General features: G+C 39.3%; 3 protein-coding genes and 2 non-coding genes across 5 annotated transcripts; 4 read left to right on the forward strand and 1 right to left on the reverse strand.

The window, feature by feature from the left end:
* Window positions 1–26,938: 26,938 nt before the first annotated feature.
* Window positions 26,939–746,524, forward strand: CFAP299 (cilia and flagella associated protein 299). The gene is made up of 6 exons (XM_070372982.1): window positions 26,939–27,069; window positions 43,498–43,628; window positions 318,150–318,240; window positions 630,539–630,681; window positions 717,568–717,697; window positions 746,299–746,524. Exons 1-6 carry the CDS (start codon window positions 26,959–26,961, stop codon window positions 746,392–746,394), a joined length of 702 nt encoding a protein of 233 aa, XP_070229083.1. The 5' UTR covers window positions 26,939–26,958; the 3' UTR covers window positions 746,395–746,524.
* On the forward strand, window positions 155,741–155,813 carry TRNAG-CCC (transfer RNA glycine (anticodon CCC)). Its single transcript has one exon. It is a non-coding gene; the product is annotated as a tRNA-Gly (tRNA).
* Window positions 746,525–757,176: 10,652 nt separating the features above from the next.
* TRNAF-GAA (transfer RNA phenylalanine (anticodon GAA)) lies at window positions 757,177–757,248 on the forward strand. Its single transcript has one exon. It is a non-coding gene; the product is annotated as a tRNA-Phe (tRNA).
* Window positions 757,249–829,910: 72,662 nt separating this feature from the next.
* On the forward strand, window positions 829,911–861,355 carry BMP3 (bone morphogenetic protein 3). The gene is made up of 3 exons (XM_070372573.1): window positions 829,911–830,364; window positions 848,213–849,126; window positions 857,178–861,355. The coding sequence occupies exons 1-3, from the start codon at window positions 830,043–830,045 to the stop codon at window positions 857,367–857,369; spliced, it is 1,428 nt and encodes a 475-aa protein (XP_070228674.1). The 5' UTR covers window positions 829,911–830,042; the 3' UTR covers window positions 857,370–861,355.
* Window positions 861,356–893,905: 32,550 nt separating this feature from the next.
* PRKG2 (protein kinase cGMP-dependent 2) lies at window positions 893,906–1,021,693 on the reverse strand. Its single transcript, XM_070372983.1, has 19 exons — window positions 1,021,393–1,021,693; window positions 1,010,013–1,010,486; window positions 982,574–982,740; window positions 976,853–976,966; window positions 975,324–975,429; window positions 971,681–971,744; window positions 963,267–963,344; window positions 960,798–960,892; window positions 957,773–957,841; window positions 953,494–953,592; window positions 951,859–952,012; window positions 949,832–949,968; window positions 946,804–946,893; window positions 944,164–944,305; window positions 916,857–917,020; window positions 911,550–911,672; window positions 909,747–909,809; window positions 899,078–899,144; window positions 893,906–896,897 (listed from the first exon to the last, which is right to left on the reverse strand). Exons 2-19 carry the CDS (start codon window positions 1,010,471–1,010,473, stop codon window positions 896,802–896,804), a joined length of 2,289 nt encoding a protein of 762 aa, XP_070229084.1. The 5' UTR covers window positions 1,010,474–1,010,486; window positions 1,021,393–1,021,693; the 3' UTR covers window positions 893,906–896,801.
* Between the last annotated feature and the right edge of the window lie 126,995 nt (window positions 1,021,694–1,148,688).

Genomic DNA, 1,148,688 nt, shown 5'->3' on the forward strand with positions numbered 1-1,148,688 from the left:
TCAAAAAAACTTTCTGGCCAGCCCAATATATATCTGAATCACTTTGCTGTACAGCAGAAGTTAACATAACATTGTAAATCAACCAGTCCTGGGTGTTCATTGGAAGGACTGATGCTGAAGCTGAAACTCCAGTACTTTGGCCACCTCCTGTGAAGAGCTGACTCATTGGAAAAGACACTGATGCTGGGAGGGATTGGGGGCAGGAGGAGAAGGGGAGGACAGAGGATTAGATGGCTGGATGGCATCAGCAACTCAATGGACATGAGTTTGAGTGAACTCCGGGAGTTGGTGATGGAGAGGGAGGCCTGGCGTGCTGGGATTCATGGGGTCGCACAGAGTCGGACACGACTGAGTGACTGAACTGAACTGAACTGAACTGAATACTTTAATTAAAAAAAAAAAAAAAAGGATCCCTCTTCCACGCCTCCAGAAAGGGTCCACTAGCCTATTCTGTGAGCACCCCACAATAGGGCACACACATAGATTGCTTGAAACAGATGACTTCTGTTTTTGTTCTATACATTGCTACTTCCTGTCCCCCTCCCTCTACAAATAATCTCCCCAAGTTCCCAGCTATCCTGTTTTTTCATTAGGTGTTTCTCTTGGGGGAGACCTCACTAGACCTGTTAAAATGCCTTTTTTCTTCTTCTGAAATACCAGCAGTTAAATATTTATTTCTTTAGATTAATGATTTTCAAACGTTTGCATAAGAATTACCTGGAGCACTTGCTAAAACACAGATTGCCATCTTGTGAATTAAATATACTTTGTATATTTACAAATATACAAATATACAAAGTATAATACTTTGGCTCCTAGTAGACACTCAATAAATGTTATTTCCTTTTTTAGTCTACATTTTAAATTATCCTCACATCTTCCCAATGTGAGGTTTACCCTGATGTTCCCCAGTCTTTGAATATCAATTTCCTATTAACAAACAACAGGTTTCTTTTATTAATGCATTTAGAAAAAAGAGAATAAAGGGTATTTCTACCCATTTATTTGTACTGCAAAAAGAAGCAAAATATACCTGGCATCAAGAGACAGTGTGGTGTAACTACAGCTGCGCTGCCTTTATGGAAAAAGGTCATGTCTTTAGAAGGTTACTCTGTTCAAAGTCATTCAAACTTTGTTTTGAGGGAAAGAGGGCTGCTCTTTAAGAACTGAAAGTAAATGGCAGAGTCTAGCTGATGAAATGTGCCAGAACCTCTCTAAAGCTATGGAGAGGGAAGCACATTTGATAGAATTTAGGTACTGATCAGAAGGGGCATTGGCAGTTAGTTGTCAAAGAAACTTGCCTTCCATGGGGAAGATCAGTAAGGAAGAAGGAAACTGGTGAGCTTTATCAACTGCTCAGAGTAGTAGTAGTTTTTTTTTTTTTTTTTCTTTTAAAACTTAATTTCACTTGTTGTTTGTTATTTATTTATTTATATATTGTTGGTTGTTCTGGGTCTTCGTTGCTGCGCAGGCAGGCTTTTCTCTAGTTGAGATGAGGCAGGGGGCTACTCTTCATTGCGGTGTGTGGGCTTCTCACTGAGATGACTTGTTTTGTTGCTAAGCACAGGCTCTAGGAGCATGGGTTTCAATAGCTGTGGAGTACAGGCTTAGTTGTTCCGAGGCATGTGGGATTTTCCCAGACCAGGGATGAAACCTGTGTCCCCTATATTAGCAGGCAAATTCCCATCCACTGTACCACCAGGGAAGGCCCTAGAGTAGTAATTCTTTCAGTGTGTCCCCTAGACCAGCAGCAATAGCATCTCCTGTGAAATACGAATTCTCTAGTTTCATCCCAGACCTAACTGAAGTAGAACCCTGGGCAAGGGCCCAGATCTGTGTTTTAGCAAGTCCTTCAGGGGATCCTGCTGAACAGGAACATTTAAGAACAGTCTTAGGGCAATTTTCCTAAAGAAAGACACAAAAGTGTAGATAGTACACTGACCTAAGATATGAGCTGTGACTCTGGTGTGTTACCTCCAGTGGAGTCTTTCATAATGACACTTTAAAAGTAGAGCAGGAGAAAGTTCCAGGTGATTCTCAACCCTGGCTGCACATTTGAGTCACTTGGGTCCCTTTGAGAAATACCACCAACCATTTTGGGCTATATCCTAACAATTTCATTTTCCTTGAGGGGGGCTCTAGGCTTTCATATTTTTAAGGCTTGCTCAGATGCCTGTAATGTGGTGGCCTGGGTTAAGAATATCTGTTGTAGAGGCTTGAAGTTTGGAACTTGGGATACCATTAGAAAAAGTTACTGATATTACTTTAAAGCATAACTTAAGTACTGCATGATAACAGCTACCAGTTAGCTGAGTTATCAGAACTCCTGTCACAGTTAGGAGATGGTCTAGGAGTGGGAAATGGTAACCCATTCCAGCATTCTCACCTGGAAAATTTCATGGACAGGGGAGCCCGGCAGGCTATAGTCCATAGGCTTGCAAAGAGTTGGACACGACTGAAGCACGTGAGTATACACACGTGCTAGAGTGCAAGGCCATTGCCACTGTTCCTAGTTAGCAGCCTTTGCAGACTGCTGGGCACATGCACAAGTAGAGTTGTGTGCCTTGAATCGAGCCCACTGCCCTTTTTACAACTATCCCCTAAGTGAAGGGAAAGTAATAAGACTCATGGAAAAAGCTTGGTCTCAGAGAAGGAAAATCTGCCCAGGAGTGCCAGCTTCACCACTAGCAAGACCTACAATGAGATCATATATAACTTGAGTGCTCTGCAGCTGTGTCCTTGTCTGTACTACTCAGTAGGCTTCCTCCAGCTCTAAAATAAAATCTTTACTCATACCATGGCTTCCCTGATGGCTCAGTGGGTGAAGAATCTGCCCGCAATGCAGGAGACATAAGAGACACTAGTTTGATCCCTGGGTTGGGAAGATCCCCTGGAGAAAAAAATGGCAACCCACTCCAGTATTCTTGCCTGGGAAATCCCATGGACAGAGGAGCCTGGCAGGCTACAGTCCAGAGTCATAAAGAGTCAGACACAACTGAGAACTAAGCACACACACACACAGAGCTTCTTTAGTTTCATGCAAACTGGACAATTGCACATTTGTCTGTTAAGAGCCAACATGGTCTGAGGCATCACAGATCTCTAACCTTGAGTCTTACTCCTTTGACTTTTTATTAAAGCAAAACTTTCCCCTTTGGATAAATAAGATGGATGCATGCATGCATGCTAAGTTGCTTTAGTCATGTCCGATTCTTTGTGACCCCACAGACTGCAGCCCGCCAGGCTTCTTTGTCCATGGGATTTTTCAGGTATGAAGAACCCACTAGAGTGGGTTGCCATGCCCTCCTCTAGGGGATCTTCCTGTCCCAGGGACTGAACCCGAGTCTCTTATACATCTCTTGCATTGTAGGCAGGTTCTTTACCACTAGTGCCATCTGGGAAGCCCATTAAGATGGATGCTCTAAGGGAAACACAGAAACTGCTGAAATTAAGTTCACACTATGAACTGAGAGTGTTCATTTTACCTCCTTCAACTGTAAAATCAGTTGAAAGCAATCCATTCAGGTACCTGTACTATCATGTTTTTGTAAAAAGAATGGAATTGATTCTAGAAAGTACGAAGCTTCTCTGGCTGCCTTTTAAAAAAAAAAAAAACTACTATTAGATGTGCTTAAATTTCATTTCATGATACTTTTTGTTTATGAAGCCAACTTATAAGCTGAGAAAGGCTTGGACATTCCTGTCCTCTCATAAATGATGCTCCAGATATTATACTATTCTGAGAGGTACCATATGAAGCGTATCATATAATTATCATGGTCCATTCATTATGCTTGGTTTCAACCGATGTATTTGGAAACCATACAAGGATCAGATTCTAAATGGAGTACTTAGGCAGGAGATAGACATGACCTCTATCTTTATTGCTCACATACTCTATCCTTCTTACATGGTAATATTGTAAATCTAACTTCTTCTGTAGCAGAAAATAATTCTTTTCCTATCTCTCACTAGCTCTCTCACCCTCCCCTCCCCTTTTCATTCTAATTTAACATATCTCCAAGTATTATTAACTCTGAAAAATTCACTTAAGATGTTCGTGTAAACATTTATTTATTTGGCTGCAATGGGTCTTAGTTTCAGCATGTGGGATCTTCAGTCTTTGTTGCGGCTTGCATGGTCTTTAGTTGCAGCATGCAGAGACTCTAGTTGTAGCACATGGGATCTAATTCCCTGACCAGGGATGGAATCTGGGCCGTCAGCATTGGCCATCTGCACTGAGTGCAGAGTCTTAGCCACCATACCACCAGGAAAATCCCAAAGTTCATGTAACCTTTAATTTTTTCCAAGTCATAGGTCAATTGATAAATGCCAATTTTCATTCATGTGCTTTTGACAAGCTTCAAAATACATATGTCGGTATGGATATATATATGTGTATGCACACGTGTGTGCGCACACACACACACACACACAAGCACATTTGCAGCCTTATTAGCAAAACCATTCCCTTCTCTTTAACCAAACCACGGTCTTGAAGGCAAGCACATGCGCCAAGCCAAAAGGCTGAACAAGGAAGTATGAACTGGAGGAAATGAGACCTCTCCTAGTTTAAGATGCACAGTACTTTCTAACTAGCATGAAAGACTGTTATCACAGAAGATAGAGATGTATGTAATAGCTATCAACAAAACTCTTTTACCTAACTGGCAGATGAGATTGAAAAAAGCTACTGTGATTCAATAAGCAGTGCCTAGTTGCACCTCTTCCATATGGGTCTAGGAAGCTTACGAAGAATATTTTTTAGTTACAACAGCTATTTAAGATCATGTATTGAAACATGATGACTCTGGACACATAGCTTTGAATTGCTATACCACAAAAGGTTAGAAACATTATAAGACACTCAATCACTTTGCTTTCAATTAAAATATATTACAGAAAAATTATGTACTATTTGTCAATAACCAAAATTGTTTAAAATGTTATGAATTACATTAAAAATTTTTTGTCCATACTCTAGCCATGTGAGACCTTAGTTTCCCAAGGGATTGAACCCATGGCCCTGCATCAGAAGGTAGGGTCTTAACCACTGAACCACCGGGGAAATCCCGTGAATTACATTTTTATCTCATCCTTTTAAATTTCATATATATTTATAACACATACATTATATATAATATGTATGACATATTCATCTTTCATGTTTATAAAGGAAGGTCAGCTATATAGGGGACAACCTATAATAGAAAATTAGTAGCAAAAAGGACTGTAGGCGAATGAATTAGAGTATTGAGTTCATCCACAAAGGCAACTATAGTTTTTTAAATATAAAAACCGATTTAAAAAATAATAATCCAAAACCTCCACACATCTTATTGAAATGTTTCTGATACATATTAAGAGTTTGACAAGTAGAGTTACTTTGATGGCATAATTTGCATAGTACCCATGAGAATTGGGGAATTAGATGCTAAGAGAATTTCCACAATCCATTTTATAACCACTGATGATCAATCATACCTCCTGTTTTCTCTTCCATCATATCTGGATGTAAACAAAATTTCAGGTGAGAGAAATTTCAAGCTGAAAAACAAAAGGGTGGGCCAATAGGTAGATTGATGTACAGGTAGATGAGTTGAATCATTCCAGCCCCACCCGTTGCCTTACATTTTAAAATCAACTCCATTAATAAAAGAGTATTTGAACCCAACCCCCAAATTTTATATCTTTATAAATTACATAAAGTACTGTTGTACCAATATATTATTATCAATAATATGTATCAAAACAGAGTAAATATTTTTATATTGGCTTATAGCATATCTAAGGGGACTATTTTTTTGTATTACTGAGTTTTTTAATCTACCTTATCATCTCCCCCTATCTTTCACCATGTATGAGATGTAGTTTTTGTTCAGTGAACACTTTTTTGAACTCCTACTATTTCCATATACAATACTAAGATCTCTAGGTGATAAATATTTGAAATAGGCTTGTCATATCTATCTATTGTGTGCCCAGTATCTCTGAAAAAGATGCATCCTGGACATAATAGAATAGCCCCTGTTGAATAAATGTAGTCATATGGTTCAGTGCAGGCTGTGGTTTGTTATTTGCCAGTCCTCTATCTAGGGAATACTGTCTTCCTGGAAGTAAGGGAGATAATAAAGTGAATGCTAAGGTAGAAAAGTTAGAAAATTATGTATAAAAGTGTTAGTCATTCAGTTGTGTCCGACTCTTTGTGACCTGGACTGGACTATAGCCCACCAGGCTCCTCTGTCCATGGAATTCTCCAGGCAAGAATACTGGAGTGGGTTGCCATTCCCTTCTCCAGGGGATCTTCCCAACCCAGGGATTGAAATTGAGGCTCCCACATTGCAGGCAGATGCTTTATCATCTGAGTCACCAGGGAAGCCCATGTATATACATCATATATAGCATATATGTACTTTATATGTAAATATATATGCTTTTATACAGTGTATGTGGAGAAGGCAATGGCACCCCACTCCAGTACTCTTGCCTGGAAAATCCCATGGGTGGAGGAGCCTGGTAGGCTGCAGTCCATGGGGTCGCTAACAGTCAGACACGACTGAGCGACTTCACTTTCACTTTTCACTTTCATGCATTGGAGAAGGAAATGGCAACCCACTCCGGTGTTCTTGCCTGGAGAATCCCGGGGATGGGGGAGCCTGGTGGGCTGCCGTCTACGGGGTCACAAAGAGTCGGACATGACTGAAGTGACTTAGCATACAGCATATGTAGTATATATATATGTTATTTATCTTGTAAATTTAAAATGTTTCAGGAATATTAATAGTAGACAGTATCAATGTATATAAGAGGAAATTATAGGATATTCCTGTTAGCTTTCAATGCTCATTAAAATAAATGTGAGTATAAGACAAATTATTAGCTAAGATTTTCAGATAAGTACATTAAGAAAGAAACAATTCAAAGTCTATTTGAGAACTTACCATGTGCCAAGCATTGTGCTAATTTTTTCGATGTGCATTTTCTCATTTCATCTTTTATGATAATTCATAAGCTAAGTAGTTCTATTACTTTCAGTTTACAAAGAAGAGATTTTGTGATTTACCCAATATGACAGCCATGAAAAGGTAGATCTGAGATTAAAATTCAGATTATCCTGGTAAATAGCTAAGGCTCTGGAGCCAATGCTAGACTGATTTTCCTACCTCTTTACTAACAGGGATGCTCCAGTGTTTTCACTGAGATTAAAATCCACAGTATTTAAATACAGTTTATGGGGGCATGTTCGGATAAGTTACTTGTAAGTAAGCATTCTTGCGGTTTGTTTTGTTATGAATTAATGATAACTTAGGCTGTCAACTCTGCCAAACTTTAATATATGTTTAATATATGTTTGATAACTGTTTTTATAATTGTTAAAGCTTGGTCTTAAAAAAATGTCTGAGTGGTAATGGTCAAAAACATGAAATACAACCAGCCAGACTAGAAGACTAATTACTTAAACCGTCCCTGTGATTATATATATTTCCTTTATAGACACACATAATATGAAAACATCTCAGAACAGGGGTGAAGTTCTATCATAGATTAGTCTGTTTCCTTCTGATGAGGAATTTCAAGCAAATCCTAAATGCAGGATCTTTCTCTGTGTGTGACTGCCTAACTTCCAGATAAAACTCCTTAAGAGAGATTTTCTCAGAGCAACATCATGGCCATATTCCTTATAATATGCCTTGGTTGCGGGGTAACCCCACCTCCTGGGAGCAGGAAGTTGCCCCTAAACTCAATATCCTCCTTGGTAACATACTAACCCCTCAGCTGAGCTCCTTAATGAGTGCCTCAGAAACATAATTCTGTGAAGACAGCCATATGGGGATGATAGATGCATTTTGGACAGAGACAGAGAGACATGTTGAAAGCCTCACAGTGTTCCCAGAATCAGTTATATAATTCTTGACTAATTTTTATTGCTTTGCTATCAGTCTTGTGCCAAATTCTGGTAGTATTTTTTGTTTGTTTGTTTTTTAATTCAATGTGTTACAAAGTGATTGAAGGAGAGGTTTTCTAGGTAGAGGAAAAATTAGCCATAAGTGACAGGTATGTGTGGTGGGGGGCATGTACATTAAAACTTTAATTGGCCTTTTGTGGACTGATGTTCTAGTCTCTCATTTATATTACTACAAACTTACTGCCATAGTGATGGGACATTGCTTTTCTGTCCTTTTTTTTTTTTTTAGAAAAAGAGATTAGTATTTATTTATTTATATGTTTTTGACTGGGTTGGGTTTTCATTGCTGGACCATTCAAGGGCTCCTCATCGCCCTGGCTTTTCTTGTTGCAGAGCACGGGCTCTGGGGCACGCGGGCTTCAGTAGCTGTTCCATGTGGACCCAGTAGTTGTGGCTCCTGGGCTTTAGAGCACAGGCTCACTAGTTGTCGTGCATTGGCTTAGTTGCTCCGGGGCATGTGGGATCTTCCCAGATCAGGGAAGTCACCGAGGTCTCCTGAATTGGTAGGCAGATTCTTTACCACTGAGCCACCAGGGAAGCCCTGCTCTTCTGTACTTCTGATTGCTGTGTAAACCCTATTCTAAAGAAATTTGTCTTATTTTACTGAATCACATACTCCTGGCCTTGGGATTGGTTAGGTAGCCTAATCCTTTTGGCATAAATGGTAATAACATTTTAATTTTTTTGCAGAAAGGTGACAGTTTTATTGTGGGAAGTAAAGCAGTCAAAGGAAACAATTGTCCAAGCATAATTAAAGAACAGAGAACAAAAAGAGAAGAAATATTTTATCAGAGAGTCACATATTAGTGAAGAGTGCATGCGGGCATGCTCAGTCCCTCAGTCCTGTCTAACTCTTTGCAACCCTGTGGACTGTAGCCAGCCAGATTCCTCTGTCCCTGGGATTCCCCAGGCAAGAATACTGGACTTGGTTGCCATTTCCTACTGCTGGGGATCTTCTAGACCAGGGATTGAACCCACGTCTCCTGCATTGACAGGCAGAGTGTTTACCGCTCTGCCACCTGGGAAGCCCATTAATGAAAATAGATTTGATAAAATGGAAAAATTCATGTATAAATTCTTACATCTGGACTTACTACATTCAGTGATTTCATTTAAGGTCAAATGTAGTAAAGGATTCTTTTAAAAGCATTACTAAGAAGTAAAACTTTCAGTATTTGAGATAATATGTATTGTATATAGAAAATACTAAGGAATCAACTAAAACTTCCATTAGAAGCAATGGACAAAATCAGCTGGGTTGTGGCATATAAGATAAACATATAAAAATCTATATATTGTATGTACATATAAGAGTATATATTCTAGACTCTTGAAATGAACAATCCAAAAACAGAATCTAAAACGCTTTGATTATAAATAACATCAAAAGAATACAATGTGGGCTACAGTCCATAGGGTTGCAAAGAGTCAGACATGACTGAGTGACTAACACTATCTTCATTTTATTGATAAGATGGCAATATTTCCCATACTGATCTATAGATTCGACAGTCCCTAGCAGATTCCCAGTTGGCTTCTTTGTAGAAATTGACATGCTGATCCTAAAATGAATATAGAAATTTAAAGTACTCCAAATCATCCAAACAATTTTGAAAAAGAAAAATTGGAGAATTACACCTAATTTCAAAGCTTACTACTACAAAGCAGCAGTTACTAAGACAGCATAGTATTGGCATAGGATAGACATATAGATTCTATAGAAAAAGACCCAATATATCTATGGTCAAAAATGATTTCAATAAAGATGCCAAGACCATTTAATGAGGAAAGAAGTGTCTTTTCGACAAATGTCAGTGGGACAACTGAATATCCATCCACCTTGAAAAGAAACGTTGGACTACTACTGAATACTCCATGTGAATATTAACTGGAAATGTGTTTAGTAGAAAATATAAAACTATACAATTCTTAAAAAAATAGGGGTCAGCCTTCATGACCTGGACTTAGCAATGATTTCTTAGTTGTTGTTGTTGGATGGGGATGTAAAATGGTGCAGCCACTTTGGAATCTTTGGAAAGTGTGGCAGTTTCTCAAAAAGTTAAGCATGGAGTTACTATATGACCCGAGAATTCTAATTCTAGGTATATATTAAAAGGAAATGAAAACACATTCATACAAAGACAGATGCATTCATCTTCACAGCAGTATTATTCACAATAGCCAAAGCATAGAAACAACCCAAATGTCCATCAGCTAATGAATGGATAAACAAAATGTGATATATTCATAAAACGGAATGTTATTCTCAAAAATAAGTATGAAGTATAGATACACGCTATAACATAGATGAACTAGATGCTAAGAGAAGGAAGTCAATCACAAAAAAGCATGTATTTTGAGATTCCATGTACATAAATTGTTCAGAATAGGCAAATGTATAGAGACAGAAAATAAATCATTGGTTGCCTAGAACGGGGTAGGAATCTGACTGGCTGGAGATGATAACTAAAGGGTACAGGGTATCTTTGGGGAGTGATAAAATGTTGTAAAACGAATTGTGTTAATTGGTGGCACAACTCTTTGAATATACTAGAAACCATTGAGTCATATATACTAAATTTGTGAATTGTATGGTATGTGAATTATATCTCAACAAAGCTGTGACCAAAACAGCATTATTTCTGAGGCAGCAGTCACACACTTTTAATGTAAGTATCCAGCCCCTTCAACATGGGTTTTCCAGTTACACCTGTGCAAAATAAGGAAACATTTTTTAAGAGAACTTTGGTTTGGATGGAAAAACATCCAATGTACTTCAAAAATATGGATTCATTTAAACTTTGGTATGTCACGAGCTTATTAGCATTGTGAAGTTAATGGTTGTAAAGGTCAAGGGATGTGAAATAGGAGAACAAATTCTTTAGACTTTTTTTTGTTTTTTAACAGGTGCACCGTATCCAGAGAAACAGTTGGTGTAACCCTTACATCCATCTTTTTTGTTGATATCTCAGCAGAAAATACTATTTTCAGAAAGTATTGTCTTGCCAATGAGTTATACATTTACAATCTATCATTCTTGCCCAGCTATGAAAATAATCCTAGGGCACTACACCAGAATCCTGAAGAGCTGGTGCAAGAGCCAATTCTGTTTGCTTCTTGCCTTTCTTTTGCCTCTGAGCCTTTTTACTTAATAAATCTGAAAAATGTATTAGTCACAGTGGTTTTGACTCTAAGCTAAAGCTCTAAGTGAGCTGTTGCACTTCTGAACTAAAATTTCCCCGCTCTTTGCCATCTCTCACCCTGTGCTTTTCCAGACCTAAAATGTCAAAGTATCAGGCAGATGGAATTACATTTGGAACGTTGGTTTGGTAGGGAATAACTCCATGCTTTTAGCAGATCTGTAATCGTAGTATTTTTAAAAACAGTAGACTGCTAATAAAGGACTCATTGAAACCAGTTCTCTGTCTCAAGTAACTATTGTGTTTAGATAAAATATTCAGTACTATGAAACAAAATCAGTACTGGCCATTTTCTAAGGTGTCTAGGAAGTTATTGTAGGCCAGATTTTTGTCTAGCAAACCTTTAGAAGAAAGGGTTTTAGGTAGATGGAAATACTTCACTTTTTTGGGGGGTGCATCTTGGCTAAAGAAACTAAAACACTTCTAACCTTATTTCAGCAGAACATTAGAGTAGCTTCCTTTCTGTCAGGGCCTTGTGCCCATGAAGCATCTGGCAAAGACATTCTGTTATACCTTTGAAATGACTGGCATTATGTTTCCTTTACCTATTGAGCTTAGTCGCTCAGTCTTGGCCAACTCTTTGTGACCCGATGGATTGTAGCCTGCCAGGCTCCTCTGTCCATGGGATTTTCCAGGCAAGAATACTGGAGTGGGTAGCTTATCCCCTCTCCAGGGGATCTTCCCAACTCAGGAATCCAACCAGGGTCTCCCGAGTTGCAGACAGATTCTTTACCAGCTGAGCTTTTTACAAAATTGCATTTCTGTGATTGGGAGTGCATTTTTTTTTTTCTTGTTGAATTTTGGACCTCCGTGACTACAATTATGTCTCATTGCATTGCTGACTCTGGCTGGGGAAAATGTGAGGACGAAACAGAGCCAAAACAACTGACCAGGAAGTAGGAGTCCTTCTGGCTTCTAACACCGGCTTCTCTGTCACTATCTCTGCCTTTGGGTGATATTTCCATCATCCAACAAATATTTATAAGCACATACTGTGAATGTACAAAGTATCATCTAGATGTCTAAACTCATAAGATTTCAGTTTCTTCCGCTGTAAAATGAAACATGATTTTTAAGCTGTAAAGCTGATTATTCTCTTATGATCCAGAGAGCAGAGGTTAACACACTTGACCTCAGTTCTAGGGAACTCAGAAATTTTACCCATATTTGTACACTTAGTACAATACTTTCTCATTCATAGAGAAGTTCTCTGTTTTTAAGTGGTGTTTTGTACATGCCTTAAATTCAGTTTTGAAAGTCACTTTAAATGAAAATTGTGTGTGCGTGCTCAGCCCCACAATAAAGTCAGCAATGGAAACATGACACTGGACAACTTATGGTGTGGTGTCACAATTTTAAATGGCTGGAAATTCCCTCTACTTTGAATAGGGAGAAATGACAAGATATTTTGTTAGTCTTGAAAAACTGCTGGATTCTAGCCCATCTGCTTTTTTATTCTTCTTCGCTTTTTCAAGAAAAAAAAAAAAAAAAAAGACCAAATGCAGTGAGGACCAGTGTGGCAGTGGCCCAGTCGTGACTGGCAAGTGTTCTCAGTTGCAGTCACAGTACGTGTTAAGGGCCACTTTATAGACTGCCCTTTGCGGCTTTAGCTCTGCTCACCATCAGTTGACTTCCTTGTGGTGGGAAGTCGGAAGGAGAAAACTGAAGCCTGGGCCCTGTATTTTTCAGTGGAGCCTACTTTTCTGCCCCCGCTCTTCCCCAGACTTAAGTGGCCAACAGAACACATTCACCCAGGTGTGAGTCCTTTCCTCCTGGACTGGGCTTTGGATACTGGGATTCCAGAATTCTCCGTTAACTGAGCCTCCACACTGCAGGTGTGCGGACTTTGCCTGAAGGGTGGTCATGTCAGCTGTGGACCCTGATTAAACCTCTACGTGTGCATTAGGGATGAGAGGAGAGGGGAGAACTGGGCTCCAAGCCATGGAAACAGTGGGGCTGGGCCTGAAAGTAGATATTCACCACTCTTCAGAAGACATTCTCCTATGAGTATGTTTCCATGGTTACACCCTCTCTTCTACAAGGAGCACACATTTTCAGAACAATTTAACTCTAAACCCTGGGCAAAATGGTAAACTTGGTTAAGACCTCCCTTTGGGGGATGGGAATCATTGGTGCAAAAACAAGAACTGTAACATTTTAGTAGTGGGGAGAGGAAATATCAAGTAGAAGGAGAAAAAGGATTTGGGAGGATACTGGAAATATTTCTTGTCCTGGGGGGAAATAATATGGGTATTCACTTTGATATGAATCATTCTGGGTATTTTTCTTTAGGTGTGCTACAATTTTCAATAAAAGCATTTTTTACATTTTTAAAAAGCTTTTTAGAAAAAGATTCTTTGGTTCTTTTTTCTAAAAAGAATCTTTTTAGAAAAGATTCTCTGTGCTGCATTTATGTATATCTCTCAGTCACGCTGGTTATTTCTTCTCAACACCCCATCACACTGTATTCCCATATGTTTATCACTATATGCTCAGATGCTCAGTTGTGCCCAACTCTTTGCAACCCCATAGACTGTAGCCCACCAGGCTCCTCTGTCCAACGGCTTCTCCAGGCAAGAATACTAGACTGGGTTGCTATTTCCTTCTCCAGGGGATCTTCCCTATTCAGGGATCAAACCTGGGTCTCCTGCATTGCAAGTGGATTCTTTGCCAACTGAGCCACTAGGGAATCCCTGTTTATCACTGACTTCCCAAGTGGCACTCGTTGTAAAGAAACCACCTGCCAATGCAGGAGATGCTGGCTGCTCTTAATTGCCTACCAAAGAGGCTACCTCTCCTGGACCAAGCTCACTCCTTCCATTCCTCATCCTTTCCTACCCTTGGTCAATGTAACTAGGTCTTCATTTGTTCCAGGAAGTGCTGTGCTGCTCTTGGTAGCTTAATCAATGAATTAAATGTATCTTTAATGATCCATTTACTAATTAATGTGTTCTTTGTTCCAGGCAACAAAAAGATTCATAATGTTGAAATTTACTTCTGCTCAGAAGGCATTATAAGGAAAATAACCTCCACAGGGCTTCCCTTGTGGCTCAGCTGGTAAAGAATCCGCCTGCAATGCAGGAGACCTGGGTTGGGAAGATCCCCTAGAGAAGGGAAAGGCTACCCACTTCAGTATTCTGGCTTGGAGAATTCCAAGGACTATATAGTCCATGGGGTCACAAAGAGTCGGACATGACCGAGTGACTTTCGCTTCACTTCACTTGAAAGGAAAACTCAGAACTTCCTGAGTTTTAGGAAGTAGAATCCTCTGGGGAGGAATGTTCCCTCAGGGTCCCTGCTTGCTTGGATTTTTCTCAACCTGTTACAGTTTCTATCACTTTGTTACAGTCACCTGTAGGCCTCTCTCCCCCTGTGTGCATACAATTTCTTGTCTGTAGGCAAACTTATTTTTAACACCTTTTTCCCCCCATTCTAAATACTAAAGTAGTACTTAGTATTTAGTAGAAAGAATGAAAGGATTACAAAAAAACATAAAAATCTTGCTTACCAAGCGCCATCTGTTCTGCTATAACACAACTGCTGAAATTTACGAAATCTTGAGTTCTCAATAATCATGTAGGGAAATGATTATTCCAATAGGAAAAGGTAGGAGTGGGGGCAAGAAGAATTGAGTCAAAACAACAAAGTTATTTTAAGGAGCAACACTAATGATCCTTGGCTGGAATTTCAGGTAGGCTGCCAGGGGAGGTTTTGGCTGGCAGGCCTGATGCCCTTCAAACCACACGATATTACAGCTTTCACCTGTGGGTGAAGCTGTTTCTGCAGGGCACCATTGGCAGACGTAGAAGTAACCCTTAGATGTTGCTTTCCGGTTGGGGAGCCTCAGGCAGGAGCGCCACCCACAGGAAGCTGGAATAAATGCATTACTCGCGGAAAGATGAAACAACAAAGAGGAAACATCCATCTCCAGACCAGAAGCAATGCCCAGGGTCGTAACTGGGAAAATAGGGTAACGTGTGGTGAAAAGACAAAGTTAGATTGTAAATGGAGGAATAAAAAAATTCAGGAATAGAAAGGTCAGAAACTGGGTGGAACACAGCGTATGGTGCATGCTAAGTCGCTTCAGTTGTGTCGGACTCTTCGTGACCCCGTGGACTATTGCCCTCCAGGCTCCTCTGCCCATGGGATTTTCCAGGCAAGAATAGTGGAGTGGACTGCCATGCCCTCCTCCAGGGGATCTTTCCGACCCAGGGACTGAACGGGCATCTCTTACCCCTCCTGCATTGGCAGGCGAGTTCTTTACCACTAGTGCCACCTGGAAGGCCAGAGCACAGTGTATAGATTAGGGCAATTGGTTCTGCACCAAGACCCTTGAGTAGTGATTACAAACCAGCTTCAGGACTTCTTCGGTTGCCCAGTGGCTAGGACTTTGTGCTCCCAGGGCCTGGGGCCCAGGATCAATCCCTGGTCAGAGAACCAGATCCCACATGCTGCAATTAAGACCTGGCACACTGAAGTAAGTAAATAAATGAAGAAGCCAGCTATCATGTGATGTCTTGGGTGCAGAGCTTATGGACTGAAGAGCTCTTGACTTAAAAAATAAAGAAAGAGGGACTTCCCTGGTGGTCCCATGGCTAAGACTCCGAGCTCCCAATACAGGGGACTGGGGTTCAATCCCTGGTCAGGGAACTGGATCCCACGTGCTGCAACTAAGACCTGGCACAGTCAAATAAATAAAATTTTTTTTAAAGGAGGAAAACATGGTCTCTGTTTTATGTAGCTCATTTCTATTAATTAACTTCATTGTTTAACTATGACTTGATAATTTATTATCAGTGTCTCTCAATAAAGTAAGATAGAAAGGAGTTATAGGATTTGACTATGGTTCCCAACTAAATAAAAATAATTGAGGCTTGACTTTTTTAGAACCTAAACAAACACTTTCTCTCTTAAATGTTGGATTCGCAGGAAAATGGCCTTATTTTTTTCTTGACCCAACAACAGGTTTGACAAGTGAAAGCTGCTCAGTCATGTCTGACGAATTCTCCAGGTCAGAAGATTGTGGGGTAGCCTTTCCCTTCTCCAGAGGATCTTCCCAACCCAGGGATCAAGCCCAGGTCTCCTGCATTGCAGGCAAATTCCTTACCAGCTGAGCCACAAGGGAAGCCCAAGAATACTGGAATGGGGAGCCTATCCCTTCTCCAGGGGATCTTCCTGATCCAGGAATCGAACTGGGGTCTCCTTCATTGCAGGTGGGTTCTTTACCAACAACACGTTTAATTACTTTTTTTCTCTTAGTATCCAAAACCTATTAATTAGGGTTTATTAGCATGTGGAGCGGAGAAGGCAATGGCACCCCACTCCAGTACTCTTGCCTGGAAAATCCATGGACGAAGGAGCCTGGTTGGCTGCAGTCCATGGGGTTGCTAAGAGTCGGGAACGACTGAGTGACTTCACTTTTACTTTTCACTTTCATGCATTGGAGAAGGGAATGGCAACCCACTCCAGTGTTCTTGCCTGGAGAATCCCAGGGATGGGGAAGCCTGGTGGGCTGCCGTCTCTGGGGTCGCAAAGAGTCGGACACGACTGAAGCGACTTAGCAGCAGCAGCAGCAGGATGTGGAGAAACAAATCAGTTACATAATCATATATATTATAATGATCAATAAATTATATAAACCTATAATAGAAAATGTGCCAGTATTTCATAAAAATAATATAATTCTTCACTCTTGAGTAATTATGCAGGCCAAACTTCTAGAAATCAGTAGAAGTTTTAATTTCAAAATTACTTAGCCTATTTTTAGTTCATTTTAAATTAACAATTAGATTTCCTCCTGCATATTAATAATTATTTGGAAATGTTGAGTGATTTAGGGCAGTCAGAATGTTTGCCAACAGTCACATGTTCTTGGTAGCTGCTATTGTAGTCATACTTTGAGGCAAATATTAGATTTTTTAAATTAAAGTAAGAGACAATATTCTTAAACAACATTTTAAAAAAGTTCAGGAATCTACACGTACACTCTTTCTGGAATATGTAATCTACTGGGAAACATTATGAAAGAACATAACATAAAAAAAAACTCTTTTGCTCTCCAGAGTGGTTATCATGAAAGGCTCTCAGAGTACTTTGCCATCAATTTTTATGATCAGCCCTTTACAAAAACCCTCAAAATCCAGTAATTGACTCATAAACTAAATAGTAAGTGGAAAGGGGAAAAATTAGGAAGCACAGTGCATTACACATGGTATCATAAACAGAAGCCTAAGTTACCATTATTAATGCATTTGGTTATTGATAAGCATGCATACAGAGCCACATTTTTTGTGATAAAACTTTATCACAGATGCACAGTCATTTCAGGTCTGTTGCTGCCATCATCTCCTCAGTCTCGATGTTCTAGAATGCAAATCAGAGACATTAACACTGAGGTATGCTGGGAGGAAACGGTTTTTAAAGAAATTTGAAATTTTGAGACTAGCAAAAATTTTGAAAAAGAAAATATGAGCCAGTAATTGCATATGTCTGTAGATATTCTGAATGGACATGGAAAAGGGGTAGTTTTAGAAGAAAGGTAAAAAGAATCTGAGAAATAAAAAGGTTTACGGGTCCAGACAGAAAAGGCAGCAGCTGGAGATCCATTAACGTGGTTGTACAAGAACACGTTTGTGTCATATTCATTAAAATAACTTTACATTTAATGTGCATACTACTGAAACACTATAGTTGCTAGAAATATTCTCTCTTGCTTATTGACATTAATATTTTTGTGTGCCTTTGGCTAAAGTTGACCACATCATTTTGACCAATGGTTGACAGCATCTATTTATATAAGCTTTTCGTTTTTCTTCATAAGTACGTGCTATGGTATTAATATGTTTAGTGTTCATATTATTTGGCAAGGGTTAGCTTTATCTGTCTGAATTATCCTAAAAATAATATTCATCTAATTTGTTTTTGTATTTAAAAATTAAAGTAATTATTGGGTGGATGTATTGGGTGGGTAGTGGTGGTAGAGGCAGGTGGAAAAAGGAGAAGAAAAGAGATAATTATGAATAAAAGAAAAGATGGGAAATACACATTTTTTGACACTGACAAAAAATCTTGCCAAGCATACTGAGATTTACGGTTATAAAATAACTTAGTACAATATGTGTTTTCTTATTGCATGGGGGAGCAATTCTACTCTTTCCCCTTCTTCTCAGAGACTTTCTTTAGGTTAAATCCAAACACTTAATAAACACATATGTTATGTTATATCACACAATTTTCCATCTAGATGTGATCTTACAGACCATCCAGTTCTTTTAGAGAAGACAAAATTATTTTCTGATTTCTTAAAACAAATTCCTGCATTCTTTCTATTAAGCCTGTCGTTCACACACAGGACCAGTTTTTTTCACCTGTATCCCACTCTGTATACTGTAAATATTTTTTATCACTTAGCTCCTATAAAATTGAATTGTCCTCATTTATTTAAAGATGTATTTCCCAAATCTGCTTAATTTATCTCCTTCTTTCCCTCCCCTCAACCACTTACCAGTTCAGGACCTCTATCCCCCTTGCCTAAATTGTGATATCCTTGAAGATGTGAAGGACCAGGTTTTATTTTTTGTGGCACTTTCAGAGCCTTTTGAGCTTCCCAAGTGACCCTAGAGGTAAAAAAAAAAAATCCACCTGCCAATGCGGGAGACGTGGATTCAATCCCTGACTTGGGAAGATCCCTGGACAAGGAAATGGCAACTCACTCCAGTTTTCTTGCCTGGAAAATCCCATAGACAGAAGAGCCTGCAGGGTTACAGTCCATAGGGTCACAAAGAGTTGGGCCCAAGTGAGTGACTGAGCATGTACGCACACACTGTGCCTGATCCAGTTATGTTAAATTATTGCTGAGTGATTAACTTTATTGCTTTGATGAGTGTCAGTGGCAAAGATGGACCCAAACATCTCTTTTTGTAATTCTTGTGATAAGTTTATCCATACTCAGAGAATGTTGGATATCCTGGAGAATTAGAGCCAAGCTCAATGAGTGAATTAGCTCTTAATGGAGTTGGCGTCCCTTCCTTAAATGCTTCTTCTAGAGTGTTTAATGAAGACTAATGAAGGTTAGGTCCTCTTTTTGTGTTGGCTTAGTTGTGAGTGGGGTTGTATTATTACCATGGCTGCAAAAACACTTTGCTACCTGATGAGCTCTGACATTGTATTCAGAGGCTAGAAAGAAGATGCTGATTTAAAATAGATCAGGTTTCTCCTCTGAGGAATTCTATAGAGGTCAGTGAGTATTTTAGAGGTGCTAAATATACTCCTCAGAAAAGCAGCTTGTTTCCACCTTGTCTCTAGAGTTTTAAAGATGTCACTTCTTATTTTCTCCAGAAATTTCATCTGAAATTTTTTTTACCTTCAAATCAGTACCTAATTATTAGAGTTTATTAAATACTTGCAAGCTTTCATTAAAAACCAACCACATCACTGTATTTCTTATTTTGATCTAAAATGAAAATCTTTTGACTCTTATTTGAGGATAAAAAGTGCTCAGTTGCGCCTCTATACACTTTATCCCAGTAGTTTCTGGAATCTGTCTCTTCTACACGTAATGTGTGAGACAGTGAAAATGTCAGATGAAGGAATATGGAGGGCCTTGTTAGCCATGTTTTAAAAAAAAAAAAAAAAAGAAAAGAAAGAAATTTTAATTCAAAGGCAGTGGAAAGCCAATGGAGGTTTTCAGAGAAGTGTGATGAAATCAGATCACTGTTTTTAAGTAAACCCTCTAACTCAGTTGTGAAGAGTGGAATGGAGAGGGTGCCCAAGGGGTCTAAGGAAACCAGAAAAGAGGCTATCTTTGGAGTCTAGATGTCAGTTTCTGGCTTAGACAAGAATGCAAAAGCAATGAGGTTGGAAAGAAATCAAAGCCTTTAAGTGATATATTTGGGAGAATGAAATAATACAGGTCATGTATTTCAGGGGTAAAGGAGAGTCAAGGTCACAACTGTCTTCCAGGTTTCTTCCATGAACCATGGAGAGAAGAGAGAAAGATGTATTCTGAAGGAGGGAACACATGTGGAGCAGCAAGTTTAGGAAGCATGGGAGAGAAAAATTCAATTGTATACTCATTTTCATCTGGTGATGTCTTGTAGGCAGTTGGACTTGTGGGCTGGAGCTCAGGAGAGTGATCTGGCTAGTTATATAAACCTGAGAATCATATGCATGTAGGATATAAGTTATGGATATAGATATATAGTAAGTCCCCTACATACGAACCTTCAAGTTGCGAACTTTCAAAGATGTGAATGTATGTTCCATCACCGTCAGGCATGAGTAAAATTGCAGCTTGTCCTCTGTCTCCTATTGCTGACAATCCTTCAGCTCTACCATCTCCCACCTCCTCTCCCTCCTCCATCAGTAACTCTTGTTGCCTGTCACTTGATGCCAGCCACCTGTATGCCAGCTGTTGTACTATGCTACTGTACTTTTCAAGGTACTGTACTGTAAGATTAAAAATGTTTCATTTCTGTTTGTTTTTTATGTATTATTTGTGTGACAAGTATTATAAACCCATTACAGTACAGTACCACGTAGCCAACTGTGTTAGTTGGGCACCTAGGCTAACTTTGTTGGACTTATGAACAAATTGGACTTATGATTGTATTCTCAGAGTGGAACTTGTTTGTACATAGGGGACTGACTATAGTCTCAGAACATATAGAGGCAAGAAAAGGCCCAGAAGAGAACTCCAAGACCATTGAACTTTTAAAAGCCAGTTAAGGGGAAGAGGAGCCTGCAAAGAACACAGCAAAGACAGCTAATAGAAAATCAGCCATCTAGTTGACCAACCAAACAACTGGTCAGAAATGATGTGATGGCAACTGAAGGAGAGTTTTGAAGAGACGAGAGTGGTCACAGACTCATATGCCCCTGAGAGTGACGTAGTATGAGAATAGAAAAAATTGCCTAGGAGGCCTTCCCTGGAGGTTCAGTGGTTAATACTTTGAGCTCCCGATGCATGGGGCATGGGTTTGATCCCTGGTTGGGGAACTAAGATCCTGCATGCCACTCAGCCAAAAAAAAAAAAAAAAGCCTAGGATATCATCATTGCCTGTGATAAAGATAGTTTCAGTGGACCAGTGCATAACACTAGACTGGGAAGGGCTGAGCAGAAACTGTATGGTTAGAACATGGGAATAGGGGCGGTTGCTAACTCTTTCAAGAAGCTTTGCTGTGAGAGATGAGAGAGCTTGTAGCTGAAGTGGACTGTGGAGTGGAAGGCTTGTTTTAGGGTTCATTTGCTTGTTCTAAAAATGGGGAAAGAAGTGGGGGAGAGAGAAAAGGAAAGAGAGAGGAAGAGAGATAATGATACAGGAGTGAGAAGGGATAGTCAAAATAAGAAATCCTGAGAAGGCAGGAGAGAGCCAGGGTAGAATGAAGGTCTAAGAGGAGGTGAATCTCTTCTTTTGAAACCAAAGGGAAGAAATTGAAGAATTGATATGTGAGTAATCTCGTAGGATATCTAATCTGATGCCTTTTACTTCCATTGTGAAGTAGGAGTTAAGATGATCTGCTTTGAGACAGGAGGATATAGGGTTAAAGAGAGAAGACAAAGGAGGAAAAGTCACTGCAGAAAATGAGTGATTTGAAGGGAAAAACACATAGTAAGATCGGGGGTGGTGCCGAGCAACCATCTGAAACTGGCAGCTCTGCACTGGTCGCGGTGGCCATCTGTTCACCTGCGATGCCTTCTGAGAGCGTTTGGCCCCTCAGCGGGAGTGGTGCATTAGGGGAGAGCCTGATATCCATGTAGGCAAAGAGGTTGAAGGAATTTTCAGTGGAATTGCTAGGAAAACCTTAGAGAGTCGCTGAGAGCCCAGTTCTGAGAAGATTGTTGCAGCTACCGTATCCACCATTTATTCCAGAAAAGAGATGGTGAAGACTTAAGTCTATGGGGTCACAAAGAATCGGACATCACTTAGCAGCTGAACAGCAACAACAACAAAAATCCCATAGCACAGTAACTTCCAAACTTTTATTAGCTTCTGTCACCTGTCAGCCCCATTCCTGGTAGCAGTTACCTCTGGTCTTTCTTCTGGATCCTTCCCTTTACATTGTCAGAGGCCAGGAGAAAACTGGAATTATGACACATGGACATATCACGTCTGCATGAGCTAGAAGCTGTGGAACCAGAACTCCAGCACTTTAGAATAACAGACGATGTGGAAGTCCAGTGATCTCATCACAAGAAATAAATTCAGTGTTGTTTTTATTACAAAGTGCAAAAGAGCTCTCCTTGACTGATGATTAAGCACTAGTCCTCATCTGCAACCCACAGGAACTTCATGAGCAATAGGGCAACGTCAGACACAAGTCTCTTATCCTTTTAGAGTGAGCATTATGTTTCTCTTTCTTACAATATGGTAATGTATTAAGTGCAGTTTAATAGAACCTCAAGTTCTTACTCAGAGTGTTTAGCATCTTATTAGCATAATAAACAAGGCATTTCGTTTCTATCATGTCAACTTACCTAAAGTATGTTTTCTAGTCACTTTCCCAGATACCATGGTATATTGCTGGATATTTGGAAATAGAAAAGCAAAAAGCTTAATTGGAAATTTTTTCATACACTTCCACTTATACTTTGGTAAGTATAATACCAAAGCCTTTTTATTTCAAAGAGATAATGATGCTTAGATTTTTGCCTACATTCCCATGACTTTTATTTTTACATTGTGTCATTTTTTAAACTCAGTAAACTGAGCTAAGGGCTTCCCTGGTAGCTCAGTGGTAAAGAACTCATTTGCCAATGCAGGAGACATGAGTTCGATTCCTGGTCGAGGAAATGGCAACCCACTCCAGTATTCATTCATGTCCTGGGAAATCCCATGGACAGAGGAGCCTGGAGGGCTACAGTCCATGTGGTTGTAAAAGAGATAGACATGACTTAGAGACTAACAGCAATAAAACTAAGCTAAATATGGTATATATTTTGTTATTCTTACATAGCACATGTTTCTTTCATCTTTTGGAGTATTGTTGTGAATATAGATATTCCTTGCTGGTCCTCTTGCAAAGAATGAAATATCCAGGATTGGGTGCTAAATTCAGGTTTCCATCTTTAAAAATCCTGGACTACAAGTAGGAATGCATGTTACCCAAAATAACTGATCATAACAAAGACTTTAAAATAGGAAATAGAGATCTGCCAAAGCTCATTAATTTCTCAGGCACAGGTCTGAAAGTGCTTTTAAACTTAAATTGAAGGTCAAGAAAAATACAATTGACTTAGGCCTACCATCATTCAAGCTTTTCTTGAGAAGTAAGGCTGAATTGATATTTTTTTCTTCCACTATGTATAACTTTGGCCACCTCATGCGAAGAGTTGACTCATTGGAAAAGACTCTGATGCTGGGAGGGATTGGGGGCAGGGGGAGAAGGGGATGACAGAGGATGAGATGGCTGGATGGCATCACCAACTTGATGGATGTGAGTTTGAGTGAACTCCGGGAGTTGGTAATGGACAGGGAGGCCTGGCGTGCTGCGATTCAGGGGGTCGCAAAGAGTCGGACAAGACTGAGCGACTGAACTGAACTGATGTATAAAGAAACTAATTTGTTGAAAATCATCCTCAGTGTTCTCCGTTGGAACACATTGCTAGATTCATTGACTTGAAGCATTTTCATGATTTTTTAAATTTAGATGTTTTAGGGATTCCTTCATCAAAGAGCTGATGGCCAAATGGTAACGTTTAATGAGGTTTCCACCAAAAATACATAGTCACAGTGGATCCTAATAGAAGAATATACAGGCAAACAGTAATCTCAGATTTTACTAACATATAGGTCCTTGTAATCAAATTGCTATGGTTGAATAAACCCAAAGATTCCACCTGCAATGCAGGAGACACAAGAGATGTGGGTTTGATTCTCTGGGTTGGGAAGATGCCCTTTAGGAGGAAATGGCAACCCTCTCCAGTATTCTTGCCTAAAAAATCCCATGGACAGAGGAGCCTGGTGGGCTACAGTCTATGGGGTCGCAAAGAGTTGGACACTACTGAGCAACTGAGGATGCCCACGCGTGCCCGTGCACACACATACACACAGACAGACAGACACACAGTTTCCCCAGATTCTTTATGGTTTCTCAGAATGCATGAGATCATGAAGGAGGAGGACTTCAAAGCTGATATGATAATATAAGCACTCTGGAGGCTTCAACAGTGACATGTTTTGTTTGTACGTGATCATCAGTCGTTTTCTTCGTACCCTGTCTTACTCTAAGATTATTACCTCTGCAAACTCTTCATTCAAGCATTCAAAGCCTTCCTACCAATTTGTCTCCTTAGTCAGATTCCTTCCTTCTGTGCTCCTTCCCGGGTTTCTTTTTCCTACACAGGACCCAATCTTTCTTTGCCTCCACATCTTGGAATACACCACCCCTTTTGCTTCTTTATTTGTGCTGATCCACGTTCCCTTTCACAATTTGACATATATATGTATTTCTAATAAATACAAAACCCCAACTTTGATAGTTAATTCCATGTGGCCCTTCAAACCTCGATTCACCTTTCTCTTTCTGGGAAAGCACGAGTAGTGAGTTGTTTTGCTATTTTTATCTCTAAGACTTTGGCCAATCCACTTAGATTCATTCTGTTTCCATATTACGAATAACGCTAGTGCTACTTTCCTGGTGGATCTGTAGTCATGATTAAACAAGATAATGCATATAAAGCATGCATTTAGAACAGGGCTGGAACATGATAAAATTTTAATAAATATTATCATACTAAATTAAATATATATTTTCTAAGCCTTTCCTTGTGCTCAGTTCACTCAGAATAATGAGGAGACATTAGATAATAGAGAATACTGAGACCTAGATAATCCAGACAGAGAAGGCAATGGCACCCCACTCCAGTACTTTTGCCTAGAAAATCCCATGGACTAAGGAGCCTGGTGGGCTGCAGTCCATGGGGTCGCTAAGAGTCGGACACGACTGAGCGACTTCACTTTCACTTTTCACTTTCATGCATTGGAGAAGGAAAAGGCAACCCATTCCTCTTCTTGCCTGGAGAATCCCAGGGACGGGGGAGCCTGATGGGCTGCCGTCTATGGGGTCGCACAGAGTCGGACATGACTGAAGCGACTTAGCAGCAGCAGCAGCAGCAGATAATCCAGAATCCTGAGACCTCTGTCTCTTATCAGGTAGAATGCCTTAAGCCACACGGATTTTTCCCTCAGTCTTGAGCTATTTGAATTTTCATGTCTTTTTAGGCATTAGATGATGTCAAAGTGTTGGTGGTTGTTAATTTTAGCACAGATACTAGCTAAAGATGTAATCCATTGTTGGTACTTAGGACAGTGCCTAGCATGCAGGGTGCACTCGATAACTGGTATTATTATTATTAATGTCATTGTTGTATTATGAGTGTCCAGGGTTTTTTTCTCCTTTCTGTTCTCCTAAATCAAGACTACATTGTATTTAAAAATAATGTCCAAAGTGCCACTTAAAATGTAATTAATTAAAAGACAAGTTACTGATATCCTAGAGATTATTGTTTCCAGCACTTAAAATCAGAACATTCATGACATTCTAATTTTGAGAGGGCCTTTTTAAAGTAAGAAAGCTAACTCAAGGTGAAGTATCTTAACAGATGTTTTCATTAAAAATTTTTTTGCACTTCTGTGGAAAGCTTCAAAATTAACTCGGTAAGTACTTAGAGAGCAACTACCACAGACTCAAGTGTTGCACTATGTGTTAATTCCCAAGGATGATTTGTAGAACATTAAAATCCAAAAATGGATTCTGAAAAATTTTGCCAGCTGCCAGGGTGGATTACTTTAAATCCATGTTTTCAAAATGTAAAACTCTGTTCTAAAGGAAAAGTCTTTAGTAAAAACCTTTGCTTTCTAATTTTCCACAGATATTTTACCCTTTAAAAGAAGGCAGCTTCCACAGGCCAAGATCTTTGTGTGTTTACTGAAACTTAAAGGTTAAAAAAAAAAAGTTAAAACAAGCGCCTGGGGCCAAAAGAAGTCTTCAAAGATATTTTCGTTCAGTTAGTTTCCTTTGGGAAATTCATAAATTCTTTCTCATGTCCAAAAATTAGCAATAACTTAAAAATAGGTGGCCCAGTGGTAAAGAATCCTCCTGCCAATACAGGAGATGTAAGAGACGTGGGTTCGATCCCTGGGTCGGGAAGATCCCCTAGGGAAGGGAATGACACCCCATTCCAGTATTCTTGCCCCGGAAATCCCATGGACAGAGGAGCCTGACAAAGCTACAGTCCATGGGGTCTTGGAAAAGAGTCGGGACTGACTTAGCAACTAAACAACAACAACAACAACAATTTGAAAATGTTATTAATCTTTCTTTTGTTAATGGATTTATTCACAAGTCCATTTCTAGAAATTTCTGTTTTGAGACACTCTGCAAAAATGGACCTTCAGTTACCAGAGAACTAACTTTGGTAATCTGGTCCTTCACAGCATTGATTTAGAATGAGACTAGAAGCTCTGATCTGTAGTATTTTGTCTACATATCCTGGCAGGAGTTTCACCTTTTCAAATTTTGGATTGCAGTTGCCTCTCTTCCAAGACTACTCATTTTTATCGAAGTGCGCGTCTACTGAAGTCGTCAGACCTGAACTTGGGGAGGGTAATTTGAGACAGCTTTCCTAGGAGTGAGGCGGGAACCTGAAACCGTAACCAGACACGGGGGTGGGATTAACGCCCCAAACTCCGCACCGGTTTCTAACTGATTGGAAGGGACGAAGTGGGTGGAATCTTCTGACCCTGCCCCCGGGCCTCCGTAGCTAGGGACGCTTCGGCCACGGCAACAGCGATGGATCAGGACGAAGCGTTGACCACCGTGGACAATATAGTCACGCAGTTCAACACCTACGAAGATTTCCTGGACTCGCAGATCACGACCCTGGACTTGTACTACCTGGAGGTAAGGTCAGCCGCCCAGTAGGGTGGCCACCGCCTTTGCGTTCCCTGGGTCCGCGCAAGATCCTGAGCTCCCGGGTCGTGGGGTGTTCGCCCCCTGGCGGTGAATCTTGGGGACTGCAGGCGCGGCAGTTTCCTGACCGCGGCTCCAAAGCCACCGCGGTGGAATGTGCCGCCGTGTCCGTGTCCCTACCCGCCCCCCGCCCCCTCCACTACCTGGGTCTGAGCGGTATTCCGGCCCCTTTGTCCGTGGCGCCGCGCAGACCCGTGCCCGTGCGCACGCGCACACACGCGCCGCGGAACTTCGGTTGTCTGCCCAGCGCCGCCCTCGCCGTCTCCTGGCCGCCCCGCTTCCAAAATCCTCCCTCTCCGAGCTGAGGGGCTGGATTCGGAGACCCGCGGAGACCCTTCCGGGGGCTGCAGTTCAGGTCTGACACCCTGTTTCTTTTTGCCAGTTTGTACCAAAGAACAGAAGGCAGTATCCTTCCAGGTGTATCTCGTGTTCTACTGGGCATTTGGTTCCCTGAACTGTCACCCCCAGCTAGTTGGTTCAGAAAGCGCTTTGATTACAGGTACAGTTACAGCTCCCTGTAACTGCAGGCATAAGCTGACTCCTGTTTACCGAGTTGATGGAGCACAACTGTTGTTGACAGTTAAAAAAAAAAAAAAAAAAAGCCTGCAACACAGCAAAATCGAATGTAATTGGGATTGGCTACAGTCCTTCTCTGGCTTCTTAAAGGTGTTGGGGATGGGTGGGGAGCAAGTGGGGGGCTGGGAGGAGGGCAGAATGATAAAGTGCTTGGCCTCCTGGAGGAGAATCAGAATGGGGGGGGGGTGGATAATGGGCTGCGGGTCCTGAGAAGCAGGATATGGACCGAACGTCCCTGTAGCCCTGATATAGTCCCCAGACCAGGCCGACTAAACGGACACTGACTTGGAAATTCTGCTGTTTTGGAGCCAAACCCCGGACCCCCAAGTTGCCCCATATTTAGGCCAGAGAGAGCAAGTACTGCTATGTGGGTCCACTCCACATGTGAGTCTGAGAAGGATCTGTATCCTGCAGTGAACTCCACAAATACTTATTCACCACAACAGTCATTCTGTCTTTTAGTGGATTGAAATTTTTGGATTTGGAGTCCAAAATGATTGTATTAAAACTTAGATTTTACTTCAGTGGGGATTCCAAGGTCTGAAAAGTGCTTCTTCAAAACACATTTATGTGCTACATAGGAACATAATTTTTTAATACAATATATTTGACATGTTCACAATGCTTTCATTTATTTGTATATCCTTAGCTGCACTGGGTCTTTGTTGCTGCACTATAGCTTTCTCTAGTTGTGGTTCTTGGGCTTCTCATTGCTGTTCCTGGGCTGCTTCTTGCCATGGCTTTTCTTGCTGTGGGAGCACAGGCTCTAGGCGTGAGGGCTTCAGTGGCTGCTGCACAGGCGCTCCGTAGTTGGGGCTTGCTGTCCCTGGAGCTTCAGTTCAGTTCAGTCGCTCGGTCATGTCCGACTCTTTGCAACCCCATGGACTGCAGCACGCCAGGCTTCCCTGTTTATCACCAACTCCTGGAGCTTGCTCAAACTCATGTCCAGGGAGTCGGTGATGCCATCCAACCATTTCATCCTCTGTCATCCCCTTCTCCTCCTGCCTTCAATCTTTCTCAGCATCAGGGTCTTTTCCAATGAGGTAGTTCTTCGCATGAGGTAGCCAAAGTATTGAAGCTTCAGCTTCAGCATCAGCCCTTCCAATGAATATTCAGGACTGATTTCCTTTATAATTGACTGGCTTTATTTCCTTGCAGTCCAAGGGACTCTCAAGAGTCTTCTCCAACACCACAGTTCAAAAGCATCAATTCTTCGGTGCTCAGCTTTCTTCATAGTCCAACTGTCACATCCATACATGACCACAGGAAAAACCATAGCCTTGACTAGACGGACCTTTATTGGCAAAGTAATGTCTCTGCTTTTTAATATGCTGTCTAGGTTGGTCATAGCTTTTCTTCCAAGGAGCAAATGTCTTTTAATTTCATGGCTGCAGTCACCATCTGCAGTGATTTTGGAGCCCCCCAAAATAAAGTCTCTCACTGTTTCCCCATGTATTTGCCATGAAGTGATGGGACTAGATGCCATGATCTTAGTTTTTTGAATGTTGAGTTGTAAGCCAACTTTTTCACTCTCCTGTTTCAGTTTCATCAAGAGGCTCTTTAGTTCTTCACTTTCTGCCATAAGGGTGGTGTCATCTTCATATCTGAGGTTATTGATATTTTTCCTGGCAGTCTTGATTCCAGCTTGTGCTTCATCCAGCCCAGCATTTTGCATGATGTACTCTGCATATAAGTTAAATATAAAGACAATATACAGCCTTGCATACTCCTTTCCCAGTTTGGAGCCAGTCCATTGTTCAAACTACTGCACAGTTGCTCTCATCTCACATGCTAGCAAAGTAATGCTCAAAATTCTCCAAGCCAGGCTTCAATAGTATGTGAATTGTGAACTTCCAGATGTTCAAGATGGTTTTAGGAAAGACAGAGGAACCAGAGATCAAATTGCCAACATCTGTTGGATCATCGAAAAAGCAAGAGAATTCCAGAAAAACATCTACTTCTTCTTTATTGACTATGCCAAAGCCTTTGACTGTGTGGATCACAACAAACTGTGGAAAATTCTTAGGGAGATGGGAATACCTGACCACCTGACCTGCCTCCCTAGAGCTTCAGGCTTCAATAGTTGTGGCACATGGGCTCAGTGGTTTCAGCTGGAGGGCTCTAGAGCATGGGCTTAGTAGTTGTGGCTCATGGGGTTAGTTGCTCTGAGGCATGTGGAATCTTCCCAGCCAGGGATTGAACCTGTGCCCCCCTGCGTTGGTAGGTGGATTCTTACCCACTGTGCCACCAGGGAAGTCCAGGAACATAATTTTAAGGAAGTAGAAACATTTCACTTTAGTCCTATCTTTTCCATGAGCAAATTGTGTGACCTTGGGCAGAAAATTTGATCTTTCTGGAATTATGTGTTAAAAAAAAGCTGGGTGGTATTTCCAACATATTTTCTGACTTCAAAATCAAGCTTTTAATATTTTATACAGATAATATAAAGTTAAAATCATGAAGGTTCAGTTTTATGCCTTGCAATGGAAGTCACTGAAATAAATGAGGGGCAAAAAGTAGTGGTGCCAAACAGTGTTTGAATGTAAATTTTTGAATATCTAATAAATAATAATGAAATATAGACAATAAATACCCCAGTAGGATATAATTATCTTTGTAGCACATGTGCACAATTGCCAAGCTTCAGCTTAATATTGTTAAGAAAGGTTTCAATTTTTTTTAAGGCAGAGTTTTTCATGTGAGTTAGCAATGAAACTTATTGACATTGATTAGGAGTGAGAAATGAAAACTTTGTGTTATATTAATCATAATTTCAAAGGTCTCCAAAATGGAAAATGATGACTATGTTTGGGGGAAAGGTAAAGAAATTTGCTTTTACATTTGATGTTAGTTAAGCCATTTGCTGTCAGCCAACTTCTTTCACTGGCCACTTTAGTGCTGGCATGATGGGCACATGGAGGAAGACGGAGGCTACACATGGGCCCAGTGGCATGGGTGCCCTCTTGCAAAGGCTGGTGTTGCTGAATATCCGACTCAAATGACAGGCGTTTGACTGTCAGCAACCAAGTTGAATACCTGCAATATCGCACCATTTCTCAAGGGAACCAACCAACCACTTGGTGGCAAATTGACCACATTGGGCCCCTTCAACTTTGGAAAGGTCAACAGTTCAATCTGATAGGAACAGATACATTTGGTAGTAATGGGTTTGCCTCTTCTGGCTGTAGTCATAAGTCTGCTCCACTATCTAATGGCCTATGGAGTATTTTTTTCTCTTGGAAAAAAGCTTTTAAATATCATGAAACTATATCAAATGTTTTTCCCTTTCATGATGGAGGTAGTCAGGGGTAACTAACCTGCTACCAAGTGATTGGCTAATCCCTAAGACTTGGGCTTTTCATTTTCTTTTCCCATAGCGTTCAACACACTTAGAAGCAACCAATGCCATTATCTTTCTTATTGCCACTAAGTTATACTCTGGCAAAAAACACTTGGTTACCCAAAGCCCTGACTTCATTGCAGGTCTGTAAAGTTGATAAATTAAAACTTGGCCTCTGCACTTCACTGACTACAGCATAATCTTTTCTACTGTAAAGAGGGCTTGTAATACCTTTAATAAGGTCAGAGAACCAATTTTAGGTAACCTAGAACCATTCAGTTCAGTTCAGTTGCTCAGTCGCATCCGACTCTTTGTGACCCCATGAATCGCAGCACGCCAGGCCTCCCTGTCCTTCACCAACTCCCGGAGTTCACTCAGATTCATGTCCATCGAGTCAGTGATGCCATCCAGCCATCTCATCCTCTGTCGTCCCCTTCTCCTCCTGCCCCCAATCCCTCCCAGCATCAGAGTCTTTTCCAATGAGTCAACTGTTCGCATGAGGTGGCCAAAGTACTGGAGTTTCAGCTTTGGCATCATTCCTTCCAAAGAAATCCCAGGGCTGATCTCAGAATGGACTGGTTGGATCTCCTTGCAGTCCAAGGGACTCTCAAGAGTCTTCTCCAACACCACAGTTCAAAAGCATCAATTCTTCGGTGCTCAGCTTTCTTCACAGTCCACCTCTCACATCCATACATGACCACTGGAAAAACCATAGCCTTGACTAGATGGACCTTTGTTGCAAAGAAATATTTGCAAAGAAATAGAGGAAAACAACAGAATGGGAAAGACTAGAGATCTCTTCAAGAAAATTAGAGATACCAAGGGTACATTTCATGCAAAGATGAGCTCAATAAAGGACAGAAATGGTGTGGACCTAACAGAAGCAGAAGATATTAAGAAGAGGTGGCAAGAATACACAGAAGAGCTGTACAAAAAAGATCTTCACGACCCAGATAATCACGATGGTGTGATCACTCACCTAGAGCCAGACATCCTGGAATGTGAAGTCAAGTGGGCCTTAGAAAGCATCACTACGAACAAAGCTAGTGGAGGTGATGGCATTCCAGTGGAGCTATTTCAAATCCTGAAAGATGATGCTGTGAAAGTGCTGCACTCAATATGCCAGCAAATTTGAAAACTCAGCAGTGGCCACAGGACTGGAAAAGATCAGTTTTCATTCCAGTCCCAAAGAAAGGCCAAAGAATGCTCAAACTACTGCAGAATTGCACTCATCTCACACGCTAGTAAAGTAACGCTCAAAATTCTCCAAGCCAGGCTTCAACAATACGTGAACTGTGAACTTCCAGTTGTTCAAGCTGGTTTTAGAAAAGGCAGAGGAACCAGAGACCGAATTGCCAACATCTGCTGGATCATGGAAAAAGCAAGAGAGTTCCAGAAAAATATCTATTTCTGCTTTATTGACTATGCCAAAGCCTTTGACTGTGTGGATCACAATAAACTGTGGAAAATTCTGAAAGAGATGGGAATACCAGACCACCTGACCTGCCTCTTGATAAATCTGTATGCAGGTCAGGAAGCAACAGTTAGAACTGGACATGGAACAACAGACTGGTTCCAAATAGGGAAAGGAGTACGTCAAGGCTGTATATTGTCACCCTGCTTATTTAACATATGCAGAGTACATCATAAGAAATGCTGGGCTGGAAGAAGCACAAGCTGGAATCAAGATTTCCGGGAGAAATATCAATAACCTCAGATATGCAGATGACACCACCCTTATGGCAGAAAGTGAACAGGAACTCAAAAGCCTCTTGATGAAGGTGAAAGAGGAGAGTGAAAAAGTTGGCTTAAAACTCAACATTCAGAAAACGAATATCATGGCATCTGGTCCCATCACTTCATGGGAAATAGATGGGGAAACAGTGGAAACAGTGTCAGACTTTTTCTTTTGGGTTCCAAAATCACTGCAGATGGTGACTGCAGCCATGAAATTAAAAGACGCTTACTCCTTGGAAGGAAAGTTATGACCAACCTAGATAGCATATTGAAAAGCAGAACCATTCAATCTGTCCTTTAAATTTCCATTCCTCTGGAATCATTGCCAATAGCCAACTGTGACTCATTCAGGGTTCACTAAGAGAAGCAGAACATGCACACACACACACACACACACACACGTAGATGCAAATATGTGTGTGTCATGTATATTTACCTTTTTATAGAGATTTTCCCCTGCACCATTATGAAAACTGTTTAAATGGTTGAAGACGGGCTGTTTCTTTAGTGTCTGGAAACTGAGGTCATTAGGACAGACAGCCAGGAAGTAAAGTTACCTGAGAAGTGGGGGAAACGAGGGGAAATGGACCTATAAAAGTGCACTAGAATTCATAAGGACAAACTGGAACTTGGATCAGGCTGTCACCTTTTCTACACTTCCAACTTTGATGGTAGGAGGAGATCTGCAGAAGAAACTAATATCTTTAGTCACGGAGATAAACATACTCATACACCTGACCCAGGAGTTGGAGGAGGTAAAGGAGAAGATCCTGTAAGAGCTAGAACAATATGGTTGCTCTTCTTCTATCATCCAAATCTATTGCAAATGTCTCTTGGGGTCCAACCTAACTGTAACTAACTAAGGAAGGAAAGTTATGGAAACAAAGCTCTAACTTAGCTAAGTTGACAGAATACAGCATTCACTGCATCTACCACATTTTACTTTTCACAAGGAGACTGAATTAAAGTATAACTTATATAATTAAAAATTAATAAAAAGAAAAGCATGTAATTTTCTTGAATCATTTATAGGATTTGTATAGCCCTGACATCAATCCATAAAATGATAGCACAAAATGGAAAGCTAAAGACTAATTTTACTTACTGAGTGAGAAATGAATCTAGGAATATAATAAGAAACAATAGATCAGAGACTGCTAAATACTACTCTTAAGTAGTATGGTTTATCATAGGAATGCAAAGATGGACTCAAACAGGAAAGATAGCACTTCTCATCAGAAGTAATACAAGCCATGGTATAATGGGATAACATTCTCTAAAGTGCTGAAAGGTTAAAAAGTCAACCTGTAACACTAATCCAGCAAAAATGTCTTTCAAATATTAAGTGAAATAACTGAAGAAATCAAAGAGAAAACAACAAGTTCCTGAAAAAGATAAAAGAGAAGACCAACAATCCAAAATCTAGGGGATGAAAGCAAAAGCAGTTCTAATAGGGAAGTGTATAATGAAAGAAGCTTTTTAGGAAACAAGAAAAATCCCAAATAAGCAACCTAAACTTGCACTTAAAGGAACTAGAAAAAGACAAACAAAACCTGAACTGAGTAGAAACAAAGAAATTAAGATCAGAGAAAAAAATAAGTGAATAGAGACTAGAAAAACAATAGAAGAGATCAATGAACTTAAGTTATTTCTTTGAAAGATAAATAAAATTGATAAACTTTTACCCAGTCTTATCAAGTAAAAAAGAGAGAAGGCCCAAACAAAATCAAAAATAAAAAAGGAAATGTTATAATTGATACTACAGAAATACAAAGAATTGTTTAAGAGACTACTTGATGCTTTTGAACTGTGATGTTGGAGAAGACTCTTGAGAGTCCCTTGGACTGCAAGGAGATCCAACCAGTCCATTCTGAAGGAGATCAGCCCTGGGATTTCTTTGGAAGGAATGATGCTAAAGCTGAAACTCCAGTACTTTGGCCACCTCATGCGAACAGTTGACTCATTGGAAAAGACTCTGATGCTGGGAGGGATTGGGGGCAAGAGGAGAAGGGGATGACAGAGGATGAGATGGCTGGATGGCATCACTGACTCGATGGACGTGAGTCTGAGTGAACTCCGGGAGTTGGTGAAGGACAGGGAGGCCTGGCGTGCTGCGATTCATGGGGTCACAAAGAGTCGGACACGACTGAGCGACTGAACTGAACTGAACTGATGAACAACTGTATGACAATAAAACGGAAAACCGTGTAGAAATGGACAGATTCCTAGAAATGTACACACTCTCAAGTCTGAACCAGGAAGAAATAGAAAATATGAACCGACCAATTACCAGTAATGAAATTGAATCAGTAATAAACTAACTCTCAGCAAACAAAGTCCAGGAGCAGATAGCTTCTCAGGTGAATTCTACCAAGCATTTGGGGAAGAGTTATCTCCTGTCCCTTTCAACACTTCAAAAAATTAAAGCAGAAGTAATGCTTCCAAACTCATTCTACAAAGCCAACATCATCCAGATACCAAAACTGGACAAAGATATCACACACAGAAAAGAAAATTATAGATCAATATCCTCAAAAATCCTCAACAAAATGTTAGCAAACTGAATTCAATAATACATTAAAAGGATCATACGCCATGGTCAAATGGGATTTATTCTAGAGATACAAGGATGGAGCAATACTCACTAATCAATCAAAGTGGATTAATATTCACTAATCAAATTTCATTCAACAATTTATTAATATGACGTTATTAACAAATTGCTGAATGAAAATGATATGATCATTTCAATAGATGTAGTAAAAAGCTTTTAACAGTATTCAGTATCCATTTCTGATAAAGACTCTCAACAAAGTGGGTATAAAGGAAACATACATCAAAAAAATAAAGGCTGTATATGACAAACCCACAGCTGTCATCATACTTAACAGTAGAAAGTTGAAAGCATTTTATCTAAGGTCAAGAATAAGAGAAGGATGCCCACACTTGCCACTTTTGTTCAACAAAATATTGTAAATCCTAGTCATAGCGATTAGAGAAGAAAAAGAAAGAAAAAGAATACAAATTGGAGAGGAAGAAGTAAAACCACCACTCTTTCCAGGTGATATGATACTATACATAATAAATCCTCAGTCATGTCCAACTCTTTGAGACCCCATGGACTGTAGCTTTCCAGGCTTCTCTGTGCATGGAATTCTCTAGGCAAGAAAACTGGAGTGGGTTGCCATTTCCTTCTCCAGGGGATCTTCCCAACCCAGGGATCGAACCTAGGTCTTCTGCATTGCAGGCAGATTCTTTACTGTTTGAGCCACCAAAGAAGCACTACAGGTGGATTCTTTATCATCTGAGCTACCAGGAAAGCCCCAATAAATTCTCATACACCATCAAAAAATTACAAGAACTCATCATAAGATTAAGTAAAGTTGCAGTATACAAAATTAATATGCAGAAACCTGTTGCTTTTCCATATGCTAACAGTGAACTATCTGAAAGGGAAACTGAAAAAACAATCCTGTTTGTAACTGCATCAAACAGGACAGAATACTTAAGAATGAATTTAACTAAGGAGATAGATTACCTGTACTTGGAAAACCATAAGACACTGATGAAACCAAAGACAACACAAACAGATGGAAAGATATACAGTGCTCATTGGTTGGAGGAATTAGTATCGTTAAAATGACTCTACTACCCAAGACAATCTACAGATTCAGTGCAATCCCTATTAAAATACCAGTGGGATTTTTCATAGAACTAGCACAAATTCTAAAATTTTATGGAAACACAGGAGATGTCAAATATCTAAAGCAACCTTAATATAGAAAGAACTGGATTTAAAATTATACTGCAAGGCTCTGGTAATCAAAATAATATAGTATTGGCACAAAAGCAGACACAGATCAATAGAACAGAAGAGTGAGACCAGAAATGAACCCAGACTTTAGTGGGCAATAATCTATGACAAAGAAGACAAGAATATACAATGGGAAAAGACAGCCTCTTCAATAAATGCTTTTGGGAAAACTGGACAGCTGTGTGCAAAAAGGTCAAACTGGAGTACTTTCTTATACTGTGTACAAAAATAAATTCAAAATGGATTAAAGACTTAAATGCAAGACTTGAAACTATGAAACTTCTAGAAGAAAGCATAGCCTGTACATTCTTTTACACTGGTGTGGGAAATACATTTCTGGATATATCTGCCCAGGCAAGGAAAACAAAATCAAAAATAGACAAATGGTACTACATCACATTAAAAGGCTTTTGCATAGAAAAAGAAACTATCAACAAAACAAAAGGCCGCTTAGTAAATGGGAGAAGATATTTGCAGATGATACATTTGAGAAGGGGTTAATACCCAAAATATACAAAGAACTCATACAGTTCTACATCAGAAAAACCCAAACAAGATGATCAAAGAAATGAGAGGTAATCAGAATAGACATTTTTCCACAGAAGATACACAAATGGCCACCAGATGTATGAAAAGTTGCTCAGTGTCACTAGTCATCAGTTCAGTTCAGTTCAGTTCAGTTGCTCAGTTGTGTCCAACTCTTTGCGACCCCATGAACCGCAGCACGCCAAGCCTCCCTGTCTATCACCAACTCCAGGAGTTTACCTGAACTCACGTCCATTGAATCTGTGATGCCATCCAACCATCTCAACCTCTGTCATCCCATTCTCCTCCTGCCCTCAATCTTTCCCAGCATCAGGGTCTTTTCAAATGAGTCAGCTCTTCACATCAGGTGGCCAAAGTATTGGAATTTCAGCTTCAGGATCATTCCTTCCAATGAATATTCAGGACTGATCTCCTTTAGGATGGACTGGTTAGATCTCCTTGCAGTCCAAGAGATTCTCAAGAGTCTTCTCCAACACCACACCTCAAAAGCATCAATTCTTAGGAGCTCAGCTTTCTTTATAGTCCAGCTCTCACATTCATACATGACTACCGGAAAAACCATAGCCTTGACTAGACGGACCTTTGTTGGCAAAGTAATGTCTCTGCTTTTTAATATGCCGTCTAGGTTGGTCATAACTTTCTTTCCAAGGAGTAAGCATCTTTTAGTTTCATGGCTGCAGTCACCATCTGCAGTGATTTTGGAGCCCCCCAAAATAAAGTCAGCCACTGTTTCCACATCTATTTGCCATGAAGTGATGGAACGGATGCCATCATCTTAGTTTTCTGAATGTTGAGCTTTAAGCCAACTTTTTCACTCTCCACTTTCACTTTCATCAAGAAGCTCTTTAGTTCTTCTTCACTTTATGCTATAAGGGTAGTGTCAACTGCATATCTGAGGTTATTGATGTTTCTCCCGGCAATCTTGATTCCAGTTTGTGCTTCATCCAGCTCAGCATTTCTCACGATGTACTCTGCATATAAGTTAAATAAGCAGGGTGACAATATACAGCCTTGATGTATTCCTTTTCCTATTTGGAACCAGTCTGTTGTTCCATGTCCAGTTCTAACTGTTGCTTCCTGACCTGCATACAGGTTTCTCAAGAGGCAGATCAGGTGGTCTGGTATTCCCATCTCTTTCAGAATTTTCCACAGTTTATTGTGATCCACGCAGTTGAAAGCTTTGGCATAGTCAGTAAAGCAGAAATAGATGTTTTTCTGGAACTCTCTTGCTTTTTTCATGATCCAGCGTATGTTGGCAATTTGATCTCTGGTTCCTCTGCCTTTTCTAAAACCAGCTTGAACATCTGGAAGTTCATGTATTGCTGAAGCCTGGCTAGTCATCAGGGAAATGCAAATCAAAACCACAAGGTAACACCTCACAAATTTCAGAATGGCTGTTATCAAAGACAACAAATAACAAATATTGATGAGGATGTTGAGAAAAGGGAAACTTCATGCACTGTTGAAGAGCATGTAAATTGCTACAGTCCTCGAGAATTTAAAACTGGAGCTACCATATGATCCAGCAGTTCTACTCCAAAGAAAATGAAAATGTTAATTCAAAAAGACATAGGCACCCCTATGTTCATTGCACTATTATTTGTATTAGCCAAGATATGGAAACACCTAAGTGCCATCAACAGATGAATGTGGTTACAATAGAATATTACTTAGCCATAGAAAAGAATGAAATCTTGCCATTTCTGCCAACGTGGATGGACCTAGAGGGCATTATGCTAAATGAAATAAATCAGACAGACAAAGACAAATACTCCTTGATCTCACTTATATGTAGAATCTAGAAAATCAAAACAAATGAACAGCTATATTTAACAAAACATAAGTAGAGTCATAGATACAGAGAAGAAACAGGTGATTGCCAAACGGGAATGAATTAGAGGGAGGAGAGAAATAGATGAGGGATATTAAGAGATAAAGACTTCCAGGTGCACAGAATTGTGTGAGTCGTGGGTATGAAATGTACAGTGTGGGGAAAAGAGTCAATAACTATGTAATATCTTTGTATGGTGAGATATTTGTTAATTAGATATCATGGTTATTGTTTGATAGGAGTATGAAATCTCCTTGCTGTGTAACTGGAACTAACAGTGTTGTAGTTTGTTCAATGTACTTTAAAACGAACAAACAAACACACTTTTAGAAAAACAGAGATCGAGGAGGGTGGAGGGAGGGGGAATTCAATGAAGGCCAGTGCAAAGGTACAGACTTGCAATTACAAGATGAATAAGTACTAGGGATATAATGTACAATATGACAAATACAATTAATGCTGCTTTATATCATTTTTGAAATGTGTTGAGAGTAAATCCAAGAGATCTCATCCCAAGGGGGAAAAATATATATTTTTCTATTTCTTTAATTTGGTATCTGTATGAGATAGATGTGAACTAAACTTACTACAGTAATCATTTCATGATGTATATAAATCAAATCATTATACTGTACACCTTGAACTTATATAGTGCTGTATGTCAATTATATCTCAGTAAAACTTGAAGAAAAAATTAAGGTGAAATAAATATTTCTTTAGTTAAAAAAGCCAAGATAACTTGTTGTTAGCAGGCCTGTTAAAAAAATATTTATTTTATTTATTTGGCTGTGCCAGGTCTTAACTGCGACACAAGGACGTGTGAACTCAGCAAGTTGTGGCATGTGATCACCTAAGTTGCAGGATGTGGGGTCTCGTTCCCTGACCAGGAATCGAACCTGGGCTCCCTGCAGTGGGAACATGGCGTCTCAGCCACTGGGCCACCAGGGAAATCCCTTAGCAGACCTTTCCTACAAGAATTGTTGAAGTTTTAGAGGTAGAAGGAAAATCGTGTATCTGTAAGAAAGTTGGATCTACACAAAATAATGAAAATCACGAGAAATGCAAATGAATGAATGAATATGTGAATGAATAAAACTATTTTATTTCTGTTTCTTTAAAGATAAGTTATTTAAAGATGATTAACCATTAGAGAGATGACTTGTGACTCCACCAGTTAGAACATGGTAATGGTTAAGTGGGGAAACAACTTCAACTTTCTGCTTGATCTTGTCATTTGTTAAATACAAAGAAGGCTGAGCACCAAAGAATTGATGCCTTTGAACTGTGGTGCTGGAGAAGACTCTTGAGAGTCCCTTGGACTCTCAAGGAGAGAGATCGAACCAGTAAATCCTAAAGGAAATCAACACTGAATATTCATCGGAAGGACTGATGCTGAAGCTGAAGCTCCAGTACTCTGGCCACCTGATGTGAAGAGCTGGCTCATTGGAAAAGACCCTGATGCTGGGTAAGATTTAACGTAGAAGGAGAAGGAGATGACCGAGGAGATGGTTGGATGGCATCACCGACTCAATGGACATGAGTTTGAGTAAGCTCCAGGAGATAGTGAAGGACAGAGAAGCCTGGCATGCTCCAGTCCGTGGGGTCATAAAGAGTCAGACATGATTTAGTGACTGAACAACAACATATTTGTGTCAATGAGCACAGAACTATCCAAATAATTCAGTGTGGCTCTGGTAGCGTACACAACAATAATTCACTCCATATGCAAAGTTAATAGTGCAGTTGGGTTGGGTTTAATTCAATCACTGATGAATTATATGTGATGAACCATGGTTCCTTATACCTGGCTGGTTAGTTCCATAGCACACTGTGGTATAGAGCAGAAAGAGGTATAAGAAAAAGAAGAACTAGTCAATACAGCAACTTTTTAATGGTCTTTATTATATAAAATGCTTTGTTGACCACAGGCAACTTATGTTTTGCTGCTAGAAGAACCCCACAGTCTCACAGAGCTCAGCTATAAATTCTTCCTCTGAGCTCACTTTTAGTAATGTATTTAAGAAAATTTATACTCAAGTCATCTCATTTTTTTCTAAATCAAACTCAAAATCTGCATCCCTTTTCTATTAAATGTTGACTCCACTAGGTGGAGGCATTTACTCAGTTTTGTGGTTCAGAGGAAAGTAGCCTGGGATAGAGAGTAAAGTGAGCAGGGGAACAAGTCAAGAAAGAGCCCTGGCAAGCCCTGCTGCTTTGCATTGTCTTCACTTGGCAAATGTACCCATATTGCTACACAGGTTTCAGTATTTGCTTTTAGTGTTTAGCAAAGCAAAGTAGTCAGGTTTTCCACGTTGATAGTATCTGAATTTTTTATTTTGTTTGAGTAGTTTGAACTTTAAAATAGCCACTGTGGGTTGAATAGATTATTAACCATGAATTAAGTTTTCTCATTTTAATTCTGCTAGACAGAAAGTGAAGAAGAACTAAAGAGCCTCTTTTTTTTTATTTAATTAATTTTATTTTTAAACTACATAATTGTATTAGTTTTGCCAATATCAAAATGAATCCACCACAGGTATACATGTGTTTCATCAAGAGCCTCTTGATGAAAGTGAAAGAGGAGAGTGAAAAAGCTGGCTTAAAGCTCAACATTCAGAAAACTAAGACCATGGCACCTGGTCCCATCACTTCATGGCAAATAGATGGGGAAACAGTGGAAACAGTGGCTGACTTTATTTTTTTGGGCTCCAAAATCACTGCAGATGGTGACTGCAGCCATGAGATTAAAAGATGCTTACTCCTTGGAAGGAAAGTTATGACCAAACTAGACAGCATATTCAAAAGCAGAGACATTACTTTGCCAACAAAGGTCCGTCTAGTTAAGCCTATGGTTTTTCCAGTGGTCATGTATGGATGTGAGAGTTGGACTATAAAGAAAGCTGAGCTCCTAAGAATTGATGCTTTTGAGCTGTGGTGTTGGAGAAGACCCTTGAGAGTCCCTTGGACTGCAAGGAGATCCAACCAGTCCATCCTAAAGGAGATCAGTCCTGGGTGTTCATTGGTAGGACTGATGCTAAAGCCGAAACTCTAATACTTTGGCCACCTGATGGGAAGAGCTGACTCATTTGAAAAGACCCTGATGCTGGGAAAGATTGAGGGCAGGAGGAGAATGGGATGACAGAGGTTGAGATGGTTGGATGGCATCACCAACTCAATGGACATGGGTTTGGGTGGACTCTGGGAGTTGGTGATAGACAGGGAGGCCTGGCGTGCTGCAGTTTATGGGGTCGCAAAGAGTTGGATATGACTGAGCAACTGAACTGAACTGAACTGAACTGAGACAGTTCTTGCATTCAGCAGTGATGTATTAAGTGAGGGTCTGTAACAATAAAATAAATGCTATTTTCACGATATTACAGACATTTTCTGTTTAATTAAGATGGTAATATAAGGGATAATATAAAATGTTAATATACATGTTGTTATATAATACTTAGGGGTTTCCTAGGTGGCACTAGTGGTAAAGAGCCCACCTGTTACTACAGGAGATGTAAGAGACATGGGTTTGGTCCCTGGCTCCAGAAGATCCCCTAGAGGAGGGCATGACTACCCACTCCAGTATTCTTGCTGGGAAAATTCCATGGACAGAGGAGCCTGGTGGGCTAGTGTCAATAAGGTCACACAGATTCAGACACAACTGAAGCGACTTAGCATGCATGCACAGACAAGTAATACTTAAGCCTTTATATCAGTAACTTCTGGTAAAATATCACCTCTTCAATGGGGAGATGCTTGTCTCTTTTGAATATGCTATGCAAGTAACAGAAATGTGTGTGACAATTTTTAAAATAACTGAAATATAAAAGGTCCAGAGAATTGTAGGGAATATATATATATATATATATATATATTTTTTTTTTTTTTTTTTCTTTTCAGTTTGAAGCTTTTTGTGGTCATCTTGGGTTTCTACTTCTCTGTTTTTATTGGTACCGACATTATATGGAAACAATATCCTTCTACTCAAATAGGAAATTCATCTGCTCTGTGCTTTGTATTTGAAGTTATAATGCCCCATGTCATCAGTTAATTGACTTCAAGGAAGTAGCTCTCTGAAGTATTGAACTTTCTGAAAGCAATCCAGTTTTCTTTTTTGTGCAGTTGCTTTTTATAAAGTCTTTTTTGTGTAAATACTATTGTCTTGTATAAATACTATTGTCTCTAAGTTTTATTGTTTTAAGGATACTTTATTAATTATCTACAGCTCTTCTCATAAATTGATTAAAAACATAACAGACTTTTGTCTTTCAGTCCCTTAGAGAAAATTTAGTGCATGATGTTATTATCATTTTTTTGTCCCATCTTACATCTCTGGGAAATGGATGACAAATCAGATGTTTATAAAATTACTATTGGAAAGAATTCCAACTTTTCATGTCTAACATATCTTGTCTCATTTAAATAACACATTTGCTTTTTCATTTGAAACAGTTATTCCGTATACATTGATAAAACATCTCATTCATCCACAAACCTAACAATCAATCTTCTTTTCAGGATGAAGGTCTGGCCCGCCAGTTGGTGGAGCTAGGCTACCGAGGTACTGGAGAGGTGGTGAAAAGAGAAGATTTTGAAGCAAGGAAGGCAGCTATAGAGATTGCAAGGTTGGCTGAAAGAACTCAGAAAAAGTAAGTGTCCATGTTCCAAACTGATTTTATATTACATCGTAGAGTCTGTGAAAAAAATCCAGTTTTGTTGGCATTGTGGTAATTTAGAAGCACTGGTTGGAACCGGTAGAATTTGGAATATTCTAAGCATGTGTTGTGCAGATCAGGGATTGGAGGAACTGTGGTATGGTTGCAAGAAAGCCACAGGCAACTGTGAGCTACTAATTTAAAAAATATCGATACTGAAATATGGTCATCATACCAATAAAGTCCTATTAAAACACAATTCTATATAATTGGCTTTACACAAAAACTACGAGTGATTTTTGCCTTTGTACTTTTGAGGCCTGTTAATCTTTGGCTTTATTTACATTCTCACGTTTTTGTAAATACTAATTCACTGGATTCTATTAGCAATCACTGGCTTTTGTTAATGTGACTCATACCTGGTTATATGAAATGTGAATTTAATAAAATACATTAAATGTATTAGGAAAGAGAGGTACATCTAAAGTGAATAAACAAGTAAGACAATTTGAAAAAGACTTGATAAGTAATTACCTATTTTCTTTTTAAAAGTTAATGCTTAAGTTGTAAATGCTGGAGAAGATAATTACTTCGAAATTGGTATATTATTCTTGCTGTTGTTTAGTCATTAAGTCATGCCTGACTCTTTCTGACCCTATAGACGTAACCTGCCAGGCTCCCCTGTCCATGGGATTTCCCTAACTATGGTTGATTCTTGTTGATGTTTGACAGAAAACAACAAAATTCTGTAAAGCAATTATCCTTAAAAAACAAATAACTTAAAAAAAAAGAATACTGTATCTTCCCGACCCAGGCATTGAACCCACATCTCTTGCATTGGCAGGCGAAGTTTTACCACTGAGCCACCAGGGAAGCCCACATTATTCTTAGGTAACATTTAAAAAAATACCCAGTAATTACGAGTAGAAATCTCCCATGGATTTGCTATCAAAGTAACATTTGGTAGTGGACTGTGAATCCGTTCTGGAAATGTGCAGTTTTAATGGATCTTTCCATTGAAGTAGTGGTTCTTGTACTTCAGAACCATAGAATATTGGAATTTAATATGCTGACATTCAGTAATATATTAGTCTTCTATTGCTGTCATAACACACTGCCACAAACTGAGTGGCTGAACACTACACTAATGTATTTCTTCATCGTCCTATAGGTCAGAAATCAGAGTACAGTGGCTTGGATGGATTCTCTGCACTCTGTATCACAAAGTTGAAATCGTGGTGTTGGCTAGACTGAGTTCTTTTCTGGAGACTCTGAGAATGAATCTGCTTCCACACTCATTTGGGGCTTCTGTGATAGCTCAGTTGGTAAAGAATCCGCCTGCAGTGCAGGAGACCCCTGTTCGATTCCTGGGTCAGGAAGATCTGCTGGAGAAGGCTACCCACTCCAGTACTCTTGGGCTTCCCTTGTGGCTTAGCTGGTAAAGAATCCGCCTGCAATGTGGGAGACCTGGGTTCGATCCCTGGGTTGGGAAGACGCCTTGGAGAAGGGAAAGGCCATCCACATACGGGATGGGCCCCACATGTTTCCTCTTGCCCCATGTGGGAGTTCCTTTGTTCCCTTCTCTGCCCAGGTCCATTGTCGTGTTATTGGCAGCAGCGCCAGCAGAGTCTGGACACCAAACATGTCCTGTACCTATTATGCTGAGGATCACTTTGAAAATATGTGTGAACATCTGCCTGCCTGCCAACTGGTACCGACTTGAAAACACATGATTCTACGATGAGATTATCTTAGTTAGCTTCTCTAATGTGTGGGCAAGAAGCCCCATGCAGATCACAACCCTATTCTCCAGCAATCATAGAGCACTCATCAGCAGCAAGAGTATGTCACTTTCTTAGAATAGTTTCATGGATAAAAGTGGCCGGTTAAAGATATTGGGAGAGAGTATTTTGCTGGAAGAAAGCACAAGGTTGAAACAAATTCCTTAGTTGTTCGCTTCACAAATACTCATAGACAACTGTGCTGCCCTAGGTGTTATGCTAGGTACGGGGGCTGTTATAGAAGAGTTATTAGTCCCTGCCCTCCAGAAAACTGAGGGCTGGATAAAGAAAAGACAGTGATGTTGCTGGTGGGAGTATACATTGGGAAATAGTTTGGTGGTTCTTCAAATAGTTACCATATGACCCAGTAATCCCACTCCTAAGTGTATATCCAAGGGAATTGAACACTTCAGTTCAGTTCAGTTGCTCAGTTGTGTCCGACTCTTTGCGACCCCATGAATTGCAGCACGCCAGGCCTCCCTGTCCATTACCAACTCCCGGAGTTCACTCAAACTCATGTCCATCGAGTCAGTGATGCCATCCAGCCATCTCATCCTCTGTCGTCCCCTTCTCCTCCTGCCCCCAATCCCTCCCAGCATCAGAGTCTTTTCCAGTGAGTCAACTCTTCGCATGAGGTGGCCAAAGTACTGGAGTTTCAGCTTTGGCATCATTCCTTCCAAAGAAATCCCAGGGCTGATCTCCTTCAGAATGGACTGGTTTGATCTCCTTGCAGTCCAAGGGACTCACAAGAGTCCTTTCCAACACCACAGCTCAAAAGCATCAATTGAACACTTAGGTCCACTCAAAAACTTATACACCAATGTTCATAGCAGGATTATTCATAGCAGCCAGAAAAGGGCAGAAACTCCGGGACTTTCCTGGTGGTTTAGTGGTTAAAACTCTGAGCTTTCAGTGAAGGGGGTATGGGTTCAATCCCTGGTCAGGGAACTAAGATCTCACATGCTGCATGGCATGGACAAAAGAGGGAAAAAAGGAAAAAAAAAGGGGAAGCAATCCAAATGTCCATCAACAGATGAATGGATAAAAAAATGTAATATACATAGATAACAATGGAATATTATTCAGTCTTAAAAAGGAGTGAAATATTCTTCTCTGCTATGACATGAATAAACTTTGAAAATATTAGATTTAGCAAAGGAGGCAGGTAAAAAAGTTTATAAATTATATAGTCCCATTTATGTAAAGTGTCCACAATTGGTAGATCCATAAGGACAAAAGTAGATTTGTGGTTGTCTTTGTCAAGGTCTGGAAGGAAGAGTGAAAGAAGAATGATTGCCAGTGGGTATGGGGTGTTTTTCTGGGGTGATAGAATGTTCTGGAATTAGATATTGGTGATGGCTGTACAGCTTTGTAACTGTATTAAGAACCATTGAATTGTGGACCTTGGAAGTTTGAATATTGTGGTTTGTGAATTATATCTCAACTTAGGAAGGCAGTTACAACAGAAGGTAACATATGCTATCATAGGTCTCACAGCAACACCCTGAAGTAGTACTAAGTCAAGATTTGAATGTGAACAGGGAAGGCTCTTCTTAAGGCATGTCAGCTGAATTTACTTTTAAAGGGCAAGTAGGAGTCAATGAGGAAGACAAGGGTATGAAGATGGACACACATTCAGTTTGCCTCAATTCATGATAAACTTGCCTTCTTCACAAATCATCCTCTCTACCTCTTTGTCTTAATCTGTGCCTAGTCCCTTGCTAAGATGTCCCACCACGTCCAACCCAAGTTGTACCAACTAGAGGTCACTCATTTCCACATTAACTGGGTTGGTGGCAGTGGTGGTCGTGGGTGGGCTCTGCATTCTCCTAGCTCCCTCAGCCTTTGCTTCAAAGCCCTCTGTGCTTCATTATAACATAAACATCATCTCTCATCCCCCATCCACTGAGATTCATGCCAGCTGGGTAGCTGCAAGGCAGAGACTTTTTGTAAAGGTTGGAAAGAAAGGATGGGATTAGTTTAGCTGGTGTTTACTGAGGTAGCTCCCCTCATAAGTCCTGGAGAATCTCTATTTGTAGTGAGAAGTTCAGTTGATTTCCATGGGTGATAGAGAAAAAGATGTTGACTGTACACAGGTTGAATATTGGATTATTGGGGTCTAGTTAGTAGTTAATATCTGAGTAGTTATATCTCAGCCTGAACACTCTTCTGGATGACCTTGTAAGATTGTCAGTCTCTTAGCTTTGGGCTAGTTTATGTTTTTAGGAGATGAATTAGCTTTTCTTTAAACTGCTTCTGAGATAATGACCTTATTTTTACTGAAATGCAGAATCTGAAACACAGAGGGCATAAATAGTAGCCCTGGAGGAACTGAGAATTGTACTGCTTGGCTGTTGCCATCTTCTTGAGAGACTTTGTGATGCGCCTTTGGGAATTCCTGTAAAGGGAGCTTGACAGGCATCTCAGATGCCGAATATATATGGATCCCTGTGATCTTTCTTGCTGAAATAGAGAGGATATCTGTGGTGATTTGGGCTTCCCAGGTGGCTCAGTGGTGAAGAATTCACCTTTCAATGCAGAAGATGCAGGAGACCTGGGTTCGATCCCTGGGTTGGGAAGATCCCTGGAGGAGGAAATGGCAACCCACTCCAGTATTCTTGCCTGGGAAATCCCATGGGTAGAGGATCCTGGTGGGCTACAGTCCATGGGGTTGCAAAGAGTCGGGCATGACTGAGCACACATGTATGCATAGTGATTTTGGAGAAGGCCCTATATTCTTTTATCCTCAAGTACATCGGGGACTAAATTTAAAAAGTTGGACAAGTCCCCAACCTTTCTTATTCCAACCAATTGTCAGCTTATCATCTGTCCACTATTTCTAAGTGGAGTATGCTTCCTCAATTTATTTTTAAAAATAGGAGTTGGATGTATCTATTAATTGATAGCATACTTTTCCTGAAGATGTTAGATACAAGGTCAAAATTTGTTTTATGATTCACTTTATGATCAAAAGGGAATACCACATGCTAGTGAATTAAATGAATTTCTGTAAGTTTAATGTTTTCTGCTAGTTAACATCTGATTTCTATAAAATGTTTCACCTTTTCACTTTGTTTCAAGTAGTTTATGCTTTTAAAGTCATTCTTGTGCATTTAATAGCGCTCAAGCAAGAAATCTAGTGTTGTGGCTTGTCTGAGATTAGCCTCTCCAGGAAGCAGACAGTGGGGGTCAGAAGAGAGAAGGTTTGCTGGGGAAGGTAACACCTGTGAAAGGGAAAGTGGGAAAGCAGGACTAAGCAGGGTCAGAATCTTCTTCTTTTTTTTTTTAATGTTTATGTATTTATTTGGCTGTGCTGGGTCTTCATCGCTACATGTGGGATCTTCAGTCCTGGTTGCGGCACTCAGGATGTTTTTAGTTGTACCATACAAACTAGTGGTAACATGTGGGACTGAGTTCCTCGACCAGGCATCAAACCAGGGCCTCCGGCGCTGTGAGCGCAGAGTCCTAGCCACTGGACCACCCAGGAAGACCCAGGGTCAGACTCTTTTTTTTTGGCCAGTAAACAACTTAGTCTTTTATTTGCCCAAGGCCAGCTGTTGCAGGCATTGAGGCCCCAAGACTTCCAGAAGGGATGGGGGAGGGGGTGAGCCATCCTGTCTCCCAGGTGCTGCCTGCCCCACCCTGCTTCCTGCAGGAGATGGGAGAGTAGATAGAGGGGATCCTTGCACCATCAAGTATATCCTCAATTTTGTGTGTGTCAGTCGCTCAGTCGTGTCTGTCTCCATGACGTCATGGACTGTAGCCCACCAGGTTCCTCTGTCTAAGGGATTCTCCAGGCAAGAGTACTGGAGGGCCAGACTTCTTGATACCAAAGTTACAAAGACTCTCCCAGCACCTCAGAAAGCTCCAGAGTAAAGGCTGTTTGTTAAAGTTTGGGTGAAGCGTTCAGGCCCTTAGTACCACTTTTGTATTTAGTCATTGCCTGAGGGTTGCCCTCCAAGTGTGATCTCAGCTTGAAACTGAGGCAGATCCTGGAAGGGTTAACAGCTGGAGGCTGTCATTTCAGCATCTTCCCGCAGTCAGGCAGCGAGGCCTTTTTCCAAGGGGTATCTGAGTGCCATGTCCCCATGCCTGCTACGGATCACCCCATGTGACGTATGGATCCATTTTATACTTGCAGGGAGCAGCTCTTCCACAGCACCAAGGGCCTTTCTCCCAGAGAGGTCATTCACAAGAGGAGAGTTAGTGGGATGAGCTACAGTCCCCATCACTGGTGTTGGTTTGGGGGCCAGAGGTGGTTCTCATCATCTCATTCTTCTACTGTTCATCCTGTATCCTCTGTCTTAAGCTGTCACCTCTGTTAGTCTCAACCATAAGATGATGCAGGCCATGGTAATCCTACTGTGCTCATGTTGAAGTTGCTGAATTTCTCATCCTCATTTAAAATTCTGTTAGGAAGTACCAAGAGGTACTTGGGTGGGCCACTCAAGTTTGTCGCTTGTTACTCTTTACCCCCATTCTGTAACAGCAGTGCCATCTCTCTTGCCGATCAGCGAGAGTAACTCTTCACAAGACAATGTCTCTCCATCTTGTTTGCTGGGACGTGGGCACAAGAAACTTAAGAGTGCTCACATGGAAGTCAGAGTTTGTAGTTCAGTGACACACTTGCTGTTTTTCCTGGTGAGAGTATTCTCAAAGACAGTGCCCTATCCTAGAACAATATTGCTTCTGAGCTGGAGATTCAGCTGTGCGTCCTGTGGACTATTCCAAACAGTTTTAGGCTGACGACTTCTGATGGGGCACTAAGTGATTTGGCCAGAGGATCCCATGATTATGAGCTCTCTCCCACACCTTTTTTTTGGTTGTACAGTGGGTTTCCTGGTTGGGGTGCTGTGTTGTATTGGATTTCATGCCTGTGGATTAGGCATTTTGTAGGCACCCAGATAGTGGTGCCAGCTAAGGTCAGGTAGGCAGCAAAAAGCACATTCGTATCAGGAATAGGTAGGTGTTCCCATGGAAATAAATTTTTGTCCTTTCAGGGGACAACAACTGTCAACAAGAGTTCATTGTTCTCCTCGAGGACTAATGCCCTCCCAGAGACTCAACATTGGTCTCTTTTGCTGGAAAATTGGACCTGGAGAAGTAGAGTAGCTAGATCCGCCATAGTGAGTGGGAGTCTGCTGTTGGGTCCTTGATCTGTTGTACTTTGTTGATGTGTCTATCATGCTGATGTTGAGAAGACTGCTGACAAGGCTGAGTGACATCAACTGGCTGAGCCCTTTTGTCTGTTTGGTTGTTTAGTGCATCATTTTTGACGGGTGTTATAAGAATCTTCACACTTGTACTCATTACCCTATATCCATCCATGTGACACCACCTCAGATATTCTTAGTTTCCACCTTTTTTCTTCCCAGTTTCCTGCCCAGCCACTTAGCCCATTCACCATTGCCTATGAGTCTTTGTTTCTCTTTATCCTTATGCCTATTTGTTTTTCCTTATCGTTCTACACAGAGATGTATAGGGATGATCAGGGACTTCTCTGGCAGCCCTGTGGTTGAGACTCTATGCTTCCACTGCAAGGGGTGTGGGTTTGATCCCTGCTTAAGGAACTAGGATCCCACATGCTGGGCAATCAAAAAACAAATAAACGACAAAAACAAAGTAGATGATCAGATGTGTCACTGAAAATTCTGCCTATTGGGAAAACTTTTCTTTCTCACTGTAATTTACAGACATTCCTAGATTTTATGGCTTGAACTGGATTCTCCAGCAAAGGTTTGTTTAAATCCTGATCCCCAGTATCACCAATACCACAGCATGTGACCTTATTTGGGAATAAGATCATTGCAGATATGACCAGTTGTTGTTGTTCAGTCACTCTTGTGTCTGGCTGTTTGTGACCCCATAGACTGCAGCATGCCAGGCCCCTCTGTCCTTCATTATCTCCCAGAGTTTGCTCAGATTCATGTACACTGAGTTGGTGATGCTATCTAACCATTTTATCCTCTGCCACCCCCTTCTCTTGCCTTCAATCTTTCCCAGCATTTGGGTCTTTTCCAATGAGTTGGCTCTTCACATCAGGTGGCCAAAGTATTGGAATTTCAGTTTCAGTGTTAGTCCTTCTGATGAAAATTCAGGGTTGATTTCCTTTAGGATTGACTGGTTTGACCTCTTTGCTGTCCAAATGACTCTCAAGTCTTCTCCAGCACCACAATTCAAAAGCATTAATTCTTCAGCATTCAGCCTTCTTGATGGTCCAACTGTCACATCAGTGTGTTACTACTGGAAAAATTAAAGCTTTGACTCTATGGGCTTCCCTGATAGCTCAGTTGGTAAAGAATCTGTCTGCAATGGGGGAGAGCCTGGTTGATTCCTGGATTGGGAAGATCCGCTGGAGATGGGATAGGCTACCTGCTCTAGTATTCTTGGACTTCCCTTGTGACTCAGCTGGTAAAGAATCTGCCTGCGATATGGGAGACCTGTGTTCGATCCCTGGGTTGAGAAGGTCCCCTGGAGAAGGGAAAGGTTACCCACTCCAGTATTCTGGCCTGGAGAATTCCATGGATTGTATTGTCCATGGGGTCACAAAGAGTTGGACACGACAGTGACTTTCACTTTCACTTTGAATATATGGACCTTTGTAGGCAAACTGATGTCTCTACTTTTTTATACACTGTCTAGGTTTGTCATAGTTTTCCTTCCAAGGAGGAAGCATCTTTTAATTTCATGGCTGGAGTCACTGTCCTCAGTGATTTTGGAGCCTAAGAAAATAAAATTATAATCAGTTAACTTAAGATAAGTTTGTATTGAAATTGGGTGGGCCCCTAATCTAGTATGACTGGTGTCCTTATAAGAAGATGGCCATGTGAAGAATCTGCATGCAATGCAGGAGACCCCAGTTTGATTCCTGGGTTGGGAAGATTAGCTGGAGAATGGATAGGCTACCCACTCCAGTATTCTTGGGCTTCCTTCGTGGCTCAGCTGGTAAAGAATCTGCCTGCAGTGTGGGAGACCTGGGTTTGATGTCTGGGTTGAGAAGATCCCCTATAGAAGGGAAAAGCTACCCACTCCAGTATTCTGGCCTGGAGAGTTCTATGGAGTGTATAGTCCATGGGGTCAGAAAGAGTCAGACATGACTGAAAGATTTTCACTTCACTTTCATGTGAAGACAGATACCTAGGGAAAATGCCATGTGACAATTAAGGATTCAAGTGATTACAGATGAAGGAATGGCAAAGATTTCCAGCAAGCCACCAAAAGCTATGAAAAGCAAGAAAAGATTCCCTTAAAGTTTCCAGAGTAAGTATGACCCTGCTGATACATCTTGATGTTTGGATTTTAGCTTCTGAGCCTATAAAGGTGATCAATTTCTGTTGTTTTAAGCCACCCAATTTGCAATGCTTTGTTGTAGTAGCCCTAGGACGCTACTACACTGAGGAAGTCTTTATCTTGAAAAGCTTTGAAGTGGCAGATACCCACAGTTTTTAGGGTTTACTCTGTCTTTCGGAGTGCGTGTGTCTTATAAAAGGTATGTGATGGCCGCCTCTTGTTCATTCTTTCAATCAGTGTGGTGTCACTGGTGGAATTAATCAATGTTATGTTCTGTGGAATGTCCAGTTGGCCCAGATTCCATTGTGAAAGGGGATAGTTACTGTAGCCCCGAGGCAAAACTGTGAATGAGTATTGTTGTTGTTTATTGTGAATTCATTGATTTTGACCCCATTTCCCAATTGGCAGAGAAAAGGACTCACTCACCAAATCAATAGCTATATGCCATGTATCTGAAGTCATAATTTGTTCTAGCAACTCGCACAACAAATGCAATCAATACTATGACTTGAATGAGCTTGTGGTAGTCTACAGTCATTTTCCAGGATCCAGTGTGGGGATTGTGCCAGTTGCTAAGTGTGGCAATCTGAATTAGATGTTTGGATCAATGATCCCTGGGTAGATCAGTAAGCACAGTGGACCTGTTGTAAACTGACCCTTTCGTCAAATGGCCAGGACTCCATCTGTTATCTCCTCCCCACGTGCCTTCACTCTAATAGTGGGACCATGAAGATGCTTTGGATCTCCAGATACCAATCTCAGCTGTGACCCTGCACCCAGTAGTCTATCAGCTGTCTGGGTATTCTCCTTTCTTTAGTGTCTGTTAATCTAAGTAAATGGTTGAAGATCCCTTTGGCAAAGAACAGAGGGACTCATTGCAACAGATACTTGATATTGGGTTACAGGTCCATTCCTCTAGGACAGGGTAACTTCTTCAGTCAGCAGGTTCCTAGTCCAATACTGGATCAGGTATGGATATTGGGCAAGACGTCCTAACTTCCTACTGTGATGGCTTCCTTCAACCTCAAATAATCAGCTTTGATTTCTTATTGTGATACACATTGAGTAGTACCTTTGTTGACGGAGCATCTGTTTCGCCCCAAGGGATGACATGTTCAACACACCAATTGCATGATTTTCTCCATGTGAGGGTCCTAAGCGGCCACTCTGAGCTTGTTGATCAAGTCCCTGGATTAAGCTCTTTATCTGAGTCTGCAAATTATGATATTGATAAATGCTCAGTATTAACTAGCTTTATATTATAACATCACTGAGATTACATTCTCAATTTTTCCTCCTTTCCTCTTTCCTTCTCTCTGCCTCTCTTTCACTTTTTTTCCTTCCACCAGTCTTTCCCTCCCTCCCTTTCTCTCCAACAAGCAAGTGATTATAGAGGGTGCTGATCTTTTTAGGAATGTCATGTCTATCTATACCTGTCAGCCTATCAGCAAATGTATCCATATTATTATACTTTCAGTTCAGTTCAGTTCGGTCACTCAGTCATGTCTGGCTCTTTGTGACCCCATGAACTGCAGCACACCAGGCCTCCCTGTCCACTGCCAACTCCCGGAGTTTACTCAAACTCATGTCCATCAAGTTGGTGATGCCATCCAACCATCTCATCTTTTGTCAGCCCCTTCTCCTCCTGCCTTCAATCTTTCCCAGCATCAGGGTCTTTTCAAATGAGTCAGTTCTTCTCATCAGGTGGCCAAAGTATTGGAGTTTCAGATTCAGCATCAGTCCTTCCAATGAACACTCAGGACTGATCTCCTTTAAGATGGACTGGTTGGATCTCCTTGCAATAGTCCCTTTATAGGCAAATTCAAGGATGTCTTCTCAGATTCACCTTACTTGCTTGACTTCTTCTGATGCCTTTAATAGCAATTTGGAATTATCCATTTCTTCAAATATTTCCTACCTTTGACTTTTATTACCTTTAACCTTCCGTTTTCTTCTGTGTTTGCTATTGTCTACTAGCTTTGCTGTATCTTCTCCTTTCTCACTAACTTGGATCTCTCCCAAAGGACAGTTCTTCTTTTTTTTTTTTTCACTCTTTATATTCCACTGTTTTCATATCTCAAATACTTAACGTTTCCAGTTTCCTAAACCAGATCTCCAGTCCTGACATCTTTCCTGGGCTTTTAGTTCCATGTTTGTTTTTTAAATAACTGTGTTGTTAAACCAATACCAAAATACCAAAAAGTCTTACTGTTGTTCCTTTATAGAGATCCACTCCCCATACAAAGATTCCTTTTTAAGTGCTGGTAATACCATTTTAGAAAACTATAAGCATTATATTTTACAATATCTTCAAAAGACTATTTGTGAGCAATTCTAAAAGACAATTGACACTGGATTTCTGTTGAGTCCTTTGTTCAGATTTGTTCCTACCTTCATATATTTTTCACTCTTATTACATCTTGCTAATCCAATTTTTCTTCAGATTGACTTAGTTTATTACAATATCACATGATTGCTCAATCTCAACTTTATCATCTAATACTATGCTGCCCAATCATATGTCTGTGGAACAGCCTTCAAAACATTTTCTTTCCTCCCATCCCTTCCTCTTTCCATTCTTTCTTCTTTCTAGCTTGTGCTCATGCTCAGTCGCTCAGTCATGTCTGACTTTTGTGAGCCTATGGACTGTAGCTCTCCAGGCTTCTCTGTCATGGGATTTCCCAGGCAAGAATACAGAATGGGTTGCCATTTCCTCCAACATGGGAATCTTCCTGACCCAGGGATCAAACCCACAGCTCCTGCATCTCTGCATTGGAGGTGAGTTCTTTATCACTGAGCCACCTTGGAAGCCCCCTCTTTCTATCTTCAACATTTGAATTTTCATCCCTACAAAAGGATATTAGGTGGCTTGCAAGAGAAATAGGAATATCTCATAGCAACAAGACTTTGAAAGATAGAAGATAAAGTAAAGGTGGAAGAAATGCAATGAAGCTGAGGTTATATGCCAAATTTGGGAAGGTAATTCAAAGAGGAAAATATTTACATTACATAATTCATATGTCCACTTGGAACAACAAAACTATTGATAAGAAGTGTAGATATTCCTGGTTCTAAGAGCTATAGGGGGAGAAAAATTTTCCTCGACCATCTTAGAGTCCCTGAATGGGTTTGAAAATTAAACTGGCAAGCACATTAACAGGAGAAAAGGATACAAGTGTATTTAATATAAGGAGCCTTCAAGAGGAAATAAAAACCTAAAGAAACAGACCTAAGTAGTTTGTACTAGGTTTGATGAAGAGTGGACAGTTGTCAAAGAATATGATCGGTTAAGGAGCATGAGATAATTACAGTAAACTGGAGAAACTTCGCAAGGCTTGTTTGTTAGGATTCTTTTTGGCACTTCTTTGTCCTCAGAGATGCAGGGATTTTTCAGTACCCACAAATCAATCAGTATGATATACCACATTAACAAATTAAAGAGCAGAAACCACATGATCATCTCAGTAGATACAGAAAAAACTTTTGACAAAATTCAACATCCATTATGGTAAACTCTCCAGAAACAACACTGTAAGTTAAGTATATTTCAGTAAAACTTAAAAAAACTACCAAGGTATTTGTTTCAGAAAGCAAAACTATGTCATGCCTAAGTCTCTTTCATTTAAGGATGTCAGGAACACAGTTTAGTTGATTTTGCTCTTCTTTCCATTCCATGCTGTTTCCTAGGGTAGGTATATAAGGAGAAAGAGGAATGTGATTGGAAATGAAGGATAAAGTAGGAAAACATTAAATTTTTTTCCATTAGAGAGGAGCCTAGCAAGGACTCATGGAAAATAAGTAAACAAAGCAATAGATATTTTCCACAGTGCTATATACATTGCTCTCGTCTTTCAGCATATTTGATTAACTAGTTTGCTTAGCTGACAAATTATTTTTCTTATTGGTTTTAATTTTTATTTGATGGGAAAATTCCTTTTAACCATCAAAGAGAAGGATGGTTTGATCTAGGAGAAGGATGGCAGAACCCCATTACAAGGGTCCTTTGATCTACTTAGAGATGTTCATTTCTAGTAATCAGTGCATAATAAGGAGGGGTGTTAGAAGAGGGATAAACAGGGTTTTTCCAGTTTGTTATGGAGTCAGTTCATTACATCATAAACACCCCTGTTTGCCTCAAACACATTTTCAAGGGTAATTGTAAACATCCATTGAGAAAATAAAATATGTTTATATATATATATACAAATATATACATAAACATTTCATGCCTAATATTCAGATAATTTAAAAATTTTATACTGTGAATTTTATTAGCAACAGTATTCATTTTATAGATGAGTAATAAGCATTAAGTTCTTTCAAGTGCATAGAATCTTGCTAGTAGAATTATTCTAATCAAGATGATTAAAAGTGATCTTTTAAAATTCAAATGTTGAAACAATTTCCAGATGTGAACTGATTTCTTGACTTGACACAACTTATACATTCTAAAAAAAGACAAATTTTCTTTTCAACCAGAGGGGTTTTTGTCTGTTTTTGCCATAACATTAAATGATTATATGTCACATCCTTGAAACAAATTATTGTAAAACTACTAGATTTTAACACTAAAATTTAATTTCTGTAACTGTTAGGTTAATATTATGACTTTAAAATTTTGTACTTGATTTAGTTTATATATTCTCTTTTTATTTACATCTATATGTGATTGCAGCCATGAAATTAAAAGCTTACTCCTTGGAAGGAAAGTTATGACCAACCTAGATAGCATATTCAAAAGCAGGGCATTACTTTGCCAACAAAGGTTTGTCTAGTCAAGGCTATGGTTTTTCCAGTAGTCATGTATGGATGTGAGAGTTGGACTGTGAAAAAAGCTGAGCACCAATGAATTGATGCTTTTGAACTGTGGTGTTGGAGAAGACTCTTGAGAGTCCCTTGGACTGCAAGGAGATCCAACCAGTCCATTCTAAAGGAGATCAGTCCTGGGTGTTCTTTGGAAGGAATGATGCTAAAGCTGAAACTCTAGTACTTTGGCCACCTCATGCGAAGAGTTGACTCATTGGAAAAGACTCTGATGCTGGGAGGGATTGGGGTCAGGAGGAGAAGGGGACGACAGAGGATGAGATGGCTGGATGGCATCACTGACTCGATGGACATGAGTTTGAGTGAACTCCAGGAGTTGGTGATGGACAGGGAGGCCTGGCGTGCTGGAGTTCATGGGGTCGCAAAGAGTGGGACACGATTGAGAAACTGAACTGAACTGAACTGTAGATGTATCCGTATATCATAGATCAATGATGTATACATATATGGGCTTCCCAATTGGCACTAGTGGTAACCCACCTGTCAGTGCAGGAGACATAAGAGACATAGGTTTGATCCCTGGCAGGGGAAAATCCCATGGAGGAGGGCATGGCAACCCATTCCAGTATTTTTCCCATGGACAGAGGAGCCTGGCAGGCTGCAGTCTGTAGGGCTGCACAGAATTGGACACAACTGAGGTGAGTTAGCACGTGTGCACACACGCATGTGCACATGCACGTGTGCCCCCCCACACACATATGTATTTAGAAACAAACTTTCATGGCAGTGAATCGTTTGCCAGTACAGTGATCTGTGTATATTTTGTGTATAACACAATAATTAGTCGTATTTTAAGTATCATTTGCTAATATCTGCCAAGCACTGTAGAGCATTTTATGTGTTTTAACTTAGTTAATGTTCACAACTGTTTTCGTGGATATAAGTATAATTACCTCCATTTTACAGTGGAAAAACTCAGTACCTAGAGTTTACAAACAAGTTTAAACAGCCCTTAAGAGGCAGATGTGGGGGAAAGCTCAAGCAGCCTGGTGTTGGAACCTGGATTCTTACACTCTGGATTCTACACTCTCTTACCTCATATAATGAAATGTGTCATTAAATGCCATATCCTCAGAACAGAGTGCCTTCCTCATACGTTGTTCTCTGTATTCTCAATCTGTATGTGTTATGACTGAGGTAATATTAGAGTGAAATCATAAGCACCAGTACTACTTGATAATATTGAATTGGGAAAGGAAGTCACGAAATGCAGGTTTATCTTTATCAGAATCCAAGTAACTTGTCTCATTCACTTTAAGTAACACATTGGGCAATAGAGCTTTTTGATGACTAAACCTTCATGTCCTTAATATGTTTACTTTAACACAATATTAAGTCAGTTCTGAAAAGGTGCAGGTGTGTTTGGGTAGCTTTTCTCTCTAAGTAGTGAATTTGTAACATTAGCAATAATGTTTTTGCACCTGGATTTGGACGGCGATAACAGACTTTCTCAGCCTAAGAATAAATTTGGACTCCTTTAAAATTTTTTTCCTCCTCTGATTTAAAAATATTCTAAACCTAAATAATTTTGGAAAACCCCACAGCAATAAATAAAATTTGTTTACTTAGGTGCAACAAAATATTTCCTTGTAACAGGGATTGTTTCTACTTGTAATAAGTTTATAATCTTTAAGCAAAAGGGGCTAGATTCAAGGCCGTCATTTGTTTGTGGAGTCCGAGGCTGTTATGCACAGGCTTAAAATGATTCTGCTCTTGTGAATCCTTTTCCTCTTTTACTTCAATATTAACTGGTAGTTCTGATTTGTTTCTTTTGTGAACATGAAGCTTGTTCCTTATGTAGAGTCTGCACTGGCCTTCTTTTTGTTTGGAAAACTCTTCTGCCTAATTGATCATTATGTTGTTGGTTTCCTTTTGTCATTCAGATCACAGTCCCTATCTCCATATCTCCATAGAGGCACCCCAGACTTTAGCCATGCAGTCGCTCACTTCAGCACTGCTGTTTTATTCTTCTCTGAGGTCAGAAACTTCATAGGTTTTGTTTGTGTTGATTGATAAAATGCAGTTTTTCTTTCTTTTTTTTTTGCATTTCTTTTTCTTGGGGATGGTCTTGATCACTGCCTCCTGTACAATGTCATGAACCTCCATCCATAGTTCATCAGGCACTCTATCTATCAGATCTAGGCCCTTAAATATATTTCTCACTTCCCCTGTATAATCATAAGGGATTTGATTTAGGTCATACCTGAATGGTCTAGTGGTTTTCCCCACTCTCTTCAATTTAAGTCTGAATTTTGCAATAAGGAGCTCATGATCTGAGCCACAGTCAGCTCCCGGTTTTGTTTTTGCTGACTGTATAGAGCTTCTCCATCTTTGGCTGCAAAGAATATAATCTGTTTATAATAGCCAGGACATGGAAGCAACCTAGATGTCCATGAGCAGATGAATGGATAAGAAAGCTGTGGTACATATACACAATGGAGTATTACTCAGCCTTTAAAAAGAATATATTTGAATCAGTTCTAATGTGGTGGATGAAAATGGAGCCGATTATACAGAATGAAGTAAGTCAGAAAGAAAAACACCAATACAGTATACTAATGCATATATATGGAATTTAGACAGATGGTAATGATGACCCTATATGTGAGACAGCAAAGGAGACACAGATGTAAAGAACAGAGTTTTGGACTCTGTGGAGGGGGGTGATTTGGGAGAATGGCAGTGAAACATGTATAATATCATATGGGAAATGAATCGCCAGTCCAGGTTCAATGCAGGATACAGGATGCTTGGGGCTGGTGCGCTGGGATGACCCAGAGGGATGATATGGGGAGGGAGGTGGGAGGGGGGTTCAGGAGTGGGAACACGTGTATACCTGTGGTGGATTCATGTTGATGTATGGCAAAACCAATACAATATTGTAAAGTAATTAGCCTCCAATTAAAATAAAATAAAAAAAAACGAATATAATCAGTCTGATTTTGGTGTTGGCCATCTGGTATGTCCATGTGTAGAGTCTTCTCTTGTGTTGTTGAAAGAGGGTGTTTGCTATGACCAGTGTGTTCTCTTGGCAAAACTCTATTAGCCTTTGCCCTGCTTCATTCTGATTCGAACTCCAAGGCCAAATTTGCCTGTTACTCTAGGTGTTTCTTGACTTCCTACTTTTGCATTCCGTATAATGAAAAGGATATCTTTTTTGGATGTTAGTTCAAAAAGGTCTTGTAGGTCTTCAAAAACTGTTCAAGTTCAGCTTCTTCAGCATTACTGGTCGGGGCATAGACTTGGACTACCGTGATATTGAATGGTTTGCCTTGGAAATCAACAGAAATCATTCTGTTGTTTTTGAGATTGCATCCTAGTACTGCGTTTTGGACTCTTGTTGACCATGATGGCTACTCATTTCTTCCAAGGGATTCCTGCCTACAGTAGTAGATACAATGGTCATCTGAGTTAAATTCACCCATTCCAGTCTATCTTAGTTTGCTGATTCCTAGAATGTCAAAGTTCACGCTTTGATCACTTCCAATTTGCTTTGATTCATGGACCTAACATTCCAGGTTCCTATGCAGTATTGCTCTTTATAGCACCAGACCTTGCTTCTATCACCAGTCCCATCCACAACTGGGTGTTGTTTTTGCTTTGGCTCCATCCCTTCATTCTTTCTGGAGTTATTTTTCCACTGATCTCCAGTAGCATATTGGGCACCTACTGACCTGGGGAGTTTCTCTTTCAGTATCCCATCATTTTGCCTTTTCATACTGTTCATGGGGTTCTCAAGGCAAGAATACTGAAGTGGTTTGCCATTCCCTTCTCCAGTGGACCACATTATCTCAGACCTCTACACCATGACCCCTCCATTTTCCGTCCCCCCATATGGCATGGCCTAGTTTCATTGAATTAGACAAGGCTGTGGTCCCTGTGATCAGATTGGGTAGTTGTCTGTGATTGTGATTTCAGTGTGTCTGCCCTCTGATGCCCTCTCTCAGTGCCTACTGCCTTACTTGGGTGTCTCTTACCTTGGACGTGGGGTACCTCTTCATGGTTGCTCCAGCAAAGCGCAGCTGGGGCTCCTGACCTTGGACATGGGGTAGCTGCTCCCCGCCCCTGCGCCGCCCAGCCGCTGCCCCTCCACTGCCCAGCTGCCGTCCCTGCACCGCTGGATGCAAAAAATGCAAAAAAGCAAAATGGCTGTCTGGGGAGGCCTTACAAATAGCTGTGAAAAGAAGAGAAGTGAAAAGCAAAGGAGAAAAGGAAAGATATACGCATTTGAATGCAGAATTCCAAAGAATAGCAAGGAGAGATAAGAAAGCCTTCCTCAGCGATCAATGCAAAGAAATAGAGGAAAACAATAGAATGGGAAAGACTAGACATCTCTTCAAGAAAATTAGAGACACCAAGGAACATTTCATGCAAAGATGGGCTCAATAAAGGACAGAAATGGTATGGACATAACAGAAGCAGAAGATATTAAGAAGAGGTGGCAAGAATACACAGAGCTGTACAAAAAAGATCTTCATGACCCAGATAATCATGATGGTGTGATCACTCACCTAGAGCCAGACATCCTGGAATGTGAAGTCAAGTGGGCCTTAGGAAGCATCACTACAAACAAAGCTAGTGGAGGTGATGGAATTCCAGTTGAGCTATTTCAAATCCTAAAAGATGATGCTGTGAAAGTGTTGCACTCAATGTGTCAGCAAATTTGGAAAACTCAGCAGTGGCCACAGGACTGGAAAAAATCAGTTTTCATTCCAATCCCAAAGAAAGGCAATGCCAAAGAATGCTCAAACTACCACACAATTGCACTCATCTCACACCCTAGTAATGTAATGCTCAAAATTCTCCAAGCCAGGCTTTAGCAATACGTGAACTGTGAACTTCCTGATGTTCAAGCTGGTTTTAGAAAAGGCAGAGGAACCAGAGATCAAATTGCCAACATCCACTGGATCATGGAAAAACAAGAGAGTTCCAGAAAAACATCTATTTCTGCATTATTGACTATGCCAAAGCCTTTGTCTATGTGGATCACTACAAACTGGAAAATTCTTCAGCAGATGGGAGTACCAAACCACTTGATATGTCTCTTGAGAAACTTGTATGCAGGCCAGGAAGCAACAGTTAGAACTGGACATGGAACAACAGACTGGTTCCAGATAGGAAAAGGAGTATGTTAAGGATGTATGAAAGTGAACGGTGAAAGTGAAGTCGCTCAGTTGGGTCCAACTCTTCACGACCCCATGGACTGCAGCCTATCTGGCTCCTCTGTCCATGGGATTTTCCAGGCAAGAGTACTGGAGTGGGGTGCCATTGCCTTCTCCAGTGTTCTTGCCTGGAGAATCCCAGGGACGGGGGAGCCTAGTGGGCTGCCGTCTATGGGGTTGCACAGAGTCGGACACGACTGAAGTGACTTAGCAGCAGCAGCAGCAGCAGCAGCAAGGATGTATATTGTCCCCCTGCTTATTTAACTTATATGCCAAGTACATCATGAGAAATGCTGGGCTGGAATCAAGATTGCCAGGAGAAATATCAATAACCTCAGATATTCAGATGACACCACACTTATGGCAGAAAGAAAGGAAGAACTAAGAGCCTCTTGATGAAAGTGAAAGAGGAGAGTGAAAAAGTTGGCTTAAAGCTCAACATTCAGAAAACGAAGATCATGGCATCTGGTCCCATCACTTCATGGGAAATAGATGGAGAAACAGTGGAAACAGTGGCTGACTTTATTTTTTGGGACTCCAAAATCATTGCAGATGGTGATTGCAGCAATGAAATTAAAAGATGCTTACTCCTTGGAAGGAAAGTCATGACCAACCTAGACAGCATATTAAAAAGCAGAGACATTGCTTGCCAACAAAGGTCCGTCTAGTCAAGGCTATGGTTTTTCCACTGGTCATGTATGTATGTGAGAGTTGGACTATAAAGAAAGCTGAGCTCTGAAGAATTGATGCTTTTGAACTGTGGTGTTGGAGAAGACTCTTGAGAGTCCCTTGGACAGCAAGGAGATCCAACCAGTCCATCCTAAAGGAGATCAGTCCTGGGTGTTCATTGGTAGGACTGATGTGAAGCTGAAACTGCAATACTTTGGCCACCTGATGTGAAGAGCTGACTCATTTGAAAAGACCCTGATGAGGGGAAAGATTGAGGGCAGGAGGAGAATGGGATGACAGAGGTTGAGATGGTTGGATGGCATCACCGATTCAGTGGACATGAGTTTGGGTAAACTCCTGGAATTGGTGATAGACAGGGAGGCCTGGCATGCTGCGGTTCATGGGGTTACAAAGAGTTGGATACGACTGAGCGACTGAACTGAACTGAACTGATATGCAGTATTTTTTCCTCAGCCACATGTAAGCTCTGTATGAGCAAGTGTCTTTCTTTTGCTCACTACTGTCTCACCAAAGTCAACTATAGTCCTGATGAAGAGCAGATTCTCAGCTACTAGTTGAATTACATGACTTTGTGATTCAGGAGTTGAGAGCGCCCGGTGCTGGATGTGTTTTGGATAAGGTAACAGTAAAATGGGCTTCGCAGGTGGTTCAGTGGTCAAGAACCCACGTGCAGTGCAGGAGACATGGATTCAATCCCTGGGTCAGGAAGATCTCCTGGAGAAGGAAACAGCAATCCCCTCCAGTATTCTTACCTGGAAAATCCCATGGACAGAGGAGTCTGGTGGGCTACAGTCCATGGGGTCGCAAAAGAGTCAGACGTGATTCAGAGACTAAACAATAGTAAAATGGCTTGTCATCCAATCTGTAACACTAATGTTTGTCTAGTATGGACAGTCAAGTCCTAGATATGACACCCAGAGCTTTGCAACATAGTTCAGCAACTTAACCCATGTACTTGAACCCACATTGTTAAAAAAAATTCCCATCACAAAACCTATACCTACATACATCTTTTAAAACTTTACTTCTCTGTGAAACTATGTACTTAGGCAAATTGCTTCTAAGTTAGATTGCAAGTCAGTGACAATAAATAACAAGTCAATTGTCAAGTAGCAACTATATATATATAACATATATAGTATATAAATATACATAATATAAAATTTATATCTGTTGTATAAATACACATTACATAAAATTTTCCATCTTAACCATTTTAAAGTGTACGGTTCAGTAAAGTATATTCACATTATTGTACAACCAATCTTCAGAACTTTTTGGTCTTGCAGAACTGCAGCTATATACTTGTCAAACAAAATTCACTCTTTCTCCCCCTCCCCCAGTCTTGGCAACCACCATTTTACTTTCTGTCCCTGTGAATTTGACTACTCTAAGATATCTTATATAAATGGAATCATACAATATTGTCTATTTTATGACGTCTTGTTTCATTTAACATAATGTCCTCCAGGGTTCATTCACATTGTAGCATGTCTCAGAATTTCCTTTGTGACCTCCTGAAGAGTATATTATCATTATTTTTTAAGTACTTTTCCAACTCTTGAAAAAGTATTAATTATATCCTGGATATAGTTATTTAGCCTTGACAGTAATTATTAATATCAACTCATATGCTTTTTTAATTAGTTGATCAAAAACTACAGAATTATGAGTGATATTTTTATTGTACCTACCCATCAGGATATGCCGTGTCCTTTTTTTTTTAATAGGTAAGAAGTGGATTTATTTAGAGAAACATACTCCACAGACAGAGTGTGGGCCATCTCAGAAGGTGAGAGTGGTGCAGAAATATGGCACAGTTAGTTTTTTATGGACTAATTTCGTAGGCTAATAAATGGGAGGATTATGCCAACTGTTGTGTGGGAGGGGCAGAGATTTCCATGGATTGGGTCCCTGCCCACTTTTTGGTCTTTGATGGTCAGCCTCAGAACTGTCATGGCACCTTTGAGTGTGTCGTTTAGTTTGCTGATGTGTTGTTCTTGTTCAATCATTAAGTCCCGTCTGACTGCAGCACTCCAAGCTTCTCTGACCTTCACTGTCTGCTGGAGTTTGCTTAAACTCATGTCCATTGAGTCAGTGATGCCACCAACCATCTCGTTCTTTGTTGCCCCTTTCTCCTTTGCCTTCAGTCTTTCCCATTATTGGGGTCTTTTCCAATGAGTTGGTTCTTTGCATCATGTGGCCAAAGTGTTGGAACTGCAGCTTCAGCATCAGTCCTTCTAGTGAATAATCAGTATTTATTTCCTTTAGGATTGACTGGTTTGATCTTCTCGCTGTCCAAGGGCCTCTCAAGAGTCTATTCCAGCAACACAGTTCGAAAGCATCGATTGTTTTGTGCTCTGCTTTCTTTATGGTCCAACTCTCATATTCATACATGACTATTGAAAAAACCATAGCTTTGACTATATGCACCTTTGTTGGCAAAGTGATGTCTCTGCTTTTTAATATGCTGTCTAGTTTTGTCATAGCTTTTCTTCTAAGGAGCAAGTGTCTTTTAATTTCATGGCTTCAGTCACCATCTGTAGTGATTTTTGAAAATAAAATCTGTCACTGTTTCTATTGTTTCCCCATCTATTTGCCATGAAGTGATGGGACCAGATGCCATGATCTTAGTTTTTTGAATGTTGAGTTTTAAGCCAGCTTTTTCACTCTTCTCTTTCACCTTCATCAAGAGGCTCTTCAGTTCCTCTTAGATTTCTGCCATTAGAGTGGTATTATCTGCATATCTGAGCTTGCTGATATTCTCCTGGAAATTTCTCCAGCTTGTGATTCATCCAGCCCAATGTTGCACATGATGTACTCTGCATATAAGTTAAATAAGCAGGGTGACAGTATAAAGCCTTAACATACTGCTTTCTCAGTTTTGAACCAGGCCATTGTTCCACATCCAGTTCTAACTATTGCTTCTTGGCCTGTATACAGGTTTATCAGGAGGCAGGTAATGTGGCCTGGTATTCCCATCTCTAAGAATTTTCCACAGTTTGTTGTGATCTACACAACAAACTGATGTGTTGTGATGAGTGTATACTGAAATTCAAGGTCGAGTGGAAGTCAGCTCATCTGACATCTTGGACCCATTTGGTTCCAATCAGTTTATGTTATGTTCCCGCCCTATGTCATTCTTTCAAAGGCTGTGCCCTGTCCCCTTCCCTTTTCATTCCTCCCTCAGAGATTTCACTTCCATATTCTTATGGGAACCAGAGAGAGAATACATCGTGTTTTAACTGAAAAGTAAAAATGGTTAAATCACACCCAGGACCCAAGAGGAATAATTTTAGAGAGATGCAGGGATGTCAGTATATTCAGCAGTCAGCTTATTTAGTGGATCTTGTACCTTTGATCCCAAAATGTCAGAAGCATGGGTCCTGGGTGCATTCTTCTGGCTGAGGCAGGGATCTAATGGAGAGAGACAGGCAGGCTTGGAACCAGCAGACTATCATTTCTGTACTATCCTATTCACTAAAATGAGTCACGAGGTCATTCCGGATTCAAGAGATGGAGAAAAAGACTCTGCCTCTTATTGGAAGAAGGTGTGAAATTATATTGCAAAGGGCATAAATGTAGGGAGAGGCATGAAGTATTGAGCCCATTTTTGTAATAATTGGAGCCATTTTTATATTCACAACTTAGCCTACACCCTGAGTTCTTCATTCACTATGCTCTTGCTCTCCTTTTAATATAGTTTTATATGTGTGTTGCTAAAAAGTAGAGTTTTCATTTTAATTGTTTTGACTTTATAAAAGATGCTATTGCTAAATGTTTGCTTTGGGGATTTACTTTTTCACATAGTATCTTATTACTAAGAATAATTCATATTGTTGTGTGTTGCTATATTTTGTTTCTTTTTTCTCTTCTGTATAACATTCTATTGATGGTATCAGCACTGAGTCTTAAACATCCTTGTTGATAGGGGTTTGGGTTACTTATGGGTCTTGCTATTGTGAACAGAGCTGCTATGAAAGTGTCTCCTAATGGATCTTTCTCCTGAGCAATATGCCATTTACTGGAATGTATCTGTTATAGAGTATGTGAATGTTTAATTTTATTTCCAAGGTGGTTGAACCAATTTGCCTGCTGCCACCAATTAATAGTGTATCTTTTGGCTCTCCATCCCATCCAATCCCATCCTTGTATGGTCAGAATTTATTTTTGTCATTCGAATATTTTAAAAATGACTTCTCATTGTAGTTTTGATTTGTGCTCCCTAATCACTAAAGAAATTGAATCAAAAGTGCCTTTGTATGTTTATTGGCCATATAGGTTTCTCTTCTGTGCTTTTCTTATTTTCTTGTAGGAATATTTTATTTGTACCTGCTTCAGCTTTATATAATTCCAGTAGCTTCTTCTAGTTTGCAGTTTGTCTTCTTTAGTTTAAGGTGTCTTTTGATAGAATCTGAAATTAACTTTGATGTGAGGTTATGAAGGGTCATAGGGTGGGTCATACATTTGCATTGTTATACATAGAACAGAGATGCATATTGTCCTCTCTTCCATACATTCCTTAGATTGTGTTCTGCTATTTGAGGGAATGGTTAAGAATGACAAATACCCATAAGAGGCTCTGAAATTATGGGACTAATTGGGAAGAAAATTCCCTATTAAAAAAAATAATTTTTAAAATGAAAGCATAGTCTTTCTTCTACTTTTTTCTTCAAATCATTGTAACATTTTTCTTTTCACATCTTTCAGTTTTCGCATTCCTAAGCAATAAAATGGACTTTCCTGGTGGCTCAGATGGTAAAGAATCCACTTGCAATTCAGGAGACCTGGGTTCAATCCCTGGGTTGGGAAGATCCCCTGGAGAAGGGAATGGCTACCCGCTCCAATATTTTTGCCTTGAGTGGACAGAGGAGCCTGGTGGGCTATAGTCCATTTGGTTGCTGAGTCAGATACAACTGAGTGACTAACCACACATATAAGCAATGATGTGATCAAGTGATGGTTTAAAACATAAACAACTGATAAATATATGTGTTATGGAACTATTCTAGCTTAACATGTTTGTGATGGGAGAATTTGTACATAGTTTGGTATCTTCATGATGGTAAATAGAAAAAGAAAAAAATTATGAGAAATTTAACTGGTTTTAAACATATTAATTTATAATAGTTCAAAAATAGTTATTGCCAATTCTAATACCCTTAGAAACATATCCCTTGGTACATGCATTCAAACATTTAAAGCAATACAGGGGTCAGAAAATGTTTAACGTGTATTATTAAGAAGTAGAGTCTAGATTAAAATTGTGAAATTCGAATTAGATTTAAAATGTGTGTTGAGTCACCATTTTCACAAATTCATTGACAAATTCATCTGTAACTTTTAACTTTTCAATTATTACATGTTTACAAGTTACTCCTATAAAATCTGTCAGGTTATATCATCTTAAATTAGAAGAAAATGGATTTCTATGTACATGTGAAGAAAACAGATTTCTTAAATGTCATCAAGAGGTAAACATTGACGGTTATTTCATGGATTGTATGAATTTTGATTTTGTTTTCACAGCTTTTCTATTTTAGCTTTTATAGAAGGTAGAAAAATGTTCTGAAGCTGTGTGCTTCTAAATTTGGTCCTTACTGACAGGGAGGAATTATTTGAAGCACCTGAAATCTGATCTGAGCCTTGGAGAAAGGTACCACAAGATGATAGCATACATGGTTACAAAGCAAGGAGGATTAGCAAGAGCAATATATTTTTGGAAAAAAGGGCAAGCACACCACTTGGAATGTTTTATCAAGAGAGGGATACAGAAGTGAAAAGTAATCCTTCTGCTTTATTTGGCATTATTGCTGTGTTCGATTTTGGTCTTTGCATTTGGCAAAGTATATGGAGACTCTGGAGAAGGTCCAGCGAAGATCAGCAAAAGTGATGTAAGGAATGGGGACCAGCTCCTATGAGAGGGCTCAGTGGGATCAGGACTGTTTAACTTGGAGAAGGGAAGACTAAGGGGTGATTTAACTGTCTTCAAGTATTTGAAAGGTTATTATATAGAAGATGCAGAACAGATGTTCTTTACTTCCACAGGAGAGCAAATAAAAGGAAATAGTTTTAAATTGTAGCAAGAGAAAAAGTTCAGTTGGTCATAAAGATGGACATAACTATGAAGAAGGGATTAAACACTGAAACAGGTAACCAAGGAATACAGGGAAATTCAATCCTTAGAGATCTTTAAAACTAGGGATGGATAGCCATCTGCCTAGGAAGCTTTAAGTATCTTTCACCTCAGTGCAGTGAGTTACACTGTTTCTCGTTTTGAAACTCTTCCAACTTGGAGATTCTATGCTCGTTGTTTCTACTCTTGGAGTTACCTGAAAGACAGTCAGTTAGGAATAACTATCTATCCAAGGACAGAGGCTAAATCTCAGAAAAGGCAGAGATCAAAGGGCTACCTGGTGTTCCCCTGAGTGTCTCTGATCTCTTCCTAACCCCACAGGTATTAGTGAGTGGATGAGAGAGGAGAAGCCTGTTTCTCACCTGTTCATTTGTAGAACTATGTGTAGAAAGAACTATATATGTTCTTTCTTCCTAGAACTTTCTCAGTATGCAGTGATTATTTAGGAAATTATGCTAGCTACTGTGATACGGAAGGTCAGGCATTGTACTAAGTTATCTCAGTCGTAGGGAGGTGGCATGTTTCTTCTTTCATAGATAAGGAAACTGAGACTTCAAAGAATTAGCTTAAGGTCCTTCAACAAGTTAGCAAGAAAAGTATTAATAGGACTCCTTTTAGGACTTCTTGTTTGTCTCATTGTTCTAAGGAGAGGTTATACTCATGTAGAAGTATTTTCCAAGTTATATTAATTTTGTTATATATTATATTTATATATATACTTTACATATTAATTTTGTTAATATTTCCAATATTAACAAAAGTTGATAATGGCAACTTTTGTTAATATTAAGAATAGAATATGGGTACAAAAGTAATAACCTTCATTAGGAGAATATAAGGAAATATGTGTTCAATAAATAATGACCAAGACTTTGATTTGAAGTTGAATTTGGTGATGTGTTGTGATATGTGTCATAATTAAGGTGCTCCCCTTCACTAAAGCAGCAGCACTGTATGTAACCAAAGATGATTATTTCCTTTGGCCTTTGGATCCACAATTAGGACAACTGAATAGTGGGCCCATGAATCACAAATTTACAATTTGTGATTTACAATTTAAGTAAACTTTGAAGTTTGAGCATCTACATTTCCTAAAGACATGAGAGACATGGAATATTGCAAACTTCCATAATTAAGTTAAACACAAAATGATAATATAACTATTTTAGAGTAAATTTAAATGAATAAAATAGTATGTGTTTGATGTTTGATTCACTGATTCTTCACGGTCCTCCATCAGTGCTTCATTTAAATTTATCACAGCCTAAAGTTTGTATAGAGTTAATCTGATTTTTGTATTTCTAGTAAAAAAATACTTCTGGGAACATCCAACCAGATGTAAAAAATCAATTTTCTAAACTAAAAATTAGCAGTGAACATACTACAGCATTTATCTTGTTTTTTAGAAAAATAATACCTTTCCCATTAATTTATTCAATTAAAAACTTTAAAGGCACTACAGCTAGGTGTTGGGAGCTCTTAATTTGTTAGGGCAGTAGGAGTATGAATTCTTCTACCCTGTTTTGTTGCTGTTTTCATTTCTATGATTCTTGGGAAGCTTATCAGCCAAATAATGTTAAGAGCACTTGAATGTTATTTTCTGGAATAAAATTTCTCTTTGCCTAATGTCTCTTTTATATTCTGTAATTTAGACTTCTTTTACTTCATGGTAAAGAGAAAGAAACAGGTAACATTTATTGACCACTCAGGGTTTCCCAGGTAGCTCAGTGGTAAAGAGTCTGCCCGCTAATGTAGGAGACGTGGGTTCTGTCCCTTTGTCAGGTAAGATCCCCTGGAGAAGGAAAGGGCAACTCACTCCAGTATTCTTGCCTGGAGAATTCCATGGACAGAGGAGCCTGGCGGGCTGCAGTCTGTGGGGTAGTAAAAGAGTCGATCGTGACTTAGCGACTAAACAAGAAAAATTCAGCTTTCATCGTCAGTGCCACTGAAGGCATCATCTATGGTGTTGTCAACGCAGTGGTCTCTTTCAGGTGTTCCTGTAAATGCTCTGCCAGTACTGTCAAATCCTTATACTCATCCTACTGAGTGGGGCTTTGATTAGGCTCCTTTTATGGAATGAGAAACTGAGTGTGTACTGTGTAGACCACAGTCACAGAGAGGTTAACTAATGCCCCTTGTCACTCAGCAAGAAAATGGAGAAGTAAGGATTCATGCTCAGGCAATCACATGACCATGCTTTGGACTTCATACTATGTTGCCTGCTCTTTTGGAGACTGTTTGCTTCTGTAAAATCTTATCATTGTCATTTCAGATGTCCCAAGTTTTCTGCACTTTATTTCTAATTAATAGCCTGAATCAGTTTAGAGTTCTTATTTTTTTTTGCTTATTAAACACTAATCATAAAACCTTTACAATTCAAATAAATATTTGTTTATTCTAAGCTGTGATTTAAAGGGACGTATTTTGTATGACACATTTTAGGGTAAAAGTTAAACATGAAAAAACTCCTTTTGTTTCGTTAAGGAACTTACAGTTCAGAGAGATTAACACGTAAATTCAGCTAGATATATTTCTTGAAGCAGAATGTGCTAACTGGTATAAGAGAAGTATAAACAACATATTCCAGAAGCACAGAGGAGGGAGAGTTTCATTCTCATGAAGGAAGTGTAGAGCCATGGAGCTTGCCATAGGGTGAGAGAGCTAAAGGATCTGTATTAAATAGGGTAACAACAAGACATGTGGGCACAGACAATGTGCAGGACAGGGAGGAGGGACATTCTTTCCAGTGGCTTATGCCCACTGAGGATATGGGGGGATGCGGCACCATGTAGATTATCTCTCTCTTATTCGCTGGATTATAAACATCAGGAAACTGTACCTTGACACCCACACACACACACCCACCCACCCACCAATCTGGCTACTCACTTTTTAAAATCAAATCTCTGGTTAAAGTAGTCTCAGTTAATTGGGATGGTGATTGTTTTCCTTAATAGGTATGCATTTTTAAACCTCAAGAAGATTTAAAACAGAGTGTAAAAGCGTTTAAGACTCAAAATTTTAGAGCACTGATATCTGTGTGTTAAGGAAGAGTCTTCATAATTAGTATTGTATTTGCTTAAAATGAGCAGATCTTGGGCTTTTAAGATGATATCCTAGTAGCTTCAAGTTAAAATGTGTAATTGAGTAAGTTGTTTCAGCTTGTTGTTTTTTGTATAAAAGTTTCTAAATTTATATGTTGTATTTGGACATTTAAGGCCTTCTCTGATAGCTCAGTTGGTACAGAATCCACCTGCAATGCAGGAGATCCCCCGTTTGATTCCTGGGTCAGGAAGATCCTCTGGAGAAGGGATAGGCTACCCACTCCAGTATTCTTGGGCTTTCCTTTGTGGCTCAGATGGTAAAGAATCCACCTGCAATATGGGAGACCTGGGTTCGATCCCTGGGTTGGGAAGATCCTCTGGAGAAGGGAAAGGTTACTCACTCCAGTATTCTGGCCTGGACAATTCCATGGACTATGTATGTCCATGGGGTTACAGTCAGACACGACCAAGCCACTTTCACTTTCAGGATATTTAAGAAAGCTTAAGATTTCCCTTTTTATGTGTTTAATTTACTAAATATATAAAAAATACTTAAGCATTTTAGAAAGTTTTTTCTTAGTAAGACAAAGTGTTTAAAAAGGAAATTGAATATATTGAGTTTATGATGTACTTTAGTATGTGTGAAGGTATTTAGTTTTATAAATAGATCCAAATGTCAATCAAAAGATACTTAAATAGACCCTTAGAAGTTTCTCAGCTTATCACTAAGATTTATTAGCAGAGTTTAAAAGGCTAAAAGATGGTTGTTTGTATCCCAAAGCTGCCTGTGTGATGACATCAATAATAGTGGAATAAGTCTGATTGGAATGGGTTTAAGAGAGAATGGGAGGAGTGGAATTAGAGAGCAAGATCCGGATATTGGTGTCATTACTTAGGTACTGACTGTGGTGCTGGCTGCAGCTTTGAGGTCTCACCCTTAGATGACTGTGCACGCAGCAGACTTCCTGAGAAGAGACCAGGGGTGGGGGAAGATAACAAGGCTGTGTATGAGTGAATTCACCTGTGATGCCTCCCAGGATGGGATTCAGGAGCTGGAGATACAGCTATACCGGCAGGTGCTCACACCTACAGAGGTAGCTTATTTCCTTTCAGTTCAGTTCAGTCACTCAGTTGTGTCCGACTGTTTGTGACCCCATGAATCACAGCATACCAGGCCTGCCTGTCCATCACCAACTCCTGGAGTCCACCCAAACTCATGTCCATCGAGTCGGTGATGCCATCCAGCCATCTCATTTTCTGTCATCCCCTTCTCCTTCTGCTCCTAATCCCTCCCAGCATCAGGGTCTCTTCCAATGAGTCAACTCTTCGCATGAGGTGCGAAGTTTCAGCTTCAACATCAGTCCTTCCAATAAACACCCAGGACTGATCTCCTTTAGGATGGACTGGTTGTATCTTCTTGCAGTCCAAGGGACTCTCAGGAGTCTTCTGCAACACCACAGTTCAAAAGCATCAATTCTTTGGTGCTCAGCTTTCTTCACAGTCCAATTCTCACATCCATACATGACCATTGGAAAAACCACAGCCTTGACTAGACGGACCTTTGTTGGCAAAGTAATGTCTCTGCTTTTGAATATGCTATCTAGGTTGGTCATAACTTTTCTTCCAAGGAGTAAGCGTCTTTTAATTTCATGGCTGCAATCACCATCTGCAGTGATTTTGGAGCCCCCCCGCCAAATAAAGTCTGACACTGTTTCCACTGTTTCCCCATCTATTTCCCATGAAGTGATGGGACCAGATGCCATGATCTTCGTTTTCTGAATATTGAGCTTTAAGCCAACTTTTTCACTCTCCTCTTTCACTTTCATCAAGAGGCTTTTTAGTTCCTCTTCACTTTCTGCCATAAGGGTAGTGTCATCTGCATATCTGAGGTTATTGATATTTCTCCTGGCAATCTTGATTCCAGCTTGTTCTTCATCCAGCCCAGCATTTCTCATGATGTACTCTGCATGTAAGTTAAATTATTTCCTTTATCAAAACCCTATTTGTAACATGCAGATTTCTGAGGCTGAAACTCACTCTACAAGAGTGAAAGAAAAGCAAGAAGAGTCTGGAAGGGGCCAAGAAATTGGAGGAATGGTGAGGAATAGGTGCCTTAGAATTCTGTATGAAAAGGATGCAGATTTCTGCATTTATAACATGAAGATTTCTGAGGCTGAAACTCACTCTACAAGAGTGAAAGAAAAGCAAGAAGAGTCTGGAAGGGGTCAAGAGTCTGGAAGGGGCCCCAAAATTGGAGGAACCATGGAGAGTAGATGCCTTAGAATTCTGTATGAAAAGGACAGAAGCCTGTTTGGTGGCTCAGTCTCAGAAGGCCAGAGCCCAGGAATTGCGAAGTCAGGAATGAAGCTTACTTTTTCTGTCTCTCCAGTGTCTCATAGTTCCTCACTTCTGCTTTTGTGTGCCTGTCTGTGTCATTATTTTCAATCTTTAGCTACAAACCTGCTCCACTATTACTCTGGGTTTATGCCTTAAAGTGACAGATGCAGCCTTAAATGTCTCTCCATTCAAGCCATCAGAAACTCATAAAAGTCGTGAGTCACAATGGCAATAATTGTGACGGACCTGGATCCAGTTACTTCTGGCTGAGAGAGCAAAGTCTAGGGTCCATTGCCCTCTTAAGAAGCATGAGAATCTTTGAAAAGGAGACTCAGTTGTTGTCTTGGAGTGTGATGCGCCTGCAGGAAATGGGTGGGCAGTTGTGGTGCAGTGGGATATGGCTGGGAAGTGCAGCTAGAGAAGAATATTATTCCAAATCTAATTTTTAGATAGAAACCAGTTCAAAACTTTATCCTTAATAATCAAAGGATTTTTACATAGTTCTGAAGTAGTTTTTCATTAAGTTTAAGGAAGAAAATGAAGCACAGTAATTAGGTTGGTGGTTTTCAAAGGTTTTTGCTTTTCCTTCAGCAGAAACTTTTTGCCACTGAAATCTCATGTGTAGCACCAAAAGACAGAACAGATGTGGGTGGAGTGCTATTGCAGAAGTATTTTCAAGGGGCATGGAACCCTCCCTGCCCCATTCTTTGAAATATATATGTTATATCCTAATAGGTTCCATCTTCTATTTCTAGTCCCCTTTCTACCCATAACATCCACGTGAAACTATCCTTGGGGTACCTTAGAGGAATTGCATCTTTCTTGGCATGTTTATTTTGATTATACATATTCTTCATTTGGGGTGAGGTATCTGTTAAGGTCTTAGGTCCATTTTAAAAATCAGGTTGTTTGTTTAGTTTTAAGAGTTCTCTGTATATTTTGGAAAACTGTCCTTTATCAGATGTGTCTTTTGGAAATACTGAAAGTCATGACTTGCCTTCTCATTTCTCTCTCTGTTGGCTTTTTGAAAAATATTCTTTTCTTGAAAAACTGCTGAAAGCATGCAAAATTATCATTCGTATAAATTCTGGAAAGGCAGTTGATACCCATATTGCCAGGGTTACTAAAAAGTTATGTCCAGTCAAGTTGAGTCGCTCAGTTGTGTCCAGCTCTTTGAGACCCTGTGGACTGCAGCATGCCAGACTTCCCTGTCCATCACTAACTCCTGGAGCTTACTCAAACTCATGTCCATCGAGTCAGTGATGCCATCCAACCATCTCATCCTCTGTCGTCCCCTTTTCCTCCCACCTTCAATCTTTTCCAGCATCAAGATATTTTCTAATGAATCAGTTCTTTGCTTCAGATGGCCAAAGTATTGGAGTTTCAGCTTCAGCATCAGTCCTTCCAATGAACATTCAGGACTGATTTCCTTTAGGATGGACTGGTTGGATCTCCTTGCAGTCTAAGGGACTCTCAAGAGTCTTCTCCAACATCACAGTTCAAAAGCATCGATTCCTCCATGCTCAGCTTTCTTTATAGTCCAACTATCACATCCATACATGACTACTGTTAAAACCATAGCTTTGACTGGATGGACCTTTGTCAGTAAACTAATGTCTCTGCTTTTCAATATACTGTCTAGGTTGGTCACAGCTTTTCTTTCGAGGAGCAAGCATCTTCTAATTTCATGGCTGCAGTCACCATCTACAGTGATTTCACAAATATCTTAATTATGTGATGTGTTTTTGATGGTCTCTTTGATTTTGCCATCAAAATTATGGTTTTGTTACAGGACGAAATTGTCAATACTATGTTCTAATTATTATTTACCTCATACATATTTTATTATTTTAATTTCTATATTGTTTTATTTTTGTTAGCTTTTGACAAAAGACCTACTATCCTGCTTTTGAACATTTATAATTTAAGATATTTGTCTGAAATGTGTTAAAAGCAGATATATTCTGTATCTCAGCATATTTGGTATAAATAGCTGGACTACTTATCTGTCTGAAATTGTAAATTCACACATTTCTGTGCATCAGAAAGAAAAGAAATATGGCAAGATTTTCTGTGGCATTTACATAAACTTCGTCTCACCTCTCACTACTTTGAGTAAAATGAGCACAATTCTTATAAAATTCTATTTTAATGAGAAAATTAGATAATTGTTGTTGTTTGGTTCCTCCAGTGAGAGTCAGGCTTCCCTGTCTTTCACTGTCTCCTGGAGTTAGCTCAAACTCATGTCCACTGGGGCTTCCCTGGTGGCTCAGATGGTAAAGAGTCGGCCCATAAAGCGGGAGACCCAGGTTCTATCCCTGGGTCAGGAAGCTCCCCTGGAGAAGGAAATGGTAACCCACTCTAGTATTCTTGCCTGGAGAATCCCATGGACAGAGGAGCCTGGCAGACTGCAGTCCATGGGATTGCAAAGAGTCGGACACAATTGAGTGACTTCACTTACATGTCCATTGAGTCCGTGATGCCTTTCAACCATCTCATCCTCTGTCGCCCCCTTCTCCTCCTGCCCTCAATCTTTCCCAGTATCAGGGTCTTTTCCAATGAATTGGCTCTTTGTATCAGGTGGCCAAAATATTGGAGCTTCAGTTTCAGCATCAGTCATTCCAATGATTATCCAAGGTTGATTTCCTTTAGGATTGACCGGTTTGATCTCCTTGCAGTCCAAGGGACTCTCAATCATCTTCTCCAGCACCACAGTTCAAAAGCATCAGTTCTTCAGTGCTCAGCTTTCTTTATCCAAATCTCATATCCATACATGATGTGATAATACATGGAGTTATTTTATAAATATAAAATACTGGAAAAGACCTTGATGCTGGGAAAGATTGAAGGCAGGAGGAGAAGGGGATGACAGAGGATGAGATGTTTGGATGGCATCACTGACTCTATGGACATGAGTTTCAGCAGACTCCAGGAGTTGGTGATGGACAGGGGAGCCTGGTGTGCTGCAGTCCATGGGGTCACAAAGAGTGGGACACGACAGAGTGACTGAACTGAATAAGTGATTTTATAAATTACATCATCGTATTATAATTACTGACTTAAAATGAGTTTAAATGATCTCCTGTGTATAGACGCTGAAGCTTGGCGGTTTGGTAAAGGCCCATAACACTGACACTCAGAAAAGAAAGGCACTGACAGGAGTGCTATCCCAGCAGCTCATCAGCAGTAGAATAGCCCCGTCCTGGATGTGAGGTCAGATGCAAATGCTCTGATGTTGTGCTGCTGGCTCTTTCCTTGAGGTGGTACTCAGCATGTTTTGTTTCTGTTTTGGCAATATTAGGTCATTTTTTCCTATTATAGAAGGCTTAGTTTCACAATTGGGTGGCAATTCGAAATCCAATTATCTTTCTGTTTCATTACATTAAAGAGTGTTTCCAGAGCTTTGCGCCCAAGATGCTGGGTGATGCCTTGCCATGTATTAGGGAGGTTTTGACAAGAGGGTGGTTATGACATGTCTCATGATTCTATGCCTCCCAGCCACCCTCTCTGCCCTTAGATCTTATGTTCTGCTCTGTTCCCATTAAAACGCAGCTCTGGTTTGCTTCTCCCTAGCTTATAAAGCCTCTGACAGCTTTCCCTCACTTATTGTTCTAACATACTTTTCTATCTGATTCCTCACAACTCATCTTAATGTTTTTGTTGTTCAGTTGCTCAGTTGTGTCTCTTTGCGACCTCATGGACCACAGCATGCCAGGCTTCCTATCCTTTACCATCTCCCAGAGTTTGCTCAAACTCATGTACACTGAGTTGGTAATGCCATCCAACCACCTCATCCTCTTTCATCCCTTTCTCCTGTCTTCAATCTTTCCCAGCATCAGGGTCTTTTCCAATGAGTTGACTCTTCACATCAGGTGGCCAAAGTATTGGAGTTTCAGCTTTAGCATCCGTTCTTCCAATGAATATTCAGGGTTGACTTCCTTTAGGATTGACTGGTTTATCTCCTTGTTGTCCAAGGAACTCTCAAGAGTCTTTTCCAACACCGAAGTTTGAAAGCATCAATTCTTCAGTGCTCAGCCTTTCTTATGGTCCAACTCTCACATCCGTACATGACTGCTGGGAAAATCACAGCCTTGACTATATGGAGCTTTGTTGGCAAAATAATGTTTTTGCTTCTTAATACGCTTTCTAGGTTTGTCATAGCTTTTCTTCCAAGGAGCAAGCGTCTTTTAATTTCACGGCCTTAGTCACCATCCTCAGTGATTTTGGAAACCATGGAAATAAAGTCTGTCACGGTTTCCATTGTTTCCCCATCTATTTGCCATGAAGTGTTGGGAACAGATGCCATGATCTTCATTTTTTGAATGTTGAGTTTTAAGCCAAGTTTTTCACTCTCTTCTTTCACCTTCATCAAGAGGCTCTTTAGTTCCTCTTTGCTTTCTGCCGTAAGTGTGGTGTCATCTGCATATCTGAGTTTATTGATACTTCTCCTGGCAATCTTGATTCCAGCTTGTGCTTCATCCAACCCAGCATTTCACGTGATTTACTCTGCATAGAAGTTAAATAAGCAGGGTGACAGTATACAACCTTGATGTAGTCCTTTCCCAAATTGGAACCAGTCTGTTGTTCCATGTCCAGTTCTGAGTGTTGCTTCTTGACCTGGATACAGGTTTCTCAAGAAGCAGGAAATGTGGTCTAGTATTTCCATCTCTTTAAGAATTTTCCACAGTTTGTTGTAATCTACATGGTCACGGGTTTTGGTGTAGTCAATGAAACAGAAGCAGATGTTTTTCATGAATTCTCTTGCTTTTTTTTAATGATCCAACAGATGTTGGCAATTTGATATTTCATATTTATAAGTATTATTCATATTTATTTCATACTTACTTTCACTAAAATAAGCTGCTCTTTGTGGCTCACATCGGGTTTTCACTGATTGCTTCTTTGCCTTTTCCCAGCCCGTTGTTTGTTCATTTGTTGAAAAACTATATATTGGGGCTGCTTCCTGCCAGGCACTTGTTCTTCTAAGAAGACCTCTTTCTTAATTTCCTCATATACTGTACAGTCCCTATTATTCAAAACCCAGCTGAAACACTTCATGAAGCCTTTTAAGATACACCTTGATAGCCCAATTCTCCTTTTTTTCTGGGAACTCATTACCTATTGTCATATTATCTGTATTTTTCTCATGTCACATTTTCTCTAGTCACATTCAAGTTTATGATCATGACTTATGAAGGCTTTTAGTACTTCTGTTTGATTATAATCTCCTTGAGGACATAGACTGTGTTTCAGTCCTTCTGCTTCCCTCATAATCCCTTGCACAGTACTTTGTAGATCATCACAGGCATTTGTGGGATAAATAACCAAAATTATATTTTAAACTAGTTTTAATTCAAATTGATTTCCATCTTGAGAAATTAGGAGGCCAGTATATCTACTTTATGACATTTTGTGGTCTTGGTACAGCAGCTTTCTAAATCATTAGCAATTACTGATTACTTACATTCCCATGAATTTTTATTTCCCTCTGTCTTGTGATTCTCTTACTTAAAATGTTTAGATAAGAAAGGTAAGTAGGGGAAATAATTTAAGACCAAATCAAGTTTTAAACCTCAGTTCCCCAAATTCATTGAAGAGGGGACTCCACGAAAGAACTTTACGTATTTTTGACTTAATTTGTGTATGTATGTATTTATTTTTTTTATGAATGGACTTTCAAGGGCCTGGGAACTCCATGATATTCTGTGCAGATCTTGCAGTGGGTGAGTCAGTGGTTTTTATCCAATGCTCAAAGGTGCCTTTTACACAAAAATAAAGCAAAACAACAGTAACAAAAACCCTACTATTCTCATTGGTCTTCTTTATCCTCTTACTTTATCCTGGCGTTTCAAAGAGTGTCACTGTATGTGAAAGGCTTTTGAGGAATTAAATCCTATATATGAATTAATTTTAGAGATTATTGTTGTCAGCAAGAGTCCATACCACAAAAATAGTCACTTGATATAATTCTATAAGATCATTCATCACTAAGACTTAGAGAAGTGAATGTCAAAGTTGTTTTTTTCCCCCATCTTAATGAGATAAATACAGTGATATGAATTTAACGGTCCCAAAGGCTGGTGCACAATGTTCAAAGAACAGGTGATTTGTTCCCTATATAGTAAAAGAGTGAAAGAATGATTCCTTGCTTGAAGCTGGCCAAGGCTTAAGGAAACAGAGAATGCGGTGATTCTGGGATGTCACTCTCAGTCCACTAAATTTGGACTCGTAACTATCCAGCATAATTCAGTGCCCTATAAAGTTGTTGGTATTTCAGACCTGATGGAAAACAGTCCTCTGTAGCTGAGGAAATAGTTTTCCCCCTTACTAATCTGAAAGCATTGCTTTTTCCAGTGCTACCCAAATTAAGAAGAGAATCTTCAGCTTAGCCCTCCACTTCATGGTAATGAACTTCGTTTCTAACTGCATCTCCTGGGACTTTCTTATGCGGAATCCAGGTTTCTTACAAATGAGGTTACTTGCAGGGCCTTGCACTTTCTTAGCTTTTTACTTTTCCTCATCTCGTTTTTTGTTTGTTGGTTTTTTCTTAAATGGAATTAACTAACTCAATTATTTATTTAACCATTTTTTATTGAGTAAGTACCCTCTACCAGGACTGAGCACCAGGGATTCAATGATAAGATATAGTCTTCAGGCAGTCAACACCCTGCCCTGGCCATGTAAGTAATTAAATAAGACAAAGTATTACTAGGTAGTCTGGGAAGATCCCCTGGAGAAGGAAATGGCAACCCACTCCAGTATTCTTTCTGAGAGAACCCCATGGACAGAGGAGCCCGGCAGGCTACAGTCCATGGGGTCACAAAGAGTCGGACATGACTTAGTGACTGAGCAACAACAACAATCAGTAGATGATCAGTATAAATTTTATATATGTGAAGATGTATATAAAATCAGCCTTACAGTTATTTATACATTTTCTTGTAGAGAACCTATTTTCTTCTGCTTGGATACTTTTACTGTGTATGTGTATATATACACACACACACATACACATATATATATACACCAGACAAACATTTGGACCATCTATTAATACATTTTTACCTATGTGCCCTTCTTGAAAATGTTATTTTAATAAGTATTCTTTCTAGTCAGCTAATTTTTTACAAGGGAACTGAGAATACTCAATGGAGAAGACAGTCTCTTCAATAAATGGTGTTGGGAAAATTGTAAATTCACATGTAGAAGAATGAAACTAGACTCCTATATCATACCATCACAAAAATAAAATGAAATGTATTAAAGACTTTAATATAAGACCTGGAATCATAAAACTCCTAGATGAAAATGTAGGAAAAAGTCTTCCTAAATCTTTGCAATGATTTTTTTTTAATATGTAATCTAAAGTACAATAAAGTAAAAACTAAACAAGAAAAATCTAGGAAAAGAAAATGGCAACCCACTCTAGTATTCTTGCCTGAGAAATCCCATGGACAGAGGGGCCTGGTGGGCTTTAGTCCATGGGGTCACAAAAGAAGCAGACATGACTTAGCAACTAAACAACAACACATCAAACTAAAAACTTCCATATAGCAAAAGAAACAACAACAAAATAAAAAGATAGCCTACAGAATGGGAAAAAATATTTGCAAATATATTTGCAAATTATAAATTTGATATCCAAACTATATAAAAAACTCATACACCTCAATAGCAAAAAAAGAAAAAATCAATAAAAAAATGGGCAAAAGACCTAAATAGACATTTTCCAAGGAAGCTTTATGAATGGTCAACAGATAAATGAAAAGGTCAGCTCAGTATCACTATTAGGGAAATGCAAATAAACACCACAATAAGATGTCAACTCTTGCCAATTAGAATGGCTGTCATCAAAAACATAAGAGATAACAAGAGTTTATGAGAAGATGAAGAAAAGGAGAACCTCTATGAACTGTTGGTGAGATTGTAAACTGGTACAGCCCCTTTGGAAAACAGTATGGAGGATTCCTCAAAAGAATTAAAAATAGACCTATTATGATCCAGTAATTCCATATATTCCATATATCTGGGACTATATCCACAGGAAATGATAACATTGTGTTGAAGACCTACCCGTTGCTGTCCATAGCAGCATTATTTATAATACTCAAGACATGGAAACAACTTAAGTGTCCATCAACATATAAATGGATAAAGGAAAGTGGTGTATATTGGTAAAATGAAGTTGGTTTAGCCATTAAGAAGGCGAGCCTGCCTTTTGTGATGACATGGGTGTACCTAGAAGACATTATGTTAAAGTGAAATAAAGTCAAACAGAAAGGCAAATACTGTATAGTTTCATTTATATCTCAAATCTAAAAGAAGAAAAATAAATCTGAGCTTGCTGTATAAGAGATTAGATTTGGAGTTACCAGAGTTGGGTGGAAGTGGGAGGGGTAATTGGAGGAAAGTGGTCAAAAGGTACAAAGTTCCAGTTCTAAATAAGTATTGGTGATGTAATAGACACATGATGACTAACACATGATAGCTAAATTTGGTGACCTGGGGTCCTTTCCTCAATGTTTGGGGTCCTCCTCTGGTTCCTGGGATCTGCTAAGATGGGTGGTGGGTTCTGGAGCAGCCCCTGGCAAGTTCTGGACAGTGTGAGCTGCAGTCCCTGTGTCTTCCACTAGGGGGGTTCTCCAACTCTCTTCCTTGAGGATGGAAGCCAATTAGATGTCCTGAGAGCTCTGGGACTTGAGTTTTCGGGTCATTTCAGTCCATCTCGGTTGGGCTAGAGTTCCAGGAGGGGCAGTCTGCTGGGCAGACCCCTCTTCTGACTGGTGTAGCATTTCTTTCTCTGACTGGGCAGCACTGAGTGAAAAGAATGGTGCTGACATACTGATTATTGGTAACTCACTCACGCATGTCAATGAACGAATGCAGGATTCTGGGAGACTGAAAGAGTCTTGTGCTGGAACCACTTGGGTATAGGTATTGTCATTGTGTTCCAAATGTGGTGCTGCCTTGAGGTTATGCATCCTGCTCTCAGGAGCACCCCTGCCCCTCACCTCTGCTGGCATCCCCGAAGGCCACCCACCTCTCTGCAGGTGGTCCTCCTAAGTGGCCAAGTTCCTGCCCTCTGAGAACTTCAGAAATCATTGCTCTCAACAGCAGTGGGCCCTCTTGATTGATATCCTATTTTGTCTCGGATCTATGTAGATGCACGTTCTCCTAGTCAATCTTCAGCCATGCTGGAAGGGAAGGACATTCCTTGCTCCAGTGGGACTCTTCTCACACCGAACATGGTTCTTCTTCTAACCAGTGCTCTATTGTCAGTATGTGGGAGGTGGGGTTACAGTTTCAAAAGAGTTCACATTCGATGAATTCAGTAATTATATCCAGAAGACATCAAGAAGAGACACTATTGGAAGATGTTTGCTCTGTATTATAAAGCTCTGAAGATAAATTTATCATGACCAGAAAAAGGATTATTATTCACACTTTCCTGCATGCTCTGGGTAAGACTTGCTTGTGTAAAGCAAGTGTCATCTTTTGAATGTCACTGAATGCCAGCATTCATGAGTGGCACCAGGGATGAAGCAACTTCCTTAGGAATGATTCAATTAGCGTGAAAGAACTGGTACTGGAAAAGTAGAGAGGCAAATATTGTTTCAATGTAAACAAGTTCCAGTCATGGTGATATGAGTAATAATAGCGTTTTTACCTTTTTCTTGCCAAAGGAGATAGGAAATTAATCAAGAACATGAAGAGAGAGTTCCAGGACCTGTTCAAGAAGAGATGGTACCTAAACATGAAGAGGAATTGTCACATGTATTATTGGAGTGAACTTGAGTTCACTTGCCAACCGCACAGCAAAGCCAGTCTACTGACACTATTGAGTGGTAGTAAAGGAAAGTACAGCATTTATTGCAGACAGCAAGCATGAATGGGTAGCTTGGGCTCAAAAGGCCTGAACTCCCCGATGGCTGTCAGGGAAGGGTATTTAAAGGCAACATTTGGGGTGAGAGTCTGTTTTTTGGAACTCAAGGAAGGCCGAGGAGACTAAAGCTTTTTTTCCACCACGGAAACCCTTTTTTCTCCCAGGGAAGCCCTACAAATGGCGGAGGACAAAGAGAGGCTTTTGTACTCAGGAAGGCCCCACAGGGTCCCACTTGGTTTCCGTCTCCCTCTTTCTTTGATATTTCTCAATCCTAAGAGGAACAGAGGGCAGGACAAGAAAAAGACTAAAGTTTTGGATAGAGAAGTTAATTGTAAACCCAGTTTTTGGGACACCCAGATTCACATGCACTCATTGGACCCTAAAAAAAAAAAAATTAAGTGCTTGTTTTCTACCCATTTTCCTCAATTGTCATCAATCACTAGACATTGTATAGACTCATGAATTTTTGAAGTAAATTATTTAACCAACTGGGTTATATAGATAGGGACCTGATACATTCTAGGGGCAGACCAGCCAAGAGTCAGCATTTGTCCACGAATTATTGGAAGATATGGTATCATCTGTTCTTGGAGACTGTTCTGTTTATTACTATTAGTCATTTTTACTCTCAGGGCCTCTTAAGAGTTTTTAGGCCTCTCTCAAGGCCTAACCCATAATTTCTCACATGATTTTTTTTCACATTGTACACTGAGGATGTATGATAGGCTATCAGTAAATAGTTGTTGAGTGAATAGTAGTTGCTTAATACATGCCTGTTGCATTGAAAAGGATAACTGTATAACAAATGGCACAGAGAAAATTAGCTCTTACTCGTGGTAACTATTTTGCCTTTGGAGAATGATAAAAAGTATTTTACAATTATAATCTAGCACATTAACTGCTGCTGGTGCTGTTAAGTTGCTTCAGTCATGTCCAACTCTGTGCGACCCCATACACGGCAGCCCACCAGGCTCCCCCGTCCCTGGGATTCTCCAGGCAAGAACACTGGAGTGGGTTGCCATTTCCTTCTCCCAATGCATGAAAGTTAAAAGTGAAAGTGAAGTCGCTCAGTCCTGTCCGACTCTTAGCGACCCCATGGACTGTAGCCTACCAGGCTCCTCCGTCCATGGGATTTTCCAGGCAAGAGTACTGGAGTGGGGTGTCATTGCTTTCTTCGAACACATTAACTACTACACTTAAATTTCTGAGAATACACTTACATAGTTCTGGAAAAACCTTTGCTAGATCAAGGATTATTCTCACCCCTTCTTTTCCTTGGGGAGAACTGATTCAGGCTTGTGTGAAGAAAGTGTTTAGTGTTGTTTTCTTGGTTCTGTTATCTGTTTCTTGGTCTTTTCACTTAGAATCTTTATAAAACAGGTGTATAAATAGAATTGTTTTCAATGAAAGGGAACCTTGCCCTTCGCAAGCCTCTGAACAGTTGTTTTCTGCACCTGCAGCAATAAAATTCGAGAGAGATAATGTATTGAATTTTAATCACATGCTGCCTTGTTACATATTCACTGTTTAAAAACATTCCGTTTATCTTGGAGTTGTTAGTAAAAGGGCGGTGTTGCCATTAAGCCACTGAATGGCCTGGGGAGTGATTTTACACTGGGGAATGATTATAGTCTTATGTAAAAATAGCAAACTCTTAGGTTAAAGTGAAAAAGACTGGTAAAATGCTTGATAAAAGCCATGCTCACTAGAAATGCTTCAATTGAGTGTGTGTGTGTGTGTTTAAAATTATAGATGAAGTTGGATTTTTATCTCAATACGCAGAAAGGGATCATTAAGTCTACAACTATGAGTATTAAAATTTTGATAACATTATATATTTAGTAAAACTGGTCTCTGAAGCGAAGGGGAACATGTTTTGCCACCCTGAAATATGCCTCTTTTTGGCATAAGGATCCTCTTTGCCTGGTCTTTTTTAAGAAGCAGCAGATACAGAGAAGTTTCAAAAACTAAATAGAAGTAGGAAACATGTGGGCTTTCAAGGTGGTGCTGGTCACATGGACCACAGCCTGGTCTAACTCAGTGAAACTAAGCCATGTTGTGTGGGGCCACCCAACATGGACAGGTCATGGTGGAGAGTTCTGACAGAATGTGGTCCACTGGAGAAGGGAATGGCAAACCACTTCAGTATTCTTGCCTTGAGAACCCCATGAACAGCATGAAAAGGCAAAAAGATAGGACAGTGAAAGATGAACTCCCCAGATCAGTAGGTGCCCAATATGCTGCTGGAGATCAGTGGAGAAATAATTCCAGAAAGAATGAAGAGACAGAGCCAAAGCAAAAACAATGCCCAGTTGTTGATGTGACTGGTGATGGAAGTAAAGTCTGATGCTATAAAGAGCAATATTGCATAGGAACCTGGAATGTTCGGTCCATGAATCAAGGCAAATTAGAAGTGGTCAAACAGGAGATGGCAAGAGTGAACATTGACATATTAGGAATCAGAGAACTAAAATGGACTGGAATGGGTGAATTTAACTCAGATGACCATTATATCTACTACTGTGGGCAAGAATCCCCTAGAAGAAATGGAGTAGCCATCATAGTCAACAAAGGAGTCCAAAATGCAGTACTTGGATGCAATCTCAAAAACGATAGAATGATCTCTGTTCATTTCCAAGGCAAGCCATTCAATATAACAGTAATCCAAAGCTATGCCCCAACCAGTAATGCTGAAAAAGCTGAAGCTGAACGGTTTTTGAAGACCTACAAGACCTTCTAGAACTAACACCCAAAAAAGATGTCCTTTTCTTTATAGGGGACTGGAAAGCAAAAGTAGAAGTCAAGAGATACCTGGAGTAATAGGCAAATTTGGCCTTTGAATACAAAACGAAGTAGGGCAAAGGCTAACAGAGTTTTGCCAAGAGAACGCACTGGTCATAGCAAACACCCTCTTCCAACAACACAAGAGAAGACTCTACACATGGACATCACCAGATGGTCAGTACCAAAATCAGATTGATTGTATTCTTTGCAGCCAAAGATGGAGAAGTTCTATACAGTCAGCAAAAACAAGACCAGTAGCTGCCTGTGGCTCAGATCATGAACCCTTTATTGCCAAATTCAGACTTAAATTCAAGAAAGTAGGGAAGACCACTAGACCATTCAGGTATGAACTAAATCAAATCCCTTACAATGAAACTGTGGAGGTGACAAGTAGATTCAAGGGTTTAAATCTGATAGAGTGCCTGAAGAACTTTGGATGGAGGTTGTGATATTGTACAAGAGGCAGTGATCAAGAAAAAGAAATGCAAAAAGGCAAAATGGCTGTCTGTGGAGGCCTTGCAAATAGCAGAGAAAAGAAAAGAAGCGAAAGGCAAAGGAGAAAGGAAAGATATATCCATTTGAATGAGGAATTCCAAAGATAACAAAGAGAGATAAGAAAGCCTTCCTCAGTGATCAATGCAAAAAAATAGAGGGAAACAACAGAATGGGAAAGACTAGACATCTCTTCAAGAAAATTAGAGATCCCAAGGGAACATTTCATGCAAAGATAGGCACAATAAAGGACGGAAATGGTATGGACCTAACAGAAGCAAAAGATATTAAGAAGAGGTGGCAAGAATACACAGAAGAACTGTACAAAAAAGATCTTCAATCTTCATAACCTAGAAAACCACAATGGTGTGATCACTCCCTTAGAGCCAGACATCCTGGAATGCAAAGTCAAGTGGACCTTAGGAAGCATTAGTACGAACAAAGCTAGTGGAGGTAATGGAATTCCAGTTATTTCAAATTCTAAAAGATGATTTTGTGAAAATGCTGCACTCAATATGCTAGCAAATTTGGAAAATTCAGCAGTAGCCACAGACTGATAAAGGTCAGTTTCCATTCCAATCCTAAAGAAGAGCAATGCCAAAGAATGTTCAAACTACTGCACAGTTGCACTCATCTCACATGCTAGCAAAGTAATGCTTAAAATTCTCCAAGCCAAGCTTCACCAGTACATGAACCATGAACTTCGAGATGTTCAAGCTGGATTTAGAAAAGGCAGAACCAGAGATCAAAATGCCAATATCTCTTGGATCATCGAAAAAGCAAGAGAGTTCCAGAGAAACATCTCAGTTCACTTCAGCTCAGTTGCTCAGTCATGTACAACTCTTTGCAACCCCATGAACCACAACATGCCAGGCCTCCCTGTCCATCACGAACTCCCAGAGCCTACCCAAACCCATGTCTATTGAGTTGGTGATGCCATCCAACCGTCTCATCCTCTGTCGTCCCCTTCTCCTCCTGTCCTTAATCTTTTGAGCATCAGGGTCTTTTCAAATGAGTCAGCTCTTTGCATCAGGTGACGAAAGTATTGGAGTTTCAGCTTCAACATCAGTCCTTCCAATGAACACCCAGGACTGATCTCCTTTAGGATGGACTGGTTGTATCCCCTTGCTCTCCAAGGGACTCCAAAGAGTCTTCTCCAACACCACAGTTCAAAAGCATTAATTCTTTGGTGCTCAGCTTTCTTTATAGGCCAACTCTTACATCCATACATGACTACTGGAAAAACCATAGCCTTGACTAGATGGACCTTTGTTGACAAAGTAATGTCTCTGCTTTTTAATATGCTAGCTAGGTTAGTCATAAATTTCCTTCCTAGGGGTAAGCATCTTTTAATTTCATGGCTTCAATCACCATCTGCAGTGATTTTGGAGCCCAGAAAAATAAAGTCAGTGACTGTTTCCACTGTTTCCCCATCTATTTGCCATGAAGTGATGGGACTGGATGCCATGATCTTAGTTTTCTGAATGTTGAGCTTTAAGCCAACTTTTTCAGTCTCCTCTTTCTCTTTCATCAAGAGGCTCTTTAGTTCCTCTTCACTTTCTGCCATAAGGGTGGTGTCATCTGCATATCTGAGGTTATTGATATTTCTCCCAGCAATCTTGATTCCAGCCGAGCGTTTCTCATGATGTACTCTGCATAGAAGTTAAATAAGCAGGGTGACAATACACAGCCTTGATGTACTCCTTTTCCTATTTGGAACCAGTCTGTTGTTCCATGTCCAGTTCTAACTGTTGCTTCCTAACCTGCATACAGGTTTCTCAAGAGGCTGATCAGGTGGTCTGGTATTCACATCTTTTAAAGAATTTTCCACAGTTTATTGTGATCCACAGTCAAAGGCCTTGGCATAGTCAATAAAGCAGAAGTAATATTTTTCTGGAACTCTCTTGCTTTTTCGATGATCCAGTGGATGTTGGCAATTTGATCTCTGGTTCCTCTGTCTTTTCTGAATCCAGCTTGAACACCTGGAAGTTCTGCTTTATTGACTACGCCAAAGCTTTTGACTGTATGGATCACAATAAACTCTGGAAAATTCTTCCAAAGATGGGAATATCAGACCACCTGACCTGCCTCCTGAGAAATCTGTATGCAGGTCAAGAAGCAACAGTTAAAACTGGACGTGAAACAACGGACTGGTTCCAAATAGGAAAAGAATTACGTCAAGGCTATATATTGTCACCCTGCTTATTTAACTTATATGCAGAGTACATCATGCAAAATGCCAGGCTGGATGAAGCACGAGCTGGAATCAAAATTGCTGGGAGAAATATCAATAATCTCAGATATGCAGAAGACAGTACCATTATGGCAGAAAGCAAAGAAGAACCAATGAGCATCTTGATGAAAGTCAAAGAGGAGAGTGAAAAAGTTGGCTTAAAACACAACATTCAGAAAACTAAGATCATGGCATGCAGTCCTATTACTTCGTGGCAAATAGGTGGAGAAATGATGGAAACAGTGAGGGACTTTATTTTTCTGGGCTCCAAAATCACTGCAGATGGTGACCACAGCCATGAAATTAAAAGACACTTGCTCTTTGGGAAAAAAGTTATGACCAACTTAGACAGCATATTAAGAAGCACAGACATTACTTTGCCAACAAAGGTCCATCTAGTCAAAGCTATGGTTTTTCCAGTGGTCATGTATGAACGTGAGAGTTGGACCATAAAGACAGTTGAGCACTGAAGAATTGATGCTTTTGAACTATTGTGTTGGAGAAGATTCTTGAGAGTCCCTTGGACTGCAGGGAGATCCAACCAGTCCATCGTAATGGAAATCAGTCCTGAATGTTCACTGGAAGGACTGATGCTGAAGCTGAAACTCCAATACTTTGGCCACCTGAACTGGCTCACTGGAAAAGACCCTGATGCTGGGAAAGATTGAAAGCGGGAGGAGAAGGGGACGACAGAGGATGAGATGGTTGGATGGTATCACCTACTCAATGGACATGAGTTTGAGTAAGCTCCAGGAATTGGTAATGGACAGGGAAGCCTGGTGTGCTGCAATCCATGGGGTTGCAACGAGTTGGACATGACTGAGTGACTGAACTGAGTGGAAAAGAATCTGCCTTCCAGTGCTGGTGACATGAGAGATGTGAGTTAGATCCCTAGGTCAGGAAGATGCCCTGGAGAAGGGAATGGCAGCCCTGTCCAGTATTCTTGCCTGGGAAATCCCATAGGCAGTGGAGCCTGGTGGGCTACAGTACATGGGTTTGCAAAGAGTGAGACACAACTGAGTGACTAAACGGCAGCAGCAAGAAACGTTTGCATTCATAAGGGAGATCTCCATTTTTAAGGATGTTTCCCAGCTCTAATGGGAAGAGGATATCCAAATCTCTAGAAACTCTTTATCAGTGGAGAAGGCTGTAACTTAAATCTGCATAACAACCATGGTGGTGGTTTAGTTGCTAAGTTGTGTCCGACTTTTGTGACCCCATAAACTGTAGCCTTCCAGGCTCCTCTATCCATGGGATTTCCCAAGCAAGAATACTGGAGTGTGTTGCCATTTCCTTCTCCAGGGGATCTTCCTGACCCAGGGGTTGAACCCACATCTCCTGCATCAGAGGTGGATTCTTTACCCACCTAGCCACCAAGGAGGCCCTGCATAACAACCTTAACCTTGCTTATTGTGCTTTGCCTGATAATCTCCCATGACTGGCTCCCTATCTCCCATCTGTTTAGCTGGAGATGATGCTGTTTAGCTTAAGATGATGCTTGGGCCATTTCCTGGGTACTCAGTTTTCTTGGACATCTCCCATATTTGTAAGAAGTGTGTATAGTATTAAGCTTCTGTTTGTTTTCTCCTGTTAATCTGCCTTTTATTATAGGTGTTCTCACCTGAGAACCTAGACGGGTGGAGGGAAAATGATAATTTGTCCCCTGAACAACCAAAGACAGTTTCACAGTATTCCTATGGCTGTTAGTTTTAATTTTGTTGCTGGACTTTTTAAAAAAACATTAGACTGAAGTTTATCATATCGACTATTTCCACACTCTTTAACCTGAACAGATTCAATGTTTATTTAATGGAGATTATTTCAGTTATTTTTAAAGAGATTAGGAGAGGAAAAAAGTTGTTTTTATTAGCCTTTATTTTTTCACTCTATATTTTAATATGATCAGTACATCATGTTTTGCTGTTTTCTGGAAGGCTCTGGATATTTTCTTTGGGATGTGGAGTTCTCTAATATGGAGTACATCTTGAAAGGTGGGGAATACATGGAGATGGAAAACTGTTTTTTTTTAATCCCCAAATTAAAATAGTACTTAAAAAATTAAAATGTAGGAATTTCTGTGAACATATACTAGAAATTAGGTTACACATATGTTAGAATTTAGGTTATGTGTACGTTAGAATTTTCATTGATTAGGCATAACATAGGGTGGGATTTCCCAAACTTAACTTGTTCATAAGAATCTTGTTGGTGTATTATCCGAAAACTGGGTTCACCTCTTGGTGGGTGTCAAGGCAAAAGGCACAACCAAGCCAAAGATCTAGAGAAAGTGAAAGTGAAAGTGTTAGTTGCTCAGTCGTGGCTGGCTCTTTGCGACCCTATGGACTGTAGCTCACCAGGCTCCTCTGTCCAAGGGTTTCTCCATGCAAGAATAATGGAGTGGATTGCTTCTCCGGGGGGGGGGGTCTTCCTGCCCCAGAGATCGAACCGAGTCTCCTGCATTGTAGGCAGACTCTTCACTGTCTGAACCACTTGGGAATCCCAAATGTCCATTACTTGAAATAGTATGGAAATTTTCAAAAGTAATGTGTCCTTGAACAGCAAAATTAGGGAAGTTTTAAGCTGAAGGTCATGCATATTCATGAAGAGGCTTGAGCATAGGAGAATTCAGTATAGAAGTGGGGCAAAGGTTGACAGAGTCCTGTTCAGTTCAGTCTCTCAGTCATGTCTGACTCTTTGCGACCCCATGGACTTCAGCATACCAGGCTTCCCTGTCCATCACCAACTCTCGGAGCTTGCTCAGACTTATGCCAGTTGAGTCAGTGATGCCATCCAACCATCTCATCCTCTGTCATCCCCTTCTCCTCCGGCCTTCAATCTTTCCCAGCATCAGGATCTTTTCCAGTGAGTCCATTCTTTGCATCAGGTGGCCAAAGTATTGGAGTTTCAGCTTCAGCATCAATTCTTCCAATGAATATTCAGCACTGATTTCCTTTAGGATGGACTGGTTGGATCTCCTTGCAGTCCAAGGGACTCTCAAGAGTCTTCTCCAACACCACAGTTCAAAAGCATCAATTCTTTAGCATTCAACTTTTTTATAGTCCAACTCTCACATCCACACATGACTACTGGAAAAGCCATAGCTTTGACTAAGCAGGCCTTTGTTGGTAAAGTTAATTAAAGTTAAGAAAGGTAAATATCATCATCCATTCTCCTACTTGGCTGAGGGCCTTTAGTTCCTACAGAATTCAAAGGTATGTATCGGGTTATTATGTGTATTCCTTGAGGAGGAACTCAGAATCTGTTTCATTGAACAATGGTTTTTCCAGTAGTAGTCATGTGTGAATGCGAGAGTTGAACCATAAAGAAGGCTGTGCACTGAAGAATTGATGGTTTTGAACTGTGGTGCTCTCGAGAGTCCCTTGGACTGCAAGGAGATCAAACCAGTCAATCCTAAAGGAAGTCAACCTTGAAGATTCATTGGAAGGACTGATGCTGAAACTGAAGCTCTAATACTTTGGCCACCTGATACGAGGAGCCAACTCATTGGAAAAGACCCTAATGCTGGGAAAGATTGAGGGAAGAAGGAGAAGGAAATGACAAAGGATGAGATGGTTGGATGGTATTACTGACTCAGTGGACATGAGTTTGAGCCAGTGCTGGGAGATAGTGAAGGACAGGGAAGCTGGGTGTGCTACAGTCCACGGGGTTGCAGAGCCAGAAACAACTTAGAGACTGAACAAGAACAACAACAATTGTTTATTTTTTAAATTTAAATTTATTTACTTTTTAATTGAAGGATACTTGCATTACAGAATTTTGTTGGTTTCTTACAAACATCAACTTGAATCATGAATCAGCCATAGGTATACATATGTCCGCTCCCTCTTGAAACTCCCTCCCCATCCTACCCCTAACAGTTGTTTGTTGACTGCTTTTCCTTTGTCCCTGCTTTCCCTCCCTTCCCTAAAGATCCTTAATTACTGAGCTCTGTTTAAGGACAGGCACTTTTGCCAGGCTTAGATCACAAAAGGGTTTAAACCCAAAATAGCTTCTCTTAAGTCAAGAAAGCCATGCCTGGTTCTCTTTTTCCAGGGATCTCCCTACCCTATCTGCTTATAAGAGGACTTATTGCTTATGTAGATTCTTGGGTCCCTTAGGCCTACAGAATCAGAATCTCCATGGGGAGGGCCTAGAGTGCTTGTTTACGATAGAAACGTTGGGTAATGGCTAAGAACAGATGTTAGAGACTAGAGTATCTGAGTTAGAACCTTGAGTTCACTGCTTTTCCACCTGGGCTTCCCAGGTGGTGCAGTGGCAGAGAATCTGCCTGCCAATGCAGGTGACGTGGGTTTGAGTCCTGGACAGGGAAGATCCCCTGGAGAAGAGTGTGACAACCCACTCCAGTATTCTTGCCTGGAAAGTTCCATGGACAGTGGAGCCTGGTGGGCTACAGTCCATGAGGTTGAAAAGAGTTGGGCACAACTACTTGAGCAAAGCTGATCCATGGAGGAAGTATTATTGAAAAAAGCTCTACACCTCAGTTTTCGTATATATAAAATAGGGGCAATGGTAATACCTACTAAAAGCGTTGATCTATAGATAGAAAGAGATGTAAATTGTATCCTGTATTTAGCACAATGCCTGGCACTAGTTAAACATTCAGTAAATATTAGCTGACTGTGGCTCAGATCATGAACTCCTTATTGCCAAATTCAGACTTAAATTGAGGAAAGTGGGGAAAACCATTAGACCATTCAGGTATGATCTAAATCAAATCCCTTATGATTATACAGTGGAAGTGAGAAATAGATTTAAGGGACTAGATCTGATAGAGTACCTGATGAACTGTGGACGGAGGTTCATGACATTGTACAGGAGATAGGAAGCAAGACCATCCTCAAGAAAAAGAAATGCAAAAAACCAAAATGGCTGCCTGAGGAGGCCTTGCAAATCGCTGAGAAAAGAAGAGAAGAAAAAAGCAAAGGAGAAAAGGAAAGATATACCCATTTGAATGCAGAATTCCGAAGAATAGCAAGGAGAGATAAGAAAACCTTCCTCAGTGATCAGTGCAAAGAAATAGAGGGAAACAATAGAATAGGAAAGACTAGAGATCTCTTCGAGAAAATTAGAGAAAGCAAGGGAACATTTCTTGCAAAGATAGGCTCAATAAAGGACAGAAATGGTATGTACCTAACAGAAGCAGAAGATATTAAGAAGATGTGGCAAGAATACACAGAAGAACTGTACAAAAAAGATCTTCACGGCAGATAATCACGATGGTGTGATCACTTACCTAGAGCCAGACATCCTGGAATGTAAAGTCAAGTGGGCCTTAGGAAGCATCACTACAAACAAAGCTAGTGGAGGCGATAGAATTCCAGTTGAGGTATTTCAAATCTTAAAAGATGATGCTGACAATATGTCAGCAAATCTGGAAAACTCAGCAGTGGCCACAGGACTGGATAAGGTCAGTTTTCGTTCCAGTTCCAAAGAAAGGAAATGCCAAAGAATGCTCAAACTAATGCACAATTGCACTCATCTCACATGCTAGCAAAGTAATGCTCAAAATTCTCCAAGCCAGGCTTCAACAGTACGTGAAGCCTGAACTTCCAGATGTTCAGGCTGGTTTTAGAAAAGGCAGAAGAACCAGAGATCAAATTGTCAATATTTGCTGGATCATTGAAAAAGCAAGAGAGTTCCAGAAAAACATCTATTTCTGCTTTATAGACTACGCCAAAACCTTTGACTGTGTGGATCACAATAAACTGTGGAAAATTCTGAAAGAAATGGGAATACCAGACCACCTTGACCTGCCTCTTTCTGTATGCAGGTCAGGAAGCAACAACAACAGACTGTTTCCAAATAGGAAAAGCAGTACATCAAGCCTGTATGTTGTCACCCTGCTTATTTAACTTCTATGCAGAGTACATCATGAGAAACTCTGGGCTGGAAGAAGCACAAGCTGGAATCAAGATTGCCAGAAGATATATCAATAACCTCAGATATGCAAATGACACCACCCTAATGGCAGAAAATGAAGAAGAACTAAAGAGCCTCTTGATGAAAGTGAAAGAGGAGAGTGAAAAATTTGTCTTAAAGCTCAACTTTCAGAAAACTAAGATCATGGCATCCATTCCCATCACTTCATGGCAAATAGATGGGGAAACAATGGAAACAGTAGCTAACTTTATTTTTTTGGTCTCCAAAATCACTGCAGATGGTGACTGCAGCCATGAAATTAAAAGACGCTTGCTCCTTGGAAGGAAAGTTATGACCAACCTAGGCAGCATATTAAAAAGCAGAGACATTACTTTGTCAACAAAGGTCCTTCTAGTCAAGGCTATGGTTTTTCCAGTAGTCATGTATGGGTGTGAGACTTGGCCTATAAAGAAAGCTGACCACCAAAGTATGGATGTTTTTGAACTGTGGTATTGGAGAAGACTCTTGAGAGTCCCTTGGACTGCAAGGAGATCCAACCAGTCCATCCTAAAGGAGATCAGTCCTGGGTGTTCATTGGAAGGACTGATGTTGAAGCTGAAACTAATATTTTGGCCACCTGATGTACAGAGCTGACTCTTTTGAAAAGACGCTGATATTGGGAAAGATTGAGGGCAGGAGGAGAAGGGGACATCAGAGGTTGAGATGGCTGGATGGCATCACTGATTCAATGGACATGAGTTTGGGTAAACTCTGGGAGTTGGTGATGGACAGGGAGGCCTGGCGTGCTGTGGTTCATGGGGTCGCAGAGTCGGACATGACTGAGCTACTGAACTGAACTGAATTGAAATATTAGCTATTACCATTTATAGTATAATACTTAATACATTTTCAAATACATTTTCTCAAAAAATTAAAAAAAATCCACTAGATAGTTAAGTAGGTTGAATATTATTTAATGTGAGAATCAAATGAACCAAAATGCTGTTTCCACTCTTTGAGGCTAGTTCAGTCTTTCCAGCTTTTCCTTAAAAGAAAAGGAACTTGGAGAAGGAAATGGCAACCCACTCCAGTGTTCGTGCCTGGAGAATCCCAGGGACAGAGGAGCCTGGTGGCTTGCCGTCTATGGGGTCGCACAGAGTCGGACACGACTGAAGTGACTTAGCAGCAGCAGCATGCACATATATTCTGCACGTTTATTCACATATGGCATTTAAATAAGCATATTTAAATGCTATATTTAAAAAATATATATCATTTTCCTGAAGTAAAATACAGCAACAGATCTTAAAGGCAGTTTTTGTTATATTGTCTATAAGTTACTTTTAAAAACATATGAATAGCAAGTGTGATATATATGTGTAACTTATTTTTTTTTTCTAATTTTATTTTATTTTTAAACTTTACATAATTGTATTAGTTTTTTTGAAATATCAAAATGAATCCGCCACAGGTATACATGTGTTCCCCATCCCGAACCCTCCTCCCTCCTCCCTCCCCATACCATCCCTCTGGGCCATCCAGTGCACCAGCCCCAAGCATCCAGCATCGTGCATCGAACCTGGACTGGCAACTCGTTTCCTACATGATATTTTACATGTTTCAATGCCATTCTCCCAAATCTTCCCACCCTCTCCCTCTCCCACAGAGTCCATAAGACTGTTCTATACATCAGTGTCTCTTTTGCTGTCTCGTATACAGAGTTATTGTTACCATCTTTCTAAATTCCATATATATGCGTTAGTATACTGTATTTATGTTTTTCCTTCTGGCTTACTTCACTCTATATAATAGGCTCCAGTTTCATCCACCTCATTAGAACTGATTCAAATGTATTCTTTTTAATGGCTGAGTAATACTCCATTGTGTATATGTACCACAGCTTTCTTATCCATTCATCTGCTGATGGACATCTAGGTTGCTTCCATGTCCTGGCTATTATAAACAGTGCTGCGATGAACATTGGGGTACATGTGTCTCTTTCCCTTCTGGTTTCCTCAGTGTGTATGCCTAGCAGTGGGATTGCTGGATCATAAGGCAGTTCTATTTCCAGTTTTTTAAGGAATCTCCACACTGTTCTCCATAGTGGCTGTACTAGGTTGCATTCCCACCAACAGTGTAAGAGGGTTCCCTTTTCTCCACACCCTCTCCAGCATTTATTATTTGTAGACTTTTGGATGGCAGCCATTCTGACTGGTGTGAAATGGTACCTCATAGTGGTTTTGATTTGCATTTCTCTGATAATGAGTGATGTTGAGCATCTTTTCATGTGTTTGTTAGCCATCTGTATGTCTTCTTTGGAGAAATGTCTATTTAGTTCTTTGGCCCATTTTTTGATTGGGTCGTTTATTTTTCTGGAGTTGAGCTGTAGGAGTTGCTTGTATATTTTTGAGATTAGTTGTTTGTCGGTTGCTTCATTTGCTATTATTTTCTCCCATTCTGAAGGCTGTCTTTTCACCTTGCTAATAGTTTCCTTTGATGTGCAGAAGCTTTTAAGGTTAATTAGGTCCCATTTGTTTATTTTGCTTTTATTTCCAATATTCTGGGAGGTGGGTCATAGAGGATCCTGCTGTGATGTATGTCGGAGAGTGTTTTGCCTATGTTCTCCTCTAGGAGTTTTATAGTTTCTGGTCTTACGTTTAGATCTTTAATCCATTTTGAGTTTATTTTTGTGTATGGTGTTAGAAAGTGGTCCAGTTTCATTCTTTTACAAGTGGTTGACCAGATTTCCCAGCACCACTTGTTAAAGAGATTGTCTTTAATCCATTGTATATTCTTGCCTCCTTTGTCAAAGATAAGGTGTCCATATGTGCGTGGATTTATCTCTGGGCTTTCTATTTTGTTCCATTGATCAATATTTCTGTCTTTGTGCCAGTACCATACTGTCTTGATAACTGTGGCTTTGTAGTAGAGCCTGAAGTCAGGTAGGTTGATTCCTCCAGTTCCATTCTTCTTTCTCAAGATCGCTTTGGCTATTCGAGGTTTTTGTATTTCCATACAAATTGTGAAATTATTTGTTCTAGCTCTGTGAAGAATACTGTTGGTAGCTTGATAGGGATTGCATTGAATCTATAAATTGCTTTGGGTAGTATACTCATTTTCACTATATTGATTCTTCCAATCCATGAACATGGTATATTTCTCCATCTATTAGTGTCCTCTTTGATTTCTTTCACCAGTGTTTTATAGTTTTCTATATATAGGTCTTTAGTTTCTTTAGGTAGATATATTCCTAAGTATTTTTTATTCTTTCCGTTGCAAAGGTGAATGGAATTGTTTCCTTAATTTCTCTTTCTGTTTTCTCATTATTAGTGTATAGGAATGCAAGGGATTTCTGTGTGTTGATTTTATATCCTGCAACTTTACTATAGTCATTGATTATTTCTAGTAATTTTCTGGTGGAATCTTTAGGGTTTTCTATGTAGAGGATCATGTCATCTGCAAATAGTGAGAGTTTTACTTCTTCTTTTCCAATTTTGATTCCTTTTATTTCTTTTTCTGCTCTGATTGCTGTGGCCAAAACTTCCAAAACTATGTTGAATAGTAATGGTGAAAGTGGGCACCCTTGTCTTGTTCCTGACTTTAGAGGAAATGCTTTCAATTTTTCACCATTGAGGATAATGTTTGCTGTGGGTTTGTCATATATAGCTTTTATTATGTTGAGGTATGTTCCTTCTGTTCCTGCTTTCTGGAGAGTTTTTATCATAAATGGATGTTGAATTTTGTCAAAGGCTTTCTCTGCATCTATTGAGATAATCATATGGTTTTTGTTTTTCAATTTGTTAATGTGGTGTATTACATTGATTGATTTATGGATATTGAAGAATCCTTGCATCCCTGGGATAAAGCCCACTTGATCATGGTGTATGATCTTTTAATGTGTTGCTGGATTCTGATTGCTAGAATTTTGTTAAGGATTTTTGCATCTATGTTCATCAGTGATTTTGGCCTGTAGTTTTCTTTTTTTGTGGCATCTTTGTCAGGTTTTGGTATTAGGGTGATGGTGGCCTCATAGAATGAGTTTGGAAGTTTACCTTCCTCTGCAATTTTCTGGAAGAGTTTGAGCAGGATAGGTGTGAGCTCTTCTCTAAATTTTTGGTAGAATTCAGCTGTGAAGCCGTCTGGACCTGGGCTTTTGTTTGCTGGAAGATTTTTGATTACAGTTTCAATTTCCATGCTTGTGATGGGTCTGTTAAGATTTTCTATTTCTTCCTGGTCCAGTTTTGGAAAGTTGTACTTTTCTAAGAATTTGTCCATTTCTTCCACGTTGTCCATTTTATTGGCATATAATGTTGATAGTAGTCTCTTATGATCCTTTGTATTTCTGTGTTGTCTGTTGTGATCTCTCCATTTTCGTTTCTAATTTTGTTGATTTGATTTTTCTCCCTTTGTTTCTTGATGAGTCTGGCTAATGGTTTGTCAATTTTATTTATCCTTTCAAAGAACCAGCTTTTGGTTTTGTTGATTTTTGCTATGGTCTCTTTTGTTTCTTTTGCATTTATTTCTGCTCTAATTTTTAAGATTTCTTTCCTTCTACTAACCCTGGGGTTCTTCATTTCTTCCTTTTCTAGTTGCTTTAGGTGTAGAGTTAGGTTATTTATTTGACTTTTTTCTTGTTTCTTGAGGTGTGCCTGTATTGCTATGAACTTTCCCCTTAGGACTGCTTTTACCGTGTCCCACAGGTTTTGGGTTGTTGTGTTTTCATTTTCATTCGTTTCTATGCAAATTTTGATTTCTTTTTGATTTCTTCTGTGATTTGTTGGTTATTCAGCAGTGTGTTGTTCAGCCTCCATATGTTGGAATTTTTAATAGTTTTTCTCCTGTAATTGAGATCTAATCTTACTGCATTGTGGTCAGAAAAAATGCTTGGAATGATTTCTATTTTTTTGAATTTACCAAGGCTAGCTTTATGGCCCAGGATGTGATCTATCCTGGAGAAGGTTCCATGTGCGCTTGAGAAAAAGGTGAAATTCATTGTTTTGGGATGAAATGTCCTATAGATATCAATTAGGTCTAACTGGTCTATTGTATCATTTAAAGTTTGTGTTTCCTTGTTAATTTTCTGTTTAGTTGATCTATCCATAGGTGTAAGTGGGGTATTAAAGTCTCCCACTATTATTGTGTTATTATTAATTTCTCCTTTCATACTTGTTAGCATTTGTCTTACGTACTGTGGTGCTCCTGTGTTGGGTGCATATATATTTATAATTGTTATATCTTCTTCATGGATTGATCCTTTGATCATTATGTAGTGACCTTCTTTGTCTCTTTTCACAGCCTTTGTTTTAAAGTCTATTTTATCTGATATAAGTATTGCTACTCCTGCTTTCTTTTGGTCCCTATTTGCATGGAAAATCTTTTTCCAGCCCTTCACTTTCAGTCTGTATGTGTCCCCTGTTTTGAGGTGGGCCTCTTGTAGACAACATATGTAGGGGTCTTGTTTTTGTATCCATTCAGCCAGTCTTTGTCTTTTGGTTGGGGCATTCAACCCATTTACGTTTAAGGTAATTACTGATAAGTATGATCCGTTGCCATTTACTTTATTGTTTTGGGTTCGAGTTTATACACGTTTTTGTGTTTCCTGTCTAGAGAATATCCTTTAGTATTTGTTGAGAGCTGGTTTGGTGGTGCAGAATTCTCTCAGCTTTTGCTTGTCTGAAAAGCTTTTGATTTCTCCTTCATACTTGAATGAGATCCTTGCTGGGTACAATAATCTGGGCTGTAGGTTATTTTCTTTCATCATTTTAAGTATGTCTTGCCATTCCCTCCTGGCTTGAAGAGTTTCTATTGAAAGATCAGCTGCTATCCTTATGGGAATTCCCTTGTGTGTTATTTGTTGTTTTTCCCTTGCTGCTTTTAATATTTGTTCTTTGTGTTTGATCTTTGTTAATTTGATTAATATGTGTCTTGGGGTGTTTCTCCTTGGGTTTATCCTGTTTGGGACTCTCTGGGTTTCTTGTACTTGGGTGATTATTTCCTTCCCATTTTAGGAAGTTTTCCACTATTATCTCCTCAAGTATTTTCTCATGGTCTTTCTTTTTGTCTTCTTCTTCTGGAACCCTATGATTGAATGTTGTAGCGTTTAATATTGTCCTGGAGGTCTCTGAGATTGTCCTCATTTCTTTTAATTCGTTTTTCTTTTATCCTCTCTGATTCATTTATTTCTACCATTCTATCTTCTAATTCACTAATCCTGTCTTCTGCCTCTGTTATTCTACTATTTGTTGCCTCCAGAGTGTTTTTAATTTCACTTATTGCATTATTCATTATATATTGACTCTTTTTATTTCTTCTAGGTCCTTGTTAAACCTTTCTTGCATCTTCTCAATCCTTGTCTCCAGGCTATTTATCTGTGATTCCATTTTAGTTTCAAGATTTTGGATCAATTTCACTATCATTATTTGGAATTCTTTATCAGGTAGATTCCCTATCTCTTCCTCTTTTGTTTGGTTTGGTGGGCATTTATCCTGTTCCTTTATCTGCTGAGTATTCCTCTGTCTCTTCATCTTGTTTAAATTGCTGAGTTTGGGGTGTCCTTTCTGTATTCTGGCAGTTTGTGGAGTTCTCTTTATTGTGGCGTTTCCTCACTGTGTGTGGGTTTGTACAGGTGGCTTGTCAAGGTTTCCTGGTTAGGGAAGCTTGTGTCGGTGTTCTGGTGGGTGGAGCTGTTTTCTTCTCTCTGGATGTAACTTATTTTTAAACCACATCTGTTAACATTTGAAATGACCTAATCAGGAATCCACAGACTGAGAAGTTAGCATTTCAAACAGAGAATTATCTAAATCTGCAAGAGATTCTATTAACTACCATAAATGATTTTAGACAAACATTTTCATTGATTAAATGTGAATTTTTAATATATGTGAATTAAGCATCACCACTTTTGCATGGCTGTGGTAGAAGAACTAGGAGCGTCCCTCAGTTTAATCCGTTGGGATTGGTACAGACTTTCCTTCAGTCTCGTATCCCAAGACTTAAAGGATGGGCCATTGTGTGATTCAGCCAGACACTTAGATCAGCTCATCCTGCTTGCAGAAAGCTGTGTTTGTCTCTGAATCTTTCATATGAGGCTCTTGTTGGAGCCTAGTGGCCCGTGAGGACTTCATCTTGCTTACAGACCTGGGTTTGTGTCCCTTTGCCATAAATGCTTATACCCGTGGCAGAATTCATTGTGAAGCTAACTTTGTTTTCCACATATTCTAGTGGTGAGTTGTAGAAAAGGACACTTTCAGCCCTCACTTGCCTTTGATCATTAGAGCCTACTAAGCAAGAGATATTCAGGGGGAAAAATGTGACCAATTTTGAGTGACCACTGTTAAAAGATAAATGAGGCATAGTAAAATTTTTAAAAAGTTTATTTGAACAAAAATTGATTTGAACTGGGCTGTGCCAAACCAGAAGTCATTAGGAGTACTCCTTGGACAGGAGCCAGGGTAAAGCCTTACCTAGAGAGGATGCAGAAGCAAAGAAAGGAAATTGCTGATTGGCTATAGCTTAAAGATTGAAGGCAAAAGGAGAAGGGGGCGGCAGAGGATGAGATGGTTAGATATCATCACTGGCTTAAAGGACATGAATTTGAGCAAACTCCGGGGAAACAGTGAAGGACAGAGGAGCCTAGCGTGCTGCAGTCCATGGGGTCGCAGAGTCGGACACAACTTAGCGACAGAGTAACAACAACAAATAACGTAAAGCCCTGTTGGCTGTTTGTGATTGGTTGTCCTTAGCATTTTTTAAATAGAAATTTATTTATATTAATTGGAGGCTAATTACTTTACAACATTGTATCGGTTTTGCCATACATCAACATGAATCCACCACGGGTGTACACTTTTGATTTCATAACCTTGAGGCATTTACAGGCTGAGATTTTGTTTTGCTTGCATAGGCCACCCAGGCATTAGCACCACTTCAATCTGATGGCTTGTTTCATTAATTTAACATCACATAAGTTTATTTCAGTTCACACATATCTCCTAGTTCCATTGCAGTTTTTAAAGTTGAAGGTCAAAATCTTAGGCATTTTAGTATTTGTTTTTCAACCCTTGGTATCATAGTCTTACTCAAAAGAGGCCATTTTCCATCTCTCTTCCAGTTCATTAGTAGTTTGAAATAGAACATGGCAGGAATGTTTGCGTGCATGGGTGCTAAGTTGCTTCAGTCAGGTAGGACTCTTTGTGACCCTATGGACTGTAGCCTGCCTGGCTCCTCTGTCCATGGGATTCTCCAGGCAAGATACTGGAGTGGATTGCCATGCCCTCCTCCTGGGTATCTTCCTGAGCCAGGGATCAAACCCGTGTCTCTTTTGTCTCCTGCATTGGCAGATGTGTTCTTTCCACTGGTGCCATCTGGGAAGCTGTAGGGATGTTTATGAGTTGTCAAGCTTTAGAAATTCCCTCACCATCCACACCGAGAGCTGTTTACTAAACATGTAGCTGGCCTTTCATGGAATGGTGTTCATTCTGATAGGTCTGTATTTGTGATTCACTGGCTTTAAAAAAAGATTCATACTAGTACCCCTGCAGTAGAAGAACATGGAAACAGCGACAGATTTTCTTTTCTTGGACTCCAAAATCATTGTGGATGGTAACTGCAGCCGTGAAATAAAAAAATGCTTTCTCCTCAGAAGAAAAGCTGTGACAAACCTAGACAGAGTATTATAAAGCAGAGACATCACTTTACCAAAAAAGGTCCAAAAAGGACTGTATGGTCAAATCTATGGTTTTTCTAGTGGTCATGTATGGATGTGAGAGTTGGACAATAAAGAAGGCTGAGTGCTGAAGAATTGAGGCTTTTGAACTGTGGTGTTGGAGAAGACTCTTGAGAGTTGGACAGCAAGGAGATCAAACCAGTCAATCCTAAAGGAAATCAACTGTATATATTCATTGGAAAGACTAATGCTGAAGCTGAAGCTCTAATACTTTGGCTACCTGATGCGAAGAGCCAACTCACTGGAAAAGATCTTGATGCTGGCAGAGATTGAGGGCAGGAACAGAAGAGGGCAACAGAGCATGAGATGTTTGGATGATATTTCCAGGGGCTTCCCTGGTGACTTAGATGGTAAAGAATCCATCTGCAATGTGAGAGGCCTGGATTCCATCTCTGGGTGAGGAAGATCCGCTGGAAAAGGAAATGGCAACCTACTCTAGTATTGTTGCCTGGAGAATCCAATGGAGAGAGGAACCTGGAGGGCAGTTGGACACGACTGAGCAACTAACATTTTCACTTTCACTTTTAACTGACTCAACGGACATGAATTTGAGCAAACTCCTAGAGATAGTGAAGGACCAGGAAGCCTGATATGTGGCAGTCCATGGTGTCACAAAGACTCGCACAGGACTGAGTGACTGAACAACAAGTAGAAGAAAAAGGTCAGCAAATACATAATAAACTCATAAATTTCTGGCTTTTTTTCTGGGCCACCATAGCATTGTTGGAAGAAGACATGGAATACAGTCAGCTAGAAGCACAGAATTGGTGGGGGCCTTTGGCAGAAGAGGTTGGTTGAGAAAGTATTCAGAGATATAACCCAGATAAAACCAAGACAGGTAATGGAGCTGAACAAAAACAATCTAAGGTTCATGTATTAAAATTTCCACAATCATCTCTTAATTTTCTGTTGATAATAAATACTGGTAGCACATCTCTTAATCTTTATGTAAATGTTTTTGAATATAAAATTTTAGTTTGAGCTATTTGTAGATTTAGTTGTAGTTGTAAGAAATAATAGAGATCCCATGTATCCTTTAGCCATTACCCCCTCAATGGTAACATTCTACAGAACTATAACACACTGTGGCCTTGATATTGACATTGATGCGGTCAAGATAGACAACATTTTCCTCACGACAAGGATCTCTTCTGGTGTATGCCCTTATGTAGCCATAGTCACTCTCACCATCACTCCTTCCTTACCTTTGACAACTGCAAATGTGTTCTTCATTTCTATAATTTTATCATTTCAGGACTGTTACATTAAATGGAGTGGTACAATATGTAACCTGGGTTGGCTTTTTTTTTTTTTTTTTTAACTCAGCATAATTTTCTGGAGCTTCACTGAGGTCATTGTGTGTATCAAAAGTTCATTCCTTTTTATTGATTGGTAGTTATTCATCATATGGATTGTACCACAGTTTGTTTAATCATTCACCCATTGAAAGATACCTGAGTTGTTTTGGCTGTTATGAATAAGGTTGCTATAGACATAGGTGTACAGGTTTTTTTTTGTGAATGTGATTTTTTTATTTCTCTGGGATATATGCCCAGAAGTGCAATTGCTGGGTTATATGATAATCACATTTCAGCTTTTTAGGAATATGCTCAACTTTTTAGAGTGTCTGTATCAACAGCAAAGTTTGAGTGATCCAGAGTCTCTGCATCCTTGCCAGCTTGTGTGGTTGCTACTGGTTTTTGTCTTAGCATTCTCGCAACTGTAGAGTGGTATCTCCTTGTGGTTTTAAGGCATTCCTACTGGCTACTGATGCTGGCCATCTTTTCCTGTACTTACTTGCCACCTGTGCATCTTCTTTGTTGACATGTCTCTTCATGTCTTTCGCCCATGTTCTAGTTGCACTTTTTTTTTTTTTAACTGTTCTTTATGTATTTTAGAGACTAGTCCTTTGTGTGGTTTGTAAGTATTTTCTTATGGACTACGACTTGTCTTTTCACATTTATTACATGATCTTTTATAGAACAAAGGTTTTTAATTTTGACAAATTCCAATTTATCATTTTTTTCCTTTTGGTGTTGTCTAAGAACATTCTGAGAGTCCCTTGGACTGCAAGGAGATCCAACTAATCCATTCTATTTTTTTATTTTTTAAATTTTATTTTATTTTTTAACTTTACAATATTGTATTGGTTTTGCCATATATCTAAATGACTCTGCCCCAGGTATACATGTGTTCCCCATCCTGAACCCTCCTCCCTCCTCCCTCCCCATACCATCCCTCTGGGTCGTCCCAGTGCACCAGCCCCGAGCATCTAGTATCATGCATCGAACCTGGACTGGCGACTCGTTTCCTATATGATATTATACATATTTCAATGCCATTCTCCCAAATCATCCCACCCTCTCCCTCTCCCACAGAGTCCAAAAGACTGTTCTATATATCAGTGTCTCTTTTGCTGTCTCATATACAGGGTTATTGTTATCATCTTTCTAAATTCCATATATATGCATTAGTATACTGTATTGGTGTTTTTCTTTCTGGCTTACTTCACTCTGTATAATAGGCTCCAATCCATTCTAAAGGAGATCAGTCCTGGGTGTTCATTGGAAGGACTGATGCTAAAGCTGAAACTCCAATACTTTGGCCACCTCATGTGAAGAGTTGACTCATTGGAAAAGACTCTGATGCTGGGAGGGATTGGGGGAAGGAGGAGAAGGGGACGACAGAGGGTGAGATGGTTGGATGGCATCACTGACTCAATGGACATAAGTTTGAGTGAACTCCGGGAGTTGGTGATGGACAGGGAGGCCTGGTATGCTGAGATTCATGGGGTCGCAAAGAGTTGGACATGACTGAGTGACCAAACTAAACTGAACTGCAGAACATTCAGCCTAAACCTTGATTTTCAAGATTTTCTTTTTTTTTTCCTTCTAAAAGTTTTGTAATTTTGTGTTTTATATTTTCATCTGTGGTCCATTTTGAGCTGATTTTTGTATAAAGAGTGAGACTTAGTTTGAGTTTCATTTTCTGGCTTATGAATGTTTAATCGTCCAGCATTGTTTATTTAAGAGGTGATTTTTTTTTTTTTTTTTACATTGAATTGCTTTTTCACCTCTGACAGATATCACATCAGTCAGATCAGTCGCTCAGTCATGTCCGACTCTTTGCAGCCCCATGAATCGCAGCACACCAGGCCTCCCTGTCCATCACCAACTCCCGGAGTTCACTCAGATTCACGTCCATCGAGTCAGTGATGCCATCCAGCCATCTCATCCTCTGTCGCCCCTTTCTCCTCTTGCCCCCAATCCCTCCCAGCATCAGAGTCTTTTCCAATGAGTCAACTCTTTGCATGAGGTGGCCAAAGTACTGGAGTTTCAGCTTTAGCATCATTCCTTCCAAAGAAATCCCAGGGCTGATCTCCTTCAGAATGGACTGGTTGGATCTCCTTGCAGTCCAAGGGACTCTCAAGAGTCTTCTCCAACACCACAGTTCAAAAGCATCAATTCTTCCACGCTCAGCCTTCTTCACAGTCAGTTGGGTATTATTTGTGTGGGGCAATTTTGGCTTCTCTCTGCTGTTCCAATTTCATTAGTTTCTTCTCCTTACTTTTTTTCATCCTTTTGCTTGCTCAGGGTTTATTTTGCTCTTCTTTATCGAGGTTCTTGAAGTGGGAGCTTAAATTATTGATTTGAGAATTTCCCCCTTTTCTACTGCATTAAGTTCATGCTGTAAATTTTTTTGTCTCAGCACTCTTAGCAGTCTCCCATAGATTGATGCATTTTTGTTCTGTTCAATGTATCTTTAAATTTTTCTTGAACTTTTCTTTTTCTTCTATTTATTATTTGAAAGCAAAAGTGTTAGTCACTCAGTTGTGACCCCATGGACTGCATGGACTGTAGCCTGTCAGGCTCCTCTGTCCATGGAATTCTCCAGGCAAGAATACTGGAGTGGGTTGCTATTTCCTTCTCCAGGGGATCTTCCTGACCCAGGCATCGATCCTGGGTCTCCTGCGTTGTAAGCAGATTCTTTACTTTTGAAGTGTATTATTTAGTTCCTAAGTGTTTGTAGATTTTCCTGTTATCTTTCTTGTTCATTTCTAGTTATTTTCCTTTTGGAGAACCCACTGAATGTGATTTGAATTATTTTAAATTTTGAGACTTGTTTTATGTCCCATAATATAGTCTATCATGATGTATATTTCTCATGCATTTGAAAAAAATGTGTATTATGCTGTTGTTGGGTTAATTGTTCTATAAATGTTGTGATTCTTTTGGTTGATGATGTTGTCAAGTTCTTCTGTATTCTTGCTGGTTTTCTGTCTGATTGTTTTATCAATTGTTGAGAGAGAAGTGTTGAAGGCTCCAAGCCTTCAAGATCCAGGGGATCTTCCTGAACCAAGGATCAAACGTGGGTCTCCTGTATTTTAGTTCTACCACAGCCATCATTAGTAATTTCCAGCAACAGGTAACAAGTGTTTTGAGGAAAATTGGACTTCATGGTTAAAAAAAAATGGTACATAACCTGTCCCACTTTTGTGTATTGATATGGTAGCAACTCTCAAAAGTTGTGTAGTGAACAAATTCCTGCTTAAAGTTGTCTAATCTAGCATTTAATTATATAATTCTACATGTTAATAATTGTTGTTTAATTGCTCAGTCATGTCTGGCTCTTTTGCAACCCCATGGACTGTAGTCTGCCAGGTTCCTCTGTTCATGGGATTCTCCAGGCATGAATATTGGAGTGGGTTGCCATTTCCTTCTCCAGGGGATTTCCTGACCAGGGACTGAACCTGCATCTCCTGCATTGGCAGGTGGATTCTTTACCACTGAGCCACCAGGGAAGCTCTACATAATTAAACAATCCAGATTTATTTAACTACATAATTTCTCTCCAACATATTTCATTTTGTTTTACTTTGCTATGCTAAGTCACTTCAGTCATGTCCAACTCTGCAACCCCATAGACGGCAGCCCACCAGGCTCCCCCGTCCCTGGGATTCTCCAGGCAAGAACACTGGAGTGGGCTGTTATTTCCTTCTCCAGTGCATGAGAGTGACTTTACCTATCACCAATTAACAAAATTTAGTCTATTAATACCTATTAAAACTAATTTTAGCTTGGGGAATATAAATTCAAAGTAGTTTGTTTCCTGTAATATGTGGGATGTTATATGATGCACTGATATAATTAATCTTTCTTGGCTTTTTAAAGAGGTAATAACAAATCTGTAGCTTTATTGTCATCTCCTCTTTAGGATGTTTTCTTAATCTGGATCTTATGGGCCTTTTCAGGTTTCAGTGAATGGCATGAAGAGTCCCCAAATTGAGTATGGTATTTTGTATAAGATGTGCACATTTCTGTAGAAAGGGCTTGTTGTTTTAATATTCAGTCCTCAGAGAGTCATGTGACCCTTGTAAGATTAAGATCTAATGTTCTATAGGACGTAGTTGTCCATTAGTGAGTGTAGTTTTTTATTTCTCAAATCAAGGTACTTAATTAAACAGCAATTTATGTATCTAAACAAGAAATAAAGGTACATTGCAATATATTGGTGAAGGCATTTAGGACATTTTGTTTTTATTACAACTACCTATAATGCTTAGAACTTGTATAAAAGGGCAGAGGAAGTCATACTGTTTATGTTTTTATATTTAATAGCAGATGCAAATTTTATTTTTCATTGTGGTTTATTTTCCTGATGTGTTTTTCTTTGTCCATTTATATTAATTGACAAATGGCTATTTAATGTCTACTGTCTGCCACATATTAAATATCTTATTATATATCATGAAATAAGAAGAATCATCAGGTGATTTTACAGAATAGCTCTTCATTTGAGCTTTACATTTCTCGGAAGATAATTAGTAAGGTTAATATGCTACACATTGCTAGACATTGAAGAAACTGTATTCCTCTCCCCCATGAAAAATCAAGAGAAATTTAGGGCTGCAATTTTGCAGTTTGTTGAGCAGCCTAATCTGCTCCTGTTTGTTACTTTAGACACCCGTTTTGATGCCGTTCCTTGGCTCTGTATTACAACTGTTGTTGTTTAGTCCCTAAGTTGTGTCCAACTCTCTGCGACCCCATGGACTGTCGGATTCTTTTCCACTGAGCCACCAGGGAAGCCCCTGTATTACAGCACTTCCCATTAATGACTGTCCTTTTATTTCTAGTTTGATTCTTGATTTTCCAAAGTTTCTGTTTTCATTCTTCCACTATTTGTATCCATCTAATATCTTGTTATTAAAAGTATATTTTATATTGAAAACAGGGAGGGACAATTTTTTATCTGTATTCTATAAAGTGATGTGGGCAGAATTTAGGTCACAGGGTATAATTTTAATAATTTAAGAATTCCTCATGGGAATGAGGAATGGCTGGGGGTGCAAAATCAGAAACCCTGACTTCAATAACATCATATTTTAAAAAGCTGAATTAATTACTCTAAAAAAAAAATAATGTACAAGTGTAGTAACATGTGAAGAAAATGTTTCCTTGGGAGAAAAATGAACTAATTATGGTAAAAATATTTCAGCAGAAACAACACTGCATTCTTTTAAAGTGAAATCATAAATAGAGGTAAACTAATATTTCCGGAATTATTGACACTCTATACACAATGTGTGTATTTTTCTTGGCCTTCAACATTTTTTTCCACTAAATCAGATTCATTGCATTTGGCAAGATTTTTCAAAAAGAGCATGAGGTTATTTGTGGGATGTGTATTTGACATGTTCACACAATGTACAGTTCATAGTTCAAAGTTGAAATCACAGCACTGTTTTTCTTGACAAGAATTCTCTCTGGCAAATTGCCTAGGAAAATTCTAGTAGATTTGTTTGCATCCCACCCAATATTCAACTAATATTATAAAATCAGTCATCAGCTGGGACTAACTAATTAATTGCTCTAGAGTTATTTACTGAATAAGACGACTCTCCATTAGACTTGCTGAAACAATTGTTGTTTAGTCACTAAGTCTTTTCATACTATTCATGGAGTTCTTGAAGCAAGAATACTGAAGTGGTTTGCCATTCCTTTCTCCATGCAGGAGGAGAAGGGGACAACAGAGAATGAGATGGTTGGATGGCATCACCAATGAGATGAACATGTTTCTGATTTTGAGTAGGCTCTTGGAGTTGATGATGGACAGGGAAGCCTGGTGTGCTTCCCTGTGTGTCCATGGAGTCACAAAGAGTCGGACACGACTGAGCGACTGAACTGACTGAATCACTAAGTCAAATCCAAATTTGTGACGCTATGGACTGTAGCATGCCAGGCTCCTCTATCCATGGGATTTCCCAGGCAAGAATACTGGAGTGGGTTTCCATTTCCTCATCCAGGGGATCTTCCCACCCAGGGATTGAACCCGCATCTCCTGCATTGGCAGGAAGGTTCTTTACAGTCGAGCCATCTGGGAAGCCCCTGTTGAAACAATAGGATACGTTTAATTGAAAGACTTAAGTACTCTTTTACCTAAAAATTGATTGGAAAAATATATGTTGAATTTGTATCTTTGATAATATGACAGTTATATTATTGGTAACTTGGGAAGATCCCCTGGAGGAGGGCATGGCAGCCCACTCTAGTATTCTTGGCCTGGAGAATACCATGTATGGAGGAACCTGGTGGGCAGTCCATGGGGTCGCAGAGTCAGACACGACTGAAGCTACTGAGCATGAGCATGCATATTATTGGTAACTCACACAACATACAGATATCTAGTCCTGTATATCTCAGGATAAAATCTAGGTAGGAACTCGGTAGAAATGTTCTACTCTAACTTCACTTAATGACATGTTACTGTTGCACTCTGCCTATGCCATCAACATTCTTCACTTGTTAATTTATTTCGGTGGCTATAGTGCTGAAATTTTATGTCATTTTGAACTATAAACTCTGCCTCATAGAAAGTATTGTGCCACATTCAGAGAGTTTAGACTCTGATTGGCAGTGGTAGCACGAGTCTAAAATTTGATTTTAAGAGTGTGAGCATGTTGCTAAATCCAAGTTTGTGCGCCCGACACACAGTGAGGCCAAACAGACTGAAATGTCGGAATTTGGAACTGAGAACAGTTTAATATGAGGGCAAAGCAAAGTGAACAGGCAACTGATGCTAAAAGACCGCCACACTCCCTGACAGTTTTCAGAAAAGAGGTTTAATTTTAAAGGCAGGATTTGGGGTAAAAACTGCAGGGTACATGACTTTCTTCTGATTGGTTGGTGGTAAGGTAACAGGGCAGTGCTCCAGAGATCTTGTGCTCAGCCTGAAGTTACCATCCTCCACCTGGGTGGGGTCCTTACTTCCTGCAGGAGAACTCAGATAGTTAGGTATATCTCTTGAGAAGGAGCTAAGATTTTATCACTGCATTATAGTTTGACTTCCCTGGTGGCTGGGATTCAATCCCCGGGTTGGGAAGATCCCCTGGAGAAGGGAATGGCTACCCACTCCAGTCAGTATTCTTGCCTGGGAAATCCCATGGACAGAGGAGCTTGGCAGGCTACAGTCCAAGGGGTCGCAAGGGTCAAATATGACTTAGTGACTAAACCATCACATTGTTTGACAGCTTTTCCTTTGTCTCTGCATTCCTTTACTTTCCTGATTAGTAATGATTTGCACCTGATCTTTGAAACTCAGGGAAGTAAGTTTAGGTGGCTGATGCCTTTCCCCTACAAACGAAAGTGGGGACACAAAAAGGCCTTTTTTTCTTTTAAACTTGGGATGGCCCCACAGGTCCTGCTTAGTTTCAAGCAGGCTGTAAAACGTTATATAACTAATGTGATTCTAGTGGAGTTCTTCAGCATCTGTCAATTAAGGTTGTAGTTTGTAATGTAATGTGTCATTGCAAAACATTATATAAAATGGCAGTGTTTGTAAATGTGCAAGGTTTAGGTAAAATAAGTAATCTGGATACTAAAGCAGAATCAGGGATGCAAATTGTTGTTTTATTTCCAAGTTTTCCTTTTCTAGATACTGTTACCCCTCTAAATTTTGTGAAGTAGTGTCATCTAGAACCTGAAATTTTACAGCAAAGTCCTACTTTTTTCTAACAATGTTTATGAACAATTTACCATCATAAACCATTTAAAATTTTATTTTGCATTGCTCTATTTATATTCATAACAAAGATCTATTTGCTTATTAATATGCATTTATTTAACATGAATTATGTACCAGACAGTCACTCAGAATTTACTGTTGTCATTTTAGTTGCTAAGATGTGTCTGGCTCTTTGTGACCCCATGAACCATAGTCTGTGAGGCCCCTATGTCCATGGGATTTTTTCCAGGCAACAATTTTGGAATGGGCTGTCATTTATTCTCCAGGGGATCTTCCTGACCCAGGGACTGAACCCACATCTCCTTCATTTGCAGGAGGATTCTTGTCTGCTGAGCCACTAGGGAAGCCCTAAGAATTTACTAATGACTAAGAAAAGACTTCCTGCAATAATGATGTTTACATCACCGCAGGAGAGAAGACAAACAAGACCAAGAAATCCATTGGCCAATTCTCAGTTCTCATCTTGCTTGACTTACAGCAGCATCAACACAAAGGATCTTTTTCTCTATTTTGCAATACTTTCTTCACTTAGCTTTGGGATTTCCCCAGGTTTTCTTCTCTGGCTGTTTATTCTCTATTTCCTTTGCTCATTTCTCCTTATTTTCTTGATTTCTTAATGTTGAAGTGCTCCAGGATTGTCCTTGAACTTCTTCTTGTTTTTTTCCATCCTTGATGGTTGTATTTATTAGCATGGCTTTAAATACACTGTCTTCTCTGACAACTGCCTACTCATTAATCTCCAACTTGGACTTCTCCCCTGATCTCCAGATTCACCGTGGATTTGTTTATTCTGTATGTCTTCCATATAATCTGATACCCACAAAGTCCTGATTGTCTCTTCCAGATCAGCTTGTCCTGCAGGCTTTTCCATTTTAGTAAATGGTAACTCTAGCCAAAAATCTAAGTTACCATTCACTTCTCTTTCTCTATTAACACATCTCCAATTCACTGTCTTTTTGATTTCATTACTCCTCATTTTCCCAAGTCCAGCCATTCTAGCCTCCTTGCTATTGCTCCAGTACATCATATATGGTTCAGCCTTAGGGCCTTGTGCTTGATTTCTCATCTCCCAGATAAACTCACTTGTGAGACTTTCCCTGACCAATCTTTTTTTAAAATTGTATAACCCTTCCCCCCATAACTGTTCTCTCTTACATTAAAAAAAAATGTTTTTGTTTATTTATGTTTCTTATTTTTCTTCATTACATCTATCCCTGTCTGATATACTATATATTTTACTTCTCCTGTACTTTTTCCTAGCTTCTCCCTTTTCTAGAACATGAGCTCCATGGCCAGGAAATTTCATGTTTTGTTCTGTACCAAGAGTGGGATCTGGCCTGCAGTAAGTCCTCAGTGGAATGAGTGGCTCCAGTGCAGAGGAGCCACGTCTCTGCAGGGTTCCCCCCGTCCTTCTTCCCTCATCATATCTAGTTCTTCAGGCACCCTACTATCCACCCTACTTCCTTCCATCCATCCCTGTCTTCCTTTTTCCTAGTCCCCCGCATCCCTCCACCTCCTCCTTCATTGTTCTTAATAAACTTGGAGAAGCCACTGAGTTAAGGCTAGTTTTCTATTCCTGGCTCTCTGGATTGGCAGTCATTTGGTCATGTGGTAAATCTGTGTCTCGTTTGTCTGAGGTATAAGCTACCTGTATATCATAGAGATGCTTCTTTATCTTCAGGGTCCCTGCCTGCTAACCATTCAATTTGAATTCTGCTGCTGATGGCTCAGCAGTCATTGAATGCCACTGATACGTGGCTGCGGAAGTTCTGTTTGGGAAGTGGCTGGTTCCTGTATGAGTGTCCCAGCTGCTGCCCGCATCACAGCTCTGGATTACCCTCCTCAGTACCTGAGGTGATACTGTGCTGTATTCATAGACTCATTTATGTTCTTCATGGCAGTAAGTTGTAAGCTCTATGAGGATAGGAACATATTCTGAATATCAAGGCCAAGGATGGTGCCTCATTCATGAAAACAAATATTTATTGAATAAGGACCAAATATCTAAATTTCACTTATAGAAAGAAAAATCTAAAAACAAATAAAGATGGAAGCTAGTTTATAATGGTAAAATATTGGTAATAAGCACATCACTTTTTCTTTCATTTGTCTTATCTATGCTCTTTCTGGAGCTTCCCAGGTGGTGCTAGTGGTAAGTAACCTGCCTGCCAATGTAGGAGACATAAAAAGACATGGGTTTGATCCCTGAGTCAGGAAGATTCCCTGGAAGAAGGCATGGCAACCCACTCTAGTATTCTTGCCTGGAAAATTCTGTAGACAGAGGGGCCTGGTGGGCTATAGTCCTTAAGGGTCACAAAGAGTGAGACATGACTCAAGCAACTTAGCATGCACACATTCTCTTCCTAAGAGAAAGTCTTTGTAGTTTTTGGAACAAGGTTTACAGTTCTTATATAGCATGCATCCTACTTTTTTGTATACTTTTGTTCATATTAATGGGAATAAGGCATTGTAGAGAGGGGAATAAATTGGCCTAGATTGCCATCTTTTCCAGAATATTTTCACTAGTGTTTGCTTTTTAATGACAAATATTTCTCAGATTTCACCCACCTTCTATGCCTGATAGAGCACTAACTAACTGTCCATTATCACAGAACAAAAATTTACTCTTATCAGGAGACTTAAAAAATATGTTCTTGGTGTTTTAGGGCAGGTATTGAGCAGTTGTTTTCCTGTGCTTAATTGTCCTTAATTTTTTTCTCGTCATCTTTTCATTCCCAAGTATGTAAACTGTGGAGTAAAAATAAAGAGTTATAAAAGGCTAAACATGTATGATTTCTGTTAAGACATTATCTTGTGGAAGAAACAATCTGGATGTGTCATGCATTTTATATGTGTATGTGAATAAGTCATTTCCCTTAACGTGTAGACAGCTTTCTAAATACTATATCTGTGATATAGTATGCTGTGATCTATAGCAATGCATTCCTAAAAATGATGTGTGGTGATAGCTAAATGCTACAGGGTTTTGGATCTGGTAGACAGAGTGCCTGAGGAACTATGGATGGAGGTTCACAACATTGTATAGGAGGTGGTGACCAAAACCATCCCTAAGAAAAAGAAATGCAAGAAGGCAAAGTGCTTGTCTGAGGAGGCCTTACAGATAGTTGAGAAAAGAAGAGAAGACAAAGGCAAAGGAGAAAGGGAAAGATATACCCATTTGAAAGAAGAGTTCCAAAGAATAGCAAGGAGAGATAAAAAAGCCTTCATAAGTGAACAATGAAAAGAAATAGAGAAAAACAATAGAATGAGAAAGACTAGAAATCTCTTCAAGAAAATTGAAGGTACCAAGGGAACATTTCATAAAAAGATGGGCATGATAAAGGACAGAAATGACAAGGACCTGACGAAAGCAGAAGAGGTTAAGGGGCAAGAATATACAGAAGAACTGTACAAAAAAAGATCTTCATGGCCCAGATAACCATGATGGTGTGGTTATTCACCTAGAGCCAGACATCCTGGAGTGTGAAGTCAAGTGGGACTTAGGGAATATTGCTATGAACAAGGCTGGTGGAGGTGATGCAATTCCAGCTGAGCTATTTTAGGTCCTAAAAGATGGTACTGTGAAAGTGCTGCACTCAGTACGCCAGCAAATCTGGAAAACTCAGCAGTGGCCATAGGACTGGAAAAGGTCAGTTTTCATTCCAATCCCAAAGAAGGGCAATGCTAAAGAATGTTCTAACTATGGTACGATTACACTCATTTCACATACTAGCAAGGTAATGCACAAAATCCTTCAATCTAGACTTCAGCAGTACATGAACTGAGAAATTCCAAATGTACAAGCTGCATTTAGAAAAAGGCAGAATAACCAGAGATCAAATTGCCAACATTCCTTGGATCATAGAAAAAGCGAAGGAATTCCAGAAAAACATCTGCTTCATTGACTACACTAATGCCCTTGACTGTGTGGATCTATAGTAAACTGTGGAAAATTCTTAAAGAGATTGGAGTACCCAATCACCTTACCTGTCTCCTGAGAGACTTGTATGCAGGTAAAGAAGCAACAATTAGAACCAGACATGGAACAACAGATTGGTTTTTAACTGGGAAAGGAGTATGTCAAGAAGGACATGTATATTATCACCCTGCTTATTTAACTTCAATGCAGAACACATCACGCAAAATGCCAGCCTGGATGAATCACCAGCTAGCATCAAGATTACTGGGAGAAATAACAACAGCCTCAGATATGCAGATGATACCATCCTAATGGCAGAAAGCAAAGAGAAACTATTAAGCCTCTTGATGGGGGTAAAAGAGGAGAGTGAAAAAACCGGCTTAAAACTCAACATTCAAAAAACGAAGATCATGGCATCTGGTCCCGTTACTTCATGGAAGGTATAAAGGGAAAAATTGGAAACAGTGACAGATTTTCTTGGGCTCCAAAATCACTGCTGACGGTGACTGCAGCCATGAAATTAAAAGACATTTGCTCCTTGGAAGGAAAGCTATGACAAACCCAGACAGTGTATAAAAGGAGGAGACATCATTTCGCTGACAAAGGTCCCTATAGTCAAAGGTATGGTTTTTCTAGTTGTCATGTATGGTTGTAAGAGTTGGACCATAAAGAGGACTGAGCACCGAAGAATTTTCTTTTGAATTGTGGTGTTGGTGAAGACTCTTGAGAATCCCCTGGACTTCAGGGAGATAAAACCAGTCAATCCTAAAGAAAATCAAACCTGAATATTCATTGGAGGGACTGATGCTGAAGCTGAAGCTCCAATGCTTTGGCCACCTGATGAGAAGAGCTGACTCATTGGAAAAGACCCTGATGATGGGAAATTTGAGTGTAGGAAGAGAAGGGAGCAACAAAGCATGATGTGTTTGTATGGCATCACTGACTCAATGGACATGAGTTTGAACTAACTCCGGGAGACAGTGAAGGACAGGGTAGCCTGGCATGCTGCACTCCATGGGGTTGCCAAGAGTCAGACTCAACTTAGCAACTGAACAACAGCAAGAAGGATTGGAAGAATAGAAAAGAGAAACATCTGTGGAAAAGTGAGAAGCATACTTTAATGAAAGTATTGCTTCAAGTTCTGCTTTTCTCAGTTTCTCAAAACTACAGATGAATTAGTTTATTCTTTATATAAAAGCACACATAGCTTTGATGTTTATGAAGAAATAGTTCCCTTATTTGTTATTGATTTTAATTTACTTGAAAACCATTCCAATTTTAAGCAAATAATTACATGTCAGAATCTCATGCTAAATGTGCAGTTTTGTGTGTGTGTGTGTGTGTGTTACTTGCTCAGTCGTGTCTGACTCTTTGCAACCCCATGAACTGTTGTAGCCCACCAGGCTCTTCTGTCCATGCAATTGTCCAGACATAAATATTAGAGTGGGCAGCCTTTCCCTTCTCTAGGGGATCTTCCTGATCCAGGAATGGAACCTGGGTCTCCTTGATTGTAGGCAGATTCTGTACTATCTGAGCCATTTTTTTTTTCTTTACTAAAATCTAAGTATAAGATTTGGTATAATATGAATATACCAGTTTGGTGTAATATAAAATTTATGTGAATAAATACCAATTATTCATTTGCTCTTAGCATAACCTTCTCAGCATAAATTAAAAAGAGGTATTTTATTTGAAATTTTTAATTTAAGAAAAAAATTAATTTGGGAAAGTTTTATTTTCTGTACAATTATTGGGAATAGTGTTGAAAATTTCTTTCTTATATTATTTGTATATTATTAATGTTTTATATCTATATTAGATGGGTATAGTGCTTCATGTTGCCAGTATTATCAAGTAAGATGCTGCCAATCTCTTTCACATGTCATACATTTAAAAATATGTCTTGGGTGTCCAACACAGTTATGGTCCCATAGCAAGGACTCAAAAAATATTTGTTAACTGGTCACTTCATTCATTCTTTCCATGCTGCAATTATTTATCAAATGTTGATTATGTATAGTTAGAAACAGCAAGAGAATTCCAGAAAAACATCTACTTCTGCTTCATTGACTATGCTACAGCTTTTGTGTGGATCACAACAAACTGTGGATTCTTAAAGTGATGGGAAAACCAGACCATCTTGGGAAACCTGTATGCAGGTCAAGAAGCAGCAGTTAAAATCGTACAAGGAACAATGGACTGGTTCCAAATAGGAAAAGGAGTACATCAAGGCTGTATACTGTCACCCTACTTATTTAACTTACATGCTGAGTCCATCATGCAAAATGCCAGACTGGATGAAGCACAAGCTGGAATCAAGATTGCCGGGAAAAATATCAATAACCTTAGATATGCATATGACACCACCCTTCTGGCAGAAAGTGAAGAGGAAATAAAGAGCCTCTTGATGAAGGTAAAAGAGGAGAGTGAAAAAGCTGACTTAAAACTCAACATTCAAAAAAAAAAAAAAAAAAATCATGACATCTGCTCCTATCCCTTCATGGTAAATGGATGAGGGAAAAATGAAAACAGTGACAGACTTTATTTTCTTGGTCTCCAAAATTACTGAGGATGTTGATTGCAGCCATGAAATTTAAAAGATGTTTGGTGTTTGGAAGAAAAACAATGACAAACCTAGACAGTGTATTAAAAAGCAAATTTGCCAACAAAGGTCCATATAGTGAAAGCTATGGTTTTTCCAGTAGTCATATATGGATGTGAGAGTTGGAATATGAAGGATGAATGCTGAAGAGTTGATGCTTTTGAGCTGTGGTGCTGGAGAAGACTCTTGAGAATCCCTTGGACTGAAAGGAGTTCCAACCAGTCCATTCTAAAGAAGATCAGTCCTGAGTGTTCATTGGAAGGACAGATGCTGAAGCTGAAACTCTAATACTTTGGCCACCTGATGTGAAGAGGCAACTCATTAGAAAAGTCCCTGATGCTGGGAAAGATTGATGGCAGGAGGAGAAGGGATGACAGAGGATAAGACAGTTGGATGGCATCACTGACTCAATGGACATGAGTTTGAGCAAGCTCTGGGCGATGGTGAAAGACAGGCCTGGCATGCTGCAGTCCATGGTGTCACAAAGAGTCGGACATAACTGAGTGCTGAACAACAACAAAAATTTAATGCAAAATATGAGCTGTAAATTTACATTTATTTATGCCACAATTTATATTTGGATGTTGTACCTTATAAAATATTCTATAAATATCAGTTCTTAAAATAATGTTCTAGTCAACTTAGTTCTTTTTTTTTAATAGGATATGGTTGGATTTGTGTTTTTATTTTTTTAATTAAAAAAGATTTTAAAAAATTTATTTGGCTGTGGATTCTTAACCAGTGGATCACCAGGGTAGTCCCCTTAGTTCTTATTGTTTTAATTCTGTTTCATAATACACTAACACGTTAGATCCAAATAATGTCACTTGTTTTAAGGTTGTCACTAAGACTGTTTTTTGCTTCCTGATATCCATGATCCTATTTTCTATAATGAAAGGACTCTTGTTTTGTAGCAGGGCGTGTGCCTACAGAGTAAGGATGACATTTGCTAAGCTCCTTTTGATGTGTGCAACCTTCAGACTTGCCTTGAAGGGAGGAAGAGTTGTCCCTTGGCTAACTTTTCCCTATCATGCTGCTTTGAGAAGTGTTTGTGGTGATGGGTTATCTTGTATCATGTGGATAAGAGCAGTATCTTAGAGATGACAGAGCTACATGATAGAAAGAGCCTGTGTGCTGTCTAATGCTCAATTGTGTATGACTGTTTGTGACTCCCTGGACTGTAGCCTGCCAGGCTCCTCTGTCCATGGAATTCTCCAGGGCAGAATATGAGAGTGGGTAGCTGCTCCCTTCTCCATGGGATTTTCCCAACCCAGAGATCAAACCCGGGTCTCCCATATTGCAGGCAGAGTCTTTATCATCTGAGCCACCAGTTCAGTTCAGTTCAGTTGCTCAGTCATGTCCGACTCTTTGCGACCCCATGAATCGCAACACACCAGGCCTCCCTGTCCATCACCAACTCCTGGAGTTCACTCAAACTTATGTCCATTAAGTCGGTGATGCCATCCAGCCATCTTATCCTCTGTCATCCCCTTTTCCTCCTGCCCACAATCCCTCCCAGCATCAGAGTCTTTTCCAATGAGTCAACTCTTCACATGAGGTGGCCAAAGTACTGGAGTTTCAGCTTTAGCATCATTCCTTCCAAAGAACACCCAGGGCTGATCTTCTTTAGAATGGACTGGTTGGATCTCCTTGCAGTCCAAGGGACTCTCAAGAGTCTTCTCCAACACCACAGTTCAAAAGCATCAATTCTTCAGTGCTCAGCTTTCTTCACAGTCCAACTCTCACATCCATGCATGACCACTGGAAAAACCATAGCCTTGACTAGACGGACCTTTGTTGGCAAAGTAATGTCTCTGCTTTTGAATATGCTATCTAGGTTGGTCACAACTTTCCTTCCAAGGAGTAAGCATCTTTTAATTTCATGGCTGCAATCACCATCTGCAGTGATTTTGGAGCCCGAAAAAATAAAGTCTGACACTGTTTCTACTGTTTCCCCATCTATTTGCCATGAAGTGATGGGACCAGATGCCATGATCTTAGTTTTCTGAATGTTGAGCTTTAAGCCAACCTTTTCACTCTCCACTTTCACCTTCATCAAGAGGCTTTTTAGTTCCTCTTCACTTTCTCCCATAAGGGTGGTATCATCTGTATATCTGAGGTTATTGATATTTCTCCTGACAATCTGGATTCCAGCTTGTGCTTCTTCCAGTCCAGCGTTTCTCATGATATACTCTGCATATAAGTTAAATAAACAGAGTGACAGTATACAGCCTTGACGTACTCCTTTTCCTATTTGGAACCAGTCTGTTGTTCCATGTCCAGTTCTAACTGTTGCTTCCTGACCTGCATACAGATTTCTCAAGAGGCAGGTCAGGTGGTCTGGTATTCCCATCTCTTTCAGAATTTGCCCTGAAAGAGCCTGGATCCCCCATAAAATCTACCATTTCTAGACTGTAGTGTGAAAGGAGTAAACCTCTATTTTCTTTCTGTATTTGAATCTCAGCCATGCATTTCAAACTTACATCCTAACTAAGAAAGAATTTGGTATTACCAGACAGGGGTGTTTAAAAGTGGCATAACCTAGCTCTGTGTTAATATGTTTAACGTTTGGGAAGCAGAACCACAGATATTGGAGATTGAAATGCTGGTTGATCATTGATAAGCTTTGATATAGTTGTTGCTTTCAGTATTTTAGAAGGCACGTGAAATGTTGACAGAGGCCATACATAACATTTGGGGAAATCATTGCAAAGCTGCAGAGTTTTCATGTGTGTTGGCAGCTGCTTGCTCCTCCAGCAAATTTCTATGACAGAGATGAACTCAAGCTAGAGTTAACCAGTCTGTGATCAGAGGTGGAAAGGAATACAGTTCTCTTAAGAAAAGCTCTTTGTGCCAGGTTAGCAAAATAATTTCACTGAGAGTCCTATAATTTGAGGCCTTTGAGGGTTGAAAAAGTCAACTTCTGTATTCCAAACCCAAGCAATCATAACTGGTAGCTTCAAAGCCACTGCCTTAGTAGGAGATAAGCTCAATGCCCTGCCAGATTTGGGAGCCAGACCAGAGGCACAATCAAATTAAAAAAGTATTGCTTTTCCACCCTTACAAAATGGTTTAGATAGCCTGGATATAGCTTCCATCCAGAGAAGGGGTAAGGAAAATACAAGCATCTTCAGGCTTAAAGACTACGCTCAGATTAAATCTTTGGCTATAGTTACTTACATATGGAACTAATCCAAAACAAATTGCCTGGAAGCTTGCTATGGTTTTGAGGGAATTGTATGGCTACAGAACAACAACATAGACTGCAAAAGCCTGTAACTGTTCAGCCCTTTAGGAAATTCCTCAGCCACCAAATCTGGACCAGCCAGGAGCAGGCTACAAAAACACTTCAGTCTTCAAGGAGAGCAATCTTGTAAGGCCTACTGGATTCATAGCAAGGGAGGACAAAAGATAAGAAAGCTCCTTCTTGGGGATAGAATGATAGGCTATGGAAGAAAATGCACATTTCTTCCAGGAAAGCAGAATCAGGGCCTTCCAGTTGAGACTAGTCTATTGTTGGCTCATGGAATATTTGTAACTCCTACCTAGTAGGATTTGATCATTGCCATGGCCCAGTGGCTGCTGTAAGTTTACCAATCCCTCTTTGCTCAGTGGGGGCAGCTTAGTTTGCATTATGCATTTTCTTTATAAGCTTTGAGCATTGTGTGTATGGGCACAGATAAACTTGTTGTAGTTTGTAGGCTGCCAAACCATGAGGCTCCACCTCCATGGTTAGTTAGGGAAAGCATTATGTCATCCAGAGAGGAGAGACTTTTAGTTGGGTGCAGTAACCAGTGGGTAGTAATGGGCTTCCCAACTGGCTCAGTGGTAAAAGAATCTGCCTGCCAATGCAGGAGATGCAGGATTGATCCCTGGGTGGGGAAGATCCCTTGGAGGAGGAAATGGCAACCCCCTCCAGGGGATGCAAAGAGTTGGATACTACTGAGCATGCACATAATTACATTAGTATTCCTTTTAGCAACAAGTATAGAAATGAGAGATCCATGGAGAATTGGCTCCCAACTGCTTTTGCCCAAGTCATTTGTGACTTTCTAAGTTTTGTTCTAATGTGCACTTTTCCTACTTACCTAACTTGAGCTTTTACAGCTTACAGCTCTACTGTCATTTTACCCATCCTGACTTAATTATACCATTTTCTCTAGAGTTTCTTCTTATTCCTTTGACTTAAAAAATTTATTTTATTTTTAGATGCATTGGGTCTTTGTTGCTGCATGTGGTCTTTCTCTAGTTGTGAGTGGGGGCTACTCTCGAGTTATGGTGCACAGGCTTTTCATTGTGGTGGCTTCCCTTGCTACAGAATATGGCTTCTAGGGCACTCGAGCTCAGTACTTGTGCTTGTGGGCCCAGCAGCTGCAGCTCACAGGCTTAGTTGCCCCATAGCATGTGGCATCTTCCCAGACCAGGGATTGAACCTGTGACCCCTGAATTGACAGGTGGATTCTTAACCACCAGGCAAATCACCCCTTCACTTCTTTATTCATTCTTTCCTCCATTTATCAAATATGTTTTCAGTACTTCATATACTCCAAGCAGTCCTGTAGGCACCGAGAAGTGGACAATACAGAAAAAGCACCTTTATTTTCTTAAAGCTAGCAGGGGAAGCTTAAGGTGAAGTCAGGTAATAAATGAGATAAATGATGTGTAATGTTTTAGATGGGGCAAGTACTAAATGGGAAAATAATGCAAGGTAAAGGAATAGGGAAATAGGAAGATTAGGGTAGGTTACAGTTTGAGAACAAAGGTTTTACTGAGTAAAAAGCATTTGAATAACCATCTGAAATAAGTGAGCAAACCTTGAGGTTATTTGGGCCCTATTTGAGGGTTGATGGAAAAGGCCTGGGCTTCCTAGGTGGTGCTAGTGATAAAGAACCCACCTGCTAATGGAGGAGACTAAAGGGATGCAGGTTTGATCCCTGGGCTGGGAAGATCCCCTGGAGGAGGGCATAGCAGTCCTCTCCAGTTTTCTTGCCTGGAGAATTCCGTGGACAGAGGAGTCTGGCAGGTACCAGTCCATGGGGTTGCAAAGCATGACTGAAGCAACTTGGCAGGTATGCATGGAAAAGGTCTAGGAAAAGCCAAGAGGAAATGCAAGACCTTGAGCCCATGGTGGGCCTCCTGTGTCTGAGGAATAGCAAGAAAAAGCCCTGTTACTTATTCCTTTATTGTCTATCTTCCAAAGTTCATCCTAACTCTTGACAATATAAAATTGATTTTACTTTTTTCTTCTACAAATTTATGGTTTTGTGTGTGTGTATTTGTGAGACATGCTTCATCCATTTGTAATAGTTGAGGTAGAGAGTTCTCCAAAAGGTATATAGTTTTTCTAAGATAATTTATTCACTAATCTTTTACTTTCTCCATTGATTTTTAATGTTGCCTTTGTCATTTAAGAATTAAAATAAATTCTTATATGAATAGGCTTTTTTTTTTTACTTCTGTTCCATTCCTGTTTGTTGATTTTTAAAATTCATTAAGAAGCTATTTTAATTATATGACTTTTTTTTTTTAGAAATTTCTAGACTGTCCTCCTTATTTTTCCAATTGAAATGTATAATTCTTATGTCCAATTTCAACATCTTCTAGATATTTTAATTTATGTTGTGCTTAATAGATGATAGATAGATAAGTGAACATGGCAACTGTATTATGTTGTCATCCCACACAAGATTGTGATTTATTAACTTATTGAAATATTCTTTTATACTCCTCAGTACTTAAACTACAGTAACATGTCTTTTTGGTTATTGGGTTTATAGTTGTGGGCTGTGCTGTGCTAAGCCAGAATACTGGAGTGGGTAGCTGTTCCCTTCTCCAAGGGATCTTCCCAACCCATGGATCTTCCCAACCCAAGGTCTCCTGCATTAAAGATAGATTCTTTACCAGCTGAACTACCAGGGAAGCCCTGGGTCTATTGTTATGCCTTTTTTTTTGGTTCAGTTGTGTTTAAGTGTTAGTAACATTGAACATAATAGAGAAATACATATCTCTGGACTCAATTTTACCATTTAACGTGCTTTATTGTTAGTCTCAAGTAATTCTTAAAATTCAAGTTGAAATTATTTTATTATTCTAATGAAATTATGCCGTATCCCACATAGAAAGTTGTCAAACTTTCTAAATGTCAATATTTCTAAATAAGAGTTTTGGTGTTCTGGGCTTTGCATACAAAACAGTGATGAGAGGGTTACTGATCCTGAGACATGAACATAGCCTAAGTGATATAATCTAATCTTCTGTCTCCCCCTGGATAGAACTCAGTGAAACCCATCAAGCAAGACAGCTTAATATACTTTTTGGAGATTTAAGTCAGACAAGAAGATTCACATATTCCGCTGGTACAGTCCACAAATTATAAAGTTGTTTTGCAGGTGGTCATATATCCCGATGGGGTAAAATATTCGGGTTTGTTTTGATTTTTTAGTCAAAGTTTGCATGATGGCATGGAGACTCTCCCATTCACTTTTCTACCATAATCTGATTGTTATGTAAGCCCTGATGTTTATCAATAAAGTTCTTACTTTGTAGGTATGAGTCAAATATTCATTTTTTCTTAAGATTTAGTTTGCTCTGAATTTTCACAATGAACTCGTTTCATGCTTAATTTTATTTTTATCACTCACCTATTATTAGTATTCACAAATAAAGCAGAATTACTTTGTTAGTTGCCGACATTCTTGTTTTCCTTATTTTCTGTTGATATTAAAAATTTGTTATAATAACAATTTGATTATATTGTTTCAGTGATTTGTTGATATTAACACTTTGCCAAGGCTAATTCTTGATGGAATTTCATAATTAAAAAAAATCAACTTCTGATCCATTTTTAAGTATATAGTTCAGTTTTTTTTAAAATTATTTTTTCATTTGACTGCACTGGGTCTTAGTTGTGGCATGAGGGACCTTTAGTTATGGCCTGCGGGATCTAGTTCCCTGACCAGCGATGCAACCTGGGCCCCCTGCGCTGGGAGCTCTGAGTCTTAGCCCTTGGTCACCAGGAAAGTCCCCGTAATTTTTTTCATGTAGGTGTATAAAATATTTACTTTTAAAAGCAGATAACTGAAAACAATTTAATAAAGTTATCAAAGACGATTGTGTATCTTATTGGATTTAAAAATGTATTTTTAAAAAACATTTACAGTGATTATTTTAATTGATATTATGATTATATTTTTGAATTTTCCATGATTACAATGAAACGGAATAATATTTTTATTTGGAGGATAATTGCTTTGCAATATTATGTTAGTTTCTGCCATAATCAACGTGAATCAGCCATAGGTTGACATATGTCCCTCCCTCTGGAACCTTGCTCCCACCTCCCACCCCATTTCACCTCTCTAGGTTGTCACAGAGCATTGGGTTTGAGAAACTGGATAATTCATCAATATTTTCTGCTTTGCTAACCACATTTTTCATGATCACATTCTCAATCCATTCTGTTTTGTGTAATTTCTAAGAATGCCAACATCTAAAAAACACTGACAAATTTATTTTCTGAAGTTAGAGAGTCCCACAGTCTCCTTCAGTACTTTATTTTTAATTGGATTCACTATTTATGGATATTAATTTTTCACCAAAAGGTTAACTTCTTTCTCAAAGCTAGAAAGTTACTTATTCATGAGGTAGACTATCTTGTCATTAATTCAGATAGGCTTTTTGTCCCCTAATAATTTCTGCCTTCCTCTGCCTAAATGTCTTACTTGCCTGGAAGAGATATGCAGTTGAGCAGTGGAGCAAAGTACAATATATTAGCACAAAATTAAAAAATGAAACCATTATTTTTAGACTGCTTATAACAGTGTCAAATCAAAGCCCAAGAAACTGGTTTTAGAGTTAATTCCTGACACCAGAAAAAAAGATATCTCACATCACTGCAAACCTTTAATTTTACCAACCTGTATAAAAACTTACCCATACTGTATTTGATACCAAAAAGGGAAAGAGAATAAAAAAGTTGCCTCTTCAAATAATGTGTTACTACATACGTTGACATTTCATATCAAATATGAGAAAGACAATATGAATCCAGAAGATTGGTACATCAAAAAATTTTCATTACACATGGATGATTTCACAAAAGTAGTATACTTACCGATATATTACTGCTTGGAATTCTTGAAGACAAAGGCTTGGAAGAATATTATTTATTCCAATGAAGCTCTGTATCAAACATCTGAGAATAAAGTGGTAAAGGAATACTTGAAACCAATAATATACTGAAGAAGCACTCCCCAAAATATCTGGGTGACGAAAGTTATATGAGGTTACAGGAAAGCATCTTGAGATTTACATCAAAAGTTCTCTTTATACCCTAGAATTCAGAAATACATTATTTAATTAACATTAGAAATATTCACATATGTCAATGTTTGTCCATAGATCTATAATCTGTATTAAAAGATGTTACAAAGATTGTGATGAGTACTAAAAATGAGGATAATTATATACATAAAGTGATAATTAAATCCAAGCTGATAAAATACCATTTTCATCTTCATTCAAAGAATGTTCAGAACATAATTTCATACTGAAGTACATTGGTGACCCAAGGAGAGTTAGGCAAGAATTTATACAATTATTGATAAATTGTGTGTGTGTGAGAGAAGGAAGGATGGAGAGAGAGAGAGAGAGGACGGGATATGAAAGAATGTAAGGAAGTGGAGGGGCTGGTTTCTTTGCCTATTTTTTAGAGGCGTTGTTGTTGGCTTTCAAAACAGTGCACTTCACTGATATTTTTTCAGCTTCCAAGGAGCTTAATTAAAGTATTTTAGCAGGTACTAATAGAGTTAATAGAGAAATTTGTATCTTGAAACTTTAAGATGAGCAGAGCAACATCTGTGTAGGCTTGAGGAAAATCTTTAATATTTTTAAATACTTGAAATTTTAAAATCAGCATTACTACAAGACTACTCACTGTTAAATTTGTCACACACAAAAAAGAAGGAAGCTAAAACTGTTTTAAAGGACTGATTGCTCCTGTGACATATAATTTAAACAGAATTATCTGAATTCTGGTAATTTTACAAGAAAGCAATGGAAATACAAGCAACATATATTCATTTGATACTGCCTACTTTGTGTGAACAAAATGTGTTATTAATATCACTATGAAAAATTTAAGGAGATCATCCTTAAACAGTTTTGACAAGGATTTGTGTATAGCCATTTTGAACATAAAACCATATACTAAAGCATTATGCCCACAGAAGAAATGTCACATTTCTTATTAAAAGTAAAAAAATATTTTTTTGGAAAGTGCATTTATAGTCAATATTTTAAATCTTCCCTAATATTTTGTATTTTATAATCACAAAATGCAAAGAAAATGTAATACTTTCTTCTCTAAGTCTCATAGTTGCTCCCAGAGTCAATTTTGTAAAATTTATTTTAATGTGTGTCATTAGAAAAAGGCTGTTAGTCACTTCTTTATAATTCAGCAGAGGAGAATAGTGAGTCAGTAACTGGTGAAATTATAAGGGCTGAAAAAGCAGCTTTGGAGATGGCAGTGGTTTAAAAGATTGTGCTAAATGAGTTGGATAATTTTCATCAGACTAAAAGCACATGAGGTAAATCTAAAGTAGCTTAGGGAAGACAATTGTTCTTGGGAAGCTGAAAAAGCTATGTTGATTTTTAATAGCTTTTCTCTTCTCTGTCTCTCTTTAAAGTAATTATCTTCTCAGTCACATAAAGCATTTCTGTAATGCCCTGAGCAGCTTAAAATGGGAACAGTCACCCAGGCTGTACCCAACCCAGCAGCTAGCGCCGTCTAATTCCACCATCTTTCTCAGATAGTATCTGGTGCATGCATGCGAGCTAAGTCACTTCAGTCATAACTGACTCTTTGTGATCCTGTGAACTATAGCCTGCCAGGCTCCTCTGTCCATGGGATTCTCCAGGCAGGAAATACTGGAGTGGGTTGCCATGCCCTCCTCCAGGGATCTTCCCCACCAGGGATCAAATTTGTGTCTTTTATGTCTCTTGCATTGGCAGGCAGGTTCTGTACCACTAGTGCCACCTGGGAAGCCCGGTATCTGTGAGTGAGAGGGTACTGTATTAGTTTGCTCAGGCTGCCATTACAGAGTACCACAGACCGGATGGCTGGCTCGAACAATAGAAATTAATTTTCTCCTGGTTCTAGAGGATGGAAGTCCAAGATCAGAATGTTGGCAGGGTTGGTTTCTTCTGAAACTTCTGTCCTTGGCTTATGGGTGGCTGCTTTCTTGCAGTGTGCAAGCATCCTTGGTATTTCTTTCTGTGTCTAAATTTCCTTTGGTTATAAGAGTACCAGTCAGACAGGAATAGGGTCTACCTGTACAATGGGAAAGGAGTACGTCAAGGCTGTATGTTGTCACCTTGCTTATTTAACTTATATGCAGAGTACATCATGAGAAATGTTGGACTGGAGGAAGCACAAGCTGGAATCAAGATTGCTGAGAGAAATATCAGTAACCTCAGATATGCAGATAACACCACCCTTATGGCAGAAAGTGAAGATGAACTAAAGAGCCTCTTGATGAAAGTGAAAGAGGATAGTGAAAAAGTTGGCTTAAAACTCAACATTCAGAAAACGAAGATCGTGGCATCTGGTCTCATCACTTCATGGCAAATAGATGGGGAAACAATGGAAACAGTGTCAGACTTTATTTTTTGGGGCTCCAAAATCACTGCAAATGGTTACTGCATACATGAAATTAAAAGACACTTGCTCCTTGGAAGAAAAGTTATGACCAACCTAGACCGCATATTGAAAAGCAGAGACATTACTTTGCCAACAAAGGTCCATCTACTCAAAGCTATGGTTTTTCCAGTAGTCATGTATGAATGTGAGAGTTGGAGTATAAAGCTGAGCACTGAAGAATTGATGCTTTTGAACTGTGGTGTTGGAGAAGACTCTTGAGAGTCCCTTGGATAGTGAGGGAGATACAACCAGTTTCCATCTTAAAGAAAATCAGTCCTGAATATTCATGGAAGGACTGATGTTGAAGCTGAAACTCCGATAACTTTGGCCACCTGATGCAAAGAACTGACTCACTGGAAAAGACTCTGATGCTGGGAAAGATTGAAGGCAGGAGAAGGGGACATCAGCGGATGAGATGGTTGGATGGCATCACTGACTCAATGGACATGAGTTTGAGTAAGCTCTGGGAGTTGGTGATGGACAGGGAAGCCCTGTATGCTGCATCCATGGAATTGCAAAGAGTCAGACAGCACTGACTGACTGAACTGAACTGTACAACGTATTTGACTTTAATTATCTTTAAAGGCCCTATCTCCAAATGTAGTCACTCTCTGGGTTACTGCGGCTTGGGACTTTTGCTTATGAATTTTAGGGGGATACAATTCATCCCATAATAGGGATCCAGCAGTGCAGTTGGGACATTGTAAGGGCTTATTTTTTAAAAACTTAAGTTAATATTTTTCAGTGTAGGAATGATTTTCATGTTATTCTGTAATGATAAAGGAAACATAGTCCTGTCTGGCATATAATTAATATAGTTAGTTATCTATAGATAAACTGCTTCCATTTAAGCCTTTTTAAAATGCTTGATTTAGTGTTTGCTTTAAATCTTTTGACAATATAATCCATTTATTTCCTTTCCTCTTTGACAGTAGTTATAAAGCATTATACTGTTAAAGGATGGAAACTTCCAGTGGTTGATCTTTAGATTAATTGAGTCTCCTCCTCACTTTCACCCATTACTCTAACAAACTATGCTGTAGAGAAGATGGAGCCTCATTTAAGACTGACTATTTTGATTTGGTAATTACTAGTGAAAGACTAGATCCCATCATATCTAAAGCCTGATCCTGTTACCTGGAAAATTGTTCCTAGGAAACTGATGGCACACCAGTAAACACTCAGGTCCTGCAGTCAACACTCAAAAGAGCGCTAGGGATGTTACCATTGATTTGTGCCTCCTGGGCACAAGCCTGGTTGCTGAGGGTAGAAATATAAACCCATTGGAAGAAATATAAAGGAAACTTCTAGAAGGTCATAGGGACTTCCCTGGTGGATCAGCAGTAAAGAATCTACTTGCCAATGGAGGAAATGCAAGAGATATGTGTTCTATCCCTGGGTAGGGAAGATCCCCTGGAGAAGGAAATGGCAACCCACTCTAGTATTCTTGCTTAGGAAATCCCTTGGAGAGAGGAGCCTGGCAGGCTCCTACAGTCCATGGGGTTGCAAAAGAGTCACACATGACTTAGTGAATAAGCAACAGCAAAGAAGGCCATAGGAGATCTTCACTCTAAACAGATAGGACCCCAGGCTTTCCTGGTGGCTCAGTGGTAAAGAATCCTCCCGTCAGTGCAGGAAACACGGGCTCGATCCCTGATCTGGGAAGATCTCACATGCCCAGGAGCATCTACGCCTATGTGCCACAATTATTGAGCCTGTGCTCTGGAGCCCAGGAACTGCTACTACTGAGCTCACAGCTGCAACTACTGAAGCCCTAAAGCTTGTGCTCTGCAACAAGACAAGACATCACAACGAGAACCCCCCTCTTGCCTCAACAAGAGGAAAGCCTGCACAGCAACAAGACCTAGTACAGCCATAAATAAATAAACTTATTAAAAAAGAGAGAGAGAGAGAGAGAGAGAGATGACCCTGATAATAGATGTTTGGTGGGGATTTGAGGCAGAGAAGTCTGCCCCCTGGCTGGGAGCATCACACGTCATCACTGGTGCGTGTAGTAAGCTGTATGTTGTGAATGGAGTCCTTTCCTTCTTTAAAGGAGTGATGTAGTCTTAGCATGCCTGGCTCTTTGAGTATCTTTTAGTCAGTTATCCTGTTGGGGAAAACAGGCCCTCAACTATTTATTTCATTTCCCACTTCTTTCCCTTGATACAGAGGAACACCCAACAGAATAAATTACAGGACATGTAAATCCAAATTAGTTTTTTCTGGCTACTGTCATTTCTGGGAAAGGGAAGTGGATAAAATTACTTTTAGAGTTTCTTCTGAGAATTGTTGGTCTCTCAGTTTGTGAAGGCTCTGGGTATCCTGTATGGAACTAGCTGAGTTTTTGTTTAACATGCTGCTGTTTGGGTAAAGACTATTGTAAAATACATCTGATGGTTTATTTTAGATGGCGGAAATTTAATGCCTTTTGGAGCTAAAGTTATTATTGTTAATATTGTGAACATTAAAAGGGCCATCAAACCAAGCTGAATGAGAACAATGTGGTACAACAATAAGTTTGAAAAATAAGATAATTAAATTACTGTATTTTACTTGATTACTTGTTAAGCAGTAGGAGTTTTGGGGGTAGATTATGGGATTTGTTTGAAGGGATATAACACATTTCCCCAAATGAAAACATCTGTCTACATTGATGTTTTCCATTAGTCATCTTCAGAGACATTAATTTAACTTAAAACAAATCACACGACTCTGTTGATGATTAATTTGGAAATGATGTTTGCATTATTAGTTGAAGTCAGAGACACCATGAGAAATGGTAGTAAAAACAGATGGCCACGATGATGCCTTAGAATGTTTACATTAAAGTGGCCCCTGGTGTTTGCATAGGGATTGAGAGCAGAGGAGAAACTAAAATTGGCACAAGTTATTAAAATGCCTGACTCAAAGAGTCAACATAATCCCTGCATAGAGTCTCATAGAAACTGCAGTCTTATCGAGTTTCATGTGATTGACAGTAGCTTGCACTTACCCATTATTCTACAGGACTAGAGTAAGCAGGGAGAACTCAATCCCTTTTATTTATTTATATTTAAGAAAAGGTTTTAAAATCATAAAAGCTATTAGAAGAGATCATGCTTTTATCTAATGAATCTTGCGTATCACAAACATTCCAGTTTTTAATACACAGTAGAGTTTTCTGTGAGCATTCAGGCAGAGGTATTTAAACTCCTTCAAGAGTACTCTCATACTAAGAGTGTATTGTCATATATCATCCTTTTAAATCATTTGTTCCCAGATTTTAATGTGTATGTATCCTGTCCTATATATCTTAATTAGTAAGGATTTTAGCTGAATAAGGGTAAAGAATCCACCTGCAATGCAGGAGACCCCGGTTCAACTCCTAGGTCAGGAGGATCCGCTGGAGAAGGGATAGGCTACCCACTCCAGCATCATTAGGCTTCCCTTGTGTGGTTCAGCCAGTGAAGAATCTGCCTGCAATGCGAGAGACATGGGTTCAATCCCTAGGTTGGGAAGATGCCCTGGAGAAGAGAAAGGCTACCCACTCCAGTATTCTGGCCTGGAGAATTCCATGGACTGTATAGTCCATGGGATCGCAAAGAGTCGGACACTACTGAGCGGCTTTCACTTCACTTCACTTTTGCCGAGTAAAGATGCAAAGAGCCAACTCATTGGAAAAGACCCTGATGCTGGGAAAATTGAGGGCAAAAGGAGAAGGAGGTTACAAAGGATAAGATGGTTAGATAGTATCACCGACTCAATGGACATGAGTTTGAGCAAGTTCCGGAAGATAGTGAAGGAGAGGGAAGCCTGGTGTGCTGCAGTCCATGGAGTTGCAAAGAGTCAGACACAACTGAGCAAGTGAACAACAAGCTTTATTATCTAAATTTTCAGCAAGCTTTAGAAGTGCCTTTCTAAAGAATAATTTTTAAAAATTCACATATACCTATTCCTTAAATTATTTCTTAAAAATAATCTCCCACAAGCCTGATGTTCTTTTTTTCTTAAACCAATCTAGCTGTTTCCCTAGCATTTAGCTTTGTTGTTACTGTTGAGTATAGCTTAAGTGTAGCTTTAAATAAGAGAAGATATTTGGTTTGGGGAAGATATTTGGTTCACAGTGACACACTAATCACATGATACTGTGTCCTTTATCATTTCAGACACTCCAAAGGGATTAAATGTATAAACACATCACAATGAAGGTAATAGGTGACCATCAGTAGCTGACAATTTTCAATGATTTTCTGTTAGACAGAAAGCAATTTGGGGAGAGCAATTTGAGAGGATAGAAGGATCTGGGACCTGAGAAGGAGTAGATTTTTATTTTACTGAATCCTGGAGATCCTCAAGATTCTAGAATGCCAGTTCTGATGAAGAACAGAAGTGAAGAGTGAGTTGAAAAACAAGACCATTTATATCTATACATGGAAAGGCTTCCTTGGTGTCTCAGACACAGTAAAGAATCTGCCTGCAATTCAGGAGACCTGGGTTTGATCCCTGGATTGGGAAGATCCCCTGGAGGAGGGCAAGGCAACCGACCAGTATTCTTGCCTGGAGAATTCATGGACAGAGGAGCCTGGCAGGCTACAGTCCATGGGGTTGCAAAGAGTCAGATACGACTGAGCAACTAACATTTTCACTTTAACTTCTTGGATGGTCACGATAATGTTATACTTTACAGAGTCGACAAAATACCCAACAATGAGCATCAACCCACTTAGGCAAAAATCAGAGGGTTCTTCCTTTTACAAATAAGTGACTGTCTGAATTGCATGCAGACAGTTGGTGTGGGAGTTCGTGCCCAGATCGAAGACCTTAGCATTCTGGGAGGTAGGAGTTCTCCAGCGTGAGGACCACCTCCCCACTGAAACGTTCCACCAGCACCCGTGTGCACATTTCCACACGTTTAGGTTTTTATCGGCTCATTCCTAAATGTGAAGAGATAACTAGGGTCAACAGATATTTGAGGAAAACTTGAAACATAAGAAAGAAAAATTAAGGTAAACATATTAAAAAAAATGCCCATAGATGGACACATGATCACAAATGAAACAGATACTTATTCAAATTATTTGGGGATTTTAGTGAATCCTCCCACCACATACTCATACACACTTTCACTATTAATACTCTATGCATTATTCTTTAAAATAAGGATACAGTGCTATCCGAAAGCAACATGGTGAACAAGAAAGATTTTTAAAAGTATAAGCAAAATAAAAGATTTAAAGCATAGGACCAGTAAAGTTGAAGAAAATTCCTAGAAAGCAGGAAAAAATATATACTGACTGGCCTATTTCATTTTCTATTATATTTGTTGTTGTTCAGTCGCTAAATCGTGTCTCTTTGGTGACACTATGGGCTGTAGCCCTCCAGCCTCCTCTCTCCATGGGATTTCCCAGGCAAGACTATTGGAGTAGGTTGCCATTTCCTTCTCCATAGGATCTTCCTTGATGCAGTGTGTCCTGCATTGGCAGGCATATTCTTTACCACTGAGCCACCATGGAAGCCCTTTTCTCACACAGAACCCAAGAAAATAAAAGTACCTCCTTGAAATGTCTTTAAATTTCTTATGTTACTGTTTTCAGATACAAAATCTGACAGTCACCAGTGTACAGTATGCAGTGATTCACATATCAATGAATTATCCTTTATTCTTTCATTATCTGGTATTGATTGAGCATCTACTATTGATCTATCATTACTCTAAGCACCAAGTAGTGATCAGTACAGTGATCAAGGGAATTCCCTGGTGGTCCAGTGGTTAAGATTCCATGCTTTCACTGCTGAGAGCATGGGTTCAATCCTTGGTCAGGGAACCAAGGTCTCCACAAGTCACAGAGTGCAGGCAAAAAAAAAAAAATCAGTGACCAAAACATACAAAAATTTCTGTATTCACAGAGCTTATGTTTTCATTGGGAAAGATAGGCAATAAACAGAAACCAAAAAAATAAATAGTATGATAGATGGTCATAAGTACTTTGAAAAATAAAGCAGATCAAGGAGATAGGAAGGTGCTGCTTGGTATGGGGTTTGGAAGAGGACTTTTAAAAAAATACTTATTTATTAATTATCATTTTTAAAATTTGGCTATGCCAGTTCTTCATTGTGGCATGTTGAATCTAGTGCCCTGACCCAGGCCCCCAGCATTGGGAGCGTGGAGTCTTGGTCCCTGGACCACCAGGAAAGTCCTGGGAGGAGGATTTTTGGAGGGTTAGAATCCATAGAGTTTGTGTTTCAGGCATATCAAATTAGAGACGCCATGTAGAAGTCCAAGTGGAGATGGTAAGGGCGGTTGGGCAAACATTTTGGAGTTCATTGGAGGGGTCTGGGCTGGAGATACTGATTTGTGAACTGTTCAAGTATAGTAATATTTAAAGTCACTTGAATGGATAAGATAAGAGTTACAGGGAATGAGCCATGTAATACTCTTAACATGTAGAAGTTCACACCATGAGGAAGAACTTACTAACAGAGACTGAGAAGGGTTAGCCAGGAAGAGACCAAAGGGAATATGGTGTTCTGGATACCAAGATTGGAAGGTATTTTGGGAAGGAGGCAGTAATCAATCATTCCAAATGATTTTATAAAAATGTTTTCATCTGCAAATGGGTAGTGGCAGTGCTCTTCTTATTTTATGAGGCTAAGAGCTGAAACTCTAATACTTTGGCCACCTCATGTGAAGAGTTGACTCATTGGAAAAGACTCTGATGCTGGGAGGGATTGGGGGCAGGAGGAGAAGGGGACGACAGAGGATGAGATGGCTGGATGGCATCACCGACTCGATGGACATGAGTTTGGGTGAACTCCGGGAGTTGGTGATGGACAGGAGGCCCGGTGTGCTGCAATTCATGGGGTCGCAAAGAGTCGGATATGACTGAGCGACTGAACTGAACTGAACTGAGAGTAAGTAAAAATGGAAGCGTTACATTGCGTAAGTAGTTTGCACTACACCAAAATGTAGCCACTTCAAATACAACTTTGAAGTAAGCAGAGTAGAAACAAATTATTCAGTCAACCACTCAATTGAGAGGCAAGGGTCACACCATTTGATGATCCAGAGCCAGGATTTCCTACCGCGCCCCCTGCCCACCCCACCCACCAATAAATCATGTGGGAAATTGAGTAACTGTCTTTGTTATTTGTGTATGTCCGGACAGAGGAGCCTGGTGGGCTGCCGGCTATGGGGTTGCACAGAGTCGGACACGACTGAAGTGACTTAGCAGCAGCAGCAGCAGCAAGAGCATCTCTGAAACCTGGAATCATTATTGGGGCATGTTGGAAAGTTGTTTTTGGTAATTTCCCTAGTTTGAAGATGAGGCTACCCAGTTTGTGGTATTTGAAAACATACTTTTTTGAGTTTTCACACTTTTGCAAAATTAAATGGAGTCATAGATGTTTATCCACTGAAATCCCTTTGGGTTGGATGGATTGGCAGAATAGCAGAAAATATGCTTGCTTTTATTTATCTATTTATTTTAAAAATATAAATTTATTTATTTTAATTGGAAGCTAATTACTTTACAATATTGTATTGGTATATCCTTTGGGTGCCTAGTGTACTGTTAAGACTCCATTTATTATAAATGCAGCAATATATATTAATTGTTGAGATACTATTTTTTTGGTCCTTTGCATTTTCTCCCCTCATTTATTTTCTTAGAGATTCTGCTTAGTGTTCTGAATGGTAGAGAGAACCCAATCTTTGAAGGTAAGGAGAGGAACAGAACAGCTTTTCTTCCTGATTCAGCAGGATAGAGGTTGTCAGGTCTTCTGAGTAGGAAGGAATCCATTCCCACCTTAGAGCAGTACCTTGCACTATGGGCCCAGGAAGCCCGGTCCCTAAGAATGGAGAGTCCCAGCCACACCAGGTGTGACACAGGGACAGCCTTCAGCTTCCAGGGCCAGTGTGGCTAGAGGCAACAAATGCCGTTCTTCTCTCACCTCCAGGAGGCACTGGAACAAATTTATGTGTAAGAATTTCATATAGCAGCAGTCTCCTACCTTTTTGACACTAGGGACTGGTTTCATGGAAGGCAGTTTTTCCATGGACAGGGTTGGGGAATGGTTTCAGGTTGATTCTCAGAAGGATTACAGAGTCTAGATCCCTTACACGTAAAATTTCCAGTAGGGTTCGCCGCCCTGTGAGAATCTGATGCCGCTGCTGATCTGACGGGAGGCTGAGCTCAGGTGGTAATGTGAGTGATGGAAAGTGGCTGTAAATACAGATGAAGCTTCATTTGTACACCCGGGGCTCACCTCCTGCTGTGTGGCCTGGTTCCTAACAGACCTCTGCTATAAAGTACCCTAATGCTTACTTTTGCCCTTGAGTTCTTAGGCAAAGAACTCAAATTCAAGATTTTTTAGTCATAGCTTTTCTTCTGAGCCAATCCTCTTTTGCTGGTTCTTCCCTGCCCCATAGATCATTTTCAGATGCCTTTCTGATTTCTTTAACTATATCTACTGTAACACTCATTTTTCATAGTATGCTTCATACAACACCTTTGCCCTAACTGAAGCTAGCCCCCCCTGCTGAGGAGATGATTTTTCTGGCAACTATCTGCCGTAGAGATCGTTTATACACTGCATGTTTAACTGGGCTTGTCATTCCCTATTGGTTTTCTAGACCATTTCCTGCATCTTCCAATAAAAATCTTCCTTCTGCTTTGAAACTTATTCCTGACATCCATCTCCATCCTTCTGTGACATGTTTATCTGTGACATCTCTTGTGTTTGTCAAGTATTTTGGCAACTAGGTCAAAATTTTATTTGTCATTCCAAGTGCTTTCATTTTTTATTGTTACTTCCTGTGGTTCACGCAACTCTTGAAAGTTCACAGTTCTTATGATAGCTTGACAAGTGGCTACATTCTGGAACCTCTCATTCTCTGTCTTTGGACTCCAAAATTCTACTATCTTTAGTTCTAGTCACAGTCTCTGCTATTTCTAGCTTTCTGTCTCTTACTCAGAAATCCTAATCTCCAGTTCCTTAACTGCTTCATCTCTCCTTCCCCTTCTAGTAAAACTTCATTTTTAAAAAATTACTACTTACATCTTCCTTTGCTTGACTACTCAACCTCTTAGTCTGTCTCTGTCTTTCCCTCTTTCCTTCCCCTTCTCTTCCTTCCTCCCTCCCTTCCTTTGTTCCTGCCTTCATCTTTAGTTTTTTCTTTGTATTTCTTTTTATCTAATCTATCTATCTATGTATCCATCCATCCTAACTTATTGAAACTTATACCCTGTGTCAGAAACTTGGTTAAGTTCTTAATCTAAAACCTGTCTTTCTCTCTTTCTAGCACTCAGGCCTCCTGTTAGGTTTTGGCGTATGTCTGAGGTCTAACCAACAGGCCGTGAATAGAAATGATGTGTGCGCCACTTTTGTATGAACCTCTGGCATGACCCTTCTCCTTTCTCCCAGTCCCATCTGCTGGTTGGATGACAACACTCGAGGTGTTCTTGGAAGCTGCATGTTAAAGACAGATGGGCCTTGCTATCTTGACTTCCTAAAGACTTCCTGACTAAATCCCTACTTCTATTCCAGATAATTTTAAATGAATGAGAAATAAGCTTCTTTTGTGTTAAATTATTGACATTTCTAAAAATTAATCTGTTACAGCAGTTCATGTTATCATAACCTAAGATAGATCCAGACCTCTCCTTTTTTTTTTTTTTTCTTCCCCATGTTTGATCTGCCACTGAGTGGTACTGGAGAAATTCATACCACTGTGTGGATTAGTACCAAAATCTACCACCTTCAACTTTGGCTGGATTGTCAGTTTTGCTCAGTGATCACTCTGGGTGTCATATTACTTCTTTTCCTCATTTCCCCCAATAACTATTTTTTTTTTTAATTTTATGAACATGCTCAGTTGGGTATATGATTTGTATTTTATGTTATAGAAATATGAAAGACCTTGATAAATTGGAATTCTTCAAGCTTCTATTCAACTCGTATTCCCCCTTCCCTTCATCTACAAGCTTGCCTGCCTTCATCATGTCCACTTTACCCTCATTCAATGAAACAATTGATTCTCTTTCTTTTTGAGGTTAATAATTCCACTTGTACATCCATCTCATTTATCTTCTTAGAGCCTTTGGTCCACCTGGGATTCTTAACAGGGCATTCTTAACAGGCTAATTTAACCCAGCCTTGTATTTCCATCATGAAACATAGTACATGACACATAGTGGGTGTTCAAAACAAGTTTCTTCAGTGAGAAAATAAATTGTATTTTCTTTATTGTATTTTCAACATCATCCTTTCTACTGATATTTTTCCTCTTCAATATAGAGTCAATCCTGTTCCTATGAAATACAAATGGAAGTAAATAAAATCTTCTCAACCTTTAAACTCCTTGAATTCCTACTCTATTTCTTTTCTATGAGCAACCTTTCTGGGAATTATCTATATGCACTCTCCTACTCAACCCACTATGGCTAGACTTCTGTCTCCCTTGCTTCACTAAGATGTTTTTCACTAAGGTCAGCAGGACTTTGTAGTTCTTGAAATAAAAGAACAGCCACACTCTATGTTAGTTTCCTTGACTTCTCTGCTGAATTTCACACTGTTGTTACTCCCCTACCCCCACCATAACATGTTCCCTTGTTGCATAGTTTTGCTTTTCTTTTTATCTCTCTGCTCTTGCCCTCCCACCATCAGTTTATCTGTTCATGCTGGTGGTACTGATTTGCTTTCTTCTCCGTTTATAGACTCTAAGTGATCTCTTCCCACCAATGCTTTCCCAATTTACAACAGCTCAAGCCTCTTCCCAGTTTCAGATCTGTTTATTGAACTGTTCACTGGATGACCCAAATGTCCTAAAGTCCTCTCATCAGCCTATTACCCGGAGAAGCTTCTCCCTCTCCCTAATATTCCTTTTAATGAATATTGAAGTCATAATAACAGCCTGTATTGGAAATGTTAGTTTTTTTTTTTTTTTCTTTATCATACCACTTTAGTCTAGACTATTAGAGACTGAGGTAGTGATAGCAGAAGAAGATGATCCCTTAGGACAACAGAATAGGACCAAGTGAATATCTGAGCAAAACCATACGTGGAAGAGGAATTTTTGCCCACCAGATTGTTTCAAAGTTGTGGATCTGAGAGAAGAAAGACTGCCTGCTCCCCCCAAATAGTGAATAGGAGAGGAAAAAAATCTTCAAAATTTATCTTCTGGTAATGGCAAGTCAGAATAAAATGATTAAATATTAAAACTTTTTTAACACAAGGCTTATCAAAACTTTTACATAATAGAGGAAAAGAAACATGAGACTAAACGTTCAGAAGAAAAGTAAAACTCCTGAAAATCCTGTGTAGCAAGTGGGTACTTTAGAAACATGATCATGGGAATGAATGCTATAAAACTACATGATGAGAGAACATGAGGTATGATCAAGAAACTGTTATGAAGAATTTAATGAACAAAAGGAAATGACCTTAAAGAGATAAAGACATAAATATGACACCATCCAACCATTTCATCTTCTATTACCCTCTTTTCATTTTCTTCTAATCTTTCCCAGCATCAGGGTCTTTTCCAATGAGCCAGTTCTTCACATCAGATGGCCAAAATATCAGAGCTTCAGTTTAATCATCAGTCCTTCCAATGAATATTCAGGGTTGATTTCCTTTAGGATCGACTGGTTTGATCTCCTTGCAGTCCAAGGGACTCTCAAGAGTCTTCTCCAGCACTACAGTTCAAAAGCATCAATTCTTCGGTGCCATGCTTTCTTTATAGTCCAACTCTCACATCCATACATGACTACTGGAAAAACCAGAGCTCTGACTAGATGGACCTTTGTTGGCAAAGTAATGTCTCTGCTTTTTAATATGCTATCTAGGTTGGTCATAACTTTTCTTCCAAGGAGCAAGTGTCTTTTAATTTAATGGCTGCAGTCACCCTCTGCAGTGATTTTGGAGCCCCCAAAAATAAAGGTCACCAAAGTGCCACACAGATGGACAGGTCATGGTGGAGCTTTCTGACAAAACGTGGTCCACTGGAGAAGGGAATGGAAAACCATGTCAGTATTCTTGCCTTGACAACCCCGTGAACAATATGAAAAGGCAAAAAGATAGGACACTGAAAGATGAACTCTCCAGGTTGGTAGGTGCCCAATATGCTACTGAAGATTAGTGGAGCAGTTACTCTAGAAAGAATGAAGAGACGGAGCCAAAGCAAAAACAATGCCCTGTTATGGATGTCACTGGTGATGGAAGTAAAGATGCTGTAAAGAGTAATATTGCATAGGAGTCTGGAATGTTAGGTCCATGAATCAAGGCAAACTGGAAGTGGTCAAACAAGAAATGGCAAGAGTGAACATCAACATATTAGAAATCAGGGAACTAAAATGGACTGGAATGGGTGAATTTTACTCAGATGACCATTATATCTACTACTGTGAATCCCCTAGAAGAAATGAAGTAGCCATCATAGTAAACAAAAGAGTCTGAAATGCAGTACTTGGATGCAATCTCAAAAACGATAGAATGATCTCTGTTCATTTCCAAGGCAAACCATTCAATATCACAGTAATCCAAGGCTATGCCCCAACCAGTAATGCTGAAGAAGCTGAAGTTGAATGGTTCTATGAAGACCTACAAGACGTTCTAGAACTGACACCCAAAAAAGATGTCCTTTTCTTTATAGGGGACTGGAATGCAAAAGTAGGAAGTCAAGAGATACCTGGAGTAACAGGCAAATTTGGCCTTGGAATGCAAAATGAAGTAGGTCAAAGGCTAACAGAGTTTTGTGAACAGAATGCTCTGGTCATAGGCTCACATGAACAAATATTAAAGCTCTGCCAGTCAGACCTCTTCTCCATTATCCACAAATGTCTGCAACATTTCATTTTTAAAGTTAAGACTGATTTAAAATTAGAGATGCACAAAAGTATCAAGACCATACCCAAGAAAAAGAAATGCAGAAAGGCAAAATGGTTGTCTGAGGAGGCTTTACAAACAACTGAGAAAAAAGAAGTGAAAGGCAAAGGAGAAAAGGAAAGATATAGGCATCTGAATGAAGAGTTCCAAAGAAGAGCAGAGAGATAAGAAAGCCTTCCTCAGTGATCAACGCAAAGAAATAGAGGAAAACAATAGAATGGGAAAGACTAGAGATGTCTTCAAGAAAATTCGAGATACTAAGGGAACATTTCGTGCAAAGATGAGCTCAACAAAGGATCGAAATGGTATCAACCTCACAGAAGCAGAAGATATTAAGAAGAGGTGGCAAGAATACACAGAACAACTATACAAAAAAGATCTTCATGACCCAGATAACCACGATAGTGTGATCACTCACCTAGAGCCAGACATCCTAGAATGCGAAGTTAAGTGGTCCTTAGGAAGCATCACTATGAATAAAGCTAGTGGAGGTGATGGAATTCTAGTTGAGCTATTTCAAATCCTGAAAGATGATGCTGTGAAAGTGCTGCACTCAATATGCCAGCAAATATGGAAAACTCAGCAGTGGCCACAAGACTGGAAAAAGTCAGTTTTCATTCCAATTCCAAAAAATGGCAATGCCAAAGAATGCTCAAACTACCACACAATTGCACTCATCTCACATGCTAGCAAAGTAATGCTCAAAATTCTCCAAGCCAGGCTTCAACAGTATGTGAACCTTGAACTTCCAGGTATTCAAGCTGGATTTAGAAAAGGCAGAGGAACCAGAGATCAAATTGCCAATATCTGTTGTATAGTTAAAAAAAGTAAGAGAGTTCCAGAAAAACACCTACTTTTGCTTTATTGATTACGCCAAAGCCTTTGACTGTGTGGATCATAACAAAATGGAAAATTCTGAAAGAGATGGGAAAACGAGAACGACTTACCTACCTCCTGAGAAATCTGTATGCAGGTTAAGAAGCAACAGTTAAACCCTGACATGGAAGAATAGACTGGTTCCAAATTGGGAAAGGAGTATGTCGAGGCTGTATATTGTCACCCTGCTTATTTAACTTATATGTAGAGTACATCATGAGAAATGCTGGGCTAGATAAAGCACAAGCTGGAATCAAGATAGTCAGGAGAAATATCAATAACCTCAGATACACAGATGACACCACCCTTATGGCAGAAAGTGAAGAGGAACTAAAGAGCTTCTTGATGAAAGTGAAAGAGGAGAGTTAAAAAGCTAGTTTAAAACTCAACATTCAGAAAACTAAGATCATGGCATCCGATCCCATCACTTCATGGCAAATAGATAGGGAAACAATGGAAACAGTGAGAGACTTTATTTTTTCGGTCTCCAAAATCACTGCAGATGGTGACTGCAGCCACAAAATTAAAAGGCACTTGCTCCTTGGAAGAAATGCTATGACCAACCCAGACAGCATATTAAAAAGCAGAGATATTACTTTGCTGACAAAGGTCTATCTAGTCAAAACTATGGTTTTTGCAGTAGTCATGTATACATGTGAGAGTTGGACTCTAAAGAAAGTTGAGAGCTGAAGAATTTATGCTTTTAAACTGTGGTGTTGGAGAAGACGCTTGTGAGTCCCTTGGATTGTGGGGAGATCCAACCAGTCCACCCTAAAGGAAATCAGTCCTGAATATTCATTGGAAGGACTGATGCTGAAGCTGAAACTCCAATACTTTGGCCACCTGATGTGAAGAAGTGACTCATTGGAAAAGCCCCTGATTCTGGGAAAGATTGAGGGCAAGTGGAGAAGGGGACAACAAAGGATGAGATGGTTGGATGGTATCACCGACTCGATGGACAAGCGATGGAGCATGTTCCGGGATTTGGTAATGGACAGGGAAGCCTGGTGTGCTGTAGTCCATGGGGTTGCAAGGAGTCGGACACAACTGAGCGACTGAACTGAACTGAAAAGTATCTAAATTCTAGCCAAGATCATGTTATTTTTGGCCACCTTTAGCTAAATAACAAGCAAACTAATTTTGACTCTATTTTGTAAAGTCAAAGGAAAAATATTGCACATTCTAGTAAAGAACTTCTATGCCAAGTTTAAGCCTGGATCCAATGTTAAAACTAACTTATAACTCCCCAAAATGTAGAAGTTTGCTAGAACCTTAACATTACTGTGCTGCCAATTGCTTACTGTTTCATTTACTTACATTACTGGTACTTAAGCTAAAGGAAACTGAATGTGGCTGTTTAAGACATAAGAAACTACGTACTGTATTTTCTATGTAGTTTACTCTTTTGAGAAAGTGATGATTTTTACCTAAGAAATGAAGAAGGTGACCTTCATGGCCACTCAAAATGTTGCGGTGCTAAATAGTACACCCAATAGTGTGTGATGCAGAACTTTAAAAACAATGAGTGTTTTTCAGTATTTAAAACTTTGCTCTGAACATGTCAGAGCTTTACAGATGAGATATATCGTCCAGGATCCCAAACTTCAAAGGCCTAAAAAAATGAATTGCAAACTAGCAAACTTTTGGTTTTTGTTTTACTTCCATTATTTTTGTAACCTTTCCTTTTAAGCACACTTTTTGCTTTTTCCATTTGCAGATAAAGTTAGTAGTACTGAAATAATTCATTTTAAAATAAATTTGAAATGGGTTGAGCTTTCTGTGAGTTGTACCAAATGACATAAAACTGTGAGTTTCAGAGATTTTATATTTTCTCCTACCTTGTCATAATATTTTGACATCTTCTAGTGAGCTTCAAGTTTAAAAATGTACCTGGACTATTATTGATTAATAGAAAAATAATGATCCTGTAAACTGCAGGGAATACTTCTGTCTTTTACTTTTTCAGTCATTTAATTTTCTACTCAAAGATAAATCTGACTAGCATCTTTTTCTCTTCTATGATGAGCCTAATCTTTTTTTTTAAAGTTTGAGAGTGGTAGTCACGCAGTTGTGCTGGATACTCTGTGACCCCCTAGACTGTAGCCTGTCAGGCTCCTCTGTCCATGGGATCTCCCAGGCAAGAATTTTCACTCCAATTTCACTGGAGTGAATTGCCATTTCCTTCTCCAGGAGATCTTCCCAACCCAAGAATTTAACCCTGATCTCCTGAATTGCAGGCAGATCCTTTATTGCCTGAGCCACCAGGGAAGCCGATCTTTTTATTAAGAATGGTATTAAAATGATAAATTATGTCAATGATTCCTTTGAAAATTATTTTACCATGATGAAGTTGTTTTCAGGTATTGATCAAATTTTATTTGCAATTGGTAGTGCAATAAAAATGACAGTTCTTGGGTGTGTGTGTGACTTAAATGATCTGGGTTATTTTATTAAATACCATGCATTGTATGTTGTTTAGTTGCTAAGTCATGTCTGATTCTTTGCAGCCCCATGGACTGTAGCCCTCCAGGTTCCTCTGTCTTCCACTACTTCCCGGAGTTTGTTCAAACTCATGTCCATTGAGTTGATGATACTACCCAACCATCTCATCATCTGTCGCCCCCTTCTCCTGCCCTCAATCTTTCCCAGTATCAGGGTTTTTCCCATTGGATGTACTGGACCTTATTTTCTAGCAGGCAGAAGTCAAGAATAGATAAAGATAGAATTTGACATTTCTGTTTTATAGAATACTCTAATTTAGGTAACAAAAATGTGAGAGGTACTGACTAAGCTGACAGGAGGAGAGTGGTAACATTGCTGCTGCTGCTGCGTCACTTCAGTCGTGTCCGACTGTGCAACCCCATAGACGGCAGCCCACCAAGCTCCCCCGTCCCTGGGATTCTCCAGGCAAGAACACTGGAGTGGGTTGCCATTTCCTTCTCCAATGCGTGAAAGTGAAAAGTGAAAGTGAAGTCGCTCAGACGTGCCCGACTCCTAGCGACCCCATAGACTGCAGCCCACCAGGCCCCTCCGTCCATGGGATTTTCCAGGCAAGAGTACTGGAGTGGGGTGCCATTGCCTTCTCCGAGTGGTGACGTTAGGAGGTCATCAGTTCAGTTCAGTTCAGTCGCTCAGTCATGTCCGACTCTTTGCGACCACATGAATCGCAGCACACCAGGCCTCCCTGTCCATCCCCAACTCCCAGAGTTCACTCAGACTCACATCCATCGAGTCAGTGATGCCATGCATCCTCTGTTATCCCCTTCTCCTCCTGCCCCCAATCCCTCCCAGCATCAGAGTCTTTTCCAGTGAGTCAACTCTTCACATGAGGTGGCCAAAGTACTGGAGTTTCAGCTTTAGCATCATTCCTTCCAAAGAAATCCCAGGGCTGATCTCCTTCAGAATGGACTGGTTGGATCTCCTTGCAGTCCAAGGGAGTCTCAAGAGTCTTCTCCACCACCACAGTTCAAAAGCATCAATTCTTCTGTGCTCAGCCTTCTTCACAGTCCAACTCTCACATCCATACATGACCACAGGAAAAACCATAGCCTTGACTAGACAGACCTTTGTTGGCATAATAATGTTTCTGCTTTTGAATATGCTAAGTTGGACATAACTTTCCTTCCAAGGAGTAAGCGTCTTTTAATTTCATGGCTGCAGTCACCATCTGCAGTGATTTTGGAGCCCCCCAAAATAAAGTCTGACACTTTCCACCGTTTCCCTATCTATTTCCCATGAAGTGATCCCTGTAAAAGGAGAAACAGGGAGGGATGAAGATTCCTGTGTTAGGAACAAAGTGATAGAGAGTCTCAGAGGCAAAGATCCCTTTTGGGGATTTTTTGGATTTGCCCCACAGATCCTGAGAGCAACTTGAGATCATTCTTCAGGACTGGAGCCTGGGAACCAAATGCTTCAATTTTCTATATATATAAATCACCACCCTTCCATCTCTTCCACATTCTAAAAACTGTTGTTATATTATGAGGAAATTAAAAAAGATCCCTCTCCCTCCCTTGGGAGAGTGAAAGAGAAGGAAACCAAGGGAAGCAATGGAGTGACACAGAAAGAAAAAACAAACCAAACCAAGGCACAAACTAACAAATTGCAGCCTTCCGATACATTTTGGAGTTTTTCCTTCATGTGTTAACCCTCTGTAGACTGTTCTTTTCTTGGACCTACTTGAGCAAGGCTTCTGAGACATGCAGTCCCAAAGAAAACAAAAAAGGAGTGCCTAATGAATAAACACTTTGATTGATTAACATTCACAGCCCTGAGGATTGCAGCCCAGGAACTCAAGCTGTATTTCACATGCAGACGAATGTAAACTTCTCTTTCATTCAGTAGCCGTAATTTCTGGGAAAACACAGATCCTCTCATAGGTTGAGAGAAGCACAGAATCTACAGGTTTTGAGGGCCCCAGCTGCAGTTTTTAAATTTCAATGAAGATACCTGAAAATAATTCAGGGTACCTTAAAAAACTCAAATAATTTCCTAATAGGTTAACTATGTTGTTGTTCAGTCACTCAGTCGTGTTTGATTCTGACAGCCCCATGGACTGCTGCACACCAGGCTTCTCTGTCCTTCACTGTCTCCCAGAGTTTGCTCGAACTCATGTCCATTGAGTCAATAATGCCATCCAACCATCTCATCCTCTGTTGCCTTCTTCTCCCCCTGCCCTCAATCTTTCCCAGCATCAAGGTCTTTTCCAATGAGTTGGCTCTTTACATCAGGTGGATAAAGTGTTGAAGCTTCAGCTTCAGCATCAGTCCTTCCAATGGATCCTCAGGGTTAATTTCCTTTAGGATTGACTGGTTTGATCTCCTTGCTGCCCAAGGGACTCTCAAGAGGCTTCTCCAGCACCACAGTTTGAGCAATTCTTTGGTGCTCAGCTTTCTTTATGGTCCAACTCTCACATCCATAAATGACTACTGAAAAAACTATAGCTTTGCATATATGGACCTTTGTCGACAAAGTGATGTCTCTGCTTTTTAATATGCTGTCTAGGTTTGTCACAGCTTTTCTTCCAAAGAGCAAGCGTCTTTTAATTTCAGGACTGCAGTCACAATTTTCAGTGATTTTGGAACCCAAGAAAATAAAGCTTGTCACTGTTTCCATTTTTTCCCCATCTATTTTCCATGAAGTGGTGAGACTGGATGATGATCTAACTATGAGCTAATAATCAAAGGAAAAAAATCTGTTTTTTTGTGACATCATGAATATTCATTAGAAGGACTGATGCTGAAGCTGAAGCGCCAACACTTTGGCCACCTGATGCGAAGAGCCAACTCATCAGAAAAGACCCTGATGCTGGGAAAGATTGAAGGTAGGAGGAGAAGGAGGCGACAGAAGACGAGATGGTTGGATGGCATCACTAGCTCAATGGACATGCGTTTGAGTGAACTCTGGGAGATGGTAAAGGACAGGGAAGCCTGGCACACTGCGGTCTCAGATCAGATCAGATCAGATCAGTCACTCAGTCATGTCCGACTCTTTGTGACCCCATGAATCGCAGCACGCCAGGCCTCCCTGTCCATCACCAACTCCCGGAGTTCACTGAGACCCACGTCCATTGAGTCAGTGATGCCATGCAGCCATCTCATCCTCTGTCGTCCCCTTCTCCTCTTGCCCCCAATCCCTCCCAGCATCAGAGTCTTTTCCAATGAGTCAACTCTTCGCATGAGGTGGCCAAAGTACTGGAGTTTCAGCTTTAGCATCATTCCTTCCAAAGAACACCCAGGACTGATCTCCTTCAGAATGGACTGGTTGGATCTCCTTGCAGTCTAGGGGGTTGCAAAGAGTCAGACACTACTGAGTGACTGAATGACAACAACAAAAATTGCAGACCCAAATGTCATCGACTTAAATATTTTAAAAGATGGCACAAAGTATAAATTAGTGCCCTTTTGAGCCAATATCTTTCTAGACTCTTTCTGCAAAAAGGATAACAAGTGTAAGTCGTGGAATACCACCAAGATATTCATTGTTCTGTTCTTTCTTTCTTTTTTTCTAATTTTATTTTATTTTTAAACTTAACATAATTGTATTAGTTTTGCCAAATATCAAAATGAATCCACCACAGGTATACATGTGTTCCCCATCCTGAACCCTCCTCCCTCCTCCCTCCCCATACCATCCCTCTGGGTCGTCCCAGTGCACTAGCCCCAAGCATCCAGTATCGTGCATCGAACCTGGACTGGCAACTCGTTTCTTACATGATATTTTACATGTTTCAATGCCATTCTCCCAAATCTTCCCACCCTCTCCCTCTCCCACAGAGTCCATAAGACTGTTCTATACATCAGTGTCTCTTTTGCTGTCTCATACACCGGGTTATTATTTACCATCTTTCTAAATTCCATATATATGCATTAGTATACTGTATTTATGTTTTTCCTTCTGGCTTACTTCACTCTGTATAATAGGCTCCAGTTTCATCCACCTCATTAGAACTGATTCAAATGTATTCTTTTTAATGGCTGAGTAATACTCCATTGTGTATATGTACCACAGCTTTCTTATCCATTCATCTGCTGATGGACATCTAGGTTGCTTCCATGTCCTGGCTATTATAAACAGTGCTGCGATGAACATTGGGGTACATGTGTCTCTTTCCCTTCTGGTTTCCTCAGTGTGTGTGCCCAGCAGTGGGATTGCTGGATCATAAGGCAGTTCTATTTCCAGTTTTTTAAGGAATCTCCACACTGTTCTCCATGGTGGCTGTACTAGTTTGCCTTCCCACCAACAGTGTAAGAGGGTTCCCTTTTCTCCACACCCTCTCCAGCATTTATTATTTGTAGACTTTTGGATGGCAGCCATTCTGACTGGTGTGAAATGGTACCTCATAGTGGTTTTGATTTGCATTTCTCTGATTTGGAGTGATGTTGAGCATCTTTTCATGTGTTTGTTAGCCATCTGTATGTCTTCTTTGGAGAAATGTCTATTTAGTTCTTTGGCCCATTTTTTGATTGGGTCGTTTATTTTTCTGGAGTTGAGCTGTAGGAGTTGCTTGTATATTTTTGAGATTAGTTGTTTGTCGGTTGTTTCATTTGCTATTATTTTCTCCCATTCTGAAGGCTGTCTTTTCACCTTGCTAATAGTTTCCTTTGATGTGCAGAAGCTTTTAAGGTTAATTAGGTCCCATTTGTTTATTTTTGCTTTTATTTCCAATATTCTGGGAGGTGGGTCATAGAGGATCCTGCTGTGATGTATGTCGGAGAGTGTTTTGCCTATGTTCTCCTCTAGGAGAACACATTAAAAAGATCATACACCATGACCAAGTGGGCTTTATCCCAGGGATGCAAGGATTCTTCAATATCCACAAATCAATCAATGTAATACACCACATTAACAAATTGAAAAATAAAAACCGTATGATTATCTCAATAGATGCAGAGAAAGCCTTTGACAAAATTCAACATCCATTTATGATAAAAACTCTCCAGAAAGCAGGAATAGAAGGAACATACCTCAACATAATAAAAGCTATATATGACAAACCCACAGCAAACATTATCCTCAATGGTGAAAAATTGGAAGCATTTCCTCTAAAGTCAGGAACAAGACAAGGGTGCCCACTTTCACCATTACTCTTCAACATAGTTTTGGAAGTTTTGGCCACAGCAATCAGAACAGAAAAAGAAATAAAAGGAATCCAAATAGGAAAAGAAGAAGTAAAACTCTCACTATTTGCAGATGACATGATCCTCTACATAGAAAACCCTAAAGATTCCACCAGAAAATTACTAGAAATAATCAATGACTATAGTAAAGTTGCAGGATATAAAATCAACACACAGAAATCCCTTGCATTCCTATACACTAATAATGAGAAAACAGAAAGAGAAATTAAGGAAACAATTCCATTCACCATTGTTCTGTTCTCTCAAACAAAAGGAACCAAGTAATTGCAGGTTTTAAAAATTGTGAATTGCTTATCAATGTCTGAAGCAAGGAAACATGCAACAATTCCTTTTGAGTATTTTTAAAATAAATATGTATAAAAATAAAAAATAGGTACAAAATATTTAGAGCTATACTTCAAAATATTTAACCTGAAGGTTCAGTTTGGAGGTTTGGTCCTGCTTATGAAGTGTTGACCAGCACTGGAACTCTGGTAAGTGGTTATGGGGGCCGCCTTCTTTTTTTAAATTTATTTTTATTTTTGACTGTGTCAGGTCTTTGTGGTGAGTGAGCTTCTCTCTAGTTGAGGTGTGCAGGCTCAGTAGTTGAGGAGGCATAGGCTTAGTTGCCCCACGGCATGTGGGATCTTAGTTCCTTGACCAGGGATTGAACCTTTGTAAGGTTCAATTGTAAGGTGGATTCTTATCTGGGAAGTCCCCTCATGGAGGCCTTCTGCTCCTGGGCAATTGTTTTCCTTCTCGTGCCCTTGAGGCTAACTGTGGTAGAGAGGCTTATCCCCCTCACCAGCCCACTCCAAATCACAGAGTCAGCTAAAGACAATATTTCTCATCCCTCAGCCTTGAATTCTGTTTTCACCCCTGAAGCTGACTGCAGGTCATTATTACTACCCCATCAAATGCTCTCTCACCCCAGGCTGCTGCAGTCTTGCATTACCTCAGACCTGTGCACTGCAGGATATCTGTACAATGAGAGCAGCTAGATACATGTATCAGCACAAAAGGAGGAAATATCTGCATGCTAAGGTTTTGTTTAGAAGCTTGAAGGAAGGCAATCCCATGCCTGTCCCTCAGTTACAGAGAAGAGATGGTTCTCCATCTTTTACAAGGAAGATTTTGGGGTCAAAATTCTAGCAGAGGGCTGCGGATAAGCCTGTAGAGCTGTTGTCCCGAAGCTGTATTTGAATAGCAGGTCCACTGATTTTCTCTTAGGTTGTGTTTTCATGTGTGGATTTGAGACACGGATGTGTTGGAGCTAGCTTTCACGAACTAGCAAGACCCCTGGGCACTTCCCTTCCCAGATAGGCCATCAGTTGGTAGCCCGAAATTGGCCAAGGTGGTTGTATTTATGCCTTTATACCATGGATGCTGGCAGATGCTATCAGTCAGGGCCCCTGTCTCTCCTCTAGCCAACCCCAGCCGGATTTGGGGATATTGATGGTTGATTGGAGCAGAGCTGCTAAAGCCATTCTAGGTCGATGCCTTGGTGGCACATATGTCTTAAGCACTTCCTAAAATGTAGACCTTGTTCCTTTCATTTTTCTCCTTTGTTCTGATCTTCATTTTGCTTTTGGTTTCCTCTCCAGACTAATCCGCCTCTCGCTCTCCAGCTTTCACTATTCTGCTTTTCTCATAAAGTCGGCTGCCTCCTGAATCTCTTCCCAGAAAATTCCCCAGTTTTTTGCCTTGTCTCAGTTTGGCAGGCGTCTAAACCTGCACCTTTACACCTACATCCCTCTTGTTAAATGTGGGAGAATATTTTCCTTTCATGTGCTCTCCAACACAGGAACATGTAGTAGAGACTAAATAATGTAGATTTTAATGCCAAGTGCGATGATGCAAGTGGGGATGAGAGTCAACTTACAGGAAGAAGAAGTTGGTACCACATAGGTGTGGTGTTACATGTGCTTTGTTTGTTTGTTTTTTGTCCTTATATGTAATCCAAATTTTTCACTATGAAATGAGATTGACCAAAAGAAATGTGACCACTGTAGATACCTTAAATAAAAGAAGATAGTGAGAACCAAAGTGAACATTGGTTTGTTAGCTTTAGAAAACTCATTGGCAAATGTGGTTTAGAAAAGGATGTTAATTACAGTAGAATAATATCCAGCCTTTACAAGGAATGAAGTTCTCATACATATTATTAATACAATATGGATGAATCTTAGAGCAAGCCAGGCACAAAAGGATAATATTATAGGAAATATATAAAGAGAGATAGTAGATTAATTTTCATCAGGAGCTGGAGAGAGGGGTAATGGAAAGTTATTGTTTGATGGGTACAGAGTTTCTGTTTGGGATAATGGAAAGTTTTAGAAATAGTGATAATGGTACAGAAAATTGTGAATAATTAATGCCACTAAATTGTGTTCTTAAATATTGTTAAAATAGCATATTTGTGTTATATTTATTTTACCACAATAGAAAAATAACTTAATTGGAAAAAAAAAAAAGAAAGTGGTGTTATTTCCAGATACCACCTGGGTCCTCTTTCATTATTCTTTATCTCAGTGACTGGACCTACATTGCCAAATAAATTTGGATGACTAATAAAAAGCATTCAGCAAAATACCCTATTAAGTGTGATATATATTTGGAAGCTTTCAAAATTACAGGCCAGTAGTTCTCAATCTGTAGTCTCTGACCAGCAACATCAGCATCATGTGGAAATTTGTTAGAAATGTAAATTCTCTGTCTGCATCTCAGGTCTACTAAATCATGATCTCTGATGGAGCTCGGGCCCTGTGATTTGTGTTTTTCACAAGCCCTCCAGGTGATGGATGCTTGCTGGCTTTGAGAACTAGGTTTTCAGGCTGTGACCACAGAACTGACTGCCAATGAGGTGGTGTCTTTTTGTCTGAGGTAGAACATGGGATTTGGAGTAACAAGATGTGCAGAAGTCTTGATGATAAAATGCATGAGAATTTACTATTTATGTGACCTCGGGCAAGCTACTAAGTTTTCTCATTTATACAGATGTTTTCTCATCCATTAAGTGGGGATAATATCAGTACTTAATTCAAAAGGTATTTATATGAAAACATAAAATTATGCATTATTATTCATTTAATATTAATAATAACAGTATTAACAATAGCAAAACATAGGAGGATGTTGGGTTAGGCTGTTAGGAAAGGACATTATTTAATATATTATCTGTGGGTCTCCAGTTGAAGAAAGGAAGAGAGAAGTTTCTTTTAAATTTTAACGACAGAGAGACTTCCCTGGTGGTCCAGTGGGTAAGACTCCGCATTCCCAATGCCGGTGGCCCAGGTTCAATCCCTGGTCAGGGAGCTAGATCCCACATACCACAACTAAGAGTTTGCATACTGCAGCTAAAGATTGAAGACGCAGCATGTCACAACAAAGACTGAAGATCCTGTGGGCGAAAACTAAGACCCATTGCAGCCAAATAAATAAATAAAAATAAATAAAAAAATAACTATTTAAAATGTTTAATGACTGGAAAAATGACTGATTTATCTGCAAGAAATAAGTGCCCCTGTTTGTTTCTGCTAATGAGAATTATATAATTTTTCATGTGTTCATTTTTAGTTTGGTTGATAGGATACTCAGGGCCAAATTTGATACTCAGTCCCATCAATTACTTAAGACTTTTTGTGTGATATGTACTTCTTTTCATTTTTATATGTGGTTCTATTTTTAAAATTCATCCAATTTTATTTGTTGCTAAGTCATTTCTGACTCTTTGTGACCCCATGAACTGCAGCATGCCAGGCTTCCCTGTCCTTCACTATCTCCCAGAGTTTGTTCAAATGCCCATTGAGTCATTGATGCTATCTAACTATCTTATCCTCTGTTGTCCCCTTCTCCTCCTGCCCTCAATCATTCTCAGCATCTGGATCTTTTCCAGTGAGTCAGTTCTTTGCATCAGGTGGCCAAATTACTGAAGCTCCAGCTTCAGCATCAGTCCTTCCAATGAATATTCAGGGTTGATTTCCCTTAGGATCGACTGGTTTAATCTCCATCCAGTCCAAGGGACTCTCAAGATATGTCCCCAATTATAACTTCCTTTACACTTACTTTTTCTTTTGCCTTAGTAAAAAATGGAAGATAGAAAGAAGGAAAATACCTAGGTATATCACTTGATTTAGTAAAATTACTTAAGAATGCTAGGAATACCAGGAAAGTCTCCATATTGAAAGAATTCTTCTGTGTTCTTTCTGTGGTCATAAGATTTCTCAGGCTTAGCCTCTCCTCTGCATAATGAATAATGATTTTCCAATACCATGTAGTGAAAAGAGCCCTAGCCAGTATTTAGGAAAACCAACCATATGCCTCTGTCACATTGGACATGCTATATGTTCACTTCCCTCATCTCTTGAATAGATTATGAAGATCAAATAAGAAAATCTATGTAAAAATGCTTGGTAAATAACAAAACTATGCACAAGTTGAAGCTGATGTATATAAAATTTTTATCACATAGATACCATTTGTTAAATAAGTGAGTAAACAATGAACGAATGGATTCTTCATCTGCCTTTTTCTCCTTCTCTCTCTTTCATTTGTCATGCCCAAATGTATTGGCTTCTAGACCATAGTTTAGGACAATGTTTTAATAAATGAAATTCATTTTGTCATTAAGAACATTGTGTTCATTTCATGTAGATATCACCTCAAATGGAAATTGATATTTTTAAGTACCTAAGACAAATGTAATTGTTGTTATACATATTATTACTGAGTCACTTGATGTCATTTAATGGCTCATACTTGTTTTTATTTTCTTCATATTCAATTGCAGATATGGCAGTCTTCTCAATTTCATGAGAATATTTTGTTGACCTTAACATTTATCGGTTTTGTGAATTAGGAATGATAGCATGACATATTATTAATGAAATCTTGGGATGCATTTCAACAGTCTAGCAAAATGTCATCTTTCACCCAGCAGAAGACTGACTCAAGAGAAATGCTCAAAATTGACAAAAGAAGGTAGGGGAGAGAGAATATATTTTAGCAGAGAAGTTAGTTACAAATTTATTTATTTGTATTTATAGTCAGTCACTTCATATAGTCAAACAATTTGAAAACAATATGAAATTGAGTTAAAGTTACTTCTATATGAAGTAAGTAGACATTATTAAATAGTGATACTAATGACATTAATAGCTATTTGACATTATTAAGAGGCACTGTATAATGCAGAAAATTACCCTCTGCTGGGAGATATCACAATTAGTCCAGTTTGCAAAGGAAGCCCTGAGACTTGAGAATTTACATAATCTGCTCAAGCCTCACAGTAGTGGGTTGTTCAGCTAAAATATGAACTGAGACTGTCTGCCTTTAAATCCTATATTTATTACCATTTGCTACCCTATGGGTTATTGTACACTATTTTAGCACTATTTTTGATAACAACAGATGGATATATGGGAAAACTAAACCAACCCCCCAAAAAAAGACTCCAAAATAAAGCCAAAAACAAATTAAAAAAAGCAGAACCCCAAAAAATAAAAAATCCCCACAAACCCAAACCTATTAACAAATGTTATTGATACATTTATTAGTCTTCTATGCCATAGTCCTAATATATTTTTGTAAAGCACTGCCATGCCATTTAACAGACATTGGCAGGAAAAGTCCTCTTGTGGCATTAATTCCATGCAACCATAAAAAGAATCCTTGCTAAATGCCAGCAAATGAGGTGGTAATAACTTCAAACTTCTTTACTCAGCAGGGAGATGCTCAGCAGGGGTAAAAAAAAGATCTGCTTTCCATCTCAAATTTTTCAGTGTAAAACAATGATATGAGGTTCAAGTGTTCTTCATGACCCCTTTAAGTTGAGGATGTATTAACATGCGAGTTAAGATGTAGCAGTTTCACAAAAATGATCTATTTTCAAAGTTTAGCATTCAGACTCCACAGCGTGACTGCCAGTGTTTCTTTAGCTGCTCGATGGGAGAGACCTTGCGCTCCTTCCCACACACCTGTGTTTACATTGAGGCCTTGGCAGCACATGACCCCTCAGCCATCCCTCACAGCACTCGGTTTGCCTTCAGCCATGGCAAGCCGCACTGTCCCTGCACTCTCACTGGCTAGCACTGTTAGAATGTTGACTTAGGAGTCCTAAGCTTGGAATTTAATATAAATCAGTTTGTTGAATTTCACTCATTTTAGAATGTTACACAGATATTTTCTTAAATCCTAAACTGGAATTGATTATGTCGTGTAAATACTGTGGAACTTTAAAAAGGGAATGGGGGCGTTGTTTTCATGTAACTTTTTTGCTTTATATGGACTTAAGATATTTCTCCCCATTTGCATCTCTTGGAAAATAGGGATCATGGGCTTAAAATGAGTTGGTTATTTAGCAAAATATATAGCAAGAGAGGAGGGGGATAATATTTCTTTGAGGCTTCTTAGGTTTCAGGTACAAGATATTAAGGCAAAATAAATCTAAAACAATACAACTTTGAAGTGATGGTTTAAGTTTTTAGATGCTGCTTTTCATGAAAAAATTGATGCATAATTAATCTTTTCATCAAAGTATATGACATTGCTTTTAGAGCCTAATGAATGAATAGTACGTAGAATGCATTGACCTCTAGATTTCTCAGGAAATAGCAGGTACTGTGGCTATATTCAACTACATGAGAGTGACTGATGTGATTAATTGATTCTTGAAAACTATGCTTTCCTAAAGTTCATTCCTGAAGAAGATAATCAGTTCCTGCCCACAAGGAACTTAACATTGTTTAGGGGTTAGAGATAAGCAAATAGATGGTTACAAAAAGAATAAATAAGAGAATTGCAGAATCCACAGGAAGCTCCTCTAATCAAAATGCTGTGAGGTCAGGGAAGCCTGAGCAAAGAGGGAGATACAGTCAAGTTCAGACCTGACAGCTGAGTAGGGGCTAGCCAGGTAAGGCTCTGGGTAAAGAATATTCTAGGCAGAAGGTAGAGATGTGTGAATTCCCAAAACCAAAAATAGATTTCTACAAAACAAATTCCATAAAATGGGTCTAAGGCCAGTATCATTAATCCTTTGGAAAGGGATATAAGGTTTAACTTATTTATAATTTCTGATAGGTTTAAATCATCCCATCTTTAAAAAAGAATCTAAGGTGCTATTTCTTTAGGGAGGTGAACTGTTTCTCATGGAATATCTCTTTTATTTATATATTTTCTGCCCTTTTGGAGTAAAATGGAAAGGTCCCCGCTTGTTCAAAAAAATTAGAAATTTTGTTTCAGTCAGTGAACTACTAAAAAGAGGTTGGTTATAAGCTATGTTAGAACCAAAAAATTTTTTGCTATTAAAATTTTTCTAGTATTAAAAGATTTTATTATAAATCATTCTTTTACTACTTAAAATATATTTTGACCATTTAAAGTTATGATTTTAAAATGGAAGTTTAATTAAATGAATAAATTTAAAATATAAATTTAATTAAATTAATGAATATTTTGAAATCAAAGTTGAAATTTAATGAACAAGTTCTGGGGATCTCAGGTACAGTATAGTGATTACATTTTGTGATACTGTATTGCATACTAGCAAGTTGCTGTGAGAGTAGATCTTAAATGTTCTCACTATAATATAGTGGAAATATGTGATATAGTGCAGGTGTTAGCTAACACTGTAGTGGTAATCATTTTGCAATATCAAGTATATTAAATCAACGTGTTATATACCTTAAACTTACACAATGTTAGTATTCAGTTATATCTCAATATAGCTGGAAAAACATTTAACTTTTCACCACGTTGTGGCTGTCTCAAGTTTCTCCAATTTTATATTATCACTATTTTCATTAAGCAAAGGAACATGCTGAGTACTGAGAGTAGGAAAAATGTGTTTATTTGAACAATAATGTTTGAGTACCTAATTTATCTGATAAATATTATTTTATTATATATACATTTAACTTACTGAATTATAAATCTTTTCCAAAAGCTGAGAAGTGAGGTTACTGACTTAATAAATAATACTCCTTATTTTAAAAATGGAAATAAGAAAGTGATTGTAATTAGAAAAATGTTTTCTATCTAGAAATTTCCTGCTGCTGCTGCTGCTAAGTCGCTTCAGTCGTGTCGGACTCTGTGCGACCCCATAGATGGCAACCTACCAGGCTCCCCTCTCCCTGTGATTCTCCAGGCATGAACACTGGAGTTGGTTGCCATTTCCTTCTCCAATGCATGAAAGTGAAAAGTGAAAGTGAAGTTGCTCAGTCATGTCCGACTCTTAGCGACCCCATGGACTGCAGCTTACCAGGCTCCTCTGTCCATGGGACTCTCCAGGCAAGAGTACTGGAGTGGGGTGCCATTGCCTTCTCCAATAAATTTCCTAGATGGGGCAATAAATTTAAAGTCAGTTTCTGAATACTTAAGGTTAATAAGGTATTAAATAATTCCCTTTTCATCTATAAAAAACAAACAATCTGAGACAAATTCACATTTCTTCTTTGACATGGTAGGGTGGGATGAAGAATATATGTATTCAAATTGAATTTAAAACCATTTTCTGATGGCCAGTTCAAGATGGCAGTTTAGGAAAATCCTGAAGACTTATCCCCTCCCGCAGACATACTAAATCTACATCTATGTTTTGAACAATTCCGTCTAAAAAAGACCTTAAAACTAGCTTAATGGTCCTCTCCAACAAAGGTTAAAAGGGTTACATCAAGGCAGTAGGAGAAGCAGAGATATCTCACAAGAATTCCACCCTTCCACAATCAGGAGGAAGTCTTACAAACACAGAGTTTCTTTCTGAAGAGCCAGGTGTTCATGCTCAATATCAAGCACCCCAACCCTTGGAACCTGCACCATAGGAGGAGCCCCCAAAAGGTATGGCTTTGAAAACAAACAGGACATATTAAAGAGGCCCACTGGGGTATAGGGTACAGATATTTCACCCCTAAAGGACTCACACATAGAGTCACTCACCCTGGGACCCAGCATAAAAACAGCAATTGGAAAAGCACATAGACCATATGTGAAGGAGATTCATTTGCTAATCTTAAAACATCTGTTGGAGGGGCAGGTGCCTATTGGCACCCTCTCTGGGAACAGAAGTGGCAGTGGGTGCCATTTCTGTGTTCTTCGTCTATCCTTCTAGCAACAGTGGGTGTGACCTGGTCCCAGACTCTCCTGCAGTCCCACAAAAGCTGGTGGGTGTGCCCCAGCTTCATGCTTAATCACGGACCTGCTAAAGTCAGCAGGAGCACACTCGCCCCACTCTCCTCTTGTTCAGTTAAAGTATGTGGGGTACACAATTCACACAGAGAAGTCTTGTTGAGCACCTGGCTCTGGTGGCATCAGGTTGTACACTTTTGTTCCCTGCAGAACTGAAAACAATCAGAGAGACAGTTCTTGTCAGGCTTTGCACAGACAGTAGACTTAAACACGTCCCCAGTCATCCTGTGAAAAAGGCCTACCAGAGCTTCAGCCAGAGCAATAGGCTTCAGGTTTTCCACATATCTAAAGGCTACTGACACCACCCTTGGCAGAAAGTGAAGAGGAACTAAAAATCCTCTTGATGAAAGTGAAAGTGGAGAGTGAAAAAGTTGACTTAAAGCTCAACATTCAGAAAACGAGGATCATGGCATCCGGTCCCATCACTTCATGGGAAATAGATGGGGAAACAGTGGAAACAGTGTCAGACTTTTTCTGGGCTCCAAAATCACTGCAGATGGTGATTGCAGCCATGAAATTAAAAGACGCTTACTCCTTGGAAGGAAAGTTATGACCAACCTAGATAGCATATTCAAAAGCAGAGACATTACTTTGCCCACAAAGGTTCATCTAGTCAAGGCTATGGTTTTTCCTGTGGTCATGTATGGATGTGAGAGTTGGATTGTGAAGAAGGCTGAGCACTGAAGAATTGATGCTTTTGAACTGTGGTGTTGCAGAAGACTCTTGAGAGTCCCTTGGACTGCAAGGAGATCCAACCAGTCCACTCTGAAGGAGATCAGCCCTGGGATTTCTGTGGAAGGAATGATACTAAAGCTGAAACTCCAATACTTTGGCCACCTCATGCGAAGAGTTGACTCATTGGAAAAGACTCTGATGCTGGGAGGGATTGTGGGCAAGAGGAGAAGGGGACGACAGAGGATGAGATGGCTGGATGGCATCACTGACTCGCTGGACGTGAGTCTGAGTGAACTCCGGGAGTTGGTGATGGACAGGGAGGCCTGGCATGCTGCGATTCATGGGGTCACAAAGAGTCGGACATGACTGAGCGACTGATCTGATCTGATCTACTGAGTTGCTCTGAGGTTATGTGGGCTGGAGGAACCATCTTTCCACTCTCCTATGGCCTTGCTGGAGAAGGAAATGGCAAGCCATTCCAGTATTCTTGCCTGGAGAATTCCATGGAGAGAGGAGCCTGGTGGGCTACAGTCCATGGGGTCACAAAGAGTCGGAGACGACTGAGTGACTAACACTTTGGCCTTGCTACAGCTTGCCAGTACTCCCAGAAAGGAGTTGATACACTTGCCTGGACCCCTGATTTTTGTACCTTTCTTCAACAAGACACATCCAGATCACATGCTCAGGAGGCCAGCAGGGTTTATCTTTGAGGTTCCACAAGACAGCATGTGTGTATCTGCTTTAAAAGCTGCTGCCTGAGGGTCTGGCTTATCAGCCTGAAAAGAGGTTCTAACTGAGATCTCTCTGTCTGGAATGCTAACAAGTCTTGGCACACCCTCAATAACTAGGACCTATCAAGAATAAATCAGGCTGCTTAAACAATCACAAAGGTTCAAGAGACAACTAAGAACTAGGGCAAGGTTGAATGATAAGGTTCATTTCTTACACAAGGCCACTTCTTCAAATAGGAGGGAAGGAGTCCTCCCCACCACCCCCAAGTATATAGAAGCAAACATGGAGAGTCAAACAAATGAGGAAACAGAGGAATATGTTCCAAATGAAACAATAAGATAAAATCCCAGGAAAAAAAAACCCCTTAAATTAAATGCAGATAAATAATTTAGCTTATCCCTGGGATTTCTTTGGAAGAAATGATGCTAAAGCTGAAACTCCAGTACTTTGGCCACCTCATGTAAAGAGTTGACTCATTGGAAAAGACCCTGATGCTGGGAGGGATTGGGGGCAGGAGGAGAAGGGGACTACAGAGGGTGAGATGGCTGGATGGCATCACTGACTCGCTGGACGTGAGTCTGAGTGAACTCCGGGAGTTGGTGATGGACAGGGAGGCCTGGCATGCTGCGATTCATGGGGTCGCAAAGAGTTGGACACAACTGAGCGACTGAACTGAACTGAAAGAGTTCAAAGTAATGGTCATAAAGATGAGACCTTCAACAAAGAGAAAATATAAGAAAGTAACAAATGGAAGTTGAAGTTGAATTACAGAATATAATAACTGTGCTGAAAAATATGCTAGAGGCGTTCATCAGAAGACCAGATGAACTAGCAGAAAGGATCAGGGACCTGGAAGGCTGGCCAGTGGAACTCATCCAAACAGAATAGCAAAAAAATTGTTTAAAAGTGAAGGTATCTTAAGAGACCTATGAGACAACATGAAGCAGAACAACATTTACATTATAGGAATTCCAGAAGAAAGAGAGAAAGGGGGTAGAAAACTTATTTGAAGAAAATAATGGCTGAAAATTTCCCTAACATGGGAAGGAAATACAATCCAGATCCAGAAAGCCCAGAGAGTTCCAAGTAAGAGGAACCCAGAAAGATTTACACCAAGATGCATTATGATTAAAATGTCAGAGTTCAAGAGTGAATCTTAAAAGAGTAAGGAAAAAAAAAAAAAAAAACACACACACTTGTTATATACAAAAGAATCTCCCAATGACTCTTAGATTTTCAGCAGAAACTTTGTAAGCCAGAAAGGAGTGATGTGACATATTCAATGAGCTGAAACGAAAAAATTTCAAAGAAGAATAATCTGCCTTGTCAGATTATCATTCAGAATTGAAGGGAGATATTTTCCAGACAAGCAAAAAGTAAAGGTATTCATTACCACTAAACTGGCCTTGCAAGAAATGTTAAGGGGACTTCCTTAGGGTAAAAAATAAGGACACTGATTAGTATCAAGAAAACATATGTTTATGAATATCTCGCTGGTAAAGGTAACTATGTAGTAAAGGTAGGGGATTGATTACTTGTAGAGCTAGTACAAAGGGTAAAAGGCAAAAGTAATAAAAATAGCTGCAACTATAATAATGTTATATAGAATAAAAAGCTGTAATATGTGATATCAAAAACATAAAATGTGGGAGAAGAGTAAAAATATACAATTTTAGAATGTGTTCAAACTTAAATTGCCAAGAACTTAAAATAGAATGGTACTCACACACTCATACACACACACAAACATACACATACATGTATATGCATACATACATACATAGGCTATTAAGTATGAACCTCTTGGTAAATACAAATGAAAAATGGACAGTACATACCAAGAAATAATGAGAATGAGTTCTAAGCATAACACTAAAGAAGATCATCAAACTGTAAGGGAGGAGAACAAGAGAAGAATAAACAGAGAGGAACTACAAAACAGCCAGAAAACAATTAAGAGAAATGTAAATGGGCTTAATTCTCCAATCAAAGTAAGTGACCAAATGGATAAAAAATAAGACCCTGTATTTGCTCCCTGTAAGACACTCACTTCAGATGTAAGCACACACACAGACTGAAAGTAAAATGATGGAAAAAAGATGTTTCATATAGGTAGAGAGCAAAGAAGGCTGAGGTAGCTAAATTTACATCAGGCAAAATAGGCTTTAAAACAAAGTGAGAGTGAAGTCACTCAGTCGTGTCCGACTCTTTGTGACCCCATGGACTGTAGCCTGCCAAACTCCTCCACCCATGGGATTTTCCAGGCAAGAATACTGGAGTGGGTCGCCATTTAAAACAAAGACAGTAATAAAAGATAAAGATGATCATTACATAATGATTAAGGGGTCAATCCAACAAGAAGATATAACATTTGGAAATATTTATTCACCCAACATAATCTGAGCCACAGTCAGCTCCAAGTTTTGTTTTTGCTGACTATATAGACCTTCCCCATCTTTGGCCACAAAGAATATAATCAATCTGATTTCGATATTGACCATCTGGTGATGTCCATGTGTAGAGTCATATTTTGTGTTGTTGGAAGAGGGTGTTTGCTATGACCAGTGCGTTCTTTTGGCACAACTCTATTAGCCTTTGCCCTGCTTCATTCTGTACTCCTAGGCCAAATTTGCCTGTTACTCCAGATATCTCTTGACTTCCTACTTTAGCATGCTAGTCCCCTCTGATGAAAAGGACATCTTTTTTGGGTGTTAGTTCTAGAAGGTCTTGTAGGTCTTCATAGAATCATTCAACTTCAGCTTTTTTAGCATTACTGGTTGAGGCATAGACTTGGATTACTGTGATATTGAATGGTTTCCCTTGGAAATTGAGAAAGTAGGGAAAACCACTAGACCATTCAGGTATGAGCTAAATCAAATCCCTTATGATTATATAGTGGAAGTGACAAATAGATTCAAGGGTTTAGATCTCATAGACAGAGTCCCTGAAGAACTATGGATGGAGGTTCATGACATTATACAGGAGGCAGTGATCAAGACCATCCCCAAGAAAAGAAATACAAAAAGGCAAAATGATTGTCTGAGGAGGCCTTACAAATAGCTGAGAAAAGAAGAGGAGCTAAAGGCAGAGGAGAAAAGGACAGATATACCTATCTGAATGCAGAGTTCCAAAAAATAGCAAGGAAAGATAAGAAAGCCTTCCTCAGTGATCAATGCAAAGAAATAGAAGAAAACAATGGAATGGGAAAGACTAGAGATGTCTTCAAGAAAATTAGAGATACCAAGGGAACATTTCATGCAAAGATGGGCACAATAAAGGACAGAAATGGTATGGAACTAACAGAAGCAGAAGATATTAAGAAGAGGTGGCAAGAATACACAGATCAACTATACAAAAAAGATCTTCATGACCCAGATAACCACGATGGTACGTTCACTCACTTAGAGCCAGACATCCTGGAATGTGAAGTCAAGTAGTCCTTGGAAGCATCACTATGAATAAAGCTAGTGGAGATGATGGAATTCCAGATGAGCTATTTCAAATCCCCAAAGATGATGCTGTGAAAGTGCTTCACTCAGTATGCCAGCAAATTTTGAAAACTCAAGAGTGGCTACAGGACTGGAAAAGGTCAGTTTTCATTCCAATTCCAAAGATAGGCAATGCCAAAGAATGCTCAAACTACCACACAATTGCACTTATCTCACATGCTAGCAAAGTAATGCTCAAGATTCTCCAAGCCAAGCATCAGTAGTATGTGAACCATGAACTTCCAGATTTTCAAGCTTGATTTAGAAAAGGCAGAGGAACCAGGGATCAGATTGCCAACATCTGTTGGATCACTGAAAAAGCAAGAGACTTCCAAAAAACATCTACTTTGCTTTATTGACTACGCCAAAGCCTTTGACTGTGTGGATGACAAGAAACTGTGGAAAATTCTTCAAGAGATGGGAGTACCAGATCACCTTACCTGCCTCCTGAGAAATCTGTATGCAGGTCAAGAAGCAACAATTAGAACTGGATATGAAACAACAGACTGGTTCCAAATTGGGAAAGGAGTATGTTAAGGCTATATATTGTCACTCTGCTTATTTAACTTATATGCAGAGCACATCATGCAAAATGCCGAGCTGGGTGAAGCACAAGGTGGAATCAATATGCAGATGATACCACCCTTATGGCAGAAAGTGAAGAAGAACTAAAGAGCCTCTTAAAAGAAGAGGTTGAAAAAGTTGGCCTAAAACTCAACGTTCAGAAAACTAAGATCATGGCATCTGGTCCCTTCACTTCATGGCAAATAGATGGGGAAACAGGGGAAACAGTGAGAGACTTAATTTCTTTGGTCTACTAAATCACTGCAGATGGAGACTGCAGCCACAAAATTAAGACGCTTGGTCCTTGGAAGAAAAGCTATGACCAACCTAGACAGCATATTAAAACACAGAGACATTACTTTGCTGACAAAGGTCTGTCTAGTTAAATGTATGCTTTTTGCAGTAGTCATGTATAGATGTGAGAGTTGGGCTATAAGGAAAGCTGAGCGTCAAAGAATTGATGCTTTTGAACTGTGGTGTTGGAGAAGACTCTTGAGAGTCCCTTTGACTGCAAGGAAATCCAACAGTCCATCCTAAAGGAAATCAGTCCTGAATATTCATTGGAAAGACTGATCCTGAAGTTGAAACTCCAATACTTTGACCACCTGATGTGAAGAACTGACTCATTGGAAAAGACCCTGATGCTGGGAAAGATTGAAGGCAAGAGGAGAACGGGACGACAGAGGATGAGATCATTGGATCACATCACCAATTCAATGGATATGAATTTGAACAGGCCTTGGGAGTTGGTAATGGGAGGGAAGCCTGATGTGCTACAGTCCAGAGTCACAAAGAATTAGACACAACTGAGCAACTTAACTGAACTGATTCACTCAACATAGGAGCAGCTAAATATATCAAGCAAGTATTAGTAGACCTAAAGGGAGAAACTGACAGCAATATAGTAATAGAGAACTTTAGCACCCTAGTTATGTTAATGGATATATCATCCAAACAGGAAGTTAATAAGGCATTGTCAATGTCACATTGGACAAGATAAATTTAATAGACACATAAAGAATATTCCATCCCCCAAAAGGAGAATACAGTTTTCTCAAAGGTACGCAGAACATTCTCTAGGAAGGCTCATATGTTAAGCTCCACAAGTCTCAATCAATTTAAGAAGATTTAAATCATTTCAAGCATCTTTTCCAACCATCTGGAAATGATTCCAAGCATCATTTCCCACCAATGTGTGCAAAAGATACAAAGTATTATAATAGACTACAATGAATAATTATACACTAACCAATTGGACAAGTAGAAGAAATGGATAAATTCCTAGGAACATACAATCTTCCAAGACTTAATCATGAAGAAACAAAGTCTAAATAGACTAATTATTAGTAGAGTGATTGAAACAGTGATCAAAAATCTACCCCGAAATGAAAGTGCAGGACCAGGTTGCTTCACTGTTGAATTCTACCAAACTTTCAAAGACTTCCGAGATTCTCAAACTCTTCTAAAAAAATGAAGAGGAGAGAATGCTTCCAAATTCACTTTAGAAGGCCAACAAAGCACACAAAAACAAAATTATAGGCCAGTCCATGAACATGGTATATTTCTCCATCTATTAGTGTCCTCTTTGATTTCTTTCACCAGTGTTTTATAGTTTTCTATATATAGGTCTTTAGTTTCTTTAGGTAGATATATTCCTAAATATTTTATTCTTTTCGTTGCAATGGTGAATGGAATTGTTTCCTTAATTTCTCTTTCTGTTTCTCATTATTAGTGTATAGGAATGCAAAGGGATTTCTGTGTGTTGATTTTATATCCTGCAACTTTACTATAATCATTGATTAGTTCTAGTAATTTTCTGGTGGAGTCTTTAGGGTTTTCTATGTAGAGGATCATGTCATCTGCAAATAGTGAGAGTTTTACTTCTTCTTTTCCAATTTGGATTCCTTTTATTTCTTTTTCTGCTCTGATTGCTGTGGCCAAAACTTCCAAAACTATGTTGAAGAGTAATGAATCAATGAATATAGTAAAGTTGCAGGATATAAAATCAACACACAGAAATCCCTTGCATTCCTATACACTAATGATGAGAAAATAGAGAAATTAAGGAAACAATTCCATTCACAATTGCAACGGAAAGAATAAAATACTTAGGAATATATCTACCTAAAAGAAACTAAAGACCTATATATAGAAAACTATAAAACACTGGTGAAAGAAATCAAAGAGGACACTAATAGATGGAGAAATATACCATGTTCATGGATTGGAAGAATCAATATAGTGAAAATGAGTATACTACCCAAAGCAATTTATACATTCAATGCAATCCCTATCAAGCTACCAACAGTATTCTTCACAGAGCTAGAACAAATAATTTCACAATTTGTATGGAAATACAAAAAATCTCGAATAGCCAAAGTGATCTTGAGAAAGAAAAATGGAACTGGAGGAATCAACCTACCTGACTTCAGGCTCTACTACAAAGCCACAGTTATCAAGACAGTATGGTACTGGCACAAAGACAGAAATATAGATCAATGGAACAAAATAGAAAGCCCAGAGATAAATCCACCACATATGGACACCTTATCTTTGACAAAGGAGGCAAGAATATACAGTGGATTAAAGACAATCTCTTTAACAAGTGGTGCTGGGAAATCTGGTCAACCACTTGTAAAAAGAATGAAACTAGAACACTTTCTAACACCATATACAAAAATAAACTCAAAATGGATTAAAGATCTCAACATAAGACCAGAAACTATAAAACTCCTAGAGGAGAACATAGGCAAAACACTCTCTGACATACATCACAGCAGGATCCTCTATGACCCACCTCCCAGAATATTGGAAATAAAAGCAAAAATAAACAAATGGGACCTAATTAAACTTAAAAGCTTCTGCACATCAAAGGAAACTATTAGCAAGGTGAAAAGACAGCCTTCAGAATGGGAGAAAATAATAGCAAATGAAGCAACCGACAAACAACTAATCTCAAAAATATACAAGCAACTCCTACAGCTCAACTCCAGAAAAATAGATGACCCAATCAAAAAATGGGCCAAAGATCTAAATAGACATTTCTCCAAAGAAGACATACAGATGGCTAACAAACACTTGAAAAGATGCTCAACATCACTCTTTATCAGAGAAATGCAAATCAAAACCACTATGAGGTACCATTTCACACCAGTCAGAATGGCTGCGATCCAAAAGTCTACAAATAATAAATGCTGGAGAGGTGTGGAGAAAAGGGAACCCTCTTACACTGTTGGTGGGAATGCAAACTAGTACAGCCACTATGGAGAACAGTGTGGAGATTCCTTAAAAAACTGGAACTAGAACTGCCTTATGATCCAGCAATCCCACTGCTGGGCATACACACTGAGGAAACCAGAAGGAAAAAGAGACACATGTACCCCAATGTTCATTGCAGCACTGTTTATAATAGCCAGGACATGGAAGCAACCTAGATGTCCATCAGCAGATGAATGGATAAGAAAGCTGTGGTACATATACACAATGGAGTATTACTCAGCCATTAAAAAGAATACATTTGAATCAGTTCTAATGAGGTGGATGAAATTGGAGCCTATTATACAGAGTGAAGTAAGCCAGAAGGAAAAACATAAATACAGTATACTAACGCATATATATGGAATTTAGAAAGATGGTAGCGATAACCCTGTATACGAGACAGCAAAAAGAGACACTGATGTATAGAACAGTAAAAAAAAAAAAAAATTATAGGCCAGTATCTCTCACCAAAATGTTAATAAACCAAATTTAATGATGTATTAAAAGGATCATATGCCATGATCAAGTGAGATTTGTTTCAGGGATGCAAGGATTGTTTAACATCTGCAGATAAATTACTGTGATATGTCATGTTAATAAAATGAAGGATAAAAATCATATGATAATACCAATTGATGCAGGAGAAACTTTTGAGAAAATCCAGCATCCAGTTATAATAATAAAAAGCCTTCAACAATGTGAGTACAGAGGGAATATACCTCAACATAATAAAGGCAATATATGACAAACCCACAGTTATCATCAAACTCATGGTGAAAGTTGAAAACTTTTTTCTACGATGAGGTATAAAATAGGGATGCCCGCTCTCACTACTTCTCTTAAACATAGTATTGAAAATCCTAGCCATAAAAGTTAGGCAAGAGGGGAGGAGCTAAGATGGTGGAGGAATAGGACGGGGAGAACACTTTCTCCCCGACAAATTCATCAAAAGAACATTTAAACGCCGAGTAAATTCCACAAAACAACTTCTGAATGCCAGCAGAGGACATCAGGCACCCAGAAAAGCAACCCATTTTCTTCGAAAGGAGGTAGGAAAAAATATAAAAGACAAAAAAAGAGACAAAAGAGGGAGGGACGGAGTTCCGTCCTGGGAAGGGAGTCTTAAAGAGAGGTTTCCAAACACCAGGAAACATTCTCACTGCTGAGTCTGTGCTGAGCTTTGGAAGCACAGAGGGCAACATAACAGGGAGGAAAAATACATAAACAATTAAAACCCACAGATTATGAGCCCTACGGTAACTCCCCCAGCAGAGAAGCAGCGCAGACACCTGCACCCACCACTAGCAAGCGGGGGCTGGGCAGGGAGGCACAGTGTGGGCTGAATCACTTAGAGTAAGGATCTGGCCTGAATACCCCGAGCGCTACCTGAGTGAAATAATTTGGGCTGGCAAACCAGACTGTGGGATATCTACCATGCGAAAAGCCAGCCCTAACCTAAGACACCGCCAGGCCCGTGCACGGAACAAAGGACTGTACAGAGATAGCTGGCTGCAGAACGTACCCCTCCAGTGACAGGCAGCCAGAGCCGGAAGGGGGCAATTGCAGCCCCAAAGAGACATTATCTACAAAACTGTAAGCAGGCTTCTTTGCTAACTAAAACTTCTTGGGGTTCTGGACAGTCAACATCTGCCTGAGAAGGTGCACCAGTTGTACATCCAGATAACCGAGTGGCGGGGAGGTGATAAGTCGCAGCAACCGCGCTCGCCATCATTGAAAGACAAGTATATGACTTGTCTTTCTTGTCTGAGCTGCTCGGACCTGGGAAGGGCACAAAACGCAGGCCCAACCAAGGCTGTGCCTCTGAGGACTACCCGAGTGCCTGAACCTGAGCGGCTTAGACCTGGGAGGCGCAAGCAGCCCAGGGCCAGCCGCGGATGGTTCCCGGAGGAGCAACCTAGAGCCTGAGCAGTGGGGGCAGGGAGGCTACACGCGCCATGAGCAGGGGCAGGCCCAGTGTGGCTGAGGCACTGCGAGCACACACCAGTCTTATTTATTTGCAGCGTCCCTCCCTCCCCACAGCACGATTGAACAAGTGAGTCTTAAAAAAAAAAAAAAAAAAAAGGTGTCCACCACTGCCCCCTTTGTATCAGGGCAGAAATCAGACACTGAAGAGACCAGCAAACAGAAGAAGCTATAACAGAGGGAACCGCCTTGGAAGTGACAGGCAATAGATTAAAACCCCGTGGTTAGTACTGACATAGGAAGGGGCCTATAGATCTTGAGAAATATAAGCCGAACCAAGGAACTAGCCGAAAATGAACTGAACCCACAATACCCACAACAACATCAGAGAAAGTCCTATATATTTTTTACTATTTTTACAATCATTGTTTCTTTCTTTTTTTTAATTAAAATTTTTTTTTAAGTCCTCTATTACTCCTTTAATTTTCACTTTTATAACCTACTATTACTTTGCAAAAGAAAAAAGACCCTTTTTAAAAAAAAAAAAAGCAAACTTCATATGTATAATTTTTATAACTTCTGTGACCTTGTTTTTTTTCTTTTTCTTTTCTTCTTTTCTTTAACATTGTATTTTTGAAATTCCAAACTCTGCTCTAGATTTTTAATTTTAGCTTTTTGGTATTTGTTATTAATTTTGTACCTATATATTTTTTTATAACTTTTGTGACTTTTTTTTTTTTCTCTCTTTCTTTCTCTTCATCTTTTCTTTAACATTGTATTCCTGAAATTCCAAACTCTACTCTAGATTTTTAATTTATGCTTTTTGGTATTTGTTATCAATTTTGTACCTATATCTTCTTTATAATTTTTGTGACTTTGTTTGTTTTTATTTTTTTCTCTTTCTTTTTCTTCTTCTTTTCCTTAAAATTGTATTTTTGAAATTCCAAATTCTAGATTTTTAAACTTTTGCTTTTTGGTATTTGTTATCAATTTTGTACCTATATTTTCTTTATAATTTTTGTGACTTTTTTTTTCTTTTTCTCTGTTTCTTTTCCTTCTTCTTTTCTTTAACATTGTATTTTTTGAAATTCTAAACTCTACTCTAGATTTTTAATTTTTGCTTTTAGGAATTTGTTACCAATTTTGTACCTTTAAGAACCCAATCTTCAGTACCCATTTTTTACTAGGGAGCGAGATTACTGGCTTGACTGCTCTCTCCCCCTTCAGACTCTCCTTTTTTTCCACCAGGTCGCCTGTGTCTCCTCCCTAACCCTTCTCTACTCTACCCAACTCTGTGAATTTCTGTGTGTTCCAGATGGTGGAGAACACTTAGGGAACTGATTACTGGCTGGATCTGTCTTTCTCCTTTTCATTCCCTCCTTTTATCCTCCTGGCCACCTCTGTCTCCTTCCTCCCTCTTCTCTTCTCTGTATAACTCCGTGAACATCTCTGAGCGGTCCAGTTGTGTAGTGCACATAAGGAAGTGATTACTGGTTAGCCCGCTTTCTCCTCTATTGATTCCACCTCATCTCATTTGGGTCACCTCTAACTCCCTCCTCCCTCTTCTCTTCTCCATGTAACACTGTGAACCTCTCTGGGTGACCCTCATGGTGGAGAAACTTTTCATCTTTAACCTAGATGTTTTATCAATGGTGCTGAATAGAAGGAGAAGTTTTGAGACTACAGTAAAAATAAGACTGATAACTGGAAGCAGGAGGCTTAAGTACAAACCCTGATTCCAGGGAACATTAATTGACAGGAGCTCATCAAATGCCTCCATACCTACACTGAAACCAAGCACCACACAAGGGCCAACAAGTTCCAGGGCAAGACATACCAAGCAAATTCTCCACCAACACAGGAACACAGCCCTGAGCTCCAATATACAGGCTGCCCAAAGTCACCCCAAAACCATAGACATCTCATAACTCATTACTGGACACTTCATTGCACTCCAGAGAGAAGAAATCCAGCTCCACCCACCAGAACACCGACACAAGCTTCCCTAACCAGGAAACCTTGACAAGCCACCTGTACAAACCCACACACAGTGAGGAAACACCACAATAAACAGAACTCCACAAACTGCCAGAATACAGAAAGGACACCCTAAACTCAGCAATTTAAATAAGATGAAGAGACAGAGGAAAACCCAGCAGGTAAAGGAACAGGATAAATGCCCACCAAACCAAACAAAAGAGGAAGAGATAAGGAATCTACCTGATAAAGAATTCTGAATAATGATAGTGAAATTGATCCAAAATCTTGAAATCAAAATGGAATCACAGATAAATAGCCTGGAGACAAGGATTGAGAAGATGCAAGAAAGGTTTAACAAGGACCTAGAAGAAATAAAAGAGAGTCAATATATAATGAATAATGCAATAAATGAGATCAAAAATACTCTGGAGGCAACAAATAGTAGAATAACAGAGGCAGAAGATAGGATTAGTGAGTTAGAAGATAGAATGGTAGAAATAAATGAATCAGAGAGGAAAAAAGAAAAACAAAAGAAATGAGTACAATCTCAGAGACCTCCAGGACAATATTAAATGCTACAACATTCGAATCATAGGGGTCCCAGAAGAAGAAGACAAAAAGAAAGACCATGAGAAAATACTTGAGGAGATAATAGTTGAAAACTTCCCTAAAATGGGGAAGGAAATAATCACTCAAGTCCAAGAAACCCAGAGAGTCCCAAACAGGATAAACCCAAGGCGAAACACCCCAAGACACATATTAATCAAATTAACAAAGATCAAACACAGAGAACAAATATTAAAAGCAGCAAGGGAAAAACAACAAATAACACACAAGGGAATTCCCATAAGGATAACAGCTGATCTTTCAATAGAAACTCTCCAAGCCAGGAGGGAATGGCAAGACATACTTAAAGTGATGAAAGAAAATAACCTACAGCCCAGATTATTGTACCCAGCAAGGATCTCATTCAAATATGAAGGAGAAATCAAAAGCTTCACAGACAAGCAAAAGCTGAGAGAATTCAGCACCATCAAACCAGCTCTCCAAAAAATACTAAAGGATATTCTCTAGACAGGAAACACAAAAAGGGTGTATAAATTTGAACCCAAAACAATAAAGTAAATGGCAATGGGATCATGCTGCTGCTGAGTTACTTCAGTCGTGTCTGACTCTGTGCGACCCCATAGACGGCAGCCCACCAGGCTCCCCCATCCCTGGGATTCTCCAGCCAAGAACACTGGAGTGGGTTGCCATTTCCTTCTCCAGTGCATGAAAGTGAAAAGTGAAAGTGAAGTTGCTTAGTCGTGTCCGACTCAGTGACCCCATGGACTGCAGCCTACCAGGCTCCTCCATCCATGGGATTTTCCAGGCAGGAGTACTGGAGTGGGTGGCCCTATCAATAATTACCTTAAACGTAAATGGGTTGAATGCCCCAACCAAAAGACAAAGACTGAATGGATACAAAAACAAGACCCCTATATGTGTTGTCTACAAGAGACCCACCTCAAAACAGGGGACACATACAGACTGAAAGTGAAGGGCTGGAAAAAGATTTTCCACGCAAATAGGGACCAAAAGAAAGCAGGAATAGCAATACTCATATCAAATAAAATAGACTTTAAAACAAAGCCTGTGAAAAGAGACAAGGTCACTACATAATCAAAGGATCAATCCAAGAAGAAGATATAACAATTATAAATATATATGCACCCAACATAGGAGCACCGCAATATGTAAGACAAATACTAACAAGTATGAAAGGAGAAATTAACAATAACACAATAATAGTGGGAGACTTTAATACCCCACTCACACCTATGGATAGATCAACTAAACAGAAAATTAACAAGGAAACACAAACTTTAAATGATACAATAGACCAGTTAGACCTAATTGATATCTATAGGACATTTCATCCCAAAACAATGAATTTCACCTTTTTCTCAAGCGCACATGGAACCTTCTCCAGGATAGATCACATCCTGGGCCATAAAGCTAGCCTTGGTAAATTCAGAAAAATTTAAATAATTCCAAGCATTTTTTCTGACCACAATACAGTAAGATTAGATCTCAATTACAGGAGAAAAACTATTAAAAATTCCAACATATGGAGGCTGAACAACACGCTGCTGAATAACCAACAAATCACAGAAGAAATCAAAAAAGAAATCAAAATTTGCATAGAAATGAATGAAAATGAAAACACAACAACCCAAAACCTGTGGGACACTGTAAAAGCAGTCCTAAGGGGAAAGTTCATAGCAATACAAGCATACCTCAAGAAACAAGAAAAAAGTCAAATAAATAATCTAACTCTACACCTAAAGCAACTAGAAAAGGAAGAAATGAAGAACCCCAGGGTTAGTAGAAGGAAAGAAATCTTAAAAATTAGGGCAGAAATAAATGCTAAAGAAACAAAAGAGACCATAGCAAAAATCAACAAAGCCAAAAGCTGGTTCTTTGAAAGGATAAATAAAATTGACAAACCATTAGCCAGACTCATCAAGAAACAAAGGGAGAAAAATCAAATCAATAAAATTAGAAATGAAAATGGAGAGATCACAACAGACAACACAGAAATACAAAGGATCATAAGAGATTACTATCAACAATTATATGCCAATAAAATGGACAACGTGGAAGAAATGGACAAATTCTTAGAAAAGTACAACTTTCCAAAACTGGACCAGGAAGAAATAGAAAATCTTAACAGACTCATCACAAGCACGGAAATTGAAACTGTAATCAGAAATCTTCCAGCAAACAAAAGCCCAGGTCCAGACGGCTTCACAGCTGAATTCTACCAAAAATTTAGAGAAGAGCTAACACCTATCCTACTTAAACTCTTCCAGAAAATTGCAGACGAAGGTAAACTTCCAAACTCATTCTATGAGGCCACCATCACCCTGATACCAAAACCTGACAAAGATGCCACAAAAAAAAACAAAACAAAACAAAACAAAAAAAAACTACAGGCCAATATCACTGATGAACATAGATGCAAAAATCCTTAACAAAATTCTAGCAATCAGAATCCAAAAACACATTAAAAAGATCATACACCATGACAAGTGGGCTTTATCCCAGGGATGCAAGGATTCTTCAATATCCACAAATCAATCAATGTAATACACCACATTAACAAATTGAAAAACAAAAACCATATGATTATCTCAATAGATGCACAGAAAGCCTTTGACAAAATTCAACATCCATTTATGATAAGAACTCTCCAGAAAGCAGGAATAGAAGGAACATACCTCAACATAATAAAAGCTATATATGACAAACCCACAGCAAACATTATCCTCAATGGTGAAAAATTGAAAGCATTTCCTCTAAAGTCAGGAACAAGACAAGGGTGCCCACTTTCACCATTACTCTTCAACATAGTTTTGGAAGTTTTGGCCACAGCAATCAGAGCAGAAAAAGAAATAAAAGGAATCCAAATTGGAAAAGAAGAAGTAAAACTCTCACTGTTTGCAGATGACATGATCCTCTACATAGAAAACCCTAAAGACTCCACCAGAAAATTACTGGAACTAATCAATGAATATAGTAAAGTTGCAGGATATAAAATCAACACACAGAAATCCCTTGCATTCCTATACACTAATGATGAGAAAATAGAGAAATTAAGGAAACAATTCCATTCACAATTGCAACGGAAAGAATAAAATACTTAGGAATATATCTACCTAAAGAAACTAAAGATCTATATATAGAAAACTATAAAACACTGGTGAAAGAAATCAAAGAGGACACTAATAGAAGGAGAAATATACCGTGTTCATGGATTGGAAGAATCAATATAGTGAAAATGAGTATACTACCCAAAGCAATTTATAGATTCAATGCAATCCCTATCAAGTTACCAACAGTATTCTTCACAGAGCTAGAACAAATAATTTCACAATTTGTATGGAAATACAAAAAACCTCAAATAGCCAAAGCAATCTTGAGAAAGAAGAATGGAACTGGAGGAATCAACCTGCCTGACTTCAGGCTGTACTACAAAGCCACAGTCATCAAGACAGTATGGTACTGGCACAAAGACAGAAATATAGATCAATGGAACAAAATAGAAAGCCCAGAGATAAATCCACGCACATATGGACACCTTATCTTTGACAAAGGAGGCAAGAATATACAATGGATTAAAGACAATCTCTTTAACAAGTGGTGCTGGGAAAACTGGTCAACGACTTGTAAAAGAATGAAACTAGAGCACTTTCTAACACCATACACAAAAATAAACTCAAAATGGATTAAAGATCTAAATGTAAGACCAGAAACTATAAAACTCCTAGAGGAGAACATAGGCAAAACACTGTCCAACATACATCACAGCAGGATCCTCTATGACCCACCTCCCAGAATATTGGAAATAAAAGCAAAAATAAACAAATGGGACCTAATTAAACTTAAAAGCTTCTGCACAACGAAGGAAACTATAAGCAAGGTGAAAAGACAGCCTTCAGAATGGGAGAAAATAATAGCAAATGAAGCAACAGACAAACAACTAATCTCAAAAATATACAAGCAACTCCTGCAGCTCAATTCCAGAAAAATAAACGACCCAATCAAAAAATGGGCCAAAGAACTAAATAGACATTTCTCCAAAGAAGACATACAGATGGCTAACAAACACATGAAAAGATGCTCAACATCACTCATTATCAGAGAAATGCAAATCAAAACCACTATGAGGTACCATTTCACACCAGTCAGAATGGCTGTGATCCAAAAGTCTACAAGCAATAAATGCAGGAGAGGGTGTGGAGAAAAGGGAACCCTCTTACACTCTTGGTGGGAATGCAAACTAGTACAGCCACTATGGAGAACAGTGTGGAGATTCCTTAAAAAACTGGAAATAGAATTGCCTTATGATCCAGCAATCCCACTGCTGGGCATACACACTGAGGAAACCAGAATAGAAAGAGACACATGTACCCCAATGTTCATCGCAGCACTGTTTATAATAGCCAGGACATGGAAGCAACCTAGATGTCTATCAGCAGATGAATGGATAAGAAAGCTGTGATACATATACACAATGGAGTATTACTCAGCCATTAAAATGAATACATTTGAATCAGTTCTAATGAGATGGATGAAACTGGAGCCTATTATACAGAGTGAAGTAAGCCAGAAAGAAAAACACCAATACAGTATACTAATGCATATCTATGGAATTTAGAAAGATGGTAACGATAACCCTGTATACGAGACAGCAAAAGAGACACTGATGTATAGAACAGTCTTTTGGACTCTGTGGGAGAGGGCGAGGGTGTGGTGATTTGGGAGAATGGCATTGAAATATGTATAATATCATATATGAAACGAGTCACCAGTCCAGGTTCGATGCATGATATTGGATGCTTGGGGCTGGTGCACTGGGACGACTGAGAGGGATGGTGTGGGGAGGGAGGAAGGAGGAGGGTTCAGGATGGGGAACACATGTATACCTGTGGCAGATTCATTTTGATATATGGCAAAACGAATACAATATTTTAAAATTAAATAAAATAATAAAAGAAGTTAGGCAAGAAAAATAAAAAAGGGTATTTTAATTGGAAAGTACCTCCACTAGTTTGTCAGGAGAAATAACAATAACCTCAGATATGCAGATGATACCACCCTTATGGCAGAAAGTGAAGATGAACTAAAGAGCCTCTTAAAAGAAGAGATTGAAAAAGTTGACTTAAAACTCAACATTCAGAAAACTAAGATCATGGCATCTGGTCCCATCACTTCATGGCAAATAGATGGGGAAACAGTGGAAACAGTGTCAGACTTTATATTTTTGGGCTCCAAAATCACTGCAGATGGTGATTGCAGCCATGAAATTAAAAGACGCTTACTCCTTGGAAGGAAAGTTATGACCAAGAAGTGACTTAGCAGCAGCAGCAGCAGATAGCATATTCAAAAGCAGAGACATTACTTTGCCAACAAAGGTCCATCTAGTCAAGGCTATGATTTTTCCAATAATCATGTATGGATGTGAGATTTGGACTGTGAAGAAAGCTGAGCGCTGAAGAATTGATGCTTTTGAACTGTGGTATTGGAGAAGACTCTTGAGAGTCCCTTCGACTGCAAGGAGATCCAACCAGTCTATTCTAAAGGAGATCAGTCCTGGGTGTTCTTTGGAAGGATTGATGCTAAACCTGAAACTCCAGTACTTTGGCCACCTCATGCGAAGAGTTGACTCATTGGAAAAGACTCTGATGCTGGGAGGGGTTGGGGGCAGGAGGAGAATGGGATGACAGAGGATGAGATGGCTGGATGGCATCACTGACTCAAAGGATGTGAGTTTGAGTGAACTCCAGGAGTTGGTGATGGACAGAGAGGCCTGGCGTACTGCAATTCATGGAGTCTCAAAGATTTGGACACGACCCAGCGACTGAACTGAACTGAACTGAACTGAGCTGAACAAGTCCATCAAAATGTAGTTAGAATTATTGAAAAAATTCAGTAAAGTTTAGGCACAAAATCAATTTACAAGTTCAATTTATAAATGTCTCTTGTGTTTTTATACACTAACTTTGAACTATCAGAAAGAGAAATTAAGAGAGAAATGCCATTTACTACTGCAGCAAGAGAATAAAATATCTAGGGATAAAGTTCACCAAGAAGGTTAAACACCTGTATGCCGAAAAATTTAATACTTTGATGAAAGTAATTGAGGAAGATGGCAAATAAATAGAAGTTCTGTGCTCATAAATTGGAAGAATGACTCTTCACACTGACTGTTGTGTAAAGACCAGAGTATAGGGGAAAACAGAAGTAGGCATGAGCCAGTTAACAGGTACTGCAGTAGCACATGCAAGAAAAGATCAACGCTTGTTCTGGGGAGATGGTGGAGCAGGACCCAGTTAGGAATCCTTTTGTTTTTTTCAATTAGAGGGTCAGGATATACTGATAGATTTGATATGCAGAGTAAAAGAGAAGAATCAACTTGGATGTCTAAGTTATTGTTTTTTGTTTTAATTTTTTAATTCGAGGATAATTGCTTTTCAATGTTGTGTTAGTTTCTGCTCTACAACAACTCGAATCAGTCATAACTCTATAGATATATCATACCTCCTCCCTCTTGATTCTCCCTCCCATCCCCATTCCCCCACATCCCACCCTTCTAGGTCGTCACAGAGCACCAGGCTGGGCTCTGTGTGCTATACAACAGCTTTCCACTACCTAGCTATTTTACATATGGTAGTGTGTATATTGGAGAAGGCAATGGCACCCCACTCCAGTACTCTTGCCTGGAAAATCCCATGGACGGAGGAGCCTGGTGGGCTGCAGTCCATGGGGTCGCTAAGAGTCGGACATGACTGAAGTGACTTAGCAGCAGCAGCAGTATATATATGTCGATGCTACTTTCCCAATTCGTCCTACCCTCTCCTTCCCCTGCTGTTTCCATAAGTCCACTCTCTACATCTGTGTCTCCATTTCTTTCTTGCATCTAGGCTCATCAGTATCATCTTTCTAGATTCCGTGCATGTGTGCTTAGTCGTGGCTGACTCTTTGTGAATAGATATACACATTAATGTATGATATTTGTTTTTCTTTCTGACTTACTTGACTCTGTATGACGGGCTCTAGACACATCTGCCTTACTGTAGCTGACTCAAATTTGTCCCTTTTTATGGCTGAGTAAATGTTATTTTTGGCCTGAGAAACTAGGTAAATTTTGGTGTCATTTACTGAGATGAGGAAACGTGTGAAAGCAGAGGGTTGTTCTGGGGACATGAAGGGAATATCAGTAGTTTTTGGACACATCAAAGTTGAGATAGCTTCTGTCATCTGTGTGAACCTCTTAGGTCATCTCTTGATATGTGAATTTTGATCTCAAGCCAAAGTCAGGCTACGAGCTGTACATTAAAAAAAAAAAAAAAGAATCATCAAGGAATATTTGATGTTTAAAGCTAATTTAGTGGGTCTAATTGCGACTCTCCAGGGAGAGTGATGGAGTAAAAATGACCAAGGACAAAGTCCTAGGCAATTTTTGTCTCCTCCAGTCTCCCAGCTTCGGAAATCACATCTTCAGACGATACAGTCTACCGCTCCTGCTTCTTGGTGTTCTCTACAGACTTGAGTTTAAGCTCCTGGATTTGTCTGTCTTTTCAAATTATTAAAAGATAAACTGAAGTGTGTGAAGAATTTCAAGAGTTCATTTTTTGAGCAAAAAGTGGTTTTAATCATGCAGAACCAAACTGGAAGTGGTTAGGAGAGCTCTGTCAACAGGAGTTCAGAGAGGAACTTTATAGAGAAAAGGCAGAAGCAAAGCAAGGAAATTATTGGTTGATGACATCTTACGGCCTCCCTGACTGTTTCTGATTGGTTGTCTTTAGGTTTTGATTTTGTAACCATGAGAAATTTATGGCTTAGATTTTTATTTATTTACTTATGTAGGCTTCCAAGACATTAGAGTCACCTCAGTCAGATGATCTATTGTTTAAATAATTCAATAATCCTTATGCCCATCATACTCTCAGAGGTTCAGTGAGCATGGAGATAAACCTTCCAGTCTGGCCACTCAGATCCTGGCTCTCTTCTCCTCCAATGAGTTTCTCTGACAACAACCTTATGCATCTCATCCCACCATCAAACTCTAGATCTTGCATTACTAATATCTGCAATCCATCCACGATCACAATGTCAAGGTGATGAGATCACAATGTCTCAGCACTACCACTGAACTTTCCACAGTTTTCGCTCTAGTTCTCTAGATTTATTCTCTGACTCTCATGAGCTCTATAGCTCATTGTTCCTACACCTTTTAAAAGTATCCCTAAAGTCTCTATTCTCCCATTTCCCTCCCAACTTAGTTTTGATTCCATGGTCCATCATTATAATCACTCCCTTGCAGACACTGTCAACTCACTTGCGTCTATTTTCTGCTTTATTATTGTTGCCTGGCAAGACTCCAATGCTGGTTAAATCCAACTTTCCTCTTTCTCCACACCTGCACTTGCAGACCTGAATATAGCTGGAGAAAATCCTGCAAAAGTGACTAGTGTCATTAAAAAAAAAAAATTGTATTGGCAGATAGCTGCTCTACAGTGTTGTATTAGTTTCTGCTGTACAGTGAAGTAAATCAGCTATATGTATCATATGTCCCCTCTTTTTTGGATTTCCTTCCCATTTAGGTCACCACGGAGCACTGAGTAGAGTTCTCTGTGTTATGTAGTAGGTTCTCATTAGTTATCTCTTTTGTACCTAGTATTGTATATATGTCAGTCCCAGTCTCCCAGTTCATCCCACCCCTCCTTTTTTTGAATTCATGAGAACTAACCTGCATGAATCCCCTTACTGCTCCAGCAATCCTTCTACGTTGTTCCCTAGGGCATTTGTTTACTCTCCCTCTTTCCTAAATCAGTGGTCTTCAAACATATTGCTCATTTAGTCCTAAGAATTTTGAAATACATTCCTCATGTATTTTTCAAGTTTATATCTAATAATTTCACCACAATTTGAATTGTTCTAAAGGATGTCACACCTGGTATATTGGATGCCACTTTTTAAAATGTATCCAGTGGTAACTAAATGCCAAAGCAGATATGTCCACTCTTTCCCATTTAAAAGGTCAAACAAGCTATTCCATAACAGTTCAAAATGTTTATCACTAATGTTTCTTCCTGACTTTGATTCCATTCTACTTACCCCACAGGATTTTATTTTGTGTTAATGACGTTTCCTTTGTGTTTGCTAGCCTTTCATTTATTACCTTATCATACTTATCTGGAATAGCAATGTGTATAAATAAAATTTTAGAATTCTTTTTATTCTATGAGCATAATCCTCTAATTGTTAAAGTAGTTAATGGATTATTATCAGTACAAATATTTTTAGTAAGCAGCTGACCAAATAAAAAATCTTTTATGCATTTTGAAAAATAAGAAGTTTAAAAACATTGCTGGAAATTCAGTGTCAAAAGAGACTGACAATTTTTAAGCACCAATAAATATGTCCACCTAATGAAACCATTTTGTTTCTGAATGCAATAGTTGGATATAAATTGATTCTATTTCCTTGCATGTTCCTTAGATGGAAGGAACTTTCACTCCCTGTCTTCATGTATTTATGATTTAATTGATTATCTTTTTATCTTTGAAATTAAAGTCCTTGGTTATAAAGACATGGCTGTAGTGGAGAGCCCTGACAAAAGAGGTATACGTTGGAGGGTAGGAGTGGGAGAAGAGGGTGCTGATACATTGATTTCACACAAAATTTTCAAAGAAGCCCACTTTAAAAAAGGAATGTCCAGCAGTAATACCAGACAGGCCTCGATGATGTTCAGAGTGGTTCCTGATTCCCGGAGTATGCCACATTCACTAGACTGATATGCCTAGTGTCAATTACCGCAATTCAAAATGATTGTAGATACTTTTGAAAAGTATGGTTCCAGAAGAATGATCACATGAGTATAAACTGTGATATATAAGGGAAAAAATAGTAGGATTTTGGTCAATTTAGTCTACCAAAGTGAAAAGTAAGGGGTGATACAACAATTTTACAATAGCAAGCATACTATCTTGGTGAATATTTACTGCATTGAGTTGGATTATGTAAAAGTGGAAGTTAAGGTTGCCAGTTTATTAGTAGCCTCTATTTAAAAAAAAAAAAAGAATGAGATGTAGGGGCTCTAGGTGAAAAAATATAGATTTGAAAAATGTGAAAAATTATTTAAGAATTAGACATGAAGTATCCAAAGAAAACTTGGAGGTATCTTTTCTGTCCCTAGCCTTTTAAAGTACTCTCTGCATGAGGTTACTATTTTTATGAGATATAATAATTTCATAGTCAAGTAAATTTGAGAAGTGCTTAGTTAGAAAAAAATCATACCAATGTTTTAAAATTAGACTTTAAATAAATGCTTCTAACATTCATTGTTTTTTACAACTGTTAGGTAAGACTAGAACACATCTTTGGTCAAAAGTACAAATGTTTACCACCAACTGATAAAGTAATGAATTATTTATTATAAAAACTGGTCTATTTGGAAAAGTAGCATTGTAAACAAATTGATTAAATAAAAAAGTAAAACTAGTTATTTTAATGTTAAGTGGTCATGTGAAATTACTGAAACATTACTACAGAGCTGCATTACTTTTGTCCAATAAACTTGTTTAGTTCAGTACATTTAGACTACATCTTGAAAAATCTTTATTGTATTGGTATTAACTAAATTAAGTGGACACTTGGAACATTTACACATTTTGGGAGGCCTTAAGAGAACCAAGTGACAAAAAGCTCACAGCCTATTGCCGTAAAGCTGAAACACGTGTTCTGACTTATGCCGGCCAAGTATCTGCTGATAGTCATATCCAGATTTTTAAAAAATGGTTATACCCAGCTGTAACAATGTAATGTGAACCTGGGCAATACTTAGTTGATGTATTCTTTTCTTCATGTACTACAGCATTTTTCTTAAAAACAAATTAATACAAAATTTTAAATTGTGTGTTCTTTGTCCGGTATTATTCGCATGCTTCTTTATTGATTGTATAGTACTCCAAGACTGAAAGTGTCTAAGTTGATATTGTAAAGAAGCTGCTAGTTGCTTATTGGGTGGATTGTTTCAGATAATTGCATTTTTAAGATATTATATTCCAACCAAAATAAAATTCCAGTTACACTATAAGTAGAAAAACCTCTGAACTTCTGGTATTGAATTTGATCATATTATTCATAGCTCAATTCAATTTATAAAGAGTGCAATATAATATGCATTTGTCCATGAAGTCTTTTTTAAAAAAATCATTCCAAATTAAAAATTTAGCTCATAAATTTATCTAAAAAAGTAAGTGTTACTGTTAAAGATCAATCAATGGCCAGAAAGTTAATCATTATCTCTGGAAAAATGTCAGAATGCCCCAAAGACATATGTTTAGACTATTGGTCTCTTTAAGCCATGAAAGCAGAAATGTCATGTTCAAAGACTGACTTCATTATGTGTGGCAGATGGAAAAGCATAGTCATAGATACTTCCAAGAAGAGGCAGCACTTTGCTGAAAAAGCTTAATGTCAGTAGGGGCAGCCAACAGATATTTTGAGGACTTTAGGTCTGACTTCTAAAGACATAATCTAGACAAGGATGCCAGTACTTCACTGAAATGAAGATGCTCTTGTCAAGTTCATACCTTGTTGTTTCAGAAAAAGTCTCCATATGCCACAGAACAAAGTAATGTGCTAAACTAATTAATTACTACCATTTAAGTCCCTCGAAACTCATAGCAAATAACATGTTTTAAGACCTATATGTGGGTTTCCCTGGTAGTCCAACGGTTAAGAGTCTGCCTTGCAGCACGGGGGACACTGCTTTGATCCCTGGGTGCCTGCGTGCCACAGCTACTGAGTCCACATGCCACAGTACTGAAGCTGCACACCCTAGAGCTCATGCCTGACAACTGAGGAAGCCATTGCAGCCATGCAGCGAGAAATCTGGGCATCAGAACTGAATGGTAGCCCCTGCTTGCTGCAACTAGAGAAAGCCTGTGCACAGGCAAAATTAAGTAAAATTGTTTTAAAAAGATCTGTAAGTATTGGTGAAGTATTGATTTTTTTAAAAAATTGACAAAATTGAAGCTCACTTCAGAGCCTGCACTCAGCTTAGGGCATTTAAAAAGACTCTGTTGAAGGCATAAATTCATCTATTTTACTGGCTTTGCAAAGTACATATGAAATAATTTTGTTAATATGAATTGTATTTTCTTTAGAGAATTTCGATTACTGACCATAGCAACTCAATATGGATAAAATTTTAAAACTAGAAGGAAACTTGGAGACCTAGTCTTTATTTACTTATTTAACAGAATGAGGACACCATGCCTGACTCTGAGGGCTTAAAAATGAGTTGTTTAAAAATTTCATGCTAATTAGTGTCAGAACTGGGACTTAATGTTCCTACTTCTAAGCTGAAAATAGAAAATATAATTGAACAAGTATGTAGTTACTGTTATCAGTTAACATATGATGATAGCAATGCTACCATGTATCCCCCGTCCTCCCATTTATTCTGTCCATCTAAAAATTTTCCAGTATGTCTGGTTTGTTTTGGACCTGTTGTTGCTGATGTTTAGTCACTAAGTCATGTTCAACTCTTGTGCAACCCCATGGACTGTAGCCCACCAAGGCTCTATGGGATTTTCTAGGTGGGAACATGGAGTGGATTGCCATTTCCTTCTCCAGAGGACCTTCCCCACCAAGGGACCAAACCCACATCTCTTACTTGGCAGGTGGATTCTTTACTGCTGAGTCACCAGGGAGGCCTGTTTAAGACCTAGTATCTGGCGAATGCCAGTATCACACATTTAATTTAGAAATCCTATTTCAAGAAGCGAAAAGACAGAATCTTTTGTGTTCTGGTATATGTGACATTATTTGAAAATATGGGAACACACATGTTTTGAGTGATTATATGAGAAAGGATTACTGTCTAAAACTGGATTGTAATAAAAGAAGTAGAAGAGTCAGACAATCTTGTATAATGGCCCTGTAACCTCACAGGTGGCAACTCTATCTGGGAATATAGAATTCAAGCAAAGAGTTTATGATGCTTGAAATTCTTTTACCAGAAATGTGTACTATATCAATAAGAAAGTACATACTACTCCTTGCAGTAACATCAGTACCGGCTCTAACTGCCTCTTCTCTTTTCTCTGACCTTAAAGAGATATTTATTAGAGGATGAGAAGAAATTCAGAGTGAAGTCTCATGGACTGTCACTTTTGTCTAAATGACATTTCTATCATTGGTTTCATAATAATATTACTCCAAAGTATTCCTTTTGGGTAGATCAAAATACCATTCAAGATTATAATACTCCTAAGAAATCTCTTATTAAGTAATCCAAGAAATGAGAAAGTTTTAGCACATAAACTTAATAAAATGTCTTGGCATGCAGGCCCAGAGTAACATATGCATTTGAGGAATTATTTTTTTCCATTTTATGTATTTAATTAATTTATTTTTCACTGCACTGGGTCTTCATTGCTGTGTGTGGGCTACTCTGTAGTTGCGGTGTGCAGGCTTCTCACTGTGGTGGCTTCTCTTGTTGCAGAGCATGGGCTTTTGAACATGGGCTCAGTAGTTGTGGCCCACGGGCTTAATGGCCCTGAAGCATGTGGGATCTAACCAAACCTGGTGTTGAACCATTGTCCCCTGCACTGGCAGGCAGATGCTTAAACACTGGACCATCAGGGTGGTCCAGCAATTGTTGAAGTTAGTGAAACAATAAGGAACAAAGCAGTAGAGAATAAATTAAAGTGTGAAAGTGTAGTTGCTCAGTCGTGTCCAATTCTTTGCGACCCCACAGACTGTAGCCTACCAGGCTCCTCTGTCCATGGGATTTTCCAGGCAACAGTACTGGAATCGATTGCCATTTCCTTCTCCAAAATTAAAGAAAACCAGATCCAATTTTAGCATTCTCTTTCTTTTTACTTATGTTTTAGATGCATTACATTGATGATTTCTTTTTTCTATGGATAAAAGTATTTTAAAAAATGTTTGCATCATTCTCAATTTTGTCTTCATTATATATTGCATTTCTCTGTAGTCTTTTGAAATCTGTGTATAAACAATATTAAAGTGTACTTATAACTAGATGAAGTATGGGGTCAGTTTTTAAAATCCTGAATGAAAATATAAAAAGGTCCTTAGGAGTTTTCTGTCAGTTCCAAACTGTCTACATCAAATGTTAAAACTATTTTAAAAGTTGTATTCTTAAAACTTGCCTTCCTCACTCTGTATAACAGTTCCTAGGTCCATCCACATCTCTGTAAATGACTCAATTTTGTTTCTTTTTATGGCTGAGTAATATTCCATTGTCTATATGTACTACATCTTTATCCATTCATCCGTCGATGGGCATTTAGGTTGCTTCCATGACCTGGCTGTCGTAAATAGTACTTCAGTGAACATTGGGGTGCATGTGTTTTTTTTTTTTTTTAATTTTGTTTTTTTCAGGGTGTTTGTCCAGTAGTGGGATTACTCCGTCATATGATAATTCTGTTTTTAGCGTTCAAAGGAACCTCCCTAAATCCAAAAAGAAAAAAACAAATATCCTATATTAACACATATGTGTGGAATTGATAAAAATGCTATAGATGAAGCTGTTTTCAAGGCAGATATAGAGACACATACGTAGAGGGGGAAGGAAGGTGGGCTAAATTGGGAGATTGGGACTGATGTGTAGACACTGATATGTATAAAATAGGTAACTAATAAGAACCTGGTGTATAGCACAGGGAACTCTACCTAATGCTCTGTGGTGACCTAAATGGGAGTGAAGTCCAAAACAGGGGAGATATATATATATACACACACACATATGGGCTTTCCTGGTGGCTCAATGGTAAAGTGAAAGAAAGTTAAGTCGCTCGCTCAGTCGTGTCCGACTCTTTGCGACCCCATGGACTGTAGCCCACCAGGCTCCTCTGTCCATGGGATTCTCCAGGCAAGAATACTGGAATGGGTTGCCATTTTCTTCTCCAGGGAATCTTCCTGACCCAGGGATTGAACCCAGGTCTCCCGCATTGCAGGCAGACGCTTTAACCTCTGAACCACCAGGGAAGCCCAATGGTAAAGAATCCACCTACAATGCAGGTGATGCAGGAGACGGAGGTTTGATCCCTGGGTTGAGAAGATCCCCTGGAGGAGGGAATGGCGACCCACTCCAGTATTCTTGCCAGGAAAATTCCATGGACAGAGGAGCCTTGTGGGCTATGGTTGCAAAGGGTTGGACGACTGAAGTGACTGAGCAAAAAAAAAAAAGTATGCATATAGCTGATTCACTTTGCTGTACAGTAGAAACTAATACAACAGTAAAGCAACTATACCCCAATAAAAAAACAAAACAGAACTTTCCTCTTTTTTTCTTTCTTTTGTCCCAACCACATACCTTTGTGAATCAGAGACCTGGATTCTTGCTTTTGTTGTTAATTATTTAAATCAACTTTTAATCTTTAGTTAGGACACTTGAATGTTCAAATTACTGTATTACTTTTGTGTAAAAAGTTTTTTTGAGTTTATACAATTTTATTCTGTCTTGGATTTATATATATATATATGTGTGTGTATGTATATATATATATATATATATATATATATAGGAGAAGGAAATGGCAATGTATAATCATATGCAGAAAGACACCACACCCAAATTTAAGGTATCCTAGAGTACTGAGAACTATACCTTACTGTTAGTGGTTGATTGTCTGTTGTTCTTTCTTTACTTAAAAAAAAAAAAAATCTTTCTGTTTTATATGGTAGTATTGCCAATGAACAATGTTGTGATAGTTTCGGGTGCATAGCAGAGTGACTCAACCATCATATACATGTACCCATTCTCTCCCAAACTCCTCTCCAGGCTGCCGCATAACACTGAGCAGAGTTACCTCTGCTATGCAGTAGGTCCTTATTGGTTATCCATTTTAAATACAGCAGTGTATAGATGTCCATCCCAAAGTCCCTGTCTATTCCCCCGACCTTTCCCCTCTGTGTAAAAAGTTTGAAGCAAGTTCCTTTGATCACTCTACTATAGCATTGAAAGTTGGCAAACTGCTTGGCAAATATATCCTGGAGTTATGATCTATCAGGCTGCTAATTATAACTTTATTTTTTATTGACCATTAAGACTATTCAGCTCTCTGCTCTTGTTGGCCTCTGTGGCCATTGAAGGCACCTTCTGATTTTAAATTTGCTCTCTTTGTAGAATTTTCTGTTCTGGGGAAACAAGGAAATAACTTGCAAACTTACTAGTTAAAATTCTCAGTGCAAATTAGCTGTCTGGTTTTACATCAATTTCTCAGAGATTTGGTTAGCAGGAATCAGTATCCCCTTAGCCTAATTACCTGGACAACCAGCTGGTGTGACCTGCCAACTGCTTCAGGCATTTTTAGTCCTATTTGCAACTTGACCTTATATTTTCTAGACCCATACTATCTCCTATAGACTATATCATTCTACTAAGCAGAACTTTCTTCTTGAATGTCAAGTCCCAAGTATATTTGGGCACTTTATATAGCTTGGCCTCTTTTCTCTCCATTTCTAGGTGCTGCTCTATGTGTAACATTCTTTCAATTATGTCAAATTCTTTGGAAAGATGTATAGAACTTCTATCACCAAAGGCATACAAAATAATCAATTTAGTAATTTTAGTAATTATTATTTTAGCAATAAAGGTACATTTAATTTAAAAATTACTTTATCAACAATGATCTTTGTCAACTATGATGATTTTGTTCATTTAAAAAAGTAACGTGCATTCTATTGTTTCCTGACATTTTGATTTCACAAGTCACCATCTACTTTTGTTCTATTTTATCAGTGTCCATCCTATAGAGTATAAGATCTGTGGGTGCAGAAACCTCTTCTGTTCTGTATTTACTCTCCCTTTGTGAAACAGTAAAGTCAGGGGTTTCTGGACTTAGCTGTAAGGGTCTCTTCTTACGTGGCAAATGTATTGATATCTTTCTGCCTTAGGTGTAGCCCCTCAAGGCTCTCTGAATCCTTACCTTTGCCTCCTGATTCTGTCTCTTCTACACTGAGCTGCTTTGGCACTCGGTGTCTCTGTGTTTCAGCCTGCCTATACTGTCTCTTTTACAGAGCTTCCTGACTTTGATTTCACAAGTCACCATCTACTTTCTTTCTGCTTTACCAGTGTCCATCCTATAGAGTATAAGATCTGTGGGTGCAGAAACCTCTTCTGTGTCGTTCACTAGTACTATCTCTGGATAAAACAGAGGTTAGATATTATATAAATACTGAACTGAGTGGCTCCTTATCCTAATTTTCTTCTTCTAGAAATGATATAATTTATATATTCTGAGAATTCCCAATTTACGTTCTTCCCAGTTACCAAAACTTTTCTGGAGTTTTGTTGTTGTTGTTTAAACCAGTGCTTAAGAAAAATAAAACACATTTGTTCTGTGATCTCATAGTTTGAAATTCAGTGCATTAAATAGTCATTATGTATAAGATTTAAACCATAATAGCTATGCAATAATTCAGTAAAATGTTCTACAGAAGGGATTACTGCCTTTTCAAAGGCAATTTAACCCATAAATATTTACTATATAAATATCATTTTCTCTAGTATTTCTATAAAGAGAATGTTTTTCTTGGTTAATTAATCTTGTTTGTTTCTCCATTTTACGAAAGGCAAATTTTTCATTTTAACAGTGCCTGAGTAGCTTGTCATTCTCCTAGCAAAAAGTTCAATTTAGCACTTAACAATATTTGGCAAGAGTAAAAATATTCTGACATGAAATACTTTGTTTAATATATTTAATTTTGTCTAATATGAATATCATTAAGTTACAGATAAAAATTATTTAACTGTAATGAAAATAATTGTAAAATGCTTTTCAGGAAAGACCACATGTTTTATGTAATGATTGTCTTAATGAGCAAGATCTTAAAAAAAATTCTAAGGATAATTTCATAGTTTAAAAATAGAATTAATATAGGCTGGACACCAGATTTTCTGAAAGTTTAACATGTTCATAAAAATAGAGGTATAGCAAATTAAACTTAGAATTCTGAATTCCATTTGATAAAAGCACTTAAACAAAAATGAGTTTTGCTCAGGCTTTAAAAAAGAACTCATCTGGAAAATATGTTATAAAGGACAACACATGTAATACACATACAAATACCATAGTTAACATTCGTAAACAGGACATAAGAGTAATATAGCCATTTTTTTCTCTATTTAAGGAAATGTTTTATTGTAGTTAGGTCGATGCAATAGTGGGGCTTCCCTGGTGGCTCAGATGGTAAAGAATCTGCCTGCAACGCAGAAGACCTGGGTTCAATCCCTGGGTCAGGGAATATCCCCTGGAGGCGGGCATGGTAACCCACTCCCATATTTTTGTCTGGAGAATTCCATGGACAGAGGAGACTGGTAGGCTACAGTCCATGGGGTCACAAAGAGTCGGATATAACTGAGCATCTAATATGGACACAATATCACACAGCCCATATTTATATATAATAACTCTGAAAAACGACTTTTCTTTCATTATCACCAGATTTCATAGGTTGATATTTTTGACAATCCAGTGGCAAGAAGAATTAACAACAGAGATGTTTGTAAAATAAGCATAAAGTGGCTCATGGTAAACTAGTTCTTTAGCGGGGGCGGGGAAAGCAATTGTGACCAATAGAAGGTCAAAGGCAGAGAACTCTTGTGTAGGATAAAGTGAAGGGACTTGGAAGTATGTGTAAAGGAGTTAGGAAGAAATATAGTTTGGTATAACATAATGCTAGTTGCTAATTTAAATAGTTTCAACCAGCTCTGAAATATATATAAGGCTGTCTCTCTAGTTGTACGGTACTTGGGTACACGTGTAAGGCCTTATCCTTCTGGTCTGGGCCCAAATGGCAGTTATGTTGAGCAGTCTTCCTTGATCCCTTGAGTTAATGAAGCCATCCTCTGCTATTTAACTCTATGTCAGTTTTGTTTATTTCTTTCACAGCATTTTTTAAAACTTGCAATTTATAATTATCTTGAGTTTTTCAGGCATTTGGTATTGTCTTTTCCTCCACTGAGCTGAAACCCTCGACTGCTGAGACCTAGCCTGGCTTTCTCTCCCTCTTTCCCATTGCTGTAAACCACCTCTGTGTTTTAGTGACTAGATATGATACACATAGTCAATATTGGTGCAATAAATGAATATGTTAAAATATGTCATTGTGTGTTCTCAGTCGCTCAGTGTCGTTTGACTCTTTGTGACCTCATGGACTGTAGCCTACAGGCTCCTCTGTCCATGGGACTTCCCAGGCAAGAATACTGGAGTGGGTTGCCATTTTCTTCTCCAGGGGATCTTCCTAACCCAGGGATTGAACCTGCGTCTCCTGCTTGGCAGGCTGATTCTTTACCACTGAGCCACCAGGAAAGCCAATTATATGTGGTAGACTCAGAAAAATAAAAAAGATCATCTGCGATAGTTAAGAACCTTAATTCCAGTATATCTGACTCTAAGTCCATCACTTTCTCAATTATAATCTAAAGATAGATGTGTATCTCTTTTACCTTATGTTTTAAAAGAAAACCATCACAATTTAAATGCTAAATTTTATTTTGTTTTGTTAATGCATATAAAGCTAGGCTAGATTTTATGGATTTGGTGTTCATCTGCAGAGTGGAAATTCAGTAATAGCTATGTTTTACAATGAAAGTAGCAAGGGGAAGGAGAAGGAAAAGCTATTTAATTTGGCTGAAACTCTGATTTCCTTCTTGAAATATATCCTTATACAGCTTACTTTCCTTGCAAAAAAGGATCTGCAGCAAGAACAAATTTTACCTATTATATTTAAAATAACATTTTAGGAAATCATATAAACATCACAGACACATTGAGCTGCCAATTCTTGGTCATTGTGAGATTTTTAGGATGGGTAAAAAAAAAATTGTAGTTGGTTTCACTTTATTTGGAAGAATATTTTCTTTAATTTCTACCAAAGTAATTATATGATCTGTGTCAAATTTTTGGTTTAAATTTTCTTAAAGCCGTAATGCAATATTTGTAATTTACAAGTGACTTTCGCCATTTCTTTCTTTCTTTTTTTTTTTTACTTTTTATTTTATTATTTTTTTTTTGAAACTGTATTTTTTTTTAATGACTTGGCATAAAAAAATCACACAGCATCACTTCTGCAGTCAAGACCCACCCAGATTCAAAATGAAGCTACATAGATCGCACCTTTTGATGTAAGGAATTGATGGCCACATCTTGCTCCAAAGAATGTTATTTGAGGCACTGATATGAGTTCTTTTCTGTCCTGACTCTAGACAGTCTCCTGAGATGAACATCTCTGTTATATTCTGGGGGCTTTGATGACTAACTACATGGCTATGTTTTCAAGACTTATATGCAGCCCAGCCTATCTCTTGATTCATAGAATGGTTCCTAACTGGACATTCCTCCTCCCATTTGTTGTTTCAGTTCAGTTGAGTCACTCAGTCAAGTCCAACTCTTTACAATCCCATGGACCACAGCACACCAGGCTTCCCTATCCATCACCAACTCCCAGAGCTTACTCAAACTTGGGTTCATCGAGTCGGTGATGCCACACAATCATCTCATCATCTGTCATCACCTTCTCCATCAGCCTTCAATCTTTCCCAGCATCAGGGTCTTTTCTAAGGAGTCAGTTCTTCACATCAGGTGGCCAAAGTATTGGTGTTTCAGCTTCAGCATCAGTCCTTCCAATGAATATTCAGGACTGATTTCCTTTAGGATGGACTCATTGGATCTCCTCACTGTCCAAGGGACTCTCAAGAATCTTCTCCAGCACCACAGTTCAAAAGCATCAATTCTTCTGCGCTCAGCTTTCTTTCTTTCTTTTTTTTTAAAAAAAAAAAAAAACTAAAAAAATACCATCCCTCTGGGTCGTCCCAGTGCACCAGCCCCAAGCATCCAGCATCGTGCATTGAACCTGGACTGGCATCTCGTTTCATACATGACATTTCACATGTTTCAATGCCATTCTCCCAAATCTTCCCACCCTCTCCCTCTCCCACAGAGTCCATAAGACTGTTCTATACATCAGTGTCTCTTTTGCTGTCTCGTATACAGGGTTATCGTTACCATCTTTCTAAATTCCATATATATGCCTTAGTATACTGTATTGGTGTTTTTCCTTCTGGCTTACTTCACTCTGTATAATAGGCTCCAGTTTCATCCACTTCATTAGAACTGATTCAAATGTATTCTTTTTAATGGCTGAGTAATACTCCATTATGTATATGTACCACAGCTTTCTTATCCATTCATCTGCTGATGGACATCTAGGTTGCTTCCATGTCCTGGCTATTATAAACAGTGCTGCAATGAATATTGGGGTACATGTGTCTCTTTCCCTTCTGGTTTCCTCAGTGTGTATGCCCAGCAGTGGGATTGCTGGATCATAAGGCAGTTCTATTTCCAGTTTTTTAAGGAATCTCCACACTGTTCTCCATAGTGGCTGTACTAGTTTGCATTCCCACCAACAGTGTAAGAGGGTTCCCTTTTCTCCACACCCTCTCCAGCATTTATTATTTGTAGACTTTTGGATGGCAGCCATTCTGACTGGTGTGAAATGGTACCTCATAGTGGTTTTGATTTGCATTTCTCTGATTTTGAGTGATGTTGAGCATCTTTTCATGTGTTTGTTAGCCATCTGTATGTCTTCTTTGGAGAAATGTCTATTTAGATCTTTGGCCCATTTTTTGATTGGGTCGTTTATTTTTCTGGAGTTGAGCTGTAGGAGTTGCTTGTATATTTTTGAGATTAGTTGTTTGTCGGTTGCTTCATTTGCTATTATTTTCTCCCATTCTGAAGGCTGTCTTTTCACCTTGCTAATAGTTTCCTTTGATGTGCAGAAGCTTTTAAGTTTAATTAGGTCCCATTTGTTTATTTTTGCTTTTATTTCCAATATTCTGGGAGGTGGGTCATAGAGGATCCTGCTGTGATGTATGTCGGAGAGTGTTTTGCCTATGTTCTCCTCTAGGAGTTTTATAGTTTCTGGTCTTACGTTTAGATCTTTAATCCATTTTGAGTTTATTTTTGTATATGGTGTTAGAAAGTGTTCTAGTTTCATTCTTTTACAAGTGGTTGACCAGTTTTCCCAGCACCACTTGTTAAAGAGATTGTCTTTAATCCATTGTATATTCTTGCCTCCTTTGTCAAAGATAAGGTGTCCATATGTGCGTGGATTTATCTCTGGGCTTTCTATTTTGTTCCATTGATCTATATTTCTGTCTTTGTGTCAGTACCATACTGTCTTGATAACTGTGGCTTTTGTAGTAGAGCCTGAAGTCAGGTAGGTTGATTCCTCCAGTTCCATTTTTCTTTTTCAAGATCGCTTTGGCTATTCGAGAGGTTTTTTGTATTTCCATACAAATTGTGAAATTATTTGTTCTAGCTCTGTGAAGAATACTGTTGGTAACTTGATAGGGATTGCATTGAATCTATAAATTGCTTTGGGTAGTATACTCATTTTCACTATATTGATTCTTCCAATCCATGAACATGGTATATTTCTCCATCTATTAGTGTCCTCTTTGATTTCTTTCACCAGTGTTTTATAGTTTTCTATATATAGGTCTTTAGTTTCTTTAGGTAGATATATTCCTAAGTATTTTATTCTTTTTCGTTGCAATGGTGAATGGAATTGTTTCCTTAATTTCTCTTTCTGTTTTCTCATTATTAGTGTATAGGAATGCAAGGGATTTCTGTGTGTTGATTTTATATCCTGCAACTTTACTATAATCATTGATTAGTTCCAGTAATTTTCTGGTGGAGTCTTTAGGGTTTTCTATGTAGAGGATCATGTCATCTGCAAATAGTGAGAGTTTTACTTCTTCTTTTCCAATTTGGATTCCTTTTATTTCTTTTTCTGCTCTGATTGCTGTGGCCAAAACTTCCAAAACTATGTTGAAGAGTAATGGTGAAAGTGGGCACCCTTGTCTTGTTCCTGACTTTAGAGGAAATGCTTTCAATTTTTCACCATTGAGGATAATGTTTGCTGTGGGTTTGTCATATATAGCTTTTATTATGTTGAGGTATGTTCCTTCTATTCCTGCTTTCTGGAGAGTTCTTATCATAAATGGATGTTGAATTTTGTCAAAGGCTTTCTCTGCATCTATTGAGATAATCATATGGTTTTTGTTTTTCAATTTGTTAATGTGGTGTATTACATTGATTGATTTGTGGATATTGAAGAATCCTTGCATCCCTGGGATAAAGCCCACTTGGTCATGGTGTATGATCTTTTTAATGTGTTGTTGGAATCTGATTGCTAGAATTTTGTTTAGGATTTTTGCATCTATGTTCATCAGTGATATTGGCCTGTAGTTTTCTTTTTTTGTGGGATCTTTGTCAGGTTTTGGTATTAGGGTGATGGTGGCCTCATAGAATGAGTTTGGAAGTTTACCTTCCTCTGCAATTTTCTGGAAGAGTTTGAGCAGGATAGGTGTTAGCTCTTCTCTAAATTTTTGGTAGAATTCAGCTGTGAAGCCGTCTGGACCTGGGCTTTTGTTTGCTGGAAGATTTTTGATTACAGTTTCAATTTCCGTGCTTGTGATGGGTCTGTTAAGGTTTTATATTTCTTCCTGGTCCAGTTTTGGAAAGTTGTACTTTTCTAAGAATTTGTCCATTTCTTCCTCGTTGTCCATTTTACTGGCATATAATTGTTGATAATAGTCTCTTATGATCCTTTGTATTTATTTCTGTGTTGTCTGTTGTGATCTCTCCATTTTCGTTTCTAATTTTATTGATTTGATTTTTCTCCCTTTGTTTCTTGATGAGTCTGGCTAATGGTTTGTCAATTTTATTTATCCTTTCAAAGAACCAGCTTTTGGCTTTGTTGATTTTTGCTATGGTCTCTTTTGTTTCTTTTGCATTTATTTCTGCTCTAATTTTTAAGATTTCTTTCCTTCTACTATCCCTGGGGTTCTTCATTTCTTCCTTTTCTAGTTGCTTTAGGTGTAGAGTTAGGTTATTCATTTGACTTTTTTCTTGTTTCTTGAGGTGTGCCTGTATTGCTATGAACTTTCCCCTTAGGACTGCTTTTACTGTGTCCCACAGGTTTTGGGTTGTTGTGTTTTCATTTTCATTCATTTCTATGCAAATTTTGATTTCTTTTTGATTTCTTCTGTGATTTGTTGGTTATTCAGCAGCGTGTTGTTCAGCCTCCATATGTTGGAATTTTTAATAGTTTTTCTCCTGTAATTGAGATCTAATCTTACTGCATTGTGGTCAGAAAAGATGCTTGGAATGATTTCTATTTTTTTGAATTTACCAAGGCTAGCTTTATGGCCCAGGATGTGACCTATCCTGGAGAAGGTTCCGTGTGCGCTTGAGAAAAAGGTGTAATTCATTGTTTTGGGATGAAATGTCCTATAGATATCAATTAGGTCTAACTGGTCTATTGTATCATTTAAAGTTTGTGTTTCCTTGTTAATTTTCTGTTTAGTTGATCTATCCATAGGTGTGAGTGGGGTATTAAAGTCTCCCACTATTATTGTGTTATTGTTAATTTCTCCTTTCATACTTGTTAGCATTTGTCTTACATACTGCGGTGCTCCCGTGTTGGGTGCATATATATTTATAATTGTTATATCTTCTTCTTGGATTGATCCTTTGATCATTATGTAGTGACCTTCTTTGTCTCTTTTCACAGCCTTTGTTTTAAAGTCTATTTTATCTGATATGAGTATTGCTACTCCTGCTTTCTTTTGGTCCCTATTTGCATGGAAAATCTTTTTCCAGCCCTTCACTTTCAGTCTGTATGTGTCCCCTGTTTTGAGGTGGGTCTCCTGTAGACAACATATGTAGGGTCTTGTTTTTGTATCCATTCAGCCAGTCTTTGTCTTTTTGGTTGGGGCATTCAACCCATTTACGTTTAAGGTAATTACTGATAAGTATGATCCCGTTGCCATTTACTTTATTGTTTGGGGTTGAATTTATACACCATTTTTGTGTTTCCTGTCTAGAGAATATCCTTTAGTATTTGTTGAGAGCTGGTTTGGTGGTGCAGAATTCTCTCAGCTTTTGCTTGTCTGAGAAGCTTTTGATTTCTCCTTCATACTTGAATGAAATCCTTGCTGGGTACCATAATCTGGGCTGTAGGTTATTTTCTTTCATCATTTTAAGTATGTCTTGCCATTCCCTCCTGGCTTGAAGAGTTTCTATTGAAAGATCAGCTGTTATCCGTATGGGAATTCCTTGTGTGTTATTTGTTGTTTTTCCTTGCTGCTTTTAATATTTGTTCCTTGTGTTTGATCTTTGTTAATTTGATTAATATGTGTCTTGGGGTGTTTTCGCCTTGGGTTTATCTTTGTTTGGGATTCTCTGGGTTTCTTGGACTTGGTGATTATTTCCTCCCCAGTTTGGGAAGTTTTCAACTATTATCTCCTCAAGTAGCATTTTCTCATGGTCTTTCTTTTTGTCTTCTTCTTCTGGGACCCTATGATTCAATGTTGTAGCGTTTAATATTGTCCTGGAGGTCTCTGAGATTGTCCTCATTTCTTTTAATTCGTTTTTCTTTTATCCTCTCTGATTCATTTATTTCTACCATTCTATCTTCTAATTCACTAATCCTATCTTCTGCCTCTGTTATTCTACTATTTGTTGCCTCCAGAGTGTTTTTAATTTCATTTATTGCATTATTCATTATATATTGACTCTTTTTTATTTCTTCTAGGTCCTTGTTAAACCTTGCTTGCATCTTCTCAATCCTTGTCTCCAAGCTATTTATCTGTGATTCCATTTTAATTTCAAGATTTTGGATCAATTTCACTATCATTATTCGGAATTCTTTATCAGGTAGATTCCCTATCTCTTCCTCTTTTGTTTGGTTTGGTGGGCATTTATCCTGTTCCTTTATCTGCTGGCTATTCCTCTGTCTCTTCATCTTGTTTAAATTGCTGAGTTTGGGGTGTCCTTTCTGTATTCTGGCAGTTTGTGGAGGTCTCTTTATTGTGGCTTTTCCTTGCTGTGTGTGGGTATGTACAGGTGGCTTGTCAAGGTTTCCTGGTTAGGGAAGCTTGTGTCGGTGTTCTGATGGGTGGAGTTGTATTTCTTCTCTTTGTTCAGTCGCGCTGTGGGGAGGGAGGGAGGGATGCTGCAAACAAATAACACTGGCGTGCGCTCGCAGTGCCTCAGCCACACTGGGTCTGCCCCCGCTCACGGCGCGTGTAGCCTCCCTGCCCACACTGCTCGGGCTCTAGGTTGTTCCGCCGGGAACAATCCGAGGCTGGCCCTGGGTTGCATGTACCTCCCAGGTCCAAGCCGCTCAGGTTCAGGCACTCGGGTAGTCCTCAGAGGCGCAGACTCAGTTGGGCCTGAGTTTTGTGCTCTTCCCAGGTCCGAGCAGCTCAAGTGATGAGGTGTTTGGCGAGCGCCAATGCTGCGACTTATCGCCTCCCCGCCACTCGGTTATCTGGGTGTAAAACCGGCGCACCTTCTCAGGCAGATGTTAACCGTCCAGACCCCCAAGAAGTTTTAGTTAGCAAAGAAGCCTGCTTACAGTTTTATAGATAATGTCTCTCTGGGGCTGCGATTGCCCCCTTCCGGCTCTGGCTGCCTGTCACCGGAGGGGGAAGGTCTGCAGCCGGCTATCTCTGTTCAATTCTTTGTTCCGTGCGCGGGCCTGGCGGTGTCTTAGGTTGGGGCTGGCTTTTCGCGTGGTAGATATCCCACAGTCTGGTTTGCTAGCCCAAATTATTTCGCTCAGATAGTGCTCAGGGTATTCAGGCCAGATTCTTACTCTAAGCCATGCAGCCCGCGCTGCGCCTCCCTGCCCAGCCCCCGCTTGCTAATGGCGCGTGCAGGCGTCTGCGCTGCTTCTCCGCTGGGGGAGTTACGGTAGGAATCGCAATCTTTGAGTTTTAATTGTTTATTTATTTTTACTTCCTGTTATGTTGCCCTCTGTGCTTCCAAAGCTCGGCACAGATTCGGCAGTGAGAAGGTTTCCTGGTGTTTGGAAACTTCTCTCTTTTTAAGACTCCCTTCCCAGGACGGAACTCTGTCCCTCCCTCTTTTGTCTCTTTTTTTGTCTTTTATATTTTTTCCTACCTCCTTTCGAAGAGTTGGATTGCTTTTCTGGGTGCCTGATGTCCTCTGCCGGCATTCAGAAGTTGTTTTGTGGAATTTACTCGACGTTTAAATGCTCTTTTGATGAATTTGTGGGGGAGAAAGTGTTCTCCCCGTCCTACTCCTCCGCCATCTTGGCTCCTCCCTTTTTTTTTTTTTACTTTTTAAAACATTTTATTTTTATAAAATTTTAGAGGTTACTTTCCATTTATAGTTATTACCAAAAATGGGCTACATTTTTTGTGTATATAATATATCCCTGAGCTTATCTTACACCCTAGTATTTGCACCTCTCACTTCCCCTTTTCCATACTCGCCCTCCCCCTCCTTTCCACTGGTAACCAGTAGCTTGTTGTCATTTTTTTTGGGGGGGGGGGGATGGAGATTTCCTTAAGTGGTTTTGATAAATGAGACTCTTAAACAGAAATGTGTTAGTTTAAAAGGTAAAGAATAGAGAACTAAATACGATAAAGTCCATGTTTGTTATTCTAAAAGTAAATTTCTATAAAGATGATACATATTCAGTATAGAAAATTTCAAAAAATAAGCAAAAAGTGATAAAAAATTGCCTGTAATTCTGTCAACTGGCTTTGGTATATTGATATATATGGTGGGCTCTGTATGGTGTTCAGTCACTAAGTCATCCCCGCTCTTGTGATCCCAGGCTATAGTCCATGGGATTCTCCAGAAAAGAATACTGGAGGGTTGCCATTTCCTTCTCCAGGGGATCTTCCTGATCCAGGAATTGAACCCAGGTCTCCTGCATTGTAGGCACATTCTTTACTGACTGAGCTATGAGGGAAGGCCATCTATCTCTATAGATATATGTGAATCTATATTTTATATACTATTTAAAATTTGGATCATGCTATACATTCCATTTTGAAACTTAATTTTTAACCTAAGAGTATATTATGGGCAATATCCAAAGTCATTGGATTTTTCTTGGGTAACTTATTTATTTATTCATGAGTATATTTTTAATAAAAATTTTACATATTTAAGGCATACAACATGAAGATTCAGTATACATACGAATTCCCACAATTAGCACATCTATCACCTCACATATTTACCTTTTTAATTTATTTATTTGTTTTGGTGAGAACACGTTAAGTACTACTCTCAGCAAATTTTAATTATGCAATATAATATTATCAACTGTCATCACCCTGTTATATATTTATCTTATAATTGAAGGTTTTTACCCTTTAACCAGCTTCTATTTCTTCCTGCACCAAGCTCCTGGCAACCACTGTTTCCACTCTGTTTCTATGAGTTCTACTTTTTTTTTTTTTTTAAAGATCGTGCATATAAGTGAGACCATGCAGTAGTAGTCTGCCCTCCCAATCCATCGGTTTTGCATCTATGAATTCAGCCAGCCACAGATAGCAAGTATTTGAAAAAAGAAAATTCTAGTAAGCTCCAAAAAGCAGAACTTGAATTTGCCTTACACTAATGCAGATGACACCACCCTTATGGCAGAAAGTGAAGAGGAACTCAAAAGCCTCTTGATGAAAGTGAAAGAGGAGAGTGAAAATGTTGGCTTAAAGCTCAACATTCAGAAAACTAGATCATGGCATCTGGTCCCATCACTTCATGGGAAATAGATGGGGAAACAGTGGAAACAGTGTCAGACTTTATTTTTTGGGCTCCAAAATCACTGCAGATGGTAACTGCAGCCATGAAATTAAAAGACGCTTACTCCTTGGAAGGAAAGTTGTGACCAACCTAGATAGCATATTGAAAAGCAAAGATATTACTTTGCCAACAAAGGTCCATCTAGTCAAGGCTATGGTTTTTCCAGTGGTCATGTATGGATGTGAGAGTTGGACTGTGAAGAAGGCTGAACACTGAAGAATTGATGCATTTGAAGTGTGGTGTTGGAGAAGACTCTTGAGAGTCCCTTGGACTGCAAGGAGATCCAACCAGTCCATCCTAAAGGAGATCAGTCCTGGGTGTTCATTGGAAGGACTGATGCTGAAGCTGAAACTCCAATACTTTGGCCACCTCATGCGAAGAGTTGACTCATTAGAAAAGACTCTGATGCTGGGAGGGATTGGGGGCAGGAAGAGAAGGGGACGATAGAGGATGAGATGGCTGGATGGCATCACCGACTCGATGGACATGAGTTTGAGTGAAATCTGGGAGTTGGTGAAGGACAGGGAGGCCTGGCGTGCTGCAATTCATGGGGTTGCAAAGAGTTGGACACGACTGAGTGACTGAACTGAACTGAACAACTACTTACATAGCATTTGTTTAATTTACAATTATTTACATAGTATTTACATTGTATTAGGCATCCTCAAGAAGACTCATAATATATGAGAAGATGTGCATAAGCTATGCACATACAACATATGCAAATACAACATATGCAAATACAACACTTTTATGGAAGACATCCGTGAATTTTGTGTGTCTGTGGGGGGTTTTGGAACCAATATCTCATGGGTACTGGGGACAACTGCATTTGTCTTCCTTTGTCTGGGTTATTTCACTTAGCATCATTCCTTCCAGGTTGAGACATGTTTTTACAATTGCCAGGATTTTTCTTTAAAGACTATAATGTTCCATTGTATGTGTAAACCACACTTTCTTTATTCATTCATTTGTTGAAGGATGCTTAGGTTGTTTTTATACCTTGGATGAGGTGAATAATGCTTCACTGAACATGCGAGTACAACTAACTCTTCAAGATAGTGATTTCATGTAACATAATTTTTAATGTCAGTATTGTAATATGGATATATTCAATACCATGTTTAGTTTAGGATTTATTACATTTTGTATTTCACATTCTTTTCTTGCATTATAATAATGATAATATGCTTAATATAATAATGATAATATGCTTCAAAGTTGAATTTGCTTCCTAGACCACTAGTGTTCCTAGACACTAATAGATATTATTTTTACAATGTAATGTTTTAACCTTGATGTAATGTTTCTGGCATTAACATTTCTATATTATTGTACATACCACTAACATTTACCCATGGACTTTTTTCATGCATTAATATTTCTACATTATTGTACATATTGCTAACATTTACCCATGGACTTTTTTCATCCCTTTAATTTTTAGCTTTTCTTGGTATTTTGATATATGTTGATATATGTTGATGAGCTGTGTTTCTTATTAATAATGTGTGTAGGCTTTTTTTTTTAATATTCATCTAAGTGGAAAATCACTGCTAAGTAAGAGGAGAATTTAACCTATTTTCAATATTTTTTGTGTAATTAATTTTAGTGGATGGGTGTATGTGTGTACAATTTAGGTACAGGAGCTACTTTGGTCATTTTAGTTATATTTTCTCCCTTTTTCAATTGAGCTATAATTTACATATAACATTGTATTAGTTTCATCACAACATAATGATGTGATATTTGCATATATTGTGAAATGATAACCACAGTAAATCTAGTTAACATTCATCACCATCAGTTCAGTTCAGTTCAGTTCAGTCGCTCAGTCATGTTTGACTCTTTGCAACCCCATGAATCGCAGCACGCCAGGCCTCCCTGTCCGTCACCAACTCCCGGAGTTCACTCAAACTCATGTCCATCGAGTCGGTGATGCCATCCAGCCATCTCATCTTCTGTCGTCCCCTTCTCCTCTTGCCCCCAATCCCTCCCAGCATCAGAGTCTTTTCCAATGAGTCAACTCTTTGCACAAGGTGGCCAAAGTACTGGAGTTTCAGCTTCAGCATCATTCCTTCCAAAGAAATCCCAGGGCTGATCTCCTTCAGAGTGGACTGATTGGATCTCCTTGCAGTCCAAGGGACTCTCAAGAATCTTCTCCAACACCACAGTTCAAAAGCATCAATTCTTCGGCGCTCAGCCTTCTTCACAGTCCAACTCTCACATCCATACATGACCACAGGAAAAACCATAGCCTTGAGTAGATGGACTTTTGTTGGCAAAGTAATGTCTCTGCTTTTCAATATGCTATCTAGGTTGGTCATAACTTTGCTTCCAAGGAGTAAGCGTCTTTTAATTTCATGGCTGCAGTCACCATCTGCAGTGATTTTGGAGCCCCCAGAAATAAAGTCTGACACTGTTTCCACTGTTTCCCCATCTATTTCCCATGAAGTGATGGGACCGGATGCCATGATCTTCGTTTTCTGAATGTTGAGCTTTAAGCAACTTTTTCACTCTCCTCTTTCACTTTCATCAAGATACATAGTTACAAATTTTTTGGTGATAAGACCTTTTAAGATTTACCATATCAGTAGCTTTCAAATATTTATTTTAATATTATTAATTATATTTACCATGCTGTACATCACATTCCTGTGTCTTATTTGTTTTAAAACTGGACATTTTTATCTTTTAATTCACGTCACCTATTTCACCACTCCTCATACCCTGCCTCTGGCAACCATCAATCTGTTCTCTGTATCTATGAGGTGGTGGTGTTGTTTTTTAAATTACGCATATAAATAAGATTATGTGATACTTGTCTTTCTCTGGGTCTGACATATTTCACTTAGCATAATGCCCTCAGAGTCCATGTGTGTGGTCAAAAATGACAAGATTTCATGTTTTTATGGCTGAATATATTCATATATATATATATATATATATACACATTCCATTTTCTTTATCCATCAATGCACATATAGGTTATTTCCTCTATCTCCTCTTGAGCTTTTCTCCTAAGATTAATAATAAAATCAATATTTCTCTGATTAAAGCCCATACTCTGAAGTATGATGGCAAAATGTCTCATAACTTCCAACTAAACGTTACCATTTCACATCTAACATTTTATTTATATAAAATAGCCATAAATAGCCAGCCTAGCTCTAAGGAATTTAGAAACGTACTTACTTTATTGAGTTCATTTTGTTGTTGTTGCTGTTTTAATGATAAGCCAATGTATTTGCATTTTGAAATAGTCACATTTTGGTTTTTTTGGTCGGGAGGAATCTTACCTAAACTTCTATTTAGTCTTCAGACTATTGCAATCAGAATAGAACTCCCATCTCAATCAAAATTGCCCTTGTGAGCATCATCAGTGACTTCTAGTCAATCAATCCATTGATCATTCAATACTGCTCTCCTAACTAATGTCTCTGATGCTTTTGGCATTATTGCAAAGAGGTTCCTAGAAGAATATGGTAGGAAACCATGAGAAAGTGATCACTTAATCAGCATTCTTTGGGCAGCCTTCTTATATGCATAGAAAGTGGTTTTGTTCAGTTTTCAGTCTTTGAGTTTGTTCTTTTCTGATTATTAATTTCTCCTTGGGAGAACTTGTTGAAAAGCTGTTTCCTAACTTTTCCTCATATAAGAGCCTGAAATATTTAATTATAATAAAATCCTTAAATTTAGACCTGTGTAGATTATAGAACATGAATAAAATTATGCCAAACTACCGCATTTTAAATTGCAATAATTCTATTTCAATGTACTCCATCTTCTCATTTGTTGAAATAGCCAGCTATTTTGTTGAAACTGCTGTCAAAGCAATAGTAAATTTATTCTAAAACGTTTTAATATTTGTGGTATTTGGCAGTATATTCAGTAAGTCTTTAATTACATCCGATAGAAATACAAGTTCCATCTGTCTTGCACGTGCGCCCTACTCAAAGGATGGCACCAATGCAAGTCCGTTTCTGATGCTCATAAATAAGATACCAACAAACCCACAATATTGGTACAGACTGTTCTGGACCAGGTTCTAAAATGTTAACCACAGGAAGTGATTTTAGTTCTTTTTTTAAAACCTTTTTTTAAAAAAATTTTCCCTCCATCAGACCGCCTACGTGCTCATTGTGGCACTTTAGGTTTCCTGGATCTTCTAAGTACTCAGAATTACTGGAATAACCAAATGGAAGGCAGTCTTATTTAATGACATAAAATGTTAGACATAGAACTAAAGCGATAGCTAGCTAAGTCTGATCATTCTAAAATGAAGGTTTTTTTTAAAAAAGACCACTAAAGCTTGTAAAATGTGTGGTCACAGCAAATACGTATCAGCGCATTAACAGTCAACCTTTCCGATAATTCGTAAGATAACTTGTAATTCATAAGCCTTCATAAGTCTAGCTTACCTTATCACCACTCTTCGACATTTGTATTTACAATATTGAGTTATTTGCTATTGACATTTAAATTTTAAATGCAAGCAAAAATACTAAGAAGGAAATTAGTGTGCTGTACTTAATAGTTGACTCTATTTTTCTCAGTAGGTTCTTTCTTTTGTAATTAAAATCATGTGTTATTAATATATATTTATATGAAAATATATAAACTGCAATTCATTTGTTAATTTTAAAATTAAAAATTATTCATATAACTTTGGATAGGTTTCTAAGAGTTTCCTTAACAGTTTGGATTTGTCTCAACATTTCTGAACACAGAGTAAAATTTCCACAGTGTTCACAGATGGCTCTGTTCTTGATGTAGTGTTCTCTTTTCTTCTTCATGACGTAAGAGAGAAAATGAAGCATATGAAGTTTAGCAGTTTGGAAAATATTTTTTCATTTTTTAGGATGAATTTTAATTATTTTTCTAAGGTTATCATTCAGTTTTGGTTCTGCTCAGTTCTGCTGAACTGTCTAACATTTTACCTCATGGTAAATAATTTGAAATACTTTAATGTTTCGTATGATCCATTTTAATTATTTTGATCAAGATGGCTGATTTATAAAAGACTATGATATAATATCTCTCCCCATATTTTTATATTATGAAATGCTTAGATGAATGAGTCACATTTGATGCGTTAAGTTTTGTAACAAATACCCACTTATCAAGTGCATTAAAACAGCAATTTTCCTTTACTCAGGTTGTTCTTTTTTCCAGATAGAAACTGGCAAATAAGAGATTATGACTAAGTGCTTTTCATTTACTGAGAATTCATTCTGGTGCACAATTAATAAAATCCTTGGGGTAACATAAGCTTAGGTGGGAAAATGGACAAGGGTTGAGAGGGGCAGAAAAGTGTCATTAACTTCCTGAAGGACATGTGAGAGAAAATGTGAGATCCAAAGATCTTTCTGTAGGATTTTGAAACACCATCTCCTCTCCATGATTGGAATTATTAAGTTGAGTTCTCACAGAAAACACGAGGAATTACATGAAACTATAAACTGAGATTGTTCTCCTTTAATGTCTGAATAAGCTTACTCTCAACTCTTGATTTCTCCAAGACATCCTTATAGTTATCTTTAGCATGGAATTTCTTTAAGAGGTAGTCTGTGTTTGTTGATTTTATTTCTCAGTCCTTAAATATCAATATGATTTCCTCCCACCTTTTTATGAGTTCTTCTGGAAGAAGCTAGGTTCACTACTGTTTATATCTACATCTTACCCAGTCTCTTTATAGCTTTTGTCACTGAGACCAGTACTTCCTTGATAATATCTTAGCTTCTGCCTACAGTGTCACACCTCTCTCTGAGTTTATCTTCTGTCTCCAAGGATCTTTGTTGGGTTGTTTCCCCTGAATCTAACCTTGTTGTTGTTGTTCAGTCACTAAGTTGTGTCTGACTTTTTGCTTCCCCAGTGACTGCAGCATGCCAGGCTTCCCTGTCCTTCACTATCTCCTGGAGCTTGCTCAAACTCATGTCCATTGATTTGGTGATGCCACCCAACCATATGATTCTCTGTCACCCCCTTATTCTCCTGCCCTCAATCTTTCCCAGCAACAGGGTCTACCCTTACTAGTTAGGTATCTTACATACCATTTTTGTCCTCCTTTTGGCACGTTTTCCTTTGTCTGTCTCATTTATTCCTATGGCTTCAACTTCTGAGGACTCCCATTTTACATGCATACAAAACCCTTTCTTAGCTCATGAGCCTGGATCACCCATGAAGCATAATTACAAGCTCAGGGGAGCCATGGAAATAAAGAAATAATTCAGAAAAATGAAAGGGAGAATCTGACCTGTTGGGAAAAGGTAGTTGAAGAAAGCTTCCTGGAGGAACTGATTGTTGAGGAGGCATTTGAAGGCAGTGGTGTAAATGATGTTGTGAGGAGGTAGAAGAACAAGCAAGATTCTTGCATGCTGTCTAAAACTGAATTTGCTGAACATCATTCTCATAGTAGCAATAGTAAAATCCTGCAGTGCTATCTCATCATCTACAGAATAAGGGTAAAATCCTTTAGCCTAGGACTTGAAGTCCCTCATATCCTGGCCTCAAGTTAACTTTCATCTGATTTCTAGCACTCCCTCTAATCTACTTTGTTGTTCAGTTGCTATGTCATGTCCGACTCTGTGACCTCATGGACTGCAGCAGGCCTGGCTTCTCTGTCCTTCACTATCTTCCAGAGTCTGCTCAAACTCATGTCCATTGAGTCGGCAATGCTATCCAACCATCTCATCCTCTTTTGCCCCTTCCCCTTCTGCCCTGATCTACTTGGTTGCTTCCTAAACTTCAGTGTACATTAAAGACTTTATCATTTGTTTTACACTATTTCTTTACCTGGATTGTCCTCTTCCTCCACATTTTGTTCCTGGCCAGCATCTCTTATGTATCATCCAAAGCCCAATGAAATATGATACCTCCGCAAGTTTCCTACACAGTGGGTTTTTGCAGAACTTTTTGCAAGACTTTATTATGTTTTTATCATATCTTACTCACAAGAGGTGTCATTGTATTGATACTCAGACCATGGCTCTGGACACAGACTGCCTGGAGTCAGTATCCTGTTTCTCCTGATTGTTACCTGTGTGATCTCGTATAAGCTAACGATAATACCTCCTTCATCAAGTTGTTGGAAGGGCCATAGGTATTTATTTCTTAGAACAGTAACTGACTTAATATTAAGCAGTCAGTTTCTTAGTTATTGTCACTTTAAAAAAATTATATATCATCCTGCACATTCAAGCTACAACTCTTTTGGAGACAGAAGCTATCCTTATTAACTTTTTTGCTGGCCACAAAGTAAATGAAAAAATAGATATTTGCAAGATTGAGTTTGTTATTTCTCTGAAATTCTTTGAATGACATGCTTACCACCACCTTTGTTTTAATATCTGTTCATGGTTTTGTAGGAGAAAAGAATTGGGGTAATGAGATTTAATTTCTCTGTTACTTGAATAAATGTCAATGTATTGACTAATGTCTTGATATAAAGTACTCAGCATATGTGTAACTGAATCACTTTGCTGTACACCTGAAACTAACACAACATTGTTAGTCAGCTATACTCAGATATAAAATTTAAGAAATATAATTACTCAGGAAGCCCTTGACTGAATTGTGAAATAGACAAAAATTATCTTTTCCCCCCTTCATTATTTCCCCAAAGTTCTTCTCCTATTCCTAATCTCAAATAGCTATTCTTTTTCTGTCTCATGAACTTCAGCTGTCAATTATCTGACAGGCATCTCAAAAGCAGTAGTATGTAAGACAATAACACCTGGATTAATGCATGGATTGGTGTGAGTTATTGTCAGTGTTCTAATTCTAGAGTTGGTGGTTCAGTTCATGGAAGTTCAAGATAAAAAAGGAAAAGTTGATTATGTGTGGCCCATGATAATTAGTCTAGTTCTATGAACTGAAGTCTACCTAACAATATTTTCCATTTTTAGATTATAAACCTGCAGTACTTTCTAGAGTTATTTACATTTTAATGAAGATCTGAATTTATTTCAAGGAATTCATCTCTTAGTCATTTGAAACTCAATGTCAGATTGTCCTATTATCTCCAGTTCTAGAGATTTTGGTTCTCCTATATCTTATATCTGCTCACACTCTTTCACAGATGTTTATTTCTTCATGGTCTGAGGAAACAAATATTTGTTTGTATGTGGGTAGTTGGGGAAAGGACTTGTCCATATCAGTTGAGGTCATTGTGTTGCCACAGATTCCTGAAGGCATTCCTTATAGTGAGATTTAAGATTAACAAGCCTTGGACAGTGTGATGGAGGGACATTCTTTGGAGTATCACATGGTTTTCCCACTTTGTTTACGGGTAGATCCTGATTATACTTATTTGAGAATAACATCAATGTGTTTGGGAGCCTTTAGAACTGTATCCTCTAAAGAGAATTGAGGCAATTTCCTAAGTAGTACTTTGAGAGAGTTGCATTAATTTTATAATACTAACTTTAGAAGCATTACTTTCTTGGATCTTTCACAAGTATTCTTTTGGAAGATTCACTTTTAATTAAAATCTAATCTATTACCAAATCGAGTTGATCCCAGTTCAAAAAGAGATTTTAAATTGATTGACATGGGCCAGTTTTCACTGCCACTGTTCTGGTCCAATCGTGTGACTTCCTCTGCAGAAAATCACCACATTGGCCTCCTACCTGGTCTGGGTGCCTGCTGTTGGCTGTTGGGCTCTTCTTCTCTGCAAGCTTCTCTCTGATGCTTTTACAGCAGATACATTATGGGTGCCAAGCTCCAAGCCTCAGGAACTTTTGTGATGGACTCTTAGATTCCAGAAGCTTCACTTATTGGAGATTTGTTATATTTTCTTGATTCAAAAACAATAAATTACAACTGATTTCCATATAAAGACAGATGACACTTTTGGGCAGTTTTTTATTTATACTGTACACTATAATTAGTCAGACCCAAAATAATTTTAATTATACTATCTAGATACATTTTTAAAGTTGGTCTCATCTGGTAGACAAGAATAATACATAATTGAGACCTCAAAATTGTGTCATGTCTGCTGCACCCTAGGAAAAAACAAAATTAAAAAAATCCATATTTAGATGATACTGTGAAAGGTGTTATTTCTCTAGGGAAAGCAGTTAGTATGAATTTGATTTTTTTTCTACTCATTTATTTATATTCTGAAAATTTTCACATTTATGCCTATTTAATATTAATATCTAAATAAGTTGACCCATACATGCAATAACTTGCTTCAAAGAGAAGTGCTATGTAACAATATTTTTCTGTGATATAGTTCAGTATAACAATTATTTTCCTATCATATGGTAGAAAGATATAACTTTTTTCTGATTACAACCATTTCTATGAAATGGATGGTCCTGTAAAAGCAATTGTTTCTTTTGATTTATTTTCTGTCTAAGGTAATAAAATAAAGAAGAAACTTTTGCAATAAGAACTTAGTTGTATAAATCTTGTAATGACTATGTCCTGTATCAAGTATGTCTTGTCTTCAGATTCCCTTCATCTTTTCAATTTTAATCAGTTCTATTGATTATGCAGGGCTTCCTTGGTGGCTCAGAAGGTAAAGAATCTGCCTGCAATGTGGGAGACCTGGATTTGATCCCTGGGTTGGGAAGATAACCTGGAGGAGAGCATGGTGACCCACTCCAGTATTCTTGCCTGGAGAATCCCCATGGACAGTAGTCCGCCAGGCTCTCTGTCCATGAGGTCACAAAGAGTTGGCCACGACTGAGCAATTAAGCACAGCACAGCATTGATTATGTAAAATAAATTTACTGGAAAAATAATACTCTGATGTATATACACACACAATGTATGTGTTGGAGGAGGTGGCCAGAGAAAGAGAGAAGACATACCATAAAAACCAGGGAGAAAGAAGACTAAGGATGATGTGGTAGATTATCATTTAATTTTAAAGTTTCTTTTATAATAAAGTTTCATTTTAGCTGTTAATTCAACAGACAGTAGCTGAATATCATCTACACTTTGATAATCGTCAGTTATTACAGATAGAAGGTTGTGGTTTATATTAGTTCCTATAAAACATTTCTAGGTGATTTTAGTATTTTTTACTAGAAATAGCAACCCAGTCCAGTACCCTTGCCTGGAAAATCCCATGGATGGGGGAGCCTGGTAGGCCTACAGTTCATGGGGTCGCAAAGAGTCGGACACGACTGAGTGACTTCACTTCACTTCAGTTTAATAGTTTCTTGGCCTACTATCTTCTATTTATGTCATCTTCCAGTCTGCTTTAGTTTCTCAGTCCCAGTACCGTAATCTTGACCTTATCATTGTTGGTAAAGTCAACCTATCTTTAATCTCAGTTTCAAGGAGTCCATTCTCTGACCACCTTTTATCTCTACAATTCACTTTCACAATGACACCAATTTCAAAGATTCTTCAAACCCATCAGGACCTTACAATTCCCTTATTTTATGCCTTTTTTCACTACCTGATCACATTTCTCACATTCTCACTCATGTTCCCAATTGCCAGTTGTCCATTCAAATGCCGAGGTCCATCACTATAACCACTCTATTTCAGACCCAACTGCTTACTCCTGTGACCCTTTCTCACTCTTTTATATTTATATGATAAAATCCAAAATTTGATAAAAGCTCATTTTCTACTTTGTGCCTGTACCTGTGGAGCTGAACATGTCTAGAGAAAAATGCTATGTTGAAACTCACTGCTAAGTTCACAATCATCAACCTATGTGCCTTATTAGTGTTTTCAGTAGTCCTATTACATTTACCTAATCCATTTGCTTTCCCACACTCCTTAATGACTTTTTTATACCTTCTTCCATCTTTTCAAAACACCCCACCCTCACTCTCATTATCTTCACTCTCAGCTGATAATCCTTCTTTTCATCTTCCTGAGATACAGAAACAATAAATAAAAAATTTAAAAGCTACTACCATTGTAGCAAATCTACATTGTACAAATCTACACTTGTACCCTTATACTTTGATCTTCCTCCTTTTAAAAATTAATTAACTGATTATGCTTCAATCAAAAGCTAATATTTTCACTGATATACTAGAGCCCATCCCCTCTTGCCAGCTTAAGGACATCACTCCAGCCACCCTCTCTTCTTTCAACATAAACTTTTTTCTCCCTATTTGGTCAACCATGTCAGTAGAAAATTTTAATGTAATTTTTCTCATCTCATAAATCTCTATCTTTAGTCCATATTTCACTCTAGATATCACCTCATCTCTCTGTTTCTCTTTACGACAAAACAATACTTGAGATACTTATTTGTACTTTCTGCATCCAAGCCTTCTCCTGTTACTATTTCTCACTTTAGAAAAAATTGTATTCAGATTTATTGATTAGCACCGTGTGGTATACAGGATAAGTTTTATTCTTTCATGATTTCTTGAACTAGTGAGCTTTATATAACTTTTCCATTGACTATATTAAAACTTTCTACTTTCTGTCATCTTAAAAATATGGCTTTTTAAGTAAAGTCTCACTTTTAAAAATTCTCAATGAGAAGATACTTAAATGTGACATTTCACTTTTAAAAAATGTCATGAGATATTTTGTGCTTACCTTTGTGACACAATTTGTTGTTGTTCAGTCAGTCATGTCCGACTTTTTGCGACCCCATGGATTAGAGTGTGCCAGGCTTCCCTGTCCTTCACTATCTCCTGAAGTTTGCTCAAACTCATGTCCATTGAGTCGATAATGCCATCGAACCACCTCATCCTCTGTAACCCCCTTCTCCTGCCTTCAATCTTTTCCAGCATCAGGGTTTTTTTCTAATGAGTTGGCTCTTTGCATCAGGTGGCCCAAGTATTGGAACTTCAGTATCAGCCCTTCCAATGAATATTCAGAACTGATTTCCTTTAGGATTAACTGGTTTGATCTCCTTGCAGTCCAAGGGACTCTCAAGAATCTTCTCCAGCAATACAGTTTGAAAGCATCAGTTCTTTCATGCTCAGCCTTCTTTATGGTCCAGCTCTTACATCTGTACATGGCTAGTGGAAAAACCATAGCTTTGACTATATAGGCCTTTAATATATGTGACACGATAATTACCATTTTATCTTCAGTTCACTCAGTCATGTCCAAATCTTTGCAGCCCAATGGACTACAGCATGCCAGGCTTCCCTGTCCATCACCAACTCCCGGAGCTTGCTCAAACTCACATCCATCGAGTCAGTGATGCCATCCAACCATCTCATCCTCTTCTCCTCCTGCCTTCAATCTTTCCCAGCATTAGGGTCTTTTTCAATGAGTCAGTCTTCACATCAGGTGACCAAAGTATTGGAGCTTCAGCTTCAGCATCAGTCCTTCCAATGAATATTCAGGACTGATTTCCTTTAGGATGGACTGGTTTGATCTCCTTGCAGTTCAAGGGACTCTCATGAGTCTTCTCCAACACCACAGTTCGAAACCATCAATTCTTTGGTGCTCAGCTTTCTTTATGGTCCAACTCTCACATCCATACATGACTACTGGAAAAACCATAGCTTTGACTAGATGGACCTTTGTTGGCAAAGTAATGTCTCTGCTTTTTAATAAGCTGTCTAGGTTTGTTATAGCTTTTCTTCCAAGGAGCAAGCGTCTTTTAATTTCATGGCTGCACTCACCATCTGCAGTGACTTTGGAGCCCAAGAAAATAAAATCTATCAGTGTTTCCATTTTTTCCCCATCTATTTGCCATGAAGTGATGGGACCATTTTAGGTTGGTGTTAATTATATTCACTAATATGGAAAGTAGTTTATTAGCAATGTTGTCTGGTTTGGTCTTAACTGCAGGATGCTATGACTTGAAATACATACCCATATTTTTCTGTCATAAAGTTGCAGGGCCTTTTTTCTTGAACTTGCTCTAACCAGGTTTTTTCCCTCCCCATCTCTCCACTGAATCTGCTCTGCTCAGGTCACCACTGATCTCCACGTTGTTTTTTCCAGTGGCTGATCCTCAGTCCTGGTATGACAGAGACAATCTTTTCTTCTCCTTTTTCTCTTTTAAAAACACTTCATTCTTCTTGAAACATCTCTGCTATGTTTCTAAGACTCTTTCAGGAAACCATACCTCATTGGTCATTTGTGCTCAATCTCACTGACTGACTACTTTTCATATTCCATACTTCAAAGGCTTGGGTACTCTGGAACTAAGATCTTGGTCTCTTCATATCCACTTACATGTTTTCACCTCCAGATTTATACTTTCAATTCAGACTTATTTCCCCTAAACTCCAGACTTTTATATTCAGATGCCTACTGGGTATCTCTACTTAGATGTCTACCAGGCAGCTTAAACTTACCATGTCCAAAACTGTACTGTACTTGTAACCTGTCATTCCATCTCCAAACCATCTCTTCCCACAGGCTGTCTCATATCAGGAAGCAGAAAATCCATCCATCCAGTGGCTCAGACCAAAATATATGTATATATTTGAGTCATCTTGATCCTTCTCTTCCTACCTCACCCCAAATCAAGTCTGTCAACAAATCATGTAAGATCTACCTTGAAAATATAAGTAGAATTGAATCATTACTCACTAACTCTACTACTACCTTTCTCGTCTAAACACCACTTTTCTAGTCTGGAATATTATGTGCCATATAACAGCCTCATAAAAGGTCTGCTTGATTCTGTGCCCTTTCTGTTCCCCCATCACTTTCTTTTCTCAACTCAGTAGCCAGATTGATCATATTAGGTTACATCAGTTTAGTTCTCTACCCCAACTTTCACTATAGATCCTTTTCCTTCACTGTACAAGTCAAAATTCACAGAATGACTTACAAAGCCAACCCAAACTGCCTTTTCACCTTTCTGACCTTACCTCTTGCCAGTCTCCCCATTACCTACTGAGTTGGCCAAAAAGTTCTTTCAGGTTTTAGCCAACTTTTTGGCAAACCCAATACTTCAGAGAAGCCACATTAACCTTACACATGTCACACAAACTCCTAACTCAAGGACTCTGCTCTTGTTCTTCCTGCTGCCTGAAACACTCTTCTTCCAGATCATACTGTTCCTCATGGGTCATACCCTTTCCTTCTTTGCACCTTTTCTTATGCAGCCAACCATACCACCTACCATATGACTGAATGGATATTTACTTGCCTAATGTGTGCATAGTCTGTCTCCACATTGGATTGTAAGCGCCTGGAGGGTAAGGATTTTCATCTAGTGTTTTCCTTTGCTGATTTTTAAGTGCCTAGAACAGTGCCTGGCTAGGTTAATAACAAAGCTTATAAAAGGAATGAACGAGTAAAATGCAATGCATATATTCTCCATTTTCACTCTGTAATTTTATTCATTCTTCAATTGTTATTTGATCCATTACCTACTTTGAGAAGGCTTTATTTCCCATCCTGCTCCCATATCAAGAGTGAATTAGTTGCACCTCTTACCTGCAGTCATTGCATCCTATACTAAGCTGTATTTTTGTACCTCATCACCTTGCCTGTTTTCATGTGTCATCATGGAAGGCAAATAGAGAGTGTTTACCACTACATGTTCAGTACCTGCATCCTAAGAGCTTTTCAGATAATTATTTCTTGAATAAATGAATCACATATATATCCTTTATTGAGATTGTACTGGATCACAGAAATAGTATGTGTTGTACCTCTCATATTTTCTTGAGGATCATCTTTATTGTATGCTAAGATTTGTTTGATGTTTTCAAAACTCTTCTTAAATAAATGGGTATCTTTTGAATTAAATATTAAAACGTTGACAACCTTGAAAACTTGACTCTAGTAAATGTTTTGAATGATATCCTCATTAATCTTTGATTAATTTTCAGACCATATTTTCTCCCTCAGGGAATGGTGTTGATTAGTTGCCTGTTACCAGATTGAAAGTGAAGTCGCTTAGTCCTGTCCGACTCTTCGCAACCTGTGGACTGTAGCCCACCAAGCTCCTCCGTCCATGGGATTGTCCAGGCAAGAATACTGGAGTGGGTTGCCATTTCCTTCTCCAGGGGATCTTCCTGACCCAGGGATCGAACCCAGGTCTCCCACATTGCAGGCAGACGCTTTAACCTCTGCACTACCAGGGAAGCCCTTAAATACGAGAATACAGTCTCTCAGAAAACCTCCTATAGAGACATAGAACTTCAGATCCAAGTACTAACATCAAAGATTTCAAGGGAGGAAAGGAAGCCGGTAGAAAGAAGAAGGGAGAGAAGGCGGGAGAGGGGGCGAAAGGGGTAGCCTTACAGACGTCTCCTGCCACCTACAGATACCCAGGCATTATGGGACTTTTCCCTGGGCCTCCAGAGAAGGGAGGACTGGAACTCGGCCCTATCAGAAATCAGATCAGACCAGAACCAGAATTCAAGTTCTCTGCCAAGAGGAGGTGATCAGTCTCCAATCCTCAGCTCAGGCTGAGGGCCCTTTGACCAGATTCCTGCGTCCAGGACCAGGGGACTAGAAAAACAGGGAAGGATAGGAAGAGTTAAGGAGAGGAAAGAGAGAGGGAAGAGGAGACATGTCAATAAAGTCTCTTGTTCCTTACCCGGTCGGGGCACTCTGGCTAGTTGTCCACGTCAGGAGGAGACCAGGAACAAAAGGGTCCCAGTTGCGGCTGCTGGGTCTGGTCCATTGGCAGGCAAGCTGACCCCTGAGTACCCCGAGTGGTCAGGATGTCAGTCTCAGCGAAGAAGAGTCCCCCCCGCGCCAGAGTCGCCATTTGTTGCAGGAAGGCGGACCCCTTCCAGGGCCCGAAACTGGGCTCTTGTCTAACACTCAGAAATGAATTGTCCGAGGAGACACATGTGCTGACAAAGCAAGAGATTTTATTGGGAAAGGGCACCCGGGTGGAGAGCAGTAGGGGAAGGGAACCCAGGAGAAACCCTAGATAAAATCCAAGTTCAACAGGTTCAATAATCTTTATTAGTGTTATGATCTTTATTTTATTTTATTTAAAATATTTTGGAGTATAGTTGATAAACAATGTTGTGTTAGTTTCAGATGTACAGCAAAATGATTTAGTTTTACATGTGCATGTATTCCCTGTTTCTCAGATTCTTTTCTCATGTAGGTTATTATAGAGTACTGAGTAGAATTCCCTGTAGGTCCTTGTTTATTTCTCTTATATGTAATAGTGTATGTTAATCCCAAGCTCCTGATTTATCTCTCACCCCTATGTTTCCCCTTTGGCAGCCGTAAGTTTGTTCTCAATATCTGTAAGTTTGTTTCTATTTTGTAAATAAGTTAATTTGTGTCATTTTAAAAATTCAATTCCACATAAATGTGTATGATATTTCTTTCTGACTTACTTCACTTAGTATGATAATCTCTAGGTCCATCTATATCGCTATAAATGGCATTATTTCATTCTTTTAGTGGCTGAGTAATATTCCATTGTATATATGTGCTGAATCTTCTTTATCTATTCATCCATTGATGGATATTTAGGTTGCTTTCATGTCTTGGTTTTTGTAAATAGTACTGCAATGAGAATTGAGGTACATGTGTCTTTTTAAATTATCTTTCTGGGTATATGCCCAGCAGTGGGATTGCTGGATCTTACATGCTCAGTCACAGTTATGTCTGACTCTTTGCTGAATCATATGGCAACTCCAGTTCTAGGTTTTCTTTTTTTTTTTTTAATATAAATTTATTTATTTTAATTGGAGGCAAATTACTTTACAATATTGTATTGGTTTTGCCATACATCAACATGAATGCGCCACGGTGTACACTTGTTCCCCATCCTGAACCCCCCTCCCACCTCCCTCCCCATACCATCCCTCTGGGTCATCCCAGTGCACCAGCCCTGAGCATCCTGTATCGTGCATCGAACTTGGACTGGTGATTCATTTCATATATGATATTATACGTGTTTCAATGCCATTCTCCCTAATCATCCCACCCTCACCCTCTCCCACAGAGTCCAAAAGACTGTTCTATACATCTGTGTCTCTTTTGCTGTCTCCCATACAGGGTTATCGTTACCATCTTTCTAAATTCCATAGATACGCGTTAGTATACTGTATTGGTATTTTTCTTTCTGGCTTACTTCACTCTGTATAATAGGCTCCAGTTTCATCCATCTCATTAGAACTGATTCAAATGTATTCTTTTTAATGGCTGAATAATACTCCATTGTGTATATGTACCACAGCTTTCTTATCCATTCATCTGCTGTTGGGCATCTAGGTTGCTTCCATGTCCTGGCTATTATAAACAGTGCTGCGATGAACATTGGGGTACACGTGTCTCTTTCTATTCTGGTTTCCTTGGTGTGTATGCCCAGCAGTGGGATTGCTGGGTCATATGGCAGTTGTATTTCCAGTTTTTTAAGGAATCTCCACACTGTTCTCCATAGTGGCTGTACTAGTCTGCATTCCCACCAAAGGTGTAAGAGGGTTCCCTTTTCTCCACACCCTCTCCAGCATTTATTGCTTGTAGACTTTTGGATCTCAGCCATTCTGACTGGCGTGAAATGGTACCTCACAGTGGTTTGATTTGCATTTTTCTGATAATGAGTGATTTTGAGCATCTTTTCATGTGTTTGTTAGCCATCTGTATGTCTTCTTTGGAGAAATGTCTATTTAGTTCTTTGGCCCACTTTTTGATTGGGTCGTTTATTTTTCTGGAATTGAGCTGCAGGAGTTGCTTGTATATTTTTGAGATTAGTTGTTTGTCAGTTGCTTCATTTGCTATTATTTTCTCCCATTCTGAAGGCTGTCTTTTCACCTTGCTTATAGTTTCCTTTGTTGTGCAGAAGCTTTTAAGTTTAATTAGGTCCCATTTGTTTATTTTTGCTTTTATTTCCAGTATTCTGGGTGGTGGGTCATAGAGGATCCTGCTGTGATTTATGTCAGAGAGTGTTTTGCCTATGTTCTCCTCTAGGAGTTTCATAGTTTCTGGTCTTACATTTAGATCTTTAATCCATTTTGAGTTTATTTTTGTATATGGTGTTAGAAAGTGTTCTAGTTTCATTCTGTTACAAGTGGTTGACCAGTTTTTTTCTTAAAGAGCCTCCATTCTATTCTCCATAGTGGGTTTTATCAATTTACATTACCACCAGCAGTGTAGGAGGGTTCCGTTTTCTCCACACCTTCTCTAGCATTTATTGTTTGTAGACATTTTGATGATGGCCATTCTGACTGGTGTGAGGTGATATTGTAATTTTGATCTGCATTTCTCTTATGATTAGTGATGTTGAGCATCTTTTCATGTGTCTCTTGGCCATCTATGTGTTTTCTTTGGAGAAATGTCTAGTATATTTAGATTCTCTGCCATTTTTTAATTGGGTTGTTTGTTTTTTTGATATAAACCTGCATGAGAGAAAGAAAGATAGTGCTAAGTCATGTCTGACTTGCAATCCCATGAACTGTAGCCTGACAGGCTCCTCTGTCCATGGGATTCTCCAGGCAAGTTTACTGGAGTGGGTTGCCATCTAATTCTCCAGGGGAACTTCCCAACTCAGGAATTGAACCCAGGTCTCCTGCATTGGAGGGAGATGCTTTACTGACTGAGCTACGTGGGAAGCCCAACCTGAAGATCTGCATGAGCTGTTTGTATACCTTGGAGATTAATCCTTTGTGAGTTCCTTTGTTTGCAAATATTTTCTCCCATTCTATGGGTTATATTTTCATTTTATTTAGGGTGTCCTTCGATGTGTATGAACTGTATTTTAACATCTTGCTTCTCTTTGGAGGAAAGAGGTCAAGTTGCTTTAGATGAATGTAACTTCTTATAATACTTCCTTAAGACTTAACTGACTTCATTTAGAACTTAGGTGTAATGATGAAAACCAAATGTTGACTATACTTATGGTAAAGTTTAAAACAAAGTAAAAATTAATTTTAATTTTATTTCTGAAACCAAATACAACAGAATATCATTTTAACAAAGTCCAGTTGTTTCACATTTTCAAATATTTTAAAAGCCTCATAATGTCTTCAAATAGACCACCACACATTGCATAAATTTGTAGGAATGTTGCTGGTCTGGAATAAGAATGTCAGTCCTGCAGTCAGCACCATATGTATTTTTCAGAGATTAAACTTTATAAAAAAATCATCAAGATTTTAGGAATTTTGAAGCAACAAAATGATGATGTAGAAAAAACAATTAGAAGGTGTCTTCATGTCTAGCCTTATTCCTTATTTAAGGAGTAAAAATACATATTTTAGAAGATATCCATAAATTGTTAAAATAAATTTTATTTATAAATGCTTATAGTCATTTTGGCTATCTGCAAAATGTATATAAGTAGAGCTATCATTTCTAGATTATGTTAGATATAGGAAATGTCATTTCATACTTTTATTCTAACTAGTTCTGTGATACACATGAAAAAATTAACCTAAGTGTAGTTGTTTTAAAAAGATATTATATGCAAGTTATATTAATTTTTTATGATTAAAAGTTAGCAATCTTTATTTAAATTATTTTGGCTTACAAAGAACAAAAATGTGACATTTGCATTTTGAAAAAAATTATTTTGGAAACTTAATAAGTTAGTTTTCTGTTTTATTTTATTATTTTTATTTTTTTTACTTTACAATATTGTATTGGTTTTGCCATACATCAACATGCATCTGCCACAGGTGTACACGTGTTCCCCATCCTGAAACCCCTCCCACCTCCCTCCCCATCCCATCCCTCTGGGTCACCCCAGTGCACCAGCCCCGAACACCCCGTATCATGCATCAAACCTGGACTGGCGATTTGTTTCACATATGATATTTTACATGTTTCAATGCCATTCTCCCATATCATCCCACCCTCACTCTCTCCCACAGAGTCCAAAAGACTGTTCTATACATCTGTGTCTCTTTTGCTGTCTCCCATACAGGGTTATTGTTACCTTCTTTCTATATTCCATATATATGCGTTAGTATACTGCATTGATGTTTTTCTTTCTGGCTTACATCACTCTGTAAAATAGGCTCCAGTTTCATTCACCTCATTAGAACTGATTCAAATGTATTCTTTTTAATGGCTGAGTAATACTCCATTGTGTATATGTACCACAGCTTTCTTATCCATTCATCTGCTGATAGACATCTAGGTTGCTTCCATGTCCTGGCTATTATAAACAGTGCTGCAATGAACATTGGGGTGCACGTGTCTCTTTCAATTCTGGTTTTCTTGGTGTGTATGCCCAGCAGTGGGATTGCTGGGTCGTATGCCAATTCTATTTCCAGTTTTTTAAGGAATCTCCACACTGTTCTCCTTAGTGGCTGTACTAGTTTGGTGTACACACTGTACACCAACAGTGTAAGAGGGTTCCCTTTTCTCCATACCCTCTGCAGTGTTTATTGCTTGTAGACTTTTGGATCGCAGACATTCTGACTGACGTGAAATGGTACCTCATTGTGGTTTTGATTTGCATTTCTCTGATAATGAGTGATGTTGAGCATCTTTTCATGTGTTTGTTAGCCATCTGTATGTCTTCTTTGGAGAAATGTCTGTTTAGTTCTTTGGTCTTAAAAATTAGAGTAGAAATAAATGCAAAAGAAACAAAAGAGACCATAGCAAAAATCAACAAAGCCAAAACCTGGTTCTTTGAGAAGATAAATAAAATTGACAAACCATTAGCCAGACTCATCAAGAAACAAAGGGAGAAAAATCAAATCAACAAAATTAGAAATGAAAATGGAGAGATCACAATGGACAACACAGAAATACAAAGGATCATAAGAGACTACTATCGGCAACTATATGCAAATAAAATGGAAAACTTGGAAGAAATGGACAAATTCTTAGAAAAGTACAACTTTCCAAAATTGAACCAGGAAGAAATAGAAAATCTTAACAGACCCATCACAAGCATTGAAATCGAAACTGTAATCAGAAATCTTCCAACAAACAAAAGCCCAGGACCAAATGGCTTCACAGGTAAATTTTACCAAAAATTTAGAGAAGAACTAACACCTATCCTACTCAAACTCTTCCAGAAAATTGCAGAGGAAAGTAAACTTCCCAACTCATTCTATGAGGCCCCCATTACCTTAATACCAAAACCTGACAAAGGTGCCACAAAAAAAAGAAAACTACAGGCCAATATTACTGATGAACATAGATGCAAAAATCCTTAACAAAATCCTAGCAAACAGAATCCAACAACATATTAAAAAGATCATACATCATGACCAAGTGGGCTTTATCCCAGGGATGCAAAGATTCTTCAATATCCGCAAATCAATATATTAATTTTAAGAATTATTTCAGACTCAATAACCCTTTATTAGAAATGCACTTAAATAATTGTGAATCAAGTTGGACAATCAACCTATAAACATTCTGCTGCTGCTGCTAAGTCACTTTAGTCGTGTCCGACTCTGTGCGACCCCATAGACGGTGGCCCACCAGGCTCCCCTGTCCCTGGGATTCTCCAGGCAAGAACACTGGAGTGGGTTGCCATTTCCTTCTCCAATGCATGAAAGTGAAAAGTGAAAGTGAAGTCGCTCAGTCATGTCCTACTCTTAGCAACCCCATGGACTGTGGCCCACCAGGCTCCTCCGTTCATGGGATTCTCCAGGCAAGAGTGCTGGAGTGGGGTGCCTTTGTATGAAACCATTTGTAGCTGATAGTATTTTAAAGTATTTCCCTCACTGCTTCTGCAGATTTTTGGTGGATCTCGGTCCATCAGCTACTCAGTATGCTAGGGAAGTCTTTGTTCATTTCTCCAGAGAAGGGAATACTCAGAAAAATTCTGAGGATCAAGGGAAAAGCAAGAGAATGTTTAGGTTCAAGAGTGTGTAGGGATGGGGATGGGGAGAAATTCAAAGGAGAGTTGATAATGGTTTTGATTCAGTCTTGGGGATCCCAGAGAAAATAGCTTATGGTGAAATATGTCAGATTTGTGATCTCCAAAGATTTAGCTTCAAGATCAGGGACCAGGCTTGATCACTCAGGGCTCTTGTGTGACAGAAGTTTTATTACACTGAAAAAGAAACTGGGAAAGCTTCTGACATAGACCCATGCCTACAGCATCAGTTAAGTTCAGTCACTCAGTCGTGTCTGACTCTTTGAGACCCCATGAATCGAAGCATGCCAGGCCTCCCTATCCATCACCAACTCCCGGAGTTTACCCAAACTCATGTCCATCAAGTCGGTGATGCCATCCAGCCATCTCATCCTCTGTCATCCCCTTCTTCTGCCCCCAATCCCTCCCAGCATCAGGGTCTTTTCCAATTAGTCAACTCTTCGCATCAGGTGGCCAAAGTATTGGAGTTTCAGCCTCAACATCAGTCCTTCCAGTGAATATTCAGGACTGATTTCCATTACAATGGACTGGTTGGATCTCCTTGCAGCCCAAGGGACTCTCAAGAGTCTTCTCCAACACCACAGTTCAAAAGCATCAATTCTTTGGCACCCAGCTTTCTTCATAGTCCAACTCTCACATCCATACATGACCACTGGAAAAACCATAGCCTTGACTAGATGGACCTTTGTTGGCAAAGTAATGTTTCTGCTTTTGAATATGGTGTCTAGGTTGGTCATAACTTTCCTTCCAAGCAGTAAGTGTCTTTTAATTTCATGGCTGCAATCACCATCTGCAGTGATTTTGGAGCCCCCCAAAATAAAATCTGACACTGTTTCCATTGTTTCCCCATCTATTTCCCATGAAGTGATGGGACCAGATGCCATGATCTAGTTTTCCGAATGTTGAGCTTTAAGCCAACTTTTTCATTCTCCTCTTTCACTTTCATCAAGAGGCTTTTGAGTTCCTCTTCACTTTCTGCCATAAGGGTGGTGTCATCTGCATATCTGAGATTATTGATATTTCTCCAATCTTGATTCCATCTTGGGAATCTTAACTGTGACTGTGTCTTAAGATAACAAGATTAGTGAAGGTTCTTGTTAAGGAGAAACATGTCCTTGAGCAAGATACATTTTTGTTATATAATAATTAGTACAGAAAAGAGTGACTGAACTGAACTGAACAGAGCTTAAGGAAAAACATACCCTTGAGCAAGATGGGTTGTTTTGTTGTGTAATCATTAGCTCTGGGCTTAAGAAAGTTAGTCTTAAAGACTGTTGTCATAAAAACTCAGAGTTTAAGAAAAAAAACCTCTTATGTGACTAAAACAAAGCCATGTAGAAAACATTTGTCCCTGTCTCCTCCTTGAAAGCCCAGGAATCCTTTCTCCTCCTTCCCGTCCTCCTCCTCCCCCTCCTCTCTCTCCTCCCCCTCCTCTTCCTCCTCCCCCTCCTCTCCCTCCTCCTCTTCCTCCTCCTCTTCCTCCTCCTCCTCCGGGACTCAGGAGTTCTTATCAACCTACCTAAGAATTAACTCTCTCACTGACTACCTCTCTCTAGTAGTTGAGCCCCAGGTGAAGATCAGTAGAGATCTCGGTTGAGATCCCAGAGCAAAACAGACCTAGACCTCCTTATCCTATGGCAGAGTCTATCAAGCATGTCGAGAGGGGTCTACTCCAGGGAGCAGAGATGGCTGCATAACACCTCTAAGCAGCCTGGCCTGAGGTTGACCCATAACTTTCTCATGGACCACCATGCTCTGCAGTGACTGAAAATCTTCAGGCACACCCAAGAGGATCATGAAAATACAGAAGAGAGTTACTGGACAAGGTCTTATGGATGAGAATTAGGTTTGACAGAATTGTAACCTGACTAGACTAACTTCCAAGGATCAGGCCACAGATGAGCTAAGATTCAGAAGCATGGACAGATGTCACCATGGACCAACCACCCCTGAACTCCACTGCCTATGTTTTATTACTCTGTTAGACCTTTGGTGTGTAGACTCAATCCTAAGCAAAAATCCTAGAGTTTGGATGAGTTCAGAGATTAATTTGCTAGATACAAATAAAGGTTTCTTTTTGTTTGTTTTCCCCTCACAACTGAATATATGGATAGAGCTCCATACCTACTTCAAATTTTTTTTTTTTCCCAAACAAATTGAAAGGGTATGTTTTAGCTTGTACATATCCTTAACTCAACAGATAACCCACAATCATATGATGACAGTGGAGAACTGCTTAGGTAGGTACATTTCAGGGGCCATATAACTGGCATGTGGAGTACTTTATACAGCCCTGATTGGCAAAAAATAACTTTTACGAGTGTAGAATAGTGATTACCCTCACCTTCAGAACATTTGAGATCTATACAAGAGGAGAATCCAGATAGTTTTCATTTATATATACAAAAGCACTATGGATAAATCAGTTTCTATCTGCTGTGCTGAAGAACAAGTAAAAACACCACACTCAGAGATTTCTAGGCTTCCGGATCCAACACTGATTAACTTCCAAGTTCATGGAGGATTGCCTCCTCCCCTCAATGTTTATAGGTTTTCTCTGGAACACAGCTCTCCAGACACTAGAACAAGCCAAATGACAAGTTGCCAACAGAGAAATATGGGAAACAGTGGAGAGTACTTTTTAAACTGAGACCCATAAAACTTCTAGAGCCAGAGGTCAACTCTAGAAGCTTAGCCTCTCTTGGATATAAATCCTGAAGATAACATCTTGACCCCAGATGCTTCCATGATGATCTTGGTGACTAATGAAGGGAATGAAGGAAGATGTTTAAACCACAGGATATAGTGTGGTTGGAATTAGATACCTAACTGTGGCTGATATAAATTAAATGTTAAACACATTTGCTTATATAGTCTAAATATGTGAAATTATGTAATTTTTGTTTTAAATACCTTATAAAAAGTAATAGCATGGCACCCCTTTATTTTTATTAGTTTATAGCATGCTGAAATATATTGTTCAATCTTAAATTTATGTGAAAGCATTTTAGAACAGGCTTGAGTAGAGGAGGTGGAATTAAATGTGAGAATTTATTGACAATAGGACTGCATACTGAAGAAACAAATTTAAGCTGTATTTGCTTTTACATGAAGTAGGCCTTACTTGAAATGAAAGCTGAATAAATAACAAAATCCTTGTTATTTTCATGTGTGAATGTGGCTTTTAGTCAAAAATATATTGTTATATACACTCGTAGCAATTTTCCTTTGTCAGACCTTCAATCTTGACCTTTAAGTGTGAATATTAGAACTCTATATTATGATCTTATAAAATTGCCTATTTCTGAAAAAAATAGTAACTAGCAACAGAATTTATCAGGTAATAAATAACTTGAAGAACACTACACATTAGGGATATATCATTATTATTTCTGCACATAGAATTGACTATTACAGATGTTAGTATTAATGAATCAGCAACAAAAAATAACCATACATTTTGAAGGTTGAATATTTGTTTCATTGAGACGAGTAATGATGGCACTATCTAGAAAAAATCATGAATTTATCACAAACTTATTCCCTGATCACCCTTTGTCCTGCTTATAGAAACTACTTTAAAAAAATATTGTTGGAACTTATATCTCATCTCTTTCAAGATTCTGTTGTTTCCTCATTGTTCACAGACTCCTCACCTTCAGAGCAAGCTCCCTGGGGAGTGACCTGTGTAGTTGCATAGCGTCCTACATTTAGAAGGGCCCCTCAGGGGACCTCCCCTGTGGTCCAATGGTGAAGACTCCACACCACCACTGCAGGGGCCCAGGTTCAATCCCTGGTTGGGGAACTAAGATCACACATGCACATGGCCAAATGCGGGGTGGGAAAGAAGAAGGGCTGCTTGCTTAGTTTAAAGCTCTGTAATAATTTTGAACATTCTCCACATTTCATTTTCTACTGGGTCTCATAAATTATGTGGGAATCCTTATCCTGATGCTCCAAACAGAATTTATTCTCCTCTTTGTCTTTATACTTTTTTTGTACCAGTCTGAACTATCATACCAAGTTACACTATAGCTTGATTATCATCTACTTTCTCAGACAGTTGTAGTAGATGCTCGTGGTACCAGCCAGCTTACTCATCTCCTAGATGCTGTGAGTACTAGCCTTCTCCAGAGAATTGTGCTGCAGATGCAGAAGGCCCTCTGCCTTCAGGTGAAACTGCTCTGCCATGCCACTCATGTTGCACAGCTCCCCGTGGTCTCCCGTAGGATCAGCTAAAATCTAAAGTAAACTTTAGCTGAGCCCACAGCCTTGCTTTGGTTTATCCTCTAACTTATCCTCCTTCCCTCACTGCTCTTCTCCTCTGAGAATTCCCTTAATGGTACAGAAGTATCCGAATCCCTGTCTCAGGCTCTGCTGCTAGGTCTTCCTGTCTAAGGTACACAAGACAATGATATTTACAGGTGAGGAAAGTAAAGTGACTTGAAGGGAGATGTTCGCAGTTAAATGGAAGTGGTAAAAATGTTGATACTGGTAAATTATTATGTCACATGTGTATACTGTAATTCTCTGAGTAATACTATGAAAACTATGCAAAGAGATAGAGTCAAAAACACTATAAATCAATCAAGTTGGAATCCTAAAATATATTCAGTTAACCCCCAGGAAAGCAGGAAAAGAGAAACAAAAGATGAATTTCAGGAGAAAGAAACAGAAAAAAAATAATAATAAAATGGAAGTCTTAAGTTCTAGAGCATTAACAGCTCAGTGATACCACTCAAAATACACCAATCAAAACACAAATTGGCAGAATGAATTAAAAAAAATACAACCAGATGTTCTTTGCAAGAGATTCACTTCAAATTCAAGAACATAGTTAGGTTGAAAATAAAGGACTGAAAAAAGTATACATGAAAATACTAATTAAAAAATCAAGAGTAACATATTAATATCTGGCAAATACCAGGGCCAATAAAATTACTAGGAGCAAAGAGCATTGATAAAAGGATGAATTTATGAGAAAGACAAAATGATCCTAAATACTTATACACCAAACAATAAAGGTTCAAAATTTAAGAAGCAAAGCTGAAATGAGAATTAGACAGATCTACAATTATAGTGGGTGTCTTCAACACCATCCCCTTGGTAACAGATAGAACTACTGGATAAAGTCAGCAAGGGTAAGAAAGATCTCAACAATGTACTAAAACCAATATCTAATTGACGTATATAGAACACTCCACTCAACAAATAAAGAACAAGTGCCCATGGGACATTCAGATAAATAGAATAATTCCTGGGTCATAAAACAAACCTCAACAAATTTGAAAGAATTGAATTCACACATAGAGTGTTGTCTGACCATAATGTAATGAAACTAGAAATCAATAACAGAAAGATAACAAAAATATCTCTAAACATGTGGAAATTAAATAATACACTTCTAAATAATACATGGATCAAAGAGAAAGGCTAAAAGGAAAGAGAAAAAAATTTATAGAACTGAATGAAAATGAAAATATTAAAATAAATTGCAGCTGAAGTGTCATGTAGAGGGAAATTTATAATTTATAAATTGTTTATAATTGACAGCTTCCATTGGAAATGTGGTAAGGCCTTAAATAATCTGAGTTCTTATCTCAGAAAGTAGAAAAAGAGAGCCAGATAAACCAAAAACAAAGAAATCCAAAGCAAAAGGAAGGAAATAATAAAGATTATTGTAGAAACAATGACATAGTAAAGTAGGATAACAATAGAGCAAATAAATTGAAACAAAAAATCCATAAAAGTAATAAACGTCTAATAATACAAAAAATAAAAGAAGAATGAAACAGACAATATTAGAAATAGATATTACTCCAAATTCTTCAGCCATTAAAAATTAAGAACTTAATAATCTGAACAACTTTAATATATTGGATGATGTAGAAGAAAGTAGCCAATTTCTTGAAAACCACAAACTATCAAATTTCAACCAAGATAAAGAAAATAATTTCAATAGCCCTTTAACCTAGGAAAGTTGAATTCATAATTAAAAAATTACTGAAAAAATATCACCAGATCCAGATAATTTCAGGAGAGATTTCTAGTAAGCCTTCAAAAAGAATTAACAGTTATTTTAAAGTCTCTTAGAAAATAAATGAGATGGGAATACTTCCCAACTCATTTTAGGAGGCCAGTATTATCCTACAGTAAAGCCAGAAAAAGATAATAATGCAAATAAGACAACATGAAGAAAAGTATCTCAAATAAATTCAGACTCAAAATTTGTCAGCAAAATATGAACAAACTGAATTCAACAATGTACAAAGAGAATTAGTGGAATTTATTCCAGGTATGCAAGGCTTGTTCAGTTTTCAAAATCATCCAGTGTAATTCACCTTGTCAACAACTTAAAGAAGAAAAATCATATGATCATATCAATTGATATAGAGAAAACATTAGAATAAAATTCAACATAGTTAATGATAAAATTCTTAGGTTAGAAATAGGATGCATTTAACAAAGCATGTATGCTGGAAATTTTTTAATATGCTTATGAAAGAAATCAAAGATCTGAATAAATGAAAAGGTACTACTGGGTTCATGGATTGGGAGCTCAGCATAATAAAAGTGTCATTTCCCTCCTACCTGATCTACAAGTAGAATGAAATTCATGTAAACTTTCATCAAGCTTTTTTTTTTTTTTTGGTAGATGTAAAAAAGCATATTCTAAAATTTATATGTAAGGCACAGAAGTAGAATAGCTGAAATAATCTTAACAAAGAATAATAAAGTAAGAGGGATTGATGTATATACACTACTGATACTATGTTTAAAATAGATAACTAATGATATAAAATAGATAACCTACTATATAGCACAGGGAACTCTACTCAATTCTCTGTGGTGACCTAAATGGGAAAAAAATCAATAAGAGAAGGGATATATGTATACGTATGACTCGTTGGAAAAGACTCTGATGCTGGGAGGGATTGGGGGCAGGAGGAGAAGGGGACGACAGAGGATGAGATGGCTGGATGGCATCACTGACTCGATGGACGTGAGTTTGGGTGAACTCCGGGAGTTGGTGATGGACAGGGAGGCCTGGTGTGCTGCGGTTCATGGGGTCACAAAGAGTCGGACACGACTGAGCGACTGATCTGATCTGATGACTGATTCACTTTGCTGTCCAGCAGAAACTAACACAGCATTGTAAAGCACCTATATTCCAATAAAAATTAAAAAGAAATAAAGTTGGAGGAATCACTCTACCTGTACTGTTGACTACATTCTACCCCATAATGATGACTGTGCAGATTCAGCAATAAAGACGGTGTGCTATTGGTAGAGGGATAAACTAGTCAGAATAGACTACAGAACCCAGAAGAAGATACACACAAATATGCTCAACTGATTTTTTATGAAAAATGCAAAAAAGTTCAGTGAAGTAAGGATTGTTGTTCAGTCTCTAAGTCGTGTCCAACTCTTTGCAACCCCATGAACTGCAGCACACCAGGCTTCCCTGTCCTTCACTATCTCTCGGAGTTTGCTCAAATTCATGTCCATTGAGTCAGTGATGCCATTCAGCCATCTTATCCTCTGTCACCCTCTTCTTCTCCTGCCCTCAATCTTTCCCAGAAGCAGGATCTCTTCCAGTAAATTGGCTCTTCACATCAGGCAGCCAAAGTATTGGAGCTTCAGCTTCAGCACTAGTCCTTCCAATGAATATTCAGGGTTGATTTCCTTTAGGATTGACTGGTTTGAGAATTGACTGGTTTGATCTCCTTGCTGTCCAAGGGACTCTCAAGAGTCTTCACCAGCACCACAATTTGAAAGCATCAGTTCTTCGGTTCTCAACCTTCTTTATGGTCCAACTCTCGTATCAGTACATGACTACTAGAAAAACCATACCTTTGACTATATGGACGTTTGTCGTCAAAGTAATGTCTTTGCTTTTCAATACACCGTCTAGGTTTGTAATAGCTTTTCTTCCAAGAAGCCAGCATCTTTTAATTTCCTGGCTGCAGTTACTGTCTGCAGTGATTTTGGAGCCTAAGAATATAAAATCTGTCACTGTTTCCACTTTCCCCCCATCTATTTGCCATGAAGTGATAGAACAGCATGCCATGATTTTAGTTTTTTGAATGTTGAGTTTTAAGTCAGCTTAAAGTAAGAATAGCCTTTTCAACAACTGGTGTTGGAATGATTGGATCTCCATAGGTAAAAGAAGAAGGAGGACGAAAAGGAGATGGAGAAGGAGAAACAGGAGAAGCAGAAGGGGAGCATCTCAACTTAAATCTCACACCTTATGTAAAAACTAATTCAAACTGTATCATAGAATTAAATACAAAATATAAAAATATACAACTTTTAGAAAAACAGTTTAGAAAATATTCAGCCCCTAGAGCTATTCAGATGTTCTTAGATGTGATACCAATAGCATGATCTATAAGAAGAAAACTGAATAAATTGGATTTCATCAAAATTTTAAGTTTTGCCATGTGAAAGTCCATGTGAAAAGGATGAAAAAAACTACAGATCAGGGGAAAATATTTGCAGGCTATTTATTCAACAAAAGGCTAAAATGTAGAGTATATAAAGAACTCTGGAAACACAACAGTAAAAAAAAAAAACAGAAAATGGAAAAAGGACATGAAGAGGCATTTCAGTGAAAAGGAAATACAGATGTCAAATAAGCACATGGAAATATGTTCAACATCAAAGAAGCACAAATTAAAACCTCAACGAGGCATTCCTGCACATCTATCAGAAGGGAAAAAATGAAAAAAAAATAGTAACAATACCAAGTGCTTGAGAGGATGTGGAGAAACTGGATCTGTCACAGGTGGGAATGTAAAATGCTACAGCCTCTTTGGAAAACAAATTGGCAGTTTGTTATAAAACGAAACATGCAATTTCCATATGACCCATTAATTGTCCTCCTAGGCATTTATCCTAGAGAAGTGAAAACTTATGGTCACATAAACTCCTGTAAAATTCATAGCAGCTTTCCTTGGAGTAGCCCTAAATTGAAATAAGCCCCAGTGCTCTTCAGCAGATAAGTGATTAAACAAACTATCATGTGTATATACCATCGAGTACTGCTGCTGCTGCTGCTAAGTCGCTTCAGTCGTGTCCGACTCTGTGCGACCCCATAGACAGCAGCCCACCAGGCTCCCCCGTCCCTGGGATTCTCCAGGCAAGAACACTGGAGTGGGTTGCCATTTTCTTCTCCAATGCGTGAAAGTGAAAAGTGAAAGGGAATTCGCTCAGTCATGTCTGACTCTTAGTGACCCCATGGACTGCAGCCTACCAGGCTCCTCTGTCCATGGGATTTTCCAGGCAAGAGTATTGGAGTGGGGTGCCATTGCCTTCTCCGACCATGGAGTACTACTCAGGAATAAAAACAAAGGACCTGATTCAGATAGCAAATTGGATGAATATCTAGGGAATTATGCCAAGTGAAAAACAGAGCCAGTCGCCAAAGGTTACATACCTTGGTTCCATTTGTACAACATTTTAAAAAATGGAAGTCCAGTTGATGTACAATATTATATGTTACAACTGTATAATGTATGATTCAAAAATCTAAAGGTTATATTTCATTTATAGGTATTTTAAAATATTGGCTATATTCTCTGTGTTGTACAGTGTATCACTGTAGCTTGTTATATACATAATAGTTTGTACCTCTTAATCCCCAGCCCCTATATTGCTGCTCTGCTGTTCAGTCTCCCCACTGGTAACCAATAGCTTATTCTTTCTATCTGTAAATCTGCTCCTTTTTTGCTCTAGTTTGCTTTTTTTTGTTGTTTTCAGTTATAGTGACTATAAAAAAAAAGGAGCAGACTTACAGATAGTTTTTGTTTCTTTTAGACTCTAGTTATAAGTGACATCATACAGATTGTGTTTTTCTCTGTCTGACTTATTTCACTCAGCATGTTCTGTGCTTAGTCGCTCAGTGGTGTCCGACTCTTTGCAACATGGGGTAGACTATGGCCCATTAGACTCCTTTCCATGTGGATTATCCAGGCAAGAATTTTGGAGTGGGTTGCCATGCTCTCCTCCAAGGGATCTTCCAGACCCAGGAATTGAACTGGGGTCTCCTGCATTGCAGGCAGATTCTTTACCAGCTGAGCTACCAGGGAAGCCCTCACTCAGCATAATACGCTCCAAATTATAGAGCAGTTTTTGAATAACAAGATTTTAGAAATGGAGGAAAGATTAGAGGATATCTGAGGTTAGGAACAATGGAAAGTTGAAGGTGGAAGGGAGATGGGTGTGGTTACAGAACTGAGTTCAAGTCCCACTTCACTTATCTGTATATTATCTTGGGCAATCTCTTTGTGCTTCTCCCTAACTGTAGTAAACATACCTACCTACTTCATGAATGAACTAGGGTAGTACATATAAGAAGTTAAAAAAAAAAAAAAGTTTTGAACTTCGGACACATAGAAAGCATTCTATTGATGTTGGTAATTATTACTTTTGACATGAAATATGGGAGATGCCCATAGCATTTGAGAATTTATGTCTGAATGCATTATAGCTATAGTCACTGCTATTTTGTAAATGACTTTTCCTGAATTGATAAAATGATTGCATATCTTAATTTGGCTAAAATTTTCTGTGAGGGAATAAAATTTTGGTTTAATTTAATTGTAATACATTGAAGTATTCAGAACTACTTATTCATATTTTTCCACTAAAGTGAATATGAATGATGTTTTCATATCTATTTTTTGTTAGTCAGTAGTTAGTGATAATGAAATTGGTCATTGAACAGCACTTAGGGTGAATTTATTTGCCTTGAATTTATTAAAGACCAGAATCTTCAGACAAACCATATATAGCATTTATAAAGCTACTGACCCCAGGCCCATCACATGACCTAATGATTGACTAAAAGAGAGTCTTTATGTATCTTAATATGTCCAATGACTGTAGTCAAACCAAGCATAAAATAACAGGTCCTCTTCTCTTTCAAGTTGTATTAACTCAGGAATTGCCTTAATGCTAATTTCTTTTAGGATAATAGTAAGGCTCACGACACTGATGCTAAGATTTCCTATGAAAACCTGAGACTCATAGAGGCCTGGAAGTGGATTTTTCAAAATTATAAAGTGTTAATGATTGACAGTTTTAATTATTAACATTTATTATATATATACATGCACGCACACACACACACATGCACACACACACACACACACACACACATATATATATATATTTTCTTTTTGGAGAGCATCCCTCCTGCCCTGCTTCAGTTTTTTCAGGACCTCGGACAATCAAACTGTTCATCTCTAACTTCAAACACTTTTATGTATGTGAAATCAGATTAAAATGAGGGTTAAGTACAATCACAGAAGAGGAGAATAAGGAAAAGGTCAGTTCTGCTTGGCTGTGAAGGCAGGTGCACATTGTACACAGTATATACTAGTACCTTGAGAGTTTTTTAAAATGTAAAATAGAGCACATCTTTTCCCATCAGTCATATCCCTGACTGACTACCTTGATATCTACTGATTTGAAGAATCAGAAAGTGGGAGAAAGTGAGAGAAAGTGATGCAACGTGGTATACTAAGAAGAGTTATGTCTTGCTAGAGAAAATTGTTGTAGTTTAGTTGCTAAGTCATATTAGACTGTTGCAACCCAATGGACTGTAGTCTGCCAGGCTCCTCTGTCCATGGGATTTCCCAGGCAACAATATTGGAGTGGGTTGCCATTTCCTTCTCCAGGGGATCTTCCTGATCCAGGGATTGAACCCAAGTCTCCTGCAGTGGCAGGCAGATTCTTTACCACCAAGCCACCTGGGAAGCCCTGACAAAATTGTATTTAACTTACAGAGCAACGTGCTTATGGAGCATGTGTGGAAAACAGCTCTGAATGGCAGTACTCAGTATAGTGACACATATTTTAGGTCCAGATGAGGATGCAGTCCTCACAGCTTTTAGTGAATAAGTTACATGTTATATGTGTGAGCTGCCCAACAAGATAACTATAGCCATTTAGTAGGGGTTCTATAAGCTAAGAGCCCCAGTTATGCTCAAGAGGTTACGCTGCCTGGGTTCAAATCTCCAGCTGTACCATTTATCAGCTGTGGGTCCTTGTGTAAGTTGCTTAACTTCTTATTGTCTCAATATTCTCATTTGAAAATATGGAAATAATAATAGTTACCTGCTAGAGTTATTATTAGGAGTAAGTATTGCAACTCCATGGAGAAGGCAATGGCACCCCACTCCAGTACTCTTGCCTAGAAAATCCCATGGACGGAGGAGCCTGGTGGGCTGCAGTCCATGGGGTCGCTAGAGTCGGACACGACTAAGTGACTTCCCTTTCACTTTTCACTTTCATGCATTGGAGAAGGAAATGGCAACCCACTCCAGTGTTCTTGCCTGGAGAATCCCAGGGACGGGGAAGCCTGGTGGGCTGCCGTCTATGGGGTCGCACAGAGTCGGACATGACTGAAGTGACTTAGCAGTAGCAATTGCAACTCCATGGACTGTAGCTCACCAGGCCCCTCTGTCTGTGGGATTTCCCAGGCAAGGATACTGGAATGGGGAGCCATTCCCTTCTCTAGGGGATCTTCCCAACCCAGGGATCAAACTCAGGTCTCCTACATTGTAGGCAGATTCTTTTCTGTCTGAGCTACCAGGAAGTCCAAGATTACTATACCGGGTGGGTATTCTCTTCTTTAGGAGATCTTCCTGACTCAAGGATTGAACAGGAGTCTTTACCATCTGAGCTACTAGGAAACCCCTCTTAGAGCAATGCCTAGTACTTAATAACCATTCAATAAATGGTATTTTAAATTTTTTTATTTGGAAATTTACTAATAAATTCTGTACAGAATTCAAGAGAAGAACTTGCCTACTTTTACTTCTACTTTGTAGTGATTCAAGATTCTTCGCCCTTTGGTGCCTGTTTTCTACATCTATTGTTACATTCTTTAAAAATACAAAATTTGAAATATTTTTTACTCCATATAATTTTTAGATATGGTTATGTCGGCTATACCAGGGAGGATTTTTATTAATAATCATAATGATAAAAATCTAATTTTCTTTATTATGTTTCTTATTAACATATCTTAGAAAACTGAAAGATTGTAAATAGGAACCAGATGCTATGAATCTTTAAAATATAGCTTCAAAGTCATTGCAGATTTTTAAAGCTAAATACAATAAAAAATATTTAGCTCCCCAGAACAACGGCGGAAAGATACATAAGGTAGAAAGCACACAAGTGAGGCCATAATTCTATTCGTATATCACAATTCCACTGTTTAAATTCACTCTGAAAGCCAGCTAGTGAAAAAACAGTGCAAAACTAGTTGGTTTGTAGTTCTTATTTTTACTTAAAAAGTTGCCTGTTTAAATAAAGAACATTCCATGTAATTAAAACTTTTATTAAATTCAATCAAGGAGCATTTGAAGCTATAGTTTATAAAGTACAAATTTGAAAATTCAATTTTGACTTAAATGCTAACAGATTGTAAGTAACTGTACCTTACCCTCAACTGTACCAGTCCCAAAATAAGATATCAGAGGAGTCAAAAGTCCAAACACCAGGGACAGATTGTGTAAGTTAAAATCTGAGCTCTTATCCTTGCTGGGAAGGACAGGGAACCCTGGTGTGCTGCAATCCGTGGGGTCGTAAAGAGTTGGGGATGACTGAGCGACTGAACAACAATCCTTGCTGGAGGCATGACTCTGACTACGGGGTAATTATTTAGCCTCTCTGTGCCTCAGTTTCTTCATCTGTGAAACCAGTTAAAATAGTACCCAGTTCATTGGGTTTCTGCAAGGATTATAGAATGTATATATTCTCTGTGTGTGTGTGTGTATATATATGTATATACATAGTGTAGAGTTGGTCACTCAGTCGTGCTGACACTGCAACCCCACAGACTGTAGCCTGACAGGTTTCTCTGTCCATGGGATTCTCCCGGCAAGACACTGGAGTGGGTTGCCATTCTCTTCTCCAGGGGATCTCCGAACCCAGGGATTGAACCCAGGTCTCCTACATTGCAGGCAGATTCTTTACTGTCTGAACTATAGAGGAGTCCTGTAGCTTTACTGTCTGAGCTACAGGGAAGTACTATATATATGTATATGTATATTTACACACACATGTGACTGTCTATGTAATAGACACACACATTAATAAATATGTTGTGTGTGTGTATAGATGAGTGGGTGTGTATATATGAGTGGGTGTGTATATATATATATATATATATATATATAAAATATGTATTAAAAATTTTCATGTCCCTATATTGGGCTTTCTCCTAAACCATTGCTGTTACTCTTGCTGCCTTTCCCTAGGTATGAAAGAAGAGAAATCAGACTTTTCAAAAACACCTTCACTGGCCTGGCCTGGAAAAAATAATGAAGCTGCTGAAGTTTGTTTTTTTGTCGTATGCTTTCTCCCTTGAACTTGGGTAAACTCCAGGAGATGGTGAGAGACAGGGAGGCCTAGCGTGCTGCAGTCCATGGGTTTTGCAAAGAGTTGGGCACAACTTTAGCAACTGAACAACGGCCTCTCTTTCTGTACCCTTGTCTCTTTTCCAGTACTCAGTACACTCTTTTTAGCTACTTTTATAAACATAATGCCTTTTAGCTGCCACACTGGTTTTCTGAAGTCCATTTCTCTAGTGCTTTCCTTGCGTCTGCCTTACCACAAAGTGTTAAAATAACTTCTTACCCTCTTGCCCATTCCCACCAGTGAAACTGTTTTTTTTTTTAAACCTGGTCAGCACTTGGGACCACACCTATTTGTAAACGCACACTAAGGTGTGACGTGCTGGTAGGCTTACCTGCGGCTTCTTTCCTCTGATAGGGAAAAAAAAAATCTGTGCCTCTGCGCTGGAGGAGTGAAGTTTGAAATGTGCATTTTGATTTGTGTTAGTGGGTATGAGTAGTTGGAGAGGTGGCTGACACCTTTGGGGTGAAGCTGACTCTAATGAGAAGTAGGTAGCCTTGGTCCTCATATTTACTGAAAATAAATGTCATGGAAAAGTAAAAACAAGACTCTAGAAACATAAGCAGTCTTTATTTAGAGTCACTGTCTTCCATTTACTTACTAAGAGTACTATTTATTTCTGTAACTGCTCCTAAGCTACTACCTAAAATTTTCTTGTGTATTTTCATAACTTTTTGAGAAGGGGATACATAAGAACACAGATGTGGGTCTTGTTTACTTGTTATATTTCCTACAGTAGATGCTAAATAAATGCATGGTGAATATAAGATATAGAAATGGACATATTTCTGGCTTCCTTTTGGCTTATTTGCTTCAACAGACTTTTTGTTTTTAAATAAAATTTGAATTTTTGTGAAGTCTAAATAAAAATTGATAATGAATAGAGAAATCTAAAAAACCTGTTCAAGCACAACTTCTGCATTTTTAACTCTGTTTTATTATTTTTATTTTTTAAATATAATTTTATTTAATTGGAGGTTAATTACTTTACAATATTGTATTGGTTTTGCCATACATCAACATGAATCGGCCACAGGTGTACACGTGTTCACCATCCTGAAACCCCTCCCTCCTCCCTCCCTGTACCATCCATCTGGGTCGTCACAGTGCACCAGACCCAAGCAACCAATATCATGCATTGGACTTGGACTGGCGATTCATTTCATATATGATATTATACATGTTTCAATGCCATTCTCCCAAATCATCCCCTCCTCCCTCTCCCACAGAGTCCAAAAGACTGTTCTATACATCTGTGTCTCTTTTGCTGTCTCACATACAGGGTTATCGTTACCATCTTTCTAAATTCCATAGATATGCATTAGTATACTGTATTGGTGTTTTTCTTTCTGGCTTACTTCACTCTGTATAATAGGCTCCAGTTTCATCCACCTCATTAGAACTGATTCAAATGTATTCTTTTTAATGGCTGAGTAATACTCCATTGTGTATATGTACCACAGCTTTCTTATCCATTCATCTGCTGATGGGCATCTAGGTTGCTTCCATGTCCTGGCTATTATAAACAGTGCTGCGATGAACATTGGGGTACACGTGTCTCTTTCTATTCTGGTTTCCTTGGTGTGTATGCCCAGCAGTGGGATTGCTGGGTCATAAGGCAGTTCTATTTCCAGTTTTTTAAGGAATCTCCACACTGTTCTCCATAGTGGCTGTACTAGTTTGCATTCCCACCAAAGGTGTAAGAGGGTTCCCTTTTCTCCACACCCTCTCCAGCATTTATTGCTTATAGACTTTTGGGTCTCAGCCATTCTGACTGGCGTGTAATGGTACCTCATTGTGGTTTTGATTTGCATTTCTCTGATAATGAGTGATGTTGAGCATCTTTTCATGTGTTTGTTAGCCATCTGTATGTCTTCTTTGGAGAAATGTCTATTTAGTCCTTTAGCCCATTTTTTGATTGGGTTGTTTATTTTTCTGGAATTGAGCTGCAGGAGTTGTTTGTATATTTTTTAGATTAGTTGTTTGTCAGTTGCTTCATTTGCTATTATTTTCTCCCATTCTGAAGGCTGCCTTTTCACCTTGCTTATAGTTTCCTTTGTTGTGCAGAAGCTTTTAAGTTTAATTAGGTCCCATTTGTTTATTTTTGCTTTTATTTCCAGTATTCTGGGAGGTGGTTCATAGAGGATCCTGCTGTGATTTATGTCAGAGAGTGTTTTGCCTATGTTCTCCTCTAGGAGTTTTATAGTTTCTGATCTTACGAAAATACACATATGTACCAATGGCATCTACATTATTCCTAGGGCTAAGAGCCTGAAGGGAATGCACAAAAGATGCTGACACAGCTGCAAGTGAAACCAAAGCCATCACAATACAAATGGGTTTTAGCCAGTTTTTATCTCGGAGTGTTTCATTGACCTTCTCTGGGATAGTCAGGCCTGGGTATTTCCGCAGCTCTTTTGAAGAGTACTCAGCAAATAAACTCACAACAAAAGCCATTTTAAAGGGGAAGTAGTTGGGCAATAATATTTAAATCACTCGACAAATAAGTGATTTCAAGCAGTTGTAATGTAACCTTCTGATAATCACCTTTAATCCATTTTCAATTCTCAACTAATATGTTAACTAACTCCTCATTATTCAGCTGCAGAGAAATTACATTGGAGCCTTTGTGCAAACATAATCTCTGGATATCAAGACCAGGAAAGTTTAGATGTATTGGATGATTAAGTGGTATTAATATTGAGAAAAACAATGGTTTTTACTTGCCTCTATAGGATTAATTTCAATTACCTCTAGTCCCACATTTGACCTTTTTAGAATTCACTTTTTCTGTATGTACATAAATGATTGATGATAATGATTAAAATAAATTATATAATAGCATGTTTTTAAAGTAATTCAGTTGAACGCATAATAGTAGCTCAAGAATATTTCCAATTGTAAACTAAGTTGGGTTCAAATTTTTTAACTTTGCTGCATTTTCATTTAAATAAAAATGTGTAGAAGAACTGTACATTCACTCTTTGGTCCCCTGATAATAAGACCACTTTCACTTTTGACTTTGTCTGGATAATCTCAGGTTGTATCAGTTGTCCCAGCATAATAATTCATGACACTGTCTTCTATTCTCAAAAATGTTGTGCTTTCACTAATAAAGCATGCTACCTAGTACAGAGAATTTGTTTGTGATGTACTTTTATAGTCTAAAAAATTCTGGAACTTATCAGATTGTGAGTCACATATAATGGTAGCTAGTCATAGCAAGCATCAATTCCTCTGCTTTGTCATACTTAGCATTGCTTCTTTATGAGACATTCTTCCAAATATTTTGCCATGTTCTTTAAAATAAAAAAGTATTGCTCCTTTCTAGTATGTTTTATTCAGAACGTTCACAAATACAAGCTCATTTTTCCCCCTAACATAGTAACATGTTAAGATTTTCATTTCTACAGTACTTAGTAGTTTGTGTTATTTTTCAGAAGAGGAAAGATCTTTTGAAAACCACACCTTCATTAGTCAATTTCATCCTTGGGTAAACTCTTGGCTTCTGGAAATGTCACTCTGAATGTAGTATAATGTTTACTATGCAGTAGGCACCTAATAGATATTTGTTAAATGAGTAAATGAGTAGCAATGATAGTTTTCTAAATTTTAAAAATATTACTTTGTTTTAGTAAATGGCATTATTTTTCAAGTCATCCAAGCTACAATGGGAATAATAAAATTCTTAACTTGAGAAATAGCCAATCACTAGTATCTATATTTATTAGGATACACTACAAGAATTAATTAAATTATCCCATGTGAGATAGTAACTGAGAAACCTTAACTCATATATGTTTCAATATGAAGGAGGGAAAGAGATGATGTGGAGAGGAAAGTTGTTGTTCAGCTGCTCAGTCATGTGCGACTCCTTGAGACCCCATGGACTGCAGCACGCCAGGCTTCCCTGTCTTTCACCATCTCCCGGAACTTGCTCAAACTCATCAGTTGATGATGCCATCCAACCATCTTATCCTCTGTCATCCCCATTTCCTCCTGCCTCAGTCTTTCCCAGCATCAAGGTCTTTTCCAATGAGTCAGCTTTGTGTCAGGTGGCCAAAGTATTGGAGCTTCAGCTTCAGCACCAGTCCTTCCTATGAATATTCAGGGTTTATTTCTTTTAGGATTGACTGATTTGATCTCCTTGCTGTCCAGGGGTCTCTCAAGAGTCTTCTTCAGCACCACAGTTTGAAAGCCTCAATTCTTCAGCACCCAGGTTTCTTATGGTTCAGTTTTCACAGCCATACATGACTATTGGAAAAACCATAGCTTTGACTGTAAGGACCTTTGTCAGCAAAGTAATGTTTCTTCTTTTTAATACACTGTCTAGATTTGTCATAGCTTTTCTTTCAAGGAACAAGCGTCTTTTAATTTTGTGGCTGCAGTCACCATCCACAGTGATTTTGGAGCCCAGTAAAATAAAATCTGTCACTGTGTTCACTTTTACCCCATCTATTTTCCATGATGTAATGGGACCAGATGCCATGCTCTTAGGTTTTAAATTTTGAGCTTTAAGCCAGCTTTTTCACTCTCCTCTTTCACCTTCTTCAAGAGGCTCGTTAGTGTCTCTTTGATTTCTGCCATTAGAGTAGCATCTGCATGTCTGAGGTTGTGGAGGGGAGATTGCTTTGCTCTGCTAAGTTGCTCTGTCGTGTCATACTCTATGTGACTCCATGGACTGTAGACCGCCAGATTCCTCTGTCCATGGGAATTCTCCAGGCCAGAATACTGGAGTGGGTTGTCATGCCCTCCTCCAGGGGAGGGGAGAGTACCATAAAGTAATTGAATTTCTTGTCATGGTGAATGGTATACCCATTAATTTCTTCAGACTTGCTATTGAAAATGTATCAATAATTATTCTGGAGCCCCTTAAAAATATACTTTCCATGTTATGTTACAAATTTCTGTCTTCAGAGAGGTGACTTGTGATTTCAGCCCAACATCAATTAAGAAATATACACCATATTACAGAGGAGAAGACCTTGAAGGCTCATCAGTAGGCCATGAACTTTTCAGACAGTAATTTGAAAGAAAGTTTGAGAATTGCACTTAAAGGAATGGGCTTTGCTCTTTGATCATGTTATTAATCTTCCAGGAATTTAATAATGCTTAAGCCAGTTTTACAATTAAACTAAGAGGTAGTCGATAATGACAATAAACTTTAAGTGTCTGTAATAGCATATGATGGCGAAGAAAAAGACCAGAGTTTTAAAAGTTTTTAATTCTTTAAGTCAATTGGAAGAGAATTATTGGCATCAAAATAGGCTTTGACTGGCAAGCCACTATCAAATTAAAATAATTGTTTAAAGCCCTCTAGTCCCTTGCTATTGCAATCAAATCCCATTAAAGACTAAGCTCTATATCCCCTTGTCATTCCTTCCTAACCACATTTTTGTATACCTGGTGAATCTTTCCCTACTTTCTCACTCCTTCCACTTAGTTTCATCCACCTCTTTTAGTTGTTAAAAAGAAGTATAATTTTGTGTCCTTTTTAGGAAAAATAAAACTAATGAAGATAAAGCGTCATTGCTTCAAAGTTCAATAACTACATATTGAAATTTCTGGAATAAGTAAAAAATTGCCCTTACTGGGTAGCCAAATCCCTCTCCCTCTATAATAGGCGAGAAGACAGAAACAGGCATATCGATGTAGCTGTTTGTACCTGTGTTGGCAGAAAATTGAGGGGATTCTCTGTTGTTTTGTAATACTAAGGTTATTGTTTTATAGTGAACAAGGAAGTGGCTAGAGCTTTGAAATGAGTGGAGACTTTTTTTTTTTTAAATGGCTGCACGAGGACTGGAAAGAGCATTCACTAGTTATACCTGGAAGTAACCTAGATAGCAGTGAGTGTAGGTCACAGATCTTTAGTGACACTGACATGCATTTCTTATTTTCTCTAGCAAGATACAGCTTTCCAGGTTTAGAAGGCAGACATTCCACTTAAACTGTGTGGATGTATTTTAGGGACAAGCAAGGGAGTTGAGGACATAGTAACAGCAACTGATACACTGTGCTATGGAGTTGAATATAGGGGAGATAGAGTGGAGATATGATGAGTGTATTTGATAGGCAGAAAGTAGAAGCATTAGAAATTGGATACCTGGACTTCCCTGTTGGGGCTCAGCGATAAAGAATCCACCTGCTAGTGCAGGAGACACAATTTTGATCCCTGGGTGGGGAAGATCCCCTGGAGGAGGAAATGGCAACCCATTCCAGTATTCCTGAAATGGGAAATCCCATGGACAAAAGAGTCTCGTGGGCCACAGTCCATAGGGTTACAAAGAGTCAGACATGATTTAGCAACTAAACACAACTAAACACCAACAACAATAAGATACTTTATAGCTGGTAAAACCATAATTCTTCAATATTTGAGGGGAGGATTTAAGGATTATTAAAAAAAAAAAAATTGGATTTGTTACTAAGATCTAAGTCCTGGTGCAAGGAGGGAAAAACTGAGTGATTTGCTACATACTAAACAACCAATAGGGCTTCCCTGGTGGCTCAGAGGGTAAAGCATCTGCCTGCAATGCAGGAGCGGAGAAGGTGATGGCATCCCACTCCAGTACTCTTGCCTGGAAAATCCCATGGACAGAGGAGCCTGGTAGGCTGCTGTCCATGGGGTCGCAAAGAGATGGATACGACTGAGCGACTTCACTTTCACTTCTCAGAGCTAGGATTATAGACAGCTGCTGCTGTTTGAGTTTCAGAGTTTAGCAGTGAACCAGTTATAGGTGATGACAAGACCCAGGGTGTAGACAATAGAGCTGGATGGAAAGTGGAGTAGAAGTGAGATTCACTAAAGAGGAGGAAGCAGAGGAACTGAGATGTTAAGATTGTACCTTTGAACTTTGAAGATGCTCAAGTTGATATTAGCAATTTGTGCATAGGAAATAATGCTGAAAGAAGTGCAAAGCCTTCAGCGAATGTGGGGGGAATGGCTAAAAGATTGATAGGTAAATAGTAATGAGGTAATTTAGGCAGTAGAAAGCTGGGATGCTCCATGAGCCTTTAAAGATAAAGGTTCTCATGGAATTATGTTGTCAAAAAGATCTAGCGGTATCATTGAGGCTCTAGGACAATGGTAGCTAATTATCTTGACTCTAACATAAAACACAATATGAGAAAAAAAATGGATTTTACTTGTGAGTTCCATATGGGAGAGCCTGGTTTGAATCAGGGCAAGCACATAGAGAAAACATTCAGTGAAAGTGTTCAGAATACATGTCTTTTCCTTCTTTGTGAATACATTTTTTGGAACCACTGTTTTAAGAGGTAGGAAAACCAATGTTCCATCAGATGAAAGGAATTGCAGAACTGTATGGAGACATGAATTTAAGAGAGAGAAGATGATGATGAAGCTTATGCCTTGGGTGGAAAGATTGCAGGACTGTGTGAGGCATGCTGGCTTAACATGCACAGGTTGTCTATAAGTTAGTCTATGCTTGGAGCCTCATTTTGAGTTCTGAGCACATAATTTTATGATTCATATAGTGTAAGAACTATAGTTAGTGAATGTTGGGATGGAGGACAAAATGAGATATAGGCTTGCCTGCCTCTTGCCTGCCTCCAAATCTCCATTTGAGGCAACCATTAGTTTGGGGTCTCACTGGAGAGCTGCCAACACATTATTGGAGACAGTATGAAAGAAGCACGTGTTGACTCTTAAAGCTCTTTATTTAATTTCCTACGTGTTCACTCTGTTTTGAGTACCTCACATGTTTAATTGCATCATGTGACACAACCAGAGAGAAATAAGCCTCCTATCTAAAACATTGTTCTGGGAGGGGCATTCCCTAACTAATTTTATCTCCTCTGAGCACCAAAATATTGACTTTTACCAGCTAGGTGGGGTGAATTTAGTGGCATACTTTAGAGTTAGTGCACTTGGCCCTGTTCTCTATCAACATTCTTTCTGTGATAACCTCCTCTGACACACTAGGGAGGGCTATACTTCACTCTGATATGCCCAAATAATCTACTTATTGTTTAAGGTTCTTTTTTTTCTTAAAATTTCCTCCTTACCTTTAATATGAAAAATGAAATTGCTAGTTGCTCAGTCGTGTCTGACTCTTTGCAACCCCATGGACTATGGTCTGACAGGCTCCTCTGTCCATGGGATCCTCTAGGAAAGAATACTGGAGTGGATTGCCACTCCCTTTTCCATGGGATCTTCCCTACCCAGGGATCAAACCTGCATCCCTTAAGTCTCCTGCATTGCAGGTGGATTCTTTACCGTCTAAACCACCATTAAATCACCTTTAATATGGAACAGTCAAAACATTTCCCAAGAAGGTAGTGATGTGAGCATCAAAGTAAATTCCTCATTTTTATTCCCTCCCATAATAACAAACGGGCTTCCCTGATGGCTCAGTAGTAAAGAGTCCACTTGCAATACAGGAGACATAGGAGATGTGGGTTTGATCCCTGGGTCAGGATGAACCTCTGGAGGAGGAAATGGCAACCTATTCCAGTATTCTTTCCTGGGAAATTCCCATGGACAGAGGAGCCTGGCGGGCTACAGTCCATGGGGTTGCAAAGTCGTGTATGACTTAGGACCAAACAACAACAGCACAACAACAAAAATTTGGCATTGATTCATCCACAAATGAAACTGCCCCTCTGGGAGTTGTGGGATCCAACACCATCTGCCAAGGGACCCGAAAGAGTCTCGCCCACCTGTGTATCACGTAATAGGCTGACAGACCTCAGTACCAGCTGTGGACCCTGCTGTGGCCTGTGAACCAGTTCCAGCCCTCTCACAGCAGGCCAGAGCACCTGGAGAACACCAACTCAAGGCAGTTACCCACAGAGGAACAAGAGCGCCTTTGTGGAAGTTCAGGTTTCCAGAGAAGAAGTTGTAGCACTCTGCTGGAGAAAAAAAATAAAATATGAATTTGGATGAATTGGAGTGGGTCAGAAGAAGAGCTTGACTTTGCCCATATTACCCCACCCCTGGGAGGCACAGCTTCGGCCTAAATGAGACCCATTTGGCCCGAGATTTCTCCTGTGGGAGAAGGGAGACCTGGTGAATGAGTGTGAGACTTGTCCAGTGGTGAGGCACTTTGCCAGAGACTCATTTCTCTCCCAGCCTGTGTGCGTGCGTGTATGCTGTGGCTTCAGTTGTGTCCAACTCTTTGAGACCCCATGGACTCTAGCCCGCCAGGATCCTCTGTCCATGGGATTCTCCAGGCAAGAATACTGGAGTGGGTTGCCACGCTGTATTCCAAGGGATCTCCTCAACCCAGGGATCAAACCTATGTCTCTTATGTCTCCTGTGTTGGCAGGTGGGTTCTTTACCACTAGGGCCACCTGGGAAGCCCCTCTCCCAGCATCCAGAGTCCTAAACTGAGTGTTTCATGAGTGGACAGCGGTATGGGGGGGTGGGGATTGGGGCTGGGGGTGGAAGGACATTGGGAAAGAGGCCGCTATGATTCTGAGAGGGTGTTAAAGAAATGTAGTTTCTGATGGCTGCCTAGTGGGCTCCATTAGGAAGCTGGCCCATGAGCCACTGGGGAAGCCTCATGTGTGAATTCCCTCAACTGGCCCATGGGCACCCCCAGTACCTGCATGCTTGTCCGGCTCCCCCTGCTCTACTGCGGGCTCGTTGTGGTCACTCCAGAAAGCAGAAAAGCTAGTAAGCATGCAGAAAAAGCAGGTCAGGGTCTGTGGGCCAGAGGGAAACCACTAAAAAGTCCCATGGTATGGCTTCCTTAAGAACAACAAAGACACTGTCAGTGGCCAGCCTGGTGCTCTGCAGGACTGAGAGAAGACATACAAGCTTAATCATTATGCCACAGTGGGAACAAGAAGTGTGGAGCAGTACATTCACACAGGATCTGAGAAAGCCTCAGAATCTCTAATAGGACTGATGGAAGGTATAACTACATTAAAGTCAGTCCATAAAGATTGGAGGAGGCAACTGCTAACACAGAGGTGAAGACAGCAATACAGAACTACAAGAAACATGAAAAATCAAGGAAACATTATGAAAGATCACAATAATCAGTGTGTGTGAGCTCAGACATGTCCAACTCTCTGTAACCCCATGGACTGTAGCCCACCAGGCTCCTGTGTCCATAGGATTTTCCCGGCAAGAATACTGGAGTGGGTTGCCATTGCCTTCTTCAGGGTTATCTTCCCAAATCAGGCATCAAACCCGCATCGCCAGCGTCTCCTGCACTGGCAGGCAGATTCTTTACCACTGAGCCACCTGGGAAGCCCTGTAATCTCCCAGTAAATAAAGCCAAAGACGTGGAGAGCTATGATTTATCCAATACAGAATTTTAAGAAAGTACTTTAAGAGAACTCCATGAACTACAATAAAACACACAAAGATAATTCACTGAAACCATGAACACAATGAGAAATTTAGTACAGAGATAGGAATCCTAAAAAAGAACCAAACAGCAATTCTGGAGCTGAAGAATTCAGTGAACAAAAAAAAAGTGCAGTAGGAAGCATCAAGCACAGAATAGACCAAATTGAAAAAGAATCTGTGCATTAGAAGGTAGGAATTTGAAAACAAAGGAAATGATTACCAAGAAGAAAGTGAGGGAGATTGGGATTGACATATACACTATATAAAATAGATAACTAATAAGTAACTACTGTGTAACAAAGGGAACTCTACTCGGTTCTCTGTAATGACCTATATGGAAAAATAATCTTAGAAAGAGTGGACCTATGTATTGATACATGTATTACTGATTCACTTTGCTGTACAGCAGAAATTAACACAACATTGTAAATCAAACTATACTCCAATCAAAATTAGTTAAAAAATAGGACTGCATTCTTTAGGGGACATGTGTTTTCTCGCTATAAGCAGGTATTATCATATGGAAAGTGTTTATGTTAAAATACCCAGCTTTAGTACTTAGCTGTGTAACTGGGACAAGCACAAAAACCTAGCCAGTCTGAACACATGGACCACAGCTTTGTCTAATTCAATGCAAGCAATCCATGCCGTGTAGGGCCACCCAAGATGGAAGGGTCATGGTGGAGAATTCTGACAAAATGTGGTCCACTGGAGAAGGGAATGGCAAACCACTTCAGTATTCTGGCCTCGAGAAACCCATGAACAGTATGAAAAGGCAAAAAATAGGACACTGAAAGATGAACTCCCCAGGTCAGTAGATGCCCAATATACTACTGGACATCAGTGGAGAAATAACTCCACAAGGAATGAAGGGATGGAGCCAAAGCAAAAACAACACCCAGTTGTGGATGTCACTGGTGATAGAGGCAAGGCCTGATGCTGTAAAGAGCAATATTGCATAGGAACCTGAAATGTTACATGAATCAAGGCAAACTGGAAGTGGTCAAACGAGATGGCAAGAGTGAATGTCAACATTCTAGGAATCAGCGAACTAAAATGGACTGGAATGGGTGAATTTAACTCAGATGACCGTTATATCTACTAGTGTGGGCAAGAATCCCTTAGAAGAAATGGAGTATCCATCATGGTCAACAAAAGAGTCTGAAATGCAGTACTTGGATGCAATCTCAAAAACAACAGAATGATCTCTGTTTGTTTCTGAGGCAAACCATTCAACATCACAGTAATCCAAATCTATGCCCCGACCAGTAATGCTGAAGAAGCTGAAGTTGAATGGTTCCATGAAGACCTACAAGACCTTTTAGAACACCAAAAAAAAGATGTTCTTTTCATTATAGGGGGCTAAAATGCAAAAGTAGGAAGTCAAGAAACAGCTGGAGTAACAGGCAAATTTGGCCTTGGAGTACAGAATGAAGCAGGGCAAAGGCTCATAGAGTTTTGCCAAGAGAATGCACTGGTCATAGCAAACACCTTCTTCTAACAACACAAGAGAAGACTCTACACATGGACATCACCAGATGGTCAATCCTGAAATCAGATTGATTATATTCTTTGCAGCCAAAGGTGGAGAAGCTTTATCAGATCAGATCAGTCGCTCAGCAAAAACAAGACTGGGAACTGGCTGTGGCTCAGATCATGAACTCCTTATTGCCAAATTCAGACTAAAATTGAATAAAGTAGGGAAAACCACTAGACCATTCAGGTATGACCTAAACCAAATCCCTTATGATTATACAGTGGAAGTAAGAAATAGATTTAAGGGATTAGATCTGATAGAAAGAGTGCCTGATGAACTATGGACAGAGGTTCGTGACATTGTACAGGAGACAGGGATCAAGACCATCTCCAAGAAAAAGAAATGCAAAAAGGCAAAATGGCTGTCTAGGAAGGCCTTACAAATAGCTGTGAAAAGAAGTGAAGCAAAAAGCAAAGGAGAAAAGGAAAGATATACCCATTTGAATGAAGAGTACCAAAGAATAGCAAGGAGAGATAAGAAAGCCTTTCTCAGGGATCAATGTAAAGAAGTAGAGGAAAACAACAGAATGGGAAAGACTAGATATGTCTTCAAGAAAATCAGAGATACCAAGGGAACATTTCTTGCAAATATGGGCTCAATAAAGGACAGAAATCATATGAACCTAACAGAAGCAGAAGATATTAAGAAGAGGTGGCAAGAATGCACAGAAGAACTGTACAAAAAAGATCTTCACGACCAAGATAATCCTGATGGTGTGATCACTCACCTAGAGCCAGACATCCTGGAATGTGAAGTCAAGTGGGCCTTAGAAAGCATCACTATGAACAAAGCTAGTGGAGGTGATGGAATTACAGTTGAGCTATTTCAAAACCTGAAAGATGATGCTGTGAAAGTGCTGCACTCAATATGCCAGCAAATTTGGAAAACTCAGCAGTGGCCACAGGACTGGAAAAGGTCAGTTTTCATTCCAATCCCAAAGAAAGGCAATGCCAAAGAATGCTCAAACTACTGCACAATTGCACTCATCTCACATGCTAGTAAAGTAATGCTCAAAATTCTCCAGACAGGCTTCAGCAATACGTAAACCGTGAACTTCCTGATGTTCAAGCTGGTTTTAGAAAAAGCAGAGGAACCAGAGATCAAATTGCCAGCATCCACTGGATCATGGAAAAAGCAAGAGAGTTCCAGAAAAACATCTATTTCTGCTTTATTGACTATGCCAAAGCCTTTGACTGCATCTATCACAATAAACTGTGGAAAATTCTTCAAGAGATCGGAATACCAGACCACCTGATCTACATCCTGAGAACTGGACATGGAACAACAGTCTGGTTCCAAATAGGAAAAGGAGTATGTCAAGGCTGTATATTGTCACCCTGCTTATTTTAACTTATATGCAGAGCACATCATGAGAAACGCTGGTCTGAGTTGGATGAAGATTGCCAGCTGGAATCAAGATTGCCAGGAGAAATATCAATAACCTCGGATATGCAGATGACATCACCCTTATGGCAGAAAGTGAAGAAGAACTAAAGAGCTTCTTGATGAAAGTGAAAGAGGAGAGTGAAAAAGTTGGCTTAAAGCTCAACATTCAGAAAACTAAGATCATGGCATCTGGTCCCATCACTTTATGGGAAATAGATGGGGAAACAGTGGAAACAGTGACAGAATTTATTTTTTGGGAATCCAAAATCACTGCAGATGTTGATTGCAGCCATGAAATTAAAAGACGTTTACTCCTTGGAAGGAAAGTTATGACCAACCTAGACACCATATTCAAAAGCAGAGATATTACTTTGCCAACAAAGGTCCATCTAGTCAAGGCTATTGTTTTTCCAATAGTCATGTATGGATGCGAGAGTTGGACTATAAAGAAAGCTGAGCCCTGAAGAACTGATGCTTTTGAACTGTGGTGTTGGAGAAGACTCTTGAGAGTCCCTTGGACTGCAAGGAGATCCAACCAGTCCATCTGAAGGGAGATTAGTGCTGAGTGTTCAATGGAAGGACTGATGTTGAAGCTGAAACTCCAATACTTTGGCCACCTGATGGGAAGAGCTGACTGATTTGAGAAGACCCTGATGCTGGGAAAGATTGAGGGCAGGAGGAGACGGGGACAACAGAGCATGAGATAGTTGATTGGCATCACCAACTCAATGGACATGGGTGTGGGTGGACTCCGGGAGATGGTGATGGACAGGGAGGGCTGGTGTTTGTGGTCCATGGGGTTGCAAATAGTCGGACCTGACTGAGTGGCTGAACTGAACTGAACTGGGGATAATTATATAACCTCAGGTTCTTAAACTATAAAAGGAGGATAGGTAGTAATGATCTGTTTCAAGCATTGTTATTCAATAATTTAAAGCATTATCTAGTACACATGAAGCATCAGTAAATTTACTGAGTGTGTTCTGAAATGTACCTTCATTTTCATATGACAGCCTAGTTTTTTTTAAAAGTAGGAATGTATCTCCCAACTCAAACCAAATAAAGATTTTTTTTTTTTTTTTTTACACCTCAAACAACTAGAAAAGGAAGAAATGAAGAACCCCAGGGTTAGTAGAAGGAAAGAAATCTTAAAAATTAGAGCAGAAATAAATGCAAAAGAAACAAAAGAGACCATAGCAAAAATCAACAAAGCCAAAAGCTGGTTCTTTGAAAGGATAAATAAAATTGACAAACCATTAGCCAGACTCATCAAGAAACAAAGGGAGAAAAATCAAATCAATAAAATTAGAAATGACAGTGGAGAGATCACAACAGACAATATAGAAATACAAAGGATCATAAGAGACTATTATCAACAATTATATGCCAATAAAATGGACAACGAGGAAGAAATGGACAAATTCTTAGAAAAGTACAACTTTTCCAAAACTGGACCAGGAAGAAATAGAAAACCTTAACAGACCCATCACAAGCATGGAAATTGAAACTGTAATCAAAAATCTTCCAGCAAACAAAAGCCCAGGTCCAGACGGCTTCACAGCTGAATTCTACCAAAAATTTAGAGAAGAGCTAACACCTATCCTGCTCAAACTCTTCCAGAAAATTGCAGAGGAAGGTAAACTTCCAAACTCATTCTATGAGGCCACCATCACCCTAATACCAAAACCTGACAAAGATGCCACAAAAAAAGAAAACTATAGGCCAATATCACTGATGAACATAGATGTAAAGATTTTTTTTAACAAAAACAATGAAAAGGTAACCTCTGGAATCTATGGAATAGAAGAAATTATTTGCAGTCCATATATATAATAAAAGGATAGCTCATACAACTCAGAACAAAAACAATCTGAATAAAAATTGGGCAGAGGATCTGAATAGACATTTTTCTAAAAACAACATACAGATAGCTAAAAGGTGTATGAGAAAGTGCTCAACATCACTAACATCAGGGAAATAGAAATTAAAACCACAGTGTGATACTGCTTAGGACCTGTTAGAGAGAGTCTTATTCAAAAGGCAAGGAATAACAAATATTGGAAAGGATATGGAACAAGGAGAACCTCTGTGCACTGTTGATTAGAATGTAACTTGATTGATTTGTGAAAAACAGTATATAAGTTTCTCAAAAAATAAAAAGTATAAGTGTCATATGATTCAGAAATCCAACTTCTGGGTATACAGCCAGAGGAAATGAAAACAGGATCCTGGCGAAGTACCTATACTTCCATATTTATTGCACCTTATTCACAATAGCAAAGATATGGAAACAACCCAAGTGTCCATCAAGGATGAATGGATGAAGAAGTGGTGAGATATATATATATATATATTTCTCTTGTTCAATTGCCAAGTCGTGTCTGACTCTGTGACCCCATGGACCGCAGCACGTCAGGCCTCCCTGTCCCTCACCATCTCCTGAAGTTTGCCCCAGTTCATGTCAGTTGCATCGATGATGCCATCCAGCCATCTCATCCTCTGACACCCTCTTTTCCCTCCGCCCTCAATCTTTGCCAGCATCAGGGACTTTTCCAATGAGCTGGCTATTCGCATCAGATGACCATCAAATCACTTCACCTTAAGCATTAATCCTTCCAGTGATTATTCAGGGTTGATTTCCCTTAAGATTGACTGGTTTGATTTCCTTGTTGTCCAAGGGACTTTCAGGAGTCTTCTCCAGCACTGCAGTTAGGAGGTATCAGTTCTTTGGTTCTCTGCCTTCTTTACAGTCCAGCTGTCACAACTGTACATGACCACTGGGAAGACCATAGCCTTGACTATACAGACCTTTGTCAACAGAGTAATGTTTCTGCTTTTCAACACACATAGATACATATATAATGGAATATTATCCAACCATGAGAAAGAAGGAAAAAACTCTGCTATTTGGGACAGCATAGACAGACCTTGAGGACATTATGCTAAGTGAAAGGTCACCTGTGAAAAATAAATACATGTATGATAACACTTATATGTGGAATTAAAAAAAATTAAACTCGTGGAGACAGATAGTAGAATGGTGGTTACCAGGGCTTGAGAGCTTAGGGATATGGAGAATGTTGGTTCAAAGGGTAGAAATTCCCAGTTAGAAGATGAATAAATTTGGAGCATCTAGTATACAGTATGATGTCTATAGTTAACAGTTCAGTTCAGTTCAGCTGCTCAGTCGTGTCTGACCCTTTGTGACCCATGGACTGCAGCATGCCAGGCCTCCCTGTCCATCACCACCAACTCCCAGAGTTTACTCAGACTCATGCGCATTGAGTTAGTGATGCCATCCAACCATCTCATCCTCTGCCGTCCTCTTCTCCTCCCACCTTCAATCTTTCCCAGCATCAGGGTCTTTTCAAATGAGTCAGCTCTTTGCATCAGGTGGCCAAAATATTGAGGTTTCAGCTTCAATATCAGTCCTTCCAATGAATATTCAGGACTGATTTCCTTTAGGATGGACTGATTGGATCTCCTTGCAGTCCAAGGGACTCTCAAGAGTCTTCTCCAACACCACAGTTCCAAAGCATCAATTCTTCAGCGCTCTGCTTTCTTTATAGTCCAACTCTCACATAGTTAACAGTACTGTATTATATACTTGCAAGTTGCTAAGAGAGAAGATCTGAAATGTAATCCTCACAAAAAGGAAATGGTAATTATATCATGTGATGGGGGTAGTAGTTTATTAGACAGTGGTAATCATTTTGCAATATATAAGTGTATCAGATGAGCACCTTGTACCTTTTAAACATACATGGTGTTAATTGTGTTATATTATTGTTATGTGTCAATTATATCAATTATATCACAATAAAAGTGGAAAAAAGTTGCCCATGGATCATCATTAAATAGTCCCTGCAAGCAGTAGCTCAGCTGTAATACACTTTCACCAAATCATGCCCCACTAGTGCGCAAGTTCAAGGTACTGAGGTCAGCCTTGTATGTGAGAAGATGACACCTTCGTGGGCCATATATACTCAGGCATAAGTAGTTGTACTAGCAGAAAACACTCAAGTAATATATAGTTTAAGAAAGGTGACTTTAAAGACAGTAGAATTACACATGTTTTAAAAATTAAAACTACAGCTATAGTTATGCACATTTAAGAACACTTTTAAACATTATAAATTATGGTGTAGCTTATTCTATAAATAATTTAAGGCACCTTAGAATGAGTAAATGGAGCTTTTCTGGTGGCTCAGACAGCAGCTACAGGAGACCCAGGTTTGATCCTTGGGTTGGGAAGATCCCCTGGAGAGGGGCGTGGCAACCCACTCCAGTATTCTTGCCTGGAGAATATCATGGACAGAAGAGCTGGGTGTGCTACAGTCCATGGGGGTGCAAAGAGTCAGATGCAACTGAGTGACTTTCACTTTCAGAGTAAGAAAATGTAATTTAGAAACAAAAAAGAAAATGAAGAAAAAGTAAAGGTATTTGGAATTAGGTCTGTGATGTCTATGAAAACACATGCCATAAATGTGAATATACTCATGAATAATGGGCCACCAATTTAGGTTTTTTAACTGTCAATGAAAAAAGGAGTAACAGACTCACAGAGATAGAGAACAAACTAGTGTTTACTAGTGAGTGGGGAGGGGCAATAGAGCAATATAGGAGTTGGGAATGGGAGCTATAAACCATGGGTGTAAGACAGGCTCAAGGGTGTATACCATGGGGAATAGAGCCAATATTTTGTAATAAATGGTAAATGGAAATTAAGCTTTAAAAACTGAATAACAAATAAAACTTTTAAAAATGAATAGAAAAAAGAAATTATGTAAGAAAAGAAATAGAGAAAGCTTTTGTCATTTAAGCAATGACACCAAATAAATAGATAAAAGAAATCTTAGGGTCACTTGAAAATGTAAAAATAGTACAAAAAAGTTAGATATTAAAACAAAGTCATGGTGATTTGGGGTTCATTCCTGGAGGATTAAACTGACGAAAAACAGTTCTTATATATATTGTCTAAGTAAGAAGTCAAACTTTCACCAAATGACAACAGATTTGGTGCAGATTTTCCCTAGGCACAATAAGAGATAAATTTTATTCTGATTCTTATATGACTAATGCAAAATTGATGTTCACTTGAATATTTTATTCCTTGATTTAAATTGCAGTGGTTTCTATTTCTGTTATATGAAGCTAATGTTTTCATACTTGAATTTTATGGCGTGCAGGCTTTGGCTTTGACAAAAGTAAGAGAATAGTTTTATTTTACCATGTATAAAATGTCTTGTTCTGTGCCATTTTCTGAAATGGTAAATTACTTAAGTAAAATTTTAAAGAGTTATTTTACCACTTTTGAAATTTTCCTGAAGTAAAAGGTAAATACAACAAATAAATGATACCGTAAATTCAGTTCAGTTCAGTCACTCAGTTATGTCCGACTCTGTGCGACCCTATGGACTGCAGCATGCCAGGCTTCCCTGTCATCACCAACTCTTGGAGCTTGCTCAAACTCATGTCCATCGAGTCGGTGATGGCATCTGACCATCTCATTCTCTGACATCTCCTTCTCATCCTGCCTTCAATCTTTCCTAGCATCGGGGTCTTTTCCAATGCGTTAGTTCTTCGCATCAGGTGGCCAGAGTATTGGAACTTCAGCTCAGCATCAGTCCTTAAAATGAATATTCAGGACTGATTTCCTGATTAAACATCCCTGTATTTAAAAGAAAAATCATATTGCACTTTTCTAAATCTCTTGTCTTTATCCTGGCTTTTTTCCAGTTTGTCCTTCAACAGCATTCAATCGCTTTTAAGGGGTATATTTAAAAAACGCATTAAATTTTCCATACATCATTCATATTGGGTAGTTTATTTTATTATTGGAGAAGGAAATGGCAACCCACTCCAGTGTTCTTACCTGGAGAATCCCAGGGACGGGGAGCCATCTATGGGGTCGCACAGAGTTGGATACGACTGAAGCGACTTAGCAGCAGCAGCAGTTTATTTTATTATTAAATCTATGTTTGAGGAGAATTTTAGATATACACATATATGTGGAGAAAATATAATTAATCATTTTTTGAAACTAGCAGAGATTTTCAGGTTGAAGTTATTGCCATTTTTTATGGAAAATTTTTGTATTATGGTTTTTCTATAATATTTTTATTATAAAATAATATATATTTATTTTAAAACTTAAAAAATAACACTGAAGTAAAAAGTAAAAGTAAAAAGCGGAAGTCTGTCTATATCCTTAATTCACTCCTTGGAGTTAGCTACTGAAAATATTATGGTAGTCATTCTTTCACACATTTTTTAATAGAAGGTACTTATAGTTTTTATGTATTTACACATGCATGTACTTACTACATGTAAATGGAATAATGTAAGATATTGTGGCCTTTTTCATCATTTACCAATTTATTTTTATATGTTTTTTATTGTGGTAAAAGTCACATAATATAAAACATACTATTTTAACCATATTTATCTGGTTGGCCTTAAGTGCATTCACATTGTTGTACAGCTCTCACCATCATCCATTTCCCAAATTTTTCACCTTTCTAAATGCTGTCTCCATTAAGCATGAACTCCCTTTTCCCCCTCCTCACCTCTCCACCCTTTGGCCCCTGGCACGTATCCATGTATTTTGGATATCACTTCACTTTGTGGATATAGGTTTACATCATTACTTTAACATATGGATGTCCTATAGTTTATTTAACCAAGTTCCTATTGGTGGACACTTATATTTTTCCTAATTATTTACTTTTATCAAAATGCTACATGGGGAACACATGTATACCTGTGGTGGATTCATTTTGATATTTGGTAAAACTAATACAATTTTAGATAAAAAAAAAAAATAATAGAAAAGCCCATTTTAGTGTGGAAAAAAAAAAAATGCTACAGTACTTACGCAGGAAAGGAAACCATCAACAAAAGGAAAAGACAGTCTACAGACTAAGAGAAAATATTTGCAAACAATGGGAATGACAAAGGTTTAATTTTCAAAATACATAAACAGTTCATACAGCTCAATATCAAAACCCAAAACAACCCAATCAAGAAATGAGCAGAAGACCTAAATATATATTTCTCCATAGAAGACATATAATGGACAAAGACACATGAAAAAATGCTCAACATTGCTAATTATTAGAGAAATGCAAATCCAAACTACAATGGGGTATCATCTCACCCTTGTCAGGATGGCCATCATTAAAAAGTCTACGTATAAATGCTAAAGATGGTGTGGAGAAAAGGGCACCCTCCTACACTTGTTGGTGGGAATGTAAATTGGTGCAGCCACTATAAAAACAGTATGGAGCTTCCTTAAAAACTAAAAACAGAGTTACCATATGATCCAGCAGTTCCACTCTTGTGCATATATGCAGACAAAATTATAATTTGAAAAGATACCTGCACCCTTATGTTCATAGCAGTACTATTCATAATAGCCAAGACATGGAAGCAACCTAAATGTCTATCAACAGATGAAAAATAAAAAATATATGGTACATATACACAGTGCGATATTACTCTGCCATCAAAAATGCCATTTTCAGCAATATGTGTGGACCTAGAGGTTATCATACTAAGTGAAGTAAGTCAGAAAGAGAAAGACAAATATATGATATCACTTACATGTGGAGTCCATAATATGATACAAATGAACTTATTTATGAATCAGAAACAAACAGAAACAAACTCACAGACATGGAGAACAGACTTGTCCTTGCCAAGAGGTAGGAGTTGAAGGAGGGATATATTGGGATTTGGTGAATAGCAGGTGCAAACTATTATATATAAGATGGATAAACAAAAAGGTCCCACTGTATAACACAGGGAGCTATATTCAATACCCTGTGATAAAGCATATACATACTTTTCATATATATGAATCCCTTTGCTGTACACTAGAAATTAATACATTATAAATCAACTCTACTTCAAAAATAAATTTAAAAATTCTGTAGCTAATATCCTTATACTAACCTTATATTAAAACTTTGCTTTGTTTTATTAGAATATTTATATATTAAATTCTGAGAAGTGGATCCTTGTACTAAACTATGTATATTTTTAATTTTAATAGATATTTCCAAATAGTCCTCCAAAACAGTTTTACCAATTTACATTCCTAAAAGTGGGCTATGAGATTTACTGTACTCAGCTATCACAGGCTATTATGAAGCTTCTTTTTTATCTTTTCAAATTCCTAAATGAAAAATGATACACTATATTTTTACCTGTACAGTTGACCCTTGAACCACATTGGTTTGAACTGTGTGGGTCCACTTATATGTGGATTAAAAAAAAAAAATATGTACTGCAGTATTATAAGACCTGAAGTTGTTGAATCTGTGGATAGAGAACTCTTGATAATGAAGGCTGGAGGGCTGACTATAAATTTAAACTTTGATTTTTCAACAACGCTGGGGAGGTTGGTATCCTTAATCCCCATGTTGTTTAAGGGTCAACAGTACTTGGTTAAGTTTGAGTGATGTTGAGCAACTTTTAACACATTTATTCATGACAAGAACATTGATCAACCATTTTCACAATACTGCCGTCATTGAGACTGCTAAAATTCAAGGATTTCTTTTGACCTCCAGGAGACTATATCTATGCCTAGAAGATCATGTTTGAGCACTCTTTAAGACATTAAAGAAGAGTAATATGTAGATACTAACTTGAGAACATATGAAATATTTTGGATTCATATTGTACAAGGAAAGACAGAAGATTTGACTTAAATTTCTAAGACCATGGACACTATGATTGAACATAAACTTACTCATTCTGATGAAATACTATAATGTGTTCATTACTGGGTGAATGTTTTTATTGGCCAGGCATCTTAGTTAAGAATGGGAATTGACTTGGATGATTTTTTTAATATTAATCCACTGATATCTGAGAACAGAGTAATGGGAATCAAAGCGTATACCACTGAGTTTTACAACAGCCAAGCCTTGGAATTAACCCTGGAACACTCACTTCTCTTGAAACTCAATAGTGGATGAGATCATTGAAGGAGAGTACAGCTTAGAAGGCAAAATACCTAGGACAAATTATGGAAGAACTCAAACTTCTTTTATTTATTTATATATATTTTTTTCATTTTTACAATGTTGTGTTGGTTTCTGCTGTAGAACAACACGAATTAGCTATAATGACACATTAGCCTTTCCTCTTGAACCTCCCTTTCCTCCCCGCCCGATCCTACCCCTCTAAATCATCACGGAGTGCCAGGCTGGGCTCCCTGTGATATACAGCAACTTCTCCCCAGCTATTCATTTATTCATGGTAGTGTATCCGTGTTGATGCTACTTTCTCCATTCGTCACTCTCTCCCTCCCCAGCTGTGTCCACAAGTCCACTCTCTACATCTGCCTCTCCATTCCTTCCCTGAAAATAGGTTCATCAATACCATTTTTCTAGATCCTATATATATATATATATATAAATATATATATATACATACATTATTTTGTATATAATACATAGAGCCTGTGTAACAGGCTCTAGGAACTCAAACATCTATTTTACACAGTACTCTTTCTTCTACTTTCCTCGCAACTCCATCTTTGTTTCCTTTGCACGTTAATCTTTCTCTTTCCAGCCATAAAATGTTGATCTTACTGAAGGCTCAGTTCTAAGTTGCGTCAACTTTTCACTTTATACTTTTTTTCTAGATAATCCAATATCATGCCCATTGACTCATACATAATTTACACACCTATGTATACATTTATACAGCTAGCCCAGAGTTTCTCAATCTTATCATTATTGATAATTTCTGTGTTTGTCTTTTGCTCTTTGACACATGGATCATCTGTCCTGTGGATTTTAGGGTTTTTGGAAGAATTATTGGTTTTTCCCACTACATACCAGTAGTAACCTCCATTTGTAGCAATCAAAAATGTTTCTAGACATCGTCAAATGTTCCTGAGGGGCAAAATCACCATTGTTCTAGCCAAAAGCTTATTTTAGCCCCATATATACAAATATCTAATTGCCATGCCTCTTGAGTATTTTAAAAAACCTCAAATTCAAAATATCCCAAGTGAAACTAGTTGTGGAACTCCTGTGTTTAAACCTGGGTGTTTCCCAGTCCTTGTTCACTCAATGAAAAGCACCTCACCCTCTGACTGTGCAAACCTAGCCTAGATATCATATCTTCTTTTTCTAGATGTATTTGTTTTCTATTGATATGTGACAAATTACCACAAATTTTTCAGCTTAAAACTGGAACAGGCTTATTTTGTTAGAGTTTCTATGAGTCAGGAAGAGTCTACACACAGCTTTACTGACTCCTCTGCTGAGGGTCTCACAAGGCTGCAGTCAAAGCCTCAGGCTTTCATCTCATTTGAGAAGAGGTTAAATTTTACCTCAAGCTCCTTCTGATTGTTGGTGAAGTTCATTTCACTGCGGCTGTATGAGCGAGGGCCCTAGCTGTTTGCTGGCTGTTTGGAGACTGTCCTAGAGACTGCCCACAGCTCCCTGCCGTATGACCGCCTCAATAAGCAGTTCACCGTATCTGGCATTTGCTTCTCCAAGGCCAGTAAAAGACTCTGTCTCTCTCCTGTTTGTTAACAGAGTCTTCTATGGCATAATGTTATCAGGAGAGTAAAATCCTACTACCTTTGGCACATTCTGTTAGAAGGAGGTGACAGGTTCCACCTGTGCTCAAGGAGAGGGGCTTATTCAAGAGCACAACTCATTGGGGGTCATCTTAGGGTGTTACTAGAGAATCAGTCCATCACCAACATCTGTGAATTTCATCTTAACATGTATATCCACCAGCTTCCATCTGTCTTCTCTTCAGTGTTTATCATGAAGCTGTTCCAGCCTATCATCATCACTTACCCAGATTGTTGCAGTATCTTCATTAATATTTGTCTATATCTGTTTTCCTAGTAGCTCAGTGGTAAAGAACTCACCTGCAATGTAAGATTTGACCCCGGGATCAGGAAGATTCCCCTGAAGGAGGAAATGGCAACCCACTCCAGTATTCTTACCTGGAGAATCCCATGGACAGCCTGGCAGGCTACAGTCAATGGGGTTGCAAGAGTTGGACATGACTTAGTGACTAAAACACCACCACATCCACTCTGGCCTTCTCCAGTCCACTCTCAACCACGTAGCCCATATGATCTCTTTGGAATGCAAATATGTTCATGGCTTCCTTTTGCTTAAATCTTTTTGAAGTCTTTCAAGAGTTCTTGATGTGATTAAACTCCATAGCAAAGTGTTAGTTGTTAAGTTGTGTCCAACTCTTTGTGACCTTGTGGACTGTAGCTTGCCAGGCTCCTCTGTCTGTGGGGTTCTTCAGGCAGGAATACTCGAGTGGGTAGCCATTCCCTTCTCCAAGGAGTCTTCACAAACCAGGGATCTAACCCCAGTCTCCTGCATTGCAGGCAGATTTTTTACCATCTGAGCCATCAGGGATTCTTAGCAAAATTTCCAGGATCATTTTGGCTTCTTTCAAATCCTTTGTTTTCCTTGTCACAGGATTTCTGTATGTATTTTCTTCCTTTGCCTAGAAAGATTTTACACCTTATCCTTCACCCAGATCACTTCCTCACGGAAACTTTCTGACCTCTATGAATATATACTCTCCTTATGACAAGTTCTTCCTCTTAGAATTTATAGTGGTCTCAATATTATAAATGAGTTTATGGTTAGTTGAATAATTTCTCTCTCTCTCTTCCACTAGGCAACACACTTTATGAAGGCAGAGACTGTGTCTGGTCTTGCTCACTCTTTAGCCTCTGCATGAAGCACTACGTCTGGCACAAATAGGCATTTAAATTGTTTTGTCTTAGTAGATGCGTGATTGATCAGAGAGATAATTCAGGAAATTGGAATCATATAGGAGATATGGATACTTCGGTTTTTTAACTGATTCCAGAATGAGAACTATACATACATGTACTACTTACCAGTTATGTATCTCACAGTTTATGTGGATCAGGAGTCCGAGTGTAGCTCAGCAGGGTCCTTGGCTTGGGATCGACTGTGGTTTGAATATTTTATCTCTGACCCTTCACACCCTCCCACCCCCCACCCGACCTCGCCATTCATATGTTGGAAATCCTAACCTCCAAAGATGATGATATTAGGAAGTGGGGCCTTTGGGAGGTGCTTAGGTCATGAGAATGAAGCCCTCGTGAATGGTTAGTGCCTTATATAAAGATGATCCAGAGAGGTCTCTGGTCCTTTCCACCATGTGAGGACAGAGAGAGAAAGTGCTGGCTATGAACCAGGAAAGTCAACCCTCACCATAATCTTGGACTTCCAGCCTCCAGAACTGAAAGAAATAAATTTCTGTTGTTTATAACCTACCCAGTCTGTGGTATTTTGTTACAGCAGCTGGAATAAACTAGATAAGCTGCAGTTAAATACTTTGAAAACTTCAACTGAGATGAACTACTCAGCAATTATAATCAAGAAATTAAGAAAATATATTCACTTGGAAAATAGCTTGAAAAAGTACATTTTGGCATAAGAAACAGAAAATTCATTATATAAGAATAAACAGAAGTTCAAAGTGAAAAATAATTCTCTGTTCCTTCAGAGCTCCAAATCTTTCTGCTACTGCTGCTGCTAAGTTGCTTCAGTGGTGTCTGACTCTGTGCGACCCCATAGACGGCAGCCCATCAGGCTCCCCTATCCCTGGGATTCTCCAGGCAAGAATACCTGAGTGGGTTGCCATTTCCTTCTCCAATGCCTGAAAGTGAAAAGTGAAAGTGAAGTCGCTCAGTCGTGTCCGACTCCTAGCAACCCCATGGACTGCAGCTTACCAGGCTCCTCTGTCTGTGGGATTTTCCAGGCAAGAGTACTGGAGTAGGGTGCCATTGCCTTCTTCATAAATCTTTCTACTACCTGCTTACAAAGGTCCTTCATGCAAATTCTCCTAACACATACTAAATCAAAATCATAAATCTCTAGAGACTAGTACTGTAGCTTCTACTACTTATGCCAAAGTATATTTGTGTGTGTGTATATTAGTTGCTTAGTCATGTCTGACTCTTTGCAACCCTGTGGAATGTAGCTTGCCAGGCTCCTTTGTCTATGGGATTTACCAGGCAAGAATACTGGAGTGAGTAGCCATTCCCTTCTTCAGAATGTATATTTATTGAAAAGAAAATTTAAATTAAAAAAATCTGTATGTCATCTCTTCAATATCATTCTGTCTTTCCAATTAAAACAGAAATAAAACCTTCTAAATATTCTAATGATTTTTAATAATGAGTACAAATTTTTTGTATTCATAAAATCCTACAATTGCAATTTATAGCTTTAAAATTGAATGAGATATTGCCATTTTAAAATGGGTTCTCTTAGCAATCTGTTATTTTAGTAAATAAGGTTATTCTGTAGTTTGTAAGGTAGTCAAACAAATGTGATTCTAATTAAAACTAACAAAGAAATGTAAATAGACAAATAGGCAAGTGGAATGGATTTACTTAGCTGTTCTATTGTATCATGTCTTATATCACTGTTATTATAATTATATTAATAGTTTCCAGCCTAGCTATCTCTGTGCACATCCTAAGAACCTAATATCTAGTTCTTGAACAAACATGTATACAAGGCCCTTATTCTGAGATGTTACAATTGCTTTGAACTTTTTCCATCTCTTTCTAAAGCATACTGTATGAGAGCAAGATACCAGTTGTGTGTTATTGGGGCAGATACTTAAACTTTTCAAGCTACATTTTTCTCATTCAGTACCTACATCTTCTTATTGTGAGGTACAAAGAGCTAAGGCTCACAGTGCTTAATAGAATGCCTGCTGCTGCTGCTGCTGCTGCTGCTAAGTCGCTTCAGTCATGTCCGACTCTGTGCGACCCCATAGACGGCGGCCCACCAGGCTCCCCTGTCCCTGGGATTCTCCAGGCGAGAACACTGGAGCGGGTTGCCATTTCCTTCTCCAATGCATGAAAGTGAAAAGTGAAAAGTGAAAGTGAAGTCGCTCAGTCGTGTCCGACTCTTAGCGACCTCATGGACCGCAGCCTACCAGGCTCCTCCGTCCGTGGGATTTTCCAGGCAAGAGTACTGGAGTGGGGTGCCATTGCCTTCTCCGAATAGAATGCCTAGTTCATACTAAGAATATTCAGGTAATATTAGCAATTGTTATTTGCTATTTGAGACTTCCATGCTGGCTCAGCAGTAAAGAATCCGCCTGCAGTGCAAGAAACACAGGAGTTACAAGTTCGATACCTGGGTCAGGAAGATCCCCTAGAGAAGGAAATGGCAACCCACTCTAGTAATCTTGCCTGGGAAATCCCAGGGACAGAGGAGCCTGGTGGGTTACAGTCTGTGGTGTTGCAGTTGGACATAACTTAGTAACTAAACTACCACCACCATTTGCTGTTGATACAAATTCATCATCATCTTCAAGAATTGTGTTCCTCAGTCTCATGTCAAGCTTGCTCATCATGGAATCACTGGAAACTTCCTTGTAAGTACTTTTAATATTAACCACTAACATTTGTTTCCATAAAAAATATTATCCTACTCAGATTGGAAGCAGTTTTCATGACAGATTAGTATAGGAAGTTGCTCAGTTGTGTCTGACTCTTTGTGACCCCATGGATATACAGTCCATGGAATTCTCCAGGACAGAATATTAGAGTAGATAGCCTTTTCATTATCCAGGGGATCTTCCCAACCCATTTCTCCTGCAGTGCAAGTGGATTCTTTACGAGCTGAGCCACAAGGGAAGCCTTTCAACAATACGTAAACTGTGAACTTCCAGATGTTCAAGCTGGTGTTAGAAAAGGCAGGTGAACCAGAGATCAAATTGCCAACATCTACTGGATTATTGAAAAAGCAAGAGAGTTCCGGAAAAATATCTACTTCTGCTTTATTGACTATGCCAAAGCCTTTGACTGTGTTCAGTTCAGTCGCTCAGTCATGTCTTACTCTTTGCAACCCCATGAACCGTAGTACGCCAGGCCTCCCTGTCCATCACCAACTCCCAGAGTCCACCCAAACCCATGTCCATCGAGTTGGTGATGCCATCCAACCATCTCATCCTCTGTTGTCCCCTTCTCCTCCTGCCCTCAATCTTTCCCAGCATCAGGGTCTTTTCCAATGAGTCAGCTCTTCACATCAGGTGGCCAAAGTATTGGAATTTCAGTTTCAACATGGGTCCTTCCAATGAACACCCAGGACTGATCTCCTTTAGAATGGACTGGTTGGATCTCCTTGCAGTCCAAGGGACTCTCAAGAGTCTTCTCCAAAACCACAGTTCAAAAGCATCAATTCTTCAGCGCTCAGCTTTCTCTATAGTCCATCTCTCACATCCATACATGACCACTGGAAAAACCATAGCCTTGACTAGACATCTTTGCTTTTTAATATGCTATCTAGGTTGGTCATAACTTTCCTTCCAAGGAGTAAGCGTCTTTTAATTTCATGGCTGCAGTCACCATCTGCAGTGATTTTGGAGCCCAGAAAAATAAAGTCTGACACTGTTTCCACTGTTACCCATCTATTTGCCATGAGTGGACCACCACAAACTGTGGAAAGTTCTTAAAGAGATGGGAATACCAGGCCACCTGACCTGCCTCTTGAAAACCTGTGTGCAGGTCAGGAATCAACAATTAGAACTGGACATGGAACAACAGACCGGTTCCAAATAGGAAAAGGAGTACGTCAAGGCTGTATAGTGTCCCCCTGCTTGAGTACATCATGAGAAACGCTGGGCTGGAGGAAGCACAAGCTGGAATCAAGATTACCGGGAGAAATATCAATAACCTCAGATATGCAGATGACACCACCCTTGTGGCAGAAAGTGAAGAAGAACTAAAGAGCTTCTTGATGAAAGTGAAAGAGGAGAGCAAAAAAGTTGGCTTAAAGCTCAACATTCAGAAAACTAAGATCATGGCATCTGGTCCCATCACTTCATGGCAAATAGATGGGGAAACAGTGGAAACAGTGTCAGACTTTATTTTTGGGGGCTCCAGAATCACTGCTGATGGTGAGTGCAGCCATGAAATTAAAAGACACTTGCTCCTTGGAAGAAAAGTTATGACCAACCTAGACAGCATATTACAAAGCAGAGACATTATTTTGCCAACAGAGGTCCATCACATCAAGGCTATGGTTTTTCCAGTAGTCATGTATGGATGTGAGAGTTGGACTATAAAGAAAACTGAGTGCTGAAGAATTGATGCTTTTGAACTGTGATGTTGGAGAAGACTCTTGAGAGTCCCTTGGACATCAAGGAGATCCAACCAGTCCATCTTAAAGGAGATCAGTCCTGAATAATCATTGGAGGGACTGATGTTGAAACTGAAACTCCAATACTTTGGCCACCTGATGTGAAGAACTGACTCATTTGAACCTGATGCTGGGAAAGGTTGAGGGTGGGAGGAGAAGAGAAGGACAGAGGATGAGATGGCTGGATGGCATCGCCGACTCAATGGACATGAGTTTGGGTAACCTCTGGGAGTTGGTGATGGACAGGGAGGCCTGATATGCTGCAATCCATGGGGTCATAAAGAGTCGGACACAACTGAGCAACTGAACTATCTGTGTGTAGGAAGAGACTTAGAGGGTTTTAAAAGAATTTATCTGTGACCCTTTTCTGTTTATTGCATCTTCCTTACATGAATTCACCTGCAATGCAGGAGACCCTGGGTCAATTCCTGGGTTGGGAAGATCTCCTGGAGAAGGAATAGGCTACCTACTCTAGTATTCTTGGACTTCCCTGTTGGGTCAGCTGGTTAAGAATCCATGTGCAATGAGGAAGACCTGTGTTCAATCCTTGGATTTGGAAGATCTCCTGGAGAAAGGAAAGGCTGCCCATTCTGGTATTCTGGCCTGGAGAATTCCATTGACTGTATAGTCCATGGGGTCACAAAGAGTCAGACACGAGTGAGAAACTTTTGCTTTCACAATATTTGCCTATGTGGGTGTTGGCAATGACAAAGCTAAAGGACATAGGGCCTTACTAGTATTCCTAAAATGCCACTCTTTTCATTCACCCAGGTTTTACAAAAGTCCTCCATGACTTTCTGTTGTTTGGAGAACAGTGTGCAAAGCCAAAATCAGAAAGTGAAGGTCCCTCTATAATAAGACCTTTCCTGGGACTTCCCCAGTGGTCTAGTGGTTGTGACTTTGCCTTCCAATGAAAGGATTGCATTCAATCCCTGGTCAGGGAACTAAGATCCCACATACCTTGAAGCCAAGAAACCAAAACACAAAACAGAAGCAGTATTATAACAAATTGAGTAAAAATTAAAAATGGTTTACATAAAAAAAAAAATCCTAAAAAAAAAACCCAAGTCTTTCCCCATCTTTTACCAAATGATTCCTCTTCCCCCTTGTACAGGCTGCCTCACCAGGACTGGTTTGTTCTCCCTTTCACTGGAACTGCCTGACCATGCTCACCTCTGCACTTCCATTCGTCTCCTTTTCATATCCTGGTGAGCCCCTTCTGTTTCAGAGTTTATTAAATCTTCACGGCTTCTTATGATTGCTTTTTCCAACACTATGTGTATGCCTGAAAAAAAGGGATACTCTATGGCATTGTTACATTAAGAAAATAATTGTTGGAGAAGGGTGCTTAAAGAGCTTAGCCATCTCAGACCTTGAAGAAGGGAATGCTTGCTATTTTCCTGGCTGACAAATCTCATAAGCTCTCCATTAGGTTTGCAAGCAGCTGAGGGGTTGGCTATTACCCCCTAACTTCCTTCTCCTGTTTACTGATTCAGAGCCCCACCTATCTTTTGGTTAATGGACAATTCTTACAATCTGGTAGATTATTGATTAAGATTCTTGGTTTCTCCTGTGGTTGTGTGTTATTCTCATAAATCTCCAGAAGGGGATACATCAGAAGCTGCTGGATAAGGAATTCCTCAATGGTCTAGTGGTTAGGACTCTGCACTTTTCACTAAGATCCTGTGAAAAGAGTGGCCTGGCAAGCTACAGTCCATGGGGTCACAGAGAGTCAGACCTAGCTGGGTAGGCACACTCGCATTTCTGTAAATAAATGGAAGGGGATACATCAGAAACTGCTTGATTGGGATTTCCCCAGTGGTCCAGTGGTTAGGACTCTGTACCTCCACTGCAGGGGTTATGGGTTCCTGCCGGGGTCCAGCCCCAGTGGATCCAGGGAATTTGAAGCAGGGACTGCGTCGGCGAGGATCAGGAAACAATTGCTTAATTAAATGTTAATTAAGGATATAAAGAGTGGTTAAATAAGGATAGCTCAGTGAGGAAATTCAGTGGAGAAAAGAGGCTGAATAATGCAGCCAGAAGGTGAGAGAAAGAACGACATGGGGAGACCAAGTTTCGGTGAACAAGGCCCGCACTTGATTTTCCAAAGTAGTTTTTATACCTTAAGTTATGCATAGAGGATAATGGGGGAAGGGGTAGAGTCATGCAGTAAGCCAGGCTTTCTTCCTGCAAACTTATCATATGCAAAAGTTTAGGTGATTTGCATCATCTTCTGGCCCGGAGGCCTTTTTCTCTAAAGGTGATTATTCTAAAGTCAGGCGCCAGCCTCCAAAAAGCATTAGATAAAGTTGCATTCCTACAGAGCAAAGGTGTGGTGGGCTATAACAAGAAAAAGAATTAACTCAAGGGTCCAAGGTTACAAACATTAAACTACTACTTACACCAATTATATTAATCAATACACTGCCAGGGACACAGCAGGTAAGGGATATGGAGACTTAGCAGCAAACACTGGCCCAACAAGTGAAAAACCCTTCACCAATACAATTTCTAATCAATCTTTTAACTGCTCAAAGGAATTTGTATTTAGACAGTTTAGAACATCTCATGCCTCTCACAGTTGGGAGGCTCTGAGCAATCACATGTGGCCGGAAAAACCTATTCAGGCAGGCTAGAGGACTTCCAAAGGAGTTTGTAGGTTGAAACACTATCACACCCAGGAACTTTATTAACTGGAGCTGTAAGTTAACTCTTTTTTTTAGAGAGAGGTAGTGGGGGACAGCCCCCCATAAAGTCAGAGGTGTAGGTGAGAGCACAAAGCAGAAAGTAGGCAGACTCTGGTTTTGGGGGTAGATGCTCGAGAATTTCCAGGGGGACTCCTGAGGCTCGATCCCGCCTTTGCGTTTGCTGAGCCTCCTTCCTCATGATCTTTGCCAGGGGCGGAGCTCCTGCTCCCGGCAGGTTCCATCCTTGGTCTGTTAACTAAGATCCCACGTGCCTCATGCCGTGGCAAAAAAAAAAAAAAAAAAAAAGAAGAAGGAGCTGCTTTATTGTTTCCATCTTACTGGAGTAGTAGCTGTAGTCGCTCAGTCATGTCTGACTCTTTGCAACCCTATGGACTGTAGTCTGCCAGGTTCCTCTGTCCATGGGATTCTCCAGGCAAGAATATTGGAGTGGGATGCCATCCCCTTCTCCAGGAGATCTTCCTGACGCAGGGATTGAACCTGGGTCCTCTGATTGCAGGCAGATTCTTTACCATCTGAGACACCAGGGAAACTCTATCTTACTGGGAGCTATTCCACATTTGAATTTAATGCCGATCCTTAGAATTCCTCTAATCCTCTTTTGTGCCCATTAGACCCACTCCCCTGTATTTGCAACCTCATCCCACTTACTGCATCTTTACCTACAACATGCTTATACCATTTGGTTTGAAAAGAAAAAGGCAGTCATTTCCTGTATCTCCTAGCCTTTTGTCTTTAGAGTCATGGATTATGGAAACTCCTGTGTCTGTCTGTCTCCATTTGCAGTGGACAGCATGGAGAGATGGCTAGGTCCCTATCTTACTCTCTTCAGGCTGCCATAACAAAAATACCATTGATTGGGTGACTTATTAACAACAGATATTTATTTTTCACAGTTCTGGAGGATGGCAACTCCAAAATCAAGACTGCCGATCTGTGTCTGATGAAAATCTGCTTCCTGGTTCACAGAAGACTGTCTCTCACTTTGTCTTCACAGAACAGAAGGAGCGAGGGAGCTGTCAACCTACTATTCTTGACAATATTCCTCTTTTAGAAAAAAATCTTTCCTGTTTTCAGCTGATGGTTACTAAGTTCTGCTGTTCCTGCCACTTCACTCCCCTCTAACCTCTACTCTAGCCAGACCCGGTTATTTGTACTTCCAGAAACATGAGATGTTGTTCCTCACCTTCCACTCCTGGTCTTTGAACTTGCCCTTTGTTTTCCCTTGAGAAATTCCATGTCTCTCCCATATTCTTTGCTGTTCTCACCATCTTCCAGACCCAGGTCACAAGTCACTGCCAACCCCACAACCAAAAATGTGACTTTACAATCTCTTGGGCAATGTTGTGTTTTTAATCACAGTGTCCCGCATTGTATGATAATTATTTGCAGTCCTGTTTTCATCACTAAACTGTATGTTCATTGATTCATTTCTCTTGGCATTCACAGACCTAGCTGCTAAGTCGCTTCAGTCGTGTCCGACTCTGTGCAACCCCATAGGCCGCAGCCCACCAGGCTCCCCCGTCCCTGGGATTCTCCAGGCAAGAACACTGGAGTGGGTTGCCATTTCCTTCTCCAATGCATGAAAGGGAAAAGTGAAAGTGAAGTCACTCAGTCGTGTCTGACTTTTAGCAACCCCACGGACTGCAGCCCACCAGGCTCCTCCATCCATGAGATTTTCCAGGCAAGAGTACTGGAGTGGGGTGCCATTGCCTTCTCCTCACAGACCTAGACAGCATAGTAAAAAGCAGAGACACTACTTTCCCAACAAAGATCCATCTAGTCAAAGCTATGGTTTTTCCAGTAGTCATGTATGGATGTGAGAGTTGGACCATAAGGAAGGCTGAGTACCGAAGAATTGATGCCTTTGAACTGTGGTGTTGGAAAGGACTCTTGAGAGTCCCTTGGACTGCAAGGAGATCCAACCAGTCCATCCTAAAGGAAATCAGCCCTGAATATTTATTGGAAGGACTGATGCTGAAGCTGAAACTCCAATACTTTGGCCAACTGATGCGAAGAGCCAACTTGTTAGAAACCCTGATGCTGGGAAAGATTAAAGGCAGGAGGAGACGGGGACGACAGAGGATGAGATGGTTGGATGACATCACTGACTCAATAATATAAGTTTGAGCAAGCTCTGGGTGATGGTGAAGCACAGGGAAGTCTGGCATTCTGCAGTCCATGGGGTGGCAAAGAGCTGGACATGACTGAGCGACCGAACAATAACAAAGTATTATATCTGGCATGTAACAGATAGCTAATGATTTTTCTTTAATCAAGAAGCTCAAGAAGATTTTTTTGTTTGTCTTTAAATTTATTAATTTGGCTGCACCAAGTCTTGGTTGTGGTATCTTTGTATGCTGTGCTAAATTACTTCAGTTGTGTCTGGCTCTTTGCGACCCCCTGGACTGTAGCCCACTAGGCTCCTGTGTTCATGGGATTCTCCAGGCAAGAATACTGGAGTGGGTTGCCAAGCCCTTCTCCAGGGGATCTTCCCAACCCAGGAATCGAACCCTGCATTGGCAGGTGGGTTCTTTACCACTCGTGCCACCTGGGAAGCCCTATGCTTAGTTGCATGGGATCTTTAGTTGAACACAAACTGTTAGGTGAGGCATGTGGGACCTAGTTCCCTGATCAGGGATCGTATCTGGGTCCCCCTGCATTGGGAGCTCGGAGTTTTAGCCTTTGGACCACCAGAGAAATCCCAAGAATGTTTTTTGAATGAGTGGATGAATGAATGCAGTGGCACAGGAGACTGAGGAGAAGAGACAGAAGCAAGAGACAATTTAGGTGCTAGATTCATTAGAACTTCATAACTGTTGGCTTGTGAGAAAGAAAGGAGCTATCTGTCAGGGAATAATATAATTCCAGGTAGTGATGAACACTGTGTCATGAAGACAAATAAGAATGTTTAAACAGAAAAGGGTGGGGTGGTATTTTCAATAGTCTCACAATGGGTTCATCAGCGATGCTGCTGCTGCTAAGTCGCTTCAGTTGTGTCTGACCCTCTGTGACCCCATAGATGGCAGCCCACCAGGCTCCTCCATCCTTGGAATTCTCCAGGCAAGAGCACTGGAGTGGGTTGCCATTTCCTTCTCTGATGGATGAAAGTGAAAAGTGAAAGTGAAGTCGCTCAGTTGTGTCTGACTCCTAGTGACCCCATGGACCGCAGCCTACCAGGCTCCTCTGTCCATGGGATTTTCCAGGCAAGAGTACTGGAGTGGGGTGCCATTGCCTTCTCCATCATCAGGGGTGACTTCTCAATTATGTGACCAAGTACAGCAGTGAGCTCTGTGGATATGTGAGTGCAGATTGTTCCAGGCAGAAAGAGGCACATATACAGAGCCTTGAGATGGAAGCATGCTTGACTTGTTTGAGAAATGGCAAGGAGAACGGTGTGGGTGGGGGGAGGGAGTTAGAGACGTGATCAGAGATGCAGGAGTTGGGAGGGACATGACCTTGGAGGCTATGCTATGCCTTTGGATTTTATTCTGTGTGAGATGGGAGGTTTTTGGAGGGTTTGAGCCAAGCAATGACACAATCTGACTTAAATTTAAAAGGATCACTTTGGCTGCTATACTGAAAATCAATTATAAAGGGACACGGAGGCCAATTAGGAGACTGTTGCAATAATCCCAGAGCAAGATGGTGGTGTCTTGGACTAGGATAAGAGCAGAGCAAATGATGAGAAGTGCTCAGATCAGATTCTAATAGGTACATTTTTGAAATTAGAGCCAATAGGCTTTACTTGTGGACTGGATGAGAAAAGAAAAGGGCTCTTACTGGATTTTGGACTTGAATATTCTACAGTGATTTTAAAGACAGTGTATTCAAAATGAAACTCATTCTCTCCATCTTTCATTTTGGTATGTAAATTTCAGCATCCCAACATTTCTTTCTTATTCTGATCACCTTTTCTCCTTTCTGTGTCTACCCAAACAATTCCTACATCTTGACACCTTTACTGCCTTACTGATACCAAATACATTCACTTCTATTCACCCACAACCTTATTTCAGGCCATGAAATGACCTGCTTGGATTACTCCCACAAGCTTCTATATCTCCCTTTAGAATATCTCCATTTCAATCTCTCTGCATGTGGCCAGAACAATCTTTCTCAGTGAAACATTTCAGTGATTTCTAGACTCTCTGACCTAGCAATCTTCTCTCTTGCTGAATTCTTAAAGCCCCTGTGTCTTTCACCTTTGCCTGTGCCATATTCTCTTATGGGGCTTCCCTGGTGGCTTAGTCTGTAAAGAAGCTGCCTGCATTGCAGGAGACCTGGCTTCAATCCCTGGGTCAGGAATATCCCCTGGAGAAGGGAATGGTGACCCACTTTAGTATTCTTGCCTGGAAAATCCCACAGACAGAAGAACCTGGCGGGCTACAGCCCATGGGGTCGCAAGAGTCAGACGTGACCAAACCACCACATATTCTCTTACATCCAGCCCTTTGCATGTGCTGTGTTCTCTGCTAATCAGAGCACTTCCAGTTCCTTTCGTGGAATAGTTGTGACTTGTGTTTTGGGTCACAGTTTAGTCATTTAAATAGTTTAAGAAACTTCCCAGGTTCATTTTTAGAATATAAGGTGTCATATTACATGAATTTTTTTTTCATTTTCTAGTTGAATTTTCATAAAATACTCAATGCTTTTGTATCTCTGTGTTGTATTGTTCATTTTCTCTCAATCTGTGCTTATAGTTTTATTCATTTACAGTAAAATTAGTTGGCCCTTTGAATCATCCTACTGTGTTTTAATTATTGCTGGAATACAGTCATGTGTTTCACATGAACACATTTTTATCTTGAATTTTTGTAGAGAAACATTTTAAAGAACTATTTTGGAACTACTGTGTTGTGTTTTTGGTTTTGTTTTTCTCTGTGTGTGGAGAGAGGCCAAGGACTCTTTGCTCACCTGTACCTGCTTATTCCCTGATTAGGTACAGTGCCTTCCTTTTGTTGATAAACAAGGTAGGTTGTTAAGAAAAACCCAATGAGGTGAGGGGACCTGTGGATGCACAGGAAGGACAATGAAGTACTTATAAATTAACTGCATTAGAAGATACCAGATTTCCCTTTCTTTGTGTGAGTGCTAAGTCACTACAGTCACGTCCGACTCTTTGTGACCCTATGGACAGTGTCCCGCCACACTCTTCTGTTCGTGAGATTCTCTAGGCATGAATACTGGAGTGGGTTGCCGTGTCCTCCTGCAGGGGATCTTTCTGATCCAGGGGTTGAACCCGCGTCTCTTATGTCTCCTGCATCGGCAAGCAAGACTTTTACCACAAGTTCCACCTTGGAAGCCCTTTCTTAGATATAGTGCAACACTTTTAAACACCTAGTGTCTTGTTTGGAGAGCAGTATTTGAATAGTGAGGGGAAAAGAAATGGGACCTGAGGGGAGAAATTGTATTAAATCACTGAGACAAAATATTTTCCTTACAGACTGTAAATACTGGTTTTTAAGATGCATGTGAGTTAGCAAAGCAGGTCACACGTTCACCAGTGTGGTGAGGATATTTATGTGAAATACACAAGGGGTTTTGACTTCCAGATGTTTGCCTTGGAATGTGATTGCAATGACATCACAGATACATTTGAAAGTATATCTGCAGCTATGATAATGGTGTTTCAAAATTTGAAATGGAAAGAAGAGCAGAATAGATCATGCCAATATTGGTGATTTCTTTCAGAAATAGTAGAGATTTTATTGGTAAGATATAACTACTTCTTGAAACAGTCAGTGAAAAACTTTTAAGATACTTTAAAATAACCCTGCTACTAAGATTATGTTTTCTGGAGAATATCATTTGTAGAAATTGTATGCAAAAAGAAGGTAATTTAATTCAGCTGTAATCTAGACCATTTTCCTGAAATCTAAGGCTTTTCTTCTTTATATTAAATAATAATGTTCACCAAGAGATTCAACAAGTACTTATTGTCTTCTATGTGCCAAAGGTGTTCAGGTGCAAGGATTAACCAGTTAACAGAAAGTAAAGTCCCTGCTTTGTTAGAGGTTACTCTGTGCAGGGAAGAGAGACAATAAACAAGGAAGACAGCATTGTAAGTTACAAGGATGATAAATGTAGGGAAGGAAAAGAAAGTAGAAGAGGTTGGATACAGAATGCTGGAGGAGAGGGGCTGGACTGTCATTTTCTGTAGCGTCCCCGCCAGTGCCTAATCAATATTCCAAGGGCACAGCCAAATAAATCGAAATAAATATAGGAAAAAAAAACAAAGCAAGTGAGGGGAAAGCCAAGCAATTTTGGAGAAGAAAGTGTTCCAGGCAGAGTGAAATCATGTGCAAAGAGCTTAAGGCAGACATATGCTTCCAGGACTGGCTAGAGGTGATAAGTAATAGAGCCGGTAGGAAATGACATTTAAGATCTGTGATGTGGGGCTGGGTGATGGCAAAGATCACACGGGACATTGTAAATCAATATGCAAACTTGAAGTTTTGTTTTGAAAAATACTGAAATCTTTTAGATGGTTAAAAGCAGAGACAAAAATGATTTACATTTCAAAGTATGACTGTGGCTGCTGTGTTGAGAGGCAAAGGAGGAAGTGGGGAGACCAATTAAAAGTCTAGTTTCATAATCTATGAAAGAGATGAGGATAGCTTGATCATGATGGTAAGGGAGTGGAAATAGGAAACCATGGCCAAGTTCCAGATATATTTTGAAGGTAACTTTCAAAAGATTTCCTGATGTGCATGCTCAATCATTACTGTCTGACTCCTTGCAATTCTATGGGCCTTAAACCCACCAGGCTCCTCTGTCCATTGTATATCCCAGGCAGTAATACTGTAGTGGGCTGCCATTTCCTTTTCCATGCGTAATTATTTAAATGTTAAAGTATTCTATGTGAAATGTGAGTGAAAGAAAGAAATCATGATTTAAGATTTTTTACCTTTGAATTTCTTTTTATCATGAAAAATTTTATGCATAGTTGATATAAAATGTGTTAATTTCTTCTGTACAGTAAAGGGACTCAGATATGCATAGTTGTATATTCCTTTCATATTCTTTTCTTTTATTATTTGTCACAAGATATTGAATATAGTTGCTTGTTCTATACAGTAGGATGTTGCTATTTATCCAGCCTGTATATAATAATTTGCCTCTGCTAATCCCCAAATTAATCCCATTCCTTACTCCGCTATCTGCCTCCTGCTTGGAAATCACAAGTCTATTCTTTGTATCTGTTTTTGTGTCATACATAAGTTCATTTGGTATCATATTTTAGGTTCCGCATGTAAAATATGTCATAATGACATTTGTCTTTCTCTTTCTGATGCGCTTCACTTAGACTGATAATCTCTAGATCTAACAATGTTTCTGCAAATGGGATTATTTCATCATTTTTGATGGCTGAATAATATTACATTCATCTGTTGATGGACACTTAGATAGCTTCCATGTCATGGCTATTGTAAATAGTGCTGCTATGGACATGTGCACGCTTAGTCGCTTCGGTCATGTCTGACTCTTTGTGATGCTGTGGACTGTGGCTCATCAGGCTTCTCTGTCCGTGGGATTTTACAGGCAGGAATACTAGAGTGGGTTGCCATGCCTTCCTCCAGGAGGTCTTCCTGATTCAGGAACTGGACCTGTGTCTCTTACATCTCCTGTGTTGGCAGGCGTCTTCTTTACCATCAGGGCCATCTGCTGCTGTTCAGTCTCTCAGTCGTGTCTGACTCTTTGCAACCCCATGGACTGCAGCACACCAGGCTTCCCTGTCCTTCACCATCTCCCAGAGCTTGCACAAAACCATGTCCATTGAGTTGGTGATGGTATCCAGTCATCTTATCCTCTGTCATCCCCTTCTCCTCCTGCCTTCACTCTTTCCCAGCATCAGGGTCTTTTCCAATGGTTCAGTTCTTTGCCAAAGTATTGGAGCTTCAGCTTCAGCATCAGTCCCTCCAAGGAATATTCAGGGTTGATTTCCTTTAGGATTGACTGGTTTGATCTCCTGCAGTCCAAGGAACTCTCAAGAATTTCCTTGAACACCACCGTTCAAAAGCATCACTTCTTTGGCACTCAGCCTTCTTTATGGTCCAACTTTCACATCCATACATGACTATTGGTAAAACCATAGCTTTGACTATACGGACTAAATGGACTATCTTGGCAAAGTAATGCCTCAGCTTTTCAATATGCTATCTAGGTTGGTCATAACTTTCCTTCCAAGCAGTAAGCGTCTTTTAATTTCATGGCTGCAATCACCATCTGCAGTGATTTTGGAGCCCAAAAATATAAAGTCTGACACTGTTTCCCCATCTATTTCCCATGAAGTGATGGGACCAGATGCCCTGATGTTAGTTTTCTGAATGTTGAGCTTTTAGCCAACTTTTTCACTCTCCTCTTTCACTTTCATCAAGAGGCTTTTGAGTTCCTCTTCACTTTCTGCCATAAGAGTGGTGTCATCTCCATATCTGAGGTTATTGATATTTTTCCCAGCAATCTTGATTCCAGCTTCTGCTTCATCCAGTTCAGCGTTTCTCATGATGTACTCTGCATATAAGTTAAATAAGCAGGGTGACAATATATAGTCTTGATGTACTCCTTTCCTAAAAAACAGTCTGTTTTTCCATGTCCTAACCCTTGCTTACAAATTATGGAAAATTCTTAAGGAGATGGGAAAACCTGACCACCTGATCTGCCTCTTGAGAAATCTGTATGCAGGTCAGGAAGCAACAGTTACAACTGGGCATGGAACAACAGACTGGTTCCAAATAGGAAAAGGAGATCGTCAAGGCTGTATATTGTCACCTTGCTTATTTAACTTATATGCAGAGTGCATCATGAGAAACGCTGGACTGGAAGAAACACAAGCTGGAATCAAGATTGCCAAGAGAAATATCAATAACCTCAGATATGCAGATGACACCACCCTTATGGCAGAAAGTGAAGAGGAACTTAAAAGCCTCTTGATGAAAGTGAAAGTGGAGAGTGAAAAAGTTGGCTTAAAGCTCAACATTCAGAAAACGAAGATCATGGCATCTGGTCCCATCACTTCATGGGAAATAGATGGGGAAACAGTGGAAACAGCGTCAGACTTTATTTTTCTGGGCTACAAAATCACTACAGATGGTGACTGCAGCCATGAAATTAAAAGACGCTTACTCCTTGGAAGGAAAGTTATGACCAACCTAGATAGCATATTGAAAAGCAGAGACATTACTTTGCCAACAAAGGTTCATCTAGTCAAGGCTATGGTTTTTCCAGTGGTCATGTATGGATGTGAGAGTTGGACTGTGAAGAAGGCTGAGCACCGAGGAATTGAAGCTTTTAAACTGTGGTGTTGGAGAAGACTCTTGAGAGTCCCTTGGACTGCAAAGAGATCCAATCAGTCCATTCTGAAGGAGATCATCCCTGGATTTCTTTGGAAGGAATGATACTGAAGCTGAAACTCCAGTACTTTGGCCACCTCATGCGAAGAGTTGACTCATTGGAAAAGACTCTGATGCTGGGAGGGATTGGGGGCAAGAGGAGAAGGGGAAGACAGAGGATGAGATGGCTGGATGGCGTCACTGACTCAATGGACATGAGTCTGAGTGAACTCTGGGAGTTGGTGATGGACAGGGAGGCCTGGTGTGCTGCGATTCATTGGGTTGCAAAGAGTCGGACACGACTGAGCAACTTATCTGATCTGATCTGAACCCTTGCTTCTTGACTTGCATACACATTTCTCAGGAGGCAGGTCAGGTGGTCAGGTTTTCCCATCTCCTTAAGAATTTTCCATAATTTGTTATGGTCCACACAGTCAAGGGTCCTGCATAGTCAATAAAGCATAAGTAGATTTTTTTTTCTAGAATTATCTTGCTTTTTCAATGGTCCAGTAGATGTTAGCAATTTGATCTCTGGTTCCTCTGCCTTTTCCAAATCCAGCTTGAACATCTGGAAGTTCTAGGTTCATGTACTGTTGAAGCCTACCTTGGAGCATTACTTTGCTAGCATGTGGAATGAATGCAATTGTGCAATAGTTTGAACATTCTTTGGCATTGCCTTTCTTTGGGATTGGAATGAAATCCAGTCCTGTGGCCACTGCTGAGTTTTCCAAATTTGCTGGCATATTGAGTGCAGCACTTTTAACACCATCATCTTTTAGGATTTGAAATAGTTCAGCTAGAAATCTATCATCTCCACCAGCTTTGTTCAGAGTGATCTTGACTTCCTACTCCAGGATATCTGTCTCTAGGTGAGTGATCACACCATCATGGTTATCTGAGTCATTAAGATCTTTTTTATATAGTTCTAGGTTGGGAAGATCCCCTGGAGAAGGGATAGGTTACCTACTCCAGTATTCTTGGGTTTCCCTGGTGACTCAAATGGTAAAGAATTCACCTGCAATGTGGGAGACCTGGCTTCAATCCCTAGGTTGGGAAGATCCCCTGAAGAAGAGAAAGACTACCCACTCCAGTATTCTAGCCCGAAGAATTCCATGGACAGAAGAAACTGGCAGGCTGCCAGGGGTTTGCAAAGAGCTGGACACGACTGACTGACTTTCACTTTTATTTTCTGTGTATTTTGCCACCTCATCTTAATATCTTCTGCTTCTGTTAGGTCCATACCATTTCTGTCCTCTGTTGTTCCCATTTTTGCATGAAATGTTCCCTTGGTATCTCTAATTTTCTAGAAGAGATCTCTAGTCTTTCCCATCCTATTGTTTTCCTCTGTTTCTTTGCACTGATCGCTTAGGAAAACTTTCTTATCTCTCCTTGCTATTCTTTGGAACTCTGCTCAGATGGATATATCGTTCCTTTTCTCTTTTGCCTTTCATTTCTCTTCTTTTCTCAGCTATTTGTAAGGCCTTCTCAGACAAACCATTTTGCCTTTTTGCATTTTTCCCCCCTTGGGGATGGTTTTGATCACTGCCTCCTATACAATGTTATGAACCTCTGTCCATGGTTTTTCAGCACTCTGTCTATAAGACCTAAAGTCTTGAATCTATTTGTCACTTCCACTGTATAATTGTATGGAATTCGATTTAGGTCATGCATGAATGCCCGTGTGGTTTTCCTTACCCTTTTTAGTTTCAGTCTGAATTTTTCAATAAGTAGTTCATGATCTGAACTCCAAGTCTTGTTTTTGCTTACTGTATAGAGCTTTTCCATCTGGTTCCAAATAGGAAAAGGAGTACATCAAGGCTGTATATTGTCACCCTGCTTAGTTAACTTCTATGCAGAGTACATCATGAGAAATGCTGGGCTAGAAGAAGCACAAGATGGAATCAAGATTGCCAGGAGAAATATAAATAACCTCAGATATGCAGTGGAGAAGGCAATGGCACCCCACTTCAGTACTCTTGCCTGGAAAATCCCATGGATGGAGGAGCCTGGTGGGCTGCAGTCCATGGGGTCGCTAAAAGTCAGACACGACTGAGTGACTTCACTTTCCCTTTTCACTTTCATGCATTGGAGAAGGAAATGGCAACCCACTCCAGTGTTCTTGCCTGGAGAATCTCAGGGACAGGGGAGCCTGGTGGGCTTCCATCTCTGGGATTGCACAGAGTTGGACACGACTGAAGCGACTTTGCAGCAGCAGCAGCAGCAGCAGATATGCAGATGACACCACCCTTATGGCAGAAAGTGAAGCGGAACTCAAAAGCCTCTTGATGAAAGTGAAAGAGGAGAGTGAAAAAGTTGGCTAAAAGCTCAACATTCAGAAAACTAACATCAGGGCATCTGGTCCCATCACTTCATGGGAAATAGATGGGGAAACAGTGGAAACAGTGTCAGACTTTATATTTTTGGGCTCCAAAATCACTGCAGATGGTGATTGCAGCCATGAAATTAAAAGACGCTTACTGCTTGGAAGGAAAGTTATGACCAACCTAGATAGCATATTGAAAAGCTGAGGCATTACTTTGCCAACAAAGGTCCGTCTAGTCAAGGCTATGGTTTTTCCAGTGGTCATGTATGGATATGAGAGTTGGCCTGTGAAGAAAGTTGAGCGCTGAAGAATTGATGCTTTTGAACTGTGGTGTTGGAGAAGACTCTTGAGAGTCCCTTGGACTGCAAGGAGATCTAACCAGTCCATTCTAAAGGAGATCAGCCCTGGGTGTTCTTTGGAAGGAATGATGCTAAAGCTGAAACTCCAGTACTTTGGTCACCTCACGCGAAGAGTTGACTCATTGGAAAAGACTCTGATGCTGGGAGGGATTGGGGGCAAGAGGAGAAGGGGACGACAGAGGATGAGATGGCTGGATGGCATCACCGACTCAATGGACGTGAGTTTGAGTGAACTCCGGGAGATGGTGATAGACAAGGAGGCCTGACGTGCTGCGATTCATGGGGTCTCAAAGAGTCGGACACGACTGAGCAATGAACTGTACTTACAGAGCTTCTCCGTCTTTAGCTACAAACAATATAATCACTCTGATTTCAGTATTGATCATCTGGTGGTGTCCATGTGTAGAGTCATCCATTATGTTGTTGGAAGTGGGTGTTTGCTATGACCAGTACGTTCTCTTGGCAAAACTCTGTTAGCCAAATGTTAGCTTCATTTTGTATTCCAAGGCCAAACTTGCCTGTTACTCCAGGTGTCTCTTGACTTCATACTTTTGTATTCCAGTTCCCTATGATGAAAAGGACATCTTTTTTTTGATGTTAGTTCCAGAAAGTCTTGTAGGTCTTCATAGAACCATTCAACTTCAGCTTCTTTGTGTTTGGGGCATAAACTTGTATTACTGTGATATTGAATGGCTTGCCTTGGAAATGAACAGAATGAAATGAACATTCTGTTATTTTTGAAATTGTACCCAAATACTGCATTTTGGGCTCTTTTGTTGACTATGAGGGCTACTCCATTTCTTCTAATGGATTCTTGCCCACAGTAGTAGATATAATGTTCATCTGAATTAAATTTGCCCATTCCAGTCCATTTTATTTCACTGATTTCTAAAATGTCGATGCTCACTCTTGCCATCTCCTGTTTGACCACGTCCAATTTACCTTGATTCATGGACCTAACATTCCAAGTTCCTATGCAATGCTGTTCTTTGTAGTGTTGAACTTTACTTTTACCACCAGACATGTCCACAACTGGGTGTTGTTTCCACTTTGGCTCAGCCTCTTCATTCCTTCTAGAGGTATTTCTCCACCCATCTCCAGTAGCAATTTGGACACCTGCTGACCTGGGGAGTTCACCTTTCAGTGTCATATCTTTTTGCCTTTTCATACTGTTCATGGGGTTCTCAAGGCAAGAATACTGAAGTGGTTTACCATCCCTTCTCCCGTGCACCACATTTTGTCAGAACTCTCCACCATGACCCTTCCATCTTGGGTAGCCCTACTGCATGGCTTACAGTTTCATTGAGTTAGACAGGGCTGTGATCCATATGATCAGTTTGGTTAGTTTTCTGTGTTTTTCGTTCTGTCCTCTGATGGACGAGGATTAAAGGCTTGTGGAAGCTTCCTGATGGGAGGGATTGGCTGTGGGGAAATCTGGGTCTTGCTCTGGTAGGCAGGGCCTGCTCAGTAAATCTTTAATCCAATTTTCTGCTTACGGGTGGGGCTGAGCAGCCACCTATAAACATAGGGAACATATATCTTTTCAAATTATAGTTTTATTACCTTTATATTTCAATTTAAACACTGCTTTTTAATGTTCAGAATACAATTTTAAAAATTTCTTAAATTGTGAAATCAAGTGCTTGCTAATTTTGCTAGTTTTTTGTTATTTCAGTTTGTGGTTCAAAGATTTACTTAAAAATGTTACTCTATTTGCAGCTTATATAATTGTCCAATTTAGAATTAAAATTTTCATTATAATACTAAACTATAGACTTTTATTATCTTTCAAAATCTACAGAAAAAAAAAAACCAGGCTATATTTTATTCTCTTAGCAGCAACTGATAGTGACCTATTGAATATCCATTCTTTTCTTCATTAAACATAAATCTCTGATTTCTTTCAAGATGGAAATGTGCCCAACTAATTATAATCACTTTCTCAGCTTCCCTTTCAACTATACATGGCCAGGTGACCCATTTCTGACCATTCAAATGTAATAAGCAAGCACAGGTGATAAGACTCTTGGAAAGATTTTTTAAGGTACAAAGATGAAGATGACCTTGTGTTATGCCATACTACCTTCTCCTCTTCTTCCTACGTAGACTGGAGCCATCTTAAAATCTCAGCTGAATATTTAATCTCTTGGACATCTGAATATTTGGGGTCTATCTTATCACAGTTTAATACTTCTACTTTTTAAACAAGAGAAATTAGCATATAGAAGAATGTGTTGCTTTTCTAGATATTTTATTGCTAAGTGTTGGGAAGGGTTTGTCAGAAGGGTACATGATATTAAAAAAAATAGTAATTAGTTCATTATAAACTCCTTGACTTTTTTGTTCATTTCTCTGCAACATTCTGGAAAAGATTGGAAAGGCATATTTATCTTGCCCTTTTCTCTGTAGTTTGAGTTAGAATTGTCTTCTGCTCTGTCTCTTAATCATTATTCGTTGGCTAAGGCTCAGTTCCCTCATTTGTAAAATAAGGTCAATAGTTATTTTCTCATTAGTTTTTTTTTGTGAGGATTAAATGACATAATATTGGCAAATTATGTAAATCCCATGAAATCCTATAATCTATATCTTGCACAAGGCAAGGCAGGAGACACTTGTTCAGTCCTGGATTGGGAAGAGTCCCTGGAGAAGGGAATGGCTATCACTCCAGTATTCTAGCCTGGAGAATTCCATGGACAGAGGAGCCTGGTGGGCTAAAGTTCATGGAGTTGCAAAGAGTCGGACATGACTGAGCAACAATGCACACACACTATTATTGCTGCTGCTATTTCACTGATATTCAGAAAGCCATATGTTATTTGGATAACACAGTAAAAAATTTTGCAAGTAAAGTTTAAGTTGAGCACATTGTTATAAAGCAGAAAGAGAACTAACTCCCCAGGGCTGCCGTCTATGGGGTTGCACAGAGTTGGACATGACTGAAGTGACTAAGCAGCGGCAGCAGCAGAGAGACTACAGATCTGATGCTGCTAAGCAAGTACAAAGGATCTCCTACAATGAGAAACCTAGTGGATAGCTAAGTATTTTTCTTTACGTTTTTTCCTCGTTATTTTAATGTCACTTGGTCCAAGCATCTCAATACTAACAGACTTCTTAATAATTTATTATACTCCTGTTGTGTCTACTTTCCATCTGACAATGTCTAAGCCTTGTGTATACTCTGCCTTATTGAATTCCTTGAAAGTATTGTCTCCATTTGAAAAGCTTTTCACCTGCTCTACTGTAATCTGAGTTGAGCAATCTCACGTGCTTGTCTGCAGAACAGGATTTAAGTACTCATTAGAAATATTAAATCCAGAGGCAAGCACAGGTGCATGAATTCTGGCTTCAGTTTCATTTGCATAATAGTAGCTGGGTAATTGAAGCTGTCAGTTGTTACCTGGCCAAACACAAGAGATAAAAACACTGTATTCAAGCATGGGTTCCTAAATCCGTCTACCTTTTAGTCTTTACAAACTTGAATGACTGTTGTTACCATTTATTAGTATGCACAGGTGCAGAATGCTAGGATTCCTATTTATAAATTCTTTTCCTGGAATGTTGCAGTCCCTTCTTTAAACCTTATTTTAGACTCCTCTAGCTAGAAAGGAAATTTTGGCCACTAAATACTTTTTTCCTTTCAGGGTGGGTGCCTTTTGCAATTTTAATTATAGAAGAGCATAACTGTTGGCAAAACAAAGCTACTGGGTTTCCGCCCTCAGAGGAACTTTAAAAAAGGATTGGGGCTCAATTCCATGGACTAAATATGTAAGATCCAGTCATTTCTTACAGTCTTCCAATGTTTGAAAACAAAGACAAAATATTTTGTGTTCTTTGGTGGTGTAAATGAGAAGGGAATCCAAAAAAGAGGGGATATATCTATGCATATGGAGATTATCTTTGCTGTACAGCAGAAAATAACATGTCATAAAGCCATTATATTCCAATAAAAATAAAAAAACCCTTTCTAACAAAAATTAAGCGATATATCTCAGAAACTTTTTTAATATGCTAGTGAATTCTACATCATATGCATACATACTCCAATGATGTTCTTCATAGAGTTATTTATAAGACAAAACCTAGGAAACTTTCCATAGTAAAATGTGGATACAATTGAATCCTAAGGTGGTCTTTAAAGTGATAGTATAAAAAATATGTTCTATGACCTGGGAATATGTTCATAATTTCTTAAGTAACAAATATAAGAAACATAAAAATTGTAAATATAAGAAATATAAACAACAAATATGTTGCATAATATTATATACAAATGGTGGTGGTTTAGTTGCTAAGCTGTGTCCAACTCTTGCGACCCTATGGACTGTATCCTGCCAGGCTCCTCTGTCCATGGGATTCTCCAGGCAATAATACTGGAGTGCATTGCCATTTCCTTCTCCAGGGGATCTTCCCGACCCAGGAATTGAACCTGGGTCTCCTGCATTGGAGGCAGATTCTTTACCGACTGAGATACGAGGGAAGATACGTTATACATTATATACAAGTAATGGAAATACATATAACTGTTGATTAGATCCAGTACTGTGCTCAGAAGAATTGTAGGGCAAATAATATCCTCAGTAGGAAAGAATATTAATATTTATTATCAACCTCTACCGTGGGTAAAGCAAAGGATACTAATATCTGAATGTTATATATTTAAAATTCATGCCCCAAACAGTAAACGTGGTCACTTCTGGGTAAGGAGATTAAAGGGGATTTAATTTTTTTTACTTTTGGTTACTTCTCATTTTCAAACCTTTGAGAAATGATTTTATTTTATTACATTGAAAAAAAACCCAACAAAACTTTTTTAGGGATCTTTCCTTAAAAGCACATTATCCACAAATTAAAGAGAAAACAGAAAGAAAGCAAAGTTTTTCTAATATACTTTTGTGAAGGTTTAAAAGTTTCAGATAAGTTTATGACATGTTTATAGGAGGTAATTCCATTGGCAATATATGCTGGCCTGGTCTTAGTAGTTAAATATACTGAAGTACAATGAACAATTATTCTTAACAATTAGAGATAAAAAATTATGTCTTAAGATTCTGATGATTTTCTTTGAATTTAACAAGTTTGCTTTTGTTCTGTTTATCTACAGAAATGATATGATTTATTGTGGTATTAAAAGGAAATTTTCCACAGACAATTTACTGATTTAGTTGGCTTTTATTTAGTGAATCATGAAGGACCTAGTCTAGAAAATATCAATACAAGGGGGTTTCAAAGAGTTATACAAGGCGAGGGGGTTTTATAGACCAAAGTGAGCAAGAATAAAGAATTTATACTGGACATTTGCTGATTGGTTAAAGCAAGGTTACCTTCCTTTTGTTGTTGTTTATTTGCTAGTCATGTCTGACTCTTTTGTGACCCCGTGGACTGTAGCCCACTAGGCTTCTCTGTCCATGAAATTCTCCATGATGTGGGTTGCCGTTTCCTTCTCCAGGGAATCTTCCTGACCCAGAAATCGAACCCACATCTCCTGCATTGCAGGCTGATTGGGTTCTTTACTGCTGAGCCACCAGGAAAGCCCAGCTTGCCTTTTGGTCGAGCAAAGTATTGGAGGCAGGTCAGGTCACTTGTCCTGAGTAGACATGTGTTGAGTGGTTAACTTAGTTCTTCCTTTTCTGAGAGAGTTAAGCATGGAAGCATAGTTAAGTTTCGATTTGGTGATACGTGGCTTAGCATGAATTACTCTATCTTGGGCCTTATCTAGTTCAATAGTGCAGCCCACCAGGCTCCACCCTCCCTGGGATTCTCAAGGCAAGAACACTGGAGTGGGTTGCCATTTCCTTCTCCAATGCATGAAAGTGAAAAGTGAAGTCGCTCAGTCGTGTCCGACTCTTTGCGACCCCATGGACTGCAGCCTACAAGGCTCCTCTGTCCATGGGATTTTCCAGGCAAGAGTACTGGAATGGGTTGCCATTGCCTTCTCTGATAGTAGTAATTAGTTGAATATAAAAAAATTAAAAAATAAAAATTTTAGTTTATAGTTTTATGTCTGGAATATAAAAAAATTCTTGTTTCAGAAAGTAAATCATGGGCTCATGTTACTAAAATAAAGACATTTTATTTTAAAATATTTATAGGACAAAGATATTTTAAGAGTCACACTAGGAAATTTTTGAATGGCATCTGCCAATTTAAAGAGAGTAAATGGAATTCCTTAGTCATCAGTATTTTTTTAATTAATTTTTTTTATTGAAGGATAATTGCTTTACAGAATTTTGTTGTTTTCTGTCAAACTTCAACACGAATAAGCCATAGATATACATATATCCCCTCCCTTTTGAACCTCCCTCCCATCTCCCTCCCCATCCCGTCCCTCTAGATTGATACAGAGCTCCTGTTTGAGTTTCCTGAGCCATACAGCAAATTCCCGTTGGCTATCTATTTTACATATGGTAATGTAAGTTTCCATGTTACTCTTTTCATACATCTTACCCTCTCCTCCCCTTTCCCCATGTCCATAAGTCTATTACAGGGGCAGCAATGGAGAAATAGACTTATATTCATCAGCATTTTTAATTGAACACAGATTCTTTTTCTTTTTTTAAAAAACTTAGGAATGATTGAAACCTTTGGATGATAGGAATAACCAAAGAATTTTTAAGAATATCAAGAAATCTTTTAAAAATTCTAGGTTCAACAGGGTTTTTAAATTTTATTATTTATTTATTTATTTTAACCTGCAATTAAAATAAATAAATTTATATCAACAGGGTTTTTTAACTTGATTTCTGAACAGTAAAAGTAATAAGGATTAAAAGAGAACTTTCATTCCATCTGTGCCAGTTCTGGATGAGATGATGGGGCAGAAGTACATGACAGAGGAGAAAGATTCAGAGTTTAGCCAGGTTGTGAGTCTGCCTATTTACTTGAGAGGAATCATCTTCAACCTGGGTACAGCAAAGTACGTATCATAAAAATATAAAAAGTTAAGAATGAAGCATATTTACTAAGTCTCATTATTTTTAGTCCCCGCAGCCCACATGTTAGGTGTAGAATAGAATGGCCATTTTATTTTCAGAGTTATCTCTAAGAATGAGAGACCTGAGCAGGGATCCTTCTTCATTTTTCCAAAGGGGAAGAGTTGAGTTTCAGAGACTATAGCCTGAGGACTTTCATGTCAATCCCAATCCTATGTTGGAATATATAATACACAACTGATTGGTGGACACTTAGCAAAGGGGGGATATTAGCACTGGAAGACAACCTTGATTCTTAGCAATAGAAATTTTAACAAGCTCTTTTCCTGTTTTGATAAATTTACAACTTGATAGTCATTCCTTTAGCCTTGTGCTATAGTGGGACGTGAGTCTCAGTGAACTCCTGGAGTTGGTGATGGACAGGGAGGCCTGGCGTGCTGTGATTCATGGGGTCGCAAAGAGTCGGACACGACTGAGCAACTGATCTGATCTGATCTGATCTGATCTGATAGTGGGTATGACTGAATGCCTTGGGCAGTTAGTTAAAAGTGACCTTAAGGTTTGTTAAAATCAGTATGCTGTTTGTTAAAATCATGATGTACATGCTTACAAGTGTCGAGCACAAATGTTTTGTCATTGTAGCCTTAGTTAAGTTCTTACAGAGTATAGTTCCGAGTTGTGAGAACTTTATTTTGTAGGAAATAATTAAAATTGGAGATTATTCAGAGGAGGGTCATCAAACTAATGTGAGCTCTAGAACCATGTATATTGAAGTTATTAAGGAACTGGTGATATTAAGCATAAAGAGGTGGCTTTTATGGTGGTCACAGAAAAGCTATACTCAAGGTTGAAAATATAACTGATTGTTGGACATGACAGTGGAGCTTTGGAAAATAAAGTAGAAGCATTGGGTGGTTATACACACAGGAAAATTTCAGCTGTCTCAGGAACCATTTTCTAGTTCTTAGAACTGCTCAACTGTGGGATAATAGCCTATAGAAATTTCCTGCCATTGAAAATCTTGCTGCAGAATCCAAATTAATGCCTTTCAAGGATGTCACTAAGTGGATTCCTACCCTGGTTAGGAACTCTTAGATCCTCTGATTTAATGACTCTAGTTTTTTTTTTTTTTCTTTTAAATAAGCTAATCTGAAGAATTGTTCCACTATGTAACTCTGAGTCATGGTATACATGTATCATTTAAAGGTGTTGTAATTATGCTACTCTGAGATACATTAGATAAATACTATTTCATTAACAAAATCTAATGAAAGAGTGCTACATCATCTACAACTGTTAGATTAAGGTACTTTAACATGTTTTGTATAAACAACAGAGTTCATTCACATTTCTGCACCGTGACTTTCTTAGTAGGTTTTTAATTGCCTCACAGCTCTAAAGACATCTTCAGATCAAGGGCAAGTTTAAAGGGCATATTGGTGGTTTTCCAAGGAAGTATCCTAAGCTGAAATTTGCCTACAATTTCTCTCACTAAATTTAATTAACAGGAAAAGTTTCTGTTAATAAAATGATCTCACTTACTTCGTAGATGTACTGGCTGTTTATCACATTTGTGGCCTTACAACATCTTTGAAACACCTGTTCTATATTTGGATAGTTCCTCAGATTATATGCCTTGGACTTATGGTCTAAGATTTGTATCTTGGATTTTGTTTTAATTAGGTATGGTAAGGTGGCAGACAAGGGGGCATCTGCCTTTGAAAGAAGAATTTATTACTTATGTTTTCTAAGAGAAGGGACCTGCCATGTCACAGAGGGCCAGATGGAAAGCAGCAGGTTTTGTCAGGTTGCAGAAGCAGGAGTGAAGGGGAGAGCATGACTGAGAGCCTTTATCACGTTTTCTGTGGGAAAGGCAGGCAAGGGAAACCAGTAAAGACTGGCTAGATTGAATAATCTCAGAACGCTCTGGGCAATGGGTACAGTGTCTAGTTCTTTGGTACTTGGCTCTGCATGATTTAGTACAAGAGGAATGTTGGCTTGATATGTGTGAGGTAGGTAAAAGAGATGGTTGGGAGAATGGAGTCTTGATTGGCTGGAGGGTTTGTTATATCACTTTCATATCCCTGAAGAAGCTGGAATGCAAGGAGGATGTAAACAAGTTTGGCTGTTAATTTATCTCTGTGATTATTTGGTACAAATAAACAAATATAGAATTAACAAAAAATAGAGAATGCTTCCTCAAAGTAGAAGTCAGGATCATTATCTTAGCCTCTCTTGCTTCTACAGCACATACATGTGACTTCAACTTACAAATCTCTTGATTTGCAAGAGATCTGTACTTGGAGGTGTCCAAGATGAGGGAATCAAGCATATTGGAGATACTTTTTTTTGGTGAGTAAAGCATCTAGTTTTGGGGCCCTGCGGTTGAGAAGTTTCTGGAATCTAGTCTTAGTATTTTTGATATGAACTATGCAGTCTATAAAAGCACAATATCTTGGTTAAGTACAGAGGCCATAGGGTTTTTGCTAAAGCTATCAATTCAGTGTAATTGAGTATTTTTCAGTAGCTTCTTTTTCTGGATTTCTGACCTTTTTCAAAGTTATATGATCTCCCTAATATCTTTTGATTAATTTAATTTCTGCTTAACCTTGCTAGAGTGGATTCTATTATTCACAATTAAGAACCTTGAGAGATACAGTGACTTTCTAGGAGTTCGCATTTTCCTGAATTTTCTTTTAATAAATAGAGAAGCCAGGCAAAAATAGTTGAAAGTATACTTTACCTATTTTAATTAAACATGAATATCAATAAAATAATTATACTTTGAAACATAAATACCTACTGTACCATATGAGGAGATGGAGAAATTGTAAGCAGGTTCAGCAAATAGTATGTCGCAAAACTCTATAATTCCAATACCCCAAACAAGGACGGGAAATCAAAAATAGGCCAATTAACTTGTAAACTGTAGTTGTAAATATAGACTTTTATGACTATTTTGATGGCACAAAGAGATTTAAAGGAAAACAACTCTTTATGATGAGCAACTTTAGCCAGAAACCCAAACAAAGTCTGTTTATGTGGAACAGAGAAAGACAGAGCTGGTGATCATACATCAGAATATCCAGCACACCCTTACCCATGGATAGCAAGCTGAAAACCTCTGGTTCAAATAAGAATGATGAAGTGTATATTTTCTCTATGTAGCTTTTATTTCCATGATGTAAAGTGAATAACGTATACTTGAAACTTAAAAATAATGAAGAGTTAATGTCCCAAAAATGGCCCAAATATTTTTTCTTATGCTGTATAAGAAATTTTGTAGTGACTAGTAAGGAGCTATCTAACAGACTTTTTTCAACTCTTGCAAAACTCACACATGTTTCTTTGATGGGGATTTTTATTCTTGATAATTATCAAAGCCGCTAACCACAGAGAAGGATCAGAGAACCAGATGATTCAATTCTTGCTCTGATCTCTGTGTCCTGGTCAAATGAAAACCTTGTTTTAAGAAAGAAATTTGCTTTCTCCAAGATATTTAGCAATGTATTTTGCATTTTCCAAGAAACATGATGGAGATTTTGTTTTATGTGATTTAGACATAATATGAACAGAAAATAAATGTTTCATATGACAGGAAAGATAATTGTGAGAAATAATATACATGCTGTTTTTTATAACTTTCTTTAGACATTGCAGAAATATAATTTCTCTGTTTATGTGTATTCCAGATAAACATGGTTAAGTTTATTTGAATTCCTTTTTTCCATATTACTTCATTGTGGTTGGTAGTTTTGACCATTGTAAGGATTAAACATTCTTCAAAGAGACAGTTGGGTTAGTTAAATCAAAGTTATAAATGTGTTAAATATGTACATTTGCATATGTATATTATGAGTATTTTTCTTCTTAACATTTTGTATTAGTTACGAGAACCTTAGGGTATTTTTGATGTAGTACTGTATGCCTTTTCTACAGGCTCATTTGGCACTCATTGTACCTCACTTATAACTTTTTAAAGGAAGCATGTATAATCACATTTCTTCTTCTAGTTTTTATAAAAGTAGCTGATTCAGTTCACAGACATTTGTGGAAGCGCTGTGCTACTCATTGGGTATGCAGAGTTAAGTAAGATAGACAAGGTTCATGATCTCATCAGATTCAGCCCAGTGAAGATAACAGACATTTCACAATTAAACACAAAAATAAATGTTATAGGTGCCAAAAAAAGAAAAGAATTCTATGTGAATTTATGGGAAACCTTAAATAACGTGGTTGGAATTCTAAATAGTTTATCAAAGTATGAGGCCACTACTGAGCCACTGGCCAAGGATTGACAAGCAAATCAAGGTTAGAAGGCATATTCACAAGAAAAATAAGAAAAAGTCATGAGAGTGAGGATGTAGAAATATCCAGCTACGTACTTAATCATGGAAACTCTAAGATTATAAGAAATTCAGTTTGTATATGACTGCAGCGTTTTGTCTTTTCCCTATGAAGGGAACTGTGGCCCTACCAATCTCTTTTGTCTGTTGTTTGTGAATTAAAACTCTGATCGGGATGTGATGGTTTGCTTATCTCACTATCTTATGTAATAAAACTTTAGTTTTAATCTGCTGTATTTTCAAGTGCTATACTTATCTTTCATTGAAGCTGTGTAATTGCCTAAATTAGAAAGGAGATCAGGAAGGGCTCTCTGAGGATGTGACATTTGACCTGTTATATTATAGATAAACAGGAATTAGACAAAAAAATTCTGGGTGTTATTTTCAGCAAATATCTCGTGGGGAGATCTCAGGTGGGAAAAAGCATCACAAGTGTCAAGAACTAAACACTGACCAGCACGACCAAAGTAGTGAGAGGAAGAGAGTGGCAAGAAGACTCTTGCAAAGCTTTTAGAACAGGTTTGTGACCTTTATATTTTATTCTAAATTCTATAGGGAACAATTAATTAGAAGGGTTTAAGCAAGCAAGCAACTCACATACACATATACACATGCAGACACATATATTTTTAGGGTACTGTGGCTTCAGTGAGGAAAACTGGAGATAAATTGAGAGATGCCAGCTAAGAGGCCTTTTTAAAATATGATATTAAACTAAATGATGATGATGTATTAGATTTAGGATAAGTAGAGGCAAAGTAGAGGAAGTTGAATGGATTCTAGATCTATTATAGACGGAGGCTTAGCAAGACAGTGAAGAGTGATGGGCTTCCTCATGACTCAGATGGTAAAGAATCTGCCTGCAACACAGGAGACCTGAGTTTGATTCCTGGGTGGGGAAGATCCCCTAGAGAAGAACCCACTCCAGTATTCTTTCCTGGAGAATTCCATGGACAGAGGAGCCTGGCAGGCTACAGTCCATGGGTTGCAAAGAGCTGGACATGACTGAGCGACTTTCACATTTTCCATGGGGGTAAAGGTGAATGCAGCCATGAAATTAAAAGATGCTTGCTCCTTGGAAGAAAAGCTATGACCAACCTAGACAGAGTATTAAAAAGCAGAGACATTACTTTGCTGACAAAGGTCCATTTAGTTAAAGCTATGGGGTCGCAAAGAGTCGGACACGACTGAGCAACTGATCTGATCTGATCTGATCTGATGGTTTTTCCAGTGGTCATGTATGGATGTGAGAGTTGGACTATAAAGAAAGCTGAGTACTGAAGAATTGATGCTTTTGAACTGTGGTGTTGGAGAAGACCCTGAGAGTCCCTTGGACTGCAAGGAGATCAAATCAGTCCATCCTAAAGGAAATCAGTCCTGAATTTGCTCTGGAAGGACTGATGCTGAAGCTGGAATTCCAATTCTTTGGCCACCTGATGTAAAGAACTGACTCATTGGAAAAGACCATGATGCTGGGAAAGATAGAAGGCAGGAGGAGAAGGGGACAACAGAGGATGAGATGGTTGGATGGCATCACTGACTTGATGGACATGAGCTTGAGCAAGCTGCAAGAGTTGGCGATGGACAGGGAAGCCTGGCATGCTGCAGTCCGTGGGGTCGCAAAGAGTTAGACACAACTGAGCGACTGAACTGAACTGAAAGAGTGAGAGGGAAGGACATTACCAGATTAAACTATTGAAATGTTTACAACATTTCTAAAAAAATGTTTTGTATGTTTATGCACATACTTGTTACACATATATTAATAGATGTTCTGTGAAATGACAAAACTCATTCTATGGTCAAATAAATTTTGGAAACACAGTTTAGAGAAAGTTAGAAAGATTACTATAAGACTTTTCAGTGTCTTTAATATACTCTTGTACAGTATAGATTGTCAGCAGGGTGACCAAAAAACTCTTGTATTTGTTGAAATTCTTGCAGTATTTTCCTGAATGTGCTTTGTGATTTGCTGCTTAAAAGAGTAACTGAACTCTCATATAAATTTAATTGTTCATATTAAATTCTGAATTGGAATAATTTTTTCTTTTAACTTACTGAGAGTGTTTATAAGATAAATTTGGGGATTTAGCCCCAACTCATGTCCCAAATTCATAGACACGAATTTGATCAAACTCTGGGGAATAGTGAAGGGCAGGGAAGCCTGGCATGCTGCAGTTTATGGGTCACAGAAAGTGGGGCATGGCATAGCAACTAAACAACAGCAACAAAGTTTTACGCACTGTAACATTAGTCCTTCAAAGTGGATTTTGTCTGTTCAAGAGTCATTTATTGAGCTAAATATTGTCTTAGACATATATTGCCTATGAAATTATAAATAAGACATGAAAATTGTGTCTAATAAGTGTTTAGCCAATATTAATATTTATTGATTGGTGTTGACTGCATGTACACTTTTAGACGAATCATCTGAACCTTATGTCACCATATCCAACTCTTTCTTTCTTACATTTACTTTTATCTGCATAGGTTTGGCTCACTTGATATAGGCCAATTTTACTTTTTCTTAGCCGTGTCTCAATTTAATGCTTCAATGTCTCTAGATTTTTTTTCTTGGGTATTATTGGACGTGAGTTTGAGTGAACTCCAGGAGTTGGTGATGGATAGGGAGGCCTGGCGTGCTGCAATTCATGGGGTCGCAAAGAGTCGGACATGACTGAGCGACTGAACTGAACTGAACTGATCATCATCTTAAGTGGCTTCTACATAGGTTTGTTTTATTATTTACTATCATTAATTATTCACCTTGAAAATAAAGTTAGAGTTTGACTCTAATCCCTCCTCTTTTAATCCCTACCATTCTTATCCTGAAATTAATACAGTTCCTAACTTAATGTCCCATACGATTCAGGGTATAGCAATGTATATAACATAGGCTATTTTCTAAACCTTTAAAAGTATCACTCAACACACACACACACACACACACACACACACACAGATATACACACAGACACACATTCTAAGTATGAAATCTAAAGAAGAAAAATTACCTCTTCACATATACTGGTCTATGCTATAACCATATAAGGAGAGCTTCTCAGTCATAATTTTCCCCCTTTCTGGAAGTGGTGCATTTTACAAACTTAGCAGAAAGTTGATAAAGAAACATATATATATATATAAATGTAAATGTATATATGTAGTTAGTGCTGGGTAAGTGACATGAGACATGCCACTGGTAGCTTTGTTAACTGTCTGAAACATTTGTGCCAATATTTGGTCAGGTGTCGACTTCCCAGTGTAAGCCAAAACTCCCATAACCATGGAAACTGTTCAACTGAAGTATGTGAGCAATAATAATATTTTTTAAATCATTTACTCTGTGGAGTTTCAAATATGATATACTAAGTGTAGTTTTTACAATTACTTGTTCATTTTATTAAACAATAAAATATGTGATATTAAGATCCTTACAAAGACATTTCCTGTACATTAGATTATGTCAGTAGCAATGAAATTTTTATAGTAGATTTTTCAGCTGACAACATGCCAGAAATATCAAGATGGCTAACAATCTATGCTTTAAAAAATGACTTCCTAATCCAATTATTTCTTGTAAAGGATAGCACATTTTTAAAGTATCTTTAATTTAAAAATAAAATACATGATAGATAGACCAATGTTTATTCTGACAACATATACGTTGTTATTTCTAATTCATATGTATTTTTAGTCCAGGTATCGGCTAAATGTACTATAAATAATATCTTGTGTTAAATTTTTTTTCCCTTGGAATAGATTTTAGTTTTATACATGGAAATTTATGTGTACATTCCTCTATTACTAAACCTAAGACTTTTTCACATGACTAATACTTGAATTTTTGTGTATAAAAGATTTGCCTTTTAAGTTATATATAGATTTTTTAAAATCTATTAATGTTTTTAAAGAAACTGTAACTGTTTAATTTACTTAAAAACATAATACAATTCTTTGCCTTTCAAGGAAGTATTTAGATACAAATAGTTGTTCAAATAATCAGATCAGATCAGATCAGTCGCTGAGTCATGTCTGACTCTTTGCAACCCCATGAATCGCAGCTCGCCAGGCCTCCCTGTCCATCACCAACTCCCAGAGTTCACTCAGACTCATGTCCATCAAGTCAGTGATGCCATCCAGCCATCTCATCCTCTGTCGTCCCCTTCTCCTCTTGGCCCCAATCCCTCCCAGCATCAGAGTCTTCTCCAATGAGTCAACTCTTCTCATGAGGTGGCCAAAGTACTGGAGTTTCAGCTTTAGCATCATTCCTTCCAAAGAAATCCCAGGGCTGATCTCCTTCAGAATGGACTGGTTGGATCTCCTTGCAGTCCAAGGGACTCTCAAGAGTCTTCTCCAACACCACAGTTCAAAAGCATCAATTCTTTGGCGCTCAGCCTTCTTCACAGTCCAAATCTCACATCCATACATGACCACAGGAAAAACCATAGCCTTGACTAGACGAACCTTTGTGGGCAAAGTAATGTCTCTGCTTTTTAATATGCTATCTAGGTTGGTCATAACTTTCCTTCCAAGGAGTAAGTGTCTTTTAATTTCATGGCTGCAGTACCATCTGTAGTGATTTTGGAGCCCAGAAAAATAAAGTCTGACACTGTGTCCACTGTTTCCCCATCTATTTCCCATGAAGTGATGGGACCAGATACCATGATAGACTCCTATTTGTTTTCCTTATCGGGGTAAACTAACAAATAAGTGATATGCTTCCCAGGTGGCTCAGTGGGTAAAGAATCTGCCTGCAGTGCAGGAGGTGCAGGAGACATGAGTTCTATCCCTGGCTTGGGAAGATTCCCTGGAGCAAGGTATGTAAACCCACTCCAGTATTCTTGCCTAGAAAATCCCATGGTCAGAGGAGTCTGGCAGGCACAGTCAATAGAGTTACAAGGAGTTGGACATGACTGAAGTGACTGAGCACACACACATGAGACTTTAGTTAATAAAAGGTATTAAAATATTGCTTGTTTAAATTGGACTATGGTACTGGTTAACACAGGTTACCACAGTTGATTACTTTTATAATTGGGGAAATATAAATAGATTCTGGACTCCCCTAATGGCTGAGTGGTAAAATATCTTCCTGCAATGCAAGACAGTGGGTTTAATCCCTGGGTCAGGAAGATCTCATGGAGGAGAAAACGGCAACCCACTCCAGTAGTCTTGCCAGGAAAATCCCATGGACAAAGGTGGGCTACAGTCTGTAAGACATGACAGCAAGTAGGTCAGGTCAAATAGACTCTGCTTTCAATGAAGTAGACAGTGCCTACAATTGGAAATAAAAAAACAAAAATATCTTTTACCTGGCCCTGACCTGTTAAATATTTTCCTAAAATATATATAATTATGCCACCAACTCTGAGCCAGCCAGGTGAAAGTCCCAACCAGAATAGCATGGACCATAGTGCTTTTTATTGGAAGTGAGTGGTTTATTTTATTATCTAGACTTTAAAGTCTTTTAATATGTCTCCTAAGTATTTGTATGGTCTAGAATATTTCAAAGGAAGCTCTAGAGAGAAAAAGAATTATAGAAAAAGGGAAAAATTTTGCTAACATGAAAGCTGACTTTACAAAAATTTAAATACATTTTGAACAAGAGTGTATTACTACATCTAGTAGCTTTATTCTTAGAGCATGTGTGAATGAATAGCCAGTTATGAATGGTAGACAAATTTATGCAATGAAAAGTAAATGAAAATAAAATGTGTCTTTCCATTCCCTGAATGTAAGAATCATTTATTTGGAGCATAAACATAAAGGTTTATATTTTTCCATAGGAAATAAATTTCATTCCACATCTTCTAAGTAAATATATATTATGATTATCTCTTTTTATGCAAAGCACACCACAGCTTTAAATATCTGCTTTGTTTTGCTCACAGTTTTGTGAGTCAAAACTTCAGGAAGGGCTCGTCCGGAAATCTGGTCCTTGCTCAATAGACTCTGCGGCGGCTGGAGTTAGAGGGTCCACTTCCAACATGGCCTCTTCACTGATATGCTTATGCCTCAGTATTCTGTCTACCAGTGTCTGTCTGTCTCTCTCCTTCTCTCCAAGTGGCAGCTCCTGCTTCAGGTTTTCTCCATGTGACTTGGGCTTTTCACAGCATGGATGTCTTAAGTGTAGTTGGCTTACATAGCAGTTGGCTTCTAAGATAGTATGTTCCAAGAGAGATGGGGAGAAGATGCCAGTTCAGTTACTGTCTGGTAATTAGAACTGGTACAGTGTTACTTCCCTGTATTCCATTGTTCAGAATAATCAGGTTCAAAGAGGTGGAGAAAACAGACTACTCCTGTTGAGAAGGATGGCATGAGCACAAAGCATATGATTATGTAGGATAGAAGATGCTATTTTGCCATTTTGAAAAATGTCCAGTAAGTCTTTTAAAAAACAGTGGTCTAGACAGATACTTTATGATTAGTGTATTTGGAAAACTGCACATCTTGATTGGAGCATAGGGAGAGACAGATGAAGAGATTCAAAATTTAGATGTCAAAATATAACTTTACTACACGAGCTGTCTTTTCCTGTTTTGATCCTTCATCAAATGAGGAAATGCAAACATATGAAAATATGTTCGCTTTTGTTTATAATAAGATAAATACAAAAAAATGTACTGTTAGTTTCTCACCTATGAAATCAGCAGAAACCTAAAAGCTTTGGAATATACTTTGTTGATGAGAGTATGCAGAAACTTGTAAATAATATTCTTATAAATGACAGAAAGGACTACCGAATGGCCCACCCATTGAAGGAGAGTTTGATAATATTTAACAAAATAAAATACTCATTTATTCTTTAACCAGGAATTCTACACCTAGGAATTTATCCTAAAAGTATACTGGCAAAAATATGAATGACCAATGCCCAAAGCTATACATTAAAGCAGTATTTGTCTTAGTAAATAAGAGGGAGCAACCCAAATGACCATCAGTAGCCAAGCGACTGTACTGGAATATATCCATATAGTAGAGTACTATGCACCTAAGAAAGGACTGACAATGTCTCTTACTACTATGTCGTAATTTTCTGACTGTAATGTAAGTGAAAAAGAAAAGTTGAGATAAATGGGTATAAGATGCTACTATTTACAAAATAAATATAAAGCTGGCAAGATAATAGATAGATATGCTTATCTTTGAAAAATAGCAATTAAAAAAGCAATATCAAGTCAATCCTTTTGTTTAAATTGAGGATCTGTATAGAAGGGAGGGAATAGAACAGGATAGAAAAAAACTAAGGAAGATGCAAGCTAGGCTTCTTTAAAATCTCTACATTGTAGATTTGACTTTAGGATTCTAAGAATATTTTCTATAATCATAAGGAAAAATTTTATATATCTTAAAGACTTAAATAAAATTAATAAATGAACCTAATTGTGTATGTAACTGGGATCACAGTTACAAAGAAGGTATCTTTTTCAAGTGTGGGGACTTTATTTTTTTGTTAATTTTAAAATTTCTTACTCATGCTGAGTATCATGCAGGATGCTAATTCTTTAACCAGGGATCCAACTTGCACCCTCTGTAGTGGAAGCGTGGAGTCTTAGCCAGTGGACCATCAAGGAAGTTCCCAAGTGTGGTGACTTTAAAACACAGTTATCTGGTCATATGTCCCTAGTGGGATATAGCTTAAATGGGAAAAAAAAAAAGATTTGCATTTGCACCTTAAAGTATTTTCAAAGCATATTGTTGATAATATTGGCTTATGATAATTATCATAAAACTTATCATAAAAGTTTTATTATCATAAAACTTATGATAATAAGTTTTATTTGGGACTCTATGATAAAGCGAATGAGATATTAGCTCTTTCCCTGGTGGTTCAGTGATAAAGAACCCACCTGGCAATACAAGAGACACAGGTTCAATCCGTGCATCAGGAAGATCCCTTGGAGAAGAAAATGACAGCCCACTCCAGTATTCTTGCCTGGGAAACCCCATGGACAGAGGAACCTGGTAGGCTACAGTCCATGAGGTCACAAAGAGTCGGACACAACTTAGTAACTGAACAACAATGAAAATGATTTATTATGATGGTGTTTTTGAACTTCAGGATTTTTGCTTTTGGATGGAAGGAGACTGATTGTAAGAACAAGGCACCTTGTATAAGGAGTGTAATTCATCGAGGGCCCCATCAGATGCTCTTTGAAACCTGTTGTCCATTTCCCCCCTGCCACACCTGCCATAGGCTGCTTTCCCCCAGTGACTGAGTGTGGCAGGAATATTAAGCGTGGATCCATTTCTGGGAGCCATAACTCTTTATTGGCTAACTTTGGTTCAAGGACTTAGAGCTTTGCTGAATCTTCCTTAGCATAGCAGTTTAGGATACTTATTTCTCTCTCTGACTCTCTCTCTCTCTATCCTCTTTCCCCATTCTAATGCTGTCCCATCTTTTCTAAACTCTTCTTTGTCACTAAAGGTCAGAATTATATCCCAGTGCTGCAATTCTTATTGAAAGGGTAACACAGAGGTTCATACAGGGGACAACAGGAACCAAGGCTTCCTAACAGCCTTCTTTGGGTATCTTTCTCCCCGAGGTCCCACATGGATACTCCTCTCCTTCTGTATACCCCCTCCTACTGTATCCCCCTCATCTGTATACTCTTCTGCTTTAAGTACACACTGTCTTGATGCTTGAAAGTCTCTACCTGCCTCATATGGTTGTTGAGAAATGCAGCGTGGCTTTTCTGCTTAGACTGCTTTTCTCTGGTGAGTAGTTGCCCCCTGGAATTTCATCATATCAGATTGTCTTCCACCTTATATAGAATTTTTCAAACATTATTAACAAGAGACACACACATGGAGACTAGGTATAAATAGCATCAAGATGTTGAGCCTCAAGACCTTCGACTTTCTAAAGCCTCGTGTGCATGATCGACCTCCATGTTCTATTGTAAATGTAAATAATATTTTTATGGTGTAAAGCAGTAAGACGGATGCCTGAAGAGAGTTTAAAGGCTAGTATATCAAACACGGGGTTATTTTCCTTGCTTTCTGTTTTCTAATTGGCTTGTATAAATATAACCAGGAGATCAGGGAGTATATTTCAAACCAGATAAAAGATTTAGCTGCCTCTCAGAGGAGAGTGAAAGTGAAGTTATATTTTAATGTTTATAGAAAAGCGAACACATTCAGAAACTAAGAACTTTTATTTCCTAAGTTGTCTTTTTTCTCCCCTCAAAGTGTGAGAACATCTTAACCTACCATATTTAAGAACTATCTCGATAAATTTGCCAAAGTTACCAAGAAATGAGGAATCCATTGATGCTTTCTCACACAGAAGCCAAACCATTTTGTCCCTTCAAAGAAAAGCACAAGTTTTCCTCCAGGGGGAGTGGAGTTTGATGTCAGATACCACAGATTTCAGGACTCCCACTTGGGTTTTCCTCAAAATAGAAAATGAAAAGAAACAGCTGTCCAGTGTGCGTGTTAGCACTTCTCGTCTTTCGTCTGTGTGCTTCTGACAGTTAAAGTTTTTCCCAGAGATGTTGAGAGCTTTACTGTACGTTTGATAACTTAAAAACTCTTTCACACAGAAAAGGGTGGGAAGGTGGTGCCATTCATCTTCCTAACGGAAATTTGATTCTCATTCCTTCTCACCAATAAATGAACCTCATTCCTCAAGTATTCTACTCCTTTTCTGAAAGTTATTAGAATATAAATTGATGACCTCCTGGAAATTCTATGGAAATCATAGTATGTAATGTAAAAGTTCTGCATTAATGCTGCTGCTGCTGCTGCTAAGTCGCTTCAGTCGTGTCCGACTCTGTGCGACCCCATAGACGGCAGCCCACCAGGCTCCCCCTTCCCTGGGATTCTCCAGGCAAGAATACTGGAGTGGGTTGCCGTTTCCCATCGGTATTCATAAATCTCTCTAAATGCAATCCTGACTGACCTGACTCCTAAGGAACATTGTTTCAATTACATTTGAAGAAAAGAAAGAAAGAAAAGCCACCAAGAATAGATTACAAGAAAATACAAGAGACTCAAAAACCACACACTGGATTTAGCTCCACTGTTTTTTTCCTTTTGAATCTTCAGAAAATTATCCCTTGGTATTAAAAGTAGATTCGCCTATTGAATTTATACTCAAAGGAAAGGACTTGAAATTGTTTACCGGTTGCTTTTTTCCCCTTCTATACATTTTCTGGTATTTCTTCTGTTATTCAGAGGACATGTAGATCAGACATAAAAGTATGTACATATGAAACATAAAAGTAATCAGGGGAAAGCAAATTAAAGGCATGACAAGACAGTACAAACACACCAAATTACTTGATATGAAAAACTCCAGTATAATAACACATATATATGGAATTTAGAAAGATGGTAACAATAACCCTGTATGCAAGACAGCAAAAAAGTCACAGATGTATAGAACAGTCTTTTGGACTCTGTGGGAGAGGGCGAGGGTGGGATGATTTGGGAGAGTGGCATTGAAACATGTATATTATCATATGTGAAACGAATCACCAGTTCAGCTTCGATGCATGATACAGGATGCTCGGGGCTGGTGCACTGGGTTACCAGAGGGATGATCTAGGGAGGGAGGTGGGAGGGGGGTTAACACATGTACACCCGTGGCGGATTCATGTCAATGTATGGCAAAACCAATACAATATTGTAAAGTAATTAGCCTCCAATTAAAATAAAAAAAATTTAAAAACTCCTAAAATACAACATTTGGGGAGTGATGAGGATCAAAAGGAACTCTCATGTTCATGTGGATCAGAAGGAACCTCATTTTCTGGTAATGGTAGTGTCAGTTGGTTCAACTGTTTTGGAAAGGAGTTGGCATTGTTTTGTAAAGTTAGAGTTACAAATACCCTACAACACAGGTATTCCGCTGCTAGCTACATTTCTTAGAGAAATTTCTGCTCAGGACACATGTACAGGAAATTCTGGTTTATAATAGACCCAAAGGAGAAACAACTTTGAGGTCTATGTTAATAAAAATGGTAAATAAATAGTTGTGTGTTAATATAAAAGAATTCAGTGAAAATGAGAGTCAACCACAAGCATCAAGATGTGTGGAACATACAAACATGTTAATGAAAAGAAACAAAATTTGAAAAACACATACTTCATGGTACCATTTGTAGAAACTTCAAAAACAGGCAAATTAAACTATATTGTCTAGGGGGTACAGTGATACTTACGTGATAAAAGCAAATGGTGATCATGAAAGTTGAAGACATATAAGCCAAAAGCAAGGGAGTGGATTTCATTAGAGTGAGAAAGTGGTTACCTTTGGTGATGGTGGTGATGGGAGATGGAGTAGTGAGCAGGAAGGAATAATTGGAGTTCTAGACCGTTGTCATTGCTCTGTTTCTTGACTTGGTGATAAGTTACAGGGGTTGGCTTTGAAATAATTGGTTAACTATATTTAAGTTTTATGCTGTTTTTATGTTTGTTAGTTATATTTCGCATATATCCTATAATGAGTATATTATTGTTTAAATTCACATTCAAGATAAAAAACAGAAAGTTTTTCTCTAGGCTATTTGAGGCAAATTCCTATGGTCTGTCATTTGGGCTTTTTAAAATTTTTTGTGGTTACATGACTTGAAATTGCTTGCACCTTGCTAAAGATAGCTGGAGAGGAACAAATAATTGTCTGTCGTAACTTAATCTAGCATATCTCAAGAGGTCAGTTCAGTTCAGTTCAGTTCAGTTGCTCGGTTGTGTCTGACTCTGTGACCCCATGAACTGCAGCATGCCAGGCCTCCCTGTCCATCACCAACTCCCGGAGTTCACTCAGACTCATGTCCATCGAGTCAGCGATGCCATCCAGCCATCTCATCCTCTGTCGTCCCCTTCTCCTCCTGCCCCCAATCCCTCCCAGCATCAGAGTCTTTTCCAATGAGTCAACTCTTCACATGAGGTGGCCAAAGTACTGGAGTTTCAGCTTCAGCATCATTCCTTCCAAAGAAATCCCAGGACTAATTACTCCTTCAGAATGGACTGGTTGGATCTCCTTGCAGTCCAAGGGACTCTCAAGAGTCTTCTCCAACACCACAGTTCAAAAGCATCAATTCTTCTGCACTTAGTTTTCTTTATGGTCCAACTCTCACATCCATACATGACCACAGGAAAAACCATAGGCTTGACTAGACGGACCTTTGCTGGCAAAGTAATGTTTCTGCTTTTGAATATGCTATCTGGGTTGGTCATAACTTTCCTTCCAAGGAGTAAGCGTCTTTTAATTTCATGGCTGCAGTCACCATCTGTAGTGATTTTGGAGCCCCCTGAAATAAAGTCTGACACTGTTTCCACTGTTTCCCCATCTATTTGTCATGAAGTGATGGGACCAGATGCCATGATCTTCGTTTTCTGAATGTTGAACTTTAAGCCAACATTTTCACTTTCCTCTTTCACTTTCATCAAGAGGCTTTTTAAAGTTCCTCTTCACTTTCTGCCATAAGGGTCGTGTCGTCTACCTATCTGTGGTTACTGATATTTCTCCTGGCAATCTTGATTCCAGCTTGTGCTTCTTCCAGCCCAGTGTTTCTCATGATGTACTCTGCATATAAGCTAACTAAGCAGGGTGACAATATACAGCCTTGACATACTCCTTTTCCTATTTGGAACCAGTCTGTTGTTCCATGTCCAGTTCTAACTGTTGATTCCTGACCTGCATATAGGTTTCTCAAGAGGCAGATCAGGTGGTCTGGTATTCCCATCTCTTTCAGAATGTTCTGCAGTTTATTGTGATCCACACAGCCAAAGGCTTTGGCATAGTCAATAAAGCAGAAATAGATGTTTTTCTGAATTCTCTTGCTTTTTCAATGATCCAGCAGGTGTTGGCAATTTGATCTCTGGTTCCTCTGCCTTTTCTAAAACCAGCTTGAGTATCTGGAAGTTCAAGGTTCATGTATTGCTGAAGCCTGGCTTAGAGAGTTTTGAGCATTACTTTACAAGCGTGTGAGATGAGTGCAATTGTGCGGTAGTTTGAGCATTCTTTGGCATTGCCTTTCTTTGGGATTGGAATGAAAACTGACCTTTTCCAGTCCTGTGGCCACTGCTGAGTTTTCCAAATTTGCTGGCATATTGAGTGCAGCACTTTCACTGCATCATCTTTCAGGATTTGAAAGAGCTCAACTGGAATTCCATCACCTCCACTAGCTTTGTTTGTAGTGATCCTTTCTAAGGCCCACTTGACTTCACATTCCAGGATGTCTGGCTCTAGGTGAGTGATCACACCGTAGGTATTATCTTGGTCATGAAGATCTTTTTTGTACAGTTCTTCTGTGTATTCTTGCCACCTCTTCTTAATATCTTCTGCTTCTGTTAGGTCCATATCATTTCTGTCCTTTATCGAGCCCATCTTTGTATGAAATGTTCTCTTGGTACCTCTAATTTTCTTGAAGAGATCTCTAGTCTTTCCCATTCTGTTGTTTTCCTCTGTTTCTTTGCATTGATTGCTGAGGAAGGCTTTCTTATCTCTTCTTGCTATTCTTTGGAACTCTGCATTCAGATGTTTATATCTTTCCTTTTCTCCTTTGCTTTTCGCTTCTCTTCTTTTCACAGCTATATGTAAGGCCTCCCCAGACAGCCATTTTGCTTTTTTGCTTTCTTTTCCATGGGGATAGTCTTGATCCCTGTCTCCTGTACAATGTCACGAACCTCAGTCCATAGTTAATCAGGCACTCTTATCTATCAGATCTAGTCCCTTAAATCTATTTCTCACTTCCACTATATAATCACAAGGGATTTGATTTAGGCCATACCTGAATGGTCTAGTGATTTTTCCCTACTTTCTTCAATTTAAGTCTGAATTTGACAATAAGGAATTCATGATCTGAGCCACAGTCAGCTCCCAGTCTTGTTTTTGCTGACTGTATATAGAGCTTCTCCATCTTTGGCTGCAAAGAATATAATCAGTCTGATTTCGGTGTTGACCATCTGGTGATGTCCATGTGTAGAGTCTTCTCTTGTGTTCTTGGAAGAGGGTGTTTGCTATGACCAGTGCTTTCTCTTGGCAAAATTCTATTAGCCTTTGCCCTGCTTCATTCCGTATTCCAAGGCCAGATTTGCCTGTTACTCCAGGCAAAGTTTCTTGACTTCCTACTTTTGCATTCCAGTCCCCTATAATGAAAAGGACATCTTTTTTGGGTGTTAGTTCTAAAAGGTCTTGTAAGTCTTCATAGAACCGTTCAACTTCAGCTTCTTCAGCATTACTGGTTGGGGCATAGTTTTGGATTACTCTGATATTGAATGGTTTGCCTTGGAAATGAACAGAGATCATTCTGTTGTTTTTGAGATTGCATCCAAGTACTGCATTTTGGACTCTTTTGTTGACCACGATGGCTACTCCATTTCTTCTGAGGGATTCCTGCCCGCAGTAGTAGATATAATGGTCATCTGAGTTAAAGTCACCCATTCCAGTCCATTTGAGTTCGCTGATTCCTAGAATGTCAACATTCACTCTTGCCATCTCCTGTTTGACCACTTCCAATTTGCCTTGATTCATGGACCTGACATTCCAGGTTCCTATGCAATATTGCTCTTTACAGCATCAGACCTTGCTTTTATCACCAGTCACATCCACAACTGGGTATTGTTTTTGCTTTGGCTCCATCCCTTCATTCTTTCTGGAGTTATTTCTCCACTGATCTCCAGTAGCATATTGGGCACTACCAACCTGGGGAGTTCCTCTTTCAGTATCCTATCATTTTGCCTTTTCATACTGTTCATGGGGTTCTCAAGGCAAGAATACTGACGTGATTTGCCATTCCCTTCTCCAGTGGACCACATTCTGTCAAACCTCTCCACCATGACCCGCCCGTCTTGCGTGGCCCCACAGGGCATGGCTTAGTTTCATTGGTTTACCAGGCTATGGTCCCTGTGATTAGATTGACTAGTTTTCTGTGATTATGGTTTCAGTGTGTCTGCCCTCTGATGCCCTCTTGCAACACTTACCGTCTTACTTGGGTTCTCTTACCTTGGACGAGGGGTATCTCCTCACTGCTGCCCCTCCTGACCTTGAACGTGGAGTGGCTCCTCTTGGCCCTCCTGCGCCCACGCAGCCACTGCTCCTTGGACGTGGGGTTGCTCTCTCAAGAGCTAAAACTTGCTAACATTCTCCATAGGATAAAAGAAAATCTGAAATAGCTCCAAGTTGTACCAAAGAAGTGATAAGACAAGCAAGACAGAATATTGCAAGAAAAAAGGTGGGAAATGAATTCTGAAGAGAGGAAAAAACCATGCTATAAATAGAATTGTGTACCCCATCCACCCCACTTGACCCTACCAAGTCATATGTTGAAACCCTAACCCCCAGTGGGATGGTATTTGAGGACTGACCTTTGAGAGGTAATTAGGTTTAGAGGACATTCTGATGGCTGAGCATTCGTGATTGGTTTAGTGTTCACATAAGAAGAGACACCAGAGAATTTGCTCTTGTTCTGTCTCTGCTGTGGGGGACCCAATGAGAAGGCAGCCAGGTGCAGGCTAAAGGAAGCACTCCTCAGGTACAGAACGTGCTGGTACCCCAACTTCAGACTTCTGATGTACAGAACATGATACATTTCTATTATTGAAGCCACCCAGTCTATGGTATGGTAAATTCCATAGTATTTTGTTATGGCAGTCTGAGCTGACTATTGGGCTTCCCTGGTGGCTCAGATGGTAAAGAATCTGCCTGTAATGCAGGAGATGTGGGTTTGACCCCTGGGTGGGGAAGATCCCCTGCAAATATACAATGATACACTGAGGAAAGGAAAGTGAGGGTTTACCAGTTAAAAGATAGTTATAAAACACTTTATTTAGGGGAAACTAAGATTTTTCTTCTCCTAATTTATGCAAAGGACTAAAGCAAAATATATCGTGTTGTCCTGGAAAAGTACAGAATCATCTCTCCCTGACAAAGTAAAAGACTATGTTAAAGTACTGTAAAAACATTTCATACTGAAACACTCAAATGAATTATCTAAAAATTCACACATTGTTTTAATTGAAATTATGTATTTTTTAATCAAGTTTGCCAACAACTTTTTTTCTATTTTGGCCTTTAAAAAATCAAAGTTGTATTATTTGAGACCGTACAAATACACATACTTACAAATCATTTTCTCAGTAAACTTATCATGGGAAATAAAGCTACCCATGAAAAACTGCTCTTTCATAAATTAGTGTGCTTGTGTCTAAAGAAGATAATATTATAGAGTTTTTATAATAAATATTTTACCCATTTACTATTTTTTACTTTACTCTGCACTTAATGTTTCTAAACCAAATATACAAAATATACAAAAACATCCTTTTAAACAAACAAAAAAAAAACACATATTTTCAAACAAGTACTAATGAGCTGGATATAAATTCTAGAAATATAAAATGTGAATGTGGGTTATTTAAACAACATAATTAAATCATAAAACCAGTAGCTTAATTTTTGAGGATTAAGAATATATTTAGAGACATTCATGTAGAATTATATAAATACATTTAGCTAATGATTAAATAAGGTTGGTAAAAATTAACTCATACATATGACTTTTAGCCTATTTTGAAAGTGTGGTGGAGTGTAAACAACATAGATGGAGTGTTTGCCTTTTTAAAACTTATACCTCAGATTTTGTAACAGAAATACTTCACTTCTTAAGGAAGTGACTCCTTTTGTAATATTTATTTAAGCAAGGTTTCTCAGGTCACTGACTGTTAAATAAATCTAGTTAAGTAAGAGTAAATCATGTTAAAGATTTAAGAATTCCTTACCACACACTCTGTATTACCTTTCTTTCCCAGTATTTCTTCTTGCTGAGAAGTTTCAGGTTCTCAGATGTAGCATGTTATAATAATTGATTATTTATATAACTTTTTTTTACCCTGCTGCAAATAGCTTAGGGCTTTTAGACTGTATCCTCTCTGTTCCTAGTATAACAAAAATACTATTATCTTCCTCATAGAGGTTATAAGAAATGATGTTAAGTCTGTGTATGTAAGACTTGAATAATATTAAAAAGGAACAATATGGTCTTCATGTATTGTCAGTGTGGCAGTCACATTTCTTAAACTTATTATAAATAAATGATGTTTGGTGCTTGATGATGGAGTATGATCATTTTAAATTAAAAGTTTAAGGCTTCCCTGGTGGCTCAGATGGTAAAGAATCTGCCTGCAATGTAGGAGACCAGGGTTTGATCCTTGGGCCAGGAAGATCCCCTGGAGAAGGGAACGGCTACCCACTCTAGTATTCTTGCCTGGAGAATCTCATGGACAGAGGAATCTCATGGGCTACAGTCCATGGGGTTGCAAAGAGTTGGACACAACTGAGCAACTAACACATACAGCTGCTAGGCTACTTAGAGATTATTCAACTCATCATGAAACCCAGGTTTAGAAAAACTTGATGACTTGGACTAATCAGTTGGTAAGTGAATAAGAATTAAAGACTGATGTCCTGTCTTATATTTCAGTTTGATTTCCATTATCTCATGTTTCCATTTTAAATACTTAACATTTTGACTATTTAAAAAGCAATTCATTTTAATTAGATAAATTGTGCAGTCTCCTGGGATATCTTCAGTATATTACAGATTAGGTTAAAGTCTAATTTGATCATCAAGCCAATCCCACAACAACATCTTTGTTGAAAGAGTGAGCATTTCATATGGTGAAAGTATCAGTTTAGATTAAGTTTAGTTAGAAATAGGGGTTCCCTGGTGGCTCAGATGGTAAAGAATCTACCTGCAATGCAGGAGACTTGTGTCAGGAAGATCCCCTGGAGAAGGAAATGGCTACCCACCCCAGTATTCTTGCCTGAAGAACTCCATGGACAAAAGAGCCTTGGAGAGCTATAGTCCATGGGGTCACAAAGAGTTGGACATGACTGAGAAGTTAACACTTAGTTAAAAATAATTGAAAACCCCAAAGTGACAGTGACTGAAACCAATTATAAACTCTTTTTATTTAGCCTTATATTCCAGAGGTTTTTCATGTCTGATAAACCTGGGAATAAATATGATCTTCCTTGACACTTGCATAAACATCTATTCCTAGGAACAATAACAATTCAGTAAAACAGTAAGTTGCAAAATATATAATAAAATGAACCACTCACAAAATGATATTGATACAGTATATACTTTTATGGGTACATGAGTGTATGCATAAACAACTGAAAGTAACTGAAGGCTGTGTGCAAAATGATAATGATGTTTACTTTGGATGTTTAGGGTTGAGATTGGTAATCTGATTGGACTTTATCTGTAATGTTCTAAGGATTTACAACAAAATAAGGTGTGTTTGGGGATAGGAAAAGTGGGGAGTAGACTTACTGTAGGGAAATCTTTAGGCCTGCTTCAGTATTGTTTTTTTTTTTTTTTCTCCCGGTTATGTTGCCCTCTGAGATTCCAAAACTCCCCACAGACCTGCCAGTGAGAGGGGGTCCTGCTGTTTGGAAACTTCTCCTCCTTCACGACTCCCTCCCCAGCATGGGTCTCTGTCCCTAACTCTTTGTCTCTTTGTCTTTTACATTTTGTCCTACCTCCTTCCGAAGAGAATGGGCTGCCTTTCTGGGTGCCTGGTGTCCTCCGCCAGTGTTCCGAAGTTGTTTTGTGGCATTTGCTCAGCATTCAAACGATCTCTTGATGAATTTGTGGGGGAGAAAGTGGTCTCCCCATCCTATTCCTGCACCATCTTTGGACCACCCGCTAAAGTAACTTAAAAAAAATTTTTTTTCATTGTGGTAAAATCCACATAACATGAAACATACTATTTTGACTATATTTGACTGTATGGTTCAGTGGTGCTATGTGCATTCCTATTGTGTAGCTCTCACCACTCATTGTTTCCCAAATTTTTCACCTTGCTAAACTGAAACTCTGTCCCCATTAAACACTAACTCCCCATTCCCCCTCCCTCCCCTCTGACCCCTTGACCCTGTCATCTACTATTGCACTTCCGGATTCTATTAACTTGACTATTCTAGGTATCTTGTACAAGTGGAATCGAACAATATTTGTTGCTCTGCAGTATCTTAGCTGGATACCCATCATATCAATTCTAGGTTTTGTTTGTGAACAATAGAAACCAATTCCAATGAACTAAATCAAAAAGGGGGTTTACTGGAGGGATACTGATTATTGTGGATTTGAGGAAAAAGTTGAATGATGAGGCTATCTAGTAGGAATTAAGGACAGCTTAATTCAGCTTAGTACAACTCCAGTTTCTTCGCAACCTTGGATCTCTCTCTTTATGATATGCATTCCCATGAGGTGACGTGACATTAGGTAAGTTTGAGGCATATTCATCAGCTGAGCTTTGGGAGGTAAGAGTTGTGAGTGAGTGGGTACCATTGACTGTGTCACCAGAGCAAAGAATGTGAGAAGGACCATTTTCCAAATAAAAAGTGTATGTGTGCTCAGCCGCTCAGTCGTGTCTTGACTCTTTGTGACCCATGGACAGAAGCCCGCCAGGCTCCTCTGCTCATGGAATTTTCCAGGCAAGAATACTCAGTAGAGTGCCACTCCCTTCTCCAGGGGATCTTCTCGATCCAGGGATCAAACCCACGTCTCTTATATCTCCAACATTGGCAGGCAGATTCTTTTACCACTAGTGACACCTGGGAAGCCCTCCAAATAAAAATTAGGGTTCTGTTTTCAAAAAATGTGAAGGTTGTCAGGAAGGCAAAACCAAAAAGTGTCTATAGCTATCACAGAAGAACACAGACCAAAGTCTGTCTCATTTCTTCAACCATAGTTTTTAGATGTTCTGTGCATCTGCGGAAAGATATTCTTCTGTGGAGCTAAGTTTAGTGATCATACTGTCCAAAAGTGTCTTTATTTGGTTAAAATGCAATCAACTGCATGAACACATTTTCTGTACCTTTAAATTTTGCTCAGGAATTCTTTTCTTTATTGCTCTTGTTTACTGAGCTATGTACTCATCTTTGATTATGCTGTTGAAGGCAATGGGTACATGGGATACTGTTTACAAATATTTACTACTTTTCCGTAGGCAGGATTATCCTTTTCTATTCTGTTGATTTCAGGCGTGGCACTTGCTTTCTCCAATAAAATAGAGTGGAAGTGACATGAGTCTCTTACAAGCAGATGTTCTAAGAGCCAGCAAGTGATGGTGTTCCCTCTGCACAGTAACAAAGATGTTTCAAATAGAGGTTATTTTCAGGAGCCTCCCAGTACATCCCTCCACGGTGAAGAGCCACAGTCAACCTGCTGTGGATGCACAGCTTTTTGAGAAACAATCATTTGTAATTTTAAACCACAGAGATTTGGGGTATTTGTTAGCTTAGTATAAGCTAACCAGTCCTAACTGAAACACTTGTAAAACTAATTTTCTGTTCAGACTTCACAGATAATTTCTAACTCATTGTGGTTTTAAATATTTCCTATCATAAGTAGGAAATTAGGTAGAAAGTGATGAAGTGAAGAGAGGATTATTTTGTGAGCACTGGAGAAGCAATACTTCTCTCTGGGCAAGCTTCTGACAAAATAATTTGATATTTTGGAGATTTAATGGCAGAAGTACATAGGTGTATTATAATATGGAAGACTTAGTTTTAAATAGAGCAACAGATTGAAAAATTTCTCAAACGCATGATTCTCTCCTTTAGTACCAATTAGTAGTTATTTTTATGTATAGTTAGATGTCCGGTGGCCCAGTGGTAAAGAATTTACCTGCTAATGCAGGAGATTTAGGAGACATGGATTTGATCACCAGGTTGGGAAGATCCTCTGGAATAGAAAACGGCAACCCACTCCAGTATTCTTTCCTGGAAAATTCCATGGACAGAGAAGCCTGGTGGGGTAGAGTCCATTGGGTTGCAAAGCATTAGACACAACTGAGCGACTGAGCATGCACACACACAGGTGTTTTGATTATTAGTTGATATTGATACTATGCGTGTATACATATCCTAAGTCACTTCAGTCGTGTCTGACTGTGATCCCATGCACTATAGCCCACCAGGCTCCTTTATTCATGGAATTCTCCAGGCAAGAATATTGGAGTGGATTGCCATGCTCTCCTCCAGGGGATTTTCCCAAGCCAGGGATTGAACCCACCTCTCTTACATATCCTGCATTGGCAGGTGAGATCTTTACCACTAGCATCACCTGGGAAGTCCATTGATACTATAAGCCAAGGCATATAAAACTAGTAAAGAAGAAGCTGACAAGTTATGATTAGTTTAATAAGTTGCATGTATTGTTCAACAAAATAATCATTAGGTTACATGCTGTATATGCCCATATTGATTTAAAGAAACCTGGTAATAATCTCTCTTTAACTTTTTAGAAAAAGAAATCCCAGGTCTATTTCCCTATTAAGTACTTCCCAAATCTACCTCTTCTTATTCTTACCACCGCTGCTTTAAGTCATGTCTTCATTATCTCTTACCAAAGCTCTCTAATTAATATTTCCAGTGTGCTTCTCCTCCAGGTTATGTTTACCACAACCACTGGATGCTATAACTAAAATAAAACATTGACCATCGTATTTCCTTGCATATGACCCTGTGGTTCAACATGTCCTAGAAGACAAGGTTCAGGCTCCTTAATGTAGCATATAAGGGCTTCCTGGAAAGGCAGCATGGCCTGTTGGTTATAAGAATGAGTTTTAGAACCACACTTCCTAGGTTTGAAAATAGATCTGCTCTAAATTAGCTGAGTGACTTTTACTAAATATTTACAACAGTATGTCTGTAAAAATGTTAGCTTTTGTTAATTTTATATGGTTTCTCCCTCCCTTCCTGTACTTACTCTCTGATTTTTTAAAAAATTACCCAAGGGTAATGATTACCCAATTAATTTTTTAATAATTACTCAATGCTTTCCTGGTGGCTCAGACGGTAAAGAGTCTACCTGCAATGTGGGAGATCTGGGTTTGATCCTTGGGTTGGGAAGATCCCTTGGAGAAGGAAATGGTAACCCACTCCAGTATTCTTGCCTGGAGAATTCTGTGGACAGAGGAGCCTGGGAGGCTGCAGTCCACAGGGTCACAAAGAGTCAGGCATGACTGAGGGACTAACTTCCACTTTCAAGGGTACAGATTTTCATCTCTATTCTTGAATTCCTTTGTAATTACTCATAACTCTTTCCCTCTTCCACTACCCTCACCCTCCAACTGGCTAATGCTGTCTCATCTTTTAATGTTTAGTTCAATGATAGCTTTAAAGCTTAAGACTAAGTTGACTGTTCTTCGAATACCTAGGATATTTCTCTTATGAACTCAAAATCCATCCGTATCTCTATTATTATACTTATCACACAGTGTAATATTATAATGTTTCTGTATCTACTGACTTCTATGAGACCACAGGCAACTTGAGAGCAGGAATCATATCTCATTAATTTGTCCTTAGTATAGTTCCTGGTTCATAATAGACACACAGTAGAAATGTTTGTTGAATGTATAGAATATTGCCAAATAAAGAAAGGATTGTTATTTTGTAATCACTTTTGAATTCACTCTTTATTTTGTGGTTCAGTGTTGCTTGATCAAGATCATTGTGATAAATTTCCTTAAAAATTTATTTCCAGAGAAAGTAATTTCTCTCTTGAATTCTTAATACTTTCTTTTTTTTTGACAAAGATAACCTGGTTTCCTGTCTTGCCTTGAGTATCTCCACTCATAGAGCTAAAATAGTGTTCTATTCCAGTAACTGAATTGGCCTAAGTGGCTAATATTTTACTTTTATTATATTAAATAATTGTGCTTAGATTACAGTCCATTTTAAATTATTATGGATAGTGAGGAGAGTACATAGTTTGAATTCCATGACATGATAAAAAGAATAAAATGGACATGTAAGTGCAATTAACTATATCTGGCATGAGTATTGATATTATTTATAATCTTGATTCCAGTTATTTTAAAATAAAGACTCTATAACTGTATGAAATTAAATTTAAGAATCTGATAGTTTATTATAATTATGTATAATTATAATGATTGTGAATTGTGTATACTGTTTATTTGTAGTTTTCATGTTGAAGGAATTGTCACTTGAAATAAAGAAGGCTGTTTTTTTGTACCCAGATTATTTTCAATATATTTGTTTAGCTAATATATTATAACTGGAGATCTGCTTTTTTTTTTTTAGGACACTAACAAGTGCTGGTAAAGACCTACATGATAATTTTCTGAAGGCTTTGGCAGTGAGAGAAGAAGACAATCGCAGTGGAAAAGTGAGCGTGAGTACATTTCATTCAGAGATTAAAAACGTATACCTTAAAGGCACATTAGTATGTAATATCTAGTTAGTTAATAATATAATTTTAAATACTGTCTCTGAAAGGTAGTTCATTAGGGATATAACAGAGCTCTTTATTATTGGAATATATGTGGAAAAATTATGTCAGTTTATATCTGTAGAAGTAGCTACATGGTGAAAAATATTAGTATCATTCTGCATATTTGTTGTGGAGAAAATGCCTATATGTGGCAGACTGGTTGTCATCTCCAACTTTGTGCTACTGCTATGCTGAAACTTCCTGCTTCTTTTTAGCCTCATCTCTTAACACTCATCTTGAAGGTTTTCCCACTGCATACCTGATTTTATGCTGTCTCTAGAAGATAGAGTCTTCCCTATAGTCCTATGTTGGGAGGTGTGTTAGAAACCACATAATGGAGAGAGATGATTTTGAGTCATCCAAGGAGGATATGCTTTTGCTTTATTAAAACTTGTGCTAAATCAGATATTTAAAATTGCTAATATTATTTGGAATATTTACTTTCATGTTTTACTAATATAATACTGGTGATAACAGTCTTCTGTATGTAAAAATAGACAAATATTCATGCTGAAACTGTAATGAGTGACTTACAGGAAAAGAATCAGAAGTAGCAGGATGCAAATTTTAGAGCAACAGGAAAATATGTTATAAGAGTGTCTATTTTTACCAAAGTTTTCTTAATTAAAAAAGTTGTATTTTTTTATCATGTCACTGGAAGATGTCACATGCAGATAAAATCCTCAGTGTACCTCAGAAAGAAAAAATATCACTCTTTGGTTAGGTAATTGTATAGAATGATCCTGGACTTGAAATCAGGGAAAATTTCTTGATGGAAGTGGGCAGAGTGAAATTTAAAAGAGGTGAGATTGGAAACATGGGTGGACACTAGACTTGGGGGATTTTGTAAATCACAACAGAAAAGTTGGAATTTATCTGACCCTTTATGGAAAGAGCAGCTAGAAAGGAGGAAGACACGTAGAAAAATGTGGTGTCATAGTAATCCATGGTAAGGACCTTCAAGAAAAAGCAAATGATCATCAGTGATCAAGCAGGATAGGTCTGGAAAAGGATCTGTTGTGTTTGGGAATATTTACTTTAAAAAATACTTGACAAGAACAAATTCCATCCATAGTAAGGATAGAAGTCAGGTTTCTCAGGGTTGAAAAATGGCCCGTGGTTAGGCAGTACCACCAAAAAACACAAACAGCTTTAGAGACCCGAGGCCCATGGTTTGTTCTGAAATGGTCTAATGCCTCTCAAAAATGCCTTTTTAACCTTTCTATCCCATTGGTATTTCCTTTAACAATGAATAACAGCATCATTCACTTATTTACTCAATCAGAAGTATGTAAGTTATAATAAACTCTTAATTCTTACTCATGCATGTTGACTTGAGCTATTGCTGCTGCTGCTAAGTCGCCTCAGTCGTGTCCGACTCTGTGCGACCCCATAGATGGCAGCCCACCAGACTCCCCTGTCCCTGAGATTCTCCAGGCAAGAACACTGGAGTGGGTTGCCATTTCCTTCTCCAATGCATGAAAGTGAAAAGTGAAAGTAAAGTCACTCAGTCGTGTCTGACTGTTCACAACCCCATGGACTACAGCCCACTAGGCCTCTCCGTCCATGAGATTTTCCAGACAAGAGTACTGGAGTAGGGTGCCTTTGCCTTCTCCAGAATGAGCTACTAAATTCTTCTAAATATGTCAAATTACATCACTTTTCACCGTCTCAAATAGCATTTATCTAGATTCAAACCTCCATCACATCTTAAATATATTACTATAACAGCCTCTTAAATGATAATACCTGTTATCATTTTCTTGGCCGCCTCTGATCTATTTTCCAATCTCATGCTTCTTATGCACCTGCTCAAGCCTGGAACTGTTTTAGTCTCTGGGACACTGCGATACTGACGAATCTGTGACCTTAAAGCATTTGTATTTTAGAGCGCGAGATAGAGAATGCTATGCTATGCTAAGTCACTTCAGTCATGTCCAACTCTGCGCGACCCCATAGATGGCAGCCCACCAGGCTCCCCCATCCCTGGGATTCTCCAGGCAAGAACACTGGAGTGGGCTGCCATTTCCTTCTCCAATGCATGAAAGTGAAAAGTGAAAAGTGAAGTCGTTCAGTCGTGTCCGACTCTTAGCGACCCCATGGATTGCAGCCCACCAGGCTCCTCCGTTGGTGGGATTTTCCAAGCAAGAGTACTGGAGTGGGGTGCCATTGCCTTCTAGGTGAGGAAAACAAAAATGGAACAGTTAATTTCAACGTTGGATGGGTGCTATGAAGAGCACAGAATTAGAATATCAGATATAGAGATTGAACAGACAGTGGTTGGATGCTTTAGCTACTGTGTATAGGAAAATCACTTTAAAGAGGTTACATCTGTTGAGACTGGAATGAAATGAGGAAGATAGTCATGGAATGTGAAGAGTAAGATATCCCAAAGAGATAAATATTTGAGAGGGTGCAATATATCCCATTAAGAAGGAACGTGTATTAAAATCTCCCGAGATAACAGCAATCATGGCATAATCAAGAGATGATAAGAAAACTGAAATGACTGGAAGGCAGTTATTGAAGGAGATTATAAAGACAGATGAGGTCAGAGAGAAGGTCAGAAGCTGGACCATACAGGTTATAAGGAATTTCTATTTTATTCTTTTTTAATGTTTATATTTATTCTTTTATTACTGTGATAAGAAGTCAATGGATGGATGATGTTAAGTAGAGAAGTGACATGATCTGGCTTACACTTTAGATTGACTTCACCACTGCTGTGTACAGTAGGATAATATGGGGAAGAAGTCAAGCAGAAGCAAGCAGATAAGTTAGGGAGCTCTTCTAGTCAATCAGCAAAAGAAGAAGCTCTTAAAACAGCATGGTTGTAGTTGAGATAGATGGAAGTTCATCTCAACTGAATCGTGTCCATGTTTTAGAGGCAAAGCAGACAAGACTCAGTGATGGATTGGATGTAAAATCTTAAAGAAAGAGGAAATTAGGATGCCTTCTAGGTGTATCATTTGAACAGGTGGGGATGATGGTGGCATTTTGTGTGGCTGGGGAACTTATTTCAGGAATCAATAATGAAATAGTTATATTTTGGCTACATTAATTTTGTGATGCCTATTAGATGCCCAAATGGAGAATTGGATTGGTCATTTACATATATTGGTTTGGAAATTGTGAGAAGTCTTGGCTTGCATGTAAACCTGAAGGTTATCAACATCAAATATTAGTCACTCAGTCGTGTCTGACTCTTTGAGACCCCATTGACTGTGACCTGCCAGTCTCCTCTGTTCATGAGATTTCCCAGGCTAGAATACTGGAGTGGGTTGCCATTTCCTTCTCCAGGGGATCTTCCCAACGCAGGGATCCAACCCAGGTCTCCACGATTGCAGGCCGATTATTTACAACATCTAAATGGTATGTAAAATCATGAACTTGCAAAAGTTAACCAGGAAGAGAGTATAGGTAAAAAGAGTGAGGTTCTATGACAGATTTTTAAGACACTCCAACATATAGAGATCTGAAATGTGTTGAAGAAGTAGCTAAGGAAGCTGAGAAATAGCACGTAGGAGAAAAATCAGGTGAGAGCCATGCTGTGAAAAGAAAAATTTAAAAAAACTCCAAGGAAAGAATGCTCGCCATGGCAATTGCTGCTGAGAGGCTACATAAGAGGATATATCAATTTCCCAGGGCTGCCATAGGAAATTACCATAACCCAAGCAGCTTAAAACAACAGAAATTTGTTCTCTCACAGTTCAGCAGAAACATTCTGAAGGGTCTAGGGAAGAATCTGTTCCATTCCTTTCTCAGTTTCTGGTGTTGCTGACAATCATTGGTGCCGGGGTCCAGCCCCGGTGGATCCAGGGAATTCGAAGGGGAGACGGCATCGGGGATCAGGAAACAACAGCTTATTTAAATGTTAATTAAAGACATAAAGAGTGTGTAAATAAGGATAGCTCAGTGAGGAAATTCAGTGGAGAAAAGAGGCTGAATAATTCAGCCAGAAGGTGAGAGAAAGAACTACATGGGGAGACCAAGCTTCAGTGAACAAGGCCCACACTTTATTTTCCAAAGTAGTTTTTATACCTTAAGTTATGCATAGAGGATAATGGGGGAAGGGGTAGAGTCATGCAGTAAGCCAGGCTTTCTTCCTGCAAACATCATATGCAAAAGTTTAGGTGATTTGCATCATCTTCTGGCCCAGAGGCCTGTTAACATTTTAAGACCCTTTCTTCAGAAAACTTATTTTTCTCTAAAGGTGATTAGTCAGGCGCCACCCTCCAGAAGCATTAGATAAAGTTGCATTCCTATAGGGCAAAGGTGTGGTGGTCTACAACAAGAAAAAGAATTAACTCAAGGGTCCAAGGTTACAAACATTAAAGCTACTACTTACACCAATTATATTAATCAATACACTGCCAGGGACACAGCAGGTAAGGGATATGGAGACTTAGCAGCAAACATTGGCCCAACAAATGAAAAACCCTTCACCAATACAATTTCTAATCAATCTTTTAACTACTCAAAGGAATCTGTGTTTAGACAGTTTAGAACATCTCCTGCCTCTCACAGTTGGGAGGCTCTGAACAATCACATGTGGCCGGAAAAACCTATTCAGGCAGGCTAGAGGATTTCCAAAGGAGTTTGTAGGTTGAAACACTATCACCCCTAGGAACTTTATTACCTGGAGCTGTAAGTTAACTCTTTTTTCAGAGAGAGGTAGTGGGGGACAGCCCCCCGTAAAGTCAGAGGTGTAGGTGAGAGCACAAAGCAGAAAGTAGGCAGACTCTGGTTTTGGGGGTAGATGCTCGAGAATTTCCAGGGGGACTCCTGAGGCTCGATCCTGCCTTTGCGTATGCCAAGCCTCCTTCCTCATGACCTTTGCCATGGGCGGAGTTCCTCACGCTGGCTCCCGGCACATTGGTATACTTTGGTTGGTTTGTAGAGACATCACTTGATCTCTGCTACTGTCATCACAAGACATTTCTCCTTGTGTACCTGTGTTTGGGTTTTCTGTTCTCATAGAGGCACCAGTCATATGGGATTAGCAACTCCCTACCCTGAATATGACTTAATATTAATTCCATTATGCCTACAAAAAACCTATTTCCAAATAAGGTTGTCCTCACAGGTACTAGAGGTTAAGATCTTAACATATATTTCGAGGGGGACAGAATTCAATCCATGAAAACCCCATCAATTCAACAGATAAAATATTTGCTGTTGTTTTGGGGTAGGTAAATATCATGGATTATACTGGCAAGGGCAGTTTCAGTGGAAGACTGTGGTTAAGTGTCTCCTTGGAGTAAGTAAAGAAAAAGTTGTATAGGTGAAGATAAGGAAGATCAACTGTTTTTGAGGATTTCTGCAGTGAAGTATCACTTAGATATTGATTGATAACTGGTACAGGGTCAAGAGTCCAGGAAATTTATTTTATTATGCTTTAAGATGGATCATTGTTGTTGTTCAGTCACTAAGTTGTACCTGACTCTTTGCGGCCCCATGGATTGCAGCACGCCAGGCTTCCCCGTCCTTCACCATCTGCCAGAGATTGCTCAAACTCATGTCCATTGAGTCGGTGATGCCATCCAACCATCTCATCCTCTGTTGTCCCCTTGTCCTTTTGCCTTCAATATTTCCCAGCATCGGGTCTTTACCAATGAGCCAGCTCTTCACATCAGGTGGCCAAAGTGTGTATTAACCAAGTTTATGTCAATGGGAATGACCCATAGAGAGAGGAGTGTTGATGCTGTAGAGGACAGAGGGGATCTTTGCTGGAGGAATGGGATTCAGAACACAAGGAAAGGGCTTGCCTTTGAGAGGGGAAAAGGCCACTCACAGGAGGGAAAAAGGAATCTATAGGTCTATGTACTAGGTAGACTCGTGAATTTGGATTTGGGAAAATGAGATAACTCTTCTGGGAGTTTATCTAATTTTTTGACATTGCTGCTAAATGACCTTTAATTACATCAGTATAGGTTCCCCCCCCCCCGCCCCCCCCCTTAGAAAAACATCCTAAATTTAACTTTTTTGAGTCATTTAATGTTTGGTAGGCTGTCATTGATTTGGAAACTAGCATCTTTTTTAGACTCATTGCTGACTCTGAAAATAACATATGGTCACTTATTTGGACCTTTGAATTTGTGATACTATTATAATCAGCAGAATGCATGTCATTGTATCAAGGGCAGCATTTACAGCTTACTTTTCTGTATCTAGTCTTGTCTTAATGAAGACTCCAAATTGTTTTAGAGCAAACTATTTACAACAGAATACAGTATGTTTTAGAAAGATCTAATTATCAATATTAGGATCATAAGCTTACTTAAAAGCCATTTACTAAATGGATATGCTTTAAAAAAGTAATCCTATAAAATATACAATATTCATGAGATTTGAATCTATATTAATTTGCTGTCAGCAGAAATTATATATGAATTTTATGAGGTCTGAACTCTCCAAGGGAAATGACTATTTCCTGAGCATTGAGATTTCTCTGCATAATGCATAGATACAAAATACATGGAGAACTTCATTTCAGGGGCACATTTGCTACTCTTTTTGTTTCATCTTATTGAAAGTAAATAGTAAAAAAGTTATGATATAGTTTTAGAACTGGCATACTTGACCTGCATGGACTAATAAGGTTTGAAGCTCTAATTTTGCAGCAATTTTCCCAGGTAATTTTCTTTAAATGTAGCTAGGAAATAAGAAGAAGATGGGATTTACTTTCCCACACTCATAACTTTTGAGTATATTTTTAAGTTTGGTGATCCCAGGTTTCAAATGCTATTTAGTGTAATTGGATCTTTTTCTGAGTGTCCTCTTTCTCCCTCTGGTCAACTAATTGCAAATGTGATTTATTAGTTTTTTTTTTTTTTAATGCTTTGAGTTGACACTGCTATAGAGCCTGGAATTTAGAAAAAGCAGGTCTCCTCTCAGTCCTTCATCCCTAGGAGCCCCCACCTAATATTTTCAATGTGTAAGTTATAAGGTTATTTGCTTATTATACACATTTATACAATCCCCACAAAGTTGCTGCCTGGGGATGTAGTCTTGGGCTATGCCCTGGGAGAGAGTAGGGTTTTACGAAAATTAAAAGTTTATAGAGCTGCTATTTAAAGACTAAAATTTCTTGAAAATGTACTTCCTTTAAAGGTTTCAGTGGTTCAGATGTTGTAGATATAGATATTATTTCTATAAGTTCCTTTTAAAAGAAATGTGATAGACAGAGTCGTGTCCTACTCTGTGCGACCCCATAGACGGCAGCCCACCAGGCTCCCCCATCCCTGGGATTCTCCAGGCAAGAACACTGGAGTGAGTTGCCATTTCCTTCTCCATGGCATGAAAGTGAAAAGTGAAAGTCAAGTCGCTCAGTCCTGTCCTAACTCTTCGTGACCCCATGGACTCCAGTCTACCAGGCTCCTCTGTCCATGGGATTTTCCAGGCAAGCGTACTGGAGTGGGGTGCCATTGCCTTCTCCAAATGAAATGTGATAAGCCAGAGGTAACTCAGTTGAATTCAAGAATTAGTATTATTTCATAGTTACCTATGAATGTTGTATATAAATGTTATATATAATGCTTGCAAAATACTAGGTATGTATAGTATCTGAATATGTATATATCTATATCAGTTCAGTTCAGTTCAGTCACTCAGTTGTGTCCGACTCTTTACGACCCCATGAATCGCAGCACACCAGGCCTCCCTGTCCATCACCAACTCCCAGAGTACACTCAGACTCATGTCCATCAAGTCAGTGATGCCATCCAGCCATCTCATCCTCTGTCGTCCCCTTCTCCTCCTGCCCCCAATCCCTCCCAGCATCAGAGTCTTTTCCAATGAGTCAACTCTTCGCATGAGGTGGCCAAAGTACTGGAGTTTCAGCTTTAGTATATAAACATATACAAACACCACGTATAAGTATATATATAGGTATGTATGCATAAGCACACATTATTTTACATCTTTTCCAAAATACTCCATTTTAAATGACTATGATGCAGCATGTTGTCTAGACAAAGCATTGAGCCTTATGTGTAATTCATGTATAGAAAATGTTTGAAATAATTTTGTAGTACTTCAAATGACAGGTATCATGAGTATTTTTTCCTAGTAACAGAGTATTTAATTATATTTTAAATGCAAGCTATTCATATAAGAAAACATTTCTACCTCATACCTCATAAATTTCAGGTTTAAAACTTCTTTGAAGACTAAAATAGCTAACCATTTTCTTCTCATTTGTAAGCAGATTTATTGTTTCCTGAGAAGGTGTAATTTTCTGATTGCTCCATCTATGAAGTGTTTAACACTGTCCCCACAATGAGGCATTTATTAAGAGTATAACAAGTGCTTAGAAAAGCACATTAAACAGGTCTGGTTCTAGATGGCCCGAAACTCAGATCAGAAGCAAATCATAGTGATGCTGGTGGACATAAAAAGTTTTCAGAAAGCTGAACACATTGTGTAAACATATGTTGTTGTTGTTCAGTTGCTCAGCTGTGTCTCACCCTTTGCGACCCCATGAACTGTAGCATGCCAGGCTTCCCTGTCCTTAACCATCTCCCGGAGCTTGCTCAAACTCATGCCCATTGAGTCGATGATGCCATCCAACCATCTCATACTCTGTAGTCCCCTTCTCCTCCTGCACTCAATCTTTCCCAGCAACAGGGTCTTTTCCAATGAGCTGGCTCTTCACATCAGGTGGCCAAAATATCGGAGTTTCAGCATTAGTCCTTCTAATGAATATTCAGGATTGATTTCCTTTAGGATTGATTAGTGAACATATGAGATAGAGCAAAATGCATTTTCTCAGAAAAATCTGTGGAAATATTAAATATTTCAATGAGGATGATATTAAAGGTATTTCACTTTATTTTTTGCAATTTACAGAAATATCATAATCAAATGGCTGAATTTTTACAGAGGATGCTTGAGTGAAGATGTAACATCTTGAGAGCATTTCATGTCCATGATAGAGACTAAGAAAAATACTTGAGGTCAAGATTTGATGATTTTACAAAGAAAAGACTGGGCTTCCCTAGTGGCTCAGCAGTAAAAAATCTACTTGCAATGTAGGAGACGTGGATTCAGTCTCTGGGTTGGGAAGATCCCCTGGAGAAGGAAAGGGCAACACACTCCAGTATTCTTGCCTGGGAAATCCCATGGACAGAGGAGCCTGGCGAGCTACAGTCCATGAGTTGCAAAGAGTTAGCAACTAAACAACAACCACAGTAAAGAAAAGACTAGATAAACAACAGAGTGAAGAGGTAAAATGGATTATGCTGAGATGATAACTTCTTCCTAAATTGCCTTGAGGTATTTATGTAGTTGATAAATCTTTTTTCTCTCCTATCTTGATGTCTATGACATGATTATTGTGTAGTTTCCCAACTGTCTTCTGATTTTTGATCTCAGTCTCTTTCTTGGACTGACTACTGTATATCTCCGTTTGAGCTCCATCTTTTTCACTGTATACATTTCCCCTTGGTGAATCACCCAGACCCATGAACTCACTACTCTATGCTTCTTGCTACCATAAAAAGAGGCTTACCTCTGTTTGCTTCCTTCTACTTATTAATTTATTCAATTATTTATTAAATGGTGACAACTGGTTCTGTAGAAGGCCTTATATCAGCTTCTGGGGGAGGCAGTGGATGGCAAGTGCCGTAAGGAGTTTAGAGCTGCTTGGAAAATAAAGTGCACAATCCAGTAAACATACAGATGAAGCAAAATTGCAAGTGTGATAAGTGCTATTGATATGAATAAAAACACAAAAAGTTTTGATTGCGTTTAAGTGGGTTGAGAAATGATATGATCAGATTTTCAGACAAAAAAAGATCAGTGTGCTTTCAATGTAGAGAATAAATGATAGAAAGCATAAAGCAGTTGCTTTAATTTTTGCAATACGATAAATGCATTTCAAGAGCTAATAAGAGAAGATGAGATGGTAGCCTGGACCAGGAAGATGACAGGGAAGATAAAGAAGATTTGAGAGTTATTTAGAAGGTAAACTGGGCAGAAATTGGTAAGTGGATATTGCTAAGGAGGGGACTGAGACAAAGGGAGTGGCCATGGATATTGGCCTTCACAGTTGGATAGAAGGTGCTACTACTCTTTGGGACATGGGACACTCTAAGATTGTGAATGGGTACAGAGATCATGGCTCTGATTTTGGACATACATCTTTGATGAAAAACATTGTTTAGGTGTTAAGTAGAGATCTGGAGAAGAAGAATTCTTCTTGGACTGTATTCCAGTGTTTATCTCCACATTTTGCTATACCTCACAATACTTCATTTAATCTGCTACTAAACCAAATTTCTGTTGCTCTTCCATTCCCCAGGTATCACATCCAGTTGGTGACCAAACCTGGTCAACTCTACCTTGTGTATTTGTCTCAGATAAATGTGGGGGAGATGGCAAGAAAGCCAGAGAGGTCTGAGGACTCCACTGTGCTGTGCTCAGTAGTGTGGATAATGTCCTGAAGGTGATGGGTATCCCTGAAAGACTTTAGTCGCAAATGGTCTGTATGATCAGATGTGTACTTAAGGGTACAGCAGGGGCACTACGTAAGACATGTCTGTAGGGATAGGATGGGGAGGTCATTGTAACATTACAGATAGATAATAAAAGACTAGAATAAAGAAACGACAAAATGAATAGTGAGAAAAAGATGGATTTGAGTAATTCAGGAGATAACTTTGTTTTGATAAGGAAATGGTGAGAGGGAATTTTGAATACTATTCATGCATTTCTCTTTGGAGAACGCGATGGCATATATAAGCAGCTGATGATAATTTTATTAACGGGAAGAGGAGTGTGATCCTGGCTTTAGAGGTCTAAAGTTCCCAATTTACCACTTACCTAGTATTAACATTTGCCAAAGGACTATTAAGAGTACCCTCATCTTAATATCGGGGCCTCCCGGGTGGCACTAGTGGTAAACACCCCTCCTGCCAATGCAGGAGATGTAAGAGACTCAGGTTCGATCCCTGGGTTGGGAAGATCCCCTGGAGAAGAAAATGGCAATCCAAAACTCCAGTATTGTTGCCTGGGGAATCCTATGGACAGAGGAGCCTGGTGGGCTTCAGTCCTTAGGGTAGCACAGAGTCAGATGCAACTGGAGTGACTTAGCATGCATCTTAATACTGATTGAGCACTGAAAAGAAAATATAGACCTTTGGCACACTGCATGATAAAGTGAAGTGAAGTCACTCAGTAGTGTCCAACTCTTTGCGACCCCATGGACTGTAGAGCCTCTGTCCGTGGGATTTTCCAGGCAAGAATACTGGAGTGGGTTGCCATTTCCTTCTCCAGGAGATCTTCCCGATCCAGGGATTGAACCCGGGTCTTCTGCACTGTAGGCAGACGCTTTACCGTCTGAGCCACCAGGGAAGTCTACACTGCATGATACATGATAATAATTTAGTAAATAATGTGATTTTTCTGGTAAATTATAACATTGCTAGAGCTAAAATTGTAAATAAAATAGAAATTGTAGAAAGTATGAAATACTTTTGTTAAGTTTCTGAGGTAAGTATTGAGTAGTTTTGAATCTTTCTTTAGAAAATATTGTAGAGAGGGTTCCTTGAAACCATAGATACTTGCAGATTTTATTAGAAATCTAAAGATTGTCAGTCATTGGCAAGATATTATAGCAGTCAGAATATTTTCTAAAAGCCTTTATATTATAGATGTTTTAATGTTATAGGAAACCACAGTCCATTTCACTAGTTTTCTGCTGTGTGAAAACTTTGCTACTTGCATAATATTTGCTATTTTCCAAAGACACAAAGGACAGGCTGTCCCTGCAGGGTTTCTAACGTAATAGGATTACGTAACTCTTTTAAGTAGTGACCTGGCAGGGTAGGGGTGGGTGACAGGAGTCGTTATTTTTTGAGATGGTAGTAAACAAAGACTCCAGCATTTATTGATTCCACTAAAATAGTCCTTTCCTAATCAGAGACTGATGAGGATTGAAATGGAGGGTCACACGCTGTTCTGGGTTGGGGAAGTGGAACCTGTTGACACTTATTTTCCCACTGAATGTTGACTGTGTAAACAGTTACATGGCTGACCCGTTTGGGCTTTGAAATATGCATTATTGAAGCCGGTATAAAGGCACTACTTACAGATTTTCCTTCAGAGTCATTCAAAGAAACTACTGTATGTGGCTTAGGAAAACCTATGAATTAGGCAGTTCCTAATATACCCATTTCCTGTGTTGAAATCTCTATGAAACATAAGATTGCGTTGTATATGACCAGTAACATTGTGCTGACATGATCTTTTCCCTCCTTGCTGTTTTCCAACTTCTATAAAATGTTCCCTTTCAGGAAAATGAAGGTATTATACAGATGTTTATTTCCTTTTTAATTGAATCCATGCTTGTCTACCAATAAACCCTATGGAAATTATATGACTCATACAGTTTTACCTTCATTTTAAACAAATTACATCAATCTTTGGAAAACAGAATGCACATCAACTTCTATGTCAATAAAAAATGTATAGTCAAATAGATCTTTAATTTTTTATTTCCTGGATAAAAGTATGATACAGAGGCAGTGAGAAATTCTAAAGAGTAGAGATTATGGAGCCATATTCATCTGAGTTTGATTCTGGGATTTCCTACTTATTATACACTAAGTTCTTCAACTTTACAATCTGAGTTTACCCACCCACCCTATGGGGATCATAATTTTCATATAACTGAGATACTTCTAGAATAAAATTATACTGTGTTCTAATCTTTAGTACATGTTGTGTGTGTGTGTGTGTTTGTGTGTGTGCCATCAATACTCATGTCTGAATCTGTGATCCCATGGATTATAGCCCGTCAGGCTGCTCTGTCCATGGAATATTTCAGGCAAGATACTGGGAGCAGATTGCCATTTCCTATTCCAGGGCAATCTTCCTGACGCAGGGATTGAACCCATGTCTCTTGTGTCTCCTACATTGACAGGCAAGTTCTTTATCATTAGTGCCATCTGGGAAGCCAGGTGGATCACAACAAACTGGAAAATTATTAAAGAGATGGGAATACCAGACCACCTGACCTGTCTCCTGAGAAATCTGTATGCAGGTCAAGAAGCAACAGTTAGAACTAGACATGGAACAACAGACTGGTTCCAAATCAAGAAAGGAGTAAGTCAAGACTATATGTTGTCACCTTGCTTTTTTAACTTATATGCAGAGTACATCATGTGGAATCCCAGGGTGGAAGAAGCGCAAGCTGGAATCAAGATTGCCAGGTGAAATATCAGTAACCTCAGATACACAGACGACACCACCCTTATGGCAGAAAGCGAAGAAGAACTAAAGAGCCTCTTGATGAAAGTGAAAGAGGAGAGTGAAAAAGTTGGCTTAAAACTCAGCATTCAGAAAACTAAGATCGTGGCATCTTAATCCCATCACGTCAAGGGTCCCATCACTTCATGACAAATAGACGGAGAAACACTGGAAACAGGTCAAGTGGGCCTTAGAAAGCATCACTATGAACAAAGCTAGTGGAGGTGATGGAATTCCAGTTGAGCTATTCCAAATCCTGAAAGATGATGCTGTGAAAGTGCTGCACTCAATATGCCAGCAAATTTGGAAAACTCAGCAGTGGCCACAGGACTGGAAAAGGTCAGTTCTCATTCCAATCCCAAAGAAAGGCAATGCCAAAGAATATTCGCTCAAACTACCGCACAATTGCACTCATCTCACACGCTAGTAAAGTAATGCTTAAAATTCTCCAAGCCAGGCTTCAGCAATATGTGAACCGTAAACTTCCTGATGTTCAAGCTGGTTTTAGAAAAGGCAGAGGAACCAGAGATCAAATTGCCAACATCCCCTGGATCATGGAAAAAGCAAGAGAGTTCCAGAAAAACATCTATTTCTGCTTTATTGACTATGCCAAAGCCTTTGACTGTATGGATCACAATAAACTGTGGAAAATTCTGAAAGAGATGGGAATACCAGACCACCTGATCTGCCTCTTGAGAAATTTGTATGCAGGTCAGGAAGCAACAGTTAGAACAGGACATGGAACAACAGACTGGTTCTAAGTAGGAAAAGGAGTCCATCAAGGCTGTATATTGTCACCCTGTTTATTTAACTTATATGCAGAGTATGGCTTTTCCAGTGGTCATGTATGGATGTGAGAGTTGGACCGTGAAGAAAGCTGAGCACCGAAGAATTGATGCTTTTGAACTGTGGTGTTGGAGAAGACTATTGAGAGTCCCTTGGACTGCAAGGAGATCCAACCAGTCCATTCTGAAGGAGATCAGCCCTGGGATTTCTTTGGAAGGAATGATGCTAAAGCTGAAACTCCAGTACTTTGGCCACCTCATGTGAAGAGTTGACTCATTGGAGAAGACTCTGATGCTGGGAGGGATTGGGGGCAAGAGGAGAAGGGGACGACAGAGGATGAGATGGCTGGATGGCATCACTGACTTGATGGACATGAGTCTAGGTGAACTCCGGGAGTTGGTGATGGACAGGGAGGCCTGGCGTGCTGCGATTCATGGGGTCGCAAAGAGTCGGACACGACTGAGCGACTGATCTGATCTGATTTTTTTTTTTTTTGACTCCCAAATCACTTCAGATGGTGATTGAAGGCATGAATTTAAAAGATGCTTGCTCCTTGGAAGAAAACCTATCACCAACCTGGACAGCATATTCAAAAGCAGAGACATTACTTTGCCAACAAAGATTCATCTAGTCAAAGCTTTGGTTTTTCCAGTAGTCATGTATGGATATGAGAGTTGGACTATAAAGAAAGCTAAGTGCTGAAGAATTGATGCTTTTGAAATGTGGTGTTGGAGAAGACTCATGAGAGTCCCTTGGACTGCAAAGAGATCCAACCAGTCCATCCTAAAGGAGATCAGTCCTGGGTGTTCATTGGAAGGACTGATGCTGAAGCTCCAGTACTTTGGCCACCTAATGCAAAGAACCGGCTAATTAGAAAAGACCCTGATGCTGTGAAAGAATGAAGGCAGGAGGAGAAGGGGATGATAGAGAATGAGGTGGTTGGATGGCATCACCGTTGTGATGGACATGAGTTTGAGTAGGCTCCAGGAGTTGGTGATGAACAGGGAAGCCTGGCGTGCTGCAGTCCATGAGGTCACAAAGCATGAGACACGACTGAGTGACTGAACTGAAGTGAAATAATACGTGTTGTGTTAGCTCATGTCCTCTAGACAACAGTTCCCAACCTTTTTGGCACCAAGGATAAATATTCCACGGACCAGGGTTGTGGGGGGGTGGATGGTTTCAGGATGATTTAAGCACATTACATTTTTTTGTGCACTTTATTTTTTTTTATTGTTATATCAGCCCCATTATACATCAGCTTTACCTCAGATCATCAGGCATTAGATCCTGAAGGTTGAGGACCTCTGCTCTAGAAGCAGAGTCTGAGATGCAGATTTTGGGGTATGTGATTTATTGAGAAAGGTCTCTCGTGTGAAACCTACTAAGGGAATGAGGGAGGCATGATTGTATAGAGGAAAACGAAGGCAGAAATGTGGTTTCATTGGAAATCTTGCCTCGGTCTGATCAGGCAGGGATCTCGGGAACATGAATTGTATGAGATCTGTTCTGCCCGAGATAAGGGGAATGTGCTTATATGTATAATCTCTGTCCCTTCTCCTATCTCCATCCATTAATCCTCAGCTGTCACAGGGGTTGGGGGAGAGGGAAAGTGGCTCAAATCACCTAAGGGCAGTCCTTTTCAAAGGGAATGCAGGTGTGAACCATTAGCCATTAACACATGCAGCATCTGCAGCTGAGTGACCAGCCTACGAAAGGAACCTAGGAGGCCCCCCACCAACATGTTCTGAAGATGCCAAAGTTTTTAGTTTCAGCCATATTTGAAAGAAAAGAATGCCCCCTTTTCAATACTGTAATCCTGTATAGGCAAAAATATTTTTTAAATAGTTAAATTCATCAATTATTTTTATATGAAAATTTAATTATATCTTTGTGTGTTCTCAGTTGCTCAGTCTAATATCCTCTTTCCATGTATTATACTGCAGAAGGCTCTTCACTTACAAATAATCAGAAGTCCAAACACGGTTTTGAGGTCCAGAAATGTTGTGCATATTATAAACTTTCCCATTTAAATCTTATTTGCGCTAGAACCTATTCCCATATAGAACAGGGACTATTTTGTTTGGATTGACATAATCAAGCCAGTGACTCTACTTAAGAATGGGCAACCAGCATCATGTTTGAGGGTATTCACAAAAGACAGGTTTGTGAGTATAAGAAAAAAGTCATCATAAAAAAATGAAGATACAGTTTATTATTTAATAAACACTACCCATTTTCAGATGTAGTACAACGTATTTTGGATGCTTTTGGTTGTTTGTGGAATATGAAAAAGAGTAAAGTTGATACAAAGTCACCAAAATTTGAAAATAAATCTCTTTGTCATATAATGGAGCTATTATAGCCCCAATATTCTATGCAAACAAGTTACCTTGGTTCTTTGTCTAATGGTGAAATGAAGTAGGATTGTTTAGACAGTAACAGAGGTCTGAATATCCTAAGATTGCATCACTTCTCCACAAATGAAAATAGAGTTAAAAATGGTTTTAAAAAAGAAAGGTGTGTGGGGGAGCACCAATATTCTAACAGCAAGTGCCCTGATGTGAAGATTATGTGAATTTCCAAGTCCACAATCCCTTAGCTACCAACCTAAAATCCATGAAGTTCTGAGACAGCAGGGGAGTACATTGTTACATGCACTTCAGAGAGAAATTTGGCAATATCTGGTAGAAATAAAGATGAGTACAAGCTTTAAACTAGTAGATATATATCTAAGAGAAACTGTCAATCGTATATATATACTAATATATATGAAGATCATTACTCGCAGGTGCATTAAAGCATTGCTTAGAATAGCAAAATAACCTAAATGTTCTTAAACTTGATAATAAACTTGTGGTCTCTTTATGGAATGGGATACTGTACAGCATCAATCTGAAAAACTAGGTGTATTCTGTATATCAACATGGAATCATCTTTAAAACATCATGTTAAGTTAAAAGAAAAAAGGTATGTTCCAGAGTGACATGTGCAAGATGACCTTCCCTTAGTCACTAACAAGCTCTGTTCCTTTCTTTGTCTTAGTTTCCTTATCTGCCTATTGAACTAATAACAGTATCAGGTTAGTAGAATAGGTGTGAGAATTAAAGGAACTAATCACTGCAGATGGTGACTGCAGCCATGAATTAAAAGAAGCCTACTCCTTGGAAGGAAAGTTATGACCAACCTAGATAGCATATTCAAAAGCAGAGACATTACTTTGCGAACAAAGGTCTGTCTAGTCAAGGCTATGGTTTTTCCTGTGGTCATGTATGGATATGAGAGTTGGACTGTGAAGAAAGCTGAGCACTGAAGAACTGATGCTTTTGAAGTGTGGTGTTGGAGAAGACTCTTGAGAGTCCCTTGGACTGCAAGGAGATCCAACCAGTCCTTTCTAAAGGCGATCAGTCCTGGGTGTTCTTTGGAAGGACTGATGCTAAAGCTGAAACTCCAGTACTTTGGCCACCTCATGCGAAGAGTTGACTCATTGGAAAAGACTGATGTTGGCAGGGATTGGGGGCAAGAGGAGAAGGGGATGAGAGAGGATGAGATGGCTGGATGGCATCACCAACTCGATGGACGTGAGTTTGAGTGAACTCCGAGAGTTGGTGATGGACAGGGAGGCCTGGTGTGCTGTGGTTCATGGGGTCACAAAGAGTCGGACACGACTGAGTGACTGAACTGAGCTGAACATAAGCAAAGTGCTTGGAACTCTATTTGGACAACAGTAAATTATCAAGAAACACCATTATTACAAACATTTATATAAATCTTAAAAACATACAAAAGAACTGATTTTTTAATGGATACATCCATGTTCTAATTTTATAAAAACTGCATGGTGACAATGTACACAAATTTTGGAAATTGTGCAAGGTAAGAGAAGCTTGGAAAGAGGGGGAAAATAATAGAATTAGAGAGCAGGCTTTTATGTAATGCTTTATTTCTTTAAAATTTATGATACCAGTAAGAGTGAATGTAAAGATTTAAGCTTAACTGGATGTTGGCTAAAGGATATTAGTTATGGTAGTTATATTAATAAATGCTATTTATGTTTATCTCTTTGCAATTTTTTATGCTTAAAATATTTCATAGTTATAAATGTAAGCAAAACAAGATTGTGATATTTTTAGGAAAAAAATTAAATTATTATGCTAGTAAAATTTTTATAGGGAAATAAACAAAAAATGCAGCCAAGAGGTCAAACATAAAGGACAAACTTTGGGTGGCAGCTTACAACAATTCTTTTTCCTCTGGGAAAGGAGCCCAGATCCAGAAGAGGGCCCTCAGAAGCCACAGGGGTCCTGCTTTTTCCTGTCTATCCCAGATGATTGATTCATGTTGGGTCAGTAAAATGTATTCAGGTGTGAAGCAATATTCAAGAAGATACACAGGCTAGCAGACACTGAAGCTAAAAGAGACAGTCTAAACTCCAAATGCTGAGTTCTTGGAGTTGCCTGTGGATCTACTGTTGTGTTTTGAACATTCAATCCTGCCTTTGAATCTGGGGGATATTGCAGGAGTATCCAACAAAACCTCCATTTTTCTTAGAGTTCAATTGGCTCACAGCAAATAAATCTACAATCTTAAAATTAGTAGTTTATCTCTGATACAGAGAGGGTAATCACTTCGTAGAATCCTTCTGTGGGCATAGATTATTTCCAATTTCATCCAGAGGAGACTTTCAGAAGCATTTCAGAGTTGGAATCTATGGATTCATACTCTGTCCAACTCTTTGTGACCCCATGTACTGTAGCCCTCCAGGCTCTCTGCCCAAGGAATTCTCCAGGAAAGAATACTGGAATGAATAGCCATTTCCTTCTCCAGGATATCTTCCCAACCCAGGGATCGAACCTGGGTCTCATGCATTGCAGGCAGATTCTTTACCATATGAGCCACCACAGGAGCCTCAATAAAGGTCTTCAGTTCAGTTCAGTTCAGTCGCTCAGTCTTGTCCGACTCTTTGTGACCCCATGAGTCGCAGCACGCCAGGCCTCCCTGTCCATCACCAACTCCCGGAGTTCACTCAGACTCACATCCATCGAGTCAGTGATGCCATCCAGCCATCTCATCTTCTGTCATCCCCTTCTCCTCCTGCCCCCAATCCCTCCCAGCATCAGAGTCTTCTCCAATAAGTCAACTCTTTGCATGAGGTGGCCAAAGTACTGGAGTTTCAGCTTCAGCATCATTCCTTCCAAAGAAATCCCAGGGCTGATCTCCTTCAGAATGGACTGGTTGGATCTCCTTGCAGTCCAAGGGACTCTCAAGAGTCTTCTCCAACACCACAGTTCAAAAGCATCAGTTCTTTGGCACTCAGCCTTCTTCACAATCCAACTCTCACATCCATACATGACCACTGGAAAAACCATAGTCTTGATTAGATGGACCTTTGTTGGCAAAGTAATATCTCTGCTTTTGAATATGCTATCTAGGTTGGTCATAACTTTCCTTCCAAGGGATAAACGTCTTTTAATTTCATGACTACAGTCACCATCTGCAGTGATTTTGGAGCCCCCCAAAATAAAGTCTGACACTGTTTCCACTGTTTCTCCATCTATTTCCCATGAAGTGATGGAACCAGATGCCATGATCTTTGTTTTCTGAATGTTGAGCTTTAAGTCAACTTTTTCACTCTCCACTTTCACTTTCATCAAGAGGCTTTTTAGTTCCTCTTCACTGTCTGCCATAAGGGTGGTGTCATCTGCATATCTGAGGTTATTGATATTTGTCCCGGCAATCTTGATTCCAGCTTGTGCCATATCCAGCCCAGCGTTTCTCATGATGTACTCTGCATATAAGTTAAATAAGCAGGGTGACAATATACAGCCTTGACATACTCCTTTTCCTATTTGGAACCAGTCTGTTGTTCCATGTTCAGTTCTAACTGTTGCTTCCTGACCTGCATACAAATTTCTCAAGAGGCAGATCAGGTGGTCTGGTATTCCCATCTCTTTCAGAATTTTCCACAGTTTATTGTGATCCACACAGTCAAAGGCAATTCTGTGTACTTAATTTGTCACACAGCAATTCAAAGGTAAATTGCTACAAATTTTTTGAGATATATCATGCAAAATGTGTAACAAAATGTAAAATTAATGGATGTGCCGATTGTGATGATATACCTAAGAGCTTTTATTTTTTTTATGTTAATGAAATTAACATAGACTTTTAATGAAATTATTAACATAAAAATTTATGTTAATGAAATTATTAACGTAACAGAGGATTAGATGGTTGGATCACATCACTGACTGATGGACATGAGTTTGAGCAAGCTCTGGGAGTTGGTGATGGACAGGGAAGCCTGGCGTGCCATAGTCCATGGGGTCACAGAGTCAGACATGATTGAGCGACTGAACTGAACTGATAACTGAGAAAATGTTTACATACTGTTTTGTATTTGGACATGGGCAATGGAGGCCAAGTATATTCATGAGGCTATTTGACAACTTATTCAACATATAGTAGTAGTTCTTTCTTCAAATCCATAAATTTTAAGGAAAAACTTGTTAAAATTAACAAATAGGATGATTTTCATAACATGAGTGATACATAACAATGGGAAAAGGGGATTTTTTGATATATAATATATGCTATTATAATGAATGGATTGACTAGGTCTTCTGTCAACAGATAGTTTCACTTCCTGAAATTAACAGAGGATTTCTTTATGAGACCTTCTTTAGAAGATCATAAAGTAGAAACTTTATGAAGTTTCTACTGAAAATCAGCTTTCAGGAAAGAGGTTGACTGTAGTATATTAAATAATAGAGCTTCTTCAAAACAATAAAAGGGATACAACAAAGATTACTCTTTAAAATTTATTAACATTTTTGCTCAACCTAATTTGCAAAACGTGATGGTGAATTTGAAAGAAAGTTGCAATTTAATGTTTGTGCTATCAGAAGAAAATTATATTCAAAACAGTTTTTCTTTTGATTTTTCAACTGAATATAATTTAGCACTTTAAGAGGTTAGTAGATAGGCTCTCAACAAGACTTGGATCACAAACAAATTTAGCAATCATGCTAATTTCTGTTTTCCTCCTTAACTCCAGTATGTGGTGAATTAAGTGCTCTCCTTTTTTTTTTCACTTTCTCTAGAGCAGGGGTTATAGCTGTACACACAGGACAAAGTTATGTTTCTTTAGATGAGGAAAACAGTGCAGTGTTGTCTGTGCTCTTCTTTGGACGTTTTACATGTCTGACCAGTGCTGGTCTCTATATTTACTAATCCTAGGGAAAGAGTTTCAAGGAGAGGGACAAGATCTGAACCAATATCTTCATTAAAGCCAAGATATCAAAAATACCTGCTTCCTTTGGCATTTTTTGGGGGGAGCTCAAATATAGTACATTTTTACTCAACTTTAATTCTTGAGTGTTGGAGGAAAACTCTCAAAAGGGTCAGTTTATCTGTTACTCTTTTTTTGTTTTTTTTTTTTAAATATAGCTTTGTTCCTCTTCATATAGATAGAGGCTTTGACTGTTTTTAGATTACAGCTATATTTAAGATAATTGTCTTCTGTTGACTGCTCACTTTTTGTTGGCTCTTGTAATTTGTCAAATTTATTAGCATAAGCTGATTCATAATACTGCTTGATCATTTTACCATTTGTAAGATCTGTAGTGATATCCACTCTCATTCCTGATACTGCTGATTTCTGTCTTCTCTGTTTTCCTGAGCTGTCTAGTCTGAAGTTTATCAATATTCTTGGTCTTCTTAGAGAACCAGTTATTTGTTTCATTGATTTTCTTATTAATTTTGTATTGTTTATGCCTTTGATGTCTGCCCTTTATGATTTTGTTTCTCCTGCGTACTTTGGGTTTATTTTGTGTGTGTGTGTGTTTCTTCTTAAGATGAGAGTGTAGGTCATTGATGTGAAGTTTTTTTTCTTTTATCATATAGGTATTTTAGTGCCATAAATTATCCTCTAAGTGTTGGTTTATCTCCAGCAGGTATTTTGATAGGTCGTGTTTTAATTTTCAAAAATTCATTTGATATGCAGTACAAATTACTTTCTGATTTTCCTTTGGATTTCTTTTTAACCCATGGGTTATCTAAAAGTTATTATCTAGTTTCCAAATATCTGGGAATTTTCCAGCTTCCAATATGCCAGCAAATTTGGAAAACTCAGCAGTGGCCACAGGACTGGAAAAGGTCAGTTCTCATTCCAATACCAAAGAAAGGCAATGCCAAAGAATGCTCAAACTACTGCACAATTGCACTCATCTCACACGCTATTAAAGTAATGCTCAAAATTCTCCAAGCCAGGCTTCAGCAATACGTGAACCATGAACTTCCAGATATTCAAGCTGGTTTTAGAAAAGGCAGAGGAACCAGAGATCAAATTGCCAACATCTGCTGGATCATCAAAAAAGAAAGAGAGTTCCAGAAAAACATCAATTTCTGCTTTATTGACTATGCCAAAGCCTTTGACTGTGTGGATCACAATAAATTGTGGAAAATTCTGAAAGAGATGGGGATACCAGACCACCTGACCTGCCTCTTGAGAAACCTGCATGCAGATCAGGAAGCTACAGTTAGAACTGGACATGGAACAACAGACTGGTTCCAAATAGGAAAAGGAGTACATCAAGGCTGTATATTGCCACCCTGCTTATTTAACTTCTATGCAGAGTACATCATGAGAAACGCTGGACTGGGAGAAGCACAGCTGGAATCAAGATTGCTGGGAGAAATATCAGTAACTTCAGATATGCAAATGACACCATGCTTATGGCATAAAGTGAAGAGGAACTAAAAAGCCTCTTGATGAAAGTGAAAGAGGAGAATGAAAAAGTTGGCTTAAAGCTCCACATTCAGAAAACGAAGATCATAGCATCTGGTTCCATCACTTCATGAGAAATAGTTGGGGAAACAGTGGAAACAGTGTCAGACTTTATTTTTTTGCGGCTCCAAAATCACTGCAGATGGTGATTGCAGCCATGAAATAAAAAGATGCTTACTCCTTGGAAGGAAAGCTTATGACCAACCTAGATAGCATATTAAAAAGCAGAGACATTACTTTGCCAACAAAGATCCGTCTAGTCAAGGCTATGGTTTTTCCAGTGGTCATGTATGGATGTGAGAGTTGGACTATAAAGAAGGCTGAGCGCCGAAGAATTGATGCTTTTGAACTGTGGTGTTGGAGAAGACTCTTGAGAGTCCCTTGGACTGCAAGGAGATCCAACCAGTCCATTCTAAAGGAAATCAGTCCTGGGTGTTCATTGGAAGGACTGATGTTAAAGCTGAAACTCTAGTACTTTGGCCACCTCATGCAAAGAGTAGACTCATTGGAAAAGACTCTGATGCTGGGAGGGATTGGGGGCAGGAGGAGAGGGGGACAACAGAGGATGAGATGGCTGGATGGCATCACTGACTCGATGGACGTGAGTCTGAGTGAACTCCGGGAGTTGGTGATGGACAGGGAGGCCTGGCGTGCTGCAATTCATGGGGTCGCAAAGAGTCGGACACAACTGAGCGACTGAACTGAACTGAACTGAAGCTGGTCCCAGGGTCTAAGATTAATGTATTAAATTTGATTACTTTATGCCTCTTTTTCCTTTACTGTCACAGTTGTATCATTTGAGATCAACAGGCTGAACTGGTGAGTCACTGATTTAACTGATATTCTTTCATCATAGTATTGTGTTCTTATGTGATCCTTGAGGAGACTGGAGGTTTTTGTTTTGTTTTGGTTGTTTTCTCTGTTGCCTAAATTACTTCTAAGTCCTCTGGGGTGAATAATTTTGTATTTATTTTTGTCTATCATGTTGCAAGACTTTTTTCCCCCCCAAACTTTTAGTAATCCTTGGTTCTTCATTCGTATTTAAGAAAGAGGCAATCTAAATGCTGACTATGAGCTCTAATGGGTTTTGCATCAACCTATGACTGGTCAGGGAGCCTACCGTTAGGCAGAAGCTCTCTTAATTGTGGAAGACTTAGTTCTGGGGCACCTAGTGCTTGTTCTGATTCTCCCCAGGGATTTTGTGCACTCTCTTTAGATATTATTCTTCAGTTCTTTGTCTGGGTTTTTGAGGGGCGTAATTGTCTAGCTACTGATAATTCTGTTCATGCAGGTGGAGTATATTTTGATTGGCTTTCTTATTTATAGGTCACTTCTCATTGTTTGATATTATGTAACTGGAATCTCTGAGCTCTGAGCTTCTCCAGCATTCAACTAATAAAACTGGTTTTCTTCTTAGATTCAGTCCTCTATATACTCCTTCCTGCCAGCCATTCTTCCTTTCTTCCTTTGTGAGAAGGTCCAATTATATCTGATTCTCTTTTATTATTATTAATATTAATAGGTATTTTTTAATCCCTGATAGTTACAGAGCTTTGTTTTTTCAAAGAATCATGCCATTGTATCCTTACTACCAGGAATCATTTGATGGGAGCATAGTACGCTCATGTGTATGTGTGCTCAGTTGCTCAGTCGTGCCCAACACTTTGTGGCCCCATGGACTGTAACCCGCCGGGCTCCTCTGTCCATGGCATTTTCTAGGCAAGAATACTGGAGCAGATTGCCATTTCCTACTCCAGGCGATCTTGACTCAGGGGCCAAACCTGTGTCTCTTATCCCTCCTGCACTGACAGGTGAATTCTTTGCCACTAGTGCCCCCTGGGAAGCCTGTGTACTCATATATGTGTATAATTTATAAACTATACAAGAAAAGGTGCTGTTCATTGATTAATGTAATTTTTTATAAAGAAGATTTTCCCATATGTTAGAGATTTCTAGGAATATAGGAAATATAATATATGTAAAAAATGATGCAGAAACTCTTTGGGAATTATGTTGCAGGGGCTTTGCAACACTTTGTATATATGTTGTTGCTTTGTAATAGATGCTATTTGATAGGCTAGAACTAAATTGAGTTTTTAAATTAAGTGCTTTCTACTAGGTTAAAGGTAATCAAATAAAATGACATCTCAATTATTTAAGAGCTAATGTGCTGAAATGTATATAAAATTCAACAAAATGCTATTGTTCCGAAGACCTAAGTGACGAGGTGTCAATGAGATGATGCTGCATAACACTTTGGTATCTGTAGTCGAGTTTGTGATTTCTTAAGCACATATTTTTTTGTATGTTTTCCAAGGTAGTGGAGTTCCTCAAGATTCTTGGAGTAATATTTGGGCAGGAAAAACATCCAGTTCCATAATATTTTCTCCTTTGGGGGTAGTTGGCTGGGAATGAACTATGTAGCACCCATATCTGGCCCTTGATGAGGGTTCCCATCACAGTTACCAGGCTGTGTGTGACTCACCGGGAGGAAATAGATTTAGGAAAACAAAAGATCTGATTTTCTGTTGTCTATTTGGAGACTGAGGGATAGAGACACTGTGGAAGGAAGGCAAGGAGAAGGGAGGGAGGGAGGAGAGAAAGACAGATACATTTGACACCAATGTTATCATGAATCATAGAATCTCAGAAAAGCAGAGTGCATCTTATTCAGCCCCCTTTCCAATATGAATCAACCTTTCCAGCTTCTTTAACAGAATGGTTTAAATACTTGCATTAGTAGGAAGCTCAGTTCTCTGTAGGCTGTCATGTATTAATATATTTCAGATCTAACAGAGCTGGGAAAAATCTCCACCTCAGTTACTTGTCTTCTGGAACAACATAAAATAATGCTACTGCCACTCTGGTTTTTGAAGATGGATTTCAGTTTTTTCTTTTACATCTTCTGGCCTTTTTAAGTTAAATGTCTTATTTCCTTCAATCACTCTTTACTTAAACACACAGTGTTTTGACTGATTTTTTTCTTGGTACTCCCTAATTTTCAGTATCCCTTTACAAGCTTATTGGGATTCCCTCATAGCTCAGTTGGTAAAGAATCCACCTGCAATGCAGGAGACCCCACTTTGATTCCTGGGCCGGGAAGATCCCCTGGAGATGGGATAGGTTACCCACTCCAGTATTCTCAGGCTTCCTTGTGGCTCAGCTGGTAAAGAATCTGTCTGCAATGTAGGAGACCTGGGTTTGATCTCTGCATTGGGAAGATGCCCTGGAGACGGGAACAGCTACCCACTCCAGTATTCTGGCCTGGAGAATTCCATGGACTGTATAGTCCATGGGATTGCAACAAGTTGGACACGAATGAGCAACTTTCACTTCACTTTACAAGTTTATTAAGATTGAATTATAACCTACATATGAAAGTGAAGTCACTCAGTCGTGTCCGACTCTTAGCGACCCCATGAATCCTACCAGGATCCTCCATCCATGGGATTTTCCAGCCAAGAGTACTGGAGTGGGTGGCCATTTCCTTCTCCGGGGGATCTTCCTGACCCAGAGATTGAACCTGGGTCTCCAGCATCGTAGGCAGATGCTTTACCATCTACACCACGAGGGAAGTCAAGTTGTAAATGTGCAGCTCCATCATTTACCATAATTTGATCAGTACCCAGAGTAATAAAAATAGTATTACAGATATCAAATAAACTCCCTCTATGCCCATTTATTCACTACTCTCATACCCCCAAATATAATCATATTCTAATTTCTAACACCATTGAACAGTTTTGTCATTTTTGACATATTTTATAAAATTAGAACCGGATTGTCTGAACATCTCACAGTTTTGTTTACAAGAATCACCCATGTTGTTGTGTGTAGTTGTAGTATATACTAATTCATTTCTGTGGTTTTTCTACTATATGATAACACAATTTATTTTTGTTTTACTGTTATGCACAGTGGATCGTTTACAGTTTGGTGCTGCTATGAAGGTGTTGTGAACATCCTTGTACATGTCTTTGTGTACATATGTGCATAAGCTTTCTATTTCTATTGGATATATACTTATAAATAAAATTGTCAGATTATAAGTTTTTTATATATATGTTTAAATTGAGGTTCTCAGGTGGCACCAGTGGTAAAGAACCTGCCTGACTATGCAGGAAACATAAGAGATGTGGATTTGATTCCTGGGTTGAAAAGATCCCCTGGAGAAGGGCATGGCAACCCACTCCAGTATTCTTGCCTGGAGAATCCCATGGACAGAGAAGCCTGGCAGGCTATAGTCCATAGGATTGCATAGAGTCAGACACAACTGAAGTGACTTAGCATGGACACGTGTTTAGCTTTAGTAAGTAGATAATGCCAAACGCTTTGTAAAGCAATTGAGACAATGTGCATTCCCAGCAGTCATACATAGGAGTCATGGCCCCAGTCTCATTAACATTCATTTATTTGAAGTTTTGATCTTAGAAATTCTCATGAGTGTGTGATGTTATCTCATGTGATTTAAATCTGCATTTCTCTGATTATTGGTGTGGTCTTCTGTATGTTCATTAGCCATTTGGATGTCCTTTTTGAGAAGTGTCTGTTCAAGATTCTTCCCTTTGTCTACTGTAATTTTGGCCTTTTCATAATTGATTGTATTTTCCATATGTTCAGGATAAAATTTATTTGTTGATTGTGTGTGCTGCAGATATCTTCTCCCACTCTGTACCTTGACTTTTTCTCTCAATGAACGTTCCCAATTTTGATGTAATAGTTCAATTCATTAATTTCTTCCTTTATGACCAGAGCTTTAGTTTTATCCTGTTTTACAAATCTATGCTATCCCAAGATCATAAATATATACTCCTATGTTACCTTATAGTAGTTTTATTGTTTAAGGTTTACATTAGATATGTATTTTGCCTGCATTTACTTTTTCAAATAGTATAAAGTAGAGGTCAGCTTCCAATGAGATGCCTGTTATATCAGTACATCCTAGCAAAGATGTCAGGCAGGCACAGATATAAAAATTTGGATTTCCAAGTAGAGGTCTACACTGAAGTTAAAGTTCTGGGAGTGTTTAGTGTGCAAATGCTCAGTTATGAGATTGCTGTTACTAGAGAAGTGAGCATAGGTTGAGAAGAAACCTGAAGACAGAGTCCAGGGACACTCCAGCGTGTCACCTGAATCTTCACTCAGGACTCTGCTGGGTGTAAATGTGGAGGACAGTGTACTAACAGAGGGTAGCGTGTACCCCATAATTCTGACTGTCTGGATATCACCTTCAGTAGCGCATCCCATGATCATGTTGGCTTATGCCACAGTCAAGTCAGAATATAAACTTAGTTCAATGTCACATAAGCTAGAATGTCATATTTTAAAATATGAGTTGTTATTAAGCCAAATGCTTCATTTTGTCCTAATGGAGTTAACTAGTTGGCATACAAAAGCAATGATTTGTATTTTTTTTTCCTTGAGCATTTTATGAGCTTTTCATGTTCCTTGAGTTATTTGTCTCAACCTATCAGGATATTTTGGGATTCTAAATAATGAATCCAACATGTTAGCTATGTCTCATACATCCAGACATTCAACACTTTCAGGTTTGATAAGTAAGGGATTAATAGGGATTATTGGATACTGTAAGGTCATATCTTGAAATCTTTGACACTAGAAACACTAGAAACCTTTCTAGATACACTACAAACCTTCCTCTTCTAGCTGACATTGTTCCCAAAGCTTGTTTGAGCAAAGCTGTTCAGCTGTATGTAACTTACTGTCATCCCGATCATATTCCCTTGGCTCTTCTAGGAAGCTTCTTCGAGAACCTTCCTAGAACCTTTCAGCTTCTCATGAGAGAAGCCATCTTTCTTTGAATTCTCACTTTATGTTGCCTAATGCTGGAATCTCACCCACATTCTTGACAGTGTAAATCACTTCCAGTGTCAATTTATTTCACTTCTGCCAAAAGGAATATCCAAAAGACGGTATGACATGTGCTCAAATGTCACAGTTGGCCTCCAGCCACCTCCAGCAATGTGAAAGTAAAAATTGTGCAGAGTAACTTTTATTCAGCCAAATGCGAAAAGAAAAAGTCCCTTAGCATGAAGACATTTCAGTTGCAACATTTATGAAGTGCCTGTTTTATGCAATGTGCTGTTTTAGATGCTGTGAGGAGAATCATATGAATTATGGTTCCCTGCCATCACTCTGCTATCTGATCTAGAGGTCTGTCACTTACCTTGCTGTTGAGCCCACAACTCTATAATTTTCTTCATTTTTTGCATAATTTGTTCTCCAGTCGTTGCCTGTGATTTCGTTGCTTCTTTAAGACACCCCTATAAGTTGTTACAAGGTACTTTTCTAAGTTCTTTCTAGCAGTGACAGTATTTGACTCTTTACATCCACATGCTTAGTATTCATATCTTGTGAACCACCTTTTCTTCTATACTGTCATACAGAGTTCATAATGAGAAATAAAAAAAAATAAGAACACTGAGTCTTTTAGAGGTTAAACCATATAGTTTCTGGCCAGCAGGGTCTAGAAAATAAATGCCTTCATCTCCAGTTCTGTTTTTTTTTTTTTTTCCTAGTCCACAAACTGTGACTTCAAAATTGCAGAGGCATTGAATTTAAGGACCCCTAGTAACTGTGAATATGGACTCAAAACTCTCTTAACTGTACCTCATGACTGGTATGAATGCCATGTAAAATGAGATACTGCTGCTCCTGATCTTAGGAGCAGGCTACTACTATTACACTCCCAGGAAATATTTGAGGTCTGAAACTTGTGTCTCGGTTACAAGGGATCATTTATTCCTGAAATATTTGCAGTAGTATTTTTATAAGGCATGTGACCAAATCATAATATGTGCCTTTAGCAGTGAAGGGATAAAGGTGGTTGATTATCAGTAGGAAACTTGGATGTTATATACTTGAAATCAGGATACAAAACAAAACAGACAGCTCAAGATCGCAAAGGGAAAAATTAGTAATCCATGAATAATAAACAGGAAAAATATTTTTAAAAGGTAGGATGTCAGAATACCTCTGAGATCAGTTTAACATATATGATCTGCACTTATGTATAGCAGATTACCTAAATTCAAACTGACCTTGGCCACTGTATGGAGGCAGTATTTTTGAAAGAATGAGCTGTACTAAAACAGTTTCTGCAATACATTAGGCACAACTATGCTTTCCTTCCATGTTAGGCATGCAGAACTTTTTCCCACCTGTTTATTTTTCCTTAAACAAATATATTATCTGATATAACTTGTCCAAAGAAAATTTTCTCTTCCTCTATATGAATGAACTCCCCTCTTACCCTTTTGCTAAATCCTGGAGTTGTGATGTAGTTCAGGATCTTATATTACATCCATGTCACTTTTTGGAATTGCTTCAATGGTATAGTGACTTGAATTATTTTCAAGTATTTAATCAGCTTCTGTTTAAGTCGATTTTCTCCTTTGATGGTGTAAATTTATTTTCCAAATGCAAATGTATGATAATACAGATTGGACTCCCTGTACTGTTATAAGATTTGAAACAAATAATAAGCTTTTGTCTTAAAGTCTTTTATAGCTGTAAAAAGTAGAAAAATTAAAAATGTTTTATCAAGTCTGTACTGTAGATTTCATGTACGTGTGTGCTAAGTCACTTCCATCGTGTTCAACTCTTTGTGACCCTGTGGACTGTAGCCCAACAGGCTCCTCTGTCCATGAGATTCTCCAGGCAAGAATACTGGAGTGGGTTGCTATGCCCTCCTCCAGGGGATCTTCCTGAGCCAGGGATCGAACCTGCGTCTCCTGGATTGGCAGGCGGGTTCCTTACCACTGGCACTACGTATGGCAGCTATTAAATACTGTAGTCATTTATTTTCTTTTGATTGTTGAAAATTTAAGGTGTTATTCCATGGGAATGGATGGCTCCTAAAGAAATGGTTCTGAGTGTCCAAAATGTAAGGAAGAAGTTTTTTAATAAATGAATTTAGACTTTGTGGGAAAAAAATACTAGGTGTCTGAGTCAAAGTTTTAGATTTATAATTAAGCTGTGATATTTACTTGTTTGAGCTCTTTGGGAAAATGATATGCCTTTTCTGTACCTCAGTTTTCTCAGCTATGGATTCAAGGTGAAAACTGGCTCTTGGTCATTTAATTATGGAACACTTTAAATGAGATAGAGTGTGTAATGTTCTTAGTGAGTGCGCAGTAAATATTAGTTATTACTAAAATTCACAAGAAGAGTATTATATAAAGTAGTGATCTTCCCAGAGGGTTGAAGAAAGGAACAACTAGGAAAAATTAAGAAGTTTCAGTTATTTTTAGTGGGCTTCCCTGGTGGTTCTGATGGTAAAGAATCCACCTGCAGTGCAGGAAACTCAGGTTCAATCCTTGGGTCAAGACGATGCCCTGGATAAGCGAATCGCTACCCACTCCAATATTCTTGCCTGGAGAATTCCGTAGACAGAGGAGCCTGGTGGGCTTCAGTCCATGGAGTCGCAAAGAGTTGGACATGACTGAGCAACTAACACTTCTGAAATTGAGACTCAGAAGTAACAGTTTATTATAGCTATATTAAATACCTAAGAAGGTAAATTGAGGAGGTTAAACTTTTAATCTCACTGTTTTATCATACAGCATTGTTTGTGTAATATATACAATTAATTTTTATTGGAGTATAGTTGCTATACTATGTGCTAACCATGGGACAATTGCACTTATCTCCCATGCTATAAGGTCATGCTTAAAATCTTGCATGCTGACTTCAGCATTATTTGAATCAAACCCTTCCAGGTGTCCAAGTTGAATTTAGAAAAAGAAGGGGAACCAGAGATCAAATTGGTAACATTCACTGGATGATAGAGAAAGCTAGGGACTTCCACAAAAACATCTATCTCTGTTTCATTGACTGCACCAAAGCCTTCGACTGTGTGGATCATAATAAACTGTGGAAAGCTCTTAACAAAATGGTAATACCAGAACATCTTACCTGTCTCTGGAGAAACCTGTATGCAGTTCAGGAAGCAACAGTTAGAACCAGTTCAAGTGTGAGAAAGGAGTATGACAGGGCTGTCTGCCGTCACCCTGTTTGTTGAATCTATACACTGAGCAGATCATGAGAAATGCCAGACTGGATGAGTTACAAGCTGGAATCAAGATAGGCAGGGGAAACATCAACAACCTCAGATATGTGGATGCCAGTCTATTGGCAGAAAGTGAAGAGGAACTAAAGAGTCTCTTGATGAAGGTGAAGAAGGAGAGTAAAAGAGGTGGTTTAAAAATAAGTATTTAAAAAACTAAGACCATGGCATCCAGCCCCATTACTTCATGGCAAATAGAAGGAGAAAAGGTGGAAGTAGTGACAGATTTACTCTTCTTGGGCTCCAAGATCATTGCAGATTGTGAATGCAGCCATGAAATCAAAAGATGTTTGCTTCTTGGCAGAAAAGCTATGGCGAACCTAGACAGTGTGGTGAAGAGCAGAGACATTACTCTGCTGACAAAGGCCCGTATAGCCAAGGCTTTGGTCTTCCCAGTGGTCAAGTACAGTTGTGACTGTAGAGGAGGCAGAGTGCTGAAGAACTGATGCCTTTGAACTGTGGTGCTGGAGAAGATTCCTGAGAGTCCCCTGGACAATAAGGAGATCAAACCAGTCAATCTTAAGGGAAATCAACCCTGAATGCTCATTGGAAGGACTGATGCTGAAGCTGAAATTCCAGTATTTTGGTCATGTGATGCAAACAGCTAACTCATTGGAAAAGTCCCTGATGATGGGAAAGATTGAAGGCAGAAGGAGAAGAGGGTGTCAGAGGATGAGATGTCTGGTATCACCAATGCAATGGACATGAACTTGGGAAAACTTCAGGAGATGGTGAGGGACAGAGAGACCTGGTGTGCTGCAGTCCATGGGGTTGTAAAGAGTTGGACAGACTGGGCAACTGAACAGCAACATAGTTGCTTTACAATATTGTATAAGCTTCTACTGTATGGTGCAATTAATCACCCATACATATGCGTATATCCGCTCAGTTTTGGACTTCCTCCCATTCGGGTCACCCACTAAGTAGAGTTCCTTGTGGTGTATAGTATGTTCTCATTAGCTATCTATTTTATATATAGTACCAGTAGTGTATACATGTCCTTCCACTCCCCTTCTCCCTCTTGGTATCCATACATTTGTTTTCTCTATCTGTGATACAGGGTTATTTAAAGTGGAAATTTGCGCTTTGTTGTTGTTGTTTGAAGTCACTAAGTTGCACCCAACTCTTTGCAACCCTGTTGACCGTAACCCCAGGCTCTTCTGTCTGTGGGATTTCCCAGACAAAAATACTGGAGTGAGTTGCCACTTCCTTCTTCAGGGGAACTTCCTGACCCAGGGATGGAACCCTCACCTCCTGCTTGGCAGGTAGGTTCCTTACTGCTGAGTCACCAGGAAACAATAATTCAACTTTTGCCTACATTTTGAGTTTATCTGATTAAGTAAGTAACATTTTTCACTTGATGAACTTCCCTTGATAGAAAATATGGAGAAAAGGGAACCCTCTTACACTGTTGGTGGGAATGCAAACTAGTACAGCCACTATGGAGAACAGTGTGGAGATTCCTTAAAAAACTGGAAATAGAACTGCCTTATGATCCAGCAATCCCACTGCTGGGCATACACACTGAGGAAACCAGAAGGGAAAGAGACACGTGTACCCCAATGTTCATCGCAGCACTGTTTATAATAGCCAGGACATGGAAACAACCTAGATGTCCATCAGCAGATGAATGGATAAGAAAGCTGTGGTACATATACACAATGGAGTATTACTCAGCCATTAAAAAGAATACATTTGAATCAGTTCTAATGAGGTGGATGAAACTGGAGCCTATTATACAGAGTGAAGTAAGCCAGAAGGACAAACACCAATACAGTATACTCATATATATGGAATTTAGAAAGATGGTAACGATAACCCGGTGTACGAGACAGCAAAAGAGACACTGATGTATAGAACAGGCTTATGGACTCTGTGGGAGAGGGAGGGTGGGAAGATTTGGGAGAATGGCATTGAAACATTGAAATGTCATGTATGAAACGAGATGCCAGTCCAGGTTCAATGCACGATGCTGGATGTTTGGGGCTGGTGCACTGGGATGACCCAGAGGGATGGTATGGGGGGAGGGAGGAGGGAGGAGGGTTCAGGATGGGGAACACATGTATAATTTTTTTAATTAAAATTGAAAAAAAAAAAAAAAAAAAAAAAAAAAAAAAAAAAGAAAAAAAAAGAAAAAGAAAATATGCCATATTTTGTGCATTTTGAAATGTAAGTGTATGAATAAATAAATAATAAATACCACTGGAGTTTGAGGGCATTATATGTATATCCTTTCTCTGTTCTTCACCTAAATTTGGATTTGATTGAGAGAACATCCTAAGGTCAGATGGAAAAAGATGTTGTTCTTCAAACAGATAAATCTCTATTGAATTGATGCTTACGCTGAAAGCACATGCACTTGCCATTGCTACTGTTTTTCCCGGGATAGGTTTTGGAACAACTAGTCTAAAAGGGAATGCTTTGCTCTACAGTGTAGACTTTAATTTATCTAGGATCACTCTGGTGGCTCAGTGGTAAAGAATCTGCCTGTCAATGTAGGAGTCATGGGTTCAATCCCTGGGTCAGGAAGATCCCCTGGAGAAGGAAATACCAGCCCACTCCAGTATTCTTGCCTGGGAAATCCCATGGGCAGAGGAACCTGGTAGGCTACAGTCCATGGGGTCCCAAATGAGTCAGACACAACTTAGCAACTAATCAACAACAAGATCACTATACCACTTCACACTTACAGCTTTATTAGCTCCACCCAGTTGAGAGAAACAAGGATTACCAACGTGTCCAATTCTATAGGGAGGAGTATGAGGTAGAACAAAGCAGTTTTCTTAAAAATCAAGAGGTTCTACAGCTTTCTTATCCATTCATCTGCTGATGGACATCTAGGTTGCTTCCATGTCCTGGCCATTATAAACAGTGCTGTGATGAACATTGGGGTACATGTGTCTCTTTCAATTCTGGTTTCCTCAGTGTGTATGTCCAGCAGTGGGATTGCTGGGTCATAAGGCAGTTCTATTTCCAGTTTTTTAAGGAATCTCCACACTGTTCTCCATAGTGGCTGTACTAGTTTGCATTCCCACCAACAGTGTAAGAGTTCTAATGAGGTGGATGAAACTGGAGCCTATTATACAGAGTGAAGTAAGCCAGAAAGAAAAACACCAATACAGTATACTAACACATATATATGGAATTTAGAAAGATGGTAATGGCAACCCTGTATGCGAGACAGAAAAAGAGACAAAGATGTATAGAACAGTCTTTTGGACTCTGTGGGAGAGGGAGGGGGGGTGATTTGGGAGAATGACATTAAAACATGCATAATATCATATAAGAAACAAATCGCCAGTCCAGGTTCGATGCAGGATACAGGAAGCTTGGGGCTGGTGCACTGGGATGACCCAGAGGGATGGTATGGGGGAGGGAGGTGGGAGGGGGTTCAGGATGGGGAACACATGTACACCCGTGGCAGATGCATGTTGATGTATGGCAAAACCAATACAATATTGTAAAGTAAAAAAATAATAATAATAAAAATTTTTTTGAAAACCCATAAAAAAAAAACAAGAGGTTCTAAGTAAGTGTAGAGGAAGAGAATACAGAAATTAAACCCTAGATGCATACCTGTTAAAGCTGGACTACTTGGCAAGATCATTGGCATTCACTGAAGTTGTATAAGATGATCAATATTCTAAATGCTCTAGCCTAAAAACTAACCTAACAAAATAAAATACATTTGTACATATAAACATGGAAAGTGAAAGTGAAGTTTACTCAGTCATGTCCGAGTCTTTGTGATCCATGGCCTATACAGTCCATGGAATTCTCCAGGCAAGAATACTGAAATGGGTAGCCTTTCCCTTCACCAGGGCATCTTCCCAACCCAGAGATCAAACCCAGGTCTCCCACATTGCAGGTGGATTCTTTACCAGCTGAGTCACAAGGGAAGCCCAAGAATACCAGAGTGGGTAGCCTATCTCTTCTCCAGTGCATCTTCCTGACCCATGAATCAAACTGGGATCTCCTGCATTACAGGCAGATTCTTTACTAACTGAGCTATGAGGGAAGAATTCAAAGGGCTAAAAGCAGACAATTATGTCATTTTTTTTTCAAATTTCAAGACAATTAAATGAAAAATTATTGAAACTACTAAGTAAAAAGACAAAATACCAGTTCTTTGCTTTTTGTCAGATCATTCCAGTATAAAATTGAAATATAAAAAGTAATCATTAGGTTTAGGTTGTGTGGGTGTGCTCAGTTGCTCAGTCATGTCCTATTCTTTGAGACCCGACAGATTGTAGCCCTCCTGCCAGGCTTGTCTCTGTCCATGGGATTTCCCCATCAAGAATACTCGAGTGGCTTGCCATTTCTTCCTCCAGAGGATCTTCCTGACCCAGGGATCGAACCAGCATCTTCTGCATTGGCAGGTAGATTCTTTATCACTGAACCACCAGGGAATTCATCAGCCTGGTGACTCACTTCTTTTCTTACCTTGGTTGCTTAGCAGGAAGCTGGCTCAGCAGGTGTGAGTTAGTTCAATAGAAGAATAGTCACTGGGGTCCAAAGGCAACCCCTTTCAAACAGGGCCTCTCCCCTGACAAGAAAGTTTCTACTGATACAGATCACATAGATGTCCTTGGCTCTTAGCCTTACACATACATGGGGCATTACTGATGCCAGTTTCCTCTCTGCTGGAAAGTTGGCCATGCGCACATGGATTTGAGCACTGGATGATGAGCACTGAGGGCTGGGCATGCTGTGTGTTCTACTGCTTCTCTGCTTATCAGTTTTCTCTTGATAACCCCCATATTCTGTCTGCACTGTGAAATGTTGGTGGTGTGTGCCCATGACTAGCAACTAGGAAGCAGAGAGGGACACTCATGTTTCAAGGTAAACACAGGGACAACCATCAAAAGCCAAAAGTATGAATTACGTGGCTCAGATGGTAAAGGATCCATCTGCAATGTGGGAGACCCGAGTTCAATCCCTGGGTCAGGAAAATCTCAAGAAGGGAATGGCTACCCACTCTGGTATTCTTGTCACGGACAGTGGAGGCTGGCAGGCTACAGTCCATGGGGTTGCAAAGAGTCAGATATGACTGAGCAGCTAACACACACACACACGAATTATACATTGCATCCGAAAGGCAGAATGGGTAGATGTCAGTGAACTTGGATTGGACACCTGTCCTCTGAGGTCAGTGTGATACTGGAAGGAGAAATTTAATCTTAAGAAGATCAAAAAGAGATTGATGATGAAGAGAATTTCGAGCCATTGGAATATTTTCTTCAGAGAAAGTGTGTTTAAACTAGGAAGAAAGGAATTGAGTTTATTTTGCACTGGCAAGATCACATATTTTGCCACCAGTTGAAATGAAGGATCACAAGGTAAGTTCAGTTACAGAGAAAAAATTTTAAAGCTCCATCTTTCATGACTCAGTTATAAAAATTCATACCTCAATTAAAAGAGAAATTGTTATTTGTATTCTAGTTGAGGTCTTGTTAAGATAAATTATTTGTATTTTTAAAAATAGGAGTTAAATGATTTCTCTTGGAGAGATCTGTGCAAATACATTTCCTTTGGAACAGCATTTACTTTTCAACCAATTGCTTACTAAGCATGTCTTTGACTTTATTTTCCAAAGGTAAAAATTGGCCTAATGGGAGAAGAAAAATATCAAAATGATTTTTCTACTGTGTTTTCAAAATAATCATCTTTCCTTAAACATAAAAGAAGTTATACTAGTACATCTGACTCTGGATACAGGCTGGAGGACTGAAAAAGATTCTATCACCAAGAGGAAATAACATTAAAAAATCCTCCTACTGATTTACTGCTGTGTTGTATGCGCTAGTCATGTCCAACTCTTTGTGACCTCATAAACTGTAGCCCTCCAGGTTTCTCTGTCCATGGAATTTTCCAGGCAAAAATACTGGAGTAGATTGCCATTTCCTCCTCCAGGGGATCTTCCCGACTCAAGGAGATCAAACCCACTTCTCTTGTGTCTCCTGCTTTGGCAGGTGGATTCTTTACCACTGCACCATCTGCAAAGCCCACTGACTTACTACATCACCTTTTAAATGAAAGAAATGGAAACAAATGTCAGGAATGTGCTTTCAAAATGAGCTTTTTGCTTGTGGTATTTCATTCTGGCTCTAAACATAACCTACAAATGCAATGAAAAGAGGACATTTGTTTTTACAGAAACCAAAACCAGTTTGTTTTGTCACCTACTCTGTAACATTTCATTATGCCAGCTGTTGTTTTTCTGTTTTTGAATCTTTTCCTTTAGAAATAATTTTAAACTATTGAAAAGACACAAGAATAATACAATATCTGTATACCTTTTACCCAGATTCACCTATTGTTAGCTATTATTTTTAATGACACTTGTCAAAATTTTAGTATGTTGAGTACTAAAAGCTAGTCATGCTGCTTTCTTTTGTGGGTTTGATGTGCTACATTCCTGTTTCCAGGGATGGTGAGTTCTGGCCAGTCCATGTAAGTCTCTTAGGGCAATGGGAATCAAATTACCTTTCTTTTGTAACCCTTAGGGAGGCCTCTCCACTTGTTGACGGAAGAGTCAGTGAAGCTCCCAAGAATAGGTATAGAGTTTAAAAGTTAAAAGTCCCATTTTCCAATCTCGTTACTGCTTCTGAAACCAACAGTATCTTGTAAATCTTTCCAGAAACATTCCATGGATGTACAAAGATATATGGCTATTACTATAGCAACAGGCACATAGTTGTAGACACATGAAGAGGTATAAATACGTTTGTAAATGGAATTACAGATATAGATTTAGAAATAATTTTCCATATATACTCTAATGGGATTATGTTGTATATGCTTTTCTGCAGCTTGCTGTTTCCATGTGGCAATAAATCTGAATTCATTTGTGAAGCTGGTCATATAGATTTGTCTCAATCTTTTTTAAAAACTGCATAGTAATTTCATTGGGTGTATATGCCATAATTTTTAATCTATACCACAAATGATAAGCATTTTTTTTACCTTTTTCTGTTATAAAACTAATAAATATGCTTAGCTTACCTGAGAGTTTCTGTAAAATAAATTTATAGCAGGGTGTGTGCGGATTTAAATTGTGATAACAGTTTTTAGATAATTTTGATAATGATTGATATTTCTTGTGTTTGGAAAATAGTATGCATTCAGAAAATATTTACAGAAAGAGGGAAGGGAGGAAGAGAGGTAGACAGGGAGTGAAAGAAGCAGTGAAGGCTAGTCTCTTGCGGACAGTTTTCTTTACCTAAGTGAAGAAGAAGATGGACCTTTCAAACAAGATTATGATTGCTTTTATCTAACAGTTTTCTATTATGCTTTATATTTTTGAATTTATGTACTTTTATGTTGTGTAATTTTTATATCTTTCAGAGACAAACTTGACTGTTACTTCGTTAGGAGGAATATAAAAAATAGAATGTTAAATATTCTTATTGTATGGTCTTGTCATACCCTAAACTTCTTCATCGCACCTGCACTTTCTTTCAATATCTGTCTCCTTAGATAGACCAGAGGCAAGAAGCACCATAAGGAATGAGACCATGTCTGTCTTTTCGGTGTATTCTCTAAATAAGGATGTTTAGGTGTTCGGCATTTGTTAAAAACAAAAAGGTAGGGAGAAGAGAATTAGAGAGACACAGAGAGAGAGAGAGAAATGGACACAGAGAGAGAGAGAGAGAAATAGGAAGGAAGGGAGGGAGGGAGGGAGAAGAGGAAGGAAATGAGCAGGGTGATGATGCCAGGAGTTAAAGCTGTAAATATGGGGGAAATCGGTGAAAACCACTGCAGACAGTGACTGCAACCGTGAAATTAAAAGACACTTGCTGCTTGGAAGAAAAGCTATGACAAAAATAGACAGCGGATATAAAAGCAGAGCCATTACTTTGCTGACAAAGGTCAGTATAGTCAAAGCTATGGTTTATCCAGTATGCATGGATGTGACAGTTGGACCATAAAGAAGGCTTAAGACCAAAGAATTGATGCTCTCGAATTGTGCTCCAGAGAAGACTCTTAAGAGTCCCTTGGACAGCAAGGAGATCAAAGCAGTCAATCCTAAAAGAAATCAATCCTGAATATTCATTGGAAGGACAGATGCTGAAGCTAAAGCTCCAATATTTTGGTCACCTGATGCAAAGAGCCAACTCATTTGAAAAGACTCTGATGCTGGGGAAAATTGAGGGCAGGAGGAGAAGGGGGCAACGGAGGATGAGATTGTTGGATGGCATCATCAACTCAATGGACATGAGTTTGAGCAAGCTCTGGGAGAGAGTGAAGGACAGGGAATCCTGGCATGCTGCAGTACATTGGGTCACAGAGTAAGACATGACTGAATGACTGAACAATAACAAGGTGAAAAGTCAATGGTAAGAAAGAAAAAAACTCACAGGTATATGACTGTCAGTATTTTCTGACTTTAGAATTGGGAAACATTGGGTCATTTTCCTGAAAACCAGAGGAGTTGACCGTAGCTTAGTTTCTGACTGCAGAGTGAAAGCTGTGAGTGTTGGAAGGTCTAGAGTAAGAAGGATTGTTTGTAGGACTTGTTTTTCCATTTCAGTGATATGCAGAGAACTAGGAAAGGTATCACTGTAAAGATGAATACATGCTTTCTACTATTAATGCTAGGAAAATATGAATATAATTCCAATCATGAATCCATCATAGAGGGGCTGTTTGGAAATTGCACTGGACTCAAAGCTTATGTAATTTAATAGCATGAAGGTTCTCTGAGGTGGTTTTGCTTATTTTTACTTTAGATTAGAATGTAATGTAGTAGAGACATTTATAAAACATTTCCTAGCTGAAATTTCTTTTTGAATCTAGTACATCATAATTATATAACTCTTCATCTTAATATTTCTCTATGTCTGTATATACCTGGTCTTCCCTGGTGGCTCAAATGGTAAAGAATCTGCCCACAATGCGGGAGACCTGGGTTCAATCCCTGGGTCAGAGAAGGTATTTATGTAATTATAGGATGTAGAGACATTCACACTAAAGAAATGAACCATCTTAAATTCAATACCATTCAAAGTGTTGCTAAACATAAAACAATAAGAAGTAAATTATTCAATTTATAAGCTTCTTGCTTTTTCTGTTTCACTTTCATTCTTGGGCTGTGTGTGTTTTCGCTAACATTTAAAAGTGGGTTCTTTGCCATATATCAACATGAATCCGCCACAGGTATACAATATTGTAAAGTTAAAAAAAAAAAAAGCAAGAATTAAAAAAAAAGTGGGTTCTTGAAAGGAAAATAAATGATATATTTAATTATTAACAGGTTGCATATTTTTGTTCATTTCACTTATCAGTATGCCTGACTGATGGCTAATTCCAGTAATAACAGAGAGTGGGCTTCAAATTTTATTCTAACAGGATGAATTGTTAACCTATGGAACATGCCTCATTTGGATTTCCTCTCAATTATCGGAGTTAAATCAACAGGAGGCTGATGCTGCTCATACCTTTAAGAAGAAACTGGCAGAAAGTAGTGCTCATAGCAAAGTTTCCTTTACAAGTTAGGAAAACATTTTGGCTTCATCCTACGTATACTACACTCCAAGGTCTTTTGCTACTGTTTTCCGAATTACTCACTGACTTGATGAATGGCAGTTACAAGTAGTGCTTTTATTGCAATACACAGATGTTGGTATTTTCCACAATTTTCTGGAGGTAAATGGAGAGCTTTCATATAGAAAAACTTATTTCAGATGTAATAAAAGAACCTAGATTTCTACTTTTTAAAGATCCATACAACTCCTAGATTTTTATTTTTACTTATTTTTTAAAGAAGTCTATTTAAAGAGCCTGTCTTTCTTGGCATTGATAGAAAGCAGATGTTACCTGATGGGATGAAGCCAGGAGGTTTAACCCAGAATAATACAGAGATAGAAACATCACACTAGTATCTAAGACGGTAAAGCATCTGCCTGCAATGGGTTCAATTACTGGGTTGAGAAGATCCCTTGGAGAAGGAAATGGCAACCACTCCAGTATTCTTGCCTGGAGAATTCCATGGACAGAGGAGCCTGGTGGGCTACAGTCCATGGGGTTGCAGAGTTGGATATGACTGAGCGACTAACACACACACAGAAACATCATGTCAAGGGTCAGAAATGGCTTAGAATTTTAATATACAACTGAGTAAAGCTAAGAGAGTGGGTGTGTATGTTTTTGTGTATAAACTTGTGGGTATGTATGAAGAGAGAGAGAGGTTCAGATGGAGCTGATGATGAAAGTTCAGTTCAGTTCAGTCACTCAGTTGTGTCCGACTCTCTGCGACCCATGAACCGCAGCATGCCAGGCCTCCCTGTCCATCACCAACTCCCGGAGTCCACCTAAACCCAGGTCCAATGAGTCAGTGATGCCATCCAACCATCTCATCCTCTGTCATCCCCTTCTCCTCCTGCCCTCAATCTTTCCCGGCATCAGGATCTTTTCCAATGAATCAGCTCTTTGTATCAGGTGGCCAAAGTACTGAAGTTTCAGCTTCAACATCAGTCCTTCTAATGAACACCCAGGACTGATCTCCTTTAGGATGGACTGGTTGGATCTCCTTGCAGTCCAAGGGACTCTCAAGAATCTTCTCCAACACCACAGTTCAAAAGCATTGATTCTTTGGCACTCAGCTTTCTTTATAGTCCAACTCTCACATCCATACATGACCACTAGAAAACCATAGCCTTGACTAGATGGACCTTTGTTGACAAAGTAATGTCTCTGCTTTTGAATATGTTATCTAGGTTGGTCATAACTTTCCTTCCAAGGAGTAAGCATCTTTTAATTTCATGGCTGCAATCACCATCTGCAGTAATTTTAAAGCCCCCCCCCCAAATAAAGTCAGCCACTGTTTCCACTGTTTCCCAATATATTTCCCATGAAGTGATGGGACCAGATGCTATGATCTTAGTTTTCTGAATATTGAGCTTTAAGCCAACTTTTTAACTCTCCTCTTTCACTTTCATCAAGAGGCTCCTTAGTTCTTCTTCACTCTCTGCCATAAGGGTGGTGTCATCTGCATATCTGAGGTTATTGGTATTTCTCCCGGCAATCTTGATTCCAGCTTGTGCTTCTTCTAGCCCAGTGTTTCTCATGATGTACTCTGCATATAAGTTAAATAAGCAGGGTGACAATATACAGCCTTTTGACATACTCCTTTTCCTATTTGGAACCAGTCAGAGGTGAAAATAAGGAAATGTTTTATGAAAATATTCTGTGTTAAAATTCAATTCTCCAAATAATTTGGCATTACTTTCATTCATTCCTTCCATTTATTTTAGTTTTTACTGGACTGTAGTTGCTTTAAACAGTGTTGTGTTAGTTTCTGCTGTGTAGGAAAGGGAATCAGCTTTATGTATATATGAATGAGTGCTCAGTTGCTCAGTCATGTCCCATTCTTTGCGACCCAATGGACAATAGCCCACCAGGGTCCTCTGTCCATGGAATTTTCCAGGCAAGAATACTGGAGGAGGTTGCCATTTCTTACTCCATGGAATCTTCCCTGACACAGGGACTGCAGCTGCATCTCTTGAGTCTCCTGCATTGGTGGGCAGATCCTGTACCACTGTGCCATCTGGGAAGCCCCTATATGTGTAAATATATCCCCTCTTTTTTGGATTTCCTTTCCATTTAGGTCAGCACAGAGCATTGAGTACATTTAAATTTATTTCAGTTGTTTTAAGTTCGCAAAGTGTGTGAGACTTTTAATTAGAAATTATAATTCAATATAAAGAAATGTAGGGATGAATTTCTCAGAAAAGTTTCCAAGGGATTTTTTATATAACTATACTGTTTTCTATTTGAGCACCTCACTATATTCAGAAACTTAAGACTGTTTTGGAGGGGGAAAAAAAGCTTACATTTTGTTAAATAACATGACTTTGTAAATCAATAAGACTTTTGCCTTGTGTATAATTATGTATACTAGCAAAGCTTTACAGTGAAATCTGAATAATATTCATAGTTGTTAATTTTTTCCCATATGTCTGCTTTCTCCACACACACCTAGCCTTCCCTGCTATCAACATCAATGGAATGAGGGACGTAGGTTCATCAATTCATTACAACTGATGAACCTATATTGACGCATCATGATCACCCAGTGTCCATACTTTACATTATAGTTGACTCTTGGCTGAGCGCCGAAGAATTGATGCTTTTGAACTGCGGTGTTGGAGAAGACTCTTGAGAGTCCCTTGGACTGCAAGGAGATCCAACCAGTCCATTCTGAAGGACATCAGCCCTGGGATTTCTTTGGAAGGAATGATGCTGAAGCTGAAACTCCAATACTTTGGCCACTTCATGCGAAGAGTTGACTCATTGGCAAAGACTCTGATGCTGGGAGGGATTGGGGGCAGGAGGAGAAGGGGACGACAGAGGATGAGATGGCTAGATGGCATCACTGACTCGATGGACGTGAGTCTGAGTGAACTCTGGGAGTTGGTGATGGACAGGGAGGCCTGGTGTGCTGCGATTCATGGGGTCGCAAAGAGTTGGACACGACTGAGTGACTGATCTGATCTGAACGTACATTCTGTGGGTTTGGACAAATGTAAAATGACATGTACCCATATGCCCTGAAAATGCTTTGTGCTCTGCCTTTTCATCACTCTCCACTGCCTGGCCCCCAAACCTTTGGCTGTACAGTATACTTGAAATTTGCTATGAGAATAGATCTGTGTTCTCACCAAGAAAAAACTGATGTTTTACTGTCTTCATAGTTTCACCTCTTTCAGAATGTCATATAGTTGATATTGTACAGTATGCAGCCTTTTTCAGGTTGGATTTTTTTTTCACTTAGCAATATGTCTTTAAATTTCTTCTGTGTCTTTTCATGACTTGGTAGCTCATTTCTTTTTAGCACTGAATGTTATCCCAGGGTTCATTTATCTATTCATTTTGGTTGCTTCCAAGGTTTAATAATTAACAATAAAGCTGCTCTAAGCACCTATGTGCAGGTTTTTCTGTAAGCATAATCATTCAACTCCTTGGCGTAAATATCAAGGAATTCTCCAATGATTTTTTGATAGTGCTTTGAATATTTAAAATTTCCCTACTTTTTGTTTATATGGCATTAATGGAATTTTTTTACAGATTCTATTTTATGTGCAATAGTATGTTTTTGTAGCTTTTCACCAATACCTAGCCTGTCTAGATATTAACCTGTTTGTATGCTACCTTCTGTGATTTTTTTGTGACCATATATCTGTGCCAACTAGTGGATTTTTGTCAATAAAAATAATGATTTTGTTTGAATAGTTCATAAATGACCCTCAAAATGATAAAGTGAAATGAAGTAAAAAATTCTAAATGATGTTTGAACAAATCAAATGAGTTTTCATAGTTATCTCTTTTGAATTGTATCTCACCAATATTTTACCCACTGAAAGTTTGTTAAAACTTTAAGGCAGAATAATATTCATTAATATCTATAGGTTTTCTGGTAACTTACATATTTATTTAATCTGTATTTTATGAAGTTGTAATTTATTATTTGAAGAGATTTCAGTTCCCCTTTCTGATCATATTAACAACTTCTTTAATAGAAGTTCTAATAATAATAATAAATAACATCAATAAGATGCAGAGGGAAATGAGTCTTCTCTCTGTTCACAGAAGACCATTACACTGGTTTCAAAGTTGTGAATACCCTAGACTTACCTGAACCCCCACAATCCACCTTGACTGAACATAGCATTGAAGTAGTAAAAATTTGCACACTTAAGAAAAAGAGAGCAATTTTCCCCCAACTTTATTGAGATATAATTGACACATAAAAGTCTTACATATTTAAACGTACAATATGATGGTTTTATATATGTAAATATCATGAAATCACGGAGAAGGCAATGGCACCCCATTCCAGTACTCTTGCCTGGAAAATCCCATGGATGGAGGAGCCTAGAAGGCTGCAGTCCATGGGGTCGCTGAGGGTCAGACACGACTGAGTGACTTCACTTTCACTTTTCACTTTCCTGCATTGGAGAAGGAAATGGCAACCCACTCCAGTGTTCTTGCCTGGAGAATCCCAGGGACGGGGGAGCCTGGTGGGCTGCCGTCTATGGGGTCGCACAGAGTCGGACACGACTGAAGCGACTTAGCAGCAGCAGCAGCATCATGAAATCATTACCACAATGAAGCTAATTAACATGTTCATCATCTCACATACTTTTTTCTTGGTGAGAACACAGATCTATTCTCATAGCAAATTTCAAGTACACTGTACAGTATTACTCACTACAGTTATCATGCTGTACATTAGATCCTCAGAATCTGTTCATCTTATAACTATCCTTATACCCTTGACTAACATCTCCCTGTTACCTACCCCTCCACAGCCCCAAGCAACCACCATTCTAGTCTTTTCTTCTTTGAGTCTGACTATTTTAATTAAGATTCCATATATAAATAAAATCATATGGAATTTGTTTTTCTGTGTCTGGCTTATTTCATTTAGTGTAATGTCCCCAAGGTTGATTAATATTGTACAGATAGTAGGATTTCTTTCTATGCCTTAATACTATTTCATAATTATAATCTTATAGCTGAATTATATATATATATGTATATATATAATTATATATATGTAAATATAAATATATACATATATATATATATAATATATGTGTGTGTGTTATCTCTTTGAGGTCTAGATATCATTTCCTCTGGCTATATAGCTGGAAATGGGATCTTAGTTTTAAGGAACCTCTGTACTATTTTTTGCAATGGCTGTATCCATTTACATTCCCATCAACAATGTACAAGGGTTCCTTTTTCTCCATATCCTCTTCCTTGCTTATCTCTTAATGTTTTGGTTATAGCCATTCTTTAACAAGAGTGAGGTGATATCTCATTGTGGTTTGGATTTGCATTTTCCAGTGATCAGTGGTGTTGAGCACCTTTTCAGATAATTGTTGGTCATTTGTAAGTTTGCTTTGTAAAAGTGTCTATTCAGATCATTTGCCCATTTTTTAAACCAGATTATTTCTCTTTTGCTGTTGAATTGCATGAGCTCCTCATATAATTTGGATATGAATTTATCAGGTGTATGGTTTGCAATTATTTTCCCCGCAAAGAGTAAATTCTAACAAAACACATGCTATTATTATATCTAAAGAGAAATAGCCACTTGCTTTTTCTCTCCCATTCTCTCCAATGTCTTTCCTATGATACTCATTACATTCTTCCTTACTCACATATTCTCTGCTTCATGTTTTAAATATGTTTCTTAAACTCAGTGTTGCTATGCCCAGTTCCTTAATGATAATAGTACAGAATGTATGTTGGCTTAGTTAACCAATATAATTTAAAGACCTTTTATCAGAATGGACCTTAAGCTACAAAGTCCTTTGGGACCTTCTTGTCAATACTGTATAATCTACAAAAGTGAAATAAGATCCTTCCTAAATGTAAAACTATGGTTCATGTTCAATGATAATTATAAAGGCTTTTTACGTCTTAAATCTTGTGATTAATCCAGAAACTTGCTGGCAGGAGGGTTTCATCAGTCCTGGTTCAATTGCTCTGGGCGGCCTATAACCATTATGTCATTATCAGCTGCAGGGTGAGCTAGTCTCGCTGTGTGTAGGTTCACTAAGTTGGTCTATCAGTTCTCCAGGAGAAAATGCAAATAAACGGGTTCCAAACCCCTTCAGAGCACACTGTAAATCTTTGTAACTTCATGGCCGAATGGTAAACCGCAGGACCACATGACTCAATTCCCTTGAGACAGCCATGTTATTCCTGTCAGACTTTTCGTCCCTCATACATCAGCTGGAGGCTTTCATCTCCTTTTAAAGTCATGGCCCCTCAAGTAGGGGTGAAATTACACCTGTCAGTAATAAATGTGCCCAGTACTCTATATCATTCTGTCATGTCACAGAAGATATTAAAAGGAGGCAGAGCTTATTCCAAATTGTTAGGAACACTTTTCCCCCCTTTTCTCCACGGTACATTTCAATACCTTCCAGTTGTGTAATTGTTGAGAGAATTTAAAACTTTCTCACCTAAGGTAGTTTTAAAAATATTCCCCATAAATTGAGGAGCCTTGAAGAAATTAGCTTCCATGTGGACTATACGTTATATTCAGTAACTGTGTTAAACTTCTTTGACAGAAAGATTTAACTGTATACATAATCTACAACGGCAATCTAAATGTGCCCCTTAGCACACTTGTTCTGTTTATTTTTTGTACGTTACCCTCTGATAACTTTCTGTTTGCCTGTAATACCATACGGCAGGTGCACCTGGAGAGCCACCGCTTTATTTACACAGAGAACAAAGTTAATGTTTTATCAAATGCAGGTCACACCTGGGTTGAGACATTAGTAGGAAACAGGGTTCAAATCAAAACTGCAACTTGCTCTTAGCTTGATATTTGAACTCCATTGAGCAAACCCTCTTGAGTTCTCTTGAAAGTTCTGAGAACTTAGTCTCTTAACTCCCCATTTACTGAAGGATGAAAGGCAAGCTGGGAGACTGAAGTGCATTACTTGTAGTGCTACCACCCCTATGATAGGTCTTGACCTAAGCAATGAGAAACACTGAATGGTGTCATTACTGCCCATAACACGTACTACATATGCTGTCCCCGGTAGAGAATTCTTGAAATACATTTGTGTGTGAGGGAAAACGTTTGGGTCATTGTCCTAAAACTGAGCTATAGATGAGTGAATGCATATTGTGTGAACTTCACAAATCTCTGATAATGGCCATGCTCTAATGGGTTTTTGTTGTCATTGTTATCCCTCAAGGAGAAAGTATGGGCCGGTTATTTTTAGATTAGTGATACAGTAAGAGTACATGAATACAGTTATCTACTAGAATTGTTATATTTTGTTTGCCACAGGCATGGTATTTTTTTTTTTCAGAGCCCAAAAGAAATAATATAATTCTTTGTTTCTATACCTTTCTTTCTCACCCTGTGTTGTCCTTTCTCTTATTTTGCCTAAGGATAAAAATAACACAGCAAACTAAAGCACAGAGGCTAAAATTTGGTGAAAAGGATGGATTGACTTGCTTGTTACTAAACTAAAGAATTTATCTCAAAAGAACAATATAAATTTGATTTCTCTGAAAATGATTACGTTAGAGTCTGATGAGAAAAAAAAAAATCCTAAAGTATCTATTTCAAGCTTTATCAACTAATATGGCTTAGATGGTAAAGATTCTGCCTGCAATGCAGGAAACCTATGTTCTTTCCCTGGGTTGGGAAGATCCCCTGGAGAAGGGAATGATTACCCACTCCAGTATTCTAGCCTGGGAAATCCCATGGACAGAGGAGCCTGGTGGGCTACAGTTCATGGGGTCTCAAAGAGTCGGACATGACTGAATGACTAACACTTTCAATCTCATCTTTATTTACAGAAACCCACCCTAAACCATAGGCAAGGCTAAAAATGTATTATTATTATTTAATATTATGTGGTTTATTGTTTGTTTCTTTTTAAATTCTTTATTTTATATTGGAATATAGTGGATTTGCAACATTGTATTATTTTCAGGTGTACAACAAAATTATTCAGTTTTACACATACTTACATCTATTCTTTTTCAGAATTTTTCCCATATAGGTTATTACAGAATATTGAGTAGTGTTCCCTGTGCTATTTAGTATGTCTTGTTGATTATCTATTTATTCATATATAGTAGTATCTATGTGTTAATCCCAAACACTGAATTTATTCCTCCCCTCTTTACCTTTTGGTAACCATAAGTTTGTTTTCTGTATTTGTGAGTCAATTTCTCTCTTTAAATTAATTCATTTATATCATTTCTTTAGATTTCACATATAAATGATATCATATATTAGTCTTTCTCTGTCTGATTTACTTCAATTAGTATGACATCCTCTACGTCTGTCCATATTGCTGCACATGGCACTCATTTTCATGACTGAATAATATTTCCTTGTATATATGAACCACATCTTCTTTATCTAGTCATCTGCCAATTTCTTCCATTCATCTGTTGGTTGCTTTCATGTCTTGGCTATTGAAAATAGTGCTGCAGTGAACATCAGGCTGTGTGTATCTTTTGAATTGTGGTTTTCTCTGGATATGTGCCCAGGAGTGGGATTGCTGGAACATACAGTAGCTCTATTTTAGTTTTTTAAAGAAACTCCATACTGCTCTTCATAGTGGTTTCACCAACATACATTCCCACCAACACTGTAGGAGGGTTCTTTTTTCTCCATACCCTATCCAGCATTTATTTTTTATAGACATTTTGATGATGGCCATTCTAACCAGTGTGAGTGATGTCTCAATGGTATGGACCTAAAAGAAGCAGAAGATATTACGAAGAGGTGGCAAGAATACACAGAAGAAATGTACAAAAAAGATCTTCATGACAAAGATAATCACGATGGCGTGATCACTGACCTAGAGCCAGACATCCTGGAATGTGAAGTCAAGTGGGCCTTAGAAAGCATTACTACGAACAAAGCTAGTGGAGGTGATGGAATTCCAGTTGAGCTATTTCAAATCCTGAAAGATGATGCTGTGAAAGTGCCACACTCAATATGCCAGCAAATTTGGAAAACTCAGCAGTGGCCACAGGACTGGAAAAGGTCAATTTTCACTCCAATCCCAAAGAAAGGCAATACCAAAGAATGCTCAAACTACTGCACAATTGCACTCATCTCACACGCTAGTAAATAAATGCTCAAAATTCTCCAAGCCAGGCTTCAGCGATATGTGAACCATGAACTTCCAGATGTTCAAGCTGGTTTTAGAAAAGGCAGAGGAACCAGAGATCAAATTGCCAATATCCGCTGGATTGTCAAAAAAGCAAGAGACTTCCAGAAAAACATCTACTTCTGCTTTATTGACTATGCCAGCCTTTGACTGTGTGGATCACCACAAACTGTGGAAAATTCTGAAAAAGATGGGCTACCAAACCAACTGACCTGCCTCTTGAGAAATCTGTATGCAGGTCAGGAAGCGGACATGGAACAACAGACTGGTTCCAAATAGGAAAAGGAGTACGTCAAGGCTATATGTTGTCACCCTGCTTATTTAACTTATATGCAGAGCACAGCATGATAAACACTGGGCTGGAAGAAGCACAAGCTGGAATCAAGATTGCCAGGAGAAATATCAATAACCTCAGATATGCAGATGACACCACCCTTATGGCAGAAAGTGAAGAGGAACTAAAAAAAGCCTCTTGATGAAAGTGAAAGAGGAGAGTGAAAGGTTGGCTTAAAGTTCAACATTCAGAAAACGAAGATCATGGCATCCGGTCCCATCACTTCATGGGAAATAGATGGGGAAACAGTGGAAACAGTGTCAGACTTTATTTTTTTTGGCTCCAAAAATCACTGCAGATGGTGATTGAAGCCATGAGATTAAAAGACGCTTACTCCTTGGAAGGAAAGTTATGACCAATCTAGATAGCATATTCAAAAGCAGAGACATTACTTTGCCAACAAAGGTCCATCTAGTCAAGGTTATGGGTTTTCCAATGGTCATGTATGGATGTGAGAGTTGGACTGTGAAGAAAGCTGAGCACCAAAGAATTGATGCTTTTGAACTGTGGTATTGGAGAAGACTCTTGAGAGTCCCTTGGACTTCAAGGAGATCCAGCCTGTCCATTCTAAAGGAGATCAGTCCTGGGTGTTCACTGGAAGGACTGATGCTAAAGTGAAACTCCAATACTTTGGCCACCTCATGAGAAGAGTTGACTCATTGGAAAAGACTCTGATGCTGGGAGGGATTGGGGGCAGGAGGAGAAGGGGATGACAGAGGATGAGATGGTTGAATGGCATCACCAACTTGATGGATGTGAGTTTAAGTGAACTCCAGGAGTTGGTGATGGACAGGGAGGCCTGGTGTGCTACAATTCATGGGGTCACAAAGAGTTGGACATGACTGAGCAACTGAACTGAACTGAACTGAATAATTAGCAGTGTTGAACATCTTTTCATGTGGCTTTTGGCCATCATTCTGGAGAAATGTCTATTTAGGTCTTCTTTCCATTTTTTGATTGGGTTGATTATTTTTTTATATTGAGCTGCATAAGCCATTTGTATATTTAGGCTGTTTGTATATTTAGGCTATTCGGTGTCTTTTGTTTTCATACAAATTTTAAGCCTTGTCAATTGTATCATTTGCAAATATTTTCTCCCAATCTGTGGGTTATATTTTTGTTTTGTTTATGATTTCCTTTGCTATGCAAGAGCTTTTAAATTTAATTATGCCCATTGTTTATTTTTGTTATTTTTATTGCTCTAGGAGTTGGATCAAAAAAAGATCTTGCTGCAATCTATGTCAAAAAGTCTTCTGCTATGTTTTCCTCTAAGAGTTTTATTGTATCTGGTTTTACATTAGATCTTCAATCTACTTTGAGCTTTTTTTTGTGTGTATGGTGATAGAAAATATTGTAATTTCATTCTTTACATGTAGCTCCAGTTTTCCCAGAACCACTTATTGAGGAGACTATCTTTTCTCCATTGTATATTCTTGCCTCCTTTCTCATACATTAATTGACCATAAGTGTGGGGGCTTATTTCTGGGCTTTCTATCCTGTTCCATTTATCTACAATTCTGTTTTTGTGCTAGGACCATACTGTTTTTATTACTGTAGATTTATAGTATAGTTTTAAGTTGAGGCATATGACTCCTCCAGCTCCATTTTTCTTTCTCAAGATAGCTTTGGCTATTCAGGGTCTTTTGTGTTTCCATGCAAAATTTAATAATTTTTTGTTTTAGATCTGCAAAAAAAAAAAATTCCATTGATAATTGGATAGGGATTTCATTCAGTTTATGGCTTGCCTAGAGTAGTACAGTCAATATTAATCCAATCCAAGAGTATGGAATATCTCTTCATATGTTCATTTCATCATCAATTTCTGTGGTCAGTATCTTACAGTTGCCAGAGTACAGGTCTTTTGCCTCCTTTAGGTATGTTTATTCCTAGGTATTTTATTGTTTTTGATGGGACAATATGTGGTATTGTTTCCTTAATTTCTCTTTCTGATCTTTAATTGTTAATTTATAGAAGTGCAACAGATTTCTTTGTATTAATTTTGTATTCTGCAAATTTCAGGAATTTATTGATGAACTCTAGTAGTTTTTTGATGGTCACTTTAGGATTTTCTCTGTAGCTGTGTGTGTGTGTGTGTGTGTGTGTGCGCGCGCGTGCGTGCACGCTAAGTCACTTCAGTAGTGTCTGACTCCTTGTGACTCTATGGACTGTAGCCTGCCAGTTCCCCTGTCCATGGGATTCTCTAGACAAGAATACTGTAGTGGCCTCCATGACCTCCTCCAGGGGATCTTCCAAATCCAAGGATTGAAACAGCATCTCTTACATCTCCTGCATTGGCAGGCAGGTTCTTTACCATTAGCACCACCTGAGGAGCCCCTTTCTAGGTAGACTATCATGTTATCTGCAAACAGTGAGAGTTTTACTTCTTTTTTCCCCCTTTGGATTATTTTTATTTCTTTTCTTCTCTGATTGTCATGGGTAGTACTTCCAAAAATATGTTTTGTGAAATTTTTTTTATATAAAAAATTTGTGAGAATTCAATTATTCCCATTTCTGTACTCAGATCATCCTTATACCAAATAATTTCTATGGTTTAATTTAAAGTTCTGTGATACTATTTTCACTTAAACAGAAGTTGAGCAATCCTCTCAATCCTCTCAATTAAGTGTGAAATAGCTTTGAACACCGCAAACCCGAACATTGCACTTTGGACTCTCACTACAAGTCTTGCATTTAATACATAGTACTTAATAAGCTGGTTTTTCTGTTCTATTTACCTTTAGAATATAAGAAGCATGAAGGTTAAAGAATTAAGTACGATAGTGAGAATGGAAAAAATAACAGCCATGGAGGGAAAAGAAAGTAACAGTAATGTACTAGATATGTTATTAGTTTCTTTCACATTTAATGCTCAAAACTGTATGTGAGGTACATTACTTGTTCCCCAAAAAAACACATTACTTGTTTCCTAGGCTAAGGCATAGGGCACAAGGCACGCATTTTTCTTCAAGACTGGTAAGGAACAGAATTGGGATGTTAACTCAGAATATTCCCTCGGGGGTAAAGAATCTGCCTGCCAATGTAGGAGATGCAAGTTTGATCCCTGGCTTGGGAAAATCTCTTGGAGAATGAAATGGCAACTCACTCCCAATGGGAAAATCTCTTGGAGAGTGAAATGGCAACCCACTCCAGTATTTTTGCCTGGGTAATCCCATGGACAGAGAAGCTGCTGGTTTACAGTGCATAGGGTCACAAAAGAGTTGAACGTGACTTAGCGACTAAACAACAGCAAAATTTTACCTTAAATGAGCAGGGAAAAGTTAGAAGAATGACAAGTCACCTATGTAATGTAAATGTTGTCTAGTGTGTTTGTCAGAGAAAGAAGTAGTAGAAAATTCATTTTAGGGAGATCCATAGAAATGGGTAAAATCTACAGAGCTTTGAAGTCACTGGCGTCATGTATTTTCTGGAACCTCTCATTTTCTAAGGATAATTAAGACATTATTTTACATATTTTTGTTGTCATTGCCTGAATCATTTAACTCTAAATCTGATGGGACCCCTATGGTGTTGCAAATAAATTTAAGTAACTCAGTTCCTTAAATTCAATTCATTATAATCCCAAATTACATTACTTCCTCCATTCTCTCTGCAGAACTTGGTCACATCCATAATGTCAGTCAGGACAAACAGAGCCACTTGTCCTCTGCCCCGTTTCAGTTGGCTTTAGTGTTTTACTGGTATGCATCCATGTAACAGAATTTTGCAAAATGAAGTCCACACGTGACCTCCATGAGAAACCCCTATGTTGCTTTTGTAGAATGCTGAATTAGTTCATCGGGAACTGGGGCTTAGGCACTTAAACTCTGAGAACCACTTTCAGTTCAACATCATTTCCTTTTGTACATATGATGGTGCTGTTTTGAAACTGATGGCGTTTTATAATCCATCTACACCTACTAGGACTAATGCTTGTTCAGAACACTGTTGACTGAGACAAAAGTGATGGGAAAGACAAGAATCTGTCTTCAGTTTATAACTCTGAACACTGTTGGCCATGCTTTTCCCTGTATCTTTGACAGAAAAGCAGGCAGGCACATATTTGATTCATTTTCTCTAATTATTTTAAGTTATTATTACTGCCTTCCAGTTAGTATGGAATTGGGTTTTGTTAATTGATGCTATGGTTCATAGACCCCTGTCCTTTTGTTAAGTACATTTGTTATCTTTCCATTTTTTTTTCTCTCTGTAAATATAACAAATGATCCATTTACAAGTTAAGTTCACCCCAACAGATTGTTAATGTCAGTTTGGACTGAAGTTATAGTCTTTCTATCTTAATGAGAAGAGTTTTGATTAAAATTTGCTGCTATCTTTGCATATTTCAAGTCTCAAGGGGTGATTCAAAACATATAGAAAGAGTGTTCCTGATAGAAAGTGTCTTAAGAGGTGCATTTATATGACTAATAACCATGTGGTGCCAGCCAGCAGCTCTATATTTAATAGAGACGACAGACAGACCATAGCAGTCGTGAGGCACTGACTCTAAATTAAAGGCAGTTCTACTGAAAAGGAGCTCTTGATGTAACAGATATCACAGATACTCTCACTGGAGAAGTTGGCACTGATTGGATGTGGGTGATGTGGGAGAACTGGTGCCAGATCTTTTCTGGAAAAGCGTAAGTTACTATGTTCTTGGAAGTCTGGCTGCACTCCTGAAAAGTTAACAGGCAAAATTCATGTCGTTTGTTTGACAGAGAAGTTGGGTGATATGGGAAAATGCTTTTTTGTTTTTTAACTTGGAAAAATAAATTTTGACAATGTCTGGCAATGTGGCTCTTTTTAAATGTGGTTACAAGTCTTTAAATGAATTAGGGGAAAATTAGGGATATACAATTAAGAGACACAAACTACTATCTATGAAATAGCTAAGCAACAAGGATATATTGTATAGCACAGGGAATTATGGTCATTATTTTGTAATAACTTTTAATGGAATATAATCTATAAAAATACTGAATATTATGCTGTACACCAGAAAATATTATAATACTGTAACTCACCTATACTTCAGTAACAAAAAAATGCTGCTTTGAATGTCAGTTAATGGGACTTCAGTGTTAATAGAGCTTGATGTCAAAACTAGATAATGAAATTTTTGGTTATCCCCTGCCTCAAAAAAAGTAGATATATTAGTCCCACTTATCAAAAATTTAAAAAAAAATTGAACATCACTGTTATGAATATGTTGTTTGAAGTTGACATGTTTGAAATATTTTTGATCAGAAGAGAAAAACATGATTTTATTTTATTTTATTTTTTAAATTTTATTTTATTTTTAAACTTTACATAATTGTATTAGTTTTGCCAAATATCAAAATGAATCCACCACAGGTCAACATAAATAAGACACCTTTGGTTGCACTTACACCAAAGCTTTGTGAGCTATATTTAATTATAGATTCACTTCCCATTTCTTCAGTGATATATTTAAATGTTTATTAACTAATTATATTTTACACATCATTTTATTATGGATAGCCTCACTGGTGAAGAGTACTAAAACATCATTTGTATCTTAATAACATACTTTACTTATTCGAAAATCTCTTCATTTTATTGCATTAACTTTTTCCTTCTTTCTGCGTAGTCAATAAATTTTGGCTAATACTGAGAATTGAAAGTACTAATATTTACTAATATGAATAAATTAGTGTACTAGTCTTTAGAAATCCTGATCTGAGCTTAGGGAACTGCAAACAGAGTGCAGAATTTAGAAACTCTTGGCTGTTTACTGGTCAAACACTGTTCACTGGCTAGGTAAACAGTGATATGGAAGCAAACTTATATAAGTACAATGTAAATAGCAGTGTATTTACTTTTTTCTAATATTTTCAACTATTTATAACAAAGTATTGTGGATTACTGAAGCCAAACTTCTTTACAAAGTAAAGCTCTCAGCATATTTAAATACCCAGCTCCAGTGTGTCTACTTGGGAAAAGAAAACTGACACCACCGATTCACCCTAGGTTGGCATGCGTCTTGGTACTTCCAGCAATGGTAGCTTAGGAATAATTTCTGTCTTCTGTATTTAACTCCACAACCTCTGCAAGAATTTTAAGACATTGTTAAAGAATCACATTATTGCTTGTGGGAATGGCGTTTAGCTGTGTGGAAATCTGGGCCCTCATGGTCTCCTTTAAAGTAGAGCAATACCATTCCTTCAGGAGCTTGGGAGCTGGTAATTAGCCTTAGTTATCCACCGCTTAGTTACTAACCTTCTCCAGGAAAGGGCTTCCCTCGTGGCTCAGCTGGTAAACAATCCACCTGCAATGCGGGAGACCTGGGTTCAATCCCTGGGTTAGGAAGATCCTCTGGAGAAAGGAAAGGCTATCCACTCCAGTATTCTGGCCTGGGGTCCCAAAGAGTGGGACACGACTGAGCAACTTTCATTTCACTTCTCCAGGAAAGAGTAGCTATTTCCTTTGATTGCTCAATTCAGCTTCATATGTCTAAGAGTTTACCTCACATAAAATTATAACAAATATCACATTGTTTTGTATTATGTTGTATTATATTCTATTTTCATGTAAATTTTATTTGTGTGTCTTCCTAAGTTAACTGTGAACTGTTTACTTTGGGTGCCAAGACTGGAACCAGACCAAAGTGGCTCTTTTCTGTGAACACAGCAAAGCCTTCTGGCTGCCCCTAAACATGTAAAATTACAATGAAGAGTTGCTGCTGCTAAGTCGCTTCAGTCGTGTCCGACTCTGTGCGACCCCATAGATGGCAGCCCACCAGGCTCCCTCGTCCCTGGGATTCTCCAGGCAAGAACACTGGAGTGGGTTGCCATTTCCTTCTCCAATGCAGGAAAGTGAAAAGTGAAAGTGAAGTCGCTCAGTCATGTCCGACTCTTCACGACCCACTGGACTGCAGCCCACCAGGCTCCTCTGTCCATGGGATTTTCCAGGCAAGAGTACTGGAGTGGGGTGCCATCGCCTTCTCCGGCAATGAAGGGTTACAAATCCCTTATAACCGATAAGCATCTTGTGGCTATTAATGAAGGTCATGTATGGAAAGAATAAGCTTTTACTCTTTCAGGTCTTTGAAGGAAAAATAAGAGGTCAAGCCAGGTATACTTTTGGAATTAAGATGTAGGAGGTATTGTATAAAGTCAAGTTATTTTTGAAGAAAAAAGTGTTATCTACAGTGTGTAAAATTTTTCATCTCATGTACATGTAAGTAAAGAGAGTAAACAGTTTTTCTCAAACAGAGGCATAGGACTGAAGGACAACCAAGCACATAATAATTTGATAATAATTAAATCTAAGTCTTTCAAATTTGTGACCAAGTGTTCTTATATTCAGAGTTATGCCATGGACACAAAGATGTTAAGGACCTCTACTGTTTTAGGAAAAAATTAGAGCTATATAAAAATTATTTAGAGGTGAAATAATATGAAGTAAAGATCAGTGAAGTCTTTGAAGATAAAATGGTAACTCAAACCAAAATCATATAAATCAGAAAAGGAGTTTTTTCTGAAGGGTCTTGCAGCCAAATCAGTCACATAAGCTCTGATTATTTCCATGATTTTTAATTACTAATAAGCTAAAAATACATTATATAAATTTTTCTTAATTCAGAATTGAAGGTGAGATACTTAATGACAAGTGGATTTTTATTTAGTGTAGTTACAGTAGGGTTTACTATGTTATAAACAGGACAAACTCTTACTTTAAAATAACTATATTCTAATAGAAATGAAATAAAAATAAAATTTTTATTTAAAATACCTATGAAACTCATACCATAAACTATAAAAACATGGAGGAAGTGTGACATCTATACATGTAATATTGATTACTCTTTTGGCTTCCTGGACTCAGTTTCAATGTGTGTCTATATCTGTGTGTGTGTGGTGGGGGGGGGGCAGAATTTGAATTATTTCTGACAATGTCTACTTGGAGATAGTATCACATTACCCAGGTAAAGGGCTCAATCATTGACATGAGACCATTCTCCACTTCAGATGTCAATCACAAGTCCCACTGACTTTAAATCAGTGGTTCCCCATGACCCCCTCCTTGGGTTCAGTTAATTTACTGGAATGGCTCACAGAATTCAGAAAAGCCTCTTTATTCACTAGAGTGCTGATTCATTGGAAAGGATATTAAAGAATAGAGGTCAGAAGCCAGTTGAAGGAATGCATAGGGAGAGTCCCAGGAAAAACAGCTTCCTTCCTTGTGAAGTTTGGTGTCTGGTATGGTGGCACCTGGAAGTGTTCTCATTCACCAGCCTGGGTTTCTGAACCCCCTCCTTTTGGGTTTTATGGAAGCTTCATTGCTTATTTTTGCTCAGGTGCTCACTTGTGTCTGACTCTTTGTGACCCCATGGACTGCAGCATGCCAGGCTTCCCTGTCCTTCACTCTCTCCTTGAGTTTGCTCAAACTCATGTCCATTAAGTCAATGATGCCATCCGACAGTCTCATCCTCTGTCACCCGCTTCTTCTACTGCCTTCAATCTTGCCTAGCATCAGGGTCTTCTCCAAGGAGTCAGTTGTTTGCATCAGGTGGCCAAAGTATTGGAGCTTCATCTTCAGCATCAGTCCTTCCAATGATATTCAGTACTGATTTCCTCTAGGATTGACTGGTTTGATCTCCTTGCAGTCCAAGGGATTCTCAAGAGTCTTCGCCAATACCACAGTTCAAAAGCATCAATTCTTCAGCACTCAGCCTTCTTTATGGTCTAACTCTCACATCTCCTTCATTACCTGGGCATAGTTGATTATATCTTTCAGTTCAGTTCAGTTCAGTCACTCAGTCGTGTCTGACTTTATGCGACCCCATGAATCGCAGCATGCCAGGCCTCCCTGTCCATCTTTATCCACTGGTTATTGATATAACCTCTAGCTCCTCTCTCTCCCTGGAAATCATGGGGTCGAACTGAAATTTTCAACTCTCTATAATCACACGGTTGTTTCTCCTGGGCACCAGCCCTCATCCTTAGTATTTTCCAAAAGTAACCTTCCATAGTATAAGCTCAATTGTTATGGAAGGGGATTTGTTGAGAATAACAAAACACCCATTTCACCTTTGCAGCTCAGAAGCCCTTTCAGGCACTCAGGATAGGAAACAAATACTGTCATAAAAATTGTTCCCATTCTTCTATTGGCTCATAAAATTGCAAGTGTTTGGGAAGCTATGAGCCAGGAACTGTGGAGGAAGAGGAAATATATATAAAGTTTTGTCATCTGAATGACCAAATCTATATTTCTTATAAATCAGGATATTGCATTTAATAAAGTGATCTTTGGTTATCTTTCCGTTTTTCAGTCATTCAAAACTCAGGTTCTACATTGAGTTGTTGAATATTTTATTTTATTAGGAGGTAATTGACTTTTTTGTCTGAATATGTGAAAATAGAAACTAGATATGAAAAGAATCACCTATACAGCATTAAAATCCAGTAAGAATCAGTTTACCACTTTACCACCGAAGTTAATAATCCAAAAACACTGCAGATGGTGACTGCAGTGATGAAATTAAAAGACGCTTGCTCCTTGGGAGAAAAGCTATGACAAACCTAGACAACATATTAAAAAGCAGAGACATTATTTTTGCCGATGAAGGTCCTTCTAGTCAAAGCTATGGTTTTTCCAGTAGTCATGTATGGATGTGAGCGCTGGACCATAAAGAAAGCTGAGCACTGAAGAATTGATGCTTTTGAACTGTGATGTTGGAGAAGACTCTTGAGAGTCCCTTGGACTGCAAGGAGATCCAACCAGTCAATCCTAAAAGAAATCAGTCTTCAGTGTTCATTGGAAAGATTGATGCTGAAGCTGAAGCTCCAATACTTTGGGCCACCTGATGCAAAGAACTGACTCATTGAAAACAAACCCTGGTGCTGGGCAAGATTGAAGGCAGGAAGAGGAGGGGACGACAGAGGATGAGATGGTTGGATGGCATCACCAACTTGATGGACATGAGTTTGAGCAAGTTCTGGGAGTTGGTGATGGACAGGGAGGCCTAGCATGCTACAGTCCATGGGGTTGTAAAGAGTCGGACATGACTGAGTGACTGAACTGACTTAAAATAATCTGAAAAGATCCATACTCCAGTTCACACTTCATCATGATATGTTAGGGAAGGTTGTTGTTGTTCAGTCACTAAGTTGTGTCTGACTCTTTGTGACCCCATGGACTGCAGCACTCTAGGCTTCCCTGTCCTCCACTATTTCCTGGAGTTTGCTCAAGTTCTTGTCCATTGAGTTTGATGCTATCTAACCATCTCATCTCTGCTGGAAAGATTGGAGGCAGAAGGTGAAGAGGGCAGCAGATGAGATGGTTAGATGAGGTGTTAGAGATGGATCCCTTATCAAAACTCACTGAGTTGAGTTGGCACGGTGGCCATGGCCTGCACAAGCTGGTGGCCTTTCTGAGAGCACTGAAGGCCCTTCTCTTTAGAGTGACTTTCTACTTCCTTATATTTTTTTGATAGTTGACCTTACTGCTTTGAGACCTGTGGCATTTTCTGAATACATTTAGGGTTGGAAAACATCTAATAACTCATTTCCTTAACCTTTATTATCCTCTACAATCATAAAACAAAGAAAGATGAAAATATTTTATTTAATGTGCCAGCTACCTAACTAGATGCCTTACATATATTATGTATCTAGAATATAGTTAAATATTCAGCAGATACTTAACACTGTTGAAGGACTGAAATGCAGTATATTTTCTTTCATCTTAAAACAATGCAAACAAGTTTTCAGTAAGCACCTATTAAACCTCTCACTCTCTAAGCTCCCATCACTGGCTGTGACAGTTCATTTGATTTGCCCATGTAAATTATCTCCCTAATTATACAGTTTATGTTTAGGCATATATTCCAGGATGATTATGTCTAATGCACTGGTTTGTAATATTTCTTTCTCTATTGCAATGGAATAAGCTGAGATTGAGAGAATTTGTCATGATGCTGTTAGCAGCCCATTTTCTGCTATAAAAATGACTAAAAAATCTTTAAAATTATTGTTTTCCAATTTCCATATAAACCTATTGATATAGTTGTGATGGTTGGTGATGGACAGGGAAGCCTGGCATGCTGCAGTCCATGGGGTTGCAAAGAGTTGGACATGACTGAGCAACTGAACTGAACTGATGCTCATGAAAATACCATCAACAATCAGAAGCATTGAAAGAATAAGATAGCATAGAGGTGTGGAAACAATTTTAAAGTATGTGATATAAAATACAAGTATTTTGTCATTGTTATTGTCTTTAGGTTGAATGCTATCAGTTCAGCTCAGTTGCTCAGTCGTGTCTGATTCTTTGCGACCCCAAAGACTGCAGCATGCCAGGCTTCCCTGTCCATCACCAACTCCTGGAGCTTGCTCAAACTCATGTCCAATGAGTCGGTGATGCCGTCCAACCATCTCATCCTCTGTCATCCCCTGCTATATATCTTCACACTTTACATTTATGGAAAATGATACCAAAAAAATCTATCAAACAATACACACTAGTCTCAACACCTGTAGGCTTATATTCCACTGGTCAAGGCTGTCCAGTGAATTTATAGACAAGAATCTTTGGAGTTGAATGTTTGCCACTACCTATGATCTTTGATAAGAGAAATAATACAGTGTATAACTTTACTTATGTAGTGTTTATCAGTGGACTCCAGAGGGGAATAAAAAGAACAATTTGCTGGAAAAGGGGTGACTGCAGAGTCACTGGGATGTCGTGGTGATGAAGGAGATGTGTTTCTCCTCTCAGAGATAATGGAGAATGTCTGAAAGGGCTTTGTAATTGACAGTCATTGTGACTTTCTCCAAAGACGTTCACAAAACAGTTTTGAAATGTTTTTAATAGGTATTTCTTTTGTATTTTGTGTTTGATCTACAATCAAGTGAATTTAGACTATGTTACTCTTGCTTCAGGGTTATGGCTTGATTCCTGATGCCATATTGATAAATTGATACTGAACATCTCATCCCTGTCAACCTTCTCATCACTTGATTTAATTAGTTCTTTGAGGTCATGTTTAATCAACTCTACACTGACTGACTGATAGTCTCTCCTTTCTCTTTTTTTCTCCTTAAATATGTGCCCTGTAGGAAGTCAGAGGACTGGCTATACAGCAGAGTAGAGTTGGGTTCAAATTTTGGCCCAACCACTTTTTTGCATGAGATTTTTAGCTATTTATCATCTATAAATGTTACTTTCCTAGTGCATAAAGTGAGAAAAATGATTTCTGCATTTGGGGATTGGTTTGTGATGAAGACTAAATAACACAGGTATGTAGAACATCTGGCCTGGAGTATTTAAATAAATTGGAGCTATTGTGTGACTTAGAAAATATGTAGTGGCAACTGTAATGTTCATATAATTTATCTAATCATATTTTGTTCATTTCAAGGCAAGTGAAAGACATACACTTTTAAAATGTTTATTTATTTATTTTTGGCTGCACCGGGTCTTCATTGTTGCATGCGAACTTTCTCTAGTTGCGGCAAGGGCGAGAGAGAGCTATGCTTTGTGGCTCTGTGCAGGCTTCTCATTGTGGCTTCCCTGTGGAGCACAGGCTCTAAAGTGTGGGCTCAGTGGTTGTAATGCATGGGCTTAATTGCCACCCCACCCCGGTTTGTGGGATCTTCCCTGACCAAGGATCGAACTCATGTCCCCTGCATTGGCAGGTGGATTCTTAACCACTGGACCACCAGGGAAGTTCAAGCTTACTTTTTTAATAGCTGCTGCTGCTAAGTCGCTTCAGTCATGTCCAGTGTCCAACTCTGTATGACCCCATAGACAGCAGCCCACCAGGCTCCTCGGTCCCTGGGATTCTCCAGGCAAGAATACTGAAGGGTGTTGCCATTTTCTTCTCCAATGCATGCATGCATGCATGCTAAGTTGCTTCAGTCATGTTCGACTCTGTGCAACCCTATGAACAGCAGCCCACCAGGTTCCTCCATCCACAGGATTCTCTAGACAAGAGTACTTGAGTGGGTTGCCATTTCCTTCTCCCTTTTTAATAGCAAAAGCTGTGATATCTGCCATTTCAGTAGATATAGTTCAGTGATAGCTAGTGACATAGACCTGACTCTAAATACGTTCCAAATTACCCAGTTTCTTAGAAAACAACAACAACAACAACAACAAACAAACCACGAAACTAGGTGATGTAGTATGTTGAAATTTTGAGAGTATTTGAATAATGCAGTTGTAGATCCCATGAATGGAGGAGCCTGGTGGGCTGCAGTCCATGGGGTCTCGAAGAGTCGGACACGACTGAGCGACTTCACTTTTTACTTTCATGCATTGGAGAAGGAAATGGCAACCCACTCCAGTGTTCTTGCCTGGAGAATCCCAGGGACAGAGGAGCCTGGTGGGCTGCTGTCTATGGGGTCACACAGAGTCGAACATGACTGAAGCGACTTAGCAGCAGCAGCAGCAGCAGATAGACTATTAATAGTTTTGCTAAAGTATATGATATATAGGCATACTACATCACAACTATAAATCACTATCTCAGGATTCTTATTTTCTGTTAAGGGCTTGTTTATAAATATACCTTTCATAGTTTCCTAAAAATTATAATTTATAAAGAAGTTTCCTTGGTATAGTATTTGAAAATATTAATTCTCTTTATATTTTGGAAACAAATAGTTCTATATTTTGATTTTCTTACTTGAAGATCTTCAATTTTTCTTCTACTTGGATAAACATGTCAAAAGTTTGAAATAGCCCATGGGCCTGGAAAATGCATTTCTTTAGGGTCATGGGACTCATTCAAAGAAGGACAAGGTTATGATGATAAAGTTTTCAGCATATACATTTAAATATTTACAATACGACATTTAAATTATTATATTCATTGCATGCTATTACTATAGACAGAAATTAATGATCTATTTATTAAGTAATATATTGACCATAACTGCATAATGTTTTTGTAATTATTTAAATGATATTACTTGTTTCATGGTAGATTTTCTATGAAATAAATGCCAAGAATAGGTAGACTTGTAAATTATTTTTTCACTCAAATATACTTAAGAGTCGTGTTAACATATTACTTTCAGTTCAGTTCAGTCGCTCAGTTGTGTCCGACTCTTTGTAACCCCATGAATTGCAGCACGCCAGGCCTCCCTGTCCATATTACTTTAGGACAGTACATTTTAGAAATTAATTAGGTCTAAATTGAGACTAGATTGTCACCAAATCTGCTTACTGACACAAAGATTCTATTTAGACTGTTAAAATATTAGAAACAGAAAGCAAAAAGGAAGCATGATCAGTTGTAGGGCTATTCATAAAATAGTTTCTTCCTGTATTAGAAAATAGTGCTGTATAAATTAATTATTAAATAACATTAAACTGGTATAGTCACTAGAATTATCTTATTGACTTTAATAAAAGATACAAAGGTACTTTAATAAAAAGTCCAGTAAAAGTGTTGATTTAGTGATTATTGAATTTTACCAGATTAGTGGATAGGAATAGTAAGCTCTATTGCTATTTTATAATTGATTTTATATGAATTATTTGTTGAGACAGTATTATATAATATATATGTCTTATTAATTGTATTTACATATATTTTATTGACTGATAAATTATATAAATGTCATTAGATTTAACACAGACACTTGAAATAGATGCTGATATAAGTATGAAGCACAGATTATGAATTAAGGACTAAGGCTGGAAATTAGTAGGTGATAAAATTAAACATTAAAAAATAAAAATATATATGGTGAGATTCCTGGCCATATGCATTTCTTCCCTTTTAATAATTTTCCAGTATGTAAACATCCTTATCTTTATACTTTTTTGTATATTATAATCCTGGTACCTCAGATTATTGAGTATTTGAATGGTTTTCATTTTAAAAATGAGAAAGCACTTCACTTTGTCTCTTGCATTGTTCTAACATAATTCTGACTGTATAAACATATTGTTTTCAAAGCAAGTTACATAAAATTTTTTCAAATTTTTTCTTTTTGATTCATATCATCATGGATTATGATTGCTTTCATCATGTTAACAATAATAAAAGTATTTTAGAAAATTAGAGCTATTCAGGCCATTTTTGCTGAGGTTTCATGCTGTAGTTCATATTATTGATATATTTAGTTATGGTATGAACATTTTTTAACAAAAATTATTTTCTTGTATCAAAATTATTTTTATAACTATGAATTTGTTTTCAGAAGGGCCCCAAATGCCTGGTTATTATTAATACTTAATTGTTTATTTCCTATTTTCCCTATATATTTATTCATCATTTGTTATGTGCTTAGCAAATGTTAGATGCTGGTAATGAAGTCTGACAAGTCCCTGGATATCATGGAAATTAATGCTCCATGGGAGAGGTGGACAAGAATAAAGACTTATATGGAACAGACTAATTAACATATACATACTTATGAGAATATATACACTTGCTACTTTTCATATGTATAAGTGAGAAGTAAAATCATTTTTTGGTGAGGAGGTGTTTTTTTGCAAGTGTCTTTGTATATATTTAACACGGTGATAATTGAACTAGAGAAAATGTATTATCAAGTAAATAGAAATTAAATATTTCCTAAAATAGCACTAATGGAAAACTTTTAAACCTATTTACCTGATTTGTAAAAGAAAAGAGCTTAAAAATTGTCTTTTGTTTGAGTAATATAATTTTAATAAGCACTCCACATTGTGTTGAAAACTCACAATATGAAGAATGAAAAATTTTATGTGAGTGACTTATTTGATATAACAATTAAGCCATAAAAATTTACTGAAAGAACATGCGTTAAACATGGTTGTTTTTCATCTCTAAAATGCCATTTTGAAAAAAAAAATATTTATCTTATCACTCATTTCTTCTTAAAATCTGGAAACTTGTAAATCATATACATTATGGTAGTAGAATCCTCTTAAAATCTAACATTACTACTTAACTCTTAAAATTACAGTTTAAAAATTAAATTGTTGATTTTAATAGGTTTTATTACTTGGTTTACTGTTTTGTACTTAGGACACATTTTATTAGATTATGTCATGCTTTTAGGATTTAACATAAGACAGGATACTATCGGGAATGTAGATTCTTGAATTCTGAGTCTAATTAAGATTATAACTACACCGGCCATTAAAAAACAAAATCTTGTTCCTTTGCTTGCTTCTGAATTTCATAGGAGGATAATTTATTTTGAACTGTACTTATATATACTGATTATATACTTTGCTCAGAGACCAAATTTTGTACAAGAATACCAACTTCGTTAATATATGAGAAGCAATATTTCCTGAAACTAATCAGTCTTAACTACAGGTTTTTCTTCATGGCTTAATGTTTCTCTCTTTAAACATTTCTAATAATGTAGAGAATGGGAAACTATGGAACTATTAAAACAAAAAGCTGAGAGTGAACTCTTGCTGCTGAGAGAAAAGCTTTTGAGATAGCATAGAATAATGAAGAGTAGAGGTGAAGGGGTGAAAGCTAAATCAAGTTCACTTCAAATCAACTCTGCTATCAGCTTCTTAGGCAGGATGATCTCTATGGTCCTCAGTGCCAGCATGTGTAAATTAGAGAAGGTAATATGTTCCTCAGATTGTTGGTTTCATTATATATATGATATAATAAATATAATATAATAGCACATTTAAAAGAATGTGCATGTTATTTTATAAACACTGTTAATGATGCAAAGAGCTGACTCATTTGAAAAGACCCTGATGCTGGGAAAGATTGAGGGCAGGAGGAGAATGGGACGACAGAGGATAAGATGGTTGGATGGCATCACCAACTCAATGGACATGAGTTTGGGTGAACTCCAGGAGTTGGTGATGGACAGGGAGGCCTGGTGTGCTGCAGTTCATGGAATCGCAAAGAGTCAGACATGACTGAGTGACTGAACTGAACTGAACTGAATGTTAGCCATTATTTTATAACATTTTCATTTAGTTGTTTAAGCATTCTACCTTGATTACAATGATCGTAAAGTGGTGTGATCTTAGAACAGCCATCCCAAACGTTTTTTGAACCATGGACTGGTTTCATGGAGGACAATGTTTCCAGGGACTCAGGACAGGGAGATAGATGGTTTTGAGATGATTCGAGCCTATTACATTGATTATGCTGCCACTGACTTGACAAGAGAGGAGCTCAGGTGGTAATGTGAACAGCGAGGAGTGGCTGTAAATAAAGATGAAGCCTTAGTTGCCCACTACTCACCTCCTATCATGTGGCCTGATTCCTAACATGCCATGGATTGGTACCAGTCCAGGTGCTGGGGACCCTGGTCCTAGAGCATATAGGTTGAACATGTGTAACAAAATATGCTTTTTTTGGTAGGCCACTATAACTGAATTATTAGATTGCATCTAAAAGCACAGCCACGTAGGTCCACGTTGGACCTACTAATTTGAATTTTCTAAGCTTCTAAAAGCATTTAGGGTACTCTTTTTTTTAGTTCTTTGGAGACACCATTATAAACACCTGAAAGTGAAAGTGAAGTCGCTCAGTCGTGTCCAACTCTTTGCGACCCCATGAACTGGAGCCTACCATGCTCCTGTGTCCATGGGATTTTCCAGGCAAGAGTACTGGAATGGGGTGCCATTGCCTTCTCCAGAGCATCTTCTCAACACCTAGTATCATTAAATTGTAGTTGTATTAAAGTTACAGTTGACTAAGAGTTCCATTTAGTGAAGACCAGTTAAACTTGAATTGTTAAAATGTAAAAGATGTAGGAAACCCACTGTCTAACCTGAAATGATTAATGTGAATAGTGAAATACAATGAACCTTATGTATTCCACTGAGACCATTGCAAATCATTTCATATTATGCTATCTCCCAAAGGAATTTAATATAGGAAATGATTAATTGTACAAAAATCATACTTTCTTAATATAGGCATCCTTAGAGTTCAGTTCTGGAGAAGGCGATGGCACCCCACTCCAGTACTCTTGCCTGGAAAATCCCATGGACGGAGGAGCCTGGTAGGCTGTAGTCCATGGGGTCGCTAAGAGTCAGGCACGACTGAGTGACTTCACTTTCACTTTTCCCTTTCATGCATTGGAGAAGGAAATGGCAACCCACTCCAGTGTTCTTGCCTGGAGAATCCTAGGGATGGCGGAGCCTGGTGGGCTGCCGTCTATGGGGTCCTACAGAGTCGGACATGACTGAAGTGACTTAGCAGCAGCAGCAGCAGCAGAGTTCAGTTCAGTCGCTCAGTCATGTCCAACTCTTTGCTACCTTAGAGTAATCCTTAGAGTAATCTAGTTTTATAAAATTCTGTAATTCTTAGAATTATAAAGTAGGAAATTAATTTCATTCATGTTTATAGATATTTTTCATTTGTAACATTTTAGCTCATCTTGAGTTTAGTATACATGAAACTAAGATGAAATCAGCTGAAATAGTGACTGTCATATGTACCTTTTCTCAACATAAAATGTGCTTCGTGAAAGAAAGCAACCCCTACAGAATACTGAATCTGGAATGGACTATCCCTACCATAAATTAAAGATCTGGAATCTACTTTTTCTTCTCTTTTTTTTTTCCCCCTACTGCAAACAGTCGTCCTATAATAAACAGTTGTCCTATAACAGTCGCTTGCACTCTTACTTTACTTGACTGAAGTGAAGTGAAAGTCACTCAGTCATGTCCCATGGAATTCTCCAGGCCAGAATACTGGAGTGGGTAGCCTTTCCCTTCTCCAGCAGATTTTCCTGACCCAGGAATCAATCCAGGGTCTCCTGCGTTGCAGGCCGATTCTTTACCAACTGAGCTGTGAGGGAAGCCCACTTTACTTGATTATATTTAGACTAAATAATACTCAGTTCAGTTTGGTTCAGTTCAGTCGCTGAGTTGTGTCCGACTCTTTGTGACCCCATGGACTGAAGCATGCCAGGCCTTCCTGTCCATCACCAACTCCCGGAGATTACTCAAACTCATGTCCATTGAGGTGGTGATGCCATTCAACTATTTCATCTTCTGTTGTCCCCTTCTCCTCCTGCCGTCAATCTTTGCCAGCATCAGGGTCTTTTCCAAGGAGTCAGTTCTTCACATCAGGTGTCCAAAGTATTGAAGTTTCAGCTTGAACATCAGTCCTTCCAATGAACACTCAGGACTGATCTCCTTTAAGATGGACGGGTTGGATGTCCTTGCAGTCCAAGGGACTCTCAAGAGTCTTCTCCAACACCACAGCTCAAAAGCATCAATTCTTCAGTGCTCAGCTTTCTTTATAGTCCAGCTCTCACAATCATACCTGACAACTGGAAAAACCATAGCCTTGACTAAACAGACCTTTGTTGGCAAAGTAATGTCTCTGCTTTGTAATACGCTGTCTAGGTTGGTCATAACTTTCCTTCCAAGGAGTAAGCGTCTTTTAATTTCATGGCTGCAGTCACCATCTGCAGTGATTTTGGAGGCCCCCCAAAATAAAGTCTGACACTGTTTCACCATTTATTTCCCATGAAGTGATGGGACCAGATGCCATGATCTTCATTTTCTGAATGTTGAACTTTAAGCCAGCTTTTTCCACTCTCCTCTTTCACTTTCATCAAGAGGCTCTTTAGTTCTTCTTCACTGTCTGCCATAAGGGTGGTGTCATCTGCATATCTGAGGTTATTGATATTTCTCCTGGCAATCTTGATTCCAGCTTGTGCCATATCCAGCCCAGCGTTTCTCATGATGTACTCTGCATATAAGTTAAATAAGCAAGGTGACAATATACAGCCTTGACGTACTCCTTTTACTATTTGGAATCAGTCTGTTCTGTGTCCAGTTCTAACTGTTGCTTCCTGACCTGCATACAGGTTTCTCAAGAGGCAGATCAGGTGGTCTAGTAGCCCATCTTTTTCAGAATTTTCCGCAGTTTGTGGTGATCCACACAGGGAAAGGCTTTGACATAGTCAATAAAGCAGAAATAGGTGTTTTTCTGTAACTCTCTTGCTTTTTTGATAATCCAGCAGATGTTGGCAATTTGATCTCTGGTTCCTCTGCCTTTTCTAAAACCAGCTTGAACATCTGAAAGTTCACAGTTTATGTGTTGTTGAAGCCTGGCTTGGAGAATTTTGAGCATTACTTTACTAGCATGTGAGATGAGTGCAATTGTGCGGTAGTTTGAGCATTCTTTGGCATTGCCTTTCTTTGGGATTGGAATGAAAACTGACCTTTTCCAGTCCTGTGGCCACTGCTGAGTTTTCCAAATTTGCTGGCATATTGAGTGCAGCACTTTCACAGCATCATCTTTCAGGATTTGAAATAGTTCAACTGGAGTTCCATCACCTCCATTAGCTTTGTTTGTAGTGATGCTTCCTAAGACCCACTTGACTTCATATTCCAGGATATCTAGCTCTAGGTCAGTGATCACACCATCGTGATTATCTGGGTCATGAAGATATTTTTTGTATAGTTCTTCTGTGTATTCTTGATACGTCCTTTTAGTATCTTCTGCTTCTGTTAGGTCCATACCATTTCTGTCCTTTATTGAGCCCATCTTTGCAAGAAATGATCCCTTGGTATATCTAGTTTTCTTGAAGAGATCTCTAGTCTTTCCCATTCTATTGTTTTCCTCTATTTCTTTGCACTGATCACTGAGGAAGGTAGGTTTAATTTTTTATTTTTTTAAAAAATGCAACATTTTATGAAAAGCTAAGATAAATTCTCCAAAACAAAATTGCCCTCAAGCTTAATGTATGTTAATGACTGCTGTGTACTCTTTATCTGTAACTTATTTTTAGATTTTAAATTAATAAAAGAAAATGTGAATAAAAAAGCAGATTATTTCATTGTTTTTCATGCTTATTTTCATTCTCCCAACTGCTCTCTGATTCCCCTCAGGTAATATAGCAGTAATTTGTTAGGAAGTGGATTTTTATGACCCATGTTAGTATTGAAAGTAGCAACAGGCATTCATCTGTCAGTAATAGTATTCTAACAACCATGGGCTCTCACTTATTGAACTTTACTACCTTAGCAACTGCAGAGCATTTGGAGATCTTAGATCTTTTGTTAAATATGGCCCACTAATAATTGGATTGTTTTACATTCTGATAGAATTATAAATTATATGTTTCCTGGAAGAAACTTTGCATAAATTCACTAATACCCAAAGTAAATGTACCATGAAAAGCAAATCGTATCAGCATTTCAGCTAGTTAATAGGAGTACTATATTATTACCTAAATGACAAAACTTTTGGATATGACCTCAGTTGTCATGTATTATGGCCACTAATATTCTTCAGAGGGTTTAGAGAATAACAGCCCATCCTTCCCCTGAAAGCTCACTCTCTTCTTCAGGGGTACAGACAGGAATTAGAGAGGGAAAAAGAGGGCCTCTGCCTGGTAGGACAAAACAGCAGCCTTAACCTTGGCTACTCAAGTGGTATCAGATGCCACATTCTCAAACCCTTCCTTTTCAGTATTAAAAGTTCAGTTATGGATGAACATTTATAATTACTTAGAAAAATTTTGAGTGATTCTGAAAGTTTACTTTTCAAAGAAAAGCAATAAAAAATAAAATAATTTGCAAAAAGGACTTAAAAAACAAAACAAAACTTATTCACAAGTTGTAGCATTTAGCTTCTTAGCATTTGTCCACAAGTTGTGAAGGGGATCCTCAAGTGACTATTGAAATGTTAGGATTTGATGACATTCACTTGGACCAGACAACTTCGCATTACAAATGAAGAAGCTCAGAAAGGCTAAGAGGCATGCCCAAAGTGACATAGCTGATGGAAAAGCTTGCTCTAAATGAGCATATCTTGCATTCCTATGTTTAGGATTTGCACAACACTATATATAGAAGGGTATAGAGCAGGAGTGGGCCGACTCTGGCCTGTGAGCCAAATCCAGCCTACTGTGTGCTTTAGTAAATGAAAGTTTATTGGCTTACATCTGTGTTCATTCAATATCATATTGCTTATGGCTACTTTTGTGCTATTTAACAGTATATTACTTAGACTGTAATACCCCCCAAATATAAAGTACATATTATCTGGCCTTTTACAGAAAAAGTTCACCAAACTTTTTCTGTATACAAAACTAAGGTATGAGGGTATGCTAATGAAGAGAAAATTGAAATACTTTTATAAAAAGTGTTGTTCAATGTGCCTATCCAAAAATAGTTTGAAACTTTACTCTGAATTTCCAATCAAAAATAAAGATTATGGCCATCCATGAATGTCATAAAGCCTGAGTCTTTCATTAATTACTTTTGTTCATTTTTTAAAGATCAAGAATCTGAAACCTATTGTATTACATTTAATGAAGATAAAATGTTAGTATGGAAAAGCTATATAAAAGGTATGGATAATATTTTCTAAATTGTATTCTAACAAAATAGAAGGAAAATGAGAAAAAATCATTGTCAGCAAGGTATAATAGATAATAGATATGATATAATGTACAGTAAGAAGGGGAAGTGATAGACAAGCACTTTCATTTTTGTGAAACTCCCTTACTTTGGAAAGAAATGGTTGTCAATGCCTGTGCATTTCCTTGACAGATTATACCACACTGCACAATGGCAGCATTTGTCTTTGGTCTGTGGACCTAAGACATTCAGTACTGATGGGACCTTTTTCAGTACAGGTAATAATAAGGTGGTCAGTCAAGCAATCGAAAGATCGAGTTTAAAGTTAAAATTAAAGAAGAATTCCCAGCACTATAGCATTTCATTTTATGTAAAGCTCCTCACCAGCCAGGCTCGTTTACTTGTCATAGGTCCCCAAATAAGAATATAAGGTTGACATGAAAGATATAAACATGTAAGGTAGCTCCATTCCATGGAAAAGGAACTAAAAGAAACACTAGAACAAGCCTATTAGATAACTTAAAAGAATGGCAGAAAGAGTAATTAACAAAAGTCTCTAATCTCTATCATGTCCTTTAAAAAAATAACGTGTCCAAGCAGCAGTTCATCCAAAGGTCATGGAGCCTTACTTCCCAGTTTTCACTGGAGAAGCCACTGTTAAATTAATATTATTTAAATTATTATTAAAGCATCAGTACAATGTTCTGATGCTTTTGTTCTGATTTCTTTTGTCACATATAGTTGTCTCTCAAAATATTTAATGTATAGTCTTATGGTTGATTTCTAGCAATAAAGACAATTCTTTTTTACCTTTCTATGTGTATTTAGCATTTAGATGGGAGGGAAATTGGTGACTTCTGCAGTGTTCAGAACTCAGGGTGATTCACCTTACCAAACCATCTTGTGTTGATGGATGAGGAAACTGAGGCTCAGAGAGCCTTTATTTCCAGAGTTACACAATGAATGAGAGCGTGGCTGGCAGGCAAGAAACAAATGACCCCAATCTCTGTCATAGACTCTTCTCACAGTGCCACTCTAATTCCCCACTTGGAGAACTTTAATTCAGTTTCCTTATTGAGATATGGCAAGGAGTTATGTTATGACAAAGAGCTCCGATTTGAGGACATTTCCTTCAATGTTTAAATATTATTGTGCGCTTTATTGATATGGTGCTTGTGATACTATACGTTTTGAAGCATGTTTAGCCATTCTTGGTAGGTCTAGTCATGGGTCCCCAGATGAGCATACAGGGTGGGCATGAGAGATACAAACAAGTAAGGTAGCCTGATCCTTACTTCTCATTCCAAAGAAAAGGAGCTGGAGACTTCCCAACTCAGAAGCACTAGGACAAGCCTATTAGATGACTAACACGTGGAGTCTTGGGTCACATTTTCCTGAGACTGTAAGCGCTAGATCACAGTCTTCAGTAACTAGATCAAGTCCCTGACCAGAGTTTCTGGATCAGCAAAGCTATCACCTTTCCCAGTGTTCTGTTGTTTCCCCACAAGTTATCATTGAATGTAAAGTACTGCAACAATGCCAGGTGTGATTCCCTAAGGGAGCAAGCAGCGATTCTTATATTTGGTGAACATATCAGAGCACTCATTCTTTTTCAGATTGTCTTAACCCACTCAGGCCACCGTAAAACAAAATGTCTTGGAGTAGGTGACGGAAAGAACAGAAATGTTATTTCCTCACACTTTCTGGAGACTGGAATTCTCAGATCAGGGTCCTGACATGGTCAGTTTCAGGCGAGGACTCTCTTCCTGACTTCCAGATGGCCAGCTTCTCAATGTGTCTTCACACGGCAGAAAGAACAAGGACAAGTTCTTTGGTTTCTCTTCTCCTAAGGAGAGTAATCTTATCGTGAGTGTTGTAACCCCCTCCCCTGACTTCATCTAAACCTGATTACCTCCCAAGGGCCCCATCTCTAAATATTATCGCAGTTGGGATGGGAGCTTCTGCATATGCATTTTTGGGGAGGGAAACACAATTCAGGAGCTACACCAAGCACGAAGGACACAAGGGTTAGACATAGACCTTTCCTCTAGCAGGGAAGACGGACTTCAACAGAAAGTATCACAATACAATGCAAACAGTGCCATCAGTGAGCAAAATACCAATACTCTAAGGAGGGTCGTGGGCCATTTCATCTGTTATTCCTCTCATAGAAGGACACGGAGATGTGTTTTCGGTGTGGAGAATGCAGAGATGCCATTCACAGTAGGATCAGCTACATCATTTGTCAGAGGACCAGTGCAAAGTGAAAACGGAGGGGCTCTTTTTCTAAAATTGCTAAGAATTTCAAGGCAGTGACAGTGAAATATTAAACCCAGTATGAGCAAAGAACAAATATTGTATGATTCCATTTATGTGGGCTAGCCAAAGCAGTCAAATTCAAAGAGACAGAAAATAGCTGAGGGGCTATAGGGGTGGAGGGAGGGGAGAAGGAGATACTATTTTTTTTAAGGACTTTTAGTTTGGGGTGATGAAAAAGTTCTGGCAGAGGATGGTGGTGACAGTTGCACAACAATGTAAATGGACTTAATGCCCCTGGATTGTGCATTTAAAAATGATTAAGATGGTAAATTTTATGTTATGGCTATTTTACCACAGTAAAAAAAATAAATGAACCAAGCATGGGGCTCTTCTGAGTCCAGGGCACTATGTGGCTTCTGGGAGGTATACTCTGGTTTTTCGCAGCGAGGAAAATGTTTAGTCTTTAGATCTGCTGGAATGCCAGAGGAGTGTGTGTGTGTGTGTGTGTGTGTGTGTGTGTGTGTGTGTGTGTGTGTCGCGCATGTACCTGGGCTGGCAGGAGATGAGAGCTGGAACAGTAGACTGAGACCAGGTCATTCTGACCCACAGTATTGCTTGCCTCCCGTAAGAGGTTTGCCCTTGTTTCCTCTTAATTAGCCACCTGTTTTGTTCAGGTATACATCCCTTGGGCACAGTAATCCTGTCTCAAGTTCTGAGCTTAATACTGATTAGTCTATCAAAACTGAGCAATACTCAGAGGATTCCCATTGCCAGTGGTTAGTTAAGTGGCAGCCCCAAATTTGTCTTCATATATTTTCCTCCTTGGAGTGCTACGAAACACACGTAGTCATGTTTCAGGATTAGTCTTGGGAATTGTATAATTCCTCCGAAGTGAACTCCAGCAGTGACACTAGATATCACCTATAATACTCATTGCATTTGTTTAAATGTCATCTGTTTTTTCTCTGTGTCTATTTTCTGGTGAATTATTATTTTCCTCCTGTGTGCACATTACTTACATTCTGCATCTAGAGGGTTACTCAAGATTAATGAGTGGCCCCCTGTGTATAGAAAGTGACTACTTCTGCAGGTTATTATTTTTTGTTTTTACCAATTGCCTTTTTTTCTTTTTTTTTAAAGTTAATTTACTTATTTTAATTGGAGGCTAATTACTTTACAATATTGTAGTGGTTTTTGCCATACATTGACATGAATCAGCCATGGGTGTACATGTTTCCCCATCCTGAACCCCGCTTCTACCTCCCTCCCCATCCCATCCCTCAGGGTCATCCCAGTGCAGTGCCCCTGAGCGCCCTGTCTCATGCATCAAACCTGGACTGGCGATCTATTTCACATATGGTAATATACATGTTTCAAGGTTATTCCCTCAAATCATCCCACCCTTGCCTTCTCCCACAGAGTCCAAAAGTCTGTTCTTTACATCTGTGTCTCTTTTGCAGTCTCGCATGTAAGGACACAGTTACTATCTTTCTAAATTCCATATATATGTGTTAATATACTGCATTTGTGTTTTTCTTTCTGACTTCCTTCACTCTGTATAATAGGGTCCAGTTTCATCCACCTTGTTAGAACTGATTCAAGTGCATTATTTTTAATATCTGAGTAATATTCCATTGTGTATATGCATCATAGCTTTCTTATCCATTCATCTGCTGATGGACATATAGGTTTTTGCAGGTTATTAGAGAATATCATCCATCCTTTGCTCAGCAAAATCCAGATGAAAATATTTTACATTTCCATGCAAGTATTAATGTGATATGTAAATAAATATGCTATGTTCATTAATTAAATTTTCTGTATATATCTGTCACTATAGATAGAAAATATTAATATCTGCTAAATATGATTACAGATGAATTATATGAGTTTTAAAAATTTTATTACACAGTGAACTATTTTGCAAGACTTATTTTATGCTCATCCAAGCATTTTAAAGACTAGATCATTGTATCTGTACAGATGTAACATCATTATATCCAAAACTTAAAAGTCATTTCTGCAACATTAATATATTCATCATAGTATGAGTAAAGTGAAAGTCACCTGATCATGTCTGACTCTTTGCAACCCCATGGATTATAGTGCATGGAATTCTCCAGGCCAGAATACTGGAGTGAGTAACCTTTCCCTTCTCCAGGGGATCTTCCCAACCCAGGGATTGAACCCAAGTTTCCTGCATTGCAGGCAGATTTTTTACCAGCCAAGCCACAAGGGAAGCCAAAGAATATTAGAGTGGGTAACCTATCCCTTCTCCAGCAGATCTTCCCAACTCAGGAATCAAAACTGGGGTCTCCTGCATTACAGGCAGATTCTTTACCAACTGAGCTATCAGGGAAGCCCTGATAGCATATTTAGCTACATTAACGTTTTCTCTTTTAAACTCAATATCACACTGGTATTTATCTGGAGATTTCACAACACTTGATCCTTTTTAACACCTTAGTTTAATTACTTTTTAAATTAAGTACAGACTTCCTTGGTGGCTCAGATGGTAAGAATCCACTTGTCAATGCAGGAGATACAGGTTCAGTCCCTGGGTTGGGAAGGTACCCAGGAGAAGGGAATGGCAACCCACTCCAGTATTCTTGCCTGGGAAATTCCATGGACAGAGGAGCCTCATGGATTTCAGTCCATGGGTCACAAATATTTGGACATGACTGAGGAACTCACACACACACACAAATTAAGTATATACTCTTTAGTAGGTGTTGTGCTAGGTGCTAAACAGAATTTAATCATGAATAAGTAATCTATGCTTTTGAACTGTGGTGTTGGAGAAGACTCTTGAGAATCCCTTGGACTGCAAGGAGAGCCAACCAGTCCATTCTGAAGGAGATCGGCCCTGGGATTTCTTTGGAGGAAATGATGCTGAAGCTGAAACTCCAGTACTTTGGCCACCTCATGCGAAGAGTTGACTCATTGGAAAAGACTCTGATGCTGGGAGGGATGGGGGTGGGAGGAGAAGGGGACAACAGAGGATGAGATGGCTGGATGGCATCACTGACTCGATAGACATGAGTCTGAGTGAACTCCAGGAATTGGTGATGGACAGGGAGGCCTGGCGTGCTGCAATTCATGGGATTGCAAAGAGTTGGACACGACTGAGCGACTGAACTGAACTGAACTGAAGTAATCTACCCACAGCTTACATTTCATACAAAAGTGCAGATGAGTGTAACAAGGAACAGTAGAGAAGGCATCACATGGATATAGCCACAGAGTGGGGGACATTCACAAATCAGGAAGCTGAACAGGAAAAGTTGTCATATGAGTTAAGCAAATGGTATGAGAAGAATCTATGTAAGCTGAAATTAAGCAAAGTACAGTTTGTCAGTACTTAATGAAGTTGTCATTTGGGTGGCAAGGAACCTGCAAAATCAATGGTAGGTGCCTACTTCAGGAATCATGGATATTTAGGGGTAACTAAGGGATAACTAAATGAAGCTAACAGAGGGGAATGGTTCTGCATTTAATAGGGTCTTAAAGACTAGTCTGAGAAGTTTTTAGTTAATCTGAGGCTTTTAGGAAGTTAAAAAAATTTTTAAATGGCAAATTATCATTCTAAATCTTCTGTTTAGGAAAGATTAATCTGTTAAGGGCGTGAAGAGTCATTTAAACTATGGAAAGATAGAGGTCATAGGATCCAGTTGGAAGGGATACGGTAAACAGAAAACCTCAGGGGAGTTGGCAACAGACAGAACTTGGATTTAAGCACTGTCCTGAATAATATAGTTGGCTGGGGAAATGAATGCTGGCATTATTAATTGAACTAGGAAAGTCAGGAGAAAATTGGCTTATGAGAAGATATAATTAATTCTGTTTTGGCATTTTATAAATTAATAGAAACTCTTCAGGTCCACTGTGCCAAAATTACCACTGTCTACCTTGATACTTCAGTGAAAAGTCAATAGTTTTACAAGCACATCATAGATCAACTACATTGTCTACTACATGCAAGACACTGCTTTAAGTGCTGGGATATGTAGTGGTTAATAAAACAGACAGAAATAAAGACTTTTCCCTCGTGGAGCTTACATTTGGTGTTAGAAAAACAGCAAGGAACACTTGAACGAAATAGGAAAATCCAGAGAGATGCTAAACTGGAATAGAAGCAAAGGGATTGTTTAAACAAAAAGAAAGTGATCTACTGGGCCACATGCTGCTGGTAAAGTAGTGAAGTGGAGTGAAAGTCACTCAGTCATGACTGACTCTTTTTGACCCCATGGACTACACAGTCCATGGAATTCTCTAGGCCAGAATACTGGAGTGGGTAGCCTTTCCCTTCTCCAGGAGATCTTCCCAACCCAGGGATTGAAGTCAGGTCTCCTGCACTGCGGGTGGATTCTTTACCAGCTGAGCCACGAGGGAATCCCACTGGTAAAGTAAGAGTAAGATAAATAAATTGTCATTTGGATTTGAGAAGATGAACATTGTTGGTGATTTTATGACAGTAGGTGAGTGGGGTGTGTCCAATTTAAATTAAAAAAAGAGGGAATGAGTATAAAAGACTCAGCCGCTTATTAGATGATTATGGTGTAATGAAGAGTATGGAAATAAGCCAGGGCTGATAGAGGGTTTGTGAAGTCTTTAGCTTGTCTGTTTTGGAGTGGATGAAATTGTAGGATATTTGTTTATTGATGAGAAAATCCATTAGAGAAGGAAAAGTTATGATTAAGTAAAGGGAGGAATTCTAGAGCAATGTCTTTGAGTAGATAAGGGGCAATAGCATCCAGTGTACAAGTTGGGGAATTGGCTTTTGGATGGGAAGATGGATGACTTATCCTAGTGGAAAGCAGAGTTTGGGAGTCCAGTGTAGATGGATATGATTGAGGGAATTTGTGAAAGGTCTGTACTTACTGCCTCTATTTTCTTTGTTTCAGAATAAAAAGAATCAAAGAAGTTACTAAGAGTGAGTTTTTTGTGTAACTCTCATCAATAAAGATATTATTGTATAATAGATTTAGTGGAAAAAAGAGAACAATTTGGTTTTACAATGTAATACACCTTTTTAAAAGACAGTTGTAGGCATTATAGGATGTTTTAGTATCTGTATGAGATATGGATTTTTGTGTCTTGTGAGTTATAAGATAAAGCATCAATGGCTCTGATGTCCCTCGGTGGGAAAGCAGTTGGATGCACTATGGTCCATCCACACTGGGGACTGCTGTGTAGTTATTAGAAAATGAATTTGTTAGTTCCACAGCTACTTGACTGGAGGGATTTCCAATGTATCTTTGTCAGGTGAGAAAAGTTCCAGTTACGGGTAATGTAGTTATTATGATCCCAGATTTTATAAAAATGAAGCAAGTATCTTGTGTGCATTTTTGTATATCACATTATTAATATAAAAAGCAATTAAAATGGATATATAGTGACATATTAGCATTAACGGCCTTTTGTAGAGTGAGAATGAAGGCATGATGGAGACAATAGTAGCTTTATTTTTATAGATCTTTTCATTGTTTCACTGATGATAATGAGTATACTTTTTAAAAATTTTGATATTTGACAAAACCAATACAATATTGTAAAGTTTAAAAATAAAATAAAATTAAAAAAAATTTTTTTAAATAAATAAATAATTAAAGAAACTTCCCTGGCAGTCAGTGGTCAAGATTCTGTGCTTCCAACATAGGGGGGCATGGGTTTGGTCCCTGGTCTGGGAACTAAGATCCCACACGCCTCCTGGTATGGCCAAATATTAAAAAAAAAATTAAAGAGCAAACAGATCCAGAGATTCTGAATTATTCAATATCATCTTTATGTAACACAATATCTTAAAAATTGTTAACAGACTTAATTCCATTTTATGGTTCTTTTTATGAAAAGTATATCAACTTTTTCATATTTTTCACTTGTGGTTTAGTCACTAAATCGTGTCCATCTCTTTTGCAACCCCATGGACTGTAGCCCACCAGATTTCTCTGTCCATGGGATTTCTCAGGCAAGAATACTGGCGTGGATTACCATTTCCTTATCCAAGGGATTCTCCTTGACCCCTGGGGATTGAACCCATGTCTCCTGCATTGAAAGTGAACTCTTTACCACTGAGCTTCCAGGGAAGTCTATATTTTTCATACTACTATTTTCTTCCTGTATCCCCATGGAATGACAGATCAATTGGTATTTGGGTTGAAGGAGATAATAGTAGGTATCTATGTGTTCTATGAAGCCTAATTCAGATGAGCAGGATGGCAGCTTGTGCTCCTTGGGTGTACTTCGTGACCTGGTTAGAAGAATTTTATGCCAGAGGCAACTTGCTCCCCCTGTAAATGGGCTTATGTGTGACTCTGGGCCTGTTGCCTAACTTCATGAACAAATATTTCTCATGCTTTGTTGTTAAATGAAATAATTTTTAAGATGCCTAATTCATAGCAAAATGTGAGCAAAGAAATAAAAAAGGATATTAGTTGCAGAAGTATTTTTCACCCCCCCCGCAAAACTGATCTTTCGTCAGTGTTTATCACTTTGAGTCGAGTTTTCCTTCTTGGAAGGCTTCATTAACTGAGTCTCTATGACATGACACACTCCCACAGAAGTCTCACCCCAGTTATGTCTTCCAGTTCAAGCTTCTTGCCTGGGTTTCAGAGTACCTACTTTAGGTACAGATATTCTTCACTAGATCAAAACTTGAAACCTGACATTGCCCAAGCTGAGCTCGCCATCTTTCCCATTTTGCTGTTCTCCAGTGTTTGCTGCCTCAACAAATGTTGAGGGGCCTTATAAATGCTTAGAGTCCTTATAACTGTAAAACACAGAGGCAAGAGAGGGAGAACCAGAGACGTGGCTATCCTTTATCCAATTGTGGAGATGTACTTCAACAGCTAGCAAAGAAGTGCGGCCCAGAGTTCAACAGTTTATGAAATAGTTCATCTTATCCCTCCAGAAGCCAGGAGAGTGATCTTAGAAGTGGATTCTCTCCCAGTTGAGCCTTCAGAAAGTCCAGTCTTTAGCATCTTTTATTCCCTTTGATTTTTTCTGTTTCCTTAGACTGTATTAATTTCCTGTTGCTGCTGTAAACAATTAACACAAAGCTGGTGACTTAACACAAATTCGTTGTTCTAAGATTCTGGAGGTCGGGTGCCTGAAACAGGTATCACTGGGGTAAGATAGGACTTCAGTCCTGCTGAGGCCTCAAGGGTATAGTCCTGGCAGGCTATAGTCCATGGGATTGCAAAGAGTCGGACAGGACTGAGCAACTAAGCACAGCATAGCATGGCATTCTACCAAACACATGGGTTCACCCTTAAAAAATGTATGCAAATACGATATGCACACACACCAAAAGGAGAGTAGAGTGGGGTGTCAAATACTTATCAAGTAATCAAAGGGAGAGAACGTGGGAGCAAACATAACATGAATGGCGTGAGTGGTGATGGGGTCAGGAATATTCTCTCCTCTGATGTGTTCTTAGGTGTTCCAATAAAATCACACTTGTCCAGTAAGAGTTCAATGGATGCCTTTGGAAACACAGGAGACTAAGAGGATGGCACAAATTGGTTATTGGCAATAATTAGTGCTTATTCTTTCCCCCATGTCTAGGCTATTTGGTGACAGTGAATCTTCTGTTGCCACACTTGTTCAGAGTGGCTGGAGCTATGCAATTGGGAAGATCAATACCAGCTGAGTCCCTGCTTTTATTAGCTCCCTTTCTTCAGCAAAATACAACTTATGTCTCCATCTAGAAAATGAAAAATTCTCTTCCGCTTCCACAACCCGAAGACATTTGTGGCCAATGCTAGTCTAAAATCATAATGCCAGGGAAAACGCCCTTCTAAATTGTAGAGATGCTGTGCTGTGCTTAACTGCTCAGTTGTGTCCAATTATTTGCGACCCCATGGACTCTTCTGGTAGACTCCTCTACCAGGCTCCTCTGTCCATGGAATTCTCCAGGCAAGAATACTGGAGCAGGTAGCCTTTTCCTTTTCCAGGAGATCTTCCCAACCCGGGGATCAAACCCAGGTCTCCCAAACTGCAGGTGGATTCTTTACCATCTGAACCACCAGGGAAGGTCCCATACTATAGAGGTAATCTTACTTTATTTTGTATTGAAAGAATAGATAAAATGTCAGTTATTCAATTTGATGACACTGAGCGCAGGAGGTTTGGCTTTATGTGATGCAAGTAACTGCCTAGAGTCATAGCTGATTTAAATTAGAGTTATCTTCAGATTTTGAATTAATAAATATTTTAGGTCACCCTTTAACAGTCAGTTGCAAGTCATCTAACTTAGGGAATGTAAAATAACTAGGAAAAAAGAGAGAACTAATAGCTCTTTGGGTACTTGAAATATCTTCCCATCACTCGGATTAATTTTGAGGTGGGGAAGGGACATTTGGCTTCTATTGTGTGAGGTTCTTTCTATAACCTGGCATATTTTCCAAGGCCTTCATGACTTGGAAGGTTAAGTACTGGTTGTGCCTCTTCTCACAAACAAAAAATAGCAAGTTAAAATGAGGAAAGTGCTTGGTAGACGTTATCTGCAAAGAATTTTTGTTTAGAACCCTTGTTTTTTACTGTGGTTGAATGACTTTCAGTCTGAAATATTTGAAATTTAGCATGATCTCCCAACTTGTGGTTGTTTCCACTCTTCAGCTTTTAGGACTGAGCTTTTAACACACAGTCCCTGAAAAGTCAACATCCATCCCTAAACATGGTCCCATCTTTGAGCCACAAGTTAATGATAATGGACTATTTCAACAGCCAAACCACAACAGTGCCTCCAGTGTCTGTACTCTTGCTTTGAGTTGCCACAGATGCATGTGCTCTGCATCTGTGTTAGAGGGGTTAGCCTTGACATTCCTTCATCCCATGGAATATTTGTTTTTTTAAAAAAGAAAGGAGCAGATGTGCTTCACCCAGATATGATATTTGGTCAGGCTGGAAATTCTTCCACCATGTCTTTCCTGTCACTGAGTAGTACCACACCAGGGCTGGCCTTCTGTATCCAATTGAAATTGATGACTGCTGGTGACTTACTAATTATAATAGATCTACTGTCTGGAGTACGAGTGCTGTAATTTATTCCAAAAAGACCCTTATTCCCAGTTACACATTTACAATTTCAGCATTTAGTCAGTTATCTCCTGTGTGAACCACTCTTATTTTTGAGTGTTTTGAAAAGTTAGAAAAAAAGTCATCCAAATCATTTTGAAAGTTTTATCAGAAAACAAGGTATGTGTCACACTTTTCACATATTCATTTCTGGAAAATCATGCACTGTAAAGTGAAAATCGCTCAGTTGTGTCCGACTCTTTGCAACTCCATGGTTTATACAGTCCATGGAATTCTCTGGGCCGGAATGCTGGAGTGGGTAGCCTTTCTCTTCTCCAGGGGATCTTCCCAACCCAGGAATCAAACCCAGGTCTCCTGCATTGCAGACGGATTCTTTACCAGCTGAGCCACCAGGGAAGCTCATGTACTGTAAGGATCTGGTTTATTTCACTTGGGCTTCCCTAGTAGCTCAGCTGGTAAAGAATCTGCCTGCAATGCAAGAGACCTGAGTTCAGTCCCTGATTCAGGAAGATCCCCTGGAGAAGGAAATGGCCACCCAGTCCAATGCCCTTGCCTGGAAAATTCCATGAACAGAGGAGCTGGGCAGGCTATAGTCTATGGGATCACAAAGAGTCGGACATGATTGTGCAACTAACTTTCTTTCACTTACATAACAAAATCCAGATCCATCTATTTTGTCCCAACTGGAAGATTTTCCTTCCTTTATATGGCTATATGCTATGCTATGCTAAGTCACTTCAGTTGTGTCTGACTCTGTGCGACCCCATAGATGGCAGCCCACCAGGCTCTTCTGTCCCTGGGATTCTCCAGGCAAGAACCCTGGAGTGGGTTGCCATTTCCTTCTCCAATGCATGAAAGTGAAAAGTGAAAGTGAAGTCGCTCAGTCGTGTCCAACTCTTCGAGACCCCATGGATTGCAGCCTACCAGGCTCCTCCATCCATGGGATTTTCCAAGCAAGAGTACTGGAGTGGGGTGCCATTGCCTTCTCCAATATGGCTATATACTATATATATAATACTATTCCATATCATATATACACACATATGAGGTATACATATATACTCACGTGTACATATGTATTACGCTTTCTGCATCCATTCATCCATTGATGACATTTGGGTTGCTTTCATATCTTGGCTATTGTGAGTTATGCTGCAGTGAACATGGAAATTCAGGTATCTCTTCAAGATCCTAATTTAAATTCCTTTGGCTAAATACCCAAAAGTGAGATTGCTGGATCATATGGTGGTTCTATTTAATTTTTTGAGGAAAAATAATGGTTGCCCCATTTTCATTACCACCAACAGTGTGCAAGGACTCCCTTTAACTCCGCATCTTTACCAACAATGATGATGATGTTAGTCATCCCAACATAATGATGATATTAGTCATCCTAACAAGTGTCATGTACTATCTCATATGATTTTGACTTACATTTCCCTGATGATTAGTTATGTTGAGCGTATTTTCACTTACTTTATAACATCTTTGGAAAAATGCCTTTTTAGTTCATTTGTCCGTGAAAACCATGCATTTTGACTGGTGAAAGTCACTGTCTCCATTCAGACATAGACTCCAGATAATGTGGGAATCCTTGATGTTGGTTTGTTCTTTTTTCCACCTTCCCTTTCCTCCCGTCCTCTGCCCCCTCTCTCTTCCCTTTCCCTCTTTCTGCCCCTTTCAAACTATAAGCCACAGTTAGTTGTGCTAATAGCATCATTCTCTGGGGGCTCAGCAGTAGGGAATCCATCTGCAATGCAGGGGATGCAGGAGAAGCGGGTTCTATCCCTGGATCAGCAAGCTTCCCTGGGGAAGGAAATGGCAACCCTCTCCAGTATTCTTGCCTGGGAAATCCCATGGACAGAGGATCCTGGAGGGCCACAGTCCATGGGTTCACAAAAGAGTTGAACACTACTTAGCCACTAAACAACAGCAAATTGTGCTCATAAAGTAACATAAGTGCAGAATGGATTAACAGATGTTTCAATTTTATAGTAATTTTCCCATCTGACACTGTGATTTTGAAACATAGTGAAAGTGAAAGTCACTCAGTTGTGTCGGACTCTTTGTGACCCCATGGCCTATACAGTCCAGGCCAGAATACTGGAGTGAGTAGCCTTTCCCTTCTCCAGGGGATCTTCCCAACACAGGGATTGAACCCAGGTCTCCCACAATGCAGGCGGATTCTTTACCAGCTGAGCCACCAGGGAAGCCCAAGAATACTATAGTGGGTAGTCTTTCCCTTCTCCAGTGGATCTTCCTGACCCAGGAATGCATCCAGGGTCTCCTGCATTGCAGGTGGATTCTTTGCCAACTGAGCTGTGAAACATAGAGTGAAAGAAAAAGGCTTGAAACTGGATTTCAATTCAGTTTTTCAATTCTTTGAATGTATAAGTATTTCCAAGGCATTGAAAAATGAAGTACACAATATAGTTTTCTGTTCAAGTATACGAGCAATTCTCTTTAAAATAATGTGAATCAAATCATAAATACTATGTAGAGCACATCTGTGTCAGTGGACTCCATGCCTCTGAGCAGAGAGCAGTGGCCTTCAAACCAGGTGCTAGTGAATGCTAGGGTTTTGTAGAGACCCTACAAACATTCCTTAAAATATAATTTAAAACACTCTCACGTGTGTTGTAAAGCTTTTTAGGTCCTTCAATTTGTCAACTTATGAAGACAGGTTTTTTTTTTTTTTTCACTGTAGACCATGAAATAAACTCTCTTTTCGTCACCATGATGAGTTTGAGCAAACTCTGGGAGATGGTGCAGGACAGGGAAGCCTAACGTGCTGCAGTCCACAGGGTTGCAAAGAGTTGGACACAACTGAGCTACTAAACACCCACCACCATCAAGGTGAAGTTGGCTCATATGATAACTGTTTCATCAAAAGGATGACTTCATCTTTGCACTGGTCATGTTACAAAGAAAAACTTATTTCTGTGCATGTTCCCTTATATAAAATTGCAGAAGTAACAATTTTACCACATTCAGAACCACAGATTGCAAAGGTGACTCTACATATTTCATAAGCCATTATGTGTACAGATGTGCATCACATAATTTATAAATATTCATAAATATACATACATGTGTATATATGCTGCTGCTTAGTCACTTCAGTCATGTCTGACTCTGTGCAACCCTATGGACTGCACCTGCCAGGTTCCTCTGTCCATGGGAACTGGTGTATGTGTGTGTATATATATACATATATATACCCTTTCCTCTTGAACCTCCCTCCCACCCCTCTAGGTTGTTTCAGAGCCCTGGTTTGAGTTCCCTGAGTCACACAGCAAATTCCGACTGGCTATCCATTTCACATATGGTAGTATATATGTTTCTCTGATACTCTCTCCATTCGTCCCACCCTCTCTTTCTCTCTCTGTGTCCATAAGTCTATTCTCTATGTCTGCATCTCCATTGCTGACCTGCAAATAGACAAGAGTGCCCCCTCTTGCCACTATTATTCAACATAGTTTAGGAAGTTCCAACTGCGGCAATCAGAGAAGAAAAAGCAATAAAAGGAATCCAGATTGAAAAGAAGAAAGATCTCACTGTTTGCAGGAGACATGATATGATACATAGAAAACCCTAAAGATACTATCAGAATATTGCTAGAGCTAATCAGTGAGTTTAGTAAAGTTGTAGGATACAAAATCAATACACAGAAGGGCTGTATATAGAGAACTATTGATGGAAGAAACCAAAGACAACATAAACAGATGGAAAGATACTCCATGTTCCTGGACTGGAAGAACCAATATTGTGAAAATAACTATACTACCAAGTGCAGTCTACATATTCAATGCTATCTCTGTCAAATTACCAACAACTTTTTTCACAGAACTAGCATATCAGTGTTTTAATGCTGCTGCTGCTGCTAAGTCGCTTCAGTCGTGTCAGACACTGTGCGATCTCATAGATGGCAGCCCGCCCAGGCTTCCCCGTCCCTGGGATTCTCCAGGCAAGAACACTGGAGTGGGTTGCCATTTCCTTCTCCAATACGTGAAAGTGAAGTCACTCAGTTGTGTCTGACTCATAGTGACCCCATGGACTGCAGCCTACCAGTCTCCTCCATCCATGGGATTTTCCAGGCAAGAGTACTGGAGTGGGTTGCCATTGCTTTCTCCGCATATCAGTGTTTTAATGGCAAGTACTAAAATGGTATCATAGAAAGTTTTCATATGTATTTTATTTTTCTTCTGTATTTTATATTTCTAACCGGAAGTTCAGATATTGTTAAGTAATTAATGCAATAGTAAGCCTGTAAATCTACATTTCATGAGTCCCTGAACTATGAAAATATTCATTTCCTCTGAAAGACCATGGTAGGATAGTGAAAGTGAAAGTGTTAGTTGCTGAGTTGTGTCCAACTCTTTGCGGCCCCATAGACTGTAGGCAACCAGGCTCCTCTGTCCATGTAATCTTCCAGGCAAGAATACTGGAGTGTGTAGCTATTCCCTTCTCCAGGGGATCTTCCCGACCCAGGGATCAAACCTGGGTCTACTGCATTACAGGAAAATTCTTTACCATCTGAGCCACCAGGGAAACCCCAGTAGTATGGTATTGATGTTCAAAATTAGCAATAAACTTGGTAGAAGCCCCATGCACTCCTGCTCCCTCTGGCTGTGCTGTATGCCAGCCAGTCAAGAGCAATTTATTTTTGTTTCCAAACCTGTCTGTGTTAGTTGTTCTTTTATTTACTAATACATTAAATTTATATTTAATTGTTCATATAATTAAATGGTATGAAAAGAGATGAATTTTGGGAACAAAAAGAAATGTTGTTTCTAAGACAAGTAAGTTAAATGCTTTGGAAAGCTTTGGTTACAATCACAGCTAAATTAGGTGTAGAAAAAAATGGTGAATTATTGGAAAAAGAATCATCAAAATCTAGATGATTTTCATGTGCAAGTTGCTTCTAAAGTATTTTCAGTTCTGCTATGTCTTAAAGACACTAGACTTCATACGTGATGCACTGGAGGAAAAAGGAATGTAAGAAGCTCTGAGGAGCAACTGCTTACTTAGAAAACACCTTATCCATAGTTTTAAAATGGCAACTATGTGAACCTTTGTATGTTTTACATAAAAATTAAATGGTTTGTATCATCTTCTAGAAAGGGCTTCCCAGGTGGCTCAGTGGTAAAGCATCTGCCTGCCATTGCAGGAGTTGCAGGTTTGATCCCTGGGTCGGGAAAATCCCTTGGAGGAGGAAATGTCAACCCACTCCAGTATTCTTGCCTGGAAAATTCTGTGGACAAATAGGCCTGGTGGGCTGCAGAGTGGGACACAACTAAGCCAGTGAACATGCATGCATGCATCCTTTTATAATCATCTCTGTAAGTGTTTTTTTTTTCTTTTTTTTTTTTTGATGTATAGACTACTTACCAGTCTAACTGAGTCAGTGGAGAGGATATCTACCATAACTCAATCCTGATATTTCCTTTTACCCCTCTTTTAATGCTTCCAGGGCAATGTTATTGAAAGATATCAAAATTGAAAAGGTGCTAAAAATCTATTACCACTTTCAATTTAATTGTGTGAGTCATAATTTTTTTTTAATATTGTGCAACCTAAAGAAAATTTAAAAATAAGAGCAAAAGTACAGGTGATAGACATGAAAATAAATGTGACTCTGATTCTTGTTTCAAATGTCTCTCAAAGTAGCCTCATTATTTTCATTGAGTAACTACCAAAAAAAAAAAATGTAAAGATCATAAATGCAAACAGAAGCAAGAGATTTTAAAACACAATTTAACAGGTTGAGAGATTTATGTAAGTTTTCATCAAAAAAGTATTTCTTTATCAAACTGTGTCTCAAATACTCTATTTAGAGTGTAGAAAAGTGATTCAGATGCTACTTGAGCTTCCTAGCAACAGAGGAAGAACAGGATGCTATCAAATTGACACAAAGGGAATCAGTAAGCTTCATTTTCAGTAAGACGATAGGGGAGACTTCACATAGGAAGTAGGTTTAAACTCAGCCTTAAAATTTTCTGGCGAATAGAGGGAGAGGTAATTTCCAAGAGAGGAAATTCAGCAAAGGATGGTACAAGAGAAACAGAGTATTTATAGAGAAGGGTAGAAGCTCTTGATTGGCTACCCTGGTGGCTCAGTGTTAAAGAATCCGTCTGCCAATGGAGGTGACACAGGTTTGCTCCCTGGGTTGGGAAGATCCCCTGGAGAAGGAAATGGCAAACCACTCCAGTATTCTTGCCTGAGAAATCCCATAGACAGAGGAGCCTGGAGGGCTACAGTCCGTGGGGTCACAAGAGTCGGACACGACATAGCGGCTAAACCACAATTGCTACCAGAAGCTATTGGTCCTGGAGTTTGGGGAGGGAGAGAGCTGCCTAAAGGCCAAGGCATTGGTCCTGTCAAATAAAGTGGCTTTTTTGAACCACTGATGTTGCCTAAGTCTGAGAATGACACAATTTATGGAACATCTGTTTAGATGGGTATAAAGTATTCTAGAAGAACCTGGGAAGCTGTGACTAATTCTGCCTGTAGGAAAGCTTCTTTATAGAGGAGATGACGCTTCATTTTAACTTGATGGATGCATATTTCAGATCTGCTTGTTGGTCATATTTTGAAGGGAAAATAGACTAGAGGCAGAGACAGTGATATGGATATGATATGGATAATGGAAAATAATTTAAGACTTTAGTCAAACAATTTCTCTCTTTAGTCAATTTTAAGGCAATTACTGTTGATGTTTAAAAATAAATTCCAAATTCATGGAATTGAAGATATTTTCATGTCCTTCTACTTTATTTGTCCTTTTCCCTTATATTCAGAAAGTTCACCATGAAGTAAGCATCTTGGAGTCATTTGACTAAAATGAAAAAATTAATTTAAAAAATCTTTCTATCAAAACCAGTCATTATTTCTAAATAAAATGAGAGGTAAAATAAAAGTACAGTTTTATTGTATAGAAAGATAAAATGTTTGCTCAAGTTGTTGTATTATTAAAAGACAACTAAAGTTGGATTTTAAATGTTTTTGAAAGGTTCCTAATTGTTGTCATATGGTTCGGTTTCATGTATGTTTAGGCATTAAGTACTTGCCATCCATAAATCACTGAAGAATATGTTCCTTATGAAGTGAACTTTCAGTTGTATTCATGATTAATAAAAGAAAGAGGTACAATTATATCATTTTTTTTCAATATTGTTCTGGCTTTCAGTTAAGAGGTTAGCTTGTGAATAGTAAAATAATGACAAAACAGCTTCACTGTACAGAAATACCTATATAATACTTATGGTATAAGAAATATGAATACATTTCACATGTAGAATCATTTAAAATATATTGGGAAGGTTAATATTTGCAAGATTTGCATACTTCATAGTATTTATAAATTGAGAGCTGTAATTTTTGTGTATTAGTGTACTTATTTTTAAAATAACAATTTTAAATTAATACTTAATGAAAAACTTTTTAGAAATGTCAATAAAATTAAAAAAAAAATTTTTATCCTACCATCCCCCAAAATATTTTGTAGGATATATCTTTTATGCATACATAAAACTATGTAACCTACTTATATTTTTTACTGTTTTCTTATAAAATTTATATTGATACTTCATTTTTTAAAACTTAAGTTCTTAGCATATCCCTTTAGCATATTTTAATATTATAAATCATTTTTAAAATTATGGGATCTTAATGGTTCACATGCCAGTAAAGTAATGCTCAAAATTCTCCAAGCCAGGCTTCAGCAATATGTGAACTGTGAACTTCCTGATGTTCAAGCTGGTTTTAGAAAAGGCAGAGGAACCAGAGACCAAATTGCCAACATCCGCTGGATCATTGAAAAACAAGAGAGTTCCAGAAAAACATCTATTTCTGCTTTATTGACTATGCCAAAGCCTTTGACTGTGTGGATCACAATAAACTGTGGAAAATTCTGAAAGAGATGGGAATACCAGACCACCTGATCTGCCTCTTGAGAAATATGTATACAGGTCGGGGAGCGACAGTTAGAACTGGACATGGAACAACAGACTGGTTCCAAATAGGGAAAGGAGTTCGTCAAGGCTGTATATTGTCACCCTGTTTATTTAACTTCTATGCAGACTACATCATGAGAAACGCTGGACTGGAAGAAACACAAGCTGGAATCAAGATTGCCAGGAGAAATATCAATAACCTCAGATATGCAGATGACCCCACCCTTATGGCAGAAAGTGAAGAGGAACTCAAAAGCCTCTTGATGAAAGTGAAAGTGGAGAGTGAAAAAGTTGACTTAAAGCTCAACATTCAGAAAATGAAGATCATGGCATCCAGTCCCATCACTTCATGGGAAATAGATGGGGAAACAGTGGAAACAGTGTCAGACTTTATTTTTCTGGGCTCCAAAATCACTACAGATGGTGACTGCAGCCATGAAATTAAAAGACACTTACTCCTTGGAAGGAAAGTTATGACCAACCTAGATAGCATATTCAAAAGCAGAGACATTACTTTGCCAACAAAGGTTCATCTAGTCAAGGCTAGGGTTTTTCCTGTGGTCATGTATGGATGTGAGAGTTGGACTGTGAAGAAGGCTGAGCACCGAAGAATTGATGGTTTTGAACTGTGGTGTTGGAGAAGACTCTTGAGAGTCCCTTGGACTGCAAGGAGATCCAACCAGTCCATTCTGAAGGAGATCAGCCCTGGGATTTCTTTGGAAGGAATGATGCTAAAGCTGAAACTCCAGTACTTTGGCCACCTCATGCGAAGCGTTGACTGATTGGAAAAGACTCTGATGCTGGGAGGGATTGGGGGCAAGAGGAGAAGGGGATGACAGAGGATGAGATGGCTGGTTGGCATCACTGACTCGATGGACATGAGTCTCAGTGAACTCCAGGAGTTGGTGATGGACAGGGAGACCTGGCGTGCTGCAATTCATGGGGTTGCAAAGAATCGGACACGCTGAGCGACTGATCTGATCTGATCTGAATGGTTTACGTAAAGGTTATTGTATTGGTGTTTTTGTATTTTATTTAGCCAGCCATTTGTGGTTGGCATTTACACTGTTATTATCACCCCTGATGTAACTATGAAGATGAACTGCCTGAAACTTAAATATTTGGCCCCATCTCCTAGAGGGCAGTACAGGGATGTAGGCAGTAAGCATCTTAAGGCTTTTGATTCATAGTGTGAAAAGGCCATGGAGAAGGCAATGGCACCCCACTCCAGTACTCTTGCCTGGAAAATCCCATGGATGGAGGAGCCTAGTAGGCTGCAGTCCATGGGGTCGCTAAGAGTCAGACACAACTGAGTGACTTCACTTTCACTTTTCACTTTCATGCATTGGAGAAGGAAATGGCAACCCACTCCAGTGTTCTTGCCTGGAGAATCCCAGGACCGGGGAGCCTGGTGGACTGCCGTCTGTAGGGTCGCACAGAGTCAGACACGACTGAAGTGACTTAGCAGCAGCAGTGAAAAGGCCATCCAACTTAAATGCCTACTTTCTTTAAATTTTGCCATCCCAGGAATCATCAGTATTTCATTATTATTTTTGTTATTTTTAATCCTTTGGAGTTTTCTGTTTTAAATTATTTATTTGATATTGATTGTTTTACATTTATCGACAATTTGCATTTTTATGAGTTGTCTATTATTCCTGTGAATTTATATGATGCCTTTTGTCATTTGACTTTCCTACTTTTGGATTCCAATTCCCTACAATGAAAAAGACATTTTTTATTGGTGTTAGTTCTAGAAGGTTTTATAGGTCTTTGTAGAACCAGTCAATTTCAGCTTCTTCAGCATCAGTGGTTGGGGCATAGACTTGGATTACTGTGATTTTGAATGGTTTGCCTTGGAAATAAACAGATCATTCTTCATCTTTCAGACTGCACCCAAGTACTGTATTTCCAACTCTTTTGTTGACTATGAGGGCTACTCCATTTCTTCTAAGGGATTCTTGCCCACAGTAGTAGGTATACTGGTCATCTGAATTAAATTTGCCCATTTCCATCTATTTTAGTTCACTGATTCCTAAGATGTCGATGTTCACTCTTACCATCTCCTGCTTGACCATGTCCAATTTACCTTGATTTATGGACCCAACATTCCAGGTTCCTATGCAGTACTGTTCTTTACAATATCAGATTTTTCTTTCATCACAAGACACATCCATAACTTAGCATCATTTCTGCTTTGTCCTAGCTGCTTCATCCTTTCTGAAGCTATTTGTAATTGCCCTCTACTCTCCTCCAATAGTGTATTGGACACCTTCCAATCTGGGGGGCTCATCTTCCGGTGTCTGATCTTTTTGCCTTTTCATACTGTTCATGGGGTTCTCACGGCAAGAACGCTAAAGTGGCTTGCCATTTTCTTCTCCAGTTTTCTCCTCTTGTCCTTTGCTTTGGTATTTTGTTTATGGCACATGCGTGTGTATGTGTGTGGTCTGAGGCTGTAAATGGGCACATAAAAGGAAAAAGCACTCAGATAAGTTTTCAAATATTAATCCACTACGTATTGATATTATTCAGTTTCATTCAGGACAAAGTCAAAGCCTATTTAAACAGTCCATATATTTATGAATTTGAGGATTCACTTAGGTTGCAAGGTTCCTTTCTCTTACAATCAGAAACTAGGACACACTCTACTCAAAATTAGCGTATTTGGGTGATTTTGAAAATTGAACAGAAGAGAGAATTCCTAGGAAAATGAAAAGCTACTCTTATGCTTAGAGATAAAAATCGGTGGTATGATTAAGTCTCTCAAAACACTCAAGACAAATTAGGCTGTGACTGTCACAACAAAATTTTCATTTGATGAGAACTTGAAGCTGACTGCATGGTTGCCAATAAATGTTTCCCATTAGAAGTGACACTGGACATCTTAGATGATGAAAGACTGTTGTTAATGGATGTAGAGCTTCAACAACGCCAAAAATATTTCATCAAGTGGATTCTCTGCATGCGGTGAAGTTTCACCACGTACAAATATTTTATGAACAATATTTTAGAAAATACGTATTTATTTAGTTGGCAAAGCTGTAGAGAAAAGTAAAAAATGAAAACCATGAATCTTAGGTTAGTAGTTACCTCTGGGAGAGAGAAGAGGGAGTGTGATCAAAGTGGGTAAACAGGGGCAACAAATGTGCTGAGAATGTTTAAATTGGTGGCAGTTGGACACGACTGAGTGACATCTGATCTGATCTGATCTGACACAGGTTGTTGTTACTATTATCCCTTTTATATGCATTATGCATAGGCTTTGTTTGAATAAGCTGTTAAAATATATTTTAGTAATTTTTAAAATCACAAAAATATCTAAAAACAGTGATAGTCAATGCTTCTTAATGTGTTCTACATGCCAGGTACTCCCCCCACCTTTTTTTTTCCCCCTTTCCCCGTCATGTTCACACACTGTATTGTCCTTCTTATTTCTACTTGCATCTAAGTGAGTTTATCTTTTTTCTGTTCTGACAGACATCAAGAGCAAGTGGGTGGTGAATCCAAATGTAGAATCAGATTTTAAAAGCACTGTTTTAGAAACTATTAGGTATAAATGGGGGCCGGGGGTGGGATGATACCTGTTTATTTTAAAAAATTCTGTATTTCATCTCTAGTGTATCCTTTAAAAATATATATTTGATGTATGTTTAAACATACATCCAGGATAGTAAAATGATGCATATATATATGTATACATTTGTCTCAGTAATAAAAAAGGCACAAATGTAAAATACTTCTGTGCTTTATTTTTGCCTATTGTGCATATTTTTAAAAGGTTAACAAAGACAGGCATACAGTTAGGATATTTATGGAATATAGGCTATTTAGGAAGGGATGGATAAAATTAAGCATTTTGATAAAATAAAAAGGGCTATTCATTAAATCCTGTCCATCTAACTTAAATATAATGTATAATAAAGTTCACTATTTGGTTTCCCAATTCTCCTAGAGGAAAGTACTTGTGAGATTAGCACAGGCAAAATAAATGTATGAGCTGACATCCTGAGAGCAAAGGGAAATTTAGAAATTATTTTAAAAGTGATTACTCAATTATATAATGTTTTATATCATACAAGATGGATATTCATGATGTGGTATCAAGAAACACTTCACTTTTATATTAAAATGATTTTCATTTTCACTAAAATTATTCAGTTTATCACTTGAATTATTATACTCCAATATTGAATTTTTTTCCCCAGACTAAGACTTTTTTTTTCAATAAATTAGACAACAATGTAGTGTTCTTCTCTTGCTGGACATTTCATGTGAGTGTTTTATGAAATCATTCACTGTCATGAAGTCTGTGTCCAGTCTTATATAGATAGGTATATGCAGCATGCTAATTAAGGAAAATTCATTTTCATATATAAATGCAGTAAGCAAATATTAAGCTGATTTTTTTTCAGATGTAACTCATTGCAGTTACTATATTTCACTTATAAGATTTTGTTCAGATTGTGGCTACCTGATGATAAATCTCCATGAATATTGGGGTACTGGGGAATGATGGATCTTCTGAAAGCTGATTAATAGAATCAACAGTAGCGATACACTATTGGGTTCCTGTGTATCTTCTAACTGCTCATGCTCAAGGAAGATGAAGCATATTTAGTGATTCATTATGCTCTTAAAATAGAGGGGCAAGAGAAAGAAAGACATAAAGTTAGATGGCAGGTATTTAGGTTGTATTTATTGGTCAGTGCAGATGGCTCATGGAGATTTCATAAACTCTGCATTGCTCCAGAGACCTGATAGATTTTATTAGGTCTTGTTAAAGTCTCATGCTGGGAGGGATTGGGGGCAGGAGGAGAAGGGGACATAGGGGATAAGATGGCTGGATAGCATCACCAACTCGATGGACGTCAGTTTGAGTGAACTCCGGGAGTTGGTGATGGACAGGGAGGCCTGGCGTGCTGCAGTTCATGGGGTCACAAAGAGTCGGACACGACTGAGCAACTGAACTGAACTGAACTAAAAGTCTATACTGAGGCTTTTCAAGTAGTGCAGTAGGAAAGAATCCATCTGCTAATTCAGGAGACACTGAAGATGTGAGTTCGATCCTTGGGTAGGGAAGATCCCTTGGAGTAGGAAATTGCAAAGCGTCAGACACAGCTGAGCAAACATGCATACCAGTACACTCTATACTAAATAATGTGTTTACAGTTCTTGGTCTCTTTCCTTTTTTCAGCTTCTTGGTCACTCTGTATTTAAATCTGATTAACCTTGCCTGGAAAATCCCATGGACGGAGGAGCCTGGTAGGCTGCAGTCCATGGGGTCGCTAAGAGTTGGGTATGACTGAGCGACTTCACTTTCACTTTTCACTTTCATGCATTGGAGAAGGAAATGGCAACCCATTCCAGTGTTCTTGCCTGGAGAATCCCAGAGACAGAGGAGCCTGGTAGGAGGCCGTCTATGGGGTCACACAGAGTTGGACACGACTGAAGTGACTTAGCAGCAGCAGCAGCAACAGCAACCTTACCATGAAATATTCTGGTGTAAGTGAATGAAAGAGTGTGTGTGCATGCTCAGTCATATCTGACTCTTTGCAACTCCATGAACTGCAGCCCTCCAGGCTCCACTGTCTATGGAATTTTCCAAGCAAGAATACTGGAGTGGATTCCCATTTCCTATTCTAGGGGATCTTCCTGACCCAGAGATCAAACCTGCATCTCTTGCATCTCCTGCATTGGCAGGTGGCTACTTGACCACTGTTCAGTTCAGTTCAGTCGCTCAGTCCTGTCTGACTCTTTGTGACCCCAAGAATTGCAGCACACCAGACCTCCCTGTCCATCACCAACTCCCGGAGTTCAATCAAACTCACGTCCATTGAGTTGGCGATGCCATCCAGCCATCTCATCTTCTGTCGTCCCCTTCTCCTCCTGCCCCTAATCCCTCCCAGCATCAGAGTCTTTTCCAATCAGACAACGCTTCGCATGAGGTGGCCGAAGTACTGGAGTTTCAGCTTCAGCATCATTCCTTCCAAAGAAGATCCAGGACTGATCTCCTTTAGAATGGACTGATTGGATCTCCTTGCAGTCCAAGGGACTCTCAAGAGTCTTCTCCAACACCACAGTTCAAAAGCATCAATTATTCAGCACTCAGCTTTCTTTATAGTCCAACTCTCACATCCATACATGACCACTGGAAAAACCATAGCCTTGACTAGACAGACCTTTGTTGGCAAAGTAATGTCTCTGCTTTTGAATATGCCATCTAGGTTGGTCATAACTTTCCTTCCAAGGAGTAAGCGTCTTTTAATTTCATGGCTGCAGTCACCATCTGCAGTGATTTTGGAGCCCCCAAAAATAAAGTCTGACATTGTTTCCACTGTTTCCCCATCTATTTCCCATGAAGTGATGGGACCAGATGCCATGATCTTAGTTTTCTGAATGTTGAGCTTTAAGCCAACTTTTTCACTCTCCTCTTTCACTTGCATCAAGAGGCTTTTTAGTTCCTCTTCCCACCTGGGAAAATGTCAATGGAAATATGTCCACAGATACACTATCTATATTGCACTAATTTATTAATTTTTGCAATTTTATATTCATTATTCTTAATTACTGTTTTTAAAGATTAATAGATAATTCCATTTATATAGGTAAAAATATTGCAAGACTTCTGTTTCCTGTTCTCCTTAGTCAAACCACACCCCCCACCAAAGGGAATATTTTCGTAAAAGACATTAAGGGTGAATTCTAGGGTGATACCACCTAATTGTCAGTATTAGCTTATTTTATTTATAAAATTAATGTGGTAGGAGTTTGTGTTATGCAGAATTAACAGAAGATAATGAAAGTTACCAAGGAATCTGATTAATTTGAATAGGTTTTCTCCATTAAATTATTGATAAAGTATCAATTGTCTATTTATCATTTCCAGTAAATAATTATTTGCTAAGCAGTCTCTCTAGCATGATGGATAGAAAGAAAGGATTTACCATGAAGTAAAGGTGGCACTGGAAAGTACTAAGGATTAGCTTTCTTCCATAGGTGTCTGATATAACATCATTGAAATACCGATTTTAAAAGCAAATATCCTGGAGTCATTGCAGGAAATACATTTCATGTGTCTTTAAATTTGAATCTATATAAAAGCTAAGAAGGATCCTGGGTAGACAGAATTGGTATGCTAAGTGGGTGCTGCAGCTGTGTTGGCTTCACAAATGCTTTGCATGTGTTGTTCTCGAAGAGCAAATAATAAAGCAGTCCCCTCATCGTTCAAGGCCATGAGAATATTTTTTTCCCCTTTAATAATAGTCCCAAATATGATCTTCGTTTTATTTTCTTAAAATGTTTGAAACAGTGAGCAGACACTTCAACTTGAAGACACAGCTGTTCAGTTGATCAGGCACAAAAGAAGCCCAACAATATCCTCAAAGTGAAATTGAAATTGCAATTATGTGGATTTTAACTACTGAATTTATAAATGTGCCCCTCCCCCCAAAGAAAGTTGGAAAGCTGCCAACTGCATTTTATGAAAACGGCCACACATATCACAAAGAAATTTACATTTTGTCACCCTCTTCCCTTTATTGACATGTAAACCGTCTCCTTGCTCTCTACCACTTACTTCTATTTGAAGGTGGAAGTCAGGTGGTTGGAAGTTGCTTTAATGATTTCCTCTCATTTGTTTGGGATAAGCAGCTGCACTAAATTGTATAGCATCATTTTGAATATGCATAGACCAAAGCTCAGCTCCAATCAAAAGGAAAGTCTCACTTTATCTTCTTGGCTATTTCAGTTTGCACTGAACATTTTTAAGGCAGAAGGATTAATGCTGCATTTTGATACCATGCAAAATGGACTATTATTGTTATGGGATCTTTGAGACATATTTTAAGCTACTTCATGTTCACTTTGAAAATTCTCAGCAACTTCTGACAAAAGCTAGAGAAATTTTTCGGTTTCAAAGTTTCCAAAAAAATCTATTTAGTTTTCTTTATAATTGCCCCTTAAAATTATTAATACCATTTTTGGTTGTCAAAGGTAATAGTTGGCTTTGTCAAAGCCATGTGAAATAATTAATATGCTCCCTGCCATATATTTTTCATTATTGGGACAAAGTGAAAACTTTGTGACTTTTCATTAGTTTTCATTTTTTAATTCAGTTCTTGAGTTTATCCAGGATACATTTGTTCTATTTTTAAATCATTTTTTTTTTAATTCATTTTATGGAAGTATAGTTGATTTATACTGTTCATGGGGTTCGCAAGGCAAGAATGCTGAAGTGGTTTGCCATTCTGTTCTCCAGTGGACCATGTTTTATCAGAACTCTCCACCATGACCCGTCCATCCTGGGTGGCCCTATGTGGCATGGCTCATAGTTTCATTGAGTTAGACAAGGCTGTGATCCACGTGATCAGTTTGGTTAGTTCTCTGTGATTTTGATTTTCCTTCTATCTGCCCTCTGATGGATGAGGATAAGAGGCTTGTGAAAGCTTTGTGATGGGAAAGACTGGCATGGGGAAAATAGGTCTTGCTCTGGCAAGCAGGGCCATACTCAGTAAACCTTTAATCCAGTTTCTGCTGATGGGTGGGGCTGTGTTCCCTCCCTGTAGTTTGGCTTGAGACCAAACTATGGTAAGGATAATGGGCTCCAAAATCACTGCAGATGGTGACTGCAGCCATGAAATTAAAAGACACTTGCTCCTTGGAAGAAAAGCTATGACAAACCTAGACGGTGTATTAAAAAGCAGAGACATTACTTTGCCAAAAAAGGTCTGTCTAGTCAAAGCTATGGTTTTTCCTATAATCATGTATGGATGTGACAGTTGGACCATAAAGAAGGTTGAACATAGAATAATTGATGCTTTTGAACTGTGCTATTGGAGAAGACTATTGAGAGTCCCTTGCACTGCAAGGAGATCAAACCAGTCAATCCTAAAGGAAATCAATTCTGAATATTCATTGGAAGGACTGATGATAAAACTGAAGTTCTGATACTTTAGTCATCTGATGACAAGAGCTGACTCATTAGAAAAGACCCTGATGCTGGGAAAGATTGAAGGCAGGAGGAGAAGGGGATGACAGAGGATGAGATGATTGGGTGGCATCACCAACTCAATGGACATGGGTTTGAGCAAGCTCTGGGAGATGGTGAAGGACAGGGAAGCCTGGCGTGCTGCAGTCCATGGGGTTGCAAAGAGTTGAACACGACCGAGTGACTGAGCAACTTCAACAGTAGTTGATTTATGATGATGTGTTAATTTCTGCTTTATAGCAAAATGAGTCAAGTATACATATAGATACATTATTTTCATATTCCTTTCCATTATCACAAAATATGGATTGTAGTTCTCTGTGTTGTACAGTAAGATCTTGTTTTTTATCCATTCTATGTATAGTATTTTGCATCTGCTAACCCCAAACTTCCAATCCATCCCTCCTCTACCCACTACCCCCTCGGCAACCACAGCTCAGTTCTCTATGTCTGTGAGTCTATTTCTGTTTCGTAGATAAGTTCATTCATGTCATATTTTAGATTCCACATGTAAGGTATATTATATGGTATTTGTCTTCCTGACTTCATTTCTTTTTTAATTTATTGAAATTTTTAATGTTTTGAAAATGTTAGCTCTCTGAATATACCTTATTATTACCTTGACTTGTCATTTATTGTTCATAAAATAGCTTCAGATTTTTTTCATAAAAAATCTCCAATCAAAAAGAAAAGTATTGATTACATTTGTATTTGGGGTCAGCTTCTACTATTTAAACTAACACTGTAAACATGTAACTTTTATCTATGGTAATCCTGTTTCATGAAGATTCTAAATGCTAAAGAATTCCTTGAAAGGAAAAAGAATATTTAAAGTGTAAAAATGTTTTGATATCCATTATTATGAGTTTTGAAGTGGCAAATGACTTTGATTTGTTATCAACATTTAATAAACATTTTTCAAATGTTGATAATAGCCACCTGATGTGTATCATTGAAATATTTTTTTAAAATATATTATTTGTATGTCTCAAAATTATGAGATATCTTGGGTTAGAATTGTTTCAGATCAGATCAGATCAGATCAGTCTCTCAGTCGTGTCCGACTCTTTGCGACCCCATGAATCACAGCACGCCAGGCCTCCCTGTCCATCACCAACTCCTGGAGTTCACCCAGACTCACGTCCATCGAGTCGGTGATGCCATCCAGCCATCTCATCCTCTGTCACCCCCTTCTCCTCTTGCCCCCAATCCCTCCCAGCATCAGAGTCTTTTCCAATCAGTCAACGCTTCGCATGAGGTGGCCAAAGTATTGGAGTTTCAGCTTTAGCATCATTCCTTCCAAAGAAATCCCAGGGCTGATCTCCTTCAGAGTGGACTGTTGGATCTCCTTGCAGTCCAAGGGACTCTCAAGAGTCTTCTCCAACACCACAGTTCAAGAGCATCAATTCTTCGGCGCTCAGCCTTCTTCACAGTTCAACTCTCACATCCATACATGACCACAGGAAAAACCCTAGCCTTGACTAGACGAAACTTTGTTGTCAAAGTAATGTCTCTGCTTTTGAATATGCCATCTAGGTTGGTCATAACTTTCCTTCCAAGGAGTAAGCGTCTTTTAATTTCATGGCTGCAATCACCATCTGCAGTGATTTTGGAGCCCCCCAAAATAAAGTCTGACATTGTTTCCACTGTTTCCCCATCTATTTCCCATGAATTGATGGGACCAGATGCCATGATCTTCGTTTTCTGAATGTTGAACTTTAAGCCAACTTTTTCACTCCCCTCTTTCACTTTCATCAAGAGGCTTTTGAGTTCCTCCTCTTCACTTTCTGCCATAAGAGTGGTGTCATCTGCATATCTGAGGTTATTGATATTTCTCCTGGCAATCTTGATTCCAGCTTGTGTTTCTTCCAGTCCAGCATTTCTCATGATGTACTCTGCATATAGGTTAAATTAACAGGGTGACAATATACAGCCTTGACGTACTCCTTTTCCTATTTGGAACCAGTCTGTTGTTCCATGTCCAGTTCTAACTGTTGCTTCCTGACCTGCATACAAATTTCTCAAGAGGCAGATCAGGCATGGATAAATCTGTTGCTCACTTCTAAAGATTTGACTGAATTCTCTTTGTCACATTTGAAGGTATTAGTCATTTAAGTTTTTTGCTTTTTTCAAAGTCTCCCTCTACTCCTATACCTGCTACTTTTTCATAGCAGCATCTCATGCCTCTGCTAGCCTCTTAACTTTATCTGAATTTTATTTGGGTTGTATATTCCTTTCTTAATTAAGTTTACCCTGGGTACTTCTTTACCTACCACCCCAAGTTTTCACCTTATGCTTAAGGCTCTCAGATCTTCTCGATTCTCTCCTCTGAACTCCAGAACCATATCATCAAAATGCTATTGGAAATCTCTACTAAGTTGTTCTACAAATACGTTAAACTCAGCTTATCTAAGTAAGACTTATCATTTTTCGTTTTCCTCTATTCCACCTGATCCCAGCCCCATGTTTCCCCACTAGTACTTGAATAGGCTGGGAACACAGACATCATCCTATAGATACTATCTTCCTTCTCAGATTATCTCCCACAGTATTCATCAAGGCTTATCAAGTGTCTCATTCAATATCAGTGCCAACCCCTTTCTATTTTAACTTCTCATATTCTATTAATAGGAGCTGGAAAATAACAAAGTTACATAATTCTAGACTCTCTGCTGCTGCTGCAGCTGCTAAATCGCTTCAGTCGTGTCCGACTCTGTGCAACCCATAGACGGCAGCCCATCAGGCTCCCCCTGTCCCTGGGATTCTCCAGGCAAGAACACTGGAGTGGGTTGCCATTTCCTTCTCCAATGCATGAAAGTGAAAAGTGAAAGTGAAGTCACTCAGTCATGTCCGACTCTAGCGACCCCATGGACTGCAGCCTACCAGGCTCCTCTGTCCATGGGATTTTCTAGGCAAAAGTACTGGAGTGGGGTGCCATCGCCTTCTCCATCTAGACTCTCTAGGGAATAGATAAGCGAGAAGATGCAGTGGTCAAACTCAACAAGCATTGTATGTTCTGTTGAACTGTGGTGGTTCCATCTGATTTTTTTTGACAGCTGAAGCAGACTCCCTAACATTCAAATTCCCAAGGGAATGAAGAGTGATTACACATTTCTTCTGCGTTGCCTTCAATTTCCATAGTCTGGCATTCAAGACTCTCCCAGATCAGCTCATCTACCTTTATTTTCTTTTTGTCCTTCTATTACTCTGTATTACAGACAGACAGAACTCTTTTTATTGTTCATACTTAAATCATAATTTCATGTGGTTAAGTATCTATTCCAAATTTTCTTCCCATATGGAGCTGTAACCTCACCCCCACAAATGTAGTCTTACTGTTCCTGGATTGCTTCAATTCTGTCACTTCTCTTATCATTTTATACACTGGAATTCATCTATTTACAGGATGGTTTTTCTCTTCTATAATTTCTTAAGAAATAGTTTATATTTTCTCTGTATCCCTACATCTTTTAGTTTTGGGAATTTGAATATTTAAATATTCTGGATGAATAAATGGTTTTTATTAAAAATTACTGAAGTATGAATGTAATTATTGACCAAGACTTTATATTGTGGTAAAATAACCTAAAATTTGCTATTTTTTGACTGTACAGTTTAATTGCACTAAGTATATTCATGTTATTGTGTAGCTATTAGCACCATCCATCTCTGGGACTTTTTCATTTCTCTAGATGGAAACTTTCTACCTGTTAAATCAAAACTTTCCATTTCACAATAACTAGCCCCTGCCCTGGGGAACCACCCTTCTACATTCTGCCTCCATGAATTTGACTACCCTAGATTCTTCATGTAAGTAAAATCACACAATATTTGTCCTTTTGTAACTGTTTGTTTCATTTTAGCGTAGTATCCTTAAGGTTCATCCAGGTTAAGAATTGAAACGAGTTGCCAGTCCAGGTTCGATACACGATACTGGATGCTTGGGGCTAGTACACTGGGACGACCCAGAGGGATGGTATGGGGAGGGAGGAGGGAGGAGGGTTCAGGATGGGGAACACATGTATACCTGTGGTGGATTCATTTTGATATTTGGCAAAACTAATACAATTATGTAAAGTTTAAAAATAAAATAAAATTTAAAAAAATAAAAAAAAAGAATTTCATTCTTTTTAAAAATTGTATAGTTTTTCATTGTATGTTTATACCAACATTTTGTTTATCCTTCATCCATCAATGTGCACTTGGGTTGCTTCCATGTTTTGGCTGTTGTGAATATGCTTCTTTGAATATGAGTGTACACATATCTGTTCAAGTCCTTGCTTTCAGTTATCTTGGACGCATACCCAGAAGTGGATTGCTCGATCATATGACAGTTCTATGTTTAACTTTTGAAGGAACTGCTCTACTTTTTTCATTGTGCCTGTACTGTACAATTTTAAATTTCCACAAGCAGTACTCTCATTTCTCCACATCCTTGCCAATACTCCTTATTTTCTTCTTCTTCTTCTTCTTTTTTTTTTTGGTAACAGCCCTTGTTTTCAGTAAGTATGAAGTAGTATAACCTTGTAGTTTTGATTACATTGCCCTCATAATTAAGGATGTTGAGCACCTTTTCATGTGCCCATTGCCCATTTTTATGTCTTCCTTAGAAAAATGTGTATTCAAGTCCTTTGCCTTATTTGTTAATAGAGTTGTTTATTTGTTTTTGTTGTTGTTGAGTTATAGAAGTTCTTCTATACATTCTAGATATTAATCCTTTATCAGATATATGATTTGAAAATACTTTCCATTTTATGGATTGCCTTTTCACTCTGTTGATAGTGTCCTTTGGTGCACGAAAATTGCAATTTTGATAAAATCCAATTTATCTACATTTCATTTTTTGTCTATGAGTTTGGTGTCATATGTAAGAAATCATTGCCAAAACCAGTAGCATGAAGCTTTCCCCTTTTGTTTCTTGTAAGAGCTCTATAGTTCTATATCTTTGTTTAGGTCTCTGATCCATTTTGAGTTCATTTTTTGATTGTGCTTGAAGGTAAGGGTCTAACTTCTTTTTTCTGTATGTGGATATCCAGTTTTCTCAAAGAAAAAAGAAAAAAACTATTGAAAAGACTATTCTTTCTCCATTGGATGCTCTTGGCACCCTTGTTGAAAATCATTTGAGCATACATTTGAGGGCTTATTTCAAGGCTCAATATTCTATTCTCTTTGTCAACATGTCTCTCATTAAGCTGGTACCACACTGTTTGATTACTTTGTAGTAAGTTTTGAAATCAGGAGATGTGAGACCTCCAACTCTGTTGTATTTCAAGGTTACTTTAACTATTTGGGATACTTTGAGATTTCAGATGAATTTTAGCTGTCAGCCAAATTTCTTATCTTCCCTTTGCTTGAAAATAAAGTCACTCAGTCATGCCCAACTCTTTGCAACCCTGTGGACTATACAGTCCATGGAATTCTCCAGGCCAGAATATTGGAATGGTAGCCTTTTCCTTCTCCAGGGGATCATCCCAACCCAGGGATCAAACCCAGGTCTCCCTCATTGCAGGTGGATCCTTTACCAGCTGAGCCACCAGGGAAGTCCAAGATTACTGGATAGGTTGCCTATCCCTTCTCCAGGGGGTCTTCCCAACCCAGGAATTGAACCAGAGTCTCCCACATTGCAGGTGGATTCTTTACCAGCTGAGCTACCAGGGAAGCTTAGTTACACAAATATCGAGAAGAATAAAAACAATTAGTATTCCATCAATTTTTAGTGTCAAAGAACTTGAATATTTTTGGATATTAATAATACACAAACCATTAGAATACAAAGAAGACGATGTTATATAATGGAAACAACCTTGGAATAGCAGTTGAGAAGTTCTGAGATTTTGGTTATAACTTCTAACTACCTTTGTGGTCTTCAGGAAGCTATTTAATCCATCTGGGCCCCAGTTTCTTTTTTCTCATAGTGAGATCATTGAAACTGATTATCTCTAAGATGTGCTCTAACTCAGATTTGTATGAAAAATAAAATCTTTGGAAACTCTGCAAGATAGTGTTTTAGTTCCTTTCCCTGCCTACTCCTAGCTAATATTATGCTTATGAAAAGCAGTCTTTCTGTCCATCAAATGTATATTATGTGTATCTCTTCCTCTGGCAGAGGGAAATCTCTCTTGTGAATTCCATTCATGCTCATGTTTGTTAATGTTCCATCAATCAGGAGATTGATGAGGTGGAAGTTTAACAAAGGATGAAAGACAAGTTGTACCCAGGTGTGCAGAAAGGAGTAAGTTGCATAAACAAGAAAAATCACAAGAGGTTTAGCACCAGAGGCAAACAAGAATGAGAGGCCAGTCAAGGAAAGGAGGTGGGAAGCCTGTGGAACTGAAAAGTTTGGCACTGGACTGCTGGAAACTGGGGCAGTAGAGGATACTTTTATTTAGGTATCTGAACTAGAACTAGGACTACCCACTTCTTTAGTTGCCTGGGGACCTAGAGATATAGAAACCGAGAAAAAGAGCTATTCCTGAAGTGTTGAAAGGGAAGAGGGAAGCATAGAAACAGGATGCAATTAGAAAGAAGAGGTAACATAGCATGCACTAGCCAAAGGCAATTTAACAGATGGCAAGATGTGTAAGATGCTTATTGTGATGCTGGCCAGTAACTCCGTTTCCCCAGTGACTTAGTGGTAAAGAATCCGCCTGCAATGCAGGAGGCACAAGAGACACGGGTTTGATCCCTGGGTCAGGAAGATCCCCCGGAGAAGGAAATGGCAACCCACTTCAGTATTCTTGCCTGGAAAATTCCATGGACAGAGGAACCTGGCCGAGCTACAGTCCGTGGGGTTGCAAAGAGGCAGACATGACTGAACATGTACTTACCAAATACTCAGTAAAGTCCCCTAAGCTCATGAATGCTTTTGTATGAGAAACATTTTGGTGCCTGGGAAATCCCATAGACAGAGGAGCCTGGTGTGCTACAGTCCATGGGGTTGCAAAAGAGTCAGATGAGGCTTAGTGACTAAACAACAATAGCAATCTGACAAAGGGCTATCTTTCATGCCAGCATTCATGTAGCCTGATGCAAAGGCAACCCTTGGGGATTCAAGAGCCTGGAGAATGTTAGACCATCAGACGTCTCCAGAACTTTGGGGAAGGCTTTGGAAACTTATAACTTCAGGAGCTAGTGAAGAGAAAGGGTACAAGGTGATATTGGAATACCTGTGAAACAGAAAAGAGAGAAATTCCCTGTTGAACAGGCTGATTTCAGTGAGATATACAAAAACGGTTGATTTTGTTTTCCTCCAACCGCTGCCTTCAAATTTGTCCTGTGGAATCTGCCTGCCTTTTCCCTGGACAGTATCACAGTCTTATTTTGTATTTTTTTCCCCCACTAAAAATAGTCTTATAGCTAATTCAAATTCACTTTTAGTTTTTAAGAGTCCGGTCCAGTCTAAATCAAACCCTTGTTCTAATGTGCATTTATTATCACCAGATAAGGTCTCAAGTTACATTTGAGGTAGGAAAATGTGACTCTGTTTTGTTGTTTATTTTATATTCTTTTGAATAAGAAGAACAGTAGCTAAAACTTGAGTGCTAAACTTTGCATTCTATATGCATGTACATTTATTCTTTGTAATAAACTTACTGTTGCCTCCCTCATGTAAATGAGGGAACTGAGACTTAGAAGGGGAAGTCTCTTTCTCAAAGGTCTTATTTTCATTGTTTCTTCCCCTGAATCTTTCCCATCAAGGCAGCATTTTACACGTATCACTTAGATTTCATTTTTAAACTTTCACTCCATCAATTCTGGCCCATTGAGATCCTTCCAGTGTTTCTGTCATCCCGCCTCTTTCTCCTAGCTCGTGAAGGCTGCCAGTGAATAAAACCTTCCCTGTCATCATCCCCGTTGTTGATAAAAAGGTTGAACAGATTGGTACCAAGAGCAGAGCCTGAGGTCCTCTGCCAGAGAACACTCCTCATGTTGTATCCATTTATCCATCAACATTCTATGAGTGCTGTTGACTTACAGGTTGTGAATTAACTCTCATTTAGCCCATTAAGAAAAATCTGGTCCACAGATTTTATCAAATTCTTTCTCCTTCTGTAGTATAACACATCTATCTCAAAGATAATATGAGAAAAATTTGCTGTTCTATGGGCAGATGTGACGGTGGTGGAAAGAATACAGTATAAATATGAAGCCTCTGTAAACTATTATTTATAGGTTCACAAGGTGAAAATATCTTAAGGGGTCTCCCAATGTGCTTTTCTTACCATTACATTAATAATTATATCATTTATTCTATAAGTCCTCGTGCTTCTTAGTGACAAAACCTAGGGCCTGATGTTTAAATTTTCACAAAGTCAAAAGTCCTGGAAAAGTTCCCCTTATTGGAGCAAATATTTTCTTTTGTATTATTACCAAAAGATATTTAATAGAAGATACCGATGTTCATTTTATAACATAAAAGCTACAGGTGTGCTTGGAAAATCTCTACTTTCTTTTAACTAACCTAATATGGATCTATCTACATTGAATGCAATGAAATATCTCTTGAACATATTTTTATTTTTACCTTAACTTTTAAAGTTAATGAGTTCCATATGTTTACCACTTAACTGCCTAAAATAACTATTTTTGAATTTCTAAATAATTTTAGTTTTGAAAAATAAGGATAGCACAAAATTAAATACATATCTTCCCTGTAGTTCAAATGATAAAGAATCTTCCTGTAATGCAGGAGACCCAGATTCTATCTCTGGGTCGGGAAGATCCTCTGGAGATGGGAATGGCAGTCCACTCCAGTATTCTTGCCTGGAAGATTCCATGGACGGAGGAGCCTGGCAGGCTACAGTCCGTGAGATCGCAGAGTCAGACACGACTTAGCGACTATAACTACTGCTCCTAGTGTTTATACAGTGCCTTATCCATAGCAGATGCTCAATAATTACTTATGTAAAGAACTTTTGTATTATATGGAAATCTAGTCCATTTTCTTTTCTGTATTTTAAAATGTCTTTTTTTGAGTGTCTAGGAGTGCACATTTCTAGTCTTACTATTGGGAGAGAAGTTCATTTATGTAAGTTTTAGGATTTTGAATACTTTAATCATCTGTTTTTATCTTTCACTTTCTAAACTGGAGTCTCAGTTGTTCCCAATATACTCTTGTATGAGAGGTATATCCCATCCTTGCTCATTGCAGCTGTCCATTTCTGAACCTTTGACAGATTAGTTATATCTTTTCTGTTCCACACCTGATTAATCAGAATGTAAGCTTTCAGGTCTGAGTGACCATTATTGGTTGTCTTCAGGGCATCAAAACATTTTTCTCTGCTTTATTTCTGTCATTTATCCTGACATATCTTTTAAAAAATCTTTCTAACTATTATGCTGCTGCTGCTGCCAAGTTGCTTCAGTCGTGTCCGACTCTGTGCGACCCCATAGATGGCAGCCCACTAGGCTACCCCGTCTCTGGGATTCTCCAGGCACAAGAACACTGGAGTGGGTTGCCGTTTCCTTCTCCAGTGAATGAAAGTGAAAAGTGAAAGTGAAGTCGCTCAGTCATGTCCAACTCTTAGCGACCCCATGGACTGCAGACTACCAGGCTCCTCCGTCCATGGGATTTTCCATGCTGGTTCAGTTCTTTAGAATAAGTAAGTCCAGGTTCAATGCAGGATACAAGATGCTTAGGGCTGGTGCACTGGGATGACCCAGAGGGATGGTATGGGAGGGAGGTGGGAGCGGGATTCAGGATTGGGAACATGTGTACACCCGTGGTGGGTTCATGTTGATGTATGGCAAAACCAATACAATATTGTAAAGTAATTAGCCTCTAATTAAAATAAATAAAATTAAATTAAAAAAAGAATAAGTAAGTCATTAATATTATCTAAATACTAACTTTTCTGTTCCAAATGAATTCCATTTTTTCTTGTTCTTCACCCAGTGATAAGATTTGGCCACAATTAGCCAGGACTACTAGTCTTTTACATCATTAAAAACTCTTGCTTCTATCACCTTCACACTTTTCTTTTTCTGAGTAAAAGAATATCTTTTTATAGATTCTATCCTGTCTGTTAACAGTCTCAAAAGCCTCTTTCTCTTTTCTTGAAGCCTAACCACTTCAGACATATGTGTATATGTTTGTCCCAGTAAAGCTTCAGAAAAAAATTTTAATGGATAGAAATGGTAAAATACTAAAGTTCATATAAAGGGTGTGATGATGTTGATATGTATTATTTGTGTGATGGTGGTTCATTCGGTAAGTTGTGTCCAACTCATTGTGACCCCATGGACTCTAGCCCATTATGCACAAATTAAAGTATATTAGAAATGATTTAAAATTTGTTTCTAATGTTGCTTTCTGAAGGCAACAAAAATAGGAGACTTATTCATAAAACCAGAATTGAACACTCTATGCAGTTCTGTCATCCTTTAAAATTTTCAGATAAAAGAGACTTTGAGGCTGGCCTCACACCTTCACCTAAGATTTCTCTGGAGTTTTCATCACTTATCCTAAGAAGCTCTTGTTCAGCAAATTAATTTTCAGAATGTTATTAAATTTAGATTACTAGTTTCTTAGATTTGGTTTGAGATCTCTGAGGGGAAAACTCCAGAGCGTCACCATTAGCTACCCAATGCATAACGTCTGCTTTCAAAACAATGAGCAGGGAAATGTGACCCCGTGCTTGGGAATTGAAATCTTGCCAATTGCACTGAAGTGTTACATTCATTATGTCATACCACACACATCTGATAAGGGAAGACATAATGCTGTTGGATAGGCTCTTGTATACAAGAACTCTCTAGGTCAAGTAAAGGGCTGTTTTTCATTTAATAACTGAACTATGCAGGTGCTAATTTGGACCATATGTAGGACAATGCAGAAATATGTTACTCTGCAGTGGAATGGTAGCATGTGTGTGAGTTGATAGCAAGGGGGGGGTTTGATTAATTAAGGTGACTATGCTCTGGTTAATTTAAACCGTGGAAATCAATTAACGTAACTTTGTAAAAACATAAAGCTTGCAGAAAACTGTCATAACGCTGAAATTTTTTCTGTTCCTTCTCTTCATACACCCTGACTTTTTGAAGCTCCCTGTGGACCAGTTCATCTGAGAGAAACATATTGGACACTGGGAAAGGCCAAATGAGAACTGAGGCAGCAATTGACTCCCTCATTACATATGCCTGCCATGGGATCTACATAGTGTATCTGGCACAAGAAATACGGAGTGATTCAGGTTCTTAATATTTTTCATCTTCTTGTGGGAACTAAGTTAGAAGAAAGGGCCCCAGAGGTAACATGCTAAAAACCATTTTCAAGATTTAATTGCAAATTTGTACTAACCAACCAATACGTAGATATAACCTATGTATTGAGGATTAAGTAAATCCATGAGAACTTTGATGAAAATTTCGTTTGAATGCTAACCCCTAAGAGGACTTTTTAGGTTGCTGACCTATCCAGTGAAAGCCATGTTTCACAACCTTCTGCCCTCCAGTTGCTCATACGCCTCTCTAACATTTTTATATTTTCTTCTTGTTCGCTCCTTTTTTGAGATTCTGTTATAAAATCCTCTTATTTTCATTACATGTATTGTGTGCTCAGTTGCTCAGTTGTGTCTGACTCTTTGCGATCCCATGGATTATAGCCTGCCAGGCTCCTCTGCGCTTTGGATTTTCCAGGCAAGGATACTGTCGCGGGTTGCCATTTCCTATTCCAGGGGAATCTTCCCGACCCAGGATCAAACCTGCATCTCTTGCATCTCCTGCATTGACAGGCAGATTCTTTACCACTAGTGCCACCTGGGAAGCCCTGTTACATATATTATTCTCCTACTAAAATCATCATTAGAGATGAGTAATATTTTGGTTCATTATGATCATACAAAGGCTTGTGAAGAAAAATTTTTATTACCCTACTGGGTACAGAAATGCTGCCCCCCAGGAGGAAAAGGGGGATGGTGGGATAAACTGGGAGGTTGGGACTGATATATATATATATGTGTTGCTGCTGCTAAGTTGCTTGTCATGTCCGACTCTGTGTGACCCCAGAGATGGCAGCCTACCAGGCTCTTCTGTCCCTGGGATTCTCCAGGCAAGAACACTGGAGTGGGTTGCCATTTCCTTCTCCAATGCATGAGAGTGAAAAGTGAAAGTGAAGTCGCTCAGTCGTGTCCAGCTCTTTGCTATCCCATGGACTGCAGCCCACCAGGCTCCTCTGTCCATGGGATTTTCCAGGCAAGAGTACTGGAGTGGGGTGCCATTGCCTTCTCCGATATATGTGTATGTATGTACATATATATACACATATGTATGTCTATATATATATACACATACATACATATATATATGTATATATACACTATTGATACTATGTGTAAAATAGGTAACTAATGAGAACCTACTGTACAGCACAGGAAACTCTATGTTCTGTGGTGACCTAAACGGGAAGGAAATTCAAAAAAGAGGGGATATATTTAAACATATAGCTGATTCACTTTGCTGTACAGAAGAAACTAGCACAACATTGTAAAGCAACTCTACCCCAATAAAAAAAGAACTGCTGCCCTGGTTCTCACTGTTTCATGGGTTTTCATTGCTATTGCACAATGATAGGATTTATTGAGCAGTGGTAGCACTTAGATGCCATTCTTAATTCTGAGAAAAAAAGATTTCCAGAGAATACAATTATTGATCATATCTTTGGCACTTTATCAGGATATGAACTTTCCTGAGCCTAGATTCTACTGTGATGTGAAGCATCTGTCCTGCGAAATGAAAGCATGGACTAAATTTCCTCCAAAGATGCGTGTAAAACTGATATCCACCCTCCAGTGTAGTGATTGGTAGACCATGTGCATGGTATAACATTTTTGTTTTTCCCTTTATACTTACAACAGAAATCCCCTGAGTTATCTGCCTTACAGACATGTTCCTATTTCTCTAGAACTTTCTAACTGAACTTATCACCTCTAAAACACCCACACCCATCAGTTTCATCAATCTCTATAAAACGTACTTTGCAAACGTTACCCCTTCTCCTTAGAAAACCCTCTTGCCTCTAAAATAAATCCTGAAACCCAAGTTTCAAGAGAATCAAGTCATTACGCCATCTGGCCTAACTTACCAGTCCACTTTCTCTCCTGCTACCCTCGAGCAAGGGTGACCCATCACCGGACTTCTGAAACTATTTGGTCAGCTCTTCTCTAATCTGTGCTTGCCCAATTCCATTTCCCTGGAATGTGCCCCTCCCTCCACTCTATTTATTAAACCTCGATATTTCACATTCTTATCTCAAACTCCAGCTCTACCACCCATGATGTCCTCAGCCTCAGAACTCTTGAAATTAGTTATGTAGAATCTCAGAAGTTGCATACCTAAAGGGAGCTTTATAAGTGACCTGTCTGAATAAACTCATTTCAGTAAGAAAACTGAGAGCCATGGAAGATAAAATTAACAGCTTGCTATTGCAAAAAGCTTAAAAAATACACAGAGAAAGGTTTCATCCCTGGGGAGAGGAGGAAATCACAACTGTAAATTCTTTGAGATCGGGATTTGCGTCTTATACTTGTCACCTAGCAAGTATGAAACGGGTGCTTCGTAGATAATTTGATGATGACATCCTGAGAAGCTTTACATGATAGAATACGGTGGGCAGTTTTAATCATCCAAAGTAAAGGCTACGTAGAAAACATAGAGGACTGGCTTCCATCATTAGAAACGCTGCAACAAAAATAATTTGTAAAAATTATTCATTCATCTCAGCAGATTAGTGCTATCAAAAACAGCTATTAGTAGCTATCAAAAACAGCTGCATTTAATCATAATGGAAGCTAGTGCTAATACTTACTATTTATACATAAAAATGATTTTAAAAACTTCTATTTTAAAGTTTGTTATGAATAAAATTGTCACTGCCCTAACAATTGTGGTGTTTCTGCCTCACCACTTAATATTGGAAATACAACCGTTGAGTTCTGAAAGTCACACATGGAGTACATTCTTTGGAATCTTCTTTGTTTGATCACTGCTGAACAACATGCAAAGCTTTGTATTTTTTCACCTGAATAAATAGTGCCCTGCATTTCACCCTTTGAGGTCAATACATATGTGTCACAAGACAGGCGTTCTTCAGCTCTTTTCCTGCAGATTCTAATGAAAAGCAAAAAGCTCAGCACTCATACCACCTGACTGAGAGTGGAAGGGCCTGTGTTTCTTATTCTTATTTTGCAAGGCAAGATGGTGATCTCCACTAGTTTTATATATGGTGATGTTTTCTCACTAGAAAAGAACTGTATGTATCTATATGCCTCTCTCAATTTTGTTTATCTACCAACATAGCTTTAAAGCAGATGACTTGTCAAATACTCTGAATATTTGAATTTCATTGTAATTTGCAATAACTGGTGTGCAAAAGAGTTGCCAATATCTGCATATTATTTGTGAATTTAATGATTACTTGTCAGGATAATTAATGTTCAATTGATATCTTGAATTCTAACTTGGCAGTAGCCCTTTAAAAAGTTTCAGCTTTCATTAGAAATCATTTCTTTATTATTTATAAATGTTAATTGTGGGTAGAAAACTTGTTTACTATTTTAAAGAAATCTCAGATTATCTATACCATGTATTTAGTTGAAAGTGTTTGTTTTGGGCCTGTCTTGAATGTGACACTTTTAAAATAACATTAAAAAAAAACTACTGTGATTTAATTGTGCATAACAAATGTATGATCAGAGAAGGCAATGGCACCCCACTCTAGTACTCTTGCCTGGAAAATCCCATGGATGGAGGAGCCTGGTAGGCTGCAGTCCATGGGGTCGCTAAGAGTCGGATACAACTGAGTGACTTCACTTTCACTTTTCACTTTCACACAATGGAGAAGGAAATGGCAACCCACTCCAGTGTTCTTGCCTGGAGAATCCCAGGGACGGTGGAGCCTGGTGGGCTGCCGTCTATGGGGTCGCACAGAGTCGGACACGACTGAAGTTGACTTAGCAGCAGTAGCAGCAACAAATGTATGATAAGTTTTAGAGTCCAAAGCGGAAACAAAAACTTCATTTTCATAGCTTCAATGAGTCTCCATAACTTGACCTTTTTTTTAGACACAGGGACCAGGTTTGGGCAGCTGAAATTGTGCTATTGGTTACTGGATATTTAAGGTTTGCTAACAAATACTATACGCTCTGTAGTATTTGGAAATGTCTCATAGTAGCATCATTAGACAAACCAAGTTTTCATTTAGATGTGATGAGAGCCAAGTACATATGAATGTGCACATGGTTTTATTATTTGGGCGCAGGGAAATATTTCTATAGTACATTCACACCTCACCATTCATGTGGGGAAATATTTGATGTGTTGTTAATTAATAGTGTGGACTAGTCTGGATAATCTTATCTATATTAGAAAACTGATTTTATTAGCAGATCTTACCAATTAAGTCTAGTAATAATATATGGACTGCTAGAAACTTCTTGGTTTTTTTGTTTGTTTGTTTGTTTTTTAAATACAGGCTATGGAATCTAACTGCTTAGGGTTGAGTCCTCAGTACTTACCTGCTATGTGATCTAAAGGAGCTTATTCTCTGAGCCTCACCTGGAAATGAGGATAAGAGGATTCTTATCCCATGAGGATTCACCTCATGGGGTGAGTTTAAATGAAGTAATGCATGTATGAGGCCTGGCACTCAATAAATGGTTCAGTTCAGTTCAAAAATTAAAAAAAAATAAATTAAAAAATAAATAAATAAATACCTAGATTTTCCCCACTACTTTATTCCAGGGGCAGCTTCCTCACATGTCTTGAGGTCCAATTGCCATTCTTGGCAGATACCATCACTACCCAGATGGAGCAACCTGTGTTCTGTGAGTGCATGCTAAGTTGCTTTAGTCATGTCCAGCTCATCTGGACTGCAGCTCACCAGGCTCCTCTGTCATGGTATTCTCCGGGCAAGAATACTGGAGTGGGTTGCTATGTCCTCCTCCAAGGTATCTTCCTGATCCAGAGATCAAACCCACACTTCTTATATATCCTGCATTGGCAGGCAGAATCTTTATGACTAATGTCACCTGGGAAGCCCAACCTGTGTTCTATCCATCTGCATATTCTTTTTAAAATGAAAATCTGGCCCAGATGGAAATGAGCATCTGCATAAATTTTGTTTGTATTACTCCCCACCACCAAATCCTCAAATGATCTCCTCCTTTAATAGGCTAGAGTTGACTGTATCAGAAATTGGCCAATGTAAACCATATCATTATCATCTTAAATGCTATGAAAACTTGGACATAGACAAATCAAAGCCTCATATATGTAGACTTTTTAAAATTATAGAAGAACAATTTGATTCACTATGTCTTAAAGTTACTAATTTCAATGTTATTTGTTTGTTTATTGAGTCATTTGTTCAGTGGACATGTAAGAAAGAGAAGAAAATGGATTTATGAATCTGTGGACTTCCTGCCCCATGCAAAGGAGGACCTCCTGACATCAGTCAAAAGTGACAAATGATAATCAAATACCAAGATAAGAGACAGGAAAATAAAGAAAGCAGCACATGATCTGTAAAAGTACAATGAATCCAAAAACTTCATCACCTGGTCTCAAAAGTGTTTCTGTCTTTAACAATTACTGTCTACTGAGTTCTAACACCCTCTTCCAAGAACACAAGAGAAGACTCTACACATGGACGTCACCAGATGGTCAACACCGAAATCAGATTGATTATATTCTTTGCAGCCAAATGGAGAAGCTCTATACAGTCAACAAAAACAAGACCAGGAGCTGACTGTGGCTCAGATCATGAATTCCTTATTGCCAAATTCAGACTTAAATTGAAAAAAGTAGGGAAAACCACTAGACCATTCAGGTATGACCTAAATCAAGTTCCTTATGATTATACAGTGGAAGTGAGAAATAGATTTAAGGGACTAGATCTGATAGATAGAGTGCCTGATGAACTATGGACTGAGGTTTGTGACATTGTACAGGAGACAGGGATCAAGACCATCCCCATGGAAAAGAAATGCAAAAAAGCAAAATGGCTGTCTGGGGAGGCCTTACAAATAGCTGTGAAAAGAAGAGAAGTGAAAAGCAAAGGAGAAAAGGAAAGATATAAGCATCTGAATGCAGAGTTCCAAAGAATAGCAAGAAGAGATAAGAAAGCCTTCTTCAGTGATCAATGCAAAGAAATAGAGGAAAATAACAGAATGGGAAAGACTAGAGATCACTTCAAGAAAATTAGAGATACCAAAGGAACATTTCATGCAAAGATGAGCTCGATAAAGGACAGAAATGGTATGGACCTAACAGAAGCAGAAGATATTAAGAAGAGGTCGCAAGAATACACAGAAGAACTATACAAAGAAGATCTTCACGACCCAGATAATCACGATGGTGTGATCACTGACCTAGAGCCAGACATCCTGGAATGTGAAGTCAAGTGGGCCTTAGAAAGCATCACTACAAACAAAGCTAGTGGAGGTGATGGAATTCCAGTTGAGCTATTCCAAATCCTGAAAGCTGATGCTGTGAAAGTGCTGCACTCAATATGCCAGCAAATTTGGAAAACTCAGCAGTGGCCATAGGACTGGAAAAGGTCCGTTTTCATTCCAATCCCAAAGAAAGGCAATGCCAAAGAATGCTCAAACTACCACACAATTGTACTCATTTCACACACTAGTAAAGTAATGCTCAAAATTCTCCAAGCCAGGCTTCAGCAATACGTGAACCATAAATTTCCAGTTGTTCAAGCTGGTTTTGGAGAAAGCAGAGGAACCAGAGACCAAATTGCCAACATCTGCTGGATCATGGAAAAAGCAAGAGAGTTCCAGAAAAACATCTATTTCTGCTTTATTGACTATGCCAAAGCCTTTGACTGTGTGGATCACAATAAACTGTGGAAAATTCTTCAAGAGATGGGAATCCCAGACCACCTGACCTGCCTCTTTAGAAATTTGTATGCAGGTCAGGAAGCAACAGTTAGAACTGGACATGGAACAACGGACTGGTTCCAAATAGGAAAAGGAGTACGTCAAGGCTGTATATTGTCACCCTGTTTATTTAACTTATATGCAGAGTACATCATGAGAAATGCTGGGCTGGAAGAAGCACAAGCTGGAATCAAGATTGCCAGGAGAAATATCAATAACCTCAGATATGCAGATGACCCCACCCTTATGGCAGAAAGTGAAGAGGAACTATAATGCCTCTTGATGAAAGTGAAAGTGGAGAGTGAAAAAGTTGGCTTAAAACTCAACATTAGAAAATGAAGATCATGGCATCCGGTCCCACCACTTCATGGGAAATAGATGGGGAAACAGTGGAAACAGTGTCAGACTTTATTTTTCTGGGCTCCAAAATCACTGCAGATGGTGACTGCTGACATGAAATTAAAAGACGCTTACTCCTTGGAAGAAAAGTTATGACCAACCTAGATAGCATATTCAAAAGCAGAGACATTACTTTGCCAACAAAGGTCTGTCTAGTCAAGGTTATGGTTTTTCTCTGGTCATGGATGGATGTGAGTTGGACTGTCAAGAAGGCTGAGCGCGAAAGAATTGATGCTTTTGAACGGTGGTGTTGGGGAAGACTCTTGAGAGTGCCCTGGACTGCGAGGAGATCCAACCAGTCCATTCTGAAGATCAGCTCTGGGATTTCTTTGGAAGGAATGATGCTAAAGCTGAAACTCCAGTACTTTGGCCACCTCATGCGAAGAGTTGACTCATTGGCAAAGACTCTGATGCTGGGAGGGATTGGGGGCAGGAGGAGAAGGGGACGACAGAGGATGAGATGGCTGGATGGCATCACTGACTCGATGGACGTGGGTCTGGGTGAACTCCGGGAGTTGGTGATGGACAGGGAGGCCTGGCGTGCTGTGATTCATGGGGTCACAAAGAGTCAGACACGACTGAGCGACTGAACTGAACTGAACTGAATTCTAGATAGTAAAGATACAGAATGGTGAATGAGGATCTAGAACAGGAAGTAAGGATATAGACATTGAAGATTTAGAGCAGAAGGCTTGCCTGGTGATTCAGTGGTTAAGAATCTGCCTGCCAAGGCACGACTCACTGGTTCAATCCCTGATCCAGGAAAATCCCCCATGCTGCAGAGCAACTAAACCCATGTGCCACAACTACTGAGCCTGTGCTCTAGAGCCTGGGAGCTGTAACTGCTGAGCCCGCATGCCTCAGCTACTGAAGCTCACATCCCCAAGAGCCTGTGCTGCACAACAAGAGAGACCACTGCAATGAGAAACCATGCACCACAACTCTAGAGTAGCTCCCACTTGCCACAACTAGAGAAAAGCCCGCCCAGCAATGTAGAACCAGCACAGCTAAAAAATATATAAATCAGTGTTCCATAAAATTTTTATTTTTTAAAAAAGATGTAGAGCAGAGGATAAAACAGACAAAGCCCCTCTTTCTGTATAATTTATGTTCTATTTTGAGGAGACAGACACTAAACACACAAATAAAAATAAGCTTGATCATTTTATGGGATAAATGCAAAAGGGAATAAAAACAAAGTATGATAAAAACTTACAATGAGTGGTTATGGAAGGCTTCTCTGAGACAGTGGCATTTGAGGGGAGGGCTGTTGCTGCTGCTGCTGCTGCTAAGTCGCTTCAGTCGTGTCTGACTCTGTGCCACCCCATAGATGGCAGCCCACCAGGCTCCTCTATCCCTGGGATTCTCCAGGCAAGAATACTGAAGTGGGTTGCCATTTCCTTCTCCAATGCATGCATGCATGCTAAGTCACTTCAGTTGTATCCGACTCTGTGTGACCCTATGGATAGCAGCCCACCAGGCTCCTCTGCCCACAGGATTCTCTAGGCAAGAATACTATAGCGGGTTGCTATTTCCTTCTCCAGAGGGGAGGGCTGAATGTCTAGAAAAGCAAACGGAGGGACTGATGAAAGTGTTCTAGGCAGAAGGAAGAGTAAGTGCGTAGACCTTGAGGCATAAATGAGCTTAACGTGCATGAAGAAGTAAGAAAGGCCAATGTGCTTGAACGGCAAGTACTGGGAAGAGTAGTATGAGAAGAGGATGGGAGTGGGCGGCCGGACACAAATCACACGTGACCTTTTGTGAAGAGAAGAAATTTGAATTATAGTCTATTGTGTCAGTGGAAAAGATGAAGTGAAGTTCAGTACCCTTGAAACATATTGATGTTAAGTACACACCACTGTATTTAAAATGGATAATCCTTGAGGACCTACTGTTCTACACATGGAACTCTGTTCAACATTATGTCGCAGCCTGGATGGGAGGGGAGTTTGGGGCAGAATGGATACATGTGTGTGTATGGCTGAATCCTTTCGCTGTTCACCTGAAATGTCACAACATTGTTAATCAGCTATACCCCAATACAAAATAAGTTTTTTTACAAAGTATTATGGAAAATGACTGTAAGGTGTTATGGAAACATTTGAATGAACATTTTGGCCTACCCAATATAAGGACTAATGCTCTTATAAAGTTTTGAATAAAAGTAGAGTTAGAATGAACAGTAAGCAGGTCAGGTTTATCTGGAAAATGACAAATTCTTTAATATTACTGGCACAGTTTGAATTTCCTGAGTCCCTATAAGCTCACTGGCACCTCAGAAGTCATTTAACAGTGACATTTAAATTTTGCAACTTCTTTCTTCTTTACAGTAAGTGCCTTAGGCTCCCTGACACCAGGGGGATATAACTGATATACCTCGCCACCTGGCAACCTAGTTGTGACTAAGATTAGTCAATATTATCTCTAACGTGTTTATGACAGACTTCTTCCAAACAGGTTCTGCATTTGCTCTGTTGTACTGGGCAGGCTCTCTGTTGGGCTGTGGGTGGCCTGTCAACATTTCACTCTATAGCACTTCATTACTGTTTCAACAGATACCATGTTATCTGTGGCTGCTTTTCCAGACCCAACAGTTCCCAACCAATGGCCACATTGCTTCCAGATGCAGGAAACACACTTACTATTCCACCAGGAAGTGCCAGAAACACTTGGAATTCCCATAGTGCCCAAGATGGGAAGCAATCTGTGGCAAAATGGATAACGGGCAGGTGACTTTCTCTCCTCTGACTTAGGCTTTATTAGAGGATCCCAAGATGCTGTTAGCTGATATTTTACAGCTTCTTCAATTGTTGTTCAGTCGCTAGGTTGTGTCTGACTCTTTGCAACCCCAAGGACTGCAGCATGCCTGCTTCCCTGTCTTTCATTATCTCCCAGAGTTTGCTCAAAGTCATGTCCATTGAGTTAATCCTACCATCTCATCCTCTGTTTCCCTCTATCCTCCTGTCCTCAGTCTTTTGCAGCATCAGGGTCTTTTCTGATGAGTCAGCTCTTCACATCAGGTGGCCAAATATTGGAGCCACAATTGGTGCAGTCTTCCACAATTCCTCAATCTTCCTACATTCAGCTATGACACTGACAATTTTTGTCATGTGTGTGTTAGTCCCTCAGGCATGTCCAACTCTTTGCAACCCTGGGGACTGTAGCCCGCCAGGCTCCTCTGTCCTTGGGATTCCCCAGGCAAGAATGCTGGAGTGGATTGCCATTTACTTCTCTAGGGCATCTTCCTGACCCAGGGATAGAACCCAGGTCTGCATTGCAGGCAGATTTTTACCGTCTGAGCCACCAGGGGGCGGAAAACTTTTTCACATCAGGTACTATTTATATTTTTGTCTTCAGTTGTTATAGACAGTCAAGTTCCAGAAGAAAGAGTTGAAGAAATAGTCATTGTGATCTATTTGGAAGAGCTCCTTACCTCTGATAGCCAAAGGCTTTGTTACTAATGCAAGTTCATTTGTTGTACATTGCCATGTGGATTTACTACTGGTGCCTCAACCTCAGTATGTCCAAAATTAACTCATTGTGTTATTTTTCACACTTACCCAGACTCCTAATCTCCTGTCCCTTTTTTGTCTAGTTTTTGGTTTTTTGAGTTTATGTATTTTTTGTCCTTATGTTTAAACTCTCCCAGTCCTCTGCTTAGTAGACTGCTGAGTTATCACACATACCTGAACTTCAGCTCTGGACACAGTCTATACTCAATTTGGACCTCCCTGGTTACACATGTGGATGAAACTGACAAGAGTTGGCACTGAAGAGGTAAGCAGTTTCTGATATTGAAACTTAGTTTCATACTCAAAGTAAATTGGGACCATTGAAGCAGGGAAGGAACTCATCAGAATTTAATATTAGACAGATCCTTTTGGCAGGATTAGGGTGGGGGAATTGGAAAGAACTAGAAGCAAAGAATCTAGTAACCATATAGGTGAGATAAAATGAGAATCTGAAGAGATCTCTTTGTTAGATATATAGGAGCTAAAATGTGCCAAGTGTGGAATACTAACGCAATAAAGGAGGTAGAAAGGAAATTGAGAAGTTAAATGTGACTTTCATCTTCTTGCATAGCTTCCAAGTTGAGGTCAAAAAAGTAAAGTTTGGTCAAATGTACAGATTCACAAGGCAGAACACTGGTTTTACTACTTACTAGCTGTGTGACCTTGGGCAAGTTACTTAAGCCTTCTTTTCATCAGATATGTATAGTTATTACTTCCTAGGATTTTTTTTTTGACCACTAGTAAGTTAATGTTTGTAAATTCTTAGAACAATACTTGGTATGCAATAAAAATTTAAATAGTTTTAGTTATTGCTGTTGTTCAGTTTAGTTCAGTCACTCAGTCGTGTCCGACTCTGCCATCCCATGAACTGCAGCACACCAGGCCTCCCTGTCCATCACCAACTCCCAGAGTTTACCCAAACTCATGTCCATCGAGTCGGTGATGCCATCTAACCATCTTATTCTCTGTCATCCCCTTCTCCTCCTGCCTTCAATCTTCAAATGAGTCAGCTCTTCGCATCAGGTGGCCAAAATATTGGAGTTTCAGCTTCAACATCAGTCCTTCCAATGAACACCCAGGACTAATCTCCTTTAGGATGGACTGGTTGGATCTTCTTGCAGTCCAAGGGACTCTCAAGAGTCTTCTCCAACACCACAGTTCAAAAGCATCAATTCTTCAGCGCTCAGCTTTCTTCACAGTCCAACTCTCACATCCATACATGACCACTGGAAAAACCTTAGCCTTGACTAGATGGACCTTTGTTGACAAATGTCTCTGCTTTTTAATATACTGTCTAGGTTAGTCATAACTTTTCTTCCAAGGAGTAAGTGTCTTTTAATTTCATGGCTGCAGTCACAATCTGCAGTGATTTTGGAGCCCCCAAAAATAAAGTCTGACACTGTTTCCACTGTTTCCCCATCTATTTCCCATGAAATGATGGGACCGGATGCCATGATCTTCGTTTTCTGAATGTTGAGCTTTAAGCCAAGTTCTTCAGTCTCCTCTTTCACTTTCATCAAGGGGCTCTTTAGTTCTTCACTTTCTGCCATAAGGGTGGTATCATCTACATATCTGAGGTTTTTGATATTTCTCCCAGCAATCTTGATTCCAGCTTGTGCTTCATCCAGCCCAGCATTTCTCATGATGGGAAATGTGCATATAAGTTAACTAAGCAGGGTGACAATATACAATCTTGACATACTCCTTTTCCTATTTGGAACCAGTCTGTTGTTCCATGTCCAATTCTAACTGTTGCTTCCTGACCTGCATATAGGTTTCTCAAGAGGCAGGTCAGGTGGTCTGGTATTCCTGTCTCTTTCAGTATTTTCCAGTTTATTGTGATCCACACAGTCAAAGGCTTTGGCATAGTCAATAAAGCAGAAATAAATGCTGTTGTAGTTTGTACTTGATGTTATATTATTTTAATATTATAAAATGGGTGGTAATGGTGCTGCTAATTGGAATGGGCTATAGAAGAGGCAAAGTATACTTGAAAATTAAGATTATGTTTTAATTTAGACTTACTGAGTCTGAGATGTCAGTCATATTTCCAGCTAATGAAGTACTACCAGAAGATGAGCCTGCAGTTCTAGCAAGGGCTCTGGATAGAAGAATGTAAGTAGGCTAAGGTTTCCTTCAAAAATGTGCTAGGGTTTGAGAACTAAACATAATCGGGAATAAATAAAATGAGAATGTGGTGATAGAATATCTAGCACATTCTTTCAAGAAGTTATAGATGAGAGAAAAATAGGTATGACAGTAGCCAGAGAGAGGAAGAAATTTTTAATAAAGTTTTTAAAAATAAAAGTTTTAAATATTTTAAATGAAAGAATAGCTTTAATATATTTACAGACTGAGTTTGTATAAAACCAGAGGAGGGAAAGGAAAGGAAAATGCTTAATAAAAATCAAGATAAAAACTAATATTAACTATTTACTAATGGAAAAGACATTTATTCTGAGTCATCCACTGTTCTAAGCATTTACATGAATTATCTCACTGGACCCTCAGAAGCAAGCAAGATGGGTACCAGATGAGGAATCTTGAAGTCTAAGAGGCTAAGCTGGAGTGTGTGACCTTGAACCCAGGACTGCCTGTAAGTTCTTATCTTTAGGTACTATATGATTTTGCTTCCCATACTTGGAATGAAAGGGATAATGGACAGTGATCCTAAAAACAATAGTAGAGATTACAATAAAGAGAAAAAAATGGAAAAATAAAAGTAATAATCTATAATGGAAGAGAATATAAGAGAAGTGTATATGTATATATATATATATATATTTATATATGTGGATCACTTTATGTACATCTGAAACAAACACAATACCATAAATCAACTGCATTTCAATAAAATTTTTAAATGGAAAAATCAAAAGCATCAAATAGTTGAGGATATGATTTAAGAATCTTGGGTTGGGTTAGAAAGAAAGATATTAAATGAGTAAGGGAATAAAGAAAACAGATTTCTCACACCTTCAGTTGAGTTCAGTCGCTCAGTCCTGTCCAGCTCTTGGCTACCCCATGGACTGCAGCACTCCAGGCTTCCCTGTCCATCACCAACTCCTGGAGCTTGCTCAAACTCATGTCCATCGAGTCAGTGATGCCATCCTTCTCATAGCTTGGCCCCTGTTAAAATAGAAATTATATTTGTATTAAAAATTTCTAAATCTTGATATTCAATTATCAAATCCCAATCACCAAAAAAATTTAATGAAGTTACTTGTTTTTAAAAAATTACCTAAAATTTTTGATTCTCTTGAAAAAGTGCTAAGACTCCTTTGGCTATAAGGATTGAAAACGATATTTAAAAGTATTAAACCTAATCTAGATGCATGGGATGAGGGGGTTGGAGAGAAGTTCAAGAGGAAGGACTTGGATATATATCAGTTCAGTTCAGTTCAGTTCAGTTCAGTCTCTCAGTCCTGTCTGACTCTTTGTGACCCCATGACTTGCAGCACGCCAGGTCTCCCTGTCCATCACCAATTCCTGGACTTCACCCAAAGTCACATCCATCGAGTGGGTGATGCCATCCAGCCATCTTATCCTCTGTCGTCCCCTTCTCCTCCTGCCCCTAATCCCTCCCAGCATCAGAGTCTTTTCCAATGACTCAACTCTTCGCATGAGGTGGCCAAAGTATTGGAGTTTCAGCTTTAGCATCAGTCCTTCCAAAGAACACCCAGGACTAATCTCCTTTAGAATGGACTGGTTGGATCTTCTTGCAGTCCAAGGGACTCTCAAGAGTCTTCTCCAACACCACAGTTCAAAAGCATCAATTCTTCGGCGCTCAGCTTTCTTCACAGTCCAACTTTCACATCCATACATGACTACTGGAAAAACCATAGCCTATATACATATATGTATATGTATACATATAGCTGATTCACTTCATTGTACTGCAGAAACTTTACATTGTAAACAACTATATCTCAATTTCAAAAAAGAAGAAATATATTTACATGAAAAAAGTAATAATCCTAGATGAGAGTCCATTTATCTACACTGGTTTTAGGCAGAAAATACAGAGAGATTTACTGGTGTGTGTCTTTTTTTTTTTTTTTTCCCACCAGAGTTTAAATGTGGTTAACGGGGTAATTGTTAGCAGAAACCTTTTCCTTATGGCAATGTTGGTGGGCTTTAAAATCCCTTGTACTTAAATTATCTGTTTTCCCCCTTGTTTTAGCTATGCAGTATTTACTCCAGAAGGGGAAAAAATTCCTACTGATTCATACCAGGCTTATAAAACAGAATGTGTGCTTCTACTTTTTATAGGCAAATGAAATAGAATGATTATAAACAATGAACTTGCCAACGTGATACTGCTAATCAGCTTGTTTAAACAAAATCCATACCAAGTGCCAAATACCTGCCATCTTGTTAAGGAACAGTTTGTGTTCTTTGTATACGGCCAGATTTGATTCCCCAGAGATTTGATGCTATGAGGCTGGAATTCAATTTGTATGTGGTTAGGAATGATATTAGGTTCTAGACACACTGCCAGGGCATATCTTTCCAAACAGGTGGGAGAATGAGGCAGAGTGGAAAAACTCTACAGTGATGCTTGAGGAGATGCATAAATAGATTTATTTTTATAATAGCCTTTCAAGAATCTTCTTAGCCCTTTTCCATTACTCAAGTTAATCACAAATTTAGGAAGTTCTCTTTACATCTTTGTATTTTCTTTAGCTTAATGCAGTATAGAGAATGTAATTCAATGTTTATAAATATTCATTTTTCAGAAACCCTTTTTACATATGTTTCATGAATCCATATTTAATTTACTTCATTTTCCCCTTCTGTTAAAGAAACATTTAACAATTAAGAAAACGTATGGCACAGAAAATTTGTCTTGGAAATTCTGCAGAAATAAATTACTTCTCTGCTTTAATATACTGCACTAAGCTGTTTTTTTAGTGGAATGAAGATAAATATCTTACCAAATGTCTAAAATATTGGCATCAATGAAGGCTAATCTGCATGTCTGTGATTGATATTAGGTCATTCTAGAAAACTGTACTCAGATAAGACCATATGACTAGGGTCCCTTTTATTTATTTTTTTTGTTTTGTTTTGTTTTGTTTTTTTGTCTTTTTTTTTTTGACTAGGGTCCCTTTTGAAGTTATGGGTCCCTTTTAAAGTCATTGCTATTTGGGTAAATTCTGGAATTTTACTGAATATTTTTTCCCGGCCATTTTGCCTTACAGCATCTGCTAAGTAAGAAATAAATGGATCTGCCAATATTTTGCATTTTGATTTTTAAAAAATAAACATATGATGTCTCAATTAAGTTTTCCTATATTAAGTATTTCACCCTAGTTAATTTCTAGTGGGGTTTAAAATCCTATATCATATAACAAATAAGCCTCATCAGATAAACTGGAAATTATTCCAGTTGAGTCTGTCTTCTGATTCATAGAGCATTTCGAGACTAGCCTTGGAAAAATTGACATAATGGAAGAAAAACTGCTTAACTTTCTGGAAAGATGTTATGGAAATAAACTGTGCTAATGCCATCTTTCACAGTTAGATCAACCTTCAGCTCGACATATACTCAGCTGTCTTTTTCCTGCTTAAGTCTATTTCAACCTCCATGACCTGTCCTGTCTTAGTGGGACTAGAGGGGAATCTACTCCCTCCCCTTGACACAAACATAGCATTTGTCTGCTAATAAAGAAGTTAATAGGTCCTTTTTCAGGTTAACTTCAATTAACATCTGTAGTTTTCTTATTCATTAAACTGAAATCTTTCTGACCAAAAACTGGTCTTTGTTTGGACCTGGATCTACTGATCTGCTGTCTGTAACTACCACTCTATGACCTCGAGGAGATGTCAATTTCTGAAAGACTGGCTCAGCGAGTAAAGAATCCGCCTGCTATATGGGAGACCTGGGTTTGATCCTTGGGTTGGGAAGATTTCCTGGAGACGGGAAAGGCTACTCACTCCAGTATTCTGGCCTGGAGAATTCCATAGACTGTATAGTCCATGGGGTCACAAAGAGTCGGACACAACTGAGTGACTTTCACTTCAATCAACAGTACATGAATAATCTTGATCCTTCACTTCCATACAGAAAAATACTCAAATTTCTGCTCAGTTTTTACAGAGCAATATCTAATCTGAAAACCAGGTAAATGGATGCACACATCTGCTTATTACTGTGAGAAAATTGAACATCTCTTTTCTCAGGTTCCTTTTCCCTTAAATTGTGATATTTCTGTGAAAATGCTCCTTGCCTCTGTTGTCTGCACCAACCATTTTTACTAGGTCTTGGGAAAGGTGGCAACCTTTGGTGCAATTATGTGATGAAAGAAGTGTGGGCCAGGTACTCATCTGACTGGGCAGATCCTGTCTGTTCCACTTTAGCTAAAACCTTTGACTTCTCTGGGCCACCTTTATTCTTCTTTATTCTTTTAAAAATTAACTTAATCAATGTAAAGAATATGATTCAGTCTCCAGAACATAGAGAAAAATCAATAAGTCAAAAATCAGTGAATTAATGCATATAGATAGTTATGCACATATCAGGTCAGCCTATGGACTTTGCCACAGCAGGCACCTTAAAGCTATCATATATGATAACTCCATGAAAAAAATGAGTTTCCCTGGTGGCTCAGATGGTAAAGAATCTGCCTGTAATGCGGGAGACCTGGATTCAGTCCCTGGGTTGGGAAGATCCCCTGGAGAAGGCCATGGCTACCCACTCCAGTATTCTTTGCTGGAGATTTCCATGAACAGAGAAGCCTGGTGGTCTACAGTCCATGGGGTCTCAGAAAGAAGGACAGAACTGGGTGACTAATACTTTCACACTTTCATGAGGAAACTTAGAAGGAATGCTATGCTATGCTATGCTATGCTAAGTCACTTCAGTCGTGTCCGACTCTGTGTGACCCCATAGACAGCAGCCCACCAGGCTCCCCCGTCCCTGGGATTCTCCAGGCAAGAACACTGGAGTGGGTTTCCATTTCCTTAGAAGGAATAGTGACATATATATTTCTAAAAGAGCAAATTTGTTTGGAAGGCTAAATTATTGGTTCAATAAGTTCCCCATTATAGTTTGAACAACCTTGTGAAAGAATGTCTTAAAAGTCCATAAGAAATATTGTAAGTGATGTTAAACAGTTAGTTTTCCTCATTTTTAACCAGAGTATCCTATATTAGTGGCTTATTTACACATTCAGATTTCTTTTCACTGTATTTCATATATTAAGTGAAATATAACGTATGAAAATGTCAGTTATGATAGTGGTAAAGAAAGCTGTGAACTGTTATCATGAGATAAGTATGTAGATAACTAGAACTGGTCTAAAGGCAGAGGAATATAGAGAAATAAGTGATAGGAAGCAGAAAAATATGAGAATATGGAGACTAAGAAGGGTAGCTGAGGTCCCTGGCTTACCCATTTTCTTGAATTTAAAGTGTATTCTCATATTTTGGTGGCTTTAGAGGTTGTGAAATATTTCTTTGCTTAAAAAAAAAACTGTAATGAAACCACTGGATATACTACATAAATACTGATATTCTGAATTCTCTACCTGGATAAGGAAATGGAAACCGACTCCAGTATTCTTGCCTGGGAAATTCCATGGACAGAGACGCCTGGCAGGCTACAGTCCATGGGGTCACAAAGAGTCAAACACAACTTAGCAACTAAACAACAACAACAGCCATCTATCATATTCTACTTTTCCAGCCCTTTTTCCTTTCTTTCCCTGCAACTGCCCAAGATACATGTATTTCCCTCCAAACATGTTGTCATTTTGTCTTACCTCTACACTTCTATTTTGATGTCTATCTTAGTCCATCTTCAGCTGACAATATCCTGCACACTTCTTCATAAATCTAGACTAAAGCAAATTAAAAAACCAGTGCCTAGAAAGGAAAAGAAGGGGAAAATGTAGGTTCTCCTTTTAAAAATTTGTTAGCAAAAAGAAAAAGGTGGGGATAATATTGAAAGTCCCTGAAGGAGATTTCTCTTTAACTTTTTTTTGTCCTCATGGGTGTAGAGAATTTTGCTTTAGACTCGAAAACTAATAGAGAGGAAGAGAAAATTGTATAGCCTGGGAAAATGGGAAAGCTTGATAGAGAAAATCTGGAGGAGGTGAAAATAAACAGTAAGGACGTAAGATGGGGGTGTGTATCTCGCATCTAGGCGGTTGTGTGTGATAAGGCTTCAAAGAGATGCTGTAAAGTTACTCATCTGCTTCGGGAAGTAAGGAGGAACGAATAGCTGAAGACATATGTAGATAGGTGAAAGGTGAAGAATTTGAGTGAACTCATTATAATGGCCTGCATCTTCTCAGGAACTTAACTGCTGAAAATGAGAAATACAGGGTTGGAGGAGGATACTTCAGAAGAGTAGAAAAGTTCTGGAAGGGCTATCATAAGAAATAAGATAGGTTGTCAGCTGAATTTAAGGAATGCAAAGTTAAACTGAAGATCTAGTTGAGGTCAGTTGCATATAGAGATGATGCAAGTTGCAGTTAAGGAATCTCATATTTTGTTCATTTCTAAGAATAATGCATAATGCCGTACAGTTATATTTTATGATTAGGTTCCTGATAGATATAGCAGATAATAGGCATGATTACATGTCAGTGTTATTGTTGGCAGGCTTCCTTGGTGGCTCAGATGGCTAAGAATCCACCGGCAATGCAGGAGACCTGGGTTCAACTCCTGAGTTGGGAAGATCCCCTGGAGAAGGAAATGGCAATCCACTCCAGTATCCTTGCCAGGAGAATTCCAAGGACAGAGGAGCCTGGTGGGCTACAGACCATGGGATCTGTTATTGTCGGCAAAAGATCAGACATTCCTGAAACTGCAGGAGCAGCGTGCCTTTCTTCAAGCCTTTAATTTTAATAAATGGATAAATATTAGTTGCTAAAACAATCTCATGTAATAGCAGCCTGTCCTAGATAGAACTATATTTGCAGATGTACCAAGAACTTTTGGAGGTTTCAGTCAGTTCTGATACATTCTGTTTTAGAGATTGTTGATATACATGGTTTTATATTATTGGAGTTGTCAGTTAAGAAGAACTAAGACTAAAGGACAAACTGATTATTTTACCATTTTAGATGTGATGATAGAAATTGGATAAGCCTCACCCAGTTTTTGAATAGCTAGGAGATCATATAGTCGTTGGCTTTAGACTCGACCACAGGTTCAAGTAGAAACTAGAAATGGTAATGACAGTGAAATCAGAGGCAATACGGACAAGAGTGCTAGCAGTTTTGTCTTGGAAAGAAGAAAGGGGGAAAATGCAACTTCCTCTTTGCCTATATCCCCAGTTACATAATAATAGGGTAATAGTAGCTGCTGTAGAAAATGGTCCACAACATTTATCACTATTTGAACAACTAGTTTATTTCTTGCTCACAAAACACTGCTGAGCTATTCCAGTTTAGTGGAAAGTAAGAAATGTTTCATTCCACTCAGTCATTCAGAAACCCAGCTTAATGGAAGTCTCTGTCATATGCAAGCCATGGTTTCCAAGGTTGTATAGTTGTCTCCTTCCAGTGAAAAAATGAGAAAGATCATGGAAGTTGGCTTCTGGGAAGCCTGATTTGCTGATATAGAAGTGGAGCACATAGATTGTGCTAATGTTCTATTACCAAAACTCTGTCATGTGGCCAAACCCCACTGTAAGGAAAGATAAGAATATAATCTACCTGTATGCCTAGGAGAAGAGGAAAAGAGGTATGGAACAACTTATAGTCAGTGCCATACTAACTGCTTAGTAAGTGTTGTGACAAAAGCACTGGTATATTCACCTAATAGGGAAAGTTATCTCCTGCTGCTGCTAATTCGCTTCAGTTGTGTCCGACTCTGTGCGACCCCATAGACGGCAGCCCACCAGGCTCCCCCATCCCTGGGATTCTCCAGGCAAGAACACTGGAGTGGGTTGCCGTTTCCTTCTCCAATGCATGAAAGTGAAAAGTAAAGTGAAGTCACTCAGTCGTGTCCAACTCCTAGCGACCCCATGGACTGCAGCCCACCAGGTTCCTCCATCCATGGGATTTTCCAGGCAAGAGTACTGGAGTGGGGTGCCATTGCCTTCTCCGAGTTATCTCCTACCTAACCCTAATCTCCATTTAAAGATTAGGAAAACATGGCTGGTTTCCCTTCAGTTGGCTCTTGCTTGAATATATTTTTAGCAATTAACCTCATTATCCAGCATTCAAAAACTGCTGAATAATTTCAGAATTCACCTACTTAATACCATTGCTACCAATTCAGGTCAGTTGGTCAGTCATGTCAAGCTCTTTGTGACGCCATGGAATGCAGCACACCAGGCTTCTCTGTTCATCAGCAACTCCTGGAGCCTGCTCAAACTCATGTCTGTTGAGTCGGTGATGCCATCCAACCATCTCATCTTCTATTTTCCCTTTCTCCTACCTTCAATCTTTCCCAGCATCAGGGTCTTTTCCAGTGATTCAGTTCTTTGTATCAGGTGGCCAAAGTATTGGAGATTCAGCTTCAGCATCAATCTTTCCAATGAATATTCAGGACCAATTTCCTGTAGGATTGACTGGTTTGCTCTCCTTGCAGTCCAAGGGACTCTCATGAGTCTTCTCTAGCCCCAAAGTTCAACAGCATCAATTCTTTGGTACTCAACTTTATGATCCAGTTCTCACATCTATACATGACTACTGGAAAAACCATAGCTTTGACTATACATACATTTGTCAGCAAAGTAATATCTCTGCTTTTTAGTATATTGTCTAATTTCATCATACCTTTCCTTCCGAGGAGCAAGTGTCTTTTAATTTCATGGCTGCAGTCACCATTTGCAGTGACTTTGGAGCCCAAGAAAATAAAGTCTGTCACTGTTTCTATTGTTTCCCCATTTCTTTGCCATGATGTGATGAAACAGGATGCCATGATATTTGTTTTTTGAATGCTGAGTTTTAAACCAGCTTTTTCACTATTCTCTTTTACTTTCATCAAGAGGCTATTTAGTTCCTCTTGGCTTTCTGCCATATGGGTGGTATCATCTGCGTATCTGAAGTTATTGAGATTTCTCCTGGCAATCTTGATCCATACTGGCATTTTGCATGATGTACTCTGTGTTTAAGTTAAATAAGCCAGGTGACAGTATACAACCTTGACGTACTTCTGTCCCAATTTGGAACTAGTCTGTAGTTCCATGTCCAGTTCTAACTGTTGCTTCCTGACCTGCATACAGGTTTCTCAAGAGGCAGGTCAGATGGTCTGGTATTCCCATCTCTTGAAGAATTTTCCACAGTTTATTGTGATCCACGCAGTCAAAGGCATTGTCATAGTCAATAAAGCAGGAGTAGATGTTTTTCTGGAACTCTCTTGCTTTTTCCATGATCCAGTGGATGTTGGCAATTTAATCTCTGGTTCCTCTGCCTTTTCTAAAGCCAGCTTGTACATCTGGAAGTTCACAGTTCATGTATTGTTGAAGCCTGGCTTGGAGGATTTTGAGCATTACTTTACTAGCATGTGAGATGAGTGCAATTGTGCGTTAGTTTGAGCATTGTTTGGCATTGCCTTTCTTAGCGAATGGAGTGAAAACTGACCTTTTCCAGTCCTGTGGCCACTGGTGAGTTTTCCAAATTTGCTGGCATATTGAGTGCAGCACTTTCACAGCATCATCTTTCAGGATTTGAAAGAGCTCAACTGGAATTCCATCACCTCCACTAGCTTTGTTCGTAGTGATGCTTTCTAAGGCCCACTTGACTTTACATTTCAAGATGTCTGGCTCTAGGTGAGTGAGCACACCATCGTGATTATCTGGGTCGTGAAGATCTTTTTTGTACAGTTCTTCTGTGTATTCTTACCACCTCTTCTTAATATCTTCTGCTTCTGTCATCTTTCAGTGTCTTGTCTTTTTGCCTTTTCATACTGTACATGGAGTTTTCAAGGCAAGAATACTGAAGTGGTTTGCTGTTCCCTTCTCTAGTGCACCACGGTTTGTCAGAACTCTCCACCAAGACTTGTCTGTCTTGGGTGGCCCTACACAGCATGGCTCATAGTTTCATTGAGTTAGACAAGGCTGTGATCCAAGTGTTCAGTTTGCTTAGTTTTCTGTGTTTGTCGTTTCCATTCTGTCTGCCCTCTGAAGGATAAGCGTAAGAGGCTTGTGGAAGACCTGTCCCATTACTATAAATGACTCTTAATTACGATGAGGCAATGTAGAAAATTCTTGGTTTTTCAAGGAAACAAACTTTTATCCCCACTATGTGAGAAGAATGAGTGCATTTCGACTTGAGAAATGGATAATAGTATTCATTTGTTAAAGTAGTGAGATTTTATATATTTTTCCATTAAAAAATTTTTCCTATTGCTTCGGTATTGTTTATGCAATAAATAAAAGTCCTTGCTTTTTAATGTTGAGTGCAGGTTTCTCAAATGTGTGTAAGTCTCCACATTATATTAATGTATATATTATATTTAAAAGGCTACTATGGAATTTTCAAAATTCAGATTATAATTCTTTTACAGTTTTGACTTTAAATATAAGCTCTTAGTATGTAGCAAGTATACCCAGATGCATTATTTAAAAAATTGTCATCTTTATCTGCCTTTGTTAATGTAGTCTGTGTTATGTTTTAAGAAAATATTATTTATTTTTCTTATATTTTGGAGTTGAATTTGTGTGAACATATCTTAAAATGTTAAAATTTTTAGTTAACACAAATGAGAATATTGGAGAATCCCTGTACTGTCTAAGGATTAAATGAAAAATTATTTACATTAAGTCTTGGTCACACTAGTTAGCACAAGCTTCAGAGTTTTAAGGAATAAAGATTTTGCCCAAAAGAAAAGTTTTCTGGGAAAAACATGAATTCAAGTCAGATTTGGAATTATTAGTCTTTTCTCTCCTAATGCCCTCCCAATATGCAAATTCCTGATAATCATAAATGAAGTCCTATATGGAATTATAGCCTGAATAATAAGGATAAAATAAGGAGAAATTTATAAAAATTTTATAGATACATTGAATTGCTTCCTACTGTGGCATAGAAGATTGCGTGCCAATGTTTATGCTTCTGTGTGTATACCACGTGTGTATGCTTAGCATGCATGTAAGACTGAGTTTTCTATTTTCCCTTTGCTCTCATAACAATTCGTTAGAGAGAGATTTACCAAATGGGCTTATGCTACAGTCAGTTTTGAGAACATTTTTGTAGATAATTAGATATTCACATGAACTTCTTTGGTTTCAATCATGAACATGAAACATTGATTTCATCACTTATAATACCTACCAATATATCTCTTTACCTAGGAGGTTGTTCTTGAAATTTAGTACGCATGGAAACTAACCTCATACCTAACGAAACATACAGATTTCTAATGAAACAAATTAAAGGAACATGAATATACGTTTATGGTCCATGAATATACATTTACTAAGCACCACCTCTTAATGTTTGCTCCATGTCAAGAAACACTGCCTTAAGGAGTGCATCAAATAATATTTCAGTGTTTGACTTTTATCATGCATCTTGCATAAAGTCTTATATGAAATGATGTTTCTGAAATGAATATTGTGCCATCCATATTCAACTTAAATTCTATAGTGACACATGAAGTTCCTGATTGAGAACCCACTCTGTTTTGCCTTTGAGCATGAAACATCTATGCTGTCCAACAAGGACTGGAAATTATGGTCTGTGAACCAAATATGGCCTGTCTGTTTTTGCTGGGCCTTTAAGCTGAGTGGTTTTTACATTTAGAAATGGTTAAAAAAAATCAAAAGAAGAATATTTCCTGATGTGAAAATTATATTCAAATTTCAGTGCTATAAAATAAAGTTTTATTAGTTTTATTTATGCTTATCTGTTTATGTATCCACCTGTGATTATTCCTACACTCTAATGTCAAAGCTGAGTAGCAGCCACAGAGACTGTATACTATGCTCTCATCTCTTTGCGTTGCTGTTCAGTGCAGTTCCAATCACAGTGACACCGTTATAATTCTGTAGTCTTTCAAGTGCCACATGTATGGTCATACCACATGATTGGCAAAGCAGTGGCACTGTGGTTTTGCAAAAATAATAAAATAGGTCAACATCACCAAACTGAGCACTCGTCAGTAATATTCCCAATTAACAAGAAAACAGCATTCATAAAAATTAGAAAACTAAAATTTAATATTGCATCATAGAAGAATTCCTTCTCAAAAATACAAATGAAAATGAAGATGCAACCATAGAAAGTTTCTGAGTCATTCATTTGTTAGTTAAGCAAGGAAAGCCATTTTCTGATGTTGAATTAATTAAATCATCTTTGATTGCAGTAGATTAAGAAATTTATCCAGAGAAAATAAACTGAAGACAAATGCCTTCCAAGGGATGAATATACTCAATTAAAATAATATTTTTGTATATTGATATCAGTATTTGGCAATACTTGTCTTTGTAAAAACTCATTTTCAAACATGAAATATGTAAAATCTCATTAAAGATCAGCATTAATGGATGAGCATTTGTGGTTGATTTTGATGATAGGGAACAATGCATTTGTCAGTCTCATCATTTGCAAGTACTTTCTCTCATTTCATAGATTGTCTTTTCATCCTGTTGATGTTTTCTTTTGCTGTGCAAAAGCTTTTAACTTTGATTAGGCCCCCTTTGTTTATTTTTGCTTTTGTTTCTTTTGCGTTAGGACCTAAAGAAAGTATTGCTATGATTTATTTCAGAGTGTCCAGTCTATGTTCTCTTGTAAGAGTTTTATGGTTTCAGGTCTTACATCTGTGAGAATAACCTTATTTGGAAATAGGTTCTTTGTAGATGTTACTGTTTTTCAGTCACTTGGTTGTATCCGACTCTTTGCAACCCCATGGACTGCAGCATGCCAGGTTTCCCCATCCTTCACTGTCTCTCAGACTTTGCTTAATCTCATGTCCATTGCGTCAGTGATGCCATCCAATCATCTCATCCTCTGTTGTCCCCTTCTCCTCCTGACCTCAATCTCTCCTAGCATCAGGGTCTTCTCCAGTGAGTCAGTTTTTCACATCAGGTGGCCAAAGAAGTGGAGCTTCAGCTTCACATCAGTTCTTCCAATGGATATTCAGAGTTGATTTCCTTAAGGACATCGTTTTGCCAACAAAAGTCTGTGTAGTCAAAGCTGTGGTTTTTCCAGTAGTACATGTACAGATGTGAGAGTTGGACCATAAAGAAGGCTGAGCACCAAAGAACTGAAGCATTCAAATTGTGAAGCTGAAGAAGACTCTTGAGAATCATTTGGATAGCCAGATCAAACCAGTTGATCCTTAAGGAAACCTGTGAGGTATTTACTTACTGCCATTTTATTACTTGTTTTCTGGTTGTTCTGTAGTTCTTTGTTTTTTTATTCTTATTACTTGATGATTTTTGTTAGCATGCTTGTGTTCCTTTCTTTGTAGTTTTATATCCATGGTGGGTTTTTGATTTGTGGTTAGCATGAGATTCATCTATGTTGATCTATAATTGTATCTACTTGTTGCAAACTTAGTCATTTAATTTCACACATACTCTATAAGATATGCATTTTTACTCCCTGCCTCTACCTTTTGTGTTTTTGATGTTCTATTTTATATCTTTGTGGTTATACCTTAACTGTTTATTGTAGTTATAGTTGCTTTTATAATTTTTTGTCTTTTAATCTTTATACTGGCTTATTTTATTGTTTGATTGTTAGTCCTTATTATATATTTGCCTTTTCTGTGAGACTTTTCTTTCCCATATATTTTTATTTTTTTTCTATTTAGAGAAGACTCTTTAACATTTATTTTAAGGTTGGTTTATTATTGATGAAAGAAATAAGTTCTTTTGAGTTTCTTTAGATATCCACGTTACTTCCATATAAATTTGGTTCCCACCTTTAAGCTAAAAACTTATGTTATTTCTTATACTTGATTCAGTGTTAATGAAAAGTAGAAGGGACTCAATAAATGTTACATGGTTATTTGAAACAATGAATTAATTTATTCTCCTTGGGTATATTAATAGCAAACTCACCCTTTTTTCTTTTACCCATTAGTTTTAGTTTTAGTAACTCAACATTTATATACTAACAGTCTTAGTGTTCTGATCATACAGTTTCTTGTCCTTACTAGCTCTTTTAGGAAAAGCCTAAAAGAAGCTACAGGTGTTTTTCTGCTACACCATGCCAGTTGCCCACTCTAAGGTTGCTACATGTGTCATTCAAGACTGCTTCATATCCAGCATTGTCAAATTTATAAAGCAAGAAACTCCAATATTTTCATCTTTCCTACATTCTCATTAATTATGTTACCCTTGCCCTAGCAGCTTCCAGTTTTTTTCTCTCCAGCATATTGTGTCTTTAATCTTATTTTTTTACATTATTTATTTTAATTAGAGGATAATTACTGTACACTAACGTGGTGGGTTTTTGCCATGTATTAACATGAATCAGCCACGGGTGCACATGTGTCCCCCCATCCCAAATCCCCTTCCCACATCCTTCCCCACTCTATCCCTCTGGGTTGTCCCAGAGTACTGACTTTGAGTGCCCTACTTCATGCATCAAACTTGCACTGGTCATCTATTTTCCATATAGTAATATATATGTTTCAAGGCTATTCTCTCAAGTCATCCCACCCTCACCTTCTCCCACACAATCCAAAAGTCTGTTCTTTACATCTGTGTCTCTTTTGCTGCCTTGCATACAGGATCGTCATTACCATCTTTCTAAATCCCATATATATGCATTAATATACTGTATCTGTATTGCTCTTTCTGACTTTCTTCACTTTGTATATAATAGGCTCTAGTTTCATCCACCTCATTAGAACTGATTCAAATGCATTATTTTTATAGCTGAGTAATATTCCATTGTGTATGTGTACCACAACTTCCTTATCCATTCATCTGCTGATGGACATCTAGGTTGCTTCCGTATCCTAGGTATTGTAAATAGTGCTGCAATAAGCATTGGGGTACATGTGTCTTTTTCAGTTCTGGTTTCCTCAGTGTGTATGCCCAGCAGTGGGATTGCTGGGTCATATGGCAGTTCTATTTCCAGTTTTTAAAGGAATCTCCACACTGTTCTCCATAATGGCTGTACCAGTTTGCATTCTCACGAATGCTGTTAGAGGGTTCCCTTTTCTCTACACCCTCTCCAGCATTTATTGTTTGTAGACTTTTTGATGACAGCCATTCTGACCAGTGTGAGGTACCTCGTCGTGGTTTTGATTTACATTTCTCTAATAATGAGTATGTTAAACATTTTTTCATATGTTTATTAGCCATCTGTATGGATAATGTCTTTGGATAAATGTCTGTTTCGTTCTTTGGCTCACTTTTTGAATGGGTTGTTCGTTTTTCTGGTATTGAGCTGCATGAGCTGTTGTGTGTATCTTTTGGAAATTAATTCTTTGTCAGTTGTTTCATTTGCTATTATTTTCTCCCATTCTGAAGACTGCCTTTTCACCTTGCTTATAGTTTCCTTCATTGTACAAAATCTTTTAAGTTTAATTAGGTCCTTTCAGTCTCATTTTTATGTAACTTGTTTTCTTCTTTTAGCTACATTGGTTAATCAGTCATTTTATCAGTCTCTCAACCAACACAACTTCATCATATCTTTCTCTCTGTAACCTTTATAATCACCAATAATGTACTTTGATGTTTAAGTTGTCTTTTACTTTAGACCATGCCATAATTATCATTTATTTTGCTTATTAAAATTTTATAATTTCTAGGGCATTCACAACCTCACCATTACTATAACTCATCTTGCCAAGTATTTATTTATTTCACAATGGTTCTTAATCCTCACTTTTCTGGTTCTAGACATTGAAAATAAATTCTAGATTTCCAGATGTTTTATTCAACTTTATTTCTGTCTTTTTTCTGGACAGTAATCCCATTATTTCCATCTTTGAGTATTTTAAAACTTCATTGAATGAGTCAGTTGCTAAATTATAGCTATCTGTGCAGCAAGCAAAATTGGAGTAAAGGAGCAATTTCTTCTGGTTCCAGAAAGTATCATTGTTCATTTGGCCATATGTCTCAACTACTCTAGCTGTGATGAATTAGATTAAGTGGTCTTTGAAAGAGGAAAATTTGGAGCAAGGAAAATTTCAGGAATCTGATGAGGGACTCTCTGAAGTTCCAGGGTACACAAACCAGGAGCTTTCATTTATTTTCATCAATGAGGCACAGGTAGTTTGAGCTTGAGATTGTTGTTTTCAAATAAATGAATCTGGACCCAGTTTCAATAGCAAATGGGAATGCATAACTGAGTGGCAGCTGCTCACCAGCAAACTCAATACAGGGCAAGTTTTTCAGTTGAATTGTTTCATTTGGTGTGATTTTCACAGCTTGATCATCTCATGTTTGCACAGTGTTTTCCTGCTAGATTTTAATCAGTTCTCCTCTTGAGCTGGCTAGATAAAAAAAGAGTGAGTGATTTTAGTTTAGTGACTCAGTCATAGACATAGGACTCTTTGCAATCATGCGGACTATAGCCCACAAGGCTCTGTCCATGGAATTCTCCAGGCAAGAATACTGGAGTGGGTTGCCATTCCCTTCTCCAGGCATCTTCCCGACCCAGGGATTGAACCTGGGTCTCCTGCATTGCAGGCAGATTTCTTACCGTCTGAGCTAGGGAATAAAAAAAAAAAAAAAAAGGACTAATCAAATTATGCTTTATGATTTTATACTTTTTATTGAGCTATAATTAACATATTATATTAGTTTCAGTGGTACCATAGAGAATCAGCATTTTTGTACATTATGAAATGATCACTTCAATAAGACCAGTTACCATCAGTCACTATACAAAGTTGTTACAGTATTATTCACTATATTCTCTGGTTTTCATAACATTCTGAGACTTTTTTTTAATGGGCTTTCACATTTTTGTTGTCTTTGCAGACTACCTAGATAAGAGTCCAGTCCTAGTAGGAAACACTTTTTTTTTTTTTTTTTGGCTTTTTGCTCTTTATGTGAATATATTCCAAATTCTTTTTACTTTACTGAATGTAAGTAAAATTGAGTCTAACATGCCACATGATATTTTCCATTTTCTTTATTAGATTCAATGTATGATTTACAGTTGCAATTATTCTCTTTGTGCTGCTGCTGTTGCTAAGTCACTTCAGTCATGTCCAACTCTGTGCGACCCCATAGATGGCAGCCCAGCAGGCTCCCCCATCCCTGGGATTCTCCAGGCAAGAACACTGGAGTGGGTTGCCATTTCCTTCTCCAATGCATGAAAGTGAAAAGTGAAAGTGAACTCGCTCAGTCATGTCTGACTCTTATCGACCCCATGGACTGCAGCCTACCAGGCTCCTCCATCCATGGGATTTTCCAGGCAAGAGTACTGGAGTGGGTTGCCATTGCCTTCTCCGATTCTCTTTGTAGAGATGTTCAATTGAGAAAGACTGTCAGTTGGCATTTTTCTTACAAGGTTTGCTAAGATTCTATTTTAAATTAGTGTAAACTATTTATGAGAAAATTGTCTTTGATGTTAGTATTTTTACCATACTGAACGAACTACATATGCGCCTGTCCAAATAGCTTGTTCAGTGGAGAGAGTCACTTAGGCAATTTTAAAAGTTGTTATACTATACACTCAATCTGTGATCACTTGCACACAAAAACTATCCAAGTAAAAATGTAGTTAAGAGCAAATAACATGTATGGTTGATACATCATAAGAACGTGCTCTTGAATTTGAACTTTTAGTTATTAATAACCAAAAGCACAACATAAAATACTAGAATAGATGACTATAAGCATTGTTTTCAAGTATAAAGAAAAATATATTTAGAGGGAATCAGGGTATGGTTAATTTGATATCTGATCTGTAGCATATCAATCTTAAACCTGTAAAAGTCACACAAAATAAATGTCAGCTCTGGTTTTACTATTATAAATACTATAGCTATTAACACTTTTGCTGTTTTTTTCCAATAGCTAGAAACAGTATATTCAACCAAAGTGAATCCAGTAAATGTTTTAATGAGGGCAAATATAGTCTTATAACCAAATGTTCTTTACATTTACATATCAGTCAGTAGCTTGGAAAATGCATTATTATTATTATTTTTTTTGAGTTTAGCTGTTTGATTCTTCCACATGTTTTACGTTTGTTAAAAGATGTGGCTCCTTTGAAAGACATTTTGAACTACAGCCTCTCTGTTGTATGGGTAAATGAAAGCAAATGATGTTGTTGTAAAGTATAAAGACAAAAGAAAATTTTGTCAATGTTGCAAACAAGTATAAGCCTGTAATACATATAAATAATCTGGCTTAAACATGAAGGTTGTCAGAAGCACTGTTATATATTGCTGCTATCCACATTCATATTTTGATATAAATCACTAACCCTATGATTAAGAAATATTACTGAGGAAGTTTCTTCCCAAGTTTAAATTTCTTCTTCAGTCTGAGTGGGTCAGCGCTTCACTTATGCCCTCGTAGTTCAGATGCTGGACAGTCTGATTCAGCAAAGGCCCATAATGTCCCACCATCTATAAGCTAGGTAAAATGTGACACAAACACAGACTGGCTCCTCTGAATTGTCGGGAATAGGGATGAACAGGAAGCATATTTTGCTAAGTCAATGCTTACCCATTGATCCAGATTTCTCTCAGGTTGATGGTGATGTGAAAAAAATCTTGGTTTTTTCTAGAACAATGCTTCAACCTTATTAGGCACTCAGGGCATATCTGAGGGAGAAAGGGAGGAAGCTTGGGCCATTTGGTAATAGAGACTCTCATTTTCCTTAAAATTATTTTAATTTTAAAGTCTTTGTGACAGTTATTGGACTTCCCTGGTGGCTCAGTTGGTAAAGAATCTGCTAGCAATGCAGGAGACCCGGGTTTGATCCCTGGGTCAAGAAGATCCTCCTGAGGAGGGCGAGGCAACTCACTCCAGTATTTTTGCCTGGACAATCCCATGGACAGAGGAGCCTGGCGGGCTACATACAGTCCATAAGGTTGCAAAGATTTGGTCATGACCAACAGTTAGAACTGGACATGGAACAACAGACTGGTTCCAAAGAGGAAAAGGAGTACATCAAGGCTGTATATTGTCACCCTGCTTATTTAACTTATATGTAGAGCACATGATGAGAAACACTGGGCTGGAAGAAGCACAAGCTGGAATCAAGATTGCTGGGAGAAATATCAATAACCTCAGATATGCAGATGACACCACGCTTATGGCAGAAAGTGAAGAGGAACTCAAAAGCCTCTTGATGAAAGTGAAAGTGGAGAGTGAAAAAGTTGGCTTAAAGCTCCACATTCAGAAAACGAAGATCATGGCATCTGGTCCCATCACTTCATGGGAAATAGATGGGGAAACAGTGGAAACAGTGTCAGACTTTATTTTGGGGGGCTCCAAAATCACTGCAGATGGTGATTGCAGACATAAAATTAAAAGACGCTTACTCCTTGGAAGGAAAGTTATGACCAACCTAGATAGCATATTCAAAAGCAGAGATATTACTTTGCCAACAAAGGTCCATCTAGTCAAAGCTATGGTTTTTCTAGTGGTCATGTATGGATGTGAGAGTTGGACTGTGAAGAAAGCTGAGCACCGAAGAATTAATGCTTTTGAACTGTGGTGTTGGAAAAGACTCTTGAGAGTCCCTTGGACTGCAAGGAGATCCAAGCAGTCCATTCTAAAGGAGGTCAGTCCTGGGTGTTCTTTGGAAGCAATGATGCTAAAGCTGAAACTCCAGTACTTTGGCCACCTCATGCGAAGAGTTGACTCATTGGAAAAGACTCTGAGGCTGGGAGGGATTGGGGGCAGGAGGAGAACGGAACGACAGAGGATGAGATGGCTGGCTGGCATCACCGACTCGATGGACGTGAGTTTGAGTGAACTCCAGGAGTTGGTGATGGACAGGGAGGCCTGGCGTGCTGCAATTCATGGGGTCACAAAGAGCTGGACATGACTGAGCGACTGAACTGAACTGAACTGAGTGACTAAACATGCACGCATGCACGCATGACAATTATTAAGCACATAGTGAACGATAACATGAATCACAGTTATTCATCCAAAGCATACAAGACCATGTATACTTATACCTGTATATTGACAGCTATGCATAATATACTTTATACCTGTGTATTGACAGCTATGCATATATAGTAAGAAGTGTACAACTGATTGACTTCTCATTCTGTCTCTGATAAGCAATAATAATCAATAGCTATTAGGAAACTATCAAATTTATCTGAATGCCAGCTGGAGAAATTGATTTCAGAATACTGAGAAAGGTAAATCAAGATTGAATTATATAAGCCTGTGGTGATAGTAGAGCAGCTGAACAAATTTTTTTGGGATTAAATATTGGGGCTTGAAGAGAGAATAAAACTCCGTAACCAGCTATCTCAAGGTCAAAAAATCTGAGGAATGTGAGCTGGGAGGGCATTTTATCTGAACTTCATTACTTGAGGCCCAGTGTGGAAGTAGGTGAAGTTTTCTTACTGGCCAGGATGATTGAAGAAAATAGTTTTCCTTTGAGAGCAGCATCCAGAAAACTGCAAAGGAAATTTGATTCTTAGAGATGCCAGAAAGAGACAAACATGAGACTGAAAGAAAGAAGCTCAAGTAAACTTACTAGGGAAGCAAGTTCTAATTCCAGCTCTGGCAATAAGCTTCTGGGTGATTAAGACAAGTAACCGTCTCTCTGAGCATTGGCTTTCTTATTACTAAAATAATTATGTTGCGGTATCAAGCATTATAGATTGATGACCTGGTCTTAACTTTGAAGAAATGATTGCATGTTCAGCTGTTAGTCATGTCTGACTCTGCAAACTCATGGACTGCAGCCTGCCAGGATCCTCTATCCATGGAATTCTCCAGGCAAGAATACTGGAGTGGGTTGCCATTTCCTCCTCCAGGGGATCTTCCCCATCCAGGGATCAAACCTCATCTCCTGCACTGGCAGGCAGATTTTTTACCACTGAGCCATCTGAGAAGCCCTTGAAGAACTGAAGTGAGACTTTTGTTCGTGATGTTTAGATTTGAATCTAAAGTCTCAGTGAAGCTTGTATACATTCCCTGTTTCTATCAGGATTCCCTTGCTCCACCTTTTGTCCTCCTTGCACGAGCACTTGCTTTGCCCTTGACAATGTTTGAATTTCAAACCTCTCTACCTCTCTTTCTATTGTCTTTTAGGATTTTTGTTTGTTTGTTTGCTCTAAAATTCCACTAGTGCCTGCCAATAATGATAGAATGAACAATAATACTGTCTAATTATTGGGTTCCTTTTATGTGCTTGAGACTAACCCTCAGAACCACCTTCGAACATTCAGAAAACTAAGATCATGGCATCTGGTTCCATCATTTCATGGGAAATAGATGGGGAAACAGTGGAAACAGTGTCAGACTTTATTTTTGGGGGCTCCAAAATCACCAAAGATGGTGACTGCAGCCATGAAATTAAAAGATGCTTACTCCTTGGAAGGAAAGTTATGACCAACCTAGATAGCATATTCAAAAGCAGAGATATTACTTTGCCAACAAAGGTCTGTCTAGTCAAGGCTATGGTTTTTCCAGTGGTCATGTATGGATGTGAGAGTTGGACTGTGAAGAAAGCTGAGTGCCAAAGAATTGATGCTTTTAAACTGTGGTGTTGGAGAAGACTCCTGAGAGTCCCTTGGACTGCAAGGAGATCCAACCAGTCCATTATAAAGGAGATCAGCCCTGGGTGTTCATTCGAAGGACTGATGCTAAAGCTGAAACTCCAATACTTTGGCCACCTCATGTGAAGAGTTGACTCATTGGAAAAGACTCTGATGCCGGGAGGGATTGGGGGCAGGAGGAGAAGGGGACGCCAGAGGATGAGAAGGCTGGCTGGCATCACCGACTCCATGGATGTGAGTTTGAGTAAACTCCGGGAGTTGGTGTTCTCATCCAGAGTGACATATTTTCTAATTATGTTGGAGAAATTAGTTACTATTTTTCATCAAGATGAGGTTACTTCAAGGTTAGAGCCTCTTAGTAGACTTAAGAGAGATTTCTTTAACCGGGCATTGTAGAACACAAGTTCTAGGAATTGATTCTGTTCTCTTAAAGCAGATTAAAATGTACAATTGTGGTTATTATCCCAGTGTTTAAAGTTTCATTTTTTGCTTGCATTTCTAAAATGTACTATCCTTTGTAATGTTAATTTTACTAATATTAAATTTTCATGTTAGTACTGAAGAGGCAATAAGTTTAACTTGTCATTCAAAAAAGTTCTGAGAAGATTAATTGGGTTAAACTGGTGAGTTTACACACGCTGAAGCAGTGGTTTTGACTGTAGCCACACTCCTTGAAAATGAAGGTACAAGTCTCTGAAATGCCCCCCTTATAAGGTATTTGGTTACTTCTCAATAACCATACTGCCCTGAGAACCATTATCTCCTAACATCTGCTCCTTAAGTACTGTCTGAATCATGACTATTTAGCATGCTGAGAAAAAGAAAACCCTCCATCTGTACCACTGTTAACATTGCAAAGCCAGTACAGCCAGGACAGAGTAGATTAGAGTAATTTAAACTTATATATCAACAAAAACTTCAGATAAGTACTAAGTCCAGAATCTAGGTTACATGTGATAACATAAAAGTATGAAGAAGACCAGCTAACAATGGCAATCTTCATTTCTTAGCTACTAGCTTGAGCTTGTACTGCTGGCTGCACAAAAGAAAAAAGAAGAAACCTTGTTTTGACTTGAACAAATTCAATGTGTAAGTCAGTAATGACTAATTGTATAATCCATACTTAACAATTTTTAATTATATTCTTCAATAAAATGAGTAAACTGTAAACTTTCAAGTCAACCAAATGTATTATAATATATCCAAAGCCTTGAAAAATTTTCTTATTCTTTTAAAAATTTATTTACTTTTAAATTAATATTTACTGGGATATAACTGATTTGCACTGTTGTATTAGTTTCTGCTATACAGTAAAGTGAATCAGTTATACATATACATTATAGCCACTCTTTTTTACATCCTATTTCCATGTAGGTCATTACAGAGTATTGAGTAGAGCTCCCTGTGCTATACAGTAAGTTCTTATTCATTTCAGTCAGTTCAGTGCTCAGTCGTGTCCGACTCTTTGCGACCCCATGACTTGCAGCACGCCAGGCCTCCCTGTCCATCACCAACTCCGGGAGTTCACTCAGACTCACGTCTATCGAGTCAGTGATGCCATCCAGCCATCTCATCCTCTGTCATCCCCTTCTCCTCCTGCCCCCAATCCCTCCCATCATCAGAGCCTTTTCCAATGAGTCAACTCTTCGCATGAGGTGGCCAAAGTACTAGTTACCTATTTTATTACATAGTGAAAGTTGCTCAGTCGTGTCCAACTCTTTGTGACCCCATGGACTGTAGCCTGCCAGGTTCCTCTGTCCATGGAATTCTCCAGACCAGAATACTGGAGTGGGTAGTCATTCCCTTCTCCAGGAGATCTTCCCAACCCAGGGATCAAACCCATGTCTCCTGCATTGCAGGCTGATTCTTTACCATCTGAGCCAGCAGGGAAGCCCTATTCCATAATAGTGTGTATATACCAATCCCAATCTCCCATTTTATATCTCCTCCCTTTCTTTCCCCCTTGGCAACTATAAGTTTGTTTTCTACATCTGTGACTCTATTTTTGTTTTGTAAATAGGTTCATCTGTATCATATTTTTAAACTCCACATATAAGCAGTATCATATGACATTTGTCTTTCTCTGACTTACTTCACTCAATATGACTATCTCTAGATCCGTCCATGTCATTGCAAATGGAATTATTTCATTCTTTTTTTTTTTAATTTAGATCCAAAAATGTTTTAAAAATCAGATATAGAAATGATTTGGAATCATTTGTCCTTCCATAATAGCTTGATTAATTTAACAAGTCAGTGAATGGTTTGTCCAAAAATAATCTGTTAACCTATAGATTTAACAAAATGGCACTAAATATTCTGCCTTGTTCATATACATGAAGATTGTTTTGTACACTCTGACCAATGTACTTTGAACCTGCAAACAGAAGTTTTGTATGCCTTCATTTTCTCAGTTCTCTGTCTAGAGTACCCTATTAGAGGGCTGTTTTTTCCATCTCTTCATTCTTTGATAGTCAATAATGTGCCAAGCACTGTTCTGGGTTCTGGGGGATAGTGGTGAGCCAACCGTTGAGTTGGGAAACTAGGGAGAGGATGTGAACACTGACTGTTTCAGAATACGCAAGAGTTAACCCAATGGATGGGCCATGAGAGTGTGTTTCAGAACTGGAACAGAGAGACTGGAGCAGAGGCACGGAGGTGAGAGACAGCTTGATGTATAAAGGACTAAAGCTGAATGGTGTTGATGGGCCATAAAGTATTATAAAAGGAAGAGTTGAATGGCAAAAGCTTGGCTACAAGGACTCAGTTAATGGGTTTGAACCCCTGTAGGGAGGCCACTGAAGAGCTGAAGTCAGAAAAATTGCATATCCAGCTGTGCAGGAGGCAGCTGAGTACAATTTTGAGAAGAGAACTCTCAGATGTTAAGGCAAGAGGCCAAGCAGGAGATGATGATGGTCTGAAATAGGTTGCTTTTATTCCATAGAATAATAAATTGTTTTCTAGAATGTAGAAAGATTTTGAGGTTATCAGGAGAATCCGGCACAAGCATCACCAATAGCAACGATGGTAACATCAGTAGCAACCAGAACTTACAGAGCGCTTACGGGTGCCAGGCACTCTGCCAAGACTTTACATGCTCTGGTGCAATCCTTCCTGTGACTTTGTGAGTTAGGTGCTTTTATTATCTCCATGTTTAGAGAAGGTCACACAACTAGGAACTGAGTGAGCTGAGACTCAGGCCAGATCAACTTATAGCTATGGTCTTAACTACCATGCTATGCAACCAAGCTTATTTAGTTTATAAATTTAAGTTTGCATAAAATACTAATGACTTTCAGAATAAAAATTGAATAAATTTGTCTACTAAAGTAGTCAAGTTAGTGGACTTTGTGACTATTTTCACTCTTGATAAGAGTGAAAGAGGAGAGTGAAAAAGCTGGCTTAAAACTCAACATTCAAAAAATGAAGATCATGGCATCCAGTCACATCACTTCATTGCAAATAGATGGGGAAACATTGGAAAAAGTGACAGGCTTTATTTTCTTGGGTTCCAAAATTACTGCAGATGGTGATTGCAGCCAGGAAATTCAAAGATGCTTGCTTCTTCGAAGAAAAGCTATGACCAACCTAGACAGCATGTTAAAAGCAGAGACATTACTTTGCTGAAAAAGGTCCCATCTAGTCAAAGCTATGGTTTTTCCAGTAGTCATGTATGGATGTGGGAGTTGGACCATAAAGAAACCTGAGCACTGAAGAATCTGTGCTTTTGAACTATGGTTTTGGAGAAGACTCTTGAGAATCTGTTGGACTGCAAGAAATCAAACCAGTCAATCCTACAGGAAATCAGTTATGAATATTCATTGGAAAGACTGATGCTGAAGCTCCAATACTTGGGCCACTGGAAGACTCACTGGAAAAGACCCTGATACTGGGACAGATTGAAGGCAGGAGGAGAAGGGGACAACAGAAGATGAATGGTTGGATGGCATCACTGACTCAGTGGACAGGAGTCTGAGCAAGCTCTGGAAGTTGGTGATGGATAGGGAAGCCTGGAGTGCTGCAGTCCATGGGGTTGCAAAGAGTCGGATGTGACTGAGCGACTGAACTGAACTGCCCATACTTCAAAGAGGCATTTAACTTCCAAGTTTGAACTTATTTTGACAGGTGCTTAAACTGCAGAGGCATCTGCTTATACCCAAACAGAAGCAAGCTGCAAGCAAGCCCTATTAAATGTATGAAGTAGTAGAATACATCTTCAGTCCTTTTTGTCTGTTCATCCTTATTTCTTGTTGATTTTTATCCTCCTCCCTAGGTTATCTGTGATTTAATGCTGTCTCTCCCACCTCTTGAGATATAAGTGACCTGAGAAGTTGATTTTAACATTTATATTTAATAGTGACTTAGTGGGATATTGCTCCTAAAGGATATTTTTATATGAAGAATGGATTATAGGTGGAGAAGGAAATGGCAACCACTCCAGTATTCTTGCCTGGGAAATCCCATGGACAGAAAAGCTGGTGAGTTACAGTCCATGAGGTCTCAAAGAGTCAGACAACTTAGCGAATAAGCAGCAACATGAGTTATAGAAGGATGGAAGGGAAGAGAGAGGCTTCAGAAGTACTTAGAAAGAGTTGCTTCCTAAAAGGACTAACTCATTTTAAAATAATCATCTCATGTGATGAATTTAAGCATGCAAATTGCAGCACAAAAAATCCTTATTCAGATTCTGTCCTTCAAAGCAAATATCTGATTATAATCTGACGTCTGCTGGGATATGATTGCCTGGAGAGAGTGCACTGGGGAAAGGTTCAAGTATCTGGATACACAGGCAGTTATAATTCTTCAACCTTAAAACGGCATCTAGTTTTAGCTCTTAACTGTTATGAGCTTTGGTTCCTGTGAGTCAGTTTCTGAGTTGCAAGTGGGTTTCCAGAATGCTCCCAAATCAAATCTCTAAGTCTGACACACTGATGATAGGCTTCAAGTAATGGTGACTTCATCAAGGAAAATGCTCCCTTTCAATGCTCCTTGGCAGTAACCTAGTTTGTCTTCCTATATTACACCCTTACCTTGCTCTATTTCCCTTCCCTTTGGAAATTCTTACAAGACCTCTTTAGAAATTCAAATTGTAAGTGTCTCCATCTTGGAAGGGAGATAGAGCTCTGAGAAAGAGTTGGCCTTCCCATTACCTTCAGACCATATCATGTAGGAAAATTGAGCGAGTTTTGGAAATCTCCTAATCATACTTCCGACACTGATGACTTCTTAAATTATTGGAAGGAAAAATATCAATCCTGACAGCTGACAACGTTTTATAATTGCATTTCATCAAAGAGTTTATTTTAAAGCTGCCTAGAGTTCTTACTGCATTCCACATGGCTGACTTTTGGCAAAGTTAGGAATACTGATAGTCTTACTAAAACCTCATAATTTTCCAGGTAGTTCCCTGTCTTAAACAATAAATCTCATTTTCTCTTCTCAAAGTTATTTGACTTCCTGGGCAGTGTACCAAGTTGGGCAGATGTTTTGAAGATGTTCCGATCAATCCAAATTAGGAAATAGGTATTTGAAGTTCACTAGATCAACATAATGGTATTGAAACTTGGCTGTGTGATTTGGGTGGAACATGGTAAAAGAAACACAAAAGTTTTACTGCTTGTGTATGACCCAACCTTTGAGAGGAGAAAAAAATGACAAGTTGGCTTACTTCAGATATATTTTGATCTCCCTTGCAAATCCTGGAAATACTTAGGTCTGCTTGCTGTTGGTAATAACAGATCAAGAAATATTTTCCGCAAAAGGTTTTGTTTTGTGTTTGTGATGGCATACATTATTTTTGTTTATGGTTTGGAAATAGCATACCTTTTAATTTCCTGAGGGTCATCATAAATATTGCACTTCTGAAAGACTAAATGAGCCTACAAAGTGTGGTCAAAGAAATATATTTCATTTCTCATTGGCTAACATTATGGGTGAGTGCTTTTCAGAAATAAAGCATTTGTGTGTGTGTGTGTTTTTTTAATTGGAGGATAATTGCTTTGCAATGTTGTGTTGATCTCTGCTGTAAAACACTGTGTAAACACTGGTTTCATATATATATATATATAATTATATATATAGTTATATATATATACATACATCTCCTCCCTCTTGAGCCTCCCCTCTCACCCACTCCAAATCCTGTCCTTCTAGGTCGTCACAGAGCACCAGCTGGGCTCCTGGGTTATATAGCAGCTTCCCATTAGATAGATGTTTGTTTAAAAAAAAATTAAAAATTCATTTTAAATATAAAATACACATTTTTCACTTGAATGTATGTCTTCCTTAAATACTGACCATGTGAGCACCCCATACACTCTTTATAACATTGCTATGTACAATTTAATGGAATATAATGATTTTAAGAAGTTTAGAGTTTATTATCCCCATTTTATTGGCAAGGATGGCAACACTCATAAATTTAAAGCTGTGATTAAAAGTCACATCCAATGTTGTTTCCATCAACCTTTGAATTTGTACCCACTTCAGTGTACCAAAGACATAGCAAACCTTTAGTACCAGCAATTGTTATTTTTCTTGGACCCTGATTTGACTGTCATTATGTCAGAAACTGAAAATGATTCTATTTGTAAACCTACTAATAATGGCATAATTTTCATAAGACTGAAAGAACTTATAGGTTCTTATAGGTTGTAACCTGTAAGTCTATAAAAGTCCAAATGGAAATAAGGCAGAGAACAGACTTTGTTCAGTAAAATAGAATAAAAATGTCAACATGATAGCTGTGTTAGTAATCTCTTTAAATATTTAAAGTGCTATATTAACACAATGTGGCTTCTGTACAGGTGTCTTATTTGTTCCTTTCAGTGGCCCTGTGAGAGAAACAAGGGGCATTGTAGTTTCCTTTGCAGAGAAGAAAAAGGAAGCTTAGAAAGCTAAGATATCTAATGTCTGACAGCAAGTGAATATCAGTAAGAATAAGTCTGACTTGTAATATATGCTATAACTAAGTTAATTTGAGCTTTGAGTGCATTGATGACATGTGCAGACCTGCTTATACCCATGCAAAGACAATTTGAATGTAATCACTTCATTATGTCTTACCTTAAAGCATTCACTCCCAATATGTGAATTTACATCTTGTATATGCGTCCCAGTTCTTCTATTACCAAGCTACATGACTTTTCTTCATTTATGATATATTTTGCAGCCACTTTTCTTATTTATAATAGAAATGATCATCCTACCCCCTTATAGTTTATGCCACTGAGTAAAGTAAAATGACATGATAAAGCACATAGCTCTTAGCCTGGTACATAGCTAGTTTCCTATAATCTAGTTTAGTTAAATTTGAGTATGTATACATTCAATTCATAGCTATGGATTAAAGATACTTAGCTAGTTCTAAAGCAGTGCCAGTCCTGAAGGTCTCTGAAGGTCTGACATCATTATCAATAGTAGAGAAGTTACTTGAGGATGCAAATAAAATGTGATCATTGTATCTAGACCTTTGGAGGGATGTGCTTGCATATTCTCTGTTTGCTTCAGATCCAGATTCTAGAGTTACTTCTGGCTGTACGTTGAAATTTGCACATCTGTTGCTCATTCACTAAGTCGTGTACATCTCACTGTGACGCCACGGACTGCAGCATGCCACGCTTCCCTGTCCTTCATTGTCTCCCAGAGTTTGCTCAAATTCATATCCATTAACTTGGTGATGCTGTCTGACCATGTCATCCTCTGCCATGCTTTCTCCTTTTGCCTTCAATCTTTCCCAGCATCAGAGTCTTTTCTAATGAGTCAATTCTTCACGTCAGATGGCCAAAGTATTGGAACTTCAGCTTCAGCATCAGTCCTTCCAATGAATTTCAGGGTTGATTTCATTTAGGATTGACAGGTTTGATCTCCTTGCTCATCTGTTAGGGAATTTATTCATGTACTCAATCACTGATTTGATAAATAATGAGTTGTCAACATTGTGCCATACAGTTTGCATATGCTGGGGCAACAACAATGAATAAGACAGACATATCTCTTCTTTTCGTGGACTTTACAATATATTGAGAAGATATACAACTAAAAAACTATGAAAAAATATGATGAATATTATGATAGGAAAATTTTAGGTTAGGGCATGGGACCACTTCGAGGAGTCTAGCCTAAAGGGAATGGCTTCACTAAGGAAGTGAGTGTTAAAGCAGAAAACTGAAGGATGAGTTGAGTTGGCTGTTTTTAAATGAGAAGAGAACCAGAACGTCTGGCAGTGATTTTCTTCTGTGTAGTTCCAGCTTCTCCCATGACACTTGAGATATACAAAGTCATATTTGAATGCTTTGTTGTGACCACTGTGTGTTACTGGAAATAAACTCAGGTCAGCAGAAATCACATATGACTACTAGATTTTCTTTCCAACAACTGGTAGACAAAACATCTAAATTCCTTCAAAATGTATCCTGGAAAGGCCTGCAAGTTATTTATGTCTCAGGATCATTGTTTAAAAAAATGTCTAACTTTATATAAGAATACACTAATAATAATGAAAACAAGTGCTACCATATTCCAGTGCCTGCTATGTATCAAGAAAGCCTTTGCATTCATTAGTTCTGATCTCATCAACCTCATAAAACTGATATTTTTATCACCATATTGTACAAATAAAAACTGAGATACAGCTTGTTTAATTCTTATTTTATTCTGTTAATCAGGAAATTTTTATAAAATATTACATGTGACTGTTTGCTAGTTGAAACATTTGACTTCCCCCATTTCACAAATACTTTGTTATTAATCACCATAATTTTTGACCATTTCTATTTTACAATTATAATTGTGTGTTAATTCTCCAGTATCAACTATTTTCTGTAAATTCTCCTTTAAGTTTATATTTGGTGATAGCAATGCCCTACTATTTGTTGAAGCCGGTGTTTGTAACTCAAGGAAAGGTAAGAGAGAACATGAACAGGTGAATAATACCCAATCGTGTTATGGTGATCATCAATATAGTTTTTCTACATAGGCTGTACAATAATTTGGCTGTACACTATATGGCATTAGTAAGTTTTTGGGACACTGCACTGAAATATAGGGAACAAAAACTATGAGTGGTTCTAACAATACTCAAGAAGAAAGAAAAGAAAAGCATGGCAGATTACCAAGCTTCTTCTGGGACAAGGACCAAGTCTTCAACTGGGTATCTGTTGTTCCTACATTATACTCAAATTTTTGGTGAACTGAAGAATATACAGGTGGTCTGAAACTAATACAACATTGTATATCAGCTATACTCCATTAAATATTAAAAAATTTAAAACCTAAAAATATACAGGTGGAGAGGAAATAATCTCTTCAATAAGAAATGTGTTTAAAATGGTTATTTTCATCAGTGGAAACATATAGGAGCAGTGTCTCTGTATAATATTTTGGAGCAGTTGTCAAGACTGAAAAATTGATGATAGAGGGACTTGAGGGGATTTAACATAAGTCAGAGAGAAGGTTTTAAAAGTATTGAAAATAAGAACAAAAAATAAGGTAATTCTTACAGATGTATTTGTATTTAAAAAATCAATTATATCTTAAAATACAAATAAAACATCAGTGTCCTGAAGTAAAAATATTACAAAATTATCATTCAATCATAAAGCAATAAAATTATCAATTATTCATAAAATAAATACTAAAAGATTTTTTCATCTGTAAATTAAAAATAAAATCTTCCATTAAACAACTTTCAGATAAAGGGGGAAAATAGAATAGAATGTGCAAAAAGTAATAATAAAAATACTACATATCAAGACCAACAGCATGCATTTAAACAATAATCAGAAGAAAATCTGAAACTTACCAAATTAAGACTTTTACTGTTGCTATCTTAGTGTATAAGTAGAGAAGTAGGAGGAGAAGCAGATGAATGAGATATCAACCCCAGATGGTTAACAAATAGTTAAAGTATTTTCATATCTTACTATTGTGAAGTAATGGGTACCAGATTTACCTTCTTCATGCAACAGCTAAAGAAATGGATGAAAACATGTAAAATAAATTATATGGAATCTATAAACCCACAGATCCAAAAAACACAATGAACCCCAAGTATAAGAAGAATAAAAAAAATTATACCAAGGCACATCAAAATCAAAATCCTTAAACTGAGTGATACAGAAAAAAATCTTGACAGTAGCAAAAAGAAGGGGAGGAGAGAAAAGATGCATTATATGCAGAGAAAGATAAAGGAGGCAGCATATTTCTGTTAGGAAACAATGCAAAGGGGAAGACAGTGTAGAAATGTCCTTAAACAGCTGAAAGAAAAAACTGTCAACCTAGAATTTTTTTTACCCAACAAAATTATTATTCAAGAAACTAGCAAAATAAAGACCTTTTCAAACATAGGAAAGCTGAAATAATTACTCACCACCAGACCAGTACTAAAAGAAATTTTAAAGGATTTAGCAGAAGGAGAATTACACCAGACAGAATCCTGGATCTTCACAAAGGAACAAAGAACACTAGAAATGATAAGTATGTGGGTAAATATATTTTAAGATGTATTTAAGTATATTTAATGGGCTTCTCTGGTGGTTCAGCTGGTAAAGAATCTGCCTGCAGTGTAGGAGACCTGGGTTTGATCACTGGGTTGGGAAGATCCCCTGGAGAAGGGAATGGCTACCCACTCCAGTATTCTGGCCTGGAGAATTCCATGGACTTTATAGTCCATGGGATCGCAAAGGGTCGGTCATGACTGAGACTTTCATTTACTTACGTAAGTATATTTAATAGATAATAAACTGTTTAAAGGAAAAATAATGACAAATTGTGGGTCTTCTAACATATGAAAAAGCATAAACTATAAAAGGAAAATTGATAAATTGTACTTTATAAAAATTTAGAATGCCATTCTTCAAACGATGCTCTTAGTAGAGTGAAAAGATAAGCCATAGACTTGGAAAATACTTTTAAAACATTTATGTGATAAAAGATCTGTATCAAGAATATATAAAGAACTCTCAAAATTTAATTATTAGACAACAAACAATGCAGTAATCAAATCAGGCAAATAACTTGAACAGATACCTTACCAAAAACAATACAGAAATGGCAAATAAACCCTTGAAAAGATGTTTAGTGTTACTAATCTCACTAAGAAATGAAAATTAAAATCATAATGAGAAACCATTTCACACCTATTAATATGTCTAAAATAAACAAGACTGATCATACCATCTGTTAGCAAGGATGTGGAATGCTCATATTGTGCTAGTGGGAATGTAAAATGGCGCAGTCTCTTTGGAGAACTTTTTTGACAGTTTCTTAATGACTAAATATTCACCTACTAAATGACTTAGTAATTGCCCTAGTTAGTTATCAAAAAGATACCCTGATACAAAGACTTATACATGAGTGGTCATTGGAACATGATTCATAACAGCCCCAAACTGGAAACAACCTAAATGTCCATTAACAGGCTCAGTTCAGGTTAGTCGCTCAGTCGTGTCCAGCTCTGAGAACCCACGGACTGCAGCATTCCAGGCTTCCCCGCCCATCACCAACTCCTGAAGCCTGCTCAAACTCATGTCCATCGAGTTGGTGATGCCATCTAACCATCTCATCCTCCATCATCCCCTTCTCCTCCCCTCTTCAATTTTCCCAGCATCAGGGTCTTTTCCAATGAGTCAGTTCTTCACATCAGGTGGCCAAAGTATTGGAATTTCAGCTTCAGCATCAGTCCTTCCAATGAATATTCAGGACTGATTTCCTTTAGGATTGACTAGTTTGATCTCCTTGTAGTCCAAGGGATTCTCAAGAGTTTCTCCAATACCACAGTTCAAAAGCATCAGTTCTTCTGCACTTAGTTTTCTTTATGGTCCAATTCTCACATCCATACATGACTACTGGAAAAACCATAGCTTTGACTAGATGGATCTTTGTCGGTAAAGTGATGTCTCTGCTTTTTAATATGCTATCCGGGTTGGTGATAGCTTTTCTTCCAAGGAGCAAGCATATTCTAATTTCATGGCTGCAGTCACCATCTGCAGTGATTTTGGAGCCCAAGAAAATAAAGTCTGTCACTGTATCCATTGTTTCCCCATCTGTTTGCCATGAAGTGATGGGACCAGATGCCATGATCTTCATTTTTTGAATGTTGAGGTTTAAGCCAGCTTTTTCACTCTCCTCTTTCACTTTCATCAAGAGTCTCTTTAGTTCTTCTTTACTTTCTGCCATAAGGGTGGTTTCATCTGTATATCTGAAGTTGTTGATACTTCTCCCGACTATCTTGATTCCAGCTTGTGCTTCATCCAGCCTGGCATCTTGCATGATGTACTCTGCGTATAAGTTACATAAGCAGAGTGACACTATACAGCCTCGACTTACCCCTTTCCCAATTTGAAACCAGTCCATTGTTTCATGTCCTGTTCTAACTGTTTCTTTTTGACCTGCATACAGGTTTCTCAGGAGGGAGGTAAGGTGGTCTGGTATTCACATCTCTTTAAGAATTTTCCAGTTTGTTGTGATCCACACAGTCAAAGACTTTAGCGTAGTCAATGAAGCAAAAGTAGATGTTTTTCTGGAATTCTTTTCCTTATTCTATGACCCAGTAAATGTTGGCAATTTGATCTCTGGTATCCTTTAGCAGGCAAAAGGATAAAAATACAGTAGCCTACCCATACAAATACAAGTAGGAATCAGTTCAGTTCAGTCGCTCAGTCGTGTCTGACTCTTTGTGACCCATGAATCACAGCACGCCAGGCCTCCCTGTCCATCACCAACTCCTGGAGTTCACCCAGACTCACGTCCATCGAGTCAGTGATGCCATCCAGCCATCTCATCCTCTGTCGTCCCCTTCTCCTCCTGCCCCCAATCCCTCCCAGCATCACAGTCTTTTCCAATGAGTCAACTCTTTGCATGAGGTGGCCAAAGTACTGGAGTTTCAGCTTTAGCATCATTCCTTCCAAAGAACACCCAGGGCTGATCTCCTTCAGAATGGACTGGTTGGATCTCCTTGCAGTCCAAGGGACTCTCAAGAGTCTTCTCCTCTCAAAAAAAGGAATGAGTTGCTGATACTGTTACTACGAGAATGAAATCCAAAATGATTATGCAGAGTGAAAGAAGCCAGATAAAAAGAGTCCATAGATGATTCCATTTATACAAAATTCTAAAAATGCAAATTAACTTATAGTGTAAGAAAGCTGTATGATTGTCTCCTGATGAGAGGCTGGAGAGAGGTAGGAGGAAGGTTATGGAGGCAACAAGAAAACTTTTGTGGGTAGTGTGTTCATTATCCTTATTGTCAGGAAGTTTTTACAGATTTTAAGCAGGTAAAACATAAATAGTGCGCTTTAAATATGTGCATATTTTAATGTATGTCAATGGCACCTATTAAAATATAAAAATAAATAAATGGATTAAATACCTACATCCGCTCCCCCCCAAAAATCTATATAAACAACAACAAACCAAAGGAGAAATTATTAAGTATAAAAGTAAAGATCAATAAGGTAGACAATGGAAAAAGTCTACCTAACAAATAACTCAAAATCTTGGTGTTATGAAAAGAACTAACAAAATAGACAAACTTCCAGCTAATTTCATAAGGCAAAAAAGTGAGGGGACACAAAATTATACAAAATAAGAAATGATAATATGTAAATCACCATCAAAACAAAAAATATCATTTCAAAATATTCCAGAAATTTTGCTACTGTTCATATCTTTGTTTCCTTGAGTTCATTTCTTCATAGACATAACAGCAACTGCAACAACTATTTAGAAGTTAGAGACACACACACTTGTTGTGGATAAGACTATTTTATCACTGACGTGGCTTAGAATTGTTGGCTCATGCTAATGATAAAAAGCTAACTACTTTTAGTTGGTTTTATTCTTTTTAATTTTTCTATACACCGCACACCCCTTTCTTGCCTATAGGACCGCTACCTTTGTCCCTTCCTTGATATATCATTACATCCAATTACTTCTTAATATTTCTTACTGAGTAGTTTATTTCCATTTTTTTCTAATTCCCAAAATATTTTTTTCTCTGAATGTTTCTCTTTTTATATTATGGATGAACTATACCCTTTGAACCCTTTGGGAATACTAATTTTATATAATTTGAGGTTTTTATTATACTTTATTCATTAGCATCAAGAGTCTATATTTCCTCTGAATCTCCTTTTCAGTTTGTCTTTTTTTTTTTTTATCCTCTTTGTTTTATGTTAGAAACTCTCCTCCAATGCCTAGAGATCTTTGGTTTATTTATATTTAAGAGAATGCACTGAAAAAGTCAATTTGGAAGGTCTCTAGCCCTGTGATTGACTTTTTCCCAAAGATACAGAAGTATAGATCTCACTATGCCAAGTAAGGGACAAAGTATAGTCTCTTTGTCCCTCACTTCATAATTCTCTTTGCCCTTGTGAGTTTAGATGATTTTTATCCCTTTACTGTTACTTCTTAGGCTTTCCAGAGGAGCAGAGGTAGATGGGTGTGTTCAATCTGCCAAATTTATCCAGAAGCTTGGACTCTTCCTGTATGACATGTTTAAATTAATAACATTACAATTTATATACTGAAGCTGTCTGTAATTTTCAAGTGTTTGGGTAGGTTTTCTTTGGCCATTTTAAAAAGCTGTTCCATTCGGCGATCACTAATACCTGTTAAATTTAACTTAGAAGAGAAAAGAAAATGTCTCTTATAAAGCCTCCAAATACATTAATTTTATACCATACTTACTTTAAATATACTTAAAAATAAAACATATGTTTATACAACCTGTGTTCAAAGTTGAATAAATAATTATCAAATAATGAGGGTTAAAAGTAAAAATAAAATGTATCAAGAAGATACTTTTTTTTCCCCACACACTTCACTGGTGCTGAAATGTGTTATGAGCTATCTTTCTTTGTAATGCTTTTGGCACTTCAGTTCATGCAGATCAAAACTAGCATATGTTCTTTCCCTGATTTTCCATTTCTTCACTAACTTAAACATTGTGGGGGCTGACTATATTACTCACTGATGGTGGACTAAAGTAGTTAGCTTGAAATTGATTTAAATTAAATCGGATATTTCAAAGATACAAGCCATGTCTTGACAGCATTACCACAGCACCCATGAGATATTATATAATCAGTTGGATACAGATATGTGTTTATCAATTGATTTGTTCTTATCTAGGAATACTTTTCATGATTGTATTGTTTTTCTTTCAGTTCAGAAATTTACTTCAGAGAAAATCTAAAGGTTTCTTTTTTCCACACCCTATCCCCCAGGCTTCCAGCAAAACTAAACTAAAAAATAAATAAAAGAAAATAAATCATCTTAAGTTAGGGCAATGTGCTATATATTCCAAGATAACATTTTTTAAAGGAAAATATTTACTTTCAATGTGAAAGAACTTCTGTGTATCCTTTCTAGAAAAAATATTTTTATTCAGCTCACTAGTAAGATATTCCATAGTTCAGCATTCCAGGTCATTTAATGAAGGTGTCTACATGTTTTTATTTTTCTTCCAGAATATTTTATTTACTATTTTACTACTATAATATTTTAAAATAGCTACAATATCTGCAGAAAATTATTTAACTAGGCTGTACTTTAGTTTACTACCCTAAAGGATAAAGAATATAGAGTATGAATTTTTTAACTTACATATGCTGTAATGTATTATTGCTTTAAGGACAACAAATGCCTAGAAAATTATGTAGAGGAGGGGAAGTGCAATGGACTCTTGAGTTAGACTACCTGGATTCAGACCTTGATCCCACCACTTATTATCTTATAGAAGAATGGCCCTTGGTGTCCTCATTTTAAAAATAAGGCTACTAATAGTACCTCATAGAAATGTTAAGAAATTTAAAGAAGGGTAACACACAAAAAGAAAAGGCAATGGCACCCCACTCCAGTACTCTTGCCCAGAAAATCCCATGGAAGGAGGAGCCTGGTGGGCTGCAGTCCATTGGGTCGCGAAGAGTCAGACACGACTGAGACTTCACTTTCACTTTTCACTTTCATGAATTGGAGAAGGCAATGGCAACCCATGCCACTGTTCTTGCCTGGAGAATCCCAGGGACAGGGGAGCCTGGTGGGCTGCCGTCTATGGGGTCGCACAGAGTCGGACACGACTGAAGCGACTTAGCAGCAGCAGCAACACACATAAAAAGCACTACATAGCTCCAGTTACTTAATAAGAACTCAATAAATGTTATGTAATAATTGTCATTATTATCATAAACTAGAAATATTATTATTATTATCATTATCACCAAGTCACAGCAGATCATTTTAAGATATTTCCCTTTATTCTGTTGTTTGATTTGGGACAGCTTTTTAGGTATTGATTCCTGACTTCCTAGGCATCCATTGATGAGCAAAATATATTTCTGAGAATGGTCTAGAAAACAAATATGAACTTACTGGGAAAATATGTTAGGAAATTTCTCATCCTATTTTGAAGTGATAGCAATATTAATGAATTTGTAAATAGAATTTCTTTTTGCAGCCATTAATTGGCATTCTAGGAAAAACTCAAACATGCATTTAATGAATCACAAAAGAACACTTTCTATGTATAAAACCATGAATGTCAGAACATATTACAGTTTAAGAATTAATAGCAATAGCAAAGTTTTAGTTGGTTTTGGAAAGGAAATTATCCTTATTATTTCCATATTCAAACCTCAGTTAGTAATCTTAAAACTGATATGATTTATTATACAGTAGTGATATTCTTTTTTAATCCTCTTATTTTTCCAAACTTGTGAAATATTATTTCTTATAATCTTAAAGCTTTTTCTTCAGTTTTGAGTCTGAAAAACTTTGGCTTAGCACCTTCCACATATTTCAGTGACAATGGAGTAATAAACTAAAATATATTCTGGAAAAGCAAAAACCAGTAGACTGAAAATGTTACCATGGATTCTGTTTTCTTTAAAAAAACAATACTCTTTTTCCAATAGCAACATTTATGATAATTCTTTCATTTGCTCTTGACCTCTGATTTATGAAACTATTCAGAGCCGTATTCTGTACTTATCTTTTCCTATTATAATTTCATTCAAAGTTACATTTCCTTCTGTCTTCCCAACTGATCTCATCAAGTGAAGTAGGAGACTGGAAACTGAATTCCTTCCTTCTTCCAAACACTCTGCATTCAGTCAGTCATCATGTCATGCATTTTGCTTTTAAACAGTCTGTCAATTCCGTTCCTCTCTCTGTCTTTTCTGTCCTTGTCTTAGTTTCTGTTCCAGCTCCAAACATGAGGACTTGAAGAAATAATCATCCTTGAAACATAGCCCTCAAACCCATTCTTCTTTCTACATTGTTGACAGTATGCTCTCTAGAAAACATGATCCCTTTAGAAGTCACACATTGCCCACAGAATAAATTTAAGCTTTTTAGTGTGAGAGACAAAACCCATCTTTGCTGGTTCCCGCCTACCCGATCAGTATCTTGTTCTCACCTTTGCACCAAAGGTATACTCAGTTTTTAAAAGATGCTTTTGCTCCCCCAACCCACATTCAACCAAAAGAGATCAACTCCTTTTTGCTGACATCAGGGAAAGTGAGTTTGACTAACCAAGACAAAATTTCTTAGATAGATGAAAAAGAAGATTGTAGGTTGCTGTTCTTGACTGTCCTTCTTCAATGGTGAGGTTGAAATTACACAAAAGAATGGAAAGTAAGCTGTATCTTTATCCTAGTAAGTATCTGTACTCTCGGAGCTGCCACAAAGCGTTCACAGACGTAACAGTCGTCTGTAGGAGTGAGGACACCAGTTTGGCCTCGTAGGCAGAACAGTATGACAGCTTTGGTTTATACCAATGCCAGGTGGGCTTCCCTGGTGGCTCGGACAGTAAAGAATCTGCCTGCAATGCAGGAGACCTGGGTTTAATCTCTGGATTAGGAAGATCCCCCGGAGAAGGGAATGACTACCCACTCCAGTATCCTGGCCTGGAGAATTCCATGGACTTCAAGAAGAGCCTTGTAGGCCACAGTCTATGGGGTCGCAAAGAGTTGGACATGACCGAGCAACTTCCACACACACAATGCCAGGTCAGAGGTCTTTTTGGTTGCTGACCCCTCAGCCTCAGCATTGCCACCTTAAGCATACCTGGAAGGAAATTCGCATGTGTTTGTGGCTGGCAGTCTCATCAGCAGACAGCTTCAAATCATCTTCTGATATTCAGGTGCTGATGCCATCATCTTCCCTTGATTGAGCTGGATTTGTGATTCACTTTTAACAGATAGAATACAGTAGAATTTATGGTATGTCAATCTTGGGATTGGGTTATAAAAAGACTGTGGCTTCCTTCTTGAGCACTCTGTCTTAGATCACTCATTCTGGGAGAAGCAAGCTGACATGTTATGAGCAGGCCTGGGGAGAAAAACACTTGAATGAGCTTGGGAATGAATCCTTTATTCCGAGTCTAGCCTTAAGATGACTGGTGCCCTGCCCAACAGCTTGACTACAACCTCATGAGACACCCTGAGATAGAGGCACCCAGGACCAGATTCTTGGCTCACAGAAACCGTGAAATAATAAACATTTGTTGTTTTAAGCTGCTAGATTTTAGGAGTCATTTGAGCAGTGGATAACCAATACACTGTTCCTTACAGCTGTCATACCCTGAGCAGTACACTGGCTGCCTTTAGGCTAATTACACTGCCAAAGTACTGAACAGCTTTAGAAATTACCATATACACTGAGTTGTTCCATTTCTTCCCTCCTTTTCATATGCCTGTCTTCTTCCTGTCTGCCTTTCATGTCCACTTGTTTTCTAGTCTTACCGTGAGATTTCCTGAGATGGTAAACTTAGACATGTACTTCCTCTGGTTACTTCTATGTTTTGTATCTATTGTTGACATTCTATTGTAATGATTTGAGAGATCCTCTGACTCACAAACACATAACCTAATTCTCTGTGCCTCTTTTCTCTGTGTGTGTGTTTAAAGATGACACTTCTTTTCTCCGAAAATAAAAAGTAAAACCTTGGTGAGGGTAGTAGTTGCCTGATTTATTTTTTTTAACTTTTCAAAGCTTCGATATGTCAATCAAATCACATACTAAAACAGGTCCAGTATTGTTTTTCCTATCGTTAAAATGAACGTTCAGTTAGACTACATGGGTAAACAAAACAGGCACAGTCAAACAACCAGATCTTTTGCATTTTAAAAATGCCCTGCGGGCAGTTTTCCTTGAAACCTCCTCTGACAATAAAAAGAAAGGCATGCCTGAGGAAATGCACAATAATGGCTTGTAAAATAACTTTCAAATTACAAGGAGTCAAACGTTCTGGTTTCTGTCAGGGCCCAGTGGCCATTACCAAGCTTTAATGGGTGCAGGTGCAGTTGGCTCTTAACATGTTTTGTTTTTACTTAATCCAGTTATCACTGGCTGTTACCCCAGTACCCACTCCATCTGTTCGCCCTCATCCTTCACTCATTTAGCACTGCCTCGGCAAGCTCAGTTTACCAATGCAAAGGAAAAAGTTCCTTGATTTCATCATTATCTGGTAGGGAGTGACTTAGTATTCTTATATTCATTGGCTTAAAACTATAAAGACTTTGGCAGAGTTGATTTTCATCAACTTTTCATGGTTTTCCTCATAATGTCAAGATTATGACCAGTTTATTTTCTAGGTATAGAACTCTGAAAAACCACTGACTTTTAACCCTACCATCAACCCTCAGTGTGGTTCTTTGCTAACTTGTTTCTATCTTTCATAATTTTTATTATCAGCTTCTCATGTGTTTGCTATACTATAACCCCTAATTGCTTCATTTCTGAAAGCTTCCATAAACTTTTCTCTTTGTTACAAATGTTTTCTCCTTTAAAATTTTGGACAAAGATTGCCCTGCATTTAAAAAAAAATATTGTGTGTTTTGAGTTGTAGATACTGAAAGCAGGAAAACGACCAATCTGATTGGAAGTGTGCCAGAAAGGGTGGAATATTTGAAAGAAATGGCTCACTTTCATGGTTTTCCTTCATAAATCTTGCTGTTTACTTGGAGAAAAGCCACAGATACTCTGGGAGTTTGCTTAAAGAATCACACACCTTGAACTATGAGTTCTGCTTGCTGTTTCCAGATGCAAGGTCTGGAAATGACCTTGCATTTCCAGCAGGCCATAGAATGACCTGCTGCCTACTCTTCGATTACACATTAACCTTGCTTCCTTTGCATTTTGGGCTTCCCACGTGGTTCGGTGGTAAAGAATCCGCCTACTAATGTAGAAGATGGGCAGCTTCAATCCCTGGGTTAGGAAGATCCTTTGGAGAAGGAAATGGCAACCCACTTCAGTATTCTTGCCTGGAAAGTCACACGAACAGAGGAGCCTGGAGGGTTACTCAACTTTTTAATAATTGAGATATTGTCTTCCCTTTTGACTGGAAATACAGAACACAGTGAGAACACATAAGAGGATTAGTTAAGAAATGCATATGAGTTTTTAGCCAGTAAAGAAAAGAAACAGCAACTGGAGAGAAATTATTTTGCAATACTATAATGCTTAATTGGGCTTCCCAGGTAGCACTAATGGTACAGGACCCACTGGCCACTGCAGGAGACATAAGAGATGTGGGTTCGATCCCTGGGTTGGGAAGATCCCCTAGAGGAGGGCATGGCAACACATTCCAGTATTTTTGCCTGGAGAATCCCATCCATAGGGTCACAAAAAGTTGGACATGACTGAAGTGACTTAGTAAGCATGCACACAATGTTTAATTATTACTGTTCTGATTCACCTTTTAGAAGCAGAGTAGCAATTGTCTCTAATGGTAATTATTCTTCTCTTTTTTCCCCATGAATTTTCCTTGAAGCATGTATTTTCTGACACTCTTTCTTGGGTCTCCACACTGAGTAATTATCACATTGCATTAATATTTTCTATTTAGACTTTGGGCTCATTCTTTTCTGTATTCTTTATGTTAGAAAAGAGTCTGTTATATAATAGACTCTCAACAAATGTTTTGAAGAATGGAAGAAAGAAGAAAGAATTTCTATGGATAATTTTCATCATCTTCTAAGAGCTATGACAATTTTAGCATTATTATAAAGAGTTAATTCTGACTCGATTAATTATAAGCGTTATGAGGTGTTTGATATGGATTACATTTAAAGCTACCAGCAATATACATGTATACTACTAAATCAGTATTAATTGGGCCCACATCTGTAATGTGGGGCCCCGCACCCATAATGTAATTATGGTTGCTTATCATCTATCTGTATGGCTATAATTTTGAGGCCATAATATATTATGTTCTGCATATAATAATTTTGAAATCTATATAAATGTACCAGCCTAAACAATAACTGAAAATCTATGAATGGCTATTAAATATAAATTAACACTTGTAAAAGCATGCAAATAAAATTTTAATGAACTATTAAATTACTGTTTAAACATATGCCAACTAATGAAAAAGGGTATAAAATAAAAAGTGTCCAGCATCCTTATAGGAAAAATGAAGCATTTTCTAATAAAAATTATTAAACGTATTTATTCATTTCCTCATTCAGGAAATAAGTACTGAGTTCCTATAAAGTGCTAGGTGTCATTATAGTTCTAGGATGTAACAGGAGATAAAATAAATTCCCTGTCCTCAAGGAGGTGAAATTACATTGGTGGATAGAGGCCAATAAGCATATCTGTCATAGACTGATGATAAACTGACACAGACAAATAGAAAGAAAGAATAATATCAGCCTCTGATAAGTACAATGAAGAAAACTGAAGGGTCAGAGAATGATGGGCTATTTTGGTAGATAGTAAGGGGAGAACTCTTTATCAGGCTGAAGATGTCAGGAGCTGAAAAGATTTTCTACAAGTGAGATAATTTCAGAGAATATACGACTTTATATTTTTTACATTTTTTGAAAAGTAGTTAATTTACAGTGTTGTATTAGTTTCAAGTGTACAGCAAAGCAATTCAGTTATACATATATGTATGTATATATTTTTAGATTATTTTCCATTATAGGTTATTATAAGATACTGGGTATGGTTCCCTTTGTTGTACACTAGGTCCTTGCAGTTTACCTATTTTATATATAGGAGTATATATATGTTCGGAGAAGGCAATGGCACCCCACTCCAGTACTCTTGCCTGGAAAATCCCATGGATGGAGGAGCCCGGTGGGCTACAGTCCATGGGATCGCTGAGAGTCGGACACGACTGAGCAACTTCACTTTCACTTTTCACTCTTATGCATTGGAGAAGGAAATGGCAGCCCACTCCAGTGTTCTTGCCTTGAGAATCCCAGGGACAGGGGAGCCTGGTGGGCTGCCGTCTATGGGGTCGCACAGAGTCGGACACGACTGAAGCGACTTAGCAGCAGCAGTAGCATATATATGTTAAGTGCAAACTTCTAGTTTATCCCTCCCCCCACTTTCCCTTTTGGTCACCATTAGTTTGTCTTCTATGTCTGTGACTCTGTTTCTATTTTGTAAATAAGGTCATTCATATCATTTTTTCGTTTCCACATATAAGTGATGTCATATCATGTCTTTCTCTCTCTGACTTACTTCATTTAATATGATAATCTCTAGGTGCATCTATGTTGCCAAAAATGGCATTACTCATTCTTTTTGTGGCTGAGTAATATTCCATTGTATATATATACTCCACAGCTTCTTTATGCATTCAAGACTATATGACTTTAGATAAGAGTGAGATATAGGAGACCAACTGTAGATATCCAGGGAAGCCAAAAAATATTGGTCTTAATTCAGCTAGACATGTAGACCACTTTAGTGTCCTACATTTAAAAGCTCAAGACAAATTCAACTCAGAAAGAGGCAGTGGTGTATCTTTCAGAAAATGTGACTCCCTTTGGCAACTTAACTTGATCTTTCATGTGTGAAAAGGTGATTTAGGTATGTATGTTGATGGTAGTACTGTTTATGAAAAAAATTGGATATTATGTAAAAAATTTATCTTAGAAATAGTGTGACATCAGTTGACTTCATTGCATCTGTTTCTGTCATTGACTCAAAGTAATTGTGTAGTTTATTGTCAAATTTAATATTTATATTTCATTAAAAGTTATGAGTATATATCTATATATACATACATTGAGTGTGTTCACACACACACACACACACACACACACAATATATCAGTTATATAATGATATGTTACATTCATAGCAAGATTCAAACAACTTTCAAACTTATTTTGTTAAAGATCATTAAAATATTAGGGTTTCTTTGAGATAAACTGGAAAATAATAACTCAATGGCAAAAAAATTGGATATTATTTTTATTTCTAGGAAGAAGGTGGGTTGAAGTCATTGGTTTCTCGTTTTAAGTTTAGATAGCTGGTAACATTTTCAGACAAGATAGATTTATATGTTTTCTTCATCCGCAGTTGAGAGTTGGATCTCGGAGGACATGTTGCCAATAAAACTAAATCAAGCTGTTTCCCTCACACTTACTGAGATATTGATTATGCAAGGAATTAATAAATATTGGTTTTTAAAACAATATATCTAGATAGATAAGGCAATTCTTATTTCTTCTTTATAAAGGAGATCTAAATCCTTGCCCTAAAAATCATAAAGATTACTGTGAAATGTGCTTTTAAATTCATGAAATACACTTGATTTCAAAAAGTTAATGTACTGTCATGTGGGGTCCTAAGCTAGGCTTCACTCCATGTTATCAGTGGTCACTTTTAGTATATAATTCGTTGAATTTTCAAATGGCAACCCACTCCAGTGTTCTTGCCTGGAGAATCCCAGGGACGGGGAAGCCTGGTGGGCTGCCGTCTCTGGGGTCGCACAGAGTCGGACACGACTGAAGCGACTTAGCAGTAGCAGCAGCAATCCTGCAACCTGGAATGTGAATGCTAAAGGAGCAATTTTAAACCAACACAGAAATATTCAGCAAAAAATATTTGTAGAACTATAACTTATACACATTAATTTGTTGCTAGAAATGACAAAAAAAAGAAAACAAACTTTAAACATCGTAACAAAACCTAATTCTTTAGACAATATATTTACTTATACCATTTTCTATGCACACACATATACACCCAAACACAGGTTTATCTGATCCCATGGTTAACTTTGACCTCTGATAAAATAGGGGATATATCTGATGATAGCCATTAATATATGTGTATAAATGATTATAAATATAAAGTAATTTTAAATTGAATTTTGGGTCCACACTTGGTTTTCATGAACTAGTTTCTGGCTTAGTCTACATAGGAATCTTTATAAAAGACTATTCAGCTGCACAGTGGTATTTGAGAATGAGTAGAACTGAAATCTATAAAATATGACTTAATTTGCCACATGTCAGAAGCCATAAAAGCAAATGTATCTAAAGTTCTTTCATGCCTACAAGTATAACACAAGTGGTCTTTTTCGTCACTTATAGTAAATATGATTATTGCCAGATTGTAAATATGGACCCAGGTTCTTCCTTGGGAAATTTAGTCCAATCTGTTTTCAACTCTTTACAGATGTGAGTTTTCCATAAAGATAATATCTTTGTACTTTGCTACAAACTGTAAATTATATTATTTAATTTATCTCTTAAAGGTGTATGATAACATTATATATGTGATTCAAGCTAGGACTAAATCTTCATGATTTTCTGTAAAAGAAGAAAAGGATAGGAAAATAAGATGGCAGTTTCTTCACAATAGAGACATCTATTTCATTTTAAAGACAGCAATATAATGACCTTATCAGAGTGCTATTGCTGTCTTTCTATCTTCCAGATGTCCTAGAAAGAATCCAGAGACATTGTGCCTCATTTAGGTCCTTACTGCAATCCCTTCTGTGTTCTCTGTCTCTGTTTTAGCCCTCTTCCAAACCTGACCAGTCAGCTCAGAGATTTTTAGGCAATGTGTGTGTGTGCTCAGTCGTGTCCGACTCTTTGCCACCCCATGGACTGTAGCTCACCAGGCTCTTCTGTCCATGGAATTTTTGAGGCAAGAATACTGGACTGGGTGCCATTTCCTTCTCCAGGGGATCACCCCAACCCAGGGACTGAGCTCACCTCTCCTGCATCTCCTGTATTGGCAGGCAGATTCTTTTTCACTGAGCCGCACAAACAACAGCCCCACAAACAACAGTACAATAGTGGAAAATAGTTATTTAGGCACTCATTTTCACCTTTGAAAAACCTGATTTACAAATTTTACTAATGCAGTTCAGCCATCACATTTTTGCATGCTAAAACACCATTTTTGACAAATAATTCTGCTTCCCTGCCTATGAACACCTCCTTTCTTATCTTCTGTGTTTTTGTTTGTTTTGTTTTCCTTTTGTAAGGCTGTTCGCTTTATTCCTATTAATACACAAGATCTACCCAGCATATAAATTATTCTTCAAGAATCATTTACATGGTTGATACGAAGTACATTGATTTGTTAAGAATTTGACCACCTATTATAATAATGATGAGCCTCAAATTTCTCCTCAACTTGAGAAAGTGAGTTTCATGATTAGAAAGAATCCAAATCATCTCCGATACAGATCACTTTTAAAAATTATGCAAAATACTACTCCACTGGTTGAGAAGTTGGGTTGGTCACCTTGTATGTGGCACTGAATATTTCTTAAAGATAAGGAAATGTTTCTGACAGATGAATAAAAACATCCTGAACTAAGGCTTGCCCTACCAAATGGAATTTCCAGTGTATTATTGGTTTCAACCAGGACAAAACCAAACGACTCATCTGGCTTAAAAAAGTAATAGTAATAATAATTGAAAAGGACAGATAGAAACTGACTTTGAAATGAAGATCATAAACATACAAAGTGGCTAAGCCAATTCCACAGTGTAGGTGGGTATTCAGTCAGAGGGAAGGACACGATGTCTAAGCAGCGGGGAAGCAAACATTCAGAAATGGTGACTGCACATCCCTGCGCTGTAACATGTCAATACTCATGTTTGGTGATTCAGCCAAAGCCCATGTACCTTAGCCAATCTTGCAGTCAAATCTTAAAGGGATATTTCTAATCTGGTCCTCTGAAAGTTTTCAGATAGTTACAGGCAGTGAAGCAAAACTTGATATCCTATATTCAAGAAAAATAATGTTTGAATAGGGTAACATTGTATTTTAAGAGCTAACCTATATAAAGATCTTCAACTAGTCTTGATATCATTATCTCATTCCATCCCACCTGCAATCCTATGAGTTATCCATTGTTATACCCACTTCACACACAAGGAAACAGAATGAGAAGAGTTAAGGAGTCAATGAAAGGCTAATGCTTGACAGTAAGTATGAAACTAATGATATAGGTTACATAAAAATGATATCATTAAAATGACCAGCAGATCCAAACAGAATATGAACCAAACCTTAATTAAGTTGCAGCTTGAAATATTGTACATGGATATGCTATACCAAACAAAATTGCCTTTATATGTTTCTAGTAGTGAAAGTAAAAGTTGCTCAGTCGTGTCCAACTCTTTGTGACCCCATGGACTATACAGTCCATGGAATTCTCCAGGCCAGAATACTGGAGTGAGTAGCCTTTCCCTTCTCCAGGGGTTGAACTTTCCTTTCCCTTCCCAACCCAGGGATTGAACCCAGGTCTCTCATATTGCAGGCGGATTGTTTATCACCTGAGCCACCAGGGAAGTCCAAGAATACTGGAGTGGGTAGCCTATCCCTTCTCCAGCAGATCTTCCATACCCAGGAATTGAACTGGGGTCTCCTGCATTGTAGGTGGATTCTTTACCAACTGAGCTATCAGGGAAGCCCATGTTTCTAGTAAGTCTTCACTAAAAAGATTGCATTCAGTTTGAGAATTGTGTTTATGTCTCCTTTAGTAAAAATGAATTAGAGAGTAGCATTTTTTACTTGTTTATAAAATTGTTATTTTAGAATAGATTTAGATTTGTAGAAAATTTGTGAAGATAATATAGATTTCCCAGATATCACATACTCAGTTTACAGTACTAATAATGCCTTATATCAGTGTGAAACACATCAGAATTAATGAGCCAATATGATTCATCATTATGGACTAAAGTCCTACTATATTCAGATTTCCATAGTCTGTGCTGAAGAGCCTTTTTGTGTTCCAGGAGCCTTTCATTAGGCTCCCCATGGCTTCTCTGTTTCTGAAGATTTGACAGTTTAGATGAGTACTTATCAGAACATGTCTCAGTAGGGATTTTTCCTGTAAGTTTTAATTTGCCTGATGTGTGTCTTGAGCTAAGAAATTTCCTAAGGAATTCAATCTAGAAAAGTTTCCTAGAATATTCTGGCTTTCAATCCTATCTGAGTTGAGATAGTCTAGTCATGGTGTAAGAAAAGGGAACCCTCTTACACTGTTGGTGGGAATGCAAACTAGTACAGCCACTATGGAGAACAGTGTGGAGATTCCTTAAAAAACTGGAAGTAGAACTGCCTTATGATCCAGCAATCCCACTGCTGGGCATACACACTGAGGAAACCAGAAGGGAAAGAGACACGTGTACCCCAATGTTCATCGCAGCACTGTTTATAATAGCCAGGACATGGAAGCAACCTAGATGTCCATCAGCAGGTGAATGAATAAGAAAGCTGTGGTACATATACACAATGGAGTATTACTCAGCCATTAAAAAGAATACATTTGAATCAGTTCTAATGAGGTGGATGAAACTGGAGCCTATTATACAGAGTGAAGTAAGCCAGAAGGAAAAACACCAATACAGTATACTAATGCATATATATGGAATTTAGAAAGATGATAACAATAACCCTGTATACAAGACAGCAAAAGAGACACTGATGTATAGAACAGTCTTATGGACTCTGTGGGAGAGGGAGAGGGTGGGAAGATTTGGGAGAATGGCATTGAAACATGTATAACATCATGTATGAAACGAGTCGCCAGTCCAGGTTCGATGCACGATACTGGATGCTTGGGGCTGGTGCACTGGGACGAGCAGAGGGATGGTATGGTGAGGGAGGAGGGAGGAGGGTTCAGGATGGGGAACACATGTATACCTGAGGTGGATTCATTTCGATATTTGGCAAAACCAATACAATATTGTAAAGTTAAAAAAAAAAAAAAAAACCCAAGGTACAATCAATTTAGGACCTGTAGCATTTCTGCAAGTAAAAAATTGGAAATATCACAGAAAATAAAAAGGATCTCTGCCTGAGTCTTCAACCACTTATTAGGTTTTTGTACCTAGGCAAATAATTTAATATTACAGTTTACTCGTCAGTCAAGGGCACTTTCTACTTTAGAGAATATTCTAAGGATTAAAAGAAAGAACTCACACTAAGTTTCTAATATAGTTCCTTGACATAATAAGTTGTTAATAAGTAGTAGTTTTAAAATATTATTAGATAAATTATTATTAAATAATAATTTGAATAAATATTAAATAATAATATTATTAGATAAATTATTATTATTCTATATTATTAAATATAAAAATATTATTAGATATCACATATAAAGAGTTGGACACAGAATAGGGTTTAATAAGAGTCTATTAAAATTAGTGATTTGAGAAGTCAGTTAGTCAGTCAGTTCAGTCACTCAGTCGTGTCCGACTCTTTGCGATCCCATGAATCGCAGCACGCCAGGCCTCCCCATCCATCACCAAATCCCGGAGTTCACTCAGACTCACATCCATCGAGTCAGTGATGCCATCCAGCCATCTCATCCTCTGTCGTCCCCTTCTCCTCTTGCCCCCAATCCCTCCCAGCATCAGAGTCTTTTCCAATGAGTCCAATCTTCGCATGAGGTGGCCAAAGTACTGGAGTTTCAGCTTTAGCATCATTCCTTCCAAAGAAATCCCAGGGCTGATCTCCTTCAGAATGGACTGGTTGGATCTCCTTGCAGTCCAAGGGACTCTCAAGAGTCTTCTCCAACACCACAGTTCAAAAGCATCAATTCTTCGGTGCTCAGCTTTCTTCACAGTCCAACTCTCACATCCATACATGACCACAGGAAAAACCATAGCCTTGACTAGACGGACCTTTGTTGGCAAAGTAATGTCTCTGCTTTTGAATATGCTATCTAGGTTGGTCACAACTTTTCTTCCAAGGAGTAAGCATCTTTTAATTTCATGGCTGTAGTCACCATCTGCAGTGATTTGAGAAGTAAGCTGACTTAGTTTGTGAAAATATTTAATTTGGAAATATATACTATTATCCTACAGGAATTAACATTTTTGCACTTGGTTTTACTAGAATCTATTCAGCTTTTACAGTGCAAAATTTTTGTTATTCATTAAATTTAGAGGTTGATATCAATCAGGTTGACAAGACTTCTTTCAGGAGCAGAGATGGGTCAGCTCCTTGGTATCTCATCATTCTTAAGTAGCTAATTATTAAAATTACATTCATAGTCAAACAACAATTGATGCTATAGTGAAAATAATCTGGTATTGGAACAGACCAGCTGATTTTATACACATCTATTCAAGTGTGTAGTGAAAATAGAAAAGATAGTATATAGTCTTATTTGTAATGCATTTTTCATTTAGCCTGGGATAAGTAACGTAATCAAGCCCATTCAGAGTGTGTCTGCACAAATAAGGCCATTAGAAAAGCAAACTAGAAACTAGGAAATGGTCGTCAGAATATGACAAGCTGGGTAAGATTGAACGATCATGACAGTAAGTACTGGCCTTTGTGTCTATGGCTTTAAAGAAACCAGAATGGGCTCAGTGGAAATTGGGCTCTGAGCCCAAGAAGAATTAGGCAGGGAGCCTAAAGGAAATTCAATGTTCTCTGCTTCTTCTTTCTGCTTTCTATTTAATTTGGTTTTGGGAACAAATCTCTATTTACAGGACAATTTTAAGTTTATCTGAAGCAGGTGGAAGATGGTTGGTTTTGAGTCTATAGATATGGCAAAGCAGAGAAAGACATAGGAAAAAAGGAGAGGGCACCACTGGTGTATGTCAGGGAGAATGTGGGAAGCTTTACAGTTATACTTTGATGCTCTTTAATATAAAGGAGATTTATAGCTTTTGCCTGCATGAGTGGGGTGTTTGATTGTTTCTGTTTCATAGTTTAACTAATCTAGCCTCCATTATTAGAATAGAAATGTAATAATGTCAAAAATGAACTGTAATAGTTTGACTTACTAGACAAATTTCCATTTATTGATTCCATGTATTTGTAAAGTATATCTAAATATAAAGAGGGGTTGCAAAAGGTAAGTCCAGTAGGAATATAAATTGATTTGCTCCAAGCAATATATAGTGGTTATTTATACATGTGTTTTATGGCAAAAATGTTTCTTAACATTTTACTAAATAAAGTTTCCGAATATATCTGCTATGGAAGAAACTTTAAGATTTAATATATAAAGAGTATGTGACTAAGAAATTTACAAATGAACTTGCTCAACATTTCTAATTTTTCAATAAATGTAAATACTAGCTTGATAGTGATATTAATCTTACTAAATGTAGTCAAATTATGTTTTACACAAAGGCAATAACAATTATCACATCAATTCCAGGCACCAAATTCTAAGGTGGACACAGAAGTAAACTGATTGAAACAATTGGCAGAAATACCTCAAATAAACAATTATTAAATGTGTGAAATATTAAAACATAAGCAGATGAGATTAAAAAAAATAATTTCTTTCCAGGTATAGGGACTAGAGTTGTCATTTTTGAGTGGAAGAGCTCTCAGATAGAATTTGTTGTTCAGTTACTCAGTCGTGCCTGACTCTTTGTGACTCCATGGACTGCAGCACACCAGGCTTCCCTGTCCATCATGAACTTATTGATATTTTTTCCCACAATCTTGATTACAGCTTGTGCTTCTTCCAGTCTGGCATTTCACATGATGTTCTCTGCATATAAGTTAAATAAGCAACGTGACAATATACAGCCTTGATGTACTCCTTTCCCAATTTGGAACCAGTCTGTTGTTCCATGTCCAGTTCTAATTGTTTCTTCTTGACCTGCGTACAGGTTTCTCAGGAGGCAGATAAGGTGGTCTGGTATTCCCATCTCTTGAAGAGTTTTCCAGAGTTTGTTGTGATCTACACAGTCAAGGCTTTGGCATAGTCAAAAAAGCAGAAATAGATGTTTTTCTGCAACTCTCTTGCTTTTTTGATGACCCAATGAATGTTTGCAATTTGATCTCTGGTTCCTCTGCCTTTTCTAAAACCAGCTTGAACATCTGGAAGTTCTTGGTTCATGTACTGTTGAAGCCTGACTTGAAGAATTTTGAGCATTACTTTGCTAGCATGTGAGATGAGTGCAATTGTGAAATAGTTTGAACATTCTTTGGCATTGCCTTTCTCTGGGATTGAAATAAAAACTGACCTTTTCTAGTCCTGTGGCCACTGCTAAGTTTTCCAAATTTGCTGGCATATTGAGTACAACACTTTCACAGCATCATTTTTCAGGATTTGAAATAGCTCAACTGGAATTCCATCACCTCCACTAGCTTTGTTTGTAGTGATGCTTCCTAAGGCCCACTTGACTTCACATTCCAGGATGTCTGGCTCTAGGTGAGTGATCACACCATTGTGGTTATCTGGATCGTTAAGATCATTTTGTATAGTTCTTCTATGTATCTTCTTAATATCTTCTGCTTTTGTTAGGTCCATACCATTTCTGTCCTTTATTGTGCTCATCTTTGCATGAAATGTTCTTTTGGTAATTCTAATTTTCTTGAAGAGATCTCCAGTCTTTCCCATTCTGTTGTTTTCCTCTATTTCTTTGCACTGATCACTTAGGAAGACTTTATCTCTTTTGTTATTCTTTGGAACTCTGCATTTAGACGACTATATCTTTCCTTTTCTCCTTTGTCTTTAGCTTCTCTTCTTTTCTTGGCTATTTTAAAGGCCTCCTCAGACAACCACTTTGCCTTTTTGAATTTCTTCTTGGGGATAATTTTGATCAGTGCCTCCTGTACAGTGTTAGGAATGTTTGTCCATAGTTCCTCAGGCACTCCATCTCTCAGATCTAATTCCTTGAATCTATTTGTCACTTCCACTATATGGTTATACGGGATTTGATTTAGGTCATACCTAAATGGTCTAGTGGTTTTCCCTACTTTCCTCAATTTAAGTCTGAATTTTGCAAAAAGGAGTTCATGATCTGAACCATAGTAAGCTCCTGGTCTTGTTTTTGCTGACTGTATAGAGCTTCTCTTTCTTCAGCTGCAACAAATATAATCACTCTGTTTTCAGTATTGACCATCTGGTGATCTCCATGTGTAGAATCTTCTCCTGTGTTTTTTTTTAAGAAGGTGTTTGCTATGATGAGTGTGTTCTCTTGGCAAAACTTGGTTAGCCTTTGCCCTGCTTCATTTTGTATTACAAGGTCAAACTTGACTGTTAGAATAAGAGGAACCAAAAATAACACAGAACATATGCAATTAATGAATTGAATGATTGCATGAATCTAAGGTGATGTTTATTATATCCTAATGAGTTGTTTATATAAATAAGGTCTAAAGAATGCAATTTAGCACATTAAAAGTATTAATATATAGTAAAAATAAAAGTTGAGATCAGAGAAAAAGGCATTTTGACCAGGATCTTGAGTTCTAGCTAGGTTTGTTGCTCAAAATCTCTTATTTTTGAAGAAACCTTTTCATGTTGGAACCATCCTTAAGTTTGGATTTTTATCTGTAAATAATATTGGTATGCAGATTAATTGAATCTGGCATAGGCTCCAAATGAAAGCACTTAGGAAATTGCTAAATGCCATGTGGTTCAGTGGTAAAGAATGCACCTGCTGACGCAGGAAGCCATGGGTTCAACTCCTGGCTCAGGAAGATTCCCTGGAGAATGAAAAGGCAACCCCCTCCAGTAATCTTGTCTAGGAAATCCCATGGACAGAGGAGCCTGGCAGGGTACAGTCCATGGGGTTACAAAAGTCAGACATGACTGAGCAACTGAGCACACACACTATGGAAACCAAATATTAATGTCTCTGTTAAAGGAATGTGCTCCTCCCAAGTTAGCACATTCAACAGCCTTCACACTGAACATGTTTCTACATAATAATTATAATCACAAAGAATTCAGACTCATTTGGTGGTCTCATTGTTTATTGCTTCAAAAGAACAAAACAATAATAAAATTAATGAAGTTTTAGATTGTCAGTATAGCTGGTGCTGCTGCTAAGTTGTGTCAGTCATGTCCAACTCTGTGCAACCCCATAGACATCAGCCCACCAGCCTCCTCTGTCCCTGGGATTCTCCAGGATAGAATACTGGAGTGAGTTCCCATTTCCATGTCCAGTTCATGAAAGTGAAAAGTGAAAATGAAGTTGCTCAGTCGGGTCTGACTCTTCGCGACCCCATGGACTGTAGCCTACCAGGCTCCTCTGTCCATGGGATTTCCCAGGCAAGAGTACTGGAGTGGGGTGCCATTGCCTTCTCTGGTCAATATAGCTAATATTTCTAATTTCCAACATAACTAGAATCCCCCATTTTGCAAAAGTGGGGAAAAAATAACAGTAATGGCTACATGCACAAACAGTAAATATTCCTGGGTCCAAGCTTTCTTTAATTTTTTAAAGGAAGAGCAAACTTGAACTAGAAAGCCTTAATGAAATGAATCCATGAGCAACCAAGTGGCAACCTTGTATTTAGAGTCCAGCTGGCCTACAGATGAGATGAGTCCATTTTCTGTTTCCACTCCAGATGCCATGACATCAGCATGTCTATGAACAATAGCCTAAGCATCCAGACCTGTTTCCCTCAAGCAAGGCAATAGTTACGAACAGTCTAGTTTCAGTACTAATCAAATTACTTTGACAAGGAGCAGTCACTTAAAAAAAAAAGGAGGGTGCCAAGACTGTTGGAACTTAACCTTGAGCATAGTGGTATGCCTTCAGAGCTATGCAGTTGTCAGCAGAGGGCTTCCTAATCTGCTCAGTGGGATTATCAGTGGTTTAAGGGAGCTGTGCTTGAGTACCCAGCAGTTACTAGGAACACACTTATCACATCAATGAAATGATTTATCCCACTGAGTAGAGTTGCTGGGATTTAACAGGCACTTGTCTGTTAAAAATCACAAGCAAAGATTGATATCTATCATGTTCTTTCTCTTTCCCTTTTTCCACGTCTAATTGCTTCATTCTTGCAATGGTGCTTTCCATATTTCCACAGGTTTCAGCCATGTAGTTTGTCTTGGGATAGGAAGAGGCAGTATTAACCAACTAGTGATGATTGTGTTTCTGCGTACATGTGTGCCCATTCCACTCTGACACAAATTTTACCTAATTAATTAAAATGCTTTCTGATATGAATAAGGGGATTCCTTCATTTCAGTGAGTTTGATGTGATATATATGAGAGATGACATAGTTCTTATGAAATATGATTTAAAACTGAGCAGAGCTTTGGAAGAGAAAGATTGGGATTGTTAAGAAGATAGAGGAAACACCAGGCATTTGAGTTGTCTCTGATTTGGGCTATAACAAATAATTCTCGGGGACTTGTGCAAACATTACTATGGGAAATATTGCACGTATGTACCTATACATATGTGTGTGTGTATACACATCGTTTCCAAGGCAAACCATTCAATATCACAGTAACCCAAGTCTATGCCCCAACCATTAATGCCAAAGAAGCTGAGGTTGAACAGTTCTGTGATGACCTACAAGATCTTCTAGAACTAATACTGAAAAAAAAAAAAGATGTCCTGTTCATCATAGGGACTGGAATGCAAAAGTAGGAAGTCAAGAGATACCTGGAGTAAGAGGCAAGTTTGGCCATGGAGTACAAAATGAAGCAGGGCAAAGGCTAATAGAGTTTTTCCAAGAGAACAGACTGTCAGAGCAAACACCCTCTTCCAACAACAGAAGACATGCCTCTGCACATTGACATCACCAGATGGTCAATACCAAAAGCAGATTGATTATATTCTTTGCAGCCAAAGATGGAGAAGCTCTATACAGTCAGCTGAATCAATAGACATATTTATGAAATATCAGTAGAATTGCTGGGCCATAGATTGTTTTTAGGTCCACATTTAGTAGAAAATATTAACAGGTATCCATAGTAGTTTGCTCAAAATCCTTCAAGCTAGGCTTCAACAGTATCTGAACCAAGAACTTCCAGATGTATGAGCTGGATTTAGAAAAGGCAAAGGAACCAGAGGTCAAATTTCCAACATCCACTGGATCATAGAGAAAGCAAGGAAATTACAGAAAAATATCTACTTCTGCTTCATAGACTATGTTAAAGCCTTTGACTGTGTGGATCAAAAAAAACAGAAAAATTCTGAAGGACATGGGAATATGAGACCACCTTACCTGCCTCCTGAGAAATCTGTTTGCAAATCAAGAAGCAACAGTTATAAACAGACATGTAACAATGAACTGTTTCCACACTGGGAAGGGAGTATGTCAAGGCTGTATATTGTCGCCCTGCTTATTTAACTTGGTATGCAATTAGTAAATCTTAGCAATTACTAAAGTAAAAGTTAAGAAGATAAATCTCTCATTTTAAATTATCATTTATGCTATGAAATATATTTTAAAATATGGCACATTTCACTACTTAGTTTTTCTAATGTAAAATTTCTAATACTGTAAGAGTAGGTTATACAAATGCATGATAAATTATTTAGACTGCATAAAACAGAATTATAATGAAAATCTCTCTGATACCCTTATAGAATTACATTTGAAAATGGTAATATTTTTAAAAATTAGAGGGTGTCGCTTTAAAGTATTCATAATATACTTGACATATCTAGATCATTGTTAGTGATTTGCATACTTAAGTGGGAAGAGGCTTCTACTCTTAGTTCTCAAGTTACTGTTAGACTTTGTAGCATTCTAATATACTTTCATATAACTACTGAGTTTACATGTGGAATAATGCTGTTATCAAGATCATTACATGAATGATCACAATGAAATCCATCCATAAGAACCATATAATAGGAATCCACCTGTGGCTTTATGGTCTTGGAACTCAGCCATAGTTTTTCAAAACCAATGAAAGTACACCTGTCTATCAGATGGGAAAACACAGTGGTCATTAATTATATTCTTTCTTTATCTTATGGGCTTAGAGTTAATTAGTATTATTTACAGGACAGACTTTGTGTTTGATTTAAGTTGTATTGAAAGCCTTAGCCCCTATGTGAGTTACTTTTGCAATATCATGGTTTGATCATGTTGTGAAGACATCAGGAACAAAACATGCTTTGGATTATGTGCTGCTGCTGCTAAGTCACTTCAGTCGTGTCCGACTCTGTGCGACCCCAGAGACGGCAGCCCACCGGGCTCCCCTGTCCCTGTTGCAAGTTAATATCGTGTTCAGAGTTTCAGGAGTTTGGTTAACCTTTTCCAGCCAGTTTATGACAGAGGCTTGATAAAGGAGGAAGGAGGAAAAGGAAAGCATGGGGTCCAGTCAGCATAGTCAATTTCCAAACACAAAGTCTATCAAGTAGCATGCCTGCAGAGCAGTGAAACTTGAAGGGAGTGAGAAGCTTTGTTTAAAAAAAGAGATATTATCTTTCTAATTTTCGTTATCTTTTAAAATGTATTCATTGAAAATTTCAGATTAATGTTATTACTTTCATTATTTTCTAAAATGGTCAGTGATTTTTTTCTACTCTGCCTTCACTGAATATCAGAGTCATGGCTCACTATTAAAAGCTTAACTGACCAACATGGGCTGCAAGGGGAGTAGAAGAAGAAGGGAAGGAAGCATATGAAGACAAAGGGAAGACAGAAAGAGGAAGTAGAACAAAAAGGAAAGGATGCAATCTCGGCTCTCGGATGTCTGAAATATTCCCATGTACAATTATCTCTAGCTAAAGAGTACAATTATGTACTCTATTAGTTTACAAAGGCTGCCATCACAAAGGACCATACACTGGCTGGCTTCAAACAATACAAATGTCTTTTTTCACAGTCTGGAAGCTAGAAGTTCAAGATCAAGGTGTCAGCAGGGTTGATTTCTTCCAAGGCCCCTTTTGAGCTTGGCTTGTAGATGGCCTTCTTCTCGTGTCTTCATGTGATCATCCTTCTGTGTATTTCTGTGTCATAATTGCCTCTCTTTTTAAGGACGCCAATCCCTCATTTTAGGCTTAGGACTTCAACATGTGGATTTGAGGAGAATACAATTCTAGTTTCTATAATAGATTTTTGAGTAAATTACAGTACAAAGACAGTAGAACAATTAATTCCAGCCAAGGAAATTTGGGAGAGCTTCATGGTAGAGAGAATATGTATTCTTAAGTTCATATACATATCATCACATGATAACAGGTTTGAATTTTAGGGCTAAGGGCATTTTCAACAAATACTTAATATACTAAGTATAATAATATATGTATGAGTCAGGTTAACTTTTCAGGAAGCAAACTAAGTATAATGTCCTTAGCTATTATTTATACAGGAGAAATGTTGAAACATTCCAAACCCTCTGCATTAATATTCAATTCAAAGAAACCTTCTGTATCAAAGATTGTTTTAGTTATAAGCACATACATAGGCTGTCTTCCAAAATTATTTCCAAATGTATGTGCACTAATATGTTTCCCTGTAGTTTTACCTCTTTGCTATCACTCTGGAATAAAGATTTTAAATGAAAAAGAGGTATACTTAGTTTAAAAGGGGAAAAATTCCATTTTTTATTATGTTTAAGTTTTAAAAAATTGTTATAAACAAATAAAAAATTGTAAAGGTGTGCAAGCATTCTAATTTGAGTTATATTCTTTTTGATAAATGTGAAATCTTCTTTTGAAATGGAATGGAGTTCTATTTTTGTAAAACATAGTCAGATTGGTTTAAGTTCAGCCTACATTTCTGTTGTTTGCAATTATATCCATACTGACAAGGAAAGATTGCATTTACAGTGTAATTACTGTTATTTTTCCTATGTATTAACTTAATATGTCTGTTATAGACTGAATGCTCATTCCCCTCTCAGTTCATATGTTGAAACCTAACCCTCAAAGTGATGGTATTTGAAGGTTGGGTAGGGCCTTTGGGAGGTGATTAGGTCCTGAGGACAGAGACCTCATCAAAGAGATTAGTGTCCTTGTCTAAGAGACCCAGAGAACTCCTTTCTCCCTTCTACCATGTGAGGACAGTCATCAGTGAACCAGAAGGCAGGTTCTCACCAGACATTGAATCTGTTGTTAATGTTTCATGTAGGAGAAATATATTAGCAGTTCTCTGTAGTAGTTCTAACACTTTATACTCCCATCAGGCATGTGTGAGGCTTACAGTTGCTCAAGAGTCTCAGCAAACTTTGAGATCTGTCAGTCTCTTTTTTAGCTATTCTAGTGAGTTGCATTTCCCTGCAAAGTCTAATAGAGTTGACTATTTTTTAAAAAATCTTCACTGGCCATTTGGATATCTTCTTTTGTGAAGTTGTGTGTTTCAGATTTTATTGAGTTGTCTTTCTATTGTTGATTTGTCAGAGTTCTTTATCTTGTTTTGATTTGAGTCCTCTGTTAGTTACATTGTGCAGTAGGCAGAAATCCTTAAGCTTGTATGACAAAAATTTGGCGAATATGATTAAATTAAGGATGCTGGGATAAAGAGATTTTCCTGAATGATCTGGGTGGACTGTGAATGATACAGTCATATGTATCATTTTAAGAGGAAAGCAGAGGGGGACTTGGCACAGACATAGAAGATAAGGAGACAAGGTGTTAGAGCCTCCTTAATGTGACTTCAGAAGCCCAAAGAAGCAAGAACCTGATTCTCCCTCCAGGGTCTGCTGACAATTTGATTTTGACCCACCGATGCTGATCTCAGACCATAGTCATCCAGAACTGGGAGAGAATATGTTTCTGTTCTTTTAATTCACTGGGTTTTTGGTACTCAGCTAGAGAAGCTGATACACATGGGTTGCACATGTCGTCTGTGCTGTGTAGATTGCATTTCCATTCACTAATGGTGTCTTGAATAAATGGAAGGTCCCCAGATAAATGTACTCCTATTTATTAGTCTCTTTCTTGTGGTTAGCGTTTTTCCTGCCATGTTTCAGAAATGTTTCCCTGTCCTAATAACGTGCAGATACTCTGTTGTGTTGTTTTGCCATTCATATTTAAGTTTACCAACCACTTAAAAGGGAGCTATTTGACCTTTACACATCCATAACTGTTTTACAGACATTTTGTCAATTTTCACAAAAAATTGGATGAATTCTGAATTGTACTGACTTCTAAAACAATTTTGAGAAAATTGAGAGCCTGTAAAGCATGACCTTTTCAGTTTATGGATATGATATTTCCTTCTATTCAACATTTACAAAAATTTTATTAGATTTATTTCTAAGTGTTTGATGTCCTCATTATAAATGGTAACTTGAAAATGTCCTTTTCTTTACTCCTGTGGCTGTTAAATACAAATATGGTTGCTTTTTTTTTTAATATTAACTTTCTATCAAGCCAAATGGTTAAACTCACTTATTTACTCTAAAAAAGATCTTTTGCATTTTCTATATATACAGTTATATAAAAATAAGCTATTACTTTTCTTCTAAAACTCATAGATGTTGCTTTTTTCTTTTTTCCTTTTTAAAAAATCTCATTGGGGAGGCTTTCCACTAGAATTTGAATAGAAATGCTCACAGTAGACATCTATATTCTTTCCCTGATTTCAGAGGGGAAGACTTACTACCAAATATGAGGTTTGCTTAGATTTTTTTGTTGTTGTTGATTTTCTTTATCAGATTGAGACTAGTCCCCTCTAATCTTAATTTTGCTGGGATTTTTAAAATCACAGATTTACTGACGCTTTTTTCTAGATATTATCTGAGAGAATAATTTTACTTTCACCATTTTATTCTGCTTAATGTGTTGAATTACCTAAACTGATTTTCTAGTATCAATAAGCCTAACCAGATAATGACATATTATTCTGTTATATATGACTACAATTCATTTGTCAATATTTTGAACATAAATATTTGTAGCTATATGCAGAGTACATCGTGAGAAACCCTGGGCTGGAAGAAGCACAAGCTGGAATCAAGATTGCCGGGAGAAATATCAATAACCTCAGATATGCAGATGACACCACCCTTATGGCAGAAAGTGAAGAGGAACTAAAAAGCCTCTTGATGAAAGTGAAAGAGGAGAGTGAAAAAGTTGGCTTAAAGCTTAACATTCAGAAAATGAAGATCATGGCATCTGGTCCCATCACTTCATAGGAAATAGATGGGGAAACAGTGGAAACAGTGTCAGACTATTTTTTTTGGCTCCAAAATCATGGCAGATGGTGATTGCAGCCATGAAATTAAAAGACGCTTACTCCTTGGAAGAAAACTTATGACCAACCTAGACAGCATATTAAAAAGCAGAGACATTACTTTGCCAACAAAGGTCCATCTAGTCAAGGCTATGGTTTTTCCTGTAGTCATGTATGGATGTGAGAGTTGGACCATAAAGAAAGCTGAGCGCTGAAGAATTGATGCTTTTGAACTGTGGTGTTGGAGAAGACTCTTGAGAGTCCTTTGGACTGCAAGGAGATCCAACCAGTCCATTCTGAAGGAGATCAGCCCTGGGATTTCTTTGGAAGGACTGATGCTAAAGCTGAAACTCCAGTACTTTGGCCACCTCATGCGAAGAGTTGACTCATTGGCAAAGACTCTGATGCTGGGAGGAATTGGGGGGCAGGAGGAGAAGGGGACGACAGAGGATGAGATGGCTGGATGGCATCACTGACTCGATGGATGTGAGTCTGAGTGAAGTCCGGGAACTGGGATGGACAGGGAGGCCTGGTGTGCTGCAATTCATGGGGTCGCAAAGAGTCGGATACAACTGAGCGACTGAAAACTGATATACATCAATGAGATCAGCCTGTAATTTTCTCTGGCTATAATGGTTTATTTTTCATATTTTGGCATCAAGAGTATCTTAGCCCCATAAAACAAGTTTGGATGTATTTTCTTTTTTAAGTATTCAGAATAAGTATTTATGAGATTGACATTGTTTCTTCCTCAAATGAATAATGAAACTTATTAATGAAACTATGAGGCAGAGTTTTGATGTAAGAAAGATTTTTATTTATGGATTCAATGAAATTGTTTTCTGCTTATTTCAATGTAGTGGGTTATGCTTTTCTAGGAATTTTATATCATCACAGATTCTCCAATTTTCTTGCATAATTTTTGTAAAATTCTTTTATGACATTTTTAAAGTCTGTATAATCTGAAGTAGTGTTCATTCTTCCAACTGATTATTCTTTCTCTCTCTCTCAAAGCCAGTATCACCAGATGACATTATTATTATTATCAAAAATCCAAATGTTTCTCTAAGGTTCTCTCTATTGCTTTTATCTTTTTTATTCCCTCCATGGTGTTTTTCTTCATTTATTTTTTATTGTTTTTCTGTCTCTCTCTGAGATTAATGCTTAGGGATTTTGATTTTCTTCTTCTTTCTCCTTGATTTTTTTTTTTTTTCTGTTCTAATATATTTTAGGTGGCTTCACCCTGAACTTTAGGTCTTCCCTTTCAATAGTGCCTTAGGTGGTCTTCCTAAAACTTCCTGTCCTTCTCCCAAGGGTAAGAAAATGACTATAGGCAATGCTTGCCATCCTGCTGGGGGTGAGGGAAAGGGGCATTTTTTCTTTAGACCTAGGCTTAGGTAAGCCTTTTGTCAATGGGTGTTGAAATAGGGGATTCTCAGTGATCCTGTCCCAACCCCAGATTTAGTTCAGTTCAGTTCAGTTGCTCAGTCATGTCTGACTGTCACCCCATGGACTGCAGCACACCAGGCTTCTCTGTCCCTCACCAACTCCTGGAGCATGCTCAAACTCATGTCTATCGAGTCAGTGATGCCATCCAACCATCTCATCCTCTATTGTCCCCTTCTCCTCCTGCCTTCAATCTTTCCCAGCATCAGGGTCTTTTCCAATGAGTCAGTTCTTCGCATCAAGTGGCCAAAGTATGGGAGTTTCAGCTTTAGCATCAGTCCTTCCAAAGGGTATTCAGGACTGATTTCCTTTAGGATTGACTGGTTCGATCTCCTTGCAGTCCAAGGGACTCTCAAGAGTCTTCTCCAACACCATAGTTCAAAAGCATCAATTCTTTGATGCTCAGCTTTCTTTATAGTCCAAATCTCCCATCCACACATGACTACTGGTAAAACCATAGCTTTGACTAGACAGACTTTTGTTGACAAAGTAACGTCTCTGCTTTTAATATGCTGTCTAGGTTGGTCAGAGCTTTTCTTCCAAGGAGCAAGTGTCTTTTAGTTTCATGGTTGCAGATTTTGGAGCCCCAATTAATAAGGTCTCTCACTGTTTCCACTATTTCTCCATCTATTTGCCATGAAGTGATGGGACCAGATGCCATGATCTTAGTTTTTTGAATGTTGAGTTTTAAGCAACTTTTTCACTCTCCTCTTTCACTTTCATCAAGGGGCTCTTTAGTTCTTCACTTTCTGCTATAAGAATGGTGTCATCTGTGTACCTGAGGTTATTGATATTTCTCCCAGCAATCTTGATTCCAGCTTGTGCTTCATACAGTCTGACATTTCACATGATGTTCTGCATAAGTTAAATAAGCAGGGTGACAATATACAGCCTTGACAAACTCCTTTCCCAATTTGGAACCAGTCTGTTGTTCTATGTCCAGTTCTAACTGTTGCTTCTTGACCTGCACACAGATTTCTCAGGAGGCAGGTAAGGTGACCTGGTATTCCCATCTCTTGAAGAGTTTTCCAGAGTTTGTTGTGATCCACACAGTCAACGGCTTTGACATAGTCAATAAAGCAGAAGTAGATGCTTTTCTGGAACTCTCTTGCTTTTTCAATGATCCAGTGGATGTTGGCAATTTGACCTCTGTTTCCTCTGCCTTTTCTAAATCCAGCTTGAACATCTGGAAGTTCACGGTTCACAGACTCTTGAAGCCTGGCTTGGAGAATTTTGAACACTACTTTGCTAGCTTGTGAGATGAGTGCAATTGTGTAGTAGTTTGAACATACTTTGGCATTGCCTTTCTTTGGAATTGGAATGAAACTGACCTTTTCCAGATTTGTGGCCATTGCTGAGTTTTCCAAATTTGCTGGCATATTGAGTGCAGCACTTTCAGAGCATTATCTTTTAGGATTTAAAATAGCTCAACTGGAATTCCATCACCTTCACAAGCTTTGTTCGTAGTGATGCTTCCTAAGGCCCACTTGATTTCACATTCCAGGATGTCTGGCTCTAGGTGAGTGATCATACCATCGTGGTTATCTGGGTAGTGAAGATCTTTTTTGTATAGTTCTTCAGTGTATTCTTGTCACCTCTTCTTAATATCTTCTGCTTCTGTTAGGTCCATACCGTTCCTATCCTTTATTGTGCCCATCTTTACATGAAATGTTCCCTCAGTATCTCTAATTTTCTTGAAGAGCTTTCTAGTCTTTCCCATTCTATTGTTTTCCTTTATTTCTTTGCATTGATCACTGAGGAAGGCTTTCTTATCTCTCTTTGCTATTCTTTAGAACTCTGCATTCAAATTGGGTATATCTTTCCTTTTCTCTTTTGCCTTTTGCTTTTCTTCTTTTCACAGCTATTTGTACGGCCTCCTCAGACAACTGTTTTTTCTTTTCACATTTCTTTTTCTTGGGGATGTTCTTGATCACTGCTTCCTGTACAGTGTCACAAACCTCAGTCCATAGTTCTTCAGGCACTCTATCAGATCTCATATCTTCTAATGGCCACAGGACTGCAACATTTTAGTTTTCATTTCAATCCCAAAGAAAGGCAATGCCAAAGAACGTTCAAACTACTTCACAATTGCACTCATCTCACACACTATCAAAGTAATGCTCAAAATTCTTCAAGCCAGGTAAACAGTATGTGAACCATGAACTTCCAGATGTTTAGTTGGATTTAGAAAAGGTGGAGGAATCTGAGATCAAATTACCAACATCCGTTGGATAATCAAAAAAGGAAGAGAGTTCCAGAAAAGCATCTACTTCTGCTTTATTACCTTCTGCTTCTAATACCTTCTAATACCGGATTCAGGTCTGGACTATATATGTATCCTCCACCTCCCTCCTGCCCCAGAGGCAGAGTGGAGTTTTTCCTAGTTTTCTTCTTTTAGTTACAATGAGTTATCAAAATGTTCCTATGGTGATAGTGTTTGTTCCCATTTCGCCACCATTTTCAGGCTTCCCAACCACCCCGCCCAAAGGAAATAAGAATGATATGATTGGGTGTTATGCCTTTTCTGAAAGTGGTTGCTCTGCAACTTCTGTAGGCCTGCACCTCATATGTACTTTCTTATCACTCTCATTGGTCATTTTTGCAAGAAGAGCCCAAGTGTTTGCATGAATTTCTCTTGTGTTTGTGGTTCTCATCATCTTCTATATTATCCTGCTCTCCCACAGTCAGCATTCAGCAATTTGTTAAAAATTTTAGCTGAATTCTTCTAGATGTTCACTTAGCTCTACTCCCCTGTAGGTAAGCAAGTGCATGTATTCTGTCTGTGGAGATACCTGCCTTCCTTAGGTTTCTTGTTGTTGAATTCAACTCTCTGGTATGTTCAAGAAAAGCTGTATGTATGCAGATTGCCAAAGGTGTTGTAAGAGTGGCAGCGATTCTCTTTCCTTTTACCTACCTCCTGTGTGGAACCAGCTTTTCATTTTTAAGTCATAGATAGTCAAGAGGTTATAAGAATCTTAGTCTTAGAGGTCCGGGCAGTCTAAGGTTTTCTAGGTCAGTAGTAATCAAACGAGATTTCCCTGGTGCCTGCCTCAAGCAGTAAAAAGTCTGCCTGCAATGTAGGAGACATGGGTTCAGTCCCTGGGTCTGGAAAATCCCCTGGAGAAGGGAATGGTTATCCACACCATTATTTTTGCCTAGAGAATTCCATGGACAGAGGATCCTGGTGGGCTACACTCCATGAGGTCGCAAAGAGTCGGACATGAGTAAATGACTAACACTTTCACTTTCAGTAACTACTTGAGATAGAGCCCAGACTGAAGAGTTAGGTAAGTGAGCAGTGGTGTCATTTCTCTACTATTGTTGTCTGATTGTTTTTTGGAAAGAATCAAACTGTAACATTTGGTCTGCTCTTTGAAAGAGGTGAGTAGAACCAACAGTTGTGTTGTTGTATGCACACTCAGTTGTGTCCAACTCTTTGTGACCCCATGGACTGCAGCTCACTAGGATACCCTGTCCGTGAGATTTTCCTGGCAAGCATACTGGAGTGGGTTGCCATTTTCTCCTCCAGGGGATTTTCTCAACCCAGGGATCAAAGCCCTGTCTCCTGGGTCTCCTGCATTGCAGGCAGATTCTTTACTTCTGAGCCACTGCAGAAGCTCATAGGTGTTAGGCTAAATACAAAATTGCCTCCTCTGGAGTCAGAGCTAACAAAAGAAGAGAAACAACCAAACAAATATCCTTGGTGAAAAATGCTAAACATGTAAAAGTGCTAAAAATGTAAGACGTTAAAACTTAGTACTTCTTTCCATTTCATTTGATTGATTTTGCAACTATCCTTCAATGTTTTCTCAATTATATATTGTGACAGAGTATTTTGAGAGTGAAATGAAAGGATCATAAATCATGTAGAACAAATACTTAGATGATCGTGTAGAAAATTCAGCCATTCAATTATTAAGGTCACCCTTTACTCCTCAGGGTGATAAGTGGTTAATGAAAGTAGAAGTTGAGCTAAATGAGAAGTGGAAATCCAGCATAACCCAATTAATAATAAATCCTAGATAGATCTTTGTCAGTGCTTGAGTATCTCAAAGACTGCCTTTCTAACTTTTGTGCAATGAGCCGTGGTTTTCATTAGAACTCCATGGCCAGCAGAAACATCCGTTTGGTTCATTTTACTAGCAAGTATTTTTGTATTCTTACATGAATAAATAAAAAAAACTGGCTCAAGTAGACCCGTTTCTTCCCTCTGGTGCTTCTGTTAACAAAGGGCTAGTGTCAGTCTTAGGGAAGGCTTCCTGTGCTGCTTGTGGCCTCTCTCATTAGAGATATCAGAGAACTATATTGTGAGGACCCTGCTCTTGCCCACAACACCTCAGAAGTGGCAGTTGGGTTTTTGGTCTTTTTGTATCTTGTTTTTCATAATTTGACCCAACTGCACATGCATGCAATTATTTTTAGTGCCTTATAGTGTCTTTGTATTTTGTTGCTGGAGGAGACTTTTGTCCAGGTGCAAGCATTGCAGTGAAGGATCCCAGGCCCCAGGTCGCCTCATTTTCAAAGGGGCCCGTGTATCACTGCTTTGCAGTTTAGGTAGTTTTAACACAGAAAATACTGTGCCTATTGTGAATCAATTGTAGTAGTTCTCCAACTAGAAAATCAAATATATTAGATTCATCTGTGTGGCTTCACTAATTTTACTTTTTATTTTCTGTGCCCCAAGGTTTTCATTTTTTTTCTTTCTCTAAAGGAAATACGGTTCAGATATTTGGCTAGTTGCCTTTGCACAGTGTCACTGCATCTATTTTTATTTATATAAAGAATAATATGATTTATTCACTAAGGATAAAAATGTGTGATTATTTTTCTTCATTCAACCACCATCAGGGAGCTTAAGATTTTTACCCCACAAGCAAACTCAGTTGACAGACTCCTCCGTACTCTGTGACAGGACTTGGCAGACTGTGGCCCACAGGCCGAATCCGGTCCATCACTTGTTTCTCTGTACTCAGGAGCTAAGAATGGTGTTTATGTCTTTAAAATTATTTTTAAGAAACATCAAAAGAGGGTAATATTTTATGACACATGAAAATTGTGACATTCAAAAAAAAAAAAAAAGAAAATTGTGACATTCAAATTTCAATGTCCATAAATAAAGTTTTATTGGCTCTATGTTTGCTCAATATTTTCAAAAATTTATTGAAATGGTCATAGTCATTTGTCTTTGAAATACTTTGATGGCTGCTTTCTGCTATGATGGCAGAGCAGAGTAGCTGCCACAGAACTGTATGGCCCGCAAAACCTAAAATACGTACCTGCCAATTTACAAGAGATGTTTGCTGGCCTCTGCTGTATATAATCTAGATTGATCAAGTTCAAGAATATTTCAAAAGAAAGAAGTGTGGCAAACAGTAGATGATGCAAGGGACTGGATATTGCTATCATTACATAGGATTCACGATGTCCTAAAATGTATTAGATATTTACAAAATAATGTATTTAATATTTGTGGGTACACGCAGCTAGTATTGAGCTTTCCCAATGGCTCAGCATAAAGAATCTGCCTGCAGTGCAGGAGACACAGGAGACACGGTTTGATCCCTGGGTGGGGAAGATCCCCTGGAGGAAGTAATGGCAACCCACTCTAGTATTCTTGCCTGGAGAATCCCCTGGACAGAGGAGCCTGGAGGGCTACAGTCCATGGGGTGGCAAAGACTTGGTCATGAATGAAGCAGCTTAGCATGCCTGCAGGCAGCTAATAATGATAACACCTCAAGAATTCACACACCATGTTTTGAGTTCTAATCAACTTTAAAATAATGACAATGATTACTCAAACCACACCTAGAAATCAATACTGTTTTTCTTTTCTCATAATCATTGTATGGTTTTTCTTGTGTTATGACATCAGTTTTTATAATCTTTCATCATTTTATATAAGACATTTGTTGTTGTTGTTGTTCAGTCACTAAATTGTGTCCAATTCTTGTGACCCCATGGACTACAACACGCCAAGCTTCCCTGTCTTTCACTATCTTCCAGAGTTTGCTCAGACCTTTTAGGTAGCTCAGTGGTAAAAAAAATCTGCCTGCAATGCAGAAGATGTTAGAGACATGGGTTCAGTCCCTGGGTTGCAAAGATTCCCTGGAGAAGGAAATGGCCATCCACTCCAGTATTCTTTTCAAGGGTTCCATCCCTGGGTCAGGAAGATCCCCTGGGAGAGGAAATGGAAACCCACTCCAATATTCTTACCTGAAAAATTCCATGGACAGAGGAGCCTGGCAGACTATAGTCCATGGGCTCGCAAAGAGTTGGACACGACTGAGCAACTAAACACTCACACGCACACACATATAAGACATTAGACAGAATTTTTAAAAAAAGAGAAAGCAATATTATAATTAGAAATAAAATATCAGCTATTTGATAAGTACTTAAAGCTCAGTTTTTTAAATATATTGTTAATCAGTGAACTATTTCACATTGAAAATTCAGTAAACAGTAATTTAAAAATTGTATTTCTCATGACTCAAACAATTGGATTTCTCACCAATGGGGATATCAGTGTTTCAGGAAGTTTTCTGTAAGAATTTTTGTTATTTTATGTTTATTTATTCAAAATACTTACTCATTGCTAACTTATTTATGGCAACCTTTTATTCTTTTACAGTTTTTTTCCTAATGTCAAAACAATGCCTTTAATCCTGAAAGCTTCAGTAGTTTCTTACCAGAGCAAAGATGCTATTATTCATATTACTAGTTCAGTATTATATATTAGCAAGTTAATGTAGGCATTCTTCATTGTTAAAAAGTATTTCCTACTTTTTCACAAAGTCAGATTTTTTTTCATATTCCCAATCTAAATTGAATTAAACTGATGTTTCCTCATGGACTTATGTTTCCTAACACATTCATTACATAAACAATAAAGGATAATTATTTCTAAACGACTTAATTCTGTGGACCTAAATATAGCAATACAAACATAACAATACTTCCCTTTCAAAATTTGTATTAATTTGATTGCAAAAAAAAAAAGTATGTCAGTCTTATTACAGATGGTATATATTTTAAGGCTATCAAAACAGAGAATTTTATATCAAAGATGGCCAGAAAGCAGATGTAAACTTCCCCAGATATGGATAAATTAAGGGTATACTGGACCCCCCAAATACCTATCACCTTCTAAATATTAAAACAGCAGGAAAGCATTATTAATATTTTTTTGTATGTTCCTGGGTTCTTATGCTTAAAATTAACTTTGAAAAAGAAATGGTGAAGCTCATTCAAGTTATTTTGAAAAGCATATTTATATTTTTATAAAAAATAAAGTCACGACTACAAAAAGACATAAAAATTGGTTTGTGTCATATTCATGCCTGAAACTTCTGATTATTTTTTTTTTTAGTGTGGTTCAAATAACTTTCATTTCATAAATCTTTTCAAATGCCTCTTAGGTATTAGGCACTATGTTAGGTTCTGAAGGAGGAGGTAAAGTTGGTCAGTATGTAGACCTGACTCTACAGATAGTTATAGTTCAACAGATAATGTAGAATTTTGACAGTTCTTACATGGCCAAATGTGTGTCAGATAAGATTATCAGAAACGAGATTTAGAGTGGTAGTGTGAGATCTGATTAAAGAGAAAAACTTGAATGCCATGGTGATTCTCTGAACTTCAGTTCAGTTCAGTTCAGTCTCTCAGTCGTGTCTGACTCTTTGAGATCCCATGAATCGCAGCACGCCAGGCCTCCCTTCCCATCACCAGCTCCCGGAGTTCACCCAGACTCACATCCATCGAGTCAGTGATGCCATCCAGCCATCTCATCCTCTGTCTTCTCCTTCTCCTCCTACCCTCATTCCCTCCCAGCATCAGAGTCTTTTCCAATGAGTCAACTCTTTGCATGAGGTGGCCAAAGTACTGGAGTTTCAGCTTTAGCATCAGTCCTTCCAAAAAAAATCCCAGGGCTGATCTCCTTCAGGATGGACTAGTTGGATCTGCTTGCAGTCCAAGGGACTCTCAAGAGTCTTCTCCAACACCACAGTTCTAAAGCATCAATTCTTCGGCACTCAGCCTTCTTCACAGTCCAACTCTCATATCCATACATGACCACAGGAAAAACCATAGCCTTGACTAGACGGACATTTGTTGGCAAAGTAATGTCTCTGCTTTTGAATATGCTATCTAGGTTGGTCATAATTTTCCTTCCAAGGAGTTAGCGTCTTTTAATTTCATGGCTGCAGTCACCATCTGCAGTGATTTTGGAGCTCCAAAAAATAAAGTCTGACACTGTTTCCACTGTTTCCCCATCTATTTCCCATGAAGTGATGGGACTGGATGCCATGATCTTCATTTTCTGAATGTTGAGCTTTAAGCCAACTTTTTCACTCTCCACTTTCACTTTCATCAAGAGGCTTTTTAGTTCCTCTTCACTTTCTGCCGTAAGGGTAGGGTCATCTGCATATCTGAGGTTATTGATATTTCTCCCGGCAATCGTGATTCCAGCTTGTGCTTCTTCCAGTCCAGCGTTTCTCATGATGTACTCTGCGTATAAGTTAAATAAACAGGGTGACAATATAGAGCCTTGACGTACTCCTTTTCCTATTTGGAACCAGTCTGTTGTTCCATGTCCAGTTCTAACTGTTGCTTCCTGACCTGCATACAAATTTCTCAAGAGGCAGATCAGGTGGTCTGGTATTCCCATCTCTTTCAGAATTGTCCACAGTTTATTGTGATCCACACAGTCAAAGGCTTTGGCATAGTCAATAAAGCAGAAATAGATATTTTTCTGGAACTCTCTTGCTTTTTCCATGATCCAGTGGATGTTGGCAATTTGATCTCTGGTTCCTCTGCCTTTTCTAAAACCAGCTTGAACATCAGAAAGTTCATGGTTCACATATTGCTAAAGCCTGGCTTGCAGAATTTTGAGCATTACTTTACTAGCATGTGAGATAAGTGCAATTGTGCGGTAGTCTGAGCATTCTTTGGCATTGCCTTTCTTTGGGATTGGAATGAAAACTGACTTTTCCAGTCCTGTGGCCACTGCTGAGTTTTCCAAATTTGCTGGCATGTTGAGTGCAGCACTTTCACAGCATCATCTTTCAGGATTTAAATCGCTCCACTGGAATTCCATCACCTCCACTAGCTTTGTTCGTAATGATGCTTTCTAAGGCCCACTTGACTTCACATTCCAGGATGTCTGGCTCTAGGTCAGTGATCACACCATCGTGATTATCTGGGTTATGAAGATCTTTTTTGTACAGTTCTTCCGTGTATTCTTGCCATCTCTTCTTAATATCTTCTGCTTCTGTTAGGTCCATACCATTTCTGTCCTTTATCGAGCCCATCTTTACATGAAATGTTCCCTTGGTATCTCTAATTTTCTTGAAGAGATCTCTAGTCTTTCCCATTTTGTTGTTTTCCTCTATTTCTTTGCATTGATCGCTGAAGAAGCCTTTCTTATCTCTTCTTGCTATTCTTTGGAACTCTGCATTCAGATGCCTATATCTTTCCTTTTCTCCTTTGCTTTTCGCTTCTCTTCTTTTCACAGCTATTTGTAAGGCCTCCCCAGATAGCCATTTTGCTTTTTTGCATTTCTTTTCCATGGGGATGGTCTTGATCCCTGTCTCCTGTACAATGTCTGAACTTCATTTGTCCTCATTAAAAACTTTTGAGTGGAAGGTAGTTATGGTCATGCATGCATGCTACGTTGCTTCAGTCATGTCCAACTCTTTGTGATCCTATGGACTATAGCCTGCCAGGCTCTCCTGTCCATGGGGTTCTCCAGGCAAGAATACTGGAGTGGCTTGCCATGCCCTCTTTCAGGGGATCTTCCTGACCCAGGAATCAAACGCATGTCTCTTATGTCTTCTGCGTTGGCAGACAGGGTTCTTTACCACTAGCACCACTTGGGAAGCCCAGTTATGATTATAATTGTAGTTAAAAATCATAGAAGGAAAAATGTGAGCAAGATTGTCTCTTGTTTCATTTGTTTGGTTGTCATTTAATTTTTCTCCTTTCAACCACTGTTCTCACCTATGTTTAGAAGTTGGGATAAAGATATCAAGTTAATAATATTTACTATTGTGTATCCATGGCAATTTTGACACCACCATTATTTCATATCTTTCTGGAATTGTTTTATTGTAGTTCTGTTGCTAGAGTATAGGACAAACTTTCCATAAACATAGACAACTGGAATTATTTGATGTCTGTGTTACAGGGATTTAAAAAAAAATAGAAATAATGATGATGTACACAACTTTTACACTGAATTTATTCACAAAATTAAGTCTGTAACTTTATCCCATATTTATTTCTGATTTTCCATAATATTATTCACCTCAATATGGACCTACTCTCCTTAAGTTTTTTTTTTCAGTATATATTAAAAAACTGTCTAGATTCATCACAGCAACTTTTTACTTGGGATTATGTTATGGGTAAGTTTTCCCACAACTGCAAACAGCCTGTTGACAAGTCTGGAAAGCATGTCCAAAGCCAGAGAAAAATTATTTAGCTCACCCTGATTTAGTTGGCTTTGTGATTTCCATAAACTTTTCATAAAGCTAGACTGTCTTTTTAAAATCTCCATATTGGTTCCATTTTTATTTCTGCAGTGAAAATCTCCTTGGAAATCACTAACCTGAATTTTGATCTCTAGCATTTTTAGCAAAGTATGAAATAACCTCAAAGAGAGAGTAGTGCTTATTACTCTTCGTATCAATTAGGGCTTCAATCAGAAAAGCCAACTACAATGGACATCATGGAATAATGGGACCTTACAATAATGGGACCTTAGATGTTACACAGTTGTAAAAGAAGATGATGAGTAATTAAGTGTCTGGGAGGAAGATGAGCTGGGTATAGAGCAAAGAGAGATAGAACAAACTAGAACCCACCACCCCTTGTAACTATGTCCAACATGTCTAACCTCACTGACATTCAAAGCCCAATAACCACTAGGTAATTTCTAAACCTTGTGCAAATTTCTCTTTAGCGCTCCTTTAGCTAAGAACTATACAGGGAAGGGGATTCTGAGACACAATTTCAACTTAGCTAAATTGAAATAGTACAAAACTATCACACTGCTCTTTAAAACACACACACACACACACACACACACATAATGTGTGTGAGTTGCTCAGTAATGTCTGACTCTTTGTGACCCTGTGGACTCTAGCCTGCTAGGCTCCTCTGCCCATGGGATTCTCCAGGCAAGAATACTGGAGTGGGTTGCCGGTTCCTTCTCTGGGGCATCTTCCAGACACAGGGATCAAACACAAGACTCCCCATTGCAGGCAGATTCTTTACCATCTGAGCCACCAAGGAAGGACAAAACTACCATATTGCTCTTTTTTAAAAAATCACATAATATACTTTCATTTATTTTACCCTTATTTAATAAGCATTTACAGGTTTCCAAGCTCCTTGTTGGAGGCTTCTGAGGTAGCTCAGTGGTAAAGGCTCATCTGTCAATGCAGGAGACACAAGAACTGCAGGTCGCAAAGAGCACACACAAGCTCCTTGTTAGCTGTTGAAGATACAATTCTAAACAAGAATTCCCCGTCTTCTCAAAATTCAACATTTTTTAGGGACAAAAAAAAATGTAAGAAACAAAATAAAGTGTGAGTAGAAGTACATGTTAAAATGAGAGAGAATGGCGAGACCCTCCCCAAAGAGTTCACCAGAGAAGCCTCCCTGGGCAACGAGGCATCTAAACTAATACCTGATTGGTGGACAGAGGTGATGGGTGGGGGAGAGAAATGCAGGAAGGGAAGTAAAATATGAAATGCCCCAGAACCAAGAGACATCACGGTGTCTTGGGAGAACTGAGAAACATTCAGGATAACTAGAATACCGAGACTTTAGGAGGAATGGGTAACCTGTGATGAACAAATTACTGGTTTTGGTGGTGGGGGAGAGGGGACTGTTACACATATAATTAATTTTTTTCCTGTCCCCATACTCATTTTGATAGTAATTCAGTTATTGGAAGATTGTCATATGAAAGTTCTTCTGATCCTGGATGAGTGCATTTTGATTAGTAGAATTGTCTCTCACAGCAGATGTTCTAGAAATATATCAAATAGAAACTGCATTTTATTTTAAAATCTCAATTTAAATTTGCCTAAGAGTATAATATAAACAAGAGCATATGTTTAAGCAAATGTTTTTTTCATCTCTCTCCATATCCTCTTAGCAACAAGGCTTTTCCTTCTGGGTGGTCATTATGGTGGTCTTTGTTTTTATACAAAGGAAAATATAGGAGGACTCTCCTGTAAACTAAACCACAGTGGAATTTTGCTTAGAATTAGACTACTAAAGAAACCACAATCATGTATTACTTCCTGTGGTTATTATCAGCATGGTCATGATGTGCTACACTATTCAAAACTGAAAAACTGATGTATTTGTAGGGAAGGGGGTATAAAGAGAAAGCTTCACCTAAGATTCAAATACCCAAGGTATAAATACTAAAATGGATATTTAGTGAAGTAGATGACTATGCATTATATACAGAAAAAAATAAAAGATTTTCTCTGTTTCTACAATGATCAACTCTATAAGGGACAAAACTTAATAATAAATATAAAATAATTAGACAAGTAAATAATAATTAGACAGCTTACCAAAAATATGGAGGTTCAAACTAATGTAATAAGCTCCAATCCAATTTCCAGTGGAACTCTATGCAGTTTTAAAGATGATTTTAGTATTTCTTTTAGGTAATAGCCTATGTTAGGAGGCCATAGAGGATCTTAGATAGTAAAAAAAAAAAAAAAAAAACACAAATCTACAATATCTAATAATGTGATATTGGTACAGAAATAGATGAATAGGGAGGGATAGAAAATACAAGAACAGAAATATGAATATCTTTATACACATTTATGTGTGTTTGGGATTCAAATGTAATAAAGTATTTTAAATCAATAGGTAAGTGGTTAATTGTTCTATAAATGGTGCTGGATTTTAACTTGGTATAAAACATAACAGTACGTACATATATTATATTTGATGCAATTCTGATCAATTCAGGTTAAGTTTAGAAGTTCAAAACCTACATTTCTTTTCTTGCAAGTTGATGAACTAAGATAACATGAAAGACTTCCTACATGAATATAGAGATGCTGAGGATGAAATATAAAAACCAAAAATTGCCCTCATGGATAAAAATCACAAGAAAGAAAGATACTTGAAATAAATAACATGCTTCCCCTTCTGCCTAGAACAGTCCTGCCGTCCAAGCGTAAGTGGACTTCCAAAAATATCTCGGTTTGGATGACTCCAGTAATTATAAACAGGAACTAGAAGCTCATGAACTATTAATGCACCTGGTCCTGGTGTGGGGGGTAGAATGCCGTGGGAAGGGAGTTTGTAATTTTGATGTCAGTAAATTAGAGCATAAATTTAATGCTCATATAGGAATAGGAGATGAAGTCTTGAATCCACTGGAAGAGGGGAACTGGGGCCCTTGATGTCTGTACTATGGAGAATGATATACTTCTAGATCCCCTTTTAATAAAAGATTTATTATTCCAGTTGTTAGGAGTGCCTGGCAGAGAGACCTTTTCTACACGCCCTTTGGAAATTGTCTCAACTAAAGAGAGCTATTTCACCAAAGCACAGGGCTCCCAGTGACTAAGCAGCACGGGTATAAGGGCCTGACCCAGTTTTTTTTTTTTCTTTCTAACCCCCACCCCCCCCCCCCCCCCTCTGCCCCGCCCCTCCCACTAGTCTTAGCAAGGGAGCTATATACTTTTTCAATTGGTTATTATAGTAAATTAAAAGAATCTTTCAAGGTTGTAAAGGTCTTACCAGACCCACTCCCACAATTTACATTTTAAGATGACAGGATTAGAACTAACAATAGAAAGATCTTACCAGACTCATTCCCACAATATACATTTTAAGATCACAGGATTAGGCAGAAGGTTCTCAAGCAGGATACATTGTTATATAATCCTTAGTACAGAGTTCAAGCTGAGTTGTTTTGTTGTGTACTCATAGCTCTGGGTTTAAAGAAAAAAGAATATGTTTTATGTGACCAAGACTGAGGAATGTAGTAAAAATAGTTTGTCTTTTTCTCCTCCTTGAGAACCCCAGACCCCTTTCTCCTCCTTGGGGACCCCAGACTTCTTATCATCTACCTAAGAATTGCTGACTGTATAGAGATTCTCCATCTTTGGCTGCAAAGAATATAATCAATCTGATTTTGGTGTTGACCATCTGGTGATGTCCATGTGTAGAGTCTTCTCTTGTGTTGTTAGAAGAGGGTGTTTGCTTTGACCAGTGCGTTCTCTTGGCAGAACTCTACTAGCCTTTGCCCTGCTTCATTCTTTACTCCAAGGCCAAATTTGCCTATTACTCCAGGTGTTTCTTGACTTTCTACTTTTGCATTCCAGTCCCCTATAATGAATAGGACATCTTTTGGGGGTGTTAGTTCTAGTAGGTATAGAACTTCTTCATAGAACTGTTCAGCTTCAGCTTCTTCAGGGTTACTGGTCAGGGCATAGACTTGTATTACTGTGATATTGAATGGTTTGCCTTGGAAACTAATAGAGATCCTTCTGTCGTTTTTGAGATTGCATCCAAGTACTGCATTTCGGACTCTTTTGTTGACTATGGTGGCTACTCCATTTCTTCTGAGGGATTCCTGCCCATAGAAGTAGATATAATTGTCATCTGAGTTAAATTCACCCATTCCAGTTCATCTTAGTTTGCGGATTCCTGGAATGTCAATGTTCACTCTTACCATCTCCTGTTTGACCACTTCCAATTTGCCTTGATTTAAGGACCTAACATTCCAGGTTCCTATGCAGTGTTGCTCTTCACAGCATCGGACCTTGCTTCTATCACCAGTCATATCCACAACTGGATGTTGTTTTTGCTTTGGCTCCATCCCTTCATTCTTTCTGGAATTAGGGAAGAAGAATTGACTCTCTTAGTAACTTAATATGTTCAAGCCAGAATCGATGTATATGCTTTTTCAAAGTATCAAGCACGGGTCAAATTTATTTACCTCCAACCAGTCTACGGGGTCGCACAGAGTCAGACATGACTGAAGCGACTTAGCAGCAGCAGTAGCAGTAAAGAGATAAATCCATATTTGCTAAGAAATATAGGTATTTGATACAGAAACATTTTACACACATAAAAATTAATTGAAATACTGGATGATAGAGTTAATATAACTAAATTTGTTTTCCTACTCAATCAGTTCAATTGAATATAATCTATTACATGATCTCAACCAATAAAAAGCACTTTGGTACATTGTGTGCATCTTTTCAGTTTATATTATTATTTAGAAGCTTGTTTGAGTAATAACAAATGGTCAGATCAGATCAGATCAGATCAGTCGCTCAGTCATGTCCGACTCTTTGTGACCCCATGAATCGCAGCACACCAGGCCTCCCTGTCCATCACCAACTCCCAGAGTTCACTCGGACTCACGTCCATCGAGTCAGTGATGCCATCCAGCCATCTCATCCTCTGTCGTCCCCTTCTCCTCTTGCCCCCAATCCCTCCCAGCATCAGAGTCTTTTCCAATGAGTCAACTCTTCGCATGAAGTGGCCAAAGTACTGGAGTTTCAGCTTTAGCATCATTCCTTCCAAAGAAACCCCAGGGCTGATCTCCTTCAGAATGGGCTAGTTGGATCTCCTTGCAGTCCAAGGGACTCTCAAGAGTCTTCTCCAACACCACAGTTCAAAAGCATCAATTCTTCGGTGCTCAGCCTTCTTCACAGTCCAACTTTCACATCCATACATGACCACAGGAAAAACCATAGCCTTGACTAGATATAAAATCCAGTTTTTCAATTACTCAATCTGCTTGAAAAATGTAATCAGCTACCTCTGCAGTGATTTTTAATATTTTGAGGATTCTGATGTTTTGGAGAATTAAGACATGAAAACTAACACAGGAATCAAAAAATGTGGATGTAACTTCAAGGTGTTATCTGATCCCTAAAGCTCAATTGGGCACTCCTATGGTATCTGTGGGGCTTCCCTGGTGGCTCAGACAGTAAAGAATCTGCTTGCAATGCTGGAGACTTGGGTTCAATCCCTGGATTAGGAAGATTCCCTGGAAAAGGGAATGGCAACCCACTCCAGTATTCTGGCCTTGAAAATTCCATGGACAGAGAAGCCTGGCGAGCTACAGTCCATGGGATCACAAAGAGCAGGACACAACTGAGTGACTAACACACACACACACACACAGAATATCTGTAATCCCAGTTGAGAACCCAGGAGAGACTGAGATTTCTCTGTTGAGCAACCTCTACGACCTGAGATTATTGTTGTTGTTGTTGTTGCTCAGTTGCTCAGTCGTGTCTGACTCTGCGACCCCATAGACTGCAGCATGCCAGGCTTTTCTGTCCTTCACCATCTCCCAGAGTTTGTTCAAACATTGTAGAGAAGCACACTTTGATGAGATTTTGGCTATGGTCCTAAAATAAGGGTGAAAATTGCCAAATTAGCATGATATATCTGTACATTCCCTCTCTTGATCACCTGTACAAGGGTATCCTTGTATCCTAAACAGTTATAAAAGCCTCATTACCTTGAAGCATTTCATGCATTGCACCTTTTAAATTATTTCCATGGTGTTAGAGTTGGCAAGAGAATACTTTGAACCTGGTGGCAACCATCTCCATCCAGAGGAGGAAAAAAAAAAAAAAGAAAAAGAGATGCAACCCAAGCCAGAACCACGATCTACTCTGCAAGACAATTTCTTTTATAAAATGCCAATATCCTCAAATGGCATCAAATTGTCATATTTATTTTGTTGATTCAGTTGGTTCCTAAATTGCAATTCAAATCACTTACTGGAATATTTCAATGTGTTAAAAATAATATCGAAGCAAACAAAGACTCATGCCTTTCTCACTTCATATAACCATTTTGTTTATGAATTTACATCTCACACAAACTTGTTTTATTTGGATACCAGTTTTTCAAAAATATTCTCCAAAATTCTTACAAGCCCAAGATTTGAAACTTTCGTACAAACATATTTGCACTGATTTCTTTTTATTCATTTTTAGTGTTCTGGTGCTTCTTTTAGTTAATTTTCAAATTATTTCCTTTTTTGCAATGTAGTCTCAGGCAAAGAATGCTTGGTTGGAATTTGGAAGAATGTGTTCTAATTTCATTCCCCAAATTTATTAACTAGATGATCTAAAAATATATCAACTAAACAGAGCCAAATCACAAGAAAATAAACACAATGTGTGAAAGATGGAAAAGGTGTAGTGATGAATTAGTGGGTAAAATGAATGAATGATTATATAAAATTCAATATCCATTATTTGTATGATTAAATGTTAAATCATTGATTATTTATAATTATTAAGATAACATATGACCACTGAGGAAGACCTGGATATGTTTATAAGTAAAACACATTTTAAAATCTATAACTCTAGCACCCTGAGATGCTAAAATTATGATGTAATAGTTTCTAGTCTTCTTTTATACTTACAAATATATCTCTCCATATTACATATTCATTTTGATTAGAAGCATATTTATACATAGGCTTATTGCTTAGTTTTTCACTAAGCAATATTCTCATGCAGTTGTTCTGAAAACAAAGTTTTTAATAGCTACATCATATATAGTTCACCAAATGAAGACAGCTTTTTAATGAGTCCTTTCTTTGGACATTTAGTTTTATTCAATTTTTAAAATAAGTATGATGGTGATGAATGAGCTTCCCAGGTAGTGTTAGTGGTTAAGAACCTGCCTGCCAAGGAAGAAGACTTTAAGAGTCAGGAAGATCCGCTGGAGTAGGAAATGGGAATCCACTCCAGTATTCTCACCTGCAGAATCCCTTTGACAGAGGAGCCTGGCAGGCTATGGTCCATAGGGTCACAAATAGTTGGACATGACTAAAGTGACTTAGTAGGCACACACGTGATGAATATCTTTGTCCATAAATATTTAGAAATAGCAAATAGATAAAAGAATATGAATGTTCTAAGCTATCTGATGTATACCACCAAAGTATCTGCCAGAAAGTTTGTCTATTTTTCAAATTAATTCTAGCAGGCCATTATTACCCTGATACCAAAACCATAAAAGACAGTACAGAAGAAGAAAAATTACAGGTCAATATCTTTGATGAATATAGATGTAAAAATCCTCAACAATATTAGCAAACTGAATCTAGCAATATATAAAAAGTATCACACACCATGATCAAGTGGAATTTATTCTAGGGATGCAGGGATGGTTGATTATCTGCAGTCAATTAATGTGATATGCCACATTAACCAAAGAAAGAATGAAAGTCACATGATCACCTCATTAGACACAGAGATAGCATTTGATAAAACTCCATATCCATTCATGATAAAAACCCTCATCAAAGTTGGTATAGAGGGAACACAACTCAATAAAATAAAGGCCATTTATGATATCTAATAGAGAAAATAAAGCATTTCTTTTAAAATCAGAGACAAGGATGCCCATTCTTGCCACTTTTATCTAACATAGTATTGGAAGTCCTAATCACAGCAATCAGACAAGAAAAAGAATATGCAATGGAGAAAAGACAGTCTCTTCAATGAGTGGTGCTGGGAAAACTGGACAGCTACATGTAAAAGAATGACTGCCACATTTTTTCTCACTATATATAAAAGTAAACTCAAAATTGATAAAGGCCTAAATGTTAGACTGAAAACCATAAAATTCTTAGGAAAGAATATAGGCAGAATACTCTTAGACATAAATCATAGCAATATTTTTTGATCCATCTCATAAGACAACAGGAACAAAAACAAAAATAAACAAATGGGATCTAATCAAACTTAAAAGCTGTTGCACTGCAAAGGAAACTGTCACCAAAATGAAAAGACAACCTATTGCGTGGGGGAAAATATTCACAAGTGATATGACTAATAAGGAGCTAATGTCCAAAATATATAAACAGTTCATACAAATCAATACCAAAAAAAAAAAATCAAATTAAAGGATTGGCAGAAGATATGAATAGACATTTTTCCAAAGAAGACATACATACAGATGGCCAACAGGCACATGAAAAGATGCTCAAAATCACTAATTATCAGCAAAATGCAAATCAAAACCAAAATAAGATAGTACTTCACATCTGTTAGAATGGCTATCATCAAAAAGACCACAAATAAAAAATGTTGGTAAAGATATGGAGCAAAGAGAACCCAAGTACACTTCTGGTGGGAATGTCATTGGGGCAGCCACCATGGAAACAGTAGGGACTTTCCTCAAAAAACTAAAAAATAGAACTAACCACGAATACATGAAATAACAACGAAATTGTTAGTCGCTCAGCTATGCCTGACTCTTTGCGATCCAATGGACTGTAGCTTACCAGGCTACATTGTCCATGAAATTCTTCAGGATAGGATACTGGAGTGGGTAGCCATTCCCTTATCCAGGGGATCTTCCCCACCCAGGGATAGAATCCCAGTCTCTCGCTTTGCAGGCAGGTTCTTTACTATCTGAGCCACCAGGGATAGTATGGTCCAGCAATTCCATTCCTGGGTGTATATCTGAGGAAACTGAAAACCTTAATTTGAAAAGACATGCACCTCAATGTTCATGGCAGCATTATTTATAATTTTTTTTAAGTGAAAATTAGCTATTTGCAACAACATGGATGGACCTGAAGGGTAATAGGACTTCCCAGGTGGCTCTAGTGGTGAAGAATTCGCCTGCCAATGCATGAGATATGAGAGATGTGGGTTCAGCCTCTGGGTTGCGAATATCCCCTGGAGAAGAAAATGGCAACCCATTCTAGTATTCTTACCTGGAGAATCCCATGGACAGAGGAGGCTGGCAGGCTATGGTCCCTAGAGTAACAAAGAGACACAAATGAAGTGACTTGAACACATGCACGCAGAGTAATAAGCCTAGTAAAATAAATTAGAGAAAGACAAATACTGTTTTCACTTATATGTGGAATCTGAAAAATAAAACAAACGAATATAACAAAAATAGAAATGAACTCACAAATATAAAGAATAAAATAATGTTCACCAGTGGGGAGAGAAAAGTGGAGAGGGGCAATATAGGTGTAAAGGATTAAGAAGCACAAACTAGTAAATACAAAATAAATAAGCTATAAGGATATATTATACAGCACAGGGAATACAGCCAATATCTTATAATAACTTAAAATGGAATATACTCTATAAAATATTGAATTACTATGTTGTACACTGAAATTAATACAAGTTATAAATCAACTATACTTCAATAAAAATCTTTGTCCAAAGAAGTATTTTTGCAAAAAAAAAAAAAAAGAGAGAGAGAGAGAGAAAATAAACTTGAACTATAATACTTATAAATGTATGCATTTATTGTATGTATGTAGAAAAGTGTGAAAGGATTTATGATACTGGATGAAGGCACAATGATATTTGGTTTTTATATGCACTTGTTTAAATTAGTATTACTTTTATTTTTCAAAATATAAGTATTACTATCCTTCCCATATGGATGTGAGAGTTGGGCTGTGAAGAAGGCTGAGCGCCGAAGAATTGATGCTTTCAGCTCAACTGAACTGAACTGAACTGATATATATATATGTGTATATATATACACGGCTTCCCTGGTGGCTCAGAGGTTAAAGCGTCTGCTTCCAATGCGGGAGACCTGGGTTCAATCCCTGGGTTGGGAAGATCCCCTGGGGAAGGAAATGGCATCATACATACATATATAAATTCTGAAACAAAACAGAATAAGTCTAGTCACTTGATCTGTTTATAACCCTTTCAATAGAACAACAAATTCACTGCTGCTGCTGCTGCTAAGTCGCTTCACTATTTATTCCTAAAATCTCTTTCACTCTAAACATTCTCATTTTCTTAAGTGTTTCCTTACTGATGACTTTTTGCCCCATCACCATGGCCACGCTCTTTTATACATACTCCACTTTGATCATTATTGCTTCTTGAAGTGTGGTTCCATCTATGCAAATTTCAGGTGTTATCCTATCCACACACACAACAAGGAGGATTAATTCTCCTCATATTCTGTTCACTCATCTTATATTAATAGAGAGATACTTACCTTTTGGAGGGAGCCATAACAAATGTTTCTCCTCTTTGAATATCAAATAATTTTTTTTGTATTCAGATGTAATATTTGCTTAATTCCATAAAGGAAACTGAAAGTATGCATCCCCAGAGACCTGGGTTCGATCCCTGGGTTGGGAAGATCCCCTGGAGAAGGGAAAGGCTACGCACTCCAGTATTCTGACCCAGAAAATTCCATGGCCTGTATAGTCCACAGGGTCATAAAGAGTCGGACATGACTGAGCAACTTTCACTTTCACTTTCGTTCTTACTCCAGCTCCCCCAGCTACTTTATTTTCTCTTTTCTATGACTAGGACATTTGATTGTTTAGCCTCACCTTCTGTCGAGTCACTCTTGTGCTTGCTTTGACTTTTCATTCAGAGCAGGCAAAGTTGTCTGTCTGCTGATCTTATTTCCTCCCAAATTTCCCAGGAGAGCATATAGAGAAATACAAGTCATACAGATGTGAAACACTGAAGTTTGATTCTTAGTTCTGTCTCTTATTATTAAAAATCATTGTATGATCTTTAATAGTTTAGTTGACATTTCAAAACATCAAAGCATTCTTCATCTATAAAGTGGAAATATTAATATCCAATTCACAGCATTATAAGAATTAGAGAAGATTGGCTATACATTTTTTTTAGATTAACTTTATTCTTTCCCCTTTCTACATTCAACTGTTAACAGTGTTAGTATTTTTATTATATTATATGCCTATAGAAGAAGACTGAGGAATGCTTAGTAAATGCTTAGTGAATTTTAGGCCTCATACCACATGCATGCCTCTACTCTTTAACGTATTCTCCTCCTACTGCCTCACACCCCACACTGTCCTTTTTCTTCAGCTTTAGCCATGCTGGCTTTCTTACTGTTTCTAAAACATTCCACACAAACTCCCATTTCAAAGCTTTTGAATTGCTGTTCACTTTATCTGAGTCACTCCCTGCTTCCCTCCCCCTTCCTTCCAATTAAAGAAGTATTTCTTATCTCCTATTTCATGTCTTTATTTTTCAAGTGAAGCCAGCCTGTCAACTTCATAGCCCTTGCTCTCCTCCAAACACAGGAGATAAACCTTGAATACCCTGACATGCTAGAAATCACGGAAGCTCTCAAACAAGACCAGAGTTGTATGGAAGACAGTTTCATCATCAAAAAGAAGAAGGATACGTAGATGAAACATCTGTTTCTGGCTATTATGGAGTAATCTGTATCAGGCCATCCCTTTTATTGAGTATTATTATAAAGGCAGGATGAAAAAATTGATAAATAAATAAAATGTTTTAAAGTTAATCAATGAATTACCAAGGTGGCCAGCATTTGAGAGCTTCACATTCCAGAAAGAAATTTAGGTGACTCAACTCTTTCTGCCAGTTTTCCTCACAGAATATTAGTCAAATCTCAGACACAGCACTAAGGTGAAGCAGAAAGCAATAACCTAAAGCAGGGGTCAGCAAACTGCTACCCGAGGGCCAGATCTGGTCTGTTGTGCACACCATGCTCGTTGGGTTACATAATATCTGTGGCTGCTTCTGGAGGTCAATGGCAGAGTTGAAAGGATTTATCAGACTTCCTAGCTTGTAAGTCAGACATGTCTTTATGTTTCTTTCACAGAACTGGAAGGAAAAATCCTGGATTTTAGGGCTGCTAATTGGGTTGAATCACTGATCGAGGAAGATCCCATGAACTGCAGTATTCTTGCCTGGGCAATCCCAGGAGCCTGGCAGGCTACACTGCATGTGGTACCAAAGAGCTGAATAAGACTTAGCAACTGGACAACAGTAACAAACTAGAAAGGGAATATCAGTGTCAAGGAGTGCTGGAAAACACGTCTTTCAGCTGAGACCTCTGAAAAGCTATACTGTGACTAAAACCAAATTCAAGATAGACTCCACAAAACGCAACACCCAACTTTGCTTCCTCTCAGTCCTTGAATGGATTTGAAGTCCTTGATTTATACCAACTCTTCTTAACCAACTGAAGAGTAATAAATCTTTCCTGAAAGAATACAACTTTATCCAGAACTTCTACAACTTTCCATATTCAGTGCCTGACATATAGTCAATAACTACCAGAAATATCAGGAGACACCACAAGGGAAAAGTAAGAGAGGAAAACAAATACATAATAAAAAGGAACCTAAAAGTGTCAAGGTAGTGAAGTTACCAGTTACAGGAACTGAGCAACATATATAAGAAAATAAATGACAGTATTTGTAACTCACCACAGAATGATAATAAGGCCCAAACTGCAAATTTGAAAAGTGAAAAATACCATTAACCAAACTAGGGGGTTTGGAAGAGAATAGATACATGTATATGTATGGCTGAGTCCCTTCACCATCCACCTGAATCTGTCACAACATTGTTAATCGGCTGTACCCTAATACAAAATATTTCTGGTGTTAAAAAATATAGAGAAAGGAAGAGCACAATAGATATGTTTGTGTATTCAGTCGCTAAGTCATGTCTGACTCTTTGTGACCCCATTGACTGTAGCCCGCCAGGCTCCTCTGTCCATGGGATTTTCTAGGCAAGAATGCTAGAGCGCATTGTCATTTCCTCCTCTGGGGATCTTTCCAACCCAACCCAGAGATTCAACCCATGTGTCCCGAATGTCCTGCATTGCAGGTGGATTCTTTATTTTTGAGCGGTAGGAGAAGCAAGTAGATAACAACTAGACTAAAGCAATAAAAAAAAAAAAAAAATGATGGAAGACATACAAGGAAGGGTAATAGACATGGGTCCTGATGAAAAGCCTAAATGCCTGTCATATGGGCTCTAATATAGAGGAGAGAGAGAATGAGGTGGAAACACAATTTGAAGAGATACTAGTTTCTTAAAATATATTATAAATAAATGAAAAGAAGCTATACTTTCTACATTTTCATATATCTTCTGAAAATGTAAAGCTGGAGAAAACTGTAAAAACAGCCAGAGACAGAAAAAAAAAAAAAAAAAAACTACATTTCCGTCAATGAAGCTACAGTAAGACTGGCACCTATTAACTTGAACTATGGAAATTTGATGAATCTGATCAAAGTTCTACAAAAGCTACAGGATGATATTAAATGTCATCAGGTCTGCCATGCTGTGCTTGCTAAGTCATTTTAGTTGTGTCCAATTCTTTGTGACCCTATGGACCACAGCCTGCCAGGTTCCTATATCCATGGGATTCTCCAGGCAAGAATACTGGAGTGGGTTGCTGTGCCCTCCTCCCCGGGGATCTTCCTGACCCAGGGATCGAACTCACGTCTACTGTGACTCCCACATTGTAGGCAGATTCTTTACTGCTGAGCCACTGGGGAAGCCCCATCACCAGGTATAAACACAACCAAATCCAGAAGGTCAAGAAGAAAGAGGAGAAGGAGAAGAGTGGAGGAGGAGAGGAGAAATCTAGGAAGAGGAGGAGGAGGAGGGGAGGAGATGGAGAGAGGGAAGGAGAGGGGGAGGGGGAAGTAGGAGAAAAGCACAGTGAGTTCCCTACACGTGAATGAGTTCTGTTCTAGGAGCCTGTTCATGAGTCCAGTTGGCTCAGAAGTCCAACAAAATGAGCCTCGTGCCACTAACACAATCAACTATGTAGTCCTGTGCTGTAACAGGTTAGTGATGCCTATCACTGCTGCTTTCACACTTGTTTCTGGACATCCTGGGCTTGAAGACACTGCACTACTGTACTATACAGTAAAGTACACAACAGCACAAGCACTGGTTGAGGATGCACACATGTGACAATGTACGCCAGACACATGAACTAACTCAAGTGATGGGACAGGAAAACACGTGTTTGCATCTTTGAAAGTTTGCAACTTGAAGGTTAGTATGTAGGGGACTTACTGTAGAAAGGTAGAAAGAGGAGGATGAAGAGAAGGAAGAAGAAGGAAAAGAGGGAGAGGAATGGGAGGGGGAGGGGGAGGAAAAAGAGGAAGCGGAGGAGGGGAAATTATTTTGAAATGCATATTAACCTTATGCGTTGTTGGAACTTTGCACGTATCCTATTTTGATAAACTCAGAAAAGACATTTGTGAAACAGCTGGTGAAGTGTAGGTGTGATAATCCTATTTTTTGTTTAAATTTATTTTTAATTGGAGGATAATTGCTTTACAATAATTTGTTGGTTTCTGCCATACGACAATGTGTATCAGCTATATGTATAATATAGCCCCTCCCTCTTTAAAGAACATATTTTTAAAAGCCCTTAACTCTTAGAGATATGTACCAAACTGAACACAGATAACAATATGATATTTATTGTTTCCTTTAATATAATTCAGTGGAGGTGTGGCTAAATGGATGAACAAGATTTTCCACGTTGATAATTTTTGAAGCTGTTGATGAATACCAGAAATATACTACCATATTTGTATTTTAGAACCTTTCTGTAATAAAAAGGCAAAGTCATAAAAAGAAAGAAATAGCTAAAAATAGCTTTTAGCTCTTTGAGTTGAACAAAATGAGCTTGCAATTCACATTTAAAAAGGCGTATCTGTGGAATTATTTTACTACACCTAAGTCCCAGGTATTTCCTCAGAAACAAAGTCAAAGCAACAGTTCCTGATTCCAAAGTTTCAGTTCTTTAATAGTGACTCAGGATCACATTTTTTGTTTCTTCTGGGAACTCCCTGGCAGTCCAACTGTTAAGACTCAGATCGCCAAGAATATAAACATAAAACATTGTGTTTTAAAATTTCTGTACATCCTTTGTCTAACATTAATACATCATCATTTCAAAGAGACACTATTTGTATGCATCATTGCTGTATAAGAATCTTTCTGGTTCCTGGAAGGAACCTTCTAAATCCTTGAAATTTCCTGAGTAATAGGAGTGTCTTAGTTATTCATGAGCCCCTTGGATCACCCCTCAGTTTATGCTAAGGGATGAACTGACTCAGGATGGGAGCTGGGCACCAGAAAGACCAACCAAGAGGCTTGGGGCTTGGAGCAAGCCTAACCTTGAGGGATGAAAGGGCAGAGATTTGATATGAGTTCAAGCAGATGATCAATGATTAAATCAATCAAGCCTCCCCTATTGGAAAGAAAAAGGCTCAGGCTTTAATTGTTCTGGACCTGAGTTCATCCCCAGTCAGGGAACTAAAATCCTGCAAGCTGCACAGTTTGGCCAGAAAGAAAAAATTCTTTCAAATTTGTGCTGTAGGCACTGTACAAGACTTCTTAGCTGAAGTGCAATAGAAAATCACAAACCATCTCTACAGAGTGTACAAAGTGTGCTTTATGCACCAATTTGGTGAGGAATAGGTAAGCACCTATATTTCTGTATAATATTCTAGAATAGTAGATTCTTTTTGAGATTTAATCTTCAAGGGATACATTCCATAAAGTAGAGAAAGGATAGCCAACAAGAACTTGTCTGTCACCACTCTTGATCTAATATGTTGGAAACTAGAATAAGAGCATTTGCAAGACTTGAGGGGGAAATGATTGAGACTTTTATTGTTCATCCAGTAACTGTAAGGACAGCTTAAGTTAACATACTATACATTGATTTTCTTTCGCCAAGCCCATGATGCAAACATTGAGATTTCATAGTTGAGTAGACAGGATAGTTGAAGTAATTGGGCTGATTATACAGGACAGGCATATCATTTCAAAAGAGGGAGTGGAACAGGTGTAGTGTCTAAATTAACCCAAATCACTAAGCCACAGCGAATAATAATTCATAGCATCACTTAGAGAGGTAATACAATTACGTGGTGTAGCACATGAAGTCTGGAATCTGGCCCTTCCAGGTGTATCTATGCAATTCCAGGAAAGCCACTCAAGCATTGTGCCTTAATGTCCTCTGTGGAATGTGATAATCATACCAACTAGGTCATGTAATTCTTATGAGTCAGGGGAGAGATCTATTCTTTTTGCCCAGTATCCATTTTACCCTTCTTCTAATCCTGAGTCCTTGGTATCTCAGTTTTTATCTGGTAAGCCACCCCTTTCCCACTTTTAACCTGTGTTCATAACAGAAAGCATGTGATTCAACCTGGCTCTATGATTGGGTCAGAGACGTTGTCCAGTGAGAAAAACAGAGACACAGAGAGAATTTTTCTAGGATTTTTGGGAGAGAGGGACATTTTCTTTGCCACTGGACTGGAATCTAGAAGAATGTGACTCTGAAATTGCTATGAGCCATCTCACTGGGAAGAACTTGAGAACTAAAATAACACGGGAGGAAGGTGGAGCCTAAGCATGGAGTTAGACCAGGCAGAAATTGTTTAAGCCCTCTAATCCAGCAGTTTGTGAAAGAAGGTTGCCTTTTACTTTTAGTTACTTGAACTGCAAAATTCCTTATTGCATAAGGGGAGTGGGAGGGTTGAGTTTAAGCCAGTCCAGGTTGGGTCTTCTGACCCCTGAAGTAGAAAGAATGCTAACCAGATGAGGTTTACATGAGAATATATATATATATACATGTATATATATATATATATATATATATATATATATATATCCTCTATCCTATTTTATACATATAAACTAGGATAGTGGACAGGAAAAATGCACACTGGTGCTCAGGAATATAACACTTCTGTGTATTCATTATATTCTAGATACTCTTCTTGTTCTGTTGGCATCATAATTATCTCATGTAATACTTACAATCTACTAGGCAAGGTATTTTATTTTACCTATTGCAGCATAATAAATTACACCAAAGTTTAACATTCATGTTTCAGTAAGTCAGGAGCTTACAGAATAAGGGATCAGCTTATTTAATCCTGGTCTGACTCATAGTCTTAACAAGAGCTTTCAGTTAAAATATCTTTTGGGATTGCAAATATCTGAAGACTTGACTGGGGCTGGAGGATCCACTTTCAAGCTAGAAAAATAAGTGATCCTCTAGAGGCAGAAGCTTCACTGTCTTTCATGACTGAGTACTGGAAGTGACACTCTGTCACTTACATATCATCCTATCGCTTACACAAGTTATCCCTATTTAGTGTAGGGGCGGGCTACATAAGGATGTGACTACAGGAGGCAGGGACAGTTGGGGTCTGGCTAACCACACAGAGTATGCCATTATCTCTGTTTTAAATATAAGAAAACTAAGACTTGGTATAAATAATTTGTCCAAAGTCAATAGCTGTTCAGTGATTGAACATGACTGGGGACTTAGCTAGTCTTTTGTCCAGGACCTACTCTCTTATTCACAATGCAATGCTTTCTGGTTAACTATCTCAGTAGAAGTTATCCTTTATTACTTATCATGTATCCAGCAACTCATTTGCCTTCCTAAGTGAATGTAAGAACATAGAATATAAAACTTAATGTCTATCTCTATCACTTTAATATTGAAACATGTATCAGAAGGCTTAAGACAATGTATCCTTGCAAAAGTCTGTTTCAAAAGATTTCATGTATATTAAAACATTTTGAACAACTACCCTGGTGTCTCCATTGGCTAAACCCAATCAGAAACAAGCCAGTTTGGGAGCCTTGAATGCACTTCTCAGGGTTATCCTTCAGAGCACAGAGCCAGGCAGAAATAGGCAAAGAAGTTCCACAGAGCAAGAGAATTATGAGCCCAGATCCCTACACCTTTAATTAGCAAATAGCTTACTTGGAAATAAGTGATTTGTAAGTAAAGTGAAAAATTAGCCCCATGCAGAGCACATCTTCTCCTGTGAGAACTCCAAAACTACAATTCACTGCTGAACAACCATCAACTGGAGAATGTTGGATCCCCCACATTCCAAGATACCCCACATCCAAGGGCAAAGGAGAAGCCCCAGCAAGGTGGTAGGAGGGATGAAATCGCATTTAGAATCAAACCCCTTACCTACCAGAGATGCTCAGAGGGCTCAAACAAACCTTGTGTGCACCAGGACCCAGAGACCCTACAAAGACTGAGCCAGAACAGTGTTTGAGTGTCTCCTGCGAAGGTACAGGTCAGCAGTGGCCTGCTTCAGGGGCAGGGGCTCTGGGTGCAGCAGACCTGGGTATAGCATAAGCCCTCTTGGAGGAGGTCACCATTAACCCTACCATAGAGCCACCAGAACTTACACATGACTGGGGAAACAGACTCTTGGAGGGCACAAACAGAACCTTGTGCACACCAGGACCCAGAAGAAAGGAACAGTGACCCCACAAGAGACTGATCCAGACTTGCCCATGAGTGTCCAGGAGTCTCCGGTGGAGGGGTGGGTCGATGGTGGCCTGCTGCCAGGGTTGGGGGCACTGAGTGCGGCAGTGTGTGCATGGGACCTTTTGAAGGAGGTCCCCATTATGTTCATTGCCTCCACCATAGTTTTGCCTCAGATAAAACAACAGAGAGGGAACACAGCCCCAGCCATCCACAGAAAATTGGATTAAAGATTTAGTGAGCATGGCCCCACCCATCAGAACAAGACCCAGTTTCCCCTCAGTCAGTCTCTCCCATCAGGAAGCTTCCATAAGCCTCTTATCCTTATCCATCAGAGGGCTGCTTCTGCTAAGTCACTTCAGTCGTGTCCAACTCTGTGCGACCCCATAGACGGCAGCCCACCAAGTTCCCCTGTCCCTGGGATTCTCCAGGCAAGAACACCGGAGTAGGTTGCCATTTCCTTCTCCAATGCATGAAAGTGAAAAGGGAAAGTGAAGTCGCCCAGTCATGTCCAACTCTTAGTGACCCCATGGACTGCAGCCTACCAGGCTCCTCCGTCCATGGGATTCCCCAGGCAAGAGTACTGGAGTGGGGTGCCACTGGGCAGACAGAATAAAAACCACAGTCACAGAAAACAAACCAAATTGATCACATGGACCACAGCCTTGTCTAACTCAATGAAACTATGAGCTTGCCATGTAAGGCCACCCAAGATGGACGGGTCATGGTGGAGAGTTGTGACAAAACATAGTCCACTGGAGAAGGGAATGGCAAAGCACTTCAGTATTCTCTCCTTCAGAACCCCATGAACAGTATGGAAAAGCAAAAAGATAGGACACTGAAAGATGAACTCCCCAGGTCGGTAGGTGGCAACATAGCATGATATGGGACATCAGTGGAGAAGTAACTCCAAAAAGAATAAAGAGACAGAGACAAAGCAAAAACAGCACCCATTAGTGGATATGACTGGTGATAGAAATAAAGTTCGATGCTGTAAAGAGCAATATTACATAGTAACCTGGAAGGTTAGGTCCATGAATCAAGGCAAATTGGAAGTGCTCAAACAGGAGATGGCAAGAGTGAACATCGACATGTAAGGAATCAGCAAACTTAAACGGACTGGAATGGATGAGTTTAACTCAGATGACCATTATATCTACTACTGTGGGCAAGAATCTCTTAGAAGAAATGGAGTAGCCATCATAGTAAACAAAAGAGTCCAAAATGCAGTACTTGAATGCAATCTCAAAAATGACAGAATGATCTCTATTCATTTCTAAGGCAAACCATTCAATATCACAGTAATCCAAGTCTATGCCCCAACCAGTAACACTGAAGAAGCTGAAGTTGAACGGTTCTATGAAGACCTACAAGACCTTTTAGAACTAACACCCAAAAAAGATGTCCTTTTCATTATAGGGGACTGGAATGCAAAAGAAGGAAGTCAAGAAACACCTGGGGTAACAGGCAAATTTGGCCTTGGAATACAGAATGTAGCAGGGCAAAGGCTAATAGAGTTTTGCCAAGAGAATGCACTGGTCATAGCGAACACCCTCTTCCAACAACACAAGAGAAGACTACACATGAACATCACCAGATGGTCAACACCGAAATCAGCATGATTATATTCTTTGCAGCCAAAGATGGAGAAGCTCTATACAGTCAGCGAAAACAAGACCAGGAGCTGCTGTGGCTCAGATCATGAACTCCTTATTGCCAAATTCAGACTTAAATTGAAGAAAGTAGGGAAAACCACTAGATCATCCAGGTATAACCTAAATCAAATCCCTTGTGATTATACAGTGAAAGTGAGAAATAGATTTAAGGGCCTAGATCTGATAGATAGAGTGCCTGATGAACTATGGATGGAGGTTTGTGACATTGTACAGGAGACAGGGATCAAGGCCATCCCCATGGAAAAGAAATGCAAAAAAAGCAAAATGGCTGTCTAGGGAGGCCTTACAAATAGCTGTGAAAAGAAGAGAAGCGAAAAGCAAAGGAGAAAAGGAAAGATAAAAGCATCTGAATGCAGAGTTCCAAAGAATAGCAGGGAGAGATAAGAAAGGCATCCTCAGTCATCAATGCAAAGAAATAGAGGAAAATAATATTGGTATTCAATATGCCAGCAAATTTGGAAAACTCAGCAGTGAACACAGGACTGGAAAAGGTCACTTTTCATTCCAATCCCAAAGAAAGGCAATGCCAAAGAATGTTCAAACTACCGCACAATTGCACTCATCTCACACTCTAGCAAAGTAGTGCCCCAAATTCTCCAAGCCAGGCTTCAACAGTACATGAACTATGAATGTTCAAGCTGGCTTTAGAAAACACAGATGTTCAAGCTGGATATAGAAAAGGCAGAGGGACTAGAGATCAAATTGGCAACATCTGCTAGATCATTGAAAAGCAAGAGTTCCAGGAAAACATCTACTTCTGCTTTATTGACTATGCCAAAGTCTTTGACTGTGTGGATTACAACAAACTATAGAAAATTTTTTAAGAGATGGGAGTACGAGACCATCTGACCTGCCTCCTGAGAAATCTGTATGCAGGTTAAGAAGCAACAGTTAGAACTGGACATGAAACAACACACTGGTTCCAAATTGGGAAAGAAATACATCAAGGCTGTATATGTCACCCTGCTTATTTAATTCAATGCATAGTACATCATGCATAATGCTGGGCTGGATGAATCCCAAGCTGGAATCAAGATATCTGGGAGAAATATCAATAATTTCAAATATGCAGATGACACAACCCTTATGGCAAAATGTGAAAAAGAACTAAAGAGCCTCATGATGAAAGTGAAAGAGGAGAGTGAAAATGTTGACTTAAAACTCAACATTCAGAAAACTAAGATAATAGCATCCTGTCCCGTCATTTCATGTTAAATAGATGGGGAAACCGTGGCTGACTTTATTTTCTTGGGCTCCAAAATCACTGCAGATGGTGACTGCAGCCATGAAATTAAAAGATGCTTACTCCTTGGAAGGAAAGTTGTGACCAACCTAGATAGCATATTAAAAAGCAGGGACATTATTTTGCCAACAAAGGTCCATCTAGTCAAGGCTATGGTTTTTCCAGTGGTCATGTATGGATGTGAGAGTTGGACTATAAAGAAAGCTGAGTGCTGAAGAACTAATGTTTTTGAACTGTGGGGTTGGAGAAGACTCTTGAGAGTCCCTTGGACTACAAGGAGATCCAATCAGTCCATCCTAAAGGAGATCAGTCCTGGGTGTTCATTGGAAGGACTGATATTGAAGCTGAAACTCCAATACTTTGGCCACCTGATGCAAGGAGTTGACTCATTGAAAAAGACCCTGATGCTGGGAAAGATTGAGAGCAGGAGAAGTGGACAACAGAGAATGAGATGGTTGGATTGCATCACCGACTCAATGGACATAGGTTTGGGTGGACTCCGGGAGTTGGTGATGGACAGGAGGCCTGGCGTGCTGCAGTTCATGGGGTCACAAAGAGTCGGACACGATTGAGTGACTGAACTGAACTGAACTGAATGACAAAAAGAAAACTCTTTAAGTGTTTTTCTCATCATTGTGGTTTTGGCACTTCATCATTAGCTTATCTTCATTTTTTTATTATTTATTTAAAGATTGTTATTTTCTGTGTGTTTTGTGCTCAGTAGTGTCCAACTTTTTGCAACCCTAAGTACTGTAGCCCAGCAGGCTCTCTGTTCATGGGATTTTCCGGGCAAGAATACTAGAGTGGGTTGCCATTTCCTCTTCCAGGGGAATCTTCCCCACCCAGGAATAGAAACGGCATCTCTTGTGTCTCCTGCATTGGCAGGCATATTCTTTTCCACTGTGCCACCCGGGTTTCTTATTTTACATATGTTAAATGTTCCCTGACAAAACATATGGTTATACTTTCTGTATACGGCACCCTACTTTACACATATACCAATGGTATCCCCCTTACCTCTGTCCTTGAGCTAAGGACAGTATGTCTAGAATTTTTCTTTCAGGTCATCTCTAGGACCACATTTTCTTTCTGTTTCCATGGTTAAAATTTCAGTCCATAGTCTAATTACCTTGATAAGTCTCTGCTGGGCTTATGCATTAAATGCCCCAAACATTTATTTACTAAAATGAAGATATGAAATTATGGAGTCTTATATAAACACACTTCTTTTGGATAATGATGACACAGCAATAATAGTAAGAGTCCTTAGAGGGCATGGAGCATAAAATGTCAGGATAGAAATTCTGACCTTTGACATATACAGAGTTGCCTATGGAAGCCATATGAATAGATATTTTTCCCAGTGAGTATGGTGGCTCAGATGGTAAAGAAGCTGCCTGCAATGCAGGAGACTTAGGTTCAATCCCTGGGTCACAATCTCCTGGAGAAGCAAATGGCTATGCACTGCAGTATTCTTGGGGGGATAATCTCATGGACAGAGGAACCTGATGGGCTACAGTCTACTGGACTGCAAAGAGTCAGACACAATTGAGTGATTGTTCACAACTAACTTTTTTTAAAAATGGAAGCCATATGAATAGATATTTTTTCTAGTGATTACTGGAGCCAATATTTCTCACAGTGCAACTTTTTTTAAATTGACGGAGTCTATAATTGGTTTCATCAATATAGGAAAGTGCCTAGCTTCAAAACATAGTTAAAGTAACTCAGAGCACTAAAATAATATTTTTGAGGTACCCTTCTCGAGTCAGGCAATAAAACACAATGTTCAGGGCCAAGCAGAACATAATAATAATAATAATAAAAACCTAGTAAGTCTTTTTATTTTTTTCTTTTAGTGTCAGAGAGGACCTCCACATGTTTTCTAGAACACTTGCAATTTGGAATTGCTATTGTATTTGGCTCTGATTTAACAGTAAACTAGTTAACCTAAGTTCTAAGACACTCGTGATCGACATGTGGCTGGTGAAAAAGACCCTCTGTTTAGTGGACTATGGTTTTTGCAGAAAGAACTGCAGTCCTCCAGACTATTTTAATGTTATGGCTTTAAATGGATAATGCTAGTGCAATTAAGTCATAGTTTGGAGTGGAAAGGACGTGGAGGAGATATTAAAACCAATGAAAACACTGCTGACCAAATTACTTTGGCTCTTTGATGGGGCAGATACATCAGATTAAAAAGTGGTGATTTGCAATACTGTGTACATACTACAGTCCAAGAGTTGTTGACTTTCAGATTGATGAAGCTGTAAAGAAAAACTGCCACCTATATGCTTGCTTACTTTTCAAATATGAAATACTTAAGACCTGGTCCAATTATGGATTATAGTCCTCCAATGAACATTAATAAAAGTTTGACCAAATCTAAATTATGCTTTCCACAACCTTTTTTAAAAAAAAAAAAAAAAAAAAAAACCCTCAACCAGTTATAGTAACAGTGCTGTGTAGGAGGTTTGCAAATATATGATACATTTTGACAGCTGTTTTTTACTGGAATCCTATCAAGACAATCACTAAAATATTTTGGAATGCTTAAAATGAGGGAATGCTAAATTTGTAGCTGTGCCTCGGCCACTGGAGGCCCCAGAGTGGGAAAGTGTTTTTTTGGTTGCTAGTGTGCTACCCATTATTGAAGTCAGCCACATTCTGTCACTCAGATTCCTCAGTAACTAATAAAAAATATTCACTTATTAAATTAAAAAAAAATTTTTTGGAATGTAACTGCTTTAGGATGTTATGTTAGTGTCTGCTGTACAATGAAGTAAATCAGCCACATGCATACATATATACTCTGCTTCTGGACCTACCTCCCACCCTCCCCTCATCCACTTCCCCCAGGTCAACACGGAGCACTTGTGCACAGTAAAGGAAACCATTAAAAAGGCAAAAAGACAACCCTCAGAATGGGAAGAAATATTTGCAAACAGAGGATTAATCTCCAAAATATACAAACAGTTCATGGAGCTCAACATCAGAAAACCCAAATATTCATTTTACCTTTAAAATGAATATTACCTCACCACTCAAAATGTTTATACCATTTTTGTTAAGGATCGTGTCCTTCTGACACAATCAATAAAATGGGCAGGTAATATATTCAGAAATTGTCCCTATGAAATGGGTTTGATGATTATAAAATAATACTCCCCAACTTGCAAATAACAAATTGCTGGAGAGCAACAGGAAGGAATAAATGAGTGTGCAGAGCTCACGCTTGAGCCTCTAATTATTAGCAGTTCCATAGATAATGCTGGAGTTGTGCTATTGTTCAGTCACTCAGACATGTCTGACTCTTTGTGACCCCATGGACTACAGCACACCAGGCTTCCCTGTCCTTCACTATCTCCCAGAGCTTGCTCAAACTCATGTCCATTGGTTCCATGATGCCAACCAACCATCTCATCCTTTGTCACCCCCTTCTCCTCCTGCCTTCAATTTTCCCCACCATCAGGATCTTTTCCAATGGATTGGCTCTTTGCATCAGGTGTCCAAAGTATTGAAGTTTCAGCATCAGTTCTTCTAGTGAATATTCAGGACTGATTTGCTTTAGAATTGACTGGTTGGATCTCCTTGCTGTTCAAGGGACTATCAAGAGTATTCTCCAACACCACAGCTGAAAAGCATCAATTCTTTGACATTCAGCCTTCTTTATGGTCCAACTCTCACATCCATACATGACTGCTGGAAAAACCATAGCTTTGACTAGATGGACCTTTGTCGGCAAAGTAATGTCTCTGCTTTTTAATACACTATCTAGATTTTTCATAACTTTTCTTCCAAAGAGCAAGCATCTTTTAATTTCATGACTGCAGTCACCATCTGCAGTGATTTTGGAGCCCAAGAAAATAGTCTTTCAGTATTTCCATTGTTTCCGCATCTATTTGCCATGAAGTGATGGGACCAGATGCCATGATCTTCGTTTTTTGAATGTTGAATCTTAAGTCACTATTTTCACTCCCTTGTTTCACCTTCATCAAGAGGCTCTTTAGTTCCTCTTTGCTTTCTGCCATAAAGGTGGTTTCATATGCATATATGAGGTTATTAATAATTCTGCCGATAAAGTACTATTTCCTGTCTTCTGATCTATGATCTATCCATGTGTGTGTGCTGTCACTTCAGCCATGTCCAACTCTTTGGACCCTATAGTCTATAGCCTGCCAGTCTCCTCTGTCCATGGGATTTCCAAGGCCAGAATACTGGAGTGGGTTGCCATTTCCTTCTCCAGGGCATCATCCCAACCCAAGGATCGAACCTGTGTCTCCTCCATTGGCAGGATGATTCTTTAGCACTGAGCCACCAAGTAACCAAGGTACTCTAGTGGTATTCAGTTTCATGATCTTGTTATGTTTCAGAGCTCTTTCAGGAATTGGAGTGTCTTTGCTTTTCTCTTCTTCAACAGATTCTTTATTTTCTGAAGACTTTGGCTTTTTTTATTTGGTGCACTGCTGTAGTTGATCCTTCTGCTTCAGCCATCATCCACCCCAGAGGTTCCCACCTCCAAGTCGGTTTGGTTTTCCCCCATGCTGAGTTTTGTTATTGTTGTGTGTATGTGTATATATGTTTTATTTAGAAGAAAGCTAACTTGAACTTTAGTTAAAATCACTTTTTACTGTCCTTCCACCCCTCTTCCTCCCTCTGTTTACTCCATCTCAGTCGCCTTTGCTTATGTGTATCCAGCCTAGCTGGGTTCCTGAGCTGCAACTATCTGGAAGCACCTGAGTCTCAGGATTCCCTTCTTATGGTTATCTCCTTCTCTGCCATCACTGGACAGCAAAGCGTCTCCTGCACACTGTCTAAGAACATCCTGAGGAAGCTCTAGAAATTTGTAACAGGTAGCCAAAAAGAAACCCAAATTTTGCATCAATTCTAGGTCCTTTTCACAGTGGGTCCCTTATTTGCTCCAGGCCTTATATCAAGCAGCATATGAGACAAAACCTGTAATATTTAAGGCATACACACAGACTCTAATTCCAGTTTATCTATTCTCATCCCCTGTCTCTTACTTTCAATTCCTACCAGTGATGTTCTTCCCTCTCTGCTTTTGTTAATGGTGTCCATTCTGCCTGGAAAAAACATTTACAAATCCTCCCCACACCTCAAGTGTCAGTTCCTCCAGGAAGCCTTCTCCCAAATCTTAGTTCACCTGTGTGTTTCTTTTTTAAAATTTCTTTTATTGAAGTATAGCTGATTTAAAATATTGTGTTAATTTCTGCTGTACTTCAGAGTGATTCAGTTTTTATATTTCAGAATATGAAAAAGATAGACATTCTTTTTCGCATTCTTTTCCATAATGTTTTACCACCAGATATTGAATATAGCTCCCTGTGCCATCCAGTAGGACATTGTTGTTGATCCATCCTAGGTACAACAGTTCGCATCTGATGATCCAAACTCCCAGTCCATCCCTTTCCTATCCCCTGTCCTGACAACCACAAGTCTGGTCTCTACATCTGTGAGTCTGCTTCTGTTTCTAGATAAGTTCAATTGTCTCACATTTTCGATTTCACATATAAGTGATACCATATGGTATTTGACTCTCTATCTGACTTGCTTCACTTAGTATGATAATCTCTAGGTTCATTCATGTTGCTGAGAATGGCACTGCTTTGTTCTCTTTTCATGACTGAATAATATTCCATGTGTGTGTGTGGGGGGGTATACACACACACACACATATATATATATATATATACACACCCCACATCTTTTTCATTCATTCATCCATTAATGGGACATTTCTGTTGTTTATATATCTTAGCTACCGTGAAAATAGCGCTTCTGTGAACATTGGAGTAATGTATCTTTTGAATTATAGTTTTGTCTGGATATTTGATGCCAAAGAGTGGGATTTCTGTATCATATAATTATAAATCTTATTTTTTAGTTTTAAAGGAAATGCCATCTGTTCTCCATACTGGCTGTACCAACCTTTTCTCTCTTGTCTCTTGGTAATCCCTGTGTGTTTAGGCCCTCAAACTTCCGTGTGCACTGAAATAACCTAGAGGACTTGTTTCAGTACAGATTCCTGAGTTTCTGTTTCAGTGGATCTGAAATGCAGCCTGGGGTTTTGAATGTCTAACTAGTCTCTAGGGGAAGTTGATGCTGGGAATGTAGGGATACACTTCAAGACTCACTGTTCCAAGTTCTAATCAAACATGGAAAAATTATAAGACTATGTAGAATTTCCCCAAGTCAACTGTGACCCCTTGAAGGCAAAGGACTTGGTCTGAAACCCGTGGATGCAGAGCCCATGAATGTGGAGGGCCTATTGTATAATGACATTCTATATAAGGGACTTGAACCAGGGAGTTCGGTGTCTGAGGGGGTCCTGAAACCAATCATCCTGTGGATGCTGAAGGACAACAATCCAGTTGTCTTTTCAGTACTTGAGCATGCTGCCTGACACTCAGTAAGCAATTAATGAAAAGTGAAGAAAGTGAAAGTGTTAGTCAGTCATGTCCATCTCTTTGCAATCCCACAGCCTGTAGCCACCAGGTTCCTCTGTCCATGGAGTTCTCCAGGCAAGAATACTGGTGTGGGTTTCCATTCCCTTCTCCAGGGCATCTTCCTAACCTAGAGATTCAACCTGGGTCTCCCACACTGTAGGCAGATTCTTTACCATCTGAGCCACCAGGGAAGCCCATCAATGATGCTGACAAATAAAAGATTATAGAATTGGGAGGCAGGCTGAAATGCATTTTGTTGTACCAATAACTAGCTAAACTAGTTGTTCAGGAACTTGGGTATCTAACTTTAGCTGTCAAGTCTTCAGTTTGCTCATCTATACTTAAGGATTAAAAACTAGTACACACATTATCTGCTTATTTTATTAAATTAAATTGTTGGCATATGTTGGGCTTCCCAAGTGGTGTTGGTGGTAAAGAACCTGCATGCCAACGCAGGAGATGTAAGAGATGTGGGTTCAATCCCTGGGTCAAGATCCCCTGGTGGGGCTCAAGGGGCATGGCAATCCACTCCAGTATTCTTGCCTGGAGAAGCCCATGGACAGAGTAGCCTGGCGGGCTATAGTCCATAGGGTCTCAAAGAGTTGGACTCTACTGAAGCGACTTAGCATGCATGCATGCATTGACACATTACATATATAAATATATGTTTGATATAATCCTCTCTACTGGTTTTGTTTTATGTGTGTGTGTGTGTGTGTGTATAATGATAAGCTCACTGTTAGTGCATCTTAAGTACTTAGTAAGCAGTTTCTTATTAGAATTATGAATAAACTTGGTTGAAAGTCTTTCTTCTGGCTACTAACCGCATTAACTGCACAACTTGTACTGGTCAGCTTCTATGGAGGCATGGGACTGGTCAGTGGAAACAAGAGGAAGAACAAATTATTCTATACAGAACTGGAGGACACATGGTAGGTCCCTGAAACAGGATTTGCTGTGGTAACTGGAAAGTCCTTGTTTATTAAAAGTGGTTTAGGGTTAGACAATATGTTCTTGAATTTTCAAAGCTTTGGTTTTCATTGGAATGGATAAGTCTTTAAATTAAATGTGGTTAACTTAACATAAACATCTAATACTTTCTTCATCTCCTATATCTGCTCTCCTTGGAATACCGCCAAGTCACTGGAGAGTTGCTGAAATACAGTTCTTGAGTAATGATTAACATATAGCGTGAGGTTAGTTTTCCATCTGGAGATTTTACATGTGTGTACACTTAAACCCTGAGGGATTCTGACTAAGAGAAAATCTCAGATTCTAGGAATAGCTATTATTGATTGAAATATACAACTGTCCTCTTCTAACCAGTGTTGGGGAGAAGGTAATGGCACCCCACTCCAGTTCTCTTGCCTGGAAAATCGCATGGACGGAGGAGCCTGGTAGGCTGCAATCCATGAGGTTGCTAAGAGTTGGACACGACTGAGTGACTTCACTTTCACTTTTCGCTTTCACGCATTGGAGAAGGAAATGGCAACCCACTCTAGTGTTCTTGCCTGGAGAATCCCAGGGACGGGGAAGCCTGGTAGGAGGCCGTCTATGGGGTCACACAGAGTTGGACATGACTGAAGTGACTTAGCAGCAACAGCAGCAGCAACCAGTGTTGGGCAGGAAAAAAGGTGCTTCAATCTGTCAGGTCTTAGAGATGTCACTGAAGCTATTCTCACCATCCAAATCCTGAAAACTGAGAGGTATCTTGCTCCTATGTTGGAGTGATTTAAATGCCAAACTGATTTCTTAGTATGCTTAGGTTGGGGCCGTGGGGGGCAGTTAGGAGGAAAGCAAAATGAATTTTAGGAAAAGACAGTTGATTTCAGTTAGAACCTAATCTGCTCTTACTTTAAATTGTCTCATTAACTTTGGTAGAACTTAATACTGATAGAAAGTTACCTGATATAGAATTATTAGAAGATGAGTTTGTTAAAATTCTGCTAAATCATTCTCTCCTAAACGTCCTTATAAATCAATGCTCAATTACTTTCACCATCTGCAAATGAAAAACCAAACATTACTAAGTGTGTGCTGTATTTAAGCTCTTGGACATGAGTTTATTCTTTACATGGCTGATGTTCATCACTGCCCTAGAGATGAGCAAATAGAAGCTCTGAATAAGAGATATTGCTCTGTGATGACCTAGAGGGGTGGGACGAGGGGTAGGTGGGAGGGATACTCAAAAGGGAGGGGATATATGTGTACATATAGCTGATTCACTTTGTTGTACAGCAGAAATTAACTCAACATTATAAATAAATTATACTCCAATAATAAAAAAATAAGAGCCAGAGATTTGCCCAAGAAAATAACACCTAGTAAGCAGACCTGGGACCAGTTCCTGATTGCAAGTCTAGAATTTAACACATTTCAACTAAATCCTCCTTATCAAGAATGAAAATCTATTCGCCTGTTCATACATTTTAAAATTGCATTAACTTTCTCTATATGTTAGCTCTTCAATTATTTTACTGATTATAGACCACTCACTTAAAAGTTAACTTGCTTTTGAAAAACTGGAATTGTGCCTTCTACACTTACATATTCAACTTGTCATGACTAGGTAAAGGTAGGTATTAATATTTTTAGTCACTCAGCCATGTCTGTATCTGACTCGTTGTGGCCCCATAGATTGTAGTCCACCAGGTTCCTCTCTCCATGGAATTTTCCAGGCAATAATACTGGAGCAGGTTGTAATTTCCTATTCCAGGGGACCTTCCAGACCCAGAGATCAAAACTGCAGTTCTTGCATCTCCTGCATTGGCAGGTGGATTCTTTACCACTAATGCTACATGAGAAGCCCAGGTGCTAATATGCATGCATGCATGCTAAGTCACTTCAATTATATCTGACTCTGTAACTGCAGCCCACCGGCTCCTTTGTCCATGGGATTTACCAGGCAAGAATACTGGAGTGGGTTGCCATGCTCCCTTACAGGTGATCTTCCTGACTCTGGGATTGAACCCAAGTCTCCTGCAGCTCCTGCATTGCAGGTGGATTCTTTACCACTGAGCCACTGGGGAAGCCCGGGTACTAATATACTAGTACTTTATTTCCTTAGTATAAATCAGTAGGAGACTTGCTCAGGATTATCCAACAAATAATTCAGTCTATATCACAATAGACTCTCCCCACATATCCATTTTTTTTTTTTGCATTTCCATGCAGATTCCTGTTCTTTATTGCATAAAGTAAGATCAAGTGTTATTTTTACTGAAGCTATTTAAGAGTTTGAAAACCACCAGTTTCCATTAGATGCACAGTTTCCTTGAAATACGAATTTACCTGTGGCCAAAGAGTGTTCTCCACTGTTTTCTAGTTCCACTTTGCACACAGATTTGTCTTAATTGTCACAATGTGATTTTCTTTTTCGTAGACAGTGGAACTCTCATCTTGAACCACCATCAGCACATGAGTGTGGGCATGCTAAGTTGCTTTAGTCATGTCTGACCATTTATGACCCTATGGACTGCAGCCCGCCAGGTTCCATACACATGATAAACTAGATTTCCCTGTTAAAGCTATCACAACCATCAGATATGGGCAAAGAATATTTAATTAAGGATGAGATTAGTAATGGCAATGAGATTAGTAAAGGAAATGGCAACCCACTCTAGTATTCTTGCCTGGAAAATTCCATGGACAGAGGAGTCTGGCAGGCTACAGGCCATGGGATTGCAGAGTCAAACATGACTGAGAGACTGAGCATGCATGAGATTAGTAATATTTCACCTAAAATACTAAATAGCAGAAATAGTTCTCATGCTAAAATTTTAGTGGAATACTTATATTTGAATACATCTTAAACCAAGAGCTATGTAAGTGAGGCTTTGCAATTTCTAATTGTATAATGCCAAACATACATGCCTCCTCCCTCAGGAAAAAACAAACAAACAAACAACCTCTTAAATTTTCAATGACTAGGTCTTAACTGCCTAAAAAAAATGAACAAAGTCTGAAGTTGAATTTTCTGATGTTGCAATTTTTGTTATTATTTTAGAGAAAGGAGATATGTTACTTAGCAAGTCTCCTTTTGTTTCATGAATATAAAAGACAAAATTTCCCTGTTATACATGAGGAATTTAGGGGGGGGGAAAACTGTTTAAATACACCAACTTTAAATGTCAGACAGGCTGGATTTGATTCCTACCTCTATGTCTCCTAACTGTGTGAACTTGGACAAATATTTAACCTCATTGATTCTTAGTCATGGGAATATCCATGGAGATAATGATACCTACTTTTAAGAGCAGTAGTGAAGATTAAGTGAGATAATCCACAGAAAATATTTAGTTCCATGCATCCTAGTGATTATGAATTAAACAACATTTAGAGAAGGTATAAATGCATTAGAAATCTAGAAATTCTAGGTAAATTGTAGTGCTGGTATTTGATGCTGTCATTATAGTGATTATGAATTTTAAGCATAATGTCATTGATTTAATCATGAAAATGTTATTTTTTTTGGTCTTAGTAGTTACAGCAATTTCTGAGATATGGTACATGCTTTGATAAGTTGAAAATAAACCCTCCATGCACATTAGAACTTAACTTTGAAATCAGGGAATGAATACATTATTGATGAAGAAAAGTAAAATAACACATGCTTTACTGCACCTTTGCAAACCCTTAAATACATGCAAGCTGACTTAGAAAGAAAATAAGTCTGGGAGTAATTGCCAGTGACTAGAAATTTCAGAGTTAAGTCATATTGTTGCCTACATAAATGATCCATATAAGCTATAGAACCTCACCAAAAAAGGAAATCGAGACCATATTCCCTCTCAGAATGAAATATTGACAGATATATGTTTAAAATGCATAAAATTTTGATTATCCACATGTTCTTAAAAGAATGGCAGAAGACATTAAAGAGCAGGATTATCAAATATAAACAACTTTGACCAAGAGCTACTAAACAGAAAGCACCCCAAATCTTTTGAAATTCATTACTTGAAGTCACAATAAATTTTATCTGAAAATTTCCATAGTGTAGTTATCAGATTACTATATGGAATTTTATGTATGTGACTTTAAATTTTTTATCAGGCAATAATTTTCGAATATGGCCATCTACTACTTGTGAATATTAAAATTAATATTTATTTGAAATTAAATTAAAAAATGGAGTCTCAGTGGCACAGACTTGGTTCTTCAGTAACAAAAAAATGAGACTATGATCTCTGTTTTACACTACTGACTTACTAAAGCTTTTGTAGGCAACTGGCAGAACTATGGACATCCTCAGTGGCTCAGTGGTAAAGAATCCATCTGCATGCAGGAGACTCAGGAGATGTGGGTTCCATCCCTGGGTCAGGCAGATCTCTTGGAGGAGGAAATGACAACCCACTCCAGTATTCTTGCCTGGAAAGTCCAATGGACAGAGAAGCCTGGTGGGCTACAACCCACTCGGTCTCAAAGAATCAGACACAACTGAAGCAAACAGAGCATGCTCATATGAGCCTGGTAAAACTATACAGCAAAATTATATCTGGATTGATTTGGTCCCATACAAAAGTTGAGTTTTCTGACTGAGTTGCAGTGGGATTTAGTATTCTTTTGGGTTAAATTCCTAAACTATCACTAGATGAGTGAGTACAAAAATGCATACTAGTGACTGTGAATTAAACGACATTTAGAGAAGATAGAAATGCATTAGAACTCTAGAAATTCTGGGCAAATTGTAGTGCTGGTATTTGATGCTGTCATTATAGTGATTATGAATTTTAAGCATAACGTCATTGATTTAATCATTAAAATGTTATTTTTTTTGGTGGCTGTGGGTTTGAGACAGTATTGTTAGGCAACTAGTCAAAGGTTAAGTTAACCACACTTGGAATTTCTTTTCTTTATATCCCTACATAAACAAAATTGGTATTTTGAAACGTTTGTTCAGATAGGTTTTCTACATTTATTCTTTTCATAATCCAGTTTGTGTAGGCAATTTTAATTTTTCAAGATCAACATATATCTATGTACGACTCTTATGTCTAACTGAAAACTTTGTCATCCAATATTTTGGGTGTATTTAGCTGTGGACTCAAAGGGAGATTCTGAGCTTGCTCTTCCCATAATGTTTATCTAAAAGTAGAGATCTAATGGGACTTCTCTGGTGGCTCAGTGGTAAAGAATTCATGTGCCAGTGCAGGAGACATGGGTTTGATCCTTGGGTCAGGAAGATCCCCTAGAGAAAGAAATGGCTACCCATTCCACTATTCTTGCCTGGGAAAGCCCATGGACAGTGAAGTCTGGCAGGTTACAACCCATGGGGTTGCAGAGTCTGACATGATTTAGTGATTAAAATAAACAAGGGATCTAATGATATCCAGTTTGTTTATTTTATGACCATGTAATTGAGGGACACCTATTTCTTATGCAACAACAAAGACAATGAATTTTGAGATTTAAAAAGCACTTTATGCTATTAAATGATTACTTTTTGAAAAAATGGTTTTGAGACTTTTTTACCTATGACAGTTATTCCTCCCCCACAAAAGTTTATGAAATAAAACTCATGAATACCAATACAAACGTTGAAGTGTACCAATTTTTTTAATCAATAAAGTGGGCATCTTTTATGACTTTAAAAATTTTAATCAAGTCTTCTATTGAGTGAAATTCAAATAAAGAGGAAAAAAATGCACTGTGGGTCATTACCTAAAAAAGTGATTGACAAGAAGTTAACAGGCTGTTCATTAAATTTACATACATACAAGAGAATAAAGGCTGCATTTTAAAGCATATGTTCCAAGTCAGTTTTGTGAATTATTAAGTCAGAATCTTGCTTTTTCCAAGCTAATAGAGAAATCATGAAGTGGTATCAGTCATGCTCCACTTATCACTGGTGGATTGTTTTCAGATTCTTCTCAAGTTCTGTAGAGTTATATCATCAACTGGGAAGAAGGACAAAAGAAAGCAAGTTAGTTGTCCACCAAATTGAAACAGGCAAAACTTTGAGCATAAAAAGATGCCTCTAACGCTCACAAGAATATATTAAGTAAAATCTCAAAACCATTCTTCCCAAAGCACTCTTTGCATTCTCACATTCAAGCTCCTGTGACATTCAGTAGAAATGCAATCCTTATGTTTCTGATTCATTTTCAACTAATTCAGCGCAACAATGTTTTGCAAGCACTTTTTGATGTCAGAGAAACATGTTGTGTCTCTCTATGAAGCCTTTTTTTTTTTTTGCTGAAGCAGTAAGTCACAAATTAACCTAAAGAACAAAGCACTGTATTTTTTAAAATGATTTAAATGTTCAAAATGAATTAGCCTAAGACTTTTCAAAACAGGATTGTTTTATTCGTCATTTTAATTAAAGAATTTGAAAACATTCTTATCTCCAACACCTTGTTTATTTAACAAGTGAACACTAGATGCTAGGATTGTAGAAATGGAAAGAGGGAGTAAATAACTAATTTTAAATGAATTTTGAATGCAATGGGACAGATGTTCTAAAACACAAGCGTATCTGTTTTGAGGCCTGGCTTTGCTCAAGAAATGTGTTTTTAGAAGTGGGTGAGTGCTTTGAGTTGTGGTATATATGACTGTGGTATTGTTTATTTTCCATTTCTTATTCTCATTCTATCATATTTCATTTTATAAGAATAATAGAATTATGGGTTCTCTAATACATGCAAGGAGATCAAATCAGTCAACCCTAAAGGAAATCAATCCTGAATATTCATTGGAGGACTGATGCCCAAGTGGAAGCTCCAATACTTTGCCCACCTCATGTGAAGAGTTGACTCATTGGAAAAGACCCTGATGCTGGGAAAAATTGAAGGCAAGAGGAGAAGGGCATGACAGAGGATGAGATGGTAGGATGGCATCACCAATTCAATGGATATGAGTTTGAGCTTACTCTGCAGATTTTTTCTTAATTTCTCTTGTGATACATGTATACAGTGGAAATGAGAAATAGATTTAAGGGACTAGAGCTGATAGAGTACCTGATGAACTATGGATGGAGGTTCGTGACATTGTACAGGAGACAGGGATCAAGACCATCCCCAAGAAAAAGAAATGCAAAAAAGCAAATTGGCTGTCTGGGGAGGCCTTACAAATAGCTGTGAAAACAAGAGAAGCAAAAAGTAAAGGAGAAAAGGAAAGATATAAGCATCTGAATGCAGGGTTCTAAAGAATAGCAAGGAGAAATAAGAAAGCCTTCCTCAGCAATCAGTGCAAAGAAATAGAGGAAAACAATATAATGGGAAAAACTAGAGAGCTCTTCAAGAAAATTAAAGATACCAAGAAAACATTTTATGCAAAGATGGGCTCGGTAAAGGACAGAAATGGTATGGACCTAACAGAAGCAGAAGATATTAAGAAGAGGTGGCAAGAATACGCAGAAGAACTGTACAAAAAAGATCTTCACGAACCAGATAATCACGATGGTGTGATCACTCACCTAGAGACAGACATCCTGGAATGTGAAGTCAAGTGGGCCTTAGAAAGCATCACTACAAACAAAGCTAGTGGAGGTGATGGAATTCCAGTTGAGCTATTTCAAATCCTGAAAGATAATGCTGTGAAAGTGCAACACTCACTATGCCAGCAAATTTGGAAAACTCAGCAGTTTTCCACAGGACTGGAAAAGGTCCAGTTTTCCAGGCCACAGGACTGGAAAAGGTCCGTTTTCATTCCAATCCCAAAGAAAAGCAATGCCAAAGAATGCTCAAACTACCACACAATTGCACTCATTTCACACGCTAGTAAAGTAATGCTCAAAATTTTCCAAGCCAGGCTTCAGCGATACGTGAACCGTGAACTTCCAGATGTTCAAGCTGGTTTTAGAAAAGGGAGAGGAACCAGAGATCAAATTGCCAACATCCACTGGATCATGGAAAAAGCAAGAGAGTTCTAGAAAAACATCTATTTCTGCTTTATTGACTATGCCAAAGCCTTTGACTGTGTGGATCACAATAAACTGTGGAAAATTCTGAAAGAGATGGGAATACCAGACCACCTGACCTGCCTCTTAAGACACCTGTATGCAGGTCATGAAGCAACAGTTAGAACTGGACATGGAACAACAGACTGGTTCCAAATAGGAAGAGGAGTACATTAAGGCTGTATATTGTCACCCTGCTTATTTAACATATGCAGAGTACATCATAAACACTGGGCTGGAGGAAACACAAGCTGGATCAAGATTGCTGGGAGAAATATCTATAACCTCAGATATGCAGATGACACCACCCTTATGGCAGAAAGTGAAGAAGAACTAAAGAGCCTCTTGATGAAAGTGAAAGAGGAGAGTGAAAAAGTTGGCTTAAGGCTCAACATTCAGAAAACTAAGATCATGGCATCCGTCCCATCACTTCATGGGAAATAAATGGGGAAACAGTGGAAACAGTGTCAGACTTTATTTTGGGGGGGCTCCAAAATCACTGCAGATGGTGATTGCAGCCATGAAATTAAAAGACGCTTACTCCTTGGAAGGCAAGTTATGACCAACCTAGACAGCATATTAAAAAGCAGAGACATTACTTTGCCAACAAATTTCCGTCTAGTCAAGGCTATCGTTTTTCCAGTGGTCATGTATGGATGTGAGAGTTGGACCATAAAGAAAGCTGAGCACTGAAGAAATGATACTTTTGAACTGTGTTGTTGGAGAAGACTCTTGACAATCCATTAGACTGCAAGGAGATCCAACTAGTCAATCTTAAAGGAAATCAGTCCTGAATATTCATTGGAAGGACTGATGCTGAAGCTGAAACTCCAATACTTTGGCCACTTGATGCAAAGAGCCAACTCATTGGAAAAGACCCTGATGCTGGGAAAGATTGAAAGCAGGAGGAAAAAGGGATGACAGAGGATGAGATGGTTGGATGGAATCATTGACTTGATGGACATGAGTTTGGGCAAGCTTCAGGAGTTGGTGATGGACAGGGAAGCCTGGCGTGCTGCAGTCCATGGGGTCACAAAGAGTTGGACACGACTGAGTGGCTGAACTGAACTGAAAAAGGAATGAATTTGTGTCATTTTCAGAGATATGGGTGGATCAAGAGACTGTCGTACAGAGTGAAGTAAGTCAGAAAAAGGAAAAAACAGATATGGTATATTAACCCAGATACGTGGAATCAAGAAAAATGATGCAGATGATCTTATTTGCAAAGCAGAAATAGAGCCACAAATGTGGAAAACAAACATATGGATACTGATGGGGAAAAAGCAAGGGTGGGATGGATTGGGAGGTTGGGACTAACATATATACACTGCTTCTGCTGCTGCTGCTGCTAAGTCACTTCAGTGTCCGACTCTGTGCGACCCCATAGATGGCAGCCCACCAGGCTCCGCCGTCCTTGGGATTCTCCAGGCAAGAACACTGGAGTGGGTTGCCATTTCCTTCTCCAATGCATGAAAGTGAAAAGTGAAAGGGAAGTCGCTCAGTCATGTCCAACTCTTAGCGACCCCATGGACTGCAGCCTACCAGGCTCCTCCGTCCATGGGATTTTCCAGGCAAGAATACTGGAGTGGGGTGCCATTGCCTTCTCTGATATGTATATATACTACTATGTATATATTGGGAATTCTCAGGTGGCTGGGTGATAAAGAATTCTCATGTCAGTGATGGAGTCACAGAAGATGGAGGTTCAATCCCTGGGTCAGGAAGATCCCCTGGAGGAGTAAACAGCAACCTACTCCAGTATTCTTGCTGGTATAATCCCATGGAGAGAGGAGCCTGGCGGGCTGCAGCCCATGGGGTCACAGTCAGACACGACTGAGTTACTTAGCACACAGACCTGTATACATTAGATAACTAATGAGAGCTTACCGTGTAACACAGGGAACTCTATATACTCAGTGCTCTGTGGTGACCTAAATGGGCAGGAAATTCAAAAAAGAGGGTATATATGTATACATATGGCTTATTCACTTTATGTATACATACATCTCCTCTGTACAGCAGAAACTGACACAGCAGTGTAAAGCAACTATATTCCAATAAAACATTTTTTTTTTAAATGTATTGGTTGACTGTCTTCTTACCCTAAGTATTTTATGCTTGACTCCATGCAACATAATGTATGGGTTAAGAGCAGTGATCCTGGGGTCTGTCTTCTTTGGTGTAAATCCTGTCTCTAACACTTACTAGTAGTGAGTCTTTGGACAAGTTACTTAAACTCTCTGTGCTTTACTTTTCCCTTCTGTAAAACTGACGCTTAGTGGAGTTAATAAATGTAAAGGCTTTAGAGTTCAGTTCAGTTCAGTTGCTCAGTCGTGTCCGACTCTTTGCAACCCCATGAATGGCAGCACGCCAGGCCTCGCTGTCCATCACCATCTCCCGGAGTTCACTCAGACTCCCGTCCATCAAGTCAGTGATGCCATTCAGCCATCTCATCCTCTATTGTCCCCTTCTCCTCCTGCCCCCAATCCCTCCCAGCATCAGAGTCTTTTCCAATGAGTCAACTCTTCGCATGAGGTGGCCAAAATACTGGAGTTTCAGCTTTAGCATCATTCCTTCCAAAGAAATCCCAGGGCTGATCTCCTTCAGAATGGACTGGTTGGATCTCCTTGCAGTCCAAGGGACTCTCAAGAGTCTTCTCCAACACCACAGTTCAAAAGCATCAATTCTTCAGGGCTCAGCTTTCTTCACAGTCCAACTCTCATATCCATACATGACCACTGGAAAACCATAACCTTGACTAGACAGAAATTTGTTGGCAAAGTAATGTCTCTGCTTTTGAATATTCTATTTAGGTTGGTCATAACTTTCCTTCCAAGGAGTAAGAGTCTTTTTTTTTTTTTTAAGCAAAAGAATTTAGTTTATTTTTTTTAATTTATTTATTTTCATTCGAGGCTAATTACTTTACAATGCTGTAGTGGTTTTTGCCATACTTGACATGAATCTGCCACGGGTGTACATGTGTTCCCCATCCTGAACCCCCCTCCCACCTCCCTCCCCATCCCATCCCTCTGGGTCATCCCAGTGCACCAGCCCCGAGCACCCTGTCTCATGCATCGAACCTGGACTGGCGATCTGATTCACATATGATAATATACATGTTTCAATGCTATTCTCTCAGATCATCCCACCCTCGCCTTCTCCCACAGAGTCCAAAAGACTCTTCTGTACATCTGTGTCTCTTTTGCGGTCTCACATACAGGGTTATCATTACCATCTTTCTAAATTCCATATATATGCGTTAGTATACTGTATTGGTGTTTTTCGTTCTGACTTACTTCACTCTGTATAATAGGCTCCAGTTTCATCCTCCTCATTAGAACTGATTCAAATGTACTCTTTTTAATGGCTGAGTAATACTCCATTGTGTATATGTACCACTGCTTTCTTGTCCATTCATCTGCTGATGGACATCTAGGTTGCTTCCATGTCCTGCCTATTGTAAACAGTGCTGTGATGATCATTCGGGTACACGTGTCTCTTTCAATTCTGGTTTCCTTGTGTGTATGCCCAGCAGTGGGTCGTATGGCAGTTCTAGTTCCAGTTTTTTAAGGAATCTCCACACTGTGCTCCATAGTGGCTGTACTAGTTTGCATTCGCACCAACAGTGTAAGAGGGTTCCCTTTTCTCAAGCATTTATTGCTTGTAGATTTTTGGATAGCAGCCACCCTGACCGGCGTGAGATGTACCTCATTGTGGTTTTGATTTGCATATCTCTGATAATGAGTGATGTTGAGCATCTTTTCATGTGTTCGTTAGCCATCTGTATGTCTTCTTTTTTATTTTTTAAATTTTATTTTATTTTTAAACTTTACAATATTGTATTGGTTTTGCCAAATATTTAAATGAATCCACCACAGGTATACATGTGTTCCCCATCCTGAACCCTCCTCCCTCCTCCCTCCCCACACCATCCCTCTGGGTCGTCCCAGTGCACCAGCCCCAAGCATCCAGTATGGTGCATCGAACCTGGACTGGCAACTCGTTTCATACATGATATTATACATGTTTCAATGTCATTCTCCCAAATCTTCCCACCCTCTCCCTCTCCCACAGAGTCCCTAAGACTGTTCTATACATCAGTGTCTCTTTTGCTGTCTTGTATACAGGGGAGTAAGTGTCTTTTAATTTCATGGCTGCAGTCACCATCTGCAGTGATTTTGGAGCCCCCCAAAATAAAGTCTGACCCTGTTTCCACTGACTCCCCATCTATTTCCCATGAAGTGATGGGACCAGATGCCATGATCTTCGTTTTCTGAATGTTGAGCTTTAAGCCAACTTTTTCACTCTCCTCTTTCACTTTCATCAAGAGGCTTTTTAGTTTCTCTTCACTTTCTGCCATAAGGGTGATGTCATCTGCATATCTGAGGTTATTGATATTTCTCCCGGCAAGTAGTGCTTAGGATACTCTTAGATTTTATGAGTGTCAGCTATAATCTCTTGAACATTGATCATTTATGTATAAATTGTGAGGCAATAACACTCTTATAACCAAAATATTCAATTAACTAGAGTACTCATAGCTTAGCTAGGTAAATGAGAGTTTGCCTATCTGTTTTTTACCTGTGTATCTAACAGCAGACTCATTAGAAATAATAGGAAAAATACCTTTAAGTGGCATTGCTAATCAATTTGTAAGCCTAATGGAGGCATATATATTGTCAGTATATTAGCAAATATGACTGAACTTAAGAAAAGTTACTTTGTTCTTTCCATATAGTTATAGACTTCTGTTGTGGTTTGTGAAATTTTCATTAAGATACTACATAAATTTAAACATTTAACTATTTATTAATTTCATTCTTCTCCCCTGTTTCAACACTATTTCTACTGATTTGCTATTATTACACATGCTCCTTATCTCCTTTATTTATATAATTGGTCTCCAGACATTTTCAAGGAACATTACTATCTTAGAGTATTATTATATTCTAGATAACCTTGAAAAATGAGAACAGTCAAACTCACAGAAAATATCATGTAAAGAGATGACAGCTGCCTTGTTTGAGAATTTATTATCTTATCACTTAATCTTTCCTCATCCCCATTATTATCATTTCCACTTTATAGAGACAAGAAACTAAAATACAGAGAAGCTAAACTTTACATTGTCATTATTAAAATTTTTCATTTTGAGAACACAAACAAATTTCAGGGTGTAATGTGTAGGTTGTATATATTAAAGACATCTTGAGAATGGGATCCATTATAGATGATATTAAGAGACAGAAAAATTACATTTACATGTCTTCACTATGCTCTTTGTAACTGTCTTACCAGAGTGCAATTTTGGTCACCACACATTTTAAAAAAGAAAAAAACCACAAACCTCCAGAGGAAAAGTGATATAAATAAGGTCTTTCCACTGAATTATAATGCTTCGTGAAAGCAAGGACTACATATCTTTAATTCATAAAATAAATGATTTTAAAGTAAAGCAGAATTACCTTTAGGAAATAATCTTTGAATGCCTATTCAGTGGATAGTAATGTGCTAAAAGCTCTGAGAATACAGACAAATATAATAATCTCTGCACTCAAGAATTCCATAACATTCTTGGGGAGAATTGTAGTAATTAATAACATGTAAAATAATAATCAATCAGCTATAAGAAGGAAGTCTTAAATGCCAGAACAGTAAAATACCAAATAGCAACTCCAGGAGGCTGTGCACTCACTTCTCTCTGTATATTCTTAAAAATGAGGCCAATCAAATCATGCTGATTGATTTAATGATTGAAAATGACTATTTATTGAATGCATTCTGTGTGTCAGTCATTAGCACACAGTCATTGGTTGGCACACTGCCAATGATATTATTTAGCATCAGGTCCTGTTAAAGAAATTAATTCATAATTCTTCATCTTATGCCTCTGTTTACATTATCAGAAAAAGACTCTTTGCTTGCTTTCTAAAACCATGTCACTTAAATTCAGTCTATTAGGTATTTATTGAACATTTACTTTGTAGCAGACCCTGTACTAGGGTCTGGAGTTGTGAAAATGTCCTTGAAGAACTTTCCTATGGCAGTAAGATACTGAATCAAATATCATGTGAAAATACTAAGGAATTCACTAATGAGATTTTTTTCAGATGTTTCAAAGCTTTCATACCGGGAAGCCTCAGTTCAGTAATGATACATCTTGGATTAAAATGAAAATATAACCCATTTCACTGCATCACAATTAAAAGTCAGGATTGAGGACGGGATGTAGGTAGGGGGAACCTCATTGGTAGGAATTTCCCTATTTCAAAAATTTTCATGCAGATGTCAAAAACGAAAACCCAGGAAGAGAAACTGCTCCTGGACTGCAAGGAATTTAAACACTGTCAGTCAGGAGCAAAGAAAACAGAGGGGGAAATTGGCACTTTGTTCTATAATATGGAACTTGAAAAAAATTGTATGCGTCTATTAAAGGTTTCTGTATGTAAATATTGAAAAGTTCGTAAGACTGCATTCCAGTATTTTCATTTTGATACTGAAACTCTGAAGTATTGAGTCGAACCAATTAATTTGGCCATTAAAATTTCCTAAGATCTACATGTTCACCATTATGACAGAACCATATTCATTGGTTACCAATCAGAATTCTATCTGAAGAAGGAATTTGGCGCTCATAGATCCTCATATGCTGCGACCCTGGATGACCTTTGTGAAGGCATTTGCATGCCTAACGGTGGGAGCATTAGTTTAACCTGAAATACCAACATGGTGATATGTTTGTCAGCCTGTATTTTAAATTATTTTCCTATAGAAAAGCACCTGAATCTCATGAAAAAAAAGAAGTTCAACTTAATATTGAATTCAAATGTATCCTCCACAGTATTCTAAAATACATTGCTGATTCTGACATGCAGGAAATTTATTGAGTTTTGTGAAGTAAAGATCTTTGATTTCAGTATACACTATGTGGTCAGCTCTAATGCTTTTGCATTGAGTATGTAGTGATCCTTTCCTGTCTTTCCATAAAATAAGCATCTCAAATGCTGCTAACCTGCCACTTCATGCGTTGCACATGTTAGACATTAACTTATATGATAAGCATCTCTTACATGTGACACATTTAGGACTAGAGGCTTGCGAGAGTCTTGATTCTAAGAGCCACAATTATAGGTTAGAACTTATTCTCCCTTTTTATTTGTGGTTAAGTTTTAATGTGGTCATGGTACATAGTCCCATGATTTACAATCAGATGGATTAGCCACTGACTTATGCCTCACATAAGCATTATAAATTCATACGCATACCTTCCAGATGCAGGGAAAATGCAGAGATATTTTCATAATGGATTATTCAGACCATTTTGAGTGGGGGGCGGGGGGGAACCAATCCAAAGCAAAAACAGCTTTTACATATGGCATCCATGGCTGTAACACTCACTATATTGCAGAAAACGCTCCGATGAAGCAAAAATGTCCTGACAAAGACCAAAAGAAAAAAAAAATAGCCTAACAAACTATTTTTAACTATAGCTCAAGCTGTCAAATTTAGAGTAAACCTTTTGCCTCTAACCACATTTGCTGCAGAATTCTTCTGGCTAATTGCAGGCTACCGTTGCTTTGCACCAAGACATCTGTACCTTGGCACACCCTGTAATTACATGGGAAGGGATCACTCATGATTTTGTTGATAGTGTATTACAGCTAAATCCTTTGGGAGGGAATGGGAGGACTGTGTTGTTTCCATCTAGGTGACAAAAAGTACAACTTTTAAGGAAGTAAAATTGTCCACAGAGTAAACCACGCCATTGCTCTATGATAATGTTTCATAATTTTTCTTAACTGCATACAGAGACTCTTTATGTTCTATGAAAGAGAAAGAGAGAAGGGAAAGAGGGCTCTCTGCATAGCCAGGATGATTCCCTCCAAGAGTATGTTTGAAATGAATCATAATTACCCCTGTCCTGGTTTAGGAAGTTATCGATTCTTGACTGCAAAGATATTATTGACTGCAAAGATTCTTCATGCAAATGTCTTCTTAGCAGACTGCAACAAGATCCTCATAAGTAAGAAAGAGAAAAACAAATATCATATATTAACATATATGTGGAATCTAGAAAAATGGTACAGATAAATCTATTTGCAGGACAGGAACAGAGATACAGACAGGCATAGAGAACAGACATGAGGGCCCAGCGGGGAAAGGGAAGGGTGGGAGAAATTGGAAGATTGGGATTGAAATGTATTCACTACCATGTGTAACATAGATAGCTAGTAGGAACCTGCTATAATATATAGTGCAGGGAGCTCATCTCAGAACTCTGTGATAACTGTGAGAGCGAGGCTCAAGAGGGAGGGGATCAGTCCTGCGTATTCACTGGAAGGGCTGATGCTGAAGCTGAAACTCCAATATTTTGGCCACCTGATGCGAAGAACTGACTCACTGGAAAAGACCCTGATGCTGGGAAAGACTAAAGGCAGGAGAAGGGGATGACAGAGGGTGAGATGTTTGGATGGCATCACCGACTCGATGGACATGAGTTTGAGTAAGCTCCAAGAGTTGGTGATGGACAGGGAGGCCCGGCGTGCTTTGGTTCATGGGGTAACAAAGAGTTGGACACGACTGAGCAACTGAACTGAATATATATATATATATATACATATATACACATATAGCTGATTCACTTTATTGTACAATAGAAACTAACATATCATTGTAAAACAATTATACTCCAATCAAAAAGAAAAAAGATCCCTCATTCTTCAGTGTCTTCTGGACACTAACCATTGGTGCAATGTTCCCATTTCCCTGTTTCTATCATGTAACACACCCTCTATAAAACTTCAGTGACCACATTCCTTACAGATTAGAGACCAGATTCCCATACCTGGCTTTCACAAATTTCCAAAGCTGTCCCTAAACTCCTCTTCTTGGTGTATCCCTTCCTAACATCAGTATTGTATTTGGAAATGCACATGGCCTCGTGAATTTAGATCGTCCAGGTTTCAAGTCCAGTCACATTACTCACCAGTTGTATGACTGAAGGCCAGTGGTGTAACAAGTTTGAGGTGCAATATCTTCATCTAAGTGGCTCTAATCATTTCATCCACATTTTAGAGTCTTGGTGAAATTTTCGAATACTAATGAACATGTCAAACACTTATATAGACTGCCTGGCATATAGTTCACTTCAGTCAGTTCAGTCACTCAGTTGTGTCCGACTCTTTGCGACCCCATGAATCGCAGCACGCCAGGCCTCCCTGTCCATCACCAACTCCCGGAGTTCACTCAGACTCACGTCCATTAAGTCTGTGATGCCATCCAGCCATCTCATCCTCTGGCGTCCCCTTCTCCTCCTGCCCCCAATCCCTCCCAGCATCAGAGTCCTTTCCAATGAGTCAATTCTTCACATGAGGTGGCCAGAGTACTGGAGTTTGAGCTTTAGCATCATTCCTTCCAAAGAACACCCAGGGCTGATCTCCTTTAGAATGGACTGATTGGATCTCCTTGCAGTCCAAAGGACTCTCAAGAGTCTTCTCCAACACCACAGTTCAAAAGCATCAATTCTTCGGCGCTCAGCCTTCTTCACAGTCCAACTCTCACATCCATACATGACCACTGGAAAAACCATAGCCTTGACTAGACGGACCTTTGTTGGCAAAGTAATGTCTCTGCTTTTCAATATGCTATCTAGGTTGGTCATAACTTTTCTTCCAAGGAGTAAGCGTCTTTTAATTTCATGGCTGCAGTCACCATCTGCAGTGATTTTGGAGCCCAGAAAAATAAAGTCTGACACTGTTTCCACTGTTTCCCCATCTATTTCCCATGAAGTGATGGGACCAGATGCCATGATCTTTGTTTTCTGAATGTTGAGCTTTAAGCCAACCTTTTCACTCTCCTCTTTCACTTTCACCAAGAGGCTTTTTAGTTCCTCTTCACTTTCTGCCATAAAGGTGGTGTCATCTGCATATCTGAGGTTATTGATATTTCTCCCAGCAATCTTGATTCCAGCTTGTGCTTCTTCCAGCCCAGCGTTTCTCATGATGTACTCTGCATAGAAGTTAAATAAGCAGGGTGACAGTATACAGCCTTGATGTACTCTTTTTCCTATTTGGAATCAGTCTGTTGTTCCATGTCTAGTTCTAACTGTTGCTTCCTGATCTGCATACAGGTTTCTCAAGAGGCAGGTCAGGGGATCTGGTATTCCCATCTCTTTCAGAATTTTCCACAGTTTATTGTGATCCACACAGTCAAAGGCTTTAACACTGTAGGATGTGATAAATATTAATTGGTCCAAATCACCTCTGAATGTTATGAATAATAAGAATCTGTAAATTTATTGAAAGATCTGCCATAAAAACAATTCACTTAAATGTCAAGGTATTTTTAGACTCCTGAAACTTCCTTGGACTGCAAGGAGATCTAACCAGTCAATCCTAAAGGAAATCAACCCTGGATACTCATTAGAAGGACTGATGCTGAAGCTGAAACTCCAATACATTAGCCACCTGATGCAAAGAGCTGACTCATTAGAAAAGAGGCTGACGCTGGAAAAGATTGACAGCTGGAAGAGAAGGGGGTGACAGAGGATGAGATGGTTGGATGGCATCACTGACTCAGTGGACAAGAGTCCATTGAGCAAACTCTGGGAGATAGTGAAGGACAGGGGAGCATGGCATGCTGCAGTCCATGGGGTTCAAAGAGCAGGACATAACTGAGCAACTAACTGATAATAACAACAAATTATATATTTAAAATATGCAAACTGTATATTTAAATACCTTTTCAATGAGACATGTCCCTGAATAGCCAGAAACATCTGTATCTAACATCAATTGAAAAAATATGATATATTCCCCCAGACAAATATAGTAATTATATATAATTATATTGCTGTCATAGTGAAGCTATTCTTTAACTCATGACTTAATTATATATATTGTGTTCAGCTACGATAATAATTTGTTTCTCATGTAAATTCTTTAGATGAAAATGTTCGCGTGCTTGAAAACATGTAATCCAAATTTGCTGTAAAAGTTAAAATGACGGATGTGTTAGTGACTGCTGCACCAATGTGTTGTTATTTATTTCTTCAAAGACCATGACTAAGGCCATGGGTTTGATCTCCTTATGGCCTGGTTAGTTTTGCAGCTACAGACTATCCCCTTTGCCATAGCTGGCTGACTCATAAATCTGTGGTCATTAAGAGAAGTGATCTGTCAATTCCGGGATAGATGAAAAGGCAGTGAGTTGAGATGCTATATTACTGGAGAGCTGGATATAAATGGCTTCTAAGATTGAAGGTAGGGCATTTGGCACTTTAGATGTGAGAAGTTAATTTTGGTGTAAACTGAAGACCCAGAGCCAGAAAATTGATATAAAGGAGAATAGGTATAAAAGCAGAATAAAACACAAAGGCAGAAATTTGGTAAAAAGGGAATCATAAAAAAAAAAAAAAAAGAGAGAGAGCTTAAAAAAGAAAGCTTAGAACAATGCAGGATTATGGGAGGTAATGAGCTTTGCAGGTCATGCTAGCAGTAAAGAACCCACCTGAGAATTTAAGAGACCCTGGATTCGATCCCTGAGTCATGGAAGATCCCCTGGAAGAGGGCATGACAACCCACTCTAGGATGCTTGCCTAGAGAATTCCTTGGACAGAGGAGCTAGGAGGACTATGATCCATAGGGTCGCACAGAATCAGACACGACTGAAGCAACTTGCATGCACACACACACACCAGAAGTAATAAACCCATGAAAATGCAATATATGAAGTGGCTGAAAAACAAAAAGGTTCTATCAAAGGGAATTACAATAGCAGCCACATAGTTTCAACAGTGGGAGATAAAGTCTCTTTTTAATGAGTCAGTAATACATACATTCAAAATTTCCAAAAATTAAGCTTGTAAAAATAGTGACTAATATATGTCTATCATGTACCCAGCAAGATGAGTCAACCACTGAGTCATAGCTGGAAGGAACTGTTTTCTGATTGCCTTGGTTGTTTTTTTTTTGCTTCAACATTTATTGACCCCCTGTTAGGTACCATAAACTTCTCTGCACACATAGTCCCTACATCCCACAAGATTTCCTCTTGTGGTTGGATGTATTGACACTATTAAGGTACAGGTGACAAATGTTTTGATAGAAATTTGTATGTTGAGAGATTATATATTACAGAAAAGAGTCACCTCCTTTGGAATTGAGCAAGGAAAGTGTCTCAGATGAGATGGCACTTAAACTGAAGAAGGAGGCTCTAAAAGTGGTGGAAGCACTAAAATTTGTCATGAAAAGTAGCTTCCATTTCTTCCACTGGTGACTCAGATGGTAAAGCATCCGCCTGCAATGTGGGAGACCCAGATTTGATCCCTAGGTTGGGAAGACCACCTGGAGAAGAAAATGACAATCCACTCCAGTAATCTTGCTGGCAGAATTCCATGGACAGAGGAGTCTGGCGGGCTACAGTCCATGAAGTTTGCAAGAGAAGGACACAGTTGAGTGACTAACACTTTCAATTTCAACTTACTGAGTCACCTACTATTTTCATGGCCCTACAAAGAGCTTGATACCCCTTTAGAGCTTTCCAAACTGATCTGGGACTTGCAATCCAGTGCAAAGAACCAATATGGTCAAATTAGCAGAAATAGTTCGTCCATTATTTTCAAATAGAGGAAGCATTCACCTAGTATTGGAATGGCTACGGAGGAATCACTTTGGTCAATCATTATTTACATAAATAACTTTCAGATCAACTTATTCTAAAGACTGACTACAATATGGTTGCAACTTCTACACTAATCATTACAATGTATATTGGTTTCATATTTCACATTTGGGTCTAACAGTATCACTAATTTGTTTATTTATAAGCTGCTCATTAAAGTCAGCAGACATTTCTCTAAGAGATTATTGACAATCCATGTGAAGTGTTATTTTCTATTCTATTGTTCTCTTAACTTTCAGAATATATTAAATTAGAGGAGAAAACTGTTGTTTTAAAAAACACGTGTATACCTGTGGCTGATTCATGTTGATATATGGCAAAACCAATACAATATTGTAAAGTTACAAAATAAATAAATAAAAATTTAAAATATTTTAATCTTAACACTTCATTATACAAGACAAATGCAAAAACCTATCATCACATATTAAATAGGATCTATATAAATATTTACTTGACCTGTATGCACAAATGTTGATATCCATGTGAAAATCTACATGATGAAATTCCACTTAACACAAGTGAAAAAAGTTTATATTTCCAAAGTTTAGATTGTCATTAAATAGATGACAAAAATCATTATATTGAGTCTTTGACATCATAAACTGAGAAGCAATTTTCTGTCACTCAACAGCTAGATTTATGAAAGGCAGGTTTCCATGAACAAAGGAATTTTTCTGGGGTTTAGAGGTTTATTCTTAAAACTATATTAAACTCTTCAAAGGATTCTTTTTTTTTTTTTCTTTTAAATCAAAGAGCATTGTGTATAGGATAGCAAGAAATGGCCAAAGTAGTTCTCTATCTGTTTTTACAGGAAGGACATCTTTTTTTTATCCCAATACATTTTTTGGAAGTAGGTGTCTTTTTCAAAAAATAAATCTTCTGGATTTGTCAATAAAACATATAAATGGCTCATCAATTAAATCTGTACCAAATGAGACAGAATTTATATGAATCAAGACTTTGATTTTATTGACATAGATTTCAGAAGTTTAGAAAACTGGAGTTCATTTAAACATCTATTGAGTAGGGAGGGGACATGTGGAGTAGGAATAATGGGTTTATAAGACTAACAAATAAAATAACATCATCACTCTGACAAAAATCACTGTCTGAAGTATAAACATAGATATGAAGCAAAACTTGATGTAGCCAAAAATTTGGCATAATTTCTTACCCAGAATAAAAAAGAAAATTTGAAGGAGTATTTGAAAAATCCTCAACTTATTGTAAAATCAATTTAGCCCGTTTGTCTGAAGTTATTGTTATTGCTAAGTAAGAATAGACTGCATTTGATCTTGTTTATTTTCTCTTTCCTAATTAATTATGTTTTTAAAAGTCAGGGTCCCTTATTTTACATATTCCAGTCTGCTGTGACTGCTTATATGTTAGCCAGCTCTCCAAAGGACTGGAAAGTTTTGTTCAGCAAAATAATTTTTCTTTTTCTGTCTTCTATCATTTCTCTATCCCAGAACTCTTAGAAGCAGACTTCTGCTGCCCAAAGCTTTGTAAAGTATGTTTGAACAAGTTGAATTCAATTACACTTCATCACTCCTCTTAAACAAGTGAGCTAATGATGTTTTTTTCCTTTTAAAATGTTGTTGAGACATCCACACGTGTTCCTCAGCAACCCCCAAACTTGTTAAAAGCACGTGCCTATTTTATGTTCTGGAAGTGTACTTGATGTTGGCATTTGGTATCAAACCCAGATGGACATGAGTGTCATCATGTCATTAGTAAACCCATAGAGAGACATTTTTTTTTTCATGTTTATAATGTATTTTGAAGGCCTTTAGATAATTTCAACGAAGGGGGAATATTTGAACCAGAACATACATTCCATTGAAAAGTATGCAAGAAATTAACTCCCCAGTGAGTTTTGTGTCCATATGATTTTTTTCTAAGATTCTTTGTAATTTGGGAGTCATGTTAATGTCTCCAAATAGTTTAAGCTCTATAAACGTGATTTAAAATACTTCCTTGGAGTATTTAGCAAAATTAGTTCTTTTTCCTTTCAACTATTCATGTTAAATGAATGTTAAAAAATCTTCACTTTCTTTTTAACAAATTAAAGAGTTTGGCTGAGAGGAAGTCCCTAGTGAATACTGACATTAGAAAAATAAGCAGGGCAAAGCCATAAAGACAGTTAAGAGAGGAAAAAAAAAAAAAATAAGGACTAAGATTTGCTCCTAGGATAAAGTCTGTATTGAAAATTCTGACCTAGGTATCAGGATAGTGCTCCAAGACATATAGAATCTAAAAACATGCCACTCATATATCTCAAATTATACATATTCTGTGCACAAACACACGTAAGAAATAGTTCGCCTATGCAACTACTCAAGTCAGAAGTAAGTTCGCCTATGCAATCAGCACCTACCTTGCCCAAAGGCAAATTGGAATGATCAAGTACAAATATGAACAAATAAACCAAACTTGCCAAACATTTGATGAAAACCAAACTTTAAAATTGGCATTTAATGTACTTAGAGTTGAGAAGATATTGCATCTATAAAATAAAATTAAGCTACTAAGAAAGAGAAATAAACCCTCATAAAATTAAAAATGTGTGTGTGCTCAGTCATGTCCAACTCTTTGCTGCGCCATGGACTGTAGCCTACCAAGCTCCTCTGTCCATGGAATTTTCTGGGCAAGAATACTGAAATGGGTTGCCATTTCCTACTCCAGGGGATCTCCCTGACCCAAGGATCGAACTCTCGTCTCTTGCATTTCCTGCATTGGCAAGCGTATTCTTTACCACTCGAGCCACCTGGGAAGCCCGAAATTAAAAATACTGGAGTGGGTTGCTGTTTCCTTCTCCAGGGGATCTTTCTGACCCAGGGGTCTAACTCGGTCTCCCGCATTGCAGACAGATTCTTTACCATCTGGGCCCACCAGGGAAGCCCCAAAAGTAAAACTATAAAGTGTCAAATGTGGCAGGTTTCCTCTCAACTCTGTTCTAACCCTTTGTACCATACCCTAGTGTGTGCTAGAGACTAGGACGTCTGTATTTCTCAGACTCCTTTCCCTCTTGTGTTCTGTGGGGGACTCTTGGCTCACTTCTTAAAAGGAGAATGTTGTGTGTGAGGTTTGGAGGGCAGAGGAGAACATGCCGACATGGAGGCCACACTTGAGCTGGTCTTGTTGTGTCTGCTGGCAAGTACAGTCAGGGAGGCATCTGGCTTTTCTGAGGCAGCTCTCGCCAACTTCCAAGTGTCTATCCTCTGGCTTCGGGGGCCCCCAGAAGCAGCGTGTGACATCTCTTTACTGCTACATGTCAGGGCTGAGGCTGCAGGGTCCTGTAGCCAGCAGAGGTGTAATGTAATGGCACTGTATCCCTGGACTGGGGGTGAGGCACTTAGTCACGGAGCCAGCCCTCGTGGTGGCATTCCTCACAGGAGCAGAAGCAGCCCCCAGGGTGGCCAGTTCCATCATGTTCTGGAAGTCGTTCCAGCACTTCCCAATTACAGACTGCTCCTCCTGATCTTCAGATGATTTTGTAAACATCTAATTTAATCTACTAAGAATTTTTTACCTTATCTAGCCAGATTGATTGAAACCCTGATTGATATATGTGATCATTTAAATAATACAGCTTGATATATATGAGTTGAAGCACAAAATAGATACATTTTGAAGATTGAATTAATGAGTTGGAAGATCAAACTAAAGTCATCTCTAAAATGTAACACCAGAAGACCTAGAGGTGGAAAATATGAAAGAAACACCAAAGCACAAAAGGTATAGTTATGATTTCCACTACTTGTCTAATAGGAGTTCTAGAAGGATAGGACTAAGAAAATGCAGGAGAAGAAATAAACTATGATGTGTCAAATGTTTCAGATTTCTTCTCAACTCTGTTCTAACACCTTTGTAACATACCCTATTGCATGCTAGAGACTAGGAATTCTGTGTTTCTGAAACTCCTTTCCCTCTCGGGCTCTGTGGGGGACTTTGCTCACAGAACAAAGAATAAAAGAAATTCCCTATATTGAAAATATTTTTCAGAGTCAGGTCTCAAGAAGTCAATAACTACAGACCCTTTCTGTTTTAATTATAATTAATGTATAAGAAGATTGAAATAATAAACATGAATAAACTCAAAAAAAAGAGGAAGACGTCAAAATAAACAGATATTGAATGATGAGGTATTTGTTTAAAAATTAATAAGATGACAGGAAAAATAAGGCAGTAAAAATTGCTAATCAAAATAAACATTAATTAGTAACACATCTATTAAAGTAGGTACTGTATTGATCAATTTGTTATAAGCACACTGTGGAGCCCTAAAAGTCTCTCCAAGTCAATCATAACAATAAAATATAGCATGTAGCAAAGCAGTGTGTTAATCATGATCACAATTATGTTTGAACATTGTTTACAGTACATATGTTTGAGTGTGAATGCATAGGTAAAGGGTTAGAATGTTGTCATTCAGTTGCTCAGTCGTGTGCTACTCTTTGCGACCCCATGGACTGCAGCATGCCAGGCTTCCCTGTCCTTTACAATCTCCTGGAACTTGCTGAAACTTATGTCCATTGAGTTGGTGATGCCATCCAACCATCTCATCCTCTGTCATCCTCTTCTCCTCCTGCCTTCAATCTTTCCCAGCATCAGGGTCTTTTCTAATGATTCAGCTCTTCTGATCAGGTGGCCACAGTACTGAAGCTTCAGCTTCAGTATCAGCCCTTCCAATTAAATTCAGAGTTGATTTCCTTTAGGATTGACTGGATTGATCTTGCAGTCCAAGGGACGCTCAAGAGTCTTCTCCAGCATCACAGTTCAAAAGCATCAATGGTATACATCAATTTTTAAAAAGTTTTTGTTGGAGTATAGTTGATTTACAATGTTGAGTTGATTTCAGGTGTACAGCAACTTGAATCACTTACACATATACATATATCCACTCTTTTTAGATTCTTTTCACATATAGGCCATCACAGAGTATTCAGTAGAGTCCCCTTTGCTGTACAGTAGGTCCTTATTAGTTATTTACTTTTATATAGTACTGTGTATATGTCAATCCAAATCTCCCAATTTATCCCTTCCTCTCTTCTCATCAAATTTTTAACAATGTTTCACTCTGAATAGGAATTGAATTGGGAGTGGGGATGGAAAACTGCAGTGAATATTTTTCACCAATGAAATAGTTGTACAATATTTGTAACATTAAAAGTAAGAAATATTTTCCTATTTTCAAAAAATAATTCTATCAATGAAAAACATTTTGTATTAAATAAATCTATACATACATACATACATAATCACAAAACCCCTATCTGACAGTTTCTACAAAACTACCTATAAAGTCAATGAATTAGTAGGGTATGTCAGAATTACAGAATAAGATTTTTTAAAAATATGCTTTATTTAGGATAATGATTCATAGAAAACACATGCAAAACATCACCACCAGATGGTCAACACTGAAATCAGATTGATTATATTCTTTGCAGCCAAAGATGGAGAAGCTCTATACAGTCAGCAAAAACAAGACCGGGAGCTGACTGTGGCTCAGATCATGAACTCCTTATTGCCAAATTCAGACTGAAATTGAAGAAAGTAGGGAAAACCACTAGACCATTCAGGTATGACCTTAATCAAATTCCTTATGATTATACAGTGGAAGTGAGAAATAGATTTAAGGGCCTAGATCTGATAGATAGAGTGCCTGATGAACTTTGGGCGCAGGTTTGTGACATTGTACAGGAGACAGGGGTCAAGAGCATCCCCATGGAAAAGATATGCAAAAAAGCAACATGGCTGTTTGTGGAGGCCTTACAAAATAGCTGTGAAAAGAAGAGAAGCGAAAAGCAAAGGAGAAAAGGAAAGATATAAGCATCTGAATGCAGAGTTCCAAAGAACAGCATGGAGGGATAAGAAAGCCTTCACCACTGATCAATGCAAAGAAATAGAGGGAAACAACAGAATGGGGAAGACTAGAGATCTCTAGAAAATTAGAGACACCAAGAGAACATTTCATGCAAAGATGGGCTCGATAAAGGACAGAAATGGTATGGACCTAACAGAAGCAGAAGATATTAAGAAGAGGTGGCAAGAATACACAGAACTTCTTGTACAGAAAAAATCTTCACGACCAAGATAATCACCATGGTGTGATCACTCACCTAGAGACAGACATCCTGGAATGTGAAGTCAAGTGGGCCTTAGAAAGCATCACTACGAACAAAGCTAGTGGAGGTGATAGCTCAAGCTATTTCAAATCCTGAAAGATGATGCTGTGAAAGTGCTGCACTCAATATGCCAGCAAATTTGGAAAACTCAGCAGTGGCAACAGGACTAGAAAAGGTCATTCCAATCCTAAAGAAAGGCAATGCTAAAGAATGCTCAAACTACCGCACAATTGCACTCATTTCACATGCTAGTAAAGTAATGCTCAAAATTCTCCAAGCCAGGCTTCAACAATATGTGAACTGTGAACTTCCAGATGTTCATGCTGGTTTTAGAAAAGGTAGAGGAACCAGAGATCAAATTGCCAACATCCACTGGATCATCGAAAAAGCAAGAGAGTTCCAGAAAAACATCTATTTCTGCTTTATTGACTATGCCAAAGCCTTTGACTGTGTCGATCACAACAAACTGTGGAAAATTCTGAAAGAGATGGGAATACCAGACCACCTGACCTGCCTCTTGAGAAACCTATATGCAGGTCACGAAGCAACAGTTAGAACTGGACATGGAACAATAGACTGGTTCCAAATAGGAAAAGGAGTATGTCAAGGCTGTATATTGTCACCCTGCTTATTTAACTTCTATGCAGAGTACATCATGACAAACGCTGGGCTGGAAGAAGCACAAGCTGGAATCAAGATTGCCGGGAGAAATATCAATAACCTCAGATATGCAGATGACATCGCCCTTATGGCAGAAAGTGAAGAGGAACTAAAAAGCCTCTTGGTGAAAGTGAAAGAGGAGAGTGAAAAAGTTGGCTTAAAGCTCCACATTCAGAAAACGAAGATCATGGCATCTGGTCCCATTACTTAATGGGAAATAGATGGGGAAACAGTGGAAACGGTGTCAGACTTCAGTTTTTGGGCTTCAAAATCACTGCAGATGGTGATTGCAGCCATGAAATTATTATTTTTTAAATTTTATTTTATTTTTTAAACTTCACATAATTGTATTAGTTTTGCCAAATATCAAAATGAATCTGCCACAGGTGTACATGTGGAACACATGTACACCTGTGGCAGCCATGAAATTAAAAGACGTTTACTCCTTGGAAGGAAAGTTGTGACCAACCTAGATAGCATATTGAAAAGCAGAGACACTACTTTGCCAACAAAGGTCCGTCTAGTCAAGGCTATGGTTTTTCCTGTGGTCATGTATGGATGTGAGAGTTGGACTGTGAAGAAAGCTGAGTGCCAAAGAATTGATGCTTTTGAACTGTGGTGTTGGAGAAGACTCTTGAGAGTCCCTTGGGCTGCAAGGAGATCCAACCAGTCCATTCTAAAGGAGATCTGTCCTGGGTGTTCTTTGGAAGGAATGATGCTAAAGCTGAAACTCCGAAACTTTGGCCACCTCATGTGAAGAGTTGACTCATTGGAAAAGACTCTGATGCTGGGAGGGATTGGGGGCAGGAGGAGAAGGGGACAACAGAGGATGAGATGGTTGGATGGCATCACCGACTGGATGGACGTGAGTTTGAGTGAACTCCAGGAGTTGGTGATGGACAGGGAGGCCTGGCGTGCTGCAATTCATGGGGTCACAAAGAGTCGGACATGACTGAGCGACTGAACTGAACTGAACTGAACTGAATGATTTGTGAATGGTTGTAAACAAGATTCTTCCAAATTTAGAACCAATATGTAAATTATAAGAAAGATAAAATAAAATGTAGATTCTATATTAAGTATGGAAAAAATAAGGAAAAAGTTATCAGTGTACATTCAGCAGTAAAGGAAAATGCATCCTTCAAATATAGAAAATGGTATAATGGGACTATTTCAGTTTGAAAATAATTATCTTTTAGTACCATCACTTTTTTTTCCCCTGACACAATGCAAATCAAAAAACTTTCTGGTATTTATTTGTTTTCACAAGGAGATTTTTTTCTCAGCTGTCAGTGAACACAAATATTTTGTCCTCATGTCAGTTATATATACTCAGTAAAACTAATAAACTGGAGTTTATATGTTTATATATATATATATAATTCTTACAAATTGTATTAATGTGAATTCATTCACAGGGGTGAGAATACATGGGCTATAAAACATAATATATTAATATACAGACTGATAAGCAAATTATAATAATATCATTTACATGTAAATATTCACAGTTAAGTATTTTGTAGTGGCTTCCCTGGTGGCTCAGATGGTAAGCAATCTGCCTGCAATACAGGACACCTGGCTTCGATCCCTGACTCAGGAAGATCCCCTGGAGAAGGGAATGGCTACCCACTCCAGGATTCTTGCCTGGAGAATCCCATGGACAGAGGAGCCTGGTGGGCTACAGTCCTTGGGGTCACATCATACATGACTGATCGACTAATATTTTCACAACATATATTTGTAAGTAGTGATATATGAATAAATTAAAATTAATTGCTAAATAATATTAGTATGAATATACTAAAATTACATTACAAACCCAACTACCTTAATGTGGTCTTCTTGACCGCAAAATACAAATTAGATTGGCTTATTTTTTTATACCATCATGCAACTTTTCTTCACAAATTTTATTATGGATTCTACCTGTATATTAACCCATATAGATATTTGTTAATAAAATAAAGTAAGTTTAATTTCACTAGATTTAAAACTTTATGAGAGAAAGGGCCATCAATGATTCACATTTAGAACAAACCTGATATCATAGTATGTAATTAGAATAATTTCTTCTTCAAAAGCAATTTTTACATAGGTCTAAATATTTGTTCCCAGCTTTTCTTTGCCTCTTAATTTTGTGTTTTAAAATCAAGGTTTTATAAAAAATTTTTATTAATCTTTTTTTTTAATTTATGGCTTTGGTGGAATGTTTGGTATGTTCATCATCATCATCCCAACTTTCTTCTGAATCTATTATTTTCTTCTAGTGCTTCTTTAGTTTCCCTTTTATTTTTTAATCATTTTTGCATCCATGCTAAGTCCCTTCAGTCATGTCTAACTCTTCGCAACCCTATGGACTGTAGCCTGCCAGGCTCCTTTGTCCCTGGGATTCTCCAGGCAGTAATACTAGAGTGAGTTGCTACACCCTCCTTCAGGGCATCTTCCCGACCCAGGGATCCAGCACATTCTCTTATGTCTCCTGCATTGGGAGGCAGGTTCTTTACCACTAGTGTCGCCTTGGAAGGTGATTTTTTAAACTTTTCTTAGTTGGTCAATTTTTTTCCAATAGCTTTTTTTGAATAAACTATCCTATCACCAGTATTTCGAAACACTACTTTTTCATATACTAAATTATTTTATATGTGTTAATACTTATGTCTCATATATTTTGTTCCATTGCTCTGACAACATCTTAGCAGGTAATAGAATATTAAAGTTTAACTGTAAATGCTTCACTACTCTTCTGTTTAACATATTAGATTCTCTTACATTCTTTCAAGGATATAAAAGGAAAAGTTGCATCAAGCCACCTTCACCCACCAAAAAAAAAAAGAAATCTAGACGTATAATAATTTGCTGAAATTGGAAAAAGCAAATCAAAGAGAGGCATTAGAATAGAGATTCGGAGAGCCTTGGTAACAGTTTTGATGCAAAGAATTAAAAACAATGTTTCACATTAAAATGTGATGTTTTGTCATCATTTCCCTGTTAGTGAAAAAGTGAAAATATTAGTCACTGTCATGTCTGACTCTTTGTCATCCCATGTACTGGGGCCCGCCAGGGTCCTCTGTCACTGGGATTCTCCAGGCAAGAATACTGGAGAGGGTTGCCATACCTTCCTCCAGGAGATCTTCCTGACTCATGGGTCAAACTCAGGTTTCTTGCATCACAGGCAGATTCTTTATTGTCTGGGCTTCCACCAAGGAAACCCATAAAAACCTGTTCCACCAAACGAAAAAAGATTATATACTGTCCAGACAAATGATGACTGGTGAACCAAACCTTCTCTGCTTCCCCTCCTCCCCCAGGCTTCATATTGCTTACTTTGAAATGCTATCTTTTTAACCAGACTTTAATATTCTTTCTTGTTAAGTCATTATGGTATGATTCAATTGAATCAAATAAAACTCATTAAAAATCTTTTTAAAAAAGAAAGAAAAGAAATATCTTAAATTAAGTTCAGTTCAGTTCAGTCGCTCAGTCATGTCCGACTCTTTGCGACCCCATGAATCGCAGCACGCCAGGCCTCCCTATCCATCACCAACTCCCAGAGTTCACTCAAACTCATGTCCATCCAGTCGGTGATGCCATCCAACCATCTCATTCTCTGTTGTCCCCTTCTCCTCCTGCCCCCAATCCCTCACAACATCAGAGTCTTTTCCAATGAGTCAACTCTTCACATGAGGTGGCCAAAGTATTGGAGTTTCAGCTTTAGCATCATTCCTTCCAAAGAACACCCAGGACTGATCTCCTTTAGAATGGACTAGTTGGATCTCCTTGCAGTTCAAGGGACTCTCAAGAGTCTTCTCCAACCCCACAGTTCAAAAGCATCAATTCTTCAGGGCTCAGTTTTCTTCACAGTCCAACTCTCACATCCATACATGACCACTGGAAAAACCATAGCCTTGACTAGACGAACCTTTGTTGGCAAAGTAACGTCTCTGCTTTTCAATATGCTATCTGGGTTGGTCATAACTTTCCTTCTAAGGAGTAAGCGTCTTATAATTTCATGGCTGCAATCACCATCTGCAGTGATTTTGGAGCTCAAAAAAATAAAGTCTGACCCTGTTTCCACTGTCTCCCCATCTATTTCCCATGAAGTGATGGGACCAGATGCCATGATGTAGTTTTCTGAATGTTGAGCTTTAAGCCAAGTTTTTCACTCTCCTCTTTCACTTTTATCAAGAGGCTTTTTAGTTCCTTTTCTCTTTCTGCCATAAGGGTGGTGTCATCTGCATATCTGAGGTTATTGATATTTCTCCTGGCAATCTTGATTCCAGCTTGTGCTTCTTCCAGCCCAGCGTTTGTCATGATGTACTCTGCATATAAGTTAAATAAGCAGGGTGACAATATACAGCCTTGATGTACTCCTTTTCCTATTTGGAGCCAGTCTGTTGTTCCATGTCCAGTTCTAATTTTTGCTTCCTGACCTGCATATAGGTTTCTCTGAAGCTCATTCAAGGGGAGGTAAACTCAACAGGAAATGGCCCACAAGGGGAAGGAAAATACTTTCGCTTCATAGTGTTACAAATAAGTTTTGGAAATTATATACATGTAACTCATAGTGGGACAATTGGTTGCTTAGCAGACTTGATAAGTGAAGTGAAGTGAAGTCACTCAGTCGTGTTCAACTCTTTGCGATCCCGTGGACTGTAGCCCGCCAGGCTCCTCCATCCATGGGATTCTCCAGGCAAGAATACTGGAGTTAGTTGCCATTTCCTTCTCCAAGGGATCTTCCTGACCCAGGGATCGAACCCAGGTCTCCCGCATTGCAGGCAGACGCTTTAACCTCTGAGCCACCAGGGACCAAGCAGACCTGATGGATACGTGCAATACAAGAACTGAAAGAATGTGATTTTCTTTGACTTGGGCATATTGGGAAGTCATTGTATATAAAATTGATTTTGTGCATGGCAACAGAAAGTTGAAAATGATAATGTGAGCATTCAGTCTTAAACTAGGAGAAGAAGCTGTGTAGGATTTATGAGGACTTCAAGTAGGCAACAGGAATTTCAGAGTAAAAACGCACTGTCTGTGGACTTCAGAAGTCACAGGAGGTTTTTGTAACAGCCTAGGTGCAAAAACGCTGACTAAGTTCAAGCTTTATCAGGGAGTGCAGGAGACCTAAGACTTATGGTTAGGAGTATTAAAAGTGTGTTAGCTGAAAAGGAGAGATCAAGTCACCTGGTAGATTTTGGAGATGATCAAGAGAATGGCTTCACACGAAAGCTGTACTAATGAGCCAAGCAAATCCACAAGAAACAAGCTTTCAGGTCAGAAAATCCAGGGAAGTGGTCAAAATTAACTTGATATCTAGACAAATAAAAAGAAAAAAAAACCAGCTAATTGGTCTAGAGGAGGAAATTGCTGTAACTTACGGTCTCAACAAGAGTATGTAAGAGAGCCACAGAAGTATTTATTTCCAGGCTACAGGAACGATCTCTATGAACACTGACCTTAATCATTTCTATTTACCTAAACTGAAAAAATCCATCGGGAAACATCCCAACTCATAAAATCCAAAACAGCTTTTAGCTTGAGTAAGTACTGTGAGAGTCTTAATATAAAACTGACAAAAACAAATACAACAGTGTGTTGTCAACACCAGGCTCCTACTATTTTAGAGACCTTTAAAAAGGCTCCATTCTCATGGACAGTCAAACCCTGACGAGTTTTCCCAATCCAAAGACTAACTAGCTAAACTTCTTGAGAACTGCTGAAAATTTTTGGAAATATCTTTTCTTTCTTCCTCCCTTCCTATCTTCCTTTCTTCTTCTTCTCTCCCTCCCGCCCTCCCTCCTTTCTTTCTTTCCTTCCTTTTTTCTTTTTTTTCCTATTTTTCCTTTATTTCTTTTTTGCCTCCAAAATTTTTAGAAGTGATAGGAGAATTAAACATGAAAGTGGCTGTATCAGAATAGCCAGAAGAAATACTAGTAATATAATAAAGCTTGAAACAAATGATGATTTCCTTGACTTCTAAACACTCATTTAAAAGCATGTGGATTTATACCTTAGTAAATTTACAGTATAAGAAATACAACAAATATACAATCACTATAACATCTTATACCATAACATCAAAGATTTATGGTGATATACTAGGATTATTTGGGCTTCCCAAGTGGTGCTAGTGGTAAAGAACTGCCTGCCAATACTGGAGACAAAAGAGGCGTGGTTCCATCCCTGGGTTGGGAAGATCCCCTGGAAGAGAAAATGGCAACCCACTCCAATATTCTTGCCTGGAGCATCCTGTGGACAGAAGAGCCTACAGGCTGCTGTCCATAAGGTCTCAAACAGTTGGACATGACTGAAGTGACTTAGCATACACAAATATTAGGGCTATTTATTCACATATCTTGGGCCTACCTGGTGGCTCAGACAGTACAGAATCCACTGCAGTGCAGAAGACACAGGTTTGAGCCCTGGGTTGGGAAGTTCCTCTAGAGAAAGGAATGGCAACCCACTCCAGTATTCTTGCCTGGAGAATTCCATGGACAGAGGATCCTAGTGAGTTACAGTCCATGGGGTTGCAAGGAGTTAGACACACACACACACACCCTTTCTAAGTAGACTAGGGACCAGGTAGTGATGCATTCATTCAGTCATTGAACAAATATTTATTGAAATTCTACTGTAGGAAAGGCTGTTCCAGACCCAGGGCATGCAAGAAGAAAACCACAAAGGCTCTGACCTCAGGAACCAAAGCTAGAGGTTACTGAGAACAGAATCTGATCAAGAGATAAATACCATGGAGCTAATAAAGATATAAGTAAGTAAGTGTTAGTCTCTTAGTCATGTCCGACTCTTTGCAACCACATGGACTGTAGCCTGCCAGGCTCTGTCCATGGAATTCTCCAGGCAAGAATACTGGAGTGGGTTTCCATTTCCTCCTTTGACCCAGAGATTGAACCAGCGTCTTCTTCATTGCAGGCAGATTCTTTACCACTGAACCACTGAGGGAGCCCCACTTGACCACATCCCTTTAAATGTAATAAATAGTGTCCACAATATTATTAGAGTAGTTATGGGGAAGGGCTACCCATTCCAGTATTCTTACTTGGAGAACTCCAGAGACAGAAGATCCAGGCAGGCTACAGTCTATGGGATAGCAAAGAATCAGACACGACTGAGCAACTAACACTTTTTTTTTTTTTTCCAGTTATGGGGAAAGATAGAAAAGATGATCACAGAGCTGAATTATCATAAAACAAGGATGCTAAGTAATTTCTAACAATTGGCAATTCCTTCAGCAGAAAAATGTTTTTTGAATATTGCATTCAAGACATTAAATCTGATATGTTTTGAGTGAGCCTAGTAAGGAAACCAGTAACCTTCCCAGTTTTATGAAGGTATATTTGGAAATTCATCACCAAGCAACCTTGATAAGAGGCACCATTCTTGTTCTTTTGGTCTCTGAAAATGTAAGTTGAGGAGGAAAGTATTTCCCATTTTTAAAAGATGTTTATTTCTTTTTATTCAACTGTGAGTAATAATAGATTTGAAAAACAGAATAATTCAAAATCATGTGAACGGTTCTCAGCTCCTTTAATAGTAGCCCCCCCTCCCTCACTTTTGGAAACCAAAGTACACAAACAAACTTCTGAAGAAGAGAACTGCCTCAGAACCAAGCAGAGGATGTGTTCTGGTAAAAGCTGAACTGGAAACGCAGCACACCTGCTCGCAGCCAGTCCCCCTTCACATATCTCACACGGCCTCACCATGTGAAGTCTCGTCCAAGTCAAACAAGTAGCGATTTTAAAGTAGCACCTAAAGAGGAACTCGGGCAGAGCTGGCCAGCAAAACCCCAGGCCCTAAACGTCCCTGCTGCACAGGCTTTATTTTCATTTCCTTGACCCATTTACCGAGAGTTGTTACTGATGGCCCACTAGGCCTCCCCTGTACGCAGCACACCAATAATAAACAGAGGCCAGCTGACACCCAGAGACACCTGCAGAACACTCACAGTGCAGGATTGTTCATCCAAGGGGGGGGCGTTTGGACCAGGGGGTGGATGGGTAGCCATCCGCAGACTCAGTACACACACACACACACACACACACACTCGCCCGAAAGAAGTTTACCAAGGACCCTCCTGAGGGCCTGCTGAACTGCCAAGAGAACTAACAGAAAAGCACCGCTGACTGTGGAGAGCAATGTGTGAAAAGGCCTCTGTGTGCAGTCATCCCCTTGTATCCCAAGCACTTGGACTTGCTGAAATTAGTTTTGCAAAAGTTTGGTAGAAATTGCATGCAAGCATTTGCACAAAGACTGGAAGGCATGGAGCTTATTATTCCACTTTCTCGGGCTCCAACTCCTTATTTATTCATAAATTACATATTTGCCAATGAAAATACTTTGTTGAAGGTCCGATCAAGCAGGTGCCTTCAAGTAACCTGAAAAGCCTTCACTAACATTTGAAAACTTTTCAGAACTGGGTTTCTTGGAATTGACAACAAAGGCCTTTTTTTTTCTTCTATGAATTCAAGTTTGAAATATTTTTCTAAATAATTCAGAAAATATGATTTAAGTTGGTGATAAATCAATAGGAATATATGTAGTAACACTCACCATGTTATGAAATAAATATTTAAAATATATGCAAATACAATAATTAACATCTTTAAGGAGCCTGCTTGGTATTTTAAATATTCGATAGACTCAGTGCTTTTAATTAATATGGATTCATGACAGGAGAAATAAAGGAAAGCTGATTTTTGCAACTGTGTGTCTTCCAAAGCCTAAGATTCAGTTCACTTACAATATTTTTGAACTGGATAAGCTTTATGAGAGGGCATAAGAATAGAAAATTATTGAATCCAAAGATATATTGATATCATAACATTACCGAGGGCCACATGAGAGAGACAGAGCATGGAAACTAGACTTCAAACCTCTAGTACAAAATACTCTTTCTAGAATATTGTACAGCCTAACCTGTGCTCGTCTTATTTCAGTATTCATCAATGGTACAGTAATTTTCTGTAAGAAAAATGAGTAAACAATTGGGTACTATCTTTAAAATTTAGAGATTCTAGCAAGTTGAAATCGTTTGGTTTTCTCTCATTTTTTTCTCATTAACGAAGTGCATCTGTCTGATGGTCTTTAAAATCACTTACATCAATCTTAGGAATAGTCCAAACCATTCTTGGACAAGAGAGAACACACCAGCTGTGGTTTAAGCAGCAATGCAGCTGTAGAAAGTATGTGAGCAAAACCTGAAGCTGGAGAAAAGCCAGTTTGCCTTAAAAAATTCCACCTGGACCTACTTAGCACCTCCTCCCTTACCCTAACCCTAAACACATGCCCTTGGACTCCACAGGGATAAGAATGAAACCTGGAGAGAGCAAGAGGCTTAGTCTTAGTTTGTGTTGGCAAGACTGTTCCAAGGCCCTTCTATTTCCTGCTTCCCATATACCTCTCCTTTCGCTCCAACAGACAATTGAAACTCAGTATAGGCAGTAGTCAGTCGCTGCTACATATTAATAAATCAGAAACTGTAGCAATTCCTTCATATTGCCCTTTTATTATTTTTATGAAAGAAATCCAAGGGATATACTGGACACCTTCTTTCATTGCATGTAACCAGAACAATTTAAATAATAAATTTATTTATTATTTGTACCACCTGGGCTGGTACAATGCTTATATATATATATATATATATACATTATTTCAGCTATTAAAAAATTTCAAAAAACCCTTTCCATGTTTATATTTTTCCTAATGCTTATTCTTAAATAGATATACCACTTTTGTACATCTAGCAGCTGAAACATAGATATTAAAGTTCCTTTGGAAGACTCAGGAAATTTATTATACCTTTGTTTATTCATTCATTCATTTATTCACCAAATATTAGTTACTATAGCTTTCACTAACTTCATATATCTCTTTTGTGCCTGATCTATTATGCATAGATCATAACATTTAAACTTGCAGTAATGCATAAAGTAAGTACTATGATTATTCCCCTTTTCTAGATAAGGCAACTGAAGTTCAAAGAGGTTAAGTAACTTGCCCAAGGTTATCCTGCTAAGAAGTTATAGAATTAATATTTGAATAGAATCGCTTTCAAAAATATTAATTATAGGATCTAGGCACCAAGTATATGAGGGTTCACTGTGTAATTCTTTCACCTTCTCTGCATATTTCATAATAACATGTCAGGAGTAAAATCACTTTTATTTTCATTTCCATGAAGCTTTCATTGATATGTCATATCATGACTCATTTGATATTCATTTGGAGCCACATTATGAACACTAATGCAAAATTAAGACACTCCCAGATAAACAAAGCTGAGGAAGTTCATTACCACTAGACCTGCCTGCAAGAAATGCTCAGGCATCCTGCAAGTTAAAATGAAAAGATGCTAGCCAGTAATTTGAAGCCATATGAAGAAATAAAAATCTCAGTAAGGGTAATCATCGACACTGATGATAAAATCTTCACAAAATCCCATCAAACTGAATTCATCAGCATATTAAAAGAATTATACATCATGAAAAACTGGGACTATCAAATGCAAGGATAGTTTAATATATGAAAATCAGTTAATACGCCATATTAACAGAATGAAGAGGGAAAAAGCTACATGATTATTTCAGTCAATGCAGAAAAAGCATTTGACAAAATTCAACATTCGTTCATTATAAAAAGATTTAACAAACCAAGAATGTATAGAAACAGCATCAACATGCTAAAATCCATATATGAAAAACCCATATATGAACATCACAGTCAAGGTGAAAAATGGAAAGCTTTTCCTCTAATAACAGCAAGAAGGTAAGATGCCCCTCTCTCACCACTCTTGTTCAGTACTGGAAATTCAACTGAGAACAATAATAAGAAATAAAAAGCACCCATATTGGAAAAGAGGAAATAAAATTTTGTCTGTTCACAGATAATATCTTATATGTAGAGAAACCCTAAAGATTTCATTAAAAAACTCTTGAACTAATAAATTATTTCAGAAAAAGACAAGATTCAAAGCACATTTCTATATGCTAACATCAAACAATCTGAAAAGGAAGCTAAGAAAACAGTTTCATTTACAATAGCATCACAAAGAATAAAATACTCAGACATTAACTTAAGAAAGTAAAAAAAAAAAAAAAAAACTACACTGAAAACTGTAAAACATTGCTAAAAGTAATTAGCCATAAGTAAGTAGAAGCACATTCCATGTTCATGGATTAGAAGAATTAATATTGTTAAAACGCCCATATTACTCAGCATGATCTACAGGTATTATGCATCCCCCATAAAAATTCCAATGAAGTTTTTAAAGAAATAGAAAAATCCATCCTAAAATTCATATGGAATCTCAAGGAACCTCACATAGCCAAAACAATCTTGAAAAAGAGCAAAGCTGGAAAACTCTCTGATTTCAAAGCTTACTACAAAACTCTAGTAATCAAAACAGAATAGTACAAAAACAGACATATATAGTTCAATGGAATGGAATAAGGAGCCCAGAAATAAGCTTCACTTATGAGGTCAAATGATTTTCAACAAGGGTGCCAAGACCATTCAATGGGGAAAAGGATAGTCTGTTCAGTAAACTGTACTGGTGAAACTGGATGTAGACATGCAAAAGAATGAAAGCAGACCCTTACCTATCACCTTATACAAAAACCACCTCAAAACAGATTAAAAACCTAAAAGTAGAAAGTGAAACTTTAAAACTCTCAGATGAAAACAGGACAAAAGCTTCGTGACATTAAATCTGGTAGTGATTTTTTGGGTGTGACCGTAAAGACACAGGCAACAAAAGAAAAAGAATAGATGAATTAGATTTCATGAAATTTTTAAAATTATGTATCATGAAAATTTAAAAACTTTGTTCATCAAAAGATTCTATCAACAGAATTTAAAAGGTAACCCACAGAATGAGAGAAAGTTTTTGCAATTTGTGTATTTAATAAGGGATTAATATCCAAAATATATAGAGAGCTCCTAAAACTAAACATTAAAACCAAAACAACCAGATTCAAAAATCAACAAAAGGATAGACATTCCTCCAAAGAAGATTAAAAATGGCCAATAAGCACATTAAAAAATGCTCAACATTGCTAATCATTAGGGAGATACAAACCAAATCTGCAGGGAGAATCACCTCACACAATTAGGATGGCTGCTATCAAAAAAAGAAAACCAGAAGATAACAAATGCTGAGAAGGATGTAGTGAAATTGGAACCATGTGCACTGTTGATGGAAATTAAGTAGCATAGCTTCTGTAGAAAATAATACGGCAGTTCCTAAATTTTTTAAAAATAGAATTGCCACGTGTATATGTGCTCAGTCACTCAGCCATGTTCGAATCTTTGTGACCTCCTGGAGTGTAGCCCACCAGGCTCCACTGTTGGTGGGATTTTCGGGTCAAGAATACTGGAGTAGGTTGCCATTTCCTACTCTAGGGGACCTTCCAACCCAGGGATTGAGCTCGAGTCTCCTGCATTGGCAAGCAGATTCTTTAACACTGCGCCACTGAGGAAGCCCAATGATCTAGCAATGCCACTTCTGAAAATATACCTAAAAGAACAAGTAGAGTATCAAAGAAAATATATTTGTACACCCATAACCCACTCCAGTGTTCTTGCCTGGAGAATCCCAGAGACGGGGGAGCCTAGTGGACTGCAGTCTATGGGGTCGCACAGAGTCGGACACGACTGAAGTGACTTAGCATGATCATAGCAGCGTTTTTCACAACAGTTAAAATGTTGATGTAACCCAAGTATCCATTGATGTATGAATGAATAAGTAGATATTGCATATATCAGTCAGTCAGTCCTATATACACATATACATATATATATAATATACAATGGAATATTATTATCCTTAAAAAGAAGGGAAATTCTGACATATATTACAACATGGATGAACTTTGAAGACATGCTTACTAAAATAATTCAATCACAAAGACAAATATCATGTAATTCCTTTTATATGAGGTACCTAGAGTAGTAAAAAACCATAGAGACAGAAAGTACGGTGGTGATTACCAGAGAATGGAGGGAATAGAGAGTTGTTGTTTAATGGGTATAGAGTTTAAATTCTGCAAGATGAAAAGATTTCTGGAGATGGATGATGGCAATGGCTACATACCAATATGAATGTAACCCCACTCTACTGTTCATGGGGTTCTCAAGGCAGGAATATTGGAATACAGTAATATTGGCAGGAATTCTCCAGGCCAGAATATTGGAGTGGGTAGCCTTCCCCTTCTCCAGTGGATCTTCCCAACCCAGGAATTGAACTGGGTTCTCCTGCATTGCAGGCAAATTCTTTACCAATTGAGCTATTAGGGAAGCCCCTCAAAGCAAGAATACTGAAGTGGTTTGCCATTCCCTTCTCCAGTGGACCATGTTTTGTCAGAACTCTCTGCCATGACCTGTCTGTCTTGGGTGGCCCTACGCAGCATGGCTCATAGTTTCATTGACTTAGACAAGCCTGTGGTCCATGTGATCAGTTTGATTAGTTTTGTGTGATTGTGGTATACATTCTGTGTGCCTTTTGATTAATAAAGATAAGAGGCTTGTGGAAGCTGCCCGATGGGAAGGACTGGCTGTGGCAGAATCTGGGTCTTGCTCTGATAGGTGGGGCCATGCTCAGTAAATTTTTAATCCAATTTTCTGTTGAAGGGTGGGGCTGTGTAAAGGTAATGGTGACCTACTTCAAAAGGGCTTATGCTATGACTGTAGTGTTCAGTGCTCCTGACCCCACAGCAGCCACTGTTCACCCACGCCTCTGCTGGAGACTCCTGGACACTCACAGGCAAGTTCAGCTCAGTCTCTTGTGGGGAGTCAATGCTCCTTTCTCCTGGGTCCTGGTGTGCACAAGGTTTTGTTTGTGGCTTCCAGTTTCTGGGTCGTCTGCTCTGTAGCTCTGTGCTGGGGCTCATACGCCGCCCCTCCCAGGTCTGCTGTGGCCAGAGCCCCGTCCACATGGCAGGTCACTGCCGATCTATGCCTCCTCCGCAAGAGACACTCAAACACACAAAGGCAGGTCTGGCTCAGCATGGGGTCCCTGGGTTCTGGTGCACACAAGCTTTTGTTTGAGCCCTCTGATAGTGCATAGGAATTTGGAATGTGAGGTCCATGAATCAAGGTAAATTGAAAGTGGTCAAACAGGAGGTGGCAAGACTGAATGTCGACATTTTAGGAATCGGTGAACTAAAATGGACCAGAATGGGTGAATTTAATTCAGATGACCATTATATCTACTACTATGGGCAAGAATCCCTTAGAAAAAGTGGAATGGCCCTCATAGTCAACAAAAGTGTCTGAAATGCAGTACTTGGGTGCAATCTCAAAAACGACAGAATGATCTCTGTTCATTTCCAAGGCAAACCATTCAATATCATAGTAACCAAGTCTATGCCCCAACCACTAATGCCAAAGAAGTTGAAGTTGAATGGTTCTATGAAGACCTCCAAGACCTTCTAGAACTAACACACACACACACAAAAGATGTACTTTTCATCATAGGGGACTAGAATGCAAAAATAGGAAGTCAAGAGATACCTGGAGTAACAGGCAAGTTTGGCCGTGAGTACAAAATGAAGCAGGGCAAAGGCTAACAAACGCCTCAGTGCCAAGAGAATGCACAGATTATAGCAAACATCCTCTTCCAACAACACAAGAGATGATTCTACACATGGACATCACCAGATGGTCAATACCGAAAATAGATTGATTATATTCTTTGTAGCTAAAGATGGAGAAGCTCTATACAGTCAGCAAAAACAAGACCAGGAGCTGACTGTAGCTTAGATCATGAACTCCTTATTGCGAAATTCAGATTCAAATTGAAAAAAGTAGGGAAAACCACTAGACCATTCAGGCATAACCTAAATCAAATTCCTTGTGATTATTCAGTGGAAGTAACAAATAGATTCAAGGGATTAGATCTGAGAGATAGAGTGCCTGAAGAAGTATGGATAGAGATTCGTGACACTGTACTCCAGGCAGTGATCAAAACCATTCTCAAGAATAAGAAATGCAAAAAGGCAAAATAATATACAGGGTATTTACTAATTTAGAAATGCTGGGTAACTGTGCAGTTTTGCACAGACTGGGCATAACAGAAGTAGGGCTGCAATCAAAGACTGTTCAGTCCCACACCTGTGCTCATAACCACTGCCTATACAGTCAGCGTCTCTTCAACTGGGTAGACAATTTGGCCATTTCCTGAAGAATAGTGGGAGATCTCCCAATAGAAGTTAATTCTATTTACCCCAATGTTTCTTAGCCTAGCTGCAAGTCAGAATCACCTTTAGAATTTTTAAAATCAAGGCATGTCTGGACTATACCCATGGAGTAAACGTATAGAGAGGTATCTGTATTTTTCTAAAACTTCTCAGAGTTGCCAGAGCTAAGAACCACCATGATATATAGTTTATGGCAGTGTTTTTCAAAATGGGAGAACAAGACTGCTGGCAATAGGAATTCAGGAGTACTTATAAAAAATGCAAATCCTAACTCCCCTCCCACGCTTTAAGTAGAATCTTTTGGCACTGCATTTGGCAACTATTAGCATGTGTTTTTTATCTGCATTCATACTATAAAGATATTTTAATAATAAAAACGATATCATTAATTTTCCAAATATGTAATACTGACATTATATATCGAGAACATACCATTTTAGCATATAATAATTTTCTGTTCCTTTTTGTTTACTGTTTAAAAATATAATACTCCATTTCCTGTCACTCCCAAATCAGTCACTAGTGTGTTACAGAATGCAAACCTCTGGATAGGTAGGAACTGGTACTTCATAATGGTGTTCCAAATAATTTTGGATGTCAGAACTGTACTATTCCCATTCATAATAAATCTAGGCCATGGCAAGTTTACAGGAACTGTTTCCAAATTAAGCTTCCACAGAAAACATGCGTCAGGTTTGTTTTTCTGTGTCAAAACAATGAGCGCAATATGAATGGATTTTCACTCCTCTGATGCTTCAAAATATTTGCTTAATGCTCATGGACTTTGAGTCCCCCTGAGAGCTGGCCTCCCGTGTATCTATTAGGACTCTCAGGAGTGGTCATGCAGGCTGTGTACTGCACAGTTCCAGGGGGCACCATGCATATTATATGCAACATGGTGCCAACTCCCAGAGGCAATAATTAAATCCCAAAGGAATTTTTCAATTCTAAATTGTCTTATTTTACTATTTCCTATGATATCACATCGGGAAATATGTCTTTTACCTGAAATGAGGCGTGTGCATTATTGACTAAAATAACTTGAAGGCACATTGATAAATAAAAGAAAAGCAAGACACGTACTCACCAAAGATAAGGTCACTGATAATTTGGTTCTAAAAATTATATTAAAAAAGAAAACCTGTGGAAGCTAGTCACACACAAAAAAGTTATACCTGTGGCAGATTCATTTTGATATTTGGCAAAACTAATACAATTTTGTAAAGTTTAAAAATAAAAAATAAAATAAAAACAAACAAAAAAATATAATTTTCAAAAATAATAGATTTTAAAGAAAATTTGAAGTTCTGATGTTTCCCTAATTTGGTTTTAATTTAAAATGTAAAGATTTAACATTATTTATTTTAATCTTGACTGTTTATGTAAACAATAAAATCCTTTTTAATTCATTCTTGAAGTAACAGTGTTTGTTATCACAAAACCTGAGGTACCACTTAGAGAATGTGTGTTTTTTTTTTAATTACAAAAATATAATGATTTAGTAAATGTTTTATCAAAGATTCCAATGCAAAAATTTTCACTTTACATTTATGACAGATATCTCAAAATTTCAAGAAATTTGACAATTGTTAACCTTTAGAGATATGTAGTTTAAAAAAACTTATTCTTAAAAATAATCAGATATTTCTCTTTTACTCTTGATTTGTTTTGCTTTTCTAAACTTCTAAATCCAAATATTATAAAAGAGTCTAATTGTGAAATATTCATTGCTAGGGAAGAGTATTATATTTAACTTTTGTGAGTTTATAGTAATTATATTTTCTTAACCATACATTTTACTTTACTCAATTAACATGGGATTATGCAAAATAGACTTTGCAGTATTTACTAAACATAGTAACCAAAAATGGGTGAGCTATTTTTGATAATAAAAGGCATAAATTACAAGCCCATAAGCCTATTTTATGAAGTACTATCCATTTAACTTCAGAGTGCTATTCAGTTCAGTTCAGTTCAGTCACTCAGTCGTGTCCGATCTTTGCAACCCCATGAATCACAGAATGCCAGGCCTCCCTGTCCATCACCAACTCCCGGAGTTGACTCAAACTCCCGTCCATGGAGTCGGTGATGCCATCCAGCCATCTCATCCTCTGGCGTCCCCTTTTCCTCCTGCCCCTATTCCTCCCAGCATCAGAGTCTTTTCCAATGAGTCAACTCTTTGCAGGAGATGGCCAAAGTACTGGAGTTTCAGCTTTAGCATCATTCCTTCCAAAGAACACCCAGGGCTGATCTCCTTCAGAATGGACTGGTTGGATCTCCTTGCAGTCCAAGGGACTCACAAGAGTCTTCTCCAACACCACAGTTCAAAAGCATCAATTCTTCAGGGCTCAGCTTTCTTCACAGTCCAACTCTCACATCCATACATGACCACTGGAAAAACCATAGCCTTGACTAGACGAACCTTTTTTGGCAAAGTAATGTCTCTGCTTTTCAATATACTATCTAGGTTGGTCACAACTTTCCTTCCAAGGAGTAAGCATCTTTTAATTTCATGGCTACAGTCACCATCTGCAGTGATTTTGGAGCCTAGAAAAATAAAGTCTGACACTGTTTCCACTGTTGCTCCATCTATTTCCCATGAAGTGATGGGACCAAAGCCATGATCTTTGTTTTCTGAATGTTGAGCTTTAAGCCAACTTTTTCACTCTCCACTTTCACTTTCATCAAGAGGCTTTTTAGTTCCTCTTCACTTTCTGCCATAAGGGTGGTGTCATCTGCATATCTGAGGTTATTGATATTTCTCCCGGCAATCTTGATTCCAGCTTGTGCTTCTTCCAGCCCAGCGTTTCTCATGATGTACTCTGCATAGAAGTTAAATAAGCAGGGTGACAGTATATAACCTTGATGTACTCCTTTTCCTACTTGGAACCAGTCTTTTGTTCCATGTCCAGTTCTAACTGTTGCTTCCTGACCTGCATACAGGTTTCTCAAGAGGCAGGTCAGATAGTCTGGTATTTCCATCTCTTTCGGAATTTTCCACAGTTTATTGTGATCCACACAGTCAAAGGCTTTGGCATAGTCAATAAAACAGAAATAGATGTTTTTCTGGAACTCTCTTGCTTTTTCCATGATCTAGCGGGTGTTGGCAGTTTGATCTCTGGTTCCTCTGCCTTTTCTAAAACCAGCTTGAACATCTGGAAGTTCACGGTTCACACATTGCTGAAGTCTGGCTTGGAGAATTTTGAGCATTACTTTACTAGCGTGTGAGATGAGTGCAATTGTGTGGTAGTTTGAGCATTCTTTGGCGTTGCCTTTCTTTGGGATTGGAATGAAAACTGACCTTTTCCAGTCCTGTGGCCACTGCTGAGTTTTCCAAATTTACTGGCATATTGAGTGTAGCATCACAGCTTCATCTTTCAGGATTTAAAATAGCTCCACTGGAATGCCATCACCTCCACTAGCTTTGTTCGTAGTGATGCTTTCTAAGGCCCTCTTGACTTCACATTCCAGGATGTCTGGCTCTAGATCAGTGATCACACCATCGTGATTATCTTGGTCATGACGGTCTTTTTTGTACAGTTCTTCTGTATATTCTTGCCACCTCTTCTTAATATCTTCTGCTTCTGTTAGGTCCATATCATTTCTGTCCTTTATCGAGCCCATCTTTGCATGAAATGTTCCCTTGGTATCTCTAATTTTCCTTGGTATCTCTAATGGAGATCTCTAGTCCTTCCCATTCTGTTGTTTTCCTCTATTTCTTTGTATTGATTGCTGAGGATCGCTGAGGAATATCTCTTCTTGCTATTCTTTTGAACTCTGCATTCAGGTGCTTATATCTTTCCTTTTCTCCTTTGCTTAGTGAAGACAAATATATTCGGCTTCTTGAACATGAAAATATATTGAATATGGATAGTTAATATCAATGCTTGTTTACTTGGGAACTAAAAACCCATGAGACCTCCCTAACACTAATCTGGCCCTGCCCAGCTACCTGCTTCATTATAATTGATAGCATTATCAACATTTCTGTTAAGATAGAAATACCATGTTCTGGACCTACTGTGGGCCACACAGTGTGGGATGCAGGAGCTTTTTACCAAATCAGGAGGGAAGGAGAAGAGGCAAAACATAAATGAGACAATTATGATGCCCCTAGGCAGTGCTAATAAGCTTAATAAGGAAATGCATGATACTATTGATTAACAGCATGTTTAAGGATTTTTCTCTATATTTCATACATCTATTCTGATTCTTCCTCAATAGCATGACCACTTAGTTATTGGAGATATTTTAATGAATAAATAATTTTCAAGCAAACAGTGGAATGTACCCTGCATGGAAAACTGTCTACCAGAGTATACCTGTTCTAATGAAGGAAAAAACAATTTCCTTTGTAGATGTGAAATCACATTTGATCTCTTTAACATTAACATTACTCCAACAATGATACACAAGACAACCCCATATCAACCTTTTCAATGAAATCCAGGGATGAATTTTTGGCCCAGAGTAGAGAAATGGAAACCCGCTGAAAATGCCCCAAATCAGCGGTGTATTAGAGACTAAATGAAAGTAATAAATTTGCAAATGTATAGGTAAGAAGAGTAAAGTGATAATGTTTTAGTTATTTCAGACAGGAAATATTTGCTCTTCCCTAACTCTGTGTGAATGAATAGTCTGCCAGGCTCCTCTGTCTGTGGGATTTTTCAGGCAAAAATATTGGAGTGGGCAAAAATATTGGAGTGGGTTGCCGTTTACCTCTTCCAGGGGACCTTCCTGACCCAGGGATCAAACCCCTGTCTCCTGGGTCTCCTGCATCAGAGGCAGATTCTTTACCCTCTCAGCTATTGGGGAAGCGTGTTCTCTAACTGTATATACATCTAAAAAAGCAATATACTCAATTTCTTTTTCTTTGTTTTCTGGTTTGTCTTTGTTTCTCCTCAAAGCACCCATACATCTACAATTCATTCACATGACCTAGCATTCAATATTTTCTGAATGGATGAACAAGTGAGTATTTCTAGTCTGCACTAGTGATTAAAGATACTGGACAATACTAAGCAAGCTACAGGTGTCCTGAAGTGACCAGGGGCCAGGTGTGCAGGAAAGGCTATAGTCCCCTAATTTGTGAAGTGCCTCCCCTCTCATGGGTTGCTGTGAACATTATCTGAGACCATAAAATTCTTCCCCAAGCCAGGGATCAAACCTGCATCTCCTGCATTGGCAGGCGAATTCTTTACCACTGTACCACCTGGGAAGTCTTAGGCAGGTTTTATTTATAGGTATTTTGTTGTTGTTGTTGCCATGGTAAATGTGATCATTTCCTTAATCTCTCTTTCTGATAGTTTGCTGTTAGCATATATTATAGAAATGCAACATATTTCTGTATATTAATTTTGCATCCTGCAACTACTGATTATTGATGACCTCTACATGTGCTAGCAAAGTGATGATCAAAATTTTTCAGGTGAGTCTTCAACAGTATGTGAACTGAGAACTTCCAGATGTTCAAGCTGGCTTTAGAAAATGCAGAGAAATCAGAGATCAAATTGCCAACATACACTGGATCATCGAAAAAGCAAGAGAGTTCCAGAAAAACATCTGCTTATTGACTATTCCAAAGCCTTTTACTGTACGGATCACAACAAACTGTGGAAAAATCTTAAAGAGGTGGGACTTCTGTACCACCTGACGTGTCCCCTGAGAAATCTGTATGCAGATCAAGAAGCAACAGTTAGAACCAGACATGGAGCATGTCAAGTCTGTATATTGTCACCCTGCTTATTTAACTTCTATGCAGGGTGCATCATGTGAAATGCTGGGCTGGATGAAGCACAATCTGGAATCAAGATTGCCAGGAGAAATATCAGTAACCTCAGATACGCAGATGACACCACCCTTATGGCAGAAAGTAAAGAGGAACTGAAGAGCCTCTTGATGAAAGTCAAAAAGGAGAGTGAAAAATCTGGCTTAAAACTCAACATTCAGAAAACTAAGATCATGGCATCAGGTCCCATCACTTCATAGCAAAAAGATGGGGAAAGAATGGAAACAGTGACAAACTTTATTTTGTGGGGCTCCAAAATCACTGTAGATGGTGACTGCAGCCATGAAATTAAAAAACATTTGCTGCTTGGAAGAAAAGCTATGACCAATCTAGACAACATATTAAAAAGCAGAGACGTTACTTTGCCAACAAAATTCCATCTAGTCAATGCTATGGTTTTTCCAGTAGTCATGTGTGGATGTGAGAGTTGGACTGTAAAGAAGTGCCAAAGAATTGATGCTTTTGAACTGTGGTGTTGGAGAAGACTCTTGAGAGTCCCCTGGACTGCAAGGAGATCCAACCAGTCCATTCTAAAGGAGATCAGTCCTGGGTGTTCTTTGGAAGGACTGATGCTAAAGCTGAAACTCCAATACTTTGGCCACCTCATGCGAAGAGTTGACTCATTGGAAAAGACTCTGATGTTGGGAGGGATTGGGGGCAGGAGGAGAAGGGGACGCCAGAGGATGAGATGGTTGGATGGCATCACCGACTGGATGGACGTGAGTTTGAGTGAACTCTGGGAGTTGGTGATGGACAGGGAGGCCTGGCGTGCTGCGATTCATGGGGTCGCAAAGAGTCAGACATGACTGAGTGACTGAACTGAGTAGTTTTCTGATGGCTTTTTAAGGATTTTCTATGTATAAAATCTGCCTGCAATGTGGGAAATCCAGGTTTGATCCATGGTTTGGGATGATCTCTTGGAAAAGGATATGGCCACTCACTCCAGTATTCTTGCCTGGAGAATTCCATGGGCAGAGGAGCCTGGCAGGCTACAGTCCACTGGGTCACAGAGTCAGATAAAACTGTGTCATCTGCAAACAGTGACAGTTTTACTTCTTTTCCAATTTAGATTCCTTTTATTTCTTTTTTCCTCTGATTGCTGTAGCTGTAACTTCCAAAATTATGTTGAATAAAAGTGGTGAGAGTGGGCATCTTTATCTTGTTCCTGATCTTAGAAGGAATGCTTTCAGCTTTTTCTCACTGAGTATGATGTTGGTTATGGGATATTTTGGATGACCCCAGAGGTTCTTATTAGTACATAAAGGAGAGACTTGCGCCTGTAGACAATGGGCATCCACTTACAGAGAATAAGTCAGAAACTTCAGTGACATACTGACTCCAAATATCTCTGCCAGTCTCCTCTCATTTTGGAAATGTGTTCAGCAGAACCAAAAACCTTTGTTCCTTTAGCCAAAAACTTTATTTCCTTAAAATATAAAAGTTTGACTCAGGTCCTACATGTTGCCTTCTTATTTATTTTTTTTCACTGCCAGTCAATCACTCTTCAAGTTCTCACAATAGTTAACCTTGAACCACTTCTTGAATAGTGCTTCTCAAATTTTAATGTGCATATAAATCACTTGAAGATTTTGTTACAATGCAGATTTCAGTAAAACTTATTCTATAAACAAAATGCAACTGAGTATAGCATCCAGAGGGGAAAAAAAAAAAAAAAAAGATCACTACCAGCACTACATTAATACATTGCAGTGAGTTGGATGGTGATTCCAAAGTTATCAGGTCCTAATCCTAGATACCTGTGAGTGTTACCATATATTGTAAAATTTTTGTAGATATTGAAATGAAAAAGAAACTTCTGTAGATCCTTGAAATAAAAGAAAGAATTATCCTGGATTATGCAAGCAGGCTTCAAATGCCATCACAAGTGTTATAAGAGAAAGACAAGGAGATTAAACACACATGAAGAAGGCCATGTGAACGCAGAGACAGATTAGAATGAAGGGATGTAGCCGAATGAGACCACAAGAAGTTTAAAGAGACAACAGATGCTACTCCTGGAGCCTCCAGAAGTGAAAGGATACCTACAACTTTAATTGGGGATTTACAGCCTTTGGAATTGAGACAAAATAAACAACTATTGCTTTCAGTCCCCAAGTCTGTGACAATTTTGCTAGTAGCAAAAGGAAACAAATACACCATCTTTAATTATATTTTTTTTAAATGAAGTATCTCTCTTCTTTTGGTGCCATTAAGACTAAACATACTTTTCTGAGAACTCTTTTTAGGCAACCTGAAGGAAATGAGCGACAAGTCCTTTGCCTGTTATCTTCATGTTACTGCAGAACACCACTTGCTAGTTTTGTCCATTTTACCTTTTGGTTTTAGATATGATTACATATTTAGTGCTGAGACATTTCTGTGTCTCAATTATGGAGCTACTGCACCCATTTACTTAATTCTTTAACCACTGCAGTTCTTAAATTGATTTAGCACTTTTGCCCTAAGCCTGACTGTAATTAATGTTATGATTTGAGTTTTCTAAATACCCCTGGGTTGGAGCTAATATTTAAATAACTCCTTCTAATGAAGATAATCTAAACTTCTTGCTACATTGTTTTCTCTGCAATCTGCAACAAATTACCACAAAGTTAGAAGCTTGAAACAACACAATTTCGTATCTTACAGTTCTGTAGTTCAGAAGTCTGACATAGGTTTTATTCGGCTAAAGTCAAAGAGGCAACAGTGCTGAGTTCCTTTCTGCAGAATTTATGGAGAGAATTAGTTTTCTTACCTAGCTTGTTGAGTTTGCCCACTTTCTTTGGCCCATGGCCCTCTTCCTCCATAGTCAGTGCAACTGTGTTGCATATATCTGACCCATCTTCAAGAGTCACAGCTCCTCCTTGTTCACAGCTGGAAAACCTTTTCCCCTTTTTAAGGACCCTCATGAATATTGGGATGACCCAGATAATCCAGGATAATCTCTCCTTCTCTAGGTTCTTAACCTCAATTACATATTCAGAGTCCCTTTGCCATGTAAAGCAACCTATTTACAGGTTCCAGAGATTAAGACATGGACATCCTTAGGGTTCATGTCTTTCTAGTTCTACAACCTAATTATGATGATATAGGAGGTTTTAATATTTCATATAGCTTTTAGAAAATGAGTCTTCTTGATTTTTTAAAATCTTAACTGTATTTTCTGAAGTCACTCATTTTAAATAAGATACTTATTTAAAATATTATTTATTCAAATATTTTCCCTTTGCATAGTGCTGCAAAATACAATTCTCGGCTTTCAGCTATTTTCAGAATCATTATTGTTAGAGTGGCTTCCCTAGTGGCTCAGCAGTAAACGAATCCACCTACAGTGCAGAAGACCATCTGCAAAACGGGCAACACGGGTTCAATCCCTGGGTTGGGAAAATCCTCTGGAGGAAGAAAAGGCAACCCACTCCAATATGCTTGCCTGGAAAATCCCATGGACAGAGGGGCCGGGTGAGCAGCCGTCATGGGGTTGCAAGAGTCTGACAAGACTTAGCAACTAAACCACAATCACCACCACATTGTGAGAGTAGTTTTTATACTGGAATTACTATTTTTCCTGAGTTAAGGATATATAATAATTTTAGTTCTACTATTTAAAAATGTTGTTTAGTGACCTGCTAGATGATCTTTCTTGAAGTGAGTAATAAGAATTATCCTATTTTTAAAAGTCAGCAAACTGAGATGGAGAAATTGGTTATATCAGTAGATATCAAGATGGAAAAAAGAGCTAAAATAAGAGGTCAAAAATATTTCGTCTATAATCGTTTTTGTGATTCTTTAAATTCTGTAATAATGAAGTTATTGATTCACTGCATTTTTCTAACACATGTGTTGCCTAAATGTTAGAGAAAACTAGCAGAAATCTGTTGATTTTTTTTTAATATAAGTGGACATCTCTGCCTGTCTCAAATCCACAGATTCATTAAAAATCTATTTCTATTCCTCTCTTCCAATGAGTCTTTCCTGATTTTACCAGCCCATACTGATATGATTCTTTCAAAGGTTTAAACTTTCTTTGGTATATTGTTTATTTGGTACATGTGAGCTGCCTTGAATTATGCATGACTCTTTATATGCATAAACATTCTCTTTCAAATGAATTGTGAGCTACTTGGTGCAAATGACGTTCATTATATTTCTTCATATTCCTCTCATGCTTATCACACTGTTCTGCCCATTGTAGGTAATTATAGTACATTTGTTGATGGGCCAGCAGTATCACACTCCCATCCTCATCATCATTATCAGCATCATCAGTCAGCATTTACTGAGAAAATGACAAGTCGTCGTCTGCAACAGCAAAGAATGTCCTCAGAAATGCTTAACACATATTTTTCTTGCATCATACACAGGAAACCAGTCAATCCTAAAGGAAATCAGTCCTGAATACTCATTAGAAGGACTGATGCTGAAACTGAAGCTCTAACACTTTGGCCATCTGATGCGAAGAGCTGACTTATTAGAAAAGACCCTGATGCTGGGAAAGATTGAAGGCAGGAGGAGAAGAGGGCAACAGAGAATGAGAAGGATTGGATGGCATCACTGATTCAATGGACATGAGTTTGAGCAAGTTCCAGAAGATGGTGAAGGACAGGAAAGCCTGGAATACTGCAGTCCATGGGGTCTCAAGGAGTCAGACACTACTGAGCCACTGAACAACATAGGAAAGGAAATGCTGTTTTATAGTGGTGGATTCATGGGTCAGTTATGAGCACAAAAAGGCAGTGTGATCTAATAAACATTTTAAGGGATTAAAAAAAAAAATCAGGAAATCTGCCTCCTACTCCTTCAGGTCTTCACTAACAGATTAACTCTAGACAACCTAAGTCATCCTGGCCATTGTGCTGTTTCCTCATTCTGGAAAATTGTCCCTCTGGTGATTTCTTCCCTATGTATTAAACCAGGATATACTCTAGATATATTTAAAAAATAGAAGATAATTCACTTTAATAAGGTAAATGCCTCATAAAAGCCAAATTCTCAGTCATTGTCATTGTAAAATCACATTCTCAAATGGAAATTCCCAAGGGACTAAATGGTTTTTAAAAGACATTCTCCTTGGATTTCTCAGGATATTGGCCCAGGAGTGGGATTGCTGGGTCTTATGATAGCTCTACTTTTAGTTTTTTAAGGAACCTCCACATTGTTCTCCATAGTGGCTCTATTTACATTCCCACCAAAAGTGAAGAGGGTTCCCTTTTCTCTATACCCTTTCCACCAACCCTCTCCAGCATTTATTGTTTGCAGATATTTTTGATGATGGCCATTCAGACCAGTGTGAAGTGATTCCTCATTGTAGTTTTGATCTGCATTTCTCTAATAATTAGTGATAGTGAGCATCTTTTCATGTGCCTGTTGGCCATCTGTATGTCTTCTTTGTGGTGACCTAGATGCCTGGGATTGGGGTGGAGGTGGGAAAAAGAGGTCCAAGAGGGAGGGGCTATATGTATACATACTCACTTCCTCAAACAGCAGAAACTAACACGGCATTGTAAAGCAACTGTGTGTGTGTGTGTGTGTGCTAAGTCACTCACTCATGTCACTCTGCGACCCCATGGACTGTAGCCCACCAGCCTTCTCTGTCCATGGGATTTTTTTCCAGGCAAGAATACTGAAGTGGGTTGCCATTTCTTCCTCCAGGGGATCTGCCATTTCTTCCCTTCCAGGGATTGAACCCATGTCTCTTGTGTCTCCTGCATTGCAGGGAGATTCTTTACCACTGAACCATTGGGGAAGCCCCCAAAGCAACTCTACCCCAATTTTTTTTAAAAAGTGAAAAAGAAAAATAAGACAGTATCTATGGAATACTCATTTTAAAAAATCCCCTGAATATGTTTTAAGGTAATAAAAACCCCCTCTCTGTTTGTGGTGCCAACCTAGAGCAATTTACTTGTCTTCCTTACTTCTGAGAACTTGAAGTTTCTGGAATTGTCCAAGAAATGATCAAAGTCCCAGGAAGGAAGACCCCAGTCAATGCTGAAGCTTAATTTATCTGACGTGTTATTGTTGTACCTACTCTGCAGAGTGCATTCACTCTACAGATTATGAAATTGCCTTACAGGATTGTTGTGAACTGCAAATGAGTTAACTTTTGTGAAAACTATCATGCAAAGACATCGCTTTTAGGTGTTTAACTCAGGAAAGTTCAATAAGTTCATCTATTAATCTATCTGCTTTGCTAATGTAAATAAGTATCTGTTTATGAAAAATTCACGAATTTGACATTTTGGGTTTGAATGATCCACATTCAAATTCATGTTTCTCATAATCAAAATATGTGATTTCAACTAGATGGTATATGTTATGTCCTAATCTTCATTAATTAATAAGGTATGTGCGAACATGCTCCATCATTTCAGTCATGTCCAACTCTTTTGGACTGTAGCCCTCAAGTTTCCCCTGTTCTTGGGATTCTCCAGGCAAGAATACTGGAGTGGGTTGCCATGCCCTCCTCCAGGGGATCTTCCCTACTCAGGAATTAAATCCTTGTCTCCTGCATCTCCAGCATTGCAGGCAGATTCTTTACCACTGAGCTTCCTGGGAAGCACCAATTAATAAGGTATAGCATCAACTGTTTCTGTGGCTGTGCCTATCAGTAATGTTTATCATAGGCTTAAAGTGCCTAAACAAGTCATACAGGCAGAAAAGACTTGGATGACTTGATATTTTAAATTGATGTCAATATAAGTAGACAAGTTGGTATTTTGTCTTAAAGGTAAATGCTACTGGGTTGTTTGGACATAATTATCATGGTTAAGAGGAAAGGTATTTTAAATGGGCAGATAACAAAGATAAACACACATTTATTATTTTTGTAATCTTGAGATCACAATGTTGTATCTGCACATTACCCTTAAACCACATCCTGAATGTTTTGAATTTCAGAGAGTTTAGGATTAAGGGCAGTTCTTTTTATCTAATGCTTATTCTCAGAGTTTGTTTTTAATTTTTTCCCTAGCATGATACATAAGAGTTTTAGGTTCTTTAAAGATCCTCTGGACTTATGAGCAAGGAAGAAGAGGATCAAGATGATCTTATTTTTATTTAATATTTATTAAGCACACAAGTTATTCCAGAATTTTTGGAAAACACCAAACTAAAACAGCCTCCCCAAAAATGTGTTTACTTCTTAGATTTTTAGATTCAGATGTCTAATCGTTCCTGCCACTTTCCTTTTACACATGAGGAAAATGAGTTGCAAAATTTAAGTTGCTCATCTCTGGTCATATAGCTGGTTAAAGGCAGAACTGAGACAAGCCTCTGATGTTGTCCTTCCTACTCAGGCTAGACTCTTTCCACTGTCTCAAACTGCCACTCATAACAACTAAATCTTTCCAAGAAGGATAAATATGTTATTGTGTGTGTGCTAAGTTATTTCAGTTGTGTCTGACTCTTTGCAACCCTATGGACTATAGCCCACCAGTCTCCTGTGTCCTGGGATTCTCCAGGCAAGAATAGTGGAGTGGGTTCCTTTCACCATACATTAGAATACAGGAAGACTGGCGGCAAAGATGTTGTCTTATTTATCCATGTGCCTGGTGGGCTGCAGTCCATGGGGTCTCTAAGAGTCGGACACGACTGAGCGACTTCACTTTCACCTTTCACTTCCATGCACTGGAGAAGGAAATGGCAACCCACTCCAGTGTTCTTGCCTGGAGAATCCCAGGGACGGGGGAGCCTGGTGGGCTGCTGTCTCTGGGGTCGCACAGAGTCGGACACGACTGAAGCGACTTAGCAGCAGCAGCAGCACACAGTAACAATGAACACTTTACACATTGAATAATGGAGCTGCTGACTGGTGCTCATTTTCACATGGCATTGGGATCAGTGTATCACCTTTGACTGAGGTAGGCATATTAATTCAAGCCTAGCTGTTCAGTTAGCCTCGCTTTTGTGGTCTCATTGTCAATAAAGGCCACAAACTCTTTTTATGTAAAAGGAAATATCTCTAGAGAACTGATCTTGAAGATCTTAATGCTCAAAGTGACTATACAAAGGTCCCTGTGCAAAGGACATTTTACAACACCTAAGTTGATGTCCCAACCCAGTCCTGACTGTATTGTTCTGCCCAGATGAGCAGACAGTCCACACAGGCTCAAAAATTCCCTTTACAATATACTCCTTGAACATTTTTAGAAACCAAGGAAGTAATTAAAATATTACAAGATTATGCTAGGTAATATAAGTTATGGACTTTCCAGGTGGCACAGTGGTAAAAAAATCCTCTTGCCAATGCAGGAGACACAAGAGATGCTGGTTCAATCCCTGGGTCAGGAAGATCCCCTGGAGTAGGAAATGGCAACCCACTCCAGTATTCTTGCCTCAAAAATCCCATGAACAGAGAAGCCTGGCAGGCTACAGTCCATGGGATCCCAACGAGTTGAACACAACAGAGTGGCTGAGCACACAATGTAAGTTACATCTAAGGTAGTGTTACAATTATAAACTGAAAGTGAAGTCGTTCAGTCGTGTCTGACTCTGCAACCCTATAGACTTTAGCCTGCCAGGCTCCTCTGTCCTTGGGATTCTCTAGGCAATACTGGAGTGGTGCCATTTCCTCCTCCAGGGGATCTTCCCCACCCAGGGATCGAACCCAGGTCTCCCACTTTGCAGGCAGACTCTTTACCCTCTGAGCCACCTATATTTCAAACTAAATCCAAAAAATTATATTTGATCCTCAGACAACTAAAACTTGTGTGACAACTAAAACTTTAGCTAATTGGATGCTAAGACAATAATTCAAGCAAACAGGTACTTCTTTTAAAATGAGGCTTTTGTCCCAAATCTGATGATGAGTGAAACTAAATGAGAAGGATGCCTTTTTGTCTGTACTACATTTTGTCCTAAGTGACCCAAAATACTTGAAATAAACTGAGAAGAACTTCTTGTCTCCTTTTCACCCAAACCTTCTTCTATAAATCTTTGTTTATCAGTCTAATGAGAAGGTCTTGGCAAGAAAACAGGCCAAAATCTCTTTCTAAGGCCAAGAGGAAACTAGCTAATCTGTTCCCAGTTTTTCTCAGTGTGTTAGCAAGGAAAAGAGACTGCATGCCCCTAGCCCCTCTGCTAGACACATCCTGGAGCCTCACTCATCCCTTCTCCTTGGGGCTGGTATGAGGGAGAAGAGCCATACTTTGTCTGGACCTTCTGCTGGACAGAAAAAACAAATTACACTTAGAAGAGGCTGCAGCATGTTATTGGGCAATATCCACAAGCTACTGAATCCTAATCCTGTCTCCACCATCTACTGTATGGGTGAACTTGGCCAAGTTATTAACCAGTTCTATCCTGGACGCTAGGAAATGGTTGGCACCTCTTATAACATTTTCAAATCTCTAGCTAATTTCTTTGTCCTTTCCTTACCATCAGGGTGGTAGAGGGGAGGTTGATCATAACAGGGATTAAAATAGACTCAGGAATCCGACAAATTAGGTTTCTAATTCTAGCTCTGTCACATATGGCTGTAACTTGGGGAAATTACTTCTCTCAAATCACAGTTTTCTAATCAGTAATGTGGAGGCAATCTGTGTGCTTATTTAGCAAGTTCACTGCAAGTACTAGGTGAGATGTTTGTGTGAAGTGTTTGCATGTGCATGGAAACACTTGCATGTGAAAAATGAAGTGCATGTCAGGTGTAGAGCACAGTACACGGCACAATCTGCAGAGTGCTGGACTCGGTCTGATCGTTTAACAAATACTGGATTTTAATAACAATAGCTGAAGCTTGAGCATGAGCTTAAATGAGACGTGGGAAGAGGAGGCCTTTCAACCACCTGCAATCTTAGACTCAGGGTTGCCTCGGGCATCTAAAAAACAGTTGCTCTTTCACGTGATTCAGCCTAAGTCCTTAGGCTATGACACCAGGTATTGCCAACAAAACCCCCAAGGAATCATGAACTTAACTCACCTTAAGTTTTCATTGGCATCCAGTCCCATCACTTCAAGGGAAATAGATGGGGAACAGTGGAAACAGTGTCAGACTTTATTTTGGGGGGCTCCAAAATCACTGCAGATGGTGACTGCAGCCATGAAATTAAAAGACGCTTACTCCTTGGAAGGAAAGTTATGACCAACCTAGAGAGCATAATCAAAAGCAGAGACATTACTTTGCCAACAAAGGTCCATCTAGTCAAGGCTATGGTTTTTCCTGTGGTCATGTATGGATGTGAGAGTTGGACTGTGAAGAAAGCTGAGCCCTGAAGAATTGATGCTTTTGAACTGTGGTGCTGGAGAAGACTCTTGAGAGTCCCTTGGACTGCAAGGAGATCCAACCAGTCCATTCTGAAAGAGATCAGCCCTGGGATTTCTTTGGAAGGAATGATGCTAAAGCTGAAACTCCAGTACTTTGGCCACCTCATGCGAAGAGTTGACTCATTGGAAAAGACTCTGATGCTGGGAGGGATTGGGGGCAAGAGGAGAAGGGGATGACAGAGGATGAGATGGCTGGATGGCATCACTGACTCGATGGACATGAGTCTGAGTGAACTCCGGGAGTTGGTGATGGACAGGGAGGCCTGGTGTGCTGTGATTCATGGGGTCGCAGAGAGTCGGACACAACTGAGCGACTGAACTGAACTGAACTGAACTGAAGTTTTCATTTCCTTAAGACTCTTTGCAGGAGTGGGTGGTGGATAGGGTTTGAGGGTCTGGAGTATTCTTACTAAATCCAAACTTATCACCATTTCTTCAACCATAATGTAAGTCAGATGCCAATTTTCTGCCTAAAACGTGACTAAAAATGAAAGTGTTAGTTGCTCAGGCATGTTTGACTTTTTGCCACCCTATGGACTGTAGTCTGCCAGGCTCCTCTGCCCATGGCATTCTGCAGGAAAGAATACTGGAGTGGGTTGCCTTTCCCTTCTTCAAGAGATCTTCCCAACCCAGGGATCAAATCTGCATCTTTTATGTCTGCTGCATTGGCAGGCAGGTTCTTTACCAGTAGTACCACCTGGTAAGCTAAAACATGTCTAAATAGAATTTATGTCTGTTGGGCTCATGTTGGCTTGCAGCAGCTCTCTAGTCCTGAAGGTTAGGGCAAAGTCTTACATGTCTCAGTTGTCTTTTCTGCTCTGTCCTCCATTCGTGTCACAGCACAGTCTGCTCCAGCCCCACACTTTCTTCTAGGAAAGAGCTTTGAAATTCCTAAGTGATATCTTTAAATTAAAATTTGTGGTGCTCTGTTACATGAAACTACTCAGTGACTGCCTATTGCATTTAAGTCAAATTGAAAGTTATTCTTAGAGCCTCCTTAGTCTACAGAATTTGGGTCCTACTTAATCCTAAAATTTATCTCATGTCCTCCCTTCCCTGCCTCCTTCTCTAGTCTCACTATAATCTGGACACAATGACCTTTTTACTTTTAGAACAAGCCAGTTTTTTTCCTGTAAGAAGGCCTTTGGATTTGCTATTCCTTCTGCCTGGAATGTTATTCCCTAGCGTCTTCCCCTGGCTTTCTCATTAGTCAAGTTTCAATTAAAACATTTCCTTCTCAGAGATTCTTGATTCTACCTCCTTGTCTAAAGTAGCTAGGTTCTTTCCAATTAATAGCCACTCCATTGTTCTCACAGCACAATGTCTCTACTTGCAATTATTTGTTTACATATTTATGATTCTTCTTTCTTTACTGAAAAACATTATACCGAGAGCAGGGACCTTATTTTATTTACGACTCATTGTCAGTGCCTGGAACAGTGATTTGCTTATAGGTTCCCAATAAATATTCATAAAATATGAAAATGAGTGAATGTCCTGAAATTTTCCTTTAACACGCTGGTCTCTTACTGATTCCCATTTCCATATGTCTGAAATGTGTTCAGCATTGAATAGCAATATTTAGGACTTTTCTACTTTTATAATAGTTATCTTTTACCTAATCCTTGTAACTTTCCATGTGGTCACCCTGCCTTTCACATTCTAGGTAATGCTGCATGGACTTCTTTTGTTCATTTGCTTACTGACTGCTGGGTGGGGTGCCATCACCTCTCTTTGGGGTCTGAGGAAGAAGAGGTGGACACTTACTAAACCCTGGGATAAGTCTTAGTTTTCTCCAGATCAGATCAGGTCACTCAGTCGTGTCTGACTCTTTGCGACTCCATGAATCGCAGAACGCCAGGCCTCCCTGTCCATCACCACCTCCTGGAGTTCACTCAGACTCACGTCCATCGAGTCAGTGATGCCATCCAGCCATCTCATCCTCTGGCGTCCCCTTCTCCTCCTGCCCCCAATCCCTCCCAGCATCAGAGTCTTTTCCAATGAGTCAACTCTTCACATGAGGTGGCCAAAGTACTGGAGTTTCAGCTTTAAAATCATTCCTTCCAAAGAAATCCCAGGGCTGATCTCCTTCAGAATGGACTGGTTGGATCCCCTTGCAGTCCAAGGGACTCTCAAGAGTCTTCTCCAACACCACAGTTCAAAAGCATCAATTCTTCGGCACTCAGGTTTCTTCAGAGTCCAACTTTCACATCCATACATGACCACAGGAAAAACCATAGCCTTGACTAGACGAACCTTTGTTGGCAAAGTAATATCTCTGCTTTTGATTATGCTATCTAGGTTGGTCATAACTTTCCTTCCAAGGAGTAAGCATCTTTTAATTTCATGGCTGCAGTCACCATCTGCAGTGATTTTGGAGCCCAGAAAAATAAAGTCTGACATTGTTTCCGCTGTTTCCCCATCTATTTCCCATGAAGTGGTGGGACCGGATGCCATGATCTTCGTTTTCTGAATGTTGAGCTTTAAGCCAACTTTTTCAGTCTCCTCTTTCACTTTTATCACGAGGCTTTTTAGTTCCTCTTCACTTTCTGCCATAAGGGTGGTGTCATCTGCATATCTGAGGTTATTGATATTTCTCCCAGCAATCTTGATTCCAGCTTGTGCTTCTTCCAGTCCAGCATTTCTCATGATGTACTCTGCATAGAAGTTAAATAAACAGGGTGACAATATACAGCCTTGACAAACTCCTTTTCCTATTTGGAACCAGTCTGTTGTTCCATGTCCAGTTCTAACTGTTGCTTCCTGACCTGCATACAAATTTCTCAAGAGGCAGATCAGGTGGTCTGGTATTCCCATCTCTTTCAGAATTTTCCACAGTTTATTGTGATCCACAGTCAAAGGCTTTGGCATAGTCAATAAAGCAGAAATAGATATTTTTCTGGAACTCTCTTGCTTTTTCCATGATCCAGCGGATGTTGGCAATTTGATCTCTGGTTCCTCTGTCTTTTCTAAAACCAGCTTGAACATCAGGAAGTTCATGGTTCACATATTGCTAAAGACTGGCTTGGAGAATTTTGAGCATTACTTTACTAGCGTGTGAGATGAGTGCAATTGTGCGGTAGTTTGAGCATTCTTTGGCATTGCCTTTCTTTGGGATTAGAATGAAAACTGACCTTTTCCAGTCCTGTGGCCACTGCTGAGTTTTCCAAATTTGCTGGCATATTGAGTGCAGCACTTTCACAGCATCATCTTTCAGGATTTGGAATAGCTCAACTGGAATTCCATCACCTCCACTAGCTTTGTTCATAGTGATGCTTTCTAAGGCCCACTTGAATTCACATTCCAGGATGTCTGGCTCTAGGTCAGTGATCACACCATCATGATTATCTGGGTCGTGAAGATCTTTTTTTGTACAGTTCTTCTGTGTATTCTTGCCACCTCTTCTTAATATCTTCTGCTTCTGTTAAGTCCATACAATTTCTGTCCTTTATCAAGCTCATCTTTGCATGAAATGTTTCTTTGATATCTCTGATTTTCTTGAAGAGATCCCTAGTCTTTCCCATTCTGTTGTTTTCCTCCATTTCTTTGCATTGATCGCTGGGGAAGGCTTTCTTTTCTCTTCTTGCTATTCTTTGGAACTCTGCATTCAGATGTTTATATCTTTCCTTTTCTCCTTTGCTTTTCACTTCTCTTCTTTTCACAGCTATTTGTAAGGCCTCCCCAGACAGCCATTTTGCTTTTTTGCATTTCTTTTCTATGGGAATGTCTTGATCCCTGTCTCCTGTACAATGTCACGAACCTCATTCCATAGTTCATCAGGCAGTCTATCAGATCTAGGCCCTTAAATCTATTTCTCACTTCCACTGTATAATCATAAGAGATTTGATTTAGGTCATACCTGAATGGTCTAGTGGTTTTCCCTACTTTCTTCAATTTCAGTCTGAATTTGGAAATAAGGAGTTCATGGTCTGAGCCACAGTCAGCTCCTGGTCTTGTTTTGGCTGACTGTATAGAGCTTCTCCATCTTTGGCTGAAAAGAATATAATCAGTGTGATTTCGGTGTTGACCATCTGGTGATGTCCATGTATAGAGTCTTTTCTTGTGTTGTTGGAAGAGGGTGTTTGTTATGACCAGTGCATTTTCTTGGCAAAACTCTATTAGTCTTTGCCCTGCTTCATTCCATATTCCAAGGCCAAATTTGCCTGTTACTCCAGGTATTTCTTGACTTCCTACTTTTGCATTCCAGTCCCCTATAATGAAAAGGACATCTTTTTTGGGTGTTAGTTCTAAAAGGTCTTGTAGGTCTTCATAGAACCGTTCAACTTCAGCTTCTTCAGCGTTACTGGTTGAGGCATAGACTTGGATTACTGTGATATTGAATGGTTTGCCTTGCAAACGAACAGAGATCATTCTGTCGTTTTTGAGATTGCATCTAAGTACTGCATTTTGGACACTTTTGTTGACCATGATGGCCACTCCATTTCTTCTGAGGGATTCCTGCCCACAGTAGTAGATATAAGGGTCATCTGAGTTAAATTCACCCATTCCAGTCCATTTCAGTTCGCTGATTGCTAGAATGTCGACATTCACTCTTGCCATGTCTTGTTTGACCACTTCCAATTTGCCTTGATTCATAGACCTGACATTCCAGGTTCCTATGCAACATTGCTCTTTACAGCATCGGACCTTGCTTCTATCACCAGTCACATCCACAGCTGGGTATTGTTTTTGCTTTGGCTCCATCCCTTCATTCTTTCTGGAGTTATTTCTCCACTGATCTCCAGTAGCATTTCTCCAGAAGGTCCACAAAATCCTCCAAGAAGGTGAGGTCGAGGAATAAGAGAAAATGCACAGATGGTAAAGGAGAAGTTCATTCCAGATTTCTGAATGGAGAAGTTGTCTGTCTTCTTCATTAGACTGTGAACTGCATGAGGTCAGGTTCTTACTTTGCTCAGTATTATTCCAGCACCTAGGACAGCACCCAGTACACTCTCATCTCCCATTAAGTGCATTTGAATGAGTCCCTCCAAAGCATAGTATTAAGTGATTCACTGTATTCAGAAGCCTATATTAAAAAAAATATAGATGAGTTTTCTAACTTAGGATTGTATGGAGGCAATGAAAAGATTTTTTGAAGTTGACAGAATCCAGTCTATAATGAGAATGATAAATAATTTATTACACATTCATATTCAATGAATTATAGAACCTCACTATATAGTGAGTTTAGATATCAGTTTATAGTTTCTTCTCACTAAGGACGTGGTTTTAACCCATAATTAGTCTTGTTAATTGATGAGACTGTGTTCTGGCTTTGTCATATCCTCATTGTCAGGATGCAGTTATTCCACTGGGATGACCACACTGTCAGCCTCTATTATTTATGGTTTCTTAGTCTTCTAAGGTACCTGAAGCCCTTTGATCCAAACCAATAACACCCTGCAAAATTCTAAGTGCCTATAAGCTTGCTAAAGAGAATCCATATGTACCATTGTAGTCATTTTTCTCTTATTCCCAAATGGTCCCCTATTCTCCTAGGCATTGTATTAGGTGTATAAGATGAATGTTCCATCAATGTTAATGGTGGAAAGGAAATAAAAATCCCCTGTTCATAAGAATCATTTTGTTTTTGGAATCTGAATTGAAAACATAACCTCCCTTCCCGCCTGCCACCCCACCAGCCTAGCAGAGGCTTCATAGTCAAGTTGTTGTTCTTTAGTGGCTCAGTTGTGTCCAACTCTTTGCAACCCCATGGACTGTAACCCACCAAACTCCTCTGTCCATCAGATTCTCCAGGCAAGAATACTGGACTGGGCAGCCTCTTCCTTCTCCAGGGGACCTTCCCAACCCAGGGATCAAACCACATCCCCTGCATTGGCAGATGGATTCTTTATTACTGAGTCACCTGCGAAGCCCAAGTTAGGTATATATAGTCAACGGTGTGGGTACAGATCCCAGCATTATTAGTAACTATTCCTTATACCTTGGTTTTATTTCTTCAGAGCCTCTTCTATTCTTCTCTGCACCCTCCTCTCTGCCTAAGAAGGCTGGCTCTATGTGACTACATGCATGGTATCAGGGCTCTGGTCCCAGTTAGATATAGTCAGTATGAGGCTCCAGCAGTAAGGTATTTATTCCCTTGATCCTCCTTCTACTTACAGCTCTTTCTGTCCCGTTGACATCAGGCATCCGCTCTTCTTCAGCATGTTTTCAGTCTGTATATCTCTCACTCGCTCTTGGGTTTTGATAAATTCTGCTATTTGGGGGCGAGGAGAGGTTTGTGGCAGGAATAGTGTCAGTGTCATTATTCGTAGCCCTGGCTTCAGGCAGTATCCCTTCTGGTGCCCCTTCGTACCATCCATTTATCCCTGCATAATATGTTGCCATTATATTCTGTTGGAATTAATATAATATTAATGGCATTATATTAATATTAATATAATATAATGGCAATAAAAATATTGCCATTATATTCTGTTGGAATTCTGACATGTTAACCATGTAAGCCTGCACCCTAGTACTCCCTGCTTTGGTTTTCTTATCTATAAAATAGGATAATTAGTGTTACCTACATTGTGGGACTCCTGTTAGAATTAAATGAGACAAGATTAGACACATAGTAAACATTCTTTTTGACTGCGTGGGCGCAGGAGGGCTGAGAGGAGCTATTCCACGTTCAAGGTCAGGAGGGGCTGTCGTGAGGAGATACCCCTCTACCAAGGTAAGGAGCAGTGGCTGTGCTTTGCTGGAGCAGCCGTGAAGAGATACCCCATGTCCAGGGTAAGATAAACCCAAGTAAGATGGTAGGTGTTGCGAGAGGGCATCAGAGGGCAGACACACTGAAACACCAAAATCAGCATGATTATGTTCTTTGCCGGCAAAGATGGAGAAGCTCTATACAGTCAGCAAAAACGAGACCAGGAGCTGACTGTGGCTCAGATCATGAACTCCTTATTTCCAAATTCAGACTTAAATTGAAGAAAGTAGGGAAAACCACTAGACCATTTATGTATGACCTAAATCATATTCCTTATGATTATACAGTGGAAGTGAGAAATAGATTTAAGGGACTAGATCTGACAGACAGACTGCCTGATGAACTATGGACAGAGGTTCGTGACATTGTACAGGAGACAGGGATCAAGACCATCCGCATGGAAAAGAAATGCAAAAAAGCAAAATGGCTGTCTGTGGAGGCCTTAAAAATAGCTGTGAAAAGAAGAGAAGCGAAAAGCAAAGGAGAAAAGGAAAGATATAAGCATCTGAATGCAGAGTTCCAAAGAATAGCAAGGAGAGATAAGAAAGCCTTCCCCAGCGATCAATGCAAAGAAATAGAAGAAAACAACAGAATGGGAAACACTAGAGATCTCTTCAAGAAAATTAGAGATACCAAGGGAACATTTCATGCAAAGATGGGCTCGATAAAGGACAGAAATGATATGGACCTAACAGAAGCAGAAGATATTAAGAAGAGATGGCAAGAATACACAAAAGAACTGTACAAAAAAGATCTTCACGAACCAGATAATCACGATGGTGTGATCACTGACCTAGAGCCAGACATCCTGGAATGTGAAGTCAAGTGGGCCTTAGAAAGCATCACTACAAACAAAGCTGGTGGAGGTGATGGAATTCCAGTGGAGCTATTCCAAATCCTGAAAGATGATGCTGTGAAAGTGCTGCACTCAATATGCCAGCAAATTTGGAAAACTCAGCAGTGGCCACAGGACTGGAAAAGGTCAGTTTTCATTCCAATCCCAAAGAAAGGCAATGCCAAAGAATGCTCAAACTACCGCACAATTGCACTCATCTCACACGCTAGTAAAGTAATGCTCAAAATTCTCCAAGCCAGGCTTCAGCAGTACGTGAACCATGAACTTCCAGATGTACATGCTCGTTTTAGAAAAGGCAGAGGAACCAGAGATCAAATTGCCAACATCCACTGGATCATGGAAAAAGCAAGAGAGTTCCAGAAAAATATCTATTTCTGCTTTATTGACTATGCCAAAGCCTTTGACTGTGTGGATCACAATAAACTGTGGAAAATTCTGAAAGAGATGGGAATACCAGACCACCTGACCTGCCTCTTGAGAAACCTACATGCAGGTCAGGAAGCAACAGTTAGAACTGGACATGGAACAACAGACTGGTTCCAAATAGGAAAAGGAGTTTGTCAAGGCTGTATATTGTCACCCTGTTTATTTAACTTCTATGCAGAGTACATCATGAGAAATGCTGGACTGGAAGAAGCACAAGCTGGAATCAAGATTGCTGGGAGAAATATCAATAACCTCAGATATGCAGATGACACCACCCTTATGGCAGAAAGTGAAGAGGAACTAAAAAGCCTCGTGATAAAAGTGAAAGAGGAGAGTGAAAAACTTGGCTTAAAGCTCAACATTCAGAAAACTAAGATCATGGCATCTAGTCCCATCACTTCATGGGAATTAGATGGAGAAGCAGTGGAAACAGCATCAGACTTTATTTTTGGGGGCTCCAAAATCACTGCAGATGGTGACTGCAGCCATGAAATTAAAAGACAATTGCTCCTTGGAAGGAAAGTTATGACCAACCTAGATAGCATGTTCAAAAGCAGAGACATTACTTTGCCAACAAATGTCCGTCTAGTCAAGGCTGTGGTTTTTCCAGTGGTCATGTATGGATGTGAGAGTTGGACTGTGAAGAAGGCTGAGCGCTGAAGAATTGATGCTTTTGAGCTATGGTGTTGGAGAAGACTCTTGAGAGTTCCTTAGACTGCAAGGAGATCCAACCAGTCCATTTTAAAGGAGATCAGTCCTGGGTGTTCTTTGGAAAGACTTTTGCTAAAGCTGAAACTCCAGTACTTTGGTCACCTCATGCGAAGAATTGACTCATTGGAAAAGACTCTGATGCTGGGAGGGATTGTGGGCAGGAGGAGAAGGGGACGACAGAGGATGAGATGGCTGGATAGCATCACCAACTCGATGGACATGAGTTTGGGTGAACTCCGGGAGTTGGTGATGGACAGGGAGGCCTGTCGTGCTGTGATTCATGGTGTCGTACAGAGTAGGACACGACAGAGCGACTGAACTGAACTGAACTGAAATACTCTTTAGAAGTTAGGTCTTATCACTAATATTATTTTGTTACATGGTGACACTTTTTGTGAAGCATGATTGAATAAATAGCACCTTGGCAGATTATATTGCTAGACTTTATTTAATCACCTCAAATACAAAACTGTGTTAATTATATACCTTTGAGATATCATATTAAGCATACAAATTTAGATAAAGATATGACGTCCAGCCTGAAAGGACTTCAAATACTACAATATAAAATAGGAAGTACACAGAGAAAAAAAATATGTTTTTAATTTTGGTGACAAGCAGAGGATATTCCCAATATAAAAAATATTTATTAATACTAGTGAGAAGCAGAGGAAATTCCCCAAATGCTTCTACTTTCAGAGAGAAAATCTGAATATAAGAAATGGGGTATTGTTGAAAGTTTGAGGAGAGAAGATATGAAAAAAATTGGGAGTGTGGGAGAGAGAAAGAGCTTATCATAGACAATTACTATGTAAGTGCTATATGAGTTGGACTGTGGAGAAGGCTGAGCGCCGAAGAATTAATGCTTTTGAACTGTGGTGTTGGAGAAAACTCTTGAGAGTCCCTTGGACTGCAAGGAGATCCAACCAGTCCATTCTGAAGGAGATCAGCCCTGGGATTTCTTTGGAAGGACTGATGGTTAAGCTGAAACTCCAGTACTTTGGCCACCTCATGCGAAGAGTTGACTCATTGGAAAAGACTGTGATGCTGGGAGGGATTGGGGGCAGGAGGAGAAGGGGACGCCAGAGGATGAGATGGCTGGATGGCATCACTGACTCGATGGACATGAGTCTGAGTGAACTCCGGGAGTTGGTGATAGACAGGGAGGCCTGGCGTGCTTCGATTCATGGGGTCGCAAAGAGTCAGACACGACTAAGCGACTGATCTGATCTGATCTGATATAGGTACAAAGGAGTTTATAGTCATTTTTTTTAATCCAGTCATTCTAGTTTTCTTTTTCTCTAGCCAAAATCAGTCATTGCTATGTAAAAAACAATAAAAGGAATGTTGGGTTGAAACCACATTGGAATTTTTTTCATGAGTGTGACAGGATGTGTGCAAGAAATTTGAAAAGGTATGCAAGTGAACAATTATGATAATGCAGGCACCATGGACTCTTAGCTGGATAAAGAGAGAACTGACTATATAAACAGGATAGTAAACAGTGATGAAACATGGTGGTTTAATGAATCAGCAGCTCAAAGATCTGAAATGGTACCAGCATCTGTGACCTAGAAAGATAGGAGGTAGAGGTCAGAGAGGTGCATATTTGCACAGAAAATTTTAGAATCATGTAGTTAAAGCAAGTGCAGACATGAGACTTCCCTGGTGGTCCAGTGGTTAAGACTTTGCCTTCCAATGCAGGGATGTGGGTTCAATCCCTGGTTAGGGACCTAAGTCTCACATGCCTTGAAGCCAAAAAACAAAAACAGAGAACAAATGCAATATTGTAACAAATTCAACAAAGACTTTTAAAATGTTCCATTAAAAAAAAACACACCTAAAATAAAAACAAAGCATAGACACCCATTGTAGAAAATTTAGAAAATATCATACTATATGCAGTATACACATTTGTGTAAGGGTGTGTTTCTGAAGTTAATACTTTTCATTATGCATCACTGTATCAATGATATAAGATTAGTTATTGATTAGTTATTGATCAGTTATTTCAACTTTATATCAATGATATAAGATTAGTTATTGATTAGTTATTTCAACTTTATATCTAATAATGCAAGTTCTGCTGTTTATTTTTCCTCTTCAAAATTATCTTGGGTAATGTGAAGTGAAGTGAAAGTCGCTCAGTCATGTCCAGCTCTTTCTGACCTCATGGACTGTAGCCTGCCAGGCTTCTCTGTCCATGGAATTCTCCAGGCAAGAATACTGGAGTGGGTTGCCATGCCCTTCGCCAGGTGATCTTCCCAACACAGGGATTGAACCCAGGTCTCCCCACTGCAGGCGGATTCTTTACCAGCTGAATGTTAATCTTTATGTTTAAGGTAAAATTTCAAAGAATCAAAAGTAACCCACTGGTATTTTGCTTAAAATTTTAATACATTTATTTTGTAATAATAAATTTCCTTCAGCAATGTAACCTCTGGTTTTTTTATGTTAGTTTATGTTATTTTAGAAAACTTTCTCATAAAAAATGTTTGGAGGAGAGTTATAATTTTAAAAAAGCAGAATGCAAATAAAGGTTGCATGTGAAATATTCTAATAGGTTATTGCCAATGCAAGACCAAGCTATTTTTTTTAATTGGAGTAAAATTGCTTTACTATATTGTGTTAGTTTTTGCTGTCTAGCTATTATTGTATTTTTGTATAGATATTTTGTATTGGTTTCAGTTAACTATCTCTGATTTTCTAAGTAAATTATCAGTTCATATACAAATAAAATAATTTTTCTTTTTTCCAGTACTTAGAGCTTCTATAATATATCCTGACGGACCTCTCTAGTTTTAACTTGGCTATTTCTCAAGGCACATGTTTTGGGGTTTCCAGGTGGCACTAGTGGTAAAGAACCTGCCTGCCAATACGGGAGACGTAAAGAGACTCGGATTCCATCCCTGAATCAGGAAGATCCCCTGGAAAAGTGAATGGCAACCCTCTCTAGTATTCTTACTTGGAGAATCCCTTGGACAGAGAAGCCTGGCAGGCTGCAGTCCATAGGGTTGCAAAGGGTTGGACACGACTGAACTGACTTAGCATGCATAATATATACTTTTTTGGGTTTTTTGTTGCTGTTGTTTTTATTTTTATTTTTTTAATTTAATTTTATTTTTAAACTTTACATAATTGTATTAGTTTTGCCAAATATCGAAATGAATCCACCACAGGTATACCCGCGTTCCCCATCCTGAACCCTTCGCCCTCCTCCCTCCCCTACCCTCCCTCTGGGTCATCCCAGTGCACCAGCCCCAAGCATCCAGTACCGTGCATCGAACCTGGACTGGTGACTCGTTTCATACATGATATTCTACATGTTTCAATGCCATTCTCCCAAATCTCCCCACTCTCTCCCTCTCCCACAGAGTCCTTAAGACTGATCTATACATCGGTGTCTCTTTTGCTATCTCGTACACAGGATTATTGTTACCATCTTTCTAAATTCCATATATATGCGTTAGTATACTGTATTGATGTTTTTCTTTCTGGCTTACTTCACTCTGTATAATAGGTTCCAGTTTCATCCATCTCATTAGAACTGATTCAAATGTATTCTTTTTAATGGCTGAGTAATACTCCATTGTGTATATGTACCACAGCTTTCTTATCCATTCATCTGCTGATGGACATCTAGGTTGCTTCCATGTCCTGGCTATTATAAACAGTGCTGCGATGAACATTGGGGTACACGTGTCTCTTTCCCTTCTGGTTTCCTCAGTGTGTATGCCCAGCACAAAAATAAACTCAAAATGAATTAAAGATCTCAACGTAAGACCAGAAACTATAAAATTCCTAGAGGAGAACACAGGCAAAACACTCTCCGACATACATCACAGCAGGATCCTCTATGACCCACCTCCCAGAGTATTGGAAATAAAAGCAAAAATAAACAAATGGGACCTAATTAAACTTAAAAGCTTCTGCACAACAAAAGAAACGATTAGCAAGGTGAAAAGGCAGCCTTCAGAATGGGAGAAAATAATAGCAAATGAAGCAACAAACAACTAATCTCAAAAATATACAAGCAACTCCTACAGCTCAACTCCAGAAAAATAAATGACCCAATCAAAAAATGGGCCAAAGAACTAAATAGACATTTCTCCAAAGAAGACATACAGATGGCTAACAAACACATGAAAAGATGCTCAACATCACTCATTATCAGAGAAATGCAAATCAAAACCACTATGAGGTACCATTTCACGCCAGTCAGAATGGCTGCAATCCATAAGTCTACAAGCAATAAATACTGGAGAGGGTGTGGAGAAAAGGGAACTCTCTTACACTGTTGGTGGGAATGCAAACTAGTACAGCCACTATGGAGAACAGTGTGGAGATTCCTTAAAAAACTGGAAATAGAACTGCCTTATGCTGTTGTTTTTAAATTAATTTTTACTGAAGTATAGGTGCTTTACAATGTCATGTTAATTTCTACTGTACAGCGAAGTGAATCAACTAAACATACATTCATCCCTTCTCTTTTAGACTTCCTTTCCATTTAGGTGGGTCACCACAAAGCACTGATATTACTTTCATTCACTAAAATTTCCAGAACATTTTGGATACTACAGTGAGATCAGGCATTCCTAAGTTACTCTTAACCTCATTAGTAATGCAAAAAAGAAACTTTTTAAAATATGGATATTTTTATAATCTAAAGAGTAAAAATAGTAAAGTCAATAATTCCCCTCAGAAATAAAATCTCTAATTGTCAAAAAATAAGCAAAATTTTTAGGTTCTATATGATAAATACTTAAATTGCAAAATAATGGCTACCATTCTCCACTTTGTCATTTATCCATGTCCCTTTGCAATGATACTTTGCATCTGCTCCCATCAAGAGAAGTCACTCTGCCTGCCTCTGAAACTGAGCTGCTTTGTGACCTGCTTTGGGCAACATGTGGTGATGGTGGTCTAATCACTCAGTTGTGTCCAACTCTTGTGACCCCATGGACTGTAGCCCACCAGGCTCTTCTGTCCATGGGATTTCCCAGGCAGGAATACTGGAGTGGGTTGCCATTTCCTTCTCCAAGGGATCTTCCCAACCCAGGGATCGAACTGTGGTCTCCTGCATTACAGGCAGATTCTTTACCACTGAGCAACCAGGAATTCCCCTCGGCAACAGAATGTGGAAGTAAAAGCTTGCTGGTTCTTAGAATAAGCCTTTAACGAGAAAGACAAAGAACCATCTTCCCCATAACCCTGAGAACTGTGTAAACAGTTATAACTGTGAACAGTGAAAAGATATATCTAACTGCAAATGAATAAGAAGATACAGAATTTTGAAATAATTATCAGCATAAAAAGTAAGAAAACAATTTGTATCAGAGAAATTTATAACGGAAATTTTAAAATGTTAGAAAACAATTGTTTGTCAAAACTTAGACTTCATTTAGCCAAATTATTTCTCTTCCAAACCAAAATGATTCCCTAAAGCTAATGATTCATAAAAGCATTCCAGGATCTTAAAATTCTAAGAAATAAAAATTCTTTCTTCATTTGTCTTTATCAGGGGGCATGCTGACAGTCTCAGGAGGGAATTACCAGAACTTAGCTTGTCAGACAGCTTTCATACCCTGAAATGGATGGTTCAGTTTTTATGCAGCAACATACTGCTTAGTACGCTTTTTTACAAGTGACTTTGGCTTCATTGTTGAAAAAGTCCCATTTCAGTGTATCAGGTTTATGTCTCCTCATTAGTGTTTGGCAAGAAAAATCAGGCAACATATGTACTCAGCCCATAACAACTTTATGAATTTGTATTTTAATCCACTTCTGGGAAAAAGACAAGCAGCCAAAGATCCAAATGATATATTAATGGTCTAAATTGTGCTTTAATTCATCTTCTCCCAACACATGAGAAGTAATGAGGACCTAACTCAGCATTCCATAAGTTTTTTGGTTCACACTTGAGGTCACAGACCATCTCAGTAAAATCTCAGTTTCCACATACCTTTTAGTACCTGAGCTCTCACTTCAATTTCAAGAATGCTTGTGTCTTGATATTTATCGATACCTTCTTCTTATGTTTTTCATTGCTATCATTTTTGTTACTTAGAAATTCGTGTCTTTTGCTTCCTTGCTTGCTCAGACGTTCTGTTATCTCTTTGCGACACAGTCTGTAACCCACCAGGCTTCTCTGTACATGGGAGTCTCCCAGAAAGAATATTGAAGTGGGTTGCCATTTCCTTCTCCAGGGGATCTTTCCAACCCAGGGGTTGAAGCTGCATCTCTTACATCTTCTGCATTGGCAGGGAGATTCTTTACCAGTAATATGATCCATCTTTTGCTTAGGTTGCAAATAAATGTAGAACTTTGGACTTTGCCAACAAAGGTCCATTAAATCAAAGCTATGGTTTTTCCAGTAGTCATGTACAGGTGTGAGAGTTGGACTATAAAGAAGGCTGAGTGCCGAAGAATTGATGCTTTTGAACTGTGGTCTTGGAGATGACTCTTGAGAGTCCCTTGGACTGCAAGAAGATCCAACCAGTCCATCCTAGAGGAAATCAGTCCTGAATACCCATTGGAAGGACTGATGCTGAAGCTGAAACTCCAATACTTTGGCCACCTGATGTGAAGAAGTGACTCATTTGAAAAGACCCTATGCTGGGAAAGATTGAAGCCAGGAGAAGAAGGGGACAACAGAGGATGAGATGGTTGGATGGCATCACTGACTCAGCGGACATGAGGTTGAGTGGGCTCCAGGAGTTGGTGATGGACAAGGAGGCCTGTCATGCTGCAGTCCATGGGGTCGCAAAGAGTTGGACGTGACTGAGTGACTGAACTGAAGTGAACTGAGTCATGCATTCAAATGAATATCATTTGATTTCCTGTAATACTTGTACTGGTTATAACTTGACTTATTCTAGGAAGGATTAAAAGGTCATATCTAAGGACAATGAACATTTTGGAAAATTTTTTTCTATAAACAAAACATCATCATTTAGAAGAGCTCTTTGGTATATGAAGTATAGTTTTCATGTGTCTTTTGGGAAATTAACTGTGATTAAAAAGTTATTAGAGTGAATAAAACCATATACTGTGCGATTCCATTTATATGAAAAAATTCAGAAAAGGCAAGTCTATAGAGATACAGAGTAGATTAGTGGTTGCCTGGGACCTGGGGATGGGAACAGGGATGAATGCAAATGGGCACAGGGGATCTTTTCTGGGTGATGAAAATTTTCTAAAGCTAAATTGTATTACACTGCTCTACAAATATACTAAAAACTATTGAATTTTATACTTAAAACTTTGGTATGAATTTTATGTTATGTAAACTATACCTCAATAAAGCTACTATATTCTTTAAAAGAAAAAGGTTAGTAGAGAAATTTAAAACAATTATTTATAACATTTTCTAATTCCTATTGAAACAATCAATCCAGTTCAGTTGCTCAGTCGTGTCTGACTCTGAGACCCAATGGACTGCAGCAGGCCAGGCTTCCCTGTCCATCACCAACTCCCAGAGCCTGCTCAAACTCATGTCCATCAAGTTGGTGATGCCATCCAACCATGTCATCCTCTGTTGTCCCCTTCTCCTCCTGCCTTCAATCTTTCCCATATTAGAGTATTTTCAAATAAGTTCGTTCTTCACATCAGGTGGCCAAAGTATTGGAGTTTCAGCTTCAGCATCAGTCCTTCCAATGAATATTCAGGACTGATCTCCTTTAGGATGGACTGGTAGGATCTCCTTGCAGTCCAAGGGACTCTCAAGAGTCTTCTCCAACACCACAGCTCAAAAGCATCAATTCTTCTGCCCTCAGCTTTCTTTATAGTCCAACACTCACATCCATACATGACTACTGGAAAAACCATAGGTTTGACCAGACAGACCTTCGTTGGCAAAGTAATGTCTCTGCTTTTTAATATGCTGTCTAGGTTGGTCAGAGCTTTTCTACCAAAGAGCAAGTGACTTTAAATTTCATGGCTGCAGTCACCATCTGTAGTGATTTTGGAGCCCAAGAAAATAAAGTCTGACACTGTTTCCCCATCTTTTTCCCATGAAGTGATGGGACCAGATGCCATGATCTTAGTTTTCTGAATGTTGAGTTTTCAGCCAACTTTTTCACTCTCCTCTTTCACTTTCATCAAGAGGCTCTTTAGTATTCTTTGCTTTCTGCCATTAGGGTGGTGTCATCTGCTTATCTGAGGTTATTGATATATCTCCCAGCAATCATGATTCCAGCTTGATTCCCGGTATTTCTCATGATGTACTCCGCATATAAGCTAAATAAGCATAGTGACAATATACAGCCTTAACATACTCCTTTCCCAATTTGTAACCAGTCTGTTGTTCCATGTCCAGTTCTAACAGATGGTTCTTGACCTGCATACAGATTTCTCAGGAGGCAGGTCAGGTGATCTGGTATTCCCATCTCTTTCAGAATTTTCCGCAGTTTGTTGTGATCCACACAGTCAAAGCTTTGGCATAGTCAATAAAGCAGAAGTAGATATTTTTCTGAAACTCTCGTTTTTTTGATGATCCAATGGATGTTGGTAATTTGATCCCTGGTTATTCTGCATTTTCTAAATCCATCTTGAACAAATGGAAGTTCACAGTTCACATACTGTTGAAGGTTGGGTTGGAGAATTTTGAGCATTACTGGCTAGCATGTGAAATGCGTGCAATTGTGCAGTAGTTTGAACATTCTTTGTCAATGCCTTTCTTTGGTATTGGAATGAAAACTGACATTTTCCAGTCCTGGGCCACTGCTGAGTTTTCCAGATTTGCTGGCATATTGAGTGCAGCACTTTTACAGCATCATCTTTTAGGATTTGAAATAGCTCAACTGGAATTCCATCACCTCCACTAGCTTTGTTCGTAGTAAGGCTTCCTAAGGCCTACTTGACTTCACATTCCAGGATGTCCGTCTCTAGGTGAGTGATCACACCATCGTGGTTATCTGGGTCATGAAGATCTTTTTTGTATAGTTCTTCTGTGTATTCTTGCCAACTCTTCTTAATATCTTCTGATTCTGTTAGGTCCATACACTGTCTGTCATTTATTATGCCCATCTTTGCATGAAATGTTCCTTCGGTATCTCTGATTTTCTTGAAGAGATCTCTAGTCTTTCCCATTTTGTTGTTTTTCTCTATCTCTTTGCATTGATCACTGAGTAAGGCTTTCTTATCTCTCCTTGCTATTCTTTGGAACTCTGTGTTCAGATGGATATATCTTTCCTTTTCTCCTTCGCCTTTAGATTCTCTTCTTTTCTCAGCTATTTGTAAGGCCTCCTCAGACAACCATTTTTCCTTTTCGTGTTTCTTTTTCTTGGGGATGGTCTTGATCACTGCCTCCTGTACAAGGTCATGAACTTTTGTCCATAGTTCTTCAGGCAATCTGTCTATCAGATCTAATCCCTTGATTCTATTCTATATTTTGTATTGAATCTATTTTATATGTTGAAACAGTAGAGGACTCCAAATAAGAAAACTTTCATTTAGTAGAACTTGTCACACTCAGGCCGAAATAAGCCTAATTCTTCAAAGGGGTTCCTATTATACCCATTCTGGATGCCAAAGTCATAACTTTATTGTCAATTAGATCCATCCTGTTTAATACCTACAAAGATTGCTTAAATTTTTACTTCAAAATGCATTCAAAGTTTTAACTGAGAATGAATAAACAACAAATGAATTGAACTGCAGCCTAAACATTATTATATACACCTAGGTAATGGAATTCTGATATAATTATTCCATTTCCTTATCCAGGAGGAACTGACAAAACTCTTATCGTATTATAACTACGGAAGTGACAGTAATGCAACTTTTTTAAACTAATATGTAATATTATAATTTACTGAGTTTTTGCCATATACAAGTCATTGTTGTGTGCTTAGCAAAAACAGTCTTATTCATTTCACACAGCCACCCTAAGAGGCAGATGTTATGACCATTTTGTAATAGAGGGAACTAAACCTTAAAAATGATAACTAACTTACTAGTGTCACAGAGTAAATAGATGGCAGGGCCAGCATTTGGATCCAAGTTTTGTGTGTCTGTGCAGAGTGTTGGGATTCATGGAAGTAAGTGTGTAAGGGTGTGTGCCCCACTGTAGCTGAATGTCCTTAGGGAGGTTCCTCAAACTCTCAGTTCTTTGAGGTCCTACATTTATAAAATGAGGATATTAATGCTATCTATTGGGGGAGCCTGGTGGGCTGCGGTCTATGGGGTTGCACAGAGTTGGATACGACTGAAGTGACTTAGTAGTAGTAGTAGTAACCTTTATATATATGTGTGTGTGTGTGTATTTTAGATAATTAAATGCAATGATAAATATGAAGCTAATATTTTGCTCAAAACATGGTATTTTATTAATAAATGATAGTAGTATTAATGGTAGGAGTAATTAGTATTGACTTTATATATATATACACACATTTTAGAAGGAATATATACATTTTGTAAATGAATACATTAAATTAATTAATCAGGAGTATTAGTTAACTTTATTCTAATTCTCTAATTACCTCTCACCTCTTCTGTTTCACTATTTTTTCTGTTACCCTTCCGTATGCTTTTTAATGATATGTTTTGAAAGCTAAATGTCATTTCCTGACTTTTACCAATTACTGTAACTCAATAGTTTTGGCTTCCCTGATAGCTTAGTTGGTAAAGAATCTGCTTGCAATGCAGGAGACCCTGGTTCGATCCCTGGGTTGGGAAGATCCCCTGGAGAAGGGATAGGCTATCCACTCCAGTATCCTTGGGCTTCCCTTGTGGCTCAGCTGGCAAAGAATCCACCTGCAGTGTGAGAGACCTGGGTTCAATCCATGGGTTGGGAAGATGCCCTGGAGAAGGGAACAGCTACCAACTCCAGTATTCTGGCCTGGAGGATTCCATGGACTGTATAGTCCATAGCGTGGCAAAAAGTGGGACATGACTGAGTGACTTTCAATAGTTCTAATCAGAGTTTTAAAATAATTCATAAAGCAAGTTGTTCATATGGAAGGTTTTTCATTTCACCGATTTTTTTATTTTACTAAAAAGTTTTTAAATATACTTTTACACATATGTACTCATACTTGGAAAGACATGAATAAAGTAATTTTCATTTTCTCTGTAAAGATTTTTGTGAAAACAGCTTCTTGCAATTATTTTTCTAGATTTGAAATCGTAGAAATTTTAATTGAACATTTAGCTTTTCTTGAAGATAAAAAAAATCATAGATATAATGGTGACAAGAATTTCTATTGGGAAAGAAACCATATTTGCATGTTGCTTACAAATTGGTCAAATAGGGCTAAAGGTATGGGTCTGACAACACCTAAATGTGAACTTGGAAGTTTCACACAAGACAGAAGGAAAAGATTATTCTGTTACTCTGTAAAGTAAAAAGACAAACAGGAAGAAGAGAGAGTTTGCAAGAAGGCTTAACCACAATATCATATTAGCTCCAGGTGTACCACATAGTAATTCAATATTTTCATGTATTATACTCTATACAAAGATATAACACGACGTTGACTGTCTTCCCTTTGCTGTATATTACATCCTTGCAATTTATTTATTTTATACCTAGTAGCTTATGCTTCTTAATCTTCTCGATCTATTTTGTCCCCTCTAGTAACCACTAGTTTATTCTCTGTATCTGTGACTCTGTTTCTGTATCTGTGAGTCTGTTTCTGGTTTTTGTTATATTTGTTTATTTTTTAGATTTCACATATAAGTGAAAACATACAGACTCAGTCAACTATAGTTCAATAAAAAAGAAAGAGAAAAAAGAAAGAGGAGGCTTAACTAGTTAAATGCTTAGGTCCAAGCAGGATTTTGGATTCTTGTTTATTTTGTTATGGTTTGTTTTGTTATTTTGGGGGTTGTTCAGTCTGCTTTGGTGTAGAGACTTGCTGGATTTTGCAGGAACCTGATTAAGGGCACAGGACTTATGAATATAGAGAGGCATTAAGAGTTTGAACAATCCACCCAAAGACACACGGTGAACATGGAGGGAATCACACTTACGCTTAGACCCAGTTTGAACTTACTTGAAGTTATTTAGTTTCAAAAAACCCCAAAATCTCAGAACTCACAAAAATCACAGAGCAGGCTCTTATTTCTCAAAGGCTGGAGAAGTAATATTTCAAATTTATTTAGATTTCTATGGATAGAGGACCTTTTTCAAAAACTTTTTATCTTGTATTGGGGTATAGCCAATTAAGGGCTTCCTTGGTGGTTCAGATGGTAGAGAATCTGCCTGCAATATGAGAGACCTGGGTTCGATCCCTGGGTTGGGAAGATCCCCTGGAGGAGGACATGGCAACCCACTCCAGTATTCTTGCCTGGAGAATCCCCATGGACAGAGGAACCTGGTGGGCTACAGTCCATAGGGTTGCAAAGAGTGAGGCACAGCTGAGCAACTCAGCACAGCACATAGCCAATTAAAACTGTGATAGTTTCAGGTGAACAGTGAAGGGACTCAGCCACACATACACATGTATCTATTCTCCTCCAGACTCCCCTCCCAGTCACCTGCCATAGAACTTTCAGCAGGGTTCCCTGTGCTATACAGTAGGTCCTTGTGGGTTGTCCATTTTAAATATGGCAGTGTGTACGTATCCATCTCAAATTCCCTAACTATCCATTCCCCTCATCCTTCTCCCTGACAACCATAGTATGTTTTCTAAGTCTGTGAGTCTCTTTCTGTTTTGTAAGTAAATTTATTCGTATCATTTCTCTTTAGATTCCATATATAAGGGATGTCACATAATATTTCTCCTCTGGATAGAGAGCTTTAATGCACATGGGAGGAATATATATATATATATATATATATATATATACACATATATATAAAACAAAAATATATTAACAAATATATATAACAAAATGATACATATTTTGCTTATTGTTGCTCATATCCAACTAAGTCGGACTTAGTTGTTCAGTCACGTCCAACTCTTTGCAACCCCATGGACTATAGCCCACCAGGCTCCTCTGTCCATGAGGATTCTCCAGGCAAGAATACTGGAGTGGGTTGACATGTCCTCCTCCAGGGGATCTTCCCAACCCAGGGATCGAACCCAGATCTTCCGTATTGCCAGCATTCTAGACAATCAGTCACTTTACCCATAAGAACATTAAAGACTAAAGATGTTTAGGTACTTGACTAAGTTAAAAGCTAAACAATCAAGCTTATATTTTAATACTTTATAATCTGTATTCTATAATATTTATGTGTATATTCCCTTTAATCTAGAACTTAATGATAGATATAAGTTTACTACAGTGTTCATTTCTGTCCAACTCTTGTAACCCACTAGGCTTTCCCAAGCAAGAATACTGGAGTGAGTTGCCATTTCCTCCTAAATTCATGTATTGATGTATGTTACAAGTTAGTTTTTAGATTTTATCCAGAACTCGTATTTGTTTTTAGCAGAAAAGTCCATAACAATATCTGCTATGCTATTCTGCTGGAAAAATGTCTGGTCCATCTCTTATTTTACTTGCTTGAACTCCAAAATCACTGAGGACAATGACTGCAGGCATGAAATTAAAAGATGCTTGCTCCTTGGAAGAAAAGTTATGACCAGCCTAGACAGCATATTAAAAAGCAGAGACATCACTTTGCCAACAAAGGTCCACACAGTCAAAGCTATGCTTTTTCCAGTAGTCATGTACAGGTGTGAGAGTTGGACTATAAAGAAGGCTGAGTGCCAAAAATTGTTGCTCTCAAACTGTAGTGCTGGAGAAGACTCTTGAGAGCCCCTTGGCCAGCAAGGAAATCAAACCAGTCCATCCTAAAGGAAATCAATCCTGAATATTCATTGGAAGGATTGATGCTGAATCTGAAGCTCCAATACTTTGACCACCTGATGTGAAGAGCTGACTCACTGGAAAAGACCCTGATGCTGGGAAAGATTGAGGGCAGGAGGAGAAGTGGGCAGCAGAGGATGATATGATTGAATGGCATCACCAACTCAATGGACCCGAGCTTGAGCAAAGTCTGGGAGACAGTGAAGGACAGGGAATCCTGGTGTGCTGCAGTCCATGGGTTACAAAGAGTCAGACACAACTTAGCAATTGAATAATTGCTAATTATTGATAATAATTAGCTAATAATTGCTAATAACAGAATCTCTCATTTTGAAAGACAGAGACAAAAACAGAGAGAAACAGAAGAGCTTTTTGTTGTTGTTATTTTTAATAGAGTTCCATTTTGAAAGTAGAGGACTTATTCTGGGCCTTTTTCCATCTCCATGTCCCTGCATGACTTGCTAACATCAGGAACAGCCATGATGGAATAAAGATTTTAAGTACCTTTCAAACAGCATATGAAATATTAATAGCCCATGGCCTCATTTAAGTTGGGATAGCAACACTAGTTATTGCTTTAGTAGTGTGAGAGTTTCAGGGTCTCTTTGAGTTACCAACCCTTTGGATTTTGTGTTGTATAAAGTAAAAGCTAAGTAACTAAAAGCGTGGAGAAATCTACATAAATTTAACTGAGAGTTATGTAGGGGTAATGAGAAGGACTAAGGATTGACTCTAATTTGACCACAGGAATAGTAATGAATGTTTGTTCATCCAGTCATTTCTGAGGGAAACATCACTAATCCAGCACAATATTCCTTCCTCTTGTGCTAAGAAAGGGCCTCAGGATTCTTCTTAGCACAGTATTCTCAGCACCCAATGCCATACCAGAGTAGGCTGAAAGACAGAACATCCGCAGAGTAACAAATAATTGTAAATTATATCTCTGTTCTTCCATTTTTAAGTTGGCATGTTGTTAACAATATATTTTCATAAGTGTAGCAGGGAAAAGAATTATTTCAATTTTCTAACTTCACCCTTTTGGAAACTCTGCTATCTAAGGTAACCCCTGTAAGTGCTCCCTATAATTGACTATACAAAGACCCAACAAGTAACCATCCAGTAATTGCTCAAGAGGAAAAGGAAATCTTGTTTACAGATTCCCCCAAATATAGAACTTCACCATGAAACTCTACACTTTGATCTAGATTTGGAAATGAATACATTATGAGCTTTTCCAATTACAGTTAAAGTTTTGTTTTGTTTTTTTTCCTCCCCACCCCCCGCCCCCACCGTAGAACTTGAGATCCATGTGTTTTGGCTTGACAGAGAAAAGACTACACTTCTTCCATTTCCATTATCTTGTTCCCACTTTAGGGTCTTTCTATCAACTGTTCCCCTTGATTTATAGGCTCCTATGCTAGATCATGGCACCCCACTCCAGTACTCCTGCCTGGAAAATCCCATGGACAGAGGAGCCTGGTAGGCTGCAGTCCATGGAGTCGCTGAGGGTCAGACACGAGTAAGCGACTTCACTTTCACTTTTCACTTTCATGCGCTGGAGAAAGAAATGGCAACCCACTCCAGTGTTCTTGCCTGGAGAATCCCAGGGACGGGGGAGCCTGGTGGGCTGCCGTCTATGGGGTCACACAGAGTCGGACATGACTGAAGCGACTTAGCAGCAGCAGCAGCAGCATGCTAGATCTTTGGAGAAAGCAGTGGCACCCCACTCCAGTTCTCCTGCCTGGAAAATCCCATGGACAGAGGAGCCTGGTAGGCTGCAGTCCATGGGGTTGCTGAGGGTCAGACACGACTAAGCGACTTCACTTTCACTTTTCACTTTCATGCACTGGAGAAAGAAATGGCAACCCACTCCAGTGTTCTTGCCTGGAGAATCCCAGGGACGGGGGAGCCTGGTGGGCTGCTGTCTATGGGGTCGCACAGAGTCGGACACGACTGAAGTGACTTAGCAGCAGCAGCAGCATGCTACATCTCTACATGGCTTACCTCTTCTCAGCCTTCAAGTCTTGGCATAAAGATCTTCTCAAGGTCTTGTCTGATCACTCTACCTAAAGTGGCCTTTAACTCTATGAACTTCTCTAGCCAATCATCTTCTTTATTTTCTTTATGACACTTATCACTCACTGTAAGTGTTGTTTTCTTTTCATGCCTATTGTCTACTTCTGCTTACCTCAACATAAGTTCCAAGAGATCACAGCTTTACTGTTCTGTTTATCACTGTATCCGTGGCACATTCAACAATGTCTAACATGTTGTAGCCATGCAATGATATTCGTGAAGGAATTAAGATAAAGGAGAAATATGTACTTTCTGTACATTTTTGACCTATGGAATTAATTTTGTAAAGAGATTTCAATTTTTGACTGTTATAATAAAGAGGAGAGAGCCCATTTCTATTCTTGTAACAGAAAATATATAGGTGCTCAAATGGAAAAAGAATGTAGTGATTCTTTTCTTCTAATCAGAAGGACAGACACATGAGCCTGGGTTTAATCTGAGTTTTTCAACTTACTAGCTGTATAAGGAACTCAACTTCTTTGTTTCTCAGTTTTTAAATTAACAAAATGATGACAAAGAAAAGACAATAGGGTTGGAAAAAGACATTACAAACACTTAAAATAATGTCTGTCATTAGGAATAAATTAATATATTAAATTAATAAATGTATTACAAAACTGAAAATAATGTATTACAAACACTTAAAATAATGTCTGTCCTTAGGAATACTTCTGGAGTAATTTACTGAAACTGTTATATACAATTACTGTAAGTTAATTAGTGTTAGTTGCTCAGTCATGTCCAACTCTTTGCAATCCCATGGACATAGCTTTCCAAGCTCCTCTTTCTGTGAAATCTCCAGTCAAGAATAATGGAGTGGGTAGCCACGCCCTTCTCCATGGAATCTTCCCAACCCAGGGATCAAACCTGGCTCCCCATTGCAGGCAGATTCTCTACTGTCTGAGCCAAAAGGGAAGCCCTGAATTGCTGTAAATGAACATTATACGCATATTTAGTTAACTTTTCATGAATTTCTTCACTGTCAGGAGAAAGTAATAATACCTATAGGCTCATTGTAAGGATGAAACGTGAAGCCTTAGAATAAGCTGTAACACACGTATCACTCAATAACTGTAGATTTTATTATCATGTAAAATTTACTCAAATGACTTTCATTCACTTACTCTCTCTCCATTCTCTGTTTTTCTGTGTTACTAGTCCGTGATTTTTATTCGTGACAAAAATTCTCATGGGCAGGAGGTGTCAGGATACATCGATTATGCCCACAGGCTGAAGACTGAAGATTTCGAAGTCTACTTTAGTGGAAAGAAACGACTTCTTCCAAGACCCACAGATATGAGGTAAAGTGTAACACATTTCTCACACCTTCAATAAGAGAACAAGCTTCTCAAGAGTAAAGATAAAGGTTATTTATATTCTGGAACTCCAATGTATGTATAATAGGAATGTAGTAAGAGTGGTTGGAATAAAAAAGTAAGTAAATTTTAAAATGGGGACTGAACATAGATGCATATTTTCCACTAACAGGCCAATGAAGGGAACTCTTCAGAGATGAGATAAGCAAATTCTCAGTGACATTTTTAAATGATAAGTAGAATCTAAAAATTGCTAATCTCACAAGGATCTTGCACCACTTGGGACTTTGCCTGTCTAGAACCTCAAGAGCAGTCCAGGGAATACATTTTCCTCTCACTTTTTTTTTTTTGTCACCAACCAAAGTCCAGGCCTCTGAATAGCTCACACTCCTTTGTTTTCACCACTGGCCTCTTTGGATATTTCTTCTACTCATGGTTGTTTTTACTAAGCCCTACACTTTATTCCGATGCCCTCAATCCATAACATAGGATCTACTCAACAAAGTCAATCCATGTACAGATCCCGATCCCTCTCCCACCTTCTGAGTAGCTCTCAAGCTAAACTTTTATTCTACACCTATCACTTATGCTAGAACACAATAGTCCTAGCAGCATTCTGCTTTATCTCTTCACTGCTGTATCCAGATTATGTTTCGACACTTGTAACAACCCTTCCTCTGACATCTCGGCCATCCTACTTGCTGTCCTCTAGACTTCCTAACCCATCACCATTCCACAGACACACTCCTTTCCCTATCCAACCTTGATGCAGAGCAAAATCATTTAATTTACCTCTTGCACTAATCCCTGCTGCCCATGACTTTCTTGTGCTTTGATGGTATCTATCCTGCTAACCCTCAGGTTGATTGAGCCAGTCATCCTCTTGTCTGCAAGATCCCTGGGAAATGTTGAAGGAAATTTTGGGATATTTCAGAAAGGTGTGGATGGCTGCTACCAATAATTTATGGTCTCCAGATTCAGCCAGGCCGTATGTGGCCCTCAGCCATACATCTGTATGTTTTTTCTCAGTTCTTAACTTCTTCCTTCTCCCCACCGCCCCCAATAATCTGAAGCTTCATCACTTACTCAAAACCATTGTTCTCGACTCTGACCCTGACTCCTCTCCATATATGATTTGCCTCACATTTCAGAGAGAACATTGGGTCTAAACAGAGAAACCACGGCCTAATCTGGCTCTCTCTCAACGCAAATCAGCTTCCTCATGAGCAGGTGCACCCCTCAGAGTGTTCTTCTGATTATTCCCAGTCACCGTTCCATTCTGGCCGCTACTGGCTCCTGGGCTCACCATCTATGTGCAAAACACGTCCATCCCTAACTCTCAGAACACCGCCCCGCCGCCTTTCCCTCAGCCAACCTCTCGGACATTCAGTCCGCTGCAAACTTGTGCACATTTCCCCCACACAGCAAGGCTTAGGATTTCCGGAGAACCATGGGGGAATGTGTGCCCTAAGAGTGACTCAGCGTTTTCTGGAGACATGTCTGAAATAAAATGCCTGACCACAAGTACTTGTACTTGCTTTTATTTTTTAACCTATTCATTTATTTGGCTGCATCGGGTCTTCACTGAAGCATGCAGGATCGTCACTGTGTCATGTGGCTCTTTTGTTTGCAGCCCACAGACTATCGTTGTAGCATGTGGGCTCACTAGTAGTGGCACATGGGCTTAGTTGCTCCACAGCTTGTGGGCTCTTAGTTCCCTGACCAAGAACTGAACCCACATTTTCTGCATTGCAAGGCGCATTCTTAACCACTGGAACACCAAGGAAGAAAATTGTTTCTTTCTTTAAAAAAATCAATAGTTCATTTTTATTAAGTGAAATACATGCATTTATTCTCACCACATTTTCCCAGATGCAGAAAAAAAAGAACTCCGTGACTTGGTTAGAGCTAATTTATTCAACTTGTTTTTGTTTTTTTTTTTTTTTTTTTACCTTTCACCCCTCTTTCCAGTGAAGCCATGCTTCATCTATTATTCTCTTTTTTTCATGCTTTCTCATACTGATGCTATCAGCTGGCTCCTTTATCTCACCTCTAGACGTGCTGAAGCTTTTTCTATATTAAAGAAATCCTTTTTGAATTCCAACTGTTGACCTACCTCTCTCTTATAGTTTCCAGCTAAACTCTTCAAAATAACAAGTATCTTCAATTCTCACTTCTCATGGAGGTGATAACCCACTGTTATTAGCCCTCTGCCACTATTATTCAGATGAAACAGCTCCTGTGAAAATTATGACTGACTGCCAATTTCAAACTTCTATGTGCTATTTTCAGATCTCATCTTATTTAACTTCTCTACATCATTTGATTACTGTTGCTGAATCAGTATGCTGATTAATTCTTTCTTCTCAAATCTATTCAAATACTCTAACATTTTATATCAGAATCCCTCATTGAATCCTCGCCTTATTTATTTCACGCATGATGGTAATCACCAGAGTTCATTCTTGACTTCTTTCATACCATGTGGGTGATTTGATCACTTTTCTGGAGTAGAGTTGTCTTTGAAAGTAGAATAGATCTCTTTATTTAAGACCCAATTATCCTGCTACTCACTTGAGAACCTTCTGAATATCACAGTTCAGTTCAGTCACTCAGTCATGTCCGACTCTTTGTGACCCCACGGACTACAGCATGACAGTCGTCCTTCTCCATCACCAACTCATGGTGCTTACTCAAACTCATGTCCATTGCATTGGTGATGCCATCCAACCATTTCACACTCTGTTGTCCCCTTCTCCTCCTGCCTGTAATTTTTCCCAGCATCAGGGTCTTTTCCAATGAGTCAGTTCTTTGAAACGCCAAAGTATTGGAGTTTCAGCTTCAGCATCAGTCCTTCCAATGAATATTCAGGACTGATTTCCTTTAGGATGGACTGGTTGGATCTCCTTGTAGTCCAAGGGAGTCTTAAGACTCTTCTCTAACACCACAGTTCAAAAGCATCAATTCTTCAGGGCTCAGCTTTCTTCACAGTCCAACTCTCACATCCATACATGACCACAGGAAAAACCATAGCCTTGACTAGACAGACCTTTGTTGGCAAAGTAATATCTCTGCTTTTGAATATGCTATCTAGGCTGGTCATAACTTTCCTTCCAAGGATTAAGTGTCTTTTAATTTCATGGCTGCAGTCACCATCTGCAGTGATTTTGGAGCCCCAAAAATAAAGTCTGACACTGTTTCCACTGTTTCCCCATCTATTTCCCATGAAGTGGCGGGACTGGATGCCATGATCTTCGTTTCCTGAATGTTGAGCTTTAAGCCAACTTTTTCACTCTCCACTTTCACTTTCATCAAGAGGCTTTTTAGTTCCTCTTCACTTTCTGCCATAAGGGTGGTGTCATCTGCATATCTGAGGTTATTGATATTTCTCCTGGCAATCTTGATTCCAGTTTGTGTTTCTTCCAGCCCAGCGTTTCTCATGATGTACTCTGCATATAAGTTAAATAAGCAGGGTGACAATATACAGCCTTGATGGACTCCTTTTCCTATTTGGAACCAGTCTGTTGTTCCATGTCCAGTTCTAACTGTTGCTTCCTGACCTGCATATAGGTTTCTCAAGAGGCAAGTTAGGTGGTCTGGTATTCCCATTTCTTTCAGAATTTTCCAGTTTATTGTGATCCACACAGTCAAAGGCTTATATCTTTAACCTACCAGAATTTAGTGCTGTATATGGTGGTTGGTAAGGGTCTATTTTTTTTAATTGAAATATAATTGCTTTACAATATTGTGTTAGTTTCTGCTGTAGAGCAAAATGAATCAACTCTATGTGTATATATATCCCCTCTCTCTTAGACCTCCCTCCCACCCTCCTATACCACCCTTCTAGAGAACGGCCTTTGGAACAGGAGGGGAAATGGAAGATTAGAATTGACATATACACACCTTTTGTTCAGTCACTAAATCGTGTCTGACTGTTTGTGACCCCATGACCCGCAGCATGCCAGGCTTCCCTGTCCTTCACTATCTCCCAGAGTTTGCTCAAACTCATGTCTATTGGGTCAGTGATGCCATCCAATCATTTCACCCTCTGTCTTCTCCTTCTCCTCCTGCCTACAATCTTTCCCAGCATCAGGGTCTTTTCCAATGAGTTGTCTCTTCACATCAAGTGGCCAAAGTATTGGAGTTTCAGTTTCAGCATCAGTCCTTCTAATAAATATTCAGGGTTGATTTCCTTTAGGATTGACTGGTGTGACCTCCTTGCTCTCCAAGGGACTCTTAAGAGTCTTCTCTAGAACAACAGTTCAAAGACTATCAATTCTTGGGTGCTCAGCCTTCTTTATGGTCCAACTCTTACATCTGTACATGACTACTGGAAAGACCGTAGCTTTGAATATATGTACCTTTGTCAGCAAAGTGATGCCTCTTGCTTTTTAATATGCTGCCTGGATTTGTCATAGCTTTTCTTCCAAGAAGCAAGCATCTTTTACTTTCATGGCTACAGTCACCATCCACAGTGATTTTGGAGCCCAAGAAAATAAATTCTGTCACTGTTTCCATTTTTTTCCCCATCGATTTGCCATGACATGATGGGACCAGATGCCATGATCTTCATTTTTGAATGTTGAGTTTTATGCCAGCTTTTTCACTCTCCTCTTTTCACCCTCATCAAGAGGCTCTTTAGCTCCTCTTTGCTTTCTGCCATTAGGGTAGAATAATCTGCATATCTGAGGTTATTGATATTTCTCCCAGCAATCTTGATTCCAGCTTGGAATTCATCCAGCCCAGCATTTCACATGATGTACTCTGCATATAAGTTAAATAAGCAAGGTGATCATGTGTAAAATAGATAGCTAGCGGGAACCTGCTGTATAGCACAGGGAACTCAGCTCAGTGCCCTGTGAAGAGTCCACTTTTTGTTTTCTGTATTACTAATAATTTGCCCTAGCAATATTTATTGAAAAGTCCACTATCTTTTCCCCCACATACACAATACAATTTGTTTCAAAAGTTGATTCTGCATGTGATAGGTTGCTCCTGGGCTCACTCTTTTGTGTTATTGGCCTTTACTTAAAATAATAGAATCTTACTCATTTGTTGTATGTTCATAATAATTCTTGATATAAAAAAGGCAATTTCTTCATCTGGTTTTTCTTTTTCAGGAATATCTAGTCTATGCTTGCCCTTTACACTCTCATATAAATCTTAGTCAAACTTTAATGTCTACACACAAAAAATGGTGTAATTTTGATTGCAATTGCTTTCATGTTATGCTTAAATGTATCGTTGATTGGCATCTTGATGACATTAGGTCTTTCAGTTATTTATTTACACTTATTTATGTCCTCTAGAAAACTAAGATCATGGCATCCGGTCCCATCACTTCATGGGAAAATAGATGGGGAAACAGTGGAAACAATGTCAGACTTTATTTTGGGGGGCTCCAAAATCACTGCAGATGGTGACTGCAGCCGTGAAATTAAAAGACGCTTACTCCTTGGAAGGAAAGTTATGACCAACCTAGATAGCATATTCAAAAGCAGAGACATTACTTTGCCAACAAATTTCCGTCTAGTCAAGGCTATGGTTTTTCCAGTGGTCATGTATGGATGTGAGAGTTGGACTCTGAAGAAGGCTGAGCGCCAAAAAATTGATGCTTTTGAACTGTGGTGTTGGAGAAGACTCTTGAGAGTCCCTTGGACTGCAAGGAGATCCAACCAGTCCATTCTGAAGGAGATCAGCCCTGGGATTTCTTTGGAAGGAATGATGCTAAAGCTGAAACTCCAGTACTTTGGCCACCTCATGCGAAGAGTTGACTCACTGGAAAAGACTCTGATGCTAGGAGGGATTGGGGACAAGAGGAGAAGGGGATGACAGAGGATGAGATGGCTGGATGGCATCACTGACTCGACGGACGTGAGTCTGAGTGAACTCCGGGAGTTGGTGATGGACAAGGAGGCCTGGCGTGCTTCAATTCATGGGGTCGCAAAGAGTCGGACACAACTGAGAGAATGAACTGAACTGAACTAATGTCTTTTCATAATATTTTGTAAATTTCTCAATTATAGGGTTTTATCATCTTGGGTTTTTTTTTTTTTTTTCTCCTTGGTGCCAGATAATTTCTGACCTTTCAAGCAAAATTAACTATATTACAAAGACTGCACTTTACAACTTTTACCACATTGAGTTTAAGCCATCTATCAGAACCAGACTTCAGATTTTTTCACTCAAGAGATCTCATGCCAGTAAATGACTTAAACAGTTGTTGCTAGGGAAAAATTATCTTTGGTATCCATAGTTCCATGGTCAGTTTGATTCAGAACTAAAACAAAGACTTTAAAATTAAAACTTTCCAAAGGTTCCTTTCTATTTATCTTTTGACATGCTATTTTATTAGAATCCTGTCTTGCACTTTTACTGAGGAAAACATAAATATCAGCAGACAGCTGCAACTATTATGAATTGCAGCAGTAGAAAGGGCTGAGAACTTGATGATCTTGTCAGCTCAGACTTCATCTTGATCATGTGTTTTCGATTCAGTCCCTTCCTCTGGGCGTGACTGTGAACAACCTATAAACAAATGCCATGCTACAGTTTACCAAGTTCCTTTACACTGCCCTACAACAACTTTGTGAAATAAGCTCAACAAGCATTATTCTCAACATCCAAGAGAGGATAAAAGAAGATAAATCATTTGCTAAAGTTCACAAGTCAAACAGTGGTAAGTGAGAACAAGTTCTTAGGAATTCACTGTTCACTTCCAGAACTCTCTTCTGGGTGTAAAAGTGTTTGTGTCTTGAAGACAATGCACTATGTAGAATCCTTGAGTTATATTCTGCCCCCCACCCCCCACATTGAGCTGTTTAAATTTCCATATTTATGTATTGTTGAACAAAGATGTAATGTCTCCTGTCGAGCTCTACTCATGCCTCAAATAGAATTGTCATGAGGAAATTAAAATGTTCTCTTTTTGTGTTTCTTTTTAGAGAGTCCATGAAATATTCATACCCTTGACCAAGGAATGCCCCTATATACTAAAGCTTTGAGAGGTATTATTGTCAAATTTCCCTTGCAGTCCCATTGTCTGTTTTATTAAAATGTTAAACGTGCCAAATCTCTGAAGTTAGAATTATAAAGTTGTGCTTATCCTGTGCTTAAGCTCATTCTCATGAAAGCATCTGGTAACACGTTGGCAAGTTCTCAAGTTTAAAACAAAAGGAGTAAATGATTCAGTGCTTCTGCAAGTGATCTGTAAAATAGTGTTTATTTTGAAATTATTAATATTGTCCCACATCTGAATATGGTGACTTGCCATTAGAACATCATTTTAGCCTCTTCAACAAATATTCACTGAATTTGGAAGGGGAAGAAATGCTTTGGGAGTAAAAATACTGATTGAGGGAGACCTGCCACAAATATCCAGCTCCTAGGTATTGAAACTGTGTGGTCCATGGACAAGGAGCAGTGACATCACCTGAGAGCCAGGAAGAAGTGAAGTATCTCAGGCTCTGTACCAACCAGCAAAGCAGAACTGGCATTTTAATATGATCCCCCCCACGGTGTCTCAGATGGTACAGAATCTGCCTGCAATGCAGGAAACCCAGGTTCCATCCCTGGATCAGGAAGATCCCCTGGAGAAGGGAACGGCTACCCACTCCAGTGTTCTTGCCTGTGAATCCTGTGGACAAAGGAGCCTGGAGGGCTACAGTCCATAGTGTTGGAGAGTAAAGACATGACTGAGCAACTAACACTTTCACATTTCCCTTTCTGCATTTCAATATGCATGTTTAAGTTTGAGAAGCATAGTCTAGACCTGTGCTCTACAGTAGAGTCACCACTATTCATATACAAGTATTGAGTACTTTCACTTTAATCACACTGACTAGCCCTGAATTTAGATGTGCTACAAGGGTAAAATACACACCTGATTTTGAAGATGTTATAAAAATATAAAGTATCTCACCATAAATCTACATTTATTATATGTTAAAATAGTGATATGCTGGATGTATTGTGTTAATGAAATATATTTAAAACTATTTTCACCTATCTTTTTATCTTTTTCAGTATGGCTACTAGAAAATTCAAAATGACACACATGCCTCCTTGTGTTGTGGCTCACATTATATGTGCGTGTGTGTGTGTGTGTGTGTGTATGTATATATATATATACACACATGTCCCAGTGGGTCAGATGGTAAAGAATCTGCCTGCAATGCTGGAGGCCTAGGTTCAATCCCTGGGTTGGGAGGATCCCCTGGAGAAAGAAATAGCTACCCACTCCAGTGTTCTTGCCTGGGGAATCCCATAGACAGAAGAGCCTGGTGGGATACCTACAGTACATGGGGTCACAAAGAGTTGGACACCACTGAGTGACTAACAATTTCACTTTCACTTTCACACACACACATATATAAAGAATCCACCTGCCGAATAGAAGATGCGGGTTCAATCCCTGGGTCAGGAAGATACCCTGGAGAAGGAAATGGCAACTCGTTCCAGTATTTTTGCCCTTAAAATACCATGGTGGACAGAGGAGCCTGGTTGGTTACAGTCTATGGGGTCACAGAAAGAGTCAGACATGACTTAGCTGCTCAACAACAACAACATACGCATACATACACATAGCACTGGTCTGGTCTACTGCTCCCCAGCCCAGAGATTCACTCCCATCCAGATCATTAGGACCAGTACTGGTGTTAGGTAGATGTGCTACATTAATAAGAAGTCACAGGCCAGAAATCACCAGTTAGTAGCATCTGGCTGCAGACATGTTTTATTTGGGCCTGCACAATATATTTAAAAGTTGGGTCAACACATAAAATATTTTTGAGTTGCTGATTCTCTAAAAACTGATAAGGTCTTCCCACACTGAGCCTGCATGCTCTCATCCCAGCCATGAATCAAAAAGCAGCTGCTACTTAAGATGGGGTATGTTCTCACCACATTGACAGAGACTTGGTGGTGGCTCAGACCATAAATAAAAATAATCTGCCTCCAATGCAGGAGACCTGGGTTTGATCCCTGGGTCAGGAAGATTCCCTGGAGAAGGGAATGGTCACCCACTCCCTGGAGAATTCCATGGACAGAGGAGCCTGGAAGGCTATAGTCCATGGGGTTGCAAAACGCTGGACACAACTGCGTGACTAATATTCACTTTTACTCCATGACCACTCATACTTACTGGCATCTACACTGTCATCCTTAAGTCACTCATTTATAACACCTATGAGATTCTTCTAGACATTGGAGTTTGTGACCTCCAGTCTGAATTACCACCTAATGTTTTCAAGGGCTTCCCTTGTGGCTCAGCTGGTAAAGAATCCACCTGCAATGCGGGAGACCTGGGTTCAGTCCCAGGGTTGAGAAGATCCCCTGGAGAAGAGAAAAGCTACCCACTCCAGTATTCTGGCCTGTGTCACAAAGAGTCAGACAGGATTAGTCCAGTTATGACTCCTTTGCTCAATCCCTTTGGGTGGGTTTAACTTCAGTCCTTGGGCTCTCTCAGGTTGTCCCATAGCACTGGGACTAGGCTGAGTCAGTCTAAGATGACTGTATTGCTGATAAAAATTAACCAAGCACTTACCATGCATAACGCTCTATGCTAAATGATTTATATATGTCATTTCACTTACACCTTACAGTACTTTGGCCACCTCATGCGAAGAGTTGACTCACTGGAAAAGACTGTGATGCTGGGAGGGATTGGGGGCAGGAGGAGAAGGGGACGACAGAGGATGAGATGGCTGGATGGCATCACTGACTCGATGGACGTGAGTCTGGGTGAACTCTGGGAGTTGGTGATGGACAGGGAGGCCTGGCATGCTGCAATTCATGGGGTCTCAAAGAGTAGGACACGACTGAGCGACTGAACTGAACTGAACAACAACCTTATGAGTTAGGAATATTTTTTACATTTTAACCTCAAAGAACATGCATCATAGTGGTATTAATTGGCTTAACCAAAATTACACATAGATAATGAACTCACAAGCCAGGACCAAATAGAGACCCGTGGAACTCCAGATGCCATGTTTTTTGTTTAATCAATGCTATATTATTCTAATTTAGGATTTTGTCACAAAAAGATATTTTTCTCTTTGGTCTCATATCCATATACTAGCAATTGTCAGGCCATATATTTCTTTGCAGATGTGTATCTGACTTGACAAGACCTAATTTGAGGTTGTTTTTCAGAGCTTTAAACAATCCTGCTATCTACGGTTAAGACTGGGGAATTTCAGCCATCCTGTACCCACCCTTGCCACTTCCTCCTTTCATTGAGCTTGGCAGAAAACAACCCTTTGTACTTAACCAGGCCTTTATTTTCAGTCTGTGTGAGTAAAAATTACAGTGTCCCACAGCTTTGTGTGTGGAAGAGCTCTGGACAGAACTAAAAGTGGCCTTTCATTGTGGCTTCAGCCTAAAAATCTTTAGGGAAAAATTGGCCCTGACGTGTTGAACCTCAGTTATATCCCAGGATACTTTTAGAATCTATTCATATCCTCTGAACTGTGGCTTACATAATTTTTGTAATATTTACTTGGAATTCTTTTAAAAATAAATTTAATTTTCCAATAATTAACTCATTTGAATTTTTTTCCTATTCCTAAGGTAAACATTTAGTATTCTCTCTCATGGGAGACACAAGGGTGGAGAAGGGAGATCTGAAAGATGGACCTCCTCCTGTTGGTCTATAAAACCCAAATATACTAGAACAGCTCCTACCAAATTTCTACTGAAATATTTGTCTGCATCATTATATGGTAGAATTTTATCCAGGCTGTTTGGCTCATTGCTTTTTTAAAAAGTCAGAACCCCAGAACAATTATCTGGTAGTATATTTAATTATGTAGAATGTACTACCCTGAGTACATTTAATTATTTAGAATATTTAATTGTTTAGAATGTACAATTAAATTATATTTAATTGTTTAGAATGTACTCCCCTGAGTACATTTAATTATTCACTTAAGGTTTACCCAGAAGCTTATGTATCTGGGTAAACCTTAAGTGAATAATTAAAGATCTGAGATAACCTCTAGTTTATTGACAACATTACTGTGGTTCAGTTCAGTTCAGTTCAGACTCAGTCGTGTCCGACTCTTTGCGACCCCATGAATCACAGCACACCAGGCCTCCCTGTCCATCACCAACTCCCGGAGTTCACCCAGACTCACGTCCATCGAGTCAGTGATGCCATCCAGCCATCTCATCCTCTGGCGTCCCCTTCTCCTCCTGTCCCCAATCCCTCCCAGCATCAGAGTCTTTTCCAATGAGTCAACTCTTCCCATGAGGTGGCCAAAGTACTGGAGTTTCAGCTTTAGCATCATTCCTTCCAAAGAAATCCCAGGGCTGATCTCCTTCAGAATGGACTGGTTGGATCTCCTTGCAGTCCAAGGGACTCTCAAGACTCTCCTCCAACACCACAGTTCAAAAGCATCAATTCTTCAGGGCTCAGCCTTCTTCAGAGTCCAACTCTCACATCCATACACGACCACAGGAAAAACCATAGCCTTGACTAGACGAAACTTTGTTGGCAAAGTAATGTCTCTGCTTTTGAATATGCTATGTAGGTTGGTCATAACTTTCCTTCCAAGGAGTAAGCGTCTTTTAATTTCATGGCTGCAGTCACCATCTGCAGTGATTTTGGAGCCCAAAAAAATAAAGTCTGACACTGTTCCCACTGTTTTTCCTTCTATTTCCCATGAAGTGATGGGACCAGATGCCACGATCTTCATTTTCTGAATGTTGAGCTTTAAGCCAACTTTTTCACTCTCCTCTTTCACTTTCATCAAGAGGCTTTTGAGTTCCTCTTCACTTTCTGCCATAAGGGTGGTGTCATCTGCATATCTGAGGTTATTGATATTTCTCCCAGCAATCTTGATTCCAGCTTGTGCTTCTTCCAGTCTAGCGTTTCTCATGATGTACTCTGCATATAAGTTAAATAAATAGAGTGACAATATACAGCCTTGATGGACTCCTTTTCCTATTTGGAACCAGTCTGTTGTTCCATGTCCAGTTCTAACTGTTGCTTCCTGACCTGCATGTAGGTTTCTCAAGAGGCAGATCAGGTGGTCTCGTATTCCCATCTCTTTCAGAATTTTCCACAGTTTGTTGTGATCCACACAGTCAAAGGCTTTGGCATAGTCAGTAAAGCAGAAATAGATGTTTTTCTGGAACTCTTTTGCTTTATCCATGATCCAGCGGATGTTTGCAATTTGATCTCTGATTCCTCTGCCTTTTCTAAAACCAGCTTGAACATCAGGAAGTTCATGGTTCACATATTGCTAAAGCCTGGCTTGGAGAATTTTGAGCATTATTTTACTAGCGTGTGAGATGAGTGCAATTGTGCGGTAGTTTGAGCCTTCTTTGGCATTGCCTTTCTTTGGGATTGGAATGAAAACTGACCTTTTCCAGTCCTGTGGCCACTGCTGAGTTTTCCAAATTTGCTGGCATGTTGAGTGCAGCACTTTCACAGCATCATCTTTCAGGATTTGAAATAGCTCAACTGGAATTACTGTGGTTATGACAGTGTTATTCTTTATACAAGATTTTTTCCAATATTTAAAAATATTGGTAAAATATATATAGCATAAAATTTACCATTTTAATCATTTTAAGTGTAGTCTCCAGTGATATTAAGTATATTCAAATTGTGTAACTCTTCCAGCTTTTATTATAAAATTTTTTTTAAAAATTTGAAACGTTGGAAGAAAAGTACAATAAATGCCAGTATACTCACAACCTAAACTAAACAACTGTTAACGTTTTTCCAAATACGCTTTAACTCTTCTTAGTACATTGGTATGTGTGTGTGCATGCCATTTTAAAGTAGCTTACAGATTTAATCCCTTAATATTTTTTCACCATTCATCTCCTAAGAATGAAAACTTTCTCCTTTATAGCATTACCATTATCAATATAAGAAAATTAATAAGTATTTCCCACTATCATCTAATATCCAGCTCATATTCAAATTTTCCTAATTATTTCAAAATCTGTTTTGTAACTGGTTTTGTAAACTATCATTCAGATGATGTACAAAAATTGCATTGCTTATGTATCTTGACTCTCATTTATGCTAAGATAGCACCTTCTTCCTCAGTTTCCAACAAGATATGTGTGTGTGTGTATGTGTATATATATCACAACATTGTTTTTTTAAAGAGATAAGGCCAGTTGCCTTTTATATTATTCTGCATTCTGGACTTGTCTGATTGTTTCTTTGTAGTATTTTATTTGTTTCTCTCATCTCTGTATTTTCTTTAAACTGGGATGGGAGATAATTCTAAAAGCTTGATCGTATTAAGTGCAAATATTTTTTCAGTAGGAATTCTCTATTGGTGAGGACTATGTATTGCATCATATGAGAAGGCACTTAATGTCAAGTTGTCCTGTTGTTAGTGATGCTCAGTCTGACCCCTATGTTAATGAAAAATGATTAACTATTTATTGTGGAAAGATATATTTTATTTCCCTTGGGAAAATTTTATAGTAACTAAACTAGTATGAACATTTATATATGTGCCTATTTCCTATTCAAAAATCTACATTGGTTAAAAGAAAGACTATTAGTAGCAAGTTAACTTTGATATACAGAGATCTTTTTAAAAAATTTTCTAAAGTAGAAGCAAAGACAGTATTTGTTATAACAGAAATCAAATAGAGTTAAAATTATATGTAGAAGGACTTCCTTGGCAGTATTTAAGCCTTTGCCTTTCAGTGCAAGAGGGTGTGAGTTCAACCCTGGTCAGGGAGGTAAGATGCCACATGTCTCATGGCCAAAAAAATCAAAACATAAAACAGAAACAGTATTGTAACAAATTCAATAAAAACTTCAAAAATATTTTTAAAAAGTTATACTGTAGAGCTATCAGAAATTATAAACAATTTCCAATATGCAGATAAACTGTGCACCAAAACTGCACTTGTTTATCACTTGGAGCTCAGAACCATTTTCCTAAAGAAACTATCCATCCATTTCCTAGGTCACCTCACAAAATGCCAAACCCATTATTTCTATTGAAAAATTAATTTTGTTGTATGTAGCAAGAAGAAACATAATGACATCAAATAAATGTCTCCAGTGTCCTGAAAGTTCCCTTCCTCAGGTATATGGTGACCATTTCATTTGGGCTAATTAAATAAATAGGAACACACTATGATCATCTTCCTTAAGACAACATAGCTGTGACCATCATGGAATCAAAAAAGTAAGATAACACATTTCAGGGAACACGTCTTGCTCTCTAGAATAGCAAGCAAAATCTAATCCTATTTGAATACATATACATCAATACATTCTGGGTAGATTCTGTTCAAAAGTCCAATCTTCATAACTTAGGGAACACTATAAATCTGGTAATGACTGAAAACCTAAATATCTAAGGATGTATGCTTAAGTGTAAATCTCACAGATGAGAAGAGGATTAATGACTTTGTTGTTGTTTAGTTACTAAGTTGTGTCTGACTCTTTTGCAATCCCATGGACTATAGCCCACCAAACTCCTCTGACCATGGGATTTCCCAGGCAAGAAAACTGGAGTGGGTTGCCATTTCTCTCTCCAGAGTAGCTTCCCAACCCAGGGATCAAAACTGTGTCTCCTGCATTGGCAGGTGGATTCTTTATTGCTGAGCCATGAGGGAAAGTCAACTAATGACTTGCATAAGCACAAAAGGATAGATGTAACAGTAGTGATGTGGATTAAATTTTTACACAGTCATGCTATCTATAGAATTTAGAGGAAACTGTGGAGAAAACAAAGATAGAAGCAGGGGAAACAGAAGCTATGGGATCTGAAATGTCAGCTTTCTCGATGGCAGTTCAAACACTGGATTTTCTGATAAAGATGATCTAATCTTGGGTTTTAAACTTTAGCATACACCTTAATCACATAGAGTACTTGTTAAAACAAGATTTCTGGGTCCTACTCCCAAAGTTTTTAACTTAGTAAAATTGAAGTAGGACCTGAGAATTTGTATTACTAGCAAATCCTCAAGTAATGCTGATGCTACTTAGTCCACGGACTACACTTTAAGAACCACTGGTCCAGAGGATGCCTCTACCTCCTTCTTTAATGCTAGAAATCAGGGCTGCCTGAAGGAAAGCTGGTTTTGCATAGCAAACAGTGACAGTTTTACTTTTTTTTTTTTCAATTTGGATTCCTTTTATTTATTTATTTTTCTTCTCTAGTTGTTGTAGCTAGGACTTAAAAAACCATGTTAAAAAAGTGATGGGAATAGATGCAGAGAATGAGAAATTAGAAGTTTTTAACAAATAATTATAAAATATAAAGAACCACCAAACAGAATTACAGAATATAATAACTGAAATGAAAAATACACTACAAGGAGTCAATAGTAGACTAAATGAAGCAGATGAACAGATCAGTGACCTGGAAGACAATGTAATGGAAAGTCACTGCTATCAAACAGAGAAAAGCAAAAACAATGAAAAGGAACGAGGACAGTTTAAAAAATCTCTAGGACAACATCAAACATGCTAATATTCACATTACAGAAGTCCCAGAAAGAGAAAAGAGAAAGGGCCTGAGAAAATATTTGAAGATATAAGACCTGAAAACGTCCTTAACCTGGGAAAGGAAACACTCACCTAAGTACAAGAAACACAGAGAGTCTCTCATATAGTATTAACCCAGAGAGGAATATACCATGATGCATTATAATCAAAATGCAAAAATTAAAGATAAAGAGAATATTAAAAATAACAAGAGAAAAGTAACAAATAGCCTACAAGGGAACTCCCATAAGGCTATCAGTTGATTTCCATTAGAAACTCTGTAGGTCAGAAGGAAGTGGCATGATATGTACTTAGAGTGATAAAGGAGAAAAGTCTACAACCAAGAATATTCTACCCAGCTAGGTATTCATTAAATTTGATGGCTGTAAAATCAAAAGCTGTACAAATAAGCAAAAGCTGAAAGAATTCAGCACTACCAAACTAGCTTTACAACAAATTTAAAGGATCTAAAGGATCTTCTCAGGCAGAAGAAAAAGCCACAACTAGAAACAAGGAAATTATAAAATGGAAAACTCACTGATAAAGGCAACATACAATAAAGGTAGGAAATCGTCCACAGACAAAGCTAATGGGGAGGTTAAAAGACAAAAAAAAGGTAAAATCGTTTGTATTCACAATAAGCAGCTAAGGGATACTCAAAACAATTAGATGGAAAATATAAAGCCAGAAACAGTAATTGTGAGGTGAGGAGACTACAGATGCAAGATATCTAAAATACACTTGAAATTAAGAGATCAGCAACTTAAAACACACATGAATAAATATAGATTCCTATACAAAAATCTCATGATAAGCACAAAACAAAAATCTATAATAGATATATGAAAAAGGAACCCAAACATAAGACTAAATTTAGTCATCACATCACAAGAGAGGAGAACAAAAAAAGGAGGAAAAAACCCTACAAAAACAAATCCAAAACAATTAACAAAATGACCATAGGACAGACATAACCATTATTACCTTAAATGTAAGTGGACTAAATACTCCAACCAAAAGACAAAGACTGAATGAATACAGAAACAAGACCCATAGATTTGCTGCTTATAAGAGACTCAATTCAGATCTAGAGACACATACAGACTGAAAGCAAGGGGATGGAAAAGATATTCCACACAAAGGGAAATAAAAATAAAGCCAGAACTGATATATTTATATCAGATAAAATAGGCTTCAAATTAAATTCTGTTACAAAAGACAAACACTACATAGTGGTGCAAAGATCAATCCAAGAAAACAATATAACAGTTGTACATATGTATGCACCAACATAGGAGAACCTCAATATATAAGGCAATGTTACAGACATAAAAGGATTTTGTGGTCAAGGGAACAATCTGTGTGTTATTTATTTTTTTAATTTTCCCTACCCCTACTTTTAGGAGTAAAAATGGTCATTTTAAAAGAACTAAATGATTCAGTTTACTTTGATGGCTTCTCAATTTGTATTCATAAACAAATGCAAAGAATGAAACCAAAATCCAGATACAATTATGCTTTAACTGTCTATTTCTATAAGAAGATCCAGAAACATACCAGTTTCCCATATAGTCCTAAGCATACTCAGTTGAGAAGGAAAACCCAATTGCAGTTTGCCTGAGCACTGGAATTCAGGAATGATTAACGTAATTCTTTGATTTCCTGACTGTCCCACATTAGCTCAATTACATATTATTTATCTATGGAAACAGCAGGACAATGTATATATTCAAACTCTCATGTACACACAAATATTGTAAAGACTTATTAACACATTAATATTCTGTCATTTATGTTCCATCACACATAAATTTGTAAAGGCAAAAAGAAGGGAAGTTAACTTGTTGATGACATAGGTCTAAAAACCCCTTACCAACATTTTTATTCCTTTAACTCTCATCATGTTTACTTTATATCAACATTTATATTTTATTTTTACTTATTTTTTACATAATCATTTTTTCAGACCGTGAATCAGATAAGCCCTCAAGCTGTGTCATTCTGATTTATGAACACACCTTACAATCCAGGAACATGTGCATGCAGTTCCAACCCAAAATTTAATGAGATGGAATAATGGCACTTTAAATGGTTTAACTTCTTTAGTCAGAACCCAGAATTCAACCTCTCATTTCCCTCTCTTACCTTCAAATAAGGAAAGCAATAAACAAGTCCAACATGAAAAGGCAAATCACTGGGAACACTGGGAATGCCAACATGCCTTCTTATTAATTCCCATAGTTCTACCCATTATCATCCACCTGAATAGAGGTCTGCATGTCAGACCTTTGGGGTTTTAAAGTGGGAAGTATGCTGTGTGCTTAAGTCCTTTGTCTGTGATGTACTGTCAAGAAAGTGCAGAAATGAACACAGAAAAGAAAGGGAAGGAGAGAAAATTATTGCTTTGGTTTTTCAGCTCATGTTGATTGTAGCCACTTTAAAGGCATTGGGTAAAATACTCAGTAGAAATTGGTTAATCAACCTTTAGTAGGAAGGAACAATATTAGAAACTTTCTCAACTTGCTGGGGAGGTCTTTTTAAAAATTTTTCAAATGCATACTTTATGTTCTTTGTAAATCAGGGCCTTGTTTCCACTAGTTTTCAAAGAATATATAAGATTTGAAGGATGCAGAACCAGATAAGGATGTTTCATGGTTTTCTATAGTCAAGTTTACTTGAATACTTGCAGAAAATGTATATATATGTGTATATATATATATATATATGTATGTATGTATATGTATATATATGTATGTATATGTGTATATACATATGTATAGGAACTGTCATGAAGAGATTTTAGTCACTGTGTCTATTAAAGCCATATAGGATTAACCCATAGTTTACACTTGTATAAAGATGAAAATGAACTATTTAGCTCATCTGGGAAGCAGCTGTGCAGAACTGTGGAAAGCAGTGGTAAGAAAAAACCACGATTAGGTAAACAAAGCAACAGAAAGATGGTGAAAAGGGTAAAGGAATAAGAAATTAGAATCCATTCAAACAAAACTTAACTTGGATGAATGAGGAAGAAAGTCTTTTTATGCCAACTCAGTAAATGTTTAATCTGGAAAAGCATGGTTCCACATCTGGCTTATGTTTAATATTGTAAATATCACTGCTTTGATTTTTTAATTTTATTTTTGATGTAAATTTTTGTTTATTAACAAAAATAAAATTCAGTGGAGAGATGTATTAATATTACAAGTGCTAAATATTTCAAATAAAATATTCAAAATACAAAATGATACCTGTTCTCTAGCATGTGTTGCCAAAACCCACTAAAGAAGAAAAGTGAAAATATTGGAAAATAGCAAACATTTTTATTGTTTGAATATGAGTCATCTAATATATTAAATACTGGCTCAGACGGTAAAGCGTCTGCCTGCAGTGCGGGAGACGCGGGTTTGATCCCTGGGTTGGGAAGATCCCCTGGAGAAGGAAATGGCAACCCACTCCAGTACTCTTGCCTGGAAAATTCCATGGACTGAGGAGCCTGGCAGGCTACAGTCCAGGGGGTCACAAAGAGTCGGACACGACTGAGTGACTTCACTTTCACTTTCACTGTGAAAATTCTCAAAATGGCCAAAACACTAGTCTCTGTGGTATACTTGTAATACAGTATGATTTTGAAAGTGACCATAAATCATTTAAAAGGAAAAGAGGAAGTAAAAATGTTTCATTTGTATTAATTTTTTTGAGGACAGTATTATAATGTTTGTATGCAGTAATGAACTAGCTTCAAACTGAATTATTTCTTAATTTTCTGAGGAATTACTCTGAGGGAGCCTTCTACTCTTCAAGTCAGCCAAACACATTGACATTTGGCTACCAAAGGCTTCCTGGCTCTTCTTCATAGGGCTTCCAAAAGTAAGGTCATATGTAAGTCAGTCCAAAAAAAGAAGACAAGTGGAATAAACTGAGGGTCTACCAACATTGGAAGAGAAATAAATGAAATTGAGCAATAACTTTCCTCTACTTCTCCATGTAATAATAAAGATAATAACTTAACATTTATGAGGTTTTAGCGTATTTTCACACTTTGTCATTTTAATGCTCTTCACCCATACATTTTATTTCACCTAGTAATTATTACACAATGACTCAAATGTTATTATTCTATAAATGCTATAATAAAATATCTACAGAGTATTACAGATTAAGGTATAATTAATTAATCATTTGTGAAAGTACAGGAAAGCCTTCTGCAAGAAAATAATTAGAAATTTCCTTGAAAAAACAAGTAGCAGAAAAATGGACAGGATGTTCCAAACATGAGCAAGAGCAGGAGAATGTCTGACAGATTTTAGGAATAGTGAGTAACTGATACCTATTGAGCAATCTGAAGTTGCTGAAGCTGAAACTTCAAAACTCCATTACTTTGCCACCTGATGCAAAGAGCTGACTCTTTGGAAAAGACCCTGATGCTGGGAAAGATTGAGGGCAGGAGGAGAAGGGGGAGACAGAGGGCGAAATGGTTGGATGGCATCACTGACTCAGTTGACATGAGTTTGAGCAAATTCCAGGAGACAATGAAGAACAGGGAAACCTGGCATGCTGCAGACCATGGGATTGCAAAGAATTGGATACAACTGAGTGACTGCACAACAGTTCAGCAATCTTGGTCTCCTTGATATAGCATAGTCTAGGACCAAACTGAAATGAAGTATATAATACACATAAAGAAAGAAGAAGGTGGACTGGCAAGGAAATTTTTTTTTCAGATGGTATTCCAAAGCAGTTTCTCTAACTGCAGAAGAAATTAAACATTTTATAAAATTTTGTTAGGAAATTCAATAATTATGTTAACAACCTGCTATGAGATAAGCTCTATTTGACGGTTGTAATTCAACAATCAACAGTAAAGGTCTAACGTCTCTTGAAGTACTTATATTCTGGCAGACAGAAACAAAAATTGCTAGATGTAATGACCAAGCATTTTAGTTGCAGACAGTAGAGTCTACTAAAGTTGGCTTAAGCACAAAGAGATTTAATAAGAATATAAATAATTCACAAAATCATTTGGAGGACAAAATAAACAGACTCCAGACTGAGTTTGTACACTCGAGCCACACTGCAGAACTGAACTGATAAAAAGGCGCAGCTTCTACCACTATCAGGAAACTACTTGATCAAGAAGCTTCTACCACTGTTGACAGCTCCAAAAACATGCTGCTTGTGCAGCAATCAGGAGCTGCAGTGAATCTTCTGCCACACCTGCCAGTTCTAGAACCATGCCTTTTCTACCAAAATCTGTTTGAGAAAAATTATTCCTTCTGTCCTGTTTCTCTCCCCACATGACTTAGTTCCAAATTAATGACTCCTGTGAGAGTTTGTAGTTGGTGGAAACTGAATCACCTGGAGCAGCTCAGCTGCAGTGTAATCTTAGGAAGGTAGATTTTAGCTCTCTCACTTCTGCAGTACAGGAAGGCACACCAGAAAGGGATTACAGTGGATACTGAGCGGAACAATCCATGGTATCTGACAAAAGTGATGAGTAAGTTGCATGACTTACATTTTTTAATAACTAATTTCAAAAAAATAAATTGCTGATGCTAAGAACAAGCAAGCAGGAGTAAGGGTTGCTTTTCTGAGTAGGTAAAATGTAGGATCATTCGTAAAAGAGGACAGTGCTTCCTACTTTCCCTATAAAGAGTGAGGAAAGATGATTTTAGGGTAAGAGATTTTGTAGAGGGTAGTAATAGAGTGAGATCTCTAGGACTAAGCTGAGTTAAAACCTTGCTTACTTTATAATCATGGGCAAATTATTCAAATTCTCTATTTTATTATCCTTGTTTATAAAACAAAGATAGTATTACTACCTAAGAAGGTTACTGCGAGGATTGCATGATTTAGTGTGTATAAAGCACTTATAACAGTGACTGGTACATAATATGTGCAGTAAAAGAAAAGGAGGGGGGTATTTTAACTTTTCCAACATGTTAAGTTTGAGTTATCTATGAGATAAGTCTAGAACTGAGAAGTCTAGAGAAACAAATTTGAAAGTGATTCAACGGATAATTAGTACTTAAATCTCTGGGAAGGAATATTACTAACCACAGACAAGAAGAGAGGAGATGTATGTATAAATGCCAAATTTTAGATCCTGGGAAAGGGACCTGGTAATGAAAACTGAGAATGCAGGTACAGTGGCATGGGAAGAAAAACAGAGGATAATCATAGCATGGAATTCAAGAAAGAAAAGTATTTCAGAAGTAAGGAAGTGATGGAAAACAGTATGTAACCACCTCAAAAAATTAAAAACTAAATAGAATGACAATGTCATCCAGAAATCCCACTTCTGGGTACATATCCAAAGAAAATGAAAAGAGGATATTAAAAAGTTATCTACATCTGAATGTTGTTCAAATAAAGAAGATGTTGAATATGTTATTATATATATATATATATATATATAGAGAGAGAGAGAGAGAATTACTATATATATATATATATATATATATAATTATTCATACATGAGGAAGAAGGAATTGCTTCCATTTGCAACAGCATGAATGGACCCTGGAGGCATTATACTAAGTGAAGTAAATCATACAGATAAAGACAAACACTCTTATATCGTTGGTATGTAAAGTTTAAAACGATGAATGTATAGAAACAGAGACAAAATGGTGGTTACCAGGGGCTGGAGCAGGTAAAGGGAAATTTTGATCAAAAGGTACAAACTTTCAGCTATGAATAAGCCGTGTGGATCTAATGTACAGCATAGAGATTATAGTGAATAATACTCTCTCAAGTACCTGAAAGTTGCTAAGAGAGTGGAGGTTAAATGTCATTCCCACAAAGACAAAATATTAATTATCTGATGTGATTCATATGTGAGCTAAACAATGTGGTGCTAATCATTTTGCAATATATAAGTGTATCCAATCAACACAATGTACACCTTAAACTCATACAATGTTATATGTCAATTATAGCTCATTACTGAGCTATGGAAAACAGAAAGAAGAAGTACATCTGTTGATTAAGATGAGGATTTAAAAAATGTCCATTGTGTCTGGAAATGTGGAGAATATTGTTGCTGTTGTTCAAACGCTAAGTCATGTCCAGTTGTTTGCAACTCCATGGACTCTAGCATTCCAGGCTCCTCTGTCCGCCACTGTCTCCTGGAGTTCCCTCAGATTCATGTCCACTGAGTCAGTGATGCTAGCTAATCATCTCTTCCTCTGCTGCCCTCTTCTCCTTTTGCCTTCAGTCTTTCCCAGCATCAGGGTCTTACCAATCAGTTGGCACTTTTCTTCAGGTGGCTTCCCTGGTGGCTCAGATGGTAAAGCGTCTGCCTGCAGTGTGGGAGACCCGGGTTCAATCCCTGGGTTGGAAAGATCCCTTGGAGAAGGAAATGGCAACCCACTCCAGTATTCTTGCCTGGAAAATTCCATGGACTGAGGAGCCTGGTAAGCTACAGTCCATTGGGTCGCAAAGAGTCGGACACGACTGAGCGACTTCACTTTCTTTCACTTTGCTTCAGGTAGCCAAAATATTGGAGCTTTAGCTTTGGCAACAGTCCTTGCATGAATGTTCAAGGTTGATTTCCTTTAGGATTGAATATTAGTGACCTTTATAAGAACAGGTTCAGTTATGTGGTGGTTGTATTGGTAAAACTATATTGTAGTGGATTGAAATAACTTGGAGGTGGAGAAAGAGAAATAGCATGAGTAGAAAACTCTAGAAGTTTGATGAGGAAAAGAAAATGAAACAGGAAGAAATTCTGTGTGTATATTGGTAGCAGTAGATGATAACAGTAGTCAATCATGGAAGAGAGACATGAGAATGAAGAAAGTTCTTCAGGACAAAAGAGCAAAAAGGAAAGGAAAAACATTTAAATCATCCCATCCTTTGCTGTTGTTGTTGTTCAGTCGCCCAGTTGTGTCCAACGCTTTGTGACCCCATGGACTGTAGCATGCCAGGCCTCCCTTGCCCTCACCATCTCCCGGAGTTTGCCCAAGTTCATGTTCATTGCATTGGTGATGCCATCCAGCCATCCTGCCGCATTCTAAATCAATTCTTCTACGTTTTTCTTTTACTATCTTACTTTTACTTTTACTTTTTTTTTTACTTTTACTTACTCACACCACTACAAACCGTGGTGTGAGGAGGGAAGAGGTGAGCGTAATGGAGACAGGGGAAGGGCTGGAGGTCGGATTCCGAGCGGGGGGGGGGGGGGGGGGTTGAGGGGGGGGAGGGTGAAAGTGAAAGTCGCTCAGTCGTGTCCGACTCTTTGCGACCCCATGGACTGTAGTCTACCACACTCCTGCGTCCATGGGATTTTCCAGGCAAGGGTACTGGAGTGGGTTGCCATTTCCGTCTCCAGAGGATCTTCCCGACCCAGGGATCGAACCCAGGTCTCCCGCGTTGTAGGCAGATGCTTTACCATCTGAGCCACCAGGGAAGTCTTTTACTATCTTATAATTACACAATTTGCGACCCCATGGACTTTAGCCTAACCAGGTTCCTCCATCCATGGGATTTTCCAGGCAAGAATACTGGAGTGGGTTCCCATTTCCTTCTCCAGGGGATCTTCCCAACCCAGGGATTGAACCCAGGTCTCCCACATTGTAGGCAGACGCGCTTTGCCTCTGAACACCAGGGAAGCTGAGCCACACAGTGAATATAGTAGGGAAAATATTAAAATAGCAATGACCTTTTCAGGTTATATACCTTATATTTAAAGAAGCTGGACTTTGGGATCACTCAACCTTCATTTCTTGGGCAAGTGTTTTGAATTTTATGACCCTTAGTTTCTACATCTTATATAAGTTGATAAATAATATCTTCCTCAAATGATAGAGGATATGATCAATATGATATTGCATGTAAATTACGTAGTATGAAAACTACCCCATAGTGTATGTTTAATCTATTAAGGTATTGTTAATCACTTTATTAAGTGTTGAGTATCAATGAGTAAGAAGTTGGTAAATTAAATACGGAATCTAAAGGAATTTATGAAGGTCCATAAAAATGTAAATTTTCACTCAGTATCTATCATGTTAACTATACTTGGAGAAAAATACATGAAGCACTAGAATAATTTTTGTTCTAAAACTGGAAAATGGACAGCTGTGGAATAAAACAGTGAGACAGTGAGTAAAATCACAGGTCACCACCATAGGTAGAAATTATGCAAAATCAGATAGCAAAGTTGCCTATCAAGGCAAGACTCTCCTTGGGACATGAATGGGCAGAGGAGGGATATGTAGGGATAAACAAAATATACCCAGTACAGAACAAAACAGTTCCAGGTATAGAATCTGTAGCATAAACTAGAACATGCACACACACACACACACTTGAACACATTACATAGTAAGCAATTTTGATTTTTGAAATCCATTGCTTTATCAAAGGGCTGATCCTGAATTTTTTAGTGGCTCTTAGGATCCCTGGAGACATTCTCTTCCCCTTTGGATGAAGCCATATAATGATGCACTGGATGTTATAGGATACTCTAATTAAACATTCTGGGTCTTTCTAAAAATAAAAGAACAAAAATCACTTGCTTCCATATTATACATCATAGTAAACTTAAAAAAAATTTTTTTCTAATTTTTATCTTATTTTTTTTGGAGTTTAGTTGCCCATTTGGCTTCACTTGGTCACTTCTAAGATGCTCATGATCCTTAGGTATTGCCAAGGGGATATGACAGTTCATTTTACCTGCTTGGAACTTTAAAACCCACTGACATTAGTTCACCATCTGAATTTTCATCTCATTCCACTGTCTAGAATGACAGGTTTCTGGACTACAGATTTAGTAATTAGTGTTTATCCTCTTGGCTCAGTCACTGCCATCACTCTCATTTTTTCAGATATGCATACATAGTCTAGCTTAAATATGACTATAGGATTATTAAGCCTACAATTTCCAAAGAGATTTTAAATGAATCTTCTTTTAAAGTTTTAGAATAGCTTTCATTTTTCCTTCTCAAAGATTTCCAGTTGAATTCTCCCCTTTCTTCCTGAGTCGGCCAGCTAATTGTTGGCTAATGTTTGCTTTCTCTCTCCATACTTTCTCTTTCTCTCTCTCCATACTCAAATCCCTTCATTTCTAAAACTACACACAATTGCATATATATATATATATATATATATAGTATATATATATATATATATATATATATATATAGTATATATCCTTTCTGAAAGACAGTTAAATGTTCAAGAGTGGCACTTTTAAATAATAAAACATGATGTTTTTCATCTGAATGCGGTGCCTCCATCTTTCTCAGTGTGACATGCCCTGAAGTTACATTTCTTTGTACAAAAAGTCTGAACATTTTCCTTAAGGAAAAAGAAGTTGCAGAACATTTAACCCATTTGTTGTTCAGTCGCTAAGTTGTGTCCAACCCTTGCGACCCCATGCCCGCCCCGCTCCTGTGTCCATGGAATTTTCCAGGCAAGAATACTGGAGTGGATTGCCATCTTCCTGACCCAGGGATCGAACCCATGTTTCCTGAATCTCCTGAGTTAGCAGACAGAGTCTTTACCACTGACCCACTTGGGTAGCCTTCAATAACTTAAATCATCTGGGTTACTTATAATGCCTAAGTGAGTGAGTGAGTGAAAGTGGCTCAGTCATATCCAACTCTTTGCAACCTCATGGACTGTAGTCTGCCAAGCTCCTCTGTCCATTAAATTTTCCAAGCAAGAATACTGGAGTGGGTAGTCATTTCCTTCTAAAGGGGATCTTCCCAACCCAGGTATCAGATCCAGTTCTCTCATTGCAGGAGGATTCTTACCAGCTGAACCACCAGGGAATATAAATGTAATGTAATTAGTTGTAGATACCATTTATAAAATAAATAAATAAATGCTATGTAAAGAGCTGACTCATTGAAAAAGACTCTGATGCTGGGAGAGAATGAAGGCAGAAAGAGAAGAGGCCAACAGAGGATGAGATGGTTGGATGGCATCACTGATTCACTGGACATCAACTTGGGCAAATTCTGGGAGATTGTGAGGGACATGGAAGCCTGGCATGCTGCAGTCCATGGGATCATGAAAAGTCAGACATGACTTGGCAACTAAAGAACAACAAAGAGTTGCCAGAATATGAAACATTCAAGTTTTGCTTTTTGGAACTTTCTGGATTTTTTTTTTCTGAATATTTTCAATCCACATTTGGTTAAATCTATGGATTGAAAATACTCAGGAAAAAAAATACCAGAAAGCTCCAAAAAGCAAACTCAAAATTTTCATCCTCTGGCAACTCTTGACGTAGTATTTAAATTGTATTTACAACTATTTACACAACATTTGCATTATATTAAGTACTATAAATAACCTAAATGATTTAAAATATACAGGAGAATATGCATGGTTTATATGCAAATAACTCCACTACATCATATATAAAGGACTTGAGCTTCAGTAGATTTTGGTATCTCTAGGATGTGGATACTGAGGGATGACAGTATATCATCAGCCTTTTCTTTAAGAGAGGTTGGTTGGTTTGCCAACACAGAAGGAACAGTTTCAAGAGAACATCATTTCTATAAATGCACACTACTGGAAGTAATTTTTAAAGAAGTTGATGACATTTTACCTTCAACTAGATTTTATAACTGTTTAAATACAAGAATAAATTATTTTACCAGAGTAAAATGGTATACAGATATACCTCATTTTCTTGTGCTTTGCAGATATTGCAGTTTTTTTTGTTTTGTTTTGTTTTTACAAATATAAGGTTTATAGCAACTCTACATCCATTAAGTGGGCTTCCCTGGTGGCTCAGATGGTAAAGACTCAACCACAGTGCAGGAGACCTGGGTTCGATCCTTGAGTTGGGAAGATCCCCTGGAGAAGGGAATGGCTACCCACTTGAGTATTCCTGCCTGGAGAATTCCATGGACAGAAAAGCCTGGCAGGCCACAGTCTATAGGGTCGCAAAGAATCAGACACGACTGAGTGACCAACACTTTTCACTACATCCACTAAGCCAATTAGTACCATTTTTCCAATAGCATTTGCTCACTTTGTGTCTCTGTGTCACATTTTTGATAATTCTCACAATATGTCAAACTTTTTCATTATTATTTTATTTGCTATGGTGATCTGTGGTCAGTGGTTTTTGATGTTATTGCAAAAAGATTGTGACTCGCTAAAGGCTTGGATGGATGATTGCATTTTTTGGCAAAAAAGTATTTTTAAGAATATCATATTACTTATTTATTTTTATTGAAGTATAGTTGATTTACAATGTTGCATTACTTTCACATGTACAGTGTAGTGATTCAGTTATTTTTTTCTACTTTTATTCCATTATAGGCTATTATAAGATAACAAATATAGTTCCCTGTGTTATACAATAAATTCTTATTGCTTATCTATTTTACGTATAGTAGCTTGTATCTGTTAATCTCATAGTCCTAATTTGCTCCTCTCCTCTCCCTCTCCCCTTTGGTAACTGTAAGTTTGTTTTCTATGTATGTGAGTCTGTTTCTGTTTTGTATGTAGATTCATTTTTATTGTTCTTTTAGATTCCACATGCAAATTATATCACATAGTATTTGTATTTCTCTGACATTTCAATAAGTAAAATATTCTCTAGGACTATCCATGTTGCTGCAAATGGAAATATTTCATTCTCTTTAGTGAGTAATGTTGTTGTTGTTCAGTCACAAAGTCATGTCCAATTCTTTGCAACCCCATGGACTGCAGCATACCTGGTTCCTCTGTCCTCCACGATCTCCCAGAGTTTACTTAAATTCATGTTCATTGAACAGTATTCCATTGGTCCATTGAGTAATAGCCCGTCATGTATAAACATATATACCACATCTTAAGCCAGTCATCTGTTGATGAGCACTTGGGTTGTTTCCATGTTTTGGCTATTATAAATAGTGCTTCTATGACCGTTTAGCAAAATGTATTTTTAAATTAAGGCGTGTACATTGTTTTTGAAGACATAATGCTATTGCACACTTAATAGATTATAGTACAGTATAAAACTAACTTTAATATGCACTGGGAAATCAAAAAAATTGTGTGACTTGCTTTATTATGATAGTCACTTTATTTAGGTGGTCTGGAATCAAATTTGAAATACCTCTGAGCTATGCTTGTATATAGGACATTATGACAGTGGTTTATTGAAGTATGTGTGAAGTGAAAGTGCAAGTATTAGTTGTGTCTGACTCTTTTTTTGATCCCATGGACTGTAGCCTGCCAAGCTTCTCTGTCCATGGGATTCTCCAGGCAAGAATACTGGAGCGGGTAGCCATTCCCTTCTCTAGGGAATCTTCCTGACCCAGGAATCTAACCCAGGTCTTCTGCATTGCAGGCAATTCTTTACTGTCTGAGCTGTATATTTACACGTAAATATGCCATGGGTGTTGGAGAAGGAAATGGCAACTCACTCCAGTATTCTTACCTAAAGAATCCTGTGGACAGAGGGGCCTGGTTGGCTGCAGTCTATGGGGTCGCTAAGAGTTGGACACGACTGAGCGACTTCACTTTCACTTTTCACTTTCATGCATTGGAGAAAGAAATGGCAACCCACTCCAGTGTTCTTGCCTAGAGAATCCCAGGGACTGAGGAGCCTGGTGGGCTGCCGTCTATGGGGTCGCACAGAGTCGAACACGACTGAAGCAACTTAGCAGCAGCAGCAGCATGCCATGTGGGTATACAGACTATAAATCATCAATGTATATTATTATGCTTCAAAGAAATTGAGGTTATTTCAATATGTTAGTATAATTGCATATAAAGCGTTACAGCCTAAGAAGGTTATTATATTTACTTAGAAATTTTCAATGGAAGATAAGTCTTTTAATGAATTTATTGGCAAAGACAAAGTGGGAAAACCTAAATCTTTGGTGAGATGATATTGGAAGGTTATTACCTTTTTGGTTAAAGGAGGGTGTGGAATATTACAAAGCATCTTTTGTTTTGACAGTGTTTGCCCCACTAGGATACCCTAACCTCAGAAGTCAAGTCAGACATCTGTTTATAGACGTGTCAGGAAAAAGAAACCCTCAGTGTTGCTGTTGTCCACATCCATGTATCATTGTCTGCATAGCCCAAGAAGAGATTTTTAACTAGTGGTCCAGCAAGGAACCTAAATTCCAAAGCAATTAGGGAATGGAAAATGGAGAAATTTTACCTCTACTTATCATCCAGAAGGTAGATTTCTAGCTCTATCACAGTTACATAGATAAAGATTGAAATCAAATGTAAAAAACTTTTCATAGGAAATTATTTTTATCATAGCACGTATTTTGGTTGTAATTCTAAAGATAACTTACCTTTAGTGATGACAAATAGCACACAAAAGTATAGAGAAAATTAAAATCATCTGCAAACAGTGAGAGTTTTACTTCTTCTTTTCCAACTTAGATTCCTTTTATTTCTTTTTCTGCTCTGATTGCTGTGGCCAAAACTTCCAAAACTATGTTGAATAGTAATGGTGAAAGTGGGCACCCTTGTCTTGTTCCTGACTTTAGAGGAAATGCTTTCAATTTTTCACCATTGAGGATAATGTTTGCTGTGGGTTTGTCATATATAGCTTTTATTATGTTGAGGTATGTTCCTTCTATTCCTGCTTTCTGGAGAGTTTTCATCATAAATGGATGTTGAATTTTGTCAAAAGCTTTATCTGCATCTATTGAGATAATCATGTGGTTTTTATTTTTCAATTTGTTAATGTGGTGTATTACATTGATTGATTTGTGGACACGTCCTTGCATCCCTGGGATAAAGCCCACTTGGTCATGGTGTATGATCTTTTTAATGTGTTGTTGGATTCTATTTGCTAGAATTTTGTTAAGGATTTTTGCATCTATGTTCATCAGTGATATTGGCCTGTAGTTTTCTTTTTTTGTGGCATCTTTGTCAGGTTTTGGTATTAGGGTGATGGTGGCCTCATAGAATGAGTTTGGAAGTTTACCTTCCTCTGCAATTTTCTGGAAGAGTTTGAGTAGGATAGGTGTCAGCTCTTCTCTAAATTTTTGGTAGAATTCAGCTGTGAAGCCGTCTGGACCTGGGCTTTTGTTTGCTGGAAGATTTCTGATTACAGTTTCAATTTCCGTGCTTGTGATGGGTCTGTTAAGATTTTCTATTTCTTCCTGGTCCAGTTTTGGAAAGTTGTACTTTTCTAAGAATTTGTCCATTTCTTCCACGTTGTCCATTTTATTGCCATATAATTGCTGATAGTAGTCTCTTATGATCCTTTGTATTTCTGTGTTGTCTGTTGTGATCTCTCCATTTTCATTTCTAATTTTATTGATTTGATTTTTCTCTCTTTGTTTCTTGATGAGTCTGGCTAATGGTTTGTCAATTTCATGTATCCTTTCAAAGAACCAGCTTTTGGGTTTGTTGATTTTTGCAATGGTCTCTTTTGTTTCTTTTGCATTTATTTCTGCCCTAATTTTTAAGATTTCTTTCCTTCTACTCACCCTGGGGTTCTTCATTTCTTCCTTTTCTAGTTGCTTTAGGTGTAGAGTTAGGTTATTTATTTGACTTTTTTCTTGTTTATTGAGGTATGCCTGTATTGCTATGAACTTTCCCCTTAGGACTGCTTTTACAGTGTCCCACAGGTTTTGGGTTGTTGTGTTTTCATTTTAATTTGTTTCTATGCAAATTTTGATTTCTTTTTTGATTTCTTCTGTGATTTGTTGGTTATTCAGCAGCATATTGTTCAGCCTCCATATGTTGGAATATTTAATAGTTTTTCTCTAAACCCTAAAGACTCCACCAGAAAATTACTAGAACTAGTCAATGAATATAATAAAGTTGCAGGATATAAAATCAACACACAGAAATCCCTTGCATTCCTATACACTAACAATGAGAAAATAGAAAGAGAAATTAAGGAAACAATTCCATTCACCATTGCAACGAAAAGAATAAAATACCTAGGAATATATCCACCTAAGGAAACTAAAGACCTATATATAGAAAACTATAAAACACTGGTGAAAGAAATCAAAGAGGACACTAATAGATGGAGAAATATACCATGTTCATGGATTGGAAGAATCATTATAGTGAAAATGAGTATACTACCCAAAGCAATTTATAGATTCAATGCAATCCCTATCAAGCTACCAACGGTATTCTTCACAGAGCTAGAACAAATAATTTCACAGTTTGTATGGAAATACAGAAAACCTTGAATATCCAAAGCTATCTTGAGAAAGAAGAATGGAACTGGAGGAATCAACCTGCCTGACTTCAGGCTCTACTACAAAGCCACAGTCATCAAGACAGTATGGTACTGGCACAAAGACAGAAATATTGATCAATGGAACAAAATAGAAAGCCCAGAGATAAATCCACGCACATATGGACACCTTATCTTTGACAAAGGAGGCAAGAATATACAATGGATTAAAGCAATCTCTTTAACAAGTGGTGCTGGGAAAACTGGTCAACCACTTGTAAAAGAATGAAACTAGAGCACTTTCTAACACCATACACAAAAATAAACTCAAAATGGATTAAAGATCTAAATGTAAGACCAGAAACTATAAAACTCCTAGAGGAGAACATAGGCAAAACACTGTCCAACATACATCACAGCAGGATCCTCTATGACCCACCTCCCAGAATATTGGAAATAAAAGCAAAAATAAACAACTGTCTTTAATCCATTGTATATTCTTGCCTCCTTTGTCAAAGATAAGGTGTCCATATGTGCGTGGATTTATAGCATTGAAACATGTAAAATATCATGTATGAAACGAGATGCCAGTCCAGGTTCGATGCACGATACTGGATGCTTGGGGCTAGTGCACTGGGATGACCCAGAGGGATGGTATGGGGAGGGAGGAGGGAGGAGGGTTCAGGATGGGGAACACATGTATACCTGTGGTGGATTCATTTTGATATTTGGCAAAACTAATACAATTATATAAAGTTTAAAAATAAAATAAAATTAAAAAAATAAATAAATAAACAAATGGGACCTAATTAAACTTAAAAGCTTCTGCACAACAAAGCAAACTATAAGCAAGGTGAAAAGACAGACTTTGGAATGGGAGAAAATAATAGCAAATGAAGCAACAGACAAACAACTAATCTCAAAAATATACAAGCAACTCCTGAAGCTCAATTCCAGAAAAATAAATGACCCAATCAAAAAATGGGCCAAAGAACTAAATAGACATTTCTCCAAAGAAGACATACAGATGGCTAACAAACACATGAAAAGATGCTCAACATCACTCATTATCAGAGAAATGCAAATCAAAACCACAATGAGGTACCATTTCACGCCAGTCAGAATGGCTGCAATCCGAAAGTCTACAAGCAATAAATGCTGGAGAGGGTGTGGAGAAAAGGGAACCCTCTTACACTATTGGTGGGAATGCAAACTAGTACAGTCACTATGGAGAACAGTGTGGAGATTCCTTAAAAAACTGGAAATAGAACTGCCATATGACCCAGAAATCCCACTGCTGGGCATACACACTGAGGAAACCAGAAGGGAAAGAGACATGTGTACCCAAATGTTCATTGCAGCACTATTTATAATAGCCAGGATATGGAAGCAACCTAGATGTCCATCAGCAGATGAATGGATAAGAAAGCTATGGTACATATACACAATGGAGTATTACTCAACCATTAAAAAGAATACATTTGAATCAGTTCTATGAAACTGGAGCCGATTATACAGAGTGAAGTAAGCCAGAAAGAAAAACACCAATACGGTATACTAACGCATATATATGGAATTTAGAAAGATGGTAACAATAACCCTGTATATGAGACAGCAAAAGAGACACTGATGTATAGAACAGTCTTTTGGACTCTGTGGGAGAGGGAGAGGGTGGGATGATTTGGGAGAATGGCATTGAAATATGTATAACATCGTATATGAAATGAGTCGCCAGTCCAGGTTCGATGCATGATACTGGATGCTTGGGGCTGGTGCACTGGGACAACCCAGAGGGATGATATGGGGAGGGAGGAGGGTTCAGGATGGGGAACACATGTATACCTGTGGCAGATTCATTTTGATATATGGCAAAACCAATACAATATTGTAAAGTTAAATAAAATAAAATTTTAAAAAAAGAAAGAAAGTGAAAAAATAAATAAACAAATAAATAAAATCATCTATAATTTCATCACTGTAAGATATTACAATTATTCTGATTTATTTCTCTCCAGTATTACTTTGTGTGAAGATACATAGTTAGCAATAGCAAAATTGATTACCAATATTGTTGTTGTCGTTCATTTGCTAAGTCATGTCTCACTTTTTGTGGCCCCATGGCCTGTAGCATATCAGGCTCCTCTTTCCCCCACTATCTCCCAGAGTTTGCTTAAATTCATGTCCATCGAGTTGGTGAGGCTATCAATACAGGTACAGGTAGATATTTTTTTGGTGGTGTTTAGTTGCTAAGTCATGTCTGACTCTTTTGCAACCCCATGAACTGTAGCCTGCCAGGCTCCTCTGTCCATAGGATTTCCCAGGTAAATATACTGGAATGTGTTGCCATTTACTTCTCTAGGGGATTTTCCCGACCTAGGGATCGAGCCCATGTTCTATTTGGCAGGCAGACACTTTGCCACTGAGCCACCTGGGTGTGTTAGTTGCTCAGTCGTGTCCGACTCTGTGAGACCCCGTGGACTGTAGCCCAGCAGGCTTCTCTGTCCATGGGAATCTCCAGGCAAGAATATTGAAGTGGATTGCCATGCCCTCTTCCAGGGGATATTCCCAACCCAGGGATCGAACCCAGGTCTCCTGCATTGCAAGCGGAGCCACATTCCCATCTGAGCCACAAGGGAAACCAAGCTACCTTGGAAGCTTTATATGTGTGTGTATAGTTTCTAATGTATATGCACAGATCCTATATGTATAGCTGTATATGTATAGATCCTAATGCAGCTCTTTTTTTCAAAATTCTAATCATGCTTTCATGCAAGATTATTTCAATTACTCTTAGAAAGTCTTTTTTAGAGCACACATCTTGCTCAAATTACAATGAGGTTATGTCACCATAAACCAATCAATAAATTGAAAATATCATAATTCAAAATACATTTAATGCCCCTAACCTACCAAACATCATAGTTTAGCCTAGCCTGCATTTAACATGCTTATTGAAAATGCATTTAAAACACCTAACCTACCAAGCATCATGGCTTAGCCTAGCCTACCTTAAACATGCTCAAAACACTTAACAGTAGCCTATCTAACAGAGATAGATAGCTCTATTAACAGTAGCTCATCTAACAGAGAGCCTCTTTTATAATAGAGTGTCAAATATCTCACATAATTTATCGAATCCTGTACTTAAAGTGAAAAACAATGGTTGTATGGGCACTGAATGATTGTTTTCCTTCATGACCACATGGCTGACTGGGAGCAGTGGCTGCTGCCACTGCCACCGCGAGAGAGTATTGTACTGCAGGAGCCAGAGAACAGATCCAAATTCAGAGTTCAAAGTCCAGTTTCAGCAGAATGCTTTCACATTTACGATGCATTCACAGCAACCTAAAGGTGAAGAATTGTAAGTCAAAGCATCATTAAGTTGTTGTAAGGAAGTTCCTGAAATATACATTTAAAGAAATCTATCAATTAATTCAGTGAAACCTACTAAATAATTGTGATTACCTATAGCATTCACTCTACGATCACTCTAGTGGCTCAGACGGTACAGTGTCTGTCTGCTATGCAGAAGACCCAGGTCTGATCCCTGGGTTGGGAAGATACCCTGGAGAAGGATATGGCAGCCCACTCCAGTATTCTTGCCTGGAAAACCCCATGGATATCGGAGCGTGGTAGGCTACCGCCCATGGGGTCGCAAAGAGTCGGACACGACTGAGCAGCTTCACTTTACTTCAGAGCATTCACAGTGGTGTAACTCAGAGTCATTGATCTCAAGAGATTTTTTTATTATTCCCTGCACTTATATAGGGATTCATAGAAAAATAAACTTAAATTTGTCCTTGATCAGGAACACCGAGAAACATTTGCTGAATTGCCCAAAGACATATATACTGAGTAGAAAATCTATCAGTTTTTACTTGGCATACACATAATAAAGGTAATGTTATTTATTTATTTATTTTTAAAAAGGCACTTCCTCAATGTCTCAGTGGGTAAAAAATCTGTCTGCCAATGCAGGAGACATGAGAGACATGAGTTCGATCCCTGGATGGGGAAGATCCCCTGGAGAGGAAAATAGCAACTCACTCCAGTATTCTTGGCTGAAAAATCCTATGGCCAGAGAAGCCTGGCAGGCTACAGTCCAAAGGGTCACATAATTCTTACAATGTATGAATACTTTCATACTTTAGGTTCTGCTTAGAGCAATAAAAATGCAATACAGTTAGGTAATTACCTATGAATTTAGAGTAAAATTGGAAATTTCCCAGTTTCAAGTGTACTGTTTTTGAAATTATTGCCTTCATTGCCCTCTGTCAAATATGATGCTAATTGTTATCCAGTTTAATCCAGCAATTCAGTTAGAGGAATGAATATGTTTGGTCTGAGGAATGCTGAATTCAAGCAGTGCATCTCAAAAAATGGTTCAGAGTCAGGCTGGAAACAGCTTCAATATTCTTAGTGTTGTGGAGTCTGTATCAGCAAGTCTGAGTGAGACCTGCTGCAGTAAAGACATAAAGACACTTGCCTCTCTCCATCCCATTCCACCCTTATGTCCTGGTCAGATTGGCAGGTGGGGCCCTTTTGCTTAGATTCTATGGGGAACCATTTCAGAATCTCTAAATTGCCTTGTTATTGTTAAGTCGTGTCCCACTCTTTTTCGACCCCAAGGACTATAGCCCTCCAGGCTCCTCTGTCCATGGGTTTCTCCAGCAAGAATACTGGAGTGGGTTGCCATTTCCTTCTCTAGGAAATCTTCCCAATCCAGGGATTGAATTCACATCCCTGGCATCTTCTGCATTGGCCGTGGTTTCTTTACCACTGAGCCACCAGGGAAGTCCCTGAGTTGGATAATTTCATCTTTCTGTTTCATATCCTAGAGAAGGGGATGTTCTTTTCCTCCTCATTTTCCTTGAAGGACTTTTTCCTGGGGTTTGACTTTCTTTACAATCGATGTGGTAATATCTAGATGGACTAGGCCAAGATAAAAGGGACAAGCAAGTTGTTCAGTGTGTTTTTTATAGGCCTTAAGTCAACCTCATCCAAGAAAAGCCATCCGCGGTTCAGCCTAGTTCTCATGAGAACACACTGGAATTTGGGACAAAAGCCTAATAATAAAAATCATCAATGTATACATCTTAGTGAGAAGAAGTGAATCGTTTGATGTGCAGTAAAACTGATATTGACCCTTAGGGAATGGGTGATATGTATCATAAGAAGCAAACATGAGTACCTTAAGCCTTTGTTACAGGCAATAAGAACCATGTGCTAAATATGAGGGAAAAAGCATTGTATGGTGGGAGTAAATAGAAAATGGTTTTGCAATATGAGAAGCCGTTGATCTAATATCCAACTTTATGATATTTAAAAGTATGTGTCAGATAATGAAATTCTACATGAGACAAGTTTGTAATAAAACATGATCCAAATTTTATAAGTTAAAACAATTTTTAAAAGAAATAGTACTCCCACTCAGTATACTTTGTAAAGGTCCTCGTTTCTTGAGATTGAGGAAAACTGGAAAGACTTAATTAAACTAAAAGAACACTCTTTTGGTTATAATGCAAACCTGTGTACTACCAGCTGGCTAACTTTCATCATTTCAATCATTTGATCATTTCAGCCCATCAAATTCATGGTCACTGTATTTGAATCTGGTTCATTCAGTGAAAAAAGCCAGGAAAAAAGAAAAGTGTTAGTCACTCAATCCTGTCTGACTCTTTCGCAACCCCATGGACTGTAACCCGCCAGGCTTCTCTGTCCAAGGGATTTTCCAGGCAAGAATACTGGAGTAGGTTGCCATTTCCTTTTCCAGGGCATCTTCCTGACCCATGGATTGAACCCAGGTCTCCTGCATGGCAGGCAGATTCTCTACCATCTGAGCTACCATGAGCTTCTAGACCAAATTTACTGGTGGGTTTGCCCATAAATAAGGACTGCCAGCTAATTCCTGCTCCTCAACTGGCGCCACTGGGTTGACTTCCATTGTTCCTTCTAATCACTAAAATTGTTTTTATCAGAAACTTTATCCTTTAAAAACGATTAGAACTCTGAAGACTTGGCTGGACATGGCAGTAATATTCTTAGGGCTCGAAGAAAATATATTGACAGTGTTTTCACTCTGAATCTCCCTCACCCAGAACGGTTGCCAAGAAAGCATCAAGCCCACCAGGAGAAACCTTTCAGAAAGCTTAAGGGTGTCCATGCCCCATCACCTTGTTTCTGTGGAGAAACCATTCTTTTAGTTACCTTTGGCTTTCAGTGCTTTTACTCTGTGGCAAAGGGCCCATCCCTGCAATTTTTTATCATGCTTTTTCATTTTGAGGTTAACAAGCAAAGGCAAAAATGGTTTCAAACCTTTGCTCAGGGAACCTGAAGTGCCCTGTTCATTGGTACTGGCATTTCTCACTCTCACAAACCTTGTGCCACTTTGTCAGTGGTCCCCAGTGGTCACTGTTAATGAGCGTGTAATAAACTGTTGTGTAGCAGTTGAGACACTTTATGTCCATATACGATGATGCTTGACTGCAGATAGTGTATGAATCCTGCGGGTTACATTCATCAGCACTGTGAAACCAACCACCCATGAAATACAAAGTATGCTTGATTTATTTTGCTGATAGGATATCCCATAGAGTTTAAGCTTTAAGAATACTTTTTTGAGTTCGGGTTTTGTTTTTTTCCCCACATCTTTGTTTCATATTTTGAGACTATGGGTTCAGCGTGACATTCCTACCTGCTTAAATACCAAGGTTTGGGAAAAATTAGTGGAGAAGTGATTCACACTAGAGTTGCTCCCATGCCAGGATTTTATTCTTCCAAACTTCGCTTTGGTGATGCACCTGCTCCTACACATTAGAATCGGGAGAGAGAAAATACTACTTTAAATGCTGCTTCTCTTTACATCTCCAGATGAAAAGGTCCTTAGGAAGTAAGTGTGCAAGCCAGATTGCCTTGTGGGCACCGGTGTACTACACCTCAGATAATATTGCTAAGGTGGTTCAAACTGTCAATTGACATTTTTGCTAAAGTAGTTTGCAAGTTCATTGAAGTGATCTTTAGGTGCTAATGCTCACCTCTTTCATCACCACTTTACTCTGGTGCATGATCTGTACCAAAAGCATATCTCTGGATTGAATGCTAATGTTTTAAAATGCATTTTAAACACACACACATTCAAGTGTATGTATACACACAGACACATACATGAACTCACATTCTGCCTTAGTCGCACCTGATTTGAGCCCTCAGATGACAAGTCATGCCCTGATGCTGACATTATGACTCAAACTTTGGGAAAGTCTCATAACAAGGTAAAGGCTTTTTACTCTACCAAATGTATATGCAACTTTGATCATTCTCACAATTCTCCCCAGTTTTCCAAATGCATACTTAGAACATACATCTAGAGAGGTGTTTGATTGGATTTAAATCCAAATCAGTTTTTCCCATTGCCTTTAGCTTTTTTACTAATTGACTACTAAGAACTAACTGTATTTTGTTCAGTAGGCACCAAGCTTTCGTAATGCCTAGCATAGTTCATGTTTGCAGTATAAAAGGCTTCAGCATTTTCTAGAAATTATCTGGATATTTGTTACAAGACTGAGTTTCCTTCCAGTTATGATACTAGATTAAAATTTGTAATTTAATAGTGATAATCTTAATAATAAATTCATAATTAGCTATCCTAAACAGATATCTCATCCTCTGTCACCCCCTTTTCCTCAAGTCCCTCGATCTTTCCCAGCATCAGGGTCTTTTCCAGTGAATCAGTTCTTCGCATCAGGTGGCCAAAGTATTGGAGCTTCAGCTTCTGCATCAGTCCTTCCAATGAATATTCAGAGTTGGTTTCCTTTCAGATTGACTGGTTGATCTCCTTGCAGTCCAAGGGTCTCTCAAGAGTCTTCTCCAGCACCACAATTTGAAAGTGTCAATTCTTTGGTGCTCAGCCAACTCTCACATCCGTATAGAAAGAGAAAGAAAGAAAGAGAAGTTGTTCAGTCGTGTCCGACTCTTTGCGACCCCACAGACTGTAGCTGACCAGGCTCTTCCATCCGTGGGATTTTCCTGACAAGAATACTGGAGTGGGTTGCCATTTCCTTCTCCAGGGGATCTTCCTGATCCAGGGATCGAACCTGGGTCTCTCGCACTGCAGGCAGACTCTTTACCATCTGAGCCACCATATGCCTACTGGAAAAACTATAGCTTTGACTATAGAGACCTTTGTTGGCAGAGTAATGTCTCTGTTTTTCAGTATACTGTCTAGGTTTGTGATGAGATGGTTGGATGGCATCACCAACTAGTGGACATGAGTTTGAGCAAATTCTGGAAGATAATGAAAGACGGGGAGGCCTGACATGCTACAGTCCATAGGGTCGCAAAGAGTTGGACATAACTTAGCGACTGAATGGGCAGATATAGGAAGTGAATCTATTATATAATGGTCTAATGAATTCCAAAGGAATACATACTGATAATATGTATTTTAGAGTCCCCCCAAAATTTAAATTTGATATACAATGTATGATTTGCCATTCTAAATTTTTCATTCTAAGAAAGCTTTTTTTTCGTTATGACTTGTGTCTCTTAAACTTCAAGTGGAAAGAGAATTTACCAAAATTTTTAAGTTCTTACTCACTTTTACAAGTTCATTTCGATATTCCAAAACAATAAACAAAATCTATGTGATTTTAAAAGGAACAAATGGCCCATGTAAAACTTAGAAAAGTATGCTTTAAATTCTTCTATTCAATCTCAGTATTCTGAAGTAGGCTTGCAATGATAACAGATTTCTAAATGGTTCAATTTAGTGAAATAATTGAATTTTTTAAAACTATAAATGGAGTTCAATGAACCTACTATTAACTGTGTGTTTAATAACAATTGCTTGAATTGACTCATGCTTTAAAAAGTCCACAAATTGATATTTACATCTAAATTAAATAATCAAGGAAATGGTCCAGAATAACTAAATATATATTTGATCATAAAAAGTTCTCTTAGCCTAGCAGATTAGCACACCAAAATTTATATTTGAAATTTATCTCCAAATAGAAAATTTATTTTACATAAATTATTGACTTCATTAAAAATGGGTCAATGTTATCATTTTCTACTCTAAAAGTAGAATAGTCTAGGAAATGTAAACTCAGAGTTCTCTACAAGATTTGTGCCATTTTCTCTAATTCTCAAGATAGATTACTAGAAGTGCTTCCAAATGAAAAAAAAATAAAAGCAATTTGTATAATTCAACAAATGTTCAGTAACACTTTATCCTAGAAACTTTTTCTAATCCTTGGCTTTTAGCTTTTTGACTCACTCCAAACTTAACATTTTAGTCATAAAATAAGTATTTTATTTAAAGTATTTACGCATTTACAATTGAGCACTTGAGAGTGTTTAAATATAACAAAGAATAGATGGTTTGTCCTTTTCTGGTTACTTTGTCTCTCATCTGACCCACTATTTCAAAGTTTTTGCTTGTTTTTGTTTTTTTTTTTTTAAGCCACCTTTTATATAAAATATTCTTTTCTGCTATAGTCACACTCTTCCTATTCTATTCTGCCAATTCACATTTGAAGAAATTATTCTGACACAAATACAAATTGATTGTATAAGAATTTTCACATCAAATATACTAGTGAGCAAAAGCCATCACAATATTCTAAAGTAATTATCCTCCAATTAAGATTAATTAATTAAAAAATTTTAAAAAGAAGAAAGAGCACCAAACTGGTTTTTTTGTTGTTGTTTATTTGTTTAATTTTATAACTAAGGCAGGTGTTTGATAGATTTGGAACTAGGTATCTATTCCAAATGGTAGATTTTTCCTTTTTTTTTTTTTCCACCATTTATTTGTCTGTATCCTAAAAGGAATTTAAGTTGAGTACATTCATCATCCAAATTGATGTCAGGCTTAGATTGTTAGGAAAATATCTGGCTACAGTAAGATTCGGCTGATTCTGTAAATCTCATGAAAAGTTTCATGTCATACCAAAGTACATCACACCAACCTTTAAAATTATACCACATACCAGAGGAAGGAAATCAGAATTGCTTCTGTCAGGATCAACATAATGAAATTAGAATTTCTTGAAAGGGAGAATGATCTATAACAAAAGGAAGAGGCATTTGTTTTACATTCAAGAAACCTGTGTCTATTTACTTGGTCTTTTTTATACCATGCAAAAATGGTTTATTCTCTGACATTGTAACTGACTTACAACTGTATTTCAAAAGCACAATTTTTCCAGAGTTGTTCAAATAAAAAAAATGTGTATTTTACTTTTTTAAGTTAAGACACGCTGCCCTCAAAGCAGCAAACCAACAATACTTAATAGCTTCTTTTTTCAGAGAGAAAATATTAAGCATCTGGCCCCCTGAATGAAATGCTTGATTTATTGAGAAGAGTCAGTATTCTGTGGACCTTTCAGCCAATCTGCCAGAGTAAAAATGAACAACAATAATCATGTGCTAATAAGAGCTATGGTCTTACCAGTAGCCAAGTACTAATGTGAGAGCTGGACCATAAAGAAGGCTGAGAGCCGAGAAATTGATGCCTTTGAATTGTGGTGTTAGAGAAGACTCTTGAGAGTCCCTTGGACTGCAAGCAGATCCAATCAGTCAATCCTAAAGGAAATCAACCCTGAATACTCACTGGAAGGACTGATGCTGAAGCTCCAATACTTTGGCCACCTGACACAACCAGCCAACTCACTGGAAAAGATCTCAATGCTGGGAAAGATTGAAAGCAAATGGAGAAGAGGGCAGCAGAGGATGAGATGGATGGATAGCATCACCGATTCAATGGACATGAACTTAGGCAAACTCCGGGAGAGTCTGTGAGGGACAGAAAGGCCTGGCATAGTGAGTCCATGGAGGTCTCAGAGAGTTGGACACAACTTAGTGACTTGAACAACAACAAAAGTAAGAGCTAGATGCAGTGAAAATGCAAAAGATATGTAAAATGCAGTGTCTTTTCTCCATGAACTTATTCTATCTCCACAGCAAAAATAACATTCAGGCTGCAGTTAGAGAATACTTGGGTATCAGATTATCACCACATACCTGTTTTACCAGGCACCAGGTGAGGGGACCATGATCAGAGGGCAAGAAGAAGGTACAGTCCTAGACCAATTAGCCTAAGGCAGGCGCAGGTGTACACAATGTTCCCATATCATTCAGAGTCAAAAGATAGCATCAGTTAGAAGAACTAACCGGCAACACTGAGCAATAGTGTCAAAAGCTCTTGGGAAAGATAGACATGGCCAGCCCTGGAACACTGCCTTCTTCACTGTGCAGGACCTTTGGAGGCCATGGGATGCTGTAGACCTGAGCAGGGATGAAATCCTAATGGACAAAGTAGACACATGCCTCAGGGGTAACCTGGTGTCCTGAGCGCTTCCTGTGTCAGACATAAGTGAGGCTCACTCAAATCAACCTCAGCCGTATTCTAAGCAGCACAGTCTCCTGTGATCACATGCTATAGGATCCAGCTAATGGGACCAGGAAGACTCCAAAAAATATGCGTCCTGGAGCTCCTTGAGTCTTCTGACAGATAATAAAAGAATGAGGCAGGGATAAAGAAGAGTCAGAGAGGACCTTGAGGGGGAAAATGGAGACCAGGGAAAACATAGGTCTTGGTGTGTTCTGATTCTCCACCCATATAGCATTGCCTTCCATAGTTGATCTCCACCACCAAGTACCACTGCAAGGGTACTTTGACATTTTTTTAGAAATGCACTCCCAACAATGGGGTCCCTGATGGAAGCCCTGCTTCCCTGGGCCTAGAAGCATACTGGCAGAAAGAATGGCTGGACCTAGTCTTGGATAGATAGTAAGGGTCCAGACAAGAAAAAGGACTTGACAGTAAGCAAAAGAGAAAGGTTGAGAGATAGCAACAGAGAGAGTCCCTGTGAGAAAGAAGAAAACAAGTTCCGTGTATAAGCAGGGAACAAACTAGCCAGTGACTACTTGAAGGTGAGCTGTGGTGGACACCTTGAGCTGGCTATTTGTTTTTGGTACTAACTTCCATTTAACATGCCTTAATATACTTTGAAACCTGGAGCTGAAAATCACATTGCTCAGACTCCAGTAGACCTAGGATTCTGAACAAGGAATAGGCTTCCCTGCCTCAATTTGGACAATTGTTTATGGAGAGGGAGATGGATAGTCAGCATCCAGCGTGGGAGTGTGGACTATGATGGGGACAGAGCTGAGGCAGCTTCTTACTTGGGCAGGGAGCGCCCCAGTGTTCACAGAGGCTATGTGGTTCTGAAACCCACAGTTATAGAAGGGTGTGATGTGTGCTTAGTCAGTTGCGGCTGACTCTGCGACCCCATGGACTGTAGCCCACCAGGCTCCTCTGTCCATGGGGATTCTCCAGACAAGAATACTGGAGTGGGTTGTCATGCGGTCCTCCAGGAGATCTTCCTAACTCAGGGATCAAACCCAGGTCTCCCACATTGCAGGCGGATTCTTTATCCTCTGAGCCACCGGGGAAGCCTAGTTATAGAAGGGTTTCCTTCATTTGACATGCAATTTATTTCCCCCTTTTCAGTTTATTTTGAGATATAAGCTACAGACAATAAAACTTTCTAATTTTAAAATGTACAGCTTGTGAGTTTCAGCAAATGTATACAGTTATGCAAATAGCACCATAGTCAAGATATAGAATATTTTCATCACCCACTAAAATACAACTTTTGGCCCTTTGCAGTCAATCTCCTACCCCCACTCCAGCTCAAGTGATCTGCTTTTTGGTATCACAGTATGATTTTTCTTTCCTGAATGTCATAAAAATGGAATTAAACAGCATGTAAGGTTTGAAGTATGATGTATTTCACTTAGACTAATGCTTTTGAGATTTATCCATGCTGTTGCAGACATCAATGCTATTTTCTATTGCTGAGTATTACATATGCCACAATCTGTTGATCCATTAACAAGCTGGCAGATATTTGAGTTCTTCGCAGTTTGTTTCTAAGAATAAAATGACTGTGCACTAAGTCACTTCAGTCTTTTTTTTTTAAGTTTTTTTTTTTTTAACTTGACAATACTGTATTGGTTTTGCCATATATCAACATGAATCCGCCAGAGTTCAGTTCAGTCGCTCAGTCATGTCCGACTCTTTGTGACCCCACGAATTGCAGCACGCCAGGCCTCCCTGTCCATCACCAACTCCGGGAGTTCACTCAGACTCACGTCGAGTCTGAGTGATGCCATCGAGTCACTGATGCCATCCAGCCATCTCATCCTCTGTCGTCCCCTTCTCCTCCTGCCCCCAATCCCTCCCAGCATCAGAGTCTTTTCCAATGAGTCAACTCTTCCCATGAGTTGGCCAAAGTACTGGAGTTTCAGCTTTAGCATCATTCCTTCCAAAGAAATCCCAGGGCTGATCTCCTTCAGAATGGACTGGTTGGATCTCCTTGCAGTCCAAGGGACTCTCAAGAGTCTTCTCCAACACCACAGTTCAAAAACATCAATTCTTCAGCGCTCAGGTTTCTTCAGAGTCCAACTCTCACATCCATACATGACCACTGGAAAAACCATAGCCTTGACTAGACAGACATTTGTTGGCAAAGTAATGTCTCTGCTTTTCAATATGCTATCTAGGTTGGTCATAACGTTCCTTCCAAGGAGTAAGCGTCTTTTAATTTCATGTGTCCAACTCTTTGCTCCCCTATAGATCGTAGCCTGCCAGGCTTCTCTGTCGATGGGATTCTTCAGGCAAGAATATTAGAGTAGGTTGCCATGCCCTCCTCCAGGGGAATCTTCCTGACCCAGGCATCAAACCTGATTCTCTTATGTCTCCTGAATTGGCAGGTGGGTTCTTAACCACTGGTGCTACCCAGAAAGCCCTTAAAATGACCGTAACGATGAACAAGTCTTTCTGTGGATTATTGGATACAATAAGCTCATGTTTAACATTTTGAAAAAATGCCAAACTGTTTTCCAAAGATTCTGTAGTAATTTTCACTTCTACCAACATTTTATGAGTTCCTTTTTCTCCACATTCTTGCTAACATTGTTATTGTGAGTCTTTTTAATTTTGGCTACTCTATTGTGTATGTAGTTTCAGTTTGTTAAGCTCAGCACCATTGATATTTGAGACCAGATCATTTTTTCTTCTGTTTACTGTAGGATATTTAGAAACATGCCTGTCCTCTACCCACTAGATTCCAGTAACAACCCTCTAGTTTTAACAACCAAAACTGTCTCCAAACTTTGCCAAATGTCCCCTGGGGGCAAATGATCACCTTCTCATTGCGAACCACTAATGTAGTGGTTTCATATGAGTCAGTTATTTATATCAGGTGGCCAAAGTATTGGAGTTTCAGTTTCAACATCAGTCCTTCCAATGAATATTTAAGACTGATTTCCTTTATCAGGAACTGGTTGGGTATCCTTGCAGTACAAGGGATTCTCAAGAGTCTTCTCCAACACCACAGTTCAAAAGCATCAATTCTTTGGCACTCAGCTTTCTTTATAGTCCAACTCTCACATCCGTACGTGACTACTGCAAAGACCATAGACTTGACTAGACAGACCTTTGTTGGCAAAGTAATGTCTCTGCTTTTTCCTTCCAAGGAGCAAACATCTTTTAATTTTATGGCTGCAGTCACCATCTGCAGTGATTTTGGAGCCCCCCAAAAATAAAGACTGCCACTGTTTCCACTGTTTCCCCATCTATTTGCCATGAAGTGATGGGACCAGATGCCATGATCTTCGTTTTCTGAATGTTGAGCTTTAAGCCAACTTTCTCACTCTCCTCTTTCACTTTCATCAAGAGGCTCTTTAGTTCTTCTTCTTTCTACCATAAGGGTGGTGTCATCTGCATATCTGAGGTTATTGGTATTTCTCCCGGCAATCTTGATTCCAGCTTGTGCTTCTTCCAGCCCAGGACTTCTCATGATGTACTCTGCATAGAAGTTAAATAAGCAGGGTGATGATATACAGCCTTGACGTACTCCTTTTCCTAGTTGGAACCAGTCTGTTGTTCCATGTCCAGTTCTAACTGTTGCTTCCTGACCTGAATACAGATTTGTCAAGAGGCAGGTCAGGTGGTCTGGTATTCCCATCTCTTTCAGAATTTTCCACAGTTTATTGTGATCCACACAGTCAAAGGCTTTGGCATAGTCAATAAAGCAGAAATAGATGTCTTTCTGTAACTCTCTTGCTTTTTCCATGATCCAGCATATGTTGGCAATTTGATCTCTGGTTCCTCTGCCTTTTCTGAAACCAGCTTGAACATTCTTACCCCTTTTAAGCTGCACATAGAGTATCTTTTTCTCTGTTCTTTAAGATTTCTCTTCTTGTCACTTATTTTCTACAATTGGTATATTTTCCACAACTTTTGGTGTATTGCTCCTTTGGTGCATTTTTTTAATGTGTCTTCTACTTGAAGTTCACTGAGCCTTTTACTACTGCAGGCTTATAGATTTCACTAAGTTTGGAAAATTTCAGAAGTCTATTTTTTCATTTTTTTTTCTTAATTCCCTCTTTACTGTCCCCTCTGGATCCTCCCTCCCTCTCCTACTCTCCTTTGAGGACTCCAATTACACATATGTTAGCTCACTGAACTTCTATTAAGTTTTTTTATACTTTCTGTTACTATGTCTTCAAGTTCACTGGTATTGTTTTTTCTTCTGCAATGTCTAATCTGCTCTTAATCCTATCAAATTTGTTTTGTCTTTCCAGTATTATATTTTTTCTCTAAAATTTCATTTGGATTATTTTCATACATCCCAAGTCCTCTCTTTTCCAGGTACATATTAAAACATATTTGAAAGATATTTACTGACTGTATTATGAACTAGTCCCATCATCTTTGTCACTCTCAGTCTATTGTCATTAGCTGATGTTTTCTCCTGGCTGAGATCACATGTTCCTACTTCTTTGTATATCTAGCATATAGATTAGAGCTGGGAACCTCCCTGGTGGTTCAGCAATAAAGAATCCACCTGCCAATGCAGGAGACATGGTTTGATCCCCAGGAAGGTCCCCTGGAAAAGGAAATGGTAACCCACTCCAGTATTCTTGCCTGGGAAATCCCATGGACAGAGGAGCCAGGTGGGCTAGAGTCCACAGGGTCCCAAAAGGGTTGAATTGAATACAACTTACTGATTAAACAACATTGTAGATTTTAGATTTGGGGATGCTGGATATTTTTGTATTGCTTTAAATAATGTAGCACTTTGTGCTGAAATGTAATTAAGTTACATGAAATCAGGTAGATCCTTCTGACATTTGTTTTCATGCTATGCTTGGGCAGATTCAGAGCACTGACTCTGCCCAATAACCCAGATATTATGAGATCTATGGTCCAGCTGAAGGGAACATGAACTACTTTCATCCCTTGTGTGAGTTCTGGGAACTCTTCCTCTGACACTTTAATAAATCCCTTATTTGTCAATTCAGCCAAGGAAGGTTCCAGAAAATTCTAACTGAAAGCAAATAATGGTTGCTGGGATTATGTAATTAGGAGTAAATAAGTTATAAAAGACACTAAAAGTCTAGCCAAGTAGCCAAGTTACAACTTAGTGTAAGAGTAAAGATTGAATATGAATTTGAGCAAACTCCAGGAGACAGAGAAGGACAGGAGAGCCTGGTGTGCTGCAGTCCCTGGGTTTGCAAAGAGTCAGACATGAGTCAGTGACCGAACAACAATAGCAACAAAGATGGAACTATTATTGATTATTGAAAAGGTAACTGATAAATACAAAGGAATAAAGTCTGGGGTGAACTAATTTATGGTGTACATTCAAGAAAAGAAGGTCTTGAAAAAGAGAGCCAAGGGGGGCAATTAAGTAATATACTGTTTTCCAACAGTGATGAGTATGGAACAGCAGAGAGAAAATGGTTAATATGGGCAACATTTGGAAGGATGAAATTATCTGAGAGGAAAGGCCTGGTAACAAGCTGGATATAATGATATTAGGAATGGAAAGGGAAAAGTCAAAGCTGACTCCAAGATTTCTAGCCAGGGTGATACTAAAAGAAATGGGCAAGAAAAAACAGCTTTCAAGAGGAGCGGATGAGCAAATTTTGGACTTGTATTTTGTGATGAAGGTGGCATATCCAAGTAACCACTATTGAAAGACAACAGACTATTTTACAGATCATATATTCAGTCAGGAGACCTTAGTCTGGACAAAAAATGCCATGGTCAATATGGATGCATTTAGTCACTTTTCAAATGTATTACTCTTCAAAATTCTGTCCTAATGTCAATCTTACTTTGGTAAAAGAAAAACTAAATAATAATATTTTCTCTGTTTTAGATTTTGAATACTTTTTGGTTTCTAGACTTGAAAAGGAATTAGAAATATCATAATAATGCAAGGAAAGCTGTTCTTCTGTGTAATTACTTACACAAGTATTGGAAGCCTCGCATAAAATGTTGTGTTTGAGGGAACTCCAGCCCATATTCTTTACCAGAATTTTGGCCAACCTTCAGATAAACAAGTCTCCAAATTGTTCAATAGTCACCACCAGCAGTTGCCAGGCTAATTCTTTCATTTCCTTTCCATGGCACATTTCCCAAAGAATCTGAGCCTTTTGTGCTTTGAGCAAAGATTTCATACAGCATAAATAGGCTCTAGAAACACAATGGATGGGTTTTTGCTCATTTTGTGGTACAGACAACTTCCAGAACACAGCATACAGTTTTCTGTTCCGTACAGTTTCCTACGGTAGCAATTCATTCACCACTGTTGGTCTAAATTAATCACTAGACAAAAACATAAATTACAGCATTCCAGGGCACCTTAGAAATCACCCACTCCAGATGCTTTATTGTATAGATGCAGAAATTGTCGGTAAGAAATGGTACACTTTCCTGTCCAGATTAATGATGAAGTTCTAACTTCAATTTAAAAAGATGTCTGCTCAGTGCCACATGTTGTACCATTAGCTTTGCTCTTTGCAAATATTTTTGAAGTCTCTCTTATCATGGGAAGATGCCAATCAAGCACGATTTCTTCGATCTATTCACCTTAAATATCAGTACCTGTGTTGCCCTAGTTTTCTATCACATTCATAAGCAACTAGGTAACACCAGGTTATCTCCAGAGGCCCTACAATGACTCACTTGATTTCACAACACATCTAAAACTAGTGTTTTGCCTGTATCTCTTCTGTTACTACATGCCTTGACTCTAATTATGAGATAAATTTTTAGTTTCCATGGCTATGAATAACAAAGTCAGTCTTCTCCCCACTTTAAAATGGTGGGGAAAGCTAACAAGTGATAGAATTTGATTTATGACTAATCATATCTAGCATATTCTTGTAGACCTCAATTTACCAATGATTTATTTCCCAAAAGTTTGCAGACTATTAGAAACATTTACTGCATTTTCCCAACAATGTTATGTATCAAAGTCAGATCTGTTCAATATTATTACTTTGATAGTGGGTTTGTGTGTGCATGTCTGTAAACTTTTAATAGCAAACTGATAACTATCTTTTATTTACAGTAAGTGGTTTATGTAAAAAAAGAAAACTTTTTTATAAGTTCTAATATTTATATATAATATCTAACATAGTATGGGCTTCCCTGCTGGGTCACTGGTAAGGAATCTGCCTACCAATGCAGGAGACACGGGTTCAATCCCTGGGCCAGGCAGATGCCCTGCAGAAAGAGATGGCAGCCCACTCCAGGATTCTTGCCTGAGAAATCCCTTGGACAGAGGAGACTGGCTGGCTACAGTCTATGGGGGTTGCACAATAGTCAGACACAATGTAGCAACTAAACAGCAACAAAATTACTTTGCTGACAAATGTCTGTCTAGTCAAAGCTATGGTTTGTCCAGTAGTCATGTATGGATATGAGAGCTGGCCCATAAAGAAAGCTGAGTGCTGAAGAATTGATGCTTTTGAACTGTGGTGCTGGAGAAGACTCTTGAGAGTCCCTTGGACCTCAAGAAGATCCAACCGGTCCATCCTAAAGGAAATCAGTTTTGAATAGTCATTGGAAGGACTGATGCTAAAGCTGAAACTCCAGTACTTTGGCCACCTGATGCGAAGAACTGACTCACTGGAAAAGACCCTGATGCTGGGAAAGATTGAAGGCAGGAGGAGAAGGGGACAACAGAGGATGAGATGGTTGGATGGCATCACCAACTCAATGGACATGAGAGAAGCCTGGTATGCTGCAGTCCATGGTGTCGCAAAGAGTCGGACACGACTGAGCAACTGAACTGAACTGAACAAGATATTATTCAATAGCATAGTTTTCCCCACACTAAAGGTGAACTATTTCCTACCCTGCTCAGGCACAGGCTTCACAATTGTAGCACCAGGAGAGGAGGAGAGTGGGGAGGGAGGGAAGAGAGGCTGATGGAATCTTACAGGCAGTGTTTGGGTTGCTTCAATAGCAACTCTTATATCAGGGTAAGCTCTAGGTTTGGGAACTGGTTTCTGAGCATGAAAGTTCTATTTCCAGTGTCTGTCTGTAAGGAAACTAAGAGGAAGTAAAAGGTCCATAGACTGTGATGATGACTCAGTTGTCCAGCAGCAGCACAAGCCTCCCTGTCAATCAGGAGGTTAAAGGAAGATACACACAATAGCTTGTGTAACTATTGGTTGTAAATTGTGTGGGCAAAAGCCAGGGAAGATCTGTAGTTTTCACAATCTGGTACTGAACCCAAAACCTTAGGGACTTGCATTTACTTTCTTCTTACTATTTCAGTAAATACACATTTAGTTCTCAATTATTAGTTCCTAAAGCATGCTACAAGGAGCAAATTATAAAACAGAATATTCCTACTTAGAATGGTTTCCAGATTCCACAGTTCAGGTTATAATCCAGTGTATTATATCAGTATTTAACCTCCATATGTTTTAATAACCGTGTTGAATTACCATGCAACCCTCTAATTCAAGTTATTGGACAGATGTGGTACATGAAGTTCAAGAATTTAGCCTCTGGTCACAATCATGTCTAAGACAGAAGTGCAGTCATCTGCAGTTCTCAACACATTATAATTCAAGTGGGCAGAATATTATATTATAGTTTGAGGCTATTGCAATGTTTTCCATCTTCAACTATTAGCATGCGATCCTCAGGTGAAGTTGAATTATCCATTACTTAAACTTAAGCAGCTCTCTCTTTTTCCAAGCTACATGAGAAACTATTTTCCCTCTGAGTCAAATCCATGACTCACAAATTCAATATGTTTGGATCATTTCATTCCTAGGTGGGCATAGTTTTCTATTGTTTTGGTCCAAATTTATCTCTGGTTCACATAGAATCAGGACATCAAGTTCATCGAAGGAAAAATTTGTAAGTATTTATTAATTCCAGGCCAAAGTTAGCTAAGACTATTGCAAAGATTGCCATCCAGATAAAATCAAGGGAGCTATAATTTTCTTATGTGAACCTAAGTCCCTTAGGTGTCAAATCTGAGTTATTGGAAAAGACTCTGGTGCTGGGAAAGATTGAAGGCAAAAGGAGAAGGGGACAGTAGAGGATAATAGGGTTGTATGGTATTATTCACTCAATGGACACGAGTTTGAGCAAACTCTCGGAGATAGTGAAGGACAGGGAAGCCTGGCATGCTGCAGTTCATGGGTTGTAAAGAGTCAGACATAACTTAGTGACTGAACAACAACAACAAAAAAGAAATGCCTCCATTTGAAATTAAGTTGAAACCTCTTTTTCTTTAAGTTTTATATTGAAACTTATTTCCTCTTCTTTATTGGTATAATAATTTTTTAACTCAAAGATAGGCCCTTAGTTCCAATATTTCTTTTTATTCTTTGCTTTGTAGTTAGTGTCCCTGCTGGAGAAGGCAATGGCACCCCACTCCAGTACTCTTGCCTGGAAACTCTCATGGATGGAGCAGCCTGGTAGGCTGTAGTCCATGGGGTCACTAAGAGTTGGACATGACTGAACGACTTCATTTTCACTTTTCACTTTCATGCATTGGAGAAGGAAATGGCAACCCACTACAGTGTTCTTGCCTGGAGAATCCTAGGGATGCGGGAGCCTGGTGGGCTGCCATCTATGGGGTCACACAGAGTCGGACACAACTGAAGCAACTTAGCAGCAGCAGCAGCAGCAGTATATATGAGCTTTCTAGGATACCCCATCTAGCTCCACAATGTTGGCCACATAAACACAACCTCTCTCTTTAAAGGATTATCTGACCTGTTTGGTTTTTTTAAGTTTTAGTAAAAACGTGGACTTGCAAAATCTCCTCCATGAAAAATACTACTCTCATATGATGCACTTCCCCATCTCCAACCCTACCCCAGGATCATACACTGAAGTTAACTACACTATACATCCCCTTTCAAACTTAAAGATCAAGACAAATAATCCTGGACAAAATTCCTTCCTGGCAAATAAGTTCATAAGCAGAATTTGTCAGTATCTGTCAGACAAATATGGAGCTAGACTACTAGCTCCTCATTCTGAATGTGACTCTCATCTCTCCTATATTAAATACACACTGGATCCCACTGAAGATGAAAGTAGTATTTCCTAACTAAACCAAATGGAGTCAATGCTAAGCCAATCAATGGTGGTGGGTCATGTAGTATATCATACAGATTGTAGGTTCGTGTACCTAACCTGCCTCCTGGACCACAGGAGAAGGAGGAGAGGCCAATATTCATGACTTAGGTCTTCACTCGATGTCCTTAGGTCTCGAGAGGGTATGCCACATGATTGACCTCTTAGTCTTTAATTCTAGCCCTTTCTCCTACTTTCCCTTCCTGTAATGCATCTTCTTTTTAGCTCCTTTCTATGCAATGTCTCTGACCTAACCTTCACTAAAATATGTGCCCTTTTACTACAAAATACTGATGCCCCAGCCTGCAGTCACTTTTTGTTGCTTATTAATAATGTCCAGAAGTCCCTTGAAAGTCCATGACTTCTTTCTGTAACAGGAAGCAGGGAACTCTAGCTTTACTTTCCAGTGCTTTTGGGGGGTGTACATGGGGAATTGGGAAAGGAACAGTTAAGGTAAGGATGAGGACTTCTATTCTGGGCTGTGGCTGACTTTTCCTTTTTTTTAAATAACTTATATTAAACCCAGTTTATCAATAAAATATTATTTTCCTATCAAGAGTTACTCAACCTAATCCTTATAAAACCCACAAATTCCTTCTGTGAACCTGACTTTTTTTTTTTAATTGGAGTTTGGTTGCTTTACAATGCTGTGTTAGTTTCTGCTGTACAGCAAAATGAATTAACTGTTGTTATGGTTCAGTATTAAGTCACGTCTGGCTCTTTGAGACCCCATGCACTGCAGCAAGACAGTTTCCCTGTCCTTCACTATTTCCCGGAGTTTGCTTAAATTCATGTTCATTGAGTCAGAGATGCCACCCAACCATCTCATCCTCTCTTGTCCCTTTGTCCTCCTACCTTCAATTTTCCCCAGCATCAGCATCTTTTCTAATGAGTCAGCTCTTCACATCAGGTGGCCAAAATACTGGCACTTCAGCTCCCAATAAATATTGGAATGACTGAATATTCCAATGAGTATTCAGGGTTGATTTCCTTTAGGATTGACTGGTTTGATCTCCTTGCAATCCAAGGAACTCTCAAGAGTTTTATCCAGCACTGTAATTCAAAAGCATCAATTCTTTGGCACTCAGCCTTTTTAAATACATATATATCCCTTATTTATCACCACAGAGCACTGAATGGAGTTCTCTGTGCTATACAGTAGGTTCTCACTAGTTATCTATTTTATACGTAGTATCAATAGTGGATTTATGTCAACCCCAATCTCCCAACTCATCCACATGCCTTCCTTGGTGTCCATATGTTTGTTCTCCAAGTCTGTGCCTCTACTTCTGCTTTGCAGGTAGATTCATCTGTACTATTTTTCTAGATTCCACATATATGCATTAATATATGATATTTGTTTTTCTCTTTCTGGCATAACTTGACTTTTACCCTATTTCTCATGGATTAAATTACCATTTTCTCATTTATTAATTTGCACACGTGTCTCCTTCCAGTCTAAATTTTTTGGACACTATTTCCCCCACATTAATTGACAAATCCAAGCACCAAGCCCAATTCTCATATTCTTAATCCCCAGGTTTGAGGAGAGTAGTTTAGTTTATCCTCTGACACATCATTCATTATTTTATTTTCTAAATTTCTATCTATCAACCCACTATACATTGGGCAGTGTTAAGTGATTTTATCTTATTTTTTAATAAGATGGTTGCTTTACAATGTTGTATTAATTTCTGCTGTAAAATAAAGCAAATCAACTCTCTCTATATATATAGTGAAAGTGAAAGTGTTAGTCACTCAATCATGTCCAGCTCTTTGCAATCCTATGGACTATAACCCGCCAGGCTCCTCTGTCCATGGAATTTTCCAAGCAAGAATACTGCAGTAGGTACCATTCCCTTCTCCAGGGGATCGTGCCGACCCAGGGATGGGACCCAAGTCTCCTGCATTGCAGGCAGATCTTTTACTATCTTTTGGATTTCCAAAAGAGAAATAATATACAGTTCCTTCCCTCAAGGAACACATCATCTAATAAAAAGTTAGACATTAAAAAAAAGTTAGACATAGACAATTATAAAACGATTTGGAAATAGAGTGATAGAAATATGCCCAAAGTATATCTAATTATAGAGGAAAATATAGAGTGAATTCACTGGGCGGGGAAGGAGGGTAGGGAAGACACGGCTTCATAGAGTAGGTCCCCACAAAACTCATTTTTAAGGAATGCATAGGCGTTACCATTCATGGAAGATGGGGAAATGGCATTTTGGCTGAGGGAAAGGCATGAACAAGGTTGTAAAACTGAAAAACAACATAATACAGGAAAGAGAATCTATTTGTCGTTCAAGGTTGCTACAGCATAAACCTCAAACTGGGAGCAATAAGACATGAAGGGCCTTGCAAACCAAATTAAGAAACTTGGAATTTATGCTATAGGTGATGGTGAGTCATTGAAAGGGATGTGCATCGGGAGGCAACATGGTTAAATCTTGAGCATGAGAACGCCCTGCAGGCAATGTTGAAGATGGATTAAATAGATATAAGACAGGAGGCAAGGAGACAATAAACACACTAAAGGACTGGATTAGGGTGATGGTGGAGGGGGGCAGGGTGACAAGGAGACCAGTAGGAGAAATATTCACAGAGGGAAACTGGCAGAACTGAGTGGAAACAGGCTGTGTGGAGAGGGGAGTGCATGCGTGCGAAGTCACTTCAGTCGTGTTCAACTCTCTGTGACTCCATGAACTGTAGCCCCCCAGACTCCTCTGTCCATGGGATTCTCCAGGCAAGAATACTGGAGTGGATTGCCATCCCCTCCTCCAGAGGATTTTCCAAACCCAGGGATCAAACCTGCATCTCCTGAAGCTCCTGCATTACAGGCATATTATTTATTGCTGAGCCACCGGGTAAATCCGGAGAGGGGAGAGTCAAGCACAATTCTAAACCTAAAACATGAATGTCTCAGTCAACAGAGGTACCAATTAATGTAAAAAGGAAAATCCAGGACAACAGAAGTTCAAGGGGAAGATCAAGCACTCCGTATTGTATATATGGCATTTAAAGTGCCACTAGAGGGGCTTCCCTGGTGGTCCGGAGGTTAAGAATCCACCTGCCAATGCAGGAGACACTGGTTTGATCACTGGTCCAGGAACTAAGATCTCACATGCCAGGGGGAAACTAAGCCTGTTAGCCACAAACTATTTAGCCTGCCATACTAGAGCCTGTGCTCCACAACAAGAGAAACCACTGCAATTGGAAGCCCTCACACCACAACTAGAGAAAGCCCCCACACAGCAGTGAAAACCCAATGCAGTCAAAGGTAAATAAACAAACAAAAATGAAGTAAAGGGCCAGTGGGATATCTAATATACAGTAGATAGTTATGTATTTCTGAATCTTTGAGATGTGTAAGCAGAGAAATGGATGTGGAATTTTAAAAATATAAATGGTAACTAATACATCTTGAGCAAAGATGACATTATCCAAGAAAGTCATTCTTTATATTGCTGTTGTAGTTCAGTCATTCAGTCATGTCCGACTCTTTGCCACCCCATAGACTGCAACACAGCCAGCTTCCCTATCCTTCACTATTTCCTGGAGTTTGCTCAAACTCATGTCCATTGAGTCTGTGATGCCATCCAACCATCTCATCCTCGGTCACCCCCTTCTCCTCCTGCCTTCAATCATTCTCAGCATCAGGGTCTTTTCCAGTGAGTCAGCCCTTTGCATCTGGTGGCCAAAATGTTAGAGCTTCAGCTTCAGCATGAGTCCTTCTAGTGGATATACAGCATTCATTTCTTTTTGGATTGACTGGTTTGATCTCCTTGCTGCCCAAGTGACTCTCAAAAGTATTCTCCAGTACCACAATTCAAAAACATCAATTCTTTGGTGTTCAGCCTTCTTTATGGTTCAACTCTCACACACATACATGACTACTAGAAAAACCATAGTTTGGAGTAGACAGACTTTTGTTGGCAAAGTGATGTCTCTGCTTTTTAATACTCTGTCTAGATTTAAAAACTGAACATTCAAAAATCAAATAAATATCATGGCATTGGGTCTCATCACTTCATGGCAGATAGATGGGGAAACAATGGAAACAGTGACAGGCTTTATCTTCTTGGGCTCCAGAATCACTGCAGATGGTGAGTGCAGCCATGAAATTAAAAGATGCTTGCTCCTTGGAAGAAAGGCTATGAACAACCTAGACAGCATATTAAAAAGCAGAGACATTACTTTGTCAACAAAGGTCCATCTACTCAGAGCTATGGTTTTTCCAGTAGTCAGGTATGGATGTGAGAGTTGGACTATAAAGAAAGCTGAGTGTCAAAGAATTGATGCTTTTGAACTGTGGTGTTGGAGAAGACTCTTGAGAGTCCCTTGAACTGCAGGGAGATCCAACCAGTCCATCCTAAAGGAAATCAGTTTTGAATAGTCATTGGAAGGACTGATGCTGGAGCTGAAACTCCAATACTTTGGCCACCTGGTGCGAAGAACTGACACACTGGAAAAGACCCTGATGCTGGGAAAGATTGAAGGCAATAGGAGAAGGGGACGACAGAGGATGAGATGGTTGAATGGCATCACCGACATGATGGACATGAGTTTGAGCAAGCTCTGGGAGTTCGTGATGGACAGAGAAGCCTGGTGTGCTGCAGTCCATGGTGTTGCAGAGTCAGACATGACTGAGTGAGTGAACTGACTGACTAGATTTGTCATGTCTTCTCTTCCAAGGAGCAAGCACTTTTTAATTTCATGGCTGCAGTCACCGTCTGCAGTGATTTTGGAGCCCAAGAAAATATGTCTGTGTTTCCACTTATATATAGGTATAAATGGTTAAATCATTGGCCTCTGGTGATCAACTCAATCTTTGGCTTCTCCAAGTAGCATCTCTCCCCTCCCTGGAGGCCTGAGGGTGCAGCTGAAAGTTCTAATCCTCTAATCACAAGGATGGTTCCTCTGGCAACCAACCCCCATCCTGAATCTGTCTAGGCCCCCACCAACAGTCTTCTCATTAGCATATGCTCAGAGGTGGTTGAAAGGGGCTTAAGATATGTAATAGAACACCCTCCACTCACCCCTTCTACTCAAGAAATTACAAGGGTTTGGAAGACCAAGCCATATTTCTTATTATATCACAATATCACAGAAATTGATACAAAATTTTTTCATATAAAATTATATAAAGTTCAGAACTTGCTAATCTGGTTGGTAAGAGTGAGTTTGTGAGAGGGGAAAGATGAAACTGAAGGACAGGGGGTGGTCCTAAGATGGTGGAGGAATAGGACGGGGAGACCACTTTTTTCCCCACAAATTCATCAAAAGAACATTTGAACACTGAGTAAATTTCACAAAACAACTTCTGAATGTCAGCAGAGGACATAAGCAGCCCATTGTCTTTGAAAGGAAGTCCTCTATTACTCCTTTAATTTTCATTTTTATAACCTAATATTATTTTGTAAAAAGAAAAAAAAGAGAGAGACCTAATTTTTTAAAGCAAACTTCATATATATATATATATATATATATATACACATATACATACACATATATTTTATAACTTTGTGACTTTGTGTTTTTTCTCTCTTTGATATTGTATTTTTGAAAATCCAACCTCTACTCTAGATTTTTAATCTTTGCTTTTTGGTATTTGTTATCAATTTTGTACCTTTAAGAACCCCAACCTTCAGTACCCATTTTTACTTGGGAGCCAAAATTGCTCTCTCCCTCTTTGGACTCTCCTTTTTCTCCACCAGGTCGGCTCTATTTCCTCCCTCCCCCTTCCCTTCTCTACCCAACTCTGTGAATCTCTTTGTGTGTTCCGGACTGTGGAGAACACTTAGGGAACTGATTACTGGCTGGATCTGTCTCTCTCCTTTTGATTCCCCCCTTTATCCTCCTGGCCACCTCTGTCTTCTTCCTCTCTCTTCTCTTCTCTGTATAGCTCCGTGAACATCTCTGAGCAGTCCAGACTGTGGAGCACACATAAGGAAGTGATTACTGGCTAGCTTGCTCTCTCCTCTTTTGATTCCACCTCATCTCATCCTGGTCACCTCTATCTCCTTCCTCCCTCTTCTCTTCTCTATGTAACTCTGTGAACCACACTGGGTATCCCTCACCATGGAGAAACTTTCCGTCTTTAACCTAGATGTTATATTAATGGTGCTGTATAGATGGAGAAGTCTTGTGGCTACTGTAAAAAATAAGACTGAAAACCAAAAGCAGGAGGCTTAAGTCCAAATCCTGAGAACACCAGAGAACTCCTGACTCCAGGGAACATTAATTGACAGGAGCTCTCAAACGCCTCCATACCTACACTAAAACCAAGCACCACCGAAGGGCCAACAAGTTCCAGAGCAAGACATACCACGCAAATTCTCCAGCAACACAGGAACATAGCTCTGAGCTTCAATATACAGGCTGCTCAAAGTCACTCCAAACCTATTGACATCTCTTAACTCATTACTGGACACTTCATTGCATTCTAGAGAGAAGAAATCCAGCTCCACCCACCAGAACACTGACACAAGCTTCCCTAACCAGGAAACCTTGACAAGCCACCCGTACAACCCCACCCACAGTGAGGAAACTCTACAATACAGAGAACTCCATAAACTGCCATAATACAGAAAGGCCACCCCAAATACAGCAATATAAACAAGATGAAGAGAAAGAGGAATATCTAGCAGGTAAAGGAATAGGATAAATGCCCACCAAACCAAACAAAAGAGGAAGAGATAGGGAATCTACCTGATAAAGAATTTCCGAATAATGATAGTGAAAATGATCCAAAATCTTGAAAACAAAATGGAATCACAGATAAATAGCCTGGAGACAAGGATTGAGAAGATGCAAGAAAGGTTTAACAAGGACCTAGAAGAAATAAAAAAGAATCAATATATAATGAATAATGCAATAAATGAGATAAAAAACACTGGAGGGAAGAAATAGTAGAATAACGGAGGCAGAAGATAGGATTGGTGAATTAGAAGATAGAATGGTAGAAATAAATGAATCAGGAAGGAAAAAAGAAAAACAAATTAAAAGAAATGAGGACAATCTCAGACACCTCTGGGACAATGTTAGACACCCCAACATTCGAATCATAGGAGTCCCAGAAGAAGAAGACAAAAAGAAAGACCATGAGAAAATACTTGAGGAGATAATAATTGAAAAATTCCCTGAAATGGGGAAGGAAATAATCACCCAAGTCCAAGAAACCCAGAGAGTCCCAAACAGGACAAACTCAAGGCGAAACACCCCAAGGCACATATTAATCAAATTAACAAAGATCAAACACAAAGAACAAGTATTAAAAGCAGCAAGGGAAAAACAACAAATAACACACAAGGGGGTTCCCATAAGGATAACAGCTGATCTTTCAATAGAAACTCTTCAGGCAAGGAAGGAATGGCAGGACATACTTAAAGTGATGAAAGAAAATAACCTACAGCCCAGATTACTGTACCCAGCAAGGATCTCATTCAAATATGAAGGAGAAATCAAAAGCTTTACAGACAAGCAAAAGCTGAGAGAATTCAGCACCACCAAGCCAGGTCTCCAACAAATGCTAAAGGATCCTCTCTAGACAGGAAACACAAAAAGGGTGTATAAACTCGAACCCAAAAGAATAAAGTAAATGGCAACAGGATCATACTTATCAATAACTACCTTAAACATAAATGGGTTGAATGCCCCAACCAAAAGACAAAGACTGGCTGAATGGATACAAAAACAAGACCCCTAAATATGTTGTCTACAAGAGACCCACCTCAAAACAAGGGACACATACAGACTGAAAGTGAAGGGCTGGAAAAAGATATTCCACGCAAATAGAGATCAAAAGAAAGCAGGAGTAGCAATACTCATATCAGACAAAATAGACTTTAAAACAAAGGCTGTGAAAAGAGACAAAGAAAGACACTACATAATGATCAAAGGATCAATCCAAGAACAAGATATAACAATTATAAATATATATGCACTCAACATAGGAGCACCGCAATATGTAAGACAAATGCTAACAAGTATGAAAGGGGAAATTAACAATAACACAATAATAGTGGGAAACTTTAATACTCCACTCACACCTATGGATAGATCAACTAAACAGAAAATTAACAAGGAAATAAAGAGTTTAAATGATACAATAGACCGGCTAGACCTAATTGATATGTATAGGACATTTCACCCCAAAACAATGAATTTCACCTTTTTCTCAAGCACACACAGAACCTTCTCCAGGATAGATCACATCCTGGGCCATAAATCGAGCCTTGGTAAATTAAACAAAAAAAAATTGAAATCATTCCAAGCATCTTTTCTGACCACAATGCAATAAGATTAGATCTCAATTACAGGAGAAAAACTATTAAAAATTCAAACATATGGAGGCTGAACAACATGCTGCTGAATAACCAACAAATCACAGAATAAATCAAAAAAGAAATCAAAATATGCATAGAAATGAATGAAAATGAAAACACAAGAACCCAAAACCTGTGGGACACTGTAAAAGAAGTGCTAAGGGGAAGGTTCATAGCAATACAGGAATACCTCAAGAAACAAGAAAAAAGTCAAATAAATAACCTAACTCTACACCTAAAACAACTACAAAAGGAAGAAATGAAGAACCCCAGGGTTAGTAGAAGGAAAGAAATCTTAAAAATTAAGACAGAAATATATGCAAAAGAAACAAAAGAGACCATAGCAAAAATCAACAAGGCCAAAAGCTGGTTCTTTGAAAGGATACATAAAATTGACAAACCATTAGCCAGATTCATCAAGAAACAAAGGGAGAAAAATCAAATCAATAAAATTAGAACAGACATCACAGAAATACAAAGGATCATAAGAGACTACTATCAGCAATTATATGGCAATAAAATGGACAATGTGGAAGAAATGGACAAATTCTTAGAAAAGTACAACTTTCCAAAACTGGACCAGGAAGAAATAGAAAATCTTAACAGACCCATCACAAGCACGGAAATTGAAACTGTAATCAGAAATCTTCCAGCAAACAAAAGCCCAGGTCCAGATGGCTTCACAGCTGAATTCTACCAAAAATTTAGAGAAGAGCTAACACCTATCCTATTCAAACTCTTCCAGAAAATTGCAGAGGAAGGTAAACTTCCAAACTCATTCTATGAGGCCACCATCACCCTAATATCAAAACCTGGCAAAGATGCCACAAAAAAAGAAAACTACAGGCCAATATCACTGATGAACATAGATGCAAAAACCCTTAACAAAATTCTAGCAATCAGAATCCAACAACAAATTAAAAAGATCATACATTATGACCAAGTAGGCTTTATCCCAGGGATGCAAGGATTATTCAATATCCACAAATCAATCAATGTAATACACCACATTAACAAATTGAAAAATAAACGCCATATGATTATCTCAATAGATGCAGAGAAAGCCTTTGACAAAATTCAACATCCATTTATGATAAAAAAAAAAAAACTCTCCAGAAAGCAGGAATAGAAGGAACATACCTCAACATGATAAAAGCTATATATGACAAACCCACAGAAAACATTATCCTCAATGGTGAAAAATTGAAAGCATTTCCCCTAAAGTCAGGAACAAGACAAGGGGACTCACTTTTACCACTACTATTCATCATAGTTTTGGAAGTTTTGGCCACAGAAATCAGAATAGAAAAATAAATAAATGGAATCCAAATTGGAAAAGAAGAAGTAAAACTCTCATTGTTTGCAGATGACACAATCCTCTACATAGAAAACCCTAAAGACTCCACCAGAAAATTACTAGAGCTAATCAATGAGTATAGTAAAGTAGCAGTATATAAAATCAACACACAGAAATCCTTTGCATTCCTATACACTAATAATGAGAAAATAGAAAGAGAAATTAAGGAAACAATTCCATTCACCATTGCAATGAAAAGAATAAAATACTTAGGAATATATCTACCTAAAGAAACTAAAGACCTATATATAGAAAACTATAAAACACTGGTGAAAGAAATCAAAGAGGACACTAATAGATGGAGAAATATACCGTGTTCATGTGTCAGAAGAATCAATATAGTGAAAATGAGTATACTACCCAAAGCAATTTATAGATTCAATGCAATCCCTATCAAGCTACCAACGGTATTCTTCACAGAGCTAGAACAAATAATTTCACAGTTTGTATGGAAACACAAAAAACCTCAAATAGCCAAAGCAATCTTGAGAAAGAGGAATGGAACTGGAGGAATCAACCTGCCTGACTTCAGGCTCTACTACAAAGCCACAGTCAGCAGAACAGTATGGTACAGGCACAAAGACAGAAATATAGATCAATGGAACAAAATAGAAAGCCTAGAGATAAATCCACGCACCTATGGACATCTTATCTTTGACAGAGAAGGCAAGAATATACAATGGAGAAAAGACAATCTCTTTAACAAGTGGTGCTGGGAAAACTGGTCAACCACTTGTAAAAGAATGAAACTAGAACACTTTCTAACACCATACACAAAAATAAACTCAAGATGGATTAAAGATCTACATGTAAGACCAGAAACTATAAAACTCCTAGAGGAGAACATAGGCAAAACACTCTCTGACATACATCACAGCAGGATCCTCTATGACCCACCTCCCAGAATATTGGAAATAAAAGCAAAAATAAACAAATGGGACCTAATTAAACTTAAAAGCTTCTGCACAACAAAGCAAACTATAAGCAAGGTGACAAGACAGCCTTCAGAATGGGAGAAATAATAGCAAATGAAGCAACTGACAAACAACTAATCTCAAAAATATACAAGCAACTCCTGCAGCTCAATTCCAGAAAAATAAATGACCCAATCAAAAAATGGGCCAAAGAACTAAATAGACATTTCTCCAAAGAAGACATACAGATGGCTAACAAACACATGAAAAGATGCTCAACATCACTCATTATCAGAGAAATGCAAATCAAAACCACTATGAGGTACCCTTTCAGGCCAGTCAGAATGGCTGCGATCCAAAAGTCTACAAGCAATAAATGCTGGAGAGGGTGTGGAGAAAAGGGAACCCTCTTACACTGTTGGGGGAATGCAAACTAGTACAGCCACTATGGAGAACAGTGTGGAGATTCCTTAAAAAACTGGAAATAGAAATGCCATATGACCCAGCAATCCCGCTGCTGGGCATACACACTGAGGAAACCAGAATTGAAAGAGACACGTGTACCCCAGTGTTCATCGCAGCACTGATTATAATAGCCAGGACATAGAAGCAACCTAGATGTCCATCAGCAGACGAATGGATAAGAAAGCTGTGGTACATATACACAATGGAATATTACTCAGCCATTAAAAAGAATACATTTGAATTAGTTCTAATGAGGTGGATGAAACTGGAGCCTATTATACAGAGTGAAGTAAGCCAGAAAGAAAAACGCCAATACAGTATACTAACGCATATATATGGAATTTAGAAAGATGATAACGTTAACCCTGTATGTGAGACAGCAAAGGAGACACAGATGTACAGAACAGTCTTTTGGACACTATGGGAGACGGCGAGGGTGGGATGATTTGGGAGAATGGCATTGAAACATGTATAATGTCATATGTGAAACGAATCGCCAGTCCAGGTTCAATGCATGATACAGGATGCTCGGGGCGGGTGCACTGGGATGACCTAGAAGTATAGTATGGGGAGGAAGGTGGGAGGGGGGTTCAGGAGGGGTAACACGTGCACACACATGGTGAATTCATGTTGATATATGCCAAAACCAATACAATATTGTAAAGTAATTAGCCTCCAATTAAAATAAATGAATTTATATTAAAAAAGAAAAGAAACTGAAGGACACTTTGTAGATAATTATTGATGCTGGATAATGGGTACATGGGGATTTGTTACCTAATCACTCTACTTTTAGGTGTGTTTGAAATCTTTCACTAAACATTTTTTTAAAGGGGAAGAAGAGATTACTTGAGTCTCTCAATAAATATTCTAGGTAAAGGTTTGTAAAACTTTCCCCAATGAAGTGCCCTCTGATATTTTCTACTCTTTTCTATACCATTCTGGATTTTCATTCTGGCTGTGGACCAGCAAATTGATTTTGGAGTTCAAAAAAGAATCTCAATATTTGCTGTTTAAAAACCACTATTCTCTCTCCATGCTCTGCCTCCTAGTCTGCCTTTTTCATTGCTACTGCTAGTTGAAAAGTGAAAGTTGCTCAGTCGTGTCCAACTCTTTGTGACCCCATGGCCTATACAGTCCATGGAATTCTCCAGGCCAGAATACTGGAGTGGGCAGTCTTTCCCTTCTCCTGGGGCTCTTCCCAACTCAGGGATTGAACCCAGGTCTCCCACACTGTGCAGGCAGATTCTTTACCAGCTGAGCCACAAGACAAGCCCAAGAATACTAGAGTGGGTAGCCTATCCCTTCTCCAGCGGATCTTCCCCACTCCTGCATTGCAGACGGATTCTTTACCAACTGAGCTATCAGGGAAGCCACAGACCCAGTTTAAGTAAGAATTTGGCCCTCTGACTGCCTGGCCTAGGAGTTTGGACCCCGTAGGCTGATTTCAAACCATCGTTGTTATAAATAATACTGTAGAGAGTCTTTATGTACATATCTGTCTATGGTTCCTAGAGGTGGAATTGCTGGGTCAAGTGATATAAATTCTTACAAGGCTTATTCTGCACATTGCCAAATCGCATTCCAAAAATGTAATAAATTGCACTCTCACAAGCTATCAGTGTGTGTGTGTGCTTGTCTCATGATACCCTTGCTAGTTGGTAGTAATACACACTTCTTAATTATTCTCCATTTTAAAAGTCAAAAACATTTAATTTTTTTGTTAGCAGTGATCATTCTAACTATTTGCTGGCCACTATTTTATTTTCCGTGATCTATCTATCCTTGGTCTCACCCAACATTTTTTTAAAAGGACTAGTGTATTTATTTATTAAATATTTGTTTAATTAATTTATTTGTTTTATTTGGCTGCACTGGGGCTTAGTTGTGGCTCTCATGATCTTTCTTGTGGCATGTGAACTCTTATCATGAAGCATGTAGTTCTTTGATCAAGGATCAAACCTGCAGCACCCTGCATTGGGAGTGGGAGTCTACCCACTAGACAACCAGGAAAGTCCCTGGTCTCTTCCAAATTTTAAAGTTAGGACCCTTGAAATTTTTTAAATTACTTTGTAAGAGAGTATTATAATTTCAGGATGTTTATGGCACACATTTTTCCGTATTTACTGCCTCTATTTTTATGACTTATCTTGACATAAAAATATTTTAAATTGTTATGAAGTTAAATTGGTCTATCTTTTCCTTTAGGATTCCTTCCATTGCTTTTAAGCTTAGGAAATCCCTCAGTATGTGCCAGTCAAATAAACAGTAGCCCACATATCCTCCCTTTCATTTCCTCTGGAGGCTTTGTAACATTCAATGTGTATTCTCTCTCAATCCTCATATTCTGTCTTTACTAAGCAAAATATTGCTCATTTACCTTTTTATGTTTTGTCATTATTATCAAGTCCAAATGCTTGCCAAAAGCATATCCTACCAGCTTCTCAAGGGCTAAACAACAGGTTTTTCAATGCAGTGTTTTACCCAACTATAATAATCTCTGCCATTCAATTTTCGGTGGGGTGTCTGGTACTCTAGTCATACCGACGAGAGTTATGCTTTGTACAAACAAAGGAGGTGCTGAGTATGTGATGTAGTTGAAGGAGTGTCAGTAAACAGCCTCCTCTCCCACTCAAAAATGTATTCTCTTAAAAGTGACAGAGCATACACTCCCACAGTGTCAATCCATGACACCAGCAAATGAAAGAAGACACAATTCTTCTGTGCTAATGTATAAGTATCTCATAATGTCTGACCCAAAGCTCTTAGCAGGGAAGATGAAGACCAAAACAGAAAGAAGGTAACAGTAGACCCAAGAGAGAAAGAGAAACTGATGCTGAAGATGAAAGTCCATTTTAAATTGACGGCAGTCTCATGGTAGCAAAGGGAAAAGTTAAACATTTGTTGGAAATAACCAAGTCCCAGGTTCTGCAAGAAGCTCTGGGAGTCGTCAAATAAAACCTGGTTCCTACCCTTATGAGCCTGCATGCATGCTCAGTCATGCCCGACTCTTTACTATCCCATGGACTGCAGCCCACTAGGCTCCCCGTCCATGGAATTTTCCAGGCAAGAATACCCTTATGGGGCTCACAGGCTAATTGAGAAGGTGATGGTTTGATGCTTTAGTCACTAAGTCATACCCAACTCTTTTGCAACCCCATGGACTGTAGCCTGTCAGGCTCCTCTGTCCATGGGATTTTTCAGGCAAGAATACTGGGGTGGGCTGCCATTCCCTTCTCTAGGGGAATCTTTTTGACCCAGGGATCGAACCTGCATCTCTTGCATTGCAGGCAAATTCTTTACTGCTGAGAGAGAGAAGAGTAAATCAATTGTTACAAGACAGAACATTAATGTTCCTAAAAGAAGAGTATCAGGATTTCCCAGGTGGTCCAGTGGCTAAGACTCCACACTCCTGATGCAGGGGGCCCAGGTTCTATCCCTGAACAGGGAACTAGATCCTACCTGCCATATCTAAAAAGATCCTGCCTGCTACACCTAAAGATCCTGAATGCTGCAACAAAGACCTGGCACAGCCAAATAAATAAATATTTATAAGTAGAGTGTCTATTCAGCACAGAGACTGGAGGAGGGATTATGTGATAAGAGACTTGGAGAAAGAGTAGCGCTCGACAAGATAAGAAAAATAAATGCAGAGAGGGCAATCCAGGCAAAGAAAACAGCATGCCTGATGGTTAGAGAGGCACTGGCAGGGCATGGACTGGCATGTTGAAAGAAATGCATCGTGGAAAAAGCTTAAGAGAAATCTGGGGTCGGGAATAGGTGGGGTGGCCAAAGACGCAGCTTCCAGGTTTTGGAGAGTTTGTGTGCTACATTCTAGAGTGTGGTTAGAAAGCCATGGGTGTCAGAAAAGTATTTTTTATCAGGGATGTCATATCTGATGTGCTATCCTGAAAGATACCTGTGATTGCAAGGATGATAGGGGATGCAGACAAAGCTGGGAGGCTGGTAATGAAGGAATTGTATTAATTCAGGTGAGAACTGATGTATGATGCAGCATTTGGAGAGAAGAGGATGGACGTGAGAGCTTAAGGAGATACAATCTATAAGACTTGACGAGAGAGGATGTAGGAGAGGAAGTGGGAAAAGCCTGAAGTGACCCACATTTCTAGACTGGGTGACTGGATGGGTAGTGGTAACACTTACTGGTGACTCATATTCATCCAGTCATGACGCATAAACATGATAAGACACTGCTTCTTCTGTTTCAGTATTAAAATCAGCAAAGGAAAGAGAAGGAGAATCATTGCAGGAAAAAGACTGAGTGGCAGGTAGGGTCGTGAAAAGAGTTCTGGCACAAAGTCAGTATAAGGTAATGGTTTCACTTGTGAAAATAAAACACTGAAAACCTGATTATTTGAATGAAGAAGGCTTTCAAAGGACATATGTCAGATGAGGAAAGAGAGCTGGATGAGCAGCTCTGATTCTTTCCACTTCATGTTTTTCTCCTCAGTTCTTACTCCCATCACCGTGATGGGCCCCAGAGAATAGCTGCTTCCATTTTCATTCTATCCCGGAGGAGCCAGCACATCTTTTCCTGGCTTAGCTCTGCACAGTTGGGCAGACAGACCTTTAAAAAAAAAAAAAAGATAGCTTTCCATAGCATCTACAGAAATAAAACAAAACTGCCCAATGAAAAGTCAAAGGCTATAAAGTGTTTGGCTCCCCTTTCTGCCTAAGGTTGTTTTCCTGCTATGTGGCTTCTCATTGCTTTAGTTGTTGTTGTTTCAGCGGTATTTTTGTTATTTCTCCCTGATCACATTCTAATTATAACTTATATTCCTGCTTTACCAATCGGGAGTACAAAATGAGGTCACATTCCTTTTAACACTCAAAATAAATGTTGAGCCTCAGGTCCATCCCAGCCTCCCAACTGTGATAAAATGTTTATTTCCTCCTCAACATATTTCCTTAAGTTAATCCTAAGGCCCTTGCAAACGCCTGATGTCTTAGCTTTTTAATGCCAAGTAACAAATTACCACAAATTTAGCAGCTTAGAATAACACACATGTCACCGTCCGTAGGTCAGCACCGTATGGCTGGATTCTCAGTTCAGGGTCTCACAAGACTGAGATGAAGGTAAAACTGCATTCCTTTTTGTATGCTCTGGGGAAGAACACACTTCCAAGTCCATTTAGATTGTTGGCAGATTTCAGTTCCATCTACTTATTCAGCTGAGGTCCCCATGGCCCCTCCATCTTAAAGCCAGCAACAATGCACCAAATCCTTCTCATACTTTGAATTTCTGTGACTTATCCTGGCTTTCTTTTCTGTTTTTAAGGACTCTTACGATAGCATTACTGGGCTTTCCTGGTGGCTTAGCCAATGCAGGAGACATGGGTTCGAGCCCAGGGTCAGGAAGATCCCCTGGAGAAGGAAATGGCAACCCACTCCAGTATTCTTGCCTGGGAAATCCCACGGACAGAGGAATCTTGCCAGCTACACTCCATGGGGTCACAAAAGAGTTAGACACAAGCTGGCGACTAAAACACCAACAACAGTAGCATTGTGCCCATCTGGATAATCCAGAATCTTTTCCCTATATTAAGGTCAAACAATTAGTAAAGCCCCTTTTGCCAAGCCATATACAATATTGTGGGCATACCACCAAAGCGTAGAGATCACAGAAGATATTTTGAATTCTGCCTTTCAAGTCTACCTGTTCCAAAGTGGTTAAGTCTTTGTTACTATCTTTTGAAGGACACAAACTCACAAAACCATTTTCATTAGCCACAGAACCCCCTTTCAACAAGTTGTTTCTGTTGAAACCAAGCCACCTAGCAGTTTGGGTATCTTCCCTTCCTAGAGGATTGTAATTCAAGCACAGAAACTCCAGCCTTCTTGAGATCATCTTACTTGTACTGCCAAATGATCCCATTTCCTAGACAAATGTACCATACCATGAGTTTTAACAGGCAGTTGATGCATCTGCCTGGTAAAATTTCTATCCACTAAAAAAAAGTACTTCAGTGACTTGGGATTTCACTTCTAATCTGGGCAGTGTCCCTCCAGGTATAGCAGCAGAGAAGGCAGTCTCTCTTCTCCAGCGTTATGTTCCTCCACCACAGCTTCATGTTGCCTAAATGTTGTTTCATAACACTCACCTAGAATATAGCTCTAAATTGCACATCTTTTTAACAAATTCAGAGCCATTTCATATCAAGGCACAATTATAGTGCCTGAGCCTGAAGGCTATCCAGTCTTCCTCACAACATACCTACAATCCAGTTTTCACATCTGCTTTCATTCTCTAGTCTCTAGGACCCAAGACCCACCGTAATTTCCTCTCCCTAATATACTGACATTTCTTTATTAAAATGCCTTACCTTTTCACATAGTCATGACTAAAAAATTATAATTCTAGAAATACATCCATAGATATGAAGGAAAACAATGGTGATTACAGGCCCGAATCTTTCTACTTATAGAAAGATCAGTAAACCTAAAGAACATCTCAATATTCATAAATGCACACTAGCCTCTAAGAGAACAGTTATCAATAATAGCCATCAAATTTTGGTCATTTTCTCATTTCTTTCTTGCATTTGACAAGGGGTTAGATGTCCTTGTTATTTTTTTATACCTTCTATTCCTTTTGGTTCTCATGCCACTGTCTTACTCCTCTTACATTTGTATGAGATTCCTCTGTCTCCTTCTCATATTCTTCTCTTATGTATACCAAATGTAAATTGTAACATCAAAAACATAAAATGTGTCCACAAATAACAAATTCTGGTGAGAATGTGGAGAAAAGGGACCACTTGTACACTGTTAGTGGGAATGTAAATTGATGTAGCCACTCTGAAAAACCGTATGGAGGTCCCTCCCCCCCAAAAAATAAAACTTCCATATGATCTAATAATTCCACTGATGGGTATGGATATAAAAAAAATAATGAAAACACTAATTCAAAAAGCTACTTCCACCCCAGTGTTCATAGCAGCACTATTTACAGTGGCCAAGATTTGGGAGCAACTCAAGTGCCCATCAAGAGATGAATGGATAAAGAAGAGTCAATATATATATATATACAACAGAATATTATCAGCCCCCAAAAGAATGAAATAAATGATGTCATTTTCAGCAACATGATGGAACTAGAGGCTATTATGCTTAGTGGAGTAAGTTAGACCTAGAAATGTGAGATCTAAAGAATAAAACAAAATACATTAAACAAATGTATTTAACAAAACAGAAATAGAGTCATAAACATAGAAAACAAACATATTTACCAAAGAAGAGAGGGAGAGAAGAAGGAACAAAATAAGAATATAGGATTAACACAGATACAAATGACTATACATAAATTAAACAACAAGGATTTACAGTATAGCACAGGGAATTATATCCAATATCTTGAAATGACCTATAAATAAATGCCCTGCCTAACACATCATTATTCTGGACATTGAACAACAGTATAAAGGTTCTTGGTAAATGACAAAGCACTACATCAATGCAAAATAACATTATTGACAGTTGTTTCAATAATAATATCAGAAAGAGAATGAAATTAAGGTAGGGGTCTCTGTGACACCCAACCCATACATGCACCCTTCCCTCGGGTTTCTGCCTAAGCAAAGTACTTCCTCTTCAGCTTCTTCATGAGGAATGGCCGGATAGCCTAATTACTCTAGGGCTAGATAGTGCCATTCTCTCTTGACCTTGAGATTCTCACTCTGTGATTTGGAACTGAGAGGTATTCCAGGATGTTTCTAATATTTGCTCCCTTTGAAAAATCAGAAAGGGCTGTGTGTAACTCTCTTTCCTTACTCTGGGGAGGTATGGTAATGAGTAGATCTGTTATTATCACCTACTCCTTTCCTATTACCTGCGGTAGCAATGAAACATTCCAGAGACCTTGCCAGAAGGCTGGGATCCACGGTGAGGAGGCCAGCATGGGAGTATGGAAGCAGATTTGGAATACTTCCTCTGAATCTTTCTATAAGAGGGATTCCTCTGATCAAGGGTTACATTGTTCTTTACCCTAGGGGACTTATCACAAATATTCAAGTATACCATATATTATAACATTTACCTTACCCTTAACACCTTCCATAACCAGTCCATATACTTGACATTGCACTTTGGATTTAGAGCAGGTAACATGGTGAACATGCCAGACAGGTGCCCATCTGTCTTCTGACTCAGTGACCTTCTGGCAATGAACACTCCCTATTATCCACATGCCTTCAAGGGAGAGGAGAGCCAACTTTGCCAGTTCTCCTTGCTTCCTTTGCTCTCCCTGAAGGAAAGGCACACCCAAAGTTCTCCACATTTTGGTGGGAGACCAGTCCATATTTGATTCTCAATCCACAGCAATTTATTTTCTGCCTCATTAGTATGAAACTACTGAGAATCTCTTGTAAAGGTTAACACTAATTGATATATACTCATTTTTCAGGCTCCCCAGGTGGCACTAATGGTAAAGAATCCTCCTGCCAATGCAGGAGACCTGAGAGACACAGGTTTGACCCTTGGGTTGGGAAGATCTCCTGGAAAAGGGAAAGGCAACCCATTCTAGTATTTTTTGCTGGCAGAATCCCACGGACAGAGGAGCCCGCAAGAGTCGAATATGACAACATACAAAGTTTTCAGTTCTTGTCTAACATTTAATGTCCTTTCTACCTAGAATACTTGGCCCTGTTTCTTTCCATCAAGAAAATCTCATTAGGAACATATCTTACCAAGATACATATTCTTTTTTGACAGAACAGTCCAAAAATACCTTACACAAATACCTATTGTATCATTTCTCAGGCTGTATTATAATCCTTTTTTATTTTTGATGTGTTGAATTGAATTGAATGACACTTCTGACTACCTGTCACTAGGGCACTTAATATTTTCAATTATTTTAATAGTTGCAATAGATTGGTCAACAGTTATCTATATTTTCCTAACTGGAATATGCATTCATTAAATAGCTGATTGAGTTAGAGATACATTGTATAGCTATGAATAGGAGCCAAGTTAACTAACTTTTGAAAACACTAAACTTTAGGTTTCATATCCTTACCAACCAAAATCACTGATCAAACCTATATTTTTACAGGGAATATGATATTTCATGAAATTAGTTTGTTATAGAATGTTTTACTGCTTTGATATTATTTGAAAAATAGAAAAACAACAGGAGTGTTTATTATTCTAGATTAAATTTCATGTCTCTTTACCACAATTGCAATTTCATATAATTTTTCCACATCAATAAAATAAAAAGGATCAACCATAAGAAAACATGTTTTAGCATTTTTTAAACATCTTTATCATAGTTTTGGCAAATCTATGGTAAACCTTTGGAAACAGTTTAGACAAACATTGGATAAATCAGCTCTAAAACAGCAGCATTTAAATGGTCTGTAGGTGTGGTGACCACACACCTCAGTTTTCCTGGCATTGTCTGAGCTTACTCTTATTGTCTTGGCACAATTGTCAGCAGCTTCTTTTTTTCTCAGTAAGATCCTAGTTTGGACAGTAGAACTGTAGCCATCCTACTTACAGACTGTCTACACAGGGATTAAAAAGGAGACAATAATTTTTAATGCCTAAATGTCCCCATGACTCAGATAAAACCCCCTGAATTTTCATTTTTCAATAAAATCTTTTGATTTCACAAAAACTGTTTTTGTAAGTTTTTAAGTTTATTTCTGTTTTTACAGATTTCCTTTAAATATGATTATCTCTCCTCCTAAAAATTGTCTTATAAATATTCTTTATTTTTCTCTCAAATGAAATGTGTTTTAACTTTATAAGCATATTCAAGTATTAGGTACTATAAATGCCTACTGGTCCAACTCTTTAAAACCCAGGAAGATTCCATTATTAATGGAGATTGAAATAAAAACTCCCTCCTATTCATTATGAACTGTTGGTTATACTCATAGGGAAAATCTCTTAGGAGCTAATAGGTTCTCTTTCAGTAATGTGTTCTCTGTGATGTCAAATTTCCTGTTCATATGATAATGATCTTTTCTTTTTCCCCCTATGCTTTAGGTAGTGGAGACTACAATTGTTACAGTCATTATTTTTGTTCTGGATTCACCCTTAAGATGTTGGCTTGCCTTAAATGTATTTTTATGTGCAAAATTTTCTAATCTTTGACAGCATTGTCCGTTATGCTTCCATAGTTTCCCTAAATATGCCACTTGAAGGAAGATATTGAACAAAATTAGGACAAAGCATTTTGGGGACAATGGCTTTGAACTTTACTCCCCCTGGTGGTCCAAAGCCCTGTTTCCCTGTGATGTAATAAAAATATTTTTTTCTGATACTATGAGTCATCATGTAAAATAGATGACAAACAGGTCATTGTTTCCAAAAATATGCATAAGGACCCATTGTCACTTAATGAAAAAATTTTATACATATTCATCTCAACTCATTATTCTAACTTATTTATATAAGTTGTATATAAGTAAGCTCTTATATAATAAAATGCCCAATTACTAGGATGTTTATCATGGGGAGCAAATGGTAATTTGTTCTGTTACTCCAAAACCTTAATCAATTTCACACAAATCATCCTTTTATGTCCTTCACCTTTCATACAGTATGTTTGAACTTTTCTACAAGTATGTTCTAGATCTGAACATTTACACATAAATTAAAATAACATGCAATAATTCACTGAATCAAAGGAGGCTTTCATAATAATAGACTATTTCCATTGGGAAGAGCCTTTGCAATATATAGGTCAACCTCTAAATTTTAGATAGAGAAAATTTAAACAATCGCTTCAGAGTTCAGATTTAAGTCCCAGATCAATGTTCTAGGTGAATTCTCTTAATTACCTTTTAAAATAATTTTCTTGCTATTTCTTTGTTTTAGTTCTGTAGTAATTGAAAATAATATAATCAATTGAATGATGAATGATAATAAATATTGGCACTGTATCATTAATTTAGTTTATGAATATTTATTGAGTGCTACTTGTTGATAGAAACAGTGTAGCAAGTGTAGAATAAACAGGGTTGGAAGATGGGAAAGAAAAAATTACTTTTTGATATGTTGACACTGGGGCTCCCTGGTGGCTCAGACTATAAAGAATTTGCCTGCAATGAAGGAGACCCAGGTTCAATCCCTGGGTTGGGAAGATCCCCTGGAGAAGGAAATGGCTACCCAGTCCAGTATTCTTGTCTGGAAAATTCCATGGACAGAGGAGCCTGGTGGGCTACAGTCCATGGGGTCGCAAATAGTCATACACGACTGAGCAAGTAACACTTCATGCTGTGATTGAGATGCTTGTGGTTTGTCCCAGTAAATACAGTTGAATAGGTGATGTAGATCAGCAATTCAGGGAGAGAACTGAGATGGAACATGGTTTGGAGTAAGCTGGCACAGAGAAGATAGACTTCATTATATGCATTAGGAGAATATGAGTTTGAGGAAGTTTTAAAATCTCTTTTCTCCTTTTTATTTCTCTTTTTTTATTCCTCTTCTTTCTGTTTTTTTTTTAATTTTATTTTATTTTTAAACTTTACATAATTGTATTAGTTTTGCCAAATATCAAAATGAATCCACCACAGGTATACACGTGCTCCCCATCCTGAACCCTCCTCCCTCCTCCTTCCCCACACCATCCCTCTGGGTCGTCCCAGTGCACCAGCCCCAAGCATCCAGTATCGTGCATCAAACCTGGACTGGCATCTCGTTTCATACATGATATTTTACATGTTTCAATGCCATTCTCCCAAATCTTCCCACCCTCTCCCTCTCCCACAGAGTCCATAAGACTGTTCTATACATCAGTGTCTCTTTTGCTGTCTCGTACACAGGGTTATTGTTACCATCTTTCTAAATTCCATATATATGCGTTAGTATACTGTATTGGTGTTTTTCCTTCTGGCTTACTTCACTCTGTATAATAGGCTCCAGTTTCATCCACCTCATTAGAACTGATTCAAATGTATTCTTTTTAATGGCTGAGTAATACTCCATTGTGTATATGTACCACAGTTTTCTTATCCATTCATCTGCTGATGGACATCTAGGTTGCTTCCATGTCTTGGCTATTATAAACAGTGCTGCGATGAACATTGGGGTACACGTGTCTCTTTCCCTTCTGGTTTCCTCAGTGTGTATGCCCAGCAGTGGGGTTGCTGGATCATAAGGCAGTTCTATTTCCAGTTTTTAAGGAATCTCCACACTGTTCTCCATAGTGGCTGTACTAGTTTGCATTCCACCAACAGTGTAAGAGGGTTCCCTTTTCTCCACACCCTCTCCAGCATTTATTATTTGTAGACTTTTGGATCGCAGCCATTCTGACTGGTGTGAAATGGTACCTCATAGTGGTTTTGATTTGCATTTCTCTGATAATGAGTGATGTTGAGCATCTTTTCATGTGTTTGTTAGCCATCTGTATGTCTTCTTTGGAGAAATGTCTATTTAGTTCTTTGGCCCATTTTTTGATTGGGTCGTTTATTTTTCTGGAGTTGAGCTGTAGGAGTTGCTTGTATATTTTTGAGATTAGTTGTTTGTCAGTTGCTTCATTTGCTATTATTTTCTCCCATTCTGAAGGCTGTCTTTTCACCTTGCTGATAGTTTCCTTTGATGTGCAGAAGCTTTTAAGGTTAATTAGGTCCCATTTGTTTATTTTTGCTTTTATTTCCAATATTCTGGGAGGTGGGTCATAGAGGATCCTGCTGTGATGTATGTTGGACAGTGTTTTGCCTATGTTCTCCTCTAGGAGTTTTATAGTTTCTGGTCTTACGTTTAGATCTTTAATCCATTTTGAGTTTATTTTTGTGTATGGTGTTAGAAAGTGATCTAGTTTCATTCTTTTACAAGTGGTTGACCAGATTTCCCATCACCACTTGTTAAAGAGATTGTCTTTAATCCATTGTATATTCTTGCCTCCTTTGTCAAAGATAAGGTGTCCATATGTGCGTGGATTTATCTCTGGGCTTTCTATTATGTTCCATTGATCTATATTTCTGTCTTTGTGCCAGTACCATACTGTCTTGATAACTGTGGCTTTGTAGTAGAGCCTGAAGTCAGGTAGGTTGATTCCTCCAGTTCCATTCTTCTTTCTCAACATTGCTTTGGCTATTCGAAGTTTTTTGTATTTCCATACAAATTGTGAAATTATTTGTTCTAGCTCTGTGAAGAATACTGTTGGTAGCTTGATAGGGATTGCATTGAATCTATAAATTGCTTTGGGTAGTATACTCATTTTCACTATATTTACTTTCTGTTTTTTACTTCTTTCTCTCTGCCTCTTTATGTCTGTCTTTCTTTTCCTTGTTTAGCTGAAATTTATATGTGTGTTAGTTTTGAGAAAAATTGTATAGGGAGATGAGTTTGATTATATTAGAGAAATGTTGAGTAACTATTGAAGTAACAAAGAAGACAATAAGGAATGGAATTCAGAAAACAAATAGAGATTTTTTTTTTATCTTGAAAAAGAAGAGAGGCATTCATTCTGAGCTGAAGGGAGGTTAGAGAACACTGTCAATATGAATAAATTTGCAAGTGAAGGGATAGGATCTTGATCATGTTCCCATTTAGTGTCCTTTTTTATTAATAAACTAAGAAGTAAGGTCATTTTCGGATAGTAAAGAAGGAGGTGGAGGAATAGGATGCATGAATAACATAATGAAAGATAGAGAAAGAGAACTAGAATATGTAAAAAGTTACTCTGTAGGATCCAGAATTGGGGGTTAGAATTTGAAATTTAGAATTACATCTATGGTACAGTCTGTTGTTTACAGCAAGAATTGTCAGAAGACTATATGTAGGAACAGAGAAGGCAAACATTTGAACTGACCGAGAGCTGGTATTTATAAATATCAAGAGAGTCTATTGAGCTAGACAGTTGTGATTATTGGCAAGTGTCTCAAGAAGGACAGAAGTCAAGAAATTAGTTGTTACAAATGAGAATTAAAAAGGGTGATCTGGGGAACCCAAGGCCTCAATAAGTGCAAAACAGTACTGTAGAAGAACTATCAAAGAATACTAATAGACAATAAAAATTCAAATAGAATTATGAGTTATAATAATATCTAGAATATCGAGTTGGATATAGATGGCTTAAAAGGAGTGGAATTAAGGTTTAAATATACATTAACACATTCTGCATTGACAATTACTTTGCCACTTTAAAGAAATCAATAAACAGCAGATTAAAAAGAATGTTTGGGTTGGTGAGATCAACAAGATAGCAGAGTAGGAAGCCCTGGACTCTTCTTTCCCTCCACAAATACACAGATTCAGTAACTATTCTCAGACAAATTCCCTTTGTAAGAAATCCAGAAACAACTGAAAGGTCCGTGTACCCCCCAGTCAAATGAAACCCAGCCTTAACAAAGCCAATAGAGATTTGAGACACCCTCTTACTGGATTACCTTTTGCCAGCTTAGCATCATACGATGCAAAAGAAACCCTCTAGCTCTCAGCTTCTCCCAAGGGAAGCAGGGATTGGTTTCTGTGCCCAAACCCCCAGCTGTTCTAAGTGGGGCTCCCCAGGGAACTAACTTCCATTTTGCCAGTCTTGGACTTCTGTTGGGTCAGGCACATTCTGTGCAACTGGAGGGAAGTGGTTACAGCATCTTGGGCTGGTAGACATCATACATCCCACTCACTGCTCATCACAGAGCAAGGGACAAAATCCACAGCTGCCTGCCTCTTCCTGGGGAGGGAAAAAGTTAGAATGGGCCAATGAATCTCTATCCAAGTTGATAGATGGTGGTCTTTTCCTGTAGAAAACCAGTTCATGAAGACTGGGAGAGGCATCTACTTTGTCTAATATGCAGGCAGCAACACATAAAGTCAAGGAAAATCAATAATCAGGCAAGAATGTTCCCCAAAAAGGAATGAAATAAACCTCCAGATACTCACCCTAAAGAAAAGTAGAAGTGTGTTAGTGTTAGTCACTCAGTTGTGTCTGACTCTTTCTGACCCCATGGACTGTAGCCCACCAGGTTTCTTTGTCCATGGAATTCTCCAGGCAAGAATACTGGAGTGGGTTGCCATTTCCTTCTCTAAAGAAAAGTAGTAATCTGATATATATACCTGAAAGAGAATTGAAAATAACTTTCAGAAAGGTGCTCACTGAGGTCAGGAACATAATGCATGAACAAAAGGAGAAATTGAACAAAGATAAATATTAAAAAGTACAAAACAAATCATGGAGCTAAAGATAATAATCAAACTTAAACAAAACCCACTAAAGTGTTTCAACATCAAACTAGATCAAGCAAAATAAAACACTGGTGAATTTAAAGACTGGCCATTATCCATTCATCTGCTGATGGACATCTAGGTTGCTTCCATTTCCTGGCTATTATAATCAGTGCTGCGATGAACACTGGGGTACACGTATCCCTTTCAATTCTGGTTTCCTCGGTGTGTATGCCCAGCAGTGGGATTGCTGGGTCATAAGGCAGTTCTATTTCCAGTTTTTAAAGGAATCTCCACACAATTTTCCATAGTGGCTGTACTAGTTTGCATTCCCACCAACAGTGTAAGAGGGTTCCCTTTTCTCCACACCCTCTCCAGCACTTATTGCTTGTAGACTTTTGGATCACAGCCATTCTGACTGGCATGAAATGGTACCTCATTGTGATTTTGATTTGCATTTCTCTGATAATAAGTGATGTTGAGCATCTTTTCATGTGTTTGTTAGCCATCTGTATGTCTTCATGTTGATGTATGGCAAAACCAATACAATACTGTAAAGTAATTAACCTCCAATTAAAATAAATAAATTTATATTAAAAAAGAAATAAAAGATTAAAAAAAAAAAGACCAGTCATTGGAAATAATTAGGTCAGACAAGCAAAAAGAAAATAATGAAGAAAAGTGAACAAAGCTTAAGTGAGTTATGGGATACTGTCAAGAAAACCAATATAAGCAGTATAGGATTCCCAGAATGAGAAGACAGAAATAAAAGACCAGAAAACTTACCCAAAAAATAATAACTGAAACTTCCAAAATCTGAAAAAGGAAATGGATATCCAAATCCAAAAAGCTTGTTGTTGTTCAGTTGCTTGGTTGTGTCCAACTCTCTGTGACCCAAGGAGTGCAGCACACCAGACTTCTCTGTTCTTCACTTTCACCTGGAGTTTGCTCAAACTCATGTCCATTGAGTCAGTGATGTCATCCAACCATCTCATCCTCTGCTCCCTTCTCCTCTTGCCCTCAATCTTTCCTAGCTTCAGGGTCTTTTCCAATGAGTTGGCTCATTGGAAAGCCAGTGAGGCCTCAGGAAGCCAGAGTATTGGAGCTTCAGCATCAGTCCTTCTAATGAATATTCAAGACTGATTTCCTATAGGATTGACTGGTTTGGTCTCCTTTCTATCCAACAGACTCTTAAAAGAGTCTTCTTTCAGCAACACAGTTAAAAGTATAAATTCTTAGGCACTTAGCCTTCTTTATGGTCCAACTCTCACATCCATACATGACTACTGGAAAAACCTTTGTTGGCAAAGTGATGTCTCTGCTTTCAACACACTGTCTAGGTGGAGTTAATAATCAATTGACATCAAATTTCACTGAAACAAGACAAGTAAGCTATAAAGCCCTGCTGCACAGCATTGTACTTATAGTCAACATAATGTACACTTAAAATTTGTAGAGAGAAGGTCTCATGTTGAGTGTTCTTAATATAATAAATTAAATTTTAAGAAAGAGTACTTGTTTTAGAGCCTATAGACTGGGTTTGAGACTGTATTCTAGTACTTGCTAGTAATATAAATTTTAAATATTTATCTTCTCTTAGCTCCAGTGTATGTGCTCAGTCATGTCTGACTCTTTGCAGCCCCATGGACTGTAGTCCACCAAGCTCCCCTGTCCATGGAATTTTTCAGGCAAGAATACTGAAGTGAGTCGCCATTTCCTACTCCAGGAGATCTTCCTGATCCAGGGGTCAAACCCACATCTCTTTCATCTCCTGCATTGGCAAGCATCTTCTTTACCACTAGAGCCACATGGGAAGCCCCTTAGCTCCAGTGCCCTCATCTATATAATAGGAATAGAAATAAACAGTATGCAGGATTCTTACTAAAATCAAATTAATCTCCATAGAAGAGATATATCATAATGCTGTTACATATTAAATATATCATTTCATATATAATTTGTTTTATGATAAAACCTTTTTATACCTCCTGCCGCTTTAGGATCCTGCTTTCTCTACTTTTCCCTCTTCACATCATGGAAACAAATTCAAGAATAGTTTATACTAAAAAAAAAACTGACCTTTAATGTTTTGTATCCTTTTCAGTGCTGTCCTAGTTTTCTTGTTTCCTTCACAACTAAATTAATAGAGGAATTTTTTATTCAATGATCTTTTCTCATCTTCTCTTAAATTCTCTATAACTGAATTTTGCTCCCACCATTTTACTGCAACTGTTTTTTCGTAATATCCTTCCAAGTGAAAATTTGAATGAACTCTTTTCATACATTATCTGAATTGTAAAGCATTTGGCACTATAATCTTTCCTAAAATACTGTTTCTTTATATATTCTCCTCTCTTCAGATTTTGCAATAAATAGCTCTCCTGGTTCTTCCTGATGCTTCAGATCACTATTTTTTTTTTTTTCTTCCAATTTTATTTTATTTTTTAAACTTTACATAATTGTATTAGTTTTGCCAAATATCAAAATGAATCTGCCACAGGTATACATGTGTTCCCCATCCCGAACCCCCCTCCCTCCAACCTCCCCACACCATCCCTCCGGGCCGTCCCAGTGCACCAGCCCCAAGCATCCAGCATCATGTATCGAACCTGGACTGGCAACTCGCTTCCCACACGATACTTTACATGTTTCACTGCCATTCTCCCGAATCTTCCCACCCTCTCCCTCCCCCACAGAGTCCATAAGACTGTTCTATACATCAGTGTCTCTTTTGCTGTCTCGTACACCGGGTTATTGTTACCATCTTTCTAAATTCCATATATGTGCGTTAGTATACTGTATTTATGTTTTTCCTTCTGGCTTACTTCACTCTGTATAATAGGCTCCAGTTTCATCCACCTCATTAGAACTGATTCAAATGTATTCTTTTTAATGGCTGAGTAATACTCCATTGTGTATATGTACCACAGTTTTCTTATCCATTCATCTGCTGATGGACATCTAGGTTGCTTCCATGTCTTGGCTATTATAAACAGTGCTGCGATGAACATTGGGGTACACGTGTCTCTTTCCCTTCTGGTTTCCTCAGTGTGTATGCCCAGCAGTGGGGTTGCTGGATCATAAGGCAGTTCTATTTCCAGTTTTTAAGGAATCTCCACACTGTTCTCCATAGTGGCTGTACTAGTTTGCATTCCCACCAACAGTGTAAGAGGGTTCCCTTTTCTCCACACCCTCTCCAGCATTTATTATTTGTAGACTTTTGGATCGCAGCCATTCTGACTGGTGTGAAATGGTACCTCATAGTGGTTTTGATTTGCATTTCTCTGATAATGAGTGATGTTGAGCATCTTTTCATGTGTTTGTTAGCCATCTGTATGTCTTCTTTGGAGAAATGTCTATTTAGTTCTTTGGCCCATTTTTTGATTGGGTCGTTTATTTTTCTGGAGTTGAGCTGTAGGAGTTGCTTGTATATTTTTGAGATTAGTTGTTTGTCGGTTGCTTCATTTGCTATTATTTTATCCCATTCTGAAGGCTGTCTTTTCACCTTGCTAATAGTTTCCTTTGATGTGCAGAAGCTTTTCAGGTTACTGATTCCTCTTCTTTTCCTATAAAATTGACATTCCCAGGTTTCACTCTTTTAAAATTTTTTTAAATTTTTATTAAAGTTTTTTTTATGTGAACCATTTTTAACATGTTTATTGAATATGTTACACTATTGCTTCTGTTTTATGTTTTGGTTTTTTGTCTGCAAGGCACATGTCATCTTAGTTCCCCAATCTGGGATCAAACCCTCACCCCCTGCATTGGAAGGTGAAGTCTTCACCACTGAACCACCAGGGAAGTCTCCCAGATTTCATTCTTATTCACATTATCTCCTTCATCTATCTCAGTCACCTATTGGAATTTAAATACTGCTGGTAGTGCTGGTACTCCATCTAAGCATGCTCAGCCACTCAGTCATGTCCAGCTCTTTGAGACCCCACAGACTGTAGCCTGCCAGGCTCCTCCATCCATAGGATTGTCCCAGCAAGAATACTGGAGTGGGTTGCCATTTCCTCCTCCAGGGGATTTTCCCAACTCAGAGACAGAACCCACATCTCCTGCATTGCAGGCAGATTCTTTCCACTGAGCTACTGGGGAAGCCCCTTCTCCATCTAAGAAAACTCTAAATTTAGAAATTTATCCATTACCTATTTATTCTGTTAATATACATTTAGTATCTGCCATGTGTCAGGCATGGGCTGTAAAAAGGAATTGGAAATATGGCAGTAAACAGCACAAACCAAGACCTTTGGTTTGGTTTCATTTTCTTGGATATTTCCTGAGGATTTCAAGTTGAACACATCTAAAACTGAAATAATCCCCTTCTAACTCCTGCAATCTGTTCCCTACCTTGTGTTTTATTTCCTAGTAAACATTAATAATTCTATCCACTTAGGTATTCAAATCAGAAATCTGAGAGTAATCTAGACTCTTATCTTGTTGACATTTTTCTCATAACCATTAAATCCATTTTTCAGTATGTTATTAAATCCAGTTCCTCATTTTCATCCACAGACACACTTCACGATCACCTGGTCTCTGTATGTATAAAATGGGATAGCTTTATGCCTACTTCATGGGGTTGACAATAAGATTAATGATATAATAGATTCCTTAGTCTCAAGACATTACCCAGTACATGGTGCTTATTTATTGTTAGTTATCATTATTAAATATTAATAATTATTAGCTATTAGAATTGGCTGAATAGGAGAACAAAAAGTATTGACCAAAAATCCAAGTCACTTCATCAAAAGTACCATGTGCTAGACAAATTGACTTTCTTACATAAAAAGTGTATATATATACATATTAATATATATTCAAAAAATCTGCCTGAACTTCAATGAGGCTTTTCATTTGAAGTCTGAGCAACAAGATAGGAATGTGTGATACAAACCATGCCCCTCAGAGTATAACTATGACTCAAGCATTTTACTGAGATTGTCTCTATCTATATATCTCAGAAATACACACACATAAAGTTGAGAATCACACCCATGCCCCTTATTCCAGTTTGTCGGTCTCGTAACTGAACACCCAGGAGGATGGAGGTCAATTTATCTTCCTTATTATGAATTAAACCGAATTGAGGAACCCAGTTTGAGTGTGAAGTCAAATTGTCTTGTAATTCCTTTTCTACTGGATTAAATTCACCACCAATACTATTGGCGACTCTCCTATCATCAACCTATTGAGCATTGAGCCTGCCAAAACCTGGCTAAAGTGAGGACCTAGAAAGCATGAATGTTCAGCTCGGGCCCTCAATTCGTTAATCAGATAGTCATTCCTGCTCTCTTGGGAAGGGTTGAGAAAACACAGAGGTGGTTGAAAAACTTCTTTTTCTAACTCTAAGCCTCAGAAAAGGCAGATGTTATTATGTCTTGACCATAGAAGAAGAGGGGATGATAGAGACTAGTTCTCACTCATATGCACCCCTGAAGATATATGATCTATACAATCAGTTTTTGAATATTAAAATATTTGAAGGTAAACATATCACATTTTCAGGTAATAGCAAAATGTTGATGCCTCAGAAAACAATGTAATTCAGGGTGACTTTAATCAGTGAAATCTACTCTTTCAAAATGAAGAAGAGCAGTGATAGAAGGCAAAACAACCCAGAAATAGGATAAGGGGGAAATGATTATAAAAATCTACTGCTGACTCCAAAAATCCTGAGTCTGCCGTTGGATCCTCAAGACAATGTCTTCCTGTTCTGGGCTCACTCCTATGCTGCATTCCACAATCGGTCTAACTGCTGGGTCTGCGGAACGCTCCCCTCTTCGTCAGTGGAAGGCTTCCCGTGGTAGACATCCCCACTTCAAGGAAAAGACTTTCTCCAAGTCTGTGAATACCTTCGACAACAATCACATGCAATGCCTCTTCTTCATCTGATGACATCTACCAACCCTAAAATGGACTGGTGCAACACTTTGTACTTCAACTATGGACATAATGTGACTTTTAATTTCGATTTTAACTTGTTTTAATGACTATGTTGCCTGCTTCTGTAGTTGTATAACTGGATTTGTTTCTAGCCGCATGAAAGCTTTTAAGTTACAAATGGTTGCTCAAACTCCTGCTACTGCTGTAGCTTCCTCCAACAACTATTTGGGGCCCCTGGATCAGATATCCTCAATATGAGGATTAGGAGAATATGTTGCCTCACCAATTTAGGGACAAAGCCCCTTGTCAGCTCGGAAGCAGTTATGGAACGAGAATGAGGCCCCTTTTCCCTAGGCAACATAATTCTTCTAAAAGAAAAGGGGGGAATAAGAGAGTCAGTTCCTAGGCAGGTTGATAGGGAGTCTAGGGGTCCCCAAGGAGAGAGGGGTCTGGAATTCTCAAGGAGGAAGAAAAGACAAACTTTTTTTCTTTCTCCACATTCCTTAGGATTATATAACAATAATGTATCCTGCCTAAGGACAGTCTTTGGATTCAACCTTCTGTTCTCTTAAAATGTAAATTATGGGAGTAGGTCTGATGAGGTCTTTACAACCTCCAGACATTCTTTGGATTATATAACCTCATTGTTAACACTAGCAAGCGGGTATTCTTTCTGCCCCCTTCTGATGCCTATGTCAGAAGCTTTCTCTATCTCCTTTATACTTTAATAAAACTGTATTACACACACACACACAAAAAATAAATAAATAAATATTAAAAATATTTGAGATGCATACTGGGCTGTGAGCTATACATGTCTTATCTTGACAGCTGTCATTTTAAAAGCAAACATAATATTAGAAATGTGTTAACGGGAATAAGATATGTAAAAATAAGTATGTTGAGGATGCTTCTAACACATAACAGCATTATATTTGTATTGACAAATAGATATAAAATAAGACATGGAAAAAATACAAAGTTTCCATAGAAGATCATCCAAAGAAAGAGTTGAACAGGCAATGCTGAGTGGAAGAAAGAGTATGTGTGTGCTCTGAAACACACAGATCTGGGTTGAAATATTAGATTTAGAATGTTAACTATACTAGTTGAACTCCTCTGATATCTGTCTTGTCTGCGAAGTAAGAGCAGTTTCATATGGATGTTGTTGTAGAATACATCACATCATGCCTGGCCTGTGGTCACCTCTCAAACACAAGTAGTTTTCTTACTGCCTGGGAAACGTATCATTGAAAAATAGAGCCTTAAAGAAACAAATTAATTGGTTTTGAATGAAAAGTGGTGACTTAGCCTACTTTTCCTTCCAGTAAACAGTCTCTTATTTAATACTCTGAATACTCAATAACCTGAAGAGTCTGAGCTAGAAGAAATAGCCTTAAATTACATCAATTTTCTTCTTCCTGGGAATATAATCCTGGAATAGGCCCTAGATCTTAGAGTGTCCAAACCAGGAAATCATGCAAAATAGTCATAAATATGTATCTAAACAATTAAGAACCCAGTCTAATCTTTTCTGCAAGAATTTTAATCATACCTGTGGTCTGCATGGTTCTACAGACTATGATCTTATCCATTTATCTTGAAGCTGACCTGCCTCAAATATTGTCTGGAATATATTTGTCCATTTATTTCATTATGCGTATTAATTCCTAATAAATATTTATTTTTATAGTTTTTACAACTGGGACAGTCATATTGCTGTTTGGAATTCAACTCCCAACTACCAAGTGATTGCCGATAATCCAGAAGGCTTACTTTTCAAATACAAAAGAGACAGAAAAATTCTCAATGTGGACCCTAAGGTACATCTGCTTTTACATTTATGAATCTCATCATATTTATTGTATCTTTACTATCACTCAAAAATTATTAAATAATTGACCTTAAGTTTTTTTTTTAATTTATAAATGAAAAGCTATGTGGAAACAAGCGTCTACTATCCTTAAAGAAAGAAAAAAACTTCAAAACTTAATAAATCAACAGGGAAGAATTTGGGGGGAATTTAAATGGAACTCACATATGGGAACACTCCTCTTTGCCTGGCAGCAGACTTAGGTCAGAGAACCAGTAGACTTCACATCCATTTTTCGCTCTGATTCTGTGGAGTCTAGTCACAGAATTTGGTGATGAGTCATTTACAGAAGAGAGGCTCTCATCTCACATACATACCCAGAATTCTAATATCCCTTTTTTATATGTGACTAACACTGAAGGCATTGGCACTCCAGTGCTCTTGCCTGGCAAATCCCATGGACGGAGGAGCCTGGTAGGCTACGGTTATTGGGGTCGCTAGGAGTCGGACATGACTGAGCGACTTCACTTTCACTTTTCACTTTCATGCATTGGAGAAGGAAATGGCAACCCACTCCAGTGTTCTTGCCTGGAGAATCCCAGGGACACGGGAGCCTGGTGGGCTGCCATCTCTGGGGTCGCACAGAGTCGGACATGACTGAAGCAACTTAGCAGCAGCAGCAGCAGCAACACTGAAAACAATATTGTCTTCAATGCATTTATGAGTGTTCACTTATGAATAGCAGAGAAGTATATGTGCACACCTTGTCTCTGATAGTGCCTCTTTACTCATATGTGGGTGTCAGAAAGTGAAAATGAAAGTTGCTCAGTCGTGTCTGACTCTTTGCCACCCCATGGACTGTAGCCCGCCAGGCTCCTCTGTCCATAGGATTCTCCAGGCAAGGATACTGGAGTGGGAATCCATTCCCTTCTCCAGGGGATCTTCCCAGCCCAGGGACTGAACCCGGGTCTCCCACATTGCAGGCATATTCTTTACCATCTGAGCCACCTGGGAAGCCCCAAATGAGTGTCAGCACACTATCACTTGAGGCAAATTATAGAAAACCTAATAAATAGCATTCTTATGCTAGAGTCTTTTCCTTTTTGTAGACTAAACTACATACATAAGAAAACATATAAAATGATAATAGCACTATTAATATGTGTGGAACAAGTTTTTGAATCAGTTTTGAATGGCATCACACAGACTATTTTAAGGCTCGATTTTAACCTATGCCATATACATATACCAAGAATGTATGCCATCAATTACAGTTTTTGTGTATGTCTTTGAAGAATCATTACTGAATCCAAACTGCTATTTGAATGGTTTGAATAGTTTAATTAATAAACACTCATTTCCATAATAATCAATCATGAAATTTCAAAGACTTAATCAATAATCCATGAAACATAACATTTTCCTCTTTTTCCTGGAAGATTTTAACTCAAAAGATTCATGGTGACTCTGAAGGAAAGGTACTTCCAAAATCCTGGAGAATAAGGATTTGGATAATTAATAATAGAAGTATATGATTTTATATTATATTATACATGTATAAAGTATATTGGTCTTCCTGGTGTCTCAGACAGTAAAAGAATCTGCCTGTAATTCAGGAGACCTGGATTCAATCCCTGGGCTGGGAAGATCCCCTGGAGAAGGGAATGCCTACTCACTCCAATATTCTTGCCTGTAGAATTCCATGGACAGAGGACCCTGGCAGGCTGCAGTTCATGGAGTTGCAAAGAGTTGAGCACAACTGAGCAACTAACACTTTCATAAAATATATTATATAAAAGAATTGTTAAGTGAGGCATCCAGTGATATTTGAGTACTTGCTCAGTTGCTCAGTAGTATCCAACTCTTGGCAACTCTATGGAATATAGCCCACCAGGCTCCTCTGTCCATGGAATTTTTCAGGCAAAAATACTGTAGTGGGTTGCCATTTTCTCTTCCAGGGAGTCTTCCTGATCCTGGGATTGAACTCCCATCTCCTGTGTCCCCTGCATTGGCAGATGGATTCTTTACCACCGAGACACTTAGGAAGCCCCTATTTGTACATATGTTCCTTTAAATTTTTTTTTTTTTTATCTTTTTGAAGGATAAAAACTAATGAAAAGAATGTTGGTCTTAGCATTAATAAACAAAATTCTAGGCCTTTATTATTAACTGGCTTCATGGTTTTGAGAAATTCACTTAACTTGTCTAGGCTTTGCTGTTCACAGCTGGAAGATGAGACTTTGTTGTTGTTGTTTGATCTCTGGAGTCCCTCTAGCTTTACCCAGGCCCAATTTGAAGAGATTCTAACTCAACTGGGCCTAGAAGTACATATTTTCATAAAGCTACCAGTGTGATTCTGCTGTAGATTGTCCATGAACCACAATTTGAAAAAGTCTTCCCTATAAAAACAATAATCTCAAGATCTGGTACTTTGTGTGTGTCCCAGACACAAGTGTTCTCAAACAAAACAGAACACATATATTTTCATTTTTATGGACTAGATATAAAATTAGCATGTATATCACCTACTTAATTTCTTAACTTATTTACCCTCTTCAAAGAGCGATAATCATTTTATATTTCATGCATCAACACAGTAGCTCTTACAAACCTACAGGCAAGTCAAGAAATAAGCTAATAAGTCAAGTTTTTAAAACTACAAACAACAATTTGAGTTACATCTTTGTACTCAATATCCTCCCTAACAATTCTGCTTAAAATTCTTCCTAAGATGAACATCTCATAATTCCATCTTTAAAGAGCTATAAAATATTAAGAACCATACAACTCAACTCTCCTTTTTCTTTCCTTCAAGTACTCTCTTTGAGATATTTTATGCCTGAAATTAAAGAGGTTGAGATATATGAAAGGTGGAGACAGTGGTAAACAGGATGTGTTTCCTTTGTACAACACAGATGTAGACTCATTACTTCTGAAGTGTGGTTCCCTTGAAACAGAGTTGTTTGTAAATGGAAAGAGTGGAAAAAAGAAAATCGTGCATGTCTTAGAACAAGTAACATGAGTTCATTGGTTAAGAAATTCCAAATGCAATAAGAGTTTGGTTGCATTGAAAACAGGACCACTGGCTTTAACTTCCCTGCAGCTGTATAACATCTGGAACAAATAAGGCCAGTTTCTATTTCTGAGTGAAGAATGCTTGTCTGAATGATTCACACCCACCAAACTGTTTCCAGTGTATTATCTTTAGAAGGATTGAGTGGACACACTTTGTACTCACTGCTCTGCATCATCTGCACAAATGAAAAAAAAAAAAGGAATTTTCCTTTTGCTTTTAGGAAACATTAACCATGAAAGAGTTTGCTTTGAGTCTTAGCCTAACATAGGTGGTCTAAAAGTTTCATAATCTACTAATGAGAGATTGTTTAGAATAGTTAAAATAGGAAAAAAAAAAACCTTTCATACTTACACCTTTTTTTTTTTTTTCCTTTCCCCTCCCCTCTTCTATTTACTAATCTGAGAATAGAACCTATCACCTGGAAAAATGTCTGGTTAATAGATACTCAATAAATATTTATGGCATAAATGATTGAATGTATGATTCCCTCCAAACACAAATGCAATGCTATACATAACAAAAAGGGGAGGCGTATACTATGTCACTGATGCTTGAGGTAGCAGTAACAGTCAGGAACGGCACAGTCACACCACTCTGTATTGATCCAAGTAAGTCAGAAAAAATAATTATAGGAACTTATTGGTGGAAACAGCTAGTAGTGTGGCCATAATTTGAGGCTTTGTTGAAGTTATGCAGGAATCTTTATTTTAGTATGTACTTCCAAGTGTTCTTGTGCAGCCCCAGGAATATGTAATTTAATCCATCTCAAATTCAGACTGTTAGAATATGTTTTTGATTTATGAACAAATTGACACAAACAGGTTAAATGACTTGCTCAGGGTCACAGACTTCTTTATTAGTAGAAACTAGTGATGAAACTTAAACTTAAATATGAGACACCATAGGGAGCATAAAGAGTGTATGAGTTCAACACTTGCCCTTTAAGTGCTTACAGGATTTTTAAGAAAACAGGCATGTAAAGAATATAAGGGCAACCTAAGGAGGAAAGTGATATGCTATAAAAAAAAAAAAAAATAGAAATGCTTTGGGGATTCAGGGGAGAGATGACTTTCGATCTAGGGCAGGGAGAGCACTGGAGATTGTTAAGGACTAATGGAGGAAGTAATCTTTCATTGAAATTGAAGAATGATTAGGAACTGAACTCATAGAGATGAAGATGATACCTAGAAGGAAACCTATTAGCAAAGATAAGGTTGATGAGTGTAAAACAAAGGAAAGGAAGACCTAAATAGCTAAAGCTAGCTGTTGAATTAGTCTGGAGAAGGAGTGGAATGGGAATAAAGCATGAAAAGATCATGAAAAGCCTTAAATGCAGAACTGGTGAGGACCTTGGACTAGTTCAGATCAGTTCAGTTCAGTCACTCAGTCCTGTTTGACACTTTGCGACCCCATGAATCACAGCACGCCAGGCCTCCCTGTCCATCACCAAATCCTGGAGTTCACTCAAACTCATGTCCATCGAGTCAGTGATGCCATCCAGCCATCTCATCCTCAGTTGTCCCCTTCTCCTCCTGCCCACAATCCCTCCCAGCACCAGAGTCTTTCCCAATGAGTCAACTCTTCACATGAGGTGGCCAAAATATTGGAGTTTCAGCTTTAGCATCAGTCCTTACAAAGAACACCCAGGACTGATCTCCTTTAGAATGGACTGGTTGGATCTCCTTGCAGTCTAAGGGAATCTAAAGAGTATTCTCCAACACCACAGTTCAAAACCATCAATTCTTTGGTGCTCAGCTTTCTTCACAGTCCAACTCTCACATCCATACATGACCACTGGAAAAACCATAGCCTTGACTAGATGGACCTGTGTTGGCAAAGTAGTGTCTCTGCTTTTGAATATGCTATCTAGGTTGGTCATAACTTTCCTTCCAAGGAGTAAACGTCTTTAAATTTCATGGCTGCAATCACCATCTGCTGTGACATAGGGGCCCAAAAAAATAAAGGCTGACACTGTTTTCACTGTTTCCCCATCTATTTCCCATGAACTGATGGGACAGGATGCCATGATCTTCGTTTTCTGAATGTTGAGCTTTAAGCCAACTTTTTCACTCTCCACTTTCACTTTCATCAAGAGGCTTTTGAGTTCCTCTTCACTTTCTGCCATAAGGGTGGTGTCATCTGCATACCTGAGGTTATTGATATTTCTCCCGGCAATCTGGATTCCAACTTGTGCTTCTTCCAGCCCAGTATTTCTCATGATGTACTCTGTATATAAGTTATAAGCAGGGTGACAATATACAGCCTTAACATACTACTTTTCCTATTTGGAACCAGTCTGTTGTTCCATGTCCAGTTCTAACTGTTGCTTCCTGACCTGCATATAGGTTTCTCAAGAGGCAGGTCAGGTGGGCTGGTATTCCCATCTCTTTCAGAATTTTCCACAGTTTTTTGTGATCCACACAGTCAAAGGCTTTGGCATAGTCAATAAAACAGAAATAGATGTTTTTCTGGAACTCTCTTGCTTTTTCCATGATCCAGCAGATGTTGGCAATTTGATCTCTTGTTCCTCTGCCTTTTCTAAAGCCAGCTTGAACATCAGGAAGTTCATGGTACATGTACTGCTGAGGCCTGGCTTGGAGAATTTTGAGCATTACTTTACTAGCGTGTGAGATGAGTGCAATTGTGCGGTAGTTTGAGCATTCTTTGGCATTGCCTTTCTTTGGGATTGGAATGAAAACTGACCTTTTCCAGTCCTGTGGCCACTGCTGAGTTTTCCAAATTTGCTGGCATATTGAGTGCAGCACTTTCACAACATCATCTTTTAGGATTTGAAATAGCTCAACTGGAATTCCATCACCTCCACTAGCTTTGTTCGTAGTGATGCTTTATAAGGCCCACTTGATTTCACATTCCAGGATGTTTGGCTCTAGGTGAGTGATCACACCATCGTGATTATCTGGGTCATGAAGATCTTTTTTGTACGGTTCTTCTGTGTAGTCTTGCCACCTCTTCTTAATATCTTCTGCTTCTGTTCAGTTCAGCTCAGTTGCTCAGTCATGTCCAACTCTTTGGGACCCCATGAATCACAGCACGCCAGCCCTCCCTGTCCATACCCAACTCCTGAGTTTACTCCAACTCATGTCCATCGAGTCGGTGATGCCATCCAGCCATCTCATCCTCTGTCATCCCCTTCTCCTGCCCCCAATCCGTCCCAGCATCAGGGTCTTTTCCAATGAGTCAACTCTTCGCATGAGGTGGCTAAAGTATTGGAGTTTCAGCTTCAGCATCAGTCCTTCCAATGAACACACAGGACTGATCTCCATTAGGATAGACTTGGGCCTCCTTGCAGTCCAAGGAACTCTCAAGAGTCTTCTCCAACACCACAGTTCAAAAGCAACAGTTCTTTGGTGCTCAGCTTTCTTCACAGTCCAACTCTCACATCCATACATGACCACTGGAAAAACCATAGCCTTGATTAGAATGCTTCTGTTAGGTCCACACAATTTTTGTCCTTTATCAAGCCCATATTTGCATGAAATGTTCCCTTGGTATCTCTAATTTTCTTGAAGAGATCTCTAGTTTCCCATTATGTTGTTTTCCTCTATTTCTTTGCATTGATCGCTGAAGAAGGCTTTCTTATCTCTTCCTGCTATTCTTTGGAACTCTGCATTCAGATGTTTGTATCTTTCCTTTTCTCTTTGGCTTTTTGCTTCTCTTTTTTTCACAGCTATTTTTAAGGCCTCCTCAGACAGCCATTTTGCTTTTTTGCTTTTCTTTTCCATGGGGATGGTCCTGATCCCTGTCTCCTGTACAATGTCACGAACCTCCGTCCATGGTTCATCAGGCACTGTCTATCAGATCTAGTCCCTTAAATCTATTTCTCACTTCCATGTATAATCATAAGGGATTTGATTTAGGTCATACCTGAATGGTCTAGTGGTTTTCCCTACTTTCTTCAATTTAAGTCTGGATTTGGCAATAAGGAGTTCATGATCAGAGCCACAGTCAGCTCCTGGTCTTGTTTTTGCTGACTGTATAGAGCTTCTCCATCTTTAGCTGCAAGGAATATAATCAATCTGATTTTGGTGTTGACCGTCTAGTGATGTCCATGTATAGAGTCTTCTCTTGTGTTGTTGGAAGAGGGTGTTTGCTATGACCAGTGTGTTCTCTTGGCAAAAGTCTATTAGCCTTTGCCCTGGCTTCATTCCATACTCCAAGGCCAAATTTGCCTGTTACTCCAGGTGTTTCTTGACTTCTACTTCTGCATTCCAGTCCCCTATAATGAAAAGGACATCTTTTTCGGGTGTTAGTTCTAAAAGGTCTTGTAGGTCTTCATAGAACCATTCAACTTCAGCTTCTTCAGCATTACTGGTTGGGGCATAGGCTTGGATTACCATGATATTGAATGGTTAGCCTTGGAAATGAACAGAGATCATCCATGTTCTTTATTTTGGAGTCATGTTGAACACGATGGCTACTCCATTTCTTCTAAGGGATTCCTGCCCGCAGTAGTAGATACGATGGTCATCTGAGTTAAATTCACCCATTCCAGTCCATTTTAGTTTGCTGATTTCTAGAATGTCGACATTCACTCTTGCCATCTCCTGTTTGACCACTTTCAATTTGCCTTGATTCATGGACCTAACATTCCAGGTTCCTATGCAATATTGCTCTTTACAGCATCGGACCTTGCTTCTATCACCAGTCACATCCACGACTGGGTATTGTTTTTGCTTTGGCTCCATCCCTTCATTCTTTCTGGAGTTATTTCTCCACTGATCTCTAGCAGCATATTGGGCACCTACCAACCTGGGGAGTTCCTCTTTCAGTATCCTATCATTTTGCCTTTTCCTACTGTTCATGGGGTTCTCAAGGCAAGAATACTGAAGTGGTTTGCCATTCCCTTCTCCAGCGGACCACATTCTGTCAGACCTCTCCACCATGACCCATCTGTCTTGGGTGGCCCCACATGGCAGCGTGTCTGCCCTCTGATGCCCTCTCACAACACCTACTGTCTTACTTGGGTATCTCTTACCTTGGTCATGGGGTATCTCTTCAAGGCTGCTCCAGCAAAGCTCAGCCACTGCTCCTTACCTTGGAAGAGCAGCTCCTCTCGGCCCTCCTGCACCCTCGCAGCTGCCACTCCTCGGACTTGGGGTAGCTCCTCTGGGCCGCCGCCCCTAACCTTGGACGTGGGGTGGTGGCTGAGAGGAGCTATCCCACGTCTGAAGTCAGGGGCGGTGGCCAAGATGAGCTATCTTGGAGTAGACTTGATGGAAAATAGGGAAATATGCCCAGGCTCTTGTGCAGGGAAATAACAGGATGCAAGTACGTTTTAAGGAGATTACAGAGTATAAATTAGGACACACTAGGGAGAAAGACTGGAGAAGATGAGACTACAACAATCAAAGAGAACTAGAACTCGGGGTCGCATTGTAGTTAGAATGTTTCTGAGTTAGGCTTTTAATACTGCAACTACCTGATCATCCAAGAAAAGACAAAACTTAAAGAATATATCAATGTAGAAAAGTGGTTGAGAAATGACATTTTACTCCAACACTTAGGAAAGAGAAGGAGAGAGAGAGAGTTCTAATGCTGGATAAGAGTAGAGAAAAAGATAAGCTGGATGGATATCATTTAAGTCATTCTGTCACCTCTTTATTCTTCCTTCCATCTTCCTCTTCCTGTGTTTACTGGCACTGTGAGGTATAAAAAATGAATCAGAAAGTTGGCTTTCTTTCCCTAAAAAAGCTTATAGGTTAACTAACTGGTGGGTGGGTGGGTGCAAAAATATAATATGCACAGAAATGGCAAGCTGGAAAGTGACCTGACAGGGAAGAAAATGCTCTAAGAATTCCAAAGGAGGCAGAGATTACTTTCAACCTAAAGAATTCATAGGGCTTCCCTTCTGGCTCAGCTGGTAAAAAATCCTCCTGGATTGCAGGAGACCTGGGTTCAATTCCTGGTTGGGAAGATCCCATGGAAAAGGGAAAGGCTACCCACTAATATTCTGGCCTGGAGAATTCCATGCACTGTATAGTCCATGGGGTTGCAGAGAGTCAGACATAACTCAGTGACTTTCACTTCACAAGGCATTCAAAAACAAGTTAGTGAAAGAAATGGCATCTGAACCAGATTTTGAAAGATGGATGTGATGAAAACATGAGAACAAGAGCAGAAAGGATGTTCTGGTAGGCAGGAACTTCACATAGAAAGGTGTGGAAGCACAGGGCATGAGGCTGCGAGAGAAGGGAGAGGAGCTCCTTTTGGCAAGAGTCATTCTCAGCACTGATCAGATATGAGAATCACCCAGAATGTTTTATAGTATTTCATGCCTGGCCTCATCAGCAAAAACTGTAGTTTAATTGGTGTGGGTGGAAGGTCTGCCTGGACATCCATTCTTTTTAAAAGTTCCCAGGTAAGTCTTAAGTGCAAGCAGGGTTGAGACCAAGGTACAGGAAGGAGAGAAATAGCAGAGAAGTTTTGGGAGAAACTTGAAGTCCAAGAGTGGAAGCCAAATCTAGTGAGGTTTTGCCGTTCTGTACAGTTCAACGAAAATCTGTACCATTTGTGTCAAGACTTATAATCAAAATTTCTGAGCATGAAAATGATTAAGCCATCCTGAACGGAGGTTATTTTTCCACTGGCTAAATTCCAATGGTGTACAAAAAAAAAAAGAAAATCAATTGTATGAAAAATATGAAATTAGGGCTTCCCAGGAGAAGGCAATGGCACCCCACTCCAGTACTCTTGCCTGGAAAATCCCATGGACGGAGGAGCCTGGAAGGCTGCCGTCCATGTGGTCACTGAGGGTCGGACAGGACTGAGCGACTTCACTTTCACTTTTCACTTTCCTGCATTGGAGAAGGAAATGGCAACCCACTCCAGTGTTCTTGCCTGGAGAATCCCAGGGACGGGGGAGCCTGGTGGGCTGCTGTCTATGGGGTCGCACAGAGTCGGACACGACTGAAGCGACTTAGCAGCAGCAGCAGCAGCAGGTGGTGCTAGTGGTAAAGAACACACTTGCCAATGCAGGAGACTGAAGAGACATGGCTTCAATCCCTGGGTCAGGAAGATCCTCTGGAGAAGGAAATGGCAATCCACTGCAATACTCTTGCCTGGAGAATCACATGGACAGAGGAGCCATGCAGGCTACAAACTACCGGGTCACAAAGGGTTGGACACAACTGAAGAAACTTAGCACGGCATGTTCTTTCTGTCACTTTATGTCTAATAGAGTGTATTTAAATATAGTTGCTAGACAAATGGTTAATAACAAAACAAGCAAATAAAAAAATATGTTAAAAGATCTTAAAGATGCGGGGTTTTTATTAGACGTGTGTGTTTGTGTGTTTAGTCTCTCAGTCGTGTCTGACTCTTTGAGACCCATGGACTATAACCCGCCAGGCTCCTTTGTCCATGGAATTCTCTAGGCAAGAATGCTGGAGTTGGCTGCCATTTCCTCCTCCAGGGGATCTTCTCAACAAAGGGACCGAATCCATGTCTCCTGTGTTTCCTGCACTGCAGGTAAGTTCTTTACCCACTGAGGCACCCCAAGTTAGACATAGTAAATAGAAACAGAGGACACTATTGTATCATCAACCTTTCTGGTTCGCCCTGAGTGTCACTGAACTTGGAAGTCATGTGTAATGCAGACTGCACTGATTTAGCAGATGTATTTCTGATCTCTTTACATATCGATACTCTTCGCCATGCAACAAGAGCTCCCCAATCCAGTCTTCTCTCTTGGAAAATCACAATTGTTCAAACATAAAAATGAGATATGCTGGAATGCAAACTGTTGTTACAAGAGCTCTTCATCTACATCCAGCCCACCAGGACTTGTTTAGTAGCAATTTCCTCGACTTCCAGATAGCATTTCCCCTTCCTCTCTCCTCACACCAGCCGGTCAGGAAAGCCCTAGGCTTCATCCTCCTAGGGATTCAAGCTGCATCTGTCTGTGGCAAGGCCCAGGAATCCCCATTAAAAAAAAAAATTATTTTACTGAAGCATGGTTGACAACATTGTATTAGTTTAGGGTGTATAGAAAAGTGATTCAGTCATACAAATATATATAGTCTCTTTCTTTTTCAGATTCTTTTCCTATACAGGTTATTTCAAAACACTGAATATAGTGCCCTTTGCTATATAATATGTCCTTGTTGTTTATCTATTTTGTATATAATATGTGCATATCTGTTACTCCCAAATTCCTAATTTATCCCCATCCCACCTTTCCTCTTTGGTAACCAAGGTTTGTTTTATATGTCTGTGAGTCTATTTCTGTTTTGTAAATAAATACATTTGTAACATTTTTTTGTTTTATATTTCACATATAAGTGATATAATATGATATTTGTCTTTGTCTGACTTACTTCACTTAATGTTGTAATCACTAGGTCCATTCACGTTGTTGCAAATGGAAATATTTCATTATTTTTATGGCCAAGTAATATTCTATTGTATATATGTATATACAACATATATATGTATATATATATATTATATATACAATATATACATACTTTGGCCACCTGATGCAAAGAACTGACTCATTGGAAAAGACCCTGATGCTGAGAAAGATTGAAGGCAGGAGGAGAAGGAAACAACAGAGGATGAGATGGTTGGATGTCCTCACCAACTTGATGGACATGAGTTTGAGCAAGCTGGAGAGTTGATGATGGACAGGGAGGCCTGATGTGCTGCAGTCCATGGGATCGCAAAGAAGGAGACATGACTGAACTGACTGATATATGTACCACATCTTCTAGATATTAAACTTGCTTCCATGTCTTAACTATTGTAAATAGAGCTGCAATGAACATTAGGGAACATATACCTTTTCCAGTTACAGTTTTCCCAGATATATGGCCAAGAATATTTTCAAATGTCTTTTCTGGTGAGCTTAAAGATTAGCTGATTGATAGAAGCTCTTTAGCAAAGTGATGTTTTATTAGCTATTGTTTCAGTGCCAGGAAATTTGGAAAACTCAGCAGTGGCCACAGGACTGGAAAAGGTCAGTTTTCATTCCAATCCCAAAGAAAGGCAATGCCAAAGAATGCTCAAACTACCACACAATTGCCCTCATCTCACACGCTAGCAAAGTAATGCTCAAAATTCTCCAAGTCAGGCTTCAACAGTATGTGAACAATGAACTTCAAGATGTTCAAGCTGTATTTAGAAAAGGCAGAGGAACCAGAGATCAAATTGCCAACATCCGTTGGATCACTGAAAAAGTGAGAGACTTCTAGAAAAATATCTACTTCTGCTTTATTGACTATGCCAAAGCCTTTGACTGTGTGGATCACAATAAACTGTGGAAAACTCTTCAAGAGATGGGAATACTAGACCACCTTACCTGCCCCCTGAGAAATATTTATGCAGGTCAAGAAGCAACAGTTAGAACTGGACATGGAACAACAGACTGGTTTCACATTGGGATAGGAGTACGTCAAGGCTGTATATTGTCACCCTGCTTATTTAACTTATATGCAGAGTACATCATGAGAAATGCTGGACTGGATGAAGCACAAGCTAGAATCAAGATTGCCAGGGAAAATATCAATAACCTCAGATATGCAGATGACACCACCCTTATGGCAGACAGTGAAGAAAAACTAAAGGGCCTCTTGATGAAAGTGAAAGAGGAGATTGAAAAGTGGCTTAAAACTCAGCATTCAGAAAACTAAGATCATGGCATCTGGTCCCATCACTTCATGGCAAATAGATGGAGAAACAATGGAAACAGTGACAGACTATTTTGGGGGTTCCAAAATCACTGTAGATGATGAGTACAGCCATGAAATTAAAAGACACCTGCTCCTTGGAAGAAAAGTTTTGACCAGCCTAGACAGCATATTAAAAAGCAGAGACATTACTTTGCCAACAAAGGTCCATTTAGTCAAAGCCATGGTTTTTCCAGTAGTCATGTATGGATGTAAGAGTTGGACTATAAAGAAAGCTGACGGCCAAAGAATTGATGCTTTTGAACTGTGGTGTTGGAAAAGACTCTTGAGAGTCCCCTGGAGTGCAAGGAGATCCAACCAGTCCATCCTAAAGGAAATCAGTCCTGACTATTCATTGGAAGGGCCGATGCTGAAGATGAAACTCCAATACTTTGGCCACCTGTTGTGAGGAACTGACTCACTGGAAAAGACCCTGATGCTGGGAAAGATTGACGGTGGGAGGAGAAGGGGATGACAGAGGATGAGATGGTTGGATGGCATCACTGACTCAATGGTTATGAGTTTGAGTAAACTCCGGGAGTTGGTGATGGACAGGGAGGCCTGGCACTCTGGTGCAGTCCGTGGGGTCGCAAATAGTCAAACATGACTGAGCAACTGAACTGGACTCAACTCATTGTTTCACTATGCAGGGAACATAAGAGACACAGGTTCAGTCCTTGTGTTGGGAAGATCCCCTGGAGGAGGCAAGTCCATAGGGTCACAAAGAGTTGGACACAACTGAAGCAACTTAGCATGCACACACCTTTTCGTATGTCCACAAGGTAATCAAACTTCATTCTTTTAAAGCAAGCTATAAGTCAGTAGTCTTAATTTTATGTAGTCTAAATTACACATTTCTGAGATTGCACGAACCAACTAGAAAGTACAGACCACACACCAAAGGCTTTTGGATTAACTCCCACCACAATACCAATGACCTCAGCAGATACTTCCATTGATAAATTGCAGCTATTTTTCCTTCCTTACTTGGATCATGATAGAATGAGGATGACGATACCCATTCTTGCTATCATGGCCTCACCAAGAATCATTTTGTCAGGCAGATCAGTCCAGAGGCTCACATGAAACATATATGACAAAGACTTGTGAAGCATACACAGAACCGTGGGGCAGAAACCATTTTTGGTCGATTTGCCATCGTATCTCCAGTGCTAGGGTATGGTAGGTGCTTAGTAAACATCTGTGGAATGAATAAACTGAATATTAAATATTTGCTAAAGAAGAAGGAAGGTCAAAAATAATCCTGGAAACTTTTGAGGTTAACTTTAAAATATTTTAGGATCTTAGACACTCGAAACATACGTAGTGCTAAAGCTATTTTTAGTTGAAAATTGCCTGAGTAATTGACTCTGGTACTTTTCTCTCCTTGGTAGGTGAGTTAACCCTGGGGGTCCTTTCCTGCTTTGGAGTGCTGATTCTAGGTGTCCAGGGCAAGGGCAAGGTGTTAGGTACTTAGTATTTTATTATGTTTAAAAAGTAAATGTATAGTCATTATTGTCTGATACAGATGCCAAAAAACACAAAAAACAGAAAGTCAAATTTTACTTTATTTTTCTATAAGCAAAAGAATATCTAGGTGAACAAGGTTTAAAATTAAAAATTACTTCCAATGACAACATATGTTTTTGTTTTGGGGGGGAGTGACTTGTTTGTTTGCTTAATTTAGAGGACCATTGCAGCAATACCTCCTTACAGTTCCTGTCCCTCTGCTCCATTCCTCCCAAGCCATCCTCCACCCAACCACTTGCTATATTAGTAGGAAAGGTGTTAATTGCCTCCTAATGCTGCCTCCCAATTCACTATGTTAAAGTCAGATGGAGCCTGTCATAGGCTGGAAAATTCTCTTCTCAAAATGGGGGCCCCTAACATTCCTACATCCTTTCTGCAGATGGTTTGAATTTATTCTCTTGAAGCTCCACCCTCCCAGCGAAGGTCCTCAATTTTACAGGTTGTCTTTTTACAGGGCTCAGGTATATTTCCTACTGGATATTTTTAAGAAAAACCCATACTGAACAGAATAGGCTTAAGAGAAGCCACACTTTCTTTCTTGAAAGTCTCCAACAGTGTTCTCTCACCTCCACACAACCTTGAGTTAATGGGGCAGGGGACACTTACTGAGTCACCAGCACCACTTTTTTGGCTCCTGGGTTTTCCTCAGAGGCCTCTTGTAAGTACTGCTTTTAACTGTGGCACAGTCGCAGTTATTAAGTAAAGCTGAGGCCTTGCCAGTTTTCTGGTTTTGCTGCCCAAATTACTGAATGTTTGGTTGATTATAGCCCTAAAACACCCACATACTCAGAAGCTTTTAAATGTTTTCTCCCCTTGGGCAATCACCTGGTATACCTGAACTGAAAGTCTACCACATATAAATTAAGTATTTACTTAACAAACTGCTGCTAAAATCAATGGCCTTGAGGAATACATTAAAAATTACACAACAGAGATTAGCTTTTATGAATTAAAACTCCTAAAACTTAAATGCTATGCCCTTTTTCTGACCTGGAAAACTGATTTTAATTTTATATGCAGTATTATGAAACAACCCCTAGAGATAAGTACATTGTTGTTAAGTCCAATGTATGAATGAACTCATATACAAGGTGTGGCACAGAAAAGGTGAGCTGGAAGAAAGAAAAAAAATTAAATATATAATTTAAAATTATATATATATATATATATCAATGCTTAGTAATGAAAGTGTGAATGACAACCCTTCACCATCCAAGTATATTATCTTAGTGAAAATAAAAGTATATATTTATGCTGCAGTGAAAAGAAAGTATATAATAAAACATACATGACAAAGAAAATTTGCTGTGTTAAGCTTCTGATTAGAAGGACAGCCTAATCAAACATTATGCCAAAAGTCAGTTCTGTTCAGTCGCTCAGTCATGTCCAACTCCCTGCAACCCCATGAACCGCAGCATGCCAGGCTTCCCTGTCCAACACCAACACCTGGAGTCCACCCAAACCCATGTCCATTGAGTCGGTGATGCCATTCAACCATCTCATCCTCTGTCGTCCCCTTCTCCTTTTGCCCTCAATCTTTCCCAGCATCAGGGTCTTCTCAAATGAGCCAAAAGTAATACAGACCAAAAGAGAAGTGAGAATGGAGAAATTTGAGAAAGACAGCTTTAGCTTCAATTCATGCTCACGTTTTTTTACAAAATGTGTTACGAATCAGTACAAGGACTATGGAAAAGAATGGAACATTTCCTTTCCTAGCTGAATGAAAAGATTAAGTAGGAACAAAATAGTCGTTTCCTTCATGGTTTCAAAGACCTGGTAACTAACGTCAGAGAGGCAGGTGCTAGACACACAGGAGTCAGGCATAGTGTCTGTCGGTCTAGACCACAGTCAAGGAATTATTGTTTATTCAAAGAGAGCATGATTTCTTCTCAGTCTTAACAGCTAAACAAGTAGTCAAGTCTCATGACTATTTAACAATTCATCACCCCATTAGATGCTTACAGTTTCTGAGGCACTGAAATCCCAAAGCAGGTTGAGGGATACTGAAATATGTTGGAACATGGAACACGATAGCATGAACAGTGATCAAGCCTCCTGGCAGGGGAGAAAAATCCCATGCTGATAACCTCTAAATGGTTATTGCTAGTTGGGAGAGCTTCAGCGTACATATTAGTGGCCTGGATGATGTATATTGCTCGAAAAGCTGAAGCAAGAGTAAAAAAATCATAAGACAAAGAAACAAATGGCAACCCCCAACTTGGTAACCCAGAACACTACCTCACAAGCACACGAGGCTGCTCCAGAGTCCTAAAAGACTCTCAACCTTTTAGGAAACACAACTAATTTTAAAACTCTGACACATTTTATAGATTTGCTCAGAAAAGAAAATGCATACCTGCTGGCATACACAGAGTAATATAAAAATATTTTAGGATATTCAGAAACCTGCCTAAGCCTTTTAATGAATTCCAATTGAGACCTGAGGACCTAGGACTCTCCAAAATGCCCGAAAGCAGTTCAAAGGAGCTAGAAAAAGAACCGGACAAGTAGGAAAGGCTGGGGAACACCTCCTAAGACTCAGAGAAAAGCTGTTTAAGAGGGGCAATAGGGAAAATGAGTTAGAGTTAAACTTTTATCAGCTTTGTGATTAGGGTAAATTCCTTAACTCCTCTGGGCCACTTCTCTATCTCCGTTTTCTCATCTGTTAAATCTATTAAAAACTACTACTTTACACAAGGTTGTGATGATTAAGTGAGAGAACGTGTTTAATGTGCTACTGAATTGGGCTGGGTAAACAGATATTGCTTCCTGGTGTTGTACCAACTTAGAAAAGTGAAAGTTGTTAAAAAGTAGTTATTGTTAAAACTAGTAAAAGTAGTAGTTGTTAAAAAGTAAAAAGCTAATTGCAGTAGATAAAAAGTGGAAATAATCCCTATGTCCTTGACTGACAGCAATAATTAATTTATGATACATCATAGCAGTGAAGTAATATTGTTGTTATTGTTGTTTAGTCACTAGGTCACGTCCAGCTGTTTTGTGACCCATGGACTGTAGCCCACCAGGCTCCTCTGTCCATGGGATTTCCCAGGCAGAAGTACTGGAGTGGGTTGCCATTTCTTCCTCCAGGGTATCTTCCCAACGCAAGAATCAAACTTGCATCTCCTGCAATGGCAGGCAGATTCTTTACCACTGAGCCACCAGGGAAAGTGAAAGTTGCTCAGTCATGTCCAACTCTTTGCCACCCCATGAACTATACAGTCCATGGAATTCTCTGGGCCAGAATACTGGAGTGGGTAGCATTTCCCTTCTCCATGGGATCTTCCCAACCCAGGGATTAAACCCAGATCTCCTGCATTGCAAGGATCAAACCCAGATATCCTGCACTGCAGGCAGATTCTTTACCAGCTGAGCCACCAGGGAAGCCCTAGCTAAAAATGAGTTAAAACTATATGTACTGAATTTGCTGTGTTAGTGTGGACAGATGTTTGTTTACACTATCAAATGGAAAAATCAATCTGTCAGTTCAGTTCAGTTCAGTCACTTAGTCGTGTCCGACTCTTTGCGACCCCATGAATCGCAGCACGCCAGGCCTCCCTGTCCATCACCAACTCCTGGAGTTCACCCAGACTCACGTCCATCAAGTCAGTGATGCCATCCAGCCATCTCATCCTCTGTCATCCCCTTCTCCTCCTGCCCCCAATCCCTCCCAGCATCAGAGTCTTTTCCAATGAGTCAGCTCTTCGCATGAGGTGGCCAAAGTACTGGAGTTTCAGCTTTACCATCAGTCCTTCCAAAGAAATCCCAGGGCTGATCTCCTTCAGAATGGACTGGTTGGATCTCCTTGCAGTCCAAGGGACTCTCAAGAGTCTTCTCCAACACCTCACAATCCAACTCTCACATCCATACATGACCACAGGAAAAACCATAGCCTTGACTAGATGGACCTTTGTTGGCAAAGTAATGTCTCTGCTTTTGAATATGCTATCTAGGTTGGTCATAACTTTCCTTCCAAGGAGTAAGCGTCTTTTAATTTCATGGCTGCAGTCACCATCTGCAGTGATTTTGGAGCCCCCCAAAATAAAGTCTGACACTGTTTCCACTGTTTCCCCATCTATTTCCCATGAAGTGGTGGGACCGGATGCCATGATCTTCGTTTTCTGAATGTTGAGCTTTAAGCCAACTTTTTCACTCTCCACTTTCACTTTCATCAAGAGGCTTTTGAGTTCCTCTTCACTTTCTGCCATAAGGGTGGTGTCATCTGCATATCTGAGGTTATTGATATTTCTCCCGGCAATCTGGATTCCAGCTTGTGCTTCTTCCAGTCCAGCTTTTCTCATGATGTACTCTGCATATAAGTTAAATAAGCAGGGTGACAATATACAGCCTTGACGTACTCCTTTTTCTATTTGGAACCAGTCTGTTGTTCCATGTCCAGTTCTAAGTGTTGCTTCCTGACCTGCTGTGAAACAGTGTAAATAATGTTTTATCTTATAAGGGGCTTCACTGGTGACTCAAAGGTAAATAATCTGCCTGCAATTCGGGAGACCCAGGTTTGATCCCTGGGTTGAGAAGATTCCCTAGAGAAGAGAAAGTTACCCACTCCAGTATTCTTGCCTGGAAAATTCCATGGACAGAGGAGCCTACAGTCCTCAGGATGCAGAGTGTCAGACACGACTGAGCAACTAACACTTCACTCCATCCTCTAAAGCATTCGTCTTTTATATAAGAATTTCCTACTCATGGACACTTAGGTTGGTTTCCATTTTTCTCCCTAGGTTTAAAGAACAACTCTCTATAACCAAGTTTCTGATCTTTTTCTTTAAGATGGACACCTAAAAAGGAAATTGCTTCATCAAAAGATATGTACATTGTAAAACTTTAGAAAGATATTGTCAAATCACTTTGCAGTTAGACCATATCAATTTACAGTTATACCTGAACTGTTTAAAACTGCCAAAAACCATGCTCTATTTTGCACACTTTTGAAACTGTTAATCTTATAGTTAAAATGTATTAGAGGTCACTTTAATTTTCACTTTATATTGTTGTCAGGAGTGAACATTTCTTTCACATGTGTTTGTATACTATATTTCTTCTCCTGTATTAGTTATTGCCCTCTACACAATTCGCTATGGAGTTTGAGTAGTTTTTAAAATTAAATTTAAAGTATTCTATATATAAAGGTAGACAACTTTTGGCAGTCATATTTTAAAGATGCATTACAATTTAAATATCTATCTTAACATTTATAATGTTTTTGGCATACAAATTTTAAATTTTTGTATAGTCCAAACTATTGTCCCATTCTGATTTCTTCCTATTGTTACTATGTTCAAAAAGATTCCCATACTAAGACTGGGCAATATTTTACTGATAGTTTCTCTTATACAAAGTTTTTGGTTTTCTTTATACATTAAAATCTACAATTTTTCTCAGGTTTTATAGAATAAGGTTAGAGTCTTTTTTACTTTGTTCAATTATTCTTTTCCAGTAATTTTTAATAGGTGATCTTATCCCAGTATCTTTTTTTACTTGTATTTTATATTTGGCTTGGAGTCCCATCTCTCCTAGGACCTAGTAGTGACTTCAGGCAGAAGTCTTTTATTAATAGCAATCCTTACATGCTGTGAATTTGAAGTCAGTTTTCTAAGTGCTAAATTTCCTCAACCAACTGCAATGTTTGTCATTGTTGCTGTATATGTGAGATTATTTCTAGCACTCTTGTTATCTATTGTTAAGGAACAATTTTTAGAAGAAAGTAGAATCATGATTCTCAGGTAGAATGTATATGTATTTTTTACTAAACTGTATGTGTCAAAGATTTTTAACTCATTAATTAACGACAAACTGGTAGCTATTAATGTTGATGCCAAGGAAAAGTCAGAGCAGAGGCATATAAAGGGAATAAGAAATTCTGAAATGAATTTACGACTAGATGCACAATTGGTCTACTAAAATCAATGCAAAAGTTAGTTGCAGTCTACCAAGTACCACTGTCTTGCATTTATATAGATGCGAAGTTTTTAAATCATTATCTGACTTTGAGAACTTACAGAGTTGTAATATCAAAGATGAGAAAATCTAAATGAGCATTCAGGATAGCCACTATTTGATATGTAACTCTCAAAGTCTCTTACAATTTTCCCTGAGAGCCTCCTCTCCTCTTTTTATCATAATAATTTCAAAGAAAGATTATTCTTATAAGATAAAGCTGCTCTCATTAGATTTGTCTGATTTTTTACAAAAATGCAACAAAAGGTTTATTTTACCATTTTGGGCATCTTAAGCTGCCCATGTAAACTCTAAATCCATATAATTTTGAACAAAAACTAAATTAAACTGAGTTTGGAAATTTTCACAAGAAATCTCAAATTGGATTTTTAAAATCCTCTATTATTTATTGACCTGAGGCTAGGAAACCAAGCCCAAGGAATGCTCTCCACCATATTTCACCTGAAATACCTATAAATTTGCATAAATTCCTCTGTTTACTGCTGCTGCTGCTAAGTCACTTCAGTCGTGTCCGACTCTGTGCGACCCCATAGACGGCAGCCCACCAGGCTCCTCTGCCCTAGGATTCTCCAGGCAAGAATACTGGAGTGGGTTGCCCTTTCCTTCTCCACCTGTGTTCACTAGGTCTCCCAAATATTTTAAAGTTAGTTACATAGAGTGTGTTTCCCAGCTGGCACTAGTGGTAATGGGCTTCTCTTGTGGCTCAGCTGGTAAAGAATCCGCCTGCAATGCGAAAGACCTGATTTCGATCCCTGGGTTGGGAAGACTCCCTGGAGAAGGGAAAGGCTACCCACTCCAGTATTCTGGCCTGGAGAATTCCATGGACTGTATAGTCCATGGGGTGGCAAAGACTTGGACACGACTGATCGACTTTCACTTCACCAGTGGTAAAAATTCTGCCTGCTTATGCAGGAGACAAAAGAGACGTGGGCTCAATCCGTGAGTCAGGAATATCTCCTGGAGGAGGAAATGGCAACCTGTTCCAGTATTCTCTCCTGGAAAATTCCATGACAGAGGAGCCTGGTGGACTGTAGTCCATGGGGTCACAAGGCACTGGTCATGAATGAGAGACTGAGCAAGCATGTAATATACAATATTCTTGGATTTTTTAAGTCAAGGAATAGGTCAGCACTTTATAGGCATTTCTTCCGTTCAAGTATGACATTCTAGGCAAGGCTTTGGTTTTTCAATTTGTACAATTATGTTATGTACAATTATAGACGACAGAGCCTTACTGAACCTAGGCAAATAACTAAATGGCATGGAAAGAAAGGAGACAATATAATAATTTTCTGAATCCTAGAGGAATAAATGGGTTTCCCTTCTGGCTCAACTGGTATAGAATCCACCTGCAATGCGGGAGACCTGAGTTTGATCCCTGGGTTAGGAAGGTCCCCTGGAGAAGGAAAAGGCTACCCACTCCAGTATTCTGGCCTGGAGAATTCCACGGACTGTATAGTCCATGGGGTTGCGAAGAGTCGGACATGACTGAGGAATAAGTGGGAATCAGCTATCATTTTAAAATCATTTTAAAATGTTTGGCTTCATTTTACAAAAGCAGACTTTACTAAATTGTATGTGTTACATATTACTTAACGAAAAGGAGATAGGGTGATTCTTAGATATCTGAAAATAGAACATTAAATAATATCAACAATATTCCAGACAAATAGCCACAGCAAAATTTCTCTTAAGAGTTTATTCAGCCCAGTTATAACTGATTCCTGCTCCAGTGGATCTTTGGTTAGCTGTCCTATGCCGTCCTCTCTTTTGGCCAAAACAGAACCTGGAAATCCTGACTCAGTCCATTGCGGTGCAGATTGAAAGCTGTCTAATCTATGTTAGCTTAGCTTTGAAGTGTCAGTAATTGACGTACCTGATACAGTTATTTTCTACAATATTCTAAGACTTTTCTTAGTTGAAGACACAGATTCTCACCTGTAACTATAAGAGACACTTCTGGGAAGCATCAGAGCAAAACAATACTATCTGTAGATAAAAGGGACTTAAAATAGGTGAGTGATTTATTACTAGTAATTTTCAAATGCAAGCAGTCTGATAAGAGTTCAGAATAAGAATAATGCAGAAAATAGAAAAGGTTACTTCTCTCTGTGACATTCAAAACAAATTCCTTGCCTCCTCTCCAACGCCAAATAAAGAAATATGATAAACCATCTAAGGATAATGATTAAATTTATTTCAGGAGTTTGTGAATGCTATAATTGATTCAGAAAAGTGAATAAAAATAATTTTATAAAAGAAAAAATATTGAGATATGACATAAATAATCCTGAGATACAATTGTTTGTACCAGGAACATCAAGCAAGTGGCTTAGTAAGGTCTGCAGTAAGACCTAAACAATTGTATCTTTAAAACCAGTAGTTGAAATGATGACACATAACATTATGCTACCATTGTCTAATATCATCAAGCTCAGCAGCACCAGAACTCTGCTATATATAGGAAAAGCTGGTGGAAATATTCCTAAGAGTTGGAATCAGTGTTCTCCCTGAGGGTAAAGCCATATCATAAGACAGCAAGTTTAATGACATAACTCCAGGGACTTCCCCAAAAATTTTTGAAATATTTATGTTAATAGCATTATACCTATACAAGTCTACCTCAGCAAGGCTGAACACCCCTTCTGATTTACCAATAGCAAATCTGCCCACAAAATTCTACAGAAAAATTTAGCTCTTTCTGGCAGCTCTCTTCAAAGGTGAAAAAATAAATCTTTGTGATTTTTTTCCAGGCCCTGTGGGAAATCTCAAAGATAGTTTCAGGTGTAAAATATAACTGGAAAGTTTAATTTTTTCAATACTTAGGATTCAATTATAGGAAGGCAAAAATCAGTTTTAAAAAGTTGTCAGAGGATATTTGGACACTTGATTAGGATGGGATCAGGATGCTGCAAAAACAATACCGAGTTAACTGTTTTAACATTTAAAACAATACATTTATAAATTAACAGTACATTAACATGACTATAAAGAACCTTCAGTTCAGTTCAGTTCAGTCACTCAGTCATGTCCAACTCTTTGCAACCCCATGAATCACAGCACACCAGGCCTCCCTGTCCTAGCTCTTTATAAATGAGGAATTTTTGTTCCTTGCATTTTTTTCTTATTTTTCTTTTTCTTAAGCAATTAAGAATGTAATAAATTCAACATAAAGTGCAGAAAATTATTCTTGTAAGACTTGGAATATTTACTACCTAGACAGTTACACAGAAGGTTAAAAAAAGTACCTTTTATATAGTAGGTAAAGGAATTAACCAGTAAGCAAGCCCATCAAGATATGGCAAACTTAACTGAAATTTTAGCATGTCACTACTGTTTTCAGAATCAAGTACTATAAACCAAGGCAAGCAAAATTTACTTCCAAATTTTGTCCTTCATTTTCCTTTGTTATGTCACAGCAATTCTCAGGAGATCCATGAACTCAAAATAATTTATATATATATATATATATATATATACACACACACACACACACACTAAGATGTTATTTCTGTTAACATTTCAATATGTATTTATCATAGCTATGGTCAAATGAATCACTATCTTAAATTTTTCTCAATTTCCACTTCAATATAGTAAATATTGATAGTTATAACTCACATAAAAATTCTTTGTGGTTCTCAGTAAGTCTTGAGATTTTACAGGGTTCTGAGATATAACAGAAGAGGAAAAAAGCCTGAAAAGCACTACTATTGCATATGTAGTTATTCATATATAATTATATCAGTATATAGTGTAATTATATAACCATATATAAATTATAAATCTATAGAAATTGTATAAATTATATTTATTAATACATACATGATAGCTACATAAGTCTATAAATTATATATACAATTTTATATACAATTAATACTATATATATGTGTGTTAAATCACTTTCAGTCTTGTCCAACATTTTGTGACCCTATGGACTGTAGCTCTCTAGGCTCCTCTGTCCATGGGGTTCTCCAGCCAAGAATACTGTAGTGGGTTGCCATTTCCTTCTCCAGGGTATCTTCCTGACCAAGGGATCCTCACGCCTCCTGCATTGGCAGGTGAGTTCTTTACCACTAGTGCCACCCAAGAAGCACAATACTATATATATAATTACTGTGCTGTGCTGTGCTTAGTTGCTCAGTCGTGTCTGAGTCTTTGCAACCCCATGGACTTAGCCCTCCAGGCTCCTCTGTCCTTGGGGATTCTCCAGGCAAGAATACTGGAGTGGGTTGCCGTGCCCTCCTCCAGGGGATCTTCCCAACCCAAGAAGCGAGCCGGGACTTCCTACATTGTAGGCGGATTCTTTACCAGCTGAGCTACCAGGGAAGGCCCTATATACTATATATATCGGAGAAGGCAGTGGCACCCCACTCCAGTACTGTTGCTTGGAAAATCCCATGGACGGAGGACCCTGGTGGGCCGCAGTCCATGGGGTCGCTAAGAGTCGGACACGACTGAGTGACTATATATTTATATTTTATATATATATATATATATATATATATATATATATATATATACTGCTACTATATACTGTTATAAAACCTCCACTATAAATGGAAAGGAAATCTAAAAAGGAGTGGATATATATGTATCCATATGTACACGTATGACTGATTCACTTTGCTGTACTGCAAGAAACTAACACAGAATTTGACCCAGAGGGATGGATTGGGGAGGGAGGAGGGAGGGGTGTTCGGGATGGGGAACACATGTATACCTGTGGCGGATTCATGTTGATGTATGGCAAAATCAATACAATATTGTAAAGTAATTAACCTCCAATTAAAATAAATAAATTTATATTAAAAAAATAAAGCAGCTATACTCCAATAAGAATTAATTGAAAAAAAAAATACTCCACTATAGGATAAGACTATTTTCTCTTTGAAACACAAAAGCAAAGAGACTGTGGTATTACTCTATCCCTGTTGCTTGTGATGGCGCTTCCCAGTTGGCTCAGTGGTAAAGAATCCACCTGCCAATGCAGGAGATGCGAATTCAATCCCTGGGTAGAGAAAATCCTCTGGAAAAGGAAATGGCACCCTACTCCAATATTCTTGACTGACAAATCCCATGGACAGAGGAGCCTGGTGGGCTATAGTTCATAAGATTGCAAAACGGTCTGACAAGACTCAGTGACTAAACAACAACAACATTGCTTTTGATGTCTTCTCAACCATTCATATTAATTATGATTTTTCAACCAAAGTAACTCTCTTTCATGGAGAAAATTAGAGGTAGATAACTAAGAATTCCTTTCTTCCAAAGACATTTTAACAGACAAGAGAAGTTTATGTTGTATCTTTGTCTGCTGCTGCTGCTAAGTCGTGTCAGTCGTGTCCCACTCTGTGCGACCCCCATAGACGGCAGTCCACAAAGGCTCCTCCATCCCTGGGATTCTCCAGGCAAGAACACTGGAGTGGATTGCCATTTCCTTCTCCAGTGCATGAAAGTGAAAAGTGAAAGTGAAGTCGCTCCGTCGTTTCCTACTCTTCACAACCCCCTGGACTGTAGCCCACCAGGCTCCTCCACCCATGGGATTCTCCAGGCAAGAGTACTGGAGTGGGTGGCCATTGCCTTCTTTGCATCTTTGTATAGCCACACACATATCTTTTTAAAGAGAAAAAATGAACATTGTCACTAACATGACCCAAAATAGGAACTTTTCATTGGCTATAAGCAAAAGTATATAAACTTAAAGTTAAGTTTAATAATTAGGCATCAAATTTTCAGTATTCTATCATGATTAGAAGTTATCTGGATATCACATGAATATTCTTTATGCTATTGAATCTAATAGCTGTCTAAGTTTTTATGTTACCTAAAGATCTGAGTAATTATATTCACGTTGACAGTAAAAAACAAAATTACTGATGAAATAAAGTTGTCAGAATAATGATTTTGTTGAATATGGATTTCTCATTATATTACAGATTGTATCAGAGTAGTGTTAGTTTATTTTATCAGTATGCATCAATAAGCTTAAGAAAAGCAAACACAAGTACAGTAGAATAAAATATGTTTATGTTATACCTAACATTGATAAATCAGAGGAAAAGCTATTTGTGTTAAACCAAAATTATTACACTACTCTGATTTGCCAAATATTTATCTCATTGTGTGACCTTAAAATTTTAAATCATTTCTATAAGAATACTCTTTAAGCATAGCACATTAAAATTATCCAAACTCTGGATTTCCCTGACAGTCCAGTGGTTAAGATTCTACACTCCCAACATGGGGGACATAGGTTTTATCCCTGGATGGGGAAGATTCTCATGTTGCATGGACAAACAGGAAAAAAAAAAAAGTATCAAAACTTTAATTTCCACATTTTCATGGAATTTTATAAATATTTGACTTACATAAGAACTTATTTACATAAGAGCTCTACCGGACAATCAGAACAGAGTTTCTTTAATTTAGGAGACTTCTAAATCTAATTTATTAATTCTCTCCAGAGATAGAAAAATACTGTGTACTCATACATAAAGACGCAAAGGTCTTTCTGAATTCTAAACATATATACACACAGACACATAGGGATCTTGTAGCTTCAAGTCTAAACATAAACACAACTCAAGAGTAAACTCAAAAAAGTAATCTGCCCGTATATCAAAAAAGTTGTCCTCTTTCCTACTGGGCATGAAGATTCTTAATTTCTTCAAAAAAGACAAGTAGACAAATAAAGGAAAAATAATAACAAATCAGATTTTCTGTTGTTTCTTACTCAAAAAAAGAATAAATCTCAGTAATCTATTCATCTATTTACATAAAACGCAAAGGTTAAGCCATAAAATCAAGTTCCAAATCACAGTTGTCACCAAGGGGGAATAATTTATTCACTGTAAAAGTTCCAAAAGCAAAAACAAGATACAAACATAGTAAAAAGGGAAATATGCAAAGAAACAGAGGATCAACAAAGTTAAAGTTCTGTTGCTACTAGGGATTTACCAGTGGAAACCAAGAAATAAAGAGTTTAAGTCACCCAAGAGAGACACGCTCCAGCTACTCAAGCTTTTTAACTGTCAGGTGAATCCACTGTGCATCAAATTGGAATCTCCAAAATGTTTACAAGATAGTGTTTCTAAAAAAGGATATAATTGTGACTCTCATACTGATGTAAAATGAATGTGTCAAAAATTTTGTTTATTCATAAATTATGCAATGAACAAGTAAGATGTTGTAAGCAGTTCAATGAAGAAGTAAAAAATCAGAACACATTTAGGGAAAAAGAAAGATTGAAATTAATTTACAAATTAATGTAAAAGAGGTCTCAAGATGAAGCAATAATCAGTGGTGTGCCACTTAGCACAATTAGTTTGCATCTTTGTAGAGAAGAATATTTTGCATTGTTATCAGTTTTCTCCAACTTAATGAGTTATAAAATAGCACAAACATAGAATAAAACGTGGATGAGTAAGCCACTCAAGACACTCACTCTTTTTGTTTTCCCCATTTCAAAATCTTTACAATTTTACTCATTCTTTTAACAGAAGATGGGTCTGATATATTTTTTCTCACTAGCACAAGAAATTGAATACCAAGGGGAAAAGATAATATCAAAGCTTCTCTCTAGTCCCTGATCTAAATTCCTATCATCTCTTCCTACAAGAGGAGAGAGAGCAAGTAACATCGTGCATTCTTTTGTACATCAAATACAGGAAAGGCCCAATGACTAATATTAGATACTATCTGGCTCTTTTCGGATCTGTCTTCTCTCTTTTTAGTACCACATTAGCGAATACTTTCTCCCAGAGGGTCTCTCTGGGGGCCTTATAAGTATGGCAAAATATCTGTATAAAAGTAAAAGGACCAAATCTTTTTTTCACGGATTATAACGTAAAGGGGGGAACATGTAAATCAAATAGCTATCAAACGAGTAAGAAGCTATTCATGAAACCCACCATGGACAGGTAGTTAGTTCCACGAGTCTGAACCAATTCCAAATCTGAGACATTTTTATTTAACAAACTTGAAATCAAGATAGGGTTCTTTTTAACTTATTACCCTGCAATCACCTGTGTGTGCAAAGCCCTTCCCTGGAAATTCTGCAGAGTTAGTGACCCGTGGGGTTCGGCAGAGTCTAGACAAGTATGAACCTGCGACACCACTTTGATCCTAGATGTTTTCAGTAATGTCACCACCAGGGCCTCAGAGCTCCTGACTGGAATTATCACCACTCCTGGGAAAAGAATCTGGGGGGGAAACTTGGATATGTTTCCATGGATACAACTTTCTTAGTTCTGTTTGCTACAACATTGAAGCAAGAGGAAAATTCATTTAATATGAATTATGTGCATGGACTGACCTGATTAACAATATGATTGTGTATTTTAGGCTCAACCTGGTGACAACTCTACTAGAAGCCCGATCCTAACAGAGCTCTACACACAAGTTGTCATTTTTGACCACGTTTCCAGAAGAAAGACTTAACGACAAACATCGTAGATAGTTCCCTCACCAATGGTTTGCTAAATGTAAATGACTCCTATAACCAGAAGCAAATCAGAATAATAAGTGAGTCCAGTAGCTATAAGGCAAATCAGAATAATAAAAGTTAATAAAGAAATTAGAGAGGAAATCATGACCTTGACTTTCTTTCTGTGGTACTAATATTGTCTTAATCTGCTTTGAGGTTTTTCTAATTTTTTTTCCCCCTAAACACTGAAGCTGATTGCAGTAATTCATGGAAGAAAATCTTACTGCTTCTTCAAAGATTAAGTAATTAGTGACTTACATTGTACCTCAGATTTTCCACGTTTCCAAATGTCCAAAAATGTCCTAGGTCCTAATATTGCCAAACAGAGTTAGGCAAAGCCTTATGCTACATGGCAGTGCTATCTCCTAAAATCATTGAATTTGATGTTAGTCACTCAGCTATGTCCTCATGGACTGTAGCCCACCGAGCTCCTCTGTCCATGGAATTTTCCAGGCAAGAACACTGGAGTGGGTAGCCATTCCCTTCTCCAGGAATCTTCCTGACCCAGGGATCAAGCCCAGGTCTCCTACATTGCAGGCAGATTCTTTACCATCTGACATAAGAGGTTGGAAGACTGTCCAAAGGTTTTTAAGGTTTTCATTAGCACTACACGAGTAAATTGGAGAAGGAAATGGCAACCCACTCCAGTATTCTTGCCTGGAGAATCTCATGGACAGAGGAGCCTGGCAGGCTACAATCCATGGGGTCACAAAGAGTCGGACACGACTGAGTGACTAACACACACACATGAGTAAATATAATCTTGAGTATCCCATGAGTTGATGTATAAAATGATTGAAGTGTTTAATATGTTCATAGGCCTAGACAATGTGAACTTCATGACAATAAAGCTGAGAAAATGAAATCTAAAGGAAACGAGAGGTTTTAGAGAAATGAGGACCTCATAAGAGTGAAGAACACGTTTTCCTAATATGCCCCTGCAGGTGACTTTTGGGCAGAAAAGATGTTCAGAGGCCGTTTGTGAATTTAGGTTAATATTTGGCTCTCCTTCTGGGGCTTCCCAGGTAGCGCAGTGGTAAAGAATCCGCGTGCCAATTCAGGAGACCCAGGAGATGAGGGTTCAACCCCTGGGTCAGGAAGACCCCTGGAGTAGGAGATGGCAACTCAATCCAGTGTTCTTGCCTGGAAAATTCCGTGGGCAGAGAAGCCTGGTGGGCTTTATAGCCCATGGGGTCACAAAGAGTCAGACATGCCTAAGCACACGTGCTACTTCTCCTCTTTCCCATTGCCTTCCTTCCTTTTCTAAGCAATCCAGTTCTAAGGCAATTAGGTGGAGCCAAGCAAGGCTCAGTGTCAGGGTTGGGGTGGGAGAGCACAGAGTAGGTTGTCCCCAGTTCCAATGCAGTGAGCAGGATGTATTCATGGAGGAGGTGATAGTCTGGTTCGAGGTGTCAGATCCCAGTGTGGAGTAGTAGAGTGGTGTGAAATTAGAATTGGATGTATTGGTGCGATCCCTTCATTCTCAGTAAATACAACAGATACAGAACATACACCTCTGTGTGTATGCATTCATATTCCAACACTCTGTCCACTGAGACAACCTCGGAGCAGCAACACCCAATGTAAATGAGCACATCTCGCACCCAGATCTTCATTCCTCAACACTATTTTCTCCCAAAGGGAAGGAGGGATCCATAGGAAAATAACTGGTTCTAGGACTGAGGCAGGGAGAGTTAAAGAGTCTGGAATCCCTTTCTGTGCCAGAAAGCAAAGACGTTCCAGAAAAATGAAATGAACTTATCAAAGGAACACAGACTCCACCTTGAAAGGGTTCTCACTGGCCAAATTTGGTACAGGTTGGGCATCAAATAATGAAAACAGCAGGTATAAAATAGGACACCATGAGTCTATACAGATCTACTTAAAAGAATAAATGGAAAGTTTGATGAGGAGCAGAGTATTTACATGGTATCTCCCACAAAATACTTATTACAGAGAGAACAATGCAGAAGCCTGGAATACACCACTTTCAGTAAATGATCAAAGAGAATATGACTAGTAAAGAGGTGAACTGAGTTTGTTCTTCACCTAATTAAGGTGCAATAGAAGAACTCTGCATCCCTTTTGTAGAAATCCTGCCAAAGTTGCATAGCTAGTATTTAATCAAGAGAAAACACAGACAAACCCAAATCCAGGGACATTCTACAAAATAACTGACTGGCCTGACATCTTCAAAAGTGTCAAGATTATCAGAGTAGAAGACTGAGAAATTATCCCAGATTGAGTGAGACTAGAGAGACATAATATTCAAATTCAACATGAGGAATTCCCTAGTGGTTCAGTGATTAAGACGTGGTGCTTTCATTGCCAAGGATCCGGGTTCCATCCTTGGTGGGGGAGCTGAAATTCCACAAGCCACGTGGTAGGGCCAAAAAAAGAAATGCAACACAAGATTCTGAGTTTTATCCATATCTTCTAAAGGGAATTTGGGGACAATCGGTAAAAATTGAATGATTTCTAAAGATTAGATGGTAGTAATGTAAAAATATTTATGTCCTGATTTTGATTATTATGCTGTGGTTATATTCAAAAATGTCCTTGATTGCAGGAAATTATACTAAAGTATTTGGGAGTCAAAAGGCATCATGTCAGCAAATTATAAATATTTCATGGGGGAAAAAAATCTTTGTTCTGAATTTGCAACATTTCTGTAAAGCTGGGATTGTTTTTGAAATAGGATAAATGCTTGACTTATTACATTTACAAATTCAAAACATCTACTTCTGCTTCACTGACTTCCCTAAAGCCTTTGATTGTGTGGATCACACAAACTGGGAAATTCTTAAAGAGATGGGAATACCAGACCACCTGACCTGCCTCATGAGAAATCTGTATGCAGGTTAAGAAGCAACACTTAGAACCAGACATGGAACAACAGAGTGATTCAAAATTGAGATAGGAGTACATCAAGGATATTTATAGTCACCCTACTTATTTACCTTATATGCAGAGTACATCATGCAAACTGCCAGGCTGGATGAAACACAAGCTGGAATCAAGATTGCCAGGATAAATACCATTAACCTCAGATATATGCAGATGAACCATGCTTATGGCAGAAAGCAGAGAGGAACTAAAGAGCCTCTTGATGAAAGTGAAAGAGGAGAGTGAAAAATCTGGCTTAAAACTAAACATTTAAAAAATGAAGATCATGGCCTCTGGTCCCATCACTTTATGGCAAATAGATGAGGAAACAATGGAAACAGTGACAGGCTTTATTTTCTTGGGCTCCAAAATCACTGCAGATGGTGATTGCAGTCATGAAATTAAAAGACGCTTGCTTTTTGGAAGGAAAGCTATGACAAACCTGCTGCTGCTGCTAAGTCAGTTCAGACGTGTCCGACTCTGTGCGACTCCATAGACGGCACAGGCTCCCCCATCCCTGGGATTTTCCAGGCAAGAACACTGGAGTGGGTTGCCATTTCCTTCTCCAATGCATGAAAGTGAAAAAAGTGAAGTTGCTCAGTTGTGTCTGACTCGTTGCGACCTCATGGACTGCAGCCTACTAGGCTCCTCTGCCCATGGGATTTTCCAGGCAAGAGCACTGAAGTGGGTTGCCATTGCCTTCTCCAATGACAAACCTAGACAGTGTATTAAAAAGCACAGATATCACTTTGCCAACAAACATCCGTATAGTCAAACTATAGTTTTTCCAGTAGTCATGTGAGAGTTGGACCATTAAGAAGGCTGAGTGCTGAAGAATTGATGCTTTTGAATTGTGGTGCGGGAGATGATTCTTGAGAGTCCCATGGACTTCAAGGAGATCAAACCAGTCAATCCTAGAGGAAATCAACCCTGAATATTCATTGGAAGGATAATACTGAAGCTTAAGTTCCAATACTTTGGCCACCAAATGTGATGAGCTGACTCATTGGAAAAGAACATGATGCTAGAAAAGATTGAGGGAAGGAGGAGAAGAGGGCAACAGAGGATGAGATGGTTGGATGGCATCATCGACTCAATGGACATGAGTTTGAGCAAACTCCAAGAGATGATAAAGGACAGAGAAGCATGGCCTGCCGCAGTCCATGGGTTGCAAAGAGTTGGACATGACTGAGTGACAGAACAATACAACAACTTATATTTTAAATATATATACAAATTATTTTTCTATCCATAGATTTGGTGAAATTTTAGCAATTATTTTTATGAATTCTATAGTGTAGTTAACTAAAATCCTGTAAACATTTTAAATTTTATTTATGAGCTTCATTACATTCAAGTTTCTAATGATTTCAATTTTCCAACTAACAACCTTTCCTACAGATTTAAGTAACTGTCATAAATTTAATAAATTAAACTTATAATGATTCATGTTCTCATAAAAGTTTCAATATAGTTCATAAATTTATAAGATTTTAATTTAAAATAGTCTGAATTAATTATTCAAATATCATATTTTATTTTAAAATAAAAATAACTTTTATCCAGAATTAATTTTCTCTTAATCCCTTTGTTTTTAGGAGCTGCCTCCCAGGTGGGTATAATTTACATATTTTTTTTAATTGAAGTATATTTGACTTACAATATTGTGCTAGTTTCGGGTGTATAGAAAAGTGATTGAGTTATACATTTTTCATATTATTTTCCATTATAGGTTATTATGATATACTGAACACAATTCCCTGTGCTATTTAGTAAATCCTGTTGACTAGCTAGTTTATGTATAGTAATTTGTATTTGTTAACCCCATACTCATAATTTATCCCTCTGCCTGTCCCTTTCCCCTTTGTAACCATAAACTTGTTTTCTATGTAAGTTTCTCTGGTTTTGTATACATTTTAAATTAGAATAATAGTGCTTCTTATTGTTCAATCACTCAGTCATGTCCGACTCTTTGCAACCCCATACATAGATGGCAGCATGCCAGGCTTCCCTGTCCTTCACCATCTCCTGGAGTTTGCTCATCTATCTCCTGGAGTTTGCTCAAACTCATGTCAGCTGAGTCGGTGTTACCTATTAAATAATCTGGGCTTCCCAGAGGGCACGTGTCAATGCAGGAAATACAAAAGATGCAGTTTGATCCTTGAGTTCAGAAGATCGCGTAGAGTAGGAATGACAACCCACTCCAGTATTCTTGCCTGGAAAATTTCATGGACAGAGGAGCCTAGTGGTTTACAGTCCATGGGATCAAGAAGAGTCAGACACGACTGAGCAAGTAAGCACACACACACACACACACTCAAACTAGATCATCTATCCCTAATATGCCAGTGTTTCTTAAAAGTTTTAGCTATTTTAAATATTTTTAAGTATCAGTTCCGTTCAGTTGCTCAGTTGTGTCCAACTCTATGCAACCCCATGAATCGCAGCACGCCAGGCCTCCCTGTCCATCACCAACTCCCAGAGTTCACTCAGACTCACGTCCATCTAGTCAGTGATGCCATCCCGCCATCTCATTCTCTGTCGTCCCCTTCTCCTCCTGCCCCCAATCCCCCCCAGCATCAGAGTCTTTTCCGATGAGTCAACTCTTCACATGAGGTGGCCAAAGGACTGGAGTTTCAGCTTTAGCATCATTCCTTCCAAAGAAATCCTGGGGCTGATCTCCTTCAGAATGGACTGGTTGGATCTCTTTGCAGTCCAAGGGACTCTTAAGAGTCCTCTCCAACACCACAGTTCAAAAGCATCAATTCTTCAGCACTCAGCCTTCTTCACAGTCCAACTCTAACATCCATACATGACCACTGGAAAAACTATAGCCTTGACTAGATGGACCTTTGTTGGCAAAGTAATGCCTCTGCTTTTCAATATGCTATCTAGGTTGGTCATAACTTTTCTTCCAAGGAGTAAGCGTCTTTTAATTTCATGGCTGCAGTCACCATCTGCAGCAATTTTGGAGCCCAAAAAATAAAGTCTGACCCTGTTTCCACTGTTTCCCCATCTATTTCCCATGAAGTGATGGGACCAGATGCCATGATCTTTGTTTTCTGAACGTTGAGCCGTAAGCCAACTTTTTCACTCTCCACTTTCACTTTCATCAAGAGGCCTTTTAGTTCCTCTTCACTTTCTACCATAATGGTGGTGTCATCTGCATATCTGAGGTTATTGATATTTCTCCCGGCAATCTGGATTCCAGCTCGTGTTTCTTCCAGCCCAGAGTTTTCATGATGTACTGTGCATATAAGTTAAATAAGCAGGGTGACAATATACAGCCTTGACGTACTCCTCTTCCTATTTGGAACCAGTCTGTTGTTCCATGTCCAGTTCTAACTGTTGCTTCCTGACCTGCATATAAGTTTCTCAAGAGGCAGGTCAGGTGGTCTGGTATTCCCATCTCTTTCAGAATTTTCCACAGTTTGTTGTGATCCACACAGTCAAAGGCCTTGGCATAGTCAATAAAGCAGAAGTAGATGTTTTTCTGGAACTCTTTTGCTTTTTCCATGATCCAGCAGATGTTAGCAATTTGATCTCTGGTTCCTCTGCCTTTTCTAAAACCAGCTTGAACATCTGGAAGTTCACGGTTCACATATTGCTGAAGCCTGGCTTGGAGAATTTTGAGCATTACTTTACTAGCGTGTGAGATGAGTGCAATTGTGCAGTAGTTGGAGCATTCTTTGGCATTGCCTTTCTTTGGGATTGGAATGAACACTGACCTTTTCCAGTCCTGTGGCCACTGCTGAGTTTTCCAAATTTGCTGGCATATTGAGTGCAGCACTTTCACAGCATCATCTTTCAGGATTTGAAAGAGCTCAACTGGAATTCCATCACCTCCACTAGCTTTGCTTGTAGTGATGCTTTCTAAGGCCCACTTGACTTCACATTCCAGGATGTCTGTCTCTAGGTGAGTGACCACACCATCGTGATTATCTTGGTCGTGAAGATCTTTCTTAAGTATAGCTATTTCAAATATTTAAAATAATTCATATATTTAGATTGCTTCTATATTTATTCCCAACATTTAAGACACAAAAATTAATTATGTCATCAAAAGTAATTTTTATATTACCTTCTAAATTGAATGTGTGTGGTGTGTTAATTGCTTCAGTAGTGTCCAACTCTTTGCAACCCCATGAACTGCCGCCCACCAGGCTCCTCTGTCCATGGGATTCTCCAGGCAAGAATACTGAGTGGGTTGTTGTGCCCCTCTAGTCAATATCTCCAACAGTTTCTGCCAGTACAATTGTTGTCTAGCTGGAGAGATGGATTCCATGTTCTTCCTACTCCATCGTCACGTTAAGTGTGGATGCACTTTTGAGGCCCACACAGATGGCAGAAGGCTTGAAAAGAGTGACTGAGAAGGAGTGAAGTGCTCGGGGCCTGAGCTCCAGGCGCTAAGAAGCCACATGCACCTTAGCATCCCCCAGTTAGCAGGCAGAAATGCTAGCAGGAACTCAGGGCACGTGATCTGCATCCCACCAGCAGCACAGAGACTTAATTTAATGAACTGAATTTAATGACTGAATAAACTGTGGTGTTGGAGAAGACTCTTGAGAGTCCCTTGGACTGCAAGGAGATCCAACCAGTCCATCCTAAAGGAAATCAGTCTTGGGTGTTCATTGAAAGGACTGATGTTGAAGCTGAAACTCCAATACTTTGGCCACCTGATGCAAGGAGTTGACTCATTTGAAAAAATCCTGATGCTGGGAAAGATTGAGGGCAGGAGGAGAAGAGGACGACAGAAGATGAGATGGCTGGATGGCATCACCGACTCAATGGACATGGATTTGGGTGGACTCCAGGAGTTAGTGATGGACAGGGAGGCCTGGCATGCTGTGGTTCACGGGGTTGCAAAGAGTCAGACCTGACTGAGTGACTGAAATGAACTGAACTGAACTGAACTGAATGTAATGATAGTAAGTATTGAACAGAGTATTTGTTTGCTGGGGATGCCATAACAAAATACCACAGACTGCGTGGCTTAAACAATGAGAATTTATTTCTGACACTTCTAGAGACTGTAAGCTCAGGATCGAGGTATCAGAAAGTTTGGTTTCTTCTGAGACCTCTCTTCTTGGCTTGCATGTGCCATGCTTCTTGCTGTTTCTTCACTCAGTCTTTCCTCTGTGCAGGCATCCCTGGTATCTCTCCACATGTCAAAATTTCTTATTCTTGTGAGAACATCAGTCAGATTAGATTAGATTCAACTGTAATGGTGTCATTTTACCTCGGTACCACTTCAAAAGCTGTTTCTCAAAGTGCAATCACATTCTGAGGTACCGGGGTGGAGGGAGGGAGGAACAGAACTTTAGACATGAATGTGAGCCCATAACGTGGGATGTGGACCACAAATACCCAGGACATTCTCAGGATTAGAACCTCTGGGCCAGTGCAAAGCCAAGACTAGACTTCTGAGAGTTCCAATATCATGTCTTTTTTTTTTTCCTTTTTTTAATTTTTTTAAAATTTAAATTTATTTATTTTAATTAGAGGCTAATTACTTTACAATATTGTATTGGTTTTGCCATACATCAACATGAATCCGCCATGGGTGTACACGTGTTCCCATGCAGCTGGCCTTGGATTCAGATGTCATGTTGCCTGATTTTGTAGCCTGATTTAAGTTTGCAGCACCCACCCAGGTTGACTGATATTCAATGAATCTATGTAAGATTTCATCCATGTTCTGTCGCTCAATCGTGTCCAACTCTTTGCGGCCCCATGGACTATATAGTCCACCAGGCTCCTCTGTTCATGGAATTTTCAAAGCAAGAATACTAGAGTGGGTTGCCATTTCTTCCTCCAGGGGATCTTCCCGACCCAGGGATGGAACCCACATCTCATGCATCTCCTGCATTAATAGGTGGATTCTTTACCGTTAAGTCACCTGGGAAGCCCCTATTTATATATACTTTATATCAACAGAGCCACAACTCCTATAAATGTTTTAAATGACATGTCCTTGTGTTGAGCTTAGCTCTCACATCTTACCTTGCCCTGTGATCACAGTACTAAGGTCAAACTAATGCGACTACTGGGAATTGGAAACTCCTTCTATGAAAGTTCATTGAACTGACTTTAACCCAGGAAAGAAGAGACAGCGATTAGAGAGCTGTTACACATGAGTCCAGGGTTCACAAAGAAAGTAATTTTAACCTGAAGCTAATGGTCGCATGCAGGGCCAAGGAAAGGAACTATGTGAAATGTATATGAGCATCAGCAGAAGAATGGTGAGCCAAAGACATAGGACCAAAGAATGAACTAGCCGACAGAAAGGAAATGAAACCAGAAATTGAGCAATGCAATAAAGAGTAAAGAGCATTAAGAACCAGACTGTTTGGCAAGCTGATGTTGGTAATTGGCCAAATCACTTTATCTCTCCAGACTTTGGCTCTTGAAGGTCTCTTCAAAATCCAAAACATCTATGATTTCTCCTTGCTGTTTTTCTAATCTATTTATAGATTCCCTCAGCTGAACAGAATAGCCTTGCAAGTTAAGCATAATTTTCTCCAAGTGATAGTTTAAAGGCATTGTCCAAGACTGGTTGCAAGTGATGGCTATCCGATCTGAAGCTTTCTTGTAAAAACACTGAGCTGTCTCCTAGGATTAAAGAAAGGAATATGTCTGCATCGCAGGAATAATCATCATCATACACTGTCAGAAGTCCTGCTCTACCCCATTACTGTGTTGTTCTCTGTGCATCATATTCTCTTCCAACAGAACAGCCTCTCTGTTTCTCTGGGTGTGCACCTCTCACTCTCTCTCTCTCCCTCCACCCCCTTCTCTTCCTCCCTCTTTCCTTCCTTCCCTTCCCCCTTCTCTTTTTACCCAAGTCCAAAATCCCAGAGAAGGGAAACTTGACTCAGCATCAACCAGGAGCCCAGCACCACTAAAATTTAAAATCTAGGAAAGTCAGGCTATGCAGATTTATGTTCTCCTTTGGGCTTCCCTGGTGGCTCAGATGGTAAAAAAAATCTGCCTGCAATACAGGAGACCTGGGTTTGATCCCCTGGTTGGGAAAATCCCCCAGAGAAAGGAATGGCTACTCACTCCAGTATTCTTGCCTGGAGAATTCCATGGCCAGAGGAGCCTGGTGGGCTACAGTCCATGGGGTCACAAAGAGTCAAAAACAACTGAGCACACTTTAACTACAACACTTAGTTAAAGCGTGTTTAACTAACACACTTTAATTACAACAACTATGACAGTCTTGTGAATGAATGAGAATCTTCAGAAAAGCAAGTAGTTCTGACTAAACAATGCATCCAGTTCAATGGAGTAGAGAGTGTGAGTAGAAGAGAATAAAGGGAGAAGTCTGGGATACTAAAGTACTCAATCGTCCCTCATAGATCAGTCGGTAAAGAATCTGCCTGCAATGTAGGAGACCCAGGTTTGACTCCTGGGTCAGGAAGATCTCCTGGAAAAGGAAATGGCTACCCACTCCAGTATTCTTGCCTAGAGAATCCCATGGACAGAGGACCCTGTCAGGCTACGGTCCATGGGGTCACAAGAGTCGGACATGACTTAGCAACTAAACCACCACCAAGATACTCAGTCATTGGAGCAGCAATTCATTCCTCCTCTTTTACTGGTGGTGACAAAAGGAAGAAAAGCAGCGTGACAATGTGACTGGATGAATACTCTTTCTGTGCAATTCCTACTTTATACTACAGTTTTTGTAAGATAAGAAAGTATATACTTAGAACTACCTGATCTTTGACCAGCATCCTCAAATTTTATTGTATTTCCCAGAATAGTATGATTTAAACAGTTAACAATAGCCAGAAACTATCTTAATCTCAAGGAAATTGAAAGAAAATATCTACTTATTTAGGGCTTCCCTGGTGGCTCAGTAGGTAAAGCATCTGCCTGAAATGCAGGAGACCTGGGTTCGATCCCTAGGTCGGGAAGATCCCTTGGAGAAGGAAATGGCAACTCATTCCAGCACTCTTGCCTGGAAAATTCCATGGATGGAGGAGCCTACTAGGCTACAGTTCATGGGGTCACAAAGAGTCGGACATGACTGGGCGATTTCACTTTCTGCTTATTTAATTATGAAGGACACAATGTAGGAGACCTGGGTTTGATCCCTGGGTTGGGAAGATCCCCTGGAGACTGGTTACCCACTCCAGTATTCTTGCTTGGAGAATTCCAAGGACAGGGAAGCCTGGGAGGCTAGAGTCCATAGGGTTGCATAGAGTTGGACATGGCTGAGCGACTAACACACACACACACGCACACACACACACTTTTTTTTTTTTTGCTTCTTGTGAGCCAGATACTCTTCCAGGGACACAATAATGAATAAGTGCTTCCCTCAATAAATTCATTAACTTGGATTAAAAAGGAATCTCAGGCACCTTCTGTTTTTATTTTTGCTGCTGATACTACTGCTATTATGAATTAATTTCCTCCTCATTACAGCTACCAAAAGATTGTTGTAGATGTGACATGAATTGGCCAAGACTTTCTAGAACCAATTAAGTCAAGAGGATGAAGATGCTGGTTTATTGAGAATACCGCTAGGGAACTGTTTCCCAAAACATGTTCTGTAGCACACCAATCTTTTTACAGTATCTTCCAAAAGAAAAAATATTCTGTGGTCAAATAAGGCTGTGAAATTGCATACTGCAGATTTCTCCTCAAGACTCACAATGTGACATGTTATTGACTCTGAGAAGTTCCAAAATAAAGAGAGCTCTGTAAGTTTGTTTAAGTTCCCACACAAATTGTCTACTGATCAACACGCCTCCATTTTCACCATCAAACACCTATTAGCATCTGAGTTACTTGAGGTTTTCTGTTGTTGTTTGGAAGCCACATAAACAAATCTCACACATTTAAGTGGAAATAGGAGTATACTAGAATCCAAGGAACAGTTGAAAGCCAAGACTCAGGAAAAAATAGAGGATTCTGAAAGCCTCTCTGTCAAACGCTGTCAGTAAATAAAGCAGAGGACCAACTACTTCCCAATCTCTGTCTGTCAGCCCTAAATTTCAGATTCTCAGGAGACAAAGCCTGATGAGCCATCAGAGGGTTGGGTGTCTACTACATCAGTCAGCAATGGTAAAGGTCAGATGGTAGACATACTACATGGAGCTCCATCCCTGAGTCTCAAGGGCTGTTTCTAGAGAGGGGGAGATTATCATGAGTTTGGAAGACACCCAAGAAATGTCTACTATGAAATCTCTTGAAATGAGAAGCTTGCATTGTTAAAAACCATTCATATGATGCTGACTCGATTTAATTTTAATATTTTAAATGGAGAGAAATATACTCCTATTCCTAATATTGCTTTGAGACTTAACCAGAAATGGATGTCAATATTTCTTTCCAAATGCAGTTTTGCCATCAACTGAAATTATTATTATAAATAAAATTGTTATACAGTGTGCTATGTATATATAAATTTTGATATGCTTTCCAGGTAACAATGCTCCTTGAATTACTTCTTCAGTAGACTATCCAAATTGCTTTGCTCATATATTATTTGAGATTTTTGCAACTCTCTTTATGAGAATGTTTCTGTGTATGTAGTTTTAGAATGTTTCTGTGTATGTAGTTTTATTTTCCTCCATGCCAATAACACATTATTTATGGACACTGAACATTGAATTATATGCAATATTTTAATTAATATAATTTATTTTATTGGATTGGTTTGAGGTTTACGAAAAATTGAGGACAAAGTATAGTTTCCACTTCTTCTCCTCATACTTACACAACTTCCCTTGTTATTAACATCTCGCATTAATGTGCTATATTTGTTACAATTAATAAACCAAACTGAAAAATTACTAAGTCCATAGTTTATATTAGAGATCACTCTTTGTCCTGTTGTTCAATTCTGTGGGTTTTAACAAATGTATATCGTTTTGTATCCATCATAACAGTTACCAAAGGAAATATTCAAATCAGTTCAGTTCAGTCACTCAGTCGTGTCTGACTCTTTGTGACCCCATGAATCGCAGTACACCAGGCTGCCCTGTCCATCACCAACTCCTGGAGTTCACTCAGACTCACGTCCATCGAGTCAGTGATGCCATCTAGCCATCTAATCCTCTGTCGTCCCCTTCTCCTCCTGCCCCCAATCCCTCCTAGCATCAGAGTCTTTTCCAATGAGTCAACTCTTCGCATGAGGTGGCCAAAGAACTGGAGTTTCAACTTTAGCATCATTCCTTCCAAAGAAATCCCACGGCTGATCTCTTTCAGAATGGACTGGTTGGATCTCCTTGCAGTCCAAGGGACTCTCAAGAGTCTTCTTCAACACCACAGTTCAAAAGCATCAATTCTTCTGCCCTCAGCTTTCTTCACAGTCCAACTCTCACATCCATACATGACTACTGAAAAACCATAGCCTTAACTAGACGAACCTTTGTTGGCAAAGTAATGTCTCTGCTTTTCAATATGCTATCTAGGTTGGTCATGACTTCCCTTCCAAGGCGTAACCATCTTTTAATTTCATGGCTGCAGTCACCATCTGCAGTGATTTGGGAGCCCAGAAAAATAAAGTCTGACCCTGTTTCCACTGTTTCTCCATCTATTTCCCATGAAGTGATGGGACCAGATGCCATGATCTTCGTTTTCTGAATGTTGAGCTTTAAGCCAACTTTTTCACTCTTCACTTTCACTTTCATCAAGAGGCTTTTTAGAGTCTCTTCACTTTCTGCCATAATGGTGGTGTCATCTGCATATCTGAGGTTATTGACATTTCTCCCAGAAATCTTGATTCCAGCTTGTGTTTCTTCCAGTCCAGTGTTTCTCATGATGTACTCTGCATAGAAGTTAAATAAGCAGGGTGACAATATAGAGCCTTGATGTACTCCTTTTCCTATTTGGAATCAGTCTGTTGTTCCATGTCCAGTTCTAACTGTTGCTTTATGACCTGCATACAAATTTCTCAGGAGGCAGGTCAGGTGGTCTGGTATTCCCATCTCTTTCAGAATTTTCCACAGTTTATTGTGATCCACACAGTCAAAGGCTTTGGCATAGTCAATAAAGCAGAAGTAGATGTTTTTCTGGAACTCTCTTGCTTTTTCCATGATCCAGCGGATGTTGGCAATTTGATCTCTGGTTCCTCTGCCTTTTCTAAGACCAGCTTGAACATCTGGAAATTCATGGTTCACATATTGCTGAAGCCTGGCTTGGAGAATTTTGAGCATTACTTTACTAGAGTGTGAGATGAGTGCAATTGTGCGGTAGTTTGAGCCTTCTTTGGCATTACCTTTCTTTGGGACTGGAATGAAAACTGACCTTTTCCAGTCCTGTGGCCACTGCTGAGTCTTCCAAATTTGCTGGCATATTGAGTGCAGCACTTTCACAGCATCATCTTTCAGGATTTGAAAGATCTCAACTGGAATTCCATCACCTCCACTAGCTTTGTTCGTAGTGATGCTTTCTAAGGCCCACTTGACTTCACATTCCAGGATGTCTGGATCTAGGTCACTGATTACACCATCATGATTATCTGGGTCATGAAGATCTTTTTTCTACAGCTCTTATGTGTATTCTTGTGTTGTTGGAAGAGGGTGTTTGTTATGACCAGTGCATTTTCTTGGAGAAACTCTGTTAGTCTTTGCCCTGCTTCATTCCATATTCCAAGGCCAAATTTACCTGTTACTCCAGGTGTTTCTTGACTTCCTACTTTTGCATTCCAGTCCCCTATAATGAAAAGGACATCTTTTGGGGGTGTTAGTTCTAAAAGGTCTTGTAGGTCTTCATAGAACCGTTCAACTTCAGCTTCTTCAGCGTTACTGGTTGGGGCATAGACTTGGATTACTGTGATATTGAATGGTTTGCCTTGCAAACGAACAGAGATCATTCTGTCGTTTTTGAGATTGCATCCAAGTACTGCATTTTGGACTCTTCTGTTGACCATAATGGCCACTCCATTTCTTCTGAGGGATTCCTGCCCTCAGTAGTAGGTATAATGGTCATCTGAGTTAAATTCACCCATTCCAGTCCATTTCAGTTCACTGATTGCTAGAATGTCGACATTCACTCTTGCCATCTCTTGTTTGACCACTTCCAATTTGCCTTGATTCATGGACCTGACATTCCAGGTTCCTATGCAATATTGCTCTTTACAGCATCAGACCTTGCTTCTATCACCAGTCACATCCACAGCTGGGTATTGTTTTTGCTTTGGCTCCATCCCTTCATTCTTTCTGGAGTTATTTCTCCACTGATCTCTAGTAGCATATTGGGCACCTACTGACCTGGGGAGTTTCTCTTTCAGTATCCCATCATTTTGCCTTTTCATACTGTTCATGGGGTTCTCAAGGCAAGAATACTGAAGTGGTTTGCCATTCCCTTCTCCAGTGGACCACATTCTGTCAGATCTCGCCACCATGACCCACCCATTTTGGGTTGCCCCATGGGCTTGGCTTAGTTTCATTGAGTTAGACAAGGCTGTGGTCCTAGTGTGATTAGATTTACTAGTTTTCTGTGAGTATGGTTTCAGTGTGTCTGCCCTCTGATGCCCTCTTGCAACGCCTACCATCTTACTTGGGTTTCTCTTACCTTGGGCGTGGGGTATCTCTTCACGGGTGCTCCAGCAAAGTGCAGCCATTGCTCCTTACCTTGGACAAAGGGTATCTCCTCACTGCCACCCTTCCTGACCTTCAGTGTGGGATAGCTCCTCTAGGCCCTCCTGCACCCGCATAGCCACGGCTCCTTGGACGTGGGGTTGGTCTTCCCGGCCACTGCCCCTGGCCTCCAGTGTGGGAGCGTGGGGTAGCTCCTCCTGCCCGCCGCCCCTGGCCTCGGGCTTAGGAACGTGGGTTATCTCCTCCTGGCCGCCACCCCTGACCTTGGACGTGGGGTAACTCCTCTCGTCGCTGCCCCTGACCTCGGACCCTGGGTATCTCCTCTCAGCCGCCCCCCCGACCTTGGACGTGGGGTAACTCCTCTTGGCCGCCGCCCTTCAGGCATGGGGTCCTGCTGGCTTCTGCCCCTGACCTCGGACGTGGGGTAGCTCCTCTCGACCACGCTTAGTGCTCCGGTCACAGCCACATGCACTGCAACAACACAAGAGAAGACTATATACATGGATATCACCAGATGGTCAACACCGAAATCAGATTGATTATATTCTTTGCAGCCAAAGATGGAGAAGCTCTATACAGTCAGCAAAAACAAGACCAGGAGCTGACTGTGGCTCAGACCATGAACTCCTTATTGCCAAATTCAGACTGAAATTGAAGAAAGTAGGAAAAACCACTAGACCATTCAGGTATGACCTAAATCAAATCCCTTATGATTATACGATGGAAGTGAGAAATAGATTTAAGGGCCTAGATCTGATAGATAGAGTGCCTGATGAACTATGGATGGAGGTTCATGACATTGTACAGGAGACAGGGATCAAGACCATCCCCAAGGAAAAGAAATGCAAAAAAGCAAAATGGCTTTCTGAGGAGGCCTTACAAATAGCTGTGAAAAGAAGAGAAGTGAAAAGCAAGGGAGAAAAGGAAAGATATAAACATCTGAATGCAGAGTTCCAAAGAATAGCAAGAAGAGATAAGAAAGCCTTCTTCAGCGATCAATGCAAAGAAATAGAGGAAAACAACAGAATGGGAAAGACTAGAGATCTCTTCAAGAAAATTAGAGATACCAAAGGAACGTTTCATGCAAAGATGAGCTCGATAAAGGACAGGAATGGTATGGACCTAACAGAAGCAGAAGATATTAAGAAGAGGTGGCAAGAATACACAGAAGAACTGTACAAAAAAGATCTTCACGACCCAGATAATCACCATGGTGTGATCACTCACCTAGAGCCAGACATCCTGGAATGTGAAGTCAAGTGGGCCTTAGAAAGCATCACTATGAACAAAGCTAGTGGAGGTGATAGAATTCCAGTTGAGCTATTTCAAATCCTGAAAGATGATGCTGTGAAAGTGCTGCACTCAATATGCCAGCAAATTTGGAAAACTCAGCAGTGGCCACAGGACTGGAAAAGGTCAGTTTTCATCCCAATCCCAAAGAAAGGCAATACCAAAGAAGGCTCAAACTACCGCACAATTGTACTCATCTCACACTCTAGTAAAGTAATGCTCAAAATTCTCCAACCCAGGCTTCAGCATTATGTGAACTGTGAACTTCCTGATGTTCAAGCTGGGCTTAGAAAAGGCAGAGGAACCAGAGATCAAATTGCCAACATCCGCTGGATCATGGAAAAAGCAAGAGAGTTCCAGAAAAACATCTATTTCTGCTTTATTGACTATGCCAAAGCCTTTGACTGTGTGGATCACAATAAATTTTGGAAAATTCTGAAAGAGATGGGAATACCAGACCGCCTGATCTGCCTCTTGAGAAATTTGTATGCAGGTCAGGAAGCAACAGTTAGAACTGGACATGGAACAACAGACTGATTCCAAATAGGAAAAGGAGTACGTCAAGGCTGTATATTGTCACCCTGTTTATTTAATTTCTATGCAGAGTACATCATGAGAAATGCTGGACTGGAAGAAACACAAGCTGGAATCAAGATTGCCGGGAGAAATATCAATAACCTCAGATATGCAGATGACACCACCGTTATGGCAGAAAGTGAAGAGAAACTAAAAAGCCTCTTGATGAAAGTGAAAGTGAAGAGTGAAAAAGTTGGCTTAAAGCTCAACATTCAGAAAACGAAGATCATGGCATCCGGTCCCATCACTTCATGGGAAATAGATGGAGAAACAGTGGAAACAGGGTCAGACTTTATTTTTCTGGGCTCCCAAATCACTGCAGATGGTGACTGAAGCCATGAAATTAAAAGATGCTTACTCCTTGGAAAGAAAGTCATGACCAACCTAGATAGCATATTGAAAAGCAGACACACTACTTTGCCAACAAAGGTTCGTCTAGTCAAGGCTATGGTTTTTCCTGTGGTCATGTATGGATGTGAGAGTTGGACTGTGAAGAAGGCTGAGTGCCGAAGAATTGATGCTTTTGAACTGTGGTGTTGGAGAAGACTCTTGAGAGTCCCTTGGACTGCAAGGAGATCCAACCAGTCCATTCTGAAGGAGATCAGCCGTGGGATTTCTTCGGAAGGAATGATGCTAAAGTTGAAACTCCAGTCCTTTGGCCACCTCATGTGAAGAGTTGACTCATTGGAAAAGACTCTGATGCTGGGAGGGATTGAGGGCAGGAGGAGAAGGGGATGACAGAGGATGAGATGGCTGGATGGCATCACTGACTCGATGGACGTGAGTCTGAGTGAACTCCCGGAGTTGGTCATGGACAGGGAGGCCTGGCGTACTGCGATTCATGGGGTCGCAAAGAGTTGGACACGACTGAGCGACTGATCTGATCTGTGTATTCTTGCCACCTCTTCCTGATATCTTCTGCTTGATCTCTGAGGGAGGCTTTCTTATCTCTTCTTGCTATTCTTTGGAACTCTGCATTCAGATGCCTATATCTTTCCTTTTCTCCTTTGCTTTTCGCTTCTCTTCTTTTCACAGCTATTTGTAAGGCCTCTCCAGACAGCCATTTTGCTTTTTTGCATTTCTTTTCCATGGGGATGGCCTTAATCCCTGTCTCCTGTACAATGTCATGAACCTCCATCCATAGTTCATCAGGCACTCTATCTATCAGATCTAGGCCCTTAAATCTATTTCTCACTTCCATTGTATAATTATAAAGGGTTTGATTTGGGTCATACCTGAATGGTCTAGTGGTTTTTCCTACTTTCTTCCATTTCAGTCTGAATTTGGCAATAAGGAGTTCATGGTCTGAGCCACAGTCAGCTCCTGGTCTTGTTTTTGCTGACTGTATAGAGCTTCTCCATCTGTGGTTGCAAAGAATATAATCAATCTGATTTTGGTGTTGACCATCTGCTGATGTCCATGTGTAGAGTCTTCTCTCGTGTTGTTGGAAGAGGCTGTTTGCTATGACCAGTGCATTTTCTTGGAAAAACTCTATTAGTCTTTGCCCTGCTTCATTCTGTATTCCAAAGCCAAATTTATCTGTTACTCCAGGTGTTTCTTGACTTCCTACTTTTGCATTCCAGTCCCCTATAATGAAAAGGACATCTTTTTGGGGTGTTAGTTCTAAAAGGTCTTGTAGGTCTTCATAGAACCGTTCAACTTCAGCTTCTTCAGCATTACTGGTTGGGGCATAGACTTGGATTACTGTGATATTGAATGGTTTGCCTTGCAAACGAACAGAGATCATTCTGTCGTTTTTGAGATTGCATCCAAGTACTGCATTTTGGACTCTTCTGTTGACCATAATGGCTACTCCATTTCTTCTGAGGGATTCCTGCCCTCAGTAGTAGGTATAATGGTCATCTGAGTTAAATTCACCCATTCCAGTCCATTTCAGTTCGCTGATTGCTAGAATGTCGACATTCACTCTTGCCATCTCTTGTCTGACCACTTCCAATTTGCCTTGATTCATGGACCTGACATTCCAGGTTCCTATGCAATATTGCTCTTTACAGCATCAGACCTTGCTTCTATCACCAGTCACATCCACAGCTGGGTATTGTTTTTGCTTTGGCTCCATCCCTTCATTCTTTCTGGAGTTATTTCTCCACTGATCTCTAGTAGCATATTGGGCACCTACTGACCTGGGGAGTTTCTCTTTCAGTATCCCATCATTTTGCCTTTTCATACTGTTCATGGGGTTCTCAAGGCAAGAATACTGAAGTGGTTTGCCATTCCCTTCTCCAGTGGACCACATTCTGTCAGATCTCGCCACCATGACCCACCCATTTTGGGTTGCCCCACAGACATAGCTTTGTTTCATTGAGTTAGACAAGGCCAAATATCAAGACTTAAATATTCCCTGGGCTTCCCTGGTGGCTCAGTGGCAAAGAATCCATCTAACAATGCAGGAAACATTGGTTGAATCCCTCAGTAGGGAATGGCAACTCACTCCAGTTTTCTCGCCTGGAAAATTCCATGGACAGAGGAGCCTGGTGGATTATAATCCATATGTGCATGTTCAATAGCTCCACTGTGTCCGACTCTGTGTTGACCCTATAGACTCTAACCCCCCAGGCTCCTCTGTCCACGGAATTTTCCAGGCAAGAATACTGAAGTGCCATTTCTCCAGGGGATCTTCCTGATCCACGGATAAAACCCAGGTTTCCCACATTGGCAAATGGAATCTTTATCACTAAGCCACCAGGGAAGTCTGGGCTACTGTCCATGAGGTTGCAAAAGAGTCAGACAAGACTTGATGACTAAACAACAAGTAGAGTCTGTGCTCCACCTAACTCACCCCTCCATATCTATCTCCTTAAACCTCTGGCAACCACTCATCTTTCTACTATATCTATAGTTTTGCCTTTTCCAGAATATCATATCATAGAAATCATACCCTTTTCAAACTGACTCGTTTTGCTTAGCAATTTGCATCTCCTTTTCCTCCATGTCTCTTCCATGGCTTGAGAGCTCATTTCTTTTCAGTGCTAGGTAATAGTACATTGTCTGGATTTGCCACAATTTATTTATCCACTCACCTATTGAAGGACATCTTGGTAGCTTCCACATTTTGGCAGTTAAGACATAAAGCTGCTTTAGATATCTGTGTGCAGGTTTTTGTGTGGACATAAGTTTTCAACTCATTTGAGTATATGTCTAGGAATGTGTTTTCTGGATCATATACTATGTTTAGCTTTGTAGGAAACTGTCAAACTGTCTACCAAAGTGACTATGCCACCAGCAGTGAATGGCAGTGCCTGTTGTTCTATATCATTGTTAACATTTGGTGTTGTCAGTGTTTGGACTGTAGCCTTTCTAGCAAGTACAGATGGCTCAGTGGGTAAAGAATCCATCTGCAATGCAGGAGATGCAGGAGACGCAGGAGACACAGGTTCAGTCCTTGGATCACAAAGATCCCTGGAGGGGTGCATGGCAACCCACTCCAATAGTCTTGCCTGGAGAGTCTCATGGACAGAGGAGCCTGGCGGGTTACAGTCCATAGGGTCGCAAAGAGTCAGACATGACTGAAGTGACTGCGTTTATATGCATTAATGTAATAGTATCTAATTGTTGCTTTAATTTGCAATTTCCTAATAATGTGTGATGTTGAGCACCTTTTCATATGCTTATTTTCCATCTGTATATCTTCTTTGGTGAAATATTTGTTCAAATATTTTGCCTGTTTTTTAATGAGGCTGTTTTCTTATTGCTGCATTTTAAGTGTTCTTTGCTTATTTTGGATACAAGTCCTTTATAAGAAATGCTTAGCAAATTTTTTTTCCCTAATCTGTGGCTTTTCTTTTCACTCTCTTAAAGTATATAATAGAGTTTTTTCAACTATCTTTAAAAGACTCTTTAAAAATCAAAGCTGGCTTTTTCCATACTTGAGAAAAGATTTTATGTAGAATTTGGATTATCTTTTTTTTAAGTTTGACATAATTCTCAACAATAAAACCACATGGCTCAAAGCTTTTCAGAAGAAAAAAATTGATTATTTCTTATAAGAGAAATAAGAGAAAATAATGTTTTTTATTTCTTGAACCAACTTGAATGTTAAATTTGTCTCAGAAGTAATCTACTCCATTGAAATTTCCTAACATATTTTCATAGAATAGTATATAATGTCTTTGTAGTTTATTTCCTCTATACTTTTTTGTGTTATCAAATATCTAATTCCTATTTTTAAAATTTGTGTTTTATCTTTTCTCTTAATTGTATTTATAAGCTATTTGGTTTTAAAGGACTACCATGTTATTTTTTAATTGATTGTGATGTTGATTAATTTGATTTTTATTCTTCATCACATCCTTTTTTATGCCGTTTTACAAGTGATCTGTTTTTATCCAAACTCTTTGAGTTGCCCTTAGTCATTTTTTATTTCTTTTTTTTTTTTTTTTTTAAATAATGAATGCTTTTAACACAAAATCTTTCCTTGTGCTTTGGCCACAATCAACAAAATTTGAGAATTCATGTTCTCATTTTTCTTATTTTCTAAGTACTCCATACTTGTAGATTTGTATTTGTCTTTAGCCTAAAATTTTTATGGGATTCTTTTTAAATTTCATTGTAAACCTAATTATTTGTATCTAAGGTTGTGAACACAATTTGTCATTTTATTGCAGTGTTGTAGAAGAACCTTCCCTTTATGGTTCCTACTTGGGAGACTTTATTGATATTTTATTTGCAAGTTCGCTTACAGTTATTTTATTTTTTTAGTTTAGTGCTCCACAGATGGTTGAAAAAACTGAGTATTGTTTTAATACATATTTAAACTGTATTAGTGTATTACCAAGTACCTATATCTCTTATTTTATCTGTATCTTTGTATATGTATATGTCAATATTTATGTATGAATATATATATTTTGGCCCATCAGAGGCTAACAGAGATATAACCAAGCTGTCTAATAAAAATAGTGTTTATTATTCCTTTTAAATCTAAATGCTGCTGCTAAGTCACTTCAGTCATGTCCAACTCTGTGTGACCCCATAGACGGCAGCCAACCAGGCTCCTCTGTACCTGGGATTCTCCAGGCAAGAACACTGGAATGGGTTGCCATTTCCTTCTCCAATGTGTGAAAGTGAAAAGTGAAAGTGAAGTCACTCAGTCATGTCGGACTCTTTGCGACCCCATGGACTGCAGCCTACCAGGCTCCTCCATCCATGGGATTTTCCAGGCAAGAGTACTGGAGTGGGGTGCCATTGCCTTCTCCATTTAAATCTAAATGTTTTTGCTTAATTTTGAAAGTCTTCCTTTGCTATTCTTCATGGCATTGTCAGAATGGATTACCCCTTTACTAAAAGAAAAGAACCTTCATTTTCCTTTTTCTATCACCCAAACTATTTTTTTCCTGAAATTTAAACTACCGACCCTACTTTATATCTGTATTGATTTGTCTGATAAATAAGAGTCCAATTGATTATGACTCTCAACATTTTTCATCCTTTTGTATGAAAGTATGTATTCTGTATGTATTCTGAAAGTATAAGCCTATACTCTGCTGTTTAAGTTACTTCAGACATGTCTGACTCTTTGAGACCCCATGGACTGTAGCCCGCCAGGCTTCTCTGTCCATAGGTGTCTCTAGGCAAGAATACTGGAGTGGGTTGCCATTCCCTTCTCCAGGGGATCTTCCCAACCCAGGGATCGAACCCATGTCTCTTAAGTCTCTTACATTGGCAGGCAGGTTCTTTATCACTAGCACTACCTGTGAGCCCTTACTATTATCATTTTAATATAGTTTCTCTTTCAAACTTAAAATCAGTTTTGTAGCAATATTTATGATAGATATTCTCTATTCCATTCTTAAGGTGCTTGAGTGTCCCTTTATAATGCTTCAGTCCCTTTATAAGGTAAAATCTCTAGTCTTAAATTGTAATATTATTAAGTAATTTAATGTTTTTATTCCAAACTTATTTTCTCATAGCAAGGAAACTGAAAAGTAGAAAACTGGAAGTCAAGTCCCCTCACAGATCAGGGGTAAATCTTCCTTGGTGCCCCAGATGGTGAAGAATCTGCGTGTAAAACAGGAGACCCAGGCTCAATCCCTAAGTCAGGAAAATCCCCTGGAGAAGGGAATGGCTACCCACTTCAGTGGAGAATTCCGCTGAATTCTTACCTGGAGAATTCCATGGAGGGAGGAGACTGGTGGGTTACTGTCCATGGGGTCGCAGAGAATTGGACACTAGGACTAAGGGACTTATACTTTCACTTTCAGGATGAAGTAAGTTAGATGCCTGGGTTTGAAATTTAAGGAGATACTTAATCTCAGGGTGCTTCCTTCAACCTGTAATGTAGGTGCCTCATTCACCAAGATCTTGTTTTCTTATATTCACTCCAGTACAGAGAAGACACTACTGCTGATGTTTTCCTGTCACTCTTTCCAGGAAAGTGTTTGTGGTTGCATGTGTATGTGTGTATTTTCCTAAACAATGATACTTAGGATCATTGCTAGACCACTCCTCATTGCTTCACACTTAGAATGAGGGTCACCCACTCACTTCAATAAATATTAATTAAAACACCTACTGTTCTAAGCATTTCATTGTTGTTGTTCTTGTTTAGTCGCTAAGTTCATGTCCGACTCTTTGCAACCCATGGACTCTAGCCTGCCAGGCTCCTCTGTCCGTGGGATTTACCAGGCAAGAATACTGGATTGGGTTGCCATTTCCTTCTGCAGGAGGTCTTCTTGACCCAGGTATTGAACTCCAGTCTCCTGCATTGGCTGGCATGTTCTTTACCTCTGAGCCACCAGGGAAGCCTGTTCTGGGCATTTACACAACACAAAGACAATGAACACGAACATGCTTCAGTCTTCCTAAGTATTGCATGCTATTCCATTGGATAGATGCACCATAATGGTTTTAACCAGTCTGAGATTGGTGATATTTAAGTATTTGTTGTCACAAACTATACTTTTGTTAACATCCTTTTTCATGTATTTTTCTACCAGGAAGTGAATATACCTGTAGGAGAAACACCTGAACATAGAACTGCTGAGTCAAAGGTGTGTCTAATCGTTGATAGGTATTATCAAATTGCCACCCCCAAATGTTACTCTAATTCATAACCCTAAAGTGTAGATGAAGAGTAAGATGCACTGATAATACATCTTAGCAATCTTTTCATTATTTGCATCTCTAAAAGGTAAATATTTGTTTTCCATTGTAATTTTAAGTTGTATTTCTTTAATCATGAGTGAGTTTAAACATATTTTTATGTATTTATTGAATACTTTTATGTGTTTTTGCATTTTTGCCTACGTCTTATTTTTATGTTCTTTATTTTCTAGTTTATTTGGGAAACTTTGGGCTATATGAAGAATTATTTTTTTTTCTGAAATATGCAATGCAAATGTTTTTCTCACTTTTTTTTATTTTCTGTGGTAACATTTGTTGTGCAAAAGGATTTAATTTTTTAGTAGTCAATTTCAATTGTGCTTAGCTTTCATATTTCGTGGCAGGAAGACTTGCCCACTTGAAGATGGTAATAACATTTAAAATTTTCTTCTGATACTTTTATTGTTGTTTAGATATACATTGTACATTTGTGATTTATTTTGATATAAAGAATGATGCAGAAAATTAAACATAATGTTTTTCTCAAATAGCTATTAATTTGTCCCTGTATTTTTCAAAATAATTCATTTTTTCTTCACTAATTTAAAAATCCCAAGTTTATCACAATAAATTCACCCTTCTTTTTGTTTATTTCTAGTATCATTATCTAATGTATTGCTGGGTTATTGCATGCTTTAATTTCTTTTTTCTTATAATTGCTTTTAATGTCCTTTAAAGAAAGCTTATCTTCATTACTTTTTTTATAGTTGACACAACAATTTTTTACATTGTCTTTAATCTCATTTTTCAAATTCCAAAAGAGCATATAAGGGCTGTATGCATTTAGAGTAACACCTGTCACATAGTAAATACTCAAAAATTTTAGCCACTTAAAGTAATTGTCCAATGAAGTAAGCTCTTTCTAGACCTTGACAAGATGGTGACATTTCCATTGTCTCCACTCAGAGAAGGCAATGGCAACCCACTCCAGTACTCTTGCCTGGAAAATCCCATGGACGGAGGAGCCTGGTAGGCTGCAGTCCATGGGGTCGCCAGGAGTTGGGCACGACTGAGCAACTTCACTTTCACTTTTCACTTTCATGCATTGGAGAAGCAAATGGCAACCCACTCCAGTGTTCTTGCCTGGAGAATTCCAGGGATGGGGGAGCCTGGTGGGCTGCCGCCTCTGGGGTCGCATAGAGTCGGACACGACTCAGCAGCAGCAGCAGCAGCAGCCACTCACTCTGCACTTGGATGTTGCTTGAATTCTCTACTCATATATTCCTTAACCATAGCAGAATGCATGCAGCTGTCATTAGAAGTTATTTTTATTGTGGAGCTCTCCAGGGCTGTTACGACTTTCTCCTATGCTAATTGCACAAAGCACCAAAAATTATTGGGACAATTAATTGTTTTTCCTAGTATGCACTTTTACCAAGATTCTTCCTATATGTCCAGGGGTCTTGTACCTGGGGCATATATACACACTACTGCAAGGATTCTCTCTTCTTCTTGTCAAGTTATTTTAAGAGTGGTAAAGTAAAGGTGGGACTTCCCAGGTGGCACTAGTAGTAAAGAACCTGCCTGCCAATGCAGGCGACATAAAGAAACTTGGTTTGATCCCTGGTCAGGAAGCTCCCCTGGAGAAGGAAACAGCAGCTAACTCCAATATCCTTGTTTGGAGAATCCCTTGGACAGAGAGGCCTGGCATGCCACAGTACCCATGCCAGAGAGCAATGCTTTTACTTTTTTTTTTTTTTTTGGAATATAATTGATTTACAATGTTGTGTTAGTTTCAGGTATACTACAAAGTGAATCGTTATACATATACACATATCCACACGTTTTAAGATTAATTTCCCTTATAGGCCATTACAGAGTATTGAGAGTTCCCTGTGCTCAATTCTTATTAGTTATATATTATATATATATGTACAGTAGTGTATATATATGTCAGTCCCAATCTCCCAGTTTATCCCCTGGTAACCATAAGTTTGTTTTCTACATCCATGACTCTACTTCTGTTTTGTAAATAAGTTCATTTGTACCTTTTTTTTTTAGATTCCATATATAAGTGATATCATAGGATATTTGCTTTTCTCTGTCTGACCTACTTCACTTAGGATGAAAATCTGGAGGTCCATCTATGTTGCTGCAAATGGCATTGTTTTGTTCTTTTCTATTCCTAAATAATATGATGTAGATATAATGGTCATCTGACTACCACAGATGCTCAAACTACCGCACAATTGCACTAATCTCACACGCTAGTAAAATAATGCTCAAAATTCTCCAAGCCAGGCTTCAGCAATATGTGAACCGTGAACTTCCTGATGTTCAAGCTGGTTTTAGATACGGCAGAGGAACCAGAGATCAAATTGCCAACATCCGCTGGATCATGGAAAAAGCAAGAGAGTTCCAGAAAAACATCTACTTCTGCTTTATTGACTATGCCAAAGCCTTTGACTGTGTGGATCACAATAAACTGTGGGAAATTCTGAAAGAGATGGGAATACCAGACCACCTGATCTGCCTCTTGAGAAATCTGTATGCAGGTCAGGAAGCAACAGTTAGAACTGGACATGGAACAACAGACTGGTTCCAAATAGGAAAAGGAGGATGTCAAGGCTGTATATTGTCACCCTGCTTATTTAACTTATACGCAGAGTAGATCATGAGAAATGCTGGGCTGGAAGAAGCACAAGCTGGGATCAAGATTGCTGGGAGAAATATAAATAACCTCAGATATGCAGATGACACCACCCTTATGGCAGAAAGTGAAGAGGAACTAAAAAGCCTCTTGATAAAAGTGAAAGAGGAGACTGAAAAAGTTGGCTTAAAGCTCAGCATTCAGAAAATGAAGATCATGGCATCCGGTCCCATCACTTCATGGGAAATAGATGGGGAAACAGTGGAAACAGTGTCAGACTTTATTTTTTTGAGCTCCAAAATTACTGCAGATGGTGACTGCAGCCATAAAATTAAAAGACGCTTACTCCTTGGAAGGAAAGTTGTGACCAACCTAGATAGCATATTCAAAAGCAGAGACATTACTTTGCCAATAAAGGTCTGTCTAATCAAGGCTATGGTTTTTCCTGTGGTCATGTATGGATGTGAGAGTTGGACTGTGAAGAAGGCTGAGCACTGAAGAATTGATGCTTTTGAACTGTGGTGTTGGAGAAGACTCTTGAGAGTCCCTTGGACTGCAAGGAGATCCAACCAGTCCATTCTGAAAGAGATCAGCCCTGGGATTTCTTTGGAAGGAATGATGCTAAAGTTGAAACTCCAGTACTTTGGCCACCTCATGCAAAGAGTTGACTCATTGGAAAAGACTCTGATGCTAGGAGGGATTGGGGGCAGGAGGAGAAGGGAACGACAGAGGATGAGATGGCTGGATGGCATCACTGACTCCCATGGAGGTGAGTCTGAGTGAATTCTGGGAGTTGGTGATGGACAGGGAGGCCTAGCATGCTGCAATTCATGGGGTCGCAAATAGTTGGACACGACTGAGCAACTGAGCTGAACTGAACTGAATAGATGTATGGGCTTCCCTGGTTGGCTCAGCAGTAAAGAATCTGCCTGTAACACAGGAGACTCAGATTTGATTCCTGGGTCAGAAAGATACCCTAGAGGAAGAAACAACCCACTCCAGTATTCTTGCCTGGGAAATCACATGGGCAGAGGAGCCTGGCAGGCTACAGTCATGGGGTCCCAAGAATCAGAGACGACTTGGCAACTAAATTACTACCAACCAATATAATGTATATATGTACACATCTTCTTTATCCATTCCTCTATTGATGGACATTTAGGTTGCTTCCATGTCCTGACTATTGTAAATAGAGCTGCAGTGAACATTGGAGGTGCATGTATCCTTTCAAATTATGGTTTTCTCTGGGTATATACCTAGCAGTGGTATTGCTGGGTCATATAGTAGCTCTACTTTTAGATTTTTAATAAACCTCCACACTGTTCTACAGAGTGACTCTTTTTTAGTTATATTCTTCAGAGCCCTGAAGTTATAGTAAAGCCTTAAGACCATTTCCGGAGAAGGCAATGGCACCCTACTCCAGTACTCTTGCCTGGAAAATCCCATGGGCGGAGGAGCCTGGTAGACTGCAGTCCATGGGGTCGCTAAGAGTTGGACACGACTGAGCAACTTCACTTTCACTTTTCACTTTCATGCATTGGAGAAGGAAATGGCAACCCACTCCAGTGTTCTTGCCTGGAGAATCCCAGGGACGGGAGAGCCTGGTGGGCTGCCATCTCTGGGGTCGCACAGAGTCGGACACGACTGAAGCGACTTAGCAGCAGCAGCAAGACCATTTCAAAGGGTCATAGAAAGCAGAGCTAATGAAACTCCAAGACTCCTGTGCATTTTCAGCCACAACAGTTCTTCTTTATGTTTCAAGAAATACTTCATTGGGACAAATGATGAAAAAAAAATTATGTTTATTTGTCTGGCTGTGTCAGGTCTTAGTTGCAGCACACAGGATCTGTAGTTGCAGGGTGCAAATTCTTAGTTGCAGCGCGGGGAATCAAGTTCCCTGACCAGGGACTGAACTCAGGTCCCTTGTATTGGGAGCAGGGAGTCTGCACCACTGGACCAGTAGGGAGGTCCCCAGTGAAATTATTTTTAAAATAAAAGTTAGGGAGGGGAGAACAAGGGAACAGATAGACTCATATCCAACTCCCTAGTAGTATAGACCAGGGTTTCTCAGCATCAAGATTATTTATTCTGGGGACTACATGCTTCTTCCTTGCAGGTGGAACATTCTGTGAGCTATAGGGTGTACAGCAACAGCTTTGGCCTCTAGCTAGTAGCAATCCTCACACAACTGTAACAGAAGAAAATATCTGCGGACACTGCCAAAAATCGCATGGTTGGCAAAACCGTCCCCAGTTGAGAACCATAGGTATAGATCATGCCTTGGCATCCTGAGGCTGTTTTAGTGGGCGCATGAAGCACCTTGTATCTTCCTTCAGTTTGACAAGTTTGCTCTTGATAACAAGTTATGTTTTTCAATCCATTCTATCAGACTTTAGTTAATAGACTTTTCCTCCAGGCTCTATTCAGTTCAGTTCAGTTCAGTCACTCAGTCGGGTCCCACTCTTTGTGACCCTCATGGACTCCAGCACACTAGGCTTCCCTGTCCATCACCAATTCCTAGAGCTTACTCAAACTCATGTTCATAGAGTCACTGATGTCATCCAACCGTCTCATCCTCTGTTTTCCCTTTCTCCTCCTGCTTTCAATCTTCCTGACTCAGGGTCTTTTCCAATGAGTCAGTTCTTCTCATCAGGTGGCCAAAGTACTGGAGTTTCAGTTTCAGCATCAGTCCTTCCAATGAACATTCAGGACTGATTTCCTTTAAGATGAACTGGTTGGATCTCCTTTCAGTCCCAGTGACTCTCAAGAGTCTTCTCCAACACCACAGTTCAAAGGTATCAATTCTTCAGCACTCAGCTTTCTTTATAGTCCAACTCTCACATCTATACATGACTACTGGAAAAACCATAGGTTTGACTAAATGGACCTTTTTTGGTAAAGTAATGTCTCTACTTTTTAATATGCTATCTAGGTTGGTCATAGCTTTTCTTCCAAGGAGTAAGTGTATTTTAATTTCATGGCTACAATCACCATCTGCAATGATTTTAGAGCCCCCCAAAATAAAGTCTTCACTGTTTCCACTGTTTCCCCATCTATTTCCCATGAAGTGATGGGACCAGATGCCATGATCTTGGTTTTCTGAATGTTGAGTTTTAAGCCAACTTTTTCACTCTCCTCTTTGACTTTCATCAAGAGGCTCTCTAGTTCTTCTACACTTTCTGCCATAAAGGTGGTGTCATTTGCATATCTGAGGTTATTGATATTTCTCCCAGAAATCTTGATTCCAGCTTGTTCTTCATTAATCCAGCCCAGCATTTCTCATGATGTACTCTGCGTATAAGTTAAATAAACAGGGTGACAATATACAGCCTTGATGTACTCCTTTCCCAATTTGGAACCAGTCTGTTGTTCCATGTCCAGTTCTAACTGTTGCTTCTTGACCTGCATAAAGATTTCTCAGGAGGCAGTTCAGGTAGTCTGGTATTCCCATCTCTTGAAGTATTTTTCACAGTTTGTTGTGATCCAGACAGTCAAAGGCTTTGGCATAGTCAATAAAGTAGAAGTAGATGTTTTTCTGGAACTCTCTTGCTTTTTTGATGATCCAGTGGATGTTGACAATTTGATTTCTGGTTCCTCTACCTTTTCTAAATCCAGCTTGAACAATTGGAAGTTCATGGTTCACGTACTATTGAAGCCTAACTTGGAGAATTTCTGAGCATTACTTTGCTAGCATGTGAGATGAGTGCAATTATGCAGTAATTTGAGCATTCTTTGTCATTGCCTTTCTTTGGGACTGGAATGAAAACGGACTTTTTCCAGTCCTGTGGCCACTGCTGAGTTTTCCAAATTTACTGGCAGATTGAGTGCAGCACTTTCACAACATCATCTTTTAGAATTTGAAATAACTCAACTGGGATTCCATCCACTAGCTTTGTTCATAGTAATGTTTCCTAAGGCTCACCGGACTCTATTAGATTTAATAATTGAGTGTTTATATGGTTAGGACAGAGGAGCCTGATGGGCTGCAGTCCATAGTGTTGTAAAGAGTCAGACACAACTGAAGTAATTTAGCACACATGCAGGTTAAGAAAACTGCATTGAGTCCTCCAGTGTAACAGCATTTAACACCAGCCTTCTTCAAGACTTTAAATTGTAAGTTAGTGTCATAGTCATGAGAAAATGATTAGTTAATGATGAACAGTGAATAAACATAAATCAAGCAATGTTTTCTCACTAGTGGGTTTCAGCCTCCAGTAGCCCATGAAAACATAGATAAGAATTGGTCCCTGGTAACTGATACCTTGAATAAGTCTTTGCTTTACTTTCCTTTTTTCTCACTTAACCACCTTGATTTCTCTGACATTTCACTTGCTCTGTGCTTGCACTTTGGAAACACTACCAGCTTTCAAATCCTCCTTTTGGTCCTCCCGGTCCTAGCCACTGATGATTCTTATTTTATAACATCTGTTTTTAAAGATCATGACTGTCAATTTTGAAGAAAAACAACATTTTATTTCATTTTCAAATGGCTCATAACTTAAAAAAGAATATTATTTGAAAAATTTCCTCTTCTCAGACATAATTTCCTCCCCCAAAATATGAACATTCAGCCAGTAATGCGTTGTGGTTATTTCTTTTAGGAAATCAAATAAGTAGGTGTTTGCTAATATGATTATGTAATAAGCAATATTTAAAGTTGAAAAATAATTTCTGCTTTCTCTTGGCAGTTTATTAATTCCATAGCTGGCATGTGATAATGGGGGAAAATGTACTTACTATGCAAGTTATAATCAGGTGTCAAAGTTAAAAGATAAGTGAGCTTATAAACCAAATCTTTAGTTTGTAATTTGCCAGTTATTTTTAAATTGGCCGTTGTTTCTTTCAAATTATCACTGTAAGGAGGGTGATATTATAATGATGAGAAATTCCAGTCTTGGTTTGAAAGTGTCCAAAGAAAGTTGAAAACTTGAAAATCAGATCCAAATGGTTGGGCAGCAGGTAAGGGTAAAATCAAACAAATAAAAGTTTTCAAGAATCTCCTGGAATCCGCCACAGGTATACAATATTGTAAAGTTTAAAAATAAAATAATAAAAAAAGAATCTCCTGGAAATGTAAGTGATAAAAAGCCTATGGATTTGGAATTGCTGCACCTGAATTCACATTTGCCAAATTCTGCAACTGTTATTGTTGACTGTAACTTCACCCAGCCATACCTGTAATGCAAAGAAGGTACCACATGCCTTCTTTCTTCATTTCTCCCACGTCATAGATACCAACACAACCCAGAAACCTTCACCAGCCTTAAGCTTAGAGGATTCGAGTTCATTTTCTGATGTTCTTCCCATTGCAATTTACCTGAGTAAGTTCTTTAACTGCTCTGGGCCCATCTTAGCTGTGTGGCTCTCACCTGTATTAATTCCTGACTGCAGCCAAACACAATCTAGAATAGTGGGTTTAGGACCCATAGGAAGCCCCCTCATCTGGGTTTAGGACTAGTTTGTGAGCACTCCTCCAGTTATCCCCTGATAAGAGCCTGCCTGCAAGTCATACCATCAGCCTGAAGGCCTGCATCTGAAACCGTCATAGACTTTGAAGTGCCTAGAAATATGCACATTCGCTACCTAAGCAATGACATTGTTAAAGTGTGTATTCCTTTATTAATCCATACAACAAGTACTTACTAAGCACCTACTAGGTACCGGGCAATCTTCTAAGCCCCAGGACTAAAACAGTAAATAATATAGTCAATGTCCTTGATCCAAGGGATCTTACCCACACCCCCCCACCCGCCAGTGAGGAGCAGAGACAAAAGACAAAGAAACAACCAAGAATAGCTTCGTTCTATAACTTAAACTACGCTTCTAAGATTGAGAAACAACTGTAGCATGAGATAAATCGCAATGATCTTGGACGCAAGAGACCTGCACTTGTGTGCCAGTTTATTTTTTTTTTTTTTTTTTTTTGGTTTGTTTTTAATTAATTTTTATTGGAGTATAGCTTCTTTACAATGTTGTGTTAGTTTCTATTGTACATCAAAATGAATCAGCTGTATGTATCCATACATGCCGGGGACCAGCCCCGGCTGATCCAGGGTATTCGAAGGAGAGACGGCATAGGCGAGGATCAGGATACAATAGCTTCAATTAGATATTAATTAAAGATATAAAGAGTAATAGAATAAGGATAGCTCAGTAGGAAAATTCAGTGGAGAAAAGAGGCTGAGTAGCTTGGTTTACGCGGGAGACCAATAAAACTTCAAGACAAGAAGTTTGCACCACTTACGTAGGCCGCAGGCGTCCTTCCGTTCTCCCGAAGGAGAGGAGACACTGAGGCCTCCCCGGTCGGATCTTAGAAGCCCAGGCATAATTAGTAAGCATGGTGGGTTCCGCGCTCCAGATGGAGACTCAACCAGAGTGAGAGAGAGAGCGACATGGGGAGACCAGTATTTCGAGAAACTGATCCCAATTCTTTATTTTCCAGAGTCTGTTTTTATACACTAAGATGTTACACAAAAGTCACGTGGGGACAGCAGTCCTGACTTTTATTAAAGTCAGGTGCTTCACACAAATGTATACAGAGGTCTTAGGGGTGTTACATCATCTTCTGGCCAGGGGGGCCTGCTGACAATTTACGACCCTCTCCTTGTGACAGCAGTCAGTCAATCAGGACACTTATTTCTCCAGGGCTGATTATTCTCAAAACAGACGCCACCCAAATAAAGTTACATTCCTACAGGGTGAGGGTGTAGTGGGTTTTAGTTAAGGAAAGAATTTACTTAGCCTAAGGTCTAACGTGATTAATATCAAAGGTTAATACTTATTTCTTCTATATATTCATTAATGTGTGTAAGGGCAGGGGATGTGGAGACTTAGCAACAAACATTGGCTCAACAAATGAAAAACCCTTCACCAATACAATTTCTAATCAGCCCATTATACTTATACTAATAGTTTTCTAACTTTTCTAAGAAACCTGTTTTTAGAAGGTTTAAAGCATCTCGTGCCTCTCACGGTTGGGAGGCTGTGAGCAATCACATGTGGCCGGACGAGCCTGTCAGGCAGGCTAGAGAACCTTCAGAGGAGTTTGTAGGTTAAAACACTCTTGTCACACCCAAGAGTTTTTATTGACTGGAGCTCTAGGTTAACTCCTTCTCCGAAAGAGGTGGTGGGGGACAGCCCCCCGTAAAGTCAGAGGTGTAGGTAAGAGCACAAAGTAGTAAAGTAGGCAGGCTCTGGTTATGGGGGTAGACGCTCGAGGATTTCCAGGGGGACTCCTGAGGCTCGATCCCGCCTTTGCGTATGTCGAGCCTCCTTCCTCATGACCTTTGCCATGGGCGGAGTACCTCACTCTGGCCCCCAACACATACATCCCCTCTTTTATGGATTTCCTTCCCATTTAGGTCACCACAGAGCACTGGGTAGGGTTCCCTGTGCTCTACAGTAGGTTCTCATTAGTAATCTATTTTATACATAATCGGGTATGCATGTCAAACCCAATTTCCCAATTCATCCCACCTTCCCTTTCCCCCCTTGGTGTCCCTATGCTTGTTATCTACATCGGTGTCTCTGTTTCCGTTTATTCACCTTTTAGCTGAATCATTTTAAGTAAATGACAGATTTTCATTTCTGATCCTGTTTCCTCACATGAAAAAAAGGAATCATCATAAACATTTTTTGTTAGAATTAACTGATATAAGGCTGAAACAACCTCTTGCAATAAAATATTGAAAAACAAAAAATATTCATTTATAAGATTAAAGTTGTCTTCGACAGCGCGTTCTTTTTCAGCACTATGTCTTCTTTTAATTATCCTTTATGATTAGTGAACAATTCAAAAATACACAAAAGTACAGAATTCTTCCTCTTGCCTAATGTAAAATGCATCCTGATGTTCTGTTAATTTTAGCAGAGCATCAGTAGGCAATGCAGAATGACACAGGCTCAGGGCCAGGAAAGAGGTGGCTAAATCCCAAATTAAATACAGATGATCCCATCTCAACTGTTAGCATTTTGAGGCACAAACCTCAATACCCTGATATTAGACTGAGATTCCAAAGCTTGATATTTTCATATGTTTCTTTGAAATGGATGCAACCACTTTAAAAAATGCCAAAGAAATTTACTGCACATAATGAAGCTTAAGGGTGGAAATATTAAATGTCAAGTCAAATGTTTGCTCTTCAGTCTGAAATCTGACAACATAAAATAGAAAATACTATAAATTAGAATTCAGTTTGGGGACTACCAATTTTGCTCCATTAATTGTGTTCACTTGACAAGATGCAGTCTGTTCTTTATTTTTTAATGAGCATTATATAAGGATGTTTCATCTAAGTTGATATACCACATCATCAATAGGGGTATGTGTAGTCCACTGATGCAGGAACATGTATTTTTACTATATTTCTATGCCTCAGCTTGTCTCCCAAAACTCAGATGCATTTTACCAACTGCCTTAATTTCTCTGCTGGAATAATTCACTGGCACATTAAGTTCAGCAAATTTAAGTGGCCTTTTCTAATTTCTCTAGCAGGAAATGAATAATTTCTCTCTTCTGGGCTTTCTTTACCACTGTTGATGTCTCTTAATTTTGTTTTATTTCCTTCAAACTTCCTAATACATAAATGTTGTTTTGTCCTTATTAAATCTAAGAGCTTTACAGGAATAATTATCTTGACTTTTATCTTTGAACCCCAAAAGAGTTCTGCTGCTAAGTTGCTTCATTCGTGTCCGACTCTGTGTGACCCCATAGACGGCAGCCCACCAGGCTCCCCCGTCCCTTGGATTCTCCAGGCAAGAACACTGGAGTGGGTTGCCGTTTCCTTCTCCAATGCATGAAAGTGAAAAGGTGCCAAAAGAGTTCAGGTCATTGCAAATGAATACTCAAGAAAATTTTTGTCGAACAAAAAGAATGAATAAATAAATGTGTAGAAAATGCACACATTTATATAACTTCCTCATGACTTGTTTAAAGAACTGGTGTAACATCTTTGGTCTGCTTTAAAAGGAACACTTTAAATTTTTTAAATGGATTTTATTGAATTAAACCTTTGGTACTAGAGAATAAATATCAGAATATGGTTTTAGAAGACAGTCATAATAAAAATCTTCTGATACATCAATATCATCTGGGTCTCTCTATAACACAGAATGCAATAAACATTGTAGATAATCTTTAGACCATAAGCATTCTTGTACTCTGAACAATTTCCCTACAGTTGATATGATTCTTTAATGATGTTCCAATGTTTATTTCTCCATTCTCTGATTTGCTTATTTTTCCATATTTTGAAAATGACAATGTTGTTGTCTCTAAACAATGTCAGCCCAGAGCCCTAGGCAGACAGAGTGAGACAAATGTGCCAAACATATGGATGACAGGGGAATAGTTTTCCCAGAAATGATAACCACATAAAAGTGTTAAGAATGTCCTCCTTAGCTTTGGGATTTTTTTTCACCAAACTTCTTGCAAATTATATGGCCTGAAGTGGGAGTCATACAGAGGGGTAAGAAAAGTAGTTCAGTATTTTCAGAAAAGAGAATCACCTTCTTGACATACAAAATAACTTCAATATTCCTACAGAATATTTGTAACTGAAATTGGGGTCCAGGTTCTTGCCACTCAAAAGCCAATATAGAGGCCAGTGTGGTGCAAAGGAAAGTTGGCTTTATTTTGGGTGCCAGACATCAGGGGGAAGGGCAAACTCCTATCCAAAGACCGAATCCTCCTCCCTAACAAGTAGACAATGGGTTTTATAGGCAGAGAAAGGGGGTTACATGGGAAAACAGCATAGTCAGCTCTGATAGTCATCTTGAAATTGGTCATTGGCTTTATCAGCATCACCTTGACTGTTTTAAGTAGTTAATATTCAGTTCCAGGGTCAGTTTGTTCCCATTTCCTTGAGGACATTTCATGGAATTGTGAAAGCTTATGTCATGGCTCCAGTCTGGTCATCATGTAGTTAAGCTTATGTCATGGCTACAGTCTGGTTATCATGTAATTAATTTCTTCCACCTGGTGGAGGTTTCAGTATCTATGAAAGATATGACAGGATATGGCTCAGAATATTGTCCATAGCCCTTGAGAAGAAAGTAAAGGTCCTGACTATGCTTAACGACTATACATCTTCTTTCTTTTCCTGTGTTTCTGCATGCTCTCATTTCTCTAATGAAACTTATTCTTTGGGGAAGCTTTTTCCACAGACAAAAGGCAGGGTGAGGACATGGGGAGCAAGGACCATAGCTCCATTTCATATTGACTCTGCTTCTAAAAGGGCACTTTTTGGAAATATTTCTATAAAACTAGAAAATCGGTACTGCTGGATTTAGAAGAATAACATTTAGGAGACATAAAGGGAGAAGTCATTCATTGATATTGGGGACATTGTGTACTGAATACCTTCCCTGCTGGACACTGGACTAGGAATTGGGAATGCCAAAATTGATATTATAAGGCTTTGCCTTCAAGAAGCTTAAATTCTCAGCCACTTCACACTTGTTTAATTCACAAGGAGGCTAAAGGGCTTTCCGTGGCTTATTTTCTGTGATTCAACTTGTGGTAAATTGACCCACTCCTGAGAACTTCTAAGGATTTCTGAGAACTGAGAATATAGTAGTAGGAACAGAGAATCAGATGATTTCTATTAAATGGGATAGAGTATGACAGATGTTTTCGAAAGATTATCTGGTAGTCAAAAGCACCAAGGCAGCTTTCTGGATGAGGTGATCCCTAAGATTTGTCCTGAAGAAGGAGAAGGAAAGAAACAGCCAAGGGAGAGACATCTACAATAAGAGATTTAGAGCGAGAATACAAAGCATTTGAGGAGCTCTGCGTAGACGAGGCGGGCAGGAGCAAAGTGTCTGCAGCAGGGTGTGCCCTGTGGGACGTGAAGGAGAGAGAAACGACAGCCAGACCATGAAAGTTCCCATGCATACCACCCAGGCATTTGTATGTTGTTTTGACAAACGTGGGAAAACTAGACAGAGAAAGCTGAACTACCAATAGCATGGAGGTAAGACAAAATGGAAGAAGGAGCACTTTAATTTACAGATTAGATGACATGAGATTGAAGAGAGAGAAGGAGAGGCTTGGTTAGTTCTTGAGCCTCCATAGGCATATGACTGGATCGTTTGGCGTAATGGAAACATGGAGCTGGAGAGATAAGAGACAAGAGGGTCACTTAGGAGGCACGTGCCATAATTCATGACAGAATCATCTGACAGTGATAGAACTTTAGGAAGAAAAAAAAGGATGTGAGAACTATTGGGGAAGTAGTGTTCATGTGATTTATAGACCCATTGGCTATGAGGGAGGAAGACATGGCAGAGGACCTCATGATCTCCAGGCTGGGAAACAGGCAAAGTGATGACGGCATTAAACCTAGTGGAAGTGGCACGGAGTTCATCATGGATTAAATCTTGCTTCATTTATTTATTTTGGCCATGAGGCAGGTGGAATCTTGGCTCCCTTCCACCCCTTGCATTAGAAGATGTAGTCTTAACCACTGGACCACCAGTAAAGTCCCACTTGCTTTATTTATTACGTTGACTCGCATGTATTTGCCCAGCATCTTCATGGAGTAGCTGAAAGTTACCCAAGAGCTAAAAGTGTATAACTTACTATGATTTTTCATTTAAAATGTTTTCTAAAATGTTGCCCAGATATCTCACTAATATATAAATGAGATGCATGAAACTGACTTTTTGTGACCCTGTGGTCTATACAGTCCATGGAATTCTCCAGGCCAGAATACAGGAGTGGGTAGCCTTTCACTTCTCCAGGGGATCTTCCCAACCCAGGGATCAAACCCAGGTCTCCCTCATTGCAAACAGATTCTTTACCAGCTGAGCCACAAGGGAAGGCCAAAAATACTGGAGTGGGTAGCCTATCCCTTCTCCAGTGGATCTTCCTAACCAGGAATCGAACCAGGGTCTTGTGCATTGCAGGTGGATGGTTTATCAACTGAGCTATCAGGGATGCCCTGACTTTATGCCACTCTCTTAGAATTATTTCCATATGTTTTTACTTGGTCAAAGGAAAAAGCATTAATATTTGGCAAGTGCCTATTTTATGAAGGCAGTGTTTTAGAGTGTTTCTGCATATTATATCCTCTAACGCTTACAAAAGTTGAAGTAAATGATGTCCAAGAAAGCTCAGGAAATGGTAGTCATCTCCAATGATAGCCTAAACTTTAGCTTTGTAAGTTACTGGTTTTCTGGGCCCAAGGCCTCAGACCGACAAATGTTCTTTTCTGAGCACAAGGATAGGCCATAGACAGAATAATACTTTATCTTTTGAGGGCACTTAGCTTTGTACATCTTTGGTAGAGTGGTAATCCATTTGGTCTCACGGTGTGTGAAAGGTTAAAATTGTAATATATCCTTTGAACACTGGATGGCAATATTCTGAATAGGCTAGTCCACTTCCCTGTGTCGGGGACAGTCTTACACAGGGTTTATATAACAAAGCTTCTGAAATCCTATTCAGTCTCTGGCTTTCTGAGCCTTGCATGCTGTTTTTGCCAATAGGGAAGAGAAAAACTAATTTGGCTAAAGTGCCAGTCAGTCCATCCAAATGCTTGCAAAAGGTCAATCATATTATCCTGAATGATGGAAACAATACACATGATAAATTAACTCCAGGAGGCCAAGAGCTAAGTTTTCTCATAGTGAAATTAAGAAGCTGAACACATTCAAATAATTTCTGCCTCAGTGCCAAATGTGAGCTTCAATAATTTTGCAGCATTCACATCTGATGAGCATATTCTGAAAGGGGTATGGTTTGGGTGTGAATATGTTTCACTGTCCCCCAAACTGGGGAGTCTGTGGAATCTTTTATCATATGGGTGTCTTTGGGACAGCATAACACCAGATTCTAGAGAAGGACATGGCAACCCACTCTGGTATTTGTGCCTAGAGAATCCCATGGACAGAGGAGCCTGGAGGGCTACAATCCATAGGGTCGCAAACTAGAAATGTGAGGTGGGAGATATGAGAACAGTGTCAGTTGGCTGAAATTTGGTATTAAGATAAAAGGAGAAGGATTGTGTGTGAAGATGAGAAGAAGGGGCTCATTCTCTGAATTATTTGTGCATGCATGACTTCCCCTGTCCAAAAGAAGAAATGTGGAGCTGGGTGTATTTTGATGTTTTCTGTTTGTTTGTTTTGAGAGGCTCAATTATGTGACCTGCAGCCAGACTTGTACAATTTCAGAAAGTCATATGTCAGGTCCCTTGGTGGTTCATAGGCTAAACTCTAGGAAAGTTCCCCCAATTCCTCTAACTTTCAGAGCTAGACCTTAATGATAGATTAGAAATCAAAGCTAATGAATAAATTCCTGAAGCCAGCCATGTGTCATAAAAGCACAGGTTTTGGCCATTTCCCTGGGCAGTGTCTCAAAATGGTAATAAGAAAAAGTAGTATTAGGAATTACATTCAACCAAACGCACCTGGTGAAGCTCAGCTCTCAGGAATGCCTGTCAGAGCTGAACCTGCTTCAGGAGCAGATGTGTACTCGGGTCAGACGGGATTTATTCTCATCGATCACAGCTTGCTCTCCTAAACTCCTCTGCCATTCTCTTTATAGTGCAAGTGATGTTATGAAACACTGGGGAAAATATTATACTTTAAAACAAAGAGCACTAGCTGCAAAAAGTTGTTCCCATGAGGAAAGCATATGATGTGCGTGTACCATTTAAGTTTTGTCTTCAGCCGTATAATATGATTTCTGTGTGAGTTTAACTGAGATGGCTGAAATATACAGAAGATGCTGAAATATGAGGTCACAATTGTCCTAAGCTTAAAAAGAAAATATCAGAAAGCAAATCAATTTTATTGGATTTCAATCCCTCTAGTTTCTAAAACAGGGTAGAATTGGGGATAATTATATCTTCTCTGAGTAGGTGATCATCAGTTTCTGAGTTTATAGCAACATAACAGCAGTAGGCTAAAGAAAAGTATTCTGTTTTTAAGTAAGAGAATATGTATTTATTTAAGCCATAAGGGAAGTAAAACGTTATTTTTCTAATTGCATGTGCATTCCTATTTATATATGCAGCTTTTAAAAAGCTTCAGTGTATACTATTTCTAGACTGTTTATTACACTTGTAGAGAAGCAATGATGAAATAGGCATGTGGTTGTAGAGGGATGTTCACAGAGGTCGTCATCTAAAAATCCAGTGGATCTTAAACTTGGCTTAATAATTGGCAAGTCTTTTAAAAATATGTATTCTAAGCTACATCCTAGCTCTAATAAATCAACATCTTCAGGTATGGCACACTCATATACTGTCATTAGAAATGATGAGATAGCCCCTTCTGTTGGGTGTCATGGCCCAGCAGACAGCACCCTGGGAAGACTCTTTTCAAGACAGAACAGACCTAACCACCATCCTAAATGCCCCTTGATCTTCAGGAAATAACATGCTTCATTCTCCTGCCAATGGGCAGCTTACCCACCTGTGGCCTTCTTTCCTCACCCTGCTGGCTTCCCACTTTCAGAATTCTCCAGGAGGGAAGCAACCACTAATCCTTATCCTAAGGGAACATGCATTGAGATCATACCTGGTCCTTTGGTCCATGCCCATGGCTGTACTTCAGCCCAGTCAATATCTGGTGCATGCCTGCCCAATCTCCTTATATGTTTCTTTGGCTGGGAAAAAGAAGTATCCTCTCCTTTTCTCTCAGCAGAGAAAGGTCAAACTATTTCCCACTCTGACATATTTCTTTAAGAAGCTGATCTTTCCAAATGGTAATTTTCTTTGCTATATTCTGGAGATAGAGGAAAGATAGATAGTTAAGAGACCAGCTCATTCACCATGCAAAAAGGGGAGATAAATTTAATAATTCTCTTTAGAATATGGGAATGTTTATTTAAGAATGTTTTCAACTCTCAGGTTTAGCCCATATTCAGGAAGTCACCTTAACACTCTGTTCCATAAGTGTTTAAACTCAGTGAGCTGAGTTCAATAATAAAAATATTATGATGGTTAATTTTATGTATCTACCTGACTAGCCATAGAGTCCCCAGATATTTGATTAAGCATTATTTCTGGTGTGTCCCAGAGAGTGATTTTGGATGAAATTGATGTTAGAATCAATAAACAAAGCAGATTGCCCTTCCCCAATGTGGGTGGACATCAATCCTATCCATTGAAGGACTGAATAGAACAAAGAGGTTGAGTAGGGAAGAATTCTCTCTCTCTGCATGATTGCTTTCAAGCTGAGACGTGGGTTTTCTCTTGTCTTCTGACTTGGATTGAAACGTATCTTTATCTCTCCAGATTTTTACCTAGGCTTGGACTCTCCAGGGTCTCTGTCTTGGTGACTGAAGGTCATGGGACTTCTCAGCCTTCATAACTGTCTTTTAGCCAATAGATAGATAAATAGACAGACTGCTAGTCTGTTTCTCTGGAGAACCCGCATACAGACATGTAATTCCTTCTCACACTCCTTGCTAATCTGATTCTGTTGGACTATTGGCTTGCTCCAACCCTCCACCCAAGAGTCCATCAGACAAACCTTATCCTATAGCTTTTCCCTTCTCTGCTTATTCAAAACCCATCTCAACTAGCTGGCATCCATTCAGTTTAGTTTTAAATCTGTCTACTCTTCAGAGACTTTTCATGCTAGTTCTAAAGTTTTGGCAGCTTCACGTTGGCCATTGTGGGAGTATTTACACCACAAAATTGATGAATGTAAAAATCAGGGTTGGAGGGAAGGGATCCAGTTTTACTGACACCAATGAAGGGGAATAATATTAAATTTGACTTGAAAGGACCTCTTCTGAAGATCAGTGCTCTATCCTATAAGAATGAATGTTACATTAAAAAAATGCCAATGAAAGGTTTTTTTAAAAAAAAAAAAAAAGTAAGTGGTTAAAAAAAAGAGAAAGAAAATCTGTCTGTCCCGCCTCTGTCACCCAGGCTGAGCCATCAGAGACTTTAGCAACTGATCTCTTCATCTGCAAAATGAAGAAGATGGCAATCATATAATAATGACAAAAGCATGATATATGTGTGTTGAAGTGCTTTGTAAAATCTAACATAGGATGCACATATTTATATTTTAATTATTATTTCAAATTCCTTAAGATTGGGACCTTCCTTTCTTCTTCTTTAGCTACTTCCCAACTATTAGCTCAGGACCCGACTATGGGGCTGTTTTCTTTATTTCCTGAATATAAACTAAGATTTTTCAAAGTTAACAATACAAAATAATCTCCACATGGGAAAAAGTCAATAGGCATTGTAGCCTTAACTCTGTGTCCTTGGCAATATGTCCTCCATTTGGGAAAATTGCTGTTAATTATGGTCACTAGGAGCTCAGTCTTATCTATTATTTAATTGCCATTTTAATAGAGATAGTCTTAAAATTCAGGAAGTGAAACAACATAGAAAAGATGCATAAAGGCTCTTGAGGTGCAAATGACCTCAGGCACAGATCAAAAACATTATCACCATGATTATTATAAGAGAATGAAAAGGGGTTCCTAATCATATTAGTAAAGAAAAAGAAATAAACTTTCCGCTGCCAAAGTATGGTATTCAGTATTATGGAATCAATTCACTTTCTAATATGAGTATAACATGACTCATAGCCAATTACGTAATTTGAAAACTCTACCAAAAAGTAACAGCAATCTTTCAGAAAATAATCCAAAATTCAATAAAGAACTTGTTCTTTCAGTTTACTTAAAATGTTCAATAACCTTTTCATTTTTTGAACAATGACAAATATTTAGTCAGTCCAAATGGTAACTCCTTAAAGACCCAACAATTTGCAATCCATTTTCTTTATATATTCATATATGTATGTATATATATAATTTTATTTGTTTATTGGCTGTGCTGGGTCTTGGTTGCTGCTCTGGTTATTCCCTAGTTGCCCTGAGCGGGAGCTACACTTTGGTCGCAGAGCTTGGACTCTAGGGAGTGTAGGTTTCAATACATGAAGTACATGGGCTCAGTAGTTGTGGCTCATGGGCTCCAGAGCACAGGCTCAATAGTTGGGGCACATGGGCTTAGTTGCTCTGGCACATGCGGGATATTCTGGGATCAGTGATTGAACCATCTGCTCTTGCACTCAGCCACCAGGGAAGCCCTGTGATCCACTTTCCACATTCCAGCTTCTATAGAATATATGTGGGCAAAGTTTAGTGGCATCCAAGTGAAAGTGTTAGACTTTCAGTCATGTCCGACTTTTTGTGACCCATGGGCTGTAGCCTGGCAGGGCTATCTATCCATGGGACTCTATCCATGGGATTCTCCAAGCAAAAATACTGGAGTGGGTTGCTGTGCACTCCTCCAGGGGACCTTCCCAACCCAGGGATTTAACCCATGTCTCTTATGTCTCCTGTATTTGCAGGAGGTGGGTTCTTTACCACTTGTGGCTCAGTTGGTTAAGAATCTGCCTGCAATGTGGGAGACCTGGGTTCAATCCCTAGGTTGGGGAGATCCCCTGGAGAAGGGAAGGGCTACCCACTCCAATATTCTTGCCTGGAGAATTACATGGACAGAGGAGCCTGGAGGGCTATAGACCCTGGGATTGCAAAGAGTCAGACACGACTGATCGACTAGCACTACCTACCTATGTATGATTGCATTCAAGATACATCTAGTGAATAAGTATCATCTACTAGTCTCAAAGGTGTAAAAGATATCACCTGCCTCTATGGGGCTTACTAAATAGCAAGGAAATGGTTAACTAAGTAATGTAATTTAAGTGAAAATGACTCAGTTGTGTCCGACTCTTTGCAACCCCATAGACTATACAGTCCATGGAATTCTCCAGGCCAGAATACTGGAGTGAGTAGCCTTTCCCTTCTGCAGGGGATCTTCCCAACCCAGGGGTCAAACCCAGGTTTCCTGCATTGCAGCCGGATTCTTTACCAGCTGGCCCAAAGGGAAGCCCAAGAATACTGGAGTGGGTAACCTATCCCTTCTCCAGTGGATCTTCCCGACCCAGGAATTGAATCGGGGTCTCCTGCATTGCAGACAGATTCTTTACCAACTGAGCTATCAGGGAAGCCCGATAATATAATTTAATGGAGTAATAATTGAGTGGTACAGTATTCTGTGGAAGTATGTGGCAGAAGCAGCTACCTGTGTCATGGGATTTGTGGGTGTGGAAGGGAGAAAACCCTAAGGAAGTCTCTGAAAGCTCATGTGTAGCTTTCTTCTCCCTCTCTTCTTTCATTTTCTCCTCTAATTTATTCTCTATTTTACCTTATTCCAAATATTTTTCTTTTTCTTTTCCTTGTCCCAACCTACCTAGTATTAGACCCTTTAGCCTTTTTGCATTTGGAACTGACATTGGACTTGAGCAACAATTCTCTTTAAAGTTAAAACTGACTTAATTCATATCTGAAGTCAGTTTCCTAAAACCACACAGAAACCTACAGTCTTGATAAGTGTGTGAGCCCTAAACTTGTAATCAGAAGATCTGGATTCAAATTGTGATTTTGCTGAGCAATAATAGCCGTGTGTGGCTGAAAATAAATAACCTCTCGGAGTCTAAGAGTCTTCATTTTCATAATGAGCCTAACTTACAGGGATGTTGAAAGGAGAAATGTAGTGAAAGTGTATATAAAATGAAGAGTAAGTCAAATAAAAGCAATCTTATCATCAAAGGAACAAATAAACCCCCAAAAAAGATATAATTTGACTCATTTGGGAGGTGTTTTAGGAGACTTTGTTTTGAAATACATAGAAAGTTGTACCTCAGTTGTACCTTTACAAAATGAATCAGATTGCAGAGCTGAGATAGCTGGGGCTGTATTGTGCAGAAAATTATTTTGTTTTTAATAGATTTTGTTAGAGAAATGTCTAAGTAGTTGAACATGACTGACAGGGTTTGGAAAAAAAAACTTTTTTAAGACTATATATTCATTATATATTTTACTCTTTCCATTTGTATAGCTTTTTAAAGATAGAATGAAACCTTCTTACCATGTGAATCTGGGAAGCTTCTTAAGCATAGAATGGACTCATTTAATTGTTCAAAATACTTAGACATGGATTTATATTATTGTCTACAATTTTTTTTAATCCAAAAAATATTGAGCAGCCTACACTTTATTTTTCACAACTACAGAATGCTCAAAAAATCTAGCAGCTTAAAGGAAAACATATATAATAATAGTGAATTACCTTGATCCTTCCATTTACAACAGACCCTCATCTAGAATCTAGAGTGACAATCCACTCTTTTCTCATAGTATTTCCAGATGGTGGGCCACTTTTTAGCAGACATTTTTTGGAAGGATGTGTGTGTGTGTGTATCTATACATGAAAGATTTTGTCTACTTTGTTTTCTTGTAAGATAATTTTTTTTTTTAATTTTCCCCTCTCTTTGGACAAGGCCACATTTAATTCAAGACATTTTAGGAAAACTATCTACTTCTATTTTTCTTGTTGATTAATTCAACCACTCTTTGAACAAATATTTATAGAGGAACTAGTATGTGCCAGATAACCTTTCAAGGGTTATTTCATCTAACTGTCACGACAACACTGCCAGGGAGTTTGGACTGAGACAAACCAAGTCAATTCTGTCAAAAGCATGCATAGGTGTTCTGTCATCCATATCTTTGTGGAATTAATTTGCTCATCTAAGCATTTGGGCAAACCTGGGTCTTCTGCTTTGCAGGCAGATGCCTTACCATTTGAGCCACCGGAACGCGGAAGATGGAACAGAAATGCTACTCCTCTCCTATCCAGAGGATCTGCCACCTAGTGGTGAAGTTTAGCAAAACTTTTTGTTGTCTACTAAGACCACAGTTTTCTTCATAATTGTATTTTTCTCAGCTCTAGATAAGGATCAGCTTTGCTCAGCTACCTCCAATGAGAAATGCAGACACATTTACATGATGATAAACCAACAGGCAGAAATTCTAGTGATAACAAGAAACCCCTTCGGCTCTCCCTTCTTCAAGGAAAAGGTGAAAGTGCACCCCCTAATTAATGGTGCTTCCTGTGAGAGGGGCATAACACTCCATATGCAAAAACAAAAAACAAACAAACAAAAAAAACCACGCAGGAGCAAACTGCAAAGAGATTTGACAAAGAATTCAGTCCACTGAACTAGAATTTGGCTGCTTCTGGATTCTTAAATTAAGTGCCCTTTTGTTTCTCTGACTTTCAACAAGGGTATTAGCAAGTATTTTCCTCTTGGTTTCCTGCTTTTTTAGCATATAAAAATACACATTTCAGTATTCCTCACCAAATGACAAATATGAAGTGTTTGGGAATTTTCAGAGAAACAGTATTTTTGCAGACACTGCAGTTTGCCAAAAATTCTGAAGTTGAAGTCTGAGGAGAATGAGACTTTCATGAAGAGACCAGGCAAGAAGTCGATCATTCCTAAGTCTCGTGTCGGCCTATAATGTCGTATTTCGTGTTCCAATCCCATCCTGACACTGAAACATTCATAACACTGAGATCTGGGGCCAGGATGAGATGTTGTTTTGGAGTGGGGATGAATCAAGTCACTCATTCTCAGATAAAACGCACCCACAGTCAAGAGCTCCATGACTCTCTGTGAGACAGATGGGAAGTCCTGATGCATACCAGGCCACTGTTTTCCAGCAAAGAAAACAAAAACCCAGGTGCAGAATGTATTGGAACAGTGCAGATGGGCCTTCAAGGGTGTTCACTGTTTACAAGAACAGGAACGGAGCTCTCATCATTGAGTGACCGCTCTTCCTGGGGATCTGTTTCCCCCAGCTGGTCTCAAGCAGCATATTCCCCCCACCCGGCAACAAAGGCCCAGGCAGCAGCTGTCAATGACCTTTGGCCCTTCAAAGGGAGAGTCTGGGTGGCTGCTCTCACCCTGTCAAGATGTGCTAATTATGTGAATGCTGAGAGTCAGAGACTCCACACTAGCATGGTTTTTCTATAGCCTGTCTGCCTCCCACACATCTTGCTCTTGTCTGCAGTCTTTTTAAGGAAAACAATTTACATCTGTTTCTATACAGATTCCTGGCATCTCTTCCATCCAGTTGTATGTTATCAGCTCCCAGTTCTGTCTGAAACGTGCTGGTATTCAGGGAATTGCAAGTCAGCTCTAAGAAGAGGAATTTGAAGAGAGAAGGGTCCTCTTGATACCTACCCTATGTCATGTACCTGTCTGCCATTTGTAGACAAAGCTTCATCTGATCATCGTCATACCCCTAGATGAGAGCATGGCTGTTCACACTTGGCGGGCAAGGAAACGGAGCTGACACTCCTCACAACTGTCTAATGTCTCCTCCTCACTTCATCTTTCACATGACCTCATTTATCTTTGTTAAAATTCTATTTCATACACCACTGCCCTTCCCTGACCTAGTTAAGGAATTACAAACTACTCCATCTGCTTTTTAAGAGGTAGTCTCAGCCTAACCGGAATAAACTATTCCTCATACAACTAAGACTTCTCTCCCTTCCCTGTCTTACCCTTTCTGTTTGCCCTTCTGCCAGGGAAAGGCTACCATGTTTTGCAGATCAGCACAAAAGTCACTGAAGAAAGCTTTTCTCTATCTTTAATATGTGCTACACAATTCTTATCATGTTAAACTTAGTGCCTCTCAGTCCATTAAAGATGATTTCAAACTATCTATGCATGCACTGAAAATCATTACCATGTGACAATATTGTAATGATCTCCATGGGACACTGTATTAAATATCATGTAAGAAGAATTAGGGGCTTCCCTGGGGTTCGGACGGTAAAGACTCCGCCTGCAATGCAGGAGACCCTGGCTCGATCCCTGGGTCGGGAAGATCCCCTGCAGGAGGAAATGACAGCTCACTCCAGTATTCTTGCAGAGAAAATCCCATGGACAGAGGAGCCTGGTGGGCTATAGTCCCTGGAGTCACAACATGACTGAGCAACTAACACTTTCAACACTAAGGAGAATTAGAGAAAAGAGGTTACATTTCTGATTTCTTCTGAGCTAGGCTGAAAGAGAAACAGAAAGTAGAGAGCTGAGTCACATGATACAATATGCAAGTAAGCTTCCAAGTAAGAATTTCTTATCATTTGAATTTGTCTAGAGATGTTCAAATCAAAGATGTTCAGACACTTGTATTCTGTGAGGATGGCTCAGGTGAAGGAAAATTCATATTGCATCATTACAATCGATGAAACCTATTCATTATTTCATTTTATAATCTCATTTTATACATAAGCAGAGATGTACCAATGAATGCTAAATAGCCTTTCTGAAATAAAAAGGGGCCTTGATTTGTAGTCTTTGCCAACTTACTTAGTGCAAATATTTTTACTACGACTGTTTCAGTTTCTAACTGCTACTGTGACATCTCCTATCACGGAGTTAGAAGAATTATGCAGACAGTCTCTTCAGTTCAATTCAGTTGCTCAGTCATGTCTGACTCTTTGCGATCCCATGGACTGCAGCACTCCAGGCTTCCCTGTCCATCATCAACTCCTGGAGCTTACTCAAACTCATGTCCATTGAGTCGGTGATGCCATCCAACCATCTCATCCTCTGTCATCCCCTTTTCCTCCCGCCCTCAATCTTTCCCAGCAGCAGAGTCAAAATTTTCCAGTGAGTCAGTTCTTTGCATCAGGTGGCCAAAGTATTGGAGTTTCAGCTTCAGCATCAGTCCTTTCAGTGAATATTCAGAACTGATTTCCTTTAGGATGGACTGGTTGGATCTCCTTGCAGTCCAAGGGACTCTCAAGAGTCTTCTCCAACACCACAGTTCAAAAGCATCAATTCTTTGGCACTCAGTTTTCTTTATAATAGTCCAGTCTCTTAGGAGGTGGTATGAGCCCCCTCCAGCACACCTCTCAAAAAGCCACATATTATTTCTATTAAGCAGATGAGGAAACTGAGGGTCAGAGAGGGTTGTAACTTGTCCAAGACCACCTTGTAGATATATAGAAGGCATGTGCTTTCAGTCTGGTATGTGAGATTACAAATTCCATTCTCCTCTGCTAGAGCACACTGTCTAGACAGCGTCAATAAGTGATGGCATTAAGGACATGGAACACATGGAGCATTTCTCAGTCACTTGATGCTTCTTCCAGGAGTAGGGAAGCCGAACACAAAGGAATAGTCACACGGTGGTCAAGTCTACAGTAAAAGGTTTCAACAGAGGAGAAATTTCTGGTAGCATATAGTGATGACTCTCAGAAAGAGAGAAAGATGAGCAGGAATAGAGCTTTTGCCTTTGCACGTAATCATCTCTCTACTTCTACAACCCCTCACTTTCATAGAAACACTACTTTCCTCTAGCCCTTAACTTAGCCACACAATGGACTTCTCCCTGTAGTTTGTATTTTTTCCGCTCCCTCATTTCTTTCCTTCCTTCCATTCTTTTTCCTTCCTTCCTTCTTTCCTTCATTTCTCCTATCTTCTTTCTTACTTACTTCCTCTCTTCCTCATTTATGTCTTTGCCTAACACTATTTTATTGTTGTCCCTTCATTAACAAGGATATGAAATAATATATGACACTGTTTACCAATGAGGTATATCATATATAATTCATCCTGCAAAAGTCATTTGGCCAAATAGGATATAAAAAAGTAGTTACAGAGTCAGGATATGTTAATGGAGTGCACAAAAGTGTGTTGTGAGGGTCAAATACATTTGCCAAGAGGCATAAAAATACTCTTATTAAAAGTATGGAGTGAAAAATTAATCTGTGGGATATCAAGCACTATTTTGACTCTTCTCAGTATGAATAAGGGGTTTCCCTGATGGCTCAGATGGTAAAGAATCTGCCTACAATGCAAGAGACCCAGGTTTGATCCCTGGGTTGGGAAGATTCCCTGGAAAAGGAAATAGTAATTCACTCCAGTGTTCTTGCCCGGAGAGTCCCATGGACAGAGGAGCCTGGTGGGCTACAGTCTGTAGGGTCACAAAAAGTCAGACACAAATACAAAAGCATGTACAAACCAAGGTTAAAGTCTAAATGTTTGTGTATAAAACTTTCAGATCTTCATACCTTACAGAGGAAAAAAAAAGATTATAGAGCTGTAAAGAATACACAAAGCGCACTTCCTTTTATTCCCATAATGAACCTGCCTGATACACTGTTTAACACTAAAATGAATTTCTAACTTAACAACAAGGACCAATTCTTTGATTGTTGACATGGTGTATCAAGTGAAATTCAAAACAACTCATGAAGAAAAGAAGCCTTCCAGTTAAACCAAATGATGCTTTTAAAAAGTCACACACTCAGGAATCACTTTGTAGCCCTTGGCTTTTGGTCTGAAGTATTTATTCCCAACGGGAGAATCGGCCCCTCTCCTGCCCACCAGCACCCTCTTCACGTCTCCCATTTGTCAAGCCATTTGTCAACACACAGGAGTCTCCAGAGTGCCTGGACTTTGTCAGATTCTCATCTGGGAAGCAAAGCAAAGCTGTCTAAAGTCACTCGCAGAGCCACCTCCTTACAATGACCAGAACCCAGCCTTGGAGAAGCCCGGCCCCCCCGCCAAACCACGCTCATGGAACAGAGCTCTCTGAGTAGCCGTGACACACCTACCTAGAGAACCATTAAAAACTGGAGGAGCTGAAGGGACAAGAAACAGGAGTTGAGACCTGGCTCTGAGCATCTCCAGGCCTCAGTCTCTTCATCTTTACATGAGACAGCATCTGGACCAGAGGATTTCTAACTTGTTTCCAGCTTTAAATCTCTGTAGCACAAATTAAGGCATCACTAGGCTGTAGTTTACTTTTTCAACTGCTAGATAAAGTTTGAGGATTCTACAAGTAAAATATTTTAACTTTCGGGGTATGTGTCCCAAGTGGACAAAGTGAGACTTACTCATGTGTGCTTTGGAACTTGGCTTGGTCATCCTGGACATTCTGAAATGAGGGATACATAAGTGAAAGAGCCCAAGAAGGGGTGCTATCTGTCTATGCAGGAGAGAAATAGTGGGAAATCCAGTTAGCACCACAGTGGTTAGATGCTTGAAGTAAGTATACCAAGAAAGCAGCATCTTGGTGGCATCACCATCCTCTGTGGTCTAGTCCTGAGCATCCATGGTTGGTTGTTTTTCAGTTGCTAAGTCACGTCCGACTCTTTGCAACTCCCTGAACTGCAGCACACCAGGCTTCTCTGTCCTTTACCATCTCCTGGAGTTTGCTCAGATTCATATCCATTGAGTCAGTGGTGCCACCCAATGTATGGTTTGGAGCATATTAATAGATATTTCACTTCTCTTTGAGATTAACAGAGTCTAAAAAATTGCCTCACATTGATGAGGTAATGATAACTGTCACACAGGACCCTGGAAAACACTTTTCCCACAGTATGTATTTTAGGACATACTCACTACAGCCTCAATGGGGCTTCCTAGGTGGCTCAGTGGTAAAGAATCCACCTGTCAATTCAGGAGATGCAAGAGACAAGGGTTCGATTCCTGGGTCGAGAAGATTCCCTGGAGGAAGAAATGGCAACCCAGTCCAGTGTTCTTGCCTGGAGAATCCCATGGTCAGAGGAGTTTGTTGGGCTACAGTCCATGGGGTAGCAGAGTGTTGGGCATGAATGCACAATGGAGCACATGTGCACGCAATACTGCATGGCCTAATAAAACTTACAGAATCTGATAGGGCCTAAAATGCAATTATAGAAAGAATTATAACAAGAAACTATACTGTTGTACTGTTCAGTTTGGCTGTGTCTATTCGGTCCCCGGCACATGAGAAACCAAACTCCTCTCAGAAGAGGCCTGGTAAGCAAGAAATAGGTGCAAATGGCTTTGGATTAAGTCAACAAAAACATCATCATGTCTGGATCCACAGGGGCACCTCAGTTTTGGCCAGATCTAATCTGCACTGATAAATCCTTGCTCCATGTCTTCCCTGACCAGTCCCAATCTCCCTTTGATGCATCCCATCAGTTGGTGTGCAACAACATCGATGAGGCTGTGGCTCTTGCTTTTATCTTCTGAAGAAGCCTCTTACATAGCTCAGTTACAATGGGATGCTTTCCTGATTGTTGCTACTGTTTAGTCGCTAAGTTGTGCTCCACTCTTTTGCGATCCCATGGACTGTAACTCACCAGGATCCTCTGTCCATAGAATTTTCCAGGCAAGAATACTGGAGTGGGTTGTCATTTCCTTCTCCAGGGTATCTTCCCGACCCAGGGATCAAACCTGCGTCTGCTCCATTGGCAGGTGGGTTCTTTACCACTGAGCCACCAGAGAAGCCCCACTTTCCTGATTGCACTTCTGCCAACTCTTTCTTCAGCAGAGAATGGTTTTGCAGTTAATTTAAATAGCTAGCAGTTATACACCCTGCTCTAAGGACATCACTCATGTTGTCTTCATTAATTTTAATTAAACAACCCTCTGAAGTCATTACTATTAATTGTCCTCATTTTTACAGATGCAGAAACCGAGACACAAAGAGGTCAGGTAAATTTCAGAGGGTCACACAACTCTAAGCATAGAGCTGAACCCCAGTTTATTCTCTTATCCACCCTGATTGTTTCTGAGAATATTTAATATGCTTATTTTTGCCATTTTTATTCTTTGATGATGACAAAACCTTCACATTCAGCTGACACTTTGAAGAAAATATTGTGAATATAACCATTAAAGGTACAAATGACTCAGCATTATATGTCACACACAGAGAAGAATACTTAAAGGAACACAGTTGCCTTTATAATATCCACTTGTCATCTTTCCATAAGCATAGCACCATCCCCATTCAGGGATTGTCTTAAAATTGCACAATGTAAATTCTACTCACCAATTGTCACTGGGAATATAAAACCAACTGGATGAAAGAGTGTGATGTAAATAATGTACCATTTCTTTCCTCTGGCTATATCAGCCCTCCTATGTGTGTATGGATATTTTTACTAAGAGATTATATCATGGCCATAAGAAGTTAATTACACCTTCTCTTTTCATAATACTATCCTTACCACATCTCTGTCTTCTAGGTCAGCTGAACTAATTCATCCTTTTAATATTTACGTTTGAAAGATTCCTTTGAAGCTCCATGGCATTAGGAGGTGAGGGTCTGCAGGAATGATAACAGGCCAGACACAAGCCCTGTTTCTACTGTTTCCTCTCTTTCATGTAAAGACCTGACTTTCAACATCATGAAATTTCCACTCTGTACTCACCAATGTAGCTGCTGGGTTTCTGTCAGAGAGACAGGGTTTTGGGAATTTTCCAAAGAAGTGATTCAGGAAGCTGTAACCTCTATTAGAGTCTGGACCTGCACAATACTTCTTAAAATGTTTGTTTTGGTTTTTTTTTTTTAATAAACAAATTAAAGGACCAAGAATTTCTGTCTTTCCCCCTCCCCTTCCCTTGCTTTGATTTTATGTTTGGTTGCTAAATAGGGGCCAGTTTAAAATATTTCATTTAAGGAAACTCCCAGCAAACTTTTCCCAATTGAACAGGCAAAAAATACTATAATGTTGCATTAATTATAAGTAATACAAAGAATTTTATTTTAGACTTCATGCTTTACCAAGTAACTCAAGTATTCAATCAATACATGAATTACCAAGGATAGAATATTACAACCAGTCAGTGAAAGATGAGATGATTCCATTCCAAGTGAATGACTAGATGGATACCAACAGGCCTTGAAAAAGAATATCAATTTGTCTTTCATTCTAAAGGAAGAATATAAAATATTCACCTTCTGCATAAGGTCTATGGTTAGCCACTTAAAAAACATGTATACAATATCAAATCTCCCAAGGATTTCTGAGACAATCTTGATTTCAAACATCCTGCCATGTTCACCCAAGAAAATTACTGAATGTCTCTTTTTAATAATTGTAATATTAACAGTAATATACAGAGTATATTCAGTTCAGTTCAGTTCAATTCAGTCACTCAGCCATGTCCAACTCTGCGACCCCATGGACCGCATCACACCAGGCTTCCCTGTCCATCACCAACTCCTGGAGTTTACTCAAACTCAAGTCCATTGACCCAGTGATGCCATCCAACCATCTCATCCTATGTCATCCCCTTCTCCTCCAGCCTTCAATTTTTCCCAGAATCAGGGTCTCTTCAAATGAGTCAGCTCTTTGCATCAGGTGTCCAAAGTATTGGAGTTTCAGCTTCAACATCAGTCCTTCCAATGAATATTCAGGACTGATTTCCTTTAGGATGGACTCGTTGGATCTCCTTGCAGTCCAAGTGACTCTCAAGAGTCTTTTCCAACACCATAGTTCAAAAGCATCAGTTCTTCGGCACTCAGCTTTCTTTATAATCCAACTCACATCCATACATGACGACTGGAAAAACTATATAGCTTTGACTAGATAGACCTTTGTTGTCAAAGTAATGTCTCTGCTTTTTAATATGCTGTCTAGGTTGGTCATAACTTTTCTCCCAAGGAGTAAGCATCTTTTAATTTCATGGCTGCAATCACTATCTACAGTGAATGATTTTGGAGCCCCAAAAGATAAAGTCTGCCACTGTTTCCACTGTTTCTCCATCTATTTGCCATGAAGTCATGGGACTGCATGCCATGATCTTTGTTTTCTGAATGTTGAACTTTAAGCCAGTTTACTATTTGTCAAACTATGCATCCTAAATTTTTATTTGGAAAATATGGTCATAAAAGAATTTTACTTTCTCTGTCATCAATAGGCTTTATGAGGGTGGCCTTTTAAAATGTATTGGATAGAACTTGGACTAAAATGAGTTAATTTTAGGAGTTCATGTTTTTGAAACCAGATTTCTTGTGTTCATAGCACAGTCCCCATTTTTTACATAATTGTGTGAACCAAGGACTGTAACTTAATCCCACAGAGCTTTAGTTTCCTCATCTAAATTGTGACTAAGAGTGTGCATTCCATTGGGTTAAGATAATTTAATAAGATAATGAAGATAAAGTCCTTTCAGTTCAGTTCAGTTCAGTCGCTCAGTTGTGTCTGACTCTTTGTGACCCCATGAATTGCAGCACGCCAGGCCTCCCTGTCCATCACCAACTCCCAGAGTCCACCCAGACTCACGTCCATCAAGTCAGTGATGTCATCCAGCCATCTCATCCTCTGTCGTCCCCTTCTCCTCCTGCCCCCAATCCCTCCCAGCATCAGAGTCTTTTCCAATGAGTCAACTCTTCGCATGAGGTGGCCAAAGTACTGGAGTTTCAGCTTTAGCATTATTCCTTCCAAAGAAATCCCAGGGCTGATCTCCTTCAGAATGGACTGGTTGGATCTCCTTGCAGTCCAAGGGACTCTCAAGAGTCTTCTCCAACACCACAGTTCAAAAGCATCAATTCTTCAGCACTCAGCCTTCTTCACAGTCCAACTCTCACATCCATACATGACCACAGGAAAAACCATATTAGTACCAGTAAGTTATTACCTTGCTCAGTCGTGTCTGACTCTTTGTGACCACATGGACTGTAGCCCACCAGCATCCTCTATCCATGAGATTTGCCAGGCAAGAATACTAGAGTGGGTTGTCATTTCCTTCTCCAGGGGATTTTCCCTGACCCAGGGATCAAACCAGCGTCTCCTGAGTCCCTTGCATTGGCAGGTGGATTGTTTACCACTAGCACCACCTGGGAAGCCCCAGGTTATTACCTTAATTGTTTCCTAAAGGAAGACCCTTTAGAATGGCAGGAGCACCTTTTTCTCCTTACCTGCCTCTATATATTTTCAAATGAATGGAACTGCCTATTACCCCAGGCCCAGATTATTTCAAGTATTGCATCAAAGATAAACTCCTTTGCTATTTTATTTTCTGGTTTGTATATTATTAAGCAATGATACCTATTTTTAAAATTATATATCTTATTTTCAATGTCTAATGAAAGGTTATCAAATGAAATATCTATATGGCATTTTTTTTTACTAGCGATAAGAAATATTTGTACATGACCTCTTTTTCACTGCCCCCCTCCAAAAACAACCTATATAAAAGTAATAATCCTAAAAGGCACATAAGCAGGAGAATCTGAGGAAACAAGAATCCATTCATTCTTGAAAAGTAAATGTTACGATAAACAATTACAGAAGTTATAACTGATGCCTGCAGAAAACTAGTTCTCATGGATCTGCTATGGAAAGGATGGATGGCATAATATGCAAGAATCAACTATGTAGCACTGAAAGTGATTCAGTTATGTCCAACTCTTTGCGACCCCATGGACTATGCAGTCCATGGAATTCCCCAGGCCAGAATACTGGAAATGGGTAGCCTTTCCCTTCTCCAGGGGATCTTTCCAAGCCAGGGATCAGACCCAGGTCTCCTGCATTGCAAGAGGATTCTTTACCAGCTGAGCCACAAGGGAAGCCCTTGTAGTGCTTAAGTAGAGTCAAAGCACCAAGGGGTGAGGGGAGGGGATGGGGAAGTGGGAGGAGATTTATTTATTGCAAAAGAGTTGGACGTGACTGAACGACTAAACAACAACAACAACAACTTTAAACCACATAATCTAACATAAATACCTCCCAACCTTGCAGTTGACACAGCCTCACTCATAGTAGGAATTCAAGAAATGTTAGCTGGATGGATAAATACATAAATGAACCTGATCCTGAACTATGAGAGGATAGAAAATGCAAACTAATGTGCCGTGGCTTTGTTTTATTTTTCTTTCATGTGTTTGGCTTTTGGCAGAATTATGATCCATTAACTTCCCGTTTTAAAGTAGTTTCTTGTTTAGGAAAATGTATATGTGTTCAGTTCAGTTCAGTTGCTTAGTCATGTGCCGGGGTCCAGCCCCGGCTGATCCAGGGTATTCAAAGGAGAGACGGCATAGGCGACCTATTTATTTAAATATTTATCAAAGATATAAAGAGTAATAGAATGAGGATAGCTCAGTGAGGAAATTCAGTGGAGAAAAGAGGCTGAGTAGCTTGGTTTACGCAGGAAACAAATAAAACTTCAAGACAAGAAGTTTGCACCACTTACGTAGGCCGCAGGCATCCTTCCATTCTCCCAAAGGAGAGGAAACACTGAGGCCTCCCCGGTCGGATCTTAGAAGCCCAGGCATAATTAGTAAGCATGGTGGGTTCCGCGCTCCAGATGGAGACTCAGCCAGAGTGAGAGAGACAGTGACATGGGGAGACCAAGTTTCGGTGAACAAGGCCCGCACTTTTATTTTCCAAAGTAGTTTTTATACCTTAAGTTATGCATAGAGGATAATGGGGAAAGGGGTAGAGTCATGCAGTAAGTCAGGCTTTCTTCCTGCAAACTTATCATCTGCAAAAGTTTAGGTGATTTGCATCATCTTCTGGCCCGGAGGCCTGTTAACATTTTAAGACCCTTTATTCAGAAAACTTATTTTTCTCTAAAGGTGATTAGTCAGGCGCCACCCTCCAAAAGCATTAAAGTTGCATTCCTATAGGGCAAAGGTGTGGTGGCTACAACAAGAAAAAGAATTAACTCAAGGGTCCAAGGTTACAAACATTAAAGCTACTACTTAAACCAATTATATTAATCAATACACTGCCAGGGACATAGCAGGTAAGGGATATGGAGACTTAGCAGCAAACATTGGCCCAACAAGTGAAAAACCCTTCACCAATACAATTTCTAATCAATCTTTTAACTGCTCAAAGGAATCTGTGTTTAGACAGTTTAGAACATCTCCTGCCTCTCACAGTTGGGAGGCTCTGAACAATCACATGTGGCCGGAAAAACCTATTCAGGCAGGCTAGAGGATTTCCAAAGGAGTTTGTAGGTTGAAACACTGTCACACCCAGGAATTATTAACTGGAGCTGTAAACTAACTCTTTTTTCAGAGAGAGGTAGTGGGGGACAGCCCCCCTGTGAAGTCAGAGGTGTAGGTGAGAGCACAAAGCAGAAAGTAGGCAGACTCTGGGTTTGGGGGTAGATGCTCGAGAATTTCCAGGGGGACTCCTGAGGCTCGATCCCGCCTTTGCGTATGCCGAGCCTCCTTCCTCATGACCTTTGCCATGGGCGGAGTTCCTCACGCTGGCTCCCGGCAGTGATAGAATTCTAGTTGAGCTATTCCAGATCCTGAAAGATGATGCTGTGGAAAGTGCTGCACTCAATATGCAATATGCACTCAAAATGCAATATGCCGGCTCCCAGCAGTCATGTCCGACTATTTGCAACCCCATGGACTGAGGCACGCCAGGCCTCCCTGTCCATCACCAACTCCTGGAGCTTGCTCAAACTCATGTCTATCAAGTTGGTGATGCCATCCAACCATCTCATCCTATATCGTCCCCTTCTTCTGCCTTCAGTCTTTCCCATCATCAGGATCTTTTCCAGCGAGTCAGTTCTTCACATCAGGTGGCCAAAGTTTTGGAGTTCCAGCTTCAACATCAGTCCTTCCAATGAATATTCAAGACTGATTTGTTTTAGGATTGACTGGTTGGATCTCCTTTCAGTCCCAGTTACCCTCAAGAGTCTTCTCCAACACCACAGTTTAAAAGCATCAATTCTTTGGCACTCAGCTTTCTTTATAGTCCAACTCTCACATCTATACATGACTATTGGAAAAACCATGGCTTTGACTAGATGGACCTTTGTTGGAAAAGTAATGGCTCTGCTTTTTAATATGCTGTCTAGGTTGGTCATAGTTTTTCTTCCAAGGACCAAGAGTCTATTATATGTTGGATTGGCCAAAATATTTGTTCCAGTTTTTCCATACTATCTTACAGAATAATAATAATCATAATGTTATAATTTAAGAATCCTTCCTACCCCAAAGGGTTATTGTCACTTTCAAATGAGAGCACTCGAATTTACAAATGCTCTATGTAATTAAGTACTTTTTATATCACTTCCTTAGAAAAAGTGAAAAGCCCCTGCTACTTGGTACAGATCTCAACCCTTTCAGCCTACCTTCACGTTATCTAGAGGTGTGGGGATGAGGCTAAGGGTAGAGTGGAAAATAGAGAAGGGAGCATTGGTACAGAAGAAAGTTGGAAAGTCTTCAATCATCTTTGCGATAGTTTAGAGGGATTGTCTGAAGAACGGGTGAATGAGAGAAGGCAGTCACCATTGCTTCCCTCTGTAAGTCAAGTGCTGGGTGGTTTATAGGAAACAAGGTGTGCAAGTCCCTGAGGAAAAAGGTGAGAGATAGCAGTCACAGCCATAAACGGAAGAACAGTCATCGCAGGTTCAAAGTGTGAAAAGCAAAATTAGCCAAGCACTGCTATTTTAAGTTTCACTTGCACTCAAAGCAAGCCATATGTGAAAAGTTTAGCCCCTTGCCCCTGCTTCTGAAAGCAGAGGGGAGACACACCATAAAGAGGAATGAGGGTTTCCTGTGTTAAAATATTAATTATTTGTGGGTGGTATTTTTTAAATATAGCCAGGAGTTGCTATTGAAATGCAAATGTGTGTTTATTGCCCTGAAGGAGATGTTGTAAAATAAGAAAAAAAAAAAAATAGACAATACCCAGAGCTGGAAATTGCCCCCTGGGCTAAGGGCAGATGTTGGGTAAGAGCAAGAACAGGCAGAGAAGACAGGAAGAAGGGAGGAGGGGCCGGGAAAGGAAGAAGTAGAAAAGACCAGTGTGGACATCCCATGAGAGCTGATTAAAAAGTCTCAGCTGAGCCAGACTTTGTCACAATTCAAGAAAAGCATCCCAAGATTTATGGGTGGAATGGTCAACTACTGAGAATGGAAAGACTTTCCCCAATAGAAGCCTATATGGTCAAGCTGATCTTCCTGCCTTTATCATGTGAAATGATATATATCCCCTCCCCATAAAGTAAAAGTTGACTTGGAAATAATGCAGCCTTAGAGAACCCAGACATGGAGCAGAATAGCAGTATCACTAGAGATGAAATAGAGAAGAGGCAGAAAAGGTCATGTCTATGTAATATTTGATTGGAGAGGTTTCCCACTAATCTTCCTCACCCACTGACTGGGGACAGGAGAGGAAAATGGAAGACTTACTAGGAATGGGCCTGGAAGAAATAGGGAAAAACCACATAATCAAACTCCGATTGTTTCATCACTTTCCCACTGTAAGCCATACTTGAATATGAATAAACACAGCAGCTAAAAACAACACCTACACAACTTCGTGACTGAACAATGACAAACTGAGACATGATCATTCATGAACCGTTGCTGTTTCTGGATAATTCACTATGTAAAGGCAAAATGCTAAGGAAACTTGAATACATACAGGTGGGCTGGGAAGCAAGAACGAGAACTAAATTCATACTTCTGTGTCTCCGATAGACTCCAAGTGCCTTTGTGTGTGATTCCAACAATGTTACTATGAAATGTCACAGAACCACACATTCCATTTAGAGGCTGAACTGAAGTCCAGTGGTATTTAAATATCAGTTTTTGAATTGATTTGTTCAATCAAAAATTTTGATGAGCAACTTTGCTTTTGGTCGGGTGGCTTAGACTCTGTGCTCCAAATGGAGGGGGCCTGGGTTCCACCCCTGGACAAATAACTAGATTCTACATGCCGTAACTAAAGATCCTGCATGCTGCAACTAACAACCTGTGCAGACAAATAAAACATGCATATATTTTAAAAAACTATGATGAGTGCTTCCTATGTGCCTCACACCCTGCTGAGTCCTGGGATAGAGCTGTGAGCAGAGGTGGGCATTGAAGAAGAAAATGGCAACCCACTCCAGTATTCCTACCTGAGAAATCCCATAGTCAGAGGAGCCTGGTGGGCTGTAGTCTATGGGGTCGAAAAGAGTGGGACACGACTTAGTGACTAAACAACAAAAACAGAGGTGGGCATAGCACATAAACTTCATGTCCAGATCACAGAGATGAAAGAGTGATAATGAACTACCCTAAGTTCATGCCCTAAGTTACCCAGACTTTTTATCCTTAAGCAGTTGGACAAGAGACCAACCATTAGATGTGTTCTTAATCAGAAAAAAAAAAAAAGGCGGAATCAATTTATACTGCAGAAAGATGATACTAATTGTATGCAAAACAGCTAAACAGGAAGGAGATTCAAGGATTTGAAAGGCTGGAAAAATGTGTCAGGTTACTGCATAACAGTACTTGGGACAAGGAAATGTGAACTCAAGTGGTGTCAGTGAGAATATTTTTAAAAGGATCAGATCTTTACCAGAAGCTCTGGCAAAACTTGGGAACAATTAAAGACAGAGAGTAAAAGAGGAAGACGGAAAGATTACAAAATGATGAGAAGTTTTTGGTTGAGAAAGTCCACAGGATAGAGAATAATTCCCTAATATAAATGACCTAAGTAATTCTGAGGACGATAGAAAACCAAGAAATTAGTACGTTTTCCTTAAGCTGCTCGTAACTGATAAGATGTGTCAGAATGCTCACAGCTCTCCAGGCACTGGGGTCAAGAGTGGTTCTTAGATTTCTAGGTTTCTTATCTTAAATTCATCAGTGAGATCCTTAATGTTAACATATGTTGCATTAGAGCTAAGTTTGTTTTAGAGTTGGTGGAGATATCCTTCATTACGCCAAAAAAAGGTAAGTGTCGGAGGAAGAAAAACACGTTTGAGAATGACCTCTTATTTATGCTTAAGGATATGGCTTTATCGACTCGGCTCCTTTCAGAGACCAGTAGATCTTGTCAGAATACACTAGGTCTCAAGGATCCCAAATTTAAAATTAGAGGGTAAAGATTAAGGATGAAGTGTAAAGAACATTGGATCAGGAAGAACTTTTTTCTGTCCCTAACTCTGCCCTGCCACTTACTAGCTATGTATCTTGGATACGAAAAGCAACAAACACACTGTAGCTAAATACACACACCCAGACACACACAAACACACAAAACTGGGAGTTGGTGGCATTCATTCGTTTGTTTATTTGTTCAACAAGCTTTTATTGACAGCTTATTTGTGCTAGACACAGTTCCCTACACTGGGGGATGCCAGAAAAAGGAATTATATGGCACTGATGGTGAAACTGGGCTTCCCAGGTGACTCAGTGGTAAAGAATCCGCCTGCCGATGCAGGAGACACGGGGTCGATCCCTGAGTCGGGAAGATTCCCTGGAGAAGGAAATGGCAACGCTGACTGGAGAACTCTTCAGGAACTCTTGACTGGAGAATTCCATGGACAGAGGAGCCTGGTGGGCTACAGTCATGGGGTCGCAGAAGAGCCTGACATGACTTACAGACTCAACCACAACAGTAGTGAAACATAAGGCAACACAGTGTTGGGAGTGCTTCCAGGGTGGACTGTAAAGCCCCCTTTGGCTGTGGAGAGTCTTCATGAAAAAAGTAAGATCTGAACTCTTGCAAGGGTTGAACAAGTATTTACCACGTGTACCCACTGTGGATGACATTCCTACTAGGAAGAATTGACTAAGGATCAGAAAACTAAAACCATTGTATTGACATTTAAATGTTATATTTTGAAACCAGTCTCATAAATTTAAAACTTAGAAGTTTTCCTTTCAGGAGAAAAATACATTTTCTTTTGAGCAGAGGTTCATAGAATGTAAAGAAATTATCCTCTTTGAGAGGAGTTAAGGAATTTTAAAGTCTCAAAAACAGTTGAGCAAGATTAACATTCCCATATTATCTGACAAAGATAAAAATGTTTTAAAATAGTAACATTTATTCAATATGTTTACAACTCATGAGTTCTTACAGATATTTCTCTGTATTTCATTCTTCTTTGTTCTACTGAAAAAAACATGACCTTAGTAAAAAAAAGGATTCCGTTCAATTGTATAAGCATTTATAGAAGCTTCCTGATTTTTTAATCAATGTTTAATATTTATGACTGAGAAAATTGAGGCAATAAGAATTTGTCTTTTGAAACAGTTATTCCATAATCCCCATGTATCCACACATGAAGATTCACAGTAGGTCTAAAAGGCAACAGTTTTTGCCTCCAACTGTAACATTCCAAAAATGTTTTCCCTTGTTTCTTTGAGATGTAGGTTATAATATGTGTTTTTAAAGGTAATTTTTAGAAATGATGCATTGGACAAACACTGAAAAATTTTCACTAAATAATCTAGAATGAAGTGATATAGGATTTTGAAAGGGGAAAAAAAATCTAGCTATAATTTACTGAGTTTCTATTTTGTGCCAAGCACATTACATTCCCTTATTGTGCTCAGTCACTTCAGTCGTGTCTGACTTTTTGCAATCTCATGGACTGTAGCCCGCCAGGCTCCTCTGTCCATGGGGATTCTCCAGGCAAGAATACTAGAGTGGGTTGCCATGCCCTCCTCCAGGGATCTTTCTAACCCAGGAATCTAACCCATGTCTCCCCCATTGCAGGTGGATTCTTTACCATCTGAGCCACCAGCAAAGCCCAAGAATACTGGAGTGGGTAGCCTATCCCATATAGTCAATAGCCATATTTTTTCCTAGACTTCTTTATTTATTTATTTATTTTAATTGGAGGATAATTACTTTACAATATTGTGATGGTTTTTGCCATACATCAACATGAATTGGCCACAGGTATACATGTGTCCCCCACATCTTGAACCCCACTCCCACCTCCCTCCCCACCCCCATCCCTCTGGGTTGTCTCAGAGCACCAGTTTTGGGTGTCCTGCTTCATGCATTGAACTTGCACTGGTCATCTATTTTACATGCAGTAATGTACATGTTTCAGTGCTATTCTCTCAAATCATCCCACCCTGGCCTTCTCCCACTGAGTCCAAAAGTCTGTTCTTTATGTCTGTGCTTCCCTTGCTGCCATGCATGTAGGATCATTGCTTTTGAAATATTTTAAAACCAATTGGTTTGAAATATTCCATTGCTTCCTCAACACTGTAGTATTGTAGATACCAGATTTTTCAAGAGGCATTTAAAGTAATATGACCGCAATGACTAATTTTATGTATCCATTTGGCTAGGCTACGGTGCCTGTTTCATCAAAGACTAGTCTAGATATGGCTGCAAAGATATTTGTACATGTGATCAACATTCACAATCAGTTGAACTTAAGATTACTTTCCAGAGTGGGGTGGGCCTCATCCAATTAGTTGAAGGTCCTGTAAAGAAATGTATTTATTTGGCTGTGCTGGGTCTTAGTTTTGGTATGTGGGTCCTTTTAGTTGCAGTATGTGGGATCTTTAGTTGTGGCATGTGGGATCTTTAGTAATGGCATGTGGGATCTAGTTCCCTGATCAGGGATCGAACATGAACCCCTTGCACTGGGAACATAGAGTCTTAGCCACTGGACCACCAGGAAACTCCTCAGTTGCAAGTCTTGAGAGCAGAAGAACCCTGACTCATCAGTGACCAACTGTTTTTGTTTGCCCAGGATAGATTAAGTGGGACATGGACTTTTCCATCCTATACCAGGACAGACTTGGACAAATCAAGACAAGTTGGTCACGCTACCTTAAAGTTTATCTTCCCTGCAGCAAATCACAGGAGGAAAAGAAATATTAGTGTTATACAGATTTGCAGAATCTTTCCAAGTATTGTTGGCACAAGTTATCTAGCCAATCACAAGTCAGACTATATTAACTTAGCACTGTACTATCTTGCGTGGGTGTATGGTAAAGTACACATAACACAAAATTCACCTTGTAAACCATTATAAAGGTACACACCAATGTGCAATCATCACCACTAGCTACTTGCAGAATTTTTGCATCACCCCAAACAAAATCTCATATCCGTTAAACAGTCACTCTCCTCAACTCCTGGCAACCACCAATCTGTTTTGTCCCTCTATGGGTTTGCCTACTCTGGCAAATATATCACAGTGAATTAAAATGCTGCCTGAAGGAACTCAACAACACGGATTATGAGAAAGAATGAGCACAAGTGTATTGAGTTCTAAATCATTTATTCATGCATTCGACAACTGTTTATTAAACAGCTACTATGAACCAGATGCTTTTCACAATAATGAGGCTCTAACTGTCCTCAGAGTCATGGCATTGACACAGAGTATCAGTCACTAGTGGAAAAATGGTTAGATGTACTGAGTTTGCGGGAAAATGGAAATGAGGCCAGTGTAAGTCAGAGGCTTGGTTTTTCTTGTCCTGTTTCTGTGTGGACAGAGATAGGGGACATCAGGAAGCAATTCTTCTTAGCTGGCATGAAGACAAGTGTGGCCACAACGGAAGAGCAGGAGGATAAGAATCGACTGCAGTCATGAAAAAGAAAATCTGCTTTTTCATGGGATTAAAAAAAAAAATCTATCCAATTGCTTTGAATGGTGCTTAGCTACGCATTCGGATATCACTTTCTGATAAGAAATACTATAAAACACCTGTGTTAGGCAATAAAAGTCAACAACATCCCCTTCCTATCAGGACTTCATCTTTACTCATCAGTGGTTCGTAGGACTTCTACCATGGCCTGGCAGGGAGATCCGAACAGGTCCACCTCTCTACTGAGCTGGAGATAAGTATTTCCACAAATCTTACCATTATGATGCTACGTAGATCATGTTTACAGTCCTGTAATAAAGCCACTAATAACACTTTGTACTTATGAACTGCCTCCCACTGAAAATCTCAAATGTTTTATAGACCATAAATTCTCCCAACACCCTTCATGAGATAAAGAATAATTACGCTGCCCTAATAACATAAAACCAGAAACTAGCTTAGCTGAATGACTTGCCCAAGGCCACTTATGCAAGACAGAAATCCACTTGTTCTGGAGATTAAGTGGGGCCCATTCTGGACCAAAGGGTTGATACTTGATCCCAGGGACTGTTTCTATTTCCCCTTTCTTTTTCTACCAATTTCTGGCAACTCTTGTAAGTTTCCCTCAAGGTGTTAACTGATACCAGTTGATAATGCTTAAGGTGTTAGCCTTCCCAAGGATATCTACCTTTTATTAGGGAGCTCCTGAAGCCTGGCTGGATTTCAAGAACTAAGGAAAGGAGCTCTTTGAACCGCTGATGAAAAGTTTGTTCCCTTCTCCACCCTCGTACACTTTGGTGGGAATGTAAATTGGTACAGCCACTATGAAGAATAGTATGGAGTTTCCTTTAAAAAAACTCAAAATAGAGCTACCATATGACCCTGCAATCCCACTCTTGGGTATATGTCCAGAGAAAAACATGATCCAAAAGGATATATGCACCCCAATGATCACTGCAGCACTGTTTACAATATCAACCTAAATGGAAGCAGCCTAAATGTCCATCAACAGAGGAACGGATAAAGAGGATGTGGTACATATATACAATGGAATACTACTCAGCCACAAAAAATGAAACAATGCCATTTGCAATACCATGGATGGACCTAGAGAGTGTCATACTGAGTAAAGTAAGTCAGATAGAGAAGAAATATCATATGACATGCCTTATGTGTGGAATCTAAAAAGATGATACAAATGAACTTTCTTACAAAATAGAAACAGACTTGAAGACTTGAACAAGCTCGTGGTTGCCGGAGGGAAGGATGGGGGGAAGGGATAGTTAGGGTGGTCGGGATCAACCACTGCTATATTTTAAATGAATAATCAACAAGACCTACTGTATAGCACATGGAACTCTCCAGGTTGTATGGCAACCCGGATGGGAGGGGGCTTGGGGGAGAATGCAGACATGTGTATGTACGGCTGAGTGCTTTTGCTATTCACCTGACACTCACAACATTGTTCATCAGCTATATCTCAATACAAAGTTAAAAGTTTGAAAAGCAAAAAAAAAGAAAGTTTGTTCCCTTCTCATCACTCACACAGTGTACAGCCCAGGGGACCATTCACCCCCTGACACCCTGGAGACTATCTCCAGAGAGAAAGCTCTTATCCTACTCCATCAGCCAGTGTACCTTGAGGTTGTGCTTTGGCTTAACCACAGAAATGGAAAGAAAAGAATTATCTTTGCGGCAAGAACTTTCTGACATCAGGACCCATCTGTCTGTATTAGGGAGCAGGATCCCTGAAAATACTTTATCGCTCCATTCTTTATGCCCAAATATTGTTAGTGAGTGAATTCTTTCTTGACATGGGCTGGGAATACAATCCAAACACTGCCGCCGGGTGGGATCTCTTTCAACTAGCAGGACAGACATTTCCCACAGAACTTCCAGGATCAACAGCATATAAGACCTCCTTCTACCTAAATGGGAGGAAATGGAACAGTTTGAAACCACTAGAAACATACTTGGTTGTCCATTGCCGTTTGTTGTTTAATCGCCAAGCTGTGTCCGACTCTTGTGACCCCTGGACTGTAGCCTGCCATCTCCCCTTGTTGAAACTTATATCTGATTTCCTAAAGCAATTTCAAATGGTCTGTTACACATGATTCAAAAGGAAAGTGAAACTTTAATAGGGACTAGGGGCTGAGGTTTACTGTATGATCATTGACACATATTTTATGATATGCATCAAAGTATTGGAGAAGGCAGTTACACTTACATTATGTACAAGTGCTGAACGCATAGAGAAAAATATGGGGGAAAAAACTTTTTACTCCCATCTTTTTTATCACTGGACGAGAAGTAGTACTGCTTTTCTTTAAAAAGGAAATTTTTTTCTGCTATCAACCTGAACTTCCTCTATATACAGCCCTGTTGAGGCTTGAGAGATAATAGACTATCCCAAGTTGAAAAACAGAAAGCTTCTCTTTTTCAGCTTCATGTCATCTTAGGTGGCAGAATTAGTATATCACTATCTGTGCCTCAGTGTTAGGGGCTTCCTTGGTGGCTCAGAGGTAAAGAATCTGCCCATAATGCAGGAAAGCCAGGTTCGATCCCTGGGTTGGGAAGATCACCTAGAGAAGGAAATGGCAACCAGAATTCTTTCCTTGGAAATCCCAAGGACAGAGGAGCCTGGCAGGCTATAGTCCATGGGGTCTCAAAGAGTCGGACATGACTGAGCGATAGAGCAGGCATTCACGTTCTTATTTCACCTGCTTTTCTAAAGGGTATTTAATGGAGGCAAAGCCCTCGCCCATGATTCTTGTCCTCAGGAACTGCATTTTAAATAAAGATGCAAATGTACACAAATGCTCATTTTGTATGGTCAGTTAGCTTCTCATATGCTTATATATTAGATATAATAATAGCCTGGAGTCATCCAGAAAGACTTTACGGGAAAAAATTCTAAACTGTGCTGATCTGGAGAAGATTCACTTCTTGGTTTGGGTTGGGTTTCACAGTAGGAGGAAATTTGCACTAGCGTTTTAAAGCAAGAAGAGCTGCCACAGCAGCATGGATAGGAGGGGAGTTTGGAGGAGAATGGATAATATTTGGGGCTTCCCTAGTGGCTCAGTGGTAAAGAAACCGCCTTGCAGTGCAGGAGATGCAGGACACAGGTTCAGTCCCTCGGTTGGGAAGATCCCCTGGCAGAGGGCATGGCAATCCACTAATGTGTTCTTGCCTAGGGAATCCCATGGACAGAGGAGCCTGGTGGACCACATCCATAGGTCGAAAAGAGTCGGACACAATGGAAACAACCTGGCATGCATGCACACATATACACAGATACATATATACGTATGGTCGAGTCCCTTTTTTGTTCACTTGAAACTATCACAGCATTGTTAACTGGCTATACTCCAATATGTGTGTGTGTGTTTTAGTCAGTCAGTCGTGTCTAACTCTTTGTGACCCCACGGATTATAGCCTGTCAGACTTCACTGCCCATGGAATTCACCAGGCAAGAATACTGGAATGGGTAGCCATTTCCTTTCTCGAAGGAATCTTCCCGACCCAGGGATCAAAACCAGGTCTCCTGCATTGCAGATAGATTCTTTACCATCTGAGCCACCAGGGAAGCCTATACTCCAATATAAAGAAGTCTATTTTATAAAAAGTACAGCTGCCACAAAACAGCATCAGATTGCTTGAGGGCATTCCTTGTCAACTCCTTAGAATTCAAAAATATATGCTGAACTAGCTACAAAGATAATCATGAATCCCTTTTTAATTATTTACCCTTCCTTCAAAACATGGGTTGCAATAAAAAATGTGTTGCGTACTTAGTATAGATGGAGGATAATCAAAATGTAAAAAAGGCAGGCTTTGGTCTTGCTGAGCTCAGGATCTGTCAGTTTCCATTCAATGTTAATTCCAGTTCAGCCAAATCCTACTCAGCTTGCCCAGCGCTAGCCAGACACTCCTGCTCTGTTTACAGCTCAGCAATAGTTACCAGGATTGAGGACGTGGATACCTGAAGTATTTATACAGCGTTTGTGCAATCACTCTTCATTGCCTAGTAAAAGACGGATTTGCAGAGGCTGGCTCCTTGCCAGAGTTATCTAGATCTTCATTTTATAAGGTAAGAATTTACCCCAGAGTTCAAAAATTGAAAAACAGGGTGGAGGAGTTGTTGGTGGTAATCACTTGTGGTCAAAGAAAGCTGTTTGCTTTTCTGCGGGCAGATATCCAGGGGCAGTTTGAAATGACTTCCCTCAAGGAAGAAACAACAGAAGAACACCTGGAAATCCTGAAGTGAAAGTAGAGAATAAAACTAGTTCCCAGTGGAGATATTTATCACATCTATACCCTCTATCTGTCTCTATTTTTAAAGGATTCTTCACTGTAACTAAGGAGCTTCCCTGGTGGCTCAGCGGTAAAGAATCTGCCTGCGATGCAGGAAACACAGGTTCGATTCCTGGGTCGGGAAGATCCCCTGGAGAAGGGAATGGCAACCCACTCCAGTATTCTTGCCTGGGAATTCCCATGGGCAGTGGAGCCTGGCGTGCTACAGTCCGTGGGGTCACAAGAGTTGGACACAACTTAGTGACTAAACCATTGTCACCACACCATACCTAAGCAACTTTAATTGATCCTGTTAAGGTTTTTACATGGGTCATCTGAGCAGTTACACCTAGAAATTTATGTGCAAGGTGAAAAGGTAGATGGTTGCCGCCATGCCAATGACTGTATCCTGGGTTGCTGAAGTGAAAAATGAGATCACCTCCCTCCAGGGACTGGAGGGTCAGAAACCTCTTTAATCGACAGTCCTATTGCCAACCATCTCAAGGACTGCATGCAGGTAGGACAGGTGGGAAAGAGGAGGGACAAAAGGAGGTAAAGTTAAGAGGGTGAGATGATTTCCCTGATGATCCAGGTGTTAAGAGCATGCCATGCAAGGAACACGAGTTTGATCTCTGGTCCAAGAAGATCCCACATACTGCAAGGCAACTAAGCCCATGCCCCACAACTATTGAGACCATGCCCAAGAGCCCATGCTCTGTGAAAAGAGAAGCCACCATAATGAGAAGTCCACTCTCCACAACTAGAGAAAGCTCACATGCAGCAATGGAGACCCAGTGCAGACATAAATAAATAAAATAAAATACGAGGTGAGTGAGAAAAGGTAGACAAGAGACGGGGGCGGTGGTGAGCCTGAAGGCAGAAGAGGAATGAGACAGCCACTTGTATTTCTGCATTGCCAGCTAACCCTCACTGTTGGGGGCTTAGAGGCATAGTTCCCTGGGAGAGTACTATGAAAATATGAATGGAAATGCTCACTGAATTGCATGTGGAACCACTTCCAGGACACAAAACACTTTAAATATTATGCTTTTAGAAAGTCAGTTTAAGAACCAGTCTCCAAAACGATGAGTGAGAATGGAGAGATGAATTCTAAGAGGAGATTGTTCATTTGTTTTAATGTAACAGCTTTTCCCCAAAGAATAAAACTAGCAAACTGCCATGTACAGAAACAGCTAAGTCCAAGAGACAGATAGATGAAGGAAAAAGGTCTTTAAGAGACTGTAAGGATCGAAACACAAATTATAGCAGAAGGATGCCACCTGAACTGCCTGCAGGAAGAAACTGATCAGGATGGTGGGTCGAGTTCCACAAGCAAATCCCATAGACAACATGTGGAAAACAATGGGCGAGGCACCCGAGGAGACACTCCAACCGCCAAACCACAGAAGACTAAATGAACAGCCAGGGGAAGGAGGGCGTCGAGGCGGGCTTGCAAAGTTTCTCATTCTGTCATTCAAGCATGACACTAAGCATTCTACCAAGGGGAGAATATCCACTGTTACAAGTAAAATTCTTAAAAAGAACAAAATAAAGAAAGAAAAATATACAAATTGTTTTTTTTAATTTTTTAAATAAAGAAAATTATTTTCTTTTTCTTGGGGGAGGGGGAGATGTAAGGGCATATCCTCAAAGCATCATTATCAGTTGAAATTATCAGTATAGGTGGAATTGAAAATACAAGCAGAAATATGACCAGGCATGTCAGTTAGTTGTAAAACTTTAGTGAGCATGTTGTTCTGATATGTTCCTTATGAAGCAGAATCAACGTAGTTAAGCATTAAAAAAGGATGCAATCCCCTCAGAGTATAATTTCTCTAATGTTTTATTAAGCAGAATAAAGTCAAAATACTGTGTGATTCTAAAGATACAATTAACACAGAGATATATTCTATGCCCTAGGCATAGAAAAAGGAAAATTTGAGAAGTTATACCCCAAGATGCTAATTTTGGTTTTGTTTGGGTCCTATGATGACGGGTGATATGAAAATATATAAAATACTGTTTCTGCCCTCAAGGATCTGACTAATTCATTTTCCTTATTATATTGGTTTAGTCATCCTTAATTTTCATATCATTCAAATTTTAAGGACTGTCTTAGTTGAAAAGCAGTTGAAATGAATTCAGGGGAAAAAAGGAAATAAGAAAAAGCTAAAATCAAATTATTTTATATTATAAGAAAATAAACATTTTTATTCTATATAGTTAGACAAGAAAACAAATGTGTTTGGTTAAAGATATCTGATGTAACACCCCTTCAGCTCATCACTATCCAATTGGATTCTGTTCCACAAATATTATATTAAACATGTAATGAAATGTAAGGAAATTAGAGGAAGGCAGTGGAGCTAAACAATGAACGACTCTCCCTGCCTTCAAGGCCTTTGTATCTAACAAGATGTCAGATCAATGTAACGACACTTCCATCTCTCTCCAACCCCAAGTCTATGCCTGGATTCTTATCTGATTTTCTAAGGACAGAAAATAGGACTGAGCCTTTGGGAGAAATCCTCTGAGTGACTGAATAGTCTCATTGTAGATCATTAAGAAAGTGTAAGATCCTCAGTCTCTGGAAGGCCCTCAGCAGATTCTCCTTCAGTCATTATGAATAGATTTCCCTTCACTCAGGTCTCAGTTCAAATGCTGGGCCCTCAGAGAGATGCCTCCTGACCACCTTACCATTCTGGAACACCCCAACATCACCACCTTCCACATATACACACTATTCTGGGGTTATTGCATTGTTTTATCTTTGTGGTGCTTCTATGAAATTCTTAAATCTTTGGTTTTATTGTCCATTTCTCTTGAAATATAAACTCCATGAGGATAGGATTTCAAAGGTCTTTTGTATGGCTATATCCCCAACTTTTAGAACAGCATACGGCTCATAATGTATGGTCAATAAATATTTATGAACAAATGAGGAAGCACCTGCCTCTGTCTCTCTGGGTCTTGCTATCTTGACCCTAAATTAAAAAAAAAAAAAAAAGTAAGCAATCAGTTTATTCCCATTGCATCTCCAGCACTTAGAGGGATTTCTGATACATGGCAGATGTTCAGTTAAATATTGCTGTTGTTCAGTCACTAAGTCATAGTCGACTCTTCGCAACCCCATGGATTGAAGCATGACAGGCTTCCCTGTCCTTCACTATCCCCTGAAGTTTGTTCAAATTCATGTACATTGAGTTGGTGATGCTATCTAAGCACCTCATCTTCTGCTGCCCGCTTCTCCTTTTGCCTTCAGTCTTTCCCAGCATCAGGGTCTTTTCCATTGAGCCAGTCTTTGCATCAAGTGGCCAAAGTACTAGAACTTCAGCTTTAGCAGTGGTCCTTCCAGTGAATGTGCAAGGTTGATTTTCTTTAGAATTTATCTCCTTGCTGTCCAAGGGACTCTCAAGAATCTTCTCCAGCACCATAATTCTAAAGCATCAATTCTTTATCACTCAGCCATCTTTATGGCCCAACTCCCACATTCGTACATGACTACTGGAAAACCTTAGCTTTGACTATATGGAACTTCGTTGGCAAAGTGATGTTTCTGCCTTTTAATACACTGTCTAGGTTTGTCATAGCTTTTCTTTCAAGGAGCAAGGTCTTTTAATTTCATCACTTCAGTTAAACAACTGTTAGCTAAAATGATGGTAGGACAATAGCCAGGAAGAAAAAGATCCCCAAAACAGAAAATCAAAATGTGGTGTAAGTCAGATTATGGAGTTGTATATTGATCTGTGTTTATTTCCATGAACCTTTAGTCAATTATTGTCTGCAAGTTCCAGGCTTGCTTCAATTGTGTGTCAAAAATCAAAATTAAATTAGTTGTGGGTTCAGACTTAGCTAGAATGTGACAGAAGATGTATCAGAATCCCTTAGTGCAGTGCAGGAGTAAAAATAGGAATCAGTCAGAGAAAGATGGGGCAGATGGAAAATCTCTGGCAATGACGAGTCAGATGAGAGGTCCAGCCACTTCTTCCCCAGGTGGATATTCTCCCATTGCTGCCAACCCCGAGGGAGCTGGTTTTTATTAGAGAAGCAGCTATTCCTTTATAAAAGTAAACAAAAGCAGCATATGACAGACTCTCTTAAGTGTTATGAGAGGTACTAAATGCTATGAAGATTTAAAGGATTAAGAGCTTACAAGCCATTGGACTGATTAGGAATCACTGCACAGAAAAGGTAGAATCTTCAGATGGGTCCTGAGGAGCACAAACCAGGCCAAGGAAGGCTGCAAGTGAAAAAACTGAAAAAAAAACATCTATTATGGCTGGAGCACAGGGGCTATGTGGGAGAGAACAGAGACACACCAGAAAATTAGGTTGAGGACAAATTGTGGAAAGCTTATGAGTACCAAACTGAGGATTTATTTTGTTTTGTTCGCATTTAGTTTGTAATAGGCAACTACTTATAGATTTTTGAGAAAGTTTATACTGTTACTGACCAGCTTCCCAGGTAGATTAGTGGTAAAGAATCTTCCTGTCAATGCAGCAGATGCAGGAGATGTGTGGGTTCAATCCCTGGATTAGGAAGATCCCCTGGAGAAGGAAATGGCAACCCACTCCAGTATTCATGCCCAGGAAATCCCAGGGAGAGAGGAGCCTGGTGGGCTACAGTCTATGGGATCACAAAGAGTCGAATAGGACTGAGCATACACACGCACGCAATATTGTTACCAAATTAAGTTGTAGGAGAATAAATCTAGTAGCAGTGTTTAGATGGTTATGATGGTAAGCAGGATTCTAAATTGATTCCCAGTCATTTGTATAATTTCCGTTGTCAGAGTAAGAGAAAGCTATGGATATGATGGGATATCCCTTTGGTGATTCACTTATGCTATTCGGCAAAATTGAGTTTAGAAAAGGAAGGTTATCTCGGGTGGGCCTGACCTCAGCAAGTCCTTTAAAAGGATAAGGACTCTTTCTGGAGAGATTAGAAGATATTTAACATGCAGGAAGTTTTCCTGTACTGGTTTGAAGATGGAGAGGACCACGTGGTAGAAATGGCAGATGGCTTCTGGGAGCTGATAACAAAATCTGGTAATAGCCAACAAGAAGATTAGACTCCAGTCCTACAACTGTAAGGAACTAGATTCTGTCAACACATGAATGAGCTTGGAAGAAGATTCTTACTCAGAACTTTCAGATAAGAACACCACACATTCAGTACCTTCAATCTGAGACCCTGAGCAGAAACCCAGATGAGCCCACCTGGATCTGACCTACAGAACTGTAACATATGGGTGTTACAGTTGGGTGTTGTTGAATGCCAACAACAATGGGTGTTGTTGAATGCCTCTGAGTTTGTATTTCTTATGCAGCAATATAAATCAAATACAATTGGAGTAAGGAGAAAATCAAATACAGTTGGGAGACTATGACTTTTCTGCTGCTGCTGCTGCTAAGTCACTTCAGTCGTGTCTGACTCTGTTGGCAGCCCACCAGGCTCCCATAGATGGAAGCCCACCAGGCTCCCCCATCCCTGGGATTCTCCAGGCAAGAACACTGGAGTGGGTTGCCATTTCCTTCTCCAATGCATGAAAGTGAAAGTGAAAGTGAAGTCGCTCAGTTGTGTCCAACTCTTAGCAACCCCATGGATTGCGGCCCACCAGGCTCCTCCATCCATGGGATTTTCCAGGCAAGAGTGCTGGAGTGGAGTGCCATTGACTCTTCTAGATCAGAATAAATTAGCAACTAAATGAAAGAGATGGCAATAAAAATAAAAAGGACGGATGGCAGAGATATCAAAAAGATAGCTTCATGTGACTTAGCAATGATTAGATATGGTGGTCAGAAAGACAGAGAGGCAAATGTGACTCTAAGAGTTGAGACCTAGATGACTAGAAGGATAAGGATGCCATTCACAGGAGAATGTGGACATCAAGAATAAGAAGGTGGGTTGGGGGTTCAGTTTCATTACAGAGGCACAGAATTTACGATGTCAACAAAACTTATAAAAGATGGAGTCTTAAATTCTATAGGGAAGTTTAGGGTAGGAAAGTCATTTTGAAGACTTTCTGGTAAGTAAATAAAAGTACATAGCTAAAGTGAGTTAACTGAGGAAATAATTGGAGAAAGAGATGGGTATGAAGTTGAAGTATGAAGAAAGGCTTCTGGGATCCTCTTACACCCCTGTGTTCTTGTTACTTCCTCTACCTGGAAAATCCTATGTAAAATTGTCCTGGAAAGCCACCTATTTAACCTTCAAATCCCAATTGAAGTATCATCTCCTCTATGTAGCACTTGCTGCTCTATTCAGCCATTCAAAATTATTTTAAGGTTTCTTAAGTGATAATATTCCTGTCTCCCCAGAGGGCTAGGTTTCCAGAGGATAGGGAACCTTTCATTTCATCTCTGTATTATCAATACCAAAAGAAGCATCAGGAACACAGCAGACACTAAGCATCTGTTAAATGAATGAAACAAAGATATGTGTAATCAAAGAGATAGGAAGAAACCAGAATAGATAAGATAAAAAAGCAAGAGAGTTTCCAGGAGAGGGTGGTAAATAGTGTCAAACCCTTAAAGATAGATGAGAATGAAGCTTTAAGGGGCAGGGGGGTGGGGGCTGGGGAGGTAGGGATGGTGGCGATTGGATTGCTGATAGAAGTTTAGTGCCTAATACAAGGACAGTTTCAGTAGAGTACAAAGATCCTATTCCAGATGGTAAGAAATAAAATGAAGTGATGTGATTATAGGTAATGAAAAAGGGAGATATTAGGTATAGACTGCTTTTTAAATAAGTTCAGAGATCAAAGAAAAGAATAGGATGAAAGTTTGTGAAATGGATAAGAAAAAGAGTTTTGATGTTTGTTTTTGTTTTTAGAGTGTAGAAAAACTAAACAAGTTTACAGAATAGAAAATAATAAATGGATTGAAGATTCATAGACTCTCAACATTGGGAGAGTCCTTATAACATTCCTTGTCAGTTACTTTACATTTTCCATTGTCCCTTCTTCTTTGATAACTGAATTCAGATCCATTTTAAAGTGGCAATGTTCCCAGGCCAGACAAGATGCTTAATTTTCCAGTCCCCCTCATTCAGATATGGGCTTCCCTGGTGGCTCAGACGGTAGAGAGTCTGTTTGCAGTGTGGGAGACCCAGGTTCCATCCCTGGATTGGGAAGACCCCCTGGAGAAGAAAATGGCAACCCACTCCAGTATTCTTGCCTGGAAAATCCGGTGGATGGAGGAGCCTGGCAGGCTATAGTCCCTGAAGTCATAAAGAGTCAGACACATCTGAATGACTTCACTTTCACTCATTCAGATAATCTTGAATGCTTACAGGCAAGGATGGCCATGAAAAGGTTTAGACCAATGAGGTTTAATAGATAACAGTCAGAACTCTGAGAGAGATTTTGCCTCTCTTGATGAAACAGAAAAACATATGATTGGTGCTTTCCTTTCCTCCTTCTTTCTTCCTTGAGCAAGAGCTCAATGGCTGGAGTTGCAGGAGCCATGTGGTGACCCTGAGGCAGCAAGAAAGAGAAAAGATGAGTCTCAAAAACATTAGAAATGACATTGTCAAGTGACTGAACAAATATCAACAGCTCCTTAACTTCAGACTTCTTGCAACAGGAGGAAAAATAAACCCCTATGTTTAAGCCACTGTGAATCAAACCCATATATATGTATCCTTGCAGCCAAGTAAGTTTGCAGTTAATAAGGCTTTAAATATCTTTAATCAACCTTTCAGCATTTGAGTTAGTTCTAAAATTTCTCCAAGTTATTTACTTCCTTCCAGAGGCAGGAAATTGATTAGTTATTAAAACTTTCCAGACCATTTTAGACAGTTTGGACCACTAGAGAGTTGGACCATTGGCTTGCTCTTCTCAAAAACATTCTATAGTTCCCTACTTTCTCCTTGATTTGGCATTCAAGGTCCTCCATAAACTCATTCTAGCCTACAATCCATTTCTATTTCCTGTACTCTCCAGCACATACGCTGTCTTCAAATCAGATCAACCTTTGTCCCAACAGACACAGCCTTACTAACAGGGCAAACTCATTCTTACTTTTTGCAATTTATCTGTTACAGATATACTTTTCTAAATTGCAAGTCCTTTATGTTTGACTTGTCTAAGGTCCTACTCATTTTTTAAGGCTAAATAAAGCCTCTTCTTTTCTAGGAAATCTTCTCTGGCTACTCCATTTCCCATTGATTTCCTCCTTTTGATTGACACAGCAAATTGTGACTTAAGTCTATGGTTGAACAGTACTTCTCCCATTATTTGTTGATTGTCTCATGTGGGTTTCCTTGATTCACTTGCTGCTGCTGCTGCTAAGTCGCCATCAGTCGTGTCCGACTCTGTGCGATCCCATAGACGGCAGCCCACAAGGCTCCGCCACCCCTGGGATTCTCCAGGCAAGAACACTGGAGTGGGTTGCCATTTCCTTCTCCAATGCATGAAAGTGAAAAGTGAAAGTGAAGTCGCTGTCATGTCTGACTCAGTGACCCCATGGACTGTAGCCCACCAAGGCTCCTCCATCCATGGGATTTTCCAGGCAAGAGTACTGGAGTGGGGTGCCACTGCCTTGGTTAAAATGCTCCAAGCCTAAGACACATTCTTCTTACATATTTTTCCCACAACTACTACTGCAGCCTTCTGTAAGCATTCAATGATAAGTGCCAATGGTACATTTTAAGAAAATAAATGTACATATTGCTTAAGAGGGCTAATAAGAGGACATGTATACATGCAAATGTATAGGCTTCCCTGCTCAGACAGTAAAGAATCTGCCTGCAATGTGGGAGACCTGGGTTCGATCCTTGGGTTGGGATCATTCACTCTCTCCCTCACTCATATATATATATATATACACACACACACACACACACATATATACACACACACTTACACACAGACATGATTTTGTGGTCAAAAGTAAAATTGAACTCAACAGAAACCACTAAAATTGCAAATTTGTGTTTGCTGTTATTTTAAATTATAGAAATGTCTCTCTTCAACTCTTCTTGTATTTAGAAAAGAGACCAATAAGTGTCCTCTGTCTGATTCAGTGGTTGACTATAACAGTTACTCTCTAAGATAAAAATAGGAAATTCCTATTATTAAAATTTAAGACAAATTTTAACCAACCAGATCCAATAAGAAACCCAACCATGTACCACCACTGTATTCACCTCAGAAGTTCCTTGTTTCTATAGCTGCAAATCTTTCATGCATCAAATAAGCCAGAAGCTCAGCCAGAATCATGAATCCTATTATTGGTCTCATTTTGGGAAAAGGCATCTAAAGAAGCCAGCACTGTGTGATAACTTCATCCATCCAGATCTGCGAACTTTGATAAAAGAAACATTGGCCTATAGTCTTAAAGTGTCATAAGATGGCATCTCAAGGTATTCTGATGCTGTGCTGTGCTGCTCAGCAGTGTCCGACTCTTTGAGACCCCATAGACCCTGCCAGGCTCCTCTGTCCATGAGATTCTGCGGGCAAAAATACTGAAGGGGATTGCCATGCCCTCCTCCAGGGGATCTTTTCAACCCATGGATCGAACCCAGGTCTCCCGCATTGCAGGCAGATTCTTCACAATCTGAACCACCAGGGATAAGATGGCATCTCATGGTATTGTAATGAGGGAACTACTACTCCCAATTCAATTTGATTTTTTTTAATAAATGGATTGTATTTGTTTATTGTGTGTGTGTATGTGTGTGTGTTTGGCCACTTCACAAAGCATGTGGGATCTAGTTCCCTGACCAGGGATCAAACCTGTGCCCCCTGCATTGGAAGTTCGGAGTCTTAACCACTAGACCACTAGGGAAGTCCCTCAGTTTGCTTTTAATTCAGTTCCCCAGGAAGTACTCAGAGTGTCTGACATGCATCGTTTCTTTGTCATTGATGAACATGATCTGCTGACTTCATCTGTTTCATCCCTTGCTCCATCTTCTGGGGAGTAGTTTAGTTGCAAATGAGCCACTTTTGGTTCAGAATCTGGCTGCTGCAAATGTTCTTCATCTTGCTAGATTCCATTCACATTTTTTCTTTTATCAACTCTTGCAATTACAGGTGAGAGTCCAGCTAGGGATCATTCTACCCGCTTAACATCTTGTCATCTCATTACTCTAAATGTAATGGCTGGTCACTAAAATGCAAAGATAGGTATGGCCTGGCCTCTGTGTTAAACAAAAACACACAAACAATTCTCTTAGCTCATAGCTGACTCTTCTAAAACATGTTATGTGCTAGGCACTGCACTTTCCTGGTGGCTCAGATGGTAAAGTGTCTGCTTCCAATGCAGGCAAGAAATTGCAACCCACTCTAGTACTCTTGCCTGGAAAATCCCATGGACAGAGGAGTCTGGTAGGCTACAGTCCATAGGGTCACAAAGAGTCGGACACAACTGAGCAACTCCACTTTCTTTACTTTCAGGCACTGTACTAACTCTTGACATGGACTGTCACATGATTTTTTTCTTATTTACAACAACCCTGTTGACAGGGACTATTAGTTCATATTTATGACTCTAATAAGAAAATGGAAGCATGAAGAAGAGAAAGTACATCTAGGAAGAAATAAGGATAGGCATTGAAGACACGTGGTCAACCCTAGCAGTCATAGCACAGCTTCTACAAATGAAGAACTGTGTCAAGTATAAAGCAGCAGAAGTAGCAATGGAGCTATGCAGACTCCTTACCTTCTGACCCACCAGGGAAGTCCTATGGAGCTATGCATCAGAGCTATGCACCAGAGCTAAAAGAAGGGAAGTCTTGGGGATGGTTTCAAAAGGCTGGAAGGCGAAATTTCAGCAATGCAGACTGGGGCTGGGAGAGACCCAGAACTATGTATTCAAAGCTCAGAGGAGATCACCAAAGCAGATTTTTTTCTTCATTAGGTATCCTCCCTGGGTAGGTTATAAAGATGTGAGAAACACTGAAGGCAGGCCAAGAAAGAGCAGACAGCTCACAGAACTGAGAGAGAGCAAAAAGCAGGGGAAAGAACCAAAGATTCACAGGGAAAAACCAAAAAGGGAGCGAATTTCCAGGGCCTATTGAATTTTGCAATTGGGTCTTCATTATTAATCACAAAAGCTATTATGTTCTTGATGCCAGGCAAAGATCACACACATGATCTCACTTAATCCTCACAACCACCCCTAAAATATGTGTTATTATCTGCAGAACAGTTCCAGGGGTGGCCAAGGGCAAAATCCAAACCGCAGTGGGTTGAGAAGTGACTGAATGGGGAGGATGTCGTCTGCATTTGGGATGAATTTGGGATAAAAAGAGATTGAGTCTCCACTGAAAGCTAGCCAGGGTGCCAGTCACTTTAACCCTGTCTTCTATTGTCATCCAAGCAAAACTCTGAAAGGGACATGTCCTTATTCACCTTCAAAGAAGAAATGGAGATTTGGAAGCCCACTGTGATACTACAGCCTGTATTCTTTTTCATAAACTCTACTCTGCTCCCATTGAGGGAACAGATAAGTTGCAACTGACGTTTACTGAAGTCTTTACTGCACCAGGCCAGGCACTGTGCTAAAAATGTGCCAGCCTGTTAAGTCGCTTCAATCAAGTACGATTCTCTGCAAGCCCATGGACTGCAGCCTGCCAGGCTCCATGGGATTCTCCATGGGATTCTCCAGACAAGAATACTGGAGTTCTTGTCCAGTATTGGGTTGCCGTCCCCTTTTCCAGAGGATTTTCCAGATTCCAGGAATCAAACCCAAGTCATTTATGTCTCCTGCATTATTAGCAGCCGGGTTCTCTTCAGCTAGCACCACCTGGGAAGCCTCTGCTAAGAATATTTACATGAATTGTCACACTGAAGCTTCACTTTAAATGCTAGCTTCATTTCTGATAATGAGATGATTAAAGGCTTGAGCTCAGGAATCAGATTCCCTGAGTTAGGAGCTCAGCTCTGCCATCTGGGAGAGTGTTTGCCTCAGTTTCCTCATCTGTAAAATGGGCTTTACTGCAAAAGTTGTTTCAAGATAGCACACTTGATATCAAAAGAACAGTGAGTAACTAAGGCATGATTAGCAACTCTGAAAGTCCGCTCTGGATTTCAGCCTCTCCCAGAAATCCTTCTGTTTCACCACCACCCACAATCCTGCAGAGAATCCTCTTGAGGGGGAATGTGGCGGGGGTTGGGGGGTGTTTGCAGGGTGTTTGCTTGTTTATTTGTTTTAAGATGGGACTGAGTCGATTTGGCGCATATTTATTTCCTGGGAACCGGGGGACTGGGTGGAGAGTGGAGGAGGTGCAAAGGGAAGATGCAGAAGAGAAGGAGCTTTGACTGGTAAGCTCTCGGGGAGCCTGGGGAAGCTGGCAACCCGCACAGGTGCAGGTGCGTGGTCCGCCACCTGATCCCCAGAGGCCCAGGAAAGGAACTGAGGTTGGTATTTTCTGTTCACGACTTGATTTTGATTGGAATCAGAGGAGAAAGAATCCAGGAAGTTTATTTTTCCTCTCCCTTCTTGCTGGCAGGGACATAGCCAATGTTCCTGAAGAGATTAAAAAATAATAATACCCCGTGCCTCCTACCCTTTCTTTCTTCCTGAACCTTCTCCTTCCCCCACTTCCTCCCCTCTACCAACCCCACCTCTACTTCCTCTTCTCGCCCTCCCCCTGCTGGCTAACTGGCTACTTCCCCCTTCCCTTCTCTCGGGGGTAGAGCGCGGTCCCTGCTGCCTTCCAGGGCGAGGGAGAGCGCGAGATTGGCTGCGGACGGTACAGATCAGCCAGGGAACCGAGTCTGTCTCTCTCTCCCTCTCTCTCTTTCCCCCTCTTCCCCCCTCCTTCTGTTGCACACCACACACACGCACACGCGCACACGTACACACACACACACACGCAAACACTCAAAACTCGGACCGGCCGCACCGCGGCTGCTCCAATCCTTGCAAAAGACGAGTGAGCGCCCTTCGGTCCGCGCTCCGCTCGCCTGGCTCCGGCTTCTCGCCCGACGCAGCGCTAAGTCACGGTGCCCTGCGCGCCCGCTTCGGCCGGGTGTTCCCGAGAATAAAGCGGGGAGGGAGGGTACAGATAGATCAGAAAACACGCCAGCCACACACGCCGCGACTTCAGCTCTGGCTGGGAGTCCGAGGGGAGACGGCGCCGGCAGCGCCCTGCGCGGGTGAGGTCCGCGCGGCCGCCGGGGAAGAGCCCACCTGCCGGCCCGCGATCGGCCGGCGCCAAGAGTGGGGCCCATCGTGGTCCTGCTCGGGCAGCGTCCGGGCTCCGGGCGCCCTCGCCCCAGCTAGTTGAGAGTTTCCACCCTCGGCTCCGCCGCCGGAGGGACCTCGGAGGCACACGGTCCGCGCCTCGGAGGGACCTCCCCTCCTTCTCCCAGGACGCAGCAGCGGAGCGGACCTCGCGATGGCCGGGGCGCGCGGGCTGCTCCATCTGTGGCTGAGCTGCTTGTGTGTGAGCCTGGCGCAGGGACAGAGACTCAGACAGCCCTTCCCGGAGCTCCGCGTGGCTGTGCCGGCCGACCGCGCGGCAGGTGGCGGCCCCGAATCCCCGCTGCAGCCCCTCGACCAGGTGTCGGAGCACATGCTGCGGCTCTACGACAGGTACAGCGGCGGCCGAACGGAGGAGGCGCGGACGCCCGGGAACTCGGAGCGGGGCTCGCCGTCTTTGCGCCCCGAGCCGCTGCGCGAGGGCAACACGGTTCGCAGCTTTCGAGCCGGAGCCGCAGGTGAGTGCCGGGCGCCCCCTTTCCGCGATCCCGTCCCAGGGGTCTCCCGGGACACCCCCCCACGGCTTCCTCGTTTGCCCCCCGCGTTACCTAGAGACGCTCCCTCGCCCTGCAGCTCACCCTCCCCTCAGCCCCTCGGTGCCGTCACATCCCGCATTCCATCCGTGACCTAAGTAAGAATCAGCCCAATTCTAGAGTCTGAACGGAGAGGGAGAAGTGGGAGAGAAGGGCGCCGAGACCTGAACCGGGTCGGCTGGAAGAAGGAAGCGCAGGAAACCGGGCTGCCCCCGACCCTGTCCAGGGGGGTCCTCTTGCCCTGGGTGTCTGGGGCTCCTCTGGGGCAACCTATGCCGACGTTTAAGTCGGTCAGCGGAAATTGCCTTGGACAGGGCTATAGCCGTGTTTACCTAGAGGCAGATGTTATTTTATGCCAACCCCAGGGCACGAGAGAGAAAAGTCACACTTGAACTAGATGCCTTCCCCTTAGCCCTTTAAGACAGTCGCTTCTCCAGACCTTCCACCTTCTCTTAACTGGCGTCCTCTGTGTTTATATTTGACACTTTCTACTTGATAGTCCCTTGGTGGCAAACAACGCAGACTAAACCAGGTGCTCGGGTGTTTCGATTATTTAAAACCCATCTGGGCAAACAGGGGACTGTACCACCCACCCTGGGAGGAGTTGGGACGGAGGCGAGCAGCCGGTGGATGTAAACACCTCTTGGAATCTGCCGATGAAAATTTGCTCATCCCATTTTCAACACACAGATCACTGTGGGCTGAAATTCATGGCTTAACAAGGTTTCTCCTGGCCCCTGTGGTGAAGCGAATAACTTATGCTAACAGCCTGCCTCCCCTGTGCTAACAGCTTGAGGGAAAGTTTCCTGGACGCTAACTCGGTTTATATGCTTTGAGGATGCACCCGGCTTTTTTGTTCACTGCATTCACGATGAAGGGAAATGTAACTGCAAAGCCTGTCCTCAGTGAACCATAGCCAAGAATTGAAAAATAGCCAAGAATCTTCAAGTTAGGAGGCCATGCCTGATGCTCTCAATTCTGTCAGAATCACTAGAAAGACATCTCCCAAAGCTTTGATACGTAGGACTCCTGGAAAAGAGGAACACCACGAAAGCATTCATCAAGGAAAGCCCTAGGCTGACAGTGTAAATACACTCTAGAGCACCTAGCCTTGATGACATTTACAATAAATGTGAATTATGCTTTCTAATGCAGAAGTCTCTAGCTGGAGCCTGAGCTGAATCAGATTTCGCTTTTTTCTGAAAACCACGAGCATGATCTATAAGGAGGTGGCCTCTGCTAAGGAAAGAGAAGCCTACTCTTGGTGTGTCAGCCCCTGGAGAAGGCTGTCCTGACAGCTGACCACACCAGTGACTGGCCTGTTCAGTGCAACTCCAAGGGCAGAGCTCCATGAAAAAACAGTGTGGAAGAAACCAGAGAAGTTGGGTGGGCAAGGCAGGTGGCAATAGTGAAGATAATCTAATCATTCTTACCTCTATCTGCATTTTCTTGGTAATATTCCTAGGGAGTCTCCAAGGCACCCAAGAGATGAATAGTATTTTTGGAATCACAGATTTTTAGTATGAATCACAAGGTTTGGAGGTGGCATGTGAGTTTGATTCATTCACACCTATTCTATAGTGTTTTTGTATGTTTGTTTTAGACTGAGGGAACCGTGAGTGAGAGATGGATAAGGATTTGAATATCTCAGGCCCCATTTACTCTTTGGCTTCAGCTCACTCTATGCATTATAATTTCAGAGTGTCCCTTATCAGCCTCTCTGTAGTCTTAGACCATCAAATGATAAACTCTGATACGGAGGCCATAAGTTCCCTTGAAATGATGAATTGCAGCTGAAAGCATATATACAAGGCTGTGCGCCCTGATAAGAAAAGTAATTCCTTTAGCATCCTAGAGACTGTCTTAATGACTTATTTATCAAATGTAGACACTGGTTTTTGTGGAAGCTGAAGTGTCCTGTTACTATACTGGAAACTCCTGGAGAGGTGGTTCATGTTGGACTCCTTCCAAGAGTTTAGTTACTAACACACTAAAAAGACCTTATTAAAAGCAGTTCTGGTTTTAATAAGGCCCAACTCCAGGAAGGTGCTAAGGCTTTCGTGTGTCTCTCTCCTTTATATGTATCAGCATTTCCCTAACACCCTTCATCTTGTGACATGCGTTCTAACGTAGGTGAAAGATGCTGTCTGCTTTAATAAATTAGATATGTTTTCCAGTTCACAGTGTTGAGGTTTCACAAACATATGTGCTTCTCTGGACCAACGATGTTACAGATTTTAATGGAAGGTCAGGTGTGTGCTGTTGTCTATGGAGTGGCTGCTGATTCGGCACACTTTCCCCGTGCTTATTCAGGCTGAGTTATAGCCTTAGAGTCCTCTTTGCTCCTTGGAACATACCTGATTAAAATTATTTATTGTTCTAAACCTAGAATATCTTTGGTTGAAATTTAGCTGCTGTGGTCTCCCTCTGATTACCTTCTACTTAAACCATTACTTGATGGTGGGTGGCATTCATCCTAAATACACTTTCTGCTAACCCCTTTCTCCTCCCTCAATGCTATGCAGTTGGTGTGCCAAAACCATAAGTTTGGAGCACTCATACGTCTTTTTGTGGTGTGTAAGTGTTTATATAAAGATAGGTTTTATCTTTCCCTTTGTAAAAGGTAATTTACAAAATTATTGATGACAGAGAAGTTTGGCTTTAGAAAAACACACCATCTCGAAGGAAGACAAGAGGGACATGAAATCAGCTTTTATTTTCGTCTTAGTTGAAGTTGTCCTTGGCTTCTATGTAATGAAAGAAGAATATTTTGCATGAGGTTTTCTCCTGGCTTGATCCTTGAAGATACATACTTTGTGTTCATTAGTTTCTCATCATTTCCATAGTCACTTAATCTTATTTTTCTTAATCATAAATTTAACCTCTTTAGGGAAAGTGATTAACGCACAGCTGTTCTTATTAGGAAACTATCATTATTTTAATTTATGACATATAACTACAAAAGATTGCATTTCAGTGGATTTATGTCACCTTTCAAGAAAAATGACACAGACTTTATAGACAGAAGGAAAAGAAAGTTGAGAAAAGTCAGACCCCAAAGTGAATATTTTCCTTCAGTGAGAAAGAAGAGAGTCTTTCCTACTGTAACCAAAAATCTTTAAAAATGAAGAATTAAAATGTGACATGTTTCTGAAGTGCAAGGCTAAAATATAAGGCTTTAGAAAGGATGTAGTGATGGGCTGAACAATCGTTCTAATAGGAGTCAGTTTTGTAAAATGCATGGACTGGGGGTGGGGAAGCATCATTGTTGGTGGGTTTGATGGCAAGGGGCTATTACAACATTATTAAAACAGAGTTACCTAGAAATTTCTGGCACCTAGAAATTAAAGAATACTTAGATTATCTGATGTTTTTATTCAGAGAACAATAGTACATCTGGAGAGGGAGAACTGGATGTGCAGCTGCTTTGAATTACACTCTACTTTGAATACATGATAGCCCTTAATGAAGTTTTTACTGTAACAATCAAGACAGCTTTACAATCTCTGACATTTAAAAATCCATAATGCCATGAATTCTAGATTATCTATGCTAATGGAAAAGAAAAAGACTGTTACATTAAAAATAATTTAAATTTATCTCTTTAGTATGGTTAGACACACTCAGAGAGACCAGGAGAACATGAGGATCAATGAAAAAAGTCCCCTAAGTAGATAATTCACTCAGGGAATATTTGTACATTAAAACTATGTACATAATTGAGAATATATTAAAAGGGTTACAGACATTTTATCTAAGTGGTGGAAGTTTATAAGCATTTGATTGACCCAGTTCAGGTTTTTCTAAAAATTAGCTAGAGACGTGAATGTCAGACCTGATCTTAAACGTTTTGGAATTATACAGTTTCATGTTTGAAAGAGGCTATAAAGAAAGCAAGCCCAACCCTTTATTTAAATGGAAGAAGAAATGGACATCATGATATATTTGCCAGACAAGTTTTCAAACATACTGAGCTCATCTCAAAATTTCTAATCATCTTATCTGATTTTCTAGGAGAAGATTTTGTAAAAGAGGGTATTTAAAAGTCGTTGAAAGATGTTACATAAAATTGCATTCCATGATCAAGTAAGTTTGGGAAAAGTTATCAGTTTACTTTGGGACCTTTCAGGGCCTTTAAAAAGCTCGTGAACCCTCTAAAGAGTGGATCACTTTCTCCTCATGAGAGTACTTTAGAGAATTGTGGTTCTGAGACATCTATCTGGGGAAACACTGGTTCAGATTCTTCCTAATTTCTCAAGAAAGAAGATACGCAAAATTCAAGTGAATCTTATGACTGAACACTATCTCATTTCTCATTTGTTTACTCAGGATATTTACTTACACTGTTAGTTTTTGGACTTGAGTCCAGTTGGCATTGTATAGTTAGCCCTCCATATCCCTGGGTACCAGGGATCCAACTACAGATTAAAAATATTCACAGGGAAAAACTTCAGGAATTTCTCAAAAGCAGAACTTGATTTTGCTGAATAATAAATACTCTAGAGATGATTTAATGTATACAGGAGCATGTATGTAGATTATATGCAGATACAATGCCATTTAATTTTAGGGACTTAAACATCTGTGGATTTTGGTATCTGCAAGGGTCCTGCAACCAGTTCTCTGAGAATACCAAGGGCCAACTGGACCATCTTCCTGATTTCATGTTTTAAATTTCTCTGGATGTAATTTTAGAGCCTCTGTCATTAAATTTTATTTTGCCGATTTTTATGAATTCTCCATTATTTTCTTCTATAGGATTAGTATTTATTATTTTACATCAATCTGTTATTATTCTTTTAGAAGAAAGCCTTCTTTATTTGTGGAAAAATTCACTAGAGATCATACTTATCATTTTGTTAATGTTTTATCATCATCAATCCCTTGGTTATAGATACCTGTTAAAGCCCTTATATAATCCCATTGTTTGTTGTATTTATTAGATATAATAAAACTCATACCTATCAAAAAGCCTAATGAAAATTATTGAGCAATTTTGTATATGCTATTCAGGATTTTTCTGCCCCAACATCAGAACTTTTCTCCTAAAATTTTGAAGGTTTTCCCATCCATTAAATTTGTATATCCTAGGTTTCCCAGATGGCATTGCTGCTGCTGCTAAGTCACTTCAGTTGTGTCCGACTCTGTATGACCCCATAGATGGCAGCCCACCAGGCTCCCCTGTCCCTGGGATTCTCCAGGCAAGAACACGAGCGGGTTGCCATTTCCTTCTCCAATTCATGAAAGTGAAAAGTGAAAGGGAAGTTGCTCAGTCATGTCCAACTCTTTGCAACCCCATGGACTGTAGCCTACCAGGCTCCTCAGTCCATGGGATTTTCCAGGCAAGAATACTGGAATGGGTTGCCATTTCCTTCTCCAGGGGATCTTCCCAACCCAGGGATTGAACCGGCTCTCCCGCATTGTAGGCAGACGCTTTACCGCCTGAGCTACCAGGGAAGCCACCTGCCAAACAGGAGATATGAGAGCCACAGGTTCAATCCTTGGGTCTGGAAGGTGCCCTGGAGAAAGGCATGGCAACCCACTCCAGTATTCTTACCTGGAGAATCCCACGGGCACAGGAGCCTATCAGGGTATAGTCCATGGGGTCACACAAAGTCTCGGACATGACTGAAGCGATTTAGCAAGCATAGCACAGTAATCAGGATCTTGGTAACTTTATTTCAGTGATATGATGGAAAGAAGTTTGGCTTCATAAATAGTTTCTATTTGAAATTTCCTATGCCGAGTTTCAATTCAGAGTGAATTTTTATGATTATGTTCCTAACCCATGAAAATAGAGTTTTGTAATGGACACAGTGACATAGTATTAATCAAGTGACACAAGTTTACCAAGGTAATATCTACTTTGGACTGTAGTAAACTATGACATTGTGACCAAAGAGCCCTCACCTATGGGCTATACTTAGAAATCCATAAAGCCACTAGTCTCGTAATATGTTAGTAGTGGTTGTGTCCTAGGATATTGGTACCTAAAGCGCTCTTGGCAACACACATTTTCAGGGATGATATTATTAAAGGCGTGGATGTCTCTTTATTTGTCTAAAACGTCCACATGTAAGTCATAAAGCCAATTGACCCTGTGTTTTATTGGATCCTTCAGTGATCTACCTTCCTTTACGATCTATTGTTTCTTGGCAGTAGAACCACAATAATGCAATGCCTTGGTTTTGCTTGGGCATTATTAATAAAGTGTTTGGACAAACTGATCCTACTATATTTCTGACTTCAATATGTTCTTACTTTCCTGAGGGAGTAAATATTAAGTATGACTTTAAATATTATAGTGAGTAAATGTTAAATGTTCCATTTATAAAATGATTGTATCCAATAGCTTTAATAATGAGAGATTCTCTGCCCAGTCCTCTGATTTAAAGTTAAAACTACTGAGGCCCAACACGAACTTATTTGCTTTTTCGGCCAAGAAAATTTTAATTTAATTGCATGGAATTAATCTAAAGACTGAATGGAGTATAATTGCTGCACTTAGGTATGGGTTAAGATAAATGGTTTTCAAGAAGAGAAGAGATTCCTAGAGAATCTAGGATTAAGAGCATTAAGAGATCTTGGCTGCATTGTTAATTAATAAAGTCATCTAATATTTCCAGGCCTATCAAATGGGTTAACTCATACCTACTGTGCTAGTCTCAGAAAGATGGTGAAATGTAGTTGAAAAAATCAAATGCAAAAATGCATTTGGAAGTCCCATGTAAATGAGATTGTCTTGATACTTTGAGATACTGTCTTTCTCTCGCTCCCCACAAAACCTTAAACATACCTAACACAGTAATACCACGCAGTTGTTTGTGGCGCAGAGGATATATCTGGATAGCAATGTAAGCATGAAGAGGCCGTAGTCCTCTTGTAATACAATCTATGCCAAATTTCCATTCAAGAAATTACTGTTTCTGTCCTGACCTTGGTGGCTGCATGGAGCAGAGTTGCACCTCTTTATAGTGATTTCTTGAAGTTAGTTTTTCTCCAAGTATGGTCCCTGGGTTAGCAGCATCAACATCACCCAGGGAAATTGTTAGAAATCCTCCAGCCCACCCAGACCATCTGAATCGCACTCTGAGGGTGGGCACAGAAGCCTCAGTTTTCAGAAGCCAGTAAGGTGATTCTGACACCTGTCTGAGACACTGCTCTAAACTCAACATCCCTGGAGTGTTGACTATCTTATAACAGGCGTCTGAAATTCAAGATTGATTAACCTCCTAGTTCTGGTCTCATCTGGCCGTTTTAGTGGGTCTTTCCCTGGACAAATGGTTTATTAATTTATATAAGGGTAAGTTTCTTTCACTTTGGATGGTATATTAATGTTTTTATGACAGCTTTACCCTGGGGAGGAGTTCAAAAGTAAGTTAATAAAGACGTCTAACCCTTCTTTCCCAGCTGCAGAGTTCGGGGCCTAATAGGTTTGCTAGAAAATAGGTGATAGGGCAGGGATCAAGTTTCTGGAGAGCAAATAGCATATTTCATTTCAAGCTTGTATTCTGAGGGCCTGGCATAGGTGGCCACACAGTAGGCGCTCGGGAAATAATTCAGTTGAGCTGAATTAGGTGTTCAGGGGACTAGGTAAGAGAAGATAGTAGAAAAGCTATCAGCCAGGCAACAGATGCTTTAAAAATAATTGAAAGAAATTTCAGTTTAAGAGTTTCCCCGAGACATTTTACCATGAAGATGTGGGACAAAGCCTTTCTACTTTATACACTGTTCTAGTAATGTTTTTCTCCTGATGAAATGAAACTCCATAGGATACTTATTGCCCAGAAGGCCTTTTGCTTTGGGAGCTTAAAATTTTTTTCACTTTGTTGTGAAGTAGGAAACACTCAAGAATCTGGTAAGTTTGAACAGTGGCTCATTCATTGTTAAATATTTTAAAATATTTTTCAGGATATCAATGCTCCAGACCACGCAAAGTGCTAGGAGTTCAAAGATTTATCTGGACATGGGTCTACCCTCTGAGAGCTCACAGTCTAGGAATGCCCTTGGGTGGAGGCTGAGAGTAGATAAACTTGATTAGTGAACATTTTGTTGTTCTAGAAAAACATACATTATATCATCTTTGGCCATGTTTTACTTTGGACATAGAGGATGGTTGTTTTGAGATCCCATAAAACTCAGTCATTTGACTGGAACTCTGCAAGAAAAACAACATTCTGACTGTGTTCTATTTAGAAGCTCTCCATCTCTTGATGCCTGGAAACTGAAGGTGGCATAGAGGAACTGTAGCCTTGGCGCCATAATCAGCAGAGAGTATTCAGCCCGTGACTATGAGCATATATGGCCCTGTCCTAGGCACCCCGGCATTTCTAGCAGCTGTGCTTTGTTTGGAGAAAGGGATGGAAAAAAAAGAGTTGTTCTTAGTTACATATTTTCTGTATGACTAAAATGTTTTCGCTGCTTCCTGGGGATTTAACTAATCATCAAGATTTCATTTAGTCTATTTGTTTTAAAATCAGACTTTACATAGAAAGCTTTCCATTGTACGTTCTATTTCCCTTTGAAAACATTCTGTGTGGGCCAGCACGAAGGTGACCTCCCACTCCCCACTCCCCGGGCCCCGCCTCGACTCCTCCCTGAGAGGAACTGAACTGTTAACAATAGTAGGGCTGGTCCCAGGTCTTACTTTCTTTGCAGAGTCCTGGGTTTCTTGAGGAGCAGGTGCTTTCTTTTCAGAAGAAAACAAATAGATGTTCTGCCTTTATCTGATAACCAGACCCACCCCCCCCAAAAAAAATTTTTTTATGTAGGTAACAGAAGACCTGGGTTCCTCTCCAAAATCAATGCTCACTGGCTGGCTGACTTTTAAGGCCCTTCATTTTCTTATTTCTACAATGAATGTGTATGCATGCATGCTGAGTCGCTTCAGTTGTGTCCAACTCTGCAACTCTATGGATTATAGCCCGCCAGGCTCCTCTGTCCATGAGATTCTCCAGGCAAGAATACTGGAGTGGGTTGCTACACCCTCCTCTAGGAGATCTCTCGATCCAGGGATTGAACCCAAGTCTCCTGCATCTCCTACACTGCAGGCAGATTCTTTACTGCTGAGCCTTGGGGGAAGCCCTCTACAATGAATGCTGCTGCTGCTAAGTTTCTTCAGTCATGTCCGAGTCTGTACGACCCCATAGAGGGCAGCCCACCAGGCTCCCCCGTCCCTGGGATTCTCCAGGCAAGAACACGAGTGGGTTGCCAATGCTAGTGCTCAGCAAACAGTAAGAAAACAGCACCACCTATTGGTAGTTACATTTTGACATCTAAAAACAGTACCTTGGAAAGAGCTGAAATTAAAGCCGATTATAGTTCCTTGCAGGAGATCTGAGAGGTTATCTAGTTCACCTTTCACACCTTCCCTACTATAAAGAGATCCTTTGGTAAGTCTTGAATTATGGTCGTCTCTCTTCTGTCTGCCTGACCCCATAGAAGGGTCTCATCATCAGGCTACACACTTAGACAGTCATTATTTACCTTGACCTGGATTCTGCCTCCATTCAGCTATCACCTTTAGACCTAATTCTCATCTTTGACACTGACAAGAAAAACCCTGATCTCTCTACGGCCCCTCGAGTATTTGTAAACAATTCTTAAGTCATTGGTTAACGTTTTTTGGGTTTTTTGTTTTGTTTTGTTTTTCTTTCCTCCAGAGCAGGTATTCTGTAACTCAAATGCGTAAGAAATAACTTTAAGACCAACATCTAGGTTACTTTCCTAGCTACTTTCTTTTATTTTAATAAACTAGTTAAAGTTAGAGCACCCAGAATAAGCATGCAATTGTAGATATGATTGAATTGTGTGGCACACAGTTAATGCTCTCTAGTACCTGAAGACTACAAAGTGCATCCTGAAAATACATAAACCTTTGTTCTGTAACCTGATAACACTTGCCATTGCTTTTAATAATATTATTATTATATTTTGCTCTTAGTAATCAGAAAGTATGCCTCAATTTTCAGATTCATTGATTCCAAATAGGTTAATATCAGAATATTTCAGAAGAATGGAAAAAGTGAACAGGAAAGCATTTTCCATTCACTGATATGCCAACATAGATATCTTTTTCACAGACAAATCTGTGCTTTGCACAGTAAAGAGAGAGAAGGCTATTGGAAAACTCCTTAAGTATAGGAAAAGATACTTTTTTGAACAGTTAATATAAAATCAAAAAAGGCATGCGAGTAATGGAACAGATACTATTAGCATATATTTCATCCTGCAGGAGAGTATTTGTTGACTTGTTTTGGGGAACAGAGCATTGACTTGTATGGAAATGAAATGCTTTAAATTCAGGGAAGACAAAAATAAAGTATGGGTTAAAGAAATCAAGGAATGGTTTGTGAAATGGTGGAGACTTATTGTTTTAAAAAAGGTGGGGAGGAGGGAAATCTAGGGCAGGCAGAGGTAATGTATTCCTTCACCTGGGTGGGAATGGCAAAGGCTTTGCGTGCCAGGGGTCATATAATGCTGTAAGTTAGGAGCTAAATGTCAATTGGCCATTCCTTTTTTTTAAAAAATTTTTTAAAATTTAAATTTTAATTAATTTAAATTAAATTTAAATTAAATAATAAATTTAATTAATTAATAAAATTTAAAATTTAAATTCTTTAAAAAAATACTTGCACAGGAGGTCTCTAGCGGTGTGAAGCTTTAGTTGCCCTGCAGCATGTGGTAGCGCCCCTACCAGGGATGGAACCCACGTCCCCTGCATTGAAAGGCAGAGTCTTCTTTATTTTTTTTTAAAGGAAGGCAAATTCTTAACCATTGGACCACCAGGGGAGTCCCTGTCTATTCCTTTTCTGAATTTAAGCAGCTGAGACATCTGTAAGGACTTCGAATAACTAGGTTAATTTGGGATTTTTTTTTTTATAAATCTCCATTTAAAACATTGGAAATATTGCTTATACAAAAGCTTCCAGATATCCAGCATCACTGACAACTACAGTGTGCTCCTCTTATCGCCTCCCCAACAATCCCTTTTACCCTCATTCTTTTTTTCTTTTTCCCCAAAGTACAGTTGATTTGGGCTTCCCTGTGCCTTAGCCAGAGAAGGCAATGGCACCCCACTCCAGTACTCTTGCCTGGAAAATCCCATGGACGGAGGAGCCTGGTAGGCTGCAGTCCATGGGGTCATGAAGAGTTGGACGCGACTGAGCAACTTCCCTTTCACTTTTCACTTTCATGCATTGGAGAAGGAAATGGCAACCCACTCCAGTGTTCTTGCCTGGAGAATCCCAGGGACGGAGGAGCCTGGTGGGCTGAGTCGGACACAACGGAAGCAATTTAGCAGCAGCAGCAGCGTGCCTTGGTAAAGAATCTGCCTGCCAACGCAGGAGAGATGGTTTGATCTCTGGGTCAGGGAGATCCCCGGAGAAGAAAATGGCAACCCACTCCAGTGTTCTTGCCTGGAAATTCCCATAGACAGAGGAGCCTGCCAGGCTGCAGTCCATGGGGTCACAAAGAATGGGACAAGACTGAGTGACTAAGCACAGAAATATGTCCTGAATAAAGGAAGGTGTGTTGCTTTCCAAGAAAATAATCTCTTGCCCAACTTACATTTTGGTTTGCATGTTCATGTTTAGCAAATTCCTAATTCTTCCCTGCATTTGGGGAAAAAAATGCCTTTTTTTCTTTCCTTTTGAACCACGTGACCACAAAAATGGTGGTCATTCCACTGTCCAGGAGAAAGTTACTTTGAACCACGAATGTGAGCCATGTATGCAATTTAAAAGTTTTAGTAGCCTCATTAAAAATATGAAAAGCAAAGGGTGAGATTACTTTCTATAATATATTATATTTTAAATGTTCTGCACCCACACCAGCAAGCAATACTCAAACACCAACAGGGTGTCTGAGAATTCAACCGAATTCTGACACTATCTACCTAAAGAAAGCATCCATATTCCATAGATAAAGGGCTCAGTCCTACAAGACTGTCCTCCACTTCAGATGCCAGTCCCAAACCCAGATGGTTTCCTGTGCTTATGACCTTCCTGTGCTTATGACCTACCTGTGCTTATGACTACAGATTGGATGTTCCCACAACCTCTTCCTTGGGTTTGATTAATTTGCTGGAGTGGTTCACATAACTCAGGAAATGCAGTTACTCACTACATTCCTACTTTAGGATACAACTCAGGAACAGCCAGGGCTGTAAAAGATGCAAAGGGCAAGGTAGGGGAAGGGCTTGGGGATTCCTTGCTGTCACCAGGAGCGTCACTCTCCCCAGTCTCCACATATTCACCAACCCCCAAGCTCTCCAAACCTTGTGTTTTAAGGGTTTTTTTGTTTTTTTGTTTTTTTTGATTTGTATGGAGGCCTCACTATATAGTCATGGCTGATTAAATCATTGGCCATTGGTAACTAATTTCCAGCTCCTCTTCCCACCCAGACATCTGGGCTTAAGGGTGAGACTGAAAAATGCCAAACCCCTAATCACAGGGTTAAGTTCCCAGGCAACCAGCTCCCATTCGTTGTGGGCGCTCAGTTGCTCAGTTTTATCCGACTCTTTGAGACCCCATGGACTGCAGCCCACCAGGCCTCTGTTCATGGGATTTCCCAGGCAAGAATACAAAGTGGGTTGCCATTTCCTTCTCCATGGGATCTTCCCAATCCAGGAATCCCTGTCACCTGCATTGGCAGGCAGATTCTTTACCACTGAGTTACCTGGAAAGCCAAGATTATTTGGCCTCCAAAACCACCCCATTAGCATAGAAAGGACACTTTATGGCTCTCATCACTTAGACAATTCCAAAGGTTTTAGGAATTCTGGCCCTGAAAGAAAGATAAAGACCAAATATATATTTCTTGGTATAAATCACAATAATCACAATATTTAGCCCAGTGTTTTCAAGTGGTATGATTTTAACACATAATCAATATAAAATATTCATTTGATATTTTATACTCATTTTTGTGCTAAGGCTTCAAAACTATGTGTTTTATACTTACAGCACATCTGAATTCAAACTTAAGTGCCTACTTGGACATGGCTGTTCTAGTTAGCTAACATTCATTGAATTTTGTCCTGTGTGCTGTGTACACTACCTGCATTCTTTCAATTAATTCTCAGAGCATCTCTGCTGATACTACTGGGCTCATTTTACAGGTAAGTAAACTAAGGCTTGAAGAGTTTAGATAATTTGTCTGAGAACAGCTGCTGGTGGTGGATTAATCACTAAGTCGTGTCTGACTCTTATGACCCCATGAACTGTAACCCACCAGGCTTCTCTGTCCATGGGATTTTTCAGGCAAAAATACTGAAGTGGGTTGCCATTTCCTTTTCCAAGAGATCTTCCCGATCTGAGGATCAAACCCTTGTCTCCTTCCTTGGCAGCCGGATTCTTTACCTGCTGAGCCACTGTGGTAGAGCTGAGCCTGGGCCATAGGGCTTTGACTTCAAAGGAAGGCAATCAATTAAAATTAAAGCCATCAGAAGAGGTATATGGTAGATTATGAGACACTCATGAGATTTTATCAAAGGTTAGACCCAAAGTGGAGACTGGTTAACAGCAGGACGCAAAGTGTTTGTAAGAAGGAAATAGTTTGAAGCCAAATGTAGGGGAAAGAAGCAGGACTGGTTTCCCCAGTAAGACACCACCACCCACATCCCTTGGAGTTCATTTCCGCACTCCAGAGTGTTCCTTTGGCAACCATCCGATTGCCACATACTTTTCCTTCCATTTTAACTTTCATTTGGGTAAAAGTATATGCTCTGGTAACTGATATGAATCAGAGCTAGAATCTGAACAAGCCTGATGCCTTGGCTTTGTAATAAAAGTCTATAAAATATTATCCTGATCTCACTGAAGAAGGAAATGGCAACCCACTCCAGTATTCTTGTCTGGAAAATCCCATGGATGGAGGAGTCTCATAGGCTACAGTCCGTGGGGTCCCAAAGAGTCAGACACAACTGAACAACTTCACTTGCAACTTTTTCATGGACTATACAAACCTTCACAAATGGCAGTTTCCCCCTTTTCCTTTACACGGTGTTAGAAAGGAGTGAAATATGTGTCCCAAATGAACTTCCCCTGTACTTGGGGACTCAGTGAACTCATTTTAAATTTCCCATCTTGCTAAAATGTTTTGTTTTTACTGAAATATGTTTCTGATCAATAACATAATTTCAAAATTGCTTGTATGCTTCCAGAACAAATCTATGTATGAAACAAGTGTTTGGAAGAGGGTTCAAGCTCTGGTGCCCATCCCAGGACTGGGGAATCTTGAGTGTAACCTCAGCCTTACTATTAGCTCATGAGATGATCTCAAGAGCAGGAACCAGCTTCTGCCCCTGCTAATCAGTCACCCCTTCTGTTACTCCTCGTTTCTGCATTTGAAAAATTGGAAATACAGTTGCCTAGTTTCAATAATTTCATCAAGCTCTAGAGAAGCAATTCCCCTCTTAAATTCATGTGATATCATAAACTTTATTTTTTATTGTATTAAAATGTATTTATGTATTTGGCTGCATCAGGTCTTAGTTGAGCTCGAAGGATCTTCATTGTATCATGTAGGATCTTTCCTTGCAGCTCTAGGGCTCCAGAGCACAGGTTGCTCAGTAGTTAACAGAGTGCAGGCTTAGTTGCTCCATGGCATGTGGCATTCTTAGTTCCCTGACAAGGGATCGAACCCATCTCCCCTGCATTGCAAGGCAGATTCTTAACCACTGGACCACCAGGGAAGCCCCTAATCCCATAAACTTTAGACAAGCTCCACAAACAGCATTATCTTCATGACACTTCAAATGCGTGACTTAATTTTTTCAGATACACTATCTGAAGATAGAGCTATATGGTCTTGCTTACCCACCCTCATCCTGCACCCTTAATTTTGTAAGGCAGATAGAAAGTATAATCCCCAATTTATGCTTAATATCAGCACTTATAATAATAATAATTTATACTTAAGAAACACTTACTGGACCCTTTGTGATTTGATTTACACACATCTCAATTCTGTGGAGAAGGCAATGACACCCCACTCCAGTACTCTTGCCTGGAAAATCCCATGGACAGAGGGGCCTGGTAGGCTGCAGTCCATGGGGTCGCTAGGAGTTGGACACAACTGAGCGACTTCACTTTATTTTTTCACTTTCATGCATTGGAGAAGGAAATGGCAACCCACTCCAGGGTTCTTGCCTGGAGAATTCCAGGGATGGGGGAGCCTGGTGGGCTGTCATCTATGGGATTGCACAGAGTCGGACATGACTGAAGTGACTTAGCAGCAGCACTTAATTCTGATTGAGTGTGTGCTAACTCGATTCAGTCATATGTGACTCTTTTGCAACCCTATGGACTGTAGCCCACCAGACTTCTCTGTCCAAGGAATTCTCCAGGCAAGGATATTGGAGTCAGTTGCCATGCCCTCTTCCAGGATATCTTCCCAACCCAGAGATTGAACCTACGTCTCTTATATCTCCTGCTTTGGCAAGCAGGTTCTTTACCACTCTTGCCATCTGGGAAGCCCTTAATTCTGATGATAGGACTATTATTCCATTTAATGAATGAGAACACTAACTTTTCCAGTTACATAGTTAATAAGTGGCTGAGCCAGAACTTGACTCAACGTGAATTTACTTCCACTAATGCTTGTAACCAGGAGGCTAGACACTGCTTCTGATAAGACACTATTATGACACTGTACCAAATTTATAGGAATAGTTTTTGGTAGTCTCATTAAGAAAGGTCAGAGCTCTCAGCTTTCATACCACTAACTTTATGATTTGCATTTCAGTAAAGAGAATATTAGTAAATATGGCTGATCCTTGCTTTCATCTTTATCCAGTTTGTAAAATTACTCCTGTTATCTTTTGTTTAGCTGAAGTGGAAATTACATAACTTAAACAGAGATATTTTTAAGTAAACAGCTCAGGAACATTTGGTAGTTTCACAATGTTAGGCAATCACCAAGTTTATTCAGTTCTAAAATATTTCTATTATCCCAAAGGAAAACCCCCTACCCATCGAGCACTTTCTCCACATTACTCCCTCCTCTCAGCCCCTGGCAAACACCAGTCTGCATTCTGTCTCAGTGGATTTACCTTTTGGGGATATTTTACATAAATGGAATCATACAATATGAGACCTTTACGTCTGACTTCTTTCATTTAGCACAAGGTTAATATTTTCAAGGTTCATCCACACTGTATGATGTATCAACCCCTTATTCCTCTTTATGGCTGAATAATATTCCATTATATGACTATATCACAATTCAGTTCAGGTTTTCAGTCGTGTCCCACTCTTTGTGACCCCATGGACTGCAGCACACACCAGGCCTGCCTGTCCATCACTAACTCCCGGAGTTTACTCAAATTCATGTCCATTGAGTCAGTGATGCCATCCAACCATCTCATCCTCTGTCATTCCCTTCTCCTCCTGCCTTCAATCTTTCCCAGCATCAGGGTCTTTTCAAATGAGTCAGCTCTTCACATCAGGTGGCCAAGGTATTGGAGTTTCAGCTTCAACATCAGTCCTTCCAATGAATATTCAGAACTGATTTCCTTTAGGATGGACTGGTTGGATCTCCTTGCAGATAATATCACATTTATTTATCCATTAATCCATTGATGGACATTGATATTTTTCTGCCTTTTGGCTATTATGGAGAGTAGTGCTGTTATAAACATGTGTGTACATGTACTTATTTGAATACCTGTTTTCAATTCTTTGGGGTTTATACCTGGAATATTGTGGGATCATGTGCCATTTCTCTGTTTAACTTTTTGAGGAATTGTCAAACTGTTTCCCACAAGAGCTGAACCATTTTACATTCCAACCAGCAATGTAAAACTGTTCCAATTTCTCCACATCCGAACACTTACAATTTTGTTGTTTATTATCATAAGTGTCAAATGGTACCTCATGGAGGCTTTGATTTACATTTTTCTGATGACTAATGATATTGAGCATTTTTTCCTGTGCTTGTTGGCTATTTGTATGTCTTTGGAGAAATGTCTGTTTGAATCCTTTGGTTATTTTTTTTATTGGTTTGTTTGTCTATTTGTTGTTGAGGTTTAAGAGTTATTTTTATATTCTGGATCCTGTGCTATGCTGTGCTTAGTCACTCAGTCACGTCCAACTCTGCGGCCCCATGGACTGTAGCCTGCCAGGCTTCTCTGTCCATAAGGATTCTCCAGGCAAGAATACAGGAGTGGGTTGCAGGCCCTCCTCCAGGGGATCTTCCCAACGCAGGGATTAAACCCCGGTCTCCTGCATTACAGGCAGATTCTTTACCATCTGAGCCACCAGGGAAGCCCAAGAATACTGGAGTGGGTAGCCTATCCCTTCTCCAGGGGATCTTCCCAACTCTGAAATCGAACTGGGGTTTCCCGCATTGCAAGCAGATTCTTTACCAGCTGACCTATCAGGAAAGCCCATCCTGGATCCTAGGTTTTATCATATATTATATATGATTTGAAAATATTTTCTCCATTATGCAGGTTATACAAACTTTCTTGATAACATCTTTTGATGCACATAATTTGAGATATTGATGAATTTTATCCAGTTTATCTATTTTATCAATTTATCTATTTTTTATTTCTCTTTATTTTTTTACTTGCACTTTGAGTGTCATATGTAAGAACCAACTATCAAATCCAAAGCCATGAAGATTTTACTATGTTTTCTTCTAAGAGTTTTATGATTTTAGTGCTTATATTTAGGTCATTCATTCATTTTGAGTTAATCTTTGTATATGATGTGAAGTAGAGAGTCCTGTTTACTTCTGTTTACTTCCTTTGTTTTTTTCTTCCTAGGAATGCTTGAAAACAAGGAACTGCATATTTTTAACCTGACTTCTCTAACTAAGTCAGAAAACATTTTATCTGCCACACTGTATTTCTATATCAGAGAGCTGATAAATATAAGCCTGAGTTGTCCTGTGTCCCAGGAATGCTCACATCATGCCCAGGGGAAACACATTCAGATTGACCTCTCTGCATGGATCCTCAAATCCAGTGGAAACCAAAGTCAACTCCTGGGTCATCTTTCGGTAGATGGAGGGAAACCTCATCGAGACTTTGTGTCCTGGCTGTCAAAAGACATCACCCAACTTTTGAGGAAAGCCAAGGAAAATGAGGAGTTTCTCATAGGATTTAACATTACTACCAAAGGACACCAGCTGCCAAAGAAGATGACACCCAGTCCTGAGCCTTATATCTTGGTGTATGCCAATGATGCTGCCATTTCTGAGCCGGAGAGTGTGGTGTCAAGCTTACAAGGACACCGGAATTTCCCCACTGGAGCTGTGCCCAAACTGGACAGCCAGAGTAGGTCTGCCCCTTCTATTGAACAGAGGAGAAGGAAGCGGTCTACGGGGGTCCTTCTGCCTCTGCAGAACAATGAGCTTCCTGGGGCAGAATATCAGTACAAGGAGGATGAAGTATGGGAGGAGAGGAAGCCTTACAAGACTCTTCAGACTCAGCCCCCTGATAAGAGTAAGAACAAAAAGAAACAGAGGAAGGGACCTCAGCAGAAGAGTCAGACGCTCCAGTTTGATGAACAGACCCTGAAGAAGGCAAGAAGAAAGCAATGGATTGAACCCCGGAATTGTGCCAGACGGTACCTTAAAGTGGACTTCGCAGATATTGGCTGGAGCGAATGGATTATTTCCCCCAAGTCCTTCGATGCCTATTACTGCTCCGGAGCGTGCCAGTTCCCCATGCCAAAGGTAGCCATTGTTTTTTGTCCTGTCCTTCCCATTTCCATAGTGTGGAAAGACCCAAATTGAATGTGTGTTTTCATTTCCAAAATCCATCTGGACCTTTATTCATTGCATTCTAAAGTGTAATAGGTAACATGGTTATGTTTGGTTTTTCTTTACTGGTTGTTAAAGTAATATGAAGTCAATATTGGTATGAAGAAGGATATGAGAAAACATTGTATGCATAAAACATGTTTTTGCACTGCTTCCAAACAAAGTGCATGTTCAGCTACATGATCACATGTGAATTTATGCCTGTCCACAACAAGGAAGCCCCCAGTGGTAAGAGGCTGACCTTTCAGCGGGTATTTAGGGAATGACTGAATGTCATGAGAGCAAAAGGAAGGACTAATTGGATTGGTGCCCTGATACAGAACATTTTTGATAGTCTCTTGTGAGATGAATTGTCGTCACGGGGGTTAGGATCAGGGTTGGGCTAGGAAAACTTGCCTCATGAAATCCACCAGATGCTTATTTCATTTGCTTCCCTGATAAATATCAAAACTGGAGTCAGAATAGGGCACAATGACTCTGGCGACTTCTAAGACTCATTTTAACTGCTAAGAGCTAATCCATGTCTCTTCTAAAATCAATAGGGACTGAACCTTTAGCTTATCAGTACTCAGTATCCTCCTGACAAATATATTCTCAGAAGCCTCCCCAACCCCACTTCTGTCTCGCACAGCAAGTCCAAGTGACTGTACTCTGAATTTAGAATTAATAAAACATATTGGTGCCCCCCTGACCTTCGTTAAGCTTATTGCTGCACTTCCATTCTTAGCCCATAACAATTTGAGTCTGATGTACAGTGAAAAGTGATCCTGGCAATAGAATTCAGAGAATAAATAGGAGTGGCTTGTTTCGTTTTGTTTTAGTTTTTTGCAAAACTTGACATGGATCAACTTCTGCTATTGTATGTTAATGGAGAAAAACCCTTTGTCTCAAAGAGTGACGAACTTGTGCTTATAAGCCTTTAAAGGAGCATGTTCATGTTACAGGCCTGTGATCGCTGGAATGCTAAGGGTAACACACACATAAGACAGAAGGTCAACTAAGCAAGGCCAGATCAGCCTCAGGGCCAAGAACTTGATTGAAATCCCATTTTCCTGTTAGGATGTCTCAGAAGAACAAGCTTGCCACATTTTCTAGACCTTGTGGATTCCAGGTTTTGTCAACCCAAATACAAAGTAGGGATTGTAGACATTTATAATGATATAAATAGCCTTATCTTGTTTAAAGATTATAAAGGACATTTTATTGATCAATAGAAACTTGATCAAACTGGGACAGCATTTAAAACACACCAAAAAAGATGCCAAGTATAACAGGCAGTAATGAATCTTTACTCTACAGTGGGGCTTGCTGTGTGGCACTGAGAGGCAGAAATGGATTCAAAATATCTCTAAACCTGGGATGACTGATTTTAAGTGGGTCTCTGAGTTTTCCAAATAATTCCTCTCTCTCTCCTAAACTGTGATTTTTTTTTTCTAGGTTGCCTGAGGAAGTTTTCCTCTTTCCTCTTGACTCCAGATTTTAGGACCCAGAAAGCTATGATCACATGGACATATTCAGTCAGTTAGCTGACCTGGGTTGGTCTCCATAATTACCCCAATTTGCCTCTCCAATCTGTAATGGCTCTGCTTGTTTTTCCTGTTCAAAAACCTTGCTGCTGTTTCCATAGATCTTCATCATAGTCCTCAGTGATCTAAAGAATAACAATTTAAAAACGCATGAGGGATAAGAATAGAAGAGATAAATTTAAGGAAAGAAGTATGTTAGTGTAACAGGATGATTAAAGGGTACATGCTTGATCATAGCTGGGTTTCTTAACCTTCAGGTACCTGAAAATTGCCTAGGGATCTTCTTAATCTGTAGGTTCTGATCCAGTGGTTTCAGGGGCAAAGCCCAAGATTCGGTGTATCTAACAAGCCTCTAGATGTTACTGATGCTGTTGGTCTGCAAACCATCCTTTGAGTCGTTGAATCCTTTTGGCTTAAAACTTGGCTCCACTTCTTACCCGCTGAGGTTTTGAGGTGGGGAAGTTCCGCTAACTTTCTGTATGTTAGTTTTCTCATCTTTGAAACAGGTACTAGGGTAAATAAAAATATCACAGTATCTGCATTATAAAAACGATGGGGAAATGAGATCATCGAGCACCTTGTGCTGATAGGCACTCAATGAATTTTTTGCCATTATTAATGGCCGTGGCTGAGACTGAAGAGAATAGAAAATCCAATGTAGGGAACTGGAAAAAAAAAAAAAAACACAGGAGTAGGGATCAAAAGAATAAAAATTGTGGGACTTCCCTGGTGATCCAGTGGTTAAGACTCTGTGCCTCCAATGCAGGGGGCATGGATTCAGTTCCTCCTTGGGGAACTAAGATCCCACACGCTGTGCAGCATGATCAAATAAATAATATGAAATAAAATATTAAAAAATAATAATAGATGTAAGACAAGGATAAGTTTTGTAAATGTTTCTTATCCCTTTTTAAATGTCACAAGGCTTTAAATAGGATTCTCCCTTCAGCCCTAGTTCATAAGCTCTTTGGTGGGTAGAATCAAGAGAGCATCCATTATAGCAACTGAACACATGCTGTGTTAATCGCTCGGTCATGTCTGACTCTTTATGTGACCCCATGGACTGTAGCCCACCAGGCTGCTCTGTCCATGGCATTCTCCAGGCAAGAATACTGGAGTTGCCTTGCCCTCCTCTAGGGGATCTTCCCAACCCAGGGATCAAACCCAGGTCTCCCACATTGCAGGCAGATTCTTTACCATCTGAGCCACCAGGGAAGCCCATGATAGTATTTGTCAAACCTTGGAATGGCATCCAAACTACAGGGAGATGTCATGTAATAGGGATAAGGGTGGAGTCTTCTCTCCAAGCTGGAGAATTCCTTTTGCCAAGTTTCGAGTGGAAGTCTGGCTGTGACATGGACATCTCAGTCCTTCATCACCTTGTGTGGATCTGCTTAACTTTTGAAGCTTTCTACTGATTCCCTGTAAGCCTTTCAGGCTTTGTGTCTTTCAAGTGGTACAGTCACCAAAATGATGGGAAGCTTGAAGCGGTATGAAGCTGTGACATCAGGGGTAATTAATCACTGTCCCTGTTATCAGCCTAGTGTCCAGCATGGTAACCAGAGTCAACTATTTAAACAAAAATATAGTTTTTGAACCACAGAGGAAAATAAGGCCTCTGACCAGATCAGTACAAATGCATGTGGAATAAGTGAGGTGCCAAAGACCTTTCAGACTATACATATACATTCTGCCCCAGAGAAAAGTTCTCTCAGGCCAGACTCCTCGGCTGGCCCTCCTTCCTTCTGGCCTCCCCAGTGAGAGCCTGCTCTCTAGAGCCGGGCTCTTCATCTGCAAAAGTCGACAACCTGTCTGTAATTCAGAACAGCTGTGCTCTGCCTTTCCCAAATTCCAGGCTTTGCCCTTTCCCTGATTCCAATTAGATAGTTTCTGGGCTATCACACCCATGTGGGTTGGACTGGGAGAGCATGGAGCAAAGCCCCATGGCCTGAGTCAGGAATGAAGGCTCAGAGCTGATGACATTCTCTCCCCTGCTAATGCACTTGTAATCGAATTCAACTCGAGGACATCACCCGCAGCTTGGCAGGTGAGGGCCTGAGCACGGCAGATTTCATTCACAGACACGGCAGCTTGGATTTTTCTGATTTCTAGCCCTTACAGCCAATCTGTTCCCCCAGGGAGAGACCCTGGCATTCTGCCATGAGATGAAAAATACCCATATAGCTGTAGCCAAGTCTTAGACCTTGGCCTCCCCTCACCACCAAAGCAGAGATGGAAAACAGAGATTTCAAATGAAAGTGATTGAGCCATTGTTGCTGACAAGTGGTCCAAGGGAACCAATCAAGGATTGGAGGAGTGAAGGTATTTTTGCATGGAGTGGTGCAAAGGTTGGGAACAGCAAAGACAAAGAATTATGGACCAAAGAAGCTAAACACTTTGAACCAAGCATCCTTTCTAAACAAGAAATTCACATGGAATGCGTTCAAAATGATGCAGTCTCAATTAATGTCCTGAGGTTTCCAATTTCAATCTCTGATCATGAAGATGAACTCTAAAAATCCTAAATCTTGATATATTGAGTTACCTAAGCAAAAAAAAAAAAAAAACCTAAATAGATACCGATGTCCTGTTTCACCCACATTAAAAAGTGAGACTGGGGAGGAAAAGGGCTTCCCAGGTGGCTCAGTGGTAAAGAATCTGCCTGCTAATGCAAAAGACAGAGGAGACGTAGGTTCAATCCCTCGGGTCAGGAGGATCCCCTGGAGGAGGAAATGGCAACCCACTCCAGTATTTTTGCCTGGAAAATCACATGGACAGAGGAGCCTGCTGGACTACAGTCCATGAGGTTACAAAGAGTCAGACACGACTGAGCAACTGAGTGTGCACCGGGAAAAAAAGCACAGGTCTGCATTTGTCATCACTGGGATTCTTAAGCTGCTGTGAAGAGAGACCTGAGAAACGTAATCGGAAGGCAAAAACAAGTGAAAGTGATAGACTGGCAAATGTTCCACACCAGCAAATGGTCACATGGATCTTTTGTGTTTGGCTTAATTATTCCTGATCATGGCAGCTGGATTTCACAGTGAGAAAGAGAAAGGGGACAACTCCCTAGAAAACAGAGAGGTTCCTGATAAAACACACCGCCGACAATCAAGGGCTTGCTGGATTCCAGTGAGCCCACCAGAAACTGCTCATTTGTGAGTTAGAGCTTTTAAAAAGGACAGGAATTTTCCTAGGGAACACCCATGAATATTTTCCATATCTGTGCTGGGTCATTAGCTCAGAACCTTTTATTTTTGTTGATGGGAATTATTTCCACAGAAATAGGTGCAATGGAGGGTATGTTATTATTTATAAGTATTTCATCCATTTGGCAAGTATTTATTCAGTGCCTAGAGAACCTTCTCTGCTCCAAGCACCGAGGACAAGCAATGCACAGCTGGATTTATGGATCAAGTCCTTGTCTACTTAAATGTATGAAAATTAAATGGTATAGGAGTCAGTAAAACATTAACAGTAACAAAATAGTGTCAGACAATCTATGGCTTTAAAAAAATCCTTTGGGGTGTTATCATATGCTGTTTGGATGACTGAATTTAAAAATAAATCAATAGAGATAAGTGGATGGCTGCAAAAGTTTTCTTAAGAAATCGCCTGATCCTAATGAAAGAGCAAACAGTGGCCATTGGTACGGTGGTTATAGTACAATTGTAGTTTGTCAATTACATGCATAGTGTTGATGCCACAGGACACAGGAGATGCAGAATAGAACAAGACAGACTTCTTATCCTTAAGGGAAGAAAATACCCTTCTTTGCAAAGTTAATTAATTGTAGGTTAACTACTCTTCCAGGAAAAAAGAGTAGATAAAGGAGCTGGCCATCATCAATACTAACTTTAAGGTAATTTGTGCCCGTTAGCAACCATGTTGAAGTCTAATGCATGGATAATTTTTTTCACTGAATTGAAAGATGAGATGAGACAAATCGGATTTGCCCTTTTCCTGCCCACCCCCCACCAAAATCCTATTATTTTTTAACAATGTGCCAACTTTCTACTTATTTGCTTCTCCTTTGGCTTTTGTGTACTCTTAACCTTTCCATATGTTTCAGTTTCCCATCCTGGGAGTTTTAGGTGTATAAAGTTAGAATACCAGTTAACTGGGGGCTGAGGTGCCTCTGAAACGTGGCTCAAAATCTTGACATTAAAAAGCCAGCATTTTGGCTTAAATCCCATTCCTGAATTGACATGTGATCTCTGGCAAGTTACCAAAGACCTGTTTCTAAATTCTTTCTAATGGATTTCATCTGCTTAAAAGAGACATCGGGGAGAACTGATGTTGAAAAGTGTGGCATTGCTCAGGAAGAAGGTCTTACCACACTGGCAATTCCTAAACATTCTGGGCTTGGAAAAGTGACCGTTCTTCAATGCTGAGCCGAGCTGGATAGGGCTCTCTAAGTAAAACCAAACTTCTCCCATGTATGGTCACGGTCCCATTTGGCATTGCTTGGGAACAGATTTTACTCAAGCTCCTTTGGTCAAACTTCTGACAGCCATAAAATAATCTCAGGCCCCCTGGATTATTCCTAGAGGATATGCCCCAGGTTTAGAAAACTAAAATGCTACAGCATTAATGTCTGCACCCATGGAGCAACAGTGACCCCCAGTGGCCAACAGTGTGGTCCTCTTAATCAGCATCCATTCATCAAGTGAAGTTGCTCAGTCATGTCCGACTCTTAGCGACCCCATGGACGGCAGCCTATCAGGCTCCTCCATCCATGGAATTTTCCAGGCAAGAGTACTGGAGTGGGGTGCCATTGCCTTCTCCGTCCATTCATGCAGGTGGTAACTATTAAATAAATCAATGCCCCTTGACGTTGGGGACTTCCCAAGTGGTGCTAGTGGTAAAGAACCTTCATGCCAATGCAGGAGACATAAAGAGAGATGGGTTTGATCCCTGGGTGAGGAAGATCTTGCATGAAGAATCCCTTGGACAGAGGAGCCTGGCAAGCTATAGTCCATAGGGTCGCAAAGAGCTGGACAAGAGTGAAGTGACTTAGCATGCACTTGACATGTTTGTGTTATTTTCAAAACAAAGTATAAATGTCACTATAGCAGTGGCAAAAATCTATGTTCAGTTGGTGCTTGTTAAGCGTTCTTTGTGACTAGCTCAGGATCAAATTGTTTCTTTTGCAATCCTGTTATTGAAAACACCCTTCATCCAGTCACCCAGTCGTGTCCGTCTCTTTGCAACCCCATGGACTGCAGCATGCCAGGCTTCCCTGTCCATTACCAACTCCTGGAATCTGCTCAAACTCATGTCCATCGAGTCGGTGATGCCATCCAACTATCTCATTCTCAGTCGTCCCCTTTTTCTCCCACCTTCAATCTTTCCCGGCATCAGAGTCTCTTCCAGTGAGTCAGTTCTTCTCATCAGGTGGCCAAAATATTGGAGCTTCAGCAGCAGTCCTTCCGGTGAATATTTAGGACCAATTTTCTTTAGGATTGACTGGTCTGAAAACACCCTGACCTGACCTGAAGTCGCTCAGTCATATCCGACTCTTTGCGAACCCACGGACTGTAGCCTACCAGGCTCCTCAGTCCATGGGATTTTCCAGGCAAGAGTACTGGAGTTGGTTGCCATTTCCTTCTCCAGGTGATCTTCCTGACCCAGGGATCGAACCTGGGTCTCCTGCATTGTAGGCAGACGCTTTACCATCTGAACTACCAAGGAAGCCCTGAAAACACCCTGCTGCTGCTGCTAAGTCGCTTCAGTTGTGTCCGACTCTGTGCGACCCCATAGATGGCAGCACACCAGGCTCCCCCGTCCCTGGGATTCTCCAGGCAAGAACACTGGAGTGGGTGAAAACACCTTAGCATGTACTAATTCCCTGTTTGAGGACTAAATCATTTTTAATTAAATGATTCCTGCTTAGAAAACCAGATTCGAGTTCTCACTCTCCATGTCTGTATGACTTTATATGTGTCATTCAAGCTTTTTGAGTCTATTTCTCTATCTGTAAAATGGAAGAAATGGTGGTTATGTGGTAAGGATTAGAAATACTACACAGAACATGCCTAGCACCTGAAAAAAAGTAGAAGTGTTAGTCAGTCAGTTGTGTCTGACTCTTTGCAACCCCATGAACTATAGCCCACCAGGCTCCTCTTGTCCATGGAATTCTCCAGGCAAGAATACTGGAGTGGTGTGCCATTCCCTTCTCCAGAGGATCTTCCCGACCTAGAGTTCGAGCTCAGGTCTCCTGCATCGCAGGCAAATTCTTTACCAATCAATCTGAGTAGTCACTTAGTTGATGACAACCATTTTGGTGATAGTGATATTGGAGATTGGGCTGAATGTGTGATGATGCCAGAGCTTTATTAATTTGTTGAACCAAATCCATCATATATATTTTTTAGTGGGGGCTAGAGAGGGGAAAAGCCATTCTACCTAACCTGTGTTCTCCCTTTTCGTTCCTAGTCTTTGAAGCCATCAAATCACGCTACCATCCAGAGTATAGTGAGAGCTGTGGGGGTCGTCCCTGGAATCCCCGAGCCTTGCTGTGTGCCAGAAAAGATGTCCTCACTCAGCATCTTATTCTTTGATGAAAACAAGAATGTGGTACTTAAAGTATATCCAAACATGACAGTAGAGTCTTGTGCTTGCAGATAACCTGGTGAAGAACTCATCTGGATGCTTAACTCAATCATTAGTTTATTTTTATGGACTTTTTTTTGCACGGCCAATGCATTTCATTTCAAAAGATTTTTCAGTAGTCAAAGGCAAATGAGCAAATAGACTGATGATTTCCACCAAGGAGAACTGGACTGTATTTGTTTCTGAATGTAACTCAAAGCAAGATTAAAGTAAATATGGAAATCGTTTTCTTTAAAAAAAAAATTACACAAGAAAAACAATCACTCAAACTGTTTTTAGAACTGTTGGAGAACATACTGATTTATTTTTGTAATGGGCTTTGAAAATAGATTGGAAGCAAACAACAGCTTATCATTGATCTCTGCTCACAGAAATAGAATAATTTCATATTTTAAAGCAGGCTTCTTGCCTTAGATTCCTGAGCAACTTAGCAAGTACTAAATAATTCAATCAGCTTTGATGTTTATCTTAAATTTGTGGAGACTATTGTTTACCTGTGTTTTTCTTTACAGATCCTTGTGTGACTAGCTGAGTGGAGGATGTGTGCTGAGCGTCAGTGTGTATGGATGTGAACACATTCCTAGGGACGTGTGCCCTCTTTTGGAAGATTGGCTTAACATGATTTTATAATTCAGTCTGCATGGGATTCTTGTTTTTTTCATTTCATGTTCTGACAAGCATCATTCATTTGTGAGAAGTTTACCAGAATGGATAGAGTGATCCAAGAGGGTATGCAAGAGTTACCACTTTCCTCAGCCATTTATTTGGAAATACTGATGTTTTCATTCCATGGCCCTCACAAGAAAGGCAACCAGCAACCCAGTTTTCAAAAACCCAGATCTAATTATTCTTCTGTATCTCTCTTCCACAAGTGCTTTCATTTGTTCTTTTAAATTGAACTTCAACATGCAATTAATTCTCTTGATATACCTTTGCTTCCTATAAAGTAATCAATAGATACTAAGGCTCAGTAGATGGACTATTGGAGATTTCTTTAAGTGATCAATCTAATCACAATCACAAGTCCACATCCTTGTTCACCTACTATGTCCACGTCCAGACACTTTTTCATGTTGATCACGGCTTTTGGTTCAGACAGGGAATCTATTCTTTAGTATGGCTTACTATAAATTATCCAGCAAGAAAGGGAATTGAATCTATACACTTATTGTTTTTTTCCCCTATTTCCATTTGTCATAAATATCTCCTCTCACACGTTTGCCTTTGAGAAATTGTTTCAAAAATCTTTTCTTGGCTCTGTTTATGTGTGACAGAAATGTTTTCAGACCATGGATTGTTGTTGACATTCTCTCTGTGGTTAATTGTTATCTAAGTTCAGTCTGACCTGATTAGAGTCAGCTAAGGCAATGGCACCCCACTCCAGTACTCTTGCCTGGAAAATCCCATGGGCGGAGGAGCCTGGTGGGCTGCAGTCCATGGGGTTGCTGAGAGTCGGACACGACTGAGCAACTTCACTTCCACTTTTCACTTTCATGCATTGGAGAAGGAAATGGCAACCCACTCCAGTATTCTTGCCTGGAGAATCCCAGGGATGGGGGAGCCTGGTGGGCTGCCATCTATGGGGTCGTACAGAGTCGGACATGACTGAAGCGACTTAGTAGTAGTAGTAGTAAGCTATTTCAGAGGCTGTGAAGTTATCGGAAGACACAGAATACATGGAGTTTTGTTCTGTCTGTAGTTATCTGTGGTAGTTCGTAATTTAATGTTAACTGAGCATCTACTTTGTGAAAGACGTGTTAAGTGTCTTCACTTGTAAAAATAAAGAGGCAGACTAGTTAAGCTGGAAGGTCCTTCTGCCACCAAAAGTTTGGGTTTACAGTACTTGTTATATCACACATATCTTCCTTGAATGGATGGTAATGACAGAGCTAAAACCCTGCAAGTATGGCTGTTCATAAACCAAAGGCAGAAACATCCTGTTCTTCTGTGTTTGCCAGTATGGCATTCCCTGGCAGTTAAGTAGTATTTCTATCTCATTGGAAACCCATTAAAAAGAGTACCATGAAAAGACGCTCTTTGACACTTTTGGAATGTGTGTTGACTCCATGAATGAGAAACACCTGTTCCAAATGATGAATGAAGTGCTGGTACCTGAGTTGCTATGGTTTCTTCTAGTTCATTTTTTTGTTCTGGTAGCATACAGATTAAAAATTAGATAAGGGATGAAATTATTTTCTACTAAATTTTATCAAAAATTTGAAACACAGTTATATAATAGAAGTGACCCCGTGGGTGGCTGCTCTACCCTGGGCATGCTCTTTCTGTAAATATAACTTTTATTTCATTGGTAGATTGGGTGAAATTCGTAATTTAGTTTTTTCTAGAGATGTATCTACCAAAATCTCTTAACAATTCCTAGTTTTCTTTCCCAGCCTTCTTCTCTCCAGATGTCTGTCAGTTACCTTTAATTTAAATTTAAATTGATGCTCACTTGTTATAAATTAAATTCTATAATGGCCAAAAAATATCTCTAAATAATAACTATTTCCAATTTTGAAGCAATTGATACGACAAAATTAGAATGTAATAAAAGTCACAGGATTGACTTTTAGCAATCAAAATAGCTTTTGACTAGTAGTTATTTTTCGGCAAGCTTGTAACCATTATTAATTATCTCCTGCTTTGAAGCCATATTATGGTATAAATGGGAAAATGTTTAGTTCCCCAAAATAAAGGAAAGTTACTTTTTAGGGGGTTGAAGCAGAGTTTGAAGTAAATGAGTTAATATTTTAAGTAATAAAATTTTACATGAAATAATTGGAAAATTGAGTGACTATGTCACAATTTGTTAGATACTAATGTCTGTATAATTACTATATAAACTTTTTATAAATCTCCTGATTTAAAGTGATATTAATGAGAAGAGAAATTGCATTTATATTAATAATGCCATTTTCTAAATCATGCATCTTTCTTTTCCTCTCCCTTTCTCTTGCAACCACCCTATCACCCCCATATGAGACACACACACACAGTTAGTTGAAAATAACTTTTTTTTCAATAACTGTTCTGTTGAATTCAAATTCAAGGGCTGCTGATATAGTATTATCAAAGTATTTTGTTGTAACCTGTGTAAATAATATACCATTTACAGGATGTGGGGTTGTAGAATTTAAACTGGAAGATTGGACTCTGTAGATCTCAGGACTATAATATTCCCGATCAATTTGGACACTCACCTAGCTATATATTAACTGATGATCATTTATTCATTAAGCTAGGATTTTTTTTACCTTACGTTTCAGAAGAAAAAAAGTTTTTTGCCCATTTATTATTTTCATAGGCAATCATATGTGTATAATGCTATTATCAATCTGGCTTACAAAGATTTTTTTTATATATATAATTACATTATACACTTTAGTCTTACTTTTCTCTGTGCTAACAAGTAAGTAATGTCTGGATATTGACTTGGCTGAATCAAGGTTGGGTCAAAAAATAGTTCTGCATACCTTATGTGTAAGATTAAATACGAGATTAAATAAGATATCTTGGATAAGTCTGACTTCTCTGTATATCTTTTTTTCCCTTGGGAATTGTATTTTAATGTAGTTATAGTACTTAAATGATCCCCTTCTCCCAAAAAACCAAGCCTTCCCTTCAGCTTTCCACAATAGTTTCTGTAAATGTTCTAGTTGAGAACTGAATGCTTGTACAGTTGATGGCAATTTAAAAAATATATATTATATATGTATATGGAAAAACTTTAAAGATGCTTTTAATTTATTTAATGACTGTTGCATTCCTATCTATAATGGTAATAATTTTCATATTTAGATGATAAGAAAAAGTTCTTTCACTAGTCACTACAGGCAGAATGACAACTGGTTCTCTAGTACAGTTACTAAAGGAGCATACTGCAGTGAAACTGTAAGGATGCTTCACTACTGATGTGTAAGCTTTGCTGGCTTTGTATCACTTTCCTCCAGTAATGGAGAGCTTTTCTCTATACAGTATGGAAATAAAATTGCTTAACTGAACACTTCCCCGTTCTCTTCTACTTATCATTGGGAAAGACTGCATTTTCACAACTTGAGAAAGTTGAAAAACTGCATCTGAAAAGAGATAACAAAACTTAGGCACAGAGTCGAACATTTTCAAATAGTATCATAAATGAAGCATCGTAACCTATCAACAACATAACATGAAACATAACACTGTGAAACAATTTATATACCTGTGTATATATATATACATATATATACACCTGTGTGTATATATATATATATATGTATCAGTTCAGTCACTCAGTCGTGTCCGAGTCTCTGCGACCCCATGAATCACAGCACGCCAGGCCTCCCTGTCCATCACCAACTCCCGGAGCTCACCCAAACTCATGTCCATCGAGTCAGTGATGCCATCCAGCCATCTCATCCTCTGTCGCCCCCTTTTTCCTCCTGTCCCAACCCCTCCCAGCATCAAGGTCTTTTCCAATGAGTCAACTCTTCACATGAGGTGGCCAAAGTATTGGAGTTTCAGCTTCAGCATCAGTCCTTCCAATGAACGCCCAGGACTGATTTCCTTTAGGATGGACTAGTTGGATCTCCTTGCAGTCCAAGGGACTCTCAAGAGTCTTCTCCAACACCACAGTTCAAAAGCATCAACTCTTCGGCACTCAGCTTTCTCTATAGTCCAACTCTCACATCCATACATGACCACTGGAAAAACCATAGCCTTGACTAGACAGACCTTTGTTGGCAAAGTAATATCTCTGCTTTTCAATATGCTGTCTAGGTTGGTCATAACTTTCCTTCCAAGGAGTAAGCGTCTTTTAATTTCATGGCTGCAGTCACCATCTGCAGTGATTTTGGAGCCCCAAAAAGTAAAGTCTGCCATGGTTTCCACTCTTTCCCCATCTATTTCATACATATATACCTCTGTACATATATATATATATGTACATATATGTATATATACACACACACCCATAAGGGGAATATCAGAGATTCAGCTTGAATCACTTCATTTTTTTTTTCTCTCTCTCCCTCCCTCTCAGTCATTTCTTGTTTAACCACACACTCCACTTACAGATACTTTGTGTGAATGTCCATATGACTGTTTTGACAGTAACTTTATCTGTCATTGTTAACATGTTCATGTACACATTTTAGGATGATAAGCACCTATTTAACTCATCTGATCATTGAGATGTATTTCACCATTTTTGTTTAGGCTATACCTTTCTCTCTAAAAGAAAAATGACCTCAGGTTAAGAAATAAAATATGCTTTCTTATTATTCTCCCTCATTTAATTGATCTATTCAGACTGCGTCTACTTAAAAATCATACCATTTTGGAACTAAAACCATAGCATTTTGGAACTACCAGGCCCTTTAAAGATCATGTTGAACAAATTCCTTAACCTCTCTGTGTCTCACTTATCTCATCTATGAAATGGGGCAATAAAGTTCTTGCCTCATAGGATTGTATAAGGTTTAATGAGATATACACATAAATTTTGGACTTCCCTGATAACTCGGTAAGAATCTGCCTGCAATGCAGGAGATCCTGGTTTGATTCCTGGGTCAGGAAGATCCTCTGGAGAAGGGATTGGCTACCCACTCCAGTATTCTTGGGCTTCCCTTGTGGCTTAGCTGGTAAAGAATCTGCTCGCAATGTAGGAGACCTGGGTTCGATCCCTGGGTTGGGAAGATCCCCTGGAAAAGGGAAAGGCTACCCACTCCAGTATTCTGGCCTGGAGAATTCCATGGACTGTATAGACTACGGGGTCACAAAGAGTTGGACTTGACTGGGCAACTTTCACTTTTCACTTTCACACATAAACTACATTGCCAAGCACCTGGAACAGAATGAAGACTCAGTTATTATCAACTGCTATTATTATCTAAGCCAGTCTCCCCATTTTCCAAATGAGGAAGTGTAGACATGCTGTGGTTTTCATCTATTTGGATGTCTACTTGCCATGCCGTCCTCTGAAAACCGGCTTCCACCAACAGTGAGAGGCTCCTTGACACTAACGAAGATGAGCCCCGACAGTTCAGGGAGAGAAGAATGGAAGGCTCACCGTTATATCTTACTTCTTGCAAAGTAAGGAGATTAGCTACCCTGTTGCTCAAGATATTCCAGTTTCTGCTCCTATCTGAGAGGCACTGCACTTCCTGTCCTTGGATGACATAAGATTTCTCTGCAAACTCAATAATGTGCTCACTCTTCCTTAAGCAGTGTTTGTGCACATGTCTGTAAATGGCAACCAAAAGAATTTTGACTATGGCATACTGAGTTATCGAGTATGCCTGGTGCCATATGATGAACTACTGAAAAAACTGGTATTAGAATCTTTCATAACATCATGGAGACAGCAATGTCTTTGAGATTAAAAAGCCTTGTGTTAGAATCCCAGTACTGCCTATTACCACAAGGATGACATGTGCCCTTGGCAAGTCACAACTGGGTCTTCATTCCATCAGTGTGGTCAGTTCTGTGACTCTCAGTCAGTTCAGTCACTCAGTCGTGTCCGACTCTTTGTGACCCCATGGACTGCAGTGCACCAGGCCTCCCTGTCCATCACCAACTCCCGGAGTTTACTCAAACTCATGCCCATTGAGTCAGTGATGCCATCCAGCCATCTCATCCTCTGTCATCCCTTCTCCTCCTGCCTTCAATCTTTCCCACCATCAGGGTCTTTTCAAATGAGTCAGCTCTTCGCATCAGGTGGCCAAAGTATTGGAGTTTCAGCTTCAGCATCAGTCCTTCCAATGAACGCCCAGGACTGATTTCCTTTAGGATGGACTGGTTGGATCTCCTTGCAGTCCAAGGGACTCTCAAGAGTCTTCTCCAACACCACAGTTCAAAAGCATCAATTCTTTGGCACTCAGCTTTCTTTATGATCCAACTCTCACATCCATATGACCACAGGAAAAACCATAGCCTTCACTAGACAGACCTTTGTTGGCAAAGTAACGTCTCTGATTTTTAATATGCTGTCTAGATTGGTCATAACTTTTCTCCCAAGAAGTAAGCATCTTTTAATGTCATGGCTGCAGTCACCATCTGCAGTGATTTTGGAGGCCCCCCAAAATAAAGTCAGTCACTGTTTCCACTGTTTCTCCGTCTATTTGCCATGAAGTGATGGGACCAGATGCCATGATCTTTGTTTTCTGAATATTGAGCTTTAAGCCAACTTTTTCACTGTCCTCTTTCACTTTCATCAAATCTGTGACTCTTAAAGACTTCCAAAAGAGTCGCTGTTGTAATTTCTTGATTCAGTTCTCCTGTCAGAGGAATTGCCTTGAAATATGTCTTGGGATAGGACTTCGTAGCTATCAGAAGATATGATAGAGGTTAGGGTTGACAAGAAGAACTCAGGACAAATCCAAATAATCCTGTAAATCAGTTAGAACAGGCACACCTTGGAGATGTTGTGGGGCTGTTTCCAGACCACCACAATAAAGCAAATATTGCAATAAAGTGATTTTATTTTTACATATTAGTTACATATATCACATAGTTTTTGGTTTTCAAGTCTGTTTGAAAATTATGTTTACACTGTATCATAGTCTATTAATACTCTTGAGTCCCTTGGACTTGGAGAGCAAACCAGTAAATCTTAAAGGAAATCAACCCTGCATTTTCACTGAAAGGACTGTTAGATAACAACACTAACTCAATGGACATAAATTTGAGCAAACTCCGGGAAATAATGAAGGACAGGGAAGCCTGTACACTGCAGTCCATGGACAGTCGGACATGACTTAGGGACTGAACAAAAATAAAATTAAATGTGCACTACCATTATTTCTTAAAAAAAATTACAAATCTTAATTAAAGATACTTTATTGCTAAAAAATGCTAACCATCATGTGAGCCTTCAGTGAAGTGTGATATTTTTACAATAACAATATCAAACTTGACCGATCACGGATCATCACAACAAATACAATAATAATGAAAAATTTTTAAATGTTGTGAGAATTACTAAAATGTGACACTGAGACACAGAGTAAACAGATGCTGTTGGAAAACTGGTGCCAACAGTCTTTCTTGACACAGTTGTCACAAAATTTAAATTTGTAAAAATATAGTATCTATGAACTGTGAAAACAAGTGATACTTGTACTCAAGATTATTTGCATTGTACAAAACCCTATCTTAGTTAGTGGAGATCTACTTGATGATTCAGAACATCGATATCTAAGTTTTCCACCATCTCAGAATTGGATTAGATATATGTAACTAATATGAAAAGGATGTGTATTGCTAAGTCACATCAGTCATGTTCAACTCTATGTAACCCTATGGACTGGAGCCCCTTGAGCTCCTCTGTCCATGGGATTCTCCAGGCAAGAATACTGGAGTAAGTTGCCATGTCCTCCTCCAAGGGATTTTCCCCATTCAGGGATTGAACCCACGTCTCTTATGTCTCCTGCATTGGCAAGCAGGTTATTTCCAACTGGGAAGCCCATTATAAAGCGTATATCAGCAAGTAATACTAAAACATTATCACTGTGGGTGAAACCGCAATGGGAAACCACTGTGGGAAAAACCACAATGCCCCAATGCCCCAGGGTTATACCTTTAGATCCACAACACACAAAATTTAAGAATCCACAAGTCTTTTCTTCATACACTTCTGTTCACAAAAAAAAAAAAAAGAGAGAGAGATGTTCTCGTGGTATGGGTTTTTAAATTTCATTTTGATTATAATGTTTATTTTTTATAATTTTGGTTATAATATTCATGAATTTGAACAAAAACTCTGGGAGACAGTGAAGGACAGGGAAGCCTGGTGCGCTGCAGTCCATAGGGTCACAAATAGTCAGATACAACTTAGCAAGTGAACAATAGCAGCAGTTCATTGTTTCAGCTGTATTTGATATCTTCTAGCCCTGGCATTGCTAAGCTCTGAGCTTGTGTGCTTTGCTATACGTTCCCTCAGGTCCTGGTGCCCTCAGTTTTCTCTTTCAATGATCTTTAAAATCCTTTCCTTCTCAACTGTGCCAGATTCTATGATCCAAACATTCTTACTAAACCACAGCTCCTAGGCATTTTTGTCCTGTTCACGTCTTAGGGAGAAGCAACAGAAGTGTTGATGAAAGGGAGAGTGAGTGAGAAAGTACAAGGAGAATGGTTCAGTCCACCCTCAACTGAGACGATCTGAGATTCTCAGTTCCCTCACAAGATGGCATTTTTGAGAATCCTCCGCCTTTCATGCCTGTCACCTTTCCAGGTGACCCAGTGATAAAGAATACACTTGCCAATGCAGGAAACACAGGCAGGTTCAATCCTGGGGTGGGAAAATACCCTGAAGGAGGAAATGGCAATCGGCTCCAGTATTCCTGCCTGGAAAATTCCATGGACAGAGGAGCCTGGCAGACTATAGTCCATGGGGTCACAAAAGTCGAACACAATTGAGCACACACACATTCATTGTCTCATTTTAATAGGAAAATAATTCTTTAAAATGAGGTTCATCTGTCATAAATTAGAGAGCATAGAAGAGGGGTTGGGGCTTAGACTTGGAGCCAAACTAGAATTAGAATCCCAGCTGTGTCTCTTGTTAGCTGTGTGACCTGTGGCAAGTTATTAACCCTCTCTATGCTTCTGTGTCCTCATGTGTAAGACAAGAGTGAAATGCACAGTCTATCTTACAGAGTTGTGAGGATTTCTTGCAGCACTTAGACTTGTCTATAGCACAAAATAAATGTTCTAGAATGTTAGCATTTTGATGTATTAAGTGCATTTTAGACATTTCCATGAATGAGTCTTCACTTGATCCTGAGAGGGAGAGACTCAGGGATTATCCTCATTTTACTGATCAGGGAGAATCATTGGCTTAACTGAGGTTACAGCCATGCTAGTGTCAGAACAGAGATTCAAGTCATGGGAGACTCACCCTAATTGTCCCTTTCTTTTCTACTCTGCTTCAGATGTTTGGAAAAGGTCAGTTTTCATTCCAATCCCAAAGAAAGGCAATGCCAAAGAATGTTCAAACTACCGCACAATTGTACTCATCTCACACACTAGGAAAGTAGTGCTCAAAATTCTCCAAGCAATATTCTTCAGCAATATGTGAACCAAGAATTTCCAGATGTTAAAGCTGGATTTAGAAAAGGCAGAGGAACCAGAGATCAAACTGCCAACATCTGCTGGATCGTGGAAAAAGCAAGAAAGTTCCAGAAAAACATCTATTTCTGCTTTATTGACTATGCCAAAGCCTTTGACTGTGTGGATCACAACAAACTGTGGAAAATTCTGAAAGAGATGGGAATACCAGACCACCTGATCTGCCTCTTGAGAAACCTATATGCAGGTCAGAAACAACAGTTAGAACTGGACATGGAACAACAGACTGGTTCCAAATAGGAAAAGGAGTACGTCAAGGCTGTATATTGTCACCGTGCTTATTTAACTTATATGCAGAGTACATCATGAGAAACACTGGGCTGGAAGAAACACAAGCTGGAATCCAGATTGCCGGGAGAAATATCAATAACCTCGGATATGCAGATGACACCACCCTTATGGCAGAAAGTGAAGAGGAACTAAAAAGCCTCTTGATGAAAGTGAAAGAGGAGACTGAAAAAGTTGGCTTAAAGCTCATTATTCAGAAAACTAAGATCATGGCATCCAGTCCCATCACTTCTTGGGAAATAGATGGGGAAGCAGTGGAAACAGTGGCTGACTTTATATTTTGGGGCTCCAAAATCACTGCAGATGGTGACTGCAGCCATGAAATTAAAAGACGCTTATTCCTTGGGAGCAAAGTTACGACCAACCTAGATAGCATATTAAAAGGCAGAGACATTACTTTGCCAACAAAGGTGTGTCTAGTCAAGGCTATGGTTTTTCCAGTAGTCACGTATGGATGTGAGAGTTGGACTGTGAAGAAAGCTGAGCGCTGAAGAATTGATGCTTTTGAACTGTGGTTTTGGAGAAAACTCTTGAGAGTCCCTTGGAGAGCAAGGAGATCAAACCAGTCAATCCTAAAGGAAATCAACTCTGAATTCAATTCATTGGAAGGACTGATGCTGAAGCTACGATACTTAGGCCACCTGCTATGAAGACCTGACTTATTGGAAAAGACTCTGATGCTGGGAAAGATTGAGGGCAGGAGGAGAAGGGGGCAACAGAGGATGAGATGGTTGGATGGCATCACTGACTCAGTGGACATGAGTTTGAGCAAACTCAGAGAGAGAGTGAAGGACAGGGAAGCCTGGTGTGCTGTAGTCCAGGGGTTGCAAAGAGTTGGACACAACTGAGGGACTGGACAACACACATCATCAATCAGATCAGTTGCTCCCTTTACAAAGAAAAGATGGAGACAGGAAATAAATACATTGCTCCTACACTGTTCCTTCACAGAGAAGACAAAGGACTGGTTGCCCCCTGTGTGGGAGACGTGAATTAGGGTGTAACTCAGAGACTCCTGCAATTCTTGCCATGCTGTCATGTGGGAAAATGAGGCACATATCCACTACCTCCCATTCAGCTCAGAGAAATGAAGAGACCAAGAGCACAAGTGACTGTAATCTTCAGTCTTAACATGTCCCCAATGAGAACTAGGGAGCAATTGGTGAATGGCTGGTTCTGACTCTGTCACCACTGGGATCTTTGCTCCTCTTCCCCTGGTGAGGCCACTCCTCCCCAAGACTTGTCTTCCATCATGTTCCCTTGTCGACTAAAAACAGACGCACAATGCGAGAGCTGCAAGTTGTTTCATTTTCGGACAAAAGGAGAACTGCAGCCTGGGAGACAGACCTCAGATGGCTCTGAGACACTGCTCCAAAGAGGTAGTGGTCGTTCTTGTTGTTCAGCTGCTAAGTCACATCCAACACTTTGGACCCATGAACTACAAGACACGCCAGGCTTCCCTGCCCTTCACTATCTCCTTGAGTTTGCTCAAACTCATGCCCATTGAGTCGGCGATACCATCCAACCATCTCATCCTCTGTCGCCCCATTCTCCCCCTGCCCTCAATCTTTCCCAGAATCAGGGTCTTTTCCAATGAGTCAGCTGTTCTCATCTGGTAGCCAAAGTACTGGAGCTTCAGTTTCAGCGCCAGTCCTTCCAACGAACATTCGGGGTTGATTTCCTTTAGGATTGACTGGTTCAATCTCCTTGCTGACCAAGGGACTCTTAAGAGTTTTCTTCAGTACCACAGTTTGAAAGCATCAGTGCTTCAGCACTCAGCCTTCTTATGGTCCAACTCTCAGATCCATACATGACTACCAGAAAAACCATACCTTTGACTCTGTGGACCTGGAGGTAGTGGGGGTAGGTCAATATATGTGATTTTGGTGAAGGGGGTGTGAAATGAAATCAAGCACTTATTTTACAAAAGTTTTTTTTTCTGCTAGTCTCGAGGAACAGATGTCACCACGAAGGGATTTAGTACTTTTCTCGATATGAGGAGATGCAAGTATTGGGATCATGAAATCAGTTCCTAAAAAGATCTAAATATATAAAGACCTGTTCCACCAGTTTCTCTGGAGCACAGAGTGTCTCACTGTCCACCCTGAACTCCCTTCTGGCCATGTGGAAGGTCAACAGCTGCAGCAAGACAGGATTCAATCTTCCCAGAGGCAGATGGCAAATCCCTTTGGCAGTTGCCAATCTGTAGTTGACACCCTCTTGGCAAATGAGGTAGCAGTAAAGCCCCATTCAAGAAAGGTGAGAAATGGGGTAAAGCGACTTCTCCCACATAAATTTTGATCTGAACTGCCTTCTTTCACTTTTGAAATCATAGAGAGCATTTATTATCCAATCTCAAAGGGACAAACACAATATACAGTAATCATGACAGGTAGCTGTTGGGATTTGCTTTGAAGAGTTCCCCTGCCCTGTTTACTATACCTGTTTTCTCCAGAACCTGTGGACGATGTGGGGGAAAAGAATCATGTTTGACTTGCTTCAAGGTTGTCTGGGTATTTGAGCAGGAGCCTGTAGGAAGGGAGCAGTCCTTCCGGTGAAAAAATGGGAGGCTGCTGATAATTAACAAGGTTAGAATAGGAAGCTTACTTAAGGGTATTAATTTTGGTTTGTGACAACTTGTTTCTGACAACTTTGGTTTTCATTTTGTCCGCTTTTTTATCTGGGGCACCGAAACACTGCTGTGAGGGCAGTAAGAAATCCAGTCCTAGAGAAAGTGAGACTGGAGAGTAGCAGGTGTTTCCCTTCCCCCACATTTCCTTCATCCCAGTTCCATACCCGACATCTCTTGTGTTCGCTCTGTTTCACATGCACACACAGATGCTAGGTCCACTGCAGTGTCACTGAAGCAGGGAGGGAGTTATACGGCTATATTTCAACTTCTTGACTCAAAATATTAGCCAACTGCATTTTCAGACTCAAAACACAGGCAGACTGCCATCAGGTTCCAGTCAGAACCAACCCCCAGCTCACGGGGGCTCAGGCCAGATGTGAGTGCAGCAGTTCAGAGGTGAGGCAATTATGTGCAAGAACCATGTGACAGAGCTTTTCCCAAAATGGACTTATTTAAGAGAAACATTTTGGTGTTTATAGGACTTCAGCTCTGCTTTCTGGAGATTTTCCATCACTATAAATACTGACATACATACATATGAACAAGCACAGACTTTTAAAATGGGGTCCAGCATATGTAATTTCATTAAGTCATCTTATTTGTTAGAAATGGGAGAAATTAACAACACACTATCGAAATGTTGGCAGTCGAAACAGTCACATTGACAAACACTCTCTGGAAACTGGAGCCCATACTCTGGTGTCAATCACATGAGTTGGGGAAACTTGGAGCTGTTGGTCATGTTTGGGTAATTTTATAATGTAGAGGTGGATGGTCTGCCTGGCAGGGGAAGATGCCCCAAGAGATATCTGAGCCCTTTGGGGCTGTGCTTTTTATTTCCTTTGATCTGAAGCTCACTTTGTAACAATTCCAAGGGACGACATATCACAAAGAGAAGTTTAAGGATGGACGTTAGGCTAAAAACACTTAGAAGTTGCTCGTTGCCTCTCAAGTCATCAGTAGTTATTTCCTCTAGCAGAGTGGTATAGGAGTTTGGGGGGTTTTTTTATTATTAAAATATAGTTGATTTATTGGGTTGGCTAAAAAACTTCATTTGGGTTTTTCCATAAGATGTAACAGAAAAAGCCGCATGAAGTTTTTTGGCCAACCCAATACAGTGTTGTGTTAATTTCTGCTGTACAGCAAAATGTATCAGTTATACACATATATACATTCTTTTTTTATATCCTTTTCCATTATGGTTTATCACAAGATATTAAATATAGTTCCCTGTGCCATACAGTGCATGAGTGCTCAGTCATTCAGTTGTGTCCAACTCTCTGTGGACTATAGCCTTCCAGGCTCCTCTGTTCATGAGACTTCCCTGACAAGAGAATGCTGGAGTGGGTTGCCATTTCCTCCTCCACGGGGTCTTCCTGGCCCAGGGATTGAACCTGCCTGTCCTGAACTGGGAGGCGGATTCTTTTACCACTGAGCCACCAGGGAAGCCCTGTGCTATACAGTAAGACCTTGTTTATTCAACCTATACTGGGAGTTTGGGATTAGCAGATGCAAACTCTTATGCATAAGAGTTATTTCTAAGTTCTATTCCACTCCAACTAGTTACAGAATTAAGATCTGGAACTCATCATAAAGATGAGATATTTCTGTCTTGTAGAAGGCAGACTCCTTTACTGAATTCTGCCTTGAACTACTTAATATAGACATAAGAAAATGACCCCATGGTGTGAGAACAAGGGTCAAATCACCAAACATGAGTATGTTGATTTAAATTAAAATCTTATATTTTATTTATATTTTTAAAAAATCTTAAAGACTATTGGAATCTATTATTTTTTCTTAGATCTCTTGCAGCTTTCTGGAATAAATCTGAATCTGTGAGAATGCTCAGTAGCCCAAGAATTGCTATCAAGCACATATAGATGATGGTCTACAAATGTTAATTAGGATACAAAGAAAAAAATAAGTGTAAAATGGAATGACTGAAAATACACGTTCAATATTTAATGATTGAAAGAATTTTCTTTTGCATTTATTGAATTTCTAGGAAAATGACAGTCAAGTCTTAGACATTAATGACTGATAAAAAATAATTACTTTGCTTAAAAATCTACCTACTCAAGAAAAGAAAAGAAAATGTCTCTTTTGAACCACCAAAAATTTGAATAATGTTAGATGATCAATGATAAGAGGTCCTGAGTAGTAATTTCTTCATTAACTGATATAAACAGTAGCGGTTAAAAGTGAAGGGACCCTAAATAAGAGGCTCCTCAGAAGTTTGAATGACAGGCAACTTAAGTTTGAGTTTTGGCCCAAGTTTTAAAGGTCTAGCATCTGATACTAAACCATCAGAAAAATTGTCTCAGTGGACCTAAGAGTTAGGAGAGCTTGGATCTAAGCCTGCACAAATACAGTGGTCACTAGCCATACACGGCTATTTAATTTCAAGTTAATTAAAACAGAACAGGGACTTGCCTTGTTGTCCAGTGGTTAGGGCTTCCCTGGTGGCTCAGAGGGTAAAGAATCTGCCTGCGATGCAGGAGACCCAGGTTCAATCCTTGGGTTGGGAAGATCCCCTGGAGGAGGGCATGGCAACCCACTCCAGTATTCTTGCCTGGAGACTCCCCATGGACAGTGGAGCCTGGCAGGCTGTAGTCCATGGGGTCGCAAAGAGTCAGACACGACTGAGCGACTAAGCACAGCACAGCACCAGTGGTCAAGACTTCACCATCCAATGCAGGGGGTGAGAGTTTGAGCCCCGGTTGGGAAACTAAGATCCGACATGCCTTGTGGCCAAAAAACCAAAACATACACAGAAGTAATATTGCAACAAATTCAATAAAGACTTCTAAAAGTGGTCCACATCAAAAAAACTTTTAAAAAAATTAAAATGGAATAGAATTAAAAATTCAGTTCCTTAACCCAACAAACCACATTTCAAGTGCCCAAGGCCACATCTGTCTAGTGACTACCTTACTGAACAGCACAGACATAGAACATTACATCGTCACAGAAAGTTCTCTTGGACAGTGATGATCTAAGGGATAAATAGGAAGTAGTTTTACTTTGAATCTTTAGAAAAATGTTTTCCATTTTATGTCCCTCATCTAGATGTGGTGCACTGTCAAAGATATAAAGAAAAAATATTACATATAAAATAGAAAGATGTTCATGCCTGTGTGTGTGCTAAGTCCCTTCAGTCATGTCCGACTCTCTGTGACCCCATGGACTGTACCCCGCCAGGCTCCCCTGTTCATGGGATTCTCCAGGCAAGAATACTGGAGTGGGTTGCCACTTACTTCTCCAGGGGATCTTTCTGACCCAGGGATAAAACCCGAGTTTCTTGCATCTCCTTCATTGGCAGCAAGGTTCTTTACCACTAGCACCACCAGGGAAGCCCCAAAATAGAAAGATGTATATATATAATTTTTGTTGTTGTTGTTGTCCAGTCACTTAATTGTGCCGACTCTTTGCGACACCATGGACTGCAGCACGCCAGGCATCCTTGTCCTTCACCCGGAGTTTGCTCAAACTCATGTCCATTGAGTTGGTGATGCGTTGATGCCATCCAGCCATCTTGTCGTCTGTCATCCCCTTCTCCTCCTGCCCCTTCAATCTTTCCCGGCATTAGGGTCTTCTAATGAGTCAGCTTTTCACATACATTTATATAACATATATAAAGATATAATATTTATCTGAGATCCTTGGTCAATATGCAGGCTCTAAAAAATGCAGCACCATCCTGGATAACTAAAATTTAAAAACAATTACAAGTGTAGTTTATTAACCCCGATTTATTTTTCATACTTAATTTAATATGTTAATCACACTCTAACCTAAAATCTGCCTCAGATCATTCCTCCTGGCACTGGATCCAGTTTTTCCTCATCTGCTATTTATGATACAGATGTTAATGACCAGACCCAGCTGTGCTACTCTTTCAGGCCTTACATGACTTCCCACAGAAAGCACCCAACACCTTTCCCTAGATTCTAAACAGCTTCGTATGATAACATTAAATCTGTCCCCAGTTATTTCCGATCCATTCAGTCCACTTTTGCAAGAAATTAGTCTTTAGCTCTTTTTGAACATTTAGACTATGTGCATGCACACACACAGAGATGATAGATAGATAAGTTAAAAACTGTTAAACTATTTCACCCTGTTTCTCATCAACAGTTATCTGAATTCCTTTTTTAAGATTTTTTTTGATGTGGACCATTTTTTCAAGTCTTTATTGAATGTTATAATATTGCTTCCATTTTATGCTTTGGTTTTCTTGGCTGCAAGGCATGTGGGATCTTAGTTCCCTGACCAGGGATTAAACCTGACCTTCCGCACTGGAAGGCGAAGCGTTAACCACTGGATGGCCAGGGAAGTCCCTCAGTTCCTTTATGATGACTCTGTTCATTCATTTTTCTATAAGGGAATGACTTGACAAATGAAAAGCATGTATTACCACCATGTAAACTGTTACAGGAAAGAAAAATCACAGTATTGTGAAAATTGTATTACATACTTATATCACACAAAGAGGTGAAACGGTTCTCCAAATTTCTTGTCCCTCCTTATTCCTTTGAGCTATAGATTGATTGCTATTAAAATAAGTAATACATATTTTTAAATAATTATGTCAGAAGGGCAGCCATTTTCAAGGCTAAAATAGAAAGTTGGTATAAACTAGACAAAAGCAGTCAGGTTCCGACTCACCAGTCGCTTCTCCGTGTGATGTGGGTCTTTGCTCAGGGAAGCCAAAGGGAAATTGTCAATCTCTATAACCCAGAGAGAATATACTTGCTTTCTGTTTTGTGAAGGACTTTTGTTGTTGTTGTTCAGTTGCTAAGTTGTGTCTGACTCTTTGCAACCCCATGTATTGTAGCCAGCCAGGCTCCTCTGTCCACCAGATTTCCCGGGTAAGTATCCTGGAATGGATTGACATTTTCTTCCCCAGAGGCTCTTTCTCTGAACCAGATATCTAACCCACATCTCCTGCATTGGCAGGCAGATTCTTTACCTCTGAGTAACCAGGAAAGCTCTTTGAAGGACTTGTGTCCCTCTAAAACCCTTTTTAAAAATTGTTTTTAACTTTCTAGAGTACACAAGCCTGTGTCAACTGACTGGAGGTGCTAATGTCTCTAGACTAAGGATGAGGAAATGTGTGTGAAATATAGTCTTAGTTATGTATTTGAAACATGTAGGTTGCTCTAGGATATTTTACTCAGTATCCCATCTACAGAGATGAATAGACAAATGAAAATGAGCACTTAAAACAATTATTTAAAAATAATTATGTCAGAAAAGCAGCTATCTCCAATGCTGAAACAGAAAGTTGTGGATATTTTTTCATTCTTGCTTACAAGTCAGTCTAGAGAAGTTCATAACTGAAGTTAAGATTTTTGAAGCATAAACTGAGCAATGATAGGTAATCAAGATGATAACGTGGATACATCCGGTGTTAAGGTTGAGAAGTGTTCATAAATTCTGATTGAGAAATCTGTAAATACGTAGACTTGTTTACTTAGAAAGCTTGTAGATTTAAACAAGAATCCTATAAAGACTGGAGAGTGAAGAGTTGCAGGCACTTGGTTTGGAATCCTTCCGTGGCTCAGAACAAATGGTTATGCTTCTCCTTATCACAGTTTTCCTCTCACTGGATGCAGAAGAACTCTGTCTGTGCTGTTCTCTTTCTCATGTGTGGTGAATAGACAGAGATGCCTATGTGTTCATGCACACATACACACCCACACACACAGAGTTTACACAAAGTGCTTTTCCAAATACTCTCCCCCACCAAACAAATCTACATTAAACTCCCTCCCGTCTCTCTGATGCACCTGCATTCTGATTTTCTGGCTAGGAAAGAGAGAGTGGAAACTTTTGGAAACTATCAAACGCCTCTTAAATCAGCCAGGTAAATGAGTTACACATGGCTTTTAGTGTTCATGGGAACTCCAAAATAATATTGTAAGGAATAAATGCAATCCACAGTAATGCATGGAAACCTACCGACAGCCCGTAGTTTATTTCAGCATTGTGAATCTTCTCGTTGTGGAAATATTTTGTGCACTGTAAAATACTATACACCTTTTACTTATTAATGCTATTGGTTTCTATGCATTGTATCTATCAATTCATTCTCAATTCCCAGTAATCCAAACCTAATAAATCTTCATGGTTTTCTAATTGTGAATAAGAATGTTAATGATAGTCTTATTTTATAGGTATTATGTAGATAATAGAAACAAAAGTCATAAAATTCCAAGATCTTCAATATGAATAATAATGCTAAAAATATATTATATTTGCTAAGCAATGGACAATACTAATTTATTTTCACAGCAATTGGTTTAATCTTTTTTCTTTTTTTTTTTTTAACTTTACAATATTGTATTGGTTTTGCCATATATCAACCAACAGCAGAACCCAAGACTTGGAAAAGTTAAAGTAAATGTTAAAGATCTAAAAGTTAACAAAAGGTAGACTCCATCTGAATTCTGATTCAAATCTGAATTAGAACAGCATAACCATTATGACTGACAGATTCACTCTATAAATGGTGCTTACAACTTATGACAACTGACAAAAAGGATGCCATTCTGTGAGATTTTATTATTCCAATTTTATGAATATTGAAAATGAGACCCAAAGATGATAAGTATATTTTCTAAATTTATATAGCTAATTACAATATTCTTTCATTTTTTTATTCTTTTATTTCACAATTATTTCATTAGTGCTATTTTTATGTATCCATTCCACAATTACTTACGGAGCATTGTGCCAGGCATTCCGTCAAAGCTGGAAATACAAGCTTAAAGAAGATCATTTTAGTGCTTGCTCTCAAAGTGCTCACAGTCTAGTGGGCAGGTGATTCAGCAGACAAGGCAAAGGGACAGGCCAAGATGCCAAGGAGACCAGGTGGTGTCCTGCCGTCTCAAAAATTCCCAGCACATTGTACAGAGAGAGGCAGTCAGCAACCTCTATTCTGGACCCAACAGGCAATAGAATTGATTGTTGCTGCCTCAGGCTGACCATCACAGTACAATTATCCAACTGCTAGAAAGCTGGGCTTACAGCCAGGAACCACCCAGAAAATGCAAGAGCCATTTCCTGGCATCTGAGACTAATTGTTCCAAGGCATCTGGTCATAAATTCTATAATCATTTACTGAGCACGTACAATATGCTAGGCAGCGAGGATGTAAAGTCACATGGCACACCGAGGGGACACTGATGTGTGAGCCAGTGATAGGAATGCAGCACAGACTTGTCCTCAGGGCAACATCGCATTCTCCCAACCCACGTCCCATAAGGAAACCATCCAGATTCCGTGCTGATAATAAAACACCAGCCATTGTGAATGTTGTACAGTTCGAGGAAATCAGATTAAGAAATTTATAACCAGAATGATAATCCATCTTAACTTGCCCTGGTCAGTTCCCAAATTAATCTTGCATTGGCTTAATGAAGCACCTCCTTGTACCCTCCAAATCAATCTCGTTCATTCGATAAGTGATATGGTCACCCGACTTGTGTCTAATGGAGGTTAATACTTGCTTTAATATACAGTACATAACTTAATTTTCATTTCTGGAGCACATGACTCATGCAAGCATAGGGCTAGCTGTTGCTGGCACCACACCCTTCATGAGAATTAGAGGCAATGATATTACTCCTGCTCTTCAGATGAGGGAAATAAAATTTTAGGGAATTCAGTTACTTACCCAAGCATCACATAGATATTAAACAGTAATGCTAGGATTCGGGATCTTCATAGCATCTAGTGGAGTAAGTCTGACAACAATATTAAGGACTAAAGAAGACGATCCCTAGAGAAGCTCAAGACTTCCCTAGTGACTCAGACAGTAAAGAATCTGCCTGCAATGTGAGAGAACTGGGTTTGATCCCTGGGTCAAGAAGATCTCCTGGAAGAGGGCATGGCAACCCACTCCAGTATTCTTGCCTGGAGAATCCTCATGGATAGAGGATCCTGGCAGGCTACACTCCATGGGGTTGCAAAGAGTTGAACAAGAGTGAACTAAGTACAGCACAGAGAAACAGGTGGGAGACAATCAGGACCTGATCCATAAATGTAGACACGATGCTCACCACTGTGGTCACCCTGAGCCCAGGAAAAGACTGTATCCTCAGCCATCCCTACCACCCCCATGTCTACGCTCAGCTCTCACTGGCTGCTTCTTCAGCCCTGACACCTGATTGACCACAGCACACACACCACCACGTGGAGGGGTGGCTTCAGGCCAAGGGGATGTGTCCAGACCATGCAAACTGTTACCCAGTCCTCTTCAGAGACCTCCCTTGTGTCTTTGCAAGTTTCCTTTTTATCTCCTTGCATGTTATCATGCCTAAGGGATATGAGAAGAGAAACTTTTTTTTTACAGTTAAGTGGAACTTTTATGGTCTGTGAAAGATACATCTCTGTTGTTAGTTCCTTTATTTACCTCTATAGTGCAATAAATCAAAGCAGGAAATTACACGTTCAGATGAGGAAACATTGTGGAAGATGTAGTTAGAGATTTTTGTGGAAGTTTGCCCCAGTTACTCCAACTTTATTCCAATCTTCAATAAATGTTGCTTAATTGGCTTATCTGATAATAAAAGCAATTTATCATGATTGTGGGAAATACAGACAACCAAGAAAGATATAAAAACAAAGTGAAAATTGTAATTTCATCACCAAGAAGCTACAGTACTGTTTTAATTTATCTTTCTGGATATTTTTCCATCGTAGTGAAATGAGATGAAATGTTAGTCACTCAGTCATGTCCAACTCTTTGCAACCGCATGGACTAGGGCTCACCAGGACCCTCTGTCCTTGGAATTCTCCTGGCAAGAGTTCAGGAGTGGGTTGCCATTTCCTTCTCCAGGGGATCTTCCCAACCCAGGGGTCAAACCCCGCTCTCCTGCATTGCAGGTGGACTCTTAATCATTTGAGCCACCATGGAAGCTCTCATTAAACTTTTGTTAAAATACAAAGTTTTAATTTATATCTTTCTGGATATTTTTCTGTGGTAATTCATATGCATATACTATTCATTATATTATTAAAAGTAAAATTGTGACATACTATATTTATTCTTTTCTAAGCTCAATCTCCTTAGTGAACTGTAAATATTTTATGTTATACACATAAATCTATAAAATTTTTTCATTATAGTATAATAGTAGTCTAATATGTGGCTCTATCCCAATTACTTAACTATTCCTAAATAGTAAAATATTTAGAGTTGGTAGCTTATTGTTGGTTATTTGCTATTTCCTTTACTACTACACAAAATGCTACAACAAAGATGATCACAAATACATTTCCGTGTAGCTGTCCATCCAGTTGTTTCTTTTAGATATACTAAAAGTGGAATCTTTTCCATTTTGATTCATATAGTCAGGCTTTATTTAGATAGGTCAGCCAACACACACTCCCATCACTCCTGTATGGAAGGACATCATGGTGCACTCAGTATTTGTGATTACTTTGCTCCTCTGACAAGAATTTTAAAATTCACTGTTACTAATAATTAACTTTAGATAATTGCATAATTAAATAGTAATTAAAACTAATTTCATTGCTTAAAAAATAATTTAGCCTATCTCTTTGCTGGTAAAGCTTAAATATGTGTTTAACAGACTTTTAATTCTCTGTAATTCTTTTCTGAGAATGACCTGTTTATGTCCTTTGCTCATTTTATCTCTAAGGAGTCTTTTTTTAAGTTATTCATTTGTAAGAATTCTTGATACATTAAAGATATAAAATTTTAATCTGTTACTCATGTTCCCAAGGCTTTCCCTGAGTGGTCATCTGTCTTTTTAAAATTGATTATGAGGTATGTATATTTATATGTATATATTTACATAAGTGTTCATACAGAAAGAATAGATGTGGACAAGAATACAGCCGTGGACAGTCACAGACATAGGGACAGTTTACTATTCTTGTCACCTCCTCATTCCTACACCTATGAGTAATTATCTAACCCTCAGACATCTCCAAGGAACTCTTGTGATGCTCAGGTATGAAATTTATTAACTTTCAGAAAGTATTTTCGATATTTACCCTTTAAACGTTTATCTCTTTCTTGAACTTTAAAGTCCTTGAGTTTCACAAAGCACTCCACAGAGGGCCTGGCAGGTATGAAATAGACAAGTGGTGAAAACCTTTGCATCTCACCTTCTCATCTTAGACACGCCGACTCGGTCCCTCGGAGGTTTAGCCCCAGGACCTGCCAGAAGTCACACAGCAGAGACGATGCTCCTGAGGCTTCGTTCAGTACTGCGCCCACCATCCTCTCTTGTTTCACACGATAATAAAACACATCACACAAACCATCCCAGTGAGAAAAGTACCATAGGACCAACAGGGTCTCAGCCACACAGGCTCCTACCTGCAAAAGGAGGGTAGCAGAGTGCCTGAGATTGCGTGTATTGTTGTTGCTGTTGTTTTATTTGGTCCTTTCAGCCCCCTCTGACCACAGCAGCAAGTTGAATCTCACGAACAGGGCTGGTTGATTTGCTTTGGTGTGAGGTCTCTTTCTGGAAGCAGCTAGAGCCCGGTGTGTTATTATGACCACTAGATGGAGTCCAGTTATTAGTCTGAAGCGCCAACACTGCTTGTTGAAGGGCATCCCAGCTTCCACAATTACCCAGAGTGTGACTGGCCATTGTGCACAAGTTCTCGGACAGCCCTTGCTTCCAAAGGGGACAATTCTAGACAACCCTGGAGATCAAAGGGTTTTGTCTTTTTCTTTGTTGTGAGCAAAGTATCCTTTTGTGAGGCTCTTCAGCGGAATTTCAAAGAGGCTGCATTTAAATGTTCCTAGACCAGGGACGGGGGAACCTGGTGGGCTACCGTCTATGAGGTCACACAGAGTCGGACACAACTGAAGTGACTTAGCAGCAGCTGCAGACCCCTACTTCCCCTCCTCCTCCTAACTCGCTCCTTTACTTTTATTGTTCTTAAAGAGAAAGAGTATTCTGTGAATCCCATGTGCTCATCCCAGTGCTTCCCAGGTGGCGCAGTGGTAAAGAATCTGCCTACCAATGTAGGAGACGCTGGAGATCCCTGGGTTGGGATGATCCCCTGGAGGGGGAGGAAATGGCAACGCACTCCAGTATTCTTGTCTGGGAAATCTTATAGACAGAGGAGCCTGGTAGGCCACAGTCCATGGGGTCACAAAGAGTTAGACGCGACTGAGCACAGACTGACTCCTACTTTCTCTGCCTCTCTTACTCCCTCTCTCTCCTTTACCTTTATTGTTTTTAAAGAGGAAGAGTGTTCTGTGCATCCCTCAGCCAGATATTTCTGCTCCCAAAGAATTCTGAGTTTCCATTCAGGTCACCACAGTGCATTAAGTAGAGTCACCTGTGTTATATAGTATGTTCTTATTTTTTAACCCATTTTATGCCTAGTATCAATAGCATATATGTCTCAATCCCAGTCTCCCAATTCCTCTCATCCCCTCTTTCCCCTTAGTATCCATACATTTGTTTTCCAGTCTATGTTTCTATTTCTACTTTGTTTTGTAAAGCAACTCTACTCCAATAAAAATTAATCGTTAAAAAAGTATAATGAGCTATTAGATTTGCCTGGTGAGAGAATATTGCTGCACTGAAGTAATAACAAAAAAATCAAGAAATAGTTTCACCTCTTTATTTAAACGCCACATGGATCTACAATGGAATTCCTCTTGATCACACATATTCAATTAAAACTTTTTCAGGAAATTGTATTCAGGAGTGCCTTTTGTCACATTATTATCTGATCAGTTTTCACAGAGAACGTGGCACATTTTGCAAATGCCGTCTTTTTCCATGCTTTGAATACTTATTAAATTTGCACGATTTTTAACAGTCATTACCATGCATTTCCCGGACCTATCAAATAGAGACACAGATCAGATGTGCCTGAAAGTGGGGCAAACAAAACCCAGAACGGCAGTTCTTACTCTAAGCACTAGAGCTTTTTAAAATTCAAAATCATTCCACTTCACTTGTATAAAAACAAATTGCCCCAGCTTCCCTGGGGCGCTAACCATCAGTTGAGTTAACTAAATCCTTGGTTAAAAATACAGAAAATAGCATCTTATATACATTAATATGTCTAATATTTGGAGAAGGCAATGGCATCCCACTCCAGTACTCTTGCCTGGAAAATCCCATGGACAGAGGAGCCTGGTGGGCCACAGTCTATGGGGTCGCTAAGAGTCGGACAAGACTCAGCGACTTCACTTTTACTTTTCACTTCCCTGCATTGGAGAAGGCAATGGCAACCCACTCCAGTGTTCTTGCCTGGAGAATCCCAGGGACGGGGGAGCCTCCTGGGCTGCCGTCTATGGGGTTGCACAGAGTCGGACACGACTGAAGTGACTTAGCAGCAGCAGCAGCAGCATGTCTAATATTGTTCACCTTTAAGTAGCTCAAGTTGGTAACAAATGTGACAGAGTTCCCTTGCATCCACCTTCACATTACTTAGCTTGAGAATGATGGAGACATTTAAAGGAGGCTTAGGAAAATAATCAACCATTTAACCGCAAGGTAGTAGAGTGCCATAAGTATGACTTACAAGATAGAGGAAGATTTTTAGGTCAAAACAAAATCTTTCTGGTATGTATATATATATATATATATATACATACATCTTCCCAGGTGGTGCAGTGGTAAAGAATCCACCTCCCAATGCAGGAGATGCCAGAGCACAGGTTCAATCCCTGGTCTGGGAAGATCCCCTGGAGAAGGAAACAGCAACCCACTCCAATATTCTTGTCTGGATAATTCCATGGTTAGCGGAGTCTTGTGGGCCACAGTCCCTGGCATCACAAAGAACTGGACATGACTGAGCATAACTGTGTCTCTTGTGTCTCCTGCATTGACAGGTAGATTCTTTACCACTGAGCCACCTGAAAAGCTCAGTTGGAGTTACCTTATTTTAAATTCTTACAGTGTTTTAGCAAGCTCATATAAGAATAACCATTTTCCTCTGAGTACTATTTAACTATATCCCAAAGGTTTTTGAAATGCATTGCTCATTTTTAAAAATTAATTTCTACCTTGAAACTTTATGTTTTAAAGTCATCTTTAAAACTCAGAGTCATTGGGGGAAAAAAAATGTAATTTCCTACTGAATAGTTGTTTGGTTCTATTATTGGTTCTAGTTTTATTGCACTGCATACTTGGTTATTTTTTCCAATCTACTTTTTAGTGCACCAAGTATCTCTTTGATAAATCTAAAAATCCTTTCCCCAAAATTTAATTTAACATATAACAATTTTAATTTGGATGAAGTGCTTTTAAGTGAAATGAATTGGATAATTTTCCATCATTAAATTTGTGTTTTGAAAAAAAAAATAAACACTAGAGAAGTACAAATGGTAACTGATGGAGATGTAGAGTGGAAACAAGAACAATTCTAAAGCGCTCAAATAAACCCAACAAGAGATGATGTTATCCTGAACAGAGACAAGAGATGCAGAATGAGGAATTATGTTTTGAACTGAGTTTGTGGTCACTAGAAAATTTAGATGGATTCGATCAGAAACCTGTTGGCCTGCAGCTTAGCAGTAAGGTCTGGTATGGAGATAAGAACTTGGAGTTACAGTTACACAGGTAATACTAAAAATAGTAAGTATAAAGGAGGTAGAGTCATCTGTAAGGAGAGATGGGCCAAAGGAATTGAGAAAACTGGTGAAAGTTTGATTTGATGGAGAGCAGTTGTGAAGAATGAAGGCAGAGTGAATACCAGAGTCCTAAATTGAGGATTAAGTCCAAAGTGTTGAATTGATAGTTGTATCTTTATATAGGTTAGTTGGCCTGTTACGCTATGGAGGCCAAGTTTGGTACTCTTTGACCTTCTTGCTAGAGAACTGGTAAGAAGAGCAGGATTTGGGGATGAAAGATGACGAGTTGTCTTTCAGACATGCTTGCACCAAGTACAAAAAATCTAACATAGTAGAAGTTGAAAATATAAATGCCCAGAGTTTGAATAAGAGTAGGAGTAGGTAATGGCACCCCACTCTGGTACTCTTGCCTGGAAATTCCCATGGACAGAGGAGCCGAGTGGGCTGCAGTCCATGGGGTCACTAAGAGTCGGACACGACTGATCAACTTCACTTTCACTTTTCACTTTCATGCATTGGAGAAGGAAATGGCAACCCACTCCAGTGTTCTTGCCTGGAGAATCCCAGGGATGGGGGAACCTGGTGGGCTGCCGTCTATGGGGTCCCACAGAGTTGAACATGACTGAAGCGACTTAGCAGCAGCAGCAGTAGCAGAAGTAGCTGTGAGCTCTAATTCAGGCAATAAAACAAATTAAAAGATGAATGCAATCTGGCAAGTGGAAGAGGAAGGTGTGAGTAGAGTGGTGACCTAGTATTTAGCAAGCAAATAAGAATTTTACTCCAGGCCCGAAACTGTTTACTTGGGAGGCTACACACTCCAAAAATATTGGCATTCCCCTAGTTTGGGTGGCACTAGCGATAAGGAACCCACCTGCCAATGCAGGAGACGTAAGAGGCACTGGTTTAATCCCTGTGTCAGGAAGATCCTCTAAAGTAGGAAATGGCAACTCACTCCAGTATTCTTGCCTGGAGAATCTCATGGACAGAGGAGCCTGGTGGGCTACAATCCATGGGGTTGCAAATAGTCGGACACAACTGAAACGACTTAGTACGCACACAAGCACTGGTTTACAAGAAAGTACATTTTTTCTCTTGATAGCAACACATTACTTTGAACCCAAATGGTATTGCTTATTGTTTCTATTAGTCTATATTTTCACACTTGGCTTGAATGGATTTCTGATGTGTTTCCATATATCCTTAGGTTACCCTGTCCATCTAGAGAGAAGTTGGAGTAAAGGATAAATTGGTTCATAACATGATTCTATAGGTAACTTCCCTGAGTAGTCAACAACCTTTTGAACATATACTTCTTCCCACTAAAAATAACCTTGTTCACTTATCTTCATATTTGCATACTTGCAAGTATGCACTCATCGGCATGAATGCAAGTCATAGAAGCAAAAATAAACCAGTAAGACTTATGTGAAAACCATAAGATAAATTTAATGGCACAACCCTGCTAGGAATAAGCAGTATTCAGTTTGAGTTGGAAAAAAAGTGAAGAAAACTAACCACAGAGGGCTAGGAAAGCTTCCCTAGGGTCTGTAGATTGGGTCTATTCCATAGAAGAGGGGTATGCAGACTCTTGCAAAGGAAAGATGTGATATATCTAGGAAGTGAAGACGATTTTTAGAGCAGCTGGTATCCCAACTCTGCTTCATTCCAAAAAAAAAAGCTAAAACAGTAGCAGAAATTGAACTTAACATGAAGAAGGATTAAAGCTAAAATACTCCACCATCTAAAACCACTACAACATTACTTTTATATGATGTACATATTTTGACTGACACCTGGAGCAACATATGCTTGAGGATATATTTGAGCACTACTGTTATGTCTGGTTTAAATTAGTCCATGAAAGGCACGGTCTTTTAACTAGTTTTGCACCCAGAAAATACACCATACAATGTGTAGGATCTAGAACTGTTTTTTCCAGTTTTTTTTAAATCCATGCTGACCTTCAACTATGACTATAACGCACACCAAAAGTCCTTTTAAAATGTTGGCCGAATACATGTTTGAAGTGTGTTAGTTTCTTTTCCCTCCAGGGTAAATTTTCATCTATTAAGTAGTAGAAACAATTGCTTATAAAATTGAGGCATAAAGTTCAAGTGAGATAACAGTTATTTATTTATTTTATAATCTTATGTGTCTCTTTTTGGCTTTGCTGGGTCTTCGTTACTGCTCAGGCTTGTCTCTAGCTGTGGCGAGCAGGGGCTACCCTCTAGCTGTGGCGCTTGGGCTTCTCAGTGTGGTGTCTTCCGCTGATGTGGAGCACAGGCTCAGTAGCTGTGGCACACGGGCTTAGCTGCTCCGCGGCATGTGGGATCTTCCCAGACCAGGGATCGAACCTGTGTCTCCTGCCTTAGAAGGCAGACTCTTTACCACTGAGCCACCAGAGAAGCCCTGAAATAACATTAATAATGTACTTAGCACACTGCCTGTCAATAAATGCTTAAGATGTTAATCCTTTTCCTTTTTTTTAATCTTGAACAATGTAATCACCAATATCTGGCAATCTCATCTGAAAAATTACTGAGACCACATGCTGTTCTTAGAAGAGGAATATTTTAAAATTATATGTAATCATACACACACATATATATACTTACAGATACTTATGTACACACCTATATATATACCTGTATACATCTATTTACTCACCTAGAACCTTCAAAAATCTCAAGAACTGTTCTTATTTCTTCTTCTCTTTATCTCATTCTTCCCATCCAAGCCTGTTACCTGTTACTTTCCAAAACACAGCCTCAGTCTACCGATCACTCCTTTTATGTGATCCGTCTGACATTCTAGTCTGAACCAGTTCCCATTAGTTTTCCCTTGAATTAAATATTTCAACATCCTGCTAACTTGTCTGTCTGCTTCCTTCACTCCCTATCTATGCTCCTTCAGAGCACAGTCACCAGTATGATCTTTTGAAAACATAAATCAGCTCAAGTCACTCTCCTGTTCTAAAGGGGAAAAAAAATCACGTCCTTCATATTTTTTTGGTGATAAACCCAAGCACTTTATATGGTAGAGGAAGTTTTCCTAATCTGGTCCTGCCTACCTCTTTGAGCTCTCATTATTCTGGAAACTTACAAGACTTCTTCCTGTTTCCCCAACATGCCAAATTCATTAATACCCCAACATTTTTTGCATTTGTTTATTTATTTTTTTTTGCATGGAACACTTTTTCCTAGACTGTATCAAGATTGTTTCCCTTTTAGCATTCAAATCTCATCTCAAATGTCACTTACTCCGGAAAGCATTTCCTTACCAGTTATTCAAAGCCATTCTCACCTCTCCTCAGGCTCAGTGTGTCACATTAGCCTATTTAACTATATTAACAGAGTTTATCACTATGATGAAAAACAGTTTATTTGTTTATTTTTGCAGAGTAAATAATTCTCCTTTTGAATTACTTACATGATCTTGTTTTTGCCTTCCTTGGAATAAATCTTGGTTCTTCTCTAGAAGCATCCACCTGCCTATTAGGATGAGTTCCAGGAAAGTAGCAGAGAAAGTCTCAGCTGACATTAAGCTTCTGGAAGTCAAAAGCCAAGCTTTGATCCTGAGAAAGGATTATCTAAATTCCTCTATCTGCTTTAGCTTATAAAGGATCAGGCCTTGTTAAGAGACCAGAGAATTTTATATATGTAAGAAAAGTCCAGGGAGAAAAGAAAGAGGGAAAAGCCTACCCTTTTCTAGCCAGAGGGAACTGTGAAAGGAAGGAAGGAGGAGAGGACACCCTTGCTCCCATTTGGGACTCAAGCTGCTCTAGAATAAATGTCAGCACAGTAACTCTGGGGACACAGCGTGGCCTGCAGTACAAGTGCGTGTGTGCTCAGTCGCGTCTGACTCTTTGCAACCCCATGGACTGTAGCTTGCCAGGCTCCTCTGTCCATGGGATTTCCCAGGCAAAAACACTGGGAGTGGCATGCCATTTCCTACTCCAGGGGATCTTCCCAACCCAGGGATAGAAGCCGTGTCTCCTGAATTGGCAGGCAAATTCTTTACCACTGAGACATCTGGGAAGCCAAGACTCTGAGCTAGTTCGTCCTAGGTCCACATGCTTTCTGCATTGTGAAAACAAGACCTGTAATTCTGAAGGTCTGCTAGGTTGCTCCTCAGAGAGCATCACCTTAGTAGGTGGCTTTGTAGTGAGCAGGTCAAGTAAAGCTGGAAGGGACCACAGTCAATCCCTAAAGGTGCCAGCAGTAACCACAAGGAAGCTGAGTCATTGAGGGAGGGCTTGGGCCTTGTCTCAGCCTAGAGAGAACAAATGGTGGGCTTCTCCAGCCATAGACTTCTGCCATGAACAGCAGTCAAACACAGAGCAACCATGTGGGTATCTGAACTTAGAGCCTTGTCTCATTCTCCATCTTGGTCAGGGACATAATTAGAAGAGAGGCTAAATGGGAATCTGAGCAATTTTGTCTAAGAGAGACTGAATGTTTTCTCAAACTCTGTGATTTACCCGAATTTCTTTGTTGTGTTGTGCTTAGTCACTGTGTCCAGCTCTTTACAACCCTTTGGACTGTAGCCCTCCAGGCTCCTCTGTCTATGGGATTTTTCGGGCAAGAATACTGGGGTGGGTTGCCATTTCCTACTCCAGGGGATCTCCCCATCCCAGGGATCAAACTCGTGTCACCTGTGTCTCCTGCATTGCAGGCAGATTCTTTACCCGCTGCGCCAAAAGGGAAGCCCCTAGAACCTCCTATTTTTTAGTCCCTCCACTGTGTCTGACTCTTTGCAACTCCATGGACTAAAGCCCCAACAGACTCCTCTGTCCATGGAATTCTCCAGGCAAGAGTACTGGATTGGGTAGCCATTCCCTTCTCCACAGAATCTTCCCAACCCAGGGATTGAACCCAGGTCTCCTGCATTGCAGGTGGACTCCTCACTGTCTGAGCCGCCAGGGAGACCTCCTGGGGAGCTAATAAATCCCACAGAGGACCAGGCTGCTTCAAGTGGAATGGGGCCTAGGCCTTGATACTTGTATTAGTCCCCATCAAATGCTGATATCAATCAAAATTTGAGAACCACTGCCCTAAAAGGATTGTATAAATTATTTCATTGGATTAACTTTAAACTAGATGAGACTTTTCATGTCCTCTCACTAATCAATAGGTGGAAGCCCAAAGGGTATAAGCTACAGATACAGCTTTTAAATTTATATTTTTTCTATGAATATCCAGATTTTATGTTGAATTACATTTTGTAATGCCTTCCATCTGTTTAACAATTTACAGTCATCCTCTTAGAATTAGAATATATGCTTCATGATGGAAGGAGTCTGGTCTATGTTGATCACTGGTAATCACCAGGTCTGGTAGAGAGAAGACACACAAATATGTGTTGAAAGAATCCTTCAATCAGTTGGTTCATTAACTAGTTAAGTAATTTATGCATATGTATTTAGTGGAGAAAATTTGGTGTCAGAAGATACTCTGCCTGAGGATGATAGAGACGGTTGGGGGGATAAGAGTCAGAAAGTCTGGCAAACGCATAACTAGGTATTACCTAAAAACAGCTAAAAACACCCAGCAAAGTAAATCACCTGCTGCTAACAACCAAAAGCCTTAACTTGCATCTGTAAAAGTTTGAGGCAAAGATTTAAGTAAAAGCTTAATGCTGGACAAGCCTGATAGGGTATGTCAGTCACCTGCCTTTAGAATGATTTGATGGAGTGGACTTTGTATTTGATGTTCCCCAGTCCTTTCTTTTTTTCAATGATTTTTCTAGTATCTAGCCTAGCTCTCTGTTTCAAGTGTATTTTTTAAAGTAAACGTTCATGATCATAAAATAGAAGTTCAGTGTATAAAATGTAGCAATAGATAAAAATATCCATGATCACACTGCCTTGAGATCATCACTGTTCACCTACCAGGTCATCCAATAAATATGAATATAGATTAGGACCGTGAATTTGGTCCTTCTGCTGTACCTTCAGTGCCTAGTAGAGTGCCTGGAACAGTGCTTAATTAATAAGTGTAGAATGAATCAATTAAGAAACACATTAAATATTTTTCTTCACATTCACTATGCCTGAGTATAAGAAGGTTCCTCTTAATCCCTTTGATAAAGAATATATATATATATATTAATATTTTTATTAGCCTTTCTTTACTTTCTTTGGCCTTGATTCATGGATCAAATTTTTAAGTATTTCTAGTTATACCTGAATATTTTCACTCTTCTTACCCTGTTTGGTCTACTTCGTTTCCAGGATTGATACATTGCCAGTGTCTTCCTTGAGCTCATCATATTTTCTTCTGCTGCTTCTTTTCTTTTCCCTTTTTTAAAAAATAAGTCCATTTATTTATTTTTGGCTGAACTGGGTCTTTGTCGCTGCACATGGGCTTTCTCTGGTTGCTGTGAGTGGGGTCCACTGTCTAGTTGTGGTGTAAGGGCTTCTCATTTTGGTAGCTTCTCTTGTTGCAGAGCACGGGCTCTAGGCATGGTCTTCTTTTGGCACACAGGCTTAGTCATCCTGTGGCCTGTGGAAGCTTCCCAGACCAGGGATCAAACTCATGTCCCCTGCATTGGCAGGTGGATTCTTAACCACTGGACTACCAGGGAAGTCCTGCTTCTTATTTTCTTAATGCATGTCCACCTAGTTAATATTTATCAAAACAAATTTCTTGTTATTTTTCTTATACCATGTTAAATTCATAACAAACAATTAAATAAACAAAAATGCTTTGGTGTCATGCTTTCCAAAACTGAAAATGCTCCAGGTTGAACTCAGTGTAGAGCGTGTCTGTAAACCGCCTGAGACAAATTGATATTGCCGGTTTTAGGGTGAGTCACGTGGCCTGTGCTCTGTATACACTGATAAGTGAAAATGGGTAGAAAGACAGGAAGCAGATCTCATTAGTTAAAGATTCTAAATAAATTACATAAGAATAATGATATATATAGGTTTGAAATGCAGTGACTTTGTACCGTGTTAATTCAGCTAAGCCAGAAATATATTCCCCAGATTTCCCTTCTCTATGCAATTCTGAATCTGGCTTTGCCACAAGAGACATCTGCCTGTATCTGTGAGACACCTCAAATGTCGGTGAGTAGCAGCCATATTTATATTCTGGAGGTCGGTGCAAGACCAAGCACAGCTGCACCTCGTGCACATTTCTGTTGATACACTGGCTCGCGTTGGTGGTGAAGGGCAGTAGCCAGGCTTGTGGTTCCTCCAACTCCAGCCAGATTGCTCCTTTGGCATCTCCTTTGCCAATGCTGAGCGAGGTGTATAAAAGTGTCAGCTCATCCTACAAGCCACCCATATGGCCAAAGTCGGCAACCTTGAAAGACAGACATAGATCCTCATTTGTCTTTATGGGTTCTGGTTTGCCAGTTTGTCTTCTCGTGTTCACTTTGTTCTTGTCTCTCCCGCTTCATGTCTGTCTTTCCTTCCCAATCTAGTGGTTTAATTCCTACACACACATTTCTTATCTCACCATTTCTACAGGTCCCAAATCTGGGAGTTGCTTATTTGGCTCCTTTGGCTCATGAACTCTCACTAGGCTTTGACCAAGTACTGGCTAAGGTGATATTTTCATCCGGAGGCTCAATCAAAGGAGTATCTACTTGCAGTTGGCAGAATTCGGTTCATCACAGGCTGTGGGACTGGGGGCCTCGTTTCCTTATTGGCTGTTGGCCAGTGGTTTCCTTAATTATTTGCCACATGAGTTCCTCCACAGAGAAGTTCACGTCATGGCAGCTGGCTTCCATCGGAGCAAGCAAATGAGAGAGAAAGCAAAGGCAGGCAAGACAGAAGCAGATTCACTTTGCAACATAATCTCAGAAGCGACTTCCCATCACTTTTATTCTATTTGTAGAAGGATGTAACTAGATTCAGTCAACACTCAAGGGAAGGTGATTATAAAAGGGCATGAACACCATAAGCTGGACTCATTGAAAGGCATCTTTTTTTTTCTGTTGTTGTTTTTAAATATTTATTTATTCATTTGTGTCTTAGTTGTGGCACACAAGATATGCAATCTTCTCTGTGATATGTGGTATCTGTTAGTTGTGGCTGTGGGATCTAGTTCCCTGACCAGATATCAAACCTGGGCTGCCAGCATTGGGAGCACAGAGTCTCAGCCACTGGATCACCAGGGAGGTCCCTGGAAAGCATCTTTGAGGCCGACTACCAAGCCTTTCAAATAGGCAAAAGGCCTTCTCAATATCTGAAGCATGTGCTACACACATCTTCTATTTTTAAAGAATAGAACTTCTAAGCATCATTTTTTTCCATAACGTCCTCACAGAAAAGATTTGTGCATGTAGCTTTTGCCTAATGGAGTGGATCATGAATTCATACATAGGAAACTCACCAAATTTTTAAAGAAAATATATCATCTTGGAGTAAAGAAAGAGAGACAAATTGAAAAAAGCATCTCTACCTTCAAACATGTACAGTCGGGAAACAGGCTAAGAAGTCAGTGGCAACCATATCTTACAGAAAAAAAAAAAGGGTAACTCAGAGGCAAAACCAAGATTCTACAAGGTGGAGCCAAGATTCTGCAGGGTGGAGCCAAGAGCTATGGCAAACAGCTCACAGGGAGTGGGACTGAGCCCTAAGCAGTGAAATGGTAACATGCATCAGACTAAATTTCAGAATTCTATGGAAGGCTTTGTGCCTCTAATTTTCTCACTCTTGGAATGCAAGGATCTGTTGTGGTTATCCTTTGGTTGTCTCACCATTCAGTGCTGTGAGTGTGAGAATAGATGTCTTGTTAACTTAGGTCACAGGCGTTTTGACCTAAAAGAATATATCCAAGGAATCACATCTGAGGTGTCTTCATCCACACCTGAATGGAACTTAGATGACAAGATCCCAGACCTTGGGTTTGAGTCTGATATCATGAGATGATCTTTTTACAGAGGCTCTTGAGAGGGAATGCATTTATTTTGCACAAGGTAGTAATATAAGTAGCCTGTGGCCAGACAGTGGGTTGTGGTGGTTTTAAAACTTTCTTGCAAATTCTTTGAAACTCTCATTAAGAAACGGAGCCTCTGTTCCCTCCCCACAAATCAGGTGGGCTTGTGCTTCTACCCGTAGAATATGGCAGAAGTGATGAGGTGTGACTCCAATGCTGGTTCATAAAGTTTAGTGCTGCTTCTCTTTGTTGACTGGAACTCTTGCTCTCAAAGGCACACAAAAGGAGTCTGACTACTCTAATGACGTCATAACGTGAGGAATTCAAACCACATTGAGGATGTGTGTAAGCACGCTGGACAGCAGTCCTAGTCTTCGAGAAGTCCCAGGCTGGGCTCCAGATACATGAGTGAACAAGGCTTCAGGTAATTATAGCTCTCAGCCACTGAGTCACCCTAGTCTTTGAATCTTTCCATCTGATGTCCCAGATACTGTGGTGCAGAGACAAGTCATCTTTGTCATGTGCTGTCCAAATGTCTGATCCACCGAATCTAGAAGAAGAATCCAAGCAACTAAGAGGTGAGTGAGTGGAAGTCACTCAGTCGTGTCCAACTCTTTGAGACCCCATAGACTGTATAGCCTGCCAGGCTCCTCTGTTCATGGAATTCTCCAGACCAGAATTCTGGAGTGGGTGGCCATTCCCTTCTCCAGGGGATCTTCCCAACCCAGGGACTGAACACAGGTCTCCCACATTGCAGGTGGATTCTTTACTGTCTGAGCCACCAGGGAAGCTCAACTAAGAAGTTGTGGGTGAATTTGTTATATTGTTATAGCAACTGGAACTAAGCCATGAAAAACCATCACAGCTAAATTGAAAATGAAAGGCATATTTGAGGCCAATATTTAGCTTTCAAGGCAGTTAATAATCAGTGTTTTTATAACTATTTTAGAATCTTGTGTGAATGAAATAATGATGTAAATACTCCTAGTATAATACTTGGCAATAAAAAATAAGAGTTTATTATTATACCAAAAGATATATATGTATATATTTATTTCCAAATGGTTATTATCAATGACCTACAAGAAATAATATTCTGGCCCAATATTCTAAAACTTTACATATACCACCTCTAAGTTATAGATGAATAAATATGTGGTTTGTTATTCAAGGTCACACATATCTAGGAAGAGCAGGAATTCAAACCCATAGTATTTTACTCCAAATCTTTTCCTTGTCATCACAACATTCTCCTCACCCCAGACATTTTGATATTTAGAGAAAATAGGAAATTACCATTGTGAAAAGCTGACACCACAGAGAAGAGGCTCAAAAATGAAAAATCAACTTTGTACCCAGAAAAGACAGATTAGGAATGATTTAATGATTAGGAATATGAAGGATATGTATATAGGGGAATAATTTTCTGTATTTTATAAGAATACCTACATATCTAATTTATAAAAAGTTAGAATTTAGAAACTTAGGTGAGCAGTGAGCTCTTAATAAGCACTTCATTTTTGTGAGGATTAACTCTTCATATGCACTAAAGCTTAACTATCTTTACTTCATGATTTAAAACAAAAAGAAAAGATTGACATTATATTTAATTGATATGGTTGGCATACAGATACCAATGATACACAGAGTTCAGGACTAAATGGTTATTAAGGCCCCTTTAATTCTAACAGATAGTAACAGTACTTTCCATCTATGCAGCATTGATTATTTCGTTGAAATTGGTAAAGGACTCTCTATCAACTTACTCCCCAAAACAGGCCCCTAACGTAGGTATTATTTTAGTGTGCCTTTTTCTACAGGTGAGAAAGCTAGTACTCAAAAAAGTGAAGTCATTTTCCCAAGGTCATCCAGCTACAGAATAGAATTGGGTTTATATTATGGTTAGGTCTCTCATTTCTTCATCTTTATAAAGTACTCTAAAGGAAACCCAATAAAACCACATATGGAGATTATATAATGGCATGGCCAGTCATAGCCAAAGTAAACTTGTAGTACTCTAAGTTGGTTTTTATTTGTATATTTGTAAGCTGTTTTTGAATTACAACTACTGATCACCTTTGAGAATACCATTGCTAGTATAACTGTACAGTTCTAATATTAACCTAATACATAAATTTCCTACATTTATAGGTGGGTAATTGAAAAATATATACATGGAAAAACATACAGCGCTTACAAACCAAATGCAAATAAAACTCTTTAAAAAATCTTAGAAATTCATTAAGCGGGTTACGTCAATCCTATTAAAAATGCTTCATCTATGTACAATTTTAAAAATACTACTCCAGGAAACAAAAATTCTTTGGTTCAGCAAAAAGATTCTAAATGTGGAAATATAATTTGTTAAGGATGCACCTTCTTGGGTGGGGCCTCACTCATCTGTTTTAACACTTCAGAAAGCAGATAACTGATTCTCTGAATGCTGAAAATATGGGTGGAGTGTGGGTAGAGGTTGCTTTTCCTATAGAACATCAGCATATGGAAATATAACCAGGAGCTTGAACAATGCAGAAGCTTCATTAATGGAACTTTTTAATGCAGAAGAAACGTCATTTTTACTCTGCTAGATCAGAAAGGTAGAAAGTCGGCTTCCTATCCATTTGGAAAGGAGGGTGGGAGAATAATCATGATTGACACAGAAAAACATTCTACTAGCAAAGTTCTTAGGCACTGGCATCCAACACTATTGAAACAAATCTACCCATCATTTGGAAGACTACAGAGGAGACAGGAGGGGACTTGATGTCGGGTGTCCTTGTTACTGGGCATTACTTCTCGAGCGGCTGGCCTGCCTTACATATCTAAAATTATAAATAGTCCCATGACTCATACATCTTTTTAAAAAATTATTAATGCAACAGTGATTTTGGTTTGCATCAATATTTGCCAATGGGATTTTCATTAAAAATTAACTGTGTTTATTCTATACTCTTGGTTTATTAATAGCAACAGTCACAGAACTGGCCAAAATATCTCAGAGTCTCAAAGAGTCAACATTTTGACCTTTTGGAAGTTTTTCTCCTCCACAGGTAAGGGGAAGTAAAAGCCTTCACAATCTAGTTTCTGCATATTTTCTAAGTTGATTGTGAAAATATTTAATATGTAAGATAAAACTTTTCCAAAGGCCCCTCAATTAACCACACGTTACAACCACCTCTCACAAGACTTCTGCAAAGTCTCTGAGGTACCACAGCTGGTCACGGGAAAATAAAAAATATTTTTTGCTTTGTTTATTTTTTCTAAGTTCTCCAATATAATATAATTACCTGGAAGGAAGAATTAACTCATTTATGTTAGGAAGTGGTACCAAGGACTAATATTCAAATTTGCCTTTCCCCAGACTACTTTCAGAAGCATATTAATTTATTTCTAGGTTGAATGCAGGTAAAAATCAAGAATTTCTATTGACTAACAAGTTTCCTGCAAACCGCAATTTCAAGATGCCATGATGCTTACGTGAGATTGTTGGGAAAGGGAAATTTTCCAAAATTAACCCTTGTTCTTCCTTCTATTTGAATGACTTAGTTGCTCAAGGACAAGACATTTTTTATACCTTACTAGGACTTAAACAAGACAAGAATGATAAGGACGGAGCAATAGATTGCAGAGAAGATAATGTCCCTTTAACAAAAATGGTTCTGACTTTGAAGAGGGGACTAAGACAGCCTTCAACATTTGAGAAAAGCAAAGAATGGAACACATGAATAATTCACAGCATCTAAATGAGACGTTATAATTCAAAACCACCTCTGCACCCACTCTCGACCACCACCCCCCCCCCGCCCCCGCCAGATCATGGGCAGGGATTCGTTTCTCTAATGGTCTTCCAAAAGATAGTGTCAAACTCCAAAGAGAAATGATCAGTGTTGGATTACTAGGACGTCTAGTCCTCTTGATTCTGTAGGCAGTGATCGTCTTCCCTTCTCTCAGAAGTCTTTGTCCCAGCCTGACAGCTCATCTGGAGGCACCCCCCTTTCAGGAGGATACTTGTCAAAGTAGCTGTGATCTGTGGGTCCACTGAGCTAGTAGAGAAAAGATGAAACCAAAGGTGAGGATAATGTTGACAAAGCATGCTAGAACACATGGGAATGCTCCCTGTATCTGAACACTGATTTTATACTGCAGCCACTTGTAAGGTACGCATAAGGAAAAGATGACCAGTTATCAGTTTTGAATCACACTCTCAACCTCATGAGATCTCCCCTTTAGAACAAATGGATTGGATTCCAGAATTACCTTTGATAGGAGCTACCTGGCCTGAGAAGTTATTTCTGAAAGAAAAGGTGAAAAAAAATGATATCTATTTTTCAAACTGGAAAACATTTTAAAAGGAAATACTTTTTCTTTAAAAATGGGTCAGAATCCTTCTTCCATTTTGTATATTTCTCATCAATCGAAATTTTATATGGCTAATTGACCCATATAAAGTCTCCAGAAGTTCAAACAATGGGAAAATTCAAAATGTTTGTTTTGAATGACTTTGTTGAAAGAATGAAATGACTCTGGTGTTCAGTTACTCTGTAAATCAAGTGGTTTCCAATTTTTAGTCTTCAAGTTTCATTAGTATCTAATTGAATTATCAGCTGGTAGATAATTGAAAATACTATTTAGAATCCATCATAATGAGTTTTGGAGAGACAAGGAGACTACTCAGGTGTTCAAAGTGACATTTTATTACAAAACCCTCCACTCTCATTTACTTATTTACGTGAACACAACTCTTAGCACGTTCATCTATCGGACTGGCCAAAAAGTTCATTTGGGTTTTTCTGGAAGATGGTATGGAAAAACCTGAATGAACTTTTTGACCAACCCAATATATAAAAATAATTTTTAAGAAAAATAGAACTGATGTGGAATCTGGTTCCACTTATTAATAAATAATATTTATCCTCAAGTACATTAAATAATTTCTTTTCAAAGCATTTTGCTTAATAATTACTTTAAAATTTATAATGTATTTATGTTGTTTGATACTGCATCTTACAAAAATGTAATTATAACTGAATTCAGAAGAAATATCTGTGCTGCCAACAAAATCTTTACTGTCACAAATATTTTTAATTAAAAAAATTAAAATTTAAAGTTTTTTAAAGGATGAGCAATAGAAGGCTTTCCAGCATAAAAATCTTTTATATTAGGATAAAATTTTATAGGGAACATCTAACAGAAATATGGAGATAGGCATTCAGAGAGAAAAATGAATGATATAATATTTCTGTCTGTATTTTAAAATTATTTTTAAGATAATTATTTCTGTCCAAAAAGTAACACTCAGGGACTGAGCACTGGAAATGTAGCTAGTCAGAATTAAGATGTGATGAGAAGTGGAAAATCCACTTGAGATTTTAGAAAATTTAGAAAGATCTCATTAATATTTTGTGTTGGTTACAATTTGAAATGTAACGTGTAAGGGCTTCCCTGGTGCTACCAAGGGCTTCCCTGGTGGCTCAGCTGGTAAAGGATTCGTCTGCAATGCGGGAGACCTGGGTTCGATCCCTGGGCTGGGAAGATCCCCTGGATACGGGAATGACTACCCACTCTAGTATTCTAGCCTGGAGAATTCCATGGACTGTATGGGGTCACAGAGAGTCAGACACGACTGAGAGAGTTTCACTTTCATTTTCACATGTGGAAATAATAATCCTTAATGTAGTAAAATAATTAAAACTAATTTCACCTATTTCTTTTAACCCTTTTAAATATGGCTACTGGAAGATTTTAAATTGCATATAGGTTCATATTATATTTCTAGAACCATCTTTCAGCCTGACCAACACTGAGACTTAGAAATGAAAGTGTTAGTCACTCAGTCGTGTCTGACTCTTTTTGACTCCATGGACTACACAGCCCACCAGCCTCCTCTGTTCATGGAATTCTCCAGGCAAGAATATTGGAGTGAGTAGCCATTCCTTTCTCCAGGAGATCTTCCTGACCCAGGGATCCAACCTGGTCTCCTTCATTACTTAGATTCACATGTAATGCATTCCTAAGAGTTGAGCTAAGGTCCATTGAACAGGTAATAGAATCATATTTGCATAGAATCACAACTGCAATGACATTTTAACTTAAATTTAAAAACTTAAAATTTTTAAGATCTATTATATACATACACTTGAGTTTGCACACATGATCACACACTTAAACTCTGTTTACAAAAACACCTAGAAAAAAATCAAGAGAGTAATATCAGCTACCATACCTCTCTTTGTAAAGGTGATGGAAGATTTCGTGCTTTCAGTCCCTCCCAATTAAAACCATTTAACCACCTGAGAAATGAGAAAAGCACAGAGGAATATTACTGATCTGATACACTATTAGCATGTCATGTTATCTGTCAACCCATTCTGTTGCCTGCTTCCTGCCTGCAATGGTGTAGCTGTAAGTAATCAGAGAGAAATACTCACTGTGCCCACACACACACACACACACACACGTGTGTATCTCACATTAAATCCATGCCCACTACTTTCCCGGGAGGGGGCTTTAGTGTCTCCAGCAGTCAGTCTAGGTCTCCCTGTTTTTCCACTCATTGCCACACCCTTTTAGACTCAAAATTCATTCTTTGTCTTCTCTCCTCAAACTTTCAGAACCGCCTCTCCATCCTCACTCCCAAATGATAGCCTGGCTTCCTATTTCACGAAGAAAATTGGAGCAGAAAAGAGAACTCCTACAATTTTTCACCAGCATAATGCTACACGCAAGTTCAGGAGCTAAGTCATGTCTGACTCTTTGCAACCCCAAGGACTGTAGCCTGCCAGGCTTCCTCTGTCCATGAGATGTTTCAGGCAAGATACTGGCGTGGGTTGCCATTTCCTTCTCCTATGTACCTGCCTATGTACCCACCTCTGTGTGTTTCCCTTCTCTCCTGTGCCATGAATGCATTGCCTTTGCTTCCAGTTGAGGAGAGCTCCTCTACTGTGTACTCGATCTTGTAGACATTCTTTATTCAAACATGCTCCTTAAAATCTCACCTCTCCTGAATTTTCTCTGCTGATGCATTCAGATCAGTGTGGAAAAAATGAAATTCTTGCAACCACAAAGCACTCTCCCTTCACCTGAACTTTTCTCCAACTCTCACTCCAGTTCTCTCTTCTCATTGGAAGAAAACTTGAAAGAATAACCTAATCACTGTATCGACTGCAGATAAAAAAATTGCTGCCTGCTAATGCCAAAGAATGCTCAAACTACCACACAACTGCACTCATCTCACACGCTAGTAAAGTAATGCTCAAAATTCTCCAAGCCAGGCTTCAGCAATACGTGAACCACAAACTTCCAGATGTTCAAGCTGGGTTTAGAAAAGGCAGAGGAACCAGAGATCAAATTGCCAACATCCACTGGATCATGGAAAAAGCAAGAGAGTTCCAGAAAAACATCTATTTCTGCTTTACTGACCATGCCAAAGACTTTGACTGTGTGAATCACAATAAACTGTGGACAATTCTGAAAGAGATGGGAATACCAGACCACCTGACCTGCCTCTTGAGAAACCTATATGCAGGTCAGGAAGCAACAGTTAGAACTGGACATGGAACATCAGACTGGTTCCAAATAGGAAAAGGAGTACGTCGAGGCTGTATATTGTCACCCTGTTTATTTAACTTATATGCAGAGTACATCATGAGAAACCCTGGGCTGGAAGAAGCACAAGCTGGAATCCAGATTGCTGTGAGAAATATCAATAACCTCAGATATGCAGATGACACCACCCTTATGGCAGAAAGTGAAGAAGAACTAAAAAGCTTCTTGATAAAAGTGAAAGAGGAGAGTGAAAAGTTGGCTTAAAGCTCAACATTCAGAAAACTAAGATCATGGCATCTGGTCCTATCACTTCATGGCAAATAGATGGGGAAACAGGGGAAACAGTGGCTGACTTTATTTTTCTGGGCTCCAAAATCACTGTAGATGGTGATTGAAGCCATGAAATTAAAAGACACTTATTCCTTGGAAGGAAAGTTATGACCAACCTAGATAACATATTAAAAAGCAGGTAGACATCACTTTTGCCAACAAAGGTCTGTCTAGTCAAGGCTATGGTTTTTCCAGTGGTCATGTATGGATGTGAGAGTTGGACTATAAAGAAAGCTGAGTGCGGAAGAATTGATGCTTTTGAACTGTGGTGTTGGAGAAGACTCTTGAGAGTCCCTTGGACTGCAAGATCCAACCAGTCCATCCTAAAGGAGATGAGTCCTGGGTGTTCATTGGAAGGACTGATGTTGAAGCTGAAACTCCAATACTTTGGCCACCTGATGCAAAGAGCTGACTCATTTGAAAAGACCCTGATGCTGGGAAAGATTGAGGGCAGGAGGAGAAGGGGATGACAGAAGATGAGATGGTTGGATGGCATCACCGGCTTAACGGACATGGGTTTGGGTGGACTCCAGGAGTTGGTGATAGACAGGGGGGCCTGGCGTGCTGCGGTTCATGGGGTCGCAAAGAGTTGGACACAACTGAGCAACTGAACTGAACTGATGCCAGTAAACACTGAATGTTGCCTGCACTGAAGCCATCAGCCCCTGTAGCCACCTGGCAAGGAATTTGGGGTGGAGAAAAACATAATATTGGCACTAGATAGTTGAGATATATACCAAAATAATAATTTCAAGAAGATGCCCAGACTCTTGCTTCTTCTCATATATAGAAAAGCAGTAAAATCGTTGACTTGTGATGTCTTTGTGATTAGCCATAAATGTTTTTTCTCTCTTTTTTACATTGAAGTATAGTTGCTGTACAGTATTATATGTTACAGATGTACAATACAGTGGTTGACAATTTTGAAAGGTTGTACTCCATTTATAGTTATTACAAAGTTGGCTATATTTCCTATGTTGTACAATATATCTTTGTAGCTTGTTCTTTACCTAATACCTAATAGTTTGTAGGTAAATTCTTACTCCTCTACCCCTAGATTGCCCCACCCTGTTTCAGCAGTAATCTTCTGATGTCCTACTACATGCTTTTTTCTTAAGCAAAAACTCCTATATGTCCCAGCTCTCCCTTACCTCTCCGGAGCAATTTCTCAGAGATAGCTGAGAGGCTACTTCCCAGGCTATCGTCCTCAATAAGGTCTTTGAATAAAATCTAACTTGCAACTTTTAGGTTGTGTGTTTTGCTTCAGTTGACACTACCCATTTTCTCCTAGGCACACTTCAGTCAGATTTCACCCTCTCCACTCCATGACATTGCCCCGGTTAACCTCACTGCTATCAGCATTTGCCACAGCTCATCACTCACACTTACCCATCACTCACACTTATCCAAACACTTTCTTTGCTTGAGACTTACTCTTGTTCTGGCTTTCTTCCTGCCTTCCTGAGTACTTTTTCCTCATTTTCCACTGCTACTTCCATATGAAGTTGGTGTGCTCTGGAGCTCAGTCATTGGACCTGTTCATTTTTCAACTACCCTCACTTTGTAGGTAATCTCATTCAGTCTTATGGCTTTAAATAGCATGTACGAACTGATTACTCTCAAATTTCTATTTCCATTCAAGATCTCCCCACCCCATTGCTTTATAGGCTCATATCCATAACTGCCATTCACTATCACCCCAAAGAATGCCTAATGGGTATCTAGCAACAATCAGGTCCACATTGAAGCTCCAAATTTTCCTCAATAAAGTTGTCTAAACTCTTCCAGTTGTTCAAACCAAAGACTTTGGAATTATCCTTTGTCTCACATCCTGTCTCAGTTCATGAGCAAATTTAGTCAGCATTATCTTCAAAATACATTGCTATTCAGAACCCTACAAATACCCAATACCTCCAGTCTACCATCATGCACCAAGCCATTAGTATTTCTTGCCTGTATTATTACAATAACCTCCTAACAGGTCCTCTGGGCTTCCCAGGTCAGTCAGGGGTAAAAGAATCCCCCTGCCAATGCAGGAGACTCAAGAGATGTGGGTTCAATCCCTGGATGAGGAAGATCCCCTGGACTAGGGAATGGTAATCCCCTCCAGTATTCTTGCCTGGAGAATCCCATGGACAGAGGAGCCTGGAGGGCTACAGTCCATGGGGTTACAAAGAGTTGGACACAACTGAGCGCATGCACGCATGCAAACAGGTCCTTCTACTTTTGTCCATGGGAAACAACCCAGCAGCAAAGGCAATCATTGAAAATGTAAGTCAGGTCACATCATGCCTTTGTTCAAAGCTGTCCAATGCTTTCAATTTCACTCAGTGGAAAAGGCAAAGTCTTCACCATATCTTTATTATAATCCATAGACTTACAAAATCATCCTTTCAACCACCACCCTTCCCCCACCTTACAATTGTCCTACTTTTCTCTTTCTTTCTGTTTTGTACCTTTGTCTCCTCAACATTCTTCCAACAAGCTAGGGATGCTCCCAATTCAAGGCCTTTGCATGTGAGCCCCTGTAAGTGAATGAGTCTTTCCCCAGATTTCCACTTGATTTGCTCCCTCAACAGTATCAGATATTTTCTCAAAGGTCATTTCTTAGAGAGGCCTTCTTTGGGAGACCCAAGCTCAATCCCTGGGTCGGGAAGATCCCCTGGAGAAGGAAATGGCAACCCACTCCAGTACTCGTGCCTGGAAAATTCCATGGATGGAGAAGCCTGGTGGGCTACAGTCCACGGGGTCGCAAAGAGTCAGACATGACTGAGTGACTTCACTTTCTTTCACTTTCTTTGACCATCCAGTCTAACATGGCAAACCTTCCCCATTCCCCACACCGCCCCACTCCCCCACCACATATTACATCCCATCCTTTCTCTATTTTCTCTCCTTAGTACTTAACGCTCTCTAATATCTCTACTATACACTTTATGTAGTTATAATACCTTCTTTATTTTCTTTCTCCCCAACTGGAATGCAAGCTCCATGATGGCAGAGATGCAAGCTCGTTTCCAAAGAAGCGTCACTAACACTTGGAACAGTCCATGCTAAGTTGCTTCAGTTGTGTCTGACTTTTTTTTGCGACCCTGTGGATGACAGCCTGCCAGGCTCCTCTGTCCATGGAATTCTCCAGGCAAGAAAACTGGAGTGGATTGCTATTTCCTTCTCCAGGGGATCTTTCCAACCAAGGGATCAAACCTGCATCTCTTATGTCTCCTGCACTGGCAGGTGGCTTCTTTACCACCAGGGCCATCCAGGAAGCCCACCGGGAACAAAAGAGGTGCTCAAATGAATGTCTGTTGAATAACTTAATGAGTCTACAACAAGAGGACACGTTTACACAGGATCCCTAACTATCATGTCTTACAACACCACATTGCCATACTGTGATGCTCTTGATGACATGTATCTAAAAAGCTCCAAGAGAAAAAGTATCTTACAATTATCTGTAATGAGATGAAGCTGAAGGCCAGATGAAGTTCTTTCATTTATTGCTTCCAAATCATTAATCTAAAAGGACTGATATGGTCTTTAGGATACACACCAGGCTTGGTGAGCTGGAGATTCAACACCAGAAATGAGGAGACCTTGCTTCTCTCAGACAGAAAAAAAATGTACTCTGTCTCTTAGAATCTTATGAAGCACATGGAGTAATACTGTTTTGTATAATACGGATCTTTTCTGTTGGGACACTGAAGTCACTTCAGTCAGTCAAGAAAAATGTACACACTGCTATATACTTATTAATAAAATGGATAACCAACAAAGACCTACTGTATAGCACAGGGAACTCTGCTCAATGTTATGTGGCAGCCTGGATGGGAGGGGACTTGGGGGGAGAATGGACACATGAATACGTATGGCTGAGTCCCTTCCCTGTTCACTGAAACTATCACATCATTGTTAATCAGCTATACCCCCAATACAAAATAAAAACTTCAAAAAAAAAAAAAAAAAAAGAAGAAGAAAGAAAAGAAAAAGCACCAATCCAGGGCTTAAAAATAAAAGTACAGAAAGTCGATTTGGTCCCAGGAATCAAAAACAACAAAGACCCTGCTTTTAAGATATTTTTATTTTGGTAGGAGGTCACAAGTAAACAAACAAGTAAGTACTACAAATACTTACATTAGTTTCACATACTAATAAGTAATAGAGAATAAAGAGAAGACATAAGAGAATAAAATGGTAGAGGTGACTGGGATGGGGATGGGTTGGAGGTACTGCTTTTTAGCCAGAGTGATATCTGAATTAAAGCCATAATGAACAGAATGGAGATGCCATGGATAGATTTGTGTCAACGGCTTTCTAAATGGAAGAAAGTGATGAAATGAGCAGAAGTGTAGTGAATGGAGGGAAACCTAGAAAAACATATCATGTCTGAGAACCAATCAGAGGCCAGATCCTGTAGGGTCTTGTAGAACATAGAAAGGAATCAAGATTTTATGCTTAGGGGAAAACCAGCAGAAAGTTAGAAGGAAGTGATGCGATCTAAGCATGTTAAGACAATTATGGCTGCTATGTGAAGAATATGCATGGGCGGGGGTGGGGGGCGGGTTGTGCAATGGGAGGGTGGCGGGAGGTGTGAGAAGGCAGGCTGGGAGATTTTATGAGACCTTCACATTCTTCTGTCTGTCAACTGGACCCACAGTTAGGTTTTTCTACCTTTTTCAATCTCTTCCCACGCGTAGAACTGGTTTGGGGTCACTCCTTGACTGGATCTCCCATCCTAAGTCTAAGCTTAGCAAGAGAAAAAGTACTAAAAACAGAGGGCAGGCTCTAGTACATTCCACTTCAGATGCCATGCCATTCTTCACCCACAGTGCCATTTTTGCCCAAGCTGCTGAGTCTTTAAGCAAAGAGTGAGAGTCAGACAGCAGTGCTAGCTGTATGACTTCCCCTGTCCTTCCTGCAAAACCGCAGAAATCTGCTTGATCCACCCATCAGCTTCTTTGGACAGACTGAGGCTCCATTTTTAGGGATTTCTGGGCACACAGTTCTGTGGATTTGTTTCTTTTACCACCAAAGTCTGCCACAATTCCTTTTCACATATTTTACAATGCTCTCTACCCAGAAGCTACTCCATAAATATTAATAAAAATCATTACTGTTACTCCACTGAATCAAAGAGCCTATGCATTTCTTGTTGAGTACTTGTTACAATTTGACTTATGGCAATATTTACTTAACATGAGTGGTTATTCACTTAACACTTGGCCTTTTTGACACTAACCACATTTTAAGTAATCCAAGTGCCAGCATGCACTCGTGTGTGAAAAATATTCACTAAAGAAATATTAGCAGCAACTGTACATAAATTGCTTCTTCATTTTTAGAAGACTTGTAGCTATTCTTGAGAGTAAAATTCTAGAGACTCGAAATATTAAAGGTAACATTATGAGACTGGAAACAAATTACTCCTGGACCTAGCAGGAAAGATTTAATTGTACCCTACAAATATATTATCCCTCTTTTTAGACAGGCATGACTGGTACCTAGTTAATAAGTTAACTCACAAAAAGGAGAGAGAGGAATTCTATTTTTAGGAAAGACGATTTAACACAGACTGGACAAACATTTGACAATAGAACATGTTTAACTGTATTGTTTTTAAAAACAAAATTGAAGTAAACGGCTTTCTAAGAAAAAAAATGTTTTACCTTAGAGAGGAGCTGGAAAATCTGATAGCAAATTTTAGAAAATTTTTTTGTTTTATTTCTTTATTTAGGCAGCGATGTGTGGCATGTGGGGATCTTGGTTACCTAGCCAGGGATTGAACCTGTGCTCCCTGCATTGGAAGCAAGGAGTCTTAACCACTGGACCTCCAGGGAAGCCCAGAAAGAATGTTTTCTCAAAAAAAAAAAAAAAAAATCCAAGAATATCCTGGGTAGAGAAGCTATATGTGCCTTGGAGATTTATAGGTTCTGCTGCTGCTGCTGCTAAGTCGCTTCAGTCGTGTCCGACTCTGTGCGACCCCATAGACGGCAGCCCACCAGGCTCTGCCATCCCTGGGATTCTCCAGGCAAGAACACTGGAGTGGGTTGCCATTTCCTTCTCCAATGCATGAAAGTGAAAATTGAAAATGAAGTTGCTCAGTCGTGTCTGACTCTTAGCAACCCCATGGACTGCAGCCCATCAGGCTCCTCCATCCATGGGATTTTCCAGGCAAGAGTACTGGAGTGGGGTGCCATTGCCTTTTCCTATAGAAGGTTCTAGAACACTCCTATTTGAAAGCAGAGAGAGATCTGTTTTTCAGCCCCACATGCCCCAGCTTTGTATCTTAAGAATCACTATGAAAATAAGATGAAATAATGGTTTTAAGCTCCCTGCGCTCACCAGAAGGCACTGTGTAAATTTGGTGCATCTTATTAGTGAACTCTGCTCTACACACGGATGCTTCAGCTACTTGGCAAAAAGCACCGTCTGTTAAAAAGCATGGGCAAATTAATCCCTATGGGGAAGGGAATTCAAAATTCTTCATTACCACACTAAAGTGAGAAAGTCCTTTAGCATCAATTTGCATGTGCATAAAATTCCAATTTGACAGTTACATTTAAATGAGCCTCAGGTAAATGAGAAGCAAGAGATAAAACTGGAACCTGTTAACAATTATATCACTTCTATTTTTCAACTACCTCAGAGCAACCATGAAGATGCTTCTTTAATGAGACAAAAGAGGACAATACACTGGAAGAGGGACTTTAATTGGCAGGACTTCTGTTTGTTCAATAAGAATGGTATATTTATGTGTCTTTTTATCATGAGAGAAGAAACTGTGATAACAGCATGTAGGAAGAGAGAGAAATTGGAATCTAAGATAAATAATAAACTTTACACTGAAGACAATCCAAAGGCTCTAAGAATAAAAACAGTCAAATACTCTAAGCATTTTGGTGTCTCTGAAATCCACAGATATGTCTGTCTGTCTCCATCTCTTCCCTGCTCCCCACCCTCTTCCTGATATATCCTGACTCCTGACGGAAGAGCCCAATATGAATTTACAATGTTGAATACATGGCTTTCTTTCAAGAAAGCTCATGAATAGATAGAGCAGGGTTGGCAGCCCAGGATTTTTTTTTTGAGCTGCACCACTTCTGTTCAGAAAAATGGACAGTGTTTCTATTCAGCAGCATCTCTCCCTTTATTTTCACCCTGTGGTGATTTGCATCTAATTCTTCAATAAAAACATCCAGAGAGAAATAAAATATGGAGAGGCGTTTTCCTCTCTGAAAGTGAACACAGCAGTGTGCTCAAAGGTTTTCAAAAATGAAATTCTCAAATTTATTTTTTTTGTACTATCAAGAGGTGATAGTCTCTATTTGCAAATCAAGCACAAAAGCAAAACATCTTGAGGATGGCAAGATTTAGCCAAGCATAGATTAAAAACACACAAACAACTCCAAGGCTTGAACCTCCACACATGCAAACAAATCAGAGATTTTATGTTGTGGAGGTTATTGATGATTTTAAAGGCCAGTTTTAGAAATTAACAGACCTGAAGAGGTGCATATTAGATTACTACATAAGGATAAAACATGGTTTGAAGTTTTGTGGAAATCAATGTACCTTACCCGAAAAAGTAAAGTACAATATGAGACTTTAAAATGTGCAGAGCTAACATCACTCATTATCAGAGAAATGCAAGTCAAAACCACAATGAGGTACCATTTCACACCAGTCAGAATGGCTGCTATCCAAAAGTCTACAAGCAATAAATGCTGGAGAGGGTGTGGAGAAAAGGGAACCCTCTTACACTCTTGGTGGGAATGCAAACTAGTACAGCCACTATGGAGAACAATGTGGAGATTCCTTTAAAAACTGGAAATAGAACTGCCATATGACCCAGCAATCCCACTGTTAAGCATACACACCAAGGAAACCAGAATTGAAAGAGACACGTGTACCCCAATGTTCATCGCAGCATTGTTTATAATAGCCAGGATATGGAAGCAACCTAGATGTCCATCAGCAGATGAATGGATCAGAAAGCTGTGGTACATATACACAATGGAGTATTACTCAGCCATTAAAAAGAATACATTTGAATCAGTTCTAATGAGGTAGATGAAACTGAAGCCTATTATACAGAGTGAAGTAAGCCAGAAAGAAAAACACCAATACAGTATACTAACACATATATATGGAATTTAGAAAGATGGTAATGATAACCCTATATGCGAGACAGAAAAAGAGACACAGATGTATAGAACAGTCTTTTGGACTCTGTGGGAGAAGGCGAGGGTGGGATGATCTGAGAGAATAGCATTGAAACATGTATATCATCATATGTGAAACAGATCGCCAGCCCAGGTTTGATGCATGAAACAGGTGCTCAGGGCTGGTGCACTGGGATGACCCAGAGGGATGGGATGGGGAGAGAGGTGGGAGGGGGGTTCAGGATGGGGAACACATGTATACCCATGGCTGATTCATATCGGTGTATGGCAAAAACCACTACAGTATTGTAAAATAATTAGCCTCCAACTAAAAGAAATAAATTTTAAAAATAATAATAAAATAAAATGTGGAGAGCTAGTCAAAGGAAAATTATGTTTAAAATTAATGTATAATATCAATTAAACTGAAATAGAAGGCTATTTAATAGTTGGTCTAGTTAACCCATTCTCTTGAATATGGATAACAATGATAGTATCCTACTTTAACTGCAAATCAAATGTCAAAATTAGAATTTGATTCCTTTACAGAATCCAAGATAATATTGGAAAATAATAAAGATAGCAGCAGATAAAAAGCTAAGTTGCTATAACCTGAATATGTAATTTTGTGATTTGTTTTGTAATTTTATCCATACTTGGTGGGAATTTCCAGCACTGGCGAAACCACACTGAGATTGATCTTTGTAACTGTAGCTAGTACAACACAGATGAAAAATAAAGCACCAGAAAGGGTAAACTGAGTGTCTGGGGAGGGCTCTTTGCAGCATACTGAGAAAAGTTTCAAGATGACCACATTTTAAAAATATTTCTATATTTTCTGGGCAGAGAAATATGTACCTGTGTTTCTTAATGTCATTGATTCCATTCTTCAGATTTCCCAGTCTTTCTGTTGGATTTTGCCTACAAAAAGAGTTTTAAATCAGCTCATAATAATTATGCTTGAGTGAATTTTACATTCAAATTTTATGCTTTTTCTTTATCCATTCATTCATTTTGTCAGTAATATGTATAAACCAGGCACATTTGTGTATAGGGAGACAGAAAACATATGCCCTCTCTGGAGGAGCCACAGTCCAATTACAGTCAGAAATATGAATATATGTATTTATATATCCCAGTATATAGCTGTAGGCCATATATGGGCTTCCTTTGTGGGTCAGCTGGTAAAGAATCCGCCTACAGTGCTGGAGATCTGGGTTCAGTCCCTGGTTTGGGAAGATCCCCTGGAGAAGGGAAAGGCTACCCACTTCAGTGGTCTGGACTAGAGAATTCCATGGACTATATAGTCCATGGGGTCGCAAAGAGTCAGACATGACTGAACGACTTACTTTCTCTATATAGCTATAGATACTTAGATATAGATATTGATATATAGATAGGTATATATCCCAGTGCTTTAAATGAGCTATGAATAAATGCTTAGAAGAATGCTGCTGCTAAGTCGCTTCAGTCGTGTCCGACTCTGTGAGACCCCAGAGACGGCAGCCCACTAGGCTCCCCTGTCCCTGGGATTCTCCAGGCAAGAACACTGGAGTGAGCTGCCATTTCCTTCTCCAATGCATGAAAGTGAAAAGTGAAAGTGAAGTCGCTCAGTCGTGTCTGACTCCTAGCGACCCCATGGGCTGCAGCCTACCAGGCTCCTCCGTCCATGGGATTTTCCAGGCAAGAGTACTGGAGTGGGGTGCCATTGCCTTCTCCACTTAGAAGAATAGGTGGATGCTATTATATCTTACCAATTTTGCTAAGAAGACCAAGGAAAGCTTTAGAGAATCATTTACTATGGAGTTAAAATTTTAAAAACATGAAGAAATTTCTGCGGGAAACCAGCAGCAAGGTTTCATATCCTAAATTTACTAAATTTTAATGCACTTTTGAAAGTTCGTATGTGCAAAAAAATGTTCAAAATGTTTAAAAAAAGGCAAAAAAATTAAGTTTAAACAAAATTCTAGAAGTCTTCTGTTCTCCAACAAATTACTTTTAATGTTAAACAGAAATCTGCAGTAATTTGCAATAAGGTCAGAGGAGTAGTTTTTTAAAAAACTGAAGGCTGAAAGAGGGCATACAGCAATACTTTATCATCACCACAGAAAATTAACAGAGGCTATAGATTACTCCTTCATTATGGTAAGTTTTGTGGTTTTGTTTTTCTCTACAGCAGACAAAGATGATTCTCCAGGATAACCTGAACAATCTGGATAACTTTTAAACTATAAGAAGGTACTGTGGTTCTATCATATGAAGGAAATTCAAACTCCTAGTACAGACCATTAAATAGAAAACATGTAGGCGCATGCTAAGTCACTTCAGTCGTATCTGACTCTTTGCAATCCTAGGGACCGCCAGGCTCCTCTGTCCATGGGATTCTCCAGGAATACTGGAGTGGGCTGCCATGCGCTCCTCCAGGCAATCTTCCCAACCCAGGGATCAAACCCATGTCTCTTACGTCTCCTGCATTGGCAGGCAGATTCTTTACCACTATCTACCCGGGAAGCCCAAAGTAGAAATGATTTTCTTTAAATATACTCTAACTACATAGAAAAGTACTATAAGTAAATACACATATAACTTTAAAATGGCAGCAGAAATAAGAAGCCTTCACACTTTCCCTAAAAACAAAGGATTTTTAATAGTCATTCTCACCTGCAAAGCCTCCGAATCAGATCCTCAGGTCGTCTTGTTATCTTTCTGGGAAAATCCATTTTTTCAATGCCTTTGAGAATCAGATTGTAGGTCATCATTTGGTCAATCCCAGAAAAAGGAGGGCTAGAGAAAAGCCAAAATAGGACATTAGGACCCACATCTGAGACACATTTACAGCTAATATTCCATCCTCCCTCTTTCCCTCCTTCCTTCTCTCTCATAGGTTGTTTTATAGCAAATCTGCACATATGCTAGAAAATAATCTCATTACTTGAATACCACTTAAAATACATACATACACAGATAGACACAGAGGTAATCTATCGGGTGGTGATAATCACTGAAAAGAAAAATAAAGGGGAGGACAGAGAGTGAGAGAGAGGCGTGATATTTTTAGACACAATGGATAGTAAAAGGGCTTCAGTGGTAAAGAATCCACCTGCCAAGGCAGAAGAATGGATTTAATCCCTGGGTTGGGAAGATCCCCTGGAGAAGAAAATGTCAACCCACTAAGCCTCTCTCATACGCTGACAATTAAGCAGAGATGAGAATGAGTCACACTGTTCTCTTGTAGACAAAGAATTCCAAGATAGCAAGGAGTCAGGAGTGGACACAGGTTATTCTTGGAACAGGGAGGGCAGTGTTGCTGGTGGAGTCAGTAAGCAGGGCAGGAGGATTAGAGACGAGGGTCACATGACTATAGACCCAGTGGGCTATGGGAAGGACCTGGGAATGTGTTCTAATTTACAAAACCCAAAGTAAGGTTTTAAAAACGTGTTGATGGACTTCCCTGGTGGTCCAGTGGTTAAGATTCCATGCTTCCACTGGAGGGGTCGTGGAGTCAATTACTGGTCAGGAAACTAAGATCCCGAATGCCAGGTGGTATGACCAAAAGGTAGAAAAAAACAAAAAACAAAACAAAACAAAAAAATGCGTTGAAAATAAACTGTGATGGTTCCAGTGGTGGGGGAAGGCAGGGCTGGTAGCTCGGACTAGAACAGTAGTGGTGAAGGTGGAGATGTGATTGGATTCCAGATTATTTTGAAGAAAGTCAACAGGATTTGCTAATGGGGTGAATGTGGTATGCAGGAGAAAGCAAAGATTCAAGAATGATGCTAAAGTGTTTTGGGGGTTTCCCTGGTAGCTCAGCTGGTAAAGAATCCACCTGCAATGCAGGAGACCTGGGTGCAATCCATGGGTTGGGAAGATCCCTTGGAGAAGGGCATGGCAAGCCACTCCAGTATTCTGGCCTGGAGAATCCCTATTGACAGAGGGGCCTGGCGGGCTGCAGTCCATGGGGTCATAAAGAGTCGGACATGACTGAGTGACTGAGCAACTAAGCACAAAGCGTTCCGATCTATAGAACTGAGCTATTTTTACTAAGACTGGAGTGAGCTGGGAGTAAAGGATGCAGAGCAGGTTATGAAGAAGAAAATCAAGAGTTATGTCTTGAACATCCAAATAGAGATGCTAAGCAAACAGTTGAACTTAGGGGTCTGGAATTCAGGGAAGAACCTAGGGCTGGAGGTGTGGTTCTGAGGAGTCCTTAGACAGCATTTATGGCCAGGGGACTTGATGTTATCACCCAAGGAGTGAATAGGTAGAAAACAGGTCAAGGACTGAAGTGACCTGAGGTCAGGATGAGAAGAAGGATCTAGCAACAGATACTGAGCTGGAGACTCTAGCATGGGGACAGAAAAGAGAGTATTTCAAGGCAACTGTTGCAACAATGAATAAGAAAGTTTACAATAGCTAGGAAATGGAAGCAACCTAGATGTCCATTGGCAGACGAATGGATAAGAAAGTTGTGGTATATATATACAATGGAATATTATTCAGCTATTAAAAATGCATTTGAGTCAGTTCTAATGAGGTGGATGAAACTGGAGCCTATTATACAGAGTGAAGTAAGTCTGAAAGAAAAACACCAATACAGTATATTAATGTATATATATGGAATTTAGAAAGATGGTAATGACGACCCGGTATGCGAGACAGCAAAAGAGACACAGATATAAAGAACAGACTTTTGGACTCTGTGGGAGAAGGTGAGGGTGGGATGATTTGAAAGAATAGCACTGAAACACATATATTACCATATGTGAAACAGATGACCAGTCCAAGTTTGATGCATGAAACAGGGCACTCAGAGCTGGTGCCCTGGGACAGCCCAGAGGGATGGGATGGGGAGCGAGGTGGGAGGGGGTTCAACACGAGGGGACACATATACACCCATGTCTGGTTCATGTCACTGTATGGCAAAAACCACTACAATATTGTAAAGTAATTAGTCTCTAATTATAATAAATAAACTAATTTTTTAAAAAAGAAAGCATAGGGAATGAACCACTGAATTTGGGTAACATGTTAATGTATAGACTCTGCTTTTAAAATCACTTTCAAACCTACACTGTTGTGTCATTTAATTTCTGAAAATTAAAGATGAGTTTCACAAACAACTCTGCCGTATTTTAGTCACGCTTGAGACGGGAGGATACTGAGAGCTCCCACTTTTTGTAATAAACTTAAAACAAGTTTGGTGCACCGACTTTTCAATAATCTATGTTTCATTCATAAATAAAAAGATGTAGGAAACAAAAAACATTGCTCTAACATCTTCAACTTATTTATGTATTTACAAGTAGGTAGTGTTTTGTTTTGGTTTGGTTTTTCAGTTCTTTTCTTATCTTCATTTACCTCCTGACTTTAGGGCATTTAAAATGAACCAATACAATTTTGTAAAGTAAAAAAATAAATAAATAAAAATAAATCAATGAAAAAAAAATTTTTTTTTAATAAAATGAACTGTCCCCATACCCTATCCCAGGAAACCTTTATAAAAAGGATTTCTCAACTTTTTTTTCATATTTTATTTTTAATTGGAGGATACTTGCTTTACAATGTTGTGTTGGGTGTACAAGCTGTACGACAACTTGAATCAGCTGTAAGTATACTTATATCCCCCTCCCTCTTGAATCTCCCTCCCACCCATCCCCCACTCTCAACTTCTTTAGGACAACTCAAGACCATTTTGGCAATTCCAAATTATTGAGAATCATTCCCCTTTCCTATTCCCTCACTTTATTTCCACACTTCACATAACAATGTATTCCAGCTGATGAAGACAGAAATGTATATTCTCCAGGTACCTACAAGAGCTGTCACGTATCTGTTAGAAATGCAGCTGACTTATTTTCCAGAGACAAGAAAACCAATTCTTGAAACAGAAATCCTTGTGTCCTGAGACCGCAAGCAATTTTCTCTCTAAATGACTAGCAGGACATTTTTCTTTTCTTTCCTTCAAAATCTTAAGCAATGAATATTTGAAAATATTTGATATTGCAGATAATATCAAATAATCTTTCATGTGGACAAGGATAAAGAACAGAGCCACACATAATCCAATACTGAAATTTGCAGTGTATAAAGTTCAAGAAGATTCCAGGAAACTCTCCTTTGGTAAAGTATGTGCTGAGCCTTGAATCCCCTGAACTGGGCTCATTCCAGCATTTCTTATGCCGTTCCACATGCAAATCCTCCCTGAAATCAAGACTGAGGATATTTGGTTGTAAAGGCTTAAAAGGATGACCGAATCAGTTCATGATAAATGGAGATAGAAAACTGACCTGAGTGCTGTGGGTACATCCATGCATTATACTAAAAGCTCATTTGTATAAGGCACATGTGTTTAATAAAAAACGTGTCTCATTTGGAGTCAGAAGACCTGAGATTAAATCCCAGGTCTTAGTGGTAGATCTCTGACCCAGTCTTCTAATCCATAACATTTAAATCATAAAATACTCATAATACAAATTTAAACCTTAAGATAACAAAAATTCCTGCTTTAACTTCCATATAAGTTTGTGAAAACAAAACTAGATAAAACAGATGTAAGTGCTTTGTAAGCTGGCAAAGGCTTTACAAATGTGAGGTAATATGTGTTTGTGCACATATATGTATAAGTGTGTGTGTGTGGGCATGACTGTTTGGGATCCTGAATTCATTAATATACAGCTCTTTATCACTTCAGGAATGACAATCCAATTTTAACTTGTAAAACTCCTGCTGTGTCTTGTCTCTGTTCATCAGCACCTCTAGAAAGCAGTTGACAAGGGGATTAAAATTTAAATCCAGCAATGCTTCCTTCTTTTAGCATTTCTGGTTAATGATTTATTGGGAAGATGGAAGAATATGGTTAAATTTAATTGATCAATGGATTTAATGGGAATACATCTGCTATTTTCTCAACTGAAAAAAATATATGAGGAAATAATAACAGCCCACAACTTCAATTCTCTTTATTTTGATGATGAAGTCCCAAAACTTTCACTTAATATAGTGAAGTTATAGTTAAGTATTAATTATACTTAATATAAAAGTATATAGTTTTATATATATATATATATATACATTAGTATATTAGTATATATATATTGAGAAGGCAATGGCACCCCACTCCAGTACTCTTGCCTGGAAAATCCCATGGACAGAAGAGCCTGGTAGGCTGCAGTCCATGGGGTCGCTAAGAGTCGGACACGACTGAGCGACTTCACTTTCACTTTTCACTTTCATGCATTGGAGAAGGAAATGGCAACCCATTCCAGTGTTCTTGCCTGGAGAATCCCAGGGACGGGGGAGCCTGGTGGGCTGCAGTCTATGGGGTCGCACAGAGTCGGACACGACTGAAGTGACTTAGCAGCAGCAGCAGCAGCATTAATATATATACACTATATAGAAGTATATATTAAGTAAAATTATACTTAATTTAAAAGTATATAAAGTATTAATTACACTTTATATAGTATGTATAACAACAGACCTTGCCCCTCTAGGTGCATGCATGAGTGCTAAGTCATTTCAGTTGTGTCCTACTCTTTGCAACTCTACAAATTGTAACCCCCCAGGCTCTGTTGTCCATGGGATTCTCCAGGCAAGAATACTGGAGTGGGTTTCCATGCCCTCTTCCAGGGGATCCTTCCAATCCAGGGATCGAACCCGTGTCTCTTTGTCTCCTGGATTGGCAGGAGGGTTCTTTACCACAAGTGCCACCTGGGGAGCCCTTCTAGGTAAACTATAGCAGTTTTGTACTCCTTTGCTGTACCTTCCTGAATATTTTCACCATGTTATACCCTAGAAAGCATGCTATACAGGACATAATGTGAAGAGGAAAAGGCATCATGCTTAATCAAAAACACTTCCAAAATGTTAAATTCTTATATACATATATATATATGTATGTATTATCATGAGTAAGTTATTTTTGCAGTTCTCTGAAGAAGAGGCTGAACACAACTTGAAGGTACTTACTTGCCCGTGAGGAGCTCATATACTAGAATTCCCAGGGACCAAAAATCCACACTGAAGTCATGTCCTTTGTTGAGAATGACTTCAGGAGCTACATACTCTGGAGTTCCACAGAACGTCCATGTTTTCTGTCCAGATCCTATTTTCTTAGCAAATCCAAAGTCAACCTAGAAAAGAAGATCAAAGAAATCTTCAGAGATCATAAAACTCACACTCTTCTTTAAATCTCCGTTTAACTTCTTAAGGGTTTCCCTGATAGCTCAGCTGGTAAAGAATCCACCTGCAATGCAGGAGACCCTGGTTCAATTCCTGGGTTGGGAAAATCCACTGGAGATGGGATTGGCTACCCATTCCAGTATTCTTTGGGCTTCCCTTGTGGCTCAGCTGGTAAAGAATCCGCCTGCAATGTGGGAGATCTGGGTTCGATCTCTGGGTTGGAAAGATGCCCTGGTGAAGGGAAAGGCTACCCACTCCAGTATTCTGGCCTGGAGAATTCCATGGACTGTGTAGTCCAGGGGGTCGCAAACAGTTGGACACGACTGAGCAACTTTCACTTTAACTTCTTCAGTCTTCTTTCTTTGCCTCCACCCTCCCCTTCACACCACACACACATACTCACAAACACTGACCCTCTCATTCAGGGCCAAGGGTAAACCTCATTACACTGGAGAAAGTTCCATGCACACATCTCTACACCCAGGACTCCTAGAGGGCTAGAGGGTTGGTTTAGGAAGGGGCTGTGTGCTGTGCTCAGTCACTCAGTTGTGTCCAACTCTTTGAGACCTCATGGATTGTATGTAGCCCACCAAGCTCCTCTGTCCATGGGATTTCTCAGGCAAGAATATTGAAGTGGGTTGCCATTTCCTTCTCCAGGGGATTTTCCCAACCCATAGATCGAACGTGCGTCTCCTGTGGAGCCTATGTTGGCAGGTGGATTCTTTACTGCTAGTGCCACCTGGGAAGCCCTTTAGGAAGGGGAGATCCTTCCAACCAAGGTGAAGTTCAGGGCAAGCAGACCAGTGATTTTCAATATCAACAGTGGTATTCATTAGGAAAAGAAGAGAAGGGGGCAGTGACTGACCCTTTTGCACTTCATATCATAAAAGGAAATTGAGGATTTGGAAAAGGAACCATTGTTGAGGAAAAAAGGGCTTAAAATTCTAGACAGTCTTGAAAAACCTTTGTGCACAATGCCTGCACCTTCTCAAGGCTGGGAGTCAGAAGTAAAAGCCAGGATCATCCCATCTCAACTTTGGCTGCACTCTGACACCCTCAGTCCCTCTCAGGGTGGTGGGCGATGGGTAGCACTTGGATTAACTTATTTATTCTGAAAAAATACAGTCAGCACTTACAATTGGCCAAGCTCTGTGCTATAGATACAAAGTGGACTAGAAGAACTTCGGAGTACTGGGATTGCTTAAACAGACATGTGAGAATAATAAAATGCCACGTGAGACATGATACAGAAGATGATGTAAAGTATAAACTCAAAGAGCCCAAAGACATGGATTTCTGGCACATCAGGGAGAAGATAGCTGGGGAAGATGCCATTAGGAGCTGACAGCTGAGCTCAGTGCTGACTGAGCGTTGGGAACTCTCCCAGGGTGATGTATGGGCACTGCCCTCATCTGTCGCTTCAGAATAGGTCCCTCCACTTCTCTGAGACTCTATTCAATGAATTCTGCACACAGAATAGAGACTGGAAATAAGACTGGAGCACAGAAGACCCACTCTTTGAATCGAGGCTGTGTATATGACTGAAGTCCTGCCCTGCAAAACAAACAGCTGGTTTCCTTCCAAGGGGTGACTTCGCGTGTACCTTTCATCTCCAAATACATACAGACATTATTTTAGTAAAACCACCCTCCACCACCCTCAAGTAAACACACACAAATTATACCTGGGCTTCAACATGCATATTTTAATAGCTTCATTACACATGGACTATCTCAATAATATGGCAGTAATCTTGACTAAAAAAATTAAATAAATCAGGTTAACATCAAAATAGGCCCTCATCTAAAAAAAACATGAATCAGCCAATTATAAAATCCAGCCCTCATTTCTTTATTCAAGTATTAATATTTAAAATATTTGTCTTACTTTTAAAAATCTCTTAAATTGATCTTTTTACTAATGCTTTTTGTTATGTATTAGAAATTTTTCCTAATATTTCCTTATTAGAAAGAGGGATTTTAAACAACCTAATTTGAAGCAGGTTTTAACTGTTTTCTTTCATCTACCAAAAGGACTCACAATGATAATACCTAAGAGATGGCTGGTAATATTATGAAATTAAAATTTGCAATTTACTGAGACTAGCATATCTACTTACTCCTGAGAGGAAGAACCAATATGAAATTCCTGGCTGATTTTTTAAAGACAAATTTAGGACACAAGAAAACAATGCTTATACCTGCATTTTCACGAATGCATATGCAAATATTATATTTTGTTGTTTTATAACAGCCTTTCAACTCATTTTTTAAATTGCAAGTAAGTTTTCCTTTTAATGATGACTGAAAGTTCATTAGATACTGAGGATACATTTTTAAAAGTGATACATTTTAATTTGAGCATCTGGTTTTGCTTTTGTACTTACATACTAACTGAAAGAGATGGCAGTAATTACATTAAAATTTAAGATTTATGAAAATTTCCCACTTTCTTTATCTCCTTTGATCTTATCAGCTTTAGTCTAAACCATCTGGTTGGAGAAAATCAACACTCAGACCTCTCTAAAGTGAGGTGCCAAATAGAAGTTCCCAGATCTTCTGATGTGAAGCTCTGTGTATTTCCTATAAAAATCCACACTACCTCTGTCTTGAACCAGCATGGATAGCACTACAAAGCCTCAAACTTTATTTAACCCTTTCTCTTCTAGGCAACAGAACTGTAAGTTTTTTCCTTTATTCAATGAATGTTTATTGAAAACCACTATGTACCAAACACTAGGGTATAGACAAAGCCCCCAGTCTTCTTAGAGTTTACATTTAAGAGAAAGAAAGAAAACATAAATAAAAATATATTACCATATAACCAATAAGGACCTACTTATTGTTCCCTACAAGGTCCCTGTAAGTTCCCTACTGTGTAGCACAGGAACTCTACTCAGTATTTTATAATAACTTACAAGCTAAAAAGCTGAAACTCCAGTACTTTGGCCACCTCATGCGAAGAGTTGATTCACTGGAAAAGACTCTGATGCTGGGAGGGATTGGGGGCAGGAGGAGAAGGGGATGACAGAGGATGAGATGGCTGGATGGCATCACCGACTTGATGGACATGAGTTTGAGTGAACTCCGGGAGTTGGTGATGGACAGGGAGGCCTGGCGTGATGCAATTCACCAGGTCACAAAGAGTTGGACATGACTGAGCAACTGAACTGAACTGAACTGAACAAGGGAAAAGAATGTGAAAAAATCAAAATGACTTTGCTGTACACCTGAAACTAACACAACATTGTAAATCAACTATACTTCAATTAAAATTTTGACAATATATAATAGCATACATAATATTATCAGATTTTAACATATGCTATGGAGAAACATATAAACATGTACTGAGATCAATATGAATTACACTCTAAACAGGGTGATCAGAAAAGCCTCTCTGGAGAGGTAGCATTTATGCAGATTTGAGCAGAAATCTGCATGAAATAAAATAAGAGCTCTGTAAAAAATCTGAGCAAGAGTGATCCTGACAGATAAAGAGCTAGCACCAAGGCCCTAGCCTTCGGGAACATGCGTGGTGAAGATCAAGGACTGCCAAGAAGGCCACTGTGGCTGGGCCATAGTGTGTGAAGAGAAGAGGCAGGAAGTGAGGGCAAAATTGTGGAGTGGCCCAGTAAACCACAGAAAGAACTTCAGACTTTTTTTCTAGGAGACCATTGGAGGATTAAGAGTAGAGGTGTGTATGACATGACTAATGTTTCAAAAGGATCATTCTAGAAGAAAAGAAAATAGAGACCTCCTCTTTTTAAAAAAGCTTTTTTTTTTTTTCTTAGCAGAACTGAGCTTTTAAGAAGAATCTCTGGAGAAGCTACACTCAGGTTTTCCCTTGTCACTATTAAATTCTCATTATGAAAGTCAACTGAACATTATGCTGAAATCTTAAAAACATTGCCTCTGAAGATTTTAATAAACCAGAAGGTTCTAGCATGTTTCTATACTTATAGCAATGATTGGATCTTTCAGAAAGAAAAAAAGAAAAAAAATTTAGCACTGTGGCTTGATGGAGCTGGTATCCAGTAAATGCTAGCTTTTTCCCAGAAGTTTCTCTCTGGGACAGAAAATTTGTCAGATATTGGTTCTCTTGGTCATATAAAAAAGGGATACAAAATGACCACTCTAATTAAGCCAGATGATTCATGGGACACAACATTCCAAAAAAAATATTTATGTGGCATTTTCAGGGCACTTTCTTTGCCCAAGTCTAGACAAGGGTAAAATGGAATCTGTTTATTCTGTCCAACAATAACCAAAGAGGATTTCGTGTTCTTGTGATACTAAGGTCCATCCACTGAAATGGACAAGAGTGGACGGCTTCCACTGAGGCAACAGTGGGTGACTGTTGGGTGAGGCAAAAGTATGGGATGCATGAGTCTTTCACAGCAACATCCCATTCTTCCTGGAGCTCTGGTGACTCCCCCGAAAGACTTGGAGTGCTTAGTCAAAAGTAGAAAGGATAATGGGGTGCTTTGCATACATAAGAGCAAACAAAAAAATCAAACTGCAGACTTCCTCAGTGGTCCAGTGATGAAGAATCCACCGTGCAACACAGGGGACGCAGGTTCAATCCCTAGTCGAGGAACTAAGAGCCCGCATGCCTCGAAACAACTAAGCCCCAGTGCTCTGAGCCTGCATGCCACAACTAGAGGGTCCTGGGGCGCAATGAATGATCCTGCACTACGCAACGAAGATCCCCTGTGTCACAACTAACACCTGACTCAACCGAATGAAAATAAAACCACTGGAGGTTCATCTCACATGACGCTGCCTCTTAGAAACCCTTGAATTTACAGAACTAATTCCTTTCTCTTACACAGTTCTTTAACAGATTCTGTTCCACAATGACCTCGCCTTTGGCACCATCTTCTAGTTGCCTGGGAATAAATCTAGCTCCTTGGGGAGAGGCATCACATCCTAATAATTTTTTATCCCCTACAGCATTTGTAGCACAACAGATGTTCCACATATGCTTGGTGAAAGAATCTGAATGAAGTGATAACCCTTAACATGTTTCAATATGATGTATTTGTATCAGATCAGATCAGTCGCTCAGTCTTGTCCGACTCTTTGCGACCCCATGAATCACAGCACGCCAGGCCTCCCTGTCCATCACCAACTCCCGGAGTTCACTCAGACTCATGTCCATTGAGTCAGTGATGCCATCCAGCCATCTCATTCTCTGTCATCCCCTTCTCCTCTTGCCCCCAATCCCTCCCAGCATCAGAGTCTTTTCCAATGAGTCAACTCTTCGCATGAGGTGGCCAAAGTACTGGAGTTTCAGCTTTAGCATCATTCCTTCCAAAGAAATCCCAGGGCTGATCTCCTTCAGAATGGACTGGCTGGATCTCCTTGCAGTCCAAGGGACTCTCAAGAGTCTTCTCCAACACCACAGTTCAAAAGCATCAATTCTTCAGTGCTCAGCCTTCTTCATGGTCCAACTCTCACATCCATACATGACCACAGGAAAAACCACAGCCTTGACTAGACGAACCTTTGTTGGCAAAGTAATGTCTCTGCTTTTGAATATGCTATCTAGGTTGATCATAACTTTCCTTCCAAGGAGTAAGTGTCTTTTAATTTCATGGCTGCAGTAACCATCTGCGGTGATTTTGGAGCCCAGAAAAATAAAGTCTGACAGTTTCCACTGTTTCCCCATCTATTTCCCATGAAGTGATGGGACCGGATGCCATGATCTTCATTTTCTGAATGTTGAGCTTTAAGCCAAGTTTTTCACTCTCCACTTTCACTTTCATCAAGAGGCTTTTTAGTTCCTCTTCACTGTCTGCCATAAGGGTGGTGTCATCTGCATATCTGAGGTTATTGATATTTCTCACAGCAATCTGGATTCCAGCTTGTGTTTCTTCCAGTCCAGCATTTCTCATGATGTACTCTGCATATAAGTTAAAGAAGCAGGGTGACAATATACAGCCTTGATGAACTCCTTTTCCTATTTGGAACCAGTCTGTTGTTCCATGTCCAGTTCTAACTGTTGCTTCCTGACCTGCATACAGGTTTCTCAAGAGGCAGGTCAGGTGGTCTGGTATTCCCATCTCTTTCAGAATTATCCACAGTTTTTTGTGATCCACACAGTCAAAGGCTTTGGCATAGTCAATAAAGCAAAAATAGATGTTTTTCTGGAACTCTCTTGCTTTTTCCATGATCCAGAGGATGTTGGCAACTTGATCTCTGGTTCCTCTGCATTTTCTAAAACCAGCTTGAACATCAGGAAGTTCATGGTTCACATCTTGCTGAAGCCTGGCTTGGAGAATTTTAAGCATTATTTTACTAGCGTGTGAGATGAGTGCAATTGTGCAGTAGTTTGAGCATTCTTTGGCCTTGCCTTTCTTTGGGATTGGGATGAAAACTGGCCTTTTCCAGTCCTGTGGCCACTGCTGAGTTTTCCAAATTTGCTGGCATATTGAGTGCAGCACTTTCACAGCATCATCTTTCAGGATTTGAAATAGCTCAACTGGAATTCTATCACCTCCACTAGCTTTGTTTGTAGTGATGCTTTCTAAGGCCCACTTGACTTCACATCCCAGGATGTCTGGCTCTAGGTCAGTGATCATACCATCGTGATTATCTGGGTCGTGAAGATCTTTTTTGTACAGTTCTTCTGTGTATTCTTGCCATCTCTTCTTAATATCTTCTGCTTCTGTTAGGTCTATACCATTTGTGTCCTTTATCGAGCCCATCTTTGCATGAAATGTTCCTTTGGTATCTCAGATTTTCTTGAAGAGATCTCTAGTCTTTCCCATTCTGTTGTTTTCCTCTATTTCTTTGCATTGATGGCTGAAGAAGGCTTTCTTATCTCTTCTTGTTATTCTTTGGAACTCTGCATTCAGACGTTTGTATCTTTCCTTTTCTCCCTTGCTTTTCACTTCTCTTCTTTTCACAGCTATTTGTAAGGCCTCCCCAGACAGCCATTTTGCTTTTTTGCATTTCTTTTCCATGGGGATGGTCTTGATCCCTGTCTCCTGTACAATGTCATGAACCTCATTCCATAGTTCAGCAGGCACTCTATCAGATCTAGGCCCTTAAATCTATTTCTCACTTCCACTGTATAATCATAAGGGATTTGATTTAGGTCATATCTGAATGGTCTAGTGGTTTTTCCTACTTTCTTCAATTTAAGTCTGAATTTGGCAAAAAGGAGTTCATGGTCTGAGCCACAGTCAGCTCCTGGTCTTATTTTTGCTGACTGTATAGAGCTTCTCCATCCTTGGCTGCAAAGAATATAATCAATCTGATTTTGGTGTTGACCATCTGCTGATGTCCATGTATAGAGTCTTCTCTTGTGTTGTTGGAAGAGGGTGTTTGTTATGACCAGTGCATTCTCTTGGCAAAACTCTATTAGTCTTTGCCCTGCTTCATTCCATATTCCAAGGCCAAATTTGCCTGTTACTTCAGGTGTTTCTCGACTTCCTACTTTTGCATTCCAGTCCCCTATAATGAAAAGGACATCTTTTTGGGGTGTTAGTTCTAAAAGGTCTTGTAGGTCTTCATAGAACCGTTCAACTTCAGCTTCTTCAGCGTTACTGGTTGGGGCATAGACTTGGATTACTGTGATATTGAATGGTTTGCCTTGCAAACAAACAGAGATCATTCTGTCGTTTTTGAGACTGCATCCAAGTACTGCATTTCAGACTCTTTTGTTGACCATGATGGCTACTCCATTTCTTCTGAGAGATTCCTGCACGCAGTAGTAGATATAATGGTCATCTGAGTTAAATTCACCCATTCCAGTCCATTTCTGTTTGCTGATTCCTAGAATGTTGACATTCACTCTTGCCATCTCTTGTTTGATCACTTCTAATTTGCCTTGATTCATGGACCTGACATTCCAGGTTCCTATGCAATATTGCTCTTTACAGCATTGGACCTTGCTTCTATCACCAGTCACATCCACAGCTGGGTATTGTTTTTGCTTTGGCTCCATCCCTTCATTCTTTCTGGAGTTATTTCTCCACAGATCTCCAGTAGCATATTGGGCACCTACTGACCTGGGAAGTTTCTCTTTCAGTATTCTATCATTTTGTATTCTATCATCTATAATCTTCACCAAAAATGAATTAGCGACTATATGCCGATGTTAAAGATGACAAAATGAAAGTCTAGGGAGGTTATGGAAGCTTGAGATGAGACTGTAATCAGGGTCCAAAGTAACCTTCCCATTATATATAAATTCATGAGTAAGTAGATTTTTAAGGGAAAAGGAACAACATATGTTAGGCACATTGGTGGGATAAGCTTCACTGTCACTTAATAAGTACAGTCTGGCAAAAAGTACACAGTTAGAATCAATGATTACTTTTAGTTTTCAAGTTAGGAAATACTTGACACATACAAAACAATGTGACATATATGCAAATTTTAATGCATGAAAATAAAAACACCCCTGTGTCCACCTCCAGTTTAGTAATTAGAACAGAACTGATACACCAGCATGCTTTGTTCCTGCCACACTGTTCTCCTGTCACACTGTCCTCCTACCCCTTGCCAAGAGGTCACCATTACCCTGACTTTTGTGTTTATCATTTGCTTGCCTTCACTTCTAATTTTCCCACATATTTAATTATCCTTACATGATCCAGTCTATACTTCTAGAAGCTGCTTCAGTCATGTCCAACTCTTTGCAACCCTATGGACTGCAGCCTGCTAGGCTCCTCTGTTCATGGGATTCTCCAGGCTAGAATACTGGAGAATGCTATATAGTTACAATTTTTAACATTTTTAGATAAATCTTACCAATTCTTGAACAAACTGCCTTTTTTTCACTTAAAACTGTATTTTTGAATTTAGCCCATATTGGAGTACGTTTATACTGCTGTATCACACACCATTGAAAGAATATGCAATAAATGTTCTAAACTTTTTTGAAAAATGATTTCCCATCACGATGCCATAGATGGAAATTTGTGTTATATCTATTAGTGTGTTATCACAAAGAAAAGTTTCTATTAGCATCATTTCCCATCTTGCTTACTGGATATGTGTAAGGTAGAACTTCTGGGTCAATGCTATGGTATGTTCAACTTCACTACACATTTTCAAATTAATTTCCTTAGGGACTATGTAAGCAACTCCTTCACCAGCAGCAGTGATTAAGAGTTGCTATTGCCCTATATCCTCACCATCCTTTAGTGACATCAACTTTTATTTTTTGCCACCTATAAGATTTTCTGCTGGTAAAGAATATGCTGGCAATGCAGGAGACCTGGGTTCAACCCCTGGGTTGGGAAGATCCCTGGAAGAGGTCATGGCAACCCACCCCAGTATTCTTGCCTGTTTTTCTGAACTCTCTTGCTTTTTTCCATGATCCAGCAGATGTTGGCAATTTGATCTCTGGTTCCTCTGCCTTTTCTAAAACCAGCTTGAACATCAGGAAGTTCATGGTTCACATATTGCTGAAGCCTGGCTTTGAGAATTTTGAGCATTACTTTACTAGCATGTGAGATGAGTGCAATTGTGTGGTAGTTTGAGCATTCTTTGGCATTGCTTTCTTTGGGATTGAATGAAAACTGACCTTTTCCAGTCCTGTGGCCACTGCTGAGTTTTCCAAATTTGCTGGCATATTGAGTGCAGCACTTTCACAGCATCATCTTTCAGGATTTGAAATAGCTCAACTGGAATTCCATCACCTCCACTAGCTTTGTTCATAGTGATGCTTTCTAAGGCCCACTTGACTTCACATTCCAGGATGTCTGGCTCTAGGTCAGTGATCACACCATCGTGATTATCTGGGTCATGAAGATCTTTTTTGTACAGTTCTTCTGTGTATTCTGCCATCTCTTCTTAATATCTTCTGCTTCTGTTAGGTCCATACCATTTCTGTCCTTTATCGAGCCCATCTTTTTGCATGAAATGTTCCTTTGGTATCTCTGATTTTTTGAAGAGATCTCTAGTCTTTCCCATTCTGTTGTTTTCTCTATTTCTTTGCATTGATCGCTGAAGAAGGCTTTTTATCTCTTCTTGCTATTCTTTGAACTCTGCATTCAGATGTTTATATCTTTCCTTTTCTCCTTTGTTTTTTTCTCTTTTTTCACAGCTATTTGTAAGGCCTCCCAGACAGCCATTTTGCTTTTTTGCATTTCTTTCTCCTGTACAATGTCACAAACCTCCGTCCATAGTTCATCAGGCAGAGTCTTCTTGTGTTGTTGGAAGAGGGTGTTTGTATAATTCAGGGATTTTCTGGTCAAAACTCTTAATGGCCTTTGCCCTACTTCATTCACTTGTTCAAAGGCAAAAGGTGTTCATGCCTGTTACTCCAGCTCCCAGTCTTGCTTTTTTCTACTTTTTGAATTCCAGTCCTTTGGCCCCAAAAGGACAATCTGATTTGGGTGTTAGTTCTAAAAGGTGTTGTAGAGTCTTCTAGAACTGTTAAACTTCAGTTTCTATGACTGGTGCTTGGTCTTGGCAAGACTTGATTACTTTTGTGATTCACCCATTCCAGTCCATTTTAGTTTGTGATTCCAGAATGTTCTTCACTTGCCAGTACTTTTTGCATTCCAGTCCCCTATAATGAAAAAGACATCTTTTGGTTCCTAGTTCTAAAAGGTTTTAGGTCAGCATTGAACTTGCTTCTACTCAGCTTCTTCAGTACATTATTACAGTCTGGCAAAAAGTACACAGTTAGAATCAATGATTACTTTTAGTTTTCAAGTTAGGAAATACTTGACACATACAAAACAATGTGACATATATGCAAATTTTAATGCATGAAAATAAAACACCCTGTGTCCACCTCCAGTTTAGTAATTAGAACAGAACTGATACACCAGCATGCTTTGTTCCTGCCACACTGTTCTCCTGTCACACTGTCCTCCTACCCCTTGCCAAGAGGTCACCATTACCTGACTTTTGTGTTTATCATTTGCTTGCCTTCACTTCTAATTTTCCCACATATTTAATTATCCTTACATGATCCAGTCTATACTTCTAGAAGCTGCTTCAGTCATGTCCAACTCTTTTGCAACCCTATGGACTGCAGCCTGCTAGGCTCCTCTGTTCATGGGATTCTCCAGGCTAGAATACTGGAGAATGCTATATAGTTACAATTTTTAAAATTTTTAGATAAATCTTACCAATTCTTGAACAAACTGCCTTTTTTTTCACTTAAAACTGTATTTTTGAATTTAGCCCATATTGAGTACGTTTATACTGCTGTATCACACACCATTGAAAGAATATGCGATAAATGTTCTAAACTTTTTGAAAAATGATTTCCCATCACGATGCCATAGATGGAAATTTGTGTTATATCTATTAGTGTGTTATCACAAAGAAAAGTTTCTATTAGCATCATTTCCCATCTTGCTTACTGGATATGTGTAAGGTAGAACTTCTGGGTCAATGCTATGGTATGTTCAACTTCACTACACATTTTCAAATTAATTTCCTTAGGGACTATGTAAGCAACTCCTTCACCAGCAGCAGTGATTAAGAGTTGCTATTGCCCTATATCCTCACCATCCTTTAGTGACATCAACTTTTATTTTTTGCCACCTATAAGATTTTCTGCTGGTAAAGAATATGCTGGCAATGCAGGAGACCTGGGTTCAACCCCTGGGTTGGGAAGATCCCTGGAAGAGGTCATGGCAACCCACCCCAGTATTCTTGCCGGAGAATCCCCAAGGACAGAGGAGACTGGCAGGCTGTGGTCCAAAAGGGTTGCAAAGAGTCGGACATGAGCGAATAAGCCATTAAGTATTATATCAGTCAGTTCAGTCACTCAGTCGTGTCTGATTCTTTGTCATCCCATGAACCACACAGCACGCCAGGCCTCCCTGCCCATCACTAATTCCTGGAGTCCACCCAAACCCATGCCCATTGAGTAGGTGATGTCATCCAACCATCTCATCCTCTGTCGTCCCCTTCTCCTCCTGCCTTCAATCTTTCCCAACATCAGGGTCTTTTCAAATGAGTCAGCTCTTTGCATCAGGTGACCAAAGTATTGGAGTGTTAACTTCAACATCAGTGCTTCCAATGAACACCCAGGACTGATCTCCTTTAGGATGGACTGGTTGGATGTCCTTGCAGTCCAAGGGACTCTCAAGAGTCTTCAAAACCACAGTTCAAAAGCATCAATTCTTTGGCGCTCAGCTTTCTTCACAGTCCAACTCTCACATCCATACATTACCACTGGAAAAACCATAGCCTTGACTAGACGGACCTTTGTTGGCAAAGCAATGTCTCTGCTTTTGAATGTGCTATCTAGGTTGGTCATAACTTTCCTTCCAAGGAGTAAGCGTCTTTTAATTTCATGGCTGCAATCACCATCTGCAGTGATTTTGGGGCCCAAAAAAATGAAGTCAGCCACTGTTTCCACTGTTTCCCCATCTATTTCCCATGAGGTGATGAGACCAGATGCCATGATCTTAGTTTTCTGAATGTTGAGCTTTAAGCCAACTTTTTCACTCTTCTCTTTCACTTTCATCAAGAGGCTTTTTTAGTTCCTCTTCACTTTCTGCCATAAGGGTGGTGTCATCTGCATATCTGAGATTATTGATATTTCTCACAGCAATCTGGATTCCAGCTTGTGCTTCTTCCAGCCCAGCGTTTCTCATGATGTACTCTGCATAGAATTTAAATAAGCAGGGTGACAATATACAGCCTTGATGTACGCCTTTTCCTATTTGGAACCAGTCTGTTATTCCATGTCCAGTTCTGACTATTGCTTTCTGACCTGTATACAGCTTTCTCAAGAGGCAGGTCAGGTGGTCTGGTATTCCCATCTCTTTCAGAATTATCCACAGTTTTTTGTGATCCACACAGTCAAAGGCTTTTGCATAGTCAATAAAGCAGAAATAGATGTTCTTCTGAAACTCTTTTGCTTTTTCAATGATCCAGTGGATGTTTGCAATTTGATCTCTGGTTCCTCTGCCTTTTCTAAACCCAGCTTGAACATCTGGAAGTTCATGGTTCACATATTGCTGAAGCCTGGCTTGGAGAATTTTGAGCATTACTTAACTAGACTGTGAGATGAGTGCAATTGTGCAGTAGTTTGAGCATTCTTTGGCATTGCCTTTCTTTGGGATTGGGATGAAAACTGACCTTTTCCAGTCCTGTGGCCACTGCTGAGTTTTCCAAATTTGCTGGCATATTGAGTGCAGCACTTTCACAGCATCATCTTTCAGGATTTGAAATAGCTCAACTGGAATTCCATCACCTCCACTAGCTTTGTTCGTAGTGATGCTTTCTAAGGCCCACTTGACTTCACATTCCAGGATGTCTGGCTCTAGGTCAGTGATCACACCATCGTGATTATCTGGGTTGTGAAGATCTTTTTTGTACAGTTTTTCTGTATATTCTTGCCACCTCTTCTTAATATCCTCTGCTTCTGTTAGGTCCATACTATTTCTGTGCTTTATCAAGCCCATCTTTGCATGAAATGTTCCCTTGGTATCTCTAATTTTCTTGCAGTGATCTCTAGTCCTTCCCACTCTATTGTTTTCCTCTATTTCTTTGTACTGATCACTGAGGACGGCTTTCTTATGTCTCCTTGCTATTCTTTGGAACTCTGCATTCAGATGCTTATATCTTTCCATTTCTCCTTTGCTTTTTACTTCTCTTTTCACAGCTATTTGTAAGGCCTCCCCAGACAGCCATTTTGCTTTTTTGCATTTCTTTTTCTTGGGGATGGTCTTGCTCCCTGTCTCCTGTACAATGTCACGAACTTCCGTCCATAGTTCATCAGGCACTCTGTCTATCAGATCTAGTCCCTTAAATCTACTTCTCACTTTCACTGTAAAATCATATGGGATTGCCTTAGGTCATACCTGGAAAAGACTAGAGGTCTCTAGTGAAAGAGGAAAGCAAAAAAGTTGGCTTAAAGCTCAACATTCAGGAAACGAAGATCATGGCATCTGATCCCATCACTTCATGGCAAATAGATGGGGAAACAGTGGAAACAGTGGCTGACTTTATTTTTCCAAAATCACTGCAGACGGTGATTGGAGCCATGAAGTTAAAAGACGCTTACTCCTTGGAAGGAAAGTGGCTGGATGGCATCACCAACTCAATGGACATGAGTTTGAGTGAGCTCCAGGAGTTGGTGATGGACAGGGAGGCCTGGCGTGCTGTGATTCATGGGGTCGCAAAGAGTCGGACACGACTGAGCGACTGAACTGAATAGTCTAGTGGTTTATAGACCGTATTATATTGTGATTTTAATTTGCACTGCTGCCCCGCTAGTAATTTGAGCTAAAGCACTATAATTTGTTCTGATATCAGAGAGAGTTCCCCTTTCCCATGTTCTCATCTGCCCTCAGAAATGTCTTGGCTGTTCTTGGCCCTTGGTCAGTCTGTATAAATTCTAGAATCAGCTTTTGCTAAGCTTCAGGGAAAGCTCTCCTGGAATTCCACTGGAAGTGAATCAAATCTGCAGATCCTTTTGGAAACTACTGATGCCTTTAGAATGTTGACTCCTCCTATTTTTAAACTTAGTACATCTTTCTGAGTGAGTAAGGGTAATGCTAGCCACAGCAACAAACATCAGGAAAGTATAAACCCTTAAATTCTACATTAATTTCCTTCTTCCTCACATAATGGGTTTTCCTGAGCAGTAGGGAAATCTCCAAGTAGTAGCTCAGGGACACAGACTCCTTCCATCTGAGGGCTCTACCAACCTCCAGTCGGCTGTGTTCATTGGCTATAAGCCAGAAGGACTGAATAGAAGTCAGCTGCACCACACACCATCAGCCCAGGTCAGCTCACATTTCATGAGATAGAACTATGAAACACCATCACAATGAGCCATACAAAAGGTGGGGGATGGGGGAGGATGCTCTAGCTCTGTGCCCTAAAGAAGAGAGAATGAATCTATTATTTTAGGTCTTTTAGTATCTTTCTATAACTTCGTATAAGCTTCTCAATAAAGCTTCTACACATTTTGCCAGATTCATTCCTAGATACTTAGTTTATTTATATGATATGTATGCTTTTTGTAAATGGCATCTGTATTCCTATTTATCAACTATGCTTCTGGTATTTAAAAATACACTGAGTTCTTGCTTTATTAATTTCACATTTAGCAACCATATTGAACTTTCTGCTAAATTCTGATAATTTGCTGTTATATTCTGGATTTCTACAGTTAATCATGTCACATGGGAAAATAGGTTTTGTTGTTTATGTTCCGATCTTTATTTAAATTTTATCTATATCTGACTGCATTGGGTAGAACCTCTGGTAAAATAGAAGTACTTATACCACGACTTTTAAAAGCATAACTTCAAATGTTTCATCATTATGGTTACTCTAAATTTTTGTTAGGTATCTTTCACTGGATTAATAAAATTTATTTATATTCCTAGTTGCTAAGAGAATTTATCATGACTGAATGTAGAAACATCAAAATTGCCTCTGTAGCTATTGAGGTAATTATTATATGTAATTGTTTTTATTTTTTAATCTATTAAGTAGTGACTTGGTTAGATAAAATTTTTAATGTTAAAAGCAATGCTTGCTTTCCTGAGATATAGCCAGCCTTAGTTATGATTTGCATTAATTGTACTATTCAGTTTGCTAAGATTTTGCTTATAAGTTTTACATTTAATTCATGAGTGAGGTTGGACATTAATTTGCCTTCCTTAGGCCTTTTGTTTGAAGAATCAAGTTTACACTAGCTTTATAGAATAAGATGGAAATTATCTTTCACTGTTTTCTAAAGAATCTGCATAAGATTAATATTGAAAATCCTTGAAGTAAATTTTCTAGATCTCATGTGTTATGGACTGAATGTTTGTGTCTCTCTAAAATTCCTCTTGAAACTCTAGTCCTCACTGTGATAATATCTGGAGGAGGGGTCATTGGGTGTAATCAGGTCATAAGGGTGAGGCCCTCATGAATGGGATTTGTGCCCTTAGGGAAAAAAAAAAACAGAAGAAAGATGATTGACCTCTCTCTCTGTCCGACATGTGAGGGCACAGAGAAGATGGCTATCTGCAAACCAGGAAGAGAACTCTCACAGGCCCCAACCATTTATATATACTGTATACTATATTAGGGTTTCCCAGGTGGCACTAGTGGTAAAGAACTCCCCTGCCAATGCAGAAGACAAAAGAGATGCTGGTTCGATCCCTGGGTTGAGAAGATCCCCTGGAGGAGGGCAGGGCATGGAGAATCCCACGGACAAACGAGCCTGGTGGGTACACAGTCCATGTGGTCACAAAGAGTCAGACACGACTGAAGTAACTTAACACACACATATACACACACTTATAGTGCATTATATATAGCAACAGAGTTGCTCAAATAATTTCGAATCCATGTAAATCTCTGCTATAACTATGGTCATGTTCACTCATAATAGCATTTATCTGTAATACTTCTCTTTTTCTTTTGTTCAGTATTTTCACAGTTTGTTAGTTTTATTAGTCTTTCCAAAACATCCTGGTTCTGTATCCTTTTATTTTATGTTTAATTAATTCATGTTCTTTATTTTTTCCTTCTCTTTTCTTTTTCCCCTTTTTCCATCTTCTTAAGTTGAATGCATATTTAGTTCATTTTTAGCCTTCTTTATTTCCTACTTGAAACATGAAAAGTTATAAACATTATTCCCACTATCATTTAGTTGCAACACATATGTATTGATGTGTAGTATTCTCTATTGTGCAATTTGGTTCTATAATCTTGTTAAAATCTCTCCTTCACTGATCCTTGAATTATTTTGAAATATCCTTAACATTCTACCAAGATGAATCTTTTTAGTGGTTTCTTCCTGATTTTTAAATTTCATTATTGATTTTTATCTTACATACTTTGATGTCACTGAACAAAACCTTTATGTTCTTATTTTGGGAGTGAGGAGCAAACTGCCTCATCGGCCTTTCATTCATTCTTCTATGCTAAGCAGTGTACTAAGTCTAGCAATAAATACTGCAGCACAGTCTGATATTATGAGGCAATCAAGGTAGAGGGGCAGAAAGATCATAAAGAAATAGGTAATAATATCAACATTTAATGTGTTTTCTTTTTTTTTTAATGTGTTTTCTTATACCATACTCAATAGAAATAAGATTAAGGTATTCTGTGTTCACATGAGGTGTATTATTCAAATGAGTTAAATAGCTTAATCATACAGAACATTTATTGATGAAAGACAACTGAGATTTATTGTATTACAACAAAGTTTTTCCTGCAGAAGGCTAGCTACTGTATAAATTCTGCTTGGGTTGAGAACAAGGTCATTTTTTAATTCTTTAAATACTGTCCTACATCTTAGTATCAACTCTGATTCATTCATGATAACCAGAAGGAGGACTCGATCACAACTGCCTTCAAAAGCTCTCCTTCGGCCTTGAAAGAAAAATTTAGGAAAATATTGGGTGGGCAGATAAGTGTTAGTGATGTGAGAATCTCCTTGGTCCATTAGTAGTATCTGCTAATCCTTAATCTCCAACCTAGTATTTTTCCCGATGGAGACAGCTTGGACCACATGGGCTCCTTGTGGGACTGAACCAGTGTGGCATTCTCAATCATGAATCAGGGAAGAAGAGTAGAGTTAAGTCTTCATCCCTCACTGTAGTTTCTAAGGAGACACTTTGAAAATCCAGACCTTCTTCCTACTTAAGTCTTTTCTCCAGGCTTTAGCTGGTTAGTCTTTTCTGGGGGTGAGGGGAAGCCTTTCTTACTATAGTCCTTAGATATCTGACCTCTCACTGATATTGCTAAGAAATGATAAAGGGAGATGAAAATGCCACTTATTAAAATTTGAAGAATAAGGCCAAGGTCATCCTTTACGGAGTCTTTCATCCTCAAGTTCATTAATGTCTGAGTCTGGGCTGCCCAGTGTCCACCCAGATGTGCATTCCTGACATGCTGGGCACTACACCACTAGACTGCACTGCCCTCATCTCTACTGCGACCCCCTCAGGACCTTCTAGCAGAAGAAGCGCTGCTAGACTGCCAGCCCAATTTCTATTTTTTTTTAAATTTGCTGAAACTTGCTTGATGATCCAGTATATGATCAAATGTGGTAAATGGCATCCTGTAAATATTGGCAACAATATTCTACAAATCAATTATATCAACTTGATTAACCGTGTTGTACACATCTTCTAAAGTTTTAGTGATTTTCAGTCTGAATGTTCTTTCAATTTCTGTGAGAGGTAGTCATATTTTCCTACAGTTGTTCATTTCTCCTTACGAGTTCTGTCATTCAGCTTCTTACTTTTGAAGCATTTTCATAGGTAATTGAAAGATCAGGATTTTTACATCATCATGGTAAAATGAACCCTTTATCATCATATGGTAACCCTCTCTATCTCTAGAAATACTTCTTCCCTGATACCAACATAATGAAACCTGCTTTTCGATTTGTTGAATATTTCCCAGACATATTATTTTCTATCCTTTTCATTTCAACCTGTCTGCACCCTCATGTTCTGGTCTGTCTCTTGTAAACCTCATGTAGCTGATTTTTATTTTTGGAATCTATTTGGCAGTGTTTGGTTTTTATCTAAACAGTGAAGTCTATTTACATACATTAGATTTCTTTCTCCTTTCCGATTGTGTTTTCTCTTTGCTTTTTTTTTTTTTTTTTTTCTAGGCTTCCTGTTCTCCTTTGTTGCCTTCTTTTAAAATGACTGACATCTTCTTCCATTTCGATTCCAATTACACCTACTCTCAGCTTACACGCTGCTGTTTTTCAGTTATTTAGCATTTTCTCATGAGATGGCAACCCACTCCAGTATTCTTGCCTGGAGAATCTCAGAGACAGAGGAGCCTAGTGGGCTGCTGTCTATGGGGTCGCACAGAGTTGGATACGACTGAAACGACTTAGCAGTGGCAGCAGCAGTGATAATTATTACATTATAGCATAATTTGGAAAAATCTAGCCACACGTTTACATTTTTCTACAGTCACCACTCCCTACTACATCTCAGACCTTTCATCAGGGATTTTCCGTTTCCCTCAAGCACATGCTTTGGATGTTGGTGGTTAACTCTTTATCTTTGTTGAAAAATGCCTTTATTTCACCCCTCTTGAAAGATAATTTCTCTGGATTTGTAAGTCAAGTTTGTTGGTTATTTTCTCTCACAATTTTAAGATATTATTCCATTGCATCCTGGTTGCTATGGCTGCTGTTGAGACATCAACTGAAAGTATAATTTTTACTCCTTTATGTGCAAACTGTTATTTCTCTTTGATAGCTTTTAAAACTTTCTCTTAGCTTTGGTTCTGCACCATATTATAATAGCCAACATCCAAGATAGCCTCAATGATCCCCTTCTCCTGGTATTCAGAGGTGACCTCTCTCACAGTGGATCAGGCTGGCCCCACGTGGCCAATGGAAGACATAGGGAAGTGCCAGTGTGACTCTGAATCTTGGAAGGCAGTGTAGCTATTCCTAGGTCTCTCAAATGACTCACCCTGGGGAGAGCCAGCCACCATGCCTTGAGGACGTTCGATCCAGAAAGAGAAAGATTCATATGGAAAAGAACTAAGGTCCCCAACTAACAGCCAACACTAGTTTGCCAGCCAGAGGAGTGAGTCACCTTGAATGCAGATCCTCTAGCCTGAGTCAAGCCTCCAGGTGACTGTGGCCCCAGCCAACACTTGACAGAAACTTCCTGAGAGACCCTAAGTCAGAACCATCCAGTTGAACCACTCCCAAACTCCTGAACCGCAGAAACCGTGAGAGTTCAACCAGGATTCTTGCTGTTGTAAGTCATTAAATTTTGGAAAGATCTGTTATGCAAAAGCAGAATCTACAATAAATACAATCTGTCTCAGTTGGGATTTTTTGGACTTCCTTTACCTGAATGGCCTTTTTTATTTGGAAATGTTTTCTGGAAAATTCTCAGCCATTATTTCTTTAAGTATTTTTATCTCATTCTCTATATTTTTACCTTGGACTCCAACTGAACATTTTAAGAACTTCTCGCTCTATTCTCCAAGTCTCTTCATTTCTCTTATTTTCAATCTTTTTTGAGCCTTTATGCTTTATTCTGAAATTTTATCTTTCAATTCACTGATTTTTCTCTTTACTTGTGAATCATCTACTATTTAACCTTTCCATTTTTCAAATTGATGTATAATTTATAAGCAATAAAATGCACAGATTTGGGGAGTATAATTCATTGAACTTTGATGCAGATTATAGTCTTGTAACCACAACCACCATATGGTCAAGAGACAGACATTCCCATTATTTCAGAAAGTTCCCTCCTGCCCTTCTGCAGTGAAATGATCCTCCCAGAGGCTACCATTGTATTAATTTCTACCATCTAATCTACAACTTCAATAAATGTAATCATAAACAGGCTACTAGAGGCTAGTCTTCTGTATGTGTCTTCCTTTTGCTCAACATGCTTTTTAAAATTTATTCATGTTATTACCTATACTAATTTATTGTTGAAAAGTTGAAAGTGAAAGTCACTCAGTCGTGTCCAACTCTTTGCAACCTCATGGACTATGCAGTCCATGGAATTCTCCAGGCCAGAATATGGAGTGGGTAGCCTTTCCCTTCTCCAGGGGATCTTCCCAACCCAGGGATCGAACCCAGGTCTCCTGCATTACAGGTGGATTCTTTACCAGCTGAGCCACAAGGGAAGTCCATACTAATTCATTGCTTTATACTATTGAGAAGAGTTCAGTTAATGAATGCACTACTATACATTTATACCTTCAATTGGTGATGATTATTTTGGCTCTTTCTGATTTGGGACTTTCAGGAAAAAGCTGTTATGAAGATTCTTGTCCAAAATTTTTGAAACATTATTTCAATTTTTTTGGATAAATACCAAGGAGTGAAATTTCTTCCAAGGAATAGAATTTCTTGTCATAGAATAGGTGTGTTTGACTCAATGAGAAACTGACAAACTATTCTTCAAAAAGTTTTCTAATTTTGTTTTCCTACTAGAAATTTAGGAAAATTTCCTCACAACACTTGGTATTGTCAACCTTTAAAATTATAGTCATTCTAGTGGGTGTGAAATGGCACATCCTTATGGTTTTAATTTGCTTTGAAGGAAATCAGCCCTGGGATTTCTTTGGAAGGAATGATGCTAAAGCTGAAACTCCAGTACTTTGGCCACCTCATGCGAAGAGTTGACTCATTGGAAAAGACTCTGATGCTGGGAGGGATTGGGGGCAAGAGGAGAAGGGGATAACAGAGGATGAGGTGGCTGGATGGCATCACTGACTCAATGGACGTGAGTCTGAGTGACCTCCGGGAGTTGGTGATGGACAGGGAGGCCTGGTGTGCTGCGATTCATGGGGTCGCAAAGAGTTGGACACGACTGAGTGACTGATCTGATCTGATCTGACTGATATTACTTATTGACCATTCTTATGTCTTCCCTTGTAATTTTTCAAGATCTTTGATCATTTTTTACCAATTGGATTGTCTTTTATTATTGAGTTTTTTATATATTTCTGGATACATGTCCTTTGTCATGTAATGATACATTGCAAGTATTTTCTACCAGCTTGTGGCATGACTGTTCATTTTCTTTACAATGTATTTTGATTTTGAGAATAAAACATTCTCAAAAACTTAAAACAATTTTGATGAAGCTTAATTATTAAGGACTACATGATTGTGACCCTCCCCCCAAATTTGTATGTTGAAACCCTAATCCTCAGTGTGATAGTATCTGAGGGTAAAGCCCTTGGGAGCTAATTAAGTCATGAGGTGAAACCTTCATGAAGAAATTAGTAGCTCTATAAGAAGAGACAGAAGAGAGCACTCTCTCTCTCTCTCTCCCCCTCTCCTCCATACAAAGAAGACAGAGGACAGTTGTCTGTAAGCCAGGAAGTTGGCCTTGACCACACATCAGATCAGCCAACACCTTGACCTTGAATTTCGCAGCCTCCAGAACTAAATAAATTGTTGTTTAAGCCACCTACTCTATGGTATTTTTGTTGTAGTAACCTGAACTTTTTATCCTTACTACTATTTGTGTTCTAAGAAGTCTCTATCCCATGTTGTAAATATATCATCTTATGTTCACATATACTTCTGGATGCTTTATGGGTCCATGATCCAGCTTGATTTAACTTTTTTATATAATGTAAAGTGCAAGTCATGTTCCTTTTCTGTTGCCATGTGTATCCAATTGTTTCTGCAATACTTGCTGAGAAAACTAGCCTTTCATCCTTTTCCTAAAATCATTTAACTATATATGTTTATTTCTGGACTTTATTCTGTTAGATTAAGCCATTTATCATACTGCCTTGATTACTACAGCTTTATAGTGAGCTTTATAATATCATCAGTTATTATAAATTCCTTTTTTCTTCTTCTTTTTTCAAAGTGGTTATTGACTTTCCTAAACTGCATTTCTTTGTAAATTTTAGAATAAATATCTCTGTTTCTAAAAACAGCTGTTCTACCTTTTATTGCAATGGCCTTAAATATGTACATCAATTGGAGGAGACTGAACAGCTTATCAACTATGGAGTTACACAATTTATAAACATAGTATATTTTACCATTAGTTAGTTTTCTGTCAACAAAATTTTGTATTTTTCAATGTAGGGGTATTACACATTAAATTTATTCATAGTTATTTTATAATTTTTGATATCACAAATGGCATTTTAATTTCATTCTTGAATATTTACTGCTAGCACATAAAAATTATTTAATAAATTTTTATTTGTATATTGACTTTGTACCTGTAATTCTGCTTAATTTATTTTTCCTTTCCAGAATTTGTTGGTAGATTCTTCATGGTTTTCTACATAAACAATTGTGTTGTCTTCAAATAAAGACAGGTAGCCTCTTCCTTTCTAATTTTTGGCCTTTCACTTCTTTTTTGTGTTTCATTTATTTTGCTAAGATCTCTGTTATAATGCTGAAAAAACTGGTGAAAGAAAATAATCCTGTTTTGTTCACAATCTAAATAGAAAATATTCAATATTTCACTGTTAGAAACAATGTTAACTAAAGGTTTATCCTCCATATCTTATACACCAACGAGTGCTTAGAAATGAACAGCTGTATTAATGTGGATTTCACCCAGTGCTGTTCTTTTTTTTCAAAGTTTGAATGTCTATTTCTTGTTGCTCTCTAATGTTTTCATACACTTTTATATATGTATCATAATTAACCTCAGCAAGATTAGTCCAATGCAAGCTTTTCCACCATTAATGAAAATTCCATTTAATATTTAATTTCAATTATGATATTCTGAATTTCTTAATAGAAGTTTTATTTGTGATGTTTTTTCTAAACAGGTTAGGTCTTTTTTGAGAGGTTCTGTTCCTTACTCATTTGTTAGTTCCTCTCTTACTTTTAAAAGACTTAGACACATTTGTTTTACATTCTGTATCTGATTACTCTGATTTATGAGACTCTTACATTCCTGCCAAATAATGCTCCTGGCACTTTATTGCCTCACACATATTTTTATTTTATTTTATTGGCATGAGTTTATATTCCCTGGAAGTTCATCTCTGGGAATTCTCTGTAACTTGAATTGAGAGAACATTCTTCCAGAGAAAATACACTTTGTTCCTGGAAACTTGGTCATGCTACCAACATGGCTCCCTTTTCATTTAAATTTTTGCTTGGGCATTTCCATCCTGAAAGACTGGGCACCCAAAACTCCAGGAAAGCCGGCCTATGGCCAAGTATTCTTAGAGCAGACTCTTTGGTTCCTCTACCAAGAGACCAATAATGAGAAAAGCATGTCTTTCTGCCTTTAGAAATTTGATTCCCCCTGCCTCCTTTTCCTGTTTCTCTGAGAGCACAATCTATATGATTCCTGGCTCTGGACAATGTTCTCTGATTCAACTTCCCACATTGCCCGGGTCCAAAACTTGGTCTCCTGTTCCCGGAGGGTACAGCAACTAAAATAAAACCTCTCTAGGCCACCTAGGATTGCTGGGTGACCGCAAGACAGGAGAGTCAGTGTTTGAGTTCCACCCTTCACTACAGCCCAAGCTTGGTTCTCAGCCTCAGGGGAATCCAAATGTTGTCTTATAAACTCAGCCACGCATATAATACTGCTTTTCATGTTTCTTCCAGTACTTGAGACTTTTTGTAGTAAGAGAAAATCAGTATATTATATCTAGCTTGATATATAGGTAGAAATGGAAATATTGAACACTTCTTAATCTCTAAAAGCTTTAGTTATTACTCTTCATTTGGCTGGTTAGCAAATGAGTTAGCTGGATGGATTACAATGGCTACAGAAGAGATGCTTACAGACCTCTATACCTACAAAGGCAGAATATGATGCCCGATTTCTTAAAAACAGGTATTAAAAAAGAATGAATTTAATGGATATCTGCATCCCTCATGATTATTTTACTTCTAGAATATTCCAAAAGCCTTGTCTAAAGTGTTGTAAGAGGCATAGCCAATGAAGGAATTGTGAAGAAGACAAGTGATCAAGGCCTTGAGTTAGTACCTCACCAGTTCTCAAAGCTGTATTTCATAGAAAAAGTAAAGCTTGAATGGATCAAAACATTTCTTGGAAGTTAGCCAGATTTCAGAGGAAAGAACTTACTTTACTCCTTTACTATGGAGAGAAATCACTTAGCAACTACACATAATAAATTTAATTCCTAAGGCTAAACTGCACACTATAACATATGGATGATAAAACCTATCTTATCAGTTGTTAAACATATTAACTGCAAAATGTTCAGCACAGTAGCTTTATACATTAAGTGTTAGCTATTATTAATGTTCTGATATGAGAACCTTTTAATATCTTTGTAAATGTTAAGTTCAGGCATGGTTTAATGTCCTTGAGCTCCTGACAAGATGGACACAGTTAAAATCAGCCTGGGTTCCCCCTCCTAATGGGGTTCCCTCCTGAGGTCCAAAATGCCTGGTTTCTCCTCAATTATGACCACCCAGTTCTCTTATCTGGAAGAAGAAATGACTACCCACTCCAGTATTCTTGCCCCAAAAATTCCCATAGACAGAAGAACCTGGTGGGCTACAGTTCCTGGGGTTGCAAAGAGCCAGACATGACTAAGCGACTGAGCATGCAGTTCTCTTATAATTTTGTATCTAATGCAGTTTACATGAATGGTAGCATTTTTTTCTGTCTTGTGACATGCAAAGGGCTTCACGTTAGGCATTGTATCCATTACAAAGATGCATGACAAGGAAAGTCTCTATACCTAAGGGACCTATAGAATCAGACCTTGTGTTCTGATTCTCAACCCTGCTTGACCTTAGAATCATTTTAAAAAATATTTTTTTAAACTACCAACATTCATATGTGCATCTTTTCTCCTTCTTCAGACAGTAGCTATCTTGAGACAGAAGCCATACTATCTTCTTTTCTTATTCTTCACAGCCAATCCCTCTATGTAGCAGAAATCTATTAAAACCTATTTAAAATCATTCTATAAAAATGCTAATGACATACAGATGGCCAAGAAGCACATGAAAAGATGCGCAACACCACTAATCATTAGAGAAATGCAAATCACACTATAATGAAGTATCATCTCACACTGGTCAGAATGGTCATCGTCAAAAAATCTACAAACAATAAATGCTGGAGAGGGTGTGGAGAAAGGGAACCCTCTTACACAATCTGTGGGAGTGCATATTGGTACAGCCACTATGGAGAACAGTAAGAAGATTCCTTAAAAAACTAAGACAGACTTACTATATGATCAAACAATCCCAATCCTGGGCATATATCTGAAGAAAACCATAATTCAAAAAGATACATGTACCCCAATGTTCATTGCAGCAGTATTGACAGTATTCGGGACATGGAAGCAACCTAAATGGCCATCAATAGAGGAATGAATAAAGAAGGTGTGGTACATATACACAGTGGAATATAACTTAGCCATATAAAAGAACAAAACGATGCCATTGGCCGTGATATGGAAGGACCTACTGATTGTCGTGCTGAGTGAAGTAAGTCAGAGAAAGACAAGTATCACATTATATTGCTTGTATGTTGACTCTAAAGAAACAGTACAAATAAACATATTTACAAAACAGAAGCTTAGTCAAAGATGTAGAAAACAAGATTACCATGGCAGGAGGCAGGGGAGGGATAGAACGGGAGACTGGGATTGACAGATGAAAAAAAAAAGGTGAACGCTTTAGTTGCTCAGTCATGTTTGCCCATGGAATTCTCCAGGAAAGAATACTGGAGTGGGTAGCCATTCCCTTCTCCAGGGGATCTTCCTGACCCAGGGATCAAACTCAGGTCTCCTACATTGCAGGCAGATTCTTTACTGTCTGAGCCACCAGGGAAGCCCATACCAACTACTATATGTGGAATAGGTAACTAATAAGAACCTACTGAATAGCACAGGGAACTTTATTCAATACCCTGTAATGACTTATACGGGAACGGAATCTAAAAAGAGTAGATATATGTGTGTGTATAACTGACTCACAGCAGAAATTAATACAACTTTGTAAAACAACTATATTCCAATAAAAAATTAAGAACGCTAACAAAACATTAAAATGGTAACATTTTATGCTAACATTAATAATGCTAACAAAATCCAATTTTAAAGCAATTCTATTATCTGGATCCTAGTCGGGGGGCAGGTTGAAACATTCAGTTCTTAGGCTAGAAAGAATGTGCTTGTAACATCATTCCCTGTGTTAAGTATGCTGATTTAAAAGGCCATATCTCGAAAAGTAAAAATAACAAGTGAACCAAAATTAAAAGATAATTGCTTTGTAAAAATGGTACTGAGGTACCTATTTGCAGTGCAGGAATAGAGAACCAACTGGTGGACACAGCGGGGGAAGAAAAGAGTGGGACAAACTGAGAAACTAGCATTTGAAACATACATATTACCATGTGCCAAACAGAGCTAGTGGGAAGTTGCTGTATAACCCAGGTAGTTCAGCTTGATGCTCTGTGTCAACTTAGAGGAGTGGGAACAGCTGGGGGTGCGGGGGATGGAGTGAGAGAGTGACTCTAGAGGGAGGGGATATATGTATACTTATGACTGATTCACAGTGTTGTATGGCACAAACCAACAAAACATTGTAAACAATTACCCACCAATTAAACATAAACATTTTTTTAATTTAAAATAAAAGTTTTTTAAAAAAAGAATTGCAACTACAGCACAACTTTATGTTTAGAAATATCTCACAGGATAAGAATTTGTCTTACCAATTTAAGATAGCCCTCAGCATCTAGAATTAAGTTTTCTGGTTTCAGGTCTCTGTAGATAATACCTAGTCGATGCAGGTAATCGAATGCTTCTGTCACACAGGCAACACAGAACTTGGAGGTGGGTTCATCAAAGCTGCCTCTGCAACGAAACCGTTTTCCTTCTTAAAACTCTAGTTTTAAGAATCTGGTTGCAGATTCTAGGTGTCAATTATAATATTATATATTTATGCAATATAAATGCTTTATAAGGCATTAGCACTAAAAAGTACTTCATAGCATCAATGAATCAGATCATAAAGAAATTTAGGTGAATGCTTGATGCCAACAAGAACCACTTTACTAAAATTTACTAAAATTAAAATGTCTACATTCAAACAATTGTTTCTGGTAATCACATCCAAACATACAAAATGGAAAGGATAAGAAAACAAGACTTTTTAAAGACAACTATGGAAAACTCTGGAGAAAATGCAACTATTTCAAGGGAGAGGTTGAACCAGACTACTGCACTTGATTGCTTGACTAAAATGAGTCCAGTGCTCATTTCCATTTCCTGTTTGTATACTTTGTAATATAACCCATGTAGAAACAGGGTCATAACTCTTTCCTCTTTGGTGCACCTTGATGATACCAGAGTTGCCCTGTGCCAGCACTGTGTGTAGGTTTACACGCTAAATTATTAAAATTTGGTGGTGATTTGCTGCATGGTATAATAGAAAGCTATTACACTCTGGCTTCCCTTGTGGCTCAGATGGTAAAGAATCTGCCTGCAATGTGGGAGACATGGGTTCGATCCCTGGGTTGGGAAGATCCCCTGGAGGAGGTCATGGAAAACCACTCCATATTCTTGCCTGGAGAATCCCCATGGACAGAGGAGCCTGGCGGGCTACAGTCCATGGGGTTGCAAAGAGTCGGACATGACTGAAGCGACTAAGTACCGCACATAGTAGAAAGCTGTGGCTTTGGAATGAGAGAAACCAGCTTCGAGTCCTGCTTCTTCCCCTTACTGAATCCTCAGGCCAGTTGTTTGGCTGTTCTGACCCTCAGATACCTGTCTTAAAATGGGTTTACTACTGACTTAACGAGGCTGTTTTATGGACATGGCAAAGTGCCTAACGGGTACTAAGAACTACCACCACTAAATAGATATTCTAAAAAGATTTGCCTGTTAAAGCAATGATGGGAGATGCAGATGCTTCTGTAGGTATCATGCAAGTCTCAACACATCCAGGCTTACCTCATCCTGATCCATCCATCAGTATGTTCCTAGTACAACAGATAAATCTCTGCTTGGATGCTCAAAAGTCTGTTATTAGGTAGGTATGTGATTTTCAACCGTGAATGCACATTAGAATTGCCTGAAAGGCAGCTAAAAATCATTTTCTGGCCCTACTGCAGATGAACCAAATAAAAGTCTGGCATCAGGGCACAGCATTTTTACTTTGTTAAAGCTCCCGTGAGATTGTGAGGTGAAGCCAGGGTTGAGAACCACTGGCCCAGGGAATGCTGCCTAAATGTCTGACCTGGCATTAACCGCCACAACCTAAGGCAAAGCTACCTCTTCTGTTGCCGTTTTCTATTCAAACTCTGCTCTCACTCAGCAAGTAAAAGACCTAATCCTACTCCAACTTTCCTGATTCTTAAATCAGTTCTCTTCCTTACTGTCTTTCCAAATTTTGTCCTTAGAGTTTAGCTCAAGGCCTTTCACGGCCATCACATTTTTCTCTCTTTCCTCTATTCTGAGCTCAGTGCCCACAACACTTACTGGACATTTACTTATGTTGCCAACTTCTTCATCATATTTATTTTCCACATTAAATAATGGAATGTTTTAAAATTATATATTACATTATCTCCCAAAATATAACCCAAACTCACTGGAGGAAAACGTTACATGGTTTTGGGTTAGAAAAGTGTACATTGTTTAGAAAACCCCCATACCGTCAACTCAGAAGCCTTGTATGGAGGTGGAGCTCAGTGAACACCTATGATTTTGATTGTTTGGAAATCATTCCTTTTGTGAAGCTGAGTCTTTGCAGACATGTCACTCTGCTTTTCAGCCCCAACTTCACCACTCTCCACCCCTTTCGTCATCTCCCTTCTCAAGATTCAGAGTCAGTAACATCTGGATTTATACTCTGCCTCATATTAATCATGTGATATGGATGGTTGACACGCTAAGCCTGGGTTTCTTTAATCTCTAATACGAGAATGACAGAGACTACTGGTACAGGGAGCCTATTACATGATTACAATGTTAGCTCATAAAATATCACTATTACGACTTGTTTATCAATTTGTTCTTAAATTCATTTCTCTTTTTTAAGACATTTTTTAAGATTCTTTATATGGACCATGTTTTTTTTAAAGTCGTTATTGAATCTGTTACAATATTGCTGTTTCACACTTTGGTTTTTTTGGCCATGAGGCATCTGGGATCTTAGTTTCACAACCAGGGATTGAACCTGTGCCTCCTGCATTAGAAGGCAAAGTCTTAACCACTGGAGAGGCAAGGAAGTCCCTTAGACTCATTTCTTAGTGACTTTCTTCATGTTTCTTTAAATAGTCATGAATACAGCATCCTTTAGGCCAGGCAGGAACAGACAAAAGTTATTGCATATAATTCTTTTTCATTACCTGTCTCTTAATATACTCCACAGCTCCCCACCTAAGCAGGCCTCCAGAAGCATGTATACATACTTATTGTCCTTGAAGGTGCGATATAATCTGTGAAAATAAAAGAAAAACACGATTATTATTAGAAATCCCGTTCTAAAACGTCTTCAAGTTTGCTTAAAAGCATCATCAATAACTTTTTGAAGGATGGTCCTCATCTCCTTCCAAACATCTGACAAAGACACTGGATGCTCACTGAACACTCTGATCCTTCCTGTTCCCCTGGTTTTTCATCTGCTGATCCCTTTACTTGGACTCCCCTTCACGCTACCCACAGACTTTCTTAATCTCAGTTCCATGGTAATAAAAGTGTTATCCACCCCTCAAGATCAAGCTCTGGGGCCACCTTCCTGATTAGGTAGCTCATTAACCCCCCTACTAAATACAGCCTTCCCTTCCTCCCCAGATCCTGAGATCTCTGCATGGTCTCCTTTAAGATCTGCCTTGCATATCAGGGCTTCCCTGATGGCTCAGTTGGTAAAGAATCAGCCTGCAATGCAGGAGACCCTGGTTCAATTCCTGGGTCAGGAAGATTCACTGGAGAAGGGATAGGCTACCCACTCCAGTATTCTTGGGCTTCCCTTGTGGCTCAGTTGGTAAAGAATCCGCCTGCAATTCAGGAGACCTGGCTTCGATTTCTGGGTTGGAAAGATTCCCTGGAGAAGGCAAAGGCTACCCACTCCAGTATTCTGGCCTGAAAAATTACATGGAATATGCAGTCCATAGGGTTGCAAAGAGTCAGACATGACTGAGCGACTTTCACTTTCACTTTGCATGACAGTTACTCATGCCTGTGTTTTATGTCTTCTAGTTGGTACTACGAAACAGACCCTAAGACAGAAATTTGTAAGCAGTCAGTTTAGTGGGAAATGCTCTTGGGACCAACACCCATGGGGAGGAAGGAAGCAGACTTGGGCAGAGGGAGAGCTGGCCTGTAATTTTACAAAAGCCTCAGCTTCAAGGACCTGAACCATCACTCGATGCAGAATGTACCTGGAGAAAGAGTATGGGGCCAGGTGGGTCTCTTTACCTCGGTGCAATGGCTGGAGAGAGAATTAGTCAGAGTCCCCAGCTGGCAAGACTCACAGAAGCTGGAGGAATGGCAGTCTCAATCCAGATGTGGGATGTGGGCAGGGCACCATATTACAATGCTGGGGGAAAGCAGTTTCTGGGTCTTACTCAAGAGATGCCCATGTCTCCCTAGCACCAGGCTAATGCAGACAGCAGGACAGCCGTACCATGTACAGACAGCAGAAGTAATCTAGGAAGTGTTTCGGTATGGGCTCTGGATCCAAGCTGCCTAGGCTTGAGTCCCTGACTGGCCATTCGTTAGCTAAGTGACATCAGCTTTCTCACTGCTCTTGTCAAACAAGGAAAATCATAACATTTATCTGTTTTATTTTGAGGATCATAACAAATGTATATTCATTTGATTACATATTGATTATATGTAATTATATTATTTATTTTATATAAACAATATAAATAAATTACAAGATACATATAAATTATATAATATAATGTAAATATGGCCTTCCTTGATAGTTCAACTGGTAAAGAATCTGCCAGCAATGCAGGAGACCTGGGTTCAATCCCTGGGTTGGAAAAAACCCCTGGAGAAGGGAATGGCTACCCACTCCAGTATTTTTTTTTGAAGAACTCCATGGACAGAGAAGCCTGGCTGGCTACAGTCCATGGAATCACAGAGTCGGACATGACTGAGCAACATTCACGTTTACCTTCAATATAAATATAATAATAATATAATATACACTTTAAATATATATATATAAGATATATATTTTAAAATTTTGCTTAGAAGACTGCCTGGCACATGTTACTTTCTCAATAATAAATGTTGTCATTAACATTTATTCTTAATATGAGTATTGCCCTACTCTATGCCAGCTACTTTGCAAAGGGCAGGAAATGAAAAAATGAATAAAATTTAATCCATGCCCTGAAGCTGTTCATGATAGTTTTTAATGAATTATTGATTAAAAGAGGGGAGGGACACATAGTTTATATAAAAATAATTGGATGACTTTATTGCCAGTATTGCTTGGGTTCAGACTTTTTTTTATCTTGAAAAAATATGGGTCTGAGAATATGGATAGGCAGGAAGACTCTCTCAAGGCATTTGATCAAAAAGCATAAATTCTCCTCATTACAGTGGCATTTTACCTCACCTAGAAATCTCTAAAACTACACTCTAGGGGCATGAAAATAGGTGTGAAAATATGTGCCTTAACTGGCTTACACCACTAACCCATGAATTCACAAGAGAGCCATGGCTTAGAATATGTTTCTGTTCTAAACTCTGGTCATAGCTACAGAAAGAACAGGAACTGTAGGGAAGTGTTTCTTCTGGCATCTGGCATTGCAAGGACCAGGCTTCCCCGTTGGCTCAGATGGTAAAGAATCTGCCTTCAATGCAGGAGTCCCAGGTTTGATCCCTGGGTCGGGAAGATCCCCTGGAGAAGCGAATGGGAACCCACTCCAATATTCTTGCCTAGAGAATTCCATGGACAGATGAGCTTGGCCGGCTACAGTCCATGGGCTCGCAAAGAGTCAGGCACCACTAAGCAGCTGACAACTGCAGGGACCGGCTACCGGCAGCCTAAATGTGTCCAAATGCCACTTTTTGCAGAAATTCAACTCAGCACGTCCCCTGAGGGGTTCTACATGAATCCTTGCTTCCCAATTCTGCATTAGGTCTGAATTAAATAAGTAATTCAATTTATTAAAACAATAATTTTATATTCACACACATACACACCCACACACACTTTCCTGGGGTTTACTCAAGAATAAAAAAATCTGGATTCTGACTTCAGTTCTCAGACTTCCAATATTTTATGTATTGTCGCTGTGACTAGGCTGGAGAATTCAGAGAAGGGCCTCCTCTTCCTCCTCTGTCCGCTTGCATAGAAGCACTCCAAAGAAGAACCTAAGATGCTAAAATTCTGGGAGCGAAACGCTCACTTACTTCACAATGAAGGGTGAGCATAGCTCTTCCAGGATCTTCTTTTCTGAGTAGACATGCTCCTGCTGCTTTGTGTCAACGATGTGCTTCTTCCTTATACACTTCATAGCAAAAGCAACGTTCTCATTTTTCACCTTAACCTAGAGGAGAAGAGAACGAGCCCTCAAAATGAACTTACTAGGAAAGATCTGCAATATCTATGTAAAACATGTGAACCAGCAGGAGTTCAAATCCTTTCACAGCTAAATAGCATGGAAGCTTTTCACCACTTTATCCCTCTAGAAGCTGAATTGTATCCAGGTGTACACACTTCCTTTTCATTGTAATTTCCAAAAGAATTCACATAGTTGGAACATGGTTCTAGAATGTTTGTATTGAAACAAGAAAAATATTCTAGTTGGAAGTTTGAGTGTATAGAAATCTCTTTGGTTCTGAGTATATGACATGAAAAGCTTGGTCCAGAATTGCCAAAAACTGCTCTTTTGTAATAGTCACTTTTTTTGAGTTTCAAATAAAACCTATTTAATCCACGATTCATATCTGTATGATCCAATCTGCTGGCCACTAGTCACAAAAAGCTATTTAATTTTAAATTGATTAAAATTAAAAATTCAGTTCCTTCATTTGCACTGTCCACATTTCAAAAGCTCTCTAGTCACGTCTAGCCAGCAGCTACGCTATTGGACACGTGGATACAAACACTACCATCAGTGCAGAAAGTTCTATTGGAGACCATGCTTCAGATGGACAAATAGGATTTTCCTTTAAAAGGAAATTTTTAAAATTCAATAGGTATTTATTCAGATAGGCTTAAAATTCCATAAGCAGACTATCTTCAACAAATAATGAAATTGTGCAGAGTTGGTTGCTCCCTCAATTTCACTCAGAGTTTGCCACTAGTTGATGCCCAGACTTTCAAATCAATGGTGGGATTATTGTTTCAATTATTATTATCTAACCATATCAAAACAAACCTCAGCATTGTTAATTCAATCATTTGCCATGATTTTGATGAAAAATACAGCACATGGCTCTCTTATCCCTCCATATGGCATAAGAAACACTACAAACTCTCTGGCCTATTAAGAAATCATTTCTGCCCCTCTTTGACCAAAAGAGATGAAGTATTGACTTGGTGTAGAGTGTACTATTCGGAGTCTCCTGGTAGCATTTCAGATCAGCTCACACCCAGGCCACCCAGCAGATGGAGGTGTCATCATAGTTCCCAAGGTTAATGGACAGTGAATGGTTACAGATCTGCTGGGCAAGGAAGGGCTCAGAAGTCACCAAGGGTTCAGCATTATCTCTACCCAGTAAAGTCACAGGTCACCGTTCCATAGTTTCCTCAGAGCATCTGACTGCACGGCTCTGCTACTCTTTAGAAGCCAATTATAAAGCTCAGAAGGGTGTGATACGGAAGATGCAGCTGAAATCAGACTATAAATTCCCAGCTGTCTTGATCAGCACTACAGAAGGCTGCTCTTCAAACACCTCCTTGCATTCAACTTCTTTTTTTTTTTAATTTGGATAGAAAATTTTGAGCAACCCAAAAATAGGACCATGAAAGCCAAATACAGACATGGCAGAGGAATTATTTAAGAAATGAAACTACGGTATTAAAGATTTCATCTCTGTGACCCTTTCACTGGACACATTTTTGTTTGCTTTATATAGAGTTAATGCATCATGAGTATAAGTATACATAAGTGTTACTGCTAAGAAATACACATTTTATGTTTTATAGCCTCTGGGGAAAGTTACTTGGTACATTCTGCAATAGCTGCCCTCAAGAAAAAAAGTCACAAAAGGATGTGGCATAGCAGCTGAAATAGCAGCTATATTATTACAAGTTATTTAGTAGCACACACCCACTATTATAAAATAGAGTGAAAACTGTACTCTCAATTATAGTCCAAAGTAACGTTTGGATAGCAATAACAATGCGTATATTCCTCCAAGATACACTGGAATACAAAACAAAACAAAAGTCAAAAGGCTTCTCTCAGATGCTTGAAACGTAAACCCCTTACAAGCTCAACTCTTCCGAACCCACCAACGCCCAGTGTTGCGATAATCTCAAGGTTCTGGAAGGGGGATGATGAGGAAAATCTGGCCACTTTCTCCTTCAGTTGAATCATCTCCAAAGAGAGTGCTTTGGACAGCTTCCAGCTAGACATGGATCTCCTGTATGAGAAAAGCGAAACTTTACATACGCTCCCTTAGGCAAAGCAGGGGTCACAGCACACATAAATCCCACCCTTACATCAGTCTTATTTCTGCCAGTAATTACTGCCCATAGTTGCCATAGAGTTTATCTCAACTTTTATAGAATCAGATTCAGTTACATCTGGGGAGAGAATCAACAGAAAATACAAATATAAAACAGATACACTCACACACAATAAAAAAGACAAATGTCAGACTGAGTCAGTGAGTGGTAAAAGTAGGTGAATTGTGTGGTATTTGAGATACATCTCAATAAAGCTGTTTAAAAAACAAAGAGTCAATGAGAGAAAAGAAAACCAGAAAAGAGAGCCATTTCCTTTGCTGCACCTACACGATGACACTGCACTGAGAATCTTTGCCGTATTTTGCTATTTTTGTTAGATTTCGAAGATTTCTCTGGCTGAACCAGAATAACTGCTTTGGGAAACATGAAAAATACATTTCTTACTTTACGCTTAAGTATTGTTATTTGGAAATACTCATTTTCCCCTCTTAATTAAAGTTTACTGCTCTGGGTTATATATTCATGAACCATTCTTACTACAAAAGACCTTTGGCACAAAAACTGCAAACATATTTCCTGCAAGAAAAAAAAATATGCAGTCTGCCTGAATGCTCTAATTAAACTCAAATATCAGTCTTCCAGAACTTTTGCCTCTTCAACTTTAATGGTACTGTCTGGTGAATACATGCTTAAGTATTCATTCTGCAAAATGTTTTAGCAAAGGATTTTCAAATAATTTTAATTCTACAAAGATTTTTTTTCCCTATGAACCAAAAACTATTTTCGTCAGTATTACTACATTTAGAACCCAACACAAAACCACTTGGGCAATAAATAGCTCTCTTAATTTTTTAAAAATATTTTTTTGATGTGGACCATTTTTAAAGTCTTTGTTGAATTTGTTAGAATATTGTTTCTGTTTTATGTTTTGGTTTTCCAACCGCAAGGCATATGGGATCCTAGCTCCCTGGCCAGGGATTGAACCTACACCCCTTGCATCAGAAGATGAAGTCTTAACCACTGGACTGCCAGGGAAGTCCCACTCCCTTATATTCTGAAATAAGCCAGGTGCTGAATGCTATGCTGTTCCTTGGAATTCCTGTTTGATTTCCATAAGCAAGAGAGACTTCCTTTCTGAATTAGTATCCTTTTGAACCAAGTCACCAGTCAATGTAAAGAACTCTTTGCCAAGGCCTCCTATCAGGAAATTTCTCCCAAACATTACTACTCATCACCAAAAATAAGAAAATACTTATAGACTAAAATAATATCTACACTAGAGGTAATTGGTATCCTTTTTGTGGAAGAATAATTTAAAACAACTCCCCCAAATTTTCTAGTGACAACACACTAGAAGTTACCAATCACACCCTTCAGTTCCCTTCTTCATCAACTGCCAGAGTCACATCCAGCTTAGAAAAACATCTCCACTTACTTCGCATGTCTTTTTTCATCATCCCGGTTCAGGTTTGCCACATACCCTTCAAGATATTTCTGGAGTTCTTCAAAAGTCCCCACTGTTTGGTTGAATGTTCTAAATGAATGAAATGAATAAAACAAAATAAAAAGCTCAGGGCTGACGGTTAACCATTGCAACTTGCCATTCTTCTTCAGCTGATGAAAGCCTATTTGTATGGTTACTGAAAACTTTGCAAACTATTTTTCAATAACTTATTTACATTCAGGTTGCCATCACATGTAGATATAATAGTTATTGGAAGTTACATAATTGATACCATGAGTTTCTGAAAGCAAAGAGGCTATCAGTGAGAAGAGACATTTCTGTAATTTTCTGCCTTGTGGTTCAGATTTACCAATATTGTTCTTTGTTTTTAAGAAGATTGTGGAAAGGAAATAGGCTACATGATTTATGTACTGGGAGGTGAGTTTGGGGGAGAATGGATACATGTATATATATATGGCTGAGTCCCTTAGCTGTCTATCTGAAACTATCACAACATTGTTAATAAGCTATACTCCAATACAAAATAAAAAGTTAAAAACAAACAAAAAAACCCCAAAACAATGATTGACTTGTTACTGTAAACAAAAACAGTATATCATGAGCTTATGAATTAATAAACATTCAAAAAATACTTTCTAAAAAAGAGAGTGAAAAGGAAATAGGCTACATGATTCGATTACTGCATCAGCAGGTTACATGCATTACAAATTTTTATAATTTGCTTAATCAAATTAATCTATTTATTTTTAAAATCAAAAATAAAATGTACCTCTTCTTTGGCCCTAGATACTACTACTTATTTTATATTCCTAAATGATTAAGTCCAAATATTTTACCTTAATGGTTCTCCGAGGCTCAGCCAACATCTTTCCCTTGACTTCCCTCCCCTCAGGGATCACAGGCTTGTTACTGGTCCCATCTAATCGCCTTGTCTCCAGTTCCCCATCTCTGGGAATTCTTACATAGGGAACTGCCCATGAGAAAAAAATAATTCCCTTCCTCACCTAACAAATTTATCTTCTGGATTATTCTTCCAGTGCGTCCCGCACTCCACACAATCTACCTTGATTCATCATTGCCAGGGTGGTGCTCTTCCCCACGAAAACCAGTATCCTTCTAAAAACCATGCTTTACGCACCCCAGTAAATCTTAAGCTCTTGGACTTAACAAAATGAAAGGAATGAAAATTTACCTCAAACTACCTAAAACTAATAAACCTTATTAATGTACTGATGCCACATACTGCCTAGCCCTGAAGACCTCTATCCACATTTAACTGATCACCAACCTATACTTACATTATTAAGTATATCTATTTTTCTTTTTTAGAGTTTTTGACGGGAGCCATTTTTAACGTTTTTACTGAATTTGTTACAATACTGTTTCTGTTTTATGTTTTGGATTTGTGGCCATGAGGCACATGGGCTCTTAGTTCCCCAGCCAGGGATCGAACCCACACCTCCAGTAATGGAAAGTGAAGTCTAAATCATTGGACCACTGTGGAAGTCTGGATATTTTTCATTCCCCATTCAAATCTACTCTCTTCTCTACCCTGCTCTGGGAACTGTCCTTTGCTGACTAGAGAAGTGAGAAACAAAACAATATTATTTCAAATTTCCAAGGGTTGAAATTTTCAAGTAAAAGTAAATACTTCTTGTATATGTCACCATTACCTTGCTATGAAACTAACTGAAGGATTGTTGTAAACAAATTTTATGTTTTAACTGCAAGTGACATTGGTGTCAGAGTTCTCTAGACAATCTCTGCAAACTAAAGCCAAGTTTAAACAGCTACAACATTCCAGTTGTAACTTTCAAATATGTATTTTTAAAGGAGATGAATTAGAAAAGAAGAAATAAAGAGGCATAGGCTTTCAGCCACTACATTGCATTGCAAGGATGGTGCCCTTTATTCAGACAACATCTGAATCATTTCCTGTATGCCAAGGACTCTGTCAAATGCTGGCACAGCAACAGCAGTGAACAAAGTAAATGCTTCTGTTCTCATGAAGGAGCTGAAGTGTGGGAAGACAGATGCTAAACAAAGCCATTACATCAAGTGTGAACCATGGTGTGAGGGCACTATGGGAAAATTATCATGGGATCCTAATCTAGCCTTATAAGTGATAACTACAATGATCATACAATTGATCATCCAAAATGAATGCTTTTCAGAGTGAATGGGACGGCCAAAATATTAGAATAACCAGAACTGTCCCAGGAAATTCAGGATGTAGGTCAACAGTCATACCTGATGTCCAGTTTCTCTCACACACAGAATAAATTCATGTAACTTTTAATGTCTCACTGTGTCTAACAGGTCAGTACCTTGTATGTTATAAGAATCTCAACTATGCATATGTAAATTATGCATTTGAAAAGTATATGTTTCCAAATAATTTATAAAATCTATAAAAACCACTCAATCCTTTATATGGATTATGAATACATGAGATATTGCACAAACATTTGGTTAAGTGACTACAATGAATTTTTAATCCTAGCATTTCAGAGCAATTCATAAGATCTTACCACATACACACAGCTAAAGCTCTTTAGTGCACACATGTATTTTTAAGGAACTCATACAGAAAACAATGCAATACCATATCAATGTATTTGAGAGCTGCCAGCAAAGATTACCTTCATCTGAACATACCTGCACTTTCTAACCCCATGCCTTTTTATTTTTTAAGTTTTACTTCACCTGGAAAGACTTCTACATTTCCTCTTGGCCTAGAATTTTAAGCCCCAATTTCACACTTAAAAAATAAAGTAAAACTTTTCCCACTTCACTGTACTGTGACTGCTTCTCTTTCTGAACACATGCTGTGGGAACCTAATGGCATGGTGGAAAGACTGTTAAAAGGAACTAGAAGACCTGGGCAGGAGCCTTTGCTCCATTTCAGATGACACTGTTGGGGCAGTTCTTGAACCGACCTGAACTCACTTTCCTTATCTGTAAGGGAAAGATTAAAGAAACTCAAAGTGATACTAAGAATTGTTATTCTATGTGTAAAGATGAATGTTAACTAGACTTACTGTAGTGATCATTTTGCGATATATACATATATTGGATGATTATGTTGTACCCCTGAAACTAGTATAATGTTATATGTCAATTATACCTCAATTAAAATATAATTAAATAAATAAAAATTGTTAATTGTTTAGGCATGTTATAGTATTGTGGTCATGTATTACAAATAACACTTAGCTTTTAGAGATGCTACTAAAATTCATAGAAGAGATAATTTTATGCTTCTGATTTGCTTGAAAATAGTATGGAGAAGATAGGAAGGAGATGGCAAAGCAGTACAGGTAAGGTTTTAAATGATAATCGCTATACTTGCATGACACAATATCATCTTATTTTTTAATATGTTTGAAACTTTTCATAATAAAAAGATTTTATAAAATAATTATAAAATTATATGGATTTAAAAAAATAAAGTTCTTTTCAGCTCTAAATCTCTATGATGCTATGTTCAATAAATAGTGTATTTAATTAGCAATCACTTACATACTCCTGTGACACTCGTCATTATCCTATTTCATATCAGCATTTCATAACAGTATGCCCTGTTTCTTTGACTACAGGTGGCCTAGCTCTGGTATACTTGAATTTCCTTTTTTATATCTAGATTTATATCAACAAATATCCAACTGATTAATGACAGATTGAAGGAGTCAGATTCAAATATGATTCGAAGTGAGTTAAGGACACAAACTGAGATATTCTAAAAAATAACCTCAGACACTTAGAGATGAATGTTGACACACATCTCTTCCAAATTACTACAAGTGTTAAAACTTCTCTGGAAATACATCTAGCTAATAAGCATTTCATATTTTGAGAGAGATAGGTTTTGTTAAATTTTTGACTGCTTAGAGCATTTTACAAATAAATTATGAAACTCTTCAGTGTGTGGTGTGTGGAAAAATCCATGAGTCCTAACAAGCTTGTTTCTCTGGAAGATGCAGAATTTAAATCAGTCTATTGCTGATATTTATGTACAAACTCTGCTCACAAAATATTTAGCCCGTCAGCATCTGCCGCTGCCACAGACAGATTCAGATCAGAAGGCCTGGTTCCTTCCCATGAATTTTAATAGAATGTCCTCGCAGCTGAGGATTGGCCAGCGTTTCCAAATGGTGATGAATGGGAAGACAGATGGGCCCTTGGAGTAACAGAAGGCCGAGTCTTCAAAGGTGGCAATTGCGGCATTCTCTAACATCAGTATACTCACTCTCGATCTATAACCAGGCATGCGACATCATTTTCCTCGGCGATAATGTTAGCTGATCTGACATCTTCACTGCAGACAAAAACAGGAAAAGTCAATTTTCTAGTGAGAAATTAGACATCTATTTTTATTAGCGAATCTGCGACTGATATGAAACACCATCACTTAAACCTTCCAAAGATGATGTGTTTCTGTAACATCATAATTTACACTCAACCCCTTCCCCCCAAAAAAAGGATTTGAAATGTGTCCTAAAAATATGATGTGCACGAGGAATCCAGAGGAGAATAAGATAAATGCTCTGGGAACGTCAAGGAGTCAGTGAGCGCAACCATGTATGGAATTTCATTCTGTGTTCTGTGCCAGTGCAACTAAAATAGCTCTCCTGTGATCAAACAGGATCTGCTAATTAATAAGCAGCCAAAATTGAAATGAACTGATCAAAGAAATTTATAAGAAAACCCTTAGTGAGTAACTTATAATGAACCAAACAAGAAGAAAACCCAAAGGAAGTGCCATATCACCCAGTGAATTAAAGAAATATTAAAACCTTTCATTTTATAGTCTAAGATATACAGTTTCCATGAAAATCCCTGAAATCAAAACATGTCTTACAATTGACAGTGAATCAGAGTGTAATTAATAGCTCTGTCTTTCTTTCTCAGGGGTGGACAATATATTAGTAACTCTTACTGTTGTTCCCTTAAATACAATGAGTTATGGCATAGGATCTAATGATGGCAAATTTAATTACTAATGAATACCAAGGGTCAAGCATCAGAGAAAGTATTTCTGAAGGTACTTTTATTTATATTATTTTTCTTCCTCTATTAATCACAAACTAGAGACCCCGAGGAAAGGTACATCCATATGATACCCAGTGCTCTGAAAGTTATTGTATTTAAGGTAGCCTATAGCAGCAAGCATATTAAGACTGCTTTTAACAACTTCACAAAAAATGGCATCACACAAAGTAGAGTTCCCTCATCTTCCAATAGTGACAGGACAGGGAAGACTTTGACAGCCTATCTCTCATTCCACAGAGGTCCCCTATCCACATCACTGGCTTCCAGAGACTTCAGACATAACCCACAGCCCCTCCCAAGTTTACAGGGTCCTAGGTAGAAAACATTGGTGAAAACATTTCAGCTTAATGTGCTTTTGAGTTGGGAGCTGGGTAGCTTATTCTCGACTTGTATGTGTGTAGATATCTATACAGATATGATCCTGGAGATTGGTCAATTATTTGATTTGTAAGTTCAAAAAAAAAGAGGCATGGCATCCTTTTCACTTGTCAGTGTCATGATTTTGACTAGGAATATCCTCTACAAAAAGTTTATAAATATTAGATGTTTACAAATACACATATGTTTCTTTCATAATAACTGTGTAAGTGTCATAGATTTATTTTTGCACATAAAATGCTGAAGGAACTCCTGGGGCTATTTAACATCAAATCATGGAAATACACAGAATATAAGGAATACTGAATCAGTCAGTGGCCCTAAAGAGAGACAGCATAAAAATACACAAAAATGAAAAAAATGTATGTATCCAACTGTCCTTCTCATTGACTCTAGCTTTACGTTTTAAATGCTTTGGGGAGCAGAGTGTCTTTATTAAATATAAATTCCCATGTTTCTCATGGGAAAATACTATAATTGGCTGGCTGCAACAGAGAACATAAATTATTTCAGATCCAGCATAACCAGACAGCATTTTTCCTTTCAAAGAGTTATTTTGAGTCTGTGGTGTATTTATAAAGTTCTCTGCACTTTTAGTAATTTTGCTTTAGTAATTTAGACTTTAGTAATTTTGCTTGGGGGTATGACAAAAGTAATGTGCTAATGTTAAGAACAAACACATTGAAGTCTTGAATAATATTACATGATTGTATTATGAGTGTATTCATATTCTGTCATAAAAAAGCAAACAAGAAAAGGATTATTTCCCTGTTATTGAAACAAGTTCATTACCAGCTAGAAAACAGAAAACAAAAATTCAACTTGTCTTTAAATTCAATTTTTAAATTGTTTACAAAATAACCATAACTTAGCTTACTAAGTTTTTAAGTAGTTTAATTTTCTTTAAAAACTAAGAGCTTTATGATTTTTAAAGAATCAAATTTGTTTTCAGGTAATTTATGAAGATTTTTTCATTGCTCTGTACTTAATGTAATCCTAACATGTCAATCAGCAGAACTTGTAGGCTTCACAGACAAAAATTAAAAAGGAAGAAATGTGAGCAGAATGCTACTCATTTTTATAAGCATAAAGATGAAATAAAAAGTATTTAGTAATAACAAATTTTAAGTGTTTCCTTAACTAATTTCAAGCATTCATTTAAAAACATGTAATTAAAAAAAAGTGTGTTGTTCAAAATTCTAACTTGATCTTTTATAAAGTTATCTTATTTAAGAAAATTTTTTTTTAGACTTGAGGTTGTTTTCTGAATTCCAGGAAGCACATAATGCCTTCTGAGACATTTGATTAATCTTTACAAATGTTTTTCCATAAGTTAGGTCAACAGTAAATAAACTCATATCTCAAAAGGCCAAAGGTTCAGGTAGAAATGTCAAATACACTATTTTGAGCTGTTTTTAAAACTTCCAAAATAAGCCTATAAAAATCCTTGAGAAAATATTACTTTTGACATAATGATTTAAAATCACAAAAATATGGGAAGTCATTATTTGATCATTTTTAAAGGGTGAAACAGGAATATATAAAAAAACACGTTCTTACAGGAAAATTAAAATTTTCACTTTCTTTCTCTCTTTTAAACTAAAAATTCTAATAGAACACCAATTTTATTTTCACTAGCAAACTTAGATTTCCTGAATTTCTTCCTCTGGAAAATTAGTACACTTATTTCCTGCTTAACAATGAAATTTTAAGAAGTCAGTAAAATTGCCATTTATTTCCTTGATAATTGGTAGCTCTATTTGACAACTCTACATGGGTAAGAAGTACACATGTAAAACAACCAAAGAATTATTTAAGTGTGGTATACAAATTCATGAACTCACCTGATAAGAGCTTTTTCTCCAAAATATTCTCCTTTCTGCAGTGTTTTTATTAGCTGTGGTTGATCATGACCTTCAGTACTTTGAGTGACTTTTACCTAAATGATGTCAAATAATATAAGAAAAGAGAGAGAGAAGAAGAAAAAAGGAGAATCTGAACACATACCCATTCAACCAGACTCTCCTGAGCCATATAAACTTGACTCAACAAGGAAAAAAAGACAAGTCTTTGCTTTATTCTTGCAGTAGTTACAATCATCTAACTATAGTCATTTCATTTGGGTGGACTGAGAAATCCTGTGATTCAACACAATCAAATGACTCCACCTTTTGTAAGAGGAAGGTTTCATTCAAATCTCACTGCTCAAACTATTTTACATGAATCCAGTTATTTCTTCCTAGGGATACTCAAGGAAAATAATAATGGCCCTATGGGAAATTTATTTTTTCAAAAAACCAAACGGGGTTGACAAATCAATCAAGAATAAGACTGAATATCAGGAATTCTGAATCTCATGTTCCTGACTAACTTGATTTCTGTGTACCCTCTAAAACTGAAAGAAAAATGAGTATATGGAGGAGAGTCCACAACTTTCATGAGAGTCTCAGTGTGATCCACAGTCCAGGGAGCCAGAGTCAAACAAAAACGTCAATATTCCTTTTTGTGGCTAGAATTATTCCAGTTCAACATGCTAAGAAGTGTTGCTTTGTCCTGGTTTGAAGTTCTGATGAACATTTATTAATAAATTTCAAAAAGTTTAAATGATAAATGCAATTTATTAACCAGAATTCTTTCAAACCATGAGGTCCAGGTTGGGGAGAAATGATGAAAAGTGGTGCAGAGTGTTCAAGAGTTTCTGAAACTATTTTGTCAACTTTTTTCCATTGCTGGGGGCTCTGTCCAAAGTTCAACAACAAAGCAGTTTACAAAGGGCAGTGTCTAATGCTATGATGATAAACTCTTCCGGGGAAGAAAGAGTGTCAGTAAAAAGCTGACCCTTCAGAGACATAGATGCTTAAGATTTTATCCTTTTCTTCAGTATTTCACAAATGCTTTTTGTCTCTGAGGAACACTGCAAAGAGTCAACCTAGGAACAACTGGCAACATGTTATCCACTCAATATCTAGGTAAAGGAATATATTTCATCAGTTCAGTTCAGTTCAGTTCAGTCGCTCAGTTGTGTCCGACTCTTTGCAACCCCATGAATCGCAGCATGCCAGGCCTCCCTGTCCATCACCAACTCCCGGAGTTCACTCAGATTCATGTCCATCGAGTCAGTGATGCCATCCAGCCATCTCATCCTCTGTCGTCCCCTTCTCCTCCTGCCTCCAATCCCTCCCAGCATCAGTCTTTTCCAATAAGTCAACTCTTCGGATGAGGTGGCCAAAGTCCTGGAGTTTCAGCTTCAGCATCATTCCTTCCAAAGAAATCCCAGGGCTGATCTCCTTCAGAATGGACTGGTTGGATCTCCTTGCAGTCCAAGGGACTCTCAAGAGTCTTCTCCAACACCACAGTTCAAAAGCATCAATTCTTCAGCGCTCAGCTTTCTTCACAGTCCAACTCTCACATCCATACATCAACGCTGGAAAAACCATAGCCTTAACTAGACAGACCTTTGTTGGCAAAGTAATGTCTCTGCTTTTCAATATGCTATCTAGATTGGTCATAACTTTTCTTCCAAGGAGTAAGTGTCTTTTAAGTTCATGGCTGCAGTCAGCATTTGTGGTAATTTTGGAGCCCCCCAAAATAAAGTCTGACACTGTTTCCACTGTTTCCCCATCTATTTCCCATGAAGTGATGGGACCAGATGCCATAATCTTCCTTTTCTGAATGTTGAGCTTTAAGCCAACTTTTTCACTATCCTCTTTCACTTTCATCAAGAGGCTTTTTAATTCCTCTTCACTTTAGTGTAAATATGTTGCATATATTAGTGCAAATTTTTCATCAGCATCTAAATCGACTTGAGCTGCTGTGTATGAATTCAAGTTCTCAATCATATTGTTCTATTGCATGATGCCTGATTGTGCTGTCAGTTATCTAGTTCATTCTCTACCTGTTGTTTGTCTACCTGTGGGATAGGAAAATATTACAGCCCTCGATCTAGAACCCTTGGGCTGAGAATCACACAATCATAGCTGGAAGGGACCTTTAGAAATAATCCAGTCATTTTACACACAATGAAATGAGGTCCAAAGAAAGTCAAGTGACCTGACTAAGGTCACCAAGAAATTACTATTGCAGCCGGAACCCATGATAAGTCTCCTGTGGCCCCAAACCCAGTGTTCAGACCACATCCCCTTCCCCCTCCTCCAACCCTCACTTCCCCAGGTGTCTTCTGAGCAGAAGCTCCGTTACCTGCTCAACGCAGACAGACAACTTAGGCTGCAATGCACAACACTGCTGCTTTTATGGCAAACAGATTTGAAATGCTTCTTTAGATTTACATTAAGCAAGCTTTCATTAATATTTACCTTTCCTTTTGCTAAAATGAAAAACGTACTTCCTTCCTCGCCCTCTCTAATAATGTAATCTCCTTTGTCATAGTATTCCTATTGGGATGAAAGAAAAAGAAAAGGTTAGATGCAGCAGAGATATACAGATGAAGACATAAATGAGACGAACATTCCATACCCATTTCTGCTATTTTTCGCTTACTGTAACTGTGATCTTCTTAAATATTGTAGTCAAAAGCCATGGAAAAGTAAGAAGACTTTTGCTTGTTTACCTGAATTTATGTTTATCTTTCATATACACACAAAAAATATTCACCTGGAATACTGTCAGGCATGGACACAGAAGACATGAAGAGAAATGAGAGCAAGGTAATTATCAGAGATACGCAAGTGAGCTTCACCCAAATAATCTAAATATAAGCTGTTGAGAGAGCTGCAACAATCTGAAACTGGGTCTAGAGTTTAGAAAAAGGGCAAACATTATCTTATAAACTGAAAATACTATCCCCACTGGGTATGGAGTAATATCAGTATCAATTCTTATTCTTTCCAGAGCAATGGTTGGAAACATTATACGCAATCTATATGAAACGAGCTCTTTCATATGGATTCTCTCCAAAGGTTTATATTATGAAAGGTTGACATTAGAATTTTTTACATGTAAATTCTGTTCTTCAACAAAGTTTAAACTCACGAAATCTCAAATTATCACTTATTTCTTCGTTTCCCTCATATAAGTGTGTATAATCAGAGAATTTTGGGGCAGGGAAAAGTAATTCATCCACCTGTCAGACCAAAAGAGTAATTCAGTCTCTTAGAAAATACAAGATGGATTAAACTGTCCATCCCTACTTTCCTTTAATTTGATACTGCCTCAGAGTCATAGAACTAAGATGGATATCTTAATTTATACAAGCAAAAATGGGCTTATTTAATTTTTGTAAAAGGCATAAAGAACAACATAATAGCTCCCTTATTTTTCTTTTAGAGTTGAAAATAAAATCCAAACAACACTACTTTTGTGTCAGCTATATTTTAGTACCTTTTTTGGTTATTTACACTTAAAACAGATTTACACTACAGAATAAGTATTACTCCTGATACTAATAAACATGCCTTTTATTTACCTAGCACAGTGTACGTTTTGCAAGACATTTCAATGTCTTGTGGTAGGAAGCACAGTATCCTCAGGGAAAAAGTACTTTCAAGCCATAGAAATATAGTTTCAAATCTATATTCTATATTCAAATCTATATTCATTCAAAGTGATGAATTTCACTTTCATCAATCCACAAAATTCAAATAACATTTACTTTCAAAGATTGAGAGAATATAAGTACATTATTTTTCTATTGCATCTGTAAGAAAATAACCACATAGTGGCTTGGAACAACCTCCATTTATTATCTCAGTTTCTGCGGGTCAGAGAGTCGAGGCATGGTGTGGCTCAACAGAATTTCTGTGTTTTGGGTCTCTCAAGATTGAACTCAACGTGTGTCAGTAGGGCTGTGTTCCTTTCTGGAGACTCCAGGAAAAAACTTGCTCTCAAGTTTCATCATATTGTTGGCAGAATGTAGTTCATGGAGGTTGTAGAACATGGTTCCATTTCCCTGTAGGCTGTGAGCTGGGGGCTGCCTCTTAGCACCCAGAGACTTCTTTCCTGTCCTTTCATGGAGCCTGCTATGTTTCAGAACCAACAGTTGCACATGGCATTTTTCATACACTTGGAACCTCTCTGACTCCCACTTCTGCTGCATCTCTCTGACTCCAGCCAGGGAAAATTCTCTGCTCATAAGGGCTCTTGTAATAATATTTGACCCACCTAGACAGTCGAAGGTAATCTCCCTATTTTAAGGTCCTAAACCTTAACTGGGCTTCCCAGGTGGCACTAGTGGTAAAGAACCCGCCTGCCAATGCAGGAGCCGTTGAGAGATGCAGGTTCAGCCCCTGGGTTGGGAAGATCCCCTGGAGGAGAGCATGGTAACCCACTCCAGTATTCTTGGCAGTACTCAGGGCTTCCCTGATAGCTCTGTTGGTAAAGAATCTGCCTGCAAGGCAGGAGACCCCAGTTCTATTCCTGAGTTGGGAATATCCACTGGAGAAGGGAAAAAGCTACCCACTCCAGTATTCTGGCCTGGAGAACTCCATGGACTGTATAGTCCATGGGGTCATAAAGGGTCGGACAGGACTGAGCAACTTTCACTTTCATTGGGCTTCCCTTAAGAGTCTGCCTGCAATGCAGGAGACTTGGGTTCTATCCCCGGGTCAAGAAGATCCCTGGAGAAGGAAATGGCAACCCACTCCAGTATTCTTGCCTGGAGAATTCCATGGACAGAGGAGCCTAGCAGGCTACAGTCCATGGGGTCACAAAGAGTCAGACACAACTGAGTGACCTTCACTTCACTTTACTTCACTAGAAACCTTAATTACATATTTAAAGTTGCTTATGCCATGTAACATAACACATTCATGTTCCAGGATTCAGGGTCTAGACACTTACTTTGGAGGAAGTCCATTTTCGCCTACCACCAGAAGTCACCTAAAGATAATAATTTTTGATGAATTAAAAGCACCTGAAACATAGCAAATGATTAATGATTGCTATGTTAAGGAGGAGGATGAGAATGGTTTGCTTAGCTGTTACTTAAATCTGACTTCAGTTTCCTATTCTGTCGAATTGAGATGCTATGATCTACCACTCCTAACAATGTGTGAGGACTAGGTGAGACAGTCAAGTTGGTGACTATTAATTCCTGTGAAAGAGGCTGTGAGTTGGTCATTAATGTTTTTCACAGGTAAACTGCATTCCCCAGCCTCCCTGCTATTAGCTGTGGCCACGGGATTAACTTCTAGCTGTAAGAGTCTGAATAGAAGTGACACATGCCATTTTCATACCAAGCCCCTGATCCGTTGCAGACATGTGCCTTCATACTTGTGCCCCAGTGGCAATGGCATGACCAGGAGAGATCTTGGGAGAGGGACTGTGTTAAAGATGGCAGAATAGCCAGCAGCTAAAGTTCTTGAAGGATTCTGTATAGCCACCCAGGACCATTCTCCCTGGACTGCTATGTGGGAAAGAACAAACTTCTATTTTACTTGGAAAATAATATTTTGAGTTTTTTACATCACAGGCTGCTTACTCAACTTTCTTATTTTAGCTCTATCACAAATGTTGACTCCATTCAAGCACGATTTTACTGTTGAGATGACTGTGATCCAGGAAGGTTGAGTGACCATGATACCTCAGTCCAGGCATCTTCATGAGAGAGCGAAGGTTCAGTTCTCTTTACTGAAACTGCTGGTTTTAGGGGTGACATGGGACACACTCCTGTTTCAATCAGCCTGCTCTCAGTCTCTCCTGTTCCCTTCTCAATCCCAGCCCCTATTACCCAAAAGGAATCGAAGGAATCTGGAGAGCTTCTGAACTGCTAATAGGCTGTTCCTTCAGTTATTATATAGCCTCTGGTCTGCGTGGATGTGCAGCTTTAATTTCTATCTGTCAGATAAACTAAGAGGGAGAAGCTAGAAAGGGAACACTGAGAAAGAGCTTTGTTGTTTCCTAAGCGGCAAGATTCCTAACAGTATTTTTCCTAGTGATGGGTCTTTGTCACCCAAAACCATGGGAGGAAGATAAATAATACCTCCCAGTGTGTTGACAGTAACTTCATAGATCAGAAAAGGCTGGGGATGTAGGTCAGACCAAAAATATATAGTGGTAAGTACTGGCTACGATGCCAGACTGGCCAGTGTTTGTCAACTGGGGAGTGTAGCCAGTCTAGCCAGGGTGGTCACCAAGACCAAAAAGAGAACTGCAAACACTGTGGTTTATTGTCCTGCTGTTACACTGCAAAGGGGTCCCTTAGAGGAGCAAGAAGCCGTAGACCCTACCCTGTGAAGCAATGGTTTTTGGACATTTTTTACTCTGGCCTACAGTAATTAAATACGTTTTACATGTATGCCCACATACACACATGTGAACATGGACACACACATTTGTATAAAACAAACATATTTGAACAATACTTATGCTTACTACTCGGATTTTTTAAAATTGTTCCTCTAAATTGATTTGATGACCTACTAATGAGTTGTGCCCCGCAGTCTAAAAAAGATGTTTTAAAAGAAGGTGTCTAAAAACCCTGAGAGTAGTTATTTAGTATTATGGTAAGACAGGAAAAAAAGGAAATCAATTCCAGGGCAAACTGAGAGGCAGAGGTCAGAAGAAAACATAAACAGCAACAGTTAAAGATGAAAGAGTTTTTTTATGTAAAGAAAATGCTCATTCTGTGATAGCAAAATGCTAGAGCCTGAGTGTCTGTAAATAGAAAATATGAAACTAGAACTAAAATCCAAGTTGATAGAAGGCAAAGACAAAGAAGAAAGCCTATGATTGCCTTAGCTTCTTCAGTGTGTGGCTTGAAATCTTCATTACAAATACTATTGATGATACACAGAGGTATGATCAGAAACACACACTTACCCACACACATACCCTGCATCATGTGACCATTTACCTAAGTTGATTGTTTAAAAAACTGTATACAGACTAGTAAAACCCATCACATTATTGTAAAGTAATTATCCCCCAATTAAAATAGATAGATTAAAATACACACACTATATTCAGTTATTTGAGTTTGTTACCAGCTGTTTTTTCGCTTGTCCAAGTTATTTATCTCAGAAATTTTAAATCAAACACATCTGGATCAGGTGAACCCTGTCAACCATTCAGGCATAATTTAGTGTCTGATGCCTTATCAGAGCCTACAAAATGAAAACCAACAGCAATTCCTCCATTTGGGTGAACAGTATGGGATTTTGTAACTGAAACACTGAGAAAGCCCTTAGAGATGTGGTCTACCACGCCTTTATTTGATAGATGAGGAGACCTTGATCCCCACCACAATTGACGTCTGCAATGAACAGACACTTGACCACAAACCCTAATCTCCAGACTTTGGACTAGTTAACTTTCTCACCGAGCAGCCCAGACTTTAACTAACAGGTCCATAAACTGGCAAAATCCACAATTATCTCAACTTTCTTATGGTTCTGGGTGTAATCATTAAATTGAGAAAAAACTCACTGGCTTATGCAAGTGTTAGCAGGAAATATAAGAAAGGAAGATTAGACTTTCCAAAAATGATAAAAAATGGAAATCTTGTGAATGAAGAGGCAGACTGTGGCAAACCCAAAATACATGTATTCTTTTCATAATTTTAAACTTTAATAAGGCTAAAAATTGTATGGCTAAAGTGTGGATATCTGAGTCCTTACCCCAGAGTTTCTGATTCACTAAATGTTGAGGTAGTATGTGGGAACCTGCCTTTTTTTATTGGAGGATAATTGCTTTACAATGTTGAGTTAGTTGCTGCTGTACAAGAGCGTGAATCAGCTACATGTGTACATATATTCCCTCCCTCTCAAGCCTCCCTCTCACCCCTTCTCCCCAATCCCACACCTCTGGATCATCACAGAGCACCAAGTGCAGGTCTCTTTGTAATACAGCAGGTTCCCACTAGCTATGTATTTTATACATGGTCGGAGAAGACAATGGCAACCCACTCCAGTACTCTTGCCTGGAAAATCCCATGGATGGAGGAGCCTGGTAGGCTGCAGTCCATGGGGTCGTTAAGAGTCGGGCACGACTGAGCGACTTCACTTTCACTTTTCACTTTCATGCATTGGAGAAGGAAATGGCAACCCACTCCAGTGTTCTTGCCTGGAGAATCCCAGGGACGGCGGAGCCTGGTGGGCTGCCATCTATGGGGTCGCACAGAGTCGGACACAACTGAAGTGACTTAGCAGCAGCAGCAGTGTATATTTCCATGCTCCTCTCTCAATCCGTCCCATCCTCTCCTTCCTCTGCTGCGCCCACAAGTCTATTCTGTCTTTCTGTGTCTCTATTCCTGTTCTGCAAATAGGTTCATCGGTACCATATTTCTAGAGGGAGTCTGCCTTTGAAGCAGCACCACTGGTGATCTGATGAAGGACAAGGACATTCCACACTCCCTACCCCCACCCCACTCTTACTACACCTCGTGTCATGAAAGACCCATGTCAGAGTCGCAGTGCCAGGGCCACTGGGTCAAATTACCAAACCTCCATACCAAAAAATTAGGTGACTTTCCCATCCACCACACACTCAAGTCCCAAACTTCCTGGATCGATTGCCACCAGAGGAAACAGAAACTGTTCCCTCTCCTGTCTTTTATACTACACAACTGCCAGGTGCAGAAGTCACTTTGTCATTTTCATCATCATTACCAGTTACACTGCATCCAGAATCTGTGACATGTTTTAGGATGTACATCAGTTAACCCTTAAAACACACCAGTGAGTATGTTGCTACTCTTTCCACCCTCCTTTTCTCATTAGAACACGAGAAGAGGTTTAAAGGTGATGTCTGCTTCTAGAATTGAATGCTCTGGATGATTTATGCTAAAACAAGAAATGCTTTTGGAATACCGCACATTCAGCCCATTTGGTCCAGGAGTTCAACACACAAAGTCTTAACAAACTCATCAGATCTACTGGTTGGTGATGGGAAATTCTGATGCTCCCCCCGTACCTTCTGCACAAAAACTTGAAACCACCCAAATCAACTCCTAAATAGCACACCAGATTCAGCCTGCTTTTCTCAAAGATTATGGAGCCAGTTGGTGGGACAGCTGGCCCTGGAGTTCAGCAGGGGCTCTGTCATAACTCCAGTGCATTAGTGACTGGCTGCTGTCAGGACCCTGCTGATGGGTTATTAGTCCAAGCTATGCTGGTAAATTATGTACTTTTCTTAGCGCTAAATAGATCCCATGACTCCCTTGTTAATCACTTTCGAATTTGAGAATTTTCACACATTACAGAGACACATTTGTTTGCCAGGTATGAATAAAGAGCCCTTTATAAACTGTGCTGCTGTCTGCAAAGGCGAATATATAATAAAGCCTTTCTATGGTGTTTTAAATGATGAGACTTTCAAACTCAAACTGTGTGTTAATTAATACTAGGTTGGAGCCCACCCCCCACCCCCTATATATTCTGTAGCTATTGCCTGTGGCTGCTATAAATATGTCTAATTTACCATTTATTTTTAATGATACTAAATTTTAATATTTGCTGTCAGCATGGAATTCCCCTCTGGTGAATCTACTCTATTAGTATTATATTAAAAACAGATTTCCTCGGTTCACAAAAAAATACATGGCCTCTCCAGCTTTAAAAAAAAAACAACACTCAGAAATTAGGATGAATTATTAATTTGTAACATCTGTGATTGGGTTATGTTACACTGCGAAAATCCCATGAGATGCAGGCAAGCAGTCCTCTTGAAAATGACTTCATATCTGAGTGCTCTGGGGACACAAGGCCAGGCAATGTGTCACCATGGCCTGTCCCTGATGAATGGCTGGATGGGTTCCATGAATTGTAAATGGAAACATTACTGGTGTCACTTACACTTAAGGATGAAATGGTTGGTGTTCCCTTCTCAACAGATATTAGTTTACATTGTATATTGTGATTGACAGAGGCATGAATCTGTCAACAATCAGTCTGGAGGGGTTTTTTTTCTTTTTGTCTCCCACTGAGAGCAGCTTTATAAAAGCTTAAAGTGGACATGTGATTCCTTTCCTATTCCGTACTACCTTTAAATTCCCTAAAAGCGATTTGGGTTTCAATGAAATTAACTACCCCCCCCCACTAAAAAAAAGTTAGAAGTTATTTACTTTGAATATTAATCTCTGAAGAGGTTTTCATATAATGCATATTATTAGAATCCAAGGTACATGTCAGAAAAGCATTATTCACGAAAAGACTTGACTAGGCTTGGACTAGAACCAACCATCTGTGTGATCCCTAATATGAGTTTTTGAACACGTTCCAATATGCCTCTTTTCCCTAGATGTTAAAATAGGTAAAGTGCTTCTCAAGTGCAGGATTTGTTTGGTTTTTTTTTCAAATGTCTTTTCATAGCCTAGAGTTTTCAAGTATGGAGTATTTCATAGCTTGATTCGGAAGCTTGTCAGGAAAGTTCCAATAATATCCTTTCTCTACTCCATTACTAACTTATGCATCACTGACTCCTTCATACTAGGAATACTCTGTAAAGGACTGTGATGTTAATTGGTGAAAATGAAATGCCTCTTGAGTAAGGCAGATTAGTTTTATAAAACATACTAAAAAAGATTAAAATATGTAAATCTTTACATATGCAAATCCAATTTTCTTTTATATATTTCAGAAGAGTCCCTGAATCCCAATCGAGGCCCTTAATTCAGTGTGAGTTAGCCTAAAGTTTTTCTACTGTGAAAACGTTTCCTGGTTTCTGTAGACCAGTAATCACCATCTTTTCCTTTTTATTCATTTACAAGGTTAATAATGATGAGATTATACAATCTTTTAATGAAATATATTTTTTTTACTTTAAAATTTCTTACCACTTCCAAGCAGTCAATGATCTTGGTTAGTTTATCTTCAGGTAAATTCTTCAGCAAGGATACACTTCAAAATTAAAAAGAAACCTTTATTTAATTATCTTCCTGAATTAAACTACAAATATACATCTCTACATAGATTTATACATGCATTTACACAAATATTTTAATTTTTCCAAAGTAAACCTCCATATATATCATACATAAATAACTGAATTTCAAAATCATATTGTAAATACACTGAAATTATACTATCACATAAAACAGCAGACATTTATCCTAGGCAAATAAAAATTGTAAGACGCCATGAAAGGAAAATGACTAAATTTTTTTTAGAGAAAAAAAAATGTTTACATTTATTGTTGGCTTTCAAAGTGAATCACATCCAGAAATGTGTTCCACATCTCAAAATCTCTTTTATTAGCATGAATAAGGTCCTCCACTTCCAGAGGAGGATCAGATTTTCATCTAAATCCTGTAATTAAGTTAAGACTGAATCCAGGGGGAACATAGGAATTAGCATGGAAATCATCTTTGATTATTAGTCATATTGTACAATCTTTTAAAATTAATGGTAGCCAGAGGCATGCAATAAGAACATTTTTACAGATAATAATAATAAACAGAGAAGGAAAAGAACATTGAAATTATTCGAAAAACAAAAATTCCACTCAGTATTATTAACTAATCAATATGCTTAAATTGTACTTTTAAAGAAATTTCTACTTTACCTATTTTCACTCAGGACTGTTGATAGAATTTCTGTAAAGTAAATACTTTTTTCTTACCATCTAAAATTTGACACCGCTAGGGAAAAAAATGATGCTCCTCCATAAATACACGATTGGGTCTGATTTTCAAAAAGAGAGGTCTAAGCTGATTCTCGCACAGTGCTTCAGGAGGCATGTATCCAGGAGCCGTGTCTAAGAACTTTTGCATCTGAATCATTTGTAATTGTGAAACACTGGAACACCCCCAGTGGTAGAGCAGTCAATGCACTGTGATTGAATCAGATGACAGAACTCTACAACAGAAGAAATGACCGCACTAACCAAGCATATGAACCTTAATAAAAGGAACTGAGTAAAAAAAGTGACTTGCAAAAATAATGCCAATTTTGTAAAATTCAAAACTAGGCTAAACCAAGCTACGGGCAAAATAATAAGAAATACCAAGTAGATGAACCTTAACAAAAGGTATTGAGAAAAAAAATTGACTTGCAAAAATAATACCAATTTTGTAAAATTCAAAAGTAGGCCAAACCAAGCTAGAGGCAAAATAATAAGAAATACCAAGGTTATGATTACCAAATTTCAGAATATAGACTAATCCAAGGAGAGGAGATAACCCAAGGAAGGCTAGAAAATGACCACAGGAGAGCATATGAGAACCCCAACAGCACTGCTAACTTTCTACTTATATTGGGCAGTAGCTTGATACACTCATTCTGTTATTATATCTTATAACTTACATATGTACTGCGCATCATTTGATATATGTCAAATATTTCATAACATGCTCAGTCACTCAGTAGGGTCTGACTCTTTGCAATCTATTTACTGTAGCTCGCCAGGCTCCTTCAGTCCGTAGGATTTTTCAGGCAAGATTACTGGAGTGGGTTGCCATTTCCTTCTCCAGGCAATCTTCCCAACCCAGGGATCGAACCCGCATCTCCTGTACTGCAGGTGGATTCTTCACTGTTGAGCCATCGGGAAAGAAGATGTAAATAGAAAAAGAGCTTGTTGTATATTATGAAGCAAACACAAATGTATTTCTCTAATATGTCTTCTTGCAGATGAAAGGTAAAAGGGTTAACCAGAACCTTTTTTTCTGTATAGTGGCATTTACTGTAAGGGAATGCTTTTTGTTCCTTTGGTTTAATTGATTAACACATGCCAATCATGAAAGTTCTAATTCTGGTCCAAACTGGGATCTATAATGTTAGTGAAAAATATGTCCTATAAGCTTGTCACCCTTGGGGGTTGGTAAGGAAATTAATATGAGAAAAAGTCTTTAATCTGTCTCCTATCTATGAAGGCAGAGATTAGGTTTGTCTTGTTCACCACTGGATTCACAGTGTTTAGGCCTGGAATATGTATTGGTTGAAAAAACGTATGAATGAGATAACAAAAAGAAGAAAGGAAAGTAAAAAGGAAGGAACGTGCACTAGTAAATTCTCTTGAGTTCCTTCCACTGAGGCAGAACACAGTAGATTTCAAGGGAACGAACCACTATTGCCTAGTGGCTCAGGTTTTATCTCAGACATGATGCAACCATAGACACTAGTTTATTTATGTATCCCTGTGTGGTCCTTGCATTAGTTTTAAATACAGACCTGTGTTGCTCAGTTGCTGGATTTTGAGATAACCTGTGGCTCAGACAGTAAAGAATCTGCCTGCAATGCAGGAGACCCAGGTTCAATCCCTGGGTTGGAAAGATCCCCTGGAGAAGGGAATTGCAACCCACGCCAGGATTCTTGCTTGGAGAATTCCATGGACAGAAGAGCCTGGTGGGCTACAGTCCATGGAGTGGCAGAGAGTCAGAAACAGCTGAGCAACTAACACAAATACTCAGGTAGACCCCACAACCTGATGGATAAGGTGTTGATTAGCATATAGGTAAGGCACCTGCTTGTCATTACTGCAGCTCTCTTGCAGGAGTCATTATTGTGTCTGGGAAAGAATATCAAAGAGAGTCCATATGAAAAACCTCAATGTTCTACTGATTAACAATGCCTCTGTTCAGTATTCACTGAGTCCTCACTATGGGCTAGGCACTGCACATTTCTAAAATCATTGACTCTGCAGGATAGTTATGCAAGATAAACTTAATTATACTTAAAAAGAACTCAGAATTTGTTTTTGGAAAGTGCAGGATATTTTATTGTTATTATCACTTATTACAGGTTACATATTGTTACAGTACACATGGCAGCTTCAGAGATGGTCAAATCTCCCCCAAAACACACAGAAAGATTTTAAATAAGAAACTTATACTTGCCAAAAAATGCTTTTAATGTGCTGCTGACTTTTTTTTTTAGCTAAATAGGTACTTGTTTCTCTATAATTTAATCCGTCCGAGTAGTTAGGGGTTCAGAACAGTTTACAAAACACATATGTTTCAAGGCTCCATGTCATGATGGCAAGCATAATAACATTTTTGGCAAGTTAATTTACTACAAATAATAGTAATTTGGAAGATAGTGTTTCTATGCCAATGAGAAAATGTCTCAGGTGAAGCAAATAAGGACAGTAAAATAATTTAATATTATTTTAAGCAAAGCATTATTACCTTTTGTTATTGACTTTCAAATTATAAGATATCTTTAAAAGTCAACTGAGCAACCCAAATGAATATTTTAGGAATTTTTTGGACATTATTCTATACTATGTGAAATGACTCCATCAACACAAAGGGCAAAATTAGCAAGAGAAATAAACCAGTGAAAAGGCTAATGGGAATGAAACACAAATTTTCATAGATAGTGGCACTTACTGCCAGAAAATACTTGTGTTCCTTTGGCTTAGTCATGTGGAAAATGCTTAAATAAGAAAAGCTATAGTAAAATAATTACTCTGATAAAACCAACATACCCACAATATGGCTAGACCAGCTTCTCCTTCTGCCATCAATGTGTTACTCTTACCTTCTGAGGAAGTTTCTGTACTGTTCATCTCTAGCTTGAGCTGTCCTTCTCATTATATTCTGGAATACCTCTCGATCTAGTGCCCATGTTTTAACATTGGTAATAGCTTTAGAAAAATCAAGAAAATAATAAAACTCCGTTGAGCTCTTATATTAAGAAAACATTCCAAAATGTTAATCAATCAATTTTTCATGTACTGTCATAAAATTATCTTTCTTGGAAAACACATTATTTAAACACGCAAAATGGAAGGAAGTAGTGATGTAAAGAGTAGGTAATTTTATAAAATCATTTTTGGCTTTGAAATGAACCATGATTTGGAAGTGAGCAGCAAAAGATTTCCATTCTAATTATGTTTTGCTTAGGATGATATTAAAATTAGTTTGCAATTCTTAATTACACACTGCATCATCAGGATGTATTTTAGATTTGGGCTGTGATACATAAGAAAGCCAGCCAGCCTGCATCTATTCCAGAAAGTGAAGAATTCACAAGCAGATAATTGAAAGTTAAAGGTCTCTGCTTGTGAGTCTGTTTTTATGTCTTTTTATGTTGTTTAGACACCGTTGCTAACGAGAGCCAATATATTTTAAGAATCTCTATGGTTACTTTTACATAAAATATATAAAATCACTTTCAAAGAGATTATGCAAGACAGTTTTTGAGACAGCCTTTTCATAGGAAAGACATTAAAAGCAAGAATATAATCTAAAAAGGAAGAGAAGCAGAAGAAGTCACTCCAAAAAATCTATATGAAATTATGATAGTGAGATTTTTTTTTTATAGCAGTGATGAGAGCCTACAGAATAAACCAAAATCAAAATCTCTGGTTTACTAAACTTCAGAGTGAATTAGAATTATTCTGACATTCTTGTTAAAAATAAAGATCCCTGGGCCCCATTGCCAGAGATTGGAGTGGAACCTTAGAATCTGCATTTTTATCAAATACTGAAACAATGCTCAAAAAGAAAACCTAGTCCCAAATACTGAGAAACACTAGATCTAAGTTAATTCAGAAGAAAACATGATATGACCATGAATAAAGTCAATAAAAACAAGAACCCTAAGGAAAAGCAATTGAACTAATCTCAAAAATCACTCAGGAAAACCCTCATTAATTAATTCATATCCTTTTTGATATTTACACATTTTATTGGTATAATTACTTTTTCTTTTTTATAATATGGTCATCACCTCATGGAGAAGAGAAAGCAAACATTCTGGATGAGCCAAAGACAAATATCTGCATGGTAAAAAGTTGACATTGGCAACTAAGGCAAACACTAGAATCAATTATGCTTAAAGCCATATTCACATTTTAAATACAGGTATCCAATGGGAAGGTTTCTTTAAGCTTGAATCATTCAGACAAGTGCTTCAATATAAATCCTTTTATGAGCATTGCCTTTCTATTAATAAGAGCATAAGGGGCACAGCAGGAGACAAAAAGACTCAGGATGCAACAGTGACTTAGATTGTCTTTAACACTGTGTAGCAATTGAAAACTAGAGCATTTCTTCTTCTGTTACCTTTCACAGAGGCAGTTCTTGTACAGTTGTATAAAATGGCTAGCTCCCCAAACGTGGTCCACATAGGGATGGATGACAGCAATTTCTCCCCTTGGGACACCTCTAGTCGACCCTCTATCAAGTAGAATGCAAGAACACACAAATAAGCAAAATCCATCGAGATGCCATAAATTAAAAGAAAACAAGCAGCAGGTACACAAAGCATCTAGGTGAGATATCTTACGATTCTCATTGTAATAAAGTGGTTAGGAATGCAGACTGAAGCCCACTCTCTATTAGTCAATTAGCATTAAGAGGTACCCACTCTGCATGGGTTCCTTGTCAATAACAGAGATAAAATTAATCACATTCACTTCATATGGTGGTGATAAGTAAACAAGTTACTATAAGTAGGATCACAGAACCACAGACGGCTCACCAGTGCCACCTAAGTGTTAGCTCTTAGGGATTTCCTGGTGGGCCAGCGGTGAGGACTCAGCGTTTCCACTACAGGGGGCATGGGTTTGATCCCTGGTTGGGGAACTAAGATCCTGCAACTGTACAGAGCAGCCAAAAAATATATATATATTGTCAGTGTTATTATCGTTACAAAGCTCTTTCCCTGAAGCAGCAGATGGCAAATGTTTCATTAAAATTCATTCTACTCCCCCAAAAATGCAGCACATGATACTTCTTTTGTACAAGAAACAGAACAATCACTGCATGTCCTCAAAACACAACAAAGGTGTTTACACTGCTAGAAAGACTAACTTGTCACAACTGAGAAGTGTGCTGGCCCTGGAGTCAGCCTGCCTGGCTCTGACTCGTCACTGGCTGTGTGACCTTGGGTAAGTTACCTCATCATGCCTTGTTCATTGCTTAAGCCCTCATTCATTGAAGTGAATTAATAAACGAAGTCACTAAGAAGAGTATAGCAAGAGAATTAAAAGACAAGCCACAGACTGAGAGAAAATATCTTTTTTGCAAAAGATACATCTGATGAAGAACTGTTTTACAAAATACATTAATGCAAAGAACTTTTAAAGTTCTTCAATAAGAAAACAGCCCAATTAAACAGGCCAGACTTTACCAGACACTCACCAAAGAAGACATACAGATGGAAAATAAGCCTATGAAAAGATGCTCCACATCACATTTATCAGGGAAAAACAAATTAAAACAATGAGATATCACTCTGCCCCTAATAGAATGGCCAAAATTGAGAACACTGACAACACCACGTGTTGGAGAGGACGTGGAGCAATGGGAACTACCATACGCTGCTGGTGGGAATGCTAAATGGGACACCCAATTTGGAACAGTTTGGTGGTTTCTTACAAAATTAAACACACTCTCACCATACAATCCAGCAACTGTGCTCCTTAGTATGTATTCAGAGCTAAAAACCTAGGTCTACACAAAAACCTACACACAGATGTTTACAGCAGCTTTATTCATAATGGTCAAAACCTGGAAATGACCAAAATGTCCTTCAGTAGGTAAATGGACAAATAAACTGTGGGGTGTGTGTGTGTGTGTGAGTGTGTGTGTGTGTTAGCCATTCAGTCGTGTCCAACTCTTTGGGACGCCATGGACTGTAGCCCGCCAGGTGGGACCCCATGGACTGTATGGACTGTAGCCATGGACTGTAGCCCGCCAGGCCGCAGGCTCCTCTGTTCATGGAATTCTCCAGGCAAGAATACTGGACTGGGTTGCCATTTTCCTCTCCAAGGGATCCACCCGACTCAGGGATCGAACCCAGGTCTCCTGAATTGCGGGCAGATTCTTTACCACCTGAACCACCAGGGAAGCCCAAAACTGTGATACATCCAGACAATGAAACCCTATTCAGTGCTAAAAAGAGATGAGATACTAATCCATGAAAAGACAAGGCAGAACCTTAAACACATATTACTAAGTGAAAGAAGTCAATCTGTAAAGGCTAAATAATGCATGATTCCAACTATATAACATTCGAGAAAAGGGAAAATGAGGGAGAAAATTAGATTAGCGGTCGCCAACAGTTGGGGGAAGATGAATAGGCAAAGCACAGAGGATTTTCAGGACAGTGAAAATACTCTGCATGATATTATAATGATGGCTATATATCATTATACATTTGTCTCAACCTATAGACTGCAGAACACCAAGGATGGACTTCGAATGATTATAATGTGTCAATGTAGGTTCATCTTTGGTTATTAAAAACAATATCTTTCTAGTGAGTGATGTTAATAACAGGAGAGGCTATGGTTATGGGTAGAGGGTATATGGGAAATCTCTGTTCCTTCCTATCAATTATTCTGTAAACCTAAAACTGTTCTAAAATTAAAGTCATAAAAAGAAAGAGCACTTGACAACAATCTTTAGCTAAGCAGAGGCTGGGGGGAAGGAGAGGTAACTTCCTCACAATTCTTCTGCCTAGGTAATTCTCTCCTTTCCTTTCAAATGCAAACAAACCATACTTAATCAAGTGTTAGTCGCTGGGTCCTGTCCAACTCTTTGTGACACCATGGACTGTATCCCACCAGGCTCCTCTGTCCATGGAATTCTCCAGGCAAGAATACTAGAATGGGTAGTCATTCCCTTCTTCCGCAGATCTTCCTGACCTAGGGATTGAACCCTGGTCTCCTGCATTGAAGGCAGATTCTTTACTGTCTGAGCCACCAGGGAAGCTCATTAGCTAATTAAAACCATACGTAATAAGACCTATATTCTTAGAGGAAGAAAATGGTAGGGTTATTTCTCTTTCCCTTGAAGAATTGGTCTTTCCTTCTCCTAATTCACAGCTAAGTACAACAGCTCTGGGTCAGCTCTGTCCACCCATTCATTCAATGCACCTGATCTGAATACCTATGTTGTGCCAGGAGCTAGTCTGGATGCCAGACAGATAGGGCAGACAAAACAGAGAAGATATTTACTCTGTTACAACTTACACTCTAGTAAGAAATAAACTCCATTTTGGCTCCAAATCTTATAAGTTAGCTATGCAATTTAATAATTTCTCATTATAACCAAATTTTATTCCATCAAAACCATTTAGCTGTACTGCTGAGTTGCTATCATGGATCTTTATGCATTTCAAATGTTTTCCTAATTGGTTATGGCTCATGGGATTTGAACCACACCAAACATGATACAGAATACCAAAAGTTTAAGCTAAGTATGCTTTTACTAGTTGGTATTCTTGCTATATTTTATAAAGGGGAGATTTTGAATAATGAACTAATTTGCTGAATCAGTTCAATCACACAATCCAACTCTTAGATAACACTGTAATTAATTCAAATATGAAATCACCCAATTTTCATTTCCATGTGTGCTATAGCCCTGACTTCAGTAACTATATCGATATTGACATCTACCTTTTCAACCCCTTCTCTCACCAAACCTTTTATCAGAGTCACTAGCAAGGAACAAGACAAGCTAACATGAGTTTCTAATCCTTCCCAGCAGGTTTCATAAATATTGGTTGACTTAAGCACCTATCTACTCTTGCCTGAGTGTTCTAGTGTTGCTAAAGCAGAAGTGAAATATCCAAGAAAAAAGCTGAAAGAGGGGGAAATTGCTTAGGGTCACCTATTCCTAAAACTTGAAGGCTGGCTAAATTAAGAATACGATTCACTTCTTGGGTAGAATAATTACTTGGGGATGACTATAATTTTAAGTGTGCCTACAAACATGTATACAGCAAATAATACACTAGTAACTATGAAACTGTCAAGTTTTAAAGAATCAAAATATAGAAAACAACCTTTTACCACACTACCAATAGAAGAAAATGTGTGAGTGCATGCTAAGTCATTTCAGTCATGTCTGACTCTTTGCGACTCCATGGACTTGTAACACGCCAGCTCCTCTGTCCATGGGGATTCTCTCGGCAAGAATACTGAAGTGGGTTGCCATGCCCTCTTCCGGGGATCTTCCTGACCCAGGGATCTAACCCACATATCTTACGTCTCCTGCATTGGCAGGAGGGTTCTTTACCACTAGCACAACCAGGAAATCTGATAGAATAATACATGCATATTAATTTGTTTGGATAGGCAACTTTTGCTCCACACCTAAGGCCTCAAGGAAACAAGAATCACAAAAGCATTGCTCCTCTTTGTTTCTTAGTTTCTGTGATTCTTTTCACCCCTCCTTGCTAAAAACAGATCTGTCTAAACTTGTACCGCTTACCAGAATGTAACCTCCCATAGAAATCATTTCTTTTTTTTAATATAAATTTATTTATTTTATTTGGAGGCTAATTACTTTACAATATTGTATTGGTTTTGCCATATATCATCATGAATCCACCACCAGTGTACATGTGTTCCCCATCCTGAACCCCCCTTCCACTCCCCTCTCCATACCATCCCAGTGTACCAGCCCCGAGCATCCTGTATCATGTATCAAACCTGGACTGGCAATTCATTTCACATATGATATTATACATGTTTCAATGCCATTCTCCCAAATCATCCCACCCTCACCCTCTCCCACAGAGTTCAAAAGACTGTTCTATACATCTGTGTCTCTTTTGCTGCCTCGCATACAGGGTTATTGTTACCATCTTTCTAGATTCCATATATATGTGTTAGTATACTGTATTGGTGTTTTTCTTTCTGGGAATCAGTTCTAATGAGGTGGATGAAACTGAAGCCTATTATATAGAAATCATGTCTTATTCACATGTCTCCTTCAGAACTCCCAAAATCCAAATATGGCTTTGATCATATTTGACCATAAATAAAAATTTATAAATTTGAAAAAGCATTGTTTAGATGGCCAGGAAGCAAAATAAAAGGCCACAGCACATTCCAGGTTATCAGTCCATCTGGGCAAGCTAGTTAACTTTTTTCCCTAAACTCAAAAAGTTGAGGCAATTCAGAATTTGACAGAGCATTCAATAACGACAAGTTCTGTTCAGATAATTTCTTACTTCTGTATCAAAAAAAAAAATTGTTGAATTCCACTACAAGATTTGATATGCATTTGACATGCATCTGAGAAATAAATCCTTTTCCTTCTAACTATTATGATCTACCTAGCATGGAAGCATGTTCAAGTGATCGGGTATGGAGGAATTTCTTTAAATGGTTCTAAATACACCAGCCTTAATCTTAAGGCATTTCATTTGACTTATGTATTGTGTGCACCATGTAGGAAGTCCAGCTGTTGGTTAAATGCAACTAAACGATCTTTTGAAATCATTGGGATATAACCAAACTATTTAACAGAGCCACAAAAATAACTGTTTTCTTTTTCATGGTACAACAGTGTAAAAAGTCAGCACAAGCAGTGGCATTCTGAATATTCTAAACACCTTTCTGAAGTTGTTAAGTGTCACTATGATTAATAAGTATGAACTTTCAAATCAGATTGTTAAATTTGCATTCTGTCTCCACCACTAATAAGCTGCGTGGCCTTGGGTAAGTTACTTAACCTCTCTGTGACATAGTCCACATTAGTAACATGAAGATATTAGCACTTGCCTAACAGAATTAGTAAGCTGAAATAAGATCTCTCTATTAAATATTCAGTAGGATGCTGGACATATAGAAAGCATTCTATAAATATTAGTTATTAACATCAGGATGATTCGACCAACAAATATTATTATTTCATGAACTCAATCTGTTATATTTTCTACAAATAGAACAACCAATTTTGCATTTTTATAAATATGTGCAAAAAATCATTAAACAATAGGCAAATATTTGTTATATGATAACTGTAAAAATCTGTGAAACCCACCTGCCAGTACAAAGATATGGTTTCCTGGTTCTCCTTGCTTAATAATGTAGCTCCCTTGCTGGTAGTTTCTCCCATACATGCATTCCACCATGTCTTTGATCTGCTGAGGATCCAGTCTCTTCAGAAATTGATTTTTATTAAGGGCATCTGTAATGAGCTTCTTCTCACTGATGTAATGGAAAGGAAATGTTGAGTTACAATTAGTGAAAAACATCTTTATTCTTAATATTACTACCCATGTGTTTACAACTTTAACCAGTCAATCCTAAAGGATTTCAACCCTGAATATTCATTGGAAGGACTGATGCTGAAGCTGAAGCACCAATACTTTGGCCACCTGATGCGAAGAGCTGACTCATTGGAAAAGACCCTGATGCTGGGAAAGACTGAAGGCAGGAGGAGAAGGGGGTGACAGAGGATGAGATGGTTGGATGGCATCACCGACTCAATGAACATGAGTTTCAGCCAACCCTAGGAGACAGTAAAGGACAGGGAAGCCTGGTGTGCTGCAGTTCACAGGGCACCAGAGTCAGACACAACTTAGCAACTGAATAACAAAAACAACAATTCACAACTTTTCCAGCATGGACAAAAAGTCTTTTCTAGCTCCACCAACACTTGACCCTTATAACTACCATTCATTATGTGGAAATCCTTTGAAAATATTTTTGAATATTTTTCTGTTAATCATGATGAAATCAATTTCATCATCACTTTTAATTGTCATCATCACAAATGTAGCAACCTTCAAGATCTCTAGGTGCAATACTAAGGCAAATATGATTTTTAAATGGAAAAGGGGCAGGTCTATTTGATAGATAGAAGGTTATGTAAGAGACTATAACACAGTACTTACCTAATTCCTATGGTGCTAGTCATTTTTATCTTATTTAACCCTCACTACTATTCTGTGAGATAGTGACTATTTCTACTTTTAGAAAAGTAGACTAAAAGCTGGGCGTCCCAGGTGGCACTAGCAGTTAAGAACCTGCCTGTCAAATGCAGGAGACTTAAGAGATGGCGGTTCGATCCCTGGGTTGAGGAGGGCACGGCAATCCATTCCAGTATTCTTGCCTGGAGAATCCCATGGACAGAGGAGCCTGGCCGGCTACAGTCCATAGGGTCGCAGAGTCGGACACGACTGAAGGACTGAGCATGCACACACAGACTAAAAGTTGAAAAGCAACTATTTCCCCCCGCCCCAGGATTTAAATCTAAGTCTATGAGTCTGAAGTCTGTGCTGCTTCCATTCCATCTCTTTCTTATTCTGAGCTGGAGAAGTCGCCTCCCCTGGGACTCATAAGGTTTGATCAGACATAGACGGTGATGGTGATAGTTTGGTTTTGCTTATGTTTTAACCCTTACTTTGCCTAGACTAGACAGAACCTACATTTACAATCTCACAGCATATTTAGTCCCCAAATCAGAGGTCCATTTGTTGATAATCCTAGAACACTTCAGTTTCTTTTGGAAAAGAAGTAGCTCAAAGCAATTACCTAATCATCGTCACCATAAATTTAAAATGTTCTAATTAGCATATTATATTGGTAGTTATCTTAGAATTATGTGCTGGAAGAAAAGTTGCCTTGTGGGCTAAGTCAGAAACTTTACACAATATATTTGCTTTCACTCAAATACAGTGTTTTGTTTTGTTTTGTTTTTTTTAATCAGGGTTTTGTCCTGTATTTTTCATTCAAACTCTCTCCCATCCCTAGCTTTGTGTTTAAAAATTGTGATTTTTTCTACACAGCAAGTTCTCAAGGGATTTCTCTGGAAGTCCAGTGGTTAGGATTCAGCACTTTTACTGCCAGGGCCTAAGGTTGAATCCCTGGTTGGGGAACTAAGACCTCACATGCCTCATGGTGCAGCCAAATTGAAAAAAAAAAGAAAGAAAGAAGGTTCTCCAATCCAAAGTAAAAGTTCATGGAATTAGTACTTTATGATCCTCTTCATCAAGTCATAGGCTCCATGAAGGAAACAAAACACTCTTGTATAGAAATTCCTTCTTCCCTATAGTGACTCCCTCAGCCTCAGAGTCATCCAGACTCTCAGAGTACCTTGAAAACTTCCTTCCTCTTTCATTTAATCTATCACCAAATCTTGTAAGTTCTCTTTACAAAATATCACTGTTATCCATTTTAGTTTCCACTTCCAAGGATGTCACCACATCCAAGAAAAAAATTCTTAGGTCTGGATGATTTTAACAGCTTCCTTTTGGTTTTTCAGCTTCTAATCTCTTACCCGTGTCAGTCGGTTCAGGCACTCAATCGTGTCTGACTCTTTGAGACCCCATGGACTGCAGCACACCAGGCCTCCCTGTGCATCACCAACTCCAGAGCTTAATCAAACTCATGTCCATCGAGTTGGTGATGCCATTCAACCATCTATCCTCTGTCAGCCCCTTCTCCTCCTGCCTTCAGTCTTTCCCAGCATCAAGGTCTTTTCCAATGACTCAGTTATTCGCATCAGGTGGCCAAAGGATTGGAGTTTCAGCTTCAGCATCAGTATTTCCAATGAATATTCAGGACTTATTTCCTTTTGGATGGACTGGTTTGATCTCCTTGCCATCCAAGGGACTCTCAAGAGTCTTTTCCAACAACCACACTTCAAAAGCATCAAGTTTTCAGCACTCAGCTTTCTTTATGGTCCGACTCTCACATCCTTACATAACTACTAGAAAAACTATAGCTTTGACTAGACAGACCTTTATCAGCAAAGTAATGTCTCTGCTTTTTAATATGCTGTCTAGGTTGGTCATAGCTTTTCTTCCAAGGAGCAAGCATCTTTTAATTTCATGGTAATTACTTACCCCTGTAAGTGGTAATTACTTACCCCTGTAGTCCATCCTATACCATACTATCAGATTAATTTTGGTAAAAAACTGGTAAAAAAAAAAAAAAAAAAAAACACATCCTATACCACACTATCAAATTTAGTTCAGTCAGTTCAGTTGCTCAGTCGTGTCCGACTCTTTGTGACCCCATGGACTGCAGCATGCCAGGGCTCCCTGTCCATCACCAACTCCCGGAGTTTACTCAAACTCATGTCCATTGAGTCGGTGATGCCATCCAACCATCTCAGCCTCTGTTGTCCCCTTCTCCTCCTGCCCTCAATCTTTCCCAGCATCCGGGCTCTTTTCAAATGAGTCAGTTCTTCAATTCAGGTAGCCAAAGGATTGGAGTTTCAGCTTCAGCATCAGTCCTTCCAATGAATATTCAGGACTGATTTCCTTTAGGATGGACTGGTTGGATCTCCTTGCAATTCAAGGGACTTTCAAGAGTCTTCTCGAACATCACAGTTCAAAAGTATCAATTCTTTGGTGCTCCGCTTTCTTTATAGTCCAACTCTATCAGATTAATTTTGATAAAAAACTGACTTCACTCTGATCTCATTCTTCCTTTATCCACTAAAACCATTAATTCACTCAATTAATATAAAGTGAAAAAAGACTTTTGCAAGATGCTCTTCTTGGGGAAAATCTGTGAACAATATCGTAAAATCTCCAGCTTTCACAAGGCTTTCATGCTAGTGTCATATTCCATCAAGTATTTCCTCAATGCCCATACATCCCAATTTCCCAAAACATGTTCCCAGAAGCACTGTTCCTTTATAAACAAAAATTTGTTGAGTTTAGACAATTTGGGGAATTCACCATGCACACTTTAAAGTTTCAAAGAAATCTTGCAGTAAACAAATCTGTTTAAATCAATGTTTTCCAAACCTCAACGTCTTCTGTATTTCTTTGTTTGGCTTAGCTTCTATTAACATTGCATGGAAGTATTATGAAAAGCCTTTTGCCCATAGAAGAAAATTAACATCCCACAATGTGGTATTCCCACATTTCTCATCATATGCATCCACTCTATACATCCAGTACTTACTCCCTAGAACAAATCCTTTGTTACAGATAGACTGGTAACCTCATGGTCTCCTGTGCCTGCCAGCTTCATCCTCAGACTTGGCACACGTTTTCTCCTTGACTTTAGTTTCTTTTCCCCTTGACCTACCAAATATTATACATCTAACAAGAAATCCCTTATGACTGATGCTGCCTGCATACAGTAGCCCACACACCCTTTTATTCTATCCCAAACTCCTATAATACGTGTTTTCATGCCCATTCACCTCAACAAATTTAAAAAGCATTTACTAAAGACATAAAAAGCAATTAAGCATAGTCCATAGCCTCAAAGAGTTTCTAGATTCATTTAACTTAGTTTAGTACATAAACACATTGTAATATACTTTTAGAAAAGAGTTCTATGAGTTTTTCTCCAAAGTAATTCATAAATTCTTGGACAAGTGAGTCTTGTCTTGAATTATCTGTTTACGAAGCTACATACAATAGTGATTAAGTGTATGACCTTTGCCACTCCTTCTCTAACTATGATATAGGCCAGCCATTATAAGCACAGCTCTCCCTGCTCACATAAAACAAGTATAAAAGCTGATTGAAATATATATTTACAAACCTGCTTGATAGCATTGGAGACGTATCAACACAGCAACAGCTTGATGAAGGATGATCAACAAGAGAACATGAACTTGACATTCACCTCTTCTCTTCCCTCTAACGCATTTACTGATTTGCAAGCAGCACTGAGCAGAGTTTTGGCAGCCTCAAAGAGTTTGGAAGACACAAGTCAGTGTTTAAGACACACCAAGATAGATCCTAGTAAACCTAGGATTACAGATGGGACATCAAAAGAGCTGTAACGTAGAAGTAAAGACTGACCCAAACAGGAATAAAAAAAACAAAAAACTAACTTTAAAACTACAGATTCTATTTTGGCTAAAATTATTTGCCCTCGCTTAACTGCCTATGGGAAGCAAAGGTAAATCTTTCTGTAAGACGTTCACAAAATCTAGGGCTCAAATTTTCTCTACATTTTTTTCTATATGGAGTGCCTGGCACGACATAAAAAATTACCAGGCATACCAAGAGAAAAGATCAAATGGATGAATATGAGGAGGAAAAAGACAACAGAAACAGATCCACAGTAGATTTAAAAATTGGATGTATCAGGTAAAAACTTTAGTATAACTATGTTTAAGACAATCAAGGACAAAATGGAAAATGTCAACTGAGAAAATGAATCTTTTTATGAATCATATAGAGATTCTAGAATTTAAACATACAATACCTGAAGTCTAGAACTCAATAGATGGGTTTAAAATCTAATAAATCACAGCTGATAAAGATTAGAAAATGAATATGGGCAGGCAGAATATATCCAGATAGAAGACTGGATAGAATCTAGGATAGAGAGAAGAACAATAAAAACAAAAGCAAAATACAGGAGATATATAAGGCATGATAGAGAAGTTGAGCATATATGTAACTGGGCCCCAAAGAAAGGGGAAAAATTAGTCTGAAACAATCTATGAATGCATCATATCTAAGAATTTTCTTAAACCAGTGAAAACGTATCAAGCTATGGACAAGATGCACAACAAATGCCAAATAAAACATATACAGAAAAAAGCATGTTTAGTCCCATCATAGCCAAGTTACTGAAAACCAATACAAAAGAAAAAATGTATAAAGCAGCTGGAGAAAACAGGCGTTATTACCTTCAAATGACCAATAATAGGACTGACTTACTCGCCAATGTAAATTACGGAGACCAAAAGACAATGGAATATCTTCAAAGTGCTTCAGAGTGCCTAGTTCAATATCTTTACTCAGTGAAAAGAGCCTTTAAAAATTAAAGGAAAGTGAATACATATTCCAAATACAATTCCATTGGCAACAGACTTAACAGAAAACAAAATGACCCCAGATGTTAGAAGAAAGAAACAATGGGAAAAGTAAAATGTGGGTGACTAAAGGAAGCTCGTCTTCATAAAAGAGTAATAATAATACCTTGCAGAGGGGGCTTCCCTGGTAGTCAAGGGGCTAAGACTCTGTGCTCCCAATGCAGGGGCCTGGGTTGAATTCCTGGTCAGTGAACTGGATTCCACACACTGCAGCTAAGAGTTTGCATGGCACAGATAAAAGATCTCACATGCCACAACTATTCATAAGACCTGGTGCAGCCACATAAATCAAAATAAATATTCAAAAAATACGAATAATACCTTGTAGAGTTTGCAATACATGATAAATGTATGAAAACAAGAGCCAAAACTGCATGATCAGAAAATGGAGCTGATATAAATTTAAGGTCTTGGTATTGATAAAAGTATTCATCTATATTGGAAATTGAATAAATTAAGAATGTATGTTACAATTTGGGTAACTCCGACAAGATTTGTCTAAGAATGTTTAACTAGAAAGCTAACAGAAGAGAAAATGGAATAATAAATATACTTAATTCAAGAAAATGGGAGGTAGAGAAAAAAGAAATCAAAGTGAAACAAATTGTAAGATGCTAAAGTTAAACCCAAACATTTTTATTTACACTAAATATAAATACATTAAATACCTCAATTAAAAGACCAGGTTGTCAGATTGATAAAAAGAAAGAAAGAAAATACCAAGTATATGTTGCTTATAAGAGGTATACCTTAAATATAATGATATAGAAAACTTCAAAATAGAAAGGCAGAAAATGATATACTATGCAAACACCAACTATGGGCATGGGTGTGTTTTAGTCACTCAGTCGTGTCCAACTCTCTGCAACCCTATGGACTGTAGCCCGCCAAAACCCCCTGTCCATGGAATTCTCCAGGCAAGAATACTGGAGTAAGTAGCCATTTCCTTCTCCAGGAGATCTTCCTGACCCAAAGATCAAATTCCAGTCATCTGCATTATTGGCAGATTATTTATAGTCTGAGCCACCAGGGAAGCCCAATTATAGGCATACCACAGAGATATCGCAGGTTCAGTTCCAGATAGCCACAATAAAACAAATATTGTAGCAAAGTGAGTCACGTAAATTTTTTGGTTTATCAGAGCATATAAAAGCTATCTTTACACTATATTGTAGACTATTAAGTGTGCAATAGCATTATGTCTAAAAATAATGTACACACATTAATTAAAAAATACTTTCTTGCGAAAACATACTAACCATCATCTGAGACTTCAGTAACTCACAGTAGTAATATCAAAGATCACAGATCACAGATCATCATAACAAATACAGTAATAAAAGGTTTGAAATACTGTGAGAATTATCAAACTGTGTTGCAAAGATATGAAGTGAGCAAACTGTTGGAAAAATGGGGCACCTATAGACCTGATGGACACAGGCTTGTCACAAATTTTCAATATGTAAAAAATGCAATATCTTAAAGTACAATAAAGTGAATGCACAATAAAACAAGTTCTGCCTATGTAAAGAAAATTTTCCTTGATACAGGAAAGTAGGCTTTAATGAAAGATATTATTTCTAGAAATAAAGAGCAATATTTTATATTGATAGCATCGGGAAGGTACATTAAATCTTTATCCATCTAATTAGATATCATCGAATTGACAAAAATAAACTGACAAAATTAAAAGAAGACATAGACAAACACAACCATTTGGGGAGATTTAATACATCCCTCTAAGTAACTAATAGAATAAGCAGGCAAAAATTAGTTAGAAAATAGAAGATCTAAACACTTGACTATCAAACTTTACTTAATCTCTTGACCTAACTGACATGTTAAAAAGCTGTATTCCAACAAATTCAGAATATACATTCTTTTCAATTACACGTGGAACCTTCATGAGAACTGACCATATGAGGATCATAAAGCAAATCTAACAAATTTCACAAGATTGAATAATACAAGCATATTCTTTGAAAACAATAGAAGCTAAAAATTTAAGCTAGAGATCAGAGACAAAATCAATAAAAAATAATCAGAAAATCCTCAAATGTTTGAGAACTGAGTAATATATTTCTGAACAGCCCACTGATTAAGAAAGATTAAATCATAAAGAAGTCAGATAAAATTTTGAAATAAATGATAAAAATGTGTTTTTTCAAAACTTGTGGGATTCAGTTTATTCAAAACTAAGAGGAAAACTTACATTATTAAACAGATTACAAAAGAAAACAGATTAAAAATGAGCAACTTAAGTGAAAGTGGTTTAAAGAGCTAGAAAAAGAAAAGCAACTGAGCTTAAAAAAAGGGAAAAGAAATAACAAAAAAAGAAGCAGAAAATAACACAAAAGGAAAAAGTGCAAAGAAGAGAATCAAAACAACTCAAAATACTTTATTTGAAAAGCCTAATAGAATTGATAAATTCATGCAGAATGGGGTGGTGGGGGGGAAAGTTAGGAGGGTGGGGAGAAAGAATAATTGCTAATGTTAGAAATGAGAAAAGAGACGTCACCGTAGATATTACAGATATGAAAAATGAGGGGATAGTATAAATAACTATTTTTAAAATTTAGATTAAAAGAAAATTCCCCAGAAAAATACAGTATACCCATACTGAAATTTAAAAGAGAGAGAAAGAAAATCTGATTAGCAATAAATAGATAAAAACTATTCCACAAAGAAAATTCTAGACCTAGGTGACATTATCTTTAAGTTTTCCAGATATTTAAGGAAAAAACATTATTAAGCTTATATAATCTTTTCCAGAAAATAGAAAAAAGAAATTTTTTCCAACTTATTTTTTAATGCAAGAATGGCCTAATAACAAAAACACATATTACTAGAAAAATTAAAGATTAATATCCCTAATAAAGATAGGTACAAAGGTCAAAAACAAACACATCTAGACCAGACTAAAAATCAACATAATTAATCAAATGAAAAGGGTAAAGGAGTAAAATACATAGCAAAATCTTATTGAATGAATAAAAAGTATTTGATAAAATTAAACACCCATATATGTTTTAATTTTTTTTTAAAAAAAGAACTTAGTAAATTAGGAATAGAAGGGAATTTTCTTAATCTGATATTTTTTTAAATCTGTAAAACAAAACAAAAACAGAAAGTATCATATCATTTTCTGGAAATGCTTTCCTTCAGATATTAGAAATGGGACACTTCAATTTCACCCTGAATAAAGAGTCTGAGCAAATTTAATACAAAGAGAATAAAAGAATGAAAAAGGAAAAAAGTGTATCAAAGATAAAAACACAGGAAAAGAAGTAATAAAACTGCCATTCTCTCCAAAAAACATAGTTATATAAATGGAAAACTCAAAAGAATATACAGGTAAAACCATCAAAATTAATAACTGATTTTAAGAATCTTGCTGGATTCAAGGTCAATAAGCAAATTCAGTTGTATTTTTATATCCCAGAAGCAAAGTAAAAATGCAAATTTTTAAATGACATCATTTTTAAAAGATCAAAAATATCAACCAAATAAGATTATATATAACAAAATGTGTAAGACTTATAGAAAGTACAAAATAAGAGAAATGAAAGAATATCTCAATAAATGGAGGCCTATTAGCAGATCATGAATGAGAAGACAATTTTTTTAATGATGTCAATTGTATTCAAATTGATCAGGTTCAATGAAATCGCAATAACATCTTAAAAAAATTTTTTATGAAAATTGACAAGCAATTTATAAAATTCTTAGTCATAAGAAAGCCCAAGAAGAGCCATCACAACACTGAAGAACAATAACAAAACTAAAAGACTTAAAGTAATGGATATCGAGAATTATTATTAATCAAAATAATTGAGAGACTATACTCATGGCACAAAGATGGACAAAAAGACATTTGGACCTGCACAGAGAGACCAAAAAACCATCCAAACACACATAGATACTTGATTTATGACAACAGCTGTACTACAAAGCTACAGGGGGAAGCAGATAACAACGGAGAATACATAAATTAAAAAGCTTTCACCCTTGTTAAGTATCAAGAAAAAGCAAGTCAAAGCCACAATGAGACAGCACAACATAAACATACCATAAACACAGCCACCAGAACAGCCAAAATGAGAAAGACTGACAGTGCTAAATGCCAGTGATAAAGGAGAGTAACAGCACTCATACAATGCTGGTAGGGGTGTATATTTGTTCAACCATTTTGGAAAACTACTCACAGTATTTGGCAATCTATATTAAATGTGAACTCAGCTAAAATGTACCACCCAGCAATTCCACTCCTAAGCATTTTCGTTGTTGTTTAGTTGTTACATCGTGTCTGACTCTTTGCTACCCTATGAATTGATTATAGCCCACCAGGCTCCTCTGTTCATGGGATTTCCCAGGCAAGAATAGTGGCGTGGGTTGCATTTTCTTCTCCAGGGAATCTTCTTGACCCAGGAATCAAACCCACGTCTCCTGCTTGGCAGGTGGATTCTTTACTATTAAGTCACCTGGGAAGCCCACTCCTAGGTATACACCCATCATAAATCATATATAAATAAAAAGATATGTGCAAAACTGCTCATGGAAGCATCATTTAAATTTTCGAAACACCAGAATCAACCAAATGTCTATCAATAAGTTGAACTGATAAACGATGGCACAGTCATGCAACAAGCACTATAGAGCAATGATAATAGTGAACCATTGCTACACACAACATCATAAATGACTCTCAGTATATAAACTAAAGAAGTCAGACTCCATAGAGTCCATACTCTATAATTCCATTAACATAAAGTTAAAAAATAGGCAGAGTAATCTTTGATAATACGAGTGCTACCTTTGAAATGGGCTTCACAGGTGGTGGTAGGGGTAAAGAATCTGCCTGCCAGTGCAGGAGATGTAAGAGATGCAGGTTCGCTCCCTGGGCCAGGAAGATCCCCTGGAGGAGGGCATGGCAACCCACTCCAGTATTCTTGCCTGGAGAATCCCATGGCTAGAGGAGCCTGGAGGGCTACAATCTATAAGGTCACAAAGAGTGGGGCATGACACATACGCATTTGAAATAGATAATGTTTAGGGATTGCAAGGGAGCAGAGGGGCTTCTGAGGTACTGGTAAGGAAGATTCTATTTCCTGATCTGTTTGGAGGTTACATGGGTGTGTTCATTTTACGATTTGAGCACATCAATTAAAAATTCATTTAAAAGCTAAAATGCGTATATGGCTTTGGAGGCAGAAGATCCTAGGTTCAAATTCCAGCTCTGCCACTTCCTAGCTGCGTGACCTTGGTCAAGTCGCTTAAACTTTCTGAACCTCAGATTTCCCCCCTGTAAACAGAGCTGAGTAATCATAACCTATGTCATACAGATGCTATGTACATTAACTAAGATAAGATGCCAATATATTCCTAATAAATGGCAGTAACACTCGTAGTTGGCAATAGTAGTAATCATAGCATGCTTTTGTGTGGGGAAGAGTGGGATGGGAAAAGTTCTGGAAACCACAAAGAAGCGCTGCAAAGACCCTATGCTCAGTTCAAAGTTCCTCCAATAGGGCTGGATCTCGAATTGATGCCCATCAGTGGCAGGTCCACTGGTAATCCTTTTGTAATCCTTTTATACCCCCAACTTATATAATCAACATTCTTTGAAGCAATAAATTCCTGTCCTCTCGGTTGCTTCAGGAAGTTTAATTTGTCAAAGTCCACTGACAGTTCTTGTTAAGCCAGGCTCTCCATCTTCCTTCACTGGTCCTGTTTACTACAGCCCTGTGTTCTCACTGTTTGTTTTTGTCAGGTCATAGAATGTGTCTTGCAAACTTCTTTGCACAAAGCTCAGTGCCCAGCAGGGACCAGGGGCCTCCACCTACTTTCTTATCTGTCAAGTATTTCTTGTGAGCACAAAGGCCAAGGCAAATTTACTTGTGTGGCATTTCATAGCTTACTCGTATATACAAATAGAAAGCATATGATAAGGCATATTTGTCGAGGGCCCAAGATCTAAAGCTGTAATACCAGGGCTTGATTCCTAATTCTGTCCCTTATGAGCTGGGGAACCCTGGGCAAGTCACTTAATCTCAAGTTTTCTCAGCTGTAAAATGACAATAAACACAGTCCACAGGTCACAGGATTTCTATGAGAATTAAGTTAGTTAACCATACAGAGCACTAATGATATGGCCTGGCACATAAAATATATCACAGAAGCGATAGTGGTACTATTATAAGTCAGCAAGTTACCAGCAACTTAAAAATCTCTGAGTTAACACAGCTCTAAAAGTACTATACTTGATATCCACTGCTATTTATTAAAGGAGACTCTTCATGATGTGAATAAAACTTCTGACAGTCCAGATCCCTCGGCTGTTCAGCCTCCCTATGCTCAGGGTACCCCAGGCTCACAGATCTCCAGATGTGCCAGGCTACTTTGTCCCCCAGCCATCCAATCCTCCTCAAAACCCAGGTCAACACCAGCTCTTCCATGCAGGTTTCCTTGATCCCACAAAGCAAATGGTGCTCCTTCTCTCCTTCATACACCCATCTGTTAGGACATCAATCATGCAAGACTGCAATATATTTAATTTCCCCAAAGAGACTGTGATCTTCAAGGGTGTGACTACCCTTTCCTCATCCTCTACCTAAAATCCAGAATGGCATCTGGCACAACGTAGGGACTCAACAGAACTAACACTAAAGCACATTTAATTTCCAGCTCACAAAATCTGGGTACAGAGAGAAGAGTGGAAATGGGAAATGCCAGTCACCCACAAAACAGGCACAGAAAATAAGCAAGATAAGGCTTCTCTGGTGGCTCAGATGGTAAAGAATCTGCCTACAACGCAGGAGACCTGGGTTCGATCCCTGGGTTGGGAAGATCCTCCAGAGGAGGACACGGCAACCCATTCCAGTACTCCTGCCTGGAGAATCCCCATGGACAGAGGAGCCTGGTGGGCTACAGTCCATGGGGTCACAAAGAGTCGGACATGACTGAGAGACTAACACTTTCACTTTTCACTTTCAAAACTTTTTGAGTAATAAACCAACAAGAAATAATAGCTAACAAATGCACACGTTTATAATTTGAGAAGCTAGCATGAAAAGATGAGGTCATTCCATGGGTAATCAGAAAATGAGCATGACTTCCTCCTGTCAACCCTCTTACTCTATATGGCCCATGTAATTAAGTATAGTTGTAATTTAATCATGTTTACTGTTACTTCACGCTTACAACATTTCTCTCTCCCTTTCTTAAATGTGTGCAGATGATCCAGTTCCTGGGAGCATCCAAGAATAGAGTTGAACAATGAAATGTTGAAAACAACCACAGCTTCTAAGGCTGTTAATCTGACACACACAATGATGGGCATTATCATCATTGTGCTGCGTGGTAATTAGGTAGAAATAGTAAATAGTTCTCTTAGACATCGGTAATGAGCATTGCTCTTAAAGTGTCAAATTGAATATTTCTGGGGTCAGCTGCAGGAAGGCCTGTTCCTATAACAAAATGGTTCTCAATTGTCACTGCATATTAGAATCATCAAGGGACCGTCTGTAAATCCTGTACCCAAGGTCCTCACCTCAAACGGATTTAATCAGATTCCTTCGGGGTTGCACCAGGACATCAGTATTTTTTACTACTCCCCTGGTGATTACAATGTGCATTTGCACTTAAAAATTACAGCTGTAAACAAGAAAACACAAGGGAGTCAGAAGCTGCTTTTTTCCCTCTATTTTCCCACAGTGCTGGGAACAAGCCTCCATTGAAGGCTCAACAAGCAATCAATTAGTTACTATTCAGAAATTAGCAGCTGATTAATTAATAATCAATTGATGTTCATTTTTCACAAGACTTTGCTACATCTGATTGTCCTTTACAAGATAACCAATAAATACAGGAAAGTGACAATCATTACTCTTATTCCTTCTTCCCAGCATCCTATATGGAATCTGAAACAGCCTGGCACTTAGGGACATGCTGTCAAATCAGCCTCAGGCATTAATTTTTTTCAACTACGGTAAAATACACAACACAAACTGTACCATCTCAACTATTTTTAAGTGCACAGCTCAGTGGCATTAAATGCATTCCCAATATTTTGCAACTGTTGCCACTGTCCATCTCTAGAACTTTTCTCATCTTCCCAAACTAAAACTCTGTACCCATTAAACAATAACTAAAACTCTGTACCCATTAAACAATAACTTAAACAATAACTCCTCCCAGCCCCTGGAAACCCATTCTACTTTATGTATCTAGGAGTCTGACTCTCTAGGTACCTAAAATAAAGTGGAATAATAATATTTATTATTTTCAGGCTGACTTATTTCACTTAGCATAATGACTTCAAGGTTCATTCATATTGTAGTATGAAAAGGAAGGCTGAATAATAATAATAATAACTCTCTTAAGGCTGAATAATAACTCATCGTATGCATACACTCCATTCTGTTTATCTATTCATCCATCAATGGGCGTTTGGATCATGTGAATATGCTGCTATGAATATGCATGTATAAGACTCTGGGCTTTTTATATATGGCTTTACATATCCAGCATGGCCAACATTCTATGCGAGAGAATCTCACACCAGAGATGCAAAGGAGCTGGTATGGTATGCAGAACTCCAAGATGGCCCCATGATCTCTATCCATCTGGTGTAATACTCTTATGTAATCCACTCCCCTTGAGTGGAGAGGGAATCTGGGACTTGCTCCTTACCAACAGAATATGGCAACTGTGATGGTAGGGTTGGCCAGTGTATGTTATATGAGACTTCATCTTTTTAGCCAACAGTAATAAGAGATTCTCCAGGTGGCCCGAAGTAGTTAGTGGCCTTGTTGGGAGATGGCCACTGTGTAGGACATATGTGACCAGGAACTGTGGGCAGATCTCATACCAGGAATTGAGAGCAGACCCTGGCTGACAGCCCGCAAGAAAATGGGCACCTCAGTCCTACCACCACAAGGCACTGAATTCTGTCAGCAATCACTGGAGCTTAGAGAAGGACATCCTCCTTTTAGAGAAAGCTCTAAAAAAGGAGCACAGCTGGTGGATACCTTAACTGCAGCCTTGTGAAACTCTGAGCAGATGACCTCATAGCCTTGACTCCTGACCCACAGAAATGCTAAGATAACAAATATGCATTGCTTTAAGCTGCTAAATCTGTGATAACTTGTTATCCAACAATAGAAAACGAACCCACTGGAGTTTCTCTGAGTTTCTAGTTCCAAGAAATATCAAATAGTATCTTTCCCTGCTCACTTTTTACTTCTCTTTTCCTCACCTCATCTGGAGACAAGAGACTAGAAACTACCGATCTTTTCCTCCATATTTCTCAGAGCTTGATAAAAACTGGTGCCTGAAATTTACTAATTACAATAAATGTGTCATGACAAATACTCCTAGAAGAGTTCAAAGGAAATCAGGAGTTCCTGATCATTCACACTTTAATATGAATTACATATAAATTATCTCCTGGCTATTCCTGACCATAGATCTTGAAAAACAAAAACAAAAATACTCTGTCAAGCAAGACTATGCTGAAAAATCTACAACTCAGCAATGCTTCTAAGGAAAGTTGGCATGGAGGGGAGCAGACAAATTATCTTAAAATAAGACTTCAAAAAAGAAAAAGGTTTAGTTAAAAGATAACTACAACAAATGTATCTTTCACATAGAAGGTATTTCCAGAGTCTAAAAACTTTTCCTTGGCTTTAGATTTTTTTCCCCCATTTTGGGAATTCAACTGCAGTTTAAAATGCTAGAAAAAGTCAGCAATAGGAGCTAAGCTGCTCAGACTTTGCAGCTCTGGAAACTGACTGCACTGGCAGAAGTCAGTGATGATGCCTCACTCTGATTGGACAGGCTAGGAGAAAAGGCCACTGTCTTCTCATTCATGCTATTTCTGCCACACTCTCACCTGGCACTCTAGCAAGGAAATGGGCAGTGTCTGGAATGGCATGAAATGTGTGTGAAGGAAAAAATGGGTCAGAAAAGAGTAATTCATTTCAGAAAACACTTAAAAGCCATAAGTGGCTCTGCCCAGTCCCCCAGGACAGTCATTCAAAACCAACCCTCCTATCTATTTACAATAGCCAGGTCATGGAAGCAACCCAAATGTCCACTAACAGAGGAATGGATAAAGAAGGTGTGGTATATATACCATGGAATATTACTCAGCCATCAAAAAGAATGAAATAATGCCATTTGCAGCAACATAGACGGACCTAGAGACGATCATACTAAGTCAGACAGAGAAAGACAAACATCAAATTATATCACTTATATGTGAAATCTAATCATACAAATGAACTTACAAAACCAAAATCGAGTCACAGATACAGAAAACAAACATGGTTACCAGGGGGAAAGGTGGTGGGGAAGGAGAGAGAAATTGGGAGATTGGGACTGACATATACCTACTACTAGACATAAAAGGATACGAATAAGGACCTGCTGTATAGCACAGGAACTCTGCTTAATACTCTGCAATGACTATGGTCTTCCCTGGTGGCTCAAACAGTAAAGACTCCATCTGCAATGCAGGAGACCTGGGTTTGATGCCTGGGTCAGGAAGATCCCCTAGAGAGAGAAATGGTTACCCACTCCAGTGTTCTTGCCTGGAGAGCTCCATGGACAGAGGAGTCTGCCAGGTTACAGTCCATGGAGTTGCAGAATAAGACACGACTGTGCAACTAACACTTTTACTTTCACTTTTTCAATGATTTATATGGGAAACGAATCTAAAAAAGAGTGGATATATGTATAGGTGATTCACTTTGCTGTACAGCAGAAACTAACACATTTTAAATCAACTATATACCAATAAAAATTTAAAAAAACAACAACAAAGCCAGCCCTGCTATATTCACCTGGAGTAACTTATTTAGAGGCAAGCAGATCCACAAACTGCTATAAATATCCTATAAATTTAAAAGAGTGCAGGCAAAATATAATGAGTGCGGGTTTCAGAGTTGTTCTGATTATGCGGCAGCTGTCTCAGCATCTAGGCAACGGTTACCCATCTTCAGGAACTACTGAAAACCAACATGGGCTGGGTACTTATGCTCGGTAAGCCTCATACAATAACACTCACCCAGCAGGCTTGCCTGGCCTATATTAGGTACTAGAAATTGGTACTTATGGCCACTGAAACTAGTCTAATGCTGATAGTGGAAGAAAATTAGGAGCAAACAAAATAAACATGTAAGTGAAAGAAATGAGGGAGAGAATACAAAAAGAACTAAGAAAGAAAAGAATAAAATTAAAGAATTCAATACTCAGTAAACATTCGTTGAACTGAATGTGTCCATCTGAAGACGTAAAGGGAATTATCCAAGGACATTGGGTCAAAAATGGCTGTGGGTTTTGCATAATATAAAAATATCATAGAACATGCTATAACTCAGGAATGTCAAATGCCAGGCGAGGGCAAGGGGGCTCCGAGTTAGCTCAGTACTTACAAAAAGCGCTTAGATTTTTTATTCTTCACAATGATTAGTCCTCAAGTCCTGAATGTTTCCTGAGGCTTAATTAAACATTTTTTCTAACATCGAGCGACTGATAGACTGGGAGATGTGAGGATAAAGCGAGAAGGAACAGAGAGAGACTATAAACCAAGCTGAAGGTAATTTGAGAGGTTGACAGGGGACTCAGTGGGGTGCAGGGGGAGAAGAGCCCATGCCGTTTGGCTTCTAGAGAGAAGGAAGAAAAGGCAGGGCAGGAAGTGACAGGGGCTGGGTGCTGAAGTTGAAAAGCACTGCCCATCCCCTCCCCCACCGCTGCCCAACCCCAAGGGGAACCATTCACTTTGCAGGCTGCACACAGTGCAGAGAATACACCTTTCCCCACCAGGCAGACTCGCACTGGCAACTTGGTTCAGCAGATGACCTTGAGCAAGCTGTTGAATGCCTCTGACCTTTCATTTCACCTTTGGTCTAAGGTTAAAGTTAGCACCTACCTCCAGTCTCCATGAGATAATGAACATTAAACTACAGACCTCTAGCAGTTAGCCAAACACTTGGTCTTCTCACCCCATTCCTGAGTAGCCAGCTCTGACCTGGATGTCTAAATGCAGGTTATTGCTATTAAACATAACCTTCTGATTTCAAGCACTCTGACAACTTTTAGCAGACACAGAATCCAGATCCCTTCACCCACAGCTTCATGGCCATGATATCACCTCATAACTGGACCTTTCTCTCTTTCCTTCCCTTGTATTTACTGAGAGCTTCATTTTTTTTTTTGCTTGTCTGAAGACATAAGTTAAGACAATAGTCACAAGCATATGCATGAATGTTGTTAACTGTCCAACTAATAATTAAGAGTCTGTATATACACTCTTAAAAACCCGCAATAATCTATGTAAAATGTAAATAAAGACCCTCTCAAAACAGCAACATCTAAGTCACTACCTCCTGGAAGAAAAAAAGGTTTGTTTCCCTTCCACATTCAGCAAAAATTTCCTCCACTGCAAACTGATAACAGGGCATCATTTTCTCCAAGCACAGTTTTTAGGAAGAAATAACAATAGCAGGGAGCTGTTTGCAACCATACCAAAAAAAATTAAAAATGTATCTATTTGGTGGCTCAGAGGGTAGGTAAAGCATCTGCCTGCAATGAGAGAGACCCAGGTTCGATCCCTGGGTCAGGAAGATCACCTGGAGAAGGAAATGGCAACCCACTCCAGTATTCTTGCCTAGAGAATCCCATGGACGGAGGAGCCTGGTGGGCTACAGTCTATGGGGTCACAAAGAGTCAGACACGACTGAGCAACTTCACTTTATTTCTTTCTAACTATATATCTAATTTTTTATAAGGCCAACCAACTAAAATATAAAGAACCCTCTCTAATTTTCATTTTGGTATATTTGTTACAATGGACTTTTTTTTTTTTTTGGAGTATACTTGACTTGAATACCAGACCACCTGCCCTGCCTCTTGGAAACCTATATGCAGGTCAGGAAGCAACAGTTAGAACTGGACATGAAACAACAGAATGGTTCCAAATAGGAAAAGGAGTACGTCAAGGCTGTATATTGTCACCCTGCTTATTTAACTTATATGCAGAGTACATCATGAGAAACGCAGGGCTGGAATCAAGATTGCCAGGAGAAATATCAATAACGTCAGATATGCAGATGACACCACCCTTATGGCAGAAAGTGAAGAAGAACTAAAGAGCCTCTTGATGAAAGTGAAAGAGGAGAGTAAAAATGTTGGCTTAAAGCTCAACATTCAGAAAACGAAGATTGTGACATCTGGTCCCATCACTTCATGGGAAATAGATGGGGAAACAGTGGAAATAACGTCAGACTTTATTTTGGGGGGCTCCAAAATCACTGCAGATGGTGACTGAAGCCATGAAATTAAAAGATGCTTACTCCTTGGAAGGAAAGTTATGACCAACCTAGACAGCATATTAAAAAGCGGAGACATTACTTTGCCCACAAAGGTCTGTCTAGTCAAGGCTATGGTTTTTCCAGTAGTCATGTATGGATGTGAGAGTTGGACTATAAAGCAAGCTGAGCACCAAAGAATTAATGCTTTTGAACTGTGGTGTTGGAAAAGACTCTTGAGAGTCCCTTGGACTGCAAGGAGATCCAACCAGTTCATCCTAAAGGAGATGAGTCTTGGGTGTTCATTGGAAGGACTGATGTTCAAGCTGAAACTCCAATACTTTGGCCACCTGATGCAAAGAGCTGACTTATTTGAAAAGACCCTGATGCTGGGAAAGATTGAGGGCAGGAGGAGAAGGGGAGGACAGAGGATGAGATGGTTGGATGGCATCACCGACTCAATGGACATGAGTTTGGGTAAACTCTGGGAGTTGGTGATGGACAGGAGGCCTGGCATGCTGCAGTTCATGGGGTCGCAAAGAATGAGACATGACTGAGTGACTGAACTGAACTGAAGTGATACAGCAAAAGTGATTCAGCATGTGTGTATATATATACATATATAATATATAAATATGTATATAAAATGTTCTTTTTCAGATTCTTTTCCAGTTGAGGTTATTACGAGATATTGAAGATAGTTCTGTGACACACAATCTTTGCTCTCAACAGACTTTTTTTTTTAATATTTATTTATTTGGCTGCATCAGGTCTTAGCTGTAGCATATGGGACCTAGTTCCCTGACCAGGGATCAAACCTGGGCCTCCTGCATTGGGAGCACAGAGTCTTAGCCACTAGATCACCAAGAAAGTTCCTCGAATAGATAGCACATTTCTTGGTTTTGAATCCCACTTCCAATAGTAAAAGCTGTGTAACCTCAGGCAGTTATTTAATTTTGTATGCCTCAGTTTCCTCATATATAAAATGGTATATAATAATCATATCTATTATGATTGTCATAATACTAATATACATCTCATATGTTTGCTTTGAGGATTAAATAATTCCATGTTTGTGAAGCACTCAGAGTGGTGTCTGGCATATCATTAGTGATGTATGCTGCTGCTGCTGCTGCTGCTGCTGCTAAGTCGCTTCAGTCGTGTCCGACTGTGCGACCCCATAGACAGCAGCCCACTAGGCTCCTCTGTCCCTTCATTCCATGGAAATACTTTTGCTCAGTAGAAGAGCCGCATTTTTAGAAGGCAGATTGAAATGTTCAGCACTGCTTTAGAAACGAAGAACAAATGATAACAAACATACTCTTCCTTGCTGTTTTTCCATATCTTGTTTAAAAGGGTGACTCACGAGCATGTCCCACTTTTACCTATTCTGCTCCTGGGGTGGGAGTGACAAATGAGACTAATTGTCCTTCCGAACACTAGAGTCAACATGTGAAGTCAAACAGCAAGTCTTTGTTTTATCTTTCCTTTCCAAAGAACAATAGTTTCAAATGATAGTCTAAGTGTTCTTAGTGAAAGGCAGTCATACCAGCAACTTGCCAGATGTCTCTGATTAATCTGCCCGTGTTCCACCAGACATTCTGCATGAGCTTGTAATTTTGTTCTGCCAGTGCTGAAGTTTGCTAAACAACATCTACAGAGACAGAAAATTTAATTGCAGTAAAAGGTCTGACCTCTGGAGACACGGTTGTCTTGGTGTTCGAGGCAGGTCAAACATGGACAGAAATGTGATCTGAGCTCTCTCTTGCCCACCTTTGCCCTTGATATTCAGTTCGCAGCCTTGAGAAGCACTGTGCTCATTTTGGAACCCATTCGTGCCCCTCCAGATATATCACAGTCTGTATCACCAGATCAAAACCATTCTCTGTGTCCTTTTCACACAGGCCTGAACTCTGAGGATCCAGCACCTGGTGAATATTAATGAAACGGATAAGCGCCACTCAACTCTGCTTAGAAGAAGCCAGGAAGCACCATTTTTCTTCCTACCAGTGAATAGGGTGTATCAAAATAGAGCAGACTGGTGCCCAAACTAACTTGACTGGAGGCCTTTAATCTTTGTGGGTTGCTTTAAGAACACTTGTGTAAGCAGACAGGGTCGGGGACCCCCAGGAGAAGCGAACCAGCTATCACTTTGTTGACATAAGAGAAGCCATTTTAAGCCTTAAACCATTTTGTGATCTAAGCCTGGTCCCAATCCTTGCTCTCCATCAGGCCAGAATATAACTTAACCATATCAGAGACAATAAATCAGTTGTAAAGATTCCCAGGTTCTATTTCAAAACTAAAGATCAGACTGAAACACATTCTTGAACTATTTTGCAGGATCCAAAACTCCCTTGAGTCTCAACCACCAGACTAACTGGAACCTAAGGAATGATGATGTGGACCTTTGCTGACCTTTGTTGATTTTAATCATGTATAGCCAGGACTCTCTCAGTCTTTGCTCCAACTCTGTGCTGAATTTGCCTCTGCTCCAGGCCCTCCATGAATAGGCATACACTGCTCAAGACTGTCAGAGAAGGCAATGGCAACCCACTCCAGTACTCTTGCCTGGAAAATCCCATGGGAAGAGGAGCCTGGTAGGCTGCAGTCCATGGGGTCGCGCAGAGTTGGATACGACTGAAGTGACTTAGCAGCAGCAGCAGCAGCTGAAGTCTGTTCATAAATAAGCACACACTCTTGGCTTAAAACTTGCCCAGTTTTGCTGTTAGGGACCTACTGCTTTGAGAAATATCCCCAGTGTTCTCTTTACCTCTGCAAGGAATAAATCCTTCCTTCTCTCACTCTTTGGCTTGGTAGTGTCTTTGAGCTTGACATCCACCAAGAGGAAAATCCAGTTTTCAATTAACACCAGGCTTTTGGAGAGAAAAAAACTGATTTCAAAGTCAAGAATCTTGGGTTCTAATCTCAGCTCTGACACTTACCATGGCCTATTCTGCAACTCCTCTGCACCTGTTTCCTCACTTCTCCAGTAGGAGAGAAGCATGAAACAACCTCTAAGGTTCTTCCAGCTCTAAATCTTCTATAGTTATCATAATAAATTTAAATCAGACTTCAGAGTATTTGATATACTGTAATGCTCTGACTCATCATGATTTATGATAGTTCAGTAAGGCTGAGGACCTATAAAATGGGCTACGTGCCCACACGGCTGTGTGCTTCTGATGATCTCAAATGGTCAGTGGGCACACAGCCACATCCCTATGAAAGACTGTGATCAATTGCAGATTTATGCAGTTGAAGATGACATTGTATCCACCCCAATTCAACCAGCTCATTCTCATTTTCTATGACTCTGTCATGATACTGAACACAGGTCTTATCTTGTCTATAAAGTTCTCCCAAACATCACTAGGTCATTATTCCAATCTCAGGAGATAGCGGTTACAGTTGAAACCACATCAGCCAGAACTGCAGTATCCAATACAGTGGTCATTAGACCCATGTGGCTATCTAATCTTAAAATAAGTTGAAACTAAAAATTCAGTTCCTCAGGGCACTCGCCACATGTCTAGGGCTCAACAGCCACATACATTGGCTACTGTATCAGGCAACACAGGTTATAGGATGTTTCCATCATTGCAGGAAATTCTCTGGGACAGCACTGGGTTATTCTAGAACCTGATCTTAAAAAGTAGCCCTTTGAATTTTGCAAAAGACAAATTTCAAGAGTTCTCCAATGCCACTAGAGCATATAAGTTCCTCCAAATACAGCAGGGAGGTGTAACTATACCATGTAAGCTACCCCTTCAGGTCCTACAAGTACACAGAGATGGCATGATCTGCACAGAGATGGCATGAGTGGGCTGCCTGGCAATCGCTTAGGTTCACTTGCCATTTATTTGAGCCCAGGGGCCTCAGCAAACTCACAGACTGCAGTGACATGGGTTTGAGAGTCTCTCATGAATTCCTGAATCCGAACCTTCAAGTTCCACATGTGTCATTTCCCTCAGATGTTGTTCTCTGGTTTCTCTCAGTACTACCTGTCTCCCTCATGCTGTTGATTGCAGGAGAGCTCGGAGTCTCCCCTCACTTTCTTGCTCACTGTTAAGTACTCATCAGAGACCACCTTTTTGACAAAAAGACAAAATAGACACCGAGCGGCTTTCAGATTGAGGGTGTAGAGGGGGACCTGATCCAAAATGTAGTTAGCACATATTAGCAGAGGCAAGATTAGTCATGAACTCAGCCAGAAAACTTTATAAAGTTCAACAAATAAATCATGAGAACCTAAAAATACCGGGTTGGCCAAAAAGTTAGTTTGGGTTTTTCTGAACCATCTTACAGAAAAACTCTAATGAACTTTTGGGCCAACCCAATAAATGAAGGCACCATTTTGACTGATATCTGAAAATTCTCTAATGTCTAATAGGAGTTGCTTGGAAAAGTAGCCAAAACAATGGATACTGTCCATAATCACTGTATCAGTGAATGGCAATCCTATCTTTTCTAACTTCTAGAAAGTTATTTCTTACAAAATTTATGAATTAAAATATCCAAACTTTACTTAAAGCCTTTCTCTCAAGCTGGGACTACTGGAAAATGGAAAGTGAATTGTAATACTGAGAACTTTCAAAAAACTGGAATACTTTAAATCTCTGAATTGGTGATGTTAGCTATCTGTGTTTAACCCATTATTCCAGACTTAAAGCAAAAGACTTTTTGGAAGGGAAAATTGAGGCATAAATGTCTGCAAGGGGAAATAAAACAAAGACCAGTCAATGAAAAAGAGTAGCTCCCATATTTCAACTAATTTTTCCATTTAGAACCAAAAGGCTCTATGAAAGCATAAAGGGATTATGAAGACATAAAGGATTTAATCTGGTCTCTTTAGGACTTAATCATTACAGAATCAATTATCGTGTTTCTTCATCATGTCCCTAATGCAAACTTGTACTCCTGGGCTTGCCTTTAAGATGTTTGAGGGGAATCATTGCTCATCCGTACTCAAGGGCTGTAAGGTCTTTCCTCTTTTGTGTCCCATTCACTACAGAGGTGATTTGGCCCAACAGTGAACTGTGCCTAGCTGCTGATTTCCTTTATCTTGTTATAATACTGCTGCTAAGTCGCTTCAGTTGTGTCTGACTCTGTGTGACCCCATAGACAGCAGCCCACCAGGCTCCCCCATCCCTGGGATTCCCAAGGCAAGAACACTGGAGTGGGTTGCCATTTCCTTTTCCAATGCATGAAAGTGAAGTCACTCAGTCTTGTCCGACTCTTAGCGACCCCATGGACTGCAACCTACCAGGCTCCTTTGTCCATGGGATTTTCCAGGCAAAAGTGCTGGAGTGGGGTGAGCTTATAAAAATCAAGAGGAATGCATTTATCTTGAGTGGTTTTGTTACCTAACACCAGAAATACTTCTGGTGTATATACTCAAATGGACATAAATAGTGGTATAAATACTCAAATGGACATAAATCTTTGGAACAAAGTAATTGAAAATAATCTTATTTCATGAGGTGAAATCTAATGGGATATGTAGGAAAATGGTAAAAGAAGATGAATTGCTATTACATTCTCTCACACTTCTAGATATACAATCACATTGCTATCTGAAAGAATTTTTGTGGGTAAATAATATATTGTGCTTATATATAGTATACATGCATGATATATTGTGCTTATGTAAGGTATACATACATTATGTATGTATACCTTACATAAGCATGATGTATCATTTACCAACAAAAATTATTACCTGCAAAAATTATGTATACTATACATAAGCACAATATATTAATTACCCAGAGAAATTTTTTCGGATAGCAATGGGCTTGTATATACAGTAAAGTTTGCCAGGAGAAATATCAACAACCTCAGATATGTAGATGATACCACCCTAATGACAGAAAGTGAGGAGGAATTAAAGAGATTCTTGAAAGAGGATAGTGAAAAGCTGGCCTAAAACTCAACATTCAAAAAACTAAGATCTTGGCATCCAGTCCCATCACTTCATGGCAAATAGAAGGGGAAATGTGGAAGCAGGGACAGATTTTCTTGGGCTCCAAAATCACTGCAGACACTGTCTGCAGCCATGAAATTAAAAGATGCTTGCTCCTTAAAAGGAAAGCTATGACAAACCTAGACAGCATATTAAAAAGCAGAGACATCACTTTGCCGACAAAGGTTCATATAGTCAAAGCTATGGTTTTTCCAGTTGTCAGGTGAAGATGTGAGAGTTGGACCTTAAAGGTTGAGTGCTGAAGACTTTTCAAATTGCGGTGCTGGAGAAGACTCTTGGCAGTCTCCTGGACAGCAAGAAGATCAAACCAATCAATCCTAAAGGAAATCAACTTTGAATATTCATTAGAAGGACTGATGCTGAAGCTGAAGCCCCAATACTTTATCCACCTGATGCAAAGAGCCGATTCATTAGAAAAGACCCTGATGCTGGGAAAGACTGAGGGCAGGAGAAGTGGACAACAGAGGATGCAGTGGACATGAGTTCAAGCCAACTCCAGGAGACTGTGAAGGACAGGAAGCCCAGTGTGCTATAGTCCATGGGGTACAAAGAGTTGGACACAACTTAGTGATTCAACAACAACAAACACTATACAGTAACACAATGTATGTGTGCATGCTCAGTCTCAGTCATGTCGGGCTCTCTGCAACCCTGTGGACTGCAGCCCACCAGGCTCCTCTATACATGGGATTTCAGAGGCAAGAATACTGGAGTAGGTTTCCATTTCCTCCTCCAGGGGATCTTCCCGGCCCAGGGATTGAACCCGAGTCTCTTGTGTCTCCTGCATTGGCAGGCAGATTCTTTACCACAAAGCCACATGGGAAGCCCCAGTATAATGCATAATATATGATAATTATTATGTACATATATACCTTATACATCAAAAGAGAATACTATGATGTTCAATTGAAAAACAAGTGTAAGTTTGTAAGCAGCATATATAATTTCTGAATTCATATCATTAAAAATAAATAACTATTATGTTTGCAATGGGAATAGATAAGACTTTTCTAAACCAACAAATAAATAAACTCTTGGCTTAAAAAAAAAAAAAAAACTCTTCTAAACTCCAATATTAAACAGATTCTTTCAGCCCCACAGTATTATGATTAATACTCCAGCATGACTTGTTTCCTTAACAAATATTTATCGATCATTCACTATGTGCCAAGCACGGTCAACAAACTGATGAATTAAACCTCCCTTTATAATCCTGTTGTCAAAATTAATCACTTATTTGTTTAAGTCAGATGTTTTATCTTGATTTACATAACTTATATGTGAATAAATTAAAAGCTGTTCTCATTTCACAAATCTTGCATTTTGAAAGAGGGATCCAGGCTCAGACAAGACAATCAAGGCAAAATATCTAATTTCAACTAAGAAATTTTACTCACTTAAGAACAGTGCAGAAAGGAGACCCTAATTCATAATGTTTCTAGTCAATCTTTCCTGGTTAGGAAATTCAATCTTTAGCCAGAAAAAGATACACACACACACACATACAGGCATGCACACAGGAGAGGGCTATGGTAAATAATTACATTTCTTTTAAAGATACTTAATTTTAAAATTACTTCTAGCTTGTAATTGTTGCCCACGCCTGAAATGCTCCACCTGGTCTATGTTCCTTTTTCTCCTTTGGGTCTCAGTTCAAGGTCACCTCCTCTGCCTGGCCTCTGTGACAATCCTAATTCTGTTGCCTCCTTGCCCTTCTCACCCCCAATCCCAGATACCACCCACTATGCTGTCTGTTTCATCATATAATTTGTCTCAATTAACAATTACACAGTGTTTACTTGTTTCTATGTATACCATCCCCGCAAGAGAGAGGCTCTGTGTCTATTTATTCACTAATATATACTTAGCATCTAACACAGAGGCTGGCAGAGGGCAGTGCTCAAGTGAAACTGTGGGATGAATGAATGAATTCATCCCCTTTAGAGGTACCAGCTTATCCCTTTTTCATGACTCTTACAGACTAAAGTGCTAAGAAGTGGCTTTTGCTATACATATTCTTAATACTGTGTGATTTGTGTATACTGTTAAGTCCACTTCTACAGGAAGAGAGAAGGGTAGTCTTCCTAAAACTACCTTTTCACTCCCCTAGGGTTTTCAAGATCACAGAAATGACTTTTGTAAGCTCAGCTCCTCGGTTATACAAATCACGAATCAAAGTCGAGGTACAGCACAAGTTCTGCTTTCAAGAGAAGTCCCAATTCAAGGGAGACCCTGTTGCAAAGCAAACCACTTCCTCAGCCCCTCTATCCAAAATCTGAAAAGGTTCATACACTCTTGTCCACTGAGGAGACTCAGTAAATAGCACTCTAACGTTTCATCATGTGAATGCCATCGGAGCCAAAAAGCTGGGGGAACGTCTTACCTGGAGTCCTTTCTGACTCTTGCTTTCTCAAAGGAAAATTCAGGGGGTTTGTTGAGGTCATAGGTTCGGGTGGTCGGCTCGGCGGACACTCCAGCCTTCGCTCCCCTCCTGCTGTGGAGGGAGACCAATCCCGAGGTCTTCCGCTGAACCTCAAGAGGCACTTTGTCCGGGGACGCCTGGGGCAGGCTTCCTCCCTGCAGGTGCACCACATCCTGAAGCTTGTTCAGCTGGATGCACTTGTTCTGGAGCTCCTCCGTGAGCTCCGCGATGGCCACAGTCTGTTTGGACAGCTGCTCCCGCAGCTCCTTCAGGTGGTATTCCCGCTCCTGGATCTCAGCATCCTTCCTTCTCAGCTCTCTTTCCAGCTCTGTCACCCTGCTCCGGAGGGCGCTGGCGGTGAGGTTCCCGGGGTGCCCATCTGGATTCTTGGAGTGTTTGGGTTTCACCGAACCATTTCCCATTTTGCTCAAGGACCTGAGAGAGGGCACAGAATCGGAGGTTACCTAGTGGAGTTTCGGGCTTCCCAGGTGGCGCTAGTGGTAAAGAACCCGCCTGCCAATGCAGGAAATATAAGAGATGAGGGTTCCATCCCTGGGTCGGAAAGATCTCCTGGAGGACAGCATGGCAACCCACTCCAGAATTCTTGCCTGGAGACAGAGGAGCCTGGCAGGCTATGGTCATAGGGTCACAAAGAGTCAGATACCACTGAAGCAACTTAGCATACACTGCATGGCTGGGAGTTTCACTTTCCAGCGGCCCCCACTGCTCCTCTTGTTCTACTCTGTTTCATAAATGGAAACACAGGACTCATGGCTCTTCGGTAAGCAATAAATTCCCCACCCTTCCAGAAGGAAAGCCATGGATTGACTTCATTGGTTCCTCCCTGAGGAGGGGCTGGTGCTTGGGTTCCTTCTCTCCCACCCCATTGCTGGCAAAAGCATAACACCTAAGCATTTTGCACAAACGGCCTGCCTTACCTGCTGTTCTCTTTGGTTGCTCTCTCTGGACAGCTGTCAAAAGCATCACAACAGAACCGCCATTCGGATGTCAGCATGGCCAAGACAGAATGCCAAGGAGCAACTACTGCAGCAGAGGCTTGTTAATGTCACAATGTTCACAGCTCCCTGAGCAGCTCCACTGAGAAAGCTGCCCCTGATTTAGAAAACAACACATCTGCATTCCTCGAGGTGGGAGGAGGCAGAGCTGGGGTTGCCTCATTAGCACTTTTCTCCAGCCGTAGGTGCCTATTAAGTTTGGCTTTTCTTTATTATATATATATATATATATTTTATTTTTTTATTTTAATTGGAGGCTAATTACTTTACAATGTTGTCATGGTTTTTGCCATACATTCACATGAATCAGCCATGGGTGTACATGTGTTCCCCATCCTGACCCTCCCTCCCACCTCCCTCCCCATCCCATCCCTCAGGGTCATCCCAGTGCACCAGCCCTGAGCACCCTGTCTCATGCATCAAGTTTGGCTTTTCTGGCAATGCTCGCCATTACAAACATGTGGATGGCAGTTTGTGTATGAGTGCCTGCATGCTGTCACTTCAGTCGGGTCTGACTCTTTACAGCCCCATGGACTTAGTCCTCTGTCCATAGGATTCTCCACGCAAGAATATTGGAGTGGGTTGCCATGCCCTCCTCCAGGGGATCTTCCTTACCCAGGGATCAAACCTGTGTCTCTTACATCTCCTGGATTAGCTTTTTAGTGCTAAAGCCACCCGGGAAGCTGCTGGACGGCAGTTACCAGAAGGTAAAAACAAGGATGGGGATTCTTTGATATTCTTTACTTTATATCCCCAAACCAAGATTGTCCCCAAAAAATGACAACCTATGGTCCAATACTCTATTATTTTCCTGAAAAGAATATCCTCAGTGTAGGCCTCAAAGCAGTTAGTTACTCCTCCAGTAAGTCTCAGGAGGTAAAATGCAGATTGAGGAATGGGAGGCAAGATTTTAGTTGATTCAAAAACATTTCTTTTTGGTTCAATAGATATGTATTTGTTTTAACATCCATTACAAATTATAAATAATTGGCACCAGAAAAATTTGAGGTTTAGTTAGGTATTTAGCTTTTCTGAGTCAATTCAATGAAAACAGAAAAGAAATCATCTGTGGTTAATAAACACATATGAGCAAAATCAAAAAAGAGAACTCAAAAGGCTGAAGACTGGAAAACACTGCTTTGATTAAGTATCATAAGGTTTAAGTCTTTTTAGGCTAGCTATTGAAATGCCGTACTTTTGTGTGTGTGATTTTTGACAGCCATTACTCAAGAAACTTGTAAACTAAGTTTGAATGACGCTCATTATCTAATATATGAAGAAAATGATGGAACTTTGAAGTTATAAATCCCACATATTCTTTCCTCACTCTCTCCAAGTTTCAAGCTCAGAGAGAAATGAAATGCTTAAACAGATTTCACTGGCTCTACCAGAATCACTGTGACCTCTAAAACAAAGACAACAAAGACGCAAACAGCCTCTAAGTTTCAAACAGATGCATCCCAGTAGCTAATGCAGATTACCTAAGATAGATGGTAGAAACAGAAAATAAATATACTTATAAAAGCCATCTTGCAATACCCAGACATTCTTCATAGAACTCAGGTTCAAAGTAGGCATTAATAAACATCAGCCTCCTGAGACTTGCCTTAATATGTTGCAGAGATGTGGCAGGTTTAACCTTTAAGCTTCTGTTGACTTGGCAGCATTTACTGTTCTTATATATTAGGAATATATAAAAAGGTTAAGACTAGAATTCAAAGATGTGGCCCTGGACACCAAGGTAACCTGAATAAGCAATTAAGAAAACGTTAGATTGGGACTTGAGAATAAACTTGAATGAGATTCTGAATGACAAGCGTAAAAAGGGTGCCCCCAAAGGGACCTTAAATTAATGTGTGCACAAGTTTTTAACATGCAGCAGTGAAATATTTTCTAGACGTGCTTTTCTGACTCATGGACAAGCATTTCTAATCCAAGGCAGGACAAAGGGAGAAGAATGGGTGGGGGGAAAGAAATTGTCTTATAAAGAACAAAAGTAAGCACAAAAACTTTTAAACCTAATATTAAACTAAACTAACAACTCATTCTTTATTTATAGAAACAATTGCTTCCTAAGATCTAACTAAGTGTCATGTACTATACCAGGGGCACAGTTCCAAGAATTTGAAGTAAAATTTGACACAGAGAAGAGTTCTAGCATTCTAAATATGAAAAGGCTTAGGATCATTTTTGCTTTAGGTATGGCAGTCAAAACATTCTGCACCAATTCAATAATTTTGCAAACTCGAACTACAATTAGGTACAGGTGGTTAAATCCTCCCCAAACACCAGCTATTCTCTGGGTTTTGTTTGCTTGTTTTTAAACTTTTTATTTTGTGTTGGGGTGTAGTGGATTAACAAACAATGTTGTAATCGTTTCAGGTGGACAGCAAAGGGACTCAGCCATACATATATTAATACACGTATCCATCCTCCCGAAACTCCCCTCTCATCCAGACTGCCACATAACACTGAGCAGAGTTCCATATGCTATACATTAGGTCCTTGTTGGTTATCCATTTTAAATATCCAGCTACTCTGGCTTTAAAGACATCAGTTTGCAAACTGAATAAATCTTTGGAGCAGTTTAGAATTCCAAAGAGGGATGAAATGAAGTGAAATAACTAACCCATCTTCCAGGTCACTAATTTAAGATATGTAAGGAAGCTACCAAAGGACTCAATAAATACAAGTCTGATTTCTTAGTTCACCTATTTCAATTTTGGTGTCTCTCAATCCAAAGCTTCGAGTGTCTGGCTTCATAAAACCTAATTAGACTCATTTTGTTTCCTGTCTGTATCAGTCATTAAGAGAGAAAAGCCATTTCTCAAATATGTATTACTAGTCACAATTGAACCACAGGGTGTTGTTCTATCTAGCAACTATAGGTTCTTAGATCATTCTTATAATCAGAGAACAGCGGTTAAAGTAAGAAGAAATGACCTTGGAGATAAAGATCAGGAATTTTTTCCTCCAAGCTTTATTGAAATACAATTGACATACAGCACTGTATAAATGTAAGGTTTACAGCATAATGATTTGACTTATACATATCAGAAAATGATTACCACAAGAATTTTAATGAACATCCATCATCTCACACAGACACAAAATTAAAGAAATAGAAAAAATTTTCCTTGTGATGAGAACTCTTGGCATTTCTTCTCTTAACGGCTTTGCATATATAACGTATATAATACTGCAGTGTTAATTATATTTATCATATTGTGTATGACACCCCTGATACTTAATTATCTTACAACTGGATGTCTGTACCTTTTGATTGCCTGCATCCTACCCACTCCCCACCTCTGGTAACCACAAATCTGATCTCTTTTTCTATGAGTTTGTTTGTTTGTTTTCAAAGTATAAGAAATAAGCATGGAGACAAAGATCAGGATTTAACATAAGCAATGGAATCAAGCCAGCCAGGGTAAGAAAACAACGTGCCTTTTCCCAGCTGTGTAACCTTCTATAAATTACTTCAATTTCTCAATTTTCTAATCTAGAAAGTGGATATATTCATCTTATAGATTTATTATGAAGATTATGCTTGTAAGGTATTCTGCGCATTATTATCTGGCATGTGGTGGTTTAGTCGCTAAGTCATGTCAGATTCTTACAACCCCATGAACTGCAGCCCACCAGGCTCCTCTGTTCATGGGATTCTCAAGGCAAGAATACTGGAGTGGGTTGCCATTTCCTTCTCCAGGGGATCTTCCTCACCCAGGAATCGAACCCGGATCTCCAGTATTGCAGGCTGATTCTTTACCGACTGAGCTATGAGGGAAGCCCTATCTGGTGTGTAGTAGGCACCAAGTAGCTTTTATAAGATGTGACTAGCAAGGCACTTGGTGACTTGGTATGAGGAAATGTCCAGAGGGCATCATTACTGAATGGGAAAGAACTCTAGTAGACTGAATGTCTTCCAGACAAGGGGGTTTTAAAGATGAAAATTATTCGGATGAGAGAGAGGGGTGTGCTTACTCTGTCTGGATTAAGGAAAAAAGTCATTCTGGAACAAACATCCTGGGATACCTTCCCAGTGAAGAGAAGCCCCATGAAAAGATGGAGAATAGAAAGCTTCATGAATGTTCCAGCCCAGGTTCTAAGATGGCAAGGACTCCTCCTCTGCAATTCCTTCATGTAGCCTCTATCTATTTACACAGGTTTAAACCAAAAGAGCCCATCTAAATATCTTTGAAGGCAACAATAACAACAAAAAAACGTAGTTCACTTTGAAGGAGATATTCTTCTGCAGCCAGGGACAGGAATGAGGAATATAATGAGTAGTGGCATTTAGGAAAAGAGAGGAAAACTATATAAAGTTATAAATTATTATTACATTAATTTAATCGTGATGTAGGAAATGCCATGCAGCAGAGGTAATTAGAAGAGACACAGGAAAAGGAAAACCAACTGTGGAGGCTCCTGCAGGCAGATTAACACCTCACAGCCAGTGTGGTAGGAATTAGCCTTTGTTGTCTGTCTTCCCTCCAGCTCTAAAGTAGTTTGAAACCAAAATCTCGGCTCTGATCGAGATAGTATCTATGTTTCTCTCTACCCATCTGGATTCTGATATATATATCTGTAAATACAGGAGATAGTGTAGTGCTCACTAATGTTATTGAGTCAGAGTCCCAGTGTAAACACTTTCAATTAGTATTCATATGCCCTTGGCCATGATATTGGGCATGAGTGTGAATGACGGAAGAGACAGACAGACACATAGACAGATGGACAGATAAAATAATGCTGCATATCATTTAGTCGTTAGAGGGTTAAATGAGATAAATCATGATAAGAATTTAGCACAGTGCTTGATATATAGTGAGTGCTTGATAAGCATTAAATATTACTATTATTACTGTTAAAATTATTCACCCAATAAAATAACTCATTTTAGTGGAAAAACTTATCAATCAACAAATGTATACTAAAGCAACAAAACATTATAGGAGAACAAAGTCAGAGAGCTGGTACTACCAGACTTCAAGACTTACATAAGGCTGCAATAATCAAGAAACTGTATTGGTGAAAGCATAAACAAATAGATCAATGGTACAGAATAGACAGCCCAGAAACAGACTGACAAAAATTTAGTCAACTGATCTTTCATAAAGGAGCAAAGATAATTCAATGGGGAAAGAATAGTCTCTTTAAATAAATTGTATTGGAACAACTGGAAATCCATATGCCAAAACAATGAATCTAGAAAAAGATTTATCTTCCACAAAAATTAGTTCAAAATGGATCAAAATCCTCAAAATTTGTGAAACACAAACTATAAAACTCCTAGTAGACAACAGGAAAAAATGGAAGTGATCTTGAGTTTAGTGATGACTTTTGAGATAAAACACCAAAAGCACAATTTATGATGAGTACACAGATGTTTACAGCAGTTTTACTCATGGTTGTCAAAGCTTCCAAGCGATTAAAAGTCCTTCAGTGGATGGATGAACAAACTGTGATGTGTACAGACCACAGACTATTATTCCGAGGTGAAAAGTAATAACTATCAAGCCCTGAAAAGTCATGGAGGAATTTTAAAGGCAGATTGCAAAGTGAAAGAAGTCAATTTGTAAAACCTGTATGATGTTAACTCTTATATGACGTTCTAGGAAAAGATGAAATCTGGAGACAGTAAAAAGAAGTGGTTTCCAGGAGACTGGAGAGAGGAAGACAGGAATGAATAGATGGAGTCCAGGGGAATTATTGGGCACAACTATTCTGTATAATACTGTTATGGTGGATACATGTCATTATATATTTGTCCAAGCCTACAGAACTGAACAACAAAAAGAGCAAACTCTAATGTAAACTATGGACTTCAGTTAATAATTTTCCATATTTGCTCATCAGTTGTAAAAAAAAAAAAAAAAATTTATCACACTGATCCAAGATGTTAAGAATAGGGAAGGGGAGGGAAGACTATGGAACCTCTCCATGTTTTTTACCTTATTTTTCTGTAAACCTAAAACTGCTCTAAAAAAAAAAAGAAATTCTATTAATTAAAAAACAAAACATGTACTAGGAGTGAATGCAAGGAAGTTGGTGGCATATTCAGGGACCAGGCTGAAATGTAAGGTTGAAAAAGTAAGAAACCAGAATAAAATACTGAAAATTGTCATATGCCATTTATGGTATCTGGATTTTAATGTAGGTCTAGAGAAGGAAATGGCAACCCACTCCACTGTTTTTGCCTGGAGAATCCCATGGACGGAGAAGCCTGGTAGGCTGCAGTCCATGGGGTCACACAGAGTCGGACATGACTGAAGCAACTTAGCAGCAGTAGCAGCAGCAGCTTTTTTCAAGTAATATGGTCAGGTTTGTTCTTTAGAAAAATAAATAGATTTTCTGGCAATTAATATGAAACAGAGTGAAAAGAGCTTAGAGGGAAAAAGGCAGAATCAGGCTACTGCATCAATCCAAGAAAAAGGGGATGACAAAATATCAGAAAGAATGTCAACTCTATCCTAATATCTTGAACTCAAGAAAAAATGGACCATTTCCATGGTAGCCAATAGAGAAAAACACTATCATAGAGTATTCAGCCAAAGATATGGCTAAAGGCAAAAACTCTGCAATTGCCTTCCTTTCAATAAATCACGAAAAGTAGAAAAGGTTCTTTTTCATGAAATGGGCAGGTTAGCCTGAAGTCACATGAATTATGCAGGCTTCTCCAGATAGTTTTTTAAGTAGATATGAAACCAATGCATCCGGTGTTCCTCTCAACTTGTCTCACCAAATGTCTTTTAGAAAATAATTAAACATCAGTGAGTATATAAACCCTGCTGCTCCTGCCGGAAGCAAACACAAAGAGCTACCCTTGTGAGAAACAGCTCAATTTCATATCAGTTACACAATTAAAAGCACCTGACCTTGTGACTATTAAGCTTGGGCTCAGTTTTGAATCTACTGCTTGTTTTCTTTGGCCATGGCATCTTAAATTGGGGCGTTACTTTCTCTTGTCAGGCAGTCATATGAGCTTCTTATTGTGCCAAAGTTTCAGCTACTCCTGAGGCTATATCTTGCAGTGCCCCAAACCACCTCACTCACCATGTAAACACCCCTCAGAATGTTTACAGTGAATTGTATAAACACGATATATCCCATATGTTGTGGCATTCCATTCAGCTATTTTCGGGGTGCCACAGTCTCAGGTAAGTAGGTAAATACACAGAAATGCAATTTTACAGGTGTAGATCCAGAGATGGTAGCTGATGGAATTTGAGCAATGATAAGAACAATGGGCTTCCTAGGTGGTTGCTGCTAAGTCACTTCAGTCATGTCCGACTCTGTGCGACCCCACAGATGGCAGCCCACCATGCTCTGCTGTCCCTGGGATTCTCCAGGCAAGAACACTGGAGTGGGTTGCCATTTCCTTCTCAAATGCATGAAAGTGAAAAGTAAAAGTGAAGTTGCTCAGTCGTGTCTGACTCTTCGAGACCCCATGGACTGAAGCCTATCAGGCTCCTCCATCCATGGGATTTTCCAGGCAAGAGTACTGGAGTGGGTTGCCATTGCCTTCTCCGTCCTAGGTGGTACTAGTGGTAAAGAACCTGCCTGCCAATGCAGGAGACATAAGAGACACAGGTTCGATCCCCAGGTAGGAAAGATCCCCTGGAGGAGGGCATGGCAAACCCACTCCAGTATTTCTTGCCTGGAGAATCCCATGGACAGAGGACCATGGAGGGCTATAATCCATAGGGTTGCAAAAAGGCAGACACAACTGAAGCGACTTACTACACATGCACAAGAAGAAGAAGAAGAAAGATTTAGAAGTTTCCATTGCAGCAACTGGGTATTTTGGTTATTAACCAAAATGAGGGGCAGATTTGAGGGACATGACAGTGAATGTGATTTTGGACAGTTTGTGGAACCTGTGGAAACTTTAAGGTCAAGAAGTTCAGTAGGTGGTATGAAGTGAGGAACTAGCAACTCAAAAAGGGAAGCTGAAAATGCTTAGCAATCATAAGTAAAGGCTGAAGCTGAAGTAGATAAAGGTGCCGAAGAGATAGGCAATGAAAAGAGGAAGAATGTTTAGGTCTATATGGAGTAAGAGAGGAAAACTAGACATGGTAAGAAGAAACTATTGTGTTAGGGAGAGGATGCAGAGGGATTAACTGTAAAAGATGGTCGGAGTAATACTGCAGGGACAGAATTTCTAAAATAAAAGCAGTATAAAGTATTGGTTGCTCAGTCATGTCCAACTCTTTGGGATCCATGGACGGCAGCCCACCAGGCTTCTCTGTCCACGGGATTCTCCAGGCAAGAAACCCGGAGTAGGTAGCCATTCCTTTCTCCAGGGGGTCTTCCCAACCCAGGGATCGAATCCAGGTCCCCTACATTGCAAGCAGATTCTTTACTGTCTGAGCCACTAGGGAAGCATGTAGTAATTAAGTGGGTGCACACAAGACGGGAGTCAAAAAAAGATTCCAATGTTTTGATGTTGGCAGGCTGGAAGGAAGGCAGTACTATGAACTCATTCATTAAAAACGAGTAGAGCACCATCTATGGGCTAGGCACTGTGACACTGACCACAGTCAAGAGAATAAGCATGCTATAAGGGGAAGGAGATGAGTCCATACATACATTTGTTGAGTTTGTTGAAGTGCCTGTGGGTCATCAAGGTGGAAATGTCTAGCAGAGGGCAGAAAAGAAGAAAGATCAAGGCAAAAGAATACTTGGTAGAAGTAAGAACTGAAGTCCCACGAGTATTAACAAATGCGATCACTAAGGGAAAAGGGGGAAAATGCCTCTGTTGTTATGTATGTACATTTAGATGGTACTTATGAATAATATTTATAGAAGAGGAGAAGGAGATGCAAATAAAGACAGAGAAGGAACAGTTGTACAATAAGAAATCCAGAAAGATAAGATAAAGCCATAATGAGAAGATTTCCAAGAGGTGAACAGGCTGCAGTTGACAACCCACAGACCTATCACAGCAAATGAGATCAGAAGAAAATATACTGAATTTAGTCTTTCACAGAAGACCTGGGATAGAAACCAGATTACCAAGAACCCTGGAAAGAGCTGAGAGTAGGGACTTCAAAATGGTACCATGGTTCATGCAGAGGATTTTTAGAAAAGTGAAAACTTGAGAGTACCTGTAAGACCAAAATAATGAACCAGTGAATACAGAGAAAATGAAAACAGAAGAGATGAGGAGATAATTGATAGGGAAAATAGCCTAGAGGAAGCAAGACAATATGGGATCAAAAGACTTGGGCAGCATCCAGGCAACATACGCCTGCACTGAGAGGTGGATTAGCCCTCACTTGTAAGGATTTCAGAGGAGTGAAATGCAGCATTTCAGGTAAAAGAGAAAGATCTCTCTGTACCATCTTTTTATGTCCTTTACTTTAGTTGCGCAATGTTCCAATGGGGAAGGAAGAATTCTACAAAGAGAATTCTCTACCATATGATCTTCTACCCTCCTGTGTAAAAGCTAAGCAGTAGTACTGACAACAGCCGCTGTACGTTATGTGGGATGCTCGCCTTCTCCAAGAGTTAAATAGAAACTTGCAAAGAAAAGAGACAATTTCTGAGGAACCGTTGGGGGAAGGGGAGCGCAGGCAGGTAGGTGTCTGCCGCTGGCTTCCTTCATAAAGAGGCCCCTGGGAACTTAGGCGACCAGATGAACAGAGCGTCATCCTTTCTACCTGTTCATTCTGCCTGCGTGGTTTCTTTGTATTTTCAGCCAGGGTCAACTGCTATGCATCTGTACCCTAGTTCTTCTCAAACTTGAGCCCCTTGCTTTTTCTCTCATCTCCAAAGTGACAGATTCGTTTTTGTTCGCTATTGATTCTTCACCAGGAAAAACAGAGCGGGAAAAAAAAAAAAAATGTGAAAGCGCCTCAAGGTGCCGAGAGTGACACAGGACACCCACACAAGTTTACAAGTCCTCGCCCAAGTCCTCGCCTCCCAGCCGCTCCCCGGAGCTTGGAGAAGCGGAGCCGGGAGCGCCCGCCCTGACGGCCTGGCCAAGCCCCCAGCCCGGAGCAGCAGTCTCGCCGGCCGCCCCGGGCTAAATGCGTGAGAACCCGAAGACTCCCGACCCGGGCTGAGCGCGCCCCTCCCTTCCCCAGTCGAGCTTCTGGAAATCCAGTAGCCTTCCTCTGCCTCCGGGAGCTCGCGGCCGGCTGCCACCCCGGAGCCAACGCACCGCGTGCACACGTCCACACGCCAGCAGCCCAGGCGCGGGAGCGCTGGGTGTGGAACCCAGGCGCACCGCGCGCCCAGCCGGCACCCGCGCGCACCCGGACCCTTGCCCCCCCGGCGCCCCCCGGCGGCCCGAGCCCCCCGCCCGCCAGCCTCACCAAACAGCCGGGTAACTTTCCAGGTGCGCAGCTGGTCCCCTCGGCGCCGCCGCCGCCCCTGCGTCTCGGCGTCCGCTCCCTCGCCGCCCTGCCTCCCCAGCCGCCCGCGGCGCCCCAGCCGGGCGCGGGTCAGTGTAGCCAGCCCCGGCCGGGCGCGGGGCGCGGGGCGCGGGCCCGGGGCTGCCGGCGCCGCCACTCGGGCTACGTGGGAGCCGGGTGGCCGGCGAGCGCTCTGCGGGCTGGAGCTGCGGCGTCTCGGGTGCTGCCGCCTGGCTCCACCGCGGGGGCCGGTGCAGAGGAGACGCGCGGGGAGGGAGAGAGAGGGAGGGAAGGAGGGAGGAGAGGAGGAGAAGGAGGGGGTGGGGGTCAGTCGGGGCGGTGGCGGGCAAGAGCAGGGAGCCGGCTTCCTTGGAGGTGGGGTCACCCGCGCGCGCACCCGCACCGGCCCCAACCTTTACTCTCGAGACACGCCAGCAGCGACAGCTGCAGCCTGCACTTTATACCCATCCCCTCCAGAGTGGGGCAACTTAAGGAGGGAGATAACATCGCGGATGTAAGCAAAAAAAAAAAAAAAATCATGTTGTTATTATTATTTCTATTTCAAGTGTGTGGGACGAGGGGAGAGGAAAGTTCAGGGAGGTGTTCATCTTTTCCTTCTCCTCTCTCTCTCCTCCCCACCCCCAGCCCCATACCAGCCCCCTCAGCCCCAACCCCAGGTCTGTTTTCTCTGCAAGCTGTCTCCCACCTCGCCTTTGCTCCCAGAGCACAAACAGGCGCACGTACCCTGGACGTGCTCTTCTCCGCTGTCACACGAGTGCCCTTCTAGAAGACATGTGACCCGGGAGCAGACTGGCCACGCGCTCTTTTCCGGACTCTGGAGCCATATAACTTGCCTGTAGTTTGCCCGTTCACATGATGCGAGGAAGGGGCAGCGGTTTGCACCGAGTTTCCAGGGACCTTCGGAATCTGTAGGTCTCCTGGCAGGGAGCTCTCTTGATCACCCAAGCTGGTAATGCTCTCCCCGTCGCCTTTTGATTACATGTTTTGTTTTGTTTGTTTGTTTTTCCCCCTGAGGCTCACATTATGGTTTTCTAAATATATATATATAACCCCCACCGCATTATTTGCTGTGCCCTGGAGTTGTGAGATCTCCGTGTAGCCTGTGCCCTTTGCTCCTGCCTCCAGAGGAATTTCACCGGTGAAATCTGCGGAAGACAAGGGCAGTTTCTTTGCGCAGGGAAGGGAAGTACAGTGAGGGTCTATTCACTGCGCCTCTTGAGAATGTTGGAACCCAGCTCCCTTGGGTTTTAAACCACAGTGGGGGCAGTGGGACTCATGGAACCCCGGTCTGCACTAGGACATACATAAACTTATAGAGAAATTGGGCCCACATAAAATATGTTGAATAGGGCCATTACATTTCAAAGAAGGGAAGATGTAGTCCTGGGTTTTGTGTGTGTGTTATGTGCCGCTAACTGGAAAAAAAAAAAAAATCAGCCAAAGTACAGAGTAGTTTTTCAGGAACATGCCAGAGTCTTTCCATTTCACGTAGGTCCTCGAAATAGCCCAACTGGAGGACACGGGCATGGAAAAGAATTCCACAGGAAAAAAGAAAATAATGAATTAAGTCACTGTAATAATGGCCATTTAAGTCAATGGCCTGGATTTTTATGAACAGTTAAACAAAAAAAGAGAAAATCAGAGATTTTCAAAGTCTTTGCATTTAATTTAGTTCTTGGGGGAGGTTGGAGGAGGGGTGCGCTGTGTAGCTAGTTAATGGGTCTAAAAATTGGTGTTTGGGGCCAGAACTTGCATTTTCTTAATGAACTAGAATAGGATAAAAATATCAGGGACATTATAGATAGTACGAGTAAATGTGCTCTATAAACCTTTAGTTTTAGTTAGATATGTAAATGTGTGTGTGTACTGGTTCAGCCCTGTAATATGTATTTTATTACTGTTCCTTGAGATAAAACTTGAAAAGCACTGATGGAGTGCAGGCTGCTGCCCAGGACCTGAGTCTGAGGGAGAGCTTAGGTTCCTTCCTGGTGAGCCTGGGCTCTGTCAACAATGCTGAATTGTAGAAAACAAGGCGGAGGGTGAGAAAGAGGAAGAGAAAAGGAACCATGTTTGAGCTCTTTATTCATTCTTCCCCCAAATGTGCTTGAGCAGTTTCTATGACCAGTCCAGTGCAAAAATCTGTGAATTCAATGATGAACAAAGTCATCACGCAATCTCAGCACTTGAAAATCCAGAAAGGGAACCAGATGTCAAACAAATAAACATTGGATTAGATACATATGTGATACATGCTAGGTAGGAAAATATGAGAGTAAAAATGATGAGGTCATAAGTTAGACGTGGGAGGCTACAATGAATAATTAAACCAATTTAAAAGGTCTTCAATGATAAGGAAATTTGTTTCACATGGCAAGAAGTCCCAAGGTCAAGAGGCTCTGTGGTGAGTTCAGCTCAGTGCTGTCAGGAAGGCCCCAGGCCCTCTTGGGTTATTGCCCGCTGCCACCGCCAACTTGGCAGCCTGGTACTTGGGGCTGCCCTAACTATGGTCCCAGGAAGGCGGAACAGCTCTTGCTAAGACAGACAGTCCTCACAGTACCCCATGGTAACAGTATTATTTTTTCAACAGTGGGAAAATCTTCCTCAGAAGCTTCTAACCGACTTCTCACTCGTCATCAGTCCAAACTAAATCATATACCCACGTGTGAATGCTGGGAAGGGGGCCGGGGGTGGAGGGGGCATTACTGTGATTGGTTGAGGCTCTTCAGGATGTGCCCTTGAACTTTTCAGGACTGCCTTCTTTGAGGATACCTAAATAAAAAGGAGAAGGTGGCAATGGATGTTGGGGAGCCAATCTAGAGTCGGCTACAGGAGCTCAGGGATGATGTCTCGGGAAAAAAAAAAAAAGGACTTTTAAAACTGACGATGAGTAAGTGTCAGCCAGGAGTGAGGAGGACACAACTTCAGGCAGACGGAAATCCTGTGTGCAGTCTGACTGTGCCACGTGTTACAGGTATACATGCAATTTCTCATTTGCTACGTGAACCCTAAAAATTAAGTGTCCCTGTGGAAGCCAGCTCAAACAGCTAAATAACATGATCAAGTTTACAGAATTCAGACATCTCAGAGCCAACTGGTCTGATTCAAGAGCCTAAAATCTTGATTTCTGCCTCTATGGAGACAATGAAATGCCAGAATCCACTTGCCTTTACCCTGCCATTGACTGAAGAGCAGCACCCGCTCCAGATTGCCTCTGGCAAGTTTCCTCTGGGTCCACTGCTTAGTATAGAACACGTGTTCACGAATAAACCCTCCAGTCCTGAGTGTACCTCTGCTCCGTGGGCTGTCATGGTCCATGCCAAGCTCTGTCACCAGAGTGCTAGGGTGTCAAAGCTTGGAGCTGGCTTGATATGTGGTAGGGTAAAATGCCCATCTTTGTGTTACATGCAGAGAAGCTCTTTACCAGCTTCGGTGTTTTAGAAAAATCAGTTTCTCCTACTTTCTTTTTCTTGCATGGACTTGCATCCAGGGGACTGAGCTGGGAACAGGTTACTTCTCCTGAACTCAGACTCCCAAGGCTCTGCACACAGGTTCATCTAGCCAGTGGCCTATTCTCTTGGGATAAATATCCTCACTGGAGACTCTGTAGTTGCCCTGGCACTTGACCACCCCATCAGATCACAACATTTGAGCTCAATTCAGAGCATCCCTCGGTGCAAGCTGAGCTCTCTCCTATGTGCCACCAGATGAAGCCCTTCTGAGGACATGAGGGGAGTACAGCCACCATCTTGGTTCCCGCTCATTTCTCCCTGTCTCTTTAGTTCTGCTCCCTTCCATCTTCTTTCAATCATCTGCATGATTGCATGTCTCACCACACCGACCTCGTGAGCAATCATTTCAGTTACAGAAGCCAGAACCTTAGGTCACTGTGCCCTTCTTTCACTGCAGCATTGCCAAAGCGTAACCCAAGAAAAATACTATTATTTGCCATTGACATTCTTGCTCTCCAGGGGCCAGCATCCTTGATACGTTTACGAAACGGGGCCAGTTGATTCCAACATCGTGTTTCTGCAAACCTCCCTGCAGCTCACAATCCCTTTCTTCACCTCGAAGCTGTTTATTCCTTCCGAGTGAAAGTGAAAGTCACTCAGTTGCATCCCATGGATGGACACGACGCCGTGAATGATACAGTCCGTGGAATTCTTCAGGCCAGAATACTGGAGTGGCTACCCACTCGTATTTCTTCTCCAAGGGATCTTCCCAACCTAGGGATCGAACCCAGGCCTCCTGCATTGCAGGCAGATTCTTTACCAGCTGAGTCACCAGGGAAGCCCTTCCGTCTGAGAATTTGCTCTAATTCTGCAGAATAGTAGGTATATGACCACAGCAGTGTGTTGCCCCAAGTGGTAAAGACTTGTCTGCTTGTCTCTCTCCTTTCTTGGACATCAGAGCAGGGACTTTCTATGTTAACTCTTGTATCTTTGGGATATACATAGCTCAAGTCTTTTCATAAAGCAAAAAAGCAACACCACCCCCCACCCCACCTTGCAAATTCTATTCTTTAATCTACTATCTCAATTTTCTTAAAAAACAAGCAAAAGTCTTCCCTGGTGGTCCAGTGGTTAAGAATTTGCCTTGCAATGCAAGAGTCACTGGTTTGATCCCTGGTCGGGGAAGATCCCACATGCCATGGAACAACTAACCCCGTGCACCACAGCTACTGAGCTTGCGCTCCAGAGCCCTGGAGCTGCAACTACTCAGGCGAAGCTCTAGACCCCATGGTCTGCAACGAGAGAAGCCACCGCAATGAGAAGCCCGAGCACTGCAGCAAAGAGTAGTCCCCACCGTCTGCAACTAGCGAAAGCCTGAGCAGCCACAAAGAGCCACCACAGCCAGTAAATAAATAAATAAGTCTTTATTAAAAAAACAACAAAAAATAAAACACAAAAACTAGTTGGAGAAGGAAATGGCAACCCACTCCAGTATCCTTGCCTGGAAAATCCCATGGATGGAGGAGACTGGTGAGTTGCAGTCCATGGGGTTGCAAAGAGCCGGGCACGACTGAGCAACTAACACACACACACAGACTTGAGAAAGAACCCTGTGGGAACCTATTACTCACATCACACAGTCAGGCCTGGTGCACCTCTGCAAGAGGACCATGGCTTCAAATTGGCCAGATGCCTCCCTGCTGATTGCCAGTGGGGAGGCGGATGAGCCTCGTGCCTATTGACTCACATGCATTAGGGCAGTTTCCAGGCCCCTCCAGGCAGTAGCCAGAGCCTACACATGTTCCCCTGTTTGAACTGAACTGACCAGTCTCTTGCTCATGCCCTCCTTGAAAGCCCTTCCTCCTTTACCTAGTCCCACTCATCCTGAGCTTTCCCCGGATTCTGTCCTTAGCCCCTTCTTCCTTCCTTTCTTCCCTCGCTCCCTCCATCCCTTCCTTCTTTCTTCTCTCTCTTCTCATAGCTTCAGTGATCACTTCTCAGGGTATTCCCTTTCTTCAGAACTGCACTTTATCTCAGCCCTTCTAGGGCTACTTATCCCTTTCTTGTTGTCGTTCAGTCTCTCAGTCGTGTCCGATGCTTTGTGACCCTGTGGACTGTAGCACACCAGGCTTCCCTGTCCTTCACTATCTCCCAGAGTTTGCTCAAACCCATGCCCATTGAGTCAGTGATGCCATACAGCCCTCTCATCCTCTCACACCCGCTTCTCTTCCTACCTTCAATCTTTCCCAGGGTCTTTTCCAGTGAGTTGGCTCTTCACATCAGGTGGCCAAAGTATCTCTTTCTGCTTTCGGTTGCAGTTGTCTATCTGCGTTTCTTATCTCTCCTACTTGACTGTAAACACCTGGAGGGCATGGTTCACATCTGATTGTCTCTGCTGAGTCTCTCACAGCACTCGCTGAAAGTCCAAATCCTAGGGACAGAGAGCGTTATGACTTATTACCTAGCAGAATTGTACTTGAGGTTCTGAAATTCTATAGGAAGAATCTGAAATGTGTTCTTGATTTTCCTTCTGGAATAAAGATAGTTGTTTGGAAAAATAGCACAATTTAGAAATCAATGACCTACATAATTAACAAACAGGTAATGATTTCGGAGAAGGCAATGGCACCCCACTCCAGTACTCTTGCCTGGAAAATCCCATGGGCAGAGGAGCCTGGTAGGCTGTAGTCCATGGGGTCGCTAAGAGTTGGACACGACTGAGCGACTTCACTTTCACTTTTCACTTTCATGCATTGGAGAAGGAAATGGCAGCCCACTCCAGTGTTCTTGCCTGGAGAATCCCAGGGATGGGGGAGCCTGGTGGGCTTCTGTCTATGGGGTCGCACAGAGTTGGACATGACTGAAGCGACTTAGCAGCAGCAGCAATGATGAATTTTACTACAAAAGACCAACATATGAATGCATTCAATGTTCTGTTTTTGTCTGCATGTTCTGAGTTTCAGTCCCACGTGCACTGACGCTCCTCAGTAGTGATTTTTTTTTTCTAGTTATGGATGTAGCCAGTGCACTAACTAGGCACCAGGCTCACACTGTTTGGCATCCCACGTCCTGTGCTATGTCAAAATCCATGGGGAATATTTATCCATCACTTTTTTCCCTCTAATAACCTTTGTGTCCACTCAACTTCAGGCATTCACTGCCACAGTTAGACCTGGAATCTCCTATAAAATCATGGAAGTACCATATGCACCTCAGATTAGCTGGGCCCTCTCTGCCCCCAAGGCTTTAGCTCTTCGCCTGTCTTCTCAGACACAGTGGCTTCAGCAGTGTCTCATGCCATTCCTCTGGTTATAAGGCCCAGGTGAACACTGCCGTGGACCTCAGCCTCCTCTGGAGGGAAGACCAGACCAGCATGGCCACCCTAACACCCACCTCAGGGTGCCTCAGTGGCTCCAGCTCCCAGGTCTGAGCTGACTGTATTGCAGGCAGAGGAACCCCTTCCAGGGCTCTAAAGTGGGCTTTTGTCTAACACTCAGGAACGAATTGTCCGAAGAGACACACATGCAGACAAAGCAAGAGACTTTATTGGGAAGGGGCGCTGGGTGGAGAACAGGAGGGTAGGGGAACCCAGGAGAACTGCTCTGCCACACGGCTTGAAGTCTCAGGTTTAATGGTGATAGGATTAATTTCCAGGTTGTCTTCGTCCAGTCATTCTGATTCAGGGTCCTTCCCTGTGCTCAGCCAAGATGGATGCCAGTGAGAAGGATTCTGGGAGGTGGTCAGACACCTGGCATCTCCTTTTGACCTTTTCTGAAGTCTTCCAGTTGAGGGGTGGTTTATTAGTTTCGTGTTCCTTATCAGGATCTCCTGTCATAAAATAACTCATGCGAATGGTTAGTGTGGTGCCTGGCCAGGGTGGGCGGTTTCTCTCAGTGTGCTTCCCCTAACAACTGGACCCGAAGAAGTTCTGGCTGCCCTGGCAGCTGCCTGGAGGGGCCCCAAACACACCCTAGGATGAATGTCCCATGGAGCCGATTCTGACCACAGAGAGACAGGAGCCAGGAAGAAGCCCGCAGGTAATTGCTGACCCTTCCTGCCCACCCAGGAGCTGTTCAGAGATGCTGTGGTTCTGTACTTCTGGCTTCCCAAGCATGACTCAGCAACCAGCTTCATTTTCTAGAGAGGCTGTGGACAGACTGGTAATATATCACCTTAAATCTGCTTTTTCTCCTTCTCTCCCTGATTTCTCTTTCTCACTTCTGTGCCCTTAGGATTACACCCCATTCTTACGAATTAGCACATGAGCATCACCTCAGGCTGTTTCCTAGAGAACCCGGGCTGAGATAAACCCTTATACTTGTGACCCCAACTTTCCACCCTTCAAGCTTATTTGCTCAGTTATTTTCTCTTCATGTGCATTTAACCTTAAAGTGACCTCTAGTTCTCTGACTCTCAATTTCCTTTCGCCCTGTCTTTACCCTGCTTCTTACTCAGTTTAGTGTGCAGTCCGTTATTTCACACTCTTGGTACTTCTCCCCAAAGTGGTACCCTAAAATGGCCAGATGAAGCCCCCTTCTGGAGGAAGCCCTCTCTTCACCTCCTTTCTTGTACTTGGACAGTGAACACCCACCGTGGAGCAAGGTAAATACAAGCCCTGCTCTCATGGAACTTGAATTCTGGGGCAATGGTAGGATATTAGACTGGTGAAACCATTCTAGAGGGCTGTCTTTCACAATTTCTTCAAATTATGATTATGTACAGCCCACCTGCAATTCTACTTCTGTTGTTGTTCAGTCGCTAAGTCACGTCCAGCTCTTTGCAACCCCATGGACTGCAGATGCCAGGCTTCCCTGTCTTCCACTGTCTTCCAAAGTTTACCCAAACTCGTATTCATTGAGTTGGTGATGCTATCTAACCATTTCATTCTCTGCCACCTTTTCCTCCTTTTGCCTTCAGTCTTTCCCAGCATCAGGGTCTTTTCCAGTTGTTTCTTCTAATCAAGTGGTCAAAGTATCAGAGCTTCAGCTTCAGCATCTGTCCTTCCAATGAATATTCAGGGTTGATTTCCTTTAGGATTGACTGGTTTAATCTCCTTGCAGTCCAAGGGACTCTCAAGAGTCTTCTCCAGCACCACAATTCGAAAGCATCATTTCTTTGGTGCTCGGAACTAAAGTCTCTCTCACCTTATGGCTAGTAATTTCTCTCACCTTAAGCAAGGATTTCTTCCATTGTATCATATACTGTGTCCTCCTCTTTGCAATTCCATGGACTGTAGCCTGCCAGACTCCTCTGTCTATGGAATTCTCCAGGCCAGAATACTAGAGTGGGTAGTCATTCCATTTTCCAGGGGATCTTCCCCACCCAGGGATCAAACCCCAGTCTCCTGAACTGCAGGCAGAGTCTTTACAGTCTGAGCCACCAGGGAAGCCCTATATTATATACAGCTCCTCCTTAAATTCCCTCAGTTATTTCTTTGACGCTCAGTGTATCCGTTTCTTAAAGCTGCTGTAACAAATTATCACAAAGTTAGTGGTTTAAACCAAGTAACAACACACACTTATTTTCTTACAGTTCTTGAGGTTAGAACTCTGAAATGGGTCTCACTAGGCCAAAATCAGGAGAAGGCAATGGCACCCCACTCCAGTACTCTTGCCTGGAGAATCCCATGGACAGAGGAGCCTGGTAGGCTACAGTCCATGGGGTCATGAAGAGTCGGACACGACTGAGCAACTTCACTTTCACTTTTCACTTTCATGCACTGGAGAAGGAAATGGCAACCCACTCCAGTGCTCTTGCCTGGAGAATCCCAGGAAGGGGGGGGCTTGGTGGGCTGCCTTCTACGGGGTCGCACAGAGTCGGACAGGACTGAAGTGACTTAGCAGCAGCAGCAGCAGCAGGCCAATATCAGGTGTTATCAAGATTGTGTTCTTTCTGGAGATTGTGGGGGAGAATCTGTTGCCCTTCCCTCTTGAGGCTTTTGGAAGTTTCCACATTTCTTGGCTCATGGTCCCCTCCATCTTCAAAGCCAGCAGCTTAGCATCTTTAAAGCTGTCTCTGACTCTGACCCTCCTGACTCCCTCTTTCACTTATAAGGGCCCTTGTCATTACATGCAACTCACCCAGGTAATCCAGATAACCTCCTCATCTTGAGATCCTTACCTTAGTCACATCTGTAAAGTCCTTTTGTGCATATATAATATCTTCCCAGGTTCTAGAATATGAACTTTTCGGAGAGCTGTTCTTTTGTCTACCACACTCAGTAATCTTGCTTCCCACAACCCTTCCGAATGTACTTTTCCTGAAGTCACCAGTTTCTATTTTTCTTAGAAAGGTGTGTGTCTTAGTTGACGTCTCAGCGGCATTGGGTGCAGGTACTTCTCACAGCAGTGGCCTCCAGGAAGACATTTTCTCTGGAGTTTCTCTCCTTCTTCACAAGAGAAGACTCTCCTTCCTAGTCTCCCTTGCCAACAACTCTGTCTCTAACCATAAATATTGAAAGTCCTTGCTGCCCTTAGCAAGGTTGTCTTTCCTCTTTGTGGGTAACTGACTTCTTAAAAATAGTGCCCCCTTTCAGTTCTGCAGTGAAGACGGAGAGAAGCAGAGAGCCCCTCATTTCCATCCCCTTCTGCCTGCTGATGACTCCCGAACCCACATTTCCAGTTCCCACTTCTCTTCTATGAGCCAGAACAGATTGTTTAGCTGCCTTTATGATACTTCCACCCAGATACTAGTCACCCAATATCAACATGCCCAAAAGTAAAGGAACATCTCGTCCCCAAGAACTAATGACTCCTTTAGTGTCTCTTTTATGAATAAGCCATTTTCCAGTTAGATTTCTTAGTTCGAAATTCAGGGAGTCATCCCTGTCTCTGTCTCTCTCTCTCTCTTCATAAAAGATTTATCATGAGGTCCTGACAGTTCTGCCACACACCGCTCTCTGAGGTTAGGAGACTCCCTCCATTAACACCATCAGCATCTTCTCTTGCCTAAGTTGCCGTGGGAGGCACCTCGTCATCTCCGAGTGGCCATTCCTGCTCCCACACCAGCCCCCAGCCCATCCCCTGCACTGCTGTCAAAGTGATCTTTTTAGAACATAAAGCAGATTTTGTCACATCTCTGCTCAAAGCCCATTAATCTAATAAGCATGCAGCCACAGTGCTTAGGGCCATACGTGAGCAAGGACCTGTGGAATTGTATGGGACCTGAAAAAAAAAAAAAAAATCATTGCCCCCCTGCCCCGCCCTGCCATGCTACAAAAGAGGAAAATACAGAATGTTGAATTAAATATCTACAAAAGATGACATTATGCTAACTAGCAACTCAAGAGTATGTGTGAATATATGTGTATATTTATATGTATATGCATATAAATGTATAATCAATTTTAAGTTAGAAAACAAAAGGAGTAATTTAGCCATATAAAAGCTCAACTTAATTTTTAATATATAATTATATTTATCTATTTGTTTGTTTAATTATTTATTTTTGACTGTGCTGGGTCTTCCTGACTGTGTGGGCTTTTCTCTAGTTGTGAAGAGCAGAGGCTACTCTTCATTATGTTGCTCTAGGGAGCACAGCCCTCAGTACTTGTGGCCCATGAGCTTAGTTGCCCCAACGTGTGTGTAATCTTCCCAGACCAGGGATTGAACCTGTAACTCTGGGATGGCAGATAGATTCTTTAAAAAAAGGAAAAAATATTTATTTATTTTTGGCTGAGCTGGGTCTTTGTTGCTGTTCTCAGGCTTCTCTCTAGTTGCTGCAGGCAGGGGCCCACTCTCTAGTTGCGCTGTGAGGGTTTCTCATTGCAGTGGCTTCTCGTATTGCGGAGCACGGGTTCTAGGGTACGTGGGCTTCAGGGGTGGTGGCTCTCAGGCTCCAGAGCACAGGTTCAATAGTTGTGGCCCGCAGGCTTAGATGTTCTGTGTCATGAGGGATCTTCTCGGATCAGGGATCAAACTCACATCTCCTGCATTGGCAGGCAGATTCTTTACCACTGAACAAGCCCCAAAACTCAACTTTAAAAATCACTAAATTTTTAATATTTTTTTCCAAAAAAATCTGCATTTTGAATCAGATGCCAATATATTTACTTAATATGCTCTGAAAGTGGAGCATCTAAAAGTCAGAGTGAATAGGGCCTATAAAAATCCCAAAACATTATCCCCAAGTCCTTCCCCCTGCTCTTACCTTAAAGTCCCAAATCTTTAACATGGCTTTGCAGCAGGTCAGGCTGTATTTTGTAGCTTGCCTTGGGAGATATCCATATTGGAGGAATACACTGGCTTCTTAGGCAGCCCTAGACCACGGCATCTGATCACCTGAGGAGCTTATTAATGCAGGTTCTGACTCAGCAGGTGTGGGAGGGGCCTGAGATGCTGCATGGCATTTTTCATAAACTCCTGGGTGATACCACGGCTGCTGGTCCATGAATCCCACTTAGAGTGGCAAGACTCCTGAGCACAGCCCTGCCCTCTGGCCACTCTAGTAATGCTATTATTACTCTTACTCAGACCTCTGAAGAGTAATTGGTTTGGAGATTCAAGGGCTAAGACATGCTTATAGCCTGATGGAAAACTTTTGTGGAAGAAGATGATTTTAAAGATTCAAAGATGAGAGACCATGATGCTTTCCTATATGCTGTGTTGGAGCTGAGTGCGAGGGGAGGAATACAGGAGGAGCAAATACACTTACCTTGGTCTGTGCTTGTCCTCTGGACACCCACACAGCCCTGGGTTTGCCCCTAAGCCTGTTTCCCTAACATTAGAATCTGGTTGAGGCTTTGCCTGTGTCATCTTATGTTTATATACCTGTTTTAAGATTAAACTGTAAACTTCTATGTGGCCCAGATGAGCTTTTCATGTAACCATTGGGTGGAAGTCCACTCATAAAAGAGTAACATTAAATACCCTTTTAGGCATTACTTCTAGCCAGAAGGCGACACTGTTCTGGATTGTTGGGAAATAATTCAATCCCATACGACAACCCTGGGTACAGTAACTAGAGATGGGCTAGCTGTTTTGGACTCAGATGCCATACACCCAACAAATGGAAATAACACATAGCAACAATTGTATAAATGGCAGTCCTAGCTATAAATTAAAAAAAGAACACCCATGCTTATCTAGCAATAGCCAAGATAGCATAAGCTGTTTGTTAATTATACCCGAGTTTTGTTTTGGTTTCTTTCATTTGTTCTTTACTATGCTGTTATACACTAACTGTATTAGAAGTGGTGACTACTTTGCTTCCAAAGTAATTAAAGATAGATGAAGATAACTTGAGTGTTATTATTGCTTTTCACTGGGCTCTTTTAGAGTATTGTGCCATTGGATATGGGCTATTATTTGCCCACCCTGTCATTTAAACAGCAGAAACCTGGCTTGAACTATATTTATCTTTCCACATAACCATTCAAGAGGAACCAAATCCATTATGACTTCAGTAGAGATATAAAGTTGTCCTTTTTCCCAAACTCAGACTGTCTGTAACCGATACTTCCTCTCAGAAAGTCCTCCAGACATGAAAGATTTCATTTAATCAGTCAGCAACAATATTTCCCTGAAATAAGGGGAATTGAGAATCCTGTTTCAGTACTTCAATGGGTCAAACTGTTTTTCAGATCTGTGTAAACAGTGTACCTCTAAGTGAGCTCATTTGACGCCGTCATGCCAGGTAGAACCATCTGCTCAAAGACAGCAAATAATAAATCATCTTCAGGCCTGTATTAAGCCAGCATGTTGCATGAAGAAGTCAGTAAAATAAGACTACATAGTCTTCTGTCTTAGCACATTGTCAGATGTCACTGTTTATTATGATCTGGCCAATGGGGATCACCACAGATAAACCATGTCACCCTCTCCTTTTCTCTGCCCACGCTATTCGTTACTGACTTGGCAATTTACATGTGTAGTTTTCCTTTAGAGACTCCAATTGGGAGTAAACCACCAATTTAATGGTCACTGTGGTCCATTTAAAACAGGGTCTTATATTTGTTCTTATTTCTGCTTCATTTTATAAAGGCCAAGAGTCTGTTAACTACTTATCAGAGGCTCACTAGAGGATGCACAGTATCTTCTAAGCCAGGTACTCACAAACATTCCTAGTGTCTCTAACACAGAGTGGGTGGTCAATAATAAGTTCTTCTTCTTTTTTTTTTTTTAATGTTGATGTGGACCATTTTAAAGCCTTTATTGAATTTGCTACAACATTGCTTCTGTTTTATGTTTTGGTTTTTTGGCCCCAAGGCATGTGGGATGTTAGTTTCCCAACTAAAAATCAAACCCACAGCCCACTGCATTGGAAGGCGAAGTCTTAACCAGTGGGCCAGTAAGGAAGTCCTGATAATTAGTTCTTGAGTGGATGTATACATGTTGCTAGGCTACTTACACGTAAGACCAGAGGTGAATGCAACTTTGTTTTTGGCAATTTAATAAAAGTGAAAATGTTTGGGGATCAATTTCTTTTTTAACTATAGATTTTTATTAGAAATTCTGCAACTGTGATGAAGAGTTATTTTCTTTTTCTCCATCACTGAATGGCTCCTTTATTGAGGGAACATTTCAGAAGTACATAATTAGCACACTCTCCAGGAGATGATTGTAATGACTCGCTCTTGAACAGATTTTCCGTAGGAGTTGAGGCTCCCTGGTGCTGGGAGAAGAAGGCTTTGAGGGACTCACAGGAGGAAGAACGGACGTCAGAGTTTGGCCTCAGGCCAGAAAGTCAATATCCGGTTCCAGTTGCAGATTCCTGGCAAAGCAGAAGTAGCGTTGCCCTTGTTGAGAGAAGAGGTTTAGAGGAATGAAGTAGAGAAGGGGGCTGATGTCCAGATCCATATAAGTGGTTCACCTTCTGCCTCTGCACCCAGCCTACACACTAGCCAGAGGGAAGTTCTCTAGCAGTGAGAGGGCAGTGGGTCTGAAACTTCTTCTGAGTCCATGTTTATCTAAGTCAGTGGTTCTCACATTTTTGGTCTCAGAAGACTTCAATAGTCTTAAAATTATTGAGGCTCCCAGCATATTTTTGTTTATGTGGATTATATCTATCAATATTTATCATATTCAAAATTAAAACTGAGAAATGGTTATAAGCATTTATCTTAAAATAACTACTATGCAGTCATTAAATATTAACACAAATGACATCATTTTATGAGAAATAACTACTTAGAATAGTGAAGAGAAGCATTGTTTTATGGTTTTGTTAATCTTCTTTATATTTGGCTTAATAGAAGATAGCTGGATTTGCATATCCACTTCTGCATTCAACCTGTTGTTACACAGCATACTGTGTAGTGCCTGGGAAAGTGCACTGGATGGGAATGAGAAAGGCAAATAATGGCTCCATATTTTCATAATAACATTTCTGATCTGTGACTCCCTGAAAAGCTCTTGGGAACTCCCATTGGTCTCCAGGCCACACTTTGAGAACCGCGATTCTAATTCCTAATCCCCATGCTCTTTTATATGTCATGGATAGTTTTAAAGGCGTCTTACCACAGTGGTTGCCTTTGACTTCCCAAGCACAGGCTTAAAATAACTGGGTGGGAAAAAAAAACAGACCTGTGAATTACTCAGCTCTGAGGTGCTATCTCAATGTCCAAGTATAAGTAAGTGAATGAATGAATACACGAATGAAATAATGAAACTCTTCCTCAAGTTTAGTACTTTCATTTTCTTGATCTTGACATTAGATTGTAGTCCCTATCATGAAGCTGGATTTTGTTGTTATTGTTTAGTCACTAAGTCGTGTCCAACTTTTTGTGACCCCATGAACTGTAGCCCACCAGGCTCCTCTGTCCATGGAATTTCCCAGGCAAGAATACTGGAGTGGGTTGCCATTTCCTTCTCCAGGGGATCTTCCCAACCCAGGGATCAAACCCACATCTCCTGCAGTGTCAGGCAGATTCTTTACCTTGGAGCCATTGGAGAAGCCCAAAGCTGGATTAGCTGCAATCAATCTGAGTTTAATAGAGATTAGACAGATTTTTTCCTTTTTGTATGCTCTTTTATCACTTGCTCCTAAATCTTATAAAATATGGAGGGAAAACTGCCACATGCTGGGCTTCCAGGCAGCTCTAATCATTCATTCAGCCAAATCATTCCCTGACTAAATCATTCAGCCAACAGACTTTCATTCAACTCCAGAGATTCAAAATTTTAAAAAGGCCAGGTCTCTATCGTCCAGAAGTTCACAGTCAAATAGAAAATGCTGTGACTTTATAATTCATGTGTGTTTTTATTCAGCATGCTCTAATCCATTCAACAACTATTTGGGGGGCACTTACTAGATGCCATAATTGAAGCAGGTGGGAAAAAGAGTCATTTCCTGTCTTGGAAATTCAATCAACTGGGACTGCAAACCCACATAAGTAATTAAAATGTAAAATATTGTGACTTATCATAATAAAAATCAGTGTAAGACTCCATAGGAACTTGGAGGAGAAAGTGAATATTTGGCTAGGGAAGTTAAGGAAGATTTCTGACTTGACAAAAGGCCAAGAAACAGAAACATTGATTCTGTGATCTGAAAGAACCAGGTTCCAGTGCTACTTCCACGTCATTCTAACCTCTCTCAGCCTAAACCACAAGGTTGTGAATACTAAGGGGATCATGTCTGTGTAATACCCAGGACAGTGTTGATCATCATAGTTGGGGAAGTGAAGACTTTGTTTAGGTGGAAATGAATCAGAAACACATTCTGGATAAGGAAAAATACACATGCAAAAGCTAGTGTGTCCTGGAAACAAATGAAATAAAATTAATAAAGTTGGTCAAGTAAAAGGACCACAGGTCCTTATTGAGGTAAGAGCAGGATTTTCATTTCTTTCATTCGTTCATAAATATCATCCCTTGCACCAACCACAAATAAAAATATAAAAGCCTTTGGTAAAGTAAATCAAGATGATGAAAAAAGACAGGAGCAGCTTTCTGAGAATAAGTCCGGGTAACATTTCACAGTTTTTAATCAAAAAGTGAGTCTGCATGGAAGTGGGCTTTCCAGTGAGCTGGGGGTAAAGATGTGACTCAGAGATACCTGACACTTACTGTCATTTCTCCCCTTGAAGGAGGCCGTGGCTTTGTCAATGTTGAGTTTGGATCAAGAACCAGAAGAGGGCTTCCCTGGAGATCCAGTGGTGAAAACTCTGCACTCCCAGTGCAGGGAACATGGGTCCCATCCCTGTACTGGGAACTAAGATTACACAAGCCTTGAAGCTGGGGGGAAAAAAAAAAAAAACAGAAAAAAGCCTGAACGTCACATTTGTAAACATTCTCTTAAACAGAAGACAGAGACTGTAAATTCTTCAGGGTTGGTGCTGTAAGTTTACACGTGAAAGTGCAGTGGTGGCACTTTTTCTAGATCCAAGGCACCTTTGTCAAGCAGGGACAGAGCCACTAGAGCGGCTGTCCCCACCAGAAATGCTAGTGGCTGGGAGAAGCTGGGCTGTGTGGCCACTTCGCTTCCCATGAAATCTGGTATCTGTATTAGCTCCCCAGGGTTGCCTTTAAAAACTCCAAAGACCAGGTGGTTAAAAGAAGAGAAGTATATTATCCCACAAAATCAGTCCTGAATATTCACTGGAAGGACGGATGCCAAAGTTGAAGCTCCAGGACTCTGGCCGCCTGATGCAAAGAACTGACTCATTGGAAAAGACCCTGATGCTGGGAAAGATTGAAGGCAGGAGGAGAAGGGGATGACAGAGGATGAGATGGTTGGATGGCATCACCAACTCGAAGGACATGAGTTGGAGCAGGCTCCGGGAGTTGGTGATGGACAGGGAAGCCTGACATGCTGCAGTTCATAGGGTTGCAAAGAGTCGGACACAACTGAGTGACTAAACTGACTTGTCCCATCCTTCTTTACCTCTTGGGTTGCCGTTGATCCTTGGCATTCCTTGTCTTGTAGCTACAGTGCCTCCATCATCAGGTAGCATTCTCCCTTTGTGACTCTTGTCCAAATTTTCCCTTTTGAAAAGGACTTAAGTTATATTGGACTAGAACCCACCCTAATGGCCTCATCTTAACTTGATCCCATTGGCAAAGACCAATTTCCATGTACAGTCACATTCCCAGGTACCAGGGATTAGGACTTCAATATATATTTTTGGTGGGATACAATTCAACCCATAATTAATTATGAATTAACTGGGGAACCAAATCTAACAGTGTGTGTTGGTGGTGGTGGTGGGAGGAGTGAGACAGAGTCCCTCTTTTTTTTTTTCTTTTTTAAATACTTTTTATTGTGGTAAAAGTTAGATAATATAAAACATACTATTTTAACTACATTTAACCATATATCTCAATGGCACTAAGTACATTCACACTGCTGTGCAACCTCACCATCATCCATCTCCCAATTTGTCACCTTCCTAAACTGAAACTCTGTCCCGATTACACACTAACTCTCCAAGCCCTCTCCCTACCCTTGGTCCCTGGCATCTTCCAAGGTACCTTCTGACTCTACGAATTTGACTATTCTAGGTATGTCGTATAAGTGCAGAGTCCCTCTTTCACCCAGCCAATACCTACCTAAAATAATGCAGAGTCATAAAACCCATATATCAGAGTGCTTTTTACTCACAATGTTTAAAGTCAATTTAGGCATCATTTGTGAAGTGAGAACTAATTTTCTCTGTCTAGAAAACAAATGTGAGCCCAACTCTGAGCTATCAAGGTATTTGCACATAACCATTTAGGAATTGAGCAGCTACTGATGTTTCTAAGTAACAAAGTGATAAGATTTGTGTTATAAAAAGGTTGCTCTGGTGATAGTATGAGTAGTGAATGGTCCAGGGCAAAAATTAAAGGCAGAAATAGTAATTAGAAAATCACTGTAAGAGTCTAGAGAAAGAAGCTGCCTGGGGATATGGTGTCTGACTCTGAGGGGATGAGCTTGGCTAAGTGGGGAGACCAAGTCACCATTAATGGGTGTGGAAAGCACAGGAAAAAAATGTAGATTTTCTCAGAGGTGATGTGAATAACAATGCACTATAGAGGATGCTTGGAGAAGGCAATGGCACCCCACTCCAATACTCTTGCCTGGAAAAATCCCATGGGCGGAGGAGCCTGGTGGGCTGCAGTCCATGGGGTCGCTAAGAGTTGGACACGACTGAGCGACTTCACTTTCACTTTTCACTTTCATGCATTGGAGAAGGAAATGGCAACCCACTCCAGTGTTCTTGCCTGGAGAATCCCAGGGACGGGGGAGACTGGGGGGCTGCTGTCCATGGGGTCTCACAGAGTCGAACACGACTGAAGTGACTTAGCAGCAGCAGCAGCAGCATAGAGGATGCTATACAGGGATAACAAAGGCATGAATGTTATGAAATATATTTATGAAAAACTGCCCTTGGTCTGGACAGTTATACACGGACACTGAGGTGTGCTGTCTTCTACTTACTGCACAGTCAAAATGTCCCAAAGAGGGACTTCCCTAGAGGTCCAGTGGTTAAGACTCTGTGTTTCCAATGCAAGGGGAACAAGTTTGATCCCTGGCCGGGGAACTAAGATCCCAAGTGCTGCTGCAAGGTGTGACCAAAAACAAATAAATTTAGTAAGTAAACATAAATTAACAAAAAAGAAGAAATGAGAAGATTCTGAATGGAAAAATATTCCTATTTTTTCTAAAAGGCCCAAAGGATCAGCTGGTCCCCTCTACCATCAGCTTGCTCATCCTCCCAAACCAGTCCTGTATTCCCTACCTGGGTGGGCAGGACCATCTTCACCTGTCTTTTAAGCCATGAATCTTTGCCTTTTTCCATGAGTCCTTCTCTCCAGATCCTCATATCTAGTCATCAGATCTTGCCCCCTCCATCTTATAAATCTCTTGAATCAACCTGGCCTCTTCATTTCTATGGCCTCTGCTTTGCTGAAAGTCGTAGACTTCTCCCATCTACTTTATTATCATCGCACCTTCCTAAGTCAATCCACCAGTACACTTGAACTCACTCCAGCGATAACTGCCAAAGTGCTCTTGGCAGAATGCAAGTCTGATCGTATTGCTCTGAGACTTAGCAGGCTCATATTACTGAGACTTAGCTTATCCACACTAAGAGCTTTCCCTGCCCCTTGCCTCACAGCCTGCCAAAGTCCAAACTCTGTCACATGACCTACAAAGTGTTGGATGTTTTTGCTCCTGCATATCAACTTTGTCTCCTCTTATAGCTCCTTCTCAGTACATTTTAGCCTATTCAAGAATTGTGGCATTAAAATCTCTAAACACTTCTTGCTTCTTCTTTGGATGGTGTTTCCTCCACCCGGGAGTCCTTCCCCACCGGCTCCCCTGGAATCACCTCCTTTTTCATACTCTCCCTGACACTTCCAAACATAAATCATCTTCCTCTCTTTCTCTCTCCTACTTTTGTATCATCACATACTTCCCCTGTTCCACTTACAACAACACTGTGTGGTGTTTGCTTGTTTGTTTTGGCCTCCTAGCATGTAGGATCTTAATTGCCCCATCAGGGATCGAACCTGAGCCCCTTTCATTGGAAGCTTGGCGTCTTAACCGCTGGACCAACAGGGAGTCCCATGTATGTCATTTTCAATGCAGCTGACTTCCCAAGTCACCCAAAATCTCCCTGTGGGCAGGACTGTCCAAATTACATTCCACAAGCAGACTGGGCATCTGTTTTGCTACATGCATTGTGCTTTAGCTCAAGCTACAAAGACAAACAGGTTCCTCACTCCAAGTTTCTGAAACCTGTGGACCAAAGAATTGGGTAATTCAAATATTGAAAAGGAGCTTATAGCCTCATAGGAGAGTCAAGGAAAATAAAAATGTAAAAAAAAAGTAAAAGTTGGTATGATCAAAACTGAATCATTACAGGTAGAAATTTTTAACAGGTTTGGTTAAAAGCCATGGCAAGCCATACAAGCCAGGGTAGCTACGGTATTATCTTTAAAGCAAACCATACAGATAAAAACTGAACAAAGTGAGGAAAGAATTTCCAAATATAAAAATGACATTTTCCAGTTCTTTTGAAGAAGAAGTCACTAGACCGATACATTGCCTCTGACATTTTATTCACACCAACTAAAGTAACTCACAACCCTGCTTTGCTCCAGATGAAATAAAGAAATGGTAGAAAAACAAATGCATTTTCAAAAATAGTAGAGTAGGTAGGGTATTCATTTTCTCATCAGAACTGGCCTTCAGAATCCTCTGACCTGCCTTCCAACTGATGGAAAACTTTGTTCCACTACCATCAGCCCCTGTAATCCAGCCACACCCTTGCCCCCCGACCAGGGATCAGAGATCAGAGCAGTCATGTCCAGGCTGAACTCCTGCTTCTCTCTTGCTCTCTAGAAGCCTTCTATGTTGTCATGGCCCCTCCTCTTGTGTGTTGAGGGCTTCCCAGGTAGTATAGTGGTAAAGAATCTGCATCCCAATGCAAGAGACATGGGCTCGATCTCTGGGTCAGGAAGATCCCCTGGAGAAGGAAATGGCAATCCACTCCAATGTTCTTGCCTGGAAATTCCCATGAACAGAGGAGCCTGGTGGGCTATAGTCCATGGGGTCGCTAACCAAATTTATTAAATGTAACAAAATTCTCTTTACAACATGACCTGAACCTTCAAAACATGATCTTTTCTTAACTAATATTTTGATAAGTCAATCCATAGTCAAAAAGCAGGTTACTCTAAAATTAAAGGAAAAGTATCGAATGCATATTCCATGATTGGCCCAGCTGCTGGAACTCTTAGTAGTTCTATAAGATAATTAACACAAGGTATGATTGGGTCCCTATGACAGGTTGCTGGGGAAGGGATGAGAGACATCAAGAGGCATTTTGTGCTCTGTCACCATATGGCCATTGTGTTCTGCGTCATGATGTTCCCTAATTCTCACTTACCACCAGAATACCAGTGAGATCTGAGGTTAGTTTAGCCACTGGCTGGGCTAGAACAGGTGTCATGTGGCATGCTCATCTTACAAGGTTCCAGGCAGCCCAAACTGAATCCCTGTGAGCCTGTTCACAGGACTTCAGCAGTTGATGGCTCCTTCATTGCATCCTCTGGGTGCTGCTCCAAGGTCATCTCCATCCTGCTGTTAGCCTGGTTCAGAACCCCACAGTGAATTACCTCCTCCTTTTTTGTTCTTAAATTCTAGTATCCAATTTAACCTGCAGGTCACTGCATGGTCTACCTAGGCTGTTATCCCTCCATCAGGAGGAGGCAGCCTCAGTTCAGTTCAGTTCAGTCGCTCAGTCATGTCTAACTCTTTGCAACCCCATGGACTGCAGCATGTCAGGCCTCCCTGTCCATCACCAACTCCCGGAGTTTACCCAAACTAATGTACATCGAGTCGGTGATGCCATCCAGCCATCTCATCCTCTGTTGTCCCCTTCTCTTCCTGTCCCCAATCCCTCCCAGCATCAGGGTCTTTTCCAAGGAGGCAATTCTTTGCATGAGGTGGCCAAAGTATTGGAGTTTCAGCTTCAGCATCAGTCCTTCCAAAGAAATCCCAGGGCTGATCTCCTTCAGAATGGACTGATTGGATCTCCTTGCAGTCCAACGGACTCTCAAGAGTCTTCTCCAACACCACAGTTCAGTTCAGTTCAGTTCAGTTGCTCAGTCATGTCTGACTCTTTGTGACCCCATGAATCACAGCACGCCAGGCCTCCCTGTCCATCACCAACTCCCAGAGTTCACTCAAACTCATGTCCATCAAGTCAGTGATGCCATCCAGCCATCTCATCCTCTGTCGTCCCCTTTTCCTCCTGCCCTCAATCCCTCCCAGCATCAGAGTCTTTTCCAATGAGTCAACTCTTCGCATGAGGTGGCCAAAGTACTGGAGTTTCAGCATCATTCCTTCCAAAGAACACCCAGGACTGATCTCCTTTAGAATGGACTGGTTGGATCTCCTTGCAGTCCAAGGGACTCTCAAGAGTCTTCTCCAACACCATAGATCAAAAGCATTAATTCTTCAGCGCTCAGCTTTCTTTATAGTCCAACTCTCACATCCATACATGACTATTGGAAAAACCATAGCCTTGACTAGACGGACCTTTGTTGGCAAAGTAACAAAGGTCTCTGCTTTTTAATATGCTGTCTAGGTTGGTCATAGCTTTTCTTCCAAGGAGCAAGTGTCTTTTAATTTCATGGCTGCAGTCACCATCTGCAGTGACTTTGGAGCCTCCCAAAATAAAGTCTTCCAGTGTTTCCACTGTTTCCCCATCTATTGGCCATGAAGTGGCCATGATCTTAGTTTTTTAATGTTCTTAGTTTTAGTTCTTAGTTCTGAATGATCTTAGTTTTCTGAATGTTCTTCTTTTGCTTTTCATTTATTTATCTTGGTTTTCATTTATTTATTTGAGTTCTTAGTTCTGAATTTTCTTGAATGTTCTTAGTTTTAGTTCTTAGTTCTGAATGATCTTAGTTTTCTGAATGTTCTTCTTCACTTTCTGCCATAAGCTTGGTTTCATTTATTTATCTGAGGTTATTGATATTTTTCCCTACAATCTTGATTCCAGCTTGTGCCTCATCCAGTCCAGCATTTCTCATGATGTACTCTGAATAGAAGTTAAATAAGCAGGGTGACAATATACAGCCTTGACATACTCCTTTCCAGATTTGGAATCAGCCTGTTCCACGTCCAGTTCTAAGTGTTGCTTCTTGACCTGCATACAGCTTTGTCAGGAGGGAGGTCAGGTGGTTTGGCATTCCCATCTCTTTCAGAATTTTCCACAGTTTGTTGTGATCCACACAGTCAAAGGCTTTGGCATAGTCAATAAAGCAAAAGTTTTTCTGGAACTCTCTCACTTTTTCAGTGATCCAATGGATGTTGGCCATTTGATCTCTGGTTCCTCTGCCTTTTCTAAATCCAGCTTGAACATCTGGATGTCACAGTTCACATACTGTTAAAGCTTGGCTTGGAGAATTTTGAGCATTATTCTGCTAGCATGTGAGATGAGTGCAATTTTGTGGTATTTTTTAGCATTCTTTGGCATTGCCTTTCTCTGGAGGCAGCCTATTTTCAGTCAAAATCACTCCAAACACTTACCCTTCCCAAGGTCTTTTTAAAAAATTTAATTAATTAATTAATTTTAATTGAAGACTAATTACAATATTGTAGTGGTTTTTGCCATACATTGACATGAATCAGCCATGGGTGTACATGTGTTCCCCATACTGAACCCCCCTCCCACCTTCCTCCCCATTCCATCCCTCAGGGTCATCCCAGTGCACCAGCCCTGAGCACCCTGTCTCATGTATCAAACCTGGACTGCCGATCTGTTTCACATATGATAATATACATATTTCAATGCTGTTCTCTCAAATCATCCCACCCTTGCCTTCTCCCACAGAGTCCAAAAAACTGTTCTTCCCAAGGTCTTTGTTAAAGGATAGATTAAACAAAAAGACACAGCAGATCTCAATCAACAAAGCTACCTTGACATTAGTTGACACTTAAAATTTTAAAAGTGAAAGCACCAACATAATCATGCATGTGCTAAGTCACTTCAGTTGTGTCTGACTCTTTGAGATGCTATGGATTGTAGCCTGCCAGATTTCTCTGTCCTTGGGAATCTCCAGGCAAGAATACTGGGGTGAGTTGCCACGCTCTCCTCCAAGGGATCTTCCAGACCCAGGGATCAAAGCCACATCTCTTATGTCTCCTGTATTGGCAGGTGGGTTCTTTCCCGCTGGCACACCTGGAAAGCCCATAGTCATGGTGGGAAATCTTTGAGTCTGGTAGAATTACTTCCACCTATTTTGTGGTTTAGTTCTGTTTTGCTCTTGAATTATATCAGCATTACATGTTTCTTAGGGAAGAGGATAACAGTAGCCTTTTTAGAATTTAAGTCTTCTTTAGGTCTTAATTTAATCTAGCCTTCACTGTGTGAATGGAGGTGTATCCTAACCTTTCACTTGTGTGTTTCCTCTTCCGTTTACCTTCCTTAGGAATGACTTCTTGACTCTCCTATTCTATATCACTCCTTCCTGTTAGTGTCCCACTTGCTCCTCTATTCCTCCATTCCGTGGCCCAGTTCTGGGCTCCATCATCCTTTACCTAGACTACTGCAGCAGCTTCATCCCTGGTATCACTCCTCCTACTTCAAGTCTTTTCAGTCCGTCCTCCACACAGCAGCAGACAATTCTCAGAATAGGTCAGATCAGTCTCTACTTAAAAATCCTCAGTGGCTTTCCACTTCTTCAGAATAAAATCCACACTTCTCTCGCTGTCCCATGAAAGCACCATGACCCGGCTCCTGCCCTGCCCTCAACAGTACTGGTCATTAGATTTCCACTAAGACTCCTGCTTCATCCTGTCATGATCTTTCACCCTGGGGACTTTGCACTTCCTGTTTTCTCTGCTTGAACATTTTCTACCTCTTCCTAAAATGACAGCTTCTCAGATCTCAGCTTAAATATCACCTTCTCTTGGAAATCTTATCAGCTCACAGCCTCTAAAGATGTCCTCACTTTTTTCCCCTTCTTTGATTTCCTACAACATGCATCACAAGTTACTGTTAAGTCTTTGTTCATTCGTAATTAATTAAATAATTGGTCTTTGGGGCTATCTCTCATACTAGAAAGTGAGCTCCATTAAAAAAAGAGGCATCTCTTTCCTTAAAAAGCTAGGAATAAATCTACCATAGGAACTAGCAATCCCACTACTGAGTACATACCCTGAGAAAACCGTAACTATTAAAATACACAGGTACCTCAGTGTTCACTGAAGCAATATTTACAACAGCCAGGGCATGGAAGCAACCTAGATGTCCATTGATAGATGAATGGATAAAGACGTCGTGATACATTTATACAATGGAATATTACTCAGCCATAAAAAGGAATGAATTTGAGTCAGTTATAGTGAGTTGGATGAACCTAGAGCCTCTTACACAAAGTGAAGTAAATCAGAAAGAGAAAATCAAGTATCATATATTAATGTATGTATATGGAATCTAGAAAAATGGTAAAACCTAGTTAAGAATGAACTTGGATAGAGAAGTCTGCTGGGCTACAGTCCATGGGGTGTCAAAGAGTTGGACACAACTGGGCAACTGAGCAAAGATGCATAATTGACTGATTTGCATAGTTGTACAGCAGAAACCAACACAAAATTGTAAAGCGATTTTCCACCAATTAAAAAAATAAATATATTTTTTTTAAAAAGAGGCATCTCTGACTCATTCACTTTGGTATTCCCTGTGCCTGGCACATTAACTGGCTAATAAGCCACTAGACATATATTTATTGAATGAGTAATCCTTTATTACACACTTTATGTAATATTCATATAAAATTTTACAAGTTTAATTATATTTGTATGTGTTCTTTTATTGACTTAATTTCTTCTTCTTTACTAAAGTTCTACAGGAGCAAAGATCAAGGTCATTTTGTTCACTGATGTGTTACTGGGAGCCTGCAAGTGATAAGACCCTTACTGTTTTTTATATAATAAGTAAATGCATTAAAGAATTAGTGATCAATGGAGGACACTTTAATAAGGCAATATTAAGGGGTCCAGACAGTCTGTTGTGTTAAAAAAAAAAAAAAGCAGATAAACTCTGCTTTCAATAATCTGAACTTGGGAAAGGCAAGTTTCAACAAGTAATGACTTACCACATGCATGCTAAGTCACTTCAGACATGTCCGACTCTTTGCGACCCCATGGACTATAGCCCACCAAGCTCCTCTGTCCATGGGATCCTTCAGTCAAGAATACTGGAGTGGGTCACCATGCCCTCCTCTAGGAGATCTTCCCATCCCAGGGATCGAACCTACATTTCTTGTGTCTCCTGCATTGGCAGGCAGATTCTTTACCACTAGTACCACGTGGGAAATCCAATGACTTACTATAACTCTTTAATTGCTCCTTTTATTTTTATTGGAATATAATTGTTTTACAATATTGTGTTAGTTTCTGCTGTTCAACAGCATGAATTAGCCGTATGTATGCATATATTCACTGCCCTCTTGAGCTTCCCTCCACCCCTTCACCACCCCCCCCCCATCTGGGTCACCACAGAGCACAGAATTGAGCTCCCTGTGCTCTCCAGCAGCTCCCAATAGCTATCTAGTTTATGCAAGGTAGTGCACATATTGTCAGTGCTACTCTAATTGCTTAATTCTGTCTGTAAAAATTAAGATATAACTAGACTGTTGAATAGAGATTTCATGAATCCAGCCTTGTACATTAGCATCTACTTGAAACAAACTTTGTTTATAGGGATAGAATGTACTTAAAAGCATCTATGATGTTTAACGACCTAGTCCTTATTTTTTGGACATTGGCCTCAATATAATTTTGATGGACAGTTCTGTTCAAGACGTTTCCAGAATTGATATTGGAACATAATGTTGACCCACACGGCTGATCTGTGGGAAGCTTTGGTGCCATAATGTCAGATGGCTATGGTGATAGATGGCAAACATGACCACAATACCCTGTATCTCTTTGCACGAAGAAGTGGAGTCTATTTTCTTAACTGTTGAATCTGCACTGGTTTGTTTTGCTCAATAGAATATGGCAAGCGTGATATAGCGTGCTACAACTACCACAACTATTTAACTTTTTCTTTCAGGTTTTTCCTTTGGGAGCTCCAATATCAGTGATCACTTCAAATCCAGATTTAGTAGTTTCCAATCAATATCTCTGCCAAAAGTATGTTCTTCAAGGTGTGTTCTTATCCACACGGGGTAAGACGGGGCTTATTTTCTTTAAAATCACATCAAGCACACCTCACAGAAACCTTACATAGGTGGAAAGTATGGTTTATTTAATTTTATGTGTTATGTTCATCTCTAAATACCAATATTTTCTCCAGAGGAAACTCAGTCTTCTGAAGTTAAATTTCATGCATGTCAGAAATGTTCCCCCAACTGAGTAAATATTGAAATGAGCAATTCTACTTTTTGACAGAGAGTGTTAAATGTGTTTGGGCATCAAATTTGACTTAGTATTCTCCAGGGTATCCTAATGTTTTTGGCAATATTTCAAAGCTCTTGTGAATCTCCCAGCCAACTGTTGCTTTGAAGGGCAGTTTCTTCACCCAGGAGGAAGTTTTTCTAGTTAATTTGCCTTTACTTAGAGTTCTGTATTTTCCTGTTTTAATATTTCCTACATATTTAAGCATAACTAAAAATGTGACCAAGAAATGTTTTTAAAAAGTTTTACTTGGTTAAGAAACCTTACTACTCTCATGCTGGAAACTGATCATTTGTGATTCTGATTTAAACTGGATTAGTCTCACTCACATATGTGGGAAATGTTGAGACTTGAGATGTTTTTGCTGTCAAAGGAATATTACTCATGCCCTAACATGCAATTTAAACTGAGTCAATGACATATGCCACTTAATTTTTATTTTGAAAGTATTTTTGCAAAAAATTTAGTTTCCTGGGGATTCTTTACCAAAAAATCATAGACACTCCTGCTCTCAAATGTACTATTGTGTTCCCACCACCACAGTTTCTCACTCTGTTGAGGGCTAGTAACTGTTCAGCTTCAAAAAAGTGAAAGTATTAGTCGCTCAGTTGTGTCCAACTCTTTGCAACCCCATGGCCTGTAGCCCGCCAGACTCCTCTGTCCATGGAATTCTCAAGGCAAAAATACTGGAGTCAGTTGCCATGCCCTTCTCCAGGGGATCTTCCCGACCTAGGAATCAAATCCCAGTCTTCTGAATTGTAGGTGGATTCTTTACTGTCTGAGTCTCCAGGGAAGCCCGTTCAGATTCAAAGGATCAACATTTTCCTGTTGTGGCTGTCTGGGGACTTGGCTAGGTTTTGCCACTCCTTGAGGGTTACATGGCTTTCCTTCCTGCATTGGCTATCACTGGGTGTCTGCTATTTCCTATGTTCCAGGAAGCCCGCTGCTTTCTACCTGAATCTAATTCAGTTTGTTAATATACAATGTTTATCTGGTTTATGGACGTAGAGTAACCTTAGATAATTTCATCTATGCTCACCAATTGACTATACCAGATAAGAGCCTTACCGTCAGCATCAGGCTGCCCAGAAATTCTCTTGTGCTTTGACCTTTAGTCTTAATAGTCTGTAGCTGAGGAATGTTGCTTTGGCCTATAACCATCACTTTGACTGGGACCGTTTCTGTCTTTCATCCCTGGTAGTGTAATAACTACTCTATCTTTTTCTTCTTCTTTTTCTTAAGTTTCTTTCTATCTTGTGCATTAGAGGACGTGAGAGTTTCTCCAGTTTCATTTTACTTTCATTGTTATTCTGGAAATGCTCTCGCTCCCTCAGGGGTCTCTTTCTTATCTAATTTCTTTAATTTTTTGCCAGAACCAACAAGGAAGCATTGCTTGATGCCATCCTTCCTGAGCAGAAAGTCTAGGTGCCAGACCATATTAGACAATTTTTTTTCTCCAGAGCTTTCTAGGTTGAAGAGACTTTGATGTCTATATTCTTACAAAAATTGCCCCCTCTTTAAAGAGTCCTAGCAGTCTTTCCTGTTCAGAAAATACTTCTTTCCCACTCAACAGATTTTCCAAAAATTTGGAGAGAAATGTTTCTCTGTCCAGAAATATCAGTTTGTCTAAAAACAAATAAAATGTACATTCAGTAACAGCAGCCAGAATTGTACTTTTGCCTTTCCCTGGTTTGTTATTTGGAAAATAGCTTTCTCAGTCTGTGAACACTAGGATTCCAGGGGCTGAGACATAGAACATCAATTCAAATGCATGATTTTTGAAAGTTATAATGATAAATGTAACTTATGTCAGCTAAACTAATCAGTCATTGTGAGGGTCAGAATAATCTTACGGTAGGTTTTGTCCTGAGGCCACTCTTTGGGACATCAAATGCCATCTTGTTGACTGCCTGTATCACTAGAAACTTGAAGATCACTTATATTTGAAAATGGCTTGAAAATCTGTTTAGGCTTCAGATATCCTCAGAAATTCACATAAATTTGGTGTGTGTGTGTGTGTGTGTTTTAAGTATAAGGTAAAAAATGCTTTCAGAATCTGCTATCTCTGTCCATGGGATTCTCCAGGCAAGAATACTGTAGTGGGTTGCCATTTCCTTCTCCAAGGGATCTTCCCGACCTAGGGATAGAACCCACGTCTCTGGCGTCACCTGGCATTGAGAGGCAGATTCTTTACCACTGAGTCACCTGGGAAGCTCAGCCCTTAGTAAAGTGCAGATAGACTTAAAAAAAAGCTTACTTTGTTGGGTTAAAAGAATTAAATGAGCAATATGTAAATGTTATTTAGAGCTGTATCTGGCTTACAGTAAGTACTCAAATGCCCCCTGATTATCTTCTGCTCCAAATCTCAAAAATCCTATGAACATCTGTCACAAACATGAGCCATCAGAATCTATGGTAGTATGATTAGACTGTTTCTGGAGTTTTCTTAAAATATTTCACAGAGTTCTTGGGAACACAGTCAGTATCATAACATAGCTGGTAGAAAGCCCTAGGCAGCAGGCCATCAAGACCAGTGGTTGAATCCTCATTCTACCACTGATTAGAAATACAGGAACTTCCCTGGTGGCCTAGTGCTTAAGAGTCAACGCTGCCAGTGCCCTTGTTCCTGTGGTGAGCCATATGGATGGACCTAGAGATTGTTATTCTGAGCATAGGAAGTCAGAGAAGGAGAAATATCATATGACATCCCTTATATGGGAAATTTAAAAAGCAATGATACACATGAACTTATTCACAGAACAGAAACAGACTCACAGACTTAAGAGAAAAAAGCTATGGTTGCCAGAGTAGAAGGGACAGTTGGGGAGTTTGAGATAGACATGTACACACTGCCATAGATAAAATGGATAACCAGAAAAGACATACTGTATATATAACACATGGAATTCTGCTCAATGTTATTTGCAGCCTGAAGAGGAGGTGAATTTGTGGGGAGAACAGATACATGTGTATGTAAGGCTGAGTCCCTTTGCTGTCCACCTGAAATCATCACATTGTTAATTGGCTATATTCCAATGCAAAATAAAAAGTTAAAAAAATAATAATAATCTGTGCTTCTGCCCCTGTGGTGGAGGCTCAGATTAGATCCCTGGTCGGGGATCCATCTTGCCTGCTGTGCTGTGTGGCCAAAAACATAAAAGAAAAGGAAGGTAACCCAACCAAGTTAACCCAGTCAACATAAGTTAAATAAGCAGGGTGACAATATACAGCCTTGATGTACTCCTTTTCCTATCTGGAACCAGTCCATTGTTACATGTCCAGTTCTAACTGTTGCTTCCTGACCTGCATACACGTTTCTCAAGAAGCAGGTCAGGTGGTCTGGTATTCCCATCTCTTTCAGAATTTTCCAGTTTATTGTGATCCATACAGTCAAAGGCTTTGGCATAGTCAATAAAGCAGAAATAGATGTTTTTCTGGAACTGTCTTGCTTTTTCCATGATCCAGTGGGTGCTGGCAATTTGATCTCTGGTTCCTCTGCCTTTTATAAAACCAGCTTGAACATCTGGAAATTCACGGTTCACATATTGCTGAAGCCTGGCTTGGAGAATTTTGAGCATTACTTAACTAGCGTGTGAGATGAGTGCAATTGTGCAGTAGTTTGAACATTCTTTGGCATAGCCTTTCTTTGGGATTGGAATGAAAACTGACCTTTTCCAGTCCTGTGGCCACTGCTGAGTTTTCCAAATTTGCTGGCATATTGAGTGCAGCACTTTCACAGCATCATCTTTCAGGATTTGAAAGAGCTCAACTGGAATTCCATCACCTCCACTAGCTTTGTTCGTAATGATGCTTTCTAAGGCCCACTTGACTTCACATTCCAGGATGTTTGGCTCTAGGTGAGTATCACACCATCGTGATTATCTGGTCGTGAAGATCTTTTTTGTACAGGTCTTCTGTGTATACTTGCCACTTCTTCTTAATAGCTTCTGTTAGGTCCATACCAGTTCTGTCCTTTATCAAGCCCATCTTTGCATGAAATGTTCCCTTGATATCTCTAATTTTCTTGAAGAGATCTCTAGTCTTTCCCATTCTGTTGTTTTCCTCTATTTCTTTGCGTTGATCGCTGAGGAAGGCTTTCTTATCTCTCCTTGCTATTCTTTGGAACTCTGCATTCAGATGTTTATATCTTTCCTTTTCTCCTTTGCTTTTCACTTTTCTTTTCACAGCTATTTGTAAGGCCTCCTCAGACAGCCAGTTTGATTTTTTGCATTTGTTTTCCATGGGGATGGTCTTGATCCCTGTTTCCTGTACAATGTCACGAACCTCCGTCCATAGTTCATCAGGCGCTCTATCAGATCTAGTCCCTTAAAGTGATTTCTCATTTCCACTATATAATCATAAGGTTGATTATATTAAATCAATATTAAATCAGTGATTTAATCAATATTAAATCAGTGATTTAGGTCATACCTGAATGGTCTAGTGGTTTTCCCTACTTTCTTCAATTTAAGTCTAAATTTGGCAATAAGGACTTCATGATCTGAGCCACAGTCAGCTCCTGGTCTTGTCTTTGCTGACTGTATAGAGCTTCTCCCTCTTTGGCTGGAAGAAGCACAAGCTAGAATCAAGATTGCCGGGAGAAATATCAATAACCTCAGATATGCAGATGACACCCTTATTACCGAAAATGAAGAGGAACTAAAAAGCCTCTTGATGAAAGTGAAAGAGGAGACTGAAAAAGTTGGCTTAAAGCTCAACATTCAGAAAACGAAGATCATGGCATCTGGTCCCATCCCTTCGTGGGAAATAGATGGGAAAACAGTGGAAACAGTGTCAGACTTTATTTTTTGGGGCTCCAAAATCACTGTAGATGGTGACTGCAGCCATGAAATTAAAAGACGCTTACTCCTTGGAAGGAAAGTTATGACCAATCTAGATAGCATATTGAAAAGCAGAGATATTACTTTGCCAACAAAGGTCCGTCTAGTCCAGGCTATGGTTTTTCCAGTGGTCATGTATGGATGTGAGAGTTGGACTATGAAGAAAGCTGAGCACCGAAGAATTGATGCTTTTGAACTGTGGTGTTGGAGAAGACTCTCTAGAGTCCCTTGGACTGCAAGGAGGTCCAACCAGTCCATCCTAAAGGAGATCAGTCCTGGGTGTTCATTGGAAGGACTGATGCTGAAACTCCAGTACTTTGGCCACAACATGTGAAGAGTTGACTCATTGGAAAAGACCCTGATGCTGGGAGGGATTAGGGGCAGGAGGAGAAGGGGATGACAGAGGTTGAGATGGCTGAATGCCATCACGGACTCGATGGACATGAGTTTGGGTGAACTCCGGGAGCTGGTGATGGACAGGGAGGCCTGGTGTGCTGCAATTCAGGGGATCGCAAAGAGTCAGACATGATGGAGCAACTGACCTGAACCCAGTCAAGCATTTTTCCATATCTTTATAATAGGATAATAGTGACTACCTTGCAGGATTATAGATGAGATTAATCAAGTCATGATTTGAATAGTATCTATTCAAGAAATTATTTATATGTGTGTGTATATTTGTATATATGTGTGTGTATTTTCGTCATTTCAGTGCAGTACTTTTAAGTCCGGAATATGAATTCTTTGGCTTGGTGTCCTTTGAGCCTGCCTACCCAGATCTTGGAGAAGGAAATGGCAACCCACTCCACTATTCTTGCCTGGAAAATTCCATGGACAGAGAAGCCTGGTGGGCTACAGCCCATGGGGTCACAAAGAGTTGTACTCAACTGAGTGACTAACACACACAAAAAAAGCCCAGAACTTTTATTGATAATGTCTGACATTTGTGTGGTATGTTTCAGCTTACTCAGTGCTTCACATCTACCATCTCACTTAATCCAGAAAATAACTTTGTGAGGCAGGTATTTTTATTCCTAGAATACAGACTCAAGATCACAGGGCTCCTGAGTAATTGAGCCAGAACTAGAATCCAGATCTTCTGAGTACAGGCATCTATGATAGTTTTTCATATTTCCCCTACTTTCTTCTGAATGTTCTCAGGGAAAAAAATTTAAGACGTTGTAGACCCAGAGTTACACACACACCTACCCTATATGTTACACTGGCCAAAGTGAAGGAAAGAAAGTCTTTCCTAAAAGCACGTAGATGGCTTCAGAGTAGAGAAAAGAAAAAAGGAACACAATGACATGCTTCATCTTTTGCAAATATCTTTCCTTCGCAGTTTTCAAGTCAGTAAGAATCATGTGACTAATTAGTCTACAGAGTTCCCATTGAGATTTGTGAACCCAAAAAAAGTAAGCAGGAAAATAAACTGGACAGACAACCAAACATTTTATATTTTATGTTTTCACTTATTTTTTAAAATACGTTCTGTTTTCATACACACACAAATGTGAACATTGAGAAACCATTTAAAAACCCAGTGGAAATATTATTAAATTACAAAAAAGACATAGTTGATAGGGATATGTAGATAATTACTATGATTTTCCCCCCTAATCCACTGTCAATAACTTATTCCAGTGGTATAAGCTGACATTTACTTTCTTACCTTTTTTAAACTCCTCGGTTTCAGCTAAAGTTCAGTTTCCAGGAAATCCCTCCCAATTTGGGGTGACTGTGTACCACAGCCTCAAATTCCTCCCAAGGCTCTTGCCCAGGTACACAGTTGTACAACTCACCGTCTGTTCAGGCTGGTTTAGTGGACAGTGCCCATGTGACAAAATTATATGCCTTGGAAAGGAACTGGAATGAAAGAGAACAGATATTACCCACTCAGAGATGGGTTTAGTAGGAAATCATGGACGCTTGCTGGCCAGGAGCACAAGTTTCGCCAGCAGGCTCCAATTTTTGCATCTTGGTCCCTTGTATCTGTCATGCCTCTTTTTAAAGAATGCTGAGATACAGAAAATATAAAATCAAGTCTTTTTTATCCAGGAAGGCAGTCCTGCTGATTCTCACACTGAGAAGTTTAAACAGAGAGGTAGAAGATCAGGATATGATAATAAGCACTTACTCCTTGATGGATAAAAATTTATGGGGGATTTACAGGTCGAATATAAATACCTTGACAAGCCAAAAAGGACTGAAAAAACAAGATTGTGAATGAAGCTGTACTGTGATTCACTTTTGTTCAATGAAACTAACGGATGGACTAAATTTTTTTTTTTCCCCCAAATGATGCATTTACATGCCTGGATATTTTCTGTTTCATTCACTATCACACATTCCTTCATCCACGCTGAAGAGAACACTGTCATTTAGAAAGTCAGGGCTTTCTGTTGTCCCCTGTGACTGTGCCGTGAGCTTGTTTATCAGCCACACAGATGCATTGCAAGGCCTTTGGTTGGCTTGGGACCACAAGTGAGTGTGTGGTGCAAAAAAGACCTTGCCATGCAATTCCACAGAGTCCAAAAAAAGGAACAAAAATCCTGAGAGAAGGCATTCATGACAGTAAAAATTACGGTTGGTGAAACTTGGCTGAATTGGCTGAGGAATGCTTCATCTTTCTAAAAAGATTCTTCCCCTGTATTAAGTTCAGTCCTGAAAGGACCTGTTTGAAATTACGTTGCTCTTGCATGTGGCTGAGGACATAATTAACCACACTCGAATGCCATTTTTAGTCTTTCAATATTTGATTGAAACAAGGGTTCACATCCTTTGAAGCACAAGTCTTCACGGTTGCAGTATTGTCAATAAGCATTGGCATACTTACTACGTTCTGATTAAGTGAATGCTCTGGTAAGATAAAATGTTACCCATAATCAATTTTTATGTAAATGCTTATTTCCTGAGACTCACACTAGCATGTTGAACTAGTGTTCTCTGCTTTGGAACTCATAGTGTACTGAACATAATTTCATTATTTCTTTAAAATTAGTAACCTAAAAGAGAGTAAGCTATTAAATATCTTAAAAATAGCCCTTTGAGTTTGTAATCACTATGAATGTAGGGCCTCGGAAATTTAACACAAAAACAGAAATATCTGAATAAGGAATCTGACCTCCAAGACAATGGTGTTAATAGCTTTAACTATCTTGGCCAGCTTTTAGGTTACCATTATGACTGTGTGCTTAGTCACTCAGTCATGTCTGACTCTGCAACCCCATGGACCGTAACCCACCAGGCTCCTCCATCCCTGGGATATTTCGGGCAAGAATACTGGAATGGGTTGCCATTTTCCTCCTCCATGGTATCTTCCTGATCCAGGGATCGAACCTGAATCTCCTGAGTCTCCTGCATTGCGGGTGGATTCTTTACCCACTGAGCCATCAGGGAAGCCCAACCATTATGATTATTAGTATATATATTTTGAGTGATGTTAAAGAAGATGGTTACTGGTATCAAGTGAAAAAGTGAAAGTGAAAGTCTCTCAGTTGTGTCCTACTCTTTGTGACCCCATGGACTATACAGTTCATGGAATTCTCCAGGCCAGAATAGTGGAGTGGGTAGCCTTTCCCTTCTCCAGGGGATCTTCCCAACAGAGGGATTGAACCCAGATCTCCTGCATTGCAGGCGGATTCTTTACCAACTGAGCTCTCAGGGAAGCCCCACTGGTACCAAGCTAAGGCTATATTCTCAAAGATCTATTTGTAAAAAATCCATGATTTATGAATATAGCAGTTTAATTCATAATAGCTGGAATATGGATGCAAACCATGTATTAATATCTATTGACAGATAATTGGATAAACAAAATGTGATATACACATACAATGAAATATTACTCAGCTTATTCATCCAGTGGAATTTTATCTAGCCTTAAAAAGGAAGGAAATTCTGTCATAGGCTACAATATGGATGAACTGTGAAGACACTAATCTAAGTGAAATAAGCTAATCACAAAAAGACAAATACTATGTGCTTGTACTTACATGAGATACTGAGAGTACACAGTCAATTTTACTAAAAGGAGAGTGATTTCCAAGAGTAGGGACGGGGTTTGATTGGAAATTGCTGTTTACTTGGTACAGAGTTTCCATTTTGCCAGACGAAAAATTATGCACAACAATGTAAATGACATATTGAACCATAGGTACACTTAAAAATGGTCAGGACTGCACATTTTGCTACATGCATATTATCACAATTAAATCTTTAAAGATAGAATATTCCATGATTGAAGCTTGTTGTCTTGTCATTTTCTCTCTTATAAATTCACATGTAGAAAAAAATGTAGGTTGAGGAAAACATGGAGTTAAGATTTTACTCTACAGGAAGCATATGGAACAACAAGAACTTAGTAATACAGTAGCCTTGATCTCCTTTTATGTGGATAGTGTTGACAGGAAATAAACCTACTAGAAATTAAGGAAGAGATTGTTTTCCCTAAAGTTTTCTTTTTCCATTAATTATTTCCTGTCTGATTTGTTTCTTTCATTTCTCCATCCCCACTGATTCATTTTTTAAATTTTGTTGAGATATAGTTGATTTACAATACTGTGTTTAATTTCTGCTGTACAGCTAAGTGACTTAGTTATACATATATATTCTTTTTAATATTCTTTTTCATTTTCATTTGTCACAGGATACTGAAATTAGTTGCCTATGCTATATAGTAGAAGCTCGTTGTTTATCCATTATATGTATAATGGTTTGCATCTACTAATTCTAAAATCCCAATCCATCCCTCCCTCACTCCCTTACCTACTCTTGGCAATTATAAATCTGTTCCCTTTGTCCATGAGATTGTTTATGTTTCATAGATAAGTTCATTTGTGACATATTTTAGATTTCACATATAAGTGATATCTTATGATATTTGTCTTTTTCCTCCTCACTTAACTTAGTATGATAATCTCTAGGTTCATCCATGTTGCTGCAAATGGCATTATTTCTTTCTTTTTGTGGCTGAGTAATATTCCATCTTGTGTGTGTGTGTGTATGCGTATACCAAATTTTCATCCATTCATCTACTGTGCTGCACTCAGTCATCTCTGACTCTTTGCACCCTTATGGACTGAAGATTTCCAGGCTTCTCTGTCCATTGAATTTTCCAGGCAAGAAAACTGGAGTGGGTTGCCATTCCTGCTCAGGGGATCTTCCCGACCCAGAGATTGAAAGTGCATCTCTTGTGTGTCTCCTGCATTAGAGGCAGATTCTTTACTACTGTGCCATCTATTGATAGACATTTCGGTTGTTTCCATGTCTTACTTATTGACCTCTCTGGTGGCTCAGTGGTAAAGAATCCACCTGCAATGCAGGAGATACAGGAGATGGCAGATTGATCCCTGTGTTGGGAAGATGCCCTGGAAAAGGAAATGAAACCCACTCCAGTATTCTTGCCTGAAAAATCTCATGGACGGAGGAGCCTGGTGGTCTGCAGTCCATGTGGTTGCGAAGAGTCAGACACGATTGAACAACTGAGCATAGGTTGTTTCCACGTCTTGGTTATTGTAAATAGTGCTGCTGTGAACGTTGGGGTGCATGCATCTTTTCAAGTTAGTTTTATCTGGGTGTATGTTAAGGAGTGGGATTGCTGGATCATATGGAAGCTCTATTTTTAGTTTTTGAGGAACCTCCACACTGTTTTCCATAGTGGCCGCACCAGTTTACATTCCCATCAACAGTGTAAGAGTGTTCTCTTTCCTCCGCATCCTCTCCAGCACTTACTATTTGTAGACTTTTTAATGATGATCACTCTGACAGGTATGAGGTAGTACTTCATTGTTGTTTTGATTTGCATTTCTCTAATGGTTGGCAATGATGAGCATCTTTTCATGTGCCTATTGACCTTCTGTGTGTCTCCTTTGGAAAATGTGTACTTAGGACTGCTACCCATTTTTCAGTTCAGTTGTTTTTGTTCTGTCTTGCTTTGTTATTGAGCTGTAGGAGCTGTTTGTATACTTTGAAAATAAAGCCCTTGCCAATCACATTATTTGCAAATATTTTCTCCCATTCCATATATTGTCTTTTCATTTTCTTTATGGTTTCCATTGCTGTGCAAAAGCTTATAAGTTTAATTAGGTCCCATTTGTTTATTTTTGCTTTTACATGCATTGCCTTGGGAGACTGACCTCAGAAAATGTTGGTATGATTTATGTTAGAGAATTATTTCTTCTGTCATGTCTTATACTTCAGTCTTTAAGCCATTTTGTGTTTATTTTTTTATATGGTGTGAGGATGTGTTCTAGCTTCATTGATTTCCATGCAAAGGTCCAACCTTCCCAACACCACTTGCTAAAGAGACTGTCTTTTCCCAACTGTATACATTCTCTCCTCATTTATCAAAGATTAATTGTCCATAGGTGTGTGGGTTTATTTCTGAGTTTTCTACTCTGTCCATTGATTCATATGCCAGTTTTCATGCCAATACTATGCTGTTTTGACTCCTGTAGCTTTGTATTATTGTCTGGAGTCTAGGAGGGTAAACCTGCTCTGTTCTTTTCCCTCAGGATTGCTTTGGCAATTGGGGGTCTTTTATTAGCTTCATATAAATTTTAGGATTATTTGTTCTATTTCTGTGAAAAATGTCATGGGTATTTTGAAAAGTATTGCATTAAATCTGTAGATTGCTTTAGGGAGTATGGCTGCTTTAACACTACTAATTCTTCCAATTCAAGAGTGTCTTTCACACAGTCTATCCAACATGCTTGGGACTCCTGAATCCTTTCACCTGATTTGATTCAGTCTACCTCCTATTTTTGTGACCACATGGATGACTGAGTGACTGAGCACACACACATACCTCCTATCTTTCCAAGCTATATATATATATATATATATATATATATATATATAGTTGTATATACAAACTGGCTGGCTTTATATATAAATTGGAGCTAACTAGGAAGTAGTTGATATGAGAGGGAAGGAAATTTAAAATGCTAGATAAAAAGTCTAAACCATTGAATCATGATTTAAGATTCAAGCCTGGAGCTGAAAGGAGGCAGTAGCACAAGTGATGATGGATAAATGGTTGGAGAAGGAGCCAAAGGAAAAGAAAAACCAAATTAGAGACCAAATTTTCAGCTAGGGGCACAAAGAGATCTCGCATAATGCCAGGTATGGAGGTGATATAGGATCAATACTTCCAAAGCTTTTTAAAATTTGACCACAGCCTGTATTCCAGTCATCTGTCTTCATTATGACCCTGTTAAACTAGTTGCTTATGTATGTTTCCATGATTTCATTCATACTATTCTCATTCTAGATATAGTACCGTCCAATAGAACTTTTTCTGTTGGTAAAAATATTCTGTATGTACATGAACCAGTACAGTAGCCATTAGCCACCTGTGACTAAAGGCTGATATATAGAACAGCACAGGTCTAGAATGTTCTTCCCTATTTCCAAATCTCTTGAAACTTTACATCTTTCTTTTGGATGTCTAACACTATAGTGAATACCATCAATATTCCACCCAGAGCCTCTCAGGCCCCTTTTACTGCTTCTGTGTGCCTCTTAGCTTTTGCTTCTAATTAATAGCCTGTATCCTAAGATCATGGCATCTGGTCCCATCACTCCATGGGAAATAGATGGGGAAACAGTGTCAGACTTTATTTTTGGGGGCTCCAAAATCATTGCAGATGGTGATTGCAGCCATGAAATTAAAAGACGCTTACTCCTTGGAAGGAAAGTTATGACCAACCTAGATAGCATATTCAAAAGCAGAGACATTACTTCGCCAACAAAGATCAGTCTAGTCAAGGCTATGGTTTATCCAGTGGTTATGTATGGATGTTAAAGTTGGACTATGAAGAAAGCTGAGCACCGAAGAACTGCTTATTTTGAACTGTGGTGTTGGAGAAGACTCTTGAGAGTCCCTTGGACTGCCAGGAGATCCAACCAGTCCATTCTAAAGGAGATCAGTCCTGGGTGTTCTTTGGAAGGACTGATGCTAAAGCTAAAACTCCAATACTGTGACCACCTCATGCGAACAGTTGACTCATTGGAAAAGGCTCTGATGCTGGGAGGGATTGGGGGCAGGAGAAGGGGATGACAGAGGATGAGATGGCTGGATGGCATCACCTACTCGATGGACGTGAGTCTCAGTGAACTCTGGGAGTTGGTGATGGACAGGGAGGCCTGGCAGGCTGCAATTCATGGGGTCGCAAAAAGTCGGACATGACTGAGTGACTGAACTGAACTGACCCATGACTTCAGAGGACTTTCCTGAAACTACTGGAGCCATTGTGCATAAAGGGGAAGAGGTCAGAGAGCTTTGGAGTTTATGCCCTGCCTCAGCTCCCAACCCCATCCTCAGGGCATCACTCTGACTCTCATTGACCAGTGTATGAGCATGAAAACCCAGCTCTTCAACTCAGGCCATCTCTGAGGTCAAACACACTCCTGAGTCCCCTGAAGTAGCAAGCTGAAGCTACCTTTTGTCAGATTTTGCCCGAATTCCTGCTTGGCTTCTTTCTCTTCCTTGTCTTGTTCCCCTTGATCCTTATTTGTTGTTCAGCCACTCAGTTGTGTCCAACTCTTTGCAACCCCATAGACTGCAGTATGCCAGGCTTCCCTTTCCTTCACTATATCCGGGAGTTTGCCTAAACTCATGTCCACTGAGTCAGTGATGTTTAACTATCTCATCTTCTGCAGCTCTTTTCTCCTTTTGCTTTCAGTCTTTTCCAGCATCAGGGTCTTTTCCAGTGAGTTGGCTCTTCGTGTCAGGTGGCCAGAATATTGGAGCTTCAGCTTCAGCATCAGTCCTTCTAATGAATATTCAGGGTTGATTTCCTTTAGGATTGACTGGTAAATATAGTTTAATGATGACAGGTCACAAAGTAGTACATATTTTAAAAACTAAAAATGTATTTATACAAGGAAATAAAAAGAAAAAAAATTATACCAGAATGTTAGAAATGGCTGGCTCTGAATAGTACTATTTTGGCTGATTTCTACTTCCTTGATGATGCTTTGCTGAATTTTTTACGTTTTTAATAGTAAATATACACACTTTTTGAAATTAAAAAATGTGTATAGCAAATATACACACTTTTTGAAATTAAATATACACACTTTTTGAAATTTTTTATAGTAAATATACACACTTTTTGAAATTAAAATTTAAAAACACACTCTTTTTTAAAAAAAGTTAAAAAAATATGTTTTCAAAAATCTCCAGCTACATCCATATCTTTTCAGAACTCCCTACTCCAAAAATCAGCAGCAATAATCAAATAAGACTCTTAGCGACCCCATGGACTGTAGCCTGTGAGGCTCCTCCGTCCATGGGATTTCCCAGGCAAGAGTACTGGAGTGGGGTGCCATTGCCATCTCCGTTGGGTTTACAAAGAGAGTGATAAAAACAAAAATATCAGAGTTATCTTACTCACTGAGAAATCATTTACGATTCAATTAATTGTAGAGTAAAGCTTGATGCTGAGTCTGACAAACCTAAGAGATGACTTGTTGTGATAGAGATGTAACCCAACACAAACATAAGGAGCCAGTTCAATTGCACAATATGATTCTTTCTTTACACACTCTCATGTATGTATGTATTTTACACACAAAGCCCACGTTATTATGCCTGAATGCATTATTTCAACCATTTCAACACTTAGTTAACAATTCACATTCATCATTCTTACTTTGATTGTGTTAGAAGCTAACAGGTAAATTTGGCTAAGAAAACTAAACTATGCTTTATACCATCATGTAAAGACTTTTTTAATGAACTAAAAGTATTAAATTAGTCACCCTGAGAATTCCTATTGACCAAACTGTTCAGAGTCTTCAAGGAAATATTCTGGGACTTCCCTGGTAGTCCGGTGGCTAGGACTCTTTGCTTCCCCAGCAGGGGGTCATGGATTCTATCCGTGGTCAGGGAACTAAGATTCTGCAAAGCTTGTGATGCAGCAGAGAAAGAAAAAAAGGAGAAAATATCCAAATATCCTAACTTCTTTCCCTTTTACCTTTGGCGATGACATTGTTAAAAAAGAAAAAAAAATTAAGAACCAGATCTCAACCTTATTGTATGGAAAAGGAAGTGATCTTTAAGACACAAAGTTCTTAGGTAATCTTCAAATTAGATCCCTGCTTAAGGAAAACTTTTGTGAAGTGTATAGAAGCATTTCTTTTAAAAATGTATTCACCATATTTGCAGAGCAAGAATAGAGATGCAGACAAAGAGAAAGGACTTGCGGACACAGTGGGGGAATGAGTGGCTGGGATGAACTGAGAGAGTGGCACTGATGTATATACAGATACATCAATAAAATAGATAGCCAGTGGGAAGCTGCTATATAAGACAGGGAGCCCAGCCCCACACTCTGTGATGACTTAGCAGGGTTGGATGGAGTAGGGGTGGAGCAGTGGGAGGAAGGGAAGCTCAAGAGGCAGGGGATATATAAATATACTTATGGCTGATTCACATTGTACTGCAGAAACCAACACAACATTATAAAGCAATTATCCTCCAATTAAAAATGGTAGGTTGGTTTAGTCACTGAGTCGTGTCTGACTCTTGCGACCCCATGGACTGTAGCCTGCCAGGCTTCTCTGCCCATGGGATTCTCCAGGCAATAATACTGGAGTGGGTTGCCATTTCCCTCTCCAGGGAATCTTCCAGACTCAGGAATCGAACCCAGATCTCTTGCATTGCAGGGAGATTCTTAACCGACTGAACATTGAGGAAAGCTCATAAAAATATATAAATAAAGTGTTGGCCCTCAAAAAACTGAATGAATGAATTTAAAAGATAAAAATGTGTTCACGTTTATTTCTTACATATACAATAGCACTGAGAATCAGAAGGGTAATTATCATTATCCTTAATTTTCTGATACAGACTCGGAAGCCACAGTTCAGTCCTCTTAAGCTGAGTTGGATTCAAGCACAGCTCTATGGACCTTGTGTTACAAGCACACTGCAACAGGTCAAGGCTTGAACGCTTGAGGGATGGCGGGCACCTTAGAAATGGAGAGGAAATAATATTCCTTCACCATCATCTCGGAGAAGGCAATGGCAACCCACTCCAGTACTCTTGCCTGAAAAATCCCATGGATGGAGGAGCCTGGTAGGCCGCAGTCCACGGGGTCGCTAAGAGTCGGACATGGCTGAGCGACTTCACTTTCACTTTTCACTTTCATGCAATGGAGGAGGAAATGGCAACCCACTCCAGTGTTCTTGCCTGGAGAATCCCAGGGACGGTGGGGCCTGGTGGGCTGCTGTCTCTGGGGTCGCACAGAGTCGGACACGACTTAAGCAACTTAGCAGCAGCAGCAGCAGCAGCAGCAGCAGCACCATCATCTCCTGACACTGCTGAATATCCCATTTTCCTGAGTACCTCTCCAGAGTGCTTGGCAGAACTGCTACACTCCTTGGTACCAGTCAGGGCAACTTGGCACTGCTCTCGCTGCAGCCTAGCACAGTCCACCATCTGGGTGGTCTTGTGGGGCAGGACTCAGAGGAGTACTGATTAGTACCAGAATTACCTTGCCACCCACACTGTACCTAGTGTCAGAACCCAGCCAGCTAACCCATATTAGCTATCCTAAAATAATAAAAACAAATTAATAGAATTTCCTCGAGGGAAATCAAATTCCACTTGGAAGTCTAGTGGCAGAACAGCTGTTAAAATTCATTAAATTGGAAGTTCCTGTAGTAGCTTCTTGAGGATGTTTTTCAAAGTCTTTGGGCCACTACTATAAAAAACCTGGTTAAACATTTTTCATCCGAAAGTACTTTTGCAGGGAGGACATGGAGCCTGTTTTGCAATCTTCATGGGATGTAAGATTGTGGCTGGACCATTTGCAAAGTTTATATTACAGTAGGTTTTGACAGATGGGCTCCTTGTAGTTTTCAAATTTAAGAATAGGAGATCAATGGCTGCATTAAAAACCCCCAAAGCCTTCCCACTGAGGATTAAAAACCCCAAAAGCTTTCCACTGAGCATGGTTTTCTTTATCAAAGAAACTTCTGTAAGATGTTTATAGATTTTCACAAGTCTGGCTGCAAATCTTATAATAAAATTATTAGCTAATGACAAGAACAAACAAAAGCCTATGTTACTTTAAATTTTGTTAAAAGTGTTGTTTATCTACCTTTTTCTTCCAAGGATATTTCTATGTTATTAAAATTAAGGCTGTGTTGTTATAGAGATAAAATATTTCGGGAAGAATCCTTATAATGTTAATAATAAAGGACTGTGTCTGCTAAGCTGCTCTGTGTACTTCAAATTCATCTCTTAACAAAAGAAGTTTGAATAAGCTTATCACTGAGGACTTCTTTGGCTTTTGAGTTCTAGGACACTAGAATTCCAAGAGCCAGATCTAAATGCAGAGTTTAACACATGCATTCAGCAAGAATTTGAAGATTGTTGACTCTTGCCTGGAAAATCCCATGAATGGAGGAGCCTGGAAGGCTGCAGTCCATGGGGTCGCTAAGAGTCAGACACGACTAGCATCTTCACTTTCACTTTTCACTTTCATGCATTGGAAAAGGAAATGGCAACCCACTCCAGTGTTCTTGCCTGGAGAATCCCAGGGATGGGGGAGCCTGGTGGGCTGCCGTCTGTGGGGTTGCACAGAGTCGGACATGACTGAATCGACTTAGCAGCAGCAGCAGCAGACGCTGCAAAACAATGTCCAATCATGTATCAGTTAAGGTCTTTGATTATAAAATTTTTGTTGTTCAGTTGTTCAGTCGTGTCCCACTCTTTGCAACCCCATGGACTACAGCACACCAGGCTTCCCTGTCCTTCACTATCTCCCAGAGTTTGCTCAAACTCATATGCATTGAATCAATAGTACCATCCAACCGTCTCATCCTCTGCCACCTTCTTCTCCTTTTGCCTTCAGTCTTTCTCAGCATCAGGGTCTTTTCCAATGAGTCAGCTCTTTGATCAGGTAACCAAGATATTGGAGCTTCACCTTCAGCATCAATTCCTCCAATGAATATCCAAGGTCGATTTCCTTTAGGATTGACTGGTTTGGACTCTTTGCTGTCCAGGGGACTCTAGAGAGTCTTGTCCAGCACCACAGTTCGAAAGCATCAAATTCTTTGGGGCCCAGCCTTGAAAATATAAATACCAGAACTCATGTTTGGGTCACTGTAGATAAAAGGGAAATGATACTGAGGTCAGGGTGGGGCTCCCAAGGGGAAACCTAAAGAAGCAGAAGCCTGGAAAGACAAGAACCTGAGTCTTGGAGGGATCTAAGTGGCAGATCTCCAGGATACTGCACTGGCTCTAATTGGCTCCAAGCATTTTCCTTCTGTCCTTTAGTCACTAGGCTCCAGAGTCCAAGTGTGAAGGGGGGGAACATTGCTCACATGATGGATCGATGTTCGCTATTCATTCTGCCCCATTTCAAGGCCCCTTTATTCACAGTAGAGGCTAGAATGCTAAAAACTCTATTCTGCAGTCTCTCTTGCAGCCAGTGTTCCAGAGGATAATTATTACTCAGCCAGTCACATACACTTGTGTGTGCCTGGAAAGGCGGAAGTGAGGTGGAGCCCACAATTGTGCAGCTTCTGCAATTTCTACTCCAGAGAGTGAATATCAAGGGGTTTGATTTTTCTGCAATAGCCCTGGCCAGGGTCCCAATATTCAACCACAGCTTATTAAGTGTTGAGAGGCATGGTCCTTCTGGATTGCTGGTGCAATCCCAGCAGGTGTCATGGCTCTGGAACCAACAACTCTGGCAGTGGCTTCTATTCTGGCAAGTCACCGCTAAGGAGGCGTATTCCTGGAGCTCACAGTGGCAGTGGGCACCAGAAGTTGGCACGGCGACTTCCTAATTCCTCAGCTTCCTGGTGGGAGACATTCTTTCTTCACTCCAGTCTTATACTGGCAGTACTTCCTGGAAGGCTGGTTCTCTGTAGTAAATCTTCTGCTTCAATAGCTAGAGAGCATTCCATTAGTGTCTACTTGGCCATCGTGGTTCACACACCCACCTCTTGACTAGAAGGTGGCAGGACATGTTGATTGGCATCCCCAAATGATAGCATACACAAAGGAAGAGAGAATTCTCTCCAAATTAAATAAGGCATTGTTATTAAAAAAGAGTGGATTGTGAGTGGCAGAAAATAACAAACAATTCTGCAAATGAATACAAATAAAATTGATTCAACATTATTTCAAAAGTGTGTTGCAGGTCCATTATGCAAACCAGTTTTCGGAAGTCTTAAAATGTTTCAGTGCATGATGAAAGCTTAACTATCCTATGGGCAAGAGTCAGAGAAGGCTTCATAAAGTGACATCTGATCAAGCAGGTATGAAGGGTTTTCAAGGTAGTGGGAAATTAAGAACTTAATTTGTTGTTCAGTTGCCCAGTCGTGTCTGGCTCTTTACGACCCCATGGACTGCAGCACACCAGGCTTCCCTGTCTCTACTATCTCCTGGAGTTTGCTCAAGTTCATGTCCATTGAGTCCATGGTACTATCTAACCATCTCATCCTCCACCACCCTCTTCTCCTTTTACTTCAGTCTTTCCCAGCATCAGGATTTGGGGTGTGTGTGTATGTGTGTGTGTCTGTGTCTGTGTGTGTGTGTGTATCTAAATATCTAAATATAGATTGAGAGGGTGGTTAAATAGTAAAAAGAAAAGTTTCATTTTAAGCTTTTTTTCTCAGGTAGGTGTAAATTTCCTTATTGGAAAGAACCCTAAAAAGGCAACACAAACAATTGAGACACTCTAGACCCCGTGAGGTAGCAGAAGATTCCAAGAGCCTAACCTCAGTACTTCTAAACCCTACTCAGAGGGCACCTAGAAGCAGGCAGCTTCCTATCTCTGCCCCTTTTATTGCCCTGTGAATCCTTGCCTCCTTAGCAAGAAACTGGATTTAATTTCTGAATGTCTCCAAATGCTAAGATTCCTTATCTGTGGACTCCCACATCACCTGATTTTTTTTTATGGCTTCCCAACATTCTTCCCCAGGCTTGGCTTGCCACTCAGAGTCATGGTCATGAGCACATGGATGAGACCCTAGGGATATTAGATTGTCCCACTTCCCCCAGGGGAAACTAGACCCCTATTACTTCTTTCTCAGCTCCAGCTGAGGCTGTGGTTTTATTTCTCTCCTAACACACGACTGCTATTTTTCTCACTCGGCATTTCACACGTTGAGCTCAACTTTTACCTGCATTAGAAATGCTGCTGAGACAATATTGTCACAGTGATGCCTTGACCCAAACTCACATAATGTGTTTTCTGTGCCACCTGGTAGCATCATCAAGAGCAGGAAGGGAAGGAAAACTAATACTAGTTGAATTTCCATTATGCATCAGGTATGCGTCTAAGACCTTTCCCATGTGTTATTCATTGAATATAATTTATGCAGTGGTTTGCGTCCCCAAGCCAATCATTTTGGAGTCTGGGTCAGCACTTCCCAGGGGCTGGCTACGGTAGAACTCGGTTTAATTAGATATCTTCCTCCCAACAGTGCCCTTTCTTCCACTCATCCTGCCTTTTAATCCAGGTCAGCCTGAAGTCCGTCTCTCCTGCCCTTGCTTTCACCACTGCCATCCTCTGGAGTTCTGTCTCTCTTCTTTCCCAGTCTTTCCTGACTCTAGTCTTTCTACTAGAGTGAAACTCTGATCTCATCCCTCAGTTCAAGCCAGTTACAAGTGAAATGCTTCTGGCACCTCAGATGCTGACACTGACCCCACAGAGAGAGGGAAATTGTGATAAGAACCAAATTTCTAACATTCCTACCATTTTTCTAAAACTGTGTCCATCTGTTTTGGATCAGTGGCAGCCATTATATGAATGTGATTCTCCCAACAGGATAAAAATGAGTCGATGTTCCTTACCACACAGTTTCTCAAAGCTTTTCTTCTCTTCTTGAACTTCCACATTTACTTTCCAAGTGCCAGAGGACTGCTAAGAGAGAAGGGTGTAAAATATGATAGAGATTAGGGAGTAGATCAAATCATAGATTAAACATATTCGATGAAACATAGTAGACAAAATCATAGATCTCCCTCAAAAGATTAGGGAGTAGATGATAAAATCATAGATCAAACAATGAATGAACAGTAACACAAGCAGCCCTGAGGAGACTTCTGAGAGTTGCTGAAAAAAGTCCTGATGCCTCTATGTGCAAGCTTGTACATATACACACCACCCACCCCCCACCTCACCACTTACTCTCCTGTCATAGCATTTAAAAATCAAATGTGTTGCATTGCTTCCATTTCTTTCACACACTGGATTTCCAGGCATAAAAGCTGTAAAAAACAAAGAGGAAAAAAAAAACTATTTTTGCAACAGGATTCTTGGTATTAGGTGCTTGAAGAGACTCTGGTTTTTTTAAAAACAGTTCTGGCCCTGGCTGAGAAAAGAAGTGCTAAGTTCCTGAGAGAACTGTGAGAAGCCGGATCCAATTACCTCTCCAAGGCCTGAGGTGTTAAGACAAGGCATTTCTGCTCACCCTCTACTCACCCCTCAACTGTGGAATAGGAGAAATAGGAACCAGAAAGACTTCATCTCTTAGGGGAGCACAGTGTTAAGAAGAGAAACCATGTGTTCCCTTCAGCGCCCCCTACTGGGCATAGAGGACTTCTCTTCCCTGGATCCCGTGAAGGGCAGCCCCACAGGAAATCTGATGAGGTTTTGGGAGACTGCTGCAAGTGGAGACGAATGATTCATTTTTCGGTTACGTATATGACTGGGAACCGAGCTGGCTCATCTTCTCAATGCCACTCAAGCGAGGATAGTGGAACGTTGGCAGTCTTGCTGGGAACCCCAGCAGCATAGGAACCGAGGAGTTCATGGAGGAACGCCAGCTGATGTCACCAGCCACATGTCAGAGTGTGGTGAGGACTGAGATATTTTAGCATTTTGCATCTTACGTATGTCTCAGACTATGAAATAATAAAATGTGTGCGTGCTTCATAAACATTTATCTAGAACTGATTTCAAGAAGAGGCTTCAGGACTAATTTGAGTGGTGACAACTAGGCGCACAAATGCATCATTTTTCACTGTAGTAATTTTGCAAAGAAACCCAGTTAGATCTGCCTGTTTTGTTGTGCTTGTTCAAAAGCACTGCTCAGCCCTTATATCTCAGCTTCCATGGGTTGTGGCATCTCTGAAGCAGCTGTGGCATCACTGAAGCAGCTGTTGCATCATGTTGCATCAAATGCAAAAAGTTGCATCATTTTCCCCATCATGAAGGCTTCTGGTGGTGGATTTTCACGGTGTACCTTTGTCCTCCTGCTTTCATCTGTGAACCAGAAACGGAGATATGCTGAGAAATGTTTAACCACTGGGCCTCTTGTGGTGGGGGAAGGGGAGAGTATTACTTGTTCCCAGGTGACTCAGTGCTAAAGAACCCTCCTGCCAATGCAGGAGACACAAAAGTTGTGGGTTTGATCCCTGGGTCAGGAAGATCCCCCCTACTCCAGTATTCTTGCCTGGAGAACCCCATGGACAGAGGGAACTGGTGGGCTACAGGCCATGGGTTCCCAAAGAGTCAGACATGACTCAGCAACTGAGCACTACCACAATCACACCTGACTCACCACTGTGGTTAATTTCAAGCTACCAACATAACACCACTGAATGTAGGGTTGGGAAGAGCAAATTAGCTCTCAGAAGGCAGTATAAGTCATCTCCAGGTCACTGCTGAAGTGGTTTGATGGTAAAAGCCATGCAGTCTGTACCACTGGTCCAATTAAAATGCTGCTGTGCTGTTGCATTCCACTTTATATTAAATGCCCTTCCTCCAAAAATTCCAAATCGCATAGAAAAAATAATTGTAGTACTCAAGTACAACCAAGAATGACATGAAAACTATCAGCTTTTCAAAGAAGTCTTCCTAGATGAAGGAGCTAATTGTCTGTATTATGGTAGGTAACAATCCCATTTCTTTCCTTATCTCCTCTAGCCGTTCCCAGTGTCATGTGGGATCTTTGTTCCATGACCAGGGATAGAACCCAAGTCCCCTGCCCTGGAAGTGCTGAGAGTCTTAACCACTGAACCACCAGGGAAGTCCCAACAATCCCATTTTTAAGAAGACAGTACAACAGCCCTGCTGGTTTTAGATTCTTGCCGTAATGGCCCCTACTGCAGGACATCTTAAAGCATAGGTCTTTTGATAGATAAGCTACAGTGGGGTAGCTTATCACTGTGGGGTATCAGCTCCTCAGCTACACTTGGAGACACAGCTCTTTGCTCTCTGCAAAGGAGAAAAGATCAGAGGCAAAAAATTAGTACAGTTCATTTTCTAAAACAGAAGTTGTTTCCCCCAGGCTGATGAAGGAGTATACTAACAGTAAACCACAGAAGCCCAGGCATCCTTTATAGCCAGTAGTTTCCCACACAAGATTTCTACCAGGACCTCTGAAGTTATGGGCTTCCCAGGCGGTGCCAGTGGTAAAGAATCTGGCTGCCAATGCAGGAGATGCAAGAGACACAGGTTCGATCCCTGGGTCAGGAAGATCCCCTGCAGGAAAAATGGCAACCCATTCAGTATTCTTGCCTGGAGAATCCCAGGAACAGAGGAGGCTGGTGGGCTATGGTCCACGGGGTCCCAAAAAGTCTGATGTGGTGAAGTTATGCTCTACATCCATTCAGATTCTCAGCTGTAGCCCAAGTGGAGTTGAAAATAACCATGACCATGGCCCCAGTTAAGGTACTCTCTGAGAAAAGGAAACCAAAGGATTATGGCTCATACTGCTTTTTCTTAGAAAGAAACACCAAAAGCCATATTGTTTTCAATCAAAAACAAAAAGAGAATTAATGGCTTGACCTCAATTTCACACCTGCATTAACAATTCAAAAAGAACAATTTGGCAATCTTCTATAAGTAGAAGAGCCTATCACTGGCCTGACTCAATTATAGTTAAACCAAGGCCAAGTCAATAAAAATAAAAGCATAGTGAAGAGTTTTTGAAGTTTTACACAGAACTTTTATTGAAGACTCACTTTGATTTTGAAATGCTGCATTTACACATTCCAATTATGCCCTTATAAAGTTCAGTGAGCATCATGAGGCCAGCCCAATTAAACAGCAACATGAAGATCTTTGTTTACTTCCTGGTCCATCCTTGCCCAACTCCAATTATCCCATTTTATAATAACTGAAAGACTAGCATGGAGCTGAAGTTTAAACGTCTTACTATTTTCCTGCTTTTTCTTTTTAATTCAAAGAAGAACTGTTGCGATGGTTTTATTTCAAATCCATTCTGCTGCTGCTAATATGCTTCAGTCCGACTCTGCAACACCATGGACTATAGCCTGCCAGGCTCTTCTATCCATGGGATTTTCCAGGCAAGAATACTGGAGTGGGTTGCCATTTCCTTATCCATAATTCCTCATCACCTAAAGAATAGGTCAGAGTTACTGGACCATATTTACTTGCATTTTGCCACTTGTCATAATCCATTCTCCTTTTCTTCAGAGAAAGAAAGAGGGAAGGGAGAGGAAGAGGTAAATAGAGCAGATCAAGATAGGCTAAACTGCCTCAGACTGCAAGAACTGTTGGACTGCAAGGAGATCCAACCAGTCCATCCTAAAGGAAATCAGTCCTGAGTATTCATTGGAAGGACTGATGTTGAAGCTGAAACTCCAATACTTTGGCCACCTAATATGAAGAACTGACTCATTTGAAAAGACCCTGATGCTGGGAAAGACTGAAGGCAGGAGGAGAAGGGACGACAGAGGATGAAATGGTTGGATGGCACCACCGACTCAATGAACATGAGTTTGAGTAAACTCTGGGAGTTGGCGATGGACGGGGAGGGCTGGCGTGCTATAGTCCATGGGGGTCGCAAAGAGTCAAACATGACTGAGCGACTGAACGGAACTGAAACTGCCTCAGAAGAATATACTCATATTTTAAAGAGTTTCTTCAGCCATGCAGAGGGAAAATCAATCTCCAAGATGTGTCAGCAAGTTGTCAGTACAATATTGCACAGATTGATGAAGAAGAAGCCTGAACAAAGAAGGCTAAGTCCTTTGAGATGCCAGCAGACAGAGTGTGACTTCAAGACTTAAAGCCCAACTCTGAACTTGTTGGGAGGTATACCGACTTCAGAAGTCTCTTCTTGCATGAGCATTTCCAGTGGAATTCCCTGTGAGCCTATTGAACAGGAAATGGCCTGCCAGGGACTCCAGCAGTACAGTGACGTGCATCTTGGCACAGCTTTATGGAACTGACCCCGTTTGGGAAACAGATGACCACCAGACACTCAAGGAACTTTCATAATCGTGAGTTAAAGTAGGACAGCCACCAGCAGGATGGGGCAGGAGGACTATTTTAAGGATTCCCTGAAGCACAGCTTCAAATGATGAGGCCCAGTGTTGTCACGTTGGTCAGATGGGGAAGTAATTTTAAAGACCTCAGGCTCACGAAGGAAACTCCAAGTGAGCAAAAGGCTCTGATTCTGCAAATAGCAGCTGTAACCACCCTTCCAAAAACAGGATGTGCTCTTTCAGCCATTCTGATTTGAACTATCAGTCTCTGTCACTGGCATCTTGGAATTGAAAAGTCAATGCCTGCAAGTGATCTGACCTGCCTAGAGAAATTAATTTGGAACAATTTTCCCTGGCAAAATGAATGGCAGGCAAAGAGTCAAAATATAAAGAAATGGGAAAGAATCAATTGGAAAAGATCAATAGAAAATGAAACAATGCCTCCATGTTTTGAGCTAGGAAAAGAATATGAAAGAACAATTTTTAAAATTACAACTACAGTCATGAGTCAACATATTTTTTAAAAAAAAGCTTCAACCTAAACATTGATCAAAGACATAAAAGCTACTATCAGGAAGATATCAGTTTCTACTTTTTTGAAGATTTTTTTCTTAACGATATGATAAACAGATGGCAGGAAAACAAGAAACACATGCGTTGATTTAAGTATCAGAAATTTATTGAACAGATTACATATGCCAAGTACTATTCTGAATGCCAGAAATACAGTAAAGTAACCATTGAATCAAGCAAAGTCTTTATCCTCATGGAGCTTACATTTCATCAGAAGAAATTTATAAATGATTAAAGTCCTTTGAGACAAAAATAATCTTATAGAACATAAAATAAAACAATCAGATGAAGAGTAACAGCAGAGCGGTCCACTTGAGACTGGTTGCTGTAGGCCCCTCAGAGGAAATGAGATTTGGCTCATGATGACAGTGTGAACACAATTTTACTTCTAAAACTATATGTTAAAGAAACTATGAAAGTCTAAAATATATAATTGTATAGATGTTCATCGCAGCCTATTTTATAACTGTTGAAAATGGAAAGAACATAAAAGCTACCACGCAGCTCTCTGCTTTTTCTTTGTCCCTCTTGGATGACTGCTTATGGAGGAAGCCATAAGCAGTTATGAGCCATCCTATGGAAAAGTCCATTTGGCAAGAAACTGAGACCTCCAGCCAAGAGTCATATGACTAGGCTTAGAAGGGATCCAATAGCCCCAGTCAAGCCTTCAGATGACAGCAACCTTGTGACTGCAATATTTGGAGAGACCCTGAGAGTCCCTTGGACAGCAAGGAGATCCAACCAGTCAATCCTAAAGGAAATCAACCCTGAATATTCATTGGAAGGACTGATGCTGAAGCTGAAGTTCCAATGCTTTGGCTACCTGATGTGAAGAGCCGACTCACTGGAAAAGACCCTGATGCTGGGAAAGATTGAGGACAGGAAGAGAAGGGGATGACAGAGGATGAGCTGGTTGGATGGCATCACTGACTCAATGGACATGAGTTTGAGCAAACTCCGGGAGACAGTGAAGGACGGAGAAGCCTGGTGTGCTGCAGTTCATGGGGTCGCAAAGAGCTGGACACTACTTAGTGGCTGAAAAACAACAATCTGTATCCATAGGCATCCTTTATGGAGAGAAAGAAGGAAATGTATAAACATTGCCATTTTCCTCCTGACAAGAAGCGTCCTCCTCTTCTCCAAGTCCCTTGCTGGGCTGAGTTGTCTTAGTTTGGGTTCTTCCTGAGGCAATCCCTGAAACAAGAGTCCAGTGTAAGTAGTTTAGCTAGGAGATGGTACCAGGAAACCCTGCAAAGTGCAGAGAAGAGAACCAGGAGAAGGAAGTCAGTGAAGAGGAAGAGATGTAGCCCATTACCACTGCAAGCAAAAGGCTCTTACCCCACTGGGAGGTCTAGGACTCAGTGCAGGGTGATCCTCAGAGTTATCCTTGTAGGGAACTGGGTGTTTTGTCCACAAACTCCCTTCAGTGATTGGTTGAGGGCAATAACTCCCCTTTCTTAGGGACAATTAATTCCCCTTGACTTCCAGCCTCACCTGTCAGTCAGAAACCCCACAGAGGAGGCTGGTGCCAACAGTTAGAAATTAGGACTGGGCATGTGGAAATGGTAAGTTGTTTACTACAAAAGTCAATTTCTGTCTTTCCTGACAGCTTCCTTTTTCACCTTCCTTTGTATGTGGGCTCTTTTCCAGATCCTTCTAGTTCTTCTAGTTTACTGAGTGTCTCTTTCTAGAAGAGACGGGCTCACTTGTCTACCTGATCGTTCAGGCAAACTTACCTGCATTGTTGCATAGGTCTGGTGAGTCTCTTTTCCACCCCTGTTGGATGCTGTTAGGAGTTTGGGATGCAGTTAGATATCACATGGAGGTCGGCTAATACAAATGTAGTTTCTTCATAAACATATATATTTTAATAAATTTTGGCAGCAATAAACCACTTTGAGGGACCTCCCTTGTGGCTCCTGGTAAAGAATCTGCCTGCAATGTGGGAGACCTGGGTTCAATTCCTGGGTTGGAAAGATCCCCTGGAGAAGGGAAAGGCTACCCATTCCAGTATTCTGGCCTGGAGAATTCCATGGACTGTCCATGGGGTCACAAAGAGTTGGACACAACTGAGCGACTTTCACTTTCACTTTCAACCACTTTGAAGGGCCACCCTGGTGGCTCGGTGGTCGAGAACCCACCTGCAATGCAGGAGACGTGTGTTTGATCCCTGGGTCAGGAAGATACCGTGGAGGAGGAAAGGGCAACTCACTTCCAGTATTCTTGCCAGGAAAATCCCATGGACTGAGGAATCTGGCAGGCTACAGTCTATGTGGTCACAAAGAGTTGGACATGACTTACTGACTGAGCACACATCCACACAACCACTCTGAACATTGACTGTTGCTGTTTCCCTGATAAGTTATTCAATTTAACTCACTTAGTTGCAGTAACCATTTGGTAATCAATCAAAGAGGCGAAGTATTTGAACCACTTAAGTACATACAAGTATTTTTCTCTTCCTATCGATTTTAATCACAAACCACTTTAGTGCTCTTAAACAAGTAATCGGATTTTCTAAGTCTGTTATGTAAAACCTCTGAATTCCTATTTCTTCATAACTTAAAGATTGTTGCTTCACATTTTTTTTTGCTGATGGGATAAATGATTTTATGTGTCCTATGACTTTAGAAAGACAGCACTGTTGATTCACATCAACTATTACATTTCGGCCAATAGTTAAAGTACAAATGTGCACCTAACCTTGCCTCTCTCCAAGACTGTATTGGTGCTTTGGGCAGGTCACCCCAAAATGTGCCACAATGGCATATTGATTATTTTTAAAAGTAGGTTAAGAAATGGCCAAAGCAAAAGGCACACTTTAACCTTCCTTTCTGTCTTCCTGAAACAGGAAGTAAATCTCTCAAATGAAAGGGGCACCCTCCACATCTGGAGGTAGAAGGACACCTTTTTTTTTTTTTTTTGCCATGCTGCATGGCGTGTGGAGATCAAACTTGTGCCCCTTGCAGTAGAGACATGGAGTCTCAACCACTGGGCTGCCAGGGAAGTCTTGAAGGTCACCCTTAATTGCCAGAGATAGAGAGTTAGGTCTAAGAAGTCTAGATAAATAAACATTGTTACTTTTTTAACTTTTTAAATAATAGCTTCATTGAGATGTGCTTCACATACCACAAAGTTCACCTTTTAAAATTGTATAGTTCAGTGACTTTTCATATCCAGTTGGTCCTTAAACAATGCAATGGTTAGGGAAGTCGACCCACTGCCCCTGAAAATACAGATATAACTTCACAGTTATCCTTTGTGTCCACAGCCCTGCATCTGTGCATTCAACTAAGTACGGATCATGTAGTTCTTTCGTACCACCAAAAAACATCCAAGTATAACTGCGTGTGTGCTAAGTCACTTCAGTCGGGTAGAGCTCTTTGAAATCCTATGGACTGTAGCCCGTCAGACTTCTCTGTCCATGGAATTCTCCAGGCAAGAAAACTGGAGTGGGTTGCCATGCTCTCCTCCGGGGCATCTTCCCAACTCAGGACCCATGAAATTGGAATCCATGTTGTTCTAGGGTCAACTGTACTTACAAATGTGTACAGCCATTACCATTATTTTGAAACATTTCTACCACCCCCAAAATAAGCACTGTACCCATTAACAGCTCCTCCTTTCTCCCTTCTTCTAAGCCTCTGGTGACTACTAATCTGTTTTCTGTCTCAATGAATTTGCCCGTTAACATTCATGTTAACATTTAATATGAATGGTGTTATACAATATCTGGTATTCCGTGACTGGCTTCTTTTGCATAGCATACTGCTTTCAAGAGTTATCCATATTTAGCATGTATCATTACTCATTCCTTTTTATTTTTGAGTAATATTTCAATGAATAATTGCTTATCTATTCATCGATTGATGAATATTTGGGATTTTTTACCCTTTAGATATTACAGATAATGCATAAAGCATTATATTTCAATTAAAAAAAATAGACAAATAATACAATTGAAAATGGACATAGCATGTAAGAAGACATTTCTTGCAAAGAAAGTATACAAAAGACCAAAGGAAGCCCAATGTCGTTAGTTGTTCAAGAAACACAAATCAAAACTAACATTTGATACATATCACACCCAGTAAAAAGGCTAAAATATTTAAAAGACAAAATTTGCAATGAATTTAGAGAAATTATAAAGCCTCGTTCATAGTTGGTACTATTTTATTTTACTTTCTTATTTTGGAAGGACTGATGTTGAAGCTGAAACTCAATACTTTGGCCACCTGATGATGAAATTAAAAGACGCTTGTTCCTTGGAAGAAAAGCTATGACAAACCTAGGCAGCATATTCAAAAACAGAGACATCACTGCTGACAAATATCCATCCAGTCAAAGCTATGGTTTTTCCAGTAGACATGCACCGATATAAGAGTTGGACCATAAAGAAGGCTAGCACCAAAGAACTGATGCTTTCAAACTGTGGTGCCGGACAAGACTCTTGAGAGTCCCTTGGACAACAGGGAGATCAAACCAGTCAATCCTAAAGGAAATTAACCCAGAATGTTCATTGGAAGGGCTGATGCTGAAGTTGAAGCTCCAAGACTTTGGCCACCTAGTGCAAAGAGCTGACTCATTGGAAAAGACCCTGATGCTGGGAAAGACTGAGAGCCGGAGGAGAAGGGGGTGACAGTGGATGAGATGGTTGGATGGCATCATCGACTCAATGAACATGAATTTGAGCAAATTCCAGGAGATAGTAAAGGACAGAGAAGCCTGGCATGCTGCAATCTCTTGGGTCGCAAAGAGTCAGACACAGCAGAACATCAACTATTGAAGTCAGTTTAATTGGTAGTATTTTAAAATAGTGGCAGTGGCAGTGACTTTTGAAAACAATCTGTCAGTTCCCCCTAAATTTAAACATAACCTTACCATATGACCAACAATTCAAGGACCTACTTTTACTTCATGTGTACATGTGTATTAAAAACATTTGTTGTTATTGATTAGTGGCTAAGTAGTGTCTGACTCTTGCGATCCCGATATAAAACATATATCCACATTAAAGGCTATACATAAATGTTTATATAAGCATTGTTACTTTTAAGATTTATTACGTCAAGCACAAACTCTGTTTAGATTTTTCATTAATTGAGCACTCAAACCCTACAATTCTTTGTCTTGTCAGTTTCTTACAAATTTTTTTTTAATTTTTTTGTCAAAAAAGTATATAAGCTGCTTACTTTGGCCACTTCTTGGTGGTGGTTGTTTAGTCACTAAGTCATGTCAGACTCTTTACAACCCCATGGACTGTAGCCCACTAGGCTCCTCTGTCCATATTTCTCAGGCAAGGATACTGGGGTGGGCTGCCATTTCCTTCTTCAGGGGATCTTCCTGACCCAGGCATCGAAACGGAGTTTCATTTGTTGCAGGTCTCTTGCACTTCAGGCAGATTCTTTACCCCTGAGCCACTAGGGAAGCCCCTGCCAATTTTTAGGTGCCATTTTTTTTTTAGATTTATACTCCCATGAAATAAAATGTGTTTCTTTTTCTCCTATTAGTCTGTCTTGGGTCGATTTTATCATTACTCAAGAGGTAAATTTTCTCCTTCCCAACAACTTCTTCCAGGGAAATGTTAATCAGTAAAAACAAAATGTGTCTTCCTAGGGAAAGAAACAATATATGCCTTTTGAATACCTAAAAGGCATAAAGGTATCTCTTGCTTCACTCTGAAATGTTAAGGAGTGGGAGGAAGAGATCAGGGAGAGTCGGAGAAAGAGACAGAGAAATAAAACCCTAGCATATTTGAAGGAGAGAAGAGTTGCCAGTTTAATAACATAGCCTGAAAGACCTAAACACACACTTTATTGGAGGCATTTATCTGGAAATTACTGAAAGGGTTTTGAGTTGTTTTTGTTGTATCTTTCAAAGTACTCTATAGAAAAAATCTTGAAAACAGTCCAAGATGTCTAATTTACATCTTAAAAAGAAAGTAATTTTTTGACAGTTACTTATAAAGCACATCCATTTGTTGTTGTTGTGTTTTAAGTCTCATTGTGTTTTGCTATAATAACCTAAATGCTGTTTCGAAAAGTACCCAATAGCCCAGGGAGCAGTTTGCACATTCTGAAATCCCTACTGACTGAAGAAGGAATATTGTGGTTCTCAGATAAAAGGGAGGAAATAACATATAAAGTAGAGGCTGGGTGTTTTCTCCTTTCTGACTCAAATGTCAGAACGTCAAATGCCCATAAAACAATGTTAACTCATCTGTTCCTCTGCAATTTGATTTGGAAAATGAATTTTCATCCTCAGTAAAGTCAGCTTGGAGCCTCTGTGATGTGACTGTGACAACCACACTCGTGTTTCTTGGGCCTATTAGTGCTGAAATTGCAAGCTTGATCCCTTCTCCAAGGGATCTTCCCAAACCAGGGATCAAACCCAGGTCTCCTGAATTGACAGGGGGATTCTTTACCACTGAGCCACCTGGGAAACCCATGTATATATATGTGTGTGTATGTATATATATAGTATCTACCATATCTTAATTCAGTTCAACAATACAATGATCTGACTGTGCTCACTTTGCATGAGAAAACCAAGCTATTTCTCATGCTTGAGTTTGACCAAACAGCCACATAAATATGACAGCACCCTCAGTTTATCACACATTGGAAAAATATTCAGACTCTCTGAAGATCTCATGCTATTTATCAAAACTCAATACTAAATTTAAGTCTTTCACATACACATGTTTTCTAATACATCTGCCCCATTTTTGAAACATCTGAGCTGTTTTACATCACGTGCCACTTAGAAATAGGAAATGACTGCAATATGTTTTTTGAAAGATGATATCAGAGAAGGCAATGGCACCCCACTCCAATACTCTTGCCTGGAAAATCCTATGGACGGAGGAGCCTGGTGAGCTGCAGTCCATGGGGTCGCTAAGAGTCGGACACGACTGAGCGACTTCACTTTCACTTTTCACTTTCATGCAATGGAGGAGGAAATGGCAACCCACTCCAGTGTTCTTGCCTGGAGAATCCCAGGAAGAGGGGAGGGCTTGGTGGGCTGCCGTCTACGGGGTCGCACAGAGTCGGACACGACTGAAGCGATTTAGCAGCAGCAGCAGCAGCATGCAGATATATTTTCGGGTTTCTAGAGCCTTCAAAACAAATAGTGACAGCTCACCAATTCCTTTCTGAAGATACACGCATAGGCACATGTGATTTTCTCACTGACAGCAATCACTAAATCTAGTTAGACACAGATTCTTCTGGGCTAGTGAGTGAGGGAAATGCAGTTTCACAATTTCAAGAAAGGAACATAAAGCAAAATAGTTGTGATGGAGGAATGGAACTAATACCTAAAAACTTAAGATGCTTAGGAACATTCTTTAACCCCCCTCCCCAACAAATTATAAATTTTTAAAAAAGCTATGAGTTTATAAGAAAAAAAACTGAATGTAGCAATTTCAAACATTATGCCCACACAGTTCTTAGTAAATCAAGGAAAAGCAAATTCTTATACTCTTTTTGATGCTGGAAAACGCCCAGAGGGATGGTATGGGGGGGGAGGAGGGAGGAGGGTTCGGGATGGGGGAACACATGTATACCTGTGGCGGATTCATTTTGATATTTGGCAAAACTAATACAATTATGTAAAGTTTAAAAATAAAATAAAATTAGAAAAAAAAAAAAAAATAAAATAAATAAATAAAAAAAAAAAAAAAAAAAGAATACAGTAAGTCCCCTACCTATGGAAGGTTCCATTTCCAAAAGCTTGTTCTTAAGTCCAATTTGTTTGAAAATCCAACAAAGTTAACCTAGGTACCCAACTAACACCATTGGCTGCATTGTACTGTAGTGTAATAGTACTATACTATATTTTCAGACTAATAATACACACATAAAAACAAAGAAACAAAAAATCATTTTTAATCTTACAGTACAGTACCTTGAAAAGTTCAGTACAACAGCTGGCACACGGGGGCTGGCATCCCCGTTCGCATCTTTGAAAGTTCACGTCTTGAAGCTTAATATGTAGGGGGCTTACTCTACTTATGAATCTCAAACTCTCATCAGCAAAAGTTTCCAGCATCACTGGTGGAGGAATGTTTTATTGGGTAGAGAAAGAACATGAAGTATATTTCAAAAATAATCTAAACCTAGAATGGGGTGATATTGGTGAGAAGCTTGAAATAACACGATAAAACTTGGCATCTCATTCTAGTCCAGATCCTGCGGAATGTGGGTTCTTTCTTATTTTTACCTTCCTTCTGCAATAATTGTTTCAGCCACCAAAAAGAGGCTGAGCTGGAAAAATCTCTTTTAAAAAGCTTCTTTTTTTTTTTTTTTCAAAGTTGTTTCAAAAGAATCCGAACTTGGCAGCCTGTATTCCAAAAGTGCCTTTAAAAATCACAATTTGTATGTTTGACTCAAGTGGGATAATATATAGTACAATCGTGACTACATATATGTGATCCAAAAAATGAATTTGACTGCTCTCATTTTCTCTCTAATTATATTGATCAGCTATTTCATGCAAAGATGAACTCGATAAAGGACAGAAATGGTATGGACCTAACAGAAACGGAAGATATTAAGAAGAGATGGCAAGAATACACAGAACTGTACAAAAAAGATCTTCATGATCCAGATAATCACCATGGTGTGATCACTCACCTAGAGCCAGACATCCTGGAATGTGAAGTCAAGTGGACCTTAGAAAGCATCACTACGAACAAAGCTAGTGGAGGTGATGGAATTCCAGTTGAGCTCTTTCAAATCCTGAAAGATGATGCTGTGAATGTGCTGCACTCAATATGCTAGCAAATTTGGAAAACTCAGCAGTGGCCACAGGACTGGAAAAGGTCCGTTTTCATTCCAATCCCAAAGAAAGGCAATGCCAAAGAATGCTCAAACTACCGCACAATTGCACTCATCTCACACGCTAGTTAAGTAGTGCTCAAAATTCTCCAAGCCAGGCTTCAGCAAGATGTGAACCATGAACTTCCTGATGTTCAAGCTGGTTTTAGAAAAGGCAGAGGAACCAGAGATCAAATTGCCAACATCTGCTGGATCATGGAAAAAGCAAGAGAATTCCAGAAAAACATCTATTTCTGTTTTATTGACTATGCCAAAGCCTTTGACTGTGTGAATCACAATAAACTGTGGAAAACTCTGAAAGAGATGGGAATACCAGAACACCTGATCTGCCTCTTGAGAGATTTGTATGCAGGTCAGGAAGCAACAGTTAGAACTGGACATGGAACAACAGACTGGTTCCAAATAGGAAAAGGAGTTCATCAAGGCTGTATATTGTCACCCTGTTTATTTAACTTCTATGCAGAGTACATCACGAGAAACACTGGACTGGAAGAAACACAAGCTGGAATCAAGATTGCAGGGAGAAATGTCAATAACCTCAGATATGCAGATGACACCACCCTTATGGCAGAAAGTGAAGAGGAACTCAAAAGCCTCTTGATGAAAGTGAAAGTGGAGAGTGAAAAAGTTGGCTTAAAGCTCAACATTCAGAAAACGAAGATCATGGCATCCGGTCCCACCACTTCATGGGAAATAGATGGGGAAACAGTGGAAACAGTGTCAGACTTTATTTTTCTGGGCTCCAAAATCACTGCAGATGGTGACTGCAGCCATGAAATTAAAAGACGCTTACTCCTTGGAAGGAAAGTTATGACCAACCTACATAGCATATTCAAATGCAGAGACATTACTTTGCCAACAAAGGTTCGTCTAGTCAAGGCCATGGTTTTCCCTGTGGTCATGTATGAATGTGAGAGTTGGACTGTGAAGAAGGCTGAGCACCGAAGAATTGATGCTTTTGAACTGTGGTGTTGGAGAAGACTCTCTAGAGTCCCTTGGACTACAAGGAGATCCAACCAGTCCATTCTGAAGGAGATCAGCCCTGGGATTTCTTTGGAAGGAATGGTGCTAAAGCTGAAACTCCAGTACTTTGGCCACCTCATGTGAAGAGTTGATTCATTGGAAAAGACCCTGATGCTGGGAGGGATTGGGGGCAGGAGGAGAAGGGGACAACAGAGGATGAGATGGCTGGATAACATCACTGACTCGATGGACGTGAGTCTCAGTGAACTCCGGGAGTTGGTGATGGACAGGGAGGCCTGGCGTGCTTCGGTTCATGGGGTCGCAAAGAGTCAGACACGACTGAGCGACTGATCTGATGTGATCTGATTTCCCTAAACCTGTCTGATGTTTAGAAATTCATGTAGACATAGGGTTAAGTGAAGACATCTTTGGAGTGAGGATGGCTTTAGTAAGATGAAGATGGCTTTAGTAAGTTAGTGCCTAAACAAGGATCAACAGAATTCTTTTTCCTCCTGTCATTGCTGGTTTAATGACATAATTTTATTTTGACTACAGTATAAAGCCAAGGATATAGTGGTTTTTTAATAATATGGATATTAAAAGCTAGCGTGGAATATTATTACTTTATGATCAGTGATCAATGAAGGAAATTAGTATACCTGAAAAAGATGGTCTGTATCCCAGAGCTAATAGGATAATAGATGTGTCTCATCATTTTTGTCATTGTTCAGTTGCTAAGTTGTGTCTGACTCTTTGCGACTCCATGAACTGCAGCACATCAGGTTTCCCTATCCTTCATGATCTCTCATCACATTAGGGACAACTCAATAATAACAGTAGCATTCAGGCTCCCAAGGCCGGTTTTAAATATTTGCTTTCACTGTTAAAATTATTGTTCGTATCATCTTAAAATAGGAATAATACAATTCTCTGCCATTTCAAAAATAGATCTATTGCTCCTAAACAATCACTAGTGAGAGCACTATTCTATAGATAAAGAAAATTTATATTTAACTATTCAATAAATAGACCCCAGTCTTAAGATAAATAACAAAGATAGACTACTATGGACTGAATTCTGGCCATCCAAAATTCAAATGTTGAGGTTCAAGGTCTCAATGATACTGTTTTTGGAGATAGAACCTTCACTGAAATAAGTAAGATTAAATGATCTTATATGGTTAGGGCCCTGATTGAATAGGACTGGTGCCTTGTAAGAAGAGGAAGAGAGAAGTTCAGGTTAAGATTCTCTCTTTCTCTCTCTCTCTCTCTGCCTGTGAAGACATAGCAAGACTGTAAACCAGGAAGAGAGTCCTCATTAAGAACTGAATCAGCCAGCACCTTGATCTTGACTTCCAGCCTCCAGAAATGTAAGAGATACATTTCTACTGTTTAAACCACCCAGTCGATGGCATTTTGTTATGGCAGCCTGAGTTGACTAATATAGACTCTATCATGGGTGAAGAAAATCAACATTTTTAAATTAGGATAAGGGAAGAATACTTCGTAAAATAGTAGGTGAACGTGCTTTTCAGTGTCTTCTTGCTCTTATTGTTTACTTGTTTGTTTTTCAGAAGTAGAGCTCTCTGTATGGTCCAAGAGTAGATTATTCAATAAAAAGCAAGAAGCTAGTTTGTAATTGAGGAGAAGGCAATGGCAACCCACTCCAGTACTCTTGCCTGGAAACTCCCATGGACGGAGGAGCCCAGTAGACTGCAGTCCGTGGGGTCGCTAAGAGTTGGACACGACTGAGTGACTTCACTTTCACTTTTCACTTTCATGCATTGGAGAAGGAAATGGCACCCCACTCCAGTGTTCTTGCCTGGAGAATCCCAGGGACGGGGGAGCCTGGTGGGCTGCCGTCTATGGGGTCGCACAGAGTCGGACATGACTGAAGCGACTTAGCAGCAGCAGCAGCAGCAGTGTGTAATTGACATATAACTCTTTACAAGATCTCCTATGTTCTTGGGAAGTCCAACCTGTGCTTCTGACCCCTAGAATAGCAGCTAGGCTTATGTCTCTTATTTACATTACCCACTAACCCCTGGCCTTGTTTCCTTGATCTAGGTCAAATTGCTCTTTGCAATTCCCATGCAAGACCTGTTGAAGCTGCTGAGGGTACTATACATTTACAAATCTCATGGGATTGCTGAAGATAGGGAAAGTAAGTCCATGTGAACACTGCTGTTGTTTGAACCCTGATGTCAGATTCATTTTTATCCTCCCAGCTGGGAATACAATAAAAATGTTCTAGACAAAAGATAATGTTTGTTTCTTCTCATAAGAGTCACAGCAGACAAAATAGCTGGGTCTGGGTGAGAACTGAAAGAGTCATAGCAGAATCACAAAGATAGAAATAGATTAACAAACGTTAAGATTTCTGGAGCACACACTATACAATGGGCACTCTGTGGGCATCAAGCAGTAGAAGCTGACCCTGAATATGGTGTAAGATGACATCATGAAGCAGCACAGCACAAAATCAATCAACTTGTATTTATTCAACCCGAGCTATGCTCATGGCGTCATACTTGATGCTATGGCATACACTCAATTTCTGTACATGCAAGTACACACACACACATACTGGCGATAAAAAATAACAGCAAATTGAATGGAAAGCTGTTAAACTTACATGGAGACATAATTCTTTCCTCACAGCCATTTGGGGATGGGGTTGTTGTTCAGCCTCTAAGCCGTCTGACTCTTTGGGACCCCATAGACTGCAGCATGCCAGGTTCCCCTATCCTTCACTGTCTCCCACTTTGCTCAAGTTCATGTCGCTTGAGTCAGGGATGGTATCTAACCATCTCATTCTCTGCCGCCTTCTTCTTCTCCTGTCTTCAATCTTTCTCAGCATCAGGGTTTTTTCCAATGATGGTTCTTCCCAACTCTTTGCACCAGGTGGCCAAAAGTATTGGAGCTTCAGCACCAGTCCTTCCAATGAATCTTCAAGGTGGATTTCCTTTAGCATTGACTTGCTTGATTTCCTTGCTGTCCAATGCACTCTCAAGAGTCTTCTCCAACACCACAACTGGGGGATGGGGAGTGAGGATTGAATGGAAAGCAAAGAACTTCAGAGCTCCAGACAAACTTGGGCTTGACTCCTGCTCTGCTGCTTATGAGATAACCTTAGGGAGGTAATTCCCCTTTTATTAAGCCTCAATATCCTCATCTGGTAAGAAGGGATAATAATAGTAGCTTCACATGGTTGTTGAGAGGGTCTAATAGGATGATCTGTATAAAAGTGTTTAACACAATGCCTGGCATTTAGTAAGCACTCAATTGTTGTTGTTCAGTTGCTAAGTCCTGTCTGACTCTTTTGTTGCCCCGAGGACCGTAGCCTGCCCGGCTCCTCTGTCCATGGGAGTGGGTTGCCACTTCCTCCTCCAGGGGGATCTTCCTGACCCAGGTATCGAACCTATATCTCCTGCGACTCCTGCACTGCAGGTGGATTCTTTACCATTGAGCCACGGAGGAAGTCCACAGACAGACATTCCCCAAACCAAATAGCACTAGAGGAGTGGTCCCCAAAGGATGCCATTCAAGAGTCCTACAGGATTTGATGTAATCAAATTCATGTGGAAATCCTGTTAGCTCACTTCAGAATTGCTCTCACCATCACTGCTACCACCAAGTTCAGGCCACCTCATCCTGTACTCAATGATTGGAGCAGCCTTCTGACTGCTTTTTCAGTCTCTCTACTCTCCCTGTTATACTCTGTCCCCATTAGCCAGAGCAATTCTTTTAAAACATAAATGAGACCAGGACTCCCTTTACTAAAACTCTATTGTAGCTTCCAATTTCACTCACAATAAGACCCCCAATGCTTGTAACATCCTATGGGGCACTATGATCAGCTTGACTACTCTGCACCCCTTATTTGCTGGTTCTTAATCTCATCTTCTTCCTCTTTTTTTAAATTTTTTTTTTTCATTTAGCTGGTCTGGGTCTTAGTTGCAGCACATGGGATCTGGTTCCCTGACCAGGGATTGAACCTGAGCCCCTTACCTGGGGAGCTTGGAGTCTTAACCACTGAACCACCAGGGAAGTCCTGATCTCATCTTCTTTTCCTCTTCCCTGGTTCCTCTGTGCCAGCTGCAGTAGCCTCTTTGCTGTTTGGTGAAGACACTAGCTAGCTCTTTGCCTTCTGCCCTTTTGCACCAGATGCTTCCACCTCCCAGATCTATTGTCTGCCAGTTATTTCCTCTTCTCCTTCAAGCCTTGCTCAGCATCAACTTTGCAATGATGCTTGCTTCATTTAAAATTGCACCCTGCCCCTCATCTCCCCAGGGCTACTGATTTCCTTTGTCCTGCTGCAATTTTTATTTTTCCATCACAGTCATCGACACTTAATTTACTTATGTATTATGGTTATTGTTCATTTCGTTTTCCTGCAGTAAAATGAAACCTTCTGCATCCATAGTGTGTGACTGTTTTATTAACAGTTTGTTCACAGATCTAAAAGAATGTCTGCCAAATGAGTATTCAAAAATTATTTACTGAACAAAAAACAAATCCATTACTAATACTTTTATTTTATATATTCAGTTCAGTTCAGTTCAGTCGCTCAGTTGTGTCCAACTCTTTGCAACCCCATGAATTGCAGCACGCCAGGCCTCCCTGTCCATCACCAACTCCCAGAGTTCACTCAAACTCAGGTCCATCGAGTCAGTGATGTTATCCAGCCATCTCATACTCTGTTGTCCCCTTCTCCTCCTGCCCCTAATCCTTCCCAGCATCAGAGTCTTTTCCAATGAGTCAACTCTTCACATGAGGTGGCCAAAGTACTGGAGTTTCAGCTTTAGCATCATTCCTTCCAAAGAAATCCCAGGGCTGATCTCCTTCAGAATGGACAGGTTGGATCTCCTTGCAGTCCAACGGACTCTCAAGAGTCTTCTCCAACACCACAGTTCAAAAGCATCAATTCTTCAGCTCTCAGCCTTCCTCACAGTCCAACTCTCACATCCACATATGACTACTGGAAAAACCATAGCCTTGACTAGACAGACCTTTGTTGGCAAAGTAATGTCTCTGCTTTTCAATATGCTATCTTGGTTGGTTATATTGGGCTTCCCTGATGGCTCAGACTGTGAAGAATCTGCCTGCAATGCAGGAGACCTGGGTTCAATCCCTGAGTCAAGAAGATATCCTGGAGAAGGGAATGCCCACCCACTCCAGTATTCTTGCCTGGGAAATCCCATGGACAGAGGAGCCTGGTGGGCATGGAGTCTCAAAGAGTTGGACATGACTTATTAGTAATAGATTAGTCATTCATTCAGTAAATATAACATATTCACTAAAATAAATATTTTATATTATATATTTTTATATTAGTAATATATTACTAATAAATCTAACATGCCACAGGAGCCTGGCTACTGTCCATGGGGTCGCAAAGAGCTGGACACGACTGAGCTACTAACACTAACATGCCTGCTCCCTTTAGTTATTAATAATATTAGTAATGACTAACATTGCTAATAATATAGAATTACTAGTAATTCTAATGTTATTAATATAAAACTGACAGGTAAGTGTTTGAGATATCACACTGCCTTGAGTCTGTTGGACTGTGTATTAGTGTGAGAGAGAATCAGTCCTTGGAAGGCCTGGAAAGAGCACTTAGAGATACCAGCGGAGGAAAGCAAAGACAGAGAAATGGGTCTTACTGGGCTTCTTTATGGAGGCTACCAATGAAGCCATTTGGGGGTGCAGTGGTTGTCTTTGTTGTCAGCCTGGGGCTTTGAATAGGATTTTTAGACAAATGACTTCAATTAGGATCATCTAGCAGGTCTCTAAAAGACAAATGCATTAGCCTGACAGATTATGTGATATATCAACAAAATCTGGATGTAAACTTTCTAGAAGTTTACAGGCAAATGCACACCAAAAAAAAATGTTCATTCACTGAGCTCACTAGGAAGCATAGCTCAGAGTCAGCATGTCCTCATCACTATGTGTGTTATTAAGTGTCTTTAGAGAGAAATCCAGGGAATGCCTCTGACCCTGTGGGCCTGTCTCACTCCTCAGATTAAGGGAATTCCTTTCTTTTTGTATCAATACTTCCCTCCTCCCACTCCCAATCTGTTCTGTGGACATGCATGCCTTTCTTACTGAAGCAGCAAAATCTTTCCCACTTCTTCCCCAGACACATTGTTTATCATGTTCAGCTTCTACCTGAAGTGTGAAATATATATTTTCTGCATACAAAAGCAAGGTCCTGTTCCCAACCATTTGTTTCAATGGGCCACGGGGGAAATTTGGTGTTTTTTCACATAACTAGGTGTGAAATACAGATTTTTCTTTCAACAGTTTACTGAATGACATTTCTCTCTCTCTCTCCCTTCTTTGTTTTTGCTTTTTTCAAATATCTTAAGGTGAAAGAATCCAAAAATCTTGTGAGCAAAATAAAACATTTAGAACTTGGCCTGGAATGTACTTGCAGGAAACCACTTTCTAAATTCTAATACATATATATATTTTAAAAATTTCTACACATATGTATAAAATATATACATGTATGTTTAAATTTCTATCAGATAGAACACTGAATTCTATTCAGTTTTCTTTGGGGGAAAATCTCTGTATTTAAACATAGGAAAGTAAAGCATTTTCTTTACTGAACTCTGGACTAAGTTTTATATGAATGTAAATCAGAGTGGCCTGTTTTCTAATAGAAATCATGTCTAGGGACTTCCCTGGTGATCCAATGGTTAAGAATCTGTCTGCCAATGCAAGATACACAGGTTCAATCCTTGGTCCAAGAAGATCCCGGATGTCATGGGGCAATTAAGCTCCTGCACTGTAGCTATGGAAGCCCACATACCTAGAGCCTGTGCTCTGCAACAAGAGAAGGCATCACGATGAGAAGTCTGCTCACCACAACTAGAGCGGCCTCTGCTTGACACAACTAGAGAAAGCCCAAGTGCAGCAACGAAGACTCAGTGCATCCAAGGACAAAAATAAGTAAATTAATTTTTTTAAAGAAGCCATGTCTAACAAAAGAAGAATTTAAATAAAAGTTCTGAATGCAAAACTACTGCGGAGCATTTCAGACTCTGTTAGGGGGATAGTGACCTCTCTGTTTAAAAGTTTTACTCTACTGTAGAAGGTAGCTTGGGCTTCCCAGGTGGCTCAGTGCTTAAAGGATCTGTCTGCAATGCCGGAGACACAGGATATGCAGGTTCGATCCCCGGGTCAGGAAGATCCTCTGGAGGAGGGCTTGGCAACCCACTCCAGTAGTCTTTCCTGGGGAATCCCATGGGCAGAGGAGCCTGGTGGGCTACAGTCCATGGGGTCATAAAGAGTTGAACATGACTGAAGCGACTGAGCTCACACTCACGCAGCAAGTAGCTATTTAAAGTGACTCTTCCTTCATTTCAGTTGCTATTGAGTGACTAGGATCATTGTCACCTTGTTTTGTCATTCCAGAATGACATTTGCAGCACATTCACCTACATTATTTAAAAAACAAAACCAAACAAAAACAAAACCTGTGGCCTTTTCCTGAGTTGAGGTGAAGGCAAGCACTCTAAGGTTCGGGAAAAAGGACTCTTGCCCATTCCTTTCAGCAGAAGCCATCTTTATAAGGATCTAGAGTCACAAAATCATCTCAGAAAATGTTTTGTATTAGATGGCATTTAAATAACAAATTCTAGTAATATTATCAACAACACCAGGCAAGATGGCCAGCCAAGTGGTGGAGCGCCAGGCTATGGGCAGAGCTGGCGATAAGGGAGAGTCAGGAGGGCCAAAACAGAAGTGATACCTCTTCAGATCCCCAACCGCTGTGTTGTGCTTGACTGAATCACAGGGGAAAGCCATACTCCAGCACCTGGTGTCAGGGGACCCTATACATAACCACCTGACTCTAGCTGACCGAGCACTTGGGGCCCCTGGTTTTCTTGCTGTGCCCTGAGGTGCAGATACCAAAAGGAATGAAGTTTCAACAGCATAAACAGCAGATGCTCCCCTGCTGAAAGGGCATGTGCAGAAGCGTCTTCTAAGAACCACAGGTGTTCCAACCTCGGATTCTTGACTTTGTTTAGATCCTACATGCCTTATCCATTTGTTTTAACTTCTAATAATGAAATGGATCTAACCAAAGATCTTTGTTTTTTCTGATGTAGAATTGAAGAAATGACACATTTCTTCCAGATTTGGTTGCATAAACTTCTTTGAACAAAAGATGAAGTGAGAGAAGTTTCCTTTTTACCTTGAGAGTCTTTTGGGTTGATTGATTTATTTTAAAGGACTCTCCCAGAGCCTGACTTTGCCACGTTTGCATCCTCCTGCCCTGCATGGTTTCACATACTTGCTTTTAGGCCTGAGATGGGAGGAAAAGAAACTCAGTCCTGTTTCACTCTTGAATCCCCCCAAAATGCTGGAAGATAGTGACATGTGGCCACAACAGGAACAAATAATAGCAAAAACATGCTTCTGTTACCAAGAATATAGCACTGCCAGATGGCTGGCACAGGAGGAACATGCCGAAGAATCATTTTCATATTTTGTAATTACACGTTGTTTCTGAAAGAGAAATCTTACAGGTGAAGAGAACATTAGTGAAAAGGGTTGAGACTGAAGATTTTGTTTGCCCTGCTTGCTCTGAGAATCCCCTTTAACTCAAGCCATCCTTAGCTGTAAGCCCACATCCACCCCAAATCCTGTAATACTTTGTTCTAATGAGGGCCAGACACAAGTCTCCAGTATGTGCTTTCGTCCCAGCAATAAGCATCATCTGTGGAAAGAGAGAATATGGGTGGTCATCAGTGACAGAGCCTACATTACATCCAAAATCCTTACTGGGACAGTAAATAAAGCCTGTCTGACCTGAAATGGCTTATCTTTATGACAACTCAGACTTAATTTCGCCTTATTAATAATATGTAGAGAAGGAAATGGCAACCCACTCCAGTATTCTTGCCTTGGAAATCCCACGGACAGAGGAGCCTCGCAGGCTACAGTCCATGAGAGCGCAAAGATGCGGACAGGACTGAAGCGACTAAGCGTGCAAACATTAATAATATGGGGCAGAGAAACAGTCACTGGGCTATTCTGTTCATCACTGATACCAATTTGACTTTACCTAAGGAAAAAAGATCCCCACTTAGGTAGATGGAGGGATTGTATCAGATAACTGGGAGACTCAGGACTGTTAAGCCCAACAGAAGAAAAACTTCCACCATGGCGTTTTGGATCTACAAGCCCTAGAACTGTTGCTATGCCAAGTTCAAGTCTATAAAACTCACACCACTTTCCACCTGCTTCAGTCCATCCTTCTTTCCTTTTAAGCAATGTCCAAAGGCCTCAGGGAGAGTAATATAAACCTTGTTCATCCCAGGAACCTGATCTGGCTGGCTGGACTTCCATTCCTAGAATGCTTTCTGCCTGCACAACTCTTCTGCCACAGACTCCTACAGTGCTGCACTGCTTTGCCATTTTACAATTTTTATTTCTTTATTTGGCTGCACTGGGTCTTAGTGCAGCACTCGGGATCTTTGATCCTCATTCACCATGCAGGATCTTTTTATTAATATTTGCAGCATGCAAACTCTTAGTTGCAGCATGTGGAATCTACTTCCATGACCAGAGATGGAACCCGGGCCCCTGCATTGGCAGTGTGGAGTTTTAGCCATTTAACTCTATGCTATTTACCCATTACCTTCTTCAATAAGTCTGAGAGCCTGTCAATTATGGAGAAGACCTTGGACTATTTTGTCTACCCCTCTTCATCATCATCCCTCCCACAGTGTCTTATCCTGTGTACAATTTGAGTGAATTGCCTTGAATTAAATCACTTCACTGAATAGATCCATATTCCTTTACAGCGAAAAATGCCTTAAGACAAACTGATTCTGTGACACTAGGAGTCTATACTGTAGACATGGGTAAATTTTTCATAAAACAGTCCAAATCTAACAAACTTTTCTCCTGAAGAGCAATTAAAAACCAAATTGGAATGGACAAAACAGTCTTACTAATGGGCTAAAGGCAATAGTGATGTCTTAAAAATGATCTTATTTGGAATAATCTTACTGTGTTAGAACTGAACGCCTTCATTTTCCACTTCTAATCTTTTAAAGTTTATATCCTCACATTGGAAAGAGCTATGAAATATTTAATAAGTAAAGGCTGATTTTTAATATAAATTTATTTATTTTAATTGGAGGCTAATTACTTTACAATATTGTATTGGTTTTGCCATACATCAACATAAAGGCTGATTTTAAAAGAGGTTTGCAGGCTCAATTCTATATCAACATAGGACTTTAAAAAAGAAATTGTGTTCTACAAAAGACCCTCCAAGATTGTTTTTTTTACAAGGAGACAGTCTGAAAATTGATCTCATCCTCCAAACTCTGTCTTTTTAGTCTAATGTGAGGTGCCAAGCTTAGCAATCTGTTGCCTGGAAGGGCACGCATCACAGCTGGATAGTCACAGCGACACAAAGGCCCTGTTGGTCTGGAAGGTGAGCATTTCATTTTTCTGCTCGCAGGCAAACAAGTGTTCTATCACAGGATCAAGTATATTACCAAACAATGAGGAAAAGCCAGGGCGCATGTCTATTCTACGTTGTCTGGAAGGGATAAACTTCATTGCTGCTGGCATGTGTACCCTGGCAGCCAGAAACTAAAAAGATCTAATGACAGCAATCCTCCCATTCTCTAGGGCAGGGCCCTGAGTTGCTAACAGTCTCCCAGACTTGAAAAGGTGAGTTAACACGGAGCAATTACGTTCTAATGGTCAACATTGTGACCTTGCTCTTGTTATCCGCACATTTATAAACCTTTAAACCCAGAGTCTGGATTAACACTCCACCCCTACACACACACACATACACACCAGCCTCATCTGCTACCTACCCGCACACACTGACCAGCATTTTCTTTTCTCTTGGGAACTAGTAGAATCAAGCATACAGAGTGTTGGGTTTGTCTTTTGAAGCAGATTTTCCCTTTACGAAGAGCATTATTAAAATGCATGGATGCTATTTTGTGACATGTTGCCCCAGAGGTCTTTGTATTTAGTTGGTATGGTTATGTCCAGCAACTGCAGTTTTCAAAAGTTACCGGTAAATATAAAATCTCTGCTAAAATCATTGGTAATAAATTCCCCTCATTTCCCATATGAAAGTCCTCCTACAGGTAGGTATAGAAAGCTTCACCAACTGAATAATGTGCATTGGTTATTGGATGAAACTTCATGCCATGTCATATCATATTTTATGAACTAGCATCAGCTGAGCTTCTTCTATATGCTAGCTACTATGCCAACTGCCTTTGCAAATTATTTTATTTAATCCTCCCAATAGTTCTAGGACTTAGATATTACTCCAGGTTTTGCCAATGAAAAATGAACGCTACAGAAGTAATTGGTAGTAATATCACTTCAAACTCAGGTTTTCTAATCTGGATTTTTTTTCAACTATATCAAAATACCTCTCACTTATTTAGTGTCCCAAGTTCTATAACAAAATACCAGCAAATTCAAAGTTAAGAATCATTCACTAAAGGGCCAGATTCTCTAGACAGAAAAGAGAATATATTTATTTCATCAGTTAAAATCCCAGTCTGCCCTCTTTGCTTGGAACCAAAGTTAAAACAGAGTGTATGCAAGTTGTATGCTTAAAATCTAAAAATATTGTTGGTGTTCAGTAATTTTTTAAGCAAAGAGTTAAACTGACAACCCACTCTTACTGTAAAACTAGTGGAAAATGTCCTACTCATTTCCTGTCTTCATGTTATCTTATTTCCCATGGCTCAGATAGAGGTCAGGAGAAAATGCTTCCTCATGTCCTGCACAAACATCCAGCTCATATGAAGATGCTAGGCTCCACTAAGACAGAAACCTGAGGTTGGTAAGGGCAGCTGAAAGTAAAGAATTATGCTTCCTCCTTGTTTCCCTACAGCAAGCCCTAACCCCACTGTCTCCAAAGAGCAGGGGTTACTTATTAAATCATTCGCTGTATATCTCAGTTTTTAATCTTTCACTAATAAGAACACTGGACAAAGTTCATCAAGATTTACTGGGCTGTCCAAATGTTTAGTCAACGGGTCATATGATGTTAGAATTATCCAGAGTAGTCTGTTTCCATAGATAAAGATAATAAAAATTTATGACCACCCGTGCTTTTAGCAAAAGGAAATTGAATTGCATCCTCGAGTCCAAAGAAAAGCACTTCTATGTAATTGAATAAAGTAATATGACAGTTAATTATTTTGTTATGATAACTCATTGTTGTCTAAGTATCATCTTATCTGGGTTATTTTATCAAAACCAATCAGTGTGTCTTACTTTGTTGTTCAGTAATTAGGTTGTGTCTGACTCTTTGCAACCTCATGGAATGCAGCATGACAGGCTTCTCTGTCCTTCACCATTTCCCGGAGATTGTTCAAACTCATGTTCATTGAGTCCATGATGCCATCCAATCATCTAATCCTCTGTCACTCTCTTCTCCTTCTGGGCTCAATCTTTCCCATCATCAGGGTCTTTTCCAATGAGTGGGCTCTTCCCATCAAGTGGCCAAAGTACTGGAGTTTCAGCTTCAGCATCAGTCCTTCCAATGAATATTCAGGATTGATTTCCTTTAGGATTGACTGGTTTGATCTCTTTGCTGTCCAAGGGACTCTTCAGAATCTTCTCTAGCATCACAGTTCAAAAGCTTCAATTTTTCACCCTCAGCCTTCTTTATGGTTGAACTCTTAAATCCATACATGACTACTGGAAAAACCATAGCTTTGACTATATGGCCTTTGTCAGCTAAGTGATGTCTCTGCTTTTTAATACATTGTCTAGGTTTGTCATAGCTTTCCTTCCAAGGAGGAAGCATCTTTTAATTTCTTGTCTACAGTCACAATCTGCAGTGTTTTGTAGCCCAAGAAAATCTGTCACTGTTTCCACTTTTTTCCCATTTTTTCCCCATCTACTTGCCATGAAGTAATGGGACCGGATATCTTACTTACTGACACAGATTTCTAGTATTCTTGCCTTCACCATTTCCTCTGAAAACCAACCTTCAGAAGACCCATGGAAAAGATCACGAGGATGCTGTAATTTTCAAAAATTGTTCAGCAGAAAAGCAAATGAAGAAAGCTTCAATGGGGACTTCCCTGGTGGCTAACAATCCACATCCCAGTACAGGGATGTGGGTTCAATCCTTGGTCAGGGAACTATGATCCCACATACAGAGGGGGCAACTAAGCCCATGCACTGCAACAAAGACCCAGAGCAGCCAAAACCAAAAAAAAGTTCCAAAAAACTACAAAATCTATGAAACTTTTGGAGAAGAATGTTTATATTTACTCTTGCTTATGACATATCAGGCAACACAAAGAATTTTATTTAGATCAATTCAGTTCAGTCGTTCAGTCATGTCCAACTCTTTGCAACTCCATGAATTGCAGCACGCCAGGCCTCCCTATCCATCACCAACTCCCGGAGTTCACTCAAACTCATGTCCATCGAATTGGTGATGCCATCCAGCCATCTCATCCTCTGTCGTCCCCTTCTCCTCCTGCCCCCAATCCCTCTCAGAATCAGAGTCTTTTCCAATGAGTCAACTCTTCACATGAGGTGGTCAAAGTACTGGAGTTTAGCTTTAGCATCATTCCTTCCAAAGAAATCCCAGGGCTGATCTCCTTCAGAATGGACTGGTTTTATTTAGATCAGTGGTCTAAGTTTGGAATGCAGCATGAACATGTAGGGAGCTTGTTCATAATTCAGATACCTGCTCCTCCCACCCTTGGATATTCTGATTCAGTAGGTTTGGGTAAAGTCTATAATTTTTCTCCTCATTTTTTTAGCACTCCTTGTCGCCTTCCCTGCTTTAACTTTTCTTCCTGGCACTTAGCCCCTTTTAAGATCCTGAAAGTGAAAGTGTTAGTCACTTAGTTATGTTTGACTCTTTACGACCCCATGGACTGTAGCCCACCAGGCCTCTCTGTCAGTGGGATTTCCCAGGGAAGACTACTGGAGTAGGTGGCCATTCCCTTCTCCAGGGGATCTTCCTGATCCAGGGGTTGAACTCGGGTTTCCTGCATTGCAGGTAAGTTATTTACAGTCTGAGCCACCAGGGATCTGAGATAAGTAAATTATCTAGTGTGTATATTGTTTCTTTGACAGTCTCCTCCCGTGTGTTTTGTTCACCAGGGTGGTGTCTGGCACAGAGTGGTGGTGCAAGAGAAAGAAGGAAGCAGACAGGGCAACCAGCTATGTGATCTTCTCAGAGCTCTTTTAGTCTATTGTTAGAGCCAAATGGTAATCCCATGACTGGAATGTCCACTTAAATGACTAATACATTATGCCAGGCTTGGCACAGGCTATTGATGTCTTTTAAGGACTGGTACACACGTACCCCACTCTCTTCACTCTTACCTCCTGGCCAACTTCCCTGCCTCTCTACTGCTCATCAGACACCCAGGAGACCCAGGAAAGGCTAATGGAAGTATTGTCAAGGACTAACACAGGAGTGAATTTGTTCCTTCTCATCTCAACATGAAGGAATAAAATGTGAAAGAAGGAAACAAGAGATTAAGGAGAGGGAGAGGGGAGAGAGAGAACTCTCTAGAGTGAGCCTGAGCCAATGGAGTGGGACTTTGCCCAGAATCTGTCTAGTGACAAGTGCTAATCAACTTTCACATAAGAAATGTTAATAAACTCTACAGAGCATATTATTTTGGACTCATGAAAAGCCAGATCTGAATAATCTTAGATCTCTCCTTTCTAAAGAGTTTGATATGCATTACATTTAAAGATAAATTGTGAGAAACTTGTATAGACTTCAACATTAATGAGCCAGGAGCTTGGTCAAGGCTCACAGGGGACTTAAGATCTTGAACTCACTCCACCAGGCTAATTAAAGGGAGACAGAAAAAAAAAAAAAACGAAGTGGGGCTAAGTTGGGAAAATCTTAGGTTATACTTTAAGCTGTGTCATTTAACTATTTAAATACCTGTCTTGTTTAAAAAAGATTTAATAATGTGGTAAGTATGAAAATCGTGTAATAGATATGATACGAATGTGCTCAGTCATGTGACCCCATGGACTATAACCCGTCAGGCTCCTTTGTCCATGGAATTTTTCCGGGCAAGAATACTGGATTGGGTTGCCATTTCTTCCTCCAGGACATCTTCCTGACCCAGGGATCAAACTCGCATCTCTTGCATCACTGCATTGGCAGGTGGATTCTTTCCAGTACCACCACCTGGGAAGTCCCGAGTGTTTAAAAGAGATCTAATCATGTGATAAGTATGAGAATTGTGTAACAGACATTTACGCTATTTTTTATAGGCATAAATTTCGTTATTTATGGAACAGATGGGCTCAACTGAGATCATAGAGTAAGTTTCTGTAAGGAAATTTCCCTTACTGATTTCTATCACAAACTGGAGGACTCCCAGAGAAAAATAGTAGTGTAATACGTAAAAGGTCTATAACCCAAGAAGTGCTTGCAGCTGTCTTTCTCCTATTCTGTAGATTATATTTGAGTTTTCTACTGTATTTGCACCATATAGTGCACAAATAAAAATTAATTTGGAGAAAACATGTTATTTTTTTAAAAGCTATTCTCTGAATGGGTTACTCTTACCACTTATTTATTCAATAAAATATTTTATAAAGCCTAATAACACTAAGCACTGGAGAGAATTAAATAAATTTGGTCCCTGACAGGCTCTATATAATAACCAACTGTGAAATGTCAAATAAACAATATCTATTAATACATAACATAAACTCAGCATTATTCTACAACTGTAGGATTGATGGGAAATGTGTAGAGAAATAAAGGATGGTTTAGTCCTTAGGTTATGAAATTAACAAACTCCAATGTCATGCCGTATTTGCCCATGACACTCTGATTTTCAGCTTAAAGAATCCCATCAAATACCTAGCAAAATAAATGAAAAGCAAAGAGAGTAACATTAAATAAAAGGGTAAATTTAGGACCAGAATATATATGTCTCATCAATGAACAAATGGTTCAAAGTCAACTCTAATAACAAAAAAATTCTCATTCTGGATATTAACTAAAATCCACTCAGTGCTGATATGGTACATTTAAAACAAAGTGGTTTGGAAACACATTTCAGAAACTTAAAAATATGGTTCTTGAAATTTAATAACAGCAAATAACATGGTTGGCTGATAAAGTCAAGAAACTCTTGCAACAAAGCTTAAGGAAAATGAAAGATTTAGTGAATGTCCAGCACGTTGAGTTGAAAATAAACACACAAAGCAAAATTATTTTGAAATTTTAGAACATCAGGAATAAAGAGGAAATTCAAAACATTTCCAGAGAGGAAAAGAAGATCAAAAATAAAAATAAGAAAGCAGACATCCCAAGGACTTCCCTGATGGTACAGTGGATAAGAATTCATCTGCGAATGCAGGAGACACAGGTTCGATCCATGGTCTGGAAAGATTCCGCATGTTGTGGAGCAACTAAGCCCACGCACCACAACCACTGAGGCTGCGTTCTAGAGCCCATGTGCCACAATTACTGAAACCCACGCACCTAGAGCCCAGGTTCCACAACAAGAGAAGCCTGAGCACCGCAACTAGAGAGGCGCCCCCACTCACCACAAGCCAGAAAAAGCGCAGGCAGGAAGGAGACGAATGCAACCAAAAACAAATTAATCAATTAATCATTTTTTAAAAAAGAAAGAAAGCAAACACCCCAACAGCAACATGAACTTCTTGATGACAAAGGCCAAGTGCCTTCAAAATTCTGAGAAAATACTTTCAACATCAAATTTCTAGAATCAAATGCAGATGAAGATGGCTTGTGGAATTTTAAGTACTCACCATAGTAAACATTTGCCTGTAAATTTTAAGGGACATACATTTACAAGTAATTTTTTAAAATCATCATTAGCTACAAATATAAAGTAAAATGAAAGTGAAAGTCGCTCAGTTGTGTCCGACTCTTTGTGACCCCATGGACTATATAGTCCACGGAATTCTTCCGACCAGAATACTGTATTGGGTAGCCTTCCCCTTCTCCAGTGGATTTTCCCAACCCAGAGATCGAGCCCAGGTCTCCTACACTGCAGGCAAATTCTTTACCAGCTGAGCCACTAGAGAAGACCAAGAATACTGGAGTGGGTAGCCTATCCCTTCTCCAGTGGATCTTCCCGACCCAGGAATTGAACCAGGGTCTCCTGCATTGCAGGCGAATTCTTTACCAACTGAGCTATCAAGGAAGTTAATGTAAATTATTTTCTATTTGTAAAAAATTAAAGTAAAAGTTAATCATTTTGGAGCAGTCAAAATACAATACAAGATTGGTATCTTGGTGTCTGAAGTCATTTTTACAGGATGCATTTTAAGAATATTGTTTCTTATATTGTTTGTTGGTCCAGGGGTGCAAACTGACAAGATGCCTAAGTTCTGGAAATCTAGTGCACAGCATGGAGGTTATAGTTAGCAAGACTGTGTTGTATACTCAAAGTTGCTAAGAGACTGTTTCACAAAATGTCCTCCCCAAATAAAAATGATAATTATGTGATAATGGAGTGTTAGCTAACACAAAAATGGTAATTATATTGTAGCATATAGGTATCAGATCAACAAGTTGTAAAATTTTATAGTTCAATTATATCTGTCTTAAAAATCATTCTGTTATGCATCTTAAACTTTAAAAAAGATATTTTACCAATAAATATTTATTGAATTAAGTTAATTAGATTGAATCAGAACCTAATTGAATATCATATTGGTATATTTCAAAAAAGGCTATCAAATAAGTAAGACTTTGTAGCATTGGGCTTCCCTGGTGGCTCAGATGGTAAAGAAACTGCCTGCCAATAAAAGAGACCTGGCTTCAATCCCTGAGTCAGGAAGATCCCTGGGACAAAGGAGGGCTACAGTCAGTGGGATTGCAGAGTCCAACACGACTGAGTGACTTTCACTTTCACTTTAGTCAGTATGGTGGTGGTTTAGTCGCTCAGCCATGTCTGATGCTTGTGACCCCATGGACTGTAGCCTGCCAGGCTCCTCTGTCCATGGGATTCTCCAGACAAGAATACTGGAGTAAGTTGCCATTTCCTTCTCCAGCACATCTTCTGGGATCGAACCAGGGACTGAACCCAGGACTCCTGCATGGCAGGTGGATTCTTTATCAACTGAGCCACTAGGGAAGCCAATCATTGGCCAGTACAATATATGCTATTTGGGTTCAAATTCTATCTCCATATCTTACCTGCTTCCAGAACTTCATCAAATACATAATTCCCATAAATCTGTTTCTCCATTCTAACATGTAGATATTAATAATACAGTTATTAGGATTAAATCTGTTGTTAAGTATTTAGCACGATACTTGGAACACAAAAGCTCTTAATAAATGTGGTTTTTTTTGTATTATTATGCCTTTATGTCACTGATCAATCTGCTATATGGTCATAATGCATGGAAGGCCTAAAGGGTAACTTAGGTCTTTAAGTGAATCATACCCCCAGCTGCCAGAAACAAAGTTTCTCCTAAAGCTGAATTTTTAATGTCCATCAGATTGTCATCATTTCCCTTCTGGGTGTAATCTATGATTAATTAACCTAAACTCAGACTGGATATTCAGGGACTATTGAATTTTGATTTTTTTCTGCCTTGGATTTGCCTTGGAGATCAGGCATGCTAATAAAAGCCACACATTGGTTTTCACATTGTCTCAGTGGACCTTCATGCCAACCATGGGTATTAACACTTTTTATTAACCCTGACCAGAGAAAAGATCCTTCAAGGCAAAACATCAAGCATAAAATACAAGATTTTGACTCCTCAGTCCCTTCCACACAAAGCCCTTTCTAGTACCGAGTATTGCCTCTCTTAGATTGCATCAGATCCCTGGCGGTCCAGCGTTTAAGACTCCATGCTTCCAATGCAGAGGATACAGGTTCAATCCTTGGTCAGATAGCTAAAATCTCACATGCTGCACAGCCCAGCCAAAAAATAAAAAATAAAAATAAATAAGTAAATAATGTAAGAGATCACATCTTACATGTCTCACCAAGATTTCTATCTTGAGATGTGTAGCCCAGGAAAGCCAATTGTGTGCATTTACCCCTGATCCTCAGTTGTTAAAGTGAAGCTGTATCCTGAGGCAGTTTTTAAAAAAAAAAGCTGAAAATTTTTTGACACGTTTTCAATTGAGAAATGGGGTCTATGTTTCTTTCTTGGCATCTGGATGGGCTTATAACTGCTTTGACCAATCAAGTATGACAGAAGTGACACCATGTCGCTTCTGAGTTTGGTCATAAAAGTCCTCACATCTTTCACCTTACTCCCCAGAGAACACTTTTTGGGGTCCTGAATTCTCGTGGCAGCCTTGTTAAGAGGAGACCCCTCCTGCCATATGCAGAGGCCAGAAACACTTTCTGGTCAGTGGTTCCAGGTGAAGCCAAACTTGAATTCCTCCAGCCCAGAAGTCGACATGTGAGTGAAGAAGCTTCCAGATGACTCCTCCTCTCAACCATGCAGATTACCACTAGCTGTTCCACTCTTCCCAATGAAGGCCTTAGATCTATGGAGCAGATAAAAGTATCTCTGCTGTACTCAGTCAAAATTCCTGGCCTCCAGAACCTGTGGGCATAAAACAGTAGTTCTATACCACTGAATTAGAGGTGCTTTGCTTTCCAGTAGTAGTAACTGGAACATTTAATATGAAACCATAGAGGTGGAAATTCACTGCAAAAAAGAAACATACTGTACGAAGGAGAAGCATGGAGAGATGCTGTTACCAGGAAACCAGACTCAAGTGCTTAGTGTACAGGTACACAGCATCTCCTATCCTTATTTTTTTTTAGTCCTAGCAAATGTTGTCATCTTCTCCTAATCCTCCGCCTCGATCTTGTTGTCTGATCGCTGATGCTACACTAGACACCCCAAAGATAGCTCTCAGACAATTTCCCTGGTTAACTATATGTGAAATATGTCTATCAGTGGGGAGAATTCTAATTGACAGTTGGAGAAATCTCTCCTACAGGGTGAGAAAGAAAAAGAGCCTAAGTTTGGAAACCTGTCTTTATAAAGGTTACTCTTGAATTCTATTATTTTGAAATAAGTATGAAAAAATAAGAAAAAACATTTAAAAAATTTTGGTAGAAAAGAAAGATGCTTTATTAATTTGACTTGCCAAATCATGCGCAAAAATTTTTGATGCCTACAAGGCCCTGGATATTTAATAGCGCCTGCTATTGTCTCTTTGACCTGATATGTCTTCACAATATAAGTGATGTGACAAAATATTTAAGACTCTGCTACATGCTGTATTACTATATTTCTTATTCATATTGCTGAAGCTAAAAAGTCAGAACACCATCAATTACAAAACTAAAAGCTGATAGAATATTCATGGCTGCAAAAATAAGTGAATCTCATACAAATGAAAAGTACAGAAATGATAATTAATACATTTTAATAAAAAGCAATACACTGATTTTGAAAGGGCTGTATAACTCCCTGAAGTTCTTTAGAGGCATTATTTGGCATTGATTTTGATAATGAGTAAGAGCGCCAATTCAATAATATTAATAATAATAGCAATGTCAATTACCCACTTAATGCTGATAACAAAGAGTCCTATGAATTGGATACATTTTCTCCCTTTTTACAAGTGAAGAAATGAGTAGATCCAAGAAAGCGTCATTACTAAGACAGAGCCAGAACATAACAGAGGGTGGTCCATTCTCATCGTGGCCTATATGACAGGTCAACTATTTAAATAGCACTTGACTTAGAACACATTCCCAGGTGCATCATTTAACCTCACTGAATCTGGAAAGCAGTGCTATGAGCCAAACTGCTTTGTTTTGTAGGTAATCTTCAGCTCTGGGAATCTGAGCAAATTTCCCCAAGTCAAACCACAGCTATGAAACACTTTTGTACATCATAACTTCTCAATAAATAATACTTGATATGTATTCTTCTGTGAAAATAATAAAGAATGCCCCAGTGAGAAATACGGTGGGTTGTGAAGAGAGATTTGGGGTTTGTGGGAGATGTTTTTAAGAAAAAGAATAAAAGATCGCAATACCAAAGTTAGGTAACAAAGTGAATATTTGTTCAGAATGAGAAAATAAATCACCATAAATTACAAATTATAAGAACCTGAAAAATACCTAGGACGTTGCAAAAATCCAGAAAACAGCAAAAAGATTTTTGGAAATAACTACTAACATAGTTCTGTAATAGTTTTTCTCTACAGTTTTTGGTTGCATGTTCCTTTATCAGCTTTTTATATATTGATGATTTTTAAAAATAGCAATCCATAGAAAGAACAAAGAGATAATTCATTCTTCTAATAAGACCAGTTGAAATATTTTCTTTAATTAATGACTGAGAGGAATAAACCACCACCATCCCTGTGCCCCCGCCACAGGCTTTCTTCCTGTTTGTAAAATGACTGCAGCTTTTTATCCAGTAAATGCAGATTAATTCTGACAAATTCTACTTCAGTAGCTCTATCAAATGTATGGTAGGTTGATAATTGTATATGTTGTTTTATTGAGTCTATTCTGGACCTGTAAGAACTTCTACTTTGACTGAGGAATCAACATGAATGAAATCCTCTGCTTAAAACTGTACACATTCAATGATGGAAATAATCTTCCACAAATTAGCTTTTGAGTCTGTAATTTCAAGCCGTGCTTCTCCTTAGGACCCACCTGCTTCCTGTGCTAAGTGCTGGTGTGTCACAGCACACCTGCAAAACTGCACCTTCATGTCACACATTGTGCCTGAAAACCACATCACGTAGCAAAAGCCAGCTGTCATTTGACTGATTGTAAGGCTCATGAGGGATTGCGGACAGGAGGAGAAGGGGATGACAGAGGATGAGATGGCTGGATGGCATCATCGACTCGATGGACATGAGTTTGAGTAAACTCCGGGAATTGATGATGGACAGGGAGGCCTGGCGTGCTGCGATTCATGGGGTTGCAAAGAGTCAGACACGACTGAGTGACTGAACTGAACTGAACTGAAGGCTCATAGACAACAGTACCAACCTACATCTGCTCTCATCTCAAGATCCCCAAAATGTTCACAGGCACTCCAAGGCCTCCTGACAGGAGAATAAATATGAACAGAGAAGGTCAGAGAGAAACGACTCAATAGTCTGGGAAGATGACAGTTAAATGTTATCCTTTTGTGAAATTTACAAAAACACGTGGCTATAGGAAGACATTGCTTGGACTGCTCCAAGACCTTGAAGTTTAAGCTTCCCCAACGTCCTGGTGAACTACTTCTGTCCTCATGAAAAGGGTTGTAGGGAGGAGTGTGCAGGAAGATTGAAAATTTAATAGGACTTCAAAAGTTTCTGTAATTCTTTGTGGAAAGTATTTGTGAACAGAAAATAAAGGCAAAATTATTTTAAATGGCTGCAGTAGTGTCCATTGACAATTGACAACAATGTGTAATTATATTTTGTAAGGATGATCATATTGGTTTCTAGCTGGAGATTTGATGCTAAAAAAACTAACTGAAACCCTCTGCCAAACTTTAGAGAAGACAGTATAGACTGTCAAGGCCATTTTTATCCACTAAATGTTGGTAGGGGGACTATCTTCTTTTTTTTTATTTTAAATTAATATTTTATTAATTTATTAATGTTTCTGGAAGTATCAGTGCAGCAAATGTTTAATTAAATGGTTTTTAAAATTTTTATTTTGTATTGGGATATAGCAGATTAACAAACAATGTTGTAATAGTTTCAGATGGACAAAGAAGGGATTCAGCCATACATATACATGTATCCATCCTCCTCTCAGCTCCCTTCCCATCCAGGCTGCCACATAACATTGAGCAGAGTTCCCTGTGCTGTACAGGAGGACCTTGTTGGGGAACTGCTTTTCTTAACACTTTATACTTGTATCAATTTTTTATAATGAGCATGTATTACTTTTATAATAGAAAAAATTTTAGAATTCACTCTATACATTTTTAAACATTAGAACCTATGAAGTTTGTCCTTAATACAAGAAAATCCAAATAGAAAAACAAACAAACAAACAAAAGCTTCCCTTAATTCTTTGATTTGAACTTTTTTGGCCAGTTAGCAGGGAATCAAAATTCTAGCTGTCTAAGGATCTGACCACTCTGTCTTTTCTTTGCAGACAAACATTTACATTGAACTATAAAGGGACAAACAAGAGCACTTAGTGTATCCAAATAATTGAAACTGCAAAACTATGAAACCCAGACCAACTTAAGTGTTCTTGGTCAAGTTCATTTGCATATTTATATTAATTTCCCACTTCACTTGGGTTGTATGATCTACAGGACTGCATTTAATTATAACTCTTCATTTATCAGTCACAGCTCATGCTAACTGTGTTAATGTTATCTATTTATTCAGTATAAAGTGTGAAAGTGTTAGTGGCTCAGTCATGTCTGACTCTTTGGGGCCCCATGGACTATTATTGCTCACCAGGCTCCTTTGTCCATGGAATACTCCAGGCAAGAATACAGGAGTGGATGACCATTCCTTCTCCAGGGGATCTTCCTGGCTCAGTGAGTAAACCCAAGTTTCTTGCATTGAAGGCAGGTTCTTTACCATCTGAGCCACCAGGGAAGCCCATTCAGTATAAAGGGCATCATAATCCACAAGGAGCAGTCATCTTCAAGCTGGAAAGGCTTGACAACATGAGGGCAAAGGAATGGAAACTCAGAATGCGTAGAAAGCACTTGGCAATAAAGCTCTTAGTGGCTTTAAATAAACACAAATCTCCAGACAGATGAATTCCTTCCCGAAGAACTGAGAACTGCAAATGTGACTATTGCTCATTTTTGTAACCATTGCATAATTGCAGAAAACAGAGGCAATATTGAGAATCTAGACGTGGAAAAGTTGGCTACTTCAAAAAAAGAGGAACTAGACATATTCGGTGAAAATTTCTAACAAAATGCTAAAATAAATGATTATTTCATCAAGTAAGAATTACCAACTCAGTAATCAAGGTTGATTTCTGGCGATCAGCCACAATTCTAGACGATAAGGGAAACAATGTAAGGGGATTCCCTGGCGGTCCAGTGGTTAGGGCTCTGTGTTCTCACCACTGATTCTTGGTTGAGGAAACTGAGATCGCATATGCCACACTGTGCGGCCAAAAAAAGAAAAGAAAATCTACTTGTTCCTAAGTTAAGCTGTATGAAACTCAGCCTTTTTCTCATCCAGGTTTATGATGATTCAGAAAGACTCTCTCAGGCTTGCTTTCTCTTTCTTTCCTCCTTGAGGTTGATCCTAAGCCCTAGGGAGCACTCTAGAAATTTCCATGTTGCCTCTTCTCCTAGTCAGGAGGAGCTGGTTCTATTTGAGTCCGCTCTGTCTGACTACATCCTGTGTGAGGCTCCTGCTCCAAATATAAATCCTTGCAGAAGGTCCTCGGGGCAGACAAGGGACACTGCCCTCTCCAAGAGCAACTTCATCCATGTGGAGAGACACAGGCTGCTAACCGGAGTCTAGGAAGCCCCCATCAATTTCAGCCTGACGTGTGACCAAGGCCCAGGGTCTCTTCTCAGAGAGATGACAGGAGTTGCTAACTTAGTCATTTCAGGATAATCTGTTCCATTCCCATATGTGTTTGCAAACAGCCTTCAGAGCAAATTGATGCTGCTCCTATGAATTCTGAATCTTCCACTTGCAGAAGTGAAAATGAGAGTTCGTTCACAAACCTGGATGAGCCAAAATGAGAGAAGTGCCCCGAATTGCTTTGGAAATTGCAGAATTCAGTGGAGTTTTCTTTGATTTTGCACAATTACATCTGTTTTTAGAGAGAGTTTAAGAATGGGAGTTTAAGAATGAAGTGCAGCTTAGTTTTTAAAGACAAATGTGCTGTTTTTGTACAACAAAGATGTGGCTGATAAAATCCCTACCTGAAAAAACATCCAGTGTCCTTTAAGCACTAGAAAAGGAAGCATTTATCACTCCAGAACCCACATGAGTCTACAAATTATAATTTCTATCAAACTAACCACTGTTCTCAATTTGAAAAAAAAATCTGAGAAATCAAGGAAACACTGTACACATGCAACTTAAAAAAAAACTGAAGTACAGTTGATTTACAATGCTGTGTTAGTTGCAGGTGTACAACAAAGTGATTCAGATATATATACATGTATTCAGAACATAATATATTCTTATATATTATTCTTTATATATATGCATACTTTTTCAGATTTTTTTTCTTTATAGACTATTATACAATATTGAGCATAGTTCCCTGTGCTATACAGTAGACCCTTTTTGGTTATCTATTATATATATATACAGTAGTGAGTTTGAAAGTGCAAGTGAAAGTCACTCAGTCGTGTCTGACCCTTTGCAACCCTGTGGACTATACAGTCCATGGAATTCTCCAGGCCAGAATACTGGAGTGGGTAGCTGGTCCCTTCTCCAGGGGGTCTTCCCAACCCAGGGATTGAACCCAGGTCTCCCACATTGCAGGTGGAGGATTCTTTACCAGCTGAGCCACCAGGGAAGCCCAGTAGTGATTTTACATGAATCTTAATTGAAGAAAACTAATAACTTTTTCATACTATCTCAGAGCCAGAAATGACATGGAAACAGAATTATTTTAAATTCCAATATTTCACATAAGGAAAATGAGGTTTAAGTGACATCCTCTAGGACAAACAAACTCTAACAGTAATAGAGGTCAAATTTGGGATCTGGGCTCTTGCTTTTCAGACCCTTCACAAATATGCTGTGTGTCAGATGCTGTGCTAGAACTTAAGGACATAAAGAGGAATAGTCACAGTCTTAGCTTTAAGAAGCATGAAGCTAAGACAGGAACATAAAATAGACCCAGGTGGCTCCAATCTCTGGGCCCAGGGGAACTCCCAGCACTTCTCTTTTTGGGAGAATGCTGGAACTGGCTCTCAACCAGCTCACAAAGCAAGGTGTATGTTTCTCTCCCCAATTCCATGTTCAGTGACACTATGACATTTATTGATTGACAGTGGTGAGAAAATTTACACCAGGGGAACCAAAAACCAGCAAATGTTGCAACTCAGGGCCGCCCAGTCAGCTTTAAAACATTTAGTATCTCACCCCTGCCTCAGGGAGTTCCTTATTGCTTCCACCATCCTCTCTAACCCTGAACTCTGTTCCACACAAATCTTCCAAAATTTTCTTGTGCCCCTAAAAGAAACAGGATCTTGTCATTTTTAGGAAACTGAAGCTATTGCAAAGGTAACAAGAAATCTGATAAGCACATGAAGAAGTTACAATAGTTCCTATAGTTTGCACTGTTCTTTCTACCCTGGCCTCTAGTCTTCCTAGTTCAGCTCTGAGTTCATAAATGAATAAGACAATGTATGTATAGTCTGCAGTACAGTGCTTCGCATACAAGAGAATGCCTCTGGTTCTTGATTGTGCACTTAAGAGGCCAGTGAACAACCATTCTGTCTTTGAAATATTGTTGCAGGGAGGAAGCCAATTCTGGCTCCATGTTGGAAACTGTTTCTTTGATTTGGTTTTATTATTATAATCATACTCAGTGGCTTACCTGGAGGACCCTGCCTCTCTGCTTGATGGTAAACTAAAGTGCCTTTGCTCAGCTCATGGAGAGATAGTTTGTCCCTGCCTGCCCATGAATAGAAGACATTAACATACCCTTTTTAAAGACTGGACATCCCCTTGGAGATGTTTTGCAAGGCTGAAGACCCTTTCACTTTACTTCCCCACTGCATCTCCCTCTCTATTTTGCCTTTTGACTTTAGTTCCTCATTGCTTCTTTATCTCTGATCAATAAAAGATGACCCAGACCCTAATAAGATGGTTATTTTGAGGCACTAGCCTTCCATCTTCTCGGTCTGCTGGCTCCCCAATTAAAGTCTCTTCCTTGCCTCAACACCTCGTCTCTTGGATTCATTGGCCTGTCATGTGGCAACCAGAACGAGCTTGGACTCAGTAACAATATGACCCCACAAACACAGGCTACACCATGAGCTCCGAGTCTGCCTTACTTGTACTTTGTCTCTTCCAGCCCTGGACATTTACTGGCTCTGTGCACACAGCCTGTGGCTGTTTCTTTCCATACAGTCATCTGGCCCTGGAAGTTACTGAGTTTGGTTTTGATATTAAATGCACCATGTTCTAAGGAAGTGAGTTAACCAGTGTTTAGTTTAGTCACTAAGTCATGTCCAACTCTCGCAATCCCATGGACTGTAGCCTGCCAGGCTCCTCTGTCCACGGGATTCTCCAGGCGTGAATACAAGAGTGGGTTGCCATTTCCTTCTCCAGAGGATCTTCCCAACCCAGGAATCGAACCTGGGTCTCCTGCATTGCAGGCAGATTCTTTACCGACTGAGCTATGAGGCAAGCCCAACCAGTGTTTAGCATTTGAACTAGGAGGGAAATTTGTACTGAATTTTTTGGCAACTTCTCAATTCTTTATTTAACAATGCTTGAAGAGTAGCAGATAGAATACCAAGGGTCTTTTTATTCCTTTAACTAGTTAATTAACATCTCAATTAATAGTCCAAGACAGGTCCCTAATAGGGCATGTGAGAGAAGAATTCTAAAAGTTAAATGGTTCTTAATTTTGTCTACACAGAGATGACTTCGTGACCAGTTCTAGGAAGTGCTTAAGCAAATGAACTTCATTACATATCAGTTGTCATCTTCTGATAAATGCATATTTTAAATAGCCTAAAAATATATTCTTTAGTGAATGCAAAAGATATTTCTATATTTAAATTCAAATGGCCTTGTCTGTGTTCCTCAGAGATGTAAATAGGGTTATTATCTTGTCAATGGGATTTTGTCCATTAGGATTTATTATTACATTATATACTAAGAACTGGCACAGGGTGTAAATCACACTGATTATTTAAATCAGAGATGACTTAGAAACTGAACAATAAAAATTTTTCTAAATATCATCTGATCTAGATAATACTAACAATTACCCTTGAAAAAAAAAGAAGATACCACAAATCCTTCCTCAGTTTTTAAACATAATCTCTACCCAATTATGTTTAGAAGTTTAAAGGTACACTAAAGAAATGTATTCACTCAGAATAAAGAAAGCAGAGTTAATTTGGAAGTATAGGTAAACTATTTTTGATAAATCAGGGGAGTATTAGAATAAATATGTGCATATCCAAGGTCCTATCTGTTTAGTTCTGAATTTTCAAGCCCAGAAGAATACAATTAAATGTTCCATTCATAGTGTTCATAAGATAAACACTGACTAGTTGAAGAAAAGTAAGTTCATACCACATACAAATATTCTGCTCGTGAATACTCAGCTCATCAGCAGTAGACCTGTAGTTTAATCAGCTTAATAGGCTTCTCTAGCAATTACAAATGGAGAAGGAAATGGCAACCCACTCCAGTATTCTTGCCTAGAGAATCCTGTGGACAGAGGAGCCTGGTGGGCTGCTGTCGATAGGGTCACATAGAGTCGAACGACTGAACCGACTTAGCAGCAGCAACAGCAGCAATTACAAAATCATGGTTCATTCTATCCTCAGGCCTTGGTGCCATTCATTCTCTGACCAGTAACAGATTTTATTTTCTTGGATGACAAAATCACTGCAGATGGTGACTGCAGCCATGAAATTAAAAGTTGCTTGCTCCTTGGAAAAAAAAGTATGACAAACCTAAACAGCATATTAAAAAGCAGAGACATTACTTGCTGACAGAGGGCCATAGAGTCAAAGTTATGTTTTTTCCAGTAGTCATGTAGGGATGTGAGAGCTGGACCATAAAGAAGGCTGAGCACTGAAGAATTGATGCTTTTGTATTGTGGTGCTAGAGAAGACTTCTCCAGAGTCCGTTGGACTGCAGGGAGATCAAACCAGTCAGTCCTAAAGGAAATCAACCCTGAGTATTCATTGGAAGGACTGATGCTGAAGCTGAAGCCCCAATGCTTTGGCCACCTGAAGCAATGAGCTGACTCATGGGGAAAGACCCTGCTGCTGGAAAAGACTGAAAGAAGGAGGAGAAGGGGGAGACAGAATGAGATGGTTGGATGGCATCACCGACTCAATGGACATGAGTTTGATCAAACTCCGGGAGATAGGAAAGGACAGGGAAGCCTAGCTTGCTGCAGTTCATGGGGTACACGACTGAGTGACCGAACAACAATAACAACAGCTGACTGTGCGGGTATGAGTGGAAAAGAGCCTTAGCCTAGCATTCTAAGTAGAGGGCTCCAAAGAGCCCGTGAACAGAGAGCAAGTCACTCCACAACCGTCTGACACTATAATTGTAGCGTCCAGAAGTAATGGCAGCCAAGGACTGATCCACTTCTCCAGTTGCCCTTGTGGTTCACATTTGGAAGCAGAGTTAATCCCAGAATCCTTTCCCAAATTAATTAAATCCTCAAGGTTGCTGGACAATTTAGTAAGATATGGGAAGCATTAAAATAGTGATGCTGGACTTCGTATGAATAAGAAAAATGGTCTTCTCATATGACTATTGGGGAAAAATGCAACATTTGACCGTATTTATTCCCCAGGCTTGTGAGACAAGTAGTAACAACTACATGGGACTTGCGTATAAGACAGTGCTCTAATGGGGGAGCTGATCAACCTCACAGTTAGCTCTGGACTTGCCAGGTGACTTCCGCTAAGCTATGTATGAATGAAGGGAAAGGAGCCTGGATGAACATTTATCCAGTGTCAGGCAGATAGATAGATAAAGATAGATGAATGAACAGTACCTCGAAAAGATGATCAGTGTAAATCTTCTCATCCTGTTTTAATGCCCAAACAGCCTTCTGTAACTGAATGCTTGATGAATTAACTTGGAGAGGCCATTTTCTTTAATAAGATTTGGTGTCCATCCAAGTGCTTAATTAGTGATCATTAAAACCACAAACATATTGCACACTGGCCATTTCCCTCCTGCACATCTTGTAAAAGTGCCACCAAAGACAAGGTCAGCTGCAATATTCAACACTCCTGGGTGGAAAATTCTCTACCAGTTAGGGAGAAATGTGACTGATAAAGAGAAAAATACTTTTCTTGATATTCTGGTCTTCATTCATTCTATTATTCATTTAAAGTACTAACTATGTGACAGGCATTTGCTGTGCACTGGGCATATAAAGATGGGTGGAACACAGTCCCTTCCCTCTGGAGATGCCCACTTATAGTGGACGAAGAAGACAGGCACATATTATGATACAGGATGCTAGGGCTGGGGTGGGCATGGAGCAGAGGGAGTGTTGATCCTGAAAGAGGTCAAGGAAGAAGGAGAAGACCTTCTTCTATACAGGAGAAGACCTATGAACTGAGTCTTGAAGAGTGAGAGATGCACAGGTACCAAAATCAGTCTGGAGTTTCGGACCTGGGAAGTTCATGAATCTTGGTGCCATTAACCAAGGTTGAGGATGAACAAAGGGGGACCCATCTCTGGGAGAAGATGAAGAGCTCACCTTTGGCATTTCACTGTGATAGTACTGCTGCCTTGGTTTGAATCCACTGTGGCATGGTTGATAGGCACTGGGCTTCACTTCAGCTGAAGCAGGTTCATATCCTGGCTCTGCCGTGAACTAATGATACTAACCTTGGGCACATTTCTTAAACCCACAAAGCTGTGACTGTCTCATTTACAAAACAGAATTGATGGTACATATATACATATATACATACTTACATACATACATCTTAAATTGTAAGGATTAAAATGTACCATAGTAACTAAATTCATAACGCTTTTACAATCTTTCCACAGACCTCCTTAAGTCCAATCTGAACCCAAACCGAATCTGTTTTGCTCCTGCTTGGTCTTTTTTTAAATTTAGTTAATGTGGGTTTTTTCCCTGTGTTGTTGTTGTTGTTGTTGTTGAAGTATAACTGATTTTTGATGTTTCAGGTATATATTGATTAAGTTATACATATATTAATACATACTCAAGTATTCTTTTCAGATTTTTTTCCTTTATAGATTATTACAAAATATCGAACAGGGTTCTTCACGCTATACAGTGAACCCTTATTGTTTAGCTCTTTTATGTACAGTACTGTATATCTGTTAATTACCAAATTTTAATTCATCCCCCCACCCTTTTCCTTTTGGTAACCATTAAGTTTGTTTTCTATGTCTGTGAGCCTATTTCTGTTTTGTAAATAAGCTCATTTGTATCATTTGTGTAGATTCCACATGTAAGTATACCATCTGATATTTGTCTCTCTCTGTCTGACTTTCTTTACTCAGTATGAGAATCTCCAGATCCATCCATGTTGCTGCAAATGGCATTATTTCACTCTTTGCCAGTGAGTGGTGAACTTCTTTCTGCTGCCTATAATCCCGTCCTTTGTGCCATATAGGTTGGTTTTCTAGTGCCCCACTTGCTACCTAGAGCTGAATCCCATTATTACCTTCAGCTTCTTAGGCAGTGTCAAGAAGCATACCTTACTTCAATGTTGTCTTTAAACCTTGGGGCAGAGATTGAAGAAAAAATAAGGACGCATGTTATCTCTCAGGATTAAATCTGTATCACCTGCTGGAACCATACCTTGCTGACTGATGGAGTGTTGCCAACCCTGTGTTTTGTTGTAACTTCCTTGGTTCTTCAATTCTCCATCCTCTGTGGGGAGTGATGTCCTCCCACAGTCTTGGGGTGAAGCCAGGATACAGAGTAATGTTCTGCTGGACTGCTCACATGCATTGGAGGGTGACAGCTGGATTCCAGACAGCTGTCGTATGGCAAGCTGAAGAGGGATAATCACGAGCCGGGAAGGAAGAGGAAACACTTTCCAGATTCACTGAAGCGCAGCTTCAAGAAACAGAAAGACTGGAGACAAATAGGACATTCAGGCTGACAGGTGGCTATCAGGAACACGGCATCAGGCTGGCAAATATCACAAACAGCAAAATATCTTTTAGGGAGCCGTGGCCAGTGGTAATTAAAGGATATTTCCTGTGTGCTCAGTTTAGCAAGGACTGCTGGACCATTGAGGGTATTTTTGGTACATGCTCATGCAGATTTCAACATCACCTCTCTGAGCAGGATGACCACATGGCTGTCCCCTAATCTTCCTGTCTATTTCACAGGGCATACAGAATGAGGTCCTTGCAGCTACCCCTCATTCAGGTAAAAGGACTTTAGCAGCCACAAGAGAAAAGAACACAGCACATGAGGCTAGTGAGCTGTGGCATTGGGCCAGAGGGTATACAAACTAACAGGCTGACACGTAGGAATGCAATGTGCTTCAGCAAGAAGAGTCAGCTCAGTCACTCAGTCATGTCTGGTTCTTTACAACCCCGTGGACTGTAGCCCCAAGGCTCCTCTGTCCACAAGATTTCCCAGGCAAAAATACTGGAGCGGGTAGCCATTTCCTCCACCAGGGGATCTTCCCCACCCAAGGATTGAATCTGTGTCTCCTGCATCTCTTGTAATGGGAAGCAGAGTCTTTACTACTGACCCACCTGAGAACCCCAAAAGAGTCAGTGGTAGATTCAAATCCCAGCCCTCCACCAGTGTGAGACTTTGCTTTCTAGTCGGTAAAAAGGACAGAAAGTACCTCTAATGGTTTTATAAAAATGAAATGGAATAATATGTAGCATGTTCATGATGCTTTCCACGTGGCACGAGTGGTAAAGAACCCGTCCACAATGCAGGAGACTTAAGAGACATGGGTTCAATCCCTGGGTCAGGAAGATCCCATGGAGGAGAGCATGGCAATGCACTCCAGTATTCTTGCCTGGAGAATCCCATGGACAGAGGAGCCTGATGGGCTCCGATCCACAGGGTTGCAATGTATCAGACACGACTGAAGTGACTTCCCACAAACACATGTTCATAATAAATGGTTTAAAAAATAGTTACACTCCTACTCTTTGATATACTGAGGGAAAACAGTCAATTACAGAAGTGGGACTTCAGCTGTGCCTTTAGTTATGACATCTCTGACTCCCCCAGTGCTCAGGTACTGTTTTTTGATTAGAGAGATAAATATGATGCTGTCATAACCTAATTTTGTCATTCCACTTAGTGATTTCACTGGTAAATATGCACCTGCTTTATCACCAAGTTACTTCCCTCTGCAAGGAAGTACACTTTTGGAATACTTACACTTATGGTATGTATCGGACTTTCCTGGGGGCTCAGAGGTAAAGAATTCGCCTGCAATACAGGAGACTCAGGTTTGATCCCTGGGTCGGGAAGATCCTGTGGAGGAGGGCACAGCAACACACTCCAGTATTCTTGCCTGGAGAATCCCATAGACCAAGGAGCCTGGCAGGCTGCAGTCTATAGGGTTACAAAGAGTCAGGCATGACTTAAGTGACTGAACACACACACATGCATGATGTAGGCTATAAAAATTAAAAAGTAACCTCCAAGTCACATTTCCTAGCTTGATGTCAGGAAGAGGGACAACAGCAAGCAGTCTAGGCTTTGAGAACTTTCTCAGTCAGAACACCCTTATTTTCAAACGTTGCACACATTGGCTTCCCCATAAGATATTTCCATACACAAAGGATTCCACAACTGAAAAGTTAAGTTTTAAAATCACTTTTCTGTAATACTTAAGTTCATGAGAACACTTGAATAAAAAGCAACAGGATTTTTACATCCCAAGTCACTTAACATGGCTACTACATTCATTTTGTCTATGCAGGGTTGGAAACTGGTATATAACTTAGGACTTCTCCTACCAGAAATGTCTCTGAAATGAACTAGTCCCTGAAATGATACAGAGAAATGGAAACATTTCAAGGACACTGGGTTGGGGGTTCCCAAGACCATCCTCAGAGTTGATGATTCCCTATGAGGACTCACAGGATCTGCACACAGAAATGCTTATGGTTACAATGATTACAGCTAAAAGATACAAGGCAAATTCAGTGAAGGATAAAGGCCCATGTATTAAAGCTTGGAGGAAACCAGGAGCAGGCTTTCAAGAGTCCTCTTCCAGGACTCCCCTGCCAGTCCAGCCATTAAGACTCTGAGCTTCCAGTGCAGGGAGCAAAGGCTCGACCCCTGGTCAAGGAACTAAGATCCCACATACTATGTGGTGAAGCCAAAAAATAAAACAAATTTTTAAAATAGAGTCCTTTCCTAAAGGACTCACACAGCTATAGGCTGTGACAGCACATGTGAAATGTTCTCTATTAAGAAAGCTCATTAGAAACTCAGTGTCCAGCGGATTTGTTGGCAGATGGGAAAATAGACATCCTCAGCCTAGCACTTGGGCTTTCCAGGTGGCTCAGTGGTAAAGAATTTGCCTGTCAATGCAAGAAACACTGGTTCTATCCCCGAGTCAGGAAGACCCCATGGAGGAGGAAATGTCAATCCACTCTTGTTCTTGCCTGGGAAATCCCATAGACAGAGGGGCATATGGGCTACAGTCCATTGGGCCACAGAGTCAGACACAACTGAGTGACTGAGCACACACACACGCCTGACACCAAAATTCTAGACTTCAAGAAGTAAGCAGGTGTTCAACATAAATCAATTTGGTTATACAGTTTAGAAACAGAGAGCCATCCTTACCAGTTAGAATAACATGATCCCTCCCAAAATATAAGTTCTCTAATGCCAGCTAAGCCAGGAATCGGGCCTGCAGTGTTAACTCTTTCTGTGCATAGTCAGTCAGTCAGTTCAGTCATTCAGTCATGTCCGACTCTTTGTGACCCCATGGACCACAGCACACCAGGCCTCCCTGTCGATCATCAACCCCCGGAGTTTGCTCAAACTCATGTCCATTGAGTCAGTGATGCCATCCAACCATCTCATCCTCTGTCGTCCCCTTCTCCTCCTGCTTTTTCTTTCCCAGCATCAGGGTCTTTTCAAATAAGTCAGTTCTTGGTGTCAGGTGGACAAAGGATTGGAGTTTCAGCTTCAGCATCAGTCTTTCCAAAGAATATTCAGGATTTATTCCCTTTATTATGGACTGGTTGTATCTCCTTGCAGTCCAAGGGACTCTCAAGAGTCTTCTCCAACACCATCAGTTCCTCAGTGCTCAGCTTTCTTTATAGTCCAACTCTCACATCTATACGTGACTACTGGAAAAACCATAGTCTTGACAAGATGGACCTTTGTTGGCAAAGTAATTTCTCTACTTTTTAATATGCTGTCCAGGTTGGTCATGACTTTTCTCCCAAGGAGTTCAGTTAAGTTCAGTCACTCAGTCATGTCTGACTCTTTGCGACCCCATGGACTGCAGCATGCCAGGCCTCCCTGTCCATCACCAGCTTCTGGAGTTTACCCAAACTCATGTCCATTGAGTCGGTGATGCCATCCAACAATCTCATCCCCTTCTCCTCCTGCTTTCAACCTTTTCCAGCATCAGGGTCTTTTCAAATGAGTTCAGCTCTTCACATCAGGTGGCCCAAGTATTGGAGTTTCAGCTTCAACATCAGTCTTTCCAATGAACACTCAGGACTGATCTCCTTAATTTCATGGCTGCAGTCACCATCTGCAGTGATTTTGGAGCCCCCCAAAATGAAGTCTGCCATTGTTTCCACCGTTTCTCCATCTATTTGCCATGAAGTGATGGGACCGGATGCCACAATCTTTCTTTTCTGAATGTTGAGCTTTAAGCCAACTTTTTCACTCTCCTCTTTCACTTTCATCTAGAGGCTCTTTAGTTCTTCATTTTCTGCCATAAGGGTGGTGTCATCCGCATATCTGAGGTTATTGATATTTCTCCCAACAATCTTGATTCCAGCTTGTGCTTCATCCAGCCCACCATTTCTCATGATGTACTCTGAATATAAGTTAAATAAGCAGGGTGACAATATACAGCCTTGATGTACTCCTTTCTCTATTTGGAACCAATCTGTTGTTTCATGTCCAGCTCTATGTCCTGCTGCTTCCTGACCTGCATATAGATTTCTCAAGAGGGAGGTCAGGTGGTCTGGTATTCCCATCTCTTTCAGAATTTCCCACAGTTTATTGTGGTCCACACAATCAAAGGCTTTGGCATAGTCAATAAAGCAGAAATAGATGTTTTTCTGGAACTCTCTTGTTTTTTCGATGATCCATCAGATGCTGACAATTTGACCTCTGGTTCCTCTGCCTTTCCTGAAACCAGCTTGAACATCTAGAAGTTCACAGTTCACATATTGTTGAAGCCTGGCTTGAAGAATTTTGAGCATTACTTTACTAGCGTGAGAGATGAATGCAGTTGTGTGGTAGTTTGAGCATTGCCTTTGGCATTGCCTTTCTTGGGGATTGGAATGAAAATGGACCATTTCCAGTCCTGCAGCCACTGCTGAGTTTTCCAAATGCTGTGCATAGACATCCAGTTTTCTGTGCATAGATACCCATAAAATAGTTTGAAAGTCAATGATATAAGCATAATGTATGCATCAGGATGTGAATAACATTAAATCATCTGTTTCCTTATAAATGGGCTTCCCTAGTGGCTTAGATGGTAAAGAATCTGCCTGTAATGCAGGAGACCCAGGTTTGATATCTGGGTCAAGAAGATCCCCTGAAGAAGGGAATGGCTATCCACTCCAGTCTTCGTGCCTGGAGAACTCCATGGACAGAGGATTCCAGCAGGCTACAGTCCATGAGGTCGCAAAGAGTCGGACACGACCTTATAAATGCTGCTATCAGCTTTCCTCCAAGAGGAAAGAGATATGTGAAAGAGTGGAATCAAGTGAGAAGATTCTTTAATTAGTTATAACCAGTGCCATAAAATGTGAAGTTTGTGAATTCCTATATCAAAGTATATATGTAAATGGGGGGAAAGGACATAGCCATTGCAATGAAATGACTGTAGTTAAAGAATCTTAGATAGTACTTTAATCCTCTTATTTTACAGGTAAGCATAGAGAGTGCTTCCCAGGTAGCTCAGATGGTAAATAATCCATCTGCAGTCCAGGAAACCTGGGTTCAATACCTGGGTCAGGAAAATCCCCTGGAGAAGGGAATGGCAACCTACTTTAGTATTCTTGCCTTGAGAATCCCATGGACAGAGGAGCCTGGTAGACTACAGTCCATGCAGTCGCAAAGAGTCAGACACAACTGAGCAACCAAGCACAAGCATGAAGTACAGAGAAACTCAGAAAGATTATTTGACTGATCCAAGATCACACAGTTCAGTTCAGTTCAGTTCAGTTCAGTCGCTCAGTCGTGTCCGACTCTTTGCGACCCCATGGATCGCAGCATGCCAGGCCTCCCTGTCCATCACCAATTCCTGGAGTTCACCCAAACTCATGTCCATGGAGTCAGTGATGCTATCCAGCCATCTCATCCTCTGTCATCCCCCTCTCCTCCTGCCCCCAATCCCTCCCAGCACCACAGTCTTTTCCAATGAGTCAACTCTTCACATGACGTGGCCAAAGTACTGGAGTTTCAGCTTTAGCATCAGTCCTTCCAAAGAACACCCAGGACTGATCTCCTTTAGAATGGACTGGTTGGATCTCCTTGCAGTCCAAAGGACTCTCAAGAATCTTCTCTAACACCACAGTTCAAAAGCATCAATTCTTCGGCGCTCAGCTTTCTTCACAGTCCAACTTCACATCCGTACATGACCACTGGAAAAACCATAGCCTTGACTAGATGGACCTTTGTTTGCAAAGTAATGTCTCTGCTTTTCAATAAGCTATCTAGGTTGGTCATAACTTTCCTTCCAAGGAGTAAGTGGCTTTTAATTTCATGGCTGCAGTCACCATCTGCAGTGATTTTGGAGCCCCCAAAATAAAGTCTAACACTGTTTCCACTGTTTCCCCATCTATTTCCCATGAAGTGATGGGACCAGATGCCATGATATTCGTTTTCTGAATGTTGAGCTTTAAGCCAACTTTTTCACTCTCCTCTTTCACTTTCATCAAGAGGCTTTTTAGTTCCTCTTCACTTTCTGCCATAAGGGTGGTGTCATCTCCATATCTGAGGTTACTGATATTTCTCCCGGCAATCTGGATTCCAGCTTGTGCTTCTTCCAGCCCAGCGTTTCTCATGATGTATTTTGTGTATAAGTTAAATAAGCAGGGTGACAATATACAGCCTTGACGTACTCCTTTTCCTATTTGGAACCAGTCTATTGTTCCATGTACAGTTCTAACTGTTGCTTCCTGACCTGCATACAGATTTCTCAAGAGGCAGGTCAGGTGGTCTGGTATTCCCATCTCTTTCAGAATTATCCACAGTTTATTGTGATCCACACAGTGAAAGCATTTGGCATAGTCAATAAAGCAGAAATACATGTTTTTCTGGAACTGTCTTGCTTTTTCCATGATCCAGCAGATGTTGGCAATTTGATCTCTGGTTCCTCTGCCTTTCCTAAAACCAGCTTGAACTTTTGGAAGTTCACGGTTCACGTATTGCTGAAGCCTGGCTTGGAGAATTTTGAGTATTACTTTACTAGTGTGTGAGATGAGCTCAATTGTATGGTAGTTTGAGCATTCTTTGGCATTGCCTGTCTTTGGGATTGGAATGAAAACTGACCTTTTCCAGTCCTGTGGCCACTGCTGAGTTTTCCAAATTTGCTGGCATATTGAGTGCAGCACTTTCACAGCATCATCTTCCAGGATTTGAAATAGCTCAACTGGGATTCCATCACCTCCACTAGCTTTGTTAATAGTGATCCTTTCTAAGGCCCACTTGACTTCACATTCCAAGATGTCTGGCTCTAGGTGAGAGATCACATCATCGTGGTTTTCTTGTTCATGAAGATCTTTTTTGTACAGTTCTTCTGTGTATTCTTGCCACCTCTTCTTAATCTCTTCTGCTTCTGTTAGGTCCATACCATTTCTGTCCTTTATGGAGCCCATCTTTGCATGAAATGTTCCTTTGGTATCTCTAATTTTCTTGAAGAGATCTCTAGTCTTTCCCATTCTGTTGTTTTCATCTATTTCTTTGCATTGATCGCTGAGGAAGGCTTTCTTATCTCTTCTTGCTATTCTTTGGAACTCTGCATTCAGATGCTTATATCTTTACTTTTTCCCTTTGCTTTTTGTTTCTCTTCTTTTCACAGCTATTTGTAAGGCCTCCCCAGACAGCCATTTTGCTTTTTTTGCATTTCTTTTCCATGATTATACAACTGTCTATGAACCAATCATACTACAGAACCCAGGTGCCAAATTCATAGCAACATGCTTTCCCCCCTTCACTTCATCCCATTATGTATATTCTGAGGTCCTTGGGAAAGACAATCTGTAAATGTAAACTTATTATTTAGAAGGTATTACATTAGGGAAAGTACAGTATTGATGTAGGAATATTACTGCATGGCCACAAAATTAAATAATCCATAAAAAAACAAATACCTTCCAACCCCACTAATGATATTAAGAAATGAGCTCCAGAAACTTTTTTCACATGTAAAACATGAATGTTCTTATGACAAGGTTAATGAGATGAGAACAGGACAAGCACAGGAAAAGTGGTCACTGTCAGTTGGCTGTTAGGCTAAATTTGCATTATCCAATAAGATCTTGGGGAATTTCCTTTATGTTCAATAAGTTTTAATGTGTATGTGTTTGACAAACCTAGACAGAACTTTAAAAAGCAGAGACATTACTTTGCCAACAAAGAGTCAAAGCTATAGTCTTTCCAGCAATCGTGTACAGATGTGAGAGTTGGACGATAAACAAGGCTAAGCACTGAAGAACAAATGCTTTCAAACTGTGGTATTGGCAAAGACTCTTTTGAGAGTCCCTTGGATAGCAAGATCAAACCAGTCAATCCTAAAGGATATCAACCCTGAATATTCATTGGAAGGGCTGATGCTGAAGCTGAAGCTCCAATACTTTGGCCACCTGATGCGAAGAGCCCACTTATTGGAAAAGACCCTGATGCTGAGAAAGATTGCAGGCAGGAGGAGATGAGGACGACAGAGGATGAGATGGTTGGATGGTATCACCTATTCAATGGACATGAATTGAGCAAACTCAGGGAGATGGTGAAGGATAGAGAAGCCAGGTGTACTGCAGTTGGTTCAGTTCAGTCACTCAGTTGTGTCCTACTCTTTGCAGCCCCATGGGACAGCACACCAGGCCTCCCTGTCCATCACCAACTCCCAGAGTTTTCTCAAACTCATACCCATTGAGTCTCAGTGATGTCATCCAACCATCTCATCCTCTGTCTTCCCCTTCTCCTCCCACCTTCAATCTTTCCCAGCATCAGGATCTTTTCAAATGAGTCAGTTCTTCACGTCAGGTGGCCAAAATATTGGAGCTTCAGCTTTAGCATCAGTCTCCAATGATTATTCAGGATTGATTTCCTTTCGGATAGATTGGTTGGATCTCCTTGCAATCCAAGTGACTCTCAAGAGTCTTCTCCAACACCAAGTTCAAAATCATCAATTCTTCGGCGCTCAGCTTTCTTTATGGTCCAATTCTCACATCCATATATGACTACTGGAAAAACCATAGCTTTGACTAGATAGACCTTTGTTGGCAAAGTAATGTCTCTACTTTCAATATGCTGTTGAGGTTGGTCCTAGCTTTTCTTCCAAGGAGCAAGCATCTTTTAATTTCATGGCTGCAGTCACCATCTACAGTGATTTTGGAGCCCCCAAAAATAAAGTGTGACACTGTTTCCACTGTTTCCCGATCTATTGGCCATGAAGTGATGGGACCAGATGCCATGATCTTTATTTTCTGAATGTTGAGCTTTAAGCCAACTTTTTCACTCTGCTCTTTTACCTTCATCAAGAGGCTTTTTAGTTCCTCTTCACTTTCTGCCTTAAGGGTGGTGTCATCTGCATATCTGAGGTTGTTGATATTTCTCCCAGCAATCTTGTTTCCAGCTTGTGCTTCATCCAACCCAGCATTTCTCATGATGTACTCTGCATATAAGTTAAATAAGCAGGGTGCTGCAGTCTATGGGGTCGCAAAGAGTTGGACACAGCCGAGTGACTGAACAACAACAACAGTGTGTTTGGTATTCCTATAGCTTATACCTTCACACATTCTACATTTGATTTTCACAAATCTCCTTTCCTCTGTGTATTTCAGTCTTTAACCCCTGATTGACCTATTACATCATCACAGGATGTCTCTCACTTCCAGTAGGGGGCGAAAGCTCAGGCAGTACAGAAACAGAGGTAGGGTTTGAGGAAGGGACTAGTCTTGGAATCTGAGCCAGGGGAGACTTGTCCTTTAACTCTTCGTATTATTCCCTCCCCATCTTGTTGCTCAAAGGAAACACCTTTCAGCATGAGTATTCAGTGTCATTGCCCAAATTCAGACTTGCAGAAGGCCACACTGCCCCCACCATGGGAGGTAAGGGGTGGAGTGGAGTGACAGAGAAGGTGTGGCTTAGCCAGCTTTGTACAAGACATTAAGAGCTGTGAAAGTGTTAAATATGGAGAAGGAACAAGAGTAAGGAAAACTTGAGTCCCTGGAGATAGATAATATGAGATGAATTAGGGGATTGGGGTTGAAGTATGTGCACTTTCATGTGTAACAATAGATAGCTAGTGGGACCCACTGTATAGAGCTGGGAGCTCAGCTCTGTGGTGACCTAGATGGATAGGATTGGAAGGGAGGAGTCCAACAGGGAGGGGATATATTGATACATATAGCTGATTCACTTCATTGTACAGCAGAAACTAACACAACATTATAAAGCAACTATACCCCAATTAAAAAAAAAAAAGCTTTTTAAATAACAACCAATTGCCCATTCCCCTTATGTTTCTCTATCAGTGAAAGTGCTGATTATTGGAGCAAAGTCCAAAACAGGGGAGGAGATTGTAAATGGCTGTGCAAGTCCCCTTGGCCCCCATACATTGTATCCTCCTGCTTGAAAAGAGCATGGAATACCTACAGGACGGTGGGTGGTCTTCTAGGGTAAAAACAGAGAGAAGAGACATCTGCCAATGTCATCCTCATTTTAAAAAAGAAAGAAGCTAGTTACGGCAGATACTAATAAAAGACTGTTTATCTTGAGATTCATCTGGAGCAAGATTCTAGAAAAGATAGTAATTTAAAAATCACGATATTACAGTTGCCATAAGCCAAGCATCACCGTCAGTGCTTTATAAGACTTAACATCTCATGCTTCACAGCAGTCCTCTAGGTAAGGAGGGCTCAGATCCCCACTGGCAGGTCTTCTGGGATTTCATCTTCTCAAAATGGGCTCATTAAAGATTTTCTCTGAGGATCACATTCTCTGCTAGAAGGAAATTCTGATAAATACAGTTTTTTCTGCCACATGCTGTAGAACAAAGGATGTGGGTGGAGGGAAATAGACTTCTTTTTCTAACAGTTAAAAAAAACTATTAAAATCCTATCTGTGTAGAAAGTGTTGCCTTCTGTGGCCCAGAGGACCTGAAGGTTGTAGGAGAAATATCAAAGGACCGAGTCAAGGTTCCTAGCAGGGGAACGGTGCCCTGCTATCCCTGCCATTCACAGTTCAGGGAAGGTAAGTCAGGTCTCTCCCTCCTCCAAAAGTCTGTAGCCTTTTCTCCAACCCCAGTCCCAGGATGGAGATAGAGTCCCTTAAATATTTTTGTTGAGATGTGAAAGGCACTTGAACCAGGATTAGGGAGTGGTTCCATTGTTGTTGTTCAATGGCTCAGTCATGTCTGACTCTTTGTGACCGCATGGACTGCAGCACTCCAGGCTTCCCTGTCCTTCACTATCTCCCAGAGTTGGCTTAAACTCATGTCCATTGAGTCAGTGATGCTATCTAACCATCTTATCCTCTGCTGGCCCCTTATCCTTTTGCCTACAATTTTTCTCAACATCAGGGTCTTTTTCAATGAGTCAGCTCTTCACATCAGGTAGCCAAAGTATTGGAGCTTCAGCTTCAGCATCAGTCCTTCCAATGAATATTCAGAGCTGATTTTCTTTAGAATTAACTGGTTTGGTCTCCTTGCAGTCCAAGGGAGTCTCAAGCACCACAGTTCAAAAGCATCAATTCTTTTGCACTCAACCTTTTTTACAATCTAACTCTCTTATTCATACATGACTACTGGAAAAACCGTAGCTTTGACTATACAAAGCTTTGTTGGCAAAGAGATGTCTCTGCTTTTTAATACACTGTGGTTCCATAAACCTTTGTTTATTCTGAATAGTGGCCTATTTCTTACTGCTGTTTCAGGTTCATTAACTCCTGGTACAAGCATATTCTTCCTTTTTAATCTTATTACTTTTTAAAAATATATGTTTATTTATTTTAAATTATTTATTTTGGCTCCATCTGGTTGTAGTCTCAGGACCTGGGGTTTGGATCTTGGTTGTGGCATGCAGGACCTAGTTCCCTGCATGCATGCTAGATGACTTCAGTTATGTCTGACCCTTTTTGATCCTATGGACTGTAACCTACCAGGCTCCTCTGTCCTTGGGATTCTCTAGGCAAGAATATGGGATTGGGTTGCCATTTCCTCCTTCAGTGAATCTTCCTGACCCTGGGATCAGACTCATGTCTCTTATGTCTCCTGCACTGGCAAGAAGGTTCTTTACCACCAGCACCATTTGATAAGCTTCCGTGGTACCTCAAATGGTAAAGAATCTGCCTGCAATGCCAGAGACCAGGGTTTGATCCCTGGGTGGGGAAGATCCCCTGGAGGAGGAAATAGAAATCCACACCAATATTCTTGCCTGGAGAATTCTATAGATAGAGGAGTCTGGTGGGCTACAGACCATGGGGTCACAAAGAGTCAGACACGACTGAGCGACTAACACTTTCACAGTTTCCCTGACTGGGGATCAAATCCAGGCTTCCTGCATTAAGAGTGAGGAGTCTTAGCCACTAGACCAACAGGGAAGTCCCTTCTGTCTTATTCCTGATTTTATGTAAACCAAGATTTTAGAAAGAATTCTGTACAGCTATATTTGTCCTCTTATCTTCACAGGCATTTGCAAATCCTAGATCCTAACTCTACGCCCCTCACCTGATGCTGTTTCGCTGAGCTCTGAGGATACAGCTGACCATGGTCAGCTTCCTCTTCTTGGGCACTCAGGTCCTCTATTTTGTTGATCAGATTTTGATCTAGAACAATGATTCTCATTGTTTTCTTCATCATCCGAAGCTTGATATTGACAAGAAATTAGGATAAGATCTAGGTTTGTTTGTCTGTTTGGTTCTGGTTTTAATTTTAGCAGGACTTACAAAAGCTATACAAATGGATGAATGGTAATGCTAGTGTAATTAAACAACTTAGGTATCTTGCTTGTTTTATGGTTTATATGTACAAATATAAAAGAGCAAGAGAATAGAGAAAGGGGGTGAGAAAGGAATTACATTGCTTTTGTTTGGTTGAAAATGATGCTATTTTAAAGGCTGCTATATATGAGTTTTTGGAGAAAAGACTGTCCAGAAAGGCATACTAAAAAAAAATCTGAATAACTCAGTTTTTTAGCTCCATTAAGAACAGAATAAATTAGTGGTTAAAGCATGAGCTTTGGAGTTATATGGGGGTGCCATCAAATGCTGGCTTCTTTACTTACCCACTGTATGACTTAGAGACTTTCATCTTTCTAACATACAATTTCCTCATTTATGTAATGTGGTTATTAAAAGACCTCATTGTGAGGTAGAAATTATATAATACATAAAATATGCTTATTACTTTTCTTGGCACATAGTAAACACCAAAATTTTGGTAGTTATTATTTTAGTAGGGACTAGATGAGTCCTGCATTAATCCGCCTGCAATGAGGGGCCAGCCTCAAGAATAAAAAGAACAGGACTTGTGGTTTAATATAAGTTATGTCCTTACAATTCACTTGCTCATTCTCCCACTAGCCTTAAGGCAATAAGGCTCTTATGTCTAGCTTATTAAATAAGCTCGATTCCACAGAGTACAAGCAAAATGCATTTTTTTTTTCTTTTTGCCCCTCACTCTTAGAACCCACTTCCTCAACTTGTTCTTTCTCTGTCCCTGGATAAATGCTGGGCTGGTCTCACAGCTTTCCTGGTTACTATTAAATAGTAAGTCACAATTAAATAAGTAAAATGTTAATGTTATGTAATAACCACATAACTCCAAACTCACATTCAATTTAAATCTCCACAATACTAAGTCTCCTTTGGTGGTGCATGCTCAGTATGACTCTTCGTGACCCCATGGACTGTAGCCCACCAGGCTCCTCTGCCCATGAGATTTTCCAGACAAGGATACTGGAATGGATTTCCATTTCCTCCTCCAGGGGACCTTCCCAACGCAGGGATCAAACCAACGTCTCCTGAATTAGCAAGAGGATTCTTTACCACTGTTTTGCAAGATTGGGAGGTGAAGGAGGGGCACTGGCTGCTTCTTTCTGCTCTTTGTGAGAGTGAAAGTGAGATTAAATATTGTCTGGGAGAAGGAAAGGTTAAGTCAGTCCTAGCTTCCAACATCCACATTCAAATTAGCTTATTAAATACACTCTCAAATCCTGGCTTACCCATGGCAACCTCAGCTGGTGTCACAGAGTCCCTCTAGCTGTGGGTACAGTTGGACCCATTCAGTCAAGGAGAGAACTACTGCGCCTCATCCCCGTTGGTTGGACCTCTCTCTGCACAGGGCCTCAGGCGGGGCTAGCGAATCAGGGGAAAGAAACCAAGGGAATGAGTCAGGTAGGCTCACGGCCACGTGTCATGGACGAGACACACTACACAGTTTGTGGAATCTTGTGCAAAACAAAAACCCAGGATCCTTGTTAAGAAATTATTAAGAATTTCAGAATAGTGACAGTAAGGCCTTAAACCAAGAAAGGGGCTCTTTGAGCACACAGTGGTGTGTGATTGTCACATGCCCGTGAAGGCAGCTCTGATCATGGAACAAATCCAAAGCGACAGTGTGATGGGAAAACAGCTTCGGTTTCCAGGCAAGGGTGGAGACTGAAAACCCCAAGAAAGATGAAAGGGGGCCATTCAGGAAGAAAAGGCTGAAGAATTCTCAGAAACAGACTTGAAGGTCATAGAACTAGTTAATAAACCCACTAATTCGTGCTATCACAAACCAGTGTGTGAGAACCTACTGTAAAGCACAGGGAACTCTACCCAGGGCTCTGTGGTGGCCTAAAGGGGAGGGAAACAAAAAATAGGGGATATATATATATACATACATACATCTAGCTGATTCACTTTGCTGTATGGTAGACTAATACAACATTGTGAAGCAACTATACCCCAAGAAAAACTAATCCAAAAAAATTTTTAATAAAAAAATTTTAAGTCCCCCAAAATAATACAAAGCAGTGTTGAGGTGTCCTAGTTGAGCTCTGGGCACCCAGGTGCAGAGTGAGGGACGGGCTTCCTGCAGAGCTAGCGTGGTTTTCCCTGTGGGCAGAGGGCCACTGATCAAAGCCCCAGTGAATCTGAGGAGTGGAGGAAAATGTTAAATGAGAAATAGAGTGCTGAAATCTGATGAAGAGGGGCAGAAGGGAAAGTCTCTGATCTGCCTACTCCTAACTAAATGCAAGAAGAAGGATCAGAATGCATAGGACTTCAGACTTTTCAGGGCAATTCTGCACCAGTCGTTTCACAGACATCGTCTGGGACCACAGAATCACAGGGCTGAGTTTCAGTTCAAACACCTCTGGGTAGACATGGGCACATGCAGGGTCCCCTCCTGAGAGACCAAGTGTGAGAAGACTGGCCATTGGCCTCCATAACATCACTGAGCCTCAAATCCACTGTGGACTCAGCCCTGCCCTGTGAGTGGCCTCGACCTCTTGCTGATTCCATTCCTTAGCAGGACGGGGAGGGCATGTGAGCCAAGGGGTGGACACTGATGTGCAGGATAAGCAGTCCCTTTCTCTCAATGGGAGATTTTATCTATTTTGCAGAAGTCAACACGCCTTCCTAAATCCTAAAATGCTGTCAGCTGTGTCAGGGTACACTGTCCTGCAAGGTCATCGTGGTTCAGATTATTTATAAAAGGTCACCTGAAACTGAAAACATCAGAAGTGAAGTGAAGTGAAGTCGCTCAGACGTGTCCAACTCTTAGTGACCCCATGGACTGCAGCCTACCAGGTTCCTCCGTCCCTGGGATTTTCCAGGCAAGAGTACTGGAGTGGGTTGCCATTGCCTTCTCCAACTTCCCAGCCGCAATGGTGACCCCTGAGAGCACAACTGGGACCCCTCACCCCGATCCTACCCCACCCCCGACGCACGCCACCCGGGTTCACCCCGCCCCTGGCACGCTCTCAGTGCGCTCCCCCCACCCACGTGCTCCCCGGGAGTCCCGCCCCAAGCCCACTTCCAGGAGAGGCCCTCGGACCTCGCTGCTGCCGCCAGGTGAAACACGAAGGTGAAGTGAAGTCGCTCAGTCGTGTCCGACTCTTAGTGACCCCATGGACTGCAGCCCACCATCAAAGGTAACATCAGCCTACCATCAGAGCCTAACATCAGAGGCCTCTCCAAACTACTTCAAACACTTGGAACTTGAAACTAAGAATGTAAACTATGACAACTGGATTTCTTCTTTACTTTCTTCTGGAGGCACACCTTTGTTTAAGTATGATTTTTTTTATTTAATTATCCTCATGATAGATGTTTTGGGCTTCTCAGGTGGCCCTAGTGGTAAAGAATCTGCCTGCCAATGCAGGAAATGCAAGAGATATGGATTCAGTCCCTGGGTCAGGAAGATTCCCTATAGGAAGAGATTGCAACCAACTCCAGTATTCTTGCCTAGAAATTTCCATGGGCGGAGGAGCCTGGTGGGCTACAGTCCATAGGGTCACAAAGAGTCAGACAAAACTGAGCGACTGAGCAATAGATGTTTAATGCATCATAAAGAAACTTCACTGCTGAACACATATGTTGTCACTAATATGTTTTTAAAACTTATTTTTTAAAAGGCATACTTATGTAGAGTACATATATATTATTATATAATATTAGTATTAAATTATATAATACATTGAAAATAATATTTTATATAAGTGTGCATGTGTGTTTCTGGCAGCAGAGAGTTAAATTTGAAAAAACAATCAGTGAGATGTGAGAGAGGGAAAAAAAATCCTAAAGTCACTCTGTTACAAAAATATCCCCAAATCTGGGAAACTGGCCCAAAACCTGGGAAGAGTTGAATTTCATATTGGACAAACACGGTCAACCATAGAATAACTTTTTGGTAAACATTTGTGCATAACAATGCAGTTAGAATTCATTCAAAGAGAAAAACTGAAAATCAATGGAAGAAGTTAAGAAGCCATACCCTCCACTTGGTTTCTTTCAAAGTTATCCTCAAACTTCATTCTTAATGCTTACTCACTCTTGGTGAGGTTTAGATGGCTTAATGAAGATAGTTCTTTCCAAAATAACAGTTTAGTTAAAACTTTGATTAAGCATTTAAACCTTGTTGTTTGAATTCAAGGACAACAGTAATATTCCTGGAGTTTGCAGCTCATCAGCACTTCAAAATTTAATTTTGATGAGTAAATAAGCCTAAATTGTTAGTTGCTCAGTTGTGTCTGACTCTTTGGGTCCCCATGGACTGTAACCTCTGTCCACAGAACTCTTCAGGCAAGAATACTGGAGTGGGTAACCATCCCCTTCTCCAGGGGATCTTCATGACCCAGGGATCAAATCTGGATCTCCAGCACTGCAGGCAGATTCTTTACTGTCTGAGCCATAAACCTAAACCTAGAAATAAATGTAGGTACAGAGCAACCATAACCATCATAATGAGACACACATGTAAGAGAATAGATTAAGAAAGTTTCTCCACTCATTTTCCTTTCAACACAACTGAATATACTTATTTTTTCTTTACTTGTCCCAGAATTTTCCTTGATGATCTATTATTAGGAGAGTGCTTGGAGTATATGAAAAAAGTATTTTGAAAGGCAAATTATTTTCTAATGAAATCAGCACTATTTCTTGCAGCAGATTACTGGATATTACAGATGTTACTCATAAAATACCTGTCAACAGACCAGGAAGGAAATCTAATTGTGTCATAGGTAGAAGCTACATATATCTTGGTTTGTTTAAAGAGACAGTACTATGTTAAAACAAGTGGTGCTGGGAAAACTGGTCAACCACTTGTAAAAGAATGAAACTAGAACACTTTCTAACACCATACACAAAAATAAACTCAAAATGGATTAAAGATCTCAACGTAAGACCAGAAACTATAAAACTCCTAGAGGAGAACATAGGCAAAACACTCTCCGACATACATCACAGCAGGATCCTCTATGACCCACCTCCCAGAATATTGGAAATAAAAGCAAAAATAAACAAATGGGACCTAATTAAACTTAAAAGTTTCTGCACAACAAAGGAAACTATTAGCAAGGTGAAAAGGCAGCCTTCAGAATGGGAGAAAATAATAGCAAATGAAGCAACGGACAAACAACTAATCTCAAAAATATACAAGCAACTCCTACAGCTCAACTCCAGAAAAATAAATGACCCAATCAAAAAATGGGCCAAAGAACTAAATAGACATTTCTCCAAAGAAGACATACAGATGGCTAACAAACACATGAAAAGATGCTCAACATCACTCATTATCAGAGAAATGCAAATCAAAACCTCTGTGAGGTACCATTTCATGCCAGTCAGAATGGCTGCGATCCAAAAGTCTACAAGCAATAAATGCTGGAGAGGGTGTGGAGAAAAGGAACTCTCTTACACTGTTGGTGGGAATGCAAACTAGTACAGCCACTATGGAGAACAGTGTGGAGATTCCTTAAAAACTGGAAATAGAACTGCCTGATGATCCAGCAATCCCACTGCTGGGCATACACACTGAGGAAACCAGAAGGGAAAGAGACACGTGTACCCCAATGTTCATCGCAGCACTGTTTATAATAGCCAGGACATGAAAGCAACCTAGATGCCCATCAGCAGATGAATGGATAAGAAAGCTGTGGTACATATACACAATGGAGTATTACTCAGCCATTAAAAAGAATACATTTGAATCAGTTCTAATGAGATGGATAAAACTGGAACCTATTATACAGAGTGAAGTAAGCCAGAAAGAAAAACACCAATACAGTATACTAACACATATATATGGAATTTAGAAAGATGGTAACAATAACCCTGTGTACGAGACAGCAAAAGAGACACTGATGTATAGATCAGTCTTATGGACTCTGTGGGAGAGGGAGAGGGTGGGGAGATTTGGGAGAATAGCATTGAAACATGTATAATATGTATGAAACGAGTCACCAGTCCAGGTTTGATGCACCGTACTGGATGCTTGGGGCTGGTGCACTGGGACGACCCAGAGGGAGGGTAGGGGAGGGAGGAGGGAGGTGGGTTCAGGATGGGGAATTTGGATATACCTGTGGCGGATTCATTTCAATATTTGGCAAAACTAATACAATATTGTAAAGTTTAAAAATAAAATAAAATTTAAAAAATAAAAAGTAAATAAATAAATAAAAGGCAGTTTCAGAGGAAATTTAAGACTTTTGTATAAACCAAGGTGATGTTTTAGTAATGATACAGACACAGAAGAAAATAAGTCTAAACTAAATAGTTAAATCTTATATAGATATGTTGTAGTTGCTGTTTAATCACTAAGTGTGTCCTTCTCTTTGTGGCTTCATGGACTGCAGCATGCCAGGCTCCTCTGTCCTCCACTATCTCCTGAAGTTTTCATGTCCATGAAATTCATGGACAAATCTATATGGGCAACTGCTTGACTTGTACTAGTTTTGAAGGCAAATACACAATATAGCTACAGTTGTTTCCATCTCTAGAAAAACATCCAAAAATTTAAGGGAAAATATGTATTTTAAGGGTTGTACTTTGCTGATATAATGTATTTATACCAAATAAATAAATAAATAAACATTGCTAGAATAAGCTATTGTTGAAATTTCAGTTTCAATATTTATTCCTTACCAACACTTTTCCTATCCTTCTTTTACTGTTCTCTACCTTCTTTCTTTCTTTAGTTTTTCTTTTCATCACTATGTCGACTCCATGAAAGCAGATACCTCTCCTCTGAAATTGTTCTTTTTCCTTTAACCTCACAATAACAGTTAACATTATTTAAATGTCGAATCAGGCTTTGTCATTATTCAAAAAGATTTATCTAGACATCAAAAGTATAAGAAATGAAAGAAAAAAATAAACTCGACATCATCAAAATTTAAAACTTGTGTGTTGCAGGAGACAACATCAAGGGAGTGAAAAGGCAACCCACAAAATGAGAGATCGTTTTTTAAAATCATATATCTCTTAAGGATATTGTGTCTAGAATATTTAAAGAACTACTAAAATTCAATGATTAAAATGATAGCAGAATTTTTAAATGGACAAAGGATTTTAAAAGACATTTCTCCAAATAAAATATACAATGGTCAATAAGCATATGAAATGATGTCTAGCATCATTACCCGTTAGAAAACCATTAACTGGGGAAACCAAAACCGAAGTGAAAACCACTGCATACCCACTAGGTCATTGTTGTCGTTGTTTAGTCGTGTCCTACTCTTTTGAGACCCCATGGACTATAGCCCATTAAGCTCCTCTGTCCATGGGGTTCTCAGGAAAAAACACTGGAGTGGATTGTCATTTCCTTCTGCAGGGGATCTTTCTGACCCAGGGATCGAACCTGCATCTCCTGCATTGGCAGGTGGATTCTTTACCACTGAGCTACCAGGGTAGTCCCACCCACTGCTGCTAAGTCGCTTCAGTCGTGTCCGACTCTGTGCGACCCCATAGACGGCAGCCCACTAGGCTCCTCCATCCCTGGGATTCTCCAGGCAAGAATACTGGAGTGGGTTGCCATTTCCTTCTCCAACTAGGTTAACTCTACTCAAAAAGTCAGATAGTAACAACAGTCTATGAGAAGGGGGAAAAATTGGAAGCTTCATAAACCGCTAGCAAGACTATAAACAGGTCTAACTGCTTTGAAAAGAGTCTGGCAGCTTTTCAACTATAAAGACGTGCAGTTAACTTATGATCCAGAAATTCTACTTCTAGTTAAATACCCAAGAGAAATGGAAACCTATGTTCACACAAAAACTTCTGCACAGATATTCATAGCCCTATTCACGATAGTCACAAAGTAGAAACAACCCAAATGTCCATCCACTGATAAATAGATACCAAGATGTAGCAGTACATCTTTACAATGGAATGCTATTTGTCAATTAAAAAAGAATGAAATGCCGTACTTCCCTTGTGGTCTAGTGGCTGGGAATTCACCTGCCAAGGCAGGGTACAGGGGTTGGATCCCTGGTCCCGGAAAATTCCACCTGCCTCGGGGGCAACTAGGCCCACGTGCTGCGACTTCTGAGCTCGTGCACCTGGAGCCTGCACACCACAGCTAGAAAGTAGCAGCCCCCACTCACCACAGCTAGAGAAAGCCTGTGAGTGGCAACAAAGACCCAGCACAGCCGAAAATAAATAAATGCAAGAATGAAGTACTGACACAATACAGATGAACTTTGAAAACATTATGCTCAGTGAAAGAAGCTAGTCACAAAGGACCACACAACTGTGTGATTCTATGTATGCAGAATGTCAAGAATAGGCAAATCTGAAGAGGCAGAAAACAGTGGCTTCCTAAGCCTAAAGGTGTTGGGGAGATCAGGGATGATGGTTAAAATAAGCTTAATAAAAATAAGGTTCATCCTCTACCAAATAGGCTCTGCTGTCACAAAAGATTGGTAAGGCTGCAAGTTGTTGGAAACACCATCTCCTGAGTCCCCCCACACTTATGTACTCACCTGTTCCTGGTAGTGGAGGTTTTCTATATTTATCATCAGAATTCCTGGGTTTTGCATCCTGTCTGCCTCTAGCTGTGTGACCTTGAGACATTCACTCGACCTTTTCAAATCTTAATAAAATAGAGATCATAGTAACTTCCTCAAAGCACATTATGAAAGCTAAATGAGATGACATGAGTCAAAGGCTTTATTAACTGCAATTTATCATACGAATGTAAGTAACTGCTATGAGCAGTTCTAACAGCAGTACCTAGGGCCTTGATTTTTAGCTTGCCACAGAAGTCAGACCTGACTCACAACACCCAACTGCATCACAGGCAGGAGCCAGGGGCTTAATTCTATGGTGAGAAATCACTGCTAAGAAGATTGGATAGTCACATCAGTCTGTCCACTCACTTCCTTCCCGGAACAGAAATCTATTTGGGAAGCTCAATTACCATCAGAAGTTTTCTTGGAGAATACAGAATCAGAACCAGGGGAGTTAGATGATCCTGGAAACATTATCATGAAGATAAGGCAAGCTAATGAGTTCCTATTCTTCTCTACAGAAATTGATCTGTTGGGCAGACTAGACAGCCTTCCTTCTTTAGTGCAGGAAACTGCTCACAAAGATGCCCTGTCACCCCTATTTTTCAGGCAACCCTCCTTCTACTCAGGGTACTTGTAACTACCTCAACTTCATCACCCTTCTTCACCCTTCTTTATAACCCATTATTATAATGAACCAATTCCCAATTTCAAACTTTTATACTTACTGTACTTTGCAGGTAGACAGCTTCCCTGGTGACTCTTTCTGACTTCCAATTCCCCATTTTCCCCACAGAAACAGGGATCCAATCAAGGTTCCCTCCCCAATACACTTGGAAAGCTAATCTAATCTACATGGCACAGCTTCTTCTTTGATCCAGTTAGTTGTCTTGTCTTCTTCCAGACGATGTATTTCAGCTCTAAAAATCTCTACAAATGTGAACTATTATGATCACTGTAAGCTCTGCAGATCAATACCTTGATGGTCTATCATCACGGCATGATTAGAACCTGCTGGTAAAGTGCAGTCCTCAGTCTATCTTGCCCTTCTTCGCAGCACATTCTTTTTTTTTTAATTAATTAATTTTAATTGGAGGCTAATTACTTTACAATATTGTGGTGGTTTTTGCCATACACTGATGTGAATCAGCCATGGGTGTACATGTGTCCCCCCCATCCTGAACCTTCCTCCCACCTCCCTCCCCTTCCCATCCCTCTGGCTTGTCCCACTGCACTGGATTTGAGTGCCCTATTTCATGCATCAAACTTGGACTGGCCATCTATTTCACGTATGGTAATATACATGTTTCAATGCTATTCCCTCAAATCATCCCACCCTCTCCTTCTCCCACAGAGTCCAAAAGTCTGTTCTTTACATGTGTGTCTCCTTTGCTATCTTGTATATAGGGTCGTCATTACCATCCTTCTAAATTCCATATATATGTGTTAATATATGGTATTGGTGTTTTCTTTCTGACTTACTTCACTCTGTATAATAGGCTCCAGTTTCATCTACCTCATTAGAACTGACTCAAATGTGTTCTTATTTATAGTCGAGTAATATTCTATTGTGTATATGTACCACAACTTTCTTATCCATTTGTCTGCAGATGGACATCTAGGTTGCTTCCATATCCTAGCTATTGTAAACAGTGCTGCAATGAACATTGGGGTACACGTGTCTCTTTCAATTCCGGTTTCCTTGGTGTGTATGTCCAGCAGTGGGATTGCTGGGTAGTATGGCAGTTCTATTTCAAGTTTTTTAAGGAGTCTCCACACTGTTCTCCATAGTGGCTGTACTAGTTTGCATTCCTACCAACATGTGTTGTACATTCTTATGTAAGAGGGTTCCCATTTCTCCACACACTCTCCAGCATTTATTGCCTGTAGACTTTGATGGCAGCCATTCTGACTGGTGTGAGAGAGTACCTCATTGTGGTTTTGATTTTCATTTCTCTGATAATGAGTGATGTTGAGCATCTTTTCATGTGTTTGTTAGCCATCTATATGTCTTCTTTGGAGAGATGTCTGTTTAGTTCTTTGGCCCACATTTTGATTGAGTCGTTTATTTTTCTGGAATTGAGCTGCATGAGCTGCTTGTATATTTTGGAGATTAATTTTTTGTCAGTTGTTCCATTTGCTATTATTTTCTCCCATTCTGAAGGCCGTCTTTTCACCTTGCTTATAGTTTCCTTCATTGTGCAAAAGCTTTTAAGTTTAATTAGGTCCCATTTGTTTATTTTTGCTTTTATTTCCATTACTCTGGGAGGTGGGTCATAGAGGATCTTGCTGTGATTTATATTAGAGAGTGTTCTGCCTATGTTTTCCTCTAGGAGCCTTATAGTTTCTGATCTTACATTTAGATCTTTAATCCATTTTGAATTTATTTTTGTGTATGGTGTTAGAAAGTGTTCTAGTTTCATTCTTTTACAGGTGGTTGACCAGTTTCCCCAGCACCACTTGGGTTAGAGATTGTCTTTTCTCCGTTGTACATTTTTGCCTCCTTTGACAATGATAAGGTGTCCATAGGTGCGTGGATTTGTCTCTGGGCTTTCTATTTTGTTCCATTGATCTATATTTCTGTCTTTGTGCCTGTACCATACTGTTGACAGTAGCTTTGTAGTATAGTCTGAAGTCAGGCAGGTTGATTCCTCCAGTTTCATTCTCCTTTCTCAAGATTGTTTTGGCTATTTGAGGTTTTTTGTGTTTCCATACTGAACCAGGAAGAAATAGAAAATCTTAACAGATCCATCTCAAGCATGGAAATCAAAATTGTAATAAAAAATATTCCAACAAACAAAAGCCCAGGACCAGATGGCTTCACATGTGAATTCTACCAAAAATTTAGAGAAGAGCTGACACCTATCATACTCAAACTCTTCCAGAAAATTGCAGAGGAAGGTAAACTCCCAAACTCACTCTATGAGGCCACCATCACCCTAAGACCAAAACCGGACAAATATGCCACACACAAAAAAGAAAACTGCAGGCCAATATCACTGATGAACAGAGATGTAAAAATCTTCAACAAAATTCTAGCAAATAAAATTCAACAACATATTAAAAAGATCATACATTGTGATCAAGTGGGCTTTATCACAGGGATGAAAGAATTCAATATTCACAAATCAATCAATGTGATACACTACATTAACAAATTGAAAGATAAAAACTATATGATTATCTCAATAGATGCAGCCTTTGACAAAACTCAACACCCATTTATGATAAAAACTCTCCAGAAAGCAGGCATAGAAGGAATATACCTCAACATAATAAAAAGCCATATATGATAAGCCCACAGCAAACCTTATCCTCAATGGAGAAAAACTGAAAGCATTTCCTCTAAAGTCAAGAACAAGACAAGGGTGCCCACTCTCACCACTACTATTCAACATAGCTTTGGAAGTTTTAGCCACAGCAATCAGAGAAGAAAAAGATATAAAAGAAATCCAGACTGGAAAAGAAGAAGTAAAACTCTCACTGTTTGCAGATGACATGATCCTCTACGTAGAAAACCCTAACGACAGCACCAGAAAATTACTAGAGCTAATCAATGAATATAGCGAAGTTGCAGGATGTAAAATTAATACACAGAAATCCCTTGAATTCCTACACACTAACAATAAGAAAACAGAAAGAGAAAATAAGGAACAATTCCATTCACCATTGCAATGAAAAGAATAAAATACTTAGGAAAAAATTTACCTAAAGAAACAAAAGACCTATACATAGAAAACTAGAAAACACTGATGAAAGAAATCAGTCAGTCAGTTCAGTTCAGTCACTCAGTCGTGTCCAACTCTGTGCAACCGCACAGATGGAAGCCCACCAGGCTCCCCTGTCCCTGGGATTCTCCAGGCAAGAACACTGGAGTGGGTTGCCATTTCCTTCTCCAATGCATGAAAGTGAAGTTGCTCAGTCGTATCCGACTCTTAGCGACCCCATGGACTGCAGTCTACCAGGCTCCTCCATCCATGGGATTTTCCAGGCAAGAGTTAAATCAAAGATGACACAAATAGTTGGAGAAATATACCATGTTCATGGATCAGAAGAATCAATATAGTGAAAATGAGTATAGTACTCAAAGCAATCTATAGATTCAATGCAATCCTTATCAAGCTACCAACAGTATTTTCCCAGCACACTCTTATTGTTCTTGTTCAGTAGCTAAGTCATGTCCAACTGTTTGCAACACCATGGGCTGCAGTACATCATGCACACTCTTACCACTATTTTTTTTTAAATCAACTTTGCTTTAGAAGAATTTCAGCAGTAGAGAAGTGTAATAACATTCAAGTCACCAGACAACCAATATTCACGTTTCTCTCATTGAGAGCTTTCTACTATTCCAGGATGAGAAATTAATTATTAATGGATGATCTGGCCTTTCCAGAAATGCAGAACATTATGGATGTTCATGGCATAGTAGTAGAAACAGTATGGACTTTGGAGGCAGAGAGTTGGAAAGTTGTGATCCAGCTTCTTATCAATAATGTATCTTAGACAAATTACTTAATCACTCTGAATTTCAATTTCTTCATCCATTATAAGTATTTTCATTGCTGATGTCCTAAAACAATGAAAAATAATCCAAGACGACAAGGATTGTGACTGGGATGTTGTAAGTACAATGTAAAGGGTTGTTCAGTTGCTCAGTTGTGCCCAACTCTTTGAGACCCCCCTGGACTGAAGCACCCCAGGCTTCCCTGTCCTTCACTATCTCCTGGAGTTTGCTCAAACTCATATCCATTGAGTCGATGATGCCATCCAACCATCTTATCCTTTGTCACCCCATTCTCCTCCTCCCCCACTCTCCTCAGAATCAGGGTCTTTTCCAATGAGTTGGCTCTTCCCATCAGGTGGCTGAAGTATTGGAGCTTCAGCTTTGGTATCAGTCCTTCTAAAAAATATTCAAGGATGACTTCCTTTAGGATTGACTAATTTGATCTCTTTGCTGTCCAAGGGACTCTCAAGAGTCTTCTCCAGTGCCACATTTACCTATCATTTTTCAGATCTTTGCATCTTTAAAAAGGCATCTATGAAACAGACTTGTATTTGCCAAGGGGAGGGGGTGAGAGAAAGATGGAGTAGGAGTTTAGGGTTAGCAGATGCAAACTCTTGTATATAGAATGGATAAACAACAAAGTCTTACTATATAACACAGGAAATTATAGTCAATATTCTGTGATAAACCATAACAGAAAAGAATATTAAAAAATAATACACATATACCTGGATCACTCTGTTGTACAGCAAAAATTAACACAACATTGTAAATCAACTATACTTCAATTAAAAAACAAAATAAAAAAGGCCTCTATTATCATGAATTTAAAATCAGGATTAGTCATGGCTTGCTTTGTGGTCTTCTGAAACTCTGGGACTTTCTGTTCATTATTTGAAAAGTAAAGAAACAAATGACACTTTTTATATTTAAAAGTAATAGCAATGTAGTTAAATAAGGTTTCTTCAGCATACTGAATTATTTTTTCTTATATATTTCCAAAAAGTGACTCAGTGTATTATAGAACCAAAGTAAGGTTTATAGGTCAAACTCTTAAGAAATGGTCTTCTATGTAGAGAAACACAAACAGTATCTGTACTAATTTTCTCATCTGATCTCACCTACTATTTCAGGAGAGAGACAGAGAAGTAGCCCACAGCATTACAGGCCTCTGACTTCAAAGCCTCCCAGTTTGAGTTGGAAAAACTATGGTCAGATGCCTAAGCTTTTTTAAAAAATCAAACATCATTTAAAGGTCCTGCTAACTGCATACCCAAGTTTTATAACCCGATTCTTTTCCAGAAAGGAAAAAATGACCTGCAGTAGGAATACGATGTAATGAAACATTTTTAGTGAAGCAAATGTTTTGCTTCACTAAAAATGTTCTAAGTATTGATGACACTAGGGCAACGCCTCTGCTGAACAAGACAAAGAAATACCTCAGACAAAGGCCTGGTACAGAATGCCAGGTGTAACACAGTTTTAAAGAAAACAAAGGTAGGTCTTTAGGTGGCGGGGTGGGGAGCGGTGGGTGCAGGAAGTGCCGCACCATGTGTCACTTAGAATCTTAGTTCCCCAACCAGGGATCAAACCAGTGCCCTCTGCAATGGGAGCACAGAGTCTTAACCACTGAACCCCCAGGGAAGCCCCAAGGTAGGTTTTCTGATTTCTTTAAGATGATGCTGTCTGGGTTGTTCATTTTCTTGGGATGGTCCTTCAGATTTCTTGAGCCTTTGCTATCTCCACCATTGTATCTCTCCATCACTCAAAGAAGAGCTGCAAATCTTTGGGAAAGAGGTATTGGTCTGCTCAGGGTGTCATAACAGAATACCATAGACTGAGTGGCTTAAACAATGGAAATGCATTTTCTCACGTTCTGGTGTCTAGAAGTTCATGATCAGGCTGCCAGGATGTTCTGATCCAAGTTAGAGCTCTCTTCCTGGCTTGTAGATGGCTATCATTTTGCTATATGCTCACATGATTCTTTTTGCGTGGGGAGGGTGTGGGGTGGAGCAAAGGAGAGAGAAAAGGAGGAAGCAAGCTGCTAGTGTCTCTTATAAAGGCATTAATCTCCTCGTGAAAGTCTTATATTCATGACCAACTAAACCTAACGACTTCCCCAAAGTCCCATCTCCAAATACCATCATTGGGTGTTAGGACCTCAATACACAAATTTGGAGGGTAAATAATTTAGTCCAGAGCACCCTTCTGAACCTCCTTCTACCATATCTGTGCTGGTGTGTGCTCAGTCTTGTCCAACTCTTTGAGACCCCATTAACTATAGCCCGCCAGGCTCCTCTGTCCATGGAATTTTCCAGATAAGAATACTAGAGTGGGTTGCTATTTTCTACTCCAGAGGATCTTCCCAAGCCAGGGATCGAATCCATGTCTCCTGCATTGGCAGGTGGATTCTTTACCACTTCACCATCTGGGAAGCCTCTCTACTGTATCACATCACTGAAATTTAATGGTTTCATGGTTAATTCTGCCTTACAGTGTGGAAATTACTCACCAGATAAAGTGAGCTGGTGTACTTATAGAAGTTTAGTTTTAAAAGCTAAATCCACATCAGGTTTAAGATCTCACATGATAATATTACTTGATGATGATATAACTGTTTTTGAGTACACACTGCCTTATTTTGTACCTCACTAGATAACTTAAATTTTAAAAGAAGATTTCTGGAAATGATGTTATTTACCACTTTTCTAGGATAAAATGCCATCATAATTCTGGAAAGTTTATGATGGTATCTAAAGGAGACAACTAGAGAAGACCACAGAAGTAAAATGCTTGTGTTCTCATGGGCTTTTCAAAACCTACAGGCACCCCTTTCCTTTATCTAAGTCTTTCCTTATTGTAAAACATAACACATCTACCCAAAATACATGTACTGGCTTTGTTTGTAATTATTTCCTTGCCTTTATACTTTTACTACCTAAATATCAATCCCTAACTACTTTATATAAATGTGATTACACAGTATTTTGTATCTGATGTCTTTATCTTAATTTTATGTTTTCATCTGTCATATATGATGTTGGATATAGTTGGATTCATTCATTTAACTAGTTAATGCTATCCCATTCTAAGAATACAATGCCATTTATTTATCTGTTCACTTTTGATAGAAATTAGTTTCAGTTTTGGTTGTTACAAATAATGCTTTTTAGAGCATACTTGTACATGCCTTTGGGCGAACCCATTTTAAAAAAAAACCTAATGGACAGTCTAAAATTGAAAAATGTAATATATGAAAGTAAGAACTGAAAACAGATTGGTTTAGTAGCTAATCGGACATACAGAAGATAAAATTCATTAACTGAAAGATCAAAGCAAAGGATCCCAACTGAAATACAGAGAGAAAAAGGACTGGAGGAAAAAAATAAATCAGAAAAGCTCTGATGTTAGATTGTGTGACCTGCAGTTGTCCCAACTAGTCATAGGGTTCTATTCCCTTGGCCACGTGACTGACTCAAGAGTCACCATGTGGTTCAGCTTGGTACAATCAGATCTAATGCTGGAGCTTGGGCTTGAGCCTCCAGAACGAAATATTCTCCTTTCCACTAGAATTGAACCTGGGTCTTAGATGTTAGTTTGGGACTTCTGTGCTGGTGTACAGTCAGGGCCAAGAGAGGAGAATAACTGAGTCCTGGTAACATCATTTAAGGCCCTAGAGAGAAAGCTATACCAGTCTTATCACTGGCCTAGTCAGTTCTATGAGCAAATATTTCCCTTCTTGCTTTAGACTAGTGAGGGTTTTGTTCTGTCACCTTCAGTGAGAGTTCTGACTATAAATACTCCTTCACTCTTATGCAGTCTCCAAATGCCCTCATCCATGCCTTCCACAAGGAAGGGGAAATATCCTATTATGGAGATCTGTAGACCAATTTTCTATCCCCCAACTAATATGTAATCTTCTTTCTGGGCCTTTCCCAGTAAAGCAACAGCATTGTTCTTGGAACCTGATTGCCCACAGGACATTCACACTAAGTTCTTCTTCCTCCTTGGATCTCAGGTGACCTATATTCATCCAGCAAACCTTTGCATTCCTCTGCCCCTTGTTCATTTTTGCACCTCTAAGTTTAATATATTGTTTTAATTAACATTTTAGGAGCTAAATTCTCAGCTAGGATTATGTCTGAGTGGAAGGGTGCATGATAACTCTTGGATTGGGATCATATTCAAAAGGAAGAACTGATTGTAAGTTTCAGTTGCTTCTGCTTTTGAATCTGAGGATGAACGTAAAGCTGAAAATGGTCATCAGAAAGCCTGTTTGCTTAAATCTCTGCTGCAAACTGACTTTTCTGAGCTTCACAGCTCCCATCTACTGACTTCTCTTCCCTCACCCCTCTCCTTTTCAGATAGAATACTTAAGACCCTGGGCTCTGGGCTCTGAAGTCTGGGCAGGGCATTGTTCATTGCATGGCTGATTATTTCACACATAGTAAGTCAGTCCTAAAGGAAATCAACCCTGAATATTCATTGGAAGGACTGATGCTGGAGCTGAAGCTCAAACACTTTGATGCAAAGATCAACACTTTGATCCAATACTTGATGTAAAGATCTGAGTTATTGGAAAAGACCCTGGTGCTGGGAAAGATTGAAGGCAAAAGGAGAAGGGGACGGTAGAGGATAATAGGGTTGGATGGTATTACTGAATCAATGGACACAAGTTTGAGCAGACTCTGGGAGATAGTGAAGGACAGGGAAGCCTGGCATGCTGCAGTTCATGGGTTGCAAAGAGTCGGACATAACTTAGTGACTGAACAACAACAACAAAAAAGAAATGCCCCCATTTGAAACTAAGTTGAAATCTCTTTTTCTTCACATTTTATATTGTACCTTATTTCCTGTTCTTTATTGGTATAATAATGTTTTAACTCACAGATAGGCACTTGGTTCAAGTATTTCTTTTTATTCTTTGCTTTGTAGTTAGTGTACCTGACAACCCCACACACATAAAATTCACTATGTCAGAACATGCAAACTGTCAGGCTATAAGGCTGGCCCACAGATATCTTTTGTTCAACCTTTACTCTCTCTCTCTCTCTCTCTCTCTCTCTCTCTCTATATATATATATATATATATATATAATATATATTACATTATATATTATATATTTACTTATATATGTGTATACATATAGTGTATGTTTACATATATATTATTTATATTTATATATAATTGATTTACTTATTTGGCTACACTGGGTGTTAGTTGTGGCACATAGGGTCTAGTTTCCTGACCAGGGATGGAACCTGAGCCCCCTGAATTGGGAGTGCAGAACCACCAGGGAAATCCCTACAATATATTTTAAAATTGTGTCTTTGTTATTGATATACACAGAATATCAGGAGATTCTACATAAACATTCTCACTTTAGGATTCTTTCAACATATCAGGATGTCTAGCTCCCATTTTCCCTCATGGCATCAATTACCTAGAGCAAACAACTGGTCCACTTCACTGATTCTCTCCTTGAAGCCCCAGGGGAGCAACATGATGCAGAGTAATGACCTGATGGCTTCAGGCACTGTGCTGCTGTGCTGTCCTAAGGAGAGACAGATGCAGTGTGGAATCTGGATGCCGTTGGTGGACACAGGACCAAGTAGACATCCGTGGAAGCTGAAGAGTGATCACATAGTGGCCAAGATCAGCAATGCCCAGTGTCTCAGCATTGCCAGGAATGGAATGAAGAAAGGCACCAATTTTTGTTGTTGTTCTGTCACTCGGTTGTATCCAACTTTGCAACCCCATGGACTGCAACACACCAGGCTTTCCTGTCCTTCACCATTTCCCAGATTTTGCTCAAACTCAGATCCACTGAATTGATGCTGCCATCCAACCATCTCATCCTCTGCTGCCCCCTTCTCCTCCTGCCCTCAATCTTTCGTAGCATCAGGGTCTATTGCAATGAATCAGCTCTTTGCATCAGGTGACCAATTAAGTTGGCTATCAAAAACATTTAGAGCTTCCTTGGTGGAGCAGTGGGTGGGAATTTGCCTACCAATGCACAGGACGCGTTTGACCCCTGGTCTGGGAGGATCCCACATGCCTCAGAGCAACTAAACCTGTGTTCCGCAACTACTGGCACTATAGGGCCGGGACACAACAACTGCTGAGCTGCAACTACTGAAGCCTGAGAGCCTAAAGCTGGCGCTCCACAACAAGAAAAGCCACTGCAGTGAGAAGCCCAGGCACCGCAACTAGAGAGTAGGCCCTGCTCTCTGCAACTAGAGGAAGCCTTCACAAAGAAACCAAGACCCAGTGCAGCCAAAAGTGCTAATAAATAAAATTTTTTTTAATGTTCAGAAGGCAGAAGAAGATGGCAGAAGAGTAAGATGGGGAGATCACCAGCCTCCCCACAAATACAGAAAAAAATGGTCAAAGTTGGGACTTCCCTGGTGGTCCAGGCTTGTCCATGCTCCCAATGCAGGGGGCCTGGGCTTGATCTCTATTCAGGGAACTAGATCCCACAAGACACAACTAAAGATCCCACATGCTACAAGGAAGACCTGGTGCAACTGAATAAATAAACAAATAAATAAGTATTTTTAAATGTTCAAAGTTAATTATCCTCTATATCTGAATTACAGACTAAGATCCACGCTCTTCACATTATAGATGGAGACTTCATATTAAAATAGTTTTCCTCTGCATCTCCCTACTGACCTCTGCATTTTTTAATAGCTTTTTTAACACCATTCACTTTAGCATAATCTCTTGACATACTTGATAATCAGAAAGTTCATTTTTCAAAGTGCATGAGCAATGCACTTAAGCATCACTTGGAGAATTTAACACTCTGGTTGGGATTGCTGTTTAGCAGACAATGGTTGTTCCTCGATTCTGGCAGAGCATGGTGGGTTTGTCCCTACTCCACAAAATGTCAGTAGGTGCTACTTGAAGGTGACCCACATCTTCAGAACAGGGGCTCAGTCACATGACTTGGGTTGTTGTTGGGTGTCAGTCCTCAGCTGGGGGATCATCTGGAACATCCATAAAGGGCCTTGCTGTACAGCTGCTTGGGCTTCCCAGGTGGTGCTAGTGGTAAAGAACCCACCTGCCAATGCAGGAGACTGAAGAGAATCGGGTTTGATCCTTGGGTCGGGAAGATCCGCTGGAGGAGGGCATGGTAACCCACTCCAGTATTCTTGCCGAGGATCCCATGGACAGAGGAGCCTGACTGGCTACAACCCATAGGCTTGCAAAGTCAGACATGACTGAAGTGACTTAGCACACACACATGTGTACAGCCACTTGGCTTCCTTACAGCATGGTGGCTAGGTCCCAACAATAAGAACCCCAAGAGGCAGAAGTGAAAGCTACCTACTTCTTAAGTCTTGGGCCCAGAAACCTGCACAGCATCCCATCTACTGTGCTCTATTGGTCGAGTGAAGACCGTGCCCAGAGTCAAGGAGGGGGAACATGGAACTCACTTCTCAATACTAGGAGAGTCAAAGAAACAGCTGCTACACATTTAA

Source organism: Bos mutus, chromosome 6 (genome assembly GCF_027580195.1).
Source record: "Bos mutus isolate GX-2022 chromosome 6, NWIPB_WYAK_1.1, whole genome shotgun sequence".
Lineage (NCBI taxonomy): Eukaryota > Metazoa > Chordata > Mammalia > Artiodactyla > Bovidae > Bos > Bos mutus.

Excerpts from the sequence above, each read along its gene's own strand:
- CFAP299 (XM_070372982.1), top strand. The coding sequence starts at position 26,959 with ATGGATCAGGACGAAGCGTTGACCACCGTGGACAATATAGTCACGCAG. Across the intron at positions 27,070-43,497 it reads TGGACTTGTACTACCTGGAG|GATGAAGGTCTGGCCCGCCA; the intron begins GTAAGGTCAGCC and ends TCTTCTTTTCAG. Across the intron at positions 43,629-318,149 it reads GCTGAAAGAACTCAGAAAAA|GACACTAACAAGTGCTGGTA; the intron begins GTAAGTGTCCAT and ends TTTTTTTTTTAG.
- BMP3 (XM_070372573.1), top strand. The coding sequence starts at position 830,043 with ATGGCCGGGGCGCGCGGGCTGCTCCATCTGTGGCTGAGCTGCTTGTGT. Across the intron at positions 830,365-848,212 it reads CTTTCGAGCCGGAGCCGCAG|GAATGCTTGAAAACAAGGAA; the intron begins GTGAGTGCCGGG and ends TTTTCTTCCTAG. Across the intron at positions 849,127-857,177 it reads GCCAGTTCCCCATGCCAAAG|TCTTTGAAGCCATCAAATCA; the intron begins GTAGCCATTGTT and ends TTTCGTTCCTAG.
- PRKG2 (XM_070372983.1), bottom strand. The coding sequence starts at position 1,010,473 with ATGGGAAATGGTTCGGTGAAACCCAAACACTCCAAGAATCCAGATGGG. Across the intron at positions 917,021-944,163 it reads CTGAGGGCTATCTTAAATTG|GTTGACTTTGGATTTGCTAA; the intron begins GTAAGACAAATT and ends CTTCTTTTCTAG. Across the intron at positions 909,810-911,549 it reads CTGATTCGGAGGCTTTGCAG|GCAAAATCCAACAGAAAGAC; the intron begins GTGAGAATGACT and ends CTCTTTTTGTAG.